Here is a 1153433-nt window from a genome sequence, read left to right as displayed (position 1 = left end):
AAGGAAAGGAAAGCCGGGTATGCCACAGTCCATGGGGTTGCAAAGAGTTGGACACAACTTAGCAACTGAACAACAACACAGAGAACTTTGGTTTTGCAGATCCCATGCTATTTTTTATATCAGGAGAGGTTGGCCTTAGTGTTTGTAACCAAAATTTCTGGGACTCAGCTGAAATTCTGGAGCCATTGAGAACTTGGCTACAAATATGTAATTTCAGATAAATAGTAAAAGACATTTTTAAATATGAAATCTCAAAACATATTATATATCTAGAGTAAATAAAGTGCTCTGAAAAGTGTCACCCTACATTAGAACTAGAAGAGTCTATGTTGGCCAAGTTTTCACCTTCAAACTCCATGTAGTAGAACTATAAAGCAGTTCTAAAAATTTCCAAGTTTCAGTCAATATAAGGTTCTCTAAAGTTTCTTGGGAAAAAAAGAGTTTCTTTGTTCATTTCACCAAGAAACCTGGTACCTGTCTGTCTTAAGGCACAATCTCCTGCCTCTCTCTCCGTTTTCATTCGAGAATAAATGGGGCATGAATGAGACCCATGGAAGGTCTTTAAAGTCAGCCGTTCTGTCTGTCTGTCTGTCTGACTCTCCTTCTCACTCTCTTAGTCTCTGTCTCTGCACTTCCATGTGTAGCTGTTCCTGCTCCTTAGATCAGCCTTTCCCACATTCTCTTTGAGATAAATCCTAAGGATCCTTTAGCCCTCAGTTGAGCTGTCATCTCCTTCAGAAACCTCTGGAAATTCTAATTGTCTTTCTCTCACTTTAATTTCTCCTCTGCTTTGACCAGATTTGAACCTTCTTAATTTTCACAGTAACATTTGCTTCTTTCTATCTTAACACTTATCTATATGCCTCTTCAAATCTAGACTGCATTAATTGTACCTTATTTGTACTCCCAGCACCTAGTCTAAGTTTAATAAATGTTTGTTAATAAGTGCATAATGGAGGTCTGATAAACTAATTTTTCACTCTTTGTCAGAGATACAAAGCAAATGTACATCTCTTCTTTAGAAGTTGCTAACTAATTACTTTCATTCATGAATCCATTGAAGATATTTATTGTAAAACTTTTATGTCTGGCACTTTAGGCACTGAAGACAGAGTGATGAACAAGCCCCAAATTGTCCCACTTTTCTGGAGCTTATATTCTAGTGGGAGAGGCATAAAATAAAGCAAACCAAAGCAAAAAAACAAAAAAAGTTAATCTACAATATGATGTCAGTTAGTGTCATGTGTTATGAAGAAAAGTCATTCAGAGCCAAGGCTAGAAAGTCAATGTGGAAACTTCCCTGGTAGTCCAGTGGCCAAGAGTCCACCCGGCGATGCAGGGAATGCAGGTTACATCCCTGGTCAGGGAACTAAGATCCCACATGCTGTGGAGCAACACCACAGCCCCGATGCTCCAGAGCCCACACCCCACAAATAGAGAGTCCACGTGTCCCAACTACTGAGCCGAGAGACTCAGAGTGTGTGCACAAGGAAAGATCCCACATGACAGGATCAAGATCCCCACACTGCAACACGGTGAAAAGACAGCCTTCAGAATGGGAGAGAATAACAGCAAAGGAAGCAACTGACAAAGTGCTAATCACCAAAATACACAAGCAGCTCATGAAGCTCAATACCAGAAAAACAAACAACCCCATCAAAAAGTGAACAGAAGACCTAAACAGACATTTCTCCAAAGAAGACATACTGATGGCTAATAATCACATGAAAAGATGCTCAACAGCACTCAGTATTAGAGAATGCAAATCAAAATTACAATGGGGCCTCACCTCACACCAGTCAGAAACAGTTCAGTTCAGTTCAGTCGCTCAGTTGCGTCCGACTCTTTGCCACCCCATGAGTCACAGCACGCCAGGCCTCCCTGTCTATCACCAACTCCCAGAGTTTACTCAAACTCATGTCCATTGAGTTGGTGATGCCATCCAACCATCTCATCCTCTGTCGTCCCCTTCTCCTCCTGCCTTCAATCTTTCCCAGCATCAGGGTCTTTTCAAATGAGTCAGTTCTTCACATCAGGTGGCCAAAGTATTGGAGTTTCAGCATCGGTCTTTCCAATGAATATTCAGGACTGATTTCCTTTAGGATGGACTGGTTGGATCTCCTTGCAGTCCAAGGGACTCTCAAGAGTCATCTCCAACACCACAGTTCAAAAGCATCAATTCTTTGGCACTCAGCTTTCTTTATAGTCCAACTCTCACATCCATACATGACTAATGGAAACACCACAGCTTTGACTAGACAGACCTTTGTTGGTAAAGTAATGTCTCTGCTTTTTAATATGCTGTCTAGGTTGGTCATAACTTCTCTTCCAAGGAGCAAACGTCTTTTAATTTCATGGCTGCAGCCACTATCTGCAGTGATTTTGGAGCCCCCAAAAATAAAGTCTCTCATTGTTTCCATTGTTTCCCCATCTATTTGCCGTGAAGTGATGGGACTGGATGCCATGATCTTAGTTTTCTGAATGATGAGTTTTAAGCCAACTTTTTTACTCTCCTCTTTCACTTTCATCAGTTGGCTCTTTAGTTCCCCTTTACTTTCTGCCATAAGGGTGGTGTCATCTGCATATCTGAGCGTATTGATATTTCTCCCAGCAATCTTGATTCCAGCTTGTACTTCACCCAGGCTGGCATTTCGCATGATGTACTCTGCATATAAATTAAATAAGCAGGGTGACAATATACAGCCTTGATGTACTCCTTTCCCTATTTGGAACAAGCCTGTTGTTCCATGTCCAGTTCTAACTAGGACTTCTTGATCTGCATACGGATTTCTCGGGAGGCAGGTAGCCATCATTAAAAAATCTACAAACAATAAATGCTGGAGAGGGTGTGGAGAAAAGGGAATCTTCTTGCACTGTTGGTGGGAAAGTAAATTGGTACAGCCACTATGGAAAACAGTATGGGGATTCCTTTAAAAACTAGGAATACAACTACCACATGACCCAACAACCCCACTACTGGCCATATACCCTGAGGAAATCATAATTGAAAAAGACACATGTACCCCAGTGTTCATTGCAGCACTATTTACAATAGCTAGGACCTGGAAGCAAATGTCCATCAATGGATGAATGGATAAAGATGTGTTCTTTATCCATAACAAAGTAATATTTCATAAACAATGGAATATTGTACAAAGTAATATCGTTTCTAGAATATTACTCAGCCATAAAAGGAACACATTTGAATCAGTTCTAATGAGATGGATGAACCTAAAACCTATTATACAGAGTAAGTCAGAAAGACAAAAACAAATGTCATATACTAACACATGTATATGAAATCTAGAAAGATGGCAGCAATGAATATCTGTAGGGCTGCAATGGAGACGCAGACATGGAGAACAGACTCGTGGACACAGTAGAGGAAGGAGAGGGAGGTACTGATTAAGAGAGTAACACTGAAACATATATATTATATGATCAACATAGATAGCCAGTGGGAATTTGCTGTATGATGCAGGGAGCTCAAACCCAGTGTTCTGTGTCAACCTAGAGGTGCGGAATGTGGTGGGAGGTGGGAGGTGGGAGGGAGTTTCTAGAGGGAGGGGGACAGATGTGTACCTATGGCTGATTCGTGTTGATACATGCAGAAACACAATACTGTAAAGCAATTATTCTCCAATTAAAAATAAACATATTCATTTAAAAAAGACCACAAAACAAAATTTTCTTTTTTTTTAAAAGAAAGTGAATATGTGTGGGCAGCGGGTGGGGAGCAGGAACAGGGCTTAAGGAAACCTTTTCGGATGTGAGTAAGATGAGTGAGTGAATGAGAACGCACCTTGGAAGGCAGAGTGCTTCAGTCCCGGGAACAGGAAGGGCCAAGATTCTGATACCTAAGCGCGTTTGACGAAAGAGAACAGCAGGGAGGCGGTGTGGCTAGGGCAGAGCAAAGGCAGAGTGTAAGAAATCGATCCAAAGATGAGCAGAATTCTGACCATGCCAAGGTTTGTAGGCTCTTAAGGACTTTGCAGGGACGCATATAATACAACTGTGAAGGGGGCCCCCCAAGGGCATCGACAAGAGTTTTAGAGGGAGCACTCTGACCATGACTGGGAGGTAAAAAACAGAATGTAGGAGGACACAGACAACTGTTGGGGAGTTCTTAGAGTGATCTGGGCAAAAGATGATGGTGGCTTTAAGCTTAGATAGTAATAGTGGAGGTGGTGGGAAGTAGTCAGATTTCAGATTAGTTTTGAAGGCGGAGCCAATAGGATTTGGTGATTACTATTGAAAATGAAAAAAAGTGAACATGAAGTCGCTCAGTCATGTCCAACTGTTTGCAACCCCATGGACTGTAGCCTACCAGGCTCCTCTCTCCATGGGATTCTCCAGGCAAGAATACTGGAGTGGGTTGCCATTTCCTTCTCCAGGGGATCTTCCCAACCCAGGTATTGAACCTGGGTCTCCCGCATTATAGGCAGACAGTTTACCATCTGAGCCACCAGGGAAGGTATGTTTTATGTTTATTACAAAGTAAATAAGGATCAGACTAATCTCATGACTAGTCACAACACTAACAACACACACATATGCCTATGCATAAACATGCACACACCAAACAGCTAAAGCTAATAACACAAAATATTGGGCAGATCCAAAAGTTTGTAACATGTTGCAGAAAAAAAGCTGAATGAAGTTTTTGGCCAATCCAATACATAAAACCTTTGAAAAAAGCTGAATGAAATTTTTGGTCAATCCAATACATAAAACCAGTGATTTGGCCTGATCTGAAGCTGCAGATACTGTTTTTACATTCAATGGGTGCTTTATGATTCACCTCACAACTGCTGACTAATTGCTCCAAGTGAGCTTACAATGTTTGTCAGCATTCACTTCATTGCTCCGCGTTGCTCTGAGTCTGAATGTTAGGGCGCCATGAAGAATTACTTCCACCCGCTCTGTCATAACAAAACTCTGGGTCACTGTCCACCACAGAGGCTGGGCTACTCCAAACTCCACTTCAGAGGCATCATAAAATGAGGAGAGGGTTGGAGTTTGAATCTTGACTCTACCACTTCATTGGTTGAGTAACCTTTAATAATGTATTTAATCTCTCTGAACCTCAGTTTACTCATTTGCGACATGTAGTCAACCAATTTGAAGAGATGCAATAGAAATTCTTCCTGATCCTGCTTCCTGTGCTTCTGGACCTCATTCAAAGTCTTATCTGGAAAAATATGGCCTCGTGGTAAAACCATCAACAGGGACATGCAAGGCATAGTCAACATTCACAGGCATGTCCAAGGTCAGAATCTGGCCAGATCCAAAAACCTTTGTGTGTATGTGTGTGCTCAGCCACTCAGTCGTGTCCAGCTCTTTGCAACCACATGGACTGTGGCCCACCAGTCTCCTCTGTCCAAGGAATTATCTAGGCAAGAATACTGCAGTGAGTTACCATTTCCTCCTCCAGGGGATCATCCCAAACTCTCTTGTGCCTCCTGCATTGGCAGGTGGGTTCTTTACCACGGCTTCACCTGGGAAGCCCCCGAAAGACCTTTAGTTTGAAACAATTGCAGTCTAGAGCAGCATCGCTAGGACTTCTGGCTGTCCCTGTAACAGCATCCAAAGACAGCATCCAGTCTCAAGTTTCCATTAAAATCCTCGGCACTCTTGAGGGTAATAATGCTGTCAGCATAGCAATCCATTAGTCAAGATGATAATCATGCCTCAGAAACGAGGCATCGAGCTGAGTTTTTTTTTTTTTTTTTTCAAGATTTGGCAATTCAGTCTTTCTGCTGCCTTTTTGGTCGCTGAAGATCTACGGCCACTCTAGTTTCATTAATTTTAGAGTAATGTTTTAGGATAAAGGCTAAGATTGCTCCAGTGGGAGAGAGGGAAAGAAAGAGCCGACAAGAACTAAGGGTTGAGAGTTGAGCCATGTGTCAGTCAATACAAACAATGGAAGTCATCAGCAGACAGGGAGGGCAAATCACTTTCATATATAGAAATTATGCCATGATAAAAGAGACCGATCGACACTTACACAGCTGTGGTTATTAGGGCAACATAATAGAGTTTATTCAAAGCAAATAATGGAGAAGCAGCAGGCTCAATATGACAGGCTTTCAGACCTTCCCAACAATGGAGAAGGGACAAGTACCAAATAGGGTTAAAAGCAAAATCACAAAGGAAAAAAGAATATAGATTGAGCCCTGGGTTGATGTGATTTAAAGTGGGAATGATGTGAGGAAGGTCTTAACAAGGCTACTTTCCTGGTATGTGGGATCTATTTTAAATATCTAACAGGTTAACAGATAACTTTCAGACAATTTTGCAATCTGTGTGTGATTAGAGGGGTGTTTACAAAGTTCTTTGTCTTCTTTTCAACTGAAGTTTGGAATTTTTACTGTACAATGATTGATGTCAGAAGGGAGCTGGAACATGCAAAGAATTGGCATTTTGTCCTCCAGAAGGCAATATCCCACAGAAAAAAAACCTCTATCCCTGTAGTGAGTGAGAATGCATAGCTTAGATACAATGCATAATTGGAAATGGTGGTAAAGAATGAACTAAAATAAGTGTATATCTCTTCTGTGGTCATCATTTTTTAATACAGTGCTTTAATTAAAACTAGGTTCTCTCTTCTCAAGAAATAATATGTTTTCTTCCCTTTCCTGGAGCAATAGCATTGGGTTTTGATAAATATGCCCTTTGATGTCATAAGAGAGATGATCACTACCTTTATTTACTTCATATCTCAACCTTAAATGTGGCTCTGGAACACTACTTGTTAAAGGTGCTGAGGAGAGCAACAATCTTACCTACTATATAAAGTTGAATATTATATAGGGATTCTTAGTCATGTTACAAATTTATAGCAAAAAGCTGACTCTATAGCTACTGTCAAAAAGTTATCGGCATTATCATCCAACCAACTTGAATTCAAAGGAATATTGTAAATCATTGACCATAATCTCTTGATTATCTCTTCTGCAAACTATATTTCAGGTCCTTAAACTACTTAAAAATTTCTTCTTTCTTCTCAACCTGACAGTCCACTGGTCATAGAGGAGTTAATTGTGAGTTTGTAAAACTTAAAAGCTTCACAGTTTCATTTGTTTCTTTTTGTTCAACAGAGAGAGGCCATGAGAAAGTTTGACTGACATTTATGATAATTACATTTGCAGATTAAAATAATTTAGGGTTTCGAAAGGTTTAAATTTATACACCATATTGGGCCTCACATGATTATGGCTTCCTTCATATCATTTTAGTCAGGTATTGAAATCCAGTTGATGTGAATGTAATAGTCATTTTAATGGATATTGTTAATTCCTTGTTTTCAGCATAATAGATAAAGGGGATTTTAATTAAATTCATTGTGTGAGCACTTATTGGGGGTAAAAAGGTTCACAGAATTATTATTTTATTTTCTGGCATGACATGTAAAGAATACTGTAAAAGGCAGGGTAGACGGCAATATTAGAGTGCGGCTGGCATTAGAAGCCAGGCTAGTTTCATCTCCTCTGTAGGTGACAGGGCAGGCTTCACATAACACTGAAAAGTGGTGCCTTGGGACCACAGAGTCCATAAAGGACCAAAACAAGGTAACAGCATTGCTTGCTTTCTTCTGCAAACCTGGTGGAACTCTTTCAGGTAAGAACTTGAGTTTCTCCCAAAGCCTCAATAGAGAATCCAATCCTAGGTCCCATAGCTGCCAGCTAGAAATATGGTAAGAAATGGCAAGAGCTTTCGTCTCCATAGTCCCTTGTCCTCTGACAGCTCAGAAAATTGTAACTGCTTCTCCTTGGGGAGTCTTAGGACACCCCTGGTTATAATCTCTGGGAGACCATTGGCCTGGTCACAAAGGAACTATGACATCATGGAGGGTAGCAGTCAGGGAATGAAAAGTCCATCAAGAACCACTGAGATGGCGAGTTTATTTTGGAAGAAGAGGAAAGCCTGAATTATTTATTCTGTAGAATTTTTACAATATACTATTGATTGACCGTCTCTCTTTGGGTCACTAAGCCTAGAAACTCTGCCCCTTAGCCTGCAACTCACAACACTTTGTCATAAATTCCTCAGTGTTATCAGACTACACTCAAACAGCACAAGTGTTAAGTGTAAAGATGTAGTGGGAGCTTCCACTGGGGGAAAAAAATTAGTTATATGCATCTCCAATCATTTCCAAACAATGAATAAACCCACCTCACTGCTATCTAATAATTGAAACTTTGAGCCAGGATGCTAAAATTAAGTTAAGGAATAAGTATATTTATACAGTCACACACATAATATGAATATGTTAATAGTTTTCTCAGGGCAGAGGAATTACATGTAATTTTCATTTCCTTTCATATGACAATATTACAATGATAATGAATACGCATTACTTTTAAAATCTGCACAAATGCCTTAAAAAACTGAAAAAATAGATAAGTAACATACAAAAAGGTATTTTTATTTCTTTCTCTCCAACCAAACCTAGTTCCTTACACGCACAATGTTTATCCTACCAATCTCTCCAAGATTTAGAAGCAGTTGGTGTAGAGAAAGGAATGTGTAAAATCTAACTACATCACATTTTTAAACTTTCCCAAATTAATTGGAAGGATATTTGTAATATGCATTCTTTGGGGGAAAAGGGGGACATCTACTTATAATGTGAACTCCATGATAACATTTTTTGTTTTATGATTAAAATTCTCAAGGGCACTTCTTGCCTCAACCTCCTTGTCACACATCCCTCAGTATTTACCATGTGGCTTCTACCTCCCATGCACTGATTCCTTAAAACTCATCTCCCAAGTCACCAATGATTTCCTAATAGCCCAATTAAAACATCTTTTCTCATTCTTCTGCTTTGACCCTCCTGCTATGTTTGACAGTTTTGACCTGCTCCTTCTTCTTTAGAAGTCAAAGGCAAGCTGATTTTATTACTCTTGTCCTTCTCTAATGCCAAGGTCTATTCTTATCTCCTCTAATTTCAATGACTGTTCTTTCTTTATCTTCATCACCCATTTTCACTCTTATCCTGACTCTGTTTTTTTCCTCCTACTTGCCACATGAAAGCCATGTCCCAGTCTGTTTTCATCCTTCAAGACATTTTGTTTTGGAAAATATTAATTAAAACCTGCTACATATTTGGCATTGTGCTAGGCACTCGGTCTGGACTGAAAACAGAGTGATATACATAGGAAAAAAGAGCAGATTTGCTTGAAGAGGGTTTGTAATAACTTCACCTGGGAAGAGGTACATCTCATAGGTCAAAATAAAGATGTTAAACTTCTTAGGCTTCATTCCAGGGACAAAGAGAAACAGGAGTTTTAAGCTAGGAAGTAATACATATTTGCATCTTAGAAAAATTGATTAAAGCGGTGAAAGAAAATACTCAGAGATGAGGAGACTTATTGGGACATGCATATTGTTGGCTAGGTCAGGACTCATCAAGCATGAACTAACGCAGTGTCACTGAGGATGAAGAAGAGTGAAGAAAGTAGAGAACGGTCAAGATTAAAGAGAGAAAATCTACAGGATTTGATGCTGATTCCACAAGGGAGGGAAAGAGAGCAAGAAAGAATGGATGGTGATTTGGCTTTCTGAATGGATGATGCCTATGCTATATCTTACAGACAGGAAATATAGGAAAAGGTTTGGGGGGAGACAGTGGATTGGATTTTAGAAACATCAGGATTGACATATCTTAGGGAAATCCAGGGAGTGTTGGCTACATGGAATCTGGAGCTAATGCTCTGAACTGAAATATAGATTTAACACTCGTAAGTATGAAAGAGATAGTCCAGTCCTATAACAGGTAAACAGAATGAGACACTCAGGGAGAAAGAATAGAATAAAGAGGAAATAATACTAAGTCAGAGTCCAGAAGTATCGGCACTCAAGAGGAAGAAGAAAAAAATAGCAAAGAAAGAAGAAATGATAGACAATTCTATACACAAGCCTAACTGGCCTGATATTCTGCATTCCTTCTTGCTACTACTGAAGTATCCCACTAGAATTTTCTTCCCTCCCAAGCAAGCTTGCAAATAACACCAAAATCTGTACCCCTGACTCAACATCCCATCCAAACTCCTTAATAAGACTCATCAAATCTGATTCAAATCTATTTTATCCAGACATTTCTACCATAGTTCTCTTACATAGCTCTGAGTTTTAGTCTATTAAGAGAACTTCTTTCTTCAAACTTGGCATTTGATGTTCTATCTCTCTGCTTACATTTACACTGCTCCATCTTCCTGGAATTCTCCCATTCCCCAAACCAAGCATCTCCACCAGCCATTGTTCATCATCCTCAGTCATGATTTATGAGAAGCTAAGCAGAACCCAGAGAGGAGTCATGACTATCAAAGGGAAAAGGCAAAAATAAGTACTAGTATTTATTTGGGATCTACTAATATGTTAGAACTATACTAGACAGGGAATATGTGAGTATTTGTGAATAAACATCATTTAATCTTCCCAGCAATCTTAGAAAGTCTCTTTTTGTACATGAAGGCATGGAGCCTCATTCATTACTTAATGAATGTTTATCAAATGGCTATTACTGCCAGGCACTATACTAAATACTAGATAAAAATTAGGGAACCAAACAGAGCTTGTCATAGCTACTACAAAGAGCCAACAAGAGTAGGAGAGACAAATGTTAAAACATAATTACATAAATAAATGTTCAATGGCAAGTTAGAATAAGGGTCATAAAGTGAAAGGATGGGAAACTAATTCAGGGAAGGGAGTTTCTTTTCTAAAGCAGGATCATCTAAGCTGAGACCTGGAGGATAAGTAGCCAGGTGAAAGGAGCGAAAATAATGTGTCAAATAAAGGGAAGAGTCTGTTAGAAGTGTAAGGAACTTGTGAAAGGCCAGTGAGGCCAGAGATGTGAGTGAACTGGAAAGAAGTGCCCTGTGAAACTGAAAAAGTAGGCAAGAACAAGATTTTACTTGTCCTTGCAGGTCATGTTTAAGAGTTTAGATTTTACTTACCAAGAAATTAGGAGACTCAAGGATTTTAAGCAGCAGAGTTACACAAGATCAACATTTAAAACAAATTAGAAAACTAAATAAATGCAGTCATCCCAATAGTAAATGGTAGAGCAAGAAATTAAACATTGGGTCTGATGCCTACCACCTGCAGAAAGTTTGTGATCTCAGTCTAAGCCTAGTACCATAATCTGAAACGTATGGTCACCTCTGGCTTGGTTTCAGTGGTTTCAGCTCAGATACTGATACTGATGACTTTTGTGGGGGGGGGGGGGCGGCATGCAGCATGCCATGTGGAATCCTAGTTCCCTGACCAGGAATCGAACCTGCAACCCCTGTGTTGGAAACAAGGAGTCTTAACCACTAAACTGCCAGGGAAGTCCTCTAATGTCTTTTTTTTTTTTTTTTAATTCAAAGACTTAGCCTACAATCTCCTGAATAACATAAACTTTCTCTTTGTGATGTGGAACTATAGGGCTGTCTTTCAAGTGATGGGTGCCTTTTATATCAGCTTATAGCAAAGGAAAACTTGTCTGCCAGTATCATCCCCTAGAATGACAATTATGGTTAAACAAGGTGTTTGGGATGGTGCTGTTGCTATTAAAATCAGGCCCATCAATATCAATACTTTCTGGAAAGATATCTAACTAACCCAAGGCAGTATCTGGTGGTAGAACCGGATTGCCTAGGTTCCAAATCTGTCTTCACCATATTAGTTGTATAACCCTGGGCTGGGGACTTTGAGCCTATTTTCTCATCTATAAAATAGGGATGGTGATAATAATAATAACAATAATTAACCTATGGAGGTGTGAGGATTAAATGAACTAATATATATAAAGCACTTGCAATAGTACCTAGCACAAAGTACTAGGTATGTTATGTCTATTATTAATAATTATGAAAGCATTTGCAGTTTAGGGTGTTTTCTAAGAAAAAAATTGCATATATCCATTTGTAACCATTTTTTAAAAATATATTTATTTATTTGGCTGCATCAAGTCTTAGTTGCAACACACAGGGTCTTTGTTGTGTTACGCGGATCTTTCATTACATGGACTCTCTAGTTGTGGCGTGGATTAGTTGCTCTGTAGCATGTGGAATCTTAGTTCCCTGACCAGGGGTCAAACCATGTCCCCTGCATTGCAAGACAGATTCTTAACCCCTGGACCACCGGGGAGGGCATTTACAATGATTTTTTATAAATAGACTGACCTTTTAAAACGAAGAATACAAAGGAAAGAGACATGTTGCTTCATATCCCTATTGCAATATGTAAAGTTTGTGCTCGCCAGATGCCTCATGAATACTTTTGTGCCTCTGTCCCTACACACGAAGTTAAGAAAGCTCAGACAAGTGGACTCTTGTTTCCATCTGGAGGCTGGTGGAAGGTATCCCCTCAAAGCACCACCTCTGAAAACACAATGATTGGCAGGATCTAAAATCCATTCAACAACCTTTTAAGACTGTTTCTGGTGCTTATCAAATCAACAGCCACTAATAAGGTACAGAAACAAAGTCTAGGTCAGATTGAATACTTCACTAAGGTGACACTCCTCAAAATTCTTGACTAGTTTCAAGACAAGTGACCTCAATAATATTACACCTGATCCCTGCAGTAGATAATGCTGAGTGGATGGGGGGAGGGCTTCCTTGATCCTATTACTATGTTGAAGAAGCATACGAGTCTAAAACCATTGGTTATTTAAATAGAATGAGTCCTCTGGTTTATTGCTGCCATGTTTTGCCAAATGTTGAGATGTAGCTCGGTGTCCAAACTAACCTCCTGAGGGTAATCCTGATTGGTGGAGAGAGGCAAAGGCAAAGAAGGGCAAAAACACGAATAGCTAAGCACAAACACAGTTCTCACGTGTCATAGTTTAAAACCGATTTAAAGAGCATCAATCCCAGTCTTACAGTTCATGCCACTCCCTCTTCCCGTTTTTGGTAGCCATCATTTTGTTCTCTACATCTGTGACTCTATTTCTGCTTTGCAAATACTCATCTATACTGTTGTCTAGTTGCCATATATAAGCAATATTGTATGATTTTTTTCCTTCCTGATGAATTGGAAGATTGGGGTTGACATATATACACTACTATGTATAAGACAGATAACTAATAACAATAGCTAACTATTGTGCACAGTAAACCCTACTCAGTGATCTGCGGTGACCTAAATGGGAAGGAAATCTTAAAAAGAGTGGATATATGTATGTGTATACCACTTCATTTTGTTGTGCAACAGAAACTAATACAAACTGGTAAAGCAACCATACTCCAATAATTTAAAAAAATAATAATAAAGAGCATCAAGAAGAAAAGATGCTAGGGAAGAAAGAGGAGGTAATTTCCTTCTCAACCTGACCCCATTGTCTACATGAGGACAAAACTAAAATTGTCTTTGATTCGTCTACCCAGATAATCATCTTTAACCTTTCTGGCATGTCTGCTTATTATATTCTTCATAGATATATTTATATAAACAAATTAAATTGGAATGTACTTTACACACTCTTTTGTAAACTAACCTTTCAGTTAATAAATATTTACCTAAATTATTACTCTTCTAAATTATAATGTTTAATGACTGCACAGAATTTCCTCTGATGGCTGAATTCTGAATTATTCAATCGATAATCCATTGTTGGCCATTTCAAATGTTTGAAATTACAGTAATGTTTCGATAATCATCCTTGACATAATCTCAAGACTGTATTAATAGATTGTTTCTTTAGACCAAGTACATGGGAGGAGAATTATTAGCTTGAAGGATATAAAAATTTTTAATACACGTATGATATATATTGCTAACTTATACCCATTAAGGTTATACCAATTTGCCTTTCCACCAGCAGTATACAATAAGTATATGTTAATTTAAAAGCAAAAAATATAAGCCCTTAAGTCAAAGCTACATAACAATTTCTACTTCTAGCAAGAAAAAGGAACTATAAAGTTATACCAGTTAAAGTTATAGCAATAACCTTATAAAGTTATAAAGGAACTATAAAGTTATAACAGTTAAAGTTATAGCAATAACCTTATAAAGTTATAAAGGAACTATAAAGTTATAACAATTAAAAGAAGCAAGCAGTAGTGGTGAGAGTGGGCACCCTTGTCTTGTTCCTGATTTCAGGGGAAATGCTTTCAATTTTTCACCATTGAGGGTGATGCTTGCTGTGGGTTTGTCATATATAGCTTTTATTATGTTGAGGTATGTTCCTTCTATTCCTGCTTTTTGGAGAGTTTTAATCATAAATGAGTGTTGAATTTTGTCAAAGGCTTTCTCTGCATCTATTGAGATAATCATATGGTTTTTATCTTTCAATTTGTTAATGTGGTGTATTACATTGATTGATTTGCGGATATTGAAGAATCCTTGCATTCCTGGGATAAAGCCCACTTGGTCGTGGTGTATGATTTTTTTAATATGTTGTTGGATTCTGTTTGCTAGAATTTTGTTAAGGATTTTTGCATCTATGTTCATCAGTGATATTGGCCTGTAGTTTTCTTTTTTTGTGGCATCTTTGTCTGGTTTTGGAATTAGGGTGATGGTGGCCTCATAGAATGAGTTTGGAAGTTTACCTTCTTCTGCAATTTTCTGGAAGAGTTTGAGTAAGATAGGTGTTAGCTCTTCTCTAAATTTTTGGTAGAATTCAGCTGTGAAGCCATCTGGTCCTGGGCTTTTGTTTGCTGGAAGATTTTTGATTACAGTTTCTATTTCCTTGCCTGTGATGGGTCTGTTAAGATCTTCTATTTCTTCCTGGTTCAGTTTTGGAAAGTTATACTTTTCTAAGAATTTGTCCATTTCATCCAAGTTGTCCATTTTATTGGCATAGAGCTGCTGGTAGTAATCTCTTATGATCCTTTGTATTTCAGTGTTGTCTGTTGTGATCTCTCCATTTTCATTTCTAATTTTGCTAATTTGGTTCTTCTCTCTTTGTTTCTTAATGAGTCTTGCTAATGGTTTGTCAATTTTGTTTATTTTTTCAAAAAACCAGCTTTTAGCTTTGTTGACATAGTGTTGGAAGTTTTGGCCACAGCAATCAGAGCAGAAAAAGAAGTAAAAGGAATCCAGATAGGAAAAGAAGAAGTGAAACTCTCACTGTTTGCAGATGACATGATCCTCTACATAGAAAACCCTAAAGACTCTACCAGAAAATTACTAGAGCTAATCAATGAATATAGTAAAGTTGCAGGATATAAAATTAACACACAGAAATCCCTTGCATTCCTATATACTAACAATGAAAAAAGAGAAAGAGAAATTAAGGAAACAATACCATTCACCATTGCAACAAAAAGAATAAAATACTTAGGAGTATATCTACCTAAAGAAACAAAAGACCTATACATAGAAAACTATAAAACACTGATGAAAGAAATCAAAGAGGACACAAACAGATGGAGAAACATACCGTGTTCATGGATTGGAAGAATCAATATTGTCAAAATGGCTATTCTACCCAAAGCAATCTATAGATTCAATGCAATCCCTATCAAGCTACCAACGGTATTTTTCACAGAACTAGACCAAAGAATTTCACAATTTGTATGGAAATACAAAAAACTTCGAATAGCCAAAGTAATCTTGAGAAAGAAGAATGGAACTGGAGGAATCAACCTGCCTGACTTCAGACTCTACTACAAAGCCACAGTCATCAAGACAGTATGGTACTGGCACAAAGACAGAAATATAGATCAATGGAACAGAATAGAAAGCCCAGAGATAAATCCACGAACCTATGGACACCTTATCTTTGACAAAGGAGGCAAGGATATACAATGGAAAAAAGACAACCTCTTTAACAAGTGGTGCTGGGAAAACTGGTCAACCACTTGTAAAAGAATGAAACTAGAACACTGTCTAACACCATACACAAAAATAAACTCAAAATGGATTAAAGATCTAAATGTAAGACCAGAAACTATAAAACTCCTAGAGGAGAACATAGGCAAAACACTCTCTGACATAAATCATGGCAAGATCCTCTATGACCCACCTCCCAGAATATTGGAAATAAAAGCAAAACTAAACAAATGGGACCTAATGAAACTTAAAAGCTTTTGCACTACAAAGGAAACTATAAGTAAGGTGAAAAGACAGCCCTCAGATTGGGAGAAAATAATAGCAAATGAAGAAACAGACAAAGGATTAATCTCAAAAATATACAAGCAACTCCTGCAGCTCAATTCCAGAAAAATAAATGATCCAATCCAAAAATGGGCCAAAGAATTAAACAGACATTTCTCCAAAGAAGACATACAGATGGCTAACAAACACATGAAAAGATGCTCAACATCACTCATTATTAGAGAAATGTAAATCAAAACCACAATGAGGTACCATTACACGCCAGTCAGGATGGCTGCTATCCAAAAGTCTACAAGCAATAAATGCTGGAGAGGGTGTGGAGAAAAGGGAACCCTCTTACACTGTTGGTGGGAATGCAAACTAGTACAGCCACTATGGAAAACAGTGTGGAGATTCCTTAAAAAACTGGAAATAGAACTGCCATATGACCCAGCAATCCCACTTCTGGGCATACACACTGAGGAAACCAGATCTGAAAGAGACACGTGCACCCCAATGTTCATCGCAGCACTGTTTATAATAGCCAGGACATGGAAACAACCTAGATGCCCATCAGCAGATGAATGGATAAGGAAGCTGTGGTACATATACACCATGGAATATTACTCAGCCATTAAAAAGAATTCATTTGAATCAGTCCTAATGAGATGGATGAAACTGGAGCCCATTATACAGAGTGAAGTAAGCCAGAAAGATAAAGAACATTACAGCATACTAACACATATATATGGAATTTAGAAAGATGGTAACGATAACCCTATATGCAAAACAGAAAAAGAGACACAGAAATACAGAACAGACTTTTGAACTCTGTGGGAGAATGTGAGGGTGGGATGTTTCAAAAGAACAGCATGTATATTATCTATGGTGAAACAGATCACCAGCCCAGGTGGGATGCATGAGACAAGTGCTCGGGCCTGGTGCACTGGGAAGACCCAGAGGAATCAGGTGGAGAGGGAGGTGGGAGGGGGGATCGGGATGGGGAATACGTGTAAATCTATGGCTGATTCATATCAATGTATGACAAAACCCACTGAAATGTTGTGAAGTAATTAGCCTCCAACTAATAAAAAAATTTAAAAAAATAAAAATAAAAGAAGCAAGCATAGCTTTTCCTAAATTAGTGAGTATATAAAATAGATATATTTATCACAAATTCATTCTAGCGGTACTGTTAGTCACTCAGTTGTGTCTGACTCTTTGTGACCCCATGGACTGCAGCCCGCCAAGTTCCTCTGTCCATTGAATTCTCCAGGGAAGAATACTGGAGTGGGTTGCCATTTCCTTCTCCCCAAATTCATTCTAATGCTCTTCTAAACCTGTTTTTTAAAAAATCTCATCCAACTCTTTAAAAGGTATTTCCCAGGTGGTGCTAATGGTAAGGAACCTGTCAATGTAGGAGACCTAAGAGATGCGGGTTTGATCCCTAGGTTGGAAAGATCGCCTGGAGGAGGGCATGACAACCCACTCCAGTATTCTTGCCTGGAGAACCTCATGGACTGAGGAGCCCTATGGGCTACAGTTCATAGCGTCACAGAGTCAGACATAACTGAGGCAAGTTAGCATGCACCTCTTTAAAAACATGATAGAGAATGATTCAGACAGGCTTTGGAGTGAGAGAGAGAGCCTCAAGTCCCAGTTCTCCATTTGAAAACCCTAGGTGAATTACTTGAACTCTGTGAAGTTAGATTCAGTCATATATAAAATGAACATAAGCACACCTCTCAGGATTGTTGAAAGACTTCATGAGATGCTGAATGGAAGTTGCCTAGGACCATGCTTAATTACGTCTTTGCTCCTAGAGAAACTTCCATCTACTTTAAGCGTGTTTTCTTCATAGTATTTTTAATATAATGGGAATATGTAAGTTGCTAAAATGAATGTAAAAATTGCTTTTGTTAATTATTTTCAGCAGGAAAAATCAAGAGATAGGCCATAAATCCTGACATAAATATTTAAGAGAAAGCTTTGTTTGTTCAATGTTTTAAAAGTTAAAATTACCAATCAAACTGAGAAAAGCAGGATCTGCTTTTTATATACCAACTGTGTTGACTAAACCCATCTTCCTTCTCCGTGGTTATGAAGTCTTTTTCCTCAAGGGGTCCACCCACTATACAGCCATTTTTAGCTTCTTTGTCCTCATTGTTTTCTTATTTTTTCAGATTATTTCTTATGATTAATCTTTCCCATAAACTCCATGTATCCTGATTTCTTCTTTTTTCTCCATTTTGTGATTTAAATTCTATCAGGCAGTAGGAATGCGGGGACCAAAGAGCCTATAATGTAAGACACTAAAGGATAAGGTGGTAGAGATTTCTCTAATACACTGATGAATAGCTAACATAATGGACTCAAACATATGAGCAAAAGAAAGTCATGAGAACTAAAAATGTGTGGGCATTGAAAGATGTCATAAACGGGGAGATTAGCCCGATGAGTCACAGAACAATGCCGTCTGAATATTAGAATATGGATTGAGAGGAAAATAGATTAATTCTTATCTTTTGCTTCAGAATCTTAATTTTTTCATTGTGATAAATTAAGCTTTAACATTTTTTTAATCTTAAGTGTGTGTGTATATGTTCACTCATGCCATCTTATCAGCATTTACTGTTCCCTGCAGTTACTATGGGGAATCAACATCCCATTCAAGAAAGCTCCAAATTGATCAGATGTTTAAATTGGCCTCTGCAATGGCACAAAGATGAGTGAATTTCAAGGGAGTATACTGCTGCATTCTTTGTCCTTTGGCTTTATACAAAATTGAGTCTTTTTTTAAAAAAAAAGAAATTATGATGTATTTCTATGTACTGTTTGTGCCTCCCGTCAACCAATTTGTATGCTGAAGTCTAACCCACAATGTAATGTTTTTGGCACTGGAGACTTTGGGAGATAATTAGGTTTAGATAAGGTTATGGCGGGGTGGGTACCATAATGGCGTAATGGGATTGATGCCCTTATGACTACACAAGGAGCACAGAGCAAGAAGGCAGCCGTCTCTGAGCCAGGAAGTAGGCTCTCACCAGACATGAAATCTATTGGCATCTTAATCTTGGACTTTTCAACCTCTAGAACCATGAAAGTTGTCAGTATTGATGAAGTTTGCCACAATATATCAATAGAGAAAAGGAAAAAAATAATAGGATAAGGGATCTACCGAATGTGCATATTAGGAAAAAGCACAGGTGATGATATTTTCCCAATGAAGGCTATTACAGTTTGTCATATAAATCAGATCATACATTTGCCAAACTTCTGAAAAGTTTTGAAGGCAAAGGAGGCTGTCACACAAAGCCCTGGACCCTGTACTGTGTCCCATGTTACCAACACATCTTGAATAGAAAACACAAATCTCATATCTGTGCATGAGAGATATCATGGAAGGCCTAAGAGCTGTTACTCTCTTGTTTGCTAAGAGAATCTTGATTTTGTTCTTGTCCAGAAGAAGAAATGTGTTTAGAGAAGGTAAGAACTTCCTTACACCATTATTGTGCTAAATCAATCATGGTAATTCCATTTCTTTTTGCCACTGATTATGTAGGAGTGGACATCTGAGCTGGTTCTAGCCAATGTAACATAAGAATTCAGCTTTGAAGGGGGATTCTGAAAAATATTTTCAGACCTGATTTTTAAAAAAGAGAGAGGGATGCCGAAAGAGATACTCTCATCCCGCATTTAAATGCTACTGAGTGAGGTTATGGTACCTTGGGCTTCAAAAGTTAATGTATGGATAGAGGAGGAAAGCCCTAAGGACAAAAGCCATCACCCTGAGGAAAGAAGGATGGAAAGGTAAAACACCTTAGTGAAAACATGCTTATAACACTGAACGAACCCTGAAATTCACCACTGACTTCTTGTTCAGTGACACACACATGTTTTCCAATTTAAGCTACTTTTAATTAAATATTCTATAACTGGAAGTTATCATAAATGTTGTAACTAGTTAGATATAAGACATAACTTCCAGGGAGGCTCATAAACCCTATACCTACTTCACCTCTAGTCTACTCTTTTTCTGCAGTACTGTATTTTGCCATCTGGAGCTACCTTCCTCTCTTTCCCCCCTGAATTACTGGCCCAATATTTCCTCCTCTGTGATGATATCCTACAGTCCCCTGCAATAATGAAATTACTGCATTATCTGTGTTTCTTTACCATTTAGCTACTATCATCATTATTGATATTATCATATAATCATAAACATTATATCACATAATTATAAACATTATATGTGTACTCTGTGCCAGATGCACTAAATCCTTTATGTGTTTTACATGTATTACATCCTGTAGTAGATTATATTATTTGTTCCTAAATAATTTGTTTGTTTCTTATTTGTGCCACATTCCTTGAAGGCAGAGTATTTGCTCTTTTGAGGCTTGGACATGTGCCTTGATTTGGCCAATGAAATCTGGGTAAACCAGATGTACCTTATGTCTGAGCAGAAGCTTTGCGCACCTGCATACAATCTGATTCTGTATCTTTTATTCTTGTCTTCTCCATAGGAACAGGATGTTCAAACGTGAACCTCTTAACATGACTCCCAGAATGAGAAGACACGTGGAGCCTAAGAGAGACCAACCAAATCCACCAACAGCACAGATAATCTGTGGTGTTCATGTAACAAGAGAAAGAAGCACAAGTCGGTTTTAATCTAAAACCCGTAACAGAATAAAGTAACTACTATATTACTAATATCCCATTTAACAGTAGAAGAAAGCAACTCCAGTCATAAGACTTGATTCTTCCCTCTAATATAAGGCAATGTCTCCTCCACCAGACAACTTTTTAAGGCTAAGTTTATCTTTCTTTCCCCAATACCTAGCATGTTGTCTACTTAATTAATTATGCTTTTATAAAAAGGAAGCTATGATTCTAATACATCTATATCTCATGAATCTTACCTTTTGCATACTTGATACCAATGGTTTGCTACTCACTATTTACTCCCCATTGTCCTTTTATTTTAAATACAAATGAATCCCTTGCATTTAAAAATTAACTAATCTGTACAGTAGTGCTACATCTTAATTTCATTAGAGCACATGCCATGAGAAAAAGAAATCTCAAAACTTACCTAGATAAAAAGCCACTTATTTATAATAAAATATATATTTAGAAAATTGTTAGTCCACTTGTTAAACAGGTTTGTGGGAAGAGATATTGAACAAAGGAAGACACTGTGTGCATTGTTTTAAAAAATTAACAGTAGCTTCAATTCAGTAAAATTTAGTTTGGAAAGATGCCAGACAATTTGAAAGAAGAATTCACAAAACTTAATGTCTAATTGGATATAAGTAGAGAAGTAAGAATTAAGGAGATGAACACATACAGGATGTATTAGGGTGCTCCTGAGAAACAGAAGCAATAGGATGAGTGGATGGATGGATGGATGGATGGATAGATAGATAGATAAACTACAAGGAATTACCTCACAAAATTATGAAGGCAAGAAGTACCCCATCATGCAGTTGGCAAGCTAGAGACCCAGAAGAGCCAATGTGTAATTCTAGTCTGCATCCAAAGGCCAGAAAGCACCAATGGTGTAAGTTCCAGTTCAAATGTTGGCAGACTTTGAGACCCCAAGAGAGCTGATGCTTCAGGTTGGAAAAGACCCATTCCAGCTCAAGCAGGCAGTCAGGAGGAGTTTCCTCTTATTCAGCCTTTTTGTTCTATTTAAATCTTCAGTTGGTTGGAATAGGTCCACCCAATTAGGACAGCAATCTACTTTACTCAGTCTACTGATTCAAATGTTAATCTTATCCAGATACAACTTCACAGACACACCAGGTAAGGTTTGGCCAAATTTCTGGACACCTCGTGGCCAAGTCAAGTTGATACATAAAAATACCCATCACACAGGATTCCTTCATTTAACAAATATGTATCCAATGTGTTAAGCATCTATTCTATGCTTGGAATAAATCTGTCAACATCTGTGTAGTAAATAAAATTTCATCTTTCAACAAAGAAATTTCAGTCTTAGAAAGCATACTGTCCAACTGAGTCATTTATACAAGTTAGAGAGATAAGGTCCAGAGATATCATGTGGCTTGCTTAAAGTAACATAAATTTACTGGTAAAGTTAAAGGTAAGACTAGATCCAAGGTCAAAAGTAAATTTTTTTGTTTTATCATGCTGCACAATTCTACTTCTCTTTCTCTGTATTAGATTGTGAATCCCAATCTCAGAAGAAAAAAAAAATTAATAGAAACCAATGAAATATGGTAAAGCAATTATCCCTCAACTAAAATTAAATAATTTTTTAAATAGATAGAAATACATACATAAGCCTTGTGGGGTATTAATCTTGTTATGGGAGAGCAAACCAGTCAATCCTAAAGGAAATCAACCCTGAATATTCATGGGAAAGACTGATGCTGGAGCTCCAATACTTTGGCCACCTGAAGCTAAAAGCCAACTCACTGGAAAAGAACCTGATGCTGGGAAAGATTGAAGGCAGAGGAGAAGGGGACAACAGAGGATAAGATGGTTGGATGACATCACCGACTCAACAGACATGAGTTTGAGCAAGCTCTGGGAGATGGTGAAGGAGAGGGAAGCCTAGCGTGCTGCAGTTCATGGGGTTGCAAAGAGTCAGACAGGACTGTGTGACTGAAAAACAGATAGATACATACACACAAGCATTTATGAATACAGAGAGAGATAAAAGCTTTATGATAGCTTCCAAGCAATAGTAAAACACATTTTAGATATAAAAAACAAAATTCTCACAGATAAAACTGCATCCTTTCTAGTTTTTCATCCATTAGAGAGAAATATAATAAAATACTCAATTTCTAGTCAAGAATGAAGCATTTAAGAAGTTTAATTTTTCTTGCTAACATCCAAGTAACTCAATGATGTTCATCTAAAAATGAGGGCAAAAGGTATTAAATTCATCAGCATATAAATGACTTTTCTAAAATGTAAAGATGGATCACAGTAAAAGACATCTGTGGTTTCAAATGTTATTACTTTCCAAGGAAAAATAAATACAGTCAAGTTTTTCACACTATCATTTACAAACTATTTCACCGAACTGCTCTTGATATTATCATTTTCTGTTCTACAATATCCCTGCAAAGAAACTAACTATAAAATAATGTTTATAACTCAATATTCTTCAGAATCTTAACACATTTCTTTTCTCATTGTTTCCCTAAGCAATCCTGTTAGCAAAAAAGTTATTGGTAATTCACCCACACCAACTGAACATGAGTGCCACCAGCCCAGAGTGAATTTCAAAATGGCTGTCATCCTCTTTCCATTCTACAGGAAACATAATACAATCATGAAGAGAGATTACACAAGAAATAAATGTCACCAAATGTTTACATACCCTAGATGCTTTAATTATAGTGGCTATATTGTTCTGGACTGTCATTTTACGATCTCTTATGGATTGTTAACGAAAGTATATGACAAATCAAAAATCTCTCATGAATTGACCAAAGTTCAGTTAAGTATTCATTCATGCATTCATTCATATACTCATCATATATATTAGGTTAGCAAGGATTAGATGCTAAGCCTGGTACTATCAGGTATTTTGGAAGCCACATTCATAAAATGTATTAGAGGACTTCCTGTGGTCCAGTGGTTAAGAGTCTGCCTGTCAATACAGAGTACATGGGTTCACTCTCTGGTCTGGGAAGATTCTACATGCTCCAGGGTAACTAAGCCTGTGCCCCACAACTGCTGAGCCTACATGCTGCAACTATTGTAACCCTAGAGCCTGAACTCTGCAACAAGAGAAGACACCACAAGGAGAAGCCCACACGCTAGAGAGTAGCCCCTGCCCTCTGCAACTAGAAAAAGGCTACGTGTGGCAACACTCAACCCAGTCAGAAACAATTAATTAAAACGAAAAATAAAATCAAACTTTTTAAAAGATTACATAAGAGTGCAGAAAGAACAATTATAGGAACCAGATATGGCTCTTATTTTTAAGGAAGGCACAGTATATGGGAGACTTAACCAAATACTAGAGTCAGGGTAAATTAAGATAATCTATAGAAGTGAGATGAGAGGGCTATCACCTGCCTGACAAAGATTCAAATGTCTACTCAAAAGAGATAATGTCTTTATCCAGCAGTGAAGAGGGATAAGGTTACTGCTGAGACTGTGAAAAGCATTAAAATGCTTAGAGATATAAAATAAAAATGTATTGGTTTTTGTTGAACACTGAATACTCATGCTCAAATAGCAGTGTGTGTATTAAAGATGGGACTGGTTGGGACTAATCTATATGATGTGTTGATATATTTAAAGATATTCCTTCACCAGTGGGGTTACACACTATAAATTTTTATACTGCAATGTGACAAGATCAATAATGCATTCTCAAAAGCAGTAGAAGGAGGAATTAAAGGGAGACCTGAGCCAGTGATAATAGGTGAGTATTAGAACAACTCAAGAAAGAAATGATGAGCATAAGAAGTAAACAATGGAGATGAAAAAGTTCAGAGGTTCAGAGGTACAATTGATCCTAAGTACGCCTAAGATCTGCTTTTAAAAACACACCTATTTACTAAAAATTTTTTGTCACCCTCGCATCAATATTAATGTTCCTTTTGTGGTCATTCATAGACATGCAGAGATGTGAAAATTTGAGCTGCCAAATGTACATATTCTCAGTTCAGTGGAGTTCAGTTCACTCAGTCATGTCTGACTCTTTGCGACCCCATGGACTGCAGCATGCCAGGCCTCCCTGTCCGTCACCAACTCCTGGAGCTTGCTCAAACTCATGTCCATTAAGTCGGTGATGCCATCCAACCATCATATCCCCTGTCATCCCTTTCTTTCCTCCTGTCTTAATCTTTCCAAAGCATCAGGGTCTTTTCAAATGAGTCCCAGTTCTTCACATCAGGTGGCCAAAGTACTGGAGCTTCAACTTCAGCATCAATTCTTCAAATGAATGTTCAGGACTGATATTCTTTAGGACAGACTTGTTGGATCTCCTTGCAGTCCAAAGGACTCTCAAGAGTCTTCTCCAACACCACAGTTCAAAAGGATCAATTCTTCGGCACTCAGCTTTCTTCACAGTTCAACTCTCACATCCATACATGACCCCTGGAAAAACCATAGCCTTGACCAGACGGACCTTTGTTGGCAAAGTAATGTCTCTGCTTTTTAATATGCTGTCTAGGTTGGTCATAACTTTTCTTCCAAGGAGCAAGTGTCTTTTAATTTCATGGCTGCAGTCACCATCTGCAGTGATTTTGGAGCCCAAAAAATAAAGTCAGCCACTGTTTCTGTTGTTTCCCCATCTATTTGCCATGAAGTGATTGGACTAGATGTCATGATCTTAGTTTTCTGAATGTTGAGTTTTAAGACAACTTTTTCCCTCTCTTCTTTCACTTTAGAAGGCTCTTTAGTTCTTCTTTGCTTTCTGCCATAAGGGTGGTGTCATCTGCATATCTGAGGTTTTTGATATTTCTCCTGGCAATCTTGATTCCAGCTTGTGATTCATCCTGTCCAGCATGTCTCATGATGTACTCTGCATATAAGTTAAATAAGCAGAATGACAATATACAGACTTGACATACTCCTTTCCCAATTTGGAACCAGTCTGTTGTTCCATGTCCAGTTCTAACTGTTGCTTCCTGACCTGCATACAGATTTCTCAGGAGGCAGGTCAGGTGGTCTGGTATTCCCATCATTTTAAGAATTTTCCAGAGTTTGTTGTGATCCACGCAGTCAAAGGCTTTGGCGTAGACAATAAAGCAGAAATAGATGTTTTTCTGGAACTCTCTTGCTTTTTCAATGATCCAAAAGATGTTGGCAATTTGATCTCTGGTTCCTCTGCCTTTTCTAAGTCCAGCTTGAACATCTGGAAGTTCATGGTTCACATGCTGTTGAAGCCTGGCTTGGAGAATTTTGAGCATTACTTTGCTAGTGTGTGAGATGAGTGCAATTGTGTGGTAGTTTGAGCATTCTTTGGCACTGCCTTTCTTTGGGACTGGAATGAAAACTGACCTTTTCCAGTCCTGTGGCCACTGCTGAGTTTTCCAAATTTTCTGACATATTGAGTGCAGCACTTTCACAGCATCATCTTTTAGGATTTGAAATAGCTCAACTGGAATTCCATCACCTCCACTAGCTTTGTTCGTAGTGATGCTTCCTAATGCCCACTTGACTTCACATTCCAGGATGTCTGGCTCTAGGTGAGTGATCACACCATCGTGATTATCTGGGTCTTGATCTTTTTTGGATAGTTCTTCTGTGTATTCTTGCCATCTCTTTGTAATCTCTTCTGCTTCTGTTAGATCCATACAATTTCTGTCCTTTGTTGAGCCTATCTTTGCAAGACATGCTCCCTTGGTATCTCTAATTTTCTTGAAGAGATCTCTAGTCTTTCCCATTTTATTGTTTTCCTCTATTTCTTTGCATTGATTGCTGAGGAAGGCTTTCTTATCCCTCCTTACTATTCTTTGGAACTCTGCATTTAAATGAGTATATCTTTCCTTTTCTCCTTTGCCTTTAGCTTCTCTTCTTTTCTCAGCTATTTGTAAGGCCTCCTCAGACAACCATTTTGCCTTTTTGCATTTCTTGTTCTTGGGGATGATCCTGATCACTGCCTCCTGTACAGTGTCACAAACCTCTGTCCATAATTCTTCAGGCACTAGTATATATTCCCAGCTGAGGTCAAAAACAGTAATGATCTGCTTTCCTGTTTCAGTTTTTTTTTTTTTTTTTTTAACTGAAAACAAGTTTTTTTTTTTTTTCTTTTGTAGTCCATTTATTGCATTTATTGCCAAGATTTTCAGATCTTTGTCTTTGTGTGTGTGTGTGTGTGTGATTTTAGTTTAAATGCCCCCCAAGCACAGTGCTATTGTGTTCCTAAGTGCAAGAAAGTTGCAATATGCCTTATTGAGAAAATATGTATGTTGGATAACTTCAATCAGGCCTGAATTATAGTGTTATTTGTTAAGTGTTACTTCAATGTCAATGAATCAATGTCTTAATTAAGGTGTCTTTAAACAACAATACATGAAACAAAGTTATGCATTAATCAATTAACAAAAATATTATAACCAGAGAGGCTCATAGATATCTAATCATGTATTTCTCCTATGAGAAAACCATAGGATTTGCTGATTTTGATGAATCACCATAGAATTTGATGAATCAGTATTTGTTGATTCATCATCAAAAAGTGACTTTGTAGAATTTAACTACCATGAAGAGTGAAAATAAACTTTATTTTAGAATTTATAGGATTCAGTGCCTGGATGGATGTGGGGAAGACAGAAGTCAAGAATAAACCTTACTTTTCTTGCCTGAGTATCTGAGATGGTGTTTCTATCACTTGAAATAGGGAGACTAGAGAGTGTACAAATTTTAAGAATTGGCATTGACCTAAATTTTGAATAGGCTGGACTCAAATAGGTTGAATAGGTTCAACCTAAGGGAAACATGGATTTTAAAAGCTTTTGAGCATAAAGATATGGAACTGGAGAATGAGGTCAGATTTGGTGATATAGAAAGGCAATGGGAAGATAAGTCAAAAAAATAAATGGGATCACAGAAGAAATGATACATACTAAGAAGAGAAGCAGGTATAAAGAAGACCAATTCCCTTGTAAGAGTAAGCAGAAAAAAGTCAGAAAGGGAACCTATAAATAAACAATAATTTGGGAGGAGAGCCAAGAGAAATGGATAAATGGAAGGCATGGAAAGAGTTTTACAAAAAGGAGTAGGCTACAAGGATTAACCCTCGAGAAGAGTCAAAGAAACTCAGAAGAGACTACTGTATCTTTGGTAACATTAGTGAGAGGAACTCCAGGAAAATGGTGGGTTGAAGTCAGAAGCCTCTTGATGAAAGTGAAGGAGGAGAGAGGAAAAGTTGGCTTACAGCTCAACATTCAGAAAACTAAGATCATGGCATCTGGTCCCACCACTTCATGGGAAATAGATGGGGAAACAGTGGAAACAGTGTCAGACTTTATTTTTTTTTGGCTCCAAAATCACTGCAGATGGTGATTGCAGCCATGAAATTAAAAGATGCTTACTCCTTGGATGGAAAGTTATGACCAACCTAGATAGCATATTTAAAAGCAGAGACATTACTTTGCCAGCAAAGGTCCGTCTAGTCAAGGCTATGATTTTTCCAGTGGTCATGTATGGATGTGAGAGTTGGACTATAAAGAAAGCTGAGTGCTGAAAAATTGATCCTTTTGAACTGTGGTGTTGGAGAAGACTCTTGAGAGTCCCTTGGACTGCAAGGAGATCCAACCAGTCCATCCTAAAGGAGATCAGTCCTGGGTGTTCATTGGAAGGACTGATGAAGCTGAAGCTCCAGTACTTTGGCCACCTCATGGGAAGAGTTGACTCATTGGAAAAGACCCTAATGCTGGGAAGGATTGGGGGAAGGCAGAGAAGGAGATGACAGAGGATGAGATGGCTGGATGGCATCACTGACTCGATGGACATGGGTTTGGGTAGACTCCAGGAGTTGGTGATAGACAGGGAGGCCTGGCGTGCTGTGATTCATGGGGTTGTAAAGAGTCGGACACGACTGAGCGACTGAACTGAAATCAGACTACAGTGGGAGGAGAAGGCGATAAAGTGGATGGCCCACCAGCAAGGAAGAAGAGACAATTAGTATTTTCAAAGCATTTGGCAGTAAAGGAAATATGAAAGCCTAGGTAACTTTCTGTAACTAAACAAGAGAGTAGTTGCTGGGGTTCACCGTGGATTATCTGGAAGTTTTATGTAAAATAAACTCCTTTACCAATGATATCTAGAGAACTGTATTTAAGCTACTATTTCAATTCTACTTTTTTTAATTGCTACTATTTACCCAGAGCCAAAATTGCTGTCTATCTTTCATTCATTCGAAGAAAAATTTATGTTTCCAGCATTATTCTAGACCCTGTGGGTGAGCAGTGAACAAAACAGACAAAAGTTTCTGTCACCATGGAAATTGTATTCTAGCACACCATGTGTGCCAGGAAGAGGAATGACCTTATCCAAATCTAATGTGAGCCGAAGGATGATGCACGGAAGTCAGAAATTTAACAGAAAATGAAATACAAAAGAAAAGGTCTCCGAGAATCATGATAGAGATGGGAATGAAGTTTCCCCAAAATCACAATAAACAACGACAGGAAGGATCTTACTGTAATAACAAATGAAAATAACCAGTGGAGAACACTTCTGACAGTTTTGTGGTGAATGAAATGGCTGGGAACCTTGGAACTCTACTTGCTCATTTGAAAACTATAAAGTATAATTTTTCAACTGGCACACAAGTCTTTTGAAGTAACACAAAGTATTATATTCCTTTGGCAAACCCTCAATAACCCCAGGATAGAGATGAATCCATCTAACTAAATACCTCAAGGGCATCCTTCTGCGCCCCTCAAGGAGATCTAAATAAGAAGAGTCATGATGGTTCCTGTTTCAAAATCAGATAGTGAAAATGTGGAAGGCCACTTTTTCATATCTACCCTGGGACTGAATTCTAGTGTGAATATGAAAACATGCCTTCTACCTTTAAACTGCTTGACCCTTGAGTGATAGCTGAGGATTGACACAAGACTGACAGAGCTTTTAATGGATTTTGCAACACGATTGAGTATTTAAAATTATATTACAAAAAAAAAAATTATATTACAGACAGTATAATGCTGTTTGGCAGTTATAGCAATACATAATGATGGCTAATTGATTTATAGAACTTATATGTGCTTGTTATCAACCAATACAAATAATTTGATATGCAAATAATTCTTTTGTTTGGATGCATGTAATTTTAATCCCTGGGAGTCCTCAAAGATCAAGTGCTACAAACACTCTTTACTTACTCTTACAAATTACTCTTTAATTCATAATATACCCATTTTGAATTTGTTATAGACCAGAGAAAAGCTTAAAAAAAAAGGAGAAATGGTATATTAACCAAATCTCTAGTATATATATGGTACTGCATAGGTTCATGTTTGGCTGCTGCTGCTGCTGCTGCTAAGTCACTTTCAGTCATGTCCAACTAGAAAATATAAATTTTATTGAGTACCTATTCCCTTCTCCAGAGGAACTTCCCAGCCCAGGGATCGAACCCTGGTCTCCTGCAACACAGCCAGATTCTTGACCATTTGAGCTACAAGGAAATCCTTATTTTTATCAATTCTTAATTTGTTACACATTCTTCTCATTCATTCACTCTTTAGGAATTTAACAAATTCCTAGATGACCTCTGAAATACTTTAGTTACCCATTCTCTAGTATGTACTTGGAATACTGAAAACTAAATTTTTCATAAATCTCAAACTTAATACTAATATGACTGTCTCTCAATTAATCTGAATTAGCAAGATTTAATGTCATTTCTATTTAGCCACCAGTTAGCAGGACCCAATCTTTCTACATATCCTGGTTATATATCTAGATAAATAATTAACTTTTACTAGTCAATATCAGAAATTTTACCCATTTGAGGTTTCAAAATGTTTTGATTTTCCTTCTCCATAAAAACAGACCATCCAAATTACTTACATCAGTAAAATAGTTGTCAAAATATTTCAAAAGTTTAAGCCAGATTTTTAACTGTTCTCAGACAACTGTTAATTTATTCATATCAGGACACTGGAATCTTGATGCTAATAGTTGTCTTTTGAAGTATTTTCCAGGAAAACAAAAGTGGAACCCAGACCAAAAATCCACTATTTTATTTATGAATACATCATGTGAAGTAAGAATTTAGATGTCAGGTGAAAAATAAAGGGACTTTAAAAAAAAAAAAATCTAAGTATCAATTTAACCAAAAGCAGAGACACCTAGGTATTTGTGAGAGAGCCAAGTGAGAAGTTATTTGGAAGATGTTATGAGTTGATACTATTTACACATCTGCCAGAATAGCTAAAATGAACAGACAGAAAAATAAAATTGGCAAGACTAGTGATAACGCAGAGCAAACACAACTCATATGCACTAGTAGTGGTGTGTAAACTGATACAACAATTTTGAAAAACTGCTTGAGAATATGTATCTAGTTGAATATATGTATACATGATGGCTTAGCAATTCTACTCCAAGGGATGACTCAAATGCATTCATATGTTCACCAAAACACACCATGCACTACAATCACTACAATATTCATAGAAGCATACTTCATAATCACTCTAAACAGGATACTCCTCAAATACCCATCAATAATGGGATGGATGTATAAATTACAGAATATTCACACAATGAAACAGTTTTAGAATGCAGGATGGTTTTAGACGTCAGGGTAGTGGTTGCTTACGGCAAGTGGACAGCGTATAAAAAGTTAATAGGAGATTTCTGGTATTTCTATTTCTTGACTTGAGTGTTGGTTATAAAATGAGTTTTGTTTGTGAAAATCCACCAAGCTATATAATTATGATCTGCACACTTTTTAAAAAATAGGATATTTTTAGGGCACTCTTAGGTTCATTAAAAAAAAATAAGGGGAATGAACGGTGATATTTCACACACTTAATTAATTCCACATGCCTATAGCTTACCCCATTATCAACACCCTCCTTCAGAGTAGTACATTCATTACAATTGATCAACCTATACACCATTTCATCCAAAGTCCATATTTTACACTAGGGTTTACTTTCTATGAATTTTGATGAATGTATAATGTCAAGTATTATGTAATGTACATCACCATTATGATTCTACAAAATACTGTCACTGCCCTAAAAATTCTCTATCCTCTGCTTATTCATCTCTCCTTCCTCTCAGTTCTTGATAACCAGGATCTTTTTACTGTCTCCATAATTTTGCCTTTTCTAGAATGTCATATAGTTAAAATTATATAGGATGTAGCCTTTTCAGATTGACGTCTTTCATTTAGTAATAAGCATTTAAGGTTTCTTCATGTTTTTTCATGGCTTGGTAGCTTATTTCTTTTTACTACTGAGTAATATTTCATTGTCTGGATGTTACACAGTTTCTTTATCCATTCCTACTGAAGAACATCTCAGTTGCTTCCAAATGTTGGCAATTATTAACAAGACTGCTACACATATCTCTGGGTGAATATAGATGGATGGTGGAACCTGGTAGGCTATAGTCCATGGGGTCGCAAAGAGTCAGACACAACTGAGAGATTTCACTTTCACTTTTAGGTTTCAACAGACATTCCCAGTAGCTCAGTGGGTAAAGAATCCGCTTGTGATGCAGGAGACATAGGAGATGCCAGTTCAATCCCTGGGTCAGGAAGATGCCCTGGAGAAGGAAATGGCAACCTGCTCCAGCATTCTTGCCTGGACAATTCCATGGATGTTAGTCTGGCAGGCTACAGTCCATGGGGTCACAAAGAGTTGGACATGACTGAGCAACTAACCCACCACTATTGCCCAGAAGTAGAATTGGTTGGCTGGTGACAGGGATGATAATAAGGTTTCAATGCCTCTGAGTAAATACTAAGGAGCATGATTGCTGGGTCATATGGTAAAAGCATCTTTAGTTTTGTAAGAAACAGACAAATTGTCTTCCAAAGTGACGGCACCATTTCACATACCCACCAGCAATGAATCAGAGCTCCTGTCCAGTTTTTGATGATGTCTGATTTCTATATTTTGTCCATTGACTGTGTGGATCACAACAAACTGTGGAAAATTCTTAAAGAGATGGGAATACCAGAGCACCTGACCTGAGAAATCTATATGCAGGTCAAGAAGCAACAGTTAGAACTGGACATGGAACAATAAACTGGTTCCAAATTGGGAAGGGAGTACATTAAGGCTGTATACTGCCACCCTGCTTATTTAACTTATATGCAGAGTACATCATGAGAAATGCTGGACTGGATGAAGCACAAGTTGGAATCAAGATTGCTGGGAGAAACATCAATAACCTCAGATATGCAGATGACACCACACTTATGGCAGAAATCAAAGAAGAACCAAAGAGCCTCTTGATAAAAGTGAAAGAGAAGAGTGTAAAAGTTGGCTTAAAACTCAACATTCAGAAAACTAAGATCATGGCATCTGGTCCCACCACTTCATGGCAAATAGATGGGGAAACAGTGGAAACAGACAAACTTTATTTTTTGGACTCCAAAATCACTGCAGATTGTGACTGCAGCCATGAAATTAAAAGATGCTTGCTCCTTGGAAGAAAAGTTATGACCAACTTAGACAGCATATTAAGAAGCAGAGACTACTTTGCCAATAAAGGTCCATCTAGTCAAAGCTATGGCTTTTCCAGTAGTCATGTATGGATGTGAGAGTTGGACTATGAAGAAAGCTGAGTGCAGAAAAATTGATGCTTTTGAACTGTGGTGATGGAGAAGACTCTTGGGAGTCCCTTGGAATGCAAGGAGATCCAACCAGTCCATCCTAAAAGAAATCAGTCTTGAATATTCATTGGAAGGACTGATGCTGAAGCTGAAACTCCAATACTTTGGCCACCTGATGCAAAGAACTGACTCATTTGAAAAGACCCTGATGCTGGGAAACATTGAAGGTGGGAGGAGAAGGGGATGACAGAGGATGAGATGGTTGGATGGTATCACCAACTCAATGGACATGAGTTTAGGTGAACTCTGGGAATTGGTGAGGTACAGGGAGGCCTGGTGTGCTGCAGTCTATGGGGTTGCAAAGAGTCGGACATGACTGAGTGACTGAACTGAACTGACTGAATAGGTGTATAGTGATATTTCATTTTTGTTCTAATTTGCATGTCCCTCTTGACATGTGATATGGAGCAGATCTTAAAGGCTATTTGCTATCTGTTTATCTTCCTTAGCAAGATACTTGTTCAGGCACCCATTTTTTAAATCAAGTTGCTCACTTTCTACTGTTGAGTTTTAAGGATTCTTTGTAAATTCTGCCTGACAGTCCTCTGTCAGGTATGTCTTTTGCAAAGGTTTTCTCCCAGCTGTGGCTTGTCTTCACAAGCTCTGCAATCTTTACACTTTACACTGCTTATATTATATCATTTATTTTGTATTTAACAGTTTGCCCTTGTTATTGTGACATATATACATGATATAAAATATAAGATTTTAACCATTTTTAGGTGTATACTTCAGCTAGCGGCATTAAGTCCATTCACATTATTACGCAACCTTCACCACGATCTATCACTAGAAATTTTTCATCATCACAAACTGGGCCTAGAGTTTAACTAGCCCTATTAAACAATAACTCCTTATTCCCCCTTCCTCCAGCCCCTGGTGACCACTATTCTACTCTCTGTCCTATGAATTTGACTGTTTTAGATGTCTTAGATAGGTGAGTCATCCCACATTTTGCCCTTTTGTAGCTGACATTTCACCTAGCACAACATTCTCAAGGTTCATCCATGTTGTAGCAAGTGTCAGAACTTCATTCCTTTCTAAGGCTGAATGATATTTCATTATATGTCACCATTTTAAAATGTCACCTAAATGCTCATTAGATCAAAGCCATCAGGCCAAACATCCTTGGCCAGTTAGCTGATAACTTGTATAATCACGTGAGCCAAACTGGCCTGAATCAGTACATGATGGGCATGATCACCTTCATAATATTAATTAAGAGAACTTAGAGTGAGCTCCCTCTCACACGTCCGATGTTACTTCAAATTCTACACAGGCTATTTCTAAACTCAAATACTCCTTAACAAGAGTAACTTATTAAGACAAGATCATCTTAAAATTGTTGAAATTCTCTGCTGTATTTGTGACAGGAGAGACTTTGAGAGGAAGGGGGAGGAAACATTTCTTTTGCTTCCAGTACATTGTGACACTGTATTATTTAATGCTCATTTCTACTCCATGAAGTAGGACTGATAATCTTCCTCTTGAATATAAGGATATAGAGTTCAGCAACTGGGACCCAATGGAAAACTTGCATATGGGAAACTGGATTTCATTTTCAGGTCTCAAATGTTTTTACTACACCATGCTGCCTACCAGGAAGAGATGTAATTCATGAAAGAAGAAAGAGACTACCGAAGAACAATGCTAGCAACTGTATGATTTTGTCCAAAGCCAGCCTAGGTTGTCCGTTCAACTGATCTATTTCACCAGAAGCTGTTCTTAATCATGAAATGACTGATGTGAAATACATCAACACTAATTTCAATATTTGGTCCAAAAATTAACTTTCTCAATAAAAAACTAAAGACTTACCAGGAAAAATAAATATGCTTAATTGATTCAGTTAAGGACGTCTTCTGCCTTGAACCATTATGTTCACAATGGGCTGTGTAAATTGTTGGGTTTTTTTTTTCCCCCCTCTGTGAATAGAGAAAGATATGCCCAGCTTAAATTTTGTAAGTCATTTCAGAGTTTGAAATCTTTGTTCTCAGGAATTTCTTCCTGAGACATTAAACAAAATTATTCTTGCTGGTCTTTACACATATTTCTCAGATTTTATGGAGACTAGCTGGCCATTATCCTCCAAACACTAAAAGAGCCTCAGTGAGCTTCCTTTCCCTAGGTAATTTTAGTGTCTTTCATCCTATTTCCTCAAATAATCAGCATTTTCTTAGATGTTAATGAGAAATGTCAAGACTTGAGAAAGCAACAATTCATCTGAGGCTACTTAGGATCAGCTATGATCCATAATTGCCAAGTGCATCAGCTAATACACAGCATAAATAAGAAAGTGGTGTCTTAGCTGAGTGCACATTAAACTGAAATAAAATGAACTGGTTTTTATTAAAACATGGGAAGACAGTGCTGTATTAAAGAGATTTTAAAACATATCTTATTATAGTGCTGTAATTTTACAGATTGAATTAGCTAGATATACAGCAAAAGACAGGAAGAAGAAGAAGTCAACACAGATACAGAAACAGATGGAGTACATGGAACTGGCTATATTTAGACTATTTTCAGAGAAAATAGGAAGCACAGCTGTTAAAGTTGTTATAAATAACGATCATCAGAAATATTCACATGCCACTTAGTTTATTACATTTTGGAAGCTACTTCAATTTTTAAACAATTTTATTGATATATAATTTGAGGGCTTCCCAGGTGACACAGTGATAAAGAATCCATTGGCCAATGCAGGAAATGTGAGGGTTCAATCCCAAGGTCAGGAAAGGTCCCCTGGAGAAGGAAACGGCAACCCACTCCAGCATTCTTGCCTGTGTCTCAAATACTCACCAACTGAAAAATGGAAAAACCAAATGTGGCATAGCCATACAATGAAATATTATTCTATAATAAAAAAGAATTAACTCCTGCTACATGCTATACCCTACTGCTACATGGCGTAATATCAAGGAGCCCCCAAGATAGTATATTGAGTCAAAGAATCAGTCACAAAAGATCACATATGGTATGTTTCTGTTTACATGAAATGTTCAAAATAAGCAGTGTATGACCGAGAGCGCGTGCGCACACACACACACTGATATATACTTTATCTACCACAAAACTCATTCATTTTAAGTATACAATTCAATGTATCTTAGTATATTTACAGAGTTGCACAATGATCATCATGATCTTATTGTTGAACATTTTCATCACACCATAAAGAAAGTTCATGCCTCTTAGTAGTCACTCCCATCAACCCCATCACCTCTTCCTCCATAGAAAAGTAGAAAGTGAAGTCGCTCAGTCATGTCCAGCCCTTTGTGACCCCATGGACAGTAGCCTACCAGGCTCCTCCATCCATGGGATTCTCCAGGCAAGAATACTGTAGTGGGTTGCCATTTCCTTCTCCAGGGAATCTTCCCAACCCAGGGATCGAGCCCAGGTCTCCTGCATTGCAGGTAAACACTTTACCCTCTGAGCCATCAAGGAAGCCAATAGGCCACTACTAATCTACTTTCTGTCTCTGTAGATTAGCTTATTCTGAGCATTTCAAATAAACAGAAGCATACCCTATGTGATATTTAGTGACTGATTCTTTCATTTAGCATACTGTTTCTGAGGTTCATCAATGCTACAGCATGTGGCAATAGATTATAGCATGTAGCAGTAATTAATTCCTTTTTATTATAGAATAATATTCTATTGTATGGCTTTACCATATTTTGTTTATCCATTTATCAATTGGTGGGTATTTGGGATGTTTCCACTTTTTTGGCTACTAATAAATAATGCTGCTATGGACATCTTTATACACATTTCTGTGTGAACATATGTTTTCATTTCTCTTGGGTAGGTATCTAGGAGTGGCAATACTGAGTCATATGGTAACTCTATGCTTAACTTTTTGAGAAACTGCTAAATAGTTTTCCACAGTGGTGATAAATTGTATAATCCCACCAGCAATGTACGAGAGTTCAAATTTCTCACAACTTCACTAACAGTTGCTATTTTCTCTCTTTTTCTTTATGGCTATTCAGTGAACATAAAGTGGCATCTTACTGTGGTTCTGATTTGCATTTTCCTAAACTAATGATTTTCAATATCTTTTCACGTGCATATTCAACATTCATATATCTTTGGAGCACTGACTATTCAAATCCTTTGTCCATTTTTTAATTGAGCTGCTTGTCTCATTGAGTTGGAAGCATTCTTTGTATATTCTAGATTTAAGAATCAGTTATATGACTTGCAAATGTTTCTCTCATTCTGCTGGTTGTCTTTTCACTTTCTTCATGGTGTTCTTTGAAACACAGAAGTCTTTCATTGTCACGAAGCACAACTTATCAATCTTCTCTTTTAGTAATTATGTTTTTGATGTAATTTCTAAGAAATCATTGCCTCACCCTAATACTGCTTACTTCTGATAACTTTTTAGTTTTAACTTTTATATTAAGTCTATAATCTACCTTGAGTTCATTTTTGTGTATAATATTAGGTAGAAATCTAAATCCATTCTTATGCACATGAATATCTAGCTATCCCAATACGTTTTGTTGAAAAAACTATTCTTTCCTCTATTGAATTGACTTGGCCCTTTAGTCAGAAATCAATTGACCAAAAGTCTAGGGTTTATTTCCAAATTCTTAATTCTATCCCATTGATCTACATGTTTATTCTTGAGCCAGAATGACATATTGTCTTCATTGCTAAAGTTTTATAGTAGGTTTTATTTAAAATGGGGATGTGTGTCTTTCAACTTTGTTCTTCTTTTTCAAAATTGTTTTGGCTAGTCTGATCCTCTGTCATTTTTCTGTGAATTTTAGGATCAGGTTGTCAATTTCTCCAAAATAACTAGTTGGAATTTTGATAAGAATATACACTGACTCTACAAGAGGTTAACTCTTTAATGCCTGTCATTAGGTACAAACTGTCAGGATTCAGTTCAATTCAGTTCAGTTCAGTCACTCAGTCGTGTCTGACTCTGCAACCCCATGAACCGCATTATGCCAGGCCTCCCTGTCCATCACCAACTCCCGGAGTTTACCCAAACCCATGTCCATTGAGTCGGTGATGCCATCCAACCATCTCATCCTCTGTTGTCCCCTTCTCCTCTTGCCCTCAATCTTTCCCAGCATCAGAGTCTTTTCAAATGAGTCAGTTCTTCACATCAGGTGGCCAAAGTATTGGAGATTCAGCTTCAACATCAGTCCTTCCAATGAACACCCAGGACTGATCCCCTTTAGGATGGACTGGTTGGATCTCCTTGCAGTCCAAGGGACTCTCAAGAGTCTTCTCCAACACCACAGTTCATAAGCATCAATTCTTCAGTGCTCAGCTTTCTTTATAGTCCAACTCTCACATCCATACATGACTACTGGAAAACCACAGCTTTGACTAGATGGACCTTTGTTGACAAAGTAATGTCTCTGCTTTTTAATATGCTGTCTAGGTTGGTCATAACTTTCCTTCTAAGGAGTAAGCATCTTTTAATTTCATGGCTGTGATTTTGGAGCTTCAAAAAATAAAGTCAGCCACTGTTTCCCCATCTATTTCCCATGAAGTGATGGGACCGGATGCCATGATCCTAGTTTTCTGAATATTGAGCTTCAAGCTCATGATTAATTATGCCAAAAATGGCTACCCAAATATTTCAAAGTTAAAAATATAACCATATTTTATGGCACTTTATAATCAGTTAGTTTTCAGCAATAGCAAACACATGCTAGGTAATAAGCAATCAGTTGTGAAACATAGGAGGAATACAAAGAAATGACCTGGGATTTTTTAAAATGTGTTTATCTGTGGAACCAAGACGCAAAGACTACAAAAATACTAAAGATATAAAAATATCTATTTGCTCCAAAATATGAAAACTGAAAAATTGAAATTCACACGTGTTCAATTTAACGCCTACAAATGTAATTTTATACATTTGTCATGTAACCAGTCAATTGCAGCTTAATTCTTGAAATGGTTATATATCAATATAATAGCATTTAACTTATAAGAATATACAAGTTAATACCTGACAAACCAAAAATCACATAACCAATTTTTAAAATGTTATAACGCAGGTTTCCCTTATTTGATAAAAAAAAAAAAAAGATTGATAGTATTTGCAATAACTTTAATTTTAATACATCAAAAATTGCTTAAGGTAAGATATGAAAAAATCAGAAAACCTATTGTCATTAAGATCTTTAAGAAGCCCTGGAATCAACTGTAAAGGAATCACATAAATTCTCAACTCTGCAGAATGAGTCTTTTATGCTTTTCTTTGAAATTTAAGCAAATCTTATAGTATCTTTGTTGTGGTCTGTTACCTTACAATATAGAATTCAAGCAATATTAGATCATATAATAAGACAAACCACTTCTCCTTTTGACCTAATTTCAAAAGCATTTTCCCTAGACTTTGAAGATGAATAAACATGCTTGTTAAAGCACTGGATCAGGCCATCCATCCTTAATAATGGATTCTATTAATTATATTAATTTTCATCTGGCCCCTGTTAACTTTTAAATTCTACTTGGAAAAAAAATACTTTATCATATAAGCCTTCTAATTTCCCTCTTATTTACTAAATGATTGTATATTGGTTGCTCAGGGGGAGTCCTAGTTATACTTAGCCTTTGATCATCCCTTGTAATAGGAACAGAAACTTTAAAGATACTCCCACAGCTAAACATCCCACAGTGTCATGAATCAAGAAACTTGAAAGTAACTTCTCTTGTTAACTCCCTTGTTTATTTCATAAATGTTGAAATACTGGGGTAAACATTTTCTTCAATAAAGACAGTGCTACAAAACAACCATTATGATCCATTGTATTTCTCAAGTACCACTACATTTGTTATGTAAGCAAGATTTAGAGAAGGTAAAACTTTTGCCCAGCAACAGCGAAAGGAAAAATGTTATTCATAATCTTCAGTTCTATTAAGACAGAAAATATTGGCAAAGAGATTGTGATTGTTTCCTTTTCAAATTGGTTGGCATTGCCTAGTTCCAGATGCACTAGAAATTTGAAGCTCACTGGGGAGAATGAGTGATTTCATGTTCTATGTCTAATAAAAGGGTCAGTCATCCTCTCTTTAGTAGTTGAACTACACCTTAAGCTAACGTGCTGAGTAATAAAAATCTAAAGAGCACGTTTGTAAATGGAGCATATTTCTATTGCCATTTTGTGATGCATATAATTGGTTTTAGAATTGTTCAATTTACCAGTATCAGATTGTGCCTAAAGAAACTGGCAAATTGTTTATCCTCTTGGTAGTTGAATAATGATAATTTTTAAAAATTGAGTTCCACACATAGGTAGGCAGTCAATACTATCTACTGCTGTAAATACCTGAATCTTACATAAACTTACTAGATTATTCACAATTATAATGAAAAATGAAACTATCTGAAGATTTTTTTGACTATCACGAATAATTTCTTACAAAAGAGAATAAATTAACATTTGTAAAAGTGCATCTTTCTTTTGGTATATAGTATAACTAGCCATGTTCTACAATTAAAATTAAATATTTAGCCAGAGGACTACCACTTCACTAAAATCTAGGGAAAAAATATCATTCGTTTTAATAAACAGTGATGCTTTTTGTTGGATTCTTTCAACCTGTTGCTTTTCCATCACTGTTGCCTTTCTTTGTGAGTCTTTTACAACTCTATGAGGAGAGGGTTTATGGATGAGAACACCAAAACTTTGGAGACGTTACATAAGTTGATTGAGGTCACACTGCAAATAATGACAGAACCTTGATCCAACTGAAAAATTACATGGATCTTTTTTCATTATACCATTATTCTATGCATCTCTCACAGCCAGCAGCAATTATTGCTACTATCATTACCACTCTGATTTCACCTGCTCTTCCCTTGGACTATATCTATCTAAGCCCACATATCAAAGTAGTGTGCATATTCTATGGCAAGTTAAGGTAGATTAGGGGGTTCTAGTATTAAGAATTTAACTCTAAGATGATTTCAAATCTGGGTATAAAAAAGCTATGAATGAGGAAGCCTGTTCTTTACAAAACAAGCCTCTGAGAACAATGAGTAAAAAGACAGACGGAAAGGCAGAGTGTGACTCAGATGTTCTTAAATGCACCAGTTCTGCACTACCTCATGTTATCGGTACTAGAGGTATATCTGTGTTTCATAGTTCTTCTAAACAATGCATCTACACCAAATCATTCACGGGTAGTGCAGATTTTACTGAAGATTTTGTTGGGAATATGGAGAAAGAGATTTAAATTGCATATTCTTCTAAAATGTCTAAAGGTACCCATTAGAGACTTCTTTTCCAAATCCAGGATTTTTCTTCCTCTTCTCTTTCACCACACACTGACCAGCCTTGTTGACTCTTTTCCTCGCCAGTTTTCTCAGGATCTTCAAATACTTTTCCCCTTTAGAATGCTGAAAATTTCAACTCTGCCTCAGAAACTACCACCAAATTGTACCCCAAACCCCATGACACTCTGAAAAATAAAGATCTTCTAATCTACATCACCCATTCTCCATAACAGGCAACAAGAAAGTATAGTATTTAAAAAAAAAAAAAGTTTGACTGTCCAGATTCACCATCCATGAAAATTATGTGGACTAATGCCATTCCCTATGTACACTATATCTTCCTCCATGTTAATTCTATATTCTCCTTGGTCTGACTGTCACCCTCATTTACTGCAAATCCTGAACCTGTTTTATGTTGACCAAAAATTGGAATGCACTATGGTTCTGAAGACTTTATCAGCAGCAATCAACATAGCCCCATTTATTTAGCATTTTCTAATCACAAGCATTTCCACCTTTGACAATGTGGTGAGTAATTTACGAATAATTGCATTTAAACCTCCCAACAAGACTATGGAATCAATATTGCTTCTCATATCTACTCCTTACCTTTCCCGTTGTCATGAAATGAGCCTTTCTTCTTGGTGTTCATGTGTTGGTGGGAAAGAGAGAGTGTGCTCAGCAAGCAGCCCAGACCAGTTACTGAACAGCAGAGGATAGATAGGTAACAGTTGTTCAGTACCGACCTTGATTTCATACCTAAACGGTTTAATAAGACAAAGAAAGTATGCCAAATCTAACTCACTGAAGTTATGTAGTGAGTAATAAACTCTCAAAAGCTGTTGTCTGTGTAATCTTCCCTAATCTTCATAACAACACTGAGAAGAAAATATTGTTATGACCCAATTTTCACAGACCGGAAAGGAGACTCAAAGATGTTGAGAAATCTATATAAAAACTTGCTAGCAAATGCCAGATATGACAATTGTTTTTATCTTCTTTCTCCAGATTTTAAGTACTTTGAACAATACTATGAATATATAGTTATATATATATATATATATATATACACACACACACATATATATATACACATACACACACACACACACATACTAGTATGTGTGTGTAAACATCTGTCTCACAAGGAAATGGCAACTGGCTTATAAGGCTGAATTATTTAACATGGAAATTCATAACAGATCACCAGTGGTCCCTCTAAAAAAACTAAAAGTTCAAGTTCAGTGAATTGATTCAGAAATTTATAAACTTAAAATTTTAAATCTTTAATTTCATCATTTAAAGCTCATAATTTTTTCATCTGTATAGGGCTTCCCAGGTCTCACTAGTGGTAAAGAATCGACCTGCCACTTCAGGAGATGCAAGAGACATGGGTTTGATCCCTGGGTTGGGAAGACCCCCTGGAGTCTAGCACCCCACTTCAGTATTCTTGCCTGGGAAATTCCATGGGCAGAGAAGTCTGGAGGGCTACAGTCCATGGGGTCTCAAAGAGTTGGACATGACTGAGCACGCATACACACAACCTACAGGTAGTCATTATGGAATTTTGCATTGCTTTCAGAAATTGTTTTGAAAAGCAATTTTACTTTGATTTATATATGGGTAGATATTGGGAGCAGGGGCCCCATAGTCTTCAGATTTGAAGACCTCTAAAATTCTAAACTCAAAACTGACAATGTAGAATATACTGTCAAACTCTGTGATATCGAAAGGAAAAAAATAGGGCAGTGGCTAGAAGAGAAAAATACAAGGACCATGAATGGGTTGGAAAACGGAAATCAGCACAACACAAGACATTTGTTTCCAAGTGAATACAAACTGCAAAGCACAAATTATGTTTCAAATACGAAAGAACTTCTGAGAAACAAGATGGTGGCGATCATAACAATAGTTCAACATTTCCTGAACGCATACAATATGCCAAAACTTCATACGCATCATCTTGCTTAATCCTCACACCAACTCAAAGAGATATTATTATTATTATCGTTTGCATTTTGGAGATAAGAAACTAAGACGGAAGAAGTTATGAAAGAACCCAAAGTCACCCAGCTTGTGAGTGGGTTTAGCCACGGTTTCTAAAGCGTGACCACAAGCGGCATTCTCTCAGGCATGAGGGGAAGAGAGAGTGGGTGGAAGGATCAAACAAGGAGCTGCCAGTCCATACACACTTACAAAACAGGGAAATTAGGACAATGTCCAACTAAAATGCTGAAAAAATAAGAGCTCTTTATGGCAGCTCACACATTAAAAATGGAGGAAGTTCTGTAGCAATACAAGGTCCATAAAAAGAACAAAATGGACCCTGCAAAGCAGATTAAAGGCATAGTTCAGTAGATCTATTTAAGCTGTGCGGCAGTCATGTGAGGGAGTTGGGAAGAAGATGGATAGGAGAGGAGGACATCAGAAGGGAGGAGGGGAAAGGAGATGATGAATCGTGGCTGAAAAGACACAAAAGACTCATCCTAAGAGGAACACAAGGAACTCTCACTGAGAGCACTGAAAAGAGAATGAGAATAAGTTTAGATGTCATGAGAATCTAAAGCGTTTGGGTAAGTATTAGGATTAATTGCTTGAAGTGAGTTTTCAACAATGATTCCTTCGCTAATCTCCTCTGAGAAAGAACAAAGAAACATTAAGTAATTTGATCACAATCACAAGAGGGGTTTATATAAAATTTCCTGTTTTTCAGGGTCTCACCTTAATGCTTGCTATTCATTTCACCATTTTTGATGCCAGAGTATTGGAGTCAAGAACTGAGCAATCATGAATAAATGGCAAACATGCTGTAGTGGCTTTGTTTTCCCTTACTCAGGGTTTTCTGTGGGACGTATATGGTAGGAGTTCCATCATACATAGCCAATTGTATTCATTTCATCAGCTGATTATAGACATCCTTCCCAGGAAAGCTTCCTTCCCTGAAATGCTCAACTCTATTTCCCAATTCTGAGGTACAATGAAAGATTCATGAGGACAATGAGAGTACAGAAATGTGAAATGCAAAGTGAAATTGTTTAAATTTGTTGCTCAATCATAATGTGTTTTCTCTAATATCAGTGTGGCAAGCTGCATACATGATCAAAAACATATCTTTGCAAACTGTGGCACCTTATACTTTACTTATCACCTCTGCAGATATGCAGAGTAATACCTCGCCTAGGCAGAATACTGATGAGAAGTAGAAGATAGTTGTATCTCTGAATAGCTAATACACATTCACTCCCAAAGCTAATATCTAAAGCTTCAATAATTTATTCAATAAAAAGTTTATTGGACTCTCACTCAGAACCATTTTATTTAATGTGCACTTCTAAGAAATTTGATATAGCATATGTGAGTCACTCAGTCATGTCTGACTCTTTGTGACCCCATGGACTATAGCCCACCAGGCTCCTCTGTCCCTGGGGTTCTCCGGGTAAGAATACTGGAGTGGGTTGCCATTTCCTTCTCCAGGGGATCGTCCCGACCCAGGGATCAAACCTGGGTCTCCTGCATTGCAGGCCAACTCTTTAGCATCTGAGCCACCAGGGAAGCCCATGGGATTAATTTAAATCCAAGTCACAGTCTCTCCCATATGTTATACTTGCGTGTGTGTTCAACTGTGTCCAGCTCTTTGTGACCCTATGCCAGGCTCCTCTGTCCATGGGATTCTCCAGGCAAGAATAATAGATTGGGTTGCTATGCCCTCCTCTAAAGGCTCTTCCTGACTCAGGGATCAAACCCACCACTCTTACATCTCCTGAATCGGTAGATGGGTTCTTTAGCACTAGCAGTACCTGGAAAGCCCCCCTCATATGTTATAACCTATGCGTTACTTGGTAAGGAATTTCCTTTTTCAAAGCCTCCATTCCCTACCTGTAAAATGGATATAAAATATTTACATTTCACAGGATATGTCTGAGGATATAATCAGTACATTCTCATAAAGTATAAACACAAAGGAAGTGCCTTAGAGTTTAAGTACAGATATTTTTTCACAAGACCTGATACCACATAGTGAAAAAAATTATCTTATCTGAGGCTCAATCAGAGAAAGAGCAATCCTTTCCAATGCCTAGGAGAAACTGTTCTGGAGTTCCTGAGACTGTACTTTGATCTCCATAGAAGAGACTTCCTAAGGGATTTTCGAGGATAATTTTAATTAATATAATTGTCTTTTGTTGTCGGCCTTAATATCTCCCTCAGAATTAAAAATGCATAGCAACCTGAACCTAACAAGCACTGAGGTAAACAGCCTTTATAACCTCTTTGCACCCCTTTACAGTAGAGTACATGGGCATGAATTTGAGCAAACTGTGGGAGACAGTGAAGGACAGAGAAGCCTGGTGTGCTGCAGTCCATGAGGTTGCAAAGAGACGAGCCACCAAACAACTACAGAATGGAGTACAAACATCAGTGCTCCTAATGACTGACTGAGTCATCACGAAAGAGTTCAGTGTCTGTTCCCTAACGCTCTGACAAAGAAGGCAGAGAAAACAGATGTTTAAAAAGATCACTGTTTTAAAAAACTAGAATTTTCACACAATATTTTTAGGAAACGTATAGGTACAAAAGGGCTTCCCAGGTTGTGCAGTGGTAAAGAACCTGCCTGCCAATGCAGGAAATACAAGAAAAGTAGGGTCAGTCCCTGGGTTGGGGAGATTCCCTGGAGAAGGAAATGGCAACCCTCTCCAACATTCTTGCTTGGAAAATTTCATAGACAGAGGAGCCTGGCAGACTATAGTCCATGGAGTTGCAAAGAGTCAGACTCAACTGAGCATACACATACAGGTTCTAAATACTCAGCCAGTTAAGAAAAGTCATTCAAAAAAAAAAAAAAAGTCATTCATACAAAATGAGTCTAATTACAAACACTGTCTTCCTATTCAAGTAGAAAGATGGTTTAATATTCATTCTTTAGTACTTGGACTCAATACTACCAACATAAGAATTTTTGAGGAAAATAGTGAGTTAAAAACCTAGACTTTTGCCCTTTCAGGACTTTTGTTTACTGTACTAAGTTGTTCATCTTTTCTGGTTGATTTGTAGGAGCTCCTTACATATTAAGAATATTAGCCTTGCTTCTGAATTATAAGTAAATTTCACAGTTCACTCTTTGTTTTATAGTTTTGTTTTTGTTTTTGCTATACAGAGGTCATAAATTTTAGTATAATCAAATGTGACACACTTTTCTTTTATGATCCCTGAATTGCGGTTCCATGAAGAAAGCCTTTGTTCCTAATCCTAGATAACTAAAATATTCTCCCAAGTTTTCTCCTATCCCTTCTATGGGGTTAAGTCATTAATTCACTTATAGCACGTGTGTGTGCCTTATGCAAGGTAAACAAATTCCCAATCAAACATCTTTTTTGAAAATAAAATTCATAGCCTCTTAATCCATGTAGACAAAAGCATGACTTTTTACATTATGCTGCCTAGGTAAAGATAAATGTTATAGATTTTTCACATGATTCTAATTATCAAACTATTCATATCTCTTACAAGTAAATATTTTAGTGTTGTGATGAGAAGAAAAAGGGGACTAACACTGACAGTATTCCTAAATTGTGTCAAGCACTGTCCTGGGGACATGATATATGCCATTTCATTTAATCCTCACAAGGCTGAGACTGAAAGAAGACAATAATTTACCCTGAAAGTCACATAGCTGATAAAGTGGAACAATGACTCAAAACCAGTTTATTCTGACTTCAGAGCACATCATGTATTATTTCTGCACAGAGACTCACAAGTCTCATACATCTAAGGGATGCATGACTGTAAAATTTAGTGCTTAACATTATTTTTTCCCAAATGTGAGGTAGCCTATTTAATGCTTTGCTAACAGTTATTATTGTATATAAATATAGAAGCTGAGGAAAAATGGTAATAGAAATGGGCCATACCTTGGGTAAAATGAGGGCTAGAAAAATGTGTTATCTTCTTTATCATAATGCTGCTTTTTTAATTTCTTGACTGAAAGTTAGTAAAGGGGTAATATCAGTTCAGTTCAGTCTCTCAGTTGTGTCTGTCTCTTTGCAACCCTGTGGACTGCAGCATGCCAGGCCTCCCTGTCCGACACCAACTCCTGGAGTTTACCCAAACACATGTCCATCGAGTTGGTGATGCCATCCAACCATCTCATCCTCCGCCATCCCCTTCTCCTCCCGCCTTCAATCTTTCCCAGTATCAGGGTCTTTTCAAATGAGTCAGCTCTTCGCATCAGGTGGTCAAAGTATTGGAGTTTCAGCTTTAGCATCAGTCCTTCCAATGAATATTCAGGACTGATCTCCTTTAGGATGGACTGATTGGATCTCCTTGCAGTCCAAGGGATTTTCAAGAGTTTTCTCCAACACCACAGTTCAAAAGCATCAATTTTTCAGCGCTCAGCTTTCTTTATAGTCCAACTCTCACATCCATACATGACTATTGGAAAAACCATAGCTTTGACTGGACGGATCTTTGTTGGCAAAGAAATGTCTCTGCTTTTTAATAGGCTGTCTAGGTTGGTCATAACTTTTCTTTCAAGGGGTAAGCGTCTTTTTATTTCATGACTTCAGTCACCATCTGCAGTGATTTTGGAGCTCCAAAAAATAAAGTCTCTCATTGTTTCCCCATGTATTTGCCATGAAATGATGGGATCGGATGCCATGATCTTAGTTTTCTGAATGTCGAGATTCAAGCCAACTTTTTCACTCTCCTCTTTCACTTTCATCAAGAGGCTCTTTAGTTCTTCTTCACTTTCTGCCATAAGGGTGGTGTCATCTGCATATCTGAGGTTATTGATATTTCTCCCAGCAATCTTGATTCCAGCTTGTGCTTCATCCAGCCCAGCGTTTCTCATGATGTACTCTGCATATAAGTTAAATAAGCAAGGTGACAATATACAGCCTTGACGTACTCCTTTCCCGATTTGGAAAAAATCTATTGTTCCATGTCCAGTTCTAACTGTTGCTTCCTGATCTGCATACAGATTTCTCAAGAGGCAGATCAGGGGGTCTGGTATTCCCATCTCTTTCAGAATTTCCCACAGTTTGTCTTGATCCACAGAGTCAAAGGCTTTGGCATAGTCAATAAAGCAGAAATAGATGTTTTTCTGTAACATCTGCTTTTTTTTTTTTTCTGTAATTCTGCTTTTTCGATGATCCAACGGATGTTGGCTATTTGATCTCTGGTTCCTCTGCCTTTTCTAAATCCAACTTGAACATCTGGAAGTTCACGGTTCACTTACTGTTGAAGCCTGGCTTGGAGGATTTTGAGCATTACTTTACTAGCGTGTGAGATGAGGGCAATTGTGTGGTAGTTTGAGCATTCTTTGGCATTCATGTATAGCCCAATATAAATATTTACATTAATGTTATGCATAAGAATTTTCCTGTTATTGCTATACCAATACAAAAAGCTTATAGCTCTTTATTTCATAGAAAAACATACATTATCACAGGAGAGTTTTGACAGTCACCACTGAAGAGGAAAGCAGGGCATGAATTATTTCCCCTGCGTTACAAGGTGGCTGAAGTTGCCTATATTGCAAGGGAGACAATGAATGAAATCAATTTTTCCCACCATGCTCTACTAGAAAGAAAAGAAAATAGGGAGGGAGAGAGGGAAAGAGAAAGGAGACAATTTAATCTTTAAATGAAATGAAAATATAATAAAAGAGAATTTTTTAATGTTTTATTATATTAACATCTACTCTTAGTTCTACCCTGTTATAAAAAGATACATTATCATCTCTGACCCAAGAGTTATTTGAGAAGTTAATAGGACAAGAATTTGTCCTTAAGGTCTGAAAAAAATAACAGGTGGGCCAGAAATTCTGCTCAATTCTATTCTAAGCCCATAATTAATATTCATAAAGAATTTATGAGTACTTTAATATCTTCGTTGAAAAAGTTCAATTCCTCAGTCATTGAGAAAGTCTACTATTCTGAGAGGTTCTAAGGAAATTTAATGATTAATGAGATGTCTATAAGAACCAGTATTTCCTGCAGCTGTCTCTGAGAGTATAGGATAAAGGGACTTCTTTTGGCATATCTCTATCTCCAAATTATGTAAAATGATGGGCTGGATGAAGCACAAGCTGGAATCAAGGTTTCTGGGAGAAATATCAATAACCTCAGACATGCAGATGACATCACCCTTATGGCAGAAAGTGAAAAGGAACTAAAGAGACTCTTGATGAGGGTGAAAAAGTTGCCTTAAAGCTCAACATTCCCAAAACATCATGGCATCCAGGCCCATCACTTTATGGCAAATACATGGGGAAAAAATGGAAACAGTGAGAGACTTTATATTGGGGGACTCCAAAATCACTGCAGGAAGTGACTGCAGCCATGAAATTAGAAGACACTTGCTCCTTGGAAGAAAAGCTATGACCAACCTAGACAGCATATTAAAAAGCAGAGACATTACTTTGCCAACAAAGATCTGTCCAGTCAAAGCTATGGCTTTTCCTGTAGTCATGTATGAATGTGAGAGTTGGACTATAAAGAAAGCTGAGCACCAAAGAATTGATGCTTTTGAACTGTGGTGTTGGAGAAGACTCTTGAAAATCCCTTGGACTGCAAGGAGATCCAACCAGTCCACCCTAAAGGAAACCAGTTCTGAATATTCATTGGAAGGACTGATGCTGAACCTGAAGCTCCAATACTTTGGCCACCTGATTCAAAGAACTGACTCATTGGAAAAGACCCTGATGCTGGGAATGATTGAAGGCAGGAGGAGAAGGGGACAACAGAGGATGAGATGGTTGGATGGCATCACTGACTCAATGGACATGAGTTTGAGCAAGCTCTAGGAGTTGGTGATGGACAGGGAAGCCTGGTGTGCTGCAGTCCATGGGGTTGCAAAGAGTCAGACATGACTGAGTGACTGAACTGAACTGAACTGATCTCCAAATTTGTAAGTAATTAGCATGCATTGGTTTTAGATAGATAGATAGACCAATAAATAAGTAGAAAGAAATGTATGGGAAAGGATATAGTATGGCCTGAGTTTTACTAGAATACTCCTCCCATGTGAAATTCCTTTGGAAATGCCCTGCTGAAAGAGAGAAACTCACAGCGACTGACCGGTTACTATGTTCAACTATTTGCTTAGACAGTTATGACCATTAATCTTATCTACATCTTTTTTTTTTTTTTTCCCATTTTATTTTATTTTTTTTTTTTAATTTTTATTATTATTATTATTTTTTTTTCCAGTGGGTTTTGTCATACATTGATATGAATCAGCCATGGATTTACATGTATTCCCAATCCCGATCCCCCCTCCCACCTCCCTCTCCACCCGATTCCTCTGGGTCTTCCCAGTACACCAGGCCGGAGCACTTGTCTCGTGCATCCCACCTGGGCTGGTGATCTGTTTCACCATAGATAGTATACATGCTGTTCTTTTGAAATATCCCACCCTCACATTCTCCCACAAAGTTCAAAAGTCTGTTCTGTATTTCTGTGTCTCTTTTTCTGTTCTGCATATAGGGTTATCGTTATCACCTTTCTAAATTCCATATACATGTGTCAGTATGCTGTAATGTTCTTTATCTTTCTGGCTTACTTCACTCTGTATAATGGGCTCCAGCTTCATCCATCTCATTAGGACTGGTTCGAATGAATTCTTTTTAATGGCTGAGTAATATTCCATGGTGTATATGTACCACAGCTTCCTTATCCATTCATCTGCTGATGGGCATCTAGGTTGCTTCCATGTCCTGGCTATTATAAACAGTGCTGCGATGAACATTGGGGTGCACATGTCTCTTTCAGATCTGGTTTCCTCAGTGTGTATGCCCAGAAGTGGGATTGCTGGGTCATATGGCAGTTCTATGTCCAGTTTTTTAAGAAATCTCCACACTGTTTTCCATAGCGGCTGTACTAGTTTGCATTCCCACCAACAGTGTAAGAGGGTTCCCTTTTCTCCACACCCTCTCCAGCATTTATTGCTTGTAGACTTTTGGATAGCGGCCATCCTGACTGGCGTGTAATGGTACCTCATTGTGGTTTTGATTTGCATTTCTCTAATAATGAGTGATGTTGAGCATCTTTTCATGTGTTTGTTAGCCATCTGTATGTCTTCTTTGGAGAAATGTCTGTTTAGTTCTTTGGCCCATTTTTTGATTGGGTCATTTATTTTTCTGGAATTGAGCTGCAGGAGTTGCTTGTATATTTTTGAGATTAATCCTTTGTCTGTTTCTTCATTTGCTATTATTTTCTCCCAATCTGAGGGCTGTCTTTTCACCTTACTTATAGTTTCCTTTGTAGTGCAAAAGCTTTTAAGTTTCATTAGGTCCCATTTGTTTAGTTTTGCTTTTATTTCCAGTATTCTGGGAGGTGGGTCATAGAGGATCTTGCTTTGATTTATGTCGGAGAGTGTTTTGCCTATGTTCTCCTCTAGGAGTTTTATAGTTTCTGGTCTTACATTTAGATCTTTAATCCATTTTGAGTTTATTTTTGTGTATGGTGTTAGAAAGTGTTCTAGTTTCATTCTTTTACAAGTGGTTGACCAGTTTTCCCAGCACCACTTGTTAAAGAGGTTGTCTTTTTTCCATTGTATATCCTTGCCTCCTTTGTCGAAGATAAGGTGTCCATAGGTTCGTGGATTTGTCTCTGGGCTTTCTATTCTGTTCCATTGATCTATATTTCTGTCTTTGTGCCAGTACCATACTGTCTTGATGACTGTGGCTTTGTAGTAGAGTCTGAAGTCAGGCAGGTTGATTCCTCCAGCTCCATTCTTCTTTCTCAAGATTACTTTGGCTATTCGAGGTTTTTTGTATTTCCATACAAATTGTGAAATTCTTTGGTCTAGTTCTGTGAAAAATACCGTTGGTAGCTTGATAGGGATTGCATTGAATCTATAGACTGCTTTGGGTAGAATAGCCATTTTGACAATATTAATTCTTCCAATCCATGAGCACGGTATGTTTCTCCATCTGTTTGTGTCCTCTTTGATTTCTTTCATCAGTGTTTTATAGTTTTCTATGTATAGGTCCTTTGTTTCTTTAGGTAGATATACTCCTAAGTATTTTATTCTTTTTGTTGCAATGGTGAATGGTATTGTTTCCTTAATTTCTCTGTCTGTTTTTTCATTGTTAGTATATAGGAATGCAAGGGATTTCTGTGTGTTAATTTTATATCCTGCAACTTTACTATATTCATTGATTAGCTCTAGTAATTTTCTGGTAGAATCTTTAGGGTTTTCTATGTAGAGGATCATGTCATCTGCAAACAGTGAGAGTTTTACTTCTTCTTTTCCTATCTGGATTCCTTTTACTTCTTTTTCTGCTCTGATTGCTGTGGCCAGCACTTCCAACACTATGTTGAATAGTAGTGGTGAGAGTGGGCACCCTTGTCTTGTTCCTGATTTCAGGGGAAATGCCTTCAATTTTTCACCATTGAGGGTGATGCTTGCTGTGGGTTTGTCATATATAGCTTTTATTATGTTGAGGTATGTTCCTTCTATTCCTGCTTTTTGGAGAGTTTTAATCATAAATGAGTGTTGAATTTTGTCAAAGGCTTTCTCTGCATCTATTGAGATAATCATATGGTTTTTATCTTTCAATTTGTTAATGTGGTGTATGACATTGATTGATTTGCGGATATTAAAGAATCCTTGCATTCCTGGGATAAAGCCCACTTGGTCATGGTGTATGATTTTTTTAATATGTTGTTGGATTCTGTTTGCTAGAATTTTGTTAAGGATTTTTGCATCTATGTTCATCAGTGATATTGGCCTGTAGTTTTCTTTTTTTGTGGCATCTTTGTCTGGTTTTGGAATTAGGGTGATGGTGGCCTCATAGAATGAGTTTGGAAGCTTACCTTCTTCTGCAATTTTCTGGAAGAGTTTGAGTAAGATAGGTGTTAGCTCTTCTCTAAATTTTTGGTAGAATTCAGCTGTGAAGCCATCTGGTCCTGGGCTTTTGTTTGCTGGAAGATTTTTGATGACAGTTTCGATTTCCTTGCTTGTGATGGGTCTGTTAAGATCTTCTATTTCTTCCTGGTTCAGTTTTGGAAAGTTATACTTTTCTAAGAATTTGTCCATTTCATCCAAGTTGTCCATTTTATTGGCATAGAGCTGCTGGTAGTAGTCTCTTATGATCCTTTGTATTTCAGTGTTGTCTGTTGTGATCTCTCCATTTTCATTTCTAATTTTGTTAATTTGGTTTTTCTCTCTTTGTTTCTTAATGAGTCTTGCTAATGGTTTGTCAATTTTGTTTATTTTTTCAAAAAACCAGCTTTTAGCTTTGTTGATTTTTGCTATGGTCTCTTTAGTTTCTTTTGCATTTATTTCTGCCCTGATTTTTAAGATTTCTTTCCTTCTGCTAACTCTGGGGTTCTTCATTTCTTCCTTCTCTAATTGCTTTAGGTGTAGAGTTAGGTTATTTAATTGGTTTTTTTCCTGTTTCTTGATGTAAGCCTGTAATGCTATGAACCTTCCCCTTAGCACTGCTTTTACAGTGTCCCATAGGTTTTGGGTTGTTGTGTTTTCATTTTCATTCATTTCTATACATATTTTGATTTCTTTTTTGATTTCTTCTATGATTTGTTGGTTATTCAGAAGCGTGTTATTTAGCCTCCATATGTTTGAAGTTTTAACAATTTTTTCCCTGTAATTGAGATCTAATCTTACTGCACTGTGGTCAGAAAAGATGACTGGAATGATTTCAATTTTTTTGAATTTTCCAAGACCAGATTTATGGCCCAGGATGTGATCTATTCTGGAGAATGTTCCGTGTGCACTTGAGAAAAAGGTGAAGTTGATTGTTTTGGGGTGAAATGTCCTATAGATATCAATTAGGTCTAGCTGGTCCATTGTGTCATTTAAGGTTTGTGTTTCCTTGTTAATTTTCTGTTTAGTTGATCTATCCATAGTTGTGAGTGGGGTATTAAAGTCTCCCACTATTATTGTGTTACTATTAATTTCCTCTTTCATACTTGTTAGCGTTTGCCGTACATATTGCGGTGCTCCTATGTTGGGTGCATATATATTTATAATTGTTATATCTTCTTTTTTGATTGATCCTTTGATCATTATGTAGTGTCCTTCTTTGTCTCTTTTCACTTCCTTTATTTGAAAGTCTATTTTATCTGATATGAGTATTGCGACTCCTGCTTTCTTTTGGTCTCCGTTTGCATGAAATATTTTTTTCCAGCCCTTCACTTTTAGTCTGTATGTGTCTCTTGTTTTGAGGTGGGTCTCTTGTAGACAGCATATATAGGGGTCTTGTTTTTGTATCCATTCAGCCAATCTTTGTCTTTTGGTTGGGGCATTCAACCCATTTACATTTAGGGTAATTATTGATAGGTGTGGTCCCGTTGCCATTTACTTTGTTGTTTTGGGTTCACATTTATAAAACCTTTCTGCATTTCCTGTCTAGAGAAGATCCTTTAGCATTTGTTGAAGAGCTGGTTTGGTGGTGCTGAATTCTCTCAGCTTTTGCTTATCTGTAAAGCTTTTGAATTCTCCTTCATATCTGAATGAGATCCTTGCTGGATACAGTAATCTAGGTTGTAGGTTATTCTCTTTCATTACTTTCAGTACGTCCTGCCATTCCCTTCTGGCCTGGAGGGTTTCTATTGATAGATCAGCTGTTATCCTTATGGGAATCCCTTTGTGTGTTATTTGTTGTTTTTCCCTTGCTGCTTTTAATATTTGTTCTTTGTGTTTGATCTTTGTTAATTTGATTAATATGTGTCTTGGGGTGTTTCGCCTTGGGTTTATCCTGTTTGGGACTCTCTGGGTTTCTTGGATTTGGGTGGCTATTTCCTTCCCCATTTTAGGGAAGTTTTCAGCTATTATCTCCTCGAGTATTTTCTCATGGCCCTTCTTTTTGTCTTCTTCTTCTGGAACTCCTATGATTCGAATGTTGGGGCGTTTCACAGTGTCCCAGAGGTCCCTGAGGTTGTCCTCATTTCTTTTGATCCTTTTTTCTTTTTTCCTCTCTGCTTCATTTATTTCCACCATTTTATCTTCTACCTCACTTATCCTATCTTCTGCCTCCGTTATTCTACTCTTGGTTCCCTCCAAAGTGTTTTTGATCTCATTCATTGCATTATTCATTTGTAATTGACTCTTTTTTATTTCTTCTAGGTCTTTATTAAACAGTTCTTGAATCTTTTCAATCTTTGTTTCCAGGCTATTTATCTGTAATTCCATTTTGTTTTCAAGATTTTGGATCATTTTTATTATCATTATTCTAAATTCTTTTTCAGGTAGATTCCCTATCTCCTCCTCTTTTGTTTGACTTGGTGGGCATTTTTCATGTTCCTTTACCTGTTGGGTATTTCTTTGCCTTTTCATCTTGTTTAGATTGCTGTATCTGGAGTGGGCTTTCTGTATTCTGGAGGTCTGTGGTTCCTTTTTGTTGTGGAGGATTAACCCAGTGGGTGGGGTTAGACGATTGGCTTGTCAAGGTTTCCTGGTTAGGGAAGCTTGCATCAGTGTTCTGGTGCGTGGAACTTGATTTCTACTCTTTGGAGAGCAATGGAGTGCCCAGTAATGAGTTTTGAGATGGGTCTATGTGTTAGGTGTGACCTTGGGCAGCCTGTATGTTGATGTTCAGGGCTATGTTCCTGCGTTGCTGGAGAATTTGCGTGGTATGTCTTGCTCTGAAACTTATTGGCTCTTGTGTGGTGGTTGGTTTCAGTGTAGGTATGGAGGCTTTTGGACAGTCACTTATTGCTTAAAGTTCCTTGTAGTCAGGAGTTTTCTGGTGTTCGATTATTCTCTCCCAATCTTGACTCTCTGTTTTCTACCTCAGAACACCTCTATTTCCTCCTTTCCCCTTCTCTTCCCAATCCAATTCTGTAAATCTTTGTAGGTGACTGGGCTACGGAGAACACTCTGGGAACAGACAGCTGTGTAGATCTGTCTCTCTCCTCTTGAGTCCCCCTTTTTCTCCTCCTGTTCATCTCTATCTCCCTCCTCCCTCTCCTCTTCTTCATGTGACTCTGTGAACCTCTCTGGGTGTCCCTAATGGGGGAGAATCTTTTAGCCATTAACCTAGAAGTTTTCTTATCAGGGCTACATAGTTGGAGAAGTCCTGAGACTACAGGAAGAATAAAACAGAAATCCAGAGGCAGGAGACTTAAGCCCAAAACCTGAGAACACCAGAAAACTCCTGACTACAAGGAACTCTTATCTACATCTTGTTACAATTTTGCAAAGAAAATATTATTATTCTCATTTTACAGATTTACAGACTGATGTTTAGTGAGGTTATATGACTTGCCTTTGGTCATAGAAGGTTGCAGACTCCAAGCAGAGTGTTCTTTTCACATCATCAGGACATCATTCTTTTAATCCTATAGACAGTAGGCTTGCCCCTTGCTGAGCCTGATTTATGACTAAAAGAGATAATCATGTGACATCCCTAATAGCTCCATATTTCTTTTCATTTGTAGCTCCAAAACACCAAAATGTCAACTCCTATTGAATTATCTCTAGTCCCAATAAACTATTGCACTAAATCCATTATATGCAATCAGTTGGTTTGCTTATTAACCAAATTTTTCCATTGGATAAAATGGAAAAAATGCTAACCACTTGTTTTAAATTGATGTAGTTCAAATAATCGTCCTGAGTGTTCCATAATTATTATTGACTACATACCTACATCTACCCTGAAATTTTAATTTGTACATTTCAGATTAGAATCAAAACATGGTGTAAACAGAAATGATTCTGTGTGAACCTAGAGAATTTCACTTAATGAAAGATGACTTCTAGAATTATAAATTAGTAAAGGGAAAAAGGTTTTTTTTTTTGTAATTTTAAGCTTACTTATTTTTTAATTGAAGGATAATTGCTTTACTGAATAGTATAGGTTTCTTAAGTCAATATTTAGGCAGAAAAAGTTCAGATTGAATTAATATTGATCATCAAGATATTAAAGATTCCAATATCTGGAGAAAGACTAATAATTAAAAAAGATAAGTAAATGATTATATCTTTATTAGAAATAAGATAACTTCTAGTCATCAGGAAAATGTTTTTTCTTGGTAAGTATAAATGACCAGAATTAGGGACAAGAGCAACTTCGGGGTGTCAATGAGGTTTTGTTTCTTAATCTCAGTACTGGTTACATGACGAAGTTCAGTTTGTGTATTTCTATTTGTATTTTACAGTTCAATAAATGTTTCTAAGAAATGAAGATATGTCTCTAGGTGAGAATTAAAGCATCTTGAATGGTTTTTAAATGATAGTTTTTGTCTCTTTGCACTACAGAGTTAAAAAAATAAGAGTCAAGAAAAGAATTTAGTTATAGTGTATATCCCTTTGCAAAACAAAAAAAAAAAAGAAAGAAAACATTTCTTTAAAACATTTCACTAAGGGAAAAATCCAAAAGACAAATTCCTCTTAGTTCTTCTATTCCATATATATTCGACCTGAGACAAGAAGAAGTAATATAAGGTTCTCATCCAAAACAGGCCCCCAATTAACTCCACTTTCTTCTACACACATATGCATACATACACAAACACACAGACTCCAAACCATGTAAACCATCCCTGAATATAAGCCTTTGTCCTAATCACTGTTGAGTAGGACTCATACACTCACACTTCTAAGGGTTAACTATAGGATAATTTTCATTAGTATCATAGCCAAAACCAAGTTGTAAGGTTAAGCTGATCCATGAAATCCTTACTTTTAAAGTTGACTATTTTAACCTCCAAGTCTATTTAAAGCCTATGAGAAAATAATCGAAAATAGCAAACTTAATTTCAACACAGGCTGGTAGTTCTCAAACACTAAAATACACTCAGATCATGTGGAACCTGTTGAAAACATCAACTTTCAAACTTTATGTCAGAGATGCTGATTCAGTAGATCAGTAGGGGCAGCCCCAGAGATTGATGCATTCCACAAGCGTGCCAGGTCATTCTGAAGCAGATAATCAAACACCACACCTTGAGAAACACTGCCATTATCAGAACCACAAATATGAACAAGTCCTAGCCAAACCACATGGAATTCAGAGAGAGATCACAATCCAAGCAGTATGCATGGACCTGAATAACCAGATGGTTTTCATCCTGGAAATCTAATGATAGGTGATTTAATTCCACATGAGAGTAAAGCAAGGAAAAAAGGCATAACAAGACAGGTGATTGCACCATGTTCTCTTAATGAGTCAATTTTTACAAGATGTACCCTGGCTGAAGTTTTATATACTTGTAAACGTTTTTCCAATACTTTCACAAATCCTTGTCCGATGAGACAGCATGGCTTAAGTGAGGAGAAGGGTACAATTCAGTACTCTTTATGACACCCTGACCCATGTTTGGCTAAGACCTAACAAAGACTAACCAGCTGGCAAACCCTCCTTTTGGAGACAGGCCCCATCCATGGAAGTCATGATTCAGCCTGTCACAATAAGTATACAAGCCTTGTATCTGGACCGTCATGGGATGTCAGTCAAAGGGTGGCTTACTAATTTTTCTGAAACTCAAAGTCTCATGATGCCAGAAAAAGCAGCAACCTTGTTTACTCTTTTTCTTAGGCAATCTTTCTCTGTGTTATCATTTTGATCATTAACGTGCCTGGGTTGACAGGAGCCAAAGAAAATTCAAATGCTACCCAGAAACAACAGAAATGTGTCATCCTAGAACAGACATGTGGTCTTGTCCAACCTAGGCACCTGCTTCTCATGATGAGTAATGCCAGATGTTTCAGGGAAAGACACAAGCCTTTATTACACATCTGCCTTATGCAATTGTGCAACACTACATCACAAGGGAGTTTTCTTTCTCTGAGCCTGGAGTAGCCATCAGTTACAACCTAATATTTCAAGACATCAGCCCTTGAACTCTTCCCTGTCTCCATTACTGCACTCTTTTCTAAAAAAATAAAAAGAAAGCAGAAAGAATATTTGTTCAATATATTCAATATCAACTTTAGCCCAAAACAATTATACTTGTTGACAACCTTCTCTAGCTTCCATTAAGGAGATGGCTGGACATTTGGTATAAGAGCAATATGTGTTGATTATAGTAGGTAAATGAGAACTAGTTCATATTTACAAACAGCTTAGAAATGAAAATCACTTTCCTGGTAATGCTACAAATCAGTATTAGGAAAGCCTTACAGAATATGTATAGTTAACATACATAATTAACATAATTCAGGTAAAACTACAAAAAAATAAAAACCCAATAGCAATTGCATTAATTATAAATGCTAACAAACTTTCCTGAATTATATACTCCTGACAAAATTAATCCAGAAGCATTCCTTGGGTTGGAAAGATCCCTTGGAACAGGAAATGGCAACCACTCCAGCATTCTTGCCTGGAAAATTTCATGGAGGAGCCTGGTGAGCTGCAGTCCATGGGTAGCAAAGAGTCAGAAACAATTGAGCAGGCACACACACATGGATAACCACAGTATGCTTATTCCCTTTTTTACAGACATCTAGGGACAGAGGAGCCTGGTGGGCTGCCATCTATGGGGTCGCACAGAGTTGGACAGGACTGAAGCGACTTAGCAGCAGCAGCAGCATAGAGCATCTTCTCTGTGCTCATCACTGTGTTAAATGCTAGGAAAACAGTTACCCTTATATAGTTCTGTGAAATGGACAATTGTTAGGAAAAATAAATAATACGATAAACTGAGATATATGTTCTAAAAGAAAAGAGCATGGTTATAAGATAGAAAAACTGGATGAACCTTAAGTTGTCAGGTGAATTTTCCGTAAGATGTGGCATTTAAACTGAGGCAAAAGAAAGAAAACTAATTATCAATCCAAAAGCAGGAGAAGAGTGTTCTGGGTAGAGGAAATAATGTGGGTAAGTCTTACGGGTAGAAGTGTGGTGTGTTTTAGGAGCTGAAAAGAGGTTAGTATACCTGGGAGTAGATAAGAATTAGATCTCCAGTTACTTTACAGGTTATTGTAAGGAGTTTGGGTTTTGGGAAGACATCAAGGACTTAAAATAAAGAAATGGGTATGAAGGTATATCCATTTTTAAAAGTTCAGGGGACTTCCCTGGTGGTCTAGTGGTTAAGACTTTGCCTTCCAATGCAGAGAGGGCAGGTTCAATCCATCAGGAAGCTAAGATCCCGTAGAGCTCATAGCCAAAAAACCAAAACATAACACAGAAGCAATACTGTAGCAAATCCTATAAAGACTTTTAAAGTGGTCCACATCAAAAATCAATTTTAAAAGAAAACACCGTCAAAAAACTTTTTAAAAAAATTAAAATAGAAATTCATATGGTGAAGTCTATAAGAACAATGACTCTCTAACTTTAAACACAACGATTTGGGAATTTTGCTCAAATGCAGATTCTGATTCTCTAAAGCAAGGCATGAAATTCTGCATTTATAATAAACTCCTGGGTGACAGTCTGATCTGAAAGATGGTGGTCCTCAGACAACACTCTGAAGAGCTGGTATGAGAAAACTTCTGCAGGAGTTCAGACTCCTGCCTCTTGCAAAATGGTGGCTTGAGCTAGGACTGAAGAATGGGTAAAAGAGGAAATTTGACCAATCTGAGAAATATTTGGGTGTTAGAACTAACAGATTCTTTATAGCATGACTCTGAACATTACAGTATAGGGTGTATTAGGAAGACCTCTGAAACCAAAATTCCTAAAGTTTAAGAGGATCCTGGAGTTCTTCTCTTGACACTGGGTATGGATACAGATAACAGCTGAAGCTAGAAGGCAGAGGCAGAAACGTTCAAATGACTAGGATAGAACTTAGCTTGGGGTGGAAGGGGGTTGAAGGTAGTGTGGGGCACAGAGACACTGCCTGGGGCCCGATTTGCCTGACGGCCAGAGAGTTGTCAGCAGTAAGTCAGTAAGAGCAGACCACAATGCACGGGAAAGGACCGTGAACCACAAAGTCAGAGCTTCAGGTCTTAGTTCTGCACATTTTGTCTCTGTGTCCCTAGAATAAAAGTAACAATTTACTAGTCTCCTGTACCTGTTTCCTCATCTAACAAAATATGATGTCGTGTCAGTGGTTAAGACTCTTAACTTCCAAAGCAGGGGGTGCAGGTTTGACTCCTGGTCGGGGAAGTAAGGTCCCACATGCCGCAGGGTGTGGCCAAAAATTTTAAAATAATCACAAATGAAAGTAAAATGTAATATGATTTAATATGATCATGCCTATGAAAACTTTTCATTTTGGGCCTACCGTAAGAAGGTGTGAATAAATAGCAATCCAATTACACTTAAGGCATCTTAACGGGGGACCATTTTTTGTTTCTTTTGAAGCCATAAAAATCATCTGTGTAACTATAAAAGGGAGTGATTTCACATCCTGGAGTGTGTCCCCATGCAACCCATCTTATTTCTGCTTCTGGTAAAGATGCTTCCTCTTTCATTTATTTATGTTTATTTGGAGGATAATTGTTTTACAATATTGGGTTGGTTTCTGCCATATATCAACATGATTCAGCCATATAAAGATGCTTTCTGACAATAAATTTAGAAAGAGTTTTCTTACTTAGAAACAATAGGTGAGTATCACCTTCAAATTCAACAATGGTCCATGTAGCAAATGCTATTAATTCAAAGGTAACTTACATATAATGATAGATTAATACAGAATTTATGGAGCTTATCTAGTCCCTTCCCCACACCTGAGAGAACACTTCAAAGGTGGCAGAGTCCTATCTTATCAAAACTCTTAGAAGAATTGGGCAAAACCTAGGTAGGCTACTTCAAGGTTTCATTAAAATGGCCATCAGGATATTTTTCTTGATGATTTGGTATCAGTCTTCTGCTGTTTGTTACATTACTTGTACTGAGAAAGAACCTTGCTGGCTTTATCTTCCCTGGTTCAGTTTAAAGTCATTTCTCTTTTCTGTTCTCTCAGAGGGAATGGAAACAGATCTCTAATTCTATAACTCAGGTTTGGTGTGAAGTTAGGCTGACTTCAATTAAGCCTCTTTTGTAATTAACAGCAAATATTTTCATACAAACAAAAGTTCCAGAAGTTCCCAAAGCTGTTTGATTCCCAAGTGGGTAAAACACAACCCCTGTGAACATACTCTGCATCGTTCATTCATAGTGGTTATAGTTTTCCCAGTAATACAAAGTCAAACTTATAAACTCAAAACAGTGATCTTCTTTATAATCTTAAAAGTTATGGGTTTATAGCTTTCTCAAGATAAGGAAGAAATTATAGAGCATATTTCATATAACCCTGGGAGTTTTACCTAAACCCTATAACCTGAAATGAACAACCAGGATCTTCTTCCAAAACACACTGCATCTACTGCAGTCAAGGTAATAGATGTAGTCTCTCTGAGTCGGTCTCTCTCCACTCCCTCTCTCTCTCCTACCCACCCAACAAATAATCCTCAAATTCCAAAAGAGGGTTTCTAAAATTTCTCTAAGAAATCCACTCTGATATAAAAGAGGCAATCATTTTGGTCACCGTTATTGTGCACACTCTCTTGGGCAATATGTAGGACCATGTCCAAAATGTCACATGTAACCCTAGCCTTTTATGACAACTGCTCACAAAACACTTCTGAGTAAGTCAAGTCCTCCGCTCCCAGTGGCTCAGTGGTAAAAAATCCACCTACCAATGCAGGAGATGCAGGTTCAATCCCCTGGGGCAGGAAATGGCAACCCACTCCAGTATTCTTGCCTGAAAAATCCCATGGACTGTAGCCTACCAGGCTCCTCTGTCCATGGGATCACAAGAGTCAGACACGACTGAGCAACTAAACAAGTCTTCAGCTGCCCAGAATCCCTCAAACTCAGAGGAGACGTGCAGGCATTTTTCGCCCCTGCAGAGATGACCACTGTCCTTTTCAGCTCACAGCCAGGCCACACAATCGAGGAACTGAATGTTCCAGCCACACAAATTAGCAGAATCCTACAAAATCGTCCTTTTCTCCACCTGATCTCATGATAAATAATGCCAAGTATTTGGGTTTCAAAGGTGAAAAATCTTTCAAAATGTGTAAGAGGCATTTATCTTTCAGCTACACCTCTGCAAAGGGCCTGATGAGACTCCCCCTGCTTCCAATGAAGCCCACTTAAATCCACCCTACACACTAACCCCAGAGAGAGGTGCCTAAGGTGCAAATTTGATCAAAATATTTGGGCAATTGGTGAGCTTGAACTTAACACATCAAACCCATTGGTATTCTTGTCTGACTCCCTCACTCACCTGTAAAACCTTGAAAGCAGGGAACAAATCATCATATTTATCTCATTAATCCTATAAGCTAACACTAGGTATGATGTTTTAATAGACACTCCCTAAATGCTTGCCGGATGAGTAGCCAGTAGTTTTTCAGAATCACAGGTTCCCAAAAATGGAGATCCAGGAAGGAAGTGGAGAAAATATACAAAATGACAAAGAAGCCAGACTACAGACCTTCTGTTCAAATCTTCTTATTCTCCATCACAGTGAGAGCAATAGCTGAAATAAATACTTGATATCACAAACTCTTGCTGCATCCAGAATTTCTGAGATCACCATCACACCCCGAGCGACACACAGGAAAATCATATTTCACATCAACATATTATTAAAGCAAAATGGGCTCTAGGATTTAAGTAGAGGCATGCAATGATGTTTTCTGAACACAGGTTCACTAAGATAGACGTGAGCGCAGCAATGATATCTCAATACCCAATGATGCCTCCCTTTTCCCACCACCTCCCCCCCACACACAAAGTTTTTAACACTGAACATCTTACTCAGATACAGAGGGTAAGTCTTACTCACTTTTAACTGCTATTCCTCCTCGGCTCCCCCCAACTGTACTATAATCATAGTCATTACTGCCATAATGATAGTAATAATGCTCTGTGCGCCTACAGCACTTTTCAGACGATCTCAAGGCATGACTGCATCACGACTGTAAAAATTAAGAATGTTCTCCTCTTCTGGAGTCAGTGTTTATAACAAGGGCGGGAGCTCACAGACTTACCTGACACCCACAAGTCAAAATTATGAGGAGGAGGCTTGCACAGATTTGTCTCTTTTATTTAGCTAGGAAAGGGTGATTTTCTAACACTGGTCCAGACATGTCTCCAGAGGGACCCATCGAAGAAGAAAGACCTATTTCTTACCCAACGCTCACTGACCCTATGGAATACATTTTATGCTGACAAGGGGGGAGGGAAGATCTTAACGCTTCCATGGTTTAAATCCACAAAGTGTTTTTGAAGTCAGTACAACAAATTGACCCTCTGACCTGTCTAGTCTTCATCTTCTAGCTTCAAGCCACACTTTCTGTGCGGCTCAAACTTCTCCTCATCCTCACTTCAGGCAATGCTTTCACAGCTCCCCCAGTATTTCCCTGCAAGGACTATACGACCAGTATTACGATTATGTTCCTATAATTCCAGGGAACCACTTAGGAGACTCAAGAAAACAGAAGGGACTTGATTCACCCTTCATGGTTGAGGGGAGGCAATACACAGACACATCTGTGAGAAGGGTCCCAAGTCATGAGGCTGAAGTATTTCTGCCCTACTCTAGGTTAGAAATCTCCTTTACCTGCTCTTCTAGAATATATTCAATACTTACCACAGGTCTGTGAAGCCCCAGAATAGGGCAAAGCTCTAGAAGCAATAATATGTAGAGATGTATTCTCTGACCCTGAGGAACTCATCCTCTTTTTTTAAAAATTTAATTAATTTATTTTAATTGGAGGCTAATTACTTTGCAATGTTGTGGTGCTTTTTGCCATACATTGACACGAAGCAGCCATGGGTGTACATGTGTCCCCATCCTGAAGCCCGCTCCCACCTCCCTCCCCATCCATCCTTCAGGGTCATCCCAGTGCACCAGCCCTGAGCACCCTGTCTCATGCATGAACCTCGAGTGGCGATCTATTGCACATAGAACTCATTCTCTTTGTAAGCTAGAGATCGTGAGAGGAGATAACTGGTCTCCTTGCTTCCAAGTGTGACTGCCCCAAGAAGGTTAGTCTTTGCATGGCAGCAGAAAGATAAATACACTACCATGTGTAAAATAGCTAGCTAATGGGAACCTGCTATATAGTGCAGGGAGCTCAGCTCAGTGCTCTGTGATGACTAGAGGGCTGGGATGGGATGGGGGTACGAGAAGGGGGTCCATGCGGAAGGGGATATATGTGTATGGATAGCTGACTCATTTTGTCGTACAGCAGAAGCTGACACAACATTGTAAAGCAATTATATTCCAGTAAATAAATGCAAATCAAATCGTATTGCCCACTTATTTGCTATTGTCTCACTGCACTTAGAATAGCATCTAAATTCTAACCATGATCTACATGGGCGTCCCTCATTCTTGCTTCTAGTCTTCTCTCATCCCTATGATCCTTCCACTTAAGGCAAATCACCTTCCTTTCTGCTTCTCTAAGAACCCAGGCTTGATCCTATCTCAAGGCTTCTGTATATGCTGCTCACCTTCTTCCCAGACCCTCCCCCATACCAGCCTTCACCTCATTCAGCTCTCTCCTCCCGTGTCAACTCCTTGACCACTTCCTTTAGATTTGATCTTAGCCGAAAGGCCGAGAATTGACCACGTCCTTTAAAATGACCCCCTCTGGAGTTTAGGGGAGAATGGATGCATGTATACGTATAACTGAATCCCTTTGCTATCCATCTGAAGCTACACACCACTGTTCATTGGCTATATAATCCAATATAAAATTAAAAGTTAAAAAAATAAATAAAATTACCTCCTCAATCTGTGCTGGTTCATCTCTCTATTTTTCTTCACCATATTTATCTTTACCTGACATATGGTTATCTAGTTAATTGATCACTGTTGAGCTTCTCCACCAGAATGTAATCTTCATACAGGCAGAGGTTTTGTTGTGTTATCACCGTAGCACAAGCACCTAGAATAATACTTGGCAAATAGCATCCAGTAAATAAACATTTGCTAATAGATAAATAAATAGTAAAGAGATTTTCATATCCACACTTCACCTAATAATATCATGAAAAAGTGAAAGTGTGAGTCACTCAGCCGTGTCCAGTTCTTTGCAACCCCATCAACTGTAGTCCTCCAGGCTCCTTTGTCCTTGGAATTCTCCAGGCAAGAATACTGCAGTGGTAGCCATTCCTTTCTCCAGGGGATCTTCCTGATCCAGGGATAATATCATAGGGCAACCTATTTGCTCTCAGTACCCTTTAAGGTCTTGAAGACAGAAAAATGGAGAGGAGTGAGTTTTCACCCTGTTCAGCCTAGATACACTGATGTTGACGACAAGTAATATTTATGGCCTGAGCCATTCTCTCCCACCTAGAACCTCAGGTCTTTCTCTCCTTTACACATGGGCATTATAATCATTATTTTATGGCTGAAGATTGGCTGTCTAGTCACTAGGAAGCATCCTATCTCCCTGTCATCAGCTTAAACTTGATGAATTCTCATATCCCAAGGAAGTTCCCCCACAGGAGCGATAACAGGAACTGAATTGTTATCACAGAGCCTCATGTCTTTCTTGTTAACCTCCAGGGGTCAAATTTTTGTGTCCAGGGGATTTCAAACTATTAAAACAAGTTCATGCAACCAAACAGCTACTTGGTTGAATTCACCGGTAGTTCAGATGATATCTACAAACATACACAATTCTTCTCTGTGCAAGATGTTAATGCGCAAAACGTAAGGGTCCCAAAACTCAAGTCGACAGGAATGAACTCACAAACCGTGAGATAGGACAAATCGGTGCTTTCAAAACCCGGATAGGTTCAAATGAATCTTGGCACATAAAGTAAACATCTCATTCATAATTGTCTCCAATTTTGGATGAAGCTGGCTCCCCAAAGGGGTCGCTTCCTTCCTCTGACCCCAGTGCCTAATAAGGATATTGGTTCTCATTACCAGCAGGCACTATGGTGCACATTCTGGCATGTGAGAAGAAGGGTGGCTAGCACAGTCTTTCTACCTCTTTTTCTGTGCTAACCATCATTTAACAGTTGGCTGGGTCTCATCAGTTGACTATAATACTAATTCAGAAAATGTGGTTTCCAATCACACAGAACAAGCCTTGTTCTCTCAGAAGTGTTTCAAGACATCATCTGTTTTTCTAAAAACTGAGGTAAAGTGCTGCATGTCTCACCGAAATGTTTAGTAATAGTTGTGATGCTGGTTTTCATTTGAAACTGTATTGGGCTGAGCTAAAGGGAATATCAAAAACTGCTTTTCTATTTTTAAAACAAAAGTGACTACGGAGCTATGTCACCACACTACTATCTGCTCACCTAGCCATCTGTTCCTCAAATGTGCACTGAACTTCAAGTTCCGTGCTAGAACTGGAACTATAAGTATTAATAAGAGAGGATCCTTACCCTGAATTAATTATCTACCTTAAATCAGAGTTTCTGTCTTAAGAAAGAAATTCTAGGTTCAAACATGCATAGTCTATATAACTTTGCATGCTTGTGTGCTATGTCACTTCAGTCGTGTCTGACTCTGTGCAACCCTATGGACTGCATCTTGCAGACTCCTCTGTCCACGGGATTCTCCAAGCAAGAATACTGGAGTGGGTTGCCATGCCCTCCTCCGGGAGATCTTACTGACCCAGGGATTGAACCCACGGCTCTTACATCTAACCTGCATTGACAGGCAGGGTCTTTACCACTAGCGCCACCTGGGAAGCCCCTATATAAGTTTACCCCTATTATGTGCTGTGCTGAGTCACTCACTCATGTCCGACTCCTTGTGACCCCATGGACCATAGCCCGCCTGGCTCCTCTGTCCATAGGGATTCTCCAGGCAAGAATACTGGAGTGGGTTGCCATATGTCCTCCAGGGGATCTCTCCTGCCCAGGGATCAAACCCAGGTCTCGTGCATTTCAGGCAGATTCTTTACCATCTGAGCCACCAGGGAAGCCCCTATTAATTTATCTTTTATAACTCTATACCAAACATTTAGTTAAATCCACACTATTATATCTGTGATGTCAGAGTTCTCCTGTTTCCTTAATTGTTTACTCACAGCCATTAATTTACAAAGTACTTTCACATAGAGTATTTTATTTAACCTTCACAACTACCTCTGAGGTAGCTGTCACAACAACCCTCATTTTGGAGAAGAAGAAGAAGCAGAACCTCTGGAGAAGGAGAGGTCACACATGGTCTTCAGGGCAGAAATGGATGTTTCTGGCTCCACATCATTGCTCTAGGGCTTCCAGCTGTCTAACCTAACATATCCTTCTACTCTTCTCTGGTTGCATACTCAGTTGACAAATATTTAGTGAGCATCAGCTATGTACAATATATCTTGCTAAGCAGGAGTAGTTAATCGTTGCCAACCTGGTCAATTTCTTCAGTTCTGAAACTGATCAAGAAAAGTTGTTCATCCCTGCACTCCCTGAATCTAGAACTAGTCTCCTCTACAACTTCTATCCAAATACTAAAAAACATCACATGGAATCTGACCACTCATGTATATGCACATCTCAACCCCACAGTGAAAGTCAAAGCTTTTCCCCATTACTCATACCAGTTTTTAAATTCTCTCCTTATTTTACATAGTAGTTTTAAGCCACAGCCATTTTCCCCATCGCCCAAACCTAGAGAGGAAAGAGGATTAGAGAAGAAAGGGTTACACAATGATGCATTTCTTTGGTGGGATTTGAGAAGCACCAGTGGATGAGAAGCTAGATGCTCTGGGGCCCATGGCATATACAGGTGGGAGGCCATGAATAGGAGGCCATCTACATGACTCCACCAAAGACCAGGTTACAGAGCTCTTCAATATCCCAGGGGGATAGTTCTGCAATTTCTACCACTTTTTAAACAGAGTTACCTTTATCTCCCATGTTTAGTTTGTTGAGTTACTTTAAACCTAGTTCAGAAAGATGACCTTTAAGATAGAAAATATGCAAAATTAAAAGCAGATGCTTCAAAGTACTGGGGTCATGTCTGGGTCTGGAAATGGAAACAGGGACAGCAGGTTTTTATATTCTCTTGAGCAAATCCCAGGACATTCTTTAAAATGAAGCAGTCAAAAAATATAAATATTTCCATTAGTCAAAGGATACCAAACCAATGTTTGTCAAATCAGTGACTATGAGAACTCCTCTAAGTGGAAATATTTATAAGAAGAGTGAGGCAATCACTGTTAGCAAGAATTTTTGTGAGCCTCTCACAAAAATTTCTCTCTCGTTTTCAAGACAGATATCTTATGGCATGGAAAGGTAAAGAAAACAAGACAAAAACTAAAGGTAACGGGAGCTGAGAGGCAAAGGGTAGGAAAGATGAAAAGAAATGAGGAGAGAAAGGGATGGTATAAAAAAGAGCAAATTTTGAAATCACATGGGCATCAGTTTAAATTTTGACTTTTGCCTTGTTGCTGCTATTACTTTGTAGGATAAATGTGAAGATTAAATAAGACATTGAATAAAAAAAGCAGTATGGTGTTGGATAAAGTGGACTCTCAATAAAGAATGATAGTAATTATTATTGGAAAAGACCCTGATGATGGGAAAGATTGACAGCAAAATGAGAAGGGGGCAACAGAGGATGAAATGGTTAGACAGCATCAACTCAATGGACATGAGTTTGAGCAAATTCCTGGAGATAGTGAGGGAAAGAGGGGCCTGGTGTGCCACAGTCAACGGATTGCAAAGAGTCAGACATGACTTAGCAACTGAACAACAACAACAACAATGATTATTGTCATTTATTTTAGAGCAAAAGATTGAAGCAAGAAAAGGAGAGATTGTCTCACAATAAAATTTTCAAAACCACTATTTGAAAATATATATATACCTAGATATTTGGAACCTTTCAAAGTGACTACTAACTGGACTACTCTAATAATTCTCTACTGTATGGGAAGAAGCAGGGAACTACTCAAAATAAAAACTAAAAGAAAAAATTTAAGTGCAAGTGTAATTCTCAATCCTGGATGTATATAAGAATCACTAATGGAGCCTTAAATCAAATCCCTAGGCCTCGCCTCTAAAGATTTGTTTTCAGTAGGTTTTGGGTAGGTTCAGACATCTGAATTTTTTTTTTTTTTAAGTTCAAACGGTATTCAAATGCCCAGACAAAGTTGAGAATTGCTGCTATAAACACTAAATAAATTTGGCGTTCTGGCACTATAAGGCACCAGCTCACCACTACCCTAAGTAAATGTAAAACACCAATAGGGAAATGGAAATAAATACACATTCAACATAGCACCTTTCTTTATGAGGTTACAAACTGCAATTACAAGATCTTTTATTTTCTGCATCCATTTACTCAAACCTCCTTTATGTTTGTACCCATCTGAAAAGCTAAAATGTGCTCTGTAAGCTAAAGACTATGGAAACACGATAAACCTCGAGAATGTTTTGCATGTTTTAACCAATCCTTTCTGTGTCTATATGATGGTATTTACAGTTTAATGACTTCCACTTCAATCGTGTGGTGAAGCACTCCCCTGAGAACGGGTGGAGACTGTAGGCAGCGTATCATGTTCTCGGAAGTCATGGTGGGTAAAATTACATGACGTAGCAGTTTGCGTCAATTTGCTTGGAGACCTCCGCCTACACAAGCACTGATTGGTTTCTGGGGAATGAATTGCTTCACTTCGGAGTAGGTCCCCGGAAAAGTAAAACAATCAAACAAGAGTTTCTTTTTGAATCAAGGTTGAATGGCTTTATGATCCCAAGGTTCAACAGAAGAAACTTCACTGTTCACCGATGCTTTTGAAGCTCACTTTTCATTGAAGTTTATGAGTTTGATTGTTTAAGACACCATCTCTTCTACCATTGCAAAAGGGAAATAATTTAAAACACAAAATTTTGTTCTTACATCACAGTTAACCATTTTGTAAACCTTTGTCAGCCAAACCCAAAGGAGAGTATAGTGCATTTGTTTTTAAACACAAAAAAAATTGTTCCAAATCAATTTTTACATGAAATGCCAGAAACTTGGGAAAACATACTCAGTGGGCCAAGAAAACAAAAAGTGGATGGTGATGAGAGTCTTCCTTCTCTTTCATCGGGTTTCACTTAGCTTAGGTCAGTCAAGCAATTGCAGATAAACAAACAAAGGAACTTAGATTTAAACACAGGACATTCCTGACAGAACTTCTCAGCACAGAGGGGGCCTCTCAGCCCCTGCCTCCTGGAGCCACCAGCTGCTCCTCAGCGCTTGGGGAGCAAGTTGTGAAGCACACTAGTGACTTATAATTAAAGTGAAGAAATTCCATTTGGATGTAATCATAAGGGGAAATGACAGAGACACAAAAGGGATGAAGAAATTAAATTTAAAAAATTAGGTCCACTAAACCCTTGAAGGCCCTAATTGACCCCAGATTATAAGAAAAACAGATTGGCCTTAAAAAAATACCATTTTGACAAGAAAGCCACATTAATTGAGATGGATTCTGAGAAATGAAGGCCATGTTGGTAAGGATGAATAGCCATTTTAAGAGCTTACCAATGTAGATAAGTTGTTGAAAAAATAAGGGCGACAGCTCATCAATCCCCTAATTATTTACACTCTTACAAACACTGGGGGCTTTTGTAGACGTTTCCAACATTGTGAGGTACTCTGAACATTTTGTTTCTTTTAAACATATGATGGAAGTTTCCGTTTGATCATTTCTTTCTGTTCCATGCTCACCAGCCCACCAGCTTGCTTGAAGGCTTACTCTCTCTGGCTCCCTCCGCCCTCACCTTCCCTCTCTCTTCTCTCTCTGTCTCTCCTTTGAATAAAGAAAAATGGTCCGATGTCTTTTTCACTGTGTTCTCAAGATATCTAAATAGAATCACGCCTCCTGAAAGAGATTAATCTTTCATTAAAGTAGTCCTTCACAGACTTTTGAACCTGAAAGGAAATTACAGAAACACGCCAGCCCCCATGGGCATTGTGATTCAGGCAAGGGTGCCATCCAAAATATTTGCATGGGCTGTGAGCTGAATTTGAGTTGAATTGCTACAGTGTGGATATATGGCAAAAGAGTGGCCTGAAGTGGAAAAGGAGAGAAAAAATGATGTACCAATGATTCTTGCACCATTTGCTTGCAGATTTACCAAGGTATTGCCCTACTATAGGCAGCAGACATCAGGAATGCTTCAATCAATTTTTATATTCCCAGACCTAAGTGACTGCCCCTAAATTAACTTGAATCACTAGGGGGTAACTTTATATCATAAACAGCTAGCTCTATGGCTTTGAATACATAGGACCCTAAGTCAATACAGTTAATATATATGTTTTCAACAGATTCCATCAGCTAAGATTTGAGAATATCATGGTTATAAGGCTCATTATTTCAGAATCAACATGAAATAATACAAATCACATGAATTGAAGAGCTTGAAAGACCCCATTTTAGACCCTATTTCACCACAGACCATGTGACTTTGAAAATAACAATAACTAGCATTCACTTTTCAAATTCACTCATTTGAAAAGACCCTGATGCTGAGAAAGGTTAAAGATGGGAGGAAAAGGGGATGACAGAGGATGAGATGGTTGGATGGCATCACCAACTCAATGGACATGAGTTTGAATAAGCTCCAGGAGTTAGTAATGGACAGGGAAGCCTGGCGTGCTACAGTCCATGGGGTCACAAAGAGTCGGACACAACTGAGCAACAGAACTGAACTGAATATTCACTGAGAATTTAGAATTTGCCAGGCACTGTTCTGAGCACCTGAAATATATTAGATGACACATTTTACATAATGTTGTTGTTTAGTCACTAAGTCATGTCCAACTCTTTAGTGACCTCATGGATTGTAGCCAGCCTTGCTCTCCGGTCCATGGGATTTCCCAGGCAAGAATACTGGAGTGGGTTGCCATTTCCTTCTCCAGGGAATATTCCCAACCCAGGGATCAAACCCATGTTTCCTGCATTGGTGGGTGGATGTTTTACCACTAAGCTACCAGGGAAGCCCATTCTATATAATACATCCATGAATTAGAAATTACTATTATTAATTTTGAAACAGAAATATAGAGTGGTCTAATGGCTTATTAGTGATGAAGTCAGTATTTGAACACATGGTGTTAAATCTTCAGCCATGCTCTTAACCTCTATGAGGTAACATTCTTCAACATTAGACAATTTTTTCTCTCTGAGTCTCAGTTTTCTAATCTGTGAGAATAAAACACTTGTGATATAAATGAAATAACACATAAAATGGCCTTAACTTTTAAAGAGTGGTATCCTTCAGGGGCTTCCCTTATAGCTCAGTTGGTAAAGAATCCACTTGCAATGCAGGAGACCCTGGTTCGATCCCTGGGTTGGGAAGATCCCCTGGAGAAGGAAAAGGCTACACACTCCAGTATTCTGGCCTGGAGAATTCCATGGACACTATAGTCCATGGGGCTGCAAACAGTCGGACACGACTGAGTGACTCTCATTTCACTCCACCCTTCAGTTCAGTTCAGTTCAGTCACTCAATTGTCCAACTCTTTGCAACCCCATGAACCGCAGCACGCCAGGTCTCCCTGTCCATCACCAACTCCCAGAGTCCACCAAAACCCATGTCCATCGAGTCAGTGATGCCATCCAACCATCTCATCCTCTGTCGTCCCCTCCTCCTCCTGCCCTCAATCTTTCCCAGCATCAGGGTCTTGTCAAATGAGTCAGCTCTTTGCAGCAGGTGGCCAGAGTATTGGGGTTTCAGCTTCAGCATCAGTCCTTCCAGTGAACACCCAGGAAACTTCTAATTCCAGTCAGGATGCAGCAATATAGACCAGATTTATCTTTCTGCCTTAAACAACAAGAAAAATCGTTGAGGGGTGGGGGGAATGTGAAACAGTGATATTCAAATATCTGACAACTGGCACCACAGGCCTGAGGTCTCTGAGAGCAATGAAACAAATAAAGTGAGCCCTATAATTGCCCCCATGTACTTCCCTAAGAGTTTCTAGGCTTTGGAACAACAACAAAAAAAAAAAAAAAATAGGGACCCAATTAGGACCAAAGGTCTTTCTGAATTCAGGAGACAGAGTTTATAATTCAAGGAGGTGAAAGCAGATAGAATTAGTGAGTCAGAGTATAGACAGGGAGTTGCACAGAGAAAGATTTCCAGAGATCTGAAAGAGGAGGGTCCTTCACATTCCGACTGAGTTTGATGGGCATGTACATGAGAGGGAGCTACCCAAAGCCAGGGAAAGGAGATGGGAAACATTGTCTAAAACGCATACAGGGCTGACAATAGTTCTAATCCAACCACACTGAGTAGAAAGGCTCCCCAATACATGAGGAATTAGGTGGGGTTCTCAGTATGGCCTTTTCTTAAAAGTGGGGCTAAATTAGTATTAAAGGCTGACTTTGGGTCTGCCCCAGTGAACCTAAAAAGCAAGACTCGAAAGAATTATACTGATTCCAAGTAATTTAACTGCCGCTCAGAAAAAAGTCAAAGACTGTTTAAAAGATAAAACAAAACTCAGCCCCCAACCACATAAAATTCACAACGTTAGCAACCTGTAGAAAATTACCAGGCATGCACAAAGAGTAACAAACAAGATAAACCCAAACAGATCCAAACCAAGACATATCATAATTAAAATGACAAAAGTTAAAGAGAGAAATCTAAAGGTAGCAAGAGAAAAATAGTGTCATATGCAATAGAACCCTCACAAGGCTATCAGCTGTTTCCTCTGCAGAAACTGTGTAGGCCAGAAAAGAATGTCATGGTATATTTAAAAAGATGAAAGGGAATAACCCACAACCTAGGATACTCTACCCAGCAAGTTCATCCTTTAGAATTAAAGGGGAGATAAAGACTTTCTCAGACATACAAAAACTAAAACAGTTCATTAAGACTAAGGCAATCCTAAAAAAGTCAGAGTCTTCTTCAACTGGAAAATAGAAGGGTGTAAGGAGAAGTCTCACCCTGCTTATTTAACTTATGTGCAGAGTACATGATGAGAAACGCTGGGCTGGAAGAAGCACAAGCTAGAATCAAAATGCCAGGAGAAATATCAATAACCTCAGATATGCAGATGACACCACACTTATGGCAGAAAGTGAAGAGGAACTAAAAAGCCTCTTGATGAAAGTGAAAGAGGAGAGTGAAAAAGCTGGCTTAAAGCTCAGCATTCAGAAAAGTAAGATCATGGCATTTGGTCCCATCACTTCATGGGAAATAGATGGGGAAACAGTGGAAACAGTGTCAGGCTTTATTTTTTTTTGGCTCCAAAATCACTGCAGATGGTGATTGCAGCCATGAAATTAAAAGACGCTTTCTCCTTGAAAGGAAAGTGATCACCAACCTAAATATCATATTAAAAAGCAGAGATATTACTTTGGCAACAAAGATCCATCTAGTCAAGGCTATGATTTTTCCAGTGGTCATGTATGGATGTGAGAGTTGGACTGTGAAGACAGCTGAGCGCTGAAGAATTGATGCTTTTGAACTGTGGTGTTGGAGAAGACTCTTGAGAGTCCCTTGGACTGCAAGGAGATTCAACCAGTCCATCTTAAAGGAGATCAGTCCTGAATGTTCATTGGAAGGACTGATGCTGAAGCTGAAACTCCGGTATTTTGGCCACCTGATTGTGAAGAGTTGACTCATTGGAAAAGACCCTGATGCTGGGAGGATTGGGGGCAGGAGGAGAAGGGGACAATAGAGGATGAGATGGTTGGATGACATCACTGACTCGATGGACATGAGTTTGAGTAAACTCCAGGAGTTTGTGATGGACAGGGAAGCCTGGCATGCTCCAGTCCATGGGGTAGCAAAGAGTCGGACATGACTGAGCGACTGAACTGAACTGAACTGAAGGAGAAGTATCTAAAGGAAAGGATAAATGCCACTAGGAAAGGGAAATATACAGTAAAGGCTAAGGACTGAATACTTAAATAAGCTAGGACAAGGAATGAAAGATAAGAAACTTGTAAAATAAAGTATAACTACAATAATCAGCAGGATAAGCAACAGTTAGAACCTGACATGGAACAATGGACTGGTTCCAAATAGGAAAAGGAGTACATCAAGGCTGTATATTGTCATCCTGCTTATTTAACTTACATGCAGAGTACATCATGCAAAATGCCAGGCTGGATGAAGCACAAGCCGGAATCAAAATTGCCAGGAGTAATATCAATAATGTCAGATATGCAGATGACAACAACCTTATGGCAGAAAGTGAAGAGGAACTAAAGAGCCTCTTGATGAAGGTGAAAGAAGAGAGTGAAAAAGCTGGTATAAAACTCAACATTTAAAAAGCTAAGATCATGGCATCTGGTCCCATCACTTCATGGCAAATAGTTGGGGAAACAATGGAAACACTGACAGACTTTATTTTTTGGGCTCCAAAATCACTGCAGATGGTGACTGCAGCCATGAAATTAAAAGACACTTGCTCCTTGGAAGAAAAGCTATGACCAACCTATACAACATATTGAAAAGCAGAGACATAACTTTGTCAACAAACGTCCGTCTAGTCAAAGCTATGGTTTCTCCAGTAGTCATGTATGGATGTGAGAACTGGACTATAATGAAGGCTGAGAACCAAAGAATTGGTGCTTCTGAACTGTGGTGTTGGAGAAGACTCTTGAGCATCCCTTGGACTACAAGGAGATCAAATCAGTCAGTTCTAAAGGAAATCAATCCTGAATATTCATTGGAGGGACTGATACTGAAGCTGAAGCCCCAGTACTTTGGTCGCCTGATGTGAAAAGCCGCCTCATTAGAAAAGACCCTGATGCTGGGAAAGATTGAAGGCAGGAGGAGAAGGGGCCGACAAAGGATGAGATGGTTGGATGGCATCACCAATGTGATGGACATGAGTTTGAGCAAGTTCTGGGAGTTGATGATGAACAGGGAAGCCTGGCGTGCTGCAGTCCATGCAGTCACAAAGAATCAGACACGACTGAGTGACTGAAAAACAAAACATGAAGATGTAAAATATAATATAAAAAATACAAAGAGTGGGGGAATACAATAAAAAAATGTACACCTTTTAGAATGTGTTTTAAATTAAATGACTGCCTGTTTAAAACAAATAGATATAGTTTTTAGGTCAACATATGTGAACCCTATAGTAAGCACAAATTGAAAACCTACATTTCACAAGGGAACATAAGCATATCCCTAAAGAAAATCATTCAACCACAGGGGAAGAGGTTAAAAGAAGAGAGGAACAGGAAAGAACTACAAAACAAAGCAAAACTGGAAAAAAAAAGGCAATAAAATGGCAATAAGTGCATACTTTCAATAATGATTTTAAATTCCAGTGGACTAAATGCCCCAAAATACATAGGGTTGCTGATTCAGAAATAAACACTAACATAGACTAAATGCAAGGGGTTGGAAAAAGATATTTCATGCAAATGAAAATGACAAGAAAGTGGGGGTAGCAATACTCATATCATACAAAATTGATTTTAAAATGAAGTCTGTAACAAAAGAAAAAGAAGTGCATTACATAATGATAAAAGGATAAATATAAGAAGATATTACACTCATTAATATATATGCACCCAATTCAGAAACACCTAAATATATAAAGCAAATATTAACAGACTTAAAAGAAAAAACTGACAATAATAGGAGGCGATTCTAACACTACTTACATCAATAGACAGATCATTCAGACAGAAAATCAATAAGGCAACAGTGGTCCTAAATGACACAGGACATCAGTTGAACTGAATATCTTCAGAAAATTACACCCCAAAATAACATTCTTTTCAAGAGCAGATGGAATATTCCCTGGGACAGATCACATATGAGGTCAGAAAACAAACTCAACAAATTTAAGGGGATAGAGAATCAAGCATTTTCTCTCCATCACAACAATATGAAACTACAGATCAATTACAGGAAAAAGTGGTAAAAGCACAAATATATGGAGCCTAAACAGCATGCTAGTAAAAAAACCAGTGGGTCAGGAAGACAAGATGGTGGAGGATTAGGTGGACATGGAGTACATATCTCTCCCTGGATGCATTAAGAATACATCTTCAGATGCAGAAGATCTCACAGAGCACCAGCTGAGTACCGGCAGAAGCCCTTGACAACCAGAGAGGAACATATTGCTGCTGCTGTTGTTTTTCAGTCGCTAAGTCATGTCTGGCTCATTGCCACCCCACAGACTGTAGCATACCTGGCTCCTCTGCCCTCTATCATCTCCCAGAGTTTGCCCAAATTCATGTTCACTGAGTCAGTGACACTATCCAACCATCTCATCCTCTGTCGTCTCCTTCTCTGTTTGCCTTCAACCTTTCCCAGCATCAGGGTCTTCTCCAATGAATCAGTTATTCACATCAGGTGGCCAAAGTACTGGAGCTTCAGCTTCAGCATCAGTACTTCCAATGGGTATTCAGGGTTGATTTCCTTTAGGGTGGAATAGTTTCATCTCGTTCCAGTCCAAGAGATTCTTGAGAGTCTTCTCCAACACCACAATTCGAAAGCATCAGTTCATTGGCACTCACCCTTCTTTATGGTCCAACTCTCACATGCATACATGACTACTAGAAAATTCATAGTCTTGACTGTACAGATCCTTGTCAGCAAAGTGATGTCTCTATTTTTTAATATATTGTCTAGATTTAACATAGCTTTCCTTCCAAGGAGCAAGCATCTTTTAATTTCATGGCTGCAGTCACCATTCAGAGTGACAGTGGAATGCAAGAAAATAAAAAGTTTGTCACTGTTTCCATGGTTTCCCCTTCTATTTGCCATGAAGTGATGGGACCTGATGCCATGATCTTAGCTTTTTTGAATGTTGAGTTTTAAGTCAGCTTTTTCACTCTTCCCTTTCACTGTCATCAACAAGCTCTTTAGTTCCTCTTCCCTTTCTGTCATTAGAGTAGTATTTATCAGTATATCTGAGGTTGCTTGTATTTCTCTCAGCAATCTTGATTCCAGCTGGTGATTCACCCAGCCTGGCATTTCGCATGATGTACTCTGCATATAAGTTAAATAAGCAAGGTGACAATATACAACCTTGTCATACTCCTTTCCCAATTTTGAACCAGTCAGTTGTTCCATGTCCAGTTCAAAATGTTGCTTCTTAACTCACATACAGGTTTCTCAGGAGACAGGTAAGGTGTCTGGTATTCCCATCTCTTTAAGAATATCCCACAGTTTGCTGTGATCACACAGTCAAAGCCTTCAGCACAGTCAATGAAGCAGAAGTAGATGTTTTTTTCTGGAATTCCCTTGCTTTATCTATGTTCAAAAATGATGGAAGTTTGATCTCTGGTTCCTCTTTCTCTTCTAAACCCAGTTTGTACATCTGGAAGTTCTTGGTTCATGTACTGCTGGAGCCTAGCTTGAAGGATTTAGAGCATAATCTTACTAGCATGTAACTGAATACAATGGTATGGTAGGAGTCCTAGTCCAAATTGAAAGGGAGAAAGTAAAACTGTTGCTATTTGCAGATGACATGACACAATATATAGAAAACCCTAAAATCTTTACCAAAAAAAAAAAAAAAATATTAGAACTAATAAATAAATTCAGTAAATTTACAGGATATGATCACTATACAGAAATCTGTTGCTTTTCTATACAATGATAATGTACTATCAGAGAGAGAAATTAAGGAAATAATCCCATTTATAATCACATTTAAAAAATACATAGGAACCCACTGAAATGTTGTGAAGTAATTAGCCTCCAACTAATAAAAAAAAATTAAAACAAACAAAAAAAAAATACATAGGAATAAGCTTAAGTAATGAGGTAAGATACTTATGCTCTGAAAACCATAAAATACTGATGATAGAAACTGAATATGATACAAAGAAATGAATAGATTTCCTGTGTTCTTGAATTGAAGAATTAATATTTTTAAATGTCCATATTTCCAAAGGCAATCTATAGATTTAACACAATCCCTATCAAAATACACATCACATTTTTCACAGAACTAGAACAAATAATTCTAAAATTTATATGGAACCACAAAAGACTCATAATTGCCAAAGCAATCTTGAGAAAAAGGTACAAAACTAGAGGTATCACTCTCCCTGACTTCTGACTATAGTACAAAGTTAGAGTAATCGAAACATAATGGTATTGGCACAAAAACAGACACATAGATCAATAGAGCAGAATAAATCATTCAGAAATAAATCTATGCATTTATGGTCAGTTAACCTCTGACAAAGGAGGCGTGCGTGCATGTGTATGCTAAGTCGCTTCAGTCCTGTCTGACTCTTTGCGACCCCGTGGACTGTAACCCACCAGGCTCCCCTCTCCATGGGATTCTCCAGGCAAGAAGACTGGAGTGGGTTGCCATGCCCTTCTCCAGGGGATCTTCCTGGACCCAGGGACCCAGGGATCAAACCTGTGTCTCCTGTGGCCCCTGCATTGCAGGCAGATTCTTTACCACTAAGCCACAGGGGAAGCCCAACAAAGAGGCAAGAATACAGAGAGGAGAAAAGTCAGTTTCTTCAATATGTGGTGCTGGAACCAATGGAGAGCTGCATGTAAAAGAATGAGATAAAAATATTCTCTAACATTATATAAAAAAAAATAAAATGGATTAAAGAACTAAATGTAAGACCTGAAACCATGAAGCAGTAGAACACAGACGAGAAGAGAACACAGGTAGAACACTCCTTGACATAAACAGTAGCAATGAATTTTTGGATCTGTCTCCTCAGGAAAAAAAAATAAAAGCAAAAGTAAACAAATGGTACCTAGCTGAAGTTAAAAACTTTTGAACAGCAAAGAAAACCATAAATAAAATGAAAAGACAACCTACTCAATAGGAGAAAACATTTCCAATGATATGACTGATAAGGGATTAAAATCCAATATCAGTCAGTTCAGTCCTCAGTCTTTGTGACCCCATGGACCACAGCACACCAGGCCTCCCTGCCCATCACTAACTCCCGGAGTTTACTCAAACTCATGTCCATTGAGTCGGTAATGTCATCCAACCATCTCATCCTCTATCATCCCCTTCTCCTCCTGCCTTCAATCTTTCCCAGCATCAGGGTCTTTTCAAATGAGTCAGTTCTTCGTATCAGGTGGCCAAAGTTCTGGAGCTTTAGCTTCAGTATCATTCCTTCCAATGAGTATTCAGGACTGATTTCCTTTAAGATGGACTGGCTGGATATCCTTGCAGTCCAAGGGACTCTCAAGAGTCTTCTCCAACACCACAGTTCAGAAGCATCAATTCTTCGGCGCTCAGCTTTCTTTATAATCCAACTTTCACATCCATACATGACTACTGGAAAAACCACAACTTTGACTAGACGGACCTTTCTTGGCAAAGTAATGTCTCTGCTTTTTAATATGCTGTCTAGGTTGGTTGTAGCTTTTCTTCCAAGGAGCAAGTGTCTTTTAATTTTGTGGCTGCAGTCACCATCTGCAGTGATTTTGGAGCCCCCCACCCAAAATAAAGTCTCTCACTGTTTCCATTGTTTCCCCATGTATTTGCCATGAAGTGATGGGACTGGATGCCATGATCTTAGTTTTCTGAATGTTGAGTTTTAGGCCAACTTTTCACTCTCCTCTTTCACTTTTATCAAGAGGCTCTTTAGTTCTTCTTCACTTTCTGCCATAAGGGTGGTATCATCTGCATATCTGAGGTTATTGGTATTTCTCCCACAATCTTGATTCCAGCTTGTGCTTCATCCAGTTCAGCATTTTGCCTGATGTACTCTGCATATAAGTTAAATAAGCAGGGTGACGATATACAGTTTGGATTTATATATACATATATATAAATCTAATACATATATATATGAACAACTCATACAACACAATAAACAAAAAACAAAGAACTCATTTAAAAATTGGCAGAAGACCTGAATAGACATTTTTCCAAAGAAATACACAGATGGCTAACAGGCATATGAAAGAATGCTCAATATTGCTAATCAGACAAGAGGGAGGCAAGATAGACATAATTATGGCTGATTTGCATTGTTGTAGAGCAGAAACCAACCTAACATTGTAAAGCAATTTTCCTTCAATTAAAAAATAAGTTTGAAAGTAATAATAAACTTTATAAAAGAAAAAAATGTTGCTAATCAGAGAAATGCAAATCAAAACCACAAATGTCACCTCAGATCTATCAAAATGGGTCTTATCAAAAAGTCTACAAATAATAGATGTTGACAAAGATGTGCAGAAACGGAAACCCTAGTGCAGTCTGGTGGTACTGTAACGTGGTGCAGCCACTATGGAAAACATCACGGAGGTTCCTCAAAAAATAGGAATACCAATCCACTGGGTATGCAGCCAATCCATTGCTGGGCTTATAGCCACAGAAAAGGAAAACAGTAATTTGAAAAGAACCATGCATCCCACTGTTCATAGCAGTATTATTTTCAATAGCCAAGATATGGAAGCAACCTAAGTGCCCATAAACATATGAATGGATAAAGATATGGCATATATGTATATGTACATATATATATATATATATATATATATATATATATATAATGGACTATTACTCAGTCATAAAAAAGAACTAATTTTTACCATCTGCAGAGATGTGGATGGACCTAGAGAGTACTATGCTTACCGAAATGTCAGACAGAAATAGACAAATACTTGTTATCATTTATATGTAGAATCTAAAAAATAAAACCAATGCATATAGCAAAACAGAAACAGACTCATAGATATTGAGAACTAAATAGCTAGTGGTTACTATGGCAGGAGGGAGGAAAAGGGGAGGGGCAAGATGGGGTATGAGATTAAAGGACATAAATTTCTATGTAAAAAATAAATAGCAACAAGTATGCACTATACAGCCTGGGGATTATAGCCATTATTTGTTCATAACTTTAAATGGAGTGCAACCTGGTAGAAATCTTGAATCATTAATTTGAATCATTAAACTGTACACCTGAAACTAATATAATAATGTAAATTAACTGTAGTTCATTTTAAAAATTATCAGGCAAGCAAATAAAGGGGAAAATATGACCCCTTTTTTAGGACAAAATTCATCAATAGAGATACATATAGAAGTGAACTGATGACAAAATTAATAGACAAGGATATTAAGACAGTTACTATAAGGATGCTCAATATGTTCAAGAAGAAAGAAGGGAAAGACATGAGTATGATGAAAATAGAAATGGAATATGCAAAAAAAAAAATCAAACAATCTCTCTCTCACAGAAAAGATGCATTGGATGGGATTAACAGCAGATTGAATGATGGTAGAGAAGAAAAAAAGATTAGTGAACTTGATGACATAGTAATTGAAAAATATCCAAAATAAAACACAGAGAAAAAGACTAAAATATGAACAAACTTAAATTATTTGAGACAGTATCAAGTGATAAACCATGCAAGAAAGGAAAGGGGAAATATTTGAAAAAATAATGGCAAAGTTTTTCAAATTTACTGTTAACCCACAGATCACTAAAACTCAAGACAACCCAAGCAAAATAATCATGAAGAAAATATGTCCAATTCACATTATATTAACATGACTAGGAACTAATAATAAAGAGAAAAATTTTTTAAACATTCAGTGAAAAAGACATTACATATAGAAGATTAAAAGTAATAATGACAGTAGATTTCCTTTGAGAAGCCATACTAGAGAAGACAATGAAGTGACGTGTTTAAAGTGTTGAAACAAAACATTTTTAATTAAGAATTCTACACCCAGCAAAAATACATATCCAAAAGGAAGGTTAATTAAAGGCTTTTTTAGACAGACAAAATATTTAAGAATTTATCACTAGAATTTCTTCAAGCAGAAAGAAAATGATAGCTGACAGAAATTTGAATCTGCACAAAAATATGAAAAGCACCAGAAATAGTACTATGCAAATAAACGTAAAAGCTATTTTTTTTGCATCTCAAGAATATCTTTGAAAGAAACTCTACTGTTCAAAATAAAATTATTACTAAGATGTGTGTGTAAAATAAAATCAATGATAAGGGGTGTGTCTATGTGTGGGCTCAGTCGTGCCTGACTCTTTACAACTCCATAGACTATAGCCCAGCAGGCTCCTCTATCCGTGGAATTTTCCAGACAAGAACACTGGAGTGGGTTGCCATTTCCCCTCCAGGGGATCTTCTCTGCCCAGGGGTTGAACTCATGTCTCTGCGTCTCCTGCACTGTAGGTCGATTCCTCACCACTAATGCCACCCAGGAAGCCCCAGTAACAAGGTACTAGGGTGGTTTTCCTGGTGGCTCAGATGGTAAAGAACCTGCAGACAAAGCGAGAGACCCAGCTTACACCCCTGGGTCAGGAAGCTTCCCTGAAGAAGGGAACAGCTACTCACTCCATTATTCTTGCCTGAAGAAGTCCATGGACAGAGGAGCCTGGTGAGTCACAAAGGGTGGCAAAGAGTCAGACACAACTGAGCTACTAACACTTTCACTTTCATGGACTTTATAACGTGGAGAAGTAAAATGTATGACAATAACATGAAGTATAGGGAGATGGAAGTATACTGGAACAAATTTCTTATATATATAGTTATGTGATATTATTTGAGGAAAGACTTTGATAAGTTACAGATATGTATTATAAACCCTAGGAAAAACCACTTTTAAAAATTATAGCTAATAAGCCAGTTATGGAAATAAAATGGGATCATAAAACTTAATTAATCCAAAGGAAAGGAGGGGGAAAGGAGCAAAGAATACACAGAGAGGATAGAAGCCATTTTCTGTCATTTCCTAGAAAAACAAATAGAAGGATGCTAGATATGCATCCAATCATATCAATAATTATGTTAATTGTAAGTGATCATAGAGGGAAAAAAGAACATTTAATTTGCCACAAGGGTCCATACAGTCAAAGCTATGGTTTTTCCAGTAGTTATATATGAATGTGAGAGTTGGACCAAAAAGAAGGCTGAGCATTATAGAACTGATGCTTTCAAACTCTGGTGTTGTAGAAGACTCGAGAGTCCCTTGGACTGCAAGGAGATCCAACCAGTCCATCCTAAAGGAGATCAATCCTGAATATTCATTGGAAGAACTGATGCTGAAGCTGAAGCTGAAGCTCCAGTATTTTGGCCAGTTGACGGGAAGAGCCAACTTATTGGAAAAGACCCTGATGCTGGGAAAGATTGAAGGCAGTAGGAGAAGGGGGCGACAGAGGATGAGATGGTTGGATGGCATCACCAACTCGATGGACATGAGTCTGAGCAAAGTCAGAGAGACACTGAAGGACAGGGAAGACGCATGCTGCAGTCCATGTGTTTGCAGAGATCGGACATGACTGAGCCACCAAACAACAGTCGCTCAGTGTTCTTCTAAGAAAGGATACCATAAACAACAGCTGTAAAATAAAAATGCATTGAGGTACGGTGCTAACACTGATTTCTCTAGGAATCAAAGTAACCATGATGCATTGTATTTGCAGACCTTCTCCCCTGATGTAAGAACATACAAATAGCAATCTATCAAGTGTTAGGATAGAGATAAAGGTAAAGAGAATATGCATTCAACAGTGGTTAAGTCCAGGGAGCAATGTGGGGAAGGTGAAGTAGAGGGAAGGAAATAGGGAGCTTTTAGAACACAGATTTCCAAGTTTTACCATGAGTGATGCATTTAATAGATCTGGGATTGTGCCTAGACATCTGCATCTTTAGCAGGCACCTTCGAGTAAGTAGATTGTGAGCAGTCCCTGAATCACACGTTGATGGACACCGGTAGAGGAGTTTAGAGAATGGAACCATAGTGTATACAGTCAGACCACCTGGTTTGAATCTCAACTCCACCAAGAACTAGCTTGACACAAGTCACTTAATTTTAGTTTAATGACATGTAAATAGGAGTATTTGAAGAACTAACTTCATTTAAAGCACTCACCATAGTACCTAGCACAAAGCCACAACACTGAGTATGGTTTAATGCTAAACATTGTTGTCATATATGAATATTTCTGAATAACTTGGATTTTTACATGGATGGTATTCATGTAGTACTCAGTGCGTGACAAGCCATATTTAAGCTTTAATCAAAATTGAAGACCAGTTACTGTTGATACTGTCTTTAAAATTTTGGTGTTGTTTTCATCATAGATTCTTTCATTAATCTTGATTTTTCTCAAATATTATATTAAAGTATTATTTATAGTGGTTTTCTTGTATCTAAATATAGTGTCTAGCCCTTATTCCACCCCATATAATTCATGTAAATGAAAGCGTTAGGGAAGATGCTTATTCCTAGGATTACATAATCCATTGATCAAATATTGAGGAGATACAGGTATGACCTGACCCCTTAAAAGAGTGGAAGGTATTAGTATCTTGAAAGTGAGGGTCTTCTTCACTATTCAAGGCACTTCCTGTACTACTTTCAAATACCCAGCTCTCTTATAAGTACTTCTGGAAAGAACTTAGTTTACCAAAAATTATTTGCACAAGATACAGAACCAATCAGTATCTTGATCTTGGACTTCTGAGCCTCCAGAACTGTGAGAAATAAACTTCTATTGTTGAAAAGCCTAAAACAGAAGGGAAAAGAACAGTAATATGGTACCATTCAGTGTTCAGTTCATGTCAGATGTTGTTCTAAGCACTCCATATATGTCAAATGATTTCATTCTCTCAACAGTCCTAGGAGATAGGCATAACTTTTGTCCCTATTTTTTTTTTTTACAGATGAACAAAGTGAAGTCCTTAAAGGTTACATGATTTTCCGAACATCACACAACTGTAATGGCAGGGTCAGGATGTAAAACTAGGCCTTTTATTCTGGGACCTCACTGTTAACCACTACACTACATGTCTTTTCACCACCCTCTCTCAAACGTAGGAAGCAGAGATGCAGAAACTACAGGAAGTCAGTTCAGTTCAGTTCACTTGCTCAGTCCTGTCCAACTCTTTGCAACCCCATGGACTGTTGCACACCGGGCTTCCCTGTCCATTACCAACTACAGGAGCTTACTCACATTGGTGATGTCATCCAACCATCTCATCCTCTGTCGGTCCCTTCTCCTCCTGCCTTCAATTTTTCCCACCATCAGGGTCTTTTCAAATGAGTTGGTTCTTCACATCAGGTGGCCAAAGCATTAGAGCTTCGGCTTTATCATCAGTCCTTCCAATGAATAAACAGGACTGATTTCCTTTAGGATTGACTGATTGGATCTCCTTGTAGTCCAAGGGATTGTCAAGAGTCTTCTCCAAAACCACAGAACAAAAGCATTAATTTTTTGGCTCTCAGCGTTCTTTATAGTCCAACTCTCACATCCATACATGACTACTGGAAAAACCACAGCCGTGACTAGATGGACATTTGTAGGCAAAGTAATGTTTCTGCTTTTTAATATGCTGTCTAGGTTGGTCATAGCTTTTCTTCCAAGGAGCAAGCGTCTTTTAATTTCATGGCTGCAATCACCATCTGCAGTGATTTTGGAGTCCCAAAAAATAAAGTCTGACACTGTTTCCACTGTTTCCCCATATATTTGCCATGAAGTGATGGGACCAGATGCTATGATCTTAGTTTCTGAATGTTGAGTTTTAAGCCACCTTTTTCACTTTCCTCTTTCACTTTCATCAAGAGGCTCTTTAAATCTTCACTTTCTGTCAGAAGGGTGGTTTCATCTGCATATCTGAGGTTATTGATATTTCTCCCATCAATCTTGATTCCAGCTTGTGCTTCTTCCAGCCCAGCATTTCACATGATGTACACTGCATATAAGTTAAGAAGGGTGACAATATACAGCCTTGACATACTCCTTTCCCAATCTGGAACCAGTCTGTTGTTCCAAGTCCAGTTCTAACTGTTGCTTCCTGACCTGCGTACAGATTTCTCAGGAAGCAGATCAGGTGGTCTGGTATTCCCACTTCTTGAAGAATTTTCCAGAGTTTGTTGTGATCCACACAAAGGCTTTGGTGTAGTCAAAAAAGCAGAAGTAGATATTTTTCTGGAACTCTCTCGCTTTTTTGATGTTCCAATGGATGTTGGCAATTTGATCTCTGGTTCCTGTCAGTGGTCAGCAAACACATATGGGACCCTTCAACTCCTGTTTTTTATGTTCCCAGAGTTAAATTGCTGCCTCTATACTAACTAGTATCATAGGCAGGTAACCACATAAACAGCTAGTTCCAGTGCCTAAATATTCAGGAATACAAAAGAACACTTTCAGTGATTTAGAGTTAAATTGGCTGCCCTTTGGCAGAAAGACACTTGCAATACACACACACACACACACACACACACCATCCTTGGAGTGCACATGGGAATTCATTCCACTTGTCAAGGGAGATTTGTGTAGAAAGCAAGAATACTTGGATCACCAGAGTGCATGCCCCCCCTTTTCTCATTATGATATCTTTGCCGTCATGAAGGCTTCTGATGGCATGTCAGTTTGGAAAGGGTTCTCTCTGTTGAAAGCTTGATGAGTACATCTTATTTTTAATGCTAATTCATTCCTGCTTGTAGATGATCCTCTTTGAGTGATGTTTACATAAGATACAGAGAAATGACAGGATAAAAATAGTTACTATGAAATTCTCCACAGGCTATAAACAGTTTTAACTTTTGGCAAAAGGACTTTATTATTTACATACTCGGAAAAATATAGGTCACACTCTCCTCAGATTATTAATGTTCCTCTGCAAATAACTGACATGCAGAGTGTGTAAACACACCAACTAAAACCCTTCCTGTGTCTTAATTAAATTCTCACAATCTTGCTCAGAGTCTTGTATATTTGGTTTATCTTAGGATCATCATTAATATATATCAATATTATTGCAGTCAAAGGATCTTTTCTTGCCTTCTTTTTAAAAAACAAATACAGTTAGAAGTTACTTATTTCCAATAATAGATAATGTCCAACTCCAAAATCTTCAGATTTCAATCCCCCACTGTCCAAATGTCCATAAACTTCAAATAACATCAACTAAAGGCCATAACCCTAGTAGAGAGAACGAGGTGGCAGATTCTGTAACTGAAGTAAGGAGCACACTGGTTTACATTAAAACAGTTATTTCTCTGTCAAATCCTCACAGCAAGAACAGAATCTCAGTTCAACGTTTTCAGGCCAAATGAAGCATCATGTTTATAAATAAAGCCTTCAGTCCTTTTCCTCTCTAAGCAGTAAATTCTTTGCAACCCCTGGCATTTGCAGTATGAACATTTGTCTGATTTAGTTGCAGGACAAAGGCACTCTGTTACGGAAAAAGAAGTATTTCTGCACTCACCCATAACCCCAAACATTCCTAAAACCTAGGTGTCCTACGGGGTCTGTGGTGGATGGAATAATGACTCCCAACATATGTCCAGGTCCTCATCTCTGGAACCTGTAAATATGTTATCTTATGTGGCAAAAGGGAGCTTTCAGAAGTGACTAAGGTTAAGGATCTTCGGGTGGTGAAACTAATCTAGATTATCTTTAGGTGGGCTAAATCTGATCACATGGGTATTAAAAATAGGAGAAATTTTCTCAACTGGATTTAGAGTCAGAAAGAGATATGTGAGTAAGGAGGAATGGCCAGAGAGATGCTATATTGCCAACTTTGAAGATGGAAGAAGGGCCACAGGTCAAGAAACATGGACATTTTCTACAAGCTGGAAAAGCCAAGAAAGATTGCCCCATAGAACCACCAGAAAGGGGCTGTGTGTGCCAACACCTTGATTTTAGCCCGGTGACACCTGCGTCACATTTCCAACCCAGAACATAGCACTATGTGTGATATAATGTAAGATAAGTTCAAGGTAGACTATTGTAGCTAAAGATATATACTTAAACCTTAGAGCAATTTTGGAGAAATTTAAGAAGCATAACAGGTACTAGATGTGTGTTTTAAGTCACTAAGGTTTTAGTAATTTGTTACAGCAGCAGTAGGAAGCTAATACAAAATATTCTTAACTTAATCGGCAGCTTAATCAACCTCATAAGGAAAATGATTCCACTTTTACAGCAGGTATTTTCAGCACTTATTCCTAGCAAAGGAAATATGTGATGATTAACGTTGTGTGTCCAACTGACGAGCCTCAGGGTGCCCAGATTAAGCAGTATTTCTGAGCGTGTCTGTAAACGTGGCTTCAGATGAAATCAACATTTGAACTAGTAGACTCAGTAAAGCAGATCGTCCTCCCAAAGTGGGTCAGCATCAGTCAACCCACTGAGGCCTGAACAGAACAGAAGGTGGAGGAAGGAGGAATTTGCCCCTTTTGCTGCCTGCCCACCTGCTTGAGTTGGAACATGTCATCACTTCTCTGGTCTTCAGACTGTGATTTATATCATTAGCTTCCCCAATTCTCAGGGCTTTCAACTCAGAATAAATTGTATTATGGGCTTCTCTGTGTCTCCAGCTTACAGACAACACACTATGAGACTTCCGAGCTTCCGTAATCTTGTGAGCCAAGCCAATTGCTCATAATAAATACACATATTTATCTGTATACATAGAGAGAGATACACACATATATCTTACTAGCTCTGTTTCTCTGGAGAACCCTAGTATATGAACTTTCTTCTCTTTACACAGAAACCATGTGCACTATTAGAACATAAAGAGTTAATTGATCTTCCATTTTCCAAGAAATAAACTAAAAGAATGTTCTTAGGTACTGAAACCAAAATCACTGAACTGCAGACGTCAAATTTCAACGATTTTTCGTGTGTCTAAGATGCAAGGTCCCCAGAATTTCCTAAGAGTTAGCAACTTCTGAATTCTCTGAAATCTTGGGCTCACCATCAGGTTATAAGGATGGGAGGTGTGGTAGGAGAGGAGAGATAAGTGGTCCAGGCCTGGCTTCCGGGTGATTTCCTTAGAGCACTGGAGTTTTACACACACACCTAGCAGGTCAGTTTATCATTTGTTCATTCCTTAAACAAATACTTATGGTGCATCTGAATGGTCCACGCTCTGTACTACGTGCTGGGGATACAGTGGTGTATTATTATGCTTTAATAATAATTAGCTATCAGCCCAAAATAAAACCTACTGTCTTACAAGATATATAACATGTAGAGAAAAAAAATGTATAAAAACTATTTCACAAACTATCAGAGAGGAAATGAAAATATATTCTTTTTAAAAATTTATTTATTTATTTTAATTGGAGGCTAATTACTTTACAATATTGTGGTGGTTTTTGATATCAACCCACCAGGAGTGTACATGTGTCCCCATCCTGAACCCCCTCCCACCTCCGTCCCCACCCCACCCCCTGGGTTGTCCCAGAGCAGCAGCTGTGAGTGCCCTGCTTCATGCATCGAACTTGCTCTGGTCATGTTTCACATGTGGTAATATACATGTTTCAATGCTATTCTCTCAGATCATCCCACCCTTGCCTTCTCCCACAGAGTCCAAAAGTCTGTTCTTTACATCTGTGTCTCTTTTGCTGGCTTGCATGTAGGGTCATTGTTACCATCTTTCTAAATTCCATATATATGCCTTAATATACTGTATCCATGTTTCTCTTTCTGACTTACTTCGCTATGTACAATAGGCTCCAGTTTCATCTACCTCATTAGAACTGACTCAAATACATTTTTTATACCTGAGTAATATTCCATTGTGTATAGGTACCACAACTTCCTTATGAAAATATATTCTTGAAAGCACCTTACACTATGTATGATATAATGTAAGATAATTTCAATGTAGACTATTATAGTTAAAGATATATACTTAAATTGCCTTAGGGCAATTTTGAAGAAACTAAAGAGTGTAACTATTAAGCCCACAGTGAAGATAAAGAAGGAAAAAATGGGGAAAAAGGGAACTAAAAATAGATGAGGCAAGTAGAAGAGAACCACCAATAGTAGATTCAATCCAAGCATAACAGTAATTAAATTAAATATAAATGCCCTAAAGAAAAGGCAATGATTGTTAGGCTGGATTTTTTTAAGGCAAGACATAACTATATTTAATCTATAAGAAACCACTTTACCTATACAAACATAGATAAACAGTAAAAGGTTGAGAAGAGATATATTATACAGACACTAGTCAAAAGAAATCTAGAGTGGCTTTAACATCTGAAAAACCTCAGCACAAAGAACATTCAGACATACGTAGGGACATTTCATACTGAGATAAGAAACATGGGAGCAAAGCTTCAAAATACCTAAAATAAAATTAAGAAAACTAAAAGGAAAAGTCAAATTCACAATTTTTGTTGGATATTTCTGAGCTCTTCTCTCAGTAATTACTAGAACAAGTAAATAAAAATAAGTAAGGATACAGAAGACTTGAACAACACCATCAACCAACTTTATCAAATTGATATTTATAGGATCCTCCATTCAGCAATAAAGAATATAATTTATTATCTGGTCATACGGAATATTCACTGTGATAGGCTATATAATCTAGGCCTTAAAATAAATCTCAAGAAATGTAAAAGAATTTAAATCATACAAAATACAATTTCATGATGAAATTAGACTATTTCAGTTATAGAAAGATATTCAGAAAGTACCCAAATATTTAGAAATGATATAAAATTTGTTTCTCATAAGTCTCTCAAATTTATCCATTGCCTCTGCAAACCTAAATCTTTTGAGGAGCTTATACCTCAGAGGATAACATAATTTTCCTATTCTCTAATACATTAAAATTTTCTGCTCTTTTCTTTTCATGAGCCTCTAACACTGTTTACCAAATACAAACATAAATCATTATGATTCAATTTCTGAAAAGTTTCCCCCCATTTTAAAATCACACTACATTTCCAGTTCAAGTCCTTCTTACCTCCTCTGTGACTATTTTATCAGCTTTCCAAACATCTCTTTTTTCATTCACTCCTTCAATATAGTCTTACAATAAGTGGCATCTTCCTAAAACAGGGTTTTGAACGAACTGTGCACAATTATCTATTAATCCTCCTAGATATGTTATCAAAAAAGTATTTCTGTGACCAAAAATATTAGGGAATCAGCATATTACATCTATCTCTTTACTATATATACTGGCATATTCGGTTATTTGAATTACTGCATGATATAGCTGCTTAACTTTGCTTAACCTAGCATGCCCCAAATTTGTTTGAAAATTGAATCGTTGGGCTTTTTCATATAATACCTGTCAATACTCTAAGAATAATTATTTAAAGAATGTTCTTTAGCAAATACTTTCATAAATTACAATATGACTTCACTTTTCCCCCTCTTTCAAAATTTGATGGTTCAAAATTGCTTATGAAATGTCACTTAAGCTCCGAGGGCTAGGTGCAGAGGTCTTTCATGCTCAGGCTTCAACCTTACTTTGAATTTTATCTTCTTTATCCTTAGTCCACCAATCCACTCATGACTCAGCTACTCTGGACTAGTGTCTATGAACAAAAACTGCCTTGCACTTTCCCCTCTACTTATCTTGCTCTTTCCTCCGTGTTCACCATTTAATTTTGCCTGTCTTCCTATAGCTGTCATATATAGCTGAGATGCAGCATTATCTGTAATGAGGTGCTAACTGATTAGTGCCTCCATCCGGCTCTGCGACCCCATGGGATGTAGCCTGCCAGGTTCCTCTCTTCATGGAAATTGCCAGGCAGGAATACTGAAATGGATTGCCATTTTCTACTCCAGGGCATCTTCCCAACCCAAATATTGAACCCACTTCTCTTGGGTCACCTGCGTTGGCGGGTGGATCCTTTACCACTATGTCACATGGGAAGCCATAACTAGCTGAAATACAGCATCATCTGTGATGAGGTACAATTCATTTACTCAGAAAACTTTAATTAAACATCTACCAATTACTCTATGGGCTTCCCAGGTAGTGCTAGAAAAATGGACAGAGGAGCCTGGGGGGCTATGGGCCATAGGGTCGCAAAGAGTCAGATACCACTGACGTGACCAAGCAGGCATGCATGCAACTACTAGATAGGGGCTTATTGGAAGAAGGCTCCAGTGGTAAATAATCTCTATTTCCACCATAATCTAACAGCAGGTTTTGACTATGTTACATTTTTGCTTGCATTTTGTATGTGTTAAAGCACTTATCAGAAGCTGTAAACTTTAGGCACCCTCCTGCCTAAAGTTTACATTTGATATTTCCTCTCCTAGACCATTCCTCTCCAGGATATTTGTATGAACACTTTCTTACGTCCTTAAGATCTAGACTCACATGACAACTTCTTAATGAGGCCTCTTCTGACCATTCTCTAGAATTATATTGAATAGCTCCCTTCTCCCTTTTTTTCTAAATCTTATTTCTCTCCATAATATTTAGCATATGTTATCATGCAAATTTTACATATTTGTGTGTTGCAAACTCCATAATCACAGGACTTTCATCTGTTTCATTCATTGCTATGGGCTTAGTGCCCGGAACAAGCCCTACCCCTTAGTAGGTGTGATGGCTAATTTCCAGGGCCAACTTAGCTAAGCCACAGTAATCACATATTTGGTCAAACACCAGTCTAAGTGCCACTGTGAAGGTATTTTTTAAAATGAGATTAACATTAAATCAATAGACTTTGAGTAAAGCAGATGACCCTCAATGATGTGACTGGGCTTCATTCAATAAATTGCAGGCCCTAAGAGGAAAAAGCTGAGATCCTCCAAGGAAGAGGGAACTCTGCCTTCAGACTACATTTGAGCTTGAGCATCAGCTCTTCTCTGGATTTCCATCTTGCTGGCTTGCCCTGCCAGTTTCAAACTTTCCAGACCCCAAGTCTCATGAATCAATTATTTAAAATAAAAGTCCACCTAGATAGATATTTCTCTATATAGATGGATAAAGATATTTATATCTCTATAGCTATATCTATATCTATTGCTAGCTAGCTATGTATAGAGAGAAAGATAGATATCCATCCTTCTGTTTTGCCAAACAATGCTGACTAAATACGGTAAATACTTGTTGAATGACTAAATGATTTATTATTAGTTATTTACGGATTCAGTTCCCTTACTATAAGTTCCCAGAAGGGGCTATAACTTACTTATCAATTTTTTCAATGCCTAATACCATTATTCATTCATTTATTGGGCATATATTTGTTGATTCTTTTTGTTGGGCCCATGCTGCATGCATGCCTGTACTTCCCTACATCTCTGGCTTTACTCCCCCCTCCCCTAGTTAACTTATTTAATTCCACCTATCCTTCAAAATCCAGTTCAAATATAACATCTTCTATGAATAAGAAGCTATTCATCTATTCAGCAAACATGAATTAAATGTCTACTATGTACCAAGTACTGGGTTATATTTGTTGAATAAACATATGAGCTTCTAAAAAGAAAGAGTCACATAAAGAGAAAGCCAGCATAATTAAAAGAACCATGCTCGTTAAAGTTGAACTTGTTACAGAAGCTATACATTAACAGCATCACAAACACCAAAAAATACATAGATCAATTGACTGGAATGACATTAGTCATCTTTGAAATGCAGTCACCAGCCAGCCAAAGATCCACAGGTCTAGAGATTTTAGTACAGAAAAGTAGCACATTCACATGAAATCCAAAGGTCAGTAAATGCAGGCAGTGAAGAGTGGACAAGTTCAAATATGAGTCCAGCGGGTTGGGGGTAATAAAGAAGGAAAATGGCAAAGGATTTTCAAAGGAACACCATTTTCACACCTCATCCATATTTTCATCATCCATCAAAGGTGATTAGTCCGGGTAAGTGTCAGCGCTACATGCTAAAGCTTTATGTACGAGGTGAAAAGTAGTCTTCCTGGCTCCTTCCCTGCACTGAAATGATTTATGAGCATAACTGAGATTGACAGATTGAAAAGGTCACTCGTCCAGGCAGCTCCCCACACCTCATCTTGCTTCCCTGTCATAATAAGCTTCACTTGCAGACCGTCTGAGAGCATATCCTTATGCCTAGGATGCTCCGGAAGCTGAAAGGTCACTTTGGACCTGAGCGACTCTCCGTTTGCTGTGGGTGCTCCTGGTCTCCCCTCACTTGCCTATTTCTGTTCTGAAAGCCACAGGCAGGTAAGTTTCCATCTCTTGTTCAGCCTGTAAGCCTGAGTCTGCATCATAAATTATATTTTTCCATTTTACAGTCAGAAAAATCTCCTCTTCAATGATAATAAAATCAGTGGACCAGACGCTGCCCTTCGTTACTAATGTACAAATCCTGCTAAAGTCAGCAGAACTTAAGGGCATGCAACTTTGAGCAGAATGTATTCCAACTTTTTCTTTCCTTGTTGGATTTTTATTACCTGACATCTTTCTGATTCCTCTGGATTGCACAATAAGGGAAGGGTGGCCCAGTTTGGGTAAAATAAAAAATGACCCAAACCACTGACCTAAATCCTGCCTTTGAAATTTAAAATTACATTTACTAGGAAGGAAAATAGTTTTTTGAGTGTGGGTGGTTTTCTTTTTCAAAACCCATTTTCAAATGTTGACCTCCTGAATGTTATCATACCAGTTTGGATTGGAAAACAGAAGGGTAGGTAAACACTTTTTTTTTTTTAAGCTTGGTTTGGGGGAGGTCATCCTTTCTGAATTCATTATCTGAAAAGAAGCAGGAAATACCGAGAACTTTTCTTTTTTCAGAAGATTTCCTGGTCACACTGCCAGATTTGACTTGAAAAGTGAATTGTCCAATTTCGTGAAATACTGAAACTTTTCGTCTTCCTTTCCTTCAGAGATAAACTGAGATGGTGAAGAAACAAAGGTAAGAAAGCTTTGCTTGGGGCAGGGAGTGGGGCATGGAGGTGAGGAAGATTCACCCTTTGCACAAATAAATCACAGCATACATGGCTAGATGGAACAACTCAAGGACCACCCCACTAAAATCTCACAGCTCTCCCTTGTACCTGAGATGCCCACTGAATTCAGTCTTTTCAGATAAGATGCCACTTCCAAAAGCACTCTGTAAAATTACTTGCGCTATAGGATTCTACAACATTATAATCACACATCCACTTATTTATCGGCTCCCTGTCTGAGATTGCAACCCTGACCAAATTCAACATGTCAGAGGCAAATTTTGATGAAAGAGAAGAAAGAAAGATTTGATAATGGAAGAAGGAAAGATTCAGAGATTCAGAGGAAGCACTCTGTACATTATAAGACTTACCCGCTATGTTGTTGTTCTCGGAATACATAACTCACCCCTGACCTAAATTGCCATCCTTGAAACTGGGATCTTTTCCTAACTTAACTTTTGTTTCACTGGCCCCGGACACAGGGCCTGATAACATGGAAGCAGCTTAACATGGTACTTTGATTTCAGTCTTGCGCTTGCGTTCAAATTCTGCCAATTATAAGTCACACGACTTTGGGTAAGATATTGCACCTCATTGAGCCTAATCTATAAATTGGGTATAAAAATTCCTTCCTTTAAATATCCTTCAGAGGATTAAGTGAGATACTTTTCAGTGCTTTTTTGTAGTGCTAGGAGCAGAGTTTGCATTTAATAAAACTGTTATTATCCATCCAAAAATTGCTAAATGAATAAACAAAGCAACAAAATAGAATTAACAATGGAGCAGCAGTCTTATACAGTGATACTATCAGTCATATCCAGATACCTAAGTGGGGGCGTGACGAGTATGTCAAGAAGGCATGAAGCAGTTTGACTCAATCTTTTTTTCTCAGAACATTTTCAAAAACTCGTCACATTTAATGGGACACCTGAATAGAACAAAAGTCTTCATATAGCACTAAAGCAGCAGTGATTTAGAATAACACCGTTTCACAATGTCAACACCACGCACTGGTCATCCCTCAGCCCCATATAGCTGTTTAAGTAAAATTATCCATGTGCTCTCTGAAATTGGTATAAAGCAACATCACCACATGCTCCAGTAATTTCTTTCATGCTGACATGATGCTTTTTGGGTCTCTGACCTCATTCCAGTCATGTTATACCACACACTACATCGTACAGAAGTGGTCATTATTGAGAGCTTTCTATGTACTCAGCCTGTTTCTAAGAACTTGGCATGGCATGTGTTGCCTACATGAAAATTACCATTATCATCTTCATTTTATAGATAAGGAAACCAAAACATATGGAATCAAATAACAATGGAGTTCACAGAGGTAGCAAAATTGCAGTGGGTGTTTGAACCTAGATGGGTAGACTCTAGAGTTCTTCGTCGTTATGTTCTATGCCCCACATGATACACTAGTTCCACCTGCCTATGACAGGCACCATCATGGCAGTTCTTGTCTATTACTTTGTAGCTAAATGTTTTCACACTGGAGGAGACATAGCCGTATACCAGGGGTGGCCCTGTGCCCACAGTATGAGATCTGTGAGCAGAGGCACAGTGTTCTACGGGCAAATTCTATTTAAGTCACAAATACACCAAGGGCCAACATGCCAAGCTGAGGAAGTGGGATAAAAATCAACCACATTCCCAAACATATAGTTCCCAAAGGAAATGTGGTCTGTCACAAGATCTCAGCTATAATCCCACTTATCCTGGCATTGCTGTTGAGGGCTTCTTCAACCCACTTTCCAAATTTTCTGCCAGTGGGGCAGACATACAGGTAGCAACTGGACAATTGTGAGGCATGGTCAGAACTCCTTAAAGCTTCCTACCTAGACCTCTAGCAATTCCTCTCTCATCAAAGGAAATACACAATCTTCCTTTCAGGTTGTGTTCTGGGCCCAGGCCTGTGCACCTGTGTACTAGTAGGTCTTTTCAATGCTGTCATACACGAAGTTGCTGCCTTTGGGAATTTTGCTCACACATATTTTTATATTTGTGCATGAGCTGGTTAATCAGCTCCCTGTTTTTATTTGTCGCTCTTGGATCGATTGCATCTAGATGTTAAGATTTAGCAGTAGCATCCATTTTCCATTTTCTGGACAACAGCAGGATTCAGTAACTCCTGTCTCACTGAAATTTTTTAAACCATTGCAATTGTACACTGTATTGCATCCAAATAAAATGTTAGTTCTGTCCTAGAATAGGCAGATTGGATTACATATTTATTAAAATTTGGAAAACAGGCCAAGACCTTTGGGGAACTCAACTTTGTTACTCCTAGGATATTTAGCATTGCAAACTGCCTCTCCTCAGCTGAAACTGTCATGACCAGTAATGGAGAACTGGTAAACCCCTTTGACGGCCTCAGTTGACAAGTTCTTAAACAATCGTTAGGATATTTTTCATGTCACATATCATCTTTCATCTCTAGTGCTGCCCCTGCTGATTCATTCATCCTCTCTTTTGTCTCTGAACTCTGAAGAGTCTGTGATCCTTAAAAACGAGAAAGCGCCTCACTTGGCAAATGGAAAAATATGGGCTTCTCATTGGTTCTTCTCTACTCACAAAATCAGTATTCCAGAAAATCACACAGCACAAGTAGGAAGCATGTCATGTCATGGGTGTCAATTCAAAAATCATCCTCACCCTCAGATCCCATTGTTATTATTTAGTCGCTGAGTCATGTCTGACTTTTTGTGACCTCTTGGACTGTAACTTGCCAGGCTCCCCTGACCATGGGATTTCATTAATGTATCTTAATACCTGGGAAAGTATTTCTAGTAAGATAAATACTATGGAACTCTACATCTGTCATTGGGCTTCAGATGTCCTCATACTCACCCAAGGAGTGGTGACTGGTTCTGAGGGATTTCTACAGACTTCTGCTTCTCTTGCAGCTACATACCCTCAACAGGAAGCAGCTAGATAATTGGCACCAGGAAATAAAGACAGGAAAGGATAACATTAACCTAAGTTATCCTCGTCTCTAAACTAGACCATTGTAATGCTCCTCTCTGCCACCTTTCTTGCCCACTCTGATTCTTTCTCTTCATACAGACCAGGGTTATTTTTACAAATACCGTGACAGATCATACTCCTGTCCTACTTAAAACTTACAATGGATCCCCATTATGTGAAAGAGAAAATGCAAATTCTTTAGCACGGCTTACAAGACACTTTAAGCAGACCCTGCCAACCTCTGCAATCTCATCTTCAGGCATTTCTCTTCTCCCTTCTCTCACATGTTCCAATAACACAGTCATCCTTCCAGATCCATATCCGTCTGCACATTCAACCAACCTCGATGGAAAATACAACAGTAGTCGGAAAAAAAAAAAAGGACAGTTCCAAAAAACAAAATTTGAATTTACCCTACACTGGCAACTATTTGCATACTATTTACATTGTAATAGGGACCATGTGTTATGTAGAGATGATCTAAAGAATGCAAGAGGATGTGTGTAGATTACATACAAACACTTGAGCATCCATGGATTTTGGTATTCAAAGAGGGGTTCCTGGAAACAATCCTCCCTGGATACTGGGCCACAACTGTATTCACCACCTTTAATTCTCTGAGCCATGCCAAGGTGGGTGTGTGCTCAGCTGTGTCTGACTCTTTGCCACCCCATGGACTGCAGTCCGCCAGGCTCCTCTGTCCATGGGATTTTCCAGGCAAGAATACTGGAGTGGGTTGCCATTTCCTCCTCCAGGGGACCTTCCCAACCCAGGAGTCAAACCGCTGTCTCCTGTGTCTCCTGCCTTACCAGGCAGCTTCTTTACCACTGAGCCACCTGAGAAGCCCATTTCCCAAATCAGACGATAAGCTCTTCCCACTTGCTGGAGCACATTCTTCCCCTTTCTTCCCCGCCTCCCTCTAGACAACTGCCTTCCTTCTGACTCTTCCTATGAATGGTATCTTCTTTTTCAGGTTTGAACTTTAATGTCTCCCATGAACCCAGGTCTTTATTTACTAACCTACACAGATCTCACCCACTTTTCGCTATCACAACACCCTGTTTATTTTTTCACCCATTTAACAAATTTATTTTGGGTACAAGTATGTGCCAAGAAGTCTTCTAAGAGCTGTGGATACAGCAGTGAACCAAACAGACCAAAAAAAAAAAAAAAAAATGTGTGCCTTCCTGAAGCTGATATCTTAGTCGGAGAAGCAGATCGTGTTGTTTTTGTTGTTGCTGGTGTTCAGTCTCTGAGTCATGTCTGACTCTGCGACCCCATGGACTGCAGCACGCCAGGCTTCCCTGTCCTTCATTCTCCCAGAGCTTGCTCAAACTCACATCCATTGAGTTGATGATGCCATGAGGCCATCTCATTCTTCCCCCTTCTCCTACTGCCCTCAAAATTCATAAAATATTCTCCTGAATTTCAAGATATCTACAGTTGTAAGGGCGTTAGACCAAGATGGGCATATTTGCACTGACACAAAGAAGCAAAACAGATAATGTGCTACATAAGAGTGTGTACATCCTCTTTAAAATAAATATTATCATACATAAAACATGTGATCCTAGACTATGAGTTTCTTAAGGGTGGTATAGAAGTTCGGGTAGAACACAGGTAGAAGTTCAATATAAATTTGCTGAATGACTAAATATGAATAAATTCAGTTCAGTTCAGTCCCTCAGTTGTGACGGACTCTTTGTCACCCTATGGACTGTAGCACACCAGGCCTCCCTGTCCATCACCAACTCCCAAAGTTTGCTCAAACTCATGTCTGTTGAGTTAGTGATGCCATCCATCTCATCTTTTGTCATCCCATTCTCCTCCTGCCTTCAATCTTTCCCAGAATCAGGATCTTTTCCAGTCAGTCAGTTCTTCACATCAGGTGGCCAATGTATTGGAGCTTCAGCTTCAGCATCAGTCCTTTCAATGAATATTCAGAGTTGATATCCTTTAGGATTGATTGGTTTGATCTCCTTGCAGTTCAAGGGACTCTCAAGAGTCTTCTCCAACACCACAGTTCAAAATCATCAGTTCTTTGGTGCTCAGCTGTCTTTATGGTACAACTCTCACATCCATACATGACTACTAGAAAATCCATAGTTTTGACTGTATAGATCTTTGCCAGCAAAGTGATGTCTCTATTTCTTAATATGCTGTCTAGGTTTGTCATAGCTTTCCTTCCAAGGAGCAAACATCTTTTAATTTCATGGCTGCAGGCACTGTTCCGAGTGATGGTGGAGCCCAAGAAAATAAAACCTGTCACTATTTCCACTTTTTCCCCATTGACGGGACCAGATACCATGATCTTAGTTGTTTTAATGTTGAGTTTTAAGCCAATTTTTTCACTCTCCTCTTTCACTCTCATCAAGAGGTTCTTTAGTTCCTCTTTGCTTTCTTCCATTAGAGTGGTACCATCTACATATCAGAGGTTGTTGATATTTCTCCCAGTAATCTTGATTCCAGCTTGTGAGTCATCCAGCCCTGCATTTCACATGAGGTACTCTGCATAGAAATTAAATCAGCAGGGTGATAACATACACCTTGATGTGCTCCTTTCCCAACATTGAGCAAGTCCATTGTTCCATGTCCAGTTCTAACTGTTTCTTCTTGACCTGCATACAGGTTTCTCAGGACATGGGTAAAGTGTCTCGGTATTCCCATCTCTTTAAGAATCTTCCACAGGCTCTTGAGATCCCCACAGTCAAAGGCTTTCAAGTAGTCAATGAAGCAGAAACAGATGTTTTACTGGAATTCCTTTGCTTTTTCTATAATGCAACAGATGTTGGTGATTTGATCTCTGTTTCCTCTGCCTTTTCTAAAAATCCAGCTTTAACTTCTAGACGTTCTCAGTTCACATACTGCTAAAGCCTAGCCAGAAGGATTTGGGGCATTACCTTGCTAGCATGTGAAATAAGTGCAATTGTGCAGTAGTTTGAACAGTCTTTGGCATTGCCTTTCTTTGGGATTGGAATGAAAACTCTCCTTTTCCAGTCCTGTGGCCACTGCTAAGTTTTCCAAATTTGCTGACATATTAAGTGCAGCACTTTAACAATATCATCTTTTAAGATTTGAAATAGCTCAGCTGGAATTTCATCACCTCCACTAGCTTTGTTCATAGTAACATTTCCTAAGGCCCATTTGACTTCACACTCTATGATGTCTGGCTCTAGGTGAGTGACCACACCAACGTGGTTATCTGGGTCATTAAGACCTTTCTCATATAGTTCTTCTGTGTATTCTTGCCACCTCTTCTTAATATCTTCTGCTTCTGTTACATACTTGCCATTTCTGTCCTTTATTGTAACCATCTTTGAATGAACTATTCCCTTGGTATCTCTATTTTCATGAAGAGATCTCTAGTCTTTCCCATTCAATTGTTTTCTTTTTTTTTTTTTTTTTTTTACATTGTTCTCTTAAGAAGGCTTTCTAATATTTCCTTGCTGTTCTCCGGAACTCTGCATTTAGTTGAGTATATCTTTCCCTTTCTCCTTTGCCTTTCACGTCTCCTCTTTCCCCAGCTATTTTTAAGACCTCCTCAGACAACCACTTTGCCTTCTTTTCATCTGTTTTTCTCTGGGATGGTTTTGGTCACCACTTCCTGTACAATATTATGAACCTCCATCCATAGCTTTTCAGGCACGCTGTCTCCCAGATCATGAGAAAATGAATAAACATTCAGATACTTAATGTTATTTTCAATAGAAAGGTCAGAGAGTTTTACTGAGAAGTGGGCTTCCCAGGTGGCACTGGTGGTAGAGAACACACCTGCCAATGCACGAGATGCCAGAGACACAGGTTCGATCCCTGGGTGGGGAAGATCCCCAGAAGGAGGACATGGCAACCCACTCCGGTATTCTTGCCTTGAGAGTCCCTTGCACAGAGGAGCTTGGCGGGTCACAGTCCATAGGGCGGCAAGGATTCGGACAAGACTGAAGCAACTTGGTAGGCACACACGAGAAAAGACGACCAGGAGCGGACGGGTAAACCTTACAACCCTCCAAGGAAACGGTGTTCCAGGCAGAAAGAATCAGGCGCAAGGGCCCTGAGGCAGGACCGTGCCTGAGATGTTTGAGGAAGGCAAGGAACTGAGCTGGGGAAAGTGACCTGAGGTGGGGGACACTTTAAGAGGTGAGGCTGGAGAAGTAACCATGACGTCAGATAGGGTAGAGCCTTGGGCATCACGGTATGTCCTTTGGCTTTTACTTTGAAATGGAAAGGGCTTGGAAGCCTTTGAATGGAGGATAAGATCTGCCTTGTATTCTAATAGGATCACTCCAGTTGCTCCGGAATAATCTGCAGGAGAGAGTTAAGGAACAAATGTTTCTATTCCCCTCTACCATCCCAAATTCATGTATTGAAGCTCTGATCTTCAATGGGTCCATCCTTGGAGAAAGGGCCTTTGAGAAGGTCATAAAGTTAATGAGGTCATAGGGGTGAGTCCCTAGTCTGATAAGGTTGGTGCCCTTATAAGAAGAGGAACAGACCCCAGAGCTCTTTCTCTTGGCACACAGGCACCAAAGAAATGCCATGTGAGCACACACCAAGGAGGAGGCCAGCACCTGCCCATGCTGGCACCCTGGTCTCTGACTTCCGGCCTCCAAAACTGTGAGCAAAGAGTTCCTGTTGTTTAAGCCATCCAGACTATGGTATTTTATTATTGCAACTGAAGTTGTGATATATCTTTTTTATTTATTTTTTTATCAAAGATGGGGTGCAAGAATGGAAGAGCTTCTGTCCTTCACAGCTCTTAACAGAATTTGCAGTTTTCAGTATCTGCCAGTATGTATTTGTTTCAGATCTTCTCCAATCAGTTGTGAGCTTGGGCTCTTTGTTTCTATCCATCATACTCTACTTCCACTTCTTAGAACTGCACCAGGAAGGCTGTAGATTTATAATAAATATTTGCTAAATGAGTAATCTGATGAATTTAGGACTTCCCCTAAGAAGGGTCCATACATTTAAGACATTTGCTTTTCCATTCAAAAGAAATTTCATTTTTGCTTGTTTCTTTAGGGCCTTCTACGAACTGACATTATGACGCTTTATATTAATCAACTTTCCCCTTTTGCATGCTTTCATTCCACCACCATTTATTGAGTACTTGCTTTAAACTGGGCACTGTGCCAGGAGTGGGATGGACAGATGAGCCTTCATCATTTACTTCCAGCTGTTAGCAGATTTTTATGTTTGTATTATTTAATATCATAGTGTTTAATGAGAATTAAATATGCAAAAAAAAAGATAATATTTTTACCAAAGCTGAGTAGCTTTCATTTCTGAAACATTTTATTGGACTACTTAGAGGTCATCTATCAGAACTCAGATGGCACTTAGTCAAAATGTAACTGCTGTACACAATCAGTTCAGTTCAGTTCAGTCATTCAGTCTTGTCTTGGACACAATAGGCTACAGTTTTAACATTTGCATCACTTTAATAGACTCTTGTATTAATTTCCTAGGTTGCCATAGCAAAGTACCACAAGGTAGGTGGCTTAAATAGCAAAATTTACTGCCCCACAGTTCTGCAGCTAGCTGCCTAAGATCAAGGTGTCAGCAAAGTCAGTTCCCTGTGAAGTCTGAGAAAGAGAATCTGTTTTACTCCTCTCCTCTAGCTTCTGTGGTTTGCTGGCAACCTTTGTCTCTCCTTGGCTTGCAGAAGCATCACCCCAGTTGCTGCCTTCATCTTCATGTGGCATTCTACCTGTGTGTCTGTGTCCTAATTTCCCCTTTTTAAAAGGATACCAGTCCTGTTGGCATAGGGGCCTGTTCTACTTCTGTATGGCCTTGCTTTAACTAATCACATCAACAGCAACAGTATTTCCAGTAAGGTCACAGTCTGAGATACTGGGGTATTTAGTTTTTCCAACATGTGAATTTTAGAGGGTACAAAATTCAGCTCACAACTCTTAAAAAGGGATAAACCAAAAGCTCTTCTCAAAGACTCCTCCACCTCTCAGCCTTCAGTACTTATTTGTCTTTGATAATGTTGGTGTTAGAAAGTACAATTCTGAACTCCACCACTTTTGTAAGAAAAGCACTATGGTGTAGCCAAGAGAGCATTTTAGCAGGAGTCATAAAGCCCAGTCCTAGTCTCACATATCTCATAACCTTTGATTCAGCTGATCTTCTTCAGGGTATCAATGAGTTTGCTCATAAATGAAACACAGAGTTAACTTTCATGATCATTAATGTCTCCAACTGTCCTAAGACTGTTACTATTCTCAGTAGGTAGATTTTAAAATAACCTCCCAAAACCTGCACCTCCTGCAGTCAGCTCTGTGAGGGTTAACTTGTATAGCAAAAGGAATTTTGTCCATTAGACTACCTGCAAGTTGACTTTATCATAGGGTGGTAGTGGTTTAGTTGCTAAGTCATGTCCAACTCTTGTGATCCCGTGGACGGTAGCCTGTCAGGCTCCTCTGTTCATGGGATTCTCCAAGCAAAAATACTGGAATGGGTTGCCATTTCCTTCTCCAGGGGATCTTCCCAACCCAGGAATCAAACCCAGGTCTCCTGCATTGCAGGCAGATGATTTACCAACTGAGCTATGAGGGAAGCCCTTATCATAGGGAGCTTATCCCTAAGGTGGGCCTAAACAATCACATGAGCCCTCTAAAAGCAGAGTTTTCCCCAACTCGCAGGTATTGAGACCATCTAGAGAAGCTCAGCGTGTGCGGGGGGTTCTTGCAAGGGAGTTTCTCCATCGCAAAGCTGGGCGGCCGCAGGGGCAAGGACCTGAAAGCAGCCTCTAAGAGCTGAGAGAGGAATCTAGCCAACAACCAGCAAGAAAGCAGGGCCTCCGTCCCACGAGTGCCAGTCTCTGAGTGCTTCCAACAACCTGAATACCCTTGGAAGCAGAGTTTTTCTCTAGATAACCCCAACTTTTGAGACCCTAGCAGAGAACCCAGCCAAGATACCCACCAGGACACTGACCTTCAGAACTGTGTGATACACAGGGTGCCTTCTAAGCTACTGAATTTGCAGTAATATGCTGTTCGGCAACAGAAAGCTAAGACATTATTACCTCATGGTGAGGAAAGGGATAGAACAAGCAGCAGGCAAAAACTGGGCAGGACAGGATGCAATCAAAAGAGGCAAGGGAAAAAGACTGGAGGAGGTAAGGTATATGAAGTTATCCTGAAGTGTTTCTACTTGGTCAGAGCAAAGACACGCTTCTGTCTCTCTGACTGTGCCCCTGTTTGCATCAAGTGATGACAACGGGTCTGACTTGAAACATGCAACCCTTTGTTTGGTAAAACTCAAATCACACTCCGTTATCTAGGAAAAGATGTAATAGAAAATATGGACAGGACACAGTGTGATTTTTTACACACATTAGGAAGAGTAGAGGGGAAAAGGGAGATAAAAAGAGAAGGAAAATGCAAGAAAGGGAGAAAAAGGACAGAAGGTGGGAGGGGAAGGAGAGCGGAGAAGGGAAGGAAACTGCAAAGAAAATAGCTTTTTTAGACGAATATAAAATTCTGTACTGAAAATTAGACTAACATGTGTCAGGGACAAGAATGGGGATATCAAACTCCTCTTGAAGTTCTCCAGAAGCAACAGAGAAATTGTCATTTCCATTCTGCTATTTCAAACTTTTTTGAGCTTCACTGGTTCCCTGGCTGCTTAAACAGACTTCAGTGCCATCAAAGGAGGCAAAAGCTCCACAACCATGACGTTTTAAAAAAAAAGTGTCTTTACCTCATGTAGGTATTTCTGAGTCTAACAATTATGAAAACACAAATTCACATCTGTTTGAAAGAGATGGGTAGGTCAAGAGCAATGTTAGACACTTCCAATAAAATTCAGTCATTGAAAATAAGTTTTATTAGGAAAACATCATTTCTGGATTTTCCCTCGGCAAGGCAGAGAAATAAGTCTGACATGCTCAAACCCCAACAAGATTTTTTCCCTCTGTCCTTAATGGTTCTGTGGCTCCTTCAGAGTAATGGGGGACATTTTACCCCCTTGTTCGATGCCCAGCAACACTGACCAACATCAGTGCATTGGAACAAAAACACAAAGACCAAACTGGTATAGAATTTACAGTAAAAAACAGCGAAAGAGCCAAAGTGGGCGGCAATTAAACAAGCACAAACAGAAATGAGCAAGCCTTACACAGACTTCCACTGCTAAGCTTCATGTAAGAATTCTTTTCTTTTTTATTGAGCTATTAAACATTAAAAAGGGGTTGAGTACACAGGACAAAGTTCAGCTATACAAACTGCCATCCAAACAACAAATAAGAAAAAGGTGAATATTCATCTAGCAACTTCTGTTCTGCGTGCGAAGGAAATACCAACACTATTTGCTTTGTCAGGGGCTGCCAATATTATTTGCAAAGCATTCTCAACAAGTTGGTTAAATAAGATCTCTTTTCCAGCAAGAGTTGAAAGGGCTCTAGTGGACGTGTGCTTTCAGTAGCTCCTCTGACTGTTCTCAGGAAATTCCGCATGATTATTGCCATTATTTCCTACATAGATGACTATTATATAATTATCTATTCCCTGTCTTGTGGCCTTGGGAAGACTACGGATGTGACGGTTGATGACCAGCCAAACCCCAAGACTGTCAAGTGACCCAAAGAGTTGTTTATGCCAATCTCAGGGAGGAAAAGTACCACATAATTACAAAATAGCATCTTTAGACCAGGGGTCAGCAGACTTTTTCTGTAAAGGGCCATAGAGAAAATATTTAAAGATTTCAGGGCCATGTGGTCTTTGTCACAGCTACTCAGATGTGATTGTGGTGTAGTCATAGATGATATGTAAATGAAGGGGTAGGGCTACGTTCCAATAAATCCTTGTTTGTGGACAAAAATTTGAATTTCTTAGCTTTCTTGTGTCATAAAATGTTACTCTTATTTAGATCTCCTTCTTAAACAATGTACAAAATGATTTCCAGCTCACATCCATACGAAAAAACAGGTGGTGGGATGAGATTCAGGAGGGTCTTGGTTGCAGTTTTATGTGTTTCCAAAGTATATCACTTGATTATAGACTGAATACATAATAAAAACAATAAAAATGGTTAAAAGTTATATATAATGGCTCCCAGATGCAGATTACTGAATTTTGTGAAATAATAGAATAGTTATTTTGTGAAATAATAGAAATTCACCTTTTCTAATATACGAAAATTCTGTCTAATTGGTGCTTTAGAACGTACAGTCCATAAAGAAAATATACTGCAGAAAGTTTGAAAGCCCCAAGTAACATGACTACCTGTCCACTGCAATTTTTTGACAGAAATGCTATGTAATGTCATAAAACCCTGAGATTTGTTTTCCAGCAGACTGAAGTTACCTCAGAATTATTTGGTGCTATTGATTCAGCTGAGAAATTATCTCAGAATTAATGGTGATTTATCTCCTGCAATGACACAGTTACAAATGAGCAGCCGTCAGTATCAGCCTTGCTCTTAGTCCTCTGATATCAGGGAGAGAATTAAACGGATAAATCCAAAGAATCATGGTTGACTTCAATTGCACGCCCTGGGGATTGGTGTAGTAGGAGTTGTAATGTAGCTGTTCCCATTTTCCACACGGAGTCATTCATAGTTTAAGGTAACACTAGCTATTGTTGGTCTGACACTATCTGTGTGTGTGTGTTAAGTTGTTCAGTATGATTTCAAATTCTTCATAATTCTTCATAATAATACAAAATAAGGTGGTTGTTAAAAAGCTGTCTAAACTAGTTTAACCCTATCCATTAATTAATCAACAAATATTTGTCAACTCTCCGACTTACCAAAGCTTCACAAAATTCCATTTGTGCCTGCTGTCCCCTAACACACCAGTGCAAGTTCTCTTTCACTGGTTCAGCGGATCAGGCAATTACTTTTCCCAAATTTTTATTTCTCCCTTACAACACAATTGAATTTAAATTTTAGGGATCTAGCTAGACTCCAGTACCAAGAGAATATGATTCAAGTGTTTAGAATCTTTAAAAGATGATAAATTTTCAAGCTCTTTCATTCTCTACAGGAAAATGCATCTTCATTTTGGTTATAAAGGACAAATGCCACCATCTTTTATCTTTATCTCTGATTTATTCTCCTCTTCAATTCTTATTCATTCTCCTCTTCAATTCTTATTCATTCTCATTCACTGCCTTCCTCTGTCTTTCCTTTCCTTCTTTTATAGTCCCCAACTTTTCTTTTTTCCTTTCATATTTTTCCATCTTTCTTTCTTCCTTCCTACAGACACTGATTAACTATCAGGTCCTATGCTCAGCACCAGAAATACAAAGATGAACAAGTCTCAGATGTATGATATAGATGCTGGCATAGATGTACAAAGAATAAGATGCACTCTGGAGCTTAAAGTCTACTTCTTTCTTAAATCTAGAGAACCACACATCATCAAGAAGCCCATTCTGTATCCCCAGTTTATTCGGAGGCTTAAAATTCTCCCTCTTTGTTAGCATCCTCTAACTTCAAATATAAGTATGCCTCCCCAAATGAAAAATATAATTATGCCTTCACATTCGTGTTTTAATAGAATATTTCAAACATATATAAAAACAAAGAAAAACAAGAAGTCATCCACCACCTTAATGAACGTGGTAGGTATTTCATCTTACTCAACTCAGATTTTTCAAAAATTTTAAAAGCTAAATAAAACATTCCAAGTTTAAAGCTTTCTTTCTGACTCTTCTTGAACCCATCCCTACTTAACATCTTTGCCCACCCTTCCCCCCACCAAGTAACCACCATCCTGAATCCTTCTCATTCAATTTTTTTAATACTTTTGCTATTTATATATGGGTTTTATTATGCAGTTTTACTACATGTATACATAGTTCTTAAAACAGCATCCTTTTGATCATTTTGCTTTAAAGTACATTATGATATCACATGGTACCACTCCAAAATTTGTTCTTTAAATATATTTTATATATCATATACCTAAGATGTATTCATTTTGATGCATACAGTTTCAATTCATTCATTTTACTTGATGAGTACTATCTACCATCTAAATAAGACAAAAATTATCTTTCCCTTGCTGATGGACATTCACATTACTTCCAATTGTTCAGTACCAAATCTAATGTCAGAATGGACATTTTAGTTCATATCTCTCTCTCTGTGACATGAGAAAAGTTTCTCTAAGGTACTTAAATTAACCAAATGTGAGATATCTGCACCCCATGCTATGGAGTCACCCGCATTTTTATCTCCCTAGATACTGTGGATCGTATCAGTGGCCTCTCCGGAGCAGCTGTTTCAAAGTGTTCTTCCACTGTTAACATGTGAGGCTTCCTCCACAGCCTTGCAGTAATTGATACTGTCAGATTCTTATACTTTATACTGTCTAATGGGCTTAAATGTATCTTACCATCGCTTCCCAATCTGGTTTTCATCCTCATTTAGCTATAAAACTGTTCTTTCCATGGATATCTAATAATCACAGTGTTGCCAAATCTCAGAGACTTTGCTTGTACTCATCATTCTGTTTGACCTCAATTGTATTTGGCATACCGGTACCCACCCAACCCAAATATTCTTCCCCCTTTGCTTACAGTTAACAGTACTCTGGGGACGAAGCGGCAGAAAACAAGATGTTCCCCAGAAGTTCAGCTGTAAGCCTGGTAGATACTCAGGGAAGATACTTTTTAAAGAAATATATTTCATAAGAGGACTTCAAACTTGGGAAATTAAAAATATACAGGTAGTTTTCATAATATGAAATACATAAAATCAAAACAAAGCAAGTACTTATAAGTTTGGGGGGTATGCAAGAAACAGCATCAGAACACATTTATAATAGGAACTACATTTAATGCAACACATGATAATCATTTCTTAACTATGTTCAATGTAGCTTATGTGTATGATGCATTTGATAATGGTAAGCTTATCACTTATTAAAAGTAACAAACATTTAATGTTTTATAATATTTGAATCTACCATAATGTCGAAAAGGGGGTTATGAGTCTCACAAAAGTTCTTTATGATGTGTCTCCCATTTCCTTTCCCATCAGCTATAGTTCATGCTCTATATAAGTTACAACACAGATTGTAAAACAGGGCCATTTATGAAACTTTAAAATAGGCTACATGCATAGCTATATATGGAAAATTATCTAAAATATTGCTTATTGGAGCTTATGCATATCTGAAGCTGCCAGCCCTGCCGTTGACATCACTGAGGACGTTAAACAAATATTCTTAAGAAATTCATTCAAAAGATATTTTCTGAACATTAACTCATTGATTCTTCTAGGTGAGGGGATTGAACCATGAGTAAGTCTCTCTCCTCACACAACTAAGATTCCAGAAACAGTTTCTGTGAAAGTTATGCCAGGCTCTAATCAGCATCTCCAGCCTTCAGAAGTTTTCTGAAGGATGAGGAATAAAATGTTTTTGTTTTGGAGAAACCTTAGGGTAGCTGACAATGTTGGAAAAAATAAAATTATTAACTGTGAAAAGGCTGATATTGCAAAAGCTTGCAAACATTGTGAAAAAAAAAATGGCATTCAGATTTCTCAGAAGAGTCTAAGTCTAAAAATACAGAGTAATGAAACCAAATGAATTTCTTGAATGATACTTAAGTAAAAAAAATTTTAAATCATACAAGTCCTAAAAAAAAGACTATTCTCTGTACATACATGAAGTTGGCAATTACTAAAACCTCTAACCAAGAATCCTCAAAAACTGAATATTTTATGTGAAATAGTCCCTTCAATTGCAAAACGTAAAAACTTCAGTTCTTTGGGGACTCTCAATAATCCTTGTATTGTGAATGCTTCCAAAGTGTTTCTAATAGTGTTTCTTTATGAAAAAAGTAGTGCTCTATACTAAAGAACACTATGGTGTTTCTTTGTGTTAGTCCTGTGATTAATCTTGAAACGGGTAACTCTGCAGAGGATACCACAATTCAAGTTTGACAGAAAAGCCATCATTACCTTTTATTTTCTTTGCTTGACTTGTGATGGTTGATTCTACCAGTGGGAGAGTCTAGTCAACTATTAGTTTATTATGAATATATAGCTAAATAATCTATGGAATAAAAATGCTTTTTTTCAAGCCTTGGAAATTACCAAAAAGGTGAATTATCTTCACGGTTCTGTCAAAGTTTTCTAAATAAAGAAGCAGAATGAGGGAAGAGGATAATTGTCATGGATGTTTTTACCATTCTAAAAATATTGGGTTGGCAATCTAGATTGCTAGCAAAAATAAATAAGTAAATAAAATTGGAGAGAAATAAAAATCATTGGTTTAGTTACCCTGTACCATTTGCCCCCCGAAATAATTATCCAAATGCTGCCACATTATCATAGAGAACTCACTTCACTTTCAAGATAATTGATTATGGGAATAATAGTATATGGAACACCAGCTTTTTGTCCTTTGCTTTATGAAGATACATATTTGGGTTAAAAGAAAAAATGCTTGTGCTCCATGCCGAGGTTCTTTGATTCTCAAAAGGAAATATTCTTGGCTAAATTTATGAGCTGAAAAACCAAGTCGCCTATTTTTTGGAACACCAAAGAAGAGATCAATTGTGTAAACCTTGAAAAAATTTTAACTGTCAGTGGATGTTGACTGTTTGGCATATATACTTTAAGCATTGCATAGGCTAAATCTAAAATTCCAAGAGAAAATTTCCAACTTCATTTCTCATTATAATACATCTTAAATATTTATAGCCAAAACCCAGATATGGATACAGCATATTAATGCTCAAAAAATCTAATCACTGTCTCAACTCTATGAAGATTTCAAGAACAATAGCTTAAAAGTGACTTTAAGGAGGAAAAACAGTGTCATCTACTCCTACTCCAAGAAAAATGTGAATGGTATTTTCTTGATGTCATGGCAAAAATCCCTTTTGGAAACTCACAAGAAATTTTTTGTCAAATTGGACTTTATACAACTAACTCTGAATATTTTAAAAATTACACTTAATTCAATTTCCAAAATTAATTTTTATATAATCATGAGTGGAGTAAAATATCATCCTAGAGGAAGTAAACAAACTTTGCTTGTCACTATTCGATGTTCCTCAAAATACACATGACACGCATTTTCTTCACTTTTGGCAAGCAAAAAAATTACTGTACAATTGATTTGCTATTTAAGCACACTCTATATCCTTCATTTTTCACATAACCTATAGTAGAAAAGCTTAAAGAAAACAACCATACTCAATTCTCACATAATCAAAATTTTTAATTACTATTTATACGATTAAAGGAAGTTTTTTCTTCCAAAACAACCACTGAAATGTTGTTTTAACCTACCACTTTTTAATTGGAGACATTTTATGCATTAAAGTTACTGTCTTTCTGATTGATACCACTTTTGTGGGTTCCTTATCTTATTACACTTCCACACTAGAAGACTTTCCCAAGACTCGGCTCTTGGTCATGATTTCTTTTCCTTCTTTCTTCTTTCTGTCTTCCTTCCCTCTCCCTCTTCTTTTCTCCCTTCTTCCCTCTTCCCTGCCTCCCTTTTTTCCTTCTTCCTTCGTTCCTTTTCTTTCTTTTGTGACACTCCTTTTAAAAACTTACCATTTCTCACATGTTGAACTATCATCTCTATATGAAGGACTTCCAAATCTGTGATCTTAATGTTTAACCAGTTTTCCATGATTATATATTTAGTTATTTTAAATCATTCACCTAATGTGTATAGGTCACTTACTGTATACAGGTCTCGCCACAAGCCCCAGAAATACAACAGAACATAAGGCAATCAGTGTGAGTGCCTTCGGAACCAGCTGGTAATGTGTGACGTCCTTAAATGTCTTCTCAACACATTGCATTTAATGTTCATTAGTTATTATGTTGGTGCCAATGTAACTGTGATTTCAGACTGTGAATTTGAAATCATTATAACTAGGCTCAAACATATCTTTATTAATCACAATAGGAACCATTACAATCAACACATTTTTGCCAATGAGAAATAAGTTTGATTATTCCTGGAGCATAAAAATCTGTGCTTCAGGAACTGACAAACGCTGAGAGAGGATTTTCTGCCTCCTGGTGGTTGTAGAAGCATTTTCCCTGCAAAAAGTTGAGATGCTTGAAGAAGTGGTGGTTGGTGAGAGGTCAGTGAATATGGTGGGTGAGGCAAAACTTTGTAGCCCAATTCTTTCAACTTTTGAAGCACTGGTTGTGCAACGTGCAGTCAGGAGCTGTCGTGGAGAACTGGGCCCTTTCTGTTGACCAGTGCTGGCTGCAGGCAATGCAGTTTTCAGTGCCTCTCACCGATCTGCTGAGCATACTTCTCAGGTATAATGGTTTCACTTGGATTCAGAAAGCTGTAGTGGATCAGACCCACAGCAGACCACCAAGCAGTGAACATGACCTTTTTCTGAGGCAAGTTTGACTCTGGGGAGTGCTTTGGAGCTGCTGCTTGGTCCAACCCCTCAGCTAGTTGTCACCAGTTGTCGTATACAGCCCACTTTTCCTCGCACGTCACAATGTGATCAAGAAATGATTCGTTGTTGTTGCATAGAATAAGAGAAGCCAATACTTCAAAACAATAGTTGTTTTTTTCCAGTCAGTTTAAGGGGCACCCTGTTATTGAACTTTTTCACTTTCCAGTTTGGTTCAAATGCCAGATAACTGTAAAATGGTTGGTTTTGAGTTCTCTGGCAACTTCTTGTGTAGTTGTAAGAGGATCTGATTTGATGGATGTTCTCAACTGGTCACTGTCAACTTCCAACGGCCAGCACTGCGCTCCTCAACTTCAAGGCTCTGATCTCCTCTGCAAAACTTCTCGAATCACCACTGCACTGTACGTTCATTAGCAGTTCCTGAGCCAAATGCATTAAAGGGATGTATGACATAACCACTTTTATTTAAGAATATATTCGAGTACCAAATGGCAAATTTCAACAATGCAAAACTGCAGTTAATTTTGCACCAACCTAAATAGAACATCATTTTCTATTCTACCAATGCTCTTTCTTAATTTTTTTTATTAGTACTACAGTCACTGTCCTATTCAGAGGTATAATTGAATATTGGAAGGAAAAACAGAGGCCTTTTTTCAGTTTCCACTCTATAACTATTCATTTTTATTTTATATCTGCTCTTTCCTATCACTTTTTAATTTACCCCCCAGAATTGAGGGTCTTTGCCTTTCAATCTATCTATTCTGTAACATGGTTGGTACTTTATTTTTAGAATTTCATCCACGTAATGTTACATTCTTGTTCAAAACCATCATTGTTTCTCCACTATCTATGGAATGAAATCTAAACCATTAAAAGCAAGCATTCAAGACAATCTGCAAAGTGCAAGATACTTTCCAACTTTATCTCCCATGACTCCCAACATGTTTACAGCGATAGCCAGACCACTCTCCTCACTGTTCACAAAACATACTTCAGCATTTTCATCTCCAAATTCAGCGCTTGTTGGAGTGCGTCCCCCAATCCTTAATTCTTTCTCTTTAGCTGACCGGGTTTCCCGCAGTTTAAGTTAGACCTGCAGCACCACCACTGCCTCCTGAGTTCTTTCTCCACTTTTCCAACCAGTATTCACCTCTCCCAAAAAACATGGACTATTTTATCTTGGCAGTCATAATGTTTTAATGATTTAGTTTTTTTTAAAAAATGAATATATTTTGTCTCTGAAATAAAATTCAATGTCTTTAAATTTGGGGTCTTTATCTTTTTTTTACTTTTTATTTTACAACTCTTAACATTGTGATTCTGCTTGTCCAAAGGTTAGCATTATAGACTGACTTGGCCTTTTTCAGATTTAGATGTACCACCATCTATTCATATCCTCTTAACACTGTGTACAAATGTCATGTAAGACATTAGCTTTTTATGAGCACAGTTGCCTCCCCTTACAGCAGTGTTTTAATGGGATTTCCTACATGCCAGTATTCCTTCTGTTTGTTTTAGGTCTCAAATCCAACAATAATTCAGTGCCCCATCCATATCATCCATAATGATCCAATCAGTAGGGCTTTCATGTCAGTTGTAGAGAACTAGACATTATTTCCCATCTTTTACCTGACTACAGAACACACAGCATGAATTGGATTTTGATTTCATGTTCTCTTTGTGAACTAATGTTAGGCATTTGATTCTATTAGCTGACAATCCTAAAGGAAATCAGCCCTGAATATTCATTGGAAAGACTGATGCTGAAGCTGAAACTCCAATACTTTGGCCACCTGATACAAAGAGTCGACTCATTGGAAAAGAGTCGACTCTTTTCCCTGATGCTGGGAAAGATTGAATGCAGGAGGAGAAGGGGACGACAGAGGATGAAATGGTTGGATGGCATCACCGACTCAATGTACATGAGTTTGAACAAACTCTGGGAGAAGGACAGGGACGCCTGGTGTGCTGTAGCCCATGGAGTTGCAAAGAGTCAGACACAACTTAGTGACTGAATAACAACAACAGCTGAATTTGTATGTGGAAAATCTCATGAAAGATTGACTATCCAGAAAAGCTTATAAATACCACTTGCTCTCTGCCTAAAGGAAGAATGCTGAGAGTTGTAGATAGGAGTTACAGGAGCAAATATCAGAAGCATTTACTGTGACTAACAGCATTAACATGGCCCCATTCTTGCTCTATGACTGTTTGTTTGCTTTTCAACAGTGCTCTGCACTTTCTCCAAAGATTCAGCATCTTGGAGGCAGGCTGTTCCTCAAGCAAGAACACACTGAGTGTGCAGTACATCGATAGCAAAGGGTTGATGGACATTATTCAAGAATTCTGATATGTCAGGAACTGTACCCCTGTGGCTTATAATGGGAATCAAGTGCAGCCATTAGATTGATTTACTGATGATGCCACACTCCTCTTTAGTCTGGCTGACAGTGCCAGAAAACACAGAGGTCTTCACCTAGTACCTGCCAAGTAATATGTTTACAATTCCTATCATTCTGCTAGGCTGCTTGTGCCTGAAAGTCACAGATGATTCTGTGGTCAGAGTAAATCTCTGAAAGAAAACAGGTGTCTTGGCCATTAATGCTTCTGAATGGACTCCAAAGGACTTATGAAAAGATCATGGTATTAAGATCAGCATGATCTAAGAGAAGAGAAATCTAGGCTGGTCCAGAATGAAAACAATTCCCTAGAATATGGGTTTTCAACAGGTTTACATTAAGGAAGAAATGAAGCTTTATTAGAACTCTATCTTCTTAATAGCTTTATTGAGGTATAATTTACACAGCATAAGTTTACCCATTGTGAGGGGTTTTTAGAAAATCTAGAATAGCATACCTATCATCATGATAAAGTTTTAGAACATTTAGAACATTTCCATCACCCCTAAAAGTGACCTTGTACCCTCATTTGCAGGTCATCCTTGTTCCCAGCCTTGCCCCCAACAACCACTGATTTGATTTGTATCTCCATAAATTCATCTCTTCTCAGAGTCCTGTACACATGAAATTATATTTTGCTTAGTCTTATGAATTGAGATTGTCTCACTGAGCAGAATTCTTTAGAGCTTAAATTATGCTGTGATATATACAATAGTGTACTGCTTTTTGTTTTTGAGTATTCCAATTGTATGTTTTTCATTTACTAACTGATGATCATTTGAATTATTTCCAGTTTTGGTTTATGATGAATAATGCTACTATAACTATTCATATACATGCCTTGTCTTTCTGTGGATATGTTTTCATCAAAAATCACAATAATCTCTCTCCCTTTAAAATTAGTTTTTTCCCCATAATTCTAAACTTTATTGGAATGACCAAAACACACAAAAAATAACAGTACCGTCAAGATTTTAAACGCATGAAAAGTCAGACCTGATTCTTTTTACTCTGCTGAATTCTTTACCTGACTCTTCCTCATTCTGTGTCAAGGAAGGTGTACACAGAGAAATGATACAAGGACAACTCAAAATACTAGAAAAGGTAGCCTTTATCAAGAGTTCTGTACTTTTTTCTGCCAGGTGTACAATAGTCTAAATAACACAGTAAAAACTTCTCTGGCATCAACTCATTCAATGCCATAGACTTCTTGAGGCAAACAGAACAACAAATCTATTAAGGCAAACAGAACAACAAATCTATTAAACTGATTCCCAGTTTAAATAATGTTTACTCTAAGAAGAACTCGGCTATAAACCAGTTATCTCAAAACAAAAATTTGCCAACTTATCAGTATGCAGAGCATTTTCCTGGTAGGTAGACTATTTCTCTTACAGACTGGATGCTGTGTTCTCCAAAATTCATATGCTGAAGTTCTAACTCCCTAATGTGTTTCTATCAGGATATAAAACTTTGGGGAGGTATTTGGGCTTAGATGGGGTCATGGGGATGGGGTCCTCATAATCAGATTAGTGCCCTTATAAGAAAAGACTGGAGAGAGTTCTCTTGTTCTCTCTGCCATATGAAGATATAGAAAGGAAGAAGTCATCTGCAAGCTAGGAAGAAGGCCTTCACCAGAACCCTACCATGTTAGCATTCTGATCTCAAACTTACAGCCTCCAGAACCACAGGAAATAAATACCTATTGCTTAAGCTATCCAGTCTATGATATTTAATTATAATAACCTGTGCTGACTGCCTTTCAGTGACCTTCACCCAACTCTTAACAGAATTTCTTTTCTCAAAACAAGACAAAATAATATAAGCAAAACTGTAAAAATTAAGATGAATATTATTTTCTCTGTTTCTAGTGTAACTTCTTATCTTAAAATTTTAAGAGGTCAAAGAAGATCCAACAAGGTATTTCACTTATTTCTGGTAGCTTGTGGGTAATTTTTCAGAGGTCCCTCTTTCATAATAAATATGTTATTACAGGGTCTTCCACATTAAAGAATGATTTTAACTTACCTTAGTGCCCACATTTCTAATGAGGACACACATCCCTGAAATTATAATGCGACTCAGTAGGGAAACGTGACTTTCTTCACAAAGTGTGTTTGGAATGATCTTTGAGAAGCATAACCCTTGGTAAATTGATGTGCACCCGAAATGAGCATCATCCCGCTAGTGTATGTAGATTTAACTGAGGTCTCTGATAAATGTCCCATGGTTAGCTGCCAGAAGATGCATGAGGAAAGAATATGCCATCTCCGTATGCCTCTTAGGACATTCTGCCTCATAAGCCCAAATGATGCCAAGCATTATCACAGGAGCAACTTTATGTGTGATAAAATAGAGAAGTCAGTCAAAATCTCTATATAGGGGATGCCTGGTGGCTCAGTGGTAAAGAATCCACCTGCCAATGAGGGAGACGTGGGTCCAACCCCTGATCGGGGAAGATTCCACGTGCTGTGGACTAACTAAGCCTGTGTACCACAATATTGAATCTGTGCTCCAGAGCCCAGAAGCCACAATTATCGAGCCCATGTGCTGCAGGTAATGAAGCCTATGCAACCTACAGCCCGTGTTCCACAACAAGAAAAGCCACTGCAGTAAGAAGCCTGTGTACCACAGCTGGGGTAGACCCCTCTCTTCCAACTAGAGAAAAGCCCATGCAACAACGAAGACACAGCACAGACAAAACTAGATAAAAAACAAAGTTTAAAAAAATTCTGTACAACCAAAAGAGTACTTAGAATATTATCAGCAGGATTTATCTCTGGAAAAACCAATAAACAGCTTGAGGCTGTGGGAATACCTCTTGTAAAAGCATATGACCAGACAGAAAGGATACTGGAAAACTTCAGCCATAACTAGCATGTTTACCTTACACAAACTAATCATTACAATTACAAAATATTACTGTCTGTATCCAGAGAATATTTACTTGAGAAAATAAGAGTTTTAAAGAGAACTCAATCTTGCTTCCTTTACTATCTTCTTGGATGTCAGAAAAAATAAATGGCATTTTCTTTAGACTCTGTTGGTATAGGAGCATCAGGGGTTTAGGCTATAATGAATGTGAAGTGGCCACAGGATATCAACTTCAAGGAGTGTATTGTTGGAAATACCAGTGTGGAGCTCAGAAGGAAAATCTGGCTGGAGATTTGCAATTGTAGTTCATCAACATAATTAATGTCAACTGAAGTCATGGCAATGCATACACCAGTTGAAAGATAATTTTCTGGCTGAGTGGAGAGCCAGGAGAAAACCTTCCTAAGTGTTCAGATATTAAAAAAAAAAAAAACAAACAACAACAACAAAAAAAAAAAAAACCATGCAGAACAAGAGGAGCCTGCGAAGGCTGCTGGCTCAGAAGCCAGTGGAAATGCATATACAGAGGACACAAATGTGGAGGGGCGCGGCAGCAATGCCAAGTGCTGCAGAAAAGTCATGGGTGAGACATCCTGCAAAGCATCCATTTGATTTAGCATGTAAGAGGCTGTTAGTAATCTCAGCCAGACCACAGTAGATTGAGAAGTGGAGACAACAAAGAGATACAACCAGTGTGGATTATTCTTTCAAGATATTTGGAAAGAGAGATGTTGGTAGTGGGAGGAAGAGAGGATATGAAGTTTAAGACATCTACTTAGTGATTTATTTAGGTAACTGCATAGACTAAAGGGGTTCCCAGGTGGCTCAGGGGTAAAGAATACATCTGCCAATGCAGGAGACACAACAAACACGGGCTTGATCTCTGGGTTGGGAAGACCCCCCAGGGGAAGGAAATGGCAATCTGCTATAATATTCTTGCCTGGAAGACCCCACGGGCAGAGGAGCCTGGAGGGCTACAGTCCGTGGAATCACAGAGTCTGACATGACTTAGTGACTGAGCACAAGGACTTAGACTAAAAGATATTTGCATATTAGTAAGAAAGAGAGGGAGGGGTGCAAGATACATAAAGGAGAGGCAATCTTATAAATTTTAGATATTCAGCAAGTAACAAGTTTAAACATGAGTAATCCAGTTCTTTTGAACTGTGGTGTTGGAGAAGACTCTTGAGAGTTCCTTGGACTGCAAGGAGATCCAACAAGTCCATCCTAAAGGAAATCAGTCCTGAGTGTTCATTGGTAGGACTGATGTTGAAGCTGAAACTCCAATACTTCGGCCACGTGATGCGAAGAGCTGACTCATTTGAAAAGACCCTGATGCTGGGAAAGATTGAAGGCAGGAGGAGAAGAGGGCGACAGAAGATGAGATGGTTGGATGGCATCACCGACTCAATAGACTTGAGTTTGGGTAAACTCTGGGAGTTGGTGATGAACAGGGAGGCCTGGCGTGCTGCAGTCCATGGGGTCGCAAAGAGTCAGATACGACTGAGCGACTGAATCCAGTTCTGAACTGAATTCAGTTCAGCACCTCTCCCTTTAGATGCAAGGACACTAGAGTGCCAGAGAGATGAATTTATTTAACTAGTTATGCTACTAATTAGTGGCAGAGACAAGCCTCCATCCCAGGTCTTACCACATCACATTCCAGGGCATTCCCCACTGTACCACTTCATAGCCTGTAAGCCTAAGGATCTGTCATCATGTGTTGAGATGATGGATTCAGCAATGTCCATAAGATCTGAGGAATACACTTTAAAAAGTCAAAATTCCTGATTCTTGTTATAACCAGGAGATCTAACAGCTTCCCAATAGTAAGACAGGTTTCTCTGTATTTTCAAGATCCTCTTATCCCAAATCTTTGTAACTGTTTCTTCTTGCTCCTCAGTTTTGCCAACCTTAGGCCCATGACTCTACCTTGCCATCCATGTTTGTCATAACCTCTAGGTAAAATTGCATCATAAGTACAAATTATATCACATAAATTATAACATTGTGTCATACTCAGAAAAACTTTAGGATGCCTAGTTAAACTTGAATTTCCAATGAACAACACATTTTTATTTAGTATAGGAAATATACTGTTCAATTATTGGAACAATATACAAACAGCTCATAAAACTCAACAACAAAAAACCACACAATGTCTTTTTAGAAGACCTAAATATACATTCCTCCAAAGAAGACACACAGATGACCAACCAGCACATGAAATGGTGCTCAACATTGCTAATTTATTTTATGGCCATGCCCCACGGCATGTAGGATCTTAGCTCGCTGACCAGGGATCGAATCCATACCTCCCAGCAGTGGAAGTGCAGAGTCTTAACCGCTGGACCACCAGGGAGTTCCCAACATTGCTAATTATTATAGAAATGAAAATCAAAACTATAGTGAGGCATCACCTCAGACCGGTCAGACTGGCCATCTTAAAAAAAAAGTCTACAAATAACAAATGCTGGAAGACTGTGGAGAAAAAGGATCCCTTCTACACAACTGATAGGAATGTAAATTGGTGCAACTACTATGGAAAATATCATGGAAGTTCCTCAAAAAACTAAAAATAGAGAGCCATGTGATTCAGTAATCTCACTCTTAGGCAAATATTCAGACAAAACTCTAATTTGAAAAGATATAAGCACCTCTATGTCCAATACTTTGGCCACCTGATGCAAAGAACTGATTCATTTGAAAAGACCCTGATGCTGGGAAAGATTGAAAGCAGGAGAAGGGGAAGACAGAGGATGAGATGGTTGGATGGCATCACTGACTTGATGGACATGAGTTTGAGTATATTCCAGAAGTTGGTGATGGACAGGGAGGCCTGGCGTGCTGCAGTCCTTGGGGTCACAAAGAACTGGACGAGACTGAGTGACTGAACTGACTGACTGATGTTCATAGCAGCACTATTTACAATGGCCTATATATATAAACATATATATGACAACACCAAATGATATCACTCATACGTGGAATCTCAAATACGACATGAACATATCTACAGAACAGAAACAGACTCACAGACACAGAGAACAGGCTTGTGGTTGCCAAGGGGGAAGGGGACAGGGAGAGGGAAGGATTGGGAGTCTGGGATTAGCAGATGCAAACGGTTACATATGCAATGGGTAAACAAGGTCCTACTGCATAGCGCAGGGAATATCCTGTGATGAATACAATAGGATAGAATAATAAAAGAACACACACACACATATATGTATAACGGAATCACTTTGCTGGACAGCAAAAATTAACACATTGTAACTCAGTATGCGTCAGTGAAATTTTAAAATAATAATAATAATTGGAACAAATTCACTATGCTAAAAAGTTATTTATGTTTATCTGATATTCAAGTTTGCATGGGCATCCTGGTTGTGGTTTGCTTTTTGTTCTTGCTGCTGTTTTTGCTAAATCTGGCAATGTATCCAGGCGCCAGGTAGCTGGGTGGACTTCCTCCTTCCCGTCTCTGCTCCTCTTCATTGTGCAGCAGTCAGTTTATAAGGCCGTTCCTCAGTCACAACGGCCTGAGGCTCAGACTGAGATATTCAGAAGCTCTGCTGGTACGAAAGTGACCGTATTATTTGTTCAGTCGCGTCCGACTCTTTGAGACACCATGGACTGTAGCCCCCCAGGCTGCTCCATCCATGGAATTTTCTAGGCAAGAATACTGGAGTGGATTGCCATGCCCTCCTCCAGGAAGATCTTCCCAACCCACGGATCGAACCCAGGTCTACAGCATTGTAGGCAGATCCTTTACTGTTTGAGCTACTTGGGTATGGTGGTGGTTTAGTAGCTAAGTCATGAACGACTCTTGTGACCCCATGGACTGTAGCCCGTCAGGCTCCTCTGTCCATGGGTTTCTCCAGGCAAGAATACTGGAGTGGGTTGCCATTTCCTTCTCCAGGGAATCCTCCCAACCCAGGAATCCAACCCAGGTCTCCTGCATTGCAGGCAGATTCTTTACTGACTTGAGCTATGAGGGAAGTCCACTCAGGTATGCTGCTGAGTCACTTCAGTCGTGTCCGATTCTGTGCAGCTCCACAGACGGCAGCCCACTAGGCTCCCCCGTCCCTGGGATTCTCCAGGCAAGAACAGTGGAGTGGGTTGCCATTTCCTTCTCCAATGCATGAAAGGGAAAAGTGAAAGTGAAGTCGCTCAGTCATGCCCGACTCATAGCGACCCAATGGACTGCAGCCTACCAGGCTCTTCCGTCCATGGGATTTTCCAGGCAAGAGTACTGGAGTGGGTTGCCATTGCCTTCTCCGATCTGATAAACCCTAAATCACATATTTGTCTTAACAATGCAGTAGGATTTTTTCTGCATTTGCTTCTTATAAGTGGTTTCAATAGATATCAACATTTCTTACTGTTCTATGAGCAAACACTAATTAATGGCAGATAAAATCTATAGAAATGGCAGAGAAGAGAGGAAACTGCCTTGTACTTTAATTTCTCCTCAAGTAATCTCCACAAAGCAGATAAGGGGAGCTGATCACATTTAATCCCTGCTGATTGGCTGATACACACGGGGCAGTTTAGGCAAAAAAAATCTAGGTTGTGTCCTTCTCATCTGGTCTCAGCCGCTCCTGGCATTGACAGTTGCTGACCCAACATGATGGCTTAAATAATAAATACAACAAAATAAGGGCTCAGTTAATTTATACAAGCCTGCCCCAATCTGTTAATCCAAATATACACCAAGTGCAAATGGGAAAGAGTACGAGATGTGCATGATGTTTAACCTTTAAAAAAAAGAAAAAAAAAAAAAAAAGCTCATTTTTGCCCCCAGGCATTTTCCCCTTCATTTAAAAGTTAAATTGCGTATTTCAAAGACAAATCGAAGCCATGTGTCTCACTTCTTTCCTCTAACAGCAAACTGCTATGAAAGAGCTCACTGTCATATCAAGGATTTCCAGAATGTCATTTTTATTCCAAATAAGAAAACTATATTTTTTTCTAAACACATAACAACATCCAGCCTCAAAGGCACATACATATGGTTTTCAACTCATATACCTTGGAAGCAGTAATAATCTATTTTCAGCTGATCAATTTATATTCTTTCTGAAGTTACTTGTCATCAGATCAGTGCTGTCAGCAGCTTAACATTTATTAAGAGCTTACTGCATGCCAGGCACGTGCTAGGCTATGTACTTCACAAATATTAGTTCTAACCTCAGTCACCTGGTGGGGACATATTATTAACCTGTTTAATAGATAATGGTATTAAAGTCGCGAGAGGTTATGTAACATGGGAAGCAAATGAGAGGCTAACACAAGGCCTGCCAACACAGAAGCCCATGGTCTTCCCATCTTCCCAGATGATGGTACATTACCTACTAAGCTAAACCATCCCTATTTTCTGTAAGCTGATAGTCTTAACAAAAGACTTAGACAATAGCATATTAACACAGCACTGACTAACCCATATTTAACTCAGTGGGGAACAATATACTAAGATGACACATGCATGGATTTCAAAAATCAGTCTTTTACAAGAAATTAGATGGTAAAATTCACAAAAACAAAACACCCAGATTTTCTTTGTTAAGATGACATATATAAATTCATCTCCAGTGCTTCAGCTTATTGGAGGGGTGGTAGTTATGTATGGATTATATTTTTTGATATTATGAGGATATACAAAAAAGTCTTATGTTCAAAGTGTATGCATTACAGAGAGCCGATGGGGAGGAGGGAATACAAACACAGGTTCTGGATTCAGACACTGAATCAAGCTCCAAACCAAGTAATGCTACTTACTTGCTGATTATTCAATGATGAGCACTTTGCTTACTCAGTACTTCAGTGTCCACATTTACAAAATGGACATAATAATACCTACCTTATAGGACTGTTATAAAAATTAAATGGGGTTATATTTAGAAAATAATTGGCCCAGTAACTGGGTCATAATAAGCATCTTATAAATGGTGGTTGTGGTTGTACTTAAATGATCAAGTAGAAAGCTTTGGCAGTCATACTGAAGTCACAGAGGCCAATGAGGTGACATTTTCAAATAATTATAGACCATGAATAGGAAAAGGAGAAACTAGCTAAGTGCTTGGCAGCAGTGGGAAGAATCGGGGGAAAGGTGACTGTCGGATTTGGCAAATGTAAAGACAAAAAGAGCGTGACCACAAATTTGCCATGTATAACAAACACATACTACTTATATTTTGACCATAAGTGAGCTTCTGTCTGAATGTTTCATACAGGAAAAAAAATAGAACATTAAAGAGAAAAATTTTATTGGATTATGAGAAATAAAAAATTAGGAGATCCAGAAAATTTGTATGGCTTAGCCATTAAAATATGCACTAGCTCATGTGCTTTTTGCATAAGAGTAATCATTATTATTCATGGGAATCATATATTGGAACTTTACAGAATGGAAAAGATAAGTACTTGTCTTTATTTTGTGTTTGTTTAGTAATAATGGAAATCCGCCTTCAAGGAAAAAAACCTGAATATATCCAGTTTAAATTATATTTGTGTTTTCTTAGAGTAAGAACCAGCAAACTACTGTCCAAATACGGCCCACTGTCTGTTTTTGCAAATAAAGCTTTATTGGAACACAGCCTCATTCATATTTTATATACTCCTTATGGCTACTTTTGTGACACAAGGCCCGAGTTGAGGTGCTGTATTAATAAAAGACTGTATGACTCCTCACAAGTCTTAAAATATTTACTCTATGGCCCTTTATAGCAAAACTAGGCCAACCCCTTTCTTAGAGCTCTGAGGTAAGTATTTGTCTTAGGCAGCTCAGGCTGCCATAGTAAAATACCACAGTCCCAGTGGCTTAAACAAAACACATTCATCTTCTCAAGCTCTGGAGGCTGGAAGTGGGGGAGCCAGCACGGTGGGCCTCTCGTGCGTCTCCTTGCTAGCCTACAGAAGGCTGCCATCTTATTGCATGCTCACGTGACTGGTGGGGGTGTGGGTAGGAAGGGCGAGGTGGAGCTCTCTGACGACTCTTAACGACACCAACCCCATCCTATCAGGGTTCCACCTTATTACCTTATTGAACTGTAATTACCTCCCTCTAGTCCCTGCCTCCAAATACAGCCACACTGTGGATTACAGCTTCAACGTGTGAATTCTGAGAAGACATGATTCAGTCTATAGCATATATCAAGCCTACAAAACGTGACAGAGTCTAAAATATCCATGGTCTTTCATTCCCCATGTACCTTTCTTTAGGCCTTTCTAAACACATCTGAGAAATAGGTTGAAAACAAAGTCTAGTGCAAACCTTCCCCACTGACTCTGAATAAAGAGACGAGCCAGAAATCTTACCCCAAATATTAACCTTAGCAAAGTACTTGAGCTTGGAGAAAAATAGAGATGAAATGACTTCTGGAGGGCAGAACAAATTCCTCCCATGGGTAACTGAAAAGACTCCTAGTAATACGTTCCCCAGATGGCAGTTTCCATCACGCTGATGCCCTTTTATCTTACTGAAGAAAACAGCAGAGAAATTACTTGAGGATAGAGGGGTGGAAAGATTGAAACAGGCATTGATGGGTCAAAGTCAAGTTGTGGGCCTCATCATTCTTGCACTACTTGCAAAGAGGATATAACTCTATTTCTCCAATAACCACAGAGTATTTTAAGAGACACTACCTCATTCATCTTCCAAGTGCCCTTTGAAGTAAGTGTCCCATATTTTATTTTTATTTTATAAATAAAAAAAACTAAGGCAGAGAGCAGTTCTAGGCCTCTCCCCAGAGTCAATCAATCACTAGAAGAACCAAAGATAGAACAATTTTAAGTCCTTTGTTCTTTATGCAGTCAACCATGAATTTGTGTATTAAGGACCTCTCCAAAAATAGAAAAGTGTCCTATGCTCATTGGATAGGTATTTCTCACCCTGTGACCATGGTGTGTATTTCCTGCCAGGCTAACATGGTGGATGACTCACCCAGTCTGGCGCTTTCAAGAATTCCCTCCTCAGTTATAAGCAGAGAAACAAGAACAACAATAGGAAAGACACGTTAAACCAAAACATCAATAGATTGTGGCCAAATCACCAAAAGTAATACTGGATTGAGCTCCTGGCACCATACTGCCTCATAATAGAAATAGGTTCTAGCACCATCTAGTGGGAGACAAAAGTAACTCATGGATTATTAAGAGGGTTGTTCGTCATCTTGGGGCTTCCCTGATAGCTCTGTTGGGAAAGAATCTACCTGCAAGGCAGGATACCCCGGTCCAATTCCTGGGTTGGGAAGATCCATTAGAGAAGGCATAGGCGACCCACTCCAGTATTCTGGGGCTTCCCTCATGGCTCAACTGGTAAAGAATCCATCTGCAATGCAGGAGACCTGGGTTCAATCCCTGGGTTGGGAAGATCCCCTGGAGAAGGGAAAGACGACCCACTCCAGCATTCTGGCCTGGAGAATCCCATGGACTATACAGTCGGACATGACCATAGACTATATAATCCCATGGACTGTACAGTCAGACATGAGCACAGGCTATATAATCCCATGGACTGTACAGTCGGACATGACCATGGACTATATAATCCCATGGATATGGTCGGACATGGCCACGGACTATATAGTCCCATGGACTGTATAGTCAGACATGACCATGGAGTATATAATCCCATGGACTGTACGGTCGGACATGGCCACGGACTATATAGTCCCATGGACTGTATGGTCGGACATGGCCATGGACTATATAGTCCCATGGACTGTACGATTGGACATGACCACAGACTATATAATCCCATGGACTGTACAGTCGGACTCAACTGAGCCACTTTCACTTTGACTTGTCATCCTGAGGCTTTCTTTCATCAAGAGGTTTGGATTATTTCCAGATTAAAGCTTCTTTGGGTTTATGCCCCAAATAAGCAAGTATATCTGTCACTGAAGTCATTGTAGAAGTACACCATTGGTTGGGTTCAGGTACCAATTAGTTTCTTTTCTAATGATATAGGGTAAAAAGGGCCAGGGCTTGAAGTGGGAGACATGAGTTTAAATCAATTCCACCAACAACTCTTTGGTTTTACACAGATTACTTAATCTCTTCACGTGCCTATTTCTTCATCAATATACTGAAGTTAACGCCCAACTAAAGGATCGTTGTGATGGATTAAAGGAGGTCTCTAGTTTATTTATATTTCTTTATCCAGTTACTCCACAAATAATGTTTCTCTTTCCCCTAAAAGATTCTCATGATATTCCATATAGCACTATATTAGTTTACATAGCACTATATAGGTTGATATATAACTATAGCAAAAAGCACAGACTGGGTTAAAAAGTAGACATTTATTTTCTCATAGCTCAGGAGGCTGGGAAGTCTGAGATTAAGGTATTCACAAGTTTGCTTTCTTCTGAGGATATGAGACAAAGATGTGGTCCAGGCCTATCTGGTTGGCACAGAGATAGCCATCTTCTCCCTGTGTCTTGATATTATCTGTCCGAATCTCCTCTTCTTTTAAGGACACCATTTATATTGGATTAGGGACTACTCCAATGACCTCATTTTACTGGTTACATTCTGAGGCACTAGAGGCTAGCACTTCAACACAAGAATATGTGTGTGTGTGTGTGTGTGTGTGTGTGTGTGTGTGTATCTTGGGAGGCTAGATACAGAAGGGCCACAATTAAGCCCAAAGCAAGAACAATAAGCAGACAGCCATACATTAAGTAAACAGCAGACTCAGGATAAACTGGGCATACAGTTGCAGATTTTATTTTCTTGGGCTTAATCACAGTGGACAATGACTGCCACTATGAAGTTAAAAGACGCTTGCTCCTTGGAAGAAAAGCTATGACAAACCTAGACAGCATATTCAAAAGCAGAGACATCATTTTGCCAGCAAAGGTTCATATAGTCAAAGCTATGGTTTTTCCAGTGGTCATGTACGAATGTGCGAGTTGGACCATAAAGAAGGCTGAGTGCTAAAGAATTGATGCTTTTGAACTGTGTTGTTGGAGAAGACTCTTGAATGTCCCTTGGACTGCAAGGAGATCAAACCAGTTAATCCTAAAGGAAATCAACCCTGAATATTCATTGGAAGGACTGATGCTAAAGCTCCAATACTTTGGCTACCTGATGTGAAGAGCCAACTCACTGGAAAAGACCTTGATGCTGGGAAAGATTGAAGGCGGGAGGAGAAGGGGATGACAGAGGGTGAGATGGGTGGATGGCATCACCAACACAAGGGACATGAGTTTGAGCAAGCTCTGGAGATAGTGAAGGACAGGGAAGCCTGGCGGGGGGTAGTTCACGGGTTCGCAGAGTCGGACACGACTTAGTGACTGAACACAAGTAGCAACAGGATAAATCCCAGGCATCAAAAAGTATGAAACAGCCACACTGCTTCCAGAGGGAGGTAAGCAGGAAAATGCAGTTTTACAGATCAAAAGAAAGACCTCATTCACTTCTATTTCAGAACTGTGAGATGCTTTTCCTCCAGGATCATGGCTTTCTGAGATATAAAGGACTCTACTAGTAGAACAAAGCTTCGTTAATTACAGCAGTCCCTTCAGGTAACCCTGGCCAAAAAAAAAAAAAAAGGTGGAATCAAGACATTGTTTCAAATAAAAAATTTTGTTCCATCCCTTAAATGGATTGAATCAATGATTCTGGAGTTATGATGCTCCCTAGCAGAGTTAAACCAACTCTGGGAAACTCCATTTCAGTATTAAGCTGACTCAGGACGGGCCTTTTGTACTTTCCAGCTAATCTGTAGTCAAATTGAAAATTTTCAGCTGCCTAAAAAACTGCACTCTCCAGTTTTCATTCTAAAAAAAAAAAATTGTGTCTGCCAGCATTTTCAAAATGTATTCTGTAAGGTGCACATATGTTAATATAAGTGTATCAAAGATTGTCCACCTCGTTGCTCTCCTATTAAGCAGATTTCCCTTTACAATCTTCCCACACAGTCAGCTTCTGCATTTGAGGTTTGGAGAGAACAGAATTGCAATGCTTCCCCTGACTGCCATACCGTGACTCTAACACCGCTCTCTCCTTCCAATCTCTTCACCACAGCTATTCCCACGCTTGGTATCCAGTCTTTCTCTGCTTCGGACAAAATATAAAGTCATAATGATAAAACACAAACAGGAACTTCAGAATCCCAAGCAATTGCACTCTCTAGGTATCATTATCATTATTCCCTCCATTTATGTTTTAAGGGACTCTCTGAGCTGACTTCCTAAACAGGAGAAAACTCAGTGCAAAAAAACAGCAATATCAAGCAGTGCTAGCTTTTGAGCACCCAGATGAAGACAGGCCTTCCTTTGAAAGATCAGCTATGAATCTTTCTGGTAGAATGGCATATCAAAGTCCATGTCAAAGGCGGCTTGTTATAGATTTACCCCAGGGTCTCATCATCAATTTTAAATGCACTTGCTGAGTGGCCATGCATATCCATATACAGCGTTTCATTATAGGTACTCAGTAGGTGCCCTGATTACCTCCAGTTTCAACCCGCCATTCAATCCTCAGCAAGCACCTAACCCATTTCTTTGGTTCTTTTATCCTCTTTATTCCACTTGACAGCTGCCCCTTTCCCTTCCCTGAAGCTGACAGCTTCCCACTATACAAACATTACTGCCTTTGCACCCAAACATTACTGCTTTTACACTCAGCACCTAGATCCTGGTTTCTAATACCTTTCACCAATTTCAGAAGCTGGGACACATTCTAGGTCTGAGACAGGGAGCATATAAGATAAGTATATACAGGGACTATATATTTCTGGAGCCTCCTGAAATGCCAGCAAGTAAGGAAATACTCAAAGGAAAAAAACTCTTTTTGATTTTTAAAATGGATGAAGCCTGTCAAGAAACAAAGAGACCAACCTGAAAGATCTCTGGGGACCAAATGTGGGACAGTTTGAGCAACAAAATAAAAACCCTAGGATTGGATTATAAGACCAAGTATAAAATAAATGTGGGGCTTCTATGGTGGTTTAGCGGTAAAGAATCTGCCTGCCAATGCAGAAGATGCAGGTTCTATCCCTGGGTCAGGAAGACCCCTTGGAGTAAGAAAGAGCAATCCCTCCGAGGGTTCTTGCCTGGGAATTTCCATGGACAGAGGAGCCTGGCAGGCTCTAATCCATACAGTTGCAAAGAGTCGGACAGAACTTAGTGACTAAACAACAACATGAAATAAACACATATGGGTCTATATTGATATAAATCAATGATTAAATATATGTAGGAGAGAGACAAATTTGTCATACAGAAAAAAACAAATAATGTATACAGGTACCCACCTCCTTGCTATGGACTAAATATCTGTGTCTCCCCAAAACTCACATGTTGAAATCTTAGCCCCCAAAGTGCTGGTAATAGGACATGGGGCTTTGGAGAGGATTAATTGGAGTCTTCATGAGTGTGATAGTGCCCTTATAAAAGAGATTCCAGGGAGCTCTCCCTTCTCACTACCATTTGAGGATACAACAGGAAAATAGCTGTATATGAACCAGGAATCAAGCTCTCCCTAGACCCTAATCTGCCAGCACCTTGATCTTGGACTTTCCAGCATCTAGAACCATGAGAAATAAATCCCTGCTGTTTATAAGCCACGCGCCCTGTGGTATTCTGTTACAGCAGCCTCAACAGACTAAGACATCCTTCCCAAAAGTAGAGATGAATCTTCCACAGCCTGCTCTGCATGTGAGCTGGGTTTACTACTCACTTCCAAGGAATGAGTATGGAAAGGCAAACTTAAGAGTGGAGAAACCCCACAAAGAGTACTTTAAGCAAGTGATTAGGGTCAGTATTCCTGGTGATAAGTCATGTTGATACCAAGTACTCCCTCACATGTGCCATGCGAAAGGTGTATTACCTCTGATGTTGTCTCCCAAACACACAACCCCAATCTAATCATAAGAGAAATATCAGACAAACCTAAACTGAAGAACACTTTATAAAATACCTGGACAATTCTCTCCAAAACTGCCAAGGTCATAAAAAACAAGAAGGAGACAGTTACAGGGCAGAGAAGACTAAAAAGATGTGACAACTAAATGCAGAGTTGGTATCCTGGATTGGATGCTGGTACAGAGAAAGGACATCAGTAGACAAAATCTGAATAAAGTCTGAAGTTTATTTAAGAGTAAAATTAGTTTCTTAGTTTTGGTTCTCAGTCCAATGGCTGTGTAAAATGCTGACTTTAGGGGAAACGGAGTAAAAGACATACAGGATTTCTCTGTATTATCTCTGCAACTTTTCTACAAATCTAAAATCACTTTAAACTAAAAAAAAAATCTTGATAAGTTAAAACACAAAACTAATTTCTGTTTTTCAACATTTTGCTCATTTGTGACTTTAGTTTACCACTACAGAAACTTCCTTTAGGAAAATGTAGTTTAAGGGAGACAACTTAAGAAAATATCTAAAATGAAGGTGGCAATGATTTTTGGAGACAGAATCATGCTCGCCTCTGCATACACGCTTGCATGCACACATGTGAAGTAGCTTCAGTTGTGTTCGACTCTTTGTGACCCTACGGACTCTAGACCACAGATTCCTCTGCCCATGGGGTTCTCCAGGTCAGATTACTGAAGTGGGTTGCCACGCCCTCCTCCAGGAATCTTCCCAACCCAGGTATTGAACCCACATCTCTAACATCTCCTGCATTGGCAGGAGGGTGCTTTATCACTAGCTCTACCCGGGAAGGCCTCACCTCTGTATATTGAGACATAATTTACAGGCTGTAAAACAATAGTTTTAAAGTGGGTTTTTAGCATACTTACAAAGTTGTGCAACTATCACTACCATCCAATTACAGAACATACTTTAAGGTCAAAAATAAAAATTTACACCTGTTTTTTTCTTTCCATGACTTTTGTAATTTAGGCTCTTACATTTAGGGTTTTCATCCATTTCTAGTGCATTTTTGTATATGGCGTGAGGCAGGGGTCCTCTAAAATATGATTTTTCACTTGTTTATATTGACTAAAAATATAGTTACAACCTAAAAGTAGGGAATAATTTTATTTGGAGGGAATGTTTAGGACTCTAAGCCCCAGAGACAGCATCTCAGTAGCTCTGAGAAAACTGCTCCAAGGAGGCAGGAAGGGGAGTCAGTCTCTGTAAAAGTTTGCAACAAAGGGAGCCAGCAGTCTGAACACTGAAGATCAGATATCAAGTTAAGGAAGTTAGCATTCTAAGTATGGGAAGATGCAAGCCTCTGCGCTCACTGACTTCATTATTTTCATATGCATCAAGCTATCTGAAGCCAAATCCTATTTCCTTCTTTGCTTTCAGGAGTGGCAGATGGCTGCTTCTTGCATTGCCCTAGCCCCTCAGCAATCAATGTGTGGGGGGGTGGGTGGTGCAGCCTCTGTGGGATCACAGAGCCCTCATTGGGAGCCCTCATTCTCATTTGGAGGCCGGAAATCAATGGCGGTTGTGACGTAGCTTATTGACATGGTAGGAGATATTTCACATTTCACATTTATGTGGTATCAAAAACATTCTTCTTAGAACTAAAATGCCAAGGTTGAAATGTCAGGTCCAGCAGTTACTAGTGTTAAGGTATTTTCCTTTCCTAGGGGTCCCTCTTCTCACCAGCATTGTGAGGGAACTGATGAACTTATTTCAATTTTAATTGGGATTTTATAACCACCAAAATTGCTGTTACTTACAGAGTACATATGGGTTTGTTATGCTACTCTCTGACTTTAATATATTGAAAAAAATTTTAAGGAAGGAAACTGATACTCAGAATCGCCAATATTTCAGGTTGCCAAGTAAAAATGTATTTTAAAAAAACTACCATCTCTTATGGACTTCCCTGGTGGCTAAGAGCTAAGGAATACACCTGCAATGCAGGAGACATGGGAGATGTGAGTTTGATCCTTGAGTCAGGAAGATCCCAGGGAGGAGGGCATGGCAACCCACTCCCATATTCTTGCCTGGAGAATCCCACGGACAAAGGAGCCTGGCAGATAGCAGTTTGGGGGGGGGGGGGTGCAAAAAGTCAGACAGGACTGAAGTGACTGAGCACACACGCATGCAACATCTATTATAATTTCATAAAAGAATGGTTTATACCAGATAGTAATGAAAATGCCATCTTTATATAAAGTAAGTTTTTTTAATTGAGGGAAAAATACCTTCATAAAAACTCACTGCACTGTCCTTATATTTTTAACTTGGCCATGGACCAGTACTGAGCCCTACCCTCATGTTTGGGAATCACTGAATCAGATTATAATTCTGTGGAATTAGAACCACGTAAGCTCAAGTGTATGATTCAGTCGACTTTTGATAAACACAAAGAACAATAATAAGTGGGAGGAACCAGATGTTCTCAGGTAGAATCCCATTGATGTCAGACTTTCAATAAACCAAAGAGTTTGACCTGAAGAGCACTAAGGTTCAGCTTTATTCACAATATAATAAAATTTTCATGAAGCACTCATGACTACAGATTAAATGAAAACAACTGTGAGGCAGGGGAGAGTGAAAATGTAACTGTCATATCCCTTTTTTTTTTCCAGTTTTTATTGGTTTTATTGTGGAAATTATGCATAAACTCAGATGCATTGTAGTAAGTTTTAATTCCACATTGTTAATTGAACATTAATAAGAGTTCCGGCAATATGCAAAAGTAAAATCCAGCAGTAGAGATCATTCATGTGTAAGATTCAATGTGCCAGAACTCCTCATGTTATAGAAACTGCCATAATGTAATAGCGCTGATTTATGAATGTTTTGAGGAAACAGAATTATAATTTCTAAAACAAAAAGTTTAAAAAGAACCTGGATTTTTCTCTTCTTGTCTGTGGCCTCCTAATGATCTCAGGATCAATAATAAGTTACAATTTCCACTGTCTCAATAAAGTTTAGACTCTTTTTTTTCCAAACAAGATGATGGTAAGTTTCACAAATTCTGCAAAAGTAAAGTTGAACATCAGAGACAGATCACTTGAACTCAAGAATGAAATGGACATTAAATCAGGACAACTTTGAACTCGTCATACCTTTCTTTACCAGCCTGGAGCCTGGTGGGATGTAGTTCATGGAGTCACAAAGAGCTGGACACAACTGAGCAACTGAGCGCACATATATCTCCTAAACAGTTCTCCAGACTTTCACATTATCCCTTCCATCGCATCTTTTTGGATTATCAAGTCTTATAATCTTTAATCAGGAATCCTGAATTTACAAAATACTTATTCATGAATGGTGATCCCTTAGTGTAAGCTTGCAAAATCAGTCAGCTGTGATGCATACATTTTATAGCTGAGAATTCTGAGTTGTTGAAAATTTCAATGAGATACTTTACTCAACTTTCTCCCTTTTCCTACCCCTGTATACCACTTCCAGCCAGCTGTCTTTTACTAGAGCTTAGGTCACTTTTAATTAATTATTCAAGAAATATTTATTGGGTACCTACCAAGTACTAGGCATTGTTTCTGTTCTTTGGTTTCAGCAGTGAATAACAACAACAAAATATGGGAAAGGCACCTGCACAGATGGAGCTTACAGTCAAGGGGACAAGACAGACAATAAACAAAAGAAGAAGATAAATGTACATAGATACTTGGGCTTCCCAGGCGGCTCAGCGGTAAAGAATTCACCAGCCAGTGCAGGATACATAGGAGATGCAAGTTTGATTCCTGGGTCAGGAAGATGCTCTGGAGGAAGAAATGGAAACCCAGTCCAGTATTCTTGCCTGGGAAATCCCATGGACAGAGAAGCCTGGCAGGCTGCAGTCCATAGGGTCACAAAGAGTCAGACATGACTGAGCGACTGATCACAAGGGCTCACAGTGTACATTCTGTGACGTGTGTGAGTCGTGTGATGTGCTATGTGGGCATTAAGAAGAGGTTGATATGACAGAAAGTAACTGAAAAGAGAGGTATACCTCTCAAAGGGGAGGTCAAAGGGGGCCTCTCAAAAAGCATTGAGCCAATAGTTGATTGGCTCTTTGGGATCTCATGGACTCTAGCCTACCAGGCTCCTCTGCCCATAGAATTTCCCTACTGGAGTGGGTTGGCATTTCCTTCTCCAGGGGATCTTCCCAACCCAGGGATAGAACCCAGGTCTCAAGGATTGCAGTCAGACACTTCACCCTCAGAGCCACCAGGGAAACCCTTAATAGTTGATTGTCAAAAAGAGAGCCATTTAAAGATCTGGGGAAGGTGAGGAACCAGTAAGTACAAAGGCCTGGAGGCTGGAAGGAGTTCAGCAAGTTCAAAGAAGAGAGGAAGGCCCACGTGTCTGATAAAGTGGAAGAAGCTGAGGGCTGTGGATGCTTAGAGCCAGGTCAGGCAGAACCTCATCCAACACAATAAGTAGTTGGAAATGGGAAGACATGGGAGGGTTTTAAGTCCAGAGAAGAGAATCAGTCCATCTTTAGGGGAACACAATCAGTAACTCATATAACTTATCACTAATTTAGCCTTCTGGTTAGCCCTACTGTGACCTCATGTTCTATGTTTGGTTCATTGGCTTTTCTCTTATACCCTAATACAGGTTCACATCTTGTACTTTTATAGAAAATTTGTCTCTAATGTAACCTGATTTTCCAAAAAGATGAAGAGGGGATAATTTGAAAGTTCAGAGAATCTTCCAGAAAATATATAATGGACACTAAATGCTAATGCTGTAAATAAATTTAGGATAGGGCCCAAGTTGTACGAGTTTAATGCCCAATCCATTCTTGAGTGCAGAATGATATATAGAGCAGAAAATGTTCAACTTTACTTTTATGGAATTTATGAATCTTACCATCATCTTGCTTGGAAAAAAGATCTAAAATATATTGGGCTAGTACAGACTCTAATTTGCTATTAAAAATTATTAGGAGGCCAAAGAAAAGAAAGATATGGCTCTCAGATACTCCAGGAAATACTTTAAATATGGGATTCCTCCATTAATTTTTCTAGCCCATTGAAAGCTGGAGTCATGCTGACTAAATCCCTATCATTCAGCTGGTGCCCTATAACTGTGGCCAAGATCCTACCTTGCTGGACCACTTTGACACTGATTGGCAACTGAATTGCCAAGTGCTATAAACAGAATGTCCCCTTGCTTGGTTGGATATCTTCTGCATTTGTTTAGAATAATTCTGAAATAGCAATTCCCCACCCATCCACTCATCCCCATGAAAGGTTGGGGCTTTAGATGGTGGTTTAGTTGCTAAGTCGTGTCTGACTCTTGCAACCCCATGGACTGTAGCCTGCCAGGTTCCTCTGTCAATGGGATTTTCCAGGCCAAGAATACTGGAGTGGGTTGCCATTTCCTTCTCCAGGGGATCTTCCTGACCCAGGAATAGAACCCGGGCCTCCTGCATTGTAGGCAGATTCTTTACTGACTAGGGGACTTCATTTTTCTGATGTCTAATCTTCCTTGTCTGGCTGTCTCTTGAGCTCAAAATGTCCTTTTGAATACAACCCACACCTACAGACACAGGCAGAAACCCAGATGGGATTACCAATCAAAACTCAAGAATCCCTTAAATAAGCTCAAATACTGACACTTTCCCAAAGCTTATAACATTCTGCCCTAGAAATTTAGCATCATCTAAGTGAATGGTTGGATGGTTATTATAACTGTCCAGTATTCTGATGCAGAAGTAATGGCAATACTGTAATTATTCCATTTTACTAAATTCCAACATTTGAACATGCAAAAATAGGATTTTATTCCAATGTAATATTCAAATAAGAAGTTATTCCTAAATGTTGAGTACCAAGAACAAATATCAAAGCAATAATTCATTAGCAGTGACCTGACTTTCCTGGTGGCTCAGATGGTAAAGTATCTGCCTACAATGCAGCAGACCCAGGTTCAATCCCTGGGTTGGGAAGATCTCCTGGAGAAGGAAATGGCAACCCACTCCAGTATGCTTGCCTGGAAAATCCCATAGACGGGGGAGCCTAGTAGGCTACTGTCCATGGGGTCACAAAGAGTCAGACACGACTGAGCGACTTCACTATCAATCGAAGATGAGGTTTTTGAGGTCGGGGTTGAAGTATTTTGTCAGTAAACAATATGCACATGGGTCCACAGATCACACCTCCCTGATCATGCCAGAGTCACTCTGGATGGAATATTAAAAGGGTGGGGGATGGGGGCAGGTATCTAATCAAGGCTCTAGAGTGAGTTAACCAGCTTCATCTCATCACCATTGTGTCTTTTCAGTAAAAAAGGAACAATTTACTCATCTTCTGAAAGATGGTAAGTTGGGAAACTTCTCCAGAATTCAAATTTTTGTTAGAAAATTTGTCCTTCCAGGGCAGGAATGAAGACACAGAAGGAGAGGGTGGAATGAATTGAGAGAGTAACATTAACATATATAGATGACCTTGTATACAATAGATAGCTAGTGGGAAACTGCTTTATAACAAAGGGGACCAGCCCGGCACTCTTTGATGATCTAGAGGGATGAGAGGAAGACTCAAGAGGGTCGGGATATATGTATATGGCCGATTCACAATGTTGTACAGTAGAAACCAACACATAATTGTAAAGCAATTATCCTCCAATTAAAAGCAAAATAAAATTTGTCTTTCAGTTAGGATAACCCAGCCACTCTGCCTTCCCCCTTCCAAGTTTTGCTGCAGCAACAACAAACAGTGTCAACAAGTGTACACTGCCAGAGAGAGAACAGTCAGAAGTCGTCCGGGCAAACTGGACGAGTGTTTGTCAAAGTGTGACCACTTCAGAATCACATTGTGAAATGGTTCCCAAGTGCCATCTGAGACCAACTGAGTCAATCAGAATCCTGAGGATGGGTTCAGGTTGGCTGTATTTTGGGGAGATGGGCTTCAGGAAGTTAATCTTGCTAACTCTTCTTGTTGTTTGGTCGTTTAGCTGTGTCCAAATTTTTGCAAGCCCGTGAGCTACAGCTCGCCAGGTTTCCCTGTCCTTCACCATCTCCCGGGGTTTACTCAAACTCATGTCCATTGAGTCAGTGATGCCATCCAACCATCTCATCCTCTGTTGCCCCCTTCTCCTTCTGCCCACAATCTTCCCCAGCATCAGGGTCTTTTCCAAAGAACTGGCTCTTCATATCAGGTGGCCTAAGTATTGGAGCTTCAGCTTCAGCATCAGTCCTTCCAATGACTATCTGGGGTTAATTTCCTTTAAGAATCACTGGTTGGATCTCCTTGCAGTCCAAAGGGACTCTCAAGAGTCTTCTCCAATGCCAAAGTTCAAAAGCATCATTTCTTAAGCACTCAGCCTTCTTTATGGTCCAACTCTCACATCCATACATGATTCGTGGAAAAACCATGGCTTTGACTATGTGGACCTTTGTCGGGAAAACGATGTCTCTGCTTTTGAATACACTGTTTAACTTAGAGCAAGGATCCTTAGAGTCAAAGTCCCTTGAGGTGGCGTCGTCTGGCAGAGGCCATCATGGGGTATGAGAAACGAAGTAAGGGGAAGAGAGATAATGTACTAGAAATAAGATGCATGGCCTTTATGGCCACAAACTGAACAACTAAGGAGGGGCCGTTAGTGACACCAGTGCAAAAAGCCACACAGAAAGAATTCTTCAAGAAGAACAGCAAACACAAAAAAGATGCTCTGCTCAGAGTGAGGCAAAAGCCAGGTAGAATGACCTTGCCAGAGTAGCCATGCTGACTATCACTGAGGATCTCCTCTCTGATTTGAAAGCAGAGCCTACAGCAAAGCAGCACGTGCTTCTACAACGATGTTACCTATCATACAGACAAGGTGAGGGTATATGAGGAATTTAATTTTTCAGTGTGTGTTAATAATTTACCTACTCATTAGGTTTATGAGAAAGGATTAATCCCTAATTGGAGCAGAGCAACTGCAAGGCAAATTATCAAAATAACGGATGGTAATGTCTTTCTTGACTTCAAAAGGTAAAGTTTGGCAGCTCCAGATCCTTACATGTCTAGGATGAGAAAAGAACAGAGAAGTTTTATTCTTGAAGAACTAGAAAGTATCACTGCTTTGAAATATTCAAGGAAAGGTTAGATGCTTTGAGTACTGAAGTAGGGTTTAATACAGATGCTGGGAAGAAAGAGTATTTTTAAAATACATATGTTTATCCGGCAGAGGATACTGATAATTAGGGAGACTGTGCCTGTGTGGGGTCAAGGGCATACAAGACATTTCTGCACCTTCCTATCAATTTTGCTATGAACCTGAAACTACTTTGAAAAAAAAGAATATAATTGAGAGAGTAGCACTGACATATATACACTACCATATGAAAAATACAGAGCTAGTGGGAAGCTGCTCTATCACATAGGGAGCTTAGCTCCATGCTCTGTGGCGACCTGGAGGGCTGGGATGTGGGTGATGGGAAGAAGAAAGGCTCAAAAGGGAGGGGAGATATATATATATATATATATATATATATATATATATATATATATATATATATCTGGGATATATATCTGGGATATATATGGGATATATATGTGAATACACATATGCAATATATATTAATATACAGGATATATATATACACACTTATAGCTGATTTACATTGTTGTACAGCTGAAACTAATAACAACATTGTAAAGCAATCATCGTCCAGTTAAAAAAATAATCATAGGATAAACCATAATGGAAAAATACATCAAGGAGATCCAACCAGTCCATCCTAAAGGAAATCAGTCCTGAGTGTTCATTGGAAGGACTGACATTGAAGCTGAAATTCCAACACTTTGGCCACCTGATGTGAAGAACTGACTCATTTGAAAAGACCCTGATGCTGGGAAAGATTGAAGGTGGGAGGAGAAGGGGACGACAGAGGCTGAGATGGTTGGATGGCATCACCGACTTGATGGACATGAGTTTGAGCAAACTCCGGGAGTTGGTGATGGACAGGGAGGCCTGGCATGCTGCAGTCCATAGGGCTGCAAAGAGTTGGACAGGACTGAGTGACTGAACTGATTTGATATTGGGTTGCTCAAAACTTTATGGGCAACTCTGAATGAACTTTTTGGCCAACCCGATAGATATGTTTCTGTGTATTGACAGAACAAGTCCTATACCCAGCATCTGAGACCACCAAATTGCTGGTCACTACTGATGCCACATTTGGTAAGAAGCCCACAGCTGTGCATGGGTGTTGCAGAACCTTTCTGTAACTTAACTTTTAAAGACTATTTTTGACACAGCTTCAGTCTCTCAAAGTCTTCCAGATTTAATAAATAAATAAAGGCTTCTTTCAAAAACCCACCTTTGAAATTTTAAACTGGGATACTGGGGAAGAACAAAGTTTGCCAAGTACAAAAATAAATGATAATGAAGACGATTGCATCTAAGATTTTATCTTCCCTTCGCATGCCATCCCAAATATTACCAAGTACTTTTAAAGCATTCTGAACGATGGCCCAGCCCTTTTTTAGATTCTGGTCTCTCTTTGCTGATTTATGCCCTACCATATTACCGATTAAAAAGAAAAAATCAAAATAACTCTTTGAAAAATGCCTGGCTCCATTGATTTTTGTGGAGAGGCTCTTGCTTGGCTGAATTTAATTTAAATGTAGTTCTTTGTTATTGCTTCAAGAGGACGACAGTCATTTCTAACAAGCACAAATTATTCAGAGCATGACCCTCAATGCGGTATTTCAAATAGCAAAAGAAAACAAGCCATCCTCTCACCCACTTCGCCTTGCAGGAAGAGAAGCTGTGTGAAAGGAACTGCAAAAGGACAACCTGACCCAGAGGGATTCGCCTCACCGGGGCCCTCCTCCCGGCTTTAGTGGGTCTCTGGATGGGCCAGTTGCACAAATACAAGAAGATCAGGCCCGGCATCCTGGAAGGGGGAGGGGCTTGGTATCACCCTCCTTGGACTGCTGTTTGCCAAGTTCTAGTTAACCCAGTTACAGTAAAGCCATTGTGGACTCTTTAGTGGAGCAAGCCTCACATCTACATGGCATTCACGATTGGTGATGGCCATGGCCACAGCCAGTAACTGCAATTTAGTGGCTTACACATTATCATGAAAGGGGGCGGGCAAAGGCTCAAGAGCAGTGGGTTTTTACAGCAATAGGAAACAGGACACATTTTGTGCGGCCGCCAACTCCTTTGCATTTCTGAGGATGAAATGCCCCCTAGATCAAAGTGACAAAGTGGTTAGGATATTCACGGGACAGAAGACAAAAGGAGTTCATCCACTGCCAAAAAACAGCCTTCTGTTAAGTGTTTAGAAGTTTAATAACAGTACTTACATGAGAAGCAGAATGCAGGAGGGTAACTTGAATTGTGCGGTTTAATAGAAACTGGTTGTTCTTCACGACACAGGCGATCCAGGAGGCTCACCCTCGTTCGCTCACTCACCTGGCACACGTATACTGAGCATCTACTATAGCGGGCCGGTGCCAGGTGGTATAGAGGGTATAGAAATGCGGATAACCAAAGCATCTACCTTTGAGGAGCTTGCAGACCTATGCAATAATTATGTAATAATATAATACATATTTATATACATAAAACAAGTATGCACAAATCATGAGACACTGTATAGGTATCAGGTCACCTCTACAGTACTTGCAAAAGAAAAGGAGCAAAAGCTGAATTTGTAATCTTAGCCCAACCCCCTCCTCAAGAATTGTGGTTAAAGGGGAAACGAGAGAGAGACAATTGCTTTGGAAGATCTGTTAGTGTTTGGAGTATTTTCCCACTCCACATGCCCCTACCTTTCCAGTGGAACATGGTACTCCCTCTTTAGTTCAAGTCAAATGAAAACATTTCAAGAGAACCACTTAGACAGCATGGCCTGTATCCCTTTAGAGTTGGGGAGGTACAGGGTCTGATGCAAGACCTGTACTCATAGAAACCTCTAGGCAAAAACTACAGTTGCCTACAGTGTGATTTGAGGTCTATATTGAGTGCAAACTGTGCTTCCACTGATGGCAGAGACAAGGATGCAGACAAGTGTCCCAAGTACTACATACAGTCTGCAGCACGTGGCCAAGAGCTGCTCTAGAGTTGCTTAAAGTCCTTTACAAAAGAGGGCTACATAGCGAGACAATGGGTTTAAAGGAATGGAGGTGGACTCAGGGAGGGGAAAACAAAGATGCCTGCTGTCTGTAACTGATGGAGATCAGCACACTTCATTTAAGGCTTATAGTCCATTAAGGTAGGAAGTCTAAGTCGCATTAAGATACTTAAAGATAAAGTTTATGGGGGAAATTTTTCTAAAGCAGCTGTTTTGTTATATCCTACAAACGTGTCACCGAATAAAGGCTGGATCTAAGAAGGTTATATCTGTGACCCGAGTAGTCAAATAAAATGTGAAATTTTAAGTTATAATTCAGATATTTAGCTTCTGAGACTTCAAGGTTTTGGAAACATATAAAGTTTGGGAAACTAAAATTTTTATCAACATGTCAAACTTATGAAGACACGGCATGAATAAAAATACAGATTCAGACTTGATCCAAATGTATTTGGTCCCTGAGCATAAAAATCCCTTAGCATGATGCCTCTTAAGAGTGAATCATCAGACAGAGAAAGACAAATATGACATTGCTTGTGCAGAGAATCTTAAAAAAAAATGATGCAAATGAGTTTGCCATTAAAACAGAAACAGATTCACAGACTTAGAGCAGGAAACTTTGGTTACCTAGGGGAAGGGTGGAAGGGGAGGCAGAGTTGGTGGTTGACACATGCACACTGCTGTGTGTAAAGTGGATAACCAACAAGGGCCTACGCTATAGCACAGGGAGCTCTGTTCACTACTCAGCAATAACCTAAATGCGGACAGAATTTGAGAAAGAACAAGGAAGTGTTAGTCTCAGTCATGCCCAACTCTTTGAGACCCCCAGACTGCAGCCCACCAGACTTCTCTGTCCATGAGATTTTCCAAGCAAGGATACTGGAGTGGGTTGCCATTTCCTTCTCCATGAGAAAGAATAGATGCATGCATATGTACAACTGAATCACTTTGCTATATGCCTGAAACTAATACAATATTGTTTATCAACTAGATTCCAATATAACTTTTTTTTAAAAGAGGGAATCATATAGGGAGTGATAGAAGGCTTGCATCCTCTTTCCTGAAGGAACTGAGATGAAGCAGAAGTAGGAGAAATACAGCCAGCTTCGCTAGTCTTAGCCCTACTCCTTAGAATGGGCAAGGTAGGACATTCAGGGCCCAAAGAACAAATCCTGCCTCCTTGCCCCAGCCTCTTTACCCATTTGAAATTCCCTGTCCCCACTGCCTTGGTTCTCAACCCCCACGACTGCTTAGCCAAACAAGCCACAGCCCTAGCAATCCTCTCAAGACTGGGTCACAGTTTGCTACAGTTTATATGCAGCTCAGGAAAAATCCAGAGTTTGTGAGGTCTGTACCTCTCTAGTCTGGGGCCAAGAGAAGTTAAGTGGCCCACATGCCACAATATACAGGTTGGTGGCAGCCACAGAAGGAGGATCCTGACCTTCTGCTTCTCTAATAATGCTCTTTCTACACAACCTTCAATGGAAGGAGTGTGGGGTTCCATGTAGGTACAGACATACAAAATAGGTAAACAGTGCCCAACCCCATCCCACAGAGTCATTCTGGGCCACAGCTTCAAGCAATTTTATGTGCAGCAGCCAAAAAAAGTACTTGGGAAACTTCAAAGAAATTTATAGGACCACTTAATATGCTGTGAAATTGGACCATGTGTCATGAATCAAAAAACCGATTAAATAAACTGGGAATGTCATGAAAGTTCCATTAGTGTTCATGTTATCTTTGCCTAGAAAAATCACTAGATTAAGTCAATTCTGAACAAAATGGCTCTAATCTCTAGTCACCTCAATTCTTAGTATATAAACATATAAATCTTGTGTGGTTGTTGCCCAACCTTGGACAGATATTTCAGGCAAAGGGCCACGGGGTTGGCTGCAGAGCCTGCATTAGACTTAATTTTGTTCTCTGTAAGGTTCCTGTTCCTATGATGGCATATGGTTCCACAATCTCTAGGAACCATCCCTCGATAAGAGTCAAGATCAACCTCGGCCAAATCCTCACCCTGCAGTGTTCCCACCTCACACCAGTGCGGCTGCCCTTCATGGTCCTTGCTATAAAGGCTTGAATGGAAAGAACCAACTGCTAAGAGAAGTCTTACACTTGGGGATGTATTTTTTTTATTTCATCAAGGAGATAAAAGCAAGTAGCTCAAACACAACACCCTTGTCTCCCCGTGCCAACTCTTCTTCCAATGGCAAAAAGACAATTTCTTCCATAACATGAATAGTAAAAACATAGGTCTTAATGAGAGGGATGCAATATTGGAAAAAAAAAAGTTATGAATAGGTAATTACACTTTTAGGAGAGTTACAGATTTCAACCAGTTAAGCTGCAGGGTATGATTATCTCATTAGTCCTGTGCACTCAAAGTAAATATAGAATAGGTTGGGTGCGACCAGTGAAAACCATGTTTTGCCAAAAACTTGTAAAGAACAAGCTGTGGCTTCAGGAGGGTATGTACGAAGGGTTACCTAAGTGGATTTCATGGTTATGAAAGGCACACAGCAGCTGGCAAAACCAGCTCTCCACGTTCAGAGCCATTCAGGTACGTGCCATGTTGCCAGGCTCCCAAACAAACCACATTGTCTCATCCTCATTCCTGCGCCTCCGCATCGCAAAGTACTTCAAGTTCTTTGTGTACCAGGCTGCAACTCTTGACCTACCTCTCCCTCGGGCCTTCTCTGTGGCTTATTCCTTCAGCTGTCCCTAGAAATGGATTTATTCTCAGCCACTCTTATTCCTGGGGGGCCCGGGAGTGGTGTGAGCCTCAGTGGCCCCTAAAAGTTTATTTATTTTTTTAATATATATATATATTTTTTTTTTACCCCTAAAAGTTTAAACCTGCTATTTTGGCTTCATTTAGATCCTACTCTGAAAGAGGTCTCCCTGCCCTGTTGGTGGGAATGTAAATTGGTGCAGCCACTATGGAGGACAGTATGAAGGTTCCTTGAAAAACTAGAGTCACCATCTGGTCCAGCACTCCCACCCCTGAGCATACACTGGGAGGAGAACATGGCCCAAAAGGATGCATGCAGCCCCATGTTCATTGCAGCACTGTTTACAATAGCAGGGACTTGGAAGCAACCTAACTGTCTGTTGACAGAAGAATGAATAGATAAGATACAATACATATATACAACAGAATATTACACAGCCATATAAAGGGGAAAAACTGGGTTGCTTGCAGAGACATGGATGGATCTCGAGATTGTCCTACTACGTGAAGTCAGTCAGAGAAGGAGAAATATCATATGACATCCCTTATAGGTGGAATCTAAAAAGAAATGGTACAAATGAACTTATTTACAAAACAGAAACAGACTCACAGACTTAGAGAATGAATTTATGGTTGCCAGTGGGGAAGGATAGGGGGACGGAATAGCCAGCAAGTTTGGAACGGACACATACACACACCTATATTTAAAATGGATCACCAACAAGGTCCTGCTCTATAGCAGAGAGAACTCTGCTCAGTGTTATGTAGAAGCCTGGATGGGAGAGGAGTTTAGGGGAGAAGAGATACATGTGTCTGTATGGCTAAGTCCCCTTGCTGTCCGCCTGGAACTATCACATTATTAATTGAATATATGCCAATATAAACTGAAAAGTTGAAAGGTAAAACATAAAAACAAAAAAAGTACATAGAAGATTTCTCGAGAGAGAGAGCTAGAAAAGGCAAAGGAGTGCTGTTGGTGGGAAATACTCATGAAGCAAACAGACTGAAAAAACAAGTCGCAAAAACTCCTTTATCAATAATGACTAACACTGAATAATCCCCACAAGTGCCAGGCACTCTTCTAGGAGCTTTGCCTGTATCAAGTCATCCAATTATCTCAACAATGTCGTGTTAAATGCTCCTAGAATCCTCATTTGCAGAGGAGGCAACACAAATACAGAGAAAGAAAGTCAATTGTTCGAGATGAGAATGTTGGAGCCGGACAGTCCTGCTCAATAATCAAAGTAAAACTAATCCTACACTCAGATGGTTCCCTCAGTGTTAGTTATACACCAGATACTGTGCTATGCGTGTTACACGTGTTATCTCACAAGATCCCTACAAGACCCCATGAAGCAGGTGCGATCATGATGCTCATTTATACATTGTCCTTATTTTACATCTGAAGTTTAGAAATGTCAAACAAGGGAGTTAGGATTCAAATTAAGGTTAGAGTGAAGGAAGTTTCGGGGGTTTTCCTTCTCACTATTGCCTCTACAAGTTATACCAGCTAGTCCCTAGAGAGGGCTAGGGAAGGGTGCTTCAGAAGACACAGAGCGCCCTGTTATCAGACACAGTCAAGCAGGGGTGAAGGATTTACTCAAGAGAGGTGATCTTTCAAAGTCGTTTCCATCTCTCCACAGCTTAGGGATTTAGGCTTACAATGCATTCCATGTCTTGTCTTCTTTTCCTACCAGGCTTCTAATGGCTCACCCTGCAGCTGCAGACTGCCTTCTCTTTAACATTTGTTTTCTTACAATATTCGGGTGCCACCTTCAATAATTCTTGCTGCTGCTGCAGCAGCTGAGAACCTCAGGATTATGGAAGACCTTGAAAAACAAGCCTGAATTGTCTTCTTACAAAACAGACATTTCCTTGCTGTGTATTTTGTGCGGAGAGCCAGGATCATGTTGTTCAGACTTGTAATGGACTGGGTGCTCCTAAGACAACAGCGGAACCACACCCACGCGTTAGCCCTGGGATGTTTGCTTGCTCTTCAGATTTGGATCTCCAGGATGATGTTAGGTCCCTGGATACCTGGAACTTTGTGCTCAGTCACAGATTAAAGAAGAAAGTGCTCCACAGTCATAGAAAGTCACTAGGTTCTGAATCCATTATTGTAATAAAGTCAGTTTCCCCAAAAGAAAGGACATCATAACATGCATCATGATAGTCCTTACTTAATATCCATTAAGTACTTCCTGTGTGCCCCTCTACTGAGCACTTTACATTTATCATCTCACTTAATCCTCACATGAAAAAGAAAACTGAAATATGTACTGAGATCCATCACAGGTGGGGGTTCTTTTTTAGACGCTCAGTCATGTCTGACTCTTTGCAACCCCATGGGCTATAGCTCACCAGGCTCCACTGTCCATGGGATTTTCCAGGCCAGAAAACTGGAGTGCATTGCCATTTCCTTCGCCAGGGGATCTTCCCCAACCAGGGATCAAACCTGTGTCTCCTGCAATGCAGGCGGATTCTTTACCACTGGGCCACCACGGTAGCCCACCACAGGTTGCAGGTAAGCGAACTGAAACTTTGGAATATTAAATAACTGCCTCATGGCCACACAGCTGTGGGAAATGGAAATAGTATTTTTAAACGACCACTACCCTTGGAGAAGCCTATCCACCATCCAACACAGCTTCCTACCATCCCAATAAAATTAACTCAGCATCATGAAGTTGTACCAACATAAGAGCATTATGGATGCTGCTTACTAGAACTTTTATGAGAACCTTCAGAGCGGGAATGAAGTTCTCACTTGAGCTCAATTCCTGCCATAATGATTGCTAGTCCAAGATGGCCATAACACAACTAGAAACTTACTGGGTAGGCACTTACTGTACTTTCAAATGCCATCAAATCCATATACTGTGGGTCTAAATCCACAGAATATGGCTTAAATCCCATCTTTCATAGGAGCTTCCTCCCTCCTTACATGCTTATTTATCAATACTTAGTTCTAATCATGGGCTTCTTGTAGTAGTCAAGAACTTGCCTGCCAAAGCAGGAGACGTAAAGAGACATGGGTTTGATCCCTGGGTAGGGAAGATCCCCTGAAGGAGGGCACAGCAACCCACTCCTGTATTCTTGCCTGGAGAATCCCATGGACAGAGGAGCCTGGTGGGCCACAGTCCACAGGGTCTCAAAGAGTTGGACACGACTGGGTGACTTAGCACGAACGCATGGTTAATCATCCTCAATTATAGTTTAAAGAACTAGAGGCAAGATCTTATTTCTACCACAGGGATCTCATATTAGAAGATACTGATTTTTATTTTTGTTATTGTTTGTGGGGAGAGGGTTCAATTTTGCTTTATGCCATGGAGCTTATCTCTTTAGAGTATTTATCTTTGGCAACATTATAGCAACATAATTTTTCAAATTTTGGTCATTTGCTTTTTACAAAATTGTTTTAGGATATACCTTGTGGCCCTGATACCCTAAAACCATGGAAGTAAATGTTGAAATACTATGCACAACAGGACAAGAACCAACCATACCGGAGTTTTAAATTAAATACATAAAACATGAAGACTATGGAGACAGAGCCAGCCAACTGAAGATACAAGGAATCTAGACCCTAGATTGGCTCAAAATGAAGATATTATGGAATTTTTATACTAAAACTTCCTTAGAAATGAGCTATGCCATTACTCCCAGTACCAGCTGAGTAAAAATGAGGCCTACTGTGCTGGGGAAACTGGTTTGGGGATCACATAGGTAGTCAGGGGTGAAAAAAAAAAAAATCCACCTGCCATGCAGGAGATGCATGAGACTTGGGCTCGATTCCTGGAGGAGGAAATGATAACCCACTCCAGTATTCTGGCCTGGAGAACCCCATGGACAGAGGAGCCTGGCGGGCTACAGTCCATGGGGTCACAAGGATTGGACATGACCGAGCACAGCCAGATGTGGAGGTAGGCAGGACAAGAAGCAGTTAACTTTTGTAACTCTTGCTTGTCACTCACAACCTGCATTTTTTGGTTTCCTCTAAGTTTTATCCCTGCCCTTTTCTCCTGCCTTCACGAAATGATATTTTTCATTAAAGAGCATTCTGGCCCACATTCTCTCTGGCAAGAGACCCCCATTCAAGCTCCACCCCTGCCACTAATGCACCGTGGGGCACACCGCTTGCCCCGGCACTGGCCCCTGGCTGCAACTGTGCTCAGGCGCCTCTCTCTCTTGCTCATCCCAAAACAAGAGCCATGACCACACCGCTGACGGCCGGACCCTAGAGTACAGGCGGCATCGACAGGGACAACCGCCTTGCCGTGAATTTTACGGTTTGCGAAGCCCTCATCTCCCAGCCAGTTCCTTTTTTAAGCACCTGGAGGCTACCACAAAAGTGATGTAACATGTTCTCTTGATAAAAAGCCAGAGACAAGATTAAATATTGGTCTTTCTCATGGACATCCAGCCAGAAGTCAAACATTACCTTCCCCCTTTACTATGGTGAAGTAAAATATTTGTGCCTCATGGCTCCAGTGTATTTCATCATCCTAGGTCTGATTTTTTTTTCCCCCTTGGGCTTAGGAGCTCCTCTGTCAGAACAGATCAATGCTGTCCATCAACTGATGTCCTAGTTTTCAGTAGCCAACCCCCAAGACAACCCCCTAGAAGAGTCTCCTGCCATCCTCACACCTCACATTTTGTCCCCTCAGGATAAAATGGGGGAGCCAAGGAGACTGCCTCACAAGCGATAGTGAGGAAGAGAAGGGTTTTGCCCTTTTTGCAGACATCAGAAGTTTTATCACACTGTCGCAGGCACAGTCCTAACTTCCACTGGAGATGACACAGGGAGGTGCCAGCTGGCAGCAGACCTGCTGGCTGGCTCTCTGAAACAGGTTCAACTAGTTAAATGGAAGTGCATTGCCAAGCCAAGACTATCCTGACCCTGCATTGGAAAAAGGTCAAAACCCTGCCACTGGAGGGAGGTGGCAGGGAGCATCTGGATGCAAAGAGTCAGATGCATCTTCTGTCCAGTAGCTGTACCTTACCAGATCATGTCCATTGTGTCCATGAAAAATTCACACGTTAAAGTGCCAACCTGCAGCATCTCAGAAAGTGATCTTATTCAGAAATAGGGGTGTGACAGACATCACTAGTTCAGATGAGGTCATCCTGGAATAGGGTGGGCTCCTGTCCAATATGACTGGTGTCCTTATCAGAAGATGCAGGTAAACAGGGAGGAGATCATATGAACATGTGGACAGAGATCAGGGTGATGCCTCTACAAGCCAAGGAATGCCAAAGATTATCAGGAACCACCAGAAGCTAGGAGAGAGGCATAGAAAAGATTTCTCCCTCCTGGCCCTTTGAAGGAATCAACCATGTGGACACCTTGATCTTGAATTTCTAGACTCCAGATAATAAATTTCTGTTGTTTAGGTCACTCAGTCTGTAGTACTTTGTTATGGTAACCCTAGAAAAACTAGCATAGACCGTATTTCCCAAGTTTTCAGAAACTTAATACATTGCTACAGCAATCTGGACATTCCAATAATTTCGTGGCTGAAATAGAAAGTTTATAGAATTCATCATAATATTAATTATCCTTATTGATAATTAAACTTATCCTTATTGTGATACATTGTCTGTCTATTTCCACCCAACAATACCATTGCTTGAATGTCTCAAAATAAACTAAACCAACAAACTAAACCACAGGCTTATGACTAAAAACTTAGAACTCTCTGCACAATTCTTTCCAAAGCAGAGTGCCATTTCCAAAGTGTAGTTAAGACCAGCTAAGAACTTCCCATAACTCAACTGGTACACTTCCCATAACTCAACTAGTACACTGTATTCTTTCCTGCCCCACAATAAATGCTACTGTGTGTCTGTGTACCAGTCACCATGAAAGGTATTAGAGACACAACCAAGGTCAAAACAGGTGGTCATCGTCTTCCAGTGGCCTGTGTTCAGTGAGGAAGACAGAGATCAATCAAGCAATTACTCAGACATAGACAACTATGAACTGTGACAAGTGCAGTGAAGACATTTCACCACACTTTGCAGACAGCTACTTTCCCTAAGAACCAGCAGCCAGGCAGAGAGAGGCAGAGAGAGGCATGCCCTGTATTCCATGGGAAACCGATAATACCATCAGTTTTCTCCCATGAAAACAAAACACCGAATATTACATTCCAAGCCACCTGCCAAAATGAATCATCTTAATAAAACAGGGCCCAAAAAGAAGGAGAAGACAGGAGCTGAAAGTGGTAGAGAAGCAAAGCAAGAAATAGGACATGGAGAGAGTTCAATAAATTGGAAACTCGAGACAAAATGCTGCCATCGAGTCCCTCACCCTCCAGGATTTGAGAGAGTAAGGATGTATGTCCAGCACTGTGAGCGTGGCAGTGGTGAGTGGCACATGATCAGGCACGAGATTTTGTGCAGATGAAAGGATCTTACTCAAAATAAAAGCCTACCTTTGTTTGCAGCACTCTTTCTAAACTGGAACCTCAGTGTTCAGCAGGCTCCTTGCTCTGCGCAGTTGTGAGCCCTTGAACTCGCTGCCAAACGGTGTAGCCGGTCACCAAAAAAGCTGCCGAACGCTGCTGAAGACAGGGAAGAAAATCCATTGAATTAGTCCTGAACATTGCAAAAGCGGCTGCCTCTCTCAATTACTTTGTCAAGTCCCATTTTAATTGTAGCTCTGATCACATGTAAGCTTTTCCCACGGCGGGGATGGAGCCAGGATCCTCAAAGTGCCAGCATGTCCCCCGCCACCAGGCCGATATGAACAGGTCTGAAGCTGCTGGGTAGCTTGCCTCTGATGGAATTCAACAAGATAAACTGCTTCCTTGGCATTTATGTTACTCTTAGCGTGGATTGTATTTACACCTTTTGCCTCTTGGTGATGACCAACTTGGACGATCTATTTTGAGATCTCCCGAACAATCTAAAGCAGAACTGATTTGAAAATACCTTTAAAACAATAAATCCATCACTGTATGAAAACATACACACTTCTGTTTCCCAAAATAAGCATCTAGGGATATGTGATAGACGGGGGCTGGGTTAACAAGCAAATAATAGCAAAATAATACCTGTGGGGCAAGAACCTCTATCATGAAACAGAAATAAGCTCCTGCGCCAGCACCAAATTCCACTGTGACCCTTGATTCAGCCTTAACTGAGTTTGCATCATTGCAAAGTGTGGTTGTGATAAGTGGAGATGTTGAACCATCCTTAAGTAACTACTGGCATCACTACGCTGCCCAGGTAAATAATGCGAAAGCAAAACTGCTTTGAATTCTATTATATTAGATGGTGGAAAGGCTTAAATATGTTCGGCACATTTAGTGTCATGTTTGAAAATGAGTGGGGGGAAATGACCGCTAAAGAGAGAAAAGAGAAGAGAAATAGATTGCCTGCAAGCGACAGAAAACGGAATGTTCTAGGAATGGGAATTGATGGCTGGTCAGAGCAATGGTTCTTGAAATGTGGATCAGGACTAGAAGCATCAGTAACACCTGGGAACTATTTAGAAACACAAACTCACAGAGAGAGTGGGGGGTGGGTGTGGGTTTGGGTGTGGATGTGTGCTTTGGAGGCAGGCAGAGGAAGTGGGCATATCAACAATCCATAGTCTAATAAGCCAGGGATTCTGACGCATACTCACATTTGAGAACCACTGAGTTAGGGCATGGAGACCAAAGCACATTTAAGAGAAAAACAAGACTAAGCAAACCATCTTCCCCTAAGCAGATGATCGGGGCAGAACTTTAATGCCTCCAGGAAAAGAACTCTAACCCTGGAGCCTGTAAATTATTAGGGAGTCTAACAATCTAAGCCATGGTGATAAAGAGATGAAAAGGTCATTGAAGTAGACAGTTAAACAGTTCTTCAGCCGAATGGGTGACAGACCTGATCCCTGTCCTTGTGACACTTGTAGAATTTCTGCAAGTTCACTACAAACACTGTTTTCATCCCCAAATTCCTTAGTGACTGAAATCAGCCTTAAGCCCAGGCAGCTGAAGTTTTTGTGGTCTGGCAAATGTTTGGTATGACTCCCTTCACCTGAATCTGAGCATTTTCTTTCTGAATCGTTCACTGAGTGAGAAGAATTTGAAAAGGAATTAATAAAACACATTCTCTGAGGTTGGAAAAATACAATCTCCTCTGATAGCCATATGACTAGGCCAGTACAAGCAAAATACATACAGATAAGAAACACAGAAGACTTCTACATTGTGTAGGCTTCCCAATTATCCTAAACACTTGGGGGGATCCCTAGCGGAGGTCACTGGTCAAAATAAAAGTTGAAGGGATTAAAAATCTGGGAAAGAACAAAAATGTTCTAATAAAAGGGTAGTGTTGATGTGGTCTGTCCAACCTAAGCTGGATGCTAGTGTGACTTCTCCACCCTCCTCCCCTTCCCCAAACTTACAAGCAACTCTTTGCTCTGGGATATTAATGAGAAAGAATTTTATGTGAATGGAAATTTCTTTTTCTTTCAAACTTTTTCATTTAGCATACACCAAAGACACTTGTGTACTTAGAAGTGACATCCGTTTGCTAGTTCAGTTCCCCTAGGTTAGGAAAGTAAATGGATGTTTTGGCAAATAGTCTTAACTAGCACTCAAAGTTGGACTCTTGAGAAACAATTTTCTTTATTCAGTGTTCCCCTATAATGGAAGGTGGTGTAAGATTAATTTTGAAAAGATTGGAAATATCCTAATGAAATTTCTTTTTCTTTTCCCAGATATTATTGTGAACTTCCTATCTCTACCACAAATAATCATTTCAAAAGATGCTCTAAAGTGTTCCCCCAGAGGTGTTCGCTTCAGAGCCACCTAATCCATTTAACTCCAGTTTATAGGAATAATTTCACTGAAAAAAATAACATTTGCTTAGCTAGTTCCAACTCTTTGGGTCCAGGCCCTGATTTTTCTCCTAAATGTATTTCCTTTTTTTTACACAACAAGGGTAGCAGCCTATAGTCAAGTCTCTGCCAAAACTTTTGAGAGCACTAGAAAGAAAAGTATAAGAATAGTCATTTAATATTATCCCCCTGTAGATATAGCGCTTCTTTTGTGCTTACTGGTCTCATCCCAGCAAGAGTGATGGGATGGTTTTTCTTCCTCATGGCAACCCACTTTATTTTTTTAATTGGAATGGAACTGCTTTACAGTGTGGTGTTAGCTTCTGCTGTACAATGAAGCGAACCAGCTGTGTGTATAGGTATATTCCCTGCATCTTGAGCCTCTGTCCCACTGCCCCACTCCCAGCAGGTCCCTCTGGGCACCACAGGGCGCTGAGCTGGGTGCCCTGGGCGCTACAGCATCTTCCCATCAGCTGTTTCACACACGGCGGTGTGTTCACATCAACGCTACTCTCCCAACTCGTCCCACCTTCCCCTTGCTCCACTGGGCCACTGTTCGTTCGCCACATCTGTGTTTCTATTCCTGCAAATAGGTTCACCTGGACCATTTTCCTAGATTCCATATTTATACACCAATAGACAATATTTGTTTTCCTCTTTCTGAGTTACTTCACTTTGTATGACAGACTCTAGGTCCATTCACATCACTACAAATGACCCGATTTCATTCCTTTTTATAGCTGAGTAGTATTCCATCATACACACACACACACACACACACACACACACACACACACACACATCTTGTTTGGGCTTCCCAGGTGGCATGAGTGGTAAAGAACTCACCTGCCCCTGCAGCAGATATAAGAGATGAGGGTTGGATCCCTGGGTGGGGAAGATCCCCTGGAGGAGGGCATGGCAACCCACTCCAGTATCCTTGCCTGGAGAATCCCATGGACAGAGGAGCCTGGTGGGTTACAGCTCATAGGGTCGCAACGAGTCAGACACGAATGAAGCGACTTAACCCACATGCACGCAATCGTCTTTATTCATTCAACTGTTGACGGACGTTGAGGTTGCTTCCATGACTTGGCGATTGTAAACAGTGCTACAATGAACACTGGGGTGCGTGTGTCTTTTTAAATTATGGTTTTCTCTGGGTATATGCCCAGTAGTGGGATTCTGAGGCACCTGAATTTTTAACTTTCCCTACTGTCTTTATTCACTATCAAGAATATGCTAGGACACCCCAGGTGGCTCAGTGGGTAAAGAATCCACCTACAATACAGGAGACGCGGGTTCGATCCCTGGGTCAGGAAGATCCCCTGGAGAAAGGCATGGTGACCCACTCTGGTATTCTTGCCTGTAGAATCCAATGGACAGAGAAGCCTGGCGGGCTCAAGTCCATGGGGTCTCAAGGAGTCAGACATGGCTGAAGAGACTGAGCGTGCATGTAACCATGCAAGCATATGCCAAAAAGCTCATCTCATTTTAAGACAATCCACCTTTAGTCTAGGCTGCTAAACTTACGCTATGGATCATCAACCAAAGCTCTACTTTAGCTTGTTCACCAGTGGTCTTCAAAGCTGGAATAAAAATTAGTTTGGATATTAAAGACCTCATGACAGCTACTGATGAGAAGAACTCCTCTAAGATGCATCAGTCCAGACAGTTGCTCATAGGAATTCATGTTTGGTCTGACTAAATATCCTTTGGAACTTAAAAATCAGACCAGTTATTTGAACTCATACATAGCCAGCTTTCCTACAATCTTTATTTTAGACTCCCTGGGCAGGTAGCTTTGCATGAGATTGAAGAAGTCAAAAATCTCAAAGAAAGGAGGACTCAGGTATCCAATGAATCAAGACTATGACTGTCTGACTGTCTGTCTGTCTCTCTCCCTCTTTCTCTCTCTCACACACACACAGCATCTAGGAACTCAAATTCCAATGGTGGGGTCTTTTTCAACCACAGAGACACAGTGCTTTTTTGTTCCCTCTTCCTTTCCACAGTCAACTAAAGGGGTTTGACAGTAATTGAAGCCACATGCATTGTTGTGCTTCAGATTGTGTCAATTCTATAAACTTGCTTTCCTTTTTTCACTACCCTCTAAATTTGCATTTTTACCATGCACATGGTATATGTCAAATCTCATTACAATAGAAACCTCTGAAAGACAGACATCCCAAAGCTCTCAGTTGTGAGTACTATTCTTTTTCTCAGACAATGCACAATGCAATAGTTTCCCTATGACAAAATTATATGGACAGTCATTGGGAATTAGTCTGAAAGAAATTAATAACCAGAAAGAGATAAATAATATGAGAAGAAGCCAAGTCTTGCAATTGACATAGCACTGATTTTCTTAATATTATTCCATGACTCTAAGTATTATTTACTGATTTACTTTGATATACAACATACAGAAATACTTTCATGTACACCTCACTTTGTCCTCCATACCATCTCTTGGTTCCATTACTAGTTTATATAAATGATTCTATCTCCCTCATGTAAAATGAGATTGTTGGCCTACGTTGTCACTAAATTCCTATGTCCCCAAATCTCTGATTCTCTTCTGAGAAGCCCATAGAGTCACATTCTTCAGAATATTTCATGAACTTTCCCTACCAGATTCAAACTACTCCATTTAGTTCAGGTGTAACCTAAATCAAATTCTTTACGACGATACAGTGGAAGTGACAAATTAGATTCAGGGATTAGATCTGATAGACAGAGTGCCTGAAGAACTATGGACAGAGGTTCCTGACATTGTACAGGAGGCAGTGATCAAGATCATCCCCAAGAAAAAGAAATGCAAAAAGGCAAAATGGTTGCCTGAGGAGGCCTTACAAAGAGCTGAGAAAAGAAGAGAAGTGGAAGCCAAAGGAGAAAAGGAAAGATATACCATTTGAATGCAGAGTTCTAAAGAATAGAAAGGTGAGATAAGAAGCATTCCTCAGTGATCAGTGCAAAGAAATAGAGGAAAACAATAGAATAGGAAAGACTAGAGATCTCTTCAACAAAATCAGAGATGCTAAGGGAACATTTCTTGCAAAGATGGGCACAATAAAGGACAGAAATGGTATGGACCTAACAAAAGCAGAAGATATTATGAAGAGGTGGCAAGAATACACAGAACTATACAAAAAAGATCTTCATGACCCAGATAACCACAATGGAGTGATCACTCACCTAGAGTCAGACTTCCTGGAATGAGAAGTCAAGTGTGCCTTAGGAAGCATCACTACGAACAAAGCTCATGGAGGTGATGGAATTCCAGTTGAGCTATTTCAAATACAAAAAGATGATGCTGTGAAAATGCTGCACTCAATATGTCAGCAAATTTGGAAAACTCAGCAGTGGCCACAGGACTGGAAAAGGTCAGTTTTCATTCCAATCCCAAAGAAAGGCAATGCCAAAGAATGCTCAAACAACCGCACAATTGCACTCATCTCACACGCTAGTAAAGTAATGCTCAAAATTCTCCAAGCCAGGCTTCAACAGTATGTGAATTCTGAACTTCTAGATGTGCAAGCTGGATTTAGAAAAGGCAGAGGAACCAGAGGTCAAATTGCCAACATCCACTGGATCACAGGGAAAGCAAAAGAGTTCCAGAAAAACATCTACTTCTGCTTTATTGACTATGGCAAAGCCTTTGACTGTGTGGATCACAACAAACTGTGGAAAATTCTTCAGGAGATGGAAATACCAGACCACCTTACCTGCCTCCTGAGAACTCTATATGCGGGTCAAGAAGCAACAGTTAGAACCGGACATGGAACAACAGACTGGTTCCAAATCGGGAAAGTAGTACATCAAGGCTGTATATGGTCATCCTGCTTATTTAACTTACATGCAGAGGACATTATGAGAAACGCTGGGCTTGATGAAGCATAAGTTGCAATGAAGTTTGCCAGGAGAAATGTTAATAAACCGAGATACACAGACAACACCACCTGCAGAAAGTGAAGAGGAACTGAAGGGCCTCTTGATGAAAGTGGAAGACGAGAGTGAAAAAGCGGGCTTAAAACCAACATTCAGAAAACTTAAGATCATGGCATCCGGTCCCATCACTTCATGGCAAATAGATGGGGGAACAATGGAAACAGTGACAGACTTTATTTTCTTGGGCTCCAAAATCACTGCAGATGTTGACAAAATTAAAAGATGCTTACTCCTTGGAAGGAAATCTATGACCGACCTAGACAGCATATTAAAAAGCAGAGACATTACTTTACCAACAAAGGTTCATCATTAAATTAAATGGTTTTTCTAGTAGTCATGTATAGATGTGAGAATTGGACCATAAAGAAAGCTGAGTGCCCTAGAATTGATGCTTTTGAACTGTGGTGTTGGAGAAGACTCTTGAGAGTCCCTTGGACTGCAAGGAGATCCAACCAGTCCATCCCAAAGGAAATCAATCCTGAATATTCATTGGAAGAACCGATGCTGAAGCTGAAGCTCCAATATTTTGGCCACCTGATGTGAAGAGCCAACTCATTGGAAAAGACCCTGATGCTGGGAAAGATTGAAGGGGGCAGGAGAAGGGGGCGACAGAGGATGAGATGGTTGGATGGCATCACTGACTCGATGGACATGAGTTTGAGCAAACTCCGGGGATTGGTGCTGTAGAGGGAAGCCTGGTGTGCTGCAGTCCACGGGGTCACAAAGAGTTGGACATGACTGAGCAACTGAACTGAACTGAATTTATTCATTAAATGAATATATATTGAATTTCTACCTGTGTTCAGGCATTCTGCTAGACACTGCCCTTAAGAAACTCATCGTCTAGAATCATATATTTTCCATTTGATAATATTTATTTTTAAAGAGGATGTACACACTCTTATGTAGCACATTGTCCATTTTGCTTATGTATGTCAGTGCATATGCATATGCCCAACCTGGTCTAGCACCCTTAAAACTATAGACATCTTGAAGTTCAGGAGAATACTTTATGAATTTTGGCCCCACTTAAAGAAGTTAATATAGAATCTATATATTTAATATAAAAACAAACATTAACAGATAGTTTATTCAAACAAATTAAGGGAATTCTATAGTTATTTTTCTTAAAATAATTTTTTCTTAAAAAATTTTTCTTTCCAGGTAAGATAGAAATCAATAATTCAAATCCCTGATTGTGAATACAATTGGAATGAAATTCAAATGAGATTTGAGGAATATATTTGCCAACATGTTATTTCTCATGAATTCTTAACCAATTATCACTTATATTTGTGCAGAAATCCAGTACAAGATTAGATGAATTATGCAAATACAGTCAGATTTCAGTCTGATAACATTTTTAATGAAATTCTAATAGGTCTTAAAAGTCCATTAGTTAGCTTTAGAATTCTAATCCAGTGTTGTGAAACCATATAAGTGAGCTTAGAAGTTAACTCATCAGGATTCCTCAGTATGCCAGAATCACTCTCTTCTTATTTCTCTCCATCCATATCATATATATATAATTGTATATGATACATTGATTTGTTGGTGCTGTTTAGTTGCTAAGTCTGACTCTTTTGCAAGCCATGGACTGTAGCCCACCAGGTCCCTCAGTCCATGGAATTCCCCAGGCAAGAATACTGGAGTAGTTGCCATTCCCTTCTCTGGGGGGATCTTCGTGACTCAGGGATCAAACCCACATCTCCTGCATTGGCAGGTGGGATCTCCACAAGTAAATGAGCCACCAAGGAAGCCCATAATACATTGATGCATCATTACAGTAACGATGTCCATTCATTGGGTGCCTAGCCCACTGTGACAAGTGTTTTACATATTATTCCCCAAAACATCCCTGTAAAGTAAGTATTATCTCCTTTCCCAGATGAAGGGAGTAGTAGAAAAGATACGTGCAAGGCTGCACAATTTGCAGGAAATAAATGTAACAGTGATTATTATAGCTAGCCTTCACTGAGGACTTACGATGCACATTCACTGTTCTGAGAATCACACATACCTTTCTGTTGCTGTAAACTTTGTATTTTGTATTGAGGTATAGCCAACTAACAATGTGATAGTTTCAGATGATCAGTGAGGGGACTCAGCCATACATATATATGTGTCCATTCTCCCCCAAACTGCCCCTGCCATCTAGGCTGCTGCATAACATTCAGCAGAGGTGCATTTGCTATATGGTGTGTCCTTGTTGGTTATCCAGTAAGAATCACACGTATCTTATCTGATTTAAACTCTCAAGATCAGAGAACTGTCTCAAGTTTGGAGAAATCTCAGGGAACCATGGTTGACAGGAAAAATAAGACTTACTGTGCCAACTTGGTCTGCTTCAAGGACATTCCTTTGCACACAGAGCTACCTCTAAAAGCCAGCTCATGATCTGAACACATTCTTCTAATCTAGGACCTGTGTGCTTAGTCGCTCGTCGTTTCTGACTCTTTGCGGCCCTAGGGACTGCAGCTCGCCAGGCTCCTCTGTCCGTGGGGATTCTCCAGGCAAATATAGTGGAGTGGGTTGCCAAACCCTCCTGCAGGGGATCTTACCAACCCAGGACTGAACCCAGGTCTCCCACATTGCAGGTGGGCTCTTTACTGACATAGCCACCAGGGAAGCCCAATAACACTTTTTAAAACTGCTTATCATAACCATTCTAATGGATATGAAGTGATATCTCATTGCAGTTTTGATTTGCATTTCCTTAATAATTAATGCTGTTAAACATCTCCCTGTGTGCCTGTTGGCCATCTGTAGGTTTTCTTTGGAAAAATGTCTATTCAGCTCCTCTGCTATTTGTTAATTGACTTGTTTTGTTGTTGTTGAATTACATGAGTTTTTTATATACTATTTTGAAGAGTATTACATGACATAAGTCAAATAAGCTAAAACAAAAACTATGATTTTATAAGTGTTTTTAATATGTGAAATATTAAATTAAAAGCAAACAAGCAAACCAAACAAAAACCAAAACAGATTCAGAGAACATAGTGGCTACCAGAAGGAAAGAGAGTAGGGGAAGGCAAAATGGGTAATGGGACCAACAGTATGGTGATGGACGGAAACTAAACTTTTGGTGGTGGTGAGCATGTTGAGGTACATACCGAAATCAAAACAAAATATTTTACAGACAAAACTTACATCAAGTTATAAACCAATTTAAAAAGTACTTATATAAAGAGCAGGGGCAGATCCAGGTTTGTTAGTCCTAAAGGTTATACAATTTGGGGTCCTTATTTTGTAAAAGAACACACAAAACTGTTCAGACAAAATTGGTCATGAAAGCACACAGTGGTTATAACTAGCTGTTGTTAGATTATCTTACGTTTTCAAATTTTACAAACACACGTGATCACATTGCAAGAGGTCTTGCCAGAGACTTGGAAGGGGCTGTGTGTGTGTGTTGGGGGTCGGGGCGAGGTGGTTAAACTTTGCACTTCATTGGATTCACTGCCTCTCACCATGAACAAGTGTGAAGTGAGTACATTCAGCAGCATGTTGAAATGGCAGTCATCAATGAAGTTGCAAGTGGAGGATATCCTTCAAATTAACTCAACTGTTGAGCACAAGAAACTTTATAACCTCTAGATCTTGGGAACTGAGATACATGTTGCAACTGATCATTCACCTGGAGACTGGGGCACAAGTACTGAGGTTCAAAAGTGAGGCTAAAGGTACCTGACTGGCAGAGTGACAGAGTGGCATATTGTTACACTTCTTAAACCCCTTCTGGGAAGCGGCAACCACCTCTCCTGCCTGAATGTGTCAAAACACATCAAAGCATTAGACAAACAGCTCAGACGTTTACCACATTTCCACTCTTGTATGTTGACCCCAGGGACAGGGAGGGGCAGGGCTTGGTGAGGCAGTGAGCATCCTGTTACACATAATCCGCCCAACAGTCCAGAATTCACTTCTTGAATAGCTCTCACACCCTGGGCCCTTTTGTGTCTCAACAATAGACACACTCATTTTTCCCTCCACCTTGTAAAATCCACTTTGAAGAAATGTAAGGCAGTCAGTGAGCATTAAAAAAAAAAAAAAAATTCCTTAGTAGGACCACCCATTAATAATGTTACCCTAGAAGAGATAAAGAAAAATAAAGTTTAGATACAGGAATCAAAGAGATCAGATGAACCAGATGTCAATGGCTTTCATAGAGAATGACCTAATGAAATGCATTGGCATGGTTTTCCTTTCAAAAGCAATCTTGAAATGAAAAGAAAAATATCTTAGGCAGGCTGAAACATACATTTTTAGATGATGGACCCAGACTGACTTCCTTATTTGCACCCTTAGAGTTTTTGGAAGGCCAGAGAGATTGAACTCTTCCCTGCTGTTTGTTTGATTTGGTCTGAGTTGAAGCCAAGAGATGTGGCGATGGGAGTTTTGGAAAAACAATTAAAATGAAATGTATGCGGTGGGTTTTTCTGGGATCCTAATTAACTGGCCCATTTCTAGGTAACATTAGGGAAGTTGTGGGCAGTGATTATTATCTCTTTAAAGTCCTAATTAAAATGTCAAACTGTAAGGTAGAATGTCTTCAAAGCTGCATGTAATTTGATTGTGTTGGCTTATTGGGAAAATGGCCTTGGAAATACAAATAAACCAGCCACTAAAAAGATCCCAGAAGTCCAGGCTTTATTCCAGAAGTATAATCTGTTGAACCAATAGCATTTCATAACTAACCACTCACCAAGTGGTAGACATCCAAATGTCAAAGCCAGTTTCATAACACAGTGACACCTAACAGGCTGCAGAGGAATGCCTTGCCATAGCATACTGGGGTCTCAGAAGGGTGTTTGGGGTTAGTTCACCTACAAACGCTTCTCATCTAGCTTGAACTGTTCTCATTTGAAGAATTTCAGAAATGGCTGGCACCCTATCCACTGTTTAATTAGAACTTTGGAGCTGTTAAAGAACTCTTGCATACAATACAGACTTCTGAGCTTCTTCTGCACTGAGGTTTCAGGCAGATTGGAATCCCTGTCTCATCCATGAATGACCATTAGGAAAGCTGTCCTTCCCTTAAGAAGGTGAAGCAGTTCAGACCCTTCAGGATGCAAATAACAAAAAGTCCATCAAAAAATGGCTTAATAAAGACTCTGGTTATGTAACAAGTGCAGCAGTTGGTTCATAGAGCATCTCAACGACATCACCAGTCATCCACTGTCCTTCCATCCATTTCAGCATGCCACCTGCTCTCTCACACTTTTCATGAGCTCTGGCACCAGTTCAGTTCAATTCAGTTTCTTAGTCGTGTCTGACTCTTTGTGACCCCATGAATCACAATACGCCAGGCCTCCCTATCCATCACCAACTCCCGGAGTTTACCCAAACTCATGTCCGTTGAGTCAGTGATGCCATCCAACCATCTCATCCTCTGTCTTCCCCTTCTCCTGCCTTCAATATTTCCCAGCATCAGGGTCTTTTCCAGTGGGTCAGCTCTTCACATCAGGTGGCCAAAATATTGAAGTTTCAGCTTCAACATCAGTTCTTCCAATGAACACCCAGGACTGATTTCCTTTAGGATGGACTGGTTGGATCTCCTTTCAGTCCAAGGGACTCTCAAAGAGTCTTCTCCAACACCACAGTTCAAAAGCATCAATTCTTCGGTGCTCAGCTTTTTATAGTCCAACTCTCACATCCATATATGACTACTGGAAAACCCATAGCCTTGACTAGCAGACCATATACCCAGAGCCAAAGAGAGAGATACAGGAATGTGGCCTTTCATGCATATCCTTTTATTTTTTCCTGGACACCCCTCAGCAGACTTGCCATGACATTTCTTTGCCCACAACTGTATCACATGCCCATGCCTAAACTAAACACTGCCAAAGGGAATTACCATGACTGGATTAGTTTAATCAAGACTCATCTCTTACCCCCACAGCTAAGGGGAGATCCAGTCTCCCCCGATGCACACGTCACACTGATGTCACACACGTCATACTGAAAAACAACTCACCATACTCTTTGCAATGAAAAAACAAACAAAAACCAGAATCACGTCCTCCTCAGAGGTGGCATGTCTACTGCACTGCTGTTAATAGGGTTGAATACTGAGCTGCTTTTCCAGCAGTGGATAGATTTCCACTGACACATTCACTTCTCTTCTTTCTCCATTCAAAGCTTATGCAAAATACCTAGTCAAGACCTTTGGCCCTGAACAAGAGGAGACCACTATGCTCGCCTTGGAATCCATCCATTTCATTCACTTGTTGACTCACAAATGTGGTCTGAGCATCCACTCAGTGGTTCCCAACCTCTGGGACCCAATGCCTGATGATGTGGGGTGGAGCTGATGTAATAACAATAGAAACCAAGTGCACAATAAATATAACGCCCTTGAATCATCCCCAAACCATACCTACCCCCGCCCCAGTCCACAGAAAAAGTTTCTTCCATAAAACTTGTCCCTGATGCCGAAAATGTTGGGGACAGCTGCATTAGATGATGGGCCCTGTGTTAGATGTGGTCAGATGTGGTCTCTAACATCAGAAACCTTATAGTCAAGTGGGGAGAATATGTAAAGGCAAACAGGCAGAATAGTATCATAATCTCTGATGCGGAAAACATATTAAAGTACTTGAATTCGATAGTATCATAGGTGCTTCAATGGCAAAAGTCCTGGGCACTATATAGATGCAGAGAGAAGATTCCCTCACCCAGTCTCCTAGAGGAAGAGACTTCTAGAATGACAGGAGGATGTATCGTAAGCAGAAAGAGTTGAAAGAAGATTAAATGAACCGTACAGCCTTCATCCTCATCTAATTAATTTTGAATAATTATGTCAAAACTTCTCAAGGATATATATACCACTGATTTCTCAAGGGTACCGAAACCACTAAATCAGGGATTCTTCAGGTACATAGATGAAAATCAGATTAGTAAACTTGAAGAAGAAAAAAAATACATTTTTATTTTTATTAACATCTAACTGAAATTTAGATTTTCTTTGATAATAAATATGAGCAAAAACAAAAAAACCCACAGCAGTATTAATCATTGCTCATGACTTTGGCAACAATAGAAGTCATAGATATTTCGTATTACTTTATGATGTGATGCAGATATATCAAAAAAGTATTCAAATTGTGGCATTTAAAGACCTACTGCTGGACATTATTCTTTAAAACATTTATTTTAAAGAATTACATGGATTTTTCAAAACATTTTGATTACTGTACTTCAATATAATTTGTTTCCATTTTTATTCTGTATATTTTAGTTCATGTATCTAAAAGCTATAGTTGGAGAAAGGATTCACAGACTTCACCAGACTAGTTGGGGCACATTTCTTCCCTGGTCAGACTCTGCACTTGTATGTGAACGACTCAGCAAAAGCTATGAATTTAATTTTTGTTGTAATTGTGCATTCTGCCCAATTAAATTTTGTATTTGATTCTCAGCAATGACAGTCCAGGTTATTAAAAAGATATTTTTTAGGGATATAATAAAGCTCTCCAAGTCTCTGGATTTGTCGTTTTCTTTTTGTAAGAACTTCAAAACCATCAGAAAATCTATCCCAGCCAAAGTCCTTGTAGTCATCATGACTGTCATAACGGTCAGGTTCTTAGGCATAGGCTGTAGTAGGCATTTCACCACAATCAACACTGGTAACGATTTGATTAAATGAGATTTACTGCATGCCACGGGTTACTAGTACCTAATTTCAACATTGTATTCAAGTACAAAAATATGACCAAACCAATCCCCATTTGGAGTGTCCATTTTCCAGGACCACATATGGAACCAATATTTGTATCAGTCAAGGCCCTAGCATGATCTAGAAACCACACTGATTATATGAACAGAGAGAACTTAATGTAATTATTTTAAAATTTTAGTGCAAACTTTAAAAAGGCAATACTAGAACACTGTGGCAGAGTTCAGTAAGCTTTCTATGCAAAGAGCCAGGGAACGAACATTTTCAGTCATACAGTCTCCATTGCAAATGTTTGACTCTTTATGAAGCAGCCATAGATAATACACACATTTGCCTACCACTGCGTTAAGGTATCATCGAAGCATCTGTAAATCAAGTATACTCGAACAAAAAAAAAGTTTTTAAGTATCATGAAAGTATCAGTTGCAGGAGGCAGCTACACACCTTGGCTTAGCAGAACAAATGGAGGAGTTTGGAGTTTTGTAAACCCTGGAGGAGATGAAATTCAGACTTCTGAGAAAGTGCTAGCTAATGCCGATATCTCTGAGATGGTGCCTTAATCCAACTCTGCAAGTGTTGGAAAAACTGCAAAATGAATTCCCAATGAATGAAGGGAAGATAATGCTGAAAAGAAGAAGTATGGCACAGTCATAGGAAATAAACAGGAAGCCCATCTAGTGGTCTCTAGTGGTATAGCCTAGCCGGGAGCCAAGTGGCCGTGCTGAAATGTGGTTGACAAAATCTCGGCCTAACCATCACAAAGTTGAGTTTAGAAGAGTGGGCTTGCAGCTAGGAAATAATAGCTTGGCATAGAAGGTGGTTTACAAGCTGCACAGACTAGCAAAAGATATTCAGCTTGCAAAAACTGAAAACAAGGTAAGAATGAACGGGTTCAACTTTTTCATAAACTCTGCTGAATAAGCCCATTACGTAGTCTATACCTGAACTGTTCACTTCAGGAGACATTCGTTTTTACTAAAACAGTATTGAGAAGTATTATTTCCCTTGTTACCAATTTGAACGAAGAGAAAGAATTGTAACTAATCAGTAAATGCAATGACTGCATTCAGGTCACTTTGGAAAAAGAAGGCACCAAAGCTGAGGCTGGTTCTTCCACTATTATAATTATCACTTCTGGGCATACACAGATGGCACCATAATCTTTTCAAAACCTACTGGGAAATTAAAAAGAATACTAAATTAATTTAGCATTTTTAATAAAATAGTAATGTTTTTTAATGGAATCCTTTGTTGCTATGGGTGGCAGAAATGGACTGGAGACAGAGATGATAATTAGTTAGCTATTTTCTTTATGGAAACTAGTCTCTGGTCAAAAAGACCACACATTCTTTGCCCTTGGATAATATCCACTATTAATAATCATAGGGATTCGGAGGAATAAAAGAAAATAAAGCACACTCCAGGTTGACGTGCCAAGGTTGGAGGATTCATCAAATATTCCAGGGTCCAATTTTCCCAAGGATGTTTGCACCAAACAACACAGCAGACCGTGTAACATTTGGATTTTTTTTTCTTTTTTCATTTTTTTTTAAATTTATTTTTTATTGGCATATCATTGCTTTACAATGTCATGCTCACTTCTGTGGTACAATGAAGTGAATCAGCTGTAGGTATACATATATCTCCTCCCTCTCGGAGCTCCCTACCTCCTCCACCCATCACACCCCTCTAGGTCTCATCACGGAGCATCGAGCTGAGCTTCCTGTGCTATAGAGAAGCTTCCCACTAGCTCTTTTACACACGGCAAAGTATTTATGTCAATTCTGATCTCTCAATTCATCCTTCCTTCCCTTCCACACCTGTGTCCACATGCCCATTCTCTGTCTGCATCTCTGTTCCTGCCTTGGAAATAGGTTCATCTGTACCATTTTTCTAGATTCTACATATGTACGTTAAGATATGATTCTGTGTTTCTTTTTCTGACTTACTTTATGCTGTATGACACACATTAGGTCCATCCACGTCTCTACAAATGACCCTAATTCATTCCTCTTAGTGGCTAAGTAATATTCCATTGTAAATATGCACCACAACGTCTTCATCCATTGATCTGTTGTTAAACATTTAGGTTGCTTCCCTGTCCTGACTATTGTGACTGGTGCTTCAGTGAACACTGGAGTACATGTGTCCTTTTGAATCAGGCTTTTCTCAGGGTATTATACCCGGTAGTGGGATTGCTGGGTCATATGGTAGTTCTGTGTAATATTGGGAGGTCTTTCCTATCCCTCCCATTTGGTGTCTTTGAAGAAAGAAGAAACAAAACTCTTGTAAAATTATATTACCTTCTTGAAATTATTTCTGACCAGTATCATTCAAGACTTGCTCACTTCCCTCTATTTGTAGCACTGTGGTATTTTTTATTTAATATGTTTTCTTCCTCAGTCACAAGTAGGCGCTGTGCTGACTGCCGGGTACCCGGCACTGTCTGAGGTACTGCAGAATTCTCAGAAGGCTCCCATTGTCAAAATGTTTACTATATGGTTTGGACAGCAGAATGGAAATAAAGGATACTACTAGATTCAACAGAATGTTAAATGAGGTCATTTCTTTCCCAGCATCCCAGTTTAATAGGCTTATATCTTGGCAAAGAGAAAAGAAAATAAACATTCCTGAGCTGAAGTATGTTGCCTAAGGTTTCAAGTTAAAAACATGATTTAGACTGGGCCTTGAAGGATGAGTAGAATCTAAACCAAGGAAAGTGAGGCTGAGCAAATAGTTGAGCAAAAAGAGCACAGACACAGAAAATAATTCTGACTTAACTGAGACAAAGGCAAATGATTTGAGAAAGAACTATGGGAAACAAGGTTCGTAACAGTTAATGGAAGCATGTGAAAATGATTCGTTAAACCTGAAACAGAAGCAGAAACTTCAAATATGCAGGAAGTGGGGTTTTGAAAAGATGGATCATCCATGTAAAGAACAGTTAATAAGATGGGCAGGACTTGTCAGTGATGTCAAATAGGGGTCTACCGGCACTTCCCTTGTGGTCCAGCAGCTAAGACTGCATGCTCTAAATGCAGGGAGCCCAGGTTCAACCCCTAGTCAGGGAACTAGATCCCACATGCCACAACTATGACCTGGCACAGTCAAATAAATGAATATTTTAAAAATAATAACATCAGGGTTCTACTGTGGTGGCCCAGGCAGAGGTAGGTAATAATCGTACCAGCCATGCGAATAAAGATGAAGGCTCCTGGAATCCAGGAATCAAGGTCACAGTGGAAGCTACACACCAACAGTTGGTTACTTTGATAACATCTTTCTCAGCACCCTGGATCCCCTTTCCGTCCATCAGTCTTACCACATGGCTTCCCAGACTGATAATGTGGAGTGCTCCAAGATACAAAGACAGCACCGCCCCCTGGAGGAGGGGGGCAGGCTCTTTTGAGGGTCTTGCTGATACACAGCTTTGAGCCTTTTTTTTTTCATTATGTTCGCTTCACACACAGCGTTTATAGCATCCTATCGTCTCCTTAAAATCTTCCTTTCTTTCCCCTAAATCCAGGGAATGCTTATCCTTCCTGCTTTCTGATTTGATGGAAGACAAAGGGGCACTGAAGATCTTAGCTGATCCCTCCACATTTTCTTCTCAAACCCCCATCTCATCTAAAACATCTAGCTCTTTGCACAATACAATGCATCTCTGTTTCACCTGACTTTTCTAGACACCAGCCTCCTAGCTCTCCCAAAGCATCTCCACGTATTTTATAGGTTTTCAATGTTTTAGTTTGGTCTTGGTCATAAGCAGTTTGGTTATATAAGACTGAACTGAACTGAAATGTAAGTAAACACGCTAATCTTTGGCATGTCTACATCTCTTGCTAAAGAGCTGCAGATGCTAATGTTGATGTCTTGATAAGAAACTCTAGAATTTCTAAACTTTAAAAGGCATGAATTTTGCTAACAGGTGAGTAAAATTTCATGAGAGCATCTTTTTCTTTAATATGTGCTAAAAGATAAATTGTATGTAGGCACAAACCCTCAGGATTTGAAATGTCACTTTTAAAAAAAGACTCCTACAGTAGTCCTTGGAAAATAACTGTAAGATAAAACAGAACCCAATCCAAAGACTGTTTCTTTTTTTTTAAAACATCATTTGTTCTCTAGCACAACAATCCCAAAACAGTAATTTATAATATTATACATTCTAGCAGCATAAAAACTCAGACTATTCACAGTTAATAACCATTAGCTTTTCTTGTTTGATCCCCAGCCACAGATTTTCATGAATTTTCTTCCCTATTCTTTCAGATGGCGCCTCCCCTCCTATTCTGTAAGCCAGCTTGCTCCTCACAGTATCTTACTGCTGAAAAATGTCTACAAAACACACCCAATTTCTCAATCTGTGTGCTTCTAGTTGCAAAATTGTATTGTTACCACTTGTGATGATTGTTTAGCCAAGTACAAGATATTCATTCAATCTGGCTATAGACTTAACAAGAAACTAAAATTTTTTACCAACTACATTTGCTTGCCAACCCTGCACTATTTAAATAATATATTCTCAAGAGCCCAGTTCCTGATACCAACCGCTTCTCTGCCTGGATTAGAAAGTGAAAAAAAAAGATTGCTTGAAATGTCCTTGATAATTAGACAACATGGAAGTAACAAACGTAAAGTTGGATAAAGAGAATATACAAAAATTGTTAGTTATTGAAAGGTGTGTGTGTCTGTGTGTGCAGTGTTTCATATAATAAAGACATAGAAAACAATTGCAACATCTTAGGTACATACAGTAGGAAAGTTTAAGAATAAATCATTTGTTGCAAAGAGATATCTAGTCATTTAAATATTTTCCTTAACCACCTTCAGGCAAATGTTCCTGTGTAGGTATCCTGGGTAGCCTATGGAGATGCTCAGAAGAAAAAGCCAGGCTCTTATCTAAAAGGATCTGACAATTCAGTTAGAGAGAAAACACAAGTAGAATAAATACTAAACTAAATTATAAAAATCTATCACAGGTGCATGCTTTATGACCCAGATATGCTACTTCTCAGATTTTAACCCCAAAACTATCATGAATATAACCATATGGATTTATAGGATAATTTTTAGAATTACTCAATATGCCAGCAAATTTGGAAAACTCAGCAGTGGCCACAGGACTGGAAAAGGTCAGTTTTCATTCCAATCCCAAAAAAAGGCAATGCCAAAGAATGCTCAAACTACCACAAAATTGCACTCATCTCACATGCTAGTAAAGTAATGCTTAAAATTCTCCAAGTCAGGCTTCAGCAATACGTGAACCGTGAACTTCCAGATGTTCAAGCTGGTTTTAGAAAAGGCAGAGGAACCAGAGATCAAATTGCCAACATCTGCTGGATCATCGAAAAAGCAAGAGAGTTCCAAAAAAACATCTATTTCTGCTTTATTGACTATGCCAAAGCCTTTGCCTGTGTGGATCACAATAAACTGTGGAAAATTCTGAAAAAGATGGGAATACCAGACCATCTGACCTGTCTCTTCAGAAACCTGGATGCAGGTCAGGAAGCAACAGTTAGAACTGGACTTGGAACAACAGACTGGTTCCAAACAGGAAAAGGAGTACATCAAGGCTGTATATTGTCACCCTGCTTATTTAACTTATATGCAAAGTACATCATGAGAAATGCTGGGCTGGAAGAAGCACAAGCTGAAATCAAGATTGCCAGGAGAAATATCAATAACCTCAGATATGCAGATGACACCACCCTGATGGAAGAAAGTGAAGAGGAACTAAAAAGCCTCTTGATGAAAGTGAAAGAGGAGAGTGAAAAAGTTGGCTTAAAGCTCAACATTCAGAAAACTAAGATCATGGCATCTGGTCCCATCACTTCTTGGGAAATAGATGGGGAAACAGTGGAAACAGTGTCAGACTTTATTTTTTTGGCTCCAAAATCACTGCAGATGGTGACTGCAGCCATAAAATTAAAAGACGCTTACTCCTTGGAAGGAAAGTTATGACCAACTTAGATAGCATATTTAAAAGTAGAGACGTTACTTTGCCAGCAAAGGTCGGTCTAGTCAAGGCTATGGTTTTTCCAGTAGTCATGTATGGATGTGAGAGTTGGACTGTGAAGAAACCTGAGCACTGAAGAATTGATGCTTTTGATCCATGGTGTTGGAGAAGACTCTTGAGAGTCCCTTGGACTGCAAGGAGATCCAACCAGTCCATCCTAAAGGAGATCAGTCCTGGGAGTTCATTGGAAGGACTGATGGTGAAGCTGAAACTACAATACTTTGGTCACCTCATGTGAAGAGCTGACTCATTGGAAAAGACCCTGATGCTGGGAGGGATTGGGGGCAGGAGGAGAAGGGGAAGACAGAGGATGAGATGGCTGGATGGCATCACCGACTCAATGGACCTGGGTTTGGGTAAACTCCGGGAGTTGGTGATGAACAGGGAGGCCTGGCGTGCTGAAATTCATGGGGTAGCAAAGAGTCGGACACGACTGAGCAACTGAACTGAACTGAATCTTGGATAAATGGCAAGATAATTCATTTTTAAAAGTGCAATAAAATGGCATGTAGCCATTACTGTGATATACAAAAGACAGATTAATGACAGAACTGTTTGTGGTGTGTTGGGTAGAAAATTAGGCTAAAATTAGCAAATTTGACATGATCCCCTTGGTGTGAAAAACATACAAATAATCATCTACATAAAGCTTACAGTTAATATATTTATAGGAGTGCTCAGTCATATCCAATTCTTTGTGACCCCATGGACTGTAGTGAACTAGGCTCCTCTGTCCATGGGATTTTCTAGGCAAGAATACTGGATTGGATTGCCATTTCCTACTCCAGCAAATCTTCCCAACCCAGGGATTGAACCTACCTCTCTTGTGTCTCCTGCATACAACTTAGTATTGAACAACAAATGAAAAATATCATTTTAATGGTGTGAATGAAAACTAGAAACTAAACAATGGTGTCTTCTCTTTCCACTTGTATGCAACACTATAGTAATGGAGGTCCTAGACAAGACAATTAGCCAAGAAAATTAAATAAAAGACTCCAGATTGGAAAGGAAGTAATGAAACTGTTTCTACTTGCCAGTGACATAATCTTGCAAATAGAAAATTCTGTAGAAATTCACTAAAAATCTATTAGAGCTAATCAATGAGTTCAGCAAAGTTACAAGATATATATCAGAATATGAAAATTAATTGAATTTCTATATAGTGCAAGTGTGCTAAGTCACTTCAGTCTTGTCCAACTCTATGACCCTCTGGACTGTAGCCCACTAGGCTCCTCTGTCCGTGGGATTCTCCAGGCAAGAATACTGGAGTGGATTACCATTTCCTACTCCAGGGGATCTTCCCAACACAGTAGCAATGATCAAATAAAAAATGAAGTCAAGAAAATAATTCCATTTAAAATAGCATCAAAAAGAATAAAATACTTAGGAATACATTTAACAAAGGAAGGGTAAAACTTACACTCTAAAAGCTACAAAACATCATTGAAAGAAATTTAAGACCCTAATCAACTGGAAAACATTTGTGTTCATGGAAAATATTTATTGCTAAAATGGCAATATTCCCCAAACTGATCTACAAATTCAATGCAATCCCTATCAACATACCAGCTAACTTTTCTGCAGAAATGGACACGCTGATCCTAAAATTCATATGGAAATGCAAGGCATGCATAATAGTCAAAACAATCTTGAGAAAGAAAAACAAAATTAGAAGACTCACATTTCCCAATTTCAAAACCTGCTATGAACATATAGTAGTCAGGACAATGTGGTACTGTTATAAACACAGACAAATAGGCAAATGGAATAGAATTGAGGATCCTGAAATAAACCCTTATATGTATGATCAATTATTTTTAATAAGAGTGCCAAGTGTTGAATCACACACACATTTACATCACACCATACACAAAAATTAGCTCAAAATGGATCAAAGATCTAAATGTAAAAGCTTAAACTATAAAACTCTAGAAGAAATGATATAAGTAAATCTTCATGAACTTAAATTAAGCAATGGTCTCCTAAATATGACATCAAAACAAGAACAAAAATAAATAAACTGGACACAGCCATTTTTTGGTTAGTTTTCTGTTTGTTCTGTTTTTTATTTCTGTTTTCTTTTTCCAGTCTTTTTATTGGCTTTCTGTAACAGCTTTCAGAATCCCATTTTAACTTATCTATAGCATCTCTTAGTTTCTTTGTTTAGCATTGCTAGGGGTTGCTCTAAATATTGCATTGTATATACATAATGTATCACAGTCTACTTGGTATTATCATTCTACTAATTTAAATGGTACACAGAAACCATATCTGGCTTTACATTCTTTTACTCTCCTCCACTTATAAATGTGGTGGCTTCCTTGGTGGCTCAGATAGTAAAGAGTCTCCCTGCAGTGTGGGAGACCAGGGTTCGATCCCTGGGTTGGGAAGATCCCCTGGAGAAGGAAATGGCAACCAACTCCAGTATTCTTGCCTGGAGAATCCCCTGGATGGAGGAGCCTGGTGGGCTACAGTCCATGGGGTCACAAAGAGTCGGACACGACTGAGAGACTTCACTCACTTCACTTACAAATGTAATAAATACTTCTACATATGTTCAGAGCCATATCAGACAGTGTTATAATTTTAGTTCAATTGTCAAGCAATCTCTGTTTAGAAAACTTCCTTTGGTCATTCATGTAGGGTAGATTTGCTGGCAATAAAATCTCTTAGTTTTCCTTCATTTTAAAATGTCTTTATGTCTCTTTTCTGGAGAAGGAAATGGCAACCCACTCCAGCACTCTTGTCTGGAAAATCCCATGGATGGAGGAGCATGGTAGGCTACAGTCCATGGGGTCGCAAAGAGTCGGACACAACTGAGTGACTTCACTTCACTTCACTTCATGTCTCTTTTCAGCCCAGAAGTATGTTTTGTCTAGGTATGCAATTTGGGGTTGACAATTTCAGACTCCTAAACCCTAAGAAGTGCATGGAATAGAGCAACTGTACCTCTGAACTTTAAAGGCTCATGGACTTTCCAGTGGTAACCAGTGAAGCCCACATCTCTGAAAACTCTAGTTGGCTAAAGATTCCTTGCATAATACATGTAAATATGGAGAGAGTCCCAGTAAGTTTACAGTCTGTGGTACTGAAGCTTACTGTCAGATTTAATTTGGTTTGATTTAAAGGAAATAAATATTATGTCTTGCACACTTAGCTTTGTAAAATACAATATAAATCTCTTACATAGTTTGTGCTGCTGCTGTTTAGTCACTCAGTTGTGTCTGACTCTTTGCCACCCCATGGACTGTAGCCCACCAGGCTCCTCTGCTCATGGGATTTCCCTGGCAAGAATACTGGAGTGGGTTACCATTTCCTTCTTCAGGGGATCTTCCCAACCCATGGATTGAATCCAGGTCTCCTGCATTGCAGGCAGATTCTTTACCACTGAGCCACCAGGGAAGCCTTTTTGCTTTTTCTAATTTGTGTGTTTAATTTCTAGATCACTGTAGCCTTCAGTGATAACTATATGTTCTTGGTTTTAAAAAAGAAACACCTAAAATAAGTCAGATTTTCTTACAGAGCTAGCATTTCATACTGTAGAACTACCTTAGCATGGGCCCCAGTGTTCAAAGGAAATTTATCAAAGTGAACATGGGTTTCAAGTATGATGTTTCTCTCACCTTGCACTGGAATGTCATATGTGACTTCAAAGGTAAAAATTCTTCCTTTTGTACTCTTTTCCCCCTGTGGTCCGGGAAATGCAGACTGTGTGAATCTACATTTGTAGTAGACAGATTGGCCGTTATTGATTTTACCTGAGATTTCTGGTGTACCATGCTCTCCTCCCAAGGCTGCATTCTTTACTGCTTTTTTCTGAGTACTCCCAAGAGTTCCATCCTCCTCTTCTGCTTAAAACCTTTTTAGAGCTATTCTTGGATCCCATTTTTTTCTAATTATTTTCTCAATTATTAATTTTTAAAAGATGTGGATGTCCCAAAGATGCTAGAGTTGTAAATATACTCTTTACTATGAGATATTTCTCTCAAGGCTCAGCCTTTACCCCAGGTGGCAAAGTGGTAAAGAATCTGCCTGCCAATACAGGAAACATAGATTCGAAAAATAGATTCAATACAGGAAACATACAATACAGGAAACATAGATTCGAAAAATAGATTCGATCCCTAGAATAGGAAACAGCAACCCATTTGAGTATTCTTGTCTGGGATATCCCACGGACAGAGGAGTCTGGCAGGCTACAGTCCATGGGGTCTCAAAGAGTCGGACATGAGTGAGCACGCACACAAGTCTGTCTCTGTCTCCCTAATGCCAGAACTCTCCAGCTACATATGGAAATCTCACTGGGGATACTGAAAATGTATCTCAAACTCATTACTTTCAAAACCAGACTCCAACTTTCCCATTAAAGTCAGCACCTCTGCGGGTGATGCTCTTCTCAGGAAACACGCACCATTGCTTAGCTAGCCAGTTATCCAAGCTATCTTCTCACCCACTTCTAAGTCAAACTGTTACCGAGAATTAAAACCCAAATATCATATAAAATTCTTCCGCCATGGCCCATCCCCTGTTGCCACCCCCTTGGCTTAGCGTCCATTCCTTTCTCATCTAAACACACCATCAGCTTTACTGCTACTTCTGTAGGAGCAGCTGCTACTACAGCTGCTAATAATAGTACTAACCAAACAGTAATAAGAGCCAGAATTTACTGAGCACTTTCTATGAGCCAGTGCGTGACATAATTTGATTAATTTAAGGCTCCTCACACAACCTTTAAGAGTAAGTTCCACTTTTATCCCCATCATAGAGACAGGGAAACTGAGGGCTCTGGGAAGTTAAATATTTTATGCTAAGTGTAATAGCTAGCTAAGAGGAAATTCAGGAATTCAAGCCCAGGAAATCAGGCTCCAGAGCCAGGAGAGTTAACCGCTACACCATCATCTCCAAAATCACCTCCACTCTCACTCTCCTCCTACCTTTCCTTCAGAACACGGCAACCGTGATGACGTTAAAATGGATATCCGATCAAGCTACTCACCTCCGGAAAATCCCTGGGGCTTGAGGACAGCATCACATGGCTTCCTGTGTCACTTAAAAACATTCGCCCCCTGCACCACGCAAGTTCGTATCCCACAAGAATCAGGATCTTTTGCACAGATTCCTCTGACTTCGCTGCTTCCGCCATTTTCTTCCCCTGGGTGGAGTCTGTTCTTACTTCAAGAATTAACTGGGTAGGTTGTAACTTCTCAGTAATCTCCAGGGCAGGTGGCTTTCATCCACCCTTTTTTCCCCGCAAAAGGTGGCAGGTGTATTGCATTAGTTTAGCCTTGGCAGCAGCTGAGGAAAGGGTCTACCAGCCAAGGAGTGGATATATGGCCACAACAGCATCTTCCACAACCTCTTTCATGCTTATTGCTCTACATGCAATTGTCTTTTTCCTTCTCTTCACTCCTACACAAGGAATTTCCTGAGCACAAGGATCATAGTTTTTTCCCTCTGGATCTTATTTGCAAACAGATTGTCCAGTAAACTGATGAATGAATGGATTAAAGATAATGCAGTGCATCAAGGAAATCCCATCATAAGTGGAAAGTGGAAGTGTTAGTCACTCAGTCTTCTCCAACTTTTGCAACCCCATGGAATGTAGTCCACAGATGGAATCTGTCCATGAGATTCTTCAGGCAATACTGGAGTGGATAGCCATTCTCTTCTCCAGGGAATCGTCCCAACCTAGGGACTGAACCCAGGTCTCCTGCTATGCAGGTAGATTCTTTACCATCTAAGCCACCAGGGAAGCTCAGTCATAAATTGAGACATATTAAAAAAAAATTCTTATAAAATAAAAGTGTATAGTGTAAAGGAAATAGGAAGGAGTGACTCAGTCTTAGGTTCAAGAGCAGCCTCATGAGAGCAGGGTTTCTGATAGGCTTATTCTCCAGTGTATTGTTGGAGACTGATAAGAGTGACTGGCCTTTACCTGGCACTCAATAAATACATGTGATTAAATAAGAGAACTTCTATGAACTGAATTCCTGAAATCCAATTGATTAAAATTAATTTCTACTAGCTTGTACACATCAGAAGTCAGTGACTTTCAAAACAATTCTCAAAGGGAGGTCCCAGCATAAGCATCACCTGGATAATTGTTATAAATGCAAATTATAGAGTGCCATTCCAGACCTAGCAGAGTAATGCTCAAAATTCTCCTAGCTAATCTTCAACAGTACATGAACTGAGAACTTCCAGATGTTCAAGCTGGATTTAGAAAAGGCAGAGGAACCAGAGATCAAATTGCCAACATCCGTTGGATCATACAAAAACCAAGAGAATTCTAGAAAAACATCTACTTCTGCTTCATTGACTATGCTAAACCCTTTGACTGTGTGGATCACAAAAAAACTGGAAAATTCTTAAAGAGATGGAAATGATGAGATGGCATAAAGAGATGGCAGACCACCCTATCTGCCTCATACAAAACTGTATGCAGGTCAAGAAGCAACAGTTGCAACCAGACATGGACAAATGGACTGGTTCCAAATTGGGAAAGAAGTATGTCAAGACCGTATATTATCATTCTGCTTATTTAACTTATATGCAGAGAACATCATGCGAAATGCTGGGTTGGATAAAACACAAGCTGGAATCAAGATTACAGAGAGAAATATCAATAACCTCAGATATGCAAATGACACCACCCTCATGGCAGAGAGCAAAGAGGAACTAAAGAGCCTCTTGATGAAGGTGAAAGAGGAGAGTGAAAAGGCTGCCTTAAAACTCAACATTCAAAAACCTAAGATCATGGCATCCAGTCCCATCACTTCATGGCAAATAGGTGGGGGAACAATGGAAACAGTGACAGACTTTTTTCCTTGGGCTCCAAAATCACTGCAGATGGTGACTTTAGCCATGAAATTAAAAGATGCTCACTCCTTGGAAGAAAAGCTATGACCAATCTAGACAGCATATTAAAAAGCAGAGACATTACTTCACCAACAAAGGTCTGCCTAGTCAAAGCTATGGTTTTTCCAGAAGTCATGTATGGATGTGAGATTTGGACCATAAAGAAGGCTGAGCACCGAAGAATTGATGCTTTTGAACTGTGGTGTTGGAGAAGACTCTTGAGAGTATCCTGGACAGCAAGGAGATCCAACCAGTCCATCCTAAAGGAAATCAGTCCTGGGTGTTCACTGGAAGGACTGATGCTGAAGCTGAAAATCAAATACTTTGGCCACCTGATGCAAAGAGCCAACTCATTGGAAAAGACCCTGATCCTGGGAAAGATTGAAGGCGGGAGGAGAAGGGGACAACAGAGGACAAGATGGTTGGATAGCTTCACCGACTCAATGGACATGAGTTTGAGCAAGCTCTGAGAGATGGTGAAATACAGAGAACCCTGGCGTGCTGCAGTCCATGGGTCATGACTGACTGAACAATGATTCCAGACCTAGAGAGTTAGAGACTCGAGGGGTGGTGCCCATATATATATTTATTAGCAAGTTCTTCAGGTGGTTCTGACATATGAGAAACTTTTAAAGCAATTGTTCTAAAGCAATGGTTTTCAAACCTGCCTGCACATCAGAATCACCTGTTGTGTTTGTGTTGTGTCTGTGTGTGTATTATAGACTGCATATTTGTATCCCCCTAAAATTTATTTATATCCTCCTAAATTCCACCCATAGGGTCACAAGGAGTCAGATATGACTGAAGTAACTTAGCATGCATGTATGTGTGTGTATATATATATATATATATATATATATATATATATATGTATGTATAGATGTATGTGTCTGTGCATCTATGTACACACCTACCATGTTGGTCTCCTTGGTTGCTGTAACAAAAAATACTGGGAGACTTAAACAAGAATCTATTTTTCACAGTTCTGGAGGATGGAAGTCAAAGATAAGGATGCCAGAAAGGGCGGTTGCTAGGGAGGATCCTCTGCTTGGCCTGCTGGCCAAGAGAGCCAGAGGCCAGAGGCCAGAGAGGAGGCCTCCTCCTCTCTGTGGTTTCAGCTGGCAGTGGTGGGTATGGAGAGAGGGAGGTGAAGGGAGCAGGGAGAAAGAGGGGGAAAGGAGGAGACGGAGGGGGAGAGAGGGCTCTAGTCTTTGTCTCTTCTTATAAGGACACTAACGCCATCATGAGGATGAGCTGCACCCTCATGAATTCAACTTGAAACCAGTTTATCTCCCAAAGACTCCACCTCCAAAAATCGCATTGGAAGCTAGGGCTTGAGCATTTGGGGATCTTTCCAACTCAGGGGTGGAACCCACGTTTCTTGCATTGACAGGTGATTCTTTACCACTAGTGCCACCTGGGAAGCCCATGCATTTATATCAATCGTTGGTTTGTCCTCAAGGAGCTTGTTTTAATTTGCATTTGCAAAAGTACTGGTGTTTCCTGGGACTCCCAATGCTTGGGGCTAAGTCTCAGAAGTCGCAGGTTTGTTCTAAGAATCAAGCGTATGTTCTGAAACTCACAGATTTTTATTATTCCCCAGAGCAGGGCATTTGCTTGTTCTTGGCCCCTCACCCTTCACTGCCTTATTCTTGGACATTGTTTGCTGGTAGAGAGAACATGGACTTTGAAGCCAGAGACACAGATCCTGTTTATATCCAGCTCTACCACTTAATGGCTTTGTGAGCCAGAGCAAGTCACTTAGCCTTTCTGAGCCTCAGTTTCTCATCCCCGCAAAAAATAGAGGGGGGATAATGGGATAAGACCTACTCTCTGAACAGTGTGAAGATTAAATTAAATTATCATATATAAAATTCTAATCTAACATTTATAATGCCAGTTATCGTATAAATAGCTGTCTTCTTAAGGATCATATTACAAATTTAAAGGCTTCCCCAAATTTCATAATCATAACAAAAAATAAAAGAAGATGTATTTTTGTCATTTCCAAAATGTGTATATTGAAGCAATAGAATACAGAGCACATTTATTTTAGAAAATATGTTTTCTTCAATGAACATTATTACATTTGCATGTTTACTAACAAGTAGTATTCACCTTGACACTCCAATTATTAAAATATCAAGTGATAACAAAGCTTTAAGCAATATTTTTAATAAGGGATTTTAATAAAGAATCTGAGACATGTTCCAACAACCTTCAAGAGAGTCTTTACCATAGTCTTACTCCCTTGGTGAATGAACACAAGAAATTACATTTTACAGTTATCCTCCCCTGAGCCAAGGGAAATTTTCAGTTTCATTTCCTTACACTTATCTTCTTACTTTCTCACCTCAGAGACTGACCAGAGGCATTAGGTGACAACCCTGGAGAAACGGTGAATTACTCTCACTTCCACGAAAAATGGCTTAGTTTTCTTTTGCAATTTTCTTTTAATTTAGCTTACTGAAGCATAATTTACATACAATAACATTTGCCAGTCTAAATCAGCAATTTGATGAGATTGAATAAATATACCCAGTTGTAGAAATACTACACAATCATGATATAGAATATTTCCATCACATCCAAAGGTTTTTCCTTTTGAGGTTAATCCTCCCCCACCCCTCAAACTCTAGACTTAAAAACCTAAGGGTCTGCTTTATATCACTGTAGTTTTGACTTCTCTAGAATTTCATATAAGTGGAATCACTCAGTCTTCTGTATTTGACTTCTTTTATTTTAGCATTATGTTTTTGAGGACATTGGATTTGTTTCCAGTTCTTGGCTATTATGGATGAAGTTTGAATGAATATTCCTATACAATGATTTTGTGGACATGAATATGTTTTCATTTCCTTGGATCCTTAGAGTGGAATTTCTGGGTCATATGGTGGCTATAACTTTGGCTCATTAAAATCTACAAAATTGCCAAAGTGGCTATACCATTTTATGTGTACATATGCAGTGTGTGAGACTTTTGTTATTTCCACACCTTACCAGTACTTTGTATTGTAATTTTTATTTTAGCCATTACATTGTAACTGCAGAGCATCTACTGTGGTTTAATGTTATATTCCTCTGATTACGAGTTTTATGAGAGATTAATTTGATATTAAAGAATACAATTTTAAAATATTTTAATATTAATGATATTAATTTTGTTATTTTAATTCAATGTCTTAATTTAATAATATAACTCATTTGACATTAATGTTATATTTATTTCAGCAAATATTAATCCTTTTGCAGTCTAAAGTGGGCTTCCACAGTGGCTCAGGGATAAAGAATCCACCTGCTATGCAGGAATTGCAGGAGACTCGGGTTCGATCCCTGAGTCGGGAGGATGGGTCCCCTGGAGGAGCGCATGGACAGAGGAGCCTGGTGGGCTAAAGTCCGTAATGTTGCAAAGAGTCAGACATGAAGGAAGTGGCTTAGCATGCATGTGTGAACAGCTTTAAGTATATAGGTCTTACATTTAGTTTATAAACTCTTTCCTAAGTGTTTTATTGTTATTATAAATGATACTTATTACATATTACTTTCCAATTTATCATTTCTCATATATAGAAATATAACTGACTTGTGTTCATTGGCCAGGCATCCTGCAACTCTGCTAAATTTATATCACTCAGTAATTTTGTACAATATTTCTTAAGATTTTCAACATAAATTTGTGGCCTGAAAATAAAGGCAGCTGCACTTTTTCTTTCCCCAAAGCTCTTAAACCATAAGTGAAGTTTTATCTCATGTAATAACTATATTCATTTAGCCATGCTTCATCATTTTAGCTCCTGAAAAATTACATCATATTTTGAACATTTTTTTTCAGAATAATATCTTTTTTCCCCCAAAGTCACACTAAATAAACACAAAATTAAAGGTGATATTTTGACATTGTACCCTGACTTATTTTCTCAGTACCATGGTTTCCAGCCAAGGAATATCCTATGGGAACAAACATAACTTGTGTGCCCATTTGGATGACCCCAAAATATTTCGTTTATATAAATACATGTACAGATGTACAGATGTTTTGCTTTTACACATGAGCACAGAGCAAGCGGGGTGAAAAAGTAACATCTACCGCATTTCTGTCTACGTTGGATGTGTGCTAGTTTCCCTCGTTTTTAAGAATTCAGTCTTTATTTTGTCCTAACAGGGACATTCTGTGCTATAACTTCAAGGTGTAGTCTGATTGGAAGATAAGACAGAGCCCCAGAGTACTGTAAATCTATTTGCTACAGAATTCCCATCTGCTTCCTTCCTGTTCTTGCGCCTATAAGCATCTGCTTAACAATGCTTTTTACCTTGGAAGCAGCAGTCGCTTTTGAACACAGCAGCTGAATCGAGTTTTCAACTTTTCTAACACTGGTAGAGCCATCCTCATCACCCACCCTGCCCCACCACCCACCATCCCACCCCAACACAAGAAGATATCCGCAACAGCTAAGCAGAGCCTCTTTGTCATTGGAAGTCTGCCTTTCAGCATCACAGACCTCTCTTCCAGCTTCTAGAACTTAAAATTTCCAACCTCTCCCCCTTGCCCCCCAACCCCAGCCCTAAGAGTGGTGGCTGCTTCCTTCAATAGCTACCTCTGTGACACCTTCACGTTCTGTCCCTCTTTCTCTTGCACTTGCTCTTTTCATTTTTCTGTTACATAAAATATAACTTTAAACACAGGGACTAATTCATTAAATGAAATCACTTCATTTCAAAAAGAAAAGGTTGATATGCTTTGTTTTTGAGGAACCCTAAGTGATAAAGATATTGGCATGAGGCATAGTCCCAGACCATCAAACATAGTCCATTAGAGTTAATTTGGTCATTTTGTAAGCTGCAGTGAGTGTTGAACTGTTTGTTAATGTGAAGTGGATAGTTAGTGATCCGTGATAAGAACTGGCATATGATTAGTCAAGGCATTGCTTGTGATTGATGGTGAAATGCCAGTGGAAGCAGGTCCTTAGAAAACCAAATGGTTACTCTCCTTCAGCACTGTGGCAATGAAGGTTTCAAGGACTATGGTGAGGGGCAGATTTTGAGTGGGTTGGAGCATTTACAGAGAGAAAATGAAGAATACTGTGAATAGATCCTAAGGGTGTTTGACCAAGGAGGATGGAACAGAATTCCAGAAAGAACCAAGCTTCTTGATATTGATGGTTTTCTGAGTGTTTCTGGATTGAAAATGCTCATTGGAAGTGGTTTTAATAGTTTATTTTGATTGAGTGGCATTTGGCTCTTTGATAGCCTGCCTGTGATGAGACTGAGATGCCAGAACATCCCTGGGAAAATGTAAAAAAGCAGGTCCAAAGGCTTAGGGTGGGTGGCAAGACTGTTAGGGAGATTTATCCCCGTTGACCTACATTCCCACCTCCCCACTACCTTTAACCCACACCACTTTCACTGAGAGGGCTCCAAACTCACTCCATTTACACTGCTGAGGGGAGAACCTGAATCTTGGGAAAACCCTCTGGTCGCTGTCATTTACAGCTACGAAAGTAAGAGCTGCTGCCCTTGGAATGAGTTCTCTGATTTTCAGTAGGAAACTGCGCTGAAGTGGCTTAACTGACGTTTAACCAAGAGTCTGTGCTTAACTGACAAAGACAACGTGGATGCATTTACCACAATGAGCAGAAGGAATAAACTGGTAATCAATTTGTTTTGACTTGCAAATAGATCTGGCAGTGGAAAACTGATTAGAGTGTCTCTAAGGGTGAAAGATAGAGACAGGTTACTAAAATGTTACATGATCTATAAAATACGAACAATTCAAACGTCTGATAGAAACTTGGCATAGACTGATAAAATGCAGTGTCAAAACCTCTCACCTAGTTTCTGTACATAAGTCTGGAACCCTTGGATTAAAAGGGAGAGCCTAAGTTTGCTTGAAATTAGAGCCTGCTACCCGACCGTACATATATACCCTAAACCTTCCTTCAAGCCTTTTCCAAAGGAAACTGTAGGCTTTTATGAGTATGATTGTGCTATGGCAAAAAGAAATATCTGGATCTTTCAGGAGCTATGAGACACTGGCTTTGAACTGACTCTGGATTCTAGAATCCTAAATGCCACTTGGTCCACCAGTCATATTGAGGTTTACAGGGGCCATGCAGCAAATAGAGTCAATGCTGGAGAAACATGTGAGATGGAGATATAATTTTGGATTTATTAGAACACAGATGAATATTTTGAACCACAAAACAGGATGATATCACCAGACATTGGTGTGGATAGGGAAATGAAGTCCAAGGATTAACTCACGATCACGCTTCAAATTTTAGATATTGATAATATGAGAAGAAACTACCATAAAAGATTGAGAGGCAGCAGAAATAGAGTTAGGGGTAGCAGGTGAGTGTGGTGTGCTGGAAACCAAGGGAAGAAAAGAGAAGGAGCAAGTGTTAGATGCTGGTAATCAGGCAAATAAGAAAAGGACCGAGAAATTGCAACTGGGTTTTAGCAACACTGATAACCTGGAGTAAAGGAGATTCAGAATAATGGTTGGCGCAGAAGTCTGACTAGAGTGGGTTCAAGAAAAAAAAATTAAGAGGATACACTGGAAACAGCAAGTACAGACAACTTTTTCAAGGAATTGTGCTATAGAGAAAAGGAGAGAAATAGGGCAACATCTGGAAGTAATGAGGTCAGAAGAACACTGATGTTGTTGTTGCAAATTGAAGAAGTAATAGCATATTTTATGTTAATGGAAATGTTCCAATAATAAGGGGGGACTATCATGATGCAGGAAAAGAAATGAGAATTGTCAGACCAGGGTTCTGAGTAGGAGAAAAGAATGAAATTTAATGTACAAATGACAGGGTTTGACTTTGCTTTGAGCACAGAGAGTCTGTCCACAATAATAGGAGAGAAGGTAAAAATTATTAGTACAGATTTAGGACATACATAAAATAGAAATAATATGCAAATTTAAAAGTTGGTTCTTATGAAATTCTTATAAGTTTATAAGCCATTTACATATTTAAAAGTTCTTATAAACTTACAAAATTGACAAAACAATGGCAAGGTTTATCAGGAAAACAGATAATGCTTTCATAGGCAAAATTAGGAATAAAATAGAAGTCATAACTAGAGATGCTAAAGATATTTCAAATATAATAAAAGAATATCACAACCAACTTTATGGCAGTGGATATGAAAACAAATTCTAGGAAAATGTAAGTTGGTAAAATTGACTAAGGAACAGAAAATTGATAGTCCTACAACTAGTCCATCCTAAAGGAAATCAGTCCTGGGTGTTCATTGGAAGGACTGATGTTGAAGCTGAAACTCCAATTATTTGGCTGCCTCATGCGAAGAGCTGACTCATTTGAAAAGACCCTGATGCTGGGAAAGATTGAGGGCAGGAGAAGGGGAAGACAGAGGATGAGATAGTTGGATGACATCACCGACTCAGTGGACATGAGTTTGAGTAAACTCTGGGAGTTGGTAATGGACAGGGAGGCCTGGCATGCTGCAGTCCATGGGGTTGCAAAGAGTCAGATCAGACACGACTGAGTGACTAAACTGGCTGACTGATAATTGTCTGAAAAACTGAATCAGTGCTATAAAATTGTCCTACAAAGTTTTATTTAATGATGAAGTATTGAAATCATTTCCTTTAGGAAGAGGGTAAGAAAAATTAATCTATTACCATTTATATTCATGACAGTATTGGAGAACCTATCCAAAGGAGTAAGGCAAGAAAAAGAAATAAAAACTTTGAAGGGGCTTCCCCAGTGTCTAGTGGTTAAGAATCTGCTTGTCAAGGCAAAGAACACAGGTGTGATCCCTGGTCTGGGACGGTCCCACATGCAGCAGGGCAACTAAGTCCGTACATGAGCACCACTGAGCCAGCACTTCAGAGCCTGTGAGCCGCAACTACGGAGTCCATGTGCGACAACTGCCGAAGCCAGGGTGCCCAGGGCCCATGCCCTGAAACGAGAGAAGCCACTACAGTGAGAAGCCCGTGTACTGCCATGAAGACCTGCCCCTGCTCACCACAACGAAAGAAAGGCCGCATGCAATGACAGAGATACAGTGCAGCCAAAAATAAATAAGAAAATAAGTCTTAAAAATGAAAGCTTTGAGAACCAGAAATGAAGTAAAAATAATTCCTGATATTTGCAGATGCCATCACTGTCTACATAAAATAACCTAAAAGAATCAATAAAATCTAAAAGAATTATTAAAAGGCATCTGGATTAAAACCAGTGTTTAAAAATCAATTGCATCTTAATAAGCTGTCAACAGAAAAACTACTTTTGGAAAAACAATATCATTTCAATAGTAAAATCATAAATACTTCGAAATGTACAAGACCTATATAAAGAAAATTCTAAAACTCTTGACATCAAAGAAGAACTACGCAAATGGAGATATACCACACTCTTGGTTCATAACACTCAATGCCATAAAAATGTCTCTGTTCCAAAATTAATGTATAGTGTCAGGGCAGTTTATCAAAATATTAACAGGTTTTTTGGTGTGTGTATCTGTGGGTGTCAGGGAGGGGGGTACAACCATACATGTGTAAGTGAATAAGTTAAACCTGAAAGCTAATTCTAACTTCAATAAAGAAGTTCAAGTTTATAAGAAAACCTAAAATTCTCTTCAAGAATGAGTAAGAATTGACAATAGATTTGAAGGAAAAAATAATAAAATTTATAATTTATAAAAATTTCTAAAGAATCCTGTGAAAGTTTTAAAAATAGTTTTATTGAGGTATAATTCACGTACAATAAAGTGCACATGTGTTAAGTGTATAGCTGAATAAGCCTTGTCATATACCTGTGACCCCATCACCGTCCGAAAGCTCCTGGAAATTCCTTTGTGAGGCTTCCCTCCACATTCCCGCTCCATTTCTAGGCAACCAGTGATCTACTTTGCGTCACTATGGATTGTTTCTTTTTCCTAGAATTTCATATAAATGGAGTCATACAGAATGTCTAATTTGTCTGACTTTCACTGGGCATAATTATTTTAAAACTCATTCACATGGTACCATGAATCAGTAGGTCATTCCTTCTTGCTGCTGAGTGATATTCCCAAGGTGAAAGTGGCTCAGTCACATCCGACTATTTGTGACCCTGTGGACTATACAGTCCATGGAACTCTCCAGGCCAGAATTCTGGAGTGGGCAGCCTTTCCCTTCTCCAGGGGAATCTTCCCAACCCAGGGATCGAACCCAGGTCTCCCACATTGCAGGTGGATTCTTTACCAGCTGAGCCACAAGGGAAGCTCAAGACCACTGGAGTGGGTAGTCAATCCCTTCTCCAGCGGATCTTCCTGACCCAAGAATCGAACCAGGGTCTCCTGCATTGCAGGCGGATTCTTTACCAACTGAGCTACCAGGGAAGTCCCCAAGTTAGATGGGCAAGTGGAGTCCAAGTGGATGACCTCACATTCTAGAAATCCTCATACCAACGGACCTTTCCAAATTTTCTTATGTTGGCCCTAATTTGGCTGCTGCACTTTAAGAAGCTGTGGTTTTAAGGAACCATATTCTCAAAAGAGACTGTTGCTGAACATCATCTTTCCTTTTCGCAGACTTTGTTTAGCTGAATACAGTTTATTGTTACAAATTTGTCACTAGGAATGTGGTTTCCCTATGGGCCATTTAGGCTTTACTTTATTCTGTTTCTATAAACTGTAGCCCTGTGCTACAGTTTATTGTTAGCTGTTGATCCCAAGAAACAGTTTATGGAGAGGTCAGCTGTGTTCGAGCAACTGCAAGAAAAGCAGTTCAAAGAGCAAGCTGACTGATTATCAGGAGAGAATGCTGGTAAAAGACTTCTAATGGATACATCGTTTATTCTAGTGCAGTCACGCAACCAGCATTTACTTGAGTATGATCTATGTACTTGCATTGTTATCAGAATTTTACATTGCATTGTCTCCTTTAATCCTTAATTCCCAAAGAGATTGATGCAATTAGCTCTTTTATGCAGAAGAAACTGAGACACGCGGACAGTAGGGTCACAGAGAAAATGGCAGAATACAGAGCATAGAGTCCAGAGACAGATATACTCTGCTGTATTCCAGCCCTGATATTTTAGAAGTAACCAGCTTCCTTGGTTAAATAGACTCCTGTAAAAATAAATACTATAAAATAAGAGTACCAGCTTATAAGGTTGTTGTGTGACTTAAACGATACAATACTTGCAAAATGTTTGGCAGAGTGCCTGGCGCCAAGTAATATATGGTAGCTATAATAATTATTTTATTACCATTATTATTATCATGACTAAGAGTAATACTTTCAACCATTATCACTGGGAGCCAATCACTCAAAAGTAAAATGTTTCCAAACCTCCTAATCAAAAATGAGATTGTGTCACATCTAAATACTGGACATTTAAGAAGCATGGGAGATTAATGTTAATTAAAATACATTATGATCTTCCACAAAAAGTGTTGACTTATACTCTGTCACTAATCATGTTTTCTTACTTGGAGACAACTAATTTAAAAACACACACACACATCCAGAGAGAAACACACCTGATATTTTAATCCTATGACAAGTTCTTCACCACATAGGTATTATCTGAAAGTTAGCAGTTTGACTCCATGATCAACAATCTTGGCTTTACTTTGTTCATTTCAGGCAACTCCCATTTCTTTTAAATTTCTCAGCACATAACCTGATGAATGTCCCTGCTGCAATCTGATTCACAGGGGACGTGTGAGGTTGCTGAGGCACAGATACGAAGAGTCTCAGCAGGAGATGAGGAGGGCAATGTACCAAGGCTGCCGTGGCATTCAGGGGTTCTTTGTGGCTGGGGATAACTTGAGGGCTTTCTCTAGAAGACAGGTAACCTCATGGTACTTGGGAGTGTAAGTGTATTCTTCTACATCTGATCACAGCCAAGGACTCTGGGCTCTTAGCTTAGAAAAATAGGAGACCATCAGCTTGCCACTTGCCCTTGCATGCCACATGACAAAATTAGCCTTGCCAGTTACATCTCTCTCTACCCTCATTCCAGCTCAGGATTAGTGCAATGACCTTTTCTAATTGGATGACACAGATTCTTGTCTGGAGTCTTGCTCTGAGTTGTAGCTACCAACCATATGACTGTAATAAAATACTCTAAGCTGTTAGCACCAGGCAGCTGGAGAAGGAAACCAAGGTAGGAATCCTCGTTCTACAAAGCCGGCCTTGGCGCTTCCTTTATAACAGAACAGAACTGGAAATGCTGTCTCGCCTTGTGGGAAAATAAAGACAGGCATTTGGCCATTGTCACTCAGAACCATCAAGTTCTTCTCTAATTTTAGCCTCTGTTGGAAATAAGAAAGTTGGAAGTGACCTTAGCCTACCCCCCCCCCCCCACCTCCTCAGCTTAGGTCTATCTATTGCCCCAGTCATTTGCTTTCAGGTTCCATCACATCACATGGTTTTATCTCCCTCAATAAGAGCCCTTCCTGGAACTTCTCTGGCGGTCTAGTGGTTAAGAGTCTGCTTGCCAGTGCAGGGGACATGGGTTCGATCCCTGGTCAGGGAACTAATATCCCACCTGCCACCAAGCAACCAAACACAAGCAATGCAACTACTGAGCCTGTGCTGCAACTTCTGAAGCCCAAATGCCGAGAGCCCGTGTTGCACAAGTCACAGCAGTGAGAAGCTGACGCACCACAATGAGACAGTAGCCCCCACTCGCTGCAACTGGATAAAGTCTGCATGCAGCAACGAAGACCCAGCAAGCCAAAAATAAATAAATTTTTTAAAAAATTAGGTCCTCCTGCACATCCAAACATTGAGCCCTCAATACCGTCTAGCAATACAACAATATCTCTTTTGTTGACACACTCTTCCATTTGTCATAGCCCCACTGCACAATATGCCCAACTCTCATGCATGCATGTGAAGTCACATCAGTTGTGTCCAATCTTTGCAGCCCTATGATGTGCAGCCCGCCAGGCTCCTCTGTCCATGGGATTCTCCAGGCAAGAATACTGGAGTGGGGTGCCATGCCCTCCTCCAGGGATCTTCCTGACCCAGGGATTGAACCTGTATCTCTCACATCTCTTATGTCTCCTGCATTGGTAGGTGGGTTCTTTACCAGTAGCTCCACCTGGGAAGCCCCATGACCAACTCTCAACTCTCCTTAAATACCCAGCCTCCCCTACTTACCCATTCCTTTCCTGTAAGTGAAAAAGCACAACAGCAAACAGCAAATCTTCACAAACAGCAAACCTAAAAGATACAAGCATCAGTGTATCTTGCATCCTTCTACAATAAGGAATGAATGATCTCTTTATTTAAGAAGATAATCACTCTATGTGTACTATGGATCCTCTAAGAATCTGCCTAAGAACCTAATCCTATGAATTGGTTGGTTGGTTGGTTGGTTTAGTCATTAAGTTGTGTCTGACTCTTGTGACCCCATGGACTGTAGCCTGCCTGGCTCTTCTGTCCATGGGATTCTCCAGCCAGGAATACTGGAGTGGGTTGCCATTTCCTTCTCCAGGGAATCTTCCCAACTCAGGATTTGAACCCAAATCTCCTGCACTGCAGCAGGTTCTTTACCACCTGAGCTATGATGGAAGCAACCTATGGTTTGTCCCACCTCATTAATTCATCTTCATCCTTCTTTCTCTGTGATCTCTTTTTATATTTTACTAACCTCAATATATCTAAAATACTATTTCAACATACAATTAACATAATAGATGAGTAATATTATATTTTATACCACATCTTTGAAACCTACTGAATACATTTTTACCATCTTAATTAGTTTTTCCCCCTTTATTTTTATATTTTTATTGAGGTATATTTGACTCACTCTCTGTGGCCTCTTTGACATCAATATTTAAACATTCTTAAGTTTCTCTTCTCTAAAAAGAAAAAAAAAAAAACTTTCTTCAACTGTATTCCCCCCACCAGCTATCTCTCTACATTTTTATTCACAATCACTACGTCTATTTTAGCCCCCTTTCTTTGTTATACTAGCTCCTCAGAATCTTGTTTTCTCTCCTACCACAAATCCCCTGAAACAGTTCTTGCCAAGGTCGCCAAAAACCTTGATGTCATCAAATTTAATTGGTCAAGCTCTGTTTCAGGGCTTCCCAGGGGCTCAGTGGTAAAGAATCTGTCTGCCAATGCGGGAGACGTAGGAGATGTGGGTTAGATCCTTGGGTTGGGAAGATCCTTTGGAGGAATAAAATGGCAACCCACTCCAATATCCCATAGACAAAGGACCCTGGGGGCTACAGTCCAAGGGGTCCCAAAGAGTGGGACATGACTGAGCACTCAGGCAAGCTCAGATTTCCTCAGATGTCTCCGTGGTATTTGACACACTCCCTTCCTGCTTGAGACATTCCCTACTCTTGATTTCAGGACACAGCAATCTCTTGTTGCCTCCTATAATTGTTATCTCTACCTTTTCTCAACTTTCCCAGCTCATTCTGCTCTACCCCACCAGTAAATGATGAAATTTCCCAAAACTTGGCTCTAGACTCTCTTCTCATGTAAAACTATAAATTCTCCCTAGATGATTCCAGCTGCTCTGCACATTTTAATTTATCGTTAATATGCTAATTAGACCAAGTTAACTTTGCTGCTAGCCTTCTATGAAGTCCATTTCTAAACACTTATTATTAATTCATCCTTGTTCACACATTTCAAAGGCATCTTAAAGGTAAATTGTTCAAACCAATCTCACTGTATTTTCCCAAAAATGATTCTTCAGAATCTTTCCCCACCTAACAGCAGTATATTCAATTGCTCTCACAAGAAACTGTGGGATTATTCTTGTTACTTTCTTCTCCTTAACTGTCATATCTAGTCAATCATTAGGTTCTCTACTAGAGAGAATTCCTATTTTCCTCTGGTCATGGCACCTGAAAGGAACTGCTTGGTCCTAGGAAAGAATCATGTTGAATAACACTTCCAGTTCTTGTCCCATCTTTCCTCCCCCAACTTTCATCTTTTCTTGTCAGAGGAGAAATGAACCACCTTATTGGTGAATTTAGGTGTAGAAGCCAGGTCATTCACCATTTCCCTCTTTTGGCTTTTTACACTGCAGTAGTGGCTGCATTTTAAAACATGAAGAAATAAACTTAATCAAAAATGCAAAACTTGTGCACTGTAAACTACAAAACATTGTTGAAAGAAACTAAAGAAAATCCAAATAAATAGAAAGACATCCTGCTCATAGATCAGAAGATTTAATTTTATTAAGATTTTCCCCCGAAATGATCTACAAGTTCCCTGCAAACTATATCAACATCCTGGCTGAGTTCTTTGCAGAAATTGACAAGCTGATACTAAAACTTGTGAAAATGATGAGACAGGACAGTCAAAATCTTCTTGAGAAAGAAAAACAAAGATGGAAGACTCAAGCTTCCCAATTTCAAAACATTAACCATTTACAGTAAGGAGATATATGTATTCTTATGGTTGATTCACACTGTTTTACAGTGAAAACCAACACAAATTTGTAAAAAATTCACCTCCGATTTAAAAAGATTTTTAAAAACATCAGTAATCAAGACAAAGTGGTGCTGGCACAAAGAAAGACAAATAAATCAATGGAATATATTCATTCTAATTAAGAATTAATAAATAAAACTTAACATTTATGGTCATTTGATTTTCAACCAAGATTCCAAAACAAGTCTTAGAATAGTCTTTCTGACTAATGGTCCTGGGACGACTGGATATTTGCATACAAAAGAATGAAGTTGAATGCCTACCTCATGTGTGTGTGCTAAATTGCTTCAGTAGTGTCTGACTCTGTGTGACCCTATGCACTGTAGCCTGCCAGGATCCTCTGTCCCTGGAATTCTCCGGGCAAGAATACTGGAGTGGGTTGCCATGCCCTCCTTGAATGCCTGCCTCTTATCATGTATAAAAATTAGCTCAAAGAGGAGCAGAGACCTAAATGTAAAAGACAACCTAAAATAAGTTGTAGAAAACTATAAAACTCTTAGAAGAAAATGAAGGAATACATGTCTATGATCTGACCTAGCAAAAATTTACTAGATAACACTTTAAAAGCACAAGCAGCAAAAGAAAAATTAGATAAATTGGACTTCACAATCAACAACTCTTGCACTTTCAAAGGACACTATCAAGAAAGTAAACCCACAGAATTGGGGGAAGTACCTGTAAGTCATATATATTACAAAGGACTTTTATCTAGAAAATATAAAGATAACCTCTTAGAGCTCAACAATAGAAAGATAAATAACCCAATTTTAAAATCTTAGCCCATAGGCTAAGAATCTGAACAGCTGTCTAAATAAGCTATTCAAATGGCCAATGAGCACATAAAAAGATGCTGAGCATCAAAGTCATGCCGGAAACACAAATCAAAATCATGATGTGACACTATTTCATGTCCACAAGGATAAATAGCATTTTAAAAGCCAGACAAGTGATGGTGAGGATGTGAAAAAAATAGAAGCCCTCATATATTGCTGGTAGAAATATAAAACAGTGTAGCCACTTCAGAAAACCATCTGAAAGCTTCTAAAATGTTGAACATAGAGTCATCATATACGGACTTAGTCATTCAGTCATGTCCAACTCTCTGTGATCCCATGGACTTGTAGCCCACCAGGCTCCTCTGTCCGTGGGATTCTCCAGGCAAGAGTACTGGAGTGGGTTGCCATTCCCTTCTCCAGGGGATCTTCCTGACCCAAGGATCAAACCTGGGTCTCCCACACTGCAAGCAGACTCTTTACCTTCTGAGCCACCAGGGAAGCCCTTCTGATGGCCAGGAAAGAGTTCATCATATGATCCAAAAGTTCCATTCCTAGTTATATCCAAGGGAAATGGAAACCTTGTATCCACACAAGAACTTGTACATGAGTATTCACAGCAGTATTCAAAATAACCTAAAAGTAGAAATAACCCAAATGCTCATCAACTGATGAATGCATAAGCAAAATGTGTTACATCTGTACAGTGGAATACTATTCAGCAATAAAAAAGAATGAAGCAGTAATACATACTACAACATGGATGACCCTCAAAAACATTAGACTGTCATACAAAGTCATATTATAGTCACAAAAGACTACATATTATATTATTTCATTTATATTAAAATTTCAGAACAGGCAGATCTATAGGGACACAGTTAAAATCATTGAAATTTTCACTTTGTTTTTTTGTTTGTTTTTGATGTTTTTGGCCATGCCATGCAGCTTGTGGATCTTAGTTCCCCAACCAGGGGTTGAACCTGGGCCATGGCAGTGAAATTTCCAAGTCCTAACCCCCGGACCTCCAGGAAATCCCCTGAATTCTGCATTCTAAACAACAGATGACTTTTATAGTATGCATATTACTTTTTTACCCATCTATCTCTCTAACCCTTAATACACTGTCAAATCTTTCTAACCCAGCCAGTAACCCAGATTCCTAGTAGCAGTTTTTTCATTTAATAAATGTTAACCCCTTTTTCAGTTGCTTGGGAAAATTTTAGTCAGGATATTTCAGTCTACTTGTCTTTAGAGTAGGTTTGAAGGACTTTCTAAAATATAGAATTAAGACCCTAGGTAATGAAGCTACAGAGCTACCTACAAAAAGACCAAATGTTAGGAAATTTGAAAAAGACTAGTCAGGGCTATGGCAAAACATAGTTTTTACAAACTGCTAGAAAACAAACTGGCAATAACATTAAAAAAATCTTAAAATATTTACACCTTCCAACTTGTGTAATAATCCACACAAAGTCATTATGAACAAGGATGTTCATCTTTAATGACTTAAATGTAGAAAAATCCTAACAATCCAAATAAAAGAAAATCAATGTAAGACTCCACATAAACAGTCAAGTGATGTTCTAGAAATGCTAAAATGTTCATAAAGAGTTTTTAGTTACATTATACCATAGACATTTTCTCATTTATTATGTTCTAGGCCAGGGACCGGCAAGCTATGTTAGCCCATGGGCCAAACATATTCTGCCACCTGTCTATGTATGGCCCATAAGCTAAGAAACCATTTTTACCTTTTCATAATTGAAAAAAATCTAAAGATTTTATTATACAGGAAAAAAAGATGAAATTCAAATTTCAGCCCCATAAATAAAGTTTTATTGGGAACACAGCCAAGCTCATACGGTTATGTATTGTTCATGGTTTATTTGACACAAATGTAGAGTTGAATAGATGTGAAAGAAATTTTGTGGTTCACAGAGCATAAAACATTTATTATGTGGCCCTTTACAATAAAATTTTTGCCAAACTCTGGTCTAGGAATCAGTGCTATTTCAGGTTGGTCTGATTCCAGAGCTCCTGCCTGCATCCCATGCTGCCCTGCAACGTGCATATGGGATCAGTATAGTCATGGGAGAAGATTACCCTTGCAAGAACAGCATCTGGCCCGTGATAGACACTCAATATTTTTTGCATGAATAAATGTGTGTATGGATACTGATGGACACAGAAGGATTCACATGGAATAAGTCTTCTTGAGGAGTCCTATGTCAGTCTGTCTCTTGGCATTATCTTCAGAGAAGTGGACTTCCCTGGTAGCTCAGCCAGTAAAGAATCTGCCTACATACAATGCAGCAGACTTGGAGGTTCCACCCCTAGGTCGGGATGATCCTCTGGAGAAGGAAATAGCAATCCACTCCAGTTATTCTTGCCTGAAGAATCCCATGGACAGGGGTGCCTGGTGGGCTACAGTCCATGGGGTTGTGAAGAGTCAGACCTGACTGAGTGAGTTACACTCACTCACTCAGAGAATTAGCCACTCAGTGAAGAAGCCAACAATTGCTCGAAGGAGTCTTTGGGTTCCTTATGACAGTCAAAGTGTTGGTTGCTCAGTCATGTCCAACTCTTTGTGACCCCATGGGTTGTAGCCTGCCAAGTTCTTATTTCCAAGGGATTCTCCAGGCAAGAATACTGGAAAGGGTTGCCATTTCCTTCTCCAGGGGATCTTCCCAACCCAGAGATTGAACCTGGGTCTCCTGAATAGAAGGCAAACTCTTTACCATCTGAGCCACCAGGGAAGCCCTACTGTGAGATGATGCCCTTCTTAAGAAGATCTTAAGAGTCATAGAATAATGGGGGGAAAATCTTTTCCCACTGAAGTCTGATTTCCAAGAGGGGCCTTCTGACCCTCCTGAGTTCAACAAGCCAGCATAGCCATTGGAATTAACGCTGCTTAGTCCAGAGGCAATGAAATAGAAACTTCTGGTACAAGTTGTCTCTATATCTAGGCCACGAGCAACATCTGGCTCTTGAAATTTGTACACAAATTAACTAAAATTAAATAAGATTAGTATTTCAGTTCCTCAGTCACACTAGTCACAGTTCAATTGCTGATTCACAGCTTGTGGCTGTTGTTTCAGATGGTTCAGAATAGAACATTCCCATCATCATAGAAAGTTCTACTGAGCAGTACTGCCCTAGACAACAGAACTGCTCTTTCATGCAATTGATAGTACTGTGTAGGGTTGAGCATTTTTGCCCTAAGTCATCTGTGTAATTTGTTAAGCTTCTGTTCCCAGTATTCTCCATGATGACACATCTCTAAATTTAGAAATCATAAGGAGAGGAGATTTGCTTTCCAAAATTCTGTTTTCCAAATATCAAGAATCTCTATATATCTCTCTTACTCTATGCTTGAGATCCAAAGATTAGACACGGCTCTCCATCTCACATTAGGGAGACAAAGGCAGACTTTGTCTTAATTCTTAATTCTTCTCATGTAATTATGATACAGGAAAGTCTGTGGATACACATTGGCAGTCGCTTCTTTCCTTTCTGTACTTCTCCATGATGTTTTCAAATCCTTGTGGACTATAAATCAAGTAATTGTTGAATGTGTACTAGCTTGCAACTTTACTTAACACTTTTCTCTAATCCCAAGGCCTTTTATCCAAACTTCTGAGAGTACTTTATATTTCTGTACTCACTAGAACATCTCATTCTCTGGGTAGATGATAGAGATTCAAATCTGCTCACAGATGGAAAGTCAAGGGAAAGAGAACTACATAGTCACTTTATGACACTGACCATTCTAAGCACTGAATCCACTAAACCAACAATAATTGATTCAGTGCTAAAATTGATGACTTGAACTCTAAAGAACATTCCTCATCCAAAAATTTTTTGCAGGTATTTTTAATTTCTGGAACTACTTTCTACATCTGTGGAAAAGGGCAAGTCTTTTTTTCCTCTCATTTCCTTCTTTTTAGGAATTGCAAAAATAATGAATACTCTTTTTTTTTTTAATTTAAGCAAGAATGAAGGAGGAAAAAAATCTAAAAATCACTGCTAATTAATTTACTTCTTCATTCAAGGAAATGAAAGCTTTTATTAAATGCTTATTACATGTCAAACACTTTTTTACTTAGAGACAATTTTCCACTTGACCTGTTTGTGTTTACTCTTTTCCCTTTGTATACATTTGGGAGATAGCATGATATGGTGGAGACAGAGTGAGCTTCAGCATCAGACCAATGTGTGTGTCTAAATCCTGACTCCAACACAGTGTGAAGTTGGGTAAGTCATTTAAACGCTCTGAGTTCCACTTCCTTACATGTAAAATCAGTGTGTTAATAGAGCAATGCAGGCTTTCTAAGGATTTGAATAATTTCTGCTCTGTTGGGCAGTAGCTAGGCTGTGCAAGACACAAACCCATTACCCCACCCAGATCTTTATTCTCCACCAACCTGGAGTGACACAATTAAGATTTTTTTTTTTTTTAATCATAAAAAGATGGCTGGAGTAGGGAATCAGGGAATATGAGCCACTGGGATAGTGGCCAAGTTTTTCCAAGATTCTGAGAGGGAGGACAGATTTCTTTTTCCTGGGCCAAACTTGCAAATTCCCAAGTGTATCACCAACTACAAAGCACTCCACGTTAACACACCATTCAGGGCGATGAATGTTAGGTTCTCAAGCAAGTTGTAGACTCAACACAGAGGAGGATGTATGCAGGGCAAGTAGGGCTGTGTAATCTTAAATTACAGTGAGTTAAATGGGAGCCTTTGAGAAATGATTAGGTTTATCCATAGTATTTGCAGGTCTCTCTTGCCAGCTCACATACTGCGGCCACAATGGGAGTGAAGGAATCATGGAACCTTCCATACAGCCTTGCCAACTCCCTTTTTTAGTAGGAAGCTGATTATTCAGTTTGGAAATTAACCCAGATTCCTTGTTTCTCTTTCTGCCTACTTTCCTCCACTGTTTTCTGATCACTTGGCTTATTAGAAGCTCTGCCAGAGGGTAGAAAGGAACACGTTCAGGAAGCACTGAGTCAATGTTTCATTGTTTTCTGGTAACACAGATAAAAGTTATTTGGGAGACTATACTCTAGGATTGTCCTTTACTCCTGATTATGCAAATGACAGATCAATCAAAGCCCTGGTAGGATTATCTGGTTTTCTACACTAATACTCCATTCTTTAGAACTGGACATTCAGGAGTTACCATCTCCTTTTCCCCTCATTACCATGGACAAATTAAAATCTGGGTGTACCAAAACTCTCCCAGAGGTTTTATATTTATTTTTAGCTCTAGGCATTGATCCAAAACTAGTTTAGAAAAAAAAAAAAAAGTGAATTTCATCTTTGAACTGGTAAGAACAATTTACAACATATTGAATGACTTAGAGAGTTTCCAATGTGTAATAAGCCAACAGTTGATATAGTTTAGTTCCTGCCTTATAACTTGATTTGATGAAAAGTATAGCTGGCTTCTCAGAAAATGTTTAAGGACTATTTTCTAACCACCTAGCCACCATGCAATATTTATTGTTACTGCAGAGATTTTTCTTTCCCCCCTTAGCCTCAGCCTGAGATCATTTTATGCCCTAAAGCACATCACAGTATGCCCTGAAGCATTCCTGGGAATCAGAAGTGAAATTTTAAATCACCTAATTTCACATCCCAGCAGCTATGGTTTGGTCAATATCTGTGCAGAGTAGACACGGAGTCAAAGGTTAAAAACACAAAGACAAAAACCCAAACTGAGTGGAATAAATAACTTGCCTTCAGGTGGAAAGAGTCTGTATTTTTGTCCACTTTGCTTCCATAATACCCATTTCCAAAAACATTAGCAGAACAGCCCTCCTGAAGTGTTTTTAGAATAATTAGGCACTGTCTTTATTACATGTGAGCCATCAAATAGAGACACAGCTCTGGAGTCTGCTTCTAGGTGATCTATCACTTTTGATCTTTATTTGTTCAAGTTTGAAGATTATTGCTCTTCACATCTCCTGTGAGCCCTTGGAAGCTAAAAATGATATCCAGCTATCAAGATCTAGGCAAGCTATTGATTCAGAATCCTTTAAAAATGCTCAAATATGCAGATTCAACTATAGCCATACATATAATTTTATTTTATTCTTAAAATGATAGAATATACATGGACTTTGGAGAATGGCAAAAATTGTTGTGTGACTTTCATCAGTTTAATTAGGCCAAGTTTTTTGTTTTGCATAAAGGATATAGAAATACTTATTTTGTAAGATGTTTGTAAAATATAACACAGTTCTTATTGTAAACTTTCCAGAGTATTACCTGTTATATGAGAAACATTCAAATTTTCCCTCTCTTTATAAGCCAACTTGAAAAGTTAGTTGAATATCTTTTTCTTATGTTATGGGCAGGACAACAGACTTTGGAAAAATAAATTTTCTGGAGTGCTTTTGAAGTGTCCAAAGAAGGAAGATTACTTTGTTTGGTTTTGGTTTATTATTTTTGTGTGAGGTCCTGCTATGTACACATGGTAGGCTTGTTGTGGTTGTTGTTTGGTTCCTAAGTCATATCCAATTCTTTGCGAGCCCATGGACTGTAGCCCACCAGTCTTCTTTGCCTATAGGATTTCCCAGGCAAGAATACTGGAGTGGGTTGCCATTTCCTTCTCCAGGGGATCTTCTGGACCCAGGGATCAAACCTGTCTTCTGCATTGCAGGAGGATTTTTTACCACTGAACCACCGGGGAAGCCCACACACAGTAGGCTAGCCATTCAATATTTATTTCTGTCTGGACTCGAGCAATAGGAGCTGACTCCCTATTATCCACTCCACCCCCAAAGTATTTACTCAAGTAAATACTAATAACTCCATAACTTCTGTCAGTGATGGGGTCAGGAGTAACCAATCCTGGTCAAAGAGGTATTGGGGCATTGGTCCAGTGGCTAATACTCCATGCTCCCAACACAGTGGACTCGGGTCCCATCCCTGGTCAGGGAGCTAGACCCCACATGCTGCAACTAAGAGTTTGCATGCCACAACTAAAATTCCTGCAGGCTTACAGCTAAGGCCTGCCGCACCCAAACAAATAAATTAAATAAATTTTTAGAAACAGATATGGGGCAGATTTAGAAGAGAGGACACTTGCTAAGAGATTGCCAGATGATATAATAACCTCTCCACCTCTGGACTTGGTGATTTGGGGGCATCACTCTCAGATAGCAACTATTTTGTGACTAATGTGAGAATAACACAAAATCCAGGGGTGGCAGAGAGGTCTCCTTGATGACGTCATGGAGTTGCTGAAACAACCAATCCTGGAGTTCACCCTGCTATTGGACTTTTTATATATGAAATGAAACATGTCCTTTTGTAAGTCAGTCTGAGTAACTTGGATTTAACAAATTAAAACATCCTTCTAACTAAAAAGAGTAGCCTCCAACTGATCCCCTTGCTTCCACTGTTTCCCCTCACAGTTTATTCACAACACACCAGCCAAAGTCGTTTCTTAAATGCATATCTTCTCCTTTTCTGGCTTAAAATCACCTGGTAGGCTCCTGTGACCTTTAGGATAAAATTCAAAATCAGTACCAAGGCTTCTGTAAGTCACCTTCTGTAACTAACTCCACAGGCGCTTCCAGTAAGGCAGACACCAGCATCCTGTGTGCCCTGACCCTTGCCCACTTCTCTGCCATCAGCTCCTGTCCACCTTATCCTCTTTAGCTCAGCTACAGCCAAAGTGGCCTTCTCTATATTCCTTAAACAGCTCTTTCTCACCTCAAGGACTTTAGTCTTGCTGTTCCCTCTGCCTGGAATTCTCTTTCCCCAATTCTTATGTCATTCTCTTCTCAGCTCAAAGTCACCTTCTAGAGGAGCCTTAATTATCCTATTAAGAATGAGAATTCTAAAAAGAAGAGCTTACCTACTCAACTAAACCTAGTTCTCCATCTCATTAGGCTACCTTATTTTCTTCACAGCATGTATCATTATTTGAAATCATATTTTTCATTTTATTTCCACACTAAAATGAAAACTCCATAAGGGCAGAGATCCTGCCTGCCATGTTTGCCCTTGTATCTCCAAATCCTTGGTTAGTGTCAAGGATATAGTGTTAGTCGCTCAGTCGTGTCCGACTCTTCATGACCCTATGAACTGGAACCCACCAGGCTCCTCTCTCCATGGGATTTTTCCAGGCAAGAATATTGGAGTGGGTTGCCATTTCCTTCTCCAGTCGAGGACACAGTAGGCATTCAATAAATATCTGTGGAATAAATGAACGGAAGAACTAGTGTCAGTAGAGGAGCAACTCAACCTGAGACAAATAGACAATGCAGAGAGATGAATCAAATGAGACAGGGAGAAAATACTCAAGAGAAGTCTTCACGGAGTAATTACAATGTAAGAAGGATAGACAGAAACATGCATGACAAAAGAAATAGCTATAAATATCAATGGCTAAAAGCCTAGCTCTGACAGAAGAAAAATAAATGGATGTTGTTTTAATACAACAGCAAATCTTAATATGAAGAGGAAGATATGGTACCCAGATTCCAAGGGGAGGTTCCAAGGGAGGAGTAAGCCCCACCAGCCCAAGAAGTCAAAAGGACCTGAAATCTAAATGGAAAGGCCCACAAGTGTAAATTTAATTGTAACTGATCAAAGACAAAAAATTGGAATTATATAGTCCTTCTCTTCTTTCTGGGGAAAAAAAAATTTTTAAGAGATTGGAAAGAGATATGAGCTGATATGAGCTCTGTCTCTAGGAAACTGCTGTAAACTTAGAACAGTATGTAAATATGGGGCACATATTATTTGAAATATACCCTTTTAAATAGTGTTAGGATGACATGCTCTTTGAAAGAAACATACCATAAGTTAGGGAATTAGGGAAATGAACACAAAGTACAAGGAAAGAGATAAGGAGCCAGATGAAATATTAAGAGTTATCTTCTCCATTCACACAACAGTATACTCAAAAATCAGTCTCCTAAAGTTTACAAATCAGTTATACAACCAAAAGGAAAAGTGTGAGATATGCCAGGAAGTAGTGAGAACATGCTTGAGAGGAGGATCAATGCAACAATAAAGAGTTAAATTCAGAAACTTTAAAACACTGAGAGGTTTCCATCCACATAAATGGCTGGAAAGGAGAACAGAAAAAAAGCAGTTTTCATGGACTTCAAGAAGCATAGAAAAATAACAATTGGTTTAAGAAAATACAGTGGTCTTTCTGAACAGTTGTCTTCCAACCAGAGCTAAGCACTTATGATTCTATGGTTACATAAAAGATAACCATTAAGTTAAGGAGAGCACTGTGACTATAGATAAACCAAGGGGAAAATATATTAAAAACAGTAGTCTTCAAGATCAAACAAAAACCCTAGAAAAATGATGCTCACCTAGCAGACACAACAAAAAAGGAAAATAATAAAGTCATCTGTCAACTTTCCTGGTATGTCCAGTGGCTTTAACTCTATGCTCCCAATGCAGGAGGCCCAAATTTGATCCCTGCTCAGGAAACTAGATCCTTCTGTTCCTCAACTGTGTTAGCTTCTAGACTCTCCTCCCAGTAGTCTCTCCTGCTGAGAGCTATCCATCCTCGTAGCTTCAACTATTAGTTCCAGGCAGACAAAAGTCAATATTATGGATCTTACCTCTCCTCCGGGAGTTGGTGATGGACAGGGTGGCCTGGCATGCTTCAGTCCAAGGGGTCACAAAGAGTCTGACGTGAACTGAACTGACCTCTCGGTCGGTAGATAACATTGGTAGCTGAGAGTACTGGTTCTGAGCTGTTGGCCTGAGGGAAGCTTTATAGCCACCCTACTACCTCTTAATTATACTACAGACAAGTGAGAAGAGATCTACTCCTAATGATTGGAGGATGCCCATGGACACCTTATCTTGACAAAGGAGACAAGAATATACAATGGAGAAAAGACAATCTCTTTAACAAGTGGTGCTGGGAAAACTGGTCAACCACCTGTAACAGAATAAAACTAGAACACTTTCTAACACCATACACAAATATAAACTCAAAATGGATTAAAGATCTAAATGTAAGACCAGAAACTATAAAACTCCTAGAGGAAAACACAGGTAAAACACTGTCTGACATAAATCACAGCAGGGTCCTCTATGACTCACCTCCTAGAGTAATGGAAATAAAAGCAAAAATAAAATGAGACCTAATTAAACTCAAAAGCTTTTGTACAATGAAGGAAACTATAAGCAAGGTGAAAAGACAGCCTTCAGAATGGGAGAAAATAAAAGCAAATGAAGCAACTGACAAAGAATTAATCTCAAAAATATACAAGTAGCTCATGCAGCTCAATACCAGCAAAATAAATGACCCAATCAAAAAATGGGCCAAAGAACTAAACAGACATTTCTTCAGAGAAGACATACAGATGGCTAACAAACACATGAAAAGATGCTCAACATCACTCATTATCAGAGAAATGCAAATCAAAACCACAATGAGGTACCATTTCACACCAGTCAGAATGGCTGCTATCAAAAAGTCTACAAGCAATAAATGCTGGAGAGGGTGTGGAGAAAAGGGAACCCTCTTACACTGTTGGTGGGAATGCAAACTAGTACAACCGCTATGGAAAACAGTGTGGAGATTTCTTAAAAAACTGGAAATAGAACTGCCATATGACCCAGCAATCCCATTCCTGGGCATACATACCGAGGAAACCAGAATTGAAAGAGACACATGTATCCCAATGTTCATCACAGCACTGTTTACAATAGCTAGGACATGGAAGCAACCTAGATGTCCACTGACAGATGAATGGATAAGAAAGCTGTGGTACATATACACCATGGAATATTATTCAGCTATTAAAAAGAATGCATTTGAATCAGTTCTAATGAGGTGGATGAAACTGGAGCCTATTATACAGAGTGAAGTAAGTCAGAAAGAAAAACACCAATACAGTATATTAACATATATATGGAATTTAGAAAGATGGTAACGACGACCCTATATGTGAGACAGCAAAAGAGACACAGAGATAAAGAACAGACTTTTGGTCTCTTCTTGGGAAAAGGCAAGGGTGGAATGACTTGAGAGAATAGCATTGAAACACGCATATTACCATATGTGAAACAGATGACCAGTTCAAGTTCGATGCATGAAACAGGGCACTCAAAACCAGGGCACTGGGACAACCCTGAGGACTGAGATGGGGAGGGAGCGGGGTTCAGGATGGGGGACACATGTACACCCATGACTGATTCACGTGTATGTGTGGCAAAAACCACCACAATATTGTAAAGTAATTAGCCTACAATTAAAATAAATAAATTAAAAAGAAAAAAAAGAATACTGGAGTGGATTGTCATTTCCTTCTCCAGGGGATCTTCCCAACCCAGGAATCAAACCCAGGTCTCCAGTATATCTCCAAGACCATTTCCAAATAACATACACATGTGACTTCCCAGAGAACCAGTATTTGGACACCTATCGTATACATAGTACAACAGGCCACTTGTGTTGGCCAGAGAAGCAAAGACACTCTACAGAAGAGAACAACCCAAGCAGATGAGTCAAGAGACATCTGCCATTCGCCACCCCACCCCCCCGTTTTCCCTAACCCTCCCGCAACACTAGAGGTCATCCACCTTGAAAAGGGACTGGGAGAACCAGATCACGACCCTAATTCCCAACCCCAATATACCCACACAGTGCCAGGCCAGGAGTGGGCAAAGAGAGAGGAGAAATCACCGTTTTCCCCTTCCGGTCTCTTGAATCCTAGATGCAGCTGTTGATCCGTGAGGGAAAGACCTTTCTCTAGTAAGACTGGAGTTGTAAATTGGTTCACCTTTTAACACCCAAAGTGACTGTAAGTTATAATTCTGCTCAAGACATGGCTAAGGAATTTATAACTAGGAAAGGAAGGGGGCTGCAAGATAAGACACTGAGGAAAGTGTTTAAACAAAGATAAGTCCTGTTTCATCTTTAAGCTGACCTAGTTAAAACTGGTCAATAAATTGGATTCTGCTTGCAGTGCAGGAGACCTGGGTTCAATCCGTGTATTAGGAAGATCCCCTGGAGAAGGAAATGGCAAACCACTCCAGTGTACTTGCCTGGAAAATCCCATGGAGAGAGAACCTGGAAGGCTACAGTCCATGAGATCACAAGGAGGGCGGACTTAGCGACTAAACCACCAATAAACTGGAAGTTTCAAATTCTGGACTGTCCACCGGCAGCTGTTGACCTTAGGTGAGTTACTTAACTTACTTTTGCCTTATCTAGGAAATGGGAATTCATGAGACAAGACATATAAAGCACTTGGGAAAAGGGCTGAACCCATAATGTGTTCAATTCGCACCAGCTTTCATCATCATTAGAATTCACATTATCTCATATTCACCTTAAAATCAATCTGCCTGGCAATAAGTGGTGATGAGATTAATAGGGGACATAAACTCAAATGTATTGCAAGGCAGTGGTTTAGTCGCTAAGTCGTGTCCATCTCTTGTGATCCCATGGACTGTATCCCTCCAGGCTGCTCTGTCCATATGATTTTCCAGGCAAGAATACTGGAATGGGCTGCCATTTCCTTCTCCAGGGGATCTTCCTGACCCAGGGATCAAAACTGGGTCTCTTGCACTGCAGGCAGATTCTTTACCGACTGAGCTACTAGCAAAGCCCATTCCAAGGTATGGAGTGTCAAAAAGAAAAAGTAGGGAAGCTAAGGAGCTAGAGAGTAGATTACCCACCTAACAGATTTAAATTAAAATTTTTAAAAATCTAGAGGACCAAACAAAACTACTCTACAGACTTATTCCACCTTGGAGACTTCAGTTTCCAGCATAATTTCAAGATCTCACTCAACTTTAATCTGGACTGACCACCCAGTCAGCTTTGACCCTCTTCTTCCTTTGTACCCTTTCAATTCCCACATCCTATTCCTGCCTCCATTCAATGAATCTTAGCCTTCTCTCCAAAATAAATTCTGAATACTTTCTCTCTCTGCCCACCTCCACACCTGTATTGGTCAGCTATTCCTGCAAACCCAGAGTCTTCAAAGATATATTTTTCTTGTTCACTGCTCTGATGGTCAGCAGAAGCAGATTTGCTTCCGTCTAAGTTGGCTGGGCTCCAGGCTTTAGATCAGGAACAAATTTACATCATATGTCCCTCATCATTCTTAGACCAGCAGTTATTTGTGGCATGTACTTCCTGTGGCAAAGGGCAGGAGCACAAGAGGTCATACAGGGAAAGCACAATTTCTCACGTGGTCTTGGCCCCAAACTGGACAACTGTGACTTCTGCCCACATATCATTGGCCAAAGCAAACCACGTGGCCAGTCTCAACATCACTGAGGGTGATAAGTATTGCAAAATCATATGATGAAGGCTGTAAATATATAATTCTAACAAAGGGAGGGTTCATTTGTGAATTCTAGCAAAGGTAGGGTTCATTGCACCAATGAATGAATCAATTGGCAAAATTCCATCCTTTGGACATAATTATTCATGTACTTCTCATGCTCAAATTACATTTAAACCCTGCCCTGATAACACTGCCCAGACGGCACAGTGGTAAAGAATCTGTCTGTCAATACAGGATATGCAAGAGATGTGGGTTTGATTCCTGGGTTGAGAAGATCCCCTGGAGAAGGAAATGGAAACCCACTCCAGTGTTCTGCCCTGGAGAATCCCGTGGACAGAGGAGCCTGGTGGGCTACAGTCCATGGGGTCACACAGAGTAGGACATGACTGAGCAACTGAGCACGCACGCACACAAATAACACCACAAGGATGGAGACATGTGGAGCGGAAGGGCGCCCACCACAGTCTAATGTCAACTCCAGTTGACTTAAGTGACCTGCAGCCTTTCACAGAGCTACTTGACTAATCCAGACTCAATCGCAGACCTGTAAGTGTGAAAACATGTGCTCGTATTATGTGGCCTTGCTCATTAATATAATGCACTTTCTCATAACTTTTTTATGTCCTTGACATGACTTCGACACTTTCTCAATCTTTTTACATCCTCCCTGTGTCTCAGATTGACCCAAAGAGTCTCTCAGTTCCTATATCTTCATCATCTCCAATAATGTCTACAGAGGCTACGCTACTTTGTACATTAAATATAGTCATTCTGTGTATTTTTGAAAACTTGCTATTCACTCACATTTCAACAGAGATTTTTGAATCCCCACTATATAAACAATGACAAGAGCTGGGAATACAAGGATGATAACAGAATCCAAGTGCTTGGACTGTACAGTCTAGCAGAAATAAAACGGTAACAATTAAGAAAGTACATGAAAGCTCTAATTCCAATACATCAGTCTCAGCTGCTTAATTAAATTTTAAGCTAGGGCAAAGAGTTAAAGGTGAGGATTATTTTATTCTTTCCTGATCCCTTTATAGTACTAAGGAACAGAGTTCAGGGTAAGTTTTCAATAAGCCGCTGATTGTTTTGTTATTAAATGACCCCTGTATCCCAGCTGTCTTTGTGCTACGTCTAGCAGCTGAGTCTTTCATCCACTGTCCCCAGTCAAACATTTGCTGAATGGTTATTATGTGCCAGACATTGTGCAAGGCCCAGGTGGCCCTGGCTGTCAAGAAGAGTGGAGTCTGGCTGAGGCAGACATGTATACACATAGATATGATGGCACTTAAGATACACAGGAGTACTGGGAGAGCAAAGAAGAGTGACGACGTTCATTTGGGGAACTACTGTCATAACTTCATAATTGGATCTTTGCCATGTAGAACTTTTCAGGCAGAAAAATAAAAATGGGAAAGGCTACTCTAGGTCACAAGAACATCCTGTACAAAAGTACATTGGCATGAAAAAGCAGATGGGTTTAGAGATTAGCAAAGCACTAGGTATGGATAGAATTTAGGTTAGGTGGGAGCTGAGTGACGAGAGATGAGGCCACAGCTGAGTTGAGAAGAGCTTTGTATGTTGAAGTAATAAACTGAGAAATTATTCTATGGAGATCCAGCCAGAAAGCAACATTTTAAGAATGAAAGAATTGTGCTTCTTTTGTTTACTTGAGGCCAACTATCTCATGACAATGTGGAGATTGGAATAAAGATAACTTGATCATAGAGGGAACAGTTAGGAAACAACTCCAGGCCCAAAGTGATAATGGCATCTAGACTGGGGGCTGGACTGGAGAGGTGTTTCTGGAAGAGTCGACAGGATGTATGAGACGGTAGATGGAAATACAGAGAACAGGAGGGTAAAGCAGGTCTGCGTTATGTCTAAGCTTCAGGGGCTTCAGTGACCATACAATAGGGGGAATGGCAGGTTCTAAGTAGAAAGAGCCGTCTCGTTGTAAACCCTGGCCTACCCATTTCTTTGTCGTTTGGGTATTTTACTTTTCTGAACTACAGTTGCATCATCTTTAAGTGGAAAATAGCATCTATTTTATGGGATTGTCATGAGGTTAAACAGGGGCAAAAGATAAAAACATTGAGCATACTGCATGGGGAGAAAAGGTCCTTGATAAATATTTGCTGAATGAAGGAAACTGACAGAAGTATTGTAGAAGGAATAATGAGATTAGGGTTTTACTTGAGGCTTCTTGATATGACCTTGAGCACATAACCTAACCTCCCTGACACTCAGTTTCCTCACATGTGAAACAGCGAAAATCTGTCCTACCTCACTGGCTTGTTGGGAAGATTAAATCTGAAATACTATGCAGAGTCTGATGTCATCACTGGCACATAATTGGGGCCAAATAAATGTGCATTGCATGAAGGTATAAATTCATTCAGCTGTTATCTAGTTTAAGGAAGTAGATGGAAAACTACCTCAGTCTGGTAAATATTTACATTCATACTCAGACACATACACAAAAGAGAATCATATGTGCTTTACATTAAATTAAAAATGGTGAGCTTCCATTATTTGGAAAGTTAACTTAGAAAATAATGTTCAAAAAATGTTAAAAAAAAATGGCATGCCTTTCTAATATGCTTGTGTTATGTATTAAAAAAAACTAGAAACTACCTTCATATCTTCTCACTAGAGACAAAGCCATGTACAGAGCGAAATCTTTGTTCAAAAGGTAGTGACGAGTAACTTTTACTCCGAAGAAGTCATACTAGTTCAATTCAGTCATTCAGTCATGTACATCTCTTTGTGACCCCATGGACTGCTGCACACCAGGCTTCCCTGTCCATCACCAACTCCCAGAGCCTACTCAAACTCATGTCCATCATGTTGGTGTTGCCATCCAACCATCTCATCCTCTGTCGTACCCTTCTCCTCCTGCCTTCAATCTTTTCCAGCATCAGGGTCTTTTCTAATGAGTCAGTTCTTTGCATCAGGTGGCCAAAGTATTGGAGTTTCAGCTTCAGCATCAGTCCTTCCAGTGAACACCCAGGACTGATTTAGATGGACTGGTTGGATCTCCTTGCAGTCCAAGGGACTCTCAAGAGTCTTCTCCAACACCACAGTTCAAAAGCATGAATACTTCGGTGCTCAGCTTTCTTTATAGTCCAACTCTCACATCCATACATGACCACTGGAAAAACCATAGCTTTGACTAGATCCACCTTTGTTGGTAAAGTCATGTCTCTGCTTTTTAATATGCTGTCTATGTTGGTCATAGCTTTTCTTCGAAGGAGTAAGTATCTTTTAATTTCATGGCTACAGTTATCATCTGCAGTGGTTTTGGAGCCCCCCAAAACACAAGCACTACCAGCATTAATTTATTTTTTAATTATTTGAATGCCTTCGATGGTTTCTTGTGGATACTATGCATTTTACTTTGTATATAGTGACTATGACAGACATTGGTAGATGCTGTCCAGTATCTTTTCTTCTCCACCTTCTTTTAATAGATGAACCCACCCCTCCATCCTTCCTCCTCCACTCTATCTTTTTAAAGAATGGTCTCCCAGTTACAGACTACATTTCCCAGCATCCCTTGAAGCTAAGTAAGTTCATGTGCTAAAGTTCTGGGCAACGAGAGTGGAGTAGAAGGATATCTTTCATTTCTGGATCAGCTCCTTAAAGACACTTGCCCTGGACTTTCTCCTATTCCCTTCTTCTGTGGGCTGTAGCACAGACGTGGTAGAGACTCAGCTTTCAGTAACACTGATGAGCACGTCAGGGAATGGTAATGCAGCAGAAAGGAAGGAAGAGACCCGTGTCTTTTAATGACCTTCACCACCCGGGCCGGCAGGACTGTAATGTGAGAAATACATTTCTATCTACGTAAGCCACTACACTGGGTTTTGCTTGTTTTGTAAAAAAATATTTTGGGCGGGGGCGAGTTAGAGCACCTTAACTTCTACCCCAGGGAATGTAGGATTTTACCTTGTTTTATAAGAAAAAACTTGTTTCAATTGTGAAAATTGCCCTTGGGACATTATGGGAGGAACAGATTTTTACATCCGATAAGTCTAAAGGGTCAGGCTGACCATTCTGAATACTTATCATGCCAAGGTTACTATAAGGACTTCTTGAATGCTCCTTATATGGTAAGAGTATTTTTAATTCTAAGGGAGAATATGTGTTTGTCAACTTGGTTGGTTTTGATTATGAGTATGCTGTTTTCGTAATGAAGTAGCACTTTCCCATTTCTTTGACTAATCCTGCCAGCAAGTGCCGGGTGAATAAACTAAAGACCTGTCTCTATTTGCCTGTCTCTATTAAGCTTAACCATAAATTAAAATGAATGGGTATCTACAAAGAGAATGTCTAAAAAAATTGTTAATCAAATTTTAACCTTGCAAAAAGTGTCAATTTTGTAATCTGATTTCCATTAAAAATTTTTTGCTGACTAAAGGACAGTATTGGAAACAGACTTTTATCATATGATACAAGGTTCTAGTTTATACACCTTCATTAATAGGGTATCTTGCATCAGTATTTTCATTACTAGTGTAATGAATAGCAGCTGTGTGATGTTTTGTCAAAAATAAAGTTAATAAAAAGATAGTTAACATGAAAGAATTAGAGCAGCATCGCAGAATATAGACAGAACACATCAAAGTTATCACACATGGCCCTTTACATAACTCGTTCACACACAAGACTGTCTTAGATCAGCTGGCTTTGGAAAATAACGGCACTAATGATATTTCAGTCACTATCAATAATTCTCATCTTCAGAGAAATTAAACCAGTTTCTTCCCCTCAGCTTCCCAATAACCAGTGACAACTGTCCCAGTGGAAAGAACTCTTGGCCAGCAATCAGGAAGCTTCCTTGCTAGCCCTGGCTGTCCTAGTTACTAAGCGTGAAATTGGGCAGGTCATTTAACCTTTGCGCAGGTTAATTATGGAGTTCAGTGAAAGATCATCTATAAAAAGCCATTTGCAAAATAAAAATCTTTATACCAATACACAATAGTACATATATATATATATATATATACACACACATATGTATCCCTGGTGAAGGGAATGGCAACCCATTCCAGTCCTCTTACCTGGAAAATCTCATGGACAGAGGAGCCTGGTGGGTTACGGTCCATGGGGTGGCAAGGAGTCAGACACAACTTAGCAACTGAGCATGTACATATGAATATATATGTATGTGTGTATTGTTTAAGGAAAACATCATTAACAATATAAAGCCACCTATAAATGTATTTGTTCATATATATACAAACATATATACATGTGCATTTATAAAGATATACACATTAGCTAAATTTAAAAATTTTACTATTTAGGATTTATTTTCTGGCTGCTTCTAAAATGAGCTAAGGCATTTATGGATTAACACACAATACAAAAGTGCAATGAGAAGCTTTAAAACAAAACGAAGTCCACGCAGATGACATTTAAGAAGCATTTTTTAGTGGAGCCCTCCTGTTCCTCCTTGATGGCTGAAAACAAATCAGATAAGGGGACTTCTGTTATAATAATAACAACAGATTACTAATAGTTTATTAAACAGTTATGAACTGTCCCCTACAAATAAAAGTTAGAATCTTAACAATGACCTACATCTAACCACAGAGTCACCCATACATCATTCCTCTATTGCAGTCTCCCTGGGTGATAAAGTTAATAAGCCGGATTTGCCAGAGTTTTCTGGAAGTAACAACTGAGAGTGTCAAATTCCCATAGCAGAGTACAAGGCACACATTAGGCTTGTGCCCTAAATTCAACAGGACTGTAACATTCCTTAGAACTTTTTTCCTTAGCGATCACCTTGAATCATGAGACTAAGGAATCATGAGATGATAAGAGAATGACTAATCTTTCCTTTTCCTAGACCCACGCCACCTGTTAGTATTAAGTAAGCTACATTCCTTTTTATATACAGGTAAATAAATTAGGGATTAAATTCATTGTGAGGTAGAGGGTAATATTGATACAAACAACTTTGATTCATCAGCTCAGGTAATACCATTCTATTTGAAACCATCCATCAGTTTCCTTCGATCTTTACTTTAAATCAACTAAAAGCAAAGCATTGCATTTTATGGCCTTAGTCCTTAACATGAACAATACATATGTTAGACTTTATTTTTATTGGATAGGTTAGTATTGAGGGTCATCTAACTCAAACTGGAAGTCTCAGAATAAAATCATTAGGTTAACATTGGGATTAGCAAAGAATGTCATTGGAGATTCTCCCCCATGTGCCTGGCTTTTAAGAAATGACAATATATAATAAAACGGGTTACAAACCTCTGTGCAGATGCCATGGAAAGAATAAAGCAAGAGCAGGTCATTGAGTATCACTTTCATACTTAGTCCTAACCATATGTTTGGCCTCATCACTTAACCAAAGCATCAATCCAAAAGGATCTCTGGGCATTAAAAAATGCTCACAACTGGGATACAGGTCTTTCAGAAGTTGGAATTTCTGGGTGAGATGAATTGGGAGATTGGGGTTGACATATATGTACTACTATGTATAAAATAACTAATGAGAGCCTGCTGCCTAGCACAGGGACCTCTACTCAATGCTCCATGGCAACCTAAATGGGAAGGAAATCTGAAAAAGAGGGGATATATGCAACACAGAACTCATTCACTTTACTGTATAGTGGAAACTAACACAAAGTTGGAAAGTAACTATCCTCCAGTAAAAATTAACTGAAAAAAACAAAAAACAAAAAAACTCCCCTACCCGAGTCTTGTGACTGATGCCTGAAATTCCATGTTACAGGCTCCTTTCACCACTTCAGAACATTTGATCACTGTGTAAATAAAAATGAATACTAGACTAAAAATATTTTAAGCAATTATAAAAAAAGAAGTTGGAATTTCTTCTCCAGACTAATATTTCTACTTCCTGGCACTTAAAAGAAAGCAGATCCTGAAGAAGAATTCTGCAGCAATCTATTCAAAGTTTGCCACCCTAGAACCAAACCGTAACATGCCTTTCTTCCAAATGCAGCCTCAGTTAGTATCACAGTGTACCTGCCAAATAGGCCGCAGACCATGCCAGCCCTGTCTGACAAATGGAGGCCTGAGCGTCATCCCAGCCGCTCCCGATGCAGAGAAAATGGGAGGAAGCAGGGACGGCCATGTATTCTTGAATGTGCATTTGTGGGCTCACATGTCAATGGCCAGTTCCTTTAAGCAGGTTCAGAGCAAACAGAATACATCGGGAAGGCTAGTCCTTGTGATTCAGATTTAACCGTCTTGCAGAGCAACCGCAGAGGGACAAAATGTATGCAAGTCTAGTTGATCCCAGACTCACCCGACTCCTCTTGTCCTCTTGGAGTTGTAGAAATACCTGCCCAGACTGGCAGGTGTTGACTAGAACAGAGGCTGGAGCGAGAGAGAGGTGCCCCAAACCCTTAGTCTTTATATACACCCTCTCTTTCGGTTCAAACATCCCCTTCACTCTGATTGGCTTCTGGTTCGCTCACTGCCCCTTGCCTTTGAAGTGTTCTGGACTCAGCAGCACCCAAGGTTCATGTCTCCAACTTGCCCACAGCACCTACGCATGTCCTGGGCATCCACGTGTTATTTCTAGTGACCCAGAGTGACAGTGGGAAGTAGCTTCCTGTAACTCCTTTTCCTGGAGACTTGTCTCTCCCTTGCACTGCTTGTCTTGGCGCTGCTAAAAGGCTAAGGGAGGATATCTATTCTTTTCACCCACAGGTTATAAAACACAACACGGTTCAGTTTTAGAAGGATGATCGACAGGACTGTCCTATCACTGCCAGGAAGAAGCCTCAGGTTCCAGATTTGAACCCCTTACCTTGTATTCCAAATCAAGCACCTCCAAAAAAATTATGTGCCCATGACTGCCTTTTTCTTTGTCATTCTTCCTCAGATTAACAACACTTTCCTTTCCTAGTATGATTTTTTTTCATTTTTCTTCTTTACAAAGTTTTCTTTATAAAATTTCTTCACACCTCATTGTAGCATGAACACATGTGATTTCCAGAGAACAGTAATTGGAATAATTCTGTTTGTCATTCTATCTTCATTTTTTAACTATGGAAATGAATATTCAGGTCAAATTCTGTTGTAATGGGGCAAGGAGTTTGCAAGCTCCTTTCTTAGGATGAAGTTTTATTATACCCTTTATTGAGTGAAAGCAAAAGAGAAGCTTAGGAATGAGCTTCTTAGCTATGAGCCGTCTTTGCTCTTACAATGGTATTTGCTGAAATGGCAAATATCCAATATACCATTGTTGAATTTCATGATGACTGTTTTCTGATAACCAGAATGTGATAGCCTGACCACCTACATGTAATTGAATTTTACAGTTTTGGTCTACACAGTGACTGCAAAAACGTTTTTTAAAAAATCATGTTTAATTGAATTTAACTGATTTCTGCCAAATAGATAAATATCAGCTTTCCCTGAAGTCTTTATTTCAGTGAAATTCAATTACTAATGAGATTTAACATTTCCAACAATAAATTTATAACGTACTAAATTTAATCTGTTGAAATTCCAAAACAAACTAATGCATCCCTCCTTCCTAATTATTCCAGATGGAGAGATACTGGATGTCCTCTCAGAACTCTCAAACGTTGAGTTATTTTTGATTCAGAACATTTCCACTGGTTGCCCTTGAGTAGACATGCCATATTATCACGTTACCTTTGGAATCTCTTTAGACTGTGACTGACATTCTCAGCAAGCCAACTAGATATGAACACCTTCTCTACGGACTATTTTTTTAAATGACATCTCCCTTGAGGAAATGGTCACTTTGCAAGGTCTCAATCCAGAGTTGAGAACATGTGTTACATATTCCAATGAACAATAGGAATTATTTTTCTGTTGTTGTTGTTCAATTTAGAAGTAAAGAGAACTTTGTTAATATCTCCCCACATATATGAGTTGTGAAGTTTACAATATTGTCCTAAAGAATTACTCTCCTCAGTATTTCTAGTACGTTCTTTCTTCCATCTTGCATCCCAATTGTACACACACAAGTATCCCTCGCTTTTGGAAAGTTTGCTTTATGCAACTCTGCTTTTACAAAAGACCTACATTAATATTTGTTTTTTCTAACCAGAAGCAACCCAAAAAGGATTTTTGCTTATATATAAATACACACACACACACACACACACACACACACACACACACATATATATATAGTATGTAACTGTTTCTTTGCTTTATGTCATTTCAACTTACTACGGAATTCTCCAGGCAAGAATATTGGCGCGTAGCCATTCCCTTTTCCAGGTATCGAACCCAGGTCTCTTGCATTGCAGGCAGATTCTTTACTGTCTGAGGCACCAGGGAAGCCCCGAAGGTGTCACAGGAACACTGTTTTAGGGTAACGTGTGTGTGTGTGTGTGCATGCGGGTGCTCAAACATATATTCAGTTCAGTTCCGTTTAGTCGCTGAGTCATGTCCAACTCTGTGACCCCATGGGCTGCAGCACACCAGGCTTCCCTGTTCATCACCAACTCCTGGAGCTCATTAAACCCATGTCCATTGAGTTGGTGATGCCATCCAACCATCTCATCCTCTGTCGTCCCCTTCTCCTCCTGCCTTCAATCTTTCCCAACATCAGGGTCTTTTCCAGTGAGTCAGTTCTTCACATCAGGTGGCCATAAAAATTTAAGTTCTACATCAGTCCCATCTATCTAACTCATAATTTAGGCTTTGGTAAAACAAATTTTTTAAGGGGGCAGAAAGGTATAAATTTCCTGTTGTAAAATAAATGTTTGTTATAAAACTATAATAAAACCAAACTTGAGTGTAAGATAGGCTAGAAGGAAGCACTGTACAACATGGGGAATAAAGTCAAAATTTTGTAATAACTGTAAATGGAATGTAACCTTAAAAACTGTATAAAAAATGATTTTTTGTGTGTGAAAAAGAAGAGGGATCAGTGAGCTATATACTTAGAATTATTTAGAATAGTGCTAATAAAAATTGCATTAAAAAAGTCATAGACATGTTATGTATAGCATGGTGACTATAATTAACAATCCTGCACCACATATTTGAAAGTTGCTAAGAAAGATCTTAAAAGTGCTTACCCCAAGGAAAACAATTTGTGTAATTATATACGGGGAATACTGGTCATCTCACAAGGTCAGATGGAGACAGATGTGGTGAGAGACAGGTGTGTCGTACACTTGAAATGAATATAATGTTATATGTCACTTATACCACAATAAACAATACAATTTTCACTAAAAAATGAAAACTTTTATGAAGCTCTTAATATTGCTCTCTGTGTATACAGATCAGGGTACGCCATCTTTCATAATCATCTTTCTCATATGGTCTATCCAAAAAATATCTGTGAAATCCCTTTCTCCTTGTCTTCATCTCCCCATTCTGGGTACCCATACTAGTCTTCAGAAGTATGTTTAGCTAATAAAGATTTCAAAGGATCTGCCTTCTCCCGAGATACCTTCATTTCAATCAAGGATGAATCTTACTGAATTTCTAAGCAGGTTTCTGGATACCCTTGATGGGGTAAGGGGGGGACTGGGGTGGAAACATTGTAAGTGCTCTGAAAGGAAGGGACAAAAAAAGAAAAGTGGCAAAATGCATAACCTGCGTGTGATTTTAAGGAACAAACTGTACCAAGTAATAATAGTGTTTTGATACATTATTTCTGATCTTTACCCTTCAGAGTGGGCATCATTATTAGCACCATGTTTATGGATAAGGAAGCTGAGGCCCCCAGTTGTTATATGATTGGCCCCGGGTCAGGTAGCAGAGAAATGGCGAGCCAGGATTCACATCTAGTCTTTGGGTGGCCATGCCCACTCACATGTGCCTGCACCTGCCAGAAGGCTTTGGGGAAGGAAGGATGAGAGCTTGGGCTTGTGAGGTGGTGCTAGTGGAAAAGAACCCACCTGCCAACGCAGGAGACGTGAGACGTGGGTTCGATCCCTGGGTTGGGAAGATACCCTGGAGAAGGAAATGGCAACCCACTCCACTATTCTTGTCTGGAGAGTCCCATGGACAGAGGAGCCTGGTGGGCTACAGTCCATGGGGTTGCGAAGGGTCGGACACTACTGAAGTGACTTCACACAGCGCACCACAGGTGAGAGCTCAGAATCTCCAAGTATCAGGTACAAATGTGGAATTTGTACAGTAAGGGAGACTGGACCAGAAAATATATAGGGAGAACCAAAAAATACCCCTCCTGCCATCTATTTTAAAAGTCAAGGAAAGAACAGGAAAAAAATAGAATGAACATGGACTTAGCAGGCACTGCATCAAATTCAGTTACTTCAGTTATTATACTAGCTCTTACCTTGGGTAAAATTACTTCCTTTTTGGTGCCAAATTCTTTTATACAAAAAAATGAATATAGCAATATCTATTCCATCAGGCTACTGTGAGGATTAAATGAAATGACTTACATGAAAGTCTCAAGATGAGTGCCCCACTCATTGTAGGATTTCAATAAATAGTCCTTCCTAATCCTTTCATTCGTTGTTATAGTTTATTTAAATAGATGCAAAGGAAGAGGCTTTTAAATCTGTAACAGCCACAGGACCACAACTGTGCCATCACGCCTAAAAGCATGAATTCTAAATCCTAACTTCTGGCTCAAATCCTGGCTCTAATTTTTAAAACTTGTGTAATCTAAGCACACTTGCTCCAGACTCAGTTTCTTTATCTGGAAAATAGAGTTAATAATGGAATTTACCCTGTGAGATTTTAAAAGATTTGGTTTCATTAATGGAAGTGAAGTGCTTATTACAGTGACTAGCAATTAGTAAGTGCTCCATAAACACTATTACTATTAACCAAGCAAATTATAGAGTTAGAACACCAATTCTCCATCAGGGGTGATTTTGTCTCCCCAGAAAATATTTGGTAATGTCTGTAGACATTTTTGGTTGTTACAACTCATCAATGAAATGGCATTTAGAGGGTAGAAGGTGGGGATGCTGCTAAACATTTTAATATACACAAGACAACCGCCATGACAAAGAATTATCCAGTATAAAATATCAACAGTGCCAAGGCTGAGGAATACTGAGTTGAGAAAAATCATCCCGACTCAGTAGGGATCCCGAGATATTTTCCTCATGAGGGCATAAATACTGCTGGAAAACCAAATATCCCTACACCTCGTTTAATATACAATGGGCTTCCCTGGTGGCTCAGATGGTAAAGAATCTGCCTGCAATGCAGGAGACCTGGGTTCGATCCCTGGGTCAGGAAGATCCCCTGGAAGAGGGCATGGCAACCCACTCCAGTGTTCTTGCTTGGAGAATCCCATGGACAGAGGAGCCTGGCAAGCTACTGTCCATGGAGTTGCAAAGAGTCGGACACAACTGAGGAACTAACCCTTAAGCTAACATTAGAAAAAGTAAAAATAATTATTGAGCATATGGGACTATAACGTCTTAGAGTTATGGTAAAAATGCTCTTTTAAAAGGGTAATATTTCTCATTAGAATTGCTGTTCTAAAATTCACTGAATAAGAATTTGAGAGTGGCTGAACAAGAATACACAAGGGCTTTAGAGACCACTCCATAAAAATTAACGCTTGCAAATACATCTGGATTCCCTCTGCTGTAGGAATGAGCAAGTGAAAATGGTCTGCCAATAATGGATACGGGTAGGAAAGTGGGCACAAATTTTCATGCTCCTTATTCATATTTTCACCCTCCTCATCCTCACCCAGATACTTTGTGGGTGATGGGATTACTTGGAGAAAGGTACCTGTGATGGGCTCAAAGCATCTCTTTCTTGCAGTCTTAGTATCTCAGGTGAATTTAGCAGGATCTCTAGCTGAGAGGATTCCTATTGATCCTGTGTGCTTTTGTACCTCTCCTCCAGCTTGAATTAATAAGGGTACATTGGCAACTTGAACCAGAAACTAATAAGACCAGGGGATAGCTCTTCCTTACTGAAAAAAAATACAAACTCTCAAGTCTAAGGAGGAAAGTAGGGAGCACTCCATGAGGAACACACCCTTAATCCTGAAAATAGGGAGCACTCCATGAAGAATACACCTTTAACCCCGAACCTTGTTATTTAGGACTAACGGTTGGTGCTTAGGGAATTGGAAAGTTAAATGAGTTCCTTTTTCCTTTTTCAGTCATTAGCAGGGAGGTATTGCTCACACACAGAACACTGTTCCAGTGAACACAGAGCACATGCAGACGTATGATTCCTTTCTCAAGCTTCAAGTGAGATCCACCAGAGAGGCTCCTGCGTGTTCAGGATGAATGCAGTGTTGTCTGCCCTATGGCAAGGAAGGAGTCTTTGTAATATTCTGATTTTTGGCAGCTGAATAATGGTGCCCAAATGTGTTAGGTCCTAATCCCTGGAACCTGTAAATATTACCTTATTTGGAAAAAGGGTTTTTGTAGACATGATTAAGGATCTTGAGATGGGGAGATTACCCTGGATTATTTAAACGGGCCTTAAATGTAATCATGAGTGTCACTACCTTTTTTCCTGACATATAGTGATTTACAATATTACATTAGTTTCAGGTGTACAACAAAGTGGTTCAATATTTTTGTAGACTATACTCCATTTATAGCTATTATGTAAAAAAAATCTTTATCTCCCTGTGCTATACAATATATCCTTGTTGCTTATCTATTTTATACATAGCAGTTTGTGTCTCTTAATCCCACACCCATCTTGCCCCTCCCTTCTTCCCTCTCTCTACTGGTAGCCACTAGTTTGTCTCTCTTTTGTTTTACACCTTCATTTAATTTTTAGATCCCACATACAAGAGATAACAGAGTATTTGTCTTTTTCTGATCTATTTATCTAAATTTAATACTCTCTAGGTCTATCCATGTTGTTGCAAATAGCAGAATTTCATTCTTTTTTATGACTGAATAATATTCCTGTGTGTGTGTGTGTGTGTGTGTGTGTGTGTGTGTGTGTGTGTGAGATCTTTATCCATTCATCTGTTGGTGGTTACTTAGGCTGCTTTCATGTCTTGACTGTTATAAATAATGCTGTTAGGAACACTGAGGTGCATATATATTTTCAAACTAGTGTTTTCATTTTCATAGATGAGTGTTCTTGTAAGAGAGAGGCAGAGGAAAATAGGATATACAGAGAAGAGGAGGTCACATGACTATGAGATAGTGATTAGAGGGATGTGGCCACAAGCAAAGGAATGCTGGTAGCCTCCAGAACTTGGAAGGGTCAAAGAATGGATTCTACTTAATAGCCCCTGAAGCAAGTGCAGCCCTTGATTGCTGTCCAGTGAAAATGATTTTGGACTTCCAGCTTCAGGAATTGTGAGAGAATACATTTCTATAGTTTTAAGTCACCAGTTTCTGGTAATTTCTTTCAGCAACAACAGGAAACTAATACACTGGTCATGGTTGTGGATTCTCTTCTCAGACCTCTGTTGGCCTACTGAAAGGAAGGAGGAAGAAAAAAAAAGTTAAGAAGCATGATGCAAGCAAGAGATAAAAGAAAGAGAAGGAAGAGGAGAAGAAAGAAGAATCAGGAAAAAAGTGGAGGAGAAATAACTCACTGAATGGTTTAGGTCATGTGTGAATTGTACTGGGGAGAAATTCACATGACCCCTAAAATCCACTCCTGTCAATATGGTGGATATTAAGGCTATGTGTAAGCCTGGGTCAGAAGAGGAATTTGTCTTTAAAACTTATGATTCATCCAATAGTTGTAATGTGGCTTACTGAAATTTTTCTCATGAAGATCACCAATGACCTCCTTTTGGTTAAAAAACAGTAACCACTTAGTCATCAAGTTCTTTAACCTGACTTGCCAACTTTCAAGATCCTGCTCATAACCCACTTCCTCTACAAAATCTCCCTTGATCTGTGTTATTTTTCCATTTTCTGAATTCTTACTACACTCACAGGAAGTCAGTCTGTTATTTCTGCCCCTCTAAAAAGAGGCCAGAAATGCTTACTGCTAAACACCCCACAATGTATAAAACCACCCCCTACAGCAAAGAATTATGGTATTTCTCTACCCCCTTCAACAATCTGCAAAGGGCTGGTCTGTAATAGAGTCGTGTGGTGACTGGCTAGCCACCATTTTGAGTCCAACAATATAGATGGTCTCATCTCCTTCATTTATATCTATTTATTATATCATATGATGATGATTGATATTAGAATTATGTCCCTGGCATGCTAGATTTAAACCATAAAAAAATACATTGACAAAATTCATTGTCTTTCTAGTTAAGAAAATCTATTCATACATCTCAGAAAAATTCCCAACTGGAAGAGTTGAGGCCAAAATCATTTATTCATCCTAATTTAACCCCCCAAATGCAATTAGCAGCAACCTCTCAAGTCTCTAATATTCAAAACATGTGAAGATTTACTTTATTACTTGAAGAGTTACAGGTTTGTGCTAAGGCACACCTGAGGGTACCTGCTTTCTGCTATATATTTCCCAATACGTGGCAAGTCTCATATAACATAAACTTATTTTTTAATTGATGTATGTTCCTGGCTTAAAAGCTTCAAAAGGAAAGTCTGGATTGTGGGCCTATTTATACTTTAATATTGCTCACTTCCATCCCGTGTAACTGAAACTGAAGCTCAGTTCAGCAGACTATCCCACAGTAAGTGATCAGATAATTGCCCACATGAAAACTATTATGCACACACATGGCTAAAGAATTTAGTCAAGGACATACACCTGTTGGCGATCAGTCCTTGTGTTTTCACTTTTTTATTTTTTAAGCATAAAAACACCAAAGGCACATGGTGGCATTCCCCTCACTTAAAAGCAGTGGATATAAACCACGTCATACAGGTAAGAATCACAACCCAGGCAGGATGGTAATAAATAAAACAAGTGAACAAATTAACATACTTCCAAAACAGAAAAAAAAAACAAGTTTTAAAACATTGTATACCTCAGTGAAGTAGCAGCTGCTCTAATCAAGAACCATATATTCTCTTAGAGTATTTTGCAATTTATTGCCTTTTCCGCCTTGGAAAAATTATGTAACAGCTATACTGCCCATATTGACATTTTTTGGCCTTTTACAAGTAACAGCTTTTGAAACCAGATATTCAGATATCCATTAAATCAGCTACTTGAAAAAAGTTTTCAGTTTTTTTTAATTTCTTTCAGAATGCTCTGAGTGATTCAGATAACTCATAAAAGGATTAATTCATTAATGATGAAATGATGAACTTCATAAAATATAAATGTCCTTCCCCACCTAATGTGTTATCTATGATTGTAACGCATGATGCAGTCACAACATCCACATGTTCAGTTCAATTCAGTTCAGTTGCTCAGTCGTGTCTGACTCTTTGTGACCCCATGGACTACAGTACGCCAGGTTCCCCTGTCCATCACCAACTCCTGAAGTTGGCTCAAACTCATGTCCATCGAGTTGGTGATGCCATCCAACCATCTTATCCTCTGTCATCCCCTTCTCCAGCCTTCAATCTTTCCCAGCATCATTCTAATGAGTCAGTTCTTTGCATCAGGTGGATGCAAAGTACTGGAGCTTCAGCTTCAGCATCAGTTCTTCCAGTGAATATTCAGGACTGATTTCCTTCAGGATGGACTGGTTGGATTTCCTTGCAGTCCAAGGGGCTCTCAAGAGTCTTCTCCAACACCACAGTTCAAAAGCATCAATTCTTCAGTGCTCAGCTTTCTTTATACTCCAACTCTCACACCCATACATGACTACTGGAAAAACCATAGCTTTGACTAGGCGGACCTTTGTCAGCAAAGCAATGCCTCTGCTTTTTAATATGCTGTCTAGGTTGGTTATAGCTGTTCTTCCAAGGAGCAAGTGTCTTTTAATTTCATGGCTGCAGTCACCATCTGCAGTGATTTTGGAGCCCAAGGAAAAAAATGTCTGTCACTGTTTCCATTGTTTCCCCATGTATTTGCCATGAAGTGATGGGACCGGATGCCATGATCTTAGTTTTCTGGATGTTGAGTTTTAAGCCAACTTTTTCACTCTCCTCTTTCACTTTCATCAAAAAGCTCTTTAGTTCCTCTTCATTCTCTGCCATCAGGGTGGTGTCATCTGCATATCTGAGGTTATTGATATTTCTCCTGGCAATCTGGATACATGTACCAGATTTCTATTTTGATGACCTTGGTACAGAATGATGATTAGGGTCAAAAGGCCCAGGCACCCTGGAAAGCTTAGAGGGTTTTAAGTAGGGAAAAGGGTCTTTGAGTAGGAGGATATGACCAGGTTCCTTTTTCAACTTGATGATTTCATAGGTTGTAGCTCGTTTTCCTATTTGCTTATGATAAAATGCTTGGTCTTCAATTACCAGTTTCTGACACTGAGACTTCTCTGTCATCCTGAGAGAACTCCATCCTGAAAAAGGAAAATTCTTTTCTTCACCCAAGGTCTTTTCCCCTTGTATTAATATCCCATGAGATTATTAGCTCTGGAGGAAAGACTTCAGTGGCAAAATTCCATATTTGCTCATGAAATTCACCCCCAGCTGCCACTCACTCATCGACAGGGCTGTTAGAAGAGAAGCTTCTCACTCCCTCTACCCTCTCTGCGTGCTTCCCCTCAGCTTCTTCTGACACCTACGCTGGTTTGTTTTGTTTTTTTTCCTACTGAACCAAAAGTCCCTTTTATTAGCAGAGGCTCTTCTTTAGTATATATATATATATATTTATATATACTTCATGCTTGTTAGGACAGACAAGTATTCAAGTTTACAAAAAGTGCTTGGTACTGGCTAGTCCATAAGGAAGTGGAGTCTGCTCAGTCCTCTAGGCACTAACCCCACCTGATGCTCTTTCACTCCTGTGGGCTACAGGAAGGATGTATCAAAACCTAATGCATGATGGAGGCTTAGTGAAATTTAAGCAAGGTCAGTGGAGTTGACAGCTGTTTTGCCTCTCTTTCTTTTCCCAGAAATGCTGTGTAAGTCTTTCTGGAAAAACAAAACCACCACCACCACCACCAAAACAACAGCAACAAAACAGAACAAACCCCCCAAACTCCTTAGTGCCATTGATTCCTTTGCATTTTAATCATTTTACTTTTGCATTTTAAAATGAAAGTGAATAAAATGGCTGTTTGCAAAGGTGACCTAGTGACAAAGCGCATGCATTCAACTGTGGGCTCCATACTTACAAATGCACGACCTTGGCTATGGTAGTCAACCTCTCTGTGCCTCAGTTTCCTCACTTGAGATAGGTTATTGAATGACAATGAGAAAAATTTACCTTATAGGGTTGTTGTTATGAGTAAATGAGTTAAACTATGGAAATTATTTCAGAATAGAGTTGGCACTCAGTAAATATTTGATTAATTAATGCAATTTAACAGAATAAAAATGTTTTAGAATCCAAGTAGTTTCAACCTTGATTTTTGTACAGTTAGAGTGATCCATTGCTCTTTAGTAAGTGGAGACAAGAATCTGAGCTCATGGGAGATTTTCACAAATGAAGTGGATCAGGCATTGATGTTAAAGAAAAGTAAGAAACCTCCACGGAGAATGATTGACTGTCACATTCTGAGCCTGGCATTTTTCAAGTACCATTGCATATAAGTCTCCTAACAGCTCTTTTGAAGTAGACACAATCAATTCCATTATGCAGATGAGATAAAAGGGCTCAGAAATGTTGATTACCTCAAATCACACTTACCCCAGCACGGGTCAGTGGCCGAGGCAGGATTCTAATCCTGCTGCTGCTGCTGTACCCTTTTTAAACCAAACATAACATGGAAAGAGGAGGAAGGCAGACTGTGCAAGTAAAGTGATTTTATGAAAAGGTGATTATTGAATGGATCATTGACAAGGTTTATGATCCAAAGCTTCCCAGGTGGCTCAGTGGTAAAGAACCCACCTGCCAATGCAGGAGATGCAGGAGACGTGGGTTCGATCCCTGGGTCAGGAAGATCCCCTGGAGAAGAAAAGGGCAACCCCCTCCAGTATTCTTGCCTGGAGAATCCCATGGACAGAGGAGCCTGGGGGGCTATGCTCTCTGGGTCACAAAGAGTCAGACATGACTGAACCCAGCACAGTTACAATTATAATGATCCAAATATAGTTTGATATCTCTTAGAACTAGCTTTGAGGTAGGGATTCAGACTACACACGATACCTTTAGTCTAGCGAAGAATGCCATTGTACATGTCAACAGCACACTCACAAACCATCAGAGATAGAAAGCAACCCAGAAAACCGTTTAGTCCAACCTCCTCCATTAACAGCTAAGAGACAGAAGTGAAATGGCAAGTTCAGCGACATATAGGTGATTAGCGGCTGAAGTAGCCCGGATTCCTCTGGTCCCAACACTCCTCCCCTTGGCAGCATGCAGGATAGCCACTGGATCACCATGTTTTCAAATCCACCCATTTGGATGCATGTAAATTCTAGTTCATTTTAAATACCCCAACCCCTTCTTTGACATTTAAACCTAAAACAAGTATTAGAATGATTCTTAAAATTCATTGGGAATATATAATAAATAATAAGAATATTCTCTAGTGAAAATAAAGTTTCTATGATGTAGAACCTTCTTTTTAAAAACTGACTAAAATTTTGGGATTGTTGTATTTTTTCAAACAAGAACAAAAATTAAATATTGTGTGGGCAGAAAAGCCCTTTAAAGGAAAATACTGCTCTTCTTCACACAGACAGGAATTTAAAAGTTCTTTAACTTTTTTGTTCTTATTGTTATATTACATTCATTCACCAAATATTTACTGAACAGCTAAAATAGCAGGAGTCCTGCCTTCCTTGCTTATTTCAGAACACTCATTACAGTGCTAAGCTTTTGGTAGTCATTGATTGATTGGTGGTATCTTCTCCCATGTTCAATATATTAGAAGGCTTCAGGACAAAAGTCACTGAGGTTATGTCAGCTACTATTGATATCCTGGAGGTGAAGGGTATGCAGGTGAAGGATACAGAAGTAAAGGAAGGACACAGATCTTGACTATTCAGTGATTGTGTTGTCCTGAACCACGCAGAATAATATGCACTTTCTTAATGATAATCAGTAATGCAAAGTCTGAAGTTTCATAATTTCTTTCACCATTCATGCATCAAAAGTTGATAATCAGTTGTACTATTTCTTAGGCTGGCAAGCATCAGACTGTGTGACGGTAGCCATGTTGAAAAAAATGGCATTATCTAATTATGTCATAGTACCCAGTTCTATCACAAGGCCAAATCTTGTTCATGCAGGTTGTAAAAGACAGATGAAAAACACATTATCCACTGCTTCAGCAATACTGCATTATTATAAACACAAGGAAGCTAAAAGTGCTAGATCTTGGGCCACTTAAGCTTTTTGACCTAAAGTTCAAAGTACACAAAACCTAACTATGTTAGAAAGGGTTTTGAATAGCTACCAATGTGGAGAGAAAGCAAGGACTAAAGGGAAAGATGAATAAGAATGGAAGCACACAATTTTCAGTGATTTTTATAGTAGACACTTAGCTGGTCAGCAAATAAACTGTTAACTGACAAGAAATTGGCATATGAACTAAGTGAGTTTTTCAAGCAAAACATCCTGGAATAAGGGAATGCTAGTAAGCTGAATAGGCAACAAAACCACAGATTGGCTGGATATCGGCAGGTCTATAAAGCCTAGCAAAGATTTACCTGCCTTATTGTGCAGAGGGTGAAGCACAAGTTCTGGCAGATGATATTGAAAAGTCAATAATCATGGAGCAATTGATCTTAATTCATCACATGGGTCTCTCCAATTTCCTTAAAGTACCATAGCAAAATTAACTTGGGGTTTAAGGGACCAACGTTACAGTCTCAAGGATTTTTGTTCTACATTAGCCATTCCGTGGAAAAGGCTTGGCGTGGCAAACGATGTGCTGATGATAGGAATCTCTAAAAAGATCCACAAATGTGATGGCCAATGCATACTCACGCCTCAATTATACACTTACACAAACACAAGAGATGGTGCATGCAATGATAATGTAGATATCAATATTTAATGGATACCCATTATGGGAAATTCAGCAAATTTCACACTCGGTAAGTTAGTCATCAATACTGGTGATGCAGGGGTGCTATCTGATTGGTTCGGCCTTCCTGCCATCATGGCTGTGAAGACATAGTTTAAACCCTTAGGAAATTCCAAGGACATTATGATTTGAATTTTCATGAATACACTCTGGCAACTGGTCTGTTAAGTGCTGAACGACTCTGCAAATCTGGCTATCCAGATCAGTTAATAAACACTGTTTGCTCACTGTAGTAGGGAAGGATGGTTGATGGTGTACGTGTGGTTAGTTCAGTTAGCAAATACATTCTCAAGACTGAAAATATGCCCATCCACTGTGCTAGACAAAACATGCTGTCTTTAAAGAGCTTACTGTCTAGTGAAGCATCCTGTAATTTAGAAACACAGTATAATTATATTTAAAGCAAATATACATAATTCACCAATTAAAGATGCTTTCTAGGTACCACTGATTGCATTCAGCAATTTTCTACGTAGTTTTCAAAGATTCTGATTCTCAATATAATATTGAGTGTAAGAGTTAAGATGATGTTTGATCTATTATGATATCAAAACAATAATAAAAACCTAATATTTGGCTCCCACTATCCATATTTTCCTCTATTCTAGACCTTTGGCTCATGATGACAAAACGCACCACAAATATTAAAGAGGTGATGAATTACTTTGGTCTGACCTTCCCAACACCTACTTGGATTCCAAATATTAACAAATGTCTCTTCATATAAGTTATGGGTAACTTGGGAATTAGCTCCCAGGATGCTACCAGCAAAAGGCAAGTAATCCTGTGGGTAATGGTGTCACTCATGTAAATTGATCAAACATTGCTTTCTACAGATAATAGCCAAGTTACAGACCCCAAAAGAGTTTAACACTTTCTTCTTTCTTCTGTAGATGCCTACTTTGTTCCCAGTTCACTTATAATCACTGTCTGAGAAGAGCAATCAACACTAAATACTTAAGGCTAATGAAAATTTAGCCTGAACACCTACTTGCATGAACATTGCATGGGAAAGTTTTCCTTTAGCTGCTCTGTGGTACCAGTATCTGAGCCCGTATATCCCACTGAGAAATACAAAGAGTCCCAAAGGGCAAAATTAAGGGTGGACAACATCTGACCTCAATCATGGGCGTCAGGATAAGAAATGCATAACACATGGTCACAACTCAAAAGCAGTGATGTCAAGGTTACTGCAGAGGATGGCAGCTGTTCAGTTGGACATCTGGATCTTGGTGGCTCCAGAACTGATTGTTCTCACATGAGATCTGTCCATGAGAAGTTCAGCCCATCTTCAGTAATAGTTCTCAGAATCTGAATGAAATTTTCATGTAATGCCCAGTGAATAACACATTTTCACATGTACAAAATATTCTTGTTTCTGGAAAGTAAACATTGCCCAAAAGCAAAATATTAAAACAAGAAGGATTATTTCGCGTTGTATGGCTGTGCCAAACTGATCCTTCACCTTTAGTGTTTACACTCAGAAGAGATCAAGGACAATGAAAGGGGTTTGGCTGTCTTCCTGTATTATTTGATAATATAAATATACACAACTTTGTACTTACCTTTCCAAAGTTCATTTCCTTCTCTTTTCTGAGAATAATAACCAGCAAAATGTTGATAGGCATGATAGGTTTAGCACGTGCAAGTCTGCTATATCAATTTCAAATGGTGCATAACTATTACAATTGTTAGGCAGGAATTAAGAAGTATGAGCACATTTAAATATACATATCCAGCTAATCAAATTTATCAGCGCATTAAGTGAAGAAATTATATTTAAATTCTTTAAAATTATAAGGTTAAGATTGGTAATATGTACAGAAAACCTTTTTTTGCCAATTAAACAAGACACACTAGATTCACACTAATTAATGAATGATCTGGAAATGTGATAGACAGTTGAATTAATGGAAATAATGCTTTCTTGGATAGAAGGTCACTAGTCCTGAGTAACGTATGAACATAACTATGTGTTGGCACAGTCCCTGATCAACAATGGTAAGATTTTCCAAAGCGTATAGCAGCAGGTATAATACGATGCATCTGTATATTCAAATGGCTTTTATAAAAAAAGATTATCTATATATCTACCTGGTATGAATTTCAAACCCTAAAATAACTGAAGACATTTCAAACACACTTGAGGGGTTATGCTATCTGCAACTTATTTGGTTTTGTTATTTATGCAAGACCTGTACATTTCAGTAATTTTAGTGCTGCAGTTGGCTAGCTGGGGGTGTAAGTTCCTCAACAAAGTCTCTGGATGGGTCCTGTCATGGTGTGATTGCTCAAAAAACAAACACTCTTCCAAAAACCATACTTTCTTTGATGTATGGCATAGTGTAATATTTAATTCAAGTGTTCAGAAACTGAAAGAAGTGCTTGAAAAGCTTTAGTTAAGAGAATTGGAGAATTCTGTATAGATTTTGATTTAGTCCATTTCTAAGTATATACATGGATGGGGAAGCAACCTGATTTGAAACCAGTCAAATGATCAATGATACATAATGGAGGGTAAAAAATGTAAGATAAAAAGCCAAGACAAATTCTATTTAGCCATTAATTATCAGAGGATAAAGAGATGGAACGATGTAGTAAATCTCTCATCTCAGTTACAGACAATGAGGAAAAGTTGGATAAGACTTGAACATTCAACAGTCATTAAATCAAAATCTTTCTTAAAGTGACACTGTCAGAGTCTGGAGATGTTACTCTGACACACAGTGGATGACTATGAGCCACTGGTATAGACAGGAAAAATTGAAATCACATGTAAAATGACAATACAAAACCAATGCCCCAAATCCAATTGCTCTCAAGTTCCTGGGAGGAAACAGAATAAAAATTCAGTCCCAAAGAAGTTCACATCTTTTTGATAATCAAATATTAGTCTACATTTCACCAGAGAGAAGAGCTATACCTGTAGGTCCTGATTTAATTAGATGCTCTGATGATGGTTCTGAATGGCTGACGAGCTCTTGTTAATAGACGCTTGCTAGGTGAAGCAAAGTAAATCAAGTACCTTTGGAAGCTGCTTCATCTCGTTAACCTGGGTGACCTGGGCCCGGAGTCATAGTTTGGATACCTGGGAGACTACATATTAGGAACTGGAAAATAATTTTTTTGCTTTGTTTTGTTTTGGGATAGAGACTAAAACTCAGAGAAGGCTGTAATCAAATGAACTTTTAAGTTCATATGACTCTTGAACTTCAGCATTCATCAGAATCACCTAGAAGACTTATTAGAACTTAGACTGCTGGCACTTTCCCCAGTTTCTGAAGCCTTAGGTCTGGAGATGAGAAATTTGTAGTTCTTACAAGCTCCTAGGTGCTTGCTGTTGGTGCCACTGGTTTGGGGACCATACTTTGAAAACCAGTGCTGTAAGGAATACTGAATAAAAAGATATGTGTTTTCCTCAGAAAACTATGATTTGTCCTCAGTGGAATCTAATCAGTAGGTTTATGCACAGTTAAAATATAAAAAATGAGCAATGACCCACCACTGTTAATTTGGAACAGTCCAACTAACCTCACCAAAGGCTGCTCCAATGGAAAAAGTGGGAAACTCTTTCCACGGTACACACTGGCTTTACTGGCTGTGGTCTTAAGTCAAAGCACAGAATGAACCTTGGCCAGCAGCGTGAGGTCTCTCAAGTTTGCAGCTGTCGGGAGGAGACTGCTCTGCCAGTGACTCTGGGCAGGAAGTTCCTCGTTAGAACTGATGCATCTATTTTATTCAGCTTGGAGTGAAAATAAATAAATAAAAAGAGGCCAAAGTCTCTAGGCTTCTCCGAACTTCTTTTAACTGCCTGACCTCCCCAAAGCCACCATGTTAGATGGCTTTGCCGCCATGGCTGCTTTACTTCCGGTAACCGAAGGCTCGAGGTTCGGCGTGATGGGAAGTTTTCAAAATGGCCGTCATAAATCACACCTGTGGAATAAATAAGATGAAAATCCCAAATGACAGACAAACACAGGGCACTCAGACTGAAAAAAACAAAAAATCTGCAATAAGGTCACTCTGCATCCCGGTCCACACGGCCAGCAAGCAGTCTGTCAAGAACATTAAGGAACAGTGTCATTTTCATCAGAAATGGGACATTATGGTGCACAAGTTCAACGGGACTTCTCACAACGCTGCTTTCCAGGACCCTGCATCAGATAAAGGATGGAGGGCTACCGCAGTTTCTTCTTTCAAGTAAACAGTTTAAGATATTGTTGTTGAAGGCGACACAGCTTCCTCTGTGTTCATATCATTTTACAGAACTCCTGCCACTCTTCATTCCCTTATTCAGCTAAGTGCTCAGCAATAATGGACAAATAAAATCTAAACTAGTGTTACCACTACCCTAGGGATAACACTGAGTGAGAGTTATGCAGTATGATCTGATAATAGCTGGCTTTAGGAGCTGAAAAGGAAAAAAAAAATCTTGTAAGGGGATATATTAAGACATTTAGATTTTAAATCCTAAGTCCAACATGACGCATATTTTGGGAATTGCTCTGTTGGCTTTAAGGTTAAAAAAAGAGCGGGGGCGGGGGGGATAGAAATAAGTCCTGATATATGAAATACATATTGTTGTTCAGTCGCTAAGTTGTGTTTGACTCTTTGCGACCCCATGCGGGACTGCAGCATGCCAGGCTTCCCTGTCCTTCACTAGCTCTTGGAGTTTGCTCAAACTCATGTCCATTGAGTCAATGAAGCCATGCAACCATCTCATCCTCTGTCACCCTCTTCTCTTGCCCTCAATCTTTCCCAGCATCAGGGTCTTACCCAGTGAGTCAGCTCCTCTCATCCGATGGCCAAACTGCTTTAAAAAACAGCTGTGTATCATCACACAGGGTGAAGAGAAACACTCGTCTTACCAAGAGAAGTCTTTCACACCTAGTTAACAGACCAGCCAGATCATTAAAAAAAAAAACTTGTATTTCATGTGTTAATCTCACAAACTCTTTATGGTGCCATTGTCTTGTATCTTGAAATGCATGCCCAGGCACGTGAGCATGACTTCAGTCTACAAGCTGGCCCAAATCAAGGACACAACCAGCTTCCAAAGATCCTTAGGAAATGACTATGGATCCCAGGGGAAGAAATGAGAGACACTTGGAGGGAAAAAATATTTCCAATTGAAATTATTATGTCAAGAACAAAGAGAGATGCACTATCTTGAAGTACAAGTTTTCACGCTATTGGCCAAGTTGGGGCTTTTAAAAGCCATTTGAACCCTTGGTGGCTTCAAATGATTCAGAAATAAATTGAAACATTTGCAAGGGGAAGAAAAAAAAAAAGGAGATTGTAATTTGATGGAAAACATATCATAAAAATAAGATGTGTCCCATTGTCACAGGCAAAGCCCATAAAAAATTCACAGGAAATAAAAATAGAATATGGGTAATAAAATAAAATCTAACTTTTTTCTCCCTTGGTCCTTAGTCTAGTTCTACTTGCTTATAGCATGCAGAGGCCTCGAATCCAGCCTTTCAGACCAGAGTTCCCAGGACCAAATGGCCATTCTGGATAGAGCTCCGATGGGCTATGTCGAAGGCAACTCACAACAATGATTCAAGGTGATGGTAGCGGGCCATGTGCAGAGACACCACACCCAACACTGATCTAGGCTCTCAGCTGCCCAGCTGTGCCCCCCTCACCAGACCTCTGCCCCCTCCCCTCCCTGCTGCTGGGACCCCTATAAAGCAGCCCCACCCATGGCCAGTCCAGGGAACTGTGTCCTCCAGAGCTCATACCACTTCACTCCCTGGTCAAAGAATAAAGCTCCTCTTTGCTTCTCGTTCTATCGGCTTGATCAACACTGGGGAGGAGGACCCTTGCTAGGGGACCAACTCTGGAGGCTTGGCAACACTTGCAAAAGAGGCATGGTTTTACAAAAACATGAAGTCAGACTCTAAAGGAGACTGTCAACTAGTTACAAATGAATATATGCTATTATCCTTCCTTCCCTCAGAATAAGATATTTTCTCTTAAATTATGACATCTGAACTGGTGGTGGTTTAATATTCACTAATTCTGTTTAAAAAAAATACTGCTTCAAGCCAGTATTCTGATCTTTTATTTTCAGTCAAGTATACAGATGACACAGAACTCCTATATTTAAGGATAAGTGGTAATTTTTGCTATTTATTTAAATAATGCCAGTCAAAATCCTTTACCAAAGGATGAAAAATGAGAGGCTGTCAACTCATGAGGATCTATGGAGAGATGATAGAAGACAGTCTGGGCATAAACGTCCACCATCTGCCAGTTTGAGGAAAACAGCATTCATTCCAGGGAATGGCAAGTATGCAATCAATGCCGTAGAACAGCAAGTTACTGTTACAATTACAGGTTCTAAATGTATGGCTCTAATTTGACTACTGCAGCACTTTTTTCATGCCCCCACCTATATGCTCAAAAGCGTAAGGTTTTACATTCTGAAAGGTGGTGCATGCATGCTAAGTCGCTTCAGTTGTGTCTTTTTGCAATCTTATGGACTGTAGCCTGCCAGGCTCCACTGTCCATGGGATTCTCCAGGGGATCTTCCCAACCCAGGGCTCGAACCCACTTATCTTATGTCTCCTGCATTGGCAGGCAGGTTCTTTACCACTAGCACCACCTGGGAAACCCCTGAAAGGTAGAGGTCATCAGATTATATGTTTGTTGTTTTTACTATCCTCCTGAAAGAGAACTAACATGCTGCTATGTTTAGAAATACCACATATTCCTGCAGAGAGCAAGGCAACAAGTTCAGGCTGACGACTGTCTCATGGCTTTGGACCATGTCAGAGTTAAGCTGTATTATGGAAGAAAAGATACCAGCCACAGTATTCCTGGGTTTTCAACCAGGAGAGTAGTCAAAGACACGTGACATTCAAGTCCTTTTAATTGGCTGGTCCTTAAAGACATGAAGGTGTGACAAACACCAGCCAGCCAGCTCCTTCACTGTAGGCTGCAGAGACGTATCAGACTCCAGGGGTGAACCGTAGAAGCTGACTTGGTAAAACTCCAAGTGGCTTGGCTTGGGTTTGGATTTGGATTGGGACATGGGTATGGGATGGATAGAGCCACAAGGCTGAGATGGGGACAGATGAGGTTAGAACTTGAAGGTTCAGCTGGTTTTTACCAGAGCACAGCAGATTCGTTTACTTTGTTACTGATCAAAAGCAAGGGAGACTTCCCTGAAATTTATTTGGGGGCTTAGAATCCAAAGTTCTGCTTCTAGATGTAAGCATTTCTCCTAGCCTTAAATGAGATGTGTTGTGTTTTGAATGGAAATGAAACTAAATGGAATCTTTCATGGTTTAAATGTCTTTCCTCAAATAGGGAATAAGCTGATATGTTTTTACTGCTAAACTTTCAAGAACTTAAAAGTTGAAAGATGTGACTATTTTCGTATCATACTTCAGAGCATGAAATGCCTTTATATACAAACTTTCCCAAACTTACTTTCCAGCTTAAGGTTCATGCTTTAGTTTTGATCCAAGAAAACCAGATGCTTTCGTGAGGACAGCTTCCTCATTTAAAGGCCATGAAAATCACAAATTTTCTGTTTTGTTTTAAATTGAGAGAAAACACTGGGACATTTTGTTTGGGGAGGGGTGTAAGAATGTTGAAAAAGGAATAGCTTCCTCAATGATCATTTACATTCTTGGCCTTCACCATATAACGTGTAGTTGGGCTCATAGTACAAATTCTCAGTAAAACAATTTTAGATATTTACCCCTTCCCAAAAAGGGTTTGCAAAGTAAATACAACACCTAATTATATGGAAGATTTAAGTCCTACACAAAACAGTTATTTGTTTTTTAATGATAAGATTCGATATAGATTAGGGAACATGTGATAATCACTGTGATTATAAGAATGCTTTACATACCTCTGACCTGAGCCTTATGCATTTGCCACAGTTGAAAGGAGGAAAATGAAGAAAAAGAGGCTTAACTGCGTTCTTAGCTAAGCAAGGAGGTGCTTTTTATCCACATAACCTTTCAATTCAAATGCCTTATGTGCACGGTTTTGTTCAGCTATAGTAAAAATATGTAATAGTACATATATCTATTAGTAAAAATATGTAAACTGTAACAAGAAGGAAACTTTGTGATTCTGGTAAGCCGGATGCATAAGATGTTATATAACCAACTGGTTTCCAGCCTTCAAATCAGACATTAGTCAAGGAAATAATAATAACCTTAGCCAATGGGAAAAACATCAAGCCAGATTTCTCCCAGCTGTGCTTCTCCCATCTGCAGCCTTCAGTAACTTCAGTGGAAGTTTAGTGTGTTTAGGGAGAAAGATGGCCAGAAGAATCAAAATTATTAAACTGAAAAGGTCAATCTTCAAATTAAGTCTGGGACCACGATCGTCTCCAGAATAAGGTTTATCCTGTCCAATGTCCTAGTGCTACAAGCAACATGGCCGACCAGCCTCAGCTCAATGGGGCTGATATCACACGTTATCCTGCCAAAGGGGTGAGTAAAGGGAAAACCGTTCTGGCTTCTGAAATGTACAAACCAAACTATTAGTGTTTCCTTAGCATTCCTTTTAAATTTCCAGCTCAAGCTTATGGTGACTGCAAGAGATGGGAAAAATCCTCAGAGGAGACAGGCCCTTGGATTTAACTCCACATAAACAGAGGGCCAAGGTATTTCGACAAAACTGTTGCTCACAAAAAGTTGACTTTGTCTTTGAAGTCCTTGTGTGTTCCACACTTGAAGTCAGATACCTTCATTCATCTAACTGTAGTATACGGACTTCAGTAATATACAGTGCTTTAATTTTTTTTTTCCAGATTAAAAAAAAGGGCCTTTTATAAGATCCTTTTCTGTTATAAAATCATCACCTAACATGTTTTCAAGGATGTGCCAAGTACATAATCTGAGCTACCTCCACTTTTCAGGCTTAACTGGCCTGATGTAACTTTTTTTAATGACCACAGATTTTTTTAGAAAGCTAATAATCCTTTCTTTTACCCCACAAAAAGCTAATAATGTTTTAGATCAGTTTCTATTAAATAGAATGGACCACATGAAGTTCCTACTAATGCATTAAATGAAAAGTTATCTACCTGTAGGACTTAAGCAAAACCTGTTTTTTCTCCCTTGTTTTCTTCCCAGTCATTTAGATCCACGTAGATAAAAATGGTTATTAGTTAAAACATCAATGAAAATACTGACATAATTTCTCAATATCCCACATATTACTAAAGAGTAATAATTCCACTTGCACTGAAACCTCTGGTGCTTGTTAGCACATTAGCAGCTCCAAGTCTCAAGGTTAAGGTTAGACACAACCAAACCAAGCCTGCTTAGTGGTGTCTACTCCAGAATTTCTCCAGCCAGCATGAACACATCACTCCTTTCTCATGTAACTCCTAATGCCAGATAAAGTTTGGGACATGTGCACCTGTTTTGGGGTCTCTTTTTCCTTCTTAACACCGTGATTAGCCTATAGCAACAAGTCAGTAAAAGATTTTTGGAATGAACAAATGATAAAATGCATGGCTGCATTATCAGAGGTTGTATACGTTGTACTGGTAAATTGTGAAATAAAACATCCTGTCTTCTGTAGTAACTGTTGCATTTGAGTTCATGGAGAATGCCATTTATTCTGCACATTTAAATATGGTAAGTTAGGAAAACACATCTTGAGTAGAACAAGAAACATCTTTATGAAATGTGAGAGATCTAAAAAGCAAGTAGATTTGAACAAACACAAAATGTAATGCACATTATGAAGATACTGCTTTATTGTCCTTGTCTCCATTCAGAATCTTTCCATCATGACCCAGTGGGATTTAGTTCCTGGATGGTTACTTTTATTTAGCATTTAATAAAAATCTTTCTTCACTGGTAAATCAGCATGTAAAGAGAATAGGTTCTTAAAAACACTTTGATGTTGAGAAAGACTCTTAGATACTCAAAGTGTTCAGACAGATAGTACCAGATTATACTAGAACTCTTGGCAAGTAAATCTCATGGACACAGGAGTTTGGTGCTATGATTCTTGTCAGAGTAAACCAAAGATGGTCCAAGATATGACCGGAGTGATCACAGGGGGATTTTTGGCCACAAAAAGACAAATAAATAAATTATGCTACAAATTCTTTACAACTCTTAACAATTCAGATTTCATTTGTAAATTCTTCATTGTTACAAAAATGGATGATTGGAAATAATTTTAAGATACTGCATGTAGTAACAGACTGCTGAGATGATGGATGTTAACAATCCTGAGCATTTATAAAGTGAACTGTCTAATATTATATATGCATATCTCCATGACATGTTATAACACATGATCATTTATGAGGGAGAAAGCATCAAAATAAAATCACTTGTATACAAATGCTCCCTGAATTCAAAGTGCCAGAAACTTCTGCCTCAAGGAGAACTCATTTTCCTATTTTTCAGCCAGTCATTTTTGAAAGACCTCAATTAAAAATCCAAATTTTGGTCAGAAAAATGTGACTGACTACACCTGAAAGAGGAAAATGCAAGGTGAAAAATGTTCTTCTTTCTCTGCTGGTGTAAGTTGCCAGTAAGTTAGCTGTATGTCATTCACGAGCTGATATTATTTGGATTGGCTTAACTTATATCATCCACGAAGACCAACTGCACTGTACTTCAGCCAGTGTTTGGCAATGCTGAAGAGCAGACGCTGCAGACAGGTCTGCTAGATTATCTGGGCCAAACTGTGGCAAGGATACACATACTATTATTTGTAAAACACTCAGGGAGAGTAACTAATTACATTTTGCTGTTTTTGCTTTCGTATTCCTCCTTTCTGGGTTGTGGACTTCTTCCATCCATCAGTAAACTTGGGGCATCTTCTTTGATTGAAGGTGAGTCTGGAGCAACTGTTCTTTGGGTAAAGGCTGGCAGGGTAAGAGAAAAGAGAAAAAGAAACCCGGATGAATATAATCCCTGGCTTGACAAAGCTGTAAGTAGTCATTGCATTTGATTACTAGTTTTCTATAAGCTTTACCTGGACTACCAAATCTTCAATTGAGGAATAAAATAATTTACTATATTAAAAAAAAAACCCACATATTCATGTCATATGTTTGTTTTGGATTTGAAGAGTGAGGGTAGAAGGCGGTGTTGATCAGTATATAGTGACATTAAAGCGCACGATTTTAGAAGAAGAAATCTGAAGGGCTTCCTTTTTATAGAAACTTCTGTTTTACACAAAAGCAAACTGAGACTAGATATGGAATCTAGGTTTACTCTTTTTCTACCACCTCTTGCCTCTCTTCTGAGCTCCAGATGCCTATATCCAGATGTATCGGTCAGTCCTCCCACTTCGTTTCTTTATCTCTGATGCCTGCCTAGCCCTTGCTTTTCTTCATCTTAGAAAATGACATACTCATCGACCCAGTTTCTGAAACCTTGGTTCCTTCCTTCCCGTGGCCTGCCTGCTGGACCCGTCCCATTTAAGGGTAAGTTCTGAGGAGTGTGCCTTCCATTTCACCTGAGTCCTTCTGCTTCACACCATCTCTGTTATTAATACCATCATCCCAGCCCAAGCCACCATTTTCTCTCCTATTTTCATCTTGCCCCATTTCCACACACTGGAATTGTCTTTCTAAAATGTTCATCAGATTATGTCACTCTGCTGCATTATCCCTTCTCTCCCCACCCGCCATGGCCTCCCAGTGAAATTAGAATAAAATCCAAACATCTGATGGTGGCTGAAAAGACTGCCATGGGACCTCATCTCCTACCATGCTCTCTGCCAATCACTCTCTCCCTCACTCATTCTCCTCCCTCTTTTCCTCCTTCTGGGGTCTTTCCAGTTCTGCCCCTGGATTAGCAAAATGCTTTCCACCCAATTTTAACTCAGCTGATTCTTCTTGCCATTCAGGTTTCAGCTCAGTTATAACCTCCCATTCACTAATATAAAGTCCTGGTCCAGGTATGTTCTATCATTTCACCTTTAACACATATTAAGTACACTAACTTTTCTTTTTAGAGCAGTATGATCTGAGGTTAAGGAAATGAAAAAAAAAAGTTCTTTTTTATTAACTTTCATTGATTTGCTTTTCTAAGAATCTCAAGTTAAATTAATATGTAAGATTCACTTTCAACTCCTAAAGTAACCCCATGAAAAACCACAGTCCTTTCTTTCTGGGATTATTTATTTAAATAAACATTATTTACAACAATGCTAGAATTATAGAAAAATTGCAATTTGCATTTACATTTAAAATTGAGTTTATAGATACCAACTCCATGAACATTTCACATTTGAATCTCAAAGAACTTGAAACTTTGAGAAGTCTTCAGTTTGCTCCAGACTTCACTCCAATCCAGTCTGGTCTGGGCCCTGGGAGTGAAAGCCCTGTCCTGAAGTTGTGTCCTTTAGCCTACAAGGAGCTATACATGGAGACCAGTGGTCAGTCACTACTTATAAAAAAGTAAAAATGACAGTTTCCAAAGCTGGCATTATGAGTCTCCCTTACTAAGCCCCCACTGTCTACAGGCTACAGGTAATGGAATCCAAGCCTTCTAAAAGAGTGTCCTGAATCACAGCCATAGCTTCCAGCCAGCCAGGATAAATTTGGTAGTAATCATGGCTCTAAATAATGGATTTCTGTGTTCCTATTTCCAATGGTCATATAAACTTACAATTTATACATTTCTCCCCTTCTTCCTGGCAGGGAAGCATCTACCTTTTCTTGAATTGACCTGAACTACACAAAGCTGACATAAATTACTACTGAAAACAAACTTTCATTAAGGCTGGGTCATTTCAGAGACCACAAATTATGCAGTATTTTCCCATTTCCTTTGTTTTTCCGTGGTCAGTGATTCTGCGCTTTCGGTCACAGTTTTGACGGGGCACTGAAGTCAGCAGGATGACTGCCTTAGCATCTTCAGCACAGACAAAAGAGCCTCATCCAGGGCGAATCCCAACCCAAATCAGAAGGAGCCTGTTCCATGGGCTCAGAAACTCGCGTCAACCTCAGCACCTCAGTTACCCTCCTTGTCTCCACACAGGTCTCAGCTGCTCTAACCCCCACCCCCCACCCCCAGCTTTCATGCTGCATTCAGAAGTTAACAAGAAAATCCAGCACACGCTAGTCAGACATAAAAGCTGGAGTTTTCTTAGTAGCATTTTATTTTTATAAGATTCCTTTTTAGCCAGAGCGTCCATACATACACATATCAAACAGCACCAGAGGACTACACAGAAAGACTGCGGTCTCTTGCCGCATCCCTCCCAACCCCACACACCTGCTCCCTGGAGTCAACCACAATCAACTCTTTTAGCTTTATTTTCCGTATTTACTTCAGTTTTTGAAAGAAAAAGAAGCTTATATTGCTATTTTCTGAGTTATCATTTTTAGACGTATCCACACCCATCCACTTCTCTTTACCCCATCCTCCCTATATAGTTACGTCTGGACTTCCAGTTATGTCAATAGTGAGTATTTATATTGACTGTAAATATGGCTCATACAAACCTAATAGGACTACTCTGACAATGTTTCTTTTCATTTTTCCCCCCTGGAGTTATTAATTGACCTGTGTTTTTATTTATTTATCTATTTTTTATTTACTCTTTCTCCATAACCATCCTCAATTGTTTCTAATAGCTCAGTTAGACTAGACTTGTCATGTGCCTACTAGTAGTTTTTCTAAGTGCTCAAATGAATCCAATAATCTATCCAGTTTTTTAAAAAATTTATTTCCTAAAGCTTTTCCTGGTGGAATCTTTTGTTTCTTCTTTCCCTATGACAGAACTGAAGAATATAAATGTCTAGATTAAAAACACCCCAGAGCAAATAGGTAGAAGACCCATGGGGAGGCATAGCATCACAAAACTCATGGAGGTTAAAGAGACAATCCTAAAAGTTGCCGGGCCAGGGGTGCAGGGGGATAGCAATGGTGAAAATGATCATGTCAGAGGAATGGGAGTCAAACGAAAAAGACAGAAGATTTTTCAATAGCAACACTAGATTTTGGAAGATAATTGTGTGATGACTTCAGAAGGAAAGTCTTTTTTAACCCAGAATTTTATAGCCAGCCAAAGTCTCAGTCAGGTGTGAATGGAAGAAACCCATTCTCAGAAATACGAAAATGAAAATATTTACCTCCTTTTCTTGGATGTGCTCCTGCAAGAGAACTGAAACCAGCAGAGGAAGGCCTGGGGTGACCAAAGAAGCATGGCCATCCATCCATACAGGAGAAAGGGGAAGAAAAAAATCTCAGGGCGACAGCTGGGCAATAGCCATTTATTGGGTGGGCCGTGTCATCTGCCCACTTCTGGCCTCTGTTCTGTTTTGTTTCTTCTCTCTTTCCAGGACTCTCACTAATCATGGTCTGTCCTTCCTGTATTGGTTTTTCTGAATATCTTATCTCTTCTATTGCCCTTTTTCCTTATCTTCTGCTTTCTTTGAGGTTTCTCAACTTTGCTGTTTTCCACCTTTCTAGTTTATCATATTTAAAATTTCCGAGATCTCTTAACTCGTGCTCCTTTTTCATAGTATCTTGCTTTTTAGTGGCTGCACAATTTCCTCATATCTCTGAGGGCATTAATGATATTTTTAAGGTGTCTTCTGTTCCCTGTATTATCAACTTACTACAGGCTCCATTTTTCTCCTTATTGATCTTGACAAATCTCCTTTTTAATTTTGTAGCGTCAAGAAAATTTTCAGGACAGGACAATTTCTATAATTAAGCTGAAACTGTGTGTACCACAAAAATGGAGACGTATTCAGGGTGATCATAATTCAATTCCAAAAGCCATCATGAAAAACATACAGAAAATTCAAAGTTCATCAGAAAAGTAAATTAGAATAAATATTATTTCCAGAAATGTTTATTAAATTACCTAAAATGAGTAACAATAGGTACCTATGATTAAACTTTTTAAAGTATCCTTAAAAACATGGAGGAGGTAGGTTTGGGAGGAAAATCATAAAACTTCTTAAAAAGAAGAATAGCAAAATATATGGTTATGTATAAATAATCAATAAATTAATAAAGAGGTTTACTTTTTAAGCTAAGTTTTTCAGTCAGATTATATAATATAGACTAATAAAGTATTTTCTCATCCAAATAGTGTTCTTAATATTTTTTTCCTATTCTTACTTAATTTTCTGTGTCAGTATATTTATATAGAAGCCTATAGCAGCCTGTGAGCATTACATCTTAGGAAGTGACCAGTGTTAGTCATGAAATGCTACTGAGTGAAAAGCCAAATACAGTTTCTTTTACTGCTTGTCATAATGTTAAATAAAATTCTAAAAATGTTGATGTTTTCCCCTTAATGTCTTCCAACCACTTTCTTATAGGAACCTTTCTAAGGAGCCTTCTGCAAGTCTTAAAGGCAAAATTAAACACCAGCAGAACAGAGACCTCTGTGCTCACACCCTGGTGCTGTTTGTCTCCAAGCTCTTAGACGTCTGAAGGATAGGATCCATGTTGTTTTTGGTGCTCGGTCCCCACCCTCCTCCTCGTCCATGTTTTCATACATCAAGCAGACCTGAGGGCATTTTTCCATTGCTTAATATGAAAAATAAAAATTTTGTATAACTACATATATATCATATTTTGAGGTACCAGAACCAACCTGAGATATGATCCAAATTGAAGGGTGACTGCCAGATTAGAATAGCAGAGGGCTTATGAAAATATATAAAATCACTTGGCAAAATGGTTAGGACAGGAAAGGGAAAATGCTTAGCTGTTGGAATAAAATAATCATGATATAATGGAAGCCAAACCATTTTGTCAGAAACTGATAAATATTTATTCAATGAATCCATGAATATAAATCAGAAAAAATGAGAGTTATTATTTTCTATTTTGACCTACTTCTTTGTGGCTAATTTTGATATTTTATTTTATGGAAACCTAGCTTTTTAAAATGACAGATTTGTCCAACTGAATGTACAAACTCTATATCCATGGAAAACTGAAGAGCTAAATGATGATCTAAATAAGAATCTATTAACATTTGAATACCAAATGACTTGGATAAAAGTGGACTTGAAATAAAAAAATTCATATACTCATTCATCTTACATTAGTTGAACATTTACTATGTGCCAAGTTCCATATAGGATGCTGAGGAAACAGTGGTGTATAAACATCACTCCTATCATGGAGTTCACTCTTGGGTGAAGAGAAGAATCAGTAAATAAAATGTCACTTGAATAGCAAATAATTCCATAATTATTCCAAGAAAGTTTTCAAAGGAATTTGTAATGCATTGCAAGCACTCATAACAGCAACCATACTTAAAACCATGAGTTCTGAAGGTTTTTTTAACGACACTGCATCAAAGGTGAAGTATACGTGGTGGGAGAAGGTATTCTGGGTCAACAGACTCACACTTTGTTAATGTTATAACCTTTTGTTAATATTTACAGTGTGTTATTCACAGAATGAAACCTACACAATAATAGTTTTCATATCCTTATTCTTTGTACAAAATTAGATATCTCTGAATAGTTTTTCTACTTTTTGAAGACTTGGATTTTATTACAATACAATCTAACTTCCTTACTCACTCATCCACAGTTACTAGCAATCTCCATGCCAAAAAAATTGCTTAATTAAGATTTGGTGATTCAGTTTTAAGTTTTTGTGAGAAGTGTAAAGTCTAAAAGGAAGGGATTTCATATATTTTTAGTAAGTTGGTTAATATTATAAATGTACTTAGGCATTATTTGTATGATTCATAATGAAAATTTTTTCAAAATTACAACATGAATATTACTATCATGTTCTGGTCTTTCATTTTAATCTTTCCATAACTGAATTTTCTTTAATCCAATCTAAAAGCTAGTACTGGGCGTCATTACTTACAGTTCAAGTGGGAAAATCGTGGACTAGACAGGAAGCGACTGTGATCCTGCCAACAAGATGACTGATCTAACCCATGAGCATGGGAGCTTTCAGCAAAGTTTCTGTCATCCTGAAAAAAGAGAGCATGGGCATTTCAGTTCAAATCATCACAATATGTAAGGCTCAGGATTCACTTAAATGTACTGAAAATAAAACTGAACCTCAAGATACAAGCTATATTATACCATAATGTAATATTATAATCTATTTAAAGAGAGAGAGAAGGAAATCACCTAAAGCCATAACAGCATGACATATTTCTCTCCAGACTTTTTTTTCCCTGTGGATGAGATTTGTAAATTTACTGTAAAACTCTGCGTTCTTCATTTATTTACATTTAATAATATAAATGGGCTTCCTTGGTGACTCAGTGGTAAAGAATCTGCCTGTCAATGCAGGAGACAAGGGTTTGATCCCTGGGTCAGGCAGATCCCCTGGAGAAGGAAATGGCAACCCACTCCAGTATTCTTGCCTGGGAAATCCATGGACAGAGGAGCCTGGTGGGCCACAGTCCATGGGGTCACAAAAGAGTCAGACATGACTTAGCGACTAAACAACAACAACACTAATATAAAGTTTTAGAAAATCATTACATTTAGCTTATGTTACTTTTACCTTTAGCTTAAGTTACTCATATGCGGGGCTACCCTGATGGCTGAGATGGTACAGAATTTGCCTGCAACGCAGGAGACTTAGGTGTGATCCCTGGGTCAGGAAGGTCTCCTCAAGAAGGAAATGGCAACCCGCTCCAGTATTCTTGTCTGGAGCATTCCATGACAGAGGACCATGGCGGGCTATGGGTTCCATGGGTTTGCAAAGAGCTGAATATGACTGAGTGACTAATGCTTTCACTTGTTTTTCCTCCACTCATATGCTATCTAGTGAATATACTATGCTTTACTCAGGTATTACTTTTCTGGGCATTTAGGTGGTTTCCAATGTTTTACTCCTATAAAAAACACTGTGAAAAATATCTTTAAATATATAAACTTTCCCATGTTTAGCAATATTCCTTATGACAAATTCTTGGATGGAAATACTGTGTCAATAAAAACAATTCAATGATTTTAAATATATTTACCTAGACTGCTTTCCATGATTATAAATATTCTTACTCATTCAACAATATTTAATATATAAACAAAAATGAATCCTTGTGGATTGTATGAAATTGTCCTTTTCCTCAAATCTTAGCTGAAAAAAGGGAATTATATCTTTGAATAATTCTACTAACTAAATAGGTTAGAAAATAGATGCTTTAATATATCTTTCATTGATATATAGTAAAAATTGCATTTTTCCCTCTTAAATGTTTTCTAATTATTTACTACACTTCATTTTTCTTCCTCATACTCATTCATTCATTCAACAATTACTAATTTGGCACCTACTATGTGCTGGTCAAAGAGCAAATATAAAACATCAATGTAAATGATCCTGAAAGCTTCAGGAAGGCAGAAGAGAAAAACATTAAACAAACTATACAAAACACAATGCAGTTAAAAACTGGTAAGAACTATAAGAAGAAGAGTAAATAATAGGAAGAACTACATTTAGATTTGAGGTCCAGAGAAGTTACCTCTGGAGATGATATTGAAGGCGATACTTGAGTGCTGAGTACGAATCAATCAATCAGCCAGATGAAAACTCATAGGTGGAGGGTGGAAAAAGTAGGAGGTGAGGGGTTCCAGCGAGGTGGTGAGAAAGCGGTGTTCTAGACTCATGTGCAGGTGCTGAGGTAAGAAAGAGTTCGGTGTGTGTGAAGAACTGAGGGAAGGCCCATGGCTAGGGCACCTTGAGCCTGGGGAGTGACTGCAGTGAGGTCCTGAGGTGGGATTTGGCTTGCGGATTTTTTTCCTTAGGTACGATCAGAAGGTAATCAACAGTTTTGAGGAGAGAAATGATATGTTTTGATGTGTATTTCTCAAAGGTTATTCTGGCCTCTGTGGAAAACAGGCTGGAGCAGCACAAACATAGAAGTGGGAAGAGCAATTAAAAGACAGGAACTGAGGATGACTGTGGGGTCAAGGGAGACGAAGGGATCAAGAAGGTTCTGGATGAAACAACTGCAGGCAGTCCATGGGGTCATGAAGAGTCGGACGTGGCTGAGGGACTGACCTGAACTGAGGTGGCCCAGTTTCCTCAAAACTCACATATAGTACGGCCTCGTGTAGCATGACTATCTGATGAATTAGCCGTTGTTCTCTGCACTAAGTTGGAGAAGGAAATGGCAACCCACTCCAGTGTTCTTGCCTGGAGAATCCCATGGACAGAGGAGCCTGGTGGGCTACAGTCCATGGGGCTGCAAAGAGTTGGACACACAACTGAAGTGACTTAGTACACACACAAAGTACCAAGTTTATATTTTATTTGTCACATTTATATGTATGAAATCCAAAAGAAAGGTTAAAAGACTAAATATGTGTATATATATATATATATATATATGCATGCATGGACTTCCCTGGTGGCTCAGCTGGTAAAGAATCTGCCTGAAATGCAGGAGACCCCAGTTTGACTCCTGGGTTGGGAAGATCCCCTGGAGAAGCTACCTACCTCAGTATTCTGGTCTGGAGAATTCCATGGACTGTATAGTCCATGTGGTTGCAAAAGAGTCAGACATGATTGAGCAACTTTCACTTCAGATATGCATGCATACACACACATTTATAAAAATCCATTTATTCTGAGCGGAAACCATGAGCTTAATCCTAAAATGACTTAAGATCATCATTTGGTACATTTGCATGTACCAAAAGGGAGTTCAGTTTCATTTAAGATGAAAGCCAGAGGTTTTAAGCAAGTGATAGACAGTTTTCATTAATTATGAGAATTTCATAAGAAACTGGAAGTCACTCATTATAGGTTTGCTGGAAAGGAAAGGCTATACTGTTGACCCTTGAATGACACAGGGGTTAGGGGTGCTGACCCTCTGTACAGTCAAAAATCCTTATATAACTTGTAGTTGGCGCTCTGCATCCGTCGTTTGCATCTATGGATTCAATCAACTGCAGATTGTGTAGTACTGCAGTATTTACTATTGACAAAAGATCTGCATATAAGTGGACATATGCAGTTCAAACCCATGTTGTTCAGGGGTCAACTGTATTCCTCATTTTCTACATATGAAAATAGATATATGAGTTGTTGAATAAGTAAAAAAAATTTAAGGAAAAGGGATAATAGCCCTAAATTGTATGTATATATTAACACAGTGTCAAAAAATATGAAGCAAAACTGGTAGAACTATAAGGAAAAAGTAGGCAAATCTATAATTAGACTTATTGGGCTTCCCCTGTGGCTCAGCAGTAAAGAATCTGCTTGCAGTGCAGGAGATGCAAGGGACATGGGTTCGATTCCTGGGCTGGGAAGACCCCTTGGAGAAGGAAATGGTAACCTACTACAGTATTCTTGCCTGGAAAATCCTATGGATGGAGAAGCCTGGGGGGCTACAGTCCATGGGGTCGCTGAGTCAACACAACTGAGTATAAGCACACACATAATTATAGTTGGATATTTCGACATTCCTCTCTCAGTAACTCATTTAACTCAATAATTCTCATAAAACATTTAGATAAAGAATTGAGTTGAACAACATGACTGGCCAACTAGACCTAATTGGTATTTATAGAATACTCTACCCCAAAACAGCTGATTACAAGTATTTTTTCAAGTGCACATCCAACATTCTCCAAAATTCTCCAAGCGCTATATGCTTGGTGGCAAAACAAATCTCAATAAATTTAAGATGACTGAAATTATACAAAGGATGCTGTCTGACCACAGGGAGTGACAGGAGAAATCAACAACAGATGGATATCTGAAAATTCTTAAATATTTAGAAATTAAAGAACATACTTCTAAGTAACTCATGAGTAGAGATCAAAATAAAAATCTTTTAAAAACTTTTACTTGTATGAAAATAAAAGCACAAATGATCAGAGTTTGTGAGGAGGCATTAAAAGGGTATTTGGAGGAATATGTATAACATTAAATGTGTATATTACAAAAGAAGTCTCAAATTGATAGTCCAAGTTTCTACTTTAAGAAACTAGAAAATGAACAGCAAATTAAGCTTAAATTAAGTAAAAGGAGGGAAATAATAAAGAGCAAAGGTCAATTCAATAGAAAGCAGAAAAACAGTGAAAAAATTAAACCCATACTGGGTGGTTGTTTTTTCTTTTTAAAGAGTGATAAAAATCTAAAAATCTCTTCAGGGACTGATTAGGAAAAAAAGAGGGAAGATATAAATTGCCAATATGTAGAATGAAAGGAGGATATAGTATTATGTCTATAGACATTAAGAAGTTATTAGGAAATACGAACAACTCCGCCAATAAATTAGACAACTTAGATAAAAATGGGTATAAATAAACAGTCTTAAAATGTGTCATCCAGTACTTCTAGGCATCTAGATTAGGTTAATACATTCAAGATATGGACAAAGATTTTTATACCAAGATATTAATCAATTGATTATAATAGAAAAAAGCTGAAATTAACCTTAAATTTTCAACAACATGAGATTAGGAAATAAACTATGGCATAACCATAATGACAATAATGATGATCATAGAGAAAATTCATACATATATATGTATATATATAAAATGTTAAATGAAAAAAAGAGGAAATAAAATTGTCAACAAATAATGATTTCAATGTAAAAAGACATTTATAAGAACTGAGAAACATACACCTTTAAATTAGGTAAACAGATCTTTAAAAATATTTGCTAGATTATTTTCTTTTCAATTTTTTTCTGCTTTTTCCAAATTGTGCCATATTTTTAACTGTCATATGCCAAGAAGCTGGTTGCACCATTAAAAATATAAGAGGTTCTTTTTCTGTAAACAGAAAAGATATAACCTATGCTTTGATGCCAGTTGGTTTTGTTTCAGAAATTTAAAACCCTACCTTGGCAAGAATGAATAGGATTTGACGACCCTGTGGACTTCCTCCTTCCCCTGGGAGGCGCACTCTGAGGCTGTCATTACACCATCTGGTTCATTCAGCAAGATGCCCAGATCTACACGTCCGCTCCTGTCCTTTCTCACTGTCTTTCTCAGTCCAGGCATCACTGGGCAAATATGAATGTGTCTGCTTTCCGTTGAGTTTTCCTTTCTCTTATTGGCCCATAATCATCTAAGCATTTTTAGTGGGAAACCTTTTATTATGCTTTTCTTTCGCATTTTACATAGAAAGCATGATTGAGTGCAGATTTCCAGCGCTGACTGAAAACATGTCTCTCCTTTCTATCTGTGCCTCTTCCAACTCCCTGAGGCCTTTAGGATTTCACATCTGAGCATAATAGTCACATCCATGGTTCTGGCTCGACTTGCCCCATGTCAGCTCATTCTAAAGTAGCTGTTGGCATACAGGTGGGACTCAATGAAGAGTTGACCCTTTTGAACTGCGTGTGTCCACTTACACACAGATTTTTTTTTTTCCAATAGTATATACTGTAGTACAATATGATTTGCTGTTGGTTGAATCTAAGAATGAGGAATAATACCTTGAATGCAGAGGGCTAACTACAATTTACAAATGGATTTTCAAGTGCACTGAGGGTCAGTGCCCTTAACTCCCTAGTTGTCCAAGGGTCAGCTGTATGTCTTTAAGTTTCAACATCTTACAAATCTTCAAAATATTGCCAGAATCCCCAGGGTTACCTAGAAATAAATAATGAAATGATCCCTAGAAGAACACCCTAAAAGAAAAATATTTCACAATCCTTTTGAACAAATCAACATGTCAGAATATGAAAACAATATCTTCAAATTCTCCAATTATATATTGATATTTAATTTGTGGACTTTCTATGCAAGTAAAGTTTACAGGGTCACTATAAGATGGCTATTTCTAATTTCAACCTTTTTTCAATTAAATACTTAAATATTGAAAAGGAAGTATTGGTTAAAAGGGAAGATTCTTTGCAAGCTTTTGCTTTTTGCCAACTCTTACATCCTTAGCACAGGGACCTATTTTTATTACTGTCTTAAGTCTCAACAAGCTATTTAGCCATAATTCCCTGAAAAAATTCCACTGGGTGAAGGAACTTGCAATTTCTAATATTTTCCCTGGGTTTCATCCACTTCTCTTTCATAACACACATTGTAATTGGTTTCTTAAAAGTTGTTCCAACCCGACTAAATCTTTTTGCTAAACTGATCTCTAATGATTAATATTTAATGATGCCCACCAAGTGTTTTTCTCATAGAAATATTGTAAGTTCAAAGTTTATAAGACAAATGCTGCATTTAATTAAAAAAAAAATTTATACAACTCTTCCCCTAGAGAAAAGGAAAAGACACTTATGTGTTCCTGAATCTGTGGCAGAAATGCTTTCCTGAATTTGTCTCTAGCCTAACAATGCACTGTTCCTCTGTTTGCTCCCCACTCTTAATTCCCAATTCTCCTTTAGTGCTTGAAAAAGCTTCACCTCTTCCTCAGTAAACTTTATTCCTATTTGAAAGTTCTAACTAGACAGTTTACTTAAAAGTTAGCCTTCCATAACTCAATCTGCGTGGCTGCCATTATATAGCTTTTAAGTTCCATGAGGGTGGGGCTTTGATCACCTCTTTCTATATTTCCACCTACCCATCCTAATCTTCATAGTTCAGAACAGTGCCATATGCAATAAGGAACTCAATAATGATCATATTCTTCAAAGTTTGCTCTCTGGAAGTTGGAAGTAGGAGACTGTCACTCTCCCATTCTCATATTCTTCATGTAAGAAAATGACAGAGCTGGGCAAGATCATCTCCTAAGACTTCTCAGCACTGACACTTTGAAATTCTAACCTACCCAAGCAGAACCACTGAACAATCAGAACATCTAACTACGCAAACCATCTTTTCCACAATTATATCATAAGACAATAAACATGAAGCCACATTCAGCCACAGAGGAACAGACTCATGAAAAAATACTGTGTTGGATCAGGCCATTTGATAAATTTACCTATATTCAATTGCTATTTTATGGTATAAGAATTTAATATTCTTAGTGACTCACTAAAAAAAAAGGATTATACTCAGTTTTTGTTGTGTGTGTGTGTGTGTGTGTGTGTGTGTGTGTGTGTTTTGTTAACCCATTTCAGACTTGGCTCTACATGATTTTAATCCATTCAAAAACCAAATATATTCACAGTGGGTAAAAATTTGCCATAAACAAAGATACTCAGAAAAATGTGTCACTGACTTAAGAAACAAAGGTAGAGATACAAAGATATTTTATAATGATGGTTCCTAGAATCAATGTTTATTCCCTTAAAGTGACTATTTAAAGGAAACAAGGATTGTTTGGATAAATATGTTATAGTCTATTTATTACAAACTAATAAGACAATTAACTGGCATTATCACTCACCTAGAGCCAGACATCCTGGAATGAGAAGTCAAGTGGACCTTAGGAAGCATCACTGCAAACAAAGCTAGTGGAGGTGATGGAATTCCAGTTGAGCTCTTTCAAATCCTAAAAGATGATGCTGTGAAAGTGCTGCACTCAATATGCCAGCAAATTTGGAAAACTCAGCAGTGGCCACAGGACTGGAAAAGGTCAGTTTTCATTCTAATCCCAAAGAAAGATAATGCCAAAGAATGTTCAAACTACTGCACGATTGCACTCATCTCACACGCTAGTAAATAATGCTCAAGATTCTCCAAGTCAGGCTTCAGCAATACATGAATCATGAAGTTCCAGATGTTCAAGCTGGCTTTAGAAAAGGCAAAGGAACCAGAGATCAAATTGCCAACATCCACTGGATAATCGAAAAAGCAAGAGAGTTCCACAAAAATATCTATTTCTGCTTTATTGACAATGCCAAAGCCTTTGACTCTGTGGATCACAATAAACTGTGGAAAATTCTGAGAGATGGGAATACCAGACCACCTGACCTGCCTCTTGAGAAACCTGTATGCAGGTCAGGAAGCAACAGTTAGACTGGTTCCAAAGAGGAAAAGGAGTATCTCAAGGCTATATATTGTCACCCTGTTTATTTAACTTATATACAGAGTACATCCTGAGAAATGCTGGGCTGGATGAAGTACAAGCTAGAATCAAGATTGCCAGGAGAAATATCAATAACCTCAGACATGCAGATGACACCACCCTTATGGCAGAAAGTGAAGAAGAGCTAAAGAACTTCTTGATGAAAGTGAAAGAGGAGAGTAAAAAAGTTGACTTAAAGCTCAACATTCAGAAAACTAAGATCATGGCATCCGGTCCCATCATTTCATGGCAAATAGATGGGGAAATAGTGGAAACAGTGGTTGACTTTATTTTGGGGGGCTCCAAAAATCACTGCAGATGGTGACTGCAGCCATGAAATTAAAAGACGCTTACTCCTTGGAAGGAAAGTTATGACCAAAGTAGACAGCATATTAAAAAGCAGAGACATTACTTTGCCAACAAAGGTCCATCTAGTCAAGCCTATGGTTTTTCCAGTGGTCATGTATGGAAGTGAGAGTCGGATTATAAAGAAAGCTGAGCGCCAAAGAATCGATGCTTTTGAACTGTGGTGTTGGAGAAGACTCTTGAGAGTCCCTTGGACTGCAAGGAGATCCAACCAGTCCATCCTAAAGGAGATCAGTCCTGGGTGCTCATTGGAAGGACTGATGGTGAAGCTGAAACTCCAGTACTTTGGCCACCTCATGCGAAGAGTTGACTCATTTGAAAAGACCCTGATACTGGGAAATATTGAAGGCAGGAGGAGAAGGGTACGACAGAGGATGAGATGGTTGGATGGCATCACCGACTCAATGGTCATGAGTTTGGGTAAGCTCCAGGAGTTGGTGATGGACAGGGAGGCCTGGTGTGCTGCAGTCAATGGGGTTGCAAAGATTTGGACACCACTGAGCAACAGAACTGAACTGATGTACCTAATATAGTTAGAATTGTGAATTCAATATGATTAACAATGGTATCTTTACAGTTAAATTTCTTCATAATCTTTCCTAACTTAATGCTCTAATTGAGCAAATCATTGGAAACAGTGAAGAAAGCATGTGGTTTGTCAGGGGGACTGGGTTTGGTAGGGTTAAAAAAAATTAAAGACCCTAATGAATGCAGACTTCCAGAAAATAGCAAGGAGAGATAAGAAGTCTTTCTTAACTGAACAACACAAGGAAATAGAGGAAAACAGTACAATGGGAAAGATTAGAGATCGCATCAAGAAATCTGGAGGTATCAGGGGAACATTTCATGAAAGGATGGGCACAATAAAGGACAGAAACAGTAAGGACCTAAGAGAAGCAAAAGAGTTTAAGAAGTGGCAAGAATACATAGAAGAACTATACAAAACAGGTATTAATGAACAGGATAATGATGATGGTATGGTCCATCATCTAGGGCCAAACAAAAGTGGGCTTTAGGAAGCATTACTACAAACAAGGCTACCACAGGTGATGGAATTCTAGCTGAGTTATTTAAAATCCTAAAATATGATGCTGTTAAAGTGCTGCACTCAATATGTCAGCAAATTTGGAAAACTCAGTAGTGAAAAGGTCCAATATTCATTCCAATCCCAAAAAAAGGCAGTGCCAGAGAATGTTCAAACTACTGGACAACTGTGTTCATTTCACATGCCAGCAAGGTCCCACTCATAATACTTCAAGCTAGGCTTCAGCAGTATTGAGCTGAGAAATTCCAGATGCACAAGCTGGGTTTAGAAAAGGGGATCCAGAGATCAAACTGCCAAAATTCATTGGATCACAGAAAAAGTAAGGGAATTCCAGAAAAACCATCTACCTCTGCTTTGTTGACTATGCTTAAACCTCTGTGTGGACCACAACAAACTATGGAAAATTCTTAGAGATGGGCATACCAGACCACCTTACCTGTATCCTGAGAAACCTGTATGTGGATGAAAAAGCAACAGTTAGAACTGGACATGGAACAATGGACTAGTTTAAAATTCAGTTCAGTTGAAGTAGATATTTTTCTGGAACTCTGCTTTCTTGATGATCCAATGGATGTTGGAAATTTGATCTCTGGTTCCTCTGCCTTTTCTAAATCCAGCTTGAACATCTGAAAGTTCAGTGTTCACATACTGTTGAAGCCTGGCTTGGAGAATTTTGAGCATAACTTTGCTAACGTGTGAGATGAGTGCAATTGTGTGGTAGTTTGAGCATTCTTTGGCTTGCCTTTCTTTGAGATTGGAATGAAAACTGACCTTTTCCAGTCCTGTGGCCACTGCTGAGTTTTCCAAATTTGCTGGCATACTGAGTGCAGCACTTTCACAGCATCATCTTTTCAGATTTGAAATAGCTCAACTGGAATTCCATCACCTCCACTAGCTTTGATTGAGGTGATGTTTCTTAAGGCCCACTTGACTTCTCATTCCAGGATGTCTGGCTCTAGATGAGGGATCACACCATCATGATTATCTGTGTCATGAAGATCTTTTTTGTATAGTTCTTCTGTGTATTCTTGCCACCTCTTCATATCTTCTGCTTCTGTTAGGTCTATAACATTTCTGTCCTTAATTGTGCCCATCTTTGCATGAAATGTTCCCTTGGTATCTCTAATTTTCTTGAAGAGATCTCTAGTTTTTCCCATTCCATTGATTTCCTCTATTGCTTTGCACAGATCACTGAGGAAGGCTTTCTTATCTCTCCTTGCTATTCTTTGGAACTCTGCATTCAAATGGGCATATCTTTCCTTTTCTCCTTTGCCTTTTGCTTCTCTTCTTTTCACAGCGATTTGAAAGGCCTCCTCAGACAACCATTTTGCCTTTCTTTTTCTCAGGGATGGTCTTATTCACTGCCTCTTATACAATATCACGAACCTCCATCCATAGTTCTTCAGGCACTCTATCAGATAATCCCTTGAATCTATTTGTCACTTCCAGTGTATAATCCTAAGGGATTTTATTTAAGTCATACCTGAATGGTCTAGTGGTGTTCCCCACTTTCTTCAATTTAAGTCTGAATTTGGTAATAAGGAGTTCATGATCCAAGCCACAGTCAGCTCCCAGTCTTGCTTTTGCTGACTATACGGGGCTTTGCCATCTTTGGCTGCAAAGAATATAATCAATCTGATTTCAGGATTGACCATCTGGTGATGTCCATGTGTAAAGTCTTCTCTTGTGTTGGTGGAAGAGGCTGTTTGCTATGACCAGTGCGTTCTCTTGGCAAAACCATGTTAGACTTTGCCCTGCTTCATTCTGTACTCCCAGCCCAAATTTGCCTGTTACTCTAGGTATTTAAATTTAGGGAAAATTAGTTTAAAATTAGGAAAGGAGTATGTCAAGGCTGTATATTGTCACCCTGCTTGTTTAGCTTAAATGCAGAGTAAATCATGCGACATGCCGGGCTGGATGAATTACAAGCTGGAATCAAGATTGCTGGAAGAAATATCAACAACCTCAGATATGCAGATGACACCACCCTTATGGCAGAAAATGAAGAGGAACTAAAGAGCTTTTTGATGAAAGTGACAGAGGAGAGTGAAAAAGCTGGCTTAAAACTCAACATTCAAAAAACTAAGATCATAGCATCTGGTCCCATCACTTCATGGCAAATAGAAGGAGGAAAAGTGGAAGCAGTGACAGACTTTATTTTCCTGGCTCCAAAATCACGGTGGACGGTGACTGCAGCCATGAAATTAAAAGATGCCTGCTCCTTGGAAGGAAAGCTATGACCAACGTAGACAGTGTATTAAAAAGCAGAGACATTACTTTGCCAACAAAGGTCCATATAGTCAAAGTTATGGTTTTTCCAATAGCCATGTATGGATGTGAGAGTTGAACCATAAAGAAAGCTGAGCGCCGAATAATTGATGCTTTCAAACTGTGGTATTGGAGAAGACTTTTGAGAGTCCCCTGGACAGCAAGGAGATCAAGGCAGTCAACTGAGGAAATCAGTCCTGAATATTCATTGGAAGGACTGATGCTGAAGCTCCAATACTTTGGCCACCTGATTGGAAGAACTGACTCATTGGAAAAGACCCCGATGTTGGGAAAAGTTGAGGGCAGGAGGAGAAGGGGTGACAGAGGATGAAATGGTTAGATAGCATCACCAACTCAGTGGATGTGAATTTGATCAAACTTTGAGAGATAGTGAAGGACAGGGAATCCTGGTGTGATGCAGTCCAGTTTGGGGTTGCAAAGTATCAGACATGTCTTAGCGACTGCAAAACAACAGCAAAAAATATGCTCATACAAGTACCCATTTTGACTCCTAAATAATCACTTTTGCTCCTTTGCTATTTTCAGGTTTTATAGCAAAAAAAAAAAAAAAAAATCTCAACTTATTTGACAACCTTTTGTTTAACTTTTAAAATGGCAAGATGCAATCAACTAGTTAAATATTATGGCTGGAAAGTTAGTCTTAATCATTTCAAAAGAACAAAAATTGCTTCAGAGTTCAGCGTGATTCAATTGCCTATGAGGTTTCAGATGTGTCATCTAACAATTACTGGAAAAATAACAATGAAATCTGTTAGAATTCCGTAAAAGGCTGAAGTTAGGGGAAAAAAGTTTAATCATCAAATTAGCATGCACTGTGTATTCTGGAGTCAAAGATAAGGCAGACAGTGTCTGCCCTCAAAAGTCATATAATCCATAGAATAGCATTTCCCAAATTTCAGTATTTACCTTTAGCTATACTTACTATTTCTTTTATGGTAACTTAAAGATTAGACTTGCACCTCCAATCATCATTCCAAGCCGTCTCCCCCCCGGCCCCAACCCCGATGGCTCCTGCAATGTGGGAGACCCAGGTTCGATCCCTGGGTAGGAAGATTCCCTGGAGGAGGGCATAGCAGCCCACTCCAGTATTCTTGCCTGGAGAATCCTTTGGGTGGAGGAGCCTGGCAGGCTACAGTAAACGGGGTTGCAAAGAGTCGGACAAGATTGAGCGACTTCCCTTTCTTTCTTTCCAGGAGAGGTTTAAAATGATGGCAAATTGCTTGGGGCTGGCAGAAGCACAGAGCTACATTTACAGAGCAGTTTACACACAACTTCTTTAAAAAGAATGGAGAGAGGTGGTCATAAGTCAGATAATTGGGGTATTATGAGGTTAAAGCTCCCTCAATTTCCACCGTGATTGCCACTACTATTCTCAAGCAATATCTGTAAAATTACCTAAGTAATACACTGATGATATATTTTGATAGTCATTAAATGAAAATCACCTCCAATTGTGAACTGCACCAGGAGTTATATATTGCATGCTTCAGAAGCTAACAATTGTAGACGATTTAAGATATGGACAGAAATAGCTGACCTTAGGGAGAAAGTGCAAACAGTCATTAATTGCTATGAGCAAAGCATAAACAAACCACAGAGCGATTCAAGCAGAGAGAAACAGCTTCTAGGAGCAGCACACATGTGCTTACACTGAGCAAATATGACAACGGGCTTTGTCAGACTCTGCCTTCATAACCTGCGCTGAAAGCCATCATCATCGCTTCCTTACCCCCCTCATCTTATCCTGTAAAACATCTGCTTCTTTAAAGAGAAGTTGCCTACTAGTTCTTCTAGAAATTGAAATGATTTTGAATGATTTTCTTTTGAGGAGGAGGAAGGATGGGAACAAAACATGCCTTTTGTGATTTCACCGAAAACTCCACTGCTAATTAAATTAAAACCATACATTGAACATGGGTAGAGAGCAAAAAGGGCAGGTAGCAAATGGGAGTATCTTGGACAAAACCATGCTCCTCTGTGAATTCCGATTAGCAATGCTATGTTATTGGCTGACTGTTGAACATTCTCTTCTCTTTGAAACAGCGGGGACAGCAAAGAAGTCTGTTGTCTTACAGAAACCCAGTTAGGCCTGACGAAAGGAGCTGTGGAATGCTTCTGTTGTGTATACAGCGTTGTGTCCGATTCAGCACTGAACTGAAGTCTTCGAATATACTTGTAGATCAGGCTCCGTCCAGTTAACTTAGGAAGCTCCATACAACATCACATTATGCTCTCAGCAATTGTTGACACTGGTCCTGCTGAAAATCTTGATGGGTTTCTAGAAACCTGATCCTTTTGAGCCTGGTGATGGCCATTGGAGTAAACAGTGCGCGATGAGTCTCCTGGATTGAAAGGGAATCTGACTTGCACACTTTCTACTCTACCTCCTCCCCCCCACCAGCAGCAGTGCAGTTGCACTGGATGCCTCGCTGCCTTCTGACATCAGCGAAAACATGAGCGGAGCCAGCTGCCAACACGGTTCTGCTGTTCCAACAGCTATTTGTCTGTCAACAGTAATAGAGTCAGGGTTCTACGACTGTAATGCTAACAGTGATTCTTTTCCAAACAGATGAGGATAAAACACTTCTGTGTACCTTGTCATCACGAGCCTCTTTTCAAAAGACTTTAGAGCATCTTTCTTCTCTGGACTTCCACTGCTGTTTATTGGGATCGATTTAAAGAAAAACTTTTTTGGCTGTGCTGGGCCTTAAGGCAGCCCCCTGGCTTTCTCTAGTTGCGGTGTAGAGTGGAGCCCCGGCTCTAGAGTGTGTGGGTTCAGTAGTTGTGGTGTGAGGGCCTATCTCCCTCGTGGCTTGTGGGATCTTAGTTCCCCCACCAGGGATCGAACCTGTTATCCTCTGCATTGGAAGGTGGATTCTTAACTACTGGCTCATCAGGGAAGTCCCGTAATGGGGTCATCTTTACAGCATTTATCTCTTTCTCCTTTGTACTACAGTTATCTGAATTCCCAAGGATTGGTAATGGTTTTTCTTATTAAAACACCATCATTCTCTCCACCTTCCAGCACTGCATCTTGTGCACAGTGGAAACTCAGTATATGTTTGCTGGCTGTTGTATTCAGAAACAACAGACTGAAGATTTTACCTTAAGAACAGAAGCTCTCAAAGGCAGAGATCTTTGTTTTGTTCACTGATGCGATTCCCATGCACCTAGAAAGTTTCTGGCACATGGCTGAAACTCAACAAATATTTGTTGAATGAATGGATAGCATTAGGACTTTACAAAGAGCTTGCACAGTATGTATTTGACTGATAAATGAAGAGAAGAGAATATTCTACATAACATGTAGAGGAAGTAAGCATAGCTTGGTAAAAGTCTCCTTTCTCTAGACCAGGAGTTGGCAAAATTTTCCCAAAGAGGACCTGATGATAAGTATACGAGGCTTTGCAGGCCATACAGTTTCTGTTGCAACCACTCAGCTCTGCCATTGAGCATGAAAGCTACCATAGACAACACATGAATATGTGAATGAGGCGGTTTTCCAAGGAAACTTTACTTGCAAAAGCAGTCAGCAGGCAAGATTTGGCCCATGGCTGGTAGTCTGCAGAACTGTGCTCTAAAACAACTGTATAGAAATTATCTATAAGGATTAAGATGACAAATAACTATTCTCTTCTTGAAGACCCACCTTCTGTATGTTTATGCGTGCTGCCAACCCCATCTCCCAACAGGCAACGCGCTGCTTTGGCAACATAGTCTGCACAGAGTTTGAGCAAACTCTGGGAGATAGTGAAGGACAAGGAAGCCTGGCATGCTGCAATCCACGGGGTTGCAAAGAGTTGGACATAACTGAGTGACAACAACAACAAATCAGAGGCAGCTTCTCTGATTATCCAGGAAGTAAAGAAATTAACAATTAAAATCACTGCCCATATGACCTTATTTCTTTTGAAGTTGTCCCCTTTCATTCTTAATAACTTATTTTTGTAAAAAGCATATAAGCAAATGACCATTGGTATCTATGATTCGCAAAAATGTGCTCTCACATTTTTGTCAATAATGACTACAAAAAGTGTGATAGTCTCACGAGTTTTGCATTAGATCACTGCATTATTTCAGGCCAGACATCTGCTACACAGGATAATAATCTACATATTCATCACTGAAATGGATCAACATTTAAAAATGTTTAAGTAGTATTAATGTGGAACAATGTTATCATACAATGTGCTTTGTGGCTCTTTCCTGTATTTGTACTGCCTATTTGCAAAATTTTCAAACTTATTTCTCATTTTGATAAGTGTTGGCCTCACAAAACCCGGCTTGATTTCCTCTTCAGCTGCAAATGTAATTTTAAAGAGAACTCCAATGAGATTACTTGCTGAACATGTTAAACATTGATAGCTTTGCCATATGCTGTTATAGAAATTGCACTGATTTATAGCAATTTGGGTGCCACTAGATAGCATTAAATCACCTGATACTGAATCTAACTGTATTGGGAAACAATGTCTTAAATGTTTCATCTGCTTTTAGACCTCTATTAAACTAAGAGGCATATATTGTGTTTCTGTACTTTTGGAGAAAACAGACTTTTATTTATTAAAGATATTGTCCTACATTTGGTGACTTCTAAAAAAAATTAAGGGATAGCAGATCCAAATTTACACTATAATAGCCTGGTGGTCAAGGATATAGGTTCTTGTAGCCAGGCAGATTTAGGTTTTAACTACAATTCAACCACTTAATCGCTCTATAACCTCGTTTTCTTCAATGGTTAAAAAAAAAAAAAAAAAAGGGTTACTGTGAGGATTAAATGAGATCAGGCACATAAAGCATAAGACACATACAAAAAGAGCAATTTCATGCAGTTTGCTCTAATATGTGCTCTATAATGAATAGTTATTATTATTAGCTATTGTTGTCTAAGTCTTGTTCTTCTGCTTAAGTCAGTGGTGCTCTAAGTGGCGGAGAAATGCTTAAGTATATGAGACCTGATGAGAATGTTGGAAGACAATTTAGTGAACTTAAAATTTGCCATATGAGACAAGGTCGCTGCTATAGTCAATAATACCAATATAAAGAGCAAAGGTATAAAAAGCACAAAGTCACAGGCCACCCTCTTCGCAGTAAGGGCATAAATAACACGACATATTGTGTTAAGTTTCTGTTTGGGATGGGGGAAGTAAGGAGCTCATTTTAGGCATGCCAGGGAGGGCTTATGTAAATGAATACTGTCTTTACATCCACTGAGCATTCTGTCCAACTACATTCAGAGGAGGGAAGAAGCACCTTAAAAATAATTACACTTGGCTGAAATAAGTGAATATAAACAATGTAATGAATATGCATACATATTGAACTTTGTAAGAATATAAAAGCTGAAACTTTCGCTTTATTTTCTAACTTGACTTGGAGTGTACTATAGATGGATCATCTCTAGCTCAGTTCTCGGTGAGAGGGAGAGGGCAGCTCTGCCCTCCAGGGGATGCCTAGCAACATCCAGAGACACTTTTGGATGCCACAACTTGGGATGGGGAATGCGACTGATACCCAGCGAGTAGATTCTTAAGGACGCTGCTTAACATCCTACAATGCCTAGGACAGCCTCTGCAACAAAGAATTACCTGGCATACATGTCACTAATGCTGGGGTTAAGAAGTTCAGCTCTAGGCTGACAACTGTTAAAGGTCAAATGAGTTTCAAGTCACCCATAACCCACATGGGTCTTGGATAGCTTCTAGAGAATGGTAGGCTTTTTGTAATTTAAGTCAAATCTTCCCAGTCTCTTATATGGTCCCCCACTAATGAATCACAGACAGAAGTAGTAATATGGAGCTCTTATCCTCATGAAATGACTGGCTATAAACACTGATCCTAGGAAATACTATATGCTATTTCACCTACTGAGGATATTAGCGCAGAGAGAGGAATAGTCAGACTTACACAGTGAGGAGGGTGGCCATCCACCCTAAGCCACTGACCAATCAAGAGGCCAAGGGTTTCCTGGCTCAGGATTTCTTATTGTTGTTTAGTCACTAAATCGTGTCCAACTCTTTGCGACACCATGGATTGTAGCTGACCAGGCTCCTTTACCGGTGGGATTTCCCAGGCAAGAATATTGGAGCAGGCTGTGATTTCCTTCTCCAGAGGATCTTCCCAACCCAGGAATCAAACCCACATCTCCTGCATTAGCAGGCAGATTCTTTTCCCCTGAGCCATTTGGGAAGCCCACCAGGATTTCCTAAGCAGCATCAATTCCCGTAGACAAACACCATGTTAAGCAACAATGAAAGTGAGGGCGAAAGAAAGCGAAAGTCGCTCAGTCATGTCCTACTCTTTGCGACCCCACGGACTGTATAGTCCATGGAATTCTCTAGACCAGAACACTGGAGTGGGTAGCCGTTCCCTTCTCCAGATCTTCCCAATCCAGGGATCAAACCCAGGTCTTCTGCACTGCAGGCAGATTCTTTACCAGCTGAGCCACAACAGCATACACTTAAAGATGAGTTCTCAGATAAAAAGTTATATACACGATCCCTGAATTTTTATTTTATACTTCTACAAAACTGAAGATCTATCTGCTACATCAAGACATTTCTTTCATAAGTACCCTTATGCAAATGCTGCGGGGCCTGCTCAGAAAACTGTGGACATAACCGTGGGTAACACCCAGAATCTGAAAATGTATATAAAGGACATTACTTTGAAGCTTTGGATTCTGTGCTTGGGGTCATCCCGGCACTGCTGAAGAGACTCTCTGTGAACTCGGTATTTTGAATATCTTCCGTCAATTCTATCGGATAAACTGCGGGAACCCTGCAAAAACAAGAAAGGGTCTAAATTGGCAGATGAAAGAGAAACCAGAGCTTGAAATTAAGCTGAGAAAGTTTTGATATCTAGATAATAAATCATTATAGGCATTTAGAGAGATATACAGAGGAATCATAGGTTCCCAAGGATAAGGAGAAAGATGGTCACTTTAGATGCTACCATTAAAAATAAAAACAGAGTCCCACAAAAGTTATTGGCATTTTTTTTTTCCCACTGGTAGTTCCCATGCCAATCTGAAATGACTGACACCCTTTAGGTGAAGGAAAAAATTTAAAGTAACAGTGAGTTGTTTGAAGATGGTATTTAATGACACCATGCCACTTTTGGATGGTGTATACTGTCCCTTAGAATTGCACTTAGCAAAAAAAAAATATATATATATATATATATATTCTCTTTCTTCAACACACTACCTTTTAACTATTATTTCATGTAGATTTTTAAATGTAAGGATAGCTCATCTTGGGACTTCCTTGGTGGTCCAGTGGTTAAGACTTTGCTTTCCAATGCAGGGGGTATGGGTTCAATCCTTGATTGGGGAACTCAGATACCATATGCTTCAGGGCCAAAAGACCAACACCGTAAAACAAAAGCAATCTTATAACAAATTCAATAGAGACTTTAAAAATGGTCCACATCAAAAATATCTTATAGGAAAAAAAAAAAAGGAATAGCTCATCTGCCCTCAAAAGCATGTAAAGATTCCGATAATAAATTAAGACAGAAAAAATTACCAGGGTCTGCCTACCTTCCTATTTTTCCTTCTTTCTGGGGAGAGAGGATAGAACACAGCAAACAGTCACTGCAGTCTGTTACTTAGACATTTCTTTCCTTTTTTTTTTTTTTTTGGCTGCATTGCCGGGCATATCAGATCTTAGTTCCCCACCAGGGATCTAAACTGGGATCTAAACATTGGAAACCTAGAGTCTTAACCACTGGACTGCCAGGGAAGTCCCCTATGTAGACCCTTCTAGTATGAACTAGGGAGAAATTAAACAGAATTAGGGCAACTGATTTTCATGTATAAGAAAAATGATCTATGGAATTTAGTTCCCCAAATAGCCCCAAATAATTTTTTGAATGTTCAGACAAGAAGGGGTATTAGAATTCCAAAGTTATCATTTTTATTTTTTTAAAAAATTTACAGCCTAGGTAAGTTAAGAATGTCCTGTCCAAGGCTAGGCAATTTGTGGCAGAGTGACCTTGGAACCCAAAGCTGTTCCCTCTCCTCCATATCAAATATGTAATATTTAAATGTAGGATTGTGGTGCTGAACCATTCCTTTCAAAATAAGGATTTTAAAAAAAAGGAAGTGGGGTGGGGAAGAAGGGGTAGAGAGAAAGAAAGAGACAGAGACCATGACACTTTTAAATAAGAATAAAGTCAAGATCATCTAAGTAAGATGATATTTGCATTCACATTTAGTTGTCAGAGACTACAGTATTGTTCAAAAACATGTGAAATGCATTTTCACATATATGCTAGTGATGCCAGTGTGAGCAGGAACAACAGAGATAATATGGTTCAAATCTCTCATCTTATGGATGAGGAAATAAGTTCTAAGATACTAAGTGAGTTTGTCTGGGGCAGGAGCATGAACCAGAACTTAGGTCTTTCAACTTGTTAACTGCATACAAAATTTTAGAAAGTTTTAAGGATTTGAAAAATATAATCTGCATCTAATAATCTAAAGGCTTTATATATTTTTATTTAAGGCAATGTTTTCATTAATTGATTACATGACCTCTTTTTATCATATAGATGGCTCTAGAGTACATATGGAATGGGTTTCAGGCTAGAGGCGGTAGGCAAAACAGATGGGCTTTCCTATAAATATGCAGAATTATATCATAGTTTTATATAATCTACACACTCTAAGCTTCAGTTTCCTGAGTAGTAAAATGAGGGAAAATAATGCCAATCTATAATGTGTCTGAGGATTTGAAGAAATATAAAATGCTTAGCTTTTGCCTGCCATATATAGTGTGTTAATTCTTGCTATTGAATTTCTTTCCATTTTAAAGGTAGACATTTCCATTTGAATGACTAAAAGTACAATTCTAAATTTTGAAAAACATTCTGTCTCTAAAAATCTCACCACAGAGGCATCTTCCTATGTGAGTGTGCATACACATAAGCTAGCTTTGTAGATAATTAATAGCCCATATGATGAAAAACAATAAAGAAATTTGGCAATAGTAGGGAACAACTTTTACATTGTACTTGTGAACATTCTGTTTAATGTAGACCACTGAGGAAAAATGAGCTGTTACCGGAGATTACATTTTACATTTTTATACTGGTAAAGACAGGCATCAGTTTCTCAGGTGACAAATGCCACCTGTTTCTAAAACCTTCTCTCTTGCCTGCCCTTCATTCACTTTGATAAGTTCTATTATCTAAAGAGAAAAAAGTGGAAAGGACATGGGTGTAACATATTGTCTCCTTTCCACACTGGGTCATATAAGGGTGAACAGAAATTATATCTTCTTGTACATTTTTCATAATTCTTTGATAGGGACTGAGATTTAGACTGCAAATATAAAATCAAATCATGAAAAAGAATTGAAACTTTAATAAAGTATACTAGAAATGCTTGGTTTTATTCTATACGTGATATTCAAGATTTCCCCAAGTGTCAGCTCAACCTTAGATCCCACTCAAAAATGTTCAGTTACTGAACTAGCAAAATACACAGTGAAATTTTAAAATAGTGTAGACCTTGAAAGATGAATCGCATTAATATCTCCAAGAAATCAATATGGCATGATCTGCCTTATATTTCTTACTCACTATATTCTCAAATATGTTAGCGTTAAGCAGAACCTAAATATAAGCAATATTTTAAAGCCAATGTGAAATGAATGGTTAAATGTTTTTCAGAAAGAGACTCTCTCACCTTTGTTTGTTCATACAGGGTAAAAAAACCACAGATCATTAAAACTGTCCACTACACATGTATCCCTAAGGGGACACGTGAAGATGCTATCTGAGCTGCACCTTGTTTGGCATGACTGGGTGGGAGGGTTATTTGCTTTGCCTCTCTCCTCTATGAGCAACTTAAAAAAAAAACTGTAGTAGGTAAATCCACATACGTAACTAACTGGCTTCATAATGAAATCCTTTAGGGTTAGAGTTCTATCAATAAATAGCATTTGATACAAAATCTAAAATTCTATGTGGATTTGAACTCATATATTATCATATAGGGATAACCTGTGTACTACTGTATCTCTAAGACAAACAATACTCTGGAAATTTAATGATTTAATAAAAGAAGATAATTCACAAATGAAAACTGTTCATCAAAAAGTTATATATCACCAATGCACTGTGATATAATTTTAATTCTCAGGTTTTTCTAAATTATAATTAAAGCTTTAGGGGGCCAAATGAGCTTCTGGTAATAGGGTAAAAGTCTCTATTTTCCTTTATTGTGCTAATATATAAATTCCACTATTTTCAATCCTGGCTTCACAAATGTCAATAAACTCAGATAAGATTGAGAGCTAAGAGTCTCCAAGCTCTTTGGTTTTTCCTCCCTCCCTACAATTTTCTTTGCACATCAGGAAGATGTCACTTGTTCTCACTCAGATAACAATACTGAAAGGGACAAGCCAACGCTTTCTCACTCGGAAGCCTTTGAAATCTTCTAGCAGGCTCAGCTTCTCAGGCACAGACTCCAGATGGTCCAAAGCCACTCGGGTACTCTAGAAAACAAGGCAAGCAAACATTATAAAAAATTGATCAATACTCTCAGAATCCAACTACTAAAAATCAGTTGTACCACGGGTATAAGCAGTTCAAGCTGTAGATTGAGAGAGTCAACCAAGAAGAAATAGTTTTTCTAAGATAAACGTATGTTTTCAAATCAGAAAATAAAAGTTTTAAAGAAGTGTATGAGATGCATTTGCAAACTGCCTCAGATACAAAGCTCTTCCTAGATAACTGCTTTCAATTGATAAGCTATGAAACTTTCTATAGAGAATTTCATATTAATTCACAAACCTGCTTCAGTGCACATCAGAAGTAAATCACAAGGTAATAATGAGAAACAGATAAATTTGCATTTACTTATCTACAGAGCACATTAGAGATCCTTACATGTTGCCATTGTAAAGAAGAAAAGAGCTCTCAACAACTATTTGAGTTAAAAAGGAAAAGTGCAGTTCTCAAAAGACTTGGAAGCAATATCCGAAATTAAATATTTTGCAACAGGGACAAAAGGTCCTGTTGATTACAAATCAATAACTTTTACAGTCTTTGATTAGCTAGTCACTGATTTATACATACCAATATAAGCACTAAGAGGGAATGACCTGAAACTTATTTCAAAGCCAATATTGAATTAAGAGGTCAAATGTAGAATAACCTTGAGACCAGAGACCATACACACCTCTGTATTCTAACTCCTATCACAGGGCAGGCACATAGATAGCTTTTACATTCAAAACGAATTGCAAATATTCAGTGAAATTAAAAGCAAACCCCACGGCTGTGGCACAGGAAGGAAGGGGCCTGCAAGACCCTGCATACAGATTTCTCACAGAGCTGTTGAGAAGTTAGTGACCACCCAATGTTCCGAGTGTTCCTCCACGTCTCCCACATGAATGGATCTGCACCACGCTGTGAGTGGAGGTGACAAGTGTTCCTTCTGGACCGAGAGGGTTGAGTCTATATGCTCCCTCTTCCACCCTAGATCCTGCCATGAGGACCCTGGAGACCACGTGTTCCAGAGGGCAGAACTACAAGCCAGAGAGCCGCTCACTGTATTGGAACGTAATGGGAATGAAAAAGCAACTTGCACAGTGTTAAGCTGTAAGATTTCATGGTTTGTTAGTTACCAATGCATAGCACAGAATTTATTGCAAAAATACCTGAGACTTATATAATCAAACTGTAGGCTAACCACGTGGTCAGATGGCTTTTTTTTTTTTTTTTTTTAACTGGGAGGAGGCTCCATATTATATGTACATGAGGGCTTTTTTCTCAGGGGGAGTTCATTTCTTTTGGGAACTAGACAGGGTTAGGAACTGGGGTTCTCTTTTACTTCCTCTTCGTGTCCCTGTCTCTGATGCTGTTCCCTGCCTTCACTTCTGATTCAGAGCTTCTCCAGAGTATAACCTTATGGCTTCCTGCAAGGTGTGTGGAGAGGTACAGATGGAGACAGTTTGGAGGTTCTAACTCTTCCTTGAAGACACTTCCAATGTCCTTATTTCCACTCTTTCCTTCTGCAATAAAAAAGTACCACCAGCTCAAAAATCTTTCTGAAATTTTACAGGCTGAATAAAATTCGCCTTCCAAAGCTCTCCCCTTGACAGGCATGCTAAGTCATTTTACCCTCTTTATTGTTATGAGCCATTTTGCCCTATCTTCTTTGACTTGGAGTTGTAGATGTCTTCTAGTTATCAATGTGTAAACCACTGCTTCTGTTTCTTCATATTTGCATTTCTCTAATGTGATTTTTGAGAGAAGAGTGGAAACATCCTTACTTCCACTTTTTCGAAATTGTTAAGTTGTAAATGCTGTTTTGTCACTTTCATAACTTTTCAAGTTCTACTTAAACTTCCTTTCCAAGTTCCACCTAAAGGACTTAAGTATTTCGTTCCTCCCCCTTAACTTGCACTATTGTTAGTCTTTTTGCAGCACGTGCTCAACTTAAACTGCCATGCATTTTAAATGGCTTCATTTAATGTTTTCATGTGTGGGACAGATTCATCAAAACGACATGTTTCTTAGACTCACAGACAATAGAGAACAGACTTGTGCTTGCCAGGGGAGGAGTGTGGGAAGGGATGGACTGTTAAGTCTGAAGTTAGTAGATGCAAACTATTACATATAGAATTCATAAACAACAAGGTCCTACTGGACAGCACAGGATATCTTCAATATCCTGAGATAAATCATAATAGAAAAAATATAAAAAAGACTATATATACATTTATAGCTGAGTCACAGTATGTTGTACAGTAGAAATTAACACAGCATTGCTAATGAACTATATTTCAATTAAAAAAAAAATGACATGTTTCTTAGCATAGCCCCTCATCTGTAGATTTAGGAGAAGTAGTAGTTTTAGCCACCATATATGCTACATTCATTTAAATAGTAAAATTATAGCTTTCCTCAAGAATTATACTGGTCCTTGAATAATAAAATACAAATCAATGCCATGGTGATTTTAAAGCAGAATTTTATGCACTGGATAAACTCTTCTTCATAAACAATAGCCTCAGTACAACTTGTTGTTTAAAAACTTCATTTTCATTTTTTCATCTCATAATTTTTCTCATTTAAAGGTCACCCTCTAAACTTGGGTTAAATATTAATATGTTAAACTCATTGTGATTTTAAAATAAGCAAATAATCTTTTCCCTACTGTAAAACCAGTAGGTTATATAAATATTTTTGCTTAGAATTTTCAATCAACCAAGTGATGCATGAAGAAGGTTTTTTTTGTTGCATGTTTACACATACTAGTTTATTTTGACTATTTGATTATGTTTGGGGGTACTTATTCAAATGGTGACTTTTTTCTGAGTAAACCTTCAATCTTAAAAAAATTGCTTGGCTCCTTCTTACGTACAGTTATTTTTCTACTTCCCTCCCCAACCTCCTGTGTCTCAGTTAACATCTTCATACTTTCTCTTCATCTTTTTCAGTTGTGATTATTTTAGATTCCATTTATGGGTTGTTTTGCAATATCTCGTTCAATATCAGAAATATTTTCTGGTACACATGTCTTTCTCTATATCCTTATATTCTAGTCAATCGATTAACGCCAAATGTATTACTAGGTAACAGAAAAATTCGTAAGATGTAGACAGCACACTTTCTGTTCTACAGGAACTTTTAATTTACTGAAGGGAGAATATGCATATGCAAGAGATGTAAGAATTAAACAAAGAAAAAAGCTAACTGCATTTATTTTAAGGACATTACATGTACAGATGCTGAGATTTTTAAGGCATCTGCAACAATAAGATATGAAGTAATGAGGATAGTGAGACCAGGTCTGCAGACATCTCAGGTCTCATAATTTTATGACTCAGTGGCGTTGGGGGAGTACATTTATTTTTTGTCCTTCTCTCTCTAGGCATGTAAGTGTACTTAAACCTACTGCTTTCAAATACAGACTTAAGAGTATGCACATTTACGTCCGAACTCTATTTTTTGTTTTGTTTTTTAATGTGAGGTTGGCTGGGATGCTGTGATTAGGGTCTTGTCACATTACATGGCATTTCAAGTTCACTTTCCCCCAAAATCTAACTGTGCTAGAGAGACAAGAAGAGATAGCAGATGGGAAGTCTAAAGAGGGTTTGTTGGATTTTAGAGATACCGTGCTCGCTCTTAGGGCAAAACACCTCATGGAGAGTCAGGGAAACTTTTTACCTTTTAAGTTGGTTAATTATTTCTGCCTTACATAGTTGAATGCTTTAAAGGGCACAGATAAGCCTTCTCCGGTAGGATTAAGGAAACTGCTCACGTTTTAATAACGGCGCTAGCGAGTGACAGGTGCTGAACCTGTCTTTAGCTTCCTGAAACCAATTTCCCAGAAAAACTAAATCAGACATTCACAGAGGGGTTTAAAGATTATTTCTCTTTTGCAAATGTTACAAGATACTAAATTTCATATCAAGTTTGAAAACAAACAGAAATTCACATCTAAGACTCCATTTCGTAAAGATCAATACAACACAAGGAATATAGTATGTGGTTTATCTCAGAGGCTTAAGAAGCTGGACTTCCACTGGCCTAGGAAGCAAATGATCAATTATACCTAATTCTATGACTGAACTATACAAATGTAATTCAATCTTGAATACAATTCTTAATCCTCATACCATCATATAATGTAGATACTAATGTTATCCCCATTTTGCAGATGAGGCAACCAAGGAGTAAAGTGCAAATAACCCTACAGTCACTCACATGGTGGCAAAATTGGTATGTAAACCCAAGTAGTCTATTTTCACAGTAAATCACCAATAGAAAAGGAGAGCAACCCGAGGCTGTAACAGTATGTGCTTTATGTAAATTCCTAATCCCTTGCTAGCCATCAACTCTTAGCAGCTAGAATTTTGAAGATATGTCCTTGGCAAACTTGAACCCAGGAAGAATTTCATTTTGCCAGTTCTGAAGCGTCTGTGCTTAAGACCACGCATCCAATACATACACACACAGGGGTCAGGACATTCTTTCTGTTGATTAAAGGACATTAGGTATGAGATTGAGTTTTATGATACTAACATTTCCTTTTCTTTTTCGTAACATTTAACACTAGCATAACACACAAGCTGCCCACAAGAGATGTTTTAATAAATGCTGGCCTCCTGAAGACAAAGGCAGAGTTACCATGTTCTAATCAACCTACTGAATCCTGGCCTCTACATTAAAAACCTAGAAGCAAAAGTCTGCTGTTTCATTTATTTTCTCTAGACCAAGGGTAAGATCCAGTGGTAGAAACAACAGTGAAATTCAGAAATCCTGTCTGTTAGGTCTTCCGGCTTTTGCACCTATAGGCATGTTTAGATATCTGGTGGAAAGGGCCATGAATCAGCGGGCAATTGTACTATTCCAAAACCTTCAACACACACCAAACTGCTATGGAGCTCAACAGTTCATACTGGTGCACAGAATATTTTTCTTTAGGCGTTCCTCTGCTTCAGACTTCAGCGTAATTCAGCATAATACAGCGTGACAACATAAGTAGCAGTTATTAGGAACTAGAAAGGAGCTTCACTGCAATTCTTAAGATTCCTGTCTCCCGCAGACAAAGCTTACAAAACAGATTTAATAGGTATATTTTAGCAAATACACTTTTCTTTGTAAAACTCTATGTGTCTATTTTCTTATTAACATAAAACAACCACCATTTTCTTATAGGGCTATTGAAATCACAATAGGTTTTGAAGTTCAGATGATAAAGGATATAGTATCTATATTTTTACTTTAACACTGTGTGTGCACTTCTGGCACTATACAGATATTAAGTAAAAGAGGTTATGAAGCAGTTTATTGGGGTTCAAAAATGCAATTCAGTTTCATTTGGAAAGAGGTCCACTGCAAAACTTTTCTTGACAAATGGCTGAAAGATGGTAACAGGACCTGAGGAGACAAATTGGAAGGAGAGGAAGACAGATCAGGAAGAGAAGAGATCGTCTGCCTTTTTCACTTGCGGGGACTCAACCCAGCAGAGCTGTATCCGCTTCAGAGAGTCCTCTTCATCCAAACTGTAGGACACTTGTTGGAACCAAGCGAAAAAGTAGCAGAAAATAGGCTGGTAAAGTCATTTTGCAGATATACGTCCCTCAAAGAGCCCCAATGCTCAAAGTTGTGTGGATTCCTTGGAATATCGGAGGAGTCCTTTATTTCTAGATTGTGTACTTTTGACACCAAGCGGGACCCTGTGGGACTCCTGAAAGTCTTGGAGTCACCCCATTTCTTGATTACAGAAGATAGGCTTTATTCAGTCTCTATGAGGTTTCCCTTGTAGCTCGGTCAGTAAAGAATCCGTCTGCAATGCAGGGACCTCTTGCGATGCAGGAGACCTGGGTTCAATTCTTGAGTCTGGAAGACCCCCTGGAGAAATAAATAGCAAACCCACTCTGGTATTTTTGCCTGGAAAATCCCAAGGACAGAGAAGCCTGGAGGGCTGCAGTCCATCGGGTTGCAAGAGTTGGACACGACTTAGCGACTTAAACTACCAAACTACTATGACCTTCTCAGAGTTCTAAGGAGTAGGTTCAAACAGTTGCTAATTAGGGAAGGAAGGGGATGCTAAGACATGGAAGTAAAAAAAAAAAAAAAAACAAAAAACCAAAACACCACTGGGAACCAGAAGGTTGATGATGCTGACTCCCACCTACCTCACCACCAACCAATCAGAAGAATGTCCATGAGTTGACCATGTCCTCTTTGCATCATTACTGTAAAACTTCTCACTATAGCTCCAATTTGGGACACACAGCTTTGAGGGCATTAGCCCGCTGTGACTTTTCTGTGCCGGGCAAAGCAATAAAGCTCTTCTTTTCTACTTCACCCAAAACTGTGTATCTAAGATTTAATTTGGTGCCTGGGTACAGAGGCCGGATTCGGCTTCACTTTAACAGATATTTCAAAATTAGACACCCATGGGGAACAGTGGTGAGGTGGAAGGGATGCTGAATCAGAAGTCAGTCTACCTTATTTGTGAAGCGGCACAGCTCCAACAACATTACCTGTATTTTGTGGTCTGGGGAGTATCACTTTCCCCCACCCTTATTTTTTAGTTGATTTTTTTTTTTTTTTTTTGCCATGCCGTGCACCTTGGGAATCTTAGTTCCCCCACCAGGGATCAAACCCACATCATTGGGGGTTTCACTAAAGCTTGGAGCCCTAACCATGGGACCACCAGAGAATTCCTCCTCGGCCCTTCTAAGCTTCAATCTTTTATTTGCAATAAGGTTCAATCTTTTATTTGCATCATACACAATGATGGTCTCTATTATCCCACACTCAGAGGGTAACTGTGATTACTGAGGAAGCATGAATGTGAAAATGCATTGAAAACTGTCAAGGACTTTCTAAATAGCAAGTATTAAACAAACAAAAAAAAAGTGATTCTGTGAAGTACTGTCAGCTGCAGCATTCTCAAATGGAGAAAAGGAGGTCAGTGACAATCTAATATTACAGCTAATAAAATCAGTCAACAGAGTACAAAGCAGAAACAAGGCAAATTTAATTAATTAAAACTACATTCAATATTTAGAAAGACATTTACTGTTCTACAGACATCATCCAAAACATAAAAGTAATGGAAGTGTAGCGGCACATAAGTGACATTTGTACATACTGTGCCCTCGCTGGGGTGGGGGAATGTTCCCTTCGGTCTCCTTATCTGTTTAATAGTTTTCCCCCCAACAATATGAGCATTTTCAAGCACATAGGAAATCTGAAAGAAATTTACAGAGATCACCCAAATACCGATCACCTAGATTCTACTATTAATACTTTGTTATATTTGCCTTATCACATATTAATCCATCTATCCTTCCCAACACCTATCCATTAACCCAATTTATTTTTTGCACATTATGGAGTAAATTGTGCACATTATTACCCTTTACCCTAAAGCCTTCAGCATGCATGTCATTACTCCACTTGAATATATTTAATGCAAAATTTACATTATTTAGTAATGAAGAGTATAAATCTTAAGTGAACAGGTTAACTTGTATTATCTCTCATCCCCTGCTCAGGGAAGGTGCCCATGCCTTCAGTGATTCTGTCAAACAAGCTCTCTGGTACGTCATGAGCCTTTCCTTTGCAGCACCCCTCTGAGTACTAACGTTACACCTGTTTGTGTGGTTACCTAAGCAAGGTTTGTATTGACACTGGGCAGTTAGCATCACAGGTGGAGGATGCCTTGTTCCCCACTGTTGCCCCAGTAACTCACCCAGAGTTTCCACAGAAAGGTATTCAGAAGGCATTTGTATTTGAAGGGATTAATGCCTCTTATGCAATGAAGGGAAGGGTTATATCTATCTATTCCAGCTGCAAGCATTTACTAAAGGCTAGTCTATAGGGGACACTGTTCTATAGGTGAACTGAGTGACAGTCTAAAATGAGGCCAAACAAGCCTGTGGCAAGATCTTAGAGTCTACGAGGCTACAGTGAAGTCTTTCCATTTAATCCTGAATGAGATAGAAGGTCTTCTGAGGGTTTTGAGCAGAGGGGTGTGTGGTGTTAGTTACTCAGCCGTGTCTGACTCTTTGAGACCCCATGAACTGTAGCCCTCCAGGCTCTTCTGTCCATGGGATTCTCCAGGCAAGAATGCTGGAATGGGTTGCCATTTCTTTCTCCAAGCAGAGGGGGTAACATGCTCCAAACAGAATCTCTGATGCTGTCTGCAGGCTGTGGGCCCTTCGGCTCTGAGCAAGGGAAGAACAGGTGGAGTCTGGGAGCATCGTGAGAAGGGGGTGAGGCACCTCACTCCCCAGGTCAGGGACCTGCTGAGCAGTGGACACTCTCAGACCCCCCTCAGGGGTGCAATGTGGGTGGAGCTTCCTGAGAAATTTACTAGGAGAATGTACTGATGAATCCCCAGAAGGCCATACCAAAGGCTCTTGATTTACCCCAACCACTCTTACATCTCAGAAACATGCGCTCTGACCATAAACTTCTGAAGATGTCCTAGGTTCACAAAATGGTTTCTGTTATAATGCTGGGTTATTTAGTTAACTAGAATATTTTTATCTGCAGTAGCCTTCTCCTTGAGGACAACCAGCACAGTGGAAAAGATCACTGATGAGCAATGAGGAGAAACAAAGCTCTATCTCAGGTTTTCCACGATCGGTTGTATGAACCTAGGAAAATCGTTTAACCCGTGGGCCTCAGTTTTCAAGTGAAGAAAATGGGAAAGTGGGATCTAACAATCTCTAAGAACTTTTCTAGCTCTAGATTTAGTCTGCTATTGCTTTCCCTTCTTCCCATTGTAGGTGGGGAGCTTAAACTGTTGGAAAGAGTGTGAAGAATGGTTTTATATAAAGAGAAAGTGAAATAAGGAGAAAACCATATAGGGATTACTGTTTCCCTAGGAATATCTGTGGGGTGGAAAAACCTTCATTCCTCTGTGGCAGAAAGCAAAGGTAACGACTGCATGAGGAAAACAGGAAGAAAGATATCTTTGTGTTCTTAGGTTTGCCCCATCAAATTATCATTCCACATATTTGTTATTTTGTATTTTGAGGATACTACCAAAAGCAGGCAAAGAATTTGCTTTTTTTCTTTTTTCATTTTGTAACTGTCGTAACTAAAAGAAAAGAAAAAAAATTAAAACAGAAAAAAGATTTTACAGTTTTTCCCTCATCTCAATCTGCTAATTAGCTTCGGGTTCTATTACCATAAATGTAATCCTATATTTTTCCATCTGTCAAAGTTTCTGTGTGATCATGACTTTGCACATTGTAGACAAAAAACGTCACCTGCCATTCTGGTAAATAACAAGTGCAACCTGCCTTCAGCCACTGCAACCAGCTCTAATGGAGTGCCCTGAGGGGAATTCAGGATGAAGATAAACAGGATACTGGCCCTAGATAGCTAAGACACATGTCTAAGGAATAACTTCAATGAACCCACACTCATGCCTCTTCCCACACATAGAAAATCACTAAAATAATTAACTTGAGATGTCTGGGTGGGTGGGTGTGTGTGTATGTGTGTGTGTGTGTGTGAGATTAGTAGCAATCTTTTGATGTTCGACTTACATTTTTTTTCAACAAAAACTTCTATATGTCAATATCCTGGCTTCCTCAGAGCTGGGGGGCCTATATTCTGGTTATATAGTCCTCAGTAAGATCACCAAAGAAAACATAATTCTCAACTTTGGGGTTGTGTGCTCTGTTTTTGCTTTTTCCAGTTGACAAAAGGAAGGCTCAAATCTGTCTGGAATATTCTCTACACACTGCTGAAGTCAGGTCACGGGTTCTCCTTCTGCAAGACTTGGCTTGGTCACCTTCTCTAGCATGGCAGTTAAAAGCACGGTTCTCGAGCAGTCTGAGTTGAAACCCTGGTTTATTTCTTACTGGTCACCAAGTTCCTGACCCACGTGCACTGGAACCATTTCTTCATCTATAAACAGGTATAATAAGAACCCTCACAGTGCAGAACTATTTTAAGGGTCAGATATATTAACACATGCCAAGTACTTGGAATGGGGAGAGGTGCTAGTGACACCGTGGGTGGGAGTATGGGGAGGTGGGGTCCTGGGCAGAGAAGCTCTTTGTCTCCTGCACTTCTTGTCAGCAACACTCCGGCTTCCACGACCTTCCCTGCACACCCTTAATCCTGTCAGCTATTCCACCCCTGAAGTACTGTTATAAAAGCCCTCATCAAATGCTCCCAGGCAGAGACATATAGATTTGGGGGGGGGGGGGCATGAACCTGCTATGTCCCCTTTTGCCTGGCAAAACAATAAAGCTATCTTTTTCTACTTCACCCGAAACTCCATGTCTGAGATTTGATCTGGCACTGGTGCAGAGAGGCCGCGCTTTCAGCATCAGTCAGCTCAGTTCAGTTCACTCGCTCAGTCGTGTCCGACTCTTTGTGACCCCATGGACCGCAGCACACCAGGCCTCCCTGTCCATCACCAGCTCCCGGAGTTTGCTCAAACTCATGTCCATTGAGCTGGTGATGCCATCCAACCGTCTCATCCTCTGCCGTCCCCTTCTCCTCCCGCCTTCAATCTTTCCCACCATCAGGGTCTTTTCAAACAAGTCAGCTCTTCCCATCAGGTGGCTGAAGTATTGGATACCAAGTATTGGCCAAAGTGTCAGCATCAATAGTAAGCACTCAGGGAGCTCTCTGATGACCCAGATGGGTGGGGCGGGGGTGGATGTGGGAGAGGAAGGTCCAAGAGGGAAGGGCTATATGTACACAGACTGATTCACCTCAGGGGACAGCGGAGGCTAATGCAACATTGTGAAGCAATTATATTTCAATTAAAAAAAACACTAGTTATTGTTACAATGATAATACCAGTTATTATTCTGTGGACATCTCCTCTAACGTGTGGGTTAGGTGCTTATCCTCAGTGCTTCCTATGCACATACGTGCCTCCTATCACGTGTCCAATTCTTTCCTGAGTGTTTATTTGTCCTTTTCAGTAGACAGCAAATTTCTTAAAGGCTTATATTCTTCTCTTGAGAGTCCCTTGGACTGCAAGGAGATCAAACCAGTCGATCCTAAAGGAAATCACCGTGAATATTCACTAGAAGGACTCATGCTGAAGCTGAAGCTCTGATACTTTGGCCACCTGATGTGAAGAACTGACTCACTGGAAAAGACCCTGATGCTGGGAAAGATTGAAGGCGGGAGGAGAAGGGGACGACAGAGGATGAGACGGTTGGATGGTATCACTGACTCAATGGACATGAGTTTGAGTAAACTCCAGGAGATGGTGAGGGACAGGGAAGCCTGATGTACTGCAGTTCATGGGGTCGCAAAGAGTTGTACATGACTTAGCAAATGCACAACAACAAATATTCTTCCCTATATTTCCAGTGCTGCACATTTGCTATTGTACACAACAGATTTTAGTTTTATGGGGGGGAGGGGAATCTCAGCACAAAGATCAATACAGACTCATTCATCACTTATAAATGGAAATGTATTTATAGCACACTTTTAAAAAATACAACTTAAAATCTGACTTTGTGAAGGACAGAGACTATTTTTACACACTCAAAATTTTTAAAAGAAGAAGAAAAATGATGGGCATTAAAGTTGAGTTAAACGGTCCAGACAGTTAAAGAGAAGATGAGAATAAAATCTTCTGTGGACCTAGTAAGATCTTAATAAGGAAATGTAGGATGTCAACAGCAACCTATCTCCCCTGAATGAGCTGACAGGGTTTGTCTCAGGAAGCCATGATGACCCTGAATGCCAGGCAGATTCTGAGAAAAGCTAATCATTTCCCTGACCTGTTACCAAGTCCTCACCCCAAGGCCTCAACACATGCTAAGGCAGGCAATCACAACCGCTTCTTCCATATTTAACACAGAGCAGACGGTTCTGATAGGGAACACTGATAAGGGATGATAATTGTTCTGGCTGAGGTAGGGTCCCGGCTAATTTACTTAAAAGCTCCTTAGTGAGGTGAACATAATTAATCTTCTCTGTTCTCAAAGTAAAGGGTTATTTTCTTTCAAAGAGATGTGTCCCCCACTCCCCTAACCCGGTGTTCTAAAAAAGAATGACATAACAAATTAATCATTTTCCATTAGTCCCCACACAGCACTTAGATGTTGAAAGCGCATGTGAACAGTTAATCCTCCTATATGGATGAGTTTCTGGTGACAGGCAGATCAGATCTAAATAGAAATCAGGCAAAGTATTTTATTTTTATCATTGTGGCTTTGTGACTTAATTCAAAAGTAACTGAGATCAACTCTGCCTATACTTTTAAAGTTTGCTTTCATAATTAATCCTTTTCTGAACACTTAGAAATACTCTTTTGGAAATACTCTTTTGGATCTTGTACAAAGCATTTCCCTGGCCAACCGCTGCCAAAGCAGACAGAAGCAGAGACTATCTAGAATATTTTAAAACTATCGAAAATTCAACAGAACTCTCTCTTAAGGAGACCCAACTGCCAGGCCACACTAGTTTAAAGTACCAATAATTTGAAGTGATAGCAATACATTTTGGCAGACAGCTCACCTAAACCAGTAATGTTAAAGGTGAATTCTAAGTATGTTTGAGACACTCTGGGAGGGTATGGCCTGAATGGCTGAACAGAAGAAGGGCAAGAGAGGAGAGACAGTATATGTGAACAGAAGTATACATTTTTAAATAAATTCTTTTAGTTTCTGAATTTTCAAACCTGAGCTGACTAAGATGGTCCATGAAAGCCAGGGGGCATAAAACAGCTGATAATATTATTTGATGAGCAAATTTATCTGACATTTGCCACAAACAATTGTTTTCCTGAAACTTCAATTGCTAGAAAGTTTTTTTTTTTTTTCTTTTTTACCAATGAAAGCCATGCATTCATTCAACTGGACAACAATGAAGCTTTGTGGCCTGGTGGTTAGTATGAAAAGGAGTTGGTCCTGCCAAAACAATTTGAAATTTTGAACTTGGGCTCCTTCCCCTCACTTCTTTTTTAACAGACTCAACTAAAATGAATGAGTTCTGCAACCTTTACTAGACACATTAAAAAAACAAAACAAAACAAAACAAAAAAACATCAAAAAAAAAAAAAAAAAGGCCAGAAAACAAAGTAGGCAAAACCACATGACTTTGGACATTTAAAGTATGTTGTAAAAACTTAGAAAACATGCAATAATCTGGAAATTAGGCAGGACTTCACAACATTTATTTATACAGAAATTTGAAAGAATATCCGGTCTTCCCTTTATCCAACAGTGTTCACTAAGTATTGAGCTGGCCAAAAAGTTTGTTTGGGTTTTTCCATAAGATGTTATAGAAAACCCCTAATGGATTTTTGGCCAACCCAACTACATACAAATCAAACTGTAATAGACTTCACTACATAGATTTAGTTCAAGAATATTCTTTTTGTTCCTGAATGAAAATAAATGAGAGCAATAGAGAGAAAATATTTATGATTTTTCATTAACTGCCTTTTTCCATTAAATTGGAAAAATTTAAGTATAGGGATTATACCTTATTTACTATACTTTAAATCTACATAGTAGTCACACAGTAAATATTTATTGAATTTGGTGTTGTAATTGCTTCTCAGACATCCACTAACTACATATATGCAATGATACTTTTAAAAGTTGCTAGTGTGAAAGATAAGATAATTTATATTTGATATGGGGATGATTTCATATCCTGTCAAGTGTATATGGGTATGTCAGGAGTTCTGAAACACACTCTTCTTACAATTATGAAGTTGTAACAGTAACATCAATTACATGAGATGGAACCCCTGCTTTGGGAGAGAGGAGTCTTAGCCAATGGGCCACCAGGGAAGCCCCTGGAGCTCTACTTAAAGATGGAGGGTCTCTCCCTCTTAAACTTTCATGGGTCCACTGCTTTAAAGGAATGTTCTGGAGATGCAAACAAGATGTCTATTGATAGTGAAACTGGGTGTATCAAATTTAAGTTAATATCGCTTGAAGTCAGCTGCAATTTGCACACTGTGGGAACCACAGGAGATTCACTTTTAACCAAAACAAACAAGCAAACAGAAAACAAAGAAACAGGAAGATGGGAATACAGAATGGCCCCTTGTTCCCAGATCCCAGAACACAACCACGTACTTGAGCTTAACCCTTAGCTTATTCGCAATAATTAGTCATCACCAGTTACAATTCAGACCCCACGGGTAAAGTTTTTTTTTAAATTAGCTACTTGATAAATAATTTAGAGAACCAAAACGGATAGTAAAAAATATTACAGAAACTTCAGTAAGATGTTAAGCATGTTACCATGTTCTCTTGATTTTGAAGGTATGGATGCAATGGACTACTACTGAATAAAAGTCATTCATGATTCTGAAAAATACCCATCTTGTAAATACTGATTCCAAATTTCAAATATATTTCTAATGAGTTCTATTTTACCGTTACTTCTGGTTTGTTCTCTTACACTTTCTTCTTCAAAACACAATACTTCTGAAAATATGATGTTTCTAATTTTTAGAAAGTTGATAATGCAGTCTTTACTAGATAACTATAGATTTTTTCCTTTTTTAGATTTATAAACATCAGTTAGAATGATCAGTCCAACAATGATTTTCATTTCTATGTTATCTTTTCCTTCTCATCACATTTTTATACAACCTGCTTTCAGTATTTGCCCATTTATGAACCACAGGAAGTAAATTATGTTGCACAAATGTAACTAAAGATGAAAGAGTACTGTCACACATTCTTTCAGCAAATGTTCTTGTTACAAAAAACTGCATGATGAAGTCCATCGTGTTGAATAACTAACTGGATTAAGAGTACCCTATTTCCTTTTTGTCCTTAGAAACTATACTGTTCATGCATTGATTCCTGAGTTTGCAAAACAAAATCATATAGGATATTATCATTTGAAGACTCATAATCTGACTTTTGTTTACAGAGCCAATTTCACCATCATCAGGATCTAGAAGGCTGCTGTCTGTCCTTTTATGTTAATCTTCTGATTCATCTAATAGCTGTGAAATGTCTTCCTCTGTCAGTTTCTTCACTTTGCTCTTTTTGGAGGAAATAAGAAATTCTGAATTCTCTACCTGCATCCAATAAAAGTGATAATAATCATAATGAAAAAGACTGTAAAACTTCTTCTTAAAAGATAATACAGTATTTTGATGGAAGGTACTTCTCTATGACATTACTACAGATCTCATGATGGCTTTTGTCCCGGAATAGCTTTTCAAGAATGTTTGTATACCAAACAGACTTGGAAAATAGAGACAGTATCTTCCTCTTAGGCAAAGGTTGGGTAGAATTTCTTGTTGTTTAGTTACTAAGTTGTGTCCAACTCTTTGTGACCCCATGGACTGCAGCCTGCCAGACTCGTCTGTCCATGGGATTCTGTAGGCAAGAATACTGGAGTGGGATGCCACTTCCTTCTCTAAGAATTTATTGGAGCTCCTTTTATAAGATTGGGGTGACATAAGCTCAGGGTTCCTCAGCTATAACACAAATTCACTGCATAAGCAAGCCCACTGGACCCGTCTGAGGGACTAGGGAGGCAAAGGGAAGTGATACAAACATGCAGCTCATGGGGCCAGCTGTGCTGTGATTAAGTCCTTAGTCTCGTGTCTACTCCCAGCATCCACGAAAGTGCAGCTGGCTAAGGTAGTAACTGGTGAGAAGGGTAAGATTCTCAGACTATTCAGTTCTTGATATACTTTTGATAACAAAATAAGAAAACTGAATTGTCATGCAGTAGTGCCAATTTAGGTCACTTATTGCAACATCCTTCTACATGACTCTATTATTCCTCCATCTTCATATGATTTTGGTCTCTTCTAGCAGAGTGGGGAACAACTGACAAGTAACAATAAAATAATTTCTAGGATGATGAGAAAGGAAAATGTTTCAAGAAAATAAGATCATCAAGATTCATTATGTATCTTAGATTTATATGCATGTGTGCTCAGTCACACAGTCGTGTCTGACTCTGTGACCCCATGGGCTGTAGCCCACCAGGCCCCTCTGTCCATGGAACTTCCTAGGCAAAAATGCTGGAGTGGGTCGCTATGCCCTCCTTCAAGGAATCTTCCCGATTCATGAGTCGAACCCGTGTCTCCTGTTCTCCTGCATTGTAGGCGGATTCGTTTCTGGTGAGCCACTGGCGAAGTCTTCTTAGACTTATAATAGGCTCCAACAGATCCATATGGTATTTGCAAGAGAGAATGAAGTTTTTCTATTTAAAAATAAGGAAAATTTCTCTTTGTGCTTTGTAAGATATTTTAAAAGAAAAAACTCAGTTCTTACCAAAAGAAATCAATAGACCAAGATTGAATCCAACTGACCCTAACAGTATCACCAAAGATTAATCTACCCTTGGCAAGTTCTTGGCCTTTTACCATCACCTCTCAGAATCCTCTTCATTCTTTTAGTGCCAAATTTCTCCTTCCTGAGATGGGAGCCTTTGTAAACCGCTTATGTGGAGTCTGATATGAAGTCTGGTAGTTTATGAAGTACTTGTCCTATGCTGCCTTGTAAGATAAACCATGCTTTATACTCAGTCCTTTACGTGGGTTAGTTGATGGTCATTTATCGAATGGAAAAACGAATGAAAGAAACGAGTGAATGGCCAAATGAGTGTGACATTATAGAGCAGGGACTAACCCAAAGGTAGGAAAGAGGAGAAATAAGAAGAGAGATGAGGGAGGAAGGTAATTTACACATTTTAGTCAATAAGCCAAAAGCAAACTGATTGAATAGACAGTATGCTTAACACTGATTCATAAAACAACATATTTGCTTTCAAACTCTTTCTATAGTTTCCAAACACTGTTTTGCAAATTGGCTGATTTATTAACATTTATTAAAATTAGAGAATTAATCATTTGGTAAACTCATGACTGGGCAAATGTGTCCCTGAAGTTAAGCCCAAGAAAGTTATACTTCAGTAAGAAGCTAAAAGTAAGCACCTTATATTCTTGGAAAATTTTTAAAAAGTAATGTTTGAGAAAGAACCTCACAACTATTGTTTTAGTAGATTGGAAATAATATGTGGTAGGCAAAGAATTGGATGAAACACAAGCTGGAATCAAGATTGCTGGGAGAAATATTAATAACCTCAGATATGCAGATGACACCACCCTAATGGCAGAAAGTCAAGAGAAATTAAAGAGCCTCTTGATGAAGGTGAAAAACCTGGCTTAAAACTCAACATTCCAAAAACTAAGATCCTGGCATCCAGTCCCATCACTTCATGGCAAATAGAAGGGGAAACAATGGAAACAGTGACAAACTTTATTTTCTTGGCCTTCAGAATCGCTGTGGATGGTAACTGCAGCCATGAAATTAAAAGATGCTTGCTCTTTGGAAGAAAAGCTATGACAAACCTAGACAGCGTAGTAAAAAGCAGAGACATTACTTTGCTGACAAAGGTCTGTCTAGTCAAAGCTATGCTTTTTCCAGTAGTCATGTATGGATGTGAGAGCTGGACAATAGAAAAGGCTGACTTCCAAAGAACTGATGCCTTCGAACTGTGGTGTTGGAGAAGACTCTTGAGAATCCCTCTAACAGCAAGGAGATCAAACCAGTCAATCTTAAAGGAAATCAACCCTGAATATACATTGAAAGGACTGATGCTAAAGCTGAAGTTCCAATGTTTTGGCCACTTAATGCAAAGAGTCGACTCACTGGTAAAGACCCTGATGCTGGGAAAGATTGAAAGCAGGAAGAGAAGGGATGACAGAGGATGAGATGGTTGGATGGCATTACCAACTCTATGGACATGAGTTTGAGCAAACTCCAGGAAATGGTGAAGGACAGGGAAGCCTGGAGTGCTGTAGTCTGTGGGGTTGTAAAGAGTAAGCAACTGAACAACAACAGAGGCACAGAATACAAGATGGTATGGGTAGAAAAGACATGAAATTAATTCAGCAGAAATTAACAGGACTACATCCAACAGATGTGAAGGCAGAAGAAGACCAGACTTAAAGAGCACATGGGAGATGGCTCAGGTCAGTAAGTCTCACCCATGACTGCCCACTGGAATCATCCGAGGAACTTTAAAAACTACTGGGTCCTACCCCAGGTCAACAGAATCTGGAGGCAGGAATGAGCTGAACTAAAATTATTAAATAAGAACTATAAATCTAAATTTCTCAGATGCTAAACTTGAAATAATTACACTGAATTTTGGGAGTAAAATGTATATAACACACAGTGCCAAGACACATAGCCTATGTGACAAAACTAGGACTAGAATGCAAATGTCCCAATTAATGAGCCAAATATTTCTAGCCTGTATATTGCTCTTGTGACCGGTAAAGGTCATGTACACATAAAGGAGGAATAATTGTTTTAAATTAGACAAGGACTTTCCCATCCTTTACCTCATCTGATCATCTCAGCAAATCTGTGACACAAATAGGGTAAGGATTAGGCCCACTTCATGGATCATGGAACTTGGGATAAGAGGGGTTATGTGAGTTGTCCATGTGAAAGCGCCAGTACTCACAAACAGGTCCTTTAACTCTCAGGGCACCAAATTGTAATCATTCTCTAAGAAATCTGGAGGTCACCTGGCTTTTGCCTTACTCTTTCAGTCAACTCCTTCATGTCTGGGAACAAATACACTCTTCTTCAAGGAAAAACTAGTGTCTAATGTAAGAGGGTATTACAAAGCAAAACAAGTTCTGAATTAGAAATGACAGGGAAAGCCAGAAACAGTTTAAGTTCTCTAAAAGGATATAAGGGAAGTACTTCATGGAATCCAGGTGTTTCAAGTCAGTGAGTCCATCTTTAATGTGTTTTAAACTATCTGGTTTATGTCTGATGACAATGAAACAAACAAGTCAAGGATGTGTTTTATTGGCCTCTGCTATGGATTTAGGTAGAGAGCGAGGTGCTAGTAGAGAAAACATTGAAGAAGCTCCAGAAAATCATTGATGGAACACCAACTATGCAAAATAATTAAGAACAGAGCCTAAAGAGAATAATGAGGGACGGGCTATTTTGATGGTTTGGTCTTTTACTGTTTGATGTTCACATATAATGCATTTGGGGCAATGAGAGGATAAAATCATTCACTAATGTTAAATAATTAACACAAGACTACTTTGGATATTTATATTAATGGTGCTAATAGTGACAGTTTATACTCTCTCCAGCCTTTCATCTGAGATCAAAGTTTGTTAAAAGCCCTAAACAAACTTTACAAACAGTTGTGTAAGTGGAATTAGAGTATAAAATAAAAACGATGGACGGAGGCATTTAATACGACTGGGCAAGCTCAAGACAGAACTAGTAATGCAACCCAGGGCATGCTGGCTCTCTTCTTCAACATTCACAAGGCAGAAAACTAGATCAAAGCTGGTTTATTAGACAGCACTTACCATCAGGTTGAGGGCATATTTTGATAATTTTAAATATGGTTCAAGAATGTCAGTGTTGTATTATGACTTTACTTCTTGACACGCTCAAGGTAAATACAGGATCTGGTTGTTAATTCTCTTCCTCCTCACTTTGTATCATTCATTAGATATTTACTTAAAAAGCGTTCCTCACTCATGTCATTACTCTCAACAGTCACAAGTGGAATATATGGAACGGAAAGAACGTGGAGCCACTAATCAGGATGCTTGAATTCTATCTAGCCCTAGTTTTGCCACACTTGGCTATTCATAAACTCCTATGGCCTCAGACTTCTTATTTACAGGTTGAGTGGTTTTGATGAGGGTCTCTAGGCATCCTTCCCATTGCAATAGTCCCAAAAATATGAGATTCAGGGCAGCACGGACCTGATCTGCTATATGCCCCAGAACATGACTGAATTGCATGGATTCAACAGGCGTCTATAATATACATTTACATGATTCAGTTCAGTTCAGTCTCTCAGTCGTGTCCGACTCTTTGCAACCCCATGAACCGCAGCATGCCAGGCCTCCCTGTCCATCGCAAACTCCCAGAGTTTACCCAAACTCATGTCCATTGAGTCGGTGATACCATCCAACCATCTCATCCTTTGCCATCCCCTTCGCCTCCCGCCCTCAATCTTTCCCAGCATCAGGGTCTTTTCCAATGAGTCAGCTCTTCACATTAGGTGACCAAAGTATTGGAGTTTCAGCTTCAACATCAGTCCTTCCAATGAACACCCAGGATTGATCTCCTCTAGGATGGACTGGTTGGATCTCCTTGCAGTCCAAGGGACTCTCAAGAGTCTTCTCCAACACCACAGTTCCAAAGCATCAATTCTGTTCTCAGCTGTCTTTATAGTCCATACAGTCCATACAGTCTCACATCCATACAGGACCACTGGAAAAACCATAGCCTTGACTAGATGGACCTTTGTTGACAAAGTAATGCCTCTAGTTTTTAATCTGCTGTCTAGGTTGGTCATAACTTTCCTTCCAAGGAGGCATCTTCTAATTTCATGGCTGCAATCACCATCTGCAGTGATTTTGGAGCCAAAAAAAATAAAGTCAGCCACCATTTCCACTGTTTCCTCATCTATTTGCCATGAAGTGATGGGACCAGATGCCATGATCTTTGTTTTCTGAATGTTGAGCTTTGAGCCAACTTTTTCACTCTCCTCCTTCACTTTCATCAAAAGGCTCTTTAGTTCCTTTTCAATTACTGCCATAAGGGTGGTGTCATCTGCATATCTGAGGTTATTGATATTTCTCCCAGCAATCTTGATTCCAGCTTGTGCTTCATCCAGCCCAGTATTTCTCATGATGTACTCTGCATATAAGTTAAATAAGCAGGGTGACAACATACTTTTTTTCCTATTTGGAACCAGCCTGTCGTTCCATGTCCAGTTCCTGACCTGCATACAGGTTTCTCAAGAGGCATGAAGTAAATTGCTTGAAAGCAACTTTTCATAGGGTAGAAATTTGTGAAGATTAATTTTCTAATTCCTCCTAGATTAGATTTTCCTTGTAGCTCAGTCAGTAAAGAGTCTGACTGCAATGCAAGAGACCTGGGTTTGATCCCTGGGTCAGGAAGATCCCCTGGAGAAGGAAATGGCAACCCACTCCAGTATTCTTGCCTGCAGAATCCCATGGACAGAGGAGCCTGACAGGCTACAGTCTATGGGGTCGCAAGAGTTGGACACAACTGAGAGACTACACGCCACAACACAGACTAGACTGGATAAAAGACTTATAAAAATATCACCTCATCTGATACAACCATTAAAAGAAAGAAAGAAATGTAGAGGGGTTAAACAACTTGCCCAGAGTTATGCACCTGATTATCAGGGAGGAAATGACTAGAAATCACCTTTTTTGACTCTAAATCAGATACTGTTTTACTGTATCCCTTTCTATCATTTTAAACTAGGCATATAACAAGTTTCAGCTGAAACCTGTATGCAATTGGTTAAAATCTGATACACAAAATGAAAAATGCCCAAATCAGCTTTTCATGTACAGGCTGCTTCCTAAATGTATGTGACAGACACTACTTCCACCACCTATATATTAGGGGTGTAATACCAATATAGATCTTAAAAAAAATGTAATACACTATTATTCTGAGATTTCACCTAGATATGCTCTCTTAAAGAGAATAAAAGGCATTTCATATATGCATTATGTTTTTCAGAAAGATAGTTCAGAAAGTGTTTTATAGTATACACTTATACTATCCTCACAATACAAAGTAAGATCTTTCACCCAGAGAATGCACTGTTATTGACAGTGTTTTGAAGAGGACTATAAAACACATTACTAAACAAGCAGTTGGGCATCCTGACTACTTCTCAGTACCAGCTATGAAGCTGTCAGTCTGACCTCTAAACACTGAGCAATTCCATAATCCTAAATTCATCCACTGGTGAAGCTGCGTTCATTCTGTAATTTCTCAGTGACACTTTTCCTATGTCACCGCATTTATGCACAGTTTGACAGGGCTATGAGAAACCATTTTTGCAGACTGAAGGAAGTCTTGGACTTTTAAATTGGTCATCACCTTTTGCCACAAGGTTTGCAACTCTGTATAAAACAGCCGGCTTCTTTCAGCAGCACTTTCTTCATTTGAACATAAGCACAGTCATGTTTTTGAAATTTAACCCTTTGACGCTGACCCCATTATTGGAAAACATACACATTTTAATACTAATGCAGAATATGGGCTCTGTGTTCGGGGACAAGGTGGTGAAAGGAGAATGTCTAGATTGTTTCAACCAAGATCCCTCATGAGAGATTCATGAGGATATTTCCGTTTGCCCTCGATGCGAATATACAGAAGGTAGACGAACATTAGAGCAGTGGGAAACTTGGCAGAACGGGCTAGGACAGGGTTTGTGCAAAACCTTTTTCCGGTTTCAGTTTGAATGTGTTCCCAGGAAGTGTCAAGTTCGAACAAATCCAAAATTTTACAATGTAGCTCGGCCAAAACTGCTGAGATTCACCTGATTCTGGGTCAAAACCGTACAGAGCACACTGCGTTTTATTTGGGGTAAGGCCAATTTGACTGAACCTTTCAGGCAACTTCAATGACAGGCTTATAGCCTTGGCAAAACCAAAAATGAACCTAGCTTGATCTTTGGTTCTGAAACAGCAAGTTCTGGCTTTATAAAGAGATAAAGGCAAGTCTTACTCAGTTTCAAGATTCTGACAAATACTTAGAAGAGGCACTGCAGATAATTAACCATTATTTGGCCACATTTACATACTCAAGTCAGTTATTTCCTGAGCTAAACCGGGACACTTCAGTCAGTACATTAACTCTACTGGGTCCATATACTTCTAAGTGCCTGAGAGCTGAATCTGGTGTCCTAACAGAGAATAATGGTTCTTCTTCAGTAACTTATGTGCCTGTAGAGTAGCTTGAAGCACAATTAGTGCTGGACCCATAGTGTGAGGGCTTCCCAGGTGGCGCTAGTGGTAAAGTATCCGCCTGCCAATGCAGGAGACGCAAGAGATGCCGGTTCGATCCCTGGGTTGGGAGATCCCCTGCAACAGGAAATGGCAACACGCTCCAGAATTCTTGCCTACAGTGTATGGGGTCTCAAAAAGTCAGACACGACTGAGTGAGCACACACACACCATAGTGTGAAGGAAAGAAAATTGAAAGTAAATTCCCAACAACAGTAGACAAGTCAAGTCAGAATACACAGCATCATTTAGTAATTTCCAGAGACATGCTGGCAGAGTCTTGTACTCATGGCCATCAAGATCTTGAAGATCAACTGGTGTGCATAGTTCAAGTCTGGTATCACTAAAACTGGCTGAATGAATCCTTTGGACATGTGTGTAAGGCTCTAATAGATTTTTAAAAAGTAGAAATCATATTCCTAAGAGATTTCCTGTGTCTTGTAATTTTTCTCAGATAGGAAAATTTGTGTATGTTTTTCTCCGTAGAAGCTACAGCTTAGGATGTATCCTATAAATCATGTTATCTCTGTGTAAGTATATCCTAAAAACATAGGAAACAAGTTGTTTTAGGTGACTTTGATTTAAGAAGTTGATTAAACACTGATAATTGCAATTCACACAATTACACATTTGCTCTAAGTCAGTGCTTTTTAATGTTTGATGATATCCTCCCTAAATAATTATTTAAACTGTATATATATCCCTTATTTGCCCCCCCACCTTCCATACATACGCTTTTAAGTGGTCAAGATGTTTTTATTATAAGTTTAGGAAGTTGTAAAGGATCAAAATTCTGGAATGTAGTAAATACTGTTATTTTCAAATAAAACTTTTATATTACTCATATTAACTTGTCCAGTGAACTTTACTTTTATTTAAAAAACCCACTTATTTATTTATTTGGCTGTGCTGGGTCTTAGATGAGGCATGTGGGATCTAGTTCCCTAACAAGAGGTCAAACTTGGGCCCCTGCACTGGGAGCACTGAAGAGTCTTAATCACAGGACCAGCAGAGCAGCTCCTCCAGTGAACTTCAAATTTCATTAATTTCTTACCACCACTTATCCATTTACAAAATAACTAAATAGAATCCTCTTTAAAAGACAGATTTTATATGATTTCTTTTCACTTTGATTTCAACTCTGTTTTCCCTCACAGATTTTTATCGTAATATACAATACCTTTATCCTTGCAGGACTTTTGGTTATCCTACACACTTCATCCTTCTCTGTAACAGAAATGCATATATATACAGAGAGAAGAACTGATTTTTAAAACTCTCTGTGACCAAAATGCTCGAAGTGTTACACATTATTATGGATTCAATTATCATACATTTGGCATTATGTATATTAAAATTTCTTAGAAAAAATTAAATGTGAAATGTTAAAAAACCCTAAGGCTTCCAAATGTGTATCTCTTACTGGGATGGATATAACTCCTCCTTCTCCTGTACTCAATTAGGCTACGTATCTAAGGGTAAATGCTAATTATTTTTTCAATAATACAAGGTTTCATTTCTATTTCTGTTTTTTGTTCCTATAGGTTTACTCACAGAGAAATCTTGTTCACATAAAAAAGTACATGAGAACGAAAGCAGTTGTGTTATAACAATGTCACGCAATTTCTTGAAGGCCTTCCTAGTTTTATGGCGAAGCTTACATAGCGATCTGTCATCAAAAGTTAATTTTAATGATCTACCATCTCGATTAGGTCTTCTTTCAACGTTGTTGAAAGCAAAGAATTAGAAACCACTTGACTTGCCAAAGAATTGTAATGTAGTTATTAGAGTCATTCACTTTCTGTTTCTGGAAAGTATATCTAAAAGGCTTTATTTACCAAGACTAGTCAAATGACTACAACTGTTCTTTTTTTACAAAGAGATATTTCATTGAACTTAACATATGCAAAAAATAAAAATCTTGTTAATTTCAATACTGTTCTGTCAGTACAACATTTTAACATACCCATTTTATCTCAGTATTAAATATATTTGCATCCAAACCTTACAGCTGCAGACTGGCAAAGCCAGTTCTCACTGTCAAACCAATCAGCCACATCAGCCTTACTTTCTGGCAGAAAAAAATTTTGACTTCATTTTTCAGTTCTACATATTGTGTTAATGTGTCCTTGTGACAACCATCTCACTTCTCAATCATAATTCTAAGATAGATAGACGGACAAGGAATGGAGCCAGGCCAGAGTTTGTCACCTGGATAAAACAAGACACTGGCTTTCAACGATTTATTTTCAACACTTCTTAACTTTGTTTTCTGGAGCTATACATTCTCTGATTATAGCAGGGTGGTGGAAGAGGTGAGGTCATTAAATAAAACTATCTTTACTCCGCCTCAACATCAATCAACGATACACGTCAACTTCAGAACAACTCATTCTCAACAGTCCGTATATCTAATACAACTCTTTGTTCTTATCAAAAATATATGCATGACCAAGAAGGACAAGTGGAGAAAGAAATGGCAACCCATTCCAGTACTCTTGCCTGGAAAAGCCCATGGACGAAGGAGCCTGGTAGGCTTCAGTCCATGGGGTTGCAAAGAGTCGGACACGACTGAGCGACTTCACTTCACTTCAAGAAGGACAAGACGCTTTACTTTAGTGACTTGATTAAAGGAGGGCATGAAGGCACCCAAATCATAAATTGTCCCTTCTCTGGCACCCTGAAGTGCCTGGGGCATTTGCCATCAAGGGAGAAGGAAGTCTTTCTTCTGTGCAGTGGGAGAAGGTGGGTTATGAAAGGTAAGAGGGCCTCCTCAAGCAGAGCTATTTTAAGAGTGCAGGTAGAAGCTGAGGATACATCTGATTCTCTTAAACCTTCTCGTGTCTGACTACCCCTTCAAAGATCTTTGTGTACTCCTGGGAGTGACCTACTAGAGGACCATGCTCTAACTTACCAGCTCTCTTTGAAATTAATGTCAAGGACAGCATTAATCATTTTGCTATAAAAAGAAAAGAAAAAGAAAAGGACTGCTAACATGTTCCTACTCTCTTTGCTTTTTGGTGAAATGTCATAGATACAAATGAGTACACAAAACATATACATAAAGTGAAATGACAATTTTTGTGGCTTTAATTAGTATTTCTTTGATTACGAATGAAGCTGAATATATTCTTACATGATTCTTCTCCAGCTGAAATGCTTGCTCATGCCTTTTTCCCTTTTTCTTTAAATCTGGGTTGTTTATTCTTTTCTAATTGCTTTGTTGAGCAATAAGATTTGTATACAAATTGATTTGACATAAACTGCTTGTCAGTTATATCTTCTGCTATGAATAAATTCTAAATGTGGATTGCTTTTAATTCTTTTTATGTTGTCTTTCTGATTTACGGAAGTTCTTAATTTTGATGTGGTCACATCAGTCGTTTCCTTTATCATCTCTATTTTCAGTGCCTCCCTCCTCCTAGATATCCTCCAAAGTCCTAAGATCATGAAGATAGTAAACTATACTGTGTTTTAAAGTTTTACAGTTTCATCAATCACATTTAGGCTTTCAACCACTTTTGCATCTGAGATAGGGGTTCAATTTCATTCACTTTCATATCATCTATTAAAAAGTCCACCCTTATTCCCTGATAGTGATGAGCAATGTGTCAGACATCAAGCTTCTATGTATAAGATTTGTTTTTGGATTCTCTGTATGATAACATTGACCTATTTATATATTCCTGTGTCAAGACTATACTATCATAATTTCAGTAGCTTTAATAAGGTTATATATATATATATATATATATATATATATATTGCCAGGACTGATGCTGAAGCTGAAACTCCAATACTTTGGCCACCTGATGCGAAGAACTGATTCATTTGAAAAGCCCCTGATGCTGGGAAAGATTGAAGGAAAGAGGAGAAGGGGATGACACAGGATGAGATGGTTGGATGGCATCACCGACTCAATGGACATGAGTTTGAGTAAACTCCAGGAGCTGGTGATGGACAGGGAGGCCTGGTGTGCTGTGGTTCATGGGGTCACAAAGAGTCAGACATGACTGAGCAACTGAACTAAACTGATATACATATATATATATATATATATATATATCACTTCCCTTGTGCTCAGTTGGTAAAGAATCCACCTGCAATTCAAGAGACCCTGGTTTGATTCCTGGGTTGGGAGCATCCCCTGGAGAAAGGAAAGGCTACCCACTCCAGTATTCTGGCCTGGAGGATTCCATGAACTGTATAGACCATGGGGTCACAAAGAGTTGGACATGACTGAGCGCCTTTCACTTTCATATATGTTAGGAAAACACCCCCACCTTGTTCTTTTTCAGAAGTATCTTGGCTATTTTAGAGTGTCTTCCTATAAAGGACTGAATTTTTGGTTAGATATTTTCCTGCGTATTTTGCATTCTTTGTTATTTTTGTATTGATATATTGCTTTTAATTACCTTTTCTTAGGAATTTTTGCTGGAGTTGGAAGTAAAATGGGCTTTCAAATAGTGGGTTTTTTTTTTATCAAACTTGTTAAACTCTATTTCTCATAATTTAACTACAAATTCCTAGAGTTTTTTTATACAAACAACACTATTATTTGCAAATAATGATAGTTTTACAGCTCTGGCTAATACCACCAAGACAGTGTGTAATACAAACTGCACAATGGGGCACCCTTTGCTTACTCCTGGTCTTAAAGAGGAAATTTTAAAATGCATGGAATTTCTTTTTTCACATGGCCTTTATCAGATTAAGGAAGTTCCCTTCTATTCTTTGTTAAATGGTTTATGAAGATGATAATGATATCAAAGGAATTGCATGCTAAGTCGCTTTAGTGTCTGACTCTGCAACTCTAAGGACTGTAGCCCACCAGGCTCCTCTGTCCTTGGGATTCTCCAGGCAAGAATACTGGAGTGGGTTACCATCTCCTCCTCCCAAGGAGCTTCCTGACCTAGGGATCAAACCTGCATCTCTTATGTCTCCTGTATTGGCAGGTCGGTTCTTTACCACTAGCACCGTCTAGGAAGCCCAATCAAAGGAAAAAATGCTTCTTATTCATCTATTGAGATGACCTTATTAAATTTATTTCCCCTTAATCTGTTTGAATTATACTATTTTTTTTAATATTAAACCAACTCAAGTCCTGGAATAAACTCAATTGATAAATTGGTAATTTGTCAGTGTTTATGATTAATTATCCTTTTCATACATTCCAGGATTTATTCTGCCAATATTTTGTGTATAATATTTTTGCATCCATGCTAACGTGTGAAGAGTTTCTTAATTTCCATTATTTATACATTCTGTCTGATTTTAACTCAAAGGTTATACCCATTCCTACTGAGTTGAGCATGTTTCTTTTCTACTATAATTTATTTTTTGACCTTTGAGTTGTTTAGAAGTTTACTTTGAAATTTCCAAAAGTCGATGGCTTATTTGGTTCTTTATGAATCTTAAAACTAGTTATAATCATGTCACTAAATTTTGGTGCACAGAAACGATACATGCAAATTCTAGTTTTCACTAAAGGCAAGCTACATACATGCTTTCCCTGTCTTTCTCTTCCCTAGTTACAACACAAATCTAAGGACTGGAGCTGAACCAGGCATCTTGGATCAGGAGGGGAAAGGAATATACTGAAGATGGAAGAGCAAAACAGCAAAAGAAGTCAGTTTCTGTCACCCAACCTGCCATGGGCGCAGTATATTTGGACTGTTACACAAGAGTGAAACTAATTTCTCTTATTTTTGGATTTCTCTTAACTGAGGTCATGATAACTCTAACTAATACAAAGTATGATAATCTAAATTATCATGGCATTTATGGAAATGAAGACAGATTTGAGGGGTGATATGAAAAGCAGACTTTATATATCCAAGCTGCTTCCCCCTTCCCTTTCATTTCCCAAAAGTGAGTCTTAACTGCATTGCCTGTACCTCTTCTTCACCCTCAACCTCCCGCTTACTAAGTGTGCTAGTTCCTTTCCAGAAATAAGGGTACTCACTTTAGCTCTGCCTTTCTGGCACCACACTGTCCCAAATCCTGATTCTCCAAGCACATCCCTGAAGCTCTATGATCTCCACATACACTTTCCATTTCCCTACTTGCAGCCTTTCACCACTGCGCTCCAGCTGTGCTCCCGTGCACACACTCATCATGCCATAATCCCTGATTAAAAACCATGAATACTTCCTATTGGTTGAATAGCTGTGTTACCAACTCTCACCTCCAGACCTTGTAATGCCAATGACAGAGAATGAACAGCAATCACAGTAATTCTTTCCAAAGGAGGAGCCCAGAACCCTTCCCAACAGAAAGTTTCAGTAGTCAGTACTATGCTCACCAGTAGGAACTGGCACTCAGGTAGAAACCCGCTTGTATGCCTGATCAGTTCAGTTGCTCAGTCAAATCTGACTCTTTGCGATCCCTTGGACTGCAGCACACCAGGCCTCCCTGTCCATCACCAACTCCTGGAGTTTACTCAAACTCATGTCCATCGAGTAGGTGATGCCATCCAACCATCTCATCATCTGTAGTCCCCTTCTCCTCCCACCCTCAATCTTTCCCAGCATCAGGGTCTTTTCAAATGAGTCAGTTCTTTGCATGAGGTGGCCAAAGTATTGGAGTTTCAGCTTCATTATTAGTCCTTCCAATGAATATTCAGGACTGATGTCCTTTAGGATGGACTGGTTGGATCTCCTTACTGTCCAAGGGACTCTCGCAAGTCTTTTCCAACACCTTGAACTTCTCCAACTCCTTGAACACAGCTCAAGAGCATCAATTCTTTGGCGCTCAGCTTTCTTTATAGTCCAACTCACATCCATACATGACTACTGGAAAAACCATAGCTTTGATTAGGCAGACCTTTGTTGGCAAAGTAATGTCTCTGCTTTCTAATATGCTGTCTAGGTTGGTCATCACTTTTCTTCCTAGGAGCAAGCGTCTTTTAATTTTCATGGCTGCAGTCACCATCTGCAGTGATTTTGGAGACCCCCAAAATAAAGTCTCTCACTGTTTCCATTGTTTCCCCATCTGTTTGCTATGATGGGACCAGATGCTATGGTCTTCATTTATTAAATGTTGAGTTTTAAGCCAGTTTTTTTCACTCTTCTCTTTCACTTTCATCAAGAGGCTCTTTAGGTTTTTCACTCTCTGCCATAAGCGTGGTGTCATCTGCATATCTGAGGTTACTGATACTTCTCCCAGGAATCTTGATTCCAGCTTGTGCTTCATTCAGTCTGGCATTTTGCATGATATACTCTGCATATAAGTTAAATAAGCAGGGTGACAATATACAGCCTTGATGTACTCCTTTCCCGATTTGGAACCAGTCTGTTGCTCCATGTCCAGTTCTGTTGCTTCTTGACCTCCATACAGATTTCTCAGGAGGCAGGTCAGGTAGTCTGGTTTTTCCATCTCTTGAAGAATTTTCCACAGTTTGTTGTGATCCACACAGTCAAAGGCTTTGGCATAGTCAATAAAGCAGAAGTAGATGTTTTTCTGGAACTCTCTTCCTTTTTTGGTGATCCAGTGGATGTTGGCAATTTGATCTCTGGTTCCTCTGGCTTTTCTAAATCCAGCTTGAACATTTGGAAGTTTATGGTTCAGGTACTGTTGAAGCCTGGCTTGGAAAATTTTGAGCATTACTTTGCTAGCGTGTGAGATGAGTGCAATTGTGCAGTAGTTTGAACATTCTTTGGCACTGCCTTTCTTTGGGACTGGAATGAAAACTGACCTTTTCCAGTCCTGTGGCCACTGCTGAGTTTTCCAAATTTGCTGGCATATTGAGTGCAGCATTTTAACTGCATCATCTTTGAGGATTTGAAATACCCTGTATGCCTGATATCAAATCTAAACTCCTGGGTTTATATTTCAAAACTCCAAAATATCTATCATTTTCTTAAAGTTTTATAGCTAATGAGTCTATAAGAAAAAAAAAAAAGTGAAAGCCTTTGAAATGGAACAAAAACTTACTAGTTATCTTCGATGAGAAACTCGTTTTTGCCTAGCAGATCCTTCTAGGTTTTTGATTCAATGGGATCTCTATATTAGTCATTGTCTTTGATCTATTCATAATTTGCTATGCAAATGATTCTTGTACACAGACATGAATGAAATTTTATCTGCAGGGGGGTTCAATTGATTTCCTTCCTCCACCATGGAAGAAGCCAATTTTGCCTCTATTTTAAATTCACTGCAGTACTCTAGCGCTCTTTGAATGTTCCTTTATGTGGGTAACATCTAGCTCATTCTCTCATTTAAGTTAGTGAGTTAAACTCATTTGTCATGAGTTCATTTTATATTTCTATGAGAGTCATGATTTCATGATTTTGCCTTTAAATTAAAAAAAAAAAAATCCTTCTAACAAACTCTTGTTTTCATTATTCCCTTTAAACTTTGATTCCATCCCCAACATACAATGTCTTCTCTGGCTTTCTTCCTGACACCACTGATTCTTCCCATGTCAGGGATGAATCTAATCTCCGCCATAACCTCAAAATACAAAAGTATGCTTTTCCATGATGAACCTAGACTGCAATGATGTCAATTTATTTTACAATTATAGTTTCTTTGTAATGCCTTCTACAAAATGCACTGTTTCACTGACATGTTGCAGACACTGCCTATTTATCTTACAGCATTAATTTATAACTTCTCTCCTTAATTAGAGTGCAAGTTCCTGGAGAGAACTGATCACAACTCATTTTCCTTTTCTACTCTTCACTGTCTATGTAGTATGTAGTGCCCAATAAATACCCACTACCGAGTCCCATCCATGGCCCATGAACGGAGGCTCTCAACCACGATTTCTTTCAGGTAATCACTTAACTTTATTTAGGCAACCAACCTACTATCTTGTGGCAGAAGGTGTTTCCTTCCTAGAAAAACTCACACTAAACTTTCATGAAGATCACTGGAGCTTCGTGAAACACCAAATAAAGTGTGGTACTAATCAGAAAGTCTAGAGAAAAAATAATAAATTGATATGCTTCTAGGTACTTTTTCCCCTCAATTAACAGTATTGTGTATACTTATATTCTTAAGAACAGTCCATGTGAGGGTTACACACATTCAGTTCGACATTCATTCTCTGATTCTACAAATGTTTATTGATTTTCAACTATATGTTAGAAATTTTTTGCAGGCCTTGGCAATGCATTTGTAAATAAAATGTAATTTGTAATCCAAGATGCTTACCTGCTAGTGAAGAAGGAAGAGGAAAGGATAAGAAAAGAGGAGGGAAATAGAGACAACTGTGACCTAAGCATATAGATAATTGGTAACAAGCCAAATTAAGTTGCTCTTATTTTCGGGAATTATATATACTGAACCTTTAAAATTAATTTAATATAAGTATAATAAGGAATAATGAAATCTCAAATTTTGCAGATCTGTATCACCAGAATACACATCCTACATTCAATGTCTTACATACCCTAATACCAACTAAACCAAATGAGAGACCACCAACATTTTTCTACTGTTTAACTGCTGAGTTGTGAGAGAATAATAAATGATCTGGAGACTGCTGCCAGCATATATGATTTTATGAACTATAAAATATTTTACCAGTTGAATAGTCTACCAAGTATATTAAATCTGCTCCTTATAATGCTATATGAAGTCAAAGGATTTCATAACATTTGAGCATTAACGTTATTACTGAGCATTTTCATTTTTATGGTTTTACTTATGATAATTATTTCAAATTAAAACCATCTTGAGAAAACTGCCACTGCTTAAATAAAAAAAAAAAAAACCTAGTTCATTTAACCAGTTTTATTTTTCTCATGATGACTTTTTATTCTTACCTTTATTCCTAGAGGAACCCTTAGAATAAAGCATTAAAGATTTTATATCATAGTACTCTGTTAGTAAAGAGATTATGGAAATAAAAAAGACCAGCAAATACTAATAAATTTTACAGGCTTTATGTTGTATGTTGACATATTGGTATAGTTAAAATGATTCAAAAAGAAATAAAAAGCAATCATATAATGATAACCTAACATTTGTTTGGTCCTAAATATTTTCACATATATTTTCCTCTTAATTCTCACAACAATCTGATAAAACAAGTTTAATTATATTCATTTTTACAGATAAAGGAATCAAGAAATAAGTGGTTTACTAAATGTGTAAGTGGCATTTTGTATGCTACACCCAGGTCCTCAAACTTTCTGCTTTTGTTCATACTTTTATAAAGAGAATTTAATTTATAAGCCAAATCCTATTGGCAAGACACTTTCTAAGGGTAAGTAAAATATATGTAGAGGAACACTAGACATTTTATTCACTTATAGTGTCATCATACTAAAACTGAAAAAATCAAGTGTACTTTCCAAGTGGCCCAATTAAAAGTAAGGAATAGATTATTTACTCACTAGGGTCTAGATGCTGTCTATCAAAATCACTTGCTTACATAGGACCAAAATGTGCTCTATTAGCATCTTTCCTTTCCTCATACAAATTAAATATTTTATTTTTTATTAACCTTATTATTAAAGCTTATGGTTTGCCTTCTCATGAAAAACATTAAAAAAATGACTAGTTCCAAGTCATTCGATATTTTGTGTGTTTTCAAAGTTTTTAACACAAAATATACATTTCCAAGTATTTACATCATATTCTCTATATAGCTTTAAATATCTGCCTCTGTATATATTTATTTTTTTGAACATATGACACTTTATTGCTGAACAATATTTCATTGTAGATGGTATCATAATTTACTCTACAATTCTTTCAATTCGTGTGGCTTTATCATGCAAATGTTTACTTATAAAACCGTTTTTTTTTTTAAAAATTGCAGAACCGAGTGATATCACAGCCCCAATTCTTCTCCAACAAGTCACTATTGTGAGATTTGCTTGCTTCTATTCCTTTTTCATACATCATATGTTATCATTAAAGTATACATGTCATTTTATATCTTAAATTTGCTTCCATTTAACATGATATAATAAGCCTTTTCCATAATCATCGTGTCATTTTGGGCAGAATTTCACACTTTATCGAACCATTACTTTATTGATATTAAACAATAAGTTTTCTCCTCTTTCTTTCTTTTTAAAAATATGTAAATCATTTTCCAATAAATGTTGCAAGCATATAACCTTTACATATGTGCCCTTAAAACAATGATTTCCTAATACCAGATTCCTGCAAGTAAGATTATTAAAAAAAAAAAAAAGGCTAAGTAGCTTTTATCATTATTTGAATATGGAAAAAAATATTGACTGTCTACACTTCAAAAGTTCAAAGGATAAAATGGCATCCTAATTTCAGTATCTTATCAACTAGTCCTTTTAGTGATTGGGAAATATAGAAACAAACAAACATAATTACATTTAAGCTAATTGTGTTTTCCATAAATTAGTATATATTGGCACCATTTGTCTTGAGACAACAGTGACCACTTAGACACATTTTTTTTTTCTTAATGCTATTTTCATTTTAAAAGTCTGTATCTACATACCTTTCAGGTATAGTTTAGCTTATTGTTCCCTTTGAATCTTAGATGAAGTTTTAGAAATGCTTTCTGGAACTGCTTCCTTTGGGGAGTGCTCTGAAATCCACAACAGTACCCAGCAGTAATTCTGATAGAAGGAGAAAGAAAATGACCCAACTTACCGTTTCTAAGGCATTTACACGGTCCTGCAAATAAAGCATAATATATAATTATAAAAACAAAGCCATTAAAATATCATTTCAAGTTTAGTTTTTGGATTTTTCCATTTATCTTCTATTAACATTTTTAAAATGTAAAAGATGAAAACTCCTACTCAGGATAATCTCTCTAAGAGAAAAACAGTCATGAAACAATTACTTTTCTCACCTTGACTAGTGTTAGGACTACAAGGTTTAATTTAACTGTAAACACCGTAAATTCAGGCTTGGTTACTGAGTGAAATAGATTCTAAGACTTCTGCATTGGTAAAAGTATGTCTATTTAATAAAACATAGCTATCAGACAGATCTGAACATATGAGCCACAACCAGACAATAGTAGTGATATAAAAAAGGAATTCAGCACACACACTTGCTCTCAGTTAGGTACCCAGCACAGAGTGCGCTCTCAAGGGAAGTCAAGTTCAGACTTAAGAGTGACATCGCCAACTAAAATTAGTAAGTACAGGGTTAACTGAAACAAGGCCGGAGAAATGAGAATGACAGGTTACATGCAGGCAGTCCTGAACCCAGGTGGGTCTTCGTCACTTACAGTATCTTAGAAGGATTCACAGACACATTGGTTTTTAAAAAGAGTCATTGATAATATTGCTTTAAAAGCTAAATGATTAAGAATGGTTTCATTCTCAGTCCAACAGCTGTGTCTTCAACTCTTCCCAAAGCTAAACAGCTATATACAAAAAGTTTTTTGTTTTTTTTTTAAAGCTGAATAATTCAAGGAACTGTAAAGCCATGCTTTTTACGAGGATAAAGGCCGTTTTTCTATTCTTTCATTTTAAGCAGTTGAAGAAGATATATAAAATCTGGATCTCTCTCGTCTAATTAAATTAATCACTTGTGCTAGAGGGTAAGGAGGGAAAATGGTACAGACAGCCACTGAGCTCAGATCTCTGAGACCCTGCAGACACTGACAGGGACCCATGACCCTCAGGAGCATAACCTAGCCCTCCCCTCCCCAAGATTCTCCCAGCCTCACCAAGGCCTTGCCTTTGAGGATTTCTGCAACCCAGCCTCCAACATTCAGACTGGGAAACTAGGTTGGACATTTCTGCCCCTTTAAACATCTGGCTGTGCGGGCACAAGTTAAACCAATATATTAATATTATGCTAAAGCAGCCCAAAGCAGACTGTTTTTAGCAGTATAATCTGTTTAATTGCATTTTGTTGGCATACTTGAGAGAACCTCACCGTCGCCCCCATAATTTTCATAAAATAACTGCTATTTTATTGGTGACTTGGGTACTGTCACATTTGAGCAACTTGTAATAAATGCATATAGTGCCTCTAGGGGGCTTTGATCTGTTGTTACCAGGCATCTTATTCACAGTACATCTGGGACAAAACCATTCAGCAAAGCTTTATCATCCTTTGCAGATTGAACAGAACCTCATTAGACAGTCTTTGGGTAGTGCTGCATTTATATGAACCATCTTGGAAGGCTGAAAATATTTACAGCCACTATTTGGGCCTTAAGTTTTCCCCACACCATGTATTTATGGGGCTCATGTTACTTAAAATTAGCATATTTTTAAAGCACACATACAGCTGGTTTGCAATCAATGATTTCATATGATGCCAAAATGGTACAACTGAATTAAATTCTGTTTTAATTCATAGCTCAGTGTTCGGGAAAGATAAAACTTATATGATTTATGTATTAGTATCTTCATTTTATTTAAATATTTGTCACAGGATTTTAAAAGGAATGTGTACTGTCATGGACTATGTGTTTGTGTCTTCAAAATTCATGTGCTGAAAACCCCAATCCCTAAAGTGATGGTCTCTGCATATATGGCCTTTGGGAGGTGATCAGGTCAGGAGGAGACAGCCCTCAGGAGATTAGTGCTCTTCTAAGAAGAAACACAGAATGCGGGCTTCTCTTTCTGCTCTCTGCCACACTAAGGCATAATGAGAACATGGCCGTCTACAAGCCAGGAAGAGGTCCCTCACCAAGGACAGAACCTGCCAGCACCCTGATCTTGGAACTGCCAGCTTCCACAACTGTAAGAAACAAATGTTTGCTGCTTAAGACATCCAGGCTACAGTAATTTGGTACAGCAGTCTAAGCTGACATATGCCTAGTCTGTAAGGCTAAAACACAAATGGTGGGGAGAAAAAAAAAAAATCTCAATTTCATTAAAATATAAAGACCAATAAATAATCTATTTCAATGCAATTTAGTTACGACTGTTTGTCTATAACCTACTCCATTCCAAAATGGTAGTGAAATAGCTTTCAATGAAAGAATATATATTGAAAAAAATGAGAAAATTAGAGAAACAGGAAATGCAGTTCATTAACCTGAATTTAAATAATTCAATTTGCCAATCAACAACAGCTAATAGGATATCAGTCATTGTTGCCAATCAGTGAGCTTTCTCTAAATTGCAGTTTTTGGCTTTAATTACAGGCTATAAAAATAAGAAACTACTCCTAATCTTTATGAACTTATTAACTTGCTTTTAAAATTTAAGAAATGTATTTTGAAATTTAAATGGCTGAAGTTGACTTCTTTTTTGGCAGCCAAGATTAGTTATTATAATTCTGCATATAAAAGAATTAGCCTATTGCAAATCCCTGTTCTCAAACAAAATATTTGCATACTTCCTCTCATGTTCTTATCATTAGAATAGAGGTAATTTAAGCCAGTCTATGAAGAAATACTAGCATATGTCCTGGAATGAATATGTAATTATACCAAAATTGATTTATATTCTCCCTATCCTCTCTCACTCACTAGAACTGGACCTGTGGTGTTCTATTGTTGCTGTTTAATCTGCAGTTTTCATTTCAACAAATTTTATCTTAAAGCTCAGTCTACAGGTTCAATACTCTGCCTTCTCTCCCACCACACACACACTCTCAAGCTTAGATCCTAAAAAGAATTGCTTAAGATACTGAAAGAGGAGTTGGTAGGTGAGATGAGTAGAGAGAGAAGAAAGTCTCCAGAAGTAATAGACACTCTCACTATAATGCAATTTCAGGTGGTTTTAATAAATTAGTGGTTCTTATTTTTGCAATCATGGACTTTGAGAACTTTTCCCCCAGGAAAATGAACACTATACATGACACACATAATTTTGCATACACTTTTAGGGGAACTGCAGACTCTCAGAACCCACCCATAGGTGTCCAAGTATTTTTACTTAAAGATACTTGAAATAGGATGTAAGAATTAAGTTATTAGACCAAATAAATTATTGTATTAGAACAAATCTATTTCTCCTGTATGAAGCACTTCTTGACAACAAGTAAAGGAACAATTGGGAGTGGAAGGTTAAAAATCAGAGGAGAAATTTCCTTCAAATATTTTGAAGGAAAAATTCTAAGGGGAAAAAATAGGTTTTATTGCTATCAGGTTTTTTTGTGATTGAAGATTCCCTTTCCCACTATTTTTTAGTGCTATTTTAGAAGGGGAAAGTCTCAGAAAATCACAGTCTTGTCGTGGAGAAGGGGCTTGCATAACTCAACGAAGCCATGAGCCATGCCATGCAGGCCACCCAAGATGGATGGGTCACAATGGAAAGTTCTGACAAAACATGGTCCACTGGAGGGGGGAACGGTAAACTACTCCAATATTCCTGCTGCGAGAACCACATGAACGTGAATAGTATGAAAAGGCAAAAAGATATGACACCAGAAGATGAGCCCCCTGGTTGGAAGGTGCCAATGTGCTACTGGGGAAGAGAGGAGGGCAATTACTAATAGCTCCAGAAAAAAATGAAGTGGCTGGGCTAAAGAATAAATGACTCTCAGCTGTGGATGTAGTGAAAGTAAAGTGGTGATGAAAGTGAAGTCTGGTGGTGAGTAAAGTCCGATGCTGTAAAGAACAATGTTGCATAGGAACCTGGAATGTTAGGTTCATGAATCAAGGTAAATTGGAAGTGGTCAAACAGGAGATGGCAAGAGTGAACGTCGACATTTTAGGAATCAGTGAGCTAAAACGGACTAAAATGGGTGAATTTAACTCAGATGACCATTATATCTACTACTGTGGGCAAGAATCCCTTAGAAGAAACGGAATAGCCCTAATAGTCAACAAGAGTTCAAAATGCAATGCTCAGGTGCAATCTCAAAAACGACAGAATGATCTCTGTTCGTTTCCAAGGCAAACCATTCAATATCACAGAAATCCAAGTCTATACCTCAACCACAAATGCCGAAGAAGCTGAAGTTGAAGGGTTCTATGAAGGCCTAAAAGACCTTCTGGAATTAAAACCAACAAAAGATGTCCTTTTCATCAAAGGGGACTGGAATGCAAAAGTAGGAAGTCAAGAGATACCTGGAGTAACAGGCAAGTTTGGCCTTGGAGTACAGAATGAAGCAGGGCAAATGCTACCAAGTTCTGTCAAGAGAACACACTGGTCATAGCAAACGCACTCTTCCAACACAAGAGAAGACTCTCTACATGGACATCACCAGATGTTCAATACCAAAATCATATTGATTATATTCTTTGCAGCTGAAGATGGAAAAACTCTATACAGTCAGCAAAAACAAGAGTAGGAGCTGACTCTGGCTCAGATCATCAGCTCCTTACTGAAAAATTCAGGCTTAAATTGAACAAAGCAGGGAAAACCATTAGGCCATTCAGGTATGTCCTAAGTCAAATCCCTTATGATTATACCATGAAGGTAAGGAATAGATTCAAAGGATTAGATCTGGTAGACAGAGTGCCTGAAGAACTATGGACAGAGCTTCGTGACACTGTATAGGAGGCAGTGAAAAAACCATCTCAAAGAAAAAGAAATGCAGGAAGGCAAAGTGGTTGTTTGAGGAAACTTTACAAACAGCTGAGGAAAGAAGGGAAGCAAAAAGTAAGGGAGAAAGGGAAAGATGTACTCAACTGAATGCAGAGTTCCAGAGAATAGCAAGGAGACATAAGAAGGCCTTCTTAAGTGATCAATGCAAAGAAATAGAGGAAAACAATAGAATGGGGAAAACTAGAGACCTCTTCAAGAAAATTGGAGATATGAAGGGAACATTTCATGCAAAGATGGGCACGATAAAGGGCAGAAACTGTTAAGGATCTAACAGAAGCAGAAAAGATTAAAAGAGGCAGCAAGAATACACAGAAAAACTGTACAAAAAAGGCCTAATGACCAGGATAACCATGATGGTGTGTCACTCACCTTAAGCCAGACTTCCTGAAGTGTGAAGTCAAGTGGGCCTTCAGAAGCATTACTACAAACACAGCTAGCGGAGGTGATGCAATTCCAGTTAAGCTACTTCAAATCCTAAAAGATGATGATGTCGTTAAAGTGCTGCACTCAATAGGCCACCAAATTTGGAAAACTCAGCAGTGGCCACAGGACTGAAAAAGGTCAGTTTTCATCCCAATCCCAAAGAAAGGCAATGCCAAAGAATGCTCAAACTACCGCACAATTGTGCTCATTTCGCATGCTAGTATCGTTATGCTCAATATCTGTTAAGCTAGGCTTCAGCAGTATGTGAACTGAGAACTTCTAGATGGACATTGGGTTTAGAAAAGGCAGAGGACCCAGAGATCAAATTGCCAACATTTTTGGATCATAGAGAAAGAAAGGGAATTAAAGAAAAACATCTACTCCTGTTCCATTGACTATGCAAAAACCTTTGAGTGTGTGGGTCACAACAAACTGTAAAAAATTCTTAAAGAAATGAGAATACCAGACCACATTACCTATCTCCTGAGAAACCTGTAAGCAGGTCAAGATGCAACAATTAGAACCTTACATGGAACAACTGACTGGTTCAAAATTGGAAAAGAAGTATGACAAAGCTGTATTTTGTTACTCTATTTAACTTATATGCTGAGTATATCACGCAAAATGCCAGGCTAGATGAAGCACAAGCTGGAATCAAGATTTCCAGGATAAATATCATTAACCTCAGATATGCAGATGGTACCACTCCAATGACAGAAAGGGAAGAGGAATGTTGAGTTTTAAATCAGCTTTTTCACTCTCATCCTCAAGAGTCTGATCACTTCACAGCAAATAGATGGGGAAAAAATGGAGGCAGTGACAGTTTTTACATTCTTGGGCTCCAAAATCACTGCAGATGGTGACTCTAGCCAAGAAATTAAAACGCTTGCTCCTCGGAAGGAAAGCTATGACAAACCTAGACAACATATTAAAAAGCAAAGATACCACTTTGATGACGAAGGTCCATATAGTCAAAGCTATGTTTCTCCAGTAGTCATGTATGGATGTGACAGTTGGACCATATTTAAGGCTGAGCACTGAAGTTTGATGCTGTCAAACTGTGGTGCTGGAGAAGACTCTTGAGAGTCCCTTGAACTGCAAGGAGATCAAATTCATCAACCTACAGGAAATCAACACTGAATATCATTAGAAGGACTGATGCTAAGGCTGAAGGTCCAATACTTTGGCCACCTGATGGGGAGAGTCAACTCATTGGATAAGACCCTGATGCTGGGAAAGACAGAAGGCAAAATAAGAAGAGGGCAACAGAGGATGAGATTGTTAGATAGCACCACTGAGTCAACGGAATGATTTGAGCAAACTCCAGGAGACAGTAAGGGACAAAGTAACCTGGCGTGCTGCAGTCCATGGGGTTACAGAGAGTCGGATACGACTCAGCCACTGAACAACAACAAGGAGGGAAACGTCTTGATAGCTGACGGTGAACGATGTCGGATTCGTGGTCTCCGAAGAAGAAGATTTAGCTTTGGGACCAGGGACCAGGCTTGATCACTCAAAAGCTTTTGTGTAGCAGTTTTATTAAAGTGAAAAAGGGACAGAGAAAGTTCTGACACAGACATCAGAAGGAGGACAGAGCGTGCCCCCCTCGCTAGTCTTAGCAAAGGAGCTACAAACTTTCTTAATTGGTTACTACAATAAATCAAAGCAATGTCTCAAGGTTGTAAAGATCTTACTAGACCCATTCCCATAATTTGCATTTTAAGATAACAGGATTAGCCACAAGGTTTTCAGGAGGAGAAACTGTCCTCAAATAGGATATATTGTTGTTATATAATCCTTCTTACAGAGTTTAAACTGAGTTGTTTGTTGTGTAATCATCAGTTCTGGGCTTAAAGAAAAAAAATGTTTTATGTGTCTAAGACTAAGGAATGTAGAGGGAAAAAAAAGATGTTTGTCCTTTCCCCCTCCTTTAAAATTCCAGACCCCAATCTCTGCTTTGAGAGCCCCAGATCCCTTTCTCCTTCTCAGGGACCCCATACTTCTTATCAACCTGCCTAGGAATGGCCTCTCTTAGTCTAAAAAAAATCTAAAAGGGCAACAATTATTTTAATATTTACTTTTAAGGATTATACATACAGTCACTGCATAGTCCTTGAGTTACAATGAAGCATACTGTTATTATCTTCTAGTGTTAATATTGCATACTATTTCTAACTGAAAACAATAATGCTAGAAATCACTTTTTAATTTATTTTGGGCTTGACAGATCAAGTAAGGTGAGTTGTATTTTTGGGAGGCCAATAGCACATGTACTATAAAAAAAGATTTATTTTAACTTTTTATCCCGAGGCTATCAACCTGTCTTGAACTGTACATATTCCTTTGCTACTTGGTCACAATGGGGTGTACATTAGAATTTATGAATAAACCAAAGCAAATTCATTAGCATCACAGGAAATGGGAACATATGTGTGAGCTAAGTTAGGACATGAGTGCTAAATGGATAGTTGGTATCTGCATCCCTGATCATGAACAGCTTGTTTGACTCAGCTGAGCCAGTCAACGACCCACATTGGCTCATCCGTCCCACCTGAGAAATGAAATAGAGGTTCTTAGGTCTAAATACTCAAGAGTTCTTCTGCTTCTGGTAAGTGTAGTTGTACACATCTACTGACTTTTTCATAATACAGTATTTTTCAAGCATGTTTGAAATATATTTGTTATCAAACAAAAAAATGCACAATAATAGTATAAAAATATAACAAGAGTCTCTACTTTTTCCAACTCTAAGAAACAGTACAAGTATAGACTAATTCTGGAAACTTCTCTGGGACTGAAGGGCCATGATGGACATATAACTTTCAAAAAAGAAAATCTACAATGAGGACTTCCTCTCATTACTGTTCTAAAAGCACAACGCTTGTCTTCTGGAAGAAAAGTCCACTCAGCTTCTTCACCCAGAGAGAAAACTGCAGGGCTTTTTCCTGTCAATGTTAACTCAGTGTAAAGAACACCCACACCTTACCTGCTGCTTCCTATATGAAAGATAGCAAATGAAAGGAAAATGTGTCCCATTTTTCCTTTATGCATTTCCACATGACAACTCGTTACATTCAGCAAACTGTCAATCAAATTTTGGTAATTAAAGGAGAAATAATTTCAAATGTATTCTTCTTCATGTGTCAAGATATTAGAATGAAAGAAAAGGCTTTTATTAATCACCACAAAAAGTCACTGTTTCTTGCATTATTCTAAAAAATTAAAATAGGTAAAAATTGTAAACAATCACAATGTTGCAACACTAAAATAAAAACAACTTTAAGATGTAGCATAGCTTGGCTTTGAGTATACATGAGTCAATGATCCATACATAAAACTGCATGTTGTCTATTAAAAGTCAGATGAAGTTACTCTGTATTTTAAAAAAACTTCAGAATGAATGACATTAGAGCAACTTGAGGTGGTTTCCCATTATCTAGTGTTCAATTTCAGTTGAGTTCAGTTCAGTCACTCAGTCGTGTCCGACTCTTTGCGACCCCATGAATCGCAGCACACCAGGCCTCCTGTCCATCACCAACTCCCGGAGCTTACTCAAACTCATGTCCATCAAGTCGGTGATGCCATCCAGCCATCTCATCCTCTGTCGCCCCCTTCTCCTCTTGCCCCCAATCCCTCCCAGCATCAGGGTCTTTTCCAGTGAGTCAACTCTTTGCCTGAGGTGGCCAAAGTATTGGAGCTTCAGCTTCAGCATCAGTCCTTCCAATAAACACCCAGGGCTGATCTCCTTTAGGATGGACTGGTTGGATCTCCTTACAGTCCAAGGGACTCTCAAGTTAGCCAGCATTAGATACCTACAGTCAACCTTTGTTAATTCATTTCACCAGCTGCTTATGTGTCTTTTCAAATAATCTATTTCAGGGTTCAAAATAGCATAACAGAAAGGCAGAAAGAAAACCACAGGAAGGCATCAGGATTTTATCTAAAACATTGTCAGTAAGAAAATCCAACGTTTGATTTATCAAGAAAAACCAGTTTAAAGGGATGTATCATTTTCTAGTCTAGTAATGATCCTTGCTATCCTTGCGGACTAGAGAATCAGGAGCAGGAACTATCACAAAATTTAAGAACGGAGTCAGAGTGTGCGCTCCACATTTCTGATCTGTTCTCTCATCCACTATCATTGCCAAATAGAGAGCTGAGGCAGCCAGCTATGCTTCTGGAGCTTTCTTCTGCTGTATTCTCAGGCTGGTGATTCGGTTTGTGAGACTGTCTGTTACGAGGTCATTACTGACTACTGCACTTCCATTCAACACTATTCAGGAAAAGCTGAGGTTGCACTTACATTGATGTGCAATGTGTACGTGGGTTTGTGGGGGCGGAGAAGAAAGATGAAGAGAAAGATATGGACATGGGGCTCTGTTGGTCGGTTTCAACAGATTTACCACAGGAAAATGCAGCCAGAAAGGCTAGAGACAGGCTTTGCTTAAGGTTCCTGTAAACATTTCCATTCAACAGTATGAAACTAATACCAAGAAAATCTCAGATTGACCCTTTATGTTTCAGATCACAAAGCAACACATGAGATTTCTCCCCCCACAACCCTCCCCTTTAAAATGAAGAATCACTGTTAAGTTTCTTCTTTAATGCACAACGTAACATGCTGCATAGCTGTGCACCTAAAGGATAAGACCACATCCCAGACGAAGAGCAAAAGACAGAATTCTCTCTCTGCTGGTACTGCCCAGTTCCACAGAGAAACTTCCCGTAACACGCAACAAGAGTTCAGTGAATGACATCTAAGACAGGAGCACAACTAAAAGTTGTTTGCGGATAATATAAAGGCTATGATTGTGGTTGGGGTAATGCAAATGACAACCAACATAATTCCAAAGATTGACTGTCCCCAAAAAGTGATGCAGGAATAGGAGTTGAGTACTAGGGGGAAAAGCTAACAACCCAGAAACCAACATATCATGGTTTTTTTTTTTTCCCCAAGGATTTGCATTTTGAGAAATAAAGTACATGTCTCCAGTTGTGAGGCTAGTCATATATCAGCTGAATATGCTCTGAACTCTTACACAAATCACAGTGCAGTGGTGATTATGGGAAATTTATGAGTAGGTTTTTGTTATGCATAACTTGTGAAAAACAATAGAATGTGCTTTTTTTTTTTTCAGGGTGTGTATCTGACTGCCACCAAACATAGCTGATCTAAAGAGGCTCCCTGAGGTTAACATCCTTGTTTTCCTCAAGTGTACACATCTCTTGGGTTTCCAAGTGAAGAATTTTCACAAGGACACCCTCAGAAACACAGAACCCTTTGTCCCAAGCTGCTTCCTCTTGAATATTTTACTTTCAGCACTTTATTGTCGACTACCACACATGTCACACGGCTAAGTCATGAAATAACACAAAGCTAACAGTCCACCTTGGGAATTAAATTGCTTACCTTTGAGCAATTCCAACAATCCACATCCTAATTTACATGTAGAGTCATTTACTCAATTCTTTCCAGGAATTAAAATATAAGGAACATGGTATTAGAGACTCTCATCCTCACACCCACATTCCTTCTGTGGGCTACTGTGTACAGATCTCTCTCACCATTCCATATAAAGAGAGGACTGCTGTTCAGAATTAACATTAAGATATAAAACAGTTGTTCTATTTATAAAATAATATATTTGGCTGACAAAACTCAGGTTTTTCTTGCTTCTAATTCAGTTTGACTAAGCTTAGAACAATTACTGATCTCCATTTTTTTAAATATACAAGTACAGGTAGGAAGAGAAAGATGGGTAAAGGATTTAAAACAAGCCTTAGATTATCTGTATTCTGATAGTCAACGGTGCACTATTCTTAGCATCTACGAAAACTGGAGGAAAAAGCCCAACAACTTAGTTTTCAGTTGAATTTCTGAGAAGCATACCTGAAGGCTAACTTACCCTGTATGTCCTGAAATAAAGTAGATGTATTTTGACAATTCAGTTCCAAGTATCCTAAATAGTCTACCTATGAAATACTTAACTGCTTTTTCTTCAAATTGAGCTTCTTCCTGATTTTTCATTGCAGTCTGACTAGCATCTTCCAAAGGTGGCATTTTAAATAGTAGCTTTGGCTGTTTAAGAGAGAATGTAAGTAAAGAAAAAAGTGTTGGCAAGCTCTATTATCTTAAAATAACTTAAAGCACTATAAATAGTAATAGCTATAAAAACAACACTAAGAGGATCATAATAATTTCTAATGATTTTTAAAGTTTCTGCATTTAGAGAAAATGACCTCACATAGGATTTTAAAATGCTCTCTGAAATAACTGGTTACCCAAATGAAAGTCACAAATTTTAGGGAAAACATTATTTGAATTTTAAAATATTTTACTCTCCAGGATTATAAATAAGAGAGTAGTGATTAATTTCAAAATATCACCAGCTGTTTTGCTTTCAAAATCATCCCTGGAAGAAACTGACCCCAGATTCCAAAGTCTATGGAATGAGAGAGGAAATAAGACGTGAGTTGTTAGCAGATGTACCTGGGCAGTTTAGCTAGTAACGAAAGCTACTTAACACTAATAACCTTACCTGTGGATAATAGACCACTAATGCAGTGTGATTCTACAGTTCAGGAAGGTCTGACTGAATACCCCAAATTATACTTTCCTTCAATTTGCAAAATTATTTAAAATTCTACCAACAGAAATTTATTCTTTGAGGAAGAATTCAAACATTAATTCCCCTCAGCAGTTCATCTTTCAAAAGACAGACATTCTTGAGACTGAAAACCATAAAGTATAGTTTACTCCAAGGCAGGGGTCAGCAAGGTAGGACTGTAGGTCACTTCAACCTGCTGCCTGTCTTTATCGGTCCACCAGCTAAGAACGGTTTTCACATTTTTACTTGGTTGGAAAAAAATCAATACTTCACAACATGTCAACATTATAAGAAATTTAAATTTCACTTTCCATAAATAAAGTATTGTTAGAACATAGCCCACTCATTTCTTTACAAACTTTATATGGCTGTTTTCATTCTATGATGTCAGAGTTGAGTTGTTGCATGAGAGAGCGTATGGCCTGTGAAAGTATGAAAATGTTTAGAACCTGGTCCTTTACAGGAAGTTTGGCCACCTTCCTTTCTAAGGTGTTGGTGTCCTATGAGAATTACTTCCAGTCTCACAGAGGTCACCCTGGAGCAAACCTTGTAAGGTTCTGGAAGGAGAAGATAAGGTGAGACATACTGACCAGGGATAAGAAAATAAAGTAAGAACCAGAAAATTTTTATTCAACTTTTAAACCATTCCTCAGGCCATGTAAGTTTCTTCCTTTTGTCCTTTATCTCTTTTACCCACCATTTGTTCTTTCCTTCTGGTGTCTTTCCCCGCTTCATTGCTTCCTTTCTTGTTACCTCCCTCCCTTCCACTCATTTATTCATTTAATTAATTTACCCATTCATCCATGTTTATTGACAGACACACTGTGATAGACACTGAGTATACAGTTATCAACAACAAAGGTAAGGTCTCTCTGCCTTCACAGAGCCTATGTATCAAAGAAGAAGACAGGAACATGAATGCAGCAGATACCCAGGAACTGTCATGGGGGGTAAGGGCCGAGGTTTGCTTTAGACAGGTTAATTAGGTTTAGTTCCCAAGAAGAGGTGATATTTGAGCAGAGACGCTAAAGGATGAAAAAGAGCTATCACTGAAAGAGTGAAGGGAAAAGCATTATGTACAGTAGCAAAGGCACAGGTCTGTCATAGGAAAGAATTTCATTAATTTAATGAATAAAAAGACACTGGAATGTGCATCGTGGTTGCTAAGGAAAACACTCCTTTAAATTGCCAGTATCATAAAAATCAACACTATTTATTAAAAGCTTATTATTTTCAAAAACTGTATTGGGTGTTTCTCATGTATGTTCTCATTTAATGCTCACAAAAACCCTCAGTAGGTGAAAATTATTAATTTCATTCATTTAAATCAGAGAAACAGACTTCAAACATATATGTATTTTAAATTTTACATTGTAATTAAATGTTGGCACTTAGACTGTAATCCGGGTCCACCTGAGTCAAAGGAGTCTATACTAACTCTGAGAGACAAGTTGAAGTGTGTGTATGTATATATGGGTATGGATGTATATGTGTGTATACATAGGTATATTTGTTTATTTAACAGATCTACAGAATGGAGTAGTGGAAATACCACTTGCTGACAGTGCAGATTCATGAGCAAATAGTCAATAAATGGCAGTGTTACCATCAGGGTTATTTTTGTACGCATTTTACATCCCAGTAGGATATCCTGGAAAACTGTTCTAGAGTCTTTTCTCAAAATTACACAGGCCAGAAGAGCATTCTAAAAACCTCATTTTTGACAGTTGTCATGTGACAGTGTTAAAAAACACTATATCACAATAAAATATAATGTTCAAATAAAAACCATTAACTGTATACATTGTAATATTTATTTCACTGTGTAGTAAAAAGGATTATATTTTTGCCATGACTTTCTCAAGTAGGTTGCAACTTTTTCTGACTTCTGGGTCTGACATTAGGCCACCTGAAAGCACACAGTTAATACCACGAGGGAAAGAGCAGAAGAAAAGGTATAGGAAGGCAAAGCTCTACACTTAACTAGAGCTGATGTTGTGCAGTTAAATGGCATCTCTATAGTGCTGGTCTCTCAGTTCTTTAAGGTCTGAGCTACAGGAGATTAGATTCATCACTGAGCCCATAAATGGTCTCTTTCCTCCAACCTGGTTCCATTTGTGACAAGTTTATTAGTTCTCTGTAACAATGAAATGAGAACCAGTGGTTTCAAGTATAAACAGAATGTAGTAAAGACATGGAATCCCTTGTAGGTAGTATGTTTTTATTTCATTTTATGGGCAAATATAGAAATATTACTAATAGACATCAAATGTTATTTATTAGCATGTTAATAAGGCTTTACACTTTTAAAAGTAAACACTGAACTTCTAACAAATTAAACTTAGAATAGTAAGTGTAAGGCAGATACTCTGGCAAAGGAATGCACTTCAGAATTAATTTTTTAAAACCAAAATAATCACCAATCAGGATAAAAGGACAAAGATATAAAAGGAGATGCTTATTAGTTATTCTTTCAGCTCAGTTTAGTTCTATGGCATTTTGCACAACTTAAAATTTATGCAAACGTTTTCAGTGTTGCCTTTAATTTTTGCCAGAATATTTTGAACCTGGTTTAAAACTGAAATTGAAGAAGCCTAAGGAGGGCTTTAATAACAACTTTCTTCAGTCTGTTTGTTTAAAACGTGATGAATAAGCAAAAAGAAAAGGTGCAGAATTGAAAAAGAAAAATGATCCCTTCTCCTTCCTAGAAGTGTTTGAGATTACTGGATTACTTGTAATCTTGCACCAGGAATTGAAATCTTCCTCACGCGCTCATAGCCAGATATACAACAACACTATTAAGTCACTCTACACATGTAAGCTGAGGGTCTAGGGGTTTATAAGTAGATTTAAAGTGACAGAAAGGCAGGAAGAAGTTTCACTAATAATACCCCCGCATTGCCCGACTTATTTAATGCACTCTCTCAAATTTGTTTCACTACTTATAGTCTTTTTCTCTTGATGGGGTTAGTTAGTATTTCACCACAGTTCAGTCCAGTCGCTCAGTCGTGTCCGACTCTCTGCGACCCCATGAAGCGCAGCATGCCAGGCCTCCCTGTCCATCACCAACTCCTGGAGCCCGTTCAAGCTCGTGTCCATTGAGTTGGTGACTTTACCGCAATAAATGCTTTATTTGTTTGACAATAAATCTAACAGAAAAAAATGGAAGATGTTTAAAGGCAGAAATGCCAGGAACCCAAACAAAAAGTGAAGAAATTCTGACCTCTGTAAGGTCATGAGGCACGTAAGTACAGCAGCGCAGAGGACGACGAGCGAATTCTAACACAAGTCCTAGCCCTGCCGCTTACTGGCTGAACAAGCTATGCACCTTTGCCTTTTTAGCTATAAATGAGAACAAGATTATCTCACAGGTTGTGGCAAGGAGCAAATGACACACATGCAGAAGTTTTAGCAGTTTTAGCAGTGTATGACACAAAAGAATTGCTTGGTAGCTATTAACATTATGCGTTAACAAGACAGAGGGTGATTTTTTTTTTTCTCTTCTCCTTAACGTACAGATCATCACCCTCTGGGATTGATTTAGCACAATCTTGACAGGAATTAACAAATGCTAAATAAGTATTTGTTAATAGACTGAACCATAACATGAGTGAGTTTCCAAGATCCCAGACTAGGGAAATGCTCTGTTTATTTACATTCTGGAAAATCAGCCAGGCATGGGAATTGGAGATAGCCCTTGATGTGAGAACTATACTTTCTTTCAGCGATATCCAATTGATATTTAGAACCTTAGAGATTTGTTTTATGAGTCGGTAGAAATCGCTTCACCCAGAAATGTGTCACTGTTGAGCAATTGTTTCCAAATGTGCTGTGCATCAACATCATTAGAGTACTGCTTTTCACAACTGCCATTGTTATCAGGAGATAAAATAGATAAACATAGAGAAAACAATTTGTTCTTGATGTTCAGTCAATCAGTTGTGTCTGACTCATTGCAACCCCATAGGCTGCAGCACACCAGGCTTCTCTGTCCTTCACCATCTCCCAGAGCTTGCTCAAACTCATGTCCATTGAGTCAATGATGCCATCCAACCATCTCATCCTCTGTCGTCCCCTTCTCCTCCTGCCTTCAATCTTTCTCAACATCAGGCTCCTTTGCAGTGAGTCAGTTCTTCACATCAGGTGGCCAAAGTACTGCTGTTTCAGCTTCAGCTTCAGTCCTTCCAGTTAATATTCGGGACTGATCTCCTTTAGGATGGACTGGTTGGATCTCCATGCAGTCCAAGGGACTCTCAAGAGTCTTCTCCAACACCACAGTTCAAAAGCATCAATTCTTCGGCGCTCAGATTTCTTTATCATCCAACTCTCACATCCATACACGACCACTGGAAAAACCATAGCTTTGACTAGACAGACCTTTGTCAGCAAAGTAATGTCTCTGCTTTTTAACATGCTGTCTAGGTTGGTCATAACTTTTCTTCCAAGGAGCAAGTGTTTTTGAATTTCATGGCTGCAGTCACCATCTGCAGTGATTTTGGAGCCCACAAAAATAAAGTCTCTCACTGTTTCCATTGTTTCCCCATCTATTTGCCATGAAGTGATGGGACTGGATGCCATGATCTTAGTTTTCTGAATGTTGAGTTTTAAGTCAACTTTTTCACTCTTCTCTTTCACTTTCATCAAGAAAACACAACGTTATGACCTAAATATTTGTGTTCCCACAAAATTCACAGGTTGAAATCCCAGTTCCCGTGATGATATTAGAAGCTGGGGTCATTGGGAAGTGGTTAGGTCAGAAGTGGAGACCTCATCAATGGACTCCAGCTTGCTCTCCATCTGCTATGAAGCAGGAAGAAGGCTGGATACTGAATTTAAATCTGCCAACATAAATACTGAATACAGATAGTGAATCTGCCTTGATCTTAGATTTCCTGACCTTCAGAACTGTTTTCCAGTTTAAACCACTCAGTCCATGGTATTTTTGTTATAGCAACCAGAATGGACTAAAACAGCCTAATGGTAGGCTGTCCAAAGTCTGAGGCTGATCTTGGGATGTGACCTGAGAAGAACAAGCAGATATACATTGTGGAGTGGGTCTTGAACTGATCACTTACACTGCAACCCAAATGAAGCTATCCCAAGTCGTAAGGTGATAGCTGACTCTGGAAAAGTGGACAAAACTCCCAGCCAAACCCAGCACAGGGAAACATCATAACAGGCTTGATGGTTTTCATTTTTCACAAGAACACTTAAGGTGCTCTCTGAGCTTAGGCTGTGATGAAGGGACAGGGGATGTATTCTGAAGTATTGCTTTTTATGATGTCAACTGCAAAGGGGATAGAGACAGATGAAATAAATCCCCCCCTTGTGGCAGCAATTTATAAAAGCTGTAACACATATTTAGTTTCCACTACTGAAGTTTTTAGCAAGCTTTCTGTACAGGGTAGTATTTGGGCTTTAGAGTTCAAAAACTACATTTTGTCTTTGCATTTTAAAAATATTTCCAAATAGCATTGGTTTTTAAAAACTTTTTTAAAAGTCTGATTCAAGGAGACTGCTGAATCTTGAGGACTTATACTTTGCATCTCTTTGGATAAACAGAACCAGCCATGGTTTTATACTTTTTTATTCTAAAAAGAAACAATCCAGTCAATCAACTCCCATACACTCAGATACAAGAATAGTTCACTCTCAAGGTATTCTATTTTGCACTTTTATTCTGTCATAAATTTGGAATTAAAATTAAGTTGCAAATTTCAGGTAAAATAGGATGATAAAATTTAACGATGACTAAAATTTCAAGTGAAATCTATCTAACTGGGCTTGGTTCTGTGCTGTCCTGAGGCCTCATGATGTAGTACATTGAAGTCTGCAAATCTAATTGGCTGAGACCCTGCCTGACCCTAATACAGATTGCTAGCATTTTATCTCTGCTGAGAACTCATACCAAATTTAAGGCTTGTTAAGTCTTTACACCTTTTGAGAAAACAGAGATTTTAATGAACCATTAAGTCATCTAGCCCTGAAAGGGGCAAAGTGTTGCCAGTGGTCCACCCCCCATAATAACCCAGGTGTTGTTTTAAGTCACTGTTAGGCACATTATTCTTTAATCATACATCAGGAAAAAAAAAAAAACAAAAACCAGATACACAAAGAGATCTGCCTACAATTTGAAGAATGCATCTTGGGAAGAATAAGTTCATACGCATTACATTTTTGTTTCTGGAAATTGTAGAAGCTCCATTATAACTTTCATGAGTCATCTGAAGGATAAGGAAGATACTGAATTTACCTTCCAGTTGAATAAAGCCTTAAATAGTCCATCCCAATTTATCAGTTTATTCAAATTGGGACTTCTAAAAATGTACTTTAGTATCTCCTAAGCAATTTGGAATCCCTGGGGAAATTTAAATTTCTTTTACCAAACCCTCAATTCTTCTGGAGATCCAGTGGTAGAATGGAGCCCCCCAAATCACCCTCACCATCCTTTCAGAAGGAATGTAGGGACTCTTAGCTATCCCTAGCCCCCCTTTCTAACCAAATCACTAAAATCCTCAAACCACTATGGAGTTTGAAAATCCAGGTCGGGCTTTCTACAGTCAGGCAGGATGATTGACAGCAAAACCACAGCAATGACCCAGTTGGCCTGACACTGCTGCTGCTGCTAAGTCACATCAGTCGTGTCCGACTCTGTGCGACCCCACAGACGGCAGCCCACCAGGCTCCTCTGTCCCTGGGATTCTCCAGGCAAGAACACTGGAGTGGGTTGCCATTGCCTTCTAGCCCCGTTTGTAACATGGCTGCTCACTAGGGGAGGACCAGCCATCTACTGGGACTACTGGGTTAACATCCTATCCTGTCAGCCTTTGTCAGGGCAATTAATTTGCCTGGGTCAGTGTTCTGTCTTTGGTGGATTTTCTTGCCCAGTTTATCTCCAATGAAGTGACTGCTAGCTCTACACTGGAATTCTTTTCCATATTATAATATACTCATTAATATTTATTAGACTTGTTCCAAAAGAACTGAGAAATTTGAGTTTAATTTTTTTTCTTCAAAACAGCACACTGCCATAGGCTACTCTATAAGCAGTTGAAATGAAGTAATGACTGAGAAAAAGATTATCTTCTCTTTCTGGCTCATTTCAAATGCTTTTCCCTAAGCACTATTAAAATAACAAAAACAAAATTGCACACCTGCCCCTTCACTCTCAAAACATTTCTAAAAAAATTAATCAAACCCTTCAAATGGAAGAACCCAGACTATTTTTAAAAGTTATCTAGGATAGGAATTAAATATAATTATGGGTCATTTGAAAAACAAGTCAGTAATGCACTTAATGTCCTTCAAGGCCATTGCTTCTGAAATGTCTAAAAAATAGTACTGTTTCAAAAAACATAAATCCAATTTTTAAAAATTAAATGAAGGATTCATCTCATTTTAAATGAAACTACTGATACTGAAGAAAGTATCCAGAAATACTTGTGACATTTATAGATCCTACTATTAAAATGTTCCCTTTTTCTGAAAATAATGAGACTGCTATTCATATGTAGCCCATATACTCAATTTCATCACAGCCACATGCAACTGTTTTCCCTTTATCATTATACTTAGTAGCTATCCAAAGGCATAACACATCCTTTAGCAAAATCGTAACTGCCCAGTGGAAGAGAGGAGAAGGGGAGGAGACAGTGAGGGAAGGGGCCCATGAGTGCAGTCTTAGGAGGGCAGCGATCTTTCTTGCTTCAATGTTCAGTGTGCAGTGCATAGCTGGTGCATGGCAGGTGCAAATAAACAGGCCACATATGGAATCGGTATTTTGGAGGACCTGCCAGATACCAAGGTTTATACATTTCTAATCATAGTTAATCCCCTCAACGGGCTTATGAAGTCAGCAATATTACTATCCCTAATTTATAGACATGAAAACTGCCTAAATGACCTAAGGATGGCCTAGTAAAAGATGAAGATGAATAAGAAAAATCATGTTCCTAATCATCTATTTTTATCTCATTTAAAATAAAACCAAAAGAATCAGATGATGGTAAGTTAGCATAAGAGGAGGGGCATAATCATACTTCAGATACCCTGTTAAGTGACTGTCATAGGTAGCAATTTGAAGCTTTTCATAACTAAGCATGATACTGTTCTGGTGTGCTCTGCATTCTGGGGTTCACAAAGCAACAAGGGGGAAAGCAAGAAATTGATGAGGGGTGAACCAGGTAGGCTGGAGATTTAAAAACTAAAAACAAATAACAGCAGCAACACCTACCACTAGCCTCCCTCACAAGCCAGGTGTCAGTCACTGAATACTTTTCAATTAAATTGAAGAAAAATGTATTACCTTTTGTGTATATTTTAAATGTTTCAGCTGATTTGCAGCGGATTAAGGAAGGGATTTGCTTATTTCAATGTACCTCAAACTCATATGCAAATAGGACTGTGATATAGAACCACACGTTTATAGTCAAAGACAATACTTTGTTTTTAAGAAGAGCAGCACACAATGTAACTGCAAATGAATGTCACAAAAAAAGAAAGAAAGAACCAGACAGTGCTAAATGCCAGTGAAGAATTTTGGTAATTGCCAGATGCATTGTAAAAATCACTGTCAAATATGTTTGTCTCCATTGTTTGTGATTCCTCTAAAGACTGAAAAAAAAATCCTCTCTGCTGCCCCACCCCCCCATCATTTGATCCTTTTCTATTCCCAAAGATTCCTACCACTCACGAAAAACACTCTTATTGACATTTTGTTCCAGTTCTACTTTCAAAGTGGGAGAAGAGAGCAGGACAGAGAGAAAGAGGGTGAGTGAAAGTAAGTGTGTGTGTGTGTGTGTGTGTGTGTGTGTGTGTGTGTGTGTGTGTGTGTGTGTGTGTGTGTGTGTGTATGTGTGAGTCCAAGAATGACAAAACTTGGAAGTCGACTACAAATTTTTTTAAAAAAATGAATTCTAGGACAGGGATGGTTGTTGCTTTGTTAATGGGTAGACCTCACAGAGAGCCAGGATTTCAGTTCAATTCACCCGCTCAGTCGTGTCCGACTCTGCAAGCCCATGGACTGCAGTACGCCAGGCTTCTCGGTCCATCACCAACTTCCGGAGCTTACTCAAATTAATGTCCATTGAGTCGGTGATGCCATCCAACCATCTCATCCTCTGTCGTCCCCTTCTCCTCCTGCCTACAATCTTTCCAGCATCAGTATCTTTTCCAAGGAGTCAGTTCTTTGCATCAGATGGCCAAATATTGGAGCTTCAGCTTTAGCATCAGTCCTTCTAATGAATATGCAGGACTGATATCCTTTAGGATGGACTGGGATCTCCCTGTAGTACAAGGGACTCTCAAGAGTCTTCTCCAACACCACAGTTCAAAAGCATCAACACTTCGGTGCTCAGCTTTCTTTATAGTCCAACTCTCACATTCATACATGACTACAGGAAAAATCATAGCTTTGACCAGACGGATCATTGTTGGCAAAGTAATGTCTCTACTTCTTAATTGCTTTCTAGGTTGGTCATAACTTTCCCTCCAAGGAGCAAGGGTCTTTTAATTTTCTGGCTGCAGTCACCATCTGCAGTGATTTTGGAGCCCAAGAAAATAAAGTCTCACACCGTTTCCATTTTTCCTCCATCTATTTGCCATCAAGTGATGGGACCAGATGCCAAGATCTTAGTTTTCTGAATGCTGAGCTTTAAGTCAACTTTTTCACCCTCCTCTTTCACTTTCATCAAGCGGCTCTTTAGTTCTTCATTTTCTGCCATAAGGGTGGTGTCATCTGCCTATCTGAGGTTATTGATACTTCTCCCAGCAATCCTGATTCCACTATGTGCTTCATCCAGCCCAGCATTTCGCATGATGTACTCTGCATATAAGTTAAATAAGCAGGGTGAGAGCATACAGCCTTGATGTACTCCTTCCCTGATTTGGAATCAGTCTGTTGTTCCATGTCCAGTTCTAACTGTTGCTTCTTGACCTACATACAGATTTCTCAGGAGGCAGGTCCAGTGGTCTGGTATTCCCATCTCTTAAAGAATTTTCCACAGTTTGTTGTGATCCACACAGTCAAAGGCTTTGGTATAGTCAATAAAGCAGAAGTAGATGTTTTTCTGGAACTCTCTTGCTTTTTTCAATGATGCAACGGATGTTGGCAATTTGATCTCTGGTTTCTCTGCCTTTTCTAAATCCAGCCTGAACATCTGGAAGTTCACAGTTCATGTACTGTTGAAGCCTGGCTTGGAGAATTTTGAGCATTACTTTGCTAGCAAGTGAGATGAGTGCAATTGTGTGGTAGTCTGAACATTGTTTAGCATTGCCTTTCTTTGGGATTGGAAAGAAAATTGACCTTTTCCAGTCTTGTGGCCACTGCTGAGTTTTCCAAATTTACTGGCATATTGAGTGCAGCACTTTCACAGCATCCTCTTTTAGGATTTGAAATAGCTCAACTGGAATTCTATCACCTGTACTAGCTTTGTTAATAGTGATGCTTCCTAAGGCCCACTTGGCTTCGCATTCCAGGATGTCTGGCTCTAGGTGAATGATCACACCATCGTGATTATCTGGGTCATGAAGATTTTTTTGTACAGTTCTTCTGTGTATTCTTGCCACCTTTTCTTAATAGCTTCTGTTTCTGTTAGATCGAACCATTTCTGTCCTTTATTGTGCCCATCTTTGCATGAAATGTTCCCTTGGTATCTCTAATTTTCTTGAAGAGATCTTTAGTCTTTTCCATTCTATTGTCTTCCTCTAATTCTTCGCACTGATCACTGAGGAAGGCTTTCTTATCTCTCCCTGCTATTCTTTGGAACTCTGCACTCAAATGGGTATATCTTTCCTTTTCTCCTTTGCTTTTCGCTTCTCATCTCTTCTCAACTATTTGTAAGGCCTCCTCAGACAACCATTTTGCCTTTTTGTATTTCTTTTTCTCAGGGATGGTCTTGATCACTGCCTTTTGTACAATGTCATGAACCTCTGTCCATAGTTCTTCAGGCACTCTATCAGATCTAATCCCTTGAATCTATTTCTCACATCCACTGTATAATCATAAAGGGTTTGATTTAGGTCATACCTGAATGGTCTAGTGGCTTTCCCTAGTTTCTTCAAATTAAGTCTGAACATGTGCCTACAAATAAGAGACAAGCAGGGTGGTATTCAGGCTTCCCTGATGACCTGGGTTCGATCCCTGGGTCAGGAAGATCCCCTGGAGAAGGGACTGGCAATCCACTCCAGTATTATTGCCTGGAGAATTCCATGGACAGAGGAGCCTAGAGGGCTACAGTCAGACACAACTGAGCAATTAACACACATACACACAAAGTGGTATTCATTTGTTATTTAGTCAATTTTAATAGCACGATGAAATGATGCTTTTGAACTGTGGTTTTGAAGAACAAGCTTAAGAGTCCCTTGAAATGCAAGGAGATCCAACCAGTCCATCCTAAAGGAAATCAGTCCTGAATATTCATTGGAAGGACTGATGTTGAAGCTGAAACTCCAATACTTTGGCCACCTATGTGAAGAAACGACTCATTTGAAAAGACCCTGATGCTGGGAAAGATTGAAGGTGGGAGGAGAAGGGGACGACAGAGGGTGAGATGGTTGGATGGCATCACTGAATCAATGCACGTGAGTCTGAGTAAACTCTGGGAATTTGTGATAGACAGGGAGGCCTGGCGTGCTGCAGTCCATGGGGTCGCAAAGAGTCAGACACGACTGAGCAACTGAACTGAACTGAATGAGTAGTTACTATGGTGAGACATTATGCTACCCAGGTGATTTTTTGCAAAAGTGAATGACTTATTTCATAAATGACACGAAATTACAGTTTTTATTTTAAAATATTAGCTAAATGGTTTCAAGGACTGAACAATTTTTTACTCAGGTAATATATTTGTTAGGCTTCCTGACATTATATTCTCTAGAATTTATTTTCTTTAGATCTTAGACTCCTTTGCAGGATTTTCATCCTTAGCCTGTATTTAACTCTTGGTGCTCCACAGGGTTAAGTTTTAATTTTTTTTATCTGACATACTTTCCTGAGAGTTCTCATGGCTCCTGCGCATCATCTATAAAATATGGAGACCAGAACTGATGACGCCACATTCCACACATCCAGTTCAACATAGGAACCCCTCTCTTACCATCGTTCCCTGGATGTTTTAAGGCACCCAAACCCAAACACCATGAAAGTGAACTAATCAACTCCCCCTTATCTCACATCCATCCATGAAGTTGCCCAATCAAGAAACCTAAATGTCATTCTTAACTCTTTCTTTTAAACTTCCTAACAACCTAAAACTACTTCCCTGGTGACTCAGCTGATAAAGAATCTGCTTGCAATGCTGGACATTCCCACATTGGGAAGTTCAATCCCCAGGTTGGAAAGATCCCCTAGAGAAGGGAATGGCAACCCACTCCACTATTCTTGCCTAGAGAAGTCCATGGACAGAGGAGCCTTATCCTCATCCATCAGAGGACAGACAAAATGAATACCACAGTCACAGAAAACCAGCCAAACTGATCACATGGATCACAACCTTGTCTAACTCAGTGACACTATGAGCCATGCTGGGCAGGGTTGCCCAAGATGGACGGGTCATGGTGGAGAGTTCTGACAAAACGTGGTCCACTGGAGAAGGGAATGGCAAACCACTTTGCCTTGAGAACCCATGAACAGCAAAAAGGCAAAAAGATAGGACTCCCCAGGTCAGTAGGTGCCAATATGCTGATGGAGATCAGTGGAGAAATAACTGCAGAAGAAATGAAGAGTCAAAGCAAAAACAGCACCCAGCTGTGGATGTGACTGGTGATGGAAGTAAAGTCCGATGCTGTAAAGAACAATACTGCAGAGGAACCTGGAATGTTAGGTTCATGAATCAAGGTAAATTGGAAATGGTCAAACAGGAGATGGCAAGAGTGAACACAGACATTTTAGGAATCAGCAAATTAAAATGGACTGGAATGGGTGAATTTAACTGAGATGACCATTATATCTACTACTGTGGGCAAGAATCCCTTAGAAGAAATGGAGCAGCCCTCACAGTCAACAAAAGAGTCCAAAATGCAGTACTTGGGTGCTATATCAAAAATGACAGAATGATCTCTGTTCATTTCCAAGGCAAACCAAACCATTCAACATCCCAGTAAGCGAAGTCTATACCCCAACCACTAATGCTGAGGAAGCTGAAGTTGAACATTCTATGAAGACCTACAGGAACTTCTAGAACTAACATCCAAAAAAGATGTCCATTTCATCATAGGGGACTGGAATGTAAAAGTAGGAAGTCAAGAAACACCTGGAGTAACAGGCAAATTTGGCCTTGGAGTACAAAATGAAGCACGGCAAAGGCTAACAGAGTTTTACCAAGAGAACGCACTAGTCATAGCAAACACCCTCTTCCAACAACACAAGAGATGACTCTACACATGGATATCACCAGATGATCAATACTGAAATCAGATTGATCATATTCTTTGCAGCCAAAGATGGAGAAGATCCATACAGTCAGCAAAAACAAAAGTGGGAGCTGACTATGGATCAGAGCATGAACTCCTTATATAAAATTCAGACTTATTTTGAAAAAAGTAGGGAAAACCACCAGAGCATTCAGGTGTGACCTTAATTAAATCCCTTATGATTATACAGTGGAAGTAACAAATAGATTCAAGGAATTAGACCTGACAGAGTACCTGAAGAACTATGGGCAGAGGTTCGTGATATTGTACAGCAGGCAATGATCAAGACTATTCCCAAGGAAAAGAAATGAAAAATGCAAAATGGTTGTTTGAGGAGGCCTTAAAAACAGCTGAAAAAAAGAAAAGTTAAAAGCAAAGGAGAAAATGAAAGATATACCCATCTGAATACAGAGTTCCAAGAATAGCAAAGAGAGATAAGAAAGCCTTCCTCAGTGATCAATGCAAAGAAATTGAGGAAAACAACAGAATGGGAAAGACTAGAGATCTCGTCAAGAAAATTAGAGATACCAAAGGAACATTTCATGCAAAGATGGGCACAATAAAGGACAGAAATGGTATGGACCTAACAGAAGCAGAAGGTATTAAGAAGAGGTGGCAAGAATATACAGAAGAACTATATAAAAAAGATCTTCATGACACAGATAATCATTATCATGTGATCTCTCACCTAGAGCCAGACATCCTGGAATGTGAAGTCAAGTGGGCCTTAGGAAGCATCACTACGAACAAAACTAGTGGATGTGATGGAATTCCAGTTGAGCTATTTCAAATCCTAAAAGATGATGCTGTGAAAGTGCTGCACTCAATATGCCTGCAAATCTGGAAAACTCAGCAGTGGCCACGGTGCTGGAAAAGGTCAGTTTTCACTCCAACCCCAAAGAGGCAATGCCAAAGAATGCTCAAACTACCACACAATTGCATTCATCTCACACGCTAGTAAAGTAATGCTCAAAATTATCCAAGCCAGGCTTCAGCAATACGTGAACCACGAACTTCCAGATGTTCAAGCTGGTTTTAGAAAAGGCAGAGGAACCAGAGATCAAATTGCCAACATCTGCTGGATCACTGAAAAAGCAAGAAAGTTCCAGAAAAACACTTACTTCTGTTTCAGTGACAACACCAAAGCCTTTGACTGTGTGGATCACAACAAACCATGGAAAATTCTTTGAAATATGGGAATACCAGTCCACCTGACCTGCCTCTTGAGAATTCTGTAGGTAGGTCAGGAAGCAACAGTTAGAACTGGACATGGAACAACAGACTAGTTCCAAGTAGGAAAAGGAGTACATCAAGGCTGTGTATTGTCACCGTACTTATTTAACTTATATGCAGAGTACATCATGAGAAATGCTGGGCTGGAGGAAGCACAAGCTGGAATCAAGATTGCCAGGAGAAATATCAATAACCTCAGACACCATCCTAATGGCAGAATATGAAGAAGAACTACAGAGCCTCTTGATGAAAGTGAAAGAGGAGAGTGAAAAAGTTTGCTTAAAGCTCAGCATTCAGAGAACTAAGATCATGGCATTCAGTCCCATTACTTCATAGCAGATAGATGGGGAAACAGTGGAAACAGTGGCTGACTTTATTTTTCTGGGCTCCAAAATCACTGCAGATGGTGACTGCAGCCATGAAATTAAAAGACGCTTACTCCTTGGAAGGAAAGTTATGACTAACCTAGACAGCGTATTAAAAAGCAGAGACATTACTTTGCCAACAAAGGTTCGTCTAGTCAGAGCTATGGTTTTTCCAGTGGTCATGTATGGATGTGAGAGTTGGATGATAAAGAAAGCTGAGCGCCGAAGAATTGATGCTTTTGAACTGTGATATTGGAGAAGACTCTTGAAAGCCCCTTGGACTGCAAGGAGATCCAACCAGTCCATCCTAAAGGAATACAGCCCTGAATATTCATTGGAAGGACTGATGCTGAGGCTGAAACTCCAATACTTTGGCCACCTGATGTGAAGAGCATACTTATTTGAAAAGACCCTGATGCTGGGAAAGTATGAAAGCAGAAGGAGAAGGGGATGGCAGAGGATGAGACGGTTGGATGGCATCACTGACTCAACGGACATGAGTTTGAGTGGACTTCACAAGCTGGTGATGGACAGGGAGGCCTGGCTTGTTGCAGTCCATGGGGTCACATAGAGTTGGACATGACTGAGCAACTGAACCAAACTGAAGGGAACATTTCATGCAAAGATGGGAAGAATAAAAGACAGAAATGGTATCTATGTAACAGAAGCAGAAGATATTAAGAAAAGGTGTCAAGAATACATAAAAGAGCTATACAAAAAAGGTCTTCATGACCCAGATAACCCCTATGATGTATCACTAACTTACAGCCAGACATTCTGGATAGAGAAGTCAAGTGGGCCTTAGGAAGCATCACTATGAACAAAGCTAGTGCAGGTGATGGAATTCCAGTTGAGCTCTTTCAAATCCTAAAAGACAGTGCTATAAAAGTGTTGCATTCAATATGCCAGCAAATTTGGTAAACTCATCAGTGGCCACAGGACTGGAAAAGGTCAGTTTTCCTCCAATCCCAAAGAAAGGTGATGCCAAAGAATGCTCAAACTACTGCACAATTACACTATCTCACATGCTAGCAAAGTAATGCTCAAAATTCTCCAAGCCAGGCTTCAACAGTACATGAACCAAGAACTTCCAGATGTTCAAGCTGGATTTAGAAAAGGCAGAGGAGTCAGAGATCAAATTGCTAATATTCACTGGATCATCGAAAAAGCAAAAGAGTTCCAGAAAAACATCTACCTCTGCTTCAGTGACAACGCCAAAGCCTTTGACTGTGTGGATCACAACAAAATATGGAAAATTCTTCGAGAGATGGGAATACCAGACCACCTGACCTGCCTCTTGAGAAATCTGTATGGAGGTCAAGAAGCAACAGTTAGAACCAAACATGGAACAATGGACTGGTTGCAAATTGTGAAAGGAGATTGTCATGGCTGCATATTATCGCCCTGCTGATTTAAATTATATGCAGAGTACACCATGAGAAATGCCAGGCTGGATGAAGCACAAGCTGAAATTAAGTTTGCCAGGAGAAATTCCAACCACCTCAGATTTGTAGATGACACCACCTTTATGGCAGAAAGCTAAGAAGAACTAAAGAGCCTCTTGATGAAAGTGAAAGAGCAGAATGAAAAAGCTGGCTTAAAACTGAAAAGTCAAAAAACTAAAATCATGGCAGCTGGTCCCATCACTTCATGACAGTTAGATGGGATACAATGGAAACAGTGACAGACTTTATTTTTTTGACTCCAAAATCACTGCAGATGGTGAATGCAGCCATGAAATTCAAATACGCTTGCTCCTTGGAAGAAAAGCTATCACAGACCTTGAAAGCGTATTAAAAAGCAGAGACATTACCTGGCTGACAAAGGTTGGTCTGTATAGTTAAAGGTATGGTTTTTCTGGTAGTCATGTATGAGTGTGAGAGTTGCACCATAAAGAAGGCTAGCACTTAAGGAGTAATGGTTTCAAACTGTGGTGCTGGAGAAGACTCTAGAGTCCCTTGCACAGCAGGGAAATCAAACCAGTTATTCCTAAAGGAAATCAATCCTGAATATTCATTAGAAGGACTAATATTGAAGCTGAAGCTCCAATACTTTGGCCACCTGATGCAAAGAGCGGACTCATTGGAAAAGACCCTGATGCTGGGAAAGATTGAAGGCAGGAGGAGAAGGGGACAACAGAGGACGAGATGACTGGATGGCATCACTGACTCAATGGACACGGATTTGAGCAAGCTCTGGGAGATGGTATAGGACAGGGAAGCCTGACGTGCTGCAGTCCATGGGGTCGCCGAGAGTTGGACATGGCTGAGTGTCTGAGCAACAGCAACAATCTGATAGTGCCCTAAATTTTTATACCCTAAAATACATTAAGAAACCACCCATTCCTCTTCACTCTCTCTGCTACCAGCCAATTCAAGTCAGCATCATCTCTTCCCAATATTCTCACAAACATCTGCTTAATCGGTCTCTCTGGTTTCAATCTTGCCCGCCCCCAGTGATTTTAGACTCTACAGCCAGTTACTTCGTAAAAATGTAAATTTGATCATATTGCTGTCCTGTTTGAAACTCTTTACTAAAGGGTTTCTCATATACTAAAGATAGAATTCCAACTCCTTTATGAGATCTTTTAGACCTCTAATTTATCTTACAAATTCTTTTCTTGCCTCTCCTCTTTCAGATGCTACATTCCACCATATTGCTAGTCTCTCAGGTCCTTAAAAATGAAATTGATTCCTTAGGTCCTCCCATATCCTTCCTACTGCCTAGAACTTATTTTTACTCTACAACTACCAATGCTAACTCTTGGTTATCATTTAAACACTGGCTTCCTTTGAGAAGCCTACCTGGATTCCATTCCAACCCTGTTCTTCCTACCTACGTTCAACCCTCTGTACTTGCACCCAACATACCCTTATCTCCAACAAAGATGGGGGTTGTTATATGTTCCCACAATGATATAAACATTCTCTCTAACATAATTTTTAATATTTTATTATAAACACCTACTTAATATTTTTTTCATTAATTTTGGTATAAAAGGGCAACAAACTACCCAGTATAAGCAGCTTGTCCAGTACAGTGCCTTGCATAGAACTGCTGCTCAAGGAATATTTCTTCAATGAGTAAATGGAGCACCTTGGACTTTTAGAAACTGGGAAGTGTTTAGAGATAAATAAACACCCCTTATCCTTAAGGAGGATAACATTAAATGCAGAATGGCTGTTATACATAATTATATGATGATAATGAGTAAATAAAATTGACTTCAATTTGGATACATGGGGATTTGCTAACGTGGTAAATTGGAATTAAATATTTAGCTCTCCCTTCTGGGATAATCTAATCCACACTAAACACTTTTGGAAGACAGTTTTATGATTTTATATAACAGATGAGAAAATAGGCACAGCAAAGTTAATTGAGTAACTCAAGGTTACCCAGTGTATCAGAAGCAGAGCCAAGTTGTCAATATCTAGTACTTACTGCTATCATTTTTAAAAACCATTTTGTCTTTTTCTGTGATTGTCAGACTTCAATCTGTATACTTTAACAGACTTCTCAAAAATATCTCTTGTACTATTTATATTTGCATATGGAAATTCACGAATGGAGGTATTTTGCGATGCATTTTCTTCTAGTCTTTAAAGTGCATGGCTTTCTGGGATGTGTCTCTGCACTCCTGTTCATCTGAGGTACTCCCTTCTTTGTTCTTAATGGAGTGTTCATGTGAGGCACTAATTGCCACCACAAAGTGCCAACGTTGAACTCTTCTGCACTGGACCTCACACTGGATACTCTACATCTTTAAGTGAGTTGGCTGGGGCATTCCATTGCACTCAGTGGACATTCTGGTGGAAAATGCTGCCAGGACTTAATAAATATTTGAGAAGCAACACAGGCTATTAAATTTAAGAGGATTTCTAGTTCCAACATTCATATTGTGAGAGAAATAAACTCAAAAAGGTTTATGATGCCATTTCAAAAGGCCAGATATGTACTAAGTACTCAATAAATATGCTTATATGTGGTATTCTGGGGCTAAAGGCAAACATAGGGCATAATCAAAAGGCATCAGAAAGCCTTTATCACTTTTTCACTATATACAATTAGTGTATAAACTTTCACTCTTTATAACAACAAGTATTGCTGATATTAATTTCTCAGGGACAGGGCAAGTATACACTTGAGATTTTTTCCCCTAGCCCCAGATTGGACCAACCAGGGCTCTTTCTTTTTATACCTGAATATAGCACAAGGTGTTAAAAGAATGTAAGCTGTATAAATTGTGGCTAACACATGAGACTTTTATTAGGTATGCAGTAATATAATTAGGTATTTTATTAGGTATACTACACTCCTCTGAATCATTTTTCAGATCAGTTATACAATTTTCTCTCACCAGATACATTATCAAATAAAAGAATCCCCAATAAGAGAACATTTCCCTTGCTCTGTGAGCTTTGCTTAACCTGTCCTTTGTTCACCAGAAGCAAACATCTCTACCCCTAAAGCACTCAAGCCAGCTCATCATATCAGTCTCCAGCCCCGCCTTGCGGCTCCAGGCTCAGGAAAAACTCTAAATGTCCAAAGTATTTACTGTTCTTAACCCCCAGTGTGATGTTAAATGAATTGGTTCTGTCATGTGAGTATAACTGATTATGTTTCCCCTAATCAAGATAGACACTCAAGTTACCCATTTGTAAGTCAGCCTATGTAAAAGGAAGAGAGAACTTCTGTCAGATGCTAAGTTAACATCAATTGCTCATACCATGGAAATGTCAATTAAAATTTGAATGCAATCTTTCAAACACAATTTTCCAGTCCAAGAAATGTGCATACATCCTTAGTGAATTGAGAGGCATACAAGGTAAAGTATTAAGCTCAACAGATGTGTTAATATTCTTGGTTGGTCACTGATAATAATATCATGATATTTGTAGAGTCAGAATACTTTTGATTTCACTTGAAAATGCAGATTCCATGAATTCATTCTCATTCATTAGCTCTGTTTGAGGGGAAAGGACTTTACAGAGATGTTGTTTCATTTCTGAATGCTGCAGTTCCTACTAAGCTCTACCAAGAAAAAATGGTTCCTTTCAAGAGTACATAGAGATGGAGTTGACTTCCTGCTTTCAGAGATTATGAATGCTCTCAAACACTTCCAAAGCAAAGTAAATTCCAAGCTGGGTTCTAAAGATTATTTTTTAAACTCCATTTGCCATAGTGGTCTGAATGTGACTATGATAAAGGCTAACAGAGTGAAAACAAATGTTTAAACCAAAGGTACCTGCCCACTGGAGAATTTACCTGCAGAGATTCCATTTCTTCATCTTTTCTATGAGTCTCCTCCAGCAGATCTAAAATAAGAAAGCAAAATATTGGTTAAAATATAATGTAAAAATGCATTGCCTCTTAGTATCAAAAGTTTATTCAGTCATTAGCTTGCATAAACTATTGCATAGAAAGAGACTTTGATGTTGAAGTATGAGAAACAATAAGAAAGGAATGCCCTCTGATCCCAGCTGATGATACGTGGCAGAGATCTGGGCCCTGCCATGCCTAAGCTAGCTGAGAAGCCCTGGGCGATCTGCGGTCTGGTGGAGATACCAAAAAAGGAGACCAACTCAAGTACAAGTCCAACATCATACCAATGCTTTAGAAATTTGGTCTAATGATTATGTAACTCAAAAACAATACAAAATTTTCTTTAAAAAAAAAAACCAAAACTTTTTTCTTTTGAAAGAAAAAAATAGAGACAAACCATTTGCTCTTAGAATAAGCTCCCAAGCCAAGTTCCACCTCCAGAGTCAAGTTTTACAACCAAATTAAAACACCCCGGAATAATGGGTGTTATTAATGGAAAGAGAACACCCCCTTAACCATAAAGCCATATTAATTATCATTTCACACTGAGAGGGTGGGCAGCACTGAAGCCACATCTGACCAACCGTCTGGCATCATCTCAGAGAAATCAGTGGCTGGAAGGGGAGTCAGTCAACAAGAGAGTTCTGTCTAAACCCATGTGTACAACCATGGTGTCTCGGTGTCCTACATTAACTTATGAACTTGCTATAAAGGAAAATGTACTTGGCAAGCAGAATCTTCTGCCCGCAGCCATACCATCCTGTGCTATGATCTTATTAGACCTCGCAAACCTAAAGAGGGCTGGGCTGACTTAGAACTTGGATGAAAACTGGTAAAAAAAAATACCTACAGCAGAGCACATTATGATTAGTGTTTGCCTCACTCTGTGATGTATATAGCTTACCAAGAGGCTGTGCTGCATAAAAGGAAAATACAACATACAGAAATTCAATGTATATCCCAGAAAAGCAAATGCAAATGTTTTTAGAAAATGCTACAAGATGGAGCAGGAAACAGTAGTATAGTGGGTAACAAGTCACACTGGTCTGTGTCATAACTGGGAAGGCAATATCCTGAAACTTCAGGAGGTCTGGTAGACGATATAATTGATGGTGATGCCTTTTTGAGACTGCACAGTGAAGAGAAATACAGAGGAATGTCACGCAATCCCCTTAAGACACTATGTAGTGGGATTAGGGATAAAAGTCAGGTTATGCTTTGTACCTGTAGATGGCTGATGTTGGCTCCCAAAGCACCCAAAATCAGAGTTACATCAAGAAAGTTACGGGAGAATGTCAATGTATTAGGGTTTTATATTTAAAGGTTTTTTTGTTGGCACTTCAGAATTTTTAGCTATATGTACAGAAACCAACTGGCCGCGTGGTAAGTTAAGTGTCCTCAATGATTCCGCTTCCTTTATCCTTACTTATCCACATTGTGACACTGCAGCTACTTTCACTAAGAGGTCACATGTATCCTGCATCTAAGCTTGCTGCCTGACTTGATTTGGTAAATAGGAAACAGCAGAAGCAAGTGTGTGCCAATCCACACTGAGTTCAATAGGCCTTGTGAATTTTCACTTTTCCACGTGGTATTCTGTCACTACCATTTGAACAAGCCCAGGCCAGCCTGCTAGGTGACAAGAGACACATGGTCCAGAATTCTTTCCACTCCTGAAACTCTGCAGGTTGCCCCAACAGGTAGCCAGCAAATGCCCAGAAGCCAGATGACTCACTGTTAGTCATCTGGCTTCATAAAAGGAAAACACAACAGACAATAACTCAATGTATATCCCAGAAGAGCAAGTGCAAATGCTTTTAGCAAATGCTACTAGATGCAGCAGGAAATAGTAGTATAGTGGGTAACAAGTCACACTGGTCTGTGTCATAACTGGGAAGGCAATATCCTGAAATTTCAGGAGACCTGGTAGATGATATAATTGATGGTGATGGGAGCCAACTGAGACCAGACAAACTGCCTGGCTAAGCCCGATACCAATTTCAACTCACAGAATCATGACTTATGGAATAAATGTAATTGGGGGTTGTTTCGGTACATAGCACTTGCTCACTGATAAAAATCAGCTAACTAAACATGCAAACTGAAGAGCAAGCATTTAGAATGTATTAAAGGCTATAAGATTAATTAACCAGTACATCTAATAACAATAGATAATAGAAAAAATGATCCAGATTCTGGACAGAAAAACAACTGATCTGGGTGGGTAGGAATGTAGGTAGCATGAGCTAATGGGCATTAGACTGGTAACACTAATCTTCACATTACTCCACTCAAGATGGAATTCCATACAGAGAAGAGCTAATGAGACTAGCTTAGATCTCTTGCTTACTGCTTGGCCAAGGGAAAGTATGAAACACTTTCACTGATAATCCCAGAAGAATTGGATGAAGACCAGAAAGGACTGTTTCCAAACATCAGGGTACTATTAACAAGAGGAGGAGGTATGGATATCAAACAGGCCAAAACAACAGATGGCTTTAGGAACTGTATCTTCAGCACAACTCTCTTCAATATTTGTGAGACATAAATTACTTCAATATCTTGGCTATTGTAAACAATGCTTCAATAAACATGGGGGTGAATATATCTTTTTGGATTTAGTGTTTTCATTTTCTTCAGATAAATACCCAGAGGGGAACTGTAGGGATCATATGGCTGTTGTAGTTTTAATTTTTTGAGAAGCTTTCAAACTATTACCCACAATGGTTGTACCACCTTACATTCCAACAGTGCACAAGGGTTCCCTTTTCTTCATATCCTTGCCAACATTTGTTTCTGTTGTCTTCTTGATAATAACCATGCTAACAGGTGTGAGGTGATATCTCATTATGGTTTTGATTTGCATGTTCCTGACGATTAGTGATGTTAAGCATCTTTTTAAGTGTATACTGGCCATCTGTATATCTCCCTTGGAAAAATGTCTATTCAGTTCCTCTGTCCATTTTTTAAATCAGATTTTTTTTTTGTAGTTGTCTGAGTTCTTTATATTGATATAATTTAGATATTAACTCCTTATCAGATATATCATTTTCAAATATCTTCTCCCCCTCAGTGGGTTGCTTGTTTGTTGATGATTTCCTTTGCTCTCCAAAAGCTTTTCAGTTTGATGTAGTCCCATTTTTTTTTTTTTTTTATCATTGCCCTTGCCTGAGGAGACACATCCAAAAAATATTGCTAAGATATCCCTATGTTTTCTTCTAGGAGTCTTATGGCTTCAGATCTTATCAAGTCTTTAACTCATTTTTAGTTTATTTTTGTATATTGTGTAAGAAAGTATCTGCGAATCAATAAAGAAGATATGATACATATATATGATGAAATATTAGCCATAAAAAAAGGAATGAAATCTTGCCATTTGTAACAACACAGATGGACCTAGAGGGTATTAAGCTAAGTGAAATAAGCCAGAGAAAGAAAGACAAATACCATATTATTTCACTTACATGTGGAATCTAAAAACTAATCCATAACACCAAATAAACAAAACAAAACAGACAAACTCATGGATACAGAGAACAAACTGGTAGTCTAGGGATGGGTGGGAAGGTTGGGTGAAATAAGTGAAAGGGATTAAGAGGTACAGACTTCCAGTTATAAATAAGTCATTGTGATGAAATGTATGGTATAGGGAATATTGTCAATAAAACTGCAACAGCTTTGCATGATGACAGATGTTTACTAAACATATTATGGTGATCAATCTGTATTGTATATAAATGTCAAATTACTATGTTGTATTGTTTTTGTTCAGTCGCTAAGTTGTGTCCGACTCTTTGTGACCCCATGAACTGCAGTACACCAGGCTTCCCTGTCTACCAATTCCCAGAGTTTGCTCAAACTCACGTCCATTGAGTTGGTGATGCCATTCAACCATCTCATTCTCTGTCACCCTCTTCTCCTTCTGCCCTCATTCTGAAACTAATACAATATTGTATGTCAACTAAACATCAATTAAAAATTTTTTTAATAAAAAAGTATTTGTGAGATACAAAATCACTACTGTGTCACTGTGTGGCCATGGCCATTTTGCTCCACTACTTACTGATATAGGAGGTTCTCAGAGCTGAGCCCCTTGTGATGAATGACATGACAATGAAACAGTGGAGCTGGAACAGTGGATAGTGGGGTATAACCATTAAAGAAAACTGATTTTGTTCTTCCAGGGTCAACTTGGTATGGAAAACACCAATCTTCTTAGCTAAAACTTAACTGGATAAGTAAGGGTTTTGAATCTCTTATATACCCAAGCTCAACTCACACATTTGATAAAATATATATGTAAAGGAGTTCAGTCTATCCTTAGAACTTCATAGAACTATCACAATTTAAAAATTATGCTCTTGGTTTTCTTCAAATACATAAAGGTGACACTGCTCTTCCAAAAAGCCGATACCAATGGCAATGCTGGATTTTGAATGACTTTACAAAACTACCATGGAATTCCTATAACTGACTTAAAATATAGAACGCCCCTTCTGTTCACCCCCACTGATTTTCATCCCAGCTTCTATCAAGAGTATAAGTGGACAACAGTTCTTTTTCTGTCTTTATGTCAAATCCCTACCTTTTGAGAACTTCATGTTCTTCTCCATGTGGTTCCTGTGAAACTTTCAGTCAAAAGGCCTATCTCTCCGGCCACAAAATTAGGTCATGACCCAGACTGGCCTGACAGGGCACCTTACCTCCCCAAGCATATAAGCTAAGCAAATATCAGCAGGAATCCTTTTTTTAGGGAATAATATGGATTCCAAGAGAGAACTCTCCTGAAGCTGCAAGCTTAGATAAGCCTGGTGCTTCCAAGGTGCTATTTTCTCCTATGTCAAAGGAATGTGTACAAACAATGAAGCTGGCAGGGAAGAAAACAGAGTCAAGAAACAGAATTGGCTGAGGACAAGATCTGCCCTTATCTGAAGGCCACATAACTACTTCTAATGTTTTTCTTTTTTTTCAGTAGTAACTGCATTGCTGTCATTGCTAAAAGTCTCTGGGGATGTGGTTATGCTGAACCTTCTTATCTCTGTGCAGAAACTTGGAGAACTTGGAGTTAGCAAGAACTTTGTATTTCACGGTGAAACATTTCATTCTGTAATAAATAGATGAAGACATGAAGCTCCAAGAAGGCAAACTGCTTGCCTGCAATTACCTAGAGCTACAGCCACAGCTAGAGCTCTGCTCTCGCATCTTCCTAGCTCATCTCTTTAGTGCCACTCAGTACTTAACTACCTGCTTCTTCATATGGTTATCGTTTTTAATTTTTTTAAAAATAATTTAAAAATGTATTTATTTATGGCTGCACTGGGCCTTCATCACTGCCCATGGGTTTTCTTGAGTTGCAGTGAGCAGGGGCTACTCTCCAGTTGTGGTGAGAGGGCTTCCCACTGTGATGGCATCTCTCGTGGAGCATGGGCTCCAGGGCGCTCTGGCTTCAGCTGCTCCAAGGTGGGTGGGGCCTTCCCAGATTGAACCATGTCCCCTGCAATGGCAAATGGATTCTTAACCACTGGATGACCAGGGAAGTTCCATATGGTTATTTTTTATGTGCACACATTTGTATTCATCTCACTTATCTTAGGAGGCCACTGATGTCAACAACGAGGGCTTTGATGTCTTTATATCCACAGCTTCCCTAACCACTGCTTACCCACCTTTGCTACTTAACTCAGGTCCCCAAAATACCCTTCTCTGCCTATATCATTTCTTTATTCATTTGCTCACTTGCTAGGTGCATTGTTCAAGTATATGCATTTGGAAGGATAAACAGGGCTGTTAACCTGGGCTGATGAAAAATGGCTACTAGGCCTCGCTGAGAAGCGACTGCTGTATTGCAAACAGATATGGCAGGGGAGAACACAGGTGAGACCCCTGAACAGTTGAGGTCACACAATGCTGTGACAATCGAGTGTGCTGTGACACCTAGTTCTAATGAGCAAACCTGCTGTTTGTTCCTCCCGGCTTTAGAACAAAAGATCAGCATGGAAAAAGCTGAAGGGCTTCGCTGCTCCCTTGCTCACCACTGGCATGTTCCTGCTTTGCTTTATTATTCTCTGGTTTGCTGTTCAACACAAACAGCTATTCAACTGCCATGCAAATTGCTGTGGCTAAATGTGCTTCCATCAACATTAGTAGTGAGAGGTTTTTCTTTTTTTTTTTTTTGGTGAAAAGGGCAGCCATCCTGTGTATTTTTTTTGGACTGGCTTGAGCCAGTTTAAATGAGCTGATACTAACTCATTATGACATATGGTTATTAGAGGAGGGAACAAGTCCCACTTAAAAAAGCAGGACATTATGGATGAGAAGCGAAGAATCCTGTTGTTCTGTTCTGTTTTCGTCCACGTTTCAGTTCTCTGGCACACACAGGGTAATATATCATGATCATGTTTCTGGCTGAGACTGTCTTCCACCACTTCCTTTGCTAGTGGTCTGGCTATTTAAGGAGGCTTGACACTTTTTAAATGTTGATTCTGCTTCCTAGTAGCCAAGGAAACAGATAGGTTGGTTGTTTAATTGCTTTTAAAAGGAGAATCCTGTTCAGGTGTGCATAAGTCATTTAGCAGTTTGATCCTTCACAGAAAGGTTGGAGATCAAGCTTAGAAAGAAGTAGGTTTTTATTTTTGTTTTTTTCCCCTAAGTTTCACTAAGAATATCTCATCCATATTATAACTCAGCCTAGTTGGTAATGGAGAGAAAGTTCTAGAAACAAGGGTTTCAGACTCAGCAGCATTTATAACAACAGCATTGGACACGGTAGCAGTACAGAAGAATATGGTGAAATAGTGACTGCAGTTTAGGGAAAAGCATTTAGCTTCTGGCTCCTTATCCCATTAGTAACTTACTGCTCCTTTTCAATGCTACTCTGTATATCCTAACATTTGTGGAAAACAACATGATGTGAAAGTAGCTCAGACGTGTCCAACTCTTTGCGACCCCATGGACCATACAGTCCATGGAATTCTCCAGGCCATAATACTGGAGTGAGTAGCTGTTCCCTTCTCCAGGGGATCTTCCCAACTCAGGGACTGAACCCATGTCTCCCGCATTGCAGGCAGATTATTTACCAGGTTGAGCCAGCAGGGAAGCCCCAGAATACTGGAGTGGGTAGCTTATCCCTTCTCCAGTGGATCTTCCCAAACCAGGAATTGAACCAGGGTCTCCTGCATTGCAGACAGAGTCTTTACCATCTGAGCTACAGGGAAGCCTGTGGAAAACAACAGATAATGTAAAATAATAGATAATATAATTCCTGTGAAATTTCTGTGGAAAACCCATGGAAAACAATAGATAATGTAAATTCTCAAAAGAATAATTTGTAAAAAGTAAATCTGTGCCATTTTTCTTTGTGGGTGGTAGTTGTGGTACAATGGAATTAATCAAATTAAAGAACACATCACAACCCTTAAGAGGTCACAAACGATGGACCTAGCCTTCTGCTGTTATATACTAGATGCTCCAGATACTATCTACATGCTGAAGACACGGTCAATTTCTCTTTTCTTTTCCTGGCTCCCTAGTTATTCAGGATTGCTGATACTTTAGGGATCACTGAACTAACCTAATGCCAAAGTTTTGTATTTTGTTTTTAAAAAAGAAGTAGAATTCTTATGAATGAAGTCACACACACTTTCAAGTGTATAGCATAAACAAACAATTTAAAAAGCTAAAAGAAAGCAGCTTTGGTGGAAGCAGAAGTGAAGGGCTTGGAGGCCTGACCCCTGGACTTCGCTCTCATCCTGGCATCAGCCTCTGTGGGACTGTGACATGGCTATAAAGCTCCACACTGTGTGAGCTGAGAATCGCTGCTCACGGCTCTAACCCACTTCCCACACCTTAGAGGTGAGGCCTGAGTTCCGAGAGATTAAAGGCCTTTGTCAGCATCACATAACTAGTGAATAGAAGTGTGTGAACCTGAACCTAGGGTTTCTGAACTGGACCAGGGTACAATACTTTATTTCTCAAAACAGTGACTATCTTCCTTTGCCTTTCGAGATTGCTACTGACATAACATAGTATTTCAAGCTCTGCCATAAATGCCTATACATTTTCCAATGTCTCCCCAAACTAAAAGGAAACTTTGCTAAAGCACTTGAGTAACATCAGCCATCTATGAGAACAGCTACAGTTAACGACCGGAGAAGGCAACGGCACCCCACTCCAGTACTCTTGCCTGGAAAATTCCATGGATGGAGGAGCCTGGTGGGCTGCAGTCCATGGGGTCGCGAAGAGTCGGACATGACTGAGCAACTTCACTTTCACTTTTCGCTTTCATGCACTGGAGAGGGAAATGGCAACCCACTCCAGTGTTCTTGCCTGGAGGATCCCAGGGATGGGGGAGCCTGGTGGGCCGCCGTCTATGGGGTCGCACAGAGTCAGACACGACTGAAGTGACTTAGCAGCAGCAGCAGCAGCAACGACAGTCCACAATAAAATGCCTCAACTCTGGGAGTGACATCAAAAGATGTGGCTGTGATGGAAAGCAAACCCCTAAACACTTGGGAAAGCAGTAGTTTTTGGCAAAATGTGTTCAACATACAACATATATAGTATCTCACAACATGAAAGCAGAAAAAAATTTGTTTAAAGGAATAGGTGATAGTTGAATAGCTCCTCAGCTTAATATAACATTTGCCAGCAAATGTTTCACCTATTTTTTTTTTACACCAGTAAAGGTAAATAAGATAAATGAATAACATTATGATTATACATTAGACAAAAAAACCTCAAAAAAAAATAAAATGTATTGCTTTAAAATTAACATAAATAAAACACTTAATATTGTGTGAAAGTGTATAAATTAACATTAGTAAAACACTTAATACAGTCTGGTACATAGTAAGAGTTTATATATATATGTGTACACATATATAGTAATAATTACCTTTAGTATACCTGCCAAAATTAGAAAAATATGTGAAAAAATAATCACATGCATTTTGAAACAAATAAGCCAGACAAGCCCTCAAGCACTCTGCGTTTGGATTCCATCCATAACTGGTAGCTACATTATTTAGAACTCGGCCATATCTACCGCCACCCACTGGTACATGTCTGGATATACCACAGCAAGTTAAGAGTTTTCTCATCAGGCCTGACCACAGAAAACACACAGGTTAAAATGAAGAACAACATTCAAAAAGTATGTCTATCCTCTGTGGTTTGTCTCAGACGCTGAAACAACATGCTGGTCTACAGATGGAGCCCAAATGGTCCAATAAATGAAAGGTTTATAATCCACTGTCTGTCTTAGGCATGTGGTAAAACATCCAAATACAGGTACTCATGTTTTATTTGATGTCAGTTCATTTCTGGTGAAACTTTCCATCTTGACAACTTCAGAGATTTAAAATAACTTCTCCACAAAAACTGCGACATTATGGAAAACAACAGAATAATCTGCCCCATTTTGCCTCATTCCTGGCTCTGGTGTAAAGAAATGCCAAGATACAGAATGGAGGTTTCAGCTGAGTCAGCTATTAAGATTTTTAATATTTCGTCTAGCAACAAGAGCAGAAAAAGTAAGAATATCTTAAGAAACAAGTTATCTGGCTTAAATCAGTTAAAAAAGGGCTATTTTGGTTAAAAGGACTACATGTGACAATTAGCATAATGAGCAAGACAGTTATGATCTGTTCTAAACACCACTTCAAGAATAAATTTCATGTGCTCAAATTCAGGCATAAAATCATGTTCCTCCCTACAAACAGTATCTCCAAATTAAATTCACCTAGTGGAAAGTTTGGCTTTTACTTAAATTCCTGTATCTTGGACTTTGTTTAGGTTCTAGACTTATAAGGTACAAGTGGGCATGTACTTTGGGGCCTATAGTGATTCTGGCTGATTGAGGTGTTCTTTGATCATCTTCAATTTATAGAAATCACGAGTCTTTGTGCTTGTTTCTTTATGCACCTACTAATAAACCAGATCTAGGCTTCCTAGGCCTTTCAAACCCTGGGTCTACTCTAAATATATTCTAAATAGAGACAAAGTTCTGAAAACCAAACATAAAGAACAAATCTTAAAAGCAATGAGCGAGAAACGATACCATAGTTATAGGAGGAAAACAGAATCCTAGCAAATTTCTCTTTAGAATCCATTGAGATGATAACATTTTTTAAATGCTGAAAGGAGAAATGACAACTCAAGAGTCCTGTATGCAGTGAAAATCTCCTTCAAGACTAAGGGTGAATTCAAGGCATTTTCAGGAAGAAAAATTAAGATAATTAGTTGTCAACAGCTGTTATTGTTGGGACTGACACTTAAAAAACAACTAAAGGAAAGTCCCTAAAAGGAGACGAAAAAAGAATCTTAAAAGATCAAGAAGAAAAAAAGAACATAGTAATCAAATATATGAATAAATCCAATAGATTTGCCTTCTCCTATTGAGTTTTTAAAATTATGTTTGATAGTTAACATAATAAATTTAATATGATATGACGTTATTCTAAATGAATATAGAAGAATATGTAAGACAATTAAATTACAAATAGGAAGGACAAAAGAACACGAAGGAAGAATGTTTTCTACACTTCAAACTGATAAAATGACAGTACTAGTAGACTTTGACAGCTATGTATATGTAGTGTAATGTTTACAGCAACCACTAAAAAAGCTACATAAAGAGATCCATTAGAAAAAAGAATTGATAAATCACAATGGAATTCTGAAAAAAAAATGGAATTCTAAAAAATGCTCAAATAACCCACAGGAAGACAGAAAAAAGGCAGAGAAATAGTAAAAAATAAGAAAACAAAACAACAAGAAAAAAAAAAGGCAGATATAAGTGCTAACATCAGTAGTCACATTACATAAAGGTGGTCTGTGGGACTTCCTGGGAGAGCAGTGGTTAAGGGTCCACCCGCCAGTGCAGGGGACATAGGTTCAATCCCTGGTCCGGGAACTAACATCCCACAGGCTGCAAGGCAAAGGGCAGCACATTACTGAACCCGGCATGCTCCAGAGCTCACGTGCCAGTTACTGAGCGAGTGCGCCAGTACTGCCGAAGCCCACGCGTCCTAAAGCCTGCAACAGAAGCAGCCACCGCAATGAAAAGCCCGTGCACGACACCTAGGGAGCTGCCCTGCTTACCGCAGCTAGAGAAAGCCTGTGTGCAGAAACAAAGAGCCTGTGCGCCACAAGGAAGACCCAGTGCGGCCAAAAAAAAAGGTCTAAATACACCAGTTAAAAGATAGAAATGGGCAGACTGGATTAATGACCACTCTGCTGTTTATCCATGACATTACCTATGGCCCTAACTATATGCTGTCTATCAGGCAGTCACTTCAAATATAATGATCCAGGCAGAATGAAAGTAAAAAATGGAAAAAACATACACCATGTAAATATCAATGAAAAAAAAAAAAAAAAGCAGGGATTATTATATTAATATAAAGTAGATTCCAGAGCAAAGAAAATGACCAGAAAAAGAAAAGTACATTTTATAATGGTAAAAAGGGTTAATCTAGCAAGCGATATAACCGAAAGGAACAACAGAAAAACAAAACTCAAATTGGAAATTTGAACATCCCTCCCTCAACAATCAGTATTACAGCTTGACAAAAAATCATCAAGGGTATATATAAGCGTAACTATAATAAAGAAACCTCTAAACACATTGAAACGAAACACTTTCAAATAATAAATGGGTCAAAGAGGATATTTCAAGAGAGAGAAAAATATTATAAACTGAATAAAATGAAAACACAACATATCAAAGATTGCAGGACACAGCCAAAGGAGTGAAGAGAAGGAAATCTATAGAAATAAAGCATATTTAGAGGACAGGAAATATCTTGAATAAATACACTATGCTCTCACATCAAGAACCTAAAAAAAGAAGAAAATAAATCCCAAGCACCAAAAGAAAAAAAAAATTAAGATAACAACAGAAATCAATGAAACTGAGAACAGGAAAACAATAGAGAAAAATCAGTGAATCAAAGAGGTGCTCCTTATATAATCCAATAACACTAGCAAATCTTCAGCAAGGTGGATGAGAGAGACAGAGGATATGTGTGACATCAGGAATTAAACAGGGGCTCTCACTACAGATTAGCAGATAGCAAAGGCATATTAAGGGAAAACTATGAGCAACTTCTCATGTGTAAATAAGACAGTTCAGATGAAATGAACCACTTCTTTAAAACATGTAAAGTATCATAATTTACCAACAAAAAATAAGTACTTTGAATAGTCATGTAACTATTAAGGAAATTACATTTGTAGTATTAAAATTTCCAGAAAAGAAATCTCCAGACCAGAAAGCTTCACTGGTGAAGTCTACCAAATGTTTAAAAAAGAATTAGCACCAATTTTACACAACTTCTCCCAGAAAACAGAAAAAAAGGGATACTTCCCAATTCATTTTATCAAGTTAGTATCAGCCTGCCACTAAAAATATACAATTAAAAAAAGAAAAAGAAAGGAAACTGCAGCTTCCTCTTAAATACAGATGCGAATATTCTTAACAAAATATTAGAAAATAAAATTTAACAGTATATAAAAATTATATATCATGACCAAGTTGAGTTTATTCTAGGGATGCAAGCTTGGTTCAATATTCAAAAATCAATCTATGTAATCCTTCATTTTAATAGATTAAAGAAAAAAAATCACATAATCATAATCAGTTGATACATAAAATTATTTTACAAAATTCATCATACATTCATGATTTTTTAAAAAATCAGAAAAAAGAAACAGAACTTCCTCAACTTGATAAAGAGCATCTATAAAAAACCTAACACCTAACATCATACTTAATGATACAAGATGAAATGTTTTCCCTTTAAGATTAGATATAAGGTAAGAATGCTCTCTCTCTCTCACAATTCTTATTCATCATGATATTGTATTATCTCTTCAATGCAATAAAGCAAGAAAAGGGAATGAAACATATACAGATTGGAAACAAAGATATAAATAAAAGTGACGCTATTTGAAGACAACATGACTGTCTTTAGGGAAAATCCCAAAGACTCTAACACAAAACCCTAAATAGATTAGCTCCTGAAATCATTAAGGAACACAGCAAAGTACAGTATACAAGACAGATAAACAAAAAGAGACGATGTTTCAAAATACTTGGAATGAACATGCAGAAACCAAAATTAAAAATTAAAACACCAACTTAAAGGACCCCCTCCCAAATGAAACACTTAAGTGTAAATTTAACAAAACATGTGAAGGACTTGTATGCAAATACTGGTGAGAAATACCAAGTTCATGGGCTGGAAGATTCACATTATAAAGATATCATTTCTTTCCAGATTGATAGAAAAGTTCAATAGAATTTCTATAAAAATTCTTGTAATTTTTTTTTTTAATCTAAAGACAAGATTATTCTAAAATCTGTATGGAAAGGTAAAGGAACTAGAGTAGCTGAAACAATTGAGTAAACTGGTTGAAATCAGTGTATTCTACTTCTAGACTTGTTACAGAGCAACAGTGATCAAGACTGTATAGTCTTGGTGGAGGTATATACACACAGACCAATGGAACATATAGAAAACTCGATTATAGAAACAGAAAACAGATTAAGGGTAGCCAGAAGTTAAGAAGTTAAGTGGGGGTAGAAGAAAAGTGAGTGTAGCTGGCTCTAAAAGGCAACATGAAAGATCTTGGTATTGATGGAAATGTTCTGTATATTGGCTGTATTGATGCCAATATCTTGGTTGTGTAAGATATTTTTCTATTGAAGGAATAATGAAATGTAGACATCTAGTATTTCCCATGTTGAGACAGATAAAAGATATGTCTACAAATTTACTCCCAAGAGCATTATCTTTTCTCAGCACTGCAATATCTTCTTGTATGATCTATAATGTCCTTCCTAGACTTCCCTACCTAGAAAATACCTAAGCCATTCATCAGATCCCAGGTAAAGCAAACATCCCCTGTTGCCTTTCACCAACTACCCATACCCAAACACCACTCATATTCCTGGAGCTAAATGCTTTAGTTTCTGTGTCCCCCAAATACTTTGTTTTTTCTATTATAGTAATTGTAAAATATAATTATTCTGAAGTTATAACTACAATTTATTTCATTACATTTTATGTTATTCATATATAATTTATCTCTTCTAATCTTCCTGAAAATGGGATCTCTTGGTATTACTTCTCACATGAATAGATCAACCATAAGATAAAAAGTTTAACTATAAACATTCTGAAGTGCTTTAGAAAAACTGACAGAAAATGGATATCAAAAGTTATTTAATTATGTTTTGAGATTAATACCTCAAAATATCCTTTACCATCTATCCATCCTTACTACACTGCCCTAGTCCAGACAACCATCTTCTCTTTCCTAGACAAGGACAATTACCCATATTTCTAGAGCAAAGCATATGGTTTAATACTCTACTATTATTAAAAGAAAAAAAAGGAAAACAAAATGGTCATGCTAAGGAATATAGGTTATAAGCTTTGGTGTCATAGTCACTTGGATATATAATCTTATCCATCTACTTATACTTTGGCAAAAGTCAATAGAATCTAGTCAGACTTGAAATCAGGATAACTTGAAAATTAGGACAACCAGTGACTATACAGGCCAAATCAGTAATCTGAGATTCAGGACTAAGTTTCAACCAAGCTCACCCTAAGAAGGTACGGTTTACTCGGTATGATGGAAAAATAGCAGAGTGAGAGTCAGGAGACCTGGATTCTAGCTCTTTTCTGCTCCTTGTTAGCTAACTAGATTTGTAAAAATGGTCACGAATAATGGTCACAAATAATAATTTGTAAGAATGGTCAAGAATAATCTTTCTTGGCCATGGTGATCACATCAATAAAATAATGGGAGTGGATTAGATTATCACAATAATCTTTCCAGCACTGAAATGTTAAGCAATATATTTTAGTAGATTGCTGTAAGATCTCTAAATGTGAGCTGCTGTCTCTTAGTTGAGTGCCTCAGTGGGAGAATAACAATTACTCAGAATTAATATGGATGACAATCATCCCCTCAAAGCTTTTTAGAAACCCCAATAGATTCTTCACTTAGTTTAAGTAATTATCCTTATTGTTAGGACTGATAATAAGAACATGCGACAAATTCACTCTCATTCACCTATAATATCTATTTGTTTTCTTTTACACTCAGCATAAACACACTTTTAGATAATTACAAATCTTCCCTTTTTATTCTTCAAATGCTCACAATTACAGTAATTCTTTTCTATCTTCTTATTCAGAGTTTTTTTTTAAATTCTAATAAACAAATCAACTGCTTCATCTGGTAGTAGAAAAATTTCACAAAATATGTTTTTAAAAAAATGAACTATCTAACACAGATATTTTCATTTGTCAGATCTGTTGCTTTTCTTGTCAGTGTCATGGCAAAAAAAAAAAAAAAGGCCATGAATGTCCTCAAAGGACAGCTTTTTCCTGAACCTGGCCTCATGCAGACCTTCTAAAGGGCAGTCAAGAATACCAAACAATTAGCCTCCAACTAATAAAAATAAATGGAAAAAAAAAAAAAAGAATACCAAACCTAGTACATGAATAGGGAGAATTAGGATTTTAGGGGGGTTAGTCCCTTCCCATTTATAAGAATTAAAAATGTGTGTCCCATTTAAACAAATGGATTCAACAAATACCCAACCAACCAGCAATAGGAAAATAAAAGTAAACCAAAACAGTCACCAAAGTAAGGTCACAACATGAAAAGAAAAATTTTAAATGAGTATTTTCTTAGGTGTTATATTCACAAGGCAAATGGTTTTCATGGATAATCTCACAGGTCATTGCTTCCTTTAATTAGTAACTTTTGCCAAACATAAAAAAGCCTCAAGTAATTTTTAATACTGATTACAACTGTCTAGCCCATTAACAAATTGTCATATTAACACCAGCCACACTACTGCATATCTTTAAAGGTTACTCATTTCATTTTCATAGATTTTAATTAGCTTTTCCTTTCCCACTAGGGTTGATCACTGAATGGTAATAGAAACATTTTGCCTTTTTTGCTTTCAGATCTGCAGCATCTTGACTGAATAAGAAGTCCATAAAATGCAAAAAGCATGGATCAGAAATTAGATGGTAGTGGTGACTTATAGTGGAGAAGGAAAGGGTGACATATAGATACATTAAAAAAGCCAGGCTCTGTGAGTTTCACGGGTATCCTGATTGAATCAATTTCACGTTGCCACAATACTTCTGGAAGTCTCTTTAAAATTCCTCTTTCCATCAGCAGCTTCCCTTATTTGCATTAGCTGGGAACAGTACATATAATCATAACTGACAGACTGGAGGGAGTTCAGGTTTATAAAGCAGGGAAGGGAAAGGAAAATATTCATTGTTTAGAGTTCCCAAAGTATAAACTGTTATCTTTGTTTGGGAAACAGAATGTACTGTATTTGTAGTTTAATCCCGAGGGGTTAGCCAGGTCTAGAAGTTTGTAATGAACCTCAAGGGATCCACTCTCAAACAATGGCCTCTTTCCCCCAGCACTTTCATATATAAATATATGTAGAGAACAGGAGTCTCTGGCTTTTGAACACTGTGTCATTACACATTTAAGACCTCTGTTCAAATGTCACTTTATCAGAGAGGATTTCCCTGGTCTAAGAAGATCTAAAACAGTACTCTCTACAGTTCTACCTTGATCTGATTTTGATATATATATATACTATATAAAATACATACATGATTTATATATACAACATGTATGAACATCAAAGGCTATGTATCTGAAGACAAACATGCAGCTCACTTTCAAAATAAATATATACCTTAAAGAAGATAAGTGTTTACTAAGAAAAGGTTGAAGCTGCATAATAAGCATGACCAAGGAAACCAGAAAAACATAAAATTAGAGGAGGAGGAGGAGGAGGGAGATAGAGTGAGAAACAAAAGTAAAAGACACATGGGAAGGACTACCATTTCAATAGTTTTTCCACGTTTCCTAAAGTAGATTTCTTTTTTTTTTCATTTATTTTTATTAGTTGGAGGCTAATCACTTTACAATACCTCAGTGGGTCTAGTCATACATTGACATGAATCAGCCATGGATTTACATGTATTCCCCATCCCGATCCCCCCTCCCACCTCCCTCTCTACCCAATCCCTCTGGGTCTTCCCAGTGCACCAGGCCCGAGCACTTGTCTCATGCATCCAACCTGGGCTGGTGATCTGTTTCACTATAAAATTCTATCTTCATCTGTTCAACCATCCTGTCACCACCTCCATCAGTTCTCTGTTCTTTGCAATCTCATCTCTAGTCCTTTGCATCCCTGCTCTTTGGGGATATGTCATTATCACTGCCACAGGGTCTTTGATAAGACTGAGTCTTCTGCTTAGAACAAACTTCCCATTCATTCCTTCACTTCCTTTAAGTCTCTGCTCAAATATCACCAAATCAGAGAGGACTTCCCCGAACTAAAATGATCTAAAATAATACACACCTTAGTTCTATCTTAATGTACCCTGCTTTTATTTTCTTCTAGGTCCTTTTTGACATTATTTCATTAAATAATGAAACATTATTTGTATATTTAATTGTTGTCTTTTTCTCCCCAGGAGGTCAGTCACTCAGTCATGTCCAACTCTTTGCGATCCCGTGGATTGCAGCACACCAGGCTTCCCTGTCTATCACCAACTCAAGGAAGCTGCTCAAACTCATGTCCATCGAGTCGGTCACGCCATCCAACCATTTTATCCTCTGTTGTCACCTGCTCCTCCCACCTTCAACCTTTCCCAGGATCAGGGTCTTTTCAGATGAGTCGGTTCTTCACATCAGGTGGCCAAAGTATTGGAGTTTCAGCTTCAGCAACTCCTTCCAGTGAATATGCAGGACTGATTTCCTTTAGGATGGACTGGTTGATCTCCTTGCAGTCCAAGGGGCTCTCAAGAGTCTTCTCCTACACCACAGTTCAAAAGCCTCAATTCTCTGGTGCTCAGCTTTCTTTATGGTCCAACTCTCACATCCATACATGACTACTGGAAAATCTATAGCTTTTACTAGACTGATCTTTATTGGCAAAGTAATGTCTCTGGTTTTTTACTATGCTGTCTAGATTGGTCATAGCTTTTCTTCCAAGAAGTAAGTGTCTTTTAATTTCATGGCTGCAGTCACCATCCACAGTGATTTTGGAGATCAAAATATAAAGTCTGTCACTGTTTCCATTGTTTCCCCATCTATTTGCCATGAAATGATGGGACCGGATGCCATGATCTTAGTTTTTTGAATGCTGAGTTTTAAACCAGATTTCTTACTCTCCTCTTTCATTTTCATCAAGAGGTTCTTCAGTTTCTCTTTGCTTTCTGCCATAAGGGTGGTGTCATCTGCATATCTGAGGTTATTGACATTTTTTCCAGCAATCTGGATTCCAGCTTGTGCTTCATCCAAACCAGCATTTCACACAATGTACTCTACATAGAATAAATAAATAAGCAGGGTGACAATATACAGCTTTGACATACTCCTTTCCCAATTCTGAACCAGTTCATTTTTCCATGTCTGGTTCTAACTGTTGCTCCTTGACCTGCATACAGATTTCTCAAGAGGCAGGTCATGTAGTCTGGTATTTCCATCTCTTTAAGAATTTTCCACAGTTTGTGGTGATCCACACAGTCAAAGGTTTTGGAGTAATCAATGAAGCAGAAGTAGATGTTTTTCTGGAATTCTCTTGCTTTTCTCAATGATCTAATGGATGTTGGCTATTTGATCTTTGGTTCCTCTGCCTTTCCTAAAACCAGCTTGAACATCTGAAAGTTCATGGTTCATGTACTATTGAAGTCTGGCTTGGAGAATTTTGAGTATTACTTTACTAGCATGTGAGATGAGTGCAACTGTGCAGTAGTTTGAGCATTCTTTGGCATTGTGTTTCTTTGGGATTGGAATGAAAACTGACATTTTTCAGTCCTGTGGCCACTGCTGAGTTTTCCAAATTTGCTGGCATATTGAGTGCAGTACTTTCATAGCACCATCTTTTAGGATTTGAAATAACTCAGCTGGAATTCCATCACCTCCACTAGCTTTGTTCATAGTGATGCTTCCTAAGTAAGGCCCACTTGACTTCGGACTCCAGGAGGTCTGGCTCTCGGTGAGAGATCACACCTAGAGTTATCTGTTCATTGAGATCTTTTTTGTATAGCTCTTCTGTATATTCTTGCCACCTCTTCTTAACATTCTGCTTCTGTTAGGTTCATATCATTCTGTCATTTATTGTGCCCATCTTTGCATGAAATATTCCCTTCGTGTCTCTAACGTTTTTGAAGAAATCTCTAGTCTTTCCCATTCTATTGTTTTCCTCTATTTCTTTGTATTGATCACTTAGGAAGTCTTTCTTATCTTTCCTTGCTATCTTTGGGAACTCTGCATTCAGATGGATATATCTTTCCTTTTCTCCTTTGCCTTTTGCTTCTCTCCTTTCCCAACCATTTGGAACGCCTCCTCATACAACAATTTTGCCATTTTACATTTCTTGTTCTTGGGGATGGTTTTGATTCATGAGAAGGTATGCACTGTGAAAGCAGTGATTTTGATTATTCAGATCACTTAAGTATCTCAAGCACCTAAAGCACAGTCAGGCACATAGTAGGTACTCAGTAATTAGCTTGAATATGTGTGTGTATGTGTGTGTGTGTTAGTTGTTCAATCATGTCTGATTCTTTGGGACCCCATGGACTGTAGTCTGACAGGCTCCTCTGTCCATGGAATTCTCCCAGCACGAATACTGGAGTGGATAGCCATTCCCTTCTCCAGGGGATTTTCCTGACTCAGGAATTGAACCCAAGTCTCCTTCATTGCAGGAAGATTCTTTACTATCTGAGCCAATAAGTGAATCTAATTCTAGACTTCCTACTAACACAAAATTGAATGTTATTTAATATCATACAGCACAAATTATACCTCATTTCACATCTTTATTTTCCTCTAATACCAACCTAATGTTGCTTAAAATAATCTTAATCACTTCCCAGTGGTTTTAGAATATAATCCACTTTTCCTTTATGGATTGGAATTTGTTTAATTTTCCAGTCTTTTCTTTTACTGTCCATTTTCATATTCTAAGTTTGAATCATACTAAAATATTTGCAATCCTACATTGTAGGATTTTCTCTTCAACCTCTAAATCCTACTCTATTTCTCTGCCCGGAGTACATTATCTACTCCATTTACCCTGACTAACTCCTACTTGTCCTTCAGAATCCAGCAGAGCTTTCCATTTGGGTTAGATACCTTCAGTAATAGCTCTTACAATAGGTACCCTGTGATTTGCTTTAATAAAACATTTTCATACTATTTTTTTAAAAATAATAATGATCTCTGTATTTTTCTGTTCCTTCTCTCCTTAGGTGAAGATTCTTCAGGGACTGCAAAGGGTCTCTTTGTACTTATTCAATACAAAACCTGGAACCTGGTAAACATGTAATGAATATTGACTGAATCAATGTATATTATAAATTTATATTAAAAACAAAATTATTCTGGGTTTTGAGATTTGAGAGATTTCTGAATCATGACTTGAGAGTACTAGAGACATATTATAATACTGCAAAGGCCATATAAGATCAGAAATGTCTACATTAGAGCCTTCATTTTAAAAAAACTACATAATCAAATATATGTTATATGTAATTTCAAACATAAGGCTGAGATATTTTAAACCTGGTAAAGCTTTTGAATAAGTAAATATTCTGTAATTGGAAAGGGCTAAGCATGACTTTTTTTTTTTTTTTCAAAAGGTTTCCTTGGTTAGTATTTCTGGACTTGCCTGTAAACAGAAATCCCTTCCCTACAACTTACTTGGAACCTTTTAAAACCAAAACACTAAATCATATATCTTGGACAGCATAAATAACATGAGTTTTGTTTAGGATGTCAATTTAGAGATTCCATTATGACAGTGCCTTCCACCATCTACTGGGTCAGTTTCTGGGTGTCCATTTCCCCACATGGTAATAGATTTGCACTTTGCTCCATCAGGTCTTCCTTGGGCCAAAAACACATTTGAGACGTAATTATGGGAGCAGTCTGTGGCAGTGGAAAACCAAAGTTAACTGAACCACATGGAAATAAAACCCATGTCATTGGTGTCATTACCAGTATACTCAAACCAACAGAGTTAACCTCAATGTAAACAGCAGGCAAAAAATAGCACAACACTCCATCTTTTGGAGAAATCAGTCCCTTTGGAAAGAATGCAATAAGAAGGAAACACCTGAACTCATATTTTTTTGGAGCAAAAGGGGACAAAGTTATTGATTTTTTAAGATTACATATGTAAGTGGGTGAAAACATTTCACAGAGTTAAAAAAAAGTTTATGATAAAAAGAAAACATCAATTGACATAAAGAGAAGAAGAGCCCTGAAGAAGGAATAAGGTAAAATAAAAATGTTCATTTTTCTTATTCTCAAATATTCTAATAAGTAACAGTTTGTTTAAAATAATAACAACAATGCATTGGATTATGCACAGCTTATGCATATATCTTATATATGTATAAATAAATATATATGCTTATAGACGCTAAAAGTAGGAGAAATGAATGACAGTAATGATATACAATACAGTAGGGAGAAATTAAAATTATTGTTATTATAAAGTACTCACACTGCCCATGAAGTGGTACAGTGTTATTTAAAAGTAGAGTTGTATTAGTTGTGAATGTATACTGCAAACACTAGCACAACCACTGAGAAAAGTAAAAACAATAAAAAGTAAAACATATACTAAGAAAGAGAGAAGATGGCATATAAAATCCTCAATTAAAACCACAAAAGGTGTGAAAACAGTGGAATGGAAAACAGAAACAAAGACTAACAAATGGAAAACAGTTATATATACAGTTGATACTAACCCAAAATATAAAGGTATACCTCTTTGAATGTCAATGTTCTAAATAAATGTAGAAATTATCAGAGTGAATTGAAAACACAATGACCCAAATATATGTTGTCAACAAGAAATCCACTTTAAGCATAAAGACACGAATGGATTTAAAGTAATAGGATGGAGGGAAAATAAACCACGCTAACACATGGTTAGCTGTGCGAACCCCATGACTATTAAAAAAAAGCAAAAATATATAACACCGAAAGATGAGTCCCCCAGGCTGGAAGGTGTCGGGAAAAGTGGAAGGCAATTACTAATAGCTGCAAAAAGAATGAAGCTGCTGGGTCAAAGTGGAAACAACACTCAGTCGTGAATGTGCACTGAAGCTGAAGCTTCAATACTTTGGCCATTTGATGCGAAAAGCCAACTCATTGGAAAAGACCTTCATGCTGGGAAAGACTGAAGGCAAAAGGAGAAGGTGGTGGCAGAGGATGAGATGGTTAAGACAGCATCATTGCCTCAATGGACATGAATGTGAGCAAACTCCAGGAGATAGTAGAAGACAAGGAATCCTGGTATGCTACAGTCCATGGGGTTGCAAAGAGTCAGACACAACTTAGTGACTGAACAACACAAATCAAAAGAAAGCTATATTAATTTCAGACAGGTCAGTCTTCAGAGGAAAGAAAGTTATTAGGGATAAAGAAGGGCATGACATGATAATGAAGGGGTCACTTCTCCTGGAAGACATAACAACTCTTAATGTGTAAGAACCTAACAACAAAGCGTCAAACTTGTCAGACAAAAACTGATAGAACCACAGGAGAAATAGATGTATGCAATATCACAATAGGATACTTCAACAATTTTTATCAAAAATGAACACAATCAGCAGGCAGAAACCAGTAAGGATGCAGCTGAACTCAACAACACCATCAATCAACTGAATATAATCAACACCTACAGACTACTTTATCAACAGCAGAATATCTACTCTTCTCAAGATCATATGGAACATTCATCAAGACAGATCACATTCTGAGCCACAAAACACACTGACAAATTTAAAAGAATAGGACATACAGTATCTGTTCTCAGACCACAGTGGAATTAAATTAGAAACCAAAATTGGAAAGCATTTGAATAATGATCTTTCCCACTAAGATCAGGTACAAGGCAAGGATGTATCCTCTTACCATTCCTTTTGCATACCCTACTAGACACTCTTGCTAATGCAATAAGGCAAGAAAGTGAAAATAAAAGGTATATATATTGGAAAGGAAGAAATACAACTGCCTTTTCTCACAGAATAGTTATCTATGTAAAAAATCTGAAATAATTGACGAAAAAAATCCTGCAACTAATGAGAAACAACAGTAAGGTTGTAGGATATGAGGTTAATACACAAAAATAATTGTTTTCTAGATACCAGCAAACAAGTAGTGTTTGAAATAAAAAACACAATCCTATTACATTAGCACCACCAAAACGAAATCCTTAAGTACAAATCCAACAAAATATTTACAGAGTTCTAATTGAGGAAAACTACAAAACTCTGATAAAATCAAAGGACTAAATAAATGGAGATATATACCATGTCTATGGATATAGAGACTCAATATTGTCAAGCTATCAGTTCTTCCCAATTGGACCTACTGATTCGATGTAATCCCAATCAAAATCTCAGAAAGTTATTTTATGGATATTGATACACTTACCCAAAAGTGTACATGAAGAGGCAAAAGGCCCACAACAGTCTATACAATATTGAAGGGGAAGAATAAAGTTGAAAGACTGATACCACTGCCAGCTTATGGTGAACAATGCTGGATTCGTGGTCTCTGAAGAAGATTTGGACCAGGGATCAGGCTTGATCACTCAAGAGCTTTTGTGTAGCAGAGTTTTATTAAAGTGAAAAAGGGACAGAGAAAGCTTCTGACACAGACATCAGAAGGGGGACGTGCCCTCACCCACTAGTACTATCAAGGCCTTATATACTTTTACCAGACTCACTCCATCAACATACATCTTAAATAACAAGATTAGAACTAACAATAGAAAGGTCTTACCAGATCCACTCAAGATTAGTTCTTGTTGAGGAGAAACATGTCCTCGAGCAACATACATTATTATATTGACTAAGACAAAGACATGTAGAAAGAAAATGTTTGTCATTTTCTCCTTGAGAGTTCCAGACCCCTTTCTCCTTCCCGAAGGCTCCTGACTCCTTTCTCCTCTTCAGAGATCCTGGACTTCTTATCAACCTACATAGGAAATAACTCTCTCTCTATCTAACTTCAAGATTTACTGTAAAGCTACAGCAATAAAAACAGTGTGGCACTGGTGCAAGAATAGACCCACTGAACAGAAAGGAGACTGCAGAAACAGACCCACATAAACGTAGTAAACTGATTTTCCACAATGGAGCAAAGGCAATACAATGGAGCAAAGATAGTCTTTCAATAAGTGGTGCTGGAACAATTGGACACCCATATGTCAAAAGATGAATCTAGACCCAGACCTTACACTCTTCACAAATATTAACTCAAAATGGGTCAGGGACCCAAATGTAAAATGCAAAACTATGAAACTCCTAGAAAATAACATAGGAGAAAACCTAGATGACTTTGGGTATGATGATTAAAAAAAACAAAAAACCACCACCAAAGACAACATAAGAAAGAAAAAAATGATAAGCTGGACTTAATTACAATTAAAATTTTCTCGATGACAGACAATATCAGGAGAATTAAAAGAGAAGCCAAAGACTGGGAGAGAATGATTGCAAAAGATATATCTGACAAAGGACAGTTATCCAAAATATACAGAGAACACTTAAAACTCAGCAATAAGAAAACAAACAGCGGGAATGTAAAATAGGCCAAAGACCTTAACAGACACCTCACCAAAGAAGATATACTGATGGCAAATAAGGATATGAACAGACACTCCATATAACAGGTCATCCACTTAGTTGTATCCAATTCTTTGCGACCCTATGGACTGTAGCCTGCCAGGCTCCCCTGTCCATGGGATTTTCCAGGCAACAATACTGGAGTGGGTTGCCATTTCCTTCTCCAATAACAGGTCATCAGGAAAATATAAATTATATCAACAACAATATACCAATACAGGGGCTTCCCTGGTGAGTCAAAAGGTAAAGAATCTGCCCGTAATGTGGCAGACTTGGGTTTGATCCCTGGGTCGGGAAGATCCCCTGGAGAAGGGAATGGCTACACACTACAGTATCCTTGCCTGGAGAATTCCATGGACAGACGAGCCTGGTGGGGTACAGTCCATGGGGTCACACCGAGTTGGACACAACAGAGCAGCTAACACTAACACTATACCAGTATATACATATTGAAGTGAAATCGCTCAGTCGTGTCCAACTCTCTGCAACCCCATGGACTGTAGCCTATCAGGCTCCTCCATCCATGGAATTTTCCAGGCAAGAGTACTGGAGTGGGTTGCCATTTCCTTCTCCTTGGAAAGCCTAAATCTGGAACACTGAAAGCAGGATATGCTAGCAAAGATGTGGAGCAAAAGGAAAGCTCACACATTGCTGGTAAGAATGCAAAAATGGTCCAGCTCCTCTGGATGCCAGTTTGGTGATCTCTGACAAAATAAACATATTCTTACTATAAGATCCAGGGATTACAGTCCTCCCTATGTACCTGTAAGAGTACATAACACCTACAAAAGCATTTTTACAGCAGGTTTATTCATTACCGTCCAAACCTGGAAGCAATAATGATGGTTTTTAGTGGGAGAATGGATAAATAAACTATGAGACGTGGTGACAATGGGGGTATTATTCAGCATTAAAAGAAATGAACAATGAGGCCATTAGAAGACACTGAGGAATCTTAATTGTCTATACCTCCAGTACAAAATGGTTTTGGTGTTAAAGAATAAATGAATAAAATAAAATTTAAAAAGAAAGAAAGAACTAAAAGAAAAAAAAAGTTTAAGAAGCTAAAATGAAAGGACTGAATATTGCATGCTTCCACCTATATGAGATTCTGGAAAGGCAAAACTATGGAGACAGTAAAAAGATCAATAGTGCCAGGAGGCTGGGGATGGGGAGAGATGAAAAGGCAGAGCACAGAGGATTTTTAGAGCAGTGAAATCGTGGCTGTGATATTATAATGAAGGCTACATGTTGTTATACATTTGTCTAAATTCACAGAATGTACAAAATCAAGAGTGAACCCTAGTGTAAAGGATGGATTTTGGATGATAATGATTCGTCAGTGGGGCTCACCAAACACAGCAAATGTACCACCGTGGAAGGGGACACCAGTAACAGAGCAGGCTATGCATGTGTGGGGGTGTGGGGTACATGGGAAATCTCTGTGCCTTCGTGTCAGATTTGCAGAGAACTTAAAACTGCTCTAAAAAATGCTCACGCAGAACAAGTTTTTGTCAAAGTAAACTGCATTCCTCAGTATTCAAATACTGACTCCCCACCCTTTTGGTGCCTTCAAGAGTGAAGATCTATTAGTACTTTCTAAATTTTATTTCTTGCTCAGTGTATCGGTATATATATGCATGAAGTGTGTATGCATGTGCACAATCCTCTTTCCTTTAACAAATGGCAGCAAGTCACGTATTAGTTGTTTGTGTAGTGTGTGAATCTCTGACCCCTCTGGAATTCAGTTTGCTAAAAGGAATACGGGTCACACTGATCATTTTCACCCAAGATGAACATCTAGTTGGCTTAAAACCACTTATAGAATTACCAATCTTTTCCCCATGTATTTGAAATGAAACCTTTTTGGGAACTACCTCCTGCATGTACTCGAACAAATCTCTGGAAATACTACCGCACTTATAATCTGTCTCCATAGCTATTTGCTGCTGCTGCTAAGCATATCGGTTGTGTCCAACTCTGTGCGACCCCATAGATGGCAGCCCACCAGGATCCCATCCCTGGGATTCTCCAGGCAAGAACACTGGAGTGGGCTGCCATTTCCTTCTCCAGTGCATGAAAGTGAAAAGTGAAAGTGAAGTCGCTCAGTCAAGTCTGACTCTTCACCACCCCATAGACTGTAGCCTACCAGGGTCCTCCGTCCATGGGATTTCCCAGGCAAGAGTACTGGAGTGGGTTGCCATTGCCTTCTCCGAGTTATTTGCTAGTACCACCTATTTAACATGGCTTTATGGTTTTGTTAGCTTAGAAGAGGTAAGAATCTAACAATGTTATCATAAAGTAGGTGACATAGGTTGCTAAATGTGGTATTATGGTTTGAATATTAGAAACTATAATTCATGGGGTACTCTCATCAATTCTGAATCTTTAGTGTTTTTACATAAATTAGGGGTAAAACCTTTAGTTTAACACTCAGGTAAAAAGTATGGGCATAATATTGATGTACATATGGGAAAGTTTTCCTAGTAGGAGTGTAAACAGATACAACCTCATGGAAGAAGATTATGCAAAATTTAGCAAAATGATCAATCCATGTACCTTTTCCTTTATCAGCTCTACTTCTGGGAATTTATTCCACAGCCATACTTTTACTTGAGCGTATGACAAACATATGTTGTTATTCACTGCAGTGTTACAGCAAAAGCTGAGAATATCTTAAATTCATATCAGTAGGAAAACTTGTTGAATAAATTACAGTATTTTCACAGTTGAATTTCTACAGAGTTGCTAAAAAATACAAAAAGATCTCAAAAAATACGAAGTAAAAAGCATAATGTGAACAGTGTGTAGTGTGCCACCATCTGGGAAAAAAAAATCAATAGAAAAAGAACACATATTTTTATCTGCTAGTATCTACATAGGTTATTCCTGGCAGGACACATAAGAAAATAGGACTGAGCAAATGTGTGGAAAAGAAATAGCACTGGGAATTAGACTTTTCATTTTCAATAAATCCTTTACTGTATCATTTTAGTTTTAAACCTTGGAGTCAACGGTAAACATATTTATTGAGAACCTGTAGTGTCCCACGAACTATATGATATGGGGTTTTCACTTTTGTTATTAAATTATTCAATCCACCTTCGTTAAACATTAAAAGACTAAAGAGAGAATATTAAGAACCTCACATTGCCATGAATTATTGAGAGGGGGAAAAATGAACTGAATACTAGCATCAAGTAACCAAAACACATGATTAATTTTTACCTAAAGTAAATTTTAGTTTGGAGTGAGAAAGCTTATATCATATAAATTATGCCCAAGTAAATCAGCAGTGAATTCCAGTGAAAAGAACTCAGAGATACAGATAATTCAGTTTAACGCAAATGCCACAGTATCTTATTTATAGTTCTTTTAAAGTAACATCTTGATAAAATCATAGCTTAATTTCAAGTATTCCGTAAAGTTAATAATAAAAAGTATTGAATATTTTAAATATAAGTGGTCAGTAAATATTGTTCTTAATAACTTAGTTATAAAAGTACCTATTAGCATAATAATGGCAATGATCTTGCTGTTTTATGTTGTACAAGTCACGAAAGTGTAGTCTGCCTTTTAATATTCTGAAACAATGATAAGCATGTTTGTCCAGTACTCTTTCGGTAAGATTCCAGAGGTCCTTTGTCTCTGATGAAATTGTGTTAAAATTATCTCGGAAATCTCAAAATGAGTGAAAGGGTATAAGAAGAAAATACAACAGAGTGATGTATACATACATAATAAAAGAATGAAAAGGAAGAATTTTAAATTCTAAGATTAGGAATAGTATGGATAAATGGAATGATTATGTTAATTTGATATCAGTACTTCTCTTGTTATGTATAGCACCCTTAGTAACTAACTGGGGCTTCCCAGGGGGTGCAGAGGCAAAGAATCTGCCTGTCAATGCAGGAAACGTAAGAGATGCAGGGTTCGATCTCTGGGTCAGGAAGATCCCCTGGAGTAGGAAATGGCAACCCGTTCCAGTACTCTTGCCTAGAAAATTACATGGACAGAAAAGCCTGGTGGGCTATAGCCCAAGGGGTCATAAAGAATCCGACATGACTGAGCATGCACACACACGTGCTTAGTGACAAATTACCACATTACCTTTCCCTAAACCAGATTATGATTCTTATTTACTTAAAAAAGTGCCATAAGCTTTCATTTGAAAATTAACCAGAGTTTCAATTTTCAAAATATCAAAGGACACAATAAGAATAAGAAGGATGCCAAAGACCATCCTCCGTGGGGTTCTACCTGCGCTCAGGTGCTTCACTGCTTTCCCTGATCCTTTAACCAACTCCCACCAGATCAGCACAGGGGCCCGGGGGCCCTTCTTGTCTTCCTTCTGTTCCCCTAGTGTTTCCCCTTCAAATCCTGCCAAAGACCTTGGTGCTCTTCTCACACACGAGACCACTGAGCCTCATGTCCGACATCTCACTTACAAAGCCAAGATATGGAAGCAACATAAGCATCCACCAACAGACAAGCAGATAAAGGAGGTGTATATACGTGTTATATGTGGACACTCACACAACACATATGCACTCACAATGGAGTATTAGTCATAAAGAAATGAAACTGTTATTTTTCTGCAACGTGGATGGACCTAGAGAATATTCAGTTCAGTTCAGTTCTGACGCTATTCTCCTGGTTGAGCCCCAATCCAGCCCTCAATTTACAGGTGACTTTTCATGGAAGCCTTCCCTGACCCCTCAGACTGGGTTCCTTTGTTGCTGTCTTAGTCCATTTGGGTCTTGCTGCTGTTCAATCGCTCAGCTGTGTTGGACTCTTTGTGACCCCATGGACTGCAGCACGCTAGGCCTCCCTGTCCTTCACTATGTCTCTGAGTTTGCTCAAACTCATCCATTGAGTCAATGATGCCATAATTACTATATGCAATAAATAGAGAATATTATACTTAGTGAAATGAATCAGGGAAAGACATAGTGAATGATATCACTTATAAGTAAATTTAAAGAATAAAACTAACAAATGTATACAGCAAAACAGAAAGAGACTCACAGATAGAGAAAATAAACTAAGGGTAACTAATAGAGAGGTGGGAGGGGTAAGATAAGGGTATGGAATTAAGAGACAATAATATTAGTGAAACTTAAACTAACAGTACATCCAGATAACAATATTGAATTCAACTGAATCCAAGAAAGCTCCAATTACATCTTGAGAATGATTTCTAAAATCCTCAAAGATCAGAGAAACCAGAAACATTGTTTTCAAAAGCTTAAAAATGTAAGTACCTGCTAGGTAATGAAGACTGTGATATCAGTTATAGGTAACACCAACTATATACAGTAACTGCCGTCTGCCTCAAAATTTCTGAACTAACAATGCATTTTTAAAAAGTATTTTCCAAAATCATTATCTAAACAACCCTTTACTGGAAATGGTTTGTGTTTATCTCTCCATCTCTCTCCTACCCCTACATCTCCCTCTATATATATATCTACATATAAATTTTAACTGGATTCAATATATTTTGATGAAAAGTCATTTTGAATTAACATAGCAAGCTACCCAGGAAGAGCACTAGAGAGGAACACTGGGCGGAAAATGGTAGAAAAAGGTCTTTCAGGAAACAGCTATTTACGACCCGAACATTGAGATACATACAAATCCAAACACACCTCTTTACCATCATACTAAGGAAAGTACAGAGGGAACCATTTAACTGTTTATATAAAAAGCTAATCTTATTTAATGAAGAATAGGTGATTGTTCAGTTGCACAGTGCTATATGACTTCTTTGAGACCCTGAGGACTGTGGCCCACCAGGCTCTTCTCTTTGTGGAATTTCCCAGGCAAGAATACTGGAGTGGGGTGCCATTTGCTAATTCTAGTAGATCTTCCTGAACCAGGGATAGAACCCATGTCTCTTGTGTCTTCTATGTTAGCAGATGGGTTCTTTACCACTAGCACCACGTGGGAAACCCAAAAAGGTGATCACAGAAAACATTTTATATATAATTTTATATAATAAAATCATCTTTCATGTTTGACAGGTGACAAGGAGACAAGGTTTTTAACTAACATGTCGGGGAACAGTCATGGAAAAGGGAATGATTGATAAAAGGATTAATGAGCAAGATACATAAAAAATTAATAAAATGGGAAGGAAAAAACTAAAGTGGTTAAAAAAAATGAAAAAGAGGGCAATCATTTCTAACTGACAAAACTGTACTCAGGGATAACACAGTTTCTTTCCTCTACAGAATTATATTGTCATTACATAACCTCCACACTACTGAAGCCAGCGGACATTTTTCTCTCCCTAGCTTACTTGGGATCTTTGCAGCATCTGACACCATTGTATTGTTGCTCAGTCGCTTAGTCATGTCTGACTCTTTGCGACCCCATGACTGCAGCACGTCAGGCTTCCCTGTCCTTCACCATCTCCTCGAGCTTGCTCAAACTCACATCCATTGAGTTGGTGATGCCAGCCAACCATCTCAACACCACTGACCACTTTCCTATAGTGAAGAGTCACCCTTCCCTTGGCTCACATGGCAATGCTCTCCAGAGGTCTCTCCCATCTTTTCGTCACTCATTCTCTTAGGTATCTTTTGAGCATCTACCTTCCCATGGCTACACCTTAAATATCACTAATTAAGGAGCTCTGCCCTTAAACTCTACAGGTGAACATCCAGTCTTTGCAGATCTGCTTCCAGAAAACACCCAACTAACGTCAGATCCCATTCAATTCAGTTCAGTTCAGTTGCTCAGTCGTGTCCGACTCTTTGAACTCCCATGGACTGCAGCACGCCAGGCTTCACTGTCCCTCACCAACTCTGGGAGCTCACTGAAACTCACGTTCATAGAGTCAATGATGCCATCCAACCATCTCATCCTCTGCCATCCCCTTCTCCTCCTGCCTTCAATCTTTCCCAATATCAGGGTCGTTTCCAATGAGTCAGTTCTTCACATCATGTGATCAAAGTATTGGAGTTTCAGCTTCAGCATCAGTCCTTCCAATGAACATTCAGGACTGATTTCCTTTAGGACGGACTGGTTGGATCTCCTTGCAGTCCAAGGGATTCTCAAGAGTCTCCTCCAACACCACAGTTCAAAAGCATAAATTCTTCGGTGCTCAGCCTTCTTTATAGTCCAGCTCTCACATCCATACATGACCACGGGAAAAACCACAGCTTTGACTGGATGGAACTTTATTGGCAAAGTAATGTCCCTGGTTTTTACTATGCTGTCTAGGTGGGTCATAGCTTTTCTTCCAAGAAGCAAGCATCTTTTAATTTCATGGCTGCAGTCACCATCTGCAGTGATTTTGGAGCCCCACAAAATAAAGTCTGTCACTGTTTCCATTGTTTCCCCATCTATTTGCCATGAAGTGATGGGACTGGATGCCATGATCTTAGTTTCTTTGAATGTTGAGCTTTAAGCCAACTTTTTCCACTCTCCTCTTTCACTTTTCATTAAACTGTTCTTTAGTTCCTCTTCACTTTCTGCCACAAGGGTGGTGTCATTTGCATATCTGAGGTTGTTGATATTTCTCCCTGAAATCTTGATTCCAGCTTGTGCTTCATCCAGCCAGGTATTTCTCATGATGTACTTGGCCTATAAGCAAAATAAGCAGGGTGACAATAGACAGCCTTGATGTAATCCTTTTCTTATTTGGAACCAGTCTGTTGTTCCAATGTCCAGTTCTAACTGTTGCTTTGTGACGTGCATACAGACTTCTCAAGAGGCAGGTCAGGTGGTCTGGTATTCCCATAGATTGAAGAATTTTCCACAGTTTGTTGTGATCCACACAGTCAAAGGCTTTGCCATAGTCAATAAAGCAGAAGTAGATGTTTTTCTGGAACTCTCTTGCTTTTTCGATGATCCAGCGGATGTTGGCAATTTGATCTCTGGTTCCTCTGCCTTTTCTAAATCCAGCTTGGACACCTGGAAGTTCATGGTTCATGTACTGTTGAAGCCTGGCTTGAAGAATTTTGAGCATTACTTTGCTAGCACGTGAGATGAGTGCAACTGTGCAGTAGTTTGAACATTCTTTGGCATTGCCTTTCTTTGGGACTGGGATGAAAAATGACCTTTTCCAGTCCTGTGGCCACTACTGAGTTTTCCAAATCTGCTGGCATATTGAGTGCTGCACTTTCACAGCATTGTCTTTCAGGATTTGAAATAGCTCAACTGGAATTCCATCACCTCCAGCAGCTTTGTTCGTAGTGATGCTTCTGAAGGCCCACTTGACCTGGCATTCCAGGATGTCTGGCTCTAGGTGAGTGATCACACCATCATGATTATATGGGTCATGAAGATCTTTTTTGTATAGCTCTTCTGTGTATTCCTGCCACCTCTTCTTAATACCTTCTGCTTCTGTTAGGTCGAAACATTTCTGTCCTTCATTGTGCCCATCCTTGCATGAAATGTTCCGTTGGTATCTCTAATTTTCTTGAAGAGATCTCTAGTCTTTCCCATTCTATTGTTTTCCTCTATTTCTTTGCACCAATCACTGAGGAAGGCTTTCTTATCTCTCCTTGCTATTCTTTGGAACTCTGCATTCAGATGGCTATAACTTTCCTTTTCTCCTTTGCCTTTTGCTTCTCTTCTTTTCACAGCTCTTTGTAAGGCCTCCTCAGACAGCCATTTTCCTTTTTTGCATTTCTTTTATTGGGAATGGTCTTGATCCCTGTCTCCTGTACAATGTCACGAACCTCCTTCCATAGTTCTTCAGTAACTCTATCAGATCTAATCCCTTGAATCTATTTGTCACCTCCACTGTATAAATGTCAGGGATTTGATTAGGTCATACCTGGGTCAGATCATACCTGGGCCACATCCCATGACCCACCACAGAACTCTGTCCCATCCAGGTTGTTGTGTTCATAACACTCTCCTTTCTTCTAAATGTCTTTCTTGCTTGGATAACTTCTACTTAATCTTTAAAAACTCAGGCAGAATGTCATCTCCTCTAACAATTTTCTCAAAAGCCCAAGAGTAGGATAACTTTTATTTGTCCAAAGAAATCTGCTCATGTAATAACAGCATTCATCACTGCTTAAAAATCACTAATTCACACATCTGCTTTGCTACGGGACTGTAAATTCCTTGAGGTCGTATCTTTTTTTTTTAAACTGTTTTACTAAGAAGTATAAAATGTACATAGTAAAAGTTATCAAATGTTCAGTTTAATGAATTATCACCAACTGTATAACTACCCTCAGAAAGATCAAATTAAAATATGATCTTTCAATTTGCATAGTCAGTGACTGGTATATAATAAACAGTACATATACATGTATGGATGTGAAAGTTGGACAGTGGAGAAAGCTGAGCGCCAAGGAATTGATGCTTTTGAACTGTGGTGTTGGAGAAGACTCTTGAGAGTCCCTTGGACTGCAAGGAGATCCAACCAGTCCATCCTAAAGGAGATCAGTCCTGGGTGTTCATTGGAAGGACTGATGCTGAAGCTGAAACTCCAATATTTTGGTCACCTCATGCGAAGAGTTGACTCATTGGAAAAGACCCTGATGCTGGGAGGGATTGGGGGCAGGAGGAGAAGGGGACGACAGAGGATGAGATGGCAGGATGGCATCACCGACTCAATGGACATGGGTTTGGGTGGACTCCGGTAGTTGGTGGTGGACAGGTAGGCCTGGCATGCTGCGATTCATGGGGTCACAAAGAGTTGGACACGACTGAGTGACTGAACTGAACTGAACTGATACAATAAATAGTAACAGATGACATTAGTCAGGCTTGGAGTGTATTCATCATTGCAAGAAATCATTCCACTGCTGTGATCCAAAATTTAGAGTTTTAGATACAAAGATCACATATCATTGACAATGGGAAAGGCTATAGTCATGTAAACTGGGAACAGTTTAGAACTGGAGTTCATAATTCAGCAAATACGATGTTAAGTAACAACTCTGCTGTGAAACCCAAAATACAGAAAGCTTGGCCTCAAAACCCAGGGGGAGAGATCAGGGTCCATCAGATATCACTTTTGTCAGCACATGATTTGACCTAGCCAGTTCGAGGAGGGAATAGCTACATAAGATCTCTAAAGAGTAAAAACCAAAGATGGGCATTTTACCAGCACCTAAGCAACTTAGATTCTTATCACTGGGCTCGTCAACAGGACTGATGAAACAGAACAGCCATCCATCTGCCTCATAAGGAGCAGCCGCAGGAGACTAAGCAAGGCAGGCAGGAGATACGTTGCAGGGATGTGGGGAGCACAACTCCAAGAGTCAAATGCTTGGAAGTGGCAGCCTCAGACAGGCCCACACTGGCTCACAGGACTGAGAGATAGACCGTCTCAGTTTATGGAACAACAGCTTGTAACCTGGGAGGCTGAAGAGCAGAAGCTTACATACAGAAAATCTATATAAGCAATAGCAAGAGGTTTCTAACCAATGGAACTAACTACAGATGTACTTCACCTAGAAAGGGCTAAAGGTTTCCTGTGGGCTATTCAGTTATACTCTTACTGATGTGAACAGTGTGCCTGACAGACTCAAATAATTATTTAGCAAAACATAAAGATTTGCGTTCAATTCCAACTTTGCACTTTTACTTCCATGATAGTTTGTTCAATGAGAACTTCAACACAAAGCAAAGATGTTTACAGGGATCATCACAGTGACAACAGTAACAGCTAGGATTTATGAATGCTTACAGGGCTCCAGACACTGTGCTAAAGTTGCTCATGCCTTTCCCTGTTAAATTCTCACCCACTCATGTAGAGATTATTACTTTGCCCACATGACAGATAAGGAAATCGGTTGAGAGAGAAACAAACCTTCACAACTAGGAATCAGCAAAACTGGACATCTAATTCAGGATGGACTTATAACCTGCGCTTTTCTCAGTTATGTTAAATTACTCAAATTCAAATGATTTTTATCAAGTGTGATAAAAGTATTTCAAAAATCAAGCGTTTGCATTTCTAATCATGATGATGGATGCTAACAAGGATCTTAAGAAGCAAGGAGTAGATGAGTTCACATAAGACGTCCAAACTTATAAATGCACACGACTATAGATCACAAAGTACAATACGGAGTCTCATTCAGGAAGGGGGGGCAAAACTGGATTGCATCATTAGACCTAACCATCTGCAGTTTTTAAAACCTAAATTATTATAACTACTGCTGTTGAATTAGAATGTCAGAGCCACAAGGACATTTATAGATAATCAAGTTCAAAAACAAAAAAGAGAGAAGTCTGAAATCTAGGGGGCATAGGTGACATAAGCAATGGTGCCTATTGTACGGTCTGCACACAACAGAGGTTACAGACTTCCTAGAACACTGTCTGAAGATTCTGTTAACCACAGGGCCCCAGTGGCAACTAGTCCCCTAAACTAAAAAACTGGGCTGGCAATTTTGCAATCAATAACCACAGAGGAACAGATTTTGAACTAATGCAGTCAGCCTTGTTACCTTTGGGGCAGCAAAAGGATCTGGGTTCAAATCCGACTTTGATTCTGAGGCAAAATATTTAACCTACGTGAAAATTACCTCTTGAAAAACATAAAAGGATGGGGTGACTAGTAATAACTACTCACAGGATCATTATAAGCATTAAATAGGAAATAGGAGAAAGCACGTCACACGACACACAAGCATATTTTTCCAATGCTGTTTGCCTTTTCTAAAATCAAGCGTGGCGTGCTGCTTAAAGCATCTGCTGTGTAGTTGGGCTGTACGGCTTCAACTCACTCCGTGCGACAGCCACGTGATCTGGGAGGGTAATCATCCTCTGTGTGTTTTAGTTTTTAATACATAAAATGAGAATGGACTGTTTCTGAGGATTTAATTAGGTACATGATAAAGCATTTAGTTCATATCCTAAAACATAATGGGTGTTCTTGAGAGGAATCATCTTGATTCCAATCTGTAATATGCAAGAAATATAAGTTCAGTACACCCATTTATTTTTTATTCTCTAAAAGACACTACATGAAAACCTTTGCTTCACTTTTTATCCCCATATAATTCAGGGGGTAAATTTTAAAGAACCTGAAATCATTAGGCAATTACAGTAGATGTTACAAAGCATCTACTATATAATATAGAGAAGACTGAAGGCCAAATATCCAACCTCAATTTCCAAATTTAAAACAAACCACAGTGTCTATGGACTTCCCCAGTGGCACGGCAGTAAAGAATCCACCTGCAACACAGGAGACACAGGTTCAACCCCTGGGTCGGAAAGATCCCCTGTAGAAGGAAATGGTGACTCACTCCAGTATTCTTGCCTGGGAAATCTCATGAACAGAGGAGCCTGGCAGGCTACAGCCCAGGGGGCCACAGAGCCAGCCACGACTTAGCAAATAAACACCACCACCACGGTGTATATTCACCAGTCAAGATAACATCAGTAACAGTCAGTTCAGCTCAGTCACTCAGTCGTGTCCAACTCTTTGCAACCCATGGACTGCAGCACGCCAGGCCTCCCTGTCCATCACCAACTCCTAGAGTTTACCCAAACTCATGTCCATGATGCCATCCAACCACCTCATCCTCTGTCGCCCTCTTCTCTTCCTGCCTTCAATTTTTCCAGTGTACAACATGAACAATTTACCTAAGGCCTTTTGGCAACAAGATTGCTTTAGCTAAGCTTGAAGTCTTCTTACTGACACATCTTGAAATTCTGAGTAAAACAAATACACAAGGGGGAAAAAAGGAAGTCCCCAGAAGCACAAAGAGTTCAGTGAAACCCTGAGTGGTACAAGCAAGTTGTTGCTGTAGCAGACCCTGAGGTGGGAACTGGATTTCATGCTGATGCTTCTAGTCAACAGAACACATTTTGAACAGCAATGCTCTAAGAGTTTAATCATTAATGAAAAGGACCCTAAAAAACCATGTTTCCTGATTCAGGAAAAGAGATAAAAAAGCTTATGTCTGACCAGGGCTCCTACGCTGTATACTGCTTTGGAATGAAAATGCACATTGCCTACAAAGGTATGTGAGTGATATACATAAGAAATTAAATTAAAAAACTGATCCTGGGTTAAGGATTCTTTTGAGTCATATGAAAGAAATAAACTGTTTTACTTCTAAATAAAACTGTTCTGTAGAGAAATTTTCACATGCCAGATATTGAAAATGCCCATTTAAAAAACTTTGTTGTTGCTGTTCATCAAAAATTTAAAAAAAAAAAAAAATAGGAAGATGGAAGGCCCAAAATCTTAAGATAATAGAACAACTGAAAAGCCTATAAGTTTTCAGTTATTTAAAGACACACAGGAAGGAATAGAAAACATAAAGAGCAACTTTTAGAAATGAAAAATAACAGTCACTGCAATTAAAACTTCAACAGATACATTTTAGACATTGGTGGAAAAAAGAACTGGTAAATTGTAAGAACTACCTAAAGAAATTACACAGACTACAGCACAGGGGATGAAAAGATACTAAATAGCAGTAAAAGTATATTAAGAGTAGGATGAGAAATTCCAACATGTGGCTAATGGGAGTTTTATTAGTTGGCCATAAGTAGAAAAGAGAAGTAATTCTAGAATAGTTAAGAATCTTCTCTAGCTGGAATTATACGATTAAATAATCAGAGAGAATCAAGAAAAATAAATAAAAATAAGCCTATACTAAATACATAAAATAGTAACACTGCAGAATACACTGGCAAAAATTTGTTTGAGGGATGAAAAAGATAAGAAAACTTATTTGTAAAGAAATTACAATTTGGCTGACAGAAGATACATAACAGCAGGAAAACAGAAACTGGAAAATAGTAAGATATCTCTCAAGTATTGAGATAATGTAACTGTTAGCCTAAAATTCTTTACTCAGATACAATCATTTAATAATTCAGGCAAAATAAAAGACATTTCCAAGACAAATAATTTACCACTCATTGAAAGAGCTACTAAATGATGCTTTTCAGTAAGAAGGACTCTTCGCGTAGAAGAAAAGACCAGGGTCATAGGGACAACGATGAACAATGAAAACGATAAATATATGGGTAAATCTAAATGAGCACCATGATTAACAATAATAACTAATTTAAGTAGGTTTAAAAACAATATCTGTATGCAGGTCAGGAAGCAACAGTTAGAACTGGACATGGAACAACAGACAGGTTTCAAATAGGGAAAGGAGTCCATCAAGGCTGTATATTGTCACCCTGCTTATTTAACTTACATGCACCCTGCTTACTTAACTTATAACTTATATTTAACGTAAATGCATGAGAAACGCTGGGCTGGCTGAAGCACAAGCTGGAATCAAGATTGCAGGGAGAAATATCAATAATCTCAGATATGCAGATGACACCACCCATATGGCAGAGAGTGAAGAAATAAAGAGCCTCTTGATGAAAGTCAAAGAGGAGAGTAAAAAAGTTGGCTTAAAGCTCAACATTCAGAAAACTGAGATCATGGCATTTGGTCCCATCACTTCATGGCAAATAAGACTGGGGAAATAGTGGGAACAGTGACAGACTTTATCTTGGGTGGCTCCAAAATCACTGCAGATGGTGACTGCAGCCATGAAATTAAAAGACGTTTGCTCCTAAGAAGAAAAGCTATGACCAACCTAGACCGCACATTAAAAGCAAAGCCATTACTTTGCCAACAAAGGTCCTTCTAGTCAAAGCTATGATTTTTTCAGTAGTCATGTATGGATGTGAGAGTTGGACTATAAAGAAAGCTGAGCACTGAAGAATTGATGCTTTTGAACTGCGGTGTTGGAGAAGACTCTTGAGAGTCCCTTGGACTGCAAGGAGATCCAACCAGTCCAGCCTAAAGGAAATCAGTCCTGAATATTCATTGGAAGGACTGATGCTGAAATTGAAACTCTAATACTTTGGCCACCTGATGCAAAGAACTGATTCATTCGAAAAGACCCTGATGCTGGTAAAATGTTTAATGTATATTCTCTTTCCTCTTGAATCTCTGTTTGGTTTGTCTAAGAGTTTCTGATTGTAGAAGAGCGTATAATGAAAAAAAAAAATATATATATATCAAAAAACTGTGTTGTTTTTTGTAAACATTTTGTTCTTATTCTAATGATGGTTCCATCAGTGATCAGAAGTACACATGAAAGAATCAGAGATGTTACTTAAAGATGCTATTTAAAGCAAATTCTATAGATCAAGCAAAATCTTGTAAACCTGTTTGAAAGATGACAGTCCTACACTAACCAGCTGAAAACACACTTAAGAAAAATCACAAAGACTAAAAACAAATTAAATTCTAGATTAGTCCTTGAAATGTACTAGTTTTCTTATTTCTCGAACGTCAAGCTACCATCTGCTAGGATATACTTTTTTGCTTTGGCTTCAGTGGATCTCCATCCTCAGCATTTTTCACTGATAACTCAATCCCTCTGTTATTTGTAAGGGTGTTTTTCTTTTTCCACTCAACACTGCGTAAACTCACGCTCCTTTTTTCTTTAATGACTCATATGTTACAGTATGTTGTTTATTAATTCCAAAACAATTCCTGTTAGTGACTGTGACTGTATCCCCAGGAGAATGAAGGCTAAAATTAGACCTTTTGACTTCCACTTCTTTCGTGGGCAGGTATGTTCATGCTTGACCTTTACCCTCCCCAGCTGCTCATTTCTTAGAAGGCTGCAGCAGAAGGGCAGAAGTCAGAAAAATGGAATTTCCCTGCCTAGCTTTCAAAATTAAAGCTGACAGGTACAATGGGGAAAAGGAAAAACCTATGCACACAGATGTGGTGTTAGCCTCTAGGGAGCTGTTTACAGTATTATTTATGCAGCTAAAAATAGGTGTCTGTATCAGGGTGCTCTTTGACTTTGTTTTGTATTTTTTGTTTTTGTCTTTTACCTTTAGACTAAGATGGCATCTTTTAAACACTTTTTCATTGAAATGAACCTCCAAGCTGTCCTATCCCTTGTCAATCTCATGTATTGAGGTTTGAAACATTGTCTGTCTCAGGTTTCATCAGCTCTGGTCAGAAATATAAACTATCATAACTTACACTCATATTTTATATAACAAAATAAATTTTCCAGGAGCAAATATATGGCTGTTGGCTCTTAGTATACAGGAAAGTGAAAGAAAGTGAGTGAAAGTCGCTCAGTCGTGTCCAACTCTTTGCAACTCCATGGACTACACAGTCCATGGAATTCTCCAGGTCAGAATACTGGAGTGGGTAGCCTTTCCCTTCTCCAGGGGATCTTCCCGACCCAGGCGGATTCTATACCAGCTGAGCCACAAGGGAAGACTTAGTACACAGGAGGGACTCAGTAAACATTTGGTGAATTCAACGCTGGACTAGAGCAGAGGTCAAGAAGCTTTTTCTATAAATGATCGGATAAGAACTATTTTAGATTTGCTGGTCGTATGGCCTCTTTTTCATTTATGGTCTCTTTCCCTTTTAACTCAGATATTGTAGTGGGAAAGCAGCCTTAGACAATACATACACAAATGAGCATAGCTGTGTTACCATAAAAATTTCATATATGAACACTGAAATTTGAATTTTATGTGCCACAAAATACTTCTCTACTTTTGAGTTTTTGTGTTTTGTTTTTTTTTTCTGGCCATACTGCATGGCTTGCAGGATCTTAGTTCCCAGGCCAGGGACAGAACTTGGCCCCTCCCTAGGTGGAAGCAAGGGAGTCCTAACACTGGACTGCCAGAGAATTCCCTTCTTTTGATCTTTTTTTGACCTTTAAAAATGTAACAATTATTCTTACTCATGCCTGGCAAAAACAGGCTGAGAGCCTGAATTGGCCTGTGGATCCTAGCTTACTGATCCTAGAAACAGAGTTTAGTGACTTCATAAACCATTTGACTTTATTCTTCAAAATTACAAGAGGAATATGAGATTAAATCGTAGAGCATAATAAATGTGTACAACAATTGAAAGCATGAGCAAATTAGCTAAAACCATTAGCTCATTTAAAGTGTATAGACAATAACATATGTATTTATCTTTTCGAGTAGCTTCACAAAAGACTAGTAACCTTTGATTTGCACACTTGTGAGTTGAAAGCAACACATATCTTGAAAATATAGATACGCTGATTTGAACTGAGAAACAAGAAAAACCCAACTCTATATGTGATGCAGGAATTCTGAATCTGGGACCTATATATCTATATCTAGAATCAAAGGCTCGTTTTTAGGGGTTCCCCGAATTCTTGATTTTTGAAGTTGTAAATACTGGTTTTTTGCATGTATTTTTCTGTGGACTCAGTGGAACTTTCATCAGATTTTCAAGAGATCAGTGGGTCCAAAAACCAGTTATCTAAAAGACTTGAATTGATTATCTAATAAGTTCAATTACTATTCCTTTGAATCTTCAATATCCCAAAGCAATAACATTTTTTAAGAAAAGAAAATAGCTAAAAGCTTGATATTCTATTCAGTATTAAAGAAACACATATAAAAAATAATTTCCTTCTAGAAGTGATTTTTAAGGTATCAGATTAGTTCTCTCATTCATATCAAAATCTAAGTGCTACCTGTATTATTCCTAAAAGTCACAAAATACTAAATAGGAACTGTGGTAGGCTGACTAATGGCTCCTAAAGATATCTAGGTCCCATTTTCTAGAACCTGTGAATATATTACTTTACATGGTAAAAAGGACTTTGTAGATTATAAGGATCTTGAGATGAAGGCCCTAAATATAATCACAAGTGTCCTTGTTAAGAAGGAGGCAGACAGAGATTTGTCTACAGAAGAGGAAAAGCCAATGTGATAAAGGAAGCAGAGACTAGAGTAATGTGCTCTGAGGATGGTGGACGGGATAACAAGAAAGGGAATACAGACAATCATTAGAAGCTGAAAAAGGCAAGAAAATGACTTCTCCTCTCAGACGGTCCAGAAAGAACCAGCACTGTGGACACCTTAACTTTAGCCGAATGAAACTGACTTCAGACTCCTAGAACTGTAAGAGAATAAATTTGAGTTGTTTTAAGCAACCAACTTTCTGGCTGTTTGTTACAGCAGTTAAGAAACTAATACTGGAACTATTGATATTTATTCCTACTTTCACCAGTAGGTACTAACCAGTCCTGCACCTTTTCACCTTGATTTTTATTGAGTTCAATATCTGGCTTCTGAGAAATCGAGATATGAGCAATTTGATTCTGCATTTTATGTTCATGTGTAACATAATTAGAGAAATAAGCAAATAAAAATGACAAGAAGTCAGGGTCTAAATCCAGGCAACTTTTCTCTTCCTAAAGCAAATCCTATGAATGCATTTGTTGAGTAACAATTGAGAACTTTCTTGTAAGTTATGTCTCTAATTTTTATACTGAAAACACTCATCAGAGAAAGAAAATAATTTTAGAAATTGTCAGAATACATTGTCTTCTCTACCTAATGGTCTCAACATTTTGAGCCTAGTCATGAAAAGAAAGCAATATCATCTCTCCAAAGACATCCCATTTGACCTTTCCTCCAACACACAAACATGTGTGTGTACACATGTATGTACATACATACAACAACACACATGAGATTAAGGGATGGGGAGCAGTAAGTAGTCAAAACAGCTGCCCTAAAATCTGTGCATCCAGAAAATCATACATTTTATTCACAGGTAAAATCCTCCAGGCTTTTCTCAGAGTGTAATGGCTTTTATGGGCTTCCCACGTGGCGCTAGTGGTAAAGAACCTGCCTGCCAATACAGGAGACTAGGGACATGAGCTCAGTCCCTGGGTCAGGAAGATCCCCTGGAGGAGGAACTGGCAACCCACCCTAGCACTCTTACTTGGAGAATATTGTAGACAGAGGAGACTGGCGGGCTACAGTCCATGGGGTCACAGAGAGTCAGCCACAACTGAAGAGACTTGGCATGCACGATGGCTTTTATATTCCATAAAATCCCATCCAAGTAGTTTTTTAGGTCAAAGTATATTTAAGGAAGTCAACCACAATTGGACATGTGGAAATTCCGGGGAACTCGGAATAGAACACACTGGGATCACTGGATGAAACAGCATTTCAGAATTGGAAAGAAAAGAAACAAAGGAAATGTCGGTACAGGGTACAGAGTAAGTGGTAAATAGTCTCAGTTAACACTGAGGACAAAAACTATGTTAGAATACAATCATCGAGGTTGGTAAAAATTGACCCAAGTCGTTAAATATATGTTCAACATGCTCTGCTTAAGAATGTAATGGCAAAACAAGAAACTGTAAGGATTTTATCAAAAGACTTCAAGATGCAATATTCAAGCTTAAGCTTGAAGTAAGCATCAAGTACTGAAATATTTATCTGTGTACAGCAACTCGTTAGCAGTGCTGCTGCAGGACACTGTAGATGTTCAACTAACAGTTGATGGGTAAATCTGTGAATAAAGAGTGCACTAAATGAATATCATTTGTTGTAGATCTGCTGGTACAAGTGCAATAAATCATATATATACACACATATATATATAGTTCAATTTCATTTAATAGAAATATTCAGAAATTATCTCATTCAAGAGCAGCTTTGGAAAAAGAAAATTAGAGAAATGAAAACAAAAATAATCTGAAGTCCATCTCGAAAAAGCTTTTTTAATAAAGTAAAAAATAGTGTCTGCCAACTCAGATTTTTTTGGTGTTAGATAGACGTAATAGAACTAGAGCAATAACCCCACTCAGCTATAAAATGAAAGTCTCATATCGGAGATTGCGTTGTTTCCCTTAAGAGTTTTTCAAGTAACCTAACACATTTACCTTGCTCAGGCTGTGTGTGTGTGTTTAAACCATGTTCAAAATCTCAGCACAGCTCTACTGAAGGCAGTTTAGTTCCCAGGAGTAAACATACTTGTGAAAAAGCTTAGATTGCAAGGGCGGAAAATTTAGAGAACTTTACAGTACTAGAGGCCCATATGGTGGTTTGACAGATCAAACTAACCTCCCAAGAGAACTTTCCATTTGAATAGTAAGTAGATGGATATGGACACATGCCTGAGGTTTATTTAGAAACGTAGATTAATGCATCTGTTATCCTAAATAGTGAATGATGGCAATAAAGACTTTCCTTTCCCTCATCTGGGCATATTACAGATATGTTTATTGGTACTGTCTTCTGCTTTTGAAATAATGTACACTTTCTTTAGATTGGTTTCATGACTTTAGACACAGCATCAAGCACCAAATTAGGAGGAGCACTCTGCAAAAAAGGCTACATGTAATAAAGCTGAAGAAAAGAGAATTTCTTTCAGTATGCCTCAACCAGTTTCAAACTATGACAAGGCTTTAATTAATACGTTTGATTTCCAACATAAAATACAGCTACAAAGGATGTGTATTCTTTGTGCCTATCCAGCATCCATCTTCTCTTTTTCCCTAAAGACTGCCCAGATTTTGCTGTGGTGATGACCCCTCCCCACACTCACACTATAAAGCTCTAGTGGGGTGAGCCCCACTGTCTGTCTTAGCTTTGGACAAGTGACTGAAACCTGGTCAATAAGAGTACCATAACCAGAAATAGTTTAAGGGTAGCAGGTGAATCAATGTCAAGGAACATCAGTCCCAGGCCTTTTCCTGGAGCTACTGAGGAGTAAGGCTTTCTTTGCTAAGGATGTAAAGCCCACAAGCTACTGCCACCATGTTGCCTCTACTTAGAGAAAGCCAGGCTGAGAATGAAATTAACATAAAGGGAAATTTTAAAATGCTAGAATAAGATTTTTGGATGACACAAGTGAACTTTTTTGTGCTAGAGATGGAAACTAAAAATACAAATGTAGCCTGTCAATAAGTAATCCCGACTCTTCCTTTTTCTTTTTTGCTTAACTCTTATTTTTTTTTAAAAACCAGGATTAATGTCACTTCAACCAAGATCCCTGAGAAAAACAAAAGCTCCTACAATTCCATACTTATTCTCCAAATAACTTGGAGATTTTATTATTTTGCAACGATTGGGAGAACTGGGCTTTGACTTCTCAGGGAGGTCTGAGTTTTAATCCTGAATTTAGCAATGCAAGTTGTGTGGTCTTTGACAAGCTATGCCCTCTGTGGCTGGTTTCTTTGTCTATAAAATACACAGAAGAATATGGATCTTGCAGGGATGTGGTGAAAGTTAAATGCACAGTGTGTCCAGCACAGCAGAAAATTGATAAATTGCATTTCCTTTCCCTTTTTGGAGAAATAGAAGGACTTTTAAATATTTATCTATTTTTTACATTTCATAAGTGGAATGTCAAAAAAGCTTCCTCAAATTCAAAAGACAAAAGTAATTCATCTTTAATACACCAATAAGAAGCTTTTTAGAATCAACTATATTTCAATAAAAATTTTAAAAATAAATTAATTAAAAAATCAGGACAATAATTTGAATCAAGTTTGTGGAGGTAGGGACATTAGACACAGGAAGTGAGAGACAGAAATCAACAATAATTCTGCTATTTATGAAGCTTAATAAGAGGCATGTATGGTAAAAAAAGAAAAAACTTTTTGAGAGGTAAGAACACCTTGTTTTAGGGATCTAAGAAACAATAGTCTAGAAATAGGTTGTTAATAAAAGACCTAGTAAAACTGTTTCACACAGCTTTAGTAATGTACATCAACATGAGGTAGAGTCTAGGCAGGCCTAGGGTTTGTGCAGAAGTTTTTCTAGGTGATTTTTATTTGTTGATTTTTTAGTTGGCTTGAGGCTTTTGGACTTTGTTTTTCTTTTCTCTTCCATCAGTGACTTACTCAATCTAAGTGTCTGCAACTTTGAGTCACACATTCCTGAGAGACTATAGTTCTAAGAACAACATGAGAATTAGGTATCCTGGTAACAAAACATTTTGAGTTGATTTAGCTAGACATATCTCTTTATAAGTGAATTTAATATGTTTTAATCATGTACTTTGCTCTTCATTGACCCAATTAAGAAACTCCATAATGAATTCAAGAAACTTGTAAATTTCTGAAGACATGTCAGCCAGCATAAAAATTTAGATTATTTTAATTTTTCTTTTACCTTTGAAACCCAATTTAGATATTTCCATATCATTATTAAGTGCCCTCCAAAGAAAAAAAAGACCTGTACTATTAATTATAGAAGCATCTCTTCTGCTTTGTTCAATGTTTCTTTAGCAGTGGTCAGTATAGACATACTCCAGTTTCATTGGTGGTTTAAAAACTAATAAAATAATCAATTATTACTCTTAAATAATCACATACTACTATGAACAATGTTGGATAATCCTCTTACATGAGATTAGATTATAAATGAACATTATATTCTGTAAGCTCAAAGCAATTTATTATCAATTGCCTAACCTGCTATTTTACAGAAATCATAAAATTCTATAAGCAATTAAATACTTGTTATTGAAATAAAGTAATATGGCAATATGACATAATATTTAATATTAAATTTTTGTAGGCTTTAGAGTTTACACTCAGATGTGAAATGAATTCATTAGGATAGTACCTTCTGAGTAGGCAATTTAAGGTTTAACATTATGAAAGATTCCTTAGTATATGAAAAAGAAATTCTTAAGAAACACCCCCCAAATCTTCCTTTGTAAGAAAGTGAGTCATATGGCAAAAACCATTAGTTACCATAGAAGGTGACTTGCTACAATATACGTATGCCTTCTGAATTGTATGGACAACACACATACACACAAAAAAAACTCCAGCTCTCCAAGCCAATAAACAAATATTTTATTAAACTTTCATTATTTGCTCTCATAGCAGAATCTAAGCAAGTTTTCATTGTGTAAAGATGAATAAAGACAATGAAAATAAGTTAATGAATTTAGATGAAAAAAGACAAATAGCCCTGCAATAATCTAGAATCACAAAAGTTAGAGTTAGGGCACAGTCTATTATGTAAACAGAAGGTAACATTAAGATTACACAACATAATTTACAATGTCAGTTCTCCATAACATATCTTATTTGAGCTTTAATTTTTTACTTACGGACCAAAGCAAAAGAAAATCTGCAATGCTATCTTTCTGAAGAATAATTTTTACCTTAATGCCAAGAGACAAAAACATTCATACTTTTTTTATCCACTTCATTTCACTTACAAGAATAATCAGAAAGGTTCAGAATTAATTAAGTACAAAGATTATCATTGTCATATTATAGTAACCACATTTTCTAAAGGACCTACTGTCTGGCAATAGATTAGATATCACCTCCTTTAAGAAGCTGATGAACCCTAAGGAAGAAATATACAGGTGATTCCTTAAGAACGTGAAGGTTAATTTGTGTATAATTTAGAGTCAGTTCTCTATATCCTTGGTTCCTCCACATCCAAGGACTCAACCAAGCACATAGAACTGTGGTATCTACTACTGAAAATAATCCAGGCGTAAGTTCAAATCCACAGAGTTCAAACCTCTGTTGTTTAAGGGTCAGCTGTACACATCTGCTTTGCTTCCATAGCACACACACGTGTACAGGCACACATACACACACACACTCAACACGACATCAAAACTGCATTGTCATCTAACTCTAAAGGCGTCAATAGAAATTTCATAACATATTGGAATAAAACTTCTAGGATAGTGGAAGAAAGAGAATGCAAAGTTTTTAGAGAGGTGGAAAAAAGCAGTACACTTACTACTGAAATTAAACCCAATTAAAAAATTGGTCTGAAGAATTGAGAGAAAAAATAAAATTCAAAAATTGAAGGCTATAAAAATGCTTACATAGTATTAACAGTGTTTACTCATCTCAATTATTCAGTTATTCAAAGATCACACTACGATTCAGTTTCTATATGTGGTTCAGGAGCTGCTGAGAACAATTAGTAAGGCTCTAAGAAGGATGATCTTTGATATGAGGTTATAACTGTGATTGAGAAAAGCTGAAGCAATTTGTATTTCTTTTGTTCCACAGAAGTACCAAGAACAATGTTCATTTACTAGGCAATTAAATTCCATAAACATACTTACTGCGTGTCAGATTTAGATGCCAGATATACAAAGATGACTAAAATACAGAGCCTATATTCCAGGGAGCTCACCATTTTAATGAATATTCATAACAATTTATTTCTTTTTTTTTAATTTTTTTTTAACAATTTATTTCTAACAGCTAGAATGTAAACTGCAAAAGGACAGGAATTTTTGTCTATTTTGCTCAGTATCCTAACCACCTAGAACAATTTCATGATTACTAAAAGGTAAAATTTGAACCAAGTTTTGTCTGACTCCAGAATTTATATTCTTAGTGAACACGCTATTCAGCTCACCAGTATAAAAACTGGCTTCTTCTAAGATGTATAAGCTACACGTTTGACACAACAGCATGAACACTATGTAATCATTACACAGGAAAGTCAGAAAAATAGCAAGAACAGATACAATGACCACGATTACTCATGATTATTCTTTATAGTTTTTTTATATATGTACATATCTGTAAATAACATATTGTTACCTTTCTTTTAAAATTTTATTAATACAAATTATACTGAATGTGTTGTCTGTGACTTGCTATTTTCACTTTATATTTCTGAGACTACTAGGTTAGTGAGTTAATTACATAATACATTCATTTAAACTTCTTTAGCATCCTGCTGGATGAATATTCCAGCTTTTAAACTCTATGGGTGGGCATGTCAGCTGTTTCCTTAATGAACATTTTAAATCTGTTTTGTCATTACAAATGGTGAATATTTACATGTGTAATCTCCTGGTTTGGGTGTTTAAGAAAGGAAGAAAATGGTTTCCTTTATGACTTTCCAGAGGGAAAATAATACTGACACAAGAGGTCTAGTGTATTAATAGTAATACTTTCCATTGAGAAAGTTTCATGGTAAAGCCTCATATCAGTATTAAGATACAAATGTATACGCATCCCTCTCCTCCTTAAAGCATAAAGCATAACAGACACTACAGGGAATCTGTGCCCAAGCCAATACTCCTTACATGGCTCAGAAGTTCTCCTGGCTCTGTTGCTACATTCTGCCTGTTTCTCGATGTCTTCTGTCACCACTTTCTCTCTCCCCCTTTCCTGATTGCTGGTACCAAACTTAACCTCTTCTGGTTCCTCCAGCGAAACTTCCAAGCTTAAAGAACAAGAAGCCCCTGCCTCTCTCAGCCTTGCTCCCACACCCAGGATAAGCAGAACATCCCCCTATGTACTCCCACTGACCAGCCAGACTGTAGGTTTTAGAAGTTGGGTATCACATTTACCTTATTCACCACTGTATCTCTGTTATCAAGCTCACTGTCTGGTTCAAGTTGTCCTCAATAAATATTTAAATGGATGATTATATGTCCCTAGTTCAAATGAATCTGCTCATTATGAGAAGTATCCATCCTTGGTGTGAAAAAAATCTGAATCCATAAGTCTATGTATCAGACTCTAGACCATGATGAATTTATAAAGGTCAAGGGCTACCTACAGAGAGAGCCCCCCTGGGTCAAATAGAGTCATCCCTGGGTATTTATCTTCAAAACAGGAAGTGCCTGTACCACCAAGTCCTCTTTAATATTTGAAATACAATGACTTCCCTTGGTGGGGAGACTTGGATATGGAGGAGGCAGGAGATGGGGGTAGAAATGTCATGCTCTGTGACAACCTAGGAAGGTGGGATGGGGTGGGAGGTGGGAGGGAGGTCAGAGAGGGAGGGGATATATGTATATCTATGGCTGATTCATGCTGATGTATGACAGAAACCAACACAATATTGCAAAGCAATTATCCTTCGATTTAAAAAAAAGAAATGTGGGTTACAAAGGGTCCAGCAAGCTGCACTGCCAAGTTCAGATTTTGTCCTAGAGGAAATGGAAACCAGTGCAAGATTTAAAATTAGACAATTATGTAGTGCTTCAGGTAAACTTCTCAGAGCGCTTGACAGAGAAAAAAAATGTTGAGAAACAAGGCTTCTTGCAGGAAACTCATGATTCTAACTTCTACTTTACACTGACTACATTCTTTTACATGAGTTGATCCATCCTTCATGTTTTCCTTCTGGAAACACTTCTTGGATTTTGAAGCAGAGACTCCAGAAGGGAATTTCTGGGTCGGAAACTTTAAAGCAATGAAAATACCCAGTTTCAATTCCTGGGCAGGGAATTAAAATCTCACTTCAAGTCACTGCTCACTGCTGTCTCCTCTAGATCCAGACCTGATCATCCATCTAAAAACACCCCTCCCATACCTTTCTACTTTCTTACCCTACTTCATTTTTCTCTGTAACACTTCTCATACCGCCTGATATAATTTTTGTTTATGGTGTCTCACTGTCTTACACCATAAGACAGTGAACCTCCAAAAAGGTACAGACAGTGACTAGCACATAGTAGGAACTTAGTAAATATTTACTAAATGAGTGACTGCATGAAAGGAAATGCCTAATATTAATATTTTGTTAGATTTATGAGGCTAAGCAGTCTGTACACAGGTGACTGAAATGGTAGCTCCTAATATATGAAAAACTATCTCTGAATTCAACCAAGGCCCAGAATTTCAACTCCAGGAGACCCTTTATTCAGTTCTCTCTAAAGTTAATAAGCATTGCAAAACTACCTAGAGATTAAAAAAAAAAAAAAGTCTTTTTCTTCTTTTCATCTCATTATAGGAAGCTCTGAAAGATGAGATGAGATGAGTAGGAAAAAAGCATGGAATGCAGGCCCCAGCTCTATAATGCCCAGATTGTTGCTTATAATCTATGTACAATGTCTAGAAATGACAAATTGACTATTTATCAATGAGTTGTTGTTCAGTCGTTAAGTCGTGTCTGACTCTGGGAACCAAAGGAATACAGCACACCAGGCTTCCCTGTTCTTCACCATCTCCCAGAGTTTGCTCAAACTCATGCCCATTGAGTCAGTGATGCCATCCAACCATCTCATTCTCTGTCATCCCATTCTCCTGGTCTTTTTCAATGAATCGGCTCTTTGCATCAGGTGGGCACAGGGCTGGAGCTTCAGCTTTAGCATCGGTCCTTCCAATGAATATGCAGGGTTGATTTTCTTTAGGATTGACTGGTTTGATTTCCTTGCAGTCCAAGGGACTCTCAAGAGTCTTCTCCAACAACACATTTCAAAAGCATTAAATTTTCGGGACTCAGCCTTCTTTATGGTTCAACTCACATCTGTACATGATGATGGGAAAAACCATGCATTGACTATACAGACCTTTGTTGGCAAAGTGATATCTCTGCTTTTTAATATGCAGTCTAGGTTTGTCATAGTTTTCTTCCAGGGAGCAAGCGTCTTTCAATTTCATGGCTGCAGTTACCATCTACAGTGATTTTGGAGCCCAAGAAAATAAAATCTGTCACTGTTTCCACTTTTTCCCAATCTATTTGCCATGAAGTGATAGGAATGGATGCCATGATCTTAGTTTTTTGAATGTTGAGTTTTAAGCCAGTTTTTTTTCACTCTCTTCTTTCACCTTCATCTAGAGGCTTTTTAGTTTCTCTTTGCTTTCTGCCATTAGAGTGTTATCATATGCATGTCTGAAGTTGTTGGTATTTCTCCCAGCAATCTTTTGATTCCAGCTTGTTATTAATCCAGTCTGGCATTTGGCATGATGTACCTTACAAATAAGTTAAATAAGCAGGGTGACAATACACAGTCTTGACATACTCCTTTCCCTATTTGGAACCAGTCTGTTGTTCCAAGGCAAGTTTTAACTGTTGCTTCTTGACCTGCATACAGGTTTCTCCGGAGGCAGGTCAGGTGGTCTGGTATTCCCATCTCTTGAAGAATTTTTCACAATTTGTTGTCATCCATACAGTCAAAGAATTTAGTATAGTCAATGAAGCAGATGTACATATGGTAGTTCTTGATTCACATCCTGAAGGCTATCTTGAAGGATTTTGAGCATACTTTGTTAGCATGTGAAATGAGTGCAATTGTGTGGTAGTTTGAACATTCTTTGGCATTGCCTTCCTTTGGGTTTGTAATAAAAATTGACCTTTTCCAGTCCTGTGGCCACAGCTGTTTTCCAAATATGCTGACATATTGAGTGCAGCACTTTAACAGCATCATCTTTTAGGATCTGAAAAAGCTCAACTGGAATTCCATCACCTCCACTAGCTTTGTACACAGTAATGCTTTCTAAGGCCCACTTGACTTCACACTTAAGGATGTCTGGCTCTAGGTGAGTGATCACACCATCATGGTTATCCAGGTCATTAAGACCTTTTTGTATAGTTCTATGTATTCTTGCCCCCTCTTCTTAATCTCTTCTACTTCTTTAGGTCATTACCATTTCTGTCCTTTAGTGTGTCCATCTGTGCATGGTATGTTCCCTTGGTATCTCCAATTTTCCTGAAGAGATATCTTTTCTTTCCCATTTTATTGCTTTCCTCTATTTCCTTGCATTGTTCACTTAAGTGGACAGCCTACTTACCTCTCACTAGTCTCAAGAATTCTGCATTCAGCTGGGTATATCTTTTCCTTTTTCCTTTGCCTTTCACTTTTCTTCTTTGTTCAGCTATTTGTAAGGCCTCCTCAGACAACCATTTTGCATTTTTGCATTTCTTATTCTTTGGGATAGTTTTGCTCATCACGTCCTAAACAATGTTATGAACTTCCATCCACAGTTCTTCAGGCACTTTTTCTACCAGAGATCCAGTTCCTTGAATCTGCCTGTCATCTCCACTGTATAATCATAAGGGATTTGATTGAGGTCATACCTGAATGCTCTGGTGGCTTTCCCTCCTTTCTTCAATTCAGTCTGAATTTTGGTGTTATCTCTGGAAGGTGTTGTAGGCATTCACAGAACTGGTGAACTTCAGCTTCTCCTACATCAGTGGTTGGGGCATGACTTGGATTATTATGATGTTGAATGGTTCTGCCTTGGAAATGGACCAAGATCAATTTGTTGTATGTGAGACTGCACCCAAGTACTGAATTTTAGACTCTTGTAGACTATGAGGGCTACTCTGTTACTTCTAAGAGATTCTTATACCCAGTAGTAGATATGATAGTCATCTAAATTAAGTTTGCCCACTGCCATCCATTTTAGTTCATTGATTTCTTAAAATGTCAATGTTCATTCTTGTCATCTCCTGCTTGACTATGTCCAATTTACTTTGATTCATGGACCTAACATTCCAGGTTCCTATGTGTTAATGGAATGTACTATGTTAAAAGATGGTACCGAATCAAAGAATGAATGCATATTAAAATCACATTCATTTACATACTTATGCAAATGAGACTTAAATTCATTTTACCTTCAAATAATGAAAAAGTTTCTGATTGTGATGTTCTAAGGACAAAAACAAGTCAAATAGCATCCTTCTGGCAGATACATACAAGACGTGGTTCAGAAGCTGAGTTCACACAAAACAATATTATGCAAAGGCTACCAAACATATGGGATGAGTTACCAAAGGAGAACTGCTGAAGCAAACACCAATGTGCCTCACTGAGCGTAAGAAGAGTACTTGCGTATGATTCAAATGAAGAATGTGGAGAAGAGTAAAATACACGGTCAGGAGAATTGGCACTCTACCCAGCAAATGTGAGCCTGAGGTAAACTCATTGTCTCTGTGAAAACCGAAAGACAATAACGTATTCTGTGCTCTTCTTAAATATGATTAAGGTTGACATTTGTCAGATTGCTTACAATGGAAATCTGCGGACCACCCAAATCTTTTTATTCTAATATAATTGGCCTAAAATTAACATATTACTGGAAATAATATTTATTTTATATCTTAGAAACAGCTGATGACCATCTTTCCATAATAACTGGTCTCTACCTCGTGGGCTAAATCGAGAAGTTGAGAAGATAATGCTCACTTTCCTGCTCCTTTAAGTAGAATCTTAATCTTACATGAATCCGTGTTTTTTTGATGGAAAGTTTTGTTCTTAGACTGAAATCGGTAAGAAAAGCTGACAGTAATTATCACGTGGCCAGCACCAAGGAATAAACAAAGTTTAACTCAATCTCTCTGACTCCAAAGGCAAATCACACATAATCAAATCTTTCTTATAGAAAGTGACTTTTCCATGGACCAAGACAGACAGAAGTACCCACTGCATGGAATTTATAAAAACCTCAAAAACAAAGCATTGTTTCTAACCGCTGTCCTTTGGAATATGGAAACATCTTTGCTGTTTTACTTTGAAAGGGCATTTACAGGAACACATTCTCATTTCAAAATTGATAGGTCTGGGATTAGTCAATTCAGTTGGTAACATCACGGTGCAATTAAGTCTAATTCAAGTCTATAGGAGGTACCCTCATCTTTATTTTGTAGATTACGAAGTATGTCATTCCTGATAGGTGGAATCAAACTAGAGATGGAGGATAAACTTTTTTTTTTTAATCTATTATGGCTACTGCTAAAAAAAAAAATCATGACCTATTAATAAAGGGTAAGGACTACTACACTGACATAAGGAATGACAATGTATTAAATATTTTTTACTATCTCATCTATTAATTCTTCAAGTTACTATAATGGGACTCTCACCTCTTTTTAAAGCCACTAATTCCCTGCCAATGTTGAATTCAATAGACATTTTAGATGACTTACCTAACTTGACTTATATGTTGTACTGAACACAAAGGATAATTTCCTCAAGATATTTTATTTTTTTCCAGAACATTCTCTCCTTTTATCTCCTGAATCCTCACTTCCCTGTATGCTCTCCTGGTTCTGCATTTCTTTTTTTTTTTAAACCATTACTTTAAATGCAGATGATCCCCAGGGTTCTGTCTAGAGCCTTCTGCCTTTCTCACTCTTGATTTGGCCTCGGGATAAACACAGTATGAAATGTGGGTTTGACAAGTCCCCATATGTAAACAGGGTTTCCTTCATATGTAAACAGTTGCATCAGAGGTAAAGAATCCACCTGCCAATGTAAGAGACATAAGAGACAAGGGTTCAATCCCTGGGTTGGGAAGAGTCCCTGGAGGAGGGCATGGCAACCCATTCCAGTATTCTAGACTGGAGAATCCCATGGACAGAGGAGCCTGGCGGGCAACAGTCCATGGGGTAGCAAAGAGCCAGACATGACAGAGCAACTGAGCACATATGTAAACAATTCCCAAAGAGGCCCTCTAAATTTCAAATTCTAATATGCAGTCTATTAGCAGACTTGATACTTTAAGGGGGTCTCAAACACAGCATCTAAGTCTGAATTTGTTATCCCCCACTGTCCTTCTGAATATATAAGAGGATGAGTGAAATTCCAGGAGAAAATATCAAGTTCTGTCACTGCCTAGTTAAACTTACTTAAATTAACTTATTTACATTCTTTGAGAATGGATTCCTAGCTACTGTGAAGGACTATTATTATGAGAATTAAATTATGTTAATTGATGGCCCTCCATAAACACAAGTTTCTAAGTTTCATTCTATTTCCCTGGAGTTTCTATCTCAGTTGAAGGTAACTTGCCCATCTAGACAACAAGGCAGAAACCTGAGACTCATTCTGGAGGCCTTTCCCTCTCCCGGCAACCATAACCATTAGTAACAGACTCTGACCAGTCTACCATCTGTGCATCTCCAGCATTTGCCCCTTTTCTATAATTACACTCATTTTAGGTTAAATCCCCATCATTCTCTATTGCAACTGCACACTCACATCCACATTTCTAACTGCATCTTTATACTACTGCCTGAAACATAAAAAATGCCACTACTCCTGGTTTTATAAAAGCTAATGTTTTAAATTCTTAGCATGGGGTCTGACTTTTTTGCAACACCATGGACTGTGGCCTACCAGGTTCTCCGTCCGTGGGATTTCCCAGGCAAGAATACTGGAGTGGGTTGCCATTTCCTTCTCCAGGGGATCTTCCCGGCCCAGGGATTGAACCCAGGTCTCCTGCATTGCAGGCAGATTCTTTACCACTTAGCCACCTGGGAAGCCCCCTTCACAGTATCATCAAGTGTCAACTTTCTCATTATCTAACACTTCAGTCACAAGCTATCGATGTTTGTCACTGCTTCACCATCTTTCTAGTTTTGAGTTGCAAGTCTGTTCTTCCACATTTTCCCCAGACCCTGATATACTACCTGGTATAAAGTGTGCCCAGAATAAAAAACTGTTGAATTAAAACAGATTAAAATCAAATTTAAAATATTTATGGCTGCTGAAAAGTGCTTTCTGGGTCTAAAGTGAATGACTGTTAAAAGGTTTAAAAAGGATATTTGTTCTTTACTCAACAGTATTTATCTCAACAGTGAAAGAAAGTGATCTTGTAAATAATTAAAATAGCCATATCAGAACAGGATAGCAATAATTTCAATTCAATTTAGTACTATATGTGTGAGATGGGGCAGATTCAAAGAAATAGGGAGCTGGCCCTACTTTGAACTTAAGCTGCAAATTGCTGGGACTCACATCAGCCCAGAGATGTCTGAGCAGTAAGCAGAGAAGGGCTTACTTGCCAGGAACTGGTTCACTTGAAAGATGGAAGAGGCTCCTGGAAAGTCCTCATCCTAAAAAAGCAGGGAGTCAAATTCTGTCCAGTAGTAAAACTTTAGCATTAATGAGAACTGTAATTCTTAATACAACACGGGCTGGACAGTTGGGATTGACTGCTCGCAAACCTACTTTAACTGTATAGACTCAAAAGAAGACTGGCTGGCTCCACAAGTCTCCCGTGCATCAGCGGCAGTGCCACTGGCTGTACAAGGTGGTCACGCCCACCAGTAACAGATCGGCAGGCACCATGGCCATCAGCAGATAGCTGAGAGGCCTCATCAGAGTGGTACACGCCTGAGCTTAGCAATGAGGCTTACCAAAGATGGTGATTTGTGAAAGGCACCGCAGCATGCAGCTGAAGGGGCGCTGGTATCCAGCAAAGGCAGCAAAGCCTGGTAGGGACATGCAGAAATAAACACCATCCCAGCAAAGCAGTGGACCGCTCGGCCCATACCAGGTATAGTAAGTTAAACAGTGACATGCCCAAATGCATGTCTGCCTGGAACCTCAGAATGACACCTTACTTGGAAACAAAGTTAATTAAGGATATCAAGAAGAAAGATTCATATAGTCAAAGCTATGGTTTTCCAGTACAGCTGTGGGAGTTGGACCATAAAGAAGGCTGAGTGCTAAAGAATTGATGCTAATGAACTGTGGTGTTGGAAAAGACTCTTGAGAGTCCCTTGGAGAGCAAGGAGATCAAACTAATCAATCTTAAAGAAAATCAACTGTCAATATTCATTGGAAGGACTGATGCTGAAGTTCAAATATGACCACCTGAGGAGGAGAGCTGACTCAATGGAAAAGACCCTGATGCTGGGAAAGATTGAGGTCTGGAGGAGAAGGGGACGACAGAGGATGAGATGGTTGGATAGCATCATCGATGCTATATATATTGATATCATACTCAATAGACATGAGTATGAGCAAACTCCAGGAGATAGTGAAGGACAGAGAAGCCTGGAGTGCTGCAGTCCATGGGGTTGCAAAGATTTGGACATGACTTGGTGACTGAACAAGAAGAATAAATGGTCCTGGATTCAGAGTGGGTCCTAATTTCAATGACTGATGTCTTCATAAGAGAAATGTGAAGGAAATTTGGATGCAGACACACAGGGAAAAAGATCACTAGATGACAGAGGTAGAAGTTGATGAGTGATGCAGCTGTAAGCCAAGTGGTGCTAAAGATTGCCAGTCACCACCAGAAGCTGGAAGAAGCAAAGAAGGATTAGTCCCCAGAGCCTTCAGAGGGAGCATAGCCCAGGCAATACTTTGATTTCTGACTTCTAGCCTCCAGAACTATAAGAGAATAGATGTCTGTCATGTTAAGCTCCCCAGTTTGTGGTGTTTTGCTATGGTAGCTCTGGGGTATCAAGAGAGTATGTGTTACCTATTGCTGTTATTGTTTAGTCCCTAAGTCATGTCCAACTCTTTGAGACCCCACGGGCTGTAGCCTGCCATGTTCCTCTATCCCTGGGATTTCCTAGGCAAGAATACAGGAGATGGTTGCCATTTGCTTCTCCAGGGGATCTTCCCAGTATAGGTTTTGAACCTGCGCCTCCTACATTGGCAGGTGGATTCTTCACCACTGGGCCACCAGGGAAGCCCCATGTTACCAAGTAGACAAGGGTATATGCACATCAGACACAGGCATATAGACTTCTCAAAATACTTGCAGCAGTAGGGGAAAGACTTCATGGGGAGGCCGACAAGAGCAAGTAAGGACAAGAGAGAGTAAAACAGGGCTGCTGCACCATCAAGAGAAATACAGTCCACTTGTTTTGTCTGCATTTTTCTTGCCCCCCAAAAAAGATACAGAAGATACTGTCCTTCTCAGAAATCTCACCAATACAAAATCATGAGAAATCAAATCTCAAATATCAAAAGACCATTCAGTAACGACCGTTACTACTACGTCTCTTTTGTTAATATTCAATTCAATGAAAACAACACAAAATAGAATTCATATATTATAAAACCTTTCTTTTAAGGTAACACTTTAACCACTCTGTATTTCTATAAAATTAAATTCACTGGAAAATGAAAGGATGTGAGTCATGACAACTGGACTATAGTTGATGTCTCATGTGAATTAATAAATTAGATGATAAAGATACAAAAAGAGGCACAGTAACATATATAGTTCACACTGTTATTCTAATGAAATGGAACATTTTGAAAAATACATTCTTAAATTACCAATTTTTGCATTTTCTAGGAAAATAATCTATTTTCATGGAACAAAATTTATCCTATCTCAGATTCAGTTAAAATGAGAGAGCAATAGCAGTTCTGAGGAAAGATAAGAAAGGGTGATAAATGAGACATATTATACTTCTACCTATGTGGTGTGGGCTGTATTATGAAAACACTCTGCATCTCAGGTTCCTCACAGGTAATTTAAAAAGCTAACAAGGTTACTTTTAACTCTAACAAGCATTCACTCCATGAACTGTATATGAACATAACACTTATTTTACCCACTTCACAACAAAAATAAAGCAGCTGAGATATACTATGGGTACATTTCTAAATAGTTTTCTTTTTAAAATTATTTACATATATGAAAATATAACCCTCATACCTTTTTTCAGCAAACATTGATCTAAATTTTATAGAAATGCATTAAAGTATGGTACCTTGCATAAAAATTGCTGCTGTCAAAGAGTTAATATTCAAATAGGGAAAATGAGACAAGAAATCAACAGCATACAGTAAGTCTAAGTGGTAAAATGAAGATAATAAGTATAGTATGGAATGCAGAGGTATTATTAACAGGTCAGTTAAGGGGATATTATAGAGAATGTCACATTTGAATTGGGCATTTAAGATGGAAAGCAATTAAAATAAGCAAAGAACAATGACAACACCAGATGCTGGCAAGGATGTGTGGCAAGAGGAGCTCTCATTTACTGCTGACGGGAAGGCAAAATTCTACAGACACTTTGAAGACAGTCTGGCAGTTTCTTATAAAACTAAACATACTCTTACCATATAATTCAGCAATTGTGCTCCTTAGTATTAACCCAAATCAATTATGTCCATACATATCTGAATGAAAACTACACTCGAGAAAGATTGCATGCAATGTTTAAGAATGCGCACATCTCTATCTCTTACTAACACTATCATCAGCTTAAAACAAAATCTGCCAAAATTTCCATGCAATTTACCCATCACCTTCTATCTTCTCGCTCCTTTTTACTGTTCTGTCTTCGCCGCATGACTTACTCCCTTTTCCAACCCCCTTCATTGAAGGCTCGCATTCTATTGACTACCTCAAATAGTCTGAGAATTACTTTTTTTCCTGGAACTTGAAGTACATCATTTTCAAAGCTGTATTTTTCCTCTGTGTCTTTGGGTAATATTTTCTTTCCCTTGAAATACAATACTTTTAAAACAGACTCCATACTGATTTCTTCTCCTTCAGCCATCCTTAAATAAGGCAATAGCTATCAAGATTCAGTCATGCCCCCGTGAGACCTACTGATGTAGTGGTCCTCAACTGGGGGCAATTTTTCCCCCGAGGGACATCTGGCAATGTCTGAAAATACTTCTTTTGATTGCTGAGACATGAAGAGTGGGTGTGCTACTAGTATCTACTGAGTAAAGATCAAGAATGTGGCTAAACAGCCTGTAAAGCACAGCACAGGTTACCGTCCAAAGTATCTATGGTACTGAGGTTGAGCAGCCGTGTGTCAAAAAAACCATTGATATTCACTGTTTTGGATCTAATTCACAATATTTTGCAGGCATTCATTAACGCAGTTTTGCTGAGGTGGATATTGCTTGGTTCTCAGACCCCTAAATTTGTAGGGTATATGGAAAATTATACTTCCCCATTTGCCTAATTTAATTAACTTCAGTATTTTTCCAGGCTTTAGTCAACAGAATATTGGTCAAAATATGCATGTACCAGTCCACCCCTTATTAATTTCTGGAAGTTACTGGGTTTTTTAAAATTGCTTCTTAATGGACACAGAAATAAGGTTACCTCATCAGTGAGAGTTAGCTAGTTCCGGTTACTGGCAAAATCTGGGTCCCTGAGTCATGAGAAAAGATGGGGGATAAGCCAAAGTGTTGCCCCACCTCTTTTCAAAGAGTCTTTAATTAAAGAAGTAAAGCCTAATTCAATTTTCCTCAATTCAACTTTACTTGCCTTATGTTTATGAAGTTTAATTCTAGATATCAGTATTCGGTTATCTGTCAGTCTTGGTTTTTAGTATTACTGTTTTTTTTGTGTGTGGTAAATAGCTTGATAGATATTTTGGTTGGGTGTTGGACTAGTCTTCAATAGAGGCTGCAGCTAATACACAATTATGAATTGAAGCCTAACCTAGGATTTTCAGTTATCAATAATAATATATGCACAAAACTATACTAACATTACTAATCTTTCCTTGTCATTCTTTATTTACTTTATTAAACTAACATCTATTTCAATATTTTCCTAAGAGATCAAGAGTATATAAAAATAAAAGTATACTAAGTATGCTAAAATATCAATTAATAAAAGACATCTATAAAGCAGTATCTACATATTTGTAAACTTAAAAAAAGAAATCAGAGCTGTAGATCTTCATCTATTTACTCCTTCTTTCATTTACCTATTAAATATCAGTTTAAATATGAACTTGTATTAAATACTAATGGATCAAAGGAAAATGAACAACACACTACTTGCCTCCGGGACCTTAAGATTTTTTTTTCAAGAAGAAAGGTAAGATCTGATTTCAGCAAATAGGAAGCAATGACAGAGTAAAATATAAGCTGATTCACAGTAAAGTACAAATGGTATCAGGCGGGTTTCCAACGTGGGTAAGAATTTCTCTGAAGGGGTTTGAAAGGAGTATCTACTCCTTTTGGATTAGATCAATGTCTGGACCAATGGAGCCCAGACAAATCTAGATGATTTCAGAAAGTGTAAAATACTGACATGAAGCACATTAGCAGCAGCAAATAAGTAGGAGTACTTAACGTTAAGGTCAGTATGAACTTGTGAAAGAGGAGGCACTGCAAGCAGGAAGATCCTGCAGTTGTTTCCTGAAAATGTACAGAGGCAGGGAGACAGAAATGGGTTATGTGGGTGAGACGGGTGGGCTCCGAACGCATATACGAAGGACTGTAATTCAAACTGCACTCCTCCAGTTTCCCTTCCTCCCCACCCCTGCCCTGAAACTCACAGGCAGTTCACAAAGACATGGCAGGTACTACATTTGTTTTCTGAGGCCACCCATAATCTTACTTGTCCTACTGGACACTAGCATGTCTGGTGGAGGTAAAAAGAAAGGAAATAAAGCCTGCAGAGTATGCCTCTCATTTCTGGTTAATGACAAAGGATGTGCTCTCTAGAGAGCATAAAAGAATTAAAGACCTTAAAAAAATACTCAGAAGAAATAAAGATGCTATTTCACTGGAGAAAAAGTGAGCCTGGTGAAAACAAGACAGTAGTTGAAGGAAACAAAAAGATAAAGAGGAAGAAAGCAGGACCTCTGAGCCCCTCCATCCTCAGAAAGCAAGAGGCAAAGCTTCCCAAGCCCTGGTCTCAAGGCCAGTTGGATGGGGTCTACTGGAGGTATACTGTTAAACAGCTGATTCGAGGGTCCCATTTTGCAATTACAAAGTCAGAAGCTTCGAGGGACGGAACTAAAAAATGTGCGTTTTTTAAAAGTTCCCCCAATATTTATGAATATTAACTTTTGGGAACCACTGAAATGGAGGGAAAATCTAGTCCTTTCAAATTAAAAGCAATATTCCCCAAATTTCTCATCTGACGTTTTTCAAATCAGGAGATGTTACCCATAAAGTAGCTCCTTATATCAATTTACTGTGTTTGGTAAGTTTCTTCGCTTCATAATGACACAGAATTCATAAAACAGTATTTTAAAAATTGTATCCTAGCCCAAGGAGAGTACTGGTTCACAAAACTTTTCTTTCAGGTAAAAACACATGTGCAAAGCATGGTGTGTGTGTCCACACATGTACCAGATGATGCTGCTGCTAAGTCGCTTCAGTCGTGTCTGACTCTGTGCGACCCCATAGACGGCAGCCCACCAGGCTCCGCCGTCCCTGGGATTCTCCAGGCAAGAGCACTGGAGTGGGCTGCCACTTCCTTCTGCAATGCATGAAAGTGAAAGTGAAGTTGCTCAGTTGTGTCCGACTTTTTGCAACCCCATGGACCATACAGTTCATGGAATTCTCCAGGTCAGAATACTGGAGTGTGTAGCCTTTTCCTTCTCCAGGGAAAAGAGATCTTCCCAACCCAGGGCTCAAACCCAGGTTTCCTGCATTGCAGGCAAATTCTTTACCAGCTGAGCCACAAGGGAAGCCCCTCTTATAGAAGGTCATGGTCAAAAAAATTGGGAAAGACATTGCCTTCCAGAGCAATAAGGAACATTCATAGGCAACAGCACGTTTGAGGAATTCAGTTTTTAACCTCAGGAAGAAGAGTTAGCTATTTGTGATTGGCGATTTTCTTCTATATAGGTCTGACATGACAAATTAGAAAGTGTATTTTCTAGAAAGTCTACTTCACCTATAGCAAATAATCAGATATGTGACCTGACAAGGCTTATTAAATCCACAGGCTGGTATGTATTATTTCTGATTCACTTGGCCATGAATAATATAGTCAAGAAGAAAATGGAATATATGTATAGTGACTTTGAAGCCCAAGATAGGAAACTGAAGGGCTTGGCAGGTAGAGTTTTCATTTCTTCTTTTAGTTGAAGGTCAGGACATTTAAATAGAAAGGGAGATATGGGAAGTGAAAAACTAGCTACATAGATGATACGGACAAAGTGAACATGAAGGACATGAAGTCAAAATGGGCTCCTGGCAGGGAAAGAAATTTACTTCATCATTAGTCGGAAGAAAAATTTGGTGGGATTTTCATCAGAATGTCAGACAAGATTTTCACCTGAAATGTGGATAAGTGGGAAAATGTTTCAAATCAGATCCTATGTGAATCACTGTTCAGGGTGAGCTAAATATTTTATAGGAGAAAGTAACCCATGGAAAGGTACAGGACTACATAAACAGCCAAGGGCATCTATCATTATGGAGAATATGGGTGACTGTCACTGTGAACTTTAGAGGTGAAGAGATGGAGATAAAAACAATGTCATAAGTTTTAACAATGAGGCTCAGTTATTTCACAGATACTCAGTCTCTTCTATAATTTAGAGAAGAAAGAAGAAATGGCTTTACCCCCAACAAAATTTTACTTTAGGAAAAGAGGTACCAATACCAAATACAAAAAATTATATTAACAAAAAGTTATTGCTATCCAAATGATGCAGATAAATTGCAGTGGGAGGAAGAAGAGAAGACTTGGGAAGGAAATCAGGGAAAGCTTTCTGCAAGATGTAGCTTGTTTTGAAATAAGTCTTATAAGAGAAGTTAAATTCAAAAGCACATCTGGAGTGGGATAATGGAGAAGTAAGAAGTGTTTCAGAAACCCAATCCAGTGAAGTGGTCAGGGAGTAGCAGTATGTTCCATTATACTCATCTACTTATTTATTATATACATGTATCCTGTCCTAAATATGAGTACAAATACATGAATAAAAATAAAGAAGTAGAGTGAACAACTTTTTTGCAAATAAAGGAAGGATAGATAAATTCATATTTCTGGGGAGGATACTCTATCCTACCTTGTTAAACAGAGAACAAGGAAGATGCCATATCAAAACTTATTGTAAAGCCAGACCACAGAGCAGGTAATGAAGAACAAAAATATTAATACAGTGTCCCACCTTGTCAGCAACCGGGTCTCACTTATCTTTCAGTAAGCTTTGAAAGAACGAAAAAATAAACGGATGAAAGTTTCTAATAAGAGAGCACAGGATATATCCTTGACTCGCTGGGAGGGAGAGCACAGGCACGATCAGGAGACAGGATGGACTTTAATCTGGCTGGAATGCTGGAGTGTGGAGAAGAACATAATGCTCACCCAGCGGACTGGTGAGAAATTAACATTTGCAAGTTAGCTTGGCTCTGGTTGGACGACTTGAATCCAGACTTTACTACTTAGACTTTGTACATTTATCAATGGGAAGCCAATGAGGATTCCTGAGAGAAAAGCAATATGATCTAAAAGAACTCAAAGAAAATTAATTTGGTGATAGGTAACAAACAGGTTGGATTTAGAGACACTCTGGGCTAGAGTGAAGGATGTGAAAACTGTCATGGTTGAAATCATGGAAATAGATAAGATCCCTTGAAAGAAGTCTAACAACAGAGCTTTAGAGTTTTTCTCACCAAAAAAAAAAAAAAAATCCCAAAAGAATAGACAGTACTTGACATTTCCACTTTCTTAATAGCTATTTAATTCTCGTACTTTGGCTTTAAATGGTCTCTCAAATATCAATAGTGACCTAACTGCTAAATGTAATTTCCTTTCCTTTTCCTCAATCTTCATCTTTAACATTCGTGAAGTATTTTATACAGTTACTCTTTCTTTCTTAGCACACTTTCTTTGGATTTTTCACTAGAAGCTCACCTATCTCTCAAATCAATATTTTCATGTCTTTTCTGTCTGATCTTCCTACTTCTCCCCACCGTTATACGTTGGTGTTTTTCAAGGTCTTACTCTTGACCCTTTTCTTTTCTCATTGTAAGTCATTTTATTTATTTCATCCATTGTGGGTGAACTGAATCTCTATATGCATGATCTAAATCACCCTCTATAAGCTGTAACTGTTCTTCTTAACCACAGTTTCCTCATCTCAGCTTATATTCCAATTCTCTTGAGGAAGCAATTTGTATAAGTAATCACCTAACTGACACCAAGATTACATTTTTCTCTAAATGCTACAATTTCATAGTCACAGTCTAAATAAACGTCCCCTTCCTCTTTCTCCCTCTTAAATGAGTTAGAATTCTTGTTGATTCTTTGTTCACATACATTCATGCCATCCTTTAACCTGTTTGTGTTGTTTCTACCTCTGTTTATACCCTTATTATTTTATACTTCACAACTAGACCCAATTGTCAAACCATGTAGGGTATTTGGAGGTACACAAGATTATATTTTGGAATTGAGGGATGAAATATAATAACTCCCATCTCACTATCCTTATGCTTATATACCTATCTTCATCTATCTACCTACCCTCTTCATAGTGTCAGAGTGATCTTACAAAAATATAAATCTAGTGATGTCATATCCATGTACCTCCTTCAAAATGCTTAATTAACATGAAAGACTGGCCACCTAATTCATTTATAGTTTATTAACTGATCACATGCTGTTCACTATAATCATACATGTCCTTCAAAATTCCACTCTCTCCCTCCCTGCTCCTCTTCTTTGTCTGCCTGGCGTCTTGCTAAGGGACTCCGGGGTAAGTACATGACCCAGACCTGACCATTCATAAAACAACTTCCACTTGGCCACAGCGACTGGCTCCCAGAATGACAGCTGACTAAGTTAAGGCAGTCTCCAGGGAACTTTTGCTATGACTTTTAGGAAAGCGGCACCTGACCATTGGCATTGTGTGGCTTGGAGAGAAAGACCAGTGGGGGCAGGGACGGTTATCACTGCTACCACTTGGGGGAAATGTGCCTGAGAAACAGAAGAAAATGGAAAAGGGGTGAAAGCAGATTGCTGACAACAGACCTACACCGGCCTTTCAGGTTACATGAGTCCATGGAAATCCTTTCTGTTCTGTTTAAACCAGTCTGGGTCTATCTTCCTTTTGCTGCAACTGAAAGCATCCTACTGATAAGACCTACTCTAACAAGTCTCTTGACCTTCTAACCTGTTTTACTCCCCTTTCTTCTGTGCTTCATACTGCTGCTTCTCTTCTTCAAGTAGCATATATTTAGTCATAGAGGCAGATGAAAACTGGAGCCTTTCAAAAACCAAAGGAGAAAGTTTGTATCTTTGGCAAAATCCAAAGTTGAGTTGATATAATAAAGCTCTCCATTGAGACATAACGAGTAAGGAAGTGGTTCACTTCTGTTCAGTCACTCAGTCATGTCCACCTCTCTGCGACCCCATGGACTGCAGCACACCAGGCCTCCCTGTCCATGACCAACTCCCAGAGCTTGCTCAAAATCATGAACATCAAGTTGGTGATGCCATCCAACCATCTCATCCTCTGTCGTCCCCTTCTCCTCCTGCCTTCAATCCTTCCCAGCATCAGGGTCTTTTCAAATGAGTCAGTTCTTCGCATCAGGGGGCCAAGTAATGGAGTTTCAGCTTCAGCATCAGTCCTTCCAATGAATATTCAGGATTTATTTCCTTTAGGATGGACTGGTTGGAATCGAGGTGGGGTGAAATCAATATAAATGTGACTGATTTTCAAGTATTTCTTGAAAAATTCAAGTTTATAAAAGAAAACACAGGACAATACCTCCTCTGCTTTCAACAGTCTCCTTCCTCCAGTTTGAGTTACAGGTTGCACTACTCAGTCCTGCAGAAAGCAAGGGCATGCCTCCAAAAGCAGAATGTCGGACACCACATGAGAGCTAGCAGGGTGGGAACGGGGGGCTTCTTTTTCTTTTTTCCAACTAGAAAGTTCTACCCTTCTTAACCATGGTATTAGTCAGACGCTAACTGTGACCAGTCCTAGGATGCCTCTGGAGAAGACTAAATTTCGCTTCATTCTACCTAAATCCATTGAGAAATTTGTGAACAAGCATACTTGAAAAGAAAACAAATCCAGATTTAACTTTTGGTCACAAGGAGACCAGAATTAATATTTACAGCGTGTTACTAAATTCCCCTCTTCTGGTCATCCCCTAATACCCATGTTTCTATTTCTTTTTATGGGCCCTGAATCCACCTAAGCTCACTCATACAGACCTTTCCTGTTTCCAGCTGTCCTGGCCTAACCCTAATGTGATGTAAATAGCATTAAACCACCTAGCCATGTTTGAGTAGTTGGGAGTCCATTCATTTTTTTAAGAATAAAATGAATTTTTTTTTTTTAAATGGTGGCATCTCACTTTTCTCAAAAGGCAGAAATCTATCTTGGCCTTATATTTGGTGGCCATTTTGCATGGAGATTAATATTCTTTCAGGGAAATGACACAAAGTAGTAGCTACACTCAATTCATGATTTATACACGTAATTCCAATTAATACTAGAGAGAAAGAAGTGAAAAGTGAAAATGTTAGTCACTCAGTCATGTCTGACTCTTTGCAACCCAAAGGACTATAGCCCCAGGCTCCTCTGTCCATGGAATTCTCCAGGCAAGAATACTGGAGTGCATAGCCATTCCCTTCTCCAGGGTATCTTCACGACCCGGAGATTGAGCCCAGGCCTCCTGCATTACAGGAAAATTCTTTACCATCTGAGCTACCAGGGAAGTCCAATGCTAGAGAACAAACATGTAAAAACCTTTATGATGGAAGGGAAGGGGAAAGGGAAGATTGAAACTCTCTGAAGTAAGGCAGCCAGTGATCAACTGGCTTTTTGAGCAACAAGTCAAGAGTCGGACATGACTGAGCTACTGAACTGAACTGGATCTTTTGTAACCAAAAGAAAAAGAGAGAAAAAACTAACATGTTTAGTTTAGGTGACATGTATTGATGTTTAGCGAGACTATAAAATGTTCCTTTAAAAATCCTTTTTGAAGACAAGGACTCAAGTAAATCAAGTTTAAGCTGAAAGTCACACTGAATATCTATCGTCTCCTGTTACTGTGTATACTTTAAATTTTCAAAAGCTATCACCAAAACAGAGTACTTTAGATTGATAATTTAGATCTTCTAGGAACATGGAGAAAAAAATTAAAAGTTAATTGGTTTTTAATTCACCTAGTACAAGCCTGAAAAAGGTAATTTGTCATTTTTGATCTGACATTGCTTATGGGCATGGCAACTATAGAAGAATTATGGTAAGGGATATAGAAATGATAGAGAGAGGAAATTGGTTTTGAGTATTCTTAGGTTTTGCATCAACATTCTTTTGTTGTTGCTGTTTGAAAGCTTTATTGCCCTATTCATATTTATGCTTGTCAGCAAATTTCCTTTGGCTACATTCAAAGGCAGCTGTTCATCCACAGTCCCTGATGAATCAAGAATTTCTCAAAGCCAATTCTTGGACCAGTGACATGATCTGCTTGCTAGAAGAGCTGCCAGCTTCCCCCTTTGCAGAGATTCACAATGTGTCAATTGGATGCAGGCAGGTTGCATATTTATTTTTAAATGATCTATTACTATATCCCAATGACAACACTTTATTTTTTTTCCATTTATTTTTATTACCAATGACAACACTTTAAAGTGGGATAATCACGTTCAGATTTGAAGGTTCAGAGCAATGAATAATGCGATTTTTCAAAAGATTTCCATAGATATACAACGCCTGAGTGATGAGCGTGTGCTTGCTCAGTTGAGTCCGACTCTCTGTGACCCCATGGACTGTAGCCAGCCAGCTACTCTGCCCATAGAATTCTCCAGGCAAGAACAGTGGACTGGGTTGCCGTTTCCTACTCCAGGAGGTCTTCCTGACCCAGGGATTGAATTCACATCTCCTGTGTCTCCTGCATTGGTGGGCAGACTCTTTACCACCGTGCTGCCTGGGCAGCCTGTAGAATGTTTATGACACTTTCCATTCAGAATGGTGCAGATTTTTCTCTAAAAGATGACACTAGGTATAACACACACATGGCACCTGTGTGAGTAGAACAGGTGTAGTTGATCAAGCAACTGACAAAGCTTGGCTCTCCGAGTTGTTGTGATATGGGAATACCATCGGTGAAATCATATTAGCTATAAAGATTTTCTACCACCCTTGATGAGGATTCAGTTTCCAAACTAATGCTTAAAGCTACAGAGTGAGATTACTGAAACAGGTCAGGAGGCAGCTAGACTGTACAAAACTTTCCATGTTTCCATGTTAACTGAGCAACATGAACATAAAGTGTAAACATGGCATGTGACTACCTGAGGAAATGAATTTAGAGAGGCAGTGGACACAATATTGTGACAAGTCTTAAAATGATTTCAGTTCAGTTCAGTTCAGTTCAGTTGCTCAGTTGTGTCCAACTCTTTGCAACTCCATGGACTGCAGCACACCAGACCTCCCTGTCCATCACCAACTCCTGGAGTTTACTCAAACTTGTATCCATTGAGTCAGTGATGCTATCCAACCATCTCATCCTCTGTTGTTCCCTTCTTCTCCCGCCTTCAATCTTTCCCAACATCAGGGTCTTTTCAAATGAGTCAGTTCTTCGCATCAGGTGGCCAAGTATTGGAGTTTCAGCTTCAACATCAGTACTTTCAATGAATATTCAGGACTGATTTCTTTTAGGATGGGATGATTGGATCTCCTTGTTGTCCAAGAGACTCTCAAGAGTCTTCTCCAACACCACAGTTCAAAAGCATCAATTCTTCGGCATTCAGCTTTCTTTATAGTCCAACTCTCACATCCATACATGACTATTGGAAAAACTATAGCCTTGACTAGACAGATCTTTGTTGGCAAAGTGATGTCTCTGCTTTTTAATATGCTGTCTAGATTGGTCATAACTTTTCTTCCAAGGAATAAGCATCTTTTAATTTCATGGCTGCAGTCACCATCTGCAGTGATTTTGGAGCCACCCAAAATAAAGTCTGTCATTGTTTCCATTGTTTCCCCATCTATTTCCCATGAAGTGATGGGACCAGATGCCATGATCTTAGTTTTCTGAATGTTGAGCTTTAAGCCAACTTTTTCACTCTCCTCTTTCACTTTCATCAAGAGGCTTTTTAGCTCTTCACTTTCTGTCATAAGGGTGGTGTCATCTGCATATCTGAGGTTATTGATATTTCTCTCGGCAATCTCGATTCCAGTTTGTGCTTCATCCAGCCCAGTGTTTCTCATAATGTACTCTGCATATAAGTTAAATAAACAGGGTGACAATATACAGCCTTGGCGTACTCCTTTCCCTATTAGGAACCAGTCTGTTGTTCCATGTTCGGTTCTAACTGTTGCTTCCTGGCCTGCATACAGATCTCACAAGAGGCAGGTCAGGTGGTCTGGTATTCCCATCTCTTTCAGAATTTCCCACAGTTTGTTGTGATCCACACAGTCAAAGGCTTTGGCATAGTCAATAAAGCAGAAATAGATGTTTTTCTGGAACTCTCTTGCTTTTTCAATGATCCAGCGGATGTTTGCCAATTTGATCTCTGGTTCCTCTACCTTTTCTAAATCCAGCTTGAACATCTGGAAGTTCATGGTTCACATACTGTTGAAGCCTGACTTGGACAATTTTGAGTATTACTTTGGTATCATGTGAGATGAGTGTAATTGTGTGGTAGTTTGAGCACTCTTTAGCCTTGCCTTTCTTTGGGATTGGAATGAAAACTGACCTTTTCCAGTCCTGTGGCCACTGCTGAGTTTTCCAAATTTACTGGCATATGGAGAGCAGCACTTTCACCACATCATCTTTTAGGATTTGAAATAGCTCAACTGGAATTTTATCACCTCCACTAGCTTTGTTTGTAGTAATGCTTCCTAAGGCCCACTTGACTTCACATTCCAGGATGTTTGGCTCTAGGTGAGTGATCACACCATCCTGACTATCTGGGTCATGAAGATCTGTGTATTCTTGCCACCCCTTCTTAACATCTTCTGCTTCTGTTAGGTCCTTACCATTTCTGTCCTTTATTGTGCCCATCTTTGCATGAAATGTTCCCTTGGTATCTCTAATTTTCTTGAAGAGATCTCTAGTCTTTCCCATTCTCTTGTTTTCCTCTCTTTGCATTGATCACTGAGGAAGGCTTTCTTATCTCTCCTTGCTATTCTTTGGAACTCTGCATTCAAATGGGTATATCTTTCCTTTTCTCCTTTGCTTTTGGCTTCTCTTCTTTTCATAGCTATTTGGAAGGCCTCTTCAGACAGTCATTTTGCTTTTTTGCATTTCTTTTTCTTCGGGATGGTCTTGATCCCTGTCTCCTGTACAATGACACCAACCTCCATAGTTTATCAGGCACTCTATCAGATCTAATCCCTTGAATCTATTTCTCACTTCCACTGTATAATTTCAGAGGACAAAGCTATTGAAGACTTTCATTCTCTTCAAGGAAATGGCAGCTGTTTTAAAAGAAAATAAACCTTGCTAATTAAGACTGAAGTCATAAAGTACAAATAGGCCACAGTTTTTGTAAAAGATGTTCTAGAGAGAAGAGTTGCAAGATGTTGGTAATAATTTTGCCCCACAACAGGAAAGGAGCCAAGAAAAAAGTAGGAATTCCAAAATGCCCTGTTCTGCATCAAAATAATTTATCTTAACATTATAATTAATTATTATTACCTACTTAAGGGTTTGTCTTCTCCACTACATTGGATGCTTCTTGAGGGCCTGGGGCTTGACACAAAGCAAGTGCACCAGAAACATTTGTTAAATGAAGGATATGCATACACTGGTACACAAGTAGAAAACCCTAGCGACACTGCCATCATTTCGGGCCTTCCTTCATGTAACGAGCCTGAGAGACGTCTATTAATTCCCCAGTTTACTCAACTCAGAGCTCTTCCACTTTAAAAATTTCAAATTGTTCTAAACGTAATGAAAAGCATTTGGTGATCTGAATAATTATGGTACTACCACTGAAACATGATGATGAAATTTATATTTTCACTAGTAGAACAGGACACTAGTCTGTTAAAATGGAAACTACTGAATCAGGTATGTATTTCATTAGCAATATCTGCTTTTTAAAAATTCATGTAAAACTATTCTAAATAATGATGACACTTTCCAAGTCAGATGGGCAATTACATCACAAATCGGCAGTATCTATGATTCCTTAATTATGATGATGGATTCTCATGAGCCATGTCCCTTATCAGGTGGTTTGAGAGGTCTTTTACTGAAACGCAACCCAAAACTTTCCTGGAACCGAGACCCTTTTGGCTGCAATGTTTCCAGAGCCAGACAGTGTATGCTGTGTTATCAGAGATCACAGATTTGAGGTATATGACAAATGCTTATAAACGGATGGGGAGGTCTTTTACGCACACTAAAAATACCATGAATTATCAAAACTGTAACATCTTCAATCTCTTAGTACTTTATTTTCCTCTCTTCTTTGCTAGTATACTCTAAATCCCTCAAAGATAGAACAGAATTTGGCTTTGAGATATTAAGAAAAAGGTTTAAATAAGAGGATGGGGCTCACAGCACTTCAAATACTTTGCCTATATTCTGTCAGTGTAAAATTTAAAATCTTCAGTGTGTACAAACCACCTGAATTAATGCCAACTTAACATATGTTAAAATATTATTTGCTTGTTGTATCATATCAATTAGTTCAGAGATACAAACACAAGTAACTGACACCCATATAACAACTCTCAGTTTTGAATGAGTTATGTGCCATTTCTACATTAGACACACTTGGCCAATTATAGAGAACATGAAATTAGTTCTTCTATCAGATTTTGTGATTGCAGAGATAAAGCCAGAAGAGTCCATCACAAACATAAATTTAGCTGACATCAGACTTAGGTATAGACATGTGCTAAATAGCAATTTAAAAGCATTAACAGATCACTGTCATGTTGATTAGAAGGCTTTCTTAACAATTGCTAAACACTTGTTATTTTTAGGTACTATGGGAAATACAGTTAAACTTAACAGTTTTAGGCAGTATATGGTATTATTTTTATCCAGGAGAGGAAACCAAGGCTCAGGAATGCTATATAACATTGCCAAAACCACATAAAAAATGGTAAAGCAGAGCCTGATTTTTTAGTCATTTGGCTATCTTTTGTCCCTAGTACATTTTCCTTAAACATATACCCTGAAATATATAAAAATGTTTCATCTAAATTCACCATTTTACCTGAAAAAAGTTTGACCCCAAATCTTTAGTTATTTCTTTGATTGGAAAAAATAAAATCCATTTGCTTATCCACTGATAGGATTCCTCTTGTCTTTCTACAGAAAGCATATGCACCAAGACCTGTGTAACCAACAGCCCTTCCCACAACCCTATATTGACTTTTCTAAGCCACTTGGTTTTCCAGTGGTTTCTGGAATCCCTTTGTGCTGGACTCTTAATTTGAGAGAGGCCATCCTTTGCACAGCCCAGGAGGAAATGTGAATGCAGGGATGTCTCTCAGTATAGTATCACACTGCCAAGTGGCGCCTGGCTGATACAACATGGTTGTTATCATCACTGGTTATTCTTTACCTTGCCGTGATGTGTCTCATAAAACTCCTGGATCCTTCTTATGAAAAAAAAAAGAAAAACTGTTTTAAAGTGCTGTTGAACATGGAGCAGAAGAGGAAAGACTGATGTTATTGCTTTGTCTGGCAGGGGAGCACTTTTTACTTAATCCACTTCCTGGCTCCATTTTGGGACTATGGAAAAATCAGTGCCATCATTATTTGGTTTCCTCAGAAATTAAAGGAAAAAAATGGACTCAGGTAAAACGAATTACCTGGGGTCAAGCTCACAACAAATTCAGTATTAGATAGTGGAGAAACTGTGTACCAAGTTATTAATTTTGCACAACAGCCCTTGGAATGATGGTATTCAGTTGCAATATGAAGTTATAGAGGAAGATTCACATCAAAACATTTTGATGTGAAAATGGCTTGGATAAAATCATGATAAAAACCAGGATAGTGCTAAACACCAAGCAAGGTTCAATGGAGGCTTAACTGCTGAATGAAAGTTCATTTGCATGAACTCAGACTTGGTCACCCAATGAAACAGAAATATGGGGTTAAAGAAATAGAACTGGCAAGTACAGTAAAGCAGGTTTCCCAGGTGGTGCGGTGGTAAAGAATCTGCCTACCAATGCAGGAGACCTAGGTTCAGTCCCTGGGTTTGGAAAATCCCCTGGAGTAGGAAATGGCAACCCACTGCAGTATTCTCGCCTGGAAAATTCCATGGAGAGAGGAGCCTGACGGCTGCAGTCCACGGGGTCATGAAGAGTTGGACATGACTGACACAGAACACAGCACAAGCATTACAAGAGGAGCATAAAGGAAAAGGGCGTCCCCACCTGACAAGGACAGCACCCGGCTTTCCTCCTCTTCTGCTCCATGGCCAACAGCGCTATGGCTTCATTTCCCTCTGCTTAAAACTAGAGTGTACTGGTTTGTTATGCTAACATTTGCCATTGCTAGGATCAACCCTAGTTCTTAAAGCCAGCCTCAATATACTTCAAAGACACGAGAGACCTTGGACAACCAGAGAGGAAGTCAGAAATGTTTCTGCCTAATGGTCCAAGGTCATGAATCTATTTTAATAGGAGATATGTTTTTGCTTATGATAGGGGCTAAACTGAAGTCTCTGAAGAATAACAACAAAAATAGTGCAACTTGTTTTCAAGGGGAGTATTTATACAATTGAAAGACCACATTGTTTGCAAGAACTTCAGACGTACTTGTTACCTAGATACATATAAATAAACTGTAAATACAGGCCAACATTGTCCCTTGAAAAGGTTCTGTGAAATTCTAATTCTTCTTTTCATTAAAGAAGGCTTTTGCTGGGCAGTTTGACTTCAAATAACTATATGTATTAAGCGATACAAGTACATTTTTCCAGAATGCTTTATGCTTTATAATTCAAATTTTTCACAAATATTGCCTCTCAACTCCAACTAATGAGATTTAAGAAGTGATCAGAATAACCAACAAAACATGAATTCAAAGTGTTGGGAAGGGTGGATGAAATTGCTTAATGAACTAAAGAACATCAATTGCTTAATTATACAGAGTACATTGGGCTGAAACAATATCACTCAGTTTCTATTAAATCTTCCATCAGCAGAGATAGAAGCTTTCCGGCCGCTTAGACAAATGCTTTTTCCGGATTTGATACTACTACAAGATTTTTAGATATGATTAACTTGATCTGAGCTGAACACATGAGAAACAGCAGTGACAACATTTCAAACGACCCCAGCATCAGAAGATAACATTTGTTGAACATTCAATTATTTAACTAACTAATTAATAGAAATATTCATCATTTGTGCACACTAAAATAGTTAGGAAAGTTGGTCTAAATAGTTTATGTCATGGAAGGTAGCTGACTTCTGTGTTTTATGGTAGTGACTATATTTCTGTTTGGAATACAAAATATTAAGCATACTTTCAAACATTAAATTTTTAAAGTCTAAAATTAAACTTATACCTAAAATATAAGCAGTGTCTATAGAGATGGTTATTTTACTATCTTTTGTAATTAATGACTATTTATAATTTTTTAAAAAATTATTCTCTTAAACAAATTATTATTCACTGTTACCTTAGTCATTGTAAGAATCAAGATGGATTATGAAAGTCATTCTCTACCATGCCCACTCAACAGTACAAAGCCTTTAACATGACAGCACACAATTAAATGGATTAAATGGAGGCTTTGCAATATAACAAAGCAAAATGGAAGAAAAAAGGGCAGCACATAATTATATACTGTAACTTAGAATGTCCATATTATTTTACAATGTATAATAATTAGATGAAAGCTAATAGGATAACTTTTTAAAAAAATACTGAAAAAGGAAAAATAAAACATCAGACATGTCCCTTGAGCTAACCTTAGCTAGGTCTCAGGGACCACACTGATATATATACAACTATTGTCCAACTGAACTTTCTGTGATAATAAAAATGTTCTAGAGCCAGTCAATGTGAAAGCCACTAGCCAGTGGGCAGATTAACTCTATACTTGACTTCTCTCTGTAACAACATTGACAATGACATTGTTGAGTGAAATACAAAACATGAGAATTCCGTCACCGTATTAGGCTTTGTTGGATCAATCAACAATGCCAATATCACAAGTGACTGAGGATTACTTTTTATCATGCTCTGTGCTGTTTTCATTATATGCTCCAGGTTGAGGGGGCAGTCTCCCTCTAGCCTGCCAGCCTTATAACAGAAGGGAAGAAAAGAGAAACTGCCTGTAACCTAGGCTTTTAAAGTTTCTATTTAAAAGTAATTCATGCCACTTTCATGCAAGTGTTACTGACCAAAACCACCACTGCCTCTCTTGATTTTCAACAACATGTAACATGGTCAGTCTGATGTCAATGGGCCCAAGCAACATAATCCTCCTCCAAGGAGGAGCAGCAAAAATGTTTAACAATGTTGCAGTCTACCACAAGATTAAAATTCTGCATCAGTCATGGAACAATATGTAAGTCATAGGACATCTGGCTTTTGCCAGGTCCACCAATCAGTATATAAAATGCCTTGATAACAGCTCTTTCCCAGCTACCTCCCAACGACAGCAACAACAAATCACCATAAAAAGCAGCAGCAACAGAAATAAGAGCAGCAATGACCCCAGTGCTTCCCGAGTCCCTCCTCCACACCAGGTATTATTGCGGGTACTTGATGGACACAATTTTACTAAATTCTCTTACCACCTCCTGGAGGCTGGTGTCATTTCCCTTCTTCTTAAGAGAGAAGAAGCTGAGGCTCAGGACCAAAGCACGAGTTTCAGGCAACCTCTGTGCTCAAAAGTTTCATCACAGATGTCTCAGACAGACTGACCTCAAACCTCACTCCTGTTCCATATTTCAGCACTGTGGCCATACGCCTGGCATTGACGTTGCTCTTCAGCAACTGTCACATCAGTATTGAGAGGCCACTCCAGGACAGACTTGACCTGGTAACCCCCCACCCTATAAGCCTTATCCCCCATGCTCTACACGCCCATGCTCAGCTGCCCTCAATGTAACCTATCTAGCCCCAGCAGGAAGACAATCTTCTCATGACCTTTCTTGGAAACTCTGCACTTCGGGGGCCTATCTACCACTTTTCATTAGCTGTTCAACCTGGAATATGGGCTGACTTCAGTTGTGGATGTATGAACAGAGACCTAGGAAGCAGCAAACAACTGGAAACTGGAGATGCTCTCCAGTGTAGACGCTTTGGAAAGACGGTGAGGGGATTGCTCTAAAGCCTCCTGCCAAAAGGAGTCAGAAGGAATGGACAAGGGTGCAGGTCAAAATCGATCCATGGCAGCATCTGCCAATAACTGAATGATTCTGAAGGAACAGTGGTATCAGAGATTCAAGGTAGGCAATTAAATGATGAGCAGAATGAGAAAGAGCTCTGAGAAGGAAAGTTTAAGATCAGAATCATGTATTCACCTTTCCAGAATCAGTTCTGGTAACTGAGAAGTGAAATGTGCCGCAGGATACAGTTTTCTAGCACCAAATCAGCTGACAAGCTGAATGGTTCTGATTTTAGGCATGCCCTTACGACAGAAGATGAGATGGTTGGATGGCATCACTGACTCGATGGACATGAGTTTGAGCAAGCTCCAGGAGTTGGTGATGGACAGGGAGGCCTGGCGTGCTGCAGTCCATGGAGTCTCAAAGAGTTGGACATGGCTAAGCGAATTAACTGAACTTACCCGAACTCACAGTTCTTTTTTTTTCTTTTTAAAAATTATACTAACATTAGAAGTTAAGAACTTGTCCCCACAGTCAGACAGACATTGGCTAGAATCCATCACTTCCAATTTGTGACAAGGACAATGAATTCATACTCTGATGGCATCGGTTTCTGTAAAGCTTCTGTACACCTATCCACAATTTTATTAGAAATTCTAATGTACTCTATCATAAATGAATAGATTAAGAAAGAAAAGAATAAAAAAGATTTTAACAATAAAACTAATAAGCTAAATCATGAGATATATAGAAAATTCTTACACTACAAATGGAAATGATACATACATGTATATTTAAAATAAACATAAAATACTTTGGAAAGTATGACAGGCATTAGGATATAAAGGAAGTTTCAATACATTAAAGGGACAAATATTAAAAAGACAAGTTATCTAATAATAATGCAATTAAATTTAAAACTGGCATTGGAATAGTATTGAAACAAAAACAAAAATTTGAGAGACTGAAAGAAATCAAACTATTTAAAGTAAGTTGAAACAGCACACATGTACAGTATCCGGTTATAGAGAGGCATCAGCTAACTCTGAAAATGACAGTAAAGCAGGTCAGTATTAACACAAAGCTGTTTTTGTTTTTTTTTTTAAGGCTAACAAAATGAAAACTTCTTTGTCAAATCTGATTAAGAAAATAATGAAGACAGCTTTAACAAGACTGAAAGACAGGAGACCTAAATACTTAGGTAAGTCCCATAGTTTCAGGTATGAGTTGAATTTGTTCCTTCACAAATTCAGATGATGAAATTAAGCCCCAGTACCTCAGCCTTTTTCAGTGAACAATGCAAAGAAACAGAGGAAAACAATAGAATGGGAAAGACTACAGAGGTCTTCAAGAAAATCAGAGAACATTTCAAGGGAACATTTCAAGCAAAGATGGGCACAGTAAAGGACAGAAATGGTACACACCTAACAGAAGCAGAATATATTAAGAATAGATGGTAGGAACACATGAAAGAATCATACAAAAAAGATCTTACTGACCTGGATAACCATGATTGTGTGATCGTTTATCTAGAGCCAGACATCCTGGAGTGCAAAGTCAAGTGGACCTTAGGAAGCACCACTACGAACAAAACTAGAGGAAGTGATAGAATTCTAGCTGAGCTATTTCAAATCCTCAAAGATGATGCTGTGAAAGTGCTGCACTCAAAATACCAGCAAATTTGGAAAAACTCAGCAGTGGCCATAGGACTGGAAAAGGTCAGTTTTCATTCCAATCCCACAGAAGGGCAATGCCAAAGAATGTTCAAACTACCCGACAAATGCACTCATTTCACATGCTAGCAAAGTAACACTAAAATCCATCAAGCTAGGCTTCAGCAATATGTGAATCAAGAACATCCAGATGTACAAGCTGGATTTAGAAAAGGCAGTGGAACCAAAGATAAAGTTGCCAACATTTGTTGGCTCATAGAAAAAGCTAGAGAATTTCAGAAAAACATCTAGTTCTGCTTCATTGACTACACTAAACCCTTGGACTGTGTAAATCACAACAAATGGGAAAATTCTTAAACAGATGGAATACCAGGCCACCTTACCTGCCTCCTGACAAACCAGTAAGCAGGTCAAAAGCAACAATTAGAACTGGACATGGAACAACGTACTAGTTCCAAATTGGGAAAGGAGTACGTCAAGGCTGTACATTGTCACCCTGCTTATTTAACTTATATGAAGAGTACATCATGTGAAATGCTGGACTGGATGAAGCACAGGCTGGAATCAAGATCGCTGGAAGAAATATCAATAACCTCAGATATGAGATATCACACCCTTATGGCAGAAAGCAAAGAGGAATTAAGGAGCCTTTTGATGAAAGTGAAAGAGGAGAGTGAAAAAGCTGGCTTAAAACTCAACAGTAGGGGTAGGATGGGGATGAGATGGGAGGATCTAAACGGAGGGATATATGTATACCTATGGCTGATTCATGGTGAGGTTTGACAGAAAACCACAAAAGTCTGTAAAGCAATTATCCTTCAATAAAAAAAAAATTAAAAAAATGAAGATCATGGCATCTGATCCCATCACTTCATGGCAAATAGATGGGGAAACAATGGAAACAGTGACAGACTTTATTTTCTTGTGTTCCAAAATCACTGCGGATGGTGACTGTAGCCATGAAATAAAAGATGTTTGCTCCTTGAAATAAATGCAATGACAAACCTAGACAGTGTATTAAATGGCAGAGACATTATTTTGCCTACAAAGGTCCGTATAGTCAAAGCTATGGTTTTTCCAACAGTCATGTACGGATGTGAGAGTTTGGCAATAAAAAAGGCTGAACACCAAAGAACTGATGACTTCAACTGTGGTGTTGGAGTCCCTTGGACAGCAAGGAGATCAAACCAGCCAATTCTAAAGGAAGTCAACCCTGAAAATTCATTGGAAGGACTGATACTGAAGCTGAAGCTCCAAAACTTTGGCCACCTGATGTGAAGAACTGACTCATTGAAAAAGACCCTGATGCTGGGAAAGATTGAAGGTGGGAGGAGAAGGGGATGACAGAGGAAGAGAGGGTTGCATGGCATCACCAACTCAATGGACATGAGTCTGAGCAAACTCAATCCAGCAGATGGCGAAGGATAGGGAAGGCTAGTGTGCTGCAGTTCACGGGGTCACAAAGAGTTAGACACAACTGAACGACTAAACAACCACCACCACAGAATATAACTGAATTTAGAGACAGGGCCTTTAAGAAGGTTAAGGCAAAAAGAGGTCCCTCGGGTGAGTCCTAATCCAATAGGAGTGTCATTCCTGAAAGGGAAATACACACAGAGAGGGAAAGACATGGAGGCAAAGAGACAACACAGCCTCCACAAGTCAGGGCGAAATGTCTCGGGATGTACCCAACCAACCCTGTCGGCACCTAATCTCGGACTTCTTGCCTCCCGAGCTGTGATTAAATAAACTCCTGTTGTCTGAGCGACCCAGTCTGTGGTGGTTCGTTATGGGGGCCCCTGCAAACTAACACACCTCGGCAAAGGTAATCCCCGGACTAATCGAGACGGTGTATGTTCACTTTTCCATCACACACTTGTGAGTTCTCTAATACACTGTCATTTTATTTTGACAGACCTTTAAAAAAAAAGTCTTAAAAGGGCAAGACATTTGATTTACTGCAAACATGTTTTAAATTATTTGCAAAATTTATAGAACTTGAGTAAAGCATGAGAAAACATTCTGAGATGTTCAAGTATTATTTATATAGGAAGAAAATTCAGAAAACTTGTATAACTTTATTTTAAACCTCTCATTCCCTAAAGAATTGCAACTCTGGCTTGATCAGCTTCTTTGGTGGAATAACATTTACTGATTATTTAAAGGCGTGTGCTTATTTAGGATTTATTTTGTAAAGACTGTGATGATGAGTTCAGTTCAATAAGTGATTTTGTTCCAACTTTATTATAATACAAATCTAAAAATTAAAGCTTTACTAGCTCCAACATACAAAAAAATCCAAAACCAGAAAAAAAAAATCTGGCTGCTCATCGTATACTATGTATAATAAAATGAAATCATCACAACAAATTATGAATACTTCTAAGTACCCTGAGTGGCAAACAGGGCTTCCCCGGTGGCTCAGAAGGTAAAGAATCTGCTACATTGTAGGAGACCTGGATTCCATCCTGGATTCTGTCAGGAAGACCTCCTGGAGAAGGGAATGGCTATCCACTTCAGTAATCTTGCCTGGAGAATCTCACGGACAGAGGAGCCTGGCAGGCTATAGTCCATGGGATCACAAGGAGTCCAACAGGACTGAGCAACTAACACTTTCACTTTCACTTTTTAAAAGGAAAACAATATTATCTTCAAAACAGCAATTGGAAACATACACATTCTAGGTACATGTTAGAAGTCTGAGGAATTAGGAAACTTTTAAAGGCAAGAATTTGGAAATAATCAACTGAAAATAAATGTATATCTAATTAATTTGGCCAATGCTATTATATTTATATGTCTCAATTGGAAACTACATTGTGCTATATTCTGTGCTAAGCATTTACCATGTTGCATTGCTGCAGGGTCAGTTTTTTGAGGAAACAGAAATACTCTTGATGCTGTTTTTAAATATAAGAACATGACTGTTCTACTTTCTTTCCCAAGGTTCTTCCTGCATTGACTGCTTCCTGGTACTTGGATTTCTACTATTAAAAAAGATCTGTTACTACTGTTAAAAAAGACTTAGAAAATCTGGAAGAACAGATGATCATCCAATCACTGACAGGTTAATGAAAGGGCATAGGACTAAATGCTTCAGTGTGTCTAACCTACACATATGAGATGGAACTAAAAATCCCAGATATTCAGTGGTATTATAATGGATCGATTTTTTTTTTAAACCTAAATCTGTCCCTGGCGGCTTCCCCAGTGGCTCAGTGGTAAAGAATCCTCCTGCAATGCAGCAGCGCAGGTTCGATCCCTGGGTTGGGAAGACCCCCTGGAGGAGGGCATGGCAACCACAGCAGTATTCTTGCCTGGAGAATCCCATGGAGAGAGGAGCCTGGTGGGCTACAGTCCATAGTGTTGCAAAGTCGGACACGACTGAAGCGACTTAGCACACACGCACCAAGTTGTCACACATCACTTATCAGTCACTAGCACTTAACTCATGTCCAATTCAGTTCATTTTTTATAAAGATCTATCACCATTTAAAATATGTAAATCTTAAATTATTTACAAAGATTTTTATCAGTGAGAAAGATTCTATACTTGCCTTTTTATATAAATTTGTTTCACTGACAGTTATCTCGAGCCATATCTCATCTTGAGCCATATCACATTCAGTTGCTTTTTACTTTCTTACTTTTAACTTCTACTAAATTAAAGAATCCTTACTTAAACCAAGAGACCATCAGAGGAATGACTGCAAGCATTTGGCAGCTCCTGAGGATGTTGCAGATAATTAGATCAGAGATCCAAAAGGATTAAGAGGCATTTGTCATAGATAATGATATCCAGCACTTTATCAGATGGTTAAGTTATTAACTATAACATACTGAAAAGGTAGAATGCTAAATACTTCCACTAGAGAGAGAAAGGTAAACAGATTTATAAAAGGTAGCCTACTAAATGGATTAAGTATTTTTGAGTTAAAATAAGGAATGAGAACTACAAATCACTACTCTGTACTTAAACAGGCTTGGATTACAGGTAAAGCACTGGTGGGGTCAGTCACAAACCCCAGACACTTTGATAAACATCTCTGTCAGTTACATAGGGTTCACCATTAATGAAAGAAATATATCATAAGGCAGAATTCTGGAGAAAAGTATCCCAGCTAAACCTAAGATTAATTCAGTCATTCTCAAATCTTGTGCCATACTAAACTACAACACAACACAATCACTGCTTCTACAGTGAAAACAGGAAGCACAGTCCTTTTCTAGAGCTTATAAATAAGTAAAAATAAAATTCCCTATCTATACCAAAGACAAGTTATGGGGAGTAAAGAGAACTAAACAGGCAAGTCAACAATAACAAGTCAAACAGAGTTTGGACACGTGAATAGTGAGAACTGAAATACACCACTCTTCTTGCAAGCTGGGCAAACTGGATGCTTTAATGAACCATGGAGAAGGACTGATTGATTATAGGGGATGTTGCCTTATGGTTTACTGTTCACAAATCACTGATCTCCTTATTGTAGTGTCTGTATATAGTAATCAGCTTTCTCCCTCTTGCTTTTTGGGGAAAGAGTTGAAAGGACGGGTTGGAGAGAATTTTACATCTTCAAAATTATCCTCACATATCAAAACTGACAGGCTCTTGAAGTTTAAAAGCACCTTCACAATTCCAATTTCATAGAAGCAAAAACAGAGATTTACACCAAAGAGATGACATAAATTGACCTTAAAGCCCAGTGGCCTGCCAATTATAAATTACAGATTTCCAGGCCTATTTTTCTATCAACAGGATATATAAGCTAGTTATTGACTGTAAAATTAACAGGATATATAAGCTTGCTATTGGCTATAAAATTAACAAGTCTATGCAAATTATTATAAAAAAGAAAATCACACTCGGAAAGCTACTGTTTAAAATAATCCTCACAAGAAGCATAGTAGTCATCTCTTGTTCTTCTCTGAAATTAACTTGACATTATTATTAAACAAATTTTGAGATACTTATTAAGCAACAAAAGTAGTGTGCTAAAAATGAACAGAAAAATCTTCTTAAAACAAATCATGTCATAAAACTTCTAACACTGTAGTCAGTATATTAAAAAATACTTATTGAAATTAGTTTCTATAAAAAGGAACTTCAAAGATGACCAACGAACAAATAAACAAATCCAATATAGCTAAGTTTTTTAAGGAAATGTATTCAGCTACAAAGTGGAGGGGGTTGGGGATGTGGGGAGCCATAATGATTTTTACCAACTTCCATGGTTTTAACACTTTCCTTGGCCTCTTGTTTTCCACTGCCAATTACAGATGTGTATTTGTGCTCATAAAGGCCCATCTGTAGTATGGTTTATTTTTCCATTTTTTTTTCTAAAATTTCTTTGACCTTGAAATCAATTAGTTTCATTTCACAAGAAGAGTCTATGCTAATTCAATAATGTTATTTTCTAATTCAGAAATACTATAGCATTGGGAAGAATATATTATATCACATGAAAACTAAGCAAACTTAAAAGATAATACTTTTCTTCATAATCAATCTACTGAAGTTTGTAAAAGTAAGTGAATTAAGTAAAAGCAATCACTGGCAATTAAATTCCTACCTGTCTTTATCCTCTCAAAATAATTTGTCCTCAAGCTTAAAGTTCTAAATTTTTGTGTCTAAGATATTCAAGGTTTAAAAAAAAGTGTGAAGGTTAGAAATCTTAGAAAAGAGAGGCAAACATTTACATATAGTATGATCTATATAATAGTACTTCTCACATTTAGGGTATTTTTTTCCCCTGAAATTTATTTTAGGACCATAATTAACAATAAAAAGGAAATTTATAGCCTTAGCAAAATTTTAAAATTACCATTTTAGTAGAAGATTAACAGAATTATAAACCACTTTAAAACAGCTCCATTCTGAAATGATGAAGGAACCCTTTCTGGTGGTTACTTGTACAAAGAAAGCCAGAATATTTATTAAAAGAAAATATTGTCATTTCCTGCCTCACTAAAACTATTGCTTCATTAATAAACTGATAAGCATTTTAAAAAAGGATTAAAGCAAAGAAACATCACACTCAGAAATGTAAATTTACTTATAACCTATAATCCTGGCTGATCTTTGATTTTCCTAAAGAAGACATGAATGCCTTTTATTTTCCTTCTTTTTTTTTTCTTTAAGCATCAGAACTCTAGAAAAGATAAGTTTCCATAAACTCCCCAAAATTAATTAATAAATCCAAAGAAATACTATCTTCACAGCAAAAATGATAAAGGATTTTGAATCACTTGTCCTTTATAGGAAATAGTGCTTCTGATTGGCAAATCTGGAAGAAATTCAGCAAAGAAAATAAAACAGGTAATTATATGAACAGGATTATGGAACATCCTACCTTACTTTACCTAGATAAAAGTTTTTTTTAGAAAGTTTCTTGAATTTTCATTTTATTTTTTAGTCCACTTTGAAAAATGTATGCGTTTTTGGTGCAGAAGATGGATAAAGAGCTAAAAGGTTTCAATCAGAAAACTTGGATTCCAACCCTAGCTTTGACCCATATCAGTTGTGATATCTGAACCTAAAAATATAATAATATCAAAATCAAAGGACATTTAAAAGGATTACTAAAAGCAATTAATACTATGTGATGCTTAGTGCATAGCCAACAGCTATGAATAATGTTATTATGGTAGTAATTATTCACCATCATCATCCTTATTATAGAGAATTTAGAATATCACATCTTTATAAATATTTTCTACTTTTGCTCACCAACAAGTGATCCTATAGCACTCAAAGTCTGTGACATATCCCATTACTTTTATAAAATGGATTGGGAGCTTCTGAAAATATTCAGTCAAATGAAAAATATATTTTTGAACAACTAAAAGAAAAGAGCTTAATTTTAAGAAAATTTCTTTATTGAGCCTTAGAAAATGCCACAGTTTCAAATGAAGAAAAAGGTCTCAAAAATGTATGTGTGATACATTTATATATGTATGTATGAGACAGAATAAAAAGGGGTACAGTTCATACTAACTTACTTTATTTCAACCACATATACTGTCACTGAGCTTCCTTTATTACAGAGAAGACAGTAAGGTAAATGATAGTGGCCTCATATTTGAGAACTTTGGGAGCCAAACTGGAAAAGCACTACATCTAAGATAAGGCTTTTATATATGAAGTAGTTTTATCATTAAATTACTTATAAAGAGTGTACTTACACATTTCCTAAACTGGAAGCATGTGTGCATTCATGAATATTTTTCTGCATTTTGTCTGTTCATAATCTGTTCCTTATCTATAGCCATAGCCATATTAAAGCTCTTTCAAAGAGCTAGAAAGCATTTTTTCCACCTAGATTGTTTTAATCCAAAGAAGGTAAATTTAACCAAAATATACAACAGTATTAAAGAAAGTAATGTTATTTAGGTAAAAATAAAATAACAATTTAAGGAATTTGCTTCAATTACAAAAGAAACAGAACCCTTTGTGTATGTAAAGGAAAAAGAATTTTTCCTCAAGAAACAAATTAGACCACAGGAAATTCAGAATTGTTTAAGTGTGGAAAGTGAAAGTGTTAGTTGCTCAGTCTTTCTGACTCTTTGTGACCCGCTGGACTGCAGGCCGCCAGGTTCCACTATTCATGGAATTCTCCAGGCAAGAATATTAGAGTGGATTGGCCATTCCCTTCTCCAGGGGATCTTCCCAACCCAGGGGTTGAACCTGGGTCTCCTGCATTGCAGGCAGATTCTTTACCATCTGAGACACCAGGAAAGCCCTGTCTAAATGTGGTGGAGCCTAATGAAAAAATAAAATGAAAGATATAGATGCATATAACAAAAACAGAACAGTATTATTTATCTCACAATGTATTAAACCACAAAGCCTCCATTGTAATTGGGGTATTAGACTGGCATTAATACAACAAACAATTCAGGAGCTTTAGCAAGAAAATTGCTTGGTTGCTCAAAAATATGTTTTTAAAAAACATCTTTGCATATGTTGTAGAATTATAGAGTCTATAATACAGAAAACTAGGATGAACTAATCTATATTTTTCAGATTTTCTTGGCTTAAGGAAAGGCTATTTATCAACTACTGTCCACCCTCTATTTTCAGCATGGACAGTTACTCTGTAAGAGATATATAAGCTCAAGGGGAAATTACACAGCGGCTGTAGTCATGAAGAACTGCCCGTCAGTTAGCATGGATTCCCACAGGTGACCTGAGAGCCCCATTTCAATTAAAACGAAATAGAACAGCATGTATACAGCAGATTCAAACGCTCTATCACTTTTTTCTTGGACACAATCATTGGGGATAATATGTAATCCTGCTGTGAAAGGAAATAACTCAAATGCTACGTTCATGTAAAAGATCATCTATCAAAAATATCAAAATCACTTTTACAATGCTTAACCCAAAATATTCTAACTACAGCACACAGACAAAAAGAATAGGCTACTCTAAATAAGTATGAGACTAACTAGTTAGAAGCTAAAAAGACAAGAGTGAACGCCCCCCAAAAAGGAGATTACTCATGCTTGAAAATGAACATCTGATCGCCGAATGTCTGCTATTAATCTGATGATATACCATATTCTTAAAAAAATAAAAACTTTACAATATTGTAGTGATTAGCCTCCAACTAATAAAAACAAATGAAAAAAAAAAAAAAAATAAAGAGCCTCTTGATGAAAGTAAAAAAAAAACAAAAAACTAAATACATACCCAGGTGACATATATAGTATGTATAGACTAGGAATTAAGATTTTTAAAAATCCCTGTGTGAAAAGCTTTAAACCAATTATTTACCTCCTTTCTCTCTAATAGTTACTTTACTTTATTCTGACTTGACTTTTAACAGATTATGTCTCTGATTATATGTCTAGTTCTCTGTCAGAGCTTTTATAAAATACAGACTTGCCAGGATTTCGATTTAACCTCTTCCTTAAATATATACCCTATATCAAAATGGACACTTCTCCAAACTCTATATTAATTAGAACAAGTATTAAATATGTTAACTTTATTTGAAACAACAAAAAATATTTCTAGATGATCAACAACTCCTTGAGTTCTCTAATTTTTCCCACTCCTTATGCTTACTGATTTTACTCGGTCTATTCCAGAATCCACAATGACCCTCATTCTCTGCTCTCTGCTACTTTGTTCTCTTTGTAAAAATAGCCTTGCCAACAGAATAAGAATGCATAAATTCAGTTATTCACTAGCCTATTTTATATTCATTAATAAAAATAAATGAAATCAACACTCTCTACTAGGACTTAATAAATAGCATCAACTTTAGCAAGAATCTTTGCAAGTTTCCAAACCCAGATGAACTGATGTTTCAGTACCAAACAAATTTTCGTATTTGTTTCCCTGATTGTTATCACATTAAGGCATCACACAGGTAGCTCACGGGAACCCAATTCCCAATTCACTTTCCTATTAGTTGATGACAGCAAATAGAATGGTAATAAAATGCTGGAAATATTCCCTAATGGTGGTTTAAAAACAATAACAGAATTATCATTCTATCTCTATATCTGTAGGAAAACAAGTGAAAATAGTTCTTGATTCATAAAGCTTTGCAATGGCTAAATCAGATAACTTCAGTATAGTTTAGTATAATTACCTTACTAGAATGTGGTCTATACAGTTTCTTACCACCAGATCTGAGTTATAGCAAATCCTTTTATGGGGAGACTTTAGATGAAGGCAAGAAAAAAGCCCAGGAGTTAAAGATCAAGGGGGTCATAAGGTAGAAAATTTCCCAGGAAACATAATTATCAAAAAACATCCATCAAGAAACTGTTAGGGTACCTCACAATATACGAAGCACCAGAAGTAAAAAGAAGATATGAAACACTTCTGATCCTAAAGTTTCTCACAATCTAACCAGAAAGAGATCAAGCTACATCAATCTACAATCTGGAGGCATCACTGAAATGAAAGGAGCAAATGAATTTAGAGGGCCGATCAGTAGAAGAGGTTCTCGGTGTTAAAGAGGCAAGAACAGTGGCAAGAATCCTACGCTACTCAAACTGCTACAGATTTAAGGACTATTCCCAATTCCAGTCAACTATACAGGCGATACAACTGTATTTAAATTATGCAAAATTATATTGAATATAGGATAAGACTCAGAATACAAAGCATTAGGCTTTGAGCAGTTTAGACATTTATGCATATATATACACATACATAATTTGTGCATAATATAACAAGCTTATTATATTAGAGGTCAAAGAAGTTATCTAAAATGGATAATATTTTAAAGTATTTTAAAGCAAAAGCATTCTTAACTTATGCATTCATGAATTAATTTATATATTAAAATATTTAGAGTTAAATTATAGTGATCTCCTGAATTATAAAACTTAAAAAAAAAAAACCATATAGCAACCTGGAAAAATTTCAAGAGTGGCAAATGTACTAAAGTAAGAGAGGAGGCTATGATATTGAATACCAGACACGGCGATCTTGAAAATATCAACCATTGGTCCTGGTTTAACTTGCATTAGTAAAGTGGTCATTTTAGTAAGTTGTTCCATGCTGTTGAAGTACAGAGCTTAATGTTTATATCAGATTCATTGTTTCATACTGCTTTATGTTTATGACTGACAGAAAACACAGTTTGGCAGATACATCCTCATTATGTTAGTAAGGAAGAGAGTTTGATGATAAGTAGCTCCAGTCTTTCAGTCTTCTGGAAATTAAATTTCACACATTGGTTGGAGCAGGTGTAGATAAAATCATTGCAAACACACTGCCCAAGACATTGTAAGACAAGTGTAAGGGAAAAAAAAACCTACATCATGACACATACCTACGTGACAAGAAAATATATTTCTCTTCATCTGTGTGCAACTTCAAATCAGTGTATAAGGACTCACTTTAACATAACAATTTATTAACAACAAACTCAATCATCAATATTCAATTTAATACCTTACTTAAATAACTACTAGTTTATGGCTTTCCCACATCTCTTTACTGAACTGATGTCTTTTAATAATAAATCTACTTTGGAACTCAAAATGATTTCATTACATAGAATCCTGAAATACTAATTATTAAATGAAAGATGGTAAGTAAGATGAATTCACAGATCAGAAAGTTTTTCTTGCATTTTTCCATTCATTAAAAATAAGTGACCAATGTTAGAAATATAACTTTAAGGATTTGCCACAGAATTTTAAAACACAAACATACTGTTAGTAACATCTGTGAAAAAAAGGACAATACTGTAATGTTTTTCCTATTCTCCATCATAGCACAAATGTACTCTAACAGTAGGCTATTAAATAAATCTACAAACTTGTTCATTCAATTAAAACATGGATTGTGACCTGTAAGAACATGTAGTATCATCTCGTTTAAAAATATTAAGACAGAAATTTTGTACTAGAATCTACATACCCATAAGTATAGATACAAACTCTTCTTAGACACCTGGCCTTCCCAATAGGTACATTAAGAATGTCTTTAGTTTTCTTCTTTAAATGGGGTGAAATTTACTTTAAAACTTACTATAAGCTGAAAAAGACAAATGATAGTAATCACAGGAGTCAACTGTCTGTTTAGTAAGAAATAATACTGATCAAGCAGATATAGAGAAGGCAGAGGAGCCAGAGATCAAATTGGATCTCTGAAAAGCAGGTCCAATGGTCCAAGTTGGATCACTGAAAAGCGAGAGTTCCAGAAAAACATCTACTTCTGCTTTGTTAACTATGCCAAAGACTTTGACTATGTGGATCACAACAAACTGTGGAAAATCCTTAAAGAGATGGGAATACCAGACCACCTGACCTGCCTCCTGAGAAATCTGTATGCAGGTCAAGAAGCAACAGTTAGAAGTGGACATGGCACAACAGACTGGTTCCATACTAGGAAAGGAGTACGTCAAGGCTGTATATTGTCACCCTGCTTATTTAACTTCTATGCAGAGAACATCATGAGAAATGCTGGGCTAGACAAAGCACAAGCTAGAATCAAGATTGCCAGGAGAAATATTAACACCCTCAGATATGCAGATGACAACACCCTTATGGCAGAAAGTGAAGAGGAACTAAAGATCCTCTTGATGAAAGTGAAAAAGGAGAGTGAAAAAGCTGGCTTAAAACTCAACATTCAGAAAACCAAGATCATGACATCCAGTCTCATCACTTCATGGCAAATAGATGGAGAAGCAATGGAAACAGTGAGAGACTTTATTATTTTAGGGCTCCTAAATCACTGCAGATGTTGACTGCCTCCATGAAATTAAAAGATGCTTGCTCCTTGGAAGAAAAGTTATGACCAACCTAGACAGCATATTAAAAAGCAGAGATACTACTTTGCCAACAAAGGTCCAAAGCTATGATTTTCTCAGTAGTCATGTACAGATGTTGAGACTTGGACTCTAAAGAAAGTTGAGTGGCAAAGAATAGATGCTTTTGAATTGTGATGTTGGAGAAGACTCTTGAGAGTCCATTGGACTGCAAGGAGATCAAATCTGTCAATCCTAAAGGAAGTCAATCCTGAATATTCATCGGAAGGAGTGATGCTGAAGCTGAAACTCCAGTATTTTGGCCACCTGATGCAAAGAACTAACTCATCTGGTGACTCATCTGCTGGGAAAGACTGAAGGCGGGAGGAGAAGGGGACGACTGAAGATGAGATGGTTGGATGGCATCACCGACTCAATGGACATGAGTTTGAGCAAGCTCTGGGAGTCAGTGATGGACAGGGAAGCCTGGCGTGCTGCAGTCCATGGGGTTGCAAAGAGTTCACGACTGAGCAAATGAACTGAATTGAACCGTCCATCTAGAAGAGATTTGAACAGAAAGTGAAAATTGGATTTGGGGACTTGACAGTTTGTTGAAACAGAGAATTTGTGGCCAGCTGTCAGGAAACACCAGGACATAAGATCCAACTACAAGGCAGTATCAGCATGTTATGAGATGGAAAGGAATAACACAATTCCTATAAGAGTTGGTGAAGTGAGGTAAGTGGCAGATGAAGAAAGTTGCTGTCTAAGAAATTTTCAAAGAGTAAAACTTCATGATTCTGAATCACATCCAGAAATTGACATCCATTAGTCATCTGTAAACTGGCAAGTCTGAGATAAACTCATGTTCAGTTGCTACGTCATATCCAACTCTTTCAAATCCCATAAACTGCAGCAAACTCTGCCAAAAAGTAAAATCAACCTATTGAATTCAGTTAGTCATGTGGTTATCATTGGTATCATACATACAAAAGAAAGGTTATGTACTCTGAATGTTAAAATATAAACAGGGCAATTCACATGAAAGCTGGCTATCATAACAGCCATAGAAGAATGTCTGCATGACCTGATGTCACTGGACTCTGGAGACTGGTGAAAACTGCCCAGGTGAAAATAAAAAGCACAAGCATGGAATGCTGTTCTCTACATCCAGTTCACCAGAGTAATAATGGTAGAAATTACTCTAGACTATGGTAGGCAGACTATGATCTCAAGCAATAACAAACTTTATTCCATAAATATTTTATTTGGGAGGACTTAGATTTCTAGTTATCAAAAAAGGATAGCTGAACCAGATCATCTTTGAGAATACTTCCAGATTTAAAACAAGAGGATTCTGAGTGATTCACCCAATCCTCCACACATCAGCTTACCTCCAGAGTTTGCTAAGGTGCTCTGGAATTGCCCTGAACAGTTTGCACTAGAAGGCTTCCTATCTTTCTCTAATCTGACAGCATAAATATCCCACTAGTCTATGGCACTGTTTCTCATACTTTAATGTGCATTTGAATCACTTAGAGATCTTGTCAAAATGCAGAGTATAATTCAGAAACGGTATGGCAATCCACTCCAGTATTCTTGCCTGAAGAATCCCATGGACAGAAGAGCTTGGCGAGCTACAGTCCACAAGGTCACAAAGAATCAGACACAATTGAAGTGATGGGCTTCAAAGGTTCTTTAACTAGGTTCTTTAACTAGAATGGGCTTCAAAGGTTCTTTAACAGTAGTTAAAAGAACCTGACTGCCACTGCAGGAGAAGTAAGAGATGTGAGTTCGATCCTTGAGTCAGGAAAGATCCCCTGGAGGAGGGCATGTCGACTCACTCCAGTATTCTTGCCTGGAGAATCCCATGGACAGAGGAGCCTGGTGGGTTACACAGTTCATGGGATCACAAAGAGTCGGATACGACTGAAGTGACTTAGCATACACCACACACAGGCTTAAGCATGCAATGCTATACTTCAAACTTCATAGACCAAACTTTGAATAACAAATGTCTGAGATACTCAGGAGGTCTCAAGAGCTTCAAAAAAAGCAGCAGCAGCATACACTACATTTCCTAAAATCTGTAGAACAACACAATGAAATATTCATATTTTAGATGAAATCTAAGGCCTATTTACTAGTTCAATTTGTTTTCAAGTCCCCTGTAACAAAGACACAAATTTCCACTCCACTATTAATATTTCACTTTAGGACCAGAATTTAATCATGTCAGTTGGAAAGAAAACCACACCTACATGTCATTTATGCAATTGTCCTCAGAAAATACAGGTTGTAAATAGTTTTGCTCTATTTCAGAAGCAACAGTACTGACATTTGGAATTTATTCTCCAAAAACTGACTTTATCCTTTAATGAGATATAAAAGTACTCTTCCAAAGCTCCAACTGAAATCCAGTTTTTTTTTTCCTGTATGGAATTTATTTTTGATCATTAAAAATAAATGATTACATTATTTCTGTTAGGGGAAAATAAAAAAAAAACAAAGTCATCAAATATTTTAAAGATGCTCTACAAAACAAGAATGAGACAGAAAAGAAATTTTATTTATTTAAATAAAAGGCCCAGAGGGAACAAGGAAGTGTCCAATATTAAGTTACGAAATCTAAAATTAAAAAAATATTACAAAAGGGCAGCTCCACACTTACTAATATGTTTAACTCTACCTTTAACTCAGTGGTTTGAAACTTAGACCAGAATTTCCCACTTAAAAGTTTTGTTGCACCTAGGATAGATCATAATGCATACTCAACTATTAATTTGGTTGAAATACTGCTGTTTGCATTGCCAAAATAAATATATACCTGAAAAAAAACAATAATGTTTAAGAAAAATACTGCAATTAAATAAGAAATCATTCTCAATTTACATTAGATTCTAACATCAGATTCTAATGAACTTCCCTTGTGGCTCAGTCAGTAAAGAATCTGCCTGCAATGTGGGAGACCTGGGTTCGATCCCTGGGCTTGGAAGATCCCCTGAAGAAAGGAAGGGCTACCCACTCCAGTATTCTGGCCTGGAGAATCCATGGTCTACACAGTCCAAATCTACCGACTGTGTGGATCACAACAAACTATGGAAAACTCTTACAGAGTAGGAATGCCAGACCACCTGACCTGCCTCCTGAGAAACCTGTATGCAGGTCAGGAAGCAACAGCTAGAACTGGACATGGAGCAACAGACTGTTCCAAATAGGAAAAGGAGTACGTCAAGGCTGTATATTGTCACCCTGCTTATTTAACTTATATGCAGAGTACATCATGAGAAACGCTGGGCTGGAAGAAGCACAAGCTGGAATCAAGATTGCCGGGAGAAATATCAATAACCTCAGAAATGCAGATGACACCACCCTTATGGCAGAAAGTGAAGAAGAGCTAAAGAGCCTCTTGATGAAGGTGAAAGAGGAGAGTGAAAAAGTTGGGTTAAAATTCAACATTCAGAAAACTAAGAGCATGGCACTTGGTCCCATCACTTCATTGCAAATAAATGGGAAAGTAATGGAAACAGTGACAGACTTTTTTGAGGGGCTCCAAAATCACCGCAGATGGTGACTGCAGCCATGAAATTAAAACACGCTTACTCCTTGGAAGAAAAGTTATGATCAAACTAAACAGCATATTAAAAAGCAGAGATGTTACATTGCCAACAAAGGCCTATCTAGTCAAAGCTATGGTTGTTCCAGTAGTCAGGTATGGATATGAGAGTTGGACCTTAAAGAAAGCTGAGCACCGAAGAATGGATGCTTTTGAACTGTGGTATTGAAGAAGACTCTTGAGAGTCCCTTGGATCCAACCAGTCCATGCCAAAGGAAATCAGTCCTGAATATTCATTGGAAGGACTGATGTTGAAGCTTAAACTCCAATACTTTGGTCACCTGATGCGAAGAAGTGACTCATTTGAAAAGACCCTGATGCTGGGAAAAACTGAGGGCAGGAAGAGAAGGGGACGACAGAGCATGAGATGGCTGGATGGCATCACTGACTCAATAGACATGAGTTTGAGTAAACTCCAGGAGTTGGTGATGGACAGGGAGGGCTGGCGTGCTCCGGTCCATGGGGTCGCAAAGAGTCAGACACAACTGAGCGACCCTCACTAATGTTTCAGAAGGGACATGTGAGGATGAAGAGGAATGAAGTGGGATGTCTGTGTTTACTTCCACAAGTGTTTTAGGTCTTCAGTTTAAAATTCTATTTTTTTTCCACATGGCTGGAGTTTTCACTTGCATAATTTATGTATATTAACCATAATGAAGTTTTGCTTATTGCTTAAACTATCAAGGTAATCCTATTATTAACAGTTTATGAATGGGAAAGTATAAAGAACAAAGGAAAAGGAGTAGAGACATTGCTGAGAGCAAAACTTGTAACAGAGAGAAACTGGTTGCAGGGGCTGCATTTGGGCCCATGAGAAAGAGGTTGCCTACTGTGGAAAATGTGAAAAGACAGAAGAATTGGAAAGTATAAAAATACACTAACTCATAAAGGAGAAGACAGGGTTTAGGGAACACTGAGTCAGAAATTTCTTCACTGGTCCAGACAGAGGCTGGGCAAAGGCTAGGCAATGTTGCAGAGAGTTGGAAACATATGTTGAGCTTTGAAAAATTCCCCAGTAGGTGAAAATGGAATCTGAAACAGAAAAAAGCATTTCCAAAGGTTCATGCTGTGAAAATGCAGGATGGGTTCAACTAAAGTTGGTGTTGCTGGAGGGCAAGGTGTCTGAAAGAGCAACAGTATTAAGAGACTTTGACATAACAAAATTATCCTTCAATTAAAAATTTTTTGAAAAGAGACTTTGAGGTGGTTAGCACTGGGGATGCCTGGGTTGCAGGGACCCAGCTCTCGGGGAGCACACAACACTAAGCCAGGAAGGAAAAGACCACCCCTGGTGTCATGTCAGGTTACAGATGCCGCGCCAGCTCTCTGCTGTGACCACCACTGGGGAGTGGTTGACTGTCTGCCAATCACCACGACAACATCCCCCCAAACACAGACTTTCAAAGGGACTCCATAATGTGTCCCTTATACAACAGAATACGATGGTTTTAATGTAGCAGTAAACATCTTCAGGATTCTTTGTGAATCAAACAGACTGGGATCACAGACTGCATGGTGGAAAGACTTAGACAGGGAATGTGCTGCACGTGGTATGTGGGAAATTTGAACAGTTCAGCAATAACTGGGGTAGTGGGGAGGGGGGGAGAAAGAAGCGTGGTGGAGGAGGTAAGGAGCATGAATTTTCAAGCTATGAAAAAGGCATCTGAGGACCACTTAGTGATAACCTGGCTACTGGGATGGGGCTAGGGCATGGGGCAGAGAGTGGAGGGGATAGATTAAGAGGAAACTGGGAAGATCTGGAGGTTTCTACATTGACTGAGTGAGCAAATAAGGAATAAAGTGGTATGTGAAGAATACAGCAAGCTAATACTCAGAGACAATGCATTTGAGATATGTGCAAGATATTCAAGTAGATATATATTTGAGAGACAGTAGGAGAGTCAAATCTGATATATTTAAGAGACAGTAAGAGACCCAAATCTGAGTCCTGTGGGAGAGGTTGTGGCTAGAGGTCATGAGCATTTGGATATATAAACCAGGCGAGTGGATTCAATCTCCAAAGCAACACATGAGGTATGAAAATATAAGAGGATCTAGAATCAATATTTAGGAAACAGTGTAAGTTAAAGGATGGATAGAGCAAAAGGAGCTGATAGAGGAGCTTGGGAAAAGTTTAGGAATGCACTTAGTAAGCAGAGAAAAGTGGTGTCAAGAGAGTCTGCTGAGAAGAGAACAGCTCTCAATGTCAAGGGCTAGAGAGAGATGAAATAACAGTGCATAGAAACGTGCGCTGAGGAATTTACAATTAGGAAACCACTACTGATCTTAAAGACAGTGGTTTCACAAAAGAAGTAAGATGAGAAGTCAAAAAAGTCAAATTTCAGTAGGCAGAAGAAAAAAGAGAGGAGTTTAAAAAAAAAAAACAATGAGCAAGATGGCTCTGCAGAGGTCTTTGAATAGGAATAAAATAAAGCGGTACTTGGAGAGGTATGAGATTCAGGGGGGGTTGGTTGTTTGAACGGGACAGACTTGAGCACATCAATACAAATAGGAAAGGAAGCAGGAAAGGACATGAGTATAAAGATATAGAAGACACTGAGGATAACTGAGGCAGGGGATCAAGACCTGGGGCAAAGAGAGAAGGTGGTTTTCAAACCGGACCCCATCAGCAGACTGTGTACATTATCTGGATTAAACCTAAGACATGACTGTTTGATATCAGCAGTGTCTTTGAATCTGGGTCACAGCAAATTACCAAAGGCCATCAACTGAAATTTAAGAAATAGAAAAGCTTTCTAAACATTGAAAGTAAGAATTCTGGAAATCAATGGGATCTTTCAGAGATACAAGGCTTCCCTCTCTTATTTCAGCTTTACTATAAAACATATCTTATGGATGAACTAGGAATATAATGCTGTTCTTCTTACACAATAAAAAGAATTTAGAGGTACTGGGAGTAGTTAATGGATTTTCTATTTTCATGCCAGAATTATATCTCCCAAAATGTATCTAAGTCATTCATCTAAATATTTTCAAACCTATCTTGAAATATGAGAGATTTGGGATTTCTAATGATATATTATCATATTATCTATTTTTCCCTCTCCAAACTTATTAGTATTAAAATCAAATTCAAAAAACCTTATTTAATAGATTTTGTACTTAAAATAAGAAGGCACAGCCATTGTCTTTTTTGTCTGCACTTGCATTTTGTTTTTAATAATGCAGACTCATTTGGAAAATGCTGAATAGAAAACAGACTAACATTTAAAAATAGAAATACAGAAGAACACTGGAACATCTGCTCTACTTGCGTACCTCAAAATGTGAAGATATGTTAAAGCAGAACTTTGTGCTTTATCTTCTTAAAGAAGAGTTTAGGGAGGGTTACAAGAAGATTCACTGAACAAAGAGTCGTTAAGGCAAAAGTTGGAAACCAGATATACTTCAGCATTTGGTGTTGAAACCATTCAGACAAATGGTTATGCCATCAAACACGACCAAAGAAAGCTATTCACAGGACTGTGTACTTATGCTTATTTAAAAAATAAAAGAAAAATAAATAAATAAAAGATACTTCAGAAATCACATCTATAATAGCTATAGATTTTTCAAATTATTAGTTTTTTCCCATTTGTATTTCTGAAAACGTAGGCTTTTCAGAAATAGATGCTCATTCCAAAGCATCTATCTGAGTAGTGTTTACAAGCAGTAACTCAGAATTTCGTCCTGAATTAGTATTTTAGGACTTTGTGACCTAAGGAATCCCAAGAGAAATAACACTCTAATATTCAGCTTCTTTCATAGAAAATAGGATTTATGGAGTCAGATAGGCTTGTTAGTTTGAATACCAGCTTGAGAGAAAATACTACGTGTCTCCCATTTTAGCAAAACAAGGGATAACTTTGTCTTGCTGACCATACAGTTTTAATGTAAAGGGTGGCCAAACAGGAATAGAGTATGATATATGAGACAGACTGTCCCTTTCTTGTCTTAAAGGGCAGCAGGGAAGAGAGAGGAAGCCAAGCGAGACCCTGTCTCATCCATGAGCCGATGTCCCTTCTCCTGCTCTTTCTGGGGCAGCAGCAGCTCATTAGATCCGCAAGGGTACCACAGGGCGGGGCAGGGCTCCAGCTCCAGGTCCTTGTTAAGGACTCCGAAAAGTGACTGCCCCAGACGGAAAAGCCAGCACCTTGGAGGGAGGGTATCTGCAGTGAGGAGGACCCGAGGTTTAATCATTGATTTAGCCTCTGGTTCCGGGCAGTCTCAGAGGGAAGCAGAAGTCGCTGAGAGCTGGCCAGGGTACCGACCTCAGGGAGGCTGCCCAGCAGCCGGTTCTGTGGAATTAAACAGGACACACGTCCAGGTCTGAGAGGAATGGAGGGCGGCAGCAGAGGGAGCAGAGGCGAAATCAACTTGGCTGGCGCTGCAGGCAGCACGGCCCGAGATGAAACGTGGCAGATGACGAGCTGCTACACCAGCGACTAACTCAAGCCTTAAAACGAGCACCCGCGGGAAAGCAACAACCGAACGGATGAGGGGCTTCCCTCAGCGACAGCGGAGGCAGGGGCACCATTCTGCCTCAGAGGTGCATAAGGGGACCTCTGCTGGGATGCACACGAGGTTATCTGAGAGACTATGTTCCAGACTTGGTCCCTGGACCAAGGCAGACTAAAAAGGACTTTTAAATTTTAAACAGATCTGACATTCAGTTCACTCTTTCCCATTAAGTTTCTGTGCTGCTTCACCACCAGCCTTCCCATGTGAGACAAGGAGGGTTTGCTTTTTCAGCTAAAGGATGTCATCATTTGGACTCCTCTGGATTTCTCAAATTCCACAACCATGGTCCTCTTCGCTCACTCAGGTCCAGCCACAGCGGCTTCTCTGACATTTCTAAAACACGCAGGGCACACAGCTGCCTCAGGGCCTTTGCACTAGCGCTTCTCTCCACCTGGGATACGCACATAATTTTTGCACGTAAACTTTTCCCTTGCATTCCTTGTTCCAGTGGCACGTTCTCAATGAAGCCAACTCTGATGACCTTATTTAAAATTACACTTTGTCTTTACTGGCATTTCTCTTGCCTTCTTTGTTTTTTTTTCCCCACGGCAATTATTATCTTCTAAAATACTCAATAATTGACTTGCTTTTGTTTATTGTCTGTCTCCTGCCAATAGAAGATAACCAACACAGCTGCAGGACTTTCTGTGTATTTTATTCATTGCTGTATCTCTGCCTTCAAGAAACGAGCCCGGCATTATAGTAAGCACTTGACAACTATTTGTTAAGTGGATGATTAACCAAAGGTTCAAGATTCAAGAGGAAAATCAGATTAGTTAAATACTGAATTAAGGAAAACACATTTCCCTGTGCATCTATTTGTCCTTGACATTACAAGTGCTCAAAGATGATTTACTGATTCCTTGGGTATGTACTCCTGATGATATTCTCATGATTACCCTTGCCCATTCCCTTAGTGCAGCCTTTGGACCAAGCAATGTCTCATGAGAGTAAAACCAAAACAAGTCATATGTAAAAACAGCAGTTTACATTTACTGAACACTCTCTAGCTACTGTTTCAATCAATTTGCCTGTACAAGTGCATTTGATACAACAACCCTTCCAGGTAAACAAAATTATTAACTCTACTTAACAAATGGGCAGCTAAGGGATAGTGAGGTTGGAAGGGTCTCAGGGTCACAATGTAGTAGAATCAGGAGTCAAACCTAAGCAGTGGGAGTTCAGAGCCCATGAATTTCCAAAGGCCGCTTGGATAACCTGTGGCAACTACCTGCTTATTTTGTGACCTATAATAAGAGCTATTTCTTCAAAATCAAGCAAAAATTGTTTTTCTGAGAGGTAAAGCAACACAAATACATACAGCAAAACACAAGCCAAAAGATCCATATGCAGCATGTTTTGTTAACCATATAAACTATGATTTATACAATGACACCACCCAGAAATGTACACTATAAAAAATTATGTTTGTTTTTACTATTCTTATGATTAATGGCAGAGAGAATAGAACCAAAGGAAAAGTTCTTAAAACAGAAAGTGAAAATACACAGATTGACAGATGGTGCATGGAAAAAGAAGGCTAGAGATAAAAGACAGGTAAAAATCAATCACTGCTTCATTAAAATAGTAAAACCTTGGAAAAAGCACTTAACCTTTCTGGGTCCATTCCTTCATTTGTAGTAGAGACAGTTATAAACACATAAGGGGCTCTCCCAGTTCTCAGATCTATGGTTATCTATTTAAAGATTCTTATGCTGAACAGTATCAGCTTTCTTAAAAAAAAAAAAAAAAGTATTAAAAGTATGGAAACACATTCCTTTCTTTAAAAAATGCTTATGTGCTGAGACTTACTGGTGGCGTACGGTATCTTTAGTTGTGGCATGCAAACTCTAGTTGTGGCTCATAAACTCTTAGTTGAGGTATGTGAAATTTAGTTCCTGGACTAGGGATCAAACCGGGGCCCGCTGCTTTGGGAGCGTGGAGTCTTCGCCACTGGGCCACCAGGGAAGTCCTTGATGTCAATTTTTAAGAACTTACTCAGGTCCTATTTTCTAATTTAAACTTTTAAAAACTCAAAAGCTAAAAAAATATAAGAAATTAGAACACATGTGTTCACTATTTTAACTAGGTTTGATATTTTATTCTCTTACGTCAATAAATTATCATTCAAAATATTAAAACCAATATAATCTACTTTCAGATTTTATTGTGAGATTATAAAATTCACATGCAGCTGTATAAAATAATAGAGAGAGAAGGCTTATATCCTTTGCCCACCTTCCTCCAATGATACCAGTTTGCATAAATGCTATTTAATACCATAACCAGAAGACTGACATGGATACAATCCACAGACATGATCCAGATTTCATCAGTTTTTACCTGCACCTGTGTGTGTGTGTTTAATTCTACACAACTCTATCGTCTCATCACATGTGCAGATTCATGTGAGCACCAACACAGTCACGATACAGAAAGCTCCTGCACAAAGATCCCTTCATCCTACCTTTTTATAGCCACAGAAAACACCCTCCTTCCCTATTTTCTTTCACAATAAAAAAAAAAATAAAGAAAATTGTCTGGGCAATAACATCTTAATTTAGATTCAACCCACAAAATGATTATTAATAAAACTTTAAACTACCAGAATTAAGAAACTCTTTAGATTAGTAAGACAGATGCTTATGTAACGGGAAAAACACACTAAAAATAATACCTTTATTTGTTCCTTACCACATAATTAAATATAGAAAGACAGGATCTCTGAGAAATAATTTCAATATGTAGTTGTAAACCATTAGAGATTTTACTAAGGAAAAATAGCAATTTAAGAAGCTGATACTCATTTGGAGAATGAAGAAGACCATCAAGCAAACATTCCAGCCAATAAGTTAACATTTGAGCTGAAAGTTCAGACTAAATTTTCTAAGAGGAAAAAACAAGAAGCATCATATACTAAATAAAATTTAGGATTTGGTTACTTGAAAATATTTATGGATGTCAAACAGCTGAGAAGTCACATAGACTTGTATCTGCTCATATTTTATATACAGATACAATACAATATATGTGAAAAAGTGAAAATGAAGTCGCTCAGTCATGTCCGACTCTTTGCGACCCCATGGACTGTAGCCTACCAGGCTCCTCCATCCATGGGCTGTTCCAGGCAAGACAACTGGAGTGGGTTGCCATTTCCTTCTCCAGGAGATCTTCCCAACCCAGGGATTGAACCCAGGTCTCCTGCATTGTAGGCAGACGCCTTACCGTCTGAGCCACCAGGGAATTCTCACAATATGTGTAGATATACATATATTTTCCAATCACATGTGTACTTAACAAATGCAAACAATTTATTTTATTATGGAGATTTTTAGGACTATTGCTTATAAGCCTAAAAATTACGGATGTATCTTAGGCCCATTTTTTATGTTTTAAAAATGGAAAGGTATATTGAATGTAATTTTCTATAAAGCTGAGACAGCAACAATATTGGATTATGCCAAAATTTCACCTAGATCAATTCCATCTTTCCTTTTCTCAATCCTTCCATCCCTTCCCTTATTTTCTTCCTTGTCTCATTTCTACCTTTTTTAAAACCTTTTTATTATGCAAAATTTCAAACCTATTCAAAAGCAAAGAGCTAGATCTGTATAATGAGCTGATATACACATTACCCAATTACAATTATCTATACCTGAACAATCTTTTTCATTTGTGATACACTATTTAAAAATTGCTATGTTTTTAGGCATGACCAAAGTGTTGTAGTTATGTTTAAAAGATAAGAATCATTTTATTTTACCCAAAAGGATGTTCAAAATAAACATTTACCAATGACCTGATATAGACTGATATTTGCTGGTGAGTAGCTTGTTATCAACAGAGTGCAGGGCAATGATGCTGTTTGATTTCCACAAAGAGATTAGAAGAAGCAATGTAACTTCTTCACTATCCCCAGGACACAGGAGTCCTGAGGTGCCACGCTCTGAGGAAAAGGAGCAGGGGAGATTTCTTGTAGGCAGCCCTGCCTCTGAATCCTCCCAACCGAGACACCAAACACTGAAGAGGAATTTCTCTCCGTTGTTGCAGATTACTACACATTCTGGATGTTCGATTCTTTTTTTTTTCAACCAGCCCCCTAATGATGGACGTTGGGTTATTTCCTCTTTTGCTATTAAAAAGTGCTGCAAAATAACCAGCATTATGCAGTGGGCTCTTGTATGGTTGTCCACTGTATCTGTATCTTTGACACAAATTCCTAGAAGTAGGATCCAGGAATCGAAAGTAAGTGCTCATAGAAACTAACTAGATTCAAAGGCACCTTCAAAAGGGGACCATCTTGCATTGCCACAAGCAATGTATAAAAAATCCTGTTTCCTCACAGTTCCCAGCCTCAATACTTAGGGATATAACCACCTCTTGTCTATGATAAGACTGGCAAATATTTTTCCCAATTGATAACTTGTCTTTTTATTTTGCTTATGGGGTAGGGTTTTCAGTCATTAAAAAAAAATTCTATGTAATCAAATATATCCATTCTATATCCTGATTGTATCTGGATTTTAGCTAGTAAAGGTCACTTTTGCCTACTACCAGGCTACAGAGGTATTGCCCATGCTTTTACTAGTATTTGTGTAAGTTTACTTTTAACACTGAAGTCTCTGATCCATTTAAAATACATTCAGTGGATGGCCTCAGGAATGAATCTAATGTAATCTTTCTCCATATAGATATCCAGCTATCCCAGTAAACTTACTAAAAAGTTTATATATCTGCACTGACTTAAAATTCCAACCTACTGTAGACTAAATTTCTTTAAGCATTTGGGTCTGTTTCTGGATTTTCTATTTGGTTCCATTGGTCTGTCTAGTAAATATAGTTTTCTTTTTAAGAGAGATTTAGAACTACCCTTTTCCCTTGCTCTTCTGTCTCTGGATTTTACTGGATATACATACTTTTTCATTCTTCCAAATGAATTTTATAATTGGCTTTCCAAGCTCAAGTTTAAAAAAAGAAAAACAAAAGAGATTATATGTGTATGAGTTTGCATTACAGTCATTGATTTGGGAATAAATGATATCATTATGATATTTGAGTTCTCCTAGCCAAGAAAATGGCACCCCACTCCAGTGCTCTTGCCTGGAAGATCCCAGGGACGGCGGAGCCTGGTGGGCTGCAGTCCATGGGGTCGCTAAGAGTTGGACAGGACTGAGCGCCTTCCCTTTCACTTTTCACTTTCATGTATTAGAGAAGGAAATGGCAACCCACTCCGGTGTTCTTGCCTGGAGAATCCCAGGGACGGCGGAGCCTGGTGGGCTGCCGTCTACGGGGTCGCACAGAGTCAGATACGACTGAAGCGACTTAGCAGCAGCAGCAGCAGCAGCCAAGAAAACTGTATGCCTCTCATATCTTCCAGGAGACATCTGTCTCTTTCAGGTGCGTTTTACAGTTTTCCTTGTATGGGTTTTGATGTGTCTTGTTAAGGTTAGTTAGAGCTGCATAGTTTATTTTCTTTTTTGATAAATGAATAGGGCTTTCACTTCCATTCTATCAACTGGATTTTTTTCTTTTTCCCTGAATGGCTCAGTTTCTTATTACCAACAATTTTGATGGTTTGCAAGTGGAATACCAAATGAAACATCTGCCTTGCCTAAGAATAAGATCTGGTCAATATGGGATCCTCTATCTAATTTTATACACAGGACATTAAGAAGTAACCATAATGTGGAGCTGCAATAAAGCTACAATGGGGATCAACATGTATTTCACGTTTGTATCTATAATCAACCACAAATGCCACAATTAGACTGTCTTCTTTCTATTTCAGACTGCAGAGCAATGTAGCAAATCTAAAAACCAGGAGAGTAACTAAGAATAAAGAGAATGCCTAAGATAAGAATTCTCTTGTAATACAAATAGTCAGCACAACAATTAATTCTGGACTAATAATTATTTTTGAACCTTGACCCTTGGGGGAGGGGACATAAACAGATAATCTATACCTATAGCTATTTGCAAAACACAGCTATTTATTAAGGATAGATAGGAACAATCTCAGAAGGATGAAATCATGTCATAAATTGGTGCAAACATAATCTCCATTACCAAACAATTTTAAACACAGACTGAAACAGTTTTAGTGTTCTTCTCATCTGCTTTCCTTGATAATTTGTTACTAGGCAACAGATCTTATTGACTTTGTTTTCTCATGGGAGATGCCACAATTATAGTATGAAATCAGTATTGAGTTTAGAAGAAATTCTGATTAAACAGTAACAAACAAGATGTACCTATTTTCATCTATTTCAGAGTTGACTGGATCCATATATATATATAAAATATATATATATACGAATATACATACACATAGTCTGTACCACCTACTGAAATAATAATCTTGTAAAATATATTGCTGTGTAAAACAATAACTTGTTCATATCATAAAACCTACTCTCCCAGACTTTTTCCTCAAGTTATCTTAGGATTATAAATATTAAAGGAATAGATATTTCTATTGACATAGTGTCATTAAGGAGTATACAAGTGAATATAAAATAAAGCAAGTCACTAATAACTTAAAAATTCTCTTTAAAATATAATCATCTAATAAACCCCTTGTTATTTGATCCACACATCAATCTGCTCAAAGGCCCCATAACTAGTTAGGTATTTTACACATGCATATTCCATTGGCTTTAATTGGATATTTTTTTGAACAAAATTTTAAAAAATCAAAACTGATTAGAATAACTAGAACTGACAATGTGCAAACTCCATCTAAACATTTACATAGAACAACTTCAAGACTACAATACGACTGTGAATTAAACCATCTGACATTCAAATTGTCCAACAGTTTTCTTTAAAGTCATAAAACATTACAAGCTAAGATCATTAACTTGCATGCTCCAGAGCATTAAAGTAAATCTTGATAATTCACCAAATATACACATTCACTCCCTTCAAAAAAACAAATGTAGCACCTACAAACAAAAGAGCTCTTTTGGCATACAGGAAAAGTTAATCTAATTTTGTTGTTTTTCTGATCTCCAAAAATTATTTCCATCATTTATACAGATTGGGGTAAATGTTGAACTGAGGTAATGCAAATCCACTTAGGATACCTTCCATGTAACTACTCTGAATCAGTCTTTGTTTTTTTTCCTTTGTATTGAAGAAAGAAATCTAAAGAAAAAAACATACACCCCTTTAAAGTGTGCTCTGAAAATTAACATATGAGAATATATAGGGGTGTGTGCGTGTGTGTGTGTGTGTGTGTGTGTGTGTGTGTGTAAAATATCTATAAAGGACAGAAATGGCATGAACCTAACAGAAGCAGAAGATATTAAGAAGAGGTGGCAAGAATACACAGAAGAACTGTACAAAAAAGATCTTCATGACCCAGATAATCACGATGGTATGATCACTCACCTAGAGTCAGACATCCCAGAAGGTGAAGTCAAGTGGGCCTTAGAAAGCATCACTATTAACAAAGCTAGTGAAGGTGATGGAATTCCAGTTGATCTATTTCAAATGCTGAAAGATGACGCTGTGAAAGTGCTGCACTCAATATGCCAACAAATTTGGAAAACTCAGCAGTGGCCGCAGGACTGGAAAAGGTCAGTTTTCATTCCAATCCCTAAGAAAGGCAATCCCAAAGGATGCTCAAACTACCGCACAATTGCACTCATCTCACACACTAGTAAAGTAATGCTCAAAATTCTCCAAGCCAGGCTTCAGCAATACATGAACCGTGAACTTCCAGATGTTCAAGCTGGTTTTAGAAAAGGCAGAGGAACCAGAGATCAAATTGCCAACATCCGCTGGATCATCGAAAAAGCAAGAGAGTTCCAGAAAAACATCTATTTCTGCTTTATTGACTACGCCAAAGCCCTCGACTGTGTGGATCACAATAAACTGTGGAAAATTCTGAAAGAGATGGGAATACCAGACCACCTGACCTGCCTCTTGAGAAACCTATATGCAGGTCAGGAAGCAACAGTTAGAACTGGACATGGAACAACACACTGGTTCCCAATAGGAAAAGGAGTACGTCAAGGCTGTATATCGTAACCCTGCTTATTTAACTTATATGCAGACTACATCATGAGAAACACTGGGCTGGAAGAAGCACAAGCTGGAGTCAAGATTTCAAGGAGAAATATCAATAACCTCAGATATGCAGATGACACCACCCTTATGACAGAAAGTGAAGAGCAACTAAAAAGCCTCTTGATGAAAGTGAAAGAGGAGAGTGAAAAAGTTGGCTTAAAGCTTAACATTCAGAAAACTAAGAACATGGCATCTGGTCCCATCACCTCATGGGAAATAGATGGGGAGACAGTGGAAACAGTGTCAGACTTTAATTTTTTGGGCTCCAAAATCACTGTAGATGGTGATTGCAGCCATGAAATTAAAAGACACTTACTCCTTGGAAGGAAAGTTATGGCCAACCTAAATAGCATATTAAAAAGCAGAGACATTACTTTCCCAACAAAGGTTCGTCTGGTCAAGGCTATGGTTTTTCTAGTGGTCATGTATGGATGTGAGAGTTTGACTGTGATGAAAGCTGAGCACCGAAAAATTGATGCTTTTGAACTATGGTGTTGGAGAAGACTCTTGAGAGTCCCTTGGACTGCAAGGAGATCCAACCAGTCCATCCTGAAGTGTTCATTGGAAGGAATGATGCTGAAGCTGAAACTCCAATACTTTGGCTACCTCATGCGAAGAGTTGACTCATTGGAAAAAACCCTGATGCTTGGAGGGATTGGGGGCAAGAGGAGAAGGGGACGACAGAGGATGAGGTGGCTGGATGGCACACCGACTCGACAGGCATGAGTTTGAGTAAACTCCGGGAGTTGGTGATGGACAGGGAGGCCTGGCGTTCTCCGATTCATGGGATCGCAAAGAGTCAGACACGACTGAGTGACTGAACTGAACTGACTGAAAATATCTATGTGTTCACATATTTTTCCACACAATATTATACTAATGAAGCATCAAATAACACATAAAACAATTACTTTCTCTTCAATCATAACATGCTACAGCATAAAATTTTTACGAAATTATAAGTAGTAGTATATTTGTTTTTTAAATGTAGTGAAAATAATTCTACAGGTCTAATGTTATTGACTTAACTTGTTGCATGCCAATTCATCTTTTATTATCTTGTTCTACTATAAACACAAATACATGAAATCAATTTGTTCCTTCCAGTCTAATTCCAATGACTACACATCAGGCATCTTAGAGAATTAGTGCCTAATAGTATAATTCAATAAACCCCTTTAGAAGGAAACTTCTTAATTTGAAACTTTTGGGGGGAGATCAAATATAAGAGGGCAGAAAAGTCTGCAAATACAAATACTAGACATAATCTGCCTCCAACACAATAGGGGGTTTGAGAGAAATAACTCCATGGAAAAGCAGTGCACACATTCTCTAAAGAGCTCGAACTGACATTTCTCAAATACTATACTGGAGCCTCTTGATCCTGTTAACTTCTGTAATACCAGCTGACCCTACCAGGTCCAGGCAGGCTGTTCTACACATTTTCAGGGAAGTGAAAGGAAGCCTTCCCAACCGACCCGGACTCTATCCAGCACCATGAGGGGCCTTGGGCATACAAATGTGGAAACTGCAGTAGACATCTGAGTCCTGCTGCCCCACAGACAGCTACTCGTCAGCCACCTCATGAACCTAGAGGTGTTCACACTGTCTTTGGGAAGACAAGACTGAAGGAGCAGGCCTCAACTTTCCTCTGAGCGGGCTCTTCACAGTTTGATCAAAGAATTCTGACTATAGCCAGAGTATGGTCCAGAAAAGAGATTTACTGGGTTTATGAGTGGGCAGCCATGTATCCATGGCCCGGTATACTCCTCATCCCAGAGAATGCACTCTGAAGTAGAAAACCCAAGGCAAGCACTTGGATATATCCTTGAAAGGCAGCCTGAGATCACAAGGGCGACCATCAGGACTTCTGTAACTGTTCAACTGAAGCCATCTTAACGTTCTACCAATCCAGCTATCTCGGTCAGAAACACTTCCCTTACTCCATCATGAACATCCTGAAATGACAAATAACCAAGTCAGTAGCAAGGGTTCACAGCAAGGTTTCTCAATGAGAATTTAGAATCAGTGAACATCAGACAACAACAGATCTAGAAAATTATCCTAGCTCTCTCATGGTTTCTCCAAGCTGACTGTGGTTACATCACTTCAAAGCCCCCCATAAAACCAACAGCCAATAACTGCTTTCCCCAGCCCTTCACATATTTATACTCCCACCTGAAAAAAAATATCCTAGAAGTAGAACAGTAATACCTTAAAAAATATGGAACATGTTAATAATAGCAATATTGTCTAATCATTCAATTATCACATAATCAAATGGTCGACTCCCATCTTAAAATAAGTGAAGGCCAAAATGACACTTGGAAAGGTATCAATTATATAAGATTATTTTATTTTTTAAAAGTAATTATAATAACATGTGAAAAATATCCTTATAATGAGTCACTAGAGCATAAAAATAGTCTTCCCACATGCACTTTGAAAATCTGTCTCAGCCATAATTTGAAAAACAAATAAAATCCTAACCTCCCACAAGTCAGAAAGTCAGAACTCTTACTATTTGTCAGGCATGATTCTACAAGGCAGAGGCAAAGCTTATATGACTAAACATTTAAAATAAGACAATTTCAAGCACTGAAAGAGGCAATAAAGAAAATATTCAAAAATGCAAAAGCAAGTTGGCATTAATGAAGATAGCTTTTCTGTGGAGGTGACACTGAAGTTAAGAATGATAGGAAGAAATAAAAGTCTAGAGTGAGAGCTTTTAGAAGGAGAAAGAGAAACGTACAAATGGCCCAAGGCAAGAATGAGACTGGTAGGCTAGAAATGAGTAAAATAAAGAGGGGCAAGCACTGGGTGAACGTTAAGCCAAGGAATGCCTTGACCCACTTTATATAACAGCCATTTACTTGCTGTACGGCTTTGAGCAAATTGCTTAACCTCTCTGAACCGGAGCTTCTTCATCAGTAAAATGGGGATTAGTAACAGCACCTTCATCATAGAGCTGCGGTGAGGATTAAGTGAGTGAACATTCACGTACCTGTAATATTGCATGGCACAGCAACTGGGGAGTGACTTCACTACAATTATATTAGCATTAATTGGAAATAATATTACCTATCTCATCATCAATTTAAAAATATTCACTCTGCCTGCTAGATGAAACAAATAATTGCATGAATACAAGGGTGGTGGCAGGTATAAGCCAGATAGGAGGTCACTGCAATGATGTCTAGGCAAAACTTGACTTTAAACCAAGATTATAAAATGAGACAGATTTGGAATACAGTTTATAGGTAGAGCTGATAATATTGTTTAAAGAATTAGATATGCAGATGAAGGGAAGATTAGAAACTAAATAACACTCCTAATTTTAATAGCTAGAGATATAATTCATACAGCATACGAATCACCCATTTGAAATGTACAACTAGATGACCAAAATACAACCATCACAATTCTAGAATGTTTTCATTACCCCAAAAAGAAACCCTGTACCCCTTGGCTGACACATCCCAATTCACCCATTTCCCCCACTACTCTGGCCTTAGGCAATCATTAATCTATTTCCTGTTTCTTATTTGCCTGTAAGGGACATTTGACATAAATGAGATCATACAGCATGTAGCTTTTTTCACTGACTCTTTTCACTTAACTTAGTGTTTGTAAGGTTCATGCATGTAGTAAAATTTATTAGTAATGCATTTCTTCTTATTGCTAAATAACATTCCACTGTGTAGCTATACCACATTTTACTTATCCAATCACCAGCTGATAGACATTCGGGATGCTTCTACTTTTGGGCTATCATAAACATTTGGCTGCTATCAGTATTAATGTACAAGTTTTAACATGGATATGTGTGCTCATTTCTCTTCGGTATATACCTTGGAATAAAAAAGCAGAGTACTATGATAATTCTATACTTAACTTTTCAGAAAACTGCCAGATTTTTCCAAAGCGGCCGCACTTTTTCACATTCTCACCAGCAGTGTATGAGGCTTCCAGCATCTCCACATCCTCTCCAACAGTCACTATCGGTCTTTTTGATAACAGCTATCCGGAGGGGTGTGAGACACAGCATCATGCTGTGGTTTTGATTTGCATCTCCCTGATGGTTAGCGATACTGAACATCTTTTCATGTGCTCATTAGCCATTTTATATAATGTTTGGAGAACTGCCTATTTTAGACCTTTGCCCAATTTTTAATTGAGCTATTTGTCATTTCATCATTGAGTTGAGGGAGCAAAGTGAAATATCTTAAGCAAAGCAAAGGTTAATTGAAAAAGAAATAATAGCCAAAGCCAGCATGTCCATGAGAGTTCACAGAACTTGTAACCTCTTCAGGGTAAGAACTCTGCCATCAGCCACTTTGAATGATAATTGTCCGTTTCTGAGTGACTAGCAGAATTGAAAGTGAAATATTTTTAAAAAGCAAATGAAAATCCTGAAAACAGAATGCCTAAAGTAAGAAGAAAGTACTATCATTTTCAGTGTAGACAGAACACTATAGCATTTAGAACTTATTTCCTACACATACTAACAACTAAATTTCACTACATGAGTCAGTTAAATAAGTTGGCAATGGCTATTTAGAACAGTGTTTTAGGAGGAATACTGAAGCTGCAGCTGACCCAGAGAAAGCTAACTTCTGTAATGTCTGCCATGAGCGTCAGAAGATGAGAGTAGTGGCAGGTATGGTAGGTAGGGCACCATTCCTAAGATGGTTTATGTCTCTTGAAAATATAAAGGCAATTCAAAAAGTTTTTTAAACCATGCAGCTTACTTTAAAAAGAAATGAGAGATACTTAGAGTACTCTCGTGGGCTTTCCTGGTGGCTCAGCTAGTAAAGAATCTGCTAGTAATGCAGGAGATGTGGGTTCAAGCCCTGGGTTGGGAAGATCCCCTGGAGATGGGAATGGCAATCCACTCCAGTATTCTTGTCTGGAGAATGCCATGGACAGAGGAGCGTGGTGGGCTACAGTCCAAGGGGTCACAAAGAGGCGGACATGACTGAGTGACTAAGCACACATACACAGAATATACTCTTAACATTTCAAAATGAGCAAATGAAACATAAGGATTCAACATGGGGCCACTGTCAGAATACTGAATCAAATGGATCACTAATCTAACTTAGTATGCATTTCACTTGCATCTTCAGAGCTTCCATCCCCAATCCTTGTTTTCATGTAACATAACAAAGCCAAAATGGTGTTTGTTACCTTGTTATGTAATCAAACATGTGAATTAAACTAGAATGACATGATCAAGTCTTATACAATTCAACAGCAATGACTTGAAAGGTACAAATTATCAATGTCAATTCATTAATTCTAGCATGGGGACAACTTCACATTAGTATATATTTGTATCACTTTCATCTTCTCAACAAAAACTTCATAGTATTTATTCTAAATTTTAGTAAAAATAATGCAACTCAAAAAAATTAAACAGTGTTTCAATGGACCCCAAATTTATATGGCACAAAAATAACAATAATTTTACTGATAAAATGATATGTCTACAAGTAATCATTTTGTATTTTATATACATGTACATATCACAAACAGATATTCTACCTCTCTAGGTTTTCAGAAATTGAAGGAATACTAGAAGAAGTTCTGAACAGAGAATATATAGCTGTAGACAAAGTGGAACCACCATTTTCAAATTAAATAAAATTAGCTTAAGGTGATCTTATAGTGATGCTGAGAAATATTTTTTAATTTAACACAGGAAAACAATGAATTCTAGTAATCCCTTGCTGTGTGCATTCAGGGACACAGCTGGGAATGCTGATTTGTCGAAACTCTGCCTGTAAAAGAGGGGGAGCCAAGGTTCTCTAGTAACCAACAGGGAAGGGATGAAACGCGGCATCTCAACAATGACAGTCACAGGCTCAAATGAGGTTAAGTGAGTACAAGGGCTTGACACCAGCAAGCCCATCACTTAACCCACATCTTTAGTTTTCTCGGAGTGTTGACTTCTTTCTCTGCTATCACAGTTTTCTCCTCTTGCCACAGAATATGAACTCTGAAAGAGGTCTGTAACCTTTTAATACCATGTCCAAAGCATAAAAACAGGTCCTCCTATTTTGAGTTTGAGATGTTCAATCACAGAAGGACTCAGAAGGGACTAGAGTGGATCTCCTGAAACGAGCCCTGTGGTGAGGGGAAGCAAGCCACCAGCCCAGCTCAGGTCTAGCTACCGAGCTGTCCACGTGAGTCAGGAAACCGGATCCTTTAGAACAAAGAAAGGGATGTGGACCTGGAAAGTCAACGCAATTAGTATCTATGACAGCTGGGCAACATTAGCAGATGAAAGAGAGAAGGAACAAAATGAAGGTGGGAAAAACAGTTTTAAGATGCAATCCAAGTACCAAAAGGCAAAAAAATACAATAAAGTCAGTATAAAATGTGTCTAGAACTTAATGCTCAAGTTGAGAGGGAAAATGGATGAAACCGGGGAGTAGGCAGAAGCCAAACTGGGAGGGAGATTGCAAATCATGGTAAAGAACTCTGGATTTTTTCCTCTAAGCACATGAGTTGTTGACGGGTTGAGGTAGGGTAATAAGATGGCATAATATATGCTACAGAACGATTTCTCCAGGCTGCTCGGTGGTGAATGACAGGCCTAGGTCACAGCTGAAAGTGACAGAATACAGAGGGTGATTTCCCGCACCACCAGCCAGGCCACATTTTACAAAGGAGTATCCTTCACACCATCCATAGATCCAAAGGCTTGCCACTTAACCTCCACGAGTTTCAGTTTCTTTCCTAGAAAATTAGGAAGACAAATACCTATCTCAAAGGAAAGATTATCTGAGAAGTTATGTAACACTTCAAAAAGAAATTTGGCGTGTGGTAGATACTCAGAAAGCATTAGGTCCCTTTTCATTTACTTCCTGTGCAGCTAATAAAAACTCTTCCAAATTCATTAGAAGGTGCTAACTTTTGAAAAATAAAAAGCTGGAAACAAACAACTTCGTCTAGGCAGTGAAAACACAGCCTAAGCAATTTAGACTCTGTAGGCTGAATGGAAAATAACCTTGCCCTGAGCAAAATATTTACTAAGCTCTACACTCTAAAACCAAAAACAATATGACTTGTGTACTACAAAGAATGAACTCTCTAGTTAATAGCTACCCAAATTCTTGACTGCAATCTATACAACACGGAGAAAGTTCTAGGAGGAAGGCAAATAAACCTCCGTGAAATGTCCTTCCTTCTGATTTGCTAAAGCTATCTTTGTCTACTGCCCAGCTACATAAATGATTGTACTATTCTCTACCATCTGTTTTTTGAACAGATGTAGAGAAAATTGGAAAACTCAGTGAAGGTAACCTACGTAAATCATATCTATACATCTTTAATTTTCCTTCATATATTTTGGTATTTTGGTATAGTCTTACTGTAGGATGCCTTATACCATTTCTTAAATATGAAATTTTTTCATAAATAGAATTAATATAAGAGCATATGAGCTTTCGCTTACACTCTTCATCTTGGACTTCCTAAAAAGTTCTCAACAATCCAAGGAATCTTACTACAGACAAATCTTTCATCAAAGAAAATGATGAGATGAGACAGTGGCCAACAGAGAAGGTCTTTTAAGGCTGTGTTACAGAAGGCTCGATGAGGTGCTTTTACAGAGCTTTAGTGAACACTCATCCAAAGTGGAAAAATGGCCAAATGTTAAACATTGAGCTGAAGCCAAATTTGCTATTATAGACCCTTCAGGATACAATCAGAAATGTAAGACTTTAAGTGTGGTATTTGTGCTACACTCTTCTTAGTAAAATGTTTAATGTTCAGATTTCTAGTTTGACCATATAGAGGAGGGACAACAATGTCTTAGCACTGTCCACTGTGGAATAGCTCTAGCCACCTCACCGTCACTCACATGGACAGTAAGTACTCACTGGTCACACATTCTTCTGCCTGTACAAGCTGCTCATAATGGTGATGTCGCTGCGCTATCTTGAACTACAGACATCTTCTCTTGGACTCCTGGCTGTAACAAGTCTCAACCAGGACTTCTTGAAAGACTCATGTCATGTGTTAAATAACTAAAAATTAAATGTAGCTCATATGGTTAAAAAAAAAAAAGGCTGTGTTATCACATGCATTGCCATGAACCACACAAGGCTACTGAGCATCTGAAATGTGGCTGGCGAGGGCCGAGTTGTGCTGTATGGACAAAATACAAGCTAGGTTTAGAAAGCTCCATATGAAAAAGGAATGTAAAATAACTTGATAATTTTTATACTGATTATACATTAAAATGAATATATTTAGGATATAATGGGCTATATAAAATATATCATTAAGATTAACTTCACATTTTCTTTTTCCTTTCTCACTGTGACTTGTAAACAACACGTGTAGCTCACATTTGTGCCCCATCGCCTTGGGGCAGCACTACTCTGTGAGGCTGCACATTTTCAATGAAACCCACTGTGTGTGATTTATAAGTCCAGATATAGACACATGGCTATATGAATAAGTGAGTGGATAATTAGATATGTTTATAGTACCTCTGGATAAATTATTTCACAATATTGCTTAATACTGTGTTTGGGGAAAATGCTATTCAAATAATTAGGCAAAGGTTAAAGTTAGTATTACATTTCATCTGATGAATAAACATGGCTTAAATACTTATGGGTCACAAATGTGATGTCATGGAAAATTGATACATTTAAGACAAGGTCTGTGCTCTTGTGTGATTCATGGTTTCCTGAACAGATACAACTAAGAAAACAAGTAAGCACAAAAAAATTTCTGGTGCTGTGAGAAAGGCATCTAGTTTTCTAAAGGTTATGGGTTGGAGACATTTTTATTTCAGAATATAGACAGTAATGCTGGTATTCAGTATTTGGAGGCCGGGATAACCAAATGTCCTTCAGCTGGTGGGAGCACCCTGTACCACAAAGAATTTTCCAGGTCAAAAGACTCATAGTGCCCTGATCTATGCTGGTTCCTGGACACTGGGGTGATTTCAGAGCCAAATGCTCAGAGACTCCATTCTAAGAGTGCAATCAACATAAGATTACACAAAAGCATCTCTGTTCAGTGTACAAATATACATACATGCAAATATATCACATACATTTTTACATGTAGTGTGCCCAAAGCAACAGAGTCTGTCATTCTCAGCCTAAGAAAAATAAATAAGTTACTTGAAGCATTTAATGCATACACAGAATTTCCATATCTAAGCAAATAACATCTTAAAAAATTTTTTTTCCCCACTTACAAACACTTCTGTTACTGAGCAGGAATATCAATCTTGCCATTCCTATCTGATGCCCAGTTGACAATCTAAGTGAGAAGGACAGGGGCAAGGGGTGGTGGAGAGCCCTTTCCGTCATTTGCCAGAGAAGTCACTCTTTATTCCTTTTAACCCTTAGAAAGAACATTGCTAATCTAGTATGGGAGGCAAAAGACAGGTACTGCTCATTGCCTCAGAAGCAAAAGGTAGGTACAGCTCAACACAAAATGTCAGAGTCATTAAAAGAGAAACAAGTCAACCTACCATAAATCAAGGCATTCATTATTTGATAACAATAACTTTTAAGTATGTATGAAATTCATAAAAATGTCATACCTTCATGTCAAACCTGCTCATCTCTCCCACCCAAATCAAGAAAGATCCTTTGAAGAGCTGACATTCTAGAATCTTATTCAGGCTTAAGGAAATAGGAATATTTTAATCCATGCTTACATCTAGGGATAGCTAAGCTATTTGCCTCAAAACTAAGAGTGCAGTACCCTTTTCAAAATGTCTTACTATATAACTTAATTATCTCTATAAGAAGTGAAAAACTCTATAAATTATGGAGGGAAATCGAGCATAATGGTAGAATAGTGTCCAAAAACTGATACCCTTTCTGCATTAAAATATTCAGGGCTAATTGTGATTTTAGCACTTGTTTTTACCCTTGCTTTGTTCATTGGCCAAACTTAAACACTTCTCATCTCCTTCAATGAAAAGTGGCGCTATTATGTTCCTGGAAGCATGAGCAGGGTTCCTCAAAGCCTAATTTTAAGGTCTTAATTGGCTGAGGCGATGGGAGACCATACAAAGCCCACTTCACAGAGAAGGGCAAGATTGCCAGGTCACTGGAGAATAGATGAAGAGCTAACTGGAAGCTATTGCTGAAATCTTAGTGTTCTGGGAAGTTTTACCAAATAGTAACTTAGCGAGAATGGAACACAATCATCCATCATAACACAGGACCCAGAGGTGCTGAAGTCAGCTTGCAGAAACAAAACAATTAAAACAGAAACAGTTACCATCACTTAATAATTGAATATCATAACAAGCCAAGCAAGCTTTATGGAAACTGGATACTTGATTGGTTCTGTGGTATGTTGTTGATATCTAATCTCTGACTGTATCTTCTCATAAGCTCTAAGTCCCAGGAAACAGGGGGTTGTTACTAATACTTTTGTTCATTTGGAACTGCTGGACCTCTAGTCTACTTTTCACCTTTGCAAAGTTGAATAATCATCATTCATCCAGCCATCCATTTACCCATCCAACATCTGTTGTGTGTTATGTGATAAAAGGCACTTAAGACACTGAATAAAATTATCTTGGCCTTCAAGCAGTCCATTATTACTTAACTAATAATAATTAATAATTCATCAACATACACCCACTATAAAAACATCCATTTTGGAATAATTTGAAGTAAATTAATACTTCCACCATCAATTCTAACCAACAGTGACAAGTTCCAAAAACAAACCAACAAAACCAAAAAAGACAAATTTATATTCATGAAATTCAAGACTATGGAAGAAGAAAAGTTAAAGGTTCAGAATTCAAAAAATTTTTAAACAATCTTATGCTCACAAAAAATAATAAAGATACATAATTTAAAAAATCATATTTTATGTTTTGCAGGCTAAGAACAGTGAGGACATACTACTGATATCTGTATGCCATCAGACAATAAAATACTCATAAGTTCATTTTACTTGCTATTACAAAAACTTTAATAAGAGGCTTATTTTTTTCAGGATGGTTCCCCATGCAGTGAACACTCTGATTATTTACTCTGGACTACTACCCTACTTGTTTGCTCCTTTGTCCATTCACTCATTTCTTTCTGCAATGATTTATTGTGCACCAAGTATATGTTGCTGTAAAGAACAAGAAAAACCAAGGTGCCTCTTGTCATTAAGTTCTACCTCCATCTGCCCCTAATAAACAACTAAGGTGTTTTGTTTGTCTGCTTGCTTGCTTTTTTCTCTATCAACCATGAGAATTCAATTCCTAAGTTCAGGTACATTCTACCTCACTCTCACCAGAGCCTTTCATTATAGAAAATTTACTTCTTTATTTCTGTTCTCTATTCTAGAAACACAAGTTCCCTCTTTTTTGAGCAAACTACTGAACAATTAATCTGATACTGGATTATCAGTCCTATGTGGACTGACCCGAAATAGATGAAAATTGAATATACAAGCAGAAAAGGCTCTATAATTCCAAGAATTACAATATGCAAGAGCTTGGTATAAGAGAAAGTTCTTAACGATCAGAGGATACTGTAATTCACAATCAAAATTAAAGACTAAAAGAAAAACTTTGAAGAAATATGCAGCATTAAAAAAAAAACTAGATATCCTAAATGATATAAATTCCAATTAATTAACATATATGGAACAATCAGATATGGTATTTTTCAAATCTTTAGAAACTACAAAAGAGGCAACTGAGATATAAAAAGAAAAAGAATATTGCCCCCCCACCAATCAACAACTCTTCCTCAATAAACACTCTAACCATGCATATATTCTGCTCTGTCACCTAGAGGAAGAGGAGAAGTAGTATAAGGTGCCACACATAAAAATAAATAAAACCCCCATAAGATCTTTTTGTAGGTAATCAGCACATCTCACCTTTTCTTTCCCAGTCTCCAAATACCCCAAAGCATGGACATTCCTTCATTTCCTTGTATCTAAGAAATCAACAGACATTTCCAATCTCCTGTTACCATGACAGCCAGGATGTGTCTGAGTCAGCCAAAGCAACAGGTGCTAATATCACACTAACAGGAAACTTCCTAATAGCAAAATGACAAAGAAAAACTTCTCTTTATGAGTTTTACCATTATCTACAATGCATATTCCTTGAGGGTAATTTATAGCAACTCACAGTTAGAGAAGACAAAAGAAACAATTCCCTCTGTGGTTGCTTTCTCTGAAGCATGAAACCTATGTGAAAAAAAGAATTCTAGAACCAACCAGAGCCACTCCATCAACAACTCTTCCCTTTTGTGAAGCATACACCCAAATCTACATAATACTTTCCATAGCCTTATATGTAAATTCTTCTGTAAATCCTTATCTGAACTAGAATTTTATTTTACTTCATCTTATTTTTTTCGCCATGACATGCAATATGGGGGGATCTTAGTTCCCCAACCAGGGATAGAACCCGCAGCCCCTGCAGTGGAAGCTCAGAGTCCTAACCAATGGACTGCCAGGGAAGCAGTCCTGAATTAGAATTTTACATTTAAAACACTATGTCTCTTTTACATATGGAACCCAGTGAAACAACACACACTATTAAGACACCAATAGGTAGTCACTGAAGATAAGTCAGTTCTGGCTCTCCTATGGCTTCCTGAGCAAGGCAAGTACTTTCATTAGCATAAATTGAACTGGAAGAAATACAAAGTAAACTATACAGCCAAATATGTATTATAAGCCATGAATATCACTTAATATTTCTGTCCAGGTAGTAGTAAAAATAAATGGATATTTCTACAAAAATGTTTTTTAACAAAAAGTTATACTTTAGAAAGAACAGATATTTCAAAGAGAATGGGGTAACAGTGAGAATAGTTAATACTACATACCAATTTCTTACAAAATGGACTTTAGGACTGAGATGCAGAAAGGTGAGTACAATATTTGAGATCTAGAACTATAAAAGGAGGGAGGCGTTTCAAAGTGCTCATGGAGAAATACTGACCTAAAGAAAGAATGCAAAAAATTGCAGATGAAAAATAAACTAGAGATTTAAATGGAGCTAGAGTTATGGAAAAGTAGTAAGATGCTTAGTCACCTGGACTGGTAATGGAGACATGGAAATTGAAAGACAAAACAAAACATTTTTTTTAAAAGTTCAGATTGGTTTACATGGAGACACCTGAGGGCAAACACTGATGTCTTATCGAACACCAGTCTTACACCAAGACTTACACACAAGAAAGGTTACAATTGGACCCGGGGACAGGAGATTATAAAGAAGTTAAATAGAAAGGTACATTAGTTTAACATGGAATGAAGATCAATTTACAGTGAAGTTTAAAAAATAATCAATGAAAAAGGTTTGCATGCAGAAACCTCAGGCGGAGGTACAGATATTCATCACAGCTCAATAAATGTCAGAGAAAACAAATTCTAAAGCAACACTCTGTCAGAAAGTATATTTTAAAGATTTGCCCCACACATTTCAAGAGGAAGAGAAAAAGAGGTATGAGTAACACATTTCTATGTGAACTATGCAGAAAGCATTAGTACTGAATCAAATTCAAAGGACAGAAGATATTCCAAATTCTTACTTTTTTTCCCTAGCATAGTTAAATAAAAGCTTTTTTATTCTCTTAATAACTTATAGATTGTTTCTCTGCCTGAGATAAGAACAAAACTAGTGAAAATTTTCAGATTTAACAAGAAAATTAGTACAAACGCATGCAGATATCAATACTGCAGAACAGGATGAATACAGAAGGCCAGAGTTTCTACACTGATTTCCACCTGGAAAGTAACCACATATTAATCAGCAATATTCTTCCTCTTTGGACAGTTTATTTCTTGAGAACAACTTTCACCTGGAGAATGTTTGCTTGAAAACAGGGTATTTCCTTGAAATTGCATCTGCCTTTCCTCTTGCCCATTTTGATAAGCATATTTATGAAATGTTATGAGAATTTGTGTTTCAAAAGTATCTCCAAGATGTACTACATGCAACAGCTATCTTCTCCTCCACGCGCTGCTCTAGAAAACACTTTAACTTTACCATGGATAAAGATGTGAATATTAAAGTGACTCAATTAAACTGGAAATAGAACTGCCATATGTCCCAGCAATCCTACTTCTGGGCATACACACCGAGGAAACCAGATCTGAAAGAGACACGTGCACCCCAATGTTCATCGCAGCACTGTTTATAAGAGCCAGGACAGAGCTAGGAAGCAACCTAGATGCCCATCAGCAGACAAATGGATAAGGAAGCTGTGGTACATATACACCATGGAATATTACTCAGCCATTAAAAAGAATTCGTTTGAATCAGTTCTAATGAGATGGATGAAACTGGAGCCCATTATACAGAGTGAAGTAAGCCAGAAAGATAAAGGACATTACAGTATACTAACACATATATATGGAATTTAGAAAGATGATAACAATAACCCTATATAGAAAAAGAAACACAGATGTACAGAACAGACTTTTGGACTCTGTGGGAGAAGGCGAGGGTGGGACGTTTCAAGAGAACAGCATCAAAACATGTATATTATCAAGGGTGAAACAGATCACCAGCCCAGGTTGAATGCATGAGACAAGTGCTTGGGCCTGGTGCACTGGGAAGACCCAGAGGAATCGGGTGGAGAGGGAGGTGGGAGGGGGGATCGGGATGGGGAATACATGTAAATCAATGGCTAATTCAAGTCAATGTATGACAAAAATCACTACAATATTGTAAAGTAATTAGCCTCCAACTAATAAAAAATAAATAATAAAGTGACTCAATCAGAGGCCTCACTGATAGGGAAAAACAAGAAATCGTGTTACCTAGAAACATACCTCTGAGAAGTGTTCATATTAAATAGCCATAGCCACAAAGTGCCTGGAAAGCAAGGTTAGCTCCTTGATTAAATGAGAGCTCACAATTTCAATTAAATAAAGAATAAGAAAACTAACTCCTCTATAAGTTCATAATCATTAGCATTACATTGACACTAAATCATACTACACAGATGTCTCCCTTTCATTGAAGGAGAAACTCCTCCCAAAAGGCAAAGACATTTTAGTTTCTAATAACCTCAGAGTTCCAAAATATCCTTGCATCTTAGCTATATCCTTCCAGCTACAGTTATTTCATCTCTCCTCAAGATGAAAGTCTTCTGTGTTAAGGTGTGTTGAGTCATTACAGTCAGAACAGAAGAGGGGAGAGAGATGTTAATATGAGGGCAACTGTTAATAACAGTGCCCTCAGCAAAGGTTTCAAGGGGCACTATGACCCTGTTAAGGGGGGAAAGAAAGAGGAAATGTGACTCATAAATTGGATATACACCTGTCCTGATTCCAGTGAGCTTAGGAAGTTTTGAAGAGAGTCAAAATTCTCACCACTGTAAAACTATATATTAGTCATAATACCACACTGCTGTTGCTATACAGTCACTAAGTCATGTCTGACTGTTTGCAACATGATGGACTACAGCGTGCCAGGCCTCCCTGCCCTTCACTATCTCCAGAAACTTGCCCAAACTCAAGTCCATTGAGGCAGTGATGCTATCCAACCATCTCTTCCTCTGTGGCCTCCTTCTCTTCCTGCCCTCAATCTTTCCCACCATCAGGGTTTTTCCCAAAGAATTAGCTCTTCGCATCAGGTGGCCAAAGTACTGGAGCTTTAGCTTCTACACCCTCCAATGAATATTCAGAGATACTACACATAGAAAACACTAAAGATCCTACCAGAAAATTACTAGAGCTAATCAGTGAATTTCATGGGGTTCTGAAGGCAAGAATGCTGAAGCGGTTGCCATTCCCTTCTCCAGTGGACCATCTTTTGTCAGAACACTCCACCATGACCTGTCTCTCTTGGGTGGCCCTACACGGCATGGCTCATAGTTTCCCTGAGTTAGACAAGGCTGTGATCCATGTGACCAGTTTGGTTAGTTTTCTGTGATTGTGGTTTTCACTCTGTCTGCCCTCTGATGGATGAGGAGAAGAGGCTTGTGGAAGCTTCCTGATGGGAGGGACTGACTGTGGGGAAATTGGGTCTTGCTCTGGTGGGTGGAGACTAGACCAGTGATCCCTTCAAGAAAATTTAGAGAAACCAAGCGAACATTTCATGCAAAGACGGGCACAATAAAGGACAGAAATGGTATGGACCTAAGAGAAGCAGAAGATACTAAGAAGAGGTGGCAAGAATACACAGAAGAACTATACAAAAAAGATCTTCAGGACCCAGATAATCACGATTGTGTGATCACTCACCTAGAGCCAAACATCCTGGAATGTGAAGTCAAGTGGGCCTTAGGAAGTTATCACTACGAGCAAAACTAGGGGAGGTGATGCACTTTCAAATCCTGAAAGATGATGCTGTGAAAGTGCTGCACTCAATATGCCAGCAAATTTGGAAAACTCAGCAGTGGTCACAGGACTGGAAAAGGTCCGTTTTCATTCCAATCCCAAAGAAAGGCAAGGCTAAAGAACACTCAAACTACCACACAATTGCACTCATCTCACACACTAGCAAAGTAATGCTCAAAATTCTCCAAGCCAGATTTCAACAGTACATGAACCATGAACTTCCAGATGTTTAATTTGGATTTAGAAAAGGCAGAGGAACCAGAAATGAAATTGCCAACATCCATTGGATCATCAAAAAAGCAAGAGAATTCCAGAAAGACATCTACTTCTGCTTTATTGACTATCCCAAAGCCTTTGACTGTGTGGAATACAACAAACTGCAGAAAATCCTTAAAGAGATGGGAATATCAGACCACCTGACCTGCCTCCTGAGAAATCTGTATGCAGGTCAAGGAGCAATAGTTAGAACCAGACATGGAACAACAGACTGGTTCCAACTCAGGAAAGGAGTACTTAACCCTGCTTGTTTAACTTATATGCAGAGTACATCCTGAGAACTGCTGGGTTGGAGGAAGCACAAGCTGGAATCAAGGTTGCCAGGAGAAATATCAATAACCTCAGATATGCAGATGACACCACTCTTATGGCAGAAAGTAAAGAATAAATAAATAGCCTCTTGATGAAAGTGAAAGAGGAGAGTGGAAAATTTGGGTTAAAGCTCAACATTAAGAAAACTGATCATGGCATCTGGTCCCATCACTTCATGGCAAATAGATGGGAAAACAATGCAAATGGTGACAGACTTTATTTTGGGGGGCTCCAAAATCACTGAAGATGGTGACTGCAGCCAGTCTTGAATATGCATTGGAAGGACTGATGCTGAAGCTGAAACTCCAATACTTTGGCCAGCTGATGCAAAGAACTGACTCACTGGAAAAGACCCTGTTTCTGGGAAAGACTGAAGGCAGGAGGAGGAGATGACAGAGGATGAGATGGTTAGATGGCATCACCGACTCAATGGACATGAGTTTGAGTAAGCTCGAGGAGTTGGTGATCGACAGGGAGGCCTGGCATGCTGCACTCCATGGGGTCGCACAGAGTTGAACATGACTAAGTGACTGAAGTGAACTGAACTGGTGTGCAGGGCCATACTCAGTAAATCTTTAATCCAATTTTCTGCTTATGGGTGGGGCTGTGGTTCCTCCCTCAGGCCAAACTATGGCAGGGTAATGGCAGTAATGGCATCTCCTTCAAAAGGACTTACATCAGCACACCGCAGCTCCCAGGACTGTTGTATTTGGTGCCCCTGACTGTTGACCCACACCCCTATCAAAAACTCCTGGACACTCACAGGCAAGTCTGGCTCAGTCTCTTGTGAGGTCACTGCTCCTTTTCCTGTGTCCTGGTGTGCACAAGGTTTTGTTTGTGCCTTCCAAGAGTCTGTTTCCCCAATCCTGTGGAAGTTCTGTAATCAAATACCACTGGCCTCCAAAGTCAACTTCCCTGAGGGTTCTCAGTTCCTTTGCTGGATTCCAAGGTTGGGAAATCTGTGGGCCCCAGAACTTTTGCAACAGTGCAAGCACTTCTTTGGTATAATTGTTGTCCAGTTTGTGGGAAGTCTGCGTGGTAGCTCTAAGGTGGGGCTAATGGCGACCTCCTCCAAGAGGACGTATGCCACATGCCACACCTCGCAGGTCTGCTGCAGCCTGAGTCCAGTCCCTGGGGCAGGACACTGCTGATCCGTACCTCCACAGGAGACACTCAAACACTCAAAGGCAGGTCTGGCTCAGTCTCTTACAGAGGGCACTGCTCCTTTCCACAAGGAAATCAATCCTGAATATTCACTGGAAGGACTGATGCTGAAGCTGAAGCTCCAATACTTTGGCCACCTGATGTGAAGAGCCAACTCATTGGAAAAGACTCTGATGCTGGAAAAAACTGAAGGCAGGAGAAGAAGGGGATGACAAAGGATGAGATGGTTGGATGGCATCACCAACTCAATGGACATGAGTTTGAGCAAGATCCAGAAGTTTGTGAAGGACAGGTAAGCCTGGCATTCTGCAGTCCATGGGGTCACAAAGAGTCAGACACAACTGAGCAACTGAACAACAACAAACAAGAGAATTTAGTTAAGTCACAGGGTACAAAATCCATACACAGAAAGTCCCTGCATCTCTATATACTAGCAACAACAAAAAAAAGAAACAGAAATTAAAGAATCAATCTCACTTACCATTGCAACAAAAAGAATAAAATACTTAGGAATAAACCTACCCAAGGAGACAAAAGAGCTATATACAGAAAACTGGAAGAGACTGATGAAAAGAAATCATAGATGACATAAACAAATGGTGAGTGAGTCCATGTTATTGGATTGAAAGAATCAATATTGTGAAAAATGACTATACTACCCCAAGCAATCTACAGATTCAATACAATTCCTACTAAATTAGCAATGGCATTTTTCACAGAACTAGAACAAACAATTTCACAATACATATGAAAACACAAAAGACTCCAAGTAAGCAAAGCAGTCTTGAGAAAGAAGAATACAGATGGAGGAATCAACCTTCCTGACTTCAGACAATACTACAAAGATACAGTCATCAAGACAGTATGGAACTGGCACAAAAACAGAAACACAGACCAATGGAACAAGATAGAAAGTTCAGAGATAAACCCACACACCTATGGGCACCTTATCTTTGACAAAAAGAATATACAATGGGGAAAAGATACTTTCTTCAATATGTGGTACTGAGAGAACTGGACAGTTATGTGTAAAAGAATGAAATTAGAACACTTCCTAACAACATACATGAAGATAAACTCAAAACAGATTAAAGACCTAAATGTAGGACCAGGAACTATAAAACTCTTAGAGGAAAACATAAGCAGAACACTCTATGATATAAATCACAGCAAGATCTTCTATGGCCCATCTCCCAGAGTAATGCAAATAATAACAAAAATAAACAAGTGGGATTTAATTAAACTTACAATCTTTTGCATAACAAAGGAAACTATAAGCAAGGTAAAAAGACAACCCCCAGAATGGGAGAAAATAATAGCAAATGAAACAACTGACAAAGGATTAATTTCCAAAATATACAAGCAGCTCATACAACTCAATACCAGAAAAACAAACAACACAATAAAAATGTGGGCAAAAGACCTAAACAGACATTTCTCCAAAGCGGACAGACAGATGACTAACAAACACACGAAAAGATGCTCAACATCGCTCAGTATTGTTGTTGTTTAGTCGCCAAGTTGTGCCTAACTCTTCAAGACCCCATGGACTCCAGCACTTCAGGCTTCCCTGTCCCTCACCATCCCCTGGAGTTTGCCCAAATTCATGTCCATTACATCAATGATGCCACCTAATCATTATTATTTTTTGAGAGTCATTCATTATTAGAGAAATGCAAATCAAAACTACAATGAGATATCACCTCACACCAGTCAGAATGGCCATCATCAAAAAATCTACAAATAATAAATGCTGAAGAGGCGGTGGAAAAAAGGGAACCCTCTTGCACTGTTGGTGGGAATGAAAACTGATACAGCCACTATGGAAGACAGTATGGAGACTCCTCAAAAAACTAGCAATGAGTACCTATGACCCATCAATCCCACTACTAGGCATATACCCTGAGGAAAACAAATGTGAAAAAGACACATGTCCCCAGTGTTCACTGCAGACTATGTACAATAGCTAGGGCAATGAAGCAATCTAGATGTCCATCAACAGATGAATGGATAAAGAAACAGTGGTATATATATACAATAGAATATTACTCAGCCAAAAAATAGAATGTATTTGAGTCAGTTCTAATGAGGTAGATGAACCTAGAGCCTATTATACAGAATGAAGTAAGTCAGAAAGAGAAAAACAAGTGTTGTATATAAACACATATATATATACAGAATCTAGAAAGAAGGTACTAGTGAACCTACTTGCAGAGCAGCAATGGAGACACAAAAATAGAGAACAGACATATGGACACGCAGAGGGGAGGGAGGAGAGTGTGAGACAAGTGGGGACAGTAACATGGAACCATATACACTACCATATGTAAAAATAGATAACCAATGGGAATTTGTTGTATGACTCAGGGGATCCACTAAGAGATCCACTGGGTCTCTTAACAACCTAGAGGGGTGGGGAGGGGTGGGAGGGAGGTTCAGCAGGGAGAGGACGTATGCATACCTATGGCTGACTCATGCTGACGTATCGCAGCAGCCAACACAATATTGTAAAGTAATTATCCTTCAATTAAAAGTAAATTAATTTTTTTAAAAAATGTGTAGAAGACCAAAATAGACATTTCTCCAAAGAAGACACACAGATGGCTAATAAATACATGAAAAAATGCTCAACATCACTTATGATTATAGAAATGCAAATCAAAACTACAAAGAGGTATCACCTCACACTGGTCAGAATAGCCATCATATGATTTGTCAAGTCAGATTTCAGGTTACCTATAAAAATATTCTAAGAAGATAGTACACCCATGTGTACAAATGTGTGTGATAATTTGTTATGTAAGGGGTATTATGAAAATGAGATCTTTTTGGTTTGATCTGTTTTTCTCAAGTAAGACATAACTAGTAACATTTTCCATCAAGTTTATAAAATCTGAATTTTTACAGTATGAACGCAACTAACTTTTATAAGTAAATACTGGGTTTTATGAGCTTCTCCAGTGGCTCAGTGGTAAAGAATCCACCTGCAGTGCAGCAGATTTGGAGACCCGTGTTTGATCCCTGGGTCAGGAAAATCCGCTGGATAGGAAATGGCAACCCACTCCAGTAATCTTGCCTGGAAAATTCCCTGGACAGAGGAGCCTGGTGGGTTATAGACTATGGTGTCACAAAGAGTCAGACACGACTGACTGAATAACTAAACAACAAAAATCAAAACTACAATGAGGTATCACCTCACGCTGGTCAGAATGGCCATCATCAAAAAATCTACAAACAAAAATGCTAAAGAGGCTGTGGAGTAAAGGGAACCCTCTCGCACTGTTGGTACACGATACTGTTGGTACATGAATGCATATTGATACAACCACTATGGAGAACAGTATGGGATAAAAAATACAAAATCATACTTGTAAAACGATTTCCTCTTTTGTAGTAAACTAAGCATATTCAAGGTTATTCCTAAAAGATGTCACCCTTATCAAAAGCTTTATTAGATAGCAGAGAAGTGGATGGAAGACAGCTGGGGCCCAAGGAATGAACACACCCACAGGAGTGTGACTGCTTGGGAAAGTCATCCATTTTGGGGGGGCACTCTGGAAGGCTCAGATGTGAAGAGCAGTCAAGTAGAAGGCAGCAACTAGAGGTTAAGAAGATCTTGCAAATACAAAGCTTCTAAAGAGCTAAATAAGACAGCATAGTCTAAATGCAGAAGGAGCAGCAGATACATGAGAAACCACCAAGGAAAACGGTAAAGTCACCAGTTGCAGGGGACAAGGAATAGGAGAAAGCAATCTTCCTTTCAAATCATAAGTGCAAGAGTGGGTTTTAAATACTCTCAGGAAAGCTTGAAAGTTAATAAATTGAGAAAATTTTCTTTGGAGTTTCAAAGTAAAATTTCATAGCTATAAGGCCATAGAAGCTTTCTATACAGTATATTGCCATCCGCTATTTTAAAATAGTTCCATTTTAAATTTCATGGTATGCGTATTTATTCTCAGCAACCACATCTGGTATCTAAAGCACTCTGTATCCCAAGTTAACAAAAGAGAATAATCAAACTTCAAATACTTAGACAAGAATGCAGCTATAAATTGAAGTTTAGTATCTACCAAAGGGATACCAGTCATGTGAAAATTGAGTTCACTGGAGGGACAGAAATAATTTTTTTTTTAAATCTAATAGGTGTATAACTTTAGGTCAACCACAACCTTTGTGTGTGCATTTCAATTTCCTTATCTCATTATGTAGTAGCAAAGCTCTCTCCCACTTCAGCCCCCCACAAACATAGTTCTCTTTGCTGGGACAACTCCGCCACCATCTCTTGCCTGGGTCATACCTACTCAGACTTAGGTTCACCACATGGAACACTTTCTACGGAAACCCCGTCATCCAATCTCCATCAGCACCTTCTGCACACAGAGCCCCCACAGGACCTCAGAGCACGGCCTCTCCTCCATCCCAGCCCAGCTTCTCTACTAAGCACAGGAGGCAGTGTCTATAGCCAATGAAAATGTTTTTACCTGAGATGATGATAAAGTCAGCAGAAGAAAGAATATAGCCATGAATATATGATAATAAATCTAGCCTGGATTACATTTATCTTCACACCAATGTAGTCAAAACATTTCATTTTCTGTGGAGGAAGGCATCCATGAAGACAAAGTGCCTAAGGGACCATAAAAGTTCATAATGCGTACCTAGTTACCATGTACTATTTCTATTAAGAAAAAAATGATTGTTTTTGTTGTTTTGAAAGCTGGATGATGGCACCTGTTTGGGGATAACTTAAAAAATAAATTGCTTGAAACACTTAAACAGTATCCAGCACACAGCAATAAATGTTAGCTCTTATTATCATATGAACAGTAACTGGAGACACTGTTTGTTATATCACTTACAGAAAGATCAATACAATACATTCTTCTTGACTTCGGTTTCCAGATTGCTTATTTCTCACTAGAAGTTCCCATGTCCCCTTTAGATAACTAAGATGATAAGAACCATGTGACCAACATGTATACCTCTCTGATGTTAGAAAACTCAGAGCTGCATTAAAGGATAAACCACAATAACTCCTTCCAGGTGCCAAGGACACTATCTCTCTGTTCTCTGATTTTTTTTCTGCAATTTTATTTTTAAATTTCTTTCTATGTGCATTTTAGTATTATGCTATAATTCAAAGGGGAAAAAAAATAAAATTTAACAGTAGGACTAAAAATGAATAAAGGCCTTACTACAGTCTAAAACAATAAAGACTGCCTCCATTTCAGGTTCATTCATGACCTATGTAATTTCACTGAATTTAATTTCTATATTTAAATGAAACACACCAAATGTATGTACGTATGTGTATGAGAGTAAGGAAATTATATTCGTTTTGAAAATACCACATTTCACTCACTTTGAGAACTGCCTTGGGGCATTCATTTCCAAGTTAATTTTAGTAGACTTTGAGTAATACACTATCCTTAACTTTCTGACAAATGTCCAAAGATGGGCACAAGTACCCAAAGAGGTTCAAGCAGGCTGTAGGATTACTTGATCTGAACAGAACTGAGAACCAAGATGCAAAAAAACTATTACAAATGCCTAATTTCATGATCTTACTGGTTATTAGTTTGCTATGTATGCTGTAACAAATTACCACAAATACAGTGCCTTAGAACAATGCAAATTTATGATGTTACAATTCCTTATGTAAGAAGGCCTGTATGGGAATCTGGGCTATGATAATCATTCCAGCAAGGGCTGCATTCCTTTCTAGAGGTTCCAGGGAAGAACTGATTTCCTTACTTTTATCCAGCTTCTTACAGACCACCCACATTCTCTGGCTTTGGCTCTTTTCCTCCTTCTTCAAAAGTAAAAGCACAAAGTGAAGTCGCTCAGTCGTGTCTGACTCTCTGTGACCCCGTGGACTGTAGCCCACCAGGCTCCTCTATCCATGGGATTTTCCAGGCAAGAATACTGGAGTGGGGTGCCGTTTCCTTCTCCAGAAGATCTTCCTGACCCAGGGATGGAACCCGGGTCTCCCACATTGCAGGCAGATGCTTTATGGTCTGAGTCACCAGGAGAATTTCTTCTTCAAGGCCATGAACAAATGATGCATTGAGTCTTTCTCCGACTTTCTTTTCTGCTTTTTCTTTCACTTTAAGAATACTTATGATTATTAGTGGGCCTAATAAATAATCCAGTATAACTTCCTCTTTTCTAAACCCTTATTTGAACATAGCTACAAAATCTCTTTTGGCATATAACATAACATATTAAAAGGTTCTGGGAGTTAGGATGTAGACATCATTGAGGGTAGTGAGCCAGCATTATTCTGCCTACCACAATTGATAACTAACATATAAACAACAAAACAGAAAGAAGTGTTAGTTTAAAATAACTGAAACACAGCAAAGATAAGTTCTGAATTTAATAAAAGCTATTTACTAACCTAAAAACCCACATGAAATCTTTTTTAGCACATGCAGCTTTAGCTTACTTTCCTCCCTGAATATCACTGATTCAAATTCAAGCAGACCAGCTTTGCTGTCCTATGAAACAGTAGAAAATAATACAGATAATCTATGAAAAGGTCAAAAAAGAAAATCTAAAATTCATTTGTAGAGTATACTTAACATTTATGGATTTTCTAGAATACATTCCAGAATATAAAAATACATCCAATAATTTAGGAGAGGAAAAATGTAACTTTAAATATCTGAACTCTACATTCAATGCTTCACTGTTGCTAAGTGACTATGTAACTGAAAGTATTGAAAATGTTTGTCTTCCAAATTAATTAGTCAATAGAAGTAGTACAAGAATCAGGCCCATTACACAGATAGGCAGGTGGGTGGGGATATTTATAACTAAAGAATAATTGGCCATAACTTTCTATTGTCAATTTACTTAGTAACAATATGAATGTTGTTATAGAGTCAGTCAAAGCTGGTTATTAGGAGCTCCAGGCATATCATTAATTTATTCAATTCTGGTCTTAGGCACATTTAATCAATGAAGTTTAATTTCAGTCCTAGTTGACATGTTGGCCTGGCTGGATTTTAAATAACTCTAAACACATGAGAAATAAAATTATTATAATGAAACATATATAAGCAAAAACAAGGACTAAAATTAAAACAAACTACTGATTTTACTCAAGTAGTAGATATAAGTTTTTAAAAACCCACTGTTTCTCAATTGGTTTTTGAAAATAATTATGAAGAAAATCTAAAAATACATGCGGGAAGATATGACTTCACATTAAACAAAATAATAGTTTAGTGAGTTTAAATAATTTCTTCAATCAATTAAAATTCTTTCATTATCTCTAATGATCAAGATCACTGAACTTCTGAACAAACTGGTGAAATGTAAGATAAAGTGCTAAATAGATTCTTTTTAATTAACCAGAATCCAAATAAATTACATTACACTTAGAGATTATCCCTTAAATTAATTTAGAATGCTTAATTATACTCCGACATGCAATAGAAAAAATTGGTTTTCCTAGCTCTTAGACTAGACAATGACTAACATTTGTATAAGCTGCATGACTGCCAAATATTCTTTCAATGAGACAAATAAAAAAAAAAAAACTGCTTGCAACAATGTGGGAAATAAAATATGAATCACAAGTAAGAGAAAAACTTAACCAATAAATACGCAATGCACACACACAACATAAATGACACAACCCCCCGTTTCCCAGGACCAGGAAAGAGTCCTGGAGTAGAAGCACTCGTTTTCACTCCAGGAAAGATGCCTTCAGTTCACAAGTCCCGCCCTTGTTTCTGTCCCAAAAATGAATTCTAAGAAATTGTTCTTTATTCTGCCATCAACACAGAAATGGTACAAAAATTCAGAAAAAGGACAAGGGAAAATAGAGAAAACAGTTGAAAGGAGTTATTCAGAACACTGGGAAATCAGAGGAAAATCCTTAAAAAACTGAGATTACTACTGGTAGAAGTGAATCACATAGATGAGAACCTGTGGAAGTGCCTTCAGTAGAATAAAAGTTCTAGAAAACTGAAAAATACTAAATCATATCTCTATCATATAGTAAAAATACTCATCCTCAGAGCTATATACAGGAATATTCAGTGTACCAGTTTCATCACTAAGCTGACTCTATTCCTTGAATGACAAGTGTTATTACCCTTTGGATATTCTACAAAACAAGCAAGTAAACAAACAAAAAAAACTATGAGAAATGTTTTGGCTTAAAATTCATAAGGCTTCTACTAAAACAGGTCTTCCAAAGTCTAACACAGCAAATCCAGTAGCTTTGGCTCATTCCTTGCATCCTCTTCTCCAAACTGCCATTGAACATATACAAGGCAAAGATTAATTATATCCAATCACAAATGTTGAGGAGCTAACAGTCAAAATAAGGGAACCATTATAAAACTTACTGTGATAAATTAAACTACCCAAAACAGCAATGTATTCAAAGTGCTAAAACGGTAATGGAAGAAAAAATGTCTTAACTCTTGTCCTTGTTCTTTCTAAGATTCATTTCTCTACCTTTACTTTTGACCCCATTCACTCTCGTATCTTCTGGGTTCCTGCTATACCAATTAACCTTTCTTTCACCTATTCAGCTTCTCCCATTCCTGGATCCTTTTCCCACTGCCCACTTCTTGGCCCACTTCATTGCTATTCCAACAAACAGGTGCTCATCAGAAACAATCAAACAACCTGAGCGATAGTACTCTGCGGCAAAAATATACCTTCTGAAGTAGCTGAAGGACTAGCTCCCTTCTTCCACATTCCATTAGTACCTTTAGTACCTTTAGTACCTTTATTCCCTTTATTCAGAAAAGGTAACTCCCTAATAAAGAGGCCTAAAATTCATTTGTAGAGTATACTTAACATTTATGGATTTTCTAGAATGGTTTATTTCATCATTACACGCATTACAGTCCCAATAAGTGATACATGACAGGAAAGGACAGATCTGAGAGCCTGGATTCACAGTGCAGGCTACCAAGAACATCACCTTTCTAGGCACTGCATGTATCAGAGTGGAGGGAATGGATGAAGATCCCAGTGACTCCAACAAAGCCAAATAAGCATGTGACCTACCCAAGAGAGAAACTGGGTAAGAAGACAAAATTTCACCTTTAAGGGAAAGGAATTTAAGAGGCCATGTGAATTTCTAAGCACTTCAGAAAGAAAAATGAGGTACATGAAATAGTCACAGTCATAATCATAAAGTGCCTGGAAAGCAAAGATGAGTTCTTTATTTAATTAAGAGTTCACAATTTCAGTTTAAGAAAAAAATGTGTTAATAAAGTTGTCTGCTATATTTGTTCATAATAATTAGCATTTCATAAGCAAGAATGGAGCTAAATCATACCATACAGATATCTCTCCTTCTAAAGGTCCCTGATGGGTTCCCTAATAGCTCAGTTGGTAAAGAATCCACCTGCAAAGCAGGAGACCCCAGTTCAATTCCTGGGTTGGGAAGATCTGCTGGAGAAGGGATAAGCTACCCACTCGAGTATTCTTGGGCTTCCCTTGTGGCTTAGCCGGTAAAGAACCCGCCTGCAATGCAGGAGACCTGGGTTCAATCCCCGCGTTGGGAAAATCCCCTGGAGAAGGGGAAGGCTACCTACTCCAGTATTCTGGCCTGGAGAATTCCATGGACTGTAAAGTCCATGGGGTCGCAAAGAGACTTTCACTTTCAAAGGTCTCTGACAAAAGAAATCCCTCTAACATGCCTATAAATTTTAACTTTTAGTAGACCTAATAGTTTCAAAGCATGTATTCTTACTCAAAGCATGTATTCTTCATGCCAGAAAAACTGGCACACACAGGAGCAGTGAGCTATCAGAATATTAAGAAGGTAGGCAGTGGATGGTTTATTAAGAAATTACTAAAAATAACTACTTACACAAGTTAAAATATCATACCTAAATCTTCTCTGCTGCAGTTTATATCTCTCTACTCTTTTCTTTGTTGCCATTCATAACAATGAAGAATTCCTAAGTCAACAACTACTAAACTTCTAAGAGGTCCATAACAACAACTTCTCAGTAGATTTCATCTCCTTTTGGAACACCCCAGCTCCAACCTACAGCCCTGAAATAGCCCCTAAAACAGAAGAAAACTCATATCTTCCTAATAATACATGTGTATGTATGCAACTATAACAGGCTTGGCTTGTTCTTCATTATCCATATTAAGTCCTCATTATTTCTGAATCACAGATAGCATTCATACATCTTGTACCCAAAAGTCAAGAAATTACCATATCATCCCTCTATCACAAAAGTTTGGGTCTTCTGGAGACTTTTACTTTTTATAGTTTTTAAAGAATAGACAAAAGCATGATCTTTTTTGGTCTCCCAATAAATCAGCCCCTCTTTCCCAACTTTGCTATTTCTCCCAAAGGCAAAAGCACGAAGACCTTGAGTATCCTGTGAGCCTTCTCTCATTCACCCACATTGTTCAATCTTGCACTAATTCCTCAACAGTATCTTGCATGTTGCCACTACTAATGTCCTCTGTCAGTCCCTCTTTTGCTTTTATTGAGACTGTTACGATAGGCTCCTAATTAGATTCATGGGATCTTGAGAGTGGGACACAATTTTGCGACTCATTAGATGCATTTCCACAATCAATATCAAGATGGAATCTAACAATAGAGTTTCAAAATATTTGGAGGGAAAAAAAAATCACACCCTGAAAATAGCTGGATATCTCTATCAGTTATTGATAGAAAATAATCCTCTATCAGTTATTGATAGAAATAATCAGTATCAGTAGGGATATAGAAACCACCAGAAATGCAGAACAATATGAAACAATTTAGCATAAGTTACTTTTATAGAACATTTCACAATAAATGCAGAACATAACTTATTTTCAAGTGCACATGGAAAATTTACTAACAGAGACCACATTTGGGGCAATAAAACAAATCTCAGAAAAAGCATCGAAATCATGGAGTATGTTTTACAACTGCAAGGGTACTAAGTTTAGAAACTGATAATATTTATAAAATTCTATATAATTGGAAACTAAGTAGCCCACTTCTTTAAAAAAAAAAAAAAATCCACGTCAGAGAAGAAATCACATGGGAAATATTCTCTAAATGAAACTAAGTAATAATAAAAGGAAAATATACCAGAATTTGTTAAATGTATTTGAAGTATTACTAAGATGAAAATTTACAATTTTAAATGACTATATTAAGGAACAGAAAGATTAAAATAAAGTGTCCAACTTATGAATCCAGGAGAAAAACAAATGATGTACAAAGGAAGTAAAAGAAAGGAAATAAGAATGACACTAGAGATCAATAAAACACTAAAAAGACAAATAATAGAAAAAATTAAAAATCAAAGGCTGTTTCTTTGAAAATAGTAATAAAATTAATAAAACCCCCAGCAAGACTTATAAGAACAAAAGAATGAACACAAATTACCAATGCCAGGAATATAACAGACATCAGCACAGATCTTACAGAAACTAAAAGAATTAAAAAGGGGCTATTACAAAAAACTTTACGTCAATAAATCTGACAACTTCAATAATTTGGGAAAACAGACACAAAGTACATGTTTATTAGATGAATGCATATTTTACTGATTTTAGCACTTTACTAGGGAAGAACAAACATGACTTACCTCATTAGCATTTCCAAATGGCCAATAGACAGAAATGTACACAGTGGGGATACAGGAGCTAAAGGAGAAATTCTCAAGGAGAAACAGTTCTCTCTCCAGACCCAGAAATGAAGATAAGCAAACAAGAGACAAGGAGAGGATAAGCATTTGGAAATTCTGTAGTTCAAACTAAATCTAAGAGAAACCGAATATTTTTCCCCCAACCCTAAGATTTCATGAACATAAACAAAGAAAAATAAAAGAGAAAGAGCAATCAACACACCTCTCTTCTCTCGGTGTATTTCTTCCAGAAGTTGCTCCTGTCTTTCTATCTGTTCAAAAAGACACTGAAGCTCAGCTTCCTTGTTTTCCGTCATATTCTTGAGTTGTTGTCTGCACAACATCAGCTGGTGCCGTAGACTTTTCTCTCTGTTTTCTCTCTCTTTCAGCTCCTCACAGAGCCACTGAAGTTTAGTCTAAAAATATGACATTTATTCTAACTTTTAAAAATCTAGAAAACAGTGGCATTCCAAAACATGATGAAGTCATGATAATCTAAATTTAAACAATAACTAATGATTTAAGCAAAATTTAAAAATACCCATAATGTTTTAATTTGCATAATGGTTTATATCAGTTAAAAGCTCATGCAGAAAATTATTTTCTTGGATTTTTATAAAATACTTGGTATGCTCTATCATCTTTCGAAAGGCAATACCACAGAAAGTTTAGCCTATTAAACTTCATGTTGTAATACAACATGGAGTGGGGTGCCATTGCCTTCTCCGATCCAGCTGCTAGTTGACTTTAAATCATCTAAACAGTCTTCACCTCAATAAGAAGCAAAATAGTGGAAGCTGTGAACTAGAAGGGAAAATGCAATTAAGCTAACGGACAATCTCCCTGAATAGTACATATCATAAGCAAGAATATTCTAAGTCTCCAGAAGTCTAAAAGGCTGTTTGGACATGCCCCGGTTTATTAAAAATAGCTGTGATAGAATCATTTTGCAGGTTCAATCCCTGGTTTGGGAAGATCCCCTAGAGAAGGAAATGGCAACCCACTCCAGTAATCTTGCCTGGAAAATCCCATGGACAGAGGAGCCTGGCAGGCTATAGTCCATGGGGTCATAAGAGTTGGACACAACTCAGTAACTGAACCACCACATGATGAAGCAGAACTGGGATATGGCCCTTAGACTGGGACTCCCCACATACATCAGCTTTCAAATATCCCCAGAAATGACAAAGAGGCACAATTCCTTTGGACAAAAGGTCGAACAGGTGGTGACATAGAAAAAAAAATCATCATAAGTCAAATGATAAAAAAGTATACAGTAATATCATAAGGTAACCAATATGTTGGGTGAAGAAAAATGGAAATCATGCATAAAGTTATGGTTTATTAATAACAAAGCACTTTTGATCAGACCAGAGTTTATGTTAATGAGCTAGTTAGGGTGGAGCCCCTAGATAGCCTCAGGATGGGGCTAGGGATTAGCTAGCTGAAATTTACCTTTATACTCTTCAACTTAGAAGGGGAAGGCCAGGGAGGACTGGAGATTAAGTTCTGTAAAGACCTGAACAGTGAGACATAATGAGCTTCCAGGCTGGTGAACTCACTTCCACGCCAAGAGGGTAATGCACCCAAAATTCCATAGAGACAGAAGTTCCTGTACTCAGAATACTTTGGGACCATGCCCTATATATCCCTTCATCTGGCTGTTCAATTGTATCCTTTATAAAGAAGTAGTAATAGTAAGTCAAATATTTCCCTGAAATCTGTGAGCCATTATAACAAATTAATGAACTATGGGAATCCCAATTTGAAGCCAGCTCAGATAGAAGTGTAGGAAACCCAGGCACTCAATACTTGTGACTGGCATCTGAAGAGTGGGGAGAGGTAGGGAAAGTCTAGTGGCACTGAGTCCTTAACCTGGGAGATCTGGACTAACTCTGGACAGTTAGTGTCAGAGCTGAATTAAGTTATAGGGCACCCAGATGATGAAAGAAAAAACCTGAAAGACTACTTGATGCGGAAAACTCAAACATCTACAGTCAAAAGTGTTGTGAGTAGACACAGGCCATAATAGCAGGTATTACATTTCACAGAAAGGGCAGGCCACTAGGATTTTTCATCTTCAGAGCTCTGATTTATATAAGCTAAGGGTAACTGCAACAGAAATATTGGGAATGCCCTCCTCCACCAACTCCTCATGGATAGATAGGGTGGTCATTCTACTCCAAACAAAGCAGGCTAAGAACACTGAGATCTCAACTGTCATCTTCCCAGGTTATTAAGGTGCAATTTTTGAAATCTTCAATAAAATACTAACAACCAGAATCCAGAAACATATAAAAGGGTTTTGACAGCATAATCAACTGGGATTTATCCCATGAATGCAAGGTTTCACTAATATTTGAAAATTAATTAATATAATATGCCATATTAGTAAGCATTAGAGACATAAGCCACATGATAATATTAAAAGGTGAAGAGAAATTATATGATGAAATTCAGTACCCATTCACAATGAAGATGCTCAACAAGCTAGGAATAGAAGGGAACTTTCACAACCTGGCATAGGATAAACAATAGATCAATGAAATAGAATTAAGAGTCCAGAAAAAAACCTATGCATATATGGTCAACTGACTTTCAACAAGGGTGTCAAAACAATTTGATGAAGAAAGAAGAGTCTTTTCAACGAGTGGTGGTGGGACTACGAATAGTGACATGTACAAGAACAGACTTGGACCTATACCTCATACTGTGGTATTAAAAAATTAACTCAATATGGATCATAGATCTAAATATAAGAACTAAAAATATAAGACTCCTAGAAGAAAATAGGCAGAAATCTTCATGATCTTGATCTGACAATCATTTCTTAGATATTACACCAAAAGCACAACCAACCAAAGAAAAAAGTTGATAAATTTGACTTAATCAAAATTTAAAATATTATGCTTCAGTGGTCACAGTCAACAAAGTGAAAACACAACCCACTAAACAAGAAAGAATACTTATAGATCGTTTGTCTGAAAAAGGGCTTATAGCTAGGATACATGAAGAACTCAAATAATAAATTAAAAGATAACAAAATCAGCAAAAGATCAAAATAGACATTTCTCCAAAGAAGATATATGAATGGCCAATAACCACATGAAAAGATTCTCAACAACTAGCCATCAGGGAAATGCAAATCAAAACCACACTAAAGTTCCATTTTACATCCAGCAGGATAGCTATGATCAAAAAAAATAAAAAACACACAGATGATAACAACTGTTCGTGTGTATATGGAGAAATTAAAATGCGCATATACTGACAAGAGCAACGTACAATGGTGAAAAACAATCTGGACTTTTTCAAAAGTTTAAACATATTTACCGTGTAACTTAGCAAGTCTCTCCTAGGTATACACTTATAAGGAATAAAAACATATGTTCATGCAAAAATCCATGTTACTCAAAATGTTCATAGAAGCACTATTCATGATAGCCAAGAAATCAAAATAATCCAAATGAACATCAACTGGTAAATGAATGTCGTATATCCATACAATGGACAGTTACTTAATAAGAAGTAGTAAAGTACTGATACATACTACAACACAGACGAACCTTGATAACATTCTGCTAAATGAAAGAAATCAGACATAAAGGATTGCTTATTATATGATTCCATTGATAGTAAATGTCCAGAACAGACAAATCTATAGAGATAAAAGCAGATTACTTCCTGACTAGTGCTACCAGGAGGGTGGGATGGGCAGATATGTTAAGAACCTGATGGCTAATGGTCCAGATTGTCTTTTGGGGGGTAATGAAAATGTTCCAAAATTCATGTAGTGATGGCTGCACCTCTCTGTGAATATACTAAAAACTACTAAATGGTAACTCTAAATAGGTCAGTTGTATGGTACATGAATTATATCTCAATTTAGCTATTACTTAACAAAAAATAAAAGGAGGGAGGAGACAGATCAACAAAAGCTAAAGTTAAATCACCCTGCAGAGATGAGATCTGGCTTTAGTACTTGCTATACAATTTGTAGGCCTTTGCCTTGTCTGTATGTCACTAGACATACAGGAAACAGTGTATTAAATAAATACAGTGGAAACACTAGACATACAGGAAACAGTGTATTAAATAAATACAGTGGAAACAGTGAAGACTTCATTTTGGGGGGCTCCAAAATCACTGCAGATGGTGACTGCAGCCATGAAATTATAAGACACTTGCTCCTTGGAAGAAAAGTTATGACCAACTTAGACAGCATGTTAAAAACAGAGACATTACTTTGCCAACAAAGGTCCATCTAGCCAGGGCTATGGTTTTTCCAGTAGCCATGTATGGATGTGAGAGTTGGGCTGTAAAGAAAGCTGAGTGTCAAAGCATTGATGCTTTTGAACTGTGGTGTTGGAGAAGACTCTTGAGAATCACTTGGACTGCAAGGAGATCCAACCAGTCCATCCTAAAGGCAATCAGTCCTGAATACTTGTTGGAAGGACTGATGTTGAAGCTGAAACTCCAATACCTTGGCCACCTGATGCAAAGAACTGACTCATTGGAAAAGACTGATGCTGGGAAAGACTGACAGCGGGAGAAGGGGATGACAGAGGATGAGATGGTTGGATGACATCACTGACTCAATGGACATGAGTTTGAGTAAACTCTGGGAGTTGGTGATGGACAGAGAGGCCTGCTGTGCTGCAGTCCCTGGAGTCGCAGAGTGGGACACGACTGGGTTGAACTGAAATACAGTAAGTCCTCAACTTAACATGAGGATGTGAACTTCCAATTATGACTGTAGAAATTTAAGTCTGCTTCATTCCCCAATATCCACTTTGAAATACTATTGCAAATAGAAAAAGAAAAAGATAAAATTCCACAGCACAGAAAGCCAGAAAAGATAATCAATTCTGCCAGATTAAAGGATCACTTTCTACTAACGCATTTAGGAAGAAAACAGAGTCAGCATGAGGATGAGAGATATACCGTCATCCCCATCTAACCACAAATATGAGACAAGGAAGTGAACTGACTGATCTTTAGAAAGCATACTCTCTAAATAGAGTGGAATTCCAAACAAGTGAAAAATAGTAATAAGGACTGGACCAAACTCTACATATTTGAGACTTAAATGTAAGGAGAGTAAGGAAGAAGGAGGACTCGGCATTGATGGCCAATTTTTAGCTTAATAAACTAAAACAGGAAACCTAGAAAAAGCAAAGATTTAGGGGTTAAGAAGTTAAATTAGGCTGAAATAGACTGAGGTTAGGATCAAAACACACAGAAGTATAGATGATAATTGGATATATAGATCTAAAGCTCAAGAGGTATGGTCAAGAGACACAAACTAAATCAATAGTGTAAAGGAAGTTAAAGGCATAGGAACAGATAAATGGCCCCTAAAGAATATCTACAGAGAGAAGAGAAGAGGGTTTAGAAGAGATAAGCACAAGTGAAATTCCAAAGTAAAACTGAGATATAAATGGAAATTTAGGAGGAAAATATGAGTCTGGGGCAACTGAATACCAAAGAAAGAAAATATTACAAGGTGGATATCCTCAAAGTCAAAAATTCAAAAGGAAGGGACAGGCATATTAAGTAATTTAAAAAATATACATTTGTCAAAAATGATTGCAGCTCAGCCCATCAAACCAAAATAGGACTAAAAACATGAACTCCAAATTGTTTGTGGTGATTATGCCTTTATACCTAACAAAGACAAGTGTAAAGTATATAGAAAATATGTTCTCTTATTTTTTTGAAAAGTTCCATTCAGGCTACTATGTTACAAAAAACAAGGGCAAGAAGGACACTACTTCTGATGTGGTGTCATATCCATGGTTCTTCTTAATTCTGTTTTCTGCCACAAGAGAATGAAATCCTAGCATTATTAGATCTTCTTATGCCTCAGAAGGAAAACAAATTCCATGTGGTAATAATGCACTTATTTGATTTCTTAAAAAATATTCACTACCAATTCAATTTTTTAACACTCAAATGGTCCAAACAAAATGAATCCCTGGGGATCACTAGCTTCCATCATCTAGTTTAATCTGTTCTTTCTCAACGATTTAATGGCAAATTTTAAAAATACCTTCAATTTCCTTTTTCTCAATGGTTTCCTACCTATTCCTTATTCCATTCCAATCTTTGGCCTGTTGTTAAGAGAGAATAACAACAAAAAAAAATTCTGTTTTATCATAACAATACTCCTACTGGTTCTGATAAAAACAGAATAACAAAAAATTATCTGAAACAAAGCAATAATCAGGTTTGATCTGTGTTATGGACTGAATTATACCCCCCTCAAAATCATGTTAAACCCTAACCAAAGACACAGGGACTTTAGGGAAGTAATTAGGGTTAAATGAGGTCTTAAGGGTAGTGTCCTTTGAAGAAGAAGAGACACACTCTGACTTCTAACCTTCAGCTCTTCCAACCATGGCACCAGCCCCAACATGAAAGATGACTGTCTATGAGGCAAGAAGTCTCACCAGAAACCAGTTCTAGCACTGAATGACCTTGGAATTCTAGGCCACAGAACTGTGAGAAAATAAATATCTGTTGTTTAACTCACCCAGTTTTCTTATGGCAGCCCTAGCCAACTAGTGCAATAAGACCTATGGCTTCAGTTAATTCCTGTTGAGTCTTTATTCCACTGCCATACAAAATTAAAAACTGGTCATCGTTAGATGCTTGTTATGAGTTGAATAAGTATGCACAATATATTATTAATCCTAGAAAACAAATTGATTTATGGAAATTTAACCAACCAATAATCAATTAAGAGAATCAGAGTTTGTTAGAGAAACACCTATTATCTTTCATTAAGTATCTTGGAGAAACAGCTTGAAACACAGTATAGGAATAACTTCACCAATTTCAAACAATAATTAGATGACAAGGCTATATAAATCACAGTGCAAACACCATTCTATTAACCACTCACAAGAGTATCTTACAGATTACATAATAGGCTCATTTATTTAACTACACCAACAAATATTGCTAAGTAAACACAAATAGGGCAAATAATTTTAAATCAGTTTTTTTTTAACCTTCATAGTTGACAGCTTGCAAGTAGATGGAAATATTTTTAAGTATCCAGTAAAACAATCACAATGATATTTTAAATCTGTATGAATCCTCTAGTGAGATTCAGTGGAATACTATACCAAAAGTCACTAAGGAATGACTCAAAACTAAAAATAGAAAATTCAAATAAAAAGCTTATAGTTGATAGTTATATCAGGAACCATAACTTTGCTGCTTTTCACTACCATGCTTCCTTCATTAAAATTCTAAAAACAACTTTGAGAGAAAATGTTTATACAAGAACCAGAGACAAAAAGGATAGCAATTTTTTAGAATATGCTAGGTTACCAAAATAAGAATTAACCCAGAACTGCAAAAATCAAATTGAAATCAACCTCAAAATATAATTCTTTCACTAAAACTTACCACTTTTTATTTGGTTTGAATATCATCTAGAAGAAATATACCCATATTCATAGTACATTTTAGAAAATACAAAATTATTCCACCAGTTAAACTGAGTGAGTTCCCTGTGTACGACCTAAGGATATTTCCACCACAAGAAGATACCTGAGTATCTGTATCACGTTTTGCTGTCGCCACTGGAAGGATAAAATACTAGATGATCATTTGCAACCTTCAACAAGAATTAAATGCAATGAGTCCAATGACAAACCTAGACAAAACATTAAAAAGCAGACACATTACTTTACCAACAAAATTCCATCTATTCAAGGCTATGGTTTTTCCACTAGTCATGTATGGATGTGACAGTTGGACTATAAAGAAAGCTGAGCGCCGAAGAATTGATGCTTTTGACCTGTGGCATTGGAGAAGACTCTTGAGAGTCCCCTGGACTGCAAGGAGATCCAACCAGTCCATCCTAAAGGACATCAGTCCTGAATATTCACTGGAAGGACTGAAGTTGAAGCTTCAATACTTTAGCCATCTGATGTTAACAAACCAACTCACTGGAAAAGACCCCGATGCTAGAAAAGAGTTAAGGCAAGAGGAGAAGGGAGCGACAGAGGATAAGATGATTGGATAGCATTCACTGACTTAATGGGCGTGAATTGGAGCAAACTCCAGGAGATAGTGAAGGACAGGGGAGCCTGGTGTGCTGCAGTCCATGGGGTTCCAAAGAGTTGGACATGACTTAGTGACTGAAGAAAAACAACAATACTTCTCACAAAATAAGTTTTTTTTTTTAAATCCACATCACTAAAAAGGCAATATTTATAATATAGTTTATACTCAAGTGTAAGTTACACAATCAGAATAAAAAAACAGTGGCCCAGAGTTCAGAGCTCCAGGTTCCCAAACCCTTCTCAGAAACTAGTTTCATATCCTTAGGTAAAATTCAAAACTCCCAGGATCTTTTTCTCATCTACAAAACAAAAAGTCAAACTTCACAATCTCTGAAACTGCTTCAGTTACAATATTTCTAAAACAGTAGGAAAAACAAGTACTCGTCACCGTACAGAACATCAGTTCAGTCACTCAGTCGTGTCCGACTCTTTGCGACCCCATGGACTGCAGCACGCCAGGCTTCCCTGTCCATCACCAACTCCTGGAGGTTGTTATACTACAGAAAAGTATGACTTTGGGATGATGTGCATGTGTGCTCAGTCATGTCTGACTCTTTGCAACCCCATCGACTGTAGCTCACCAGGCTCCTCTGTCCATGGAATTCTCCAGGCAAGAATTCTAGAGTGGGTCACCATTTCCTCCTCTAGGGGGTCTAACGCAGGAATAGAATACGCATCTCCTGCGTTAGCAGGCAGATTCTTTACCACTGAACCAACTGGGAAGCCCCTTTGGGATGATACCAAACAGGAAAATCCCTAAATAACTTGGAAACATATTTTTTTATATATTGATATATAATCTTAATCTGGAGAAGGAAATGGCAACCCACTCCAGTATTCTTGCCTGGAAAATCCCATGGACTGAGGATCCTGGTAGGCTACAGTCCGTGGGGTCGCAAAGAGTCGGACACGACTGAATGACTTCATTCACTTCACTATATAATCTTAAAATTTAAATACTATTGACCAAATAATACAAGTTTGAGATCAGATATATTTCTGAAACCTAACCTGCTTGTTACTTATTCATTGGTGATAGTTAACCTGAGGAAGTAAACGGAGTAGGAAAATGCAGCAAGTCTAAATACTTCCTTAAAAAAAAAAAAAAGATACTTATTGAGCATTTAGCCAAGCCCTTTCTCTGCATCTAGGAATATTTCCTCTATCCCAAAGGAAAGATCTCTGGGGTGCATATTCGATACATTAACATCAGAAGAGCAATGGCCCCTGAATGGCTCACAATTAAACAATCTGGCAGTCAGAAGTGCTTTACAAAGGAAAGGAACACTCTTGATAATGAACATGCCCAAGGGGCTCCCTTGTACTTGAGGCATGCAATTCTAATTTTCCCTTCAGGAGCCCCAGAGAAGGAAATGGCAACCCACTCCAGTATTCTTGCCTGGAGAATTTCATGGACAGAGGAGCATGGAGGATGTGAGTCCATGGGATCACTCAGATTCCGACATGACTGAGTTACTTATTTATGGAAGTACTAAAGATGCAACAAGGACTAGGAATGACACAGGTGTTCCCACAGAAAGCTTACAGATTAGAGAAAGAAGAGAAGAGTAAATGGGAATTTCAACACAGTGGGATAAATGCCAAGAAGGAAAAGCTCTCCATAGGCAAAGAAGCATATCAATTCATTTTGTGCATCTTCAGAGAATAATTAATACCAGTCTCCCAGAATTAAATGTGCTCTGTAAACAAGAGTACCGAGGCTCTTGTCTTGTGATGAGCAGCAGCTGACACCAGCTTTTTTATTTACTACCATAAACTGATAACTTAAGATCTGAGATCAAGTGATGCCTGCAAGTAGTGTGGTTCCATTCTGAAAGTGAGTACCTGCTGGCTCTACAGCTGATGACCCGTCTGTATTTTCTCACTGAAAGTCTTTGCTACTTCTCGTTTCGCTCCATGATTTGAACCTAAACTCTGATTTATGCCTTTGTCCCTGCTTCTCTTTAGGCCTTCCTGTCCAGATGAAACTTTCTGGATATTAATCCCCATAGTGGAAACTCTTCCAATGCTTCTGCTAGCTTGCTACCTAGGACTGTGCATGGCTGTCTATTCCAATACAAACCATTGACTGGGGTCTTCTAGTTTGAATGGAAATCCCTAGATATCTCCTTCTCCATCAGCCTCTTACATAACATTAAATATTACTTGCATATTGTCATCAAAATACTCCTTGAGTCTGTCCCTTCCAATGAATTGCTACAACTTCCTAAATTAGAAGTTTCACCCTACCTAAACCAGAGACCTGGGTCTCACTGAAGACCTCTTAACTTCTTGCATTTGGTCTTCCCACCTGTAATCCACCTTTCACATCACTATCAGAGTGATGCTTCTAAAATATGAACATATGGCTCTCATGTTCAAAACTCCTTCATGGCCCCCCACTAAATGCAAAGCAGACCCAAGCTTTTAAAATGGCATATGATGCTCTTCTTGACGGATCTAAACTCTGTCTCCTTCTAGAGCCTCATCCTTGACATCCTCTGTCTCACGTTTTCAGTGTATGTAGTACTGCCAGATCACTTGGTGTTTCTTTGGTGTTTATCATGCTGTTTCTCTTCCAGGCCATTCCTACAATTATTTACTCAGTATGCATATTCTTTCCTGTTTACCTGGCTGGCTGCAAGATCTATCCATAGCATCTGTCTCCAAGGCAGCTTGTGCTCACCTGTTACAGCTCTTACATCTAATATTGAAACCATCTACAGAAGTGTCAGTTTTTCTAGAGACAACATGTTCCTAAAGAGGAAAGATAATTTCTTTTTTTTTTTTTTTAACATTTATTTATTTGGCTGCACTGGGTCTTAGTTTCGACATGTGGGATCTAGTCCCCTGACAGGGGATGGAACCCAGACCCCCTGCATTGAGAGGGTGAAGTCTTGGACCAACTGGAACAACAGGGAAGTATGGGGATCATTTCCTAATTCATTCTTATTTTCACAGCATGTAATGGGAGTACTGAGGCACAGTAGCTACTTAGTAAATTCTCAGTTAAACTGAATAAAATTTAGCCTCTAAATGCTTTGTCAGGGTTTTTTGACAAAAACAAATTCCTTGTCTATGGGAATGCCCTGCTTTACTTAACAACCATCTCAACCCTCTTCCTCTCTGTCACGCATTATTCTTAGATTCATTGGTTATTTTATCTATTAGCCAGGTCCAAATCTTAGTTGGGTTTCATGTTTATGTTATGTTACCACTGCCAACAAAGCAACAGGAACAAAATTTCCACCCAGTCTTAGTTCTTCTAGAATTAACACTAAAAGAAGAAATGCATTTGGCAGATTTATGAAAACAATTACAAAATGCCATCAGAGGTCCTTCTAATACTGCAAGACGTCAACATCGACTAGCTGAATAGCAATTCTACTTTCCATATAGCTTTTGTCCTTTGACTTCAGATATTATCTTCAATACTTATAGAGCTGTCCAGTCATAGTTCATGGGAATTACAGTACTGTAGCCCATCAATAACCTGAGCCATCTTTCTAGTAAATAGATTCAATTCCTCCTTAGTCAGTTGGTCAGTGTAGTATTGCTTATCACGACCTTTTTACACTGTAGAGCTACAGTTGCCTCATGCAGCATTAAAACTTGTCTGATCGGAAGTTCAACCCTATTAAATGATAAGGGAAAACAGCTCACTCGCTCCCAAATTAAAGAGCTATGATTAAGAGTCATCTCTGGCTCTCATAATTTAACTGAACAACAGCAGTGAAAACTTTCTGTTCAGAAATGATAAAGATTTTAACTTGAAAGGAAATTCCAAGTACATTGCTCTTGTTGTCAGAATTGTGGAGTTGGGAAAAGAAAAAGAAAAAAAAGAGAGAGAAATGCTTTATTAATGCACAGAAAACTTCTAGCTAAAAAATTCTGAGACAGCAAAACATGTATATTCTAAAATTTCTACGCCAGCAGCATAAATACAAGTCAGGATTGGCTTCTATAAAAATGGTGAGGTACATACAGGATCACTGTATTGAAAGTATGAGAGAAAATTTTATAAGGTCAAGTAAATTTCAATGTTCAATCATAATACTGTTAATTTCTTATTAAGAATTTTTTAAAAAAAGAAGCTTCTCTAACGACTATCTGGTTTTCTAAAGTGAACTCTGTCTTGTACCACCTCCCACCTGTACCTTACTCATGAATCTCAGGGCCTTATTCCTGTTGACTCAAATATTCATCTTCTTGCCACTGTTATACTTACTTAGCCAACTGGAGAACTTCTACATAAGTTTTTTATGACTGAGTTTAAACATATTTTTGCAGAAGCCTTCTCTGACATGCTGGCAGCATCACACCCTTCCATCCTCCCAACACAAACACCGTAGTTCTTCCTTCTTCTGTATTCTCAGGTCAATGTTTACCTATCTCTATAACAATATAACTCACATTAAGGATTTCAAGGATATCTAAAATTTGTTTATAATTCCATTTTCCCTATTAACTTCCATGGCTTTCTAACACATATCCCCAATGTCTGTACACAAAAAGTACACGATCAATAAATCTTGGCTAAATGAACAAGACTGGCTATATTTAAATGTTAATACACATAATCGTGGGCTTCCCCTGCGGCTCAGATGGTTGTGAGGCTGTCACGGCTAACCCCATGGCAGGCAGTCTAGATTAGGAGTAGGCCTGGTTTCCCGGAGTAACATAATTATCAGGACTCCTGGAGCCAGCCAATCAACATATGCCTAGCCAGAAAAAAGGCAACCTATCAGGGGAAAGCTGAAAGCCCCACGTTGGGCCAACAAAAATTACCTTGCAACTGTGTAACCAATCAGCTTGCGCCAACTACCCACTGTGTAACCAATCCGATTGCGCCAACTACCTGCTGCTTATTTTGACCTAATAAATACCCGAGAGAACTGGGGCTCGGGGCCTTTCGTCCTCACACACTTGGTGAGGGCGGGAGGCCCTGGCTCGAGTCAGTAATAAATTCCCCTATTGCAAGTTGCATTGTTTCGAGGATTCTTCTTTCCGGACCGGGGACTCAGACTACGGTCAGAACAATGGTAAAGAATCTTCCTGCAATGCAGGAGACCTGGGTTTGATCCCTGGGTTGGGAAGATTCCCTGGAGGAGGAAACAGCAACCTATTCCAGTATTCTTGCCTAGAGGGTTCCATGGACAGAGAAGCCTGGTGGGCTACAATCTATAGGGTCACAAAGAGTTGGACATGACTGAGCGACTAACTGATACTGATACACATAATGGTAAGAACGTTCATTGTGAATCTGACATGGCATGTAATCCATTCTCCCCTTCTTTATATCAAAAAAGAAGTAAAAGTGTCAGTCGCTCAGTCGTGTTTGACCCTTTGAAACCCCACAGACTGTAGCCCGCCAGGCTCTTCGGTCCATGGGAGTCTCCAGGGAGAATACTGGAATGGTTTGCCATTTCCTCCTCTAGGGATCTTCCCGACCCAGAGATGGAACCCACATCTCCCACATTGCAGGAAGATTCTTTACCATCTGAGCCACCAGGGAAGCTAAGAAAGTCACGTATCTTAATGAAAACCTCACTTTGCTCATATTTTTAAATAAGGATATTATAAAAACTTAAAGTTTCTTTCATGCAATAAAATCCTAAGTTAGAACACAGTTGGTGAGGTTTATAGTACAGTTGGTTTTCTTATAGAATTTAAATGGGATGGAAGATTTTAGTAACTTAAAGCAGAAAAAAACTACTCTAAAAAAGAATGCAAGTGCTTAAGCATTGATAATTTCATAAACTGATATCTACATCTTATATGATCACAATGTTCTATATATTTAAATTAATGAATTTCCAAGTTGATCTGATATATGAAGACAGCTGAAAACTATCACACAGTGTAGGAGAATCTTTTTGCTAAAATTAACAAATTGTTCAACATTATTTTTTGTTACCTTCCATTACATTTAAATCATGATGTCAAAGAATCATGAAACAATCAAGTTATCTTCAGAACACACAGCTTACCCTTTCCATTTTGTAAATGAGAAAACAACATACCCAGAGAGGTGAAGGATTTGCTTGAGCCACAGAGATATTTGGCAGCTTTGAGCTAACACTCCAGAACCAGAATGTAAGTATATATACACATAAATGAGGACTGGTTACAGCTTCCCTGACTTTTGTGCACCTCAGCTTTCTCTCCCAAGAAAAAGGTAGAGGAATTTGTCTGACAATCAAATTTCAATATTTCAACAGTTTTACCTACTCATTTATTCTCTCACTGCATGCCTGTATATTTAAGCTAATTTTTAAATATTAAACTAAAAGAACATGGTGGTTTCTTGAATGCATTACAATGATATCTTTCCCAGTAATGAAGTATTAAGGCTTTCAAATGTTCAGTTACATGTCAAAATACATGAGTAGACCAAATAGGATGCCTTGAAGGTCATAAACATAATGAAAGCTTTAGGATTCCAAGATTAATTACCTTGCTCTCTGCTAACCAGCGATGTGGGTCATAATTGGTATCAGGACTAGATGAAAAAACCTACAAAGAAAGAGGAAGTCATCAATTAGAAGTAGGTACCTCCCTGAAATGAATTTACATAAATGAAGATTGTACACCATTATATCCAAAAGTTCAGTCTCTAAACCTAAGGGTTTAAAAAGAAAGTTCACAGCAAGTATAAAACCAGTTCCAAACTATTATTTATTTAACGCCTATTTATTAAGCATGTATATATGTATCAATATATGTATACATCAGTATGAAAACATGTATGAATGTATGTATTAACACTAAATATTTAGCTCATGTATACACATATGACTCAACTCTCAAGTGCTACTACTTGAGAATCTCGAGGCTCTTGAGGCTCTTGAGAAGCTCAAATCTCTGAGGCTGATCCATGGAGTTCTGCATGGCAAGCAGCCTCACTTACACCAGTTTACTTCATTTTTGTGTCTTTTCCTCAGTCTTGTTCCAGATAATGTATTTCACAGTGAGTCAGATGTAATTACATAAAACTTAATTCTTTGTCTCATTTTTTCTTCCTCAATTTTATACTATGAGAGCTATTTTGTCTCATTAATGGTTGTATAGAAATGACAGAACATAATCAATATAACTTCACACCTACATCGCTTTGTAACTCATGATGGTAACAAGATTCTACAATAAATAGATTGTCTACACGAGATGCCCTGAGTTCCTTCACACCAACTAATTTATAAAATTACTGTCAGCTGGTTCTGCCTTATTACTGGTAAAAGTCTACTCAAAGTTTGTCAATCACTTCATAATTGTAAACACAAAAGAACTTCTCAATTTTTCCCTTTGAACTTTGTGCTATCCATGAAATTTCTGCATCGGTTTTTCCTAGAAATTTTCTGCTTCAAAGTATCTTATCCCTCTGCATGCAATGTCTGTTCCTATCTTCAAATACTTCTATACTTCTTGATGTGTTTGCACATCACTCCCCTAAGGAATAGCATTAGGTAATTCATTTAGACATGATGAATGCACAACGAGCGCTGACCACATGCCACGTACAAGAGTGCTGTAGTCTCATATAACCTTTCTATCATCCATTTTTCTCATTATCTAGATCTCACTCAATTCTCAGGCCTTTCCGGCTTTTTCAATGAGATTTTTCTTAATCTCTAGTTCACAGTGCTTTCTTCCTTTTCTACCTCTCTACTGTGTTGAATATTTGTAACCATCCACTTATCATTGACTATGTTGTTCTTTATTACTCTTTTTCATTGACCTATGTCATCATCTCAAGTCTGCAGTGACCTAAGATACAGTACTCAAGATTAAAGACCAAAATAATCTGAAATAAAACAATGTTTATATTTTGCAACATGCTTTATACATTTATATATAGTTTAGTGTTTAAGAAAATAGTCACTTAATCACTTATAAATGGTATGACTTAATTTTTCTCTAAGCTGCAGGTTATCATCTATAAAGTGAGTAAACTACCTCATGAGGCCAGGGTATAAATTAAATAAAATGGGTGTTGGCACAATATCAGACATACAGAACACCATTATCACTTCACTACTAACTGCATATCAAGATGTAATTATCAATAAATACACTTCAAAGTCTATTATGACAAGAGCACAAAGTCTATTAAGACAACAGTTATTTGTCATAAAAAGATTAAAGAAATAGAAGCCATATACTTGGCAATATGAGTACATTACAAAAAACTCTCTGCATAATAATGAGAGAAATCATTAGTTGATCTTGCTATCTTGCACTACTAAGTGCAAGATATGATACACTTAGCATGTACATCACACTATGATGTACACCTATATCTTTTTTATTTTATCTTCATAATAACCCAACTTATAAATAGGACATGAATTCTTAGAGCAAACAGAGATTACATAACTCATCCAAGGTCATACATTAGCAATTTGGAGAGTTGCAATTTGAATCTCCATCTGTCTTGATCCAAAGCCTATTCTCTGCATGCTCTACAAAGAAATGAATACTCTGACCAAGTGTTAGGGGAAAATCTCTAGAATTACCAAAGATTTGTCTGTGAAAATATTGTATCTTTAATTCAAACACTTTTCTAATTGTTCCATAAGTGTCTAACAACAGATTTTCAAATACTGCATGCACTTACTAATGTGGAATAAGTAATAAATATGGTGGTTGAAAAAAGAAACTATAATTAGAAATAATGCCAACATTCCCAAAGACTTTTCACAGACTCTTTTGTTGCATATCTCTTATTTGGTCCATTCCATAACAGTCACTTTCTACATAAAATGGCCGAAAATTTCATCAGCAATATTTCAAAAATCAACAAATGACCAGGAATGATTGGAATTACTTCATTTCTGAAAATATTTTACAAAGACCACCAATCTCACCTACATTTCTGAACTAAAAGCAAAAAATCAATTTTAATAAACACTTTGGTGGTTTCTGTGAAGTGAGAACAAATGTTATGTTCTTGAGTATCCCTTTGTTTTTCAATTTTATAGAAATGAAACAACAAAAATTATTAATGGAAAAAGATCCACAATAAAAAAAAATGCATTCCTAAAAATAATCTTAATAGAATTTCCATTCTCATAGACTAACTTTCCACCCATCACTTAGACTTGAATTAGTCTTTCTCCAGGTAAAGAGGTGTAAAGACCCATTACCACCACATTCTTGAAAGCCTATTAAAGAATAGGGTACTTTTCATAATAGTAAGTTAGAAGGATAATCTGAATCATATAAAGAAATAAAATATTTAAGCAATGTACTACATACACACTATGCTTTAGCTTGTAATTGATCCGTTTTAGTCTGTAAATAACAAGGTTTATATATAACGCAATCCAAATGTTCCTATTTTTATATCTCTACTTGGCTGAAAACAAGCCATTCTGACATAAATTCTTAAACAGAGAATAAATATTCGATAGTAAATCTGTGCATCTTCTAGATAAAATTATGATTTCAAGGGTTTAAATATATGTCAACAAGTTCTAAATAAAAATAAAGCAGTATTAGACAAGGAACAGAATAAACGAATGTTGTAACAGGACAGAAAGAGTTAGTTTTCCCCTAAAGCTAATTACTTCTTGTATTTGGCTCACAGTCCTCTCAAATTGACATCTGAACTTTAAAAAAGAAAAGTATACAAAAACATATATTGTAGAAATTCCATCAACTTCGCCAAATTCTGCCAGTTGAAATATTTCCTTTAAAGCTGAATCCTAAAGCGCAAGTGGAGAATATCATTTTATGTTCTTGAAAACATTATTTAAGAAAAACAAAAAAGATGGAGAAAAAAACAGGAAAAAAGAGGGGAAAGTAGTTCAGGGAAGAATATTTTATATGAGAAAAAAAGATGAATGACAATATTTGAAAAGATTAAAAAAAAACCTTAATGCATAATATGATAATTTGAATGCTGTTATATCATCAAATGAAATAACTACAAGGGGAAATGATGGGCTAAACTATAATGTACTGTGGTCATACCACACCAAAGCACTGCAATGCTCTTTGTATATAACTTAGCAGTACTAGGACCTAGAGTGTAAGGAGGTACTTACTTCAAGGAATTAAGAACATCCATGATTACTTCTGTTTTTATTTATTATTTCACTAGGACTACAAATTTAGTGGCAATAATTCATTTTAAAGACAGGAAAACTAAATAAAATGCAATTTGTTTAAACAGGGAAGCAAATAGCATGGTAGATACTTCTTTAAGCTCCAGAGTTAGACACCCAATATTTGAAGTCTTAATTCTAGCTTCAGACTAGACACATGGCCAGGGGCAAGTTACTTATCCCCTTTAAGTCCTGCTTTTTCTTGCCTAAAATGGATTTAATGTGAGTGTCTAAAGGACAGGGTGGTTTCAGAATAGAGAGAGAATGTATATACTGTAATTAAAACAGTATGTGTAATATAGCTAGCACTCAATAGGTGTGAGCCAGTAATATACTAACAACAATAAAAATGGCCTATGATAATAAAAAATTCAAACTCCAGGCTTCTTGACTTGAAAGATTTCTCTAGTAAGACATTTTCTTTTACAGAGTGAGATACAAGCAATTCTGTGGAGTAACAGCATGGAGTAACTTTCTTTCACCATGACTGTGCAATAGATAAAATAGCTCATTCTAAACAGTGTAAGATGTTATTTTGTTCCATAAAACTCTCTGGAATAAAAATGTGATGACCAGGTAACTATGCATTAAATCGTATTATAATTATATATTAGGAAACTAACTGAAAGGCACATAGCAACTAGTAATTACTTTCAATTTGTCCATTGAGTCCCTGGAGAACGTTTTACAAGCTGCATCAATTTCCTTTCCTATCACCCCAAGGATGGATTCCTGTTCTGTCTCCAGACAAAGAAGTTGATCCTTGAGCTGCAATCTGGCCTCTTCCATCCTCCTACGGTGTTCTTCTTCGTTGGTTATATGTTTTTCCTAGAGGCATTGGTAAGAAATAAAATCAGAGGTTAATTATTAAGTGAAGACAAGAAACACATGTCATATCTGTACAACAAACCCAAAGAAGCACATTAAAAAACAGATCTGAATTTGCCCCTTGATGTTACCAAAATAACTTATTATTCTTTCTCATTAACTGATGTCAAGTAACAGAGAATTCAGAAGTACGATAATGAGTGAAATAGTGAGCAGATACGTGATAAAAAATACTACAGTAATTCTGCTACTAAAAGAAAAAAAAAGTTTTAAAAAATTCTTCACCGATTTAATAACACAGTGCCATTAATGGATCAGAGTAAAAGCCAATGTCACAAACTGATTTTGAGTTTTCAGTAAACATTAGTAAAACACTAGAAAAGGCAAAATGTCAAGTAAGTAGGTTTCTTTATTTCAGGGGAAAAAAAAGTGTTACTGCTACCTTTATCTCATCAAAACACCATTTCAAAAGGTCTAAGTTGAGGGGGAGGAGCCAAGATGGCAGAGGAGTAGGACGGGGAGACCACTTTCTCTCCTACAAATTTATCAAAAGAATAACTGAACGCAGAGCAAACTTCACAAAACAACTTCTGATCGCTAGCTGAGATCATCAGGCGCCCAGAAAAGCAGCCCATTGTCTTCGAAAGGAGGCAGGACAAAATATAAAAGATAAAAAGTGACCAAAAAGAAAAAAAAAAAAAAAAAAAAGATAAAAAGTGAGACAAAAGAGCTAAGGACGGAGATCCGTCCCGGGAAGGGAGTCTTAATAGAGGACGTTTCCAGACACCGGGAAACCCTCGCATTGGCGGGCCTGGGGGAAGTGTTTGAATCTCGGAGGGCAACCTGACTGGGAGGGAAACAATAAATAAAACCCACAGATTATGAGCCTAAAAGCAGCTCCCAGCAGAAAAGTACCCCAGACACCCGCATCCGCCACCAGCAAGTGGGGGCAGAATGGAGAGGAGCGGGCGGCATTGCTTGGGGTAGGGTCCGGGCCTGAGTGCCCTGAGGACAATCGGAGGGAGCTTTTGTGAGTTGCCAACTTGAACTGTGGAAGAGCAAAAGAGAGAGAGAAAATTAACCGGCCCGAACACACTGCTGGCCGTTCGCAGAACAAAGGGACCTAGCAAGTCCAGAGAAGAGCTCGCAGGCTGCGGACCGGCCCAGCCCCGCCGGAGGCAGGAGGCAGGGGGGAAGGGAAGGGGGCAGGCTCGGCCCCAAGGACCGCATCCCCTGCCGCACTGCAAACAGGCCTCCAGTTTCTAAGCAAAGGTCTCCTGGGATTCTGGATGGTCGACATCCGCCGGGAGGGTCGTGGCGAGACACAGGGCGCACGCACCCGACCGGCACGGGCGGGGACTGGGGCTGGGGACGCGGAGGGCAGAAGGCGCGCGCACCCGACTGGCACCGGCAGAGACTGAGACGAGGACAGCGGAAGGGAGTGGGCGCGCCGCACCCAGGGAGAGTGCGCCCGTCAAGCCCCTGGCTGCCTGGACCGCTCGGACAGGGAAGGCAGAGGGAGCAGGCACAGCTTTTTGTTCTGCGCTTTTGTGGAACACCCGAGGGCTGGAACCGCGTGCAGCGTGGGGCGCGCTCCATATAGAGCAGCCAGGAGCCTGAGCAGCGCAGACGGAGAAAGCAGTGCCAGCCTCTCGCCGCAGTGCCAACCCCTCCCCGCAGAGCGACGGAACTAGCTACCTGAATAAAAGTCCACCTCTGCCCGCCTGTGTCAGGGCGGAAATGAGGCTCTGAAGAGACCGGCAAACAGAAGCCAAATAAACAAAGAGAACCGCTTCAGAAGGGACTGGTGCAACAGATTAAAATCCCTGTAGAAAACACCGACTACACCGGAAGGGGCCTGTAGATATCGAGAAGTGTAAGCTGGAACGAGGAGCCATCTGAAACTGAGCCGAACCCACACTGACCGCAACAGCTCCAGAGAAATTCCTAGATATATCTTTACTTTTTTTTTTTTTTAAGTAAGAAAACAAAAATTTTTTTTTTCTTTTTTATTCTTTCTCTTTTACTTTCCTTTACAATTCCCTATTACTCCCCCATTACCCTTAACTTTCATTTTCATAGATTTCTTTGATTTTTTTTAATTAGGGAAAACTTTTTTTTTCTTCTTTTTCCTTTTTCTCTTCTATTTTCTGTTTTTCTTTTTCTCTTATTTCTTTTAAAGTCCTCTAGTACTCCTCTACTACTCCTTAATTTTCATTTTCAATACACTATAACCTTAAAAAAAAAAAAAAGAAGAGAAGCCCTATTTTTAAACCGAACTTCATATATATTTCTAAAATTTTTTGTGTGTGTTTTGGTTTTTATTTTTAATATAGTATTTTTTAAGAGTCTAACCTCTACTCTAGATTTTTAATTTTTGTTCTTCAGTATATGATATAAATTGTGAACATTTAAGAATCCAATATTCAGTTCCCATTTTTATTCAGGAGTGTGTTGATTACTCTCTCCCAATCTTGACTCTCCGTTTTCTACCTCAGAAGACCTCTATTTCCTCCTTTCCCCTTCTCTTCCCAATCCAATTCTGTGAATCTTTGTGGGTGTCTGGGCTACGGAGAACACTCTGGGAACAGACAACTGCGTAGATCTGTCTCTCCCCTCTTGAGTCCCCCTTTTTCTCCTCCTGCTCACCTCTATCTCCCTCCTCCCTCTCCTCTTCTTCATGTAACTCTGTGAACCTCTCTGGGTGTCCCTAATGGGGGAGAATGTTTTCGCCATTAACCTAGAAGTTTTATTATCAGTGATGTATAGTTGGAGAAGTCCTGAGACTACAGGAAGAATAAAACTGAAATCCAGAGGCAGGGGACTTAAGCCCAAAACCTGAGAACACCAGAAAACTCCTGACTACATGGAACTTTAAGTAATAAGTGACCGTCCAAAAGCCTCCATACCTACACTGAAACCAACCACCACCCAAGAGCCAATAAGTTTTAGAGCAAGACATACCACTCAAATTCTCCAACAACGCAGGAACATAGCCCTGAACGTCAACATACAGGCTGGCCAAGGTCACACCTAACACATAGACCCATCTCAAAACTCATTACTGGGCACTCCATTGCTCTCCAAAGAGAAGAAATCAAGTTCCATGCACCAGAACACCGACGCAAGCTTCCCTAACCAGGAAACCTTGACAAGCCAATCGTCTAACCCCACCCACTGGGTAAAACCTCCACAATAAAAAGGAACCACAGACCTCCAGAATACAGAAAGCCCACTCCAGATACAGCAATCTAAACAAGATGAAAAGGCAAAGAAATACCCAACAGGTAAAGGAACATGAAAAATGCCCACCAAGTCAAACAAAAGAGGAGGAGATAGGGAGTCTACCTGAAAAAGAATTTAGAATAATGATAATAAAAATGATCCAAAATCTTGAAAACAAAATGGAGTTACAGATAAATAGCCTGGAGACAAAGATTGAAAAGATGCAAGAAATGTTTAATAAAGACCTAGAAGAAATAAAAAAGAGACAATTAAAAATGAATAATGCAATGAATGAGATCAAAAACACTCTGGAGGGAACCAAGAGTAGAATAACGGAGACAGAAGATAGGATAAGTGAGGTAGAAGATAAAATGGTAGAAATAAATGAAGCAGAGAGGAAAAAAGAAAAAAGGATCAAAAGAAATGAGGACAACCTCAGGGACCTCTTGGACAATGTGAAACGCACCAACATTCAAATCACAGGAGTCCCAGAAGAAGAAGACAAACAGAAAGGCCATGAGAAAATACTCGAGGAGATAATAGCTGAAAACTTCCCTAAAATGGGAAAGGAAATAGTCACCCAAGTCCAAGAAACCCAGAGAGTCCCAAACAGGATAAACCCAAGGAAAAACACCCCAAGACACATATTAATCAAATTAACAAAGATCAAACACAAAGAACAAATATTAAAAGCAGCAAGGGAGAAACAACAAATAACACACAAAGGGATTCCCACAAGGATAACAGCCGATCTATCAATAGAAACCCTCCAGGCCAGAAGGGAATGGCAAGACATACTGAAAGTAATGAAAGAGAATAACCTACAACCTAGATTACTGTACCCAGCAAGGATCTCATTCAGATATGAAGGAGAATTCAAAAGCTTTACAGACAAGCAAAAGCTGAGAGAATTCAGCACCACCAAACCAGCTCTTCAACAAATGCTAAAGGATCTTCTCTAGACAGGAGAAAGGTTGTATAAACGTGAACCCAAAACAACAAAGTAAATGGCAACGGGACCACACCTATCAATAATTACCTTAAATGTAAATGGGTTGAATACCCCAAGCAAAAGACAAAGATTGGCTGAATGGATACAAAAAAAAGACCCCTATATATGCTGTCTACAAGAGACCCACCTCAAAACAAGAGACACATACAGACTAAAAGTGAAGGGCTGGAAAAAAATATTTCACGCAAACGGAGACCAAAAGAAAGCAGGAGTCGCAATACTCATATCAGATAAAATAGACTTTCAAATAAAGGATGTGAAAAGAGACAAAGAAGGACACTACATAATGATCAAAGGATCAATCCAAGAAGAAGATATAACAATTATAAATATATATGCACCCAACATAGGAGCACAAGATGTACGGCAAACGCTAACGAGTATGAAAGAGGACATTAATAGTAACACAATAATAGTGGGAGACTTTAATACCCCACTCATAACTATGGATAGATCAACTAAACAGAAAATTAACAAGGAAACACAAACCTTAAATGACACAATGGGCCAGCTAGACCTAATTGATGTCTATAGGACATTTCACCCCAAAACAATCAACTTCACCTTTTTCTCAAGTGCACATGGAACCTTCTCCAGAATAGATCACATCCTGGGCCATAAATCTGGTCTTGGAAAATTCAAAAAAATTGAAATCATTCCAGTCATCTTTTCTGACCACAGTGCACTAAGATTAGATCTCAATTAAAGGAAAAAAAATGTTAAAAATTCAAACATACGGAGGCTAAATAACACACTTCTGAATAACCAACAAATCATAGAAGAAATCAAAAAAGAAATCAAAATATGTATAGAAATGAATGAAAATGAAAACACAACAACCCAAAACCTATGGGACACTGTAAAAGCAGTGCTAAGGGGAAGGTTCATAGCATTGCAGGCTGACCTCAAGAAACAAGAAAAAAACGAAATAAATAACCTAACTCTACACCAAAAGCAATTAGAGAAGGAAGAAATGAAGAACCCCAGGGTTAGCAGAAGGAAAGAAATCTTAAAAATCAGGGCAGAAATAAATGCAAAAGAAACTAAAGAGACCATAGCAAAAATCAACAAAGCTAAAAGCTGGTTTTTTGAAAAAATAAACAAAATTGACAAACCATTAGCAAGACTCATTAAGAAACAAAGAGAGAAGAACCAAATTAACAAAATTAGAAATGAAAATGGAGAGATCACAACAGACAACACTGAAATACAAAGGATCATAAGAGACTACTATCAGCAGCTCTATGCCAATGAAATGGACAACTTGGATGAAATGGACAAATTCTTAGAAAAGTATAACTTTCCAAAACTGAACCAGGAAGAAATAGAAGATCTTAACAGACCCATCACAAGCAAGGAAGTCGAAACTGTAATCAAAAATCTTCCAGCAAACAAAAGCCCAGGACCAGATGGCTTCACACTGAATTCTACCAAAAGTTTAGAGAAGAGCTAACACCTATCTTACTCAAACTCTTCCAGAAAATTGCAGAGGAAGGTAAACTTCCAAACTCATTCTATGAGGCCACCATCACCCTAATACCAAAACCAGACAAAGATGCCACAAAAAAAAGAAAACTACAGGCCAATATCACTGATGAACATAGATGCAAAAATCCTTAACAAAATTCCAGCAAACAGAATCCAACAACATATTAAAAAAATCATACACCATGACCAAGTGGGCTTTATCCCAGGAATGCAAGGATTCTTTAACATCCACAAATCAATCAATGTAATACACCACATTAATAAATTGAAAGATAAAAACCATATGATTATCTCAATAGATGCAGAGAAAGCCTTTGACAAAATTCAACACTCATTTATGATTAAAACTCTCCAAAAAGCAGGAATAGAAGGAACATACCTCAACATAATAAAAGCTATATATGACAAACCCACAGCAAGCATCACCCTCAATGGTGAAAAATTGAAAGCATTTCCCCTGAAATCAGGAACAAGACAAGGGTGCCCACTCTCACCACTACTATGCAACATAGTTTTGGAAGTTTTGGCCACAGCAATCAGAGCAGAAAAAGAAATAAAAGGAATCCAGATAGGAAAAGAAGTGAAACTCTCGCTGTTTGCAGATGACATGATCCTCTACATAGAAAACCCTAAAGACTCTTCCAGAAAATTACTAGAGCTAATCAATGAATATAGTAAAGTTGCAGGATATAAAATTAACACATAGAAATCCCTTGCATTCCTATATACTAACAATGAAAAAACAGACAGAGAAATTAAGGAAACAATATCATTCACCATTGCAACAAAAAGAATAAAATACTTAGGAGTATATCTACCTAAAGAAACAAAAGACCTATACATAGAAAACTATAAAACACTGATGAAAGAAATCAAAGAGGACACAAACAGATGGAGAAACATACTGTGCTCATGTATTGGAAGAATCAATATTGTCAAAATGGCTATTCTACCCAAAGCAATCTATAGATTCAATGCAATGCCTATCAAGCTGCCAATGGTATTTTTCACAGAACTAGAACAAATAATTTCACAATTTGTATGGAAATACAAAAAACCTCAAATAGCCAAAGCAATCTTGAGAAAGAAGAATGGAACTGGAGAAATCAACCTGCCTGACTTCAGACTCTACTACAAAGCCACAGTCATCAAGACAGTATGGTACTGGCACAAAGACAGAAATATAGATCAATGGAACAGAATAGAAAGCCCAGAGATAAATCCACGAACCTATGGACACCTTATCTTTGACAAAGGAGGCAAGGATATTCAATGGAAAAAAGACAACCTCTTTAACAAGTGGTGCTGGGAAAACTGGTCAACCACTTGTAAAAGAATGAAACTAGAACACTTTCTAACACCATAACAAAAATAAACTCAAAATGGATTAAAGATCTAAATGTAAGACCAGAAACTATAAAACTCCTAGAGGAGAACATAGGCAAAACACTCTCCGACATGAATCACAGCAAGATCCTCTATGACCCACCTCCCAGAATATTGGAAATAAAAGCAAAACTAAACAAATGGGACCTAATGAAACTTAAAAGCTTTTGCACTACAAAGGAAACTATAAGTTAGGTGAAAAGACAGCCCTCAGAATGGGAGAAAATAATAGCAAATGAAGAAACAGACAAAGGATTAATCTCAAAAATATACAAGCAATTCCTGCAGCTCAATTCCAGAAAAATAAATGACCCAATCAAAAAATGGGCCAAAGAACTAAACAGACATTTCTACAAAGAAGACATACAGATGGCTAACAAACACATGAAAAGATGCTCAACATCACTCATTATTAGAGAAATGCAAATCAAAACCACAGTGAGGTACCATTACACGCCAGTCAGGATGGCTGCTATCCAAAAGTCTACAAGCAATAAATGCTGGAGAGGGTATGGAGAAAAGGGAACCCTCTTACACTGTTGGTGGGAATGCAAACTAGTACAGCCACTATGGAAAACAGTGTGGAGATTTCTTAAAAAACTGGAAATAGAACTGCCATATGACCCAGCAATCCCACTTTTGGGCATACACACTGAGGAAACCAGATCTGAAAGAAACATGTGCACCCCAATGTTCATTGCAGCACTGTTTATAATTGCCAGGACATGGAAGCAACCTAGATGCCCATCAGCAGATGAATGGATAAGGAAGCTGTGGTACATATACACCATGGAATATTACTCAGCCATTAAAAAGAATTCATTTGAATCAGTTCTAATGAGATGGATGAAACTGGAGCCCATTATACACAGTGAAGTAAGCCAGAAAGATAAACACCATTACAGCATACTAACACATATATATGGAATTTAGAAAGATGGTAACGAAAACCCTATATGCAAAACAGAAAAAGAGACACAGAAGTACAGAACAGACTTTTGAACTCTGTGGGAGAAGGTGAGGGTGGGATGTTTCGAAAGAACAGCATGTGTATTATCTATGGTGAAACTGATCACCAGCCCAGGTGGGATGCATGAGACAAGTGCTCGGGCCTGGTGCACTGGGAAGACCCAGAGGAATCGGGTGGAGATGGAGGTGGGAGGGAGGATCGGGATGGGGAATACGTGTAACTCTATGGCTGATTCATATCAATGTATGAAAAAACCCACTGAAATGTTGTGAAGTAATTAGCCTCCAACTAATATAAAAAAAAAAAAAGGTCTAAGTTTCCAAACTCAGTGATACTACATAAAGGCTTTAAGTCATGAAAATTTAATAGAGGTAAGAAAGAGCTACTTTTCAAGTAAGTAAATATACTTCATGAAAAGGAGATTCTCAAGAACCCTATAAGAGATTACAAGGCTTGGGGACGCCCCCTAGTCAAAACAACTCTGTCATTCAGTTCAGTTCAGTTCAGTTGCTCAGTGGTGTCCAACTCTTTGTGACCCCATGAACTGCAGCATGCCAGGCCTCCCTGTCCATCACCAACTCCTGGAGTCTACTCAAACTCATGTCCATCGAGTCGGTGATGCCATCCAGCCATCTCATCCTCTGTTGTCCCCTTCTCCACCTGCCTCCAATCCCTCCCAGCATCAGGGTCTTTTCCAATGAGTCAATTCTTCTCATGAGGTGGCCAAAGTACTGGAGTTTCAGCTTCAGCATTAGTCTCCGTCATTAGGCTTACACAATTTCATAAGAAATTCATTAGAGACATTCAAGTGGTATTCCACAAGGCTTAGAGGAAAAGAACAGAATTACTACAATTGTAAGGATAAACAGGGACCAAAAAGTCACAATGGCTGGCTAGTTATGCCTTCAGACATCACACAGTAGCCTAATGATCTTCACCTACCCTAGTAAACACAAAATAAGCAGGAAGATTATATGGTTAACCAATCAACTTGAATTTAAAATAACAAAAGGCTTTTTCAATGAAAATTCACCATGAAAGACAGAATGGTATTTGAGCAAAATAATCACACATGAATTTCCTAGCAGTTCAATTTACTTAAAAAAAAAAAAAAAATGAATGAAATACCCTCCCTACAAAAGAACAGTGATTTCACAACCTGACTTCTGCTCTTCTCTCCCACCTCATCTCCCTCCTTTCCACTCTCTCATACTTGCAGCTTCTCAAGAACACCTATATGTGTCTCTTCTAGCCATATCTCATCTGAACAACTCACTCTGAAATTGTGTTATTTCAAAATGGAGCTAGCGGTCCTGAGAACACGTTTACCTTCATGAGTACATCTTCCTGGCCAGGAGCTCAACTTTGTAGACTTAGGAGCTGGAGTTTCACTGCTTTCTGGTCCTCTGATGCAAGTCATCTTTCAGCAGTAGAGCACATTAAGCTCATAAGAGACTGGTGGACAGACTAGAATATCACTCAGTTTACTACATTAGTTTACAATGAGAACCATAACTGCCATATGGATCAGAATGCTCATGTCAGTGTAAACCAGCATGTTTTCTCCCTGTAGACCAATCTAGCTGGGAAGGCAAATTATAATCAGAATGTTGCTTAATGAACTGGAAATCTGACCAGAGGAGTCTGTTTCATGAAACTACATTTAAATGGCATCACTCTAATGGCAGCCTGGCATGTCCAACTACATGTCAGGGCTTTCAAACCACAGTAACAAGTGTGTTCCATTCTCTTGGGTAGAGTTTGGATGGAGATTGTTCCAGTACATCTCCCTTTCTCCTTTGTCCACACTCAGTTTCTGCTCAAACTCTCCCTCCTGATGGATATGGTATCTTTTCAGATGATACTCTGCTAAGTCTAACTTCATCTAGAAACCTTTCACAAAAATTAACATCGTGGCCTGGCTCTGACAGTAAGGGATGATCTCATAGTTTTTTACTAGAAAGAAACCTTACTGCCAAGTCCCTAGTTGAGGATACTTGCCTGTGTATTGTTATGCACCTACCCACCTATGCTTCTTATCTTTCAAACTTTCTCCTTCAAACCCCAGTCTCCTTTCATTTGTATCTCCCAATGCAGAAGGTTCCCATAGTACATTATGTATACCATAGTTTTTTTAAATGTAGTAAGCTATAATAAAATTATTTGGTCATGCACCTGTCTCCCTTAGTAAACTGTTAATTTCAGGAGACCACAAAACATATTTACAGTCATCTTTAAACTCCTCCACTTTACTAAATAAGTGATTTAAACATTTTTGAAGACAAATTCAACACTGTAAAGGTCATTTCATCAATTACCATGCAGATCTATATACTCAAAGGCCTCTGAGGTGTGCTAGGCTTCCTCTATACAAACAAAGTCCTCCAATCAAACAGGCTACAGTGTTCTCACCGCAGGCCTGTGGTGCGATGTTAGTAAAGAAAATACTCTATCAAGGGTGGCTGTCATACTTACGGAACAACTGTTCATACTTTAAATCCACATGATTCACAATAATGTTCTAACTGATTTTTCTTTTCTCTTTTCCCTCATAGACATCTTTCTTTTTTCCCTTGTCACTTTTCTGTACTCTCTGATACTTGACTCATTAAAAAGAAAACAAAACTATTTCCAGATTTTTATAGTCTTAAGAAATGCTGATCCTGTCAAAAAGAATCTACAAGTTCAATCACTTTAGCAAAGGCTGGAAATTTCTTTACCCACTTCACTATCCTCTGCAAGACAGCATGCCATGTCCAATCTCCCTTTGAAGTAAAACTCACAGAACTACAAACTCACATGAACCTTAGTAATAAGTGGGTTCAACTACCTGCTCTTTCAGGATCCCCTTCTGTGACATTTATGACAGATAGTCATGCAACCCCTACCTACATGAACAACTCGGGTTTCAAGGAAAAGAGTACTTGACAAAAAATGCAAAAATCTTTCCATGAATCTAAGTACTATACTCAAAAATTAAAGCAAATAAGTGAATCCTCCACCCCTACTAAATCTTCTACTGTTCCAAGTAAAGGTCTGTGTTCTTTTATTTAATTAGTTTTCAGATGCTGCACCATACTGGTTCTCCATTCTTTCTGCATGTCCTCCAAGACCCTAAATTTAAGAGTTATAATAAATAAGCTCTTCCATTCTGTACATAAGCAACTGTAATTTAATTTTTTCGCTGGCTCTATAAATCTTTATGGAACGCCCACTATGGCAATATACTCTTCTGAATGCCAGGGATAGAGCAAATGAGATAGATAAGCCGCCTGTTCTCACAGAGCCAACAAATTTCAACACTTCTGTTTTATCCCAGTTCTTCTGCCTTGAGAATATCAATTTGAACACTAACTGTGGCACCCAAAGAATTAGCTGTTTTTCCCTGTTTCATGTTTCAGAAATAACTCTACCAATGCAGTGTGTGTGTATGCTAAGTCATGTCCAACTCTGTGTGACCTTATGGAATGTAGCCTCCCGGCTCTTGTCCATGCGATTCTCCAGGCAAGAATACTAGAGTGGGTTGCCATGCCATCCTCCAGGGGATCTTCCCGACCCAGGAATCAAACCCCATGTCTCTTATGTCTCCTGCATCAGCAGGTGGATTCTTTACCACTAGTGCCAGCTCAGAAGCCCACCAATTGGGCAAGTACAGCTAATTCTTTGGGAAGAAGTTAAAACTGGTTGACATTAACTCAATCAACCATCTCACTGGGGCCACATAGGTTAACAAAGGCAGATGGCAATATTTAGGCACTATGATGGCTATCTTGTGGCCTTCTAGTGAAATTAGAGGGAGAAGTAATTCTACAACAACATGAACCAAAAGCTACCATATTTCCAAAGAACCAGAAATAAAACAAGGTATTTCAGAGACTATTTAAAGATGCGGAAGACATAGATAGTCCAAGTTCAATGTTTCAGTGTGAAAGGACACAAATGCTTGGTTCTTAGGACTATAAGGAGATTCTTCGCAGGGGGTAGGGGAGCGGGGCTAGATGAAGCTTACTATAACAGTCTATATGATCCAAGACGAGGGATATCAATAGACCATGACTGAATCTGAGAAAGAACCACCTTAGAAAATAAAATTGAAAGTGAAAGTCGTGTCCAACTCTTTGCGACCCCATGGACTAGAGAGTCCATGGAATTCTCTAGGCCAGAATACTGGAGTGGGTATTCTTCTCCAGGGGATCTTCCCAACCCAGGGATTGAACCCAGGTCTCCTGCATTGCAGGTGGATTCTTTATCAGCTGAGCCACAAGGGAAATAAACCCACCTTTAGTTTCATGCATAAGGAAAGCAAAGTTCAGACAAAGAAACCTGACGAAAGTCAAAGAGCCAATAACCCATAAACTAAGTCCCCTGACTTCCTTACTACTGTTCTCTATTCAAATGCTATAAAGGTTGAGTTCTTAAAACTGGAGTTTAGAAATCCATGTGAAAATCTCAAAAAAGTTATCAGGAGGTTATATGGGGACTAATGTAGTCATAAAGTAGAAGGAATAACTCAAAAACATTTCTGAATAAGCCTTATCACTACAAATGAAAACATATGAAACAATGGCACAAGAAAAGGGAGGTAAACCACAACAAGAGGGAAAACCACCAAGCAGGCACAATACCCTAAATTTTTATGGGCTATCACTCTCCTCTATGCTGGAGATATACCTTGTATACACATAATCTCCTCTAGATTTTAGTTAAAAAGTATAACTAATACCACACTAAAGGTGTAGTTCCATGGTCAAGACAGCAAAAGTTTCCTGATGCTTCCACTTAAAGACAGGAAAGGCTTACATTGTTGACATTTGCATCAACAGGAAACAAAAATCATAATACTCACAATGTCATCATACACATACACACACACACCCCACACAGACACATTGCTGACTGGCTTAATCATTGAACCTATAATTCAAAGGATAAGAAATGCTCCTCTAATTAGAACATTCACGTTCCCAAAGGCTATAAAGATTACAAAGAGACATGGTCTTAATGAAAATAGAATGACTTCAATAAAAACCAGAGCATATCCAAAATGTTATCTCCTTGATAAAAGCATATGAGATTCCTTCAATGTCTTAACTGTTCCAGAAAAGTCACTGTATTTCCAATATCGTTATTACATAAAATGAAAACAGTTCTTCATACACTTTAAGAGACACATTATAGCAAATAAAACACAGGCACACCACTGAATAAATCATTAGTTTACAAAGCTAATGTTTTTCCTTTACTGAAAAGTAACCTGAATAAGCATACAATGCTTCAGCCCCAGGGCCATCTATAATACATGACTGGGGTGGGGGGCGGAGGCGTGGAGAGGCTAAGTGGTAGAATTTAGAAATCAAAGTTTAAGGCTAAAATTAAAACTAATGAAATGTAATTAAAGATTGCTAGAAGCATGGCTTGTTGAAACTATAGACCTGCACACATTACCTAAAAAGTTTTGAGAAAGAGTATTTCTGTAACTCAAGATAACTATTACGCCTACAGTTTAAATCCAGGACACTAGCATTACAAGGCAAATTATGAAACTATCCTGAACAAAAATTGGATCTGTCTGGAAGCCATTTATCTGACTCTCTAAAGAAGGCTCCCATTACTTCTGCCAACAGCACTGACTCAGCTGCAAGTAAGCTAGGATACAGTATGAAATGCCAACCAGGGCAGAAACTGCAAGTGACTAAAAGAAAGGATCTACTATGGATTCTATAGGAAATTTGCAAAGAGTTTAATCTGGAAAATTACTAACCTGCAGTTCAAGCTGTCTTGCAAAGCAGCCAACAAATAAATAACACATTGATTGCGATCACATGTAACTACTTTTTTCAAACATTTGTTAGAAGATCTTACGTGAGTGTGGATTTCTTAAATTATGGCTATATATTAAACACCTGGATAGGTATCACAAAAATAAAAAGAGAATAAAGCAACAATAGTTCAGATCAGTTTGAAAACGTCCACAAATTCAACCTATGTGAGCCCAATAATACTCAGTGACAGGGGATGAGGGAAGTCATAAACTAAGTTTTTTACTTGCTATTAAAGTCCAATAACATGCACCTACTTCATCACCCACATGAATATTAGGATGACAAAAGGTGACCCAAGTTCTTAGGAACACTAAGTGCTCTGTCCACATGTTCCTCTGGTACTTTATATAAGCTTCTGCTATAGCACCTACTAACTCTGTGTGTCGTCTATATCTGTCTCCTCATCAAACTGTGAGTTCCTCTAGGGCAAAGATCTGATTCCTCTTCATTTCAGTATCCCAGCATCACTCATACGTTGACGATGCTGTATGAAAGTTCCCAAAAAAATAAGAATAGAACTACCATATGATCCAGCTATCCCACTTCTGGGCATTTATCGCAAGAAAGCAAAAACACTAATCAGAAAAAAATATATGTTCCCCTAAAGTTGCCCGTAGCATTATTTACAACAGCCATGATATAGAAACAGCTTACATGCCCATACGGCTTCCCAGGTGGCACTAGTGGGAAAGAACCCACCTGCCAATGCAGGAGACACAGAGATGCAGGTTCGATCCCCGGGTTGGGACAAACCCCTGGAGAAGGGAACGGCAACCCACTCCAGGATTCTTGCCTGGAGAATCCCCTGGACAGAAGGGCCTTGCGGGCTACAGTCCATGGGGTCACAAACAGTGAGACACAACTGAGCAACTAATACTTCTCACTTTCATGCTGCAATGTATACAGAAGTAGAATGTTGTACACATGAAATTTATGTATGTTATAAACCAATGTTACCTCAATGAAAAGTAAAGTTTTTTTAAAAAGAAAAGAATGTCTTACATAGCAGTCATTCGATAAATATTTCTGAAATATAAATATCCTTTTATGTTCCAGTCATTCCACTAATGTTTCTTTTTTTTAAGTGCATTTTCTATATGCCAAGCATAGCAGTTCCCAACTATACAATGAAAAAAAGAAGAAAAAACTAGAATCTCTAAACTTAAATAACTTCTTGTGTTTCAGTAAGCTTGTTTTTGGAATACATTAACTAGTAAAAATCACTGATGGCAAGCACCTTAACACTAGCAGGTTATTACAACGATCAAGGGAAGCTGATGTCACAAAAGTAAAGGGCCCGTCAGTGGTAAGAAGTGAATCAGAATAAATCTTGAGGATAGACCCAGTAAGATCTTCTGATGAGTTAAGTACTCATCAGTACATTAAGTATGAGGTCTACCTGTGAGAGAGTAAGATAGTTCTTTATATGAATTTAGAAAGCAAAGGAACATTTTAATTCCTTCTAGAATATTAAAATCAAAATGCTACCATTTTTTTAGTTAGATAGACACTTCCCTCCTCTCTGTAAGAAGATGCTTTACAATCTTTCTTTCAAAGGAGGGAAGAAATTATGACTAATAGTATGTAAGAGTAAGAGCTATAGTACTCTCCAACTCTTTGTGACCTCATAGACAGTAGCCCACCAAACTCCTCTGTCTATGACATTCTCCAGGCAAGAATACTGGAGTGGGCTGCCATGCCCTCCTCCAGGGGATCTTCCTAACCCAGGGATCGAACCCATGTCTTTTAAGTCTCCTGCATTGGCAAGCAGGTTCCTTACCACTAGCACCACCTGGGATAACTGAAAAAAGTAATGGCATAATTAGAATACCTGATAGATGATTTGATGCATGTTAAAACTTGAGTGTGAAAGACTTTCCAGTCTATAACCTGGTCTTAGGCAGGCTTGGGAAAGTTATCCATAAAACAGAAGTCAAAAAAATGGAAAATTAAACTTAAACTTCTAACCCCATTTAAGGAAATTATTCTTGCCTCAGGGTTTTTAGTAATTTTTTTCTAGGAGAATATTGAACAATACAAAAGGCATTGGTAGCACAATCAAAAAAATGTTAGGATACATTCCTAGAAATTAATATTCACAGTTAAAAATGCCTCTAAAGGGTATTTTACACATTCATTAAGTTTTAGGACCATTTTGTAATTATGACGTATTTCTCTTAAGTCAATGGCTGAAAACACAAATAACATTAGTTATTTAAAATCAGCCACTTTTGACACATTTCTATTTCTGAAACAAAACATGGACAGGAAACAAACTAGAGTTTTAAATTATGCATCTGGAAGGAACACTGTTTAATTTTCAAAAGAAAAAAATGCACCATTCATCTCCAGAGAAATGTTTATAAACTTACAGTGTCTTTAGAAAACCAACAGAATTTGTTTCTCTCCTCTTTTTCTTTTCCTTACAGGACGCTAAAGTATACATTTATTCCTATGAAAGGCTATGGGGAAAAAAAGTGGAAAAACAAATCTCCAAATAATATAACTCATGTATACAATAAGCACCTTCTATATATTGGCTTATCATAAATTTTAAAAATATTGCTTTTTCAACATTAAATGAAAAAAAATGGACTGAGTCAACAAGCGCTTTCAATGGTGATAAAAGAAAGTCCATGTAAACAAACCTGGACGTTCACCGTATGTATCTTTCAGGGTCTACAAGGCAAGCTAGGCCTGCTCAGCATCTGGCAGAGCGCTGACACTTAGGCAGTAGAAACCTTCAGGTGGTCTACTCTGGCTAATTTACACACCCCAAGCAACTACATACCATCATTCAGCCTAACTCCTACACTCTGGATATCAAATCAAACTAGTAATACACGATTTTAGAGGAAAGTGCTCCAAAGACTTCTTTCTTCTCAAGCTCCTGTAGTCATCAACCAGTCAGCAAGTTAAAGACCTATATAGTCAGAGCTATGGCTTTTCCAGTGGTCATGTATGGATGTGAGAGTTGGACTATAAAGAAAGTTGAGTGCTGAAGAATTGATGCCTTTGAACTGTGAAGGCAGACTGTGAAGAGAAGACTCTTAAGAATCCCTTGGACTGCAAGGAGATCCAGTCAGTCCATCCTAAAGGAAATCAGTTCTGAATATTCACTGAAAGGACTGATGCGGAAGTTGAAGCTCCATTGTTTTGGCCACTTGATGCAAAGAACTGACTCATTTGAAAAGACCCTGATGCTGAGAAAGATAGAAGGCGGGAGAAGAAGAGGACAACAGAGGATGAGATGGTTGGATGGCATCACCGACTCAATGGACACGAGTTTGAGTAATCTCCAGGAGTTGGTGATGGACAGGGAAGCCTGGTGTGCTGCAGTCCATGGGGTCACAAAGAGTCAGATGCAACTGAGCGACTGAACTGACAGCAAGTTAAAGATTACATGCTTCGAAAAGAGAAAGGGAAAGTGTTAGCCGCTCAGCCGTGTCCGACTCTGTGACAATGGGCTGTAGCCCGCCGGGCCCCTCTGTCTGGGAAATCCCCAGGCAAGACTTACGGAGTGGGGTGCTATTTCCTCTTGCAGGGGCTCGTCCAGACCCAGGGATGGAGCCCACGTCTCATACCTACTGCATCGGCAGGCAGGTTCTTCACATTTAGCCACCAGGGAAGCCCTTCAAAATGACTCGAAATGCCTTAAATCCAAATCCAAATCAGAGGTCATAAAGACACAAACTTGGATGTCACTCCTTAAATTCACTTAAAACCAACCGGTTAGATTGTAAATGGTTGGTGAGAGTTCACTGCCAACGGGAAAGCGGTTGGAAGTGGCTTCTTCTCCACACCTTCGTTTCAGCCTGGGGAAGGGTGAAAGTGTGAGTCGCTCAGTCGTGTGCGACCCTGTGACCCTACGGACTGTAGCCCGCCAGGCTGCTTGGTCCATGGACTTCTCCAGGCAAGAATACTGGAGTGGGTTGCCATTCCCTTCACCAAGGGATGAGGGTCTCCCACATTGCAAGCAGATTCTTTACCATCTGAGCCACCAGGGAAGCCATTTCAGTCTGGGAAGCAGAGACCAAATGTCCTTTCATACATCTCTGTGTCACGCCCCTCCCTCTACCACACCTGGATGAGGTCACTCCATTGATGAATTCTCAACGTGTTTCCTAACATCTGGCTGAGTGATTTATACATGGTAACACTCTGGTGTTTCTGTCAGTTCTCTGAAAAAGTAAGGACTAGTCTGGGCTTAATGACTATCAGGGATTCAGTTAAAAGCACTTTACAAATAACAAATGATAAATTTACAATTTTGCCTTCAATTTGACCATTTTATTATTATTTTCCTTATTTGTTTTTAATTGGGAGAAACCTGACAGGAAATTACTCATAGTATCCTAGTTAGTATTTATTTAAAGTGTCTGGTTTAAAGTTTTCCACCAAATTAATATGTAGAAGTTATAGCTTTATTCTATTCACACAATGTAAAAAACATGAAGCACCAAAGAGCATAGTTTGCCTAAAAATGGTCTAAAGTGTAATCATTAAAATCAGTGCTACAAGTCAACAGCTCACTAACTTCTACTTCTTTTTCGTACTTGTGGGGCGGGGGGACAAACAAATAAACAAAAAACAGAGAATTCTGCTTGCTACTATCAAAGAGTTCTTGGTAAAAAATGTAAAACTGTGATTTTAGCAGAGTCAATATCTTATAGAACAGTTATCTGACAATCATATACATTTTTTCATCTCATGAAAAAGGACAATCCTAAACAGATGGTCAAGTTAGAAACAAAACAAAATTAAACAATGCTGATTCATTTTTTCCAGTCACAGATATCTTTTATGTGGAAATATCAGGTTTTAATTAGACTTTTCTAAAAAAATTATTGATGACTTCTAATCCAAAATTTATGCAGACCAGAAACAAATAAGAAAGGATAGGGTAATCTTTGTTGACTATAATAACAACAAATTTAAATTCAACACTAAAGAAATCAATGAAAAGACAGAAACGTGAGTCATTTTACTGGCAGTAAATAAAGGGGAAAATACAAGAAATCTGTGCTCATATCCTGTTTCCAACACAAGCTGTGCAATGTTGGGCGAGTCACAATACTATGTTCTCAACCTCAGTTTCCAGCTTACGTAAAAATGGCATCATCATTACACTTGCAATTCTGAATTATAATGATCTTTTTTAAAGATCCACATTTTATATAAGAAAATTATTTCTTAAGTGTTTTTAGCCAACACAGCCATAGCTTTAAATATGTTGCTACATGTCACTTCACAAACAATTTAAATAACAGATTTCATGAGAAGGAACAAAAACACATTTCTGCAAGCCCTAATCTATTCAATGTTTACATTCCTGTGAACTCCACTGCCTTAGATTGTCTCACAATTTGTCTCCTAATTGTTTCACTGTAGCCACTCACATCTCCCAAAGAACTAACAGAAAACGAAGATAAAGTGTAACAATGAAGAAAAGCAAGTATTATAAGAGTTAGCTAAGCATCCCAGATAGCCTACATAATCTATGAGCTGATCAGAAATGGTTCTAGAGAGACCCTTTTGATTGGAAATCCCTTCATTAGGATTAGAAGTCCTTCAATTGGGCCCTATTTATCAAGTTCACTGCACTGCCTGGATAGCAGGAATCTCTGGGATATAAGTCATGGGCTTTTTTCCACTGCGGACATATTTTTGTACTGTTTTCTTGTTTTTATTTCCCCCAGACTGGCCAACACATAGACACTCATTGAAGGAAAGGGAAAGGAAGAGTGGAGAAGAGAGGCAGGGGGGAGGAGAGAGAGAGAGGAGAAGAGAATGAACAAACATCTATAGCCATAGGTTACCATATTTTTTATCTACACATAAACACAGAAGCAGGGCTTCCCAGGTGGTGCCAGTGGTAAAGAATCCGTCTGCCAATGCAGGAGCCACAGGAGACACGGGTTCAATTTCTGGGTCGGGAAGATCCCCTGGAGGAGGAAATGGCAACCCACTCTAGTATTCTTGTCTGGGAAATCCAAGAAATCCAAGCATGGACAGAGGGGCCTTGCAGGCTACAGTTCATCAGGTTGAAAAGAGCAGGACATGATTGAGCGACTGAGCACACACGCAAACATATGAGCATGTATGTATACACAGTCATATCTCTTCATCCACAATTTACTTACAAATTACTTACCATGTGAAAAGCTCTCTACTTGGGAATAGAAAAACAACCATGATTGCGTTCCTCTCTTCAAATTGCAAACATAATTACCAACCCAGCCTCCTGTTTGTTCCACAAGATAGAAATGCCAGCTCTTCTCAAGTTAGCGCCTCCTTTGTGGACCGACATCTCAAGTGACTCAACACAGTTCTGGCTCAAAACGTCCAATCAACACAGTGCAGTAAGCCTTATTCCCAGCTCCCTGGCCCTTACCCCTTAACATATTATTAGGTAGGTAACCAATGCTTGCTGACTGGTTTGTTACTTGGCGAAACCATTAACTGGCATCCACTTGGTAACATAACAATAATAAAATAATGGCAGCTGCTAATTGATAGCTGATCAGGTATCAGACACTCTGCCAAGCACTTTAAATAAATTTTCACATTTAACTCCATTAGAATTTGTTATTATACCAGTTTCAAGGATGATATAACTGAGACTTTGAGTTTTAAGCAACTTGCCTAATGCCGCAAGGCTACAAAATGATTTAAACTGAAAGTTCTGTCCATAGCCGTGAACACCTCACTACCTCTGAAAGAGAAAGGCCCTATCTGGATATAACTTGAGTCAATGAAATTTTGATTCACAGCTAATTATACTAAAAAAATTAGATGAATAGAAACAGCTAAGTCAATCAAAAGGATAAACAATCAGGTAAACAAAATATATTTAAAAAAAGCAAGCCCATAAGGTATGTGTGTATGTGTCTATGTATTCTTAAGATTATTTACCATTTTAGACTTTAGATATCTTTTCTTTGCATCAGCACCCATTATCAGGACTTGACTATATATTCAATAGTTTTAACAATTGAATAGGATATTGCTTTTAATGATGTCTCTGCTTTGTCAGCAGAGTGATGATGCTCTACACGTACATATCTATAATAAAGTTTAACTTATAAACCAGCACTGTAAGAGATTATCAATAATAACAAATAATGAAATAGGACAACTGTAATGATACACTGTAATAAAGTTATATGAAGGTGGTCTCTTTCTTTCTATCAAAATATCTTACTGTACCATATTTACCACTCTTCTTGTGAAGATAAAATGCCTACATGATGAGATAGCGTTAAGCTATTACTGACCTTCTGATAATACCTCAGAAGGAGGATCTCACCAGCTTTGGGTGATTCTGGGCCATGAAGCCATGATGATGTGGCTGGTTGGATGTTAGCAGCAGATTGAGATAGGTGGGCATCCCAGGTGGAAGAAAGTGGAACAGAGGAAGATTTCACCATGTTACTCAGAACAACGTGCAACTTAAAACTTACGAATAATTTCTAGAATTTTCCAATTAATCTTTCTGCACCACAATTGGTCCAAAATTGGTAATTTCAGTAATCCACTGTGGCAGGTAACTGAAATTGTGGACAGGGAAACCACTAAGGGAGGCTGGGGGAGAATCTACTGTACAACCACTAACTCCAGAAACTGTTGACTGAAAAAAAAAAAGTACAACATAAGAGTTAAGCTTTATCTGGGGCAAAATGAGGGCTGCAGCCTGGGAGACAGCACCTCAGAGAGCTCTGGGCAACTGCTCCAAAGAGGTAGGGGGCAAAGTCAATATATATGTGATTCTGGTGGTGAACACGGAGTTCATGCAAACATTTATCTTCGCAAAGGCTTTCTGCTAGTCACAAGGAGCTGATGTCAAGATCAAAGGATTTAGGGCTTTTCTAGATATGAGCAGGTGCAAGGATTGGGTTCATAAAATCAGCTACTGAAAATATCTAACTCTCTGGAGACCTGTTCTGCCAGTCTTCCCAGAGCACAGAGTGCCTCATCCCTGATCTCTACCTTGAAGTCCCTTCAGGAGGTGCTGAAGGTCCGCAGCCAGAGCAGCACATGATTTAATTCTTACAGAGGTAGATGGGAAGGGCTCACAGCAGGTGACAATTCGTAGTTGACAAAAACTCTGTTTTAAGGTAAATGTTCTATGTATTTACTTATTTATTTAATTTTGGCTGTGCCACAGGGCATATTCTTCAACCAGGGATCAAACGCAAGCCCCTTGCAGGGGAAGAACAAAGTCTTAACCACTGGACCACCAGGGAAGTCTCAAATGTTCCATTTATATGAATACACAATAATGCATATATACCTGGAACATCACAAATATAATAGCGAAGAAACATTTATTCTAAGCAGAATAAGGTAAACTTTACACTTTCAATGTATCAAAAATTTCTCTACTATTTCCTAAATGCAAATAACTAAATATATAACATGTTAATATAACTTTCTGGCTAAATTTTAATTATGAAAAACTTGGAAAATTAAGCCTTATCTCCTAAGCAACTACACCCTGAAAACAGATACATTAAATATTTGTGAACATTAGACATAATGAAAACAAAGTATGACATAAGAGCTAAATTACAACTGTCAAGATTGTAGGCCTAAATTTAGCAACTTACTGTGTGGATCACAATAAACTGTGGAAAATCCTGAAAGAGATGGGAATACCAGACCACCTGACCTGCCTCTTGAGAAACCTGTATGCAGGTCAGGAAGCAACAGTTAGAACTGGACATGGAACAACACAACTGGACATGGAACCATCCAAATAGGAAAAGGAGTACGTCAAGGCTGTATATTGTCACCCTGCTTACTTAACTTATATGCAGAGTACATCATGAGAAATGCTGGGCTGGATGAAGCACAAGCTGGGTGTTCACTGGAAGGACTGATGTTGCAGCTGAAACTCCAATACTTTGGCCACCTGATGCCAAGAGCTGACTCATTTGAAAAGACCCTGATGCTTGAAAAGATTGAGGGCAGAAGGAGAAGAGGATGACAGAGGATAAGATGGTTGGATGGCATCACCGACTCAATGGACATGAGTTTGAGTAAACTCCGGGAGTTGGTGATGGACAGGGAGGCCTGGCGTGCTGCAGTTCATGGGGTTGCAAAGAGTTCGACACGACTGAGCAACTGAACTGAACTGAAGCACATTTAATCATAAACACCAAATTTACTTAAATTTTATTTTCTTGCTTTTAACAATTACTAGAAAGGTAAAAATACATATACAGAAATGACAGAAGAAAAGAAGAGCAAAGCATGAAAGTTTCTTCTAGAGGTTTACGCAGAATTTTATGACACCCTACCCCTTGATAGTTCCTTTATCACAGATGTTAGTTAGTAACACTTATCAAGAATAGGATTCATCTGGCCCAGTCTATCCTGCCCTATCCTATTATCCAAATGCTAAGAGTCTTTTCTCTATTTGACTTCTATCACACTGGCAGGCAAATCCTTTTAAGAAGTTGGTAAAGACACAGAGATGGTTGGATGGCATCACTGACTCAATGGGCATGAGTTTGAGTAAACTCTGGGAGTTGGTGAAGGACAGGGAGGCCTGGCGTGCTGCAGCCCATGGGGTCACAAAGAGTTGGACACGACTAAGCGACTGAACTGAACTGAAAGACACAGAACACAAACTTAAATATTCTATCTTCTATTCTTAGTTGACGCTTTGCCACAAAAGTAGTGACTTGCTGAAAGTCCCTAGTACTCTCCCCAATGCCTGATACATAGCGTGCATGCGTGCTAAGTTGCTTCAGTTGTGTCTGACTCTGCAACCCTGCATGAGGAGAAGGGGGTGACAGAGGATGAGGGGGTTGGATGGCATCACCGACTCAATGGACATGAGTTTGAGCAACTCCAAGAGTTGGTGATGGGCAGGGAAGCCTGGCGTGCTGCAGTCCATGGGTCACAAACAGTCAGACACAAATGAGTGACTGAACAACAGCAACATGGACTGTAGCCCGCCAGGCTCCTCTGTCCATGGGGTTCTCCAGGCAAGAACACTGGAGGTGGTTGCCGTGCCCTCCTCCAGGGGATCTTCCCGACCCAGGGATCGAACCTGAGCGTCTTACATTTCCTGCATTGCCAGGTGTGTTCTTTACCACTAGCACCACCTGGGAAGCCCCAATATACAGCAGATACATCCCAAATTTTACAGAGCTACTGATAGGAAAGCAGTAAGTCTGCTGGTAATGTACCAAGGTTACCAACCTTCTTAAGCTTCAGTCTCTGTAACTTAAAAAATGAGCCTAATAGTATCAGTTTCATAAAATCTCTATGAACATGAAGAGTGCCTAGTGCACAGTGACCACTTAACTATTACGTTTTATTTTGAACCATGGTTTCCTCATGGGTTAAAGGGATCAATAAAATCTAACTCAAAGAGTTGTGTGAATTAAATGAGCACACATAAATCAATCTGTTGGCATAAATGCTTGCTATAGAGTAGGTCTTCAATAAACCATAACTCCTTTCTTTGCTACCTTGCCTGTAAATACCTATTTTAAGATCCATTAGAAATTTAAAATAAAAAGTATTAGAAGGTTACTAGTTGTTGAAAGAATAAAAATCACAGCATTCTAATAAATTTCTATGACTGTATCTGGCACCGACACAACTTTTCTATGAAAGCTGAAAATTAGCATTTATTAACACATAAACTATGTTCTAGAAGAAATGCAAATAAGTCTTTTCAATTAGAATCCATCCATATTTTTACCTTTTCTTCTAGTTCATCCTTCAAACACTGGTATTTTAGCTTCAGTTTTTTGTTCTCATTTTCATTCTGGGTTAATTCCTCTGTCAGTCTGTCATACTGCGATTTCAGCTTCTCCAGCTGACAACGGTGGACTTTAGCCATATTCTTATCTTCTAAGCTTTCTGCCTGAGGAATAAAAAAGGAGAAAAGAGAAAGTCCACTGGCCACAGCCAAACTGTACACAAGACAAATTCCACATTATATCAGTGGGCAAATACTTGGGAGATTTTGCTACTTCTAAGCATTCCCACACAGACAGACATGCAAAGGAAACATTCTTTCCGTGTGTTCAAGCTCCGCTTAGCACTAACTGAGCAACCAAGTAAGTGCAAGGTACTGTACTGGGTGCTGAAGATAATAGGCATGAACCATAAAAGACACAGATGCAACAGTCAAGTTTGACAACGATGAATAAGATGCTCTTAATAAAGGTGTAAGCAGGGGTCTGTGCAACCCAAAGGGCCACCACCTGCAGAGAGATGTCCCCACAAGGACACTGTGGGACGTCACTGCCTGACCAGTGTCCTTTTCCACAAGAAGAGCTTCACAATATTCTCTTTCAAGCTACCTCTTTTTTTTGTGAAAGAATTGTGTACGTTTTTGTGCAATGTAATTAAGAATACCACTCCTGTGGGGTTGAAAAGATTATGAATTGCAGCAGCGAGAAAACTATAAACAGCTAAGTATGTAAAAGGGGTTTACCAGGGATTATTTCAGTACCAATAATGCAATAATGTGCCTGGCTTTTGTTTATTATTTGAAATATAACCAGAATCAGCTTTAAAAAAAAAAATTAGGAATAATGTGCGGAAGGGATTCAATAAAGATTTGAACTATGTGAACTTAAATACCTTTAAAAGGACAACAGTGTAAACTCTGACTCTATGTCAGGCACGGCAAAGAGCACGGGTATAGACAGTCTTGCCCAAAGGCCAGTGGTGAGCTGGGCCAGCTCACAGAGACTCTCAGGGAGCCGCTGTTGTTCATCTCCCTACTGTGTCTGCAGTGATGCTGTTTGATAGCTTGAAACCAGTCAAATGGGGGCTCTTAAATCACTGAACTTGGCAAATTCTACAGATCAGGGTTCCCCTCTGCCCCCGGAGAACTTGTTTTAGAACACTAATGCCTAGGTTTGACGAAGAACTTACTTCTTCTGGTGGCCTCATTATTATGTTTACATTTCATTGTAGGGTTTACACAGTGATGTCACTCACAAAAACCCTGTGAGAGAGAAAGACGTGACTGTTCCCGTTCTACTGACGAAGTACAAAGAGGTTAAGTAACCTGACAAAGATCCTATGCCCAGCAAATGGCAAAAATACACAACTCTACTCTTGGTCTTCTGATCCCAGTAAGGCTCTACAAAGTCATCTTTGTTGAAATCATCATGAGGTGATAGTATCCTTCAAATAACCTTCAAACAGCCTTTAAATATTAATAGCAGTAAGAGTGTTTCATTAAAATATTTTACATTTAAATTCAAAAAATAGGCATGAGAAGGGTAGGTCTTGATGGGAAAAATATATATAATTTGTGCAGAGAAAAAAAATATGGGTAATTGTATCAGCACTTACTAGACTCAGAAAAAGTGACAAATTAAGGTGAAGCCAGAAGACAGATACAACATTTACAGAGCTATTTGTCTATAGCCCTCTAGTACATAACTCGATATATTAAATCTTTGATGATGACCACTGCTATAAACTACTTTTAATTAATACAAATGAGTCAAAAGTACAGGATTATATTAATAAAACAGCATGAAGTGGGGTTGGCCCTCATGGGTGATTTCGGTTTAAGAGAACAGTACTGAGCTCTCACAATCCCTGGTCTCCTTTTAAGCACATATGCTGCTGCTTTTGTATCACATTAAAGAGTGACTACAAAATCCCTCATCTCAGTCTTCCAAATTAAAAACAAACTAAAAAAGAAAAAAAAAAATCTAAGCAGCTAATACCTGCTGCCTGTCCCTCTGGAGAGGTATGAATATACCCGAAACACACCAAAATATAAGGCAACCTAAATATGCCATATTAGTGGTACCCACAGACAGCTACGGAAACAGAGGAGCAAGAGATTTATCTCAACCTCAGCTGAGACACAGCCATCTTCAGTGAATCTGTGACTTCACTTTCACTTTTCAGTGAATCTATAAGAGACGTAAAAAATTAACTGGGCCTTGAAAGGTTAGGCAGCCCTTTTCCTCGGGCAGACTGGGGGGGAAGACAATCCGAACGAAGAGCAGGCAATGAGAAGTTGGAGCAGGAAATGGTTTTCCCTTTGTATGAGGCGCATTGGAGAACAGAAAAAGGCTCCAAGTGTGAACAGCTCAGGTGGGACCACATCAGGGAGGACTAGACTAGATCTGAGACTTTGTTCCAGAGATAGTAATGGGTTTTGAAGGTTTCTGAGCAGGAAGTGATATACTCGGATCAGCGATCTGAAAGAGGCAACACAGGTGGTATCTGAAGACTGAAAGGGAGGAGTTGGGGGTAGAAAGAGAGACTAAGGGGGAAGTAGGGAGGCTCCTCAGAGCTGTGTCTCATATCTCCACAGTCCAAATAGCAGCTTGAAATCCATTTGCTACTATGACGCACACTATACTGTTCATATGCCAAGGCGTCCAGGGGCAAATGCAGTTTCTGTCAAGCAGGCCGTACCTCCTGACTTCACCTCCCTCTCAAGAAACCATATTATCAATACAATGTGAGAATGATGTTTTTTACACAGATGATCTTGAATCTGCAAGAACTGATTTACCAACTCCTGCTGGAATGAACATTTATCACACAACTACATAGTGATTATAAGAATGCGAAATGCGTCAGTCATAGCAAGAAGAAAAAGAGGGTGCAGTTTCAACATTCCCAGGAAAACTCAAAGTTCCTTGAAAGAACCGTTTCTCAATTCATGACCTAACAAATCATGACATATGCATCCTCGGGAAAAATGCCACCTTCCTTTGAGATTCACACTATTTCAACTCTGCCTTCCTTGTTAGCAGTAGCCAACCAACCAGTCATCCTCTTCACTGACATTTTTGGCATATGACCCATTAACGCCTTCACAACAGCATCATAAACACGCAAATATCTACCCAACAAACTAACATCAAAGTTATTTGACCCATTCTCTTCCAACCACTTTCACCCATATTGCACAATGGCAACCCACTGCATTACCACTCGCCTGGACCTCAACTCTGAAAATCGAAGCTCCAGTCGAGGAACTCCTACCAAACAAGCAGCCTGCAGTCATCGATTCCTTTCCCTCCACTCTCTCGCTCCTTTGTCCCTGACACTTCAGTGATAGCCACGCGGCAGCACATCACCTGCTCCCAGACTGGCCTCGTGTGGTTGGTACCAGCCTTCACCACCACGAACAACTCACTGCACAGCTGCTCTACTCGAGATTCACATCACCAATCCAAGTCCATCCCTATCGACCTTACCAAGCTTACTGAGCTCTTTCAGAACCTTCAGAGGAAGATATGCCCTGTCTCCTGCTGAAATCTATCCACTCCGTTATTGATCCAGCCCCTCACATCTCCCCACAGGCCTTCTCCCCCCAATCTGTGACAAATGGAACGAACACATTATTTAGTTCATCTTTTAGCCTGTCTGCCACACTGACACTCAAGACTCTACTCTTCTAAAATGTCCTGCTTAGGTTCACAAGATACCATTCTCTTCTGGCTCTCCTCCTGTGTCACATGTGGTTCTTTGTTCTGTATTTCCTAGGGACTCTTTCACAGTTTACGCAACTCTTCCTTTAAACAGTGGTGTCCTAGAATTTCATCCTCTTCTTTCTCCTTGCATAATGTCATCCAAACCCTGTGATTTCAACTACCAACAATGGATTACTGACTCCCAAATATCTAACTTGAATCTCAACTTACTCCTCAACTTCTAACCCATTACGTACTAAACTGTTTCACCTAGACTTTCATGATTAGGTTTAAGGTCTCTTCCCCCTAACTCAACAACATGTTAAGAAGCTGAATTTGACATTACCACTCTCTCCAAATACGCTGCTCTGTCTATATTATTCATCTTGACAAACAGCTTCATTATCTATCTAGTCACCCAAAACCAAACCTAGCCAGTCTAGAGTCTAAACCTTTTCCAGTACAGCAAAGTAGTTAAGAACTCAAATATCTGACTACCTTAGTTCAAGCCCTATCTCTATCACTCTCCAGTGTAAGACCTTGGAAAAGTTACTTCTCACGTCTGAATTTCTTCATTGGCGAGGAATTAACATCACACAATCTACAGAGATGATGTATGAAATGAGTAACACACATAAAGTTCTTACAGTAATAAAACCAGCACAATCTAAGTGCTGAAAAAAGTCTGCTAGTATTATTATTGTCACAACCAACCAATCAATATATGATGATATGTATTTTATTTTTTATATATGTATTCATATATATATGTATACATATATATATGTGTATTCTCTTCTCTATATCTCGGATTCTACTTTTGCTTATGGACTCACCAACACTGAAAGACTATTATGCCATACTTCACCAAAATCAAAAGATACAATTTTTTCACATTTTACCTTCTCTGTCTTGGGATGTTATCTTACAATTGATAGCATGTCATGTTTTCATAGGCATAATTTTTTTTCCTAAGCATAGAGCAATGATCCACCTTACAAAGATAGTGTCTTAAGTTACATGAAATAGAATGCAGGCCTCTTACCTATTTCTTCCAGCTTCCATTCTGCTCTGCCCACCCCAACTTAAATAACCCCAAATTCACTACTGCCAGTAGACTAAATAGGACTAAAGAAGAATTAATAAATTAGCTGAAAACATTCTACAAGTGCAGCTTAATTATAGTTAGTAATTTCATCTTTATCATAAGCATTTTTATGATAGTTGCATTTCAAGGAATTTTGAGAAAAAATTTAATTAATCTGTACAGATTTATGCATGTATTCACCTATTCAACAGATATTTTTAATGTTCCAGGAACTGGGCACTAGGGATATAGTTGTAAACAAGAGTCAAATCCCAATCCTCATGGAGTTTTCATACTAATAAAAGGAGATTAAAAAATAAATAGTATGAAATCTATATCGTATGATGATGCATGCTCTAGAGAAAAACTAAAGCAGGAAGGGGGGATAGATTTATCACACTCCTGACAATCATGTTATGAGATGATTCCCCTGCATGTGATAAACGCTAGTATAATGATACATACATCTTAGACATGCTTCCTCAAATCCAAGATCTCAATTATGCATTTACCCAGGCAATTCTGACTTGGAAAAGAAGGGGTAAATCTCAAAGCCTTGGGTTTACAAAACCCATAGGCCAATCCTCTTTAGTTACCATACTAATAGGGGCCATGGTTATAGCTTCTATGGCCTTGACAAGTCTTTGCCTTCTATATTTTAGAAGATCATAAATGTTGAATGAGGGCACGTTTCAGGTCCATGACTTACTGCCACCTATGTCTGCCTTTCCTGAACTCCCCGAATAGCTAAATGTTCTTTTTAAAGGGTTTCAGTCCTCTGCAATAGGTGCTCCCAGGTCGCTATAACTCATTCCAACCTGGCCGAACAGGCACGAATACGCCTCTTTATTGTTAGTTTTATCTCCCCTTCAGTGCTTGGGAATACAGAACGATCTCTAAAAGTTTACGCTTTATTAACTTCATGAGCCACCAGAAAATTTCCTCCAGTATCATCAGGATAACTCAGCGCAGGTACCTTCAGGGTCCTAATATGATTCTCAGCCTCACTCTTTTCCTTCTTGAAGTGCTTCATCAGCTCCTGGATATTTTGTTCGTGTTTCGTTTTCACACTCTGCAAAGATGATGTGAGATCTTCCAGCTCCCTCTGGTGAATGTTTCTTTCGAGCTTTAACTGAGTAATGATTGTAGCTGTTTCCTCATCTTTAGATTTTGCTTCTGTCCTGAGGTCAGAAAGGTTCTTGAGGACCTCTTTCCTGGCTCTCTGTTCCTCCGCCAATTTATTTGCAAGGTCTGCCCGGATGGCACTCAAGTCCTTGATCGCCTCTTGCATCTCAAGAAGTTGAGCTTTGTCCTTGGCCTGGCTCTCCTTCAGCTCTGCAATTTGTTCCTCCAGGTGAGCTTTCTCAGCTTTCAACTGGCTTTGAATCTTATTCTGTTTTTTCAATTCACTTTCTAGCCTATGGATGGTATCCAGGGAATCCTTGACTTCCAGTTCAAGATCAGCTTGATGAGACTTAACATCACTTAGCTTCTGCTCCTTACAATGAAGCTCCTCCTCTTGAAGGGCACGCTTGGTCAGCACATCGTTTAATTCCTTTCGAAGACTCTCTATTTGTTGCAGCGCTGCATAAAGCTGGCTTTTCAGTTCATCCTTTTCTTTTAAAATCTATCAGATTAGAAACAGAAAGCAAAAATTACTGTAAAATTCACCATATACACTACCAGAAAACAAAATAAAGTTTAAGCCACAAGGAGAAGAAAATTTCATAAAAAAATACTTTGTATTTTTTCTGGTTTTAAATAAAAAATACTTTTTTAGGCTAGAAAAATACAATTGTTCTGAAGTAGTACCACACTGAGATATATGTTTCAGGTTTTCATCACCTAAATGCATCCATCCATGATCATGAATAATTACTCAAAGCTAAGATAAAATTGAGCAGAAGAACAGGAGAAAAAGACTCCAATTATTATTTACCAGAGGTTAAAATAATACAATGTTACTTAAAATAACAATGATTTGCATTTCAATGGCACACTTTTTAAAAGGAGAAACCTCAAAACAGATAGGGAAGATAACGTGAAGAAGAACATAGATACAGAAAGGTTTTGGTACGATCAGTCACTGTTAATCAAATAATGTAATTTGATTAGTGCCAAGAAACACACCAGTATGTAATGTGAAGGTCTTTAAGTTCAATAAAGGTAGAAATAAGGTTAATTTAAGAGTTGGAAAGGTTGGGAAGGGACTCATGAGAAAAGTCAAAGGACCAAAAGGCCATCACCCTCTGCCAGCCTCTTTGGGGGTTAAGGCTATTGCTTAGGGACAAAGGCCAAGAACTAACCCTTTAATCCTCACCATCCATCGATGCAAATGAAAAAGCCAACAGCTAAGGAAGCTTAAACTGTCCCCTCTCCCCCAACACTGACACCAATAGCATCTCTGTACACCTGTTTACTGATGCCTACCATAGTTTGAACCCAGGGGAAAAAAAAAAAATTAAGATTCTCATTTTAGAATTAGAAATGAGTTAAAATGCAAATACTTTAAGACATTTTTATACTTTATATTTTGCACCTCAATGTGAAACAATTCATGATAAAATGAGTCCATCACTTCAAAAAAAAAATGGTCTCCTCAAATTTCTAACAGGGAGAAACAGCATGAAGCTAACAGGAGAAATAATAAAAGGGAGTGATTAAGCAGCTGAGCTCTGACCAGGAGAACTGGATTCTCAGCCCAGGCATAAGTAGTTCTATGGCCTTAAAGAAACTGCTTATCCTTATAAAGATAATAAAAGCTACATCATAGGGTTGTGATAAAGACAACTGGGAAGGGGGAAGTAAAGAGAGGGGGTGGGATTTAAATTTAAGGAGAAACCAGGAGTCTCCGGGGGGTACTTATGCAAGATAGTGATCAAAACTGTGAAGAGAGGGGTTCACTGATAAAGTACTGTTTCGGATTGAAAAGTCTCTAGAACACAGAGGAAACAGTTCACTTCAGAGAGAATTTAAGGCAGGAAAAATGGCTAGAAATAATCATAAGCCTAAGGGCGGATGTTGGAGAAGGAAATGGCAACCCACTCCAGTATTCTTGCCTGAGAAATCCCACAGACAGAGGAGCCTGGTGGGCTATAGTCCATGGGGTTGAAAAAGAGTTGGTCATGACTGAGTGACTAAACAAGGGCAGATGTATTCTTTTTCTATTGCAGTGTAGCAAATTCCAACAAATTTCATGGCTTAAAACAACAACACCCATTTATTAGCTCACTGTTTCCAGCTTGTCAATCCTGGCAAGCAATTCTGCCTTCCGTCTCCTGATGCTAAAATCAAGATGTCAGCTAACCTGGGCTCTTATCTGGAGGCTTTGAGGGAGAATCTACTTCCAAGATCATTCATGGTGCTGGCAAAATTTAGTTCTGTGCACCTAGGACATGGGTCCCTGTTACCTTTGCTAGCTTTGGGCCAGCTGTTTTTCTGAGCTTCTAAAAGCCATTGTAACACTGTTTATAATAGCCAGGACATGGAAGCAACCTAGATGTCCATCAGCAGACGAATGGATAAGGAAGCTGTGGTACATATACACCATGGAATATTACTCAGCCATTAAAAAGAATTCGTTTGAATCAGTTCTAATGAGATGGATGAAACTGGAGCCCATTATACAGAGTGAAGTAAGCCAGAAAGATAAAGACCAATACAGTATACTAACACATATATATGGAATTTAGAAAGATGGTAATGATAACCCTATATGCAAAACAGAAAAAGAGACACAGATGTACAGAACAGACTTTTGGACTCTGTGGGAGAAGGCGAGGGTGGGATGTTTAGAGAGAACAGCATCAAAGCATGTATATTATCAAGAGTGAAACAGATCACCAGCCCAGGTTGGATGCATGAGACAAGTGCTCGGGGCTGGTGCACTGGGAAGACCCAGAGGGATCGGGTGGAGAGGGAGGTGGGAGGGGGGATTGGGATGGGGAATACATGTAAATCCATGGCTGATTCATGTCAATGTATGGCAAAAACCACTACAATACTGTAAAGTAATTAGCCTCCAACTAACAAAAATAAATGGAAAAAAATTGGAAAAAAAAAAATAAAATTAAAGCCACTCACACTCCTTGGATTATGGACTCCTCTGTCTCTGCAGCCAGTAACATTCCACACCGAATCCTTCTCAAGTTTTGAATCCCTCTGACTTCCCCTTCTCCCAGCAATCAGAAAGATTTATCTGCTTTTAAGGTCTCCTGTGATTAGACTAGGCCCATTCAGACAATCTCCTCATCTTAAAATCAACATTGTGCCATATAACATCATCATGGCATTGAAATTTCATCCATATTCTCAGCTTCTGGAAACTAGGCTGAGGTATCTTTGGGAGGTCACTCTATGCACCACATTAAAGAAGACAAAACTGACAGAATCCATTCTTGGCTGTAACGATAACATAAGGAGGGACCCAAGAATAAGGAAGGTGGCTTAAACATAGTGATTAACCTTTGGAACAGATAACATAGGCCCCTGGCCTTGAGTTAAGAGACTTCCATGAAGCCCTGAAGATATCAGTAAAAATCATGTATTCGAGATGAAGTTGTAGCAGATAAAATATCTTTGATTGCAAAATACCATATTTATTTTTGTCACATGATGGGAAGAGCAGGATGGGATGTTTCAAGAAGAGTCCTCCAAAACTCAGATCCTGCCAAGCTACAACTCTCCGAGTTTTGCCCTCACCTTCAGTGTTCCAAGTGTTACATCAATTAAGGACAGCAGTGACAGCCTTAGAGCAGACAGTCCCAGACTATGTTGGTCAAGTTTGGAATTTCTTTGGCAATATACGTACTAAAAGCTAAGTAACTTCTATTTTCTTTTGGTTAATGCTTGGCTAGTAGCCATAGCCCAAGATGTGTCTAGACATTGACTCCGAGTCTGAAAATGTCAGTGTCTTAACCACCACCTCAGTATCCGGGAGATTCCTGGGGGCCCTCAGTTGAATAACCTTTATCTTGAGGGAATTCAAAACAATGGACTTGGGCCTCCTTTGGCCAGAAATGCTTGAGTAGATGTGCCTGGGCCTGAGAAATCAGGCTTGTTTTTTTACCTCATTTAAATTTCTGCTAAATGTCCTACCTCCCTCTCTTACTTGGACTAACCTTAGTATGAATAGATGATTTGGCTTTTCCAACTATGAAAGACTCCAAATTATCAGACTCAATAAATATGGGCTAAAGATGGCAGATTTTCAGTCTCCCAATGCCCCAAGATCTTTCTCTCTGCTTTTAGACAGGCCAGTTTCAACCTGTGTTTATCATTCTCTTCTGGGAATTTTCTAACGGCTCCGATAACTATACAACAGACTCCAACATCTAAAGTTTTCTTGAAGTGAAGTGAAAGCTCCTCAGTCGTATCTGACTCCTTGCAACCCCATGGACTATGCAGTCCAAGGAATTCTCCAGGCCAGAATACTGGAGTGGGTAGCCTTTACCTTCTCCAGGGGATCTTCCCAACCCAAGGATCGAACCAAGGTCCCCCGCATTACAGGCAGATTCTTTACCAGCTGACTGACAAGGGAAGCCCCAAGTCACTTATCTACTGATCACATAATACCATCCCCTGAAGCACATCATCAAAACCCAAAGGCATGACTTCTAACAGCTCAGTTACTGCCAATAGCATGGTGCGGTTTTCCAGCCTTCCCTTGAGAAAAGTCTGATCATCCCAGTTCTCACCCTACTTCTCCACTTCGTCAATCATTTTAGGTTTGTCGACTTACAGCTCCTTACTCCTAGAATTGATGTTTCATATTAGCTTGAATGTTTTTCTGCTGCAAGTAAGAGAAAACTCCAATTCAAGCGAGCTTAAACTACAAGGTGATTTACCATCATTCCAAGCAGAAATGCTCCAGACACAGCAGGTCAGAGCTCTAGGTCCACTGCTCCGCATCGCATTCAGCAATACCTTCCCTACTAATGAGGCTGCATTCTCCGGATCATTGCCTGATCTCAGCCTCAGCCATTTCTGGCATCACAGTCAAACACAATAATGTTCAGAGAAGGAGAAACTCCCTCCTACTGTATCTTTTTTAGGAATGAGTAAAATTTATCAGAAGCTCCCCAACAGTCTTCATAGTTCATCCTTCAAATGAAGAATAGTTCTTGATCAGAAGAGGGCTAGATGCCTAGCAACTTGTCTACATTAATTGTTTGTAATGTGATGGAATGAATTGGGCTGGGGTCGGGGAGGAAAGCAAGATCACTGCAGGAGCCAATATACATGATATTCTATGTAAGTTTTGCTGGTACCATTCAAGAGCAGCAACAGAATAAGTAGAGAGTTAGGTAGATCCCAGATTGAAGATCAACAAAATGTGTGGGGTGGAAGTTAAGAAACTGAAGATGCCAGTGAACATGTCACCAGATTAGCTTTTTGTGAAGTCCAGTCTGAGAGGGAAAAAAAACTGATTCCAAGAAACAGCTGGCCAACCAATAAAATGTGGGAAGGTGAAAATCTGGTGGTAATTCTTAAAAGAGGAAAAAGGAATAAAAGTAATGTGGATAATCAGAGACTGAAATTTTAGAACTATAAGATCTGAACACAAATTATAGATGATGACAAATTTTAGCCATAGAAATTAGCTGCAGAGTGATTGGAAAGTCACTATACAACAGGAAGCTAGTGAAATATAAAAACACAGAGTCCAATGGGCTGCTGACTTAAACTTGGAGATCACCAAAGATAATAGCAAAATTATATGTAATGAAACAGGTTGAAGGGAAGCCAGGTGTGAAAATTCTTGAGAAAAGTGGAGGCTTAATGGAGACATAAGTAGCAGTCAGGAGAAATGGGAAGGGAATGTTCTAACCAAGCACTGTTTCCATTGAAGAAGAGCTATAGAGGAAGATAATGAAAGAAAGATTGAAAATGGCTGGTATGACCCCAAAGGAATGACACTGCTTAAAACCATGGTGATTTATGGGAACAGGAATCAACTCCTCAAAGGCCTGACTATCAAGTCTGTACAGTTTTTTCTTTTTTTTAGGGAACCAAAAGGTAGGCAAGAAAAATTTTTAAAGAAAACAAAAGTTAATTTTCTGCACAGAAAGAAACATGCAGAGACTGCTGGGCTATACTAACATATCGGTACTCTAGCCTTTCTTAAATTGCTTATGACAGGACTGCATACACATTTTAAAAGTGTGCACTTTAGCACTGATCCTCCTTACTTTTCAACCATTAAGAAATTCACATTTGAAAAGATAGTATATATTACATACGGCTCTTTTATTTCCCTCAGCATGAAAGCAATACACAGAAGGAAAAGATGGCAATTTAAGATTCTCGAAGTCAAATATTATCAAGGAAAAAGCTCAATACATGGGCAAGTCAATTATCCTGCCAATTCAATAAGAAAAAACAAGGCAAAACAAAACCTAAGAATCATTCCCATTATCCGTGTTAAGAAAAAAAAAAAAACACATGCATTTGGAAACATTCAGAAAAGCATACATGATGATCAAAACCCAAACTGAAATATTTTTTCTTATTATTTTTAAAGCACATATAAAAACCAATGACTTCAAAAGCACTTTAAAAGAAAAAAAGGCAAAAATATCACAATTCTTGACGATTATTTATATCAGTAGAATGCTGGGTCTTCAATTGAACGTTATATATATCGATAGAACATTAGGCCATCTATATATCTCCGAAGAATATCATGATTCCCTGATGTAAACATTCATGTCAGTGTCTTTTAAGGAATGTATACATACTGACCTGTCTGGATTTTTTCTGCAATGATATGCTATTTGTTTGCTGTGCCATATTCTTCAATAATGAAGCAGTTTTGTAATATGATATACATCTGACATCTTACCAAGATTCCATAATGCAATGTAAAAAGCAGGGGGGGAAAAAAAAATAAGAGCAATAGTTAAGAGAATAAAAGCTTTGGGCTTTCTAATGAATTTTTAAGTGGCACATCTTAAAGCAGAAAATAAGTGAACCTGGAAAAAGATAGATGGAAGTAGGCAAGGAACTATTTTGAAAATGCAAAGACTGCATCTGTTGAGCACATGAAAGGGCTCAATAAAGTTACTTATTAAACAATTAATTCATTCTCTAAACTATAACATGCTTTATTTGTAAACCAGTATCATTTTTACTTTAACATACACTTCCAAATATATCCTGGAGTCACTTTTGGAAAGTAATTAGTCCTAAAAAAAAAAACAAAAAATGAGTAGACTGTCTTACTACTGCCCTAAGGTGGTTTTCTATTTTATTCAAAATTAAATATTCTTCAGAGGCATTATTCAGTAAGGTATTAAAGATATACTTTTTCCAAAGTTATTTACAATGTATTTCCGTATCACAGACTTACTGGACACTTGAATTTGCAGTAAAATATCTGTTACCCTTTCTTCTTTGATTAACCATTGCTCTAACTGTGACATGCTGCATTAATTTTTAAGGCTTTTAAAGTGGAAATTACAATGCCTGCTGTGATAATTGTAATACTACCCTAACTGTGGCAATCACTTTAAAACTACTTCTCTGCTTATCATTAGCAATGCTAAGTGATAAAAATAACTTTAGCAGGAGTATTCTGGGAAGTGATTGTTTAACAATTTTTAATATTCTAAAAAGCTCAATTGAGAAAACTCTCCTGGATTAGGATACTGTCTGATGACATGGACCCTTCTAAATTTCCTCTCATTAAGCAAAATCCCCAGATGGCTCTCAATCAATCAATTTCCCCAACCCCTCTTCTCTCTCCCTACCTCCGTTATAGGCAGACTCATTGAGCCAATTGCCAAACCAGGCTGACAACAGAATAATCAAAGTAGACCAATTTCCTGGGATCAAATCAATTCACATTCAAGTCTGAAAGCTTCAGAAGGGCTTTACCTTGGGGCAATGAGTCACCTATTAAGTGTCAGGTGGGTTAAAGTGAAAAGCATTCCACAGTCAGTGCAAAGTGATCACTTCCTCCATCTTTTATATGTCTAAGAAATCCGTATGTAAAAATGAAAGCATCGTGTCCATGACAGCTCATCTGTCATGAAATAAGCATTTATCATTCTTAAGTGCTGACAATTGATTTTATAGGTGTAATTGCCCTACATTTTGCTTTCTTTTGAAAGAAAGTCAACTTATCCAAATGATTATTCTTCTGAAACAATCACAGTTCTTGACAAGTGACAAATGACAATGCAAAAGTGATAAACCAAGACTAAACATGGATAAAAATCAATCATGACTTTCCTGCTTATTATCTTATAAACATCTGGGTTTAATTCAATGCAAAGATACAGTTGAGAATCAACACAGGAGCGTAAAATCCATTTAAAATAACCGATTATACAAGAGAAAAGATGATGTTAAATGCATACACAGATCAATGAAATGCTTTCTGTTGCTATCAAAGGAGCACAAAAGTCTTCAAGAGGCTTGAGACCTGACAATACTGCTCAGTGAGATTATCAATGCTATTCACTTAACTAAAATTACAGCTGCTGCCAGAAAATGGTCCAGTAGTAATGACTGCATCTTAAATGCTGCTTTCAAACCAATACTGAAGTTGAGATACACAAATAAATGAGATTTTAAAATACATTCACTGGAGGAAAAGACATGTGATATTAAGGAAGATTTTGTGATTTTCTTCCATTTGGATATTAAAGAATAATTTCAAATTAGGGCATAGCAATCCACTCCCATGGACAGAGGAGCCTGGCAGGCTACATACAGTCCATGGGTTCACAAAGAATCAGACATGATTGAGCAACTTAGCACGGGGAGTGCTAGGGAACTAAAAGCTAAAATAGAGGAGAAGAGTGGATCTGTTTTAAGAATTAACTCTGCAAAGCCACAGAATGTTAAACTACTACAAAGGCTGTACAAAGATTTTATCTGTGTACCTTGAGACAGTGAAGACACAGAGACTCTTCTACCAAGAACCTCTTGATAGGTTACACACACAGCACGGCACTCAAGAGTTTGTTCAAAGGACAAATGAGTGAATGGTCGGTCACAGCAGAAATCATTCCTCAGGAATGTGGCTTTCGTACCTGATTATTCTTGTCTGACAGTTGATCGAGACTTTCAGATTGCTTCTCCAGTGCGCGTTCTAACTTCTTATGCTTAAGCTTCCACTGCCTAATGGACTCCTGAGCTTTCAGCTTCAGCTCCTCTCTCCTCTTCTCTGCCTCCTGTCTCAGGCCCTCGGACTGCTGGAGCTCCAGAAGGTACTGCTCGGCCTGCTTGGTGGCCTCCTCGGCGTGCTGAGTCAGCTTCGTGATCTGCAGGTCAGCTCGCTTGTGTTTGGCGTCACACGTCTCAAAGTGCTTCTGGATCTCCTTCAGCTCATCCAACATCTCTAGCTGCTGTTTTTCCCTGTTCTCCAGTTCATGGGTTAAATTCTAGGAATAAAGCATGTGAAGGATCAGGAACATGTTCTTGTTAACATTGGATGTGTAATATATCGTCAAACAGGAGTCACTAATGTCATCAAATTATCAATCCATCTAGAAAATACGATCCTTTTCCATGTATCTCATGATCATATTAATTGAGAATAATTTGTTATAAAAGTATTTTCATTTTTAGACTACTTCATTATTTAAGAAGGGAAAATATGTTTTTTTTTCCCCAATTGACTGTCAGTAAACAGAAAGCCTTGTTGATGAGAAAAACAACATGTATTACTTTCGTAAGAATCTAGTGTCTTATATAATGAAAGAAATGTCAATGCTTTAGAATTTGTCAGATTGTCAGAGCAATTATATGCCATCACACATAATGCTTCACTTTCTGACAGCAAATAAAATTTTATGATAATAAAATAAAAATCTGTAACAAAAAAAAGAACATTGATGACAGAAGCACCAGTATAGACAATACTGTAATGTGAAAGTCCATTTAAATGTGATAAATTACTTATAGATAGGTTATTTGACTGGAAATACATAATGTTATAAGTTGATAAACTTATGTCAAGCTTATACAAATCAATGAAGGACAGATTTTCAATTTATAAATTTAAATTTACGTGGAATACTTACCCATTCAAGAAAAGAACTCGAACTCTTAAAATCTACTTTCGCTAAACCAGTGGTAAGCAGTGGTTTAGCCACTAAGTCAGGTCCAACTCTTGCGACCCTACGGACTCTAGCCCGCCAGGCTCCTCAGCCCATGAGATTTCCCAGGCAAGAACACTGGAGGGGTTGCCATTTCCTTCTCCAGGGGATCTTCCCGACCCAGGAGGGAACCAGTTTCTCCAGCCCTGGCAGGCAGATTCTTCACCAATTGAGCCACCAGGGATGCCCCCTCCCCAAACCAGAGTTGGTCAATAACACACTTGGAACTTACACTAAATCATCATAATTCAAATGCATTTTTAATTTGAGAAGAGTGAGCAAATACTGATTTTTAACTTCAAAAATGAGAGTACATTATATAACATTTTATACACATAAAAGAATGTTATCATTGTTAACAGTTAAGCCACTCTTGTAAAGCTCTGGAAGTCAGTGAGAAATTCAGAAATAAGCTGCTCCTTCTGAGCCTTCAGTTTCAAATACTTGTGGTTACAAAAGTAACACAAAAAGGTCATATGTTCAAGTAAGATTGGGTTCAGGAAGCTAAAATGACTGTGAGCTGGACAAACAATAAAATATCACCTACATTGTACTGAAGCACCTATAAACAGACTGGAAACATTTAAAAACCTCCTCTAAGAGCAGATTATCAGTTCCAGATTCAGCATCCCTCAACTGTGGCTCAAATCAAGTTAAATATAATTTCTCTCATGATTAAAGTCATGATTTGACATTATGGCAACAACATATAAATAATGCCTCTAAAACAAGAGGTTTGCATTTGCTCAGTTTGCTAAATCCAACGCAGCTTGGAAGAGATGAGTCACTCCTTTATCCACCCAAACAAAACAGTAAATTGAGAACTGTGCACTTGTTTGTGTAGAAAATTCTAAAATGAGATCAGAAAACCCTAGTGATGGTGGTTTACCCTTTTGCCCTTATCTAAAAGTTTTACCACTAGGCCAGAAATCAACTTTATTAAACAAGCAGTATTCAAGTGGTTTCTACATCAACAGAGAGATCCCATTTTTCCTCCCACAACAAAGACTTGGGAGAGCAGTTATACTTCTGATGTGTTAGGCACATAGTTTATAAAAAGGTTAATAAGATCTGGCTTCAACACCAAAGAAGATGGTAATCTAACTGGGGAGATATTCACACCAACAACTAAATTACAACAGTGGATAGTACAAGGTGCTAAAATATGACGGACAGTTATTTGAACGAGTCTATATTTTACAGTGTGGCTGGGGAGAGTCTCTCTTAGGCGGTGACATAAAAGTTGAGATCTATACCAGTCCAAGTTCGATGCATGAAATAGGGCACTTAAAGCCAGTGCACTGGGACGACCCTGAGGGAGGGGAGGGGGATTCAGGATGGGGGACACATGTACATCCACGGCTGATTCATGTCAATGTACGGCAAAAACCAACGCAATACTGTACAGTTATTAGCCTCCAATTAAAATAAATTAATTAATTTTTAAAAAAGAGTTGTGATCTAAATAAGACGGAGCCAGCAATAATGATAACAACAACAACTAAGGTTTATTGAGCAGTTAAGTTGTGCAAGGGATGGTACAAATGCTTTATATGAGTTACTTCACTCAATCCCACCACAAAACTAAAGTAAGGCACTCATTATCTTTATTTGAGTGACAGTCAACCACCACTTGGAACTTGCCCAAGATCATATACCTAACAAGTGAGGGCACAGCATTCAGACTCAGACAGTCTGAGTCCAGAGCCCGTTTTCAACTCATTACTAAGCTTTCAGACTTCCAGATGGACCCTAACTCCATGTGTCTACAGTCACTCACTCCTATAGACCTATCCTAGTGTTGTTTTTAGAACCGTCACCTTTGAAGTAAGAGTATACCCAACCCTCTTTCCCCCCATTATCTCCTCCTCTGGCTTTGTCTACCCATCTGCCCAGCTCCCTTTTCTCCTAATACATTTGCTCTTCATTGCCAAAAGGAGATGATATTCCTTTTACTGGCTTGAGATCCAGGCTCTTTAACCTAAATAAGTAATATTTCACTTTAGCCACTCTCCTGCTTACATCTCAAACTCCTTTTAGACCTATTCAACTACTGAACTTGAATAGTAAAACATCTCTGTAGGACCTAAAAAAAAATCTCCTATTTCCGATATCAGGTTACCAAGTCCCCCAAGGAAAATCACAAATGAGTGTCAGGGGATGTGAAGAGACACTGAAAGCCACCCTCAGTGCCCAGAGATTCTTCAGCATGCCCCACCTGGTCCAGTGTGCACTCTCTGAACCTACCAGCTTTTTCACTCACTGTAGCATACATAATAATCTAGTTCTCCCCCTGAAAAATAACACTGAGGCTATTAGGCAAGACACCCCCCAAATTTCCTACATGTACCATCCTGAATCTTCCCAGCAGTTAAGGAAAAGGGACCTTTCTTCTTTTTTTTTTTGGAGGAAGGCAAATATTTATTCAGCATCTACTCTATATTAAACTATCACAAATTGATGACCTCACCTCTATAAATTAGGAAATGCAATTTTTCTACCATACTGATCCTAAGTAGCAGAGTTGAGATTATATATATATTTTTTTATTATTTTTTTTTTCCAGTGGGTTTTGTCATACATTGATATGAATCAGCCATGGATTTACATGTATTCCCAATCCCGATCCCCCCTCCCACCTCCCTCTCCACCCGATTCCTCTGGGTCTTCCCAGTGCACCAGGCCGGAGCACTTGTCTCGTGCATCCCACCTGGGCTGGTGATCTGTTTCACCATAGATAGTATACATGCTGTTCTTTTGAAATATCCTACCCTCACATTCTCCCACAAAGTTCAAAAGTCTGTTCTGTATTTCTGTGTCTCTTTTTCTGTTCTGCATATAGGGTTATCGTTATCACCTTTCTAAATTCCATATACATGTGTCAGTATGCTGTAATGTTCTTTATCTTTCTGGCTTACTTCACTCTGTACAATGGGCTCCAGCTTCATCCATCTCATTAGGACTGGTTCAAATGAATTCTTTTTAATGGCTGAGTAATATTCCATGGTGTATATGTACCACAGCTTCCTTATCCATTCATCTGCTGATGGGCATCTAGGTTGCTTCCATGTCCTGGCTATTATAAACAGTGCTGCGATGAACATTGGGGTGCATGTGTCTCTTTCAGATCTGGTTTCCTCAGTGTGTATGCCCAGAAGTGGGATTGCTGGGTCATATGGCAGTTCTATTTCCAGTTTTTTAAGAAATCTCCACACTGTTTTCCATAGCGGCTGTGGGACCTTTCTTCTTTAGACAAATCAGCCTACCTTGGTTCCTTCCTTCCACATCCATCAAGGACTTCACTACACCAGTTAGGCCTTCTCTTTTCTTACTATATCATTCTTCTCTATTATTCTCATCTTTTAAAAAGAAAAAAAAACCTAATTTTTTAAGTGAAACAAACAAAAACCCTTTATCAATCTGACATGACCTTCTCACCAGCATCCTGTCCTCTTCTTGTTAAAAACTCCTGTGAAGAGCAGTCCACACTTGATGCCCCACAGTCTTATTTCCAATCCACTTCTCAGTTCACTGGCTCTGGTTTCCAGCCTGATTACCCAATTAAAATAACTCTCATCAAGATCCCCAAAGATAACCTAAAGCCAAATACAGTGGGCTCTATAAATCCTTCCTACTATCCTTGTTGCATGTGACACTGCCAATCACTTCTTAATCCTACCTCTCTTCTTCCTTTATTTTCATAATACACTCCTTACTAGTTCTCCTTTTTCTTTCACAATCTCCTTTCCTGGGCCTCTTCAACTATTTGGCCTTTAAATAGAGATAACTGTACAGGTTTCTAGTATTAAGCATCACTCCATCTATAAAATGTCTTTGGTGGTAAACAAGTATGTAGGTAAACAGAGATCTAAGTGATTCCTAATTCAGAACCAGACTGATCTTAACTCCAGATTTTTAAATATCTACTTGCATAATGAGTCTCTACACTTGATAATCCTACAGGCATCTTAATTTTAGCACATCAAAAAAGTAAATTCACTGGATGCCCAACTCCCAACAAAAAGACAGTCCTATTAAAATAGCAGTAAATTTCCACTGAGGGAGGGTAAAAATGGAGCTGGACTTGTGTATTTAAGCACAGAGAGTCAGAAATAGCTGCTGTAGGAAAGAGAAAATGAACAAGAGAGAAATGTTTAAAAACTGACAAACAGAAGTAAGGTTACAACTAGATTGTCTCAAATTTGCAAAGGACCCAAGAGTAGATGAAATTCTTCAAATTTCTCCAGCAACTCTTTTGAATCCAGAATTAAAATAAATCCAGCATTATTTATCCTCTGTTAATTACAGAGCAACAAGAATAGGCATAGGATTAATAAATGCAAGCCCAGAGTTTAACAAAATAAATTCCTTTTGTTCTCACATTTTAAAACTACAGACTTTCATATTAACAGATAACAGACAATATTTCACTTTGAAGAATATGTGAAAACATCGTGGTGCTGACTGGACATGTGAGTGAAAGTGAACAGAAAAGGGGTGGTTCTTAGTATAAATAAGGTGTCCTCACTCTTGATGGGAAGGTAGGTTTCAGTGTGAGCAGGACGAACACAGCCTCCAAATGCCCTGAGCCTGGAAACTGTGGCGACTGCTTTGCTCCTGTCAATCTGACTGCATCATGCTTCAGGTAAAACTCAACAGAGAACTCCTTCCTACGTTCTTTCCTCACTCCTTCATGGAGTCTACTCAGCCACTTTTTTGACATTCTCTTTAATCCATCTTCCTCAGAAAACCAATCAGAATCATCTAATTATAATAAACATTTCTCCCTCATCAATCAAAAGACTATTCTATAGAGCCCTCAAAACAATTCCTCCAATAAACACCCACACACAGAGCACACATGAAGCGTACACATACATCATCAATGCAGGGATAAATGCTATCAAGGCAGGCACATATAGCAGACATTAGTAACCGCCTATGTACCACATGAAACATTAAATGGAAAGCAATTTTATTATGTATTCCATTATGATGATATTCAATTCCAACAATACCATCATACATTCCTGGACGCATCTTCTACCCTGAAGAACTTTTTTATATTTAAACTGTGTAAAATTATCTCAGCTACTAAACCAGGTGGTTAAATTTTATATCACTTAATTAACCCATTATTTATTTCCTACTATATAAGTACCATCAAAGATAGGAACAAACCAAAGTAACAGAAACATACTTTTTATCAAGAATTCCTTCCAGCTGGATGGGAGAGAAAAACTTGAGCATCCTATAGGGAACCTTTCAGAGTCTATGGTTGGACCTGAGAACTAAACTAACATAATATAGATTAACAGGAGAAAAGAATATGAATTTTATTTAATAATTTTATGTATACGTAGGAGCCATCACAGAAAAAAGAAGACCCAAAGAAGTGGTTAGGACTGAGATCTCATATACTTGAATAAAGAATTTAAGGAGAGATGACAAGATAAAAGAAAAGGGATTTAATAATGGAAAAGTGATTAGGAAATCTAAGGGGAAAATGAATGGAAGATAAGAGGACTGAAGCTGAAGCTCCAATACTTTGGCCACTTGGTGCGCAGAGCCAACTCACTGGAAAAGACCCTAATGCTAAGAAAGATTGAAGGCAGGAGGAGAAGGGGACGAGAGAGGATGAGGTGGTTGGATGGCATCACCAACTCAATGGACATGAGCGTGAGCAAACTCCAGGAAATACAGGACAGGGAAGCCTGGCATGCTGCAGTCCATTGGATTGCAAGGAGTTGGACACGAATGAGCCACTGAACAACAAGGGTGATTTTAGGTTTGTTTGTACAGATCCATTTTGGCATCAACTCCCAGTTTTCCTTGATGAGAATGCTATTCTCTTCCTGGTACAGGGAGTGCACTTTCCTCATGGGAAATACTGACTTGCTTTTAGGTACAACGAGGAGGTCACAGACCCCTTTCTGCATCTACTGGTTCTCAAGCGCCCTCAGCTGAATAAAATCAATACGCCAACATGGCATAATTTGGGAAAGCATGCTCTGATTTCCTTCAGGTTACATTACCAAAAAATTTACAAACTGTCTAATTTACTAAAACTTTATACATTTGAATGGATTTTTCTCTTGCCTTCTTCAGATGGGAAAATATATTAATGGTCAGCTGTGTTAAGGGTCTCAGGTTTGGTGATAGCTAGGATTCACAGAACTGGAAGCCTACAGGTGCCCTTACTAAGATTTATCAGGATGAGAAGACAGAAGGCCAACCGGCAAAGGGAACAGGACACGCGGGGCAGACCAGCGGAAATCAGGCGCGAGTCTCCAAGAGCCTCCTTCCCGAGGGTCACACAAGACGTGCTCAGTTCTTCCAGCCGTGAGCTCTGACACTTGTGAAGCACTGTCTACCAGGGAAGCTCATCAGAGACTCAGTGCCCAAAGTTTTAATTAGGGGCTGGTCACTTAGGTACTATCTGCCTCGTGTGTGCGCTCAGTCGCTTCAGTCACATCCAACTCTTTGCGACCCCATGGACTGTAGCCCACCAGGCTCCTCTGTCCATGGGGATTCTCCAGGCAAGAATACTGGAGAGGGTTGCCGTGCCCTCCTCCAGGGGATCTTTCCAACCCAGGGATGGAACCGATGTCTCTTATGTCTCCTGCATTTGCAGGTGGGTTCTAATGCCTAGTATTGTATACCAAAATCTCAGACTCCTAGGAAGAAAGCAGGTGTTCAGTAGAGACGACATTTTGTTTGTACAAAACGTCCAGGCACAGTGAGCTACCCTTATTACTTGGGGGAGATCTCATATCAGTGTAGAGAAATGGTTATCACTCCAGTTCCTGGATGCCAGACAAATACCTACCTCGCAAGCAGACCCTCCTGAGGAAAGCTGCCTCTGGTCTACTAACTTAACTCCTCTCTTCCCAGTAGTAAAATGGCCAAAGGACAGAAAGGAAAAAATAAGGCCCTAAATAAGTTCTTAATTAAAAAACAATTAACTATAAATAATACCTGTAAAATAATGCATATAGAAGATAATAGAAAAGAACACTCTCCCTTTAAAATTGATTGGCTTTGGCTGCCACTGGCTCCCTTTTTAACAGCCGCAGTGGTTGTATTCAAATTTTAAGAAAACTAGACAGCTCATTCATATGAATAAGGCACTAAAACACAAAATAGACCAAAAAAAAGAGAGATTCTATTAAAAATATGACATGGATAGGACCCACCATAAACTCTAGCTTTAACCAATCACATATCTAAGATCATAATTTTACATATTTTGATTACAAAAGGATATTTATCACTTGAAATTATAAAAGTGGAAAAACTGGATATGGTAGGAGAATAATGGAGCAAATTTACAGAATTAAGAAATCAGCTCTGTCTGGCATACAAAAATCTTTCCACCCACCTTCTTCCTATTTCTCATATTCATGAAGAATTGTTAAGCCTACATTTAAAACATTTTTCCCATGAGGGATTAGGGACAAAAAGTCCTACACCTATGGTGTAGGTGGTAACAATGATCATTTGTTCACTGATGTAACTAAAATACAATTAAATACAATTTTTCCTCTATTCTTAATTGACACTCAACACACACAAAAGATTGGGCAACTTAGTGAACATTTAAAAATGAAAACCTGGCCCCAAATAAACCAGGGTACAGTAAATGGATGTTCAGTTGCTTCAGTCACGTCCGACTCTTTGTGACCTTATGGACCATAGCCCACCAGGCTCCTCTGTCCATGGGATTCTCCAGGCAAGAACACTGGAGTGGGTTACAGTGAATGGTATAAATTTAAAATAAACATTTCCACATATAGTATTATGTACTTCATGTGGAAACTTGTAACAGTAATGAAAAAACAGGTAGACTTAAAAGCCTCAGAATTAACATCTACAGGGAGACAGCAGCATACCATGGAAAAGCACATGGCTAATAGTGAGTGAGTAACAGTTGCTCAGTCATGTCTGACTTTTTGCAGTCCCATGGACTGTAGCCTGCCAGGCTCCTCTGTTCACGGAATTCTCCAGGCAAGATTACTGGAGTGGGTTGCCATTTCCTTCTCCAGGGGATCTACGCAATCCAGGGATCCTACATTGCAGGAGAGTCTTGACCATCTGAGCCACCAGGGAAGCCTACTATTAAGAGACATTTCTAAGTATAAAGACAGGTCAACCTAAAAAGTATCAGCAGATACATGCTTGACTTTATCTTGTAATCTATAAACAATACATTAGAATATGTAATGAATCCATACACCTTTTCCAAAGGAATACCCAAGACGGAAGTAGCAATAAAGTTATAAATGACAGTCATCAATCAGATGAAATAATTTAGATGAAGCTAACAGGCTTGAGTTCAAATCCTAGCTCTGCCAATCTATGACCTTAGAAGAATTGCTTACTGTCTGTGAACCAAAGTAACAAATAAATTTATAAAATGGACTCAATAACATCTACAATACAGAAGAATGATGACCTACAGTAGATCACTTAGATAAAGCATGTGGAAGAATCACTGGCACTTTTCAGGAAACCTTTTTATTACTATCTAGAAACAATGTTAGATTTAGAGAGGCAATCCAACACCTACCTTTTAGAGAGAAGGAAACTGAAGGCAGTGGAAGATAAAGTGATCAATTCAAGATAAGGAGGCAAGTTTTCAGCTGAGAAAGGACTAGACACAGGGTCCCTACTATTCAAATTGATATTGATTCCACTTCACCATATTACTGGATACCAACCAACCAACCTTTTTTAATAATTAAATAAATTGCCATGTTCCTTCCTGAGACAGAAGGAAATCCTGAACAGGAATTATACAATCCCTGATGCATAGATGTCTCTAGAAGTTTTTTTGAAAGAGAGAGAAGAACCACAGGATAAGGTGGGTTAAAACAGAACCAGAAAAAGTACTGAATGAGAAATACTGACTGGGGCAAACATGAGAGCCGGTGGGAAGCACCATGGCAGCTACAGAAACAGGAGTTAAGTCACTAAATTTAAGAGAACCTATTCTGATCAGCAAGACTTTATAAAGAAGGAGATATAAAATAAGGACACAACAGGCAAACTAAAGTGTGAAGAAACTGGTGGAAAGGAAATAAGCACTCATGACCAACGACAGCACGGGCAAGAGCCACAGAATGAGCAAGCCAGCACAGGCTGCTCACAAAGAGTTCAACTTCTCACTTGCCCACTTGTAAGTAACAGTAACAGCTCAACTTTCCACCTGCCCACTTGTATCTCTCACAAGCATACTTTCACTAACAAACTCACTCTTTGCCTGCACCCCCCAAAGCAGTAATGCTCAAGAGGGCTAAAACAGATTGGAAAGTAAGTTGAGAAATCAGGTTTGGGGGGATGTTAAAATTCAGTTTGAGCTCTCAATAGTTTTTGAGCAAGGGAGTAACATGATCAGATATGTGCTTGAGAAAGAATAATCACCAAAGGACATTATCCTCACACTAGGATATTAAAATATTATAGCAACATTAAAAATAATTGAATATCATCCTTTTCAAGCAGGAATGGACTTTGAGAACCAATCCTTCTATCATCTGAATTCAGTTTTAGCAACAAATTTGATGGAGCTGGTTTAAAATAGACAAGAACCAACTGTGGCATTTAAGAGACTAGAAAAGGAAAAGAAAAAAAAAAACTACTCGTCAGACTTTCTAAAGAAAATACAGATATGTTTCCATTCAGTCCAATAAACACTTACTGCATTCAGCAAGAACCAAGCTGCCAAGACACAAAAATGAATCAGCAGCATGGTTCTGTTTTACTACTCCAGATATCCATACAACCAAGTTGAGGAAACAGACATGTAACCATACTGTGAATAAATGTGATATATGCAAGCAATTGTTTTTTCTCTATTTCAAATTCTGCCTCTCTTCCCTATTTGTGCTACCAAATATATACTTAGGTTTCACTTTTCAGTGCCTTTATCTGATTATGCAATGGTTTCTAACAATAATGATATGTCCAAAGGAAAGACCCCTGAACTAACAACATTAAGGAGTGACAAAGGGAACAAAAAGAAGGTGACTGAATGGCTGCTACTGAATGTACTAGACAGAGAAAGCAAGGGCAGAATGGGGAAGAGAGAGAAACAGAGACAGAGAAAACGAATGCTCACGACAGTCAATCCCAAACTAAAACAATGACCACCACCTCTAAGGCAAGAGCGTGCCTAGCACTCCTGTCCTATTTGCCTTTGACGCCTTCTATCAAGAAAGACAAAAAAAAAAAAAAAAAAAAAAAAAGAAAGACATGTCCTTAACACTGGTGTTGGCAGAGGAAACAGGGTTGAAAGGAGTATGAGTGAAAGTCACTCGGTCATGTCCGAATCATTTGCAACCCTATGGACTATGCAGTCCAAGGAACTCTCCAGGCCAGAATACTGGAGTGGTAGCCGTTCCCTTACTCCAGGGGATCTTCCCAACCCAGGGATTGAACCCAGGTCTCCCATGTTGGAGGCGGATTCTTTACCAGCTGAGCCACCAGGGAAGCCCAAGAATACTGGAGCGGGTAGCCTATCCCTTCTACAGCAGATCTTCCCAACCCAGGAATTGAACTGGGGTCTCCCACGTTGCAGCCAGATTCTTTACCACCTGAGCCACCAGAGAATCCAGAAACAAGTATGGAGAAGAGGAAAAAGATTAATAAGAGAATCTGATCAACAAGACGCCTCTGACAAACATGCACAAATAAAGCCTTTCATAAGAATTCAAAATAATTTGTTCCTGTAATGTTTGAAAAAAATTAGGGGCAAGCCAAATAGAAATATAATCAACTGTGAGGCTTATGTTTACTAATAAAAAATACAATAGTTGTACATATACATACAAACCTTTTAATATACTAGAGCAAACACACATGCCATAAAAATACATGGTGTTTCTATTATACTCATTTTACCAAACATAAAGAATATTTAAAATTTTTAATTATTATAGAGATTAAGAGCTTTTACATTTTGGCACTGATGACAACTTCATTTTAAGCATAAAATATTTTGGTTTAAAAACACTTGGTTAGAAACACACTGCTTAATTATAGTATTTATCATTTAAAAACATGTAAACCACAACAGAATAATCTGTTTTATAATACAGCTTCTAGAAACCCAATAGAATAAAAGTAGGAAATGTCTAAATGTATCAAATTGATACACTGAGGCAAAAATTATCTTTAAGGCATAAAGCTCAATTCATTACAAGGACAAAAACAGTGACATTAAAGCTAATAAACAGCAAATAATTCACAAGTAGAAAATCGTTTTGAAATAGAATTCAATTAGTCATCTTTAATATGATGTGAACAAAGCATCTGTTCACTAATTCTAGTCTAAAATATGACTTCCTTAAAGCAGGAACAAGATGAAAACACTGATTGAAGAAAATAATAACATTACCCAAAAGGAGTGCAAACAGCCCAATGAGGAAGATGATAAGCCCAAGTACAGAAAAAATAAAATAAAATTTTATATTTTATGTTTTACTGAAATTAAACTCCAACTCCAGCATGTTGGAACAATTTCACTTCCATGTGACCAGTTAATTGCATTTATAAATGATTTAACTTCTTCTTGGGCTCCAAAAATCACTGTGGACAGTGACAGCCAAGAAATTAAAAGACATTTGTGCCTTTGAACAAAAGCTATGCTAAAACTAGATAGCATATTAAAAATTAGAGACATTAATTTGCCAACAAAGGTCCTTATAGTCAAAGCTATGGTTTTTCCAGTAGTCATGTATGGGTGTAAGAGTTGGACCATAAAGAAGCCTAAGCACTAAAGAACTGAAGCTTTCAAACTGTGGCATTGGAGATGACTCTTCAGAGTCCCATGGACTGCAAGGAGATCCAACCAGTCAATCCTAAAGAAAATCAGTCCTGAATATTCATAGGAAGGACTGATGCTGAAGCTACAATACTTTGGCCACCTGGCGCGAAGAGCCAACTCACTGGGAAAGACACTGATGCTGGGAAAGATTGAAGGCAGGAGGAAAAGAGGATGACAGAGGACGAGATTGTTGGATGGCATCACCGACTCAATTGGACCTGAATTTGAACAAACTCTGAGAGATAGTGAAGGCCTGTGAAGCCTAGCGTGCTTCAGTCCATGGGGTCATAAAGAGTCAGCCACGACTGAGGGATTGAACAACAAAACTAAACTAAAATGGACAGGAAGCTAAAAAAAAAAACCCTGCAAAGAAATTACAGATTGAATATAACATTACATATTTGTAAATGTGTTATTAGGTCTAACAAGAACTCAACCAGCATTCATTGAGTCACACAAGGCTAGGCTCAAAGGCTATAAAAGAAGAGAAGTGAAAGTCATGTTTCTAAACTAAAAGAAAAACCTGACTACTGCATTATTGGGTATGACCCAACAGCAGACAGCCCCTAGCACTGCTTCCTAATATACTCCCCTAATTCCACGGAGGTTACAAAACCAAATGCTCAGTACTCCCTTGTGCTCGGTTCCGGGGCAAATTAGATGCAATGCAGAGAGACTTAGAATGTGGAAGAGAGGCAGGGACCAAATACTTGCTAATATGGGTTTTTGCTGCTGGCCAGCAAGGTTATATGCCATGTGTGCTCAGAGGCTCAGCAGTGGTCAACTCTTTGCAATCACAGGGACTGTAGCCCAACAGGCTCTTCTGTCCAAAGGATTCTCCCAGCAAGAATACTTGAGTGGGGTGCCATTTCCTCCTCCAGGGGATCTTCCCAATCCAGGGATTGAACCCATGTCTCGTACGTATCCTGCAGTGGCAGGTGGATTCTTTACCACTAGTGCCACCTGGGCAAGGTCATAAAAGATTTTAAATATATTCTGTTCTGCAGTGAATCAACCAGTTTGTGCTATCCATCCTTTCCCGGAAGCAGAGGCAGGCCCACATCTGCCAATAGCATAGACAACTATTGTATAAAATACCTAAAGCAGTTCTATTTCCCACACTAAACTCTAACTGATATTATAAAATTTTGCCTATACTGAGTAAACAAAAGAATAGATTTAATAGGATTTCACCTGAATTTCTCAGACTCTCAATTAAGCCATGCCCCACTCACCTCTATTGGGAAATTAGCTTGACATATTCTTGCATTTCTTGATGAACTCACTCATTTCAGGATAATTTAGGTGTTTTATGAACTGATACTGAGAGGACAAGTAATCAATTTTCCACAGTTAGAAGACATAAGGCAAGTCTCTTGGAATAAAAGAACTCAAATCAATCAGAACAAGTGTGGTAGCACCAAAACACACTTACATGCAGCTAAATTAGGCCATCACTCACTGGGATCACACAATTTAAAACTTTTTTTTAAAACCATGATAGGTTGAAAGTAGAATGTACTGAGTCATTTTTTTTTGTAATTCAAGCAAAACACATATGAATATTCTTTAAAAACTGATTTGAATTCTCAATGAGGGATCAGCGACAAAAAACATCAGGGGCCATTGTCATAACCATGTCACAAATAGTCATCCTTTAAAAATACAACCTTCTGTCTTTTCTATCATACTAATTTTGGCCACATATACTATTATCAGATTCTTTTCATCCAATGAAGCAGAGACAGACAAAGGACGTTAATTCCAAATAATAGGTTCCTCAGTCTTTCTCAGTGATTAAAAATAATTATTTCTCCACAAACCCTATGAGGACATATCTGCTTCATACAACTACAGTTTCCTTGTACTTTTTAATGAAACATGATACTAAGCTTAAGCAAAGTACTGAAAATAATGTTCAATTAATTAAACACATTCATCTCTTTGTGAAGAAATAAAATATTAACTTCTGTTTCATTAGCTGTGATGTTCACTACATGGAACATTTTAAATATACATTTCTTCAATGTTTAAAATACAAAGGGGCATATAATTAACATCTAGGCCCCAGAAACACACACTAGAGGAATTCAGACCCTGGAACACACATCTCAAAGTACAGTTGTATTTTTCATTTTTTTCATACTCTATTGGACTGATAATTTTAACTCTGCAATTCTGGTGTTTAACAAAGTATGCAGTTTGGGAAAAGAAGATTTGAATATAGATAGGATAAATCCATTTAGCTTTAAGCAGATTGGTATTTGGGACAACTCTTATTGGAGGAGGAGCAGCCTGTGATTACACACTTGCTATGAAATACAACAGGCCAAAGTGGGTATCAGAGAAAGACATTCACCTGTGACTTACCAGTACTGATGTGGCAGCTGAGAGGATGAAGATAAAGTACATATTTCAGCTAAAGAAATATTATTCCCAAATTAAATGACATACAGTGAAGAGGAGAACCTAAATATAACATAACACTTAATTTTATTGCTCTACATCATTATACAGCGTTCCAGTTTATTTGAAACAGATCAGATGCATTATCTTATACAAAACAATAACCTTGTGCAATTGGGAGAAATCAATTCTATTTTAGACAAGAGAAGAAAGGAGAAGCTAAGGAAAGCTAAACAAGATAAAAGAGGCCTAATTTCTTTAAATAAAGTAAACATTGTTTTGAACTAACGATCCCTTGGGATACCACCTCACATCCATTCAGGTGGCTACTATTTAAAACAAAAAACAGAAAACAAACGTCAGAGAAATTGGAAGACTGTGCACTGTTTGTGTGAATATAAAATGGCATGGTTGCCATGGCAAACAGGAGAGTGGTTCCTCAAAGATTAAACACAGAATTAACATATGATCCAGCAATTTCTCTCCTGGGTATGTACCCCAAACTGGAAGCAGGTTTTGAAGAGATGCTTGGGCACCCGTGGACATTATTTATAACCCAAATGTCAAAGCAACCCAATTACTCAACTGATGTGTGGATAAGCAATATATAAACACAAAATGAATATTATTCAACCTTAAAAAGGGAGGACATTCTTCAATATGCTGCAACATGGAAGAAACTTGAAGACATTACATTATGTGAAACAGTCACAAAAAAACAAATGCCATGTGACTACACTCACATGAGGTATGTAATCCTAGAAAGTATAATGGTCATTATCAGAGTTGGGGGGGAGGGGAAAATGGGGAGTAACTGGTTAAATGGGTGTAGAGTTTCAGTGGGGGTGGGGATTGAGTTGGTTGCACAACCTGAAAGTATTTAGTGCCACTGAACTGTACACTGAAAAATGGGTAAGTTGCAAAGTTTTGTTATGTGCATTTTATCACAAAAAAGGAAAAATAATAATAATCCCCTTTTGAACTACAGGAGACAGAGAGAGGAATGGCTCTGAGGGATGTTTCTATTATCAGCCCCTCAGTAAAGTCCCAAGCCACAATCTTTCCCTCATACAGCCAGACCATATTCAGGCAATCAAAGTAAAATCAGTGTGATTACTGTATCAATGAGAATTCAAGATAGGACTCTGAACCCAATTTCACACCATCTAGTGAAAGTGAAAGTGAAAGTCACTCAGTTGTGTCCAACTCTTTGTGACTCCATGGACTATACAGTCTGTGGAATTCTCTAGGCCAGAATACTGGAGTGGGTAGCCATTCCCTTCTCCAGGGGATGGTCCCAACCCAAGGATTGAACCCAGGTCTCCCTCACTGCAGGCGGATTCTTTACCAGCTGAGCCACAAGGGAAGCCCAAGAATACTGGAGTGGGTAGCCTATCCCTTCTCCAGGGGATCTTCCTGACCCAGGAATTGAACCGGGTGGGGTCTCCTGCATTCCAGGCAGATTCTTTACCAACTGAGCTATCAGGGAAGCCCCCACACCATCTAATCACACCTTAAATCACATTGGATCATAGAGAAAGCAAGGGAATTTCAGAAAAACATCTACTTCTGCTTCACTGACTACTCAAAAGCCTTTGACTGTATGGATCACAACAAATGGTGGAAAATTCTTAAAAGAGATGGACTACCAGACCACCTTACCTGTCTTCTGAGAAAACTGTATGTGAGTCAAGAAACAATAATTAGAACCTTACAAGGAATAACTGAAGGGTTCAAAATTGGAAAACGAGCACAACAAGGCTGTATATTGTCACCTGTTTATTTAACTCCTATGAAGAGTACATCATTTGAAATTCTGGGCTAGATGAATCACAAGCTGGAATTAAGATTCCTGGTAAAAATACAAACAACCTCAGATATGCAGATGATACCACTCTAAGGGCCGAAAGTGAAGAGGAACTAAAGAGCCTCTGGATGAATGTGAAAAAAGAGAGTGAAAAAGTTGGCTTAAAACTCAACATTCAAAAATGAAGGTCATGGCATCTAGTCCTTTCACTTCATGGTAACCAGAAGGGGAAAAAGTAGAAACAGTGACAGATTTTATTTTCTTGGGCTCCAAAATCACTATAGATGGGGCCTGGAGCCATGAAATTAAAAGATACTTGCTCCTTGGAAGGAAAGCTATAAAAAACTTAGTGCGTGTGTGCTAAATCACTTCAGTTGTGTCCAACTCTTTGCAACCCCATGGACTGTAGCCCACCAGGCCCCTCTGTCCATGGGATTCTCCAGACAAGAATACTGGAGTGGGTTGCCATGCCCTTCTCCAATTAAAACCTTAGACAACATATTAAAAAGCAAAGCCGTCACTTTGCTGACAAAGGTCCGTATACTCAAGGCTATGGCTTTTCCAGGAGTCAGGTACAGATGTGAGAGCTGGACCATAAAGAAGGCTGAGCACTGAAGAACTGATGTTTTTGAATTATGTACTGAAGAAGCTTCTTGAGAGTCCCTTGGCCTGCAAGATCAAGCCAGTCAATCCTAAAAGAAACCAACCCTGAATATTCATTGGAAGGACTGATGCTGAAGCTCCAATACTTTGGCTACCTGATTCAAAAAGGTGACTCATTGGAAAAGACCCTGATGCAGGGAAAGACTGAAGGCAAAAGGAGAAGGGGGTGACAGAGGATGAGATGGTTACATCACAGATTCAATGCACATGAATTTAAGCAAACTCTCGGAGATTCTGAAGGACATGGAAGCCTGGTATCCTGCAGTCCATGGGGTCGCAAATAGTCAGACATGACTTAGCCACTGAACAACAACAAAAAAATTACATTGCCACATGCTAAATCCCACCAATATTTAAACTAGAATTCAATACAATTAAAAATGAAAATGAAAAATTTAGCCACATTAACCACATTTCATGTGCCCAACAGGTACATATGACTAACCTGTGCTGGAGAATGCAAACATAAGACATCTCCATCACTACAAAAGGGCTAATCTAGAGCAACCACTTGGTATTCTTTCTAATTTTCCTTCTCTTTTAATCTATAGGCATAGGACTTTTCTTGTTTCTAATGTTGGTTACGCATATTTTCTTTTCTAATTTTAAAAATAAGCTGCATTAATTTTACCAAGAGTGCAAAAAATATTTTTTGATCTCAATAAAAATAAATACTTAGGATAGTATGTTTTGTGGGAGCAATGTGACTGAAAATGATTCATTAGATTTGTTTGTTTGTGGTTCAACTTTAAAGGTCTGCTCATAGTTCATTTCCTTTTGACATGTGACTTTTTGTCTTAGTTGAAATACATCACTTGTTAATGTTAGTCATTTATCTACAATATGCTGGATATATGTCCTGTAAATACTTCCTTTCAGTGTGACTTGCTTCTTTCATTTTCCTAATGTTACCAAGTGTGAAGCAGAAATTTTGAACTGTCAAAATGAAATTTATATGTTTTTGTCATTTATGATTTATGCTTTTGGTGTCCTCATAAGAAATATTTGTTTATCCAGTGTTGTGTTTATGTTTTCTTTTAAAAGTAATTAATTTTTTAAAATTGTTTTCACTTTCTTTCCCTGTATTAATTACATATACATTACTCATCTTTTAGTGGTTATCCTAGAGCTTACTATATGTATCCTTCACTTCTTTTTTTTTTTCCTTCACTTCCTAACATATAAACTAGATTAGTAATTTTACAACTTCCTTCATCTTAGAATCAAGAAATTTAAAAACACTTCAACCTAATATATAATTCCCAAATAAAGCAGTATTATTCATGTAATTTTAATTGTCCAAATCACTTTAAAAAGATATTACTATGACTGGCTATTAGCCAATATTCATTTAGACTCTTCCCAGAATTTTATGCCATTTACTGGTCTTCATTCCTTGCTGCATTTTTTGTTCTTTCTCCTTCAAAAAATTACCTTTACCATATTAGGTCTGCTAAAATTGAATTCATCAGTTCTTGTTTTCAAGAAATATCTTTACTTCACCTTCACTTTTGAAGAATATTTTCATTGGGTATGGATCTAGACTGGCAATTATTTTATTTCAGTACTTTGAGGATATCTTTCTATTCTTCTGGTATCCATTTTGATCATTTATGGTAATATGTCTTCTTTCCCCTCTAGCTGCATTTGAGGCTTTCTCTTTTACTTTGGTTTTACTAATTTTACTATGACATGTCTAGTTGTGATCGTCATTGGATTTACCCTGCTTGGAATTCTTAGCACTTCTTAATTATATGTAATGATGTCTTTTCAAATATTGCTCCTGTCCCTGTTCTGCTTTTAAGACTCCAATTACATCTATATTAGAACTTCACTATGCCCCATGTATTTTTCATAAGCATTTCCTTATTTTCCATCATTTTGTCTCTCTGTGACTTAGAGTGGGTATTTTTTTCCTAATTGGGACACAATTTCTATAGAGGAGCAAGACTTTCCATATTGCAATGTAATGAGGTTAGCAGACCCTATTCTCAACAAAACCATCAGTTAACTGGTAAAAATTATTTTAAAAAATAAGAAACATTTAAAGCATCTGGAAATTGTCCTAAGGCACAGACCAAATGGAAAAACACTTAATTAGAAAATCAATTAAATCTTGGTAAGAATAATTAGAGGCCGTGGCATCTAAGCCACAATCTATTTAATATTAATAGTATTGAATATACCATTTCCCAGCTCAGTGTGAATGAAGCAACACTCCAGGCAAAGATAGCTAAGAAGATAGAACTTCCCCCATGCCCAGCTCCCAGTCCAAGGCTACAGATTAACCCACAGAGGGGCAGGAATCTAGATCAGAAGTGCTAACCCAAGAAGATATAGCCAAATGAAAAGTCTCCTTTCACCCAACCAGCTCCCACTTGTAGGGAAAAAGGTAGGTCTATTACTGACCCCGCCCAAGTTCACACAATATAGTAAAGGGCCCATAACCAAAGGGGCAAATTCAGAACAGAGACTACCATCCCAATCCAACACCATACTTGAAGAGCTGGAGTATCGCTCCAAAGGGAAGCAAATTATAGTCCCTGAATTCAGCTCCAGTGCGGTGATGCAGAGGTTCTGCTGAGGAGAAAGGTCATATGACCAGAGAGCTCAACAGTTCTGTTCTGTTGTTTGAAACAGAGGATAAGAAAATCCATTTCTAAAGATGATGTCAAAAACAATGGCCATCTTGGGGGTGAGCAGGTAAGAGGCCGGTAGTTTCCATAATACTACTAGGAACAAGACAACAGATCATATAGAAGTTTTGACAGACAGATTCAGGTAATAAGATAGCTACGGAGAGCCCTATTGGGATCAAAGAATACCCCAAAGACTGGTTGGTACCCACACCCTACCCTGCAAAGAGCCCCAACTTTAACTGAATCAGATTGCAGAGCAATTTTTACCAAGGACCCTGTCCAAAAAAAAAAAAAAAAAATCTGCTAGCAATTAGCGGAGAGGCTAAAAGCTAAGAGAGATAACAAAGCCAGCCTAGCCAGAGTTTAATGGGAGGAGCAGGGAATCAGACAATTAAAGACTACCAGCGAAAACAATAATCATCCTTGGTGGTCATGGACACTGTGCACATATCCGAGGCGGCACCCTCTGACAAATGAATCACTGACTTCACACTGCAGCGAAAATAGGTTTCACTAAACTATTCCAGCCATTTCACTAAACTAATAAAAAATCAAAAAGCAACAACAAACCCAAGAAAGTGGCAAATGAATTAGTACCCAGAATTAACACAATATATTTTCTTAAAGGTCCTATTTCAATAAAAGTTATAAGGTTCAAAAAAAAATAGGAAGGTGCAACCTACATAAAGGAAAACTGTAGACAATAAAAAATGTCTTTCAAGGGGTCCAGATGTTGAACTTAATCAACAAAGATTTAGAAATTTAGAAATGTGTTCCAAGAACTAAAGGAGATAATGAAGAAAAAAAAAAAAAAAAGAAGCATATGAAGAAAATATCTCATTAAATAAAGAAAATCACTAAAAAAGATAGAAATTATTTTACCAATAGAAATTCTAGAACTGTAAAGTACAATAAGTAAAATGAACAATTCACTTGAAAGGCTCAATAGTAGATTTGAGTTGACAGAACAAAGGATCTAAGAACTTAAGATTAAATCAATAGAATATGTAATGTGAGGGCGATAAAAAGAATAAAAATGGATAAAACCTGAGAGAAATGTGGGATACCAAAATATATATAACAAAAATACCAAAAGGAAAAAGGAGGGAAAGAAAGGAAAGGAAAAGTACAAGAAGAAATAATGGCTAAAAGCTTGAAATCTAAAGAAAAGCATTGATCTGTATTTCCAAAAGCATGATGAAGCCCGAACAGAATAAAAACACAAGGATCCATATCTAAATATATAGTCAAATGCTGAAAGACAAGGAAAATGAGAAAATCTAAAAAGCAATATGAGAAACATTACTTACCATGTATGAGGGAACGCCAAAAGCTTAACAGCTGACTTCTCAAGACAAACAATGCAAAACAGCAATGAATGAGATGACATATTCAAAGTGCTGCAAGATAGTCAGGGAATTTCCTGACAGTTCAATGCTTGGAACTTGCCACTTTCACTGCCAGGGCCCAGGTTTGATCTCTGGTTGGGGAACCAAGATCCCCATGCTGCACGGTGCAGCCAAAAAAAAAGTCAACTGAAACCCTACATCCAGCAAAATTCTCTTTAAAATGAGGTTAAAGACATTCTCAAGACAAACAAAAACTGAGAGAATTTGTTGCTAGTAGGCAAGTCTTACAAGAAACACTAAAGGAAGGCTTTCATTCTTTGATGACTAATAGCAATTGATGTTTAATACTAATGTTTAATAGCATCAATAAAATTGATGATTATCAAATAAAATTTAATAAAATTGATGCTTAATATCAATTCTAATACACATACATGCAAAACAGTACAAATAGAACCCTGTGACTCCACCACCACAATCACAGATGACTGGACTAAGAAATTAGTACTAAACTCAAGACAGCCATCTAGAGTTGACTCAAGTTTTTCAGTTTTGGAATAAAGAGTCTCAATAATGACAGTGTAGTTACATATATGAAATTTGTTTTCTGCATGAAGTCCAGCAGGGCAATTATCAAAATAACTTCTTGCCTCCCTTACATTAAACCCCTTCTTGAGTGTATCTCAGTTTCTTGTAACTTAGAAGGGATAAACAAGTATAAATGAAGAATGTGACAAAAGAATGAAAACACTAAACCTGTAAAACTATGAAACCATTGCTTCAGATTTTTGATCACCAAATACCAATTTCTATTTGAAGCTATTTCTGCTGCTTTATCTTTCTATGATCGTTTGCATTTACACATGTTGTTCTGTCCCTGGAGAGCAGGAGCCATCCTGGTGCAGTAGGGATGGAGGAGCTCATGACCACTTCCAAAGGTTCAAAGCCCCAAGCCCACACCTCTGTTCCCCATAGTAATCCTCACAGTGAATCTGCCCATCCATGCTGAACAGGCCTGGTTCTTCTAGCGAACTAACATTTCAGTACAAAATGTGAGTTCAATGATTGTGCCTTTACTGAGGGCAATGTTGATTTCATTTGTGGACACCAGATCCTAGCACCAGACCCAATACCTAACAGGCCCTTAATCAAAATTTATTGAATGAAAGATTGCATAAGTTGTTTTTCTCCTTGCCAATTAGAAAATAAATTAAAAAAAAAAACAAAAACAGAACACAAAACCAAAAACCAAACCACATACCATTAATACATATCCTAAGCATACATATGGATGGAGGTCTCATAAAATTCTTTAGAGTAATAAGGAAAAAGTGTGCATAACTTTCTGTTTAACTCTACCTAACCATCCAGCTCTTAATTTAGTTATATTTCAATTCTCAGATTTCCAGTGATTCTTTTCATCATGTCCTTTTCTCTCCTAAAATTAAATATCATAAAATCTAATTTCTTAACATATTAATTACCATTGATTAAAGCTGGCTCCTAACACCTATAACATCTGAATAGTCTATATGCCTGTTTCTATTTTTTTCTCTTATTAAATAGTATGATTTTGTTTCCTGATTTGCCTGCTAAGTTTTGATCAAAGGCTACATATTGTATGACAAATTATTGAAATAATATGTGGGCTCTAGATGATCATACATTCTTCCCCAAAAGATTTACAGTTGACCCTTGAACACCACCGGGGCTTAATTCAAGTATAACTTATAGCTGGCCCTCCATATCCATAGTTCCTCACCATGGATTCAACCAGCTACAGAGCATGCAGTACTGAAATATTTAATACTGAAAAATATCCATATATAAGTGGACCCATGCAATTCAAACTTATGTTATTCAAGAGTCAACTGTACTTTTGTGTAAATGGGCAGTTAGGATAGGGACAGATAAAACCAAAGCGGATTCAAAGTTATTTTACAGTTTTTGTGACTGTCAGTGTATTTTCAGTTCACCCAGAGCCCTGGCCTTTAGCCTTTTGGGTATCCCAATTGAAAGTGCAAGATGTTTACCAGGCTGTTCCTCTTCAGTGGGCCTAAGCTGCTATGTCTAAAGAAAGCTCTGCTCAATCTGTGATTCAGAAGATGTCAGGCCCATTACTCTGCATTCCACTCCTTGAGAGAATACTTGCTCCTTCTTGTCCTTGTGCCCAAATAACTTTGTCACTTCAAACAAATTTTTAAAATATATGTCATCCCCAGCTTTTACAGTTTTTCTCAAAAGAATTTTTTCTGCAAAAAGTTAATACCATTAACAAAAGCAGAACTGTTTTTCAATCAGAATTGCCAAAAGTTTGCCTAATTTATAATCCTCTTTAAGGAAGAGCAAATAGTCTAACATTTTATCATTATGGGTTCCCCCAAAATATAAAAACTCCATAATATAAACACATATTTCACCCAAGTGAAATACAAGAAACTAGATACATTTAATACATTTGAAAAAACCTGTGAACATTAACCTTTATGTTAGCCATGTATAAATATTAAAAACTAAAAGAAAGTTTCCTTGGTACATATGAATAACTTAGCTTAATTTTCTTACAAAGATAATTTACACTATTGGAACATTTCCAAGAGTATAATGAATTTGTTGACTTTTCATGGTTTGAGGCTCAGTACAATTTCATTTCCATTTGTAGAAATTTACCTGAAAACAAGCATCTAAAACATAATTTAATTTTCCACTTAAAATGATATGCTATCAAATTAAAATCACTCTAATGATAAAGTAACTATAAGGACTACAGGAATAATGCACATTTAAAATTTGTTTATTATAAAGTCTACTATCCCCCCTTTTAGTGGCATTTGTGGTAGTCAGGAAATAAAGAATCATCAATTACTGAGATGTAAAGATATTACCTCATTTGTCTCATATCACCCATTTTTCTAAAGCAAGTACTTCAATAATTATTCCCAATAATTTATAATTGCTTTAAATATTAAATCTATATTAAGCTAACGTAAGTTTTCAGTACAGCCTTATTTTGTGAGGAATGTAAGTTTCTTTCTCTCTCACCGCCACCCCGTGCATATATGCACAGACACACAGGTGCACACACACACATGCTTACAAAGAATCACAAAGGCCTACATATTCAATTTATATGTAAAACATGATGCAGAAGATCATGATTTCAGAAAACTAAGAACTTGAAAATGGACATTTTCATTCCTAAATTTTTTCTTTATTTACCACATTCAAATGATGTGTGTGTGTGTGAGTGAGTGAGTGTGTGTACATGCAAGCGCTCAGCCCCTTCAGTCATGTCCAACTCTTTGCAATCCTATGGACTGTAGCCCACCAGGCTCCTCTGTCAAAGAATGCTTCTGGCAAGAATACTGGAGCGGGTTGCCATGTACTCCTCCAGGGAATCTTCCCAAACCAGGGATGGAACCCATGTCTCCTGCATTGCAGGCAGATTGTTTATCCACTGAGCCACCTTGAAAGCCCATTCAAATGATAATTATAATAAATATTAATGATAGTTTAAAAAAATTAAAATATTCAGTTCACTTCTACTTTCTGGCTTTGTGGAAATACTTGTTGCAACTCAGAGTTACAGAAAACAGAAAAACTGTCTTTCTTCAAGCTCCTAAAATTCCTGTATTTTCACACAGATGAAATCTCAGACTTAAGCTAACTCTTGCAGGAACTGTAAAGGTTTATTTAGCCTTAGAGTTTTTACTTGTAAGACATCTGGGTCAATAATCATCTTTTTAAGAACTTGGGATATGGTGCATCTATGGTCATAACAACTGTCCTAATGCGAGAACTGTCTGATTAATAATACAGGCAGAATTCATCTATACCAGATTCCATGATTTTAGCCTCTCATCTATAAGTTTTGCTGCCAATATTTTTCTTTAAAATCTAACTTGGATATTGAAAAGTACTTACTGCTCAGTTAATACCTTATTTTACAATAGGCACTTGGATAAGGAAGAAATTATTAAGATTAAAAAAAAAAGAAGTATAATAGTAAACTGCAGACAGGGGTGTTAAGATATCTAAGACCATAGGTCTCTAAAAAGAATTTAAAAGTAGTATTGAAGTGGGCATTACTGCATAGCAAAGCGGCCAATTTCATATAAAAAATGCAAGGATCAGAAGAGTTTACTCAAAAGCATGCACAAAAGGAACAATCTTCCTTGTTTCTACTGTACTAATCACGAAAGAATTGTTATTGATTATCATTTATTTTCCAATATCTTCTCTCTTTTTAAAAGCAAATACTGGCATTATAGTCTCAAATTTCTGCTAATGAATAATCATGTCAGTTGTCACTCAATTATCACTTTCAAAACTTAATCTAAATTATGTACAGCACCTTGTTTTTTTTTCTTTGAAGTTCTTCCTTGAATTTAAAAGTCAAATTTTTTTTTCAAGAGAGTAAGTTGATGGAAGATGGAGGCTGAGATTAAATCAGGAGGAATCATTGATCAAGGATGCTTGGAATTTCTATGAATACAAATAGCCTATCAAGGTTAATGAGTTCAACTCAAGTTTAGAAGAAGAGAAATATCCCACTTAGTATTTACTATCCATGCAGAGATTTAAGGTCTTAGGTGGAATTTGAAAGGTAAATTATGCAGACTCAAATGTAGCTTTCATTTGGGTTTTCCATAAGCTACTCTCAGTTGTTTTTCCCCAGTGTAGAACACAACTGCTTAAAATATATATTCTGGACCAACAAAAACTAATGCAATTAGTGAGAAAGAGCAAAGGTCCCCTTGAATACTGACAACTCTTTTGAAATAAATGTGCTTTTAAGGAATGACTAGACAACAAATGCCAGCTTTGAAAAAAACCGTAAAAATTTTCTACAATATATTCTTTCAGTCAACAAATACTGAGTGCCTAAATGTGAAGTAAAGTAAGCCTTAGGAAGCATCACTACGAACAAAGCTAGTGGAGGTGATGGAATTCCAGTTGAGCTATTTCAAATCCTAGAAGATGATGCTGTGAAAGTGCTGCACTCAATATGTGAGCAAATTTGGAAAACTCAGCAGTGGCCACAGGACTGGAAAAGGTCAGTTTTCATTCCAATCCAAGAAAGTCACTGCCGAATAACGTTCAAAGTACCACACAATTGCACTCATCTCACACACTAGCAAAGTAATGCTTAAAATTCTACAGGCCAGGCTTCAGCAATACATGAACCATGAACTTCCAGATGTTCAAGCTGGTTTTAGAAAAGACAGAGGAACCAGAGATCAAATTGCCAACATCCACTGGATCATCGAAAAAGCAAGAGAGTTTCAGAAAAACATCTATTTCTGCTTTATTGACTATGCCAAAGCTTTTGACTGAGTGGATCACAATAAACTGTGGAAAATTCTGAAAGAGATGGGAATACCAGACCACCTGACCTGCCTCTTGAGAAACCTGTATGCAAGTCAGGAAGCAACAGTTAGAACTGGATATGGAACAACAGACTGGTTCCAAATAGGAAAAGGAGTATGTCAAGGCTGTATATTGTCACCCTGCTTATTTAACTTATATGCAGAGTACATCATGAGAAACGCTGGGCTGGATGAAGCACAAGCTGGAATCAAGATTGCCAGGAGAAATATCAATAACCTCAGATATGCAGATGACACCACTCTTATGGCAGAAAGTGAAGAAGAACTAATGAGCCTCTTGATGAAAGTGAAAGAGGAGAGTGAAAAAGTTAGCTTAAAACTGAGCATTCAGAAAACTAAGATCATGGCATCCGGTCCTATCACTTCATGGCAAATAGATGGGGAAACAATGGAAACAGTGAGAGATTTTATTTTGGGGGCTCCAAAATCACTGCAGATGGTGGCTTCAGCCATGAAATTAAAAGATGCTTGCTCCTTGGAAGAAAAGTTATGACCAACCTACACAGCATATTAAAAAGCAGAGACATTACTTTGCCAACAAAGATCTGTCTAGTCAAAGCCATGGTTTTTCCAGCACTCTTGTATGGATGTGAGAGTTGGACTCTAAAGAAGGCTGAGCACCAGAGAATTCATGCTTTTGAACTGCGGTGTTTGAGAAGACTCTTGAGAGTCCCTTGGACAGCAAGGAGATTCAACCAGTCCAACCTAAAGGAAATCAGTTCTGACTGTTCATTGGAAGGACTGATGCTGAAACTGAAACTCCAATACTTTGGACATCTGATGTGAAGAACTGACTCATTGGAAAAGACCCTGATGCTAGGAAAGATTAAAGGCAGGAGGAGAAGGGGACCACAGATCATGAGGTGGCTGGATGGCATCACCGACTCAATGGACATGAGTTTGATTAAACTCCGGGAGTTGGTGTTGGACAGGGAGGCCTGGTGTGCTGCCGTTCATGGTGTTGCAGAGTCAGATACAACTGTATGATTGAACTGAACTAAACTAAAATGACTGAGACACTGTTGGAAGGGGGACATAAAAGGATATTGAGGTAAGATCTGATTCTTACCCCATACTCGTTTATGATTTGAAAAGGGATCTAAGTCTTTAATTCATAAGTGGCTCCCAGAAAGCCACAGTTTGAATTATAACATCAATGCATACTGGTAAATGACCCAGAGCAAAATCTGTACATAGCAGTATATCAAAACAAAGTGTAAACAGGAGGATAAGCATCAGAGTGGAAGCAGAGGAGAAGATTGTTAGAAAGACAAAAGAATCAGTTGAACACACTTCAGGAATAAACACAGAATCTGCCAGAGTAAACAGGATCTCTTGAGTACAAGAATGCTGTTAAAGAGAGATGGAGGGTTGGAGAGCCTTACCACAGCCATGAACAAATAGTCTTTCTTTAGACATCATCACTCTCTCATTCCTGTCCACCAAGCAACTTTTTGGTTACTAATTCAGCTTTCTAAAATCTAGGTACAGAAAATTGAGAGACTGGTGTCCCGCACAGGAGAATAGAGTATAAATATCCATGTAGGACTCCCACAGATATGTCAATGAACTAGCTCTCTTTCATATACTGTTTTCTTGCAAGCTTCATTATTAATATGAATCAGCTTCCTGGGTCACATTAATTCTAGGACATAGAAAATGCAAATTTCCACATGTGACAAGATGTTGAAAAATGGTAGGGACATCAAGGTCAGATTTGTCTTGGTGACAATACTGCTTTCTTCTACAGCCTCATTTCACCTTTATTTCAACCTGCTTTGAAATTCTAAAGAAACATACCTAGATTACTTTAATAAGACAGTGTGAAAAACGTGCTGTAAAGTCCTTAATAATGGAGGTGAGAGGATGGTTCAGAAGGAAGGATTATCACGTGCAATGGATATAATACAAGAAACTTCAGGGAGGAAAAGCTTCAAATTTTCCATGAAAAGAGGACGTTATAGAAACAGGGAACAACTGGAATAAAGACAAAAAATGAAAGGAGAGAAGAAGAAGAAGAAGAAAAAATGAGATGACAAGACAAGCTTCTGTAGGAGAGACATTAGGTCAAGGCTAAAGAGAAAAATATTAATGATCAAACAAACCAAAAGAAATGCTACTAAACAAATGCTCTGCATCTGATCAATAATCTTGTTTTATGCATCTTTTCTTATTTATATTTGATCTCTAAGAAGTAACTGCTGCTGCTGCTAAAGGAGACTAATTTCAATTTTATATAGAATATACATAAGGTAATATCCCACACCACCAAAAGTAAAGCAGAGGCTAAATGATTTGTGATTAAATTTCAATAAAATTTCCAACTTAGAGATTAAATTGAGCGATCCATGATGTATATATGTCTCTCACAAAGTCTGCACAGGATGTCACTTTGAGAACAGCTTGGGGATAAAGATATTCAAAGGACTTCCACAAGGTAAAAAATAACCAAGCCATAAACAGAAGTGTCATTAAATCCAAAACAACTGATGCAAATTTAATTATTTTACTGTTAAAAAATGAGAAAAATCAGGGGAAATAATAACTGGCTAATGCTAATTTCTTCCAGGATGAATGATGTCTTTTTTTTGATATCTTCTTCAATGAAAATCACAAAAATCTTTCATATTCCAAAAGGAATTTGAACTACACTTGCAAAAAACTCAAAGAACCCTCTGTGCCAATTTTAGGAAATCACCTTCATAGAAATACAGAAATATGAGGGATTTTTGTTCATTGCTATGTCATCAGTAACTAGAACAGTGCCTGGCATGTAATAGATGGCCACTAACTATTTCGTATGTGAATAAATATTCAACCTTTCTTTCCAACTAAATCTCGCATCCAAATCTACACAACCAATCCAAGCTAACCAAAGAGAACTTCAACTCTTTCCCTAAAACATGTGAAAATGTAAAAGAACTATCAATTTAGGACAAAGGGAAAGCAAATATAATTTATAAATTATATTATAAGTAATTTTTTTAATGTCTACATACTTGAGGTTTTTTCAGTTTTTCCATAAATGGCAAATAAAAAGAAACAGTGAGAAGGATGGGAGGAGAGGAAGTGAGAAGACAAACCAACATATAGTTTTAAACAACTCAGCAGCAAGATGGTGGAGGAATAGGACGGGGAGACCACTTTCTCCCCCACAAATTCATCAAAAGATCATTTGAACACTGAGCAAACTCCACAAAACAACTTCTGATCGCTAGCAGAGGACATCAGACACCCAGAAAAGCAGCCCATCGTCTTCGAAAGGAGGTAGGACAAAATATAAAAGATAAAAAGAAAGACAATAGAGTTAGGGACAGAGATCGTTCCTGGGAAGGGAGTCTTAATAGAGGAAGTTTCCAAACACCAGGAAACCCTTTCACTGGCAGGTCTGGGGGAAGTTTTCGAATCTCAGAGGGGAACCTAACTGGGAGGGAAAATAAATAAAACCCACAGATTACATGCCTAAAAGCAACTCCCAGCAGAAAAGTACCCCAAACACTCGCGCCACCAGCAAGTGGGGGCGGAATGGAGAGGAGCAGGAGGCATTGCTTAGGGTAAGGACCGGGCCCGAATGCCCTGAGGGCAATCGGAGGGAGCTAACATGAGATAGCAACTTAAAGCGTGGGATAGCAAGAGAGAGAGAATTAATCTGGGAAAAGCCCTAAATTTAGGCACTACACGCCCGTTCCCAGAAGGAAGGACTGAACCAATACCAGAGAAGAGCTAGCTGGCGGCGGACTGGCCCATCCCCCGCCAGAGGCAGGAGGCAGAGGGGAGGGGAAAGGGGCAAACTCGGCCCCAGAGACGGCATCCCCTACCAAACTGCAAACAGGCTTCCAGCTTCTAACCAAAGACTTCCTGAGATTCTGGATAGTCGACATCCGCCGGGAGGGTCGCAGCCAGAAATCAGCTTCCCAGAAGGGACACAAGGCGCACCCAACCAGCACGCCTGGAAACTGAGGCTGGGACGGCGGAGGGGAGAAGGCGCACCGCACCGGGGAGAGTGCACCCGTCAAGCTCCTGGCTGCCTAAGCTGCTCCGACTGGGGAAGGCACAAAACGCAGGCCCAACTGAGTCTGCGTCTTTGTGGAGGACCCGAAAACTGGAACCACACGCAACTCAGGGCCCGCTCCCTATAGAGCAGCCAGAAGCCTGAGCAGTGTAGACAGGGGAAGCACACACGCCGCGAGCGGGGGCAAACCCAGTGTGGCCGGAACACTGCGGGTCCTCCCCACACAGGCCAGTGACATTTGTCTGCAGCGCCCCTCCCTCCCTGCAGCGCGACTGAACAAGGGAACCTGAACAAGAGACCACCTCCGCCCGCCTGTGTCAGGGCGGAAATTAGACACTGAGGAGACCGGCAAAAAGAAGCCAAATAAACAAAGGGAACCGCTTCAGAAGTGACCAGTGCAACAGATTAAAATCCCTGTAGGTAACACCGACTACCCTGGAAGGGGCCTATAAATGTTGAAGAGTGTAAGCTGGAACAAGGAGCTATCTGAAACTGAACTGAACCCACACTGCCCGCAACAGCTCCAGAGAAATTCATAGATATATTTTTATTATTACTATTTTTTTTTCATTAAAAAAATTTTTTTTCTATGTCTTTTTTTTTTTAAGTACCCTATTACTCCTCTATTACTCCTTAATTTTCATTTTGATAACCCACTAAAACCTGGCCAAAAAAAAAAAAAAAAGGACCCTATTTTTAAAGCAAACTTCATATGTATTTCTTAAATTTTTTGTGTTTATGGTTTTTTAATATTGTATTTTTAAGAGTTTAACCTCTACTCTAGATTTTTAATCTTTGTTTTTCAGTATTTGATATCAATTTTGGACATTTAAGAATTCAACCTTCAGTACCCATTTTTACTCAAGAGTGTGATTACTGGTTTGATCACTCTCTCCCCCTTTTGACTTTCCTTTTTCTCCCCCAGATCACCTCTATTTCCTCCCTCCCCCTTCTCTTCTCATTCTAATTCTGTGAATCTCTGTGGGTATTCTGGGCTGTGGAGAACAATCAGGGAACAGAGTACGACCTAGATCTGTCTCTCCTCTCTTGAATCCCCCCTTTTCTCCTCCTGCTCACCTCCATCTCCTTCCTCCCTCTCCTCTTCTTCCTCCCTCTCCTCTTCTTCATGTAACTCTGTGAACCTCTCTGGGTGTCCCTCACTGTGGAGAATCCTTTCACTATTAACCTAGAAGTTTTATTATCAGTGCTGTATGGATGGAGAAGTCTTGAGGCTACTGGAAGAGTAAGACTGAAATCCAGTGGCAAGAGGCTTAAGCCCAAAACCTGAGAACACCAGAGAACTCCAGACTACAGGGAACATTAATTAATAAGAGGTCATCCAAAAGCCTCCACACCTACACTGAAACCAACCACCACCCAAGAGCCAATAAGTTCCAGAGCAAGACATACCACGCAAATTCTCCAGCAATGCAGGAACATAGGCCTGCGCGTCAATATATAGGCTGCCCAAAGTCACACCAAACCCATAGACCCATCTCAAAACTCACTACTAGATATTCCATTGCACTCCAGAGAGAAGAAATCCAGCTCTACCCACCAGAACACCAACGCAAGCTTCCCTAACCAGCAAACCTCGACAAGCCAAACATCCAGCCCCACCCACTGGGAGAAACCTCCACAATAAAAAGGAACCACAGACTACCAGAATACAGAAAGGCCAGCCCAAACACAGCAATCTAAATAAGATGAAAAGGCAGAGAAATACCGAGAAGGTAAAGAAACATGAAAAATGGCTACCAAGCTAAACAAAAGAGGTGGAGATAGGGAATCTACCTGAAAAAGAATTTAGAATAATGATAATAAAAATGATCAAAAATCTTGAAAACAAAATAGAGTTACAGATAAATAACCTGGAGACAAGGATTGAGAAGATGCAAGAAATGTTTAACAAAGACATAGAATAAATAAAAAAGAGTCAATTAAAAGTGAATAATATAATAAATGAGATCAAAAACACTCTGGAGGGAACCAACAGTAGAATAATGGAGGCAGAAGATAGGATAAGTGAGGTAGAAGATGAAACAGTGGAAATAAATAAAGCAGAGAGGAAAAAAGAAAAAAGAATTAAAAGAAATGAGGACAACCTCAGGGACCTCTGGGACAATGTGATATGCCCTAACATTCAAATCATAGGAGTCCCAGAAGAAGAAGACAAAAAAGAAAGGCCATGAGAAGATACTTGAGGAGATAATAGCTGAAAAATTCCCCCAAATGGGGAAAGAAATAGTGACACAAGTCCAAGAAACCCAGAGAGTCCCAAACAGGATAAACCCAAGGCGAAACACCCCAAGACACATATTAATCAAATTAACAAAGATCAAACACAAAGAACAAACATTAAAAGCAGCAAGGGAGAAACAACAAATAACACACAAAGGGATTCCCATAAGGATAACAGCAGCTGATCTATCAATAGAAACTTTTCAGGCCAGAAGGGAATGGCAGGACATACTTAAAGTAGTGAAAGAGAATAATCTGCAACCCAGATTACTGTACCCAGCAAGGATCTCATTCAGATAAGAAGGAGAATTCAAAAGCTTTACAGACAAGCAAAAGCTGAGAGAATTCAGCACCACCAAACCAGCTCTTCAACAAATGCTAAAGGATCTTCTCTAGACAGGAAACACAGAAAGGTTGTATGAACGTGAACCCAAAACAACAAAGCAAATGGCAATGGGACCATTCTTATCAATAATTACCTTAAATGTAAATGGGTCGAATGCCCCAACCAAAAGACAAAGACTGGCTGAATGGATACAAAAACAACACTCCTATATATGCTGTCTACAAGAGACCCACCTCAAAGCAAGGGACACATACAGACTGAAAGTGAAGGGCTAGAAAAAAAATATTTCACGCAGAGACCAAAAGAAAGCAGGAGTCGCAATACTTATATCAGATAAACTAGACTTCAAAATAAAGCCTGTGAAAAGAGACAAAGAAGGACACTACATAATGATCAAAGGATCAATCCAAGAAGAAGATATAACAATTCTAAATATATATGCACCCAACATAGGAGCACTGTAATATGTAAGGCAAATGCTAACAAGAATGAAGGGGGAAATTAACAATAACACAATAATAGAGGGAGACTTTAATACCCCACTCACACCTATGGACAGATCAACTAAACAGAAAATTAACAAGGAAGCACAAACTTTAAATGACACAATGGACCAGCTAGACCTAATTGATATCTATAGGACATTTCACCCCAAAACAATCAATTTCACCTTTTTCTCAAGTGCACACAGAACCTTCTCCAGAATAGATCACATCCTAGGCCATAAATCTAGCCTTGGTAAATTCAAAAAAACTGAAATCATTCCAGTCATCTTTTCTGACCACAGTGCAGTAAGATTAGATCTCAATTACAGGGGAAAAAAACTATTAAAAATTCCAACATATGGAAGCTAAATAGCACGCTTCTGAATAACCAACAAATCATAGAAGAAAACAAAATATGCATAGACAAATGAAAATAAAAACACAACAACCCAAAACCAATGGGACACTGTAAAAGCAGTGCTAAGGGGAAGGATCACAGCAATACAGGCTTACCTCAGGAAACAAGAAAAAAGCCAAATAAATAACCTAACTCTACACCAAAAGCAACTAGAGAAGGAAGAAATGAAGAACCCCAGGGTTAGTAGAAGGAAAGAAATCTTAAAAAATCAGGGCAGAAATAAATGCAAAAGAAACAAAAGAGACCATAGCAAATATTAACAAAGCTAAAAGCTGGTTTTTTGAAAAAGTAAATAAAATTGACAAACCATTAGCCAGACTCATCAAGAAACAAAGGGAGAAGAACCAAATCAACAAAATTAGAAATGAAAATGGAGAGATCACAACAGACAACTCTGAAATACAAAGGATCATAAGAGACTACTACCAGCAGCTCTATGCCAATAAAATGGACAACTTGGAAGAAATGGACACATTCCTAGAAAAGTATAACTTTCCAAAACTGAACCAGGAAGAAATGGACGATTTTAACAGACCCATCACAAGCATGGAAACTAAAACTGTAATCACAAATCTTCCAGCAAACAAAAGCCCAGGACCAGATGGCTTCACACTGAATTCTACCAAAAGTTTAGAGAAGAGCTAACACCTATCTTACTCAAACTCTTCCAGAAAATTGCAGAAGGCAAACTTCCAAACTCATTCTATGAGGCCACCATCACCCTAATACCAAAACCAGACAAAGATGCCACAAAAAAAGAAAACCATAGGCCAATATCACTGATGAACATAGATTCAAAACTCCTTAACAAAATTCTAGCACACAGAATCCAGAAACATATTAAAAAGGTGATACACCATGACCAAGTGGGCTTTATCCCAGGAATGCAAGGATTCTTTAACATCCACAAATCAATCAATATAATACACCACATTAACAAATTGAAAGATAAAAACCATATGATTATCTCAATAGATGCAGAGAAAGCCTTTGACAAAATTCAACATCCATTTATGATAAAAACTCTCCAGAAAGCAGGCATAGAAGGAACATACCTCAACATAATAAAAGCTATGTATGACAAACCCACAGCAAACATTAGCCTCAACGGTGAAAAATTGAAAGCGTTTTCCCTTAGAGTCAGGAAGAGGACAAAGGTGCCCACTCTCACCACTACTATGCAACATAGTTTTGGAAGTGTTGGCCACAGCAATCAGAGCAGAAAAAGAAGTAAAAGGAATCCAGATAGGAAAAGAAGAAGTGAAACTCTCACTGTTTGCAGATGACATGATCCACTACATAGAAAACCCTAAAGACTGTACCAGAAAATTACTAGAGCTAATCAATGAATATAGTAATGTTGCAGGATATAAAATTAACACACAGAAATCCCTTGCATTCCTATACACTAACAAAGAGAAAACAGAAAGAGAAATTAAGGAAACAATACCATTCACCATTGCAACAAAAAGAATAAAATACTTAGGAGTATATCTACCTAAAGAAACAAAAGACCTATACATAGAAAACTATAAAACACTGATGAAAGAAATCAAAGAGGACACAAATAGATGGAGAAATATACCATGTTCATGGATTGGAAGAATCAATATTGTGAAAATGAGTATACTACCCAAAGCAATCTATAGATTCAATGCAATTCCTATCAAGCTACCAACAGTATTCTTCACAGAACTAGAACAAATAATTTCACAATTTGTATGGAAATACAAAAAACCTCAAATAGCCAAAGCAATCTTGAGAAAGAAGAATGGAACTGGAGGAATCAACCTGCCTGACTTCAGACTCTACTACAAAGCCACAGTCATCAAGACAGTATGGTACTGGCACAAAGACAGAAATATAGATCAATGGAACAGAATAGAAAGCCCAGAGATAAATCCACGTACCTATGCACACCTTATCTTTGACAAAGGAGGCAAGGATATTCAATGGAAAAAAGACAACCTCTTTAACAAGTGGTGCTGGGAAAACTGGTCAACCACTTGTAAAAGAATGAAACTAGAACACTTTCTAACACCATAACAAAAATAAACTCAAAATGGATTAAAGATCTAAATGTAAGACCAGAAACTATAAAACTCCTAGAGGAGAACATAGGCAAAACACTCTTCACATAAATCACAGCAGGATCCTCTACGACCCACCTCCCAGAATACTGGAAATAAAAGCAAAAATAAATGGGACCTAATGAAACTTAAAAGCTTTTGCACAACAAAGGAAACTATAAGTTAGGTGAAAAGACAGCCCTCAGAATGGGAGAAAATAATAGCAAATGAAGAAACAGACAAAGGATTAATCTCAAAAATATACAAGCAACTCCTGAAGCTCAATTCCAGAAAAATAAATGACCCAATCAAAAAATGGGCCAAAGAACTAAACAGACATTTCTCCAAAGAAGACATACAGATGGCTAACAAACACATGAAAAGATGCTCAACATCACTCATTATTAGAGAAATGCAAATCAAAACCACAATGAGGTACCATTACATGCCAGTCAGGATGGCTGCTATCCAAAAGTCTACAAGCAATAAATGCTGGAGAGGGTATGGAGAAAAGGGAACCCTCTTACACTGTTGGTGGGAATGCAAACTAGTACAGCCACTATGGAGAACAGTGTGGAGATTTCTTAAAAAACTGGAAATAGAACTGCCATATGACCCAGCAATCCCACTTTTGGGCATACACACCAAGGAAACTAGATCTGAAAAAGACACGTGCACCCCAATGTTCATTGCAGCACTGTTTATAATTGCCAGGACATGGAAGCAACCTAGATGCCCATCAGCAGATGAATGGATAAGGAAGCTGTGGTACATATACACCATGGAATATTACTCAGCCATTAAAAAGAATTCATTTGAATCAGTTCTAATGAGATGGATGAAACTGGAGCCCATTATACAGACTGAAGTAAGCCAGAAAGATAAACACCAATACAGTATACTAACACATATATATGGAATTTAAAAAGATGGTAACAATAACCCTATATGCAAAACAGAAAAAGAGACACAGATGTACGGAACAGACTTGTAGACTCTGTGGGAGAAGGCGAGGGTGGGATGTTCTGAGAGAATAGCATTGAAGCAAGTATACTATCAAGGGTGAAATAGACCACCAGCCCAGGTTGGATGCATGAAACAAGTGCTCGGGGCTGGTGCACTGGGAAGACCCAGAGGGATGGGATGGAGAGGGAGGTGGGAGGGGGGATTGGGATGGGGAACACATGTGGATCCATGACTGATTCATGTCAATGTACGGCAAAAATCACTACAATATTGTAAAGTAATTAGCCTCCAACTAGTAAAAATAAATGAAAAAAAAAAAAACTCAGCAAAGGGATCTTTCTAACTTTGGCATCAGTAGCATAGCTTTTTTAATACTTAATTTTGACAAAATAATCATATTTTACCACTTATGAGAGCAGAATAAAGAGCTAGATAATTCCCATAAAAAATTTAAATGTCCTACAGTTACAGTTGCCCTGAGAATATTTCCAATAAGAATTTATTAAACATGTAGAGGGGAAGTTGAGATCAAGATGACAGAGTGGGAAGACAGTGAGTTCACCTCTTCCCAAGGAAACACAGAAACTACAACTACTTACAGAACAACTACCTGTGAGAATGACCTGCAGTGAGAAATGAGAATTTGCATACCAGAACAGCTCTTCTGCAATGAAGGGTATAAAGAAGAAGAAGAAGAAAAAAAAAAAACCAAGATGAGTATAAGGGAAAGAGAAGTAATTGAATCAGGACCTACACTCCCAGCAGGTGGCCCAAAAGGAGGAAGAGATATCACAAATTCAGAGGTCCTGAAGAGGAGCAAGGGGTTCAGTCCCAACTTCAAGTACCCCAACCCTGGAGACTGGCACCTGGAAGACAAACCCCTTTAACTGGTTCTGAAAACCAGCGGGGCTTACAGTCAGGAGAGCCAGAGGGCTGTAGAAAACTGAGACACTGCGCTTAAACACTATGCACACAAACTCATTCACTCCCAGGCCCAGCATGGGAGCAGCAGACTGACAGGAGCCTGACATCCCTGCTCTCCTGGCAAGGATGCCTCATCATACACCTCAGCCCACACCAGGCTCCCACTTCAGTCCCTCCACCAAGGCAGCAATCCCTGGCACACCCTAGGAGAAGTCTGGGTTCATGCTGGGCTCCAATGCTAACCCCTCTGGCTCCAGTCCCCGTGCCAAAGTGGTAGCCCTCCACACGTCCTAGGAGAAGCCTGAACCCCACACCAGGTTCCAACTTCAGTGGGGAACAATCCCCAGTACACACCAGAAGAATTCCATGGTCACTTCAGCTTCAGGCCTTCCATCAAAGCCAAGGGACACACACAGTCTATCTAAAGACGCTCCTACGCAAGGACACACCCTCAAAACACAGAGAAGTAACTGCTTCTCCTAATGCATGTAGACAAACACAAAAAGTCAAGCAAAATAGGAAGACAGAGGAGTGTCTTTCAAACAAAAGAACAAAATGAAACTCCAGGAAAAACAAAAATCTAATAAAATGACAGTAAGTAATTTACCTGGTAGAGTTTAAAGCAATGATCATAAAAATGCTCACTGAATGTAGAAGAATAAGGGAAGAAAACAGAACTCCAAAAAGGTATTAGAAAATATAAAAAAGAAGGCATCAGAGGTGAAGAATATTGTGTGTGTGTTAATTCCTCAGTCATGTCTGACTCTTTGTAACCCCATGGACTATGGCTCATCAGGCTCCCCTGTTGATGGAATTCTCCAGGCAAGAATACTGGAGTAGGTTGCCATCCCCTTCTCCAGGGGATCTTCCCAACCCAGGGATAGAACCGGGGTCTCCCACAGTGCAGACAGATTCTTTACCATCCGAGCCACCAGGGTAGCCCGATTAATGTAATAACTGAAATGAAATACATATTGTAGGGAATCAACTGCAGATTAGGTGACAGAAAAATGCATAAGCAACTTAGAAGACAGAATGGTTGAAATCACTCAATCAGAACAGCAAGAAGAAAAACAATTTTTAAATGAGGCTTAAGTTTAAGAGACCTCTAAGATAACATCAAACATAATAAAATTCAAATTTTAGAGGTTCCAGAAGGAGAGGAGAAAGAAAGAGGCAAAAATGAATTTGGTGAAACAATGGTTGAAAATTTAACCTGCAGTAAGAAACACATATCCAGATCCAAAAACAAAGAAAATCCCAAACAAAATGAAAGAGACTTATTCCAAGACCTAGCATAATTAAAACAGCAAAAGTCATCCTAGTGCACCAGCCCTGAGCACTTGTCTCATGCATCAAACCTGAACTGGCGATCTGTTTCACAATTGATAATATACATGTTTTAATGCTATTCTCTCAGGTCATCCCACCCTCACCTTCATATCAATGTATGGCAAAAACCACTACAATATTGTGAAGTAATTAGCCTCCAACTAATATAAATAAATGAAAAAAAAAATAATAAAGATAAGCTGAATAGAAAAAAAAATAAACTACTGCTTCAAGAAGTGTTAAAAACAAAAAAGCAAAAGTTAAAGAGAGAATTTTAAAGGCAGTCAAAAAGAAAAAAGAAAAACTGAAGTCACATCCAAGGGAAGCCCCACAGGCTATCACCTATTTCTCAGCAGAAACTGCAGGTCTAAAGGGAATGGCATAGTATACTTTATTTAAAGTGATGAAAGGAAAAAATATCTACAACCAATGATACTCACATGGCAAAGTTATTCAGAACTGAAGGAGAGAAAGTTTCCCAAACAAGCAAAAACTAAAAAGAGTTTAACAACAGTAAACCAGCCTTCCAAGAAATGTTTAAGGAACTTCTTTTAGTGGAAAAGGAAAGGCCCTATAAAGATAGGAGAAATGAATGAAAGGAAAAATACACTTTACTAGGAAAGTAAAAATTTCCTTTACTAGGAAAGGAAAATATATAGTAAAGGCAATGAATGAACCACTTATAAAGCAAGTGAAATGTTAAAAGACAAGTCATAAAAACAAATCCATAGATACAGAGAACAGACTAATGGCTATCACAAGGGAAGGGACAGAGTTGGGGTTGGAGGCAAAAATGGGTAAAGGGGATCAAATCTATGCTGACAGAAGGAAACTAAATTTTTGGTGGTGAACACAATGTAGTGGATAGGAGTAGAAATATAATGTTGTACACATGAAACTTATACAGTATTATGAACCAATGTTACCTCAATAAAATATAAAATTTTAAGCAAAAAAAATTAAGTTGAATTAAAAACTCATAGGGATATAATATACAGCACAGAGAAAATAGTCAATAATACTATAATTAACATGGCATGGTAGATCATCTATAAAAACATAAAAATCACTATGCTGTACAGCTAAAACTAATACAGTATTCTAAGTCAACTATATCCCCATTAAAAAATTAATAAAGAAATAAGCATGCAGAGGCTTTGTAAAGAAAACATCACTGTTTCATTATCTTTAAACATGAACCTGAAACAAATCTAAAATATATTTTGTACCAATGCACCAACAAGATGAAAGAGAAACTTAAGACTGCAGTAACATTAACTATTTCCTTTGGATTTTATAAAGTTAGATACTTTTCACACCAATTTTCTACCTTTCATTGTAACTTAGGAGAGTCTTCAAATGTGACTACTGATTACAATTAGAACACAACTCCACTAACAACCACAGATACAGAGAAAGACTGATACATATCTAGTTCCAAATGTGTCCTCCATGTTTGCACGGATCTAATTTACATAATTAAATGGGAATTAAGCCATTTTCTTTTATCAAGTTCTTTCCTTTGATTTTTTAATAGTTTTTTATAATTACTTTTATCTAGCACCATCTGTGCTAGATAAAAGGCAAGTAAGAAACGGTAGCTGCCTAGTTACACTTCACTCATCGTTCATGACTACTACACAACTCTAAATTGATGGAGGCATTGAACCTCTATCTCATGCAAAACAGCTAGAGATTTGAAAACTTTTCTATTTCCAAAGAAAAAATATCAGTAATACCTTATCGCTATGCCCTTTGCCAGTTTCACCCCAGCCCACCCTCCCCCACACCCACCACAAATAACTGTGGTACCTTCAGAGAAGAAAGATCCCTTCTGCCTTAGGGAAGGGCTCAACTGCTAGTGGAAGAATATTTTCAGGTTTCATAGGTATCCTGGCTTTGTGGTCCAAATGAAGAGAAATGAATCCATAGAAATTTATCTATGTAATTAAAGTAACCATCTAGATAACTTGACATTGTCTACACCCAACCTCAAGTTCATAAAACATCACAATCTTCATATTAAGATTTCACTAAGCAATGCTATGAAACGAAACTAAAGTCCTTTGAACATGGCTTAAACAAAGCAAAGTCACCTCCACTTGGGCTGCCAAATGCACTTTCTCCTTGTCTTTTCGCTCCAAGCACCGCTTCACTTCCTCTAACTCAGAAGCCATTGCACTGAAGTTCAGCTGCACTCTCAAATCTGACATCTGCTTCTCCAGATCCTCTCGCTCAACCCCTTAAAAGAGAAAATGTAAAGCGTGATGGTTGCTCGTTATTCACAGGATAATGTACTCTCAAATGGTAGGCTTATTAATATTAACTCTACTCCATACAATCCACTTATTAAATGTCACTGTAACCAACTCACCATTCTATTATTTCAAGTCTTACACAATTTTCTAAAATACATAGCTACGTCATCCAGTGTTATCCCATTTTGATACTGTACTTGAACTGCTATCTGATTTCCAGTATAATTTATTTCAGGAAAATTCAATGCATTTTTCTTTAATTTGCCTTATCTCCCTATATTACCCCCAAACTCTAAAACAAAATTACTGAAAGAATTTTCAACTAAGCTTCTACAGCTTACTGAAGTTACTGAAGTTCACACAACAAAATGCTTTTCTTGCAACATAAGCAAAGGAGGCAGCTAAATCTTGATTGTGTCCTGACCTTTAACTTGCTAGTTCTGGAGACAACTACCCACAACTGATCAATATAAACTGACAAAGTATGTACTTTTAGTTCAATATGAAATATTTGGTATATGATGAAAAGGGCACTGTAACAACATCTTTTTCAAAAATAAATAACATGAAAACGCTTTTCTCAATGAGCTTGCAATCTAAGAATACGAAAAAGATATAAATGAAGTACTTCTATGAAGTTAAGATGTCAAAAACTGGAACATATATTATCAGTTTAAAACTACTCTTTTCTAGTACTTTCACTTCCAGAAAAGGAAGGAAGGAAGGAAACACTAGCAAATACAATTTACAGATCGATCATAAGACATATCCCAACTTCAGAAATATTAAACTGTCAAAATCGTACAGTGTGGATAAAAGATGCAAAGGTATATTAACAGTAATAAGAGGACCTTCAGATACTATTCAGATATTTCCCTGTATCTGTATAATTTCTATATAGTAAATGGTTATCATACAAAATCAGTCCAAAGGACAGAATGATTAACTCTATCTTAATAAGAAACTGAGGTTGTAAGAATTGGTTTAAAAGTTAGTTCTGAAAAATAGATTAAAAATTTCACCAAGCAAAGCAGATGAAGTTGGGTTGATATTTCAGGGAAAGGAAACAGCATAAAGCACCCAGAAACAATACTGGATTTCATATTCAGGTGCCTGCACATATCACGTTCTACACAGCTAATACTTGTGAGGAAGGTGAGCCGGCAGAGTCAGCGGTCATGCGCTGCCAGGAAGCTTGGAAATCAGCCTACAGACTAAGAGTCAGCAAACATTTTCTGTAAAAGGTCAGACAGTAAATACTGCAGCTATATGGTCTCTGTCACAACTACTCATCTTTGATATTATATTACAAAAGTGACCTGGACAATGCATAAATGAATGGGAGTAGCTGTATTCCAATAAAGTTTCTTTATTCAAAAACAGGAAGCAGTCTGGATTTGGCTCATGTGCCATCCTTTGCCCACTCCTGCTAGATCATCAACCTGAAAATATGCATATATTATGTATAAATGTATTTATTCATTTGAAAAATACACATATCCCTTCATCTTAAAAATAACTTCTATTTTATAAATTTATTAATATATACCCACGTGTGCCAAGTCACTTTAGTCGTGTCCGACTCTTTGTGAACTCGTGGACTATAGCCTGCCAGGCTCCTCTGTCCATGGGATTTTCCAGGCAAGAGTAATGGAGTGGGTTGCCATGCCCTCCTCCTAGGAATCTTCTCCAACCAGGGATGGAACCTACATCTTTTACATCTCCTGCATTGGCAGGCAGGTTCCTTACCACTGAGGCACCTCGGAGGCCCAGATAGATATGCATGTGTGTGCACCTCTCTCTGTGTAGTATCTACCTACCTATATATAGACCTAGACATGTTTCATGACATATATTAGTGTATACACACATATATGCAAATTAATGTTAGTACAAATATATATTATACAACTTATGAAGATAATATATACGAACATGTATATAAACACATACACGTATATGTGTTTTATAAAGCACATCTATGCATCTGATGTGGAGACATAATATTTTTATATGTTTACACATAAAATAGCAGTAGTAGTGCAGTGTTAGTTGCTCAATCGTGTCTGACTCTTTGTGACCCATGGATTGTAGCCCACCAGGCTCCTCTGTCTATGGGACTCTCCAGGCAAGAATACTGGAGTGGGTTGCCATTCCCTTCTCCATAGGAGCCTCCCAACCCAGGGATCAAACCTGGATCTCCTGCATTGAAGAGAGATTCTTTACCATCTGAGTTACAGGGAAGTCCCTACATAAAATACTAAAGTATAGATATATAAATATTAAGGTGTAACACATATATGCATATATAATGAAAAATTTATAAAAACTGAAATACTTAAAACATAAAGTACACAACACAAATAGGGTTAGAGACACTCTCCTCCCAGAGGATTATCTCATATGCTCCGTTTTAAAGAACTCTTGCTACAAATGTTGATGCATCAGTAGAGGATAGCAGTTAAAGAGTTCAAGCCTGGATACAAAAAAGATTTGGTTTGCTACTTCCCACAAATGTGACTTTAAGCAAGGAATTCAATTTCTTTGTTTTTCAGCCTTTAAAAAAAAAATCATTAAAATGGAAATAAGAAGAGTATCCTTCTCTTAGAACATTTGTAAGAACTAAAAGACACAGTGTAACATGTGTAGCATGATCTCTCGTAAGAACTCAATAAATTATGAGAGGTTTTAATCAAGAGAATAACATGACAGGTGTGTGGCTTAGAAGGGTTCCTTTAGTAGCAGGGCCGAAAACAGAGTACAGACTAGCATCAGACAGGTTAGGAGGGTAACAGAGATGAGATAAAGCATGCCTAAACTGGGTTAGTGGGAATACGAAAGAAGCCACTTCAAGAGATAGCAGAATCTTCAGACAGACAGGATACAAGATACTAATTAGATGGAGGGGAGAAGTAAGTTCTGATGTTCTTTGTATTTTAGGCTTATCTGGATAGAGAAACATTCGACCAGTTAAGATAGGAGATAAAAACAGGTTTGGAGGAAAGTAAGAATTCAGTTGTAAACCTGTTCCTGAGCATGCTGGAACAGCACATAGACACGCCCAAGGAGCACCTCCATCTGGAGGGCTGAAGGTCAGGAGAGTGAGAAGAGCTCCCTTTAAGGGTCATCCTTTGTAGGTAATAGCTAGAGCCTAAGATTAAATAACAACCCCAGGGGAGAAGCACCAAGTGAGGAAATCCATAGATAGGATTCTAGAACACAGCAACATTTAAAATGCAAGCTAGAAACAAACGAAAAAGATTCAGATGGAAAGACTGAAAACAACTAAGATAGAAGAACCAGGAAACAGTAAGAACAAGCAAGTCAGTGGAAAAGTTTTAAGGGAGAGGAAACAAATGGGAAACAACTAAGGCAAGTAGTTAAAAATTCCTTTGCATTTGACATAGGATACCACTAGTAAACTAAGCAAAGTCAATTTTAGAAGCAGAAGTGGAAATCATATTGCAGTGGGTAGAGGAATAAAGAGCAGGCAGAGGATGACAAGTGCAATTTCTTACATAGAATTTTTTTTAAATAATGCAAGTATTCTATAAAGATGAAAACTCTAGAATTATTAAAAGAAGGTGAAGAAGTCCATTGCCACAATAAGAGAACTTTAAGATTTTTTTATTAAGCCTAATAAGCAGCTTAAAAAAGTGACAGTCTTTGACTCCTCAAAGACACCAAAATTAACTAGATTTTATAAGACAACAAAACATGTAACAAATGTACCACAAACTCTTTTGCCAAACAAAATGAGAAGTCCTATGTACAACTTCATGACAATTCCGTGAATAATCTTAATACCCTATATTTTACTTTAAAAATAAATTTTAAAGTTTTTCAATGGCTAAGTTGTGTCTGACTCTGTGACCCCATGGACTACAGCACACCAGGCTTCCCTGTCCTTCACTGTCTCCCAGAGTTTGCTCAAACTCATGTTAATTGAGTTGGTGATGCCATCCAACCATCTCATCCTCTGTGGTCCCCTTCTCCTCCTGCCTTCAGTCTTTTCCAGCATCAGGGTCTTTTCCAGTGAGTCAGCTCTTCTCATCAGGAGGCCAAAGTACTGGGACTACAGCATCAGTCCTTCCAGTGAATATTCAGGGTTGAGTTCCTGTAGGACTGACTGGCTTGATCTGCTTGCTGTCCAAGAGACTCTCAAGCACCACAGTTCAAAAGCATCAACTCTTCAGCACTCACACTACTTTATAGTCCAATTTTCACATCTGTACATGACCTCTGGAAAAACCATACCTTTGACTATACAGACCTTTGTTGACAAAGTGATGTCTCTGCTCTTTAATACACTAAGTTTGTCATAGCTTTTCTTCCAAGCTTCTAACGTCAAAATACTTTTAAATTACAACACCACACAACTGAACTTAGTAAGTGAAGTTGCTCGGTCATGTCCGACTCTTTGCGACCCCATGGACTGTAGCCCACCAGGCTTCTCTGTCCATGGGATTCTCCAGGCAAGAACATTAGAGTGGGTTGCCATTTCCTTCCAGCATGCAAATATGTTAGGACAGGTATGTCAAAATCTACCATTTTCTGGTAGATGCAGAAGATTTTCTGGTAATGTGGGAATTCTAACTTAGGCAACATATTGAGTTAAGTGTAGGGAATCTGGGGAATTTATAACATCAAACACTTACAAGAGTTTCTGTGGTAATTTAGGCATTTGAGTAAAATACCTTAATATTTAAATGATTTAGAGCAGAACAATCTTTAGTAATCTGTTAGAAAACATTATAAAATTTCAGTATCACCATTTCTGTTAAACACAAAACTTTCAAAACGAAATACATCCAGAGTAATTAAATTCTACAACCAAAATCAACACCTCCTCTGAAAAAACATTCTAAAGATTTTCAAACACAATACCTTTCTAATCAACATTTAAAAAGCCAATCATATGATTCATGACCACTTTTACAATCTGATTAATTGTTTTCCCCAATCTCCAGGTAACAAAACAAAGATAGGATATTAATTTATATTGAAAATCAGATTAAGAGAAAGTGAAAAGCATAGGGATTTCCAGTTTAAGTACAAATGCACACACATAAATACACTCACATGTGTGTGATATGTATGTGTAGCATATATGTGTGTGCATTAATTTTTAAAAAAAATTCCACAACTGGCTTGTTGGCTCTTTCTAAAAGGAAGACTCATGAGATAAGCAGGTCTGACAACTGAAATGGGTTTAAAAATCAAGCAGAGAAGACATTAAAACTGGATGCCAATATCAACAACAAGCAAGTGAAATTTGAAATTAAACACACAATGCTATTTACATTAGTATCCCCCAAAATTAAATGCATGCATGCCAGTCACTCACTGAGGTCCACCTCTTTGCTACCTCATGAACTGCAGCCCTCCAGGTTCCTCTGTCCATGGAATTTTCCAGGTAAGAATACTGCAGTGGGTTGCCATTTCCTACTCCAGGGGATCTACCCAAGCCAGGAATCAAACCCATGTCTCCAGAATCGCCTGCATGAGCAGGCAGATTCTTTACCATTGAGCCACCTGAGAAGCCCAAAAATCAAATACTTAAGTATCAAACAAAATCTATATGATGAAAACTACCAAATTCTGATGAAAAAAATCAAGGATGAACAAAATAAATGGAGATATAATCCATGTTCATGGACAGGAAGATTCAATATTGTCAAAATGTCAGTAGTTCTCAACTCCAGCAATAAATTCAACGCAAGCTAATCAAAATCCCAGCAAGTTATTTTGTGTATATTGACAACCTGATTCTAAAGTTACAAAGAGTGGCAAAGAATCCCAAATAGCAAGAGCAATACTGAAAAAGAAGGAAAGAGTTGGAGGACTGACACTATCCAACAAAACAGTGTGGTACTGGCCAAAAAAAAAGAAAAGACAGGTGGACACCTGGGACAGAACAGAGAGCCCAGAAGTAGACCCACAGAAAAATAGTCCACTGATCTTCAACAAAGAACAAAAGCAATACAATGGGGAAAAGACAGTCTTTTTAAACAAAGGACACTAGAACTGAAGACTCACATGCAAAAAAAAAAATGAATCTAGACACAGAACTTATATCTTCCACAAAAATTAATTCAAAATGGATGACAGATTTAAATGTAAAATGCAAAATTATAAAACTCTTAGAAGGTAAGAGAATGATTTGCAGGTTGACAATGACTTTTAGATATTACACCAAACTCACAATCCATGAAAGAAAGAATAAATAGGCTGAACTTCATTAAAATTAAAAGTTTCAGCTCTGTGAGAGATAATCTTAAGAGAATGAAAAGCCAAGCCTTAAACTGTGAGATATTATTTGCAAAGACATACTGATAAAGGACTGCTAGCCAAAATAGACAAATGACTCTTAACAATAACAGGAAAACAAACTAAGAAATGGGCCAAAGACTTTAATGAATATATCAGCAGAAAAGATATACATATATGTGTGTGTGTGTGTGTGTGTGTGTGTATATATATACAGTAAATAAGTATATGAATAAATGCTCTACACCATGTTATCAGGAAAACGCAAATTAAAACAAGATGCCACTACAAACCTATCTGGATGGCTAAAATACAGAACGCTGACAATTCTAAGTGTTGAGAAGGAGGCAGAACAACAGGAAATTGCATCACTGCTGGTAGAAGGCCAAATAATATAGCTATTTTGGAAGAGAGTTTGAAGATTCCTACAAACCTAACCACTCTTGTCATATGACTGAGCAATCACACTCTCTGATATTTATCCAAAAGAGATGAAATCTTAAGTCTACGCAAAAATCTGCACAAAGATATTTAGTTTACAGCAGTTTTATTCATGATTGCCAAAACGTGGAAGAAACCAAGACAGGCTTCTGTACATGAATGGATAAATAAACTGTGGTACATCCAAACAATGAAATATTATGCAGTGCTTTTAAAAAAAAAAAAAAACAAAGTTTGCTTTTTTCCTTCTGAAGAACTTCCAAGCCATGAAAAGACATGGAGGAAACTTAGAGAGATATTACTAAGTAAAGAAGCCAATTGGAAAAGGCTACATACTGTATGATTCCAACTATTGATATATTAGATTCTAGAAAAGGCAAAACTAAGGAAGCAATAAAAAGATTAGTGTTTGTCAGAGGTTAGGGGGAGAAAGGGATGGATAGTGAAACACAGAGAACTTTAAGGGCAGTGAAACTACACTATGATATTACAATGATGGATACATGTCATTACATGTTTGTCTAATCCTACGGAACACACAACACCAAAAGTGGACCCTGAGGTAAACTATGGACTTTGCACAACAATGATGTGTCAATATCCGATTCATTAGTTATAACAAATGCACCACTGGGGTGAGGGATGTTGACATCTGGGAAAGCTGTGATATAAAAGAGCAGGCATATATGGGAAATCTCTGTTCCATCTGCTCAATACCACTATAAAATTATGTCTGTTTTTAAAAATTGCATGCTAAACTAGGATTAATCTGGAAAACCTTGTAATAGATCAAGAAATAGGGTGAAAAGAACATAAGAAAAGCAATTCTGAAAATGAAAATTATTTAAGAAAGATCAAAAAAGCAGAAATTAACTATAGTATAACTGGAGTATAGTAAAGCAACTATACTCCAATAAAAGTTTTTTTAAAAGGCCCCAGACATTTACAAATCAGAATTTTATACCTCTCCTAAACCTCCAGTCATCTCCCTGTTCATCCTGAAGGCTTGACTGTTGCCTGGAAATCTGAGATACTTGATGATGTAAACCCTTTGGATCAACTTCTGCTTTCATAAGTTGTGTACGGAGTTCTTCTACCTAAATACATATAATCAAAGATGAAACTTTCATTAGTTTTAAAAGCAGGAAAACAATAATTGAACTTATAAATTATTACAAATTATTTCCCTAGGGGGAAAAAATCACTTCCAGCAGATTATTGTAAGCACAAGTTGAAACCAAGTTAATCTCATGACAAGCACAGTGGAATAGTCTCCTGCTTCACTTCTTTATTCCTATTCCTTTCACAATGAAGGTATTTTCCCCTTCTTTGTGTCTATGACAAATAATGTGACATTTTACAAAATCCCTATTTTCACCTCAATCCACTCTACTACTATTAACCCAAATCACCTCCTGTTAAGTACTGTATGTTTTTACATTTTTCACTTATTTTCTTTCATGTGAATGTAGTCTATTGGTCAGTAAAGTCAAGTGAAATGATCACAATTTAAAACATTTTGATATCAAAGTACTGCTCAAAATAAATAAGTACTAAAGGCTGTTGAAAAAAGTATAAACTCCCTGAGGTCAGGTACCCTTTTATTCATCTTCATGTATCTGAAGTCTAGCAGGCAAGTCCCCAATGACCATTAAACAAGTCAGCGGTGGCAGAACATCTCAGCTAAACTCACAATGGCAACCTAAACACAGAAATCTCTTATTTCAAAAGATTAAAAGTTATAAGGCAGAGTTCCAAAACCAAAAGAATCAGAAGGAATTGAATATAGATATAACCTTCCAAAAAAGAAAGTCTAAACTCTGCCAACATTAATTCCATCATACCACTGGCTGTAGAACAAAGCCATTATATGTTTTTAAGGATTTTGTAAAACAGGTGCTATGTTGCATTTTCATGATTAATCATCAAATAAAGTACTCCTGAACATCTATAATGTCTGACATCTTTTCCTACCTAGCATATTATGTACTGAGTTATGTAACCCATACCTCAAAAGAGAGGCAAGTACAACTGCAATTTACATTAAACACAAGCAGAAAGACAGTTAGAAATCCAATGCCCTTTTCCCAACGTATGTAAGATGGCTATTGCAAGCTACTGAACTTTAAATATCAGAGGCACCAAACTCATATTATGGGTTAACGGGCTACAAAATGTTATGCTTTAAAATTAAGCCTTATCTCCGGTTAAAAGGAATCAGACAGCATCTTGAAAATGAGAAAATAAGACAATGATACATTCAAGGAAACATGAACATGCAAAGGCCTGTTTTATGTGTTTTACTTCCTCCTTCACTCTCCAATGCCTCCTCGAATAAAATTAAGTTCCTGGGAAAACTATCTTTCCCATCCAGTCTCACTTTCACACTGGTTATGCTAAGAGAGGTAATTTCTAAATCGGAGCGGCAATCTGCAAGACACCCTGTCACAGGAGGAACTTGGGCTGGTGCTTTGTGCTGGCTTGCTCTGAATCTCCCTGAAAGGATTTCATCTTTTGCTTATGTGTGCTAATATACATTTGTTAGGAATAAAATTTCCTAGACATGAATTTTTTTGCCCTTTTATAAAGACATCTAATAGGGAAAGAGACTCAATCCTGATTTAATTTAAAAGCAGATTATCATAGCTTGCACACTTACCTGATGCAAAAGTGTTTCTCTGCTGCCTTCTGACTGATTCAGTAACCTTCGAGATAGCTCCAATTCCTGTTGAAGCTAGAGTTTCATCAAAGGATAAGGGAAAATGTCCAATGGGGCAGAAGATAACTAAACTATTACAGGCACAGTTTAAGAGGAGAAAAGTGAAAAGGTTTTCAGACTTTTACAGCTAATATAGAAAGATAAACATCTTGCAATAAACACATATCAATGCTCCCATTAAAATAATGGTAATTAAATAACAAAAACTGAACCAGACCAGACTGCAGGAGGTCTGCGCTCTAGTCAGTTTCATCTCAATTATGACCCTGTTTAAATCTTTTTTCCTTAAAGGCCTCCTTTCTGTTATCTCTAAAATAAGGGTTTTATATAAGACAATCTCTGAGCTCCCTTCAGTTTTAAATCATTTTAATGCAAAATTCTAAAGCAATTTTTCTTTAAATTAGCTATATGCGGTATCATATGAACTAAATTAGAATAAAAATTTCAGGGACCTAATGACTCAAGGTGTATTTCATCTAGTTGGTGACTACTTTATATTCTTAATAGTCTTATACTCCTAATATCTCCAATATTCATAACATTCCAAAAATTTTGAAGTATCTCAGTTCAGAATAAGACATTTTAAATTTCCCTAATAATACTGCCATTAGATAATACCCACAGAAAATGTACCAGTTAGGTGACTAAATACGCTACAAAGTCACTGTGCCTAGCTTATTTCAAGTTGAAAAATATAACAGGATGTGAAGGGGTGAAAAACATGCCACCCTAAAGTACACCTCTTTGGCTCAAGTATTATTGTGAGCTGATGGTAAGCAAAGCCCAGCAGACTCAGGAATGGCTTTTCACCTTCCCTTTAAATGCATAAAAAAAGTTAGAAAGTGGGTCTGTACCAGGAAGAGAGCTATTACTAAAGGTACTATCTATATCTGAAAGACTTACCTGCGTAGCAGGGCAAACATCTGTTAATGGTAACCCCCTCTTCTCACTTCCTGTGAACTGCCTTCCTTCCCTCTGAAGTCCCAGGCCTCTATTTCTTTCCTTAGCTCAGGATGGAAGATAAGCTTCAATTGCCTGGCTGCCTTTGTATCTCATATGTTTGTAGGGCTCCCATACATACAACATTAAACGTTTCTTCTCCTTTTAATCTGCTTGATATCAATTTAATTATTAGACCAGCCAAAGAACCTAAAAGGTTTGTAAAGGAAAAATCATTTTCCCTCCCCTTTCACTTGGAAAGTGTTTCCAAACACTTGGAAAAAGTGTTTGCTAAAAATCCAAAGCTTACATATGCTGGACATGCTTGCAATTTGTAAGGGTAAGGTCATTTTGTGAAATCAAAAGTTTGTATTAAGATGTTATTAAGTGCTTCGACTTTAATAGTTATCCTAAAGTATCACTTCTTTTGAACAAACTACTATCTATACATGAGTCCTTCAGAAATTGTCCATATGGTCGGTGTGGCTACTAAGGAGAAGCATGGGCGAGCACTGTGGTGATGGAAGAGTTCTGTGCTTTGATTGTGGTGGCAGTAAGAATGAGATTCATGAGATAAAACTGCAGGAAAGTACGCACACACACAGACTCACTCAGTACACAATACAACTGGTCAAATCTGCATAAGCTCGATGCATTGCAAGTGTCAGTTTGCTGGTTTTGATACTGGACCTCAATAAAACAAAATGTTACCATTGAGAATAACTGGGTAAAAGGCACAGGGCACATTTTATTTTGCAACCTCTATGGACCTATTATTATTTCAAAACAATTTTCTAATCCAATTATATAAGCTTTTTAAATACCATACATGCAGCTCAGAAAATAAACATCACATATTTTTTAAAGTAGAGCTGGCCCTTGAACAACATAGGTTCGAACTGCAGAAGTCCATTTACACACGGATTTTTTTTTTTAATTGTAAACACCACAGTATTACAGGATCCCTAGTGGGTTGAATTCACAGGTGTGGAAGTGTAGCTAGAGAGAAACTGCAAATACAGAGGGCCAACTACATGTTATACTCGGATTTTTTTTTTTTTTTTTTTTAATATACTCGGATTTTAGACTGCACAGAGGGTCAGGGTTCCTAAGCCCAAATTGGTCGAAGGTCAACTCTAAGCCAGCTGTAAAGTACCTGTGGAGGCCGAGAATCCACACAAAATATTACCTGACCAGTTCTGTTGTTTCTGTGGCTAAATAAAAAGGGAAGAAATCACCCTGAAGTCAAAGCAGTTTGAAAATCTACCAGGGCCTACCCTGGTCGTGATTCCTGGGTAATGTCAGCAGTCTCAGCTCCCAAAGGGCAAGCATGATGGCCCGACACATCTTGCTTACCACCAAGAAGGCAGCAGAGACGCATCATGCAACTGTACGGAATTTCGTGAAATAAAGGAGGCAAAGGCAGACGGAAAAGACAATGTGGGATAAAGAACATTACAGCGGGGGCAAATTTTCACTTTATCATTTATTACTCTAGGCTCAGCCTGAAACCTACTCATTTGCAAACTGAAGAGAGTTGTTTGGCCTCTGAATCACCTTCCAGTTCTAAAGGGCTAGGCTCTATAAGTTCACAGACGTGAATATATAGCAAAGGTTCTTAATATTTAATAAAAACAGAGGATTTTTCAGAACTAGGCTGTTTGTTTTTATCTTCTGTAGTGAAAATGAACAGATGCAAAATACTCAGCCTTTAAACAACAGATCTTTCCTAACCCTGCAGCAAAGCCCAGCTCTTTAGATGTTCTCCAACAACAAATGGTCAAGTTTAATCCCCTTCTGAAAAAGCAGAGTGGCCAGAGACACGGTAGCAAACGACCTGTGCAAGTTTCCAAGAGCAGGCAGCAGAGAGCAGCAGAGCCCTGAAGCCAAGCGATTTCACACCAAGACATAAAGGCCTCACGGGACTAATGAGCAAATGACTTCAGGACACTTTTCAAGGCATTCAATGAATGTCAGTGGCCCCAAACATTAGTACTCTTTGAAAGATAATTTTCAGAATCTTACTTTACTCTTCTCACTTTCCGTTTGTCTGAGCTTATTTTTCATTTCTCCTTCATTCTCCTCTGCTTTAGCTTCTTGTTTCTTCAGTGCCTAGAAAGACAGAATGGGAAAATAAACACTGTCAATATTCCAAAAGGATTGATTTATTAAGAAGAAGCTGAGGCAGATGATTATGAATTGCCCAAAACATACATATGAATTACAACCTGCTCATTCACTCAAGTCCTAAGATCACTTTGCTGGGGATCAAATATAAACAACTTTCCAACCTACCTAATCAAGTTCCACTTAATTTCATTATTTCCCATCTTTGGGAATTTTATAACACATTCAGAGAACTTAGCTAACAGCTTTCTTGGAAACAAATTTTACAGCCTTAAGAAATAATAGTATTTACAAGCTATATTATCTGTTCAACTATTCTGATATGATACCAAAAACCAGTTGACTACCTTTTCAAATTCTTTAAAAAAAAAATTATCAAGGTAGAAAGATGCTGGTTGCATCATTATTACATATATGACATTTTATCACAACATATAACTGGCTCTTCAAACCATACTTCACATACAGCAAAAAAAGTACTCTTTTTTCTTTCTCTTCAATAAATATTTTTTTTCCTTTTGATGTATACATTTTTCTCTCTTTAATGAAATGAAGAAAAGGAACTTTAAGAAAATACAAACTTTAAAACTTAACCACAAAAGTGTTTGCTTTGGTTTGTATATATGTTAAAACGAAATTAAACTTGAGAAAAAAGTTTATACTAAGAGCAATCTTCCATCTAAAAGACAATCCATTTGTTTAAAAACTTTTTTGACACTTTGAGCATTTAAATTTAAAAAGGTACATGTGTGGAGACCATCAAAATTGAGAAAAGCCAAATTTCCAGATCTCTCTTCCAACAAGTTCTATGATGCTCAAAAGAAAATTTATTTTTAGGCAAACAGCAAAACATGTTAAAACTGTTGTTTTGACACAAATATAATCAATCACATTTCAATTTCATTCACTCACATATCCAACAAATATCCCCAAAGCACATATACATGAGTATACAGAATAACCATGGACCCCTATCCATGAGATTACTGCTCCCTCTGCACAGCACCTACTCTCACTAATAAAAACTATTCAGGAAAAAGGCTGAGTTGTTTAGTTGCTAAGTTGTGTCTGACTCTTTTGCAACCCCATGGACTGTAGCCTGCCAGGCTCCTCTGTCCCTGAGATTTTCTAAGCAAGAATACTGGAGTGGGTTGCCATTTGCTTCTCCAGGGGATCTTTCTGACCCCAGGATCGAACCCGGGTCTCCTGCACTGGCAGATGGAATTTTTACCACTGAGCCACCAGGGAAGCCCAAAAAGGCAGAGTAATTTTGGTTTGAGTATAAATAATATAATAACACTTTTAGAGTGCTGTGTCCAGGCATTCTTCTTCTTACATAAAGTAAATATTAACATATTCTATATACTAAATATTTTCATTTAATTTTTATGAAAATTCCATGAGTTATCATTAAGGCCATTTTATTAAGAGGGAAGCTGGAGTTACAAAGGACTGAATACTTTGCTCAAGGTCATTCATCTAGTTCATGACAGAGACAGAGGTAGATTCGGGCTATCTGCCTCTTAACCGTGAATGGTATTGCCTCTCCATGTTGAAATAACAGTATTAAACACAGAGTGAATATGAAGACTAAATAATTTGATACTTGTAAAGCATTAAAAGGGGACTTCCCAGGTGGCTCAGAGGTAGAGAATCCACCTGCCAATGCAGGACATGCAGGAGACATGGGTTCGATCCTCGGGTCAGAAAGATTCCCCTGGAGAAGGAAATAGCAACCCACTCCAGTTGTTCTTGCCTGGGAAATCCTATGGACAGAGGAGCCTGGTGGGTTGCAGTCCATGGGGTCACAAAAGAGTAGGACATGACAAAGTGACTAAACATCAACAATCATGATTACAAGACTGCTAACAATTGATAAAGTATTACAAATCATAACATTTTTCAGGAAGCTACCAAGTGATTTTGATGTTTGATATTTGTTCTTCATTGTAAGGTAAGTAAAATTTGTAATAATACTTACTTATGTATGTATAACCTATTTGTTTTTAGCTGGTGGGATGTGTTTAGAAATTTTTCCTCAAGAAAATTATCCTAGAAATTTGAGAACTACTGCATCTCTATTCTTTCCTTACTTTCTCAGTCTAACTCCACCTAACGTGTGCGCGTATGTAAGAGAGAGAGAGAGAGAGAGAGGGTGAGGGAAGGAGGGAGAAATATGAAGAAAAAAAGATATAAATTATTGCTGTATTTTTCATGAATTCATTTAATAATATTTGAACTATCTTATTCCCCAACATCATCATTCCAACCTAGCCACCCCTCATCTTTTTTTTCTTTAATGAGTTAAACTTAGTTGGTTATCTTTTCAATACTTTTTCATTGAACTAAAAACCAGCCTGGGCGTTTCCACAGGCAGGAGACTATGAGGAAGACTTCCTCAGGCAGTTGATACGTTTAATCAAATTATAAGCAGTCAGGCTCCCCAGCCTCCCCTTCTGGATTCAAGCTCCTAAGCAGAAGCCATTTCAAATGGGTATGCACGGAAGACCCACCCAAGCCAGGTGGCATCACTTAAGACCATAAAAAACTTCCAGAAAGATGAGCTTGTCCCAAAAAAAGAGTCATTCACTTCCAAAGCCGAATTCAAAATCCACCTTGGAAGACTCTGCAACCTTCAGCCAGTAGCTGCTAATGTCCTTCCAATAAGATTTTGTACATCATGTTTCAAATTGTTTCCACCTCTGCTTACTGAAAACAGAAGGAGGCACCTTTAAAACCTGGCTTAACTTCATGCTGCCACTCTAAGGAATTTAACTTACTTAAGAACTCAAACTCCAAAAATTCTCCAGGGAAATTTTTCCATTTTACTAACTGGAATTAATCCATTTCTGTCCTTTGCTCATGAGCTGCAAAACTTACAATTTAAAAATCCTATCACATTTTACATCAGAAACAAACAAACAAGAAAGACATATTCACATTTTCCAAGTGTTTACATAACTTAATTTTTTAAAAAAGCTTAATTCATATATATGCTCATTTTAACTTACATAGATAGGCATTCAAATATTCCTTGTCTAGAAGCTTACATTTCCAAAGAGAACTGAAAAAGGTTTGTTATCACTATGGTATAAGCTTCAGAAGACCAGGGACCCTATCTGTCATGATCACATTTCAACTCTAACACAATTCTTGGCACATTTTAGGTGGTAAACATATGTTATTTAATGGATGAATAAACATCTCACATCTCTTTATAATTCCTGAATAACAACTGCAGTTTATAATTGGCCAACTCTGCCTATCACCTACATGAAAGTTTCCCAGATTTCTCCCATCTTTCTTAACCACCACATTTTCCCAAACACCAGGCAGTCTTTCTCTCTGAAAAAAAACAGTATTATTATGATGTAGTGATATTGGAAAATAAATATTTATTTGGGGGTTCATGTCAAGGAGTTAATAACCCTTTCCTATTTTCCCAAGACATCATTTTAGACTCTTCCTTAGGGAAAAAATCCTCTGAATGGTTTTATTTTTGATAATTCAGATTTCATAATTTTAAAGACAGCTTAGAATTCCCATATATCTTTCACCTAGCTTTCCCTAAAATTAACATCTTACATAATGGTAGTAGGTTTATCAAAACAAAAATGTCAACACTGTTACAAAACCATTAAACTACAGGCATTATTCAACTTATCATATGATCTTTATCCAAGACACTTCAGAGCATCTTATCTCTTTAGTCTCCTCTGATCTGGGGAAGTTTTTCAATCTTTTCTTGCTTTTACAATTTCAGTATTTTCGAAGAGCAAACACTTTAGGTATCTTCAAGACAGATACTTCATAGAACATCCTTCAATATGGGTTTTTCTGATGTCTTCTCATAATTAGACAGAGCTCACAAATATGGGAACAGAATATCCAAGAGGTAAGTGCCCTTCTCAGAGCATCACGCTGTAGGGGACATGATAACATGACTCAGGACTAGTGAGGTTAAGCTTGATCACTTAAGGCAGGGTGGTGGCTGCCAAATCTCCCCATCATAAAGTTAGTATTCTTACCTTTCCAGACTCTGATAGAAGCAAGTCATTAAGTCCAGCCCACAATCGAAGGGAGAAGAGTTAAGCTCCACTTCCCAGCAGGAGAATATCAAAGAATATGTGGAAATACGTTAAAATCACTAAAGTAATATTCTGGTAGACAATTTGAGGCTATGCAAGTATGTGTAAATTTCACCCACCAATTTAAGCTTAAAATCAGACCTAATGTAACATTACCAGTACATTTTTGGCCTATAAAATGCAACCCAGGTTCCTGGTATTTTAACTTACAGGCCAGTGCTCAATGCTAAGTAGAAAGCTGAACCCCTCTGCACTCTCCTCCAGATAACCTACCTGCACCAAAAACATTAATGGGTAATGTAGAATTTATGTAAGACCATATCGGTGGATGGAGTACACTCATCAAGTCTCCATCTAATCCTAATTCTCCTATTTTACTCACCAGGAACTCTCTTTCTCCCCACATTTCCCCCCCATCTCTCTTCAGCTTCATTGTCTCATTTCTTTTCAGCTTCTGGATATTCCCAAATAGCTTCTAAATATCCCTCCCAAAGTTATACAGAGCAATGTGCTCTATTACAGTTCTCAACTTTGAACACTTATACTAGTTACCATGTCCAACATCCCCACTTTCCTCACTCCATAAAGAAACGTTACCAGGATCCAGGATCCCCTTGCAGGGCAGCTGGCAAATAATTACTTTTTATTCTCATCAGATGAGTTCAGTTACTCAGTCGATTCCAACTCTTTACCACCCCATGGACTGCAGCACACCAGGCCTCCCTGTCCATCACCAACTCCCAGAGCTTGCTCAAACTCAAGTCCATCAAGTCAGTGATGCCATCCAACCATCTCATCCTCTGTCCTCCCCTTCTCCTCCTGCCTTCAATCTTTCACAGCATCAGGGTCTTTTCCAATGAGTTAGTTCTTCACATCATGTGGCCAAAGTATTGGAGTTTCTGCTTCTGCATCAGTCCTTTCAATGCATATTCAGGACTGATTTCCTTTAGGATTGACAGGTTTGATCTCCTTGTTGTCCAAGGGACTCTCAAGGGTCTTCTTCAATATCAAGTTCAAAAGCACCAATGTTCTCAACTTTCTTTATGGTCCAACTCTCACATCCATACATGACTACTGGAAAAACCACAGCTTTGACTATACAGTTTTAATATGCTGTCTCTGCTTCTAAGTCTCTGCTTTTTAATATGCTGTCTAGGTTGGTCATAGCTTTTCTTCCAAGGAGCAAGTGTGTTTTAATTTCAAGGCTGCAGTAACAAGCAGCAATTTTGGAGCCCAAAAAAATAAACTATGTCACTGTTTCCATTGTTTCCCCATCTATTTGCCATCAAGTGATGGGATTGGATGCCATCATCTTAGTTTTCTGAATATTGAATTTTAGGCCAGCTTTTTCACTCTCCTCTTTCATTTTCATCAAGAGGCTCTTTAGTTCCTCTTCACTTTCTGCTATAAGGGTGGTGTCATCTGCATATCTGAGGTTGTTGATATTTCCCCCAGCAATCTTGATTCCAGCTTGTGTTTAATCCAGTCCAGCATTTCTCATGATGTACTCTGCATATAAGTTAAATAACCAAGGTGACAATATACAGCCTTGACATACTCCTTTCCCAATTTGGAAAGGAGTCCATTGTTACATGTCCAGTTCTAACTGTTGGCTTCTTGACCTGCATACAGATTTCTCAGGAGGCAGGTAAAGTGGTCTGGTATTCCAATCTCTTCAAGAATTTTCCAGAGTTTGTTGTGTAGTCAATGAAACAGAAGTAGATGTTTTTCTGGAACCCTCTTGCTTTTTTGATGATCTAATGGATGTTGGCAGTTTGATCTCTGGTTCCTCTGCCTTTTCTAATACCAGCTTGATTATCTGGACATTCTCGGTTCACATACTGCTGAAGCCTAGCTTGGAGAATTTTGAGCATTATTTTGCTAGCGTGTGAGATGAGTGCAGTTGTGTGGTAATTTGAGGATTCTTTGGCATTGCCTTTCTTTGGGATTGGAATGAAAACTGGCCTTTTCCAGTCCTGTGGCCACTGCTATGTTTTCCAAATTTGCTGGCATATTGAGTGTAGCACTTTCACAGCATCATCTTTTAGGATTTGAAATAGCTCAACTGGAATTCCATCAGCTCCACTAGCTTTTGTTTGTAGTGATGCTTCCTAAGGCCCACTTGACTTCGGACTCCAAGATGTCTGGCTCTAGCTGAGTGATCACACCATCATGGTTATCTGGGTTATTGAGATCTTTTCTGTGTATTTCTTCTGTGTATTCTTGCCACTTCTTCTTAATCTCTTTTGCCTCTGTTAGGTTCATACCATTTCTTCCTTTACGGTGCCCGTCTTAGCATGAAATGCTCCCTTGGTATCTCTAATTCCCTTGAAGAGATCTCTAGTCCTTCCCATTCTATTGTTTTCCTCTATTTCTTTGCATTGATCACTTAGGATGGCTACATTCTCATACTAATAGATATTTAATTTTCGTATCTTATAATTACTATAAATGTTAGTAATTTTACTTGATGTGAAAGGAATATCAGTAAGTTGAACTTTAATCAAATTGTGTTTCCTAATACATGGAATTATGCCCTCAGTTCAGTCACTCAGTCGTGTCCGACGCTTTGCGACCCCATGGACTGCAGCACACCAGGCCTCCCTGTCCATCACCAACTCCCGGAGCTTGCTCAAACTCACGTCCATTGAGTCGGTGATGCCATCCAACCATCTCATCCTCTGTCATCCCCTTCTCCTCCTGCCTTCAATCTTTCCCAGCATCAGCATCTTTTCCAAGGAGTCAGTTCTTCGCATAAGGTGGCAAAAGTATAGGAGCTTCAGCATCAGTCCTTCCAGTGAATATTCAGGACTGATTTCCTTTAGAATTATGCCCTAGAAAAACATAATTCTTCTGAAAGTCAACTATTTTGTTTTCAAATTTGAATTTCCATATATGAGCTGGTTGAATAAAAGAATCTCTAATTCTCTTCAATATCTAAGAATCTGCAATAATACTTCCTTTCCTCCTCACTTTCCAGTTAATTATAATATCACCTTTCCAAAATAACATGTTTCTACTGTAGCTCTACTTGGTGTCTAAAACATCATCTAATGCCCCTCTTTTTTATTTCTCCTTTTATTCTAAGGCAGGGATCCCCAAACTCCAAGGTCTAATGGTTGATGAACCGAGGTGGAACTGATGTAACAGTAATAGAAATAAAATGCACAATAAATGTAATTGCTTGAATCATCATGAAACCATCCCCACTCCAAACCCAGTATGTGGTAAAATTGTCTTCCACGAAACCGGTCCCTGGTACCAAAAGGTTGGGGACTGCTGCTCTAAGGATATGTAAGTCTCAGAAAACAGAGGCAATGAGAACTTAAACTTTATTGTTTTCATTGGAGGAGCAAAAGCGAGGTATCAAGAAGCAGCCCAAAGCAAATTACTCTATTTCAACCGTATTATTTAGAAATCTCATTAACTTAAAACATTATTTCTGCTACCTATACAACATAAGCCAGTAAACGAGTAACACACAAGCAATATTCTAGCCCAAAACACTGAACTTATTTTCTACATTTTCTACATTAGTTTAAAATGAAAGACCAAAAGAGGTCTAACTCTTAAGACTGAGTAAATAGATACATTAATGCACTTTAAATTTTGGAACACAGGTAACAGTCAATGAGAAATAGTTTAACAGTAACTAAATCAAAATTACAAGTCATTTCTTTAAACCTTAGTAACAAACTTTAATTCATTTACTACCTCTTTTAAGAATGTAAGGCCGCACTGGATTTCTTTTCCATTTGACTTAGATCAAGCAACTTAGAATTATATTGAAAACTGACCCAGTAAAAGTAGTTATGAAGAGGAAAAAAATTCGCATGCCAATGAATTTCTATTGCTGTGTTATTTTGCCCTTTAAAACTTGTTTTTTTCTTAAAAGCCATCATGTGTCCTGCTTCTGGATTCAGATTGTCTTTTACATATTTAAGATCACATCAACAACAGTGGGCCTTAATAGAGGGTCCCTAGAGAACATTTAAACCTTTATTGACAACTTTTCTTCTTTTCCTTAAGTGTGCCTATTTCCATTAAAAAGACTAACATATTGAGTATTGTACTACTTAAGTTCTTTAGAGGCTGATGCTTCTGAATTCTCACAGTTAAATATAATCAAAAAAAAGGAGCCTTTCCTGTAAAAGAGTAAGGAAAGGAGAAAAAGAAAATGTTTGTAGACATTTCATCTGACCATAAAAACTCCCACAACTTTGACAATAGGCATGTTTATCAAGAGGTTCTAAAAAATAACACACTCAAAAACAGAACAAATAAGGAATTAAAGGCCCTTTGTCTACTTTAAATGGACCAGCAAAACCTGGGTAAGAATGATGGAGCTGGAATGAAATAAAGGTCACATGTTAATTACCCACGCAGGCCACTGAAATTAAAAAAAAAAAAATATGAGCATAAGCTATCCTGCCTGTCTCACCCTAGTCACTTAGCAGTGCTACAATTGCATGCCATTGGTTACAAGAGCAAGAATATGCAGATGATAAACCAACAGTTTTCACTGGTAAACCAACAGGACTATAGAAAAACAAGTCTGTGCTCACACTGAACAACAGGGCTGTAATATTATATTAAAGGTATAAACTTTTAAGTCAGTTTTTTTTTCCCTAGTAAAAATAAAAAATGAAAAGGTCATATTACTGAAAATTGTAACAGTTGCTCTTAATATATATGTGTGTGTGTATATATATATATGTATATATATATTTGTGTTTATATATATATTTTTAAAACCCTTATTTTTTAGAGTGGTTTTAAGTTCACAGTGAAATTAAGAGGAAGGTACAGAGAGTTCCCATATATACTTAGTCCACATACAGGCATAACCTCCCCAATTAACAACATCCTCCAACAAAGTGGTACATTTGTTACAAGTAATGAACCTAAATTGATGCATCATAATAACCCAAAGTCCATGGGTTACATAAGGTTCACTTGCTGTCATATAAAGACAAGTATGCATCATTATAGTATCGTAAAGAGTAATTTCACTATCCTAAAAAAATCCCCTGTGATCCACCGATTCATCTCTTCGAAGCCTCTCTACCCCAACTTGATGCTGTTTACTATCTCCATATTTTCTCCCCCCAGAAAGTCATTTAGTCGAAATCATACAGTCTGTGATCTTTTCAAACTAGCTTCTTTCACTTAGTAATATGCCTTTAAGGTTCTCCTATATCTTTCCATGACATTATAAGTCATTTGCTTTTTATAATTGTTCATGTAAGTACAAAATAAAAATCCGCAAATATTTTAAACTTCATAATATAGTAATCGTGATTGTTGCTTAGTCACTAAGTCGTGCCCTACTCTTTTGCAACCCCATGGACTGTAGCCCGTCAGACTCCTTTGTTCATGGGACTTCCCAGGCAAGAATACTAGAGAAGGTTTCCATCTCCTTCTCCAGCGGACCTTCCTGACCCAGGGATGGAACTCACGTTCCCGGCACTGGCAGGCAGGTTATTTACCACTGAACCACCATATTTTGATGCCAATTAGACCACATAAGCTATAAATTGAAGTTGTAAGTTGTTTATATTTATGTATTTTAAAAAACCAAAAGCTTTAGGGACATGTCATATTTCAAATCAAAGAAAAACATTATTAAGTACTCAGTATGTATAAAACACTATAATTGGAACCTGACTTGACTGGAATTTTTTAAAAGACAAAAATATGCTATTTCCAAAATTTTCTACTTTAAAACTAAATCATAGCTCCAAAACTATCAAACATCAATAGAAAAATACATATTTTGAAAAGGAACATATATGAATAATACAGCAGGATATTATTGCTCATAACTAGTATTACTCATTTAAATTAACATAGATTTTATTTCTATCAAGTTCTATGAATTTCTAAATTTTGTTTTTTCCTAAATCAGGACAGAGATTCCTCCCACATGAAAACTAGCTAAAGTCATGGAAAATTTTAGCCTTTAAGTTCATCCAGTTGGGGATTATCTGTGCCAACAAAAACCAAAACAAAACAAAAAAAAAAGTAAGCTTCTTTTCAAGGCAGAAAACAATACATTCATATTCTAAATCCCTGAGCCAATATCTAACTCAAAGACAGCTAAGTGAATATTACTTAAATTGTTCAAACAAATTTATTTTCAGCCGTAACCAAGGAACAAAAATTCTATACCAACATCTACAATTTGAAAACACTTAAATAAGTGAAAGTAGAACTGTGTGAGAGAAGTCCAAGGGAATCTGATACTGATCATTACCACTCTGACACCATATAGATTTGGGGGATATCAAAGGGGAAGATTCTAAAACCTTGCTGCCAGCTGAACTATGTGTATTTTCCACACTGAAGCAGTAAGCACATAGTGAGGAGTCACAAGTTGCAGTCATTCCTGTTTTTCAAAGAGTAGAGTAATATCAAGTATCAAGTGGTTGAGTAAGATTTATCAGTAGTTAAGCACACTGCTATAACTTCTGATGGTAAGTAAAATCTTAAATAATGTTCTTTAAAGATACCTGAGGTTTTGACAGCATAAAACTCGAAGTTTCTGTTTGAGAATGACCTAAATATCTTTTTCTTTTTTCTTCTTCTCATCATATGGTGATTATGATTTCAGGAATCCAAAGAGCTTTCACAGGAATTATTGTGGTAGGACAGATGGGTACATATTATGGACCTATTTTCCCTGATGAATAAACAAACTCATTGCTTCCACTACATTCATATTTATGGAGTCTGTGACTGGTTAGGACACCCTATGCCAAAGAAGCCAACTGAGGTCATGGGTTCAATCACCATGAGAGCCAATTCCCTTTGCTCTCTTGCATGGCAAGTGTATTTACCCTCAAGTTTAGCCCAAGGCCACATGGATGACTAAGTAGGCCAGAGACCATGGATGAATCAGTGAAAATCCACTACTATGACTATAAAAATAACTCAAAAGTAAAACCCCTATTGACTAGTGTCAGGATTTCATTCTTCAGATGTTATTAAATTTGCCAATCTGCAGAACAAAACCTTAATCATTGCCTACAAAGTTGGTATGCTGAAAAGACATACAAGTCTTTTGACTTCTTTAATTCAAAAGCAACAACAGTAATGAGTATTTCCCTCCTAAATGCCATTGCTTTTACTGGAATGGATTTTATTTTTATGCAACCTTTTACTTAATAAAAATCTTGCAAGTAAAGTTAAATGTGAGCCCAACAAGTGTACTTTCCAGGATTTCCTTCAAATTCAAAAAGCAACCGCTCTTAGTGGAGGGTCTGTTTTTATCTGAGTAGTTCCCTCTCAAAAAAGAGATGCATAGTTTTATTAGAAATCCCAAAGCAATATGATACTTTGTTTGACTTTCTAAATGCAGGACCATGGAGTTAGAATTGTTGACAAACAGAAGATCATAGATAATTATGGAAATTTAATTTGAAATTTCTCAAGTTTTAGGTGTATTTGAGCAGAATGCTCTGTAAATATACAACATCCTACACTGTTCAGAGTTAGAAGATATTATTTTACGCCTTTGGATTGCGGGGGGGGGGGGTGGGGGGGTGGGGAGGGTTGTTTTGTTTTGTTTTTTACTTTTTCTAATCAAAATAAAATGGTACCAAGCCTATGAATAAGCCTATCTGTAGCAAAGTCATCTTTGTTTACACAATATTACTATGCACTCAGTAGTTGCCCAATAAATATTAATTGATAACGATGGAAAAGGGCTTTATAAACAGATGGTCTAGTATAAATTTGCTGGAAATGTGAATAAAAACATTCCACTCTTCAAGAAAAGCATAAAGTAGAAATTAAACAAGTCCTGCACTCAGAAAACCTCAGTCTATTGTCAGACAGCTGTTCAGTCAACAAGAGCACAAACATTTTTCATCATCATCATAGCATTAATAGCATTAAATGTCTATTTGCATATGGTCCCTGCACAGATTTAAGTTAGCCTTATTTGTCATAATTTGCAGAGATAATATTGATGAGAAAAAATAAGCACACATAAAAAAATAAATGTAATTAAACATTACTTTGAGATCTAGTCATATGTACTATGAACATAAAATATGTGTCAGACTTAAATGCAATTCATAGAAGCAATATGGGTAGTTATTTACAAATAAATAAGAGACTATGAGATGCTTTACAAGAACAAGCATATGTGTAAAGAACAGGTGAAGCAACAATGAGTCAGAGGCCATAGGGGCCCTAATAGAATTAGTGACTCTTCTGTAACCTCGAGAGCAAACAACTGGGAAAGAAAAAACAAAAAATTGTGTGAGGACTTACTTCAACAATGGTACAACCAAGGAAATTATAAGCACAGTGAACAACCCAGAAGAACATCCCAAAAAACACACATTATTAAAAAACTCTTGAATAAGAAGAAGATGTAAGTTAGTATATATGGGAGAATTTTGGAGAAAAGTAGTTGAAACAGAGAAGTGAACGAGGATAGAAAATACACTACATGTATGTAATAAATAATGGCCTTAGGTATTATTTTTTAATAAAGTAAAAAGCCTAACAAGACATAAGCATTAATTATCTATAATTGAGACTGTAAGAAATTTAAGATAACTTACACCTACACATCATCTCACAGAACTGCCCCCTTCAAAAGAACCCAAAGGCCTTAACCAGCATGCTAACAGTTAACATATTACCTATTCTCTGATGTGGAATATGTTTCTAAATGTTCAACTTTCATCTTATCAATATTATATAGTATATTAAATAAAAGGTTCCTGAAAAATAGTATCAAAATGAAACTATCTTTAACTTAGTTAGCTATTAATCTCAGTATTTCCCAATACAAAAAATATAACATGGCTGGTAGAGACTGGTCTCTGATATCTACAATTCATGCAGGAAATTTGCTCTGTGAATGGAAACTCAAGTACTGAGTAAATATAAGGTTGAAAGAGATAACATCTAAGATCTCTTTCAACTTCTGTAAGAAGTTTAGGGGGAAAAAAACATTTTCCACAGACAGAATATTTAAAGTGTTTTGGTGTCATCTGAAAGGATCAATACCTGATAAAATAGACCTTAGGTTAAATAAGAGAGTGGCTGGACGTGGGAGAAAAGGAGAGAAATCAAGAGAAAGACTGAAGAAGACTAAGGAACACTGTAAGTCTGGGACCTGCACATTTCCAGCTGTGCCACATAGCATTCAACCAACTCTGAAAGACAAACCCCATAATAACCAAGCATCCTGTTCCATCTATTTCCTTTCTTTCAGCATGTTGACATTAACGGATTTTTCACATCCTTACAGAAAAAAAGTGTTTAATCTTGCAAAAAAAAAAAAAAAAAAGTAATCCACAGGTAACGAACATGAAAGAGAGAAGAAAATAATTAGCATGACATAAAATGATAAGACAAAGAGCAATGTTGTGAATCAACAGTATGGTGGGTCTGAATTTAAATAAGTATTTCAGCCACAGATTGGTAAAGTGCTTCTTACACAGCAATAAGCAATACAGTAGAATCATATTCCAAAAAGATCTGCCTAAAATGATTTGAAAATGCACAATTTCAGTAAAAATGCCATCTCTTTCACTCAAATTTTCCCAAAGGGCAGAGAAAGGGTAACTATTTCCCCTACGGGCTACTCTGGAGTCTTGGCAAAGCTGAAATAACACACCAAATTACACTCATTGTTAACATTTCTACTTTCCCAACTGAACTGGGAGGCCAAAAGCGCAATACATCATTTTAAGAGCCTTAAATCCCTAGTCCCCAGCACAGCACCTGGCACGTGGTGGGTCCGTGAAGGTACTGGCCAAATGAATATTTCATAATGAATAGCTTATAATATTCATTTATTCATTCAAGAGACACTTACTTGGCCTACGACAGGCACTGTTCTAGGCACTGGAGATACAGCAATGAGTACGAGAGACCAAGTGCCAGCCTTCTGCCCAGAGGGAGAGACGACAGACAGACGGCAAACAAGGAAAAGTATTATAAAGAAAAGAACACAGCCAGATAAGCTCAGGAGTGAAAAGGGGGATATATCATGTAGGCTAATTAATAAGGCTTTTCTGAAATAGAGCTGTGAATGACAAGATGGTGTATGCAATGCAACTGCTTAGCAAGTTGAAAATCCCTGGCTCTGGAAATGGAAAGCACAAATGTCCAGAAGCAGAAGGGTGCCTGGCCTATCCTTGGAAAAGTAAGGCCAGGGTAACTGCCCAAGATTAATTAGGCAAAGTAGAAAAACGATAGAAAACCAGGGTAAGATGGCAGGCAGGGACCACATCAGAGGGTCCTTGTAGGCTGAAGATTTTGGACTTCATCCTGAACAAGATAAGGAAAGAGCACTGAAGGGTTTTGAAGAAAGAAGTAACATTACCTCATTCTATGGGGAAAAAGACTGCAAGGAGGTTAAGAATGGAAGCAAGGAGGTTACTCCTCTACCCCAAGGAGGAAACAATAGTCCCCACAAGATCAAGATAATAAGTCAGGGTAGAAGTGATAGACGGTGAGTTGTTACCAATTAAGACAATATTTTCAAGACAGAGTTGACAACATTTAATAATGAACTGGATATGAAGAATGGTAGGAATGGAGAAGGCAAGGCCATAAAGGATACATACAGAAAAGTTCTAAAATAAAATAAAATTATTTTGCTATCAAGATGAATAGCCATATTTTTCAGAAGAAATAAATCATATGAGCTACTCTTACGATGAGCCACACAAAAAGGTAAGGTTTAGCACCTTCTCTACAAGTTCATGAGTCAGAAGGGGAAGGATCAGGAAATGGGGCTCCAGAGACCAAGTCTGCCCAGGCTTTCTGGTTCTGAATTACAGCATCACTCCAACTTGATCCCCACCCAAGACAGATACAGGAGACCAAGGCTTCACATTCTCAACCTCAGATAATAAACATGAAATGGCGTAGCTTTTTCTCACTGCCATACGAAGCCCATCAAAGAACTACATAAGAAGGTAATAGCTGCAAATACTATTCTAACATGACCATAATATGGACAAGGATATGTTAGAAAAACCTAGCAGTTTCACATTTCTTGGGCAATAAATAAAACTACAGATGTAGTATTAAAAAAGAAAGAAAGAAAGAAAAAGGATTCAGGGTACTGAATAGAAAAGTAAGTTCACTAGAAATGCAATGAGTCATGATGGAGCTATAATAAAATGCTTTACTACTAACAAGTAAAGAAAAACAAACAAGATTAACCAAATGAAAAACAAACAACATTAGAATATCAGTGCAAAACGAATATAACTGGGGTGAGAAGACAACAGGGTGCAAAGGCAGTGATTACTAAGGAGAAGAAAATAATCATTAGGAAAAAGTGTTTTAGAAAATGTATCTTTGGGATACTTCTGTATAGCCTAGAAATATGAAACATGGAAAATGGCACAAGACTATATGATCCCAGTGAAATAAATTCTCATGTCAAATTATAGTCTCTAATTGTTTTACTATACGTAAAAAGATTTTTCCTTAGTGGGAGGGAAAGAGAGAGGAAGAAAGAAATTATAGCTCTGAATAGAAAGTATGAAAGAAACTAACAAAAAGGCATAGAAATGACAGTTTTAGTGTTAAATATAACAGATGTCTTAATATGTAATACTCCATATGTCATCTTTTATTTTTCAATAGCAGAAAGCAACACTGTTTCAAATTTAGGTTTCAAATAGCAGTAGTTAAATAATTAGATTTTTTCCAGTTGCAATATTTGTGCCAAGTGCACTTGTAGGGAGCCCTAAGAGATGAGGTATGTGTATATACTGTAATCATTTTTCAGCAAAGTTCAGCCACTTTAATAAACGATGCCTGCAGTGTCACAACTGATGGTTCAATACTGACGACTAGTGGTCACAAACATGCAGTGATGCCATTACTGAGAACCCTATGATTTTTATCATCTAAACTTGAAACTTACATGAGAAACCTTAAAAGAACTTCCCTTAAAAACGTCTTGACAATTACATAAGAAAAAATTGTATCTGAAAAGTCTCTTAAAAAACCTTTTCTGTCCATTATTTGCAATATCCACAAAGCCAAGCCAATAAGCACCTGGGTTGCTATTTCCTTCTCCAGGAAGGAAATTAATACCAAAACATAGCAAAATGGATAAATTATACAATCAGGAATAATCATCAAACTGAATTTAAAAAATTAAAAGTTTATATAAACCAAAAAAACACAGAAGCTGAAAACCTCAGCCACCAAAAAGATAGCAGATATCAGTGAGTATGTGAGTGAATTTTAACAAACATTCAAAAAATAGACAATCCTCTTAAACAGACAGAGCCAGGGGATAGAAAAAGAAGGAACCTACCTACCTTGCTTTCAAAACCAAAAAGAGTACTGCAAAGAGAATTATCAGTTATCTCAATCATAAATATAAATATAAACATACTAAAGAAAAGACTAGGAAATTAACTCAGCAATATATAAAAAAATAATATATTATGGCCAAACGAAGTTCTCAGGAATGCAGAGAGAACTCAGCATCAACTGATAAAAGTCAATGCCATTTAAGTAAAAGAGAGGACTTTCCAGGGGACAGAGTGGATAAGAATCTGCCTGACAATGCAGGGGACATGGGTTGCATCCCTGATCCGGGAAGATCCCACAAGCCTCAGCGACTAAGCCCGGGCACCGCACTACTGAGCCTACTGCTACTGACTCCTAGTGAGCTGCAACTACTGAAGCCCACGTGCCTAGGGCCTGTGCTCTGCAACCAGAGAAACCACTGCAAGAAGAAGCCCGTGCACTGCAATTAGAAAGTAGCTGCACATTGCAACAGAGTGCAACCAAAAATAAAATATTTTATAAGTTCCACAATCCTCATTCATGGTCTTTTAAAAAATCAACCTCTCTTGGCAACCTACAAATAGAAGGCAATGTTATTTATCTGATAAAGGACAGCACTCAAAACCAGGCACAAATACCTTCCATAAGGTTGACACTCTAGAAGCATTTCTATAAATATTGGAATAAAACGAGGATTCTTACTATCTTTGCTTATATTCAACACTGTGTTTGAGTTTCTAGTCAATTCAAAAATATCACAAGAAATATAAGGAAAGAAATTAAATTGCCTTTAACTTCAAATGATACGATTGACTACCAAACCACCTTACCTGTCTCCTGAGAAACCTGTATGCAAGACAAGAAGCAACAGTTAGCACCAGACATGGAACAAGGGACTGGTTCAAAATTGGGAAAGGAGTACGTCAAGGCTGTATATTGTCACTCTGCCTTAACTTGTGTGCACACTACATCATGCGAAATGCTGAACTGGATCACTCACAAGCTGGCATCAAGGTTGCCAGTAGAAATGTCAACAACCTCAAATATGCAATAATACAATTCTAATGGCAGAAAGCTAAGAGGAACTAAAGAGCTTCTTGATGAGGGTGAAAGAGAAGACTGAAAAAGCTGGCTTGAAACTCAACATCCAGAAAACTAAGATCATGGAACAGGGTCCCATTACTTCATGGCAAATAGATAGGGGAAAAGTGGAAACAGTGACAGATTTTATTTTCTTGGGCTCCAAAATCACTGCTGATGGTGACAGCAGCCATGAATAAGACGTTTGCTCCTTGGAAGGAAAGCTATGACAAACCTAGATGGCAGAGACATCACTTTGCCAACCAATGTCGAATAGTCAAAACTATGGTTTTTCCAGTAGTCATTTATGGATGTGAGAGTTGGACCATAAAGAAGGTTGAAAGCTGAATAATTAATGCTTTTGAATTGTGGTGCTGGAGAAGATTCTTGAGAGTCCCATGGATAGCAAGTAGATCAAACCAGTCAAACCTAAGGGAAATCAATCCTAAATGTTCACTGGAAGGGCTGATACTGAAGCTGAAGCTCCAATACTTTTGCCACCTGATGCAGAGTCGACTCATTCGAAAAGACCCTGATGCTGGGAAAGATTGAGGGCAGGAGAAGAGGGCGACAAAGGATAAGATGGTTGGATGGCATCACTAACTCAATGCACATGAATTTGAGCAAACTCTGGAAGATAGTGAGGGACAGGAAAGCCTGGCGTGCTACAGTTTATGGGGTCACAAAGACTTGGACCTGACTCAGTGACTGAACAGCAACATGATTAGCTATACAACAGACAGGATGTCATGAAAACTATTAACAAATTACAGGACTTAATAAGATCATTTAACAAAATTATTGGATAACAGAGCCATATATAAATCAACTGCATTCCTATATGCTACAAAATATCAATTAGAGATAATATGAAAGAAAATAATACAATAGAAAGAAAAACCATAAGGTACTAAGAAGTAAGTCTAAGATGTACATGATCATTATAGAGGCAATTATAAATATTACTAAAGAACATTAGAAAATACCTCTTCAAACTAATCTATAATTTAGTACAATTAAATCAAAATACCAGCAAGATTATTCACAGAACTTGACAAGAGGATTTTCATTATCATCCAATGAAATATAATGAAAGCTCTAAAAAATGGAGACAACACATTATCAGGGATAATTCAGGGATAGACAACACATTCAGGGATAGATAAACAGAACTAACCATATAGAACTCAGACAGATACCATGGGACACTATATAGCAGAAGTGGCGTTTAAACCAGAAGGAATAGAAGAAATTATTCAAAAAGGATGCTGAGGCAACTCATTAGTTATATAAGAAATAACTTAAGATTCCTTCCTTCTGCCATTAAAAAAGTGAAATTCCTGATAGAAAATGCAAGTAATTTGGAATTGACATGTATACATGCTATTTAAAATGGATCATCAAAAGGACTTACTCTACAGTCCAGTATTTTTAAACAAGCAAAATTTATACACAGGCTATTTGCACAGGCACAAATGAAAAATGCCAGCAAATATGTGAAAAGATACTGAAATTCACTAATAGGAAACAGAAATAAACACAAAAATGAGTTAACACTTTATACCCATCAACTTGGCAAAAATTAAAAGCATTTATAACTATTACTAACAGTAGGAATGTGGGGGAAAGGAGGCACTCTCAGCTATTTTGCTGATAAAAAAGTGAAGACTTAGAATCATTTGGAAAAATAATCTGGTAATCTCTATTATAACAAAAGATCTGTCAATGGCAATAAAAGATTAAGTTGGAACCACATCAGCTATTTGGAGGAACTTCCAGAGTATTGATGTGTGAGAAAAACAGGAAGGTGAAGAAATGTAGATATATGTAATCCTAGTTTACATATATAAAAACTTATATATATAGTTTATATATATAAAAACACATATAAAAAATCCTAATATAAAAACATACCAAAAAAACCCCCAAAACCTCTGTATATGCAAATGTATATATATTTTATAAATATATATATATACATATATCTGTCCAGCATAATTAACAGCACAAAAAGAAAAAAAGAATATATCCCAGGCTGTTTACACTATTCTTTTTATTTTAGTGAGTAGGGGTAGTAATTGATATTGAAAAACAGAGGGAAAGAAATAGGAAAAAAATGACCTGAGCAATAAAGCTGCATTAAAAAAAAAAGATCATGTAAGAGTTTATGATATGAAGTTATGCACTTATTTAAATTAAATATAAAAATGCTTTTTATACTAAATACAAAGTTTAAAAACAAAGAACCATATGAGAAATAAAACATGTTAAACAATGTATCAAAATAATACATTAGTATGGTCACTACTTAATGCAGTCAACAAGTATTTATTAAGAGCATACTATGTTAAATGCTAGAAAGAAAAAATTTTCAAAACAAGTACAATTAAAAGAGACAATACATCAAGAAATGGTAGTTAACAGGAATAATCTGAGACTGAAAACTTTACCTCATATAATGTATATCACTGGAAACTGAACAGAGAGAAAAGCAGCCGTCATTGGAGAAGGAGGAGAGAAAGCGTCAATGGCATTAAGACTAATGAATATAAAATATATATATAAATATAAAACATAATGAATATAAAAATATAAAAGAATAAAAATCGTGGCTCAAAGTAAGGCCTAAGTTTCTCCTACACACAACTTCGCCCCCTGAAGCAAGAACTCCAGAGTGTGAGTTGTCAAATGTTGCCTCGCCCCACGCGTTCTCCGGCAGAGCGGTGCGTGTGTGGCCGTGCGGGGTGACACTCTGGGTTCCAGCCCTTGTCAGTCTGGGGCCCTGGGTGGTGCCACCCTACCTGGGTCAATCTCTGTCTGTTAAACCCCACCTCAACACCTAGGTCTGACAAAGGACTGCGTTCTAGAGCTCATACCCCAAGGGTTGCAAAAACTAGGTGCGTTCCATGAGCTTTTCTTGTGCTAGAACCTGTCTTTTATTTTTGAACTCTCATTTACTTATAATTTCCACTGGTCTTTCTTAACATCCAGGGAGGCTACTGGAATGGTCAACATGAGGGTGATCTAATGGGCACTTATATAGAAGGGATCTAATAATATCAGGGGGAATCAGCTTGTACTATGAAAAAATGTGAAAATGTAGGGGATACCTACAAAAAAAGAGTATTGGTTATGGAAACAAGAGGGTAAAGCAAATGGCAAAGCAAAAGTTTTGAAATTCAGCCTTGGAAAGGTAAGTGAAGAGAGTCCAAAATTTAGCAGCCTCAGAAAGGCTTCCACATCCCCAAATCAAACAGCACAGTCTCTAAAGGAAGAGCAGAAGAAAGGCTTAACGAGGCCACGTTAGAACATTTGCTGGACTAGGACCTCCTCTGAACTGGCTCAGAAGTCTCAAGGGAGATGGTAAAGCTATTAAGAGGACATTAGGAAAACATTCTTGGCTTCAGTGGAAGCTTCTCCTTTAATGAGTCCAAACTAAATATATTAATAAACAGTACCCAGCGCTTTTCTTAGTTGAAGTAACCATATTACTCAGCATCTCTGGAGCCACAATGACATTTCTGGGAAGGAATGAATAGCTATTTCTTCATTAGGTTTTTCACAATTGATACAGATGCTAAAAGATGAAGGAAAATACTGGGGGAGGAAACTTCAATTCATTTTTCTGTATATGCTCTCATTTTATTGAAGAGACACAAAATCTGGTTTTCTGTCAGAGCACAGACTGAAAACCACTGAGCCGAGCTCCCACATGAATTCTTCACTTAGTCTTCACTATCTCCTACTAAGATTCCATGCCCTGCCTGTTCCATGGGTTTCTCCTTGAAACATTTTTAAATCGTAAGGAATCTGGTTCACTTTAGATTATAGGCAAGTATGGAATACTCCTGGTGGGGGCAGATCAGGGAACTAGCATTTTAATAGGCTACAAAATGCTCTGAAAAAACATATACAAATATCTATCTCATGTTTTTCATTTTATTTTAATTCAACTGAAGAACAAGTAATATTCAATTTATAAAAAAACAGCTAGTTAAAAAAAAAAAAAAAAAAGGCAAGTCAGGAATTCCCAAAATACCCAGTCAAGAGTTAAAAATGTTATGTAAGATTTTATGCAAATTTTGTACCTGCAAAAGAGTTCTGATTTGGGCTTACAGTCTAAATACTTCTTTGATGTTCCTAGCACCACCATTCTTACCTCATGCCACTAAACTTAACTAATCAAAGTTACCTTACTATCAAGTGTCTGATCAAAAGGAGTCTGTAATATGACAAATGTACTATAGTGTTAAACAAACACTTTATTGTTTGCACAATCGTTCAACAAGGAAAGGCTGATGGTTACAAGCTTTACAATATTTGAATTCTGTTAGTAAAAGTTCAGACAACAACCATTCAAAATTTAAAAGAGCTATATGAATAGTCTGGGGAAACTAGAGAGCTACTTGCAAAAAAAAAAAAAAATGAAATTAGAACCTTCTCAACACCATATAAAAAAATAAGCTCTAAATGGATTAAAGATCTAAACCTAGGAACGGATTCTTTAAAACTCCTAGGTGGAAGCACAGGTGGTACACTCTTTGACACAAAAAAGCAGCAATATCTTTTTGGATCTGACTCCTACAGTAATGGAAATAAAAACAAAAATGAACAAATGAGAGCTAATTAAACTTAAAATCTTTTGCACAACAACAAAAAAAACCCATAAATTAAATGAAAAGACAACCTATGGAATGGGAGAAAATATTTGCAAATGGTGCAACTGACAAGGGTTTAATTTCCAAAATATACAAACTGCTCACACTGCTTAAAAAAAAAAAAAAACTTATCAAAAAATGGGCAGAAGATCTAAATAGACATTTCTCCAAAGAAGACATGCAGATGACTACAGACACATGAAATGATGCTCAACATGACTACTTATTAGAGAAATGCAAATCAATGAGGTATCACTTCTTACCAGTCAGAATGACCATCATCAGAAAGTCTAAGAATAATAAAGGCTGGAGAGAGTATGGAAAAAAGGGAACCCTCCCACACTGTTAACCAGAATATAAAGCCACCATGGAGAACAGTATGGAGGTTCCTTAAAAAACTAGAAGTAGAGTTACCATATGGTCTGTCAATGCCACTCTTGGGCATATATCTGGAAAAAAAAAAAACTTTTTAATTTGAAAAGATACAGGCACCCCAATGTTCATAGTAGCACTATTTATAGCAGCCAACACATGGAAGCAACCTAGATGTCCATCAATAAAGAAACGGATAAAGAAGATGTGGTACATATATACACAATGGAATATTACTCAACCATTAAAAAGAACAAAGTAATGCCATTTACAGCAACATGGACGGAACTGGAGAAGCAAGTCAAAGACAAATATCATATGATATCACTTACATGTGGAATCTAAAAAAACAATTACAAATGAACTTACTTATAAAACAGAAACAGGCTCAGAAACATGGTTACCAAAGGGAAAAGGTGGTGGGGAGGCATAAATTAGGAGTTTGGGATGAACGGATGCATACTTCTATAAACAAAAGGATGAACAATAAGGTCCTACTGTACAGCACAGGGAACTATTTTCAATATCTTAAAAAGAATCTGAAAAAAAAACTATATATATATATATATATAACATTCACTTTGCTGTACACCAGAAACTAACACAGCAGTATAAATATACTTTAATGTAAAATATATAAATATTTTTAAAAGCAATATGAAAAGAAAATTATTGCACAACTAATGAAACATTCACCTCTCTAGAGAGACAGCGACTGAGCTACGAGAACAGTGTTGTCTGAAATGTGGCATGTGAGGTACGAAGGCCACGGAAGGTCCTTGTCAAGTTAAGAAAATCTGACATTCACATGCAGTAGCACATAAGCAGCTAAGCCTCACCAAAAGAAGTGAATTGCAGAGTGTGAGCATATCCCTATTGCTCAGACCAGGAGGAACAGGAAAAAAAGAACAGAACAGTAAACAATTTTTAAAAACTCTAAATAAGAAAAGGAGAGTGGCTTTCCCTCAATCAATTTCCAATGACTAATTCTGTGATTTTCATTAGGTGGGAACAGATAAAGCTCTGAGGACCTAAGAACTTCATTAGATCACTAAAACGAAGCAGGTTTTAGCCAAAACCACAGATTGCCTCCCTATAACACATTATATTAATACCCAGAAATCTCTGACATTCTGGAATTTTTAATGACGACTCCCAATCTCTTCACAGCTTTTGACTGTCATAATTTGAACTAACATTGAATCGCACATTTTAGGAAGGCAGAAGAATATAGTGGCTGAAAGTCCAGGCATACTTACCCACCTAGAGATTCAATTTTCATCACGCCACAAACAAAATTCATAAATTACTACTGCCATACAGTACAGGTATATCCATAAGTATTAACACCAAATAGAAAGCAAAGTGTTTTCTCTCCTTAAACACGATATTTCCGGAACACTCTAAGCCACTTAACTTGGGAGTAGGAAAACGCGTCAGGCTAAATTAATCCTTTCCAGTTTCCACTGCACTGTTTAATCCAAAATCACCTATTAAAAGCACATAGGTTACCACATATATTAAAGTGACAAAGTATGAAATTAAACATTTCTTATCAATAGTGATCCTCTATTGTACTGTCAGAGATGGAATTCCAAAGGACTGTTCAAGCTTTTAGTCAAAATGACAATTACAATGCAAATACTCAGGCTCTGGTTTCTCAAGAATAGGGGTGGGAAGCAATCTTTCTCTCCCTCTTTCTTTGTAATTTTCTGCATTCTGTAAAGAGAGTAGAAAATAAGCATGGAAAATTTCTCTAATCTTCTCTCACAAAAAAGAACAATTGTCTCTTCAGTGCTGTTCTTACGCTCACCAGATGCAATTTGCTTTGAGAACAAACGTATAAAAATCAAGGTTTTTTTTTTTTAAAAAAGTCTACCCACATCTGTATCTAATTATTCAACAAAGTATCCTCTTCAAAGTAATTACCAACTAACAAGGGTATGTGTCCTTTTGTGAAATGGAGGAAAAATGGAATTTTAGAAAACAAAAGCAGATTTTTCTATCGGCTTACATTATAATTTCAGGCTTGCAATTTTCATTGCTAATTTTCAATGGGCACATTTCCTAAAACTTAAAAAATTTAATCTGTCAATCTAAAAGGGTTAATGATCTTCAAGAACACACAAGTACATCTGAAGAACATCACTTTTAAAGAAAAACATTTTGTAAAAGAAAAAAATACAGCATTCCTTTTGTTTTTAAATCTTTTGGTTTCCTTGTTTCTAATTTTTTAATGCTTTATATATCTAAGAAACATTTAAAGGTAATCTCATAAGTTTCCTATAATGACAATTATGAAACATAACCAAGATGATAAAATGATAATTCATAAATCTACACTAATGTTAACAAATGATTGAATGAGTGGAGAAAATGACAAAGCACTTCTGACAGTAGGATTCCAACTGATTAAGAGATATGACAGAATATTTTTTAAATCACTGTTTAGTATCACTTACAGCAGTAACTGTTTCATGAAAGAACCAATAGATGCTAAAATTTGCAGGTGAAAATATGATGAAATACAGGCTATTTTCAAGTTTCAAAGAGCTTCCCCATAACACAAATAATTAAAAAGCATAATATAGTAACTTTACAGCAGAGAAACCTGGCAAGCAACACCTTAATCAATGTTCAGTTTTCATCAGTGATGGAACAAATCAACATTATATGCCTCCTGATCTGATAACCTAGGAAAAACACAACAACAATTCTCTGGGTGTCCTGCCAGAAGTCTAAGACCTGAATCTAGTGATGAGGAAAAAAAAAAAAATCAACAAACCTAAAACAAAAGACATTCTACAAACTAATTGACTAGGAAAAAAAAAAAAGACTGAAAAACTATTCCAGATTAAAGGAAACTAAAGAGACATGATGGTCAAAAGCTTTATGTAATCCTGTATTGTACCCTGGACCAGAAAAGGACTTTAAGTGGCAAAATTTTAATAAAACCTATAGGTTCATAGTATTGATCCAATGTTAATCTTCTGTGATAACAGAAGAGAATGTACGCACCTTATTATTTAGATTTAAAAGCATCTACATTATGTCAGCAACTAGCCTCAATAAAAACTTTTAAATATACATACACACTGAGATACATATATAAAATAATAAAGAAAGTCTGGCAAAAATGAATATTAGAGGAATCGAGGTAAAGGATATCCATTATTCCTTTGTTCTACTTACTCAACTTCTTCATAAGTCTGCAATTTCAAAACAAAAATATTACCTTGGGCTTCCCTGGTGGCTCAGTGGTAAAGAATCGACCAGCCAGAACAGAAGGCCCCTGGGTCGGGAAGACCCCACGTGCCATGGAGCAACTATGCCCATGCACCACAGCTAGTGAGCCAGCGCTCCAGAGCCCGAGAACTGCAACTGCGGAGCCCGTGCACCCCGAGCCTGTGCTCCCCAGCAAGAGAAGCCACCTCAAGGAGAAGCCTGCGCATTGCAACCAAGAGTCGCCCCCGCTCGCCGCACCTAGAGAAAGCCCATGTGCAGAAATGAAGGGCCAGCACAGCCATAAATACATAAAATCAGTTAAAAAAAAAAATGTTACCTAAAGGGTAACAGTTTGAATTTGACCATAGTCTAGTTGAGGGAGCTGCAAACTTCTATAAAGAGCCAGTCAGTCAATACTCATTTTAAGCTTTGTGAGCCATTCAGTCTTTTTCACAACATCTCAACTCTGCTGTTGTGTCACAAACGTACTGAAAATGAATGGGAGTGGCTCTGTTTCAATAAAATTTTATTTACAAAAATCGGCAGTGGGCCAGATCCAGTCCATAGGCCAGTGCGCTGATCCCTGGTCTAGTTCACACCAAAGAAAATTAATCTGAGTAATTATACCTTCAGTTTCACATGTACTGAGCACAAGTTAGACACTAGGTTAACTGTCTTATCCACATCAACTTATTTACTCCTGCACCAATGTGATTAAGTAAATGCTATGATTATTTCTATTTTCTACAGAGGAAATGATGTGAAGACTTGACTCATTAGAAAAGACCCTGTTGCTGGGAAAGATTGAGGCAGGAGGAGAAGGGAACGACAGAGGATAAGATGGTTGGATGGCATCACTGACTCGAAGGACATGAGTTTGAGCAAGCTCCCACAGTTGGTGATGGACAGGGAGTCCTGGCATGCTGCAGTCCATGGGGTCACAAAGAGTCGGACACTGAGCAACTGAACAACAACAGCAAAGGAAATGAGTCTAGAGAAGTTAAGCAACTTGCCCACGGTCATACATCCAGTAAAGTGTACGCTCTGGGTTTGAACCAGGAAGGGTCATCTATATACAATGAACTGTAAGCAATATGTTGCACTTCTCACATGGATTGTCACATGCAACACCCAGGAACTAAAACCATTTTAACAACAGCTAAACAACCACCTAACCTCAGGATTTACATTACGAAAAGCCACTTTTCACAAACCTCCTGGAGCTGCTGAGAAATAAGTCCCAGTTGATCCTGCCGTCTTTCCACCAGCTCTCTTTCTGTTCGCATCTCTTTCTCTATTTCCTGAAGCCGCCGCTCCACTCGATCTGAAACCTTAACATAAACAAAGAAACAAGTGACATTATAGAGCTGCTAGGCAAAAAAAGAGACTAAACTGAAGAGATATTTTATGCCAGATACACTACTGCCTAAAGCATTTAAGACTATGGCTTATTTGTAGAACCGTTTTTAATGACATTTATAAAGCAGGTCACAAAAATACTCACTAAAAGTTGCAAGAGAAAACAATCATTAGTCTCCAATTAATCCAAACCTAGACCCCAGAAAAAGACTGAAATGTTTCAAAGTATAACCTGTGTCCAAAGAGCAGAGTGAAAGGTAATAAACTAGAAAAGAGTGCCCTCTGGTGAGTTAGAAGACAATTACCAATTTTGCCTACAACTGTATTTATTACTTTATGAATGATAAATTGTTCTATTTAGTTCTTTTTCATTTTAATTACTAAAACCATGACCTGACTTGGAAGGTTTTGATGTTTATATGCAGCAAATAATTGAAAGGGCTTGTCAACCTTTGCTACTATGATATGCTAAAAATAAACCAGCAGTAAAAGATCTAAAAACCAAGTCACATGGAAAATGTTTAATTGGGATTCTCTAAAATAAACATGAAAGAATTTATTCTCTGATGTAAGATTTTTCCTTGCTAAAAGTTATGCATATTCAAACACACTTCATGAGTATTATGATGCAGTCCCCTAAATAAAATATACACTACTTGAGTACTTGCATATATTTGGTATAGGAGGATACGATAAAAGATATTTGTATTCATTTAAGAGAAGCAATATATACAGCGCTGTTACAAAAAATCTTTTGCCACAAATTCTATAGAATCAATAAAGGTCTTGGTCACAAGGGATCTTACTGGGGCAACAGAAATATTCCAAACTAGATTATTAAAACAAGACCTGGTGCTGACTGTGGCTCAGAACGTGAGCTCCTTATTGCAAATGCAGGCTTAAACAGAAGAAATCAGGGAAAACCACTAGGTCATCCAGGTACGACCTAAATCAAATCCCTTATGATTACAGACAGTGGAGGAAATGAATAGATTCAAGGGATTAGATCTGGTAGACAGAGCGTCTGAAGAACTATGGACGGAGGTTCATAGTATTGTAAAGGAAGGAAGCAGTGACCAAAACCATCCCAAAGAGAAAGAAATGCAAGAAGGCAAAGGGGTTGTCTGAGGAGGCTTTACAAATACCTGAGAAAAGAAGTGAAAGGCAAGGGAGAAAGAGAAAGATATACCCAACTGAATGAAGAGTTCCAGAGAATAGAAAGGAAAGATAAGAAGGCCTTCTTCAATGAACAATGCCAAGAAGTAGAGGAAAACAACAGAATGGGAAAGAGTAGAAACCTCTTCAAGAACACTGGAGATATCAAGTGAACATTTCATGCAAGATTGGACATGATAAAGGACAGAAACAGTAAGGACCTAAAAAAAGGAGACGAGATTAAGAGGTGGCAAATACACAGAGAAGAACTATACAAAGAAGGTCTTAATGATCTGAATAACCACAAGAGCAAACTTGGAAAACTCAGCAGTGGCCACAGGACTGGAAAAGGTCAGTTTTCATTCCAACCCCAAAGAAAGACAATGCCAGAGAATGTTCAAACTATCTCACAACTGCACTCATCTCACACACTAGCAGAGTAATGCTCAAAATTCTCCAAGCTAGGCTTCAACAGTATGTGAACCAAGAACTTCCAGATGTTCAAGCTGGATTAGAAAAGGCAGAGGAACCAGAGAACAAACTGCCAACAACCACTGGCTCATTGATAAAGCAAGACAATTGGAGCAAAACATCTACTTCTGCTTCATTGACTACTCAAATGCCTTTGGCTGTGTGGATCACAACGAACTATGAAAAATTCTTCAAGAGATGGGAATCCCAGACCATTTTACCTGCCTCCTGAGAAACCTGTATGCTGGTTAAGAAGCAACAGTTAGAACCAGACAAGGAACAACAGACTGGTTAAAAATTGGGAAAAGAGAAAGTCAAGGCTGTATACTGTCACCCTGCTTATTTAATTTATATACAGAGTACACCATGCAAAATGCTGGGTTGGATAAATCACAAGCTGGAGTTAAGACTGCCGGGAGAAATATCAACAACCTCAGATAAGCAGATGATACCATTCTAATGGCAAAAAGCAAAGAGGAACTAAAAAGCCTCTTGATAAAGTTAGAAGAAGAGAGTGAAAAAGCTGGTTTAAAATTCTGCATTCAAAAAACTAAGATCATGGCATCTGGTCCCTCCACTTTATGGCAAATAGATGGGGAAAAAGTGGAAACAGTGGCAGATTTTAATTTCTTAGGCTCCAAAATCACTGTGGATGTTGACTGAAGCCATGAAATTAAAAGACACTTGCTCTTTGGAAGAAAAGCTATGATGAACCTGAACAGTGCATTAAAAAACAGAACCATCACTTTGCTGACAAAGGTCTGTACAGTCAAAGCTATAGCTTTTCCAGTAGTCATTTACGGATGGGAGAGTTGGACCATAAAGAAGGCTGACCACCAAAAAATTAATGCTTTTTAATTTTGGTGCTGGGGAACACTCTTGAGAGTCCCTTGGACTGCAAGGAGATCAAACCAGTCAATCCTAAAGGAAATCAACCCTCAAAAGTTGCTAAAAGGACTGATGCTGAAGCTGAAGCTCCAATACTTTGGCCACCTGATGCGAAGAGCTGACTCACTGGGAAAGACCCTGATGCTGGGAAAGACTGAAGGCAAAGGGAGCGGCAGGGGATAGGATGGTTAGAGAGCATCAAGGACTCAATGGACATGAGTTTGTGCAAACTCTGCTGCTGCTGCTGCTAAGAGTTTGTGCAAACTCTGCTGCTGCTGCTGCTGCTAAGTCGCTTCAGTCGTGTCCGACTCTGTGCGACCCCATAGACGGCAGCCCACCAGGCTCCCCCGTCCCTGGGATTCTCCAGGCAAGAACACCAGAGTGGGTTGCCATTGCCTTCTCCAATGCATAAAAGTGAAAAGTGAAAGTGAAGATGATCAGTCGTGTCCGACTCTTAGCAACCCTATGGACTGCAGCCCACCAGGCTCCTCCATCCATGGGATTCTCCAGGCAAGAGTACTGGAGTTGATTGCTATTGCTTTCTCTGTGTGCAAACTCTAGGAGGCAGTGAAAGACAGGGAAACCTGACGTGCTACAATCTACAGGGTCACAAAGAGTTGGACACAACTTAGCGACTGAACAAACAGACACAAAACTAGATTATGGTGATAGGTGCATAACTGAGTACATTTACTGAAAATTATTGAATTGCACATTTAAAGCAGATTAATTTTATGGTAAACTATAATGAAGCAACTTAGCAGCAGCAGCAGCATACCTCAAATCAGGTTTTTCTTTGAAAAGACATTGGTAAACATAAGTTCAATTAGTCAATAAAGGTTAAGCAAGAATACTCTATCAAAAATTAGTAGTTAACATTTACTAAGACTGGTAAGTCTTGGGTTTCCAACTTTGAGTGCTCAAGAGCAATTAAGATATTTACTACGATACTCAGAGTACTTTACTAAAACCTCAAAACACCCTTTAGCATCAAGCTTCTAATTTATTCTAGCAATCAACCCTAATATCCCAACAATTTACTACTGCATCTGAAATAAAGGCAGTACTTGCTGTTACAGAAACAATGTTAAAAATAAAAAAATAAAGCTAATTCATTCTATTTTTATAATGGCAATACTGTCATTGTTCACTCAGTATGAAAATAGCAACACTTATTAAAAAATAAATGATAGGGAATGATCTCAAACATATTAAGGTGGCTATTATCAACAAAAACCAGAAAACAATGCTGGGGAGGCTGCAGGGAAACTGAAACCCTGCTGCATTGCTGGTGGGATGTACAAGTGTGCGCTCACTATGGAAAACAGTCCAGTGGTTCCTTAAAAAAGTGATTAACCACATGATTCAGCAATTGCATTTCTAGGCATACACCTAAAAGAACCGAAATCCAGGTCTCAAAGTGATTATTTGTATACCCAAGTTTGTAGCAGCACTACCCACAACAGCCAAAAGGAAGAAGCAACTCAAGTGTCCACATGCAATGGTGGCTGCAGGGCCCGGGGGAAGGAAGACTAAGTAGCTGCTGTCTAATGGGTGCAGTTCCAGTTTGGTAAGATGAAGAGACTTCTGTATTTGGTTGGACAACAATGCGAAGGTACATAACACTACCTAACTGAACACTTAAAAATGGATAGGACTGTACATTTTATGTTCTATGTACTTCACAATTAAAAATAAACAAATAATAAAGAACGATAAAAATGTCTCTAATCTGTTAATATCATGTATCAGAAGAAAATAACATTAAGTATTTTGTTGTATACTTGTATTCTTCAAGAGATGGGAATACCAGACCACCTGACCTGCCTCTTGAGAAACCTGTATGCAGATCAGGAAGCAACAGTTAGAACTGGACATGGAACAAAAGACTGGTTCCAAATAGGAAAAGGAGTATGTCAAGACTGTATATTGTCCCCCTGCTTATTTAACTTATATGCAGAGTATATCATGAAAAATGCTGGGCTGGAGGAAGCACAAGCTGGAATTAAGACTGCTGGGAGAAATATCAATAACCTCAGATATGCAGATGACACCACCCTTATGGCAGAAAATGAAGAACTAAAGGGCCTATTGACAAAAGTGAAAGAGGAGAGTGAAAAAGTTGGCTTAAAACTCAACATTCAGAAAACTAAGATCATGGCATCCGGTCCCATCACTTCATGACAGATAGACGGGGAAACAGTGGCTGACTTTATTTTTTGGGGGCTCCAAAATCACTGCAGATGGTGATTGCAGCCATGAAATTAAAAGACATATATACATATTTTTTTCTTTCTGTTCACATATCATGGACAAATTTCCATGACAACAAATCTACATTCTGATTTTTAGCAAAGGTATAGTTTTCTGTAACTGATTAAAATAATTCCCTATTGATAATGGGATAACTGTAATTTATTTTTACTGGCATATGTTGTGACAGATACTCCTGTACAAGATTATTTTTGTAAACTCAAAATACAATCCTTAAGTAGAATTATTAAGGCAAAAGGTATGAATCAAAAAATTTTTTAAAAATAAGGACTTGACAGAATTTTGAACTTTTACCCAAATCTTTAATTCTAAAAAGACTGAGGATATGAAGCAAGGTATTAACCATGAATCACAAAACAAACTAATGAGAAAACTGATCCCAATACCAGTCTCCTTTTTCAGCAGCATTTGTAATTCTCAGCTCCGTTTTCAAACACTCATTCATTCAGTAAGAATACACAGACGCTAATTTGTTCCAGCTTAATGCTAGGCAGAGATTAGAGATACAGCAATACATGGATACATCCACAGACTCTGCCTTTCAATAACTTTTATCCATTGAAGACTGACAATGAATGAGTAATTAGAAATTTTCTAATTAAATTCAATGAGTTGAGCAACTGATGTACCTCAGGAAAGCAGGCTGTGCCTATTATTAGCACCCTATCAAAATGTAAGCAATTCAAGTAACTAAATATCGAAATCAAAACCCAAGATTATTTAGCAATTATCTACCTTACCACTATAACTGGTACATGTAATGAGACTGAGCTACCATATTTGAAGGACTCTGTTTTGAAATAATGGTTGTGTTAGGCAGTTTCTGACAGGGTTTCAACAATCTCTGCTTCCTGGTGTTCATACACTGGTAATAATTTCCTCCCCTTGACTGTGAGCTGGCCCTAGTACTTCCTTCTAGCGAACAGAATATGACAATAAGTGATGATGTGTCATTTCGATGATTAAGGAACAAAAACTCTTTCATCTTAATAGCATGTTTTCTCTTCTTGCTTGCTTGCTCTAAAGAGGCAAGCTGCCATTTTCTGAAATGCTTTGTATAGAGACCGCATGTCAAAGAAACAAAAGAGGCCTCTGACCAACAGGTCATGATGCCTGATGCTTCAGTCCAATAACCTAAAAGGAGCCAAATGAGCAAGGAAGATCATCCATTCTAATGAAGCCTTGAGATAACTGTAGCCTGTGAAAGACCCAGAGCCACACCTGAATTCCTAATCCACATTAACTGTGAAATAATAAAAGTTTAAAGCCACTAAGTTTTGGGAGATTTGTTATGCAGCCATAGATAGTTAACTAATGTAAATTTTTAATTGGTTTTCAAATAAATCCTCACCCAAGAAATAAACTAGAGAGTCTGATGAAGAAGAAGAAAATATACATGTTTTTTCCACTTCATTCAGAAAATTTCTATCCACTTCACATAATTTTGTTCTCCATTTCTAATTATTAAGACCCCCATTTCATCCACGGTAGAGGGATTTTTAAATAGACAGGTAGGTGGTCAGTACTGAGAAATAGCTAAACAGTACTGAGAAAAAAATAAAACATATACACAAACCAGCATGATTGAAAACGAATAAACACACAAACTATTTAATGAATTTCACTGACTGTGTGGATCACACCAAACTGTGGAAAATTCTTCAAGAGATTGGAATACCAAATCACCTTACCTGCCTCTTATGAAACCTGCATGCAGTTCAAGAAGCAACAGTTAGAACTAGACATGGAACAACAGACTGGTTCCAATTTGGGAAAGGAGTACGTGAAGTCGGTATATTGTCACCCTGCTTATTTAACTAATATACAGAGTACATCATGCAAAATGCCATGCTGGATGAAACACAAGCTGGAATCAAGACAGCCAGGAGAAATATCAACAACCACAGAAATGCAGATGACACCACCCTAATGCCAGAAAGTGAAGTGGAACGAAATGCTTCTTGATGAAGGTGAAAGAAGAGAGTGAAAAAGCTGGCTTAAAACTCAGCATTCAAAAACCTAAAATCATGACATCTGGTCCATCACTTCATGGCAAATAAATGGGAAACAATGGAAACAGTGACAGACTTTATTTTCTTGGGCTCCAAAATCACTGCAGATGGTGACTGCAGCCATGAAATTAAAACACACTTGCTCCTTGGAAGAAAGCTATGACAAACTTAGCACATTAAAAAGCAGAGACATTACTTTGCCAACAAAATCTGTATAGTCAAAGCTATGGTTTTTCCTGTGGTCATGTACAGATATGAGAGCTAGACCATAAAGAAGGCTGAATGCCAAAGAATTGATGCTTTTGAACTGTGGTGTTGGAGAAGACTCTTGAGAGCCCTTTGAACTGCAAGATCAAACCAGTCAATCCTAAAGGAAATTAGTCCTGAATATTCATTGGAAGGACTGATGCTGAAGCTGAAACTCCAATACTTTGGCCACCTGATGGAATGAGCAGAGTCATTAGAAAAGACCCTGAAGCTGGGAAAGATTGAAGGCAAGAGGGGGAGGGGATGACAGAGGACAAGATGGTTAGATGGCATCACCGACTTAATGGATATGAGTTTGAGCAAGCTCTAGGAGATGGTGAAGGACAGGAAGCCTGTATAGGGTACAGTCTAGGCACTTCCAAAAGGATCAAATACACATCAGCTCAAATAAGATAAAGGTTTCTTTCTCTCTCATCTTACTGCCCAGAAGAAAGTAAGATAAACTGACAGGCCACTCTCTTCCCTAAGGTCATTCAGAGATCCAGTTCCTTCCATCTGTTGCTCCATCACCCCCAGACTGTTATCCTCATCTGCATGGTTTAAGCTGGGTCCATGCTACAACCCCATTTCAACCCACATACAGAGAGAGGAAGTCTCAGCCAAGTGGCTTTGTTTTCAAGTAGACAACCCAAAAGGTGCATGTACCACTTCTACTCACACCTAGTCAGTCACATGGTCACAACTTAGAAAGGAAGGAAATCTAAGATACGGTCATCTCTACCTGAGTCATCACGGGCCTGGATAAACCTGCTGGGGGTGGGGAACAGGCTCATAAGAGGAGGAAGATGGGGATCTAATGCTAAAGGAAAGAAGGAACTCATTACAATGGGCCAATTAGAGAAATATAACTTCACGCATATTGCAGCTTTAAGGTAAGCCACATTTCATCCTTTTTGGAAAACAGTAACATAAATGTTAATTCTCAGATGGAAGTATTAGAAGAGGACATTTACAATACTAATTATAAAGTTGAGCAATGTGCAACAAATTACAAATGCACATAAACTTTAATCTTATAAATCCACTCTTAGAAATTTATTCTACCAATTTACTTTCCCATGTGAAAAATGGTGCATGTTCAAGATCAATAACTGCAGTGCTGTGGATAAAAGCAAAAGATTTAAACCACCTAAATGTCCATCAATATAAGACTGGTTAAATAAATTATGGGACAGTCAATGGAATGCTTTAAATATTAAAACAAAGGAATTAGGAAACTCATGAAATACTAATATGGAACAATATCAAAAATATATTAAGTGTAAAAGGCAATATACAGAAGTGTATATTACTATGCTAATTGATAACAATAACAACAAAGGGAGAGTAACAGCGGCCACTCTAGAGGCGGTGACTTGAGTGACAAAAGGGAGCCAGCCATGCAAAAAAATGGGAAAAGAGAAGCCAATGCAAAGACCAAAATGTAGGAATGAGTTTGGCAAAACCAAGGAACCTAGAGAAAGCCAGATAATGTAGGCAGTATAGCCTACGGTAAATAATTTGAAACAGAAAAATCTCAGGGAGAGTTTTAAAAAGCCTTAGAGAAATTCAGTGTGATGACTACTTTTAAAAATCACTTGGGAGAATTCCCTGGCAGTCCAGCGGTCTGGACATTGTGCTCTCACTACTGCGGGCCCAGGTTCAATCTCTGGTTGGGAAACTAAAATCTCACAAGCTAAAAAAATGAATTAATTAAAAAAATAAAATAAAATCTCACGAGCTTCTTGGCATGGCCAAAAAATAAAATAAAAATCACTTGGGAACTGTCAGCACAGATACGGACAATTGTAAGAAGCTAGAGACCAAGTTCAATGCATTCCACTGCAGTAAACTCAATAAAAGTGATTGAACAGAAGTATTAGATGATATAGATGGAATTGAGCAAGACTGCAAGAAATAAAAAGGACAAAATTTGATAATGGATTGGAAGTGTGGTATGAAAAATAAGATCTGGAGTGAATCCTAGGTGACTGCTGGGTAGACTGTTACACACTTTCCTGAGACAGAGAAGACCAAAGGAAGAACAAATATAAACAGTTCTAAACAGAATGGCACAGGCTTTGTACCTAATGACACAGCATATATTTATAACTTTTGAAAGATAAGATAATTTCCAATAATAAGATTATAAGGACTGCACACATTATTGCCACCCCACATTTATTTTCTATTTCTGAGACCTAAGGGAAAAGCCTAATGCTGAAGAATTCTTCTTTACCAGAGTCCATATTAATCAGTCAGATTCACTGCCAAAATATCAAAATGTCCTGAATCTCTAAATTTAGTTGTAAAAAAAGCAGAATAACAATGAAAATTAGGACAGCTTTTAAAGTTAGCATTTTAATGAAGAGAGATGAAACAAAAGCAAAAGCATTCTGTTCATAGGATTGTATTCTGGAGCTTCAATATGTTGATTCCTCATATCTTTAATAATATCTGCTGGCTTAAAATCTACTTCAGTAAGTATTAGTTATACACCCTGCCCTTGTAATCTCTGCAATACCTATTTTATTCTAAATGCAGTATTGGGGGAATTCTTAGAGTTTGATTAATAATCAACTCATAAGCTGCTGGATCCATGTTTGCATTTTGAATTTAGTGACCTTCCTACAGAAATAAAAATGTTTTTAAATAATCAAACTTAATGTGCACTCCTAACACACTCAACCAGATAAAGCCCACATAACTAATGGACTAAAATTTTTCCTATGGTATGATGCACACAAAATATTGTTTATTATCATGATTAAGTGTTGACAGAAAATGTTTCCCATAACATCATGCTAAAATAATATTCCCCTTCCAATGGGCAGTTTGAAAACAAACAAACAAAAATTTATGACACCCAAAGGATTAACAAATTAGATCTTGGCATGTGCAATAGGAACTAATACTTTCTCTCAAAGAAAAATGTGTTCTATAAACTTTCAAGATACATTTCAGTTACTGAGAAAAATGCATGATAAACAACTGTAGCCTCAGAATAATGCCCAATAAATGTGATTAAAAGCAGCTACCAAAAGAAATTGAAATTGGTAGACGACAGGAGCAGTCAGTCATTTTTCTTTATGTATTTGTACAATATTTAAAAGGTTTCCACAATGAATGTGCATCACTTTGGTAATCTTATTTTAAAACTAAATCTGGAGGTGGGGACACAGTTGCAGCCTCTGAGAAGTTTAATGCTCAGACAACAAAACTGCATCTTCCCTGATGACAGGCTATCATGAATTCACAAATACAACATACTGTGTCAGACTGTTATAAAATATAAATGCTGACTTCAATTGGAATGAGTCACAAAATCTATACTAAGACTTGCACAAACTGAAAGTAAACATCATGTGCCTTCAGAAGACCTAAAATTCAACAATACTATTTTTTAAGCTTTGCATTAGACAACTGTTTCTCAATCAGAACTACATACAACCACATGAAGTTTGAGAGGACCTCTGCACAGTTATGAGACAAATCTGCTTTGAAAGCAAATTACAGAAAGCACAAAACAAGCTGTAACATCACAATTTGATGCGAGGAAATGGCAGATGAACAATTCAACCCAATGCACAGTGAGGTATGTACAATTTTCTAGGTTTTGATGACATAAAAGGATGTGTCCTGACGCGGTGGGCCCAGTACGTAACTCAGTAAACAGTCAGGTTGTATAAACCACTCACACCAATGAGCTAAGCACTAGTGAGGTGTGACATCTAGCTGCCCAGTCATAGCTTTTATCTAACATGGAATAATTCCTGATACATGGTAATGATGAGAGAACTCAGACATTCTTTGAATTCAGCTGTTAACTTCAAACTCAGTGGTTATAGTTTAGATCCACTTTAACATTCTACACTACATAGATAATACTTGCTAATTTTATTTGCTATATGAAAGAAATATAAATAAAGTAACTTGGTTTGTTATGGTTTCTTTTATAAAATGGCAAAAGGTGAAACTTAGCAAATGTAATGTGCATTGTGCAAATTAGTATCTCAAACTCCAAACTATCCCACCTGTCTAACAATGTCAGAAAACAGCATGACAACTGGGTATGTCCATGGCTTACTGGATCTACAAGAACCTCAGAACAATAAAAATATTTGAGTTTGGATCAAAGTCCTTGTAAAAAGCATGCTCAAGTTATACACCTATGTAGCAAGTAAAGGGAGACTCAGCTGAAAAACTTGGTAAAATCGTGTACAATAAAAATAGCAAACACAGTAATGGAACTTGATAGAAATAAAAAGATACCAGGAGTTTCACTTCTAAAAATGACAGACTAGATGTGTGTGTTAGTTGTTCAGTAATGTCCAACTCTTTGCAACCCCATGGACTGTAGCCCGCCAGACTCCTCTTCCATGGGATTTCCCAGGCAAAAATACTGGAGTGGGTTGCCCTCCCCTTTTTCAGGGAATGTTCCTAACTCAGGGATTGAATCTGCATGTCCTACATTGAAGGCAGTTTCTTTACCATCTGAGCCACCAGGGAAGCCTGACAGACTAACTCAGACCAATCCGCCCACTGAAAATAACTTAAATAGCAAAAACTAATATTTTAATATCTGTTTTAAGGCATTAGAAAGCTTAAAATATAAAGTCAGATGAGACCGAGATGCAAGATAAAAAAGAAATCCAAAGAGGTCAATCTTCTGTCTCTTAAAGATCAGCCCATTTCTGAGCAGGCAGCAGAGACACTGAGAAGCTGAACAGCCTTTAACAGATGTGTAGGGTTAAATGAAGAAAACCAAGTTGATAATCCTTTCAAGGAAGGGTTAAACTTCCCCATCCCCACACCCCAGAACTTTGGACTGGAATCCTGAAGGACTATATACCAGTAGTAAGGATGAATCAGAAATAGTTGAAACCTGGTGCTGAAGTGTAACACTGAAATATCTTAATGATAAATGATAAGGTAATTCATGATTACTATGACTCCTAGTCTAATCTACAACAAAAAGGAAACATGTCCTTTCATGCGTAATAATTATCAAACTATCCATGCAAGATTTCTTTGAAGAGATGAATATTTATGTCATCACAAATAACCAATCAAAAACAAAAAGGCAAAAACAATGTGATCAAAATCCAAGAAAAATAAGAGATAATAGAAACAGACCTATAAAAGGTCCAGATAATGGAGTTATGAGACAAAAGTATATAGTTTGAGGATTTTGGCAAAAAATTACAAAGTAAAAAGAAAAGAAATAAAAATTCTAGAAATGAAATGTGTAATGACTAAAAATAAAAATCAATGGTTGAGTCTGACAGATTTGATTTAGCCAAAGTAAGGAACTAAATGGAAGATCAGAAGAAAACATACGAAATAAAGAATGGAGAAACAAATTTCTAAAATTATAAAAAATGAACCTAAGAGACAAAAAGGATAGACTGAAAAAGTCTAATATTACATGAAGTCTGAGGTCTAAAAAGAAGAGACAGAGAATAAGGCAAAAATAACTTTTAAAAAGATAACACAACTATAAACATCAAACAACAAATCAAAAGAACGAGTAAAATTGTAGAAAACCAAAAACAGGAAAAATTCAAAAGCAATTAAAGAAAAAATATGTATTATCCTCCAATAAAGCACCACTAAGACAAATGGCTGACTTCTCAACAGAAACAACAGAACCCAGAAAATGATAAAATGTTATCTGCAAAGTACAGAACAGAGAAACAACAGCCTATCTACAATTCTATATCCAGTGAAAATCTCTTTCAACAAAGAAAGTGAACTAAAAACACTTTCAGACAAATATAGACAGGATCTGTCACCAAAAGACCCACTCTAAATAAAATTCTAAATGGAATTCTATTTGGTATATGCAGATTCACTCCAAAGGAAATTTTAAAGTGTGTTCCTAAGGTACACGTAGAAACTGAGAGATGCAGAAAGGAATAAAGAACATGAAAGAAATGTAAATCAAAGAAGAATAAATATAAGAGTAAATCTAAAAGAACAATTACTATATAAAATAATAATTAAAAGATGCTTACTCCTTGAAAGAAAAGTTATGACCAACCTAGACAGCATATTAAAAAGCACAGACATCACTTTGTCAACAAAGGTCTGTCTAGTCAAGGCTATGGTTTTTCCAGTGGTCATGTATGGATGTGAGAGTTGGACTATAAAGAAAGCTGAGTGCCAAAGAATTGATGCTTTTGAACTGTGGTGTTGGAAAAGACTCTCGCGAGTCCCTTGGACTGCAAGGAGATTCAACCAGTCCATCCTAAAGGAGATTAGTCCTGGGTGTTCATTGGAAGGACTGATGTTGCAGCTGAAACTCCAATACTTTGGCCAGCTGATGCGAAGAGTTGACTCATTTGAAAAGACCCTGATGCTGGGAAAGATTGACGGTAGGACGAGAAGAGGATGACGGAGGATAAAATGGCTAGATGGCATCACTGACTCAATGGACATGGGTTTGGGTGGACTCCAGGAGTTGGTGATGGACAGGGAGGCCTGGTGTGCTGCGGTTCATTAGGTCACAAAGAGTCAGACATGACTGAGCAACTGAACTGAACTGACTAATGTAGCTCAGTTAAATACAGAATTAAAATACATGATAGTAACAGAAAAGTGGAGAGTGAGATTAATGTGGTTACAATTTCCTAGGTCCTGCATTTGCTGGGAAGACCTTAAAGTGCTAATTTATACTAGATTTGATAAATTTAGGATGCATGTTTTAATCCTTTCATTAACTATAAAAAGAGTAACAAAACAAGGTACAATTAGCAAGATAATATGGAAAATGAAAACTAATGAATCCAAAGGACAGAAAAAAGTTTAGAAAACATCAGAAGTGGAACCAATAGAAAGCAAATAGTAAGATGGTAGATTTATATAAACTAAATTACTATTTACATTAAATACAATAGGGAAAATTCTCCTAATGAAAAACAAAGACTGTTACATTTTTTTAAACATTAAATGACACACTATAAAATAGCATAAAGATATCAAATCAAAGCATAAATCTTATAAACTGTATTAGTTTGACTAATACAGTATTCTCTCCAAGCAGACTTATAGAAACAATGTAATACAATCAAGAACCCGGCAAGTTTTTAAACAATTTCACACTGATTCTAAAATAAACGCAAAGAGTAAAAAACACCAGACAAGCTTGAAGAACAAAGTAAAAGGACTTACTCTATCATATCACAACTTTTCAGAAAGGAGTATCAAGACAATGTAATGTTAAGCACTATAACTCAGACATAAAGATGACATAAAGCCATGTCCAGCCACAGGGAAGAAAGTATTAGGTTGGTGCAAAATTAATTGTAGTTTTTGACCATGAATATTAAATCATTATAACTAGGCTCAAACACATCTTTATTAATCATGATAGGAACCATTACAATCAATACATTTTTGCCAACGAGAAATGAATTTCTTTATTCCTATAGCATAAAAGATCTGTGCATCAGGATTCAATGAACCCTTGGAAAGTATTTTCTGCCTCCTGCTGGTTGTGGAAGCATCTTCCCTGCAAAAAGTTGTTGAGATGCTTGAAGAAGTAGTAGTAGGTTGGTGAGAAGTCAGGTGAAGATGATGGATGAGGCAAAACTTTGTGTCCAATTTGTTCAACTTTTGAACTGTTGGTTGTGTGCTGTGTAGTCAGGCGTCGTCTTGAAGAAGAACCGGGCCCTTTCTGTTGACCAGTGCCAGCTGCAGGCATTGCACTTTTCAGTGGATGTCATCGATTTGCTGAGCATACTTCTCAGATGTAGTGGTTTTGCTGGAATTCAGAAAGCTATAGTGGATCAGACAGCAGCAGACCACCAAACAGTGACCATAATCTTTTTTTGGTGCAAGTTTGACTTTCAGAAATGCTTTGGAGCTTCTTCTCAGTTCAACCACTGAGCTGGTCATTGCTGGTTGTTGTATAAAATCCACTTTTCATCACATGTCACAACCTAATCGAGAAATGGTCCGTTGTTGTTGCATTCAGTTCAGTTGCTCAGTCATGTCCAACTCTTTCGCCAGGCCTCCCTGTCGATCACCAACTCCCAGAGCTTCTCAAACTAATGCCCATTCAGTTGATGATGCCATCCAACAATCTCATCCTCTGTCATCCCCTTCTCCTCCTACTTTCAATCTTTCCCAGCTTCAGGGTCTTTTCCAATGAGTCAGTTCTTCACATCAGGTGGCCAAAGTATTGGAGTTTCAGCTTCAGCATCAGTCCTTCCAATGAATATTCAAGATTGATCTCCTTTAGGATTGACTGTGATTTCCTTGCAGTCCAATGGACTCTCAAGAATTTTCTCCAACACCATAGTTCAAAAGCATCAATTCTTCGGCTCTCAGCTTTCTTTACAGTCCAACTCTCACATCCATACACTGGGAAAACCATAGCTTTGACTAGATGTACCGTGGCAAAGTAATGTCTCTGCTTTTTAATATGCTGTCTAGGTTGGTCATAGCTTTTCTTTCAAGGAGCAAAATGTTGGTGCGTGGAATAAGAAAAGACAACACTTCAAAATGATGATTTTTTAAATTTTTCATCAGCTCATGAAGCACCCACTTATCAATCTTTTTACCTTTCCAATTTGCTTCAAATGTCAAACAACCACAGAATAGTCTACACTGAGTTCTTTGGCAGTTTCTCATGTAGTTGAAAGGGGATCAACTTCAATGACTGCTCTCAATTGGTCATTGTCAATTTCTGATGAAGTTGCTCCTCGTCTTCAAGGCTCTCATCTCCTTGAACGAGAGTGGTTCAAAACTTCTCGAACCACCACTGTGCTGTACGCTCATTAGCAGCTCCTGGACCAAATGCCTTGTTGATGTTGCAAGTTGTCTCCACTGCTTTATTATCACTTTGAACTCAAATAATAAAATTGCTCAAACTTGCTTTTTGTCTAACATCATTTTCATAGTCTAGAATACATATAAAATAAATAGCAAGAAGTCATTAGCACAGAAACATAAAGCAAGAAATGTGCATTAAAATGATATATAACATAACCACATTTATTTAAGAATGTATTCCAATATCAAAGGGCAAATTTCAACAATGCAAAAACCACAATTATTATACATCTGCACCAACCTAATAGAAATGATCATATAATATTAACTGATGTAGGGATACAGGGGAAGACAAGTATCATATGACAAGTATCATATCACTTCTAGGTGGAATCCAATGAACTTTTTTCCAAAGAGAAACAGTTTCACAGATTTAGAATTGAAATTTATGGTTACCAAAATTTAAAAAATGAGTTGGGCAGGGAGGAATCAGCTGGTTCATATAAACTTATATGCACTACTATTTTATAAAACAATTCACAAGGACCCACTGTATAGCACAAGGAACTCTATTCAAAAAGAAAGACTGTGTGATATGAGCACTGGGATAGACAAATTAACCAGATGATTGGACAAAGAGTCAGTAACAGATGACTGCACATATGAACATTTTATTTATGATCAAGACAGGACTGTAAAGTAGTGGAGAAAGGTAGTCCTTTCAGTAAATGAGACTGAATCAACTGGATATCCACACAAAATGTATGACCTCTGCTTCACACCAGAAACAAATATCAATTTCAAGTACATAATAGATTTTAATGTGAAAAGTAAAACACTATGCTCCTGAATGATTATATAAGGGAATATTTTCATGATTTTAAAACAAGGACCAATTCCTTAAATATGTCAAAAAAGCACTAACCAAAAAAAAGATGGAAAATGAACTAAATTAAATTTTAACAAAAGACTCAAATTAAGAGAGTTTAAAAACAAACAAACCAAGAAAAAAAAAAAAAAAAAAAAACAAAGAAACAGCTGTGGAATGGGAGACAATAGCTGCAAAACAGATAACTGACAAAGTGCTCATGTACAAAATTATTAAAACCTCCCACAAATCAGTAACAAAAAGACAATCAATCCAATAAAAAAAAGTGGGCAAAAGAAGAACCAGCATCTCAAGAAAGAAAATAGCCAGTAGCCAAACATGAAAAGATGCTGATCACCATTAATCATGAAAATGCCAATTGGAACCATGATGAGATACTGTAAGTATGTAACACAATGGCTACTACTGAAAGACTAACAATACCAAGTCTCTGAAAAGCAACAGTTTCTCATACACGGCTACTGGGAGTGTAAACTAGGGAAGCCACGCTGGACACCTGTCTCTCAGTATCTACTAAATTGGAAGGCACCTAGCAATTGTACTCCATGTTACATACCAACAGAAATACATGCACATGTGCACTAAAATAGATTGGTAACAGTAAATTATTTGTAATGGCCCAAAATTTGAGATAACTCAAATATCTATCACAAAACGTTAAAATAACTGCAGTATATCCATACAATGTAATACTAAGGACCAATAAAACTGAACAAACTATAAGTTCATGACATATCACCCAGAGATATCACAATCGTGATCAGCAAAAGAAGTCAGACACACACACAAAAAATATGCCTACATGGTTCCATTCACATAAATAGCTAAAATAGGCAAAACTAATCTATGGGTTCAAGAGTCAAAATCATGATCAGAAAAGGAGAAATTAGTGATTGGGAGGGGCACATAAAGAGGCTTATTGTGCACTGGCAATGTTCTGTTTCTAGATCTGGGTTGTGGTTTCATGAGTGTGCTTACCTTGTAATGATTCATCAAGCTATACACTAATACATGCACTTTTCTGTTAGTACATTATATTTCCAAACTTTTTAAACTAAAAATAAGAGAAATTAAGTTCATCTCTTTGAAAATAGAGCATATCCATCTCTTAGCATATGTGGCAATAAATTCAAACTCCAAAATAAGTTCAGCATATTATGTAAGAACCTGTATACATAGTAACATCTGGATAAAAATTACAACTGCAGAAAAATTATCTGCTTTTATTAGGAACCTCTTAATTTTAATAAAACAAGAAAAGAAAATTTTGCCACTACTCTCAATTGAATTATGTACATTTTCTCAAATAGCTGACTTAAATTTTTTGTTGTTGTTGTTTGTTTGTTTGCCTAGGTTGGATTGCTTTGTGGTAAATGAATGAATGAATACACAGTGCTCCTGAAATGGATAAGTTTGCAACTGGACAGTTTTGTGACCACTTCAACTGATAACTTTTTCTCCGGAAAAAAAGAAACAACTTGATGATGCAAAGAAATGGACACCATATATACTTTATTTTTAATCTTAATTCCAGCAAGAATAGTGATTTCACAAAAAAGAAATCACTGAATAAAGAGTGTCAACAATCTGAGTTTGAGATAAAACTCAAGAATTAGGGCTTTTGTTTTTTCAGTCAGCACCATGTCAAACAAAAAAGAGAGCAAGGAGGCCTTTGCAGTAGTGGTAATCACATGCTTCTGAGATGACTCAAAAATACTTAACAGAGTGCTACAGAATCACTACCAAAAAATTCTGTATTTCTCAAATATCATTTAATAAAAGCACATCACTGAGTCAATAAAATTTAAAGTATCTTTAAAATATTCATAACAAAACTCTAAAAATTAATTCTATCTCTAGCATACCACTATAAATATTTCAAGCCTAAATACTTAAAATTCATGAATATTTTAGACAAAATGGTATATACTACACAAGTAGTTAAAATCTACTACACTGTAGATTGTGATTATGACCAGCTCAATTACCCTAGCACCTGGGTATGAAATAAAACTTTCTATGAACAAGGAGATCTCACCACATCTTGTTTTTGCGCTTCATTAAGTTTTTCAGTCAGTTCTTCCAAAGCCCTTCTTGTTGCAGCATCCGACCTAGGCAAACAAACAACAACAAAAAAAATTTAAGTCGGCTATTTGAGAAAATGTACATAATTCATGAAACTTACAACATCACAATATGATATTACATAATACTCTGAGGCAGTGGGTCTCAGAGGTTAGCGAACATATGAATCACCTGGAGGACGTGTTACACAGTATCTATCAGTAGGTCTGCATTGGAGCCCAAGAAGGCATTCCTACAGATTCCTAGGTGATGCTGATACTGCCTGTCTGGGGACTACATTTTGAGAAATAATGCTATACTACATCACCACCTTCACTTAAAAAAAAAAAAAAAATAGGCTATAATTCTCAATTTAAATAAAGAAGAATGAAAGAGGTAAGGAGGACAAAACTCTTGATCTCACATCCTCTCCAGCAATTCATCATCAAATTACATTTGAGATTACTGTACAAACTCTGCCCTCACTGATTTATCTCCCATTACCTCTTTCCCATCAAATTAATAACACACATGACAAATAATCGATCATACAGGAAACTTACAAAGAAAAGCAGAGCCCTTTCTCTCTCCCATTTATCTGGTTCCAATCCCCACTGGCAACCATGCTCGCCTAACACATTCTTAATTCTTTTGCTGATTACTGCCAACATTTTCAACTCTAGATATTTTCAACTCTGTTTTGAAATATTTAACTCACTAACACTGCTCTCTGTTTTCAGATAAACTTATTACTATCTTCAGTTCTTTTATTAGTCACCTGTATAACCTACTTAATATATTTATATCCATTATGAACTACTTCACTATAGAGAATTAATACTTTTCTCCTTACATTCTATCATGCTCATATTTTAGTCAGCTTCCTACCTGGATCACTAATTTCCCTGTGCTTTTGTTTTTTTCTACTTTCCCATTATCTTTTGACCTTATTAATACATCATTGATATCTTTCTCCCACTTATTATTGAATCATCTTTTAAGAATTTATGCCATTCTTCCTGACTACATTCGTCTCAAAGGCTACTTACTTCCTGCTCTAATTCAGTGATTAATTCCTGGACCAGCTATATGGCTATCACAGTGGGAATTACTTTCACTGAAGTGCTTGGTAAGTTTTACTATTTCTTATAACCTGTATCTTCCTTTCTCTTAACTGTTAGCTTATTTCACTTGTATGCCCTTAGTAATTTCCTCAGAAAGCAGCTATCTTAAGTGACAGACTTTTTTAATTGCACCTCTTTCTGGGCTTTTGTGGTTCCATGTGCTGCTGGATTTCCCATCCCTGACTAGCTCTTGCCCTCAGGCAAGCTCTTCTTTTTATATGGCTTTTAAATATCGGAACTCCCAGAACTCCTGTCCTTAACGCTCTCCCTACAGGTTCCCTCTGGATATCATCCATTATCATAGTTCCAAATACCACTTCTATATGCTGACCACTCTTAAATTTCTCTAATGGCGGCTTTTCCCTTGAGTTCCAGAGTAAAAGTCTGGCTGCATTTTTTGTTTCCACTTGGGTGTCTCACAGGTATCTGAAACCTAACGTATCCAAGGCCAAACTCTTAGTTTCTAAGTCTCACCTACCCCGACCTTCCTTGGTGGCTCAGACAGTAAAGAAGCCTGCAATGCAGGAGACCAGATTCAATCCCTGGGTAGGGAAGATCCCCTGCAGGAGGAAATGGCAACCCACTCCAGTGTTCTTGCCTGGAGAATCCCAGGGACAGAGGAGCCTGGTGGGCTACAGTCCATGGGGTCGCAAAATAGTCGGGCACGACTGAGCAGCTAACACTTTCACCTACCCACCAATCTTCTGTATTTCAAACTGGGGAAAACAATAATTACCACTTCATTAAAATTGTTTTAAGAAATAAACCTAAATCTACCTGACATGAAATAAGTGTGCAATACCATTTACTGGTGGTAGTAGTAATAAGCATAACAGTAAGGTCTTCAATTCTTATTACTAAATTTCCTGCCTTCCTTATAGAGAAGAAGAAAAGTTACGCAGACTACAGTTGACATGCAGAGATTTAACATTTATAGCTTTCACTCTTTTTGCTATAGCAACATAAAATTGGCATGCTGAATGATTTCATTAGCTAGAATAGGAGTTAGCAAGTGAACTTGGTAAATGAATTTCAATTAACTTTTTTCTCCCTAATCATTGCTCTATACAGATTGTGACTTTTGCAATGGGATAAAATGTTTGTTCCTTGAAAATTATGGCCTCTAGACAGCCAGTGGGAATTTGCTATATGATGCAGGGAGCTCAAATCCAGTGCTCTGTGATAACCAAGAGGGGTGGGATGGGGTGGGATGTGGGAAGGAGGTTCATAAAGGGGATATATGTATACTTATGGCTGATTCATGTTAATATATGGCAGAAATCAATATAATATTGTAAAGCAATTATCCTCCAATTAAAAATAAATTTAAAAAGAGCAAGAAAATATGGCTTCTAAATGAAAGCCAACTGTTACTACTTATGATGAAAATAAAGACAGAGAAGAAATCTTAAATAAAGTGATACTTCTTGGGACAAACCAGAATTGACAAAATTGTAAAAACTGGGCAGATGTAAACAACTGGCCTTTGAAGATTTCAACTGAAAGCTAAGAAGTCTGACTCTACAAGGGCTTGTGCCCATGGATGAACGCTGCATCACATTTGCACCAATGCCAGTCAGGTGGTCCCGGGCACTCTCTCCAATGCACTGGCTTAGCCGAAAAGTTCATTCGAGTTCTTCCATAAGATACTACAGAAAAACCCAAATGGACATTTTAGCCAACCCAATGTTGGCATATTTACCTCTTGACTAATATCTAACAACATCTCTCCACAATGCCAGCATTCCATTGTAGTAAATTAAAATGTTTTTAAAAGTATGAAATTAACTTGTCTAACACTGAGTCATGATATATTGCAAATTCAAAGAGTTTTGAACTGTTCTGCTTATACACTTTAAAATACAAGTATAAAAACACAGTACTTCTTTTGTAAACTCATGTAAACATGTCAACTACAGAACCTGTTTTATTCTCCTGACAATTAATTCCTCAACAAAAATCATTTTCGGCTTTTACCGGCTTCTTCTGGCAAGTTCCCGGTTGAAATCATCTCCAAGGCGAACTTGTTCACTGCTGAGGTCTCGGAGGGACTGATGAAAAGCATGAAACTAAAAAAAGCAAAACAAAGTTATCCATTTAGGATTCTGTTGAATTCTTCCATGAAGATTCATTGACAGTAAGACAGGTGAACTTGTCCTTTGCAACAATACACAAATTTTTATAATGTTATCAAGACACAATAAAACAAATGTCTATTCTAAAAGATACAAAATATTCTTTCCCAAAGAAAAGTTTTTAAAACTATATGTAACATTAACCATTACATGCTCTATAATGCAATATTTCACTCTTGACAGACACTCTGGAAAAGTGGTTCAGAAACTTTTTCTGTAAACAGTACAGTAGCAATTATTTCAGGCTCTCGGGCTATATGGTGTCTGTCATGATTACTCAGCTCTGCGATTACAGCACAAAAGCAGCCATTAAACAAATGAGCATGACTGTGCTACGGTAAAGTTTTATTCAACTAGACCATGTGCCTCAGTGTGCCAACCCATGTTGTCAAGAAAACCTTGCCCACATGCACCAGGAACCATGAACAAGAATGTGTGGAGCAGCACTGTTCATGATGAAAACACTGAAAACAAACGTCCATTAAGAATGGAATGGAGACAAACTGCAATATAGTCTTCCGGTGGAGTATCACACAGCACTGAAAATGAAATGATCAAACCTATCTACACTTCAAAAACAAAACATCAAATGAAAAAGGCAAGTTAGAAAATACATACTGCATTATTCCACCTATATAAAGGTTAACGCAGGCAATACTAAATAAGATACAAGTAGTAAAAATGGTGTTTTTAAAAATCAAGAGAATGATTAATACAGAAAGCAAAATAGTTGATAGCCCTTGGGGAAGGGAGGAGTGTGTAAGAAGTTTCGGGTGTATTATAATCCTCTATTTCTTGGTCTGGGTGGTGGTTACATGGATTTTTCACATTATTGTACTTTTAATGGTAAATAGGTATGCTATACACATATGTGTAGGCTATACTTTATAACAAAAAAGTAAGCTATGCAGACTTGCAGAAATACCAAATTGATTTTTTCAACAAATGCACACTGATAATGCAGTGCCAGCAGATAATAAGTGCCAGCAACTGTGCCAGGGGGAAAATGGCTCAGAATTTAACCTAAGAGACAGATATGCAAACAGAAGCACAAACACTGCACTGGGGCACTAGGCAAGTGCACAGTCACATGGAGCTACAGGTCACCTAAGACGCGGACTGAAACAAGGAACAGCTAGTGAAAGGAGCAGAGCTAACACAGCTGATGAGCAGCAGACCATTCACTTAGGCTTTACCATCAGGATTTTCCAGTTTTGCAAAGCAGAATCTCAGGACCATCTTTGACCCCTCCTTTACACTTATTCGCACCCTTCCCAAATGGTCATCCGATCTTCAAGATCTTTCATTTTATCCACCAAATAATTTTTAAATCTACCGCCCTCTTTCCAACTCCATCTACCTTCATCCAAGTGACCATCAGCTCACACCCAGAACACAGCAGCATCTTTCATGTTGGTTGGTCCACACTGACTTCATTTTCTACACTGGAGCCAGGGCGATTTTTTTCAAAATTATTGTCCCCCTCTTACATGGCTGCACACAGTGTCAGTTTCATACTTCTTTAGCCACGTGGCCTTCTGTAAATTACATACAGCTGCTCTCTTCCCTCCTGCCAAGCTATCTGTTGTACCTCAAATGACTCTTAATCAACTTTCGGATCTCAGCTTAATCAGCCTTTCTTTGGGAAGCCTTTCCCGACTGGAGTAGGTTCCTCTACAGAATACTCCCACAGCCCTAGGCTTTTTTCTGTTACAGCATGCATCTCAGATTGCAATTTTGGGTGTATTTACATACTTTTTGATTAGCATTTAGCTCCCCCTCTAAATTGTAAGCTCCATGAAAAGGCAAGGTTTTTGCTCATCACTGTTTCCAAGTACAAGCACTGTTCCAGGACAGAAGCACTGAATAAATAAAATGAAAGAGTGAGCAATGTTAGGATGTTGTTCTCTGCTCTAGGTTTAATCACATAACCAACACTACTAGTCAGTTGCAACTACCAAAAAATAATAGTCAAGGAAAAGTTTCTACAAGGTGTCTTCTAACAGACTTAGTCCTTTTATCTTTTTATCTTATGCTGTAAGAAGCACAAAATACAGAGGAGTATCCTAAAAAACTGTGAGCTCTCAATCTTAAAACTACCAAAACAAAGATGTCAAAGTCAGCAATATCTCCTAGCCATTATTAATTTAGCAACCCAAAGCAACAACAACAAAACCTTTCAGATCTTGCAGAGACGTTTAAAGCAAAAAAAGTATATCCATAGAACTAATACTTTCAAAATCTTTCATGAATACATAGAAAAAGTTTAGAATTTCTATTTCATAGAAAATGGCTCCATCAATGATTCAACAATAAGAAAAAAATTATGGAAAAAATCAACAGGTTAACCACAAAAAGACTAATTTGCTCATAGAAAGTAGCTGACACAGCAGAGCTTCCAGAACAGTGAGCCACCTGCGCAAGGGAACAAAACAAAATATAACCTTCCATAACAAGTTCAAAACAAATGTATAACGGTAACCAACAGACTGAAATAAAATAGCTTACTCCGTTAAAAATTCGGTACAAAGTTAGTGATGATCAAACAGTTAAAACACAGCCACAAAATTCAAGTGTTAGTCATTTAAACAGAAATGGGAAGAATACAGACTACAGAATGGGAACAAAGTACCTGGCCCACGTCATCAGTGTCCGGAACAAATCGGACACCAGTTCTGGACTTATTTCGTTTAATACCCTGTTGATCCCCATAGTCCTTGAGAGGCGAGGTAGGTTGAAAGCGGTAGCTCTCTTTGCAGAAGAAAGAAAAGAGAAAGGATTAAAAAAACTATATAAGAACAAACAATCTAAACTTTCACTCAGGAAATACATAATAGACATGGATATACACATATGAACTTAACCCACACTATTTCCCATAGATAATCACAAACAAAACTTGCTATGGCCATAAAATTCCACAAAATTGGCATTTAACTTGCTCTTAAAGCAGATAAAATGAACAACTGAAGTGACCTGAAAATAGAACACATCAAAAATTCTAATTGGCTGTAATTTTCAAGGAAGTGATAGAATATTTTCTCTTACATAAAAATAGTAAGTTGCTATAAAAATAACTTCTATGATTCCCCAAAATAATATTAATAAAACAGAAATTTTCAAACAACAAATTATCTAAAATCTGAATGGTGTTTACAAATCAGTATAAATGAACTAAACTACATAAAGAAAAATAGCTGACTGTGATTTTGGGTCATTATCATGACCAATAGCAATATTAACAGTGCAAGCTACTGAAGTTCAGTCTAATTGCCTCTCTCCACTGCAAACTTTTACAAGTTTTCGCTATTCAAACATGAACCTCAGTGCTGTAGGAAAGGATATGTATGCTCAGTCACTCAGCTATCCTGACCCTTGTGACCCCATGGACTGTAAACCACCAGGCTCCTCAGTCCATGGGATTTTCCAGGCAAGAATACTAGAGTGTGGTGCCACTTATAGCAAAGTATAGGTAAGGTTAATTAGAGGCAAACTAAGCATTATCACCTTTTGTGCAGCGACTGAAATCTAGCTGCACAGAAAGGATACAACTCCCCTGTTCTTGACTTTTGGACTCTGTGGGAGAAGGCGAGGGTGAGATAATCTGAGAGAATAGCATTGAAACATGTATATTATCAAGTGTGAAACAGATCACCAGCCCAGGTTGGATGCATGAGACAAGTGCTCAGGGCTGGTGCACTGGGAAGACCCAGAGGGATGGGATGGGGAGGGAAGCGGGAGGGGGTAATGGGATGGGGAACACAGGTAAATCCATGGCTGATTCATGTCAATGTATGGCAAAAACCACTACAATATTGTAAAGTAATTAGCCTCCAACTAATAAAAATAGATGAAAAAAAAAAAAATAACACCCACAAAATAGCACCCACAAAAAAAAAAAAACTCCCCTGTTCTTAACAACGGTCACAGGTTGTTTCATAATAAGACATTTGAAGAACTATGACGCTAAGATAAGACTTATAATCTAGAAAGTACACCACATAGCAAATCCTATTTGTGTTTGTTTTGACTGGAGGCAGACAGTTCAATCAAAGTTCTGTCAGGTAAAGCTTTACATGGTCTACAGAGCCTGAGAAGAACCAAAGTAACAGAATATCAAAGTCCCATTGAACATGTTTCAAAATATTCACTATAAAACTTTGTATCTTCTTAAAAAAAAAAAAAACTTTGTATCTTCTAGCACCTTATTTGTAGGATTTTAACTATGGGTTACATTTGTCTAAATACTACATGTCTTCAATATGTACTTCAGGAATATTTTTAAGACAAAGAAGAGAAAGAAAAGATTTTCAGAACATCTGAAAAATTTACCTGTCACAGTGCCACCATCGAGGTCACTTGTACTCAGACTTGTAACAGAAATACTTCTCCCTCCTGAGTTTCTCGATAACCGTTGACTCCGCAGTTGGCCTATCGATTGTTCCAAGCTTTCTTTTAACTAAATTAAAGAATAGAATGAAGGGAGATTTATTCTTCTTAAACAACTTACAAATACTCTACAGATTTGTAAAGCTATTTCTGAACTATTGGTGTTCCTAAAGAGAATTTATATCACAGAAAATTCTGAACTAAGTTATGTCAATAGAAATATAAAAACAGTAAACATAAATATTTTAAGAACCAACTCTAACGTGGATTTAAATACCATGTGTCCCCACCTATTCCATCTTTGTATTACCAGAATGCAAAAGACATGTCTACTATCCAAGGGTTTACAAAATCAGATGGATGTTCCACCCATGCCTAGAAACATAAAAAGGCCAACACATCTGAAAAAGAAGGGAAAAAATTTTCCTCTGTTCTAAACATTCCCTCAGAAGTCCCAGATCTGTAACAAACAGGAAAATGAACAGCTGTCAGAGTGACTGTTGTTATGAAAAAAATGTGCACTGCCCAACCCTGCATCAGAACATCTCTTTCACGCATTCAAAGACTTCAAATCCCAGAAAACCATGTGGTCAGATGTTAGACTATTAGTACAAACAATGAACTAGGATCACAGTTGTCCAAATGCTCTCTTCAGACCAGCAGAGAGTTAGCTAGCAGGGGATATCAGATGGCATCTTTTTAGACCTAAAGAGCTACGACAAATAAAAACACACTTAATACTGAGAATAACATCCAGAGCTGTACAGAGCTATCAATCTGAAAAGAGGATTCAGCTAAAATCTGAAGGAAAAAGAGTAAACCTAAGGAAGATCCACATCCCATGAATTGCTGAGAAACTTCTGGTCTAGGCATTTTAGCCAAGGATGAATAAAAAAATAATACTAATAAAAATAATGCATGGATCCAGAAAACAAGTCATCTATAACTCTTTAAAGAAAATGTCAAAATAAAGCAAGTGATGGAAAAGAGAGGGCTTCCTAAACCCAGTCAAAATTAAAGGTAGAACATCACTTATGGAGGGATGAGTTGGTTTCCTTGAGAAACTGTGCAGAAAGAAAGTAGCTTCAGCTGAAGGAAGAGCACAGCTGAAACAGAATATGAGTCACAAATGAGCAAATGCTTTTCCATTTTGGTTGTTCAGATTTAGCTCTTCTGGAGAATCAAGGTTAAAATAGCCTGGATTAAAAGGAACAGTGTTAGAATTATAAGAATGTATTTATATTGCCACTCTCATTTCTGGAAAAAAAAGATAAAGCTAGTATTTCCATACCCTCTGTTCCCTGCTTCTCTACATTGGGGTGTGTACAATACCATCCTGCCTGAGCATTCACCAGGTGAAGGGCCCAGACTATCAATCCAAGGAAACATACTGATGAAGCCTGGGAGAACTAAGGTCTACCTAGAGAGTAATTAACACACAAGTGAAATAAAACTAAGATTAACATATAGGTAGACAAGAGGTCTTACACAGAGAACTTAGAATAGCATATCAGTAATCCATGACGAGAATAAAATTGTACAATGTTAAAATTAAAAACTTCAAATCCAAATTATAACATGAAAAAAAGCAACTAAAATGGTAAAATGTCTTTAGATAACACAAATTAATGACAGAACCAGTTCTACCAACGTTTCCTGTGTTTATTGTTTGCACCTTTTCAAGCTAAGCCTGATGTCAGTATCCTCTTTTTTCATAGCTTATTTTTTTTAATTGAAGTAAAGTTGATAATATTTTTGGAAGCAAAGTCAGCTGACATTTCTAATTACTGCATCTTTTGGAAGGTAACTTGCCCTTTATAGCTCTGGCTATCTTTAAGATTTTCTCTTTGACTTTGAGTGTCAATCAATGGTTTTACAATGATATGACTATATGTAGTCTTATTTGTAGTTATTCCGTTTCTGACTCACAGAGATAATGGAATATGTAACCTGATCTCTTTCATGTCCTGTAACTCTTCAGCCACGTCTCCTCATTCCTTCTGCCCTCTTCCCTTCTCCTCTCCCTCTCCAACCAGCTACATGCAGGTGATACTGTTTTACCAAATCCCATGTGTCATCCATGCTCTCCTCTCCTCCTTTCATTCCCCCATTTTTCTTTTTGAATATATTTTGCTGGTCTATCTCTCAATTTATTAATTCTCTCTTCAAATGTATACAAGCTGCTGCTTAATCCATCTGTTGATGTCTTCTTTTTCCCAATTTGTTTGTTTGCTTGTTTTGGTTATATTTTGCAGTTTCCCTTAATTTTCTTCTGGTTACAAGAAGCCTTAGTTGGGTACACAGGAGCTCTGATCTTGCAATTCAGGATCTCCAGTAGAGGTATGAGGGACCTTTAGTTGCAGCCCATGGGATCTAGTCCTCTGACCAGGGATTGAACCCAGGCCCTCTGCATCAGGAACATGAAGTCTTAGCCACTGGACTACCAGGGAAGTCCTTGTGATTTTCATTTGATTTTTTATCTTTTAGAGTTTTCAATTCTATGTCAACGTTCTCAATCTTACTTTCTTGAACAGGTTAATCATAGTTATTTTATAGTTCATTACTGGTTCTTTTTTCCCCTTGGTTTTCAGTCATTTTCTCATGCCCCTTGCACTTTCTCATGCCTGAGTATTTTTTAATCATGTGGCAGACGTAAGAAAAACTGTACAGTTAATTTAAAGCTCTGGAATGACATCTTCCGTCAGAAGGGATTTGGTTCTGCTTCTATCAGAGAGTCAGCCTAGGTCACCAGGAAACCCAAAGCGCCTTAATTTGTTAGAACTGAGATGGTTCGAAGCTGGGCTTTTGTCCCCATCAGCATTGTAAATTATTTTCAATTTATCACTGCTCTTACTTTCAGTTCACCATTTTCCTAGGTTATCGCCCTTTGGGGTCTCAGTCAAAAGCTGGAGGATTCCCGAACTCCAATTCTGGTCCCTCCAGCCTCTTTAGGTCTACTGACAGCTCTAATCCTGTCCACTTCTAAGCCACCTCCTTTCAGATCAGCTACTGCCTTGACAGAAGAGGAGTCCCAAATGCAGGACTCTTCCTTCCAAACGTCAATTTTTGCCAGATCTTGACTATTATATTCCCCACTATGTTGGTAGATCTCTAATAGTTTAGTAAAATTTTTTACATTTTTTTCACCTATTCCGTTGTTCTGCATGGGAGAGTTGATCTAAAGCAATCTCATCAAATACGCCAGAAGCAGAATTTGCCAGCATCCTTTTTACGCTCTACTGTGCTCAGTCCCTTCAGTTGTGTCCAACTCTTTGCAACCCTATGGATCACAGACCGCCAGGCTCCTCTGACCACGAGATTCTCCAGGCAAGATACTGGAGTGGACTGCCACGCCATTCTCCAGGGCATCTTCCCGACCCAGGAATCCAATCTGTGTCTCTTGTGTCTACTGCATCACAGGCATATTCTTTATCCACTGAGCCACCTGGGAAACCCATTATGTGGGTTTATTTGCTAACAAATCCTGAGCTGTAACTAAAAGCTGATTAAGAAGATGAATTAACACACACACACAAACACACACACAATCCCTGCTAACAACAAAAACTCACCATGGAACATATGGGAAAATATGCAGAACAAGAGAAATGATACATTACTCCCAAAATCTAGGAGGAATAACAGATGTTGTAAAGTTGATCATTTCAGAAATAAGATAAAAAGTTAAGACAAACTATTTGGCAACCTCATTTTAAAACTCTCAAAAGATATGCCATATGCCATTGAACAGATGAACTAGCTAATATATAAAGATCAAAAAATGAACTGTAAAAGGTAAAGAGGTTAAAGATTTATTTTAATCACTCCTGCAAACATCACAGCAAAAACAAGTCCACCACCTAAGACACAAACTAAATGTAATAAAATTAAAAACTACACTTAAAGTAGCAATAAAACAACAGACACCACACAAAATCTAGTCATGATGTACCAAACCAATTTGCTAACTCCTAAAATAAAAAAGCAAAAAGATAAAAAGATATGGATGGAGGTTCATGACACTATACAGGAATCAGTGATCAAGGCCATCCCCAAGAATAAGAAATGCAAAAAGGCAAAATGGTTGTCTGAGGAGGCCTTACAAATAGCTGAGAAAAGAAGAGAAGCTAAAGGCAAAAGAGAAAAGGAAAGATATACCCATTTGAATGCAGAGTTCCAAAGAATAGCAAGGAGAGATAAGCAAGTCTTCCTCAGTGATCAATGAAAGAAATAAAGGAAAACAATAGAGTGAGAAAGACTAGCGATCTCTTCGAGAATATTAGATAACAAGGGAACATTTCATACAGAGAGACAGAAACAGTATGGACCTAACAGAAGCAGGAGACATTAAGAAGAGGCGGCAAGAATACACAGAAGAACTATACAAAAAAGATCTTCATAACTCACATAACCACGATGGTGTGATCACTCACCTAGAGCCGGACATCCTGGAATGCAAAGTCAAGTGGGCCTTAGGAGGCATCACTACAAACAAAACTAGTAGAGGTGATGGGATTCCAGTTGAGCTATTTCAAATCCTAAAAGATGATGCTGTGAAAGTGCTGCACTCAATATGCCAGCAAATTTGGAAAACTCAGCAGTGGCCACAGGACTGGAAAAGGTCAGTTTTAATTCCAATCCCAAAGAACAGCAATGCCAAAGAATGTTCAAACCGCCACACAACTGCACTCATCTCACACGCTAGCAAAGTAATGCTCAAAATCCTCCAAGCTTCAACAGTACAAGAACCATGAACTACCAAATGTTTAAGCTGGATTTAAAAAAGGCAAAGGAACCAGAGATCAAATTGCCAACATCCTCTGGATCATAGAAAAAGCAAGAGAGTTCCAGAAAAACATCTATTTCTGCTTTATTGACTATGCCAAAGCCTTTGACTGTGTGGATCACAACAAACTGGAAAATTCTGAAAGAATACCAGACCACCTGACCTGCCTCCTGAGAAATATGTATGTAGGTCAAGAAGCAACAGTTAGAACTGTACATGGAACAACAGACTGGTTCCAAATAGGAAAAGGAGTATGTCAAGGCTGTATATTGTCACCCTGCTTATTTAACTTATATGCAGAGTACATCATAAGAAATGCTGAGCTGGATGAACCACAAACTGGAATCAAGATTGCAGGGAGAAATATCAATCAACTCAGACACGCAGATGACACCACCCTCATGGCAGAAAGCGAAGAAAAACTAAAGAGCCTCTTGATGAAAGTGAAAGAGGAGAGTAAAAAAGTTGACTTAAAACTCAACACTCAGAAAACTAAGATCATGGCATCCGGCCCCATCATTTCATGGCAAATGGGGAAACAATGGAATTGTTTATTTTGGGGGGCTCCAAAATCACTGCAGATGGTGACTACAGTCAAGAAATTAAAAGACACTTGCTTCTTGAAAGAAAAGCTATGACCAACCTAGACAGCATATCAAAGGTCTGTCTAGTCAAAGCTATGGTTTTTCCAATAGTCAGGTATAGATGTGAGAGTTGGACTATAAAGAAAGATGATCACTGAAGAATTAATGCTTTTGAACTGTGATGTTGAAGAAGACTCTTGAGAGTCCCTTGGACTGAAAGGAGATCCAACCAGTCCATCCTAAAGGACATCAGTCCAAAATATTCATTGGAAGGACTGATGCTGAAGCTGAAACGGCAATACTTTGGCCACCTGATGTGAAGAACTGACTCACTGGAAAAGACCCTGATGCTGGGAAAGATTGAAGGCAGGAGAAGGGGACGACAGAGGATGAGATGGTTGGATGGCATCACCGACTCTATGGACACGAGTCTGAGTAAGCTCTGGGAGTTGTTGATGGACAGGGAAGCCTGGCATGCTGCAGTCCATGGGGTCAGAAAGAGTCAGACACAACTGAGTGACTGAACTGAACTGACCCAGTAGAAATAAAAATAAAACTCAGCCACTGAAATTGAATGGCAATACTTGTTTACAAGGTAGTTCATTCAAATTGTTAGGACATGCTTTTAAACAAAGAATTCAAATTGAAAACTCTCTCTCTAGTGATAGATGAAATAATTTGGGCATCAATAAAAATATTAACTACAATGGAATAAAGCTGTTCCAATATGCCTAAGTTCGTAAGTTAATGATACTCAAAAAGAAAAAAAAAACATCATTGGTCACCAGTAGAGAATGCTAGCGGAAAAGGCAATGGCACCCCACTCCAGATTTTCTTGCCTGGAAAATCCCATGGACAGAGGAGCCTGGTAGGCTGCAGTCCATGAGGTCACTAAGAGTCGGACACAACTGAGCGACTTCACTTTCACTTTTCACTTTCATGCTTTGGAGAAGGAAATGGCAACCCACTCCAGTGTTCTTGCCTGGAGAATCCCAGGGACGGGGTCGCCTGGTGGGCTGCCATCTATGGGGTCGCACAGAGTTGGACACGACTGAAGTGACTTAGCAGCAGTAGCAGAGAATGCTAGGGAAATAACTCATCATTTTGGGAAGGAGTAAATAAATTATAAGCTATCAGATTAACAATAAAAGAGCAAATTTTAAAAACTCTCATCAAGATCTCTGAAAGGTCTCTGATGTCTCTATTTGAAGGTCTAATTTGAGACAAAATATAAGTCAAGCTCACTGAATTGAAATATATATATATATATGTATATATATATATATATGTAAGTGAGAAAGACTGAGTATACTGCAAATCAAATAAATGAAGAGAAATCACTGAGGCAGCAGTCAGCACTCCATATAAGGGGTGTGATCATTAAAAACATCATGATTCAGAAGAATCAGCAGAAAGCCCATTCTTGCCTCAATTATACCACTTCTGCATCTGCTCCTGTTGACCTATTTCACAGACTAACATTTTATTTTGAGGATAAAATAAGATAATGTATGTAGAATAATTAGAGCAATGCCTAGGGAAGACTGGTCTGCCCAGTAAATGGCAGTTTTCATTGTGATGATTACAGATGCTGAACATAAGAGCAAACATGAGTGAAGAAATGGGATGTTTTAATCCGGAGAAACTCTTCAGGAAAATATCATTCCCTCAAGATGACTCACTGAACCCCTCCAGCTGTATATCTACACACTCTTAAACAGCAAAGCTGTCACTATTCTCACTCTCGGCTATTTCTTTCTAACTTTTTATTTTATATTGGAGTATAGTTGATTAACAATGTTGTGCTAGTTTCAGGTGTATAGCGAAGTGATTCAGTTATCAGCAAAGAGATTCAGTTATACACATACATGTATCCATTGTTTTTCAAATTCTTTTCCCACTTAGGTTGTTAATAACATTGAGCAGAATTTCCTGTGCTATACAGTAGGTCCTTGTTGGTTAACTATTTTAAATATATTAATAGCAGTGTGTACATGTCAATCCCAAACTCCCTAACTATTCCTCCCCACCACCCTTCCTATATCTTTATAACCCCACATGTAACTCCTCCATTATATAATTCAAATTTCATTTTAGCATTATTAATTTTCATTTCTTTGCAACACTTTCACCTTTTTGACCAATTCCTTTATTATTATTATTTTTATAAATAGCAAGGTTTGTCACTGGAATAGAAGGGAAGTATCACAATTATACTTTTCATTGTCTGAAACCAATCAGCAACAGACTTCAAAAGCAGCTATCTGTTATTTACACAGTAATGTGTGGCCTGAACAGCTAGCAGCAAAGTTTCTCCTTTTTTGCGGTTACTCATCATTAATACAATGTTGTGTTAATTGAAATTTGAATTGTATTGTTTAAGGACAGGTGTTATTTTGATCACATAGGGATAATGAAATTCATGCACATCAAAACCATGCAACAAGGACTGTCTTTACTTTTCAGAGTCCTCAAAAAGCTACTCCATGCATTCAGTAAAGGTGTTACAGCTGTATTCAGGGGAAGGATTACCCTAAACTTCACCTCACCTGGGACTGGGACTCTGGTCTGTTTCTTTCAGTGAAAAAAATTTATATATATACTGACTCTCCAAAATTCATTAATAGCAAACCTCTTGACCAGTCTTTGGGAAGGTAAGGTTTCCAAGCAACAGTAAACAGCTAAGAAACTAGGCACCAACTCCACACACAGTATCAAAAATGCCTATGAAATAGATCATATTAAGTAAAATTTGCCCTCAGTAAGACAAGATGAGAAAAGGCAAAGAACCACATGGATAAACTTCCTTGGTCAATTTATAGTTATTGATACTAATAAGCAGTGTATCTCAGATACTCAATTCTCAACAAAAATAAGCTCATTGAACAAGAAGGGGAAAAATTTGTCTACCATTACTTTCACAAAGAGGAATTTCCATAATAAAGTAAGAATAAAACAAAAATAAAATAGGAACAGTGATTAGTCACATATAAACACAACAGGTAACAAATATTCAGATAATTAGCTTACATACAAACGAAAAATGTAAGTTAAAAAAAAAGTCAACAATGACCTTGATAAAAATTCTAAATGTTGCAACTCAAGTGAAGTGAAAGTTGCTCAGTCATGTCCGACTCTTAGCGACCCCATGGACTATATGGTCCATGGAATTCTCCAGGCCAGGATACTGGAGTGGGTAGGCTTTCCCTTCTCCAGGGGATCTTCCCAAGCCAGGGATTGAACCCAGGTCTCCCGCACTGCAGGCAGATTCTTTGCCAGCTGAGCCACAAGGGAAGCCCGTTGCAATTCAAAGTAGGCTTAAATTTTGGAAACCATTAAAGATCCTATTTAGTTTCTTCAAATGCTGTCTTACTCCAAATTACCCTTTATTTTCATACTAGGAAAACACACATCCCCTAACACAGATTATACAGAAATGCATGCAAATCTGGTCATGTACAGGTTACTGCATCCACTTGGCTGCATGGCTGAGTAGAAACTGGAAACATGTGAATATTTCATCTAACCATTTACCCTGGTTTCACCTGACAGTAAAGTCAGTACTTAGCAAACATTCGCAATGAATATAACACTGGTAACTACAGAGGCAGTTCATGCTGCATATCTATAATGCTGACATTAAAAAAAAAAAATTGAAGTACTTGATTTACAAGTGTAAGGTCAACTTGGCAAAATCCAGGGCAGAAGTAGAGGCAGAGAGGAGGTGATGTCAAAAATGTTGGCCAACATAATAATGACAGCCGTGGGCACAGCAATGAAGCGCTCTCCACTTGACCTTCCTCACTGCCTGTTTCTCCACAGAATGTCAAGGGGGATCTGGCAATAGACTGCAAAATAGATTGGTTGTAGAGTTAATTTTATCAGGTCTTTGATCCCTTACAGTCTATTTATCTTCTACTATTAACACTAGGACAAAGAAAAGGAGGAGGACAGAAAGAAGAGGTGGAGAGGTGGGGTATTTTATAAAATTAGAGTGCAAATTTATGGATTCCATATTTTTCTAGTCCCACCATCTGTTGCTGAAATGTATTTTTTAAATGGTTGCTGCTATCTTTCTCATTTACCAAAAAGTTCATTATCTCTGACTGCTATCCCTAACCTCTCTGCATATGCATATACTTTTGAAATTTAGAAATTCCCTTTATTTAACTATTTTATTTTTAAATGAAATCTCACATATTCAAAGCCCGTATAGCACATATATTCTAACGACAGTTTTTTTTTTTACTTTTTTAAAAATACTTCCATAAATATTTCTAATGTTATTAAATAAGCATGCATGAAAAATGGAACGTACTTTTAATAGTACCTTATTGTATTTTGGGTGGACAAGCAATACAATCATGGGGGCAAAAGCAATATTACGTATGCTGCCTATTTAGCATATACTTTGAAGTCAAAATAATCAGGTACACTTATCACTGTGAATGTTATATTGTTTATAGTCACAATAATACACAAAAGAAACTTAAGTCAGACCCAATGAATTCAAGGAAAGCACAGCACCAGTACTGAGTGTCTATAATGTGCTGTGGTGATTTAGTCCCTCAGTTGTGTCTGACTCTTGTGACCCCATGGACTGCAACCCGCCAGGCTCCTCTGTCCATGGGATTTCACAGGCAAGGATACTGGAGAGGGTTGCCATTTCCTTCTCCACAGGATCTTCCCGACCCAGGGACTGAACTCACATCTCCTGCCTTGGCAGGCTGGTTCTTTACCACTGAGCCACCAGGGAAGCCCTGCCTAATATGCCAAGTACTATATTAAGAACATAGCCAACACTTGAAGATAGGGATTACTTGATGAATTAAAGAAGTAACAAGAACATAAAGGTTTAACAAGAGTCTAAAACAGCATGACTACTTCAATAAATGTTAGTTCTATAAGGCAATATATAATTATGTTCATTTTTCAGATGATTAAACTCAAGTTCAGAAAGGTTTAATAACTTGCGCAAAATCACTGAAATGGTTTCTAGTGGAACAAGTTCAGGATTCAGTAACAAGTCTCCAAAGTCTAGTTTTCCACTAGTTTCAAAGCAAAATTTTGTAAAAAAAATTCTGTCTAGTAGTTTCATGGGAAACTTGGCAATAAAATTTTAAATGTAAGGGTCTAAGAAGCTAACTCCTAAGATCTGAAATATATTTACAAAAAGAGGGTTCTAACAGAATTCATTTGTTCCATTACAATTTTTTATCCAGAGACTCTTACTACTTAACACTAAGGTTAAAAGTTGGGAAAGTTCTTCTCACCTTTAGGGCATTATCAGAACTCAGCCAGAGAGAAAGGTATGAGTATTTTCGGCTCTGGAATATTACAGGTGGCTCGTGCCTGGCTCCAAAAATCTAACATTATCCTTCTGGGCTGTCACTATGTACATTTGACAACTGAAACCCATTAAAAAGAAGAAAAACCTGGACTTTGTTATGTAACATTCAAATTTTTCCAAAGTCCATATGCCAGATGGTAACAGTCTATGATTCCCAAAGGGAAATTTAAATCAGAGTACTTAATTTGAAGAAAAATGACCTATTAATACATGTCTCTAAGGTCTAATTTGATGTTACTACATTTTAACCAATCTTTACCTTAAAAATGTACTTAGTGAATCTAATGATTTGAATTAAGAGAACTGTATCTTTCCTTTATATGGAGTATTAACTACTTCAGCCTCAACAGCTACGGTCCAAATTTCTACTGCAGAATGTATTAACTTTCTATGTTGAACATTCCTTAAGGGCATTCCATTTCTATAACATTAACATAAAAAACAGAACCGTTCTCTCATAAATAGTAACATACAATCCTAGAAATATCCTAAATACTAGGCAATTCAATTGCACTATTTAACACAGGAGTACAATATATTCCAAATCATCCCAGTAAACTTGCAAATAAAACTTTGCCATAAGTCTTCTAGGGCTTCCCTGGTGGCTCAGATGGTAAAGAATCTGTCTGCTATGCAGGAGACCTGCGTTTGATCCCTGGGTTGGGAAGATCCCCTGGAGGAGGGCATGGCAACCCACTCCAGTATTTTTACCCAGAGAATTCCATGGACAAATGAGCCTAGCAGGCTATAGTCCATGGGGTTGCAAAGACACATGACTGAGCAACTAACACTTTCATAACATAGGTTCTTTTTGGACCAAATGTTCTCAGACTTCCCAAAAAATTTACAGCATGAGAAATAACACAGGATGACACCTCCTTAAGATCATAAAGTTCACTGAGCCCAAAGATCCTAAATCATATCATCCAACTTAATATGGCTTGTTGGCTGCAATGGCTACAGGAAAGGCTAGTTAGAAAAAAAAAAAAAAATCAACCGTTATCACTTAGGAAGAAGGGGGAAGGAAACTTGCAGAATCCACCACATTGCCTTAAGTGGCAGCCAGAACTGCCAGCTTTGACAAGCCTTCAATGCCAATCCAAGCTCAGCACCAGACCCCCTCCCATTCTGTTTCCACATTTGTTCCATCTAACTCTCATTCTGGACACTGTACCAGATGTAACCTTAATGACTTGTGTGATGATGGGCTTTGGATCTTTAATCAGTTAAGATAACCTCCAAAATCTAGTTTATCAATGTAAATTATATAACCCTTCAAACTTTGAATCCAAAATCCCAGTTTTCAGAAAAAAAAAATTCACAGCATCATGAAAATGTAGGTGACCACACATGAACAACAGGAACAAACCCTGGTGCTGGATTTGGTGATAATATCCTATCCTTGGCTCTGTCACTGACTTACTGTGAGACTGTGGGCAAGTTAGTGACCATTCCGTGCCCCAGCAGCATCTACCTAGTAGGACTACTGAAACAATTAAATGAGTTTCTACCAAAAAAAAAGAAAGAGCCTGTAAACTAAACTTATGCAGAAATTCCCAAAGAGGCAGGTGCTGTTTCCCTATGAAACACCACACACCCATTGCCGATCCTCTAACACTGCTCAACTCTTCATAGAGCAAGACCTTCACATATAATAAGCAAAGAATTACACTTAGCATTGGAATAAAGATTCAAGAAAACAATAGCAAAATCATGTACATTTCAAGAAAAAGTAGTCCAGAAATTGACTCAACATTACTCTTGACCCTTAGAAAACCAACAGAAATCATTCCCACAATTCTCTTGTTTGAAGAGGTCATCTCAGGAGGAAAACATTGCACTGAATATTTATATTTTCCCTCACTCACTGACAAATTATGTTCACAAAACTAAATCTCAATAAAATAAATATATAAGTTCATATACAGTTGACCTTTGAACAACACAGGTGTGAACTACACTCATCTACTTATATGCAGATTTTTTTCAATAGTAAATAGCACAGCATCGCACGATCCAAGGTTGGGTGAATCCATGAACACAGAACTGTAAATATGGAGAACTTCATATAGGGAGCAAACTCAGACACCAAGGGCCAATATGACAAGTTATACACAAACTTTCAACTGCATGGAAGGTCAGAGTTCCAACCTCGTGTTGTTCGAAGGTAAACTATATATCACTTATATCCATTTCCTGAGATTTAGCATTAGTATCATTTATAAATCTAAGTTAATAATAAAAGTTCTTATCTTACCTAGAGCAAAACAGCTGATCTCATTTCCTAAGATATCTCTTACATTTTAAAAGAGAAACGCTAATTTTAATCAGACAATGGATATTTAACATGGAGAAAATTCTTTTAACAGTTGAACACTGGTGAAAATGGATTACCCAAAATTCAACATCCATTCATGGTAAAAACTCCATGCACCCTAAAGCCAATGCTCTGCAACAAAAGAAACCACCGCAATGAAAAGCCCACACTGTGTAACTGGAGAGTAGCCCTCACTCCCCCCATCCAGAGAAATCCCACACAGCAACGAAGACCACAGCCAAAAATAAATAAAATTTTAAAAAATAAAATCACATCCAAAACAAAGAAATATTTAGGAATAAACCTGAACAAGGAGGTGAAAGATTTATATGCTGAGAACTATGAAACATTGATAAAAGAACTGAAGATGACAAAGAAACGGAAAGATATCCCATGCTCTTGGACTGGAATAATTAATATTGCTAAAATGGCCATACAACTGAAAGCAATCTACAGGTTTAATACAAATCCCATCAAATTACCCATGACATTATTCACACAACTAGAACAAATAATCCTAAAATTTATATGGAACCATAAAAAACCCAGAATTGCCAAAGTGATCCTGAGGAAAAAGAACAAAGCTGGAAGTATAACCCTCCCAGACTTCAGATAATACTACAAAAAGCTACAGTAATCAAGCAGCATGGTATTGGTTAAAAAAGAAAAAGAAAAAAAGACACATGAATCAATGGAACAGAGCAGAGAGCCCAGAAATAAACCCCCATACCCAGAGTCACACCCAGCCTCCTTTGACACAATAGCAAACAGCGTTGGGAAAGTTGGAAAGTCGCATTTAAATCAATCAAGTTAGAACACTCCTCACACCATACACAAAATAAACTCAATGGCTTAAAGATTTAAATATAAGACACAACACCACAGAACTCCCAGAAGAGAACACATGTACAATCTGCTCCAACATAAATCACAGCGATGTTTTCTTAGGTCAGTCTACCAAGGTAACAGAAACAAAAGCAAAAATAAACAAATGAGACTTTTCAGATTTATAAGCTTCTGCACAGCAAAGCAAACCATAAGTAGAACAAAAGGACAACCTACAAAATGGGAGAAAATATTTCCAAACAATGAGACCAACAAAGGATTTCCAAAATAAACAGCTCAGTACAGTTCAGTTCAGTCGCTGTCGTGTCCAACTCTTTGCAACCCCATGGACTGCAGCATGCCAGGATTCCCTGTCCATCACCAACTCCCAGAGCTTGCACAAACTCATGTCCATCTACTCGGTGATACCATCCAACCATCTCATCCTCTGTCGTCCCCTTCTCCTCCCACCTTTAATCTTTCCCAGCATCAGGGTCTTTTCAAATGAGTCAGCTCTTCGCATCAGGTGGCCAGAGTATTGGAGTTTCAGCTTCAGCATCAGTCCTTCCAATGAACACCCAGGACTGATCTCCTTTAGGATGGACTGGTTGGATCTCCTTGCAGTCCAAGGGACTCTCAAGAGTCTTCTCCAACACCACAGGTCAAAAGTATCAATGTTTCTGCACTCAGTCTTCTTTATGGTCTAACTCTCACATCCATACATGACTACTGGAAAAACCACTGCTTTGACTAGTTGGACCTTTGTTGTCAAAGTAATGTCTCTACATTTTAATATGCTGTCTAGGTTGGTCATAGCTTTTCTTTCAAGGGGCAAGCATCTTTTAATTTCACGACTACAGTCACCATCTGCAGCTATTTGGGAGACCAAGAAAATAGTCTCTCAATCTTTCCATCGTTTCCCCATCTATTTGCCAAGAAGTGATGGGACCAGATACCATGATCTTAGTTTTTTGAATGCTGAGTTTTAAGCCAGTTTTTTCACTCTCCTCTTTCACTTTCATCAAGAGGCTCTTTAGTTCCTGTTCACTTTATGCAGTAAGGGAGGTGTCATCTGCATATCTGAGGTTATTGATGTTTCTCCCAGAAATTTGATTCCATCTTGTGCTTCATCCAGCCCAGCATTTCACATGATGTACTCTGAATATGAGTTAAATACGCACAGTGACAATATACAGCCTTGACGTACTCTTTCCCAATTTGGAACCAGTCCATTGTTCCATGTCTGGTTCCAACTGTTGCTTCATAACCTGCATACAGATTTCTCAGGAGGTAGGTAAGGTGGTCTAGTATTCCCATCTCTTTAATAACTTTCCACAGTTTGTTGTGATCCACAGTCAAAGACTTTGGCACAGTCAATAAAGCAGAAGTAGATAAACAGCTGATACAACTCAATCACAGCGACAACAACAAACAACCAATCAAAAAAAGGGGGCAAAACACCTAAATCGACATTTCTCCAAAGACATACAGATGGTCAATAGGCACATGAAAAGATACTCAACATCACTAATTACTAGAGAAATGCAAAAAAATTACAATGAGGTATCACCTCAGACTAGTTAGAATGGCCATCATCAAAAGCCTACAAATAATCAACGTTATTGAGGGTGTGGAGAAAAAGGAACCCTCCTACACTGTTGGTGGGAATGTAAATTGGTGCAGCACTATGGAAAAGGATATGGATGTTCCTTGAAAAACTAAAAATTGCCATAAGATCCAGCAATCCACCCCTGGGCATATATCTGGAAAAAATACTAATTCAAAAAAATGCATACATCCCAATGTTCATAGCTGCACTATTTTCAGTCAACAAGATATGGAAGTAACCTAAATGTCAACAGATGAATGGATAAAAATGTGGTATATACATATATACAATGGAACACTACTCAGCCATTAAAAATGAAGTAATGCCATTTGCAGCAATATGGATGGGTATAGAGATTATCATATTAAGTGAAGCAGCCAGAAAGAGGAAGACAAGTATGATATCACTTATATGTGTCAAATAAAATATGACACAAGCGAAGTTATTTACAAAACAGAAACAGACTCATAGATATAGAAAACAAACTATGGTTACCAAAGGAGAAAGGGGGTAGGTGGAGGATAAATCAGGCGTTTGAGATTAGCAGACACAAGTTATTATATATAAAATAGATAAGCAGGGTCCTACTGTTTAGCACAGGGAATTATATTCAATATCCTAGGTCTTATAATAAACAATAATGGAAAAGAATATTAATAAATATATGTGTAACTGAGTCACTTTGCTGTATACCAGAAACTAATACAATATTATAAATTGACTATACCTCAATAAAATAATAATAATAATTTCAAAATGAATTAATCTGCTACATAATGTTGGAAAAAAAACTAGGCTCCACAGCAAGAGAACTTGCATGAGCTGGAGCACAGGCTCAAAAAGAAATAAAAAACAAAAATCAACTTCCAGAGTCCCTTCCTAAACAGAACACACAATGATTAAAATGTTAAAAATACAGGACAACACTATCATGTACTTAAAAGACTTAAAGAAGACAAATAGAAAGATTCACATAAATCACTTGATAGTGAGCATGTTACAAACACTCATTTTTAGGTTATGCTCATTTTAACTGGTGTATTTCAGAACAGTATATATTTTAATGCTAAGAAAGCAATTTATACTGAGAAGCCCATCAGACTGACTTGTGAGAAACACTCTGAGTTGCACATCTTCCCATAGATTAACGCAGGTGTGTCCCCAGGTAACTTACAGGTGGTAAGAGTGGAAATCATTGCTCCATCAAGGGAGTGTAACATAAAGCAATGAGAGACATCCCCCTCTGGTATGCTGAGGGTGACTGGGTAATCACTGAGAACCAACTACTTTAACAGAACAAGAATTTGGAGAAACTAAGGAGGAGACTCTAGACCAGACAAAGAATGGCCTAAAATAAAAGGAGGGCTTCCCAGCTAGTGCTAGTGGTAAAGAACCTGCCTGCCAATACAGGAGACATGAGAGATATGGGTTTGATCCCTGAGTCTGGAAGATCTCCTAGAGGAGGAAATGGCAACCCGCTCCAGTTTTCTAGCCTGGAGAATCCCATGGACAGAGGAGCCTGGCAGGCTACAGTCCATAGGGTTGCAGAGTCGGACATAACCAAAGCAACTTGGCACATGTGCAAGGTAAAAGAATCTTGTTCTCCTATGTCCTATTTTAAATATGAGTGGCTCTACATTTTATGTACGGGTAATTCAGATGGAAGTGAAATACCTATTGAGTTTACTTCTCATGTATAAAACCATTCCCCCAGAACTCAGCATTATTCAATTCTACGCCTCCCAATTCTAGTAGAACCCATTCTGTGTTTTAAAAGCTTACCCATATAGAAGTTTTTCTAATACACAGATTTATTTCCCAATAACTCAATCCAAGGGAAATTCATCTAATATTCTTCCTTTCAAAGTAGGTTAGTTCTCTGCCACTAGTTAATGTTTTTAATTTTTTACTAATAAATTATGGAGCAAAAATTAACTACCATTATTAATAAGGTAATTAAATCAAAAACAGTTCATGAGCTACTCAAATATATAAAGTCTATGGCTCCATCTGCAGATACATCATAAATTGTAAAAATCTGGTAGATGCAAAAAAGTCCAAGTTTATTTTCTAAATGAAAGTAGTAAAAAAACCTTACAAGAGAAAATATGTTCCCTGCACTCAATTAGCCTCCAATTACAAGCAAATGAGATGACTACATTTCTGCTTTGTAAAAAGAAAATAAATAATCAATTAAGCTTGAGACTTAAGTGACAACTCAGTACAGCACAGATATATATAAAATAATCAGTTTTAGAGCACACATGTAATACCTGTCATCTTAGATACTCATAATTAGAAACATGAAGGAATAAATTTAATTGGTTTCCCAAGAGTTTACAGAAGATGAGTTAGCAAATTTCAAAAGAAGGAAAAAAGAGATGGAATTAGCAAAATATTAATAGAAAATATTCATTTTAGGGAATTCTCTGGTGGCCCAGTGTTTAAGACTTCACACTTTCACTTGTCTAGAGACCAGGTTCAATTTCTTGTCTGGGAATTAAAATCCCACAAGCCACATGGCATGGCCAAAATCAAACAAATAAGAATTTTCATTTTATCCCAGAATTCTGCGGTATCTTTCCGGCTTCCATCACCATGTGAATTATATTAAATCCCCATGTGTATAAATTGGCATGTACTTGAAAGGGTATTTTGAAATGTCTGGAGAATTTTTAATTGCACATGTCCTTTAACCCAGGAACTCTATACTTCCAAGAATCATACATGATTATACACAACAAATGTGTACAGTAACGGTCACAGCTGCACTGTTTATAATAACAAACAATAACCTAAATACATCTATACTATGGAATATTATAACTGTTCAAAAGAATGAGGAAGAGCTACTGCGTCATATGAAAAATGATATACATTAAATGAATTAAAGTTATATAACACTTGTTATACAAAAGATAAATAACATTTTTTACAGGATGCTAGTTTTCAAAGCAATTACAAGTATGCTTACACATGCATAGAAAATGTTTAGAAAGATATACAAGAAGCTGTCACAACAGTTACCTCTTTGGAGTAGCACTAAAAAGGGCTATGGAGTTTTAGTATTTATTTAGTAATGAGTATGTCTTACTAAATTAAACCATCCTTAAAGTTCTTAATTCCCCATGAGGAATATTCATGGTCCAAATTTAGTAAGTTTCAGTTTAATTCCTATCCTGAATTCTTCCCCCTCTGATTTAAAGCTTTCAAATTCAGACTTCCCTGGCAGTCCAGTGGTTAAGACTCCATGCTTCCACTGCAGTAGTTTGATCCTCATCAGGGAACAAATCCTACACGTCGTGTGGTGCAGGGAGCCGGCCTGAACGTACAGGCCCCTTACGGCCCTAAGAGAGAACAAAGGGTCTCTCTTTGTCCTGCCACCCCTTCTTGTTAAAGTATAGACTGGCATTTGTCTCCTTCAGGGAAAAAACACACCGGTGACCTTTTTGCCTGTTTTTCTGGTGCTGATAAGCTCATCATGCTCAAAACCTGTTTTCCATCTAATGTTCTATTGATGAAGCCTGTTTTCTATCTAATGTTCTAATCTTAATCATGTTGGGCACTAGGGTAATTAACGCTTTACTGATCTTGAGTGTGGGAATTTAAAACATCTGTAGCTCTGCACGTATGCAAACCCTCGATCTATTCTTAGTAACTCCTGTTAACGTATATATAGGCGTGGTATTCTTCAATAAAGTTGGCGGAGTCAGACGCAAGCAGACTCCGTCCCTCTCAACCCCATCTCTTTCTGAGTCTTCTTTCTGAGTCTTATTTTTCCTAGGTACTCTGGTAATTGCGTTCTTGACCAGTTCGTTTGCCGGCAGGCTCCAGCAATGTGGCACAGCCAAAAATTAATAAATAAAGCTTTCAAATTCAATAGAATCTAATCTATATACACTAGTTGGCAAACCATCTGACAAGCTAACCTAAATTTAAACTACAAAATAATTAACCAGTCAAAAAGCTAAAGCTATTCATGATGGTCATCTCCTTTATCTCATATCCATACTCAACAACTAAACTTCCAAAAAGGTGGGTTAGAGAAAATGCAAACATTTGTAAACATTCTTACATGTTCTATAGCCCCCGCCTGTCCATTATTATACTCTCGATAATGTCCAAGCATCTGGTCGACTTGTCGCAGGTTCCGACTGGTGTCCTAAAAAAAAAGTGGGCTTTATTAATTGCTCTAAATGATGTTTCCCCCAATCTTAGCAGTATATCAAAGAACTAGGTCAACTGTTTGCAAAAGGTACAACTGATACAGTAATTAAGTTGGACATCAATATACTTCATAAATATGAAATATGAAGTATAGTAACACTGATCTTATTAACACTGATAAAGTGTTAATTTATCTTATTAACACTGATAAAGAAACTCAAGCCCATCTGCAATTTACTCATGTGAAATCTGAAGCAAATGATTTCAGTCCTTATCCAAGGCTCTGTAACAAGCTGGAAACAAAACCATAAATTGGATAAGAATCCTCATCATCAATTTGTGCACCTCAACAATTTGTACACTTCACCCCCTCTTTATAGAAGAGAAATCCTGAGAAAAATGTAATAGATTGTGTTCAAGACAAGCAAATCACTAGGATCAATGTTATTTCAATTACTTACCTTAGAACTCGATTAAGAGAAAAGAAAACAAAGTAGCCTTTAACTTTTATCTATAAGCAAATTTGTTTCTAATTACAATAAAAATGGTTTCCACAAAATTTGCTAGGTCTCACCTGAAAGGTGAATGAAGGCATTTTTCAAAAATATATACTTATTAATATGTTTCATTAGTGGAAAAGTACAAGAATCTGCACTGCAAAAACCCAATATTATGTTAATTTAAATAAGTTTCAAAAGAAATAGGTTTCTGAGTTTTAAAGCATATTATGGTTTCTCCACCAGAAATTAGCCTCTTTTTATCTAAGCATAATAACTCAAACCAACAGAAAGCCAAAATCCATGGTTATTCAGGCAAAACAGAAGTAACAGATTAAAGGATAGGAAAAAATAATTCTATTTGAGTTTTCTTTTTCCCCAACATGATACCCTTCCCCCACTTCATTATCAAAACCCTTTCTATGGAGGGCATATAAAACGTGCACTCAAATTTCCAAACACAGTCAAAAACTAGCCTCTAAATAAAAATGGCATCTCATTATCATTCATCCATGAATAATTTACCTACCCAAAATAGGAACAACTTCTCTAAAGACACATGTCCACAAGAAGCTAAACTATGGTAATTCCTACTGGCTTCAATCCCACAGTATTTTAAGTACTTGGAAATACTACTTTATCCCAAGACATTTCCACAACCTATCAGATATTTCAAGTATCTTTACTGACTGTGTTAGGCAGAATAATGGTCCCAAAAATGTCTAGGTCCTAATCTCTCAAACCTGTGTATACGTTCCCTTATATGGCAACAGGGATTTTGCAGATATAACTAAATTAAGGACCTTGAGACAGGAAGATTATCCTGGATTATGGGGTGGACCCAAGGTACTCACAAGGAGCCTTCGAGGGAAGCATAGTAACATGATGTAAGAAGGATCCAACCCACCCTTATGGCTTGGAAGAGTAAGGGAGGGGCTATAGGACCAGGAATTTTGGCAGCCTCTAGAAAAGGCTGGAAAAGGAACAGATATTTCCCTAGGGCCTCCAGAAAGGAATGCAGACCTCCTGATATCTTGCTTTTAGCCCAATGAGACCACTGTCAGATTCTGACCTTCAGAACTATAAGAAAATAAATTTCTGGGTTTTTTAGACAATAGTTTTATGGTAATTTGTTACTGTGGCATAAAAAACTAATACACTGACTTAAACCATTTCTTCGCTTACCCTAGTTAAAACCTACCACATGCTGCCACCGCTACACTGACCTGTAAAGTACTGGTGATCGTGTTGACCTTCTCCGTGACACCCACAGTAGGACGATGTCGAACTTCCCTGTGTACTGAACTGGCAGCCCATCGACTCAATCGATCACGAGAGCGGAAGTGGTCTGAATCGCTGGAGGATTCTGCCATTGATGTACAAAAATCCTTAAAAATAAATCCAGGTCAAGGTCAATCAAATGGTAAAGAGCAGAGAAATAGGAGATTATTTTAACGTTTATTTGCTTTTTGATCTTAAGTATTTACTACCTTAGTCTTTCGCCATATCATAATTTCTAACACTCAGCTTGAAAACACAAGTCATTTCCACATGCAACTCTCTCTCCTTTGTCTTTTCTGCTTTATGAGCAATTCCTCAGATATTTACAACTCCAAATAATAATAATCACTTAGTTTTGTGCAAAGCTCCTAAATTTTCCAAAAATACAGTATCTCATATAACCCTACCAACAACACTGTATATGAGGTATGTGAGACATACAGATTAGTATCTCTACAATGAAAGAAAAAAAAAAAAACACAGATATTCTCTAAAGTAGGACCAGCAGGTCTCAATATCCATCTGACTTCCATTCTGCTAAGCTATGAGGACATGTGTATCTTTAAATAAAAATACAACACACACAGAATAAACTAAAATAAGAGAATTCCATTTATTGTACAGCAAACACTCTCATACAACTTAATTTAAATTATAGTCAAATTAAATACCATCACAGAAGTACAAATATGATAACAAATATGTGAGAAGATGGCATCTTCAACATCTCCACCAAAACAGAAGGCCAAGCAGCCTGAATATAATCTCCTAAGTAGATGCATCTCTAAATATGCTTTCTTCCCATCCTTTCCTCAATTTTCAATCTAATGCAAAAGAAAAGTATTTCATGCAAGAAAATCTCAAAATTTCAGAAAATTTTTATAGAAATTGAAGAAATGAAATATATTTGTAACAAAGAAACATCAGAGAAAATTCAATTATCAAAAGTGACAGTTTGAGTATTCCAATAATTTCATTTTCTGCTTAATAGAGAGTTAATGACCTTTATTTTAGCATTAATTGGTACAATCCTCCTAAAATCTATATGGCCAGTTTTCTGGCATTTTAAAAACAGTATGAGGAAACCTCTCTTTAATAATCTAGAATATTCTGAAATTTTTGGATCTTGTGAATCTGGGAAGTACATGCCCATACATCTAAAGCCAAAGGGACAGAGGGAATTTGCTAAATATGTATAGATTGTAGCACATTTAATGAAAGCATTCATGTTTTTAAAATATTAAACTAAATAAAAAAGATAAGCAAGGAAGCTTGCTCTAAGTTCAGGCTTTTCATAGTGAAATACAGTCTGACCTTGTAGCATCAGAAAAAAGAAATCAACAAAACATCCAACTTTTTTGAACCATCTGAGACAGTGCTAGAAAACAGCTGTCAGACCCCAGCCTCTCCTCTGCCCAGGCCTCTCAACTTCCCTCCTCACCTCTTTCCTCACTTCTCGCCCCCCTTCTCCTGTCTACAAGTATAAAGGCACAGGGCCGACAATGTAGCTCCCTTCAACGTCAGGAAACATGAACAAGAAACAAAGGCTGATGCAACTGTATGGCAACACTTTTGCAGGATCACACTTGTTTCAAGTCCAAAAGAATAAACTTAAGAAGAAATCTTAAATAGAACTTCACCTTTAGACTTAGGAAATCACTTGTGTGTCTCTGCACACCCGTGCACACATGTGAGCACACCCATAAATCTATGCCACTTGACCTAAAATCGTTTACTGTAAGTTAGAGGACTTTCCAACACTCTCCTTTGGTGAAAACAGGGGGGGAAAAAAAATCAACATTTTCTGAGAGCCTGCTACAATGCCAGGTACTCTATAAATGCTCACAGAGACAATCCAATTTAATTCCCATAATAACTTACTAAAATGAGCAGTTCGCCTATAAAGGATGCTGATGGGGGAGATGTTAAGTAACAAGTCCAAGAACAAATCCAGACCGCGATTACAAGTAACAGACCCAGGAGGCGGACCCAGGCTTCTTCACCTTCAGTGTTCTCTCCATTCCGCTTTGCTCTGCTGTCTCCTAAACACTACTTGTGAACAGTCTTAACAGTTAGTAAAAAGCATTAAAGGTAGCATCAGGCCATGGTTCACATGTGTTTGCAGCCTCCTCAATGCCCTGTCATTTCATTTAAGCATAAAAATACCAAAGGGAGGGAGAGTGGGAAGCAAATAGCAATATGAAATCTCTGTTAGTCACTTAAGAAAGAAAAAAAACAGTGACATGTCTATGCTGCATATAATAAAAGAAATCAAACCTCTGGCCTCAGAGTAAAAAGGCTTTTATGTCCTTATTCCTTCTCTTATATGATGGAAAATAATAATTATGCCTGGATCTTTAAGAATTCTGTATCTGAAAGAATAAGTTTCATTTTAACCAGTCATAATTCTGGAAACTACACTGGAATTAAGATATTACCAGGCAGAATAAAAAGGTAGCACTGAAAAACCAGATGTTAACCATAATGGCTATTGATGAGAGCAAGAAACAAGATAGCCATCTTTGAGACAACCTGATTTTTTTTTTTAATATCAAAATTGTAATAATAATCAGTTATCTATACATAATGTCAATGAAGGGAGAGGGAGCTTCCCAGATGATGCTAGTGGTAAAGAAGCTGCCTGTAAATGCAGGGAGAAATAAGAGACACGGGCTCAATTCCTGGGTTGGGAAGATCCGCTGGAGGTGGGCACAGCAACCTACTCTAGTGTTCTTGCCTGGGAAATCCCAGGGACAGAAGACCCTGGCGGGCTACAGTCCATGGGGTGGCATAGAGTCAGACACAAATGTAGCAACTTAGCATGCACGCAATGTCAATGAATGTAAATGGCATATCAGAGTCATCTAATGAGCTATTTGAGTATCAACTTGACTACAAAGAGTGAAAACTGAAAATTTTGTTTTTTTAAATAATTTGGGGAAAATGTATAGAATATAAAATAGTACAGAAACTAAGATAGTAAGCAAGCATGTATCTACTACCAGAATATTATTAGTATCATTTTCTATTTCTATTTTCTATTATGCTTCTTCCACTTCTATCATCTATTTCCCTATTATTTTTAAGAACATATTCTTAATGTTATTATTCCCCATTCTGACACATGTGCTTCTAATATTTTGAATAAAATATTAGGTTGGCCAAAAAATGTATTCGGGTTTTTCCATTAGCTGGTACAGAAAACTCTGAACAAACTTTTTGACCAATATTTAGAACACTATATTACACAATATTTAGAACACTATAAATAAAGTCCTAGTATTGGCACAGCAATAAAGAATCCTTCTGGCAGTGTAGGAGACATGGGTTTGATCCCTGGATTGGGAAGATCCGCTAGAGAAGGAAATGGCAACCTGCTTCAGTATTCTTGAAAAATCCCATGGACAGAGGAGCCTGGCGGGGAAGCCTGTCCATGGGGCTGCAGAATCGGATGCAGTCAAGCTTGCATGCATGCGACCTCCCACCCTATCCTCATCCGACTACTCCCACTGCTCCACCACCCCCGATCCCCGGTTAACTACTGGATGACTTTGTGTTCAACTCTCCACATTGCACTCTTATACTTTTACCATAGGTACATAGGTGGGTGTTCATTGGAAGGACTGATGCTGAAGCTGAAACTCCAATACTTTGGCCACCTCATGCGAAGAGCTGACTCATTGGAAAAGACCCTGATGCTGGGAGGGATTGGGGGCAGGAGGAGAAGGGGACAATAGAGGATGAGATGGCTGGATGGCATCACCGACTCGATGGTCATGAGTTTGAGTAAACTCTGGGAGTTGGTGATGGACAGGGAGGCCTGGCGTGCTGCGATTCATAGGGTCGCAAAGAGTCGGACACGACTGAGCGACTGAACTGAACTGAACTGAACCACAGGTACATATGTACCTCGCAGTCTTTCTTAATAGAATACACACTTAATTGGTTGAAAAAAATATTAACGAGTAAAGATATGGGGTATCTGAATCTAAAACAGAAAATCATAGCTGCATTAGCTGCTCATACATATAGCATTGTTGTCAAAATCATACAAACAGCGTTAGCTTAACTATGTGTAATTGTCACACACACACACACACACACACACACACACACAAAGACCTCTCACTTACCCCTATTAAGGACTACATACTTTTAATAAGATAAAATCACACTTTTCAGCATGAATTTCACTAGTTCACAAAGTCCTCAGCTTTTAATTTCAATTACGTTGACAAATAAAAGATGTACAAACTCCTGCATCTGATGGAACTCCTGTAGAAATATCAAGATTCAAGGTGAGATATAGGTGAAGATTTTTATATCATTTTACAGCATATGAAACATTCGCTTTTATAGCATATGAAAGAATTTTAGTTACATAAATGTCATAAGTGTTGAATTTAAAACATTAAAGACATTAAAGAATCTGATTATAATAAAAAAAATAGAAATTCAACTAGTATTTCAGTTGATAAAAAAAAAAACTTAGCACTGTCTACACCTACTACCAACAATTCAAAAGGTCGAACACACCTCTCATAGCTAACAGAGCACCTGAACCTAAGTGTCAAAGTTCCAACCTTACCAAAAGATGATGTCAGTCTACTAACAGTCAACACTCCCACTCCCCAGACATGGAGCTGATGGAGGAAGAGAGAGACAAATGAGAAAGGAGTGGCCTCGAGAGTCGTCAGAAGGCTGCTGCCCCACCATCAGAAAAAAGTGTCAGTCACTCAGCCGGGTGCAGCTCTTTGCGACCCCATGGACTATCTTCTCCAGAAGACTGTCCCAGCCAGGCTCCTCTGTCCACAGGACTCTCCAGGCAAGAATACTGGAGTGGGTTGCCATTTCCTTTTCCAGGGGATCTTCCCCACCCAGAGATTGAACCAACATATAAAAGGCCATGAAGATAGTTCCAAGAGTGCTTTAAGATAACTGAGGGAGAAGCACAAAGCATTAAGTGCCAATGCTACACTTCAAGGACCATTACTATTTTATACAATTAAACAGTTTTCAAAAAGTATTGTTTATCCTAGTATCACTGGCATTAATGAAAATAAGATTTTTTAGGACTCTGGAAATCTTCTCCCCAGTGAGTTCATACTCAAAGCATTAGACTCAGTCCAGGTTGATAAAAGCATACTGAGAGCAGTCACATTAAAAAAATATATATGTATATATATTTATGGCCATGCAAAACTGTTCTAATAACCTAAGAAATATAAATTATCAGTGAGATGCTTTTATAGCCCATTGTTTTCCTTTAAATGATTATGTCCATGTTAGCCAGGTTGTAGCTGAAGGAACATTCCTATGTAGTACTAATAGATATGTGTAAGTTGATACAAATTGTCTGGATGTCAGCAGGCAATATGTATCAAAAACAGATGGTACCTCTGACCTACCAACAACTTCCAAAGTGTCTCCTAACAGAATCATTGGAATACATACAGAAATTTATATATAAGAATATCTGCTGAGAACAAATATCACAACCATCTAACAGGGAAAATAAAAAGCACTTAAATTTCAAATCATAAGAGAAAAGTTAAAATACAGTACATTCATGTAATGGAATAGTACACAGACATTAAAACCCGGTTTCTGGAGATATTTAATATCAACACAAGGGATAAAAGCATGAATCCCAATTTTGTAATAAACATTACATGATGTCTGTATATGAATATAAATTGCCAGTATACATATTCAGGGGCTTCTCAGGTGGCACTAGTGGTAAAGAATCTGCCTGCCAATGTAGGGGACATAAGAGAAGTAGGGTCAATCCCTGGATTGGGAAGATCCCTTTGAGGAGGGCATAGCAACCCACTCCATATTCTGGCCTGGAGAATCCCTTGGACAGAGGAGCCTGGCGGGCTATGGTCCACAGGGTCGGAAAGAGACAGGACTAAAGCTACTTCACACACACGCACGCATACACACTTAGAGGAACAGGAAAGAACGATGACGAAGAAAGAAGAAAATAAAAGTATATTTACCATGTTAAGTTTACAGTCGATTTCTGTTCTTTAAACATTCCTATACTTCCTGAATTTTCTACAGTGATTGAATAATCAGAAAGAAAAAGAAAATACAATGCTTAAAAGAAAAAAATAAATAAAAAGATTCCCTTCAGAGATAGCAGATTAAGAACAGACTGATAACCTGGAAAATGTGTTTAAATAAAACAAATTTAAAGCAGTTCATGAATAATAATCACTACTGCAATTTGAATTCCAAAGAAGAATTTAAACACCTAGCATGCTCAAGAAAAAAAAAAAATCTTCATTATTTTAAGGAATTAAAAGAAAAAAGTTCAGGTGGATTAGAAATTCATTCTCATTAGCATGAGAAATCTCAGCATGATGTTTGTAGACAAAAGAAGAAAGAATTGCTAAATTTGAAGAATGATTAAAGAACAATTTAAAGGAGCTGAATCACCTAAATCCTGATTAAATGTGTGACAGGCATCTCCTTTAACTGGAGAAAGAAAGAAAATGAAGTCGCTCAGTTGTGTCCAACTCTTTGTGACCCCATGGACTGTAGCCCGCCAGGCTCCTCTGTCCATGGGATTTTCCAGGCAAGAATACTGGAGTGGGTTGCCATCTCCTTTTCCAGGGGATCTTCCTGCCCCAGGGATGGAGCCCAGGTCTCCTGCACTGCAGGCAGACTCTTTACCATCTGAGCCACCAAAGAGCAGTGAATACTCTCTGCAGCTTACTGCCTCTGGGTACAATTTATCACTGATGAGAAAGCAGGACTACTCATGCTGTCTGCTTTTCAGATGCTAAGCTTCGCCCAAGACTCTAGAGAGATCTAAGATGGGTGACCTTGGGTGAAAGTCTCCAGAGTCACAGAGAAAGCTCTGGGTCTGAAAACAGATGGTACCATTCTTGGAATAGTTTATTTGGCTGTTCCCAACACATCAGTATTTAAAGGCATAAATATTGTTGCTTCTGCCTTAATGAACCTTATAAAGAAGACATACAGCCACCAGAGCAAGTAATGAACCCCTCATCAATTCGCTCCCACTGAGGATCTATCCATCAAAAACAAATGCCCATATGCAAACCTGAATATTGTGAGAGAATAAAAACTGCATTCAGCCCTGTAATTTCAACCCTGCAATAAGAGGACTGGCAATGAGTCTACAAACTCAAGTCCACCTCTTTTGTTATTTGACCTAAAGAGCCATCAGACTGTCTTCATTATAATGATGCACATTTGTATGTATGAGAGCTGTAATTTATTGATTCTCAAGTCTCTTTTCCTCAGAGCCAGTTTAAAACAATTAGGATTTGCAAGCTGTTCCATAAAAGATAAGCACCCAGCATCAGGGGTGATATTTCACAAAGGCTGACTGGTGCATGTTAAGTAGCTTGATTGCTTCTGTGGCCTCCAAGAGCCTCAGCTGTCCCTGTCCAAGGCAGCTGTCCTCAAGGTAATGACGTTGATATTTAAAGGGGGTTGGGGAAGCTGGGGAATGTATTTTAAGCTGAGCCACGAACCAAGTTCAAAATTTTAATGTACTTCTCACTGCTTCAATAGCGACTGCCTCATCCTTCAAGAGAAAAAGTTAACACACCAGCAGAGGCTACCATGCACAAATAATTATCACCTGCATGGGTCTTCTTTACTTCAGTCCTCCTCTGTAACATCATCTCCTCAAACCCTTTTAGCAAATTCACATAAGATCAAAGCTGGATCAGAAGAATCAATATTGTCAAAATGACTACACTACCCAAGGCATTCTACAGATTCAATGCAGTTCAGTTCAGTCACTCAGTCATGTCCGACTCTTTGCAACCCCATGGACTGCAGGATTCCAGGCCTCCCTGTCCACCACCAACTCCCACAGTTTACTCAAACTCATGTCCATTGAGTCGGTGATGCCATCAAACCATCCAACCATCTCATCCTCTGTTGTCCCCTTCTCCTCCCACCTTCAATCTTTCCCAGCATCAGGGTCTTTTCAAATAAGTCAGTTCTTCGCATCAGGCGGTCAAAGTACTGGAGTTTCAGCTTTAGCATCAGTCCTTCTAATGAATATTCAGGACTGATTTCCTTTAGGATGGACTGCTTGGATTTCCTTGCTGTCCAATGGGCTCCCACAAGTCTTCTCCAACACCACAGTTCAAAAGCATCAATTCTTCAGTGCTCAGTCCAACTCTCACATCCATACATGACTACTGGCAAAACCATATAGCTTTGACTGATTCAATGCAATCCCTTTCAAATTTCCAATGACATTTCTCACAGAACTAGCACAAAAAAATTTTTTTAACTTATATGGAGACACAAAAGACTCCAAATAGCCAAAAAGTACTGAGAAAGAAAAATGAAGTGAAGAAATCAGACTCGCTGATTTCAGACTATACTACAAGCTACAGTCATCAAGATGAGGTAGTATGGGTACAAAGACAGAAATGTAGGTCAATGAACAGGACAGAAAGCCCAGAGATAAACTCATCCACCCAGGGCCAACTAATCTACGACAAGGGAGGCAAGAATATACAATGGAGAAAAGACAGTCTCTTCAATAAGTGGTGCTGGGAACACTGGACAGCTATGTGTAAAAGAATGAAATTAGAACATTCTCTAACACCTTACACAAAAATAAACTCAAAATGGATCAAAGACCTAAATGTATGGCCAGACACTGTAAAACTCACACAGGAAAGCGGAACACTCTTTGACATTAATTTCAGCATTACCTTTTGGGATCTACCTTCTAGAGTAATGAAAATAAAAACAAAAATAAATGTCAAACTTAAGGGCTTAAGCACAGTAAAGGTAACCATGAACAAAATGAAAAGACAACCCACAGAATGGGAGATAATATTTGCAAATGAAGGGAGCAACAAGGGATTAATCTCCAAAATATACAAATTGTTCATGTAGCCATACATCAGAAAAACAAACAACTCAATCAAACGGGCAAAAGATCTAAATAGATATTTTTCCAAAGAAGACAAACAGATGGCTATTCATTAGAGAAATGCAAATCAAAAATATCATGAGGTTATCAATTCATACCAGCCAGAATGGCCATCACCAACAAGCCTATAGACAATAAATACTAGAGAAAAGGAAACCCTCCTGCACTGCTGGTAGAAATGTAAACTGGTACAACCACTGTGGAGAACAGCATAGAGATTCCTTAAAAACTGAAAACAGAACTACCATATGATCCAATAATCCTACTCATGGGCACAAATCCAGAGAAAACCATAATCCAAAAGGGAACATTCACCCCAGGCTTCACTGCAGCACTCTTTACAATAGCCAAGACATGGAAGCAACCTAAATGTCCACTGTCAGAGGAATGGATAAAGATGTTGTACATATACACAATGAAATATTACTCAGCCATTTAAAAAAAAAGAATGAAATAATGCCATTTGCAGCAATGTGGAGGGACCTAGAAATCATCATACTGAGTAAAGTCAGACAGAGAAAGACAAATATCATATGGTACCATTCACATGTGGAATCTCATTTTTTTTTTAAAGATACAAATGAACAAAACATAAACAGACTTACAGATATCAAAAACAAACTTATGGTTGGTTACCAACAGATAAATGTGTTGGGGAGGGATAAGTCTGGAGTTTTGGGTGAACACACACACACACACACACACACACACACACACACTCACCATAACCTATGGTTAGTTCACCATATGTTATTCACCATAACATACAAGATAGACAACCAGCTTCTCCTTCGCGCTTGGCCCATCCTCACACCTTAGCAGGGGGTATACTATCCTCCATTTACCAAATAAAACTCTGAGCTGTAACCAAAAAAAAAAAAAAAAAATGGATACCCAACAAAGACCTAACCTACTGGACAGCACAGAGAACTCAATATTCTATGATAACCCACATGAGAAAAGAATCTAAAAAAGAATGAATATATGTATAACTGAATCACTTTGTTGTACACCTGCAATTACCCACAACACTATAAGCCAATAAAATTACAATTTAAAAATATAAAAATAAGAATAACTGGGTTTGGGAGAGTTTTTTAAAGAAAAGTGGTCAGAACAGGGCTCTTTTAATCAGAGAGCTTAATGATTAGAAGGAACTTCACAAAGACATGAGGAGGGAACCAAATTCTAGACAGGTGGAGGAACAGATGCATAGCACATGAAGTAGGAAGGAGTTAGCTGTGTTCAAGAAACAGCAAAAAGGAGCAGCACAGTGACCAAGGAGGAGGGTGTCACGGGATGAACTCTGAGAAGCAGGCTGGGGACAGCTCACGGAGAGGCTCAGGCTAAGAGAAGCGTGGATTTTATGCCATCCCTCACATAAGTTTCATGAGGGGAGACACTTATCTACTTGTTCAATGTTGCCACCCCAAGGCCCAGAACTCTATTAACAACATAGCTGGCACTCAGCAGAGATCCAACAGACTGAGAATGAATCAAGAATTGTTGTCCAGTGTCTAAGTCATGCCCAACTCTTTGCAACCCCACGGACTACAGGACGCCAGGCTTCCCCGTCCTTCACTGTCTCCCAGAGTTTGCTCAAATTCATGTCCATTGAGTCACCTCATACCAAACTGCAAGTCCTCACCTGCCCACTACCCAAGGCAAGCTCCCTGTGGTGGGGACCTGTTCCCAGGTGACAGGGGGGTTGAGATCTCACATCAGATCTTTAGCTTAAGAATGCCTAGGCTACTCAACAGCATCTCTTACCACCTAAATGAAGACACGTAAGAGGCAGCTAATTCCAGTGCATCTTGAACTGCTTCTGAATAATTAAATATTTTATTGTGATGTTACTACTTAAATTTATTATCCTTTGCTGGGGAACAAAATTAAACATAATAAGGGCTGCTAGTCTTCTCACAAAAAGAAAAAAATAAAAAATAAAGAGAGAGATCCAAGTCAACTGTCCAGTAGTCAGTTGTCAGTTAAGTCAGGAGATAATGTAACAGGAACAGAATCGAAGCAATACAATAGATTCATGCACTCACCATCCACTGAATTGTCACTACATTAGAAATGAAAGAGGAAGGTGATTAAGTCACAGTCCTCAGTGGGAGAGAAAGATTTGTAAGAAGTCTACATACAGTGAGCTAGGTACTATGACAATATGCCAGGGGAGTCAGGTCAGGATCTTTCCACCCACCTAGAAGGATGAGAAGTGTGACAGATGGATGAGACAAAGAAGCGAGATTCCATTAAAAACCATCGTTTCAGAGGAACTGCAGAAGAGACAAATATTCAGGGCTCTCCAATCCTTCAACCAAAGCATAGACTTAAAACTGTCTCCAGATATCCCTAAACGTCCCCTCAGGCAGAGATGAGGTGCATGGCTAAAACCATTCTCAGTTGAGAACTTCTGACCTAGAGAATCAACAGTAAATATATATATATTCATATATATGGGCTTCCTAGGGGGCTCAGCAGTAAAGAAACCACCTGCCAATCAAGGCAGAAGACTCAGGTTCAATCCCTGGGTCAGGAAGATCCCCTGGAGAAGAAAATGGCAACCCGCTCCAGTATTCTCGCCTAAAATCCCCATGAACAGAGGAGCCTGGCGGGCTACAGGCCATGGGGTCACAAAGAGTGGGACATGACCGAGCATGAACACAAGCATATACATATACATATGTATATTGCAAATATACTAGATTTCTTGGTTTTTTTTTTGTATGTTCCACTTACTCCTGTTGCTACCATCCATTTCCTTCCTTCCTCTCTCTGCCTTCCCCCTCCTTCCTCCTCCTCCCTTCCTCTCTCTCTCTCACACACTTGCACACACCCACCCCTCTATTCCATGGATGACACCAGACTCAGTCCCCGGTTCCATTTTGCTCCCCTTGAGGGAGTAAGAGGGCAGAATCACGTGGATCAGCACCCATCAAGCAGGTGGCAGGGGCATTTCTGAAAAAGCCTGCATGGCATACAAAATTACTGTTTCCTCAGACATGGAGATAAAACTAATAGCTGCTTAATTATATGTAAGCCAGTTGTTAAAAATTAGCACGGCTTTAAAAGAAAATAAAGCTACTTAATAACTGTTTCCCTGTCTCACCAGCAGAATGACACAGATATTTTAGACTCATACACCTACACACACTTCTAAAATAAATGAGGCAGTTTACAAAATTAAAAGTAAAACATGTCAAGATAAAAAAACAATCAACAAAAACCCAAAGGGGGAGAAAAAAAGATAACAGACTGAAATGGATGCTAACAAACAGAAGATGGATTTCTTACTTGGAGTTAAGCCATAGAATGGCATTCTATTTTCTAACAGATAAAAAGAATAAATACAAACTACACTATTCCCAAAGTAGACAATAATGAAGCCCTCTGGGTGTGAAGACAACCCCTAATAATGGCCCAAACTGTCAGAAAATGGGCATGAGATGAACCTGGACAAAGACAGAGCTAGAATCCCTGAGTTCCTAACACCATTCTGTTTAAATCAGGGGATGAAAAGTAGAGAACTACAGAACAAATCCAGCCAAGCAATACATATTTTAACAGAGCCCTCATTGTGTTATCTTAAAACCTTAATCTGAAAACATAGACTTCACCAAAAAAATCTAATTCCCAGTTTCTCTTGAAAACTCCAAAGATCTGGCAACACTGGGGAAGACTGTTTCCATGGCAACATGGCTGTAAACAGTGGCTGCCCTGAGTTGGTCATGCACCTTCCTGCTTGCACTTGCAATCCCCACCAGGCCTGCTTGGTAGGACCCGATTAGCAGCTGACTTTGCAATCCTACTTTGGATAAAGAACCAAGACAAAGGAAGTTTACTGGCCTCATTTCCCAGTTAAAAGTGAACAATACTACTGTGAAAGAATCAATCAAGGTTAAATGTTCACAATGCTCCCCTCTACAGACCAGAAGGGAAATCGGGTGACAAAGCTTCCATATTAGCCTATAGACTAGAAAACCAGAAGAAGATGTAAGCCTTGAGCAGGAGGACTTAATTTTCAGCAGACCACTCAGGATGTTTTCCCACTCTGGTTTATAGAAGAAATTAAATGCAGAACAAAGTGCTGCTTGCATAATCTGGCTCCAACTCTTTACCTCCCCAAGACCTAAGTCTTCCCACTATGGGTGGAATTACCCTCCCTGCCTCTGGGCTCAGCTATTTGACCTACACTGGCCAACAGGATTTCAGCTGACAGGGCACAAACAGATACCTGGAATGGGACTACACCTCAGAAGCTGCTCCCCTCATCTCCCGTCAATGTCAGGACACGCAGACAATCCCACTGGAAGGTGTGGGGTACACGGCTGCCCCAGCGACTTCCAGCTTAGATCAGTGGACCAGTCAGCTGAGCCCAGACAAACGTGTCCAGCCAAGACAGGCAGACAATCAAAGCACACTGTTGCATGCCTGCCAGGATTTGTTTATTATGCAAAGGATAGATATAGATATATACACACATAGTTTGCTAATAAGTCATTTGATTTGGTTCAGAAGATGGTTAATTTCCTGAGGCTTCCTCTCAAGCCTGCTCTCCTTGAGAAAACAAACTGGTTTCAGACTGTCATCTAATGGTAGAAGCAAAAAAGGATAGATTCGTATTAGGGTGCACAAAATAAGTATTAACAATTGATATAACAAAGGACAGGCCACCAGTTTTTGAGAGAGTAATCATAAACATCATCTATGGGGCTATTTATTTGTTCATGTGGTAACATTAAGTTTTTCATAATAAACATGCTATTTCTAAAGTGTATTATAAAGCTTGTTTGTTTTCTGCCTCCTAGTTTTTAAAGCAGAAACAGAAACTCCTCTTGACTTTCCTACTGAACAAAACAACACTACAAATTTTTAGAAAAGGAAATATTTCTTATTCCTATTTATACCTTAAATTTGCATACTGCTTTATAGCTTACAAAGAATTTTCACCAGCATTTTCTCTTTTATTCATTTATTTAGTTTTTCATTTATTTTTATTAGTTGGAGGCTAACTACTTTACAATATTGTAGTGGTTTTTGCCATTTTCTCTTTTGATCTCTACTTGAACTCTATAAAGCTGGTGTAATTACAACCCTTTACTTTTGTTCCTAAAGGCACAAAAAGTTTGAGTAAAATACTCATCCACAATTGCTTTCATAAAAAGCTACACTAAGAGATCTAGAACCTACACCTTGTGTGTCTCTTAGCCACTGCCTCTTTTACTACATTCTTAGACGTGAAAGCAGCATTTAAATTCCAAACACACCGAAATGTTTGGGGGTGTGTGTGTGTGTGTCTTTCCGTACCATATTTCTTATGATACAAGCGTATTCCAAACATACCCACTTATTCAGAACTAAAGGTTTATATAAACAATATAGCATAAGATAGTAAAGTATTATGTTCTGCTATACAGCTCTTTTAAGACGACTTTTAAATAATCCTATCTCTTACTGGGAATCTTTACAACCTCTTTCAGGCATTCTTTTTTTTTTCCCAGAAACCATACCCTAAAGACTTAAACTTTGAGAAAAAAGAGTATTTTCTTGTCCTCCACTCTTCCTCAATTCCCATATTTCTTTCTTTCCCTATTCTACTTTTACTTTATATCTTTAGATCTCCCTTTAACTGTTCTATAATAATTAACTAAAACACACTTTCATTGTACTTATAAATATGCTTATTCAAGAGTTTACTTTTTAACCTTATTTTTTAAAGGGGGTAACAAGAATAATTTGTATATTCTTTCCAAGATACTATTTAAAAAAAAAAAAAACCTCTAAAAATTTTTAAAAGGTGGTCGGAATTAACTGTGTACCATAAACTTTTTCTTGTAATGTTTTTATATGTATACATAAAATTTTTTAAAGATATAGGATTAGAAAGGAATCCAACTACAATGAAAAACAGCTCAATATCATATAAAACCAATTACGCTTAAACAGTAAACTACCACAAGTGTATGGATGTAAATGCCAGTTAAGAATCTCAATTTCAAAAACCTTCAAAAAACAAAAGTTGAAATAATAATGCCGACTAGTTAATGCTTTAATACCACCAATTGTTGTATGACAATAACCCCACAAGGTAAGTACTGTGTCATCACGACCTATACCTGAGAGGCTTAAAGAAGCTAAGTGAGGTACCCGAGGTGACACAGCTTCCCATGGCAGAGCTGAGTCACAGGCCTTTCTTCAAGGCCCAAATTCCTAACCATGTATCCCTTCTCATTACCACAGGCACCATCCCAAATTCAGGTCTTCTCTTATCGCATTACTAGCCACTATAATGGTTTCTCCAACTCTTCAGTCTTTTTCCATACATTTCAACCTGCACTGACACTCCACTGACCATGTGATTGAGCCCAGGTTCTTAATCAGAAATTCAAGACCCTCATCAAGACACCCTTCTCTTAACAAATGAACCAGAGAAACAGAAGGCCTACATTTAGCTACTAGGTACACCACATTCTCCTACCACTTCCATCCCTCACTGGCGTCATTAGTTCTGACTCAAATGCTGTCTGCTGTTGACCACTGCCACCTGTTCAAATTCCACTCAAATTTCCAGGTATAGGTCAAACACAATCTCAGAGAAGACTTCCATCTCCAGCCAGAAATAATCTTTTCACCCTCTGCATTATTATAACTCTATATTTATAGCAATACAATTATTAAACATGTCCATGAAATGTAATTATTCATGCCACAGAAAGCTTTTTTTTTTTTTTTTAATTTCTCAAGTATGTTATGCTCATCTCACCATCAAACCTATGCCATATTCACCACCTGGAACATTTTTCTCACTCCGTTTCCTTTAGCTAACTCTTACTTGTCCTTCAAGTCTCAGTTCAGAGGAGACTTTCTCTGAAGAACCTTGCTTCACTGCCCCCACCTTGGACACCACCTCCTCATAGCCCAGAGGAGCTAACTGACTGTTTACTTGTCTGTCTCCCTACTAGACTAAATCTCATCACAGACTCCATTAACTTTGCTCACAGATGTATTTCAACATCTAACATAGTGCCTGGCATGTGGCTGGAACAATTTTAATGAATTTATAGTTAAACTTCCCTTATTACACTGATTAATCCAGAGACAAACTTCAAAGTGTAGGACTTTGCAATTGGTGTTTCTAATTAAATAACTTTTGGATGAAATAATTCTTGTGGTATATGGGCTATATTAACTGAGTTCTCAAACAATATGGACTGAACTGCAAAACAGTATAAATGTGAATACTTGACAATGTCTCATAAACAAGGATAATCATTTCAAATTCATTTGAACGGTTAAAACTTATAACTGATTCAAACCTACAAGGTTTGCTTGAATTATTACAAATCATTTTCTCATTGAAATTTGCAGCTACCTACATTCCTCAATTATTATTCATCTGTACTATAAAGTTCTACACACTCCAAGTTACCTGGACTCTTTACTATCTGTGTCCATTCTCAGTATTGTTTTAATGTATCAATTGCTGCTAATAAGCCAACCCATTTTTGACATTTTAAAACCTTCACTCTTCCATGATAAAGCTTTTCTCTCTCTCCTACAATCTATAAAATTATCTTATGTTTTAAAAATAATAATTATAGTCCTCTTCTTCCACAAGTCTCTCTTCATTGAAAGCCTAATTCAGGTTTAGCTTTAATTCATACATCTATGAGTTCATTCATTCATGAGCACCTGTCTCATGGCAAACACTACGCATGGTTCAGCTGGTAAAGAATCTCCCTGCAATGCGGGAGACCTGGGTTCAATCCCTGGGTTGGGAAGATCCCCTGGAGAAGGGAAAGGCTACCCACTCCTGTATTCTGGCATAGAGAATTCCATGGACTACACAGTCCATGGGGTCACAAAGAGTCAGATATAACTGAGCGACTTTCACTTTCACATAAGAGTTATATAAATTTCAGGGAGGTGTTAATATCTGATAAAGGCCTGATAAGATGCAAGATCATTAATAATTATTAATAAGACACCAGAACAAGATTAGAACATGAAAGCTGAAACTTAGAAAAATATTTGCATTATGTGGAAACCAAAGAATTTATCATATTTCAAAAAAAAAGAAGAAAAGGACATTCCAGTGGTAAAAGGTACAAAAGATAAAGAGACAATTCAAAGAACACAAATGGCCCTTAAAAAAATGTAAGATACTGTATTTGACTAATTAAAAAATGGCTAGTTAAAATAATGATATTCCTTTTTATCTGTTCTGTACCTATGAACAAAAGTTCTCACCACCAGCGTTCAAAAGGACATATCTTGCTGTAAGATATTAACTAAGACAGTTTTTCTAGAGAACAATCTGGCAAGTAAAAATAATATGCACCTTTTGATCCAGAGATTCTACTTGTACGACTATTATCCCAGGAAAACAAAAGACATATTACAAAATGTATGTTTACATCTTATGTGCTGTTGTTAAGTCACTAAGCCATGTCCGACTCTTCGTAACCCCATGGACTGTAGCCCAACAGGCTCCTCTGTTGACAGGATTTCCCAGGCAAGAATACTGGAGTGGCATTATCAGAGAAATGCAAATCAAAACCACAATGAGGTACCATTACACGCCAGTCAGAATGGCTGCTATCCAAAAGTCTACAAGCAATAAATGCTGGAGAGGGTGTGGAGAAAAGGGAACCCTCTTACACTGTTGGTGGGAATGCAAACTAGTACAGCCGCTGTGGAGAACAGTGTGGAGATTCCTTAAAAAACCAGAAATAGAACTGCCATATGACCCAGCAATCGCACTCCTGGACAAACACACTGAGGAAACCAGATCTGAAAGAGACACGTGCACCCCAATGTTCATCATGGCACTGTTTATAATAGCCAGGACATGGAAGCAACCTAGATGCCCATCAGCAGACGAATGGATAAGGAAGCTGTGCTACATATACACATGGAATATTACTCAGCCATTAAAAAGAATTCATTTGAATCAGTTCTAATGAGAAGGATGAAACTGGAGCCCATTATACAGAATGAAGTAAGCCAGAAAGATAAAGACCAATACAGTATACTAGCACATATATATGGAATTTAAAAAGATGGTAACGATAAGCCAATATGCAAAACAGAAAAAGAGACACAGATGTACAGAACAGACTTTTAGACTCTGTGGGAGCAGGGAAGGGTGGGATGTTCTGAGAGAATAGCATTGAAACAAGTATACTATCAAGGGTGAAACAGATCACCAGCCCAGGTTGGATGCATGAGACAAGTGCTCAGGGCTGGTGCACTGGGAAGACCCAGAGGGATGGGATGGAGAGGGAGGCGGCGGGCGGGGGGGTGAATCAGGAAGGGGAAAACATGTAAATCCATGGCTGATTCATGTCAATGTATTCAATATTCACTACAATATTGTAAAGTAATTAGCCTCCAACTAATAAAAATAAATGGGGGAAAAAAAAAGAATACTGGAGTGGTATGCCATTTTCTTCTGCAGGGGATCGTTCTGACCCAAGGATTGAACCCGTGTCTCCTTTATTAGAAGGCAGATTCTATACCACTGAGCCATCAGGTAAAAGAGCTTCATTGCAGAATTATTTATAATAATTAAAAAAAAAAACCACAAGTCCACTGATTAGGGATACAATAAATGCGTCTAGCCATTTGGGAAACTATGTAGCAATTAAAAGAGACAAGGAAAAACTTGTGCTAACATAATGATACATTATTACAAGAAAGAAAAACACTATTAGAACAGTATGAACATATTGAAACATTTCATACTAGACTCAACCCTGTAACATTATTACATGGTTAACAGTGAATCCACTCTGTTATTTTTATATTATTTCCAAACGTGTCAAGACTGTGGCTGAAAACTTTGGGACTAAATTATCCTACGAGGCCACTCCAGCTCTAATATTCTTTAATTCTAAGAACCTTTCACACATAGAGCTTAAACAAAGTGTTCTTACAAGGCCCCATTGGGTCTTCCCTACATGTTTAAGTGCCCTCTATCAAAATGCAACATGAAAATGCTAAAGTGTCCAGAATTCTAAATCCATGATGCAAAGCCTGAGTTAACACTATCCTCCTGACTATCAATGACAATTCATGTTGCATACATACATTTATATTCAATAGAAATCATAGATACAATTATCTCCTACCTCAATAATACCATAAAGACCATTAAATCTTGGGGATAAAAAAAACTAAGAAAGATACTACAACCCCTTGAACATTTAAAGAGATGAACAACAACAAATTTTGCTTATATGATACACAATCTAAAAATACTAACTATAAATCAAACTATTGGAGACAATCAGAGACTACCATGTGGCCTCGTGTAGTGGGCACACCTGGGATGTGGAGTCAGAGGACCTGGGGATGAAGACCATTTTTCTTGGCTCCAGAATCCAAGCAAATCTAATAGCCTATCTAAATCTCATTTATAAAATGAACAGGGGTATAATAGATGTACTATATACATGTGTGTGTGTGTGTGTGTGTGTGTGTGTGTGTGTGTGTGTGTGTGTGTATACACACACACATGTGCATGCATGCTCAGTTGCATCTGACTCTTTGCTACCTCATGGACTGTAGCCCACAGGCTCCTTTGTCCATGGAATTCTCCAGGCAAGAATACTGGATTGGGTTGCCATTCCCTTCTCCAGGGGATCTTCCCAACCCAGGGATCGAACCCAGGTTTCCTGTATTATAGGCAGATTCTTTACTGTCTAAACCATCAGGGAAATAAACCTATAAAACACATAAAATGTGCCTAATATAGTGCCTGAGACAAAAAAAAAAAAAAAAAAAAGGTTCTTAAATACTTGTCTAATGGAAACAGGTGCATCACTATCACTTTCATTGAGGTATCCAGTCTGTTCCCCTCAATTTTTGTAATTCTGCATGTACAACCATCCTATTCAATCTTGATATTGCAATGTTAGAAAGGGGTTTCTGGCCCCTTAAAGGTCTATTTGTTGACATATTCCTTTCCACTATAAATATACAAAAGTGTGTCATCTCAAAAACTCAAGGAGGGAGGAAGCATACTTACAAAGCATACCCCCCAAACTCCGGGCTGCTGTCCTCTGAGCTCAGAGCTCTTCTTAGGCACGTATGTCTGCCTCTTATCATTTCTTCATGAGGTTCAGGGCAAGAGGCCTAGTCAAGTGGAGGATCTTTGGTTGCCCCTACACTTTCCCCAAACCACCTACAGATAAATGAAACAAGGAGTAAAACACACCTACAACCTTAAAATTTTTTAAGCAGTTAATGATAAAGTAAGCTCACCCTATGGACAGTTTGTGTGCATGGCAGAGAATAAATCACATCAAATCAGAGAACAGAGAAATTGTTTCTTGGATCATGCAAACGCCCCACTGAAGTCACAGGAATTCTTCATATCCAAGTGCCCAGCCAGCATACTCCTCGCTGGGGACTTCTGCCCATCCCTGTTCATCCCTTAGTCTGGCTAGATCATGCTGCAGTGTGAACTATAGCCCAAGTCGAGCCAAAGGTACTATCCCTAAGTCTATTAGTGGGTAAATTAATTAAGGCAGGTAATGAATTTAACATATTATTTCTGAATTTAATGGCCCAAACGTATTCTAAGCCAGTAAATGAACTACACACTAGCACTCCTAAAGGAAATACTTTATAAAATGCCCAGCTCTTCCAACACTTAGTACAGCAATTAAATAAGTAAAAATAAAATGCCCTTGGTTGTAAGATCTGTGGATAAAAATATTCTCAATTCTTTGTAACTCCTTTCAAAGCAGTCTGTAAGAATCCACAGAAAATTATCCAGAAAATTGTTAACTGTCCACATAAAAAGCAGATCAGAATACATCTATAAATCACTCCAAGAGAGAGAGAAGAAAAAAAAAAGGTATTCTCTTAGTCAAAATAAACAGTCAAGAGAGAGTCCAAAGTGACCCAGAGGTCATGCAGTGGCAGACAGGACATAGGCATGATGCATAGCCAACTCTTTCAACAAAACAGCAACCTTCATTCTGAGTCATGGACACACACAAATTTCTGTGCCAACATGAAACTACCAAAATGTTAAGTTTCAGGCCATGCTGTCAACTACAGCAGTCACTAGGGGAAAGTGGCTAAAGTGCTATAAACATAAAATACACAAAACATTTAGTCCATTTTTTTAAGTTATTTTAGGATGTGAAATATCTCCAGTTTCGTTCTGACTTCATGTTGAGATGAAAACATTTTGGATACATCGTGTCAAAAAAATGACTTAAAGTAATTTCACCAGCTCCTTTTTACTTTAGGGTGGGTACTAAAAAAATTTAAACTTGCATGTGTGGCTTACACTGTGTGTCTATGAGCACAGCTCTGTATAATTAAAAAAAAAAAAGTAACAAACACTGAGCCCTCCCTGGGGGCTAGGCCCTGGGTTAGATACTTGACATAATACTTGGCAAAAGGCTGCAAAGCGGTTTTATAGAATGTCCGCAGAAGCGACTGAGCTCCATCAAACCTCTGAGGGAGCAGCTGGAATTCAAGGTCAGGTGTTGACAGGAAATAAACTCCTGAAGGGACTGTTAACAGCTGACGCTGAGGCAACTTCCATGTTGGCAAAGGAAGACAAGGCACTGATATAGACAGCGCTCCCGCGGGTAGCAAGTTTTTGTGACTCCAAAACAGATACGAAGCGTCCAATTATATCCCAGGCCAGGCAACGCACAAGCCAGGAGGAGGCCGACCTCTTTGACAGCTCAATCTTCACAGCTGTTAGCGACAGGACGCGCTGTGCTCTCGAAAAGAGGACAACCAAGTTCGAACTCCCCGTATAATTTGACCAGGACCTGACTTGTGAACACGCATGCCGAGGGAAGGGGGGCGTGGGGGTGCCGGGCACGCAGTCTCCCCGGCTTCGCCACAGACCCGACCCGCCCCCGGCCCCAGCCCAGGGCTTCCGCGCAGCTCCGGCGTCCCGACCCCCGGGACCAGGGCAAGCGGGACCCAAAACGTCAAGACAAGACAGGGAAGTGGTAAGGGAAGGGCGAGGGGCGGCTGAGGGAAGCTACCTGAACTAGAAGAGGACCCCAGGTCCTTAACGCCGGGTCATTGCCGAGGCCCCACCCGGCTCCCGCGGCCACCGGCGACCCAAGAAGATGTAACTGACCAGACGCGGCGACGCAACCGACTCCGCTCTCCCCAGACTCGCAGCTATGGCAACTTGAACTAGCCGCCCAGCCGCGGCGAAGGTACAGGGCCCCGCTGCTACCGCTTGGCCCTCTGGGAGTTGTAGTCCACCTCATGCTCAAGAGCAAGGAGTTACTAGGAGAGAGCGACTCCAGGAGAAACTGCATTTCCCATGATGCCTTATGACTGGTCTTGCGGTTTACTTTCCCGGAAGAGGCCGGATTAGCGGGCACCTGAGTCCTTTGGCGGCGCCCTCTTGCTCTGTTCTTTTTGTTAAAGTGCCAGTAGCCGCTGTAAGAAGAGACAACCCCCAGATAAAGAATTAAGAGGGCTGCTTTTGCCTTCACTCTAGCATCATCAGAACAGTCTAAATTATTCATTTAAAATAACAACAAAAAAAAATCTAAGTAGTTATAATACACAAACTATGTTTCCTTCACTCTGTGGGGAACAGGGAAGTGTAATTTCCAACAGTGAGATGGGAAAAATCCCCTTTATACCAGGACCCAACGTCTGTTTCTGAAGGCTCACAAATTCTCAGAACTGAAAGGGAACAGTGAAGATTAACTAATCAAATCCTTTGGCCTGGACAGTGTAAATGACGCGACTGAAGCAGCACGGTTCACGAATGGCAAACCCCAAGTGTGTGCGGCTGTCACGTCATGGCTGCTGCTACCTTCGGCGCAGGCTGTCATCTCCTCAGTCGTTCTAGAACATGAGAGAGACATATTCCACTACAGATGTCGGTTTCAGTAATGAAAAGGTGATGATAAAACCTTCAACAAATAATTGAACTCTGGAAATGCTATTGCTGCTGCTGCTAAGTCGCTTCAGTCCTGTCCGACTCTGTGCGACCCCATAGACGGCAGCCCACCAGGCTCCCCCGTCCCTGGTTTTCTCCAGGCGAGAACACTGGAGCGGTTGCCACTTCCTTCTCCAAGGCATGAAAGTGAAAAGTGAAAGTGAAGTCGCTCAGTCGTGTCCGACTCTTCCCCACCCTATGGACTGTAGCCCACCAGGCTCCTCCATCCATGGGATTTTCCAGGCAACAGTAATAGAGTGGGTTGCCATTTCCTGCTCCAGGAAATGCTATTGAAGAAGACCATCAATTCTTCCCTCCTCAAAGCTAAAATCAAATCTTATTTTATCTGTGAAAGTTTTCCTGGCTACCTCCAGTAAAGCTAAATCACATTTCTAAACTACACAGTTTTCTTATTCTAATAATTCTGTACTTTAATCCCATCCCAGTTGATCTCCTCCACTAGACTCTAGGGCTTCCCTGGTGGCTCAGCTGGTAAAGAATCTGCCTGCAATGCGGGAGACTTGGATTCGATCTGGGGTTGGGAAGATCCCCTGGAGAAGGGAAAAGCTACCCACTCCAGTATTCTGGCCTAGAGAATTTCATGGACTGTATAGTCTTGGGGCTGCAAAGAGTTGGACACTACTGAGCGACTTTCACTAGATTCTAAGCCCTTCAAACACAGAGTCCTAACCTTTTAAAATTTTTATCTCTCTTCTCAGCCTTTCTTCACTGCACGTTCTCCCTTTGTCTCTCTCTCTTCCCCACCCCACCCCCCACCTCATGCTTGTGTGCATACACACAAGCACACAAAATCATACTATGTCACAATTATTCAAATATTCTCTCTGGCCCACACTGAGAGGTAAAGTTTATTTTATATTCAGTTTGGATATAAAATAATTCTTCTAAAGATCTACCTATATATTTGCATATATCTTCAAGCTGTTTGCTCAAAGTTGTATTCAAGAATGTGCTCCACCTGATACTGAAATTAAGGTAATTCAGAACAGCCTTAAGCTTTCCCCAAATGCACTTGGGAGCATAATAATAACTCCATTTATTTGATAACACTTTAATTTTTCACACAGATGTATTCATTTAACTCAGCAAATATATGTTGAATCTTTCTATGAACCAGATATTGTACTAGGCCCTGAAGATTCAGTTAAAAAAAAAAAATGAGAGGACAAACAACATCATCTCTGCCCACATGTTGCTCAGACTGAAGTGAGGGAAATAGATTATGAAACAAATTATTACAAACCCAGGTGAGACTAATGCATAGGCTTCTATCAGTTCAGTTTAGTCACTCAGTCATGTCTGACTCTTTGCAACCCATGGACTGCAGCACGCCAGGCCTCCCTGTCCATAACCAACTCCCAGAGTTTACTGAAACTCATGTCCATTGAGTTGGTGATGGCTTCCAACCATCTCATCCACTGTCGTCCCCTTCTCTTCCCACCTTCAATCTTTCCCTGCATCAGGGTCTTTTCAAATGAGTCAGTTCTTCACATCAGGTGGCCAAAATATTAGTGTCACCTTTAGCATCAGTCCTTCCAATGAATATTCAGGACTGATTTCCTTTAAGATGGACTGGTTGGGTCTCCTTGCAGTCCAAGGGACTCTCAAAAGTCTCCTCCAACACCACAGTTCAAAAGCATCAATTCTTCAGCACTCAACTTTCTTTACAGTCCAACTCTCACATCCATACACAACTACTGGAAAAACCATAGCTTTGACCAGATGGACCTTTGTTGGCAAAGTAATGTCTCTGCTTTTTAACATGCTGTCTAGATTGGTCATAGCTTTTCTTCCAAGGAGCAAGCGTCTTTTAATTTTATGTCTGCAGTCACCATATGCAGTGATTTTGGAGCCCAAAAAAATAAACTCAGCCACTGTTGCCACTGTTTCCCCATCTATTTGCCATGAAGTGATGGGACCAGGTGCCATGATCTTAGTTTTCTGAATGTTGAGTTTTAAGCCAACTTTTTCACTCTCCTCCTTCACTTTCATCAAGAGGCTCTTTAATTATTCTTCACTTTCTGCCATAAGGGTGGTGTCATCTGCATATCTGAGGTTATTGATATTTCTCCCAGCAATCTTGATTCCACCTTGTGCTTCACCCAGCCCAGCATTTCTCATGATGTACTCTGCATATAAGTTCAATAAGCAGGGTGACAATATACAGCCTTGACGTACTCCTTTCCCGATTTGGAACCAATCTGCTGTTCCATGTCTAGTTCTAGCTGTCTTGACCTGCATATGGATTTCTCAGGAGGCAGGTCAGGTGGTCTGGTATTCCCGTCTCTTGAAGAACTTTCCACAGTTTGTTGTGATCCACAAAGTCAAAGGCTTTGGCATAGTCAGTAAAGCAGAAGTAGATATTTTTCTGGAACTCTCTCATTTTTTTGATGATCCAACAGATGTTAGCATAGACATAAAAGAGACACTTCCTGATGAACTGATGTCTGATCAACTGCAGGAAGACTGACTACCAAAAAAGCTAATGAAACCTTGAGGTGCATTAATAAAAACTTATTTTTCCACAACTTTTCTTCCCTAGTTCAATCATATTTAGAAAATGGGATAAAATTCTGGGGACCCCATTTTTAAAGTGATATTAACAAAATAAAGCAAATTCAGAGGATACAATTTGGACTTACGGATAAAGAATCAGCATTGAGTTCATTATGACAAAGAAATTTTAAAATACATATTAAAATTATAGCAGCTTTCTGTCATATGGTGTGCTCTCAATGCACCAGTATGCTATATGCTATCCAGAAAAAATATAGTGAAGTCAGATCATAGACTCTTTCTCGTTCTCAGCAAAAGACATGAAATAAAATAAAGTAAAAAAAAAAAGAGCGATTTTACACAAAATGTGCCTTGTAACTCCCAAATGACCTTTAATGCTTTTAATTTAATATGACAGGCACACATTATCCAATCCCAAAACCACAGTTAAACTGAACCACCTGAATTCAGAATTGGAAAAACCCACAAGAATTATCACCTGCAGTACATAGTTTTTTCACAATGTTTTTTTTTTTATTATTATCTTATTTTTTTTTAATTAGTTGGAGGCTAATTACTTCACAACATTTCAGTGGGTTTTGTCATTCATTGATATGAATCAGCCATAGATTTACACGTATTCCCCATCCCGATCCCCCCTCCCACCTCCCTCTCCACCCGATTCCTCTGGGTCTTCCCAGTGCACCAGGCCGGAGCACTTGTCTCATGCATCCCACCTGGGCTGGTGATCTGTTTCACCATAGATAGTATACATGCTGTTCTTTTGAAATATCCCACCCTCACCTTCTCCCACAGAGATCAAAAGTCTGTTCTGTATTTCTGTGTCTCTTTTTCTGTTTTGCATATAGGGTTATCGTTACCATCTTTCTAAATTCCATATATATGTGTTAGTATGCTGTAATGTTCTTTATCGTTCTGGCTTACTTCACTCTGTATAAGGGGCTCCAGTTTCATCCATCTCATTAGGACTGGTTCAAATGTTAATAGAGGCACAGGAGGTTACCTGATGTATTGGGTTTGCTAGGACTGCCATAATAAAACACCACAGAATGAATGGCTGAGACAGCAGAAATTGATTTCTCACAGCTCCCAGTCCAAGATGAAGGCATCAGCAGATTCAGATCCTCCCGAAGCCTCTTTCTTTGGCCTGCAGCTATCTCCTTCTCTGTGTGTCCTCCTGTGCCTTTTCACTGTGCAGGCAGTTAGTTACCTGGAGCCTTTCTTCTTATAAAGACACCAGTCACATTGGACTAGGGCCCCACCCTTATATACTCATTAAAACATCCCCGGGTGGTTTAATGAGCAACTAACACACACAAACCTTAATTACCTCCTCAAAGGCTCTGTCTTCAAACAGCATAACACTGAAGGCTCAGTTCAGTCGCTCAGTTGTGTCCGACTCTTTCCAGCCCCACAGAATGCAGCACACCAGGCCTCCCTGTCCATCACCAACTCCTGGAGCTTACTCAAACTCATGTCCATTGATTTGGTGATGCAATTCAATCATCTCATCCTCTGTTGTCCCCTTCTCCTCCTGCCTTCAATCTTTCCCAGCATCAGGGTTTTTTTCCAATGAGTCAGTTTTTCGCATCAGGTGGCCAAAGTATTGGAGTTTCAGTTTCACCATCAGTCCTTCCGATGAATATTCAGGACTGATTTCCTTTAAGATCGACTGGTTGGTTACCACTTCAATACATGGGACAAGGGAAGGAAGAAAGCACAATTCAGTGCATAACACATTTCTCTAAAACTGTACCTCTGCAAGATTACTGGCATCAGTGACCCTCCCACCACCCAATATCTTGATAAAATTAGATGTGGTGGATATTTTTAAGAGGGTAACAGGAAGGCCAGAGGTCCCCAAGCAGCAGAAGGAAATAAACTGTAGGTGGAAGACTATTTTTTTCCTTCTCTACACAAAATTAAAAGAGGCTTCTTTTAATTCTGTGTTAACGACACCTGGTTCTGCTTCGAGCTAACCAATGTGTTTTTCTTAACAGAAATATTCTTCTTAAGCTATGTTAATGAAACTATGTATTTGCTTTGGAATCTGCTTTTCTTCAAAATTGTTCAAAAAGAAAAAAGACTAACTTTTTTCTTTTCTCAAACCATGAACTTCCAGATGTTCAAGCTGGTTTTAGAAAAGGCAGAGGAACCAGAGATCAAATTGCCAACATTTGCTGGATCATCGAAAAAGCAACAGAGTTCCAGAAAAACATCTATTTCTGCTTTATTGACTACGCCAAACCCTTTGACCATGTGGACCAAAACAAACTCTAGAAAATTCTTAAAGAGATGGGAATAGCAGACCACCTGACCTGCCTCTTGAGAAATCTATATGCAGGTCAGGAAGCAATAGTTAGAACTGGACATGGAATAACAGACTGTTCCAAATAGGGAAAGGAATACGTTAAGGCTGTATATTGTCAGCCTGCTTATTTAACTTGTATGTAGAGTACATCATGAGAAACGCTGGGCTGGAGGAAGCACAAACTGGAATCAAGATTGCGGGGGGCGGGGGGAAGATTGCTGGGAGAAATATCAATAACCTCAGATATGCAGATGACACCACCCTTATGGAAGAAAGTAAAGAAGAACTAAAGAGCCTCTTGATGAAAGTGAAAGAGGAGAGTAGAGTGAACAAGTTGACTTAAAATTCAACATTCAGAAAACTAAAATCATGGCATCTGGTCCCATCACTTCATGGCAAATAGATGGGGAAACAGTGGCAACAGTGGCTGAGTTTATTTTTGGGGGCTCCAAAATCACTGTAGATGGTGACTGCAGACATAAAATTAAAAGACGCTTGCTCCTTGGAAGAAAAGCTATGACTAACCTAGACACTGTATTAAAAGCAGAGACATTGCTTTGCCAACAAAGGTCCATCTAGTCAAGGCTATGGTTTTTCCAGTAGTCATGTATGGATGTGAGAATTGGACGATAAAGAAAGTCAAGCAACGAAGAATTGATATTTTGAACTGTGGTGATGGAGGAGGTTTTTGAGAGTCCCTTGGACTGCAAGGAGACCCAACCAGTCCATCCTAAAGGAAATCAGTCCTGAATATTCATTGGAAGTACTGATGCTGAAGCTGAAACTCCAATACTTTGGCCACCTGATGTGAATAACTGACTCATTTGAAAAGACCCTAATGCTGGGAAAGATTGAGAGCAGGAGGAGAAGGGGTGGCAGAGGATGAGATGGTTGGATCGCATCACCAACTCAATGGACATGAGTTTGAGTAAACTCGGGAGTTGGTGATGGACAGGGAAGCCTGGCGTGCTGCAGTCCATGGGTTGCAGAGTCAGACCGATGGAGCGACTGATCTGAACTGAAGTGAACTGGGCTGATAATGACTCAACAAACCGTTATTCGTGTCAATTGTTTCATGGCCAGGGGATGACACACCTCGAGCCATCCTATCTCAAAAATGCATATTATGGGAGCGGGGCCTGGTGAAACTCCCTCAGCCTTCACAGGGGTCTCTCTTATCTGACTAATAGTTTTCTAAGAGACATGGAACACCTCGCTAAAAACTAGCAAGGGGACACTTTTCTGTCCCCTTCTGAGGTCTATGTCAGAAGCTTTCCCTATCTCTAGTATACTCTGAAAAAACTTCGCTACATGAAAAGCTCCAAGTACTCAAGCCTCTTCCAGAGAAGAGACTTGGATCAAACTTCCCTGGATCAAACTCCCCTCCTCTGGAGGTCAGAATCCCAGCATAACACATGTTTGCATCAGCAACCTTGCAATGTTTACATACCTCACCCACATGCAATTCTAAGTCACTTTACTCCTGTCTGATTCTCTGCGACCCCGTGAACTGTTACCCACCAGGCTCCTCTGTCCATGGAATTCTCCAGGCAAGAATACTGGAGTGAATTGCCATTCCCTCCTCCAGGGATCTTTCTGACCCGGGAATCGAACCCAAGTCTCTTATGTCTCCTGCATTGGCAGACAGGCTCTTTAGCACTAGCGCCACCTGGGAAGCCCTTACTTCACCCACATTGCCCCCTTACTGGGACTGATCCTACCCATAGCACTGGGACCCTGAAGACCTTGTTTATATTATATGAAGTCCCTACCTCTCTGACTATAGATGGCTGAACAAGGGGCAGATGCCTGAAATAATTGGGGCCAATTTATTCTCCTTATCCTTTAAAACTAGGACACAAGAATTTCATTCATTGCTTGAATAGTCTTGATGTACAGGTACAAGCTGAGGTTGTCATAGTGAGTTGACCATCTTCAACAATGTTCAAGGAGAGATTGAAAACATCTAATGTGCAGAGAAAGAGAGAAATAAATGAATAAAGCAGGAATAAACTGTGCAGTCCCAGAGGAAACAGGCCTAAGAAAAGACAGCCTTGCTTCCTGACAACTAAGTTCCTGGTTCCAATCCCACTTGTATTGTTATGTGTTATCCCCACTTGTATATCCTATATTTCTGATTCAGGATATACTAGAGGCAGCTAAAGGTGGTTAAATGCACAGATTCTAGAGCCAGTCCACTCAAGTTCAAATCTTAGCCATAATACCTATCTACAGTTTGACCTTGATGCTAAGAATAGTACCTAATGTGTAGGGTTGTTGTGAGGATAAAAGTCAATTAATGTGTGTGAAAGATTTAGCCCAGTGCCTAGCCCATAGTAAGCAGTCAATACAGGTTAGGTGATAGATAGTAAGATATCCTAAAATGTCAGTTCCATGAACATCGGGACAGTGTTTATTGCTTTGTCTAGGGCTTCCCTGGTAGCTCAGGTGGTAAAAAGTCTGCCTGCAATGCGGGAGACCCGGGTTCGATCCCTGGGTCTGGAAGATCCCCTGGAGAAGGAAATGGCAACCCACTCCAGTATTTTTGCCTGCAAAGTCTTATGGAAGGAGGAGCTTGGCAGGCTACAGTCCACGGAGTCACGAAGAGCAGGACATGACTGAACGACTAACTAGGTGCTTTGAATAAAGAATAGGTAATGCTGCCTTGTGATGACTTCCCTTTTGAAGCTTAAGATAAGTTCTACTGATTGAAATTCAAAGAACCTTGATGAAGATTACACTGGTGAAGCCTGTCCAGCCTGTGAGATCTGAGGTATTAACTCACATCGAGTTTTTTTAACAATTTCATCAAAAACACTTTGGAACCATGCCAAACACTAAACATCAAGATGGGATAATCAACAAAGAGGTTTCTGGGATGATGTTAGGTCCGAAAGCATTGGTACGATCCTCATAGCCTAACTCACCTGGAATGGATAAGCCTACAGAAAGGAAGACAGCTATTCCATAAGCTGTTGTGTGGCAGACACAGGTAGTGCTATTTCAAGTAGAAGGCGCAGAGGTTGCATGCCACCCATACCTTGCAAATTCACACTACTCTGGAACAACAGCAGAAAACATTTCTATGTGACAAGAAAATATATTTGAAATACTAACCAAATTTTTCCCAAGTATTTTCTTGTCCATTTGGCTCTCTCACTCACATAACCAGCTAAGCAGTGCTGTGATCACGGCTCAGAGAAGGCATGTGACCACAGGAAGCAGAAAGGGAGAGCAAATGAAAGAGAAAAAGAAGAAGGGGAAAAAAAGAATTGTCTCTTCTTGACTTTTGAGACTTCAGCCTAGAGATTCTCAGATAAGACTGGCTGATAACTTGTGGGGCCCAGTGCAAAATGACAGTATGGGGCCCTTTCAGAACTGAATCAGTCAGTTCAGTTCAGTCGCTCAGTCATGTCTGACTCTTTGCGACCCCATAAATCTCAGCACGCCAGGCCTCCCTGTCCATCACCAACTCCCGGAGTTTACTCAAACTCATGCCTGTTGAGTCGGTGATGCCATCCAGCCATCTCATCCTCTGTCATTCCCTTCTCCTCCTGCCCCCAATGCCTCCAAGCATCAGGGTCTTTTCCAATGAGTCAACTCTTCGCATGAGGTGGCCAAATTATTGGAGTTTCAGCTTCAGCATCAGTCCTTCCAATGAACACCCAGGACTGATCTCCTTTAGGATGGACTGGTTGGATCTCCTTGCAGTCCAAGGGACTCTCAAGAGTCTTCTCCAACACCATAGTTCAAAAGCATCAATTTTTCGGTGCTCAGTTTTCTTCACAGTCCAATTCTCACATCCATATATGACTACTGGAAAAACCATAGCCTTGACCAGATGGACCTTTGCTGGCAAAGTAATGTCTCTGCTTTTTAATATGCTATCTAGGTTGGTCATAACTTTCCTTCCAAGGAGTAAGTGTCTTTTAATTTCATGGCTGAAGTCACCATCTGCAGTGATTTTGGAGCCCAAAAAATAAAGTCTGACACTGTTTCCAATGTCAGATGAACTTAAAAGCCTCTTGATGAAAGTGAAAGAGGAGAGTGAAAAAGTTGGCTTAAAGCTCAACATTCAGAAAACTAAGATCATGGCATCTGGTCCCATCACTTCATGGGGAGTAGATGGAGAGACAGTGGAAACTGTGTCAGAACTGAACAAGGATGTCTAAATGGCAACAGCAGAGGATTAAACTAAGACTGAGGTCTTTCTGAGTACAGGACCCTGTGCAATTACACAAATTACAAACCCATGAAGCTACTAGCCCTGCATTCAGAAATGACTTGTGCTATCAGCAAAAAATCTGGAAGCAAATATCATGAACAAGAGCAATGCCCTCCAGAAAAAAGTGATTCCTAACTGGAAATGTTATAAGAAACAGAAGAAAGCCCTAGAACGGGAGGCTGGAGGTGGACTGACCTGATGGTGTTGGAAGAAAGCTCACATCCACAGAGCACTCACTTTGCACTCAAGCAAGTACAGTTCACAGCCTGAAACTAGCTGTCCTGCCCACTGACATTAGGGAGGATATCCCTTCAAAAACAGCTTGCATCTTGCCTAGTGATTTTCCAGCCCAAGTAGTGACCATCTTGACCACTATACTTCGCTTGGTTCTGTCCAGCCATCACAGATGGTCAAGTTCCATCAAAATGTGCTTAGTCGCTCAGTTGTGTCTGATTCGTTGTGATCACGTGGACTATATATAGCCAACCACCCTCTCCCAACAACACAGGAGAAGAGTCTTCACATGGACATCACCAGATGGCCAACACGGAAATCAGATTGATGATATTCTTTGCAGCCAAAGATGGAGAAGCTCTATGCAGTCAGCAAAAACAAGACTGGGAGCTGACTATGGCTCAGATCATGAACTCCTTACTGCAAAATTCAGACTTAAACTGAAGAAAGTAGGGAAAACCATTAGATCATTCAGGTATGACCTAAATCAAATCCCTTATGATTATACAATGGAAGTGAGAAATACATTTAAGGGACTAGATCTAATAGACAGAGAGCCTGATGAATTATGGACGGAGGTTCATAACATTGTACAGGAGACAGGAAGCAAGACCATCCCCAAGAAAAAGAAATGCCAAAAAGCAAAATGGCTGTCTGAGGAGGCCTTACAAATAGCTGTGAAAAGAAGAGAAGCAAAAAGCAAAGGAGAAAAGGAAAGATATACCCATTTGAATGCAAAGCTCCAAAGAATAGCCAGGAGAGATAAGAAAGCCTTCCTCAGTGATCAGTGCAAAGAAATAGAGCAAAACAACAGAATGGGAAAGACTAGAGATCTCTTCAAGAAAACTAGAGATACCAAGGGAACATTTCATGCAAAGATGGGCACAATAAAGGGCAGAAATGGTAGGGACCTAACATAAGCAGAAGATACTAAGAAGAGGTAACAAAAATACACAGAAGAACTATACCTAAAAAATATCTTCACGACCTAAATAATCAGATGGTGTGATCACTCACCTAGAGCCAGACATCCTGGAATGAGAAGTCAAGTGGGCCTTAGGAAGCATCACTACAAACAAAACTAGTGGAGGTTATGGAATTCCAGTTGAGCTATTTCAAATCCTGGAAGATGATGCTGTGAAAGTGCTGCATTCAATATGCCACCAAATTCGGAAAACTGAGCAGTGGCCATGGGACTGGAAAAGGTCAGTTTTCATTCCAATCCCAAAGAAAGACAATGCCAAAAAATGCTCAAACTACCACACAATTGCACTCATCTCACACGCTAGCAAAGTAATGCTCAAAATTCTCCAAGCCAGGCTTCAGCATTGCATGAACCGTGAAATTCCAGATGTTCAAGCTAGATTCAGAAAAGGCAGAGGAACCAGAGATCAAATTGTCAACATCTGCTGGATCATTGAAAAAGCAAGAGAGTTCCAGAAAAACATCTATTTCTGCTTTATTGACTATGCCAAAGCCTTTGACTGTGTGGATCACAATAAACTGTGGAAAATTCTGAAACAGATGGAAATACCAGACCACCTGACCTGCCTCTTGAGAAACCTGTATGCAGGTCAGGAAGCAACAGTTAGAACTGGATATGGAACAACAGACTGGTTCCAAATAGGAAAAGGAGTACATCAAGGCTGTATATTGTCACCCTGCTTATTTAACTTATATGCAGAGTACATCGTGAGAAACGCTGGGCTGGAGGAAGCACAAACTGGAATCAAGATTGCCTGGAGAAATATCAGTAACCTCAGATACACAATTGACACCACCCTTATGGCAGAAAGTGAAGAACTAAAGAGCTTCTTGATGAAAGTGAAAGAGGAGAGTGAAAAAGTTGGCTTAAAGCTCAACATTCAGAAAACTAAGATCATGGCGTCCGGTCCCACCACTTCATGGCAAATAGATGAGGAAACAGTGGAAACAGTGGCTGACTTTATTTTCTCAGGCTCCAAAATCATTGCAGATGGTGACTGCAGACATGAAATTAAAAGATGCTTACTCCTTGGAAGGAAAGTTATGACCAACTTAGACAGCATATTAAAAAGCAGACACATTACTTTACCAACAAAATTCCATCTATTCAAGGCTATGGTTTTTCCAGTAGTCATATATGGATATGAGAATTGGACTGTAAAGAAAGCTGAGCGCCAAAGAATTGATACTTTTGAACTGTGATGCTGGAGAAGACTCTTGAGAGTCCCTTGGACTGCAAGGAGATCCAACCAGTCCATCCTAAAGGAGATCAGTCCTGGATGTTTATTGGAAGGACTGATGCTGAAGCCGAAACTCCAATACTTTGGCCACCTGATGCAAAGAGCTGACTGATTTGAAAAGACACTGATGCTGGGGAAGATTGAGGACAGGAGGAGAAGGGGACGACAGAGGATGAGATGGTTGGATGGCGTCACCGACTCAATGGACATGAGTTTGAGTAAACTCCGGGAGTTGGTGATGGACAGGGAGTCCTGGCATGCCGCAGTCCATGGGGTGGCAAAGAGTCGGACACAATTGAGCGACTGAACTGAACTGAGTCTCCTCTGTCCTTGGGGATTCTCCAGGCAACAATACTGGAGTGGGTTGCCATTTCCTCCTCCAAGGGATCTTCCCGACCCAGGGATCGAATCCAGGTCTCCTGCATTGCAGGTGGATTCTTTACCTTCTGAGCCACCAGTGAAGCCCAGAGGACATCATAATGCCAGAGGACAATTATAAGTCATAAGAAGGAAGACAGAGTCCCAAGGTGAAATGCTATGCATAAGGTAAAAAAGAAATCCCCAACATCCTGATTTGTTAGGACTGAAGGGAACTACTCCAAACTCTCTCTATACCAACACAGTGATGAAAGCCACTCCCATTACAGCAGCATGAGATGGCCATAAATGGTTGTTAACTCTGTATGCACCAAGTATTCAAGATAACTGAAAGTCTAATAAGAATTGAAATAAAGTATAAGATGTTGCAATAGTGGTATTGCCCACTATTCAAAGAATCATTTTCAGCCATTCATTGTGTAGATGCCCCATTGATCCCATAATAGTCTTTCTAGTCACATACTTCCTAATTATAGGTATTTGTCAAGAACATCACAAACATAAAACAGCAATATTTATGCATTTCTATCAAAATGAATAACTATTAATACACAAAACCAAAATTCTAAGACTTTTTTGGGTGCTGCATAATATAGCCTGTGTTCCACTTTGATAGGCATCTTTTGAAAAAAGACAAAACACACAGAGGAACTCATTGCTAAATACCACTTTCTAATATTTGGATCATGCTAACGGTTTTCCTACAAAAAGAAAAACACAATGTTCCATAGCCATTTTCATTTATCTGTTATATTTTAAAGAATTTTTTGTGTGTTTAATCAATGTGAGTATAAACACTTCCCTTTATTTAAACTGATTCATCATATCATCCTATGTGTTTATTTGCCCCAGTTTAAAAGCTATGCTAAGGAAAGAAAATTGCTTTATTGATTTTAATAGCAATTTGTCAAGCAAGCTATTAGAATATTGAAATGAAGTGAAGTGGCTCAGTCGTGTCTGACTCTTTGTGACCCCGTGGACTGTAGCCTACCAGGCTTCTCCGTCCATGGTATTCTCCAGGCAAGAATACTGGAGTGGGTTACCATCTCCTTCTCCAGGGGATCTTCCCAACCCAGGGATCGAACCTGGGTCTCCCGCATTGGAGGCAGACACTTTAACCTCTGAGCCACCAGGAAAGCCCTAGCCATTCATTGAAGGCTTGTTCTAGTTTAGTAAATTGAAACCAGTTGACATACAAAATTTTACCTACGTTATAATCACCACTAAGCCAATTTTACCCTAACAAAATGTTACAGATTTCAGCAAACCATTTCTGTTCCGAACAAAGTAGCAGAGACCAGATTTACACCTGAATCAAACAAAAACACAGGCAAAACATGCAACAATGTTTTTCAAGACAGTAGACATCAGACAAAGAAGGACAGAGGAACAGGAAGCAAAGCAATCTTTTCAATTGCCCCAAGTCACTGCCTTGGGAGCATTTCCAGGCCATGGTACAAGGGGAAGGAACTCAGAAATAACCCAGTGGATGCTCCGAAGTGAGGAAACCAGAGCCGAGGGTCAGAGAGAATCAATGTAGCTGGAGTTTGCAAAACAAATCAGAGTGGAGAGAGCTACATACAGGGCAAACTCCAAAGAATCCTACGGAGTGTTCAGCAGAGTATGAATCATCCCATTTATGTGAAGAAACTGAAGCTGGAGAAAGAAGTACCTTACCAGTCTGGAGGAAAATGTTCTGGTCATTCACAGGACCAGAAAGAGTGACTATTCCCACCTGTCAGGTTGAAACACCACATAGTTCATGGAGCATTAGGTAGAAAATACTCAGAAGTGTCTTGTCTCAGGGCTGGGGAATTATTAGCACCAAATTGAATGCTACTCTGGTCCCACCTAACAAACTTTGAAAGCAAGATCCAAAAATACCAAAGTTTTCAAATAATTCAATCATGTGTGTGCATGCTAAGTCACTTCATTTGTGTCTGACTCTTTTAGACCCTGTGGATTAAAGCGCTCCAGGCTCCTCTGTCCATGAGAATTCTCCAGGCAAGAATACTGGAGTGGATTGCCATTTCCTACTCCAGAGGATTTTCCTGACCCAGGGATCAAACCTGTGTCTCTTATGTTTCATGTACTGGCAGGCAGATTCTTTATAACTAGCACCACCTGGAAATGATATCTGATGACAAATCTCAAGTTTATGTGAAATCAAATAATTCAGCACCGATAGTGTTAAAATTTACACTAGCCATGCAAATAAAGTCATCAGGCATATAAAAAAATGAAAGTGCAACCCATTTAAATAGGAAAATTAAACTGATTCAGAACTGACAAACATGTTAGAATTGTCAAACACTGCCGTAGGTTGAATTCCATACCTTGAAATTCAAACACCTGGTACCTGTGAATGTGACTTCATGTGGAAATAGAATCTTTGCAGTTAAATTGAAGTTAGAGTGGATTAGGGTAGACCATAATCTAATGACTGGTGTCCTCACAGGAAAAGAGAAATTTGGACACAGAAACACACAGAACATCTTGTGATGACAGAGGGAAATTGGAGTGATGAAAGTCAAGAGATACCAAGGATTATTGGCAACCATCACAAGCCGGAAGAGGCAATGAAGGATCCTCCCCTAGAGCCTTCAAAGAGGGAATACCCCTGCCAACACCTTGACTTTAGACTTTAAGCCTCCAGAACTGGGAGTGAATTAATTTTTGTTGTTTTAAGCCTCCAAGTTCATGGTGCTTTTGTTTCAGCAGCCCCAGGAAACTAATTCAGACATCAAAGCAGTTACTGGGTTTCAGATGTTCAGAAAGTTACACAGACACAGGGAAAAAAAAAATACATTAAATCCCGAACTGAACTTCTAGATATGAAAACTTTACCTGATATGAAAAATACACTGGCAAGATTAGTGGCAGATTAACTCTTTCAGAAAAAGAGAAAAAGAACATGAATTTGAGATGTCCCTGGTGGTCCAGTGGCTAAGACACCACGCTCCCAAAGCAGAGGGCCCAGGTTCAGTTCCTGGTCAGGGAACTAGGCCCCACATGACACAACTAAGAGTTCTCATGCCGTAACTAAGACCCTGTAGAGACAAATACAGAAATAAAAATAAATATTTTTAAAAGAATACTGCATTTGAAAACATAGCAAAAGAAACTGTCTAAATAAAAAAATAGAAAAAGTTTTGATTTGAAAAGTATCAATGAGCTCTTTGTGGCACAATATAAGTGTAATAAAATCTCCAAAAAAATATAGAGAGATAAGGGGATAGAGAAAGTATATGAAGAAATAATGCCTGAAATTTTTTCAGATTAAAAAATATATATAAAATGCACAAATCCAAGACCTGAAAAATACTGCAAAGAAATTAGAAGAAAAATGCATCAAGGAACATGATAATCAAATGGCTCTCAACCAGTGATAACAAAAGTCTTAAAGGCATCTTAATGGAAAAAAAAAGTATGTTGCAAAAGAAGAAAATTATGACAGAAGATTTTCCCTTGGAAATATTGCAAGCAAGAAGACAATGAAGCAATATTTCTTAAGTACTGAGATGAAAATATAATGTCATTCTATAATCCTATACCAAGAAATGATATCCTTTAAAAATGAAAGCAATATTAGCACTTCTCAGACACTCAAAAGCTGGAATAATTTATAACCAGCAGATCTGCACTGCAATAAATGTTAAAGTCTTTCAAGCAAAAGCAAAGTGACATCAGTGGAAAATATGGGTCTATATACACTCAGGGATGAAGAAGACCAGAAAGGGTAACTAAATGAGTCTTTTCTCATGACTTAAATTTCTTTGAAAGATAATTGTTTATGTTAACAAAGATAATAACAATGTACTGTAGAGTTTACAGCTTATGCATAGGTAAAATCTACGGCAACAGAAGCATAAGGCCAGGAAAGGAGAACACTGGAGTGGGTGTTGTTGTTGGAGTGGGTGTTGTTGTTCAGTCATTCTTTTGTGTCCAACTCTTTGCAACCCCACTGACTGCAGCACACCAGGCCTCCCTGTCCATCACTAACTCCCAGAGCTTGCTCAAACTCATGTCTGTTGAGTCGGTGGTGCTATCCAATCATCTCATCTTCTGTCGTCCCCTGCTCCACCTGCCTTCAATCTTTCCTAGCTTCAGGGGATTTTCTAATAGGTCAGCTCTTTGCATCAGGCAGCCAAAGTATTGGAGCTTCAGCATCAATCCTTCCAATGAATATTCAGGACTGATTTCCTTAGGATTGACTGGTTTGATCTCTTTGCAGTCCAAGGGATTCTCAAGAGTCTTCTCCAGCACTACAGTTTGAAAGCATCAATGTTTTGGCACTCAGCCTTCTTTATGATCCAATTCTCACATCCATACATGACTACTGAAAAACCATAGCTTTGACTATATGGACCTTCGTCGGCAAAGTAATGTCTCTGCTTTTAAATATGCTGTCTAGGTTTATCACAGCATTTCTTCCAAGGAGCAAGTATCTTTTAATTTCATGGCTGTAGTCACCATCTGCAGTGATTTTGGAGCCCAAGAAAATAACATCTGTCACTGTTTCCATTGTTTCCCCATCTATTTGCCATGAAGTGATGGGACCAGATGCCATAATCCATAGACTGTCCACCAGGCTCCTCTGTCCATGGAATTCTCCTGACAAGAATACTGGAGGGGGTAGCCATTCCCTTCTCCTGGGGATCTTCCTGACCCAGGAATCAAGCCTGGGTATCCTGCATTGCAGGCAGATTCTTTACCATCTGAGCCACCAGGGAAGCCCTAATACTGCTGGAGGGTTTTTAAACCCTATTTAAAGTAGTGTAATGTGAATTACAGGTAGACTCTGATAACTTAAAGAGGTACACTCTAAGCCCTAAAGCAACTATAATAATCAAGCAAAGAGTTATAGCTAAAAGTCAACAAAGAAGATAAAATGGAATAATAAAAACTCTCCTGAATTACACAGTGAGGGAAGAAGAGGGTGGGACAAATAGAATAACTTCGACACATGTACATTACCATATGTAAAATAGGTCGGCAGTGGAAATTTGCTCTGTGAAGCAGGCTTTCCCCGTGGATCAGCTGATAAAAAATTTGCCTGCAATGCAGGAGACCCTGGTCCAATTCCTGGGTTGGGAAGATCCCCTGGAGAAGGGATAGGCTACCCACTCCAGAATTCTTGGGCTTCCCTGGTGGCTCAGATGGTAAAGAATCTGCCTGCAATGTGGGAGACCTGGGTTCGATCCCTGGGTTGGGAAGATCCCCTGGAAGAGGGCACAGCAACCCACTCCAGTATTCTGGCCTGGAGAGTTCCCTGGAAAGAGGAGCCTGGTGGGCTACAGTCCATGGGGTCACAGAGTCGGACATGACTGAGCAACTCAGCACAGCACTGCAGCAGGGAGCTCAAACCCAGAGCTCTGTGACTACCTAGAGGGCTGGGAAGGGGTAGCGGGTGGGAAAGAGGCTCAGGAGAGAGGGCACGTATGTATGCCTACGGCTGATTCATGTTGATGGGACAGAAACCAACACAGTATTGTAAAGCCATTATCCTCCAATTAAAAATAAATCAAATTTTAAAAGAATTACTGAATTAATCCAAAGAGGTAAAAGAAAAGGAAAAAGGGATCAAAGAACAGATGGGAAAAATAGAAAGCAAGAAGCAAGGCTACAAACTTAAACCTAATGTCAATAATGATATCAAAGGTACATAATCTATGGGATGGGAAGTGGATCATTGGCTTCCCCGGGGTTCCATCCCTGGGTTGGGAAGATCCCCTAGAGAAGGGAATGCTACCCACTCCAGTATTCTGGCCTGGAGAATCGCATGGAAATGACCTCCAGTGACCCACTTCCCACCGCACCCCACCCCTCTAGGTAGTCAGAGCCCGCTCTGAGCTCCCTGCTGGGTTGTGCTGAGTGGCTCAGTCACTCTCGGACCCTGACTCTCTCGGACCCTGGATTCCAGCCAGTCAGTCTTCTTCGTTCATGGGGTTCTGCAGGCAAGAACACTGGAGTGGGTTGCCATTTCCTCCTCCAGGGAAATGATCTACACCATCCAAATAAAAGGCAAAGATTGAAAGCAAAACCTGACTCTGCTCTTTATAAGAAATGTGCTTTAAATATAAGGATGCAAAGAAGTTGAAGTAAAAATATAGAAAAAGAATAACATGGTAACACTAAACAAAAGAAAGTTAGATCAGTTCTATCAGTAACAAGAAAGAAAGAAAAAAGGCTATCACAAGGGATTAAAAAGTGCATTTAATAAAGATAAAGGCATTGATTCACCTAGAAAATGAAAGAGTTCTAAACATCTCTATATTTAATAATAGGACTTCAAAATATATTAATCAAAAATGAATAGAAATACAACAGAAAAAAAGACAAATCCCTAATCGCAGTTAAAAAAATTTTACTACCCATGTCTCAATAATTGACATAACAAGTAGACAGGAAAATCACCAAAAACAATACTGTCAACAACTTGACGTATTGTCATTTGTAGAACTCATTCAGAATATATGTTTTCTTCAAACGCACACTGAACATTTATCAAAATATACCTTACTCTGAGTCTCACTAAATTTAAAAGCTTTCAAGTCATATAACCTATGTTCTCTCTCTACAATGGAATAAATTTAGAAACCAATAACAGAACAATACATGGAAAATACCTAAATATTTGGAAACTAAATAACACCTTTCTAAATGACTCAGAAATCAAAGAAGAAACAAACAAAAAATTAGGAAGTATTGGGTCAGGAAGATGCCCTGAAGAAGGAAATGACAACCCACTCCAGTATTCTTGCCTGGGAAATCCCATGGTCAGAGGGGCCTGGTGGGCTACAATCCATGGGGTCGCAAAGAGTCGGACACAACTGAGCACAATGACAACAAAGAAAGTATTTTAAGCTGAATGAAAATAAAATTACAAGAGATCAAGACTTATGAGATGTCTCTAAAGCAGTACTTACAGAGAAAATCTACAGAATGGTAAATATGATTTTTTTTAAGATCTCAAATCAGTGACCCCAGCCTTCGTCTTAAGAAACTAAGAAGAGCAAATCAAACCCAAAAGATGCAAAAGAAAAGAGTTAATAAATATCTGAGCAAATATCAATGAATAGAATATAGCGAAAAAATAGAGAACCTATGAAACAAAAATTTGCTTCTTTGAGAATATTTATAAAATTGATAAACCTCTAAACATAATTGTTAAGAAAGAGAAAAGACACAAATATCAGTATCCGGTATGAGAGAGCTGATATTAGACCTGATTATACAAATACATAGAGGATAAGAGAATATTCTGAACACATTTATGACAATAAATTAAAAAAATTAGATAAAATGGACAAATCCATCCTAAGACACAAACTGCTAAAGCTACTGCAGGGAGAATTAGATAATTTGAATAACCCTACATCTAGTTTTAGAAATTTAATTTGTGGTTAAAAATCTTCCAACAGGTGAATCTTAATCTCCAGATAGCTTCACTGGTGAATTCTACCACATAATTAAGAAAGAAGTAATATTGATTCTATACAAACTCATGCAAATTTGAAGAGGAGGGAATATTTTTCAAACTTACCCCATCATGGCAAAATTATCCTTATACCAAAACTAAACAAAAACATTATAAAGAAAGAAAATAACAGACCATTATCACTGGTTAACATCTATGCAAAACTCATAACCAAATTTTAGAAAATTTAATCAGAATATAAGTAAACTTAATACCTCAAGATCAAGTGGGGTTCTTCCCTGGAATGCAAGGTGAGTTTAACATTCAAAAATCAATCTCTATGATTCACCATATTAACAAACTAAAAAAAGAAAAATGCTGACTCATCTAAACAGATGCAGAAAAAGCATTTGGTAAAATCTAATATCAATTGTTGATTTTAAAAAAAACCTCTAAGAAAAGGAGAAATAAAAGGACACTTTCTCAACTTGATAAAAAGCATCTACAGAAACCACACAGATGACATCATATTTCATGATGAAAGAATGATCTCTCCCACTTGATTAGGAGCAAGATGATATCTGCCCTTATTCTTTCCACTAAAAATTGTACTGGAGCTTTTAGCCTGTGCAGTCAGATAAGAAAAAGAAATAAGAAGAATCCAGCTTTGAAAAAAGTAGACTGTCTATTCGCAGACCACACAATTCATCTATGTAGATAATTGGATGGAATCTCCGAAACAGCTTCTAGAACTAATAAGTGAATTTAGCAGTATTGCAGCCAAGCTACCAAGTTACCAGAGAACTGCAGCCCTTGCTGTTATTTTGTTTGCAACCTCACACGAGACCTTAAAACAGAGCATCCAGTTAGGCCACTCCCAATTTGCCCCACAGAAACTCTGAGACAGTAAACGTTGTTTTAAGCCAATACATTTTAGGGCTATTGATTATGCTGCAACAGATTACTAATATAGGCATTGCTTGTGACGGTCAAGCTGGATTTAGTAAAGGCAGAGCAACCAGAGATCAAATTGGCAACAGCTATTGGATCACTGAAAAAGCAAGAGAGTTCCAGAAAGACGTCTACTTCTGCTTCATTGACTATGATAAAGCCTTTGACTGTGTGGATCACAACAAACTGTGGAAAATTCTTCAAGTGATGGGACTACCAGACCACCTGACCTGCCTCCTGAGAAATCTGTATGTAGGTCAAGAAACAATAGTTAGAACTGGACATGGAACTGGTTCCAAACTGGGAAAGGAGTAGGTCAAGGCTGTATATTGTCACCCTGATTCTTTAACTTATATGCAGAGTGTATGTGTGTATATGTGTGTGTGTGTGTGTGTGTGTGTGTGTGTGTGTGTGTGTGAGTCACTCAGTCCAACTCTGAATGACTCTTTGTGTATGACTCTTTGTGACCCCACAGACTGGAGCCCACCAGGCTTCTCTGTCAACAGAATTCTCCCGGCAAGAATACTGGAGTGGATTGGCATTCCCTTCTCCAGAGAAACTTCCCAACCCAGGGATCAGACCCTGGTCTCCTGCATCACAGGCAGATTCTTTACCACTTGAGCTATAGGGAAGTCTTACATGCAGAGTACATCATGCAAAATGCTGGGCTAGATGAAGCACAAGCTGGAATCAAGATTGCCAGAAGAAATATCATTAACCTCAGATATGCAGATGACACCACCCTTATGGCAGAAAGCAAAGAAGAACTAAACAGCCTCTTGATGAAAGTGAAAGAGGAGAGGGAAAAAGTTGGCTTAAAGCTCAACATTCAGAAAACTAAGATCATGGCATCCCATCCCATCATTTCATGGCAAATAGATGGGGAAACAATGGAAACAGTGAGAGGTTAGTTTTTTGGCTACAAAATCGCTGCAGATGGTGACTGAAGCCATGAAATTAAAAGATGCTTGCTACGTGGAAGAAAAGCTATGACCAACCTAGACAGATATTAAAAAGCAGAGACATTACTTTGCCAACAAAGGTCCATCTAGTCAAAGCTATGATTTTTCCAGTAGTCATGTTTGGATGTGAGAGCTGGACTATAAAGAAAGCTGAGTGCTGAAAAATTGATGCTTTTGAACTGTGGTGTTGGAGAAGACGCTTGAGAATCCCTTGGACTACAAGGAGATCCAAGCAGTCCATCCTAAAGGAAATCAACACTGAATATTCAATGGAAGGACTGATGCTGAAGCTGAAACTCCAATACTTTGGCCACCTGATACAAAGAACTGACTCACTGGAAAAGACCCTAATGCTGGGAAACATTGAAGGCAGGAGGAGAAGGGGATGACAGAGGATGAGATGGTTGGATGGCATCACTGACTTGATGGACATGACTCTGAATAAGCTCCGGGAGTTGGTGATGGACAGGGAGGCCTGGTGTGCTGCAGTTCATGGGGTCTCAAAGAGTCAGACACGCCTGAGCAACTGAACTGACTCTTCATTCATTTAACATTATTATTTCCTAACTCTGTGCTAGGCATTGTTCCTGATGTTAAGGATACAGTGGCCTTAAAAAAAAAAAAAAATCAGCAAAGTTCCTGCTTTCACGGAGCTTGTGTTTAGATGATGATGGGAGAACAGCAAAAGACAGGAATGAATGAGTAAACTAGTCAGTAATAGTAGCCAGAGATAAGTGCTTTGGTGAGGTAATATGATGGGAGGATCATTACTTGAGACAGGATTTTCAGGGAAAAGTTTCTAAGGAGGTAATATTTAAATCAAGACAGAAGATCTGAGGACAGATTGCTCCAGGCATAGAGTTCAACAATAACAAAGGACTAGAGGTGATAATAGGCTTGTCTCATTCCAGGTCCAACAAAGTGATAAAAGGGCCAGCTCTTGAAAAACAGGGAAAACTAAGACCAGCAAACTTGGCTTCTAGGTCAAACCCTGCCCAAGGCCCGTTGCCATATAGCCTACAAGCTAAGAAAGACTTTCACATTTTTAAAGAGTTCTATAAAAAGGAAGAAGGAGGAAAAGATGTGGCAAAGATCCAACATGGCTCACAAAGTCTAAAACATCTACTAGATAGTTCTTTACAGTATGAAAAGGCAAAAAGATAGGACACTGAAAGGTGAACTCCCCAGGTCAGTAGGTGCCCAGTATGCTACTGGAGATCAGTGGAGAAATAACTCCAGAAAGAATGAAGGGATGGAGCCAAAGCAAAAACAACACCCAGTTGTGGATGTGACTGGTAATGGTAGTAAAGTCCAATGCTGTAAAGATGATGCTATAAAGAACAAGACTACATAGGAACCTGGAATGTTAGGTCCATAAATCAAGGCAAATTGGAAGTGGTCAAACAAGTGATCACGAGAGTGAATATCGACATTTTAGGAATCAGTGAACTAAAATGGACTGGAATGGGTGAATTTAACTCAGATGACCATTATATCTACTACTGTGGGCAGGAATTCCTTAGAAGAAATGGAGTAGCCATCATAGTCAACAAAAGAGTCTGAAATGCAGTACTTGGATGCAATCTCAAAAATGACAGAATGATCTCTGTTTATTTCCAAGGCAAGCCATTCAATATCACAGTAATCCAAGTCTATGCCCTGACCAATAGTGCTGAAGAAGCTGAAGTTAAACAGTTCTCTGAAGACCTACAAGACCTTCTTGAACTAACACCCCCAAAAGATGTCCTTTTCATTATAGGGGACTGGAATGCAAAGTAGGAAGTCAAGAGATACCTGCACAAACAGGCAAATTTGGCCTTGGAGTACAAAATGAAGCAGGGCAAAGGCTAATAGAGTTTTGCCAAGGGAACGCACTGGTCTTAGCAAACACCCTCTTCTAACAACACAGGAGAAGACTCTACATGTGGACATGACCAGATGGTCAATACTGAAATCAGACTGATTATATTCTTTGCAGCCAAAGATGGAGAAGCTCTATACAGTCAGCAAAAACAAGACCGGGAGCTGACTGTGGCTCAGATCATGAACTCCTTACTGCAAAACTCAGACTTAAATTGAGGAAAGTAGGGAAAACCACTAGACCATTCAGGTATGACCTAAATCAAATCCCTTACGATTATACAGTGGAGATGACAAATAGATTCAAGGGATTAGATCTGATAGACAGAGTGCCTGAAGAACTATGGACAGAGGTTCATGTCATTGTACAGGAGGCAGTGATCAAGATATTCCCCAAGAAAAAGCAGTGCACAAAGGCAAAACGGTGGTCTGAGGAAGCCTTACAAATAGCTGAGAAAGAAGAGAAGCAAAAGGCAAAAGAGAGAAAGATATACCCATCTGAATGCAGAGTTCCAAAGAATAGCAAATAGAGATAAGAAAGCCTTCCTCAGTGATCAGTGCAAAGAAATAGAGGAAAACAATAGACTGGAAAACACTAGAGATCTCGTCAAGAAAATTAGAAATACCAAGGGAACATTTCATGCAAAGATGGGCACAATAAAGGACAGAAATGGTATGGACCTAACATAAGCAGAAGATATTAAGAAGAGGTGCCAAGAACACACAGAAGAACTATATAGAAAAGATCTTCATGACCTAGATAATCACAATGGTGTGATCATTTACCTAGAGCCAGACATCCTGGAATGTGAAGTCAAGTGGGCCTTAGGAAGCATCACTACGAACAAAGCTAGTGAAGGTGATGGAACTCCAGGTGAGCCATTTCAAATCCTAAAAGGTGATGCTGTGAAAGTGCTGCACTCAATACGCCAACAAATTTGGACAATGCAGCAGTGGCCAGAGGACTAGAAAAGGTCAGCTTTCATGCCATTCCCAAGAAAGGCAATGCCAAAGAATGTTCAAACTACTGCATAATTTCACTCATCTCACACACTTCAAAGTAATGCTTAAAATCCTCCAAGCCAGGCTTCAATAGTACGTGGACCAAGAACTTTCAGATGTTCAAACTGGGTTTAGAAAAGGCAGAAGAACCAGAGATCAAATTGCCAACATCCATTGGATCATTGAAAAAGCAAGAGAATTCCAGAAAAAACATCTACTTCTGCTTTATTGATGATGCCAAAGCCTTTGACTGTGTGGATCACAACAAACTGTGGAAAATTCTGGAAGAGATGGGAATACCAGACCACCTGACCTGCCTCCTGAGAAATCTTTATGCAGGTTATGAAGCAATAGTTAGAACCAGACGTGCAACAATGGACTGGTTCCAAATTGGGAAAGGAGTATATCAAAGCTGTATATTGTCACCCTGCTTATTTAACTGACAGCAGAGTACATCATGCAAAATGCTGGGCTGGAGGAAGCACAAGCTGGAATCAAGATTGCCAGAAGAAATATCATTAACCTCAGATATGCAGATGACACCACCTTTATGACAGAAAGAGAAGAAGAACTAAAGGGCCTCTTGATGAAAGTGAAAGAGGAGGCTTAAAACTCAACATTCAGAAAACTAAGATCATGGCATCCGGTCCTATCATTTCATGGCAAATAGATGGGGAAACAATGGAAACAGTGAGAGACTAGTTTTTTGGCTCCAAAATTACTGCAGATGGTGACTGCAGCCATGAAATTAAAAGATGCTTGCTCCCTGGAAGAAAAGCTATGACCAACCTAGACAGCATATTAAAAAGCAGAGACATTACTTTGCCAAAAAGGTCCATCTAGTCAAAGCTATGATTTTTCCAGTAGTCATGTATGGATGTGAGAGGTGGACTATAAAGAAAGAATTTAAACTTAAAGATTTAGAATTTAAATCTAATTTTCTTTAAAAATTTTTTAATTTCTTCATTTGATTGTGGAATAATATTTCATCATACGGAAGTATTAATATCACTTATTGTTTATACATTACCTAGTGGAAGGACATTTGGTTGGTTTCCAGTTTGGGTGGCGTATGAATAAAGTCATTACAAAAGCTAAAATGCATATATTTAAACTGAACAGTTTGGTGAATTCTAGAAAATGTATGCATCCACCTATGTCCAGTCAAGATATAGAAAATTTCTATAACCCCCGTAAGTTCTCTCCTGTCTTTCCCCAGTCTCCCCTAACCCTAGTTCCGATTTCCTTCACCATAGCTTCTCCTCAATCCCAGAAGTTCACATAAATGGAAGCATGTGGTACCTAAGATGATATTCCTTTTACCTCAAGAAGAATTAGTAAGCAACAGAAAAGCTTTTAAGAGAGAAACAGGCACAATCTGATTTCTATTTTGAATTATCTTGCTGGTTACTGCGTGAAGAATGATAAATAGACAACAGTGTGCCCACTGAGTCTTCTTTTTCTTCCCGTCTTCTGGGTGGATCCATGGGGTCGATAAAGTTCCTGGGCAGATCGCAATTTATCAGGTGGGACTCAACTCCAGCATCGCAGCATTGGATTCCGATTTCCGTTTAAGCCACGGGCACTGATGCTGAAGCAGAAACTCCAATACTTTGACCACCTGATGCCAAGTACTGACTCATTGGAAAAGACCCTGATGCTGGGAAAGATTGAAGGCGGGAGGAGAAGCGGACGACAGAGGATGAGATGGTTGGATGGCATAACCAACTCGATGGACATGAGTTTGAGCAAGCTCTGGGAGTTGGTGATGGACAGGGAGGCCTGGTGTGCTGCAATCCACGGGGTCGCAAAGAGTGGGACACGACTGAGCGACTGAACTGAACTGGTTTCCGCCGTCCCCCGGTCTGCCCACCAGGTGGCGCCAGAGTCCAGCGCCTGCCCGGCCGAGCGCCACGCTGAGAGCCGGGGCCGCCAGGCCAGCCCGCGCGGCGATCTGCGCGCGTGTCGGCGCGCGCCCCGCGGGACCCGCGAGGATCCTGCGCGAGAGGCGCGCCCCGGCCGCATCCTGGGCTAGCCGGCCACGCGTGCCCGCCTCGGACCCTCGGGCAGAGGCGCCCTGGGCCAGGGAGAGCTGAAGTTCTGCGGGACCCGGTCCTCCCCGGGAGGACAGTTCGTTCCCCTGGAACTTTGTCCGGATAAAGAGGGTGCGTGCGCGTGGATCCCGAGGGGCAGTTCCCTGGGGACCGAGCCCCGCACGGGAGAATGGGGTGACCCGTTGGGTTTCGAGACCAGCAAAGGAGCGGCAGTCCAAACCAGGGTTTTTGGAGGAAAGCGAGGCGAGGAGCGCGTGGGGGCAGGTTGGAGGGCAGAGGGAGGCAGGGAACAGACGAGGCTGGGGGCGCGGGGAGCGAAGCCGGGGAGCTGGTTTGGGCGCAGGGTTGCCAGGGCGACAGAGCCCTTAAGAGCCTCTTCGGTGCCCTCTCCAGCCTCCGGCTTGGTGCTGAAGTCACAGCCCCATCGAGCCCTCCTCCCTCCCGCCCCGCGCCGTCTCTCCCGGCCCCGAGGAAGCCGAAGCGCAGAGGGATGAGAGGGAGGCGATCGCGGAGCACGCAGAGGTAGCCTGGGGCCCCGAGGACGATGCGGCCGACGCCCCTCCTGCGGCTGGCGCTGCTTCTGGTCCTGCCCAACAGCCTCGGGGGGCAGAGGTGTCCGTCTCCGCCCTGCGAATGCCGCCAGGAGGACGACTTCAGAGTCACCTGCAAGGAGATCCAGCGCATCCCTAGCTTACCCCCCAGCACGCAGACCCTGTGAGTACCTGGGAGAAGTGGGGGGACCCAGGGTCCCAGGCAGCTGGGGAAGAAGGCTGGAAGTGCATAAAAAGAGCTTGAGAACAGGCCAGAGGGCGTGTGTGTGTGTGTGTGTGTGTGTGTGTAGTGGGTAAACACTCCATCTGCCAAACGTGGGATTGGGGATACCCCAGTTAAGCGCAACGCAGAAAAAGTTAACAAAACTTTAGTACAAGAAGAAAAGTGACAGCTGTCCTTTCTAAGAGTTGCTTTTCTGCAATTTGCCTGAGCCAGGACCTCAATTTTACTTAAAATGTAAACGAGATTGATGACAACTCAAGAATTGATCTTTTTGATCTTATTTCGGGTGATGAAAAATTGCAAAAAAAAAAAAAAAAAAAAGTGGTTCAATTTTTATAGTCTTTCTAGATGAGAAGTTATCTTGGGAGGTTTCTTGATTCATCAAATAGTTGACAGAATTTGATCAGGGCTCTTTTTAAACTACAGTCGTCCTTCGGCATCCATGACCATTGGCTCCAGGATCCCTGTTTATACTAAAATCCAAGGATATTCAAGTGTAGTGCATATCACCTACGCACATCCTCCTGTATGCTTTAGAACACCTCTAGATTACTTGTAAAACCTATTATGATCTAAATGCTATGTAAACAATGTTAAATACAATGTAAATGCTGTGTCAATAGTTGCCAGTGTGGGGAATATTCAAGTTATGCTTTTTAGAACTTTCTGGAATGCCCTCTACCCCGCCGTTGAGTACATTCAATCCAGGGTCAGTTGAATCTACAGATGTAACACCTGCCCAAATGGAATATCCTTTACCCTTTGTATGAAGTGTATGCGTTACTTGCTCAATCATTAACTACCTGCTTCTTCTTGTTGCTGTTTGGTCACTGACTCGTGTCCGGCTCTTTTGCAACCTCATGGACTGTAGCCCGCCAGGCTCCTCTGTCCATTTTCCAGGCAGGAATAGTGAAGTGGGTTACCATTTCCTTCTCCAGGGGATCTTCTCAACCCAGGGATCAAACCCCGGTCTCCTGCATTGGCAGGCAGATTCTTTACCGCTGAGCCACCTGGGAAGCCACACCCACTTATGCAGCACATCCAAAAACCTCCTTTTGGATAAGCATGGTAGAGATATAAAGAGATGAAATTTCAAATAATATATTTTCATCTGCATGTTAAATGTTACCAAATTAGAAGCTTAATGTTAAATAAGCTTTGTGTGTAAAAGTGTTAGTTGCTCAGTCATGTCCAACTCTTTGGGACCCCATGGACTGTAGCTCTTCAGGCTCCTCTGACCATGGAATTCTTCAGGCAAGAATACTGGAGTGGGTTGCCATGCCCTTCTCCAAGGGATCTTCCCGACCCAGGAATCGAAGCCAGTTCTCCTACATTGCAGGCAGATTCTTTCCTGTCTGAGCCACCTGGGAAGCCCGTTGTTCCTTAAGACACATTTAAATCAATGACAATTGAGAAGATGATTGTAATCAAGGGAAGAAGACTTTTTTGGGTGATCAGAAACAGAATGGGAAGAAAGAATAGTAAAAACAATCTTGTTTTCCTATTTACTTAACTGGTTAAATCCAGTTAAGGTCAGTAAGCACAGGTAAATAAATAGAAAGCAATGGTGAAATTGTGTTTAAAATTCCCTCCAGCAGTTAGCAGTAGGTTATGAACATTTCAGCACAAGAATACACTTCTGTGCAGCCTCCAAGTATTGCTTCATTGCTCATGCTGCCACCCCAGAAGAAAAGCTGTTCTTAGCATCATGATGTTTTGATGGAACCCTTGCCTTGACTCCTTGCGGCTCCCGTGATAAAATTCTTTTGTAGAGCCTACAAGATCCTTTGAGACCTAGTCCAGTCTTTCAAACCTCATGGCTCATAGTCTGTCACACGTCAGGGGTAGAAAGAGTTTCTGCTACTGAGTAGAATTTCTGGAACTTTCCCTCAAGTTCTTTGCTCCCACAGGCTGCTTTTGCCTTTCCTTTCACATTCTAGTCCCTCTGCCTATAGCGACTTTTCCCTTTTCCTCATCTGGCTGATTCCCCTTCCAAGGTCCAGACTGGGGGTTAACTCCCTTCGGGAAGCCTCTCCTGGCCCACGAGTCCAGGCTCAGTGAGCTCTGTCCCCACGACAGCATCCCCCTGTGCATGAACTCCGGCCTCACCCCAACGCACGGGTTTTCTGTAACTCGTTATCTCTTTGAGTGCCTGCCTTAGCAGAACATGAACTTGTCTAACCCAGGGACCCTGTCTTTCAGCCCTTGTTGTTGTTGTTTAGTTGCTAAGTCACATCTGAGTCTTTTGTGACCCCACAGACTATAGCTCACCCAGGCTTCTCCATGCATGGGATTCTGCAGGCAAGAATACTGGAGTGGGTTGCCATTTCCTTCGCCAGGGGATCTTCCCGACCCAGGGATCAAACCCCCATCTCCTGCTTGGCAAGTGGATTCTTGACCACTAAGACACCAGGGAAGCCCCATTCAACGTAGAACTACTTTAATTCTGAAAAAACTAAAGCTTGTTAGGTGAATGAATGAACAAACAGATACTCTGGTCTCAGATTGTCCACTGTGTGTGTGGGGGGGCGGGGGGGGAATGGAGACCAGAGGCATCACGTCTTCAGAGGTTTCTTTCAAGGGAGCAGAGTTTCCAGAGCCACTGAGGAGCAGGGTGGCTCTGGCCGCGGAAGGGAAGTGGGAGTCATTCTGTTCTCTTTCCTCCAAACGATGAGGAGAAAGGTAATGTCAGAGAAGGAGCAACGGAATTGGAGTTGGAAGACACGTCTCTTCCTCCTTCTGTGGCTAACGATATAATCAAGTGAGATAATTTACGTGGGAGGACGCACATTTCCTTCAGATTAGAAGAGAGGGTTCCGTTAGGTTTTCTCTGATGCCTGTGTTGCGATAAGAATAGTCTGCGATGAGACCCATCCGTCTGCACCCTGACTCACTGATAAAGACAGTGGTGGGGAGAGTCTGACCTTCAAAATGAGGGGAAGATGGCAGGAAGCAGGGCAGGAGGGGAACCCTTCTGAAGATTGACGTTATCATGAGATGGAGAAGAGAAAATGGATGAAAAGTATGGGGTAAATGGTTTGCTCATGTAAACAGTGACTGCAACCCTGGGCAAAAGCAGCAGAATGATTTTTAAATCTTTGGGGGGCAGTAGAACTCTTTTGTGAAAGGCAAGCTTATCAGAGAAGTCAAATACGCAAAACTCAACACTGACAGAAGAGTACTCTATGGGCAGTTCCCAGCCCAGTCCTTTATGCCTCCTCGCCCGCTGAATCCTCACAAAGTGCAGCCGAGCAGGTGACTTTGTTACTCTCTTTGTAAAGATGAGAAATCTGAGGCACAAGAGTGATGAAGCAGTTGACGCGGTGTCACAGAGCTGGGAAGCGGTGGTGCCAGGGTGTGGGCCACCACAGAGCTACGCCCTGGAGCCCCCGTCGGCGATGGAAAGCGGGTCTCACCCTGCCAGCTCTTTCTGCTCAGTGTGGGCGTGAGGCTTTGGAGAAAGAAGTCTGAAAGTGTGAGATGTCCAGCAAGCCACACATAACCTCGGGGGCTGGTGGCCTGAGAAGTATGCAGTCACTCAGAAAATAGGAAGTTAGGAAGGAAAGAAAGCAAGGAAGAAAGGAGGAAGAAAGGAAGGGCCAGGAAAAGACCACGTCCAAGTTTTATTGTAGAAGGCATTCCCGGGTGGAACCGACCAGATCCTTGTCATTAAAAACCCAATCTGGTGGTAACCCCTTTTCAAACGTAGATGCTGTTTAACCACTGCTTAGCTATGTTGCAAATTACCCTGGTGCCAAGAGCAGTTTTTCCTGAAGCTGTCTTCTAGCCGCTTAGCATGGTGCTGAACGGTAAAGACATGGCCTCTTTACTCACCATCCACACACCTGCCGGCTGGTCTGGGCAGGAGTTACACCATCTGTGTTGTCACCGAAGCAATGGTTCTAAATCGTTTCCTCCACTTCACCCCGGCCCCGGTGGGCCCGATACCCTCCCTTTATAGCAGTGGTTCTCACTAGGTGACTAGTGAAGGACAGCTGACATGCCTACTCCCCTGGTGGAACATTCTAGAACCTTTGATGTCCAGGTGGTTTGAAAAAACTTACTCCTCCCAATTGACTGAAGGAACTTAAATGAAGCAAGCAGCATAAAATTCAGGATTTGAATGTTGATGTATAACTGTAGATCTTATTACCTTAACACCAAGGAGAGCAAGGTTGACCCACCACTTTCATTCAGAGAGCTGCCGTCTGGTACTCCTACATGTCCCAGACCGTCCCTTCTCTGGATGAGGAGGTGGATGGGGTTGGCGGTCGGTTCTGGGTTTGTGTGGATTTTTCCTCAGGAAAATGCTGCTTTGCCTTGCCTTGTCCTGTTGACCCACCTGCTTTTCGTTTTGTGATGGGGACAGTCACTGCTTCCACCCGCTCTGTCTTTTGCCTTCCAGAGTCCAGCGCTTCAGTGGCATAATGGTTTGTCCGTCACGTACTTGTCGGCCTTCAGTCAGGTTTCTGGAGGAGCTGTTGTGGCCTGTTGTTTCTGAATTCTGCTTCAGGTTTTAGTCATCTGCATTCTGGGTCTGCGGCTCTAATGAGTGCCCTATCCCGGTGTTTTCTAAAGAGAAGACAGTACTCACCATCTTCAGCTGTGTTGCCTTGTCTATGCTCTGCCTGTGATGTTATTTACTCAATATTTTTAGGCTGACTCACCTCTTTAACTGAAAGAAATCTGTTTAGAAGGCTTACGTTGTGACTATCACTGGAAATTAGCATGACTTGCTCTAAACAGTAGGTACCCAGAAAACTGAATACCGCAAAAACAAAATGTAATTCTATCCTAGCTCAGTACTATTGTCTGTGAATGGGGTGAGCCTCGGGCAGCTTTCTCTTTGTTATAAAGGAACAGTAATAAGTGTTCAAGAAATAACAAGGAGATACCAATCCTCCATGGTGTCCTTCTTGATATCAGGAGGACTGAAAGACAATGGAAAAGGGAATCACTTTCTCCCTGTGTGATTCACTATCATTTAATGCCTCGTGGACACTCCACCCAAAATAATCTCAAATATCTTCAAGTCACATCTGTTCTACACTCAGGGTCATGTGCATTAAATCTACATTGCACAATTATTTTAGTCTCAGTTAGTGGTCATAACCTGAATAACATTCGGTTCCCAATCTAAAGCGAAGCCCTCTGCTTCAGCACCCACACAAGGACCAATACTTTGTGTTTTATAAAGGCAGCATCACCCCATGCCTCCAGGCTCCATGATTTATTCTGTTATTCTCTGTGTGTGGGTACAGTTGAGGTTTTCATTGGTAAGTAATAGAAAACCCACTCTGTCTAGCTTATGGAGAACAGAAATATTTTGAAAGAATTACCTATAATTTACAGAATCATTGTACAGTCAGGCTTTGAAAATAGGTGAAGGCCCACGGTGGGCAGGAAGTGGGAGCCACTGCCAACCATCTGGTGGTAACCACTCCACAGACAAGACCACAGTCACAACCACAGGACGTCTCTAGTGCTGGCCCCCGGTTGTAAACCCACGACACTCTCCATGTGCCAGCATCAGTCATTTCCCAGTTGTCCCTGCCTCTTTGAATCGCCAGCCAGAGAGTGATATCTGGTATGAGAGCTTCTGATTGTCTGGCAGAGGCTATCTGCTAATGTCCTAGCTGCTGGGGGTGAGAAGAGTGAGGAGGGTCTCCTCTCCCACTTTTGGTGGCAAAACTAACTTCCTTTGTGGAGTCAAATAAAGCTCTAACAGACAGAATTTGTGTGTCTACAGACAAAATTATTTTGCACTGTTGTCAGTTATCTACAACCTACGGAGTTGTAAAATAGCTCTTGTTGAATCACACTCAGAATCTTAGAAGAATGTGCTCTGAATCAATGCATAATTTTCCACTGAAGCACAGTGTTCCCCCTCTGTATATATGTGTATAAAATGCTGAGAACAGTTACTGGCTCATAGGAGGCACTGACAAGTCAACTCAGTACAAAAAATAATTTTCTTTTCAACTTAAATCACAGGTTGAAATAAATTACTCAATAAAACATTTTACATTGGAATTGCAAGGGCAATCTCTTATGCGTTCCAACAGGCTGAGTTCAAATAAGACAAATAGCCAATTACCATAGCAATTCTGTTTGGGCATAATTTGGGATTTTTATGTGACCCTAAGTATACATTTGGTGTTAACTATAACTCTTTTTGTTATAAATATTTTACTGCAAAGAATGCTGCAATATATGTATTTTTTAAAACTTACTGACATTTGGAGGTGATATATTTCTCCAGAATACGTTATTATGGTTACTTTCTTATGCCTCACACTTAGCCTGTCCTTTGAATAGGCTAGAAGTTCACTGAATGTGGTTATTCTTTAATAGTTTAAAACCAGATTTTACAAGAGTCTAGGCCTCATATCTGACATTAAATCCTCCACACTGACCCTGTTTCCATTTTCACTGAAGCTGGTCAGTGTGTTTCTTTCATCTGTGGCCTTTCTTTACTGCAATTAAAAAAATCATTGAAGAAAATTTCAAGTATGAGCAAAGTGGTACCATTTGTTCAAAGCTACACATTGAATTTTAAAAGGTGCTATTTAGATGTCAGACACTGCTTACTTTGCTTCATTTTTGTATGAATCTTTAAGGACATTTAGGGTGTTCCAGAAATGTTCAAAACAATTCTCTTCTTAAAATTACAAGCAGAAATTTGTGATTTTTCAAGCATCTTATAAATGTTACTGTCTTACATGTAGTGACATATAAATATGCCCTAGATTTTTTACCATCAGAATAGTCCAGAAATTCAAATACTTCATCGTCATCTTAACTAAACTCCCCACACCCATTTTGCACCTGGGAAGAGCTCACTGTGTCCCAATTTTTTCTTTCAAAAACACAATCCCTGTATTTATATGATACACGAAGCTCTTGGCTTACATTTTGCAAGCATTAGCTTAATTTTACCCACACCCGAGTGTTATCATGATTACTCAACTCCAGTTAGGGGATTGAAATTGCCTCTTCTTATTGCCAGGTGCTACTTATATTTTGTTATTTCAGTCTTTTTGTGAGCTGAGAAACTAGAAGGCTAACTCTGGGGAAAGGAGGTGGACATGTGAATAAACAGACTTTAAAGGGAGAGGGTAACTGGGAGGCTTTCCCATGGCAAAGTCCTCAGTGGGCTGGGTGACCGCTCGGTTTCCCTCTCAGCATCCTTTTCAGTTATTTCTGGCTTAATGGCCACACTCCAGAGATTTGAGATAGCCAGAAATCTTAGTTAGGGATAAATGGCATTTCATTCTAGTTAGTTATTCTTCCTTCCTTTCTTTTTCCACCGAACACTTTTTGTATGCAAGTACCATTCTAGGCATTGGAGATATATAATAAATGACCCCCTTGATCTTACATTCTAGCAGGAAAAGTAGTCATCAAAAACAAGTTAATAAATAAAAAAGGAAACACATAGAATGTCAGGTGGTGATTAGTGTAATGGAGAAAAATTAAGGAAGAGGGAGAAGGAATGCTGGAAGTTACATTTTAAATGGTCAGAGAAGGCCCCATTGAGAAGGTGACATTTAGATAAAGACCAGAAGGATTAAAAACAAAAAAAAACTTAAGCCACGCTGATATCTAGGGGAGGAAAGATTCTGAATACATGCAGGGACCCAGAGTCAGGGGGGACGTGAGAAGAACATGCATAGGATGTTTAAGAAGTAGCAAGGAGAAAAATGGGGCTGATGGAGAGTGGGTTGTGAGAAAAGAGATCAGAGCAATTATAGAGGAGCAGATCATTGTTGTACTTATATATATTATATGTCATTATTATATATACAGACACACATTTTGTTGTTGTTTGGTCGCTAAGTTGTGTCTGACTCTTTTGTGACCTCATGGACTGTAGCCCGCCAGGCTTCTCTGTCCATGGGATTCTCCAGGCAAGAATACTGGGGTGGGTTGTTGTGCCCTCCTCCAGGGGACCTTCCCGACCCAGGGATCAAACCCGTGTCTCTTACGTCTCTGTATTAGCAGGGGGGTCCTTTACCACTGGTGCCCCCTGGAAAGCCTAAATTATTTGCTTAAGATTTTTCAAAAGAAGCAGATTGCTTGAATTTGAGAGTCAGATTATTAAAAAGAGAGAAAAAAAGATTTTTAAAAGCTATCCTTTCCTTTATCCATTGCCCTTTCCAGGGGATCTTCCCAACCCAGGGATCTAGCCTGTGTTTCCTGCATTGGCAGGTGGATTCTTTACTGCTGAGCCACCAGAGAAGCCTATACACACAAATATATATAAATATATATATATAAAATATTTATTTGTTTTGTTTTCTGAATGATAGGAAGCTAGTAAGGATTTTCAAACCCCTTCCAAATTACAAGGGGAAAAAAAATCCCCTGTAGGTCAGGGTGTTTAACTCACCAAGCTTCTGGGTTTCTTGTGCATGGATGATAAAAGGGTTTCCAGATATTATATTAACAGAAAAGCCCTGGGGTGGAAGGAGAGAGCAGTGTGATACAGAGCTGAGATGCGTTACTGTCACGGTGCGCCTGGGGGAAGCTAGCTGACTTCTGCATGAACTCTTGGCTGCAGCATCACTAGAAAAGGAGGCTGAGAGGATCTCAAGTGATGTATAAGAGGTCTCCAGTGTAGTTCACTCTGTACCTCTCAGAGTTTTCCATCACATCCTGCTCCCAGACTGAAATATATGATCTTCAGTTTTGTTCAAATAAGATACTTCTTTCTTGAGAGAGAGGGAGATACAAGTCCAATCAGTCACTGAGCTCCCTTCAAGATACAGTCTTTACAAAACAATGCCAGAGGGTTTCTGACACGAGCGGAAGTCTCCTCTGTTGCAGTTGATCCCAAGTTTATAATTGATAGTTGTCATCTCTCTGCAACTCCAATTTCTCTCACCCTTAGAGAGAAAGGGTGAGGCTGGCTGGGGTGAAGGGCTGGTGGAAAGACCCAGACTTGCACCTCCAAGGGTTCTAAACCCTTAGTTGCCTTGCCCTTATCAACTATAGTCACCACCTTTTCTCATTCACAATTATCATTGACCACAGAAGAACCAAGATATGTCCCAGTGAAATTCCTGGTTTCTAGACCTACTCCTTGCAGCTGCTAATGTAGTGTGTAGCAGCCACCTAGTTTCTCACAGTTCTATTATCCCCATCAGTAGAGAAAATCCTTTATTTTCTTATTTTTCCACTGGGGTGAGGAGCCCAAATGACCAGATGATTATTATAGCATCAGGATCACTGTATTTTACTTGATGGAAGTAATCTGTCCATCCAGGAACTAGGACCTCTAATCTGGCAGGAATTGAAAAGTTCCAATTCCGGAAGTAGGTCACTATGGTGATGGCGAGAAGGGCCAATCCTAGCAACAGCCCTAGCTCTTCAGACCCAGGTATTCTAGCTTTAAGGAATACAATAGCATACAGCAGCTGCTGGTTCAGTGTGTGTGTGTACTTCATCAGGTCAGGTCCTCAACCATGCAGGACTCAGCCTCCGAGTTGCGACCTTGTTGTTCAGATGCTCTGTCGTGTCTGACTCTCTGCGACCCCATGGCCTGCAGCACGCCAGGCCTCCCTGTCCCTCACCTAGCTGAGCCCGTGATGGGTCAGCCCCTCACTTTATTAGGCAGTCCGCTTCTGCCCGGTGAGTTACGGTAGAATTCGCGGGTGGCGGTCGTGTTCCCTTTTTTGTGCCTTCTCAGCCGAGGAGTGTGTCTCTTGGTTGAATGTTGTGATGCAGCGTCGTACAGTTGCTTGTTCAGTATTGTGCAGGCTTTCATAGTGGTGGGTCAAGAATTTTATAAGCCCTTGAATAGTGGCCCCGGTGGAGGCATTGAGATCAGGAAAGGCAAACCCAAATCCAACGTAAAGATTCTTTTTTAAATGAATCACTACTTTCTATAACAGGGAAAGGGTCCAGTGTAACCAAACTGCCAGCAAATGGCTGGCTGTTTTCTGAGCAAATTTGCCTTATTAATGGTACACTGTGAGGCTCTGCTGTCCACAGGTCGGGCATTGACAGAAGCTGTATCTTGACTAGCTTTGATGAGAAGGAGCCCTTCTTTGGCTTTAATCCCTATCACCACGGACGTTTCATTCATGTCCGTTGTATTGGCACTGGTTGGCATCCATAGAAGGAGGCACCTTGTCCTCTGGGGTTGAGAATCACCTCTAGGGTGGCACTGTGGAAATTTCCTTAGGGTGAACCAGCCTCTCTTTTGATCAGTGGACTCCTGGTTTCACAGATATTAAAGTTTTCTTTTTAATGTGCATCTTAAATTGATGAGATAGAGTAACTCGATATAATTCAAACACAGCCATAGTGTGAAGAATTGGCCATAACAGTCATTTTTAGGGTTAAATTAATGCCTCGGTGCCAGAAAACTTAAGTTTCAAAAACATCTAGTCCTTCAGAGAAGATTTCTGAAAATAGTCAAGATTTTTATCTACTATGGTTTATTAATCCAAGTTACCTGCCGTAAGAGTTTGAGCTACAGTATGAATTCAGTGGGTTTCCTGTCCTGCCTTAAAAAGCCCATCACTGTTGCATTGTTTTCCCATGTTACGTGATGTTCTGTGTGTCAGCTCCGTGTCCAGCCCGAGACTATGTGTTTTCACATACTGTATCTTGTTTAGGACTCACGGTAACCGTGTGAGGTAGTTGTTTGACTCCACTTTAGATGAGGAATCGGAGACTTAAGAAATGTCACCTCTCTTATCTTTTATGTCACAACACATATAAGGGAAAAAGAGTATTCAAACGCAGGTCTCCTAACTCTAAATCCAAGGCTCTCTCTACTATCCTGTGGTTAATGTCCTTAATCCGGTCCTTTTCTGTCCCCTCCCCTCCCCCCACCTGCCTTCATTGATGTGAAATTCATACAGTGCACCTTTTAGTGGTATTTAGTGCATTTGTAATGTTTACAGCCATGACCTCTAGTTCCAAACTCTCATCATCTCTCAAGGCAATCTGTACTGATCAACCCCTATTCTTGCCCTGTCCATAGCCTCTGCCAATCATTAATTTGCTCTCTGTCTCTGGGGATGGATTTACCTTTTCCAAACATATTATGTAAATGGAATCATACAACACGTGACTTTTGTGTCTGGCTTCTTTTACTGAATATAATGTTTGCATGTTCCATCAGCGTTGCTGGGACGGAAAGAACGTGGGTGATCAGACAAGTGGCCCGGGGCGGGGGTGGGGACACAGGTGTAGAAGGCCACGCTTTGTTTCCTTTCAGAGTTTTTCGGGCACGTTCATTTCTGACTCACCGGTATAAAGAGCATCCCCACTCCTTGTCCAAACGCCTTGCACCTTAGATATAATGATCCAAGCACCAGAATCGTACACAAACTTATTCTCAGAGGTTTAGAGCTTCAGAACTACTTTCCCATGTCAAAAGGTCTTAAGAATACCCATCCCACGAGTGAGACTATTTCTAGCCAGTTGGGCGAGGAACACTGTGTTCTTGTCCCTCTGGATCTCGTGGTGATCTCAGTCCACACTTGTACAAAGAGGTGACTTAATAGCAATGCATGAGCCATTATCCAAAACTCTCACTCTTTTAAGAGCCAGAATTTATGCTAAGGACTTTTCTTTGTTATAGGCAAACTGCAGAACTCAAACAATATCCCATTTGTAATGGTGTTTCTTATAATCATATTCTCTACCTCCATTAAACATTTAACTGATATACCAAGAAGGAAAACTTGATGAGAATAAAAAAGGTTATATGAGAGAAGCAAATTATTCTTCCTCTTATGTTTACCAGACTTTACTTCTCAGCTGTTTCTTCCCAACCCACTCTGGACTTGGAGGCAGAAGGTATGTGGTCAAATCCTCACTCTCCAGGGATTTCCCTGGTGGTCCAGCAGTTAGAAATCCACCCGCCGGTGTGGGGTACATGGGTTCAATCCCTAGTCTGGGAACTAAGATCCCACATGCCCCTGGGCAGCTATGCCTGTGCACCATGACTGCTGAGCCCACATGCCTAGATCCCGTGCTCTGCAATAGGAGAAGCCTCCGCAATTCAAAGCCTGTGCACCGCAACTAGAGAATAGCTCCCGCCTGCCGCAACTAGAGAAAGCGTACAGGCAGCGACGAAGACCCAGCACAGGCATAAATGCATCAATGATCCTAGCTCTCCACCCACTCACTGGGAGGGAGACTATTTGCTCAACTCATTCGATGCACAAGCTAGCAAAGCGTGCCAGCCCCACACACATCATGGAGTGGCTGTGAGGATCGCATGAGGTCATGCCGGTGGCGTGCATGTGCAGTACCTGGTAAACCAGAGCAAAGCCTGGATCACACGTTATCTTTTTTTCACCGCAGCAGTAGTGGGTCCGAGAGGCTGTGAGATCCGGCCTGATTTAACCCTCAATGTGGGCATGACAGTGACTTGGGAAGGGCAAGCTTCCATGCAGGGACCACCCACCAGCTGTTCCGCTTGAGGGTTGTGCAGCTTTATTAAGAAGAGCAAAAACACGTGTGCGCTGCACTAAAGGGGCATTCCCCAGATTTACAAGATTTCTTATCTTCTTCCAGAGCTATTCATCCCCTAGGAGTTACCGTGAGGAGCGAAAAGTGACCACGATTCTAGCTGGGAGGGTCTCTGTCTCAATACGGCTTGTAAATCTCTAACAAAGGTTTATCTGTTCTGTGTCAGAGTTTGGCTAAAAAGAACTGTTAGTATTTCCAGACTCTCCAGATGCCCCTATTTAATGCTTGGCTGGCCTTCTTATGTAGCATAACCAAGTTGCCATTTCAAAACCATCCTCAATCCCTGGAATCTAAAACAACAAAGCCAGAAGTTCTGAGATGTGCTCTACGAAGCATGGAAGAATCCATGAAGGTTTTGGTCTGACTCGGTTCTGTGTGACAGTGGATGTTCTGGTTCATTTCACCCATTTGTGGTTGTTGTTGTATTTGTATACATTTGGCTGCCTCAGGTCCCAGCTGCAGCATATGGGGTCTTAGCTCCCCAATCAGGGATCGAACCTGCACCCCTGCTGTGCAAGGTGAATTCTTAACCCCTGGACCACCAGGGACGTCCCCCTTTTGCTCTTTAGAAACAGCAATTTATACAAAGTGTATATCTCATGACCAAAAAAATAAATAAATAAATACATAAATAAAAGGACCTGGAGGGGCTATGCTTTCTTTGTATACTGTATCCAACATCTTCAATGTCAATAGCAACAAAGTAGGGAGGGGAAAATATCGTGGTTAAAGCTGTGTCAGCTAAAAGTCATCGTGAAGAGTAGAGGATGGAGGTGTCCATGCAGTAAGGAAATGCTTGTAAGACTATGTGACAAGACTATAGTCAGCATGGTCAACAGAAATGGAGATCAGAAGTCAGGAGACCTTCAGTGAGTCGTGAACGTTTCAGCAAGGCACTTAATCTTTCTATGCCTCACTGTTTGTGAAATGGAAGCCAAGGAATGGCTCTGTCCTACCTTGAAGAACTGATGGGAAGACCAGGGAAATAACTGTTCAAGTGTACAGGGGGCTCTTCATTTCTCAAGAATGCTCTTTCTTCTTCAGCGGAGTAAGAATACAGGGGGATTATGCTTATCAAATGGAGAAGGAAGGGCAACCCACTCCAGTATTCTTGCCTGGAGAATCCCACGGACAGAGGAGCCTGGCGGGCTACAGTCCACGGGGTCGCAAGAGTCGGACACAACTGAGCGACTAAACTCCTACCACCATCATCATACTTATCAAATATTCAGGAACACAGATGTATCATATGGGGATGTTGGGGGAATTTGGCTACAAAAACAAAGCAATAGCAAGTCCTTAATTTAAAAGCATCCACGTCCATCCTTACCTCCTCCACTCGTACAACAAAGGAAAAGGAATCTTTCCTCCTGTTTCCTTTGCCTGCTGGTCTCTTCATCCTAGACTTTCCCCCTCTCTCTTGCTTTCCCAGATTCTTTCCACTGTTATCTAAACACACTTGAGTTTCTATCTTCTAAAAAACACTCCTCTATAGTTCTTACATCTTAGTCCATCTGCCACTCTTACTTCCTGGTCTCCTTCCCTTCACAGCAGAGCAGTCATAGTTTTCTCAAGCCGCTCTCTTGATAGTTTTACTTCCCATTCACTCTTTAGCTTAGTGCAATCTGGCTTCTGCCCCCATTACTCAACTGAAAAATTTCTTTGCCAAAGACACCAACTACCTTGGTTGTGAAATTCAGTGGACATTTTTAGAGCCTTCCCTGGACTGAACGTTTGGTAGCATTTGTCGGTGAACACATCGCCCTTGGATTCCCCCACTTCACACTCTGCTTGCCTGGTGCCTCAGAGTGGCTCTCTGATCATCCCTGAGGGTCGGGCTGCCGTTGCTCATTGAGGGCAGATACTGAGATGCTGAACCAGTTGGGGGACACAGTATCCTAATGGGACACAATATCCTAATATGCAACCTGCATAATGGTACTCCATCATGGCAGAGGACACTTCAGTTGTGCCTTTGGAAAGCTATTCCATTGTTCTATAAAATCAATTATTTCTAGATGATATGATGCTTGATATGGCCAGTGGATCCTGTGACACGGGTTCACTGCCCCCCCGCCCCCCGTCTCCTTCTCTCTGAAGCAGGTCTCGTGGTCAGATGCTCTGTTGTATGAGATTCTATGCCTGTGGATCAGACCCTTTGAAATCTCTCAGATAGTGGTGAGGCCCTCGAGGCAGGAAAGGTGAATAGTGACCAATAATGTCCACTCTTATGACAATAAAGCACTGGTCCTTCTAGGAAGAAAGGGCTCAGTGGGATTAACTTGTCACCGAGTGGGCATGTGGTGCTATAAAGTAATAATGCCACACTGATTTCTTTTAATAACAATTGAACTTTCACTGTTTGTAGTAGCCAGATCAGCCTTGATAAGTGGGTGGTGGGTATTGGCTATTGATATTGGGATGGGATGGAGTCTCTGTTAATGTTCCATTTATGCTAGTTCTGGGGTGGCCAGTGACAAAGACGGGCTCCTGGCAATTGATGAGATAATTTTATTCCCACGAGGAGCTCTTGAGTGAACATTGCTGGTTGGAGGAGTCCCATGTTCGGTGGAAAGGGTGGGTTCTAGTGCCACTGCCGCGTGCGGTCTCTGGCTCTGGGCTTCCCAGGGAAAGCACAGCAGTGTTGGTTCAACCCCTGTGACAAATCCCGCACGTGCTGTAGTTGAAGGCTGGCAGTTAATTGCCTCTTGACAACTAAAGCAAAAGCTGTTTCTTCCAGGGTGATTGGAGTGGTCTGTCTCCATGACTGCCGCATTGATTTTCCTCTTTCATCTTTTCTGCTTGTACATCCTTGGCTTTCTTTACAAGCCTCTCTTTTTCTACTCATCACTCAAACGCTGTCATTTATTAAGTTCTCTTCTAAGACCTCACTTCCCCTATCTGGTCTACTCCAATTCGCATATCGAACGAGATGCTTGTTCAGTCGCTAACTTGTGTCTGACTCTTTGCGACCTCATAAACTGCAGCATGCCAGGCTTCCCTGTCCTTTGCTATCTCCTGGAGAGTGCTCAAATTCATGTCCATTGAGTCAGGGATGCCATCCAACCATCTCATCCTCTGCTGTCCCCTTCTCCTCCCACCTTCAATCTTTCATAGCATCAGGGTCTTTTCAAATGAGTCAGTTCTTCGCATCAGGTGACTGAAGTATTGGAGCTTCAGCTTCAGTACCTGTCCTTCCAATGAATCTTCAGGACTGATTTCCTTTAGGATGGCCTGGTTGGATCTCCTTGCAGTCCAAGAGACTCTCAAGAGTCTTCTCCAACACCACAGTTCAAAAGCATCAGTTCTTCAGCTCTCAGCCTTCTTTATGGTCCAGCTCTCACATCCTTACGTGACTACTGGAAGAACCATAGCTTTGACCATACTTTGTCGGCAAAGTGATTTCTCTGTATTTTGATATGCTATCTAGGTTTGTCATAGTTTTTCTTCCAAGGAGCAAGCTAATGAATTGCAATTTCAGATCTTTGGGCTGGGTCTATTTTCTGAGCATTAGATCTGTATCATCTAAATACCTGTTAGATATCCTACCGAGTCCTAAAATTTAGTATTTCCAAAAGTGACCTCATTATCTTCTTAGCCAAAACACTCTGTCTGCTTATTTCAGTGAGTGGATCACCATTTACCCAGATGCTCAAAATGAACTCCATATAATAGTATCTTTGATACTGTCTTTTCACACATCCCTACTGTCAAATCCATATCCATTACCAATGTAAATATCTCTTGGATCTGTCTCCATTTCATTTATGTTATTGCCATGCAAATTCACACTACCACCATTGTTTTCCAACTGAACATTATAAATGGAGATTCTTTTGTCTTTATTAAACACAGCAGTCAGAGTGATAAATCTAAAATGTACTAGGGTGGGGTCTCCATTCCCTGTTTAAAATACATTATTGCCTTCCAGTGCTCTCAGGGGAAATTCCAGACTCTTTACATGGTTTGTGAAACCTGTGCGATCTGGCCCTCTTCTCTTTTCAGGCAGATCTCTTAAGAGTTTCCCTCCATTTCAGTCACTTCTGTTATTTCAACCACTTTTCATTATTTTTATATTCTAGAATGTGTATGCACTCTGCTGCTCCTGAGCATTTTTTGCATAGGCTATTTCTTTTTACTGGAACATTCTTTATTTCCACTCCTGTTTTTCTTCTGATTAACTCTTAACTCATCCTTTACTTTTTAAAATTATAATTTGTATATATAAAAGGACAAAATTTAGCAATGCAGATAGCTATGTATTATTATCCAGATTAACCAGAAGTTAACACTGGACCTTATTTGCTTCAGCTCTGTCCTTATATTTTATACTTTGAATAAATAAAATGTAATAGAAACAGTGAAAGTCCTACCCTTAGCCTATCTTTTCCTTCCTTCCCAACTATAGGTCAAGATATAATTCTATTGTCTTCTGCCTTCTATTGTTGGTATTAGACATCTGCCCATAGTCCATTGTCATTCTTTTCACAATTTTTTTTTTATCTGTGACTTCTGTTTGCTTTTAAGGTCTCGTTGTCTCTCGTTGTCTTTGATGGTCATCAATTTTACTAGAATGTGTGTAACTATTTTTTATTTATTTGTTTTGAACTCATCCTTTTTTAAATGAGAGTTATCAGTCATTGTCTCTTTAACATTGTCTCTCCTCATTTTCCATTGTTTTCTTCTATAAGCCCTCTTAGATGTATGTTGGATCATCCATCTTCCATTCTTCTGTCTTAGCTTCTGTTTAATGTTTCCCACTGTGATATATTTGTGCTATGTCTTGTCTATTTTTCATAGTTTTGTCTTCCATTTCACTGTTCTTCTGCTGACTACTTTCCTGTTTGATCCATTCAGTATTATTACATATATTTTTCACATCTGTTATATTACAGTCATCTGTTCTTTTCTAATGCTGCTCTTTTCTTTTCATGGTTTGGGTTACATCCTTTATGTTTTGAATTATTTTAAACAAACTTATTCTATTGCCACTATGAAATTGCTCCATTTTCTGAAATTCTTGGGGTCTCAATTTGCTAATTGTATGGTCTCCTAGCTCTTTCATGGTGCATTGTAACCTTATTTTTAAATTTTGGATTATGAGCTGACCTTCAGCAGAGCTGTCACTGAGAGTCTTGTGCAGTGTGGGCTGTGAGCTGGACACATTTTATCAGGAGCTCTGCATTGGTTTGTCTGAGCAGTGGCAGGGATTTCATCACTCAGGTCCACATTTTGTGTTGCTATCACTGCTTGGGTGATGCCTCAACCAGGCAGCTGTTTGAATGCTAACTCAAACACCTGCATCTGTGGGTAGGTGCATTCCAGCCTCTCAAGAGTATTTTTAATATAGTATGTGTACAGGAGATATACAAACTCTGGCCAATGCGCCGATCTTTTCTGGCTCACATTTTTTACTAAGTGTATAGCCATCTTATGTTGCCAATATTAATGTTAGAGCAGCATCTTAATTCTAACTGTGCCCTTCACTTGTGCCAAGATCTGTTCTTAGGACAGTGTCAGCATTAAAAGCCAAGCTCCCAGGTTAATGAGTCTGGCCGTTCTTTCCCCGTTATCACTTTCCTGTTTCTAGAGCACTCATGAGGCTTCCCATTCTGTTTGTCATTCTCTCCTGATACCAGGAGAGTTTATCTATTCACTGAAAGAATCGTTATGTATTATCCCAAATTTATAGGTGGTTATACTGGGAAGGCTTTTTGGATTATATAGACTTCCAGGCAGTCTCAATCTTTCAGTTTCTAGATTATTCATTCTACAGATATTTTATTATCTCAGGGGTTGTGTAGGGTGATGGAGACAGTGTCTGAAGGAAAACAGATATAGATCTTATGCTATCAACTTTATGATATAAATTAGGTATTAGTTTCTAGACTTTTCTCAAGTCTAGATTACATAGACCTAATTCAGCACTGCATGTTTCCTCATTCTGTCACTCCATTTTACTTGTATATTGTCTTGTCTGTGTCTTCTAGACTGGACTATATAATCTCAGAGATGGTGGAGAATGTCCCCTTGATTAATGATGCCAGATCACCTTGCACAAAAGCCAGCATATAATAGGAACTAGAATGTAATTGTCAAACAATTATTTCCAAAGATACCTGAAAATATTTAGTGTCTTTCTGAAAATTCCATTATCAGCCTTTTATTTCCCCCATCAATTGCTTCTTGGCCTTTTGACTAAGATCAAATGTATTTCTCCCGTCATTCTGACGCTGCAGACCTTTCTTTTTTTTACTCAGGTTTTTTTTTTTCTCTGCATATAAATTTGCTCAGGCCTCCTCTATATTGGTACTTGGTACCCTCTGAAGATAGCATTCCATCTGTTCTTCTGCCAAGTACTACTCCCTTCCCATTCCTGCATCTGTGAGTTCTCTTAAAAGCCAGACTTTTAGACTCTGTGGGAAAAGGCGAGGGTGGGATGATTTAAGGCAATAGCATTGAAACGTGTATATTACCATATGTGAAACAGATCACCAGTCCAGGTTCCATGCATGAGACAGGATGCTCAGGGCCGGTGCACTGGGACGACCCTGAGGGATGGGATGGGGAGGGAGGTGGGAGGGGGTTTCAGGATAGGGGACACATGTACACCATGGCTGATTCATGTCAATGTGTGGCAGAAACCACCACAACATTGTAAAGTAATTAGCCTCCAATTAAAATAAATAAATAAATTAATTTTTTTTAAAAAGCCAGGCAATGCATTTGCAGCAACATGGATATACCTAGAGGTTATCATACTAAGTAAAATAAGTCAGAGAGAAAAGGACAAATATCATATGATATCACTCTGTGTGGAATCTAAAAAATCATACAAATGAACTTATTTACAAAACAGAAATTGATTCACAAACTTAGAAAATAAACTTGTGGTTCCCAGAGGAGAAAGGGGAGGGAGAGATAAAGTGGGATTTGAGGACCAACAGATGCATACTACTATATATAAAATAGACAAACAACAAGGACCTACTGTATAGCACAGGGAACTATATTCAGTACCTTGTGAATCTATAATAGAGAAGAACCTGAAAAAGAATATATGTATATGTGTGTTACTGAGTCACTTTACTGCATACCTGAAACTAACACAACATTGTAAGTCAACTATATTCCAGTTTAAGAAAAAAAAGCCAGGCAAAGCAGTCTTGATGCTTCCCATATGTCATTTCCAAAGCAATGCTGTTCCCCCCAAGGACAGCTTTCTGTTCACTCGGACACCAGATGCCAGCATTTGTGGCTTCTGGCCAATTCTCTTACCTCCTGTTGTCCCCGTGACACCTTTTCTTTATCATTTCTATCTGAGTACTTCAATTCCGGTTCAATCCTCTTTTATTAATTATGTTTTAATTCTATTTCAAATCTTTGGCCACCTGATACGAAGAACTGATTCATTTGAAAAGCCCCTGATGCTGGGAAAGATTGAAGGCAGGAGGAGAAAGGGGATGACCGAGGATGAGATGGTTGGATGGCATCACCAACTCAATGGACATGAGTTTGAGTAGGCTATGGGAGTTGGTGATGAACAGGGAGGCCTGGCATGCTGCGGTCCATGGGGTCGCAAAGAGTCGGACACGACTGAGTGACTGAACTGAACTGAACTGAATTCTACTTCAAGTCTTAGGCTGCATCCCACACTTTCAAATTAAATTAAAAACATAAAACCTTGCATCCCACAGTTTTTCACTGACAGCAGAGCTCACCCTGAGCTGCAATTTCTCCATCAGGAGCTCAGCTCTGGAAGCCCTCTCTTGTCTTCCAGTAACTGACAAGTCAGTACCTTGATTAGGTTAAATGTCTAATGCTAACCTTTTCGCTGGGTGTAGTTACCCCTCAGTTCAGTTCAGTTCAGTCGCCCAGTCGTGTCCAACTCTTTGCGACCCTATGAATCGCAGCATGCCAGGCCTCCCTGTCCATCACAAACTCCCATAGTCTATTCAAACTCATGTCCATTGAGTCGGTGATGCCATCCAGCCATCTCATCCTCTGTTGTCCCCTTCTCCTCCTGCCCCCAATCCCTCCCAGCATCAGGGTCTTTCCCAATGAGTCAACTCTTCGCATGAGGTGGCCAAAGTACTGGAGTTTCAGCTTCAGCACCAGTCCTTCCAATGAACATTCAGGACTGATCTCCTTTAGGATGGACTGACTGGATCTCCTTGCAGTCCAAGGGACTCTCAAGAGTCTTCTCTAACACCACAGTTCAAAAGCATCAATTTTTTGGCGCTCAGCTTTCTTCACAGTCCATCTCTCACATCCATACATGACCACTGGAAAAACCATAACTTTGACCAGACGGACCTTTGTTGGCAAAGTAACGTCTCTGCTTTTTAACATGCTGTCTAGGTTGGCCATAGCTTTCCTCCCCAGGAGCGAGTGTCCTTTAATTTCGCGGCTGCAGTCAGGCTCTAGCATCTCCCTTTCACCCCCATGTCCCCATCGCCACTGTCTGCTCATCTTTTGTTTATTCCTCACCCCCTATCTAGCTTACTTCTGCCCCGTTCTTCTACCAAAACTTGCTATCCTATGGATATCAGGGCTTCTTTTCAGCCTTTATCTTCTGGATGATTTCTGGCCCTTGAATTCATTGCCCTTCCCTTTCCTTTTTACCCATAATACATTTATTCTAAGAACTGGAAGCTCTGTTACAAGCTGTCTCCTTTGCATGCTAAGTCACTTGAGTCATGTCCGACTCTTTGTGACCCTATGGAATACTGGGGTGAGCTGCCATCCCTCCTCCAGGGGATCTTCCTGACCCGGGGACTGAACCTGCGTCTCTTACGTCTTCTGCGTTGGCAGGCGCGTTCTTTACCACCAGTGCCACCTGGGAAGCTCCTTTAGGGGTTTCCAAATTTGACTATGATTATAATTGCCAGGAGAGCTTATTAAAAATTTTGGTTCCTGGGCCCCATTCCTGAAGATTCTTTCCTAGTAAGTCTGAGATAGAAGTTGGAAATGTGCGTTTCAATATATTTGTTCATTTGGGTAAAAGATGCCTGTGGTAAAAATTTAAATAATACTAATGGGTAAATTGATCCAACCAGTCCATCCTAAAGGAGATCAGTCCTGGGTGTTCACTGGAAGGACTGATGCTGAAGCTGAAACTCCAATACTTTGGCCACCTCATGCGAAGAGTTGACTCATTGGAAAAGATCCTGATGCTGGGAGGGATTAGGGGCAGGAGGAGAAGGGGACAACAGAGGATGAGATGGTTGACTCGCATCACTGACTCGATGGACATGAGTTTGAGTAAACGCCGGGAGTTGGTAATGGACAGGGAGGCCTGGCGTGCTGTGATTCATGGGGTTGCAAAGAGTCGGACACGACTGAGCGACTGAACTGAACTGAACTGAACTGAATGGGTAAATGCTAATTTGTAAATTATTCGCCAACCTCCATCTTAAGTTCCCTAAGGCAAACACTGTTAACAGTTTCTTGAAGATCCATCCATACACAAAAGTCCATATTTTAATACATGTTTCAAATGCCTTTGATATAGGTGGTCACCAGTCTTGGGGAACCTTTTACATTCATTCTTCCCTTGACATCCTTTATGCTGGTTGTCCAATGTCTCTAATAGGCTGACTCTTGTCTTGTTTTTTATTGATTTATTCTATTTATTATTTGTTTGGCTGCACTAGGTCTTAACTGGCATGTGAAGTCTTAATTTCAGTATGTGGGATTTAGCTACCCCACCAGGAATTGAACCCAGTCCCCCTGCATTGAGAGCACAGGTTCTTAGTCACTGGACCACTATGGAAGTCCCAACTCTTGTCTTCTGGACTCACGCCTCTTACTTCTTCTGACACCCAAGCATGGGCATTCCTTAAGGTCTTCTCCTTGATCTTTTCTATCTTCTTCCTTGACAATCCCTCCCAGAGCCATGAGTTATTCAGAGAACACACTTATACTTCAGTCTCTCGCTCCAACATTTTAACCTCATCACAGGACCAAAATTTTTCCTACTTTTTAGACATCTCTGCCTGGTTGTCTGGAAGGACCTTAAACTGAACATCCAAAGCAAATGCCTTTTCCGATCAACAGAGCTAGTCACCCTTCACTCTTCCCCGCTGTCTTCTGTCTCCCATCATCAGTGACTCTTCCGCCTCTTCAATGTGCCTATGCTCCTGACACGCTTCACACTTTCATTCTCCGCAGTCCAGGTTTATGTTACAGAATCTTACACACTGCCTTCACTAGTGTTCCCCATTCTCCTGCCCACTGGTCATCATCCTCCTAAGGCCAGGAACTCTGTCTTATTTCTGTGTTCTCAGCACCTTGCTCTCTGTCACATGGCAAGTGTTCTATAGCTACACTGAATCAATGAATACACGATAGCATATGTGCTGCCGAAGCGAGCACTAATCAATGAATACATGATAAAGCCCAAACTCAACTTGACTGTTGAGATCATCCATTGTCTACTTCACCACGGTCTTTGACTTAGGTAGTCATTTACCCCTGGATTCAGCCCAAATCAAGTAGCCACACTCTCCTGCATGCACGTTATACTTTTCCTTTTGTGTTCCTTCATGTTTGATTCTCCTCCTTCCTGAAACGTTCATTTGCCCCATAAGTGCCTATCAAAACCCTAACAAATCCTGCAAGCTCAAATGCCTCATTCTTCACAAATGTTTCCCAAATCTCTAAAGCCCTCGGTTCCCACAGCATTTGGATTCAGAAAGTGCACCTGTCAAATTTATAAAGTCACAGGATTTTAGACGTGGAAAAAGACTTTGGAGGTTACCTAAGGCAACCCTGTATTTTACAGCTGAGACAACCAAGGCCCAGAAAGAATAAATGTTGTTCTTGAACCAGTGACCCATAGAGCCAGATTTAGAAGGCAACTCTTGCGAATTCCTCTTCAGAGCTATGGTGCCCATGCAATTATTTTATCTTCTCTTCTAGACTATTAGCGCCTAAGGCAGCAATTGGATTTTATTCAGCTGTGCTTCCCTTGTAATATCTAATCTAGTGCCTTGCAGGTTCACAGAATTATCCTGAATTGAAATGAACTTTAGCGTGCTAGTTAATTAATATTTTTAACTAATAGCCATCTCATCCTGGATTCCCTGGAAAATATCATTGATATTTTAAACTAATAGCCATCTTGTCCTTTATCATCTCTGAGGCAGGGGTTACTTGCTGATGTGAGAGTGTGGAGTCGGAGAAGGAAGGCAGGGACAGCTGGGAAGCATGGTACTGCTGGGATGTTCTGTACGGCTTCCTCCGCAATGAGGCAGGAAGAAGCTTGCAGGTCACATGGCCAGTGCATCTGCAGAGCCATGTAGGGAATCTGGGGACAGGCCCTGCGGGAAACCCAGGCGCTGGGGCAGCATGTAAGAAGGCCCTTACCTACTCCCCCCACCGCTTGGTTCCCACTGATCCAAGTCACTCCCCTGAAGTTACAGGTGCAGCGTCTGGCTTCTTTGATGGCTCCTTAGAAAGCCAGCTTCCATGTCCAATTAGAAGGTTTCTCATTTGAGTCCAAAGTAGAAGAGGATGCACCTAAGAGGCATCCAATAAAATATCCCTGACCTGAGCCTGTTATGATCGTTACTGCGTTAGCTTCCATATTGATGCCGGAAAGACAAGACTGGTGGCAGTTTTAAGACAGAGGCCTGAAACAGGAAAAACTTTTAAAAATTCTTATACAATAGTGACATTCACGAATAAGAAGGTTAAAACACAGATTGAACAAGTCCTAATTTTTCTCTCAATCAAGAGAGAGAGAGAAAATCAAGTCAATCATTTGCGAATTCATACATGGCTTTTAAAAATCAGTATTTTCTCTTACAAAGTTATTATGCTACATTAAAAGATCTATAAACTCCTCTTTCCATTACATTGCTCAGTCGAGTACAAAAGAGTCCACCCTTTTAACCTGTCCCTTTCTGTCCTCATATGTTAACGCACATCTTGCTCGCCAGTGCCCAGGACATAAAAACACTCGAGCAGGGAAAAGAACTCTTTTTTCAGACAAGTGGTTTTACCTACTTACAAAAATGACTTGAGAACTTGGACACACTTCAAGAGCCTCTGAATATTTTTCTTCAGCAGAAATTCCAGCCCAGACGTTCAATAACCCAGGTTTGTTTTCAAAGGGGAAATAAAGAAACAAATTTCGTAAGGCCAGGCCAAAATTTGAAAGCAATTAATGATGACAGGTCCAAGGATTTTGCTTCATTTTTATTATTAACCCTACCACCCTTTCCAGATTTTAATGTCGGATACTGGAGATGAGGAGGGAGAAAAGTCTGGGAATTGAAAATAAAACTCAACACAACGGAGACATTTACAAACCATGTTTATAGTAAAGGAAGAGTAATTAGAGGATGAGCAAGTGGTCAGATGAGACTGTAACAACAGATGACAAATAGGAGCTGGAGGAAGGCTCACAGACTTCCAAGTTTGAAAGGAGCTTTGCAGACCAAGCTCAACTGACATATGGGTGGAGAAGTTGCTTTAAATTAATTCACATCGACACGTTCAGAGGCTGCTGAAGAGATGCAGTCATCAGTCTCTGAGGGTTCTGTGTGGACTATGGGGGACCTTGGAAAATAAGTGTTCAACAGAAAAATGGGACCATTTCGTCCTACTTTTCTAAATAAAGGGAAAAGATACTTCTTATTTGCTGGGTCGTTTAATTGCTCTGAGTCTCTGGTTGTTCTGTAAATTGAGGATTATTTACTAATCCTATTATCCATCAGAATTGATTTGAGAATTAAATAAGATATGTAAGTCAATCATAAATCAATATTAAAATGTTAGCAAGTGTTTAAATCTCTTCCTTCTTTGCATGTTCATTGTACTTTACATGCATTTCTGTTATTTATTGTTTAGTCACTAAATCATGTCCAGCTCTTTTGCAACTCCATGTACAGTAGCACGCTAGGCTCCTCTGTCCATGGGATTTCCCAGGCAAGAATCCTGGAGTGGGTTGCCATTTCCTACTCCAGGGGACCTTCCCAACCCAGGGATTGAATCCGTGTCTCCTACATTGCAGGTGGATTCTTTACCACTCAGCCACCAGAGAAGCCATGTTAATACCTAAACTTCTGTTATAGGTCCTACATGTTGCCTGATGAAAGAGCTTTTGTGCTGTTTCCTGACTGGAACATGAAATACTCAAGAAGGGAGACTGTGACTTAATTCTTCCTTTGACCCCACAACCCCAAACAGGGACTAGCACTTAATGGGCACTTAATCAATGTCTGCTGAATGAGGAGATTAAAAAATAATCCTAGTAGGCTATGCCATAAATCAAAATGTGCTGGATGAAATAATCGAGATAAATATAAACCCTATAATCAGCTCTAAATAATAAATTATACACTTACAGGATGGTCTTAGTACTAGCCCAGATTTCATGGTAAAAACCTCTCGGAGCTTTAGTTAACTATAAAAAGAGCCAAGAGGCAGATGAAATTTCTAAAAATATTAGTATTAATTAGATGAATAGTATAGGGCATTCAAATCAAGAGAAATGATAGCCTCCCTGCATTTAGCACAGGAAGATGATAGCTGTCCAGCAATGGAATGGGCTCCTGGAGAAGACAGAGAGGCAAGTGTTAAGGCCCAGGCTGAACCCCTGTGGCTTAGACCTTCTGCTGATAAAAGGCCCTTCTGTGCCTAGCAGAGTACTGAGCACACAATCCATACTTCCGAAATACTTTTCTCAAGCTGATACCAAGGGAAATGATCACATTTATTCTGAGTGCATGCTGCTCTGCCCAGTAAAGTTTAGAACTGGGCAAATTATCCAGACATAATCTCTAGCTGCAATTTATCATGCACTCTTATGACTAAGTTTTGGAATGTATCCTCCTAATATACACATTTACTTATAAATTCCATGCTAAAGTACTGAATTAATCATTGAACATTATACATGTTTATAAACACAAATGGTGCCAAGGCATATGTGTGAGAAAGAGATAAAGAAAAGCTAGTGTGTTACTTTCTGCACTATGCTGGCTCAGCACGACCCCCACTTTGCAGAGAACCAGTGCACCCATTAAGGAGCCTACGATGCTTCTGTCTCCAATACCTTGATGTATGGGATGCTTCTTGGGCTGAATTACCTACTTATCAATCTTAAACTTTTCATTTTCCCTTTTCTCATGTAGATGAAACTAGTTCTGGTTTTTCTGAAGAAGGATAGATGATTTTCTGGAGTTTCTGTGTATTTTCGTAAGTCAAAAAAGTTCTTTTCTGTTGAACTTGCATGATTTTGATCCGGTTTTCCTATCTTGTGTCTCAAAACCAGCTGCAGTCACTTATAAATAAAATAAATTTTGCAAAATTGCAACCCTGTGGTGTTCTGTTGAGATAGAAATTCAAATAAATGCATTAGCAGGAACTAAATCAAGTGTTCTTGCTCTTTTCTATCAAACTTTCAATTAAATCCCTAAGTGCCAACATAACCCCCCCAGCCTTGTTTGGATACTTAGATGTTCTTTGCTTCTCCAGTATGTTCTCTCTTTCCTGGGAGACTTGAACTGCTTTTGAATACATTATGATGCAATACAACACTGCATAGTCCCATGATTGTTCTTTATTTTGGGAAACAGAGTCCTTTGGCCTAAGGAGGTGACTACAGCGTGTTTATTGCAACATTTTCTGAATCATATTGCTCTGTCCCAGTAAACTTTCAGCCAACCAACAGAGGGAGCACTACGAGACAAGCAGGTTTCATCTCAGAAATTTCCTTCCAGCAACGGAAGGGGCCAGAAATCTCCCACAAATTCAGGTCTGCTCCTCAGGGAGAAGAAGTATCCTTCTAGTAATCGAGAAGACCTGGGGTTTAAGCAGTGGCACCTCTAGGAATCCTGTCTCTTGCCTAAGTTTTCTTGGGGTTCCCAGAGCAATTGAGGAGGGGAAGTCTCATGCCACTTCCTCCTTGGGTCCCCGGTGGCCCTTGTTTTCTCAGATCCCAGTGACGTAGACCCTGTGAACTGAGGAGGCTGGAGGTGGTGGGATTGAGAGAGAAAGAAGAAAATTTCCCTTCCTCCAGTGTCCGCTCACCAATTCCGTCTCTCCCAGAGCAAACACAGGCCTAAAGCCTGGCTTCCCAAGTCTCGTTCTGGTCTGCTCTGTGGGTACTCTGAGCCGAAACCAGTGAGCTACTGAATCTCGGTTTCTTCAGCTGTGAAGCAGGCATTATCATCATCATCATCACCGTCATCATTATTATTATACCAGTACCATTCTGCCTCCTTCTGTCTCCTGCACTTAATGTCACTTAACCCTGACTCACAGGGCCGTTGGGCTTTCCCAGTGACTCAGCAGTAAAGAATCTGCCTGCCGGGGCAGGAGCCGCAGCAAATTCAAGCTCTATCCTTGGGTCAGGAAGATCCCCTGGAGGAGGGCATGGCAATCCACCCCAGTCTTCTTGCCTGGAGAATCCCATGGACAGAGGAGTCCGGCGGGCTACAGTCCGCAGAGTCACAAAGAGCCGGGTATGACTAAAGTGACTTAGCACACACATGCATAGGACTGCCACGAGGGTGAAGAGTCAGGTTTTATTGTTCCCACTTTACAGGTGAGAAAACTGAGGTTTACTGAGGTTCAAGAACTCAGGCAAGGTCATACAGTTAGAAGGAGTCGCCCTGGGACTTAAAGTGAAGCCCCTTGCTCCGTACTTCCTTTGGGAATAAGAAGAGTAATACCATCTCACAGAGCACTTTAGTAATACCTCACAGAGCATTTAGCCCTTTGTTCCTCCCTATTCCTCTGTACCTCTTTAACTTTTATTTTAAAAATATTTAAGCAAAGCTTCAAAAATGCCAAGGATTTTTCTGAGGTCATATAGATAATAAATGGGGTTGAGATAAAGCAGGCTCTAGTCCTGTGATTGCTCCAGCACACTGCTTTGTCATCCAGAGACAGACAGACCTAGCTTTGCCTATAACTAGCACCTTAACTCTAAAATGGTCATTTAAGCCCTGTGGTTTTTGTTTATGAAAAATAGATGGTAATAACGATAACAATAACGAATACCTATGTTAACTATCTAACAGTGTTATTACAAAGTTCAAATGAAGTAATAGATGTCAGTGTTTAGAGAACAAGTGGACAATATACAAACCAGATAATGTTATCATTAGGATTGTCATGGTTAAACTATTGTCTGGTTGCTATAAGACACGGAAGGCTAGTGGTTAACAGTGCCCATCTCCCTGCCTCTCAATTCTCAGGTAGTACATAATACATACAATCCAGGTAGTACATACAATCAAGATTGCCGGGAGAAATATCAATAACCTCAAATATGCAGATGACACCACCCTTATGGCAGAAATGGAAGAGGAACTAAAGAGCCTCTTGATGAAAGTGAAAGAGGAGAGTGAAAAAGTTGGCTTAAAACTCACATTCAGAAAACTAAGATCATGGCATCTCGTCCCATCACTTCACGGTAAATAGATGGGGAAACAATGGAAACAGTGAGAGACTTTATTTTGGGGGGCTCTAAAATCACTGCAGATGGTGTTTGCAGCCATGAAATTAAAAGACACTTGCTCCTTGGGAGAAAAGCTACGACCAACCTAGACAGCATATTAAAAAGCAGACATTACTTTGCCAACAAAGGTCCGTCTAGTCAAAGCTGTGGTTTTTCCAGTGGTCATGTATGGCTGTGAGAGTTGGACTATAAAGAAAGCTGAGCACTGAAGAATTGATGCTTTTGAACTGTGGTGTTGGAGAAGACTCTTGAGAGTCCCTTGGACTGCAAGGAGATCCAACCAGTCCATCCTAAAGAAGATCAGTCCTGGGTGTTCATTGGAGGGACTGATGTTGAAGCTGAAACTCCAATACTTTGGCCACATGATGCGAAGAGTTGACTCATTTGAAAAGACCCTGATGCTGGGAAAGATTGAGGGCAGGAGGAGGAGGGGATGACAGAGGATGAGATGGTTGGATGGTGTCATCGACTCAAAGGACATGAGTTTGAGTAAACTCTGGGAGTTGGTGATGGACAGGGAGGCCTGGCGTGCTGCAGTCCATGGGGTCACAAAGAGTCGGACACGACTGAGCGACTGAACTGAACTGACGTACAATCCTGCTGCCTTCGTTCTGCCTCTCCAAAAGCAGCGTTGCCAGAAAAGCCATTTGAAGGTATTTTAGAAGCAGGAGATCCTTCATATTTACTTACATTTTTCTTGTGAGGCTGCCTGTCTCAACTGTCCCATGAAGTAGTGTTACCTACTTGGGAAGCCGTTCACAGGTCGCTCTCCTCTGGATGGGACTTGGAAACAGTTTTGTTGTGCTTTAGAGGGGAACCTTGAAAGCCAGGTGATTTGTGCTTATACCACTGTGAACTGTCCCATTTGATACAGATGGTCACAGAGATTAATAAGTAGTTTAAAAAGAGGATATAGAATCTTTGCTCTGACCTGGGACAAGGGGACAAGAAGGTACTGCTTTCTTTCTGCAATTTATGAAACAAATAGGGAGGCTATTTTTATTTTTTTAAGAAGCTTTTCCAAAAAAGTAAGCTGTGTGTGTGTGTATATATGTGCATGTTTTGATGTAAAGTGAAAGATATGAGGAGCATTGGAAGGATCAGATGATCATTTCCTTGCTAAATTTATTCTTCAATATTTTTGAGTGCTGACCCTATGCGAGGCACTGGAAATGGGATACTGAACATGGCAGATAAGTTGTGCATACTCCCATGGAATTTGCATTCCAGACAGGTGGCTGACACTGATCAAATAATTATAAGGTTGACAGGTTTATAAAGGAAAAAAAGGAGACTTCCACTACAACACTGTGAGCATACTACAACACCTTGAATTATTACTTATAAAAATTAAGAAGCTAGTATGGCATTCTAAAGAACTCAAATTGATGTCCAACAATGAAAAACTTGCATTTCTTAAATTGTAACTATTCTAAAAAGAAGCTGGAATGGCTAATCTTGGCACTCAGTCTCTCTAAAGCCAGTATAAAGGAAATGAGAGCTATACAACATTATCTTGACCTCAATGACCACGAGATAGCCCAAGAAACAGTGCATGCAATATGGTAGAAAGAAGGATCAAAGAATGTATTTTATAAGGATAATGAATTCTGCTGACTTTCCCCCTTCTGGGCTATAATAATTTTGGCTTCTTTTGTAATCATACCCTATTGGAAAGCCACATGGCTTGGACTGATTTTTGCCCACTGCAGATTTTGGTTTCCAAAAGTACATCTCCATGACTAAGGAAATGGGCAGTCCCAGGTTGGCTGGCTCCATCAAGAACACTTAAAACTTGATTGCACAATTGTATGACCAACTAGGGTCTTAGCATCAACTTAGCATGAATTTTCTCATTGGCATCCAATTTTAAGGATATCGTGTTGCTTGGGGAAAAAGGGAGTAGTTAGTTATTATGATTTTCATGGACTTATAGAGTTTTAATATTGGAAAGAAGAACTAGAGATCATCCACTTTAATCTTCTGCCCAATGTAAGAATCTTCTGTGCTTGATTCATGACATTCACCCTTTGAATACATGTGGTAAAGGGAATTTACGACCTTGTTTTTGAAGAATTCTGTTACGCTTTCCTACACTGGAGAAAATTGTGCGCCATTGGTCTTAGATTGTGTCTACTTGGGTCTCACAGATCAAATCAGAAATAATCTGTCTTATGTTTAATGACTTTCCTCCTCTTACCTACTAAATCTATTCTAGGCTATACATTTTTTTTCTCTCCATTTTCTACATAACATGATCCTCCAAACTGCTACCATTTTGGATAACACATTGAGAAGATGGAAGAGAAGCAAAGTATTTGTGTCTCTTTCGTGCATGTGTGCTAAGTCATGTCAGTCACATCCAACTGTTTGCAATCCCAGGTTCCTCTGTCCATGGGATGCTCCAGGCAAGAACACTGGAGTGGGCTGCCAGGCCCTCCTCCAGGGGATCTTCCCAACCCAGGGATCGAACCCAAGTCTTACATCTGCATTGGCAGGCAGGTTTTTTACCAGTAGCATCACCTCGGAAGCCCTTGTGACTCTTACCTAACATATTTGCTGTTTCTCTCCCTTTTGCAACATCAGCAGATTCGATCAACATACCACCTGTGCCCCCATTCATATTGATAATTAAACTGCACAGAGCTACTTCAGTTATAAAGATAAAAGCAGAATTACTCCATTAATATTGCCAGATGGGATGGTTTGCCAACTCATCCTCTGTGGTTCTAGAAAATGCCCAATAAAATAATACTGACTCTAAAATTAAGCTTTTGGTTTGAAGATGTTGCCATGCTGTTGAGTCACAAGAATATATTATTTTTAATTTCTGTTCTGCTACTAATTTTAGTAACCTTGGCAAAGGGAGTATAAAAATGGTCAGTCCTCAATGTATAGGAGTGTGTTCCAGATGTCTGTTGTTTGGAATGTATCTCACACATGTATTAAATTTTCTGGCCAGCTTACTGAAAGCTTTTTAACCATTAAGATGCCAGACATTATAATACCATACCAGAAATCAGCTGTAAACCAGAATGCAGTCTTGGAGTTTTTTGCTCCATATCGACCTCAAGCACCACCAGAAGTATTCTGGCTTCCGAAACAGTGCTCACTGTGATGTTCGTATGGATTAAAATGTCAAATTTCCAGGAGACAACTTGGATCACTAAGAACTTTTTCAGGCTTTCCCTTTTGTTTCCAGTTGAGTTGCCCCTGCCCCGGTCAGCTGAACAAAGAGACCTGAGGCTCCTTGGACCTGAGCCTGGTGGTGGCTTGGGAGGTGACAGATGCTGAAGACCTTCCAGAAAAAAAGAGCATACTGTTCAGGTTTACTTTTCAGCCTTCACTGGTTCTACTCAGACTCCCATGCTTTCCTTCCCTGTCAGCCTGATTCGTGCGTGTGTGTGTGTGTGTGTGTGTGTGTGTGTGTGTGTGTGTGTACCCAGTTTTACCCAACCCTTTGCAATCCCATGCACTGTAGCCCACCAGGCTCCTCTGACCGTGAAATTTTCCAGGTAAGAACACTGGAGTGCACTGCCATTTCCTGCTCCAGTGCATCTTCCCAATCTGGGGATCAAACCCACGTCTCTTGCATCTCCTGCATTGGCAGCTGGGTTCTTTCCCACTAGCGCCACCTGGGAAGCCCTGATTCATAGTCTCTTCATGATTCATCCTCAGTCTCTCTTTCTCTCTCTGTCGTCCTGGGGGCGGGGGTCGCAGTGAAGCCTTTCAGCTTTGCTTCTCTTGTCCCTTAAGCGTTCTCCCAAGTTTTTAACAGTTTTCTAAAGCGTCTCCCCCGCCCTGCCCAGTGCATAACAAAAGAATGAATGAATGAATGAATATTGCCAGGGAAATTGGAACTGGAAGGAATCTCTCTAGTAGCATCCTCTGCCTTTCAATGTCTTTCTCCATTTTCTTAGTTAACACCTGGAAGGGAGAGGCAGAATCACGTGCAGATCACCTTGACCCTCCGGTGGGTTAAGTAAAATACAGGAAAAGCAAGGACAGGCCATGCTAGGGCAGAAGGGATCCTGTGTGGCGTCTGTCCAACCTTGGATAAGGAAGTAGCACAGAGCTGCTGGTGGGAGCTGGGAGTGAAGAGCTGGGACGTAGCTTTGTTGGTCTCCCTTCCCCCCTCTCTCTCATCACAAAGGAACGACTATTCCCAGCCCTTTCCAAGGCCGTACCCCCCATACACACACTCACCTCTCCCCATCCTTTCCTGACACGCTTAGCTATTGTGGGAGCACAGTTCTTATCCACGAGTCCAAAATTCAAACACTCTGGACAGGGACAATTTTTTGGTAACTCATAGAAGCAGAACTGACTCGGACACGACTGAAGCGCCTTAGCATGCGTGCATGCATTGAAGAAGGAAATGGAAACCCACTCCAGGGTTCTTGCCTGGAGAATCCCAGGGACGGAGGAGCCTGGGGGGCTGCCGTCTATGGGGTCGCACAGAATCAGACACGACGGAAGCGACTTAGCAGCAGCAGCAGCAGAAGCAGAACTTGGCCCAAACTGAAGTGAGTTATTTGTAATCTTAATTCACGCACATATTTGCGTACGGCATATTCATAAGGGCTCCATTTCCCTACACCCTCCCCTTTCTAGCAAAGTGTAGAAGTTAGGAGCACAGACTGTAGTGTCCCTGGCTGGATTTAAATCCTGTTGCTGATACCAGTTGTGTGGGACCTGGCTGAATGAATCTACCTAACCTCCCTGTGCCTCAGTTTCCTGGGTTATAGAATGGAGATAATATTAGTGCCTACCTGAGTGTTGTGGAAAATAGAATGAGTTAATCTGTGTAAAGTGGTTAGAATAATCCCTGGCAAATAGTAAACATTTTACATTTACTATTACTTTCATGCTCTGTCCTTCACCACACAAATATTATCTAATTTCCCCATTGTAACAACCCATTCTCTGTCTTAAATAGAAGACTATACATTTGCAAGTCCAGCTTAGGTTCAATCTGCTAATCTGCTAATCTGTCCTCCCTTGACTCAACTCTGTGATTACTGCTGTCCTAAAGCTCTCATCTCACTCTCAATACCGCTGCTTTGAAATATCGCAGTTTAATTTTTACTCTAGTTGATATTTCCATCGATTATGATATTTCTGTAATGAATAGATCCTCCTCCCATCTCACCTCTTGAGTCTTGCTCATGAAAGGTTGACCTTCACCAAGATACTGACCTTTGTTCTTTTTGCACACAACGCAGGCTCCTTAGAAAATCTTATCCAGTGTTTATTTGTCTTTCTGTGACTTGCTTATGTCACTTAGCTTAATGTTTTCAAGGTTCTGCATGACTCCACTTATTCAGGGCATTTTAAGTAGTCAAATTCACAAAATCAAAGAGTAGAGTGGTGATTGCCAGGGCTAGAGGGAGTCGGGAATGAGCAGTTACTAATCAAGGGGCATAAAGTTTCAATTAATCAAGATGAATAAGCTCTAGAAATCTGCACAACATTGCAAATACAGTCAACAGTAATGTGTTGCACACTTAATGTATTATATACTTAAAAATCTAAGAGGATAGGTCAGTCGTGTTCTTACTAAAATAAAACAGAAATTTTTTTAATGAATATAAAATAGCCCCTAAAACTTAAATCAGAAAAATCTGGCAGCTGTGCAATAAACAACCAGTAAATTTTTCTTCAATTTTTCGGCAAGGAAATGCAGTTCATGTAGTAGTAGCTTATTATGGCTTATATGAAAGATATTTTCTTTTGAGCAGTATTAAAGCAAACAAATTATTATGCAGTTCAGTAACATAATGAGCACACAATAGAGTTAACCAAAAATCACTTTGGTAAAATCATAGTAAAGTAACAGACAATTAGTTACTTCCGCCACCTTGTAAAACTGCCTGCTCATTTTACATTGTTCTTTTAATGTTCTTCAGTGAATTATTGCATTTATAAAAATTTCAAAGTCTCATCATAAGATGTACCTCTATTGATTGGTTTATTTTAGTTCCATTTACTTTCACTGTATCACCAATGAACCACAGTTAAAAGACATGTTAAAATGTTATCTTTTATTCATGGGCCAAATGATTCATTCTTTTACAGAGTCATAAGAAAGTGATTTAAGTACCCTTCTAAAAGAATATAATTTGAATAAACCAAAAAGGAAAAAAGAAAGTCTCATCAAATTTAACATGTTGGCTATCATCTGGATGATAATAACTGCTCGGCTTTTTTGTTAACCCTGACCTCTTCCTGGTAATTTACACTTTTCTGTTGTCTCCCAGACATCCCCACCTGGATGACCTGCAATATCCTCAAGTTCAGTTCATCTCGGCCAAAACTCATCCTCTTCTTACCAACCTCCTGACCATCATCCCTACTCCTCACCCCAGAAGAATTGCACATTTGTACTTCTTCATTCTTCATCTCAGTTTCGACCACATTGTACTGCACATACTAGCTTTAGCCAGAAATTCCAAATCACCACCTTTCTTTACTTTCCACATTCAGTTAGTCACTAAATCCCACCAATTCATTTTCAGCATCATCACCAGAATATACCTACTACTTTAGTCAGAACTTCTGTCAACAATCATGTAAACCAGTGACTTCACACTTTTAACCATGACCTATGGTTAAAAAAAAAAAATGTTTTACATTATGCCCTGAGATACAGACATATTTATGGATTTGTGTTTTATTTTGTTACTTTTCCCTAAATTGATGGTCATGATTGAAATTGATTTCACAATCTACCCATGGGTTTACAGCCTGCAGTTTGGAAGAACACTGATCTAGAATAGTGGCACTTTTCTGCCCCCTCCCTCTTCCATATCTGCAACGGGTTTAATACATAACACGAGGGCATGTGTTTCAGAACTTCCAATGGTGGATGTTGCAATTTGAAAAAGAAAATGCACCCGCTGCCTCCCCACAGGTGATTCTGATATTTCCTATATGTTCTATTCAGTTATTGGAATGATAGTAAATAATTTATTAAGCATCTGTTTACTAAGCTGTGTGCAGAAAGCATGTGCCTCCGAGGTGGCTCAGTGCTAACTGAATCCACCTGCAATGCAAGAGATGCAGGTTCGATCCCTGTGGTGGGAAGATCCCCTGGAGAAGGAAATGTCCATCTGCTCCAGTGTTCTTGCCTGGAGAATTCTACGGACAGAGGAGCCTAGTGGGCTACAGTCCATGCGGTTGCAGAAGAACCAGACACAACTTAGTAACTAAACAACAGCATACATAAAGCTTGAGGCAGTAGTCAAAATAAGCATGATTGAGTTATTTGGCTTTTACATTGACCTTGACTCAGAGTCTTCACAGGTCCTTCAACACTGGGAGCATTTCACACCTCATGCCTTTGTCCATGTCTGTACCATTCTCCTGGCTTGGAATGCCTTCTACATCCCCCTTCATCAGGTGCATGCCTACCTTTAGCAATGTGCTATATACAAATCCATTTCTTGGGGACTTCCCTGGCAGATGAGTGATTAAGACTTGGCCTTCTGGTGCTGGGAGTCAGATTCAATCCCTGGCCAGAGAGCTAAGATCCCACATGCCTCTCGGCCAAAAACCCATGAAATATAAAACAGAAGCAATACTGTAACAAATTCAATAAAGACTTAAAAAATAACTCCCCCCCACACACACTATACATACACACATACATACATACATACACACATACATACATACACACATGTATGTATATCTTTACAAAAGACAACTCCATGCTAGGTTACTGAGCTGACCGTATGTGCCTCTTCAGTTACTCTGTTTCCTGGTGAGCATGGTCCCAGCGAAAGCTCACGCAGTTCCTACCAGCTCACTCCATAGCACTCTGGCGCAGTGGCCTGCACTTCATTTTTTCTGATGTGTTCTGACTCAGAGATTCTGAAAGTCGGGTTCAAGTTTAGTGAAGAACAAGGAGAAGACTGAACCTGACAGTGTGGTGTGCGATGCCTTGGCTTTTAGATTAAGCAAGCTGCCATCCTGATTGAAACCCTGATTGAAACCAGGGTTTTCTCCTCATCCCTCCCCTATCTGGAGATATTTCATTGCCCCAAAAGTTCATTCTGGTTTTTCCTGTAACAGCGTATGGAAAAACCTGAATGAACATTTTGGCCAACCCAATGCATCATGAGGTTGCACTGTTGTGAAATCAAAGTCCCTCAGTCATGTCCAACTCTGTGCAACTCCAAGGACTATAGCCTGCCAGGTTCCTCTGTCCATGGAATTCTCCTGGCAAGAATACTGGAGTGGGTAGCTATTCCCTTCTCCAAAGGATCTTCCTGACCCAGGGATGGAACCTGGGTCTCCTGCATTACAGGGGGAGATTCTTTACCATCTGAATATTATGACCCCCATTTAAATAGGATGAGGGAGTCAGGGCAGAGAGAGGTTAAATAATTTGTGCAAGGCACATAATCAGTAAGGGGCAAAGCCTATAGTTTGAAAACATCTTTAAAGATGAAAATGTATGACTTGTCTCTGCTATTGTATTAAGAGGGAAAAAATTCCTAAGAATCTAGTTTATATTCGCTTACCCAGTGGTTCAGTATTTCCTGCCTACTAACGATATAGTCTCAATCAGCACTTTAAAATATATGTGTTTCTGAGCATGCTTCATAGACACATACTACTATATCAACACACCATGTAAAGTATAAGACAAACACACAAAAACAAAAATCCAAAAGTTTTTCAATTATAAGTAAAGATTCTAATTTTTTTTCTGTACCCCAGAATATTGTCTTGGACACTGCACTTTGGAAACCAGCTCTAAAGTATTATTATTGCGGTTCAGTCTCTGAGTAGTGTCCAGCTCTTTGCAGCTCCATGGAGTGTAACCGACCAGGCTCCTCTGTCCATGGATTTCTCAGGCTAGCATACTGGAGTGGGTTGCCATTTCCTTCTCCGGCGGGTATTCCCAACCCAGGGATTGAACCTGCATCTCCTGCATTTGCAGGCAGATTCTTTACCACCGAGCCGCCAGGGAAGCCCGTAAAGTATTATGCTTAATAGAAAAACATGCTTTCCTCCATATACAAAAATACTGACTCACAATCAATATTTATTCACAGAATTTCTTTCCAAGGTGTGCTGGTCTGCATGCCACATCCCGCAGGGCAACATTAAAGACAAGAATTGGCAGTTTTGAGATGGCAGCCCTAATTAGGAAAATAAATTATAACTGCCACAGATTACAATCTGACTAATGTGCCCTGGAAACTGCTGGGCTACAGAAGTTTTCGAATTTGGGATCAGCTAGGAGTGATGGGAAAAAGGCTGGATGATTAACAGCAGATAAGAGTTCTAAATAATTCGACCCACATCTGCCTATAATGGCTGTGGGACTTGGGCAAAACATTTAATAACATGTCCTTTGATTAAATTGCTTTTGCATGTATTAATTCAACTGATGTCATAATAACACTGGGAAATAAGTGGGGCAGATACTACCACCTTCATTTCACAAATGAGCAAAGGCTTAAAGAGGGAAAATAACCTGCCCACACAGCATGAGGTGTAACCAGGCTTCACTGCAGCATTTTTTTGACTTAGGTACTGCCTTGCCTAGCCTCTTTGGAGTTCACTTTTTTAAAGATCTTTTTTGAAATGGACCATTTTTAAAGCCTTTATTGAATTTGTTATAATATTGCTTCTGTTTTACGTTTGGCTTCCTGGCCAGGTGGCATGCAGGATCTTAACTCCTTGACCAGGGATAAAACCCACACTCCCTGCGTTGGAAGGCGAAGTCCCAACCACTGGACTGCCAGGGAAGTCCCCCGAGATTCACTTTTTAAAAAGAAAATGTCCATTTGTGGAGCAGTTTTAGATTTAACAGGAAAACTGTGACGCTAATACAAGTAGTTGCTATATACCTGCCTCCCAGTTTCCTCTGTGTCTTGGTTTGGCAGTAACTGAAGACCACAGACTGGATGGTTTCAACAACAGAAATTCATTTCCCCGCAGTCCTGGAGCCTAGAAGCCCACTGGTCCCTCTGTGGCTCCCCTCCTTCCCTCTGAGCCCCTCCTGGTGGTCCCTTGATTTGTGAGTTGTCTGTGTCCTAATCGCCTCTTCCCTTAAGGACGTCAGTGGATTGGGTTAGAGCCCACCCCAATGACCTCATTTTAACTGAAGTACCTCGTTCAAGACCCTATCCCCCAAAACAGTCACCTTCTGAGGCACTGGAGGTGAAGACTTCAAAGTATAAATCTTGGGGAGATACAACTCAGTCCACAACACCGTTTTATTAACACCTCATATTAATCAGTAAATACTGATATAGTAATATTAACTGAAGTTCATACTTTAGTCATATTTCCCTAATTTTTACCTAATGCCTTTTTCCCATTCCAGGATGACATTCGAGGTACCACATTAGAGACTTCCCTGGTGGTCTGATGTTTAAGACTTAGCCTTCCAATGCAGGGAGCATGGGTTCAATCTCTGGTCAGGGAGCTGAGATCCCCAGTGCCTCTAGCCCAAAAAACTAAAATGTAAAACAGAAGCAATATTGTAACAAATTCAATAAAGACTTTTAAAATGGCTCACATTAAAAGAACTTTAAAAAAAAGGCACCTCATGATGTTTTGTCATTATCATGGACTGCATTTTGTCTCCCCTCCCCCCATCCAAATTCTTATATTGAAGCCTTAACTCCCAGTGTGATAGTGTTTGGAGGTGGGGTCTTTGCAAGGTAACTAGGATTAATTATGGACACTAAGGTGGGACCCCGTGATGGGATTAGTGCCCTTGTAGTAAGTGGGAGAGAGAGACCAGAGTGCCCTCACTCTGGATAAAGCAAGAAAGCTGCCTTCTGCAGGCTGGGAACTGAATCTTCAGTACCGTGATCTTATGCTTGCCAGTCTCCAAAACCGTGAGAAATACTACGTTTAAGCCCACATGGCAGATCAAGCAGACAAAAACAGTCATCGTGTCTCCCTAGGCTCCGCTTGAGTCTGACATTCTCCATTTTCTTGTTTTTGATGACCCTGACAGTTCTGAAGAGTAGCACTCAGGTACTTTGAAGAATGTTCCTCAATTGGAATTTGACGTTTTCCTTACGATTAGACTGGAACTACAGGTGTTTGGAAGGAAGGCCCCAGAGGGAAAATGCTATTCTTCTCTTATCGTATCAGTCTGATCTATCACTATTGGTATTAACCTTTTTCAGGTTTTTCCAGCTTTCTGCACTGCAAAGTTCCTCTCTTTCTCCCCTTCAATGCTGTGTCCTTTGGGAGGAAATCACTATGTGTGGCCTGCACTTCAGGAATGAGGAGCGATGGATTTTCACATTTTTTATCTGTAAACCAGCAGGGCTGGATTATTTGATTTCTAAATCACCTTTAGTTTTTTTTCCCTCATAATGAATGAGAAGTGTTCTGATTTAAAAAGAAGTCTGTATACACAGAACAGGGTAGGAATATAGGATCACTTAGGTTCAAACCTATGACTTTCACTTACTTAGCCCTCACTGCAAACTGTGTGACTACAAAAAAAAAAAAAATCATTGCAAATGTAAGGTGATGTAATAGTTTACATCCTTGGAGATTGGCCCTAGTAATGTTGATCAGACTTGGGCAGGTCACTTAACTCCTGTGTTCAGACTCAATTCTGAAAGCTTGTGGGGGTCTCTTCTTCTTGCCTATGACATAGATTTGGATGCAATGCACTGTCTTCAGTAATCAGTACTCAGTAATTATGTTGATTGCTGATTAGTTGAATTTGACAAGCAAGAAACTCAGTACCATTTTCTATAACTAAAGCATAAAATTTTGTAGAAATTTTACCTTGAAAACAAACTTTCTGTAGTTTACACTTTTCATCCTAGTATAGAATGCATGCATTGAAATTGAACCAACATGAATATATAAAATAAAGCAAATAACTGTTAAATGGAAATTGTCTTTAATTTTTATGAGATGAATTATTCTTAAAATATGAAGAATTGCTAATTTTTCATATCAATTTTCTATTTCCTGCATCAGCTTAAAAGTATTAACTTTAATAGATTCTTGAAAGCTCCAATTATTCTAGGAATAATAGGCATTTTTTTCTCTTTAAATATTAGAACACTATTTAGTTGATCCTTAAGGTTTCCTTTTTTAATGATTATAGAAGCACATCTGTTCCAGATAGCAAGAGCATTGTACCCAAGTGACATGGAATTGTATTTTACTCATAAACAGTCCTCAGATGACAAATAATTTTTTTGTTTACAACTAATTAAAATCAAGTTTAAGCCCCATTATATATGATTACATGGGCAAAATATCCACATTTTTAAAGGTGAGCTCTATAATGTTAGTTTAGAGGAGTGATTGTAATGAATAGCTTCCATATTTTCAGATTTTTTTTTAACAATGTTGGTGTAACCATACTTCTATCTCTTTATAAAAGGAAGCAAATGATCTTGTCTCAAATATAGGAAAAAATTTTAAATGAAATTTCTGGAGTTATCAAGTTGGCAAAACGTTTCTCAGTGGCATCATTTGTTGCATAGGCCACTGTTGTTCATATACATACTGGCTACACTCTGCATATTAACTGTAGGTTATTTATTATGGAACATTTAAAATGCATAAATATACACAGTATACTGTAACAAATACCCTTCCTCAAGAAAATTATTAACAATTGTAGTTTTATCACATGTGCTATATCCATAAATACCATAGGATTGTGTTTTGTATTTTAGCATTTTATTTAATGGTACCATATTCTGAGTGTCATTCTATAGTTTACCTTCTTGACTCCATATATATGTTCAAGAGAAACTACTATTGATATATGCAGTCTAGTTTATTTTAATGGCTATATAGTATTTTATCATGTAACTTAATCAAAGCTTATTTATCCATTTCCTTATTGATGACTTGTTTCCAAAAGTTGACTCTTGTGAAAAATATTGAAGTGAACACCCTTGGATTGTTGCCTCGTGCCAGTTTCTCTGGGGTATGTACCTAGGAAAAGGGATTTTTTGAGTTGTAAGATGTAATAAACTTCAGCATTATCAGATATTGTCAAATTTCTTTTTATAATCATTGTAGCAAAATTCACTTCTAAGAGTAATACATGAAAATTCTTATTTCCAATATCCTCACTATATCCTCAGACATTAAATATTTACCAATCTGATGAATATTCTTGTTCTCATTTCCCTGATGACTACTGAGGTAGAACATTTTTCATACTTATTCAACTTTTCTTCCTTAGATTGTTCATTGCTTGTCTTTTTATTGCCTCAGGGACTCCTTTATATATCTTGGGTATTAATGCTTCGGTATACAGTTAGTATATCAAAGGCTACAGTCCATGAGGCCACAAAGACTGGAACACAACTGAGCAACTAACACTTGCACTTTCATACAGTTAGTAAATATCTTTTCCCAGTCCATCACTTGCCTTTTGATTTAATTCTTAAAATTTGTATTCACTAGGAAGTTATAGTCTAGTCATTTAACTTTATTTTTGCAATCCTTTATTACAGAGGTAACTTTAAATTTTGGTGTACTCAACTATATCTCTAATTTCCTTTCAATCAAATCTAGTGATGTTCTCCACTGAGGTCTTGTGTATCTTCCATTTTTTAACTATCTTGTAGTTTTCCTTTTATTTTTCTGTGAGATCTTTTAGTTATATTTTCTACATGAGTTTTTTCTGGTGTTTAAGAATACTATTGATGATTGTATGTTAATCTTATTTGCACCAACTTTGCTGAACTCTTGATTTTCCTTACAGAAGAATATATAAATATGATCACTTTGTTTCTTCCATCTTATTATTAATTCCTAATTTTTCCTAGTCTTAATACATTGATTAGGAACTCTGTTACAACACTGAACACTAGCATTCTATCTTCTTGACTTTAAAGAGGGTGCTTCTAAAGTTTCACCATTACATATGATATTTGCTATATTTTTTAGTAGATGCCCATTGTAAGGCATTTCAGTCAAGATATAGGGTTAGAGGTAATGGGAACTTACCCTGATTAATTTAAGCTGAAATCAGACAAATCCATTGCCAAGGACACGATCACAGGCATTGCTGACTCATGGAACTGAGTATGGTTCCGCCGTGCCCTCACTGTCACGTATATATGCATGCTAAGTCACTTTAGTCGTGTCTGACTCTTTGCGACCCTCTGGACTGTAGCCCATCAGGCTCCTCTGTCCATTGGATGCTCCAGGCAAGAATACTGGAGTGGGTTACATTTCCTTCTCTAGGGAATCTTCCAGACCCAGGGTTCAAACTCAGGTCTCCTGCATTGTAGGCAGATTCTTTAATGACTGAGCCACCAGAGAAGCCCTCGCTGCCATAGCTTCTAGAAAACTTATCAACTCCCTTATCCCTTGCTGTCATTCTCTCAGGATTCAAAGGCCCAAATGTGAGCAGCCAATTCGCTAAAGACGGGGAATAAGCATGACTGGCGCGGGCTTTTCCTTTCTTGTACTGTCGAGATTTTTTTTTTTTTTTTTTTACTGTCGAGATTATATGAACTTCATGACTTGGTACACCCTCCTGCCTCCTCCCTTGCTCTCTTCCACTTTTCTTCTCTTTTCCTCCCTTGCTCCCTTCCTTCTTTTTCTTCCTTTCCTTCTTTCTTTTTTTCTGGAATGATTTGTCCAAGAAAGAGAGTATCAGTTTCTTGAAGGTTTGGTAAATCCATTCAGGCTGGTACCTTTGTGGGGATGGAGAGAAATAGATGGAATTTAATCATTGTTTGTTTATGTTTTTCTATTTATGTTTTTGATCATTCATTTGTTTTGGAGACTTATCAGTTTCATTTTAAAAATTTATGAGGATAAAGCTATTCATAGTATTCAAGTCATTTTTATAAACCTGTACAGTATTTGTAGTTGTGGCCTCTTTTTCATTCCTAATATAGTTATGTATTGTGCTGTCTCCCTTCTTTTTCCTGATTAATTTTGTCAGATAATTGTCTATTTTATTTTCTCAGGGAACCAGCATTTATGTTAGTTTATCTAATTTTTATAATTATGGTACAGTATTTATGGCCTAAATGAAATGATAATTAGAACTTTTAGCCATATGTAGTAATTTCTAGAGAAAAGTTTGTTTCAATGGCTCTGAAAAATCCCCTGGAAAATATGATTTTCTTCTATGTTGTTCTTGCAAGTAGGATCTTAACAGATGTACGTGAGCATAAAGACATTTATATGGATTTTTTTTGATGAACATATGTATATATAGGATTTGTTAGATAAGTGCCATTGTGATACATGAACATACATGGCCTGTCCTCTAGAACTTTTGAAGCTAATGATAATTTAGGCCACTCTTTATAGTCCTCTATACTGTTATGAGTCAAGGGCTTTATTAATCAATTCTCGTTGACCCTGGGCACTGACTTCCTGGGAGATTAGCTGGCCTGGATTTCACAGCAAGTGAGCTTGTATTCCATCCTGCAAAGCTCTCTCTTCATACCAGACCACACATATGGCCCAAGGAGGGCTATTTACTCTGTCCTTTTAGAGTCCGAGAAATCACTGTTTAGTGGTCTGGCATTATCTATATTTACTTGTCTTGATTTGGGATAGAGCATAATCCTAGGTCTTGATGAAAGGATTTTCATGTGTTAACCTTTTGGGTCATGATATTTGTGGGATTTTCCCCACTCAAAAAGTGATTTGTGGAAAAAAATGTGTACTGATCTTTAGTTTAGGGTTAAAACAGATATACCCAGGAGAGATGGGTCTACAACATTCATCTTCACTTGAGAAACACAGTAAACAAACACTTCTAAAATATCCTGTTGGTTCAGTTATTTCAGTCCAAAAGCCAACTGGAGATCTGTTCTATGTCAAGGTTCTCCAGCCCTCTTGTGAAAAGGGGCTGTTTTTCATGGCCTTGCAGGCTTGAAGAGGAGTGGAAACAGTGTCAGGGATGGTTCTCCTCGGAGCCCTCCAGGGTATGCCATACAGGAGTGCTTGAATCCCCAGGAGGAAACTGGATGATGTGAGCTTAAGGATAAGACCAGAGACAACGATCAGGTTTACTATGAGCCAGTCCATGCTTTTAGAGGTATCCTGGCCGATCCACATGATGCCAGATAACCACTATCTTCCTGTTGGGTGTCAGGGTCCAGAATGGCGGGGAGTTGTATCTAGGGGATATTGATGTTGTTTAATTGCTAAGTCATGTCCGACACTTTGTGACCCCATGGACTGAAGCCTGCCTGGCTGCTCCGTCTATGGGATTTCCCAGACAAGAGTACTGGAGTGGGTTGTCATTTTCTTCTCCAGGGGATCTTCCCGACCCAGGGATCGAACCCGCACCTCCTGCATTGCAGACAGATTGTTTACCACTGAGCCAGCCCGGGGAAGCCCCATCCAAGGGACATAAAGGGTGATAAATGAGATCCTACATACGAAAAACCGGCCAGAGTGCCACTTCCTCCTTCTCCTCTTCATCTTATGCTGAGCACCCTCCTGGACTTGTTTGTGTAAGCCCCAAAGGTTTGATTGGACTTTGGCACCAAACCGCTAATGCTACTAGATGCTAACATGCCCTGATTGCTACAGTCGCATCAACCAGGATCTGGGTCGGCAGCCAAACTGAGCTAATGGACTGTGTCGTCGTAGAATTCTCACACCAAGTAGAAGGCACAAAACGACTTGGAGACCTGGTCGTAGTTCCTGCAGCTGTTAGTCATGGTGTGTTAGTGGAATGCAATCTCAAAAAACTATTTCCTAAGTGCTTTCCAAGGACCTGGTTCCTCACACAGATAGTTCTGGCCAACTGAAATGACAGAGAGAAACTAGAGTGTCAGGGAGAACAGAATTTATGCTTTAAGTTTAATTTCATTTTGGATCAGATGTTCCTTAAAAATAAATCTTCACCTGATCCTAATTTTGATTTCAATTCCATAGACTGGTGATCTGTGTTGAGAGCAGAGATCTTAGAATCTGTTTGTATGGTTTAAATACAGAAAGGACTGGTTCTGAGTCAAAGGATCAGATCAACGTTTGAATATAAACTTAAAACCTCTCTAAGTCACATGTTATCTTTTGAAGCATTGAAATTGGTCTTTGCAAACGCCCTAAATCCCTTTGTTTGAGAAACTTTAAATAAGCATTGACTTTTCTTGCCATGAAGTTCTGCACTTCATCTAGAAAGCCTCTTTTAGAGAAATAGCTCTGAAAACCTGGAGCTGGCAAAGAAGTTGGACAAGCTGAAAGGGAAATGATAGAAAATTCTGGTTTGCGGTAAAGGGGAACAAAGGATGGGGGAGAAGTAATTACTGTCAATTTAAAACTTTGTATTAAATTTCTGCTGTACCGTGTTCAAGACTGGCAAACATTTCAATTTGTTTTATCGAGACAGTTACAGTGCTGGAGCTGAAGCTCCAATACTTTGTCCACCTGAGGCAAAGAGCCAACTCATTGGAAAAGACCCTGATGCTGGGAAAGATTGAAGGCAAAAGGAGAAGGGGGTGACAGAGGATGAGATGGTTAGATACTATCACCGACTCGGTGGACACAGACTTGAGCAAACTTCAGGAGATGGTGGAGGACAGGGAAGCCTGGCATGCTGTGATCCATGGGGTCGCAGAGTCGGACACGACTTAGTGACTGAACAACAACAGATACAGTGTTATATGTGTTAGAAATCCAGCATGTGAATGTCACTCTTTAAATTTTAATAGCACAAGAGATGGGAGTGTCAAGGGATGAAGGAAAAAAAAAAAAAAACAGCACAGAGGCTTTCACAGTCCATGGAATGCCAAATGCTCTTGGGGGTTTCAGAGGTAAACTAGGGAAGGAATTGAATTTGGACAATGCCTCACTTTTATCCCTATTACAAGTTTCCACCAGCTCCAATGTTCTGCTAACATTTGGTGATTTTATAGATGGTAAGTTTGGATAGTGGAGGAAAGGTTCTGGCATTAGGGTAATGACCCGTGGGACCCCGGAGTAAACCGGGGGCAGCTTGAGGGTCCCAGGAAGGTTTAAGGAGGAGAGGGAGAGCACAGACAGAAACTTGCTCCCTTTATAACCGAGGTCAGCCATGCCTGACACTCCAGAGTGGTATTTCTCCAAGTGTGGCCCCCAGGACAGCTTGCCTCTGGATTACCTGTGAGCCTGTTAAAAATCCAAGTTCCCAGCACTCCACATCAGTGAAACCAGAAGAGTGGGAATGGGGCCTGAGACCATGCACTCAAAACAAATATCTTCAGTAATTTCAAGGCACGCAAACTCCTTTGTGCCAAAGAATAAGTCAAAAGTAAGTAAGAAAGTTCAAGTCAGAAAGGAACCTACAAATAGCATATATAAAAATGACCTCTACTTAGGCTTCCATAACCCTTAGGTCAGGATCTCCTCTTTAATTGCCTTCAGAGTCACTGGGAAATTTTCAAACTTTCTTGTATTTCTGGAGGAACTCTAGCGTAAGAATGGAAAGAGTTGCAAAATGAAAAATAAGTCGTTAACACTGGGACAGACTGGCCAGGACCAGTTTCATATCCATCCTTTCTCCATCTTGAAATGTAGAGTCCAGCCGTAGTGAGCTGGTTGCCTTTCCTCAGATGGACTATGCTTTCCCTTCGCTCCATGCCTTGTACTTGGCTGTTCCCTCTGTCTAGGATGTCTTTATCTTGAGGGCGGATTTCTATTTGTTTTTAATGCCTTAGTTCAAGTGTCACTTCCTCTGGGGAACCTGACTATCTCAGATTCCATATTGCACAATGCTCTGTAGTAGTTTAATCACTCAAACATATCTGACTCTCTGCAACCCCGTGGACCATAGCCCACTAGGCTCGTCTGTCCATGGAATTCTCCAGGCAAGAATATTGGAGTGGGCAGCCATTCCCTTCGCCAGAGATCTTGACTCAGGGATTGAACCTGGGTCTCCCATATTGCAGGCAGATCTTTTACTGTCTGAGTCACCGGCGAGGCCCAGCAATGCTCTATAATAGCACTTAATACCCTCTACTGAATTACTGACTTGTCTTTGCCATTCGCCCATGTATTTTTCAGGGTCATTTACTTGTCTCCTCTATTTAGTACAGAGGTCAGTACATGAAAGCTGCCTAGCAAATGTTCTTTAATAAATGACTTAATGTCAGTTCAGTTCAGTTGCTCAGTCATGTCTGACTCTTTGTGACCCCATGGACTGCAGCACACCAGGCTTCCCTGTCCATCACCAACTCCCGGAGCTTGTTCAAACTCATGTCCATCGAGTCGGTGATGCCATCCAACCATTTCATCCTCTTTCACCCCCTTCTCCTGCCTTCAATCTTTCCCAGCATCAGGGTTTTTTCCAGTGAGTCAGTTCTTCACGTCACGTGGACAAAGTATTGGAGTTTGGGCTTCAAGCATCAGTCCTTCCAATGAATATTTAGGACTGATTTCCTTTAGGACAGACTGGCTGGATCTCTTTGCTGTCCAAGAGACTCTCAAGAGTCTTCTCCAACACCACAGTTCAAAAGCATCAATGTCTTAATGACTTAATGTCATGATGTCCCAAAGCATACTGCCTAACCTGTGTATTCCAGTAATGAGAATATTTTCACTTCACTTTATATAAGATTCCATTTGGAGTAACTGAGAATTTTAGTTGAATAAATGAAACAGTCATCCAATAGCATGAATTAATTCAACCTTTGGTTTTCCAAGGGTGAGAGAGAAACTACCCACAGAATAAGGAGGAGTAATTTTGTCACAAATTTTATGTTAAACTGGTTCTGAGTGCAGCAATGCAATGAATGGGTGAGGTTTGCATGTGGGCACTGAGCAGGAATTAGTTGACAGGTGGGCCACAGACAGGGGGGAAAGCATGGGGTGGAGGGGGGATAGAGGGAGGAGGGTGCAAACTGCTTATTTCACGTCTTACCTAGCAATGGCCCTGCATGCTGAGGAGAGGGAGAAAATTCTTTTTTTCTGTGATGGCCATGGCCTCCTCATGGCTCCTAAACACAAAGCTCAACTGGGTCCCAGTTCCACCACCTGAGCAAATGAAACAGGCTTTGGGGACCTGGCCTGAGAAGTTAACCACCCGGAGGAAAAAATGCATTCAAAATCCCATAAGACAGACTTTCAAACAAACTTTTGGAATCTAACCAACTCAGAAACTGAACAAGGCCTAGATTAGCTTTCTCTTAGAAAGCAACTTAGTAATGAAAGCAGATTTTATTTGTGCAAAGATCAGGACTTAGGGGCTTCCCAGATGGCTCAAGGGTAAAGAATCCACCTGCCAAAGCAGGAGACGTGGGTTCAATCCCTGGGTCAGGAGGATCCCCTGGAGGAGGAAATGGCAACCCACTCCAGTATCCTTGCCTGGGCAGTCCCATGGACAGAGGAGCCTGGCGGGCTACAGTCCATGGGGTCGCAAAAGAGTCGGACACGGCTAAAGCCACTGAGCACTGCGCTCACAGGACTCTAGAGACACAACAAGGTATTTCATGAGAAGGAAACTAGTTGCAGTTTGAGGGTTAGGAGATATTAAAAGAAAAAAAGCATGTTCCTTAAACAAAGAGTAACACAATGGCCAAACTTTCTGAGCTCAAAAGCAGACATGATCCTGTAAGTCATATAACATAGGAGTTGTCCCACTCTAAAGAATTTGTGGTGTGATCAGACAGTATATAAAAAAGAGGACTCACTACGCCAAAAGACAAACAAGAAAATCTGAGGAGTTTAGTGCGGGTCGGCCTCCATTTCTAAAACACATTTGTTGCTGCTGTTGTTCAGTCACGCAAGTCATATCCACCTCTTTCCCACCCCATGGACTGCAGCACGCCAGGCTCCTCTGTCCTCCACCATCTCCCGGAGTTTGCTCAAACTCATGTCCATCGGTGATGCCATCCAACCATCTCATCCTCTGCTGCCCCTTCTCCTTCTGCATTTAGTCTTTCCCAGCATCAGGGCCTTTTCAAATGAGTTGGCTCTTTGCATCAGGCAGCCAAAGTATTGGTGCTTCAGCAAACTCATTAACGAATATTCATTAAGCCCAAGCATATGTGTGTGTGTGCGTGTGTGTGTGATACTTAGGCACATAAGAAGTGTTTAATAAATATTATTGAACAAATGAATGAATGAGTGAACATCTACTGTGTGTCAGGTAAAGTCCTGGAGCTGGGGTGTGGTCTTAAGACACAAATGGTATTTATTCTCGTGGGCCTTATAGTCTAGTGGGATAAGGAACAAAAGTACTATGTTTAGAAAAGAAAGTATCAGTTTCTGTTGGGGCAACATGTAGCAATGAACTTGAGCCAGAGGGTCAGATAAAAATATCTCCATGGGAGGTATAAAATAAATAAGATACAAGGATGTGCCATACAACACAAGGAATATAGCCAGTATTTTATAATAACTGTATATGGAATATAATCTGTAAAAATATTGAATCAGTGTATCACCTGAGATGCTGAAGTCAGCTATACTTCACTAGTACATACGCAGACACACAGATGCATAGGTATCTCTACGGAGGACTGAAAGCGGAGAAGGAACAGGGCTACAGTGAGGCTGAACAGGTAGTGCCCTGCGCCAGCCCTAGGGGGCGCCGTCCACATGTGAGTTGGTATGGAGGGAGGCCCGGGACAGGATGGTATATGCAATGGCCTGAATGGTGGAGTGCAGCAAACGCAATTGAGAAACTGTGGTCTAGAGAGGCAAGGGGAAAAGTCAAGGAGGATGAGGCCGAGAGAAGCAGACGGGCCTGTCCAGAGAAGGTTAAGGATTTGGAACTTTATTCTAAGGGAGAGGGAAGCCATTTTCCGTTTTGAGATTGGTGTTTTGGAAAGAAAATCCAACACTCCGGGTTGCAGGGTGGAGAAATGTTTTGGAGGTGGCAAGAGTGAATGCTGGGCCGAGAAACACAGGGGCCTGAGCCTCGGTGATGGGAGAGATAGTCCAACTCAGAGTCAACGAGATGGGCCAGTTGATTGGCTTTGGGGATTAAGAAAAGGAAAAGGGTCAAATGTGTATAGTGGGAATGATGTGTGTGTGTGTGTGTGTGTGTGTGTAAAACCTAGATGTGCAAAAGTTCTTTATCTTTAAAATAAAGTGAACTCTGATCCTTTCTCCTGCTTTTCTGTGGTTCTCGCTCCATAGCTTTATAACCTGAGAATGTACAATGTAAAGGGGTCCAATACTTACCCATAGAAGACACTCTGGGAGAGTCTTCAAATCTCCCGTCCATACCCCTAAAATACCTGTTGTCCAAGCCATGGTTAATGGACTGCAAAGGTCCTTTACTGAAGCCGGGAGCCCCCTTGCTTAGGACAGAGCCTCCTAAGCTGTTCCCAGCAGTGATTTCTTCCTGGCGCCTACCCAAGGTAGTAACAGATGGTGAGGTGACGTTTCTACTCTCAGGACCAAACCTCGCAGACTTTCTCTTGCATGAGGAATTCCTCTTCTCCCTTCCTGTACTGGAAGGCACTTGCTCTGTGTTTTTCCCCTTTGGGACACCAGATCTCTTCAAGTATTTTTTTCAGGTTTCATTACTGGGATCATGAACTTGGATGGGAAAAAAATCACATTTTAATTTTCACAGGTATCTAACTATAGTTCATCATGTCCTTCAATTGTGAATATAGGCGCGAGCCACAGTTGTGTCAGGAGTGTTTGCAACATTGTCATCAATAGGAATCACAGAGGTTTTCATATTCTGTTGTAGATATCTGTAGATATAAACTATGTTTATCACATCACTTCTTAGATATTGTATTTAACATGTTAATAAACCTACATGCTAAAAATCATAAATCTGTTTTAATATTTTGGTAATTGTATTTCAGTATATTCGATTTCCTTTAGAATACTATGCATTTTATTTTAGACGTTCAAAAGCATTGTCAGTCTGCCAGAGGCGTCTTCCAAGCTTTTGACTTAAACATCTGGGGATATTTATTAAGATGAGAAAAAATGGAGAAAAGCCAAGTTTGAGGTTGGAATGGGTAGACAGAGATTATATTAGGAGTCAGATCATAATGAGGTATAGTTAAGCTCAGTTAGCCTGTGAACTCAATATGTTATAGTGAAACACAGAAAACTTACCTGTAATTCAAAAATCGAACCGAAACCTTTAAACCAAAGCTAAAGCTATGCTTAAAACATGAAGCACTAGCAGGGAAAAATCTTAATATTTAGGCGATGTTTATTCTAAAAGCCTCTTATGCAGTAAATCTATTTTGTGAAATGGAATTGATTGCCCAGAAGAGCTGCTTTTCTTCCTGTCAACTTTATGCTAACTAAAAGAACACAAAAGTATATATAGTACTTACAAGTAGTCATTATATTTCAGAGAAAGCCTGCATAATAACTCAACTGAGAACCCTTAACTAATAATCGTAACTATGTAAATCTTGTAAAAATATACTTAAGGTCAAAACAACTTGATATATTCTATAGATGAACACACACATACACAGATTTTCAATCTTTTTATTAGGCTGAAATATAAGATATTGCTGGCTTTGGGTGAAAAATAATTTTGAAGTATAAGTTGTTTTGTGTGGGTTTCATATGGTATGACCAAAAGTTCTGGACCAGTACCTTGGGATCTCTGATGAATTAAAAGGAAATCTCTGATATTCATGTCAAAACAACTCAAGATCAATTCAGACTAGATAGACAGATGGATAAATAGATGTTTTCTTATATTTTACTGAAAGATAAATGTTGAATCGGAGGGCAATATATATTCATTTCTACCTTTAATCATTTCAAATTTCTTGGAAACATAGACTGTTAAACATGGTAACAACCCTAGATAACTACTCAAGGAATTTAGGTAGTTAATCAAGTATATGAGTGTTTCAATTTATTCATTTTTGTTTATACAAATCAAGATTTTATTAAGCTGTCCACATTTTAGTCTTGGGAGCACCATGGTTGACTTTTTCTATTTTTTTTAAGTTGAAGTGTAATTGGCTTAAAATACTATACTAAGTTCAGGTGCACAACATAATGATTTGATATTTTTATACATTACAAAATGATCACCATGATAAGTCCAGTTGCCGTCTATCACCATACAAAGATTGCAGTATATTGACGATATTCCTCAGACTGTGTATTATATCCTGTGACTCATTTGTTACTGGAAGTTTCTACATCTTAATCTCCCTCACTTATTTCACTCATCCCCCGCTCCCACCTCCCTTCCCTCTGGTGACCACTAGACTGTTCTCTGCATCTATGTGTCTGTTTCCTGTTGTGCTACATTTGTTCGTTTATTTTTTAGATTTCATATATAAGCGAAATTATACAGTATTTGTCTTTCTCTGTCTGACTTATTTCACTTAGCTAATACCCTCTTAGTCCATTCGTGTTGTCACAGATGCCAAGATTTCATTCTATAATAAATGTTTCAATTTATTTCCACTGGTTACAGGGCAGTCTTGAGGTCAGAGAGATCTTGTTTTATCTATTTATTTGACAAACCGCTTTTGCTGTCTCCTCATTAAGCCAGATACTGATAGAAGCAAACTTCAAATGATGAACAAAATTCATCCTAACTGCCTCACACAGGATTGGTTTTGTGGGACTCAGTTTTGTCTGTTATTGGGGTCAGATAAGGATAAAAGCATATGCCTCAAAGAGTTGTTATGAATATTAAATGAAATTCATGCATGGAAAGTGTTTAGCAAAGTGTCTAGCATATGGTACAGTTTCAGTGTACCTAGCTATGGACATTACTGTGGACCAAACCCTCATTTTAAAGCTAAAAAACAACTGTATCACCCAAACATTCTCATTCTGCTCACACCACCAACTCCTCTTACCTCTGCACAGGTTTTTACTCTCAGACAGCCTTGTAATATGGTGGCAAATATGCACGCTGGGAGCTCTAGACTTACACTGTTGTTATGCTAATGATTCCAATATGAAGACTGTGTCTTTGCCCAGAGATTGGTGGTCGGTGAGCAGAGTGAGGGATTAGCCCCACTTGGACCACATAGAAAGTATTTATGAGAAAGTATTTCCAGCGCTAGAAACCAAGGATCAAGGAAAGGCGGGCTAGACAGATAAGAGCTATAGCTACAACAGTTCACTGTAGTGAAACAAATTGGAAAAAGTGAGGTGGTAGTGAGGGGCGGGTGTATCTGCAGGCACACATGTGTATTTGTGTACTGTGACTAAGACTTAGATGAAGTCTAGAGCAATGGACTAGAAACCACAAAACTGATCAGTTCCTAAAGACAAAGAAGGCAGAATGTACACTCAGCAAAGGTTACATTTCATATTTGCATCCAAATTCTTTCATTTTACACTCTTTTGCACAATTTCTTATTATTTAATATGATACGGTTCACTATAGCACTATGGATTAGAGCCACTGATCTAGGACTCCTGTGATTGCAATGATTCAGAAACCCATCTCAAATCACCATTTCATGAAGATAAAGATAAGAGTTGAAGGTAGGCATAGACCTATCTAGAGATGACAAAGCCAAACCAGATTTCTGTCCCAGGTGGATGCAAGCGATATATTTGCAAAGCAGCTTGTATTTGCAAAGATAGAATCAGACAGGTACACCCATGAGATTAGATCCTGTAGTATGGAAGAACAGGAAAGGTAGAACTCCCTGAAGAAGATTCCATAAGAATCTTAAGCTTCAAAATATGTGGGCAACAACCGGCACTTTCTAAATGAGCTATGAGTAAAGACGTTTTCTGGATAACAATATCTGTGAGTATTTGGCTGCACTTTCACTTATGACCTACTTTGACCCTTTTCTAAGTATACAACCTCAGTTCTCAATGACTGATGTTACTCAATAGCTGGTATGTCATTCACCAATCTAAATGTGGGCTTTAAAATTGCAGTTATTAGTATGGATAGGATGCTTAAATTCATGTGTTAGCTTGACTGAGCCATGAGGTGCCCAGGTATTCGGTCAAACATTATTCTAGGTGTTTTTAGATGACACTAACATTTGTCTAGGCCAAGTGAGTAAAGGAGATTGACCTCTCGAATGTGGGTGCTTTCAACTGAAGCTGAAGGCCTAAATAGAACAAAAAACTGACCCTCTTGCGGTGAGAGGAGACGCCTACTGCCAGACTGCAGACCTGGGTTACTGGTCTTTTCCAGTCTCTAGACTTAACTGAAATATGGCTCTTCTTGGATCTCAGGCTAATGGCTTTTGGACTGGAAATTGTAGCATCGCCTTTCTTGGTTCTCAGGCCTTCAGATTCATGTTGGAACTGCACCATCAGCTCTCCTGTGTCTCCAGCTTGCCAACTGCAAATCTTGGGACTTTCAGTTCCACAATCACATGAAAGCCAATTCCTTATAATAAATCTCTGTTGGGTCTGTTTCTCTGGAGAACTCTGACTAATACAATAGCTAAATCAGTAGAAATATGTACTTGTTTTTTAATGTGAGAAGAGGTGGAAAGTTAGGTTTGGACAAGTCTGAAGCTGTTTTTATGAATAAATCCCTAATGTTGATTTTTTTAAACTTAATACTTATCTTTCATATAAAATAAATTACAATGGGAAGGACATTGAACTGGGAGTTCAGATACCTGAGTTCTGGATTGGATTCTTTATTATAAACTATATATGAAACTTTGGCCAAATTACCAAGTCTTTCTAGGCTCAGGTTCCCTCACTTTAAAAGTTTAAAACTGGAATATTTTGTTTCAGAATAGTAAAGACATCTAGATCTTCTACCAGTCTCTGGAAACCAGCTAAAACCAATAAGGAAAATTAGCAACAGACACCCCCATTGTGATTATTAGATTCCCAGGTAGTGCAGTGGCTAAGAATCCACCTGCCAATGCAGGAGTCATGAGAGAGGCAGGTTTGATCCTCGGGTTGGGAAGATCCCCTGGTAGGAAATGGCAATCCACTCCAATATTCTTGCCCGGAAAATTTCCATGGACAGAGGGGCCTGGCGGGCTATAGTCCATGGAGTTGCAAAGAGTCAGATACTACTGAGAATACATGCAACAACAAAATTCACTTGAACCATAATGTACGTCAAGGGCAGTAAAATTGGACCAAAAGGAGGGGATGAACAGAAGGAAGAGGGCTTCTAAGGATCATAGCCTGACAGGTTAGAGTTCTCCTAAGTAGGAGAACTACTATCATTGCCGAAGAGCAGGACATGCATCAAACAAGATGGGTGGGCTCAAGGAGTTCTGGAAACTGCACAGACACCCTGCAGCGGCAGGGGATGTTATGTTTAATGGAGGCATTTGCAGGCAAGCTGACTCTTCAAGAAGTTTTTCTGTTTGGCAGATCAGGTGAGAAGCTGAATGATAAGCACTGTAGGTTCTCAATCTTCATCCTCCACAGAACGTAAACTCCATGGAGGCAGGATTTTCTTCTGCTTTACTGCTATATTCCCCAAATCTGGCATGGTACCCAACACAGGGAAAGTGCAAAACAAATATTTGCAGGCTGGTTGGATGGATGGGTGAAGAGAGGATATGGCTAAATCAGCCATTAACATACTTACACGTGATACACACACACACACACACACACACACACATCTTTTTGTATTATTTGGGACCTTAAAGATGGGAAACCTTGGGTCTTCCCTGGTAGCTCAGCTGGTAAAGAATCTGCCTGCAGTGCAGGAGACCCCGGTTTGATTCCTGGGTCGGGAAGATCCCCTGGAGAAGGGAATGGCTACCCACTCCAGTATTCTGGCCTGGAGAAGCCCATGGACAGAGGAGCCTGGCAGACTACAGCCCATGGGATTGCAAAGAGTTGGACATAACTGTGCAACTTTCATTGTCACTTTCATTTTGATGTGAATTGCAAAATCTTCGTGCTATCCCAGAGCACCTCTCTGTTCCTTCACATATTCTCATAAATTATTCTGCCACATGCAGAGAAAAATCCTTCATGATCAAGAAAGAATTTGATAGGATTTATCCAAAAGCATAAGATTTATGCAGAAAACAAAAACCTATTCAAGTAACAAAGAAAAAGAACAGAACAAATAAAAATCATAAAAGGAGCATCCATCGAGATATTTTTATTGCCGTAGAGCAAAACAGAACATGTGACTAAAGAGTTATCTGTGAGCTCATACTACTTAATGGGATACAGAGTCTCAAGGAAAAAAGAATAAGACAACATAAAATGTTTTAAAAAATTAATTGGCAGATCTTCGGACAGAAGTGAAAAAGAAAAAGAAAGTGTTCATAAGTACAAAAGCCTTAATGGGAACTGCAATGCTGCCAATGTTAAAAATGCATTCAAGACATCTTGAGAAAACTAAGCAAAATGAACTGGAAAAGAAAAATGACTACAATAGATGGGAAAAATGTAGCTAAAGAATACAGAAGGAAATTCAACAGGTGCAACACATGTTTTAAAAAATAAGAACAGATCAAAGGGACCACAAAAATATTCCGATATGTGTCAGAGAAGAAAAAAAGCCCTCCAGAAATAAAAGAAGACCTGAATCTATAGAATTAAAGGACACAGTATTCCAGCAGAGGACATAAATAGTTACAAATAGCCGTGGAAAATCTAGTAAAGTTAATGGATTTCAAAGGAAAAAAACAACGACAACAACACAAGAATATCCAGAGAGAGGGAACATAAAGATCTCATCTGAAAAGCAAAAGAATCAGGCTTCCCTGCTAGCTCAGAGGTAAAAAATCACCCACCAATGCACAATACACAGGTTAGATCCCTGAAATAAACAAAATTATTGTTTTTTTAAAAAGTGAAAGAACTAAAGTGGCTTCAAACTTTCCATATTCAGTGTTTTAGGAAGAACAAAGTCATGTCTTAAAAGTTCTCAGGGAAATAAAGTGTGAACGCCCAAATTATATACTGAGACACACAAAGTACTTTATCTCACTGTTGATATACGCAGTAACTTTTTCGAGTCTATTAAGAACTGAGGAAGATACAAACTACATGAGCTTTTAAAAAATGATTATCAAACTTAAGTCAGTCAAGATATGAATGTAATTACATATAATAAAAGAACCAGCTGTGAGCACAGAGTCACTTTATGTGTAGAACTCAGGTTAAAATAACTTGGAGGAATTATATGATTATAGAACAGACTGTAAATGTAATATAGTATTATTTTGTAGAAATAATATAATTAATGAAAACAAGGATCTAGAGAGAAAAGAGAATGGAGATAGAGTAAGTGTACTGATTTCCTGGTCTTCAAAGTAGGTGTTTATGGCTGATCTAAGATCAAGCATGTAACTAAACAAAATAAGTGTAGCAGAAAAGAAGAGCAAGAAGGTGAAAGAAATAAAGTATTCTGCAAACAGAATCATTCAGAGTAGGGCATTAGTAGATACTGGTTAAAGAAAGAGAGACTTATTATATTATATATATTATATGAAGTTATATGTTAGAAAGTGACAAAAATTACTAGAACTAAAATTGGACCATAAATCTTCCATGTTATGAAAAAAATATACACACTGGCAAAATGAACTAAGAAATCACAAACCAATGGTAAAATATTAGAAACAAATCACAAATGGCTTCTGTTTTTTTCTGAATGTTCTGGGAATATTCACAACAACATGCACATAATATAAATCACTCCTGCTGAGAAATATTCACAAAACAGGACAAAAAATTCTTTTAAATCTCACAGCCACCAAGGTAATAAAGAATTGAAACAAAGAAAAGGAAAAGGAAACCTAGAGAGGTGAATCCCAGGAGTGGGTGATGATTCTGGAAGAGTTGATAAGGAAGAAGGTGAGCACAGATTTTTGGCAGCCCCATTGGGGTAGATGGTTTAAAAAAAAAAAAAAACTCTAATCAAGTTTTGTCAAGTAAGGATCTCTGACAAAGCTCCACACGTGGAGTTGGGATTCCCAAGGGCTTCCTCTTAATGTGAAGAGTAGCTGGAAGAACTTGGGACTAAAGTGCAGTTCAAAGCATCTCAGTCTCTATAACTGGATTAAGGTGAGCTAGGATTGCCAGTGCCCCAACCTCCTGCCAAAGGCAAATGTTAATCCTCCCCGGAGAAAGATAATCCTACTTCAATTATTTCAACAATTATTTTCATATAAAATATCTTGCACACAATTAAAAGTAACTGGCCAAATAAAAAGGAAAGATGACTTACATAAAAATCAAGAGAAATAGCAGCAATGGAAATGGATGCACAGGAGATTCAGATACTGAACTATCAGACAACAACTTTAAAACTTTTAATAGAAGAGATTTTTTAAAAACCCAAAGTTGATTATTTTAAAAGGTGGAAAACATTGATAAATCCTGGGTGAAGCTTATTAAGAACAAAGAATCAGAAATGGAAAGGGATATATCACTGCAAAGCTTACAGATATTTTTATCTTTTTTATAGATATTTTTAAAATTATCATCACTCAAAGATATTATTAACTTTATATTCCTAAATATTAGAATTTAGATAAAATGGACAAGTTTCTAGAAAAAAATACAACTTATCAAAACTGACACCAGAAGAAATAGAAAGTCAGAATTATCCAATAAGCTTAAAGAAATTAAAAACCGTAACAAAGGCACACTGTAATTTCTCCAGACTTAACCCACTCACTTTTTCTTCTTAAAACTTTATTTCCATATTTTTGAGAAAGGACTCATTTTTCCATAGGAATGTTTGGGGAATTTTTTAGTTCCTGTTTCCTCTTCACCTTATTTTACTCAACTTTCTTAAACTTAGAAGGATTATATGTTATACTACATAGTTCTCAATTATATTTCAAACCATAGGAGGACAGACCAGGTGGCAGAAAGAAGAAAAGGAGGGAGATATGTAAGAAGGAAGAAAACAAGAGCTATTCTGATTTGAAACCACACCCTTTGCTGTCTGTTTATAGCCTCCTGACATGTAATAGTCATGAACAGTCATAGATAATATTAAATATGAAATATATTCAGAGAAGCAATATGGAAAGTGGTTAAGGTGTGTGTGTGTGTGTGTGTGTGTGTGACTGTGTAGTCTTGTAGCCCTTCATCAAGGTCCTTGGACATATTACTTAACCACTCTAATTTTCAATTTCCTAATCTATGAGATAATATCACCATGGTACACCTACCATATCATTATAAAAATTAAACAAGAAAATACATGTCACTATATTAGTACAGAACCTAGGACATAGAAGAACTCTGTGAATAGTAGCTATTGTTTACAATTATGATGGAGAGAAAATAAATAAAAATATATGTGATTTGATTTTAAAATGCGTTAATGAGGAAACATCCAAAGTCTCTTTATGTTTCTTTAGTGGAAATACAAACTTTCTATACTAAGTGGGAGAAATGAGTATGACCATTCCTGGAAGCTGTTCTAAGTTAGCCTACCTGATCTGATGGCCTATGAGTTGATCAAAACATTTGACATTTTTCTAAAGAAAAGAAAGTGAAATAATAACTTGGCCTTTCTTTAAAAATATATATACCAGGGACTCTATCCTTGCCAGTTATCTGTAACACGGTCTGTTGAGACTGCCCAGCATTGTCTGAAATTTCCAAGTCCCAGCACTATAAAAATAATTCACTAAAACCATCCTCCAAATAATTTTATGTTATGTACTTACCTAACACTGCACTTTGGACTACAGTATGGGATGGATATGCTGGGAATTATGTTGGGTTCAGTGAGAGTTAGTCATGCCCAGCTCTTTGCAACCCCATGGTTGAGAGTCCGTATAAAGCCTGTTTTGCCACAAAGAGCAGCCCCTGATGTTTGAGGAATGGTGTTTATTGGTTCTAGAAAGTTATTACCTATAATTACTGGAACATATTGATCACAGCAAAGAGGGCAGTTAAGAATGGCTGATGCAAATTCTGCAAAACAAGTTTACTGACATTCCTGTTTAAACCCTCAAAGAGCCCTTGAAGGACAAAAAAGTTACTTTCACAGGGAACTTTCAATTGCCTGCTCTCTGATGTCTAAACATAATAGGCTAAGTTCATTTTTTTCCCTTGTCTGTCAGCTAAAAGACCACAGAAAACTGATCCTTCACTTACATCAAAAAAAGAAATTACAAATTACATTGCTTTTGGTTAAATTCATTTTTCACCTCAAGGATTGAGCTCCAGGTCATCACATCAAAGTTTATTTTTTAAAAAAAGTCTGAAATTCTTTCTCTGAATTTTATTGAAAGTCAATTCTGCTTTAATTATTATATGGGATGAATATTTTGGTATGAGTCTTTTTCTCTTTCAATGAATTAAAACACATAGAAGCACTATTTAAAAATCGTGCCAGGAGATAATAAATGTTGAATCCTTTTCTCCAGTGATCTTTTGTTTTGTGAAACCAGCTTTTCCATATCTGAAGGTATCACTCAAAAAAGGACTTTACTGAAGTGTTTTTAATCATTCTGAATGCAGCCATCTGAATATGAGCTCCCAGATACCAGTGCATTTGGACTTCCCATCCAGTTAGACTATTTGATTCATAATAGAAAATCATGAGGTTTCATTTTTATTGTTGTCTCAATTGAGAAGACTGTCAGGAGGCAATCTTTATCGTCTTTTTTGTTTTAATCAAGAGAATTGTCCATGGGAGATGATTTCTGTGTAAAATATACATGGAGCAAATATGACCTCTTGGTCATGACATTTTTCCATTATCACACTGGAGATTTTTTTCAGGGGTACACATTATGTTCTGCTGCCCTTTTTGTATCATGTTATAGCATCATTAAACTTTAGACCTGTCTGTGAAAGCTGAAGTGTATCTGGGAACCAGGAGGCTCTGACTCATTGGCTGTGATGAGTAAAACCACCAGGAAATCCCTAGATTTTTCTTCCATAGATTTGAGTATTCAGGTTTGCCCTGCATAAGGCCTCAATTTTAGAAAATCTGTCCACACTTTTCTAACTAAGGACAGGGGAGATGGAAAGGTGGCCTCCTGATGGCATGTGCAGCATTTTACTTGGAAGAGCGTGGGTTCCCTCCTCCCTGCAGGTCTGCTATTGGCCTCAAGTCACCAGTGTAGGTCTCTACGGTCACGCCTCTGGAGGAATTACAACCACAGGAAGCAAAGTGGGCATGGCTGTATCTACACTGATATTTTGATGAATCATATTTACCAAAACCACTTAGTTTAAATTGAGCGATAATTTGAGTTATGGTAAAAATCAGTATATGTTTAAGAAAAACATTAAGCTTCAATTGGAAGAAATAGGTAAATTTTAAGGGCAATCCTGTCTACATTTGTTTCTTATTTATTTACATCTTGCTACTATAGAACACCAATAGGGTATCTTGTTTCAGATTTTAGAAGTTATTTTTTAAATCTGCATTTGTTTTATTCTCTTTCAATTATGTTTTAGTAGCTTATATATTTAAATCAATTTCCAAAAAGTCCTTTACGGTTCAGAAGGAAACATAGAATATTAAGGCTGAGCTTACTCCAAGAGAAATATCATGCAAACCGCATACATAATTTAAAATTTTCTAGTTGTCACATTAAACTAAGTAAAGAGAAATAGGTGAAATTAATGTCAGTCGTGTGTGCATGCATGTTCAGTCATGTCTGACTCTTTGTGACCCCATGGACTATGGCCCATTAGGCTCCTCTGTCCATGGGATTCTCCAGGCAAGAATATTGGAGTGGGTTGCCATTTCCTTCTCCAGGAGATCTTCCCAACCCAGGGATCGAACCTGAGTCTCTTGAGTCTCCTGCATTGTCAGGTGGATTCTTAACCACAACACCACCTAGGAAGCCTATGTTTGATTACATTAATATACCCAAAATGTGTAATTTTAACATGTAACCAAAATAAGCTTTATAAATATTTTATTCTTACTAAGTCTTCAACATCCAGTGTGCATTTTACACCTACAGCACATCTCAGTTCACACTAGCTGTGTTTCAAGGGCTTAGGAGCCACGCGTTACTATGACTGTTGTGTTGGTCATTGCAGCTCTATTCTACGAAGGGAACTTATAGCTATCGTACTGGATTGAAAGAACCGCAACCCTCAAACGTGATGCCTTTGACCTTTTAATGAAAACATGACTCTTCTAGAACTACAGAGCATGCTCATAGTTATCAGTAATAACAATCCAACCCTGCTCCACCTAACTACACTTTTCAAAAAACAGTTTATAACTTTTCTTTCATTACAAGTGAAACACATGTTTTCTGCAGAAAAATTAGAAAGTGCAGATTACAAAAAGAAAAATTTAAATATCTCTAATCCCACTCCTTGAGAACTTCTAACATTTTGTTGTATATCTATTTAGAAGTTTTTTTGTGTGATTTTTATAAAACAGTTTCATAATGCATGTATTCTTTTGTAACTGCTAATTTTTGACCTAGTATTACATTTTAAACACCTTCCCATATTCTTTTATGCAGTATTTAGATAAATTTTAATGGAAAAATAATATTCATTTAGTGCATGTACCGTAATTTATTTAACCAATCCTTTGTCTTTGGACATTGCAACTATTTACCCATCAAAAAGTTTGCTGTCACAAATGACTCTATTCTTTAGGTTTGTATTTTGCTCATGTTTGAAGTGAGGGAGCAGGGAACAATTTTATAGGTAATTCAAAGAATAGGAAGATAGTTGAAAATTGCAGCCATTTATATAATAGTTTTTTAAAATTTTGTCTGAATAGTTTGAAATATTCAGTTTAGCATTCATAAAGGATCCTCATGTAATTTACAGAAAAACCAGACACATGTCTAAAGACTGAATGCATTTTAAATTCTTTTAAGGCTAATGAAGAAAGAATGACAATTACAGTCTCTTCCTTTTCTCCAAGTAGATATTCTCAAAGAAAACAGCTAAACACTATCTCTTTTATGTTATAGTTTGTTTTTTGAGTCATCATCACTGTTGCAATGAAAACATAAATCCAAGCTCATTTCATTTTCTGAATAGTTAGGGAAGCTAAAGATCTAAAGGTAATTTCCTGAATGTAAAATATCTACTTCAATTGTCTCATTTTCAGGGTATGGGAAAAAGCAAAGAAGAAATATTATTCTCCATACATGAAAAAAACGTGAGGCTCAGAGAGTTTATAATTTATCTAAAGTCACAGAGATCACTAGTAACAGAGTTGGGACTGACCAGCCCAGTTAAAAGGCAGCTAAAATCTCTCCCTTATTGTACTGATGGAACACAGGTGGTAAAATAAACCCTAGTAATGCTGTGTGGAGAAGAATCATTTCTAGATTCCCTCTTTATAGGTTATTAAACTCTGTTATTACCCAAGTTTTCAAATAATTTTGCAACCAGAACAGAAATAATAAAGGGAAAGAGAACTATGGACATGAAACTTAACTTCTGTCATTTTGCAGGTGCTTCTTAAATCAGTCCTGTTACATTTATCTTAGCTTGTTGAGGTTTATGATAAAATGTGGCTACTATTAGCAATATATGATATACATAAAGTTCATAGTCCAATATATAACTGGGTATTTTGATTATCTATTATTGCATTAAAATGTAGAGGTTCAAAACAGCCATTGTAGGAACTTCCTTGGTGGTCGGGTGGTTAAAAGTCCACGCTTCCAATGTAGGTGGGCACAGATTCTATCTCTGGTCAGGAAACTAGGATCCCACATGCCATAAGGCATGGCCAAAAATAACAAGTAATCATTACAGGATATCTAAATTACATCAGAAATTGGGATAAGATGTAACTGAGGCATTCTCATGGCAGTGTCAGAGTTTATTTAATGGTATTCATGTGACAAATGGGTGTGGTTGGAGAGCCCAAGGTGCCTTCCTTCACATGTCTGCTCCTTCATGAGGATGGCTGAATGCTGGTCTTGGGTGGGGCTGGGACTTGAGTGCCTACACTCTGATCATTTCGGGGTAGTCAGATTTCTTTCATAACAAGTCATGAAATATCCTTCTAGGGGAATATTCAAAGACAACCAGGCAGAAGCTGCAAGACTTCTAATCCAATCTCAGGCCCCAAGAACACCACTTCTACCACATTCTTTGGTCAAGCAATCAAGGCCACCCCAAATTCAAAGGGAGGAAAACTTGTGGCCATTTTTTACTATCACAGTGGACATCAATAAATCTTTTTTCCCTTTAGGGACAGGAAATATGCTCCATAGCAAAGAGAAAAATCAGTTGATACCATCAGACCCGTAATGACAGAGATGATGAAATTAACCAGCAGTCAGTTATAAGTCTTCTAAACAACCTCAAGAGGAGAAAAGAAAACATGACCATAATGAGGAGAGAAATGGAAGATACAGGGAAGACCTAAAGGGAATTCTATGATTAAAAATATAGACAATGAAAAACCAACAGGATGGACTTTTTAATAGCATTAAAGACTACACAATGAAAAATGTTAAGACCTTGAAGACTTAGCAATAGGAAATATCCAAAATCAAGTACAGAGTGGGGGAAACATATATATTTAAAAAAAAAAGGCGTACATCAATGACCTGTGTGACAAAATCAATTTATTGAACAGACATGTAATTGGAGTTCCAAAAGAAGATGAGCGAAAAAGGGAACAGAAAAAATATATATTTGAAGCAATAATGACCCAAAGTTTTCCAAATTTGATAAAAATTCTATACTTACAAGTCCAAGGATCTCTAATGAAGCAACAGGAGAATTAACATAAAGAAAGCTACACTGGAGCACGTCATAATTGAATTACTGAAAACCAAGGATAAAGAGAGTCTCTTAAAAATAGCCAGGGGAAAAAATTAATACACAGACTTCCTGTCAGAAATTACACAGGTTGGAATGCAACAGAATGAATCTTTAAGTACTGAAAGAAAGAAAAAGCTGTTAACCTGTCATTTTATGCCCAGTGAAAATATCTTTCCATATTGAAGTCAGAGTAAAGACTTTTTCTGATAAAAGTTGAGCAAAATCACTGCTAGCAGACCTGTACTAACAACAACAAGAGCAACACATTAAAGGAAATTCTTTAGGCAGGAAAAAGATACATGTCAAAATGGAAATTTGGATCTACATAAATGAAAAGCAGCTGAAGTGGTGTGGAGAAAGAACGCAGTTTGAAATCCATGTATAACAGTTAAGATGCAAGCAGCACAGAAAGGAGAACTAACTCATTCAAAAATCGTAACACCTGAAATGCAAATTAGGAATGGGAAGAACTTGTTTTTTTATCGTTTTTCAAATAAAATTATTTTTTTTTCTCCTTAACAACAGGAACATAACACATACACATGCATACAGATACACACATCTCTTTAAAAAATTTGACCCTTGCTTTTAACATTTCTGAATAGAATATACAGATGATAAATATATGCATAATATCTCTTTGATGCCTCACTCATTGTTATGACTGGTTTAGAAATTTCTTAAACCAATAGTCTTTTCTCCCTGGATAAAATTCGCTGATGTTACTTTGAAATTTATTGAAAGATGGTGAACTTAATGAACTGCCAGTTTGCATGTGGCTATCAGAAAAAAAATGTTACCCCGTGCTAAAGCCTGCAATGGCATTTTTAAGGAAAGCTACTTTTGAACACTGGACAGATGACAGGTATTCACCAAGCTGCTTTTATCTGGAGTACAAACTGAAGGCCAGCTCTGTTTACGGGCATCATTGTATAGAAGACCTAATACACTATAATTCCTGATACTCACTCAGTACTGTGCAATATATAATTCACTTTTCATTTCTCCTCATAATAACTCAGTGAGAAAAGTGGATAATATCATCACTCTTCTTTGGCTAAGATTCAGAACTCCCTGACTCCCAGTCCATCACCCTGCTTCCTTCACTTAATCTTTTAATCCTTCAGATTCTGCTACAAATTATAGCCTTCAGGTTTCAGTTTGAATCAGCTCCTCAGAGAGGACTTCTTACATAACTTGCAGAGAGCTGGGCTCTTCCTTCATCATACTAACAGTGATAATAATACAGTAACCTAACTTTATTATTAATAGGTAGATTTTTTCAAGTCTAGGTCCCTCACTGGTCTTAGCCTCAAGAAGGCAGGACCTCCATCTGAGTTGCTTATCACTGCATTCCCTGCACCATGCATGGTGCCTGGAACATGGTAAGCACTCAATATCTGTATGATACTACTTCACAACAAACAAAAGAGTCTATGGTTATGTAGTTTCAGGACACCACAGAGTGAAGGATAGGGGAGCCTGGTGTGCTGCAATCCATGGGGTCACAAAGAGTTGGACATAACTTAGCAACTGAACCACAACAACAAGTGTGTGTGTACTTTGTAATGGAAGGCTTGCAGGAAACCGGACTGCTATTCCTTTATTTTATGAACTTAAGTCACTTGACCTTTTTTCGGATTATTCATCCACAAAGTAACAAGGTTTAGACAAATATGTAGGTTTTAAGCAGTGCTCCTCAAAGCCTTAAGTGTGCCCTGAGGGTTGAGGAAGAGTGTTCAGGGAATCATTATGTTTTTTTTTTCTTTTATTTGCATACCAAAGTAAACAGCAATCCAAGGATCTATGATAAAATATTCCCAATAATATTGAGGCTGCCCTGTAATGCTCCCTGGTGAATTAGGAGCAAAAGGGAGTAAAATTTTAAAGTAACACATAGTGGATCATAACAGAGATATATAAAATCTCGTAAAGGAAATAGAATGACCGCCTGCAATCTGGCTGAAGAAAATATCCATCATGCAGAGAATTGGTCAGCCACAAAGAGAGAGAAAAGTGGAATCACAGATGAGAATCGTGGAGCTTCCCATCTAGTCAGACAAATGAAACTGAAGCCAGTGAACGCCAAGCACTGTGATCCCACAGAGAAGGCCCTCCCTTGGAAGGAGTGGTGGGCTGTCTTACCCTGAGAGCATTAAGAAAATGATTTCAACTCCTTGTTTTGATTGATTTCACGTCTTCTTCAAAAAATCTTCCGAATCTGTCCTGGTTCCCTTCAGTAGTCTGCTCACATGAAAAAATGGGCTTTGGCATCATGAGTATTCCAGTCCATGTGACAGTTGTATTCCTCATCATCGATTAATAAATTGGCAAACGGATGTGTATGTTTTCATGTCTTTTAAAAGACAAATCTTATATTCACTATGTGTCAAATGTTGTTCTAAGTGTTTCTAATAATTTAGTAAATCTGCATGGCAACCCTATGAGGTGGTATTAATCATCTACATTTCATACTTTGCAGAACAGCAGTGGAGTATACAAAGAATCTGATGCCTTTTGCCTGTGATTAAAACCCTGCTCTCCTACGGAACAGCTGTGTGGCTTTTATCAAGTGACTTAACTTTCTTGTATCTCAGAGTATCATATATAAAATGGGGATAATACTACTACCTAACTCACAGAGCTGTTACAGTGATGTTAATAAATATAAGGCACTTTCATAGTGCCTGGCACAGTTCGAGCTATGTAGTACTGTGCTCAGTCGTTCAGTTATGTCTGACTCTTTGCAACCCCATGGACTGTAGCCCACCAGGCTCCTCTGTCCATGGGATTCTCCAGGCAAGAATACTGGAGTGGGTTGCCATGCCCTCCTCCAGGGGATCTTTCCAACCCAGGGATCGAACCCAGGTGTCCTGCATTTCAGGTGGATTCTCTACCATTTGAGCCACCAGTGAAGCCTAAGAATACTGAAGTGGGTAGCTTATATCTTCTCCAGGGGAACTTCCCGACCCAGGAATTAAACCGGGGTCTCCTGCATTGCAGGCGGATTCTTTACCAGCTGACCTACCAGGGAAGTGTAAAGCTATGTAGATATGTGTCATTTTCAGTTTAGATCCTTGTATGAATCTGGATCCTTCAGAGAAATAGAATACACAGAGAGAGAGAGAGACATAGAAAGAGAGAGGAGGGTTTTTTACAATAAGCTCACACAACGATGGAGGCTGAGAAGCCTAAGCCCTGAAACCGCAAGGCCGGACACACAGCGGAGCTGATGGTACATTTCCAGTCCGGGTGCAAAGACCCGAGAGTCAGGAGCGCCTCCGTGTAAGTTCCAGCTACATTCGAATCCAAAGGCAGGGGAAGACCCAAGTCCCTGCCGCTGGAGATAGACAAGCCAAGAGAGACTTTTCTCTTATACGGTCTTTTTTTCCTACTCAAGCCTTCAGTGAATTAGATGAGGTCCATCCACACTGGGGAGGGAAACCAACTTTACTCATCCTACTCATTCAAATGTTTACCACATCCAGAAATATGCTCACAGACACACTCAGAATAATGTTTAACCAAATATCTAGGCACTCTATGGCCCTGTCAAGTTGACAGATAAAGTTAAACTTCACCCTTGGGTTTACAAATATATGTTTTTTTATGACCTTGCATTTCTCCAAATCTATTAGCAACTAAAATTACCAGTCAAGATTGCTACATACACATCTACCAGACTGGCTAAAATTTAAAAGATGGGTAATAACAGGTGCTGGTGAGGACGTGGAGTTAACTCCCATCCGTCACTGGTAAAAGGGAACATGGTACAGTCACATTCAAAACCAGTGGTGTTTGTTATAATTAAGTATATATTTGCTTATGATTCACAAATCCTATTCCTAAGTATTCAGCTAAGAGCAGTGATTGTATATGCACATAAAAAGTTTACACATGGATGTTCATAGAAGTTTAACCATAAAAGACCCAAATTGGAAAAATATCAATCAGAGAATGAACAAAAAATTGTGTACATTCATAATTAGCCATAAAAAAGAATAATATGTGCAACAACATGGATGAATCTCAAAAACATTATGTTGAACAAAAGAAGCCAGACAGAAAAAAAGGTGGCTAATGTATGATTACATTTATGTGAAGTTAACAAAGAGAGCAATTTTTTTTTAACTTTTTATTTCATTGTGGAGTATAGCCAATTAACAATGCTGTGTTAGTTTCAGGTGGCCAGCAAAGGGATTAGCCATATATATGACATATATCCCTTCTCCCCCAAACTCCTCGCCCATCCAGGTTGCCACATGACATTGAGCAGAGTTCCATGTGCTATACAGGAGGTCCTTGGTTACCCATTTTAAATAACATATTGATCCCAGCTCCCTATGTCATCCCCCTGTTCTTCCACCCTGTCAACCATAATTTTGTTCTCTACGTCTGTGAGTCTGGTTCTGTTTTATAAATAAGTTTATTTGTATCATCTCAACACAGAGAGCAATTCTGTGGTTATCTTCTGAGAGGGGTGGGTTACTGATTGGAAGGGGGCACAAGAGAACTTTCTCAGATGATAATAGAGTATTCTATGTTTTGACCCAGGTTCTGGTCACATGGGTATATATGTACATATATGTATAGTATAAGTATACTGGCCTATACTTACAATTTAATATTTTAAGGCAAGGCAAAAAAACTTTAACATTAAGTTTCTCTCTGCCCTTTGGTCTCTTCCCCCTCTCCTGTGCACTGTGTTTCTGTATTATATGATAACCAGACCTCCCAGTGGCAGAAATAACTGCTCAACAGTAAAATAAGTGTTCTCCTTCTGGCCCCAGCCATGTGACTCCTTAGACGATAACACTCCTTTCGCAGTCCTAGAAGGAATCACAGGAACTCACTACTTGCCCACGTGTGCAGGCATCTCTGGTGAACTTTATGTGCAGCGCCAACGGACCATTTCCCTTAAAGACAGTGATGATATACAACAGACTAGTCGTATGACACGGGGCGACACTGAGTCACACCTAAGGAAAGTTCTTAGCTTAAATACTTAACTGATGACCTGTCAAAGTTACTAGTCATATTACTTGTATTCTGCCTAATTTTATAATTTTCTTACATTACCAAATGCGTGACTGAGACTCAGATAAAGTGAATGATGATTAGGTCACTTGAAACCTGATTGGTCAAATATATAATTCTATAAGATCAACTGTTGTGATAATATAACTCTAAATATGGGAAGAAGGAACCAGAGGGAACAATTTCCTGGACTTCTCAGACCAATAAATTGGGCTTCCTTGGTGGCTCAGATAGTAAAGAGTCTGCCCACAATGTGAGAGACCCAGGTTCAATCCCTGGGTTTCCTTTTCCCTGGAGAAGCAAATGGCAACCTCCTCGAGTATTCTTGCCTGGAAAATCCCATGGACGGGAGGAGATACAGGTTCAATCACTGGGTATTCTTTTCCCTGGAAAAGGAAATGGCAACCCACTCCAGTATTCTTGCCTGGAAAATCCCATGGATGGAGGAGCCTGATAGGCTACAGTCCATGGGGTCGCAGAGTCAGACACGACTGAGTGACTGACACTTTCTTTCACTTTTTAGATCAGTAAGATATCTAGGTAGTCCAGGGACTACTGTTAACAGGGCCTAATCCAGTAACAGTACCCTGATCAAATCTTCACCTGACCTGGGGATGAGCATTCCTAGCACTGTGGGACAAATTGGTCATGAAATGCCTCCCAAACCTTGGTTTGAAATTAAGACCAAAAGGAAGGAATTGTAAAATAAAGAATGTTGCCCACTATCCAGATCTACAAGAATCAAGTCATTAGCAGCTGCTGACCTGCAGTACACTTTGAAAGGATTTCACAGTGAAGATCAGGATGAGGCACTCTGTGCTTTGGGAAAACCAGCAGAACAGACCTTCAGATAGCTAGATATTTTAGGACAAATTCTTTATGAACCTGGATTCTTGCATCTTCCCATACTTAGGAAAGCACTAAGCTATTAACTAAGTCTTCCCTTCCTTCTGACTAACAGCAACTTTCTACTGAGATGTGTGTTTGATTGCATGTAACTCTTCACCAAAACCATATGTATACTGGCCTCCCCCTTCACCTCTGCAGAGCAGTTGGCAAAGCTCTCTGAGAGACCGTCTCCTGGGTTATAATCCTCATACTGGCTCGAATACAATCTTCCATTTCATTCTTAGACATTGATTAATTTTTTTCATTGACAAGCTAGTATACCTTAAGTATCTAAGTAGACATTTAAGATTTATGCATCTTATTAAACATAAATTATACTTTTGAAAATTTTTCAGTACAAAAGTATCCCAAATAATGAAATAAAACCAAATTAAATATGTATTTTTAAATCTGGAAAACAAGCATTATGAATAGAAAACTCTCTCTCAGATGATGTAAGCTCAATAATTTCCATAAGCCAGATCTGTCAGGCCATTGTTTGGGTTCTAAGTCTCAGATCACAAAAACTAAAGCCCCAATGGAAACTATCACAAAATGATGGCTCACAAGTGCCTTTGGAATCTGGGTGTTGGAGTTTCACGCCTTGTGTTGTAGGCATCCCCTGGTGTTTTTATACTATTTGTTAATAATGCACCATCAACACTGACTGAAATCCCAACCTACCACCACAAACAGAAGACACAACACGGTACAGATTAAAGTTTTCATACTTAAAAATACAGTCTCTATATAAGGAATCTCAACTGCACCATCCTTCTGGGTCTGCATCCCTGATTTTGACCCCTGTGCTTGCTTCACTCTCTCACAACTCATCACAAAGTAAAAAAACAAAAACAAAAACCTTTTCATAGTAGTAAAACACATTCACCAATGACAATTTCTTCTCAGCAAAGTAAAAAACAATGGGCAAATGATAAATGTTATATCTGATGTTGTCCAGTTTATAGCCTAAAAGTTCACAATATGTAAGGATTTGGATTATTTGCACCAATTCTACTTTTTGTACTTTCCAGTACCTTTTATGGTCACACTTGGCACACCTCAAAAAATTATCAGTTGATTGAAAACAGATATTTTATACATTTGTTTCTTTATATGGCTGCATCAGGTCTTCACAACTACATCAGTTGTGGTGTGCAGGCTCTAGTGCATGTAGGCTCTGTACTTCTGGCGCGTGGGCTTAGTTGCCCCACAGCTAAGGGGCAATTGTGGAATCTTAATTCCCTGATCAGGGATCGAACCCTCATCTCCTGCATTGGAAAGCGGATTCTTAACCACTGGACCACCAGGAAAGTCCAGATATTTTAATAAAAATGAGTTTTCAGAGGATCTACTATACAATATAGTGCCTGTGGTTAACAATAATGTATTGCTAACTAAAGGTTTGTTTAGCAGGTTGATCACATGTTAAGTGTTCTTAGCATACACACAAACATGTAACAAAGAAAAAACAATCTAAAAAGGGGGACAGAGGAAAACCTTCAAAGGTGACAGATCTGTCTATTACCTTTATTATTGTGGTTCCACGGGTGCATGAAATCCACATGGGTGCACATGTCTAAACTCACCAAACTATATACCTTAACTGCATATAGTTTCATTGTATGTCAGTTGTGCATGCGTGCATGCTAAGTTGCTGCGGTCATGTCTGACTCTTTGCGACCCCATGGACCATAGCCCGCCAGGCTCCTCTGTCCATGGGATTCTCCAGGCAAGAATACTGGAGTGGGTTGCTCTGCCCTCCTCCAGGGGATCTTCTCAACCCAGGGATGGAACCCACCTCTCCTATGTCTCCTGCATTGGAATAAGTGTTCTTTACCATTAGCACCACCTGGGAAGCCCTTATATGTCAATTATATCTCCACAAAGCTGTTAAAAACAGAATTAATATAATTCTGAATAAAAGATACTCTTTCTCCTAAAAATTTTTTAATTAAAGAAAATAAAAAAGAGCCGTTGAAATGCAGATGACAAAGGAGTTCCCTGGCAGTCCAGTGGTTAGGACTCTGACTTTCACTGGCAGGGCTGGGGTTCAGCCCTGTGTTGGAGAACTAAGATCCCACAGGCCACATGGTATAACCCCCCCAAAAAAGGAAAATAAGAAAGAAATGCAGATGATGATATTCAACAAACAAGCTTCTGGTGCAGAGTCACAAAATATTCTCAGCCTGATTGCCAAGAGACCAAAAACGTGACACCCAAGTGGGAAGTTTGGTGTTTCTGGACCACACAAGCTCAGCCATGGCAAAGATCAGCAAGGACTCTCAACTCAGAAGACTCAGTCTGGCTCATCTGCTCATACTTCACATTCTTTATCAAGTAAGAGGTGTAGTGGGAAACGTGAAGCATTTATTAAAAACCCACACCCACATGTACACATCTACACACAAACTCTGTATGTATGAGTCCAGAAACGTAAAACACAAGATGCTGGAATGTTAACTGAATTTACATGTCGATAGCATTTCAGTGAAATGAGCCTACTATCGTTTAAGATTACTGTGAAAAATCTAATTGTACAAACTGTTCTTGTAGGAACATAGAGAACTATCCGCTCTCTTTGGTAGCATTAACCAGATTTCCCTCCTCCATTGCCCACTACTGCAAGAGTACTTAAAACTGAATCCAATTCAGAAAAAAAAATCTGCAAGCCAATCAGTGGCATTTCACATGCATTTTTATTTCTGCATTACAGCTTCCTGATGCAGATATTTGAGAAATGCAAATCTTGTAAAGCACAAAGGAAATATTTGGCCAAGTCGCATTCTCACTGATCATTCTTGGTTAAATAAGTCTTAGAAAAATAAATTACATCATCAGCTTAAATATTTATTCTCTCTTGTAATTTCCATATGCTAAAGCCAACCTGTTTAATTATTAAATGTACATACTCCCTTTGGGGTACAAAACGATAGCTGTAAACTTTTTTCCCCCAAAGACTTATATGTGATACCTTAGTCATTAATAGTAAATATGGATACTATTTGTATAAAGTAAGCTTTCTGAGTTTTTTTCATTTTAGAGAGAATAATCATTGTCTTCTTATTTTGAACCATCAAAAGAAAAAAAAAAAAAGAAAAGAAAAGCAGAGTCTCTTCAGTACTTGGTGTGTTTTCTTGCAAAATAAACGCTATTTTGATGCTGATCCTTTAGACAATAGTGTAACACCTTGAAGCTTTTCTAATGTTTTTGTCTAAAGAATATATTCTTAGATATGTATTTTTCTCTCCCAAAATATTTAAAATGTATTCTGAAAGTAAAATATTTTGGCCAAATACAATCATTTGCTTTTTTCCTCTCCCATCTGCTTTTAAAGGGGTCATATCACAGTGTCATAAGATTCTTTGAATCAAGCTCTGCTTTTGAATATATAGACAATGGGAAGAATATCCAGCTGTATGTCTTTAGGTGAAGGGACAAAAAAGAGAAAGAAGTTGGTGATAAACACATATCAGTTAGCTCTAGTTAGAAAATTACTCCCTAATAAAACCACCACCAAACCTCCTTAAGGGTTGAAGCTCACACATCTAGGGTGAGCTAGAGGTCAGTAAGGCACCCACATATTATCAATACAATAACTTATTCTCCAGGAGGTTCATAGTAAAACTATTGGGGAAAATGGACCAAAGGCTCTGTAAATAAATATGATATCTTCAGTATTTAATTAGCTAGATGTTATGTCCTGGCCAATAATTTTTGCTCTTTATTAGAAGAGAAATAGATGCTTTGAGAGAAAATTTTTACTATATGATTTTGTGCAAATCAGTCTAATAACATTTTAAAAGCTGGGGAAGAAAAAAGAGACATGTGGTGAATTTTAGAGTGGAGACCTAGACAATTTATACCAAAAGGAAATATATATATATAATATATAATTATATATATATAATATAATAATAAATATATTTTTAACTCATTAATGAGTTTTTTTTCCAGATCATGTACACACTATTATGAATATATCCAGGTAAAATGTACAATCTGCAAATTAAATTCAACAATTTATACGATCAGCTACCATTCTGCTAATTCATTTAACATTATTGAAACCAGTCTTCTGCATTATAATCATCGTGTTATTAGCTAAGTTCATCCAATAAATAGAGAATTCATTTTCATCTTAGGTGAAGACTTATTGCTTAGGACTTGTGGCTCAGCAGGTTAAGAATCCGCCTGCAATGTGGGAGACCTGGATTCAGTCCCTGGGTTGGGAAGATCCCCTGGAGAAGGGAAAGGCTACCCATTCCAATACTGTGGCCTAGAAAATTCCATGGATTCTATAGTCCGTGGGTCTCAAAGAGTCGGACACGACTGAGCTACTTTCACTTTCACCATGCATATTGTATCATTAGTAAGACAGTTGCACTGAGATACAAAATTCTTATAATTATATTCATATGAGTGGCTTTCTTTGGTGAGAAATTTGGCCAAGAAGAATATCTTGTTTTGTGAACATTTCAAAAATTTTGTCTTTTAAAGCATATTCTACTCTTTAGGTGAAGAAAAAAAAAAATTATTTTCCTTCTAGTCTTCTGGGTTCTCAGCTAGGTCTTTGTAACCAAAGACAGAGTAACAAGAGAAAAGCATAGAGGTGTGTTTAAAATGAGTTTTACACAGCATGGGAGCTTTATGAAGAAATGGAGACTTGAAGAAGTGATTAAACCTGAGTGATCATAGGCTAGCGTTCCACTGTTTGATGAAGAGTGGTGGGAAAATGTGATAGGATGGAGGGGCATGAGCTAAGACTAGTAAACTATGGGAATCCTGCAAGGTCTGTTCATTCAAATCCCCCAGCATCCCCCGTCTTCCCGGTAAGACTGTGCTTATCTCTGGGCATTGGGAAGGCACCTCTCACAAGAGGGTCTTATGACTTGCTTCAGAGGGTGAAGCAATAGAGGGGGTTACAAAATCCTTCCTACACCCTGCTTCTCATATTCCCCCAGCTTAAAATATTCAATATGCCAACACAATGTGTTTTGGGATAGTATATTCCGAACTCCATCAACTGCAATGAACTCAGTAGTTGTGGCTTAAAGTGTGTGTTTACATGTGTGAAAGAGAGAGAATCCCAGAAACATGTATTACAGATTTTAGGAATTCATATATTAGGAAAGAACATAAACATTATTTGAACCTTTAAGCCACAGGCTTTTAAACTGCATCTAAATGCTATTTCTGTTCCAAGTTAAACTTAGAACCATTGTTACTCTAATTTTCTTTTTCAATATTTATTTATTTGCCTGTGCAGAGTCTTAGCTGTGGCACATGGGAGATCTTCAATCTCTGCTGCAACCTGTGGATTCTTTAGTTACAACATGTGAGCTCTTAATTGCCACACATGGGATCTAGTTCTCTGACAAGGAATCGAACCCAGGTCCCCTGCATTGGGAGCATGGACTGTTAGTTATGGGACCACCAGCAAAGTCCATCTGGTGGGCTTTTAAATTTTTTAAAATCAAATATAGGTTCTTTACTTTTGGAGACAGAATATTTGCCAATGAAAGTTACAAATTAGGTCCATATGACCTACAAGCAGGATGTGCAATCTTAGATAAGCTTGCCCTCAAGATCCACGCCTTAGGACATGCTCTATAAGTAAGACTGTCTTTGAGGTCAAGAAACTGGCTCTCTTCAGGTGATACCCATCAGGTGTGTATCTTATCTTTTTGTTTTCCTTAGGCATGGCCCAATTTGACTAGGAGATTTTAGTCGCAATGACTTTTATTCTCATTTCTTTTTAACTTTAGAATCTTGGATCTGGACCAACAGGCTTTTAATCAATCCAGTTAAGAGAGTGCAATTAGGAGAGCTGTGAGTGGGTGCAGGTAATTTATGGGCCCTGAATTGCTGGACTCATATGAAGACACATTGCACTTGATGCTCAATCACCAACGTTGCAAAAGGCTGACATTCTACTGTTGTTATTCACATCACCTCTCTCTGCCCCCAAGTTAATAGGTCCTTTTAGAAATTAATTTGGCCTTACTGAAGATTTGATTAGGCAAGTTACAGATATACTTCTTGATAGGACATACTGGATAAAAAGAATGGCTATAAATAGGTCAGTAAGGTGGTGGTGAGGTCAGGGGAGGGAACGCATTCTGTAGCCCTGTGATTAGGTCTTTTGCTAAGCCTGTGCCTCTGGACCATGAATTTCCTACTTCTCAGTATTTTCTCTCCCCCTCAGCAGGGCAGAATAAGCCAGAGTGAGCTGAGTTGGGTATTTCCCTTCTACAGGCTGTAGATAACTAGCTTCCCCTGAGGGCAGGCTTTGTTAAGAACAGAGTGCCCTGATATACAGTTGACTCTTGAACAGCATGGCTTTGAACTGCCTGGGTCCACCCATTCGTGGGTTTTCTTCTGTAGTAAATACGACAATCCTACATGATCCAGCAACGGTTGGTTGAACCTGCGGGTGCAGAAACACACATACTGAAGGCCAGCAATAAAGTTATATGTGGATGTTTTAAAGCATAACGGTTGATGCCCCTAACCGTCCCCTTTAGTGTTCAAGGGTCAACTGTATTTCTAAGTGCTTCCTTTTCCCCTTCCTCTGACAGAAGCACAAAGGGATTTTTTCCTTAATATTTGCTGGAACTCCTGGAGGCAAATCTCACAAAACAGTGGAGGTCTACCTATAACTAGGTTGTCCTGGAGTTTTCAGCTTTCAGAGTTGTGTGCACTGAGTGCTGGCAATTTGTCAGTCACAGCTCGGGTTTTCCTGATTCTGTACCCTGGCGCTGGTCCCCCCAACCCCCTTTAGTTTTTACTCATGAGTCTCTGCTCTGAGAAGTGGGGACTCCTGTCTGTCTCTCCTGTCCTGAGGACTGTGGTTTGTCCTATCTTCCCCTCCCCCACAGATCTAAGAAGAGAGAAATTTTTCTGTCTGTGTAGCTTTTTATTTATTGTTAGGAGGGAGGTAGGGGACTTCCAGGCTCCAGTCAGACAGAACCAGACACCAGAATTTCTAAATACATTTTAATCACTGCAAAAATTAGTAGTTCAAAGAGTACAGAGATAAAAGAAATCAAGGATTGAGAAATCATCCTGCAGCCTAGAAGGAAAAATACACAATTTCAGTCTAATAGCTTTTAAAAAGCTAGTTAATGGACAATATATAATTACCAACATGTAAATGGCAAAAAGAAACCCATGAAGAAGATGATAGTCATGGTGAGGCATTGGCTTTTTGGAAAGTGATTTAGGACAGTAGGTTTATCTTTTTCCATACAGAATTCTATTCAAGTGGTTGCTATAACAAAGAAAAAGTGAAGTGAAAGTCATTCAGTCGTGTCTGACTCTTTGTGACCCCATGGACTGCCCTATACAGTCCATGGAATTCTCCAGGCCAGAAGACTGGAGTGGGTAGCCTTTCCCTTCTCCAGGGGATCTTCCCAACCCAGGGATCGAACCCAGGTCTCCTGCATTGCAGGCAGATTCTTTACCAGCTGAGCTACTAGGGAAGCCCCACAACAAAGAAAGGGAGTAAACAATGGAGGATCCACGTGGAGAGACATACTAGAATGCATCAAGATGTCTCTTTGCATAAGAAAAACAGTCTCAATCTTCTGAAATGTATCAAAAATCAAACAGGAAGAAAAGCCACAGCCAGTAGTTTGCATATGCAACTAAGATGCCATGATCCTGTGAAATATTAGCTCTTTGTCAGTCACTTATTTCCAAATTGCAGCAAGTTCATGATAAGATCAAGGTAAAGACTGAATAAACCTTTGGTTGGGCAAAAAGGTTATAATCATACGACTATTTTAAATCCTCTTAGTACAATCTTAATAATGCTCTGGTGGCATTTCAAGATATTTTTATTGACAAAGAATTCAGTAGTCCTAATAAACTTATGAATATATTATGTTGCCCTTCTGTTAACAGGTTGAATATGATGTTATACAAGGCATACCAGTTTACTGCAAATTTGAAGACAATGTTTGAAGATTTGTTTTCTGCATTTGAATCTCACTCTTAATTCTTGTTTTGTTGGGGGGAAAATTCTTTGCTTTTCATCGAGTATTATTTTTATTGATGATATATGATAAAATATATATTGTAATGACTGTCATGCTTCTAATAACATGTTCTGTATAATTAGGGTGGGTTACTAGAAAAATCTAATGATTTGAACTCTGTGTGACTTTTTTTATAGGAAGTTTATAGAGACTCATCTGAAAACCATTCCCAGTCATGCGTTTTCAAATCTGCCCAATATCTCCAGGATGTAAGTCACATTTTTCTAATATAAAAAGATGTTTGCAATTGTGACATGTAGTTTTCTAACAGGGTTCTATCAAGAAACACACCTGTTAAATATTGCACTTACATAAGGCAATGATGTCTACATTTTCAGTATACATGAAGTTTATGTACGAGGTGCTTATTTGATTTTGCTGCATCTCCACCCCCTAATCCCTAAAAGATTTTTTTAAACCTAAAGTAAATTTAAGTACCTTCGGTCTTAAGAATTTACTAATTCTTAGTGTATGTCAATATATTTTGATACATGGCAAAACATTAACCAGAAATCTTTCCTATAAACAAATATATATGTGTGTGTGTGTGTGTGTGTGTGTGTGTGTGTGTATTCTATCTATCCTCATTACCAATTCTTGATTCTCTTTTCACCACTGGTACAAATGTTAACATTTTCTCATAAATGTAGTCAATGATTTCAGACATCTCACTTTAAAAAAAGAACTAAAAATAATTCTTAATCATAGAAAACCAAACTGCTGTGCACTCAAGAGTGAGGAGAAAAAGAGGTTCCATGTTGCATTGACGAGTGTATCTGTGTATGAAATGAGCCAGGTTTTTATTTTCATTCATTGATTCTGGCGAGCAGCACAGATAATCCGGGCAGACTAACAACAATGCCACTAGGAGCAGCCTGTGTGGTCTCTGGCTAAAATTAGTCAGTTCGTGACCACTTATTGTCTCGTGAGTCATTTCAGGGGCAGTTGAGGTTTTAATTGTCACAGCTGGAGGGAAGGGTGCCACCAGTATGTAAGCGCTGAGTTGAAGGATCTGCTCAACATCCCATAAGGTGTAGGATATCCCCCACACAACCAAGCATGATCTAGACCAGAACGTCAGTAGTGCTGACATTGAGAAACCACCCCAGCTGAACATCTCTGCAGGTTTTTTTTGTTTTGTTTTGTTTTGTTTTCCTACCCGCCCTTCCTTTCTTTCAAATTCTTGTCTTCGGTTTCCGTGCTGTTGTTCCCTCCCTCTTTTTAACATCTTACCCTGACTACTCCCCCCGTCTCCTTTCCTGGCTTCCTATTTCATTCAGATCCTTACACACCAGTTCTTTGTTTATTTTGTCCTAATTCCTCTGTGACCTCTGCCCCTTGAATGAACACTCTCTTGCCTTTGGCCTCACTGTTACCTAACACAACTAATTCTTAAAGGACCATCTCTAGCTCTGACTTGTTCCTACAGTTCAGGGCTATACTTATAGATTTCTTTCTTTCTTTCCTTGTTTAAATACACTTTAGAGCAGTTTTAAGTTCACACCAACTCTGAGGGGAAGGTACAAAAGTTGCCGTGTTCTCTCTGCCCCCTGCCGCGCACTCTCCCACGGTATCAGCCTCCCCCACCAGGCTGGTACAGTTGTTAAAATTGGTGAGTCTACATTGACACATGGATTTTTTTACCATCTGAGCCACAAGGGAAGCCCAAGAATATTGAAGTGGGTAGACTATCCCTTCTCCTGCAGATCTTCCCAACCCAGCAATTGAACCAGGGTCTCCTGCATTGCAGGCAGATTCTTTACCAGCTGAGCTACCAGGGAAGCCCTTAGTGTCTCTACTTGGCTATATTCATTCATTCATTCAATGAATAATTAGAGCCCTACTTTGTGCCTGGCGCTTTGGTAGATGTGTCACATACAATAGTTGACGATACTCATGGAACCTCCAGTTTCCTTCCTAAGAGAGTGATAAGTGCCATGATGGAGTCAGTTCTAGGGTGACCTAGGAACTCATGTGAGAAGTCTGTTACCTGGATAGGGGGTGTGGTCAGGGTAGGCTTCCTGGAGGAAATGGTGCCTAATTTGCAATCTATATTGTCTGGGGAAAGAAACAAAAACAAATGAGGAAAAGATAAGTCGAAGCAGAAGAAAAAATGGCTGTCAATGAAATGAAAAATAAGTTTGTGGAAGCTGGAGCTTAGTCTCAAAGTGGGAACAGTGGAGAAGAATAAAACTGGGAGGTAAGTGAGGACAGGGCTTTGTGAATCTTTTGAAGGAGTTTGAAATCTCCCCTAAGGACTAGGCCACAGGTTGACTATATGCAGGGAAGTGACAGATCAGATGCTTTAGAAACATACCCGGTCTGTGCTGTGGAAAATGGGTGGAAGTGGAGGAAACTGGAGGCAGGAAGCTAGTGAGGAGGCTGACTCAGTGCCCCGGGGTGACGGGTGGCAAACGGAATGGGGATGACAGGCTGAACGGGGGTGGCTTGAGCGGTAATTAAAACAAAAGTGGCCAGGTTTCAAAAATAAGGGAGAAGAGAACAAAAGTTGGTTGACTTGGAGGTGGAGGGAGATGGAGAATTTCACTGCTGTTTCTGACTAGGACCTCTGTGTGGTTGACAAGCACGTGTGCCAAGGCAGAGAAGTTTTCTGTGCATCTGCGATGGAGAGGCAGGGGATACGTTAGGAATTCAATTTGGGGCACAGGGCATTGGAGGTGCCTTGGAGGCAGCAAGCAGCTATATCTAGTAGACATCAGGATATCAGTTTTCATCAGTTCATTCAAGAAATATTTATTCATTCCCTGGTATGTATCAATTGCTGGTCTAAGTGACTGGGATGCCTCAGGGAACAAATGGACAATCAACCGTGCGCCTGTGGAGTTTACATTCAAATGAAAAGAAATAGACAAGGAAGCAAAAGAATAATAAATAAATATATTAATTCAGGAAGCAAAAACATAATGAATGAATATACTAATTCAGGAATCAAAAACATAATAAATAAATATATTAGTTCAGGAGGGGATTTGGGTATCAAGGTAGACTAAGGAGATATGGAAATCCCGGGTATGTCGAGGCACTGGGGAGAGATTTGGGTAGAGATTGAAACTTGAGAGTTGTAAACAGGTAGACGTAACATGGACCAGGGAAAGGCATCAGAGAGAAGGAGAGGCTAAAAAAACTGAAGAAAGAACAATTTTAACAGTATGAGGTCCTTTAGGAGGCAGGAGCAAATGGCATCCAAATAGAGGGGCTGACCTGCAGGAAGATGGGCCTCTTTGGTACTGAAACAAGGAAGTAGTAGTATGAGGTGGGGCAGAGGCAGGTAAATTAATAGGCTTCTTGGAGGGGAATTCCAGAAATTCTCATCTCAAGGTTTCAATCTTTTCTACAAATTATTAAAAAAGATTATCTACTAATACTGAGGGTAGAATGGGCAGGGTTAGAAATTTGAGAAGGTTTAAAATAAAATGATGGACAATAAAAGAAGGAAGGTTAACTGAGATGTTCAGGATGTCCAGGCAGATGTGAAGGTCCTGAGGAAGATTCCTCCAGGGAGTCTGTGCTGAGATTCTCTAGTCCAGATTCCCATCAGAGAATTTATCCCATCAGAGAATTTATCACTCCACATGTTAATCCCTTTTACCAGTCTGTATCTCTCACTACTGTGAGTTCCTGGAAGCTCAGGAGCAGGTCTGATTGGTCAATGCCCATTTACTAATGTATAAAGTAAATGTTCAATATATATTTGTTGAATGAAAGCATACACACATACATAAAAAATCCCATGAACAGAGGAGCCTGGCAGACTACAGTCTATGGGATTGCAAGAGTCAGACACGACTGAGCAACTAAGCATAGAGCACAAAATAGGAAGCTGTCTCATCTCGGGAGAGGAGAGAGATCAGCAGGGAGGTTTGTCTGGGACAGCGTACTTTCCCACCTATTATTCTGACATAATTATTAATAGTACCCTGTTTTAACTCACAAAAATACCCTATTTTGGATGATAGATGATATGGTTACCCTAGTGATTACATACAACTTACATGCTAAGAAGAAATTTGAGGAAGAAGTGGATCTGATTTTTCCTGATTATAAAAATAGGATAAGCAATAGGGAATCATTGCTTTTATCCCACTGAATAAATGGTTCTTATGTGTTGTCTTTGCAACGAAGCTATGACAGCCCTCTACGGAGGTATCATTCAGTTGGAGAAATTGGAACTTCATTTATTATGACACGTGCTGAATGACTAAAACCTTAAGAAAGCTTTGCCCCTCCTAAACTAAGAAATTCAGGAGAAATACTGGAGCAATGGATAGGATGCAAAGTGAGGAAAACAAGCTTGCCACCTTCATAACTAACCTTGTCCCTCAGACTGCTCAGCCTCACCCACCTTAAATCCCCATAATGTCTACACAATAAATTATTTTCGACATCCTCAATGGTTTCCTCTCTGTTAGAGATGTGATATTTGGATCAAAATAATTTATGTAATGTTATCCACAAGTGGCAATGGCTTGGGAGACCCGACAAATCAAAGGATTACTGGTTGGAGAGTAGATAATTCGAAACAGAAAGCACAGGACCCTCAGAATACTCACAACACCAGTGATAGAAACGCAGGTGGAGCGGTCAGCACTCCTCTTACAAGCATTGCATTAATGAAAACATGTTACTGGCAGATTCAACTCAAACTATACGCCACAGGTTTTTAACCTTGCCTTGCACCTTGGAGGTGCTTCCCAGGTGGCACAGTGGTAAAGAAACCGCCTGCCAATGCAGGAGATGCAGGAGACGTGGGTTCGATCCCTAGGTCGGAAAGATCTCCTGGAGGAGGGCATGGCACCCCACCCCAGTGTTCTTGCCTGGAGAATCCCATGGACAGAGGAGCCTGTTGGGCCACAGCCCATAGTGTCGTAGAGATTCATACACGACTGAGCACTCACACACACACACACACCTTAAGTCATCTGGGAAGCTTTTTAAAAATAAAAGTGTTTGACCATCCCTTATAACTCTGAATTAATTATTCTAGACGGAGTCTTAAGACATGTTTCAAAAGCCTCCCAGACAGTTCAGTTGTGTGACCAAGGTTGAGAAACTTGGCTCCACATACAGGTGGACACCATCTATTAATCATTAATTTCCCCAGATGTCATAGAAATGCCTCTCAGGAACACGCAGTCCTTGATTTTGGCTGCATTAGTCATTCTTATTACAGAATGGACTTTAAGGAGACTATTTGAAACATCATCCCTTCTGTATTCTTCATGAGTTGTATTTATGTTTCTTTTTTTTTTTTTTAAGTACTTAGAACTTTATTTGTGTTGCCTTTCATTTACAAAGTTCAAAACAAACCTTGAGTTTTCAGCCTCATAAAAATAAAAAAGCAAAGTCTTGAGAGAGTATACAGCCACCACTGCATGGAACGCTCCAATAGAGAATGGTGGCTTTCTCTTCATCTTTGAAACTACATCTCTACTCTCATGCATTAGGTACTCCATTAAAGATGCTTCTTATTCATTTGTGTATTCTATTCTGCCATCTTTCACTTTCTGCTATTTTGAGTAACTCGCCTATTCATTCATTTACTCATTCATTCACTTAATTACATATTTGTTGGAAGTCTACTACAAGACAAGCAATATGAAAGGTACTCAACATTCAGTGTCCATCAGAAACAGACTCAGTTCTCCATTTCAGAGAACTGGCTGTCTAATGAGACAACATAAATCAAACATCATCCAAGCCCTTGCAAAAGTTTCACTGTGATAATTAGTGGGAAGTAGAAGTCTGTGGTGCCATGAGGCTATCCTATGAGAAATTTGACCTAATCAGGAAATTTCGGGAAAGCTTCTAAAGGAAGTATCGGTTCAATGAAACCTGAAAAATGAGTAAGACCAATGAACTGGGAAACTTTCAGATAAAACAGGATCTAAAAAATGTAGTCATGACTACTTTTAACATAATTAGGGCGAAATCATGAGGGTTGTACGTGTTTCATGACCTGGGATGCCCCTGACAAAGCAGTTACATCAGAATTAATGGTATGTTTACAGTTCACGACCTTACTAACTTTCTACTTTGTCTTTTATTTTTGTGACGTTCAGCTACTTGTCAATAGATGCAACTCTGCAGCAACTGGAATCACATTCCTTCTACAATTTAAGTAAAGTGACTCACATGTAAGTACAACGGGAAGTGCAGCTAAATCCAGGCTGCAGCCACTTTTTTGGGGTTGTCTTTTTATTTTTTTAGTTAGGAACTTTGTATTTCTACATACCAGTCATTTGTCTCTGAAAATCCAAATTGTTGTTGTTTAGTCACTAAGTCATGTCCAACTCTTTGCAACCCCATGGACTGCAGCACGCCAGGCTTCCCTGTCCTTTACCATCTCCCTCACTTTGTTCAAACTCATGTCCATTGAGTCAGTGATGACATCTAACCATCTTACCCTTTGTCACCCACTTCTCTTCCTGCCTTCAATCATTCCCAGTATCAGGGTCTTTTCCAAGGAGGCAGTTCTTTGCATCAGGTGTTAAGTAAAACCTCAAAAGATTCCACTACCAATTCTCAAGTGTTTCTCTCCATTGAAGTCTTTGCTAAGACACAAAAGATTTCATTAAACTGAGGAGCTACATTCATCCACGGCCCCTTTTTGATTGATAATTTTGGGGATCCAGATTATAAGAGCTGGTTTCTAGAACATAAGAGCTGGTTTATAGAACATGGATCAGAATTTCTGTTAATGATTAAATTCTTAACTTGTTTTCACTCTCAGTTTATGTTAATTCATCCTAATTTTCACTTCCATGGCAGAAGTCCTCCTCTTGAATTGTCATTTCTATTATTGCTGTGTTGTAGACTCAGGTTGGATCCCTGGCTCAGAAAGATCCCTTAGAGGACGAAACGACAACCCACTCCAGTATTCTTGCCTGGAAAACTCCATGGACGAGGACCCTGGCAGACTACAGTCCATGGGGTCACAAAAGAGTCGGACAGGACTGAGCGACTGAGCATGCACACACACTACCACACAACATCAATCAATACACTTCACACTATTTTTATTTCTGTGGCACCTTACAAGCTATAAAAAGTTGTATATACACAATCACATTATATTCTTTTAAGCAGCCCTGTATTATGAAATATTAACTCTTTTCTTGATGAAGAACAAAAATACTTATCATCTATAAATAATGTTCTAGACATTATGCTGTACATTTATGGATTTTTTAACCTTCAAAAACCCTGTGAAGTAGAGATTATCATTTGTATCATTTACTTCAGAAAAACATAAATGTAGAGAAGCTAAACACGTTATCCTAGGTCACACAGTTACTAAGGAAGAGGGCCAGAATCTTTACATCGTAAGTATCTGCCTCAAACATTCTTTCCCTGCACACGACAGTCTGCTTCCTTCGAGAACTCTGAGGCTCACCTTCTTTCCTTCATATGGCTGAGTAATATGGCTAGTGGGAAGCTTCCCAGGGAGCTCAGCCCGGAGCTCTGTGTTGACCCAGAGGGGTGGGGTGGGGTGGGGTGGGGTGGGGAGGGTGGGAAGGCGTCCAAGAGGGAGGGGATGTATGTATGCACAGAGCCGATCCACTGTCTTCTGTAGCAGAAACTAACACGACATTGTAAAGCAGCTATATCCCAATAAATATAAATAAACAAACATGAAATCTGGGGGAAAAAAAGAATATTGAGGCCCAGAAAGTCGTCTCCAGCTATGTTAGGCTAGCATACATTATTAGATCAACCATCAGTCTGAAAGCAACTAAAGGAACTAGAAAAAAAAAGCTGTTTAAAGGGATTTGAATGTTATGAAGGGAGTAAGAACTTAAGGGGAGAGAAGGAGATCCCCAACATAGCACTCGATCGTTTTCCTCTTGAAGTACTTTCTGAATTGTAAACAACATATGAGGGGTTGGGAAAATGACCAGAGGTTTAGGCAGTATCTTAGGGCTAGGGAAATATTAATAAATGCTTATCACAAAATGTTACTTTGAAATTAATTTACCTAATTCTTAGTCCCCATTTTTGCATCAGTAGAGTACAGCCTTTAAAGTATTTAACAAAATTCTGGCTCTGCCAATATATTCACATCTTGTTTTTAAAGTAGTTAATTACTTACTACTTCCTAATACCTCTCAAAGCACACAGTAAAGTTGCCCTGATAATGTCCAGTAATTATTTAATTTTAATGAATCTCTCCACACTCTAATAACTAGAGAGAGCAAATTTAGTCAGAGAGGCTTGCCTTCAATTTTTTCCAAACCCACTGCCACTTAAAAGCAGACTACAAAAACAAACAAACAAAAAACCCTGAGTATCAAATTTAAGTAAAAGTTGATAAGGATCTGGGACTGGCTAAGAAATAGGTTTTTGGCCAATATTCTCATTCAGTCTCTTGTTTTAAACAACACAATCTTACATATTGTTCAGTCACTAAGGCATGCCCTACTCTTTGTGACTCCATGGACTGCAGCACTCCAGGCCTCCCTGTCCTTCACCATCGCCCGGAGCTTACTCAAACTCATGTCCATTGAGTCAGTGATGCCATCCAACCATCTCATCCTCTGTCGTCCCCTTCTCCTCCCGCCTCAATCTTTCCCAGCATCAAGGTTTTTTCCAATGAGTCAGCTCTTCACATCAGGTGGACAAAGTATTGGAGCTTCAGCTTCAGCATCTGTCCTTCCAATGAATATTCAGGGTTGATCTCCTTTAGGATGGACTGGTTGGATCTCCTTGCTGTTCAAGGGACTCTCATTGTATTTAAATTTCTTTCAAGTCCAGCCCTGCTGACTGTAGCAGCTTCTCCTAAGTTTCTTTAGCTCAGTCTCCATGCTGAGTGAGAGTCTGAAGCTTTCCTATTACCCTTGGCCACATCTAACTCTGCAAGTGAAATGCCAACTCGACTTTATTGTTGCCCTCAATTCTTTCCCAGCTTGGCCTGCTTTTCATTCATGGACTGGAGATGTTTAGGGTGCGGGTAAATATCTCTAAGGCTGAGGATCACAGTCAAATGCTGGTAACTAATACCTAGTGAATAATCAAGGTAGGGAGCGGGGATAGGACAATGGAAGAATATCAGTAGTTGGAAAAAGTTCCTTCATAGGAGGGTTTAAGCCTTCCTTTCCCCCTCTTTGGCTGCTCCCCGCCCCCAACCTGAGAACTCCCTTCTCTCACCTTGCAGATTTCCCTTGTTCTTTGGGTTTGGACTGTGTACTAAGTACCTGCCATGACGCCAACTTCTCTGTTTTGGCTCTTAGTGAGAATTAACAAATATTTCTCAGAAGAAGAAGAAAATAAAACCCCAGAATCTAGACATATGATTGGTGGTAGTTTCCAACTCCTGCAACCCCACGCAACCAGGCGCCTCTGTCCGGGGGATTTCCCAGGCAAGAATACTGGAGTGGTTTGCCATTTTCTTCTCCAGGGGATCTTCCTGACCCAGGAATCAAACCCACATCTTCTGCATTGACAGGCAGATTCTTTACCGCTGAGCCACCAGGGAAGCCCTAGATATATGGTTAAATGAACCTAACCTAATGCTAGATTATTAATCTGCTATCTTGTGAAAATGCTGCATACTGAGCATAATGTTAGACTTTTCATCTAAATGTCCATTTTATTTGAAATCCAATGAAAGAAAATTAATTCTTAATGAGCATTTATATTATTTTAAGGTCTGGTTGATGATTTCTTATAAACATCATTTTTAAAAAAAAAGGAAAAAGAAAGAGCTGTATTTGGAGTTAGAATTCCTATTTTAAGGCCCCGAATTGCCTCTAACTGTGTGACAGGAGATCAGTCACTTAATCTTTCTACGCGTCTCCATCGTTTTCGTCTGCAAAATAAGGATGATGTTACCTGCTTCACTTATGTCTTCTATTCCCTCACTGGTAGAAACTTTCTGAGTAATAAGTATACCCAATGTCTTTTTGCCTTTTAATCTTCCAACACTAGGTTTTTCTTTTCTTTTTTTAACTTTTTATTTTGTATAGGAGTATAGCCGATTAACCAACCATGTTGTGATAGTTTCAGGTGAAAAGCAAAGGGACTCAGCCACACATATACATGTATCCATTCTCCTCCAAAGGCCCCTCCCATCCAGGCTGCCAGGTAACACTGAACAGACTTCCCTGCTCTACAGTAGGCCCTTGTTCTAATCAATAAGCTTCAAGATCCTCAAACATTTCCCCGACGCAGCTAAATTACCCCTTTCTGTAAAAGAGTATAATTGAAGATTTAAGCAGACTATTTGGCACTGCATATTAAAATTTTTTATAGGAATATATATTGCTTTGTTTTGCTCTTTTAAAATTTGGGGTGTTTTTTTTTTTTTCTTTTTTGCATGCCTTTTATTATATTTTTTCTTCAGTTGAACAAGATAAAATAAAGAGTGAAAGTCACAAAGTCCTAGCCTAACACCTCCCAGAGATGACCACGACTGTTTGCTCTGTATTTTAACAATTTTATGCATGCTTATTGTATGAGTTTGGGTAGGCTAATTACTGTAGGAAATAGACAAAATTAAAGCTGTGTAAACCCCTGCGGTAACTGAGGGGTACTTCTTGCTCAGGGACAGTACCGGGTGGGGAGCAGGCAGCAGGGCGGCCCTCCTCCCTGCAGTCACGCAGGGATCCAGGCTGTTGGTCCAGAGGCACTGACATCTTCAGTCGTTCACACTCACGCTGCAGGGCTGTGGTATCCCACTGCGCTGCAGTTACATGTAGATTGCCTTCCTCTTCGTTCCCCAGCTTCCTGGAAGCATAGCTAGCCTTCTGCATGCTTGGGCCATAATTGCAGATTCAAATTCACCCTCACAGGCGTTCTTGGGACTCACTCAGATTTGTACTCCTATTTCACCCTTCTTCTCTTATCACATGCTTCTGGTACTTATCTCTACACTTCCCTTATTATTATTATTTTTTTTTTTTTGAAAAGTTATACCAGCTGCATTCGCTTCTGACATCTGTCTTCATTTAGCTAAACTACTGGCACTCCACACCCCACACCCCTTCCTTGCTTTAGCTGAGGTTTTATTTTTTTCTAGCTTTATTGAGGTATAATTGACGTATAACATTGTGGAAGTTTAAGGTATACAATGTGTTGATTTGATATACTCACATATTGCAAAATGATTCCCACCACAGCATGAATGAACACCTCCGCCGCATTACATCATGACCATTTCTTTTCGAGAACATTTAAGATCTCTAGTAGCAACTTTCAATGATATAATACAGTATTATTAGCTACAATCATCCTGCTGTACATTGGATTCTCAGAATTTGCCAGTATTATAGCTGGAAGCTTGTACACTTTAGCCAGTATCTCCCCAGCCCCCTGCCCACAGCCCCATCGCAGCCCCGCTCTGAGTTTGGCATTTTTAGATTTCATATATAAATGATTTCATACAATGTCTATCTTTCCCTCAGCAGAAATTTTTAAAAAGTCATTTGTGAGGAAGTATTAACTTACCTCAGAAAGCGGCTTCTTTTGCCCGGTGTTTTCTTTTGATATCTCTTGTCCATCTTTCCTTTCTCTTTTTCACTCTTACTGAGAAGCCCATCTCCTCTTTTGTGTCTCCCCCTCCTTGAGGCTTCTCCCACCTCTTTCTTCTCTTGCAGCCTCCATGTTGGTTGCCAGCCTCATTTAATCAGCTATAGCCAACAGCGGTGTTTATTTTCCCTTAATTCTCGCTCCGCTTCTAAAGTGGATTCAGCTGGGCTACACTCGGTCATTGTGACATTCTCTTGGGATACTCACTCAAATTTGCTTGTTCAACAATAGTCACTCATGGAGTGGTTTTCCAGACTGCAAACCACACTCAGAGAGTTTTCAAACTCTTCTAACTAGTTTGCATTTGACTGACAGCAGTTCAACCCCTCCCGCCAAATGGAAAGCTCTGGCAAGGCGTTTATTGCTCCCCACGCAGAGCACCTTGACTCAGCAGAGTCTGATGGTCTTAGAGGGGCCCAGCGGGGGATGGCTAGGAGACTGTGCAGAAGGGGAGCCCGCAGTCCCAGTTTACCCAGCACAGAGGGAGTATCGGGGATACAGGACGTTTAGTTTCAAGTCAGAACAAAATTTAAACAGTCTGGTTTAAAGTGGGTCTTTCTCTGCAGGCTCTTGGTTGAATGAAGATCATGACATGATAATTTAGGATTAGTGGGCACAATGGGAAGATGAGGTGAGGGTGTCTAACTGTTGAAGTGTTGATGGGTCTTTCAAGAAGTTCCCACAATGAACAATAAAGTTATTTTCCTGGACAAAATGATGCTAATGAAGAAAAGAGACCAGGAAGGTCACACTGATAGTAAACCGAGCTGGGAGATGGTTTCTGTTCTCAGAGTTAGTGCCACTCTCTCTTTCCCAAGAGTCTGCCTCATGTTTGCTGTACTTCGTCAAATGTCAAACCTTGTGGGGTTTTTTCTTGTTTGTTTAATTTTTACAAACACTGCAGTACCTCCAACCCGAGGTCTCCAGCGTCTGCTCCAGCTTTCATTCTGTGCAGGTGAAAAACAGCAATAAAACCTACAGCTATAGAGCCCTTACTGTACACACATGAAACCTCAGATAGACATTATTTATCCTCACAAGAGTCCCTAACATTGTCCCTGTTTTACAAATGAGGAAATTGGCTCAGAGAGGTCAAGGAACTTGCCCAAGGTCACACAGCTAGAAGTGGCAGGGCCAAGATTTGACCTCAGGTCCATCCGGTTATTCAGTAATAAAATAAAAAGGTAATAAAAAGGTGCAGATTACTGATCTATGCTACAACACAGATGCGCCTCACAGATACTGTGCTAAATGAAAGAAACCCGACACAGAAGCCTATGAATTTATGATTCCATTTATATGAAATGTCCAGATAAGGCAACTTTAGAAGTAGATCAGTGGTTTCTAGGCAGAGGGCAGGGAGTGGGAATGGACTGCAAGTGTGCATATGATTACTTTTATCATTGATAGAAACGTTCTAAAACTGGATTGTGATGATGAATGCACAATTCTACAAGTTTACTAAAAATCATCTAATTGTATCAAATTGCAATGCATAAAATTATGGAAATTTTCCTTCAACAAAACTATTTTTAAAAAATCTAGAGGCCAGATTCTGTCTTCTAGTTGTTACCAGCAACCATTAGATGCAGGTTCCTTTAGGAATCAAGCCTAAGGTGCCATTCAGAAGGGGTCAGACTACAGGACTTACTAAGTTTTCTTACCTTCTTCATGTAAGCCTCAGGAGGGCCTTTAAACTCTTAACCAATTTACACATGTTGAATATATTTACTTCTATTAATACCAATGAGAACCTATTTCTAACAGGCACTGATTTCACTGATACTAGCTGTGCATTTTGATAGCATGTATATAAACCTAAGTAGATAAGTTAGAGACCTATATGGTATTATCACATGTGCTGAAGCGTTTAAAAAAACTGTGTAGGAAAATACCTTCCCTGATGGCTCAGTGGGTAAAGAATCTACCTGCAAAGCGGGAGACACAGGAGACTCAGGTTTGATCCCAGGATTGTGGAGATCCCCTGGAGAAGGAAACAGCAACCCTCTCCAGTGTTCTTGCCTGAATAATCCCACGGACAGAGGAGCCTGGCGGGCTGCAGTCCACAGGATCACAGAAGCCTCAGACACCCTGGATGACTGAGAACACACAGGAAGATGAGGGCCTGCCTGGTGGCTCCGTGGTAAAGAATTCGGCTGCCAATGCTGGAGATGCGGGTTCGATCCCGCAGTCAGGAAGATCTCCTGAAGAAGGAAGCGGCAACCCACTCCAGTATTCTTGCCTGGAAAATCCCATGGACGGAGGAGCCTGGCATGCCATAACCCATGGGGTCACAAAGAATTGGACACAACTTATCTATTAAACAACAACAGCAGGAAGATAAACCCAAGTGAACTATGGATACTCATTACCTCTACTGCTTCTGAAATAGTAATGGACAGAGGAACCTCACCAATCTTATTCCTGTGCTGTTATCCATTATATAATCCACACAATCCCCCGCTCCCCATGGCCAGGTTACTTGTTATTATCAATAGTAAAGATATCTGCCCTCAACAGACCACTGGAGAGAGTTTTAAACCTAAAAGGAAAAAAAGTCTCTGAGGCTATGGATAAGAGAAAGGTCACCCCCAAAGTGAGATGGATCAAAGCTACGTTAATGATGGAAGGGGGCTGAACAGCCGTTGTGTCCCTGAGAGAAGCAAAAAGTAGCTTTTTATTGGTGGGACTGGTTCCTGGCAAAAAAAGTCACCGGGCACCAAGGAAATATGTATTCTTCTCATGAACCTTTGTTAAACCTGATTAAGACTGTGTTATCTTTCATAAGAACAGAAATGACTATATTATAGTGACTATGTTTCTTGTGACTTTTACAGAGAGATTCGGAATACCAGAAGTTTAACTTACATAGACCCTGGCGCCCTAAAAGAGCTCCCCCTTCTGAAGTTCCTGTAAGTATTAACTCCTATCCCATCCTGCCCTTTTTTAAAAAAAGAGAATTATAGTATGGGAATATCCCCGGGATAATGTGGAATTGGGTCATTTTAGTGGTGATTGGTTGGGTGGCCTGGGACACATCACATCCTGTGACTTACTCCCCACCTTTTCCCTTCAGGCAAGGCGCCAGGTGAAGTGAGTCACATTTTTAAAACCTATTCAAGGGACTTTCCTGGTGGTCCAGCAGTTAAGAATCCACCCGCCAATGCAGGGGACGTGGGTTCAATCCCTGGCCCGGGAAGATTCCACCTGTCGCAGGGCAACTAAGCCCGTTGTCCACAACAAGAGAAGCCCCCACAATGAGAAACCTGCACACCGCAGCTCAAAGGAAGCCCACACACAGCAGCAAAGACCCAGTGCAGCCACATAAAAGAAAACCTGTTCAGAAGTCAGCACACAGGCTGGGACCAGAGTCCCGCCCCAGGAGACAGGAGAGAGAACACGCCATCATGTACGCATGGTCTCTAAACGAACATACCCTCTGAGAGCCCACCAGTCAATTTTGTCAGGAAACGGGTATCACGATATTAGACTGGCTGTTACACCAGAACAAACCAAAAAAGGCGACACTGATCTTAGAGATTGGGAGGGGCACTCAACAGAGAGAGAGAGAGCACTGTCTGCCTCGAGAGCAGGGACCACACGTTTCCGTCCTCTGTTGAACTTCACTGCCTAGTGCCTGCTGCCTGTCCACTCAGCAAAGCGTGCGCGGTGGGGGTGTGTGCACGCACTCAGGTCCTCCGGGCACCCTCCCTTCTTGCCTCCTTTCTTGCTCACATGTGCTGTAAAAGATTAGAATGCGAAAACATTACAAAGAAAAAAAAGTTAATCTTCGTCCCAATACCCAGAAATAATCACTATTCACATATTAGTTCATTGCCATCTAGGGACTTTAAATAAAAGTATATATCCAAATATATTTCATGAAATAAGTCTTCAAGGATGAGTAGAGGTTATCCGGGAAAAAGAGGGGGAGGGGGAGAAGAGAAATACAGGTGGGTGGAATAGCACGATAAAGACACAAAAGTGTGGAACCATGTGGCTTATTTGGGGGACGGAAAATAGTTCAGTGTTGAAGAGGTAGGGGTGGGCGATCCCAGGGGGACAGAAGAGGACGTGGGTGGGATATGGGGCTGACGGGGTATCTGGGAAGTGGTAAAAACCTGCTGAGCCACAAGGGAAGCCCAATAAAAACTTACAGCACAAGGCAATTGCTCCTGTGTGGACTCTGAGCTTCAATTCTTTAGTAACTCTTTGATTAGTAGACATCAGGTTCCCTAGTCTGTGCAAGGTTTGGTGGGGAACATGTTGGATAATAAAACGTTGTCCTTGCCTTCCAAGAAGCTGACCATTTTTTAAAGGAAGATTTATATATGGAATTGAAAAGTTCCTCCCCTAGAAGAATAGTGGGAAGTGACAAATGAGAGGTACATACCTTTATCTGGGGGTGCAGGTAATTAGAGAAGACATCAAAAAGGAGATGGACTCAGTTGGGGTTTTGGAGAATAAAGAGATCTTGGTCCAAGTTCCTAAGATGGCATTTCCAGCCCTTTCCAATACTGTCCCCACTTAACTCTCAGGCTTTACCCCCCTGCTCTTCCATACGAACTGCTGTTGCAATTGAATGAGTTTATTTACCGTTCTTCAGATATACCTTATGGAATATTACTTCTCTCCTTGGTTATTTGGAGCTTCCCATTTGCTTTTTTGAGACCTCAGGCTCCTGCTTCCTCTTCAAATCATGTGCCTTCCCCTCTAGGAATCAGGTCAGAATTTGCCTTAGAAGGGGCACCAGGGGGACTAAAGTTTTCCCTGCTGGAAGACTTTCTATAAAGGTTTACTGGTAGTGACGAGTTCTTAGCATGGCATGCCAAGGCTCTCAAACAAAACATAACTCCACTATCTATGTTCTAGTAGCTACAACAATGTTAGACCAACTAAGTCTGGGAGGCATCAGGAGCCTGAGCTTTTATATTTAGGCTGTTTTATGCACATTTTTATCTTGACATTTTGCCCTGATGATACAAGCTTTGGAGAGTGAAGACATTGTCTTTGACTGATTTCCTTCTTTGTCTAAACATATTTTTATGGTACTGCTGCCATGGTATTCTCAAGAGGCTGCCATGGGGGTATCATCCTTGGTAAAATAACCAACACAATATAATGTAGAGTTTGCAAAAGGGAGCCTGGCTTGGGGTCAGTAATTAGACTGTCTTCCTGTTGCATCCTTCCCTTATTCCACCCTCCTATTTCCCAACACATGCATCATATCCTCCAGTTAAAACAAAGTAATCACACAAACACACACACACACAACACAAAAAGAAACCTGAATTCCTATTTCTAGGAATCCCACTTGGTTCAAACAATCCCCAGATTTTCCTAAACAGAAGAGATGCATTGACACTGGTGGACTGGGTAGATTCTTGTACTTTGAGGAGCATCGTCCCATCCAAGGGCTGGAACTTGCCATGGTCTCTCAGATAATTGATGAAGGAGTTAGGATTTGATTCTAGTCTGGCGTCAGAACACATACTTTCAGCTGTTACATTATTCTACTTCCTATGTGTTGATTTTCTTACCTTATTTCTATTCTTTTTCTCTTCTTTTTCATGTACTGTAGTGGCATTTTCAACACTGGACTTAGAGAATTCCCCGACCTGACCAAAATCTATTCCACTGATGTATTCTTCATACTGTAAGTGTGCACACAGGCAATATTTGGCAGTATTTTACTTGTCGCTAACAAGAATTAGGGTGCAGCCATAGATGTTGGTTGGAACCAAGTGAAGCAGTTGTTTTAAGGAGGAAGCAGTGATCATTTGTGAAAAATGCCCTGATGAATGAAGTCAGGCAAGGACTGAGAAATGCCCGTTGGGTTTAGTAATGTGGGGCACTGTGATTCTGAAAAGTGGGACTCTGTGGGGGGGAGAAGTCTATTTGTAGTGAGCTTAAGAGAGATTCAGAAGGGGGAATTAGAGACAGTGAACTCTTTCCGGTAGTTTTACTATTAAAAAGAAGCAGAAAAATGCCTCAGAAGTTGGAGCACATGAAACAAGGAGAAAAGGGTCTTTTTTTTTTTTTTTTTTTAATGGGAGAAACTATGGCATGTGTGTTTGCTGATGGAGGTGATTGAATAGAATGAAATTTGATGATATTGAGGATTCTTTATTTTTCACATAGCTTTTCAAACACTTTCCCATTTGTTATCATGTTTGCTCCTCTTAACCACCTTACAAGGCATAAAAGGAAGTTATAGTTGTTACACTATACAAATGAGGAAGCTGGGGAATAGAAAACCTAAGCGATTTGGTCTGAGGAGGGTCCCAGGAGCAGGTCATGAGTGGTCTCCAATCACTTCCTGGGACTTCTCATTGGGGACAAGTGCTCTTTTCCAAAACTCGTGACATAGTTAAGTGTCTTACTAGTTGTCCAGGCATGAAAGGACATATGCAGAGAGAGTTACAGGTTGAGTTTGTACTGTGGAGTCAGCAAAATATATCAGTAAAGTGATAGGATCCAAACTCTTGGGGTTTTGCTAGGGGAAAAAAAAAAATGCCCATGCTCCTTTGCTGCAGAAGAGCTCTGTTCAAAATATAACCCATCTTCCAGCAACTAGAACATAGAAATGTTCTCCAGGAGCATCTGCCTGGCAGTGTTTTTCAAGCGAAGGACACTTTAATAATAATCATGAAACCCATCGATCCCATCCTACCGACCCTTTTCGGGGGCTCCACACAGTGAGGAAACGAGTTGCTCTGGAGAAAGTATTTGTCACGTGAGTCCTCCTCTTGCACATGAGGACTTTCAGGACCCTCAGCCCACACGCGAAGCTCACTAGCTCCCTGCCCAGGTGGGGCTCTGAGTGCCCGTCCACCTAGGTCAGCTCTCACCACCTCACCGGACCTCTGAGCCACCAGCAGCTAAGAAGAGTCAACAACACCTAAAAAGAAATAGGATAAAACGGAATAGTGTCAGCCTATATATTTAGGTGCATATTATACAGCAGAGCCCAGCTCCAGAGGTGCTTTTTTCCACCAAGTGTTTTTGTTCCTCTCTTGCAGTGAAATTACAGACAACCCTTACATGACTTCCATCCCTGCGAACGCTTTTCAGGGCCTGTGCAACGAAACCTTGACACTGTGAGTATGGCCAGTTCCACTCCTGCCAACCCTGGAATTTCTATCGGGGTCACTGTGATATTTCCGCAGGCCCTCCAAGAACCACACTAGCACACAGTATGTTGCTGTTTGGTCTGCCGAGGGTTGCACACAGGTAAATGAGAGCGGCACCTTACGGAGCGGCGCTCTGCAGCTGACAGAGTGGTTTAGGCAGCAAGACTAAGAGGAGTCTCGTACAGAAGTGGTCCGCACACTCTATCTGTGAACGGCCACTCAGGTTTTCCAGACCGCATGGCCTTGGTGGCAACTGCTCACCTCTGCCATTGTAGGGCAAAAGCAGCCGTCCACAATACACAGACTAATGAGCAGAGCAGTCATGTTCCAACAATATTTTATTGACAAGAGCAGGCAGTGGGCCGGATTTGGCCTGCAGGCTGGCCTTATAATACAATATTCTGTATCCAGTATCTCCATTGAACAGAGGAAGAATCTGGGGTTAAAGCAAATTTAAGTGATTCTCCCAAGGTCCCTGAGCTAGAAAACGGTGCTCCTAATAAGGGCTTTCATGCTTTTGCACTCATAATTCAGCTGTGTCGTCACTAACTATTACTAAGCTCCTATGATGGGATATTGAATAAAAAACATAGTCCTCTATATAATTTTTTCCAGAGTTTGAATGGGTTCTGCTCTTGAGTTGTTCAAAACGAAATGCTTTATCAGGGAAATTTGCAAAATGTTCTCAGGAAGGTGACCTAACAGAGGTATAAGAGATAAGTTAATTTCCCAGGCCATAAAGACTTCCCCTCTTTGGCCAAATTAACCACAAAGTAAAGTTGGGGCCTCGTCAAATGATCCGCAGCTGACTGGGCTCAGTACCACTGTTCACGCAGGCCCCGGGGGGTGTTTGGGATGGATTGTTATCCAGCTTCCTTTCTTGGGTCACACTGCATCTTCTTCATCAATGGATACCCACCTGATCCAGTTATCCTCCAGCAAAATTGATCCAAGGCTCCACACAACTCTGAAGGGCTATTTTGAAGCAGTCTCGGGCCAGCTGTCTTGACCCTGTTGAAGCTATCTCAACCTCTGGAACTCTACCCAAGCGTGGATCATTTCAGCTCATCCTTCTCCAAATGGGGGGAGAGCTTTCTTAAAGAAACAAGAGGCTCCTTAGCCACCATTTCATTTGACCACACAGCAAAGACTGGGGTTTAGCCTGCTCGGTCCCAAACCTCAAGGCCATTTGCATCTCCTGTAAAAGCTTCCCCTGTGCCATTGGCCACGCATCAGTTTCTTTACAGAATGTTACCTCCAGCTTTCGGTGTCTTTCTCTAAGGACGCCTATCACAAGCAGCCCTCTGCATCGGAGGCTAGCCTTTGTCTCACACACAGTATGGGGCCCGATAGGCATTTGATAAACCTCTGAATGAGGGAACTTCAACTTTCCTGCAATCTAGAAGCGGGGATGCCATGGCTGGTCCACTAGCTTTTCAGATGATTATTTCTACATTCCTGCAAAAGTCCTTGCTTCTTTGAAGCTCATGCTCAAAAACCTGTAAACACGAAAGGGTATGTGTCCAACAGCAAAATTTGTACCCATCTTCCTGGTAGGACAGAGTTTCACTGAAAATTTGCCCCTTTGGTTCTTTCTTTACTATGTTTTTCTTCCTTCACTAATCTCCCTTTTTGAGACCTACGTGTCCAGTAAGATTGTTATTTAATCTTCTGAAATGTAACTCCAACAAAGAACATTTTTATTGTCTAGGTCTCTCAACAAATTCTGGAGAAACAGAAATGCCAAAATTAGGAGTTCTCACATCTTCATTCAAGATCTCTAGTTCAGAAAAAAAGTAATTTACCGATAAAAACGACTTAGCTTTCCCACCTCGGTGCTGAGCATCCCTGTGCATTGCAGCCCTTACCCAGGACACCTTCGTAGCTGGAATTAAACTCACCGTGTAACTGTTTCAAACAAAACAGACCAACAAACAGGATAAGCTCTCGGTTCTCCACAACTCCCTAAGGTAAATCCAAGTTCTCAGGTCTTGGAAGACCTTTTAACACCGCCTTCTCGTGAGCGTCCACACCTCACTGTGTCAAATGTCTAGCGACCCTGTGCTCCCAGCAACCTCTTGATGAGGTATCAATTGATCAGACTTTGACAGACAAGGAAAACTGAGGATAATTGAGGTTGAGAGGTTCTCAGGATCACCTACTGTGAAGTGACAGACCCAGGTCTCATTCCAAATGTGCAGTCTCCTGTGTGCTTCTTGCTGTGTTTCCAGAGTTCAAAGGAGGCAGACTACAGTCGTTTCCAGGCTCCCCTAAATCTCCCCAGCTGTGCCTGACTGTGGTCCTGGCCGGCTTCCCTCATCTCCAGCCGATAGCTCCCAGGAAGCTCCCGCTGCAGCCCTGTGTAGACCAGACCTCCCAAGGCTCTGTGCCCCTTTGGTGGGTGGGAAGAACTGCTTCTGAATTCACAAAACCTGATTCTGGACAGCTGTGCATCAGTGTGGCTTTGGTAGATCACCTCCACCTCTCAATAACCTGACTAGGAAATATAGACAATGCTTTAGTCCAGCCCTCGGAATCCCTGTATAAATTAATTAATTGCAGCAACACAGCAGCAAGTTAAAAACATTAAAATTTCCCCAAAGCCCAAGGTCTATCTACTTTCTTAGATTTGTTTTTAAAGTTCAATTTAATTCGGCTCTCAACCATTTAATTAAGCATTTAATCTGTGGTAAGCCCCGAGGATTAAAAGCATGAATACAAATGTGAAATAACATTTTAAAATAGAAAACCCAGGTGTTCAGATGAATGATGTCTTTTAAAGTGCTTTTCATAAAAAACTGCACTTATTTCTCCATTTTTGACATTGGGTTAACTCCTAAAACTCTGTTTTTTGAGTATATGTAGAATGTTTCTTAAAAAATCTTCAATGATTGCAAGTCCTTGTTCATCAAAGTGAATCTGCTTCTGAGAAACAGGAGCCAAGTCTGGAGAATGAGGGCTCAAACTGGGAAATATTATTCCATGTCCCAAAAAAGATATACGGTAAAGTTCTCTTGTAGGGCTCGTAGATGGGCTCTGAGAACCTTCATGCGCATTTCTGGCAGTGAAAAAAATGAAGCCCGACCCAAGGGCCAGCACTACCTCTCATGGGTCACTGATTTCTTCTCTCCCTGTTGATTATAGGAAACTGTACAACAATGGCTTTACTTCAATCCAAGGACATGCTTTCAACGGGACAAAGCTGGATGCTGTGTAAGTCAAGGGTTGCCATGAAAACCACTATCTTTCCCCTACACCTCCAGAAGCCCCCAAAAGGACCATTCAGTGGGTCAGAATTCTGCTAGAGATGGGTTCCCCCAGAGCATTCCTCAACCCCAGGGTTAGTTAGAGCAAGACTTGGGGATGATGTTAATAAGCTCTGCAAGAGCAGGCTTTAGTGGACACTAACACTGACTCCAGTTCTAAACCCCAAAGCTTTATCTTTAATAAAATGCAGAACTATGGTGTCACCTTCAGTTACCTACTAGGAGTGTGTGTGTGTGTGTGTGTGTGTGTGTGTAAATATTCATCTACTAGGTGTCGAGGCAGTCCTAGCACAGGTTGGAGAAGAATTTTCAGACAGAGCATTTCAGAAGGGAGTGAGTTTATTAAGAAGAGCAGAGATAAAGTGGGCACTGCGAGCCGACCTCTGACAGACCAGGGAAAGCTGACAGTTTTCGTGGGTTAGTAGCCAGTTTTTATAGCCTCAAGACAAAGAAAATTCCTGCTGGAAGGTTGGTGTTAGGTGATTGGTTGGGGCACTATAGGGTGCCTGCTGGGGTGGGCATCTTTGCCTAATTGGGAGTCAGGGAGCTTGTTCGTGATGATCAGGGGGCTTTGGGCAAGGTTACAAAGGGGCTCAGTCAGCTTCAGTCAGCTTGGTTCTGGGCTCCGCTTCTGTGGCCTTGGTGCAAAGCTCGGCACCTGCGGCCTTGAGGGCAGGACTCCACACTAGGTCCATGAAGTAAACAAGGGTCTTAACTAAGTCCAAAGCTATTCAGACCAAGAGGGTTTTCATTTAGTTTCTTTCTGACATGTTTTCAGGAAAGGTGTCAGTTTATATTTGATTCATTCAGAAAGAGCTGAAAAGCCATATCCCGATTTTGCTTTCGCTGCAAATGAATTATGCCTAGAATAGGACGCAAGCAAAAAAGATAGTCATTGACACGGGTTTCTGTCTTTGTTGTGCTTTTCTATCAGGTCTTTGTGGTCCCGGCATCTGTGCCAGGGCATGCTTCGTGTCTAAGAGCTGGTAGACTGGTTCAGCCATCTGGTGTGTGATTTAACCCGATCTAGTAAATGACAATTAGCTTTTGTAGAGTCTGCTTTCTACAGTATGGTGGGCCAAGTAATTTGTAGGGCCCTGCTACTATGAAACAACTAGATTACACATTTAAAAGTTTTGTATTTTATGCCATAGCTCCAAAGAGAGGGAAATGACATAAAGTAATGAACCAGTAACTAAAACCAAAGTGGTGGGTAGATAGGGTGCAGTTCCCTTGGACAGCTGCCATCATCTGTGGTGCCAGGAGATGAGACTTTAGTCAGTGAGAAGGCGGAGAAGTGAGGCAAACCTGAGATTCCTGGGTTAATTCAGGGAACCTGGATAAGAGCTGGAGTGGGACCACGCTAGTAGAACCTCTGGACTCCTGGCAGAAACACATGCAAACCTCTGCAGAGGAGAGAACCCCAAGGCAGGCTCCCAGGTGTTCGTGTTTGATTTGTTTTATAACAGTTTACTAAGTATTTTTAAACAGTTGTATTTTTTTCAACTTCAGATGTTCTGTTTGCTTTCTAAAATATTTGCCAATTCATTTCTGTAATTCCATCTTTTTTCCCCCCTTTAAACATTTCATGCATAGTTGTTTTATGTTCTGGAAAATGATCATTGCAAAATCTGAAGACCTATGTTTCTAGGTCTGTTGTGCTGTATGATGCTTCTCAAACTTTACTGAGCATATAGAGCATTGGGGTGGGAGGGTCTTGTTAAAATGCAGGATCTGATTTATGTAGATCTGGGCTGAGCTCTAGGATTCTGTATTTCTAACAAGCTTTTAGGTGATACGATGTTGCTGGTCCATTGACCGAACATCAACAGGTGGCAAAAATAACCTGTACAATATATACTAATAAGTTCAACATCATTATACCTTGGTGTTACTCCCTAGTTCTTGCTCTTTATCAGGTTTTTGGATTTCTTAGTACTTTATATCAAGTGAAGATCCGAGCACCTTTCTCTAGACTGTCTAGTTGTGGGCTCATTCAGGTTGATGTTAGTCATTTGTTTAAATATATAATTACAGGGACTTCCTGTGGTCAAGACTTCCAGTGGTTAAGACTCCACCCTTCCACTGCAGGCAGAGAGGGTTCAATCCCTGGTTGGGGAACTAAGATCCCACATGCTCTGTGGTGTGGCAAAAAAAAAAAACCAAAACCCAAAACCCAAACAGGGTAAGTCTGAAAAGACTCTACTTCTGTCTTAACTTTATGTACACATCTCACACAATCCTTCATTTATTTTTCAACACATTTACTGAACACCTTTTACAACCCTGTATGCGTGTTAAGTTGTTTCAGTCGTGTCTGGCTCTTTGCGACTCTATGGACTGTAGCCTGCCAGATTGCTCTGCCCTTGGGATTCTCCAGGCAAGAATACTGGGGTGGGTTGCCATGCCCTCCTCCAAGGCATCTTCCTGACCCAGGGATCAAATCCACATATCCTGTGGCTCCTGCATTGCAGGCAGATTCTTTACCGCTGAGCCACCAGGAAAAGCCCTCAACGATCCTGGAACTGTGCAATACCAAGATGAACAAGACCAATGTACTCCCTGCCCACACCAAACACACATTCCAGTGGCCTCAACTTGAGGGCAGAATATCAAGGGTCAGCGTATACTGGGGAGAGATGTACCCAATCCAAAATACACATTTCAAATAGAAAATAACGCTAACAATCCTTGCTTGGAGACCTAAGCATGATTTTCCATAGTTATCACATTAAAAAATTATTAGCATGCAATTTTAATATTGCATGAGTTTAACCAAATATTTTTCCTCTTTATACCTAGAAAGCCACGACCCTTAGGGCAGTAATCTTCCCAATTCAAATTTTCTATGAATGAAGTGGGGAATTGGGACTTCTCAAAATAATTAAGTCAGCTTGTAGATACTTAGGGTGTAGAGATTTCAGAAGACTGTCACACCGTTAGGGACACCAGGGTCATCACAATGTTAGCATTAAGGCAACAGAGAACCACATTAGCAAACGCTCCACAGGGACAGTGAAGAGCCTTTCAGTCAGGGAGATGAGAACTAGTCACATGACTCTGAATTATCCAGCATGTCCAGATGAACCCAAATTTGCCTGAATCCAAATTACTTTTCTGGAATTCTGGATAAGTAGGACAAGAAACCAACCTTGAATATACAGTAATTCATTTCTAAAACTTCTGTTTTTCCATACGCAAATGATTGCAATGCCCAAAATGAGGATCCATAGACTTCCCTGGTGGCTCAGATGGTAAGCATCTGTCTACAATTCGGGAGACCGGGTTCGATCCCTTGGTCAGGAAGATCCCCTGGAGAAGAAAATAGCAACCCACTCCGGTATTACTGCCTGGAAAATCCCATGGACGGAGGAGCCTGGTAGGCTACACTCCATGGGCCGCCAAGAGTCGGACACGACTGAGCGACTTCACTTTCTATGAGGATCTGTGCTCTCAGTTATTTGCCTCCTTAACTTGCCATGTTTAGTCATTGGACGATATCACCCTCAATCACTCTCGGGTATCTGACAAGAGATTTGGGTATAAAATTCAGACTTTTAAGTTCTGCAGAGCAAGGTTCTCTGTACTGGCTACCAATTTGAATCACCTAAAGAGATTTGGAAGCCCTAGATTTTACCCCCAGATATTCTGGTTTAGTTGGTCTGAGTGTAGACAGAGCATGGGAATTTTTTAGAAGTCTCCTCAGGTGAGTCCAACCTTTGCTTTACACAAAGGTCAAGACCATAGCTGGACTTCTCTGGTGGTTCAGTGGTTAAGAATCTGCCTGCCAGTACAGGGAACTCAGGCTCAATCCCAGGTCCAGGAAGAGCCTAAATGCCGCCACGGAGCAACTAAGCCCTGTGCCATGACTCCTGAGCCCCCAGCACCCTGGAGCCCGCGCTCCACAACAAGAGAAGCCACAACAATGAGAGGCCCAAACACCGCAGCTCGAGAGTAGACCCCACTCACCGCAACTAGAGAAAGCCCACACACAGCAATGCAGGCCCGGTGCAGCCAAAAATATAAACAAACACCTGGCTTTTTTTAAAAATGTGGCTTTTTACATTTGACAGAGCTGTCTAGTGGCCAGGCCAAAGCCAGGACCTGGAACCCCTAGTTCAAGACTCCTTCCCCTATGCCCTGCTGGGATTCACTGTTGCTGACTTACCAGCCACCTCTAGGCCTGGACACCCAACTCCTCTAGCTGCTGCTACTTGCTTCATAGCCCAGGATAAGGTGTATCCTTCTTAGTCGGTTAAAGACGTGAAACACATAAACTAAAAGATCTTGCAGAGGAGTGGACTCATGCTGGAGAAAGGAGGTCACTCAAGACTTAAGACACAACCAGCAGAAGTTTCACAGAACAGTTACTCTAAGCACCAGTGTCATCTGTCAGTGAGAGTCTGACTTTACCACTGCAGCAAGGTCACCCGCTCAGCCAACTTCCAGATGAGGTTTGAGTGAGGGGCACCTTGATGAAGAGGCGGGCATGATCGAAAGTTATTAAATTCAAAGAACTGGGACTAAAATCAGTCCATGTACCTTCACCGTTTTGCTTCAAAACGCCTTGTGCCTGCTCATAACTGGCCTCTTGGTCGTGCTTAGAGAACTCCACAGAGACTTCAGGAGGTTTCCAGAGCGAATCTTCCTTAATCAGCAGACTACTGTGCTAAGAGGATCTGGGTGTAATCCGGTAGCCTGTTATTTTACAGTTTGGACATAAAGTCAGCCGCAGAATATCAAGAAAGTATAGATAAATTTTGTTGAGGAAAAAAAAAAGGAAAAACTAACAATGGAACAATAATTTCTATCCCAATTTCTTCCCAGCTTTTGTGGTAAGAGAATAAATTGGGTTGGGGTAAAGGAATGTATTTCCCAAACTATGTTCTTTGAACTCTCTTTCCATAATAAATTAATGAGGTTTACTTCTTAAAAGCTGTTCATGACCTTATAAAGTTAAACAAAGTGTACAGCTGGACTTCTTAGGTCTTTTGATAGAAGAATCTGAATTACCAGTAGCCAGTAGGAGGATCTGGAGTAGGAAATGGCAACCGGCTCCAATATTCTTGCCTGGAAAAATTCCATGGACAGAGGAGCCTGGCGGGCCCATGGGGTTGCAGAGTTGGACACAACTGAACACACACACACACATGCACACACACGCACACAACAGGAGGATACAGTATGCAGAGCTTCTTAGGGAGGCCTTGGTTCCAGGAGCCTCTCTCTGGACTGTTATGCCACAGAATACTTTTTGGGGGAAGCTACTTAAGTCAGAGAATGAGACATTTGGATGGCATCCATGAACATGAGTTTGAGCAAACTCTGGGAAATAATGAAGGACAGGGAAGCCTGGTGTGCTGCAGTCCACGGGGTCACAGAGAGTTGGACAGGACTGAGAGACCGAATAACAAAAACACTCAAGAAAAATCTGATAGACTGCTGTGTTGGGAGGCAGGTAAATTTAACAAGGTTTGTTCAAGAGGCAGGATATGGAGGATATAAGAGCCAGTAAAGTTTCAGATCATTCTGGGGTCTTCTGAAGTTAAATCTATGAAGAGGTTATGAAGGGAGACTGTTTCTATCTTCCTACCAGCCTTCTTCTCAGACCATATCGTGGGCTCTGTGAGAGCCTTGGCTGATGGGAGAGGGTTTTTCTGTTGAAGACAGTGGATTTTAATTCACTGATTCCCCGTTCTAGTCACTGCTATCCCTTGAAACATAGGAAAGAATCAATATATCATTTTCACATACTTTCTTGACATTTTTATGTAAAATTTGGAAGGGTTTCACAAATGTGGGAAATATTTCTTAACTGAAAATCATTTTTGCCTTGGTTTTTAGAAGTCTAGAGCTGAGATCAGCAAACTTTCTCTGGCAAGGGCCAGATAAAAAATAGGTTGGTCTTTGTGGGCCATAAGATCTCATAGTTATTCAACTCTGCCTCTGCAATGTGAAAGCAGCCACAGGCAATTCATAAATGAGTGTGGCCACGTGTCAATAAAACTTTATTTATAAAAACTGGTGGCAAGTAGAATGTGACCACATAGTCATAGTTTGTGAACATCTGATCTAGATGCGGCCATGAAATTAAAAGATGTTTACTCCTTGGAAGGAAAGTTATGACCAACCTAGAGAGCATATTAAAAAGCAGAGACATTGCTTTGCCAACAAAGGTCCGTCTAGTCAAGGTTATGGTTTTTCCAGCAGTCATGTATGGATGTTAGAGTTGGACTATAAAGAAAGCTGAGCACTGAAGAATTGATGCTTTTGAACTGTGGTGTTGGAGAAGACTCTTGAGAGTCCCTTGGATTGCAAGGAGGTCCAACCAGACCATTGTAAAGGAGAGCAGTCCTGAATATTCATTGGAAGGACTGATGTTGAAGCTGAAACTCCAATACTTTGGCCACCTGATGCAAAGAACTGACTCATTGGAAAAGACCCTGTTTCTGGGAAAGATTGATGATGGGAAAAGAAGGGGACGACAGAGGATGAGATGGTTGGATGGCATCACTGACTCAATGGACATGAGTTTGGGTAAACTCTGGGAGTTGGTGATGGACAGGGAGGCCTGGTGTGCTGCAGTTCATGGGGTCACAAAGAGTCAGACATGACTGAGTGACTGAACTGAACTGAACTGATCTAGATGTAGATATTCAGTGAGGATGACCATTGTGTCATGAAATATGGAGTCTGTTTCTCCCAACTCTTTGTAAAAATTAAATGGCTAGCATGGGATAAAGATAAGAAGTATCTAGATAAAAATATTCTAGGGTTTGAAAGTTCATATTCAATGATGAAATAAAACAAAGATTTTTTTTTCCAATCAGTATTTGAAATCTAAACTTAATCTCTGATCCTGTTATAAAAATAAATGTTCCATCTATTCATTCTATCCTAAGTTTTTGATTCCTGGTTGATAGAAACTAAATTTTTCTTAGCTTCATTCTCTTCAGTAAAAGGTATCCTAATAATGCAAGGTAAAAATCAAAATAGTAATCATGATAAAGAGGCCTGGAACTGGAAGAAGATAAATAAGGGCTGAGCTGCAGATGGAGAAAACAGAGGTCAGGTTTCCATAGTAATAACAAAATAGTACTGACTTTGCGATTTTAACATGGAGCTGTTGCCACCAGCCTCAATGCGAATTGTGCTTTAAAACTAATGTAAACACATCAGGATTCTATAATTACCCTACTAGAGTTCAAAGATTTTATTGATGTAAAAATACTTTAACTTCTAATTTAAACAATTGCTCATCCAAAACAGTGATTATTCCCCATTATCTGCCTCATGTCAGTGTGCTGAAATTAGCAGATTTGACCTCCCTGAGACCTATTTTTTTAGTGTAACTGAAGAACATGACTGCAGCCAAGTTGGACAAGTTCCACATTGAGAACAAGCACTGATGCCTCAGCAGCAGTTGGGTAATTAGTTAAAAGTTCATGAAAGTGATGGCTGGTGTGCGAGCCTGTGACTTCACATGGAGCTCTGCACACTGTCATCACTCAGATGTGAAATTAATAACAACACCAGCATCCCTTGCTCAACAGGAGTTGAACCGCTCTCAGTCGCGGGTTAAGGCACACATCCATTCTTTGCAACCTCTTCTCCACCCCTCCACACTATCAGGCACGAGGATATGTTGCTTATCTCAGAATGTTTCATTCTCTGTAGAGTACTTTCTATCGTCAAATTCTAGCAACAAGCTACTAACTGACCGTAAACATTTGGGCAGGAAAAAATACCATTTTGACAGGCTACGGGTGCACTGCAACACCAATCATTATGCACAGAGAAGTCAACACAATCCATGTACTAATTAGCATCACACATTATCACAGGCAAAGCCCCACAGCTTGGAGCCCTGGGAAAAGATGATCAGAGCAAAGATTATAGGATCAGGCAGGCTATTATTTCTCATGGAGTAAGTATTTGAACAGCTTGCAGGATATGCTCCAAGTCTGGCTCTTACCTCTGCCTATTGAAACCTTGAGCATTTTCTCACCTGTTACTGTTTACAGACAGGTATTAGTGAGCATCACCGACTCAGTGGACATGAATTTGAGTCAATTCCGGGAGACAGTGGAAGACAGAGGAGCCTGGCATGCTGCAGCCCATGGGGTCTCCAAGAGTCAGACACAACTTAGCGAATGAACAACAGTCCTGATTTCTGCTACCAAAAAGTTTATGGAGCACTGAGAGCTGGACAGTTATTTTCCAAATAACTGATGCTATGAGAGGGAAACATGGTTCCCTACAGAAGTATTCCCATGAGAGTCTCACAACATAAACAGGTACCCTACAGGGATTACGGAAATGCAGGCTGGAATTCTATCTTGGAGCCGCGATGTATCCTAAAACACCCTAGAGAACAAAGCTTAGCAGCACCCACAGCTTGCCTTGCTGCAATGTCATACTTCTCCCTCCGACATGTCCTCACCTAAACATAATGTAGAGGGTGCCTCCAACTAGGAGGTACCCAGCACCTGGACTTCCATGTGTTTATTCAGCTTGTTTTTGCTGAATGGCTGCTACGTGCCAAGTGTGAGTCAGTGGGGATTAATATTAGCCATGTCTGCAGTACTGAGTTCATCAACTGGATAGTCTTCCGCACCTCACTCCTGACTATCTTCATTTTTCTGACCATGCTGTTCTTCCATGCCTGTGAGATACACAGCACTTCAATCAGGGCAGGGCTTAACTCCCCTCCCCCTACGTGCACCCCACCCCCACCTCGACTCCCGTATGAAAAAATCTGATATATCTTTTCTACGAGGAACTTAATTTCTTCCAAGAAGTTCTCAAAGAGGCATACATGCTCCAAAGAGTGAAAAAGTATGGAATACACACATGGAGCAGTGTCTATCTTATTTTTTAAAAAGATACCAGTCGTTTTCAAATAAGCCCTTCCTAGTATTTCGAAATCCTTTCAAGAAGTCTTTCTTTTCACCGCAGACTCCAAGACGTTCTACTCTTTTTAGTCTTTTACATTCACCTTGTCTGTGGAAGAAAGAGTTTAGATGATCACACAAATGTGCCCTCAATATGAAATAATCATCGTCTGGAGTAGGTTACCCATGCAGCCCTACCAAGATTTGTGATTGATTTACCCAAGCTGGCTTACAGACTGTGGATTCTAGAGGAATCAGGATAAGTCAGGGTCAAGGACTCAATTTAAACTTGACGTTCCCCGTGAACATTATATGATACATGGGGCTGATGGAAGTCCACTCTTCCTGAATATTAAGACTTCTGCAAATGTATTCTCCCACCCCATCCACTTTGCTTCAGAAGGAAGGTAGAATCAGCAATCTGAACCCAAGGATAACACTTCATGGCATTATCATCATCTGTGATAAGAAGATAGCCTCCAAACTGCCAATGGCAGAGTGGGGATTTCACTTTTAAGCACCTCGTTATTTCTAAGGGATGAAGTGTACAAACAATCCTTGGTTTTAGAGAAGGCAGCCTCCCCCCAAGACTCAGTTCATCTCTGTTCAAGTTGGCTGCACCCTCTCTTCATCCTGCTGCTCCCCTCCTGGACTCTGGCTGGCTTTCCCAGTTTAAAATCTTCTGCAGCATTTCTGGTAAACTGTAGCACTTATCAACCAGCCTCCTGATCCTTGGGGGCGTATTGAATATCCGATGAAAACACTGCAGAATTGGACAAGCAATTATTTAGTTTTACAATAATTTCTACTGATTAGAGCAAGCCGATTTTCACTTGCAGCAGTCAGAGATGAGGAGGAAAAACTGAGATGAACTCACCAATCCTTACTTGATTTTCAGCAGTCTGGGAACAGAATGTGATCTGCAGGTTGTGTGGTCCAAAGAGTACAAAAGGGGACGCAAGTCAGCATGGCACTTGTGCTGAGTCTGTTGTCTTTTTACAAAATCATGCTGTTCAAGATCTTCTCTGCAGTTCTTGTTTCTCCAAGGTGGCTTTTGTCTGCTCTAGCTATCACTGACCATGAACTCTGTAGACACGTTGAGTTGAAGGAGAGTCAAACAGTGTTCAAATGAAGTCTTGGAGTGAGGCTTATATGACAGCCATTCATCCAGAAGACACAGACTGGCTGCTGGAACCTCGTACTTGGGTCTTTGTACATATATGAGGTTAATTGGCCCCCTCCCTCCATTTTTAGACTTAACAGTACCCTGGAAGCTTGCTATCCAGCCATTGCCTGAAGAGGCCACATCTGGACCATACCCTGTGGCATTTGTAAACAAGCTGCTTGTCACTGCCATCTGAGGAGTCAGTTGTTGCCAACACACCATATGATGATTGATTCTCTATTACTTTTTCCTTACAGTGAAAGTTTAGCATGGCCCACCTCACTATTTTGAAGGAAAAGTGCATTGCTGTTTTGATTCAATCCTTTACACCTTCATTCAGGAGATAGTTACAGAGGCACTGAACTGGGCATTGGTGATATAGCAATGAGTAAGACAGAGAGCTTACATTCTGAGTGGGGAGACAAACAATGAAAAAGTAAACAAAGAAGCAAGATAATCACAGACTGTGGTAATGCCGTGAAGGAAATAAAGAGTACCATGAGGAAAACAGGTGGTGGCTACTTTAGATCAACTTCGTTCTGAACCTCGATTTGAAAAAAGGTGTAAAAGATCACAAAATGTATTAAAAAGCAGAAACATCACTAGTCCGTCTAGTCAAAGCTGTGGTTTTTCCAGTGGTCATGTATGGATGTGAGAGTTGGACCATAAAGAAGGCTGAGCACCAAAGAATTGATGCTTTTGAACTGTGGTGTTGGAGAAGACTCTTGAGAGTCCCTTGGACTGCAAGGAGATCCAACCAGTCCATCCTAAAGGAGATCAGTCCTGGGTGTTCATTGGAAGGACTGATGTTGAAGCTGAAACTCCAATACTTGGCCACCTCATGCGAAGAGCTGACTCATTGGAAAAGACCCTGATGCTGGGAGGGATTGGGGGCAGGAGGAGAAGGGGACGACAGAGGATGAGATGGTTGGATGGCATCACCGACTCAGTGGACACGAGTTTGAGCAACTCTAGGAGATGGTGAAGGACGGGGAAACCTGTTGTGCTGCAGTCCACGGGGTTGCGAAGAGTCGGACTTGACTGATTGAACAACGACAGCACTGTATGGAGTCGCGGTATTTGTCATTTGGTTAACCCCTCATCCCCCATCCAGGAGACGGAGACTTTGTTGGCGGTTGGTAAAACTCTTCGTCCAGCTGCCCCAGTGGAGACCCTTCTGTGGCTCTGAGGCTGCCCCCTCTTCTTCCAGGTTCCATCCTGGACAAAGGACTGGAGGAGCAGACGGTGGGCCAGGAGGGGCCGGGGGCCTGAAGCTCATGGAAGCACTGCTCCTGCTCTGCCTTCTGACCAGCGACAGAGGCCGCCTCCCCCAGCTCAGCCACAAACACAGCCACCCTCCCTGTCCTCAGTCTCCCCCCAAGATTCAGAGAAAGGGAGGAACAGCCAGTTCACCGAGGACAAGTTCCTCTGTGCGGGCTCTGGAGAGAGCATCCTTCTGACTCAAAGTGTTCATGGCATACTGTTCCTTTTTTTAAAATTGAAGTATAGTTGGTTTGTAATGTTGGGTAGGTTTCAGGTCTACAGCACTGTGATTCAGTCAGAGATATATATACATATAGTTTCTCAGATTCTTTTCCATGATAGGTTATTCCAAGATAACTGTACCAAGTATAGTTCCCTGTATTACACAGTAGGTCTCTGTAGTTTACCTAGTTATCACACTGTCCTTTTTTATTAAACTGTTTATGTTGGAGTATAGTCGATTAACACTGTTGTGATAGGCTCGGGTGGACAGCAAAGGCACTCAGCCATACATATACATGGATCCATTCTCCCCCAAACTCCTTCTCATCCAGGCTTCCAAGTAACATTGAGCAGAGTTCCCTGTGCTATATAGTAGGTCCTTGCTGGTTATCCTTTTACATATACCAGTGTCATGCTATTCTTATTAACCATCATCCTCAAGAATTTTGCATCATGAAGAGCAAGCACCATAAGCAGAAAAATGGAAGCATTATCTATATCTAAACAGATCTCCAAAGAGTCTCCACTATATTCACGCTGCACCAACAGGTGACTACTCACTGACTCTAAACTGACTTGTCTATATGGTGAATTATTCTAAACATGTGTAAATTGAGATCATTTATAATAAGGAGATTATATATATACATACACATATATATATATAATCTAAAAGGAAATAAAGATATATCTAGAAAGATACATATATCTATAAAGATATATTTATCTAAAAAGAAATAAAAAATACATATTTATATATGTAATACTTGGTTTCTTTTTAGATAACTTTGTTTTCTAAAACAGCTAGGAGAAAAAAGCCAGTTTCAAAATACTTGAAAGCTTTTATCCATTTAGAGGTAATTTTGTTTTTCAGAATCCCTTTATGACTTAAATTGCTTCAAAAATATTTACCCCTCAAATGCCAACGTGTTTTCAAAATGGAAAGATCATAGTGTCCATCAAACCACTTCCATGGAAGCTATATTCTATAATCTTATCTAATCTTAACCTGCCCCTGCTCAGAACTGCCAGAGAAAATGCAGACCAGCCAATTAAATGTGAATTTCACATGAACAACAAATAAACTTTCAGTATAAGAATGTTTCAAAAATTACGTGGGAACTATTTATACAACTGACACACACACATACACACAATTTATACTAAAACATTATCCAGTGTTTATCTTAGTATCCTGCATTATTACTTGCAAAGTCTGGCAGCCTTTCCCCAAATAAAAGATCTGAATCTGCCAGTCCCCATCACCACTCACCACCTTCACCACCTTCACTGAATACCTGATATAAGCCCAGGCATCAAAAGTAAATGGAAATATTGATCAGTATTGAGGAACAAAAATTAATTTGGTTGGTATTGAAGAGGATTAAAAAACACAGTCACCATTGGCCAGGTAAATAGGGAATTGGGCAACTTATATAAAATCTTTAAAATATGTAAACTAGATCATAAGCAAATTCACTTTCAAAGACTTCAGCCATAATGAATGCATCTAAACCTTGCACAGGTGAAACCTAGAATAGTTTTGAGTGCTTAAGACAGAAGAAGGTAAGATGTTTTCTAAATCCGTGTGTGTGTGTGTGTGTGCTCAGTTGCTCTTTGTGACCCCATGGTCTAAATTCCTAAAAAACAGTTAGTAGCTAAGGAGACCACACTCACATTTTATTTTGGTATTTATATTAACTTGCTTAACCTCGCCTAATCCATTGTCTCTATGTGTGTCTCTCTTTCCAGTTACCTGAACAAGAATAAATACCTGACAGTTATTGACCAAGACGCATTTGCAGGAGTTTATAGTGGACCAACCCTGCTGTGAGTGAGACACATGGGAGAACATTTGCCGTTTGGTGCAGGGGAGGGAGGGGAGTAAGATGATGAGCTGATGATGTTTATGAGGGGAGAATGCTGTTGTCTTGGATAAAGGTTTCTGCTAGTGCTTTTCTACCCAGCTGTACAGGCTACTGTTCAGAAGAAAGTCCTTGTCCTTTGAGACTCAGAGGGTCCCACACTCCACTGTGCCATCCTGATGCCTGATGCCACCTTGGTGTGGACATTCATGAAGGCCCTCTTGTGGAAAAAAAGACATTTTTGAGCAGCTGATGTTTGCAGGCATGAGGTCTACAAATAGGCAGAGGGCACTCAGTCTTTGCCGAGAAACGACTGTGCATTGGATAGTGCACGGCAGTAAGAAGGAAGAATATAAATAGCTTGATTCGTATCTGGGAAAACTTACAATCACTAGAAAAGATGAGATGTGAACATTTTTGTAAAGCAGCATGGAAAAAATTGTATGTTTGCAGTTGCTCTGATTTATACTGATACCTCCATATCTAATCATGATCAAGTCCTGTCGATTCTGTCTCCCGCAAGCCTCTTTATCAGGACCACCTTCTTCATCCTCTCGGTTTTGCCTTAGTTTAGAATTTCATTCTTGAGCACTCATTCCATCCTTCCCAAAGTGGAACACAGCCACTTAGGAGAAGCACAAGACAATCCACCAGAGGCAAGAAGTTTCCATCTATAAATAAGAGGTTCCATCAAGTAGGGAATGGGTGGTCCAAGGCAACAGTGGGTGGTCCACAGTCTTGAAGACTTACACCCTCACTCTTTCACTTTTAATGATTTCACTTTAAGATTGAATGCACCCCAGTTGAAAGGGTTTATGACCTTACTTGCTTAACACACGGCCTCCATATAACAGGGCAGAATGACCCTGAAAATCTCTTGTACCATACTGGGGTTCACTGGTAACTCATGGCAAAGTACGTAAAAGTATTATGCATTTTTCTTCTTACAAAGAGACAAGTGAAAATAATTGTATTGACCTTTTCCGTGAATTTTTTTTAACCTGGAAGATATTTTTTAAAGATATCTTTAACTGCTCCTTTGAGATAAAAGGTGATATTTCACCAATGAATGAGGAAACTTGTTGCTTTTCTAAAGAAATGTGTGCTTTGGAAAGAGCCTTTAGAAACAGGTATTTGGAAACATTTACATGTTATGTAATTTTCCTGATGAAAATAGTGAATATCACTTATAAAAATATTTTTAAAAATCAGAAATCAAATACTAACATGTTTTAAAACCTTTTGAATTGAGTTGCAATGGGTAAAATCCACATGTATAATATATGAAAATGAAACATCTTTAGATTTAGTTTGCAGAAACTACTTTCTGACATCTGAGAATATGGATTTCAATAAAAACGTATTTGATTACTAAATAGGATTGAGAGATGAGAATCTTAATTTAGTAAGTACAGCCAAGCCTGCCCTATTCCATTTGGAACCATCTGTCTTTGTGAGGTAACTTTTTCAACTGACAGCGATATAAACCAAAACCAAAATAAACTGACCCAGAAGCAGACCCTGAAGAGCTGAATCAGAAAGGGTTAAACAACAATTTTCAAAATCAGTAAAATATATTTAATGACATTTTTGGTGAAATATTTTTAAAAAGTATTACTTGTCTTTATCCTATCCTTCTAAGTGTATGGTTGGGCTTCACTGGTGGCTCGGATGCTAAAAAATCCGCCTGCAGTATGAGAGACCAGGGTTCGATCCCTGGGTCGGGAAGATCCCCTGGAGAAGGAGATGGCAACCCACTCCAGTATTCTTGTCTGGAAAATCCCATGGACTGTAGGCCTGGTGGGCCTATGGGGTTGCAAGAGTCAGACATGACTTAGCGACTAAACCACCACAATAAATATTTGAATCACTCTTCCATAAATGCTACAGCATTTAAATAGCAGTCACACTTTAAAGATAATTTAGTATGTTGCCTGTATAGGAGAGTGTCTATTTCTGCTTCTTTGAAAGTGGTAAATTGTCATTGTTGTTGCTCAGTTGCTAAGTCAAGTCCAACTCTTTATGACTCCATGGACTGTAGCATACCAGGCTCCCCTGTTCTCTACTATCTCTGGGAGTCTGTGCAGATTCATGCTGTCTAATCATCTCATCCTCTGCCACCCCTCTTCTTCTCCTGCCTTCAGTATTTACCAGCATCAAGGTCTTTTCCAATGAGTCAGCTCTTCGCATCAGGTAGCCAAAGTATTGGAATTTCAGTTTCAGCATCAGCCTTCCAATGAATACTCAGGATTGATTTCCTTTAGGATTGATTGGTTTGATCTCCTTGCAGTCCAAGGGACTCTCAAGAGTCATTTCCAACAACACAGTTCAAAAGCATCAATTCCTCGGCGCTCAGCTTTCCTTATGGTCCAACTCTCACATCCATACATGACTACAGAAAAAACCATAGCACTGACTAGACAGACCTTTGTTGGCAAAGTAATGTCTCTGCTTTTTAATATGCTGTCTAGGTTGGTCATAACTTTCCTTCCAAGGAGTAAGCGTCTTTTAATTTCATGGCTGCAGTCACCATCTACAGTGATTTTGGAGCCCAAGAAAATAAAGTCAGTCATTGTTTCCACTGTTTCCCCATCTATTTGCCATGAAGTGATGGGACCGGATGCCATGATATTCGTTTTTTCAATGTTGAGTTTTAAGCCAACTTTTTCACTCTCCTCTTTCACTTTCATCAAGAGGCTCTTAAGTTCTTCTTTGCTTTCTGCTATAAGGGTTGTGTCATCTGCATATCTGAGGTTATTGATATTTCTCCTGGCAATCTTGATTCCAGCTTGTGCTTCATCCAGACCAGCATTTCACACAATGTACTCTGCATATAAGTTACATAAGCATGCTGGGTTGTAAAACATAACTAGACTAGGAGCCAGATCTGGAGTTGATTCCTGGTTCCATCACTAATGGTGAGATCCAAGTCTCAATTTTCTTATATGTCAAAACAGGGTAGCTAACACTAGTGAAACTTAGGTAAGAAAATAAATCTAGATCACTTCATATATTTACCCCACTTCTTCCTGACTCGACAACATCACTACTCTTCCCTTTCCTGACCTCTCTGATAACTGCCTCCCAATTTCTGTCACTAGAGCCCACTGCCCCAGCACTTCAATGAGGGTTAGCCCTGGATACTTCTCCTTCATATTTTCTCCTTTTTAAAATCATCTGCTCTCAAATATTATAAGAATATGAATAATTTCTAAATTTCAGGTTTTAGGCCGTAACTCATTTAGCCGGCTCACCTGCCTGGAATTTCCCCTCTTCTCCCTCTCATTCCTACCTATTCCAATCAGTTGGATGAAACTTTTCCTGACCAACCTCTGAAAATGTACAGTAAACATTTACTGAGCACTTTCTGAGCCTAGGAATGCTTCATGACCAACTTTCAACCCAGGAGGTCACCACTTTGAAGTAATGTCAGGAAAAGCCTCTTCAAGAAAGTGAAATTGGCAGAAAGAGAAAAAGAAATATCATATGCTAACACATATATATGGAATCTAGAAAGATGGTACTGATGAACCTATCTGCAGAGCAGTAATGGAGACAGAGGCATTGAGAACAGACTTATGGACATGGCTGGTAGGGGGAGGAAGAGGAGAGTGGGATGTATGGAGGGAGTAACATGGAAACATACATGACCATATGTAAAATAGACAGCCAGTGGGGATTTGGCTGTGTGACTCAGGGGACTTGAACTGGGGTTCGGTAACAACCTAGAGGGATGGGATGGTCAGGGAGGTGGGAGAGACGTTCAAGAGGGAGGGGACATGGGTGAACCTACGCCTGATTCATGTTGATGTTTGGTAGAAATCAACACAATACTGTAAAGCAATTATCCTTCAATTAAAAATCAATTAATTTTTTAAAAAGTGACAATTGGAAAAAGATCAGAAGGTCATAATGGAGTGAGTCATGTTACTATATGAGGGAAAATCATTCTAGACAAGTGCAAAGACCCCCAGGTGAAAACATACGTGGCTTGTTTGAAGAGTAGCAAGAAGGCTGTTATAGCTTAAGCAGAGTGAACTAACAGGCATATACCTTTCATCCCAACACAGCAGAACATACATTCTTTTCAAATGCACATGGAATGTTCTCCAGAATAGATCACAGCCTAAGCCAAAAAAGAAGTCTCAATACATTTAAGATTGAAATCATATCAAACATCTTCTCCATCCACAATGGTTTGAAACTAGAAATGAACTACGAGAAAAAACTGGAAAAAACACAAACACATGGATGCTAAACAATATGCTATTAGTCAAGCAATGGACCCCTGAAGAAATCAAAGAGGAAGTCAAAAGATACCTTGAGACAAATGAAAATGGAAACACAGTGTTCCAAGATCTATGGAACCCATCAAAAGCATTTTTTAAGAGGGAAGTTTATAGTGATACAGGCCTACCTTAGGAAATAAGAAAAATCTCAAATAAACAATCTAACCTGATACCTAAAAGAACTAGAAAAAGAGGAGTAAACAAAACCCAAAATTAGTAGAAGGAAGGAAATCATAAAGATCAAAGCAGAAATAAATGAAATAGAGACTTAAAAAATAGAAAAGATCAACAATACTAAGAGCTGGTTCTTGAAAAGATAAACAAAATTGATAGACTTTTAGCCAGGCTTACCAAAAAAAAAAAAAATGCTGTGATAAAGAGAATATACTAGAAGTTTATAGAGAGAAAAATCCTGTTACCTCTGAAGGCTGAAGAATTGGAATGCCATCCAGTCTTAGCAATAACATTGAAAGTTATAAAACTACAGAGGATAGCCTTCAAATTTTAAGAAAAAGTAGTAATTTCCAAACTATGGTGAAGGTAAAATAAAGACATTTTCAGATGTGTAAAGTCTCAACAACTTGATTTCCCAATCCCCTTTTCTGGGAGCACAGACCAATAGAGAGAAAAATGAGGAATTTAGTGGTCCACACAGGGAAGAGGCAAATGGAATTCCAGGATGACCAAAAGGGAAGTCTTAGGAATTTTGAGACCAGGCTGTCTACATCAACAGTGAAGGCGGGCTCCAAGAGAAAGGCCTACAAATAAAAAGGGACTAATAGATTATCTGACAGGGTTGATTTCATGAAAAACTGGGCTGAGAGATATTTTAAAAAACTTCAGAGCATGTGACAAGACTCAGCAAGAGGTCCTTCAAACCAAGATATGCAAAATTTTCAAAAAGGAGGAACAGACGTCTTGTGAGGAAACAAAAAAAGTTACACAAGAAATAAAATGAAATCACAGTGTGCAGACGTGTAATAGCCACAAGACTAAAATATAGATGTGTAATGCCATAACCAAATATGTCCTAAAAGTATTTCAGGAGAGTAGAGGAAAGTGTCAGGAGGGTATATGTGTGGGTGAAGGAAGAGAGCTAAAGGGAGTCAGTGGGTGAATCAAAACCCAATAAATCAAGAAATATTTTCAATTATGGAAAGAATACTGAAAATTGAAAGTGGTTGTTTCTGGGACATCAGAAAGCAGAAGGCAGGCAAGAGCTGCCCAAAGGTCTGCCATGTGTGGTAAGTTTCCAGTGTAATTTGCTTTATGAAAACAGGTCCATGCATTATTTTAATGCATATTTAGGTTAAATTTTTATTTATTTTTTTTTCCCAATATTTATTTTTATTTATTTTGCTGCACTGGATCTTCGTTGTGGCATGTGGGATCTAGTTCCCTGACCAGTGATTGAACCCGGGCCCTCTGCACTGGGGGTGCAAACCCTTAGCCACTGAACCACCAGGGAAGTCCCCTTAGGTTAAATTTTAAAAGAATGCAACAAAAGCATAGGAAGAGAGGACAATGGAGACTATAGCATTTGACAGGCCCACAGGAGGAACATAAGAAAGGAATGAGAGTCCAGCCTCATTCCTCAAATTCCAAGCATCTGTCTTAAAAAGCATCTCTTAACTAACCATGCATGGTACTGTAACATATTTTAACTCTTGTTTTAATTTTTTTCAAAATCTTCATTACTTTGTTTCCCCCGTAACTTTCCGCCATAACTAGACTTGAAGATCCTAGAGGAAATTGACTGTGTCTCATACCTTCTGTAATTCCCCTACTTCAAAAAAGACAGCAAATACTGAATAAGTATTTGATAAATTATAACTGAATATCAAATAGCCATGTTTTGGCTGTGATTTGGTATAAAAGCCCAAGTTGAAAATCTTAAAAAAGAGAAGAGAATTAGAATATGTGTATATCTCATAAATGTATTTGTGAATGAATACAATCATCTCTGTTGACAAAAATGATCAAATTTGCCCATTTAGTTTACCATTTTCAAGGTCATTGCTTTAAAAAGAATCTAACTTAAAACAGGTGCAGCATCTAAAGTGAGATCTTAAAAAATAAAATAAAGTGAGATCTTATCTCCAATCTTCACTAATTTTTAAAAAGCCTTTTAAATTTAGTTTCATAACATTTTTTACTCGTTGATTTTTTAATCGATATATGATCTCATTTTCCATTTTTATGCGTTAAGAGAAGCTCTTGGTGTTTAAAGTCTCAAAGGAAAGAATACACTGAAATGTAATGCCTTCCATAATAAATAACCAGAGTCCTGCAAGGTCTAAATTATGTAACTCACTTTAATAAGCATTTAACTTGCTGTTTATAATGACTGTATTATAATTGTCCCACTTACTATTATAAGTAACTCCTAAGAAGACAGAATCTCCGCGATCATATCCTTGAGCTTGCATTACGGGTATCAGCAAAAACAAACTTTAAAAATGAACTATTGTTGCTATTAGCTGATCAGATTAATCATTTGAAAATCTCAGAGTCATAGCAGTACCATCTGGGTTCAGACAAAAATAAGCCTTTCATGTATTTCTTTTGACTCGCAATGCTCTTCACAAGGTCATAGTATTAGATGGCTGAGAAATTGTGGCGGGGTTCTTTCCAGCATGCCTGAAGTCCACAGGCAGGTAGAATACATGATTTTTTAGGTTGATCCTGGGCAAAGTTATCTTTTTATTGAGGTATAATTCACATACAACATAATATGCACATTTTCAAAGTGTACAGTTTGATGAGTCTTGGCAAAACTATATTACCCTATCTCAGTCAAGATTTAGAATATTTTCATCTCCCAGGAAGTTCTCTCTTGCTCCATCTTCCATAGACAATCACACATTTTTTATTTTTCTGGTGTAAAAAACTAGGAGTGAAATTGTCAGGTCACAGGATAGGTGTATATTTAACTTTTGCAGGAAGTACTGTCAAACTGTTTTCCAAATGACTGTCTCACTTTCTAGTCCCACCAGTGAAGTGTGAGCTTCCTACTTGCCAGTGTACCATATTATTAACCTTTTCTATTCTAGCCATGCTTGTGGGTGTAAAGTAATATGTCATGGTGGTTTCATTTTGTGTTTCCCTGATGATGTTGAGCATCTTTTTGTGTACTTGTTAGCCATTTGTTTATTTTCTTCTGTTAAAAGCCTGTTCAAATAATTTTTAAAAATGAGTGGTTTGCCATTCAATTTATTATTGAGTTGTGGTCCTGGAGAAGAGTTTTGACCAGAATGAAATTAGTTTTAGTTGAAACTACCAGTCCTCTGTCATTCCTAGTTTAGCCTCTCTTTCTGTTTCTCTTTTCAAGGAGAGATAGCTAATCTAAAACAAGGTGTTCATTTACTCACTTATTCTGCAGGCATTTTAATGAGCACCTATTGAACTCTGGAAATTATAAGATTAAGACACAGTCTCTGCCCTGAATGAGCTTACAATCAAATTCAGGGGAAATGTGAATAAGTAACTGTGAGTTTAACGTAAAAAGGGTCATAAGAAGTATTTGGAGAATCAAGACCCCATTTCTGGTTAGGATGACCAGCAAAGGCCTTTTCAAAGGAGGTGGTGTTAGAGATGGGCTTCAGATGAGAGCTAAAATGACAACAGACAGAGACAGAAATGATAAGATGAAGAACAAAGGTAAGCCTAAGGAAAACACAGGATGTATTCTAAGAGTGATGACAACCAAATAACATAATTTGGGCAAAAGGACAGTGTCTGAAAAGTGTGCTGTGTTGAAATCATGTTGTGGGAATGTGACCTCACTCAGCAGGTACTGCTGACCCACGGAAGGATTACCATGGAAACATCAGTCATAGTTTTCATAATCCAGAACAGTTCTGTGGTCCTCTTCAACTCACCTCGTGCCTTGTTTCCTTGGCCCCAACCATATAAGCCCTGGGGAGCTGGGTCCCAGCAACACTGGGACCTCTCCTCTCTACCTCCTGGCTTTTTGGCAGGCACTTGCCCCCCTAGGGAGGGAAATCACGCCCAAAAACCTAATCGGTCTCGCGTTCCTTGTCTTCCTTTCTGTGCCTGCCAGCAGAGCTCTGGGGCAGCTCTCTCAGAGAGGAAGGGAACCTCCCAGGCCTGGAAGACCAGAGATTTGTCTCCTAGGCTGCTCTGCTCTGGGCTGGGATATGAGTTGCAAAGACAAACAGACTTCTTGCCATGCCTGGCTTGGGCACCCAGCCAGACTCATGGCAAGACAACTGGGTTGTTGGGGAAGCAATGGAAGCCATCCTAAGTCTCCAGGGGCCCAGCAAAGGAGAGGGCCTGCAGCCATTCTGTGCATTCTGTAAGAGCTGTGGGGAATGTCACAGGAGAATCTGAAGAGAAAGAGTAGACAATTACCTTTCTAGAATTGTGTGCGTGCTGGCTTCTTGCTGAAAACAAAAGGATGGTCTGCTTCAGCCCTAGGAATCTTTGGGCCAAAGGAGTTATGTCAGCAACTCAGGATACTTTGTTGTTATTGTTCAGTTGCTAGGTCATGTCCAATTCTTTGTGACCCAATGGGCTGAAGCACGCCAGGCTCCTCCATCTCCTGGAATTTACTCAAACTCATGTCCATTAAGTCAGTGATGCCATCCAACCATCCCATCCATTGTCATCCCCTTCTCCTCCTGCCTTCAATCTTTCCCAGCATCAGGGTGTCAGCTCTTCACATCAGGTGGCCGATGTACTGGAGCTTCAGCATTAGTCCTTCCAATGAATATTCAGGATTGATTTTCTTCAGGGTTGATTTCCTTTAGGATTAAGTCCCCTTCATGGATCACATCCTTGTCATAGTGAAGGGGCTTGCATAACTCAGTGAAGCTATGAGCCATGCTGTACTGGACGGCATGAATGTTGAGCTTTATGCCAACTTTTTCACTCTCCTCTTTCACTTGCATCAAGAGGCTTTTTAGTTCTTCTTCACTTTCTGCCATAAGGGTGGTGTCATCTGCATATCTGAGGTTATTGATATTTCTCCTGGCAATCTTGATTCCAGCCTGTGCTTCCTCCAGCCCAGCGTTTCTCATGACATCCCCTACATATAAGTTAAATAAGCAGGGTGACTAAATACAGCCTTGACATACTCCTTTTCCTATTCGGAACCAGGCTGTTGTTCCATGTCCAGTTCTAACTGTTGCTTCCTGACCTGCATACAGGTTTCTCAAGAGGCAGGTCAGGTGGTCTGGTCTCTTTCAGAGTTTTCCACAGTTAATTGTGATCCACACAGTCATAGGCTTTGGCATAGTCATAAAGCAGAAAAAGATGTTTTTCTGGAACTCTCTTGCTTTTTCAAGCAATTACCCTTCAATAAAAAAATATAAATTAAAAAAAAGATATTCACTTCAAATAAAGTTCTTCAAAGCAATGGAAGCCATAGTTGAGTGCAGTGTCCTCAAATGATCATTCATTTTACATTAGGGGATTCAGTCTTCTATCTGTGCCAAGCCAAAAAGTTAACTAGGATGACTGCATCACTAAAAAAGAATAATTCACAAATCCATTAACTGTTTCTTGTAACTCAGTTTTGCTTAATTGTTAAGGGCTTTTCACTTTGGTCAAAACTGGTAGATTATAAAAGAATTTTTGCTGAGTCTGAATTCTAGGCAAATAACACCTGAAGTTATAGGGGAAAAAATGAGAAAAATATTTCTAAACCATATAAATTCTGAACAGTTTTATTAACTAATCAGTGCTCTTTAGCTAAGAGCCTTCAACAGTGATGAATCTTCAGAATGAAAAGCAAGTAGAACATTTTTTTACAACTTTACATTTAAATAAATCTACTTTTTAGTGAGTGCCTACTAGTCTCAGTGCTAAATATCTTAAAATAAATTATTTTCTTTTATATTAGCAGTCCCAAAGGATTCTGGCTTCTCCAAACTACTCTTTTCATAATTTCTGGTGATTTTACTCATATCAAGTCTCAACTGTATGATGAAAGAACAGAAATGAGATTGCATAGGGCCACACAGATGGAGTAAAAATGATGTGTACTCTGTTTTGTAGCAAGTTTTACTCATGATCTTATAATTAACTAAAAAATGCTGACAACAGGTCAACTGATAGGAGGGGTGAATCAACCAGGGATTATTATATAATCATTATTATATAATTATTATATATTATATAATTATATAATCAACTTGGGTTATTTATTTTTAAATAAATAACCAACAAATATAAATAAAGAAGCAGTTTACAGTGTATACAATGAGGCACTCAATTCTTCCCAAGTAAACAGGAATGAGTACTAAAATCAGCGGCAACCCACTCCAGTATTCTTGCCTGGGAAATCCCATGGTCAGAGGAGCTGGGCGGGCTCCAGTCCATGGGCTCACAAAGGGTTGGACGACTGAGCAACTGAGCTCACAGCACACATACTACATCTTTGACTCATCTGGAGGTTTTAACTCTTGGAAAACAGGTGGAAGGAAATAAGGTAGTTAGGATTTTCATTCTGACACACTCTCTCTGCCAAGTCTCTGAAATCCATCTTGTTAATTATGTTCTGCTTCTGAGTCTAAAAGAAATACACATTCTGAAAGAAAGTGGACTTTTCGTTTCTCCCAGGTAGTGTGGAGGCTGACGGTGATGCTCATTTTATACGTGTGTTGGGGGTGATGGAGCACGGGGGACAGGACTCTGCTGGGGAGGGTATGTTTGCGCCTCAGCATTTGCCTACTGGCAGTAAGCTCCCATCATGCCCTTGTTTCTGTGTGGAGGAGCTCCAGCCTTACTGAATTACAATGTGGTGGGTGCTGTTGCTCAGTTGCGTATGTCTGACTCTCTGCGACCCCATGGACTGCAGCATGTCAGGCTTCCCTGTCCTTCACCACCTCCCGGAGCTTGCTCAAACTCACGTCCATCAAGTCGGTGATGCCATCAAACCACCTCATCCTCTGTCAGCCCCTTCTCTTCTGGCCCTTAATCTTTCCCAGCATCAAGGTCTTTTCAAATGAGTCAGCTCTTCGCATCAGGTGGCCAAAGTATTACAATATGGAGGTAGTTTTTTCATTGCAGGATCTATAATGCTGAGACAATTAACTCCACGAGATTTCCTAGGTCATGGAAGCCAGGGGCTTAAATGAAGTGCAATTATGCAACCTCAAGAGGGAGAAGAAGATAACAGTGATATCTGAGTTACAAAGCAATTTTGTTTGTATGCAGACTTTAAGAAAAGACTGGTCATTTATGATCATCTAAATCTTTAGACAAATATTTTCTTAATAATAGGGGCCAATTTTGAGCTTCAGCTGTGTTCTAGGTTCTTTACAGACAGTCTTGAGTCTTTTTAACTATTCAATAGTAGATGTCGTTATCCTTATTTAACAACTTAGGTGCACAGATATCAGGTGAGTCCCCAAGGTCACCTGGCCGTAAGTGGTGACGTTAGGATGCAAACCCAGCCCTAACAGAGAAACACCATCAATTCCTAGAACATCAGGTCAACCCTTTTCACATAAGATTATTCTTGCACCTTCTGTGATTTCTGAACTTCACTTCATCCTTTTCTTAAATTTCTACTTAAAACCCTCCAATTCTTGAATATCTGACTTCGAAAAAAAAAAAAAGTCCTCACAAGGGCTTCAAAGATCTATTGCTGTTTGCTCTCCACCTACAATTCATTATCTGTGATCCCATCTCCTATGTCTTCCCTCACACTCTACTCCAGCCACACTGAATCGGTGCCCCCAGGCGTGTTCTCACCTTGGGGGTTATGCACTTGCTGTTTTCTCTACCCAGGAGGCTCCTTCCCTGGAGATCCGTGGGGCTTGTTCCTCCAGCTCCTTCAAGTTTTTCCTTAAACATAAGCTTCTCACTGAGGTCTTCCCTGAATTCTCTACTTAAATTTGAAGCTGCCCATCACCCTTCATCCTAGTTCCTTGCTTTCTTTTTCTCCATGATACTTGGCACCACCCAAACTTCTAGACATTTTAGACGTTTGCTGACTTGCTTACTCTCTTTCTCCCTCCATTAGTATATAAATGCAATGGGAGGAGGGATTATTGTCTGTTTTTCCCCATGGAAAGACACATAGCAGAAAATTCTTAAATATCTGACAGATAATAATTTCAAACCAAAGCAATAGATGGGGAAAGAATCATCCATTTCTGTTCCTGGGTTGTTTGTCTTGGCATTAAAATTCCAATAAGAATGCTTCTTTTCTTTTTCTGAATTGAAAATGGGAAAATCTTCATTTTCTGAAAATGAGCAAGGACAGCAGAGAAGTAGTTCATGTGAACAACTTGCAAATTCTTGTTGCAAGTCAATCCACACTTGAAAAAATGAAAGGCATTTACTTGTGGGCAATGGTAGCTTGGCAGGATCTTAGAGTAGAATATCTAATTTTAAAATATGCTAATTATTGACTCATGTTATAGAAACATAAACAGTTTATATAAAATGAAGTTGGGACTTCCCTAGTTGTCCAGTGGTTAAGAATCTGCCTTCCAATGCAAGGGACGGACACTGGTCAGGGAACTAAGATTCCCACATGCCACGGGGCAACCAAGCCCCTGCACCACTGCTAGAGAGAAGCCTGCATGAAGGCCACACACTGGCTGGGAAAGACCCCACATGATGCAACAAAGATCCCATGTGCCTCACCTAAGCTCCAGTGCAGCCAAAAGCACACACATATGTGTTTTTCATGAAGTTGAACAGATGCCCCACTTCCTCAATGTGCTTTAGGACCATTATTTCTCCTCCTCCTTAAAAATCTACCCTCAACCTTGATTCTTTTTTTTTTTCTTAAGGTTTTTAAGATAACACTTATCTCTTAACAGTTAACATGTACATAATAGGAAACCAAAAAACACAAGAAGCAAAAAACAAATTCATTCATAATCACAAGCAGTTTACCATGTGACATGGCCTTCTAGGTCTCCTGTGTGTATTTTCACAACTGAGCATCCATTTTTTTTTTTTTTTTCTTTCTTTTTTTTTTTTTTATTTTTATTATAATTTTTTTTAAATCTTTTTTTTTTATTAGTTGGAGGCCAATCACTTCACAACATTTCAGTGGGTTTTGTCATACATTGATATGAATCAGCCATGGATTTACACGTATTCCCCATCCCGATTCCCGCTCCCACCTCCCTCTCCACCCGATTCCCCCGAGTCCTCCCAGTGCACCAGGCTGGAGCACTTGTCTCATGAGCATCCATTTTTATGTAATTAAGATCATACAGTTACATGTCATGCTGTTTCACACATCATGAATATTTACCATTTCAAAGTCCCAAAGCTGTGAATGTTTTGATAACCAAGAATACATTACACTGACTCAATCTGGAAGGAAAAAATGTAATCTTGCCTTTCTTGGCAACAAAAATTTTGAAGACAAAAAATGGCAACAGGCCTCTAGATAAACATCTTGGCATAACTATGATTAAAATACGATATTCCCTTAATGTTCAATTAAAAATGAGACATAAAGCAACAGAGTACACAAAGTATAATGCTTCTATAAAGTATTAGAAAGGAGGTATGTTTCTGCTGAATTAATTATTTAACTATGCATTCCTGTGGTACAGCCAGGAGATGCACATACATCAATGGTTATCATCAGAATATAAATATGAATACACCCACATACAGCCCTCCCTCTATACTTCCTTCTGCCCCTCAGCTGCCAACCTAAATGAACAAGTGCTGACATACATTTCTCAGAGACAATTTAATAATTCCAGGTCCAAGGTGCTGCCTTTTTTAAAAAAATCAATTATAAAAAAGATATTTACAGATTGGTTAATTCACTACTTCTACTTTTTATCATACATTGTTACCTCAGGACATCTAAAAACCCTAGATGTTGCAAAATAATGAACCCTGTCCACAACAAATGTAAGTGCTTCACAAAAATGCACATACAGACCTATGGTTATAATCTAAAACTGTCTTCCAGATAATGGAGATATTAGCCAACGATATTACCCAAAGCCTATCCCCTCACCCTTCCTTTACTCCACCTCCAGGATTTCAGTGAGTAAGTACCAGACTACATCGAGCTCCAACCCAACCTTGATTCTTATGCCCTCAGCCCTTACCACCCAGATATATTTTTTGTTGTTATTGGTGAACTTCAGACTCATCCTATCTCTTCATTGCTTGAGGGTCTCAACTCCTGATGCACCGATTCCTCTATCCGACTTCTCTTGTAATAGTTGATGTAGATCAAGTATCCACGCAGATCTTCTTTCCTATGCCTTGGCCTCTGAGTCACTTGGTCACTCCAGTAAACATGTTTACCACTCTGCCTCAACTTCCCTCTGTGGCCATAGGCCTGTCATTACCAAAGATTCCAAACCCTTCATAGTCTCAGTCTCAAACATCCTGCTGTCTTTCCATGTGTTTCCTTCTCATATGTCATTCCTTCAACTCTTTGGTCTTATTAGGAGCAACAGTCTGTTGAAAAAAGTTTTTTTTCACCATGAGAGTTTCAAGTTAAGTTTTATTTGGGGCAAAATGAGGACTGCAACCTGGGAGACAGCATCCCAGACAGTTATGAGAAACTGCTCCGAGGAGGTGAGGGAAGGAACTAGGATATATGGAGGTTTTGCAACAAAGGGTAGGTAGTCAGGAACACCGACTTTGGGAACACCAAAGATTATTGTTAGTTAGAGAAATCAGATATGTCAAGTTAAGGAATTTAGTGCTTTTCTGCGTATGGAAAGATGCAAGCCCGGGCTCACTGAAATCACTCCCCTGACATGCACCTCAGCTCTCCGGGGCCAGTGTCCCATGTTTTCACATTCGGGGTCTGCTCGGGGCTTGCCGTGGGGAGTGGCTGCAGTCTGGTGGCTGCTCGACGGCAGGCACCCTTCCTTCCTGTGCCCGCTCAGGGTTCACCAGCTCACTGTCCGTGGTGGCTGCGATTGCTGATGACTGTGACATCCTTTGGGCGTCCCAGACGGCACTAGTGGCAAAGAACCCAACTGCCAGTGCAGGAGATGTGACAGATGCAGGCTTGATCCCTGGGTCAGGAAAAGCCCCTGGAGGAGGGCATGAAAACCCACTCCAGCATTCTTGCCTGGAGAATCTCCTGGACAGAGGAGCCTGGCGGGCAGCAGTCCATGGGGTCACAAAGAGTAGGACACAACTGAAGCAGACTTAGCGTGCAAGCATGTGACATCCTTTGTTTACTGATATGGCAGGAACACTCTATTTCTCAAGTCCATTATCAATATCTCACTGTCTCTCACCTCTCTCATGTCTTCTTTCTTCCTTATGAAGATGAACTTTCATCATCTATCATTACAAGCACTGACTTGTATTCACAGCCAACCACCTTGACCCTCTATCATCCTTGCCTAGAAAAACTCTACTTTGGTTAAATCCAATTACCCACCTACTGTGGGCTACACTTCTGCAGGTGAGCTTGGCAAGTGGTTCCACTTTAAATCACTGACCCCAGTTCAATTCAGTTCAGTCGCTCTGTCATGTCCAACTCTGTGACGACCCCATGGACTGCAGCACGCCAGGCCTGCCTGTCCATCACCAACTCCCGGAGCTTACTCAAACTCATGTCCATCTCATCGATGATGCCATCCAACCATCTCATCCTCTGTCGTCCCCTTCTCCTCCTGCCTTCAATGTTTCCCAGCATCAGGATCTTTTCACAATGAGTAGGCTCTTTGCATCTGGTGACCAAAGTATTGGAGTTTCAGCTTCAGCATCAGTCCTTCCAATGAATATTCAGGACTGACTTCCTTTAGGATGGACTGGTTGGATCTCCTTGCAGCCCAAGGGACTCTCAGAGTCATTCACCCCAAGTGGACCCTAAGTGCTTTATAGCAATAACATCCCATTTCCCAGATAATCATGCCCGGCCTCCTCCCCTCTCCTCCATTCTCTAGTCCTTCCCTCTCATTCTCACGCCCACGTGATCACTTTGACTTCCATTTCACCTAGAATAAAATCAACCAGAAGAAAATTCCTCACGGTCCCACAGCTACCCATCTTCCTGGATCTAGGGCCACATCCTCTGTCTCCTCTCCTGAATTTTAAGTCATCTTTTTAATCTTGGGCCCCATGCCCTCTCAGCAATCTAAGGGCATTGCTTCAGCAATCCTTGCCTTCTGTCCAATAGCATCTATATTTTCCTCTTTACTGGATTATCTCCCGTCAACATTTAAACGTGCTATTGTTTCTCCCATCATAAAATAGTATTTCTTGAGCCTGTGGATTAAAGGATACCTGAGTGACATATCCGTCAGCTGCAATACTTAAATCGACATGGATCCTGACTCCAGTGAGACAACTGCCTTGCCTCTTTTGGAACACTGATTATTTGGTGACTTTAAAGAGTTATTATTATATTTAGGGTTTTTTTTTTTATTTTTAAAAGATACTTTATCTTTCAGGGTTATATATTGAAACACTTATAATTTAAAAATGTCCTTCAAGTTTATGTCTAACTCTGTGTCCTTTTGTAGCAAGATGTGGCAAAAGAGTTGGCTAGAATTCTAAATCCTCTCCCCAATCCCTGTTAAGCTCACTCCAGCTAGGTTTTCACCATGTCACCAAAACCACTCTTTTCAAGATCACCAGTGACTTCCACAGCTGCTAAATGAAATGGCCAATTCTTTAGTTCATGTCTCAGAAGCATTTGACTTGGTTGATGACTTGATCTTCCTTACAATAGTTTGTTCTTTTGGCTTCCAAGACACCACCCTCTCTTGGTTTCTCTCCACGCCTCTGATTGCTCCTCCCACTTTCCTTTGCTAGTCCTTCCTCTTCTTCTTGATCTCCTGTTGTCAGAGTGCCCCAAGGCTCCACCTTTGGCCTTCTTTCCATCTCTTTATCCACATCCTTGTTGATCTCATCTACTCATATGTCTTTGTGGACTTACTGCCTGTGATACCTAAATAGAAATCACCAATCCAAACAGCTCCACCAAATTCCAGACTCATAACACACCGCCTACTTGACATGCCACCTGGATGTCTAACAGGCATCTCAAACGTGACCTGTGAAAACAAGATGCCGATCATTCCTCCAAACCTGCCTCCCCTGTAGCTTCCCTCATCTCAGGAGATGACAATTCCATTCTTCTAGCTGCAGACCATCGTGATTATCTGGGTTGTGAAGATCTTTTTTTGTACAGTTCTTCTGTATATTCTTGCCACCTCTTCTTAGTATCTTCTGCTTCTGTTAGGTCCATACCATTTCTGTCCTTTATGGAAACCCTCTTTGCATGAAAATGTTCCCTTGGTGTCTCTAATTTTCTTGAAGAGACCTGTAGTCTTTCCGATTGTGTTGTTTTCCTCTATTTCTTTGCATTGATCACTGAGGAAGGCCTTCTTATCTCTCCTGGCTATTCTTTGGAACTCTGCATTCAGATGGGGGTATCTTTCCTTTTCTACTCTGCTTTTCACTTCTCTTCTTTTCACAGCTATTTGTAAGGCCTCCTCAGACAGGCATTTTGCGTTTTTGCATTTCTTTTCCATGGGGGTGGTCTTGATCCCTGTCTCCTGTACAATGTCACGAACCTCCATCCATAGTTCATCAGGCACTCTGTCTATCAGATCTAGTCCCTTAAATCTGTTTCTCACTTCCACTGTATAGTCATAAAGGATTTGACTTAGGTCATACCTGAATGGTCTAGTGGTTTTTCCTACTTTCTTCAGTTTAAGTCTGAATTTGGCAATAAGGAGTTCATGATCTGAGCTACAGTCAGCTCCCGGTCTTGTTTTTGCTGACTGTATAGAGCTTCTCCATCTTTGGCTGCAAAGAATATAATCAATCTGATTTCAGTGCTGACCACCTGGTGACGTCGATGTGTAGAGACTTCTCTTGTGTTGTTGTGAAGAGGGTGTTTGCTATGACCAGTGTGTTCTCTTGGCAAAACTCTATTGCCTTTGCCCTGCTTCATTCTGTACTCCAAGGCCAAATTTGCCTGTTACTCCAGGTGTTTCTTGGCTTCCTACTTTTGCATTCCAGTCCCCTATAATGAGAAGGACATCTTTTTTGGGTGTTAGTTCTAAAAGGTCTTGTAGGTCTTCATAGAACTGTTCAACTTCAGCTTCTTCAGCATTACTGTTGGGGCATAGGCTTGGAATACCGTGATACTGAATGGTTTTCCTTGGAAATGAACAGAGATCATTCTTTCATTTTTGAGATTGCATCCAAGTACTAGATTTTGGACTCTTTTGTTGACCATGATGGCTACTCCACTTCTTCTAAGGGATTCCTGCCCACAGTAGTAGATATAATGGTCATCTGAGTTAAATTCACCCATTCCAGCCCATTTTAGTTCACTGATTCCTAGAATGTTGACATTCACTCTTGCCATCTCCTGTTTGACCACTTCCAATTTGCCTTGATTCATGGACCTAACATTCCACATTCCTATGCAATCTTGCTCTTTACAGCATTGGACCTTGCTTCTATCACCAGTCACATCCACAACTGGGTATTGTTTTTGCTTTGGCTCCATCCCTTCATTCTTTCTGGAGTTATATCTCCACTGATTTCCAGTAGCATATTGGGCACCTACTGACCCGGGGAGTTCCTCTTTCAGCATCTTATCATTTTGCCTTTTCATACTGTTCATGGGGTTCTCAAGGCAAGAATACTGAAGTGGTTTGCCATTCCCTCCTCCAGTGGACCACATTCTGTCAGACCTCTCCACCATGACCCGTCCATCTTGGGTGGCCCCACAGGGCATGGCTTAGTTTCATTGAGTCCTAGAATGTGAAGTCAAGTGGGCCTTAGAAAGCATCCAGAGCTATTTCAAATCCTGAAAGATGATGCTGTGAAAGTGCTGCACTCAATATGCCAGCATATTTGGAAAACTCAGGAGTGGCCACAGGACTGTAAAAGGTCAGTTTTCATTCCAATACAAAAACAAGGCAATGCCAAAGAATGCTCAAACTACCGCACAATCGCACTCATCTCACACGCTAGTAAAGTAATGCTCAAAATTCTCCAAGCCAGGCTTCAGCAATATGTGACCCGTGAATTTCCAGATGTTCAAGCTGGTTTTAGAAAAGGCAGAGGAACCAGAGATCAAATTGCTAACATCTGCTGGATCATTGAAAAAGCAAGAGAGTTCCAGAAAAACATCTATTTCTGCTTTATTGACTATGCCAAAGCCTTTGACTGTGTGAGAGAGATGGGAATACCAGATCACCTGACCTGCCTCTTAAGAAACCTATATGCAAGTCAGGAAGCAACAGTTAGGACATGGAACAACAGACTGGTTCCAAATAGAGTACATCAAGGCTGTATATTGTCACCCTGCTTATTTAACTTATGTGCAGAGAACATCATGAGAAACACTGGGATAGAGGAAGCACAAGCTGGAATCAAGATTGCTGGGTGAAATATCAATAACCTCAGACATGCAGATGACACTACCCTTATTGCAGAAAGTGAAGAGGAACTAAAAAGCCTCTTAATGTGAGTGAAAGAGGAGAGTGAAAAAGTTGGCTTAAAGCTCAACATTCACAAATCTAAGATCATGGCATCTGGTCCCATCACTTCTTGGGAAATAGATGGCGAAACAGTGCAAACAGTGTCAGACTTTATTTTTTGGGCTCCAGAATCACTGCAGATGGTGATTGCAGCCTTGAAATTAAAAGACGCTTACTCCTTGGAAGGAGAGTTATGACCAACCTAGATAGCATATTAAAAAGGTTCGCCTAATCAAGGCTATGGTTTTTCCAGTGGTCACGTATGGATGTGAGAGTTGGACGGTGAAGAAAGCTAAGCGCCAAAGAATTGATGCTTTTGAACCGTGGTGTTGGAGAAGACTCTTGAGAGTCCCTTGGACTGCAAGGAGATCCAACCAGTCCATCCTAAAGGAGATCAGTCCTGGGTGTTCACTGGAAGGACTGATGCTGAAACTGAAACTCCAATACTTTGGCTACCTCATGCGAAGAGTTGACTCATTGGAAAAGACGCTGATGCTGGGAGGGACTGGGGGCAGGAGGAGAAGGGGACGACAGAGGATGAGATGTCTGGATGGCATCACCGACTCGATGGACATGAGTTTGGGTAAACTCCGGGAATTGGTGATGGACAGGGAAGCCTGGCATGCTGCGATTCATGGGGTCGCAAAGAGTTGGACACGACCGAGCGGCTGAACTGAACTGAGCTGTAGACCATTAGTCACAGAATCATTCTTGACCGTCCTCTCATACCCCATATCCAAATCCATCAGAAAATCCCACTGGTTCACCTTTTAAAACTATACAGACTCCAACCACTCTCAGCATCTCCACGGCTACCACGCTGGTCCAAGAACCATCCTGTCTCTTGTTGGCCTGCTTGTTTTCACCCTTTGCTCCCTTTGGTTTACTTTCAGAGCAGTAGTCAGTTTGACCCTTTTAAGGTTAAGTCAGACTATACCATTCCTCTGAAGGCTTTTGATCTCACTCTGATGAGAAGACAGAATCCCTTGGATGGTCTACAAGGCACATATGACCTGCTCCCCGTAACATCTCTGACATCTTGTCCCATGTTTCCTGCTCTCACATCCCACTGTCTTAGCTCCAGCCACACTGGCCTCTCTGCTTGTTTAAACAAACCAGGTACACGCTCACCACAGGGCCTTTGCACTGACTGGTCTCTCTTCCTGGAATACTCTTTCCCAGATATAAGTGTGGCTTTCTCCCTCAGCTCCTTCAGACCTCTGCTTAACCAGCTCCTCAGTGAGGCCTTCCCTGACACCCTCCCCCATCTCTAACTGTGATCCAACTCTGGGCTCTTCCCTTCCCCTACTCTATGTTGCTTTTCCCCATGGTATTGATCATCATCAGCTAACATATTGTGTGTTTTACTTTTATTTTTAAAAAATTGTTCTTCTCGCCCAACTAGAATGTAAGCACGAGAAGTACAGTAGTTTCTGCATGCTTAGTTTACTGCTATACCTGAGACATAGAAAACAATCATCAATACTTATTAAATAAATGCATATCCTATTTTAAAATTCGTTCAAACAGATAATGACAGGCTAACTGTCTTGAACTTAAAGCCTCTAAGCCCTTGTTATCAATCGATTAATTAAACTCCTTTTTAAACAGTCAATTAACCTTCTTTCTGCTCTTAGATGCATTTCCATCTACCAATTTACAGATGTGACTACACATTCATAATGAATCAGTGTCTACATGTTGACCTCTAGAGAAGCCATGTTCATTGCAAGCAGACATAAAAGAGACTTGTAATTGCTGCTGAAACACTGGCGAGCCGATTAGTGCTTATTTAAGTTGCAATTGAATTCATCAAAGGTTAACTGTGTATTTGATCATGATAAAACATCTCACCAAAAAAAAAAAAAAAAAAATGGATATTGTTCCAATGTTTGGCAATGCTAGAGCAGATAATTGCTAATGAGAAGCAATTTGTTCTTGCTGTGACGTCAAATATCAGTTGGCTTTTTTTTTTTTCCCCTGGCATCATTAAAATTTGGTGATACTCTTGCCCGGGACATAACCCTGCAGGATTCATTCCATCCAAACTCAGGTCCTGTTACTTTCATTAGACACTTAACTTGAGAAGGTTCCCATGACCTAGGCAATTAGACTTTGAACTGTCTGCCAGGCTTGGCTCAGCTGCATGCTGTTTGTGAGTAAATACTGGCTAGAGACAAATTCTCTTGAAGCTCAGTGTCCCTCATTTGATGAGCTCTTTGTGGAAAGTGCCAGAGTCAGACAGGGGAAGCAAGGCCCTCCAGCTTGTAGACTTCACTCTGCATGGCTGCATTTACAAAGGAATGCAGGTCCCTTGCTGGCTGATAGCTACCCTCCATGTCCTTCTCACTCCAGTACCAACACTTACAAATTTTAACTGTACCCTGAAGGGTTTGAGAAAAGGTACACCACTAGGAAATTCTGGGTTCAAAGTGGTCAAATAAAAATGTAGGCAAATGGGAAGAGGTACAGCTTCAAATAAAATGATCCCTGCCTTGGTAAGTTAGAGGATTTCTGCAGACCAGGGCTCTTTCCCCACCAACTCCAGATCTGGAGGTTGTCCAGTGCGGCTCAGCACTCAACACGTGCTGATTCTTACCTCCTGCTCATTGCTACACGCGACAAGGAAGAGCGGTTAAAAGTCAGAGATGATGCATTGAACCGAAGCTTTTATTTTTTCTCCCTCCTGAGATCCCCTTAAGAAAGGTGGGAAAGAAAATTTTAATATACAGAAATCCACAAGGACAAAGAGGACAGATGAGGACAGATGGGTGGTCTAGAGAGCTACAGAATTCGGGGGCGGGGGGGAGGCAGAGGAGAAGGAGGGCAAAGCTTACAGTGCCCACAGGAAGCCACATTCAGAGACTACTGTCTCACCCTGCAGCACCTCTGAAGGGTGTGTTGGGGGGTATTTAGAGGTGATGGACATAGCAAGAGTGACATATAGGGCTAAAAACAAAAGGGTTAATTGAACGTCTCTGTCTGGAAATGAGGGTTTCTCAGGTGGCTCAGTGGTAAAGAATTCGCCTGCCAATGCAGGAGACACTGGTTTGATCCTTGGGTGGGGAAGCAACCCACTCCCAACCCTGAAGTGGGAAATAGCAACCCACTCCAGTATTCTTGCCTGGGAAATCCCATGGACAGATTTACATGGTGGGCTACAGTCCACAGGGTCACAAAGAGTCGGACACAACTGAGCGACTGAACAACAATCTGGAAATGGTAACCCTCTACCCTTTTTATGCAAAATGTCAGCTGCCAAGTACCTCCTCTCTAAGCTGGAGATTTGAAGTACCTTTTCTGAAGAAGTTGAAAAACTCTAAAATAAAAAAGACCTCCATGTTGGCATTTTAGGACTCAACAGCAGAATGGCCAGCTCCCAACAAATTTGCCCTAAAGCAAAGTCTACTGGTAGACAAGCTCCTGAGATCAGATTTTCAGTGCCTCAGTCTTAAGCATGAATGTGACAACAAGGAACACCCATCAAAGAATGCTACTAACGTCAAAGATGGAAACCAAGATAAACAACTATATGTGCAGGAGTGGGTCAAGGGCAGGGACGAGCCTGGAGCAACAAAAGGCATGCAGAGAACAGAAAAGAACATTTTACAAAGCAATAATTAGCGACCTGAGGTTGACCTGAGAAGATGTTTTGTCCCTGTAACGACAGTGATAATAATGGTTAATATTTACTGACAGCCCACTGTGAGCCACCGCTCAAGGAGACAAGGAATCTGAGGGACAAAAAAATTAAGTGGCTGATAGTTAAGTTTAGTCAGTGGGGAAAGGAAAACGCAAATCCAGATGGTCTGAATTTAAAACCCCTGCTCCTGACTGCTGCGTGTGCTTCCTCAGACATGCCATAAAAAGGAAGATAAGACAAGAAAGCGCTTAAAAAACGTATTCGACAAACATGTATTCAGAGCCTTCTGTCTTCTAAGCACCAGCCTGGGTGCAAAACCACGACAGTAAACAGAGCCGGCAGAGCCCCGCTCTTGTCAAGCTCAAATTAAAATCTTCAAAGCCAGGCACAGAAAGACAAACACCACATGATCTGTCTTACCTGTGGAGTCTAAAAAAGCTGAATTCATGGTAACAGAGTAAAACGAGGGTACGGTGGTGGTCGCCAGGGGCTGGGGGATAAGGAAAACAAGAAAATGTTGGTCAAAAGGTACAAAGTTTCAGTTACATAGCCTAAGTTCTGACAGTCTAAGGTACAGCCTTGTTGTTGTTCTCTCCCTAAATTCCGTCCGACTCTTTTTGACTCAATGGACTGTAACATGCAAGGATCCTCTGCCCTCCACTGTCTCCTGTAGTTTGCTCAAACTCATGTCCGTTGAGTCGAGATGCCATCCAACCATCTCATCCTCTGCCACTCCCTACTCCTTTTGCCTTCAATCTTTCCCAGCATCAGGGTCTTTTCTAATGAGTCGGCTCTTCACATCAGGTGGCCAAAGTATTGGAGCTTCTGCTTTAGCAACAGTCCTTCCAAAGAATATTCAGGGTTGACGTTTTTTAGGATTGACTGGTTTGATCTCCTTGCAGTCCAAGGGACTCTCAAGAGTCTTGTCCAGCAGCACAATTTGAAAGCATTAATTCTTTGGTGCTCAGCCTTCTTTATGGTCCAACTCTCACATCACTACATGACTACTGGAAAAACCATAGCTTTGACTATATGGACCTTTGTTGGCAAAGTGATGTCTCTGTTTTTTAATGTACTGTCTAGGTTTATCAATAGCTTTCCTTCCAAGGAGCAAGCATCTTTTAAATTCATGGCTGCAGTCACCGTCCACAGTGATGTTAAAGCCCAAGAAAAAAAAATCTTTCACTGTTTCCACTTTTCCCCCTTCTATTTGCCATGAAGTGATGGGACCAGATGCCATGATCTTAGTTTTTTGAATGTTGAGTTTCAAGCCAGCTTTTTCAGTCTTTTCCTTGACTCTCATCAAGAGGCTCTTTAGTTTCTCTTCATTTTCTGCCATCAGAATGGTATTATCTGCATATCTGAGGTTGTTGGCATTTCTCCCGCACTCTTGATTCTATCTTGTGATTCATCCGACCTACTTTTCACATGATGTACTCTGCATGGTGACTATAGTTAATAATACTATATTGTATATTTGATATTTGCTCAGAGAGTAGACATAAAGTGTTCTCACCACACACAAAAAATCACATCTATGTGAGGTGATGGATATGATTGTGGTAAACATTTCACAATGTATACATATATAAAAACATCACTTTGTATACCATAAATATATATTATTTTTGTCAATTATTACCTCAGTAAAGCTGTAAACTTTAGAAATTAATTCATTTTAAAAATTCTTAAAATTCTTCAAGCCAGGCTTCAGCAATACGTGAACCGTGATCTTCCAGATGTTCAAGCTGGTTTTAGAAAAGGCAGAGGAACCAGAGATCAAGTTGCCAACATCCGCTGGATCATCGAAAAAGCAAGAGAGTTCCAGAAAAACATCTATTTCTGCTTTATTGACTATGCCAAAGCCTTTGACTGTGTGGATCACAACAAACTGTGGAAAATTCTTCAAGAGATGGGAATACCAGACCACCTGACCTGCCTGTTGAGAAACCTGTATGCAGGTCAGGAAGCAACAGTTAGAACTGGACATTGAACAACAGACTGGTTCCGAATAGGAAAAGAAGTATGTCAAGGCTGTACTTAGTCACCCTGCTTATTTAACTTATATGTAGAGGACGTCATGAGAAATGCTGGTCTGGAAGAAGCACAAGCTGGAATCAAGATTGCCAGGAAAAATATCAATAACCTCAGATATGCAGATGACACCACCCTTGTGGCAGAAAGCGAAGAACTAAAGAGCCTCTTGATGAAAGTGAAAGAGGAGAGTGAAAAAGTTGGTTTAAAGCTCAACATTCAGAAAACTAAAATCATGGCATCTGGTCCCATCACTTCATGGGAAATAGATGGGGAGACAGTGAAAACAGTGGCTGACTTTATTTTTCTAGGCTCTAAAATCACTGCAGATGGTGATTGCAGCCTTGAAATTAAAAGACGCTTACTCCTTGGAAGGAAAGTTATGACCAACCTAGATAACATATTAAAAAGCAGACACATTACTTTGCCAACAAAGGTCCGTCTGGTCAAGGCTATGGTTTTTCCAGTGGTCATGTATGGATGTGTGAGTTGGACTATAAAGAAAGCTGAGCGCGGAAGAATTGATGTTTTTGAACTGTGGTGTTGAAGGAAACTCTTGAGAGTCCCTTGGACTGCAAGGAGATCCAACCAGTCCATCCTAAAGGAGCTCAGTCCTAGGTGTTCATTGGAGGGACTGATGCTGAAGCTGAAACTCCAATACTTTGGCCACCTGATGCGGAGAGCTGACTCATTTGAAAAGACCCTGATGCTGGGAAAGATTGTGGGCAGGAGGAGAAGGGGAAAACAGAGGATGAGATGGTTGGATGGCATCACCGACTCAATGGACATGGGTTTGGGTGGACTCCGGGAATTGGTGATGGACAGGGAGGCCTGGCATGCTGCGGTTCATGGGGTCACAAAGAGTCAGACACAACTGAGAGACTGAACTGAACTGAAAGTATCAATTGAATTTTAAAAGAGTGGGGGGAAAAAAGTCATTTTTTAGTCATACAGGATCCAGAAAATATCTTACATATATCACTTTTCTAAGAAATTACTTGAAAATATACTCCAGGGAATTATCTGGCTGTCCAGTGATCAGGACTCTGCATGTTCACTTCCAAGGGTGCGTGTTCAATCCCTAGTCAGGGAACTAAGATCCCCAAGCCATGTGGATTCAGGAAGAGACTCCCACTGGAGAGAGAGCAGAGACTGAGAGAAGGTTGAACTTCAATCTGTAGGCCATGGGTTTCAAGCTGGAAAGCAACAAGATGAGATTTAAGTTTTAAAAAGAACATCCTCTCCTAAGTCTAAAGGCAGAGTTAGTAGACACTTTCTGGGAGATCACTCAGGAGGTTTTTGCAAAACTCAGTTGAAATGTAATTCAAACCTAAACTAAGGTGGTAGGGATAAGAACCATGACTCTGCAGACATATAAACTGCTGACCTGAGATCTTATTTGGGGTCTAGCTCAATTGCATTTAACCGTAAATATTCATGGCATGAATATTTCTTTTCCATTGATGTTCCTTTTTAAATTATTTGATGCTATACTGTGCAGTATTTTATGGAACATAGTGTATAACTTTACATAGCCACATCTTTCACTATTTCTATCGTAATTTGTAAATTGGATATAATGCCTAAAAAGACTTTCATGCGTATATATATATATACATATAATCCCCTTCCTCTTGGACTCCCTCCCACCCCTCTTCAGTTCAGTTCAGTCACTCAGTCGTGCCCAACTCTTTGCAACCCCATGGACTGCAGCAAGCCAGGCCTCCCTGTCCATCACCAACTCCCAGAGCTTACTCAAACTCATGTCAATCCAGTCAGAGATGCCATCCAACCATCTCATCCTCGGTCATCCCCTTCTCCTCCTGCCCTCAATCTCTCCCAGCCCTCCAGGTCATCACAGAGCACCAAGCTGAGCTCCCTATGCTTTATAATAGGTCCCCAGTAGCTATCTTTTTCACAGGAGTGTATATACGTGGTAGCATACGTACATGGCATAGATATTGAGCAAGGACAAGAGAGAATCCAAAAGGACGCAAGCCCTGGAAGATGGTAGTTGGTAGGCAGGAAATAAAGAAATGCCAGTAGGCTTAAAGGGAAGAATCATTTCATCATCTTGAGAGGAGAGGTGATGCTGCGTCCATTGGGAAGTGTAAGGAGCTCCTCCCTTCCTTCCTGCAGATCTCTAGATCTCTGCAGGGGAGCTGAAACTGATGCTCAAAGGGTGAGGGGCGGCAACTTGCTTGACTCTGGAAGGGCTTAAGGAGCAGGCGTGGAGTGGCTTGCGTCAGGAGAGCGCAGCATCTCGGGGCACTCTCGGAGCAGCGGGCTTAATGGATGCTTAGAGAGACATCGAGTGGCTCCTGCCAATGGGGAGGGAGATGGCTCCAGATTGATCCTAGTATTAATTGGATCTAGATTGGGCTGCAAATGGCTCTGGCCCCTGAGATGAGGTTGGGGAGGAGGAAAAGGCCGCGGATCTTCAGGGCGCTGGCAAACATGGGAGGAAGGGTAGATGTGATTCACGGTACGTTAGGAAATCACTGCAAGGTCAATCACTTTTGACCTTGCTTCACTCATGTGTGACAACTACCCTGGCTGCTGTGAGAGTGGATTGGAGGCAAGTAACTGGCAAGACCACTACAGGAACAAGAGATGCTGTTAGCTTGAGCCAGAGAGCTCCCACGAGACAGGCAGATACACGGATTCCAGCTCTTTTGGAGTTCAGCTCCCTGGTTTCTGCTAGCTTAAATGGAGGAGGAGCAGGTTGGCATGCGGATGGGGTATTAGAAGCTAAGTTCGGGATGGATCTGTTCAGTTGGAGATGCCTGTGAAAAACTCAAGTGGAAATGTCCAATGAGCAGTTGAATATATAAGTCAAGATCTGGGCTGGAACTGTATTTGCTAGGTCCCTTGCTTCTGATTTGAGCTTAAATAAACTCCAGATTGTGGCAAAGAGGGCGTTAACATCGAACACCTACGATATGCCAAGTACTAATTATGTTACAGATGTGTGTCACAAAGTTTATACACATTTTCCAAAAACACCCTCCCAGTTCAGCGCCATCGGGACATAACTCTAGACTACCTGGGATACACTCACTGCAGACACGCAGACAAATCGGGGAATACATTCCTCACTCCCAGATGCCTAATGAGTTCCTGAAGGGGTCACTGCACCTGGATCTAAGGTCAAAGACTCCAGGGACCTGAACATAAGAGGTAGAGAAAAGCTCCCAGGAGACTGAATCTGAGAACTCTAGACCCACATCCTGGCTCCACCCTCAGTCAGCTGGATCTCTGGACACAAAGGATGTCTCCTCTCTTTGTCTGCTGCCTGGTCCACAGACTGCTTTGCAGAGTGGTGAGCTGTCTCTTTTCAGCAAATACCTGCCCCACTGATATCCTCACTGCCGGATCAACTAAGTGAAAGTGTTAATCGCCCAGTTGTGTCCAACTCTTTGCGACCCCATGGACTGTAGCTGGCCAGGCCTCTCTGTCCACAGGATTTCCCAGGCAAGAATACTGGGGTGGGTACCATTTCCTCCTCCAGGGGATCTTCCTGACCCAGGGATGGAACCCAGTTCTCTCACACAGCAGACAGATTCTTCACCCTCTGAGCCACCAGGGAAGCCCACAGCGAGACAGCTATGGCAGTTTTAAAATAAGGCACCAAATTCCTGGACGCTCTTCCCACCGAGAAGGAGTGAGATGATGGAGGAGGATGCCTCCCCTGGGTTGGCAGGTCGGCCCATGAGGTTCAGTATCTCCTGCCCTTGAATCTACCGGTTCTCCTAGAATGCCCTCTCTTCAGATGATTCCTCTCATAAGTAAGCCACCATTTTGTGAGAAGCTCAAATCACTGGGAGAAGGCACATCCGCAGTCTCAGCTGAATGAAGGGTTGAGCCGTCTCAGCCCTGACACCAGAACGTGCAAGTGAAGCAGCCTGATTAAACCCCCAGCCCCCAGCCACTGAGCCACCCGAACCACTGAGTCAGCCCAGCTGAGCCCCAGACAGCGTGGAACAGACACAAACCATCCCCTCCATGGCCCTGTTCGAAATCCTGGCCCATAAAAGCTATGCTTATAATACAAAATGGTTTGATACCATTTAGTTTGGGGGTATTTTGTCATGCAGTAACTGGAACGGTTATTAAAGGGGTTTCTCAAGAACTATCTTTTAAAATGCAAACACATTACTTGGAAGGATAAACACCTTCAGATGAACACACACAATCAGTGTATCCAACAGACAGCAAAGCAGAGAAGGAGAGCCAAGAGATGCTCTCCTGTTTCACTGACAGAATAGACACACAGAAGTGGCTTCCAGAAAAACCAGAGGCAGAAAGGTGGCCGTACCTTGAAGGCTTAAAAGAGAAAGATATGCATCAAAAGCACAGGCAGGAGGGCAAAGTCCAACCACATTTTCCTCATAGTTGTGCTTCATTCCACAACTCTCTCACTAGCTACGAAGTCATTCATATATGCCAGTTTTCCAAATGTACTTGCTTAATGTTAAAAATCACCTGGAGATCATAAAGTAATGCACAAAGAGCAATTATTACCCGCCTCCCCCCAGGGAAGTTTGGGGTTCTCGAGGCAAGTATACTGGAGTGGTTTGCCATTCCCTCCTCAAGGAGGGACCATGTTTTGTCAGAACTCTCCACCATGACATGTCTGTCTTGGGTGACCCTGCACGGCATGCCTCGAGAACCCCACGAACAGTATGAAAAGGCAAAAAACATATGACACCAGATCCCCAGGTTGGAAGATGTCCAACATACTCCTGGGGAAGAGAAGAGAAACAGCACCACAAAGAAGGCTGAGTGCCGAAGAATTCATGCTTTCAAACTGTGGTACTGCAGAAGACTCTTGAGAGTGCCCTGGGCTGCAAGGAGGTCAAACCAATCATTCCTGAAGGAAATCAACCATGAATACTTATTGGAAGGACTGTTGCTGAAGCTGAAGCGCCAGTACTTTGGCCACCTGATGAGAAGAGCCAGCTCATCGGAAAAGGCCCTGATGCTGGGAAAGATTGAAGGCAGGAGGAGAAGGGGATGACAGAGGATGAGATGGTTGAATAGCATCACCATTTCAATGGACATGAGTTTGAGCAAACTCCTAGAGATACATAGGACAAGGAAGCGTGGCATGCTACAGTCCATGGGGTCGCAAAGAGTCAGATACAACTTAAAACTGAACAACAACAGCAAGTTCTAGGAACCTTGAACCTTGAGAATGTAAATCCCAGCAAAGTTCAGTTACAATGATGTGGAGGAAGAAGTTGTAAACATTGCAATTCATTTGCTAATCAGCTTAATATTACATGCTAATTATATGAGATATTAAAAATCTGAGTATAAAAAATAAAGAATATTTAATGAACATTGATAAAATATGAGAGGTGTCAGGTTAAAATTTGTGGTTTATTCAAGCCATTATTCAATGCAAGTAAAAATGATGGGGCAAGATACACAGGTAGACTCTAGAACAGAGAAAAGAGCAAAAAATGTCTAAAAGCCATGAATTAATGCTACCTAAGGGCTGCCGTCTATGGGGTCACACAGAGTCAGACATGACTGAAGTGACTTGGCAGCAGCAGCAGCAGCAGGTAACTAATGCTAATGTCTACACTCTCCCAGCCTCACTACCTCCCCATTGTTTCTGGAAGTACCTTGAATCTCACTTTAGTTTGTTAATATAAACCCTAGAGTTTTTTTCCAGGAATACATTTAGAACCTTGTAAAGAATGGTGAGATTGTTCTGTCATGAATTCACCATGTAACTGGTTATGACTCCTAAGTTCTGTATCATTAGACAATTTTCATGATACTGGTATTGATCTGGATCAATGAGTAATTTATCAGTCCCCAAACCCTAGTCCCCACAGAGACTGGGAGCAACTTAGGCCCTTTGAACCTGTTCAGATTTATTCTCTTGCCTTGAGACCCCTTAGTAATTTTATGGTGTAGTTTTCCAGAGTAAAATTGACATCCGTCTCTGATTCCAAGAGTTTGTATGTACTGCAATGGGTAAAACAAAATGTCTGATGAACTATTTATTATTTGTATTGATACTGGAGTTTTAAGCAATAAAAATGAGAATCCCAGGAATAGAGACATGATGTAGAGAACAGACTTGTGGACACAGCGGGGGTAGGAGAGACTGGAATGAATTCAGGAGTAACACAGACATACATGTACACATATACACATATATACATATATACATTACTTTGCCAACAAAGGTCCTGCTAGTCAAAGCTACGGTTTTTCCAGTAGCCTTGTACGGATGTGAGAGTTGGACTATAAAGAAAGCTGAGTGCCGAAGAACTGATGCTTTCGAACTGTGGTGTTGGAGAAGACTCTTGAGAGTCCCTTGGGCTGCAAGGAAATCCAACCAGTCCATCCTAAAGGAAATCAGTCCTGAATATTCATTGGAAGGGCTGATGCTGAAGCTGAAACTCCAATACTTTGGCCACCTCATGCGAAGAGCTGACTCATTTGAAAAGACCCTGATGCAGGGAAAGACTGAAGGCAGGAAGAGAAGGGAACGACAGTGGATGAGATGATTGGATGGCATCACCAACTCAATGGACATGAGTTTGAGTAAACTCTGGGACTTGGTTATGGACAGGGAGGCCTGGTGTGCTGCAGTCCATGAGTCGCAGAGTCAGACATGACTGAGCAACTGAACTGAACTGAACTGACATACACTACCGTGTGTAAAATAGCTAGCTAGTGGGAAGTTGCTGCGTAGTACAGGGAGCTCAGCTCGGTGCTCTGTGATGACCTAGAGGGGTGGGGGTGGGGGTGGGGATGGGATGGGTGGGAGGAAAGCTAAAGGAGGATATATGTTTATGTGCACATATAGTTGATTCACCTTGTTGTAAAGCACAAACTAATACAGCATTGTAAAGCACTTATACTCCAATCTGAAAGTTTTTTTAAAAAAGGGAGTCCCTTGCAGTGTATCAACTTAGAAGTATATTATTCCTCCTTAGACCAGTGGCTGTGTGTAACATCTCAGGGGGCATGTTCAGTAGAAGAAGGCATCATGTCATCTCCCCATGAATCTCAGGCCTGTCTGGACTCTAAGAGGCCCTGGCTGCCCGCCCTCTGATCACTGTTGTCTCCCTCTCAGGGACCTCTCTTACACCAGTGTCGCTGCCCTGCCATCCAAAGGCCTGGAACACCTGAAGGAACTGATAGCAAGAAACACTTGGACTCTAAAGAAACTTCCTCTTTCCTTGAGTTTCCTTCACCTCACACGGGCTGACCTCTCTTATCCGAGCCACTGCTGTGCTTTTAAGAATCAGAAGAAAATCAGAGGGTAAGTGGCAGTGTCTGGATTAAGTGACAAAAGGTTTTGGTGGAAGTTGAATTAATTTCTGGGTTTGAGGAAGAAGTTCTGTTGTTTGCAAAAACAGGTGGAGAAGAATTTGGAAGCGTCTGTAAGAAACATGAAGTCCATGGGACACAGTGACTCTGCAGACCAAAAGTGTTTGTAGATCAGAAATAAGGCTTGTATCTCTGCATCAAAGCAGAGGAGAGGAGGATTTTAGGCAGTGATGCAGGAGAGACAGGAATGATTTCTCATGAACCTCCAAACAAGACAGAATAGGCAGTCTGCTGCAGATTTTAAACATCACTCCATAGATGAATCTGCTCAGCAGCTGAGGCCATTTAAGCAGTCTCTTTGGGATCTATCTGGTGGGCTAGTGAAACCCTAAAGCTTACTTCCATAAGCATGCCTGCACAATAGTGTCCCTTTATTCATCTGTTCAGTAAACATTTATTGAGCACCTGTTATGTGCCCGGCACTCTCCTATTGCCTGCAATGAATGGGACAGACCAGAGCCTTCTTGCATTTTGTTTACATTCTAGTATGGAAGTCAGAAAAGAAACCGGCAAACAACTAAGAAGATCTGATAGTGCTATGAGGGAAATGAACACAAGGGTCAGACAGTTTATTAAAAAAGAGGAAGAAAGGCTGTTCTGAGGAAAGACAATTTGAGTTTAAAACTGAATACTCAGTAGAGGCAGCCAGGAGTTTTTCAGGCAAAGGAAACATGGAATTCTGAAGCTCTGAGTAGGAATAATAATAATACTAACAGCAAACAGCAGAGTCAGACACAGCTGAGCCCACACACCCTCACACGCACATCTACCTGGCACTAACAACATTCCAGGTGCTGTCGTAAGAACTTTAAAATGATACACTCATGTATTCCTATAACAACCCAAAATAAAATACTCTCTCTCTCCCGTTCTATACATAAATAAACCAGTACTCATAGACCTTCCCAAGGTGAAATAACCAGAAAATAGTAGAATCGGGTCTTAACCTAGGCAGACTGGCTCTAGTATCCATGATTTTTTTTTTTTTTTTAATCACTGCTGTTCTTGAACTGGTTGCAGAAGAGAAATAAGGACAGTATGTCAGTGGATCATACTTGGGTAGGGAAGGTAATAGGAAATGATGCAGGAGAGACAGGCCTGACCACATCATGTAGAATCCTGTGTATCATACTACTTAGTTTGCACATTTTGCTAAGTGTGGTGGGGACCATTAGTGGGTTTTCAACAAGTGGTAACTTTCTATCCACTGCCTTGCAGAATCTTTCAGTCTTTGATGTGCAACGAGAGCAGTATTCGGGGCCTGCGCCAGAGAAAATCTGCGAGTGCGCTGAGTGGCCCCTTCTACCAGGAATATGAGGAGGGTCTGGGTGATGGCAGTGCTGGGTACAAGGAGAGCTCCCAGTTCCAAGACACCCACAGCAACTCTCACTACTACGTCTTCTTTGAGGAGCAAGAAGATGAGATCATTGGTTTTGGCCAAGAGCTCAAAAACCCCCAGGAGGAGACCCTGCAGGCCTTTGACAGCCATTACGACTATACCGTGTGTGGCGGGAGTGAGGATATGGTGTGTACCCCCAAGTCGGATGAGTTCAATCCCTGTGAGGACATCATGGGCTACAAGTCCCTGAGAATTGTGGTGTGGTTTGTGAGTCTGCTGGCTCTCCTGGGCAACGTCTTCGTCCTGGTCATCCTCCTCACAAGCCACTACAAGCTGACCGTGCCACGCTTCCTCATGTGCAACCTGGCCTTCGCAGACTTCTGCATGGGGTTGTATCTGCTCCTCATCGCCTCCGTAGACCTCTACACTCAGTCCGAGTACTACAACCATGCCATTGACTGGCAGACGGGCCCTGGCTGCAACACGGCTGGCTTCTTCACCGTCTTTGCCAGCGAGTTGTCTGTGTACACCCTGACGGTCATCACCTTGGAGCGCTGGTACGCCATCACCTTCGCCATGCACCTGGACCGCAAGATCCGCCTCTGGCATGCCTACGTCATTATGCTGGGGGGCTGGGTTTGCTGCTTCCTGCTCGCCCTGCTCCCTTTGGTGGGAATAAGCAGCTATGCCAAGGTCAGCATCTGCCTGCCCATGGACACCGAGACCCCTCTTGCCCTGGCGTACATTATCCTCGTTCTGTTGCTCAACATCGTTGCCTTTATCATCGTCTGCGCCTGTTACGTGAAGATCTACATCACAGTCCGAAATCCCCACTACAACCCGGGGGACAAAGACACCAGAATTGCCAAAAGGATGGCTGTGTTGATCTTCACTGATTTCATGTGCATGGCCCCAATCTCTTTCTACGCTCTGTCGGCCCTTATGAACAAGCCTCTCATCACTGTTACCAATTCCAAAATCTTGCTGGTCCTCTTCTACCCACTTAACTCCTGTGCCAATCCGTTCCTCTATGCCATTTTCACCAAAGCCTTCCAGAGGGATGTGTTTATCCTGCTCAGCAAGTTTGGCATCTGTAAACGCCAGGCTCAGGCATACCGAGGTCAGAGAGTTTCTCCAAAGAACAGCACCAGTATTCGGGTCCAAAAGGTTCCCCCAGATGTGAGGCAGAGTCTCCCCAACGTGCAGGATGGCTATGAACTGCTTGAAAACTCTCATCAAACCCCAAAGCAGCAGGACCAAACCTCAAAAGAGTATAAGCAAACAGTTTTGTAAGTGGTACAAGGACTTAGGTTGGTTTTTTGAGCATCATTCCAACCATCGACACAACACACGGCTGATCTAATCTGTAGGTAATGTTCATGTCTGGAGAAGGACTAGCAGTAACCTAATCTTTGCCTCCAAGAAGGAAGAGAGGCAACCGGCGTGTCTGAATTCCAGGTGATATCAAAGTAATCTATACGTCCTGGAAGATTCACTGGATGTTAAGTGCAGCGATGACACTGTAAAATGTTTCATACATATCAACTGAGCCGCGTTGACATTGCGTTTACTCACTTTTATATAGCATTTCATACTAAAGATTTAGCAAATGGCAATCATTATTAACTTGGTTGGTAACCACAAGACAAAACTGACTCTGTGTTGGTTCAGTACAATTTCACGCTCACTGATAGAACCCAAGAGAGTTTGATTTCCACAAAACTGAAACGTCCAAGAGGACATCATACAAGGAACAGCTGTTTTGACACATGAAGGGGAGAAGAAGGCTTTGAGTTGTTTTGTTCCGACTCTGAAACAATCATCTCTTCACAAGAATCTACCTGAGTGGGAACCAACTGTTGCCTGGGAAAACTGGCAAGATTTCAGCTGTTGTGGCTGAGCAGACTAAGAAGAGCTCTTCTTGGCCAGTCTCCTGGCATTAAAAGCATGTACTCGAGAAAGTCCTTCCAAATGGCAAGTGGGAATTATGAGCTGGGCATTCTGGATCACTCGCTTATTAACCAAGCAGGCTGGGCATCTGTTTATTGTTGGACCTTGGCCAAGTTACTGGGTCTCTGCAGTCTGTAGAAATGAAGGAGCTTGATGGCCTCTTCCAGTTTTAAAACTCCATGGATAACCCTCCCCCTCAAAACATAGGTTGCCATGAGGAAGAGAAAGAAAAACAATAAGGAAGCAGAACCTCTGTTTTTCCCATCTTTCAGCGCTGCCATCTCCCCTTTGGAGCCTAGATATGTGACCAAGGAAATGTTTTGTTTCATTTTTTGGTTATGATCTGAACCAGAAATTCTAGTGAGTGACCAACATATCAAGCTGGCTCTGAATCACTCATCTAATTCCTAGAGATGGTGACCCTGACTCACCTGGAATCTCTCAATAGCCACATTCACTCATGATTATCATTGAGATGTGGATTGGACGTTTCAGTAGAAATGTTATACACACCTAAAGTCATGATTTATCCACAAGTTCACTTGTAACGAAATTAAACGAATGTGTTACCTTTGACATGTGTTTTTCATCTGTGACATTTTGAAGCATCACATTCTGATAAATAATGTTTTACCTTGAGTAGCTGAAATAATGCTTTGATAACAGTCCTAGAAAAGTAACTTCTACAGATTTGTTGCTAAAGTTTGCATCTGTGACATGAAGTAAATTTTCTTCCTATGAAATGACTGTGCTGAGTTCTAAAGTATTGCTTTTTATAATTTGTGAGCTAAAACTAAAGGCAGGAAAAAATTGGCTAATAAATCCATATCAATAAATTATTGACTACGAATAACTCAAGTATAACATTGTATCTTGGTTGTAAATGGCCTTTATGTGAACAAATTTACTCATGGTAAAATGAACTATGATTCATTGACAGGCAATGATATCTAAGAGAAAAAAAATATTGGTATTTACACTAGGAATTTATAGAATGCTCTGTGGCCCAGATGGTAAAGAATCTGCTTGTAATGCGGGAGACCTGGGTTTGATTCCTGGGTTGGGAAGATCCCCTGAAGAGGGGAACTGCTACCCACTCCAGTATTCTGGTCTGGAGAATTCCATGGACAGAGGAGCCTGGCAGGCTACAATCCATGAGGTCACAAAGAGTCAGCCACAACTGAGTGACTCTCAGTTAGTAATGAAGACAGTGTCTGTCAGACACAGTTATGTCTGACTCTTGGTGGATGACTTAGGGTGCAGAAGGTCATAGCCTAGAACTCATTCACAGGATAAGGTTGGAGCTGTGGGAGAATGGTCTTCCCTGCAGAGCAGAGTCCCAAGAGACCCCAGAGTCTGGAAGTCACAGGATTAAGAGGCAAATTATGTAATTAACTGCAAGTCCATCTCACTTGACCCCTCCCATCCCCTCTCATTCCATTTAGTTAGAATAACTGACACATTCAGGGTTCCTCCCAGGTTGAAATCAAGAAACTGACTGTAAAGAAAGTGAATGTTCAGTGTACATAGGGCTAAGTTTCTGGTCTAGGGCAGGGGGCAGGAAGCAGAGACCTGAACTTACTTGCCCACCTCCTCCCTCACACTGTTAAGTGAAGCCTGGTCATTGATGCGAAGGCATCAATATCAGTGCCCAGCCAGCGAAAGGGGGAGGGAGATCTACATCATTTGCTGACACGAACCATCCTCATTCTAAAGCAAAATAAAAAATGAACCATAATAATTACCAGACATTTGAGAAAAATGAAGTGCATATCAATAGCATGAAAAAAAAGAGCAAATTGAGCAAACAGAACATTACTCCAGAAAAGTCTGTTCAGAAACACAGTATTATTTTTCAATTTCTAATTAATAATATCAGATAAATTTAATAATCAAAAGCAAAAAGGAGTTTTGACAAATTTAAAATAGGATTGCCAAAGCAAGAGATTTAACAGAAGGACCAGGAGCTAAAGCAGAAGAACTCTAGAATGTTGAACAAATAAATAAAGATATGAAGTATCTGACAAAAGTTGAAAGATATAGAAGATCAGCCTCAAAGTCCAACATAAGTATAACAGTTTTAGCGAAAATATAGAAAACATAATAATAACAAGAGCCACAGAAGAAGAAAACTTCTTGAGCGGATTGATAGTGTCTCCTAAGTACTATGGGGATGGATGAAAAAGAGGCACATGTAGAACAGTCCATATAAAGTATCAGAACACCAAAAGTAAAGGAGAGATCTAAAATGTTCGAAAGCGAATGAAGAAAGAGAAAGAGAAAAAAAAAAATGTCAGGTATTATAAACAGCTAACAAGTAGCTGCTGCTGCTGCTAAGTCACTTCAGTTGTGTCCGACTCTGTGCGACCCCATAGACGGCAGCACACCAGGCTCCTCTGTCCCAGGGATTCTCCAGGCAAGAATACTAGAGTGGGTTACCATTTCCTTCTCCAATCAGGGTGACCTTTAATTCAAGTTAACAACATTGTATACTAGAGGACATGATGCAATGTTTTCAATGCCTTGGGAAAAAGTATTTTAAACTCCAGAAAAATAAATGACCCAATCAAAAAATGGGCCAAAGATGTAAACAGACATTTCTCCAAAGAAGACATGCAGATGGCTAACAAACACATGAAAAGATGCTCAATATCACTCATTATCAGAGAAATGCAAATCAAAACCACAATGAGGTACCATTTCACGCCAGTCAGAATGACTGCTATCCATTGCTATTGTCTACAAGCAATAAATGCTGAAGAGGGTGTGGAGAAAAGGGAACCCTCTTACACTGTTGGTGGGAATGCAAACTAGTACAGCCACTATGGAGAACAGTGTGGAGATTCCTTAAAAAACTGGAAAGAGAACTGCCATATGACCCAGCAATCCTACTCCTGGGCATACACACCTAGGAAACCAGAATTGAAAGAGACACGTGCACCCCAATGTTCATCGCAGCACTGTTTATAATAGCCAGGACATGGAAGCAACCTAGATGCCCATCAGCAGATGAATGGATAAGGAAGCTGTGGTACATATACACCATGGAATATTACTCAGCCGTTAAAAAGAATACATTTGAATTGGTTCTAATGAGGTGGATGAAACTGGAGCCTATTATACAGAGTGAAGTAAGCCAGAAAGAAAAACACCAATACAGTATACTAATGCATATATATGAAATTTAGAAAGATGGTAATGATAACCCTAGATGTGAGACAGCAAAAGAGACAGAGATGTATAGAACAGTCTTTTGCACTCTGTGGGAGAGGGTGAGGGTGGGATGACTTGGGAGAATAGCATTGAAACATGTATATTATCATATGTGAAACATAAATAAATAAATAAATCCAGGATCCTATACCCAGTTGAATTTTCATCCAAGTGTAAGGGCAAAATAATGACATAATCTATATTGTAAGTACTTGGAAGGTTACTTATGTCAGATAAATTATCCAAAACTTGGAATTAAGCAAAAAGATAACTTTTTTTTGGGTGTGTTTTCAGTGCAGTGCTGGGCTTGACTTCCTACTGTCAAGGCAATCTGCCACTTGATAAGGACAGAGGTTAACTTGTCTAGATGATCTTGATCTGATAGAGATTCAACCAACTTCTGCGTGATTTGTGGACCCATTGGATGTTGACCAGTTTTGTATCTAACCCAGCAGTTTTAGCATAACACTTACAATTGCTTTTAGGTGAAAGTGAAAGAGAAAATATTAGTTGCTCAGTCATGCCTGACTCTGTGTGACCCCATGGACTGTAGCCCACCAGGCTCATCCGCCCATGGGATTTTCCAGGCAAGAATATTGGAGTGGGTTGCCATATAGGTACTTAACTTCTCAAGTGCATATCTGGACCAGTTTTAACAATTTGCTGATATTGTCATCAAATTTTAAGTTGAATAAAATCTTTGGAAAATGTTTACATTTGCAGAAGAGTCATTTTCTAACACTACCCATATCTCCCATATGAAAAATTACTTGAAGTAGTACTTCAGATATTATGTAATTTCCTTTTCAATGGCTCATGACACACTCTTGGTTTTACAGTTGATAAGATTTGTGTGCTATAATTTTATAAATATTTTAAAATCAAATTGTATGACTCATATTTCCCAATAGAATATAAATATTACAAACCTTGACAAGTCAAAGTAATGGTATTGCTGACAAAAGTCAGGAGAGGGAGGAGAACAGTAAAGGAGAAGGACAGGATAAAAGAGTTAATTCCCTATGTTACACAGTGGGGAGGGGTGAGAAACTGCCCACAGTTAACAGAATAAGAAACAGAAGTTTGTTATAAAGTCAAACAATTAAAGAGCCTAAAATTAATACCAGCCTCCAAATTTTAAGAGTGGAAGCTAGGAGATTATGCTAAAACAACTAATTTCCTCACCTCCCTTATGTGCAGACAAAAGATATATTGTCTAAATATCTGTAGTTCAAATATCAGGTACCTAAGTGTAACAAAAATACAATAATAACCTTCAGCAGAATTAAAATCAGAAAATAACTAAAAGTAGTTTTCTTTAGGGGTTGGGACTAGGAATTGAGTACTGTTAGGAGTTGAACTGACTCCCCTCAAACTCAGGCTGAAGCCCTAACCCTCAACATGAGTGTATTTGGAATAGGGCCTTCATGGAGGTAATTGGTTTTAAATGCAGTCATGAGGGTAAGGCCCTAATCTCATCGGCCGGGTATCCTTATGAGAAGACAACACACCACAACTCTCATTCTCACATACGCACAGAGGAAACGCCGTGCGATAATACAGCGAGTGGGTGGCCATTTGCAAGCCAGGAAGAGAGCCCACACCAGAAACAGTCTGCTAACACTTCAGTCTTGGATTTCTAGCCCCTAGAATTGTGAGAAAATAAATTTCTGTTGTTTAAGCCACCCAATGTGTGGTATTTTGTTATGGCAGCTCACGCTAACACATTGTAGATGAAAACTTTTCAACTGGTATTCCTCTGTACTGCTAATTCTTTTTTATCATATGCTTACTTTTTAAAAACATCAGAATGGAAATCATTATACTAATATTATGCTTTAAGATAATTAACAATTAAAATGTGGCATTTAAAGAAAGGTACAAAATAGCCAAGTTTATCAGGTAGTTGAGTTATTGTCTGTAGAGTTGTTAAGGGTGGGAGGCAGATATCACATTGAAGGTCACTTGAACAATAACCTAACCACTGTGAAATCTAGCTTTTTAGGATTTGACAAAACAAAACAATGAGTTTTTTTTTCTTTTTTCATTTATTTTTATTAGTTGGAGGCTAATTACTTTACAATATTGTAGTGGTTTTTGTCATACATTGACATGAATCAGCCATGGATTTACAAGTATTCCCCATCCCGATCCCCGCTCCCACCTCCCTCTCCACCCGATCCCTCTGGGTCTTCCCAGTGCACCAGGCCCGAGCACTTGTCTCATGCATCCAGCCTGGGCTGGTGGTCTGTTTCACCCTAGATAATATACATGTTTCGATGCTGTTCTCTCGAAACATCCCACCCTCGCCTTCTTCCACAGAGTCCAAAATTCTTTTCTGTACATCTGTGTCTCTTTTTCTGTTTTGCATATAGGGTTATCATTACCATCTTTCTAAATTCCATATATATGCGTTAGTATACTGTGTAAAACAATGAGTTTTAAAGTGCTTACTTTGCAGCAGTATCTGATAAGCTAAACACTAAGAAAGTAAAAGCCCTTTGGAATTTATTCTACTAGACAACCTAGTCACATTAAATCAGAATTTTCGTTTCCCTTAAAATGCACTGCTGTAAAAGTGGCATAAGGAAAATTAAACAACTAATTGTTATCTGTATTATGAATTATAAGTAAAAAGTAAAACTTTGAATAAAGTAAGGAAACCAAGATTGTGTGAACCACTTCAATTTCATCACCCATTCAGTATAATTTTGTAATCTGTTTTGGGAATTGGAGAATATTGGGGAATATTCTGTTTCATTTACTGAAGTATTTTATATGGAGAGGGGTTAGGAGGTGATGGACATCTGTTCTTGGACAGCATACAATGAAAAGTTTAACTGTGTCTCATCCCTGTACCATCCAGTCTTAAAAAAAAAATAACACAGTTCCTTATAGCATATTTTGGGGGTGTTTAAGAGTCACAATGAACTATAGAAATAGTTCAGGCATTTGGAAATCAGGCAATGAGGTATTAATAATTCACTGTAATGTGATATAAATAAGGGATTTTAGTCATTGAGAAGTTTACAATCAAAACAGCAATATAGATCTGCCCACTACATGGGAAGTACTTTAACAAAAGACTATTTATAATTTATTCCTGTGACTCAGGTTTTTTTCACCACAGGCCCTGCCATGTGAGGACTGACCCCAAAGAGAGTCGCAAAAAAGTCTAAGAAACTGAGAAAGCCTCAGTTCTCTCGGAGGCTTTTCAAGTATCTCAGCAAGGACCATATTAAATAGATGAGGCAAAAGCTGAGAAAAACAAGACTAGTTTCATCCCTACTTTTTTTTTTAAAGTAAATCCCAGGTTTAAATTTTACTACATTCCACATCAGTTCCCCAGACACCACATGGAAAAGACTTCTGGAATGATAGTGGACAAAGTTAGATATTGTCAAACAAAATATTGGCAGGTGATTTGCGTATCTGTGGGAATATGGGACTCCTAGGATTTTTTTCATTAATAACAAATTAGAACCATTTTGCTCAATTTACTCTCAGGTATTTCTCTAACTTCTCTAAGCGTTTGTTAAGCACTCTGACAGAAGAGGAACCCAGGAAAGTATTAATAGCTTCAGCAAATGTTGGAGAAATGAGATAGCCCACCAGTTGATGCCACGGTCCAGATGAAAGAGGAGATGCCTGACATCATACCTATTTTCACCATCTGTGGGCCGACTCTGGAGAAAAGGAAAAAGTGAGCACACACCTCTGGCACTCATGTCTTCCCAGACGTCCAAGTTGCTACTTATTTCATTTTAATTAGTGCACTTGAGCCACGGGTGGGAGCAACAGTCGGAGGAAAAGAAAGCACTTCCTTCTGCTTCTTCATCCAGCCTAAACGCTGCCTGTGGTATCCACTCACCCTGCAGCCATACTGTGTCTTCCATCTGGAAGACCCTCAACCTACACCAATCCTTCCACCCTATCCTAGTCTTAATACCCTCTTTCCAACCTGTTCATTCTTCCTGTCCCTCTCCAGGTCATACAAATATCATTGCTATGGCCCTCATTCCACCATCAAAAAAGTGGAAAGGGGTCTGGATGCTGCATCCAGGATATATTCGGAAACTTTTCAAGAATCATCACCATCGGCTGCTGATGGAGAGAGTGAGAAGGTGCAGAATATAGCAGGAGCAGGGGTTCAGTGGCTCAGGAATGAGGTGGTGATTATATATAATGAGAAAGGAATATGTAGCTGGTGCTTTTTATCATCTCCTCAGCTGAAAAGGAAATGCAGGGGCTAATAATTTCATATGACGGCCTCTTAAAGTAATTACTTAGCACTGTCCACCATTTCTGCAGAAGGATTCTTTAACTTTTTAAGTCAATAACAACCACAACAAAATCAATGGTTGGAAGAAGTGTCCAGAAGTATCTAATCCTGTTGGAAAGACATGAGTTCTTAAACCCTAAACTTTAAAAACACTTTCTTTGTTAATAGCTCACACACACATAAGTATGTGTATATGTATACAGTAACTCTGTATGGCTCTTACTAGGTTCCAAGTTTTAAGTTTGTTCTATCAAAAGTCATTCATTTAGGATAAAGAAGATGTGGTACATATATATGGTGGAATATTACTCAGCCATGTAAATGAGGAAATAACGCCATTTTCAGCCATATGGATGGACCTAGAGTTTGTCAGACTGAGAGAAGTAAGTCAGACGGAAATACAAACATCATATGATATTACTGAAAAGTGCAATCTAAAAAAGGTCTATAAATGAACTTAACTACCAAACAGAAGTAGAGTTACACATATAGAAAATAAACTTGTGGTTACCAGGGGGGAAGAGGTGGAGGGATAAATTGGAAGGTTGGGATTGATATACATGGTACAAAATATAAAGTAGACAACTAATAAGGGCCTACTGTATAGCAGAAGGAACTCTCCTCAATACTCTGCAATGGCCTATATGGGAAAAGAATCTAATGAACAGTGGATATATGTATATGCATAATTGATTCACTTTGCTGTACATCTGAAATACAACACTGCAAATCAACTATACCTCAATATTTTTTTAAAAAAAACTAAAAAAGAAAAAAAAAAAAACCCTCAGTCAACAAAAGAGTCCCAAATGCAGTACTTGGGTGCAATCTCAAAAATAACAGAATGATCTCTGATTGTTTCTAAGGCAAACCATTCAATACCACAGTAATCTACATCTATGCCCCAACCACTAACACCAAAGAAGCTGAAGATGAATGATTGAAAGGTTCAATGAAGTTGAATGGTTGAACGGTTCTATGAAGACTTACAAGAACTTCTAGAACTAACAGCAAAAAGATGTCCTTGGGAACTGGAATGCAAAAGTAAGAAGTCAAGAGATACCTGGAGTAACAGGCAAATTTGGCCTTGGAGTACAAAATGAAGCAGGGCAAAGGCTAACAGAGTTTTGCCCAGAGAATGCACTGGTCACAGCAAACACCCTCTTCCAACAACACGAGATGACTCTACACATGTACATCACCAGATATTATCAACAGATTTCGGTCAATAGCAAAATCAGGTTGATTATATTCTTTGCAGCCAAAGATGTAGAAGCTCTATACTGTCAGCAAAAACAAGACCAGGAGCTGACTGTGGCTCAGATCATGAACTCCTTATTGCCAAATTCAGACTTAAACTGAAGAAAGTAGGGAAAATCACTAGACCATTCAAGTATGACCTAAACCAAATCCCTTATGACTATATAGTGGAAATGACAAACAGATTCAAGGGATTAGATCTGATAGTGACTGAAGAACTATGGACAGAGGTTTATAACACTGTACAGGAGGCAGTGATCAAAACCATCCTCAAGGAAAAAAAATGCAAAAAGGCAAAATGGTTGTCTGAGGAGGCCTTACAAAGAGCCGAGATAAGAAGACAAGCCAAAAGCAAAGGAGAAAAGGAAACATATATACAACTGAATGCAGAATTCTAAAGAATAGCAAGGAGAGATAAGAAAGCCTTCCTCAGTGATCAATGCAAAGAGGAAAACAATAGAATGGGAAAGACTAGAGATCTCTTCAAGAAAATTAGAGATACAAGGGAACATTTCATGCAAAGATGGGCACAATAAAGGACAGAAAAGGTATGGACCTAACAGAAGCAGAAGATATTAAGAAGAGGTGGCAAGAATACACAGAAGAACCATACAAAAAAAGATCTTCACGACCCAGATAACCACAATGGTGTGATCACTCACCTAGAGCCAGACATCCTGGAATGTTAAGTCAAGTGGGCCTTAGGAAGCATCACTACGAACAAAGCTAGTGGAGATGATGGAATTCCAGTTGAGCTGTTTCAAATCCTAAAAGATGATGCTGTGAAAGTGCTGCACTCAGTATGCCAGCAAATTTGGAAAACTGAGCAGTGGCCACAGGACTGGAAAAGGTCAGTTTTCATTCCAATCCCAAAGAAAGTTCAAACTACCACACAACTGCACTCATCTCACATGCTAGTAAAGTAATGCTCAAAATTCTCCAAGCCAGGCTTCAGCAGTACGTGAACCATGAACTTCCAGATGTTCAAGCTGGTTTTAGAAAAGGCAGGGGAACCAGAGATCAAATTGCCAACATCCGCTGAATCATACAAAAAGCAAGAGAATTCTAGAAAAAACATCTACTTCTGCTTCAATGCTGATACTAAAGCCTTTGACTGTGTGGATCACAACAAACTATGGAAAGTTCTGAAAGAGATGGGAATAGCAGACCAGCTTACCTGCCTCCTGAGAAATCTTTGTGCAGGTCAAGAAGCAACACTTAGAACCAGACATGGAACAATGGATTGGTTCCAAATTGGGAAAGGAGTACGTCAAGGCTGTATATTGTCACTCTGCTTATTTAACTTCTACGCAGAGTACATCATGTGAAATGTCAGGCTGGATGAAGCACAAGCTGGAATCAAGATTTCAGGGAAAAATATCAATAACCTCATATATTCAGATGACACCACCCTTATGGCAGAAAGCGAAGAGGAAAAAAGAGCCTCTTGATGAAAGTGAAAGAGGAGAGTGAAAAAGTTGGCTTAAAACTCAACATCAAAAAACTAAGATCATGATATCTGGTCCCATCAGTTCATGGCAAATAGATGGAGAAACAATGGAAACAGTGACAGACTTTATTTTCTTGGGCTCCAAAATCACTGCAGATGCTGACTGCAGCCTTGAAATTAAAAAAGACACTTGCTCCTTGGAAGAAAAGTTATGACCAACCTAGACAGCATATTAAAAAGCAGAGATTTTACTTTGCCAACAAAGGTCCATCTAGTCAAAGCTATGGTTTTTCCAATAGTCATGTATGGATGTGAGAGTTGGACCTTAAAGAAAGCTGAGAGCCGAAGAATTGATATTTTGAACTGTGGTGTTAGAGGAGACTCTTGAGAGTCCCTTGGACTGTAAGGAGATCCAACCAGTCCATCCTAAAGGAAGTTAATCTTGAATATTCATTGGAAGGACTGATGCTAAAGCTGAAACTCTAGTACTTTGGTCACGGGATGCAAAGTGCTTACTCATTAGAAAAGACCCTGATGCTGGGTAAGATTGAAGGCAGGAGGAGAAGGAGATGATAGAGGATGACGTGGTTGGATGGCATCACTGACTCAATGCACATGAGTTTGAGCAAGCTCCGGGAGTTGGTGATGGACAGGGAAGCCTGGTGTGCTGCAGCCCATGGCATCAGAAAGAGTCAGACACAACTAAGCAAGTGAACTAACAGACTGAAAAAAGAAAAAAGTGAAAGAAGAAAAAAATTAATTCATTTAAATCTCATAAGAGATCCATGAGGTTGATAATACTATCAAATACTAAATACTTAATAAACACTAAACGAGTACTATCAATGGTTTAGATAGAAGAAAACTGGAAATGGAGATGTTTCCTACACCTAGTAAGGATGAAACTGAAATTCTAACCACAGCAGTGTGTCTCCTGATATGTCCTCCTAATCACTGTATGAAGTTGTCACACAATGGCAAAGATTCACTGTAGCTATAACTAATAAACGGGCTTCCCTGGTAGCTCAGTGGTAAAGAATCTGCCTGCCAATGCAGTAGATGCAGGTTTGAACCCTGGGTTGGGAAGACTCCCTGGAGAAGGAAATGGAAACCCACTCCAGTATTCTTGCCTGAGAAATCCCATGGACAGAGGAGCCTGGTGGGCTCCACGGAGGATCCATGGGGTCACAAAGAGTCAGACATGACTTAGTGACTAAACAACAACAAACAACATAATCAATAAAGTGACTTCAAAAATTTTTTTAAAAAAGAAGCATCTAATCCATCTGTTTGCTTTATGGTTCTGTCGAATCAATCTCAAACATGCCTGAGGCAATCCTCAGCTTCGTCTTACACAAAGTACTCTTATGTACCGAGATGGCCTAATTTAAGCAATAATTAATTGAAATACAAAAAGTTCAATCTATTCACTTGTTCAAAGTGTGAGCTATACACTCCAGCAGACTGGAAAATCAATAGATTATCTAACGTTGGTTTAATTCCACAGAAATAGATGGAAATTGTTTTCGAATAATCTCTTCAAAGAACCTGATAATTGTCTCCATGACTTTGGCTATCCAGTTACAAAGTCCTCTGACAGCTGTCAGCCGAGTGTTAAATGGGAACTGAGAAGCTGACAATCCCTGATTTGTTTCCTTAACTTATGTTTTCTCTGATTGTGCATGCAATTAATGAATTAACCAAGAATTCATCCTTTTCAGGAGAGGACAAAGTGGAGAAATTTGTATTAGCCTTAACATATGGATATATTGTTAAAAGGAAGTATCATCATTGACTTTGAATAATAAATTTACAGGTAAATAAGGTTAATGATGATAGCTCTAAGGTCAATGGAATGATATCAAATGCCTCTGTTACAGAGAAATTTAATGGAGGAAAATTAAGGCATCAACTCAGTATCTTTAATATAAGTGAGTCATAAAATTTATCACAAAAGAAACATCTTCTTTGGAGAAATGTCTGTTTAGTTCTTTGGCCCATTTTTTGATTGGGTCATTTATTTTTCTGGAATTGAGCTGCAGGAGTTGCTTGTATATTTTTGAGATTAATCCTTTGTCTGTTTCTTCATTTGCTATTATTTTCTCCCAATCTGAGGGCTGTCTTTTCACCTTACTTATAGTTCGATTTCCTTGCTCGTGATGGGTCTGTTAAGATCTAGAAGACATACAGATGGCTAACAAACACATGAAAAGATGCTCAACATCACTCATTATTAGAGAAATGCAAATCAAAACCACAATGAGGTACCATTACACGCCAGTCAGGATGGCTGCTATCCAAAAGTCTACAAGCAATAAATGCTGGAGAGGGTGTGGAGAAAAGGGAACCCTCTTACACTGTTGGTGGGAATGCAAACTAGTACAGCCGCTATGGAAAACAGTGTGGAGATTTCTTAAAAAACTGGAAAGAGAACTGCCATATGACCCAGCAATCCCACTTCTGGGCATATACACTGAGGAAACTAGATCTGAAAGAGACACGTGCACCCCAATGTTCATCGCAGCACTGTTTATAATAGCCAGGTCATGGAAGCAACCTAGATGCCCATCAGCAGATGAATGGATAAGGAAGCTGTGGTACATATACACCATGGAATATTACTCAGCCATTAAAAAGAATTCATTTGAACCAGTCCTAATGAGATGGATGAAGCTGGAGCCCCTTATACAGAGTGAAGTAAGCCAGAAAGATAAAGAACATTACAGCATACTAACACATGAATATGGAATTTAGAAAGATGGTAACGATAACCCTATATGCAAAACAGAAAAAGAGACACAGAAATACAGAACAGACTTTTGAACCCTGTGGGAGAAGGTGAGGGTGGGATATTTCAAAAGAACAGCATGTATACTATCTATGATGAAACAGATCACCAGCCCAGGTGGGATGCATGAGACAAGTGCTCGGGCCTGGTGCACTGGGAAGACCCAGAGGAATCGGGTGGAGAGGGAGGTGGGAGCGGGGATCGGGATGGGGAATACGTGTAAATCCATGGCTGATTCATATCAATGTATGACAAAACCCACTGAAATGTTGTGAAGTAATTAGCCTCCAACTAATAAAAAAAAAAAAATAAAAATAAAATAAATAAAAATAAAAGTTAATCTTGTGCATAAAAAAAAAAAAAAAAGAAACATCTTCCTGAATTCTAAAGTGGCAAATAAAATTGACAATCAAACATCAAAAACTTTTTACAGGTAGTTATTCTAAGTAAATTAGAGTACTTCATGTTGTCTCTGCATATTATACACCTTGTATAATTACTATAGACAACAATGCCCACTTTCTAGTAAATGGAGTACAGACTTTCCTCTTTTGGTTATTGTTTGTAAAATAATAAAGTTACTTCAGATTCTTCCCATTTACCAACACCCCCATCAGAATGCAAACACGCCATTGTTTGTCCCATGTTTTAAAAATCTATTCTTAACTCTGCTTCTCTCTCATTATTTCTTTTGCTTCTTTGTCACAAAAGAGTTGATTTTGCTCACTGTTGCAAATTGCTTCCCTCTCATTCTGTTAAATCGATCTTAAGTAGGTCTTCAACCCCATAGCTCCATGGAAATGGATCACATTAAGGTCACTCATGAATCCATGATACTAAACCCAATGGCCTGTTTTCAGTCTCCATGTCACTTGACCAGTAACATGCAGTACTTGATACAACTGCTCCCTTCCTCCCTATTGATGCCTTCTCTCCCCTTTGCTTTTAGGACTCCATGTTATCCTGGTTTTCCACTTACCTCACAAAAAGCTCCTTCTCAAAGGCCTTTGCTGCTCTCTCTTTTTGCATCAACCTCATGATGTCATGATAACCTGGAATTCAGTCCTAGGTTCTTTTGCCTTTTCTAGCAACATTTGTTCCCTAAGTGATCTCATAAGGTCACAAGATTTTGAATGCTAACTATATACAAAGATACACAAAAGTATATCTCTAGACCAGACCTTTCTCCAAACTTGTATGTGTATATCCATCTGCCTTCTTACCAACTCTACTTGATATGTAACAGCCATCTCAAAGTCAGTGTGTCCAAAACTAAACAACTCATTTTCTATCACAAAAGCCATGTCACCTACATACAGCCTTCCCCATCGCAGTTGACTGAAAATCCTTCAAGGTGCTCAGACCAAAATCTTAAAGTTGTTCTTGATTCTTCTCTTTGTTCCCCCCACCCCCACATGGAAATCATCAAGTCTTTTTGGCTTAACATACAGAATATATTTAGAATATGACCTCTTCCTACTCATTCACTGCTAGCATCTGGACTATTATCATCTCTCTTCCTTCAATTATTCAATTGTCTCCATTGTACCTCTCTGGTCCCCCTACAGACTACTGGTTTAAAAAAACATTTTTTTAAAGAGTATTTTGAGACATAAAAAGTGTATGAAATCCAGGAACTCTTGTCTACTCTTGCTGAAAATGTAAACTGGTACATCTACTATGGAAAACAGTATGGGAGAAATTCCTTAATAGGTTACTTACAAATCTGAAAATAGAGCTACCATATGATCCAGTCATCCCACTCCTGGGCATATATTCAGAAAAGACTAAAACTCTAATTCTAAAAGATACATGCACTCCAATGTTCATTGCAGCTCTATTTGTAACAGCCAAGACAAGGAATTAGCCCAGATGCCTACCAGCAGATGACTGGCTTAAGAAGGTGTGGAACATACATACATAGAATATTATTAATTAGCAAGTAGTCATGTCCAACTCTTTGTGACCCCACAGACTATAGCCCTCCAGACTCCTCTGTCCGTGGGATTTTCTCAGCAAGAACACTGGAGTTGAAATTTTTATTACTCAGCCTTAAAAAAAATGAAATAACAGCATTTACCGCAACACGAATGGACTTAGAGATGATCACACTAAGTGAAGTCACGCAGAAAGAGAAATATCACATGATATCACTTAAAATGCTTGCTTTCTGCTCCTTTACAGAACAATCTGCCAACCTCTGGTATATTCTCAACAGAACAGAGCTGTCGTTTTAAAACTTAAGCTAGACCTGGGCATTCTTCTGCACAAAGTAAGGCGCTCTCCAGTTCTCTCAGAGCAACAGTGTCACAGCAGCCTCTGAGGCCCTCTGATCTGGCCCCAACCGCCTCACTGCTTTCATTTCCAACAGCTCTCCTCACTGTTAACTGTATTCCAGCTGCTCTGCCTTCCTGCCATTTCTTGATCACACCAGAGCTCCTTGACCAGGCTCCTGGCCCTGACCCATCACCGTCTGGAATGCTTGCCCCCCCGACGTGAGCATGCTCAGTCACGTCTGACTCTTTGAGACCCCCGCCAGGCTCCTCTGTCCATGGGATTTTCCAGGCAAAAATACTGGAGTGGGTTGCCATTTCCTTCTCCGGGGGAGCTTCACAACCCAGGGATGGAACCTGTGTCTCCTGAGTCTCCTGCATTGGCAGGCAGATTCTGTACCACTAGCACCACTTCCGGAGCTACTCCAGATAGCTCCACGGATAAATCCCTCACATTCATCCAGCCTTTGACCAAATGGCACCTATTCAGTCCTGTCCTGACCACCCCACTTAAAACTATAACTTGTTCCATGCTGCAACCGTAGTCTCCCTTATTTTTTTTTTTTTTCTATTGCACCCATCACCTCCTAACAAACTGCTGGATTTATTTTTTTATCATGTTATAATAAACATAATGTAACATAAATTCCAAAAGAATAGACATTCTGTTGGTTTCTATTTGCTGGTAATATCCCAGGAGCCTAGAACAATCCCTAACACATTGTAGATGCTCAATAAATATATGTTAGATTTTAACTGAATTATTGTTAATGTCTATGAAATATTTAAATGATGCTGAGTTCTTAAAATGTGTACTCCAATTATAACAGTACATCTCTGATATAACATAACTATTTAGCAATTTTCTGCTTTATGATACAGTTAGGCATCTGCTGTGGTTAAAAAATTAGAGATGGCCTTATATAAATTCTTCTTAGTGAGTATGAGGAAAAAAAGATTCCACTATATACCTTTTCCTCTGCAAGAAGTCATTTGTTGAGGCATAAATCTTATAATAACGAAGCACTTGGGATTACAAACCTGAAACTCCTGAAGATCACTGAAATTCAGTCTAAATTTCCCTTTCAAAAACCCAGAGAATTGGCCACAACTTCCAAGAAGTGTTTGAATGGCTCAATTCATTGTGCATTTACTGAATACTTATTACACACAACACGTGTAAATCAGAGATTTTTTTTTAAACCATGTCTCAGTCTTTAAGAAATTTACAATGAGAGAGGAAGAGAGATATATTCACTGTAATAAAAACATTTACAAAGAGTTTCTGGATGTTGGTATAAAAAAAATGCTGTCAAGTAGAAATACAATGCAAACCACTATGTAACTGTAAATTTTCCAGTAACCACACTTTAAAAAGATAAAAAGAGGTAAAATTAAACTTAATAATACACTTTAACCCCATATAGATGAACTATTTTCATTTTGACATGTCAAAATAATATTAAGATGTTTTACATTCTTTTTTCTTTTCTGTCTTCAAAAGTCACTGTGGACTTACAGCACACTGCAACTTGCAACTAAATTTTCTTCAGAAATACTTGATCCATATTCAATGTTCATCAAATTTACAGGTTAAAAATAAATAGATTTTTGTACCCAAAGTGTTCTGAACACTTAAAAGTTGCCCATAACTGAATTACATATTGGTTTTATAACTTAAAACTGAATTAATTAGAGCTTCTCCAGTGGCTCAGTGGTAAAGAATCCATCTGTCAATGCAGGAGACACAGGTTTGATCCCTGGTCCGGCAAGATCCCACATGCCATGGGGCAACTAAGCCCATGTGCCCTAGAGCCTGTGCTCTGCAACCAGAAAAGCCACCACAATGAGAAGCCCGCACTCCGCCAACGAGAGTAGCCCCCACTGTCTACAACTAGAGAAAAGCCCACACAGCAACGAAAACCCAGCCCAGACAAAAAAGAAATACATAAATAAATAATAAATAGAATTTTTTACATTAAGTAAAATCTAAAATTCCATTCTCAGTTGCAGCAGCCACATGCAGCTAATGGCTACCATGGTGGATAGCAGCAGATTGAGAGCAAGCATGGTCAAACTTCTTTCTGCGCAGGGCCAGAAAGTAAATATTTTAGGCTTTGTGAGCCACTCATATCCCTGGCCTAGATGATCCTGCCAGAGCAATCAGACAAGTCTTTAAGAAGACTTCAAGAAGGTCACTTGTAAGCTGGGATTTAAAGGATGAGTCGTATTTCAAAGGTATAAATACAGGAGGCGGATGAAGAGAGCATTCCAGACTGAGGCTTAAACATGAGCGTTGCAGGGATGTGAATCACCACAGTACCACTGAGAAAAGGAACCCGGACGCCTAGAGGACCGGCGGAGGGGAAGAATGTGCAGGTTATTTTCCCAGAGGCATTCTCCAACCTTTTCTGCCCTGCAGAGGCTGACCCTAGGGACAGCATCACCCACACCCTGCTGCCCTCTGGATTCCAGTTGGTTTAGCAATGAGGGTAGGGTGGGCACCGGCTTCAGAACAGAATGCAGCTTTCCAGCGCCCTGTCTCCTGACTGTTCTGGGGGTGGTAGGTAAATGGTTTCAGCTTCCGACTTCTCCATCTCTCTTCTTTGGCCCCAAGTTCTCTCCAGGGTCTAGTATCACCCATCCCTGCTTTCCCTGTCCGTTCAGCCCAGCCCAGGGGTAGCAACAGCTTTGCTGTGGCTAACTCCTGTGTTAGAGTTTCATCATCCCTGTTGCGTTCCCTCAGCCTCACCCATCACTCTGTAAGTAGTGTGACCGTTAAATTCTCTTCAGTTAAACCCTTTTATGGGCCGTTTCCCACCAGCATCTTCACTGATTCAAGCAGACTGAAGCCAGACCATGGAAAGGCCTTGCATGCCAGACTGTAAAATTTAACCTCTATCTGGTAGACAGTGGAGAATATCAAGGCTCTTGGCACTGCACAAACAGATGTGGAGGCCTTGCCTCTTAAGAAAGGGGGTGACTTGGTTAAGGAGAACACAGAGGAGAAGGCTGGGCTGGGAGATATTTCAAGGAGAGAGTCAACTTGATAATGCCATCAGTAGCTCAGATTATCATGGGCAGCTTGTGATACTAACATGGGCAAGAGTGGTTGTCAGTTTTAAACAGTTGTCACAGCTACGTAAGTCTGACCTAAATAGCTCATATTCTCCCCAGTATTCCAGAGCTCATCCTTTGCATCAACCTGTGCCCATTCTGTAGGATCCTCCTCCATTTCTGGCTTAGAAACCAGTTGTAGCAGAAGGGTCTTTAGAAGACATTTCTCTACTTCATTATTTTCTGATGTTAGTCTGTGGTGGTTCTGGGAACCAGATAACCAAGTATGAGGAAGATTAGACATTTCCTTCAAGATGTGAAACCAGGTCCTCTGACAAGTGAGACCTTGTAGCTGCTGCTGCTGCTGCTGCTAAGTCGCTTCAGTCATGTCCGACTCTGTGCGACCCCATAGACGGCAGCCCACCAGGCTCCCCCGTCCCTGGGATTCTCCAGGCAAGAACACTGGAGTGGGTTGCCATTTCCTTCTCTGACCTTGTAGCAGTGCTCCCCAAACTTGCCCTCATCACGGCATACTGAGAATACCATCATATTGCAAGGACACCACCTGAATGGATGAGGCTGCTCTTGGCCAGAGGTGACAAAGATAGAAGCTCCGGCTGCCCCCACCTTGGCCAGCTTCCCCAAGGGTTAAGCATTCAACCATGAGGCATATGTGCAACACACTCAGGACATATTAGTTGCGAAATTCTGCTTTAGAGCTCCAACTCCATTTGCACAAGAGTTTTTTCCCTCTTGGAGCTCTCTCAGGAAGGATCATTGACCTCAAACAAAATCTGGTCCACTTTAACACTGGCTCTAGTCACAAATGACCTCTCCCTTGATTCTCGGAAGCACAGTCAAGGCCATTGCTAGCCCATGTTGAACTTTTATACAAATTAGAAGAAGGCCCTCTCGCTCTGGAAGGAAAATGTGTGGGCCTAAAACTTGGTTCTTCTACTTTTTTGCCTTGGTTGGCAATACAGGCCACAAGTAAGGCACATCCATGTTAACATGGCCCCAACAGCATTGGAAAATACCAAATTAAGGGGCTTTACTGGATCCTATAAGAGCATCTTTTCATTTTAGTTAAAACTCTCTCAGACTGTTTGTCACATCTGATAACAATGGTTGAACTGGGGAATGGGGAATTGTACCCTTCACCTCACCTCCCCACCACAGGTGGTTTAAAGACAAGTTTCCTTTCTCAAACTAGGTAGGACATTGGAATTCAGTCAATCTGAGGCCAAGTTACCTTGTGACCAGTCAAGAGGCAGGAATTGTTTTAAGGAGAACATCACACAAGATAAGAATGCTTCTTGCAGCCTAATAATTTCCACTTGGCATAATGAACACTAGACTTTCAAAGGACAGTCTCTCTCTAAACTTCCCATAAGAATTAGACTGTATTCCTCAGGTGGAACCAAACCCAGGGATGTAGGTCCCTTTGACACACCCCTCTTTTCTTCTTTCTGTATGCTGAACTCCTCTGTCCAACTGTTGTCAAATCCAAAGCAACACTATTCCAGCAAGTGTGATCACCATCTATGAGGGCAGGTGGACTCTAGGAGTTGTTGCTATATACGTATAGGTAAGTTACATTTATGAGACAAAATATTGACAGACTTTGCCAATGAAATTAATGCAACATTTATCCTCAAATAATCACATAAAATAGGAAGCAAGCTGCATATTTAAAAAGCAATGAGTTGTTCAAACACATAAATGAGATAGCATTTAGGCATTAGGGTTCATCCTGATGGCTATCAGAAATAGTAGAATGCAATTAACTTGGAAAAACTGTCAATGATAAGTGATTTCTTCCCTGGCTGGGAAAACCTCCTTGGGGACCCCCCTCCATGTGGTGCAGGACCAGCCTTCTTCACTTCTCTTCTTTCTTCCCCAACCAGGCCCCAAGTTTCCACAACCTCTTGGCATTTTTCACACACAGCAGTTCTTTTCTGCACTCCTTACCTCAAACCTTCTGAAGCCTACATTTTAAGGTCACAGTTGATTGTGATCCACAGTCGAAGGCTTTGGCGTAGTCAATAAAGCAGAAATAGGTGTTTTTCTGGAAGTCTCTTGCTTTTCGATGATCCAGCGGATGTTGGCAATTTGATCTCTGGTTCCTCTGTCTTTTCTAAAACCAGCTTGAACATCTGGAAGTTCTCAGTTCATGTATTGCTGAAGCCTGGCTTGGAGAATTTTGAGCATTACCTTACTAGCATGTGAGATGAGTGCAACTGTGTGGTATTTTGAGCATTCTTTGGGATTGTCTTTCTTAGGGATTGGAATGAAAACTGACCTTTTCCAGTCCTGTGGCCACTGATGAGTTTTCCAAATTTGCTGGCATATTGAGTGCAGCACTTTCACAGCATCATCTTTCAGGATTTGAAATAGCTCAACTGGAATTCCATCACCTCTGCTAGCTTTGTTCATAGTGATGCTTTCTAAGGCCCACTTGACTTCACAGTCCAGGATGTCTGGCTCTAGGTGAGTGATCACACCATTGTGATTATCTGGGTCGTGAAGATCTTTTTTGTACAGTTCTTCTGTGTATTCCTGCCACCTCTTCTTAATATCTTCTGCTTCTGTTAGGTCCATACCTTTTCTGTCCTTTATTGTGCCCATCTTTGCATGAAATGTTCCCTTGGTATCTCTAATTTTCTTGAAGAGATCTCTAGTCTTTCCCATTCTGTTGTTTTCCTTTATTTCTTTGCATTGATCACTGAGGAAGGTTTTCTTATCTCTCCTGGCTATTCTTTGGAACTCTGCATTCAAATGGGAATATCTTTCCTTTTCTCCTTTGCTTTTCACTTCTCTTTTGTTTCACAGCTATTTGTAAGGCCTCCTCAGACAGGCATTTTGCGTTTTTGCATTTCTTTTTCTTGGGGATGGTCTTGATCCCTGTCTCCTGTACAATGTCACGAACCTCCGTCCATAGTTCATCAGGTTGTCTATCAGTTCTAGTCCCTTAAATCTATTTCTCACTTCCACTGTATATTCATAAGGGATTTTATTTAGGTCATACCTGAATGGTCTAGTTGGTTTTCCCAATCAACTATACCTCAATACAAAATAAAAAGTTTAAAAAAAATTATTAAAAAAACTTAGAAAATAATTTCCAAATGAATGTAATGTCAAAAAAAAAAAAAAGAAAAGAAAGGGTCATCTATTTCCTCCTTCCTAGCTCCAACCCAAACACAGCAGAAGCTGACATCTGTCTTTATGGGATCATATGCCCAGAAGTGGCTGCCTTGATCTTCAAAGTCTTTACAGAGAAGGAGCCACTATAAAGACTCCTCCTAAAAAAAAAAAAAAAAAAAAAGACTCCTCCTTCCCATTGTATGAATTGAGCCACCTCCTGCTGTTATCTCCCTTAAATAATTAAAGACAGCCCATTTCTTGTTTGAAATAGTAACGTTTCCTTCCCACTCCTGGGAGCAACACTTGTTCTCTACTGGAAAGGAGGATGACTCATGGATAAGCCTATGCAAATGACAGGCGTGTATTAAGGATGGAGGCATTGTGGCGGCTCTGATTTTGACGGGTACTATTCCCTTTCTCCGAGAAGGAAATGGCAACCTACTCCAGTGTGCTTGCCTAGAGAATCCTGTGGACAGAGGAGCCTGGTGGGCTGCCATCTATGGGGTTGCACAGACACGACTGAAATGACTTAGCAGCAGCAACAGCACTCCCTCTCTATTTTGGGAATACTGATCTTTAAAAATAAGTCAATCATGTTATCTTCTGCTTTAAACTCTCCAATAGACTCTCCTTGCACTCAGAATATAATCCAGGGCCTACAGACCCTACTTTCTAGCCCTTTTGTACTTTCTCCAACCTCATCTACCATCAATCCCCTTCTTGTTTACACTTGTTACACTTGTTCACTGCTCTCATTCAAAACATACTGAGCATCTATTATGTGCCAGGTAACGTTTAAGACACGTGAACAAAACAGAGAACACTTTCTCACCCAAAGGACACTACGGTTGTTAATATTACTGATCTTCTTCCTAGAACACATTTACCCCAAAGTTTAGCAAGGTCCACTCCGTTTTCAGCCTTTAAGTCTCAGCTCAAATGTTGTTGTTGTTCAGTCACTCAGTTGTGTTTGATTCTTTGCAACCCCATGGACTGCAGCACACCAGGCCTCCCTGTCCTTCACCATCTCCCAGAGCTTGCTCAAACTCATGTCTATCAAGTCGGTGATGCCATCCAACCATCTTGTCTTCTGTTGTCCCCTTCTCCCACCTTCAATCTTTCCCAGCTTCAGGATCTTTTCCAATGAGTCAGCTCTTCGGGTCAGCTGGTCACAGTATTGGAGTTTCAGCTTCAACATCAGTCCTTCCAATGAACATTCAGGACTGATATCCTTTAGGATGGACTGGTTTGATCTCCTTGCAGTCCAAGGGACTCTCAAGAGTCTTCTCCAGCACCACAGTTTGAAGGCATCAATTCTTTGGCACTCAGCCTTTTCTATTGTCCAGTTCTCACATCTGTACATGACTTCTGGAAAAGCCATAGCTTTGACTATACAGACTTTTGTAGGCAAAGTAATGCCTCTTCTTTTTAATACACTGTCTAGGTTTGTCATTGCTTTTTAAAGAGCAAGCATTTTTAAATTTCATGGCTGCAGTCACTGTCTACAGTGATTCTGAAGCCCAAGAGAATAAAGTCTCTCACTGCTTCCATTGTTTCTCCATCTGTTTGCCATGAAGTGATGGGACCAGATGCCACGATCTTCGTTTTTTGAATGTTGAGTTTTAAGCCAGCTTTTTCACTCTCCTCTTTCACTTTCATTAGGAGGCTCTTTAGTTCCTCTTTGCTTTCTGCCATAAGGGTGGAGTCATCTGCATATCTGAGGTTATTGGTATTTCTCTCGGCAGTCTTGATTCCAGCTTGTGCTTCCTCCAGCCCAGAGTTACTCTGCATGTGCTGTGCTATGCTTAGTCCCTCAGTCACATCCGACTCTTTGTGACCCCGTGGACTGTAGCCCACCAGGCTCCTCTGTCCATGGGATTCTCCAGGCAAGAATACTGAAGTGGGTTGCCATGCCTTCCTCCAGGGAATCTTGCCAACCCAGGAATCGAACCCAGATCTCCTGCACTGCAGGTGGATTCTTTACCATCTGATCCACCTGCATAAAGTTACATAAAACAGGGTGACAATACATAGCCTTGACATACTCCTTTCCCAACTCTGAACCAGTCCATTGTTCCATGTCCGGTTCTAACTGTTGCTTCTTGACCAGCATACAGGCTTCACAGGAGGCAGATAAGGTAGTCTGATATTCCTATCTCGTGAGGAAATTTCCACAGGTAAGCTCCAACATTACCTCCTCCAAGAAGACTTCCCCAACCACATTTTCTGGAGTAGTTCCCATTCCGCTGGCCACTCTATTTTATCATCTTTCTTTGATCTCAATTGCACTTACTATTTTCCAATATTATCTTGTCCATTCATTCATGAATTTAACTTTTAAAGTTTTCTTATTAATCATGTCTTTCCCAACTAGGATGTAAGCTCCCAGAAGGCAAGGACTTGGTCTGTTGTGTTCCTTGTTAAATCCTTAGCACTTAAGTAATTAGCCTCCAACTAATAAAAATAATTGAAAAAAAAAAATCCTTAGCACTTAACAGTGCCTGTAACGTTGTACACACTCAATAAACTGGATACACTGAGTGAGTGAATAAACGAACAAATGACAGAAATTACATCTATTTTTGCTTGAAGTCATTTTCCTTGCTCTGTGTGGTCTTTATTCAATAATGGTGCATCCCCTACCACTCTTGGGTAGAGGTGGACATGTGACCAACTTGGGTTAATTATGGACCTGCATTCTTTCAGATACAGTGATTAGTCCAAGGATTGGGTATATGGTCCAAGCCAGGCCAATTGGTACAGTTCTCTAAATTTTAAAAAATATGAAGTTAAGAGATGTATCCCTTTCTTAGCTCACAAGCTTTAAGAATTTATATACAGGGCAACTGGTGGCCACCATCTTCCTTTGACATAGTCTGTCAAGGGTAGATCAAAATGAGATTAAAATTTAAGGTTAAATTGGACCACGAGATGAAGCTAGAGAGAATGCCTTTATAACATTAGTTAAGCTTCTACTTCCAGTCTTGCTTCAAAAGCCTGGTATCCCAATTCCGTGTCACTACATGTCTGTTTTTGCTTAAGCCAAGTTTTCGTACCGTGTGATTCTGAAAGAGTCCCGACAATGAGTTGGTGCTTACACAGTAACTTCTAAGGCCTCCATTCCTCTTTTACAAATGAAACAATAAAGCACCAGCATGCGACAGTCACGGCATTTGGCCCCATCGTCCTGGAGTGATGTTTAAAATCTGAGCTCAAGAGATGGCCACCACAAGTCTATGTCCCCGCTCCAGAGAAGCTGCATGCTAAGTGAGAGGTCAGTTTTCCCTCCCTCTCACCGCTCAGGAAGCAACAGAGAGCAAGGCTTACTTATGGTCAGAGGAGGGTGACTTTCCCTCCCACCCCATACCTGCCCTGAGGGCGTCCTTTGCCTCAGGTCTGGCCATTGATAGCAGTGGGAATGGCAGTGACCCTCTCTCCATTTTCCCCACACCCCTTTCCTACTGGCCAAAGCCCAGATGAGAGGCAAACCAAGATCCTATGCCTAAAGTAGTAGCTGGATTATCCATTCTACTCCTCTATAAGGGGACAAAAGCAGTGACATCAATGAGTTGATTGTGCCTGGGTGGTTATGAAACAGTACCTTTCCTGCCAAGGTCAGAGCCTGAGCCATTCACAGTGGCTTTAAAGCTCATCAAAAAACTCTAGGCAAAAGGCAGCAAACAGCAGACAACAGAGGCAAGGCCCTCATCTCACTATGCTCAGTGCCTGACCGGGCCACTTGACTTTTCAATCTAATTCTCCTCATTCTCAAACATATTTATAACCTGGCAGGGATTGGTTCCTTTTCCTGAAGACTTCCAGCATGAAAACAGCATTTCCCTCCACACAGCTCTCACGCCTCCCTGTTAGTCCCCTTAAGTGGGGTGCTACAGTTGTCAGAGATGTTTATCAGTTTTCACAAATCAATAGCCAGACACAAAATAAAAGATAATTCTGTTGTGATTATGTAACTATTACTCACTTAGTACTGTTGTATCATGATTGGTCAACAAAAAAACAACAAAATTCTATATCACCCAAACTACCATTTAATTGGAAAAACCTGTAATCACTTTTTAAAATCCAGATGTATATCAGAATTATCTTAGAATTTCTTGAAAAATACACAGGCCCAGGTATTGCTTTTTTTTTCTTCAGAGATCCAGGTATGTTACTAATGAGCAGCCATGTTTGAAACCAATACACTATATGATGATCTTTTACTTTTATCTAGTTTGTTTCACTTTTTCTATTTCATATTCAGCACTCCCATTTCATTTAGTTTATGTTTTCCAGTTCCTCCATCTCTTTTTTTTTGATGGTCTTTCTCAAGCCTTTATCAAGTGTAGTAGAAAAGCTTTTGTATACATATGTGAAAATATGTATAACATATATTTTAGAAAATTTATGAATTTTGGTCTAACTAAAAAATGTATGACCTTTTGATGCCACTTGTCTGACTTAGTATGAACAGAATGCTAGATTTCTAACTAAAAAAAAATTAGATATGCAACAAGAAACAAAGGTTTACTGTATAGCACAGGGAACTATAGTCAATATTTGTAATAACCTATAATGGATTTGTTTTTGTACAGGTTCTTCTGTGTATTCTTGCCACCTCTTCTTAATATCTTCTGCTTCTGTTAGGTTCATACCATTTCTGTCCTTTATCAAACCCATCTTTGCCTGAAATGTTCCCTTGATATCTCTAATTTTCTTGAAGAGATCTCTAGTCCTTCCCATTCTGTTATTTTCCTCTATTTCTTTGCATTGATCACTGAGGAAGGCCTTCTTATCTCTCCTGGCTTTTCTTTGGAACTCTGCATTCAAATGGGAATATCTTTCCTTTTCTCCTTTGCTTTTCGCTTCTCTTCTTTTCACAGCTATTTGTAAGGCCTCCTCAGACAGCCATTTTGCGTTTTTGCATTTCTTTTCCATGGGGATGGTCTTGATCCCTGTCTCCTGTACAATGTCATGAACCTCCATCCATAGTTCATCAGGCTGTCTATCAGATCTAGTCCCTTAAATCTATTTCTCACTTCCACTGTATAGTCATAAGGGATTTGACTTAGGTCATACCTGAATGGTCTAGTGGTTTTCGCTACTTTCTTCAGTTTAAGTCTGAATTTGGCAATAAGGAGTTCATGATCTGAGCCACAGTCAGCTCCTGGTCTTGTTTTTGCTGACTGCATAGAGCTTCTCCATCTTTGGCTGCAAAGAATATAATCAATCTGATTTCAGTGTCGATCATCTGGTGATGCCTATGTGGAGTCTTCTCTTGTGTTGTTGTGAAGAGGGTGTTTGCTATGACCAGTGTGTTCTCTTGGCAAAACTCTATTGCCTTTGCCCTGCTTCATTCTGTACTCCAAGGCCAAATTTGCCTGTTACTCCAGGTGTTTCTTGGCTTCCTACTTTTGCATTCCAGTCCCCTATAATGAGAAGGACATCTTTTTTGGGTGTTAGTTCTAAAAGGTCTTGTAGGTCTTCATAGAACTGTTCAACTTCAGCTTCTTAAGCATTACTGGTTGGGGCATAGGCTTGGATTACCATGATATTGAATGGTTTTCCTTGGAAATGAACAGAGATCATTCTGTCTTTTTTGAGACTGCATCCAAGTACTGCATTTCAGACTCTTTTGTTGACCATGATGGCTACTCCATTTCTTCTAAGGGATTCCTGTCCACAGTAGTATATATAATGGTCATCTGAGTTAAATTCACCCATTCCAGTCCATTTTAGTTCGCTGATTCCTAGAATGTTGACATTCACTCTTGCCATCTCCTGTTTGACCACTTCCAATTTGCCTTGATTCATGGACCTAACATTCCACATTCCTATGCAATATTGCTCTTTACAGCATTGGACCTTGCTTCTATCACCAGTCACATCCACAACTGGGTATTGTTTTTGCTTTGGCTCCATCCCTTCATTCTTTCTGGAGTTATAGCTCCATTGATCTCCATTAGCATATTGGGCACCTACCGACCTGGGGAGTTCCTCTTTCAGTATCCTAACAATTTGCCTTTTCCTACTGTTCATGGGGTTCTCAAGGCAAGAATACTGAAGTGGTTTGCCATTCCCTTCTCCAGTGGACCACATTCTGTCAGACCTCTCCACCATGACCCGTCCATCTTGGGTGGCCCCACACGGCATTGCTTAGTTTCACTGAGTTAGTTTCACTCACCTAGAGCCAGACATCCTGGACTGTGAAGTCAAGTGGGCCTTAGAAAGCATCACTATGAACAAAGCTAGCAGAGGTGATGGAATTCCAGTTGAGCTATTTCAAATCCTGAAAGATGATGCTGTGAAAGTGCTGCACTCAATATGCCAGCAAATTTGGAAAACTCATCAGTGGCCACAGGACTGGAAAAGGTCAGTTTTCATTCCAAGAAAGAATCCCAAGAAAGGCAATCCCAAAGAATGCTCAAACTACCACACAATTGCACTCATCTCACACGCTAGTAACGTAATGCTCAAAATTCTCCAAGCCAGGCTTCAGCAATACATGAACTGAGAACTTCCAGATGTTCAAGCTGGTTTTAGAAAAGGCAGAGGAACCAGAGATCAAATTGCCAACATCCGCTGGATCATCGAAAAGCAAGAGACTTCCAGAAAAACACCTATTTCTGCTTTATTGACTATGCCAAAGACTTCAACTGTGTGGATCACAATAAACTGTGGAAAATTCTGAAAGAGATGGGAATACCAGACCACCTCACCTGCCTCTTGAGAAACCTGTATACAGGCCAGGAAGCAACAGTTAGAACTGGACATGGAACAACAGACTGGTTCCAAATATGAAAAGGAGTACATCAAGGCTGTATATTGTCACCCTGCTTATTTAACTTATATGCAGAGTACATCATGAGAAACGCTGGTCTGGAAGAAGCACAAGCTGGAATCAAGATTGCCGGGAGAAATATCAATAGCCTCAGATATGCAAATGAGACCACCCTTATGGCAGAAAGTGAAGATGAACTAAAAAGCCTCTTGATGGAAGTGAAAGAGGAGAGTGAAAAAGTTGGCTTAAAGCTCAACATTCAGGAAACTAAGAACATGGCATCTGGTCCCATCACTTCATGGGAAATAGATGGGGAGACAGTTGAAACAGTGTCAGACTTCAGTTTTTTGGGCTCCAAAATCACTGCAGATGATGATTGCAGCCATCAAATTAAAAGACGCTTACTCCTTGGAAGGAAAGTTATGACCAACCTAGAGAGTGTATTAAAAAGCAGAGACATTACTTTGCCTACAAAGGTCCTTCTGGTCAAGGCTATGGTTTTTCCAGTGGTCATGTATGGATGTGAGAGTTGGACTGTGAGGAAAGCTGAGCGCCGAAAAATTGATGCTTTTGAACTATGGTGTTGGAGAAGACTCTTGAGAGTCCCTTGGACTGCAAGGAGATCCAACCGGTCCATCCTAAATGAGATCAGTCCTGGGTGTTCATTGGAAGGACTGATGCTGAAGCTGAAACTCCAATACTTTGGCCACGTCATGCGAAGAGTTGACTCATTGGAAAAGACCCTGATGCTAGGAGGGATTGGGGGCAGGAGGAGAAGTGGACGACAGAGGATGAGATGGCTGGATGGCATCACCGACTCGATGGGCATGAGTTTGAGAAACCCCGGGAGTTGGTGATGGAGAGGGAGGCCTGGCATGCTGCGATTCATGGGGTCACAAAGAGTTGGACACGACTGAGTGACTGAACTGAACTGATAATGGAAAATAATTCCAAAAATAATATATGTGTATATATGTAACTGAATCACATTCCTATGCACCTGAAACATGGTAAGTCAACTATACTTCAATAAAATATATATATTAAGAAAGAAAAAAGAGCTCATCAGAAACAGGGGCCTCCTCATTTTCTACTCATGAACTTTCTTTCAGTTGCCAAGACCTAGAGGCAAAAAAACACTGTAATGAAGGAGCTTCCAAAGTCTGCTACATTATCTGGACCACACAGTGAAACGGGAAGACACAGAACCAAATCTGCCCTGGCACATGACTGGGGAGAAGAGGGCTGTTTCCTGGATATGGTCTGTATAGAGCTCAATATATGTTCAGTGTTTTATCTATTTTTACTGGAGTAGAGCTGTGTTACAATGTTTCTGCTCTACAGCAAAGTGAATCAGCTGTGTGTATACACACCAAAGTGAAAGCGAAAGTCGCTCAGTCGTGTCCGACTCTTTGCGACCCCATGGACTGTAGAGTCCATGGAAGTCTCCAGGCTGGAAGACTGGAGTGGGTAGCCTTTCCCTTCTCCAGGGGATCTTCCCAACTCAGGGATTGAACCCAGGTCTCCTGCATTGCAGGCAGATTCTTTACCAGCTGAGCCCCCAGGGAAGCCCATGTATACACATATCTCCTTTTTTGGACTTCCTTCCCATTGAGGTCAGCACAGAGCACTGAGTAGGGCAATAGTATGAATATATCCCAATCCCAATCTTCCAATTCCTCCCCCACAACTTCCCGCGCCTTGGTATCCATACCTTTGTTCTCTACATATGTGTTTCTATTTGTTTTGCATATAAGATCATCTATACCATTTTTATAGATGCCACCTATATGCATTAATATACAGTATTTCTCTTTCTCTGACTTACTTTGTATGACAGTCTCTAGGTTCATTCACACCTCTGTGCATCTGTGCGTGCTCAGTTGTGTCTGACTCTTTGTGACCCCATATACTGTAGTCCACCAGGCTCCTGTGTCCTTGGAATTTTCCAGGCAAGAATACTTACGTGAGTTGCCATTTCCTTCTTCAGGAGATCTTTCCAACTCAGGGATCAAACCCCCATCTCCTGAATCTCCTACATTGATAAGCAGATTCTTCACCAACTGTGCCCCTGGGAAGCCCCCATGTCTCTACAGATGACCCAATTTTGCTCCTTTTTATGGCTAAGTAATATTTCACTGTATATATATGTACATCATCTTTATTCATTCCTCTGTTGATGGATATTTAGGTTGCTTCCATGCCTCGGCTATTGTAAATAGTGCTGTAATGAACACTAAGGTGTGTATAGCATTTAATATTAATAATACTAATATTTAACTGTAGTAGGTGGAATGGTGGCCCCCAAAAGATAAATGGTGGCTCCCTAAATGTGACTGTATTTGGAAAAAGCATCTTTACACATACAATTAAGTTAAGGACCTTCAGATAAGATTATCCTGCATTGCCTAAGTGGGCCCTAAAGACGTGTCTTCACAAGAGTGAGGCAGGGAGATGAGACACACAGAGGAAATGGCCACGTGAAAACATGGCAGAAATCGGAGTGACACAGCTATCTATGGAGAAAAACCTGGGCCACTGGAAGCTGACGAAGCAAGGTCGGATTCTCCCCTTAGAGCCTTCAGAGGCAACACGGCCCTGCTGATACGTGACTGCGAGCCTCTGATTTCCAGATCGGAGAGTGAACTGTCATTCTGAGCCGCCCAGTCGGTGCTGGGTTGCTATGGCAGCCCTAGAACGGAACGCATGGCCCTCATGGTGCTTGCCCTGTGCCGGTGCCTGTGCTCAGTGCCTCGTCCTCAGTTCCTCCTCTATTCACGGCAAAGCCTCCTTCCATGGGAGGTACTGCTCTTCCCCCAGAACAGACTAAAGAGTTAAATGCCTCACCCAAACTCCCCGGAGGAAAGGTGGAGACTGAATTCAAATTCCGATCCACCTAACTCGGAGGCGCATGCTCCTTCCACCATGCCTCTATTTCTCTATTTAATAAACTGTTTGTTTCTGAATCATTGAAGAATAGGGTCTCATCCTGATGCCCAGTTTCTAGAATATCTGACACCCAGAGCGCTTCATTTTTTAACACCTCCTCCTCTTGTAGATGACACAATTATTTTCAGTAACGGTCATGATATGAAATGAGTGTATTCCATTTACAGACTAAAATTTGCATTAACCAAACAAAATGGTTGCACTTCAGAGTTTGTACTGTTTCACTGTTTGATACGTACATATGTGTGTGCTTAGTCGAGTCTGATTCTTTGTGGCCCCATGGACTGTAGCCCATCGGGCTCCTCTGTCCATGGGATTCTCCAGGCAAGAAAACTGAAGTGGGTTGCCATTTCCTTCTCCAGGGGATCTTGCCAACCTGGGGATTGAACCCCTGTCTCCTGAGTCCCCTGCAATGTCAGGTGGATTCTTTACCACTGAGTCACCTGGGAAGCCCCACTATTTGATACTTAAGCATAAATAAAAATTTCCAATGGTCACATCAAAGGACATAATTAAAAACCTAAATTTTGTTTCTCTGCTGACAATTATTGTGTTCCAACTGTTTCTTTCTAATCTACTATTTAGACACAGAAATATATACTACCACAAGAGTTTGGTTCACGAGCTTAGCCTTCAGTGTGTGAAGGCCCTGGACGCAGGGGAATTTATTCTTGAAACAAACAAGTACGACTGTGCTCCAAGTGTCAGGGTTGGACGGTATTAAGTGGAAGTTTTCCAAATTAACTTCCATGCTGCTTACACTGTTCATTAAAAGCTATCTATACTTTTAAAAATTGTGGTTAAAAACATATAAAATTTACCACCTTAATTTTAAGCATATAGTTCATTAGTTAAGTATATTCATCTTTTTGTGCAAATAATTTCCAGAACTTTTTCATCTTGCAAAAATGAAACGCTCTATCCATGAAACAACTCCTCACTTCCCCTCTCCCAGCTTCTGGGACCCACCATTCTACTTTGTTACTATGAATCAGACCACTTTAGACACCGCCTATCAGTGGAAGCATACAGAATTTGTATTTTTCTAACTGTCTTCTTTCATTCGCCTGAAATGAAGAAAAATGGCTTTTAAAAAGATGTGTGTAATGCAAATGAAGAAAACACATATATTATTAAAACACTAGGTTGTTTTAATATAGTAAACCTATATTTAATATAGGTTCATTTTTTAACACCTATATTTAATATTTTTTTAACCTATATTTTTAACAAAATATTTAATATATTAAACCTATATTTAAAAATAATATAGGTTATTTAAAAATAATGCTATATTTAGGTCAATTAGAACTCACACTAAAAAATTATTTTTTGCAAGCTGTTTTATTATCTACATTGCTTAGGGTTGCTGATACACAGTAATAATAAAAACATACTGAATTTAATCAGCGCTATTGTCGTGTCTAAATTCTCTGTAGTTTGCCACCATCTTGCTTGCTCCCGGGACAAACTGCTCCCTGCCTTGAGGATGTCATTGCTGCAAAATGTGTCTGGGAAGGTCACATGCGACAGCTTTATCTACAGGCAAGAAGAGCCACCTATGCTCAGGTACTTCCGTTAAAGACTGAAAGTAGGGATTTTTGATGACCGCAGGGCATCAGCCTTTGGGTTTCCATATACCTGCTACGAGCCCTGCAATGAAATACTCAAAGGCTGCAGGAATGCTCTGACTGCATTAGGGAGCTTACTTGGGAGTAAACTTCCAAAAGAGAAGCAATGTGAGCTGTGTAGACAACCCTCCCTTCCAGTAAACAAACAACAACAAAAAATTCTTTTTGAAACCATACTATTTTCCTTTAACTTATTTGATCTGATCCTGTTAATAGAGAGGAAAAGCCACAACTAACCACTTTGCTGATCCTCAAGTAAGCACAGAACCACTCTGCAGACTGGCTTTGCCATTGTGGCCCCAGATAGTACATTCATTTCTCTCCGTATCTCTTCAGTGTCTTTTTAGAGTGACGAATGCAAACAGTAGTGATTCGGAGTGTCCCAGAATGTTACCTCTTAACAAAAACAGGTGACCAGGCTACTGGAAGGCCACAGCCTCTTCTCAACGAGTTTAGCTAAGGTGAAAACCATTTTTTCCTAAAAACTGAGCAGACAAGAGAGACTTTAACTCATCCTAGCTGCCATTTTGACCTCAGTTTAACTATTACCATTTCACTATGTAATCTTAGGCAAGTTATTTGACTTTCATAAAAATAACCATCCTTGGGGCTATTATGAGAATTAAAAGAGCAGGAAACGTTTCTGTGCTCAGTTGCTCAGTCATTTCCGACTCTTTGTGACCCCTAGGGACAGTAGCCCACCAGGTTCCTCTGTCCATAGCATTTCCCAGGCAAGAAGACTGGAGTGGGTTGCCATTCCTTCTCCATCGGATCTTCCTGACCCAGGGACTGAACCCACATCTTCTGTGTCTCCTGCATTGCCATGCTGATTCTTAACCACCGAGCCATCTGGGAAGCCCTGTTAAACAATAATAACATTAATAATAATATAAATACATTGCTGTCTTATGTATCTATTGAGGGCTTCCCTTGTGGCTCAGCTGGTAAAGAATCCGACTGCAATGCAAGAGACCTAGGTTGGATCCCTGAGTTGGGAAGAGGCCCTGGAGAAAGGAAAGGCTACCCACTCCAGTATTCTGGCCTGGAGAGGTTATGGGATACTGAATGCCTAATGGGAGGAACGGGTTAATACGAAGCTGGATGACTAAGCGTAAGAAGATGATTAAGACATGCCTCTGTTTCCACAGTTTTGCTGAATCAAACCTTGTTTACCCCAGCTTCCTAAGGGATAAATGTGCAAGTGTCTGAATACTGCATAGGTGTATAACTGAGTGTGAATCTTGCTGCTGAACCACGCAAAGGACACTGCTTGGCACGATTAACCAAGTTTCTCCTACTAACTCATTGTGGCTCATTCCCAGATGAAATGAGCTACACCATCAGGGTTCTTGGTTGTGAACAATAAAAACAGGTTCTGATTAACTTAAGCAGAAGAATCGATTGGAAGAATAGTTTGCTGAATCAGTGCAAAGCCTGAAAAACCAGGCTCAGTGAGTAACCAAGCCAAGGAGGCAAAGTCATAGCCCTGACCAGCAACAGTGTGCCCAGGCGGCGACTGCAGGCCCCCTTGCCCCAGACAGCCACTGTCACACCGCTGAACCTCAACACATGTGGACCTCAGCCTGCCCCTGAAACTTTGCTTCAAACTCTCAAGAGTCAAAGCTCTCTGATTTTAAAACTTACCTCAAAGCTATAATTAAAACAATGTGGCACTAATATAAATCAAATAAATAGACTACATATGTTTGTCTAATATGAGTCTGAATTGACTAATATGAGAGTCCAGAAATAAACCCTCACAAATATAATCAAACTACTTTGCCTAGGGTGCCAAGATCATTCATGGGGAATGGACAATGGGGAAAGGACAGTCTTTTCAACAAATGGTGCTGAGGAAACTTTATATCCACATGCAAAAAAAATGAATTTTTTTTTCATTTTCACTCAACACCAAATGTGAAATTCAACTCAAAATGAGTTAAATGTCTAGATCTAAGGCCCAAAATTATAAAATTCTTAGAAGAAGAAAAAAAGGGGGAAATCTTCACAAGACTGGATTTGGCAATTATTTCTTGGATATGGCACCAAAAGCATAGGCAACAGAATTTTTAAAAACAGATAAATTGTATTCAAAAAAGAATTTCAACAGTAAAAAAAAAAAATCAATGCACAGAGAGAAAATACTTACAAATCATATGAGATTAACATCTAGAATATACAGAGAACTCCTAACACAACAACAGAAAACACAAATCACCCATCTCAGAAATGGGCAAAGGACTTGAACAGACATTTCTCCAAAGAAGATATACAAATGGCTGATAAGCACACAAAGCTCAATATCACTAATCACTGGAGAAATGAAAATCAAAACTAGGAGATAGCACTTCACAACCATTAGGATAACTACTGTAAATTTTTTTAAAGAAAAACTAGTGTTAGTAAGAATGTGGAGAAATTAGAACTCTGTGCATTGTTGGTAAGAAAAAGGAAAAGCAGTGTGGAAAACAGTGTGGCAGTTCCTCAAAAAATTAAATACAGAATTATCATATGATGCAACAGTTCCACTTCTGGATATGTAATCAAAAGAATTCGAAGCAGGATCTCAAAGAGATGTTTGTACACTCATATTCAGAGAAGCATCACTGACAATAACTAGAACGTGGAAGCAAGGCCAGTGTCCATTAACTACTATATGTGTCAACTTAAAAAATAGTCACAACCTATAAGTTGAGAGGTATGTTTTATTTGGTGGGTATTTTTAGGACATCAAGGCCTGAAGACAGCATCTCAAGTGACCCTGAAGGAACTGTTCCGAGGAGGTGAGGAGGAAGAGTCAGGTTACACAGAAGATTGCAACAAGTGGAAGGTAGTCTGAACATCAAAAGATTATTCTTAATTTAAGGAAACCAGATTCAAGGGATTAGATCTGATAGAGTGCCTGAAGAACTATGGACAGAGGTTCCTGACACTGTAGAGGAGGCAGTGATCAAAACCACCCTCAAGGAAAAGAAATGCAAAAAGGCAAAATGGTTGTCTTGAGGAGGCCTTACAAAGAGCTGAGATAAGAAGAGCAGTGAAAGGCAAAGGAGAAAAGGAAAGATATCCCCATCTGAAAGCAGAGTCCCAAAGAATAGCAAGGAGAGACAAGAAAGCCTTCCTCAGAGATCAATGCAAAGAAACAGAGAAAACAATAAAATGGGAAAGACTAGAGATCTCTTCAAGAAAATTAGATACCAAGGGAACACTTCATGCAGAGATGGGCTCAGTAATGGAGAGAAATGGTATGGACCTAATAGAAGCAGAAGAGATTAAGAGATGGCAAGAATACACAGAAGAACTATACAAAAAAGTTCTAAATGACCTATATAACCAGGATGGTGTGATCACTCACCTCGAGCCAGATATCCTGGAATGAGAACTCAAGTGGGCCTTAGGAAGCATTACTATGAACAAAGCTAGTGGAGTTGTAGAATTCCAGCTGAGCTATTTCAAATCCTAAAAGATGATACTGTGAAAGTGCTGCACTCAATATGCCAGCAAATTTGTAAAACTTAGCCCTGATTACAGGACTGGAAAAGGTCAGTTTTCATTCCAATTCCAAAGAAGGGCAATGCCAAAGAATGCTCAAACTACCACACAATTGTGTCCATTTCATATGATAGCAATGTAATGCTCAAAATCCTTCAAGATAGGCTTTAGCAGTCAATGAACTGCGAACTCCCAGATGTACAAGTTGGATTTAGAAAAGGCAGAGGAACCAAAGATCAAATTACCAACAGCCACTGGATCATAGAAAAAGCAAGGGAATTCCAGAAAAACACCTACTTCTACTTCACTGATGACACTAAAGCCTTTGACTGTGTGGATCACAACAAACTGTGGAAAATTCTTAAGAAATGGGAAAACCAGACCAGCTTACCTGCCTGAGAAACCTGTATGCAGGTCAAGCAGCAACAGTTAGAACCAGACATGAACAACAAAATGATTCAAAAGTGGGAAAGGAGTACGTCAAGGCTGCATGTTATCATCTCATTTATTTAGCTTATATGTAGAGTACATCGTATGAAATGCTGGGCTGGATGAAGCACAAACTGGAATCAAGATTTCCAGGAGAAATATCAACAACCTCAGATATGCAGATGATATCACCCTTTTAGCAGAAAGTAAAGAGGAACTAAGTCTCTTGATGAAAGTGAAAGAGGAGAATGAAAAAGCTGACTTAAAGCTTAACATTCAGAAAACGAAGATAATGGCATCTGGTCGTCCCATCACTGAATGGCAAACAGGTGGGGAAAAAAATGGAAACAGTGTCAGACATTATTTTTGGGGGCTCCAAAATCACTGCAGATGGTGACTGCAGCCATGAAATTAAAAGACACTTGCTCCTTGGAAGAAACCTAGACAGCATGTTAAAAAGCAGAGACATTACTTTGCCAACAAAGATCCGTCTAGTCAAAGCTCTATTTTTTTCCAGTAGTCATGTATGGCTGTGAGATGGACCATAAGGAAGGCTGAGGGCCGAAGAACTGATTCTCTTGAACTGTGGTGTTGGAGAAGACTCTTGAGAGTTCCTTGGACAGCAAGGAGATCAAACAAGTCAATCTGAAAGGAAATCAACCCTGAATATTCATTGGAAGGACTGATGCTGAAGCTGAAAGTCCAATACTTTGGTCACCTAATGAGAAGAACTGACTCATTAGAAAAGATCCTGATGCTGGGAAAGATTGAAGGCAGGAGAAGGGGATGACAGAGGATGAGATGGTTGGACAGCATCACTGACTCATTGGACTTGAGTTTGAGTAAGCTCTGGGAGCTGGTGATGGACAGCGAAGCCTGGTGTGCTACGTTCCATGGGGTCGCAAACAGTCGGACACGACTGAGTGAACAACTCCAATGGAATGTATAGTCCAGTGTCCATCTTTAGCTCCTAAGGAACCGCATAGAATATTCTTGAGGCTTTTAATAAATGCCCACATTCTGGTCAATATGATGGCTGAGAAATGGAATATTTCCTGCCATATCAGTAGTATGGATGTCACAGACATCAGTGATTCCAACCCTCCAAAGGAAATTTCTGAGTCTGGAGGGCACAATACCAGAAAGGAGACAATATGTGCCATCTGGCAGCCATAAAGTGACTGCCACTCCCTATGGTGAGCACTGAGGAACTCAGGACATGAATCAAAGCAGGAACTGGCCCCAGGTAGCTGATATGCATGTGAAAGGAATGACTTCAGTGAGGGCAGACTCTCGCATCTTCCCATACATAGAGAAGCACTACATTCCTTGAGATAGCTGGTTTTAATTAACAATGATCTTTTGATGTTTAGACTACCTGCCCTTTGTAGTAAGATTTCTATAGCACCTGACTCCTCCCCTCACCTCCTTGGAGCTGTTATCTCAGGGTCATTAGAGATGCTGTCCCCAGCCTTAAAGACCTAAAAATTCCCATGGAGAAAAATATAACTCTCAACTTTTTGATTATGACTAGTTTATGAGTCGACCTGGCCTCCAAAGTCTACGCCTAGGAAAACAAAAATGACCCAGATAACCCCTCAAATTTCCCTTATCCTACGGGAAACTTGGAATGTGTGAAATTTTCAGATTTTGAATTTTTTTTTCATATTTTAGATCCCTCATAAAGGGATGAGTATCGAGAAATGGAAATTATGCCTTTAAATCAAGCGCGACAACCAAACAGCCAGCTCTACTCTGTTTCTCTAATTACACTCAGGAGAATTTCACACACAAAGGTACAAGATTACGCCCACAGAGGCACTCTGGTGGTCTCCAGGTATCCCGTTCCCACCCCACAGTCTGCCTTGTTGTAGAATACAACTGACTTTTATTTTAAAAGGCAACAAGGCTTTCAGCACCTTCTCACTGATAAACCCTGGAGAAAATACAGTGGGCTAGAAGGGTAACCGCTTGACTCCAAATTGAATGGTGTATTTTCACAAATCACTTTGAACCTGTTCTTAAAACCAACAGGACACGGGATCAGAGATGTATTGCCAAAAAAAAAAAAAAAAAAAAAACCAGTACAAATATGTAAAGTAGATCAGATGCAAGAAGAGAATTGCTATTCTTCTCCTGCAACTGTGCATTAAAAAACATCACTGCACTGTTTAAGTTCAAGGAAGCTTTGCTATGGACCATCACCACCTGCCTCAAGGATTCCACCTAAGCATCAGGAGGCTTTCTGGCTATACCTTATACTAGTTGCACAATGTTGGTTAGTTTGCATTACATTTTTGGGTTTTTAAGGCCTCAACTGTACAGTATTAAGATCAAACCAAAAGAAATTTAAGGCCCTTTTGCTAATATAATGAAATATTTTTTAGGGAATTCCCTAGCAGTCCAGTGATTATTAGGACTCGGTGATTTCACTTCCAGGGCCTGGGTTTGATCCCTGGTCAAAGAACTAAGATTCTGCAAGCTATAGTACATGGCCAAAAAGAAAAAAATTTAGACCTAATATGTACTTTACACTTTACATTACATCTTACAAAAAGGGTGCAAGGTAACCATTATAATAATGGTTTTACTGTAGATTTTATAGATGCGGGATCTGCGTCTCAGAGACAGTGGTACAACTGGCACCCGACCCCAGGTCTGGTTCCAAAGTCAGAGCTACCTCACCCTAGAGTACCGTCCACTGTCTGGGAGCTACACTTACAGTCTCCTCTGTCTGCAGGGAAATCGTCTCACAAGTCAAAGTGTTAGTCGCTCCGTCATGTCCGACTCTGTGACCCCATGGACTGTAGCCCTCCTCGCTCTTCTGTCCATGGGATTCCCCAGGTAACAATACTGGAGTGGGTTGCCATTTCCTTCTCCAGGGGATTTTCCCAATCCAGGGATCGAACCTGGGTCTCCCGCACTGCAGATGGCTTCTTTACCACCTGAGCCACCAAGAAGCCCAAGTCTCAGTCTGACAACCTAGGCCTAAAGCAAGCCAACGAATCAGCAAGGTAAAATGCAGAAAACTGTATACAGCTAAAAGGCAGAGAGGTGAGGAGGATTAAAGGAAGAGAATGTGAACAGAAAATATAAAATCAGTATTTATGGTTGGTGTAAACAGAATAAATTATCAACTAAAAAGCTTAGTTATAAGGTGGTGAAAAAGACATTGTTTCTTTCTGTCTTTTGCTCTGCCTCCCCATATCATCTTTACCTTAAGCTTAGTTCTTCTCAAGGTCACAGGATGGCTGTTGAACTAATGCCTCCTCATTCAACTCTGGAGGGAGAGTCTGAGCATTTCAAGCAAGAATTCTGAACTCTGGAATCAATGAACTGACTCATTGCAAAAGACCCTGGTGCTGGGAAAGATTGAAGGTAAAAGAAGAGGGCAGCAGCAGATGAGATGGTGATTGGGAAAACAGTAGTCACTAATTCACATTGTGTATTTGGGAGTGGGGAAACAGAAATTGGAATGAATTTTGTTTCTGTCACGTTGTGTTTGAGAAAGTAGGCTATTTCAAGAAGTACTCAGGAGGTAACTGGTATCGTATCAACACAACCACCTTCAGAAAGCTGAAGTTCGAAGCTAAGATCCAGGCCATTCTTGGTTCAAGAACACAAAATTCATTTCCAATGTGAGGAACACAACTACAAGTTTCTAGAACTATTTCCATTGGCAAGTTCAAGGCTCTCAATAATTGCTAATATTAAGTTCTCAGATCTCTCACTTTAATCTGCTGAAGTCTCATCACAGATGGTAAACCTCTTTCTATTAAATAGGAAGATAAGGAGAACTCACATAAGTAACCCTGCCAGTTTAAGATCTTTTCTGTGACCATTATGCCTCACAAAGACATACGGGTACATACACGTGTCAAGGACTGTAATAAATGCAACATATGTATCCTGTCATCTGTCATTACCATGTCACAACAAACCTATGAGGTAGTCTAGTTTGGTAATATGCCCAAACTCACTGCTGTCAATCCAATCCACACTAGGATTAGAACCCAGACAATCCAACTTCACTGCTTTTAAAGACAACAACTACTTTATTCATCTGTGGCTTATCCAATAACACTGATCACAATTCCATGCCTATGGAAGATCACTGAGTTGAATGAGTATGTTAATACATGCTCTGTGCTTGATTCCCTTTCAGCCTCAGAAAATTTACATTTCAGACAGAAACAGAAGTAACCAGTTACTTACATTGCACCTTCCTCTTTGGCTGGGAAGTAGGAGCAATGACACAAAGGCTATTTGCCTCCATAAACAGGATTGCCAACAAGCACTGGGAGAGAGGTTCATGTCAGAGTGATGTAATCATACTTTCAATGTCTTTCATTAACAGTGTTGTTTCATTATTTTTTCCGTAAATGAAATGAGCAAAAGCCACTGCTATTTAGGAAAATTACATAATTTTTTAAATGTTATAACATTACTACAGTTTTAGCTTTGGGAAAATCCAATCTATTTTAGACATATAATTCAAGAAGGGAAAGAAAAGCTTACAGACCTCCCGGTGTGTTTCATTCTTCTTCTCCATACCCATCGTCCACCCTTCTCCCCTCAGGCCCTTTCTGCTACAGACAGACGCACGGCTCCATTAATGCAAACCTCCCAGGCTTCATTTGTTTTGCTGTATCCAAATCGTTTACTGCTTCTCAATTCAGACCATATTCTCTTTTGCTATTCTTGACCATTTAAAAATATTTTTCAGCTCCACAGATATTATGAAGTTAATAACTGTGATATCTGAGTGCTTACTATGGTACAAAATGCACCACTTTAGGATCTTTACGTATATTATCTCACTTAATTCTCAAAACCATACTGCTGCATTTTATATATGGGGAAACTGAGGCCAAAAAGGCTACGATCATCAATGTAGGAGCCTGAATTAAACTGCAAAAATAACAAGATTTGCTGCAACAAATAAAGTATCTTTATTATGATTGTTTTAATGGTTAAAATTTGCAAGTTTCCTAGATAAAGTAGTAACAGGATAAAAAAAATTACAAAAAAGCAAGCTTCTTCTTAATGATTCATTTGAAATAACTATAAATAAAAATACTTGCTAATTATTTAATACTTTCTAAAATAACACAAAATATATTTAATATGTAGTACAGGCCTTAATGATCTGATTCTCCTTTTATGCAACTATTTACAATCTCTGAACTAAAAGAAAAATATATAGCTAAACAGTGAAATTAAAAAACAAGTATATTCTCAAATAATTTTATCTTAAGTAATCTATTCTTTGGAGTAGAACTACTCACTTAATACAATATGTTACTTATATCAATTTTTAGCTACACTTTGTTGGTGTGACTTTAGCCCAATTTAAACTCCTGTGTACCTAGAAATTACAACTATTCTTTTTAAAAGGTACTAAGAATTTATAACACAGTTTAATATTCAGACTGACATCCCACCCCAATTAAAGGTATAGACTTTAATGATATCTCTTTTTGATAATGGAACTTATTAACAATCTAAAGCGTTTTCCTTTCTCAACTGTATAGTTTTATTCAGTTATCTATATAACAATTTTATAAACTAGTAAGCAAAGCAAGCAGCATTACTTTTTTTAAATAACATCTTTAATTAAAGTTTTTGCAAAGGTAAAATATTAAACTTAAAATAGGTCTTAGTACATCAAAATACTAAGTTCTCTAATTGTATTCCAAGATGGTCTTTAAAACATAATATTCCATATATCACAGAAGAGCAACCTTGATCTGCAATTGTACAGAATGAATTTTACAAACATAATAAATATATTTACGCCCTTACACATAACAGTATGTACAACAGCAGTTGACAATAGTAGCTCAGAACAGCAAAAAGAATTAGCCCCTCCCCCCAAATTGTAGCCCTGAAGCATACCGGATGATTTAAGGAAACTTGAAATAGTAGTTAATAACTCAGTGTAGTTCTTCTCTTAAAAGAAAAAACAATTTTTCTTGTTCCTCAAAATAAAAATATCAAGTTCTGTGTGTTCTTCCTTAAACCATAAAAAATGACCAAAAAATAGACTAAGGCAGGCTTAAAAAGGGAATACAAACTTCAGAATAATTTCCATGGCATAATAGATTAAAATGCAAAACTATTTAACATAAACCCATGAGGAAATATATAAAGCAACTATTTTTTAACCAATGAATTAAAAACCTGAAACAGCTGATTCAGAGAGATAGGTGGGAGATAGACGTATGAAATAAAATGAAAATGTAGAAAGATGGATCAATAAAATATTACATTGCACAAAAGCTCAAAAAAGTTCAAGATGAAATAATCTGAAAATATAGGAATTTTCTTAAGAGGAAGAAAAAGCTAAGATATAAAGGGAGCTCCCAAGAAAATTATGTCTGATTTCCTATACAAGGTGTATTTATTTCTGAAAAGAATGGTGACATTATTGCTATAAGATAATCAAAAATTACTCTTAGAAGGAGATAACACTTTTTATTCCTTCATAAAAGCCAGAAAAAAAGCAAACCAAATCCTTGATTTTCATATAGCAAAAGAAAATCTTTATACAAAAGCTATTATACTTTTATGTTCTTGCAGTCTAAACCAGAGTCTATTAGACTATGCTCTTCAAGAATACATTTTAATCACTATACACACTGCTCAAATCTTGATGCATGCCAAGAAGAACATCATCAAGGTGGCTTTGATTTTAAGAGGCAATATAAATGTGGTGCTATGATGGCATTTAATTAATAGAAAGAAATGTGAACATTTAAAAAAATATAAAAGCCCAATATAAAGATCCCCCTCATATAACAGACATTTTAGTCTAGAAACTAATTGCACATTACAGTTGTTTCAGCCAAATGTGGCGCTCCACAGAATTTAAATGTGCTCTCAGCCATTCAAATGGTCTGATTATCCAAATGACCACCAAAAAAAAAAAGAGTACATACACTGAAAGGCACACATTTCCACACTTAAACCTAGTACTTTTGTGTAAATTTTCCTTAGCACTGTTGATTGTTTTTTAATACAAGGTGCCATCATCATCTGTGCAAATCTAAACAAATCCTTTTCTGAAACCTTCACTTATTTCATAATACCAAGTCTGAACTATTTTCCTTCTTTGAATAAATGTTATCTTTACTTCAAAATTTTGAAAGTGGGAATCCTTGCATTTTCAAAGGAATGACATTTTTAATGGAACCTAATGAAATGATGTTAAATAAAATGTTAAAAGCATGATTAAGAATTCAAGTACAATAAAAGATAAGCAAGTGGCATTCTTATAGCAAGCCACTATAATAAAACTAAAACATGCTATTTGACTAAAAAGGAACACAATGCAGTGTTATATATAAGAGCACAATTTGGTATACAGTGTTGTTTGGACCAGTTTTCAGAATTTTCACAGGTAAAAGAAAAGCGCTTGCCAAGTATGTCATAATTGATATGCAATATACACAGGTGCAAATATAAATGGTTATTTCCTGCTTCAAAACAACCCTACTAAGTCACGCTGAAAGCAGTGGTTGTTGATGTTTCAATGTTATAAAAACAGGCTAGTGTACAATTCTATAATGAATGCAATGTTTTTGTCTACACAGAGAGTCCAAAATATAAGCTGAGTATCATATAGTAATCCAAGGTTCAGTAGCATAAGAACTACTAGATAGCCAAAGGGTTTCAATCAACACTGCAGCAATGCTAAACTTTTATAGGTAGTTCAGGTCATTGACTTCTTCACTAGGTAAATATAAACCTACTAGCAACTATACTGAAGGACAAATGAACAGGACTTCTGTGATTTTACTCCCTTCCCCTCTCCTCCCAGGCTCAACAAAAACAAAGCAAAACAAAAAACCTGCGTGTGCTTTGAGCATACTGGGGTAAACAAATAAACCTCAAAAAAACTAAATTAATATAGTAAAAATTAAAACCGTATCACCAGATATGGCATTGAAATAAATCTAACTACTAGCATGCTAGAAACCACCATTTATATCAAAGTTCAGAACATAAGTTAAAGGGACCAAGGTGGTATTTCAGGTGGGAAGTAGGCAAAAGAAAATAAAAAAAAAAAAATTAGCCTTTTAAAGAAGTTTAAAGATTTGTGCTAAAAAAAAGAAAATATAAAACAGCTCACAGTTTTTCTCTGCAATGTACTTTAAAGTGTTTCTCTGTTAGTTCTGGAAACACAAAGGCAAATAAAAGGAAGACAAAAGTGGAAGACTTAAAAAAACCAATATACAAGTTAAACACATGTGAATTTTGTCAAAATAAACCATGAAAAGAATTAGGTGTTAAGAACAAAGGTGAGGACACATGTTCCTGTAGTTCTCCCAAGCAACTCGTTCACACTGAACATACAGCACTGCCACATTGTTCTTTAGAGCCCCTTACAGAAAACAGAGCTATGCATTCTTCACATACATATTACATTTCTACTGTTTTTAATATACAAGTCAAATTTCTATGCTGTCTTCCCGATGTGCAAACTGGAGCCCACTGTATTATCAGTGGCCTGGAAGGGCCACTGCACGAAAGAGAGGTAAGTATGTAAGTGGCCCACCCTCCTCTAACCCCAAAATTTCTCCCTCAAATTATAAAGTTGCATTTTAAAAAATGTTCAATTAGAGTAAGAGTTTTAAAATTCTTTACTAGTAAACACAAGAAACTTTTAAAATTACTAAATTGTTTGATAAAAATCCAGGTCCTCACCACCTGCCCAATGTATCAATCAATGCACAGAATGTTATCTAAATGTTTGTTTAGCTTAAAGACTAAACACATACATAAACATACACTTCAGCCCAACAGGAAAATAATCTATCTATTCATATGTATATAATTCCAGCTAGATGGTACCTTTCTGCTAGAAAACTGCATTCCTGAGGAGCCACTTGGGGTTTCTTTTTAAGGTGTGGGACTAAAAGAAACAAATACAATTCTGTTAGGAAACTGAAGTTGTCATTTTAATTCTGCTCAACTCAGACAAGACCCAAGTCTTTATATTTATAATGAGTCTGAAAATCTAATTAAAATAAACATCCACTCCTAGGTAAATTTTGTCTCCAAACTGTAATTACTGATTATACACTTCCTTTAACTTGTAAATAGATGTTTCATCAAGTAGGGAAGGAAGAGGTATATATTACTGAGGGAGAACAGCAAGTAAAAATATTTAAGACCTTTAAGAGTTCTAAACTGTTTCCTTATACAAGTGAATTAAAATTCAACACCATAATTCTTACCCTTTTGTAAAAAGCTCAACACGCAATTTTTACCAAATATAACCACGTACAATAAGCAGTTTCAGTTCAATCTATCAAAAGGGAAGTTTCTTCAGTTCATTCCAACAAGTATCTTCTGGCTGAACTCAAGTTGGAGGAAGGAATATAAACAAAGCTTTACATGCTAATTACCAGTGGCAGGTACCTGTATTTAAAATCGACAATTCTGGTTTTCTTACACAAATCCCCACCCTCCCCACCCCAACAACCCCAGGTGCTATAGTTCCATGGCTTGCCAGTTAGAAGTAGTGTCTGTGTTGTCAAGGTCTCTTTGTTCCAGTAGCTCTGCTTCTACTGCACTTTTCTGACATGCAGAAGTTAAGTTTTGGTTGGTATATGTCCCAAGTTTCAAACTGTCCACTTTAAATTTTTTTTTTTGTTTCTTTTGTTTTAGTTATAAAAGAAAAAGAACCAACTCTTTTCACCATTCTGCATCCCCAATGGCTTTGGAAAATATATAATCTCTTCCATTAAGATTCATAATGCCATCCTTGAGATGAAATTTCCATTTGTTTTTACTTCTGTGTATCTAAATAAAGAAGTAAAAAATGCATGAGATAAAATAAAAAGAGGAAACAAACAACAAGAAAACCCATTCACACACCAAACATGTATATTACTGCAACTGCAAACTGTTTTCTTTTTGAGATATAATTGACAAGTAACAGAGAGTTTCAGATGTACAAAGTAATGACTGGATCTCTGTGTGTACTACAAAATGATCTCCACAGTAAGCCTGCTAACATCCATCACCATGCATAGTTACAATTTTTTTTTTCCTGTGATGAGAACATTTAAGCTCTTTGTTAACTTTCAAATACACAGTGTCATCAACATTAGTCATCATGCTGTACATTATATCCTCAAATATTTATAACTTGAAGTTTGTGTCTGACCACCTTTGCCCATTGTACCTAACCTCCAAACCCTGTCTCTGGCAATCTGTTCTCTGTATCTATAAATTCAGGGTTTTTCGTTTAGATTTTCTTTCTGCTGCAGTTGTTAATGGGATTGTTTTCTTATTTTCTCTTTCTGATCGTTCATTATTAGTGCATAGAAACCCAATAGATTTCTGTATCCTGCAATTGTACTGAATTAATTTATAGCTCTGACAGTTCGTTGGTGGAGTATTTAGCATTTTCTTTGTAATACAAAATTACCTGCAAATAGTGAATTTTACTCCTTCCTTTCTTCATTTGTTTGTGTTTTATTTCCTTTTCTTGCCTAACAGCTCTGATTAGGACTTTCCATACCATGCTGAATAAAAATGTTAAGAGTGAACACGCCTGTCTCATTTCTAATCTTAAAAGCTCTGAGCTTTTCAGAGTATATTACCTATGGGTTTGTCATATACGACCTTTATTAAGTTTAGGTACATTACCTCCACAACAATTTTGTTGAGATTTTTATGTTACATTTTGTCAAATGCTTTTTCGGCATCTACTGAGACCATCCCATGATTTTTGTCTTTCGGGTTGTCAACATGGTATATCACACTGATTTGCAGAGCCCTCCTTGCATCCCTGGAATAAATTCCACTTGATCATGGTATATGATCTTTTTAAATAATTGCTGAATTCAGTTTGCTAATACTTTGTTGAGCACTTCGGCATCTATGTTCATCAGGATGATACCAGCCTATCATCTGATACCAGCCTATGTATCTGATAGGGGTGCCTTTTCTTGTGGCACCCCAGTCTGGTTTTGGTATCAAGGTAACACTGGTCTTGTAAAATGAGTTTTAAAATGTTTCGTCCTCTTCTATTTTTTCAAAGCGTTTGAGAAGGATTGGTATTAATTCTTCTTAAATGTTTGGTAGAATGTACCAGTGAAACCATCTGGCCCTAGACTTTTGTTTATTGGGAAGTTTTTGATTATTGACTCAATCTCCTTACTAGTAATCAGTATGTTCAGATTTTTAATTTCTTCATGATTCAGTCTTGGAAGGTTTTACGTTTCTAGGAATTTATCCACTTGTTCTATATGGTCCAATTTGTTAAAGTATAATTGTTTACAGGGGTCTCATATGATCCTTTGTATTTCTATTATCAGTTGTTAACATCTCTTTCATTTGATTTTATCTGAATCCTCTCTTTTCTGAGTCTCACTAAAGGGTTCTCAAATTTGTTTCCCTCTTCAAATAATCAGCTGTTAGTTTAATTGATCTTTATTTCTATTATCTTTTTAGTCTCTATTTATTCCCTCTCTGATCTCTGTTATTTCCTGCTTTCCATTAACTTTGGGCTTCTTCCTGTTCCTTTAGGTGTAAAGTTAGATTGTTTATTTGAGATTTTCCCTTATTTCTTGATGTAGGCATTTCTATGTACTTCCTTCCTAGAACTGCTTTTGCTGCATTCTACATGTTTAGTATGGTGTATTTCCATTTTCATTTGTCTCAAGGTATTTTCAAGGTCAGTAGCATATTTAATCTCCATCTGATTTCTATTTTCATACAACTGTGGTCAAATTGTATTTTAATAGTTTGACACAATCTCTGTATCTCTCAAAAAAAAATCAATTAACTAGGTGAATTTTTCAAAAATCTATAATTAATAATATTTATTTTATAGCTCTTAGTATTTGGGTTCATTAAAGTAGTCAATAATGTTTCTCTGCAAATTATTTTAATCTCTACCAGGTCTGCATATACGTGTCATTTCCTATACAATTTTTTACAGGAAAATATTTAAAACAGGAATACCCTTTGTTCTCCCTGATGCTTCTAGAACACTTTTTATTTTTTGCCTTTTCTCTGTAACTCCTTTTATGTCTATACAATTTAATTAACCATAGGCTTTTCTTCATTCTCCCTATCTACTGACCACCAGGACATTTTTTCTCATTATTGGTATCATGTTTACAACTACTCTCTTGTTCCTCATATACACTAACAACTTACATATTGCTGACTTTTTAAATACTGTGGCCCCCCAGTATTAGAATTCATACTAATATTATTATTTCTCTAATTATTATTTTATCTCTAATTCTACTTTACTTGTATTCAGGATACCTGGCAACTGTTTTCTAAAAGGCCACTAATAATCTTCTAGTTACTACATCAATAGCCTCTTGTCATACGACTTATTAAAATACTCTGTAACAGATTTCCAGGTCTTCACTGTCTCCCTTCCCTTCAATTGTAAGCATCACTCCCATTTCAGGCTTTCATTTTCAAAGGAGAAAATTACAGCCTGGAGAAGTTCAATGAGATGATCAATGACGTATCATAATTAAGTGACAAAGATGATTCTTTTGCTCCAGTCCAAGACGCTTTCTATTTATCAGGCTGTTTTCCATAATGATGCAGAAATTCTCACTATGTACAGGCATCTTCTTATCCCACTGCTAAAACTCCATGGTCTAACATCCCCATGCAAACAGTCTCCATGCATATTCTTAGCAAATCACTGTTTAGTGTCTGCTTGAGTGTGGTTAAAAGTGGAAGGTGAAGAATTGCAAATTGAGTTATCCCTTCTTGGGACAGCCCCCTTGCAAGTCTTTCATACTTTACCCCTTACTAAAACCTGCTTACCCCAAACTTCTACTTATTGATCCTAGTTCTGCCTTTTGGAAGTTAATCTAAAAAACAATGAATACTTCATATATTTGAAAACCACTCTCATGCCCTTCCTTAAGACCACTAACTTAAGCTATATATAAATTTACCATATATCAATCTTTTCTCATTTATTAAAGCAAAATAGAGTACAATAAAGTGAAACAGAATTCAGAACAGGGCCTCTTACATTAAATGGTCTTATTTTGTTGTTGTTTAGTCACTAAGTCGTGGCTGACTCTTGTGACTTCCTCTAGACTGAAGCCTGTCAGGTTCCTTTGTTCATGGGATTTTCCAGGCAAGAGTACTGGAGTGGGTTGCCATTTCCTTTTCCAGGGGATCTTCCTGACCCAGGGATCAAACCCAGTTCTCTTGTGTCTCCTGCACTGGCAGGTGGATTCTCTACCACTGAGCCACCAGAGAAGCCCAAGTGGTCTTATAGCTCTGGTCTAATTACACTATTTAGATTATTACACTTAACACCTTAGGATGGATGATTTGAACATCTAACAGATAGAAAACTCATGTCCCAAACCAGCCACTCTCCTCTCCTAAATTTGCTCCATCTGCAGCTTTTCCCATCTCAGTTGATGGTATCTTCATTCTTCTGACTAGTTCCTCATCAAAAAAAAAAATCCTGGAGTCATTCTTGATTCTCTTTCTTATTTTCTACCACATACACAAGAGTCATGAAACCCCGTTGACTCCTCCTTCGAAACATCCAAGATCCAGCTGCTTCTCATCACTTTCAACGCTATCATCCTAGCCTTAATCACCATTTTCACTCATGTAGGTTACTATGATGTCCCTCTATTAATCTCATTTCAACCTTTGCTTCTTCTATACCCTGTTCTCAACAAAGCAATTTTTTTAAAGATTAAAATGTAAATGATACCACTTTTGTATATTTGAAACCTTCCAAGAGCTTCTCAGTTCACTCAGGGAGAGAGCCCATGTCCTCACAAAGTCCTACGCCACACCGCCTGCCCCCTCTTACCTGACTTACTGCTACACTGCTCCCCCAAGCCCAGCTACACTGGCCTCCTTGCTGCTTCTCACACAAAGTAGGCAGGTTATGCCACCAAATAATGACAAGGCTAACTTTCATCAAGACTTTGATCCTGTTTCCTTTCCCACTCTATAATTACCCACACTAATTATCAACTTCTAAAATAGCATATTACAGTTGAACCTTTAACAGTATGGGTTTGGAAATGCATAGATCAACTTATACACAGGTATTTTTCAATAGTAAATACTATAGAATTAAATGGACTGTGGTTGGATGACTATACACATATAGACGAACCACAGATACAGAGCGCTGCCTCTAAGTTACATGCAATTAGCCCCAGTGTTGTACTGAGGTAACTGTAATTTGTTTTATCATTTTGTTATGTCTTAGCCTTTGTCTCCCTCAACTCGAGTAAGCTTCCAAATGGCAGGGACTGTTTTGTTTTTTTCATTGGCTTATCTCAAGCTCCTAGAACAGTGAGTGCCCTGAAATATCACAGACACTATTAAGTATTTTTTGAATAAAAATATCTGTCTCCTTTTCTCTTTGACTTCCTATAGAGGAAATATTAATTATCCTAAAAATGGATAGATAAATTTATTTCTAGTACGAAACAAGTAACGATAAGCTGAAAGATGTGGAATTAAATAAATAAGCAAGCAATGAGCAGCCACGAAAAAAGAATTCCACAGACAAGTAAAGAAACTGCAGTTTTTACAACTTGCAGAAAGCAAATGTACAAAGTATCATATGCATCAAGTAATATTCCATACACTAAGTACTGAAGTCATATTGAGTAGTAAGTAGTAAATATTTTTACTTGAATAAAATCACAAAATATAACTTGAAAAACAATTCATTTACTGGCCTTATATTAAGTCTTGCATAAAGGAGTATCCTGAGTGCAAGGAAAAAGGCCTCTGAACTTTCCTCATGACAAAAATATTAAGTAACACTATCTACAGACAAGGCCGATGCCTCAACACCTGATGCCATCAGTCCTTACCTATCCATACTATGTGAGAACTCTGCCTCATTATTAGATTTAAAGCTCTCATCTGACTGGCAACACAATCAATTCTTTGTAGGACTGCTGCTAAAACTGACTCACTGTTGAAATTTAGGCTTCAAAAATAAACTCCTGAAGTTCAAGTTGCCTCAAACTACACCCAAGCCCATTTTAGAACACCACCATTCTTTCACTGTTGGCTAAAACATCAAGAATCAACCCTCCAATTTCCAAAACTCATTCGATTATAAAAATTAGATCTCTGTAAACTTTAAAACTGTTTACCATACAACACACTACTTATTTTTAAATTTCTTACTTTAAAACATTAAAATACTGTCTCCATGAGCAAAACACACCAATTTTAACATTAAAAATATCAAGTGTACAAAGGAGAATACTAGTCTCTTATAATGTGAAAATACTTATAAGCATATTCCTTAGTTGAGCTAAAGTAAAGGTCCTTTCTTACGTGTCTGACATCCTGCTATCCATATTGCATTCTGGATAGTTTGATCAGTTCCCTCGAGTCTTCCTGACAATAAAGATTTACTGGGATCTCCTGTTGTTTCAACTTCAATACTCTTCCTCCATATGCATGTACAAGAAATTACTTGTATTATCATGTGCTTGGTATAAGGTATTAGAGTGCTTAACTTAGTAGTCATAAAGTACAAAAGTGGATGCCCTGATACTCTGAATCAATGACCTCACTAACCTAATTCTCTATCATTTCACTGCTATTTAACTGGCTTAATTTTACCTTTACATAAGAAAATGATAAGCATCATTTTTTTTTAACAATTTTCCTACAGATTTGTTTGCAATAAACATGGCTATTTATAATATTCATTTCTATAAAAGCAATGCAAATTTAAGACTTTCATCATTTGTAAAAGAGGGCATAAAGAGCACAAATTTTACATCATATGACTACATATCGATCCCTGGGTTGGGAAGATACCCTGGAGAAAGGAAAGGCTACCCCCTCCAGTATTTTGGCCTGGAGAATTCCATGGACAGTCCATGGGGTCGCAGAGTCGGACACGACTGAGCGACTTTCACTTTCACTTCCAGTACTTGACACAATTAGGCACTTAATAAATACATGTTTAGCCAACTATGTCTGTCATAGTTTCAACACTTGGTAAAGATCTCTGCTGAAATTAAATTATAAAAATGAAGTAAAATTTGTGGATTTATTATAAATTTAATGGCTATAGCCAGAAAACAAATTTTATTCTGAATTAAATGTTTCAATAAACAAAAAAATCTCAACAATGCCAAAACTATAACAAAAATACTTGAGAAGTAACATCCCTTTTAAGAATTAAGAAATCAAGGAGTCAATAGTTAATTTTCATAGAACCTAGTTTAAAATATTTTTATTGCTACCTAAATTTTGTTGTTGTTCAGTCCCCACATTGTGTATGACTCTGTGACCCCATGGACTACACACAGCAAAGTTAAATAATTTAAAATAATTTTCAGTAAAAACTTATCTTTTGTTAGTTACCAGTCTTGTTTATTACCCTCGTTCAAAAAGTTATAGAAAGGTTCAATTAAAGCCTTTTAAGTTTTGAGATCGTTGAGGTCAGAGGGAAAACAGGGTTATCCCACTGAGTTAATATTCATGTTAAAAGACAACCATAAAGTGGCTTTACTTTGTTAACAAGTTGGGAGATACAGTCTAAATTAAAAACAACATATTTTTTGTGATTTCATTCATAACTTATTTTTCAACTATAAAGCTATACAAATTAATTTCTCACCCCATTAAAATAATCTACTAAAGTATAACACTGCTTTCATTCACACAGTTTATACTAAAATTTCTAAGAGGCACCAATCAGCTAACCAAATGCTTGAACACGGCAGACAGGATGGTTTAAGGAAGAAATTACAATAGCAAAAACGTTAGTAACCTGAGGACTGGCGTCCCTGGTGGCTCAGACAGTAAAGAACTGATTAAATTCTTACCTTATCATACTGGCACACAACAACATTTTCTGTATCAAAGAGTTCCTGTCCTTCCTCATCACTCACATCATCTTCACTATTGAGGGGTTCCTAAAAATGAAAAAGGAGAGTTCATTTATTTATATTTCATGTATTACTAAAAAAAGGTCCTTCTAATATTCACTGAAAAGAAACACAGTGACCTTGAAGTTCTTTGAGAACCAAGGGCCAGACAGATCCACATATACCATGAACATATTGTTAATGGGCTGTGTTAAGATTCTGCCAATGTCACTGAAATTCCAGCAAGAAATTAAATATAGTAATTACAATAGTTAAGCTATATAATTTGTATGACTGAAAAGATGTTTTACTTTACTTCCTTTATTCTTTCAGAACAGCACAAGAAGATAACTCTTTCCAGTAACTATTTGTCTAGAAATGGATCTAGGAAAATATGAAGATTTAATGAGATAATGGTATTGTGTACCACCAGAAGCAGCTGCGTAAAAAAGAACACACTGGTGAAGCTGGAAGAGGAAAACAAGGACATGAAAAAAGCTGGCAGCCTAGCCAGTCTTTAAAGACTAGGACTATGAATACAAATTAGTACGTCTACTGGTGGAGGCTTAAAGCATAACTAAGGCAACCACATTTTAAAAGAAGGGGGGGATCTTGATCCCAATAACGAACAGAATTAAAATGCCAAGATCTAGCTAGAGCATAAAACGACCAATCAAGTTAACCTCAACCTCAGTTGTGACAGAAAATAAAACATACAACTCTAATTTCTAATTAATGAAGAAGAGAAGCTAGGGCAAAATAAAAATAGAAAGAAAAATAATCAAAACAAATACTGTATATGAACTATGAAATCTAGAAGAATGGTACAGATGAACTTACCTGCAAAGCAGAAACAGAGACACAGACAAAGAGAACAAGCATATGGATCTAAAGGGGAAGGCAGGGGCAGGACAGATTGGGATTTGCATATATACACTATTCTATATAATACAGATGGCTAATGACAACCTACTATATATATAGCACAGGACTCAATGATCTGTGGTAACCTAAATGGGAAGGAAATCCAAAAAGAGAGGTGATATGTGTATATACATAGCTGATTCATTTTGTTGTATAGGAGAAACACAACATTGTAAAGCAACTATACTCCAATTTAAGAAAAAAAGAAAGATTTTAAGTCTCTAGGCCTGTACCTACTCACACACGTGTACATGTATATATATTCTGTAATTCAAAATAGTTATCATCAATGTAAATGTAAAAAGAAAATTTACTGAGGTAAATTTCACTATTTTTAACCATTCTAAAGTGTACAATTTGCACTTAGTATGTGCAATTATCACCACTATCACCATTTCTAACCAATATTAATAGAACTTAGCCAACTAGGCAAGAAAAACTGCTATTTTTTCACATTTGACTTGACGACTGCCTACAAAGAAAACATGAAAGAGTCAAGAGGCTACCCAGTAAATAAAGATGAGCATGGCCGCTGGCACCCCGACCTGAAAATCCTGTTTCTTTCGATCATCCCGCTGTGAACAGGGGAGTGGGTAGGTGTTAAGTACACTTGAGAAATCAAGAACTATGATATGTTTCTCTTTTCAAAGAGCTTTTTAAAATTTGCTATGGTGTTTATAACAAAAAAGAAAATTGAAAAAAAAGTGGTGTAGCAGAAGCCTTTTGCTGCTCATCATTAATCAAGGAAAAATCAAAACGAAAACTTTTCTGCCTACCAAACTGGCAAAAAAATTAAGCCTGACAACATCAAGTACTGGTGAAGACATACACCGACCCATGCACCATTATATACTGAATGCCAGAAGTGTAATTAGTACAACATTGTGGCATTTTATTGTAACCTGAAGATATGCATGCCTTATGACTCAGCAATTCAATCTTTAGGTATAGCACTTGAATGTGTCCCTAGAAGACTTATTCCAGAATATTTTATAATTGTAACAGTTAACAAGTGGAAACAACCCTAATGCCCAATGTATCACAAAAATGGATAAATTTTTAACATTTAACAGTGAAATAACTATATGTATATGCAACAACTTAGATGAACCTCAAGAATACCATCTTGGGAAAAAAATTAACTTGCAGAAGAATACACAATTATTCCACTTCTAAACAGGCATGAAAAACTAAACAATAAGCTCCCTAGGGATATAAATACTTATGGTAAAATATAAAGGCAAGGTAGTGATGAACACACAATTCATGAGCAAGGATACTCTGATGGTAGAAGGAAGAAGATAGGGATTAGGGAGGGGCCCTCAGGGAACTTTATGTTAGGTAAGGGGATTTTTTTTTTAAACTAGATGCAGACATTGGGTTGTTTACACCATAAAATACTTTTTATCTGTTCAATATTTAATAAAATAGTATTCTTTAAAAAACATTACTTAGATAATTTAAAAGAAGAAAGAAGATAAACTAGAAGATCACATCTTAGGTTGTTGCAGGAGGCAGTAACAGTGAAAACTGTGGTTAAGACAAACACCGTCTTGACTATAAGTACCTAAGCTGGAGCACTGAGGAAAACAAAGATATATTTATACACTTCTAGAAATACACAACAAAAGATAAGTAAGAAAGAATGGCGTGTTAAACTGCAGACGGACAATAAGGGCAGTGAGGTTATAAGGAACTGGTATGGAATATGGAACATTTTAACTCTGAAGTGCCTTCTCTTCCCAAATGCTGTTTTAAATTACTGAAGGAAAAGATGAACCACATCTACCTGGTTCTACCAATGTCTTACCTTTAAGCTATATCGTGATGAATGTATTAAGTCAAAGAATTAGAATTATTTGCACTGTCATCACATTTATAAGTAAAATCTAATTTGGTATACATTTGCTTTTTGTTACCAGGTACAGAAATACTTTATAAATACATCCAGAACAATCTAAAAATCTTATTAATAATTTAACTATTTAAAATCTTACATTGTATAGTACCCTAACAGCCTCTAAAAACATAGAATTCATCGGTTTGCCACCAAGTGAAAGAAGAAACAGGTGAGCAGGCCCTCATTGCACGTCTTCACTAAAAACTGACCTCTTCCACTTGCCCGTCTTCAGCTCCGTCTTTCTCTTTGTCCTCCTCCTCATCGTCATCATAGTCTTCTTCTTCATCTTCATCTTCTTCAGATGACGTATCCCCAGTTCCATCAACCTGCAACACCAACGGAGCCTGCTGCTGAGCAGGCTGGGCCTGTGGCTGCTGCTGGCCAGTGGCAGTTATCTGTGCTTGTGCTGGTGTAGGTGCTGCCACTGTTGTAGGTATAACTTGAGTCTTATTTCCTGTAAATAAGATTTGCTGGGGCTGGATGATGACACCTGTTTGTGGTGAAATCCCTCCAGGAAGAGGGGCCAAGACCTAAGACAAAAGAAAAATGACATATTAGGAATAGTTAGAGGATCAAATTGCTCAGATTCATCATTTGATACACAGAAACAGGCCCCAATGGGAAAGAATCACCCTCAAATAGCCGTATCTCACATACAGGTAAAAACCACCAAAGCATAAGAGGAATGTTTAGTGAGTCTACGGATCCACTAAATTTTCATTTTACCATTCAAATTTCTAAAGAAAAACAGATCTTTTTAAATTAAAATTGCTGCATTTATCAAGTACTTGCTATTATGTATATTTCAGATTCCAGGCCAAGAGTTACACGTTATTAGTTTATTTGCTTGAGGTATGGAGGTTTAATAACTTGCAAAGCTTGCAATCAAGTCACTAGGAGACAAAACATGAACCTAAGCTTTCTGGTTCTGCTCTTAGTATTATGCTACACTTTCACCCTGTGAAGAACACTCATCTGGAAACTGAAGCCTTGGGTTCCAGTTCTAAGATCACAGATAAAGATGCAGCAGAGGCAAGACATTTAACCTCGCTTCACTGTTTACAGCAATGGTTCTCAACCCTGCTACAAATTCTAACAACCTGTAGACTTAAAAATATTGATACCTAGGTCTCTACTCCTAATATTCTGATTTAACTGATATGAGATGACATCTATTCATTTTATTTAAAGTTTCCCAGATAATTCTAATCATATAACCAAAGTTGTGAACCACCAGGTCAGATGATTTCTAAAGCTCCTTCCAGCTTCTGCATTCTAGGGTTCTGAAGTAAATCACAGCTCAAAAAGAACATATTAATAAACATTAATTATATCTGTTATAATGGGCATATTTATAATTATAGTTACTAAGTAAAAAGCAGAGCATACCCAGTTATAAATTAAAAGTACTAAATGGCAACTCCTTGTCACTAGGTCCAAGGAAAGCAAAAATAACAGGACAGTATTTCTCTTCAGAAGTTTACAGATTAATAGTGCAATAGACAAAGCAATAACAACTCAAAAAGACAGAAGATATAAGAGACATATGATATAGCATATGAGATGACAGGAAAGAGTATTAAACTCAGCTATGGGGGACAAGACCTGGTCAAGGAAGTTTCTCTAGTAGGTAATACTAGAGTTTCTATTTGTGTTTTGGGAGATTAGGCAGGCTTTCTCTGTTTCCCTGGGACGGGGGGGGGGGGGGGGGGGGGGGGCGGGGAGTGGGGAGAACTGCTAGAAGGAAGGCCAAAGTTGGCATTCTAAACAGACTGGCATCAAGGGAAAACCCAGAAGGACCAGCAGAGCAAAACTGGGAAAGCTGTAAACAGGTTGGATTAATGCAACTCCCCTGACCTAACCTCCCTCATCATACTACCATATTAACAGCATCTGTTTTTGTGTCTGCCTCTTTTTCACAGTACACAAGATCCTCAAGAAAATAACTGTTAAACTGTTAAAGACAAGTGTTTAACACTTGGTACACAAGCAGATGCAAGTATTTGTCAACAATGATATAAACAGCAGCTGAAGCAGGTAACGATTGGAAGCATGGCAAAAAATAAACATGGAAAGATTAAAAAAAAATCAAGATCACAAAAAAAGATCTTATAACCCATGCTGAGAAATTTACACGTTTTCCAATAAGCAATGGGAAATCATTAAAACATTTAAAGATTTTTAGAACAATGACTATAAATAGACTGGCAGTCAACTTAAGAGGGCATAAGACTGGAGGCAGAGAAATCAAGAGGATAACACAGTATTTTAAGTGAGAAATGATGAGAACATGAACTAAGAAAATGACAAGGGAGTATGGGAAAACAAAACTAAGCTTCAAACATATTGAAGTATTGAAAACATGTTTAAATTGAAGTCTGAAAAAAAGAACTATTAAGAATTGATAGAACTTCATGGTACCTTAGACACTAGAGGTAAAGCAAAAGGGAGGAGTCCATGTACCCCCTCCCAGATAAAATGTAAGTGCCATGAAACTAGACGAGTTCCTGCTTTGTTCACTCCTAAGCTCCTAAGTCTTTAGTCTCTTGTAAAGACCCTGATAAATAGCCACCCAGTAAATGTGTGTTGAATGAATGCTGAGTAACTAGCTTAGGAGGCTGGATGAAGAGTGGTGCCACATATAAAAAGGAAGGTGGGGTAGGGGGAGAGGAGAAAGCATTAGTAGTGATAACAATTTAGTCAAACATACTGAACCTAAGTTAAGCTGTGAGGTGTCAGGAGAAATTCAGAATGACAGATTGTGTAGTGCTGGAGAAGAGTCTAAGAATATGTATAGATAAAGCTGTGGAAGACAGAATGGGAAGCACCCAGAAGACAAAAGAACCCCATGGTGGTCAGAACTTAGAAGATTTTTACCTGCTGTATCACAGGAGCTTGCACTCCACCAGGCTGCATTTGTGGTATAACCTGTTGCTGCAGAACCACTGACTGCTGAGGCTGAAAGATATACTGGGCACCATTGGCTGCTCTGACCACTTGTAGAAGCTGGCCTAAAGCAAAAAGTATGCATTCCAAATTACCACTTCAGCAGTGACCACCTCAGAATAAAACAAATTCATAGTGAATGACAGCCCATATTGAATGTCAGCAATTACTGAGCAAGAAGATTAACAATTTTATTAAGGGCTGTCATCTATACACAGTAAACTATAATCCTCACCTTCTCTGACTTCCAGATATGCTGAAATACATTGCTTAAAATACTTTATTTTCCTGATAAAGCTGTTTTCCAACAAAGTTTTAGCAACAGATTAGGAAATGATTAAAAGCATAAATTATCGTTGCTAATAAGTCATGAAAGAACAAGCAAGACCAAACATTTCAGGGGCTGTTCATTTTTATAGCTTTAAAGAAACAAAAGTATAATAAAGCAATAACATCTTGAACCAAAGCATTGCATTAACTTAGCTTCAACATGAAAAAAAGCAAGAGTTTGCCGAACCAATTATCAATGCCATATAACACTACAATTGGCTTATGCAAAATCCCTCTAAAATAGTTTTAGATAACTCAGAATCTTGAATTAAGTAGCAAGCAATTATATTTCATTAAAATATGCAGCAAGATAAGCTCCTAAGTCTGTTCTTCAAAAATTAAGAAATTAACAAAATAACAAGAAATTGTGTAATTAAGATTACAAAGAAAATACTTAAAATCCAAGTAAATAAATTCTTCAAACATTATTACCAGAAGTAAATTTTGCCAGCCTATAGAGAGATACTATATAAAATAGAATGCAATAAATTTTGCTATTTTATAGTAAGGTACTATAGGATTTAGTTTAATGACACAAAATTAGTTCAAACAAATTAAGCTTAATTTGGCAGGTTTTAAATTAAATTTAGAGTAAAACTTTAATTATTTGGCAAGTTAAATGCATCTAAAAAAAAGACCAAGTGAAATAAGCATTCTAGATAATCATAACTTTATTCAAGAAATAGGGTTTCATTCATGGATCAAAAGTTCAAGTGCAATTCTCATCTTCTCTACTGCATCATCAGCAGTGACTATGGTTTAATAAGCTATAGTCCTCAAATCATCTTATTTTAATAATGTAAGCCAAATGGTAAAAGAAGTATTACAATTTTCTGTCTTTCAATGAAGACAAAACTAAAGCTAGATGGTACCATATTCTGAGTTACATAAGTAACAGTTATTTCTATATACCTGAATTTGTTAATATCTGTTGAACAGGAGTCACACCAGCAGGGAGTGCCAAGGTTGCAGCTGTAGCAGCAGCACTCTGAAAAGAAAATAATCAAAATATGTATGTGCATAACAGCACCTCAGTTTACCTCTGGCATATATTAATTGTATTTGAAGTTTCATTTAGAATATACTAAAATGAAAAGACTGCCAGGAGATCCAATCAGTCCATCCTAAAGGAGTTCAGTCCTGGGTGTTCATTGGAAGGACTGATGCTGAAGCTGAAACTCCAATATTTTGGCCACCTCATGAGAAGAGTTGACTCATTGGGAAAGACCCTGATGCTGGGAGGGATTGGGGGCAGGAGGAGAAGGGGACGACAGAGGATGAGATGGTTGGATGGCATCACTGACTCGATGGACATGAGTTTGAGTAAGCTCCGGGAGTTGGTGATGGACAGGGAGGCCTGGCGTGCTGCGATTCACGGGGTTGCAAAGAGTTGGACATGACTGAGTGACTGAACTGAACTGAACTGACAATGAAAAGTTCTGGCAATAAGACTACCTCCCAATTAATAAAATGGTACAATAAAGACCAATGAGCCTAAATATCTTACCTAATTATTTCAAGCAATTATGCAGAATAATATAATTAGGAGGTTCTCCGCTCCTGGAGAATGTATGCTAAGGAACTCTAACCCAGACTAGCAATACTGTACAATAAATAAAATATCCATTCCATTATTTCTTTCTTATTCTATTTCCTTACCCCCAATTCCTTATTGTCAATTAATATACTAGTGGCAAAAGTGTAACTTCATTTCAGAAATCCTAATATTCTTAATTTATACCATAATTAACAAGTCTCTAAAGAAAATCTTTTATCAGAAGATTGCAATTCTTATCTAGCATCTCTAAGAATTGCAATCTTCTGATAAAAGATTTTCTTAATAGAGAGTTGTTAACTATGGTATAAATTAAGAACACTAAGATTTCTGAAATGAAGATATACTTATGGCATAAGGTGACAACACTGGCATTATCAAGGTGAAACATGTATTACTAACAGTTTTAGTAATATAAAAATACCTTAAAAATCTTGAGTCACAAAAATTAATGTCTGCATTTTAAAATGGAGTTACTTTCTGACTTTAAGTTATAAAAATATACATGGAATTACATAGTCTGAATGTTTTTAAATCCAGGATAAATTCTTGATTTACTGCTTCAAGAGATTTCGCCCCTTTCCTCCAAAAGAATTATACATTTTTACTGTTTTTTTCTTTTTGTAAAAAAAAAAAAGAAAAATCCTGAGCTCTAAGTATTTCCATGTAAATGCAGGCATCCTGTCACTACAGTCCTGTCCAACTCTTTGCAACTCTATAGGCTGTAACCCACCAGGCTCCTCTGTCCATGGGGATTCTCCAGGCAAGAATATTGAGAGGGGTGGCCATGCCCTCTTCCAGGGGATCTTCCAGACCCAAAGATCAAACCCTCGTCTCTTAATTCTCCTGCACTAGCAGGCAGGTTCTTTACCACTAGTGAAACCTGGGACGCCCATTTCCATGTATCTCACTATAACTATAAAACTATACAACAGTAGCTCCCCTCCCCCCCTTCAACCTTTTTTGGGGCTTCTGGTGGCTCAGTGGTAAAGAATCTGCCTGCAATGCACGAGCTGCAGGAGACAGGGGTTCAATCCCTGAGTTGGGAAGATCCCCTGGTGGTGGGCATGGAAATCCACCCCAGTATTCTTGCCTGGAGAATCCCACGGATAAAGGAGCCTGGTGGGCTACATACAGTCCATGAGGTCACAAAGAGTTGGACATGACCATAGTGACTTAGCATGCAGCACGCTTCAACCTTCTTTAAGGTACCAAGCTCATATATACAATCTAATGAATAAATTGTTATAAACACTTTTATGTGAGTACTCACCTCCCTCCACTCCCTCTGGGGGCCAGGGCAGGGACAACACAGGTTAGGGAATCAAAGGAGAATTCCTTTAAAATTTGCACAGCCCACCAATCTGCCTGCATTGCAGGAGACTAGGGTTCGGGAAGATCCCCTGGGAAAGGGATTCACCACCCACTCTAGTACTCTTGCCTGGAGAATCCCACGGACAGAGAAGCCTGGTGGGCTACAGTCCACGGGGTTGCAAAGAGTCAGACAGGACTGAGCGACTAACACTTTTATTTGAACACACTTCAAGAAATAAACATGTGCTTTGGAGATGCTAATCTTCGAGAAGCCAACAAATCTTGGAAAATTATACTGAAGTAGGTTAATGATACAACTATCTAGTTAGGTTCTAGGAACAGCCTTCCCAAGAAAATGTGCTTGCTGCCATTTGACAGCCCTAAGTAATCTTTATATTTCAAGCCCAAAATTCCCATTATATCCTCCAAATTCAGCTACAGCTTGCCAGGTTCTCTTTATAAAATGCAGCTTCTACATTTCATTTTATTAAATAAATGAAGATTTAAATAAACCTTGTCTATATAAGCAAATGAAAGGTAATCTAAATTTAAGGAATATACTAAAAACCACTCAGTATTGAGAAATATTACTTAGGAATGTTAAGTGCCTATAATTCACAATTTATAAGATTAATAGATCTCACTTTACTAGCAAACTGACCTACCATTTTCCTTATAGCACACATGATGCAATAACCACCTGCATACCTCTGCACATTCAAGTTGCTATAAATATCTGCTGTGATATATCATACACATGGGCTTCCCAGGTGGCGCAGTGCTAAAGAATCTGCCTGCCAGTGCAGGAGACACAAGATATGTGGGTTCAATTTCTGGGTTGAGAAGATCCCCAGGAGTAGGGAATGGCAACCCACTCCAGTATTTTTATGCCTGGAGAATTCATTCCATGGACAAAGGAGCCTGGTAGGCTATAGCCCATAGGGTCACAAAGAGTCAGACATGACTGAGCAACTGATTATACACACATACATCATACACAAACCATCTTTTTTATGTCTGCTGAAAGTTCGTTCCTGTATCTTGTGAAAAGGCCCTAACATGAATAATGCATTTGAGCAATAATTTCATAAAGAGAACCTGCAAAACTAGTTTGATATAAGGTCCTGTTTTGTAAGTTCCCTGAAAAAGCCTTCTACCATACACATTATCAGTATTTCATATCTTATGAAATTACATAACTCTTCAATATGTTCATTTCCAAAGCACAAAGAGCTATTAGAATTTTTTTAAAAAAATCAAACTTCTTAATGGATGTCTTTGAATCAGGAATAGTAATGCAAACATAAAAAAATCCAAAAAACTTTTCTTTGTAAGAGCCTATACTGATTACATTTTGGAACATGAGAAACACATGGAAAGGAAAAGGAAAGTGAAGTCAATCATGTCCGACTCTTTGCGACTTCATGGACTGTAACCTACCAGGCTTCTCTGTCCATGGGATTTTCCAGGCAAGAGTACTGGAGTGGGTTGCCATTTCCTTCTCCAGGGGACCTTCCTGACCCAGCGATCAAACTCAGGTCTCCCACATTGCAGGCAGACGTTTTACCGTCTGAGCCACCAGGGAAGCCGAGAAACACATGGAGCAAACACTAACCGAAAACAAGTAAAATACTGAAATATATATAAATGCTAACATATTTTATTGATTGAAGTCTGACCTATGATCTGTTTAAATACATATGCTCTTTAGAATCAAGGAGACACAACTAGTCAGAGATGGGCCATTAATTTTGCCAGTCCTTTTAAAGACAATTTTAATTCAAAATTCTTTCCCACAACACTAAAAATTCTTCAAAATTAGACAGGCCTACTATAAGTGATTCTGCCAAACTTTCTGTTTTACAGTTATACAAGTTATTCCCTAGGAAACAGCCTCAATAGTACCAACTATAATATGGATCCTACAGTCAGACTTTTTCGTTCAGAACTTTTTTAATTTTATTTTTGGCTGTACTGGCTCCTCATCGCTGCACACAGGCTTTCTCTAGTTGCTGAGTGGGGGCTCTTCTCTAGGTGCAGTGAGCAGGCTTCTTACTGCAGTGGCTTCTCCTGCTACAGAGCTCAGGCTCTAGGGCGTGTGGGTTTCAGCAGCTGTGGCTCGAGGGCTCTAGAGCACAAGGCTAACTGCCCCGCGCCATGTGAAATCCTGGACTCGGGATCAAACCCTACTGGCAGGCAAATTCCCAACCACTGGACCACCAGGAAAATCTGAGATTTATTTTTAAGGGTGAAAGTTAAAAAGAAATTCTGGTGCCTGAAACTTTGAAAGGAAATTTTTTTTTAAAATAACAAAACTATGTGTTAGAATCAACAGCTGTGGACTTTTGTGATTTTTACCCAAAATAACTGACTCTGGCAACCTGAACTAGAAGTACAAATAGAGATTCTTGATTTTTTGTGAATTAAAAATTCCAATTCCTATCATAATTGGAAAATTCTGTAAAGTTATATATGTGTTAAGGCTAGTATGTGTCAGTAGATAGAAGTCATTTGTCTGGTATGTAAGCGCTGCTTCCTGTATGTCTTATAAAACACAAATGAGTTTTCAGGTTCACTGCTCACCATTCACAAAATATAGAAACTGATTTTTTTTTTTTTAATTGCTTCTTCATTTAAAAAAAAACTTCGATCAGAAAAGAAAATTTCATAGATAGCACTAAACTAAGAAATCCTATTTAAAATAATGATTCTTACCTAATAAAAAGACTTGGTTGAATTTAAGAATGGAGTGCCAAAGCTGAGATACCACTAACAGTCTGTGTATTTTAAACAAAAGAAAAGCCATCTACAAGAAAATGCTGGAACAACTATGGTAATTCAACTTTACTTTAGTGTTTCTTTCAGTTTTACAATTATATCCGATGGGATACACTGTATGTGCTAAGTGAAATGTGAAAATTTGAGGACTTATGAAGTTCAGTGGCTATCCCTTAGAAATATCAAGTCTATGTATAATAAACTCAATTGGCTAAAATGCATTTTAAAATAGCAATTTATATACTGTAATAAAACTTACTAGGTTATGCTATGGTTAAATCAGAGGGGAATTTGTAAATGTCTGATCTTAATGATACTAGGTATCTTTATTCAAACAGTTTATTTTCATTTAATAAAATTTCTAATTCTTAACATTCCTAACCTCTTTCAGTTAATAGATCTTCTGAAACATAACTATACTTGGAATAATGTTTGGTAGGTCCCCTAAAACTATTTTCAAAAGTAGCTCCCACAAAGCATCATCCTTTTGGTATCTTCAACAGAAAGTTATGTAATTTTATGAACCTTAATTGTCTAAGCATCAAGTTAAACTTTATATTTACTGTTAAATCTAATACTTCGGAAACCCAGCAAAACAGGTATTTTGCTCAAGTCTTGAACAAAACTTCAAGATGTTAATACACAACATACTCAAGCATAATCACAACTTGGATTAGAATAAATAGAGCCAAGCAAAGAACTGTGTTCTGAGTCTTACCATGTTTGATGCATTCATATGTTGTATCAGCTTAGAATCAGGAACAATAACTTGAGGTGCTGCAGCTATAAAAAACATAAGCACACAGAGAGACAACGGACAATGAGGCTATTTCATAAGAAGGCTATACCATACTGAAATTCTTTTTCATGCTGTCCAAACATTTGACATCTTAGAATGTTACAAACTTCTATGGTAAATAACAGCCGTGGTATACCCTCCTACTATAAACCACAATTTAAAAGATTTGAGTTAACAAATACCTAAGGATATAAGGGACCTTGGAAACATAAAGCAATGCGATACCTAACGCCTAAACATAAAATTTTTAAAAATAATGCACAGAAATATACATTTGTTTATTTCTGGCTATGCTGGGTCTTCGTTGCTACGCGGACTTTTCTCCAGCTATGGTGAGCAGAGGTTGCTCTCCGGGTGCCCAGGCTCTCACTGTGGCGGCTTTTCCTGTTGGGGAGCATGGCTCTAGGGGAGCATGGCTCTAGGGGTGCGGGCCTTGGGAGCTGCAGCTCCCAGGCTCTAGATAAGGACTCAACAGTCGTGGCGCACGGGCCTCAGTGCTCGGCCACATCATCTTCCCGGATCAGGGACTGAACCTGAGGCTCCCGCACTGGCAGGCGGATTCTTTACCACTGAGCCACCAGGGTAGCCTTCTGTACATTCTTAAACTGGAAAATTTAATACTGTCTTGCCAACTCAGCATTAACCATATTATTAATATATTACTGCTGAATGTGTTATTAATACATTCAGAGTGAACTCAGAAAGTTATAATTTAGCTTTTAAATATCTTTTTCTCCCAATCTGAAAGTTTCCAGAATCTTATTTTCTTCAGCTTAAAAAAAAAACACAACCCATAAATAATGGCAATACTACTTATGGTGATATAAAAGGAACTAGGTGTTTGATTCCGCAAATTTCAGAGAATAAACAGATAATTCCATTATCCTAATATTCTCTGAGTGAAGAAAATCAAATTTTAATTTATGATGACCTAAAGTCCTAGTGCCAGACCTGAAGGCAATAGGAGGAACAGCCATCAAAAAAAATTAAAAAGACAATGCTACTTAGTATAAGGTACAGAATAAAATCAAATATTAAGTCTTATTTGATACAAACAGTAAAATAAACCAACATTTCTAATATGCATCAATATCAGTTTCCAGTCTCATATAAACTCTCAGGTGAGGCAAGTGAGCAAAACAGTTACCTTAAAATGAAGTTTCCATTTTACCTTCATTTTCCTCTCTGATTTACCTAACTTGAATGCCCAGTAAGTTTTACAGCTGAACTGTTTTGTCATGACAGAAAATACTCCATGTAGAGGATAAAGCTTCTAAGACTTTTCAGAGCCCAGGTTTTCCTCACTTGTGATTTTTAAGAGCTATTTCACAAAGCCTTTAAGAGGCTTCAATGAAACATAATCTTTAAAATGACTTGCACAGTACAAAAACACTTCGGACACAGTCTATAAATATGTGTTTTTTCTCATCTGTAAACCATGCAAAATCATATAAGATGTCATATATCCGCTCTTTAAAGGAAATCTAATCTAGTAAATTCTCATAAACGAGAATTTGAATTTCAGACTGCCGAAGTATATTAACAAAAATCCTCCAGTGTTTATTAATAAAAACTAAAGTGAAATATCTTTGAAGGAACAATCAGTTTCATAAAGATAATGATTCTACTATATAAAATAATGAAACTCTTAATAAACTTATAGATCTGACTTGTTTTAGGAAATTCACCATTGTGTAGCCCTCTCAAAGTATTAATATACTTAATCTAAATATCATTTTAGGCTTCTGTTAGTGAATTACTCTTCATTATTACACAAATAGGACCCACATCATATATATAGACACACACTGATACAACCCCTCAGCCAATAGAAAGGAGACATGCAGAGTATTTCTCTTCTCTGGAAATGACAGCTTTCACTTCCAAGCTGTAGTAGGGTTACCCAGTCTCACCTTGCTGGGATGCAGGAATAAGGACCTGCTGGGCCTGCGCTTGCTGAGGTACTGTCTGCTGAGGCTGAGCTTGCTGATGGTGGTGATGGTGGTGATGCTGCTGCTGCTGGGGCTGATGTTGCTGTTGAACTTGCAATAAAAGCTGCTGCTCTTCTGAATGAAATCCATCTACAGCCCTAGACTGCATTAGTTTATTCTCCCATAACTAAGGCAAAGAACATTAAATATTTCTAAGTAAGAGTCAGGGAATATCTGGACATGTGGATAAAACATACTTTATTAGTCTGTTTATAAAATTCTTCCTTTTTCAAAACGGATAAAACCACAAACCCTGCAAATCTCTAATTCTGACCCAAGTGTATACAACTATGAAAACAAATTTTTAAAGCATCAAACCTAATTTTTGCTTTTTGCTACTCATTTTGCTATGAAGAATTTTTTTCTTTCTTTCTGTATCTTCAACAAACTTTGTATAGTAATTCCTTATTTACCAGTTCCATATAAGCAATTTTTCAGCAATAAAAAATCATCCTTTTTAATATCAAATCATTATCTATTTTATGGAAATCTTTCTTTCCTAACTTTTAAATAACATGCAAAACACAAATCCATCTTTCCTTGAACTATGAGAAACATTACAAAGGCAGTTCTCAAGTTAGAAAAATTTACTTTTCTATCTGTTCAATCCTACACAAGGGGAAAGAATTCTTAACGCACTTTCAAAGGTATTCTCAACCCTCCACATTTCTTGAAATTCCCTTCCCTCTTTCATTATGACAAGGGTTGACAATCCTTTTTCGCTTAACCACTTCTATTTTCTCATCTAACCCTAGGACAGTTTCTGTGATGAAGGAGAAAAAAAAAAAGTGGGCAAAAAAAGTAAGAAAATATTTACAAGTATTTCATCCTTCTCCCAAATACATTTCCTCTCTACAAGGTTCAATGTTCAATCTATAGACCACTTATAAAAAATTGTGCAAGAAAGTTGCAAACCATTCCTTAAACATACACATCAAATTTAATCCCATCATTTTGTACACAAGACTCTATGGATACTTTGTTTTCTCCCCTGAGATCTGCTCTTTGGATATTGTCTAACTCATGTGAGGCTTCAAAATACAACAGGCTTAGACATTGAATAAAATACACTATACAGTGTAAGATACACTCTAAATATATTATGCAGTAAGGCTACATAGTAAGCCTCCCAAACAAGTCTATCACCCAAACTGTACACACTTCTTTTCTCTACTGTAACACAAAACCTTACTTCTTGTAGGCCAAAATCAGGTTGGAAAAAAGTACTGTTAATTAAGCTTTTAAGATACAAGTCTTTACCATAATTTTCTAAATTTAAAGCTTCAGTTTTAGCACCTCCAACTGGTCCCCCGACTGTAATCCTGACCCCTCACTTCAATGAAGTTTCCATGATAAAGGCAAATATTAATGAATACACATTATGTGCTAAGCGCTGTTTACCACTTCTCATCTAGCCTCCCAATTCAATGAACTGTGAGTGAGAATCTATCCTGACACCCTATTATCATTGTTGATTTCCTGTCCAAAGCATTATTCCAATCTATCCCTACTATTATGATCCCAGTTCAAGTCCTTTCCTCCCATCAGTATTACTGCAAACTGTTAATGATAAGACAACTGAGCTCCCTGCTTCAAATCATACATTCTACACATAATTATTGGGTATCTTTCATATGCTACACTGCTAGTGGCATTGAGAACAGAGTGAACAAATATGACAAAAATCCTTGCCTTAGAGACTCAACATTTTAGTGCAAACTTGTCCTTCCAATCTATCCTCTATAAATCAGTGGTCCTAGACCAACACAGCATCACCTGGGAACTTGTTCAGTTCAGTCGCTCAGTCGTGTTTGACTCTTTGCAACCCTATGAATCACAGCATGCCAGGCGTCCCTGTCCATCATCAACTCCTAGAGTTTACTCAAACTCACGTCCATCGAGTCAGTGATGCCATCCAGCCATCTCATCCTCTGTCGTCCCCTTCTCCTGCCCCCAATCCCTCCCAGCATCAAGGTCTTTTCCAATGAGTCAGTTCTTCGCATGAGGTGGCCAAAGTATTGGAGTTTCAGCTTCCGCATCAGTCCTTCCAATGAACACCCAGGACTGATCTCCTTTAGGATGGACTGGTTGGATCTCCTTGCAGTCCAAGGGACTCTCAAGAGTCTTCTCCAACACCACATTTCAAAAGCATCAATTTTTTGGTGCTCAGCTTTCTTCACAGTCCCAACTCTCACATCCATACATGAACACTGGAAAAATCATAGCCTTGACTAGACGGACCTTTGTTGGCAAAGTAATGTCTCTGCTTTTTAATATGCTGTCTAGGTTGGTCATAACTTTCCTTCCAAGGAGAAAGAGTCTTTTAATTTCATGGCTGCAATCACCGTCTGCAGCGAATTTGGAGCCCAAAAAGTAGTCTGACACTGTTTCCACTGTTTCCCCATCTATTTCCCATGAAGTGACAGGACCAGATGCCATGATCTTAGTTTTCTGAATGTTGAACTTTAAGCCAACCTTTTCACTCTCCTCTTTCACCTTCATCAAGAGGCTTTTTTAGTTCTTCTTCACTTTCTGCCATAAGGGTGGTGTCATCTGCATATCTGAGGTTATTGACATTTCTCCCAGCAATCTTGATTCCAGCTTGTGCAACTTGTTAAGATATACCAATTTTAAGCGCCCCCTTCCGCCCCCCCCAATCAAATCAGCAACTCTGAAGGTAGAGCCAGGAATCTGTTCAAATAACCTGTCCAGGTTATTATGTACACTAAATGAAGAGCTGCTGCTTTAAAGTATAAACCAATACTTTAAAAACTGCAAACTACACCCCATTAATGCATTTTTGATTGTTAATTTAGTGTAGGGTTTTTTTTTTGGTAAATGCAAATTTTTCTTTTTAAATGTTAGACTGTACCACTATCAAGTGAGATTCTCTGAAGCAAAGTCCAAAACTCTGTCTTTTAACTAGCACCCCAGAAAATCCTTCTCATTCCAGCTCCTTCAAGCAGTTATGTTAACTTCTCTAACTACTATAACTTATACTCTATTTTTCAAACTACCTGCAGTTCCCCGAATACAGCATACATATCTCATGTTTAAACCTTTGTAAACTACTGCTTTATGACTGGCACACAATTCACTGAAGAATGCAAAGGCAAAGTCATAGTTGGGAAAAAAAAGCACTACTTCTACACCTTAGAGATATCTCTATTGATACACTCTTTGCACTAAATCTTCCTTCTCTATTATACTATGAACTCCCTCAGGGCAAAGACTGTGTCTCATTCAGGACCTAAGAAAATGACTAAGAACTAAACAGAAATTTAATATTAATTTCAAAGAAGATAATGGAAAATAAACTATTGTTTTTTAAGGTAGTTTCTCGATAAAGATGTGACTGCCATTTTAGGCAGAATATAACTTTTTATTTACAGGAAGTGTACAGGACGTATACAGGAAATACAACATTCCTCTAGCTTACTATATGCCAAAGATGCCCACTAGTCATGACAAGCAAACACGGAAGCATGCACTTCCAGCTGCTTTTGGGGGGAGCAAAGGAAGAGGATGTTGGAGTAGCAGGTCACTGAGAATACATATTTACTAAGTATCAGATACTCTTCTAGGTACTGTGAAAAACAATACTATACAAATATTTAGCATTAAGCTTACAATATCACAAAATTCAAATTAGTTGAATATTTTCTGTTTCTCTCCAATTTCATTTTTAAATAATTTTATCTATCAAAATATTTTATAAACAATGTAATACTCTTTTGGCAACAATAATCATATTAATACTCCTGAAGACTACCAAGAATACTGAATTGTTTGCTATTTATTCAGCTAGCTTAGAAAATATTAAGAACTCTCTTCTCCTCTTTTTCATAGTACTTTTTTCCCCCAACAACACAGCTATTATTTCTGGCAGTCCTCCTTCAGCAATCTTCGCCAGGTCTCTGAAATCAGACATGGAGAAAATTCATTTTCTGTTCCCAAAATGATTTGGATATGCATTTGAGGATCACGTTTACTAGACTAATACTGAACTTAATGTGCACCTGTTAAGTACTTTATGTGTACCAATTCATTTTTCACAAAAATTCTTTAAAATAGACATCTTCATCTCCTTTTCACAGAGAAAGAACCCGAGGAACAGGAAGTTAGTATCTTTTCCAAGAACACCAGCTAATAGTAAGCAAAACCACAGTACAATCCAGGCAATCTGAACTCCAGTGTTCCCACACCCGGAGTCAGGAACAGTGGACCCTGACAGTAAATGTCTTTTAAATATAAAGTTTAAGTTTTGGACTCTAGGATCTCGCTTGCTTCACCCTAGTCCAGCTCTGGTCCAAATTTCTAACCTTTAAACTGTGCTGCTGCTATCAGAGCAGGTCTAGTCACATCTTTGGTGCCTTCCTTATGTGGACACAAAAGCTTAGGTTCAAGTCTCTACCACTAGTTGAACAATCAGCTATTTGTTCCGAGTCTTATTTTTTGATCTATAAAATGTGATCAGAGTTACTGCTTCCTGGCAATATGCTGGGCTAGAAATTCTGAGAGATTCTCCTACTCTCACAAAAACATCTAGGTTCTGGACAAAACATAAAACAAATGTATTTTAGGGCTCTGCAGAAATGACGTTGGGGAACAGAGGGAAAGACAGAACAGTAGATCACGGATATGCAGCTAGAGAACATTTAGAGCAGCGGTCCTCAGTCGGGGCATCTGGCAGTGTCTGGAAATACCATGCGCCATTAGAGCTAAGGGGTGCTGCTGGCCCCTAGTGGGCAGAGACCAGTTATGCCGCCAGTATCCAACAATGAATGGCCTTCTACAGCACTAATTAACAGGCCCAAAATGTCAGCAGTGTCAAGGATGAGAAGACAGATGCAGGGGAAGATTAACTACCTCAGATTTGTTTCCAACTGAGGAATTCTTCACACTTTGTTCTGTTAAGAGGGTCCATGTTTTCTCTCTCCCACAGTACTTGGACAGGGGTGGGTCTGACAAGTTTAGAAATCAGGATAATTTTTTAACGTTCTTTGAAAATGATTTCTAGTCTGTCATTCCCACCTGTAGTCATTCATCAATCTAAAACACAATTTACATTCAAATATAGATTCAATGAAAATCAAGTGGTGGTCATTTTGAAATGTATAGAAATCCTGAGTCACTATGTTGTAGACTTAGAATTAATAGTGTTGTAGGTCAACTCCACTTCAACTAGAAAAGAAAAAAAGAAAATCAACACTACATTTTATGTGTCTTTTCTATCTCCTATAATTTATACATTAAAGGAGACCCATACTGTTAATAACCTCAAGAATCAGGTTGAATTTTTTAACACAGGAGGTCCCTTCCTGTATTATCTAGCTAAACTTCAAATTACAGGCACTGTCATTACTTAATTCACAATCTAATACACCACTGTATCCTTCACAGCTGCATGGAAGTTTTTGATAAAAGTTTGTCAAATACCATAAAAGGGTGAGAAACAGGACAGAGCTAATGACAAAGTCCTTTAGAAACCACAGAATATGAAACATTCTTAGTTTTCATTAGCAAGACTATTTAAACCCACAAGGTCCAATACAGTAGCCACATGTGATGATTTAAAGTGAAATTAATTCTAATTAAATAAACTTCAGTTCTTCAGTTCCACTAACCATATTTCAAGTGCTTTAATAGCCACATGTGGCCAGTGATTACTATACTGGAGAGCAAAGATTATAGAACATTTTCATCATCACAGAAAGTTCTACTAGATAATGCTGGCTGTCAAAACTGTTGAAACTGGGGCACATTCTGTAAACTCTAATGAGATCCTGAAGAAATTTAATGCAGAGAATTAAAATAATGCAAACTCATTTCAGTCTAACAGTTTTATATTTAAGTTCAGCTATAACCCAGAATAGAAGAATATGCCCCATTTAAAAAGCAACAAAAACATTAAAATACTTTTTTCAGTTAGATTCTGGAGCAACATTTGTTATTAAGTTGTTTAATTAAATATTTACTGAATGCCAATCACATACAACAAGCACTGTGGCAGACGCTGGGGATTCAAAATTAAATAAGGCAATTTTTGTCCTATAAAGCTAAGCATTAAACAAAAAATCAGTGCATAACCTATAGAGCATACATATATATTACTTTTATAATATACATACATATATCTAAAAGTATGTGTGCATATATACATAAAATCTTATGTACTAAAAAAGGAGGTGCAACTATTTGGTCTCAAAGACAGTTCAATCTGTTTGAAGAAAACACCTAGATTCTAACTGGGATCAGTAGCAAAATATCAATCTTAGACTGTGAAAAGCTAGAGCAGATAACAACTTGGATTGACCACTAGTTTGACCAAGGGTAAATTAACGCCTTTGGGACTAATTTTCTACACCTAAAAATGCTGTACCTTCTACATAAGGTCACAGAACTACAACAATCATCATAAGGGTTATAACATAATTTGTAAAATATTCATTCCAAAAAACACTAAGGAATCAAAATAAGCTTATACTCTTCTTATTCATATCCCTGAGATACTTTATGTGTTTGAGCAATTTCCATTGCTATTCTTCCAACTCCTATCTCAGAGCTGGCATTCCTTCACTTATATTTTTAGATACCTACTCTTCACTTGAGGTAACCATCACATTTCTCCTAAGGCAAATAAATGTTTCCTCGTCTCATTCAAACCTGTATTTTCCCTTCTTCACATGGGCTGACTCTTAATGAAAACCCTACAGAAGCTGCCTACAGATGCTGCAATATTCTAAGATATATTTCATCACAAAAATACAAGTGAGATTTGCTTTATTTAATAAGTTGCTAAATTGCAACCTCCACACCTCTGTTGAATGGATAAATAAGACCACAACAAGTGCTACATAGCATTCACTGTGATTTCTTATTTATACATAGCTCTAAAGGAGCTCAATTTCCAGCCTCTAAGCCAGCAGTTTTAAAACTTTTTGGTCTCAGGCTCCTTTATCATTCTCACAAATTAATGAGGACCTCAATAAGCTTGAAAAAAAAAATTATTTATTTATTTACTCAGCTGCACTGGGTCTCAGTTGCTGCACACGAGACATTCCATCCTTGTTGCGGAATATGCACTCTTCAGTTGCTGCACGCGAACACTGAGTTGCCGCATGTGGGACCTAATTCCCTGACCAGGGATCAAACCCCAGCCGCCTGCATTGAAAGCATGGAGTCTTAGCCACTGGACCACCAAGCAAGTGCTTCAATGAGCTTTTACAAAATTTTAAATAAGATTTTAAAAAAACTTTTACTTATTTAAAAGTAACATGTATCCATTATATGTTAACATAAATACTTTCAATGAAAATAACCACGTCTTTCAAATAAAATTTAGTGAGAAATGGCTTAAAGGAAAATAGTTGGATTCTCTCATCTGCTTCTGCATTCACTTTGTTTTCACTGACATATATGAAGAAAATCTGTCTTCCCACAGCTAAGTAGCTGGTAAAGGAAGAAGTATTTTAAGTAATGGTTTCTTAAAGGTTAGCTGCAATGTACTACGTGAGACCACATATTAATTAACTTTTCATTTTCTTAGATTAAAATCCATTCGTTTATCTTTAACTTTGAAGGGATTTTGCAACATCATGCATTGGTTATTTGGAAAATGCAGTTCAGTGTAGTATGCAGATGTGCTGATGTCAACACATTTCACTACAGAATATCAAACAATTGAATATCTTAATATCAACAATAATCTTATCTCAACCTTAAAAGTAAGCATATTTTTAACAGTGCATCAAAATAGGAAGCATGCATAATGCACTTCTGCTGCATATGGAGCAGTTATTTCAAGGAATAGCACTTGTTCATTTGAGTTTCAAGTTTAACTGGTCACTTTTTTCATGTAATACAACTTTTACTGGAAATGTGAGAGACATACTATGATTATTCAGACTTGGGCATTGCTCCACCTCATTGACCCCTTGGAAGAGCCTGTGGGAAAGTCCATGGACCATATTTTGAGAACCACGGTTCTGAGCAGTAAGGTAAAAATACTCCTTGATTTCACGAGTTATTACAGCACTAAGAAAACAAAAACATAAAATAAAAATATCTATATTTTTCTGCTTAAATCCACATAAATCTAAGAGAAAGAAAAGGAGCTCCCAAACTAGGATATATGATAAACCAAATACTTGGCCCACACAGAAAATCTGACTCCAGAATGTGAAATTTATCAAGCACTTGTTCAATCTCTACAACATACACATTTTAGAATATCCATGCATTGAGACAACAAAAAAAGGAGAAAAAAAAAAAACACCTTACAGGAATGTAAATATGTAGTTATCAGACCATAAATGAAACTGCCCACTAATAATAGCTAATACTATTGCCAGGCACTGTGCTAAACACTTCAGATAGTTATTACATTTAATCCTCAAAACAAACCTAAAGGGTAAGTACTACGAATTCCCATCTGACATATATGGAAACTGAAATATAAGTAGTTTGCCTAAGGTCAGAAAAAGAATGTATGGTAGAACTGGAATTCAAAATAAGCACCATTCACATAACTACACTGCCTCCTGCAACAAAGTCAAATGGTCATCATATGAAAAAAATCATGGGAGTATAGTTTCTGAATGAAGAGTGTTAAAAAAGAAAAAAAAAAAAAAGGCAAACTCACAGTTTTTAGTTCCATCAGAACTTGTTCATCGACTCCATCATCCAAAAAGATGTCTCTCACATCATTAATAACATCTTCGATCACAGATCTGTATAATTTAGGCTTTAAAGGGAAAATAAAAACTTAAGACTACTGAAAAAGACTGTTTTTCACGTATTAAAATAGGTAACATGTTTTCACAAATTCAAAATAAATGAACACAACAGTCATTTTTCTAACTCTCTAAAACTTATTTTAGAAGATGTAACTTTAAAGGAATGGCCATCATAAAAAGATCATTTGCCTTAGTTAAACTGAATAACTTGATGACTGTGTATTTTAACAAAAAGTTTTATGACTATTTAATACAATTCATATTTAACAGAAAATCATTACACATAGAAGGCCCATACAATTTTCAGTTATAATTTCTATGTTGTTTTAGTCAAAACAGTCAATGGGACCCAACAATATAGTATTATGGGTTGCTATGTCTGGTTCTTATTATTCCTTACTTAGTTTAACCGGTTATATCTCCTAACCTCATCTCTCTCTTAAGACTTCAGAGAGTCTTCTGTCCTGCGATCATTTGCCTGGCAGTAATTTGCAAGTTAATAAGTATTCAAATTTAAAATCACCTGATTTTGGCTTTTGTTACCCAGTCTGTACCTTTAAATTATACCATAAAGCTTTTCCTATAACCACAATAACAGGTCTCAGTCTCAGAGGAACAAGGCACAATGATCTCTTTTCCAGGATTTCTCTCCTACTACTGCCCAGAGAAGGAAATGGCAACCCACTCCAGTATTCTTGTCTGGGAAATCCCATGGACAGAGGAGCCTGATGGATTCACTGGGTTGCAAAGAGTCAGACATGACTGAGAGACTAAAACAAAACAGCTGCCCAGATGCTGCCATGGAACAGAATACTGAGCAGCCTTGATACTTATACTAATTTTTTAACCTATTATTATTATAACTATTATTGTTGGCATTACTTGGCAGGCGGGGGTGCTTTTAGAAGGTTGCCAAAAAATAAAATGAGAATAGATGTGAAAGCACTTCAAAAGTATATAAAGTATTTTTAAAAAACCAAAAAATAAGAGACAGAACAATTTGCCCAACCTGTATCCTATTTTTAAACATGTTGGACAAAAGGAAGTTTGCTATCAGAGTGTAAAACCATAACTACCTTGTTATAAATTCTATCCGTTATCACACAGAGCTATTAACAGCCTTTTTCTTTTAATGCTTTGTCATTATTTGCACTTTATATCTTGCTTAAGGTAAAAGTTACTGCTACCCAATAAAACCAAGGGTTTGCTCTTATAAGCAAACCTCAAATAGAAAAGTTTTATTACCATCTCCATCAGCAATACTGTTATCACAGGGGAAACCTCTTAATGTGTCCTTGTCCAGCCAAAAATACAAGTATGTTCCTCTATATAATGTACCTCAACCATTAAAATCTATTTGTTCCCTTTCAATGTAACAGAAAAACAATGTATTTGAGTTCTCACCTTTGCTATTCCACTTACTTTCTTTTTATTTTGCCAAATCTGCCTCTGTGAACTAAAATTACTCAAGTCATTTCTGCCATCTCTACAATATCTCCTTAAAATGTCTGATTCTATAAACAAGGAAAGTCTGACTACGGATATTACTTTATCTATAAAGATTCAACTACTGAATTACAAAAATACATTTATAAAGTTCTTTTAACCAATGATTCAAGGCATTATAAAGATGCAGTGTAATTTTAAATTGGTAGTATAAATCTCATATCGACGATATAATTTTTCAGCAAAATAATTGTTTTAATGTTTCTGAAGTTAGTCATCCCTAAAAATATTCTGCTTGGATATCTGCACATTTATTGGTACAATGTGGTTTCTTCTGGCACTCCCTAGTTAATGAAACAATCCTGCTTCAAGATTTTGTTTTTCTGCTTTAATTAACCCACAACCTGACCACTTAATGGATTCGTATGGACTATAGTTAAAGGGAAATGTGTATTCATCATTAAGTACACATAGAATTTTAAATTGTTCAAGAGTTAAAAAGCACCCAAATTACTGTTGTTTTTCAGAGTATGCGAGTACATAGGCAATATTATTTAAAATGCTAAACTTTACTTGAACCAGTTTTTGCCTTTTAATTGAGGTTTGTCCTGGTTTCCAAACACCAGATATTCCAAACTCGTAAATTAGTGTCATTAAGTAACAAAGAATTTCTTTTAAAAGTGTTAGTTCCTAGTACAATATTGGAAAATAAATTGGATTAATTTCTACACCGCATACCATATGAACATCCAAAGCAGCAAAAACACTCTCTACTTAGAACTTTAATTTTTTAATACCCAGTTTGCACGAAGCCTCTTCACATTACTCACAATTCCCCTAACAATTAATGTACTGTAGACGTAAGATCCTACGTCGAAGGTTTAGGCACTTTCTCTATTTCTTTGAAAAGCTGTGTGTCTCAAACATTTATTATAGGAAAACATAATGAAATATTGAAGCTGTGTTTCTAACATGTCCTGAATGCTCGATGAACAAAATACTACCAAAATCAAACCCTCTACAGCTAGCAGTTAATAAAGCTTTTTAAAAAAAATAACTGACAATAATGCATGTACCTTCTTAAATACAGAAGCGATTAGACATCTGAACTTAAAATTGTTTTTACAAATAAAAATAAAAGACGGCACGTCTATTCCCCCCTAACAATGACCGGCAAACCCCAGCTGCTACGTCCCAACAAAAACTTGCGGCTGAGAAGGCAACCCCGACTGGGCACGAAATTACAGTAGACAGAAAAGGACCTAGAAATAAAAGTGAGCTCTGCACGCGCCTGCCTCTCGCCTCGGGAGCACGCACCTCCCAGCCCCGCTCTCAGCCGCTCTCACTATTTAAAGCCGGATCTGGTGTTTAAATGGAGAGGCGGTGACGTAGGCCTGAAAAGCACCTTCCCATCCTGGCAGAGTCTATATTAGAGAGCGGCAATGGCTCTATATAAACAGGGCAGCCAAAGGGAGGAGGACCACAAGGCTCAGGGACTGAAAAGCAGGGTAAGCGGCCGCAGCCATGATGGATCGACCCGAGTCGTCAACGGTACGGGGCCGGGCTGCCGCGGGGCTGGTCTGCGTTTGGGACCGGGCAGAAACGTGTTTTATTGTCAAAATAAAAATAAAAGAGAGTGGGGGTGGCCTCGTGATCACATTGCGTTGGTGACTGACAGACAAGGTTATTTATGTGACTGCTTTTTGCAAACCTACGTGATCGCAAGTAAGGAAAAAAAAAAAAAAAAGAAAAAGGGACCAACGGTGGCAAGTAGGCAGATTTCAAGGCGAAAGCGGGGCACTTTGGACCACTGGAGGCTTTGTTTTGTTTTGGTGCTTTTGCCTGTCGGAGGTATATACGACCGGGGTAGGGGGGGTGGTTTGCTTCCCCTTCGCCATTTTACCGATTCGGAAGGAACCGAGATTAAGTGCTTTTCAACCTTCGTCCTTTTTTTTTTTTTTTTAATAATACATAAAATGGCCCCAGTGAAGGCTCCCTAAGCACAACCGCCAGAACACCTCAGAGTAACCCCCAGAGTAGCCATTCGCCTTCCACCGCGTTAACAGTGGATGGCGGTGGGTCTTGAGGGGGGACTCGCCCGGCTCCCCCAGACGCCGGTTTTTTTTGAGAAGGCTCGCGGGGAGCCCCTTCTCCTGCCGGTTCGGGGGCAGGCGGGCGGGGTGGGGGGGTAGGGAAGCGGCGGCTCCCCGCCTGCCCTCCCCTCCTGGCGGCCGGGGGGGTGTCCGGGGCCGGGACCGCGCGCTCGCCCCAGCCCAACCGCCCCGCGGCGGCCCCAGGCCCGGCCGGCGCCCCCGCCCTCCCCGCCGCCGGCGCCCCCGCCGCGAGCCTCGGCGCCCGCCCCCCACCACCCCCCCGCGCCCCGCCGCCCCGACCCGCGCCGCCCTAGGCGGGAAGCGGCGGCCGCGCGCGGGCGGCTGAGGAGAGTCGAGGCCGGGGAGTCGCCGCCGTCCCCGCCCCCGCCCGGTCCGGCCGTTGCTCGCCGCCTGAACGAAGCCCCCGCCGGCCACCGAACCACGTCCTTACCACGGTGTTTGTATTTGCCGAGTTCGCCATTTCCACACACAACACAAACAAGAGTGGGGGGGGCCACCCCGAGGAAACAAGATGAAAACAAAACGAAAAAGAGAGGAAAAAAAAAAAAGAACACTCGAGGGTGACCCAAGCCACCGCAAAACTGAGGGGAAAATCTTTCAAACAAAATCGGATCCTGACGGAGGAGAGGGGAGCGGCGAGAGGAGGAAGGGGAGGACGGAGGGAGGGGGAGTCCTCCCGGAGCTAAAAAACTCGAGAATCGCCCTTTTAAAAAAAAAAAAAAAAAAAAGGCCACGACCCTTCAGGGGTCCCGGGGGGCGTTGCCCGCTCCCCACCCCCGCGCCAAGGAGGGAAACCACCACCGGTCGCCGCTCCCCGCGCCGCCGCCGCCACCGGCTGCAGCTCCAGCCGTCCGGTCCGCCCGCTTCTCCCCTTTATATAGTGAGCCAACGAGCTGCGCGAGCCGCCGCCGCCGCCGCCGCCGCCGAGAGACAGGGCGGAGGGGGGGAGGGAGGGGCGGAAAGGGCGGGGGCAGCGGTGGGCGGGGCCGAGCGCGAGAACACCGCGAGAGCCGCGTGCGCAGGCGCGTCGGGGCGGAGGCCGCCGCAGGCCGCGTCGTCGAGCCCTGTGGAGGGCGTTGTGAGGGGCGGGGCCGACTTAAAGTTGTGAAGTCGGCCCGCCGCCTCGCCAAGTCTCGCGTGATCACGTGGTCGGCACCTAGGCGGAAGTCTCGGGCAGCTGCTTCGGGATAGTGAAGTGAAGTGAGGTCGTTCAGTCATGTCTGCCTTTTTGCGACCCGGTGGCGTCTAAGCCCACCAGGCGCCTCAGTCCGTGGGGTTTTCCTGGCAAGAATACTGGAATGGGTTGCCATTTCCTTCCCCGCCTTATAGGGGCTCGCTAACTGTTGCCGGAGGAAAGGCATGAGTGCTGGTAACCCTGGAGTCCAGAGCTAGCTGGGGGACCGCCTCCTGAGGGATGTCTATACGCAGTCCGGCGCTGGAGGGGTTCGAAGACGTGGAAGGGGCAGTGGCGGTCGCCCGCTAGGCATGGCCGAGGAGAGCCGGTCACGTGCCCCACCCCGCCGCCCGCGCGCGCTCGGATCGTGGGCAGAGGTTCAAATGCGGAGTCATCTCTGAAGAGGAGCTCAGCTCAGATACCACGTTCGGAGGCGTGGGCACCTGCCGCCTGGGCTGGGTCTTTAGCTTGCAGAATTGTACCGAGTTCCTAAAAGGGATGAAAGCTGATTTGCCGCCCCCCACCCCCCACCTTAACACATTCCAGAATCAGTGACACCTGAAGCCAGATGAGTTGTCCCCGCCAGTACATCCGCGAAGTCTCTGGGTTTCAAGTTTCCCAAAGGTCCGGGCTCTACTATCCCACATACTTTAAATGACTTCTCAAGGCAGTGGAAAAAGCCACCCCCTCCCTCCCCAACCCGAAACGGATCACCGGGATTATGACTGCACAAGTCTCCCCGGTTTATAAAAACGTTGCCCCAATTCACTGACCACGTGGCCAGGGCATATTAACATCTGAAATACTGGGCGTCTGACCCCCACTAACTGATACGGCCTGTTGCTGCTAAGAGCAGAAAATGTTCTTGTCTTGGGGTGCAGCTCAATAGACATTTGACCTACTCTGCGGAAGCTAATCACCCGCCTTTACAGCAGCATTTCACACAACAGAGAATGTTCTATGTTTTAAAAGGTGGAAGTTAACAGTACCTATTTTTTTTGTCCATAGGGAATTTCCAGAGACAGCGAATGTAGTCTGGACAGATGAGGGAGTTTATCCTCAAAAGGCAAAGCAGAACAAAATGTCAGAGTTACATAGTCTCTAAGGCCATATTGGAGGAACATAACTTGCTTCTCAGTTCCCTGCAGGGTTGCTTGTTTGGGAGCATCAAAAGGAAAAAAATAAATCACAGAAAATGATAGTGTTCTTTATGTTGTTCAGCCGCTCAGTTGTGTCTGACTCTTTGCAACCCCATGGATTGCGGCACATCTTTCATCTCCTGGAGCTTGCTCAAACTCATGTCCATTGAGTCGGTGATGTCGTCGTCTTCTACTGGCATCCATCTTTCCCAGCATCAGGGTCTTTTGCAGTGAATTGGCTTTTCGCATCAGGTGGCCAAAGCGTTGGAGCTTCAGCTTCAGTGTCAGTCCTTCCAATGAATATTCAGGGTTGATTTCCTTTAGTGTTCTTTATATGTTATATAAAATTATGATTCTATCAACATTTGTAGTTCATTTAAATGTCAGGTGACCTTTAGCCGGAAAAGTTAAACCAATACTTTCCATTTCTATTTTAAGACTTGCTGGTGCCTTATATAATACTGCTGTTTGCCTGTGGAATCCCTCACTTTTCACCTCATTTTCTTTATCGCTTCATGTTCTTGAATGATAAGTGTTCTGCAGTTAAAATTAAGATCATTGCAGACAGGGCATGGGGAAGAATTTATGAGATTTATTTGCCACAGAATTATTCCTTAAAGGAATTGATGATAGTTCTCTGGATCTGACATGTAAAATAATAGAATACAGTGACTGGGTTAAAAAGGCAGAAAACTGAGTTCAGGCCTGCATTTAAGACCTTCAGACTCCCTGGAGGCTCTGCATCAACCTCCTTTTACATACTGTACATTACAATAATACCTTGATTCATATTTACCCAAGTGTCTCAGTAGTAAAGAATCCGCCTGCCAATGCAGGAGATGCCGATTTGGTCCCTGGGTTGGGAACATCCCCTGGAGAAGGGTATGGCAACCCATTCCAGCATTCTTGCCTGAAAAGTTCCACAGACAGAGGAACCTGGTGGGCTATAGTCCATGACTGTGCACAGAGTGGAAGGCAGCTGAGCACGGCACACTCACCTTCACCACTGCTCCTCTCCCATGACTAGCATCTAAGAAACCATCACGGATTCCATTCCAATTAATTGTTTTCCAATATTCATTTAGCTATAATATGCCTTCAATCACAATATGTATATGTCAGCTAGTTTAATTCTGAAAAAGATGTTTTCTGATCTTGCACCAAAATGGTAGTCTGAGTAATTTGGAGGTCACAGCTGTTGACTTCACAAAACTGAAAATTTCTGAACAGAAAACCTCCCATGTAAGACTGGAGTTACCATCATATTTCAGTTGTTTTAATCTAAATTTTTTCTTTATACATGAAAGCTTAAATAACTTTTCTAATTTTATCATCTCCTTATACCATATATGAAACATTTATACTGGATTTTCAGTTTGTGAATACATACTTTATAGCAGTCATATACTTAAATAGTAACCTAGTAGTGCTCTCTTGCCTCTAAATGAATCTTTTTTTAACTTCAAAATATTTTATGTTAGAGAATAAAAAGTTATTTCTTTCTTTTAATATTAATATCTGTCTAACACTGAGTGTCAAAGAAAGAAAGAAAAGGAAAAACTCAATACCTAAATTTTAATATATCATGATCAGAGTGACACCAAACTTTAGTGTGTCCAAGCATTTAAATGTTTTACTGTCCAAATGACTATTAAGCAACAATACCAAGGAAAAAGAAAATCTAAAAAGACTACTCATTGGCTTAAAGTAAAATATCATTTTATAATTTCCCTTTAGCCTCTATATTCTTAAATAATGATAAATGAATAAATAAAGCAAATGATGTAGTGTATATAGGCATCATGCAGCTAATATATGTTCAATAGTGTTGGTTTCTTTTGTGGGATACAGAAGTTGAGAGGAAAGATCTTATATCTCAAACTTGCTAATCCTAATGAAAGTCTTATTATAAAGTACACTGCATAGTTACAGCATTCATTCAAGGTATGAAAAGCACTGATATATTTCAGTCCTACCAAATATAAGTATATTCTGGTTTCACCTAATTTTTATTTGAGGTATAGTTGATTTATGATATTGTGTTTCAGGTATATATCAAAGTAATCCTGTTATATATATGTATTTTTTTTACAGTTTTTTTCTATTATAGCTTAAGATATTGAGTATAGTTCCTTGTGCTATACAGTAAATCCTTGTTGCTTATGTATAGTAGTTTGTATCTGTTAATTCCATACTGCTAATTTATCCCTCCACCCTCCCTTTCCCGCTTGGTAGCCCTAGTTTGATTTCTATATTTGTGAATCTGTTTTTGTTTTGTTAGGTTCATTTGGATTTTTTTTTGAGATCCCACATGTAAGTGATATCATATAATACTTCTTTTTCTTTGTCTCACTTACTTTACTAAGTATAATATTCTCTAAATCCATCTATGTTGCTGCAAATGGTGATATTTCATTCTTTTTTATAACTGAGTCATATTCAGTGATATATATACAGACACATGAACACACACACACAAATATATACCACCTCTTCTTAAGGCAGTCATTGGTTGGTGGGCGCTTGGGTGGTTTCCATGTCTTGGCTTTGTAAATAGTGCTGCCGTGAACATTAGGGTGCATGTATCTTTTCAAGTTAGAGTTTTCATCTTTTCTAGGTATATACCAGGAGTTGGATTGCTGGGTCATATGGTAGCCTATTTTTAGTTTTGTCAGGATCCTCCATACTGTTTTTGATAGTCACTGCACCAATTTACATTCTTACCAACAGTATAAGAGGGTTCCCTTTCTCTACACCCTCTCCAGCATTTATTATTTGTAGACTTTTTGATGATAGACATTTTGACTTGTGTGAGATGATACTTCACAGTGGTTTTGGTTTGCATTTCTCTAATAATTTCATATTTTCTTTGGCCACCTGATGCGAAGAACTAACTCACTGGAAAAGACCCTGATGCTGGGAAAGATTGAAGGCAAGAGGGAAAGGGGATGACAGAGGATGAGGTGGTTGGAAGGGAAGCCTGGCATGCATGGGGTAGCAAAGAGTCGGACATGACTGAGTGACTGAACTGACTGTCTAATAATTAGCAATGTTGAACATCTTTTCATGTGCCTCTTGGCCATCTGTGTGTCTTTTGACAAATGTCTAGGACTTCTGCCCATTTTTGACTGGATTTTTTCAATATTGGGTTATATGAGCTGTTTGTATATTTTGAATATTAGCTCCTTGTTGAGTGTGGTGTTTGCAAATATTTTCTCCCATTCTGTAGGTTGTCTTTTCATTTTGTCTCTGGTTTCCATTGCTGTGTAAAAGCTTTTCAGTTTATTAGGTCTTATTTGTTTATTTGTTTTTTGTTTTGCCTTGGGAGACTGATCTAAGAAGATATTGTTACTATTTATGTTTGAGAATGTTTTATTTGTGTTCTCTTCTATGAGTTTTATGGTGGCATGTCTTATATTTAGGTCTTTAAGCCATTTTGAGCTTATTTTTGTATATGGTGTGAGGGAGTGTTACAGTTTCATTGATTTATATATCACTGTTCTGCTTGCCCAGCACTACTTGTTGAAGAGATTATCTTTTCTCCATGTTATGTTCTTTTATATTCTTTTTTTGTAGATTAATTGACTGTAGTTGTGTGGGTTTATTTCTGGGCTGTCTATTCTGTTCCACTGTCTGTTTTTTGTACCAATACCATACTGCTTTGATACTCTAGCTTTGTGGTATTGTCAGGATTGTTTTGGCAGTTCTTGGTCTTTTGTCATTCCATATAAATTTTAGGATTATTTGTTCTAGTTCTGTGAAAAATATCTTGGGTATTTTGATAGTGATTGCATTAAATCTGTAGATTGCTTTGGGCAGTATGGTCATTTTAACAGTGTTAATTCTTTCAATGTAATAACATGAGATATCTTTTCATCTTTCTGAATCATCTTAAGTTTCTTTTATCAGTGTCTTATAGTTTTTACACATAGCCACCTCTTTGGTTAAGTGTATTCCTAAATATTTTTTGATGTAATTTTTAACAGGATTGTTTTCTTACTTTCTTTTTCTGATATTTTATTGTTAGTTTAAAGAAACGCAAATGCTTTCTGTTTATTAATTTTGTATTCTGCTACCTTGTTGAATTCACTTATTCTAATAGTTTTTGTATGGAGGTTTTAGGATTCTTTATATAGAGTATCTTGTCTTCTGCAAATAGTGACAGTTTTATCTCTTCCCGTCTAATTTGGATGCCTTTATTTCTTTTTCTTGTCTGATTTCTGTGGCTAGGACTTCAATATTATGTTGAATAGAAGTAATGAGAGTGGGCATCCTTGTCTTGTTCCTGAATTTAGTAGGAAAGCTTCCAGGTTTTCATCATTAAATATTCTGTTGCCTGTGGATTTCTCATAAATAACTTTTATTATGTTGATATATGTTACCTCTCTACCCACTTTGGTGAGTTTTTATCATTAGTGAATGCTGAATTTTGTCAGATGCTTTCTCTGTGTTTATTGAGATAATCATGTGGTTTTTGTCTTTCCTTTTGTTACTGTGAAGTATCACATTGATTGAACTGCATATGTTGAACCATCCTGGTAACCATGGAATGAATCCAACTTGATCATGCTGTATGACCATTTTTATATATTGTTGCATTTTAGATTTGCTAATATTTGGTTGAGGAATATTGCATCAGTATTGCATCAAAGATGTTGTATAATTTTCTTTTTTTGTAATGTCTTTGTCTAGTTTTGGTATTAGGGTGATAATGGCTTCCTAGAGTAAATTTAAAGGGTGTTCCCTCTTTCTCAGTTTTTTTAAATAGTTTGAGAATGATAAGTATAAGTTATTCTCTGTTTGGTAAAATATACCATTGAAGCTGTCTGGTCCTGGGTTTTTGTTTATAGGGAGTTTTGTTGTTTGTTTTCTCTCACATTCTATTTCACTCATAGTGATCATTCTATTCAATTATGTTTCCTCTTGACTCTATTTTGTCAAGCTGTATGTTTCTAGAAACTTGTTCCTTTCTTTAGGTCCACTTCTAGAAATTTGTCCATTCATTTTGTTCAACTTGTTGGCATAAACTGCATATAGTAATCCTTTTAAAAAAATTCTGTGGTACCAGTTGTTATTTTTCCTTTATTTCTTAGTTTATTTGGGTCCCCTCTCTTTTCTTTTTGGTGATCCTGGCTAGAGGTTTGTTGATGTTTTTTTATCTTTAAAAAAAAAATGGTTTTATTGACCTTTTCTATCTTCCAACAGTTTTATTGATCTATCTCTTTTATTTATTTTCTCTCTGATCTTTGTTATTTCCTTCCTTCTGCTGACTTTAAGGTTTCTTTGTTCTTTTTCTAATTCTTTTAAGTGGTAGATTTCTTTGTTTATTTGAGATTTTTATTTGTTTCTTGGGGAAGGCCTGTATTGCTATGAACTCCCCTCTCAGTACTGCTTTTGTTGAGTACCATAGCTTTTGTAAGCTTGTGGTTTTATTCTTGTTTGTCTTGAGGTATTTTATGAAGTCTTATTTGGTCCCATCATTGACTCATTTGTTTTTTAGTAGCATGCTGTTTAGTCTCCATGTGTTTGTTCTTTCCCTGTTTTTCCTTATGTGGTTGATTTCTAGTATTATAACATTGTAGTCAGAAAAGATGCCTGAAATAATTTCCAACCTCTTGAATTTGTTGAGGCTTGTTTTGTGACCTAGTATGTGGTCTGTCTTAGAGAATGTTCCATGTGTGCTTGAAAAGAATGTGTATTCTGGGTTTTGGAGGAATAGTGTTCTATAGATATCAATGAAGTCCAACTGGTGTGTTATGTCATTTAGGAACGCTGTTGCCTTGTTGATTTTCTGTCAGGATGATTTGTCTGCTGATGTATGTCAGGGGCATAGTAAAGTCTGCTACTATTATTATATTCCTATCAATTTCTCCCTTTAGGTCTGTTAGTATTTGTTTTATATATTTAAGTGCTGCTATATTGGGTGCATATATGTTAACAAGTATAATATCCTCTTCCTGTATAGATCTCCCTTTATCATTATATGTCATGATATAATATCCGTTAAAACTCAGCATTCAGGAACCTAGGATCATGGCATCTGGTCCCATCACTTCATGGCAAATAGATGGGGAAACAATGGAAACAATGACAGACTTTATCTTTTTGGGCTCCAAAATCACTGCAGATGGTGGCTGCAGCCATAAAATTAAAAGACACTTGCTCCTTAGAAGAAAAGTTATGATCAACCTAGGCAGCATATTAAAAAGTAGAGACATTACTTTGCCAACAGAGGTCTGTCTAGTCAAGGCTGTGGTTTTTCCAGTAGTCATGTATGGAAGTGAGAGTTGGACTATAAAGAAAGCTGAGCACCAAATAATTGATGCATTTGAACTGTGATGTTGGAGAAGACTCTTGAGAGTCCCTTGGACTGCAAGGAGATCCAACCAGTCCATCCTAAAGGAAATCAGTCCTGAATATTCATTGGAAGGACTGATGCTGAAGCTGAAACTCCAGTACTTTGACCACCTGATGTGACGAACTGACTCATTTGAAAAGACCCTGATGCTGGGAAAGATTGAAGATGGGAGGAGAAGGGGATGAATGAGGATGAGATGGTTGGATGGCATCACTGACTCAATGAACATGAGTATGAATAAACTCTGGGAGTTGGTGATGGACAGGGAGGCCTGGTGTGCTACAGTCCATGGGGTCACAAAGAGTCAGACGTGACTGAGCGACAGAACTGAACTGAATGTCCTTCTCTGATTTCTTTTATGTCCTTTGTTTTAAAATCAGTTTTTGCTGATATGAGTATTGCTACCCATCCCACCCCCACTTTCTGTTTCCGTGTGCTTGAAATACCTTTTTCATCTCAACATTTTCAGTCCCTTTGTGTTTTTCACCCTGAAATGAGTCTCGTAGGCAGCACATTGTAGGTTCCTGTTTAATCCAGTATGCCACTCTCTGTCTCTTGATCAGAGCATTTAGTCCACTGACATTTGAAGTAATTATTGATAGTATGTGCTTACAACCATTTTAAACTTTGTTTTCTGGTTGTTTATGTTGTTCTTCTTTGTTCATTTCTTCTTTTTGTTTTTCTTTGATAGCCTGGTGATTTTCTTTTAGAGTATGCAGAGTTCTGTTTTTCTGTGTGAGTGTGTGTGTGTGTATGTGTATGTGTGTGAATCGGTTGCATGTTTTTGATTTGTGGTTGCCATGATGTTCAAGTCTGTTGACACATAACTATATCTGCTTGCTTGATGATCATATAAGTTCAAACACATTCTAAAAGACCTGGATTTTTATGCTCCCCTTCCCCACATTTTGTGATTTTGATGCCTAATTTTACATGTTTATGCTTAGCCTTGTGCTGAATGATTAACACAACACTTTTGCTTTTGGCTGTAGTTATAATCACTTTTACCAAAATTTTTATATTTTTGCCTTTTTTATTGGACTGTTCCCTTTCCAATAGATTCTTATTTCTTTTCTATTTAAAGAAGACCTTTCACTATTTCTTTTAGGGTTGGTTTGTGCGTTTGAGTGTGCTTAGTCATGTCCAACTCTTTGCAACCCTATGGAGTATAGCTTGCCAGGCTCCTCTGTCCATGGAATTTTCCAGGGAAGAATGCTGGAGTAGGTTGCTATTTTCTCCTCCAGGGGATCTTTCCGACCGGGGGATCAAACCCATGTCTCCAGCACCTCCTGTGTTGGCAGATGGATTCTTTACCACTAGTGCCACTGGGGAAGCCCAGGGTTGGTTTAGTATTGCTGAATTCTTTTTGTTTCTGCTTGTCTGAGAAACTCTTTACCTCTCTATTCTAAATTCTTCTGTTTTAAATATTTTGAGTCATAGAGTAGTCTAGGTTGCGGATTTTTCCCTTTCAGGACTTCAGCTATATCATGCCGCTCCCTTCTGGCCTACAGAGTTTCTTCAGAGAAGGTTTCACTCAATTTTTAGGCTTTTACAAAAAAAAAAATGTTGATTTCCACATGCAGTAATTTTTGATCCAGTGTATAAGAAATTGGCTGACCACACAAATCATTTCTATTCATGTTGTCTTCCTCCCTTCTCACTTATAGTTTGAAATTGCTATTCCATTCCTGAAAGCAGCAAACTAACTTGCAGTTTCTGTATACCAAGATATAAAGTAGTCTGTGGTGGCTTAGCAAAAATGAATTAAATTAGTTTATCAGAGTACAGTCTTTGTGGAATCAGGCTCGACTGTCATTAATGTATGACCTGCAATAACTAAGCCTCTCTGTATTGATAGGACCACTACATATGAATATTGGGAAGGTCAAAGGTACTAGAAAGTGCTTTAATAAGTATTTGGTGGTAAGTAATTTATTATTATTACCAATTATTTATTGGTTTATATTATTAATTATTAATAAGCAATTTATTAATTATGGTAAGTATACAAGAGCTATATCAATGACATTCAAACAGGTGGAATGTCTTTAACTCAACTACAGAACACTACCATTAGATTTTAATAATGATGCCAATGGCCAATGATTACTTTTCAACAAAAACTTTGGCAAAGCTTTAGTATTTCAAGTGGTAAATACAAAATATAATTATGTGCTATCATGAGTTAAAACTTAAGGTGAATGATAATTTATTGGTTGAATTCATCAAGTTGCTTAGTTACTCATGTATCCAATTATATATAGCTAAGTTACATGTGAACTTGCCCATTTATAGTCCTAGTTTTAGGACTCTGACCCACAGCTATATGGCAAAAATATGGAAAGATGTATATGCAGGAATATTCATTGTGAGACTAATTGTAAACTGAGAGAATGGAAATAACCCACATGTGCATATAAGGAGATTGGTTGAATGAACAGTAGATTACTGTGCACTATGACAAGAAATGAGGAATATCTCTATATACCATTGTGGAATGATCTTTGGAATATAATGTTGAGTGAAAAAAGGAAAGTATTCTTTGTATGCTACCTTTTAAGAAATAACCATAAAATATGCACATATATGCTTGCTTACATTAAAAATTAGAAAGGGAAAGATAAACCATAATTTTTTAAAAAATAAGGTTACCTATAAGGACAATGAGAAAATAGTGTATAGAGGACAGGAATAGAAGCTGGCTTATACAAATATACTGAATTATTTAGATTTGACTCTGGAAACAAATACTTTACTTATAAAACAAAATTAACTTTTGAGAAAAACCCCAAAATTGAAAATAAAATGAAGCAGATTATTAGCAAGATGTTCCATAACACACAGAGAAGAACTTTTTCAAGTAACTTTAAAAACACAGTAGTTAAAAAAAAAAGAAAAAAAATTTAAAAAATAAATAAATAAAAACACAGTAGTTAGACTGTATATCTGCAGTGGGATATTCTCTAAGGACAAACATATCAAAAGATTATTTTCACTGTTCTTAGTGATTTTATTGGTGGTAGTAATGTTATATATGTACTGTTTTTTTAATGTGATGTGTGAGATAAAGAAAATGAGTAATTTATATGATGTTCTAATTAAAGAGGAGAGTGAAAAAGTTGGCTTAAAACTCAACATTCAGAAAACTAAGAACATGGCATCCAGTTCCATCACTTCATGGCAAGTAGATGGGGAAACAGTGAGAGACTATTTTGGGGGCCTCCAAAAGCACTGTAGATGGTGACTGCAGCCATGAAATTAAAAGACACTTGTTCCTTGGAAGAAAAGCTATGACCAACCTAGACAGCATATTAAAAAGCAGAGACACTTTGCCAACAAAGGTCTGTCTAATTAAAGCTATGGTTTTTCCAGTAGTCATGTATGGATGTGAGAGTTGGACTATAAAGAAAGCTGAGTGCTGAAGAACTGATGCTTTTGAACTGTGACGTTGTAGAAGACTCTCGAGAGTCCACTGGACTGCAAGGAGATCCAACCAGTCCATCCTAAAGGAAATCATTGAACATTCATTGGAAGGACTGATGCTGAAGCTGAAACTCCAATACTTTGGACACCTGATGCAAAGAACAGACTCATTGGAAAAGACCTTGATGCTGGGAAAGATTGAAGACAGGAGGAGAAGGGGACAAATGAGGATGAGGTGGTTGGATGGCATCACTGACTCGATAGACATGAGTTTGAGCAAGCGCTGGGAGTTGATGATGGACATGGAAGCCTGGCATGCTGCAGTCCATGGGGTCGCAACGAGCTGGACACGACTGAGTGACTGAACTGAACTGATTATGCCATCCCAATCATTCTTGAGAAGCTGGAGTCCCAACATAGAAGAGATTAAGATTTAAGATAGAAGAGACTGAGTGAAAATTCTATAGTCCTGAATTTGAAATAGAGGTATCATGAGGTAATTTGTATTAAATTTTTCTCCCTGGCTCTGAAAAAGCCTAGAAACAATAACCAAGCTAGTAGCAATGAGTACACCTAGTACCTAGATTATGATACTTCAAGACGAGTTTTCCTTGGAGAAATATCTTACTCTGATTCTAGGTCAAGAGCAGGAAATGACTTTTTTTTTTTTAAGCAACTAAAACCCAAATTCAGTATATTTTAACTTATATACATAGTTCTGAAAAAGCCTAGACACTTCACTGGTGATTAGCCCAATGTACATGAGAACTTCTAGCTCCAGATTATAATCTTGCAGTACCATTTTCCACTAAAAGGAATCAGAACTGTTTGAAAACAGTTCTGACTCCAGGACTGGGGTGAGAAAAATACTAATTTTAACCAAATGAAATTGCCTTATTGCCATGTGTGTGTGTGTGGGTACTCAGTTTTGTTGGACTCTGCAACCCCATGGAACTGTAGCCCGCCAGGCTCCTTTATCCATGGGATTGTCCAGGTAAGAATACTGGAGTGGGTTGCCATTTCCTCCCCTAGGGGATCTTCCTGATCCAGGGATCAAGCCTATGTCTCTTGTGTCTCCTGCATTGGCAGGCAGATTCTTTACCGCTGAGCCACCTGGGAAGTCCTTTTAGTATGGCCCTACCTAATACAGAATGAATCTGGAATATCTTTTCATACAGCTAGCACAAATATATTAGTTTTCTAGATCTGTTGTAACAAAATAGCTGTTGTGACAAAACTGAGTGATTTAAGCAACAGAAATGTATTGCCTCATAGTTCTGGAAGCTTTAAGTCTAAAATCTAGGTGTCAGCAGGGTCATGCCCTGTTTGACACTCTGGTTAGAATCTTTCCTTGCCTCCTCCCAGCTTCTGGTGTGGCTAGCAACCCCTGGAATTACTTGTATCAATAAGATAGTTGTTGCAGCAAGTTGAACTCCATCAAATATTTATATTCATTAATTTATACTGCTGCTAAAAAAAGTGAAAATTCTGATTGGTCACCATTGGAGAGTGGTAGGGAAACAATTCATCATCTTGAAGATTGGTAAATAGTCAAGCATTTCCAGCCTTTCCTATGAATTGTACACCAAGTATCAAATAGTAGATGTCCTGGTTTGACTGGTAGCCTCCCAAAAGATATGTCCATGTTCTAATCCTTATTTATGTTACCTTATTTGGAAAAAGGGTCTTTGCAGGTATAATTAAATTAAGGATTTTGTGATGAGATCATTACCATGGTAGACCCTAAATTCACTGGCAAGTGTCTTTATAAGGGACAGAGAAATGAACACACAGGAGAGGAAGAGGAAGTGTAACCACAGTGGAAGAAATTGGAGCAGTACAGCAACAAGGAATGCCAGCGGCTAACAGAAGTTGGAAGAGACAAAGAACAGATTTCTCCCTTAGAGCCTCTGGAGGAAGTATGTCCCTGCCAACATTTTTGTTTTGGACTTCTGGCCTCCAGAACTATGAGAATAAACTTCTGTTGTTTTTAAGCCACCACGTTTGTGGTTATTACAAAAGCCTCAGGAAACCAGTACAGTAAATAAGAGGATGTTTCTCTTTAAAGAAGTAGCTAATAAGCGAATAAAGAATCATAGAATATCACCATTTCCCAAACTCTAATGAATTAAGAGATAGAGATGTTAAGCACTGGCATCTGCCAGCATCATAAAAAGAGAAATACCCTGACATTGTGTCCTTTTTTTAAAAAAAAATTAAGTATTTATTTATTTGAAGGCTCTGGCTTTTAATTGTGGCATGTGGGATCTAGTTCCCTGACCAGGATCAAACCCAGGCCTCTGCACTGGGAGTGCAGAGTCTCAGCCAGTGGGCCACCAGGGAGATCCCTATCCTTCTTTTTTAAAAGTTTTTGAAAACTTTTTATCCCAGATATTATGTGCTTTTTGAAGAAGATACTACCACCTGTCAAGTAGTCTTACTCACACTCTTACCTTCCCAAAATATAAACCCCGAATGTGATCAAGCTTCTATATCCAACGAAAATTCACAAAAAATACAGAGGATGCAGGGACATTTTAAACTATTTGTGTCAAAAATGCAGTCATTAAAATCCAGACTCTGAGAAGGTTTGGGATAAATGATGTCTTTTCTTCAACAAACAATTTCAGAAAGAGAGTGGAACTTAAGGCTTAAGACATTTAAGAGACTTAACAGTCAATCACATACACAGAACTACAAACTATAAAAGATGACAATTTGTGAGACAACTGGAAATTTGAACACTTACTGGATATTTGATGAAATTAAATGAATTATTAAATGAAATTTTCCACTAGAGAATTTAAAATAAGCCCAGTGAATCATTTACAATCAAAATGGTACTTTATCCATACAGCAAGGCCTGGTATTGTAAATAATATTATACATTTTGTTTAATTACACAGGTTTCCTGTTTCTCTGATTCTTGGATCTCAGCTGCAAGTTGAGCAGCTGTGATTTGGGACAGTTAGAAATGATGAAAAGTAAGGTACTTGCTCATCCTAATGGCCAGGTTTTCTTTGATTTACCTATGAACTTCATTGTTCCTATATCTTCAGCTTGATAGAGGTTTCTGATATGAAAGATAACTACACAATTTTCTAATAAAATACATCATAGCAGGTAAATTAAATCTTAATCTACAAACTATATCTTGAGGAATTATTACTGAAACTAGATGGGCCAATTTCAGTTCTTCTGTAAAACCTACTTTCCTCTGATAGTAAAGGTAGGACAGATTATAAAAGGGGAGGTGGCAGAAAGATTATTGTAGATTTCACACCATAATGGAAGCAAGGAATTTGTAAATACTGAAGGCTGGTATTTGCTTTAACAAGGGTTTCTTGGAGGAAATCAAGAGGTATAGTTCTAATACCTTCTTGAGAACAAGGGTCTACATTAAAGTAGGATGGTTCTTCAAAGTAAGGAGATAGCCAGTAGGCACAAAGAAAGGATGTTTAAACTGGAAAAAAACGGAGGTTTTAAAAAGATGAGGAATTTGCCATTTTGTTTTCCCTGCCAAGCTGAGAAGCAATAGTGAATTTAGTCTAAAAGATGCAATCACACGCTACCTCCTTTAAAACTTGTAACAGTCCAATGAGACGAATAATATTATTCCTTTGTTATGGATAGGAAACACTTTGGTTAAGCAGTGTCTTGCCGACATACTGCTGTTTTCTCATGAAATATTAGAGGTCTAGGTTCAAAGCTCTTTCTACCTGTCTTAGAAATAACAAGTTATCAATCAAGGAATATGTGAAGGTTTTGAATCAAATTATGTTGGTCCTTGTTGTCGTTGTTCTTGTTTAGTTGTGTCTGATTCTTTTGCAACTCCATGGACTATATAGCCTGCCAGGCTCCTCTGTCCATAGGATTTCCCAACAAGAATACTGGAGTGGGTTGTAATTTCCCGCTCCACGGGCTCTTCCAGACCCAGGAATCTAACCTATGTCTCCTGTATTGGCAAGCAGATTTGTTACTGCTGGGCCACCAGGAAAGCCCCTGTATTGGTCCTTAAGCTTGTCAGATATATGTTAATTATATAAGGTGTTAAACTTCATTTGGGAGAAGAAACTCTGTAACGTATTCAAAATTGGAGGCTTTGTCCCAATTAAATGTAACTGCCTCTGTAAAAAGCATCATCAAAAGCATTTATTAAATCATTTAAATAACTGATTTCTCTGTTTCTACATTAATTGAAAATCACCCATTTCCCATTCAAAATAGCATTTACTCAGTTACTGAATTTGACAAGAGTGGTCATTTTTTAGCAAGTGTTTCTAATCAAAACACTTCTGTCTTAACTTTACAATTATATTTTAACTGCTTTCATAAAACAAGACAATGGAGGGTGACTTTTTAGTGGTAGAACATTGGGAAGGAGAGGTCTATTATATTTTACCTGATGAACCAATAGTATAGCTCCCATTGTGTAGACAGAAAAATATAATTAAATTGGGCCTGTGTCAATGTCATTGCACAATAAATTAGAAGAGGCCATGTATATCGACAGGGATAATGGAATAGCAGTACTCAAGAGCATGAACTTTGTAATTACATAGACTAAGGTGCTTGTCCTTATTCCAATCATAGACAAGTTACCTCATCTGTAAAATGGCAGTTAGTGAAATTAATAACTCTCTGCTTTAGAGAATTGTGGGAGGACTAAGATAGTACATGTCAAGCCCTTTAGCTCAGTGATTGGCAGAGAGTAGGTCCTCCATAATGATTAGAGATGATGATAATATTGATACTACTGAAAATTAAATGGGTTCTATTTTGTCTTTGTCTAGATCATGTTACAGAGAGGGCAATGGCACCCCACTCCAGTAATCTTGCCTGGAAAATCCCATGGATGGAGGAGCCTGGTAGGTTGCAGTCCATGGGGTCACTAAGAGTCGGACACGACTGAGTGACTTCCCTTTCACTTTTCATTCTCATGCATTGGAGAAGGAAATGGCAACCCACTCCAGTGTTCTTGCCTGGAGAATCCCAGGGACGCGGGAGCCTGGTGGGCTGCCGTCTATGGGGTCGCACAGAGTCAGACACGACTGAAGCAACTTAGCAGCAGCAGCAGCAGATCATGTTAAGGAGTGGAGTGGAACAAAAATTAGGAATCAGAACACACTTCTAAACTGAGTTCATCAATCTATACCTATCTTTTGAACATGTGAGTTTTCTCCATCTGTAAAATCAGAATCAAAGCAAGTAATTCCAGGTTTGAGATAAGACACATACTACACTCTAGATACCAGTTCTTGAGGATAGATGATTTGAATAATGTATTTCTCTGTTTTTACTTCAGTTGAAAATCATCACTTTCCTAAAATGACTCAGATTGTTTAAAACTGAGACTTTATATAAATCTCTAGACAAGAGTTATAATTGCTCATTTGTGAAGTGTAGAATCCATTATCATTCCTCAGTAAATCTCAAATGATAAGTTTTCAGGCTTCAGATATATTGTAGTATGTGATAAAAAAAAAAAAAATCAATACTGTTATTTGGCCACAGGATGGCAAAATACACCTGAGCCTGGATAGAATACAAGACTAGGAAACCACAGTCCCTAGAGTGGTGTTTCATTTCCTTTTCATATATTTTGTTGCCGGCTTAGTGACATTTATCACTAACTGTGGTTTTATTTTCAAAAGATAGAAATCATCACATATTTCCTTCTTCAGTTCAGTTCAGTCTCTCAGTCATGTTCGACTCTGCAACCCCATGAACCGCAGCCCGCCAGGCCTCCCTGTCCATCACCAGCTCTTGGAGTTCACCCAAACTCATGTCCATTGAGTTGGTGATGACATCCAACCATCTCATCCTCTGTCGTCCCCTTCTCCTCCTGCCCTCAATCCCTCCCAGAATCAGGGTCTTTTCAAATGAGTCAGCTCTTCACATCAGGTGGCCAAAGTATTGGAGTTTCAGCTTCAAAATCAGTCCTTCCAATGAACACCCAGGACTGACCTCTTTTAGGATGGACTGGTTGGATCTCCTTGCAGTCCAAGGGACTCTTAAGAGTCTTCTCCAACACCACAGTTCAAAAGAATCAGTTCTTCGGTGCTCAGCTTTCTTTATAGTCCAACTCTCACATCCATACGTGACCACTGGGAAAACCATAGCCTTGACTAGACGGGCCTTTGTTGACAAAAGTAATGTCTCTGCTTTTTAATATGCTGTCTAGATTGGTCATAACTTTCCTTCCAAGGAGTGTCTTTTAATTTCCTTCTTAATTCTTGCTAATTTTAGCAAATGACAACACAGTCAAGTCCAAATCCCTTCTTTCTCTCTGCCCTTTTCCCTTAACTTCTGTTAACATGTTATACTTTTCTTTCTCCCTCCCTTTTCTTCTCATAGTCTCCCTTTCTTTCCTTGCTTTTATTTTTCCTTTTTAATGCAATAGTTACAGAATGGTAAACATAGCTCTTGTTCAGTGACCTTGATGAAGTTTCATCCTCCCAATAATGGCTTCAAAAAATCAAATCATCTCCAAAGAAGACATATAGATGGCTAACAAACACATGAAAGGATGCTCAACATCACTCATTATCAGAGAAATGCAAATCAAAACCACAATGAGGTACCATTACACGCCAGTCAGGATGGCTGCTATCCAGAAGTCTACAATCAATAAATGCTGGAGAGCGTGTGGAGAAAAGGGAACCTTCTTACACTGTTGATGGGAATTCAAACTAGTACAGTCACTATGGAGAACAGTGTGGAGATTCCTTAAAAAACTGGAAATAGAACTGCCATATGACCCAGCAATCCCACTGCTGGGCATACATACCGAGGAAACCAGAATTGAAAGAGACACATGTATCCCAATGTTCATCGCAGCACTGTTTATAATAGCCAGGACATGGAAGCAACCTAGATGCCCATCAGCAGACAAATTGATAAGAAAGCTGTGGTATATATACACAATGGAGTATTACTCAGCAATTAAAAAGAATTCATTTGAATCAGTTCTAATGAGATGGATGAAACTGGAGCCCATTATACAGAGTGAAGTAAGCCAGAAAAATAAACACCAATACAGTATACTAACACATATATATGGAATTTTAAAAGATGGTAACGATAACCCAATATGCAAAACAGAAAAAGAGACACAGATGTACAGAATAGACTTTTGGACTCTGTGGGAGAAGGGGAGGGTGGGATATTCTGAGAGAATAGCATTGAAACAAGTATACTATCAAGGGTGAAACAGATCACCAGCCCAGGTTGGATGCATAAGACAAGTGCTCAGGGCTGGTGCACTGGGAAGACCCAGAGGGATGGGATGGGGAGGGAGGTGGGAGCGGGGATAGGGATGGGGAACACATGTAAATCCATGGCTGATTCATGTCAGTGTATGGCAAAAACCACTACAATATTGTAAAGTAATTAGCCTCCAACTAATAAAAATAAATGAAAAAAAAAATCAAATCAGAGTTCCTGTCTTTTAAAAAAGGTGATTGGATGATTATCAAATACAGACCATTTTGAAAGTCTCAATTTGTTCTTAGTCTCTATTTAAGCCCTCTTAATTTTAACCTTAGCCAATCATAACATTTAAAGAATTTTTTTTTGACAGTGGGAGGGCAGCAAAATGAGGAATGTTAAATTACTAAAACCATCAAATAAAAATTATAGAAAATAAAAACGGAATTCCTGTGTTCCTGTGTCTGCTCAGACCTCTCAGTCACACCTGTGTCTTCCCTGCACGTATCTCTAGATAGGTAAGTATAATAACGGAACCATGCTTTAAATTTTATAGGCAACTTGCTTTTTTTCATAGATCCAGTCTATCACAAATCTCTTTCTAGGCTAGTAAATTTCAAGCTGACTCAGGTGTTTTTAGTGGCTGCATGGAATTTCATAGTATGAATATGCAGTACTTTAATTGTTCTCTTGAAAAGTACAGTTAGATTCTTTCCCCCCCCTATTTTAAACACTGCTGCAACAATATCCTTGTGCATTCCCCTGTATATACTTCTGTTACTATCTTTGTAGAGTGGATTCTTAGAAATGGAGTTTATGAGTCTCAGGATTTCCACCTGTTAAGTATTCATCAGTAGTCACAAGTTAAGCCAGTCCACAGGTTGTCCCTGCTGCCTCTTTGACTTTGTAAAATCCCAAAAAAAACTGTCCTGTAAAATTGGGACCAACTTCTGTTTTCTTTCCTGTAGAAAAAAGTTCTTTACCTTTTTCTGTACCTTTCTTCATACCACACACTTAAATATCTCCACAGATCTTTATCCTTTCTTCCTTCCTGAAGAAATCAGCTCTTGAATCCTTTAATTCCTTCCATCATTTTCCCTATCATTATTTCTCTATTTAAAAATCATTAGAAAAGTAATAATATTTGATATAGTTACTTGTGTATTTTGTTTCAACATACATTTTAAAGGGAAAATTAAGACAAACATTTCCCCAGTGTTCTTTATTCTGGTACTTATTTTTCTTTCATACAAAGAGAAAGATTAAGCTGTACTTAATTCTAAGGTCTGGAAATAATATCTTTTCTAAATTGTGTACATATTCTCCTTTTTAAGAAAGTTTTATAATTACATTTTTTACTCCCACTAGACTTTTCTTCCATTCATTCAACAAATATTTATGGTGTGTCAAGCCCTCTTCTAGGCCAGGAGGGTACACACAGAGCAAAACAGACCAAATTCCCTTCACTCATGAAGCACATAAGGCTGGTGAGAAACGTAATAGATGAGATACATAAATAAAATGTTATGAAACATGTTTGGTAATTGTAGAAACTCAGGTAAGAAGAGTGGAGATATATTCATCATGTGTTTTGAAAAGAGACACAACTAGGCTTGCTTTGGGTAGAATGTGAAGCTTAGAAAAATGAACAATCAAAAATACCACCTAGGTTTCTGTGAAGTAAATGAGAGAAGATTGGTGCCCTATTATACTAAGGTTGGGGAAAACTGAAGGAAAGACATGTTTGGATGAGAAAAGTTATGCTTTGGTTAGGTTTAGATGTCTGTTGAACATTCAGATGGGGATAGTAATAAGCCTGAATATGAGTTTAGAGCTCAATAAACTGACCTGGAGACAAAGATTTGTGAATCATTTAGCATATATAGTTATTTATAGCCATGGAATGTATGAGATCACAGGAGGAGTGTAAAGGGAGCAAGTGGAAGCATGCTGATATTTAGAGAATAGACCTAGGAGAAAGAGCCAAAAAACACAACTGGGAAGGAGCAGGAAATGATGTAGCATATAAACCAGGAGAGTGAGACTAAAAATGAAGGGTGGATATAGGCACCAAGGGAAGAGAATGTTTCAAAGATAGTGCTTATTGCTGTCCAGTGGGGCTAAGAAGCTAGTAAGATGATGATAGAAAAAACTCTTGGACTTATCAAGTTGAAAGACTTTGGGAAAAAGCTATTATGGTGTAATGATGGAGATGGAAAATAAATTGGAATGAACTGAGAAGAAAATAAGTGAAAAAATGATGGGAACAAATATAGACAACTTTTTGAGAAGCTTCGTTGTTAGAACACAGAAATAGGATTGTATTTGGTGGGAGTAATGATATTGATTTTTTTAAGTGGTTTTTTAGTGTAAAATATGCATAACACAATTTATCATCTTAACCATTTTTAAGTGCACTGGTCAGTGGTATTAAATACATTCACATTGTTGTGCTTCTGTCACCAGACATCCATCTCCAGAATGCTTCATCTCGCGGAAGTGGAACTCTGGGTGCAGTAAACAGCAGTTCCCCACTCCCCTTTAACCCCAGCTCCTGGCAACAATCGGTCTGCTTTGTGTCTCTGATCTGGACTACAATAAGTACCTCATATAAGTGTGATCCGTAGATATTTGTTGTTGTTTTAAACTGAATTATAGCTGATGTATAATATTATGTAAGTTAAGGTGTACCGTATAGTGATTCACAATTTTTAAAGGTTACAGTCCCTTTATAGTTATTATAAAATATTGGCTATATTCTGTGTTGTACAGTATATTCTTATAGCTTATTTTATCTACAATAGTTTGTATCTCTTAATCTCCTACCCTTATGTTGCCCCTCCATAGCCACTGTTAGTTCTGTATATCTGTGAGTCTTTTTTTGGTTATATTTTGTTATAGTTTTATATTTTAGATTACACACATAAGTGATATCATACAGTATTTGTCTTTTTCTGACTTAATTTCACTTTGCTAAATTACCCTCCAAGTCCATTTGTGGTTGCAAATGGCAAAATTTCCTTCATTTTTATGACTGAGTAGTATTCCATTATATTTCACACCTTATTTTCTTCACCTGTCTGTTGACGGACACTTAGTTTGCCTCAGTAGCTTGACAATTTTAAGTAATACTGATATGAACATTGGGGTGCATGTATCTTTTCAAATTAGTGGCTTCATTTTTTTTTTCAAATATATGCTCAGGGCTGGTGCACTGGGAAGACCCAGAGAGATGGGATGGAGAAGGAGGCAGGAGGAGGGATCAGGATGGGGAACACATGTAAATCCATGGCTGATTCATGTCAATGTATGGCAAAAACCACTACAATATTGTAATTAACCTCCAACTAATAAAAATAAATGGAAAAAAAATATGTCTACAAATGGAATTGGTGGGTCATGTGGTGCTTCTAGTTTTAGTTTTTAAATAAACCTGTTTTCCACAGTGGCTACAGAAATTAACATTCCCAACAATGGTGTTCAAAAGTTCCCTTTTCTCTACATTCTTGCCAACATTTGTTCCTTGTATTCTATTTGATGATAATTATTCTGGCAGGTCTGAGGTGACATCTCACTGTGATTTTGATTTTCATTTCCCTGATGATTAGCAATGTTGAGCATTGTTCTCTGTGCCTGTTGGCCACATGCATGTCATTTTGGGAAAATGTCTATTCATTTCTTCTGCAGATTTCTTAATTGGGTGGTTTGGGTTTGGGGAGGAGGTTGTTTGTTGATGCTGAGTTGCATGAGCTGGATAAGCTGTATATATATTTGGGATATTAACCACTTACAAATCATACCATTTGACAAGTTTTTCTGCCATTCAATAGGTTGTCTTTTCATTGGGTCAATGGTTTCCTTTCCTGTGCAAAAGCTTTAAAGTTTTATTAGGTCCCATTTGTTTATTTTTGCTTATAATTCCTTTGCTTTAGGAATCAGAGCCAAAAAAATACTGCTGTGATGTATGTCAAACAGTGTTCTGCCCTATTTTCCCCTAAGAATTTTATATTATCCAGTTTTGCTGGGACGGATTGGAGGCAGGAGGAGAAGGGGACGACAGAGGATGAGATGGTTGGATGGCATCACTGACTCAATGGACATGGGTTTGAGTAAATTCCGGGAGTTGGTGATGGACAGGGAGGCCTGGCGTGCTGCAATTCGTGGGGTCGCAAAGAGTCGGACATGACTGAGTGACTGAACTGAACTCAACTGGTACTAAGGTCTTTAATCTATTTTGAGTTTATTTTTGTGTGCAGTGTTAGAAAATAGTCTAGTTTCATTCTTTTACATGCAGCTGTCCAGTTTCCCCAGTACCACTTATTGCAGAGACTCTCTCTTCTCCTTTGCGTAGTCTTGCCTTCTTTGTCATAGATCAATTGACCATAAGCGCGTGGGTTCTTTCTCTAGGCTGTCTGCTCTGTCCCATCGGTCTCTGGGTCTGTTTTTGTGCCAGGACCATACTGTTTAGGTTACTATAGCTTTGTAGTATAGTGTGAAGTCAGGAAGCCTGATTCTGCCAGCTCTGTTTTTTTCTCAGGATTGTTCTGGCTATTTGAGATCTTTCGTGTTTCTATACTCATTTTTGAGTTATTTGTTCTAGTTCTGTGAAAAATGCAGTTGGTATTTGGATAGGGATTGCGTTGAATCTGTAGATTGTGTTCAGTAGTGTGGTCATTTTAACAATATTAATTCTTCTCGTCCAAGAACATGGCATATCTTTCCATCTGTGTGTGTCTTCTTCAGTTTCTTTCATCAGTGTCTTACGGTTTTCTGATTACAAGTCTTTTACTTCCCTAAGTAGATTTATCCCTAGGTATTCAGTTGTTTTTAGTGCAGTGGTAAATGGGATTGTTTCCTTCATTTCTCTTTCTGGCAGTTCACTGCTAGTGTGTAGAAATGCAACAGATTCCTATATATTAATTTTCAGAAATTTTACCAAATTCATTGATGAGCTCTAGTAGTTTTCTGATGGCATCTTTAGGATTTTCTATGTATAGTAGTCATGTCATCTGCAAAACAGTGTTAGTTTTGCTTCTTCCTTTCCAATTTGGATTCTTTTTCTTTTTCTTGTCTGGTTGCTGTGGCTATGACTTCCAATATTAAGTTGAATAAAAGTGGCAAGAGTGGGCATCCTTGTCTTGTTCCTGATCTTAGAGGAAACACTTTCAGCTTTTCACCATTGAGCATGATGTTAATGATGGATTTGTCATATGGCCTTTACTGTGTTGAGGTATGTTCCCTCTGTGCCCACTTTCTGGAGAGTCTTTATCATAAATAGATGTTAAATTTTGTCAAAACCTTTATTTGTACCTGTTCTGCTGATTATATGGTTTATATTCTTCAATTTATTAATGTAGTGTATCACATCAATTGATTTATGGATACTGAAAAAATCCTACATTCCTGGAATAAATCCAACTTGATCTTAATATATTATCCTTTTAATGTATTGTTGGATTTGATTTGCTAATATTTTGTTGAGGATTTTTGCATCTATGTTCATCAGAGATTTTGGCCTGTAAATTGTATATTTGTGATATCTTGGTCCATTTTGGTATCAGGGTGATGATGGCCTCATAGAATGAGTTTGGAAGTTTTCCTCCCTCTGCAGTTATTTTGAAATAGTTTCAGAAGGATAGATATTAACTCTTTTCTAAGTATTTGATAGAATTCACCCATGAAGCCAGCTAGTCCTAAACTTTTGTTTGTTGGGAGTTTTTAAATTACTGATTCAGTTATTCATAATTCAGTTACCAATTACTCATAATTGGTCTGTTTATATTTTCTCTTTCTTCCTGTTTAAGTCTTGGGAGAGTGTACATTTCTCAGAATGTTTCCATTTATTCTAGGTTGTCCATATTATTTTCATATGTTTACTCCTAGTAGTCTTTTATGGTCCTTTGTACTTCTGTGGTGAGGAGCTTCCCTGGTAGCTCAGATGGTAAAGAATCCACCTGCAATGCAGGAGACCTGGGTTTGATCCCTGGGTCAGGAAAATGCCCTGGAGAAGAGAATGGTAACCCACTACAGTGTTGCCTGGAGAATTCCATGGACAGAGGAGTCTGGCTGACTACAGTCCATGGAGTCGCAAAGAGTCAGACACGACTGAGAGACTTTCATTTTCACTTTTACTGCTGTGGTGTCAGTTGTAACTTCTTTTTGATTTCTGATTTTGTTGATTTGGGCCCATTCCCTTTTTTTGTTGATGAGTCTGCTAAGGGGCTTCCTTGGTGGTTCAGTCAGTGAAGAATCCACCTGCAATGCAGGAGACTTGGGTTTGTGCCGGGGTCCAGCCCCAGCAGGATCCAGGGGAACCCTCAGGATGAATGGCGTCGGCGAGAGAGAGACACGTAGGACCGGCCTTGATGGGGCCAAGTCTGCAAGGGAGATAGGGAGAAAGAGAGAGACCAGACCAGGATATGCAGCAGAGTCTGGCCGTTGCTTTATTTTTCACCGTAGCCTTTATACCCTAAGTTGGTACATTTCTAAGGGGCAGATAAGCATACAGATTTAGTTTAACATTACATCAGCTTGTCCTTCACAAAACCAGGTGTGCTCTGTATATTTTTTGCTTATGAGAGTCTTTTCCCATAGATTTTTTGTACCTTATCTTCTGGCCTTGAGGTTAGCAGAAAACAGAAAATTGGCAGTTTCATGGTATAGCAAGTCGCAACATAATAGAAATACAATCCTGTTAACATAAAAGTCAGTCTTTTTGCAGAAATTCTCAGCTAAATTTATCTAAAAAGTTTAACACACAAAGACTCTGCGGCTCTGGTGAGGGAGCCCCTGTTTAGCACCCCTGGTTAAAATTAACAATTATCTTATTGTTTTTACACTAGGGCTAAACTCTTATTTTACTATATCTCCAACTATATTAACAATAGTTTCCACTGCACAACCTCAGCACATTAACATCAATCAAACGTTGATCCAATAATCACTTTTAAAACAATATTTTTTGTATTCTCTAATAGGGCTTCCTCACCCCCCAAAGGGCTCTGTGCCTATTAGGGCCTTTTTAATGGTTAATCTCTATGTATAATATCTTTTGGCTTTCAGGCCTGTTGACAATTTGTGGTTTGCACCTGGTGCAACTTAAAGCAACTTCAGTAGCCGTGTGGTTAATCTATTTTCTTTCTATTAGGTGTCATCTCCATGGGAACTAGATAGGATTACATTTTTTACAGAACAGAAATGCAAAGGATTGCAAAAACAGCAGATACGGCACAAAACAGGCTCTTAGTCCAAAAGTTAATTACCTGCAAGAAGTCACCAGCTAATCTCTATCTAAACTACTTTTTATTAGGCACATTTGTGGCTATAGTATTTGTGGAGCTTTTCTCACCCCACAGAGGGACCTATGCTTAATAGTTTCTTTTGTTAGCGTACTGTGCTTAGGATGTTTAGAATAATCATGAGCATTTTGTGCAATGAGAGCACATATTTATCAAACAAGCCAGAATGCCAGCAAAAGGGTTTGAATTGAAGCATTTCCTTCATCCCTGGCCTCTGCATAGGATACCAGCGTCCAGGGGATTTATTAATTAGCTTTTAAGTTGGTCTTTATTCAGTGAAAGAGGAGCAGGAGAGCTCTCGGCAGGCAACACAAGAATCTGCAGCAGGGCAAATAAGAACAACAGCAGAAAAGGGGGTAGGATATAGGGTGGGGTAGAGGCCGAGGCCAACCTGGAGGGTCCCTTATCCTAGACGGCCTTGCCTGTCAGGTTTTTTCCTCATGACCTCGTCATGGATGGGGTCCCGGACAGCCTTGCCTGTCCAGTATTTTCTTCATGACCTAGTCATGGGCGGGATCTCCCATAATGTCTCCCGGCAGGTTTGATCCTTGGGTTGGGAAGATCCCCTGGAGAAGGGAACGGCTACCCACTCCAGTATTCATGCCTGGGATATTCCATGGACAGAGGAGCCTGGCGGGCTGTAGTTCATGGGGTCACAAGAGTTGGACATGACTTAGCAACTAAACCATCACCAACACCACTGGCTAAAGATTTGTCAACTTTGTTTATCTTTTCAAAGAACCAGCCTTTAACTTCATTGATCTTTTCTGTTTTTTTTTTTGTTTGTTTGTTTGTTTAAGTATTTATTTGCCTGTGCCAGGTTTTAGTTGTAGCACATGCTATCTTTAGTTTTGGCATGTGGGATCTATTTCCCTGACCAGGGATTGAATTTGGGCCCCCTTCATTGGAAGCACAGAGAGTTAGCCACTGGATCACCAGGGAAGTCCTGACCATTGATTTTTTTAGTAGCATGTTATTTAGTCTCCATGTAATCATTTTTGTCTTGTTTCTTTTTCTGTGATTTCTAGTTTCATGCCATTGTGGTCAGAAAAGATGCTTGAAATAATTTTTGTACCCTAAAATTTGTTGAGGCTCGTTTTGTGCCCTAGTATGTGGTCAGTTCCAGACATTGTTCCATGTGCACTTGAAATGGATGTGTTTTCTGGGATTTTTGGATGTAATGCCTTAAAAATATTATCTAACTGTGCTATGGTACCGTTTAGGATCTCTGTTGCCTTATTAATTTTCTGTTCAGAAGATCTGTCCATTGATGTAAGTCTGAAAAATGTCTTCCTATTATTGTATTCTCATCATTTCTCCCTTTATACATGTTAGTTTTTATGTATTTGGGTGTTTCTATATTGGGTGCATGTTTGTTGACAAGTATAATTTCCTCTTATTGATCCTTTTATCATTATATAGTGTCCTTATTTATCTTTATTTATGGCCTTTGTTTTAAAGTCTGTTTTGTCTGATATGAATATTATGACCCCTGCTTTCTTGTAATTTCCATTTGCATGAAATATATTTTTCCATCCCATCACTTTTAATAGGTGTGTGTCCTTTGTCCTAAAGTGAGTCTCTTGTAGGCAGCATATTGTAGGATCTTGTTTTTTTAATCCAATCAGCCACTCTTTTGATTGGAGCCTTTAATATATTGGCACAGAAGGTAATTATGAGAGATATGTATTTACTGTCATTTTAGACCTTATTTTCCAGTCGATTTCGTATTTCTTCCTTGTTCCTTTTTCTTTTTCCTTCTGTGATTTGATGATTTTCTTTTGCATTATGCATATAATCTCTTATTTTGGCTTTTCTGACTCTGTTGTATGTTTTTGATGTGTGGTTACCCTGTTTTCAAGTATGCTAACCCTTTCCTATATATACTTTCTTTAGACTTAGTAAAATAGGCTCACACACCTTCTAAAAACGAATTGCATTTTCTTACTCTCTTCCCCCACAGTTTATGATTTTCATGTCCTCTTTTATATCTTTGTGTTTATCCTTTTGCCATTCATTGTAGTTATCACTTTCACAAAGATTTTTTGTTTGTTTTTTTAATCTGAAGACTGGTCTATTTAAGTAATTTACGTTTCAATTGTAATTTTCTTCTTTCCAATAGATTACTGCTTTTCTTGTATTTATAAAAGATCTTTCAATATTTCTTTTAGGAAAGGTTTAGTATTGCTGTATTCTTTTAGTTTTTGCAGATCTGAAAAATTCTTTATCACTTCTAACTGATAGTCTTGCTGGGTAGAATATTTTGATGATAATATGTCTTGGTGTAGGTCTCTTTGGATTCATCTTTTTTGGGACTTTCTGTGCTTCCTGTACCCGAGTGTCTCTTTCCTTCTTTAGGTTTGGGAAGTTTTCAGCCACAGTTTTTTTCAGTTTGTTTTTGACTCCTTTTTCTCTTTCTTCTCCTACTGCAATCCCCAATATGCATAGATTGGCAAGCTTTATATTATTCTATAGGTCTTTTATATTGCTCTTTTTTAAAATTTGGTTTTCTGTCTGCTGTTCTGAATGGGTGATTTCCATTATTCTATCTTCCACTCAGATATCCCATAGGCACTGAGTTTCCAAAGCCGACAGTGACGGCATAAATCTGCACACCTCAGGTTTCAGCCCCGCTGCCGAATGTGGGCAGCCTGCTGATGCTCTCCCCGAACTTGCAGAGGTGGCGCCAAGTCTTCTGACAGCGTGTGGGAAAAGAGGCTTTTAAAGAGACCTCCATCCCTTCCTTCCATGCTTATTAACAAAGGCACTTCACGTCTGTGGTGGGCCTATCTCTACTTCATTTATATTTTTTCTCTGGGCTTTTATCTTGTCCCTTCATCTGGGATATAACTTTCTGCTTTTTCATGATGATTAATTTTCTGTAATATGGTTTTTGTTTTAGCTGCTATGAGTCTGTGCCTTTTCTTGCTTCTTCTGTCTGCCCTCTGATGGGTGAGGCTAAGAGGCTTATGTAAGCTTTTTTAAATTATTTTTTAATTGAAGGATAATTGCTTTACAGAATTTTGTTGTTTCCTGCCAAATATCAACATGAATCTGCCACAGGTGTACATATGTCCCCTCCTGAGCCCCCCTCCCATCTCCTTCCCCATCCCGCCCCTCTACGTTGTTAACAGAGCCCCCGTTTGAGTTTCCTGAGCCATACAGCAAATTCCCAATGGGTATCTATTTTACTCGTGGTAATGTAAGTTTCCATCTGTCTCTCTCCATACATTTCACCCTCTCCTTCCTCCCCGCCACTTGATAAGTCTGTTCTCTATGTCTGTTTCCCCATTGCTTCCCTGTAAATAAATTGATCAGTGCCATCTTTCTAGATTCCATATATATATGCTAGTATATGATATTTATCTTTCTCTTCCTGACTTACTTCATTCTGGGTAATAGGCTCTAGGTTCATCCACATCATTAAAACTGATTCAAATGCATTCCTTTTTAAGACAGTAATATTCCATTGTGTATATGTACCACAGCTTCTTTATCCATTCATCTGTCGATGAACATCTAGGTTGCCTCCATGTTCTCGCTTACTGTAAATAGTGCTTCAATGAACACTGAGGTACATGTGTCTTTTTCAATTTTGGTTTCCTCAGACTACATGCCTAATAGTGAGGTTGCTGGGTCATTGGTGGTTTTATTCCTAGTTTTTTAAGGAATCTCCATACTGGTATGTCTTCCATAGTGGCTGTATCAATTTACATTCCCATCAACAGTGCAAGTGGGTTCCCTTTTCTTCACACCCTCTCCAGCATTTATTGTTTGTAGACTCTTTGATGATGGCCACTCTGACCAGTGTGAGGTGATGTCTTGTTGTAGTTTTGATTTGCATTTCTCTAATAATGAGCAATGTTGAGCATCTTTTCATGTGTTCATTAGCCATCTGTTTGTCTTCTTTGGAGAAACGTCTGTTTAGGTCTTTTCCCCACTTTTTAATTGGGTTAATTTTCTGGTATTAACTTGTATGAGCTGTTTGTATATTTTTTAAGTTAATCCTTTGTCAGTTTTTCCATTTGCTATTATTTTCTCCCATTCTGAGTGTTGTGTTTTCACCTCGTATAAATGAGGAAACTATAAAGTTTCCTTTGCTGTGCAAAAGACTTAAGTTTAATGAGGTCCCACTTGTTTACTTTTATTTCCATTACTCTAGGAGGTGGGTCATAGAGGATCTTGCTGTGATTTATGTCATCGAGTGTTCTGCCTGTATTTTCCTCTAAGAGTTTTATAGTTTCTGGTCTTATATTTAGGTCTTTAACCCATTTTTGGGTTTATCTTTGTGTATGGTGTTTGGAAGTGTTCTAATTTCATTCTTTTACATGCAACTGTCCAGTTTTCCCAGCAGCACTTAATGCAGAGGCTCTCTTTGCCCCATTGTATATTCTTGTCTCCTTTGTTGATAATAAGGTGCCCACAGGTGTGTGGGTTTATTTCTGGGCTATCTTGTTCCATTGATCCATATTTCTGTTTTGGTGTCAGTTCCGTACTATCTTGGTGACTGTAGTTTAGTGGGATAGTCTGAAGTCAGGAAGGTGGATTCCTCCAGCTCCATTCTTCTTTCTCAAGACTGCTTTCACTATTCAGGGTCTTTTGTGCTTCCATATGAATTGTGAAATTTTTCATTCTAATTCTGTGAAAAATGCCATTGGTGATTTGACAGGGATCACACTGACTGTAGATTGCAAGCTTCTTGATGGGAGAGATTGGCCATGGGACAAACTGGGTCTTGCTCTGGTGTGCAGGGCCTTGCTCAGTAAAGCTTTAATCCAATTACCTGCTGACGGGTGGGGTTGCACTCCCTCCCTGGTAGTTGCTTGGCCTGAGGTGACCCATCCCTGAGGTCTTTGGGCTCTTGTTGTTCAGTCACTCAGTTGTGTCTGACTCTGTGACCCTATGGACTGCAGCACACCAGGCTTCCATGTCCATCACCATTTCCCGGAGCTTACTTAAACCCATGTCCATTGAGTCAGTGATGCCGTCCAACCATCTCGTCCTCTGTCGTCCCCTTCTCCTCCCGCTTTTAATCTTTCCCAGCATCAGGGTCTTTTCTAATGGGTCAGCTCTTTATATCAGGTGGCCAAAGTACTGGAGTTTCAGCTTCAGCATCAATCCTTCCAATGAATATTCAGAACTGATTTCCTTTAGGATGGACTGGTTGGATCTCCTTGTAGTCCAAGGGACTCTCAAGACTCTTCTCCAACACCACGGTTCAGAAGCATCAATTCTTCAGCCCTCAGCCTTCTTTATAGTCCAACTCTCATGTCCATACATGACTACTGGAAAAACAATAGCTCTCACTAGATGGACCTTTGCCAGCAGAGTAATGTCTCTGCTTTTTAACATGTTATCTAGGTTGGTCATAGCTTTTCTTCCAAGGAGCAAACATCTTTTAATTTCATGGCAGTGATTTTGGAGCCCAAGAAAATAAAGTCTGTTACTACAGACTCTATGGTAGGGTTAATGGCGAACTCCAAGAGGGTTTACGCCAAGGGGGTCTTCCAATGCCCCTGTCCCTGTGGTGAGCCCCTGCCGACCCACATCTCCACAGGAGGCCCTCCAACACTAGCTGGTAGTTTTGATTCAGTCTCCTTGCGGTCACTGCTCCTCTCCTCTGGGTCTTGGTGCACACAAAATTTTGTTTGTGCCTCCTATGACTGTTTCCCCCAGTCCTCTGGAAGACCTATAATCAAATCCCACTGGCCCTCAAGGCCAGATTCCCTGGGGATTCCCAGTCCCTTTGTTGGATCCGCAGGCTGAGAATCCTGACATGGGGTTCAGAACCTTCACAACAGTGTGAGAACTTCTTCGGTTATTACTGTTCTCCAGTCTGTGGGTCACCCACCCAGCAGGTATGGGATTTGATTTTATCAAATTTCGTAGTAATTGCGTCCCTACTACCATCTCACTGCATCTTCTTTGTTGTCTCTGGACGTGGGGTATCTTTTTTTTTTGGTGGGTTCCAGCAGCCTCCTGTCCATGGCTGTTCAACAGCTAGTTGCAATTTTGGTGCTCTCGCAGGAGGAGATGAGCACACATCCTTCCACTCCCCCTTCCTGAACCGGATGTCTGTGGTGGGCCCAGACTTTCACATACACCCCTGGTTGTGGCCTATAACACGCTCCGTCGCTGCAGGCTGTCTCCATTCTGCCAACCCGAGTCCTCACCCCAGGTGTGGCCTCTGAAGCCCGAGTTTCAGCACTCAGCCCCCGCCTGCACCAGCAGACACAGGCCTGAGGCTGAGCACACGGCGATGGCCCAGACCATCTGGGCAGGTCTCTGTTTTGCTTGCTGCAAACCAACAGCTGCACTCTCCTCCAAACCTTTGTAGCGTCCTATCTGTCCTGCTTTGTCTTGGGTACTCTTTAAGTTCATCATTTTAAAGTCTCAGGAGAGAATATATTAGTATATACTTGTTAGTTTGGTAGCAAAAGAAACAGCAAGTTTTTTTTTTTTTAATATTAGGTTTCTGATAGGCTACTGGCAAGGCTTGCAGGATAAACATACCCAGGTTCGGTAGGTCTAAAGTGTTGATTCTCCTTTGCCCCAACATTCAGTCTGGTCACCAAATATTTATATCCTTTGCACCGAGCATTTCTTTCTTCATTGCTGTTGTCATCCCCTTATTAGATGTATATTATTTTTTTTTAGATGTATATTATTAAGAGAGTGAAATTAAGGGCTAAGTTTTGTACTGCCCTGGCAAATTGGGAGAATTCAGTATTCTTGCAGCATTTCTAACAGCAGTAAATTTCTGAGGTGCATAGAGAGAGAAAAGTAGCAGTAGATTTCCCAGACTGCAGAGGATCAGAAATGGAAAGAGGAGTTGACTTCAAGAAAGTCTTAACTGAAATACAGAATGAATTTTAGTCATATTCAGTTGCATGTTGATTATACTTGCTGACTCATTTTGCTTTTGGTGCACTTTGGCCATATACTGAGAAAGCAATAATAGCTGCTGCTTTTTAATGAGGAGGATAAAGCCAATAAATATAAAATGTTAAAAGGCTGCACATAAGAACTAAAGGCAGTAGAAGAGATGTACAATAGGGGCTTGTTCAAAAAGAGTTCAATGTGGGAAGAAATAATTGGAGACTGTCCCAGTTTCTGAATTATATATATCCTTTTCTCTGCTACTGTCAGCAGATTAGTCTAGGCTTCTGGGACTTTATGCCTGTTGGTGAAAAGAAGAGAGGGGAGGACAGCAGAGGGAGCTAAGAGAGAAGTCTTGACCCCTGGGTCTGCTCTTGATAGGTTGAGAATAGATTTTATCCCATTCTTTTCTGTTGAGACCTAGACTGTGTTTGGGAGGAAAGTACCTGTATTTTGGTTTTAACTCCTACTGAAAAATATTATCTGTAATTTTGAGACCTCTAAGTAAAAATCGTGAATACGTTCTTTTTTTAGAGATCTAACACATAATTCTCTTTGGTATGGAAAGATACTTCAGCATCTTTTCTTGGGTCCATATTAGGATGTGATGGAGTGGAAATAAAAATTGCTTTGCCTAATAAAGTGAAGTATAAAGTATACGTCTGTTCAAGTTATTTGGTCTGCCATTCCACTCAGTGGATCTGTGAGGCCAATAAAAGATGCTGTCAAGCCTGAAGCAGTCAATTCACATTGCTAAACTCAGGGGATAACTGTGGGACTCATTTTAATGATTTCTCTCCACATTGACCGTGAACTGGAAGGCACTGTGCAGGTGGCTGGGATTTTGGGTGGTGATGATTCTAGTGGTATCCTCTCATTAAAGAAGGTTGACACCCTAGTCTATTCTGTAGACAATTTAAGTGATTTTCAAGAGTGAGTTTTCAGTTCTCCCTTGGCAGTGAAACAGTAAGTCTGGGGACTTGAGGGATTGGCACCTTTACTCAAGCTAGAGCTAAGTGAGAAAGATCTTTAATAAGAATTCCCTCTGTAGGGTACTGGCAATGAACTTTAGACACAGGGATACCTGATACTTCATTTTAGGTTCTTTCCCCATGTCCTGCTGTAAATACTCACCATTGATTTTAAACTAAAGTCAGCATCGGTTGTAACCCCCAGCCTTGAATTATTAGCGCCTTGCCCAATGGAGAGGGAGCTGCCTTCATTAAATAAGATCTAAACTATGTCTGTGCATCTAAAATACTTGGTCCAGGTGGTGTCACCAGAGTATAAGCACTACCTAAGTGTTAGGTCATATTATTATGTCTAGGGAGACAGAAAGTGCCCAGCCTGGAGGAATACAGAGCACATAGTCGGAGGTGATAAAAGAGGAGCTGAGAGGAGTGTTAAGAGCTGACAGGTGACACGGAAGACTTTAAATCCTCATCTTCCCTTCCTCTCATTCCCAGCCCTTCCTCCCCCAAATCCTAAGGAATCCCAGGAAGCATACTTGGCTCCAAAGAGTTACTTGAGTAGTTGCTCCACTTGGGTATTAAAAGAAAGGGGGACTTTAGAAGGCTAAAACCTTGTGACAACATGGGAACTAGACAATTAGGTCTCAAAATTTGTTCAAGAGGACTCTGGGCAGATAGCAAGGGAAGAATGGGGGAAGGAGTAGAATATCCACAATCTAAGAAAACCTTATGCTCTTATTTGGCTTTTCATCCTATTGTATACCTGATAAGTTACTAATATAAATTAATTTTGCACGGCCTAGGCTATGAAATTCTGTGTGTTCTATTCAGGATAGAGTTCCCACAATGGGAGGAACCACTGAACTGACCTGAGTTCTCCCCTTGTGGATAACTGTATTTTGCAATAAGATGCCTATGGTCTGTTTTGAACTAACCAAAACACAAAGCTCTGTCTCTTTCTTGTTTACACCAAAAAAAAAAAAAAAAAAAAAAAAAAACCCACAAAAAAATCCCACCCTTTATTTTCCTTGCCTTCAATCTTTCCCCTAGACCAAAACAACCTGCACGTTGCAGGCAGATTAGTCATTCCAGAATAAAGCTTTCTGGGCAAGATTCTCAAGTGGCTCCACGGTATTTAGGAGACTGAGTCCAACCTCAAGCTGGAGGCCAGCTCTCCCACAGCTCGGCCCCCTGTCGCTCTTACCTCTTGGTGTGCAGGAACCCCTGATGCAGGTGAGGCTTCTCTCTTAATCCAACTGCGTCTACCTTTGCGTCTTCCCAACTCTAAACTCCCGTGCTCTTGCCACTGAATTCCATTTTATCCCCACCTCCAGGCCTCACTGAAAAGCCATCTTTCTTATGAAAACCTCCCAAGTATTTTAGTCCATAATGATTTTTTTCCCCTGCATTTACGTTGACATTAGTCATTTGGATTCATCAGTGAATTAAAGTTATTTGTAGAGTGCTAACGATATGCCAGAAACATAATACAAATAAGTGTGTTATTTGATTATGTCCTCTTTTATATTTCTCACTTATTTATATATGTATTTTCTTACTGCCAAAAAAATCCCTGTAAGAACTGTTTTGTTTTCTTACAGGGTTAGGCACAAAGTAGGAATGCAGAAAATATATCTTGAATTCACTAAAGTATATTCATGATAAACTTAACCTAGGATACAAATCACTTGGTAACTTGTCAACTTATGATCACTCACTGTATTAACTGGGTGATGAGTCTTCTTAATAATAAACATTTTTTTAATGCTTGATCGAATTAAATCTTGCATAGATTTTGTTTAAAAGTTTTTATTAATAGGTCTTTTTCATAGCTCAAAAAGGGGGTTACAGGTGATAATCAGCGGAACAGCTGAAAACAAAACCTCACCTCTACAGAGTTAGCCAGTGTGTAGACTTTATTACAGAGGCACATATTTTTTTAAGTAAACTTTTTACATAAAATAAATCACAACACTGAATGAGGATGGATGATGAAGAAAGGAAAACCCAAGTCTTGGACCAGCTGAATCATTCACTGGGATCCTGGGTCCCTCCATCCTGACATATTGAAATTCACGATGAGCATCACAAGTGGAGAGTGAGGAGGGGGTGCTTTTTTATCACTTCCAGGCTTAAAACACTGGTTGTTTCATTTCCTGAATATGGTAAACTTTCTCTAGGTTCTGTTGGCAGGCTGACACAAAGGTTAAACAAATGCTGACTCAGAGTGAGAGCTGTTCAAATTCTTCCCTCTGCTACCCCAGTACTTCAAAACCCTTAGACGCTGTGGTCCAGTTGGTTGCTGTCAGGATCTGAGTGGACATCTGCTTCTCCAGAACTGCTCCCCTTGGAAACCACATGGGGGGCACTGATCCTGAAGCACAGGGAGGCAAGACCACGGTGCTTAAGGCTTCAGTCACAGTGTGGCTAGAGGGAGTCCACAGCCAGCGCTGAGGGCTTGATCTCAGGCAGAAGATGGGACCAGGAGAGGAGGCTGGAATTTCTTTCTCTGGCTGGCTGGAATCAAGCCACTACATTTGACTGATTCTTAGTACTAGAAACAAAATCATACTAACACATACCACAAAGGAGATGCTACTCTGTAGCTTGTGTGTGTGTTTTTAAAAATTAATAGTTACATTTTCCTATTACTAAAAGATCCGATAGGGAGGACTTGCCTTTTCTCTAGTCTGGTTTTGCCATAACTATGTGACAGATATTCCCAGAATCTTTCCTGTTTTTTCTTCCTTCGATTTCCTCAGTCTTTTATATAAAAGGACATATTTATAAACTGTTGGTCAGCCATGGCCCCTTCGTATCATGGAGGGTGAGACCTACACTTCTGTTTTGGGTAGCACCCAAATCCCATGAAGTCCTCTTCACCCTCACACCACCATTATGCTGGACGATGCTAGGGGAACTTCCAGAGCAGGGTGCCAATGAGATCGCGACCCACCATGTTTCTCTGTGTTTTGAAGGCAGCTACTAAACAGAGGGTTGCAGGGTCTTTGGGGCAGATGGTAAACGAAAGAGACACAAACAGGGGAAAGATGGGCCAGCTGCTTTCCCCAGTATTCAAATCTTAACTTCTTGCTTCCCAAGACTGGATGAAGAGTCCTACTGACATGGAGCATGACTAACATTGGCACCAGAGCATAGCCTATGCAAGTGGAGCTGAAAGGACCTGAAGGAACAACTAGTCCAGCGTCTTCACTTTTTTAGCTGAGGTTTCTGAAACCCAATTGGAAAAATAGCCAGTGACTGACCATGATGATTGTCTCTATGACTGTGTCCTTTAAAGATTCCTAGAAACCCCGGTTCTCTTTCCATCAGCAGTCCACAGTGTCCTTGTGTTTCCTCAGCTCCCGTTAGGGAACTGGCTGCTGGGACAGCACCTTGACCAAATACTTGTTGAACTCAACTAACTCCACTGTTTATCCCTGCCAGGCAAACCTGGTATTCCTGGAGCTCCTGACATTTAAGGGATGACCTCTCGTTCACGTATTTTGAGGTTTGGTGTCCAATGCTCTATTTGTCATTTCTCTGTAATTTATATTTTTTGATTCTGTTCTTTTATAACCTTTCATTAAATGCAATTATTATTTGCCTCTCTCCAGGCACTACCAAACACATTACTATGGATATTTTCTGCCTTTACAGGCCTGGAATATTACAAATTCAGAGATACTTTTTTTTTTTCCAGTTGTTTAAAGAACTAGACTCTTAACCAGACTTGCTAAGGCACAGTAGTAGAAATGTAAAAATTCCATTTTCCTGGTTTAGTGAATACATGGGAGAATACTACTGATACACACATTTATTTTCTACATTGTTGACTGCCTTATACATCTCTTTCACTTTTAATTCCTTAAATACATAAATATGAGTCACAATATCGAAAGCAACTTTCATTTACAAAGAACATAATTAAGAAATGAAGAAATGGTGACTTGTAGGGAATTGGCACTTAAAGATTGGTAATGTTTAGAAAGCACGTTTAGAAGTTGGTGAGAATGCTATGACTAATTTCATAAGAGCTGTCATGGTTCGGATGACACCTGTAGTGAAATGTTAAGAGATAATTCCTTTATTGGATGATATTTTTTGTGGATTTAGTTTTTTGGCCAGTTTTGTTTGAAGTTCCTGTTGCATTTTTAACATGACCTAAACTCTAGATATGTCAGAATTAACTTACAATCATCATTCATAGAATAGTTAGTTACCATTGCCAACTGAGAAAATTTTAAAAAGTAGGCTAGATGGCAGCACTTCCTATTCACATCAACTTAATATGTTCAAGAGTTGGAGGGAAAATTTCAGATCATTCTGTTTTCCCACCACCACAACACCTAAGAGATTTAAAGCAGTTCTGAAATCCTGATGTTACTTCAAAAGTTTCAGCTTACTATCTCAGGCTTCCTTACTATGATACAAAATAAATACACAGTGACACTGGTGAGTGGTTACTGTTAGGGAAAACAAAAAGACCTCGCACACCAAGACTGCCCATGATTCTAGTAAATGCTTCCTTCTCCCACTGACCATTCGAATAGACAAGGCTCAGGCTCACAGAGCTCTCTGACTTGCAAGAACAAAACTGAATCAGTAATCCAGACTGTTGACAGCATCTATGCTGCTGTTATCTTTGGGCATAAAAATGTTTTTCAACATGAATAAGGTTCACTGTAGTTTAAGTTCAGCTGCACATTAAGTGCTTAAGTGCTGACAGTTATTAGTTGACAGTGGGGGCAAGAAAAGAAATGACTTAAGTGCTCCAGGAAATGAAAGCATGCTTGTACGCTTTAAGGTGAAGTGTCTGATGATAAGGAAGGGTTAGGCAGTCTTGGAGTCTCAGGGTCAGTATTCATTCAGCAAACATTTACTGAATACCTAATAATTTTTCTTTATTACATGAATATATTTGTCTTGTAGGCATGGATTTAAGGTAGGTGAAATTTATTACATTCCAAGTTTGGTGCTAGATAGTAGAAAGAAAGAATGATATATTTCTTGCTTCCATGAGTCACATTTCTTGGGAATGTGAATTTCTAGGGACCCACTCCAGTATATTCTTGCCTGGAGAATCTAGGACATGGACAGAGGAGTACGGCGGGCTACAGTCCAGGGGTTGCAAAGAGTCAGACACGAATGAGCGGCTAACACTTTGAAGCTCCTGCCCTCATCTGTTAAGATCTGAAAAGAAATTACTCTCATTTCAAATAAGAAATATTTTACATTAAACAACGTTCTCAGGAATTCCCTGGCAGTCCAGTGGTTATAACTCAGAGCTTTCAATGTGGTGACCCAGGTTTAATCCCTGGTCAGGGAACTAAGATTCTGCAAGCCATGCAGTGCCCCCCAAAATAATGTTCTCAGGGGTTATGAACCCTGACAATAATGCAGGACGGTCAGGGCAGGTGGGGGGCAGAGGACAAAATAGAAAAAAAAAAAAAGAAAAAATCTGTCCAGATTATATTTAAGTGAAATACAAAATTTTGAGAAGACGTAACTAGTACTATATTCCCAAGAGTAAGAGTGGCAAAGGGGGTTTTCCCCCCAAAGCACCTCATATTCTCTTGTCTGACATATCACAATGAGAGCATTTCTTATCTTCCTTTACTATGAAGTCATAAAGCAAGTCACCAGCCTCAAAAAAAAAGCATAGCTCTTGATATCAAGGGACATCTAATTTATGTTCTAATAGCAACAGACTGTGTACTGGTAAAATGAATTCACTTCTAGTATTTTCACATTATTGACAACATAGAAAAGAAATATTTGTGTGTCTATAGACACACAAAATAGAAGTCCAGGGTGGCAAACTTAGAATCTGCATATCAAAAAGGTATTTGTCCAACTGTGTTTTCTATGTAGGTTATTAACAAAACTACATAGAAACTACATCTAAAAATAAGTAGTCTTACATTTTGCAATTCCCTAAATGCTACCCATAAACAGTTTCTAAAAAACAGTAGAGTGAAAACAAATCTGATGAAATCAAGGTGTTAAGTTTTTTAAAATGAATGATAATTTGATTGCTGAATGCAGATAGCGTGGAAGGAAGTTTTCCAACCCTTGGTTTAAAAAAAATATTTATATCCAGGTAAAGCACAAAGGCAATGAGAATTAACCAACAGGAAAAAAGGGTCCAACCACCAATACATATGTGATGCTAGCAGGTGAAGCAGAGCTCTTGTGAGGGTGCATGGGCTCTAACCTTGGCTAAAGAAGGTGCTGGAATATGCTTGACCTTGGCAACTCTTCCACCCATCTCAACACGTCTATGAGAAATCCTCATGAGCTTTTAGCACAACAAGGGAAGGACTATGCCTTGGAGTCCCCCCACTTGACAAAGACCTCTAGAGGAACCCACCATATTTCAAAGAGCATGAAAAGCTACTTAGAAACTAAAAACAACTAGAGTTAGAGTCCCATTACTATTGAAACTAAACGTCTGTGTAGAAGGTATCTTGGTAAGAATCTTGCCTACATCCAATCTTAGAGTCCCTTTCATGGCATTTAGGAGCGATGGGATATTTTAGCTTTTGTTTGGGTGTCTATAGCAACTGGAAATTCTACTACTTGAGTCCATTCCTCTTTAGAATAACTCTTATTGCAAAGTTCTTTCTTGTGTTGAAGCAAGCATCTGTCATCTATAAAGCTCCTCTTTTTGCCCTTTGAAGCAACACAGGAAAAGCCCAGTTCCTCTCCCCTTTTATAGTTCAATGGAGATTTCAAGGCAGCTATTATATCATCCCCTCTTTTTCCATTTGCAGCTATACCGTCTGTTCTTCAGGGGAACTATTGCCTGATTCCACGTATAATCAGACTCTTCACGATCCTGGCCACCTGGCCCTGGATGCAATAATTTATTAATGTCTCTCTTAAAATGTGGTTTCCAGAACTGAACCCAGTCCTCCACCAGATGAGGCCTGAGCTGTGTCGCGTGCAGGGCTCCCTAGATTTCTGTCACCACAGGCTGAATGTGTTAGTTTAGCCATGATATACCCCTGACTCAAAACTGAACTCACATTTCCCTAAGAAAACATTTCTACAAAAACTGCTGTGAAACCAGGACTTTCTAACACCTTTCCCATTAACACACACATCCGTACACACATAGGCGCCCTCGTCTATACTCAGAAGGTTGCATTTAAGAAACTCAGAGTGTGGGAGTCTCTTGTTAATGCCTGTTCAATTTTATCCTTTTAGTTTCAGTCTTATGTTCACATATTTCAAAAATTACAATGATTTCTGTATCCTAATGTCAGTACATAGTTAGAATTCAGTGAATATTCATGGGATGAATTAATCCTGAATCTACTAGTCAACAGACTAGATATATATGTCTACTTCTGGGTCATCTATAAATCTGATAGGCATACTTTCTGCCCCCCTTACTCTCTTCTTCATCAGAGAACTAAGAAGGCAAATAAAAACTGCCTTTAAATTGTTGATCCTAGCATTCCCTCTGGGATGTGGAGGTACAGAATATGAGCAGGAGCAGATGAAGAGAAAGAATATTGAGTGTCCTAGATTCTTGGAATCAGGATTTAAGGTTCCCAACATTAGAAAAATATGGCTTTCCCCTATCTCTACCCTAGAGTTTTCTGCCTTTCAGATCTATTAGAATACTGTGATTATCAAACTGTGAATTTTTAGGAAAAGCTCATACAAGCTTAATTTTGAAACAACTTTTAAAATGATCTTTTCAAATTACATTTCCTATAAAGTCTGAGTTAGAGACACGAAGGTGTCTACTGGCTATGAGGTATAAAATGGAGTTCCCAAAATGCCCTTGACAAATGCCTGAGATATATGTATCCATTTATTTCAGGAGTCAGAAATGGCATCTATTTTTCAGTGTGAATTTAGAAAATCACTGAGATTGAAGCTGTCTCCTGAAATGAATATTATCTCAAAATGAATATTCCTTTTCCCCAGAACGAAGAAAAATAGCTCAATTTTGCTTTCCGTTCAACAGCCACTCTTTCCAGAATACAGGGCTAATTACAGAATTTAAAAGCATCCTATTGTGCCTTTTTCCCCATTGTCTATTGTGACTCAGGATGGTGAACCCTGGGACTGACACTTTAGAAAGATGGAAAAAGTGTTTCAATCTCGAACCTGGAAGAAAACATTTCAGAAACTTCCTTCTTGCATAGTGCTAACATTTGAAGCATGGAGACACCTAAGAAAGGTCTAGCAGACCCAGAGAAGAAATTGGTTTTGTACCTTTTGTCATTTTTTCTCTAGAGAGAGTGATGGAGGTGGAGTCTTGGTTAATTAACTTCTCAAGAAACTGTTTTCCAGAAATTGATTGACAGATGAACATCAGGAAGAAATCACGCCAACACTGATGGGGGGGTGGATTTCTTTTCCTGACTATTATCAGTTGCAACAAGCCATACCCAAGAGCCTTGAGATAAGCGAGAGTGGAGGGAGGCTTAATTATACCGTAAGCTCCACAGGCCAGGTGACCCGTGTGCCTCAAGCATAGTCAGAGCCTCTCCCAGGCAGCCACCTTAGGGTTCCCTGTTAGAATACAGGTAACTACAAACAGGAGGGTCCATACACTGTTCCCCGCAGGGAGGAGCCGTGCTAGGTACTGACTTGAATTTCAGCTATTCAGGAAGACATCCTATGGTGCTGCTGGGGTCAGGAACCCCCTGCAAGACAGCCTCATCACTGGACCCCACACTCCTTGGGATTTTCCAAGTCGTCTCCTTCCAAGTCCAGCTTCAAACTCTTCTTTTGCTCAATTTCCACCTGTCAAGAAATAGATGTCGGAGAGAAATAATCAGAAAGAAATATCAGGAAAACAACCCAACAAATAACCAAAAGAGAAAAACCTCACCAGGTTCTTTGAGAGTCCTTACAGTTTGGTTAACAGTCTGGGGTTTAGCCACACCAAGCTACTGGCCCTGTGTAGATCATGACTCTGAATGTGCACATGCCCTTGGCTTGGTCTGGAATTCCTCTCCCTCAGTCCACCCGGGAAATCCTTCTTCTTTGCCTTGCACAGTTGCTCAAAGATCACCTCTCCTGTAAAGCTGTTCTTGACTCCCCAGGTAGAATCAGGTGCCCCCCTGTGTATATTTCTCCTGCACCCTATACACTCGCCCAGCCCCACTACAGCCCAGGCCCTGTAAGACAGGGCAGGCCCTTTTAACTATTAAACCCCAATAATATAGGCAAACACAAAGGTTTATCAAATGAATGGAATTCTTTGCAGTTGGCTGTTTACACTCTCTCTGACTTTGTCCCTTTAAACAGTCTGCGGAGAATCCCCTGGCAGTCCAAAGGTCAGGACTCTGCACTTCCACTGCAACGGGCATAGATTCGATCCCTGGTCAGTGAATTAAGATCTTACATGCATGCGGCAGAGCCAAAAAAAAAAAAGTATCCAACAGTATTTACAGTTCTGCCTGTATCTTCTGCAGAATCAGTTCAGTTCAGTCACTCAGTCATGTCCAACTCTTTGCGACCCCATGGACTGCAGCACGCCAGGCCTCCCTGTCCATCACCATCTCCCAGAGTTTACTCAAACTCCTGTCCATTGAGTTGGTGATGCCATCCAACCATCTCATCCTCTGTCGTCCCCTTCTCCTCCTGCCTTCAATCCTTCCCAGCATCAGGGTCTTTTCAAATGAGTCAGTTCTTTGCATCAGGTGGCCAAAGTACTGGAGTTTCAGTTTCAACATTAGTCCTTCCAATGAATATTCAGGACTGAATTCCTGTAGGAATACTATAGCTTTTGCAGAATACTATAGCTGTTCATTATAAAGAGATTAATCAATTAATCTTGTCTTGAGAGTGACACACCTCATCTGAAGCCTTTTGATAAGTCAGGCAGGGAATCTTTTGAGTTAGGGAGCTTCATAATAAAAGCTGCTTCTCTCAATACTGATATTTATAATAATGAGGGAAAGAATTCAAGACAAAACAGTTGACTAGGGTCATGTTTGAAGAAAGTGCCGGAAAAAAAAAAAAAGAAGAAAGTGCTGAGTTGTTTTTTTTTTTCTGGCCACAAGATGGAGTATTTGTTCTTTTCAGTAGTTGAATGTTTTGGATCGTACAACTAAGGAAACATTTAAAGAACAATTAAATGATGGTATAAATCTACGGGTGTTATTATGAATAGAAAATCATTAAACCACTTTGCCAAATCCTTCTTCAGCATGCCTGCTACGGCCCCCTGCCCATTTTCCATCTTTGTCATTTAATCTCCTCCTGTGCGTGTGTGCTCAGCTGCTTCAGTCTTTGCAACTTTATGGATCGTACCCCCCTAGGCTCCACTGTCCAGGGAAGAATCCTGGAGTGGGTTGCCATGCCCTCCTCCAGGGGATCTTCCCGACCCAGGGATGGAACCCGCATCTCGACGTCTCTTGCATTGGTTCTTTACCACTAGCATCTCTTCCTACTGAATCTCTTAACTCCCCAAGATATAATCATTCTTTATGTCAGAACTCTCCAGCTTCACACCCCCCTTTACAGCCCTGATCCTATTACTACTATAAAGGTTTGCCTGGCTTTTGAGATTGCTCTGTTACAGTCCAGTGACCAGGTCAGATGTGTCTTAACATCACTCAGATCCACTTCAACATCTGCAGCTGAAATATATGCTTAGAGTTAACATTTTCCTGAGCCTGCCTGCACTTTCAAGCCCACTCCCCTGCACATAAATTATATGATAAACAAGTAATAATAATCCCCTAACCCCATGGCTCTTTTGTCATTCATGGCAACTGAGACATTATATCCTCCTCTTTCATTAGCCTTGATTTCTCTTTCCAGCCTTTCTGTTGCCCACGAGCGGGTTTATTCACTTCACTCAGAGCAGCTTCAACCACAGCTATGCACACTGGGCCACCGCCATGGTGACCAGAGCACCCGTCTGCACCCTGGGCGGGCACTGCTAAAAGGAATGGGAGCAGGGAGTGTTTGGGGGTAAACAGACAGACTTGGAAGCATTAGCCAGATGCCCCCCGAGGCTACCTTGTAGCTGTAGTGTGCGGAATAATTGACCCACTTCCTGACATCCGTCTTGTCTTCCACCGAGATGGATCTCACAGCAGCTTTGGAGGCAGACGTTGTAGGCATGCTGAACTCGACGTTCACGTGATTGGCAAATCTGGAAGGCACTTCCCGGTCCGAGCCAAGTTCAAGGTGGCAGAAGAAACAGTGTGGGTGACCAGAAGCTATAAAAGAAAAACAAAGAATCTAGGGTTTGGCTTCTTTGGTGAAGTGGAAGGAAAGCGTCAGTAACAAAGGAGGCCTGGCAGCCTTTCAGAGGGTCCAACGCTGAGCAGAGGACTGGCCTAGGCGGAGACCACACTGCATGTATGTGCCTCAGACTGCTGAACGTAACACCGTCTCATTACGGTAGCCTGGTATCCTAGCAATAAAACCCATGACCTGGGAAGGGAGGCTCACTCTGCCTGCTTAGGTCAGAGCGCGACGTGAACACAGCACAAATACCAGGAAAGAGAGACTGTAGATGGGCAGAAAGGAATAAAAGAGATCAGCGCTTAGCACCTAATAAAACATCAAAGGCAGACACCTGGAGCAAAATCATCAATTTCTTTTGAAAGCTAAGTTGAATTTTCCTCACAGCAGTTCATATTTTTTTTAAATGCTTTTGGAGTGTCTTTCAGGTGAATGAAATATGTAAATAACAAAGCCGTTAGAAACTGCACATAGGCATTAGGGAAGCATGGTTTCCAAGATATCTTCCTAGGGCGACATCTGGGAAAGAATCTGCCAATGCAGGAGACCCGGGTTCCATCCCTGGGCCATGAAGATCCCCTGGAGCAGGGAATGGCAACCCACTCCAGCAGTCTGGCCTGGGAAACCCCGTGGACAGAGGAGCCCAGCGGGCTATAGTCCATGGGGTCGCAATGAATTGGACACGAGTGAGCACGTGGTCACGCTCATGGAACGCCGGAGAGAACACAAGGCTAAGGGCTGGGACCTGTCAGTCCTGGATTTGACCTCAACTCTTCTGAGTGCGAGGACCCCACACCCAAACCCTTTGTTCTCTTCATGCTTCTTCCTCAAGGATGAAGTGCAGAGTTGGGGGTTGGTAGGAAAGGGTGAGCTGAACAAGGCCAGGCATCGGCCCTTACTGCTATTTAACTCTATCAATCTGTGGCTGGTCCTGCAGTATCTGGAAGGCAAACTTATGGTCTGATTTTCATCTGAAGATTGTTACCAGATTATTTGAGGCAGAGGAGCCAGAGCTGAGTTCCCTGACTCACTACGGACGCGTCGCCGCCGCCGCTGGTCAGATGTAGCAGGAGATGTTTTCTGAGAACCCTGAGCCAGGTCGTGTGCAAAGTGCTCGCTGCAGATTTCTCACTGCATCTTCATAACCCTCCCCTGAGGCTGTGATTTGTTACATTTGTACAGATGAGGAGCTAAGGCTTCGGGAGGTGAGGTCGACCGCCCAGGGTCACAGCTAGCAAGTGGCAGAGCCAAGAAAACTGGACCCAGCAGTCCGCCTTCCAGACGCTCTTAACCGATACGTCTGTGTGACAACCTCACAGTCCTTAAACCTCGGTACCAGGGTTTGCAGGGTGACAGGGTGGAGAAAAAGCCTAAGGACCCCCGTACAGCAACTCACTCTGGATAAACAGTGTGCCTCTGACTCCATGATGTAACTGAAACAGCCCTGAGTTATCTGAGTTTCCCCAAATAAACAATTCCAATTTCCTCTATTGGTCTGGGCAGGACTTTTTAATCTCAGAGAGTGAGGACATACACACCCGCTCTCCAAGGAAAACATTACAGAGTGAAGTATTTGTTTTGCTCTGGTTCACAAATGTAACATATTTCAGTGGTTCTTTCTAAAAAGTAATACTTAAGAAAAAGATTGCAGTTTTTTAGGAAAGGAATTTAAGATACATGTAGTAGTAAAAATTACATTATTTGAAAATCAATTAATTCAGCTTTTTTTTTTAACTGTGTAACCACAGATGTCATTATACAGCCATCCCTTACTGAACGTTTATTACAGGCCAGAGACTCTGCTAAACACTGAAAAGCATTATCTAATTTCATTCTTAATGAGCTGGGTATTAATAATGCTGTTTTATAAAAGAGGAAACTGAGATTTCTCTGAAAGGTTTAAGTAAATTGCCTAAGGGCACAGTCATTAAACTGTAGTACTGGGAATAAAATTCATATCTAACTGACTCCAAATTATGTCCTAGACTCCTCTCAATATACTGCTATTATATCATTACAAAGTAGATAGAGAAGTTTCTTAATTCAATAGCAACCTCAATGACAGTTTTCTCTCATTACCCTTATTTACATATTGCTGGAACACTGAAAACCATAACTTTCCACAAAACTGACCCTCCTCTTCTCACCCCAACCAGAGTATTCACCACAAATTCTATGAGAACAACAATCTTTCTTGAGTTCTGGCATCAACCAATGGACGCTGGCGCTCATGAACACATGTGCTGTGTGCTCAGCTGTGTCTGACTCTGACCAGCAGACTCCTCTGTCTGCAGCCCACCAGGCTCCTCTGTCCAGGCAATTTTTTAGGCGAAAATACTGGAGCGGGTGGGTTTCTCTGGTGGCTCAGCCAGTAAAGAATCTTTTGCCTACAATGCGGGAGACCTGGGTTCGAACCTTGCATCTGGAAGATCCCCAGAGAAGGGAATGGCAACCCACTCCAGTATCCTTGCCTGGAGAATCACATGGACAGAGGAGCCTGGCGAGCTATAGTCCATGGGGTCTCAAAGAATCAGACACGACTGAGTTACTCACACTTTCACTTTCTCTGGAGTAGGTTGCCATTTCTTACTCCAGGGAATCTTCCCGACCCAGGGATTGAACCTGCATCTCTTGCATCTCCTGCATTGGCAGGTGGATTCTTTACCATTGATCCACCTGGGAAGCCCAACAGATAGGGAAGTGGAATTTTGAAAGCTAGTATGGTTTCACAGCAATGAACTAATTAGCTTACACACTGTGTCATCTTAATGATGTTGAGAAAATTTAACATTAAAATTCAGACTGCTATTTCTCATGGAAGGGGAACTCTACTGGAATTGTTTCCTCTTTACCTGATCTAACAAGAACTGGAATTCCAGCAAAGAAAGCTACCTGTGCAAGATAGAATGTTCTGTTCCCAGGCAGCCAGCCTGGGAAAGCACAGAACTTGTTCCGGTGCCTTCCAGGAATCAGGAACGCTCTGAAGATTAGGGTGAGAGGGAGAACATGGATGGGCCCTGCTGGCGGGAGCCATGTAGGAATCCAGTGGGGGGCTTGTTAGCCTTTTGCAGGCTTGTTGGGATGGCCCTGCTGTGACTGCAGGCTTGGGGTGCTGGCAAGGCCCGGGATGCCAGCCTGGCCATTGCTGCCTCTCGGTCTGACCATCCCGCCTCTGGGAGCCAGGGTTGCAGGGCCAACGCAAGTGGGATACATGGGCAGAGGTTCAGTCCTCTTCCATTGCAGAGACGTGAGGATTCTGACAAATAGCCTAATAAAGGCACCTTCCCAAAGCTAACCCTAGACTGAGACAGAAGAGCTCAGAAAGGTGATAGTTACTAATAGATAATCCATCACCAGCTCTCTGGGTTCATGGATGGAGTGAGCCCTGGATGGGGAAGGCAAGGGGCTCAGAACACAGAATACCAGCAACGGTAAGACCCTGCAGTCTGCCAGGAATTCAGATCCTGTACATTTCCAGTTGCCAGAAATGGGTGCTATCAATGTCCTGAACCGATACAGGAATATACCATTGGCCAGAAGCAGAAGAAGTTCTCTGGGTGGGGGGTGGGATTTCACTTCTAAAAACATACAACCATGACAGCAAATCAGTAACTGAGGAGGGGGTGGGGGTCGGTTTAAGTGAGAAACATCCCCAGATATTCTTGCGGTGTCCTGTATTTTAACAATCATTCACAAGTAAGGTGCCACTAAACCTGGAAATAACCTATATGATATATAGGCTGCACTTCCCTGGCCTTGAGCCTGCTGAATACTTCCCGCCTGGGAAGCATTAATAGTTGCTGTCGCTGAGGACTATTTATTCCCTATCCTGTATCTTCTCCCTTTTTAATCTGGTAACAATCTTTTTTTTTTTTTCTTCTCTCTCTGAGAAATAACTCTTGCCTAGCACTGCATCTCGGGAGAAGGAAATGGCAACCCACTCCAGTATTCTCGCCTAGAATGCTAGAATTCTTGCCTAGAATTTCGTGGACAGAGGAGCCTGGTGGGCTGCCGTCCATAGGGTCGCACAGAGTCGGACATGGCTGAAGCGACTTCAGCTGCAGCAGCGGCAGCCCACGGCGTGTCATCCTGGTGGTCATGTCAGTCACACCCTTCGAGCCTTGGGAAGTGGCATGAAATGGCTTGCGGGGGTTTGTCCGAACGCTGCAGCCTGAGGACTCCTCCCATAGCTCCTGCCATCCAGGATTATCCTTCTGGAAGCCTGCTTGTTCCTCTAGTTCTCCGAGACCACCGTATCTTCCCAACAGTTTCTCTCTTTTTGCTGAAAGAAGCCAGTCTCAGTCTTTGCGGCTTATAAAGCCCCTCATGTGGTACCTTTCCATATTTGAGAGAAGGAACTTTGAAGCAAAGCAGGTATGTGAGGAAACTGTAAATCTCTGTGCTCATAATGGAAGTTACTTCAAGTCTGTGTCTGTTTTATATGACGAACCGAGAGGCAGCGGTGGTATCGAGAATGAAAAAAGACCCTGGATGTGATGGGTCATGTCACTCCTGGTCCTTCACTTTCTCGTCTGTGGAAGGAAGAGGTTTGCCTAAAGTCATCCCACAGGTCCCTCCCAGCTTGAAAATCCAGTTATTCCATAAGGAAGTGATCTGAATCCATGCTTAGTAAATTGCAGAGCTGAAAATCCCAGTAAACACAAACCAGAGGCCCTGTTTTTTCTGATGTCATGCCTCCAGCAGGCTAAACAGTGATTTTCCCCCTGTGACCTCGGTTCTGTTGTCAGGGGGCATCCGTGCCACAGGAGAGGCAAGGGCCTCTTCTCTCTGCCATCAATTCAGATGGACCAAGACAAAAATCCTGGTGCCATCAGCCAGGTGATAACGTGCTGGCCTCAGAGAAGTGAATAAGTAGGCACTGAGAGCAAGGCTTTAAAAATCGTGTCCACTGAGAAACGGTGGCCGGTCCAGCCTCAAACACAGAAGCCCAATTGTGTCTTCAGTCTGCGCCGCTACACCCAGCGTCGGACACAGAAAGCCCTGGTGTGTGTCTACAGCCTGGCCCGCTGGGGGAGCTGACCAGATCGTATTGCCTCTTGGCTTCATGTCATATTGCATCTGGGGTGAAACACAGCCCCTCCGCACTCTGAACAGGAAATGAAGACTCTAATTATGTTGTTAGGATTTAACAGGGAAAACGGAATAAAGAATATCTGCAGAAGGGAAAGTTCAACCAACAGTTTTTCCAAACATTTGTTGTTGTTGTTGTTGTTGTTGTTGTTGTTGGCCAAAATGCCCACTTTTGTTTATTACAAACGAGAAGTGGTTTAAAGGACCATGGGCTTATTGCCTGCCATTGGGATCGCCCAGACTTACTCTAAGAAATAAAACTATTAGAGCTGCTTTGATCACTCCCCAGTTTTGTCATTCCATCAAATCTCACCAGACCCAAGAGGAAAGCCGTTGCCTTTGGGCCCACTCGAGCAGACAAGCACCCCGCTCACTGCGCGCAGGCCAGCAAGGGCTGGTGAGCTGTCTCCTTTGAGCAAACACTCCTTCCCTTACCTTCTGTCAGGGAGCATTCCAGTCCTTCTGGACCTTCATGTCCTGGCTGTCTGCAGTCTGACCAGAGGCCCCTTCTCTCTCTCTCTCTCAGAGCCGCTCAGTCGTGAACGATTCTTTGCGACGCCATGGACTGTCTGCCAGGCTTTTCTGTCCATGGAGCTCCCAGGCAAGAATCCTGGAGTGGGTTGCCATTCCCCTCTCCAGGGGATCTTCCCCACCCAGGGATTGAACCCGGGTCTCCGGCATTGCAGGTGGACTTCTTTACCATCTGAGCCACCGGGGAAGCCCCGGGAGGCCCCTTCCCCATGCCCAAATCCCAGCTCTAAGCTTGGGACGTTATGATCGACAGGCTTTGCACAGGGTTACAGGAATCATCAATCCAACTCCCGCCGGGGGAGCACTCGGGCAGGGAGACCTGGCGTGCAGCAGCCCAAGGGATGGCAAAGAGCTGGACACGACTCAGCTGCTGAGAAAAATAACGCATCATTTCACGAAAGAAGTGTGAAGAAGGTAGGGGAATCAAAAGATGGAGGGACCTGGGTCATGCAGGTTTGTGACTTAACCTCGCCCAGGTCACGTGTGCTTTCCGGCCGTCCATTCCCCGTCCCTCCCCATCACCGTTCCCCTCACATAGCACAAAACCAGCACTTCACAGCGGAGGAGAAAGCAGCACTTGGACCCCAGCTCTTTCGCCCGCCACCCCAGTGCGGCGGCTCTCACAGAGGACGGAGCCCTGCCTACCTGAGTTTTTGTCAGGCAGTCGGTTTATCCTCCACACGATGGCATTGAAGGCATGCTCGTACTTGGCAGTCCCCAGGGTGACTCTCATGACCGGCTCAGAGCCAGAGATGCTGGCTGAGCCAAAACTTGCCCCCCGGTTCACTTTGGCTTTCAGAGACTTCTCCCCCAGGACGCTTTCCCTGCGGAAGTTTTTCACCCACTCGCTGGGCACGGGGTAGCGGACCATCACATTCTCGCAGGGGACCTGGGTGAGGGGGTCCCAGTTGGAGGAGAAGCCCGCCGACATCCTCAGCCAGCTCTGCACCTCCACCTCCGCCCCGTGGATGCTCGCCGCCGTCCTGAGCGTGAAGGGCAGGGTCTTCTCGGCGAACACCGTCCGGAACCGCATGAGCTCGAAGCGGCAGGCGTCCAGAGGGTTGAAGAGGATGACGCGCGAGCTGCGGAACACGTCCTCATCCACGCAGCCGTGAAAGCGGCACTCGTGGAGCCGGATCCACTTGGTGGTGGTGGTGGGCACGATGTCCTGGCGGGACACCACCTCGTTCCCTTTGACCAGGACGTCGTTGAGACCCAGCCGGCACTCGGCCAGGCCCGAGAGGAAGCTCAGCACGTGGACCCGTGTCAGGACGCGGTGCTGGAGGATCTGGTTGTCCCCCTTGCTCACCAGGCCAGAGAACTCGTCCTGGACGTCCACCGTCATCTCCTCTTCCAAGTAGTTCAGGCCGACCGTGCTCAGCTCCATGGACAACACGGGCAGCTCCATGAGGCGGTCCTGAACCGCCCGGATGAAGCTCAGGAAGTCCTCGTAGTTGGTGGTGCCCAGCTTGATGACTTGCTCCCTCTCGGCCGAGTGGGCCACGGCGGGCTTAGGCTGGTACTTCTTCTTCTCCTTGTAGGTGACGCGGTCTATCCGCAAGCTGTGGATCCTCCCGTTCTCATCGTAGTTTTGGAGCCGGGGTTCGGAAATCTCATGGCACATCTCCAGCTTGAACTCACGGAATGGCCTCTCCAGGCCCTGCTCATAATAGAGCTGCAGGTAACCACCGGCCGTCAGTTTGACGTAGATGGGTCCCCAGTGCCTGGAGGACATGATGTTCTTCTTCTCGGGGATCCTAAGCATCATGGGCCACCCATCTCTGGGCGGGGACTGCTCGGAGCCGGCTGGGTCCTCATCCAGTTCAGTCCAGGCGGTCGGGTCATCATCAGGGAGCGTCGCACCCCCGACGTGATCGGAATCCTCGATTTGGAGCCGCTTGAGTTTTTCCACAGCATCCGAGCGTGACTGGCTGCGGCTTGAGTCATCAAAACTGATGGCGTCCCGGTAGACGACAATGAGGGAATCCCTCTGGCTCTTGCCTGGGGTACCGGACACAGAACTGTTCTGGGCTCGCCTCTCCTGCTCCTCAAAGAAAGCCCGGAAAGGGTTGATGGGGGATGGCTGTACATCCTGCAGCGTCTCATTCAGAAAAGGATTGGTGGCCCTCCAAGGCGGAGCCTCGGGCACGGCAGGCGGATGGCTCACGGAGGACACGTCTAGCTTCTGAACTTTGGAGAAGTTCATCAAAGTGCTCTTGGGCCGCTCCCGCTTCTTAAATGACCCTGCTGAGTTGTAAGGTCCATCTGGGGTCACAGAGGCAAGAGGCGGTGTTTCTGGCTTCAGGGGAGACGTGATGGGGGACAAAGGGCTGCTGACTTCATTGTCATCAAAAGTGACCCAGCTGGGGAAACGCGCAGAGGTCACTGGTGTGGCGGGGTGTCCGTTCACGGCCGGGCTGCCGGCTTGCCAGCTGATGGCCTCCATCTCTACCTCTTCATCCTCCTGCAGAGAAGAGGAATTGTCTGAAAGGAAAAGGAGAACACGTGAGGGACTGCTGCTCAGGGCCTCTAGGAGTATGGGGATGAGGGAGTTTTGCTAGAATTTTATCTGGAATCCAGTGAATTCCAAAGCGGTTCATTACCTGTCGCAGTGTTTAGTCTGGCACAGCTCCTACAGTTTCGTAGTAAGCACACCAGAGAAAGCAGAAGTCGCTCAGTCGTGTCTGACTCTCTGCGACGCCGTGGACTATAGAGTCCGTGGGATTCTCCAGGCCAGAGTACTGGAGTGGGTAGCCCTTCCCTGCTCCAGGGGGTCTTCCCAACCCAGGGATCGAACCCAGGTCTCCCACATTGCAGGCGGATTTTTTATCGTCTGAGCCACCACGGAAGCCCACCAGAGGGCCATACATTAAATGCAGTAAGAATGCAAACGTCAATACAGAAGCACTGATAGAACCCAGGTCCATCACAATTTAACTCATACATTCTACTTTATTTTATAGAAGTTTCTGGAATAGCTTTCTTTTTTTTCTTTTTGACTCTAATGTATGTATTCTTAATTTTTAAACATCAAAACCACCTTTTACATAAAATGATATAAAGCTGATCACATTGAACAAAACAAGCCATATGCTCTAAGTGATGATATGACTGTGAATAATGTAATTGGAGGGATTTTTTACCCAAATGTGATCAATAAATACTAAAGACAAAATGCTAACATCCTTAATATGAAATAAGTTTCATATGCAAGTGAATAAGAAAACTATAAAAACTTGAAATACAGGCAGAGGACAGATAGACAACCCAGGAAAGAAAAAGCAAAAATGTCTAATAACCAGGTGGGAAATGTTCAGTTTCACTAGTAATAAGAAAAATGAAAATTAAATCCCCCAAAAGAAAGTGAAGATTTTCCAAGTTTTAGTATTTGATGAGGGTGAGGGTGGTATAATATGAACAGTAAATAGATCCTCAGTGGGACTATAGGTTGCTATAAAGTCTCTGAAAATGGTTTGGCAGTTTGTATTAAGTGTATTACAATGACTTAGTAATCTTACCCTAAGGAAATGAATCCAAATTGTGAACCAAGTTTGAGGTGAATGTTAGGAAACTGAGGCACAAAGTGGAATAACATGCAGCCGTTAAAATGTTTACAAATCTGTAGAAACATAAGAAAATTGCTCTTGATATTAATCTCTTCTTTTTTCTCTAAAATATTTTTCCATCTTGGGGTTTATTTTATAAAGAAAAAAAAAAGATTATTATAAATAAAACTCCACTCTTGCAGGGCCTTCAAGGAAGGAGCTGCAAAATTGAGTTTCAAGGCAGGAAAATTCCAAACCTTTTCAGTAAAGACCCTGTGCGTCTGCTGTGGTTGTGGGAAGGGAGGAGGGGGCGTGGGGCCTTTATAAAGTCAGGAGTGGATTCTGATGAAGGAATGTCCCAGAAAACAAATCAGTGTCTGGCATAGAGCCAATATTCAGTAAAGGGTTGTTAACTGAATGAGTTGAGAAAAGAAACTCTGCTTTGGAGCAGTTGTGTTCTCACTGTCTCTGTAGAAATGTGTATCGGGATCTCCATTCCACCCACTGTTTCCACCTCCAGACATTTGGACACAAAGAGAAATGAATATTCAAACGGTTGAGTTTTCTTACCATCCTGCTAAATCTTCATGAATATCATACCCAGCCACACCAAATCAGCAGTGTGACACATAATTAAACACATAATTACACGTGGATGGGAGGGCTACCTGTCATCCATCTTTCAACGTATATTTATTCAAACAAAGTGATTACCTCTACTGAAGGCATCAGTTTGAAAATGTAAGCTGAATACATGCACACACACACACACATACCCACACTCACCCCAGAAATAAAATGAGCAAAAAGTATTTTCTACATGCACAGCATCACAAAAGAATTTCAAAGCATTTTAAAATTAAAGAGGAGACTCTCCTTCAAATGAATCATTAATCTACTTTTGTAGATGTAGAAGTGATTTATTTTCTGGAAAATGAAGGGAAAGGAATCAGAAAACAATCGAGGTTTGTAGGGCATATTTTACTCCTACTCCTGTTTGATAACATTATTATTACTCTTGTGGTGGTTGTAACGAAGGCTAAAGGGAGCAATGTGGCCCTGAGTAAAATATAATCACTTCCTTGACACAGTAACTGAGCCTCCCTAGGGAAGGGGATGTATCACGAAATGTGTCACTTTCTAATGAAGCAGCTCTATGGAGCGTTTGTGGACAGTATTTCCACTCACAGCCTGGTGCTGACTCACCCCTTGTACCAGGGACATCCTTTCTGCCTTGGAGCTCAGGACTACTCCCAAGCTTCACATGTACCCTAAGTCCTTTTCGCTTGGAGGGTGGATTCTGCTAAAGCTGTTTATTCTTGCTGCCAAAGGATTTTCTTCTGTTGGGAATTTTGTCCCCAAAATAGCACTTTTCATCCTCTCCCAAACTGAAAAAAAAAAAAAAAAGGGTGGGGGGGGGAGGCCTTTGTCTCCACTGAAGATAATTTAATTTTCTTACAGTAAGTCTTAGAATTTTAAGCCAAGTTACTTGAAATCACACCAAGTCCTAGACAGTTTTGAAGCATTAGACTCATAATACAATTTAAATTATCTTTAAATTTGGGGCTTCTCTGGTGGCTCAGATGGTAAAGAATTTGCCTACAATGAGGGAGACTCAGGTTTGATCCCTGAGTTGGGAAGATCCCCTGGAGAAGGAAAGAGCAACCACTCCAGTATTCTTGCCTGGAGAATTTCATGGACAGAGGAGCCTGGTGGGCTATAGTCCACGGGGTCGCAGAGAGTCAGACACAACTGAGCAGCTAACACACACACATCTCCAAATTTGGAGGCAAATTTTTTAAATTAGATCAACTTCTAGAGATTCTATATTCATTAAATAGTATCAAAAGATTGTTACAAAGCTACCTCTTCTTTGGCATTTTCATCTTCCATGACTGCAAACTGTTTTAAAAATCCATCTTTGGGGATGGTAGTAATGTAATAGGTCAAATTTCTGAAAATGAGAATTTGGTTTTCTACAAAATCATTTATAAGGAAAAAAATAATAAAAGAACTTTTCTGGATGAAAAACAAAATTGGTTCATAGTTCACAGAGGGTCACAGTGGTTCATATTTTCACCTGAAAATAAAGCATTTCTTGAGGCGAACTTACAGTTCAGTACAGTTCAGTTCAGTCACTCAGTCATGTCTGACTCTTTGCAACCCCATGAATCACAGCACGCCAGGCCTCCCTGTCCATCACAAACTCCTGGAGTTTACTCAAACTCATGCCCATCGAGTCGGTGATACCATCCAACCATCTCATCGTCTGTCGTCCCCTTGTCCTCCTGCCCCCAATCCCTCCCAGCTTCAGGGTCTTTTCCAATGAGTCAACTCTTCGTATCAGGTGGCCAAAGTATTGGAGTTTCAGCTTCAGCATCAGTCCTTCCAATGAATACCCAGGACTTATCTCCTTTAGGATGGGCTGGTTGGATCTCCTTGCAGTCCAAGGGACTCTCAAGAGTCTTCTCCAACACCACAGTTCAAAAGCATCAATTCTTCGGCACTCAGCTTTCTTCACAGTTCAACTCTCACGTCCATACATGACCACTGGGAAAACCATAGCCTTGACTAGATGGACCTTTGTTGGCAAAGTAATGTCTCTGCTTTTTAATATGCTATCTAGGTTGGTCATAACTTTCCTTCCAAGGAGTAAGCGTCTTTTAATTTCATGGCTGCAGTCACCATCTGCAGTGATTTTGGAGCCCCAAAAAATAAAGCCTGACACTGTTTCCACTGTCTCCCCATCTATTTCCCATGAGGCGAACCTAAGGACTGCCAAATCCTGCTTTAAAAATTCTCCCCTTTAACACCAAGTTCTATCCCTGGGTCGGGAAGATCCCCTGGAGAAGGGAACAGCTACCCACTCTAGTATTCTTGCCTGGAGAATCCCATGGACAGAGAAGCCTGGCAGGTTACAGTCCATGGGGTCACAAAGAGTTGGACATGAATAAGTAACTAACACTCTCACTTTCTAAATATCCACTAATAGGAGACTGGTTATATCAATTGTTATATCCTCAAACTGGAACCCCATGCATCAGTCATGATGATGCTGTTGATGATGTTAATGCACATGGAAGCTGATCATGATATCTATATTATTGAGTAAATAACAAGAGTCCACAATGTGGAGTCAGACTGCCTGGGTTTCAATTCCATATCTGCAGCTTATTAGCTGTATGACTTTGGGCAAGTTGTTTTAACTTCAGTGTCTTAGCTTTCCCATTAATGAAACTAGGAAAATATTAAATCCTCCCTAACAGGGTTGCTCAGAAAAATTAATCCAGATGTTAGAATTGTGTTTGGCAAACATTAAATGTTCATTAGATGTTGGCTGCTATACCTACTATTGTTGCTGCTGCTAGAATGATATATACTCATGATATAAAGTGTGTAAACATATTAAAAAGCTTTTTGATGTGAAAACAAATATGTGGGGTAAGAGGTGATTTTTGAAATTCTAAATCTGTAGTCTTTCCTTCCTTCAAAAATGCTGTGTTGCTTACAAAATAAAGAAATACTAAAAGGTCAAAATGTATCTTTATGCCTCCCACTAACTAACCTTAGAGAAAGAAAACCAAGAGCTTTGCTGTAGTCTGTGTTGATAAAGCAGCAGTTAGATCTCTCCTAAGACACGTGTGACTGGTGTGGCTGGTATTGGAAACAATAAGGGAAGGGGAAAGTCTGGCAAATTTCTCCACTAAGAAACCAGCAAAATGAATTATTTTCAGAACAACATTATCATCCACAATTCTGTTTTACTGACTTATTAAAATATAACCAAAAATCCAACTTCACTTTACTTACTCTCTCTTCCACTCACTACCTCCAAATTCTTTTAGTATTATGAGTTAGTGGTGGTGGTTTAGTTACCAAGTCATGTCCGACTCTTGCAACCCCATGGACTGTAACTTGCCAGGCTCCTCTGTCCGTGGGGATTTTCCAGGCAAGAATACTGGAGTGGGTTACCATTGCCTTCTCCAGGGGTGTTATGAGTCGGGCTGCTGCTAAATAAAAACCATGGATGAGGGTTAGGTTTTCATTCTACACTACAGGGAGAATTTCCAGTACCTTTCCAGTAGTCATGTATGGATGTGAGAGTTGGACTATAAAGAAAGCTGAGTGCTGAAGAATTGATGCTTTTGAACTGTGGTGTTGGAGAAGACTCTTGAGAGTCCCTTGGACTACAAGGAGATCCAACCAGTCCATCCTAAAGGAGATCAGTCCTGAATATTTATTGGAAGGACTGATGCTGAAGCTGAAACTCCAATACTTTGGCCACCTGATGTGAAGAACTGACTTATTGGAAAAGATCCTGATGCTGGGAAAAATTGAAGGCAGGAGGAGAAGGGGACAACAGAGGATGAGAGGGTTGGATGGCATCACCGACTCAACGGACATGAGTTTGAGTAAACTCCAGGAGTTGGTGATGGACAGGGAGGGCTGGTGTGCTGCAGTCCATGGGGTCACAAAGAGTTGGACACGACTGAGCGACTGAACTGAAATGAACTGAAGAGCTTCCTTAGTGCCTTGACCGATGTAAACTAAAAAGAAATGGTGGGCCCTTTTGATGTTAGACCACAATGGATTTTAAGTTCCCCGAAGATTAAATTAATTGATTATAATGGCAATCAAAACCACTAAACTGCAGAAAAAGTAAGCTCTGTGGGGCAGAAAATGTAAGATTCTATGATATTTTTGAAAAGGGCAGATGAGATTTGCCATCTTCCTCCCCATTTGTTAACCTAGTTTATGAAATGCAATGACAAGTGCAAAACACTTACTGAGAGCTGTTCCTTGGAATTCATGAGCAGTGGCAAAAACAAGTAGATTATTGCAAAAACAAGTAGATTATTGCAGTAACAGTCACTGTTGCACAAGAGCATATACTGCAAGACTAGCCTCGGATGAACAGTGGGCACCTAAATATTTGTGTGTGTGTTCAGTCACCAAGTCATGTCTGACTCTTTGCAACGCCATGGACTGTGGCATGCCAGGCCTCACTGTCTCTCACCATCTCCCAGAGTTTGCCCAAGTTCATGTCCATTAAATTGGTAATGCCATCCAACCATCTCATCCTCTGTTACCCTCTTCTCCTTCTGTCTTCAATATTTCCCAGGATCAGAGTCTTTTCCAATGAGTCAGCTGTTTGTATCAGGTGCCCAAAGTATTGGAGCTTCAGCTTCAGCATGAGTCCTTCCAATAGTATTCGGGGTTGATTTCCTTTAGGATTGACTGGTTTTATTTCCCTCTTGTCCAAGGGACTCTCAAGAGTCTTCTCCAGCACCAGAGTTCAAAAGCATCAATTCTAGCGAGAAGAGGAACACAGAATTTTCTGACTTGAAGGGATTTTAGAAATAAGAAAACCTGACTCCTTCATTTTGCTGAGAAGGCTGACACTCAGTGAGTTTAAGTCAACTGCCTAAAATGAAACTGAAAGTCAAGTCCTAATTTTAATATTCATCAACTCTGGTATTGTCTTAACGCTTGTTCATTAAGTTAAAATCTGGTTAATTTACCTTTGAGATTGGCAAGAGTTATCTTGACACACAACTTCTTAGGAGCACTGTTCAGTGGGAGAAAAGAAGTTAAACAATGACTGACATTTACAGAGGGAAGCCTTTCGGCATGAAGTCATCCCCTGATATGAGGTGTATGGGTGACAGAAAGGAGTTATTCATTTAAACCTTATCAGGGGAGCTTCTCAACTGGGATAAAATAAGCTGAGACCTGCTTAATCATCACAATACACTGATAAAAAGGGGAGTCAGAGGGTCTGAGTCTGTTTATCTGTCCTCAGCATTTATTGTCCTGGGGAGGGGATATTTGGATGCTGGTCAGAGACACCTCAAAGTGAAGACATGAGTTCGTCAAACTACCACTTACCACCACTTGACAGAATCTCTATCATTTCACACTAGGTTCTGGTTTTTATTCAGTATTTGCTAAGAGGGGCTAAGAAGCAGTACTGAGCATCTTCCAATGACTGATCCAGCTCACTGTGCCGGCTCCCTCCCTGCTTATCAAGATGGGCTAACATATTTCATCACTTATTTTCCCTCGCAAAAGCAAGCATCAGCCTTTAAGTTTGATGAATGGCCCAGGAAAATCCCCAGTATTTTGGGTGTGCCTACCTAATCTGTTCTGAATTTTTAAAATCTGGTTCTAAACATTTGGGCTTCCCAGGTGGCTCAGGGCTAAAGAACCTGCCTGCCAATGAAGGAGCCGCAGGAGATGAGGGTTCAGTCCCTGGAACGAGAAGATCCCTGGAGGAGGCAAGGGCAGCCCACTCCAGTATTCTTACTGGGATAATCCCACAGACATAGGAGCCTGGAGCGCTACAGTTCACAGGATTTCGAAGCGTTGGACACGACTGACCACACACACATGCGTGTCTAAATATTTCCTGGTTTTACCACTACCCATTTCCCCATGCCTTCTTCAACACTCAGCACTTGGGATCCCTGCTTTTGGCTTCTTCCTCTGACAACTAAACTTCCAACTCAACTGGCTCACTGGTTCTCTGACTTAATGTGCCTTTCTGATACCGGCTTCTCATGTTGTCTGAGATGAAGGCTCTATTCTCCAACACCCACCTGGGCAGAGATCCCACTGTAACACCTTGCTGTTGTCTGAAGGGGCCAACTTCAGTTTCCCAGCAGAGGTCACAGACAGGGGAGCAGGACTAGATTCCAGTATCTACAGTAAACTGAAAAACTGGCAATCCATTTTATAAGTTAGCCTCTTCAGGTCAGTTCAGTTGCTCAGTCGAGTCCAACTCTTTGCGATCTTATGGACTGCAGCACGCCAGGCCTCCCTGTCCATCACCAACTCCCGGAGTTTACTCAAACTCATGTCCATTGAGTCGGTGATACCATCCAACCATCTCATCCTCTGTCATCCCCTTCTCCTCCTGCCCTCAATCTTTCCCAGCATCAGGGTCTTTTCAAATGAGTCTGTTGTTGGCATCAGGTGGCCAAAGTACTGGAGTTTCAGCTTCAGCATCAGTCCTTCCAATGACTATTCAGGACCAACTTCCTTTAGGACGGAATTGGTCTCTTAACATTTTATATATCAGGGCATCTCAGAGACTTAACTAGTGATGCTATCTGATGACCTAAACTAATCTGTGTCTTACTTATTTTTTCATTGCCATAGCAAAAAAGCCTCTTGCATTTCCCTCCCACCCTAAACTGTTTTCAGAGCCCACCAAAGAGGAGTGAACCAAGAGGAGTTTCCAGGGTCTGAGCCCTTTTGGACAGTCTGTGAAGCTCTCTGCTTACTGACCCATCACACTCTTCTATGATGTGACAAAATAGTGGAAAGGGCTCTTTTGGTTCAGGAGCTAAAAAGAAAAGGAGCAACATCCAGGTGTACTGTCAAGGAGAACATATCGGAGGAGCAAAGGAAAAAAAAGGTGTCCATCCTGACTCTGATTTGAGCACAGTTCTTCTGCCCTGCAAGTGCCAGGGCTGGGGACCCAGGAAAGGACTGCCTAGAGGGGCACCGGGCAAGCTCCCAGAAAGAGGGACAAGCGCCCACGCCCTCAGTGTGGTCAGGACGAGTTGCTCATCAGGACTGCCCACCCCACCGCCACCGTGGGAGTCTCACCCGTGTGTGCCCCCACGTCCTCACTCACTGTTCACCTGGTCACCACGTGAGGACACACCCCAGCCACGACCCAGGGTGTTCATAAGCCCCAAGGACTCAGTGAACCTGCAAGGGGGCAACGCTGCAGTCAAGGTCCTGGACTTCAGTGAAAAACCAGGGTGGATCCCACATCCAACACTAGTGTTAAAGGGACTGAACCCTGCTGTCACATCTGGCCAGAGAGCTCAGTGTCTAAGAGCCTCACCCCTCTAGATGAACAGGTAAAAATCAGGCTTCAGGTTTTGTAGGTTGCTCCCCACACCCTGGAACTTCTTCTGATGAAGAAGAAGTTCCACGCGCCTCTCCACTGTTAGCACGTGTTACTGCAACAGTGAGAAACACAAAAGGACCAGATTTGTGCAGGGTTAGGGAGCACCCAAAGAAGACTGAGTGCTTTTGAACTGTGGTGTTGGAGAAGACTCTTGCGAGTCCCTTGGACTGCAAGGAGATCCAACCAGTCCATCCTAACGGAAATCAGTCAGGAGCGTTCATTGGAAGGAATGCTGTTGAAGCTGAAACTCCAATACTTCGGCCACCTGATGTGAAGAGCTAACACATTTGAAAAGACCCTGATGCTGGGAAAGATTGAAGGCGGGAGGAGCAGGGGATGACAGAGGATGAGGTGGTCAGGTAGTATTACCAACTCAATGGATATGAATTTGAGCCAACTCCGGGAGACAGTGGAGGACAGAGGAGGCTGGCGTGCTGCAGTCCATGCGGTCACAAAGAGTTGGACACGACTGAGTGACTAAATAGCAACAACAAATGTCTTGCCATTCAGTCTGCGCCCCTACAGAGCTGGGACTCGTCGTCTTCTTTACATGTAATACTTGTAACTCTGATTTCCATGGTCTGGGACATGGAGCCTACTTATTCTGGGGGTGGAGCACAGGAGGGTCATCTGCTTGTAAGTGTCCAACCATCATGAGTTTATACAGTGTGAGTACACACAGTCATGCCCTCTTTCCCTTCCCAGGGAAATGCCCTGAAACAGTTCCACAGCAGAACCGCTCTACTGCAGACCAAGCTCAACGTCTGATCACTCTGAACCTCAGGGATGGGAAGTGCTACTTCTCCACCGGTGACACTGTACATTTGGTCGGGGGTTAGGAAACGGAGCTGGGGCCTCTCAAGCATGATTCTATACACTCATGCACACTGTATTTATTGGGAATGAGAAGAGCAGGCATCCTGACTGAGTCTGTATCCAGCCTATCTTCCATTTTATAACATTGCCAGGCTATAAGATGGCTTCTGGAAGGAATTCAAGAGGTCTGTTGGGGATGAGGGGTATGAATCAGCTGGGCTAAGGTCACTTATGGCAAGGTGAGGGGCAGTTCCTGCTGGAAGGATCTGCACAAACGATCCCCTTGCTCCTTACCCAAAGCTCATTGCTCTCGATGTAAATTTTCCAGCAATGGCAACAACAGCAAGATAACCAAACAGCTCCTGTATGCAGTAAGTCACTTCTTTTCAACTGAAATTGGAGTAGTTTGATTTCATTTCACTACTTGTCCAGCTCCCTTTTAGTTACCGAGATCAAAGGAGACAGTCTTACAGACTGGTGGTAGGTGTGATTTAGAAACTGTAAACATAAGTTAAAACAGTGGTTTAGCCACCAAGTCGTGTCCGACTGGTATGACCCCATGAACTGTACCCTGCCAGGCTCCTCTGTCCATGGGGTTCTCCAGGCAAGAATACTGGAGTGGGTTGCCATTTCCTTCTCCAGGACATCTTCCTGACCCAGGGATTGAACCTGGGTCTCCTGCATTGCAGGCAGTTTCTTTACTGAGCTACCAGGGAAGCTCCCAAGTTAAAATAATCTGCTAGAAAAACAGCAAACAACTAATTTCTACCATGCCAATAGATTTATTCTAGCAGGTAGAGATCTATTTGTACTCTTGGACCTGTCAAATTTTTCGGAAGACCTCAAAGGCAAATGGAGTGTAAAGTTCCTCCCAGACGATTCATACCACACTCAGTGCTGGTCCTGGCTGGCCCCAGCACCCTCTTCATCCAGCATATGAACAGTAGGGGTCTCCTGAGTGGACACAAGGTCTATAGTAGACAACATAGCTTCAGGGTGGTTTATGCTAATACTGGCTTGAGTTCCTGGCCCCATGCTCATCCTCACCACTTAATTTGTGACCCTGCAGAGAAGGTAAAGGACTTTGGTATCAGACTGACAGGGCCTTGCTTTGGAAAACTGCGATCTTGGGCACATTACTGAAACTTCTCTAAGCCTCATGTTTATCAACTCTTCAGGGGAACTAATAGGACCCACTTTGTAGTGTTGTGAGGGTAAATGAGATCAATTAAGGACAGTGAATTTAACTGGTCCACAGCACATTAAATGTTAGCAATCATGATGAAAATATGTAAATATTATCATTATTTCAGAGTTCTTAAAGAAGCAAAAAAAGGGGCGGGTGGAGAAGCAAGGAGAAACAAATGCCTTGGAAGTTTTATCATTATCAAAGGAAAGGGGGGTGGAGAAAGAAAGAAGAATGTTTGTCTCGGGCTGCGATTCCATGAATCCGAATCTTTCCACAATTATTGCAAAGGCTTAGGAATTACAAGAGATGTGAGAGTCTGCATTCACAAAGCCACCTTGATTATCACAAAACAGTGCTAGAATCAGCTACATAAGGGAAGTGCTAAATCATGAGTACACTTTGGTCAAGATAGGACATAAAACTTCCTATTAACCCTCTGGTACTAAGAATTGTCTTTGTAATTGCAGGCTGAGTCTAAGACGTTTTAGTGTTCCAGAGCAGCAGGCCCCACAGAGGAGTGCACCCGAGTATATATACAGAATGAGCCACTTGGGCATGAGAAGAAAAATACCAGAACTGCTGTTTTTGTTGACTCTTTAATGAATCCTTTAAACATTTCTATTTTTTTGTTTATGCTAGAAAACATACACTAAAATATCTAGCATGTTTGTAATTTAGAAATACATTTATAATATAGTATATATTTATAAAAATACAAATATTAGAGGTTCATGATCAAGCCTTTGGAGAGACATGACCAAACATTTAGAGAAGACTGGATCAGTGCACTAGGCATATTTTAAATATTTAGCCTGGGTAAACACACACACACACACACACACACACAGATATCACCTCTTCCCTGTCTCTGTCAGAGTGGGCTACTGTAACCAGAAATACGGTCTTGGTTGTCACTCAAAAGGGAAAGGTACTTTGGCAAATAAGAAGGATGTATTACTCTCTGAAGCTCTCCTTTTGTTTGGGCAATAATTGAATTGTAAATGCTCCAGCTCCCTGGTGGCCATGCTGACAACCTGTATCTTAGCCTTTTCATGTTGCATGGAACCTAGTTAAGCTTGACTTGACCATCACCCACCTTGCTCTCTAGGAAGTTTTAAAACCAGTCTTCCAACTCTGCAAAAATTATAAAACTCATCTAAAAAATAACTGTTGGAGTTGCCACCAGGGCCAAAGATTATTCAACCTCACTATCACCATACTGGTCTTTTGATGTCTCTTGGCTATACTCCTGGTGCCCAATAAACATATAGCAATGCTAGAAAGAGGGGTTATCTCAAAAGACCCTGAATAGCCACAGCAATCTTGAGAAAGAAGAATGGAGCTGGAGGAATCAATCCTCCAGACTTAAGACTGTACTGCAAAGCCACCATCATCAAGACAGTACAGTACTGGAACAAAAACAGAAATAAAATGTAGGGTAAGGGAGTTAGAGCAGGCGAGGTTTAGAAAAAGAATGAGACCGGCACTTTATAGGAACAGGTCACATTTTTTTTTTTATGTTTTTATTTATTTTTTTAAAAATTTTTTTATTTTTCATTAGTTGGAGGCTAATTACTTCACAACATTTCAGTGGGTTTTGTCATACATTGATATGAATCAGCCATAGAGTTACATGAGGCGGGAAGGGGCAGCAGTCAGATTAGCGAGCTGCTGCACTAACCCAAGAAAAGAGTAAGTATATACAGGCATGTATGTGGAAAGCTAGTGTCTTAAGGGGGCCTGTTCTTCTCCAAGGTTGTTCGGAGTAGCTATCTCTTAAACGGCCGGGGCAAGGAATTTTGGAGATCGGCCAGAGGCTGGACTGGCTGGGAGCTGGGCATAATCAGCCTTAATGTCCATTTTTTTTCTTCCGGTTACAGAGTTCTTTGTTTTGCATAGAATGGTGGGGAGGACCTGGAGGGGAGTTTTAACTCCAGGCTATTTTGAGCCGTGTAACTTTCCTTCTTACAAACCAATGGAACAAGATAGAAAGCCCAGAGATAAACCCACACACTTATGCATACCTTATTTTTGACAAAGAAGGCAAGAATATACAGTGGGGTAAAGATAGCCTCTGCAATAAGTGCTGCTAGGAAAACTGAACAGGTATGTGTAAAAGAATGAAATTAGAACACTTCCAAACACCACACACAAAGATAAACTCAAAATGGATTAAAGACCTAAATGTAAGACCAGAAACTATAAAACTCTTGGGGGAAAACACAGGTAGAACACACTACAACATAAATCACAGCAAGATCCTCTATGACCCACCTCACAGAGTCACGGAAATAAAAACAAACAAGTGAGACCTGATGAAAGTTCAGAGCTTCTGTACAGCAAAGGAAACTATAAACAAGGTGAAAAGAAAACACCCAGAATGAGAGAAAAGAATAGCAAATGAAACAACTGAAAATGATTAATTTCTAAAATATATAAGCAGCTCATACAAGTCAATACCAGAAAAATAAACAACTCAATCAAAAAGTGGGAAAAAGACCTAAACATACATTTCTCCAAAGAAGACATACAGATGGCCAATAAACACATGAAAAGATGCTCAACATCACTCACTATTAGAGAAATACAAATCAAAACTACAATGAGATATCAACTCACACCAGTCAGACTGGCCATCATCAAAAAGTCTACAAACAATAAATGCTGGAGAGGGTGTGGACAAAAGGGAACGCTCTTGCACTGTTGGTGGGAATGTAAATTGATATAGCCGCTATGGAAGATGGTATAGAGATTCCTTAAAAAACTAGGAATAAAACCACCAATGACCCAGCAATCGCACTACTAGGCATGTACTCTGAGGAAACCAAAATTGAAAAAGACACATGTACCCCAGTGTTCATTGCAGCACTATTTACAATAGCTAGAACATGAAGGCAACCTAGATGTCCATCAACAGATGAATGGATTAGGAAGCTGTGGTATGAATATACAATATAATATTACTCAGCCATAAAAAGGAATGCATTTGAGTCCGTTCTAATGAGGTGGACGAACCTAGAGCCTATTATACTGAGTGAAGCAAATCAGAAAGAGAAAAACAAATATTGTATTCAGTTCAGTCGCTCAGTCATGTCTAACTCTTTGCGACCCCATGGACTATAGTATGCCAGGCCTCCCTGTCCATCACCAAAACTCCTGGAACTTGCTCAAACTCATGTCCATTGAGTCAGTGATGCCATCCAACCATCTCATCCTCTGTCGCCCTCTTCTCCTTCCACCTTCAATCTTTCCCAGCATCAGGGTCTTTTCCAATAGTTGGCTCTTCACATCTGGTGGCCAAAGTATTGGAGCTTCAGCATCAGTCTTTCCAACGAGTATTTGGGATTGATTTCCTTTAGGATTGAGTGGTTTGATCTCCTTGCAGTCCAAGGACTAACCTGACCAACTGTGGGAGACAGCAAAAATGGCCACACAATCTTCTCTCTAACCATGCGCTCAGGCAGCCCCCCACCGCCCAATGACTTTGAGACAGAGTACATGACTTGCTTTAGTCTAGAGCAAATACACTGCTAGCAGAAAACTGAGAAGTGCTGGTGAGCTACGACTTGCCCTCTTCTGCCCTACTTGGAACCCAGAGCTCATCATTCGAATGAGGCTGCAGGGGAATGAGTGACCAGCTAAAGTAAGTTACCCAAGTCAACCAGGCCATTGACTACAGACGCATGCGTGACCCCCTAAGGAGATAAGTCAGCTCTGCTTAGACAGGGAACTGCTCAAGCTTGCCCAGATTGCCAAGTTGCAGAATCTTGAGCTAATCTTGAACAAATGGTCATTTTGCAGGGAGGCACTAATTTTCAGGGTGCCTTGTAACACAGTAAAAGCTAACACAGCAAGCTTGAGTTTTTAGCTTTTCTTCTGATTCTGTGAGCAACTATATCCTTAAAATAAATTCCTTTCCTTTAAAGGTAGTCGAGTTGGCCACTGCTGCTTGCAGTCCAAGCTCCTTAGCTGCCAGGAGGAAGAAAGGTGGAAAGATCTTTGTTGGAAACATGGGCGGATGTAAATTCCTAGAACCTTCTAAATGTGTCTGGCTATTGAGCCAAAGTGTTTCCATTTTATTGCTCCTCTCTATTCTCCTTACTGTTTCTGCAAGGAAGTAGGACAGTACTCTTCTTGTTTAAATAATACAAGACACATACCTTCAAACTCTGCAAGTTTGGAGGGAACGAGTTTCAAGGCTCTTAGCCCTAGGATTGTCATCTTTGGCCCTGGTCACCCTGGGCACACACAGGTGGGAAGTGGATCCTGACTGCCCTGTCCAGTGGTCAAGAGTACGCACTCTGCCTCTAGGCCGGCTCCTGTCCTAGCTCTGTGACCTTGGACAAGAACACTCATTACTACTTAGTGCAGTGTGACAAATGCACAAAGCCCCAGATCCCGCAACTGAAAACGGAGGTCATAACAGTACTGACCGCTTAAACTGCGGTGAGGACTGAGTTAATGTATCTAAAGCTTACACAGCAAATATAAGTATTAGGAGGATCATTATCACAGTACGCCTTAGGGTCCCAGTACCCTTGGGAAAGATTTTGAAAAGAGACACTTGGCATTGTGGGAGCTTTGGTAAAGCCCCAGCACAGACGGTTTTTCTTCTAGTCCTGGCTCTGCCACAAACCCCTGGTGGTCTCAGACAAGTCTCTGTGCCATTTCCTCCTTTAACATGGGATGATAGGGATTGCTTTGGGTAGAATAGCCATTTTGACAATATTGATTCTTCCAATCCATGAACACGGTATGTTTCTCCATCTGTTTGTGTCCTCTTTGATTTCTTTCATCAGTGTTTTATAGTTTTCTATGTATAGGTCTTTTGTTTCTTTAGGTAGATATACTCCTAAGTATTTTATTCTTTTGTTGCAATGGTGAATGGTATTGTTTCCTTAATTTCTCTTTCTGTTTTTTCATTGTTAGTATATAGGAATGCAAGGGATTTCTGTGTGTTAATTTTATATCCTGCAACTTTACTATATTCATTGATTAGCTCTAGTAATTTTCTGGTAGAGTCTTTAGGGTTTTCTATGTAGAGGATCATGTCATCTGCAAACAGGGAGAGTTTCACTTCTTCTTTTCCTATCTGGATTCCTTTTACTTCTTTTTCTGCTCTGATTGCTGTGGCCAAAACTTCCAACACTATGTTGAATAGTAGTGGTGAGAGTGGGCACCCTTGTCTTGTTCCTGATTTCAGGGGAAATGCTTTCAATTTTTCACCATTGAGGGTGATGCTTGCTGTGGGTTTGTCATATATAGCTTTTATTATGTTGAGGTATGTTCCTTCTATTCCTGCTTTCCGGAGACTTTTAATCATAAATGGGTGTTGAATTTTTTCAAAGGCTTTCTCTACATCTATTGAGATAATCATATGGTTTTTATCTTTCAAATTTGTTAATGTGGTGTATTACATTGATTGATTTCCGGATATTAAAGAATCCTTGCATTCCTGGGATAAAGCCCACTTGGTCATGGTGTATGATTTTTTTAATATGTTGTTGGATTCTGTTTGCTAGAATTTTGTTAAGGATTTTTGCATCTATGTTCATCAGTGATATTGGCCTGTAGTTTTCTTTTTTTGTGGCATCTTTGTCTGGTTTTGGAATTAGGGTGATGGTGGCCTCATAGAATGAGTTTGGAAGCTTACCTTCATCTGCAATTTTCTGGAAGAGTTTGAGTAAGATAGGTGTTAGCTCAATGGTATTTTTCACAGAACTAGACCAAAGAATTTCACAATTTGTATGGAAATACAAAAAACCTCGAATAGCCAAAGTAATCTTGAGAAAGAAGAATGGAACTGGAGGAATCAACCTGCCTGACTTCAGACTCTACTACAAAGCCACAGTCATCAAGACAGTATGGTACTGGCACAAAGACAGAAATATAGATCAATGGAACAGAATAGAAAGCCCAGAGATAAATCCATGAACCTATGGACACCTTATCTTTGACAAAGGAGGCAAGGATATACAATGGAAAAAAGACAACCTCTTTAACAAGTGGTGCTGGGAAAACTGGTCAACCACTTGTAAAAGAATGAAACTAGAACACTTTCTAACACCATACACAAAAATAAACTCAAAATGGATTAAAGATCTAAATGTAAGACCAGAAACTATAAAACTCCTAGAGGAGAACATAGGCAAAACACTCTCCGACATGAATCACAGCAAGATCCTCTATGACCCACCTCCCAGAATATTGGAAATAAAAGCAAAACTAAACAAATGGGACCTAATGAAACTTAAAAGCTTTTGCACTACAAAGGAAACTATAAGTAAGGTGAAAAGACAGCCCTCAGATTGGGAGAAAATAATAGCAAATGAAGAAACAGACAAAGGATTAATCTCAAAAATATACAAGCAACTCCTGCAGCTCAATTCCAGAAAAATAAATGACCCAATCAAAAAATGGGCCAAAGAACTAAACAGACATTTCTCCAAAGAAGACATACAGATGGCTAACAAACACATGAGAAGATGCTCAACATCACTCATTGTTGGAGAAATGCAAATCAAAACCACAATGAGGTACCATTACATGCCAGTCAGGATGGCTGCTATCCAAAAGTCTACAGGCAATGAATGCTGGAGAGGGTATGGAGAAAAGGGAACCCTCTTACACTGTTGGTGGGAATGCAAACTAGTACAGCCGCTATGGAAAACAGTGTGGAGATTTCTTAAAAAACTGGAAATAGAACTGCCATATGACCCAGCAATCCCACTTCTGGGCATACACACTGAGGAAACCAGATCTGAAAGAGACATGTGCACCCCAATGTTCATCACAGCACTGTTTATAATAGCCAGGACATGGAAGCAACCTAGATGCCCATCAGCAGATGAATGGATAAGGAAGCTGTGGTACATATACACCATGGAATATTACTCAGCCGTTAAAAAGAATTCATTTGAATCAGTCCTAATGAGATGGATGAAACTGGAGCCCATTATACAGAGTGAAGTAAGCCAGAAAGATAAAGAACATTACAGCATACTAACACATATATATGGAATTTAGAAAGATGGTAACGATAACCCTATATGCAAAACAGAAAAAGAGACACAGAAGTACAGAACAGACTTTTGAACTCTGTGGGAGAAGGTGAGGCTGGGATGTTTCAAAAGAACAGCATGTATACTATCTATGGTGAAGTGGATCACTGGCCCAGGTGGGATGCATGGGACGGGTGCTCGGGCCTGGTGCACTGGGAGGACCCAGGGGAGTCAGGTGGAGGGGGAGGTGGGGGGGGGGATCGGGATGGGTAATACATGTAAATCTGTGGCTGATTCATGTCAATGTATGACAAAACCCACTGAAATGTTGTGAAGTAATTAGCCTCCAACTAATAAAATAAATAAATAAATAAAATAAAATTGAAAAAAAAAAAAAACATGGGATGAATACAATCCCTCTCCTGGTTTGGAAGCAAGCATGAAATAACACATGGAAACATGCATCTACACATCCAAAAGTGCTCGACCCCTGTTTGGGAAGGCCTGTGATTCCTTTTCAGATGGTGAGGCAGTTTGAGGTTCCAAGCAAGTCCTAGAGTTCCTCATGCTGGGTGAGTGGATCCGAGGTGGACAGTGATTGCATTTTTTAGAAATAGAAGACCATGGACATACAGAAAACATTCCTGGATTACAGACTTATTTACGGGACTCCCCTGGGGATCCAGGGGTTAAGAATCCATCTGCCAATGCAGGGTGCAGGGACTCGATCCCCGGTCCGGGAAGATCCCACATGCCGTGGGGCAACTGAAGCCACGGGCCACAACTACTGAAGCCTGAGGGCCCAGAGCCCATACTCGGCAACAAGAGGAGGCACCGCAAGGAGATGCCCACACACCCCAGGCGGAGAGTAACCCCTGTTCGCCACAGCTAGGGAAAGCCCACGCCCAGCAACACAAACCCAGCCAAATAAACACATCTTAAGAGTAAATTTTACAGACTTATTTACAGAGACATTAAACTCAAACTTGTGTATTGAGACGCTCAGTTGCATATCAGGTCAAAGAGGTCCTGGACTTTTCAAAAGTCTCCCAGAGACCACAGTAAGTGTTTCTGAGTAAGGACAGGAAATGAAATAAGCAGAGAAGAGGGGAAAGTAGATGAGCGATCACACTTTCACACCTTTATACCCCCTGAACTGACAGATGCCCCTTAAGTGACTTGCTCCCCAACTGTGCCTGGGACCAGGGTTGAGTGTTCTTTACCACCACTGGGGAAAACGCAAGATTTAAGGCCCACAGAACTTAATGTACTCACATTTGAGTTCATTTTATTATTATTTAAATGTCTCAGTTCAGTTCCATTCAGTCACTCAGTCGTGTACCAACTCTTTGTGACCCCATGGACTAGACACAGTCCATGGAATTCTCTAGGCCAGAATACTGGAGTGGGTTGCTATTTCCTTGTCCAGAGGATCTTCCCAATGCAGGGATCGAACCCAGGTCTCCCGCATTGCAGGAGGATTCTTTACCAGCTGAGCCACCAGGGAAGCCCTTATTTGCCTGTGCTGGGTCTTACTGTCAGCATGCAGGATCTTTAGCTGCAGCATGCGGGATCCAGTTCCCTGACCAGGGATCAAATCTGGGCCCCCTGCATTGGGAGCACAGTCTCAGCCACTGGACTGCCAGGGAAGTTCTGTGATTTCAATTTAAAGCACACCAGTTTTATAAATGCTCCAGTCACCAAATCCTAAAGCAAATAAAAGTTTGCTTCTATAATACAAATGAGGCGAAATTTTTGATAATTCTAAGCAAGAAGTCATGTTTTAGAAAATCTGGATGATGCAGAAACACAGACAGTTAAAAGCACCCAAATCTTGCAGCCACCTGAGGCGATCGATGTCACCATCACAGTGCGCTTCCTCCAAGCTGTTTCACTCTGCTCTGACACGTTCATGAACACACACCTCTCTACAAAGCAGGGATCATTCCACACATGCAGTTTTAGGGCCTAGGTGTTTTGGCTTCACGTTCTCTGATGAGACTTTTCACGGGACAACATTCACAACAAGTATGTGCCAGTAGTTGTTGGCAGGATCTGACCGAGCCATTAGTATGAGCGCTATGTTTGCTACAAAGGTTTGGAATGCAGAGCATGCAAGTATATTTATTCCAGTCCCTAAATGCAGTGTCTTGCTGCCTCTGTAGGGAGGGGCAGGACGTGTGAAAAGTAATAAGAAAGTATGACACCGCATGAAGGGTGATCGACGCTGATGATTTGTTTCAGGAAGTAAATGTGCCTCCTGTTGATAGTGAGGGGCTGCAGAGATGAGGCAACGGGATCAGGACTGTTTCCGAGCCTGAAGCTTCCAGCCTGGCTGTGACGCACAGAAATGTTGACAAACATCTGCGTCTCACTCTGTAAAAACAGGAACTTTTCTGTCCTCACCGGGGGCCTTTCCTGGGGGTCATAATGAATCTCCTCTGCAGCTGGACGCATAGCCAGCCAACCAATACACACGGCTGGGACTTCCTTGGAGATTCAGTGGTTAAGACTGAGTCGCTTCCACTGCAGGGGACACCGGTTCAATCTCTGGTCAGAGAAAGAAGATCCCACATGCCTCGTAGCGCAGCCAGAAAAATGAAAATCAAGCAAACAAACAAAAAAATACACGTGGAAACTTGTTACAGTGTTGTGGAATCCAGAGTCACAAAACAGACCTCGGAGGACACTTAAGACAGTGGAATACAGTTCCACTAATAATACAGTTATTACGCCAGCGGGTCCAAGGGGAATCAGTTCCAAACAAGGATCCTGATGTTTCTGAGATGCCCGGTTTTATACCCCCCACTACATGACTGGTTACATTAGCAACCTCTTTGTTGTATATGACTGGGTTTTACAACAAGTAGGTGCTAGGAGAACAAACAATTAAGGTTAAAGAGGGGGCACAATGATTATATATCAAGGGGGGTGTCTCCAAGGCTAATCTAACAGCGGCAGCCTGACCTCCACTACAATCTCCGTTTGCTATCTATAGGGAGGGAAGTCTCCAGGAGACCTGGTTTTCACTAGCGATGGTTTCCTCACTCTTGGGCAGGGTTCAGGCCCAGTTCGCATCCTGTCTTTAAGACGGATGACAGGCTTTAAGACGGAGTCTCTGTTGCTTTCCTCACACTGGCCCCAACAATAGCTCCTTCTTTGCCTATATGAGAGAAGTTAAGCAAAGCACCTAAATCCAGAAGCATGTTGCAGGGATCACAGTTCTCCCACCAGGGATTGAACCCACATCCTAGGCAAGGAAAGTACAGAGTCCTAACCATTGCAGTGCCAGGGATTTGCCACTATACAACCTATTTTCATTATTACTAATAAAAGGGAAAAGAGGGCATTAATTTCTTCATTTTGAGATTTTCTTTCTTTCTTTTCACTTAGTATAAAAGTTTTAATTTTAACAATCAACATAAAGCCATGAAAATAACTGATATTCACTAGTAGGTGAATCTGCAGGGACCCACATAGGGGAAGGCAGGTACATCACGTATTGATTAAAAATCAGAAACACTTCCTGTATCAGGAAACTGTGATTAAGAAAGAAAAGAAAAGAGTGATTATTTTGACAGGACAGTGACTTACAATGACTCCTTGGGGGGCTTGGCAGCTCTGGTGATAAAAGTACTCTACTGGCAGGCAGGTGACACTCCCCTTTCTGGAAAGAGATGAACTCTCAAGGGTTTGTCACTCTCCAGATAATGACTTCCTGCTCCACAAAAAACAAAGCCCAGCCTCTGGAAGTAACAGCCTGTCTCTGGTCCCTGTTCTCTATCCTAGGGCTGCCAATCTCGGTCTGCTCTGAGGGAGGCTTCTCAAGCTCCAAGCCTCTAAAGCTTCCCTGTTTCAGAGACACACAAAGATGCCAGGATTCAAAGCCAAGGTCAGAAAGAGTCACCTCTGGGTGAAGTCACCCTGGACTCAGACTCTGTCTGCTGGAAGTCATTAAACACCCAAGCAGGCCTGGAGTTCCTGGTCTACACTTCTATTCCAACACCCACAGGCGGGACCCTTGTGTTTATTTTCCAAATATGGCCAGTAAGTTCCTGGAGAAGAGAGGCTACATAAAAGCCTTTTGGCAGGGGGAGGAACTTCCCGAGTGGTCCAGTGGCTAAGACTCCGAGCTCCCAACACAGGGCACCTGAGTTCAATCCCTGGTCAGGGAATTAGATCCCACATGCCACAACTAAAGATCTTGTATGCTGCAACTAAGACTCAGTGCAGCCAAATGAATAAAAATAAGCTGGGTGTTTTGTTTTTTTTTTTATAAAGTTTTTCTGAACTGAATTGCACTGGGGAGTTCATCTAGGAACCCAACGTTGGGACAGAAGGAAAAATGAGCATCTCCTGTAATTACGTGATTTAAAAAAGGACCAACAAAGAAGGGTTTAGTCATCCATTACTAATGGTTTGTGAATGTGCTGCTCTCAGAGATTTAGGAAACACCCAATACTAATCGAAGGCGACTTGGATATAATTTCAAAAATATTTGATAGGAATGGGTCTAAACCTTACTATCCATAATCTAACTACACAGAAGTTTAAAAAACCTTTTTTTCTTTTTTAACACAAGTAATTCATGTCCACTGAAGAAAATTTACAAAATACAGAAAAGTGAAATAATAAAAAGCATCTGAAGTCCCACCTCTAGCACCAAAATATAAGACATCTGTGCTGTCATGAAGGCTGATGAAGGAGAAACTAAAAATTCCAGCCAGAAGTGTTCAAAAGTTAACTGTCATGTGATGCCAAACCTGTATGGTACCAGGATCTGGTGGTCATTTTAATACACATGCCTGGACTTCTGTCCTCTTAGGCAACTCCTCTTCACCTCGCAGGAATATTATAAAAGTTATCCATATGTGCACAGAATAGCGTTGTGCAAGAATATATTGTGACATCATCTCAATAAATTAAGAAAAAGTATCTAATAAAATGTAAGGCCCATTAGTGATAAAAACTTTCAGCATGCTAGGAATGGAAGAGAACTTCTCCATCTGATAAAGGGCATGTGTCGTAAAAAGACCAGCTAACTTCACATTGGTGGAATACTGAATGTTTTCTTCCAAAACTCATCACTTTATTCAACATTGTATCGGAGCCCTTTGGCATTGCAACAAGGTAACGAAAGGGAATCAAAGAAGCTATACAAATGGCCATATAACACATAAAAATGTGCTCAACATCATTAGACACCAGGAAAGTATCTTATGATGAAGCTACAATGAACAACAACAACAAGAGAATGAAGCAACAATTAGATACAACACATCCACTAGAAGGGCTTAGAAAATGTGAGAACACTTCTACAGCGATAAACATACATGAACTATTTATATACAGAAACACAATGAATCATTAAACCACTATCTGAATCTCAAAAGTCACTATCACACCATTGCTCACCTTGGTTTCATTCATTCATTCAACCTCATACCAACCCAATAAAGGAGATACCATTATCCCTATTTTAATAATGGAAAAGATTCACAGATGAAAAGCAGTCTCCAAGATTACGTTAATTCATTCAATATTTATTGAGCATATAATTTGTGCAAACAGTCAGTGTCGCAAGTGTTGAGTGTGTAATGTTAGCAAAACTGAACCCAGTTCTTTCTCTACACAAAACTGCTAGGTAATGTGATGGGCCTGTCATGAAAAAAATAAGACACTATCACTACCTTTAAGGAGTTCAGAGTCTAGCTGTACACTAGAATCTACCACAACATTGTAAATCAACTATTTGGAGTCATTCAGTCTCTAAGTCATGTCTGACTGTTGGCAACCCCATGGACCGCAGCACGTCTGGCTTCCCTGTCCTTCACCATCTCCTGGAGTTTGCTCAAATTCATGTCCATTGAGTCACTGATACTGCTACCTAACCTTCTCATCCGCTGCTGCCCCCTTCTTTTGCCCTCACTCCTTCCCAGCATCAAGGTCTATACTCCAATTTTAGAATCTAGCAGAAAAAAACAGGCAGGTAAATAATCAATTGCAATGCAGTGAAAGAAAGTGAAAGTCTGTCAGTTGTGTCCGACTCTTTGCAACCCCATGGACTAGACAGTCCATGGAATTCTCCAGGCCAGAATACTGGAGTGGGTAGCCTTTCCCTTCTCCAGGGGATCTTCCCAACCCAGGAATCAAACCCAGATCAGATCTCCTGCACTGCAGGCGGATTCTTTACCAGCTGAGCCACAAGGGAAGCCCCACGATGCAGTGAAAGCAATTACAAATCAACACAAAGTGCTCTGATAGGTCCATGCAAAGTGCTATGTGAAACCAGAACAGAAATGACTGGTAATTCTGTGGAATTCACTGAAGCCAAAATGGCAAACAAATATTTGAGTTGATAATGTAAGGACAGACAGAATGCCTTCAGGCCCTGAGGAAGAGCTCAAGATTTGTAACTGAATACACCTGTCTAAGATGCCAGCTCAGGATTCCCATGTGTGAAATGTGACTTTCCAACAATTTGAAAGGTTGTGGGAGAACCAAAAATAATACCTGGAAAGATCAAAGTACATACATAAGGAACTCAATTCATAGTGTTAATGGCTTTTAGTTTTTTAACAAATCACTAGTGACAGTCATCTTGCTAACAGACATCTCCTATTGTAAATGTATGTCATTCCCAGAAAGTCTCAGCTCTCGATACAAGAATGATTCACTTTCTGAAGCTGAAAAGCTTAAGTTGCTGGTGTTCAGTCGCCGAGTCATGTCCGACTCTGCGACCCCATGGACTGCAGCATGCCAGACTTCCCTGTCCTTCACCATCTCCCAGAGCTTACTCAGATTCATGTCCACTGAGTCAGTGATGCCATCCAACCATGTAATCCTCTGTCGATTGCCACTGAATACTGAGGTATTTACAAAAAAGAACTCAGAAACTGTGTGCAAGGCTGACTGGCTCTTTATTGCCATTTCCAGTCAAGTAGAATGGTGACAGCGAGAGTTGACCACGGTGCCCACCTCTCTCCTAACTCCACGGGTTTATATGCGCATAGTTGACTGACAAACTGATGGAGAAGGGTGTTTGCGTGATTTAATCACTCGCGCAAACCCTGAAGAGCTCTACCAGGAGCCCAGCACCCAGAGAGAGAGCTGGCTCGCACTGTGTCACAATTGGGCTGTGGGTGATGCTGGGCAAATTATGGAAGCTATCCAAGCCTCAGGTTCCTCACCTATAATGTGCAATAACGATGCTTGGAGGATGTTGTGAGAGTTAAATGATGTAGACAAGAGCCTGGCATAGTCCTTTGTGCGTAATGGACACCTAGTAAATGGCTATTTCTGTTACCGTAACTAACGGAACACATGGTCATCCACAGTGTGGGGGAGCCAAGGAAAAAATACATTGGGTTGGCCAAAAAGCTCATTTGGGTTTTCCTGTAAGATGTTATGGAAAAACCTGAACAAACATTTTTGGCCAATTCAATACTATGCTGCCTTGATTGTTTTGTTAGATAGAGGCCATGTAAATAGCTTTTAGCCTGTGTACATGGAGTTGAGTGAAGGTTGCATGTATGTCTCTGTGTGTGTGTGTGTGTGAAAGAGATAGATGATGATGAGAATGAAAAGACTAGAATATGTACAGGTGAGTAGAGGATACCAGAAGAGAAGGAAGGAAAAGCTTTCAGAAGAAACACGTACATCTTGTTACTAGACTATAAGCTATTTGAAGGCAAGGCCTCTGCTTTATTTCATTGCACTTTTAGCCCTGCTTTTAGTCACTATTGCATTATGCTCCATCAGAGTCTGCCACAACGCCTGGTACCCAGCAAGCACTCAGCAGACAGTTCCTGGACTGGGTGCCACCCTCCCAGTTGCAGGTGTGGCTGTGACTAAACACAGGAAACGGAAACCAGCGGGGCGGGGTGGGCACCTGTCAAGCAGTGGCTCTGATAAGCAGAAGCGCCCTTTGTCCCCGGAGTTGAGTCACTGCACCACCACTCTGGCGCACTCTGACAGGTTCCATTCACAGCGACAATGACATGAGGTCATTCCCCCAACAAAACAATAAATCCCAGGTGGAGGCCCCAAATCTTAATGCAGGAAATGTCAGCCTCTGCCCTAGGGAACCAATCAGGGGCATGAAATATTTTGCCATTCCACCCTGGAATAGGCATCGCACATAACCTGCTCCCAAATCCTCATGACAGCCCTTTGGGAGGTTGACGGTCCTAGCTTATCGGTGAAGATCCCCTGGAGGAGGGCACAGCAACCCACTTCAGTGTTCCTGCCTGGAGACTCCCATGGACAGAGGAGCCTGGCGGGCTGCAGTCCATGGGGTCACAGAGTCGGACACGACTGAAGCGACTTAGCACCCATAGGTGAAGAAAATGAAATTCACAGAGGTTAAGTAACTTGCTTGAGGTCAGATATCCACCAGGTTTCAAAACCAATGCCCTTTGCATATACTTGCAGGAGAACACACGTACAGAAAGGTGCACACACGTGTGCAGCTCCATACATTTTCACAAACTGAGCTCATCCGTGTAACCAACACTCAGTAAACAAGTCGCCTGCACTCCTTTCTCTTCACTCCCCTCCAATGGTAGCCCCTACTCTCAGCTCTCTGTGAGCTTCACCCAGAAAACTCTACGACGATCTCTTCTTCCAGTGAATCCTTAGACTTTTCTTATGTGTATCTCTCATCTGGAATTTCCCAATACTCCCTTGTAGTGTCAACTATTTATTCTTTTACACACTTTTTCTTTTTTAATTACTACTATAAACTCCTTCAGGTCAGCATTTTTATGCTTCTTGACATCCCCCCTAATACATTTGAGAGTGAAAGTGAAAGTCGCTCAAGTCGTGTCTGACCCTTTGCCACCCCATGAACGATACAGCCCATAGAATTCTCCAGGCCAGAATACTGGAGTGGGTAGCTGTTCCCTCCTCCAGGAGATCTTCCCAACCCAGGGATCGAGCCCAAGTCTCCCACTTTGCAGGCGGATTCTTTACCAGCTGAGCCACAAGGGAAGTCCTTTTTGGTATGGAGCAATTACTCCCCAATCTATGTACCTAATGGTTATTGTCTGCACATCTGACACTGTTTCCAGGACTTTATCTGATCTCACTTAATCCTTCCAACAACCCAATAAAGTAGGTATTGCAATTATCTCCCTTTGATGCATGACAAAACTGAGGTACAAAGAAGTGACTGGCCCAAGGTCATGCAGGCAGAGGGGATGGAGTAAGGTTCAAACCCAGGCATCGTTACTTCAGGGCACACAAGGACTGGAGGCCTTTCATTACCCTGGTTCCCTTCTCATAAACTGTTTACTAAACAATTGAGAAAGAAAATTGCAAAAATCACACACTTAAAAGTTCTGCAAGTTTTCACAAAGTGAAGGCACCTGGGTAATTCACACCCAAATCAACAGACAAGATGGCCAGAAGCCCAGAAGACCCTTTCATGACCCCCTCAGTCACCCCCAGGTTACCTGCTGTCCTGACTAGTACTTTAGGAGTTCACCTGTTTTTAATTTTAATTCTAAAAAATGCATTAGTTTACCTGTAACTATATAATTGAATTACACAGTACACCTCTTTATAATCATGAGATTTGTTCATTTTGCTGCAGGTGGTTTTATACAAACACTAATTTGCATTTCTGTGATGTATTTAATTGTGTGAATGTGACATAATTTACCCATTCTGGTGTTAATGGACAGTTAACAGATTCTAGATTTGAGTAACTATAGCTAGTGCTTTTATGAACATTCTTGTACATGACTTTTGGTACATATATGCCTTTTGAGTGTACATATCCAACAATGGAATTCTTCTTCTCTCGTGAGGTATGCAAGGCGACCATACCAATTTACATTCTTATTCAGTGTTTGAGAGTTCTGGGAGTGCTACACCTTTGCCACTGATACTATTATTTTCAGTTTAGCTATGCTGGTGGGTGTGCCATGATGTCACACTGTGGCTTTAGTTGGCCTTTCACTGATGACTAATGAGGTGATACAACTTCTCATGTATTCATTGGTCATCTGGATACCCTATTTTGTGAAATAGCTTTTCAAGGCTTTTGCCCACTGAGTGATCTGCGGCTTTGTAGAAGGTGATCTGTAGAAGTTCTTTATATATTCTAGATATGAGCTCTTTGTCAGATATATCTATTATAAATAACCTCTTTCATTCTGTGGCTTATCTTTATCTCTCCTACCATTGTCTTTTGATTGACAATCTTTATATTAATGTAGTCTAATTTATCAGGCTTTTTTCCCTTTATAGTTAGTACTTTTGCATTTTGTTTAAGATGCTTTTTTTTTTTTTTTTGGCCATGCCACCTGGCACGCAGGATCTTAGTTGCCCAACCAGGGATAGAAGCCATGCCGTCTGCATTGGAAGCACAGAGTCTTAACTACTGGATCACCAGGAAAGTCTCAAAGATGCATTTTTTAGGGACTGTCTCATTAGACTCACTGGTAGGACTGTCAGTAAAGGTCCCTTGCCTTCCTATAGCCATGCAAGTTAAGCTAAGCCACTGTAAAATTCTTTCACTGAAATTTAACTCTTCTTTGAAAATAAAATTGCAGATGGTTGTCATTCATTCATCGTGATGATAGCATTGGAATAAACATCTGCAAATCCTTTCCAGAAATCCAAACACTGTTCCAGGTGCTGCCCTTTTTGTGTCTGGCTTTTCAGCTTGATTTCTCAATCTTCCTTTCAATTCTGTGAACAAACTTTCTTCCCCCATATCTTTTCAACAAACTCTTTTTTATTTCTAAGTAGCCAGAATCTACTTCTGTTGCTTGCAACCAAAAAACCCTATTGATTCCTTCCTTTACTTTCTCTATATTGACCCTTTTTCTCTATTTTTATACATGGCACTAAGCCCTGAAGCATAACTCGACCACTCACACACACTTTCATGATTTCAGTATAGCTTTTCACAGCTTTTTGAAAATATTTATCTATTTGGCTGCACCAGGTCTCAGCTGCAGCATGTGGGACCTAGTTCCTCCACCAGAGGTCAAACCTGGGCCCCCTGCATCTCCCCTCTGGGAGAGTCTTAGCCACTGGACCACCAGAGAAATCCCAGTTTCAGTATAACTTTTGAAGACTATGAGCTTCCTGACATCCTAGAACTGGCTCTGCCTTGACACTCACCATGATAGGAAAAACAATGGCATTTTCAACACATTGGCTCTTAGGGAAATGAAGAAGGGGAAATCTAGCTATACCTGGATGTTCTCCAATAAAGCTGACAATAAAAAGGTACAATAAGGCATGAACCCCTTAAATTATCGAGCAAAGGCTGCTCTGCAGCTGTGTCTAAGCATGATAATTGCTATCTTTTCTACTGGTAGCTATAATAACGAGCACTGATAATTTAAATGGAAGAGCAAACAATACTTTGTGTGGAATATTGTTTAAATAAGAAGCACTTCTAAAAATCAAATTTATCCTGTAAAGCCAATCTACAGGAACACTTATTACTGGGAGGGTGTCTGGGGAATCGTCTCAAAGATTGCTCTCTTAGACCCTTCATGTTTCACAGAATAGGAACACAGGCCAACACTAACAAGAGAGATAAAAAAAAAAAAAAAGAAACAGAAGTTACAACTCCAAATAAATCTAAAATGGTACAGGCATCCCGCATGCTAAGTCACTTCAGCCGTGTCTGACTCTTTGTGACCCTATGGACCGCAGTCCGTTAGGCTTCTCTGTCCACGGGATTCTCCAGACAAGAGTACTGGAGTGGGTTGGCATGCTCTTCTCCAGCGGATCTACCCAAGCCAGGGATCGAACCCAGTCCCTTCCGTCTCCTCCATTGGCAGGCAGGTTCTTTACCAGTAGTGCCACCTGGGAAGCCCCAAAGATGGTGAGTCATACATGTACTGCACTGATGCAATTATAATACTAGGTGTTGTGGGCTGCATTTTCCAGAAGTGTTTTCAGAAGCTGTGGTATTGTCTTCAGCATGACCCAAGAGCTGGCAAACCTTTATTACTCAAGGTCAACTGGGTTTGATTTTGCAAGACAATCAAAACGTACTTGGAGTGAAAGCTGGTAAGTTTCTATAAACCTCTTAAAAAGAGAGAGAGAGAGAGATAATACAATATAGTAGTTAAGAGTACTGATTTTTAGAGAAATCTGGATTCTAACTGATACTTGCTGGTACGATCTTGAACACAAAACAGCCTCTTTGAGCCTCAGTGCCCTACGGTTAAGAAGGGACTAACATGGAACAAGGATATACTCTACAGCATAGGGATATGTAGACACTATTTTTTAACAACTTTAAATGGAGTATAAACTATAAAAATATTGAATCCCTATGTTGTACACCTGAAAATAATATAATGTTGTAAATCAACAATATGTCGATTTTTTTAAAAAAGAAGGGACTAACAGTCTATCTGATTGATGGGTGTGACTAGTAAATGAGATCATGCCACTGAAGCTATTACAGCTTTAGCTTTTATTATTACAACTAAGGAAGAATGACTTTTGCCTGTGGAATGTAAATTGATTCTGGAAGAACTTGCCAAACAGAAGTGTATGAGTTTTATGCATTAGCATAGTCATTTGTGAGTGTCAAGACTTAAACTGTCTCTGGATTTATGGAACGGAGCTCAGACCCACAAATGACTTTTAAAAGAACTCTGAGCTTACAGAACACAATCACAGAGTCCATGGACCACGATGGCCGGGGTATTTATTCACAGGTGTGCTTCCTGGTGTTGCACAAGGCCTACCACTCATGCTCCGAGTTCATCGTTAACAACCCACAGGAGGTGAAGGGGGCCGTGCAGACAGGGTGACTTTGGGGCAGGGAAAAATGAAAGAACTGATAGAGGAAACAGACATTCTCAAGGGACAATCAGATTTACCTAGAGACATGTTTTCCCCGTAGACAAATATTCTGAGCGACTATGGGAGGATTCAGGACAAGAAATTCTCCCTAGACAGGCAAAAATCAGAATTTCAAAATTCAGAAGGGCTGGTCTCTAGGGTAGTACTTGCCAGGTAGAACAGGATGATCTTCTAAAAGGAAAGCTTTATTTGATTCAGCAACGGGCTGAGCGACCTTTCCTTATGTTTGCCCAAAACTTTTACTCTGCCTACCTTCGACAGGAATAGAAATCAGTCATCAAAACAGCCACAAAATTGTTACCTTACCCCTGAGCCTCAGTGTCCTTATCCATAAAATGAGACAACTCATACCTACCTCACAGTCCTGTGAAATTAAATGAGAGGTCATGAAAAGCATTCATTATAGTGTCTGGCACATAGCAGTTGCTTAATAAGTAACAGTTATTACTATTATTGGTTTTAAACAAACAAAAAAAGAGATGCTAAATATTTGGATTTTGAACTATTAGGAAGATAATAATCTGTATGTTCAGGGAAAAATTAGGTCTAGTCTGGATAATCCTAGAACTTGCTGAACCTTGGTTTGAGCTATCACAGCCTGAATGCATATTTTCTCAAAATACATTCTCTATACCTTTTGGTTTATTTACATATATCACACAATTTTACTTAGGAGTATTTTTTTAAAAATCACTTAATCAATTATAAAACTATTCATACATTTCTGGGTCTCATGCTCTGCAGATCTGAGCCTTTCCTGGAGTTGCAGAGCTGGAGAATGGCATTCCACTGTGAAGTGTGCTTTCAGTCAACCCTCTGGACCGTGGATGGAGCTCAGGGATCCGGATCTTCTCGGATCATGGCTGCGCCTGTGGGCACAGAGTCTGTGGAGGAGATACTCTTCAGAGGGAAAAACAGGAACTGTTCACATTGTCGTCCCTGCCACTGCCACATAACAGACAATGTGCATTTCCTACAGAAAGTCAGGGATGCTGTGCCAAGGACAGGAGGAGACTGGGTCACAGGTGTTGTTGTTTTGTTTGCGAATCCCCCACACTGATGATCACACGCACATTTCAAAATGATGACTCAAATGTCCATGGTCACTCTGGAAGAGCAATAAATCAAGAGGCCCCATATTCAGGGCCTGAATTGGGGTGGAAGACCTGTCCTTTGGCCACTCAGAGAATTCACCTAGCACCCATGGGCCTCAATCTCCACACCAGTGAGTGAAGGAGCTGTGTGAGATGATCCAGAATTTGTTTTGTCTTTAAAACCCTATAATTCATCTTCATTCTTCTGCCTTATTACTGTGAAACAAAACAGGGTAAGCCACCTCACTTCCACTAGAATGAAGGATACGACATTGCTTTGATGAGACCGCAAATAAAAGACATGATAAACTGTGAATTCGTGTTAAAGATAGAAATATACACAATGCCATCCTGCAGTTGATAAGAGAGAGCTGTCTGCTTACCATATCACATGCCTGCTTGTCACACGCTTTTTCTCTCTCATCTATGGCAATGATCGAAAAATAGTTATGAACTCTCAAAATGGGTCATTTAATTTCAATTTAAGAACTGTCAAGACTAACCAGAGCTGCAGACAGTGCACCTCCATGGTCAACAGGTGAGTAACGGCAGCCTCAGGGCAGGTGGTGAGGTCTAAGTTATACAGGGCTGAGAAATCCAGTTACTTACTTAGTGTTACTTGCTCAGCTGTGTCCGACTCTTTGCGACCCCATGGCCTGTAGCCACGAGGCTCATCTGTCCACGGAACTCTCCAGCCAAGAATACCGCAGTGGGGTGCCGTGCCCTTCTCCAGGGGATCTTCCCGACCCAGGGATCGAACCTGGATCTCTTGCCTTGCAGGCAGATTCTTTACTGTCTGAGCCACCAGAGGTCTAATTGGCCTCTAAATAGCTTAAGTATCCAGGTGTTGTGCGTGAGTAATTGTGGCTAACATTTACTGAGTCCTTGTTAATACCTGGCCTTAAATCCACGAGCTAATAAATGTACGCATAAGTGTATGTGTGTGTGTGTGTGTGTGTATACATACACATACATATATATATATATATACATGTATATATAAAATCTCATTGTATGTTTGATTATCTGCCCTATTTTGTGGGCCAGGAAACTAGGGCTATGAAGGCTCAGGTTCCTGGCCATGCTAATGCTACTCAGCCCAGTTGTGTTGACAGCTCTTTCACAGTGGAGATGCATAGGACATGTCCTGTTTCCTTCCTTCTGTGCCTTTTTTCCTGGTCCAGTTACTCACATCCTTTTCTCTCGAGTCCTGAGAGACTGGATAGCTCAGGAAGGTTGATACTTGATCTACGTTTAAACTTTTTAAAAGTGCCTCTGAACATGAGATGGTTAAGTGACTAGATCTGTCACCCATGATCATGTTCATGTCATGTTCATCCATGATCATGTCAACCGGTGCCACTGATACTCCTACAGGGCCTGTTATGTGTTGGGCGTGAGTCCGTGTGTTTGGGCTGAACGGTGAGTGTGCGTAAAGCAATGGTCAATGGTCTCTGCTCTCTTCTCCCACCACCCTCCACAAAACTGGAATAAAAACCCTGATACTCAGGAGCATCAAACATCAAGGGCTGTTTCTAATTCTGGAGGGGCAAAGGAGAAAAGGCTGAAATATTTCTTACTGGAATTAAAAAAATGATAATTTTTAAATTTCTACCACGTGCCAGGCACTGTGAAAAAGCTTTTTCAGGTTGGTCTTTGCTTCTCACACGAATCCGATGAGGGTGATGCTGTTACTAATACCACATAAAGAGGAAGAAAAAGCAGCACAGAAAGGCTGAATAACACGCCCATGCATCTAGTTAGGAAGTGGCAGAGCTGAGATTTAAGAGAAGCTGAAAACATTTGTAAAGAATTTTGTTGGGACTTCCCTGGAGGTCCAGGGGGTAAGAATCTGCTTTCTAACGTGGGGGAAGTGGGTACAACCCCTGGTTGGGGAAATAAAACCCCACGCACTGAGGAGCAACCAAGCTCGTGCACGCAGTAGCAGCTGAGCTGGCAAACCACAGCTAGAGCGCCTGCAGGCCGCGAGGGAGAGCCTCGGGCTACAGGAAGACCCGGGGCAGCCAACAAATAAAGACTTTTTATTTTTAGAAAATTTTGTTAAAGTGGTATTTGTTCCTGACAACTCTTAAAAAAAAAAAAAAAGGCAACTCCCCAGGAAACCCAAGAGATTGCTTATAGCTGATCTTCTCTGAAACAAACTGGCCAGGAGACATCAGACAGGAAAATATCCTATCCCCATAGATAATCTTTGCTGTGTTTAGTCTTGTATATAAAGGAGTGGGCAATTTATATTACCCAGGGAGACATAAGATCCTTATGGCTTGGCTGCGTTTTAGCCCAACACAGTTATTTCCTGTTTTTTCGCCAGCATAGCATAACATACGGTCTCTGCTTAAGTATGTGAATAAGCAAAGTGGACGTGTGTGTGTGTGTGTGTCTAGTGTGTGTGTGGGGTTGTGTGGTGTGTGTGTCTGGTCAGGAGTGTGTGTGGTGTATGAGTGTGGGGGGTGTGTGTGGTGTGTGGGATGTGTGCATGTGGGGTGTGTGTGTATAGTATGTGTGTGTGTGGTGTGGGAGGTGTGTGTGTGGTGTGTATGTGTGCTGTGTGTGGTGTTTATGGTGTGTGGTGTGTGTGGTGTGTGGTGTGTGTGGTGTGTGTGTATGTGTGTGTCTGGTGTGTGCGGTGTGTGCGGTGTGCGGTGTATGTGGTGTGTGTGGTGTGCGCGGTGTGTGGTGTGTGTGGTGTGCGGTGTGTGTGTGTATGTGTGTGTCTGGTGTGTGCGGTGTGTGGTGTGTGTGGTGTGTGTGGTGTGTGTGGTGTGTGTGTATGTGGTGTGTCTGGTGTGTGCGGTGTGTGTGGTGTGTGCGGTGTGTGCTGTGTGTGCGGTGTGCGGTGTATGTGGTGTGTGTGGTGTGTGCTGTGTGTGGTGTATGCGGTGTGCGGTGTATGTGGTGTGTGCGGTGTGTGTGGTGTGCTGTGCGTGGTGTGTGGTGTGTGTGGTGTGTGTGGTGTGCGGTGTGTGCTGTGTGTGGTGTGTGTGGTGTGTGTGGTGTGCGGTGTGTGCAGTGTGTGCTGTGTGGTGTGTGTGCTGTGCGTGGTATGTGGTGTGTGTGGTGTGTGTGTATGTGTGTGTCTGGTGTGTGTGGTGTGTGCTGTGTGTGCGGTGTGTGGTGTGTGTGGTGTGCAGTGTGTGCGGTGTGTGTCTGGTGTGTGTGGTGTGCGGTGTGTGCTGTGTGTGGTGTGTGCGGTGTGTGTGGTGTGCGGTGTGTGCGGTGTGTGTCTGGTGTGTGTGGTGTGCGGTGTGTGCTGTGTGTGCGGTGTGTATTGTGTGTGGTGTGTGGTGTGTGGTGTGTGCTGTGTGCTGTGTGTGCAGTGTGTGCGGTGTGCTGTGTGTGCGGTGTGTGCTGTGTGTGCTGTGTGTGTGGTGTGTGCGGTGTGTGGTGTGTGCGGTGTGTGCAGTGTGTGCTGTGTGTGGTGTGCGTGGTGTGCTGTGTGTGCGGTGTGCGGTGTGTGCTGTGTGTGGTGTGCGTGGTGTGCTGTGTGTGCGGTGTGTGCGGTGTGCGGTGTGTGCGGTGTGTGGTGTGTGTGGTGTGCGTGGTGTGCGTGGTGTGCGGTGTGTGCAGTGTGTGGTGTGTGCGGTGTGCAGTGTGTGCAGTGTGTGCTGTGTGTGGTGTGCTGTGTGTGCTGTGTGTGGTGTGCGGTGTGTGCGGTGTGTGCTGTGTGTGGTGTGCTGTGTGTGCTGTGTGTGGTGTGCGGTGTGTGCGGTGTGTGCTGTGTGTGGTGTGCGGTGTGCGGTGTGTGCGGTGTGTGCGGTGTGCTGTGTGTGGTGTGCGGTGTGTGCTGTGTGTGCGGTGTGTGCTGTGTGTGGTGTGCGGTGTGCGGTGTGTGCGGTGTGTGCTGTGTGTGGTGTGCGTGGTGTGCTGTGTGTGCGGTGTGTGCGGTGTGCAGTGTGTGCGGTGTGTGCTGTGTGTGGTGTGTGTGGTGTGTGTGGTGTGCGGTGTGTGCGGTGTGTGCTGTGTGTGGTGTGTGGTGTGTGCTGTGTGTGCGGTGTGTGCTGTGTGTGGTGTGCGTGGTGTGCTGTGTGTGCTGTGTGTGGTGTGTGTGGTGTGTGTGGTGTGCGGTGTGTGCGGTGTGTGCGGTGTGCGGTGTGTGCGGTGTGTGCAGTGTGTGGTGTGTGCGGTGTGCAGTGTGTGCAGTGTGTGCTGTGTGTGGTGTGCTGTGTGTGCTGTGTGTGGTGTGCGGTGTGTGCGGTGTGTGCTGTGTGTGGTGTGCTGTGTGTGCTGTGTGTGGTGTGCGGTGTGTGCGGTGTGTGCTGTGTGTGGTGTGCGGTGTGCGGTGTGTGCGGTGTGTGCGGTGTGCTGTGTGTGGTGTGCGGTGTGTGCTGTGTGTGCGGTGTGTGCTGTGTGTGGTGTGCGGTGTGCGGTGTGTGCGGTGTGTGCTGTGTGTGGTGTGCGTGGTGTGCTGTGTGTGCGGTGTGTGCGGTGTGCAGTGTGTGCGGTGTGTGCTGTGTGTGGTGTGTGTGGTGTGTGTGGTGTGCGGTGTGTGCGGTGTGTGCTGTGTGTGGTGTGTGGTGTGTGCTGTGTGTGCTGTGTGTGCGGTGTGTGCTGTGTGTGGTGTGCGTGGTGTGCTGTGTGTGCTGTGTGTGGTGTGTGTGGTGTGTGTGGTGTGCGGTGTGTGCGGTGTGTGCGGTGTGCGGTGTGTGCGGTGTGTGGTGTGTGCTGTGTGTGGTGTGCGGTGTGTGCTGTGTGTGCGGTGTGTGCTGTGTGTGGTGTGTGGTGTGCGGTGTGTGCTGTGTGTGTGGTGTGTGGTGTGTGCGGTGTGTGCGATGTGCGGTGTGTGCTGTGTGTGGTGTGTGGTGTGTGCGGTGTGTGCTGTGTGTGGTGTGCGTGGTGTGCTGTGTGTGGTGTGTGGTGTGTGGTGTGTGCTGTGTGTGGTGTGTGCTGTGTGTGGTGTGCGTGGTGTGCTGTGTGTGCGGTGTGCGGTGTGTGCGGTGTGCGGTGTGTGCGGTGTGTGCTGTGTGTGGTGTGTGCTGTGTGCGGTGTGTGCTGTGTGTGCGGTGTGTGCTGTGTGTGGTGTGTGGTGTGTGGTGTGTGTGCGGTGTGTGGTGTGTGCGGTGTGTGCGGTGTGCGGTGTGTGCGGTGTGTGTGGTGTGTGCTGTGTGTGCGGTGTGTGGTGTGTGCGGTGTGTGCGGTGTGCGGTGTGTGCGGTGTGTGTGGTGTGTGCTGTGTGTGCGGTGTGTGGTGTGTGCGGTGTGTGCGGTGTGCAGTGTGTGCTGTGTGTGCTGTGTGTGGTGTGCGTGGTGTGCTGTGTGTGCTGTGTGTGGTGTGCGTGGTGTGCTGTGTGTGCGGTGTGTGCTGTGTGTGGTGTGCAGTGTGTGCTGTGTGTGTGGTGTGCGGTGTGTGTGGTGTGTGCTGTGTGTGGTGTGTGGTGTGTGCTGTGTGTGGTGTGTGCTGTATGTGCGGTGTGTGCTGTGTGTGGTGTGTGGTGTGCGGTGTGCGGTGTGTGCGGTGTGTGCTGTGTGTGGTGTGCTGTGTGTGCTGTGTGTGGTGTGCGGTGTGCGGTGTGTGCGGTGTGTGCGGTGTGTGCGGTGTCTGCGGTGTGCTGTGTGTGGTGTGCGGTGTGTGCTGTGTGTGCGGTGTGTGCTGTGTGTGGTGTGTGGTGTGTGGTGTGTGCTGTGTGTGTGGTGTGTGGTGTGTGCGGTGTGTGCCGTGTGCGGTGTGTGCTGTGTGTGGTGTGTGGTGTGTGCTGTGTGTGCGGTGTGTGGTGTGTGCGGTGTGTGGTGTGTGCTGTGTGTGGTGTGCAGTGTGTGCTGTGTGTGCGGTGTGTGGTGTGTGCGGTGTGTGCGGTGTGTGTGGTGTGCGGTGTGTGCTGTGTGTGCTGTGTGTGCGGTGTGTGGTGTGTGCGGTGTGTGGTGTGTGCTGTGTGTGGTGTGCAGTGTGTGCTGTGTGTGCGGTGTGTGGTGTGTGCGGTGTGTGCGGTGTGTGTGGTGTGCGGTGTGTGCTGTGTGTGCGGTGTGTGCTGTGTGTGGTGTGTGGTGTGTGGTGTGTGCTGTGTGTGCGGTGTGTGGTGTGTGCGGTGTGTGCGGTGTGTGCGGTGTGTGTGGTGTGTGCTGTGTGTGCGGTGTGTGGTGTGTGCGGTGTGTGCGGTGTGCAGTGTGTGCTGTGTGTGCTGTGTGTGGTGTGCGTGGTGTGCTGTGTGTGCTGTGTGTGGTGTGCGTGGTGTGCTGTGTGTGCGGTGTGTGCTGTGTGTGGTGTGCAGTGTGTGCTGTGTGTGTGGTGTGCGGTGTGTGTGGTGTGTGCTGTGTGTGGTGTGTGGTGTGTGCTGTGTGTGGTGTGCGTGGTGTGCTGTGTGTGCTGTGTGTGGTGTGCGGTGTGTGCGGTGTGCGGTGTGTGCTGTGTGGTGTGCGTGGTGTGCGGTGTGTGCGGTGTGCGGTGTGTGTGTGTGACTCAGGCAGCGCACGCACAAAGCCCCCAGGCGCACCCTGCATCCGTGGCTGCCGCGCCGTCCTCCCCGAGAAGAGCGGCTCGGTGAGGGTGAGTCCTCCCCTTTGGGGGATAGCCTGGTGGGGTCCGCGCTCCCAACCCGGCCGAGCGCAGCGCCGCCTGCTGGCCGCCTTTGTCCGGGCGCTGGTGACAGAGGCAGGCGGGGTCAGCCGTGCAGGGGAGGGCTGACCTCTGCCAGCAAAGGGGCCTCCAGGCGCAGAGCCCTCACCTGCCCGTATTCTCTCTATATATACCCCTTCTCAAAAGAAACTGAAGCTGCTTTGGCTCTTCGAAGCTAATTTCATGCTTTCTACCGAAATGTAATGAGCGACCCCCCTAAGCCCCTAACCCTGCACACGGCAAGCTCACTGAGACCGAAAGGAGCCGCACCTTCCAATTCAGTCTCTCCGCTCGCCTCCTGCACCTGGCTGATGGAGGAGCATCCATCACACCTCCAACCCAAGGAATTCTTGCTCTTCCCTCCCGGCGTCATCTAGACCTGGCTTGCTGTTTAAAGTCAAATTGCTCCTGGCTGTTTTATCGTGCACTGGCTCGCTCTGTTTCACAACGCAGGGGCATTGTGATCATAACTGCATGGGTTTACAGGAACCCACCAGTCCTTCTGAAAATTAGGATATCTTTCTGGTGTTTACAGCAAAGAGATTTCTGGAGATGAGTCAACTTTTTGTGTAGTCGTAACCACCTTTTGTCACCAACTCTCCACACCATGACTCAACACTTTGGGTAAGAATTCTATTGAAGAAACATGTCTTTGCTTGTAAAGCCTGGCAGTCAAAAAAGGAGGACACTTACCAGCAAATTAATTAAAGAGACACAGCTCAGGTCCTCACTGCCCTTCTGGTCTCTGCCTCCTCTGCCTCTTCATCTCTTTCTCCCTCCCTCTCTTTCTTTCCTTCTTTTTCTTTTTTTTGTCCACCACTTCCATTCTATATTGTTGTTGTTGTTTAGTAACTAAGTCGTGTCCAACTCTTTGCAACCCCATGGACTGTAGCCTTCTAGGCTCCTCTGTCCATGAAATTTTCCAGGCAAGAATACCGGGGTGGATTGGCATTTCCTTCTCCAGGGGATCTTCTTGATCCAGGGATCAAACTTGTGTCTCCTGCAATCAATGGCAGATTCTTGACCTCTGAGACACCAGGAAAGCCCTCCATTCTATATACTATCTTCTAAAATCTCCTTTCAGAGTCTTGGTTCATTTCATGGATTCTGACACAAGAGACTAATTGATCCAATTGAGGAAAAATAAAGTCTAGTGAAGGAATACACAGATCAGTGACAAGAACCCAGGGTTTTTTGTTTTGGTTTTGATTTCTTGCAGCATATTTTGGGTGTAGACTGGAATGATGCTAGAAAAGAGAAAAAGCGAGAGCAAATCTGAAGACCCTTGAGGGCAGAGGCTGTGATACAATCCCTTTGCACCCTCCGTGGAACCTAAGTCAGCCACACAACAGTATTTACTGAGCAGCTTCCACGGGCAGAACCAGCGCTGAACAAAACGCACTGGGTACACGCCTCAGAGAGCCCTCAGGCTCATACCAAGAAAGAAAATTAAATGAGAAAAATAAATAAATAGGTAATTACAAACCACGGTAAGTATGATGAAAGAAAAGAACCGACCATCAGGGAACGTATGCCCAGGTCCTGATCCAGTCTGGGGGTCAGTGACACAGAAACAGAAGCCTAAGGTCTGAGCAGGAGTTAACAGCGTTGCAAGTTATAAGACAGTCAACAAAGCAAAGGGCTTTCCCACTTCTAAAATGACTGCAGTACCACTTCGTGTGTGGGAGAGACATGAAAGAAATCTTAGGAATGTCGTCCAAATCTTTTACTTTACATGTAACAGAGTTAAAATCCCTGTATGCGCTGCCCAAGGCCCCTCCAGCTAGGAGGAGGGCCCAGGCTCCTGGTTCCCAGTCTGGAGCTCCACAGCAACAAGAACAGCGGTTTCAGCGGCCACAAAGGACTCAAAGGCTACTGGAGGGGGCAGCCTTTCCCTTCTCCAGGGGATCTTCCCACCCCAGGGATAGAACCCAGGTCTCCCGCATTGCAGGCAGATTCTTTACCAGCTGAGCCACCAGGGAACCCCAAGAATACTGGAGTGGGTAGCCTATACCTTCTCCAGGGAATCTTCCTAACCCAGGAATTGAACCAGGGTTTCCTGCATTGCAGGCAGGTTCTTTACCAACTGAGCTATGAGGGAAGCTAAATGCAGTGATGGCCAGGACTCTGAGATGTGAAGATCAAGGGCTTATCCCATATTCAAATGGTATGTAGTGGGTTCCCTGGGAGAAGGAAATGGCAACCCACTCCAGTATTCTTGCCTGGAGAATCCCATGGACAGAGGAGCCTGGCAGGTTACAGTCCATGGGGTCGCAAGAGTCGGACACGACTTAGCAACTAAGGAGAGATGTAGGGGGTTGGGGGTTAAAGGTTTTTAAGCTTTTAATAAAAAAAGGACTCAGTGCTGCTTCTGAAGAATGACTTGATATGGTGCTGGGTTTTGTTTTTTTTTTTTGACTAAAAGGTATTTGCAAATCAGGAACAAAGAGTGAGCCAGGCAGATAACCCCATCTGCAAGCCAAGTGCAAACAAGATTAGGAGTGAAAACAGCGGTAACCGCAGTGTGGCGATGTGACAAGTCAATCTGCAGTGACAGTTAAGGTCTAGAGGCTTCGTCTATCAGCCCAGCGAGAGCTACAATTAGCCCTAAACTCGGATCCCCCCACCCCCAGCCCAAGATGACAAGCATCATCCCTGAGTGACACGTGGGGCATCTTTCAGGTGCCTGGGAAGCCTCCTCGGAAGCCAACACCACCTAAGCACCTTTCTCAGCAGATTCCCTGTTTCCTTTCCTCTCCGTGACACCAGGGGAGAACGAACGCCACTACTTATCTTTCCTGATTGGCTTGAGGATAGCTCTCAGAACAGAGGTCTCATTAAAAAGGGGGAAAAAAAGATCCTACTGACTAGAGATTAAACCTCAATTCTTCCCCACCTCACACCTCTGCAAGGGACAAGAGATTGGAACGGTCACTCCAATCAAAACAAAATCTCTCTCTGCCTTTCCGTGATTCTTAGCCCCTGCTTTGCGTTGGCCTCTTTGTCTCTGCCAAAAGGCTGCTTCACTGAAACACTGCAGAGAAAAAAAGACAAAACCGTTGTCCCCCCCACCAGACAATGAAGTCGCCGGCACTCAGCCATCTCCAATGTAGGCAGAGGACAATGCCCTGCAGAATTCTCAACCTGTTGCTATAGTAGCAGAAAGAATGTGATTCCAGCAGCTCTGCAGAGATCCATATCCAAATCCCACCTGCTCCCAAAAAGCACATTAACCCTTTGCTGTCCCTTTCCAGGGGCAGAAACACCTGGAACGAATCCTAAAGATTTCTAGGAGCTGGATGTTACAGTCTTAACATTCACTTACCCATTCATTTATCAAACAGCCATTTATTTCGATTCCGTTAGGCTGGTTCCTAGATTTTCACTGGGAAACCATACAGACATAGCCCTTGGTGCTAAGCAAGATGGGGTATAGGATATTAAATCACTACTCAAAGAAGAATATACTCTGCGGCATCAGGGTTACAAGGGAGACACACCTTTTCCGCAAAGTCATCACCGGAATGGAAACAACCTACCTAAGAAACCAGCCGGAACATTAGTGGTAGCAGACCCTATATATTGAAGACGACTGCAATTCTTTGATAGTTTACGTGTGTTACTTTGACAAAAATACCACTAGCAAGGCACATTTCAATCACATCGGGCCTCCTAAAGAGCATTAGTTCAAATGAGCTATTTACTCAAATCAGTTGTCCAGACAGAATAGAAACTATTTGTCAGAGAACATTGCACGCAGTTGCTGAGCCGTCACCAGGGAACAGAAATAGCAGGTGAGGGCTCAGAAAATACACAAAAGAAACACTGTCCTAAGGACCCTGGGAGTGTCCCGTAAACAGCCCTCATCCCGATTTATTTCTGGGGTCAAGAGAGTCACAAAGAAACCTCAGGAAATACAATTTAGAAATGAGCTCTAATCCAGCTTACTTTCTCTAACCTTGCGGTATGGAATCTCATGTCATTGAATACCTTCCTACTAGACTTCCTTGTTTCCCACGGACCATAAACACCAGAAGGGCAGGGTTTCTTAGGAGGATAAACTCTGTAGGTAATGATATCTTCATATGTACTCTTGTGAAACGAGGCAGCATCGAAAAACCAAGCAAAAGCTGAAAAAACCAAGAAGATGGGTTACTAATCTTGGCTGGCTAGTAAGGCATGGTCTCAGGGAAGTTACATAAACCTTTATACCTCAGTTTCCTCGGAGGTATTTTTGACACACCACATAGATCCAAAGACACGTGGATTAACAGCAGTGCTGGAAATAAAGTACTCTGTTATTATGCTTAATAACACTGTAAAACGGACTCCCCAAGTAGCTCAGTGGTAAAGAACCTGCCTGCTAATAGAGGGGAGAGATGTGAGTTTGATTCCTGGGTTGGGAAGATCCTCCAGAGAAGGAAATGGTAACCCACTCCAGCATTCTTGCCTGATAAATCCAATGGAGAGAGGAGTCTGGTGAGCTACAGTCCTTGGGGTCGCAGAGAGTCAGACACGACCGAGCGACTAAACAACCACAACCCTGAAAAACAGGGTCTCTGTCCTGAGACCCTCAAGCATCTTTTAGAACACTGGCTTCTGCGCTCAACCAGAGGCCCGGGTACAAGTCTTTCACAGAACACATCAGGGAAAACGGACCATCCAGGAAGGGTCCTCACCCAAATCTCACTTAACCACTGCATTGCTAAGAGAGGGTTTAGGGACAGAAAGAAAGGAATGTTACCCACCATTCTGGTTTTATAAGGATCAAGTAACTGGCCACCACCCTCACCCACCAACACTGTGCCCTGAGGGGAATTCAGGGTGGAGTAAGACAGGAAACATTCTGGGCTTTGGATATACCAGCCCCCAGATCCGTATAGAAGTAAAGAATTCAGTGACTCCCGGATTCCTGCATCTTGCCATACATAGAAAAGCACTAAAATCATTAAGTTAAAACCATTAACTTGAGATGTCTGTTCTGTGTGATTAGCAGTCACCATTGGATGTTTGACTACACATTTTTTTTTTCCCAGCAAAAAAAAAAAGAAAAAGATTCATGTATATTCTGGCTCCTTCCTGACCTCTTCAGAGCAGTTCCTTAGAGACATCTGAGAGGCTGTCTCCCAAGCTAAGGTAAGGTCACCAAATAAAACTGGACTCACAACTTTTACAGGGTGCATTTTCACTTCAGTCGAAAAGAAAGAGGTCCCAAGTGTTCAGACTACATGGAAACCAGTCTTTTTGCCTAAGAAAAAAAGTGATGATAGCAAAGGGATGTGTGTGATGTAAAGTTATGACTGCATTCAAACAATGCCCATCCTGGAAATCCATGGCCAAGGACCACTCCCCCACCCCACAGCCTTTGCATTTTGGACTACAGAGCAAGAATGGAAATGGAAGCATTTTGGTGGAATTCCAGTGCCATGTCTGTATCTGCCAAGTTTGAAGTTCCTGCAGGAATTTCTTCCCTTTAAAATTCCATAGGCTAGATCATAGTAGCAGAGAGTCTGATGCTTACTTCCACATTACAAGGAACTGGCTGGCTCCAGAAGACGGACACTTTCTGCCTCCTGTTACTCTGAGATCCCGCTATGACTCCACCAGCTTTTCAAAGCAGGAAAGAGAACACAACCCCCACCCCCGCCCACACACACACCACTCCTCCACCAAGGAAGCTTAACTGTAATAGTCCTGATTCATCACCCCTCGCAGTATCCCTGCCCTTTGTCCCGTGACTTTACGCTTTCTCCCTGCCAACATACTTTTCCCCACCCTTTGACGATGGACTTGGCCATCTGACTTACATTGCTCTCCAGGAGGTAAACATTAATGACATAACCAGAAGACTGAAATGAGTTTGCTCGCTGTGGTTTGTGCTCTTGTATCTCTGCCATCGCCCTGAGAAGAGCGTGCCCAAACTAACAGCTGGTTCCAGGGGGGAGGAGGAGGCACACGCAGAATAAAGCCATGCCCGAAGCCCAGACAAGATCAAGATGGTTCTCCTCACCCCAGCCTACAGTCATGGGGTTAAAGCATACTGCTGTATGCCACTGGGATTTTGTGGTTGCTTGTAACACGGCATTAATACATCAATAACTAACTGATATATCCACCTTAGCAAAAATTAACCTGCAGTTTATGAATTAAAAGTTTGCTTTTTATTTTTTGCCTTGTTTCTTTAATACATAACAAGTCATGGATCTCTGATTGCTCCCATTACACTACAAGGTCCTCAAAGCAGGGTCCCATTACATCCCCAACACCCAAGATTTATATGCATGAAGTCCACACCACGTTCTAAATCCCAGGGGATACAAGGATAACCAACATGCAATCACAGCCATCATCAGCCTGCACCTGTGAACTTTTTCCCATTAGGATCAGGTCAATGTTCTTTTGCTCAAAGATGATTATAAGGTTTACTTACGCAGCTGGAAGTATACCAAGTCAGTGGTGAACTCTGAACCACTTGAGTGGTCTATGCCTAAGCACAGGTGAACTGGAATCGTAACAGCTTTCAGTAATGGAAGGAATTGACAAGACCATTGGATGAGTGGCTTTTGATCCTACCCAATCACCAGAGCTTCTCAATTACAGATTCCTAGTTCTGATCTGTAGATATTCAGTTGACTACTGTGGTACAAGGCCCAGGTGGCTGTGTTGTCTAGAAGGTCTCAAAGTAATGCTGACAAAGATAAGAATTGGGGCCCCCCCACCCCTGCTCCCACACCTCATAAAACCCCTCCATCCAATGACTGAATCTCTTAGGCTGAGTCTCACTAAGAATCTGTAATGACAATAACAGACCCAAAAGTGGACACTTGAGGGGCTATTTCCAGAGGACCACACATATCCATCAGTTAGTGTTAGCATAATAAACCATCCCACAACTCAGAAGCACAAAATAATAAGCATGAACTACCGCTCATGAGACTATGAACCTGGATCAGTTTGTCTGATCTCTGCTGGACCCGCTCATGGGTCTAAGGTCAGCTGGCTGGTCTAGGATTGCTTCAGCCACATGTCTGGTACAAGATCACTATCAGCTGGGGTGACAAGGGTCTTAGAGCCACAGCAAGTGAGTCCAGGAGTGTCCCTATGGTGACTGGGCTGGATTCCAGGGAGCAAGCAGAAGTTTGAGTAAACTCCAGGAGTTGGTGATGGACAGGGAGGCCTGGTGTGCTGCAGTCCATGGGGTCACAAAGAGTCAGACCTGACTGAGCAACTGAACTGAACTGAACTGAAGCAGAAGTATGTGAGGCCTCTTCAGACCTAGGCTGGGGACCAGTAACGAGCATACCTTTCCTTCTGCAGATGTTATGGCCAAGGTCACTTGGGAAGCCAAGCACAGACTCAAGCGCTGGGGAAACAGACTCCACAGCTTGATAAGAGAAGCTTCAAAGTCACATCACAGGGACTAGATCCAAAGAGGGAAATAACTGGGGCCATTATCTGCAGTCACTCTATTACACAACCTAATGAGAAAAAAAAAACGGCTCCAGCCAAATGGGATTTCTAAGTGCGGGCCGAAGTTTTCGCCTTCATCTCACAAAGTTCTAAAATCCCCAGGCTGAAGTTCCTTCTGATGTTCCTCATTTCTAGCCCTGCCTGCGGGTGCGCACACAGAAATCTATTTACTCTCAGCACATTTTACTTTATCCTTTGAGGCTTTCAAAGACGAGGCTGGGCCGCATGCCATCCTCATGAGGATTTGCTCAGGGCAAGTCTTTCTGTGACGTGTGTTCCTCGTTCAGGCCGTGCCTACGGATGAAAGGTGACTGATCACCAGGGTTACAGTCTCCAAAGGACCCCGCGACATTAACACGAGGAGCAGCAATGCACAAGAAGTATTGCAGGAAAAAAACGGAACACCCAAGAGCAGCAGATGGCCTTGAGGAGCAGGAAACTGGAGCTCCCTGAAGATTACAGGCTGAGGCTAATTATATTTCAGCCACCAGCTGCCAGTGAAGCCCTCTTCATTCCCACTTCCCCCTTGGTTACCCTTGCCCTGTGACTGTTTAAGAAACACACTAAACTACAGTGGCTGAGCTACGGTTTTTCCAGTGGTCATGGATGGATGTGAGAGTCAGACTATAAAGAAAGCTGAGCGCTGAAGAATTGATGCTTTTGAACTGTGGTGTTGGAGAGACTCTTGAGAGTCCCTTGGACTGCAAGGAGATCTGACCAGTCCATCCTAAAGGAGCTCAGTCCGGGGTGTTCATTGGAAGGACTGATGTTGAAGCTGAAACTCCAATACTTTGACCACCTGTTGCGAAGAGCTGACTCATTAGAAAAGACCCTGATGCTGGGAAAGATTAAGGGCAGGGGGAGAAGGGGATGACAGAGGATCAGATGGTTGGATGGCATCACTGACTCCATGGGCATGAGTCTGGGTAAACTCCGGGAGTTGGTGATGGACAGGGAGGCCTGGCATGCTGCAGTTCACGGGGTCGCAGGGAGTCGGACACGACTGAGTGGCTGAACAACACTGGCTGAATCCACAACTGTCTTCCCTGGCCCCGCCCCTCAGACGTGTGAGGCAGCTATCAGAGCATCCCTACCATTAAGGTGCTGCTTTCTGTGTTTCAGAAAAATCGGCACAACCTTTCGGGGCACTCCACTCAACTCCTCTCCACACCTGCTTGTGAGGTCTGGGGCAGCGGGAGGTGCTAGAGAAAAGAACTGCAGACACAGGAGAACACAGGGAGCCGGGGTTAGGCAGTGCCTGAAGGCTCTCTGGAGAACGTGGGAGAAAGCAGACACTGCTCCAGTGCAAGGCTGTCTCAAGTGCATGGTTTGGTTCCCGTTTAACAGTCAGTTTTATGCTGCTTGGTCGGAGCACTGCTTCAAAGACTAAGAAACAGGAGTGGATGAAAAACACAACGAAATAAGAAGTGAGAAATTCATCATAAAGATGCCTCAGAAAAGCCAAATTCAAGAAGATGCCGTACTCGATCTATGACGCAATTCTAGTAAGTTCTGAAAATGTTTAGAACAGGCCCTCTATAAGAAGAAATGTTGTCCACACTCTTCAGATCTGTATTCTATTCCCGAGCACTGAATCTGGGAGAGGAGGAGGTTTGGTAAGAATGGTGACATTTTTATACCGTAACACTTAGCATCCAAAGCGCAAATGCCTATGAGAGTCAGAATGGCTATCGGTTCTGTTAAGTCCACAGGTGGCCTGGAGGAGCATGTTTTTTTAATCACAACTGTAAAGAGTCACAAACTGAACCTTGTGTCACCAGATAAAATCACCATAAAGGTACCCACCCGGCCCCCATCTCTTGTTCCCTTGGCCACAGCGTTAAGGGGCATTCTTGGATGCCTTCTAACAGGCTGGTTGATTGGGCTTCAGTCAATCTGTGTGTTTGATTAATTAGCCAAGGGGAATCTGGAACTGCACAAAAGCAATCTACTGGTATTATCACCACAGGAACATTGATAATGACAGTGATGACAAACTGCTGATGTCTGTTGAGCAAAAGCCATCCTGTACTTTTCTGAAAAGGGGTATGCTATCTAAGGGGTATGCTATCTAAGAAGGAGATATTCATCCTGCCTGTACCCCTCCCTACTTCAGCGCGCACGCGCGCGCGCGCACACACACACACACACACACACACACACAGACACACACACGGCAACGTCACCCCCTTCTGGGCACAGTACTTTTCAGGACTATCGTTTCACTACTGCTCTAAAAGCCTAGACATGCTAAGTACAGGGTGCTCCTTATAGAGGCTCCTTCAGTTGCTTGCAGAGCAGGGCCGACAAAGAACCTGGGCTGCATTTGCAGACACCTGGATACCAGTCAAAATCTCACACGTGTCTTGGAAGTGCTTCCGGTTTGGGCAATTTCTACTGCAGTTTTCCTTGCCATTCTCCTACAAAATCACTTAGTTCATCATCTCCACACTCTTAATTTAATCACGGTGGAACTCCTCATGGCTATTAAAAAAACAGAGCATCTCAAATATACTGGTGAAGTATCAGAGCTTCCCAGGTGGCTCAGTGGTAAAGAATCCCACTGCCAATGTGGGAGATGCAGGAGATGTGGGTTTGATCCCTGGGTTGGGAAGATCCCTTCGAGGAGGAAATGGCAACCCACTCCAGTATTCTTGTCTGGAGAAGTTCAAGGGCAGAGGAGCCTGGCAGGCTACAGTCCACAGGGTCGCCAAAGAGGTAGACACGACTGAGCATGAAGCACGCCCGGTGTAGTATCAAAGTCACATCACACACAAATGTTGTCTTTCCTAAAACATTTTTCTTGAAATCTCCTTAGGTATTAAAGTTCAGGCAAGGCAGGGACCCAGAGGCAGCCGCTTCATTCCTTCACATGCCAGTGCAGTCAACGGCTTGTGTTTAGAATAAATATTTGGAACTCAGAAGCCTGAGAACAATGCAGTGCTTGATTGCTCTGAATTACTCTCTCATCCCCAGCAATCGAGGGAGAAGTCCTTGGCTCCAGCTCCATGCATAAAACCTGCTTTCCAACCTCCTCCATTTGCCTCGCGACTCTCCCCTCATAGAATTCTCCTCACACCACACAAAGGTCTCAGCTTTCTCCCCGAAATACCACATGAATCCCACATTGAACATCTGACTTCTCTCTTCCCAGAGCACCGCAGACTTAATCCAACACGTCCACGTTCAGATATCCTTAACAAGACCGACTTATCTTCTAACCCTTTGACCTACTTACCTTCTAACCCTTTGACTCAAACCTTTCTGCTGGTATCTTTCATTCAATACTGAAAATAGGGTTTTCCATTTACCAGGTTTGAGAGGAAATGTCATCTGAGTCTATTTTAAAGCTATGCTAATGATTCAGCTACATTTCAACGAGTCAGGGGTGCCCACGGATTAAAATGCCTACAATTCTTACCCGCCTTTCTTTCTCCAAAAACCTATTTGGTAAGCAACGCTGTTTTCTTTCCTACAGGGGCCAAAAGGTAAACTCGACTAACCAGAAGTAATAAGAAGGTAAAATGTTGCTCAAGGCCCGGCTATCAGATTACAAGTTCTGACCAACCCTGCTGGGAGAAGACTTGCCTTTGTCTTGGGACCACTGAGAAGGAGCCAATCAACCAAACCAAACAGCTTCGATTCTATCCGAAACGCTCCCATCTTAAACACGATGGAGAAGGAAAGCCAACACCAAAAGCAAATACAATGAATGAAGTCCCACTGCTGGCAGCCCTTACCATGGGGGGCAGAGGCCCCCTGCGGACCCCTGCTGGGGCTCAGGCTCCTCGTGGGGTGCTGGAGGGTGGCGAGGGGTCCAGACGTGGGAGCGGGTAGAGGTATGCCACATGCCTGCTGGAACAGGACTCCCTCCCGCCTGCCTGCTGCCTGTCTGCCACTCCGTCCTCCCGTCTGGGTGGGAAGGGCCAAGATGAAAAAAAAAAAACCCCTGCAGGTTACTCACTGGCCTTCCCAGGCGGGGCGGGCGCACCCAGGCAGAGGGAGAGGCCAGGCGCAGACAGGGAGAGTCTTCGGAGATCTTGCTTCTGATTTCCTTTGTGAATACTTCCGGAACTTTAAACTCTATCTGCACAAGCCTGGGTACTCGGGGAGGCAGATAACACTTGGGAAGTTAGATTCCAAGAGCTCAGTGCAAAGCTTACTTTGAAAAGGCCAGGCTTTCGTGCACATAGTTTCACATGGAACCCTGTAATTTGTTTCTCCTCTGTCTGAGCAATAATCCTAGCACAGAAAATGAGAGGAAGGGGGCAACCTCGGTGCAGGGGCCTGGAAAGGCCGTGACTGGGCAAGCCTGGATGCAATTTAGAGAATGAATTTCTCTTTTAGGCTCTCAGTTTCAGAGAAGGAAGATTCCTTGCCTTGTATAAGAGGCACATTCTTGAAACAGGTATCAGAAAATCAAGATTTAAGGAATGGAGGCCTGTGGAAAATGCAAGAACTTGTTACCTGAGAGCCTGGCCTTTGATCAGTCCTGAAATGAAGTCTTTCATAAATGGAGGGGTCCTGCAGTTGACTGAAGGCTTAATTTTTTTATATACCATTTCCCAAACTGATGTGCCACACAATGTACTTCTGCAAGATACTAACAGGTATAATAAAAAAAAAAAAAAAGAAAAATGTGCTGTATAGGTTTCTTTACTGTTGTTGTTTAGTTGCTAAGCTGTGTCTGATGCTGTGATTCCACAGACTGAAGCCCGTCAGGCTCCTCCGTCCATGGAATGTCCCAGGCAAGAATACTGAGTGGGTTGCCACTTTCTTCTCCTGGGGATCTTCCCAACCCAAGTATCAAAACAGGGTCTCCTGTGTTGTAGGCGGATTCTTTACCACTGAGCCACCTGGGAAGCCCGCAGCTCCTCACAACCTTTAACATGCAACTATTGTAAATCTCCAAGATCAGGACTTAAAGTGTCACGTGTCATTTTCCAGATGTTTTCTACTTCGGACGAGATCTTTGAGGTTCGGGAAATACAGAGATGGATTACTGGCATACTTTCCTACTGCTCTGCTACAGTCTGAATGTTTAAATCCTCCCAAAATTCACATGCTGGAATCCGACGCCCAAAGCGATGGTGTTAGGAGGCGGGGCTTTGGGAGGTGCTTAGGTATGAGGGTGGAGCCTCATGGATGGCACTGGCGATCTCTTATAAAGGAGCCCTTCCTCCACGTGATGATACAGCAAGAAGTCTGAGACTCGAAAGAGGACCCTGACCTGATCTCAGGCTTCCAGCCTTCAGAACTACGAGAAATAAATTTCTGTTGCTTATAAGTCACTCAGTCTGTAGTATTTTGTTATAGCAGCCTGATTAGACTAACACACCTTCCTTTTTCTTTTTTTAATTTTTTAAACGTAGCGAAAAATTCATGACAAAACATTTCAAGCAATATGTAAGGATATAAAATAAAAAGTAAATATCTGCCTATTCTAACAACCAGCCCCATTCCCCAGAGGCTAGGAATTTATGTATCTGCTTCAGAAATATTTATGCATGTAAAGCACATATGAATAGCCTCTTACAAATAACACAACCAGAATGAAAGTATACAGTATATTTAATTTAATACTAAAGTATACTAAAGTGCTATGGTGTATGGCAGTCCATGGGGTCGCAAAGAGTCAGACAGGACTGAGCGACTGAACTGAACTGATGTGTTCTTACATATTCAGGATTTTCCATAACAGCATACAGAATGGCTATAGCAAGTCAGAGTCAAAATAAAGTCAAAGGTAGATCTATGATATGGAATTCCTGCTTTACTAACCAAGGATCCCTGATGTGGGTCATAGGACGTTTTGTGTGTGACTCGATATCAGAATGCCCACTTCCTTCCCCAGCTCCGTCTAAACCCCACACTTGACACCTGCGTACAGGACGGGGAGGACCCAAAGACTGAAACCCGTCACCACCAGTCACTGTGAGGACCAGTAACGATGACAACGACACCTCAGCGGCCACTCTGCACATTCCTTAACGCTTTGCACTTGTTGATTTCATGACGCCTTACTCTCAACAGCCCTCTGAAGCGGGGCTATTACTAGCCCCATTTTCAGACTGAGACAGCCAGCTCAGAGCGCACACCCAGCACACAGGTACACAATAAGTGCTGGTCCCATACGTTCCCAGTGGACTTCAAGGTTCCTTCTTCATCGCAGGAGAATTCCGGGATGAAGCTAGGAGGCTAAGAAAGTAAAGTGAGAGTTGACTTAAGCGAGAAGAGACCCTGAGAGGGAGAGCAGGCAGAACCGAAGAGGAGCTGCTGCCCTGACCTTCTTCGGCAAGCCGGTTATGTGGTTCAGTCACTCAGTCGTGTCTGACTCTTTGCGACCCCGTGGACCGCAGCACGCCAGGCCTCCCTGTCCATCACCAACGCCCGGAGCTTGCTCAAACTCATGTCCATTGGGTTGGTGATGCCATCCAGCCATCTCAGCTGTCATAGTCAGCATCAGCTGGTGATGAGGGGCATGCAAAGGAGGGGGCAGAACAGTCACTGGGGGAGGAGGAGTTTGGGGGCTGTAGCCCCTGATTTTCATCCCAGCTCCATCTTCCCGAGGGGAGGAGGGGTTTTGTCCTCACTCAGATCAGAAGAGTCACCACTTTGGTGCATGATGAGTGGCTCTTATCTGTAAGGCTAATTTTATTGTAATGAGAGCATCACGAACAACAGGTTACATTCGGACACGAGAGATTCCTGACTTTTCCTGCCTTCCTCTGTCCGCTTCCAAGATACTTATCACTCAAAAATGCGCAGCTTCCTGTCAGTCTGGAGGTTCCTGTTTTTCTTTATCTGCCCAAGGACCCCGCTGTTTACAAGACACCGTGATCGCCCGCCACCTGGCCCCTGGCCCCATTTCTCTGCTCGTAGCTAGCTACCTGCTGGAAGGCCTGAAGCTCTATCCAGGAAGTCAACATGATGCTGGCCGCCCTGACCTTTGCCACAGTGCATTCCTCACGGTGGTACTAGAAAGTGAAGCCCCTGTTCCCTTAGAAATAATGGAACTGGGAGTTTCCGTTCCAAAACCTGCCTCTGGCTTCCTACACATGCGAGATATAATAAGATCTCGTAAAACAAGAGATACAACAAATCTCATTGAAATAGCAGAATGATGTTCCGTGAGCTCAGAGACTTTGAGAGATTAGCCCCAACGATCCTTCCTTTTTACTGATCAGTGAATGAAATAACATTCGGAAAATGTGTGGGTCACCTGTGGGCATGTACCTTGTTACACTGTCTCAGTCATAAAACAACACTTAATGTGCACAGGGACGCCAAGATATTCTATAGGTACAGCACACACAGAATATACAGTATCACAAATCTGACACAATGTTAGTACACAAGTTAGAACAAGCATCAAATATTTACTTAGAAATAACTCGTCTCACCTCCTTAGAATTTAAAGGTCACTTGAGAAGTGATTTGACTGATTCGCTTCTCTTAGAAAAACTGTCTAGGGATATCGAGAATCAAATCTCCTTAACTCTCTGAATCTATTTTCCTATAAAAGCCAGAGACCTGCAGCATCAGTCCCCTGGGTTCTTTCCCCTTAACACAGCTGCAGAAGCATCTCTATGGTTTGGGACATCACTCTGGGCCTTAGCTTGATTCCAGGTGCTTGGATCTGATTCTCCTGCCAACCTCTCTCTCTCTCTGTTCCCCATTCTCCCTTCCCAGCAAGGAAAGCCTAAAGGTGAGCTAAGTCTCAGAGAGGCCAGCAGAAAGAAGGAAGGAAGAGGAGAGACACAACTGGCTGCATGCTATGCATTTTACTCTAAGGGTTAAAAGAAAAAAATGGACAAAGACCCTAGCTTCTTCCCTCCTCCCCTTTGACTCAGACCCAGTGCTAGATGGTCGCTCTCAGCAGAGTACCGAGAAGATGGTAGGAGCTTATGCACTGGGGGGGCATTTTTGTCCCCTACCCTGCCCTACAATTTAGCATCATTTTCGTGCCCAATGCATTGTTTCTCATCCTTAATTATATTCAGCAAAGACGGTCCATCCAGAAAGAAGTCCACACCAGGCGAGGTAGCACAGCCCTCCTCTGATAGCAGCACACATTTAAAAGACAGAAATGTTTGCTTTGGCTGGTGTGGGGTCAGGAGGGCTGCGGGGAAGGAACCTGCTTGACGGCACCAGAGAGAGGGCATGGGCCCCAGCTCGGCTACGTAAACTCTGGTCCCGTCCCAGGCAGGGACTCAGCTTCTTGGTCTCTTGGGTAAGGATAATAGTATCTCCCTCATGAGGCCGTGACTGAAGATTAACCCAAGGAGCACATAAAACATTCTTTAATCGGCAGAGTTCCAGGTAACAGCATGAATACAGGGCAGTGAGCATCACCGCTCTAAAGGTGTCAGCTTTAGAGGTGGAGCATGACGACCGCTTTAACAGAGGAATGATGTGGTTTCTGTGGTTCGTGACCCCTCAGCTGTTGCCGCCAGGTCCATCAGAGTAACTAGTAAATGAACACAACTCCAAGAGGAAATGGACCAGCTTATTTTCATGTGGACACTGATTTTTTTTTTTTTTTCCTTCATTCCTTTTGATTTTATCAGCTCTTCTGAACTACTTCCTTTTGGCAGAACTGTTTTAAAATCTTTTGTTATGGAAAATTTCGAACATATATAAAAGTGAAGAGAAATGTATAACAAACCGCCACGTAGGTATCACCAGCTTCAATAATTATCAAAGCATTCAAATGTCGTTTTACCCATACCCCTACCTGAATGGAATAAGCAAATTCCAATATCATATTATTTTATTCAAAAACATTTTTGCATGTATATCCAAAAGATAAGAAATAGGTTTGCAAGCATACCCAAAAATGTTACATCAGAAAACTATAATTACTTAATATTATCCAATATCTAGTCAGTGTGAACATTTCTCCAAATATCAAAGATTTTTTGGCTCCTTATTCAAATCAATCCTGTAATTAGTTGACAAATGTTGCCTTTTTAAATATAAAGTTCTTTTTTTATCTTTCCATCTTTATTTTCTTCCTGGCAATTCATTAATGAACCTGGTTCTTTTGTCATATAGACTCTCCCACAATTAACACTTTGATGATACTGTGATTTAACAAGTTCCTCCACCTCCTGCATTTCCTGTGAATTTATAGTTAGATCTAGGGGTTTGCAAATATTCAGATTTAATTTCTGGATAGGATAGTAAATTCATAGGTGGTCTTGTGTCCTTCCATCAGGAGGCAATTCATATCGACTACCCCTGGTTTTGTGAGCTTAGCAACCATTGATAATCAGGGCCTAGTTATAACTGCATAGATATTGGAAAATGGTGATTTTTTTTCCCCATCACTTCACCCATTACTACTTCTTATTAACTGGGTGCTATTATTATTAAAGGTTTACATTTGCCTGAAAGTATATATTCCCCACTTCTGCTTTTGGCCATGAGGTGTTATGTTAGACAATATATCAGTTCCTTTCTATCTATATATTTTATTAAAATCTATTACACTGAAAAGATAACCTAGTTTAAAAAATACTCTGTTAGATTTCTGAGGAAAACAACTGGGAAGCACTATCCAGAAACCTCCACTCCAAGGGAGAGAAAACACAAGTCCACAGTACATCATTCAGATTCAAACTTGATTCTTGTGGGCACATTTTAGTCAAAGTTTAACAGTTTTACACCCAGTTTTTTCATCTATAAAATAGGGACATAATACCAACTTTGTGGATTTTGTGAGGATCCATGATAAAGTATGCAAAGGGCCTGTTCCAGTGTCCAAAAATAAAAAAAAGTAGATGCTCCATAAAATGCAGTTACGACTGGTTTCAGCGCTGTCTCCCCCAGACCCAGCAAGATTCTGGCCAACAGGAGTCATGCAATACATGCTGGATGAATAAATAAAGGACTGCTGGGCTTACTTTGCCCCACATTGATGATGGCTTGAAGATGCTGAGAATATAGAAATGAATGAAACAAAGTCTCTGCTCATTAATTTACATTTAGTTGTGTGAAGGAATGGAGATGGGCATTATTTGTTTCAGGATAATTATCCTGGTTGGCTACTTAGAAAATAAGTACTGTTGGTAACTCACAGGGTGGGACAAGAGAGAGGAACAGGATCAACTCAACTCTCACCCAGACACATGAGAAGACATCAATTTTCTCCATGAGAATGATAAACCAGTACTATTATTACCCTTGACTGGGCCTGAAATGCAGTAAACACTTATCTAGTACACTGGGCTCAACTGTATCTTTCCAAAAGACAGGCTGATGTCCTAACCCTCAGAACCTGTGAATGTGAGCATATTTGAAAATACAGTCTTTGCAAATGCAGTCTATTTAAGATGAGACTTCCCTAATGGCTCAGACGGTAAAGAATCTGCCTGCAATGCAGGACACATGGGTTCAACCCCTGGGTCAGGAAGATCCCCTGGAGAAGGGAATGACTACCCACTCCAGTATTCTTACCCTGAGAAGTTCATGGACAGAGGAGCCTGGAGAGCTACAGTCCAAAGGGTTGCAAAGAGTTGGGCACGACTGAGCAAATAACGCTTTCACTTTTCACTTTCACACTGGACTAGAGTGGGTTTTTACTCCAACCACTGGTGTCCTCACAAGGGAGAGGGAGACTCAGATACACAGGGAAAACCATGGAAAGATGGATTCAGAGATTGAAGTTATGCTGCCATAAAACAAGAAATGCCAAGAATTGCCTGTAACTATCAGAGGCTAGAAGAGGCAGGAAAGGACCCTTCCTTGCAGTCTTTTGAGAGAGCACGTCTCTCCTGACACCCTGACCCCAGGTTTCTAGCCTCCAGAACGAGGAGGGAATGAACTGCTCTTGTTTTAGGCCACCCAGTTTGTGGTAACTTCTTTGGGCAGCTCAAGCAAGCTAATACACCCAGAAACCCAGACCAAAGATCTGGACCAATCAGCCTAATTGTGGCTCCAACTGTTTAGTGGGATCGAGAGAGGAGAGGAGGCGGGAGGGGGTCCTAGACAGGAGAACCTGAACCAGTTTTAGCTACATCAGCGGGGCCCAGGACTGACTCATCGGAGCTACGCAAGTACCAACAGGTAAGCCTGCTTGACCTGAAAAGCAGGGAGACGGAAGCCACAGAACTCGCTGACATGGATACCTTGGGAATGAGACTGCTCTTTGTGAAGCTTGGCAAGGGAGATACCGACAGCCTCCTCCACAGGATAAGGGGGGAAACACGAACACCTTCAGGCACAGCGGGAGAAGCCCTGTGTCCTAGGTACCCACCTCTCTACCCTTACTGTATCTCGGGAAGGCTCGATGGCCTACCGAGAAGCTGCCAAGCGCTCCCCAGTCACCCAGCCTCTCCTCCTGAGCCCTGAGAGCCATGCTGAGCCTCTGCCTCACCCCTTGACACTCAGCACAGTGAAGAGCTCAGCCTGGGAGAGGTGCTGCTCTGGGGCTCTTTACAAAGTCCTTGTCTGGATACTGGGCTTCCCCGGTGGCTCAGCTGGTAAAGAATCCACCTGCAATGCGGGAGACCTGCGTTCGATTCCTGGGTAGGGAAGATCCCCTGGAGAAGGGCTAGGCTACCTACTCCAATATTCCTGGGCTTCCCTTTTGGCTCAGATGGTAAAGAATCCACCTGCAATGCAGGAGACCTGGGTTCGATCCCTGGGTTGGGAAGATCCCCTGGGGAAGGGAAAGGCTACCTACTCCAGCATTCTCACCTGGAGAATTCCATGGGCTGTATGGTCCATGGGGTTGCCAAGAGTCAGACACGACTGAGCGACTTTCACTTTCGCTTGTCTGGACACTGGGGTAGGAACTAGTGGCCTGGCCATTCACAAACGCCATACAGCCCCCTTTCTGTGCCACTGCTGGCCTCGAGGCTGGAGTCTAAGACTGAGCTACCACTTCTGATAAATTCATTATCTTAGGGATGAGGGATTCTCAGTGGGTCAAGAATCCACCTCCAGTGCAGGAGACACAGGTTGAATCCCTGGGGCAGGAAGATTCTCTGGAGGAGGAAAGTGGCAACCCACTCCAGTATTCTTGCCTGAAAAATCCCATGGACAGACCAGCCTGGCAGGCTACAGTCCTTGAGGTCACAAAGGGTCGGACACAACTAAAGCGTATGGGATTAGGTATGGTGCCTTTTCTTCCTCTTACAATCTCTTTTAATTTTATAATAATGTTTTATAATGAAATACTTAAAATGCTGATCTAAGTTTAAAGAGAGATGTGGGAAAAGCTACCACACGTATGTGTATATATGAGTGTAGTTTATATATCATACATACATATCCCCCCTACACACACACACACACACACACACACACACACACACACTGCTCAATCTTCCCACACGGCTCAGCGCTAGGAACCCAGGGAGACAGAACCTAGGAAGACCCTCCCCCACACCGCACCGCCTCCCGCTGGGTCAGCAGCACATGACTCAGTCCTTCATTGGTGGCTAATTATCTCAAGTGTGCCCGGCTTCCTTCCCCGGATGAGCTCCCTGAGGGCAGGAATCACCTGCTTTCAGCCCATCTGTTAGGATCTGCTCAAAAGCCCACCAGGCCCCAGGATCAGCAGGCCCTACAGACTGGACGATGCTATAGACATTTCTCCCTGGAAAACAAGGCAGACGAGCTGCCTCGGGATTATATTTGGGCAAGGAAGGAAGCAGAAGAGAGTGGGACTGAGAGCTCTGCTCACATTCAGGGTCTGCTTATTCATGACCTATCGGTTCACCCTGAGATGGCACCACCACGACCACAGCGCAAAACACGCAAACGGATTAAGAGAGAGCCACCTGTGAAGCACCAGCCTCTGGGAAACAGATATGTGTGCGTGCACGCGTGCACTTGTGTGCACATGTGTATGTGTATGCATGCACACGGACATGTGTGCATCTACACGCATGCATGCCCCCTGGCATGCATACAACACTGGAAGGCTACAGCAAATAAAAGCCTCCGTGGTGGCTTCTGGAATTGTATTGCTCCTTCATGATTGCCACGGACGCTTCGGAGGCTTGCTGGAAGCAACCAGGATAGTTTAGCCCCAAACATCTTTGGAAATGTGGAGTACTATGTGCCAGCCCTGAAAGAATCCGCCTGCGAGGCAGGAGACACGTGTTCGATCCCTGGGTTGAGAAGATCCCCTGAAGAAGGGAATGGCTACCTGCTGCAGTGTTCTTGCCTGGAGAATCCCATGGACAGAGGAGCCTGGTGGGCTCCAGTCCGTGGGGTCACAGAGTCGGACACGACTGAGCAGCTACAACCACAGCATGTGCCAGACTCTGAGCTAAGTCCTTTATGTCCGCTCCTCGATGCATCCCATTCAGAGGCTCTGCCTTCGGGTAGTACTATCTCTGTGTCAGTGGCTGGGAAACTGGCGTGAAAGCGCAGATCTCCTGTTCTGGTGACGCCTGCACAGATTTTCTGCGTGACCGCAGTTCAACACTACCAGAGGGAGGGGAGAGGAAAGGACTAAGGGAAGTTGTGAGTCCCAAGCCCTTTTTCTCCTCCGCTTGCATCCATCAGGCAGCACTATGAGCGAGGAGCTTTGACCAGAGACCCTGGAAAGATTCCACAAAGTCGCCTCCATGCATCTCTCTGTCCTTGGGCAGAAGGGGAAAGAGAACCTCCCTGAAGCTGCTGAAGGAGGGTTAAAAGCTAATGACCCTACATGCAAGACAGCAAAAGAGACGCAGATGTAAAGAACAGACTCTTGGACTCTGTGGGAGAAGGCAAGGGTGGGATGATCTGAGAGAATAGCACTGAAACATGTATATTACCATATGTGAAACAGATTGCCAGTCCAGGTTCAATGCATGAGACAGGGCGCTCAGGGCTGGTGCACTGGGACGACCCTGAGGGATGGAATGGGAGGGAGGTGGGAGGGAGGGTCAGGATGGGGACACATGCACACCCATGGCTGCTTCATGTCAATGTGTGGCAAAAACCACCACAATATTGTAAAGTCATTAGCCCCCAATTAAAATAAATAAATTAATAATAATAAAAAAAAGCTGCATCCTCCTTCCTCTCCATACAGAGCAGCTAATGGAGGTGAGAGCCATAGAAAGCAAACAGAAGGCTCCCAGGAGCCCACAGCCTCCCCGCCTGCTGCCAGCTGCCGTGGGAAGGGGAGGGGGCGCCCCGCCTTCCTTGACTCCTCAACAGCTTAATGCATATGGGGGTGGGGGGGCTGTCATCTTCCTGGGAACAGACTCCACGGCTGGCTGAGAGCGAGCGAGTGTTTTCCTCAGGCAACTCAGCAGATAGATTCTCCTTTGAATCCAAAAGTCAGCGACAGAATGGATCACAAACATGTGGATGGGGTTCTAACCCCCCACCTAATCTAAGGCGGCTGGGCTTTTCCCAGAACCGCCCCCATCCACCCACCCACCCACCCTCACCCCCACCCCCAGCCTCTCAAAACAAAACTCCTAGGAAGTTATCGCTTGTCACAGTGGGGAGGGGCGAGGTTGGGGCGGCAAGCGGCTCCCGCCACAGACAGCACTCTCTGGCCACGTCCCCTGGGGTTTCACGGTAATGGGCGGGTCTGTCTGACAGCATCTGTTAGCAAATGAGAATATCCAGCTTGCTGTGCAGATTTAAGAAGATCGTGAAAAAATTCACGATCACACCGTAAAATGTCCAAGATGCTAAGCATATCAAGGACCCAAAAAAGCAAGCGCTTTGCATACATCATAAGCAAGCACTGCTTTTTAACCCAGCAAAGAAAACAAGAGCCATTTCCTTATTAGGCTTATTTTATTTATACCCTTTAAAATCGCTCTTCTGGGGATATAAATTCCAGGAAAGAAGTCATCATTTTTTTTGGACATTAAACATATTTTACTGTTGAGGTCTCCAAATGGGCTTGAGTGTATTAAACCTACCTCAGTGCCTGGGACTTCTTTTGTCATCTTTGTAAGAACTAAGCTGAACGGTAAGCTGTTCAAGTAAACAGCTTACCAGTCAACGGTTTCTGGGACTGAGGCTGTCTGGCTCTTCTCAAATAGGGAAGAAGCTGTCATACAGAAAACAGATGATCTATCCTTTATCAATCCAAGGCCTGGTGATAATAACTATAATAATAATAATTATTATATTATTATTATACTGGAAGAGCTGACAAGAAGCACACCTATAGTATCAAGCAGTTTTCTAAAAGCATTAAGTACATTTTTCAGCCTTCTCATCAAACCTATGAAGTTATTAATACTACTATGATTGTTCTGTGGTTTCCCTGGTGACTCAGCAATAAAGAATCTGCCTGCAATGCAGGAGATCTAGTTCGATCCCTGGATTGGGAAGATCCCCTGAGGGAGGGCACAGCAACCCACTCCAGTATTTTTGCCTGGAGAATCCCATGGACAGAGGAGCCTGGCAGGCTACAGTCCATGGGGTCAGACACACAGAACTGGACACGACTGAAGCGCCTTAGCATGCACATGATTGTTCTGATTTCGTAGACAAAAGAAACTGAAGCTCAGGAAAGCTAAGTGTCTTGTACAAGGTCCAACTGCTCATGAGTACGGAAGCCCATGTTCAACCCAAGCAGCTGGTTGCCACAGGACTAGTGGGCAGATAGCAAACGTGGCTTGAACACGGAACAGGCTGCCTCTCTAGGGAGAGCATCCTTCAACGTGAGGTGTTCAGGCAGCGACCGCTGTACCAACGACCCATACACACACTACTCAGTACACAATGGAGAGCTGGCAGGGACCTACTGTATGGCACAGGGGACTCTACTCAGTAATGCAGTGACTGATATGGGAAAAGAATCTAGGGAAGAGTGGATACATGCACATGCAAAACCGATTCACTTTGCTGTACACCCAAGACTAATACAACATTGTAAACCAACTCGACTCCAATCAAATTTATTTTCAAAAGCTTCACTTAGCACATGGTAGCTAACGACCCACTCTGGTCCCCGGTGATACTCACTTCTTCACATTCCATTGCTCTGAGTCGTGAAGTAGTTACATTGAGTAGGTGTCACTACCGCCGAGCTTCAGATGAAGAAACAGAGGCGGGGAGGCACGACGTGATGTCTCAAAGCTTGATCACGGCTAAGTGGGAGAGCGAAGCCTCCAAACGAGCTCTTCTGACTCCCAGTCCAGGGCTCAGTCCAGCACCCCAGGGCTCCACATCACTGGAGGTAACGTGAAGGTGAGGACGGGCTTGGAGAAAACCTAGTCAAGGGCCACCATCAGCAGTGCACACGCACGACCCGGGCAGAGGGAGCTGGAAGTGCACCCAGGAAATGTGGGGAAACGTGAGGAAAATGTGGGATGGTGGCAGCTCCACAGTGGCATGAAAGTGACCCAGGGGAAAGGAGATGATGCCCATCCTTCCAAGGGTGAGGAACTTAGGACCAGAGAGGAGGAAGGGAAGCCAGACAGCTTTAGGACAAGAAAGTCTAAGGAGCAGGTCTTCCCCAGAGGCTAAAGTATCTGCCTGCAATATGGGTTTGAGACCTGGGTCAGGAAGATCCCCTGGAAGAGGGGGATCTCCACTCCAGTTTTCTTGCCTGGGAAATGCCATGGACAGAGGAGCCTGGAGGGCTATAGTCCATGGGGTCATAGACAATCAGACATGACCGAAGTGACTTCGCACGTATACAAGTTTAAGGAGCACAAAAACGGGCAGAGCAGGTGAACTATTTTCTCAGCATCAACAGGAGTTTGAAAGACACAGGTGACTGAGGATGCGGTGTGTGCTCAGTCCCTCGGTCGTGTCTGACTCAGGCTCCTCTGTCCGTGGAAATTTCCAGGCAAGACTACTGGAGCCGGTTGCCATTTCCTACCCCATGGGACCGTTCTGACCCAGGGGTCCAACCCCCATCTCTTGCGTCTGCTGCACTGGCAGGCGGATTTTGACCGCTGTGCCACCTGAGAAGCCCAGGATGGAGTCAGTGAATGAGGAAAAGGTGAAGGAGCGGGGCAGAGGGGCTCCGGCCTCAGACGATGACGCGCGACAGTGGGGATGGGGAAGAGAGGGGATCGTGAGGGGTGGGTTCTAACAGGAAAGGCGTAGCTGCTGCAGAAGCCGGGGAACCTTCCCAGGGTTCCATGTCCTCGTCCCAGAGCTCTCACCGGAATATTAGTATGAGGATGGGAGCAACACTGTGTGCTTTAGATGAGAGGACGTGTATAAAAGTACCTGATGGTGTCTGGCAAAGAGCAGGGAACTGAGAACTTTTTGCTGAAATTAAAGTTGAGTCCTGCAGACGTTCCCTGGTGGCTCAGGCAGTAAAAGCGTCTCCCTACAATGCGGGAGACCCCAGTTCGATCCCTGGGTCAGGAAGATCCCCTGGAGAAGGAAATGGCAACCCATTCCGGTATTCTCGCCTAGAAAATCCCATGGATGGAGGAGCCTGGTGGGCTACAGTCCATGGGGTCACAAAGAGTTGGAGATGACTGAGCGACTTCACTTTCACTTTCCTGTAGATTTTGGGAAATTTTCTCCTCTCTGTTGGCTTCTGTCTTTCAGCCAAACACTGACCGTGTATACTGTTATGGGCACTGTGTTTGAGGTGTTGTAAGAATGAATCAGATACTGACACAGCTCTCAGTCTCAAGGCACACTGATAGACTATACTGCGAGCTGATGGTCAACATTCACCTGTTCAGCAAATCATTACTGAGCACCTATTCTGCGCCAGGCACTTGGTGATGTACCAGGGACGACAGAGTCCCTTTGAACAAGGAGCTCGTATGCGGCTAACAGACGATCAGAAACAGACAAATATCACCAAGTGGGGTTAAGGGTGACGGAAAAATACAAAACAGGGTAGGGAGACAGAGTGAAGACAACAGCACAGGAGGCCCATGTCCGTGGGGTGATCAGGGGAGGCCTCCCTGGGGGGCGGCTGAGCAGAAACACGAATGCAGTAAGGGCGGGAGCTGTGTGACCCTCCTGAAGGGTGGTTTTTCCAGATAGAGGGACTAGCAAGAGAAAGAGCCCTGAGGCAAAGAATAGCACATGAGCCAGTTCTGTATGAACATGACAAGGCAGACAGGAGTGAGGGGTACAGTGGAGCTGCTGCGGTAGACAAGTTACCCTGCTGGGGGAATGTTAGTGTATTTCGGGAAAGCACGATGAGGAATCAAGACGGGCTTCCTGGAGGTGCTGACGTCTGAGATGGACCTTGACTGAAGGACCGTGTGGACCCATGGCAAAAAAACACTGTCAGCCAAACCCCAAAGAGAGGAAAACAGAGGATGTGCCTGGGGAACAAAGAAGCATTTGGTTTAGATGGATGGTGCAACTGATAGAAGGCTCTGGTTGACAACCAGGCAGGAACGGTAAGACCAAAATAGGCAGGGAGGGAGGAAGGGAGAGCGTACATCATACTTTATATGATTTCACTTAGTTATTATTTATTTCAGTAAATAATCATTTTTTCCATTAGATGAAATAAATATTTCTCTTAGTAAATAGCTTCCAACACACACTGCTAAGCTCATTTAAAGATGATGAACTGTGGGACTTCCCTGGCGGTCCAGTGGTTAAGACTCCTTGCTCCCAAGGCAAGGGGCAAGGGTTCAATCCCTGGTCAGGGAACTAAGATCTGAGTTCCTTAGGGCTCACAGCTCGGCCCAAAAAGAAAAAATGAACTGAAGTCAGGTTAAACTTGAGAATGAATCGTGGATGACAGAGTAAAAGAGGTCAGAGTTTAGGCAGTGAAGTCCTAGAAGGCTTGTGAACACAGTGTGGACTGAGGTTGCAGGGTCAGTGACAAGCAAATGATGACACAGACCTCAGACTATCGACTTCTGGGATTGTCGTTTTTCTTTTGAAGAGTTGGCCCCTCCGCATCCCAGGATGAGAAACAGATATGGTGCTTGGACTATACTCTTTATATTACATGGTATTTGAGCATCCTCAGATTTCTGCATCCACAGGGGCTCCTGTGGTCCCTGCAGAGATCAGGTATGCAAGCATGTATGCTTGGTTGTTGTCTGACTCTTTGCAACCCCGTGGACTGTAGCCCACCAGGCTCCTCTGTTCATGGGATTCTCCAGGCAAGAATATTGGAGTGGGCTGCCATTTTCTACTCCGAGGGATCTTCCCAACCCAGGGATCGAACCAGTGTCTCTTGTAACTCCTGCATTGGCAAGTGGATTCTTCACCAACTGCTGCCCCTACGGGGAAGCTCGCAGAGACAGGGGGATGACTATCTTCCCAAGGTCACAGGGCACGGCGATTGGCCTATATTAAGATGCTAGTACTTGATTAATAGCCCACCCAATATGAAGTTCAGAAACAAGAAAAGCACAGATCTGCGCAATCTAGTCCTCTTTTTCTTGTGACTCATGTTCTGGATGACAGACTCAGGGCTGTTCTTCTGGACCTGCCCAAAGAAGGCTGGGCGTTCTGAACTTTTTCTAACTGTCAAAAGGCAAAGTATCAAGAAGGTCCTCAAACTTTGAAAAGTTGGATTTGGCGTTTTAAAATTAAACAAAATAATACAAATTGTCGTATAACAATATAATAAAACACTACTCAGCAATAGAAAGGAATGAATTATTGATACATGCAACATGGATGAACCCCCAAATAATAATGTTGCGTGAAAGAAGCCAAATTACAGAAACTACAGTGCAATTCCATTTAGACAAGATTCTTAAAAATGCAAGCATGTCTGTGTAGGCAGAGTAAGGGGTGCCTGGGGCAGGACTTGGGGGTGGGGACTACTAAGGAGAAAAGGAGGATTACAAATGGACACCAGGAACTTTCGAGGGTGGTGGATGCATTCATTATCTTGATTATGGTGATGGCTTCACTGATGCAGACATGTGTCAAAGATCATCACACTGTACCATTTTAATGTGTTTTGTTTATTGTGCGTCTATTATACCTCAACAGAGCTGGAGGAAAAACAGAATGCTCTGTCTGCGGATCTTAAACAAAGCCCCTATAATCAGGGGAGAACTACACATTTCCACGAACTTTGTGGCACAGATCTCGTGTATTAATGAACAGCTGTGTTCTCTGCTTTCTGGGCATGAAGCGAGACCACGTTTTCCAGCCTCTCTGGCAGGAAGGCACAGCCAGGCCTTGAGTTCTGGCCGGCAGATTGCACACCCACCTCCCACCCACCACCTGAATGGAGGAGACTCTGAGCGCAAGTGGGTCCCCGAACTTGGGAGCACAGCACCCTGTCACCAGTATCCACGGCGGCGAGAATGAGAAATAAACGTGAACTCTGCTGAGCCACTGAGATCTTGGTGATGCTACAGCAGATAGCCTCCTCGCCAAGGCATCATATAAATTACTTAAATATCACTAATACATCTCAATACATGACATAAAGTATATAAAATATATATGACACATAAGACAAAGTATGTCATTAACACATGTACAATACATGCATGCGTGCTCAGTCACATCTGACTCCTTGAGAACCCACAGACTTTAGCCCATTAGGTTCCTCTGTCCATGGGATTATTCTGGCAAGAATACTGGAGTGGGTTGCCATTTCCTACTTCAGGAATATTCCTAATACCAATACTAGTATTGGTAGCCGAAGAAAGAGCAAATCATTGGAACTTACTAAGCCTTGGTTTCGTCCTCTATGAAAAGGCAGGACATTTTTCTTCTTATCTCATGGACTATAATAAAGAGTGAATAAATTTATGTATGCATTTGAAAGCTTTTTGAAAACAAGTATGTTTTTCACCTACAATACAATTACCTTAACTGCCATTACAAATGTCCGTATTTGATATCCTTAGGCCAAGCTCATGGTATTACTCCCATCCAGGACCAACTGACTTTTCTTTGTTCCAAATCAGAAACAGTCTCAGCTCCAGCAAGTCCCTCATATTTGATATAATCTGAGCAACCAGAGGATGAGACGGTTGGATGGTATCACCGACTCGATGGACATGAGTTTGAGCAAGCTTCAAGAGTTGGTGATGGACAGGGAGGCCTGACGTGCTGCAGTCCATGGGGTTGCAAAGAGTCGGACACGACTGACTGAGTGACTGAACTCAATTGAACTGAACTGAGCAGCCATCACCTGAAAACCATTCACTGGGATAATTCTTAGCAATAATAATAATGCTAAGCAATAATGTTAGCAATTCAGGAACAGCAATGAGAGCAACTGGGTGCCTATGGGGCCCAGACATGTCCAGTCACAGAACTCAACTCCCAAGATTTCTTCAGACTCTTCTGGGTAGCACTAGCACTGCCATGTGAAAGTGAAAGTGTTAGTCACTCAGTTGTGTCCAACTCTTCGTGACCCCACGGACTATGGCTCGCCAGGTTCCTCTGTCCATGGAATTCTCTAGGCAAGAATACCGAGTTGGTTGCCTTTCCCTTCTCCAGGGCATCTTCCCAATCCAGTAATCAAGTCCGGGTCTCCCACGTGGCAGGCAGATTCTGTACTGTCTGAGCCGTCAGGGCAGCATTACCCTACGTACAATAACAAAGAGTTCTGCCTATACTACATTTCAAGCGGGTGACATCAGACATCTTCATCGAATGTCACCTCTTCATTTTGGAATTAGTGACCTCAATCTAAGTTATGCCAGAGTAACAGACAACTCCAAAATCCTGGGGACTTAACAATTATGAAGATTTATTTTTCCCCTAACATCCATCAAGAATTAGCTAAGCTCAGTCCACATTCTTCTCAGGCTCAGGCGGAAATGCAGCCCCGTCTCATCTGAGCATTCGTGGGAACTGCCCGAGCAGTTCTGATGCAGGCCCATGTTAACAGATGTCCAAGTATCTCAAAGCAAGGACCAAGCTAAAACTGTTAAATAAAGTATGTCTCATCCTCCATGACCAATAAACGTTTATACCAATCCAGAAGGCCAAGATGGAATTGTGACTTCCTGGCCTCCTCGGAGCTTGACACAGAAACCTCTCTGAGCAGCCAGAAGAGACCCCTGGCCGGAGGGTGGCCCCCTTCTCTCTCCCCTCCCCTAGCCCCCTGCCTCCCCCACCGTCCTGGCTCCAGGCTTTATCTCCAGCCCCTGCAGGCCTAGGGCTGCACACGCCCACCCACCGTGCAGGCAGATCTGGGGAGGGATCAGAGAGCAGGCCCACGGCTATCTAGGCAAAGGATTCTAGAGTCCTGGGTATGTGGACTGTGGTCTAGAAGCTGGAGTGTGGGGACACCTGAAGCCAGAGAAAGCACCAAAACCAGGTCTAACCCGGGGTCTGGGGGCACCCTCTGAAGCAGAGCGGGTGACTTTGCAAAGGGAAAAGCACATGGAAATTTATGCTGGAAATGTGACTTCCACCTGCACTGCACTGGCCAAGAAGCAGGTCCCGTGGTCAAGCCTGACATCACTGTGGCAATCCTGTTGCAGAGGGGCCTCTGTCATGGGGAGGGATCAGGAATGTTTTGACCAGTGATACAGGCCTACTTTATTTGGATTGCATTTTGCTTTACTGCACAGTGCAGAGGTTCTGTTTTTTTTTCTTTTTTTTTAACAGACTGAAGTCTTATGGTGCCCCTGCATTTAGCAAGTCAATGTTCCAAAAGTATTTATTTGCTTACTTTGTGTCTCTGCGTCCTGTTTCGGCAAGTCTCACAATATCTCAAACTTTTTCATTATTGCCTGGTTATGGTGGTCTGTGATCAGTGATATCTGACATTACCATTGTAATTGCAGATGTGGTGGAAATGGCAAGAAAACTAGAAATGGAGCCTAAAGACGTGACTGAATGGCTGTCATCTCATAATAATACCTTAACAGATGAGCACTTGCTTCTTATGAAGAGCAAAGAAAGTGGTTTCTTGAGATGGACACTCCTCGTGGTGAAGGCGCTGTGTAGACTGTTGACAGGGCAACAAAGGATTCCGAATATTAGGTTAACTTAGTTGATGAAGCAGCGGCAGGGTTTGAGAGGACTGACTCCCACTTGGAAAGAAGCGTTACTGTGGGTAGAATGCTATCAAGACTGCTACAGAGAAATCATTTGTGAAGGGAACAGTCAATCAATGTGGTAAACGCCATCGCTGTCTTATTTTAAGAAGTCGCCAGAGCCACCCTGACCTCTGATCAACATCGAGGCAAGACCCGCCACCAGCAAAAAGATGACAACTTGTGAAGGCTCGGGTGTTGATTAGCATTTTTTAGCAATAAAGTATTTTTGAAATTTTTATTTATCTTTTATTAATTTGGCTGCACCAGGTCTTAGCTGTGGCATGCAGGATCTTCAGTCTTCCTTGAAGCATGCAGAATCTATAGTTGCAACATGTGGCATTTAGCTCCCTGACCAGGGATCAAAGCCAGGCCTCCTGCATTGTGAGTGTCAGCCACTGGACTACCAGGGAAGTCCCCAAAAAGTATTTTCTTAATTAAGGTATCTATCTTGCTTTTTAGACATAATGCTATTGCACACAAAATAAACTCTAGTATAGTGTGACTATAACTTTTACAATATACTAGGAAACCAAAAAATTTGCATGATCCACTTTATTGCAATATTCACTTTACTGTGGTGGTCTGGAAAGGAACCTGAAATATAAACAGGGTCTGCCTGTATAATCTTCTTTCTTCAGACACCAGTTGCTGTTATTGTTGCTGCTGCTTAGTCGCTAAGTCATGTCTGATTCTTTGTGACCCCACGGCCTGCAGCATGCTAGACTTCTCTGTCCTCCACTACCTCTCAGACATTGCTCAAATTCAGGCCCGCTGAGTCGGTGATGCTATCCAACCATCTCATCCTCTACCACCCCCTTCTCCTTTTGCTTTCAATCTTCCCCAGGATCAGGGTCTTCTCCAATGACACCAGAAACCAGGACTGAGGGTTCAAAGAAGGTGAGCAAAACCCAAGAGTTGAAAACAAGGATTAACAGCTTACAACTGGTTGCTTTCTCAATGCCTAACGCCTTGCCAGAAGCAGAAACTCAGTGTGAGGGAGGTGGGGTGGGGGGACCTGAAATATGCCAAAGTGGAAAATGCCCTCACAATCCCAGCATCCTCTTTGGGAACAGGACAATTACTTGGCAAAAGGAAAGCAGCAAGTCTCCCGGGATACATTCTGGCTCAAACTAATAATGTGTTGCTTGAGGCAACCAATTTGTACAAACAAACCAACCCTGAAGAGGAGGAGGGGGAGGCCCCTCATGAAAGTAACCCTGGCATTGGCTCCCTGCCCCATCCAGCCCTCTCTCTCACCCCACCTTCCCGCCCACCTCTTTTCAGGAAAGCTTTTTCTTCCTGATTCTAATTCTGCAGGAAAATGCCGTAGACACAAGTGATTTCCCCAAGCATGCTGATGAGCCCACCCTTCAGTCAGTAAGAACAGAACAAATAAAAGAAACTGCCTTTCTCTAAAGGCAGTTTACAAAAATTAGCCAGGGACATAAAGTGGGACTTCTTTGGGGGTTCCATTTAGCCATTTTTCCAAAACATGAAAGAATTTTCCTTCCGTAGACTAAGTCCTAGGTCTAAAAAAAGAGGGATTCTGAGAACCACTTGATATCGCTATCATCATAATAACTACTCCTTATTTTATTCCAGAAACTTTCTGTTCCAGATCTCATGAAAGCTTCAGAAGAAACCTGCAAGCCCAGAGTTATCATTATTATTTCCATTCTACAGTTGAGGAAACTAAAGGTCACTGAGGTTAAAGAATCTGCCGATGTCACAGAGCAGAGAGGCAGCAGAACTGATGTTCGGTCTGTCAAACTCAGAAGATTATGGCTTTCCATTACACTGTATTTACTTCCTGAAAGAATAAGGAACAAGCATTATGCTAGTGAGAAATCAAACACAAGTGCGTGACAGCAAAACCTGAAATTCTAGCCTCCCGCACAAAGCAAAAGAGGCTAGCACTCAACCCCCAAATAAACCAGCCTCCAAACGAACACATATATCATAAAAGAAATTTTAAAATGCTCCCGTAACATGTCTAATTTTCTAAATGGAAGTGTTTTCATTCTTATTTGTTCTGATTTTTAGAATTATCTATGGTTATTATAATCTAGATCCTCCAGAAATAAATGTAGTAAGGGATGAAAAGTCCACTACCCCAACATAACCAATAATAGCAGTTTGGGATATATCCCATTAAATTTTTTTCTATATAATTAGAAATACACACACACATACACATACATATATAGCAAAAGTATATGTAGACTGGGGCTTCTCTAGTAGCTCATATAGCAAAGAATCTGCCTACAATACAGGACACCTGGGTTCGACTCCTGGGTTGGGAAGATCTCTTGGAGAAGGGCATAGCAACCCACTCCAGTATTCTTGTCTGGAGAATTCCACGGACAGAGGAGCCAGAGGATTGCAAAGAGCTGGACATGACTGAGAGACTAACATATACATATATAGACCAGTATAACAAAATAATTATACATTCTATTCTCTAGCCTGCCTCTTTCAGTTAATACAATTGGAACACTTCCCATGGCTGCATAGCATTTCACATTGACATTTGGGCTTTGCTTGTTTGCTCCGGCTAGTACAAATGGTGCTGTTTTGCACATATAGGCACATATTGAATTATTTCCTTGGGATAAACTAATTATTAAAGAGTGACATTTAAATTGACACCAGTAGCGAGAATGCCCTCCAGAAAGGTCTTTCTGTGATCCTTGTACGCAAATTCCCAGCTCTCCACTGCCAGCACTAGACACTCCCAATCATCTGAACTTTACCAAGCTGATGGACATCATTGTTGATCTGCACAACTGATTATAGGAATCATCATCTTTTTGCATAATGCTGCATTTCTTCTTTTGTGAACTATTACATTTACTTTTGAGTCGGCATGTAAGCCAATGAGTCCAGCAGGAGAAACCAACCCCTTCGTGAAAGAGCAAGCCATTCAATAGGTAAGCAGGCAAAAAGTCTGACTGAGGGGTTTATGAAGCATAAACTCCTTTCTCCTTACTGTAACTACAGGAAGTGGGCCCTAAGTGGAGTGTTGGACCCCAAAATCCAATTTCCATAGCAAGTAGCAAGGGCAGTAATGACTCCAGGAAGACAATTTAAGACAGGTTCATAACATCAATCTGCCTATCTCGGGCAGGGCTGGAGAGGACTCTGAGACTGTGCTTGCATAGTGTTATGGCCTGATTTATATATCCTCCTCAACATGCATATGCTGAAATCCTAACCCTGTGTACCTCACTATGTGACCTTTTTTGGAGACGGAGTCTTTAAAGAGGTATGTGTATGTGTGCTAAGTCACTTCAGTCATGTCTGACTCTGCGACCCCACAGACTGTAGCCCGCCAGGCTCCTCTGTCCATGGGATTCTCCAGGCAAGAATACTGGAGTGGGTTGCCATTTCCTCCTCCAGGGGATCTTCCTGACCCGAGGATTGAACCTGCGTCTCTTACGTCGCCTGCATCGGCAGGCAGGTTCTTTACCACTAGCACCACCTAGCTACCAAAGGAGTAGCTAGGCTAAAATGAGGTCATTAGGATGGGCCCTAGTCCAGTATAACCATCCTTACAAGAAGAGATGAGGACCCAGACCCCCACACACACAGGCAACACCATGTGAAGGAACAGGAGAGAGGCTTCAGAAGGAACCATGTCTGCTGATGCTTTGATTCTGGGCATCTAAGCTCCAGAATCGTGAGAAAATAAACATCTGTTGTTGAAACCGCCCAGGATGTGGTAACCGTGTCATGACAACCCTAGTAAACAGGCCCGGCACCCCACCTGAGGCTAAGGAAAAGCCACGTGTCCACTGACAGCCGGCGCACACGCTGGGGCTGCCACTGGGAAGGGCTGACATCTTGCGGCTGTTTATAACCCCGTGCAGAGCGCGTCTCTGGGTTTCCAGATGAACCACAGGGCGGTGACGGGAATGTGTTCTGGAGGCTCATGGCAGATGTGAATTCTCCCCAGGACAGCTGCCCTTTTACAGCAGTATCATCCGTGTCCTCACGTGACCCAAGTTACGTGGCAAACTCACTGTCTCCCTTGAAATGAACATGAAAAATCAAGTCCCATTTTTTGAAGAAAGTCTATTTTAACAAAGAGTCATGTCTAACTCTTTGCGACCCCCATGGACTATACACAGTCCATGGAATTCTCCAGGCCAGAATACTGGAGTGGGTAGCCTTTCCCTTCTCCAGGGGATCTCCCCAAACTAGGGATCGAACCCAGGGCTCCCGCATTGCAGGCGGATTCTTTACCAGCTGAGCCACAAGGGAAGCCTCAGAATACTGGAGTGGGTAGCCTATCCCATCTCCAGCGGATCTTCCCAACCCAGGGATTGAACCGGGGTCTCCTGCATTGCAGGCGGATTCTTTACCAACTGAGCTATGAGGGAAGCCCCATTTTAACATTAACAAGGAGGTTTCTAAGCTCTGAGAACTGGAAGAAAGAGATGGTCCCAAGGCTAAGTCAGGTGGGGGAGAAGAGGTCTGTAAGAAGATCTCAAAGAGAAGACAGCCGGCATCTTATTGCCAAAGAGCCCCCAAGATGAATCACAGAGACCAGATCGTGTCCTACCCGAACCTCAGTACCAGGACATATTTGCTTGGGAGTCAAGAGACCTCCTATGGTCACAGTTCATTAAGGTGTCAAACTTTCCATTAAGGGAAAAATTGTCTTCTTGGATCTCAGGGCTTCCATCTCCATTCGTTCCACTGCGTTTAAATTTCCAGGAATGAACTGAAGTCTCAAGAAAGAAGCGTTCACTGTTTAACTCAGGAAAAGGAAGAAAAGAAGGGAGGGAAGTAGGGTGGGAGGGAAGAGATGAAACATTCAGAGAGAAATAAAAGGAAAAAAATCAGTTATGCCTGGCCAGTCTCTTAGAATTTTTTTTTATATTTTATTTATTTATTTTTGGCTGTCCTGGGTCTTTGTAGCTGTGTATGGACCTTCTCGGGAGAAGGAAATGGCAACCCACTCCAGTACTCTTGCCTGGAGAATTCTGTGGACAGGGGAGCCTGGAGGGCTGCTGTCCATAGGGCCGCACAGAGTCGGACACGCCTGAAGCGACTTAGCAGCAGCAGCGGCAGCAGCATGGACCTTCTCTAGCTGCAGCGAGTGGGGGTCACCCTCCATCGCAGTCCTCAGGCTTCCCCTTGCATCGGCTTCTCTGCATTGCAGAGCACAGGCTCTAGGGCAGGGGCTCAGTGCTTGTGGCACCAGAGCAGGTGGGATCCTCCGGGACCAAGGATCGAACTCCTGTCTTCTGCATCAGCAGGTGGATTCTTAACCACTGGACCACAAAGGCAGTCCTTCTCGGGTTTTCAAACGAGCCACAGAATGGGCCAGAGACCGGGAATGACAAAGCCTGACCCTGTTGCTAATACTTTCCAGGCTTTGATTTTCTTGCCTGTAAAGTGGGAGAAATTCTACTAAATAATCTCTTACATTTTTTTCTAACTTTAATGGCTAAAGAATCCAAACCAACCACTGTGATTCCAAACCAAACATGAAGACATCCATTTCCAGAAGCTCGGGGCTAATAACACACCCTGGAGAGGGCCCGTGTGCCAGCCACTGTGGTTTGAGCATTTTATGCCCACTGTTATTTTGCTGAGTTCCAGTTAAAGTCTTATTATCAGGAAAAAAAAAGCAGCACTTTCCCTCTTGGAAGCCTGACTTTGCTAGGTGTTGAATGGTTTGCACAAGAGCTTTAGTGAACAATTTCTGTCTTAAATCAAATTAGTGGTGTTAAATCACTCACCTGGGAAGCCACTTAAAGGGGACGACACCATCCTTCACAGGTGGATCCAATAAGCTTACACTTAAAATAGTGAGTAAATTAAATCAAACTTCCGGCCTGGTGCACTGGGAAGACCCAGAGGAATCGGGTGGAGAGGGAGGTGGGAGGGGGGATCGGGATTGGGAATACATGTAAATCCATGGCTGATTCATATCAATATATGACAAAACCCACTGGAAAAAAAAATAATAATAATAAAAAAAAAAAAATCAAACTTATGACCAGAGGATCTCACTGCTAGTGAGTTGGCCAAAAATCTCATTCAGGTTTTTTTGGAACATCTTACAGAAAACCCAAACAGACTTTTTGGCCAACCCAATATTTTTCTCAATTTCTTTTTCTAGACTTGCGTACCCGGGACCAAGGTATTTTGAGGCAAGTTTCCCTGCCTCCCCACCCCTGAGGTTGGAGGCAAGGGCATAATGTTGATGCAATGTGGCAAAAAAGGAGAGAAATAACTAAAAACATTCATCGATGCCTCCTTCATTCCTGCCATTGTGCTGGAGACCAGACTGCAGGAATGATTCAAACATGGAAACATCCTTGCTGCCCTGGGGGACCTGAGCCTGTAGGGAAATGACTTCCACGCAAAGAACCCTCAACCGAAGGAAGAAGAGATGGTAGACACACGGGGACCTAAGGTAAAGCTCGGACAGAACCCGCTTGGAGTGGCTTTGTTGGAACGCCATACTTAGCACAAAGTAAGGACTTCGTGGGAAAAAAACATCACTTGAGTTTTATTTTAAAACAGCAGTAGGTTTGTCATGTGGGGGAAAAAAATGAGCTATTCAGGATAAAAATCAAGAGTGGAGACATGGAGGTGGAACATGTTGAAGCGTAACAGGGGAAACCATGTGATGGGGACTCTGTCCCTTCTAAACACTAAATGTCTGTTTTTAAAAGTGTTGCTATTTATTTATTTCTGGCTGCCCTGGGTCTTCGTTGCAGTGCACGGGCTCTGCAATGCTGCCTGTGGGCTTTCTCCACTTGCAGTGAGCAGGGGGCTGCTCCCAAGATGCAGCGCTCGGGATTCTTGCTGCGGTGGCTTCTCTTGTCACGGAGCACAGGCTCTAGAGCGGACTCGGTAGCTCTGGCACAGGGGCTCAGATGCCCCGTGGCAGGGGGATCTTAGATCCTGGCTCTGAACCCATGTCCCCTGCATTGGCAGGTGGATTCTTCACCACTGGACCACCAGGGCAGTCCCCTAACGGTCTTTTGAATCTGTTCAGTTACTAACAGGGCACTAACCGAGTTCACTGCCCTAGTCCAAGCCACCACGCGTGTTACCCAGATGACAGCTGAATATTAATACCACCATTAATACAGCCACTAGCTGCGACCCCATGGACTGTAGCCCACCAGGATCCTCCATCCATGGGATTTTCCAGGCAAGAGTACTGGAGTGGGGTGCTATTTCCTTCTCCAGGGGATCTTTCCAACCCTGGGATCGAACCCAGGTCTCCTGCATTGCGGGCAGACGCTTTACCATCTAAGCCACCAGGGAAGCCCAATACAGTCAATAACTACCATGATCTCTAAGTTGCAGTGAGATAAATGATACTTTGAGATAATCTGTCAAAATTTATAATGTGCTATGAAAATATCTATGATTTCTGTTGATGATTAAGTGAAGGAAAGGCTCATTTTACTAACCTCCCTTGAGGTGAGAGACAATAACAACCTATTATCCAAGGTCATGTGCTCAGTTGCTCCGTTGTGTCCGACTCTCTGTGACCCTATGGACTGTAGCCCACCAGGCTCCTCTGTCCATGGGATTCTCCAGGCAAGAATACTGGATTGGGTTGCCATTTCCTCCTCCAGGGGATCTTCCCGACCCAGGAGTCAAACCCGAATCTCCTGCATTGCAGGTGGATTCTTTACCACTGAGCTATCAGGGGAGTCACATCCAAGTTCACGGACTTCCAATTCTAAGTGGTATCTAGTTTAGGTCATCTGTTTGGCACTGGAAGAACACTGCCTCTTAAGCTCTGCCCTGTCGGACTGGGTGCCGTGACGTGGTCCCTGCAGAAAGCTCTGCTACAGGACGGGCGGAGCGGCACAGCGCCAGCAAGCCTAGACATCAATCCGAATTCTGTCACTTAACGAACGTGTGCCTCTGGGTGTCATCATCGGTAAAGGTGAAGATCCCAACACTACACAGAACACCTCGGAAGGCAATCAATAAAAGGCACTGCAGCCATCACCTCCTCTTCAGGACTAGTGCATTAGCAATTCTAAAAGGGACTTGCAAAATCTCTGGTTGGAGGTCACAGTTTTTTGTTTGTTTTTTTACCAAGTGGTTGTAAAAGATCTGGTTTAGATCATCTGTATGGAGCACAGCATCTAAAACTCTGCCACTCCTCAGATTTTGCTTTACACAGATGGTTCAAAAGTCACAAGGACTATCACAAAAAAACCTTCCCCAAATCACCTTCTTTACCCTCTCTGACATATTCTGGCTAAGTGAGATTCTGAGATACCAAACAGAGAATCCCCCATTGCACACACATACATTCACATACATTCTAAAACATGATTTGCTGTCATTCTTTAGTCACTGAAGTTGTGTCTGACTCTTGCAACCCTATGGATGGTGGCTCACTAGGCTCCTCTGTCCATGGAATTCTCCAGGCAAGAATACTGGAGTGGGTTGCCATTTCCTTCTCCAGGGGATCTTCCAGACCCAGGGATCAAACCTTCGTCTCCTGCACTGGTAAATGGATTCTTCACTACTGAGCCACCTGGGAAGCCCAAAAGCTGATAATAAGATCCAAATAAGAACTGGAAAACAAAACGAATGGATACCACTGGATAAATGCCTAACATTTGAAAACACAGGGGGAAAAAAGTCATCTTTTCATACTTGCTCTAACTATTTGTTCTCTTTTACTTCTTCCCTGTCATGAAGTTACACTTCAATTAGCAAATACACTTAAGCGTAGATAATTGGAGAGTAGGATTGGGAACACAGGCCTTCCAGCCCTCTAGCAGAATAGTTAATTTATTCTACGAGGATCCACTGTGTAATTTCAATGTGCCAGGCACACTGTGGGAATATAAAATGAATAGGACATGGTTCCTACTTCCAAGAAGGTCTCAGTCTAGTGGGGACTCCTGAACAAGTCATTGCCATTTGGTGAGATCGACCCAGAGGGAGGTTTGCACACAGGAAGCAGTGCCAGGCCCCAGGAGGGCTGTGTGCAACCGCTGTCCACACTCACTGCGTCCACAAACACTAGCCTCTCACTGCCAGGCACCAGGTGGGGATATGGAGGAGAGAGACTGGGACTGAATCCCAATGCTACCCTTTAGAGTTATGTCTTTGGCCAGATGATTTCATATCTTTAGCCATGTTTCTGCGTCTATAAGATGAAATAGTAATATCTACTTCAGTTCAGTTCAGTCGCTCAGTCGTGTCTGACTCTTTGCGACCCCATAAACAGCAGCACGTCAGGTCTCCCTGTCCATCACCAACTCCCGAAGTCCACCCAAACCCATGTCCATCGAGTCGGTGATGCCATCCAACCATCTTATCCTCTGTTGTCCCCTTCTCCTCCTGGCCTCAATATTTCCCAGCATCAGGGTCTTTTCTAATGAGTCAGCTCTTCGCATCAGGTGGTCAAAGTATTGGAGTTTCAGCTTCAACATCAGTCCTTCCAATGAATACCCAGGACTAATCTCCTTTAGGGTGGACTGGTTGGATCTCCTTGCAGTCCAAGGGACTCTCAAGAGTCTTCTCCAACACCACAGTTCAAAAGCATCAATTCTTCGGCACTCAGCTTTCTTTATAGTCCAACTCTCACATCCATACATGACCACTGGAAAAACCATAGCCTTGACTAGACGGATCTAAAAGATTGTAAAGATTAAATGTGTGTGTACATGTGTGTGACATACTAGATGTTCTGTTAATGAAAACTATTTTCTGACTGAAATGTTGTGAAGTGATTGGCCTCCAACTAATAAAAAAAAAAGATTTAAAAAAAAAAAAAAAAGAAAACTATTTTCTGGCACATACTCGAAGCTCTATAGATAAAAACTATTTTTTAAAGTTATATATAATAATTCTTTCAAAGGCAGAAATTTGCCTGCAGATTATCCATTCTTCATAGACAGATGTCATATATCTTACTCTTCTCTGTATTTGCAATGACAGGTAAAACACCAGTTTTACTCAAAAAAAAGTTTGTGTTTCTGAGAAACTTTTGAACCTCTCTGGAGAAACTTTCAAAGAAAGCAATCATCAGAGTTTTAAAATACTGATTTAAATCCAAAATGTACAACCTAATGGAAACAAACCATAGCACAGTGGAAACAAAAAAAAGGTACAATCTGTTTGTATGCCATATACTAAGTTAATCTGAAAAATGCATTCCAATATACACTGTGTGAGTGTGTGCTAAGTCGCTTCAGTTGTGTTCAAACCTGTGCGACCCTACAGACTGCAGGCTGCCAGGCTCCTCTGTCCATGGGATTCTCCAGGCAAGAACACTGGAGTGGGCTGCCATGCCCTCCTCCAGGGGATCTTCCTGACCCAGGGATGGAACCCACGTCTCTTAAATCTCTTGTATTGGCAGGCAGGTTCTTTACCACTAGGTGTACACAAATACTGTTTGATTCTACTGATTGTGAGGTACTTAGAATAGTCAAATTCATAGAGTCAGAAAGTACATTGGTAGATACCAGGGGTTGGGGGTTGTGGGGAGTTGGTACTTAACGGGGACCGAGTTTCAGGTTAGGAAGATGAAAAATCCAGGAGATGGAGGACGCTGAGAGTTGCACAACAATGTGGATGAACTTCGTGCCACTGAACTGTACAGTTCAATATGGCTAAAGTAATATGCTTTATATCATGTGACTTCTACCTGCCCCCCCCCAAAAAAAAAAATTTAAAGAAGAAGAATATCAAGGATCCTGAGCATCCTAAAAGCAGAAATGGGGACAAATTTATCTTTGTTAATGAAAGAGAAAGGCTTCCCTGATAGCTTCCCTGGTGGCTCAGATGGTAAAGAATCCACCTGCAATGCAGGAGACTTGGGTTTGATCCCTGGGTTGGGAAGATCCCTTGGAAGAGGGCATGGCAACCCACTCCAGTATTCTGGCCTGGAGAATCCCATGGACTGTATAGTCCATGGGATTGCAAAGAGTCGGACAAGACTGAGCGACTTTTACTTTCAATCACAAGAGAAAAAGATGTAGTTTGTTTAAAAGTATGTTCTACTGTCTTTTAATCTTGAGGAGACTAATACTCAAGAGGAATACAAGTTATCACTGATATTTGTAGCTGGGTAAAGAATTTTTAAAATAAGCTAACTCATTTTGTCTTCCACACAAAATATATTCAAGGCAAAAAGAAAATCATAAAATACAAATGTGCCTTAGGAATAACCAGAATCAGGGACTGGCCTGATGGCACAGTGGCACAGAGCCTGCCTGGTAATGCAGGGGCACAGGTTTGATCCACACGCTGCAAGCGAGCTGAGCCGGCGAGCCACAGCTAGAGTGCTCCCCACTCACCGCAACTAGAGAAAGCCTGCGTGCAGCAACAAACACCCAGAGCAGCCAAAAATAAATATACGATAAATCAAAATTTTAAAAACCCATCATCCCCTGTAGCCCCATCATGCTCAAGGATAATCACTGTTTACTGGGACTCCGGGCCCATGAACCCAGTGTTCTACCAGCGGCAGCAGGATTATGACAAAGCAGGCAAGAGAGAAACATGTTACGTCCTGCAAAGAGGCATACAGCCCCTGTGATGCTTTCATATCATCCTTAACCAATCATTGAAAACAGAAACTTTCTGAGCATCTAATAAATGCTTGTCACAAAAAAGTGAACTCTTGAATCCAAAGCTTTCTACCCATCATAAACATTTGTGTCTAAGAAAAAAAAAAAAAAAAAAAAATCCCTGGGGATATCCTACTGCTCTGGCAGAATTCCACTGTGATCAGTTAAATGCAAATAAATTGAGAACATCTGGTCTACATTTATTTTAAAGCCCACAAGGGTTTTAAATACAAAGAATGTTTGGCAAAATATAGTCTTGAGTCTATTGAATGAGAATTTTTTAAAAGGCCAAAAGGTATAGCAGAGCGTGAGACAGAGTAGAGCGACCTTTGTAAATCCAGGGAAGTTTGTCCAAGTATTTCCTTCTGGTTTCTCTCTGGATTCCCAACACTTTAGCAACGGCATGTGCTTCCAGCGCAAATCTGCGAATTTATGCATGTTTGGGTTTCTGTACCTTGAGATCTGACCAGGTAACCAGGTAGGCACTATGGGTGAACGGAAGACCAAATTTATTTGAATACATATATAAACATAGGTATGTGTGTGTATACATACATTGTTTAGTTGCTAAGTCGTGTCTGACTCTTTTGTGACCCCATAGCCACCAAGGAAGCCTGGATATACACATATACATACACAAATATAAATTATACACATATGTGGATCCATAGGTAAACATATATCATTTCAGGATTTTTCAAAATCTTTAATAAGCTAATACACGTTACGACTCTCCGGAGACTCCAGCATTCTGGTTTTTCTTAGGCTGCTGCACGGGACACACTTGGGCTTCCCTGGCGGCTCAGACGGTAAAGAATCTGCCTGCAATGCAGGAAGACCCGGGTTCAATCCCTGGGTCAGGAAGATCCCCTGGAGAATGGAATAGCAACCCACTCCAGTATTCTTGCCTGGAGAATTCCACGGACAGAGGGGCCCGGCGGGCGACGGTCCGTGGGGTCTCAAAGAGTCAGACACGACTGAGCAACTAACACACACACGTGGACACACCTGGGAGAAATGCTGGACTCTCAGATCCACGTGGGATACAGATGTCTGGGATGCAGGTGATTCTCACCACCTACCATCCTACTCCTTTCATCCAAGAAGCCGCGCAACAGACAAGTATTAAACACCTGCTGTGTGCTTCGCCCAGCATGACACGCCTCCGTTTGCACACTGGACCGAGCATTCTGATCCCATGCTAAAACCAACGCCTTTCCTGTGCATAAAACAAAACCAAAACGCAGACCCATGACTCAACAGCAGCTTGTGCTGTTAAATGTTTCTGTATTTTCTCTTCCCTGGGTTGCCATGGTCTTCCAGGGCAGAAGGCTGGTTTTTTATTTCTTGGCCCCTCTGACTGTTTATCAGCTCAGGTAAAACTAGTGGCCTTACAGAGCTGTTCTGACCGCTGAAGACAATAAGGTGTGCCTGTCATCCAGGGGAAGCGGACTCTGGGGAGACAGGGTGTTACTGGGGGATCTGGCCTGTTCCCACCTGTGCCATCTGCCCAGGCAAGTTGAACCCCAGAGCAGACATCCACACAGCTCTCCAGCTCTGCCCTCAGCCTGTGATTTAACCAAGGTGAGGGGATTTGGGGGATGCTGGCCTTCCTCCTCCTAATTATCCCCTTGGTGAGAAAATGATGAGAGAGGGGTAGGCTGATCACAGAGTCTCTCCTTCCACAATTACGGTGGGAATTGGGGCCTGCCCGGAGACGCTGCCAACCCTCTACAGAACAGCTGCCCTGGGGGGCAAGGAGGGGGCAGGGCTTGCTGCGGGGGGTACAGAGCAACAGAGCCGAGGTAAGCCAGCCAGGCCCAGTCGGGCCCAGCCAGGGCCACCACAATCCCACTCCACACAGGAGAGGGACCACGAGCATCAGCCTCGCCCCATCCCATTCCCCACTTGTTCACCTCACCCCCTCACCCCAAAGCCACTCTCCACCCCGCCGACACCTGCTCCGTAGTCTGGTGGCTGACCGCTACGAGCTCTGCGCCCTTTGGTTTCTGATGAGGTCTGCTGGTGGGAGCACCAGCACAAGTTCGGGGGGTTATTTCCCTCCCCCTCCCCACTTCCCCGAGCCCCTGGCAGGGGTGCTCTTCTTGCAACCTGTGGGGCAGGCCCTGTCTCGTGACTCTAGCTCTTGCTGCCGCTGTAAGCAGGTCGTTGCATTAAACTCCCTTCAGGTGAACCCCTCTGAGGGCACCATCTACTTCCTGCCAGGACCCCGACCAAAAGACAGGTGGGGGGAGGCCTTCTCTACAAAAAGGCAGTTACTGAACACAATTATAAGCTTTGGGAACCAATGAGAAACGTTCAGTTCAGCCTAGGACTCTGATCTTCATCATCCGAACCTCTAGGGATGAAAGAGATTTTCACTTAAGAGGAGACTGAAAAAAAATCAACCTGAGTCCGGCGATGTTGACTCTTCCTGCAGTGAGGAGCCCACCTCTACTTCTTTTAAACAACCAGAACCCTGGGGCAGGAGAGGGAGGAAATTATCCTCGATGGGCCTTTATTCTGTGTCAGGCATTATGTAACTGTTACACATAAACTGTCCCACTTGGACTGCGTAGTAAGTTGGCAGAGGTAAGTACTACTCTTATGGCCATTGTTCAGATGGGGAGACTGAGTCCTAAGGCTATTAAGAATCTTGCCCAAGGTCACAACGGCCGAAGGAGGATGCGAACCCGAGCAGTCTAACTCTGTGTGCTTTTAGCAAATACACTGCATGCCTCCTCCTCCAAGGGAAGGCTGGGCCAGGAGATTGAGAGCAAGGAGAGGCGAAGGGAGCCCAGCATGGCTTCAGCTTCTGACGTCCCGTCCACGAGACGCTCCCATCCATGAAATGCTCCCCATGGGGGAGATGGGTGCGTATTTTAGCCGCAGACCAAGAACATCGGTCACAGAGCATCAACCAGAACTGGAAGAGTGCCGGAGCAAACAAAACGCAATAAAGAACTGTGGCTTCTTCAGAAAGAGATCATCATAAACCAGGATTCCTTGCAATATTATCAAATACCAAACCAAATCCTGTCTGAACCTTTTAGTCTGCAAGAGTGATCACTCTCTCCACTTGTAGAAACCCCCAGAAGCACACAGCATGAGGACAAATGTTACCCCAAATTTGAAAACGGATCCAGAGACAAATTCCCGAAGGAGAAGGAGAAGGAGAAACAAATATTGTCAGACACGCTGGGTAAATTCATCCACAGAGAAACCATCAGTAACTCTATCCCTTTCAAAGGAAGGCAATCCCTGGGGCCACATGGCCAAAACCCTAAGCACAGGCAACGTCCTTCCAAGGCTGTTGCAAACCCAAGCCACAATACAGAGCTTAGGGATAGGCTCGCAACCTCCACCTGCAAAGTCAGCAAGCGTCCAGCTTACACACCTAACGGAAATGCCATAAATGAGAACACGGGATGTTTCAGACTGGTGCACAGATAGCTCAATATTCAGGTACAAAAGAATAAACAGAACAACAAAATTATCTGCAGCCTGGAGACAGTGGCTGCAGCCCAATTCTCATTCCGCTTCACATAACGTTGACTTTTTTCTCTGCTTAAATCTAACCTCCCTTTGCAGAACAGGGGAGGTGCGTAGGTGGTAGGATGAAAGCTTCAGTCTTGCGCACATTACACACCGTTCAGTTACCCAAGGGGAAAACAAGCCGACAGGGAACCACGCTTGTGCAGAACAGTCAGAAAACAGCCCCTTAAGACAGCATGGCAAATGGTTTCCCAGGTGTGAGAACCTGCCAACCAACCAGCCAGTCTGTGTGCCTGTGTTTTTCCCTAACGCAATTCTGAAAGACTGAGGATGCTAGCTTTCACCACTGGATGACTACGCCTGACTTCATTCTGCAAACAAAGCTGCCTGCAGAGATTTGATGAGTGGCAAGCAGTCACCAAAAGTGACCTGCAGAGCCCTCTGGCCGGGGGCTCCGTCTTACCTGTCGAGTCGGCCCCGGAAGCCAGGCCACTCTGCTCCCCAGCACTGACGAGCTGCAGGTCTGTGTATGAGGGGCCAAAACTAGGACTGCTGGTGTCTTCAGAACGTGTGGTCCAGCTGCTCTCGGAGGGCAGGGGGCATCTCCTCAGGGAGTCGAAGGAAGGGCAGGTCCAGCAGGGCATGGTCAGTGACGTGGCTAGGGACGAACGGAAAGCATCCAGAGTAAACAGCTGCACTCTGCTTATCTTTAGCGCTTGTCTGACTTTGATGTTGCTCGGATCCTATGACATCTCAACAACCATTAAGGCAAGGAAGGACAGGGAGTGTCACTCCTGACACAGACAGGGAACACTAATTGACCGAGACCCCACCAGTGAGTCAGGATCAAAACCGGTGCTATAACTAAGGTCTCAGGAGCCTCAAATCAAAGATTAGCTCTTCAGAGAATATGTGCGATTTTAGGCTCTCCTTGCATTCCTTCATTTTCTTTAAGATTTGTCTTGGAGTATAGTTGCTTCACAACGTCGTGTTGGGTTCTGCTACAGAGCAGAATGAATCGGCCACACATACACATGTATCCCCCCCGCTTTTGGATTTCCCTCTCATTTAGGTCGCCGCAGCGCATTAGGTAGAGTTCCTTGTGCTATCCAGTATGTTCCCCTCGGGTGTCTATTTCATACATTAGGCTCGACTTAGATTTCTAACCTAGGTTGCAGCTTCATTCAAATACAAAGTGCTCGCAGTTTCACCCTTCCCCTTACATTTCCCTCCATTTTTAGTGGTGCACCAACAATCTCAAGAAAACTCCCCAACCCGCACTGCAAAATTAGAGCTAGACTGGGTTAAGGGTCAGGAACTTGAATATACATGTATTCGCCTAGGAATGAGATGTGTGTCTGCTTGCCTGGAGTTTGGCTGTAACTGGAGTCTGTAGTCTGTTACAAATACAAATTGAGATCTACCAGGGCTGCTGACCTGCCGGACAATGAAAAACACCTTTAATGGGGAAGTGCACAGGATCCGGCTTTGTCTCCGTAACCCTACACACCGAATTCAGCAGAAACCATTTTGCAGAGGCCCCTTTTTGAGTTTCCTGATGCTCCTAACTTGTTTTTGCTCAATCGCCTGTCACATGGCTCCTCCACGGTGTCTCCTGAGAGGCTCATTGCAAGTTCACTGACAAATACTGAAAGCAAGCGCTGAAAAAACTAAGGACAGGGAAGGAAGAATTAAAAAGAAACTCAGCTTAATGTCTTTGACATTCACTGACAGTGTTGAACATATCAACGCTTCACTCCTTCTTATTTCTGAGCAGTCTTTCATGGTGTGGATGTACTACAGGTAGTTGCACCATTCATCGGCCAAAGGACACCTGGGCTGTTTCCAGTCCTTGGCTCTTATAAATAAAGGTGCTATGAACATTCATGTACAGATTTTTGTATGTACATAAGTTTAAATTTCACTGGGATAAACACCCAAGAGTACAATTTCTTAGCTATATGGTAACTGCAAGTTTAGTTTTATAAGAACCTACCAAACAGTTTTCCAAAGATGCTGGACCATTTTACATTCCCATCAGCACACATGAATGTCTCCTTATTTTCTTAACAGAGTCTTTGCAAAGCAAAAGTTTTAAAAGTTTTACAAGTCTTTAACCAGCAAGAAAACAATATAGCATCTATAAAAGCAACACAAAATACGAAGCATATGTAGTAATAAATTTAACAAAAGATGGGCAAAGCCCCAGAGGAGATACTTGTAAAGTTAAGAGACCATAGAGAAGACCTACATAGATGGAGAGATATTCTATATTCATAGATTGAAAGAACGGACGATGAAAAGATGTTTATTGTTGTTGTTTTGTTGCTAAGTCATGACCAACTCTGTATGACCCAATGGACTGCAGCCCCCCAGGCTCCTCTGTCCATGGAGTTTTCCAGGCAAGAATCTGGAGTGGGTTGCCATTTCTTTCTCCACGGGATCTTCACCACCCAGGGACTGAATCCGTGTCTCCTGCACTGGTAGGTGGATTCTTTATCACTGAGCCATCAGGGAAGCCCTGGTAAAGATGCTAATTCTCCCTAAACTGGATTATAGTTTTGTACTCTCAATCAAAATTCTAGCATGGCCTTTCTTCCCTTCTAGGAAGCAGAATCACACATTTTAGATGTGAATGAAATAAAAATTTTAATAATATAAATGCACTTGTAAATATACATTAAAATAAAATGATAGAAATAAGAAAAATATGCTACTATAAGGCAAAAATGAAATTAGATTCCTACTCTACACTATACAGAAAAATCAGTTCTAAGTGGGCTGAATGTCAAAGTGTGAAAGGCTACATAAGATGTTCTTTAGAGGCATATATTGGGCTGGCCAAAAAGATCCATTACAGCTTATGGAAACTCCAAACGAACATTTTGGCCAACCAAACAGCTTAATGTGGTCATGATTTTGGGGGTAGTGAAAGATTTTCTTTACTGAGACCAAGAAAGCAGCAAGCATAAAAGAAAAATAAACAAATTTCATATCACTAAAATGAAGAACTTCTTTTCATGAAAAGTCACCATAAAGAGTAAAAGGGGGCTTCCCCAAAGACTCAGCAGGTAAAGAATCTGCCTGCGATGCAGGAGACACAGGAGACTCGGGTTCGATCCCTGGGTCAGGAAGATCCCCTGGAGAAGGAAATGGCAACCCACCCCAGTATTCTTGCCTGGAGAATCCCATGGACAGAGGAGCCTGGCGGGCTATAGTCCATGGGGTTGCAAAACAGCCGAGCACGACAGAGCGACTAAGCAAACACAAAGAGTAAAGAGACTACCCACAGGGAAGGAGATAAGAATCGGCCACACATCGTGTCCACAGGGAACTCCTAGAAATCAGCAAGGAAAAGGGAAATACCGTCAAAAAATACTCTCAAAGAGGCATTTTATGAAAAGAAAAAACTAAATGGAAGAAAAAGTAAAGCAAAGGGAGGAAGAAAAAAAGCACTCAACCTCATTCGTAATCTAGGAAATGCAGATTAAAACCACATGAGCTATCATTGCTCTTCACCCTTCCCTTCCTCCCTGCCTCCCTGGGACAAAAATAGTGACACATGACCATCCCCGTACAGTCCCAGTGGAGCCAAGGCAGCTTTTCTGTGCGGCTGGTAGGAAAGTCAGCTGGAAGCCCCGCAGAAAACGGGCTGCTCTTAAAGTCATCTGATCGAGTGGAAGATAAACGCACCCGCGCACAGCAGCTCCCTCAGACATTTTTAAACAAGAGAATCACTTGCACTTGCACGTGTTCACTAGGAGAGGTGTGCTCACTGAAAAGACAAAACACACGCTCAGAGAAACACGTTCCTAATTGCCCCAAAGTAGAATAACTACAATATCCATCACGCAGCACGGGTGAATGAACTGTGGAATATCACTAAGATGGAATGGGCTTCCCTGGTGGCTCAGCTGGTAAAGAATCCACCCACACGCAGGAGACCTGGGTGGGGAAGATTCCCTGGAGGAGGGCATGGCAACCCGCTCCAGTATTCCTGCCTGGAGAATTCCAAGGACTGCATAGTCCATGAGGTCGCAAAGAGTCAGGCACAACTGAAAGACTTCCACTTTCACTAAGATGGAATACACTGCAATAAACACTATACCTACAGGTAATGAAACCGAAAAACCTCATAAATAAAGTGTAAAAGGAGTCGGCCACAGGATAACACATACAGTATTATTCCACTTACGTAAGGTTCACAAACAGATGAAATGCAATTCCATCATTTGAGATGCGTGTGCAGGAAAGCTGTTAAGAAAAGTAGAGCAGTTATCATAAAACCCAGGAAGAGGATGACAGAGGGAAGTGAATGTCTAGTAAAAGGATGCCATGATCAGTGGGGAAACAGAGGGCTTCTGAGTGATGACAGTGTTCTATTTATTAAACTGGGTGGTGGGTAGTACTGTCATCCTTTGTAATTTAACACACGCTTTAAATATGATCCTTTGTGTTTATTCAGTAGTTAATAAAGCTTATTAAAGCCACATATCAAAAGACTATTCAAGAAAGGAATTTATTTTAACTATTTGTATTTTCACATTAGCTCTTCCATATTTATTTATTTAGCTGCACCAGGTCTTCATTGTGGCATGCGGGATCTTTAGCTGCAGTGTTTGAACTCTTAGTTGTGGCATGTGGTATCTACTCCCGTGACTAGGGATCAAATCCATCCCCCCTGCATTGGGAGTGCGGAGTCTTAGCCACTGGACCACTAGGGAAGTCCCCAGATACAGCTTCTTTATGTTTGTTAGCTAAAACTCTCAAATTTCCCTCGAAAGAAAAACTAAGAATAATGAAGCCGGGAGAAGACTCTTGAGAGTCCCCTGGACTGTAAGGAGATCAAACCAGTCAATCCTAAAGGAAATCAACCCTGAATATTCATTGAAAGGACTGATGCTAAAGCCGAAGCTCCAATCCTTCGACCACCTGATACAAAGAGCCGACACAGTGGAAAAGATTGAGGGCTGGAGGAGAAGAGGCAACAGAAGATGAGACGGTTAGATAGCATCACCAACTCAATGGACATAAATTTGAGCAAACTCCAGGAGACGGTGGAGGACAGAGGAGCCTGGCGTGCTGCAGTCCGTGGGGTCACGAAGAGTCAGACACGACTGAGGGACTGAACAACAAAAACCAAAGTAGCTGGGAGAGGCGATGTCTCTACATCCTACCATCTGTTCTCATTTGGTCTCATACACTTTATTTATCAGCCTAGCAAATTTGAATATATCATGGTAATTAGTTTCTGGATTGAATATCCTTAGGCCACAAGATCAGTTGAACAGTGAGAGAAAGTTCTCAGTCTCGAGTTGACTCTTCTCCCAGAGGAAGACCAGACCTCTGACAGCTAGGCCAGTGAGCAGCAGGTTGCTGTCATCACGATGCTTCACATCTGATCCGCAAGGAATACAGAGAAACAAAGACAGAAATCTGCCTTCTCTCCTTTTCTATGGGGTTGTACGTAAGGACTCTGGATCCAGACTGCCTGCTGCGCATTCAGCCCTGTAGCCTGGAGCAAGTTACTCAATACATCTGTTCTTCTGAGTTTTCACCTGTAAAATGGAACAGAAAACAGTGCCCCCCTCATAAACGCATTAGGCTAATACTGACGAAGCACTTGGCAAAATGCTTGGCACAAAGGAAGTATTTCAAAAGGGTGATTAGTCGCTCAGTCCTGTCTGACTCTTTGCGAGCCCATGGACTGTAGCCCGCCAGGCTCCTCTGTCCACGGAATTCTCCAGGCAAGAATACTGGAGTGCGTTGCCATTCCCTTCTCCAGGGCATCTTCCCCACCCAGGGATTGAACCCAGGTCTCCCGCATTGCAGGCGGATTCTTTACTGTCTGAGCTACCAGGGAAGCCCCAAACAGGGTTAAGTGGCAGTTGCTACTTCCAGACCTAAACTTTTATCCAAAGCCGCTTGAAATCTTGACTGAGATCTCTACAAGCTGGAAACTAAGTTCCTCTTCTCCCTTCCACACCAGCTCCCTCTCCCTTTGAGAAGTTCAGAAGGACACCTTGATTCTTCCCACCTTTGGTCCCTCACAGCTTCTGTTAATGCAACCTTCAAAGGACACTTGAAATCCAATCACTTCCCACCGTCTCCAAGCTACCACCCCGATCCCAGACCCCGTCCTCTCCGGGGTCATCCCAGTGGCTGCGCCTGGTCTCCCCACTTCTCCATTTACCCTCCTCCTCTCAGTCTGGTCTCCCCACAGCAGCCCCCCAGTGTGAACAGAATCACCTGTGTGTGCAAGCCTAGGGCGTTCACACCACACCTCGGGTGCAACACCCTCCCACAGCTTTCCTCCTTACCCACAGTCAAGGTCCACGTCCTCACTGTGCCCTTAGAAACCTACGCCATCTGAGACCCCACAATTGCTCTGACTCGCCGCCTTCTCGAACTTCTCCCACATTCATTCCACTTGAATCACACAACACAACCAGGGCCACCTCCTCAGGGTCCCATCACTTGCTGTTCCTTCCTCCTAGAAGACTCCTTCCCCAGTTTCTGCAAGGCTCAGGCCTCACTTCCCTCAAGTCTTCATGCCAAAGATAATGCTCAGAGCCACTCCCAGACCTTCTATGAATTTTATATCCTCTCTCACCCGACTCCCTTTCTTTGCCTCATTTTCCTCCTCTTCCCACTTAACACATCATCTGGCACACATATATCTACTTCTCAATCCAGTTTCTGCTGTGGCTTCTCCAGCAGAATGGATGTTCCACAAGGCAGGACTTCCCACTGTATCCCCAGTGCCTTGAACAGCGACTGGCCCAAAGTGGCGGCTCAAAGCTCCATTGATTGAATAAATAATAAACAAGCTATCAGGGCTTTCTTGATGGCTCAGCAGGTAAAGAATCCGCCTTGCAATGCAGGAAATGTAGGAGAGGCGGGTTGGATCCCTGGGTGAGGAACATTTCCTGGAGAAGGGAATGGCAACCCATTTTAGTATTTTTGCCTGGGGGATCCCATGGACAGAGGAGCCTGGTGGGCGACAGTTCACAGAGTCCAAAAGAGTCAGACACGGCTGAACAGGGCACAACAAGTCACCAGCTGAAACAATTAATACAGCAAATACTCTTCTCTCTTTTTATCCCCTGGAATCCTGAGTAGGCTGAAATTTCAAAAACTTATATACACTTTGATGTCATGTCCTTTATTTATACTTTAATGTTTACTCAGTTCAGTTCAGTCACTCAGTCGTGTCGGACTTGTTGCGGCCCCATGAACCGCTGCAGGCCAGGCCTCCCTGTCCATCACCAACTCCCAGAGTTTACTCAACCTCATGTCCATTGAGTCGGTGATGCCATCCAACCATCTCATCCTCTGTCATCCCCTTCTCCTCCTGCCCTCAATCTTTCCCAGTATCAGGGTCTTTTCAAATGAGTCAACTCTTTACATTAGGTGGCCAAAATATTGGAGCTTCAGCTTTAGCATCAGTCCTTCCAATGAACACCCAGGACTGGTCTCCTTTAGGATGGACTGGTTGGAGCTCCTTGCAGTCCAAGAGTCTTCTCTAATACCACAGTTCAAAAGCATCAATTCTTCAGCGCTCAGTTTTCTTTATAGTCCAACTCTCACATTCATACATGACCACTGGAAAAACCATAGCCTTGACTAGACGGACCTTTGTTGACAAAGCAATGTCTCTGCTTTTTAATATGCTGTCTACGTTGGTCATAACTTTCCTTCCAAGGAGTAAGCGTCTTTTAATTTCATGGCTGCAATCACCATCTGCAGTGATTTTGGAGCCCCCCAAAATTAAGTCAGCCACAGTTTCCACTGTTTGCCTATATATCTGCCATGAAGTGATGGGACCAGATGCCATGATCTTAGTTTTCTGAATGGTGAGCTTTAAGCCAACTTTTTCTCTCTCCTCTTTCACTTTCATCAAAAGGTTCTTTAATGCATTAGAGAGTAATATCTTCCAGACTGTTTTTTTTTTTTTTTTCCTGCTTATCATCCGCTGAGATTTGAAGGTGGCCTGGACAGACACGCCAGATCAGGAGAGCCAAGGTTACCTCGGCTAGAGTCTTCCACTTTCTGCTTCTAGTTAGAAGTTCACTAACAAGGGCTAAATGATTTCTCCAATGTTATAAACACACTTATCCACGAACACAAAATAAGTCTCATTTGACTCTTCATTTGCGGCTTTCTTAGCTCGCGATACAAAGCGGCGGCCCCAGGACGGGTTCAGAGGAGCTTTGGCTCACCCCAGAAGGCTTCGTGGGAAATAGAGTACCTGACTGTTAGGTAACCTCAGCTTGGGCAGGAGAGGGACTGTGTCCAACTTTCTCATAATGCATTCCCAGCACCTAAATATGCTTTGCATGAATGAACTAGTTAATTAACGCATGCTTGGGCAGCTCATTGTGTTCTGCGTCCCACACTGAGGGTGAGGGTGAGATGGGCCACATGGCTCCCTGGGCGAGCTAGAATATTCTCTGGAAGAGGAGAACATTGGGGTTTTAATACAGTATGAACATGTTACGCTAGGTGTATATGTAACATGCATGTGTGTGCATAAATGTCAGTGGATATGTTATGTGTATGTATGTAAATGTATATTACTATGTGTATATATGTAAATGTGTGTTACTATGTGTATGAGTACACGTTATATGTATATGCTATGTCTGTGGATTTTATGTGTACATATGTGGTAGGTGGATATATGCACTGTGTGCACAACAATGGGAAATCAAACAACTGATAATAACAACACAAAAAATCACTTTACTGTGATTAACTGAAGAGATCATCCTTCAAGTTCTACCTAACAGCTCATTACCCACATAAACAGGAGTCCTTCTGCAAAAGATTTCATCTCCACCTTTCATCTTTTCATTCATTAATCCAGCAAATACAAAGGGGGCACCTATTACGTTCCATGTACCATGTTCTGGGATAAAGAGTAGATGAGACAAAGTCCCTTTTCTCTAGTGGGAAAAAGAGACAGTAGACAAATAAGCACACAGCCCAATTTCAGGCAGAGACACTTAAGGGCCTTCCCTGGTGGTCCAGGGGTTAAGAATCCGCCTGCCAAGGCAGGGGACATGGGTTCGATCCCTGGTCTGGGAAGTTCCCTCATGCTCTGGGGCAACTAAGCCCATGTGCCACAGCTTCTGAAGCCTTGAGCTGGTCTCCGCAGCACGAGAGCCCACTGCCAGGAGAAGCCCGCACACCGCAACCAGAGAAGGCCCGGCAAGACGACGGGGCAGGGCCAATAAAGGGACAAGTACAAATTTAAAGAAACACAAGTGAGGGCCTCAGTTTAAAAAAAGGATGAAGACACAGAGAGCAGCTGGAGGGCGCGGGTGCTGAGCAGAGATCGGGGAGAACATGTAGGGGGAGAGCTTCAAAGGCTGAGGGAGCCGCAGGAGCGGAAAGGCACTCCGGGGAGCGGCGGGAGAGGCCCTGCCCGTCTCATTCCTGAGAGCATCCCGGGTCTGAGGTGGAGTCCAGGAAGCTCACGAATTACCTTTATAGCTCATGAATTACCTTTACAAGCAGAGAAGAACCACGCAGGGTATTAAAGAAAGCAAGACCCCCTGGGTCCAGAAGAGGAAACATGCAAGCCTTGTGGGGCACCTGGCCTCCATATTCACCAAATGGCTGGGATCTTACCCCACCCCTGCCCACCACTCACCCCCAGCAGGCAGAGCAAACAACCTCACAGAACTGACCGCTGGGCGCCTCTTCTTCAGGCCTCTCAGCTGTCACCCTCTTACATGGCTGACATCATCTCTGGTCCTCCCCCAAACAAGTGGGTCTTTCTCTGGACAGAAAGACTTAGCTTCCCCCCGCCCTCCCAGACACAATGGGAAGGCCTCAGTCCAAGCTCTGAGGGAAGACATTTGAAGGACAGGGGAAACAAAGATTCCGGAAATCAAGGCTTTTTTTTTTCATGTTTGTAATTATGCGTATCCCACAGGATCCGCATAATGGGTCCGATTCAGCCTTGGCCTTGGCCTTGCCACAAATCGCTGTGTCCCTGGAAGAAGGTCAGTGCACAGCACGATGAGTGAACAGGAAGCTTCCTGCGGATAATAACGCCTTAATTTTTTTCTTTTTTTTACATTTCGGGGGTGAACTTTGCTCTTTCAACTTGCCTGCATGCATTTGCAAACATATTCTAAGCACACCCACACACCTGAAAATGCACACTGGCATTGTCTCTGAAACAATCTTTGTAACAATTTTAGGTGACAGCAAAGCTGACCTCTACATTCCTCCTGGTGTGTGGCAGAATTTAGAAGTCTAAGGAGGCAAAAACACTAAGTTAGGAAAACTGTGCAACTAACCCACCTCGGAAACACTACTGCTAAAGCACAACATGGGAATAAAACACACGCGGGTGTAGATCCATTTTCAAAAATATTTTTTTGAGAGAAAAACATAAACATTCAATTTTGCTTTGAACACATCCATCAGAAAAAAAAAAGCACCTTGGTTTCTCTCATGGTTTAACAAACTATCTATGCACTTACTTCAGAGTTCAGCAAATAAGCTTTCAGTTAAGTTTCTTTTTTGACAATTTTCACCATGTAATTCAGACTGATCACACAGCATTTTCAAACCAGAACAATATTTCCAACATGTGAACAGTATTCCTATGCTAATTTAAGTCCAAAGTGTAAGTGTCTGACATTCAGTTCAGTTACTCAGTCGTGTCCAACTCCCTGTCCATTACCAACTCCTGGGATTTACCCAGCATCAGGGTCTTTTCCAATGAGTCAGTCCAAGGGATTCCCAAGAGCCTTCTCCAACACCACAGTTCAAAAGCATCAATTCTTCGGCACTCAGCTTTCTTTATGGTCCAACTCTCACATCCAAACATGACTACTGGACATTAAATATTCTAATAAAAAACCTAAAGAGAATATATTGAAAGTGAAAGAGGAGAGTGAAAAAGTTGGCTTAAAGCTTAACATTTAGAAAACTAAGATAGTGGCATCCAGTCCCATCACTTCATGGCAAATAGATGGGGAAACAATGGAAACAGGGAGAGACTTTATTTTGGGGGGCTCCAAAATCACTGCAGATGTTGACTGCAGCCATGAAATTAAAAGATGCTTTCTTCTTGGAAGAAAAGTTATGACCAATCTAGACAGCATATTAAAAAGCAGAGACATTACTTTGCCAACAAAGGTCCGTCTAGTCAAGGCTATGGTTTTTCCAGTGGTCATGTACGGATGTGAGAGTTGGACTGTGAAGAAAGCTGAGCGCTTAAGAATTGATGCTTTTGAACTGTGGTTTTGGAGAAGACTCTTGAGAGTCCCTTGGACTGCAAGGAGATCCAGCCAGTCTATCCTAAAGGAGATCAGTCCTGGGTGTTCATTGGAAGGACTGATGTTGAAGCTGAAACTCCAATACTTTGGTCAGCTGATGTGAAGAGCTGACTCATTGGAAAAGACCGTGATGCTGGGAAAGATTAAGGGCAGGAGGAGAAGGGGACGACAGAGAATGAGATGGCTGGATGGCATCACCAACTCAATGGACATGAGTTTGGGTAAACTCTGGGAGTTGGTGATGGACAGGGAGGCCTGGTGTGCTGTAGTCCATGGGGTCACAAAGAGTCAGACATGAGTGAGCAACTGAACTGAACTGAACTGAAAGAGAATATTTGGGCTTCCAGGTGGCCCAGGGATAAAGAAGTGAAGTGAAAGTTGCTCAGTCATGTCTGAATTTTTGCAACCCCACGGACTATACAGTTCATGGAATTCTCTAGGCCAGAATACTGCAGCGGGTAGCCTTTCCCCTCTCCAGGGGATCTTCCCAACCCAGGGACTGAACCCAGGTCTTCTGCATTGCAGGTAGATGATTCTTTACCAGCTGAGCCACAAGGGAAGCCAAAGAATGCCCCTGCAAAAGCAGAAGATGCAGGAGACTTGGGTTCATTGCCTGGGTCAGGAAGATCCCCTGGAAGAGAAAACGACAACCCACTACATGTTCTTGCCTGGATAAGCCTGTGAGACAGAGGAGCCTGGTGGGCTACAGTCCATGTGGTCACAAAGAGTAGGACACAACTGAGAACATACTCACTCACACACACACACACACATACACAAAGAGAATATTTATCAACATGACTTGAGCCAAACTGATCTTAAGTCAGATATGTGAATTTCACATTTGGCCTTCACCAAATTTCACGGGTTTTAACAGAGGAAACAACTTTTACAAAATATTCAAGAGGCATGATTTTATATGCCCTTTCATTCCTAGCATCATCAGGTCCAAAGAACTGGTGCCCATTCTTTCCTATATATGTGTTTATAGAAAGGTTCTGTCATTCAACTGATTTTATTCATATTTTTCTGAAAAAGATCACATAGCCCCTTTTTCCCAGACCAACCATGATGGCACTTACTTCACATTTGCCCTAGTTGAAGTCCAAAAGAAAGTTGTCTCCTTGATGGATTTAAGCATTTCTGGATGTGTTTTCCCTTCTAGCTGTTGCTCCTAGTTATTCAGTCACCCTGGGTATGCATCAGTGGTCGGTGAACAATAAATTAAGTAGCCAGGTCACCAGGGTGGGGACAAACCACTCTCTGGCTCCTCTAAGTCCCCAGTGCAGCTTCTGGCATTTAAATGCCACAAAAATAAGAGATTTACCACTACTGACAGCCTCTTTGTCCCTTCCTTTCCCTGCCTACAGCCTCCTGCATTTTAATGAAGGCAAATTGCACATTCTCCTGCCAGGATAAAAGCCAATGCCCCCTTGGCTTTATTCTTAGGTGGCACCACTTAAAAGAGAAATTCTTTTGTGGGGTTTTGGGAGGGTAGGGACTGGGGGAGGGGAAAGGACTGTCCCAGGGAACATTTCTCTCTACAGACTCCCCTGTGATTGTTTCTTTCCCAACTTCTCTTTGCAAGCCAGGATGTTAAGGTACCAGACAAGCTGGAGGAGTAAGGCTCCACTTTTTTGCTTCCAGGAATCCAGGCACTCATCAGTCCTCCTCTGTCATCCTCCCACCTATTTCTCTGAGGCCAAGATCATCCTTTTTCTTATAAAAGGATATTAGTAGAGAGGCTACATAGGATGAGTCCAAAACACACATTTTTCCCTTTTTTCCTGACACAAAGACAGCGGGTTGGAAAGTGCTAGGCATTTGCTAGAAGCAAACAGGACAGATGTGAGGAATAAAATGGGAATAAACCGAGAAACTACAATCACATTATAGGTAAGAGGCCATTTCCATGGGTGATGCTTATGTGACTGGGAAGAGGGCTGAAGTCAAAAAATCAGTTTCCATGGAAACTTTGTTCTGGTGGAACATCACACCCTGCCTGCATGCATGGGGCTGTAAACTTTGAGGGGAAAGCATTGTGGCTACCACGGAACATGAGCTTGATAAATGGCCTGCCCTATTAGAGGTGCTCCCCTAGACCAGCCTGACTCGCTCTCAGCCTGCCTCCACCTAGAGAGGGAGGGTGTAGATGTATACGTATGGACACTTGCTCCTTGGGAGAGAAGCTATGGCCAACCTAGAGAGCTTAGTAAAAAGCAGAAATAGATATCACTTTGCTGACAAAGGTCCGTATAATCAAAGCTATGGTTTTTCCAGTAGTCATGTATGGATGTGAGAGTTGGACCATAAAGAAGGCTGAGCACTGAAGAATTGATGCTTTTGAACTGTGGTGTTGGAGAAGACTCTTGAGAGTCCCTTGGACTGCAAGGAGGTCCAACCAGTCCATCCTAAAGGAAATCAGTCCTGGGTGTTCATTGGAAGCACTGTTGCTGAAGCTGAAGATCCAATACTTTGGCCACCTGATGCGAAGAGCCAACTCCTTAGAAAAGACCCTAATGATCGAAAAGCAGGAGGAGAAGGGAGGGCAGAGGATGAGACAGTTAGATAGGACCACCTATCTGGAGATAATGGAGAGGAGGAGAGAGGAGCCTGGCCTGCTGCAGTCCATGGGGTCGCAGTCAGACACGACTGAGTGACTGAACAACACGGCTGATTGACAATGTTGTACCGCACAGACACAACCCTGTAAGGCAATTACGCTCCAACAAATAAAAGAAAAGGCAAGCAAGTTAAACAAGAGATTGTTTTAAGTAAAAAAAAAAAAAAAAAAAGTGGAGGGAGGGAAAGAAAGTGGGGAAAATATTTTAAAAACTTGATATTTAAAGTAACTATGGCTGCTATACCAAAAACCTGGTGTATTCAAACAGCAGAAAGTTGTTCTCTCGTAGTTCTGGAAGCTAGAAGTCTGAGCTCAGAATCACTGGGCCAAAGTTAAGATGTCAACAGGGCAAGGCTTCCTCCAGGGGCTCGAGGAGAGAATCTGGTCCTTGTGTCTTCTGGCATCTGGTGGCCGCTGGCTTTCTGTGGCTACGGTCTCCTCACGCCAGTCCTAGGGCCAGCATCTTCAAATGCCTTTCTGTTCTACCTTCACACTGCCTTCTCTACGTGAGCAACACTCCTTCCATGTCTCTCTTATTTATGTATGATTATACTGAGGACCCACCCAGATAATCCAGCATGATTTCCTTCTCTCAAAATATTTAGCTTAATCCAGGAGCAAAAATCCCTTCTACAAATAAGACAAGGTTTACAGGTTCCAGGGCCTAGGACCTGATGTCTGTAGGGCCCACCATTCAGGCTACCACACCAGGAAAACTCAGTATTACCCAAAGAACCGAGCCAGCAGCAGTGACTACAAGAAGCCTCAGTCTGTTTCTATCAGGTGAAGATACTTGCTGTAAAACGGTGCGTTATTGCAGTGAAATGCCTGCACTTAATGAATGTGATATCGCTGACACAGCACAAGTACCAGAACCTTTTGGATCCAAATTAAACCCTGAGCTGCTCAACGGCCTCCAGGATGGAAGCTGGGGAGATGTCTGCATCACCTGTGTTGAGTGGACTGAAGCCTCATTTCTCCTGCCAGTCCCCTGACCTGAGCTCTACCAACCCCTCACTCTTCCTTACTGTTAAACACAGTTTATGTGAGGAAACCCATGAAGGAGCTGGTCTAGCTGATGAGGCTGGTTGGGGTAACAGGGATATACCTGGCAATCCTTTACTTGGTAGGTTCCGTGATGGGCAAGAGAGTCAAGAGAGGGCTCCTGGATTTTTTTTACTCTTTATTGGAATATACTTGCTTTACCATGCTGTGTTCGTTTCCGCAGTACAACAAAGCGAATCACCCGTACACATATGTATCAGTTCAGTCCAGTCGCTCGGCCGTGTCCCACTCTGCGAGCCCATGGACTGCAGCACGCCAGGCCTCCCTGTCCATCACCAACTCCCGGAGCCTACTCAAACTCACGTCCATTGAGTGGGTGATGCCATCCAACCATCTCATCCTCTGTCGTCCCCTTCTCTTCCCACCTCAATCTTTCCCAGCATCAGGGTCTTTTCCAAGGTATGGTGGTGATGGCGGTTTAGTCACTAAGTCGTGCCCGACTCTTGCGACCTCATGGGCTGTAGTCCACCAGGCTCCTCTGTCCATGGGATTTTCCAGGCAAGAGTACTGGAGTGGGTTGCCATTTCCTTCTTCAGGGGATCTTCCCGACCCAGGAATCGAACCCAGGTCTCCTATGTTGCAGGCAGATTCTTTACTGACTGAGCTATCAGGGAAGCCCTCGCATGTTTCCAATGTATACATATATCCCCTCTTTTATGATTTCCTTCCCATTGAGGTCATCACAGAGCACTAAGTAGAGTTTCCTGTGCTATACAGTAGGCTCTCCTTAGTTATCTATTTTATACATAGTGGTATATATATATGCCAATCCCAATCTCCCAATCCATTCCACCTCCCCTTCCCCCGCTTTGGTATCCATAAACTTGTTCTCTACATCTCTAGTTCTGCTCTGCAAATAAGTTCATCTGTATCATGTTTCTCGATTCCACACATAAGCAATATTATACATTTGCTTTTCTCTTTCTGATTTACTTCACTCTGAGTGACAGATTCTAGGTCCGTCCACGTCTCTGCAAATGACCCAATGTCATTCCTTTCCTTGCCTGGAGAATCCCAGGGACAGAGGAGCCTGGTGGGCTGCTGTCTATGGGGTTGCACAGAGTCGGACACGACGGAAGCGACTTAGCAGCAGCAGCAGCAGCATTCCTTTTCATGGCTGAGTAATGTTTGTGGCAACCCTATGTACAATATAGCCAGGACACGGAATCAGTCTGAATGCCCACCAACAGAGGAATGGATGAAGAAGATGTGGTACATATATACAAGGGTCCTTGGATTTATTACCATTTTCTTTGCCGCCCTGCAGCTCTGCACAGTCCTCCAGGGTCCTTGGGTCCCTGAGTTAGAAACACCGGCTGAGGTGGGCCTGACCCTACACGTCTGGGCTCACGTCTGCTAGGAAACCAGCTGATGGACTTTTCTGCAGAGGAGAGTCCTACCTCCACAGAGCTCAACTAAATGTTCATCCGTGGAAACAGATGAAATTAGTAATGAATGTCTGAGCCAATGTTTTAGGCCAAAATCATGCTTTCAACACATTTCAAAGTTTGTCATTTCTTGATTTGTTCTCTAGTAACATCAATAAATCCCCTGTCCTTAGTACAATGCAAGGCTAGCAGAAAGGTGAGGCAAAGGAGGCGCTCACTGTGGGCACAAAATTTAAGAGAGAACTTAAATAACTCAGTGATTAAATAATATTTTAAATACAACATTTAAAAAATATAGAATCAGCCAGCTGCAGCCTACAGGCTAGCTATCTATTTCTGAACACAGAATTTTACCAGAAAAAGAACTAGGATTAGGTAAAGTATGGCAGTCATTCAGGTTTTAGTTGGATTTTTGTCTTTAGTCTTTAAAATGCTGATATTTTGTTCATTAAGGATTTTTTTGGCATTGTTTTTTTACTTTTTCAAGTAATTTCAAAATAATTTTGGCTTTTAAATTTATTTTTTTAATTAAAATATTTTTGAGGCCTAATTTTTCAAGATCTTTATTTTTCTTAAAGACAACCATTATATCTTGATATACAGCACAAATGTTTTATATATATTTTCCAGTTTATCACAGAGAATAGTAAAAAGATGTATTTAAGAATCCAGATTTAATAAAATTAGTCTTTACCACTTTGCCAAGGATTTAATAATGAAATTACGTTTATCTTTTACTATATGTACGCAGTAGCCAAAAGTTTATTTGCCATTACTTTTACACTACTAATGCAAATGTCAACATAATAAAAAAGGCAAAAAGCATCTTAGACTTCTTATGAAAATACTTTTGGTCCCACACATCCCTTGACAGGGTCTTAGGAAAACCCAGAAATCTATAGATCAAACTTTGAAAATTGCTGCCTTAAAGGATAAGGTTTTAATGATTTAAAGGTTAAAACCATTAAAGGTCAAAACCATTATCCATAACGAGCTAAGATCCTCCTCAGTCAGACTGCCCCAACAAAATTATGACTAACTCCAAAGTTAGCGTTGCAGAAACAAGCAGTGAAGAGTCAAAGCAAATTGATCCATCTGTCGTATAAACAGTTCTGAGCAATTAGGAAATCTTCAAAGCTCAAGGTATGGGCAAGATGTGAAAGAATCTGAATGCTTTGAAAATAATCAGTGATCAAGCCGGCAGGGCCATTTTAGGGCAACGGAGCGGAGGAAACCTGCCCCCGCTTCATTTCTCGCCTCAGTTGTCTCCTGGAAATGAGGCAGCAAAGGAATCTATCTCAGTAGCAGGAAGATCGATGCAAATATACCACACAGAGCACCCCTAGGCTGTTCAAAGGTCCTGCGGCCAGTCTGCCTGGTGAGAAACCTCTCTCTTGCCACTTCCTAGCATCTAACTGTGAGCATATTCCCAAACCACTATCTGTCCCAGTCTCCTCACGGGTACTACGAATATAATATTAAATACCTTCCTCCTATGACTCTTGTAAAGAGCTCATGAGATGACGTAGTAAAGCTCTGAGCACTGTGCCCGAGAGAGTAAATATTTAGTAAATGTAACATGAAAAACAAACCTACTGGGACTCCCCTGGCAGTCCAGTGGCTGGGACTTCGCCTTCCAACGCAGGGGGTTTGGGTGTGAGCCCTGGTTGGGGGACTAAGATCCCATAGGCCTCATGGCCCAAAAAAGCAAACATAATAAAACAGAAGCAATATTGTAACAAACTCAGCAAAGGCTTTTAAAATGGTCTACATAAAAAAAAAAAAAAAAAACTTAAAAAAAAAACCCTTCTGTATCTATTCATTGCCCTGTGTTCAGTGACTTTTCCCAGACCCACAAATGCTTAGCTCACTGTCTTGGTGTTAGGTGTTCAGTAAAGGTTAAATCCTCCCTCCAGCCAGACTGGGAAGCCTGTCTGGACCTGTCATTTCATCCACGCTGCTCTGAGTGTCATGGGTTTTTCACCAACAATTCACTGAGAAAAAATGATGCTTAAATACCAGAAAATATACCAATGTGCAAATTGTCATGTAGAAATGAAAATGTTATATGATAGAATCATGCTTGATATTTGCTTAAAGTTGTGTTTAATGATGTTGAAAACCCATGTGAAAAACAAAGGGATTGTTTTAAAAAATCCAAACAAGCACACCATTTAATCCGAGAGAAAAACATCCCTTTTTCTAGGTTTCTGTGGTAGACAAAATGTTTGCTCCCCCACAAACATGTCTACGTCCTAATCCTCAGAACCTGTGACAAAGTCGTCTTACGTGGCAAGAGCCTTTGCAGAAGTGATTAGGTTAAAAAACCTGGAGACGGGCAAATTATCCTGGATTATCCTGGTGGGCCCAACATCATCACAAGGGCCCTTAGAAGCAGGAGAGGAAGGCAGCAGTCAGCCAGGGGACGACCTGACAGCAGAAGAAAGGCACAGAGAAAAGCCACATAGCTGTGTCTGGAGACTGAGGGAGCGGCCACGCGTCAGGGACACGGGCAGCCTCCAGAGGCTTCCCCAGGGCCTGCTGCCAGGAACGCAGATCGGCAGCTTGATTCAGCTCGGTGACACCCACGTCAGACTTCTGCACGACAGAACTACCAGATAATCAAGCGGTGGGGGCTACTAAGGATAAAGTCGGTAACTAATGAGAACTCCACCCGGGGCTCCGCGGTCAGTCAGCTCAGTCGGGTTTGACCGTTTTGCGACCCCATGGACTGCAGCCTGCCAGGCTCCTCTGTCCGTGGGATTCTCCAGGCAAGAATACTGGAGTGGGTCGCCAGTCCCTCCTCCAGGGGATCTCCCCGACCCAGGGATCAAACCCATGTCTCCTGCATGGCAGGCAGATCCTTCACCATCTGAGCTACCAGGGAAGCCCATACCCAGTGCTTCCAGAGCACGTTGCTGCATGCTTGGTGATCTGTGGTCACCTAAACGGGAAGGGAATTAAAAAGGGGATGTGTGTATACATGTGGCTGATTCACTCTGCTCTACAGCAGAGCCTGACACAGCAGGATAAAGCAGCTATGCCCCAGTATGTTTTTTTTTTTTTTAATGTGGTACATATATGCAATGGAATACAACTCAGCTGTAAAAAAGGATGAACCAGTGCCATTTCCAGCAACATGGATGCAACTAGGGATGATCACACCAAGCGAGACTAGTCACAAAGAAAGACAAGCACCACAGGCTATCACTCTTATGTGGAATCACCGTGGGCAAGCTTCAGTGCCCAAGAAAAGAAGTAGCCAGCTCACCAGGGTGGGAACTAACCAAGCCCCTGGCTTCACACAGCTTCCCAGCGCAGCTTCTGGCCGTTCAAATGCCACAGAGACAGAGACTCGACCACTCACAGCAGTCCCCACCCCTGAAGATCTGGATTCTTAAGGTCTGAGGTACAAGAACATCCACGTGTAACCGGTGACTCTGACAGAGATGGTTAGCGGTCCACACTTTTAGAGACATCCGTTTTACCCAGAGGGAGCTTACAAGTTAGACACTGAGTAAATATAATTCCATCTGTAATAGATGAATCCATATGCATCCTTCCAAGGAGAGGTGAACAGCCAGGGACAAAGGTAAAAGGCTAGCAATGGCCCAGAACACACAGATCCTTCCACAGGCTTCTGTTAAGAAACACAAGGTGCAGAATTAAGCCCGAGGAGACCTCCGCCTGCTGTCTCCTAGGCAGCCAGGCTCAGGGTCCTGGAGCAGACCCAGCAGAATCCTGGCAGCCCTGCAGACCTCTCTTGGGAAAGCATCCCTGGGAAGCACAGACCTCAGTCCCAACCCTCCCCAGCCCCTCACCTGGCCTACCTGTCCCCCCTGCTTCTTTAGGAGGTGGTGATGAGCTGGCCCAGGGTGCATCATCTTCAAACTGAACCCAGCTGCTGATGGCCGAGACCAGGTCAGGTGGGCGCCGCTCGGGGCTCCCAGGAGGCGAGGCCGCTTCAGAGATGAGGCCCAGCTTTTCGGAAGAGTCATCGTGCTCTGAGTGGGAAAGGTCCTGAGAGCCTCCATCCAAGACATGGTGCTCCCCGGAGGAGCTCTCGGACTGGTCTGAGGAAGAGGAGGCTCCTGGGACTTGCTCTTTGGGGCCCCCTGAAACAGATACCAGAAACTGCCATCAGCTCAGAGGTGGAAGGTCACTCTTCAGGACTGTCTCGTGGAGGAAAAAACAGAAAAGGCAACGGGTGATCAAAGGACTCACCATGACAGGGTGTGAGAGGAAAGAGACAGCCATGCCCACTGCTTCTATGCTAAAGAAGTGTTTTCCCAAAAATGTATGAAAACTATACCCTAGGACGTGGTGCTGGAGAAAACTCTTGAGAGTCCCTTGGACGGCAAGCAGACAAACCAGTCCATCCTAAAGGAAATCAACCCTGAATATTCATTGGAAGGACTGATGCTGAAGCTGAAGCTCCAATACTTTGGCCACCTGATGCAAAGAACTGACGCATTGGAAAAGTCCCTGATGCTGGGAAAGATTGAAGGCAGGAGGAGAAGGGGACGACAGAGGATGAGATGATTGGATGGTATCACCAGCTCGATGGAAATGAGTTTGAGCCAACTCTGGGAGATAGTGAAGGACAGGGAAGCCTGGCGTGCTGCAGTCCATGGGGCGGCAAAGAGTTGGACATGACTTAGTGACTGAACAACAACAAAGGTTGTCCCCGGCAGTCTCCATGCAGGCTAAGACTGGGAGTCTGGTCTGATTCACTGTTCTTGTCCTACCATCTACTTCAGTGCTTGGGGTGTCACACACAAAAAATTGTTGCGAAGGCCAAGCAAGAAATAGAACTGGGTCAAATTGAAAAGCAAAAGGCAATAGGGATTGGTGGAGACTGTGGCTCAACAGGAGACCTTCTGTCTGGACTAAAAACACTCCAATTCAAAGTGTGTACAATCCAGAGGACACACATCTGTGGGCCACCACAAGCAAACTCTGCACTAATGACCAGCTCAACATGGTACAGAGACCCTTCCTCTAGCTTTGTTTTACTTTATTGGTCCTGGAACAGTTGACAGCCTTCCAATATTTGTTTTTAAATAACAGAATTGACCCCAATTGTGGTGGTGATTACACAGTCTATACATGTGTTAAAATTCATCAACTGTAGACCAAAAATGATCAATTTTACTGTATGAAAGCTTCTAAAAAATAAAGGTACTCATATGAAACTCCTTTCTCCCATCACTAGCCAAACAAACTGGTCCACTCGAATGTAATCAAAGCCTTTAGACAAGAGCTGTCCCAAAGAAATAAAAGGTGGGCCACATACGTAACTTTAAATTTTCCAGTAGCCATATTTAAAAAATTAAAAAGAAACAGGTGAAACTATTCTTAATAATGTATTTCAACTCAATTTGTTGAAAATGTATAATTCCAACACATGATAAAAAATTGTTAAAGAAACATTTAACTTTAACTAGGTCCTCGAAATTCAGTGTGGCTATTTCACATTTCTTGAAGTGTTAGTCACTCAGTTGTGTCTAACTCTTGTGACCCCATGGACTGTAGCCCGCCAGGCTCCTCTGTCCATGGGATTTCCCAGGCAAGAATACTGGAGTGGGCTGCCATTTCCTTCTCCAGGGGATCTTCCCGACCCAGAGATCAAATCCTGATCTCCTGCACTGCAGGCAGATTCTTTACCATCTGAGCCACCAGGGAAGCCCAGTTTATAGTGCGTCTCAATTCAGACTGGCCACGTTTCAAGGACTCCATATGGCTATAAAGCTTACAGCATGCCCGTAAACTCCACTTTCCAGGTGCTGTAAATGAAGCTGGGATGATTCAGGAGGCAGCCGCAGGGGCCATGGAAGAAAAGCAGCTGACATGGCTCTGTAAAAAGCTCCAGCATCCTACCGTGACCTTCACCCTTGAGCACAGTCCCACAGAAGTCAACCTAGCCACCCTCACCATGATCACGAGTGACAACTACTGAGTTCTCTGCATGTGCCCGTCCCCGGTTGTAAGCGGTTTTTTATATGTTAATCACTTAATCCTCACTGCTACTCTGAGGTCGGCACTGTGATTATCCACATTGCTCAGATGGACTACCACCCAGAGAGGTAAACAAATCATCCGCCCAATTATCCACATCCATGATGGAGCCAGGATTTCAGCCCAAGGGATCTGGCTCGAGCGCCTGTCAGTCTTTTTGACAACTGTCCTTTGAAAACTGAGACAAGCTGAATGGCTGTTGGGAGTAATAACCAAAAAGACTGAGTGTAAAGTACTTGGTAAATAGGAAGTTTGTATTCAGGGCTTCCCTGACAGCTCAGTTGGTAAAGAATCAGCTTGTAATGCAGGAGACCCTGGTTCAATTCCTGGGTCAGGAAGATCCCCTGGAAAAGGGATAGGCTACCCACTCCAGTATTCTTGGGCTTCCCTTGTGGCTCAGCTGGTAAAGAATCAGCCCGCAATGCAGGACACCTGGGTTCCATCCCTGGGTTGGGAACGTCCCCTGGAGAAGGGAAAGGCTGCCCACTCCAGTATTCTGGCCTGGAGGATTCTATGGACTGTATATTCCACGGACTTGGTAAATATGAATTTATGTTCATTGGAAGAAAGCAATGATAAGGAAGTGAAGTGATAAGTGAAGTGAAATGAAGGGAAATGATAAACTGACTTTTTCCTTGTCAATATCCTACTGAGGACTTCCTGGTGGCCCAATGGATAAGAATCTGCCTGTCAATGCAGAGGACACAGGTTTGATCCCCGGTCAGGGAAGATTCCACATGCTACGGAGCAACTAAGCCCATGCACCAGCACTACAGAGCCAGCACTCGAGAGCCCGCACACCACAGCTAACCAGCCTCCGTGCTGCAAGGACTGAATCCACCACGCACCTTGAGCCCGTGCTCCACAGCAAGAGAAGACACCACAGTGCTAAGCCTGCACACCGCAGGTTTATCGAGAGAGCGGCCCCCGCTGGGCGCGCCTAGAAAAAGCCCGTGCAAAGCAACCAAGACCTAGCACGGCCAAAAATAAATAAATAAAATGTTAAATAAAAGACCCCATGGAAAGAAGGCTCCAATAAAAGCCACAACACACAGGTGTGGTCCTTGGTTAATTTTTTCACGTAGGCAGTGAAAGCTCTCCTTACCCTCAGAAGGGATGGGAAAGAGTGGCTCCTCATTGAAGGAGACCCACTCGGACTGGTGGGTGGCGATCACATGGTCCAGGGTCGTCATGCTAGGAAGGTGCTGGGCATCTTCACACTGCAGGCCTCAGGCAGACCCCAGAGCGATGTCTGGGGCTGGGCAGGGGTCTGGGAGTGCAGGGGACGTGGGCCTGGGGTCTGTCGTGGGGTCTCGCGGAGAGTGGCACACAGAACGCGGACAGAGTAGCCTCTCTTGCCTTTGGTTAATCTGCCAAGCAGAAATCTGTTTTTAAAAAATAATAAAAATTACAGGGGATAACCATCACATTATAATAAAAATTGCAGGGGATAACCATCACATTGTAACCAGGCCACACAGATCTGGGCTTGCCACACTGTCCAGCAGCAGACCCGGGTCGTTTCCAACCTATTTCCCTTTCTCTGTCCCTGTCTTGCCCACACTTCTCGATAGAAATATCTTCCATGAGCATGGAGAGCTCTGCGTGTGCCTTCACATCAGATTTACAAATGTTGTTGCCATTGTTGTTCGGCTGCCCAGTCACGTCCAGGTCTTTGTGACCCCATGGACTACACCACGCCAGGCCTTGCTGTCCCTCACCGTCTCCCAGAGTTTGCCCAAACTCTCGTTCATTGCATCAGTGGTGGCGTCCAACCATCTCATCCTCTGACGCCCTCTTCTCCTTCTGCCCTCAGTCTTTCCCAGCATCAGACAGATTTACAAATAATCACACACATTTTAGCAAACAGATTTTCAAATGTTCCCAATTACTATATTTTGGAAATAATTTTCCTCTATAATATAATACCATTATTGTAAAACTAATATCAACATTTTTCAAAGAGCTTTCACTTTCCTTTACCAGATGGCAAAATAAAAGCACGTTCTTTCCTATTAAATCAGCATAGTTTCTTGCCTTAGGCAGGTAGCTCTTTGCAAGCCTGATTTAAACCTTTGGCAGAAACCCAACCATCTCCAGATGGTATCTCCGAGCACAATTTACCAGTCAAGAAAAACAGAAATGGATTTATCTTGTTCATTTGGAGTAAGGGGGGCAGGGCATATTTGCTGTAGTGGAAAATGTGAGTTAAAAGAAACACAATTGCATTCTAGGTCGATTTGAATTAGCATGTAAAAGGGTAGCCTTTACTCACGTTGCAATTATGTTCCATGGAAGAATACTTACTAGATGTCTAATATTGTTTGTACTATTAATGCCTTCTTTTTACAACTGGAACTTTTTTTTTAATTGGAGCATAATTGCTTTACAACGTTGTGTTGGTTTCTGCCATGCAACCATGTGAGTAAGGATACACACGTCTCCACGAGCCTCCCTCCCACCACCCCCATTCCACCCCTCGAGGCTGCCACAGAGCCCTGTGCGTTCAGCTCCGCGTCATACGGGCAACTTCCCACCAGCCATCTACTTTACACCCGATAATGTATGTGTTTCCACGCTTCTCCCTCGATTCATCCCACCCTCTCCTCCCTCCCTGTGTCCACAGTCTGTTCTCTCGTCTGCGTCTCTACTCCCGCCCTGAAAATAGGTTCATCTGTACCGTTTTTGTAGATTCCATATATAAGCATTAATATATGATATTTGTTTTTATCTTTCTGACTTATTTCACTCTGTATTATAGGCTCTAGGTTTATCCATCTCACTAGAACTGACTCAAGTTGGTTTCTTTTTATGGCTGAGTAATATTTCACGGTATGTGTGGACTCCGTCTTCTTTATCCATTCATCTGTCGATGGACATCTAGGCTGCCTTCACGTACTGGCTACTGTAAGTAGTGCTGCAATGAACACTGGAGTACACGTGTCTTTTCGAATTATGGTTTTCTCAGGGTATATGCCCAGTAGTGGGATTGCTGGGACATATGGTGGCTTTATTCCTATTTTTTAAGGAATCTCCATACTGTTTTCCATAGTGGCTGTATCAATTTACATTCCCACTAATAGTGCAAGCGGGAATCTAACTCTTGATCTTGGAATGAATTAGTAAAGTCTGAAAATGCAAAATTAATGCAATTAATTAATTCCCAGAATTAATACAAAATTAATGTTTCCACATAAGAGCTACTATCCACTATGAACAGTATCAGTTCCTATTTTTTTTTCACATTTTAATGCTTTATTCATTGATTAAAAGAATATACATTTAACATAAACCATACAACATCAGTCATCAGGTCAAACATTCAGCTGGTTTCCTTACAGTTTCTGTCAGGAGTTATTTTATCTGATCACATTTATAAGATAAAATCTCACCACATCTGGCATTTACACACCCTGTGCCAGTGGATTCACACTACTGATGTACATAAAAAATCCGCATGGTATGTGCTCACTGGAGACAAAACAGTGCACACCTGTCAAAAGGTCATTTTAATATAAGATGGTAAAACCATTTGTAAAATACATATAAACTTTTTCCATAAATAGAATCATATCTGGACATCTGTTGCATAAATTGTGTTTCCAAAGCTTACAATAGAGCAGCCAGGTCTCAGCACTGCTGGGCACCCACGTTGGCTACTTACTTTATTATTGCAGACTGTCCTTTAACATTAAATGCACAACATTCGTACCACTTAAAACTGGGGTCAGGTGGAAGTCTCACAGAGACCACGTCTGTACCGCGGTTGCCCTGAAACAGGTAAGTCGGCTTTTAAAGCCTCTCAGATATAACAAGGTTTTAAAACATACTTCATGGAATGTTCTTCATTTATCATAGCAGCTCATACCTGTGATAGAACAAGCTTTCAGTTTTTCCTTTTTTTCCTTTACATTCACTATTCACAGTGAAACAGGTGCATGGTTTTTTTTTTCTTTTTTTTTGTTTTGTGTTTTTTTTTTTTCAGAGATCTGAGGTTGCTGACTGAGCCACAGCACAGCTGTGTACCACAGGTCGAAATTCGACCTTAAATATTACAATCTAGCAGTATCTGGCTGGCCAGAGTGGGCCAGCCCCTGCCAGCATGTGGGCACTTCTTCAGTTAAGTCTATTCTTTGGCAGCTGACACGCGTGCTGACAGAGAAAAATCCAGTGACTTGTTGCTAGGGATTTCACGACTAATGTTTGTTTGCAAGCATGTGTGTTTACAACTCTGTGATTTGATGATATTTTTTTAGGAGGTTTTACCCTGGAATATTATTTCTTTCTTCCTCCACTATTTGAAATCTGGGCTAAAAAGCTAACTTGAATGTATAATGTAATTGATGAATTAAATTATGTCAGATATAGTTAGGAAAAATCCAATAATTTGAGTATTCATGTTTATGTAAATGCATTTTAAAAAGGATTAAGCAATATTCTAACCTTCTACTATACAAAATTCAGAGTGGTAATTGATGATAATTGACTATTATATATGTAATGAAAGTTAAAAGTCTTGGCTTTTCTGTTAAAGATGACTCACTTGGGATCGTAGTATCCTCCCTTCTTCCATTTCAAATAAAAATCAATGAAATGCTATCAGAATGAATGAATGCAGTGCATTGCATACAAATCCATCAGGCTATGGATATATATCTATATATGTATAAAAATATTTTGGCTCCTGAGCTCTTACACACAAGAATAAAAACATCAAAAGGCAGAGTAACTCAGTGAAAAATAGTTAGCCAGCAACCTCAGACAACCTTCGGTTGTATATTCTTAAGGTCTGGTCTGGTAACAAGTCCATTAACCGTGAAAGCCCTATACATTGTCACTTTGAACTTCTAAACCAATACCCGACTATGTTCTTTGATCAAGAAGTAGAATATACACATATAATTCTATAAAGCTAATACTGATTAAACACAGCACAAAGGGGTTAATTCACACTACTGAGGGGAAAAAAAAAAAAAAACATAATAGGACCCTACTTGCAAATGTAACCACAGGAATCGTACATTAAAAAAAAGCTAAATGTCTTCGCTGAAGCTCTGCATCTCTCTGTAAAAATGACGATTTAGTTCAGTGAAGACACTGGTATCAGTTCCTATTAACTGGATACCCAATATCCATTTTAGTCTAGAACAATTTAACTCATAGCCTTCTAACTGGTGCACGATAAGAAAATGTTGAAATTTTACTATAGGTTATTACCTGCAGTAAATATTCTATGCTGAGGATAACCAGAATAGAAACATTTAATAGCTTTTGTTTTTTTGGTAATTACAACAATTAATTTTGCTGCATGATACTTCCTAAAATTAAATAATGTTTCTTATAGAATCTATAATTTTCAGAAACCTATTTTCATACCATTCTTTGATTCAATAGCCCTTGTAGTTGGGTAAGACAGGTATTACCATAATTCTTTAACAGATGAAGAAATCTGGGCTGAGGGAAGTTAAGTGACTTATCCAAAGCTTCTGTTGTTTTGAGGCTTTTGTATGGTACACTAAGATTCCTAAGATGTTTCCTCCAGGTTTTTAAGTGGAAGAATTCACATATCCTAGGATAGTGACAAATGGATTTTTCTTATTTCACTGTAAGAGACCACCAAAAATGAATCAAGTAGAGGTCATCACAAGCAGGGGTGTTAGATGCACCAGGCTAGGAAGTGAAGGATGCAACACTTGAACCCAGGTCTTCTGATGCCAAAGCACTCTAATCTTTGGGTCACAGCCACAAAGAAACACACTGGGGAATATATATAGAGAGAGACTATCCTCCAACTGAAGCACTCTACAGACATCAGTTCTAATAGAACTATAATGAAATGATCAGTGAAACTCCTCACTGGACATATGCGAGGGAATCCAAGCTGTGCAGAGAATTGAAAGTTCTCTTCCAAGTTCCTCTCCTAAGATCCTTACAAGTCATGGGACCAGATATGTGCAAACAGCCTAGAGAATGACTGCTCCAACCAGATCTCACCAGATAACCATGTAGCGCTCACAGACCCAAAGAGCTGAGTCTGCTGGGCTTCCTCCATAAGCCTCTCTCCAGTCTGTCAAATGCTAACATTGCTCAGTGTGGTAACGGCTGCAGGCCAAGGTAAGACAGTCAAATTGAAGAGTCAGATCCCCTCTCTCCAACAACAGCAGCGTGTAAACCAGCTCCAACAACGGCCACCACAAAGCCACAGTCCAAGCCCACATGCTGACACATGCAGCCTCACAGCTCAATGGGGAAAATATCCCGCCCATCCCATGATGGTGAATCCCGTGAGATTCACGGATGAATGTGGGTGGGTGAGGGGAAGCAGAGAATGAGAGGAAAAAGGGTGAAGATAATGGACAAAATAGCTAGAAATTTTAGAACTCACACATTTTACAGACCAGCTGTCCAGCTCTCAACTTCCACCGATAAAAAACAAACAGACAAACAAACAAAACAGAACAAAACAACCCAAACTGGGGCCCAGGGAAGTCGGGCAGAGCAACAGCAGAGGCTGAGATAGGCTGGGGAGTTCCACTGTCTGGATTTGAATCACGTACAGTCTGTAAGCCTCAGCTCAACCTGGTGCAGCAAGAAAAACAAGACACATCAATATTCTAAGGCTTAAGTAAGATACTATACATCAAGTGCTTAGCACTGTGCTAAAAAATGCTCTGTAACAACGGTGATGATCAGAGCAGGTGAGTTTCCAGAGGGCTTAGTCCGCACCAGGCTCTAGTCCAAACCCTCTAAAAACGCCAGCTATGGCCATCACTGCTGTAGGTAAATGACTCGCAAAACGGCACACTGCTTATTGGTGGAAGTTTTGAGATCAGAAAGCAAATTTCGTGAAACCACCCTACTTCTGTCACTGGCCCATTCAGATTTTAGTGATTTCCCTTTTCAACTCCTTCTTAGAGCAGTTCTCCCAGATGCGAAGTGGAGTCGGGCACTCAACGCCCTCTTCCTAGATGCAAAGTGCATTCTGGCTGGGAAACTGAGACACCTCCTCAGAAGTATGAACAGAAGAGGAGCCCCCAAGATTGATCTCCCCTTTCTAGTCCATCCCAGATCCAGACTTGACCTGGTTACAGATCATGAGAAGTCTCAAGAAAGCCTGCAGGACGGCATTCAGTGCCAGGAACACCCTATCCTAACCCTGTGAAATTGACTCTAGGTGTGTGCCATGAACCAGCCACATCCAGGGAACCCTGAGATGCCTGAGCTTAGAAGAGCTGGAAGCCCACAGAGGAACCCGATCACCATGAGGCCATGCTCAGACCGGAACTGGTTTCTCTGCAAAAAACCTCACCCCATTTTTAGAACATGAATCATGAATTGAGGCTTAGGCTCACCACAAATGAGCGCTGACTCACGATCAGCAACAGGGTTGACCAGGAGCCACTCAAAACCTCGCTGAAGTTTCTGGGCTGCCACTGCAGAGAGAAGCTCCTTCCTCGGCTTCCCTAACAACACTCAAATGTGGGTGTGGAGAATGCAGTTGCTGGATAAGATGAGAGCCTGAGAAACAGATCTGCCTTATGGCAATCTCTTACTATGCATTCATGAGCCCTAGGTGTCCAGAAATGTACTAGGCACCCTTTGAGATACTGGGAGATCAGGCAGCTCGCAATCTAGCTGTAGAGGTGAAGATGCTCAGAACAGTGAACACAACAAATCTGGGAATAGCTGCCTGCTGGGGGACACACCGCAAATGCTGCAAAAGTTTGGTCACAGAGAGATCTGCGAGGGCTAGAACCATCAGGGATTGAGCAGGATTTTGGATTTGAAAGATATCCTTGGCTGAAAGATACCTGGGTTTCCCTGGTGGCTCAGGTGGTAAAGAATCCATCTGCAATGCAGGAGACCTGGATTCAATCCCTGGGTCGGGAAGATCCCCTGGAGACTAGGGAATAGCTACTCACTCCAGTACTCTTGCCTGCAAAATTCCATGGACAGCGGAGCCTGGCAGGCTACAGTCCATGGGGTTGGAAAGAGTCGGACACGACTGAGCGACTAACACTTGCACTTTTTTCACTTGGCTCTGAACCACCAGAAGGAAAAAGTAAGGCCACCCTTGGGACAAGGGTCAGCCTAAGTGACAATGAAGAATCAGACCTTCGTGGGACTTGTTTCTGGGCCAATGAAGAGGTCAGTCTGATGACAACTGGGGAGATGTGAGGAGAAAGGACTGATGAACCTTAAAGCCGAGAAGACTTCAGGGGGCCATGGGAAGCTTATGAGTATAGAGTGACTCAAGAAATGTGCTTAAGGGAGATGGACAAGCCTGCGCTGAGCAGGAGTCTGGTGATGGATGCTATCAGCCGCAACCGGACCCCTGTGTGTCCCACAAAGCCAGGGGTCAGCATCATCGGGAACATGTACTGTGCGTGACCCCACTCTGGGGCCTGACAGTACATGGGAGAATGAGACAGCACCAGTAGACCCCAGTAGCTTACAGGAGATTGTCATTAATGACCGTGACCTTAATACAACAATAAGCTTCCTGGTGGCTCAGAGGGCAAAGAATCTGCCTGCAGTGTGGGAGACCCATGTTCGATCCTTGGGTCTGGAAGATCCCCTGGAGAAGGGAATGGCCACCCACTCCAGTATTCTTGCCTAGAGAATCCCATGGACAGAGGAGCCTGGCGGGCTACAGTTCATGGGGTCACAAAGACTCAGACACAACTGAGCGACTCACACATGTGTAATGGCTCTTTAACCTACTGGGACAAGTTAGCCACAAAACAATGACATCACCCGGGCAGAGAGTTAGGTAGTTAGGCTTGAGCAGTAGGTGCTCACGAGCTACATCTTAAACGAGAAGGGAGGGCTCTAGCCAAACAAGCAGAGGGGCAAAGGCATTCGAGGAACAATGGGCAGAAATGGGATGTCCAGGTCACCGTGAGTCAGCCTCTGTCCATCTGAAGAGGGTGGCACCAAGTTGAGCGCACGAGAAAAGGAGGGGCTGGAACAGAGACAGTCCTGGATTTCAGAGTTTGAACTCTGGAAACTACCCTTTCTGTTCCCACAGCCATTGGTGTGGGTCAGCCCCTCAGTGATTCAGACAATTTCCAGTCTCTTATCTACCTCCCTTCCCTGGTGGCTCAGCCGAGAAGAAGAATCTGCCTGCAATGTGGCAGACCTGGGTTCGATCCCCGGGTTGGGAAGATCCCCTGGAGAAGGGAAAGGCTGCCCACTCCAGTATTCTGGCCTGGAGAATTCCATGGACTGTGTGGTCCATGGGGTTGCAGAGTCAGACACGACTGAGCAACTTTCACTTTATCCGTCTCCCTGCCTTTAGCATCATCCCCTCTAAACCTGTGATCCAACCTACTATGCCTAAAACCTGAAAATGCCCATGCCAGAGCTCTGCTTAAAATTAAGTCCTCACGGGCTCCGCACAGCCAGAGAGTCCTTTCCCCTTATGTTAGCCAGAGTCCGTTTCTACTGCTTGCAGTGAGGACCTCTGATGTAGGGTATCCCTCCTCAACTCCCACTAATCCCGCTGGTTCCTCATCACCTACGTCCTCTGCATGCTGACAGCATCTTACCTACACTCATTTACCAAATGATAATGAACTGGTTGGCTAAGGTGGCTATCATGTCAATTAGCCTGTGAGGAAAGGGACTGGATTTTATTCTTGTGATGTCCTCCAACTCGTAGACGAGGGTCTGGCGTTTAGAAAATGTTTATTGGGTAAATAGATGAATGAATGAACAAATCAACTTATTTTACCACATAGTAGATAGCCTCTCAGGTCTTCTGAACTAGTAATTATTTTAGAAAGGTTAATTTAAACACTATGTGTAAGACAGACTGGGGAACAACCTGGATACAGAGCAACTTGTCCGTTCTCCTTTCTCTTTGACCTAACACTGGGCTAGTCCAGTACAGTAGCCACCAGACGTGGGTACCTATGAAAATGTGCTTAGACCAAACGGAGCTGTTCTTCGGGTGTAACATACACATCAGATTTCAAAAAGCATAAATATGTATAAAATATCTATTTAATGATTTTTATACTGATTACATGCTAAAGTGGTATTTTAGAATATACCAGGTTTAAAAATATGCTAAATGTTAAAAATGAATTTCACCTGTTTAAGGTTTTTTAATGGGGCAATTAGAAAACGTAAAACAGTACATATGCGGCCTATACTACTATTGGACAGAACTGCTCCAAAACAGTCCGTTATTTATCTTTGTTTTTGAAGGATATTTTGCACTAGATATGAAATTGGAGTATGACTATTTTTTTTCTTCAGTATCTTGTCTTATTGTCCCTGTTGTTCTGATGAGAAGTTTGGTTGTAATTATTTTGTTATGAAATCTTTGTTTTGAGCAATTAACTATCGAATGTCTAGATGTGGTTTTCTTATAACTCATCCTACTTGAAGTGTGTAGTGTGTATAAGATTGTGAATTTGCTTGCTAATAGTTTCATTAAATTTGGGGACATTTTGCCACTCTCTCTTCAGATATGTTTTTCTCCATCTCTTCTCCTATTGATCTGTCTTCAAGTCCACTGACTCTCTTCTGTCATCTCCTGTTCTCCTCTTAAGCCCATCCTGTGAATTTTTCATCTCAATTATTCAACTTTTTCAGTCTAAGATTTTCATTAGATTCTTTTATAGGTTCCACTCATCTGTTGAGATGCCTTTATATTCACTCATTCTTACAACATTTTTCTTTAGTTCTTCAAACCTATTTATGATAGCTGCTTTAAAGCCTTTGTCTGCCAAATCCAATATCTAAACCATTTGGAGATTAGCATCTACTGATGACTATTTTTTCACTATGGGTAATATTTTTCTATTTCTTTGCATACCTCACAACTGTGATGAAAGACTGAGACATTCTGGATTTGATCTTCCTCTGCAGAGTTAATTTTTGCAGGGAGTCAAACTGTCTCCCCTTGATCTTACATAGGCTTGGTCTTCCACTTCATCGGATGAATTTGTGCAAAGTCAGAAATGTTCCCAAGTTCCGCTAACTACTGCAGGACTCAACTTCCAAACTCAGCTTCCCTTGCAATTTCCTTGATAGCTCTTGGCTCAGGGTAGATTTAAAGTAGGCCTTACCCTAGAGTAAATGTTGGCAAACTACAGTGATGACCCAAATCGAGCCCTCTGCGTTTGTTTAAAAAAAAATGATACTGAAACAAAACCATACCCATTCATTTACACATTATCTATGAATGCTTTTGCTCAGCAGAAGTGAGGAGCTGTGAGAGAGACTGAATGGTTCACAGGGCCTAAAATAATTACCATCTAGACATTTGTTTTTTTTTTTTAATTACCAACTCCATTTGAAATCATAGCCTTTGCCCCAAAGATACAGATTTCTTGTGACTTTTCTGGATGCTCAGGGTGTTATTAAAGCAGCCTTTCCACTGTGGCTGGGCTGGACCCCCAGTATCCCTCAGGATTGCTTGTCCTTTGGTGTCTCTGTCTGATCCTCAACTCTGCAGCCACCGCTTTTGATAAATCTCACACAGTTTCGATCCATACATGTGCACACGAGCCTGGCGAAGGACTCCCTGGGTACACCAGACACGCTTCTGTTCCCTGCCCGTGCCCCGGGCAGCCCTCTGCTCTCTGGAGCCCTGCCCTGTGAATGCCAGTTCTTCAGTGGCCCCAAACTCGAATCTGGGTTTCCTTAGCTCAGCAGGACTGCTATGAGCAGCCAAGACTCAAGCACACTGCACTGCTCTCAGGAAACTCTTCCCTGGAAAACAGCCACGGGGACCACTGGGCTCATCCCATGAGCTGCCCTCCGCTTAGCATCGAACTGTTGTGCTTCCTGCTGACCACACCTGAACACAGTCGCCTGCGACACTCTGTCGGGCTGCGCAGTGGTTTACTGCAGAAGGACCAGTCTGTGAACCAGTTAGAGCAACAAGTGGAAGTCCTCCTTGGAAACAATTCCTTACTAACTTGGGTTTATTTCCTTAAAAAAGGAAAAAGAGACTAGCTCAGATCATCTAAACGAGGGGGATTTTATACTGCCCTAGAAATATTAATTAGTTTTATGGAACTTTTATAAGTCATCTGAAAAGGAAAGGAGGGTTTCATGTAGCTGTATGGATTAAATCCATCCCTTCAGAGCTGAGGGTTTCCGGTTTCAAGTGAAAGCTGCTCAGTCACATCCAACTCTTTGCAACCCCATGGACTATACAGTCCATGGAATTCTCTAGGCCAGAATACTGGAGTGGGTAGCCTTATCTCCTGGGGATCTTCCCAACCCAGGGATCAAATCCAGGTCTCCCACATTGCAGGTGAATTCTTTACCAGCTGAGCCACAAGAGAAGCCCAAGAATACTGGAGTGGGTAGCCTATCCCTTCTCCAGCGGATCTTCCCTACCCAGGAATCGAACTGGGGTCTGCTGCATTGCAGGCAGATTCTTTACCAACTGAACCATCAGGGGAGCTGAGACGATGGTCTCTTTTGTCAGGTTAGGTATGCAACATAGCAGCTTCCCAGATGGCGCCAGTGGTTAAAAAAAAAATCCGCCTGCAAACGCAGGAGACGCAAGAGATGTGCATTTGATCCCTGGGTCCAGAAGATCCTCCTGGAGTAGGAAGTGGCAACCACTCCAATATTCTTGCCTAAGATGATTCCATGGACAGAGGAGCCTGGTGGGCTATAATTCATGAGACCACAAAGAGCTGGACATGACCAAGCAACTGAACACACACATGCAACCTAACAACCTAACATAATTTATTTAAATCTGAGAATTTAGGACTTCCCTGGTGGTCCAGCGGTTAAGAATCCACCTGCCAATGCAGGGGACATGGGTTCGATCCCTGGTCAGGAAAGATTTCACATGTCGTGGGGCAGAGAACAAGAGAAGCCACTGCAATGAGAAGCCCCATGTGCCTCAACTAGAGAGTAGCCCTCACTCACTGCAACAAGAGAAAGCCCACCCACAGCAGCCAAGACCCAGTGCAGCCATATACAAATAAATAACTTTTTAAATAAATAAGTAAATCTGAGAATTTAGTGAGCTTCCTTCTATATCTCTTTGTCCTATGTATTCAACTAGGCAGCTACTTTAAAAAATCTCTGCATCCACTTGTTGGGTTTTGAGGTTACTGGCAAATGCTATCCAGCCGGTTATTAGGGCTTCATGCAGAAACATCTTAAACTAGATCCTGGTGCCAATTCCAAACCCCAAAGTAAAACCTCAACTTTTTCCTGATCAAGGAAAAGCAGCTCAAAGTCAAAAGGGAAACTGGGAAGAAAGGAAAAATAAGACTCTAGGAATTTTTTGCATTTCTTTAGAACTTTCTGATAAAATTGGACATTCAACCAATTTATGCTGAGCATCTACTGTGTGTTCAGAATGCTGCTCAGTACAGAGACGCAAAATAATATCAAGCATGGTTTTACACTCCGCTGCCTTTGTCACAGTGGGCTGCAGAAATCACAGAAGTTTAATCAGGAAGTTAAAGTAACAATGCTGCTTGCTTCATGAATTCTCAGAATAAACAGAAGCCTGGAAGGCCTGACTACCCTGTGCCAAAGACCCAAATCAGAGTAAGGACTTGGATCACGGCTTCTTTTCCTTCTTCTTTCAAACTTTTTTTCCTTTGTGAGAGGACAGAGTTCATGTTCACACAACCTGAGCAGAGTTTACTGGAACACACATACACACCCCCACACTCACTTTAATTGACAGGCGCCTTGACAGTCTTCAAAGCATAAAATAGGATGGCCCTGGTTGGTTGTTCTTCCTATCTTGCACCATTTTTTCCTTCATTCTTTCATTTAAATATCTCATTTTCCAAAATATAAAAAGAATCTGATACCTCTTCTTCCATTGGAAATTGGTGAATAGAATGAATATCCCTGTCTCAAGTCACACGTAAAGGAGAAAGAGCTCTAAAAGGAAGGAAGACAATAAATATTTCAACTATTTATTGTTGTTCAGTCACTCAGTCATGTCCGTCTCTTAGTCAATATGTATCCATGACTCTCCATAAACTCACTCCCCTCTACTTGTCTCTTTCAATCATGTACATCACAATCCACCATCCCTACATGTCTGTTTTTGCCCCACCTAAGATCATATTTGTGTATTTGTGTATAAACACACACGTATACAAACACAGACACATATAAATATATGTGTACATGCATATGCATATGTATACCTCAAGGTTATAATTATAAATATTCTATCAAGTGATTTTTCTCCAAAATAAACAATCTTGATGGCTGTGCTATCCAACAACTTCAAGACTCCACATTCGGAGTCAAGGGCTGAAGTCACACTCGACTTGCTAAACAGGTTGCCTCTGATCTTGGTGCATTCCTGAGGCAGTGACCCTGAACGGCATCCCTAGGCAGCGGAACAGTATGCCATGTTCAGTGAATGACCCTAGGAGGAGGCCAAGCTTTCAAGTTTGCAGAACACTTTCTAGCACCTTGAACTCTTAGAGGATGGCTTATTCCATCTTGTAAACTCATCTCAGCTTACTTCAGTTTTGTATCTGAAACACAGACACTAATATCTCCCTGTACGAAAGCAGGAAATAGGCATGGGTAATTTCTTTTTATTTACATTTCAGATGTTCTATCCTGAGACTGTCAGTTTCCTAGGAATCTTGAGGGGTCTGTGCGTCCCAATGGACAGATTTCCTAAGCATAACCCTAAGACTTTCCAAGAAGCTTAACAAAATATTGTTACTATATTTCATTGAAACTGTCTTGGGTTGTAAAATGTATCAAATTTCAGAGATTATAACTGCTAAAAATTGTGTATATACATAAATAGTTCCTAGAATCCATGAAATACATTCTTATTTTTATGGTGGTGCTTTAGTAGCTCAGTTGTGTCCAACTCCTTGCGACCCTATGGACTGTAGCCCATCAGGCTCCTCTGTCCACGGGATTTCACAGACAAGAATACTTAAGTGGATTGCCGTTTCCTCCTCCAGGGGATCTTCCTGACCCAGGAATCTAACCCAGGTCTCTTGCACTGACAGGAGGATTCTTTACCAACTTAGCCACCAGGGAAGCCCAATTTTTTTATACCAAATACTTAACCGAAACCCACAATTAATACATATTTACAGGATGCAAAGAAGCTCATGGGTTATTTTGATCCATCTTTATAATAACACTGAGATAAGCAAAGCAGAAATTTCTCTCACTTAACAGATAAAGGAACTGACTCAGAGAGGCTATTTGACTAACCTAAGGTCACACAGCTAACCATGACATGACAGAGGTGGGACAGGATCACAAGTCTCTTACTCTAAATTCTGTACTTCTTCCACCATACCATTCTGCCTTCCAGAAAATAGGTATAACAGATACGCTGGCTACATTGTCAACATCCATTTCCTCTCATCATCCAGCACTGGAGGACAGCTCATCATCGGCATCATGGTAATTCTTATTCCTGCTCTCCCAGCCTCCCTTGAACCCAGGGGTGGCCGCTTGGCTAAGTTCTGGCCAATGAGACAGAAATGGAAGCACAGTCAGAAATAAAACCCCAAGAGGGGTTTTCTGTCTGTGTTTTGTTTTGCACTCCGAGTGAAGGTAATAGGCATTACTCACGCTGTCCCAATCATGCTCACATTCTCTTGATTACAGCCATGATGACCGGGGCTACTGTAACCACAAAGAAAGGCTCAGAGAGCCACACAGCCACTGATCCTGATGTCACCGAGCCACTGAACCAGTATCAGTGATCACTCGTCTCTCTATTTATTGTGATGCGAAAAAAAATTAAGTTATTAGAATCAAGTGTTCTGATACTTACAGGCAGATGCAATTCTAACTAATAAAACAGGGAGAGAAAAATGGTGGCAAGCAAATTTCTACGAAGACGCCTGTGATCTCCACACGTTGGTGTTATTATTGTGATTATGTCTTTGTGCATGAAAGCCCAAAGAGGAAGGGGGTGGCAGAGGATGAGATGGTTAGATAGCATCACCGACTCAGCAGACATGAATCTGAGCAAACTCCGGGAGACAGTGAAGGACAGGGCACCCTGCAGTCCATGGGGTTGCGAAGAGTAGGACACGACTTAGCAGTTGCACAACAACATAATTCATGGCAAAGGGATTTTTGCAGATACAATGAATGTCACTAATCAATTGACCTTAAGATAGGGTGACTGTAGAAGAAACAACATAATCAATGAGTCCTTTAAAAGCAGAGAGTTTTCTCCATCTGGTAGCAGAAGAGGAAGTCAGGGAGCATCAAAGTGTGAAAAGAAGGTTCTCCACTGCTGGGACAGAGGCCACAGGGCAAGGACCTGAGGCAGAGTCTAAGAGCTGAGAGTGGGACCCAACTGAAAGCCAGCAAGAAAAAGGAGACAATAATCCCAAGACCACAAACAGCTGAATTCTCCCAACAACAGGCATCAGCTCGGAGGAGATTCTGAGTTCCAGATGAGAACAGAGCAGCCAACCCCTGATTTCAGCCTATCATACACTGGGCAGAGAATCCACCAGGGCTGGGCCAGCACTGTGGTTTAAAAATGGGAGAATTTATTCCAAAAAGGTCTCAAAATCTTAGAGCCCAGACATAAACTCTTCAGAAAATTTCCCAATATAGATAGGAGACTGAATTTCAACAAAAATCAACTATTACCCATCAGTTCAGTTCAGTTCAGTCGTCAGTTGTGTCCAACTCTTTGTGACCCCATGAATCGCAGCACGCCAGGCCTCCCTGTCCATCACCAACTCCCAGAGTTTACTCAAACTCATGTCCATCGAGTTGGTGATGCCATAGTACACAGTAAATTAAACAATAATACAATAGCAAAAGATTCAATTCCACTAAGTTTTATTTATAGCACTTTGGAAAATATTACATGGATTTCTCTCTCCAGAAGGTTTAATTTCAAGAAACTCTACTTAATGCACTGTGGTGACCTAAATGGGCAGGAAATCCAAGAAAAAGGGGACATGCACACATGTACCGCGGACTCATTTTGCATTACAGTAGAAATTAACACAACATTGTAAAGCAGCTATACGCCAATAAAAATTAACTTAAAAAGAGAAACTGTGATTTCTTTTTCTGCCTTGCTTACTTAGGTCACTGCAAAATTAGTTTGTCTTTCTAGAGACAGCTTCCCTTGTAGCTCAGTCAGTCAAGAGTCTGCCTGCAATGCAGAAGACCCAGGTTCAATCCCTAGGTTGGGAAGATCCCCTGGAGAAGGAAATGGCAACCCACTCCAGTATCCTTGCCTGGAAAATCTCATGGACAGAGGAGCCTGGTGGGCTGCAGTCCATGGGGTCGCAAAGAGTCAGGCACGACTGAGCAACTAACAATTACTTCTAGAGACATGGAGCGAGGCTAGAAAGGTGCTCATTTTCAGGGTAAAAAGTTAAACAATTTTGGGTATCTTTCCTCTGAACAGCAGGAGCCCACGAACATTCAACCAGTTTTCTAAAGCAATAATGATGATATCATGCCCATGAACCTTCAGTGAGGGATGTCAGCACTTTGGAAGGTGCTAGAGGTGGCATGAAGGAAGAGTGAGCAAAAAGGAAGGAAAGGAAAAGCAGAACCAATTGTGGAATCTCCACCCAAACATCATTAAAAAAATAGGATATGTCTTAATTCATTCAAAAAAACTGTTAGTAAAGACCTGCTAGCTATCCAGGATATAAAATAGATACAGAGCCTGCTTTCAAACGGTTTCTATCCAAGAGTGGAAAATAGGGATGGGACAAGGCAAATATAAACAAGAAAGAACACTGCAAATCAATAAAGGGTTTAGAAAAGGAATAACAAGGGCCCCTATAACACATGCGGTGACAGGAGCTCTCTCCAAAGGGGTTACATTGGACTGCTACCTAAAGGATGAGAAGAAGCCGATCATGACAAGAAGGAGAACGTATTCATGGTAGAAGGAACCAAAGACAGAGTCTGAGATGGGGAAGAAATTAACAAGAAAGAACTTGAACTGAGTGGGCTTCCTTGGTAGTTCAGGGGTAAAGAATCCGCCTGCCAACGCAGGAGACACAGGTGTGATCCCTGATCCGGGGAGATCCCACCTGCTGTGGAGCAACCAAGCCCGTGAGCCACAGCTACCGAGCCTGTGCTCTAGAGCCGGGAACCGCAGCTACTGAGGCTTCGGACCCCCGAGCCCACGGTCTGTAACAAGAGAAGACACCGCAAGGAGAAGCCCGCAAGCTGCAACTGGAGAGTAGCCTCTGCTCGTCTCAACTAGAGCAAAACCCATGCAGCAAAAAAGACCCAGCATGGCCAAAAACAAATAAAATCATAAAAAAAAAAAAACCCACTTGAATTGAGTATAGAGGGAACCAGGAGGATGTGGCATGGCATAAGGTTGCAAAGCCAGTTCACTTTATGAACTATGTAAACACAGGGTCTTAGGAGCCAGTTTTGGAGAAGGAAATGCCAACCCACCCCAGTGTTCTTGCCTAGAGAATCCCATGGACGGAGGAGCCTGGTGGGCTGCTGTCCGTGGGGTCACAAAAGAGTCAGGCACGACTGAAGTGCCTTAGCATGCATGCATGCATTGGAGAAGGAAATGGCAACCCACTCCAGTGTTCTTGCCTGGAGAATCCCAGGGACGGGGGAGCCTGGTGGGCTGCCGTCTATGGGGTTGCATAGAGTTGGACACGACTGAAGAGACTTAGCAGCAGTGGAAGTATGAGCCAGATTGAGACGGTTAGATTTTATTCTGAGCATAATGAAACGTCAATGAAGAACTTAAAGAAGAATAACAAAGTTCAATTTGCGGTTTCAGACTGAGTGGAGAGCAGATTGGAAGGTGAAAGAGTGGAAGCAAAGAGAACAATTAGGAAGCTACTACCATAGCTGAGACAAAAGACAGTGAAAACACTCGAGCATCCATCAACAGATGAATGGATAAACAAAACGTGGTAGATAATACAAGACAATACAATGGAATAGTATTAAGGCTTAAACGGGAATGAAATTCTGACACGTGCTGAAACAAGGATGAACCTTGAGGACATGTGCTAAGTGAAAGAAGCCTGTCACAAAAGGACAAATACGGTATTATTCCACTTATGTGAGGGAATCAAGAGTAGTCAGATTCACAGCAACAAAAAGTAGAACGGTGGTTGCCAGGGGCTGCAGGGAGGGTGGGGAGAACGGGAGTTATCATTTTAACGGGTCCAGAGTCTCCGTTTTGAAAGATGAAAAGAGTTCAGGAGATGAATGGTGGTGATGATTGCATAGCAATGTGAATGCTTAATGCCACAGAGCAATACACTTCAAAATGATTAAACAGTAAATTTTTGTGTATATATATTTTAACATCATGACGCTCCATCCCAGCCCTCAGACTTGGTGGCGACTCCAAATGGACAGAAAAGGGAAGAGGGCCCAGGTTAAGGAGAGCTGCCACGCAGTTAGGGAGAGCTGGCCCTCAGCACAATGGCACTCCGAATCTGCCTACTCAGAAACTGGTTGGAAATGGGGCTTTTCTCTATGAGAGCCTTCTAATCTCAGGCTTGGCAGGGCGGGGGAATGGAAAAAAAGAAAATGCCACTAAACAACTCCATAAATATAGAAACGAATGTCCTTGGTATAAACTCTATCAGCAGGAGAGGGGCCAGTATTAGGCACATCATAACAAGGGGAGGAATTTCCCGAAACCACAGACAATTTTACAATGCTGAAAAATTGTTAAGCAAGACAATGTGGGTGAGAGTGCTCTGTAGATGGCAAAGTAAGCTTGGCACATCGTTGTCAATCTAGCAGCAGAATGGAGAAAGAGGGGGGGGCCCAGGAAACTAAGTCAGGGGCTTTGCAGACTCTCCGGGGGCCACCAACCGTCCTTCCCTCTGGCTGATCAGGGAAGCAAAGGCGCAGGGGGGCGGGGGCTGGGGGCTCTTGCTTTCTTAACAGTGAGGCCCACAGACCTGTCTTCCACCTCCTCACCTGGACCCAAGCACTACGCACGTGCAGCCTCACCCCTGTCATCCCACAGATCATCACCTCTGTTCCTCCCACTGTCTTTCCGAGGGAGGTGCTATCGGTATTAGCACCATTTCAGAGATGACAAAAGCTGAGGCCAGAGAGGTCACATAACTTGTTCCAGGCCAGAAAGCTAGGAGATAGATGTAGGTGCTGGGGTCCCAACCAAAAACGGCTCTGACTTCCAGACTTTTCTAAGACCATTCACCGACTCATTCAACCAATGAGGAATACCAGCCTACAGTGGTACAAGTAATCAATGGAATATTACTCTGCCATAAAAAAGGAACGAAATTGGGTCATTTGGAGCGATGTGGATGAACCGAGAGTCTGTCATACAGAGTGAAGCAAGTAAGAAAGAGAAAAACAAATATTGTACATGCATCTTTTAAAAAACGGTCCTGATGAACCTATTTGCAGGGCAAGCATAGAGACACAGACAGGAGAATGGACTACGGACACAGGGCGGAAGCGGGGGGTGGGACGAACTGGGAGGGTAGCATTGGCATTGATCCACGATCTTGGGTAAAACAGACAGCTTGCGGGAAGCTGCCATGAACAGAGAGCTTAGCTCGGCGCTCTGTGATGACCCAGAGGGACGGGACGGGGGCGGGGAAGCGAGGCCCAAGAGCGAGGGGATATATGTGCACATAAACATGTACACAGCTGATTCATGTTGTACAGCAGAAACTAACACATTGTAAAGCAATTATCCTGCAATTTAAAAAGAAAAGGCAGCTTACAGTGTTCCCAGTCCTGGCTCTGTGCTGGACGTCACGAACAGAGAAGCAGATGACACAGAATCCAGAAAGGCCAATTAGCCGATGGCCTCGTACTCATGAGGGACTGCCAGTTCAGTTCAGTTGCTCAGTCGTACCCAAACTCTCTGCGACCTCACGGGCCACAGCACGCCAGACCTCCCTGTCCATCACCAACTCCCAGAGTTTACTCAAACTCATGTCCATTGAGTCGCTGATGCCATCCAGCCATCTCATCCTCTGAAGGATTTTAAATATTATTAAGAAGGAAAGAAAGCACATTTAGTCACAGAAAGGACTGAGAGATGTGCCTCCTACAACCTTAAATTCAAGGTTCCATTTACCATGCAACGCTTCACAGAGAGGTTGATGAGTGTCACAGCTCCTATAATTACCTTGTATGTACCCAAATTAGGTTACATTCGGGGTTTCTACGGGCTTGAGGAGACATTAAACATGTGAATTTGGTTAAATGCAAATACACGCAAAAATACCTAATACTCTTCTAACCCTGTCTTAGAACCTTTTCAGTCTTTACTGGGAACCTCAGAAAAAGGAAGAACAGAAGTCTTTCTCCACCACCTCTAAGAGGCCCTGAACCTGAAATGACAGCAGGACTTACTGGGGACGATGACCAAAGGCCGCAGGGGTGGGGTGGGCCGGTCACTCAGGGAGGCTTCCTGGAAGAGGCTATATTTAACTGGGGCCTTAGGAAGACGGCAAGCAGAAATTCTGCACTCAGGCGGGCCGCCCCCACCCCACTATCAACTGCAATCAAGGGCACGTCTCTTATTAAACTCTCTAAACCTGAATTTCGCCGAATAGCTTCAGAGGTTCCTATGAGGATAAAAAATGCTGCATGTCAGACTTCCAGCACAGCTAATACGAAGTGTTCCACCGTTCCACGAGTGTTATCTAGCTCCATGATGACTTCCACTAATAAAGGGTGAGCAGGAGTCAGCCTGTGAAAGAAACACGGCACGAAGTTGCTGATTGCGTTCCTGCAGTCGCGGGGTTTAGGAAGTGAAAGCGGAGGAAGGGGGAGATCTCAGAAATTTGGGAAGAAAGGGAAGCCAGTGGTGTGAACTTCAGCCTGAGGCAGGGAACGGCCTGCTCAGCTGACTGGCAGTCACGGAAAGGTCCAGAGAGTGAAGGGACAGCAGGCGTGTGGTCACCAAGGCAAGCGGAGTCTGCGGAGCACGGACACGGGGCCGAAGTGGGTCCTACGCTGTCACCCACCTCTTTGCACCCGACAGAAACTCTGTCTAAAGGAGTCCAGTTGTGACAAGGGAATGTGGGACTATCACAGTTTACAGCACAGCTTCAGGAACTTTCCTTTTAGAAACTCCTGACAGTGGTCCCTAACCCAAGAATAAGGACTACAGGAAACAGCACTCGGCCACAGACCTCAAGTTTGATGGGTGGCTCTATAATAAAGCAAGCTCGATATGGATTTGTGTAGACAAGCACAAAACTTTATTCCCAGGCAGATGATAGACAGAAAAACGATGACCCAATACTGCCTTCTTGCGCTGAAATGAAACTTTCCTCCTGGGCTGCACTGCCAACTCTTCTTTAAAAAAATTTTTGGCCATGTGCAGCATGTGGGGTCTTAGTTCCCTGACCAGGGATCGAACCCACGCCCTCTGTGTTGGAAGCATGGCATCTTCACCACTGGACCACCAGGGAAGTGTCTGCCGCTTCTTCGTCAGTCTTTCCGCCCGGAAGCCCTCCCACCTGACGCCCCCCTCCCAAGGCGGTGCTGCAGAACTCTGGGTGGCGCCAGTCACATACCAAGCAAAGGGCACACGCCCCCTGACCTGGGTGCTGCCCTCGGGGTACAAAGTCCAGCAGCCCTGAGACAGCCCATGTCCTCCCAACCCACCATCCACACTTGGGAAAAAAAGAAAGGCAATGTCAAACGTTCAGGAGAAAATTCCACTGGAAAAGATGAAAGTGACTGCCTATGGCCATAGGAATCCTTGGGCTCACCCTTCACTCTCCAGAATAAAAACAACAGTGGTAGGAAATAACAAGCAAGCCTGGGTAATGAGGAGAATGGGCTTCCCAGGTGGCTCAGTGGTAAAGAATCTGCCTGCCAATGCAGGAAACAGGGGTTTGATCCTCGGTCCGGGAAGATCCTCTGGAGAAGGAAAGGGTAACTCACTCCAGTGTATTCTTGCCTGGAAAAAATCCATGCACAAAAAAAAAAAGAGCCTGGCGAGCTACAGTCCATGGGTTGCAAAGAGTCAGACATGACTTAGCGATTGAACAACAGTTAGGAGAATGGCAGTTGAACTGAGGGCAGAAGTGCAGAGCTTAAGGAAATTAGGAGCACAGAATTAACTGGGAGTGATTAGAATATGTCACGATTCAAGGCTTGTGAAACCAGAAGGTAGATGTAGAAAATGTAGATTTGGGGCCCAGACAAAAATTAGGGGTAAAAGCTAGATTTTTTAGAATCATAAAAAAAAAAAAAAAAAATGATGATGTATGAAATACGTCAAGGGAATGAATCAATGCAGGAAGTAAAAAGACAAAAAAAGGTGGTTGACTCAGACTTCCCTGGTGGTCCAGCAGTTAAGACTCCGTATTGCACCACAGGTTTGATCCCTGGTCACAGAAGTAACCATGCCAAGAGGTAAGGCCAAAAAGAGAGAGAGAGAGAAAAATGAAAGACGGCTGACTCTTGGAGCATGCCTACATACAGTGGGGGTGAGGGGTCCATCAGATTGATAGAGAAAAAAAGAGGCCTCTAGGATCACGAAGACAAGAGAATTTTCAAGAAAGTAAGCTTCCTTAGTGTTAAATGCTACAAAGAGACATTATGGGGGCTGGGAATGTCACTGCTGACCTTTCAGAAAGTTAACTGGTGGTTCCTTGAGGGAAGGCCCATGCCCTTTCTCACAGTATTGCCAAAGCTCCAAGTGGCTGCACAGAAGGCAAAGAACAAGCATTCGTGGAATAAAGTATGGCAGCTAGACTGGATACCCAATTGCAAGGAGTTAATAATAAACCGTGATCACGGTTTCCCTCATGGTCCAGTGGTTAAGAATTTGCCTTCCAATGCAGGACACATGGGTCCTATCTCCGGTTGGGGAACTAAGATCTCACATTTGTTATTGCTGTTCAGTTGAGTCCAACTCTCTGCGACCCCACGGACCGCAGCACGCCAGGCTTCCTGTCCTTCACCATCTCCCGGAGCTCGCTCAAACTCATGTCCATTGAGCCAGTGATGCCATCCGACCATCTCATCCTCTGTCGTCCCCTTCTCCTCCTGCCTTCAATCTTTCCCAGCATCAGGGTCTTTTCAAATGAGTCAGCTCCTTGCATCAAGTGGCCAAAGTATTGGAGCTTCAGCTTCAGCATTGGTTCTTACAATGAACACCCAGGACTGATCTCCTTTAGGATGGACTGGTTGGATCTCCTGGCAGTCCAAGGGACCCTCAAGAGTCTTCTTCAACACCCACAGTTCAAAAGCATCAATTCTTCGGCACTCAGCTTTCTTTATGGTCCAACTCTCACATCCACACATGACTACTGGAAAAACCATAGCCTTTGACTGATGGACCTTTGCTGGTAAAGTAATGTCTCTGCTTTTAAACATGCTGTCTAGGTTTGTCATAGCTTTTCTTCCAAGGAGCAAGTGAGTGAAAGTTGCTCAGTCATGCCTGACCCTTTGCGACCCCATGGACTATATCCTGGAATTCTCCAGGCCAGAATACTGGAGTGGGTAACACTTCCCTTCTCCAGGGGATCTTCCCAACCCAGGAATCGAACCCAGGTCTCCCGCATTGCAGGTGGATTCTTTACCAGCTGAGCCACCAGGGAAGCCCATTCCCTTCCAAGGAGCAAGTGTCTTTTAATATCATGGCTGCAGTCACCATCCGTAGCGATTTTGGAGCCCAAGAAAATAAAGTCTGTCACTGTTTCTGTTGTTTCCCCATCTATTTGCCATGAAGTGATGGGACAGGATACCATGCTCTTTGTTTTCTGAATTTTGAGTTTTAAGCCAGCTTTTTTACTCTTCTCTTTCACCTTCATCAAGAGGCTCTTTAGTTCCTCTTTGCTTTCTGCCATAAGGGTGGTATCATCTGCATATCTGAGGTTATTGATGTTTCTCCTGGCAATCTTGATTCCAGCTTGTGCTTCATCCAGCCCGGCATTTTGCATGATGTACTCTGCATATAAGTTAAATGAGCAGGTTGACAGTGTACAGCCCTGGTGTACTCCTTTTCCTATTTGGAACCAGTCTGTTGTTCCATATCCAGTTCTAACTATTGCTTCTTGATCTGCGTAACTTCTCAGGAGGCAGGTAAGTGGTCTGGTATTCCCATCTCTTTCAGAATTTCCACAGTTTGTTGTGATTCACACAGTCAAAGACTTTAGCATAGTCAATGAAGCAGAAGTAGATGTTTTTCTGGAATTCTCTTGCTTTTTCTATGGTCCAACGGATATTGATAATTCGATCTCTGGTTCCTCTGCCTTTTCTAAATCCAGCTTGTACATCTGGAAGTTCAAGGTTCACATAGTACTGAAGCCTCACTTGGAGAATTTTGAGCATTGCTTTGCTAGCGTGTGAGATGAGTGCAACTGTGCGGTAGTTTGAGCATTCTTTGGCATTGCCTTTCTTCGGGATTGGAGTGAAAACTGACCTTTTCCAGTCCTGTGGCCACTGCTGAGATCCCACATGCCGTGGGAACTAACCCCATGCACCACAATGAAGAGCCTGCAAGACACAGTGAAGATCCCATGTGCTGCAACTAAGACCTGAAGCAGCCAAAAACAAAGATTCTTATTTAAAAAAAAAAAAAAAAATATATATATATATATATATATATATATATACACACACACACACCATGATCACAGTTTAAATTTTACGATTCTAAATACAGCTTTTGTAAAAGAAGGCAAAAATTTCCTGCAAACACAGTGTTAATCCCGATTACAAGGAGGAAGTACTTTTACTATGGAGGAAGCACTTTTCTACTTACTTGGCACAAGCTGAAACTTATCACTGGGGATGGGAAAGCCTTTTTCTGGGATCTTCCCTGGCAGGAATTCTCTGAATGACCATAGCAAAACTGAAAAACTAAAACTTCTGATTTAGTTTCCACATATTTATTAATTGGGGACTGATATCAATCTATTCACAAAGACCTTGAAAATACTTGGAAAATGGGAAATAGACTTAACTAGTCTCAAGTCCTATATGGTCCTCACACGTTCTTCAATAAAACAGTTTGCAGATAAACACTTCTTCCATGGAAGCTTTTTGCCAGGTCCTTCTACTTGTTTTAGAAAGACTGAAACTAGGACTGCGAATTATCCAGAAAATACTTCTTTAAAACCCAATAAAACCCAAGAACTACAATATCTCACCTTAAACTTGTTTTCCATACAGAGAGAAGCATTCTACCAGTCTCAAGTTGTACTTTAAAACTAGAGTAATAACTATAGTAAATCTCTTTTGACTGCTTCTTCTGTAAGACATTGTGCTGAGGGCTTTACATGCATTATCTCAGCTAGTCTTTATAACTATTCCATGTAATAAAGTGCGAGTATTAATGTCTATTTTCCAAGGCTTGGATCTTCCTCAAGACTACATAAGAAGTGGAGCTAGGACATTAAACCCAGGATATATCATAAATCCTCATAAGGCTCAATTTTCATAGCTGCATAATATTCCACTGCATCACTGACATCTAAAGATACTCGTTTGATGTCTTTTTAATTAGAAAGATATCCTAAAATAGGAAATCATGGGACCTATGGCCAGCTTGCATCAGAACAAGGTAACAGGTTCCAAATGATGGATCTTTTTCTATTAACAGGCCCATCATTCCGGTTCCCCTGGAATGCAACATGGACAAGGAAGAACAAGGAATGAGTGATTGAATGCTCAGACTCCCAGCTAAGGCCTGCCAGACCCAAACACCAGACAGCACCTGGCCTGCGGTGGTCCTCTCTCTTCTACCTTTACTAGCCCCTGTTTTTCTAGAGAAATGGTGGTACATTTGAATGTATCTTAGCCTGGATTCCTTGGAAAACAAAGTCCGAGACTAAGCTTCTATGCCAGGGCTTTGGAGGAATCCCAGGGATGTGAGAGGGAAGACGAGAAATGAGGCGATGAAAGCAGATGTGTACGGCGTGGGGCTGGTGGTGGCTTCACAAGAATCACAGCTTCTTGCTCGGTCACCCAGGACTTCCCCAAAGAGCCTGTTGGGAACTGCAGAACCTCAAAAGCTTCCATCAAAGGAAGTGGCGTGAGAGGAGGGCATGAATTTGCCAGCGCCTGGCTGTTTCTTGTTCCCCATTAGTCAAAGTTCACCCCTTGGTGACCCAACTTCCCCCCTCAACTGGGGTGTATCAGCTAGTCCTTTCTGCAGCAGATGGGGAAGCCAGATCCCACACCCTGCAGGGCACACTTCATTTGAGTCCAGAAGTGGTGAGGGGAACCCCAGCGTGGCCTTGGATGGCAAGATGGTAGAGATCTGGGCTCTACCACTCCCAGAGATAGATGAGGCTAAGAAGATCTGAGGTGGTACCCAAGCAGGAGCCAATACAGGAAGGTTAAACCTAGACGGGAATCAATGCCAGTACACAATCCCACATACATAGAGTGCAGAAGCAATGCTCTGTAGGTATTTCTGAACTCTGGACTATTTGTGCTCATTGAATTTCTGCAGATTCTTATAATTCTGTCACAGCACATCATCCATTCATTTCTTCTTTATTCATTTATTGAATAAATGCCATTCGATAGCACTTATGCAGCATCTTCCATGGCAAGGCATATTCTAGTGAAATTTGAGGGACAGAGAGAGGGCTAAGACCCAGACTCTGCCTGGGACAGGGAGACAGGCAAACCAAAGATGATCTCAACACAGTGTGATCAGGGGGACCCAGCAGTGCCATAAGCACACAGGGGAGTTATACCGAGCCCCATCTTGGGGTCAGTGAAGAATAACTGAGGGAAGATGAAACCTGGGCAGGGGCTTGAAAGATGAACAGAAATTAGTTAGAGGTGGGGGATATGACCGGCAGTATGACATCTAGAAGAACAAAACAGGACAATACAATATGGTCAATTAGAGAGTGCTATTTTACTTAGCCATGTTTAAGTGACTGTGCTAACAATGCAAAGCCACCATTTGTTACCCAAAAGGGCGTGCAACAGACATCCCTGACTCTTAGACATTCATCCTGAGACCTCCCCGCTACCTAACCCCATCCCTGAATATCTCCCATCACTGACCCCAACTCCTAAAGTATGTATCAGAGATGGGGTGGGATCTGGAGATAAGGGAAGGCATGCTGTGAAGGGAAGATGTGGCTAAGAAATGAGCTTCAAGTTCACGGATGGCCTGAGATTCAGGGTTAGTGTTGGGAACGGGGCGAGCCGGGGACACAGAGCCGGAATGATGGTGTCTGTTTTGTACACGACGTCTACCCTTGAAGACTGAAAAAAGTCCCCCATTCAAAACTGCTGCAATAAAGTGTAATTGTGTTCATACAAAATCTAGGGGATGATTAAAAGCACGTTGTGTCTTCTGAACTGTAGATAATTCAGTTTAACTCACTGAAGCAATGAGCCAGAGGAGGGTAGCAAGAGAGGAGGCTGGCGAGACTGAGAGTCAGGTCAGATGGAGCCTTGGAGGCCATCCCAAGAAGGCTGGGATCTGGCATAAAGGGAACGGAGATCAGTGAAGCACACGATTCAGGGGTATTTGACAAAGATCCTTCTGGAAGCAATGAGGATGGTGGCGTGGAGGGTAGGAACACCAGCTGGTAGTTATAGTGATCGGGCATTGCAAGATGAGAGGGAAAGAGGGGGGATGTTCTTTATGAGTCACTTAGGAGGTAAGATCATCCAGACACGGGGATGAAGTCTATCTGGGGCTCACTTAGATTGAAGGGGTAGTGGTCACTGGATAAAAAGGACCCTGGAAAACCAAATAGATTTTAGTGCTGTCCACCAAGATAAGGACTTTCGGGGGAAGAACGGCTGAGGGGTGGTAGGGATAATATGAGTTCACTTTTAGACCCGGTGAGTTCCATGGGCATTCAGGACAACTACACTGAGGCGTCTACGGGTCTGCTCAACAGGCATGCTGAGGGACGAGTGTTCATCACAGAGACTGACAGGTCAGTTGTGGCTCTGGACTAGGTCACCCAGAGAGAATGTACAACACGAGGAGCAACAAGAATCAAGGGTGGGAAAGTCAGCCTTTACGTGCTGGGCTCGGGATAAACAGCCAGACAGGACTTCACTATAAACGCCTTCTCTGGTCACGTCGTGGAGGCCCCAGGCTGAGGTCCACCTTCCACTGTAGGGGGGAAATAAACTACCGGATTTGCTTAGAATCAAGAGGCGTGTGCATGTGTGCTCACTCAGTCCTGTCCAATTCTTTGCGACCCCATGGGTTGTAGAATCAAGAGGAAGATCAGGTAGTACGGATTTTCGTGTTCATGTCAGCTAGCGAACACTTCAGGTAACACCAAATTGAGGGGGCTCTGGAGGCTCCAGGATGAGACAGAGAGGGGGAAAAATACAGGCAGCGTTAGACAGAACCACAGGAGTTGTGCATTTCTGGTTTTCCAGCCCTGGAGGAAGTGAAACCTTCCTCACTTGTTTGCAGCATGGGATTTACTTATGTTTTACACACTTACCCTGGTACTTCCACTACCTATGCAATTCATCTGTCAGGAAGGGGTCTCTAGTTAGGGCTAAGGCCAGGAGGCACTCAAACTTGAAGTTCTCCCCCTAGGAACTGATGCTTAACCTTATGTTTGTTTGTTTGTTTGTTTTACTGCAGAGTAAGTAATTTTTATTTTTGTCATAAATTTATGCATTGTGACATACACATACAGTAAAAAGAACGTATCAGCAAACATTAGCTGGCTAACTTTTTACAAAGATGAACACTACCAACATTTGGGCTGAATGATTTTTTTCTATGCGGGCTGCCCTGTGCCATGTAGGATGTCTATCAGCACCCTTGGCCTCTACCTTCTAGGTACCCATAGCATGCCCGTTTAAATCCTGACGGCTAACACTGTCACCAGGTTTGTCTGCTGGGACAAAATGACCCCCAACTGAAAAGTACGATTAACCTTACTTCTTTAAAAAAAAAAAAAGTCTGACTCTCTGGATCTCTTTGAAATATAATGTAAGTATAATGTAAGGGAGACCCTCCCTTCCAGGTAAATACAGGCAACACTCTGTCTAAATTCAGGAGCTTCAGAGACATCTCTCCTAAGGTCCCTGCATGTGAAACTCCCAGCTAAAAGCTCCACCGGAGAACAACTTATCTAGTTCCCGCTGCTGTCAGACTTTTCAAAACCAAGCAAAGCCACTCCAGGGCAGCAGAGCAGAAGGAAGCCAAGCACTGTGGCTCCTACTGACCCTGAACTGATAAATTCCTTATTTCCATTTTCAGTACTGCAAAGGGGATCTCCTTCCCTTTTCGAAGAAGGTCTCCCCTCCCACTTCCCCCAACAAAACAAGACATACAGGCATAACATCAAGACAGTCCACCCAAACGCTAAACACTCGGGCTGCCTCGTGGCTGCGGCTGTGGGCTGGGCCCCTGGCTGACTGCAAAGCTGTCCCTGGGCAACAGGCCCCTCACAAACAAGAAACACCCCAGTGCAGGCTGCTGACGAAGGCAGGGAGGGGAGCCTGGGTGTCTCCAATGACCAGGGACAGCGGCGAGGAACCAGGCACGCTGGGTGGGCTTGGCCCGGTGTGAAAGCTGAATCAGAATCTGTCCACTGAGGGCTGGCCCTGTTGCCATAGATCAGGCCTTGGGTTTTGATAGACGGTACTCACTGATAGATGCAGAGGGCAGATATGTTATAGGGAGTGTTATGACTTGCAGACAAAATAATCCTCACGTTATGAAATGGGAGCAACTCGGCCTCTTGAAATAGTGACGACTCAACCATCTCTGCCGTCCTTAGTGTATTTCCTTCTTTTAAATTTATTCTTCCAATTTTTATCTATTTATCTACCTTTTGTCTTTTTTTTTTTTGATTCTGCCCTTGTTCTTTATTTTTTTTTTTAATTTATCTACCTTTTGATTTCTTTATTATAAAAGGAATGCACTCTCACTAAAGGAAATCTGGAAAACACAGAAAACCAGTATAAGCACTGGGGTACTTCTGAAATGATTTGATTTCTAAAAACTCCCTCTGCAAGCACCTTGCCAGCTTCCCAGGGACACTTCTATTGTTTAAAGGTAAAGAGTTCCCTTGTGGGGGCAGGGGGGAGGTGTCACCACAGACAAATGGGACAGAATCCTTTGACCCCGTGATTGCCTGGGCTCTCACCCCGTGGCTGAGAATTATTTATTCTATTGTTTTTTTCCAAGTTGACGGAAATTTCCCACAGTTGGTGCCTATTCTCCTTACTTCCTCAACCCGAAAGACCAGAAAGAAAAAATTCATCACCGCAAATTCTTTCCTATTAATTCTTCTCCTTGGTTATTTCTAATGTTTTTTTCGGTCAGTCCTCACACCACCCGTCTCCATCCGGAGGAGGTCCCTCCAAAATTCGTGGAGGAATTGAGAAACTAGCCACACGGTTCCATACGTTTGGTCACCACTAATAGTAGCGTTCCCTTTGGTCGACGTCTCACTGACAGTAACTCTTGCAAAACAGAAAAGCCACAAATTTGTAGCCTGTAAACCACATATGCAAACACAGCAAACATTCTAACGAGAGAATTGAGACGAGACTTCAGAATTCCATTCTCCCTACCTCTTGGTTCTTACTGAGCTTACTTTGTAAGACAAAAAAAAAAAAAAAATTCAGAATTGTATTATTTGTTGAGCGAAGCCAAGTGTCTTAGGTTCATTTTCCAACCAACTGTAAAACTTGAATTTAAAACTTAGATGCATTTTCCAACCAACTGCAAAACTTGAATTTAAAACTGGGAGGCCCAGTTCATGTACTGGAGAAGAGTGAGGACCTTCTTACACGGCTCGCAGTGGTAAAGAGCACATACGAGGTTAGCATATATGACACAGAAACGCTGACACTGCCAGGGGTATCCACTTTTTCTCTGTTTTTCGGGTTTCTGAAGGCCTGCGCATCTGCGGTTCCCGCACCGGTTGCCACAGCCACAGGCCAGATTTGATCTCTGGATGCCCTGTTTCAATTACAGGGGAAACCTAAGTGGCTGACGTGTGTGGAGAATTTATTGCAGTACCTCCTTGACCTCTCTCTTTTATTTTGAATTAAAAAAAAAAAAAGGAAAATAGCAGTAGTGTGGGTTAAATTAAAATGTGGTTTTCAGTGCAGGGAAGATTCAAAGGACTTTAAAAATATGTGATCCGTCACTGTTCTCACTTCTCACCCGTTGGCAGGGCCGGGGAGCATTTCACAGCGATAAAGCGATTAACAGCTTCCCGGCATGAATACAGCTGCATCTCCTGAGCCCTCCAGTCTCGGAGACTGGAGGCATTTTTACTCCCAGTTTCCATCTCAAGGTAAGGAAACACGGAGTGTCAGAGAGTAAGTCACTTGCCCCAGAGCCCAAAGCCAGGATGAGGCCAAGTGGTATCTGACCTGAGAACAGTGACCCTGAAGTCCATGCATTATAGAGCTCAAAGGATAAACTAGCCAAAGAAAACACCCGCATCAGAGAGGCCCACGCGCCACTTTATACTGGCAAAGGCAAGAGCAAACGAGTGGGAATTCCCTGGTGTCCAGGGGTTAAGACTCTGCACTTCCAATGTAAGGGGTGTGGGTTCAATCCCTGGTCTGGGAACTAAGATCTCACATGCCACAGCCTTTTTTTTTTTTTGCCACAGCCTTTAAAAAAAAAAAAAAAAGGAACAAACTTTCTGCTTCCAGAAAACTGGAAGCAGCCTGACTTTTCCACTAGAGCTGGAACACCTCCTGGCTCAGCCCTCAGACCCCTCTTGGCCTGCTTCCTTTCTTCCCCAATGGCTCTGGATCCATCACTAGCTGGGGAAGCACCGCCCAGAGGTCTCCGGCCCCAGCTTCCCCCGATACTGCCGACGCACCTTCATTTCATCATCCAACAGGCCTCTCAAACCATCATATCCAAAATCGAACAAGTACTTTCTGTTTCCCAAAACTGCCCCACCAGAAGCTTTCCCTGCCCAGAGTGATGGCAGCTCTTTTCCAGCTGCCTTGGGGGGTGGGGGCGGTAAAAAATCGAGTCATCCTGGACTTCCCGCTTCCTTTTACACTGTTTCTCTCACGTTCATTGAACAAAAAGGCATTTTATAAACATATTTATCAATGATTCCTTTGGCTGCGTCAGGTCTTAGTCGTGGCGTGTGGAATGCAGGATCTAGTGTGCGTGTTAGTCGCTCCGTTGTGTCTGACTCTTTGCAACCCCATGGGCTGTAGCCCATGAGACCCCTCTGTCCGTGGGATTCTCCAGGCAAGAATACTGGAGTGGGTTGCCATGCCCTCCTCCAGGGGATCTTCCCAACCCAGGGCTCGAACCCACATCTCCTGCATTACTGGCAGATTCTTTACTGGCTGAACCACCAGGGGAACCCCCAGTTCCCTGACCCGGGACTGAATCTGACTCCCTGCCTCGGGAGTGCAGAGTCTTGACCATCGGACCACCAGGGAAGTCCCTCTCAAAGGATTCTTTGAAATGGCAAACTCCACTAGTACAGTTAATAGTTATGTCATTTGCACGCAAACTGGTCATGAGTACCTTCACTAAAGCAGTTAGGTAAGCTTTATCCATGGCAGCACTGTCTACCTACAAATAATGATCACACACTACTTCATTTTTGTGTGCTATTGGATAAACATGTATGTGACACCTCCTGTCTCCCAGGGACTGACCTCAAAGTGCTTTACAACCCATTTAACTAAGTAACTCACATACTCCTCAGAAGAGCTGTATAAAGTAGGTACTATTATTATCCCATGTATTTAGGAATCTGAGGCACAGGGAAGTTATAGAATGCCCACCACTCAAACATGGACAGTCCGGCTCCAGAGTCTTAATGAACCTACAGCCTTATCTGGCTTTCTTACGGCCAGGACCCAGCTCTGCCAAGGGCCCAGGTGCAACTGCGTCCTCCGTCCTCTTCACAGGACAGAGGCCCCCGGAGGACGGCCGCAGGGCCCCTGGTCCCAGAAGCACAGGGCTGTGCCTGACGGTGCAGCTGGAGGTGCAGACACGCCCGCCCGCCGGGGCCAATTAGGCTGATCTGAGTGACAGAGAGCCGCTGAACTGGCGCAAAGAGGTCCCCCTCCCAACTCATCCCCTTTCTAGCTGATACTTTATAACGAAAATGTTAAGGAGGAAGAGATAGGGAAAAGAGAGAAGGAAGTGTGCTCCAGCAGCCCTGCTGATAGTGCGAACCCAGAGAGCAAAAACAAGGGCCCGTTTCCTCCACGGGATCTCTGCGGCGGGCAGCACAGACCACCCCGTTCACTCTTTCTAGCAGTTTTCCCTTTGTTTCCAGTTCCAGCAGTGACTGCAAACTCCGGGAGAGGGTGATGGACAGGGAAGCCTGGCAGGCTGCAGTCCACGACGTCGCGGAGGGTCGACACGACGGAGCGACCGAACAACAGAGGATCCGAAATTAGCAAAATTCAGTGAATGATAGCTACTGATCATGATTCTGATCACTTCAATTTCAAAAACGGTTTTTCCCCGTCTTTCAACTGCCATAGTCTGAAGTGGAGGGAAATATAAGAACATAGAGTACTGTTAAAAAATTAATACTCTGTACAGGGCGAAGACACAAGTCAAGCTATTTGTGACAGCTCCAGGTTCACGGAATAGACGGCATTTAAATAATGTGTCGCTGAATAAGCTATGGATCACCCCAGCCTTACCCACTTAACTGTGGCATTACAATTACTCTTCTAACAACTGAAGTCAGGAAAGACAGACAAACATATTCGATTTCTAAAGCAAACAGATATAAAATCTGTTCTCATTTAAAGCAGCTCACATTTTTAAAAAAAGCACTTAGCTAACTTCAAAAAGTAGCCAATGGAGTGATTCTATCTTGCTGGTAAGGGTCTGGTGTCTCACTTGAAAGTTCAGGCAGATTGAAAGCCACTGACAGTCCTGCTATACTGCTTGGCATCTGGCGTGAAAAATGCTGAGACTGCCATTTCATTCAGATGGTGTGTTTGCACAAACCCACAGCACTGAAATGGTACCTCCTTTCAATGAGAGCCAGGGTTCAGCCTGAAAGAGAAGGGTGTAATTATCTCATCCCCTGAATTAAAATTAACGAGGACCTTTTGCGGAGGCAGCTGGAAGGCCTCCATGGGGTACAATAATAGATGGAGAAAATCTTAACTGGATGTCAAGGGCCCAAGTTCTGAGAGCCACCATCCCGACAGAAATCTGCAAAGCAACTGAACCTGGGCAGCACCACATGCCAGGGAGATGGCATCAGGGGATGTGATATGCCAGGGGATTCCTGCAGGACTTTCAACAAGTCATTTGACCTTCCCAAGTCATTTTCTGCAAGTGGAGAGAGACTGACCTCCTGCTAGCTTGACAGAGTTTTATGATGGGATTAGACGGTATTTATAAAGTGGTTTGTCATCCTTCGCTTCAAAGCGCTTTCCTATTAATAAAGCAAAATGTTAAGAAGGTCAGATGAGAGTCCAGTGTAACTCATCTTCTCATGAGTCACTGAAGGGCTTCGTTTTTCAGGAGGTGATGCAAACAATGGAAGCTGTCAGGATATCCGGATTAGAGGGTCAGATGGGGATGGAGAAAGGAAGGCTCGAAGCTCAGGTTTCCCTTCTCCCCTCTCCCTTGATCCCTTCACTGGGATACAGAAGTTGAGTCACACTCCCAAACAAGCCCGTGCTGACCATCAGAGCCACAGTTCACTTGCGCGCATTCCCCAAACCTTGATGGCAGTGGTTTAGTTGCTAAGTCGTGTCGACTCCTGCGACCCCATGGACTATAGCCCGCCAGGCTCCTCTGTCCATGGGATTTTCCAGGCAAGAATACTCGAGTGGGTTGCCACTTCCTTCTCCAGTGGATCTTCCCGATCTAGGGATCGAACCTGGGTCTCCTGCACTGCAGGCAGAGTCTTTACTGACTGAGCCACCAGGGAAGCCCCCTAAACCCTGATGCTCCCACCCAAATGCTACTTCTCCCTCCAATCCGGTGTAACTGCTCCTCCATGAGCCTTCCCAGCCCAGGACAACCTCAGAAAAGACCCCGTTTCTGGATTCACAGCATGTGTGCCCCCTCTGAGTATGTGGCTACTCTTGGCCTTCCCGCTATGTATTATTAATTCTGCACAAATACTATGCCCTTTCTCAGATCAGAGCACTAAGTGTTACCCTTTTCTGAATTCCTCATGTCTTTCTCAGAGCCTTACACTCAGGAAACACTCAATGCCATTCACGCAAAGCCACCTTCCAAAGATATTACTGGGCAGATTAGCAATCTGCCAAGTAGCTTCACATTCCTCATTGTGACTGAATACTATAAAGAACACTGACCATCTCTTGCGAGTAGTGAGGCCACCTCCGAGCACACAGTCTGGGTTAGTGTGGGGCCAACTGCAGGGACAGATGTGTATACAATGAACGAAAAAATGCATGGAACTTGTGAGTTTTCGATTCTGCCCTTCTATTATCCATCTACAGAATTTTGGCCGTTTCTACCTAAGTTGTCACATTTCAGAAAGACAGCAACAGCACCAGAAATCTACCACCGGAAGTTGCGAGAGGTGGGAAAAGTATACATGGTGTATTCCCAGGTGGAGCAGTTGGCAAAGAATTCGCCTGCCATTGCAGGGGACGCGAGAAACTCAGGTTTGATCCCTGGGTCAGGAAGATCCTCTGGAGAAGGAAATGGCATCCCACTCCAATGTTCCTGCGTGGGAAATATCATGGACAGAGGAGCCTGGCGGGCTACAGTCCACAAGGTCGCAAAGAGTCAGACACGACTGAGTATGCACGCTCATGACATGACACATAACATTTATTCAATATAAACATACAGAGAGTATACCACTTATGTAGTTTAATATCTGTGATTTTTAAATGTCAAATATCTGGATAAGTGCTATCCAACCATGAACAGAAACACTTTCTAATGAACATGCTCCGTGTTTTACATCCCTCCTGGCTAGCTGAAGTGTCCCTTTCCTCACTGGCTCCCACTCATGTCTAGGGTGTGGTTTGCTACATCTTTTGAAACTGCAGACCAAGCTTCCTGGAGACCTGAGGTTGAGGGAACTGCGGGAGTTCGCTGTAGAGCTGATCAAGGGAAGGTAACACTAAGGCCAATCCTGCAGCAGGAGGAGAAACAGTTAGCCTTCCAAAATTACCTGGACAGGGTAACAGACAGATCCAACCGACGGAGCAGGCCACAGGCCCCCTGAACACAGGCTACGGGCTCTCGCGTCCTTCTGGAGGTACCCAGAAACCTAGGGAATCCTCCTGCCTCCAAGAGCACACTTTTATTTATTTTTAATTAATTTATTTTAACTGGAGGCTAATTAATGTACAATATTGTGGTGGTTTTGCCATACACTGACATGAATCAGCCACAGGGGTACACGTGTCCCCCCATCCCAAACCGCCCTCCCACCTCCCTCTCCATCCCATCCCTCAGGGTCATCCCAGTACACCGACTTGAGCGCCCTGTTTCATGTGATCTATGAAACTAGGAACCTGGACTGGTGATCTATTTCACATATGGTAATATACATGTTTCAATGCTATTCTCTCAAATCATCCCACCCTCGCCTTTTCCCACAGAGTCCAAAAGTCTGTTCTTTACATCTGTGTCTCTTTTGCTGTCTCGCATATAGGGTCGTTGTTACCATCTTTCTAAATTCCATATATATGCGTTAATATACTGTATTAGTATTTTTCTCTCTGACTTACTTCACTCTGTATAATAGGCTCCAGTTTCATCCACCTCATTTGAACTGACTCAAATGCGTTCTTTTAATTGCTGAGTAATATTCCATTGTGAATATGTACCACAGCTTTCTTTTCCATTCATCTGCTAATGGACATCTAGGTTGCTCCCATGTCCTGGCTATTGTAAACAGTGAAGGGCACACTTTTAAAGTGTCATTTGTCTATCACATTTCTGTTAGGAAAATGATCTTTTTCAAATCTCACTTCATTTGATAGCATAGGCACACCATGCTTTCGAACTGTGATGTTGGAGAAGACTCTTGAGAGTCTCCTGGACTGGAAGGAGATCCAACCAGTCCATCCTAAAGGAAATCAACCCTGAATATTCACTGGAAGGACTGATGCTAAAGCTCCAATACTTTGGCCACCTGATTCGAGGAACTGACTCACTGGAAAAGACCCTGATGCTGGGCAAGATTGAAGGCAGGAGGAGAAGGGGACGACAGAGGATGAGATGGTTGGATGGCATCATCAACTCGATGGCCATGAGTTTCAGTAAACTCCGGGAGTTGGTGATGGACAGGGAGGCCTGGCGTGCTGTTGTCCATGGGGTCACAAAGAGTCAGACATGACTGAGCGAGTGAACTGAACTGAACTGAATATGCACAGAGTTTCCAGTATATTCAACCCCCGCAACAAACCATTTTATACTCATGACACCTTGAAACAAATACTGTAACCTGCTAGCCAGCACTCAAAGGTTGACCCTGCGAGTATTTCATTCATTCACATGATGTCCGTTGGGCAGGACTATCACTGATTAGACTTTTGCCGCATCCGGGATTTATAAAAACACAGTGAAAAGAAAACAAACCCTCACTGTGGTTTATTTCTTGTGTCATGTTGTTCACGCCAACATATTTTCTCCTTAACATCTGATCTTGGAGGGCTTTCTTGTTACAGGAGCAGTGAGTCACAGCAAAGGGAACTGTCACAACTTGCTCCAACCATAAGCATGAGCCAAACTCGGAATGACCTTGGGTTCTCAGGGGGTTATTTATCTGGGGGGCGGTGATCACAATTTGCAGGATCACATGGTACAGATGTTTATTCATGAAGACCCTCAAGGGAAATGAGTGATTTTTTCGACTATTTCAAAATTCAGCCAAACGTCCACCCAGTGAGCAAACCCAGCTCTGGAAGAGATCAAGACCGGGATGACAAGAAGTGCGACGGGTCAGGACTGGGGCTGCGTGACAGACTCGTGGACTGGACAGGGCGTCGGGGCAGAACGGCAAAGGCAGGGTGGCACATTTCTTGCCCCCCCGAATCCGAGCTGTTTTCATTTCCTGACTCTGAGCACTGCACCTGCAGTTCAGTTAACCCAGAGACTCAGTCACTCCTACAGACCAAAGCCCGCCTCCAGCAAAACTGCCACATGGATTATCCCGGGACCTTCCAGATTTCCTCCTCCTCCCACTAGGCCGTTCCATTCAGGTCTTTCCCCTCAACTCTGTCTTAATTCCTCCCTGTAATTCGGTGACTTTCAGAGTGTGGTGTCTGGGCCAGCATCATTATCACCTGAGCACCTCTCTGAAATGCTCGTTCCCAGGCTCACCCCACTCTACTGGTTCAGAGACTCTGGCATGGGGACCCAGAAATTTATTTTTTCAAACCTTCTAGGTGATTCCAATGCACCCTAAACTCTGAGAACAGCTGCTTTGGATGATAAAAGTTACGAAATAAGGACTTTAATGTGAGAGAGACACCCATTTTAAGAGAAGACCTGTGAAGAGAGACCACTCAAATGAGCCACTTCTAGAAGTGGACTCTCAAGTCATGTGACCGACAGTGAGAGAGAGAGAGAGAGATCTGAGATCTCAACTGCTTCAATCTCCCCACATTGCTACTAGAGATGTGCTCACCCTGAAAATTTGATCATCTCAAACTCCACCATAAAACCCTTCTGAGTAACACAAGCTTCTAAATCAACTATGTATCAACTGGGCTTCCCTGGTGGCTCAGATGGTAAAGAATCTGCTTGCAATGCAGAAGAACAGGGTTCCCTCCCTGGGGCCAGGAAGATGCCCTGGAGAAGCGAATGGCAACCCACTCCAGTGTTCTTGCCTGGAGAGTTCCATAGACGGGGGAGCCTGGCGGGCTACAGTCCATGGGGGCTGCAGAGAGTCGGACACCACTAAGTGACTTTCACTTCACTTCTGTCTGCTACTGATCTATAACCACGTCCCTGAAATGGCACTAGGGGTTTTCTATTCATTAGCACCATCCTTAGAACAATTCTGCTTAAAAAAAAAAAAAACAAAAACATTTTTCTGAGCCCTCATTTTACGGTGTGAGAGACTTTGGCTCAGAAAAAACAAAGCAACTTGTCCAAGTTTCCCAGCTGTCAGCCGCGGGTGTGGCTCTGAACTCGGCAACCCGCCCCCTGCCCCACGTGCCTCTCTGTGTCTCCTCCAGCACAGCTTCCAAATCCCCCCACTCAGGTGCAGAGGGTGGGTCTTCTCATCAACAACTGAAAGGGCTGGTGAATTAATCTGACATTTGAAACACCTGACTTCCCTGGGGGCTCAGATGGTAAAGCATCTGCCTACAATGCAGGAGACCCAGGTTCGATCCCTGGGTCAGGAAGATCCGCTGGAGAAGGAAATGGCAACCGACTCCAGTACTCTTGCCTGGAAAATCCCATGGACAGAGGACCTTGGTGGGCTACAGTCCGTGGGGTTGCAAGGAGTCAGACATGACTGAGCGATTTCACTCACTTTGGAGGACTTACATCTGGAAGTGGGCTCCTTACCCTCTGAGATGACAGTCACGTTCTCTGAGTGGATGTATTTATTCTAAGGCTCCTGGTAAATGTGCCGGAGGCCCTAGGAGCACTGGGGCACTTTAGCTGCGCCCTCTCCCCAGCTCTCAGGTTGTGGGGGTAATGTGCTGAGAAAGATAGGCAGGTTCCCACTAACATTATTCTAGAGCTGCCCTCCCCAACCTTTTTGGCACCAGTGATGGGTTTCATGGAAGACAATTATTCCACAGACCAAAGTTAGGGGTGGGGTTTCAGGATGATTCAAGCGCATTTACTATGCACTTCGTTTCTATTATTATTTCATCAGCTCCTCAGATCATCAGGCATTAGATCCCAGAGGCTGGGGACCCCTGCCCTAGAGAATCTTGGGGAAGGTCCTTTGGGGTTTGTCAGGGGGTAGGAAAAAAGTAGCAGAGGGCTCAGAAATCCAAGCGAGTCTGATATACATTGATATTTTAGCTTTTAAAAAGACAAATTCAGGGAGTGAGACATTTGACTCTTCAAATTAAATAAGGAAAGTGACACAGTGGCAAGGAACTGAAGCAGACCACCCAGGTCAGAAACCAGAAAAAAAAAAAAATCGCCTCAAGTAGGAACTGTAATTTTAGGTTTCTGTGAGCTGCTGGCATTTTGTTGTGTGGTTGGGCTTTTGTTTGCTTTTCTCTTCTCTCTCTCTCTTTTAAAATTCACTTGTTTTAAGGGAGGAGTCGGGAGTATAAGAATGTTCAAAGTTTCCCCCTAAATCAGCCATAGTAATGAGGCAACACAGTACCAAGATATTCTTTTCACATAACATTCATACACTTTTTTCCCAAAGGTTACAAAGTTTTCTCAGTAACCAGTTGGAATCTCTCTCTCTCACCATTCCAATGAAGCAGGCTTGTTTTTTCTTTTTTAAAATCCCTCAAAGGATAGAGTACCTTTAAATGATACCATCAGTAACATTAGTAAGAGTATTTTTCCCTTTCAAGTGTAAAAAGCTGTTCAGAACTCCAAAGAGTCACTGGGCCAGCCTGGACACGTCTGATTTACTCTTTAAAAAGGCCATCCGCTCCATATAATGAACACTAAGCCAGCGTTTATGGAATACTTCAACGCTGGCCTCAGCGTTTTCCAGCTTGGCTCATTTACTCCGCAAAGCCACGCCATCGGGCAGGTAAAGGCAGTGTTTTGACTTTACAGTCAAGAAGAGTGAAGCGCAGGAGACCACAAAAGACCTGCCTCGGAGAAAGAGACGGAGGCCACTAGCTGTACAGAAACCAGTTAATGATTCACTCACAGCCCTGGGGCAGCTCCTTTTAGTACAGGCTGCAACGCACACACACACAGGCGCACACACACCAACCACATCAACTCTTCATCTCAGCGAGAGGGGCGGGTGTCAGGCAAATCGCTTGGCAACGTGAGGAGGAAACTCCATCCAAAGGCCGGGTCCAGGCCGCCTCTGGGCGCTGTCCAGCGGGCATCGCGCCTGAGAGGCCAGGCTGGGGTCCCTGTATCCGGACACCCCGAAAGTGAGGCGCAGAACGCCAAAGCCGGGATTTCAGGCTTTGGGGAGGGTTGGGGTGAGGGGTGGACGGTGAAGAAAAGCACCGTCCGCAAGGACACCTGTTGTCGCCTCCCTCGGGCCCCAAGAAGACCTCCCGGGGGCCCAGATCTCAGGGCGGACACGCACGGGCAGACAGTGCCTGTGTGCGGGGCAGGGTGTCCAGGGGTCAGGTCTTGCCCCCCGACCCTGCACCCCTGCCCGCCTTAGCGGACTCCGCTCGCTCGTTCTCACCGCTGGACGCCCGCGGCTGGGGGAAGCGCGTCTCCCCGGGGTGCTCCGGCCGAGGCAGCCTCGGGGAGCCCCGGGGGGACTCGGGCAGCTCCCGCGGCGCTATGACCTCGCGGCCGGCCCGCCCCCCGCCGCTCCACCCGCGGGGGCCCCGAGCGCGGTCGACCTCCCCGCGCGGGGAGCAGGTACCTGCGGCGCGGGGCGCAGAGTCCCGAGGGTCCGCCGGAAGGTGGCTGCGGCTCAGCGGGCGGCGCCGGCCCGGGGGCTCCCCCGTCCCGCCGCGCGCTCCTCCCCGCCGCGCTCGCTCCTGGGCGGCCCGGCCGCCGGCTCCGAGTCCGAGCTCGTTCTGCGCCCCGCCGCGCTGGGCGCCGCTCCCGCCGCTTCGGATTGGCAGTGGCGCGAGCCCGAGCCGCGCGCTGACTGGCCGGCCGGGCGGTGGGCGGGCCCGACGCGGCGCGGGCCCGCCCCCACCCCGACCCCCCCAGCGCCGCAGCCCGTGGCGTCCTCGCTGCGCACGGAGCCTGGAGCTCTGAGCCAGACGCTGCAACCCCGGCCCAGGCGCGCGGCCCGGGGGTGCAGGGGCTGGGGACGGCCCAGGAGGCTGTCCCACCGCCCGTGTCGAGGCTGCACGGTGCGGATCGCTGCTCCCCCGGTCTCACTCTTGTATGAGCTTTTCACTCCGCGTTCATTTAACGCTTTTACTATCAGTTCAGTTCAGTCGCTCAGTCGTGTCCGACTCTCTGCGACCCCATGGACTGCAGCACGCCAGGCCTCCCTGTCCATCACCAACTCCCGGAGTTCACCCAAACTCATGTCCATTGAGTTGGTGATGCCATTCAACCACCTCATCCTCTGTCGTCCCCTTCTCCTCCCGCCCTCAGTCTTTCCCAGAATCAGGGTCTTTTCAGATGAGTCAGTACTTTGCATCAGGTGGCCAAAGTATTGGAGTTTCAGCTTCAGCATCAGTCCTTCCAATGAATATTCAGGACTAATCTCCTTTAGGATGGACTGGTTGGATCTCCTTGCTGTCCAAGGGACTCTCAAGAATCTTCTCCAACACCACAGTTTAAAAGCATCAATTCTTCGGCCCTCAGCTTTCTTTATAGTCCAACTCTCACATCCATACATGACTACTGGAAAAACCATAGCTTTGACTAGACAGACCTTTGTTGGCAAAGTAATGTCTCTGCTTTTTAATATGCTCTCTAGGTTGGTTTTACTTTATATACATATATATATATATATAGGCATACTCTCTCTCTCTCTCTCTCTATATATATATATATATCAGCTATAGGATTATAGCTGTTAATCTTATTGACCACCTGATGCGAAGAACTGACTCACTGGAAAAGACCCTGATGCTGGGAAATATTGAAGGTGGGAGGAGAAGGGGACGACGGAGGATGAGATGATTGGATGGCATCACCGACTCTAAGGACATGAGTTTGGGTGAACTCTGGGAGTTGCCAATGGACAATGAGGCCTGGCATGCTGCAGTCCATGGGGTCGCAAAGATCGGACATGACTGAGAGCTGAACTGACTGAACTTATACACACACACACACACACACACACACACACACACACACACATAGGCATAGGACAGAGGCCAGTAGCTCATAAACAGTGGGCAACAAATTGTGTTTCTATACTCAGATCGTACTTGACATACAACCTTTGTGGAGCTTGCAAAGGGTAAGCGACTTGTCCAAGCTGGCAAAGGGTAAGTGATTTGTCCAAGGTCCTAATCACGTTAAGCGATTACTAAGGACAAGAAGGACAGCGAGGTCTTCCTCAACAAGGAATCTTTACCTAGCTACGGAGATGAGTCTGAATAATAATAACAACAACCCAAATGTTTCCATGATGCATAGTATTCGCCAGTCAGGCTTCCAAGTACTTTGCATTTATTAATTCAGAAATACATATAACAGCTGTCATAAGGGTGCAACAGGTCCCTTGCGGACAAGAGACATCAGCTCTGAGTACGAGAGATTTTCATCTAGAAGACAGTCACCCTGCATTGTGACTGAGAGGCACAAATTAGAATGGAGAGCAACTGTCAGGAATTAAAACTGTCCACATCTTCATTTCTTCTCCCATTTCATGGTCTTTAGTTCGCCCAACATTCTCTCACACCTGCAATGAATTTTTCTAAAGAATAAAAACAACCACTCTAAATCAGGGTGCTCCCAGAACTTTGTTCTACCACTCATCAAAGGACCCCACCCCATCCCAAAACACCCAGCTAGACAATGAGTATAAACAAATAGCACAGTTTCTATTTTACCTTTGACTTTGGTTGCAGGAATGTCTTCTTGACAGCAGGTATATAACCATTTTCCTACAGGTATTTCCCCCTAGTTCTTTTCTCCTGTGTTGACAGAACCCTTGAGAGAGAAATTTAGTTTAATAGAGAAGTTAAAAGACCCTGGTGAAAGCCAACTTGACCCATTCTAAAGAGCCTGATTTTTGCCCTAAGGATTAAGTATTACCCACTCAGTCGTGTCTGACACTTTGTTACCCCATGAGCTGTAGCCCGCCAGGCTCCTCTGTCCATGGGATTCTCCAGGCCAGAATACTGGAGTGGGTTGCCATTTCTTTCTCCAGGGGATCTTCCTGTTCCAGGGATCAAACCTGGATCTCCTGCATTGCAGGTGGATTCTTTACCATCTGAGCCATCAGGGAGTAACCTGAAAACACAGTTACTTTGAAGAGCCCAAGACCCTTGGAGAAAATGAGCTCAGTTTTCTCCAGTTTGCATTAATGGATAAGCACTCAGTTAACTTCACACTGAATAGATGTATTGGTTTAGTGAAGCCTTACCTGGTAAAAATGAGGGCACAATGGACTGTATGAAGAAGTTTCTTTCACCAGCATCCCTCCCAAGCACCAGGAGCTCCCTTTCCATGGCTGTGGCTTTTGGTAAAGCAGAAATTCCATTTGGATTGATCATGCAGTCACTCCAAAAAGAGTCTCCTTCAGCCAAACAACTAGGCTGACCCCAGGTGATTTCTTAAATTGATCAATCTTGGTCTCATCACACTAAACTCAGCCCCCTTAGAAGGATACATGGAAGACTCTGGTTTCCTGGGACTTCGCTGGTGGTCCAGTGACTAAGACTCCTGGCTCCCAATGCAGAGGGCCTGAGTTCAACCCCTGGTCAGGGACTAGATCCATCATGCTGCAACTAAGAGTTTATAAATAAATATTTTTTTCAAAAAGAATCTGGATTCCATCACATTCACTCTGAAATCTTCCTTTGGTCGGAACTCTTTGTGTATCCATCTCTCATCCCTGTCTCCTCTAGCAAAATGCTTTGCTTGGTTCTGCTTCCTGTGTGGCATTTCTTCCCTGGCTACTTAGTACTCAAGACAACTAAAATAACTCTTCCTCCATGAGGTTGTCTTTAACTCTCCCAAGCAAAGATAGGATCCCCTCACCTGTGTTATATCTTCATGACAGCATCCTAGTTTACCTGACTGTCACCCAGTGGGAGGTAATAGGTATTCAGCAAACATGATCTGATTGACTAAATTCCTTAACAGGTTAACAGGGTGGCATTAAGGAGACTGGGGCCACATCCTTATCCTGGTCAACAGGGCATCCTCCAGGTCCAAACTGGTGTGGGTCAAAGTGATCACCAACCTAACCCAACAGTGAGCAAGTAGTTTCCATATATGAAGCAGTATCAAGTAAAGAAAATAATACTTCTCTCTTAAATATGTGCAAAATAAAATGGTGCAGCTGATTTAGAAAAGAGTTTGGAGGTTCCTGAAAGAATTAAACACATATTTACCTTATTATCCAGTAATTTTGCTTCTAAAGTATATTCAAGAGAATTTAAAATATATGTGCATGCAAAAATGTGTACACAGATGTTCAGTTTAGTTCAGTCGCTCAGTCATGTCCAACTCTTTCCGACTCCATGCACTGCAGCACACTTGGCTTGCCTGTCCATCACCAACTCCTGGAGTTTACCCAAACTCATGTCCATTGAGTTGGTGATGCCATCCAGCCATCTCACCCTCTGTCATCCCCTTCTCCTCCTGCCTTCAATCTTTCCCAGCATCAGGGTCTTTTCAAATGAGTCAGCTCTTTGCATCAGGTGGTCAAAGCTTTGGAATTTCAGCTTCAGCATCAGTCCTTCCAATGAACACCCAGGACTGATTTTCTTTAGGATTGACTGGTTGGATCTCTTTAGAGTCCAAGGGACTCTCAAGAGTCTTCTCCAACACCACAGTTCAAAAGCATCAATTCTTCAGCGCTCAGCTGTCTTTATAGTTCAATTCTCACATCCATACATGACTACTGGAAAAACCACAGCTTTGACTAGACAGAACTGTGTTGCCAAAGTAATGTCTCTGCTTTTTAAGACGTTCAGAGAGTCATTATTCATAACAGCTGAAAAAGGCAAGCATCTCAACATTTATCAACTGATGAATGGATAAACAAAATGAGGTGCACACATATGATAGAATACTATACAGCTATGGAAAGGAGTGGATAGTGATACATGCTACAATATGGATGAACCCTGAAAACACTGTGCTAAGTGAAAGAAACCAGAGACCCAAAGGGCATCATATTGTATGATACCACTTAGATGACATTTCTAGAATGGGCAGATTCATGGAGACACAAAGCAGATTAGTGGTGGCCACGTGTCTTAGGGAAAGAGAAATGGTGAGTGGCTGCTTAATTGATCTGGGGTTTCCTTTTGTGGTGACAAAAGTGTTCTAGAATTAGATAATGATTATGGCTGCACAACTTTGTGAATGTATTAAAAATCACTGAATTGTTTTTTTTTTTTTTTTTTCAAAAAGTCTACACCATGCATTCCAAGAATGTAGAAACTGTCAACGAAGGAAACATCAGTTAAATCCTAAAGTGTAGTAGCTCAAAGCATAAAAGTGTAGAGAAACAGAAAAGCCTATGTAAAAGTTAAAAGTCAGATTGTCTTCCCCTCGTGTTGCAGCTTTCAACAACAGATCTTTTTAGATCTGCATTGTCCAACTGAACATTCTATGGTAACGGACCTGAGCTATTTATTATGAAAGCCACTAGGCATATGTGGCTATTGGATACTTGCAATGTGGTTAAGTGCAACTGAAGAATTGAATTTTCAATTGTATTTAAATAGCTACGTGTGGTTAGTGGTTACTTCCCTGGCAGGGTAGCTTTTGCTGGTTTAGAGGACTAGAGCCATCTTCACTGGCAGTTTGGTAAGCTACTTCAGGACATGGGAATGGGAGAGTCTGTCTTTCTGTCCCAAAGCCTAGCTCAACCCTGTATCCAGGAGACATCCTTCAATACAGTCTCACTCCTCCCAATCTCCTCCCTTCTGTGAACTCTTAATGAACTTCTATCAATAATACAGTACTTAGTTTTGTCTTTATGCAAGGTGCTTCCATTCTGCACCTTGCATATTAATGGACCAAGCGCCATGAAGAATTCTGGGGAGGGCAAGGTCTGTAGACAGCGTCAGCCACATTCTAAGGACTGGCCTCAGAAAAGAGAAGAGAAATCCTCTCCCAGGATCTGGTTGCTTCTCTTCTTTCCTTCAGCATCTCCTGCTCACACACACAATACTCTTCTAAGTGGGAAATCTTGCTATTAAGATGCAGAAGAGACGCTGAAGAATCCTTATTTAGATTTCCGGTTCCCACTCAAGCCTTTTAATGTCCTTAATTCCTTCAGCACACCTTCCAATTCACGTAGCTCTTTCCCTTCTGCAAACTTTCATTGACTTTGAAATTAATAGAACGTAATGACTTTCTAAGTGTTCTTCTGTTTTGTGGGGTCCCCACTGCAAGATTTATTTGTTACAGAAATGCTTATTGAACTCCTGCTTATTTTTGTGCCGGAATAGTCTCAGGGGACATGGATAAAAAGAAAGACAGGGTCATTGGGCAGCTGAGAGCCTAGTGAGAAGGCACACAGACACTGGTCCACAGAGTTTGGCTTAATATTTATTTATTTATTGCCACACCATACGCCTGGTAGGATCGTAGTTCCCCTACCAGGGATTGAACCCCAGGCCCCAGCAATGAAAGCACGAAGTCCTAACCACTGGACAACCAGGTAATTTCCAAGTTTGGTTTACATGTGTTGGAAGGTTCACTGAACACATGGGGCAAGGAACAAATAAGTAGACATAGAGAAATCAGGGAAAGCTTCTCAGAGGGGTGACATTTGAACTGAAGGAATTTGAAAGATGAATACAAATTTTTGAAACATTTTTTTTTTAAAGTAAGATGCTTTTTTATTTTTTAAGGGAGGTATCAATTCAGTTCAGTTGCTCAGTTGTGTTCAACTCTTTGCAACCCCATGGACTGCAGCATGCCAGGCCTCCCTGTCCTTCACCAACTCACGGAGTTTACTCAAACCCATGTCTGTTGAGTCGGTGATGCCATCCAACCATCTCATCCTCTGTCATCCCCTTCTCCTCCTATCTTCAATCTTTCCCAGCATCAGGTTCTTTTCAAATGAGTCAGTTCTTTGCATCAGGTGGCCAAAGTATTGGAGTTTCAGCTTCAGCATCAGTCCTTCCAATGAATATTCAGGACTGATTTCCTTTAGGATGGACTGGTTGGATCTTCTTGCAGTCCAAAGGACTCTCAAGAGTCTTCTCCAAAACCACAGTTCAAAATAGTTAACATTATATTAGTCACAGGTTAGCAACTGAAAAACAATAACAACAATATAATGAACCAATGTTCATATATATTGTGAAATGATGGTCAATTCTTAAAATGTAAGGTGTGATTTTTTTTCTTTATAACTTTAAAAAATTTTAAATTCATTTATGTATAAATTTACCTCCCAAAGTTGGATTTGAGGCAGTATGTCAGGAAAAGCTTTGGGGACCAACGTTTGAAAGAATGCTTTAACATCAAAGTCCAGCTCAGAATCTGTGGCCATGGTTTTCATTGCTAACAATGGTGTTAACTGGACATTCACTCTGGCTGCCCCCAAGGCTTAATCCTGAGAGCTGAAAAGAATACATATGAGACTCTCTGATCGGAGGGAGTTGAAAAGGTCTCACCTGTACTATTGCAATACCCTTCTTACTAGTCTCTTGTGTTTAATCTTACTTTCTTCTATTCCAGTGTATCCTAAATTCCAGTCATCTGTACATTCTTGCAGATGTACAAAATTCTCCATGTATCAGCTGTACTTATTGTTACTGATATTTAGTCGCTAAGTCGTGTCTGACTCTTCTGTGACCCCATGGACAGAGAAGCCTGGCGGGCTGAAGTTTGCCATTTCCTTCTCCAGGGGATCTTCCCAGCCCAGGGATCAAATCCGTGTCTCCTGCATTGCAGGTAGATTCTTTCCCACTGAGCCACCAGGGAAGCCCCTATCAGCTATACTAGTACACCCTTAACTGTTTTTTAAAATTCATCTCATTTTGTTCAAGTTTATTGAAAAGGAGTTTTATATCATTATCATCAATGAAAAACCAGTATCACTTGCCATAAATAGAATATTAACCTCACAAAAATTAGTAGAATGAAAATAAAGCCATGTTATCTAATCTTAGCTGCGTATTGTTGGCTTCTGAAAGTTCTGAGTTTAAGGTCCTGCTTTTTCTTTGCTCAAAAGGAAGAGTACCAAGACTGAGGGCTTCCCTGATGGCTCAGACGGTGAAGAGTCCGCCTACAATGTGAGAGACCAGGGTTCGATCCCTGAGTTGGGAAGATCCCCGGAGGTGGGCATGGCAACCCACTGCAGTATTCTTGCCTGGAAAATTCCATGGACAAAGGAGCTTGGTGGGCTGCAGTCCATGGGGTCACAAAGAGTCGGACAAGACTGAGCGACTAAACACAGTACATCAAGATTTAGAGGGGTATTAAAGACACACCTTAGAAAGCATCACTATGAACACAGCTAGTGGACATGATGGAATTCCAGTTGAACTATTTCAAATCCTGAAAGATGATGCTGTGAAAGTGCTGCACTCAATATGCCAGCAAATTTGGAAAACTCGGCAGTGGCCACAGGACTGGAAAAGGTCAGTTTTCATTCCAATCCCTAAGAAAGGCAATCCCAAAGAATGCTCAAACTACTGCACAATTGCACTCATCTCACACACTAGTAAAGTAATGCTCAAAATTCTCCAAGCCAGGCTTCAGCAATACATGAACCGAGAACTTCCAGATGTTCAAGCTGGTTTTAGAAAAGGCAGAGGAACCAGAGATCAAATTGCCAATATCCGATGGATCATCGAAAAAGCAAGAGAGTTCCAGAAAAACATCTATTTCTGCTTTATTGACTACGCCAAAGCCTTCGACTGTGTGGATCACAATAAACTGTGGAAAATTCTGAAAGAGATGGGAATACCAAACCACCTGACCTGCCTCTTGAGAAACCTGTATGCAGGTCAGGAAGCAACAGTTAGAACTGGACATGGAACAACAGACTGGTTCCAAATAGGAAAAGGAGTACGTCAAGGCTGTATATTGTCACCCTGCTTAT

General features: G+C 39.9%; 4 protein-coding genes, 1 long non-coding RNA gene and 1 other non-coding gene across 8 annotated transcripts; 2 read left to right on the top strand and 4 right to left on the bottom strand.

Annotated features, from left to right (window-relative positions):
* Positions 1-231193: 231193 nt before the first annotated feature.
* CEP128 (centrosomal protein 128) lies at positions 231194-683621 on the bottom strand. Its single transcript, XM_061156507.1, has 25 exons — positions 683457-683621; positions 661430-661591; positions 659615-659701; positions 640012-640138; positions 638312-638430; positions 635522-635613; positions 632395-632467; positions 613499-613615; positions 586472-586558; positions 583448-583522; positions 581753-581885; positions 573916-574061; positions 531878-532228; positions 522814-523464; positions 517045-517209; positions 492245-492421; positions 487941-488000; positions 473627-473819; positions 335689-335738; positions 303559-303582; positions 269084-269161; positions 265323-265436; positions 246926-247034; positions 240858-240981; positions 231194-231422 (listed from the first exon to the last, which is right to left on the bottom strand). Exons 2-25 carry the CDS (start codon positions 661574-661576, stop codon positions 231416-231418), a joined length of 3306 nt encoding a protein of 1101 aa, XP_061012490.1. The 5' UTR covers positions 661577-661591; positions 683457-683621; the 3' UTR covers positions 231194-231415.
* Positions 683622-711033: 27412 nt separating this feature from the next.
* On the top strand, positions 711034-862717 carry TSHR (thyroid stimulating hormone receptor). 2 transcript variants are annotated; one of them, XM_061158339.1, is made up of 10 exons: positions 711034-711250; positions 790933-791004; positions 796876-796950; positions 805177-805251; positions 807921-807995; positions 809362-809439; positions 812617-812685; positions 826035-826112; positions 858650-858838; positions 860125-862717. In XM_061158339.1, exons 1-10 carry the CDS (start codon positions 711081-711083, stop codon positions 861536-861538), a joined length of 2295 nt encoding a protein of 764 aa, XP_061014322.1. In that variant the 5' UTR covers positions 711034-711080; the 3' UTR covers positions 861539-862717. The 2 variants fall into 2 exon arrangements, with proteins under 2 accessions (XP_061014322.1, XP_061014323.1); XM_061158340.1 differs by lacking the exons at positions 858650-858838; positions 860125-862717 and adding an exon at positions 826258-826327.
* Positions 862718-903921: 41204 nt separating this feature from the next.
* GTF2A1 (general transcription factor IIA subunit 1) lies at positions 903922-943565 on the bottom strand. Of its 2 annotated transcripts, XM_061156504.1 has the most exons (9): positions 943096-943563; positions 939012-939113; positions 930290-930494; positions 928296-928360; positions 922843-922918; positions 921532-921665; positions 918864-919184; positions 915789-915878; positions 903922-908754 (listed from the first exon to the last, which is right to left on the bottom strand). In XM_061156504.1, exons 1-9 carry the CDS (start codon positions 943123-943125, stop codon positions 908647-908649), a joined length of 1131 nt encoding a protein of 376 aa, XP_061012487.1. In that variant the 5' UTR covers positions 943126-943563; the 3' UTR covers positions 903922-908646. The 2 variants fall into 2 exon arrangements, with proteins under 2 accessions (XP_061012487.1, XP_061012489.1); XM_061156506.1 differs by lacking the exon at positions 939012-939113 and having other exon boundaries at positions 943096-943565.
* On the bottom strand, positions 929212-929355 carry LOC133067569 (small nucleolar RNA SNORA79). The gene has a single exon (XR_009695348.1). It is a non-coding gene; the product is annotated as a small nucleolar RNA SNORA79 (small nucleolar RNA).
* On the top strand, positions 939150-965300 carry LOC133065957 (uncharacterized). Its single transcript, XR_009695046.1, has 4 exons — positions 939150-942102; positions 959553-959627; positions 962401-962486; positions 964435-965300. It is a non-coding gene; the product is annotated as an uncharacterized LOC133065957 (long non-coding RNA).
* A 13609-nt stretch (positions 965301-978909) lies between these two features.
* Positions 978910-1145220, bottom strand: STON2 (stonin 2). The gene is made up of 7 exons (XM_061156503.1): positions 1145139-1145220; positions 1103885-1104149; positions 1100592-1100876; positions 1080849-1081043; positions 994613-996451; positions 988115-988317; positions 978910-985885 (listed from the first exon to the last, which is right to left on the bottom strand). The coding sequence occupies exons 2-7, from the start codon at positions 1103970-1103972 to the stop codon at positions 985802-985804; spliced, it is 2694 nt and encodes an 897-aa protein (XP_061012486.1). The 5' UTR covers positions 1103973-1104149; positions 1145139-1145220; the 3' UTR covers positions 978910-985801.
* Positions 1145221-1153433: the final 8213 nt, after the last annotated feature.

Source organism: Dama dama, chromosome 12, assembly GCF_033118175.1.
Source record: "Dama dama isolate Ldn47 chromosome 12, ASM3311817v1, whole genome shotgun sequence".
Taxonomy (NCBI): Eukaryota; Metazoa; Chordata; class Mammalia; order Artiodactyla; family Cervidae; genus Dama; species Dama dama.
This window is presented reverse-complemented; position numbering and strand designations above follow the sequence as displayed.

Excerpts from the sequence above, each read along its gene's own strand:
- CEP128 (XM_061156507.1), bottom strand. The coding sequence starts at position 661,576 with ATGGCAGAATCCTCCAGCGATTCAGACCACTTCCGCTCTCGTGATCGA. Across the intron at positions 638,431-640,011 it reads CGATGGTGGCACTGTGACAG|AGAGCTACCGCTTTCAACCT; the intron begins GTAAATTTTTCA and ends TCTTCTGCAAAG. Across the intron at positions 583,523-586,471 it reads CGGAAAGTGAGAAGAGTAAA|CTTCAACAGGAATTGGAGCT; the intron begins GTAAGATTCTGA and ends ATGAAACTCTAG.
- STON2 (XM_061156503.1), bottom strand. The coding sequence starts at position 1,103,972 with ATGACGACCCTGGACCATGTGATCGCCACCCACCAGTCCGAGTGGGTC. Across the intron at positions 996,452-1,080,848 it reads TTCCGGGGCCGACTCGACAG|ACAATTCCTCTTCTCTGCAG; the intron begins GTAAGACGGAGC and ends TTTTCCTTTCAG. Across the intron at positions 988,318-994,612 it reads ACTGCCTGACAAAAACTCAG|CTTCTGGTCACCCACACTGT; the intron begins GTAGGCAGGGCT and ends TTTCTTTTATAG.
- GTF2A1 (XM_061156504.1), bottom strand. The coding sequence starts at position 943,125 with ATGGCGAACTCGGCAAATACAAACACCGTG. Across the intron at positions 930,495-939,011 it reads TTCTGATGGAACTAAAAACT|TTATGGGAGAATAAACTAAT; the intron begins GTGAGTTTGCCT and ends TCTTTGCCTTAG. Across the intron at positions 919,185-921,531 it reads AAGCTCCTGTGATACAGCAG|GTCTTGGCCCCTCTTCCTGG; the intron begins GTAAAAATCTTC and ends CTTTTGTCTTAG.
- TSHR (XM_061158339.1), top strand. The coding sequence starts at position 711,081 with ATGCGGCCGACGCCCCTCCTGCGGCTGGCGCTGCTTCTGGTCCTGCCC. Across the intron at positions 711,251-790,932 it reads CCCCCCAGCACGCAGACCCT|GAAGTTTATAGAGACTCATC; the intron begins GTGAGTACCTGG and ends CTTTTTTTATAG. Across the intron at positions 809,440-812,616 it reads TGCAACGAAACCTTGACACT|GAAACTGTACAACAATGGCT; the intron begins GTGAGTATGGCC and ends TGTTGATTATAG.